The sequence below is a fragment of the Trichosurus vulpecula genome, chromosome 5 (assembly GCF_011100635.1).
Source record: "Trichosurus vulpecula isolate mTriVul1 chromosome 5, mTriVul1.pri, whole genome shotgun sequence".
In the NCBI taxonomy this organism is placed as follows: domain Eukaryota; kingdom Metazoa; phylum Chordata; class Mammalia; order Diprotodontia; family Phalangeridae; genus Trichosurus; species Trichosurus vulpecula.
In genome coordinates, this window is record NC_050577.1 from 157,411,359 (window position 1) to 158,564,791 (window position 1,153,433).

Sequence of the window (1,153,433 nt, forward strand, 5' to 3'; positions counted from 1 at the left end):
AATCCCCTCTTCTAGACTTCCTTTTTTACTATCAAAGGCCCCACCATCCTTCTTGTCATTGAGGTTCAAAATGTTGGTATAATCTGCACTCCTCACTTTCATTCACTGCACATGTCCAGTCAGTAGTTAAATCTTATTTTTTCTTTCTCTGGCCACACAACCACCATTCTAGCCCAGGTATTTATCACCTAGAATATTGCAATTAACTCCTAATTGTTCTCTCTACTTCATGTTTCTCCCTAATCCAATCCATTGTCCACACAGCCACCAAAATGATTTTGCTAAAGTTCATATTTCATCATGTCAATTCTCTCTCTCTCCCCACCACACTCCCACATTCAAAAAACTCTACTGACTCCCTGTGCCCCCTAGGATCAAATATACACTACTTTTAAAGTCCCTCATGATTTGTCCTTTTTCTATGTTTGAGTCTTCATACAAAATCTTTCCTTCCAGGAATGCTGCAGTCCAACCATATTGTCCTACTTAACATTCCTTATCTGCAACACTGCCTTTCTTGTCTCTGCTTCTCTCTCTAAATTCCATACCTTACTCTCTGGGCTTCTCCACCTTCTTGCCAGTAGCATCCTCACCCTGGAGTTATATTCATGCTGCAGTCCCCTTTTCTGATTGGTGAGTTCTTAGTTTGCACAAGTATTTCATGAGGTATCCAGGCCATGTGTGCTCTCAGATCCACTCCCTGGACGTCTCAACCTTCTCACCAATAGCCTTGCCTCTGTCCCTCGTTTTCTAGCTCTCCTTTATGTATTATCTTCTCCTTTTAGAATATAAGCTCCTTGAGGGCAGGCACTGCATTCTATCCTTGTATTTATATCCTTGATGCAGCACAGTGCCACAGTAAGTGTTTAATAAATGCACCATCATCCATCTATCTATCTATCTATCTATCGTCTGTCTGTCTGTCTGTCTATCTATCTATCTTATAATCCCTGTCTGTCTTCAAGATTCAATTCATATGCCACCTTCTGCAGAAGGATTTTCTCTGGCCACCTGATCTAATAGTGTCTTCCCTTCTAAGGTTACCTCTCATCTATTTATGTATCTTGTATTTACTTAGTTATGCAAGACTGCTTTATCCATTAAAATGTAAACTCATAATCTATACAAAGTTGAGATCAGGGGAGTCTTCGTACTTTTTCTTTGAACTTCTCCATGCTTAGCAAATGAGGAAGGAGGGAGGTAACAGACATTTATTAAGTGACTACTATATGTCAGGCACTGTCCTAAACACTTTACAAATAGTATTTCATTTGATCCTCACAACAACTCAGCCAGGTAGGTGCTATTATGATCTCCAGCTTAGCACTGAGAAAATTGAGGCAGATAGAGGTTAAGTCACCTCTGTGTGCCCAGAGTCACACAGGTAGTAAATGTTTGAAGCCACATTTGAACTTCCTGAATCCAGGCTCAGCAATCTATCCCCTGGGACACCTGGGACATGTTGCTATTATTCAGTTGTTTCAGTCCTGTTCAACAATTTGTAATCTCAGTTGGCATTTTCTTGGCAAAAATACTGGAGTGGTTTTCCATTTCCTTCTCCAGCTCATTTTATAGATGAGGAAAGTGAGACAAACAGGATTAAGTGACTTGCCCAAGGTCACATAATTAGTAAGTGTCTGAGGTCAGATTTGAACTCAGGAAGATGAGTCTTCCTGACTATAGAACTGGAATTTTGTCTACTGCATCTTAATACCTCTTGGCTCATTGATGGATTTCTTTTACAGCTGAAGATATTGAATCTCCAAGAATTGAAGTTATTTGCCCAAGATCACACAGTGACAGAAACAGGTTCTAAGCCCATTATCTTTTGATTCTAAATCCATTACACCAAACTATATTGTGTGGTTAATGAGGAGGGAGCCAGTGGATGAGGGGAGAATAGGAGATGAAAGAAAGATAGTTCATCTTTTTCATTCCCTATTATCTTATGAATAAATCTACTATGCAGATAAGCCTGTCAAATAGAAAGGTATCTTAATAGAACAGTCAGGTGAACTTATTTCTCTAGAGATGATCTAAAACTATTTTTACATGGAAACTGTGCCTCCAACCTTTTGGTTAAAAAGTGTTTGGGTCATTATCTTCACAACTAATGTCAGTGAATCACAAAACTTTGGAGCTAGTAAGGCACTTTGAGATGTTTGAACTTCCATATTTACATGGTAGATTATCCATCATTTGAACTTCGAATTTTATAGACTATGGAAAATAAATTGGAAGGAGGAAGAGAACAACTTGATCAAGTTTAAGCAGCTAGCTAATAGTAGAGCAGATTTAGGATTCAGGCAATCAGTCAACTAACCTTTACTAAGCATCTACTGTGTGCTTTGCTAAACATTGAGGATATGAAGAAAGACAAAACAACAAGAACAAAAACTAGTCCCTGTTCTTCAGGAGTTCACAGTCTAATAAGGAGACAACATGTACAAATAAGATGTATACAGAATAAATCAAGGGTAGTCTTAGAGGAAAGGTACCAAGTTTAAGGAGAACTGGGAAAGATATATATAGATATATATCTATAGATACATATCTATATCTATCTATTTATATATATATATATATGATGTGTGTGTGACTTCAGCTGAAACCTGAAGGACAACAGGGACGCTAGGAGGTGGATATGAGAAGGAAAAGTGTCCCAGGCATGAAAGATAATCAAGAGAAAATGTTTGGAGTTAGATAATGGAGTATGTGTTTGAGGAATGGTACATAGGCCACTCTCACTGAATTGCAGAATACATAGGGTGAGTAGTGGGGGGGGGGGGCGGGAAGTAAGGCATAAGAAACTGGAAAGGTTGGAAGGGGATAGATTATAAAGGGCTTTGAAAGCAAACAGTATTTTTTTTAAATTTAATCCTGCAAGTAATAGGAAGTCACTGAAGTTTGGTCATTGATTTAATTATCATTCCTGTGAATGAATACATTTAAAGAGTTTGATTCCCTCTCTTAGACTTGACTTTCTACATAATCCAGAAGCAAACATATCTATTTCTATATCTATGTCTCTCTATCTATACACACATACACATGCATATTATATATATGTGTATATATATATGTGTATATATATATGTGTGTATATATATATAATATTTGTTCTCAGTTATCCATATACTCTTCTCAATTGTTTGAATAATTTTTGGTGATTAAGATTGATTTATTTTCTACATTTCAGACTGCTAGCCATTCCTTGGTTTCATATTGTCATCTTCTACCTCTATGTTTTCATATAGTCCTGTGTTGGTAGGCAAAATGGGCTCCTTAGCACTTAGTTCAAATAAGTGCCCTTGAAGAGTTTGGCTTTTGTTCCCTTTGAGTAATTCAGTGTATTTCATTGAGCCTTACCAGGTGCTAAGCCCCAGGCCCAAACCCCTATTAGGTGTAAAACCTATGTGGGTATGGATTGGTAACTAAGGTGAGGCCCAAGGTGGGGCTAACTCAGGGGAGGGCCTAGTTTACAAATGAGTTTGAGTGATAGGTTTGAGACATCAGAGGCTCTTAGACCACGTGGGTTTAAGTCAACTCTTTGTGATGATTTTAGGTCATGTAGATGAGTTGCATGTGTGACTCACCCCTGACGCTGAAAAAGATATAAAACCAGGGGTTGGCCTTCTCTTCTTTGGAGCTCTTTCCCACAGCAGTGGTGGCGCGAGTGACTCTGGGCCAGCCCTTGTTCTGAGCTCCCGGGCTGAACCTAGATGTTGGTAACTATGAATTGTATTGGGTCTGTCTGTTTGTAATTTGTTTAAGGGCTCTCACTTGTGTTGGTGTGCTGATGCAGAGACTCCGGGCAGCTGCAGCTAAGGAGCCCTTCAGCTTGTAACCCATGCTGAGGCTTTGTTGAACTCTGGTAACTATGTATTGGGATTTGAATCAGACAAGGTCTGTCTGTTGATGTTTGTACTTTGTTTGTATTTTTCTGAAGTTCAGGGTGCTGGCTTTTTCCCCTGAACTGAGTGAATGATATTTGTATGCTGAATTAAAGTAAGCTTGTGAACCCCTTAACGTAGCTTTCCTTAGTTAAGCAGATCAAAAGAACCTGTGCTTTTGCAGCATGCTGGCAGTCTGCTTGTTGTTGGGGTTGTGTTGGTCTTTCACCCCCACAACAGCTGCTAGCCGGATTGTGGAAACAAGTGCTCATTCTTCTATATTGAGAATATATACTTTTTTTTTTCATTTTACCTGTTTAAATCCTTCTTATGCTTCAAGGCTAGAGCTGGTGTCCCTTTCTCTAAACTGCTATCCCTAATCTCCACCACTCACTCCCAATACACAAAGGTATCCTTTTCCTCTTTAGGTAGTCCCTAAGCGCTTTGTCTGGATTTCTCTTTGTACCGTACATAACATCATGGACTGTGTTGGTTTTTAATCTTTTCTATCTCTAGTTACACACATGGGTAACATGAACATAGTAGGCACTTAATAAGTTTTTGTTGAAATAAGTGCATACAACTCCAGTGAACAAAGAACAAAATATAAGATACCAAATGAACCATAAAACAACAACAAAATGTAAAGGGAGAACCAAATACTGTGTCTCCTAGGAAGTAGGAAAACCTCACAAAACAAGACATTAAAATTGTATATTACATTCAGTTCAAAAAGTATTTTTTAAATACCCACTATGGGAAAAGCACTGTATTAGGTACTAGGCATTCAAAGACAAAAAACTAAATACTGCCTGCCCTCAGAGAATTTATGTTCTAATGGGGAGAGAATACAACATGTACTATAAACAGATACCTATGTATAGATTGAGGCAGACAAGAGAGGGATCAAAGTGCTCTAGAAAAATTTGAGTAGTGAAAAACACTTTCAACTGAGGGTCAAGAAAGTCTACACAAAGGTGTCTATTTTGGAATCATTATATGAACCATGACTCCTGTCCACTGGCTCTCTGAATACTTTCTCTTATTATAATTCTGCTTTTACTGCAGGGTTACACTTTTTCTGTTTAAAATTGTCTTACATAAAAATTTTGTAAACTTTAAAAAGAGACACTTTAGTCTTTCACTGAATTTCACTAAACTGATAATCCAAAGCATACTGAGTGATAAGAACTTTAAAAAAAACAAGTAGCCTAGGAAATACATTGGGATAATAAAGACATAATTCTATTTAATAATGAATTCTAAGCTCATGTCAATAGAAAGCCACTGAATTGACTTTTGGTTTGGGGGTGGCATTTTCGTTATTAATTCATACACAGTTAATCAAATCAGCCATGAAGTCATGATGATTCAGTAGCTAACTACTATAATCAGGAACCCAACATATACATACTCATAAATTTTAGAAATAGATCTTAGAGATCATCTGGACCAAACAACCCCCACTTTATTTTAAAAATAATGAAAGAGACAAAGAAGTGAAGTTTCTCACCCAAGGACACATACCTAGTTAGTGAAGTAGGTAGGTTATAGAATCAGAGCACCTGACTTCTAGTCTGATGCCTTTTACTAAAACACACACACACACACACACACACACACACACACACACACACACACCCTCTCTAGGAATATTTAATTGTCCATTTTTTCAATATGGCTGGTTTTTTGTTTTTGCAGTTTTTCATTGAAGAAATAGCCAATGCTAGATGGCTCTAGATGAGTGGTTTTGAATACACCTATACTGTTATACTGGGAAAATTTCTGTGTCTGAATTGATTGTAATCAATCACCCCATTGATTTATTTTTAGAAAACTTCTTTTAACACCAAAGCAACTATTGGCTGGAGAAAGTTGATTGTTGAATTTATACCTCAGAAATCAGCAAACTACAAATAAGAGCTTAATTTACTGGTTTGTCTGGAAAAGTGATGGAGAAAATGTTAATAATGTAAATTAAACTTTAAAGCATGTCCTGGGTACATTTTTTCCCCCCAGGAAAGCTTTAATATTTACCAGCATACCACTGAGCAAGGGCTTAGCTAATGAAATGGAGATGGAAAAATCATTTGTTTGTTTTTTGAGTTGAACATGTGATCAAATTAAAATTCTGCTCCCCACATCTGTATCTACAGGTTAGTCGCACCAAAAAATGCTTAAACCTAATATCACAACCTAATTGTAGCCAGATTTACTATTTTAAAACAAGACTTATTCTAATCTTTAATGGTTTGGGGGGTGAGCTATTTATTTTTTCTGGAAATGGTTATAATAAATAAAAGGAAGGCCAAAGTTGTTAAAGATTATATTGAAATGAGTGTGTGTTCTTAATTTCTTTTATCTCTGTGTCCTAAAGAGCATCGAATGTTCCAACACTCATGTTCACTGGAGTGGAGAATATTAACATTCAAATGCAAAGAAAATGAACAGGCTTTAAATCTTTGCTACTCTAGCTGTATCTATATGAGTGCAACAGAATCAGATAAAACAAAAAAAAAATCCATTGGGCTGATGTGGCACCGCCTGTTTTTACAGCTGTCCTGATACAGTAGACAAATAATAGATACAGAGGGACAAATATTTGGTCCTGGTTTGATTCATTTGTGACTGTGCAGAAGTGACTTTATACCTGAGCCCTCATTTTGCCCGCAGTCTGTTACAGACACACATACACACAAACACATACACACATACAAACACACACACAAACACAAATGTGTGGACATATGACTCCAAAGCTGATTATACAGAATTCTGTTGTACATAATAATGTAATCCTGGTATACTGATATCACAAGTTGTCATGTTAACATCATATAAAATTAAATGTGTATATAGGAATAGAGATTGACCTATAATTTCATGGCATAGGGAACTCCAGGGTGAGAAAATCCCTTCTTTCAATGTGGAACACACTTTCTCTTCAACGCATAGTCTTGAAAGTTGCCTAGAACATGTAGAGGTGAAATGATTGGCCTAGGATCATACAGCCAGAACTTGAACACAAGTCTTCCTGATTTTGAAGCCACCTTTCTATCCACTATGCCTGTACAGCACGTGCGAGCGCACGCGCGCCGCGCACACACACACATGCACGCGCTCGCACACGAGTGTGCATCCTCTTATGCTTTGCTTATCACAGTAGCCTGCTGGTAGGTCTGTGTACTTCAAGCCTCTTCCCCCTTCTAATCCATCTTCTGTTCAGCTACTAAAGTGATTTTCCTAAATTGTGGCTATCATGTCACAACACCCCCTCCCCACTTCAGTAAACTCCATGGGCTTCTTATTGCCTCCAGGAACAAATACCAAATTCTTTTTTTGTTTGTTTCAAAGCCGTTCATAATTTAGCTTTCCAGTTTTGTTACACCTTGGTCCCTGACATGTCCTGTTTGACCCACGCTACTTTTCTGGCTGTCCCACAAACAATGCTCCATCTCTCAACATTTTCTCTGGCTGTTCCCCATGCCTGGAACGCTCTCCCTCCTCCACTCTGACTATAACCTCCCTGGCTACCTTTTGTTGTGCTTATTGTTCAATCTTTTCAGTCATGTCTGACTCCTCATGATCCCATTTGGGGTTTTCTTGGCAAAGATACTGGAGTGGTTTGCCATTTCCTTCTCCAGCTCATTTTACAGATGAGGAACTGAGGCAAACAAGGTTAAGTGACTTGCCCAGGTCCACGCAACCAGTAAGTGTCTGAGCCCAGATTTGAACTCACAAAGATGAGTCTTCCTGACTCCAGGCCCAGCACTCTATCCACTGTGCCACCTAGCTATCCTCTGGCTTCCTTTAAGTCCTAACTAAAATGTCAACTGCTACATGGAGCCTTCCTCCAACCCTTCTTACTTCCATTGCCTTTCCTCTGTTAATTATTTCCTATTTATCCTGCATACAGTTTGTTTGCACATATTTGTTTCCTTTTGTTATCTCCCATTAAACTATAAGCTTCTTGAGGAAAAGGACATTCTTTTGTCTTTTTTGTGTCCCTGGTGCTTGGCAGAGTGCCTGGCACATTGTTGGCACTTAATAAATGTTTCCTGATTGACTGATGGGAATACACACACCTGGAAGGACTAGATAAAAATAGGTATGATACAGCTGGAATTGCATCCAGAAGTTTCTTTCTTACGACATACCTTTCTTTTTATCCAGCACTTGAACTTTCTTTTTTGTGTTGTTTGCCTCCATGACAGCAGAAACTCTCTCATTTTTTCTTTGTGTACCTCCAGTCCTAGCATAGTGGACATACTGAGCACATAATAAATTATATTTCTTTCATTATATTCATTCACTAAAGGAGTTTACATTCTAATGGGGAAAACATTACATATTGGGGAATGGTAGCAGGGTGGGATGGATGTTTTGCTGCAGGAAGTCATAGGGAATGGGAGTGGAGTCATAGGGCCATCGATTGACATGCTCTTTCTAGTAGCCTTAGCAGTTTTGAATTAATCAATTGAACTCATATTCATAGGTTGAGTCTCCAAAGAAGAGGCAGTTCTATGGATGGCTATCGTACGAACTATGGCTCATGAGTAATTTCAGAAATGGGATCTTCTTTAGGACAGAGATGCTCTCTTTCTATATGTATTCTCAACTTAGCCCAAGACAGAAACAGCCAGGTTTCTCTCTCTTATCTCTGCCTACTGACTTCCCTAGCAGATAAGTGGTGCAGTGAATAGAATGCCAGGCCTGGAGTCAGGAAGACTCATCTTTAAGAGTTCAAATCTGGCCTCAGATACTTACTAACTTTGACCCTGGGCAAGTCTCTTAACCCTGTTTGTCTCAGCTTCCTCATCTGTAAAATGAGCTGGAGAAGGAAGTGGCAAACCGCTCCAGTATCTTTGCCAAGCTCTTTCATAAGCATTTTTAAGCTTCATAAATTTTAGAGCTAAAGGCACAATGTGGTAGAAGGGGAAGAGAATTGGATTTAGAGAATTTGAGTTTGAAATCTGACACTATTTGTAGGACCTCAGGCAAGTGATTTAACTTTCCTATTCTTTGCTTTCTTATTTGTAAAATTGGGGTGTTTGACACATAGCAAGCACTGAGCAAATGCTTTTTCATTCATTCATTCATATAATTGTGGGGGGGATGGTATGGAAGTCTCACACAGCTCAAAAAGGTATTGTTACCTATTTCATTTCATGAACTTTTTTTTTCCTTTTTTGCTTTCTTCTTATGTCTTCTTAGAAACCCAATTTGATTCTTCTTTCTTGATGAGGTTTATTCGTTTACTGTCTTTTAATGTATATTTTCTTTTTATTCAAAAAATGACATTAGTTTGTTCTGAAGAGCATCAGCATCTCTCCTAAAAGCATCACTCTTAAAAGACTACCTCAGAAGCACCTCAGTATCAGGAATTGTGAATTCCTTTTCCGGAGAGATTGAATTATATGCAAAACAAATACTCAAAAAAGTTCAAACTCTAATGTTCCACTATTTGTTAGAAGATTAGACAAATCCTAAAGACTCTAATTTGGCATGTGGAAGTTTGTTTTCCTCTCACTGCAACAAGATGATAACTAAGAGGAGATATAATAAATGTTTACACTTTAGTTTATCCTCCTTCTTTCTTCATTAACTTACTGTGGGTGTTGCTCTTTCAAGAGGCCAAAGTTCAGGGCTCTGTTTTTTAATTGCAGCTCACTCTTCTCTCCATCCAGAGCATCAACTTTATCATTACTTGCAAGATTTATAGCTCTCCCTTCCTTCATCAGCTTGCTAATAGGCAGTTGTTGAACTCCCCTGAGTCTAGCCTAGGAATATGAGCATGGTGTAATTGCTACAGCTGGAATCGCATTCCACTTCAGAAGCTTCTTAACGGCATTCTCAGATGTGTGAATAATCCATTAGTGACCCAAGGGGATTACTCCCTGGCACCAATTTTACCTTTATGAGGAGGCCTGGGATGATGATACTTTCCCCTTCCCCGATCCTAGGGTGGGAGAAACAAGGGGACCTGGAGTTGGTGAATTCAAAACCAGTAAAGTTCTGAGAACAGAAGATGACTTTGTAAAGAAGTATCTTAAAACGAAACTAGGGAATTCAGACTGGGGGATATGTAAGTTTAATATTGTAATCACTAAATAGCTGACATTTAAAAAAAAATTCACAGGCAATGAAGCTTAAGTAACATGATTTGATCTTCCTGTGTCTTGTTTATATGGATGGCAATTGAGAGTAAGCAACACTGAACTTTCACTTCCTGTTCACTGTATCTAGGACAGACAATATTGTGAGGATGACTCAGTTGATCCTGCAGCAACTGCTCTTTGAGGAAATTGCTTCCTGATTTCACCATCTTTCTCTGTCTCTCTCTCTCCCTATCTCTCTCTCTCTCTCTCTCTCTCTCTCTCTCTCTCTCTCTCTCTCCTCTCTTCTCTCTGTCCTCTCTCTCTCTCATCTCTCTCTCTCTCTCTCTCTCTCTCTCCTCTCTCTCTCCTCTTCTCTCTCTCTCACTCTCTCGTCTCTTCTCTTCTATCGTCTCTACTCTTTCTGCCTACCCTAACTCCCTGTTGCTTTTCAGCTTTCCTTTTGCAACTAATAACAACTCAAATAGCTGTTCCCCAAAATGCCACAGAATAGGAAGAGTATCAACTTTACAACTTTGAGATTTATGGAGAAAGGAGGGGTGTGTGTGTGTGTGTGTGTGTGTGTGTGTGTGTGTGTGTTGATCACTTTTCTAGCATAGGACTACAGCTTTTTCATAAGCATTTTTAAAGCTTCATCAAGTTAAGGGCTGAAGGCTTAATGGGGTAGAGAAGAAAGAATTGGAATTGAGTTTACAGAATTTGAATTTGAATTCTGACACTATTTTTAGGACCTGTTTACTTTCTTGTCTGTAAAATGGGGAAGTAGGGAGGAAAGTGGATTTGGATTAGATGACGTATAAGATGCCTTCCATCACTTATTTTACCTAGATGAGGACTTAACGTTTTCTATTTCTATGATTTCCAGCAATGAACTCAAAGGACCAAATCTTTTTAGTCTAGTTTAGAAACTCATCACTCAACTGAAATTACTTTTTTCCCAAGTTACCAAAAGATCAATTAATTGCCAGATATGTGATGAACTTACTTAGTCCTTGACATTCTTGAGCTCAATGCAGCCTTTGACACTAATGACCATTTTCTCTTCTCTTGGTTTTCATGACACTTTTCTCTCTTAGTTCTCTTCTGTCTGAGTGGCCATTCTGAACCAGTGTCCTTTGATACTGAATCATCATACATATCACATCCCCTAATTTGGGTATACCACCAAACTCTGTCCTATCTCTCTTCTTTCTCTACATTCTCTCTTGGTGACCTCATCCCTTTCCATGGTTTTAATTATCATTCCTACAGATCACTCCACCGATCTATACATCTCTCCAAAAACACTAAATGCCTTTGGACATTTCAAACTGGATATCTCATAGAATTTTTATATTCAGAATGTCCAAAATGGAATTCATTACTTCCTCCCCTAAACCACACCCTTCCAAACTCCCCGATTACTGTAGAGGGCATCCTCATCTTCTTTCCAGTTATACATACTTGCAACCTCAGTGTCATCCTCAAATTTTTACCACTTCTTCACTCCACATATCTAATCAGTTGCCAGATCATGCTATTTTCACTTCCATCATCCCATCTCTTCTCTCTCCACCAGAAGAATCACCACTCTGATTCAGGCAGACATCACCTTTTGATTAGACTACTGAAATAATCTAACAATTTCAAGACTCTCCCTAGTACATTCTATGTTCCTTGCAACTGCCAAAGTGATCTTCCTCAAACACGGGTCCAACTATGTCACATGGATACCCAATAAATTCCAGTGGCTCCCTATTCCAATAGGATCAAATACAATCTTCTCCATTTCACATTTAGGGCACTTCACAATTTGGCCCCAATATACCATTCCACATTCTAATATACTCCCTACTGCCTTTTAGGAACTATACATTCCAGTAATACTGAACATCTTTGTATGCACATTCCAGTCCCCATCTTCATACCCTTTTTGATGGAGCCCCATCCCCACTCCCCCTCTGCCATGTCTGGAATGTATTCCTTCCTTGGTCATCTATGAGGCTATAAAATGCCTAGTTTCCTTGTAAGTTCAGCAGAAATGCTAACTTCTAAGTGAAGCTTCCCTGATTGTCCTAGCTTCTCAGCTTTGGTCCCCCAAATCACTCTATTAAACACATTAACTTAGAGCAGAGTCCTAAATGTAATTACTTTAAATGCATGCCTTATCTCTGTCTAACCCCTAGGTCTTCTGAGACAATGTTCAAGTACTGGAAACATTCATGTAAAGAAGAAGCAGAGTATGTTACTGTTAGTAGACAGGCTTGGGTAGGAGAAGATGAGAGAAAAGCACTTCACCAGTCCTTGGAAGTTGTGTTCTGCTTCCCGGACACATGAGCACAAGATGGAAAGTCTATATATTTCTTTTGCTTATGGTCTGCTCAGCAAAAAAATATTGAGCAGGCTAGAAAAACTGGATCTGGAACGGCCAAGTCTCACCAAAGAAACAAAAGAGAGAACAGTAGATCGGGAAAGCCTAATATATACAGAATTGAAAGACAATCTAACAGGAAGAAGAAAAAACAATAATATTGAAAGTAAATACATTCACTATGCAAGCAAAACATACTGATCTCAAAGACAAGAAGTATAGAGACAAGCTAAGGATCATAGGTCTCCCAGAAGAGCATAGCAAGAGGAATAAAAAACCAGAATATCATATGTAAGATGATAATACAAGAGAGCTGCCCATCTGGATGCCTGAAAATGAAAGACCCAATTGAAAGAATTTCTAGGTTGCCTCAAAAAAAAATTAAAAAGGCCTGCATATTCCAAGATATATAGTGGTTAAATTTAACAATTCAATTCAGAATCAAAAGCAACATGAAATTAAGAGGGAAAAATCAAATACAAAGAAGTTAAAATAACACAAGACTAATCTATACCCACCAAAACTGTTAGGAGGGAATGAAATAATGTGTTAGGGAGAGCAATAGAGCTCAGGATATAGCTCAGGTGATGAAGTTTAATAATCTGTGTTAATAATAAATGAAAAAAGACGGACTTTCAGTAATCAAGAGGTATTTGAATCAATCTTAGAAAGAAAGCTAGAACCAATAGAGATTATTTGCTTCTTGAAAACCCCCAAGCAACAGAAAGGAGGACGATTTAAATAAATGCAGTAGCCAGAGACAGCAACAACAGCAGAGTGACAGGAGAGAGACCAGTAAGAGACTTCTTTCTGAATGTATACCAAGAGACAGGGGTAAAGGTGGTACTGGTGAATAAATAGTCAACAAGGAACAGTGAAGAGGCAGGACCAGGGCTTCTGGACAGAACCTGCCAACACCCTGCCTACAGAAAAATCAATGATCTTTTGTGGGACTACATTATAACATGAGAGGGCACATGAAAGGAAGGAGGAAAGCAGGGGGATAGAGAAAAATGTCGTGATATGTCTGGGTCAAATAAAGGTCTAGCAATGAGGGGAAGGTGACTCTGGTCATTTCAGTAAAAGAAGGCCCGGTTGGGGAATTAGAGAGGAGCCGGAAGGGATGGACTAAAAAGTGGGAAGAAAGGAGGGAAGATCCTAGAGGTAAGAGGTGTTAGAGCAGACCTCTTGTAGAAGGTGAGATTTAGTTGGGACTTAAAGGAAGCCAGAGAGCTCAGTAGTCAGAGTGGAGGAGGGAGAGGGTTCCAGGCATGGAGAATACTCAGAGAAAATGGCCAGAGCTGAGAGATGGAGTTGCTGTTGATGAATAGCCAGGAGGCCAGTGTCATTGGATGGAGGAGTACGTGTTGGGGCGTAAGGTATAAGAAGACTGGAAAAGGCAGGAGGGGGCTATGTTATGAAGGGCTTTGAATTGCCAAACAGTGCATTGTGTATTTGTTCCTGGAGGCAATAGGAAGCTACTAGAGTTTATTGGGGCAATTAGGTGGTATAGTGGACAAATTGCCCAGCTTGAATTGAGGAAGACTCATCTTCCTGAGTTCAAATATGGCCTCAGACACTTATTAGTCATGAGACCCTGGGCAATCATTTCACTCTGTCGGCCTCAGTCCTCCTCTGTAAAAATGAACGAGAGAAGGAAATGGCCAAAGCACTCTAGTATCTTTGCCAAGAAAACCCCAAATAGGGTCATGAAGAGTCAGACATGACTGAGATCATTGAATGATATCAACAGGAGTTTATTGAGTCGGTGGGGAATGAGGAGAGATAAGGGTGGGTGACTTATCAAATCTGCCATTTTAGGAAAATCACTTTAATAGCTGAGTGGATAATGGGCTAGGGAGACTTGAGGCAGGAAGACCCATCAGTAGGCTATTGTAGCAATCAAGGTGTAAGGTGATGAGGGCTATATTAGAATTGTGGTAGTGTCAGAGGAGCAAAGAGGGTGGTTTTCAAGAGATGTTGCAAAGGTGAAATCAGCAGACCTTTCTAGCAGCTTTGATATAGGAGGGAGTAGGGAGTAGTAAAAGATAGTGAGAAATCCAGGAAGACTCCTAAGTTGTGAGCCTGGGAGACTGGAAGAATGATATGGCCCCTCTATAGTAATAGAGAAGGTGGGAGAGGAGGAGGGCTTATGGGGAAACATACTGATTTCTGTTTTAGATATATTCGGTTTAAGACATCTACTGTATATTCCATTTGAGATGTCTGAAAGTCAGCTGGAGATGTAAGATTAGAGGTCAGCAGATAGACTGGAGCAGGAAACCTAAATTAGAGATTCATCAACGTAGAGATGTCAATTAAATTCGTGAAGCTGATGAGATCACCAAGTAAAGTAGTATAGAGGGCTCAGGACACAACTCTGTGGGACACCTTCAGTTAAGGGTATGATCTGGAGGAGGATCCAGCAAACGAGACTTGAAAAGGAGTAGTCAGATAGGTAGGAGGAAACCCAGGAGAGAGTGGTGTCCCAAAACCTACAGAGAAGAAGAGACTATAAAGGAAGAGAGAGTGATCAACAATGTCAGATGTTTAAGAGAGTTAAGAAGGATGAAGTCTGAGAAAGGGCTATTGGATTTAGCAACTAAGAGATCATTAGAACCTTGGACAGAGCAGTTTTGGTGAAATGGCAAGATCAGAAGCCAGATTGTAAGGGGTTAAAAAGAGAACGAGAGGAAAGAAAATGGAGACTCCTATTATGGACAATCTTTTCAAAGGTAGTTCAGTTACAAAGGGCAGAAAAGATGCAAGATGATAGTTAGCAGGGATGGAAGGATCAAATGAGTTTTTTCAGGATAGGGGAAACATGGGCATGTTTGAAGACAGTAGGAAAGGAGCCATTAGAGAGAGAGTAAAATAAGTGAAAGAGTGGGGATGATAGATGGGACAGTGTTGGAAGAGACAGGATAGAACGAGATTGCTTGAACAAGTAGAGGGGTTAGCCCTTCTTAAGGAGTAAGGCTGGTCCATCATGTAAAACAGGGGTGAAGGAGGAGAAAGTGGCAGAAACCACCTGAGTGTTAGGAAATGAGGAAGAGGGAAGAAGAGGAAGTCATGGTAAATAGCCTCAATTTTTTTCTGTAAATATGAGGCAAGGTTGTTAGCTGAGAGTGGGGGGAGGGAGGCAGAAGAGGTTTGAGGAGGGATGAAAAGATTTGGAAGAGCCACTGTGGAAAGTAGGATGGTTAAATTGCAGCAGGATTGACTAGCAGCAGTGAGGGCCAGTTGAGGCTGTATGACAAATTTGTACTGGACCCATTCAAGTCGTTGCATGATTTTTCTCCATGTTCATTCAGCCGTATACGTGTAAGGGCGTAGGTGATAAATGGTGGGGGTATCCTCGGCTGAACGTTTGGCTGGGCTTAATTGGCATTATAAGAGGTTCGAGATTCAAGAGAGAAGTAACACATGGTGTGGAGTTGAATGGGTTCACTAAGGAGTCAGGATGGGGAGAAGAGGAGAGGGTGGCTAATGCAGGGGAGACAGCCTGGAAGAGAAGTGAGGGGTCAAGGGGATGGAGGTCATGGTGCGGATGAAGAGTAGGGTTATGTAGAGAAGGCAAGGGAAAAGGTGGGAAACCAGTAGATTATGGTTGGATAAAGGATTTCAGAAGAATTCTTGAACATGGAGCTGGTGATGTGAAAATCTTTGTGTGTGATGAAATGGAATGGGGGAGTAGCTCATGGGATGTGAGTGGGGTGAGGAATTGAGTGAGTTTACATATATTTTATTAATATATGCACACACATGTATATATATATGTGTATATATACATATATGTATATATGTATTATGTGTATGTACATACATATATCATTATATCTCTATCGTCTGAAGGAAATGGCAAACCACTCCAGTATCTTTGCCAAGAAATGCCAATTGCGCGTCTCAAAAGTCAGACATGACTGAAACAACTCAACAACAGCAACAATAACATACATATTTACGTGTGTGTGTATATATATATATATATATCTATATACACACATACACACATACATCTAAAAAAAACCTAACTCTACCTAACAGTCTTTCAAATTTTCTTATACCTGTCTCTTTCTCTTCTCTTTGCATGTTAAATGTTTGTGTTTGGTAACTAAGTCACAATAAAAATAATTTTTTTAACAAAATCTTGAATTGTTCTTCACAATTTGCACACTGCTTTTGCTTTAAAGCCATGGACGGTTGCTCTAGGTAACAGCTGCTATCAGCATTTGTAGGATCTAGAGTTGAAAGGAACCTTATAAGCTCCTCCAGTCCAACTCCTTCATTTTAAGATAAGGAAAATGAGGCCCACAGATATTTAGAGATTTGGGCCAGGTCCACACGTATTAAATGAACAGGCAGGAGCACAGCCTGAGGTCCCCTGAGTCCCAAATCCAGTCCTTGTTTCTACCATACTACCACTTTCTTCTTAATAGTGTAGCCTTAAGAAAAATAAAATGACTGCCATGACTTTTCCCTTCAGTCATGTCTACCTCTTCGTGACCCCCATTTGGGGTTTTTCTTGCAAAGACACGGACGTGGTTTGCCATTTCCTCCTCCTGCTCATTTTAAGGATGAGGAACTGAGGGCCAATGGGGTTAAGTGACTTGCCAGAGTCACACAGCTAGTAAGTATCTGAGGCTTTTCTGACTTCCATAACTACTCAGGCTCACTGATAATGAGGAAATATTGTCATTAAATTTCTCTCCCTTCTCTTCCATTTTTAACTGCCAAAATGCAACATTCTTTAAAGTATATGGTGGGTGTGGGAGGATACACCAAATAAAGTACATCTATATAGCTTTGTAGCAACTCCCTCCACAGGTCCAGATTATAGCCCCACTATAACTTTGTAGCTAAATCTTAAAGAATCCCCTGCGGCTCAAAGAAAGGTTCTAAGTAAATGCCCATGATAAATAGTGTACGTTTTTTAAAATGGTAGAGGTTGACAAATAGTGAGTGTAGTTTTAGCAGCCAACAGATTCCTTGTAGCTCGGCGATTCTTTCAAAAGTCTTTTATGACGTGGGTTTGAATAATTGTGTATTACTTGATACAACCAATAGAGTAGGGACGGTTTTTACAACTTCTGTAAATCAAACAAAATTAAAAACAAACAAACAAACCAAACATGGATGGTTGCTGGCCAAGTAAGGGATAAAGACAAATTTGTCTCCTTGTAAAAAAAATGCCATGGCAGCTGTTAACAATCTAGATTTTTTATGTATTCATTGTTCAAAAGTACCCTAAGTGACTTCATTGTTTTCTGTGGGCCAACCTAGGAGGGAAAAATATATTATCTCTAAAGTTCCACTTCAGTCTACCCTCTGTAAAAGACATAAAAGCAAGATTCCCAATTTTGTTTAAAGTGGTAAAATGTTAGCAATGTGAAAATATTATTGAATCACTTCTCATACTCTATAATAAATATCCTTTCGGGCAAGCTCCCATTTTTGACAGAATTTCCATTATATTTACCAGAATAAGATGGTCTTCAACTTCCTTATGTAATGTACTGTAAGTCCTTGCTGCTGGCGAAGGAAAATGCTTGACTCCTAACAATTTCTCTGATTAGGGAATGATGTATTTAAAAGTCACTTCTTAAAGTGTTTTGTTAACTGATTTCCTTTAATTAGCTCCACTCTTACAAACTTTCTGAAGGAACCTAAAGCATTTAATTTATCTTAGGAAAAAATATGTCTGTGTCCCATGGGTAGCCACAGATACTAGCAATTAAAACAGATCTATCGTAAGTGTAAAAGGCAATATATCATGGAACCTTCCTTAAATTTGCTTAGCTCATGTTAAAGTCTCTTTCAAGAAACCGGGAGAATGCTAACTGACTTTCAGAAGGGGAAAAAAAAGATCAACTTCCAGTTTATTAAAGGTTCATTTTATTTTACTTCAACAAGACTGACTAAACTAGTGCATCATGGAAAACAAAGGAATAAATTACGCTCATCACTTCAACTGGCCAAATGTCCTCCGTTTCAACTACAGTAGGAACTATGAACCTGCAATACCATTAGAATGCCAGACTGTTAGCCATAGCCTATGAGGAAAAAATGGACAACTGATTTTTTAATAAATTATATTATAAAGTACATCATTAAAGTTAAATTTATACATGAGTTGCATGGGCTTTGCTAAAAGAATCTTCCTTAAGTGATATATACTTGCTTATTTTTTAGATAAATTTTTTGAAGATTTCTCTTTAAAAGCAGGCATTATTTTATTTTGCTTCTCCATACTGTTTATATAGATTTAAAATTTTAATTTCTGCAACTCTTTTATTATCATGTTAGCCATGTAGTGGTTTACAAAAAAGCAATAAAATATGAATGTTTCTTTTTTTGGAAGGTGTGGAAGAGGTCCAAACTTGTGATTTCCTCAATGTAAGGAACTCTGTTGTGGAAGGACTCATTCTAACAGTATAGATCAGCAAATTTTCTGTACTGTCATTCTGGTTCAGTCCAACAAAAACCTATTGGACATTTCGAACTGTATTTCCTGGAGACATCTCAACTCATCATGTCCTAGAGCTGAAGTCATTATATTCAAAAAGAAAATCAACACACTCCCCTCTTCCAAATTTTCCTATTTCTGTTAAAGCCATCCATCATCCTTCCAGTCTCTTAGGATCATAATCTCAGCATTTATACTCGTCTCTCACCCCACATATCCTGATCACTTGTGATTAGTGTCTAACCTTAATTCTTTCCATCATATTGTCAAGTTTTATGTTAGAAAAAAAAGTAGCTCATATTGTTATATGATCCCAGTCTCTTTAGGTTAACTTTGCATGCTATCGATATTTGGTTACATTGCATTCATCATTATGTCACGAGTAGGAAAGATGCAATTGTTGTAAAAGATACCCAATCCAAACCTCTGAACTCTAGCTTTTCTTCTTTGTGCTGATGCTTATTTAGCTATGCATTCTAATGTTTGGATCGTTGGCTTCCAGTTTTGTTGAGGGTCGAGCAAACCTAAGCATATTTCAGATTCATCAAATATTTCAATCTACTTTACAGACATTTTACAATTAACCAGAATCCAGGTCTCATTTTGCCACGCCTCTTTTCTTTTGATCCCCCATTATCCAGACAAATGTTTCCCTTTGTAGTAAAGTTCCCACTGAAGTCAAAAGGAGCTCTTCATAGCAGAGGGAGGAACAGACATTGAAAGAAATGTACTATATGTTTCTCAACCATGCATATTTAAAAGGAATGTAATCTGTGTGTCTCTGATCTCCTTACACTTAAACCATCAAAATGCTCTCTGGGGTGAGATCAAAAAAATCGTTTTCCCCCCCTGGGCAGTAGATAATTTTTAGCATAGAGTATACCAACAGAAGTATCTTTTTATTCATAGTCTTTTAGCCAGTTATTTCATAGGCTTGTGCATTTCTTTGCTCTTAGTTGTTGGTAAGCTCTGATTTTTTTAAAGGGTGGGTACGAAGGAGTGACTGCTTTGTCCCATTGTCAATTTTGCTCTTTTCATATCCATAAGGTATTTAGTTCCATTGTAGAACTTAAGCGGAGAAGAGCAACATTTTGAAGAAAATGTTTTTGAAATAATAAATTTATTTCGAAAATACTTATAATACTCTCTTCTGTCATTACATAAATATATTTCAAAGATTTTTTGGTGGTGCTGTCCTGCCAATACATATTCCATTCTGGAAGCAAGGGAAACCATAGATATGGAGAAGTAGCAAAATTAAATTTAACAACCTATTGTATAGTTCAAAAGATATGAAAATTATCCATTTAAATGCATTTGGGAGAGAAGAGAGTCTGCTCTGGGGCATGAGTGGTTAAAAATATGGATGGAGATAGATTAAGAAAGGAAGGGAGACAAAGGGAGGATAGACAAATAGCATTTGAGCACGCATCCTGAAGTGATGTTTATTCCAATGCTACTGCTGTCCAGCAGATGTCGCTACAAGGGAGGTTTGGATGAGATGCACGTCTCTAGCTCCCACCCCCAGGCCTAGACCTTTCTTGCAAAGTCAGCAGAATTGACCTCACCTGTTTCCACCCAATAGGGCAAGCTCAGGGTTTGACCTTCTCTTGAGGTATCAATTTCTCATATGGCACACTCACCTCTGGGGATGGAGGAAGATCCCAAAGGTCCCTAAGGTAAAACAACTATTTTGCTTGGACATAATTAGATTAGATTCTGGGGGTTTTCGTTTAGAGGATAGGACCCAGTTTCACATGGCTTTCTTTTTTTTCTGCAAAGTCAAAACACCTAAAGAAAAAACAAACGATTTTATATTAAATTCATAAATATTCCAACCCCCCAGGCAAGCTGTTGATTTCTTTGCCAAGAAGGTGGTCTCCCAACTAGTTGTTTAGACTTTAGTGTAACTATTCATAGGTACTCCCTCCCTTTCTCCCACTAATACACACATTTTATCACTCTGTATAACAAAAACAAACTCAGGTATTCTTATCTTTACAAAGTAAAGCATTATTTTTTAAAATGTAAGCAACTAGAAGGCCCATTTTAAAATAGCAAAGAACACTTAGTAATGAACCTTGCTACCTGTTGCATGTGTCAGTGAATCAGAAGAAGGAAACGAGTAAACACGAGTAAAAAATTCACAATTTGTCCAGCAAGCCATAATTTCATCCTTCTGCTGTGTTTCTTTTAATAACCCACGCTGAAAGCCAAGGAAGGAAAAGCCTAGAGTCATTGCAAAGTGACAAGTTAGTCTCATAGAAAATGTTTCTTCCATTCACTGATGTGCCTACCAATACTCTGTAACTCTCTTCTCTCACACATCCCTCTCTACTGAACAATTTGAAAATTTGGCCCTTGGATTCCAATCTAGTGACAGCTTCTTCTCTTTCCAAACTTAAAAAAAATACAACTCCCAGGATTCTTAACAAATTAGCCCACCACACAAGACCAATGGTCTAAGTTTACAAGGACTACTGTGCTAACCTTTTTGCCTAAGTGTTGAACATCTTACTTTGTTATCATAGCTGTTTTTTGTTTTTTGTTTTTTGTTTTTTTTGCTTCCTGTTTTATGTGGACCTCTGGAGAACAGTATGAAATGGAAAGATGCTTGTCAGCTATATCTTCCATGATGTCTCATCTCAGTCTGAGGGCAGTTGTTTTTTGGAAGAAGTTTCCCATAACTACATTTTCCATGAGGATTAATTGCCATTCAACAAAACATTTGTTAAGCATCTGTTAGGGGCCTGGTATGCTAGGCACCTAAGACACAAAGACAAAAATGAAACTAACCATTCTCTGAAGGAGCTACATACTATGGACTAATATAACATATGTGTGTACATGTACACACATATGTGTATGTGTATATTACAAGAAAATTGAGGCAGGAGAAAGCAATTATAAGTGGCAGGATTCAGGAAGTGGAGGAGACAACTGAGTTTAGCCCTGGAAAGATCACAAGCCAAGATAAGGAGGGGAAACATTCTAGTTAATGGTTTGTTTGGGGTTTGGTTGTTTTTTTTGGTTTTGGTTTTTTGAGTGTGTTGTGTATGTTCAGTCATTTTCAGTCATGTCCATTCTCATTCTTGGCAAAGATACTTGGAGTGATTTGCCATTTCCTTCTTCACCTCATTTTACAGATAAGGAAAACTGAGGCAAATGAGATTAAGTGACTTGCCCAAGCCCGTACAACTAGTAAGTGTCTGAGGCCAGATTCAGACTCAGGAAGAGGAATCTCCTTACTCCAGGCCTGGCACTGTATCCATGAACTGTATCAGAAGCAGACCATGGATTATATGTGGAGAATGGCCAGTAGTCAATCTTGACGAGAACAAAGCAATCTGAAGTTGAATGCTATGGAATTGTAGATAGGAGCTACATTATTGAGTGTCTTAAATGCCAGGCTAAAGAATTTGTATTTTATCTCAACCACATTTTAGCTTTCATCTTCACTACAGAGAAAAATTTGTGTCATATGATTTTGTGAAATTTCATTTGCTTTAAATTGCCTTATTAGTATATTGTAATAACTGTATAGCCATTTTCAAATAGTAGCATAGTAAGAATTGCTTGATGAGCAACATGCAAAAATTGTGATTATATTCTATGACCTATTGGCTTGAAAATGTTTTTAAATTGGTCTGAGGTAACAAAGAACTGCTGTTACATAATCCTATCATGCAAAGTAGACCAATTCCCATGGACTTGAGTGGGCAGTCTGTAATGAATATACTTAATAAACATTGAAAACATAGCTCATGATTGCCACATTTATTTCTCACATTAGTTACACTTCAGATTAACTGTTGATATATCATCGGTAAGTGCAAGATAGTGCAATGGAAAAACAGCTGGCATCTACACCAGGATGACTTGATTTCAAGTCTTGTGACTGACACGTATTATTTGTGTGCCCTGGGCAAGGTCAGTTAACATTTTGGTGCTGTGGCCGACACTGTAAGACTGAAACTTGTAGTTATTCAGTGGTTTCCATTGTGTCCAACCCTTCATGATACCCATTGGGGTTTTCCTTGGCAAAGATACTGGAAGTGATTTGTCATTTCCTTCTCCAGCTCATTTAACAGATGAGGAAACTGAGGCAAACAGGATTAAGTGACTTGCCCACGGTCACAAAGCTAATAAGTGTCTGAGGCTAGATTTGAACCCACAAGAATGAATCTTCCTAATTTAAGTGTACTACTCTATCCACTGAACCACCTAGTTGCCCCCCCAAAAGAATTGCAGTGAAGGTGGCTATTCATATGGTAGATGAAGTTCTTCAAGGAGAATTCTCTATACCTGTGAAATTCACAGGTGCATTCCGTATCCCTTGGGAAATTGTTAGCATGCAAAAGGTCAGGGAAATTTTGAAAGCAGAGTGATCATTGATGAGAGAATGTTTATAAGAACCATGATACACAACAGTAACTGATAATATTCTTGTTTGATTGGGTTTCTGTAAGCCTCAGAGGAATCCCTAAATGGTTTATATGGCTCCAGGAAATGGGGGAGGGGGGAAATCCTATTTCCTTATTAGGAGGAAGGTTGGACTATATATCTTCTCTCCTCCCACTGGAGCATGAGACTACATGGTGTGGGGGAACAAGAAAGTCTCTATGTCTGTTCTTGGTTCACTCTAAAAAGAGTGCCTGGAGATGTCAGAACTGGCAGGTATTCAAATATCAATGATTCTGAACAATTTTCTCTTATTGGATGAGGCACAAGTTAAAAATGAGAGTAGGGGGTATTTTCTTATCTCTTGACAAGGGAAAGAATATTTGGCAAACTGGAGAAAATAAGACATATGAAATAGTTCAATCACCTGGATCTCAATGTTGTTTATTTTTTCAGTTTTGCTCAATTTAATGCTTTTTTCCTAAACATGATGGGAAGGTCCTCCATGCAGTTCTAATTATCATCAATAATATACCTAGCAGATGTCATTGATTTTTGTCTTAGGCTTCCAATAGATACACATAAGGATTCCATGTTTGGATGTTTCTTTCTTCATCATATAAATGTTTTCCCTCTTTACTTGTCTGCACCTCACAATGCTTGGTTTCTTCAAGATTCATTTCAAGTTCAACCTTCTGCAGGACACTTATCCCTGTTCCCCCAGTTACTAGTACCTTCTACCCTGAAGTCACCCTTGTAACTACTTTGTATTTAGCTTGTGTATATCTGTGTATATGCACATGTTTTAATCTTCTTGAAGGCAGGGAGTATTTAGTTTGATCTTTGTATCTCTATCCCTAAGCACCAGTGCCTAGCACATGGTAAGTCAAAGAGTTGGTATGTGCCAGAGATGAAACAAGAATCACATGTCTTCTGTCTTCAAATTCAACATACTTTCCAGTATACTCTGCTTCACAAGAACTAGGTTAAGTGCTTAAAAGGTAAGAATTCCTATTTTCTGTCTGCAAAAAATCCTATTCAGTCTTAAAGCATTGTGAATCTGCATGCTTTTAAGAGTTGATGACAACACTTGCATTAGAAGGTACTTGTTAAATCTTCAACACAGGTCAATTTACTCTTTATTAAGGCTCAATATCTCATCTGAAAATGAGAGAACTGGACAAAGTGACCTCTAAGCTCTCTTTGGAGTAGTTAGGATGCTTGATGCCCAACATGGAGCTAGAAAGATGTGACTTCAAAAACTGACCCAAGTCTGCTGAATTCCCAGGATACTTGTGTGGGGCAAATGATCCGGAGAAGTTGATGTTCCTACAGTGTATCCATGCCCTTCACATCAGAAGAGAGCCTTCGACATGTGTATGTGCCAGTGGATTGTAAGTTCTGGTAAGAGCTGCAAAGCAGAAATGATTCAAATATAGGCCTAGGGATCAACCATGCATTTGTTTTCCAAGGGGCCAAGCAAGATAATTCCAAGAGAACTAATGATGATATATTTGGCTACAGTAATTCATGAAGTTCTGTAATATGATGTAGAAGAGTTGTTCTCCCTGTAGGTAAAGAGGGCATCCACATTAATTAAACCATATATCTTTTGAAGTACTGACAATGTTTTTTTTAATTCCAAAGGAATTAACAGGAAATGCTTTTGCGTTGGAAATCTTCAACTCAGTGTTACATCAAAGTCAAATATATAATCTGTCCCATTCTTGACAGACAATGATTTTGTAATTATGACAAACCTCCTTCCTATCTACCTTCTAAAGATTCAGATATCCACCTGGCCCTAAGAACATTCCAGATGCAATGACCTCTTGATGCTCTGCTTACCTAGATTGTATCTGTCCATCTGTTTTCCTTTTTTGCCTCCTGATCGTAATCATGTGTTTCCCTCAGGCTCTTTGGGTCAGCCACTATTTTTGTTTTTCATTTCCTACTGAAATAATAATGTGTGGTGTGCACTGACAGAAGTAAATAGAAAATGATGTAGAAATCCAGCCACTTGAAAAAAAAATGCCATGTATTTCACCACAAATATCTCTTAGGCACTCACTTAGTCAGTAACTAACAGTCCAATATCTGTAGTAAGAAGGTATGATATATTTAAATGCTAAGGACAACTCTTTTAAAAAAAATCAACATTCTTCCAATGTTGATATATGGGTACAAGTAATGGAATGTTTGAGCCTCTGAAGAATTGAAATTGATGATCACCCAAAGAGCAACACAAAAGGTATGTATTTGGCATGCACAAGCTATAATACATTACCAACAAGGAATTATGAAGTAGGTGGATTGTAAAGAATGTCATCAAAGAAATATAGGAGAGAAGAAAAGAAAGATGTTCATGATATCAAGAGAAAGCAAAGAAGATCTCATCATACCACGTGGAATCCTTGTTAACTTTCTGGGAAGACATGGACAAGAATTACATAAGACAGGCAGGCAAAGTTGGATTATGATTTTGAAGGTGAGGGAGACATGCCACATTAGCTGGATAACAGATTATTTGGGTAAAAATAACTCTAGATGATATAGCTAAAAGGCAGGTAGGTAGCCATAAAGTAAATAAGAGAAGGAAAATACATGAATAAACTAGAAACAAGAAAGCAAGACATGAACAGATGACAGTATGCATAGTATAACTCTGTGTATTTATGTATGCACACCCATAGATATAGATAGATAGATAGATAGATAGATAGATAGATAGATAGATAATGGACCAGAGCACTGGGCCTGGAGTCAGGAAGACCTGAGTTCAAATTCAGCCTCAGATACTTACTCTGTGATCCTGGAAAGTCACTAAACTTTTATTTGCTTCATTTTCCTCGTCTATAAAATGGGGATAATAATAGCACCTACTTCCCAGGGTCGTTGTGAAAATCAAATGAGCTAATAACTGTAAAATGCTTTGCACAGTGCTAGGGACATTATACTTGATGTGTATATGTATATGTGTGTGTATATATACATATACATATATATATACACCCATATATATGCTATTACAATTAAACATATACACATATCTATATATACATGTACATGCATATATATGTGTGTACATGGATATATATGTGTGTGTATATGTATATATTTTTATATAAAACATATTTATTTATAGTCATATAGGTTTCCTGCATTATTTTTTGGATGTCCAAGATAACACTGCAGGCACTGCAGTAACGTAAGTAGCTCACAGGATCTGTGTCTTGCCTGCCTTCTGTAGACCTATGGAAAACCAGGATATCACTTTACCATTAGACAAGAAGGGGGTATCCTTTATAATTTTGCTCATTGGGGGGCACTCTACTCCAGTCACTCCCTGATTCCAGCCATGCCCCCTTTGATTGTGCATGCATAAAAGCCAAACTCTGCCAAGCTTCTGTCTTCAAACAAAAACCACCAGGAAAGAAATTCTTGCTGAGCTGGGTTCCAAATAAACCTAAGAGGTTTTATAAAGTTATTGTTCATGATTATAAAAGTAAGTGCATTTATAATTCTAAAGCTGTCATCCTTTGGCTCAACCATGATCCTCTCTATTTTGATATTACACAGGCAATCATTTTTTTTCTCTGAGTACATGATTTATTAAACATAGCAAAGTTATGATGAAACTGGTAAGTACTCTACTCTTGCGGAATGCTAACTCCAATTGTCTCTAATCCTCCTCCTGATTACCCACTCACATATTTGGAGTTTGTGGGAAATGATCTTGAGGCACCTGCTTCTTAAAATTATGCATATAAGAGGTTCTGTGTCTAGGTTTCCTCTGGCCTCAAGGATCATAAGCACTAGAAAGCAGGAGAAGTGACAGCAAGACTGGAACATTTTCCCAATTTTCTCATCAGCAACTGAAATTTTCTGAAGCTGCTAGAACTCTCCAATGGCTTTAGGTTTCTGAAAATTGGTTCCAGTTGGCAGCTCTGGTTTCCCCTTCATCCAGCTTTTCTGTTGCCTTTGAGAGCTAGACTGCTCTATACTGCTATAGCTTTCCTGTCTCTATGCCTAAGGTAGCTAGCTAGCAAGACTCTCATGGGCTGAGCTGTTTATTTCCCAGGATTATTTGTGCTTAGAGAAGGAGGCAACTCATTCCCATTACCTCTTTCATCCTTTATCATCCTGAAACCCTGTTCCTGTGCCCTTTTGGGGAGCCAACATCCCCATTTCCCAGTGTCTGTGCGAGCTTGCTCCACAAAAAGCTGACCAAAAGGTGTAAATACCCTACCTCTTACCCCCAGTGGCCATGCCTGTCCTACTCATTCATGACTCTATCTACGATCAACACAGAAAGACACTTATGAAAAAGTGACATTTTGCTGCCAGAGAGAATAACTATATGTGTCACATATGACAGAATTTCTGAAATAAGAATCATTTGTGTCCAATTTTCTAATGCAGGTTTCCTATTTACCAGTATTTTGATGATGGCTTACCACTGATATGACCCTGAGTTTTACCTTGGAATGTGGAAAATGTTGAGTTATGGGTCTGATGACATGTACATTTCTTAGCAAGATTATGCCTGAATTTGGAGAGGCTTATCATTGGGTCATGATTTTTTTTTTGGTTCAGAAATTCACAAAGAAACAAGTCCTTATCTGTAGAATGGTAATGATCTCTATCAATGGAGACTATACCTACGAGCAATTAAATAATTTCTCTTTTGACGTTGTCCTAAACTTTAAGGTTTTTTTTATAATTTTTCTGTCTAGGATCAGAAATGGAAAGCTAGAAAGAGCCTGTAAGGTCTAGGCAAGTCTCTTTCTTTTTGCAAATGAGGAAAACAAAGCCCCAAAAGATGATGTGATTAATTATTAGGGTATAAAAGTACAAGTACATAAGTGTTGTTTTTTTTAATGAATAACCTGTTTCTAGATGGCATATTTTTAAAAACTGTTTAATATAGTAAGAGTCATTTACTAATATATAGCTGATCACACAGTTTGATGATTAGGTATAACTATACTTATTCACTGAAAATCCCATTCAGAATTCCCTTCTCTCCAATAATGTATATAACAACCCACCTGTGCCTGCCCTTCCTGTGCAACTTGTATGCATGTCTTATGTGTTTTTTTTATGGGGGGGGTCCATACAATGTGTTCTATTCAAGAAGATTTTCCATGCTTTTTTTCACATCATAATAGGGCCAGTGGATCATTCTAGCTATCTACCTGTTGGATTCACAAACCAACCCATATGCTAGCAATACTGAACAAACTTGTGATGGTTCTTTTACCTGCTTTTGCACATTTTTTGCTGTTTTGATGTGACTGATGGAGAGCCAAACTTGGACATAACTACCTATTAGTTCCTCTTCCTTCAGCTTCTTCTTCATACAAAATTTTGGAAAAATTTCCTGCATTTGCTGTGTTTCTGGGAATCTCCCAAAACATATTGTTAAGGATACATTTTTTTAATTCAGAGGAAAATGTTAAAGCACATACTAACAGTTTTCTTTAAGCATGTGGTTATGATATTGATGTCAAAATACTGATATATTCTCATGAGAACAGATGTTAAGTTTTCAAATATTTCCTAATTAAAATTTATTGCTTTTTAGCAATGCTTTAGTTTACAATAATTGAATCAGTTGTCTATTAAAGATATCTTCAAATTCAACATTCGTATATGAAAGATAAATGGTTAATATTGTTATATCGTTGTTAAAATAACTATTAAAGACTTATATTTTCAAAATGTTAGTGTGATAAGCAACAAATCATTAAAATTAATTTTTTTGAAAGTCTTTTATTTGGTGTCATGTCCTGTGGTTTCACTGGTGTAGGGAACTCCTATTATGAGAATTCCCTTTGCTAATGTATACCTACTATTCTTTTTGTAATAGTCTTGGGGAGATACCTGGGACACTGATCCACTAACTGACTTGCTCATTGTTATTATCTATCAGAGGACAGATTTGAAACTAGGTCTTCCTGAGACTAATGCCAACCATGCTTCTTCTCTGCTAAAGAGACTCAGTATTTTGTGTTTTTCTGGTTTAGACAATTCAATTTTATTACTGTTTGTGACTACAAGAGAAGAATTGGACCATGAACTCACTAGTAGATCTCATAGACATATTTTCCAATCAAGTTGAGTAAGGCTGGCCAATTCATAGTCTTACAACTTCAAGGATTGAGAAGGATTGAGAAGGAAAAGGATAAATTGAGGGTGATACAGAGCAGAAAAACAATACAGTACTGAAAGAGGGATATATAGCATTAGAAAATAGATGGTGCTGGATGGATGGACAGACAGACAAATAGATTGATAGATAGGTGATATATCAAGAACTGGAAGGGATATCAGAAATTATCTAGTCTACCCCTTTCATTTTACAAAAGAAGAGTAAACCCAGGGAATTTAAGTGACTTTCCCAAGGTGATACAGACAGTAATTTTCAGAAGTGAGATTTGAATAATGTTCCTATGACACTCCAGGTCCCCCAAGTTGAGAGGCAATGCTCTTTTTGTTAGACTGTGTTGCCTTAGGGATGTGCTAGTTTGTTGGTACGTGACTTAGCTGTACTTGGAACATTCTAGGAACAAGTATTGCAAATAAAGCAGGTATTTTATTTTTTGATTGTTCTGACTAAAGACAGTATACTTTTCTATTGGAAAGAAAAATTCCCATATCCATATTTTTTCAGGTTAGCCATACCTAGTTTCCCTCAGTCTCTTGCAGTAATGCAAATCTTTCTAGAAGTCAACAAAATAAAAAAAAAAGTCTAGGGCTGATTCTCTTTTAAAATTACATTAGATTTAGTCAAATGGCAATTTTAAATTATTTACTTATATGTATGATGATACAAGTATTCTGGTAAATACAAATGTGGAATAAATGAAATTGCTCTTTACTATTACTTTCTTTTGGCATCCTTATTCCTCAATACCCTGTTACCCTTATGCTGCTCTCCAGCTATTTAAGATTCCATTGTGGTGCCCCAATAGGCTTAGGAAAGGTACCCCTGCCGCTATTATTTTTTCTTCTCTTCTGTCAAGAGTTACCTATCATGTGCACATTTCCTCAGAACCCTAGGGAACTGTTTAATTTATTTGAGCAATGTTGTTAATGACATATAGTAGCAGAATTTCATAATGCTTTAAGAAAACATTTGTGCATTACATCAGATGATTGTCTCTCTGGGAGGGAGAAATGGAGAGATCCTAGGAGAAATTTTGTAAAAAAAAATAGTAAATTTTATTTTGTTAAAAAATATCATTTGTATTTTAACAGTGTAACCTAAAATCTTAAAGATTTTAATTTTAAAACCTGTGGCGGGATTTAGAAAGAAAAGAATTTATACCATGATGTCCCTCAAATCATACAACTCTATTCACCCCCATTGTCTATGGTTATTGCTAATGGCAAGGATTTAAGAGTGGGCTCCATTTTCTTTGTGTGCATCTATCTAATGTGTAAATATTGCCATACCAGGACAGGAAAACATTAGGGAATTTTTCATATGTGTTGTTACATAATAAGTGTTCATTCTTTATTAATTATAACCAAGGAAAATGCAATGTAAACCTCAAATCTTTAACTTTAAACTCTTTAACTTTAAACTCCATCCCCAGTAGACAGTTATTAAGTTTTGTAACTTGGTACTGAAAGAAACCTGTGAGGTCATCTGTTCTAATCCTCTCATTTTATAGTTAAGGAAACTTAATTAGAGAGGTTAAATAACTTGCCTCAGGGAAACCTAGACTCTGTGTACCTCATCTAGGATTTTATAATATAGCACTGGAGTAAAATCTTACTCATTAGGATGAATTCAAAGAAAGGCCAATATTAATTATTTTTAAAAATCTGAATTGTAGAATATTTTAAAGAAACCAAATGTTATTGGTTACAAGTATTTGCAGAAATTAAAAATAATTACACATACATATACAGCAGTATTTCATTGATGTGAGGAATACATATTATGGAAACTCATTCCTACTTGTATAAGCCAGTGCTATCTCTGTAACAGACATCATAGAAATTTACAGCTCAAAAGGACTTTTGAAGATCATCTAACCCAGAACTTCTTAAACTTTTTCCACTCATGTCCCCTTTTCGAGTTTCAGCAGTGTTCGCTGGCATTGTGTGGCCTGAGGGCATAAGCCTTGCAAAGTTCAAATGCTTTGTATTCAGAACCATCATGGCAAGCACTGCCAGAAACATCTCAGATTCATTATGTGTTTGATTTTTAATTAATTTTGGTCACTACATGTTCAGAAACATTTTACTGTTGCTAAATGGGGTCTCAACCCACAGTTTAAGAAGCACTGAACCCAACGCCCTCACATTGCATGTGGGGAAACTGAGACCCAGAAAGGTTTAATGCCTTGTTCAAGGGCATACAAGTAGTAAGTGACAGGCAGGAGTGCTCAAGGGCTTCTTATTCTAGAGCCAGTGTTCTTTCCCCTAAAATCCCGAGCAAAATCTACATGTTCTTGGAGTTTCTGGGGTCACTGAGTTAAGTGACTTGTTCATGGTCACACAACTGGTATTGGTTGGAGGGAGGAATTGAACATTGGTCTTTTCTGCCTCCAAGGACAGATATCTACCGGAATCCTCCTCTCTCCGCAAAAAACTGATTAGTTTTCCCTAAGAGGTAACAAACTTGTCCCTGGCAACTGATTGGTCTTTGAATGGAACTAGGGTACCGCCAGCGGGGTCTAAAGACCATATAAGTCACTATACCCTTCTCTTGACCCAGAATCATTCTCATATGGAGACAAGGAAGAAAGGGAAGGGGGTCGAGGATGCTCTCCATAGAATTACGTACCACCCATACCCTGGTGGTATATTCTTAGCTTAGGGCTAAGTATACTTCCTTTTGTTAACGCTTCAATAATTATAAGCTCTTTGTTTTGTCCCAAAATAACATATTAATAGGGTACTGCAGGTGTCAGCCCCATCCTTAACAAAACAAGAATAAGATAAAGTTCCTGACCTGATTAGAAGTTTCCCATCTAGTCTAGGAGGGGTAAACAGACATACACAGACTCAATCAGCCAATTAATCAGCATGTATTAAGTGCCTATTGTGTGCCAGGAATCATCCTAGTAATAACGCAAAACAGAATGGGAGAGCATAGAGAAAGCAGAATGAAGATTCCAAAGGAAGGATTTCTGTAATGTAAGCTTGAATTCATCCCATTTTGGGGGCTGTTAAAAGGCTCCATTCATAGCAGACCAGTTCCATACAGATGAGGCAGGTTGGCCACCTCAAAACTTAAATCCAGCCTTAGGCTAAATCCTTTGTTGACATAGCCTAAGGGCTCATTTGATAGGAGTATTAAAATATATGTAAGAATATTAGCTGGAGGATAACCAGCAGCTGTACTTCTTCCTCATTACTAATAGAACCAAAGGAAAGAGGACTTAAATTGCCACAGGAGAGATTTAGTGAAAAGAAAAGGTTAATTTGAAGAGTGAGAGAGGGGGTTGTTCATTGCCAAGGGAATTGTGGATTTTCAATTCCTGATGGCATTTAAGTAATACAGACAAGTCAGTCCAGGTTACTTTAGATGCACTTCTGTTAAGGAATTAAATTAGCTTGCTTGTAAAAGCTCATTGGTCCTTCCAGTCCTGGGGGCTTGGGAGTCTCCTGGCAAGAAATTTGTGTCCTACTGCAGTGTGAAAGCAATTAGATTAGCTTCCCGCTGAAGTCAAGCCACATGAAATGCCTCAGAAATGGCATTGATGACACATATGTGTCATTGGAGTGGAGTTGGGAGGGAACAAAACAAAACTTGGACTCAAAAAGTCCTGGATATCTTCATTACATACAAAATTCTACTCAATCATACTGACAAAACATCATTGCTATATGTTGAGGCTACATTCTGAGCATCTTCTTTGGGGCTTTTTGGCATTCTTCTTGGCATAACTTTATATTTATTCATTTTATATTCAGTGCTCCCATATTAAGCAATGGAGTTTGATGCCTTTAGTGATAAGATGAAAACATTTCTTTAAGAATGCAAGATAATTAACAATTTAATAAGGTTAGATGAAAAAGCTTCATTCTTGGATAGTGTTGAAGTTTCTCCTAGTCTATAAAGAATCCTTTCCTTGACTCTACCCTTCTCCCAAGCTATCGTTCTTTCCTAGCTCATCTCCTTCACTAGAGAACATTTAGAAATATGACTACCCTCACTTCTTCCGCTTCCTCACCATTTTAACCCTTAATGCAATCGTGTTCCTGTTGGTGCAACTTTACTGGTCTCTAAGATCACTAACGGCCTCCTTACTGAAAAATCCTTTTTAGCCTTTTTCTCATTCTCATGACATTTGCTCTGCAATGTCTCTGTGGTCCCTCCTTGCTGCTCCAACTGCGGTCAATTTGGTTCAAGTCCTCATTTTTTCCAATGATGACTTTTGTAATAGCCTCTGATCTGGTCTTCATGACTTTATTCCATTCTCTCTAATTTATTACCGGCATTGCTTGATACTTACATATTCTTTCTATGATGTTATTTCTCTTAAAAATTTTCAAGACTAGTTATTTCCTACTGAATAAACTACCTACTTTGGCATTCAGGGCCCTCCACAATCTACACCCAGGCTTTTATCTCAGTTTACTTCTACATTGTACATTCCAGCCAAATTGTCTTATCTCCTCACCTTTGTTCACCATTTCATCCAGGCCAGAAGTGACTTCCTTTTGCATTTCAGCCTATTGCTCTACTTTCATTCCTTCAGGGCCAAATTTGGATACTAACTTCTCCAAGGAGCCTTTGATGTCTCCCTAGGTGAAAGTGATTTCTTCTTCTTCATATGTCTCACAACACTTTGCCTGAACCTCTTCTTGATACTTTTCTTACTCTCCCTCATATTACAGTTATGAATCACTCCCACCCCATGCCATACACACACACACCCTGTTATATTTATAATCTCCTTAAAAGCAGGGACGGTGTCATATTTATATCTCTAGAGTTTAGTATAATGCTTTGCCCTTAGTATACGCTTAATAAGTGTTTCTTAAATTAAATTGGTATAATCGTTATGCTTCAGTTTAATGCTATAGATATAAATATAAGGAACAAAATCCAAGCCCCATAGTCTTTGCCATTAACTAGGAATTCTACCTTGAAGTTCTCTGGAATCCTGGCCCCTAAACACATTTGGTTGTTCTGCAAAGACCCTATAACTGACTACTCCAAGGTTGGTGTCTAAAAGGATTTATTAAACATTAATTCCAATTCACAATTTCCCTTTCAGCTGTAATTGACCTACAGGAAACTTGTAGGCTCAGGTATTCCTTTGGGAATATATATTTCAAGACTAAGTCAACGAAGTGATTAAACCACCTAAAAATAAAAGAATTAGTTTATTTGAGAACCAGGAAATTGTAACCTAAAACTCTCCTGTGTCTTTGCTCTGATTTAATCCTAATTACATAGGTTATGTCCCTTTCAACAGCTTCTGCATTTGACAAAATGCAAGGCCACCAAGGCTGGCTTCCTTGAAATATCCAAACCTAGTAATGCTGCCAAAGGCTTAATAGTAGAAAGAAGCATGCTTAAAGAAAAGAAAGTAATTTTAAAATACTTCATACTTCAAAGGACCAAGCTACATCAATTGATGCAATACATTTTTTTTAATCCATGAGGTGTAGTCAATAGAGATAATAAGATGAAAATTTTTATTTCAAAGTAAAATTATAATATCAGCTTGTAATTGTTATTTGTATTTGAAATGCATTCCACAGACAAGAGAGATTGTAATAAATTGTAATAAAATTATGTTAAAAATTTGTGCCAATTGATATATCTGGTCCTCATATTAATGTTCAGAGGTTTGATGCACCTGGAGAAAAGGAGATTGAAAAAGGAATAGCACATTCAGAGTGACTGATCCCAAATTGTAAGAGAATGTGGTGGTAACTGACATATTTTTCTTCACCTTCAAATTCTCCTGCCAGTCAATTAAGAACAAATATAGTGAGAAAAATTATTGTACCCTGAGTCAGCAGAGCTGGGTTTAAATCCTGGCTCTAATACATATTACTTTGGTTATCCTAGACAAGTCACCCAATTTCTAGAGGCAAGCTGGGGGAGAGAAACATTTGCACTATCTGTCTCGCAGCATTGTTGCCTGGAAAATGTTCTGTAAACCTGAGTTACTAGTACTATTATATTACTATCACAACAAATGCCACCCTTTGTTCCCTATCATCCTGCAGGAGAAAGTCGATAGGTGATTTAGAGAATCTCAAAGAAAGAGTTTCTTATTACTTGGCAGTTTGTATTCTAAGCCCTTCTAGCCATTCCAGATTCCAGAAACAAAATGGGCTTTCAACTTGCTCTATGTAAATTTGGTTAAGTTCTGTAAGAATTAGTTTGGATAATGGAATGCTACAGCCAAAGAATTCAATCACTTACTGGCAAACCTTTTGGCAATAAGAATCTCAGTTCTTAGCTAGGTTTTAGGTCCTAAAACAGCAAAGTCAGTCACCAGATGCATATTTGAAGACTTTTCAAAATAATAGAGGATCCAATACAACTTACAGTCTGCTGGCATAGCCTTTGACAACTGAGGGTTACTTCCCCAATCCAGATTTTAAGAAATTCCAAATATAGATTTAAGACTAGTTTCAGTCATAGAATCTATTGATAGAATCTTATAATAGATTTTGAACTGGAAAGGACCTTAGAGGCCATCTAGTACAATGCCTTCATTTTAAAGCTAAGGGAAATAAGACTTGGAAGTTAAATTTCTTCCCCAGGATGACAGAGCAAATGTGTGAGGAAGGGTTTGAATTCAGGTCCTCTTGTGTCCATACTTGACTGTATCAACTGTGCCACCTAGCTGTCTCATGATGTACACAATTCTATTCCATAACACATCCAAAAGGCAATGGTTATCTTTTACCCAACTACCTTTCCCCCCGCTCAACTACACACATCCAACTTAGTCAATAACATTTAATGAGCACCTACTATGTGCCAGGTACTGTTCTAAGTGCTGAGAATACAAAAAGAGGCAAAAGTGCCTCAAGGAGTTCCTGATCTAATTGGGAAGACAACAAGCAAACAAATATGTACAAATAAGCTATATACAAATGGGGTCATGAAGAGTCAGACGTGACTGAAATGACTGAACAACAAAAATTAAAGGGAGAAAAGAGAGATTTGGAAAGCTTCATGTAGAAGACAGGATTTTAGTTGGGACTTCAAGGAAGACAGTTTTGTTGTTCAGTCATTTCAGTCTTATCCGACTCTGTGACCACATTTGAGGTTTTCTTGGCAAAGACACTGGAGTGGTTTGCCATTTTTTTTTCTCCAGCTTATTTTATAAATAAGGAAACTGAGGCAAACTGAGTTAAGTGACTTGCCCAGGGTCATATAGCTAGTAAGTGCCTCAGGCTGGATTTGAACTCAGGAAGAGGAGTCTTCCTGGTTCTAAGCCCTGTGCTGTATGTAGTATGCTACCTAGCTGCCCTGGGAAGGCAGTAGGAATAGATAAGAAAGAGACACTTGGCTGTTTCTGTCTTGGACACCAGTATTCTCCAAGTTACCATGGTATAGAATCTGAGCATTATTCTCAATTTTTCACTCTGCAAGTTGTCAAGCCTTATTGATTGGACCATCACAACTTCTACCTATTTCTTTCTCTTCACTCATAAACTGCCAAACATTCAAACTCTATTGTAGAGAGCACAATTCCAATGGGCTGGCCATTTTGCTCAAATGCCAAATCTATACTTGCCTAAAAGACTATTTTGTGGAGAACTCACAGATGGCAAACGCTCACATGGTGATCAGAAGAAGTGATAGAAGGACACTCTCAAGGTCTCTTTGAAGAACTTTGGAAGTGATTGTGTGACATGGGAGGTGCTGGTAAAGGATGGCTCAACATGGAATACCCACATCAAAAAAGGCTCTCTGAGCAAAGCAGAATTGAAGTAGCTCCAAAGAAAGGTGAGATGCCCAAATTTAGAGAATTCACCCCAAATGTTTACATGGACTATTATGTGTGCCCAACCTATTCAGAGCATTCAGAGCTTATATTGGCCTGATCGTCCACAGTCAGACACACTATAATGACTCTAGCATAATGATGTCATTTTGGCCCTCTTCAAGAATGAAAGACAACAACCACCCAACCAGCCACCATCTAAGTTCACGCCCTCTTGCCTGGAATATTGCAGCAGACCCCAATCTGGTGTCCCTCTCTCCAGTCTTCACCATACCACTTCATTTCCTATCCAGCTGTCAATTTGATATTTCTAACCATATCACTCCTCTGCTCAAAAAGCTTCAACATGGAGAACTCTAGTCCAGATGTTTTCCAGAGCTCCCACATCAAGGAAAAAATACCGCAAACATACAAAAGGAAGCAGTTCAAGTTGCAAAGAACCACAGACACAATTACAAGGCAGTTTTCTTCTATAAAGTATAAGAAATTTTGGAATGCAATATCCCAAAAGGCAAAAGAGACAGACTTACAACAATAATACCTTACCCTAAAAAAGTTGAGTATAATCCTTCAGGGGAAAAATTGACTTGTAATGGACTTTCAAACATTTCTGACAGAAAGACCAGAGCTGTGTTAGGACTTTGAAATCTAAACACAAGACTCAAGAGAAACCTGCAAAGATAAATTTATTTGAGCAATTACAAAGGTATAGATGATGACAGCATACTAACATTCTAAAGTAGGGAAAAGAAACAAGAGTCCCTTCTGAAATTTATGTCTTCAAAGATATTGAGAGAGTTAAATTAAAAAGAAAAAAACTCTGAGTGTATTGGTATTATTTTGAGAATTTTACCTTTTAAATAGCTAGAAAGAAGGGAAAATAAAATGAATACACTGGTATAAAAAGAAGGGTGTGGAACTTGGTTTTTCTCGTAATTGTGGTGTGTAAAGAGTATACAAGCATTGAAGGAGACATGAGGGGAGAAAGTGTCAAATGAACCTGACTTTTATTGAAACTGGACAAAGGACAGTGGAACACACAGCTACACAAAAACACAGAAAGAATTTGATGTAGAAATGCATCAAGTCGAACAAGGAATCAAGCAGGGCTGGGGTCGAGAGTGAAGAGGGGACAATAATACTGGGAAGTTTATAATCACAATTAGAACAAAATTCTTGATCCTCAAACATGTTTTAAAAGGTAAACAACATAAAAAGGAAAGCAAAGAAGTAGAATCTTAGGAAGTCCGTGGTCAGCTGAGGAATAGTAGAACTAATTGTGGCATGTGAAGGTGATGGAAATTTTTTGCCATGAGAAATGCCAAAAGAAATATTTTCAGGGAATCCTGGGTAATATGAACTGGTATAGAATGAAGTAAAGAGAACCAAGAGAACAGTTTATATGATCTCAACGACATAGTAAAGAAAAACAGCATTGGGAGGGGCGGAGCCAAGATGGCTGCTGGAAAGCAGGGACTAGTGTGAGCTCCCTGGCAAGTCCCTCCAAAAACCTATAAAAAAATGGCTCTGAACCAATTCTAGAACTGCAGAACCCTCAAAACAGCAGAGGGAAGCGGGGCTCCAGCCCAGGACAGCCTGGATGGTCTCTGGGTGAGGTCTATCCCGCAAAGAGCTGGGAGCAGAGTGGAGCAGAGCAGAGCCCAGAGTGAGCGGTGCGAACCAACCAGACCAGGAGCCGGGCAGAGCGTGCCCTAGCACCATGAATCAGTGCAGCAGTTACCAGACTTCTCAACCCACAAACACCAAAGACAACAGAGAAGGTTAGTGGGAAAAGCTGCGGGAGTGGAAGAAGTTCGAGGTTCAGCTACTGCCCCGGAGGCAGCAGAGGTGGGGCAGCTACAGAAGTACAGCTGCAGTTGCTTCCGGCCCCAGGCCCACCTGGTGGGAGGAATTAAGTGGCAGATCAGAGCAGAAGTGAAAAGCCTGCTGAAGATCTAAGTCCAGTCCGGGTTGGGGGTTCTTGGGGAAGGAGGAGTGCTGGTGTGGCAGAGCTGGAGCATCCCCCCAAGCGTGGAACATAGAACTCTTTCATCTACAAGCAGTCATACCCCGCTGAAAAACTCAAGCGTCAAGTTAGTTGGTTGGGAATATGGCCAGGCAGCAAAAACGCACCCAGATTCAGTCTCAGACTTTGGATTCTTTCTTTGGTGACAAAGAAGACCAAAACATACAGACAGAAGAAGTTAACAAAGTCAAAGAGCCTAAAACAAAAGCCTCCAAGAAAAACATGAACTGGTCTCAGGCCATGGAAGAGCTCAAAAAGGATTTGGAAAAGCAAGTTAGAGAAGTAGAGGAAAAATTGGGAAGAGAAATGAGAAGGATGCGAGAAAATCATGAAAAACAAGTCAATGACTTGCTAAAGGAGACCCCAAAAAATACTGAAAAATATACTGAAGAAAACAACACCTTGAAAAATAGACTAACTCAAATGGCAAAAGAGCTCCAAAAAGCCAATGAGGAGAAGAATGCCTTGAAAGGCAGAATTAGCCAAATGGAAAAGGAGGTCCAAAAGACCACTGAAGAAAATACTACCTTAAAAATTAGATTGGAGCAAGTGGAAGCTAATGACCTGATGAAAAATCAAGATATAAAACAGAACCAAAGGAATGAAAAAATGGAAGACAATGTGAAATATCTCATTGGAAAAACCACTGACCTGGAAAATAGATCCAAGAGAGATAATTTAAAAATTCTTGGACTACCTGAAAGCCATGATCAAAAAAAAGAGCCTAGATAACATCTTTCAAGAAATTATCAAGGAGAATTGCCCTGATATTCTAGAGCCACAGGGCAAAATAGAAATTGAAAGAATCCATCGATCACCTCCTCAAATAGATCCCAAAAAGAAATCTCCTAGGAATATTGTTGCCAAATTCCAGAACTCCTAGATCAAGGAGAAAATATTGTAAGCAGCCAGAAAGAAACAATTTGAGTATTGTGGAAACCCAATCAGAATAACCCAAGATCTGGCAGCTTCTACATTAAGAGATTGAAGGGCTTGGAATACAATATTCCAGAGGTCAATGGAGCTAGGATTAAAACTAAGAATCACCTTCCCAGCAAAACTGAGTATCATGCTCCAAGGCAAAATATGGATTTTCAATAAAATAGAGGACTTTCAAGCTTTCTCAGTGAAAAGACCAGAGCTGAATAGAAAATCTGACTTTCAAACACAAGAATCAAGAGAAGCATGAAAAGGTAATCAAGAAAAAGAACAAGAAAAAGAAATCATAAGGGACTTACTAAAGTTGAACTGTTCTGTTTACATTCCTACATGGAAAGATGATGTGTATGATTGATGAGACCTCAGTATTAGGGTAGCTGAAGGGAATATGCGCATATATATATATATATGTATATATATATATAAATGTTTATGTATGTACATGTATAAGTGAATGTGTATGATATGTATATATGTATGTGTGTATATATACATTTTATATATATATATATATAGAGAGAGAGAGAGAGACAGAGAGAGACAGAGACAGAGAGAGAGAGAGAGAGGGCACAGGGTGAGGTGAAGATGAAGGGAAGATATCTAAAAGAAATAAAATCAAATTAAGGGATGAGAGAGGAATATATTGAGAGAGGGAGATAGGGAGAGATAGAATGGGGTAAATTATCTTGCATAAAAGTGGCAAGAAAAAGCAGTTCTGTAGGAAGAGAAGAGAAGGCAGGTGAGGGGGGAACGAGTGAATCTTGCTCTCATCAGATTTGACCTGAGGAGGGAATACCATACATACTCAATTGGGTATCGTACCCCACAGGAAAGAAGAAGGAAGAAGATAAAAAAGGGGGGCCGATAGAAGGGAGGGCAGATGGGGGTGCAAGTAACCAAAAACAAACACTTTTGAAAGGGGACAGGGTCAAGGGAGAAAATTCAATAAAGGGGGATAGGTTAGGAAGGAGCAAAATATAGTTAGTATTTCACAACATGAGTATTGTGGAAGGGTTATAAATAATGATACACATGTGGCCTGTGTTGAATTGCTTGACTTCTTAGGGAGGGTGGGTGGGAAGAGAAGAGGGGAGAGAATTTGGAACTCAAAGTTTTAAAAACAGATGTTCAAAAACAAAAACAAAAAAAAAAGTTTTTAGGTGCAACTAGAAAATAAGGTACACAGGCAATGGGGTGTAGAAATTTATCTTGCCCTACAAGAAAGGAAGGGAAAAGGGGATGGGAGGGGAGTGGGGTGACAGAAGAGAGGGCTGATTTTTGGAACAGGGCAACCAGAATATATGCCATCTTGGAGTGGGGGGGAGGGTAGAAATGGGGAGAAAATTTGTAATTCAAAATCTTGTGAAAATCAATGCTGAAAACTAAATATATTAAATTAAAAAAATTTTAAAAAAAGAAAAACAGCGTTGAAAGACATAAGAACTCTGATCAATGATTGATGCAATGATCAAACGCAACCATGTCTCCAGAAGCTCTGAGGTGAAGCACTTTACCCACCATTCACAGAGAGGTGATTGACTCAAGGTGAAGAAAGACATAGTGCATTTTTGGACAGGGTGATTGTGTGGAGACGTTTTGTTTGACAATGCTTATTTCTTAAAAAAAAAGGTTTATTTGGTTCTCTCTATCCCTCTCTGTCTCTGTCTCTCTTTCTCTCTCTCTAATAGTGGGGGGAAATTATTAAGGGAGGAGTTAGTAATACTGCAATATACATCCATTGAAACATTTTAAACATGCTGTTTTCCTTTGATCTCCAGCAACTAACACAGTGCTTTGCATACATTACTCAATGTTTGTTAAATTGAACATTCCATAGCTAGGTTACATTAACATCTTACTTTATACACCATGGAAGCAAAATGCATTAATTTTCGTTTTAAAATATGGAATAAATGAAAGTCATGTGGAAGATATAAATATGTGTTATATCTTAAGTGTACACATATTCATCTCTGGCTAAGTCTCTGCTTCCTCCTTTTATGTCACCAATTATCAAGAAAAAAAAATTGTATTTTTAATAAAAGTCACTTAAGAATTCTTTTGATACATTTGAAACAAACTCACATCAACACTATAAACCAATGCATGAATTACCTATGGTTATCTTAACAGATTAACTAAAATAACTGGGATACATGAACCCAAAAAATCTGAGTTCCCATTCATTGTTGTTCTCTGGAAAGGAAGAAGGAGATTGAGGTATTATGGGTAAGTGGAGATAGGGGGCAGATTGTTGCCCTTAAACTGGAAATAATCGACTTGCTACCCAAACATGGTACTGAAGCTGCAAGCTGAGATGCTGTTGGACACACATTCTTCCAAGCCCTCAGAGTTAAACACACTGTTTTTCATCCAACAAGGTAAAATGGCAATAATTGACAGAGCTGAGGTGTTATAAAACCAAATTATGATCTCTTCAGTTCGGTATTTCTTCCTGTGTTCTGAAAATGCATACTTTCTTGACTTAGACTGCATGCACATGCATACAAACCCTTTAATTCAGAGCAGTGTGACAGCCATAGGTGCCAGGCTTATCCAATTTGCAGATGACATAAAGCTGGGAGGGATAGTTAACATGTTGGCTAACAGTAAGTATCCAAAAATATTTTGACTGGCTAGAACACTGGGCCAAATCTGATAGAATTGAACTGAATAGAGATAAATATAAGTTCTACACTTGGGTTTGAAAAAGTCAGATTTATAAGCACAAGATGGGAGAGGTGTGATTAGACAGCAGTTCAGAAAAAAGAAAATATTTGGTGGTTTTAGTGGCTTGCAATATCAATGTGCGTATTTAGTGTGATGTGGCAGCCAAAAAAAGCTAATGCAGTCTTAGGCTTCACAATGTCCGGCATCAGAGCGGTGACAATCCCATTGTATTCTACCCTGCTGAGATGACTTAGGCAATGTTGTATTGAGCTTAAGAAGTGAAAGGAGTTGGTGAGTGGAGTCATAAGGGAATTGAGTGAAGTGTCCTTTCCCTTAGAAGCAGAACTATTGATTTGTCTATGAATCCCATTGGAAGCGATGGAAGGAGAGTGGGCAAGCCATGTTGTGCCCATATGGTGGCAGATAGAAGTTCGCTCCCAGGACATGGTCTCTGGCAGACTAGAGATTGCAGTGAGACAGGGTAGATATCAACAAGATGGCCAGATTACAAAGCGAAGCATGTTTAGTGCTTACTAGATACAGATATGAGCCATTTTGCTTCTTTGGCCTTAAACCATTTTACAAAGTGCAGTCTCTAAAAATACTAAATACTAGATATACTAGATATTCCCCCTAGATATGTGAGTTTGCACTCATTTATCAGTCAGGATGACATGAGCAGCAGGAAGGGAGTTCCAAAGATGAGTGGGTTAAGACAGTAATGAGGAAGTGTATTCTGTGACCTCCAAACTCTCATCATGCCTCTTGGGTTCTTGCAGATCTGGGTTCAATAATTGTGGAAAGCAGTTCTTGTAGAGAAAGGAATACTTATCCAGGCCATAAGCAACACCATGAACCAAAACTCTTAGGTAAGCCCAAGATCCCTAAGAAAAGCAGAGACCCCCAGGTCACTGACCCTGTTTCTAAGCCTGCCTATGAAGTAATCATTGAGAGAAACAACCCTTGTAAAGAAAGAATTCTCCATCCTCCCTACCACCAACACTAAGTACTTGACTAATTACCAGTGACAAGGTCAGGTAAACCATGTTAGCTAAAGCAGTAAGATATTGTGAGGGAGAGACAGGAGGTGGCATGTGCTTGCAAAGTCAAGCCACCTTAAATGACCAACTACCCTTTGACCTTTAACTTGGGACAAGTAGCACCCCTCATACCATTGATTCTGTTTCCAGTCTAGCCCCTGAAGCTAGTGTCCATGCAAGCAGCCTTTGGAAAGATACTACCTACCATGCAGGTACTTGAAGTCCTGTGAATAGGAGTGCCCTCAGACCGCCAGCCCTGCTTCTAGCTCGTCCTTTGCAGCCATAATTAAAGGGAGAACTGTTATGAAGAAGGAGCCCACCTTCCCTGCCATTACTGATATCAATCACTGACCACCTGCTACTGGGTAGATAAGCCTAAGAACCTTTGAAACAGTAGCACCCTAGAGAGCACTCTCATTTGATTTTGCACAGGATACAACCTTTTGGGGCTTCATTTTTCTTAATGCTAAAATGAGAAGGTTGCATTGGAGGGGCAGGTAAGACAAGAGCCCTGGGAACAGCAGCTCCCGCAGACCTGTTCGTCGTGCCTTCCTTCCGTTGATTATTGCCAATTTATCCCTTGTACAGCTTTTTTGTATATAGCTGTTTACGTGTTGTCTCCCTCATTAGATTGTGAGCTCCTTGAAGACAGGGACTGTCTTTTGCCTTTCTTTGTATCCCCGGTGCATAGCGCAGTGCCTGCCACGTAATAGATGCTTAATAAATGCTTACTGACTTCCTGCCTGCTTCCCACCTGACCCCTGAAGCCGTACTCCAGGGAAGCAATCCTTGTAGACATGTGACCTCCTCAGTTGCCACAGCTACAGAAGTTTGGGAACAGACGTTTCTCACCACCAAAGTCCTTGGCATTGCTAAATGGCTCTACGTTAGAAAATATGGCTTTATTACTGGAAATATTAAAGAAGACCCATTACCATCTTTACCCCAAGGACTACAATGCCTTCCATTTGATTTATAACTAAAACCTCCTATGTGTTTTCTCTCCTTCTAGAATATGAGGTCCTGAGGGCAGGAACTGTCTTGCTTTTCTAATTATATTTTTGGTACTTAGCAAATTGTTTTGCACATAGTAGATAATTAGTAAATTATTTTAAATTCATTCATGTCATACAACAAGATCCCTCACTAATATGGAGGAGGGTCAGTTTTCCCCCTTAAGGAGGTGAGAGGGGTCTCATTCCAGCGCATTTGATTAGTTTCCCATGTCTAATGTCATAGTCACAGAGTCCCCAATTAGCTAAAAAGCTGGGATTTTCCAATTTGTAAAGTTCTAGATAGTGGGGTTCTAGAGACAGAACAGGACAGGGTTACCAGCAAGGAAGAAAAGATATTTCTAAAGTAGTAGTTCCACGAGCTGCTTTGTGTTCTAATGTTTAAGTCTCAAATAGACTAAAAATATTTATAGTAACACTTTTTGTGTAGTAACACTGAATTGGAAGCAGAATATTTGACCATTGGCTGGGAAATAGCTAAAGAAATTGTGGTACATGAATGTAATAGAATGTTGCATCAGTGTGGGAAATGGAGAATAGGAAAGATACATAGAAACTTTAACTGACATAAAGCAAAGTAAGCAGAAACAGGAGAATAATATGCAAGTGACATAAGGTATGTTGAAAGAATGACAAAAGAATGCAGTGTAATTGAAATGACCAAGCTTGACCCTGAAAAAGATGAGAAAATGCAAATCCTCCCCTTCTTCGTAAATATAGGTGACTACGGGCACAGAACACACACACACACACACACACACACACACACACACTTTTTTGTTGTTACTAGTTTTAGTTATGTCTGACTCTTTGTGACCCCTTTCTTGGCAAAGATGCTGGAGTGGTTCACCATTTTCTTCTAGCTCATTTTACAGATGAGAAAACTGAGGCAGACAACATTCAGTGACTTGCCCAGGGTCATACAGCTAGTAAGTGTCTGAGGCTAGATTCAAATTCAGGAAAATGAGCTTTCCTGACTCCAAGCCTGGCACTCTGTCCATTGCACTGTCTAGCTGCCCCATATATACAGATACACCCACCTGCATATACATATGTGTATTCTGATTCTTAAGTATTTCATAGACTTGTTGCTTTTGCTGAACTGCTTTTTTGTTTTCTTTTATGATTTTTACAGGGTGGGGTTCTCTGGGTAGGAGAAGGAGGAAGTATTTAAAGGAATAATAGGAAATGAAAGTGATAAAAACTAAAGTATATCAATAATTTTAAAAAGTAAGATAAAAGGGTTGTACTAACTATAGAGGATCACTCCCATCCTTCAGGCTTAAAATTCTGTGAAATGAACCATTCTACACATTGTGCCTCTTTGGCCCCTTAGCCATTTTACAAAGTGCATTCTGTAAGAAATACTAAAAATTCTAGCCTGTTTATATTAATAAAAAATGTTGTTACCTATGAACTTCCATTGCTTGTGCAATCTTCAAAAAAATTATCCTTGGGGTGGAAATTTCTCATGCTTGATCACAGCCCAAAGATAATTTGGCCTTGGAAAATGAGAACAACATATCATTCATCTTTGAGCAACTGTATGTAAAAATGAAAAAAAAAAATACACTCAGTTGAAATTTTCCATGTGTCTAATCTGCAATAAAGGAAGATTCTCCTGATCGTGGCCATTTGAAACAATGTCCTACAAACCACATTTTTAAGGAGGGTGTGGATTCCTACCCATTTCTCCCCCCAACCCCCAACACAGACTCCACCTCTTCTTGCATCTAGCCAGAGGGGAGGATGGCCGAGGTCACTCTCAGCTCAAAGTCTCATTTCCTGCTGAACAGAGCCCAGTAAATAACTTAACTCTGTACAGATTCTCAAAGCATGACTGATGGGATCTAAGGGTCCAAACACACACTATTGTGGTGCTATCTCTGCTTCTGCTATTGCCCTCTGGAACACAGCGGTCACACCCCCTTTTTTGGACTTGAGAGCCAGAATTAAACACTGTGCAGGGTACAATGTGGAATCTATTTCCTCCTGAATTGAAGAAAGTCACAGAAATTGCTTAAGGCCATTAAATAAATTATTTACAGAAGAAAGTTTATGAAAATATAGCTTTTTCCTTCTCCCTCCAAGAAAGGGGAGAGTAAAGAAGGTACTTTAATAGAAAAATAGCACTAAACTGGGCATTCAAACATCATATCTGCTACTTACTAGTCAAATGACCTTTGATGAATCACAACCTCCCTTTGCCTTGATTTTGATAACTGTAAAACTAGGATAATGGTATTTGTACTACTTATTTCATAAAGTTATATGAGTCAAATAAGCTATTGTACATAAAGTACTATTGTATGTAAAATATGTACAGTATATTGTCTATAAAGTAAAGTATTATATTGAGAGAAAATGATTTGAAGAGATCCAGCGTTTCCTCTTTTTCTACAGTCATTTCAAAAGTTCAGTCCCTTGAAGGATGTCACTGATAATGAGATTGGATTAACTTTCCTGCTCTACACAGGTTTGAGTTAGCATAAATTCTTTGAATAGCTTGCCCAAGGCTGGGGATGACTTAGAAGTAAATAACATAATTAAATTTCATTATAATAGGTCTAGCCCCTCCTTGTAATATTCATTCTCTCATTCATTGTTAACCAATCAGAGTTGACTGCTACCTTCAGGAACATCCCTCTTCCAGGGCATATAAGCTTTGAGCACAGCATCACAAATGTCTTTGTTATTTGAGAGTGCCACTGACTCTTTTTACTAAAATGCATTATTTTATTATTAAATAATATTAATTATTAATAAAATGACTATTAATAAAATAACTAATTACCCAGAAATTGTCCCTCAAAATTTTTAAACATCACAGTATATAAAGTACTCTGTAAGTAAAAAAAAAAAAATGGTAGATAGAGGGCATAGAACACAGCAAAGTCACAAAGTGGCACTCACCTGGGTGGTGTCACCAGAAAAAGAAAGTGGACCTCTAGGAGCTTCTGATTTTCATTTTAATATCTGTGCTGACTAGTGATAAACTCAACTTTTATTCATCTGTGTGGAGGAACAATCTGAATTGTTTTCATAGCATTGTTGCGTGAGTCAAAAAAACTATTGTGTATAATGTACTATGTAAGTAAAAAATGGCACTTGAAAGTATATTATCATTGTAATAAAGTCATAGAATCGCAGAGATGAAAGAGCTCCTAGATATCATGAAAATGTGGAACATTTTGTCCAAGAGGGTAGAACTAGGAGCAACAAATTGAAATTGCAAAGGGGCAAATGTAGGCTCATTGTTGGAAAAAATTTTTTCTAACAATTAGAGTAGTCCAAAAAAGGAATGGATTGTTTCAGCAGCTAATGAGTTCTGCTTACCTTGGAGTTTTCCCAGTGAGGGAGGCAACCTAACCTTGGCCTGTCTTGGAGACTGTGATTCTCCATGCCACAGAACCTAGTTCCCTGAATCTGGCTTTTGAGCCACTAAACCAATGAGAAAACAATGCCTCAACATTTTATTGCCACTAAACATTGCTGCTCTAACTCACAACTTTTTCCTTTCTCCACCATCACTAGACCAAGGAATTGGATTTTGAAACCTCTTCATCCCAGAACCTACTTCTGCATGTGGAGGCATGTTCTGTCATCCATCATCAAACTGAGAAAATGCTTTCATTCCTTCCTCAAGCACCAGGTAAGGGTAATAGCCTTCCAAGTTAAAAGTGCAACCCATTTTGTTCCATGTAGCTACTAGATTCTGAGAAGACTACAAAATACTTTAACCCTCTGTAGCCTCCAAGGCCTAGATAGATGAGGACCACTGTGAAAATCTAGGCTCCTGCTTCACTACCTACTCCAATCATTGTTATCCCTTAACCAAGGGATATAGGGCTACAACTCTATTAGATTTGAACTCATCATAACTCTAGAACTGTAGTTCATAACTGTAGTCATTTACCCTGAGTAGCATATATTATAGTAAGCAAATCTATATGCTTTTCATTTTTTTTCTTTTCAGACTGAAAGTTGTTACTGAATCTTATTCATTAAGGTTCAATACATGATCATGAGTCTTTTTCTATTTAGTATTTCTTTTGTATAAAGGAATAAGTTACCTGTTTCATCCAAAGTTTGTATCGTGCATATCTTTTAAGGTGACCCTCGCCATGAACCATAAGTTAAATTATTCCCAGGGGTAAGGTATAAGGAGTTAGAGGTAGACTCCCATATTACTGAATCTGGTCCATGCCACATAGCTAGGTTTAGAACAGGGAGTGGCACAGTGCCCCAGCTCCAGGGAACCCAGCTCAATGATCTCGAGGCTTTTCATTTATAACAACTCTTACAATCTGGTAAGTGGATAATATTTAAACCTCATCATAGTAAAAAGCAATTTTGCAAAACTAAGTGTTAAGCACTTCACATATCAGTTTGCCTATTTAAATAGCCCTGCCAATATAATGAATAGTTTTAGGCAAATTCCCTTCTCAGTGGTCATCTTTTCCAAAGAGTGCTGGGGTAATTTCCAATGGATTCTCCATCTGCTGTCATTCAGCTCCAACCTATAATGGAATTCCAGACCTCAAACTCACAAAGTCATCTCTAATCCTACATGTCCACCATAACATATACAACCTCCTCATACCAGGAAAAAACAAAAACAAAGAAACAAAACCAGTCAAGGGCCCAGGTGAAAGCTAGCTGAGTTAGAACATGTGCGCATGATCCCATATAGGCCAAATGGAAGGCAGAGCCGGAGTCCACATGCTTCAAAGCAGGACTTGAAGAACACTGCAGAGGGCTGGATCAATCCCTCTTGTATGTTCTCTGAGTCATCAGCTCCTCTGGCTCAGCAGCCACTTAGGTTACTTTTTATTATCTTATAGTGTAAGGACCTTAACATTGATGCATAATTGGCTAGAAGCCAGGCCTAAAGCTCCTACATGGTTGACCAGAATAAGGAAGTATGTCTCTGAGCACTTTTATACAATCTGAGCCCTTGTGTCAAAAACAAAGGGATTTCAATCAATCAATAAACACTGATGAAGTGCCTACTATGTGCCAGGCACTGTGCTTAAGTGTGGGAATACAAACAGAGGCAAAAGACACTCCTGGCCCTCAAGGAGCTCACAATCTAATGGGAGAGACAACATGCAAACAAATATATACAAAGCAAGCTATCTATAGGATAAATAGGAAATAATTAAGAGGTAGAAAACATTGAAACTAAAAGGAGTTGGGTAAACTTCCTGAAGAAAGTGGATCTTGAGGAAAGCTAGGCAAGTAGTTGTAGTTAGTGTTAGTAGTAGAGTGGAGGAGGGAGTGTTCCAGGCTTGAGAAATGGCCAGTGGAAATGCCCTTAGCTGAGGGAATGGAATATCTTGTTTCTGGGACAGCCAAGAGGCCAGGATCACTGAATCAAAGAGTACATTTCAGAGAGTAAGTATAAAGAAAAAATGGTGTATATTGGGAGTGGGGAGTGGGGAGTGGGGAGTGGGGAGGAAGGACTTGATGACCAAACAGAGCCTTTGGTATTTGCTCCCTGAGGCAACAGTGAGTTGCTGGAATTTACTGAGTAGGGGCAATCACTGTGCTTTATAAAATCACTTTAGTGGCTGAATGGAGCATGGATTGGAGTGGAAGACTTGAGGTAGACCCAGGATATTGCAGTAATCAAAGAATGAAGTGAGGAGGGCCTTCACTAGAGTAGTGGCAGTGCCAGGGGAGAGAAGGAAGTATATTCAAGAGATTTTGCAAAGTTGAAATCAGTAGGCCTTGCCAATAACTTGAATATGAGTGAGTGAGAGATAGTGAATAATCTAGGATGACTCCTAGGTTGTGAGTCCATGGGACTGGGGAGATGATGTTGCCCTCTAAAGTAATAGGGAAGGTTGATTGTTGTCCTTCATTCTCAAAAAGGACCAAAATGAAATCATTATGTTGGGGTTGAGGTACAGAATGTGACTGATCAGAACAACGTGAGCTCAGAAAAAGGTTCCATATGAACATTTAGAGTGGAGATGTCTCTAAATTTGTACATCTCATGTTTCTTCTGAAGCACTGCAATTCCGCTTTTGCTCATAGAGCACAGTACCTTCTCAAATGCGGGCACACCACGCTGGGTGGTCCAATGCCTTTGTCTTCCATGTCTCACAATCAATTCCAAAATTCTTCAGAGAGATTTTGGGAGAGTCCTTGTATTGCTTCTTCTGACCTCCATGTGAGTGCTTGCCTTGTATAAGTTCTCCATAAAATAGTCTATTAGGCAAACACACTTTTAGTATTAGCCTTTTGGCATGGCTCAGGGCTTCTGATTGACAGCTAGGCCTAAGTTTCAAGTTACTAAAAATCACCTGAACTATGTCCTCCCAAAAAACAGGAAAAAGTGTCTTTAAGAGTTTGGCATTGGCTAAATTGTACCTGGGGTAGTAGATTTCTGCCTGGACTCCACAAATGAGAGTAAAAGACCAGTGGGGGGGGGGGGCTTGTTTATGTTACAGTATAAGGGATTTTGCCCTCTGGGCCCCGCCTCTCCCTACTGATCCTCTATCAGTTTGGAGATGGTAATAAAGAAGCTTTTCTGTTCCTAAATTTGAGAGACCTCTGACTTTTTTTTTAATTAATTGCTGGTAGGTGGTCTCACACCACACACTCTTCTCTCTGTCACTTTCCTTCGGAGCCTCCCAAAGACTGAGCTAGCTCTGGCAATGTGTGCATCAACATAGTCATCTATGTGGACATACCTGGAACATACACTGCCAGGGTAAGTGAACTTAACCACGGCATTCAAAATTTTTCCATTTCCTTTAATCAATGTGCTGCTGGCTGGTGGAGCAACCATGTTTTCTTGGTGTTAATTGTTAGGTCAAAGTTGGCACAAGGCTCAGAGAATCAAGCTATGTTTTTTTTGTTTGTTTGTTTGTTTTTTTTTTTTTGTATCTCAGCCTCAAAAGATTCATTGAGTGTACAGTCATCTGAAAACAGAAAGTCATGCACCAATTTTGCCTCCACTTTTGTCATGGCATGTAGCCTTTTCAAATTAAATAATTTACCATCAGTAGCTGCCCTGATGCCATTTTTGTGCTCACTGAAGGCATCTGACTACAACACAGAAAACATCATGCTGAAAAGCAGGGGAGCAAGCATACAGCCTTGCTTCACTCCACTGGTACCTGGGAAAGCACAACAGCATTGTCCAGAACCTGGGTAAGCATGCCATCATAAAAGTGATTTACAATACTGATGAACCTCTCTGGGCAACCACATTTTGACATAACTTTCCACAAGCCTGACCGACAATGCCAAAAGCCTTCATTAGATTGACAAACATTATGTAGAGGCCTCTGTTCTGCTCCTGGCATTTCTCTTAGACTTTTCAAGCAGCAAATGCCATATTGACCCACCACAAAAAAGAGATAGGAGAAAGTCCCCCTTCCATTGTAGAAAGAAGCGCATGAGTGTATAAAGTATACATAAAGTATAAAGATGAATGAGTATGAAATAACCTATAACCAGAGTGTGCCTAAATCTCTATTTCAAATAATTCTGATAATTTTGAATTTTTCTGGCTAGCTTCTTGAAAGATCTGATTAGGTAATCCTTATTTTTACTTTACTCCTTACATTAAAAGCTCCTTGAACTATTTTTACCTTTCTTTGTATCTTTAGCACACTTTTTCAATGTGTTGCTGCTTAGTTTTTTTCACCTTTTTTATTCTTTCTTATAAAGGATAGTTCTAGGGGGAGAGTATTTAGAAGTACATATTGAGATATGTAGATTGTTTTGGGCCAGGCTTAAACTGATCTCAATATTGGAACAAAATTACACCTTTGTAAATCATATAGAATTTAACAAAACATAAGTTTTTATAATAATAGCAGGGAAAGGATATTTGGCAAGGATACAGAATTGATTCATTTGGGTGCAGCTGCTCTGCCTTATCGTTTGCTATTGTGACATGCCTGGTTATTGGAGCATGTCGAGCTAGCATGTCTGCTAGGCTTGATATACCAGTGGTCTGAGCATTAGTCTTCTATACCAATTAATAGCTAACATAAAAATAATAGCTAGCTTTAATATAGCATTTACTGTGAACCAGATACATGCTACGCGTTTTACAATTACTATCTCATTTGATTCCCAACAAGAACCCTAAGGAGTAGGTGTTGTTGCTATCTCAATTTTCCGGATAAAGAAACTAAGGCAAGTAAGAGTAATTTGCCCAGAATCACGCAGTTAATAAATGAGACTGAATTGAACTCAGGTCTGCCTGACACCAGGCCCAGCCCTTGATGAGTTGCACCGTCTAGCTGTCTCAGTTAATTTCCAAGGATGATTTCAATGCTATTTGGGGGATTGAGGGGAGGCTGGGAAAGATAGCCCAGTGCAGTAGATGTTACTCCTACAATACCCTTATTCATTTGTTTTGCAACACTTTGCAGCTTAAGTGTATCCAGTTAAGTGGATTTACAGATTACTTTATCCATGTTTAACTAAATTCAAATGTACAAAATGGACTTTAAAAGATTCTTTCAAAGGGATAGCATTAAAAGTTGTCCTTGCCCTTGACTACAGTTGAAACTAATCAAGACACTCAGAGAAGCACATAAACATTTTAGGAGGTCTTTGCATCAGTGTCCTCATCTAGCCAGCAATTATTGATAATGGAATTTTTTTTAACTCATAGTTTTTTATTGTGCGTGTCTATAATTATTTTCCTATAAAGCAGTCTATACTTCTTTAATCAGAAAGTCAGAACTCTTTCCAATATACTAGTAAAAGAGCTTTGCCTAATAAAATTCTCTAAGCCTTCCAATTGATCTTTACTCCATGGTAAAATCCTGTGAAATTTCCATGTCAAAAACAGAACAAAACAAAAACAAAACCCAAACCCTGGGATTTGAGGATAATAATTATAATTCAAGCACAAGTGAACATCAGAAAAATGGTGGAGCTGACATTTCCTCTATTCCTAGTTCAAACTTTTTGCCAGTCAGTCAGCTTGACTTTGTTAAGCACCACTATGTGCCAGGCATTGTACTAAGTGCTAAAGATACGAAGAAAAGTAAAAATAATTCCTTTTCTCAAGGAGCTTCTGGTTTAGGGAGTGAAGTAAAAATAAGATTTATTTAATCAGATCTAAGGAGAAAAATTTGAAAGTATCAGAATTATTTGAAATAGAGATTTAGACACACTGTGATTAACTAGGCCCATCATCCTAAGTGTATATTGTACAATAAACATACCTTCTAAAGATGTTTGGAAACCATCACTATTGGCAAGACGCTCACAAACTAAGATTTTGTTGATGAAAAATACTATATAAGTGTGTCATTTATAAGATCTCTCATACAGGATGTCCCAAAAGTCTTAGGGCAGTTTTAAGCAATAATAATTATGAAGCAATAATAGCTTAAAACTACCCTAAGACATCTTGTATATGCATACTTAAAAAAAAAACCTTTGAAACATTTTTCTAAAATATTTAAAATTTTTTTTCTATGGAAAGCATTTCATGAAAATCAAAACAACTCTGAGGTACCATATCACATCTATCAGATTGGCTAACATGAAAGAATAGGAAAATGATAAATGTTGGAAAAGATTTGGGAAAATTGGAACACTAATGCATTGTTGGTAGGATCCATCCATTCTGAAGAGCAATTTGGAACTATGCCCAAAGGGCTACAAAACTGTGCATTCCTTATGACCCAGCAATATCACTTCTATATCTGTATCCCAAAGAGATCGTAAAAATGGGAAAAGGACCCACATATACAAAAATATTTATAGCAGCTCTTTTTGTGGTGGCCAAGAATTGGAAATTGAGGGGATGTCCATCAGTTGGGGAATGGTTGAACAAGTTGTGGTATATGAATATAATGGAAAACTATTGTGCTATAAGAAATGATGAGCAGGTTGACTTCAGAAAAACCTGGAAAGACTTACATGAACTGATGCTGAGTGAAGTGAGCAGAACCAGGAGAACATTGCACACAGTAACAGCAACATTGTGCAATGACTAACTTTGATAGCTCTTCTTAGCAATGCAGGGATCTAAGACAATTCCAAAAGACACATGATGGAAAAATGCTATCCACATCAGAGAAAGAACTGATGGAGTCTGAATACAGATCGAAGCATGCTATTTGCTCTCTCTCTCTCTTTTTTTGTTTCTTCTTTCTCATTGTTCCTCCCATTGGTTCTAATTTTTCTTTACAACATGACTAATGTGAAAATATGTTTAATATGACTGTATATGCAGAACTTATATCAGATGGCATGGGGTGGGGGAGGGGAGGAAGGGGGAAAATTTTAGAACTCAAAATCTTATGGAAGTGAATGTTGAAAACTAAAAATAAATAAATATATATTTTTTAACACGATAAAGTATTTCAGATGGTCTGAACCCATTTGTTAAAATACATAAAAATAGAATAGAGCATTTTGCAACAACATTTAATTGATAGGAAGAAAGATTGAAATTTGTTAGTCAAATTTTAATAAAATCCTTCACAAATGATGGACAGAATTGAAAAACAAGTATCATTATTTAGGAGAGCCAAGAAAGTACTAATTCTATCTTAATCTACATATGGTTATGAGGCATCTTTTTCAACTATGGCAGCCATTAAGACTAAACTAAACTTAGAATTGGCCCTTTGAAGTGGTGTGTCATAAAGTATTAAAACAATAATTTCAAAAATAATGGAACATATTCAGTCCCACTGCCCTTATTAAAATATGTTTATGATTTGTAGTTTTCTTCATCTTTACCTTATCCTTTTAAACTTTAATTTGTGTGTTTTGTGAGGTACAAAAGGTTAATATAAAAGTATATGAACATAATTTGTAAATTAAAAATCCAATATATGTGGAAATACATGCTCAATTTTTTTCTAATAGAGATGTGTGATCAAAATTGTTTGGAGATGCCCTTTCTAAGGTATGGGTTTTAATAACTGGAATCATGTCAAAGATGAATCGCTTGCTTTGTATTCTTGGGAGAGTGGCCTCTTGTCAGAGGAATCAGTCTGTTGTTATGAAAGGGTTTTTTTCCTCAAAGAATCTAGGTTACTTTTTCATCTCCACTTTTATTCCAGAGAAGTTGCAAAAATGGGGCAGATAGGATTGGGGAGAATTTTTGCCTTTGGGTAGAAAGACTCGGTGAACTATATGTGTTTACCTAGATGACATGAGCAGAGAGTTTCTGTGTCTCAGGCTCCTGGCTGCTTTCTGTTTTTCTTTGTTGCCTTCTGAACACAATCCAGAAAGCAGAGTGTGGACATCTCTTGCCCAAGAGATGGCAGCAAATAGGACAGTGCAGGAGAGTGTACGTAGAAGCTACATATTCTTACCAACATCAGTCTTGAAACCCAGTCTCCTAATTAAAAAAGAGGGGAAATCCTGGGTGGTGTTACCCTGGAATCTAGCCTTCTAGTCAGAGAAGTGAGGTTTCTCATGGGTTGCCTTGTGAGTGATTCTAAGCTTTAGACTTCTGAAATCCAACCTTCTCTTCAAACAAAAGGATTTTCCAGAGCATTGTACCCCTTGGAAAGAGAAGATGTGGCCCCTAGAAGCTAGAAAGAGTAATGACATAGGGAAACAAAAGCCCCTGACTTCTCTACCCTCCACCCCGTTATTATAGTAAGTAATTTGTACAGTTAGCTCCAAAGTGTGTTTTTGTTCAGAAGGATATATTGGGGTATGTGGATTGTACATAGGTAGGATGAGTGGCACTATGCTTCTGAAGTGATAGGAAACTATGTAAAATACTGAGGGAAATAAAGATTTGTGAGAATTTTAAGATTTATATGTTTGGCACCCCAGAGTTAGGTTCTCATATGAAAGTATTGCAAACCATGGGTTAGTGATGATTAGAGTTGGAGATTTCAAAGCTCCTAGGGAAAAGATGGTAGCTGGGTGGCACAGTAGATAGAGTACCAGGCCTGGAGTTAGGAAGACTCATCTTCCTGAATTCAAATCTGGCTTCAGACACTTTTAAGCTGTGTGACCCTGTGCGAGTCACTTAACTCTGTTTGCCTCAGTTCCTCTTTGGAAAATGAACTGGAGAAGGAAATGGCAAACAACTTTAGTACCTGCCAAGACAACCCCAAATAAGGTCACAAAGAGTCAGATGGAACTAAAACAACTGAACAATAGCAAAGAAAAGTTGAAATTATTAGAAAAGCAGAGAATTATACCAACTACTTACAGGCTACTTAAAAGTCTTCTAATTTTTTTTTTTCTGCATTTCTTTATGAACTCCTGTAAGTCCTTTGAATCTTCTGCATTTTCTTTAGTATTTACTATTTATTTAGTAAATAAAGGCTGTCCTGTATTTGATACCATTTATTGCCATGAGTGTTTATACAGGACCTTAGATTCCTGTTATTTACATTTATGAAAACATAGACACAAACTTTATATAAGTTATATTCAGACAATCTCCAGAGTAAACTCTGGGAAGGGATGATAAAGGGTCCAATAGAAAGATAACGCTGCCCCTTAACATCAGATGTAAGCTATTTGGGCCCAGAGACAGTAGTTACCCTTGCTTGTTGAATGTATGAGAATGATTCTTGAAATGTAGTTTTGAAGTTGTCCACCAGAACTGCCTCCCAAAACTCCCTATCACTGAAAGTGGTTCAAGTGAAGTCTGAGTGACCATTTGACAAGGATGTTATGGGGATAATCCTGCATGATGTGAATAAGAAGGACCTATAAGAACCCTTCCAATTCTAAGATTCTATGATTTTTGTGAAATACTGTCAAAGCAAGACAAAATCCAACTGAATAAAATTCATAGTTTATATATATTGAAATCTAAGCCTAAGGCTATGTCTATATGACTGTGGGCAAATTGGATTAGATTTTTTCCCCTTCTTAAATGAACCAGCTAGATTCCCTGTGGCTAATCTTTAGGGCTGCACCATGTGGCTCGAAACAGGAAACACCTGTCTCACTGTAAGCACACAATGAACATGATCCTTGGCAAAACACATTTTTTTTGGTCTTGGTCCAATTCACCAGAGGTCATTTAGATCATGGATATTTCAACTTCTATTTCATGTCATCAATACTTAACAATCATAGTGTACCTTGTATGAGTTTGTCATTATATAGTCACTGGAGGTTTTAAAATAATCATTGTTCCAAAGTCCTCTGGGAGAGAATACTTGAATATTTGAAATTCAATGGAATCTCAAAACATAAAAATACCTTATTTTAACATGCTTGTTATAGTCATAAGGATAATATAACTTGGCTTGAAAAATTAAGTGTGTCAATCTAGTTCTTTTTTTTTTAATATAATAACTAGGATCTTTCAAGCAGAGATTTTTGGCCACCCTTGTTGCCAAAGTCCCCAGGTAATTTACTAGGAACCTGGTGAGGCCACCTGTGCAATGGCTCTATGGCCACTAGAGAATTATCTCAGAAATTTGTGAAGGGTGGAAGAATTTAAGGAAACCAATGAGAAGGGAAAAATAACTCTTAATTTCCTGTCCTAAAACTTTTGCTGTGTGATAAAGGAAGAAATGTTGTGATGTTCTTTGTTGGATGGTGACATATAATGTTGGGCAAGTCATTTAAATTTTCCGGTCTTCAGTTTTCTCATTTTAAAAATCATGCCATTGGACTACAATCACTAAAACCTGCTTCATCTCAAAAATAATATGATTCTTTGAAGACTTAGGACTTTTATTTTTTGTGCGGCTGACCTTTTTCATGACCCCAAAATAAGTTATCTTAAATTTATATCATAATCAAGTGTCCATTTTTGGATTATACACTTTTATAGACCACTCCACAAAGTCCTATTCTATTATCTCATGGTATTGTGGAGGGAGCCGTGTTTTCTTGAAGACTATGTCAGCAGACCAGAAGCTCTGTCAGGTTTGGTATGCTCCTAGGCTTGACCCTGGGGGTTTGTTAAAAAAAAAAAAGTCGTGGGGGCAGCTAGGTGGTGCAGTGAGTAGAGCACAGACAGTGGAGTCAGAAGGATCTGAGTTCAAATGTGACCTCAGACACTTGACACTTACTAGCTGTGTGACCTTGGGTGAATCACTTAACCCCAATTGCCTTCCCTTCTCCCCTCCAAAAAAAAAGTCCCCTGGAGACATTATCAAGGTAACTTTGATTTTGTTTTACTTCTATTAACAATATGGTGGAGCTCATTTAAAAAAAAAAAGACAGAGTCTTAAAACCGCTTCCCTGAACTCCCTTTCTTCCAGTCAGAGGCCTAAATCCTTCTGTATCTCCATTTTGGCGAGGGTGGACGAATACCTCTTCCCAGGCTGAAACAAAGAGAGAGAGGCAACCCCTAAGCATATATTGAATACTTACAGTGCATCCGGCACAGTTTTAGGAATACAAATAAAAGGAAGAAAAAATCCCTGCCCTCCAGGAGTTTACAGTCTAACTGAGGAAGGCAACAGAGAAAAGGAAGCTGAAAGTGGAGGAGAGGGCAGGTTTGCAGTCCGGGGAGATACCAAGGCTCCGCTAACTCCCAAACCTGTGGGAGGAGCCAACCAACTAGGGGGCGGGGCCGCAGGTGTGGAGGGTGCTGCCCTTGTGTGACTTTCTGGCGTCTGGAGATCTTAGAGGACTGGTTTGGAGGCTAAATGGAGAGTCAAGAGAGCATTCTGGTGATAATTGAAGCGGACAGAAAGGAGTGACAGTGAGATATGCAGACTAGAGGACCGAGGCCTAGGCTGGCTCTGGAGGCGAGGGCGTGGTCCGCGATCTTCTGACTCTGCCTTTTTCTAGTGTTTGAGAGGGGGAGAGGTGAGTTCTACACTGAAAGCTTGTCGTCGCACCCACAGCCAACGAGCAGTTTTAAGCCCTACTTTGTGTTAGACCGTATGTGTCCTGAGTGCTGGAGATACAAAGACCGACATCCGTGGCTTGGATTTACATGATCTTAAATTTTATAATTCAGTAGTGATGCTGCCTCTCTGTATGCATAGTTTTATTTTTGTTTAAACGTTTCATTTTTTTTTCTCTTTTCAATCTAGCAGCTACTGAGCGTATATTAATATATTAATTAGCTCTTAGTTTATGCCTGACATTGTGGTCAACACTTTGACAAAATCGAAATAGTCCCTATCTCAAGGAAATGAGGTTCTATTGGGGAAGATAGCATATATGCACATATGTTTATACATGGTATATTCAAAATAAATACAAGGTGGAAATGGGGAAAAGGCCGTGTGTTGTAGTCAGCTGAACCAGCTATGGGAGTGTTACATTTTCAGCGTGAGCCTTTACACCTGGAAAATCGGCAAACACTACAAATCAGGCTCGATTTATTGTTTTGTTGATTGTCTAGGCTTAAAAAAAGAGATGGAGAAAATGTTAACAATATGTGTTAAATTTTTATGTGTGTCCTGTGTGCGTGGAAGCAACAGACTTGGAGAGATGTTGAGCAGGGGTGAGGAACCTGAGGCCTCACGGCCACATCGGGCTTTCAATGTCCTTGGGTGTGGCCTTTTGACTGAGTCCTACTTACACAGAACAAATCCTTTTATTAAGGGGATTCAGTCAAAGGGTTGCACTTGAGGAACTAGAAGGCCCCACGTGGCCTGGAGGCGGCAGGTTACCCATCCTTGTTGTGGAGGATAGAAGGGTTTGGTGTGCTATGGTCTTTGGAGTCTCGAGGAGATTTAAATGACTGAAGAACCACTACACCTGTGTTCAGCGCTATCCCTGCCCCAGGCCCATGGTTAAACATTTCTCAGAAGAAAGGGCACTCCTTAGGGAAGGCTTGGGGGAGTAAAGAAACTATATAGAAAGGAAGTCTTTGACCAAGCTTTGAAGGAAAGTCTTGAAGCCATATGAGATTGAACTATGTTGCTTCTTTGACATTCCCTTGGTAAGAGAAAAACAAACATTAAAATCTTGTTGCCTGCCTGTTTGTCTTAACAAAAAGATGTTTGGGGCAGGAGAAAGCAAAATTGATAACATTTAGAAAAACCTTTATTTAATTTCTTTAATTACTAAAAGTAAATTACTATAAGCATTCTACCACTTAATTTTCTGTAAATGTAAATTCTTTATCATCTGTATAATATTAGTCTGGAAAAAGCTATGCATAAGGGCAGTGTCACCTCTGACACATACTGGCTGTCTGACTCCAGGCAAATAACTTAACCTCTCAGTGCTCCAAGGCAGTTTTTTAAGATTATAAATTGAGTAACAATTGCCAATCTTTGTTCAGCGCTTTCAGTCACGTCAAACTCTTCATAACCTCTTTTTGAGTTTTCTTGGCAAAGATACTGGAGTGATTTGCCATTTCCTTTTCCATCTCGTTTTGCAGATGAGGAAACTGAAGCAAACATTAAGTGATTTGCTCAAAGTCATAGAGCTAATAAGTGTCTGAGGCTGAATTGGAACTCATGTGGTCCTGATTCTGGGGCAGCTAGGAGACACAGTGGAGACTTCATCTTAATGAGTTCAAATCTGGCTTTAGACACTCACTCTGTGACCCTGGGCAAGTCACTTAACCCCGTTTGCCTCAATTTCCTCTTCTGTAAAATGAGGTGGAGAAGGAAATGGCAAACCACTCCAGAGGAAAACCACAGATGGGGTTAAAAAGAGTCAGCACAACTGAACAACAATAAATTCCCGACTATCCACCACACCACCCAGCAGCCCTTGAGTTTCCTACAGTAATGAGATCACAAGTCTCAATGGTATGCATATTCATCCAAATAGAAGCTGATCCAGTTAAAGCTATCTTGCCTTTTACTACACAGCTGAAACTATAAACAGCACAATTCAATTAGGCCATGAGCATTCCAGGAAGGGCCTGCAAATGATTTTTATCTTGCTGGTAATTACTGATTGTTGCCATTTTAACCAGCACTTTGCTGTTTTGCATGTCTCCCATTTTCTTACAAAAGCAATCTTTGCTCCATTAATTGGGAATCCTCTTTCATGAAGCCTTTGGAGGGATTTTCTTGGCTCCACCCTCCAGCCTTCCAATCAGAAGCACTGACTCAGTACTGAGAATATTGTTGAGATGTGAGTATCAAGGATGCTGCGATCTGATGGGGTGAAGAGTTTCCTGATGATGTTCAAAGATGACCTCTAAGTCATCCTTGGCTCTTCCTTTTCCTTCATCCCCATGTCTAGCCAATTGCCAAATCTACTTTTATAATTTTTTTTTCAACAAGTATTTGCTGAATGTCTGTGCTCAGCTTTGGAAATAAGGGGGCAGGGGGCTTGAAATAGTCCCTGAACTTGAGGAACTTATATTCTATAAGAGCAGACATGTGCATACGTAACTAAAAGCAAGACACAGCCAGATAAATAGGACATAAACTGAGGAGGAAGCCAGGGGAGGGGAGTTGGGGAGGATGGTGGTGATGAATCAGGAAAGGCATCATTTATAGGTGGCATTTGAGTTTGAAGGTTTTAAGAGACATAGATGAGGAGGCAGTGCATTCCAATTATGGTGGGTTTCTAGAACAGTACTAAATGGCCTCCCTGCCTTCAGACTTTATCCTTCACTATCCATGTCCTAAATAGTTGTTAATAAAATTTTCATAAGGTAAATATTTGACCATGTCACTACACTGCTTTAACTTTTCCCCCAGGGGCTCCCTAATTGCTTCTAGTGTAAAATTGGAAGCATAGAGCATGGCACAAATTTGGGATGAAGAATATAGCTCGCAGGGTATTCTTGGAGGAAAGGTCAAACCAGGGCATTTCAGGCTATTCATACGCTGAGTAAAAACAACTTTTCTGGCTTTATTTCATATTACTCCTTTTCATGAATTCTATGTTCTGGCCAAGATGTCCCAGGAAGCCTTTCTTGAGCTCCCTTAATGTTAGTGTCTTTCCTCTGTTGATGACCTCCAGTTTATCCCTTGATTCTACATAGTTTGCATGTTGTCTCCCTCATTAGACTGAGCACCTTGAGAACTGAAACTACCTTTAATCTTGCTTTTGTATCCCCAGCTTTTAGCACCATGCCTGGCACATAGTTGTTGTTTTTGAGTTTCTTTTCAGTCGTGTCCAATTCTTCATAACCCCATTTGAGGTTTTCTTGGCAAAGACACTGAAATGGTTTATCATTTCCTCCTGTAGCTCATTTTACAGGTGAGTAAACTGAGGCAAACTGGGTTGAGTGACTTGCCCAGGGTCACACAGCTGGTGTCAGACATGAGATTTGAACTCAGGAAGATGAGTCTTCCTGACTTTAGGCCTGCCATTCTATTCACTGCTCCACCTAGCTGCGCTTGCCACATGGTAGGTACTTGATAAATGTTTATTTTCTGATCTAGGTTTATAACCTCAGAGTCATTTTTTGCTCTTTCCTTTCCCCTGTATTTTATCAGGTGCCAAATCCTGTTGATTCTCACTCCACATCTTTTGCTTTTGTCTGTTTCTGTCAACTCACATGCTCACCAGGTTCTGTGCACCTATGACCTGTACTAATTGTAATATCATCTCCCTGAGTCTCCCTTCCTCTAATCTCTTTTTTAAATCTCTTATCTGTCTTTCACACAATTGCCAAAATAACCATCTGAAGGTGTGTCTGACCATGTCATACCTCTGCTTGAGAAACTCCCAGGGTTATTGTCTCTTGTAATAATAGAAATACCCCTATTCTAGCATTTTAGGCCTTCTACAATTTGACTGAAATCTAACTTTCCAAATTTATTTCATATTGATCCCTTAGTGCATTCTATATTGCTGCCAAACTGGCCAACTAGCTGTTACCTGAATTTAGTATTCCATTCTCCATCTTTATGCATTTACTCAATTCATCCCCCATACTTGGAATTATTCTCTCCTCATCTTCACCTTTCAGAATCATTTTCCTTCAAGGCTAAGCTCAAGTGCATCTTTCTCGTTGCATCCTTTCCTAATTCCCCCAGCTACTAGTTCTCCTTAAATCCACAACACTTTGATCTCTCCCTTTTTGACTTGTGTCACTCTTTACTATGTCTTATACTTTTCTGTATGTGCCCTAGCCTCCCAGAGGAATATAAGCTTCTTTAAGGAAGGGACAGTTTCATTTTTGGCCTTGAAGATATGTTAATGTGCTCAACAAATGTCTGCTAAATTAAATTCAATTGTATATATATCCAGTTAAGGAGACTGTGCCTTTTCTGAAGCCTGGACCCTTGACAGTCTTAACACTCGATAATACTAAACCAAGTGGTGTTTCTTTGTAATTTTCCTTTCATTTAAGGGTTTAGCTTTTTGGGATAACTCTCAACTAATCTTCTCTCCCAGCAATAGACTATAATCAATCTAGTCTTCCTCCTCCTCTTCCAAGAGGATGGATTAGGCAGAATGGGGAAGCAAATGTAATAATCCTGATCTAATGTTCTGTCTGCTTTAGTATCATCTGTCTACAAGACATCTGGCTATTAGAAAATAAATTCTCACAGGCTCAAAGCCTCAGGCTCTTCTATTTTTTCACTCAGACACTCAGCAAAATAAATTTGGATGAGACAAGGGTAGGCTAGCCTTAAAAATCAGAGGATTTGATTTAATATTACATGATCAGCCTCCTCCATAAAACTTTCCCCTATTCCCCAGCTGGAAATTTGGTCTCCCTTCTCAAATCTCACCTAGCCTTGTGTTTATACCTCTCCTATCCACTTATCCAATTCCAATATCATATTCTTATTTTATATTTGATCATAGTCAAGGGGCTTACTATATCATGAGTCCCTTGAGAGAAGAGACTGTGTCTTATTTCATCTTTTCATCTCCCACAGTAGCTTGTACATAGTAGGCATTTAATGAATGCCTGGTGAATGAGGAGATTAGCCTCTGAGCTAAGTGTTTCATAGCAATAGCTCACATTTCTCCCATTCTTGATCATTTTTCTTGATGAGGCCAATTTGTTGTGGCATTGCATAGATAACACCTGGTAATTTACACATTAATTCCTTGGATGTGAGATAGTAATTTTATAATTTTTGAAATCCTTCATTCTCAAAGAATATTTAAGGAAATTTAAAGAAAACTAATCCAAAGTATACTTAGGACTTGTCATAGACTCTTAGTTATGCTTCTCAGAGGGACTGAGGAATCTCTGTGGATTGATCTTTGGTGACACTTTCTAAATGACCTTCCGTAGCTAAAAATTTGCATGGAATGTTGATCAAAATCACTATGGCTTTGGAGCCAGCACTGAAAATGGTGCTTGAGCATTGTTTAAATCTCTGGTTTGTCTACATCTGGAATACTGTGTGACCTAGCTGCTACACTTCAGGCAAAGCTTAATGGAAGTAGAGAAGGACTAAAAGAGAGGCAACCAAAATGTAAATAGGAAGGGGGAGTTTCTGTGTGAAGGCTGACAAGAGAATGTAGCCTTCTTGTGCCTGGAAAGGTAGAAGCTGAAGGTAAATTTGAATCAAAATAAGATGTGGATAAAATAAACATAAATCCAGGATACTCAAAATCTAGTCTGCCAAATCCCCAAATACTAATGCTGCTATTCTTGAGGCTCATAAGATTTTGTGATTTTTTTTTTGAAGGAGCGAAGTAAAATGATTAAGCTCATTGTCAGAAAAGGGTAGGATTAAAACACAAATTGACATAAATCCATTTTAGTTAAATTTTTGGAGGGTAGATCAAGATTACTTGTAAGAAGACTTAGAATTTGTGGAAGTGTCAAACTCTCAGGTGTGAGCTACACTAGATTAAAATATAATTGAGAATTTTTAGCAAAACAAAAAAATACAATATAACATGGATAATGTTTATTTGTGGTTTTTCTAAATCACTATATGGCCCATAGGGATCCATTTGAGCTTGACACCATTGGTTTACAGCATATCCTTCAATATAGGGTGTTCCTAAAATCTGAACACATAGGCAGAAATGCATATTTTCAAGAAATGAAATGAGTGCAATTTTCAACTACATTTTATTTAATTGGAATACTAACAAATAACATCTTCGATATGATTGCCATCATTTGTGATGCAAAGGTTGATGCGCTTTGCAAGATTCACATGAACTCGATGCAGTAACAACTCCACATTGCTGTCAATTTTAGCACATTCATTCTTTTTGCAGTCAATCAAGTGTGTTGCGTCTGTGGTTTTCATTTTCGTTGAGTATAGCTTCTTGTTTAGCATACACCAGAAAAAGAAGTCGCTGAACAACACAGAGTCTTCAGTGAAATGGTTAATGAGATGTTAATGAGATTTCCTATGTGTCTAGACTTTAGGGCCACCCTGTATGAGTATATATTTGAGGGAACGTAAATTTGATTCCTAGAGGAGTCATGTCTCTTCTAGATGAGGATTATCGATTATAGACTCTCCTACTACAGACAAGCTTGTGTGTCAGTTGTCATGTTCAATCTGGACTTCAGAGGCTCAAAGCTGTACAATTAGGCTCCACCAATGGCATGCTGTCTGGAAGAAGACAAAACTCTTGATGGTGCTTTGCTATTATAGTGGTGCTATTCCCTTCAAGGCATTGATTGTCTTCATCCCTTTCATGGAAGTCACTACATTTCTGAGTTTATGGGACAAAGCAGCAGAATTTAATTAGTTCTCCCTCCTGGTCACCCCAACTCCAGTATTGCATACTGATGTCATATTAATAAGGTCATGATACTAAGTCACCTTGTGTAGTTTGAATCCCTGTTCCCTCCCTTTCTTCCTCCTATTATTGATAGGACACCCAGGTATGGGCCCTTCTTACCACCCGAAGCACTGAACTGGATTTTCTCAGATCCCAGCAGAACTTCTTTGAGGGTTGCTTTTACTTTAGGAAAGGGATCCTTAACCTGAAGTTTGTGAAACTTTTTTTTAAATAATATTTTGTTTTCTTCCCTAATTACATGTTGAAACAGTTTTTAAACATTTTTTTTAACATTTTGAGTTCTAAATTCTATTCCTCCCTCCCCCCTCCCTGAGATGGTAAGCAATGTGATACATTTTATACATGTGCAATCATGGAAAACATTTCCATATTAGTCCTTTTGTGCAAGAAGACTCAAATAAAAAAGAAAAAGTGAAAAATAGCATGCTTGAGTCTGTATTTAGACAGTATCAGTCCTTTCTCTGGGGGTAGATGTTATTTTTCATCATTAGTCCTTTGGGATTGTCTTGAATCATTGGATTGCTGAGAGTAGCTAAGTTATTTACAATTCTTCATTGTACAGTGTTGCTGTTACTGTGTATACCATTCTCCTGGTTCTGCTCACTTCACTTTGCATCAGTTCATGTAAGTCATTCCAGGTTTTTCGGAAATCATCCTGCTTATCATTTCACATAACACAGTAATATTCCATCATAATCATATACCACAACTTGTTTAGCCATTCTCCAATTGATGGGTATCTTCACAATTTCCAGTTCTTAGCTATCAGAAAGAGAGCTGCTATAAACATTTTTGTACAAATAGGTCCTCTACCCATTCTCTTTTTGAAAGATATCTTTGGGATATAAACCTTATTGCTGGATCAAAGGGTATGCACAGTTTTATAGCCCTTTTGGCAGAGTTTCAAGTTGTTCTCTGGAATGGTTGGATCAGTTCATAACTCCTCCAAGAGTCCCAGTTTTCCTATATACCCTCTAACATTTATCATTTTCTTTTTTTGTCATATTAGCCAATGTGATAGATGTGAGGTAGCTCCTCAGAGTTGTTTTAATTTGCCTTTCTCTAATCAATAGTGATTTAGAGCATTTTTATATGACTACAGATAGCTTTGATTTCTTTGTCCGAAAACTACTTATTTATATCCTTAGACCATTTATCAATTGGGGAATGACTTGTATTTTTATAAATTTCACTCAGTTCTCTAAATATTTGAGAAATGAAGTTTTTATCATAGATACTTGTTGCCAAATTTTTTTTTCTCCCTAGGTTTTTTTTTTTTACTTTCCTTTTAATTTTGGTTGCATTAGTTTAGGTTGTACAAAACCTTTTTAAATTTTACATAACCAAAATTATCAATTTTCTAATGTTCTCTCTATTTTCTTTGGTCCTAAATTCTCTTGGAGCTGCTTTTAAAAAGTATATTTTGATAACTGTATTTCAGTGTAATTGGTTTCCTTTTTAATCTTTATTTTATGCATATAAAAATGTTATTTTTGATCATAGGCTTCATTCATGAGCCTGTCAGTGGGGTCCATGATACACAAAAAAGAACCTCTTTTTTTTTTCTTAACCCTCAGGCTCTAGAGTCATCTATTCAGTCAGATAAATGAGGACTCTATCCTAGGATAATTCCTAATCAATAGTATGAGGCTGAAATGCCCCAGTTTAGGAAAAGCTGAGAGGGAAGCAAGTATCATAGTGTCCTGATCACCAAGAAACATTCTAAGTAAGAAGGTGAAGGAGAGGCATTGTTCGTTAAGGGAGTAGGTTTGACATGAGTCAAAGTAGGGTGGGCAGTGGGCACTGGAGGCAGGCAGTAGCACAGGAAGAAGTAAGTAGGTCCATAGTGTCTATTTCTTTGATACTGTTCGTCATTTTGATGCAAGGATAAGGGAGTATGAGTTAGGCAATGGCTGAATTTGGTGACCATGATCATGTAGGCCACAGGTGGCAAAGGGCATGTGGTAGATTGTTGTTGGCCAAGACACTGTGAATTGGTATCATTTTTCTCCCTCCCTACATTGACATGAAATCTAGTGGTGAAACTTCGTGGTTGGAAGTAGAAGTAATACACAATGACCATATAAAGATGGCCCTGAGAATTGAGCTCAGGCTTCTCAGATGCTTCGAAACTTCCCTGAGGGCTCCTTTTACCCAGGGGTCACTTAACACTCTTACTAGGGAAAGGCCAAGGCTAAAGTAAACCATTCATTTGACCTCTTTTAAGTAAAGCAATTTTTTACTCAAACTCTCAAGACATAAGTTCACCCTTTGCCACCGAATGAAAGTGAACCCCTGATTAGGACTCTGTCTCTGGCTAGTAGACTCTAGTTTAACATTTGTCAAAATATAGGTTATCGAGTCACCAGAAAAATTGCTATTTTGGAGACTGATGTTATGTATGTATATATATCTCATCACTTGGAGAACTCTGGTAATAAGATGGCCTTTTGAGGCAGCAAGCTGCTTTAGATCATTTAAAAGTAACATGATTTTCCAAATGGTATGCAGCTATACATGAGTTGGCTTGCATGTGTTTGTGTGTATGTGTGTAAAGCCCTTGGAAACTCCTGACATAAAGGGCCTAAGTATACTTTGGTTTACTACTTATTACTTCTGGATCATTATCACCTCTTAGATGATCTAGAAGCTTCAGTATTTGACATGCCTCTAGCCTACAGGGTAGCCTTCAACTCCCCTTACAAGCATACAGGTTCACAAGACTCAAAAGCATAAATGATCTATTTACAGGTCAAAGGAGAATTGATATCTGGGGCCATAAAAAATTTCAGCACCTGCCAGAAAGCAGACCTTTTTATAGGCCTCTAACGGTTTCAGTCACAATATTTCCCTGGGTTGGTCTCCAGGAGAGTTCCTGCCAGTTACTTTTTTATGTTGGTGTTCTTCTCCATAGCTCCTCTGGGTACCTGTGCTTTGTCACTTCTCCTGAAGCTCACGTCTCCATTAGCATTCAGCAGACTTCATAATCCCCTGCTTCTTTTTCCTCCTTATTTGCTATTGATGCCGTTTTTTGACCTTTGTTGTTGGTTCATTAGGTTATGTATTTTGCAGCCCTCGCAAGATACCACTTTTCATTTCTCCCGATCATAGTGCCCTATCTGGGTCATTGTTGTCCTGCTTGTCTAAATTTGCAGGACCCTTGTCTTGCCATTTCCCTCACTTCTCACCAGATGGTAACCATTACATTTCTGTTTCTTTTTATTATCCAAAGAGAGGGAAAAACCAGAGTGATTTTATTTACTTGGAATTTTAATATAGTCCATGACTAGTAACATGAAGAAAAAGAGTTCCGAGGCTTATAAAACATCTTTAGGTGAATGAATATGAAATGAATGGAGGAGATGGCATTACTAAAGATAAGAAAGAGGACAAATATAATCATTCCTCCTTTTAATGTTCATATTTTTGAAAGTACTATTTCTAAATTTAAATTAAAACACTTCTGTTTCACCTCACACCCAGAACATTGGCAAAGATGATAAAATATGTCACTAATAATTGTTGGAGAGATTGTGGAAAGACAGTGCCATAGCAATGCTGTATGTTAGTTCATTCATTCTGGAAACAATTGGACTTATGCCAAGGAAGTGACTATTCTTTGACTCAGAGATCCCATTACTAGATATATACTTCAAAGAAGTAATTATGTTTTAAACATTATCTCCTTTGCACCAAACTTGTAATAAAAACACTTTTTGTAGAAGCAAAGTCCTGGAAATAAAGTAGATGCCCACCAATCAGAAAATGAAAATGAAAGAAGTTGAGACTGTGGGAAATATGATTTCACTCTCCAAAATGGCGAATGAGATATAGGGAATATAAAGAAGCATAGGAAGACATAAGAACTGATACAAAGTGAAGAAAATAGAACCAAAAAAACCCAGTATGCACAATGACAAAAACAATGTAAAAGAAATGTGCAGCAACAAAACAAATGAAATCGATCTCTCATGAAAATGACCATATTTGATCCCAGGGAAGAGATATGAAAAGGCATCTTTTTCCATTCTCCTCAGTTCTTTGAAGAGGTAGATGGATATGAGTGTAGAACACTATAATAACATTTTTTTTCAATGTATTCTTTAGTTTTTCTGAAATTTTATCTCTCTATTCTCATGAAGGATAGCATTTAGGGAAGAGGAGGAAGGAATACATCATTGGTAAATGTACGTTGATCTAGGTAAGGATTAACTCAGGCTGGTCCAGTAGTTAAGGCCTAGATTAGAAGAAAATGTGATGTTTAAAGAAGTTGACTTAAAATATCATGGAAAGGATATTCAGCAAGGATTCCGCATTGATTTAGTTGGGCAAAGTCTCTTTGCCTGTGAATTTGCCATGGTGGTAATTTTAGTCAGCAAGGTGTGTCAAGATTGCCTCTATTCCAACCTCCACAAACTTCTTGTCTGCTAGATTTTTATATTTAGGCGACCAGGAAGCTACTTAAATGATTTGCACCTTAGTACCCTGGAGTAATTGAATTTTGAGTACAGTTTCATTGACTTTTAGGGGAAAAATAGCCTAATCTAAGTGGAGCAGATGTTATCAATCCAGTGATGTTACAAAAGCTGGAGATATCAACAAAAAATATATATGTTTTAAAAAAATGAAACCTCGTGTATACAATTTACTCCCACTGCCTTATGCAAATGTAAACCCTGCTATGGATTAGTCATGGAGAATGCAATGCTAGAAAACAAAATGAGTATATTAGTTTATTTTTGAAAGAATTATAAGATTATTTTAATATTAATGAAATTAAGCCCTGTGTGCCTATCCACTGTGCTAAATGCAGGGCATAAAAATACAAAATGAAAGAAGTCCATTTGTGAAGAATCTTATATTTTAATGGGGGAAACAAAATAACATTGTTGAATGCTTATCTCTGGAAGGTCCATTTGGTCCTGAAAATTATAAGGATGGTGAGTGGGAGTAGATTAACAAATCTCATTCGTTTGGCTCTTAGTTACATGCTTGGGGGAAGGACAAGAGGAATCTTTAACAAATAAGAATGCCCACATCGTAGAAACATGAATCACCCCAAACACTGGCAAAAATTCTGGGTGTGAATTTTGGAGAAATTAATGGCCAATAGCCATTTTATATTGTGGGCTATTTCTCAGTAAGAATCCTGATACTAAATACATAGCATACTGAGTTACCTGCACAATGCAACAATCATTTATTATCATCAGAAGTTGTGAAATGCTTTCTTCTAATGGGTTTCTTAGTTCTTCCACCTATTTAAATTTAAAGTTTTATATTGGGTAACATGATAGTTCATCAATGTTTACTGAATGCTTGCTACATTTATACTTGTTAGATAGTCTTTGTTTTGTTTTACATTTTATTGATGCTTTTTAATTTTTACATAATAGTCACTTTCGATTATCATTTAGCTATTCCACCTGTGATCCCTGTTACTGGGGAGGTGGGGACTGGGGGATCACTTGATCTTAGGAGTTCTGCAACACATTAGGGTCAAAATCAATAGCACAACTTTACTAAGTTGAGCACCAATATGTTGACTGGTGGGGGTGGGGGTGAGTTGTTTTTCCAGGTCTCCTAAGGAGAGACAAATTGGTTCATGTCTAAACAGAGCAGGTCAAAGCTCCCGTCCTGATTATCAGTGGAATTGGGCCTCTGAATGGCTGTTGTGCTTCCATCTTGGGTAAGAAAGGGAGACTGAGTCTCAAAAGAAAAAAAAAAGAAAGAAAAGGAAAAACAAATTGATATTTAGCCTATAACCCCAACCCCAGTAATTCTCTTAAGACAAAGAAAAATAATCAAAACCAACCAACACAATAATCACACATGATAGCACATTCAGCATTCTGCAACCATAATTTCTCTTCTCTCCAAGGAAAGAAAGGATAAGCACTTCCTTACTGCTTTTCTTGAGCTAAGACTAGTCTTTAGCATCACACTACTTTTGGTTTTATTTTACTCTTAATCTAAATTATTAGAGTAATTTTATATATTATTTTCCTAGTTCTGCTTACTTCACTCAATATCAGTTCTGTATGTCTTCCCTTTTCTCATTTTCACTTTTCTATTGTAAATAATATTATAAAAATATAATTTACTCAACCGTATTTTATGTTTAAGAGTTGTAATTTTTCTCTTGAAAACTATTGGTTCATATCCTTTGACCACTTACTTTTGGAGAATAACTCATAAAATAGAGAGAAAGCAGTGAAGTCTAAAGCTAATTTAAAGAAATCTTGGCAAGAGACCCAACTAAGCAAGACATCTGAATAATGCATAAGGATGAAAATAGAAGACAGTAAAAAGGAGGAAAATGTAATAGATCTATAAGGATTTTTATTGGGGAAAAAAAAACCTTTTCATCATCAAGAACAGTAGAGCCCTAGCATTTAGACATTACACAGTCCCAGAGGTGCTTATAATGAAACTAGACATGGCATCAAAGAGAACAAAGAATGGAAAGGCTCCAGATTAGGTCAAGAGGATATATGTGCTAGAGATTACAAATAGGTGATATATGTGCTAGAGATTACACAGTTGTCAGAATACTAAGACATAAATTTACAAAGTATATGAACAAAGGGAAAATACAAAGGGCAGGGCAAAATACCTTAGACATTGATTATCCCTCCTCCCCAATAAGGGAATTGTGGGGAGATAGTGGTATGCTAGATCCTCCACAAACACTCAATTGGGATTTAGAGATAACTCTTCCCAGAGACAAAAAGAAGCTTCTTTAGACTCCCTGACTTCAATCAAGGAATCCAAAAAGGGCTCTCTAGGTTAAGATTCTAGGATAGAGAAACTGGTGCAAGTTGAGAGAAAGGCACAGAAGGTGAAGGGCAGCAAGCTCCTGTGGTGTTCTGGCACTTCCACCATACTGTGCCTGAGCTCCCAAGCTGTGGCTGCATTAGACTGATTTAAAAAAAAAAGAGAAGACCATTGTATCAAAAAAGGAAAAAGCAAAACTTAGAATTGAAGAGGAAATAAAGGAAGTTATCAGAAACTATTTGCTATTTGTTAGCACTATGTGCTAACGAAACTGATGTCAAAGGAAAAAGAATGAAAAGTATATATAAATCACATACAAAAGCATATGAAGTACTCAGATTAATGAAAGAGGACATTGTTTCAGTAACCCAATATCAAAATACTGGTTACTTGAAAAAGAGAAATGATAAACTATTTCTAAAAGGCAATTGAGAAAACAGTGAAAACTACAAATCTATATGTCTACTTTTATTACAATATAAAACTATTATTAAACTCATCAATCTATACATTAAATATTGCCTCAGTGACGGTATTTTTAGGAAGCAGGTGGGCTTTCACTAGCTGTGATCTGTAGTGAACCTTAACTCTTAACATTACACAGTTAACTTAAAGATGTAGTGAATACAAGATCCTATCTAATGTTTTATTATTTTAAAAAAATTGCTACATTAAAATGCCTCCTAGAGATACGTCTAACAAGGAGCTCCTTTCTATACAAAAAAATCATTCAAGTATCTTGAATAAGTACAATCATAGAAATAATCTTGTTCCATGACCCTCAGATCATAAATGCCAATCAATGCCTAAAACAGGGAGATGTATGCTTACTAAGAGTGTTCACTGGGATGGAGGAAATCCAATGCAGACTCCAAGTTGAAGAGAGATTCTCTGGGGAGAGTGAGATTCTTCATATGTGAGTCTCCAGATTCGGTATGAAGTATAAAACTTGGATACAGGTTTGTTGTGCAAGGACCAGCCTAACTAAGGGTGAAAAAGCTCATTACTGGATGGCTAATGGTAGAATTTTTGGCCATAATAAAACAAGAAAATCAACTCCTGAATTTGGTGAAGGGAGTATGTATATTAATGAAATTAAGTATTTCTGAAATATTTAAGCTTCATATACTTATTAACATTATGACAAACTTTTACCAATAAACTGAGATATCCTCTTTTTTTTTTGCTGTGACTTTTGACATAAAGCAATAAAGATGTGACCTAACCTTACCGAGAGAAAGCACTGGATTTGGAATTAACATTGTGGCTTAGACTCTGTCTTTTATAGGAATTAACTTTGTGACTGCACAAAAGTGATTTAATTTCTCTGCAACTCATTTCATCATCTGAGAAAACTGCTTTGCATGCTATAGGGACAACATTCTTATTGAAGGTATAAGTAAATCCAGATATCTAAGTTTTCCTTTTCAGATTGTACTATTTGAGAAATACTGTCTTAGACCAAAGGTGTTTTAAAAGTCTTACCTTAAGTTTGAAGGGAAAATATACTTTAAACATAGGTAGTTTGTTTTTTGACTGGCTGAGACTTCTTACGCCTCATTTGGATGGAGTTTAAGGAACCAAAAGACTTAATTTGGAACATAATCCCAAAACAAGAACAAGTAACCACTTGGTATTCCAGTTATTTCCCTCCTGTTATTCCCCAGGAACGTTCCTTATAGACTTGCCTGAATCAATCTCCTGTTATTTAAATAATCAATTGATTTAGTGGAAAGAAATCAGCAAAGTCAGTATAAACAAATATGTTAGTGCTTATCCAACGTTAATTTTCATTATTTCATTATTTTTAACATATAGGTATAAAATATATATACATGACACATATAACATGTGTTGTTCAGTCTCATCTGATTCTTCCTGATCCCATTTGGGGTTTTCTTGGTAAGAGTACTGGAATGCTCCACCATTTTCTTCTCCAGCCCACTTTAACAGATGAGGAACTGAGGCAAACAGGGTTAGGTGACTTGCCCAGGGTCACATAGCTAGTAAGTGTCTGAGGCCAGATTTAAATTCATGAAGATTAATTTTCCTGATTCCAAGCCTAGTGCATGGTATGCTGTACCACTTACCTGCCTATAGTATATGTACATATTATTAATTACATAATACATAGTTATATATTACATATATAATATATTTACATACATGTATATCATGTATGTTGAATTTACCAAAGGTTTTGGTTAAAATGATATATAGCTTCTATGTTGAAGTGGCCATATGCTATCTGGGAGCAGCATGGCTCAGCAGTTTTATCCCTTGGTTCCCAACACAGCTTAAGAAATTGCTTGATTCCACTAGCGTGTTTGTAAATTTTTTTTCCATCATCATGTGATGACTAGACAATTACTATGATAGTAGTAATTAGTAGATAGTCAAACACGTCTGGGAAAGATAGGAAGTAATCTGAATTCCCTTGATTATACCTAAGTTATATTAACTAAGTTCTCAGTATATTTGGGGAATTACATACACACAAACACATACATGCACACACATACATATATAAATATGTACATTTTTATATAGTCACCTACAGAGAGTTTAGGCAGCTAGGTGGCTCAGTGGATAGAGAGCCAGCCCTGGAGTTAGGAAGACCCATTTTCAAATCTGTCCTCATATACTTACTAGCTGTGTGACCATGGGCATCTGCAAAATAGGGATAATAATAGGTCCTACCTCACAGGGTGGCTAAATGAGCTAATATTTGTAAATTATGGTACATAATTAGAATTACATAAAAGTTAACTATTATTATTGTTATATCCATATGTAATCATTGGAGGTTAACCTGCTTTTTTAAAGCATTGAAGATGAATCAAACCCTATACCCTGAGAAAATGGACTTTTAACTTCATTCATGGTGTCAAATAAGCATTTGCTATTAAAAAAAAGCTATTTTTCTTTTTTTAAATTTATTTTTAGTTTTCAACATTCATTTCCACAAGGTTTTAAGTTACAAATTTTATCCCCTTCTCTACCCTCTCCTCCATCCCAAGATATGGCATGTATTCTGATTGCCCCTTTCCCTGGTCTGCCCTCCCTTCTATCACCCTACTCCCCCCCACCCCATTCCCTTTCCTCTTATTTTCTTGTAGGGCAAGATAGATTTCTATATCCCATTGCCTGTATATCTTATTTCCCAGTTGCATGTAAAAACAATTTTTTTAACTTTTGTTTTTAGAACTTTGACTTCCAAATTCTCTCCCCTCTTCCCTTCCCACCCACCCTCCTTTAAGAAGGCAAGCAATTCAACATAGGCCACACATGTATCATTATGCAAACACTTCCATAATACTCATGTTGTGAAAGACTAACTATATTTTCCTCCATCCTATCCTGTCCCCTTTTATTCAGTTTTCTCCTTTGACCCTGTCCCTTTTCAAAAGTGTTTGCTTTTGACTACCTCCTCCCCCAATCTGCCCTCCCTTCTATCAATCCCCCCTTATCCCCTCCCCCCACTTTCCTGTAGGGTAAGATACCCAATTGAGTGTGTATGTTATTCCCTCCTTAAGCCAAATCCGATGAGAGCAAGGTTCACTCATTCCCTTTCACCTATCCCCTCTTCCCCCAGCAGCTTTTTCTTGCCCCTTTTATGAGATAATTTACCCCATTCCATCTCTCCCTTTCTGCTTCTCCCAATATAGTCCTATCTCCCTCCTTAATTTTATTTTTTTAGATATCTTCCCTTTATATTCAACTCACCCTGTGCCTTCTGTCTATATATATGTATATTCTCTTCAACTACCCTAGTACTAAGAAAGGTCTCATGAGTTACAAATATATCTTTCCATGTAGGAATGTAAACAGTTAAACTTTAGTAAGTCCCTTATGATTTCTCTTTCCTGTTTACCTTTTCATGCTTCTCTTGATTCTTGTATATGAAAGTCAGATTTTATATTTGCCTCTTGTCTTTGCATTGAGAATGCTTGAAAGTCCTCTATTTATTTGAAAATCCATATTTTGCCCTGAAGTATTATACCCAGTTTTTCTGGGTAGGTGATTTTTTGTTTTAATCCTAGCTCTCTTGACCTCTGGAATATCATATTCCAAGCCCTTTGATCCCTTAATGTAGAAGCTGCTAGATCTTGTATTATTCTGATTGTGTTTCCACAACACTCAAATTGTTTCTTTCTGGCTGCTTGCAGTATTTTCTCCTTGACCTGGGAACTCTGGAATTTGGCTACAATATTCCTAGGAGTTTTCTCTTTTGGGATCTTTTTCAAAAGGCAATTGGTGGATTCTTTCAATTTCTATTTTACCCTCTGGTTCTAGAATATTAGGGCAGTTTTCCTTGATAATTTCTTGAAAGATGATGTCTAGGCTCTTTTTTTGATCATGGCTTTCAGGTAGTCCAATAATTTTTAAATGATCTCTCCTGGATCTCTTCTCCAGGTCAGTGGTTTTTCCCATGAGCTATTTCACATTGTCTCTTATTTTTTTCATTATTTTGGTTCTGTTTTATAATTTCTTTATTTTTTCAAAAAGCTCCATTCTAATTTTTAAGGCATTATTTTCTTCACTGGTCTTTTGGGCCTCCTTTTCCATTTGGCTAATTCTGCCTTTCATGGCATTCTTCTCCTCATTGGCTTTTTGGAGCTCTTTTGCCATTTGAGTTAGTCTATTTTTTAAGGTGTTATTTTCTTCAGTATTTTTTTGGCTCTCCTTCAGCAAGTTGTTGACTCGTTTTTCGTGATTTTCTTGCATCACTCTCATTTTTCTTCCCTGTTTTTCCTCTGCTTCTCTTACTTGACTTTCCAAATCCTTTTTGAGCTCCTCCATGGCCTGAGCCCAATTTATATTTTTCTTGGAGGCTTTTGGTGTAAGGTCTTTGACTTTGTTGACTTATTCTGGCTGTATGTGTTGCTCTTTGTCACCAAAGTAAGATTTTATAGTCTGAGTCCTTTTATGCCATCTACTCATTTTCCAAGCCAATTACTTGACTTTTGAGTTCTCTGTCAGGGTATGACTGCTTCCAGAGTGGAGAGTGCTCTGTCCCAAGCTTCAGGGGTTTTGCGCTGCTGTTTTCAGAGGTACTTCTATTCTGAGATGGTATGATACTCTACTTCTTGCCTGTGCTCTGGTCTGTGGGTGACCTCAAACACGCCTTTCTTCTCTGTAACTACCAAGAGGACTCCCTCTCCACAGCAACCACGGGCCCTGCCACACCAGTGCTCCGTGTCCCCCAAAGACCACTGACTAGGACTGCAACCCAGATCCAAGCAGGGCAAAGCAAGAGAATCCTGCCTCAGTGCCAGCAAAGAGATCACTGCACTAGTGCTCTGATCAGCCACTTGATTCCCCCCACTGTCTGTGGGCCTGGAGCTCTGGAAGCAGTTGCTGCTGATGCCATGGCCACTGATGCTGCTGCAGCTACCTCCACCGCCCCAGGCACCCTTCTCTCACCCAGATCCAACAGAGTTTTCTCACTGACCTACTACATTGTCTTTGCTGTTTGTGGGTTAAGAAGTCTGGAAACTGCCATAACTGCCAGTGATTCAGGGCCCCGAGGCCTGCTCCAACCAGTCTGTTCCAGCCTGGTCTGTCCTGGCACAGCTGTACTCCCAGCATGGTGAGATAGACCCTTCCCAGCAGCCATCCAGGCTGTCTTGGGTTGGAGACTTGTTTCCGTCATTTTGTGAGTTCTGTAGCTCTAGAATTTGTTTATAGTCACTTTTACAGGTGTTTGGAGGGATTTGGGGGAGTGCTCAAGTGAGTCCCTATTTTCACCCCCATCTTGCCTCCGTCCTCCATAAAGCTATTTTCTAAAGGAGTTAAGGCTTATTATTAAGTGGCAGATGTTACTCATGTAAAAATAAATCTCTTAAACTTGTCACTCTTTATTATATTTGAAGGGTGATACGTACTGGGCTGATAGTAATGGATTCATTTCATGTTGAATATGCTTCTCATATTTGCAGCTAGGTAGCACAATGGTAGAGTATTGGTCTGGAGTCAGAAAGACTCATCTTTGTGAATTTGAATCTGGCCTCAGATATTTATAGCTTTGTGACCCTGAGCAAGTGACTTAGCTCTGTTTGCCTCAGTTCCTCATCTGTAAAATGAACTGGAGGAGGAAATGGCAAACCACTCCAGTTTTTTACCAAGAAAACCCCAAATGGAGTCCCAAAGAGTTGGGCATGACTGAAATGATGCAAAAACAGCAAAAATTAAATTCATACTTTTCTCCAATATAATAATGAAGTTAGGGTAAGAATAAGAAGTGCATTTATGATTCTGACAAAAAAATCTGAAAACCTAAAGAGATAAAAAATAGATGGTTAAATCAAAGAATGCACACTAAACATAAAAATGGTTGTCAGTATGGTTAAAAATATGGAGCATCGGTAGGGGAAATTATCTACAGTATCCCAAAACTTCAACAAATGATATCATTTTAATTATATACAAATTAGTTATAGAATTGATTTCCCTTGAAATTTGCCTCATTCAGAGGGTGTTTTAGTCTTTACTACTTTCTATGAAAATTGGGGCTAATCATTTATTTGTCAGTTGTCACTTAAATGGATTGGATTAGAGGAATTTAAGGACTTTAAGTCCATACTAGATCTATGATTTAAAATTACTTTTCCTCCAAGTATTTCATTCTTCAGTGTTGTGACTCCTGTGAGGAAAATCTCTCCATTAGTAATGCCTAGGAGCTCATTTGTTACTTAGGCTCATAGACCTAGATCTGAAAGGGAACTCAGGAGCCATCTAGCTCATCTCACTCATTTTTACAGTTCATAAAACTGAAAGGCAATGACTTGCCCAAAATTTGAGGGGTAAACATCAGGGGTGGGATCTGAACCCATGTCCACTGACACCAGGGCCAGTGTTCCTTCCATTGTACTATACTATCTTCTTACTGAAAGTCTTAAGAGAATTGCCTGAAATATTTAGAGCTTAAGTGACTTCCATATGATCAAAGCTAGTATGTGTTAGAGATGGGACTTGAGCCTAGGTTTTCCTGTTTCTAAGACTAGCTACCTATCAGCTATGTCACAGTGCTTCTCTTTAACAATTCTATAACTGTTCACTTTTGGCAGTTAGGTAAATATGGACAACATAGGCATTTTCTAAAATGTTTCAAAGAGAGTAGCTGTATTCCTACTTGTATTTTTCAGTCATACCTCCCTGCTCCCATTCTCTGCAAAGCTCCTTTCTTGAGTGATCCATCCATGGAACATGTTTCTGTTTTTTCTTACCTAAATACTTTAAGCCTTAATTCTTTAAGGCTGTTTTCTGTTCTCACCTCTTTCCTCCTATTCCATAATAGATTACCTTTTCTTTATATGTCCTCCTTCCAGTGTACATTCCCTTGATCGCATGCTTCTCTCTGCTGACAGCTGAATATGAAATGTGTTCACAGATGAAAACAAAATACAATTCTATCAAACTTCATGGTTAACTCATATGTACAATCTCTAAAATATAAAAAGAGCCTTAATAGGAATTAAATATTTTCCTGTATTCTAGTAGAAATTAATCTCTTTACTCAAAATTCATTTTAAAGTGAGCATGGGCAATAAATTAACTTCATCTTGTTAGAGGCTGGTAAATAAATGGCTTCATGTGATACTATATGAAAGCAAAACTGAGTGTGACATACTGATGCATGGTTAACTTAAACATTTTACAAGTAATTTTCCAAACTGTTGGTGGCCTGGAGCCAGATTCTGTACTTTAGGCAAACAAAAATCTCGTCCATTTCAATGGATCCTCTAGATTTGGTGGTTTCTCCACTAGAGAAAAGTTTAATGTGTTTTCATTTCTCTAACCATCAATATGCTATAGGACAGCTAGAAAATATAAAAAGACCTCTTTTGTGGATAACAGGCTTTGCTTTGCCTCCTCTTTCAAGACAAATGCAATTTATACTGGTCACAAAAAATAAAACCCAACTTTTCAACTAAAATGTACCACCACGTCACATCAGTCATAGAAAGTCAGCCATATGGTTGAAAAGCTGGGGGGAAAACATTGGCCAGAAATATGTTTTTGGTAAAAGGGAAAAATGAGTGTTTTTGTTTTCTTATTTAAAATATTGCTGTTCCAAATGATATTTTCCCCAAAGCCCATGAATATCCAATACATCTAAAATAATACAAGTGAATTATGTCTCCATGAATAATTCAGTTTTCAATAAATTAAGGATGGAAATGGAAATGGGGATTAGAATACATTCCACAAACAGAACTATTAACTTTTTTAGATAGATGAATGAAGGATTTTGCTCTAAGTAGGGATCTTTTTATGTCCCTGATTTGTAATCAATTATGGATTGGTTCAAAGATTTTTGAAGGAAGACCTTTTCCTTCTCAATCTCCTGTAGACTCTCTTCTCCCCAAGAAACTATAGCAGTTATGTTTCCTTCATAATCTTTGACCTGATTAGACTACATAACATGTTCCCCTCTCTTTTTCCCTCTGTTCTCCTCTTTATGTACATTTCAATTCTGCACTTAAGTCCTGCAAAAACAAATGAAAAACACTGATTTACCTATAGGTGGAATGTTGTGTTTTAGTCTTTATCACTTTAGCCGTGTTCCTCCACCATCACTTCTGTTTGACTTTTGCTTTCACCATTGTTTCCTCATGTACATTTAGAAAGACATTTCTTAATCATCTGTCTGTTGTTATTTTCTTTTTATTGTTGCTCTTGGTTGCTGTTTTACCTTTCTTATATTTCTGTTGTATGAGGTGTTGGAGAAGCAAATAATATCTCTAGGCCTGGTTTTCTTTCTAGGAATGTTTCAAATGGCCTTCCGTTATTGAACATCCATTTACTATGATTAGGCTCAGATTTGCAAGGTGGGTTATTTCAGCCTACATCTTAAAGTCCATTTCTCTCTGAAGCATGCTATTCCATTCCTTCCTCTATTTTCTGGTGAGTGTAGAATAGCCTTGTGTTGTTTGAATTGCTTTTCCTTTATATTTGAACGTATTTACCCTGGTTGCTGGAGCATTTAGGTGGTGCAGTGCATAGAAAGCACTGGGCCTGGAGTCGGAGACCTGAATTGAAATCTGGCCTCAGATACTTACAAGCTGTGTGACCCTGGGTCAGTCACTGAATTCTGTTTGCCTCAGTTTCCTCATATGTAAAATGAGCTGGAGAAAGAAATGGCAAGGGGCAGCTAGGTGGCGCAGTGAGTACAGCACTGGCCCTGGAGTCAGGAGGACCTGAGTTCAAATGCGGCCTCAGACACTTGACACACTTACTAGCTGTGTGACCTTGGGCAAGTCACTTAACCTCAATTGCCCTGCCTTCTCCCCTGCAAAAAAAAAGAAAGAAAGAAATGGCAAACCACTCAGGTATCTCTGAAAAGAAAAGCCCAAATGGGGCCATGGAGAGTTGGACTTAGCTGAAATGACTGAGTAACACCACCCTGGTCATTTGCAGAATTTGTTGTTACTCAATGTTATTGTTAAATGTAACCACTATTTGTCTTGGGGTTTGTAATCTAGGGTTTTTATTTTTGTTTTTCTTTTTCCTGGAGTCAGTCTATGGGAGTTTTTGATTAGTACTTTGTTTTCTGTATTCAGAAATTCTGGGCAGTTTTCTTGTATTATTTCTTGCATTATGATTTTCAGAATTTTCGATTTCTGTTCTTCTGAGAGACTTATAATCCTTAAGTTGTCCCTTGTATCCTATCTTAGAGGCTAATATGTTTTGTTTGTTTGGAGACCATGTTTTCTTTTAATGTTAATCACTTTTTGCTTCTGTTCTTTCAGGTTGTTCTTTACTTTCATGTATTTTCACTCCCAAAAAGTTGCCTTCTCTTTTCTTTGCTCAGATTTGCCACCAAAGACTCAAGTTTTTCTATTCCTCCAATTATTTCTGCTGTGTAGGCTGTAAATTCTGCTCTCACAATTCTTACTTCTTTTTTCCTAAGCCATTCAGTAACATCCTGTGGTGGTTCCATGCTCTCTTCAGAATTGGCAGGGCCTTCTCCCTCATCAGGTTTTGATTCATTTTCCTTCGTCTTATAATACTTATTCATAAATGACTGAACTTTTTACTTGACCTGGAGGCTATACGTTTCCTTCTGCTGTTAGTCTTCCCCATTGACTTATGTGTGTATGCTAAAGGTCTTTGAATTTTCTTTCTCCTGATATCTTTGCTAATTTCAGTCTTTTTTTCTTATTTCCCTCTATTTCTCATTTCTGACTCCCTTCTGATTGCAGATTCTCTAGGGGCTAGATCAAAAACTTCTCACTCTCCTCTTGGTATCCATTCCAACCGACTTTGCTGGGGATAGAATTGGCTCCAGCTGGATGCTGTGCTTTTTCCCTCAGGAATAATGGAGTGCCCCCTCCCTGCTTTCCTTTGTTCCTCAGTTCTCTAGTCCAGCAGCACTGAGCACTGCCATGATACCATAACAGCCTGAGCAAATTATTGTCTCACGGAGTTTGGATCTCTTGGCTCTGGGAGAAGAGAGAGTGGAATATAGAATTGATTTCTATTTGTTTCAACAATCCAGCTAGCAGCTTCTGTGGGGGCATAAGATCCACCCACAGCCAGCACCCAGGAGGCTGCCTGCATACTGGGAAAGCACAGGTTCTTTTGATCTGCTTAACCAAAGGAAGCAAGGTGAAGGGGTTGACAAGCTTACTTTAATCCAGCATGCAGACAGCGTTCAGTTAGTTCAGAGGAGCATACAGACAGCATTCAGTTAGTTCAGGGGAAAAAGACCAGCACCCTGAACTTCAGAACAAAATACAAACAAATTGGGGCAGCTAGATGGCACAGTGAGTAGAGCACTGGCCCTGGAGTCAGGAGGACCTGAGTTCAAATCCGGGCTGCAGACACTTGACACACTTACTAGCTGTGTGACCTTGGGCAAGTCACTTAACCCCAATTGCCCTACCTTCCCCTATCAAAAACAAACAAAAAAAATACAAATTACAAATATCAACAGACAGACCCAATACAGATTCATTCACTTACTTCAGGGGAAGAGGCCAGCACCCTGAAGTTGAGAACATTCATTTAGTTCAGGGGAAAAAGCCAGCACCCTGAACTTCAGAACAAATTACAAACAAAGTACAAAATCAACAGACAGACTCAATACAATTCATAGTTACCAACATCTAGGTTCAGCCTGGAACAAGGGCTGGCCTAGAGTCACGTGCCACCACTGCTGCCACCACTGCTGCTGCAAAGAGCTCCAACTGAAAAAAGGGAAAAAAAGGGGTCTTCAAGCTGTCTTCTCTCCTCTTATAGGGTTTTTGACATCATCAAGCGTCATCTGAATGACCAGAACCAATTGGTTCTTGAGTTGGCCCTTCCCCCCAGGATCCTGGGAGGTTCACATCCATGCAGACCAGGTCAACACCCAACAGGGCATGGCTCTGGAGTCAACACCTCCCCCTGGCCAGCCCCATGAATCGCCACAAAGAGGCGGACCCAAACCCACGTGGTCCAAAAGCCTCTGCTGTCTCAGACATGCAAACCAGGCCCTCCCTGGGCCCCCAAGGGCCCAACACCTAGTAAGGCTCAATGAAATAAACTGAGTTACTCAAAGAAAACAAAGGCCATCTTGCTTGCCGACACACTGGTACAACTACACGTGAAGGTATTGCAGTCTTTCTGCCTCATACGTGGTGGGCAGTGGGGGAGGAAGGAACTGACCAAGATTGCTTTTGAGAGTAAGGAAGTGTTGCCATTCTCTGCTGTTAGTTCATTGAGTTTTTATTTGTGTTCTTCATGACACAGATCATGGAGACTACTAAAATTGTTTTATCTCTTGTTGCATAATTGCTATTTTGAAGTTTGAGAGATTGTGAGGATCAGAAAAGAAGCATCTAGTCCTCCATTTTGTTGGTCACATGACTTGGAAGTCTACTCAACTGCTTTTCAAAAGTGGTATGATAAATGGCCATTCTGGGGAACTTGTAGCTCTAGAAGCCCAATGGTAACTTATTCTCTCTACCCCTTAGGGCCTGTCAAAGTTCCACTCAGCATGATCTTTCTGGACAAAGATCTCAAAAAACATGGGTACCAGAGGCTCATAAGGGTCCAATGGAAACAACTTCATTTGGTTCCATCATTAAATAAGAAATATCTTCTGCATCCTTCCCATCTGGGACCCTATGTTGTTTAGTGTTAAGTATGAGGGATGATCCAGACAATTTGAAGGATTTCCTTTTGGCCTTACCTACAATAACCTTCAAAAGTTGCTGAAAGGCCCACATAGATATTAACTCCTAAGAGTTGCTCATACTCATTTTATCCATGGTCTACCCTGGAGACCCCATCAATGATCTAAGTGGAACAGGGGCTGTAGGGCTGCTTTAGGCTTTTATGTACAAATTTATATGGTAACCATCAATTTATTTCTTATCAACCCTGGGTTTCAGAAGCCACAACCAAATTCCCTCTGGAAGAGGGTATCATCCCCCTCTGCCCACATCTGGGGACAGACTTTTTGCCTCCTTGACCCATTCACACAACACTTATATACACTGACTGCATTTTTGGACCCTCACAATACTGTCTTGCTCAAATTTCACTAGTTGATGAGCCCACACCTGCATAGTTGTCCAACTGGAGACCAATAGCGAAATCCTGAAGTCATTCAGTGTAGTTTCCACCCAGAAGTCCTGATCTAATTACTGTGGAAGCAGGTTGGTCATCAGATGTGGTAGGCCATAATGGGAAAGGCACTGGCAAAATGGTCAAAATCTACCAAACCCATTTCCTTCAAGAACTTCTCTGCTCCCTTATAGATCCACATGGGGAGCTGACTGGGATGGCAATTCCTCTCTATGGGGCAAGTTAACTGTTATTCCCTATTTTAACTTCCTTCAAAGGGGCAAAGGGTTGTCTCTGTGTGGAGTAAATAACTTATTCAAATGCTTCCTTAAAATTAAGTCATCTAAACTTCCCCATTTTATGGAATTCTACAGAGGGAGGTTCTACAGTGATCCTTTGTACTATGCTCTTAGTACCCCCCTTTCCAATGACTCAGTAGGCTCTTGTTTGAATTTCTCTCTCATAACTTCTTGTTTGAATTTTTCTCATAACCTCTCCAGTTTCTTGGTTGTGAAAGCCCAACCACCCCCTGCAACCTCAGTGGAAGAAATCGCATTGTAAGGAGCAGTGATAGGCCAAGCCTAACTTTTCTTAGCATAGGTTCCTATCACTCTCGTTCTCATTCTTCTTTCTCGTACCTCAAATCATAGCACGGTACAGCTGAATGTCTGAGCTGAAGACCATACTTCCCAAAAGAGGCCTATCAGTTTCAGACTGTTGCCTCTTCAACTCCACTCCCATCACCCTAGCCTTTTTAAAGTGCTGTTACCAGTTCCATTACCTACCCTTCAGATTTCACAGTCCATAAAAGAAGAATCTTCTTGCTGAATGTATTTGGCCAATTTGTCTTTGTCTTCTTTGTCTACTTTGTCTTCTTCTGACAGTCCAGCTTCTACGTGACAATGAACAATCACCATGGAATGCTGGACTTTGTATTTTATTTACTCTCCCTTGTAGCTTTCTCCAGCATTCACTGAGCATTTAGTCACTCTTCATCAGTGGGGACTTACAGTGTTCCTTTGAGAGTACATGCCATATAGTAACAAAAAAGTTCTTTCCATAGGGTACTCTGGTTCTCTCTTGGGCCATTCAGTTACCCCGTGCTCTGTATTGGCTTTAGCCTTCCTCCACTTCATCCATGATCCTAATTCTAGCTGTTTTTTGTCCTTCATTTATCAAAGAGGACCAATGACATCATGGGGTAATATCTTGACTTGCACACAAATTGGATTTAAGTGAGGTAAGGTTGCACAAAGTTGTTGCCCTCATTCTCTCTTCTAAAGTCGTTTAAGTTCAGAGGCAAGACAAAAGTTGAGACAACTAGCGATGGCTCTATATGTAGTGGATGACCTTGGAGTCTTCTCTATCTGACCAAGTTCTAAGTGCTCCACGGTGCCTGCTTCAGCCATCTTCATGACCACTGGAACAAATTGTTCTCATCTATCCATTCCAGGAGGGAATGTCTTCACATGCTTAGGGTAGACACCCACCTAACTCACCCATGGTTTAAGGCTCATTGGTTACCCTCAACCTGGTTTAGCCTGTCTGTTGAGATGGTTTATTGGGGTAGGGCTGCTGTATAACCTACAGCTTCTTGGGGCTACAGATGAACATTGGGTGAATCAGATAGACCCCAAAGGTAGATGAGAGCAGCCCTGAAAAAGGCTGCCAACTAAACCTTTGCCAAATGGAGTGGACAGGCTAGACTCAGGCCCCAGATTTCAGTGTGCTGGGTTGAAATGAGGCAATCATAGTCATCTAGTAATTACCAAAAGGTGCTAATTTAGGATAGCATACAGGATATTCAACAAGTAAACTCCAACTTGGGTAGCTTACACGCACACACACCCCTACACACACACCCCCACCATTGTCTTCATGTGGAAATGTCAGGTCAGCAGGGCAGGGTGTGGAAACTTTTTGGGTTTTGAGCTATTCCCTAAGTCTGATAGGCCCAACTCCACATTAATGGTTCCTTCTATGCCCTTAGGTGCATAGAAGGAACAGAGTAAGTGCTTAAAAATGTTTATGACTCACAGAATGTTTATGACTCACTGGTTATTAGGTGACCAGGAATCCGTGGAGATATAGTATGAGGCCACAAGGAAACTAGTCAAGAGAGAAGCAGCTTAATCCTTAACTCTCTAGACCATTTAAGTCCCAGGATGGCTTTGATGCCTTTCAGGACAAAACTAGCCTAAGCTATATATTTTTGAGGAGGGGAACCCTGCTAGATAGTGGTCCTTTCACATCCCATGAGAAGTGACAAATGCAAGTTAATTCAGCAAAATGGAAAGATATTTGTATTAACTTATGCAAAAAGAAATAAAACATATGCACAAAGAGTACGGTGATATATTTGAAAACAGTATTAAAAAGCAGCTGCATGTGGATTAATTGCAGTGATTAATTTTGGTCAGTGAGAGCAGATGGTGAGAGAGCTTCCTTCCTCTTGGTAGAAAGAGTAATATGGGTGTGGGATATTACATACGCTGTCACGCACACAGTTTTCCACAGTAGTTTTTATTTGTTACAAGAGAGGGTGAATTCAGTCTGGAAAGCACATTGGGAAATGATTGTGGCAAAAAACAAAACAAAACATTAAGATTAAAAAACCAAAGAAGCTAAGTCATAGAGACTTTGCGACTTTCTCAAAATAACACACCTAATTAATTAGTGAAATTTCCAAAACTGTCCTCCATTTCTAGAATGTGATATCACCTTACCTTTCTTTCAGAAAAGCTTGTTTTCCTTCATGACTCAGTTATGTCCTCTGTATAACCATTTCTGATCCATCCAGTTGAATGGATTCTCTTTTTACTGAAATATTCTTATTAAATACTTTGTTCCTCCCTCATGCTGCCATTGTTTTCTTGTACCATGCCTATCTGTGTCAGTGTTGTAGCTCCCTAGTATCATGAAGTATCATGAAAGTGCTAGTAAGTAAAATACACACCCCCTAGTATCATGTGAGCTTAATTGACAAAAGTAACACTTAGGTTTCTGGGGTGGTTTTTTTTTTTGGTCACATGTTCAGCACCAAGAACAGCATCTTTTGCATAGTACACAATTAGTATAAGTACTTTATATTAAAGTCTGATGACATATGTTTTTTTTTTCAATTAGGCTTTACTACCATATACCTGGAAGGCCTGTCTTATTTAGATTATGGGCCAGTTTTCTATGTTCCAGATCCTTTTCCCTTTCATAATTGCAATTATTATATAGCCTGTAGACACTCAATAAATATGAATTGATGATTATTTATTTTATGTTATGTTTCTTCTCTTTCTGTGCATGTATTTTATTTTAACTGTACAATGTTGAAATTATTGTAATGTACTTAGTAACTAACAGCTGGAGTCAATTAAAAGCAAGTCTAATAATAATACATAAACCACATGGCATGGAAGTTAGATGAAGTTCCTATTGAACATGGACATTGGTAATGTAATACATTACTAATATTTATACTCTCTATCACATTTCATTCTTCAGGTCTTTGGATTTAGGTGCTATGGGAAAAGAACATAATTCAATGTTGAAAAATTGTTGTGCCTATATCTGTTTTCCTGAAGAAAAAAAATAACACAATGATCTTTTCCCTTTCTTTTAGTCCCAACACCAGTAGAGATCCAAGATGAATCTTCCTCAAACAGTTGATGCTTCAAGGACCATTGACTTTCTCAGTGTAGGTACTTCCTTTACAGATGCAGATCAAAATCCCTTGACAGGCTTTTTGTGTGCTTCAGTTGAAAAAAAAATCTTTACCTGGTAGCTAATCTTCTGGTGATGAGATTCTCTAAACTAAGCTAGTTGGGTCCTCAGACATAAAATGTACAGTTCATTATAGGTTCAATACTAATGTCCTTTCCAGCTTGGTAGAAATGGCCAGACCTTTCCTCCCCATAGCCTTTGTGGATTCAAGAGCTTCCCTATGCCATTTTAAAGCATAGAAGTCAGATGATAGTGGATGTAAGATACTTCAATGGAAGAAAAGGAATTTTACTTTTTAAGAATGTAAAATTTTGAGAAAACATTATTTAAATAGTTCAAAGGAATTTCATCTAATGTTTCTTTCCAGAAATTGCAATGACCGTATTTTCCTTTTGATTACACTAACAGCAGTAAGTAATGAGTACTTGATTTTGACAGAAAAATGTTCATCACATTTTTGCTTTTCTTAAGTAGGGAGGAAGGCAGATTTATATTTCAAATAGAATAGCTGAATTCATAACCAAAGATCAGCTACGGCAAATTAACCTGCAATCAGATGCTGGTCAGACATTTCAAGTTTCATGATATTCTGCTTTGATTACATACAACAACTAAATGGGCTGAATGTTGCTTTAGCTGATGGCCAATAATACAACAGCGTTAAGGGAAGTATTGTCCAATTCAATACTTTCAAATAGGCTATGATTTGAAAGTCAATCCACTTATCAAAATATTAAGTTATTTATGTTCAAATCACAAGAAACCAGATTCAAATGACATGAACAATTATTAATCCCAGAGAGAATCTTAATTCTCAACTCTAAAAATATAGCCTTTACTAACCCTATCGTACTGGTATCACATCACATTAAGAACTAAATTTGACTCTCAAGCTTGCTGAGTTCAACAGACATTGTGCCTAAGTATATCAGAGGGAGATTAACCTATAAAATGTAATCTGGCAAGGAGATGTAGATGCTAGATGCTAGACAAAGGAGTAAGCTGCATAAGGAATTCCTTGGGAAACATAATTTCCCCAGTCTGTTGGTTTAATGATAGTTAAGTATAGATTATTATGATTTTGTTCTTAGATTCCTTTTTTTAACTAGTTAAAAGTGTTTCCCTGAAAATTTAATCATAGTTTCACTATACTTATATCTTTCTATTATTGTAGTGAAATAGAACCCTCGATGTGGAGTCAGGAGATTTAGCTTAAAACCTAGGATATGGGCAAGTTATTTAGTTTCTCTGTGCCTCAATTTTTTCATCTCTGAAATGGGAACCTCAAGTAAATCAGGAAATCCAAGAGAAAGAGATGAGGAGGGAAAGACTCACAGGCATAGAGGATAGCCAGTGAAAATGCACAGAGTAGTGAGATGGACTGCCTTGTTGAGAAACAGAAAGGAGACCAGTGTCACTGTATGTAGAGTATAGGGAAGGGAAGAAAGTGTAATAAGATTGCAAAGTTAGGAAAGGGCCAGATTTATGAAGGTCTTTAAAAACAAGTTTAGAAAGAGGGGAGAGGTTGGAAGAGAAGAGAAATTGAGTTTTATATCTGTTAAATTTAAGATGGCTATGAGACATTCAGTTTGAGATGTCCAACAGGCATTTTGAGTTGAACTCCGAGATTGAAGCCAGATTGTACGAAGTTTAGAAGAGAGTGAGAGGAAAGGAACTGGAGGTACTAGTTGTGGATGGCCTGCTCAAGGAGGTTATCTATAAAATGGAGGAGAGATATAGGGCAATGGCTATAAGGTATGGAGGAATCAAATAAAGGTTTGGTTGTTTGTTTGTTTTTTTATCAGTAGGATTGGGGAGTGTTTGTAGGCAGTAGGGGCAGCAGCCAGTAGAAAGGGAGAGATTGCAGATTAATAAGAGAGTGGCAATAGTAGAGAGGGCAGTCTGCCATAGAAGAGGGAATGGAGTGGAATTGCTTCTGCATGTAGAGGGGTTTGCCTTGGTAAATGTGAGACAAAGTGAAGGAGGAGATAATAGGTGAAGATATCAGTAATGTAGGATGAGGAAGCAAAATGAAGGGGCTTTCTGCCTGTGGCTCCATTTTTGTTTTAAGTACAATATGAAAGAATGTTTTCAGTTGAAAGGTTTGGAGGAATGGAAGCCAGGGAAGGTTTGAGGAGGTATGATATGATTTTGAAAAAACAGATTTGGTGAGTGAATGAATGAATTAGGGCTGTGAACATTTTTTTTTCTTCATTAAGGGCCAGTTGAGAATATGTAGTAGCCCCACGCAGCACAATTTTGTCATTTCGCTAGCTTCATTCAGCAGTGGCACTTGAGCAGAGGGTGGGCATAATCCTGGGTTGGGGGTTGAAAGGCTGTGATGTTAATGGGATGTAAGGATCTTCCCTGCCCATTAATAGGCCTCATATGGAGCCCATTAAGGGAAGCTTGCTCAGGAGAGGCTTGCTTGTAGGAAGGCTTTCACACCTTTTGGTACCAGGTTGATTAGGCAATGAGTCTTGAGGGTTGTAATGCCTTCTGGCTCTAAGAAGTGTATATATACTATGAGTTGGTATTTTGCTTTGGGGGTTTGCTTATGAGAAGAATCTTGTGATTCCCTGGTTGAGACTGAGTAGCCGTATGTTCAGAGCTCCCCGACTGCTCAAATGTAAAGTCTCTCTTCATACGATCGTGTATGTAAAGTGCATAGCAATATTGCTTTGGTTCAGGCAATTAAGATCCCTGTCTATTGGTCCTTATGCTCATTTCTCTGCTTATATTTTCTCTGCTTGTATTTTCTCTGATATTCAGGGTGCTGCCCCTTCCCCTGAACTAGTGAATGTGATTAAAAGTAGGATTGTTAACTCCTTTTTGAGCAGTCTTTTCTAGAAAAGCAGATTAAAGAACCTATGCTAGCAGGCCATCCTGGGCATGCTAGGGTGCTTGCTGCTATAAGGGCCAAGGTCTTCAATAAGATAAAGGGAAGGGACTTGAGAAAAGATGATGGTGTAGAGTTAAATTAGTTCCTTCAAAGGATTAAGGCAGGGAAGGGAGAAGAGCATAGCCAGTTCAGGGGTGATAGCTTAGGGAAAAATGGAGGGTTGAAGGGATTGGACATCATGATGAAGATGAAGAAAAGTTCATGCAAGAGAGGAGGAGGTATAATGTCAACAAATAATGATCAAATAAGGGAATTTAAGAGTTCAGGGACATAGAAGTGTAATATATGTGTGAGTGATGACAACATCAAGGGTACAAGCACCTGTCTGGCCAGTCGAGGTGGGATGGAAGAGTAGATCATGGAACCGGGAGTTTTGGGTGTTTGAGAGAACATCAGTATATTTGTTGAAGTCTCTAGTTATGAGGGCAGTACTTGGCGGGGCATGAAAGAATGTGAGCCAGGCACTAAACTCATGGAAGGAAAATGGTTCATAGATAACAGCTACTAGATTCAGGATTGGGTGATTAAATATGGGTTGAATTCCAAGGAAGAGAAGTTACTGTTTGATGGTGACAGTGGTAATATGGAGCAAGGTGTGTTCTTCTCTCCCACCATGAGTAGTGAGTGGGGTGGCAGGGAGGATTCAGATTGTCCCCAGTGCTAAAAAGGGTGGCAAGGGAAGTGAGTGCAAGAAGATGGAAGGGAAAAGAAAGAGAACATTTTAAGGTGACAGCAAGTCTGTTAACTTTGGAGCTGGCATTCTGATAAGCGCAGTTGAAGGAGTAGGTAGGTTTAGAGTCAGAGTGGAACCTTGGGGCAGAGGCGGGGGTTGAAGGGAATGGAAATAAAGGAGTCAGTAATAGAGGTCTAAAAATAGTGGGGCTTGAACAATGACAGCCTGTGCTTCAGAATTTCTAGAATGGGGATTGATGAGAGACAGGATTATCTTAATCATTGAGGAATGAATCCAAGTAGGCTATCGTTATCCCCAGGGTTTTAGCTTAGAGTGAAATCCTCCTGGGGAGAGACAGCAGTGTGAAGCTGGAAGGAGTAGGGTACTCAAATATGGAGGCTAGCTAAGCAAATGATGGGGAGGTGGAGTTGTAGGGGTCCAGAAAGTGCTGGGAGCTTTGAGATGGAATGGCTGACCTGAGGAGGCTAGAGGGGGCTTCCCTCCCTCCGTGGCAGGTGTTTCTATTCCCTTAAGATTGACTGGGCCCAGAATCAAATAGTTGGAAGATATCGTGGTACAGGGAAAAGAGTACTGATCTTGCATTCAGGGGACCTGAGTTCATATCTTGGCAAGTCACTTCACCTTCATGGGCCTCAGTTTCCTCATCTGAAAATAATGGAGTTAAACTGCATGGGGTCCAAGGTTCTGAGGACAGATTTGAACTCAGAAAGATGGGTCTTCCTGACTTTAGGCCCAGTACTCTATCTACTGTTCCACCTAGCTGCCCCTGCTTAGATGATAGCATCCATTAAAGTAATTGGTTTACATAATAATGAAAATACTCTTAGCACCTTTCTGAAATGTATTAACTTAAATCTTAAAATTTTAAAAATACTGCTATTAAAAATATAACCTAAACTCAGATCTAAATAACTGAAGTAATATTTCTTGTTCATGGGTAGGTAGGTAAAGCCAATATAATTTTTAAAATGACAATTTACCTAGCTAATCTACTTACTCAATGTCATCCCAATTACATTAGTAAAAAAAATATTTTACTGTGTTAGAAAAAATGATAACAGTTCATTTGGAAGAACAAAAGGTGAGGAACTTCAAAGAAACCAGGGAAAAAACATGTAAAGAAAGTAGATTCAGCAGTATCAGACCTTAAACTAGCTATAGAGTGAGAGAATCCTGGAAGTGTAAAAAGGATAATTTTGATCATTTTAAATTAAAATTTTCTTGTATAAATAAAACCTATGTAGCCCCAAAACAGAAGGAATGTGGAGAATTGGGGGACATTTTTCATAGTCAGTCTCTCAAATAGGATGTGATTGGGTTGTAATATTGCTGAGGTATAGAAAACAATGAGCTGGTTGATTTAGAAAAACATGGAAAGACTTGGGCTTATGAAGGAGGATGCTCCCCACCTTCAGAGAAGCAGATGATAGGAGGAAATAAGCATACTATGATCTTACATATATGTGTACGTTTATAGGCATCTGTGTGTGTCCACACTTGATTGTAGCCTTCTTTAGAGTGGGGGGAAAAGGGAGGAGAAAAAAAAATGCAGTTAAAAGTGCATAGCAGAGAACAAATGAAAACCAACAAGGAAGCCAAGAAAAGCTGGGCAGCTTTGAAAACAATGTATAGTGTTTATTATATAAGTTTTCTTGAAATGGAAATTAATTGTTTTATATTAAGTCCTCTTTTATAGTATGCTATGTACACAGCAATTTTTTTCTTTTCTCATTTTGCACTTAAGTTTAAAATAAAAAAATTACCAAAAATATAATCAATATTTTATTCTTAAGGCCAAACCCATCTTTTGTAGTCTTATATTTGTCTCAATTCATACCTAATTACCCTGCCATTCTCTAGTCCCTTCTTTCTTCTTTCTTAGCCAATCCTTTCTCTTTTATTGCTCAATCAGCTCCTTGTCCTTATATCTCTAAGGTAGGTATTCTGACATATGAATGCCTCTGGCCACAAAGCATAAATGAAACAATGGACATATTTTTTCTTACAAATGTATAAACTGTTACAGCCATAGTAAAACATTGGTTCCCTTCAGGTAATGAAGGGTTTGTTTAAAAAAAAAAGACTTGAGGCTTGAAATGAGGCATCGTTTTACAATTCGCTATGTACAGAGTGCTTACTAGTACCATGTAGACTTTAGAAAAGGTGGGCTCATATCCTATGCACCTCACCCCCTTCTATTTTTTCAGGGTCCTGGTTCCTCTAGTAGACATTTTAAAAATTCTTAAGTTTTAAAAGAGGGATTTACAATGAAGCATTATAGGGGAAACATACAAAGGGTGGAGCACTGCACTATATAAAGAGTTATAGTCTCACCATGTCTCAGCCTGGTGGGACCTTACACCGTGGTTCAGTGAACAAAGTACTTTCTCATATGGGACAGATCTCTTAACCAATTTTGGATTGCCGTTTTCTCATCTGCAAAATGAGGAGCTTGAATTAGATGATCTATGTTTCCTTGGGGCTGCTATTGTTTTTAAGAGCTAAGTAGCAAAGATCTGTACAGTAAAGTACCAACCACAGGCATTAAGGCTCCCCTAGTGGGACCCTCTCGTGATACTTGGTTTTGGCCTTGGTTTTAACTCACTTCCATTTCTCTTGCTATGAATTTGTCTGACCAGGCAATTGCATTTCAGTCTTTCGGCATCGAGTTCCCTAGTGCTCTCTATTGAAAGTGGCTACGGTATTGATTTAGGTTGCAGAGTCTGCAGATGTGGGTAGAGTTGACATGACTGTGTTGTTTGTTGTTTAGTCATTTTAGTCATGTCTGATGCTTCATGACCCCATTTGGTGGTTTTTTGTTTGTTTGTTTTTTTTGCAAAGATACTGGAGTGCTTTTCATTTCTTTCACCAGCTCATTTTACAGATGAGAAAAATGAGGTAAAACAGGGTTAAGTGACTCACCTAGCAAGTATCTGAGGCCAGATTTGAACTCAGGAAGATATCTTCCTGATTCTATCTACTGTGCCACCTAGCTGCCCTCCCACCCCCATATGACTATAACAGCCACAATTTCATTCTGACTTTTATTCTTGTTCAGATATTGCCTTGATGTGAATCAATGAGCCTTTACTTGCTTTTTTAGTTCTTCTGTAAAAGTGGGATGTAATATTGATGACCTACCTACCAGGGCTTAAGGAGGAATACCCAGTAGCTATTACAATACTCTAAATATGCAAAGAGAACCTAAGAAAGACTTACAGATGACTTATGGAAAACATATAGATATTTAGTGCAGGCCCAAACATCAATGAAGATTATTCAAAGACCGATGAGTGGAAGTTGGAGTAAAGCAGATTTTCTCTCAGTATGAGGAAGGATTTCCCAAGTTAGATCCATTTTCATTTGCATATAGATCACTCACCATTACTGGAAGTGCTTAAGCAGAGGCTGTACAAGTATCTATCAGGGAAACTATCAAATCAGGTTCTTGCAAATACTAATGGGGAGATTGTAGTACATCAATAAATTGATACACATTTGTAAGGACCTACCCTATTGTAGGCTCTGCACCAGGAACTGGGCAGACTAAGACAAAAGGGAAATCATCCTTTTCCTCCCAAAGCTTACCTTCAGTTGGGAGAGAGCAGATATGTGCATGTCTATACAAAAAAGAAGGCAGGGTAACATTTTTTAGGAGGAAGGCACTGAGCAGTTAGAGTGATCAGGAAATGCTTTATTGAAGAAGGTGACTCTTGAGTTAAGTCTTGAAGTACCATAGTGATTCTAAAACGTGGAGGAGGGAGGGCATTTCAGGCAAAAGGAACCCCATCCATTGTGAAGAATTGAGGGATGGAGCATCTTGTGTGGTGAACTTGCTTGTTTGGCTACATAGAATGTGTACAGGGGAATAATATGTAGTAAGGTTGGAGAGATGTCTTGTCTTTAAGATGCCTTTTTCCCTTGGAAAGCTTTAACCAGTTTATTATTGAGCATTTTATCAAAATAGTAATAGCAAACAAATAAAAGCGTATGACCAGAAAAGGAGAAAGATCAGGTGGGCTTCACTGGTAACCATACAAAGTTAAGCTATTTAGAAGTTGGTCCTTAGCAAATTAGATGGAACATTTCAGCAAAATATGCAAGTCAATGGGTATATTAAAAATATTGACATATTTTGCTTCTCATATTACCTTCATTTCTAAAAATATTCCTGCTTCCTCCCCCTACACAACAAACCATCCTTCATAAAAATTAAAGAAAAAAAATAGAAAAGGGGTAAAAATCAGGTTAGCAAAACTAACCAATACATTAACCTAGTCTGAGAGTAGATGTAATGTTCTGCATCCTTAGGCTAAGATACCATTTCACTCCAAGAGTCTCTGTTAATTAAAGTTAGTATGCTTAAATAAACAAACAAACCAGATTAAAATCTACTCAAAGTTCAGAATTTATTTGTTGGCTAAATAAATATTTGATAGGTAAGGTCCTACACCTAAGAGACCCTAATACTAACTTTTATGAGTCCTCAGTTTTCAAGCTCAAACTTCCAAATCCCCTTTCCCAATCTCCGTTATATCATTTACTACAATGTCTTTTAAATCCTATAAAAAGATCACTTTAATGTGGGGAAAATTGCAGAACATGGGAACATAGAGATGTGGAAGGGACACAGTTTAGTGGGCCTACTATATAGACTCAGGATTATTTTTAACACCCAAATGAACAAGGATTATACATTATGATTGTTCCAGAAGTTTATCAGACACTAATAAGCAATGAACCTGTGTCTGTCCTGTCATCTAATTCTGTGGTATTAAAGTTTAATTTATGTCAGCCACATGACTAAGAAGAAATACTCATTATTTCACTTGTATCACCAAATATTGCTATACATAAGAATAGGAAATCATGCTCCACTAGAATGCAAATAATTGAATGTTTTGTATTTAAAGTGACTTATTTTGGTTATTTGTATTAGTAAACTTCCTTTGTCATGTAAATGCATATAGATAACTGATTCATACTCTAAACATCTACTTTTCTTTCATTGAAATACAGTGATGTTAGTGTTAAACACTAGAGTATAATCGATTAGTCATAACCATCTCTTTAAACTACATTATTCCCAAAACCTGGAAAATCTATTCTCCCCTTTAGTCATCAGTAATGGTGGGAGGTGACAGAGAAGAAGAAAGCTGAATGTTTTATTTTACACACAGATGGAAGTATTTGGGGCTGTAAAAGGGAGCTAATCATAGCCAAGTCATTTTGAGGATTAAGTGAACCTGGGGTAACTAATATACCCCTTGAGTTCTCTTGGAGACTCCCATGGCCCACACTCTAAATATGCCTTGACTGTTTGGTTTTAATGGAAACAAATAGCTAGGGGAAAACTCATCAGGGAGTGCTAAATGTGATGCAGTGTTACATTCTTATAAGGGAAAAGATGGTCAGTGAGTGCCAAAACCACCCAAGGGAAGTCCATAGATCACTCATTTGACCACAAGTTATTACCTTCAATAGACCAGTATACTAGATGACTCTGAAATCTGTTCTTGTCACTCTTTCCCTCTCTCCCCCAAACCATTCCCAGATGCATTCTTGAGAACGATGCTTCTTTTGTCTATGTGTAAAAAGAAAAGTATTTTTAGGAACATGAAGCAGATAATTTGGTAGGATAAAAATTAAAACATTTTAAACGTATTGAAGATCTTCCTTCATATTGCCAAATTCCATGTAAAATAAGTTATGAGGTAGTTTTTTCTCATACCACTTTCCTTGTTGCATAATAACTTCAGCTAATCTCTCTCTACTGCCTGACAATGACAATTCTAGTCTTCTGTCAATCAATAAACACTTATTATGCATTTACTCTGTGCCAAGCATGGTGCTAAGCTCTAGGGATACAGAAAGAGGCAAAGACACCTTATTTTCATACAAGTGCCCCAAGTGTCCTTTTTCTTTAATTCTGTAAATATATCCCTCCCATCCCCCTACTCCTACTTCTAGTAGTATGATATTCTAGAAAGATCATTGGAATTAGGAACAGGAGACCTAAATTCATATTCTGTTCTGGACACTTTTTAACTGTGTGAACTTGTGAAGTTTTCTGTACATTTTTGAGCTTCAATGTCTATACCAGACCTGGACAGCATACCTCCTGCAGGCTCCTTGTGGCCTGCCAAAGGATTTCAGGTGGCTCTCATGTGCAGCAAACCGTTGTCACTGAGTTGCCATAGGTCATGTGACAGCAGCCGGAAACCCTTTGGCAAATGGCCCATGGGCCATATGTTGTACAAGCCTCATCTCAAAGATGGGACTAATTTTACCTGCACTGCCAACCTCAGAGGGTTATTGTGATAAAGGAACTTGGTAATCTTAAAGTCCTATAGAATAGTGAGTTTTTATAATATATTATTTTACTTCTAACTTGATATCTGAGACTATAGAGCCCTTGTAGACCAACACCCTCATTTTACAAAGTAGGAAATGAAGGTTTGGAGAAATTAAGTGAATTACATAGGGCCAAATATGCATGAGCTTCAAAGATGGGATTGGATCCCAAGGTCCCCTTACTCTAGAGCCCATGGTCTTTCTCTTCCAGGGGTGCTTCAAGGTTACATCTCGCCCTGTAGGTCCTCAAGTGTGGCCCTTTGACTGAATCCAAACTTCCCAGAACAAATCCCCTTAATAAAAGGATTTGTTCTGTAAACCTTGGACTCAGTCAAAAGGCAGTACCCAAGGACCCAGAATGCCCCATGTGGCCTGGAGGCTGTAGGTTCCCCACCCCTGTCTTAGACCGTGCTTTAGTTCAACTCTTTTTCTTTCATTTCCTCAGAAGTTCTCCACATCAATAGTCATTCTCTCCTCCTCCTATAGAGTGACAGAAGAAATGGTCTCATACTTCACTAAGGTAAATTTACTTTTCTTGAGCCTTGTTGCAGTTGCCCTTTCTTTTCTCTCAAAGTTTCCATCTTTCCTTTTCCACTGGCTCTTTCATAACTTCCTACAAGCATGGTAAGATCATGTGATCTCAGTCTTAAAAAAAAAATCAAGACAAAACAAGAAACTACCTATGCCTTTAGTGCTTCTATCTTTGTCTAAAAGACAAAGTGGAGCAAGATATCTGAGGGTTGGTAATTGAGATTGGAAGACCTAAGTGCAAATCTGGCCTCAGATACTTATTAGGTAATTTCATGTATGATTTCCTGAAATAGAGCTCTGGAAAACCAGGCTTTGCTAAAGCCCGTTGGGATTCAAGTGGGGATTCTTGACCATGCCTTAAACTGAAATTACTCTGGCTCTCACTCATTGGCCAATAATAGGTCCCAGCCCAAGTCTCACTTCTTCATCCTTTGGGTTTTGATGGCTCAGAATGAGTGTGTAAATAGCAGTTGTTTCTGTTCTGGCCAGAAACCCTGAGGGTCTTCCTTACCCAGTTTGATTTTTTTTTCTTTTGAGTAGGCAAGCTAGGCCATCTTTTGCCTCATTTCTTACCTGTCCTTAAAACTACCGAATGGATGTTGCCTCAGACAAACTGAGACCTGAGAAAGACCTTAGCTTAAAAAGGCCAAGGTCTCCCACTGCATCTGGGGTCATCTCCAGTTATCCTGACCTATGTTTTACCACTGAACTCAGATGACCCTGGAGTAGAGAATAAGGCTGATGGCTTTACACATCCTTGCTTCATTAAATTGAATCCATGCTATTGATGTCATTAGTGAAAGGACAAACAACAACATCCTGTGTGACCCCAGGCAAGTCACTGAACTGCTGTCTACCTCAGTTTCCTCAACTGCAAAATGGGGATAATAATAGCATCACCGGAGTTGTTGTAAGAGTCATATTAGATAATATTTTAAAGTGCTTGGCACATAGTTGGAGCTTAATAAATGCTTATTTCCTTTCTATCTAATACCATCACATTTCTCTCTTAGTCTTTACTGCTAATTTTTTTTTTTGCTTTTGAGGAGAACTTTTATTTTCAAATATATCCACAAAACAAATCAATGTTACAATATTTTATAAAGGCTACTGTGGTGGCCTAATTCAGTTTTTAAAAGTGTTTGTGTTAGAAGTTTTTTTTTCTCTCTACCTGCCAACTTTCATTTTTGGTTAAACTAAGTTCCGCATTAAGATTTTAGAGATGAAAAGTTGTTGGAAAAAAATCTCTAATGTATGAAGTTGATTTTCTCAACAAATTAAAAAATATATATAATCATTTAAAATGAATACATATTAAGTCAATATTTAATTTCTTTATTATACAAATGTTATTACAGTAAACTGTCCCCTTCACTTAAAACCTAATGAATACCTACTGCTAAAGTTCTTAAAAAGTTGTCTAGACCTGTTAAATTTACTTTTAAAAATATTTTATTTCATTAAATATTTCCCAATTACATTTAAAAAATTTATCATTTAAAAAAATTGAGTTTGGAATTTTCTCTTTCACTCCTTACCCCAGTTGAGGAAGCAAAGCAACATATTAATTGTACATATGAAGTTGTGTAAAACGTATTTCCATATTAGTCATGTTGCAAAAGAAAATACACTCAAAAACAATAAAAATAAAGACAATGAAAGAAGTATGCTTAAATATGCACTCAGAGTGAATCAGTTCTCCCTCTGGAAATTTTTCATCATGAGTTCTTTAGAAGCGAATAGAAAGGAAACAAGCATTTATTAAGCTCCTACTATATGCCAGGCACTTTACAATATTATCTAATATGATTCTTATAACAACTCTGGGAAGTCTGTGCTATCATTATCCCTATTTTACAGTTGCGGAAACTGCTCATTTCACCTTTCATCAGTTCGTAGAAGTCTTCTCAAGTTTTTCAGAACCAATCTTGCTCATCATTTCTTATAGCACAGTAGAATTCCATCACAATCATATACTCCATCTTTTCTCAATTGATGGGCATCTTCTTGCATTGGTAACTAAGTGGGGGACTTTCTTACTGTTTTAGAATGATAAATTAATTAAGTTTCTTTGATTGAGCCTTACTAGGTGCAAAGCCCCAGGCCCAAACCCCTAACTACTAGGTGCTAAGCTGATGTGGGCTGGAAGCCCTCAGGGCCCTAAGGGGAATTGCTAAGATCAAAGCCAATAGTATGAGCCTAAGTTCTGGTCACTCAGATGGTGTTTGATGAAGTCCAAAGACTGTGTAAAAAGAGAGAACAGAGCTATTTGCTGGGGGCTCTCACTCTTGGAGGAGTGTTGATGTGGAGACTCTGGGCAGCTGTAGTTAAGAGCCTTCTAGCTTGTGAACGCAGATGTTGATGCCTTCTTGGTAACTATGAATTGTATTTGGTCTGTTTATAATGTATGTTTGTAATTTGTTTGTATTTACTCTGAAGTTCAGGGTGCTGGCTTTTCCCCCTGAACTAAGTGAGTTTATGTATATATGTTGGATTGAAATAAGATTGTTAACCCCCTAACATTACTTTCCTTGGTAAAACAGATCAAGAGAATCTGCGCTGGCAGCATTCTTGTTGGGCTTGTGTTGGTCTTTCAGCCCCACAGTAGCTGCTAGCCAAATTGTTGTAACTCCTCTCAATTTCCAATTCTCTGCTGTCACAAAAATAGCTGCTATAAGTATTTTTGTATAATCTCTTTGAGATTCAAATCTAGTAATGGTATTGCTGGGTCAAAGGGTATGTACAATTTTTTAGCCCTTTGGGCATAGTTCCAAATTGTTCTTGATGATGGTTGGACCAGTTCACAACTCCACTTGCAGTGCATTAGTATTCTTATTTTTACCCACCCCCCTCCAGATTTTATTATTTTCCTTTTCTGTCATTTTAGCCGATAATGTGAGATGGTATCTCATGGTTTTTTTTTTTTTTTGGAAATTTCTCTAATAAGTAGTGATTTAAAGCATTTTTTTCTGTGACTATTGCTTTGATTTATCCTTCTAAAAATTTACCTGTTTATATCCTTTGACCGTTTATTAATTGGAGAATGGCTTGTATCTTTATAATTTTATTATAAAATATGTGATAGCAATTTTTGATACAATTACATCCTATATAGGCATTCTTTGATTTGCCAGCAATCCAGTCTGATAGGTCTTTAATCAGGATTGGAGATATTCTATCATTCACCTCCCCAATATATATACAAGAACCTTAAAAAATGTAAAAATGGATGAATCAAGTCAATAAATAGGTCTGCTTAACAAAAACTGCCACCTTCAGAATTGAGTTGTGTTTTGATAATTCACCAGAGGAGCACCCCTACACCACCCTGTTCAGGGGGCCACCAATGGGCCCCAGCTCGGGGCTGTTTCACAGGTAGTACTTTTCCAGCTTGACCAGTATGTGCTTCCTATACGTATACTTGCACAGAGTGGTGACATGGGGCCGGATCTTGTGCAATATAAGAAACTGAATTAAAATTAAAATTGGAGAAACTTGCAGTAAATTTTTGCCCATTTCCTGCTTTCTTTCTAATTTTGGCTCCATTAGTTTTTCATGTGCAAAATCTTTTTAAGTTCATGTAATCAAAATTATCTATTGTACTTCCTGTGGTTTTCTCTGTCTCTGGTTTATCCATAAACTTTCATTATCTGTAGATCTGACAGAGACAATTCCATGCTCCTAATTTATTTATGATGTCACCCTTTCTGCATTATTTCTCCATTTTGACTTTACATTGGTGTATGGCATGAGACACTGGTCTTTGCCTTGTTTCTTCCAAACTGCTTTCCAGGATTTCCCAGCAATTTTTGTCAAGTGGTTAGAAATCTTTGAGTTTATTAAACATTAGATTACTACTGTGTTCTTTATACCTAATATATTCCATTAATCTGCCATTCTATTTCTTAGCCAAGATGAGATGCTTTTGACGATTATCATTAGGCATAGTTTGAAATCTGGCACTGCTGGGCCACCTTCCTTCACGTTTTTTTTTTTCATCAGTTTCTTTGACATTTGTGTCCTTTTTTTCTTCCAGGTGAATTTTATTTTTTCTACCTCCGTGTAACAACATTATTACTAGCAGCTTCTGTGGGGGCATAAGGCCAACAACACCACCGCACAGGAGGGCTGCAAGCACAGGTTCTTTGATCTGCTTTTCTAGGGAAAACAACTTTAAGAGGTTTACAATCTTAATTTAATTAAACATACATCTATCATTCACTTAGTTCAGGGGAAAAAACTAGCACCCTGAACTTCAGAGGGTATACAAACAGAAATTACAAGCATACATTATATAAATAGAGCAAATAAACACAAACCAGTAGACATACTTCTAACTATGTAACTATAGCAATACATACAGTTACCAGAGAGAGAAGCATCAACATCTGGGTTTTCAAAGCCAGAGGGTAGGCTACCCAGAGTCTTATCTGGTCAAATCACATGTGAGTGAGAGCCCAAAACAAAACTCCAACTTCAGATCATATATACCCTTCTCAGGGTCAGGGGGTGTCACAATCATGTGACTCAAACCCATGTGAACTAGGCTTTCTTGTTTCTTAAGCAGATTACCAAAGACTCTTGATACAATCAAAGAAATAAAGGCAAGACTCATCAAAGGCATTTGATTACCTCAATGCTGAGAAGCACTCAAACAAAAAACAGCAAAAAGTCCAACTTTGCTTGCCATTATATTTGAAAGGCAAGACTCAAAAGTACTTGATTACCTTAGCATTCCAAGAGAGAAAACAGTAAAAACAGTCCCACTCTTCTTACTGTTACACTCTGTTAAATAATTCTTTTGTAGTTTGGTAAGGCACTGAATAAATTAACTTGAGCAGAATTGTCATTTTTATTATATTGGGTTGGCCTGCCCATCAGCAATTTTTATTTCTCCAATTGCTAAATCAGTGTTTATTTGTGTGAAAAGTGTTTTGTCATTGTGTTTTTATAGTCCTTGGGTAGACTCCCAAGTATTTTATGTTGTCTGCAATGATTTTAAATGGAATTTCTCTTTCTGTCTTGAATTTGGTAGGCAGTATATAGAAATGCTGATGATTTCTGTGAATTTATTTTATATCCAGCAAGTTTGCTAAAGTTGTTAAATATTTCAACTAGAGTTTTAATAGGTTTTGTAAGTATACTATCTTATCATTTGCAAAGAGTAAAAGTTTTGTTTTTTCTTTGCCTATTTTTATTTTTCCAATTTTTTTTGGCATTATTGCTATAGATAGCATTTCTAATTACTATTAGAATACTGAATAGTAATCATTGTGGACATCATTGCCTCACCCTTGATCTTATTGAGCAGGCTTCAAATTTATCTGTTACAGACAATACTTGTTCTTGGTTTTAGATAAATAGTACTTATCATTTTAAGAAAAGCTTCATTGATTCCTGTGCTTTCCAGTGTTTTTAATAAAAAAATTGGCATTAATTAAGTAGATTAGTTAGGACTTTTTGCTGTTGACCTTTAATGATTCTGGCCTTTGTTTGAATGGGGCAGATAAAGTGGGATGTTTTTGTGTTTCTCAGCACTGAGACAATTGGGAGTCATTGATTGATTTGTATCTGAAGTGATATTGGGGGTGGGGAACTTTTTCACGCCCAGTTTGGGTGAGGTTGGGGCCCTCAGGACTCTGAACAGGATATATAAGCGCAGAGGTTCTCTCTCAGAGTTCTGAGCCACAGCCGGAGTGGTGCGTGACTCTGGGCCAACCATTGTAATGAGCTCCCTGGCTGAACATTCAGATGTTGATAACTATGAATTATATTTGGTCTGTAATTCAGGGTGCTGGTTTTTTCCCCTGAACTAAGTAAATGACATTTGTATGTTGGATTAAAGAAAGATTGTTAACCCCTTAACGTTGCTTTCCTGAGTAAAGCAGATGAAAAGAACCTGGGCTTGCAGTGTTCTGTGAGCTGGTTGTTGTTGGTTTTACATCCTCACAGCAACTGCTAGCTGGATTGTTGAAACAATATCCCACCTGTATGATCTTTGTGACATATTGCTGTAATCTCTTTTCTAGTATGTTATTTAAAATTTTAGCATCAATATTTGTTAAGGAAATTGATCTCTAATTTTCTTTCTCTGCTTTTGATCTTTTTGGTTTAAGTATGAAAATTGTATTTGTGTCCAAAAAAAGAATTTGGTGGGATTCTTTCTTTACATTTTTTCCTTCAAATTGTTTGTATAGTTTGGTAGAATTTATTTGTAAATCTATCTGGCCTTGGAATTTTTTCTTAGGTAGTTCATTGATGTTCAGTTTCTTTTTCTAAGATAAGTTTATTTAAGTATTCTATTTCCTCCTCATTTAACTTGGGAAGTTTATATTTTTGTAGATATTCATGCATTTCATTTAGATGATCAGTTTTACTGACATATGATTGGGTAAAATAACTCCTAATAATTGCTTTAATTTCATATTCATTGATAGTACATTACCTTTTTCATTTTTGACACTGGTAGTTTGATTTTCTTAAAAAAACAAATTAATCAATGGTTTATCTATTTAAAAAAATAAAACTAGCTCCTATTTTTAACATAATTTTTTAAAAAACTTTCTGTTTGATTTTTTCAGGACTTTTATTTTGATTTGGGGATTTTTAATTCTTTTTCTAGTTTTTTTTTTTAGCATGCTAAATTCATTGATCTGCTCTTCCTCTATTTTACTGATTTACATGTTTAGAGATATAAATTTCTTCCACATAGTTTAGTTTGTTGTCTCATTTTTGTTATTCCCTTTAATGAAATTGTTGATTGTTTCTATGATTTGTCCTTTGACTTATTCTTTGGGACTAGATTACTTCATTTCCAATTAATTTTTAATATGTTCTTCCATGGCCTTTTACTGAATGTAATTTTTTATTGCATTATGGTCTAAAAAGGGTGGGTTTCATATTTCTGCTTTTCTGCATGTAGTTGTGAGGTTTTTATGCCCTAACACATGGTCAGTTTTTATGAAGATGCCATGTACAGCTGAAGTAAAGGTATATTCCTTTCCATGCTCATTTAGTTTTCTCCAGAGATCTATCATATCTAACTTTTCACAGGGTCTAGTAATCTCCTTAACTTCTTTCTTAATTATTTTAGGGTTAGATTTATCTAGCCCTGAGAGGGGAAAGTTGAGGTCTCCTAGTTTAGTTTTACTGATTCCTCCTGTAACTCATTTAACTTTCCCTTGAAGAATTTTGATTCTCTTTGGTACATAATATTTAGTATTGATATTATTTCATTGTCTGTGGAGCCTTTTAGCAAAATGGAGTTTCCCTGCTTATCTCTTTTAATTAGATCTGTTCTTTCTTTTACTTTTTTACTTCAGCTGAATTATTCTCCTCCAGTCCCTTATTTTAACTCTGGATGTGTCTCTCTGTTTCAAGTGTGTTTCTTGTAAACAACATATTGTTGGATTCTGCTTTCTAATCCATTCTGCTACCTCCATTTTATGGATGAGTTCATCTCATTCACATTCACACTTGTGATTATTAACTGTACATTTCCTTCTATTCTAACTTCTCCTGTTTATCCTTATCTCTTTCTTTATCCTGTCCCTCCTCTAAATTCTCTTTTGCTTCTGACCATCTCCTATTGCCCTGTTGGGTAAGTTATATTTCTATACTCAATTTTGTGTGTGTGTGTGTGTGTGTGTGTGTGTATGTGTGTATTTCCCACTTTGAAACAGTTTAGATGAGATCGAGTTTCAAGTGTTTCCCCGCCCCCTATTTCTCCTTCTTTAAATGCCTCTCCTTGTATATCTCTTCTATGTGAGATAATTTTCCACATTCTTCCCCTACCTTTCCACTTCTCCCAGGGCATTCTTCTTTCTCATGCCTTCATTTTTTTTTTTTTTTGAGATCATCCCCACACAATCAACTTATACCCACACCCTCTGTTTATGTAGCATCCTTCTGACTGCCCTAATAATGATAAAGTTCTTAGGAGTTACAGGTATCATTTTAGTATATGAGGTTGTAAACAGTTTAACCTTATTGATTCCCTTACAATTTCTCTTTCTTGTTTACCTTTTCTCTGTTTCTCTTCAGTCTTGTATTGAAAGGCAACTTTTCTATTCAGCTCTGGTCTTTAAATCAGGAATGCTTGAAAGTCCTCTATTTCATTAAATGTCTTCTTTTCTCTTTCATGATTCTCCTCAGTTTTTCTGGGTAGTGTATTCTTAATTGTAATTCTAGTTTATTTGCTTTCTGGAATATCATATTTGAAGCCCTCTACTCCTTTAATGTTGTTGCTGCCAAATCTTGTGTGGTCCTGACTGTAGCTCCATGATATTTGAATGGTTTCTTTCTGGCTGCTTAAAATATTTTTCTTTGACCTGGGTTAGCTCAGAAATTGGACTATAATATTCCTGGGAGTTTTCATTTTGGGATCTCTTTTAGGTGGTGATGAGTAGATTATTTCTATTTTATTGTCTGTTTTCTAGGATATTGGGGTAGTTTTCCTTGAAAATTTTTGGTACTACGATGTCTAGGCTCTTTCTTTGATCATGGCTTTCAGGTACATAAATAATTTTTAAATTATCTCAATCTACTTTCTAGATCAGTTGTTTTTACAATGAGATATTTTACATTTTCATCCATTTTTTCATTCTTTTGACTTTGTTTTATTGTTTCTTGAGGCCTCCTGGAGTCACTAGCTTCCACTTGCTCAGTTATATTTTTAAGGAGTGATTTTCTTCAATAAGCTTTTGTACCTCCTTTTCCGTTTGGCCAAGTCTTTTTCTTTAAGGTGTTATTTTCTTCAGGGTTTTTTTTCCCCTTTTTAACCAAGCTGTCTTATCTTTTCATAACTTTCTTCCTTTGCTCTCATTTCTTTACCTAATTTTTCCTCTACCACTCTTATCTGATTTTGAAAATCATCATTTTTCTCAGGGGTGAGGAACCTGTGGCCTTCTAGGTCCTTGGGGCCTTTTGACTGAGTCCAAGTTTTATAGAACAAATCATTTTATTAAGGGGATTTGTTTTGTGAAATTTGGATTCAGTCAAAGGGCTGCACTTGAGGACCTAGAGGGCCACATGTGGCCTTGAGGCCACCGATTCCCCATTCCTGGTTCATCTCTTCCAGGAAACCTTATTGATTTGTGTCCGATTCACATTATTTTTCTTTAAGGCTTTGCTTGTAGCCGTTTTGCTGTCATTGTCTTCTTCTGAGTTTGTGTCTCAATCTTCTCTGCCACCATTGGCCAGGCTCTTTTTGTGGTGATTGTTTGCTCATTTTTTACAACTTATTTCTTGACTTTGAACTTTATGTTAAAGTTGGTCTTTGCTCACCTTTTGGGTAGAGGGGCAGTGTCTCAAGTTTCAGGTTTTTTTCACATTACTCTTCAGGGAGTTTGGAAGTTTTTGATGCTTCCAAGTTGGTGTAATGTGGGGAGAAGTGTGGTCACTGCTTTCCTGGTCTGCAGTCTGGTCCTTAATGAGGAAGGGTCCATGATCCCTTGAGATTGCAAGCGATACGGCTCCTTAAGGGGTCTTTTCCCTTGAGACCAAAAGTGATACTGTTCTTTTGGGTCCCTGCTCCCTTGGCACTGGAAGTGATAGTTGACCTCAGGGCCTTTGTTTCCTCATAAGTGAATGGGCTCCTCTGTGCCCTTGTACTGTGACCCAGAAGTGGGTTTAGACAATGGATTTGCCTGCATCCAGAACTAGCATTGGGGTTCTCTGTAATCTCTTTTTCACCAGTTGGTAGGCCTCCTTGCATCTCTGGCTGGAGAGCTCCTGAAGCTTCTGTGGCTTCTGTCATCACCACTAAGACCCACCATTGATATTGCATCCATGTGGGCTCTGGGATAACCTGACACCCCCATGTAACAAATCTCTTCTACTCAACTCCTAAGCTTCTTGTACTTGGGTTGGAAAAATATCTCACCCTGTCTCTCCAGAATTCAATTTGAGACATTATTCAAAATTTGTTTGGAGGGTAATGTTGGGAGAGCTTGGCTGATTGCTTCCTCTTCTCTGCCATCTTGACACCACCCCTACAAACTCCTTGTATTTATTTCTTCACAAGCTATTTCTACCTCACCTTGTTGCAATTTGGTGTCTTCCTCTACTGTAATGCTTAAACTACCCTCTCAAATGTTACTTATTATAGTATTTTTAGTCTTAGGAAGGTCTTCTATAGCCATCTAACTTAATCAGTACTGGAAAAAAATCCTTTCTACACCATACCTAGTAAATGGTTACTTAGCCTTGGCTTGAAGACCTTCAGTGAGGCTACGAAAGGGAGGGTAAATCCCTTTCAGTGTTCGTTGAATCATTTCAATGATCTTTTTTGATGAACTGATCAAATGAGATAATATGTGTAAAGCACTTAGTACAATGCCTGGCACATAGTAGGTACTATATAAATTCTTATTCTCTTTTCCCATTTCCTAATCCACTTCAGGGTAGTTCTGAATGTTAGGTAATAATTCTTTACATCAAGTCTAAATTTGTCTCTTTTCAACTCCCATATTGCTATCTTAGTTGTCTCTAAAGAGAAATAACGAGTCCTATCCTTCTTCCACGTGATCAGCCCTCTACTGCTTGAAGATAATGTGTGTGCGTGCACATATGTATGTATGTATATATGTGTTTACATATATATATATGTGTGTGTGTATCTTTACCATCATTCTCCAGAATCTTGTGTTTTCTAGTCTAATCATCTTTCATACTTTCAAATGATCATCGTAAGATTTGATCTTGAAGTTCTCCATCATCTTGGTCCTTGAAGTCCTCTGAATGCTGTCCATTTTAGCAATATCCTTAAGAAAATGTGCCCAGAACTCCAGATGTCGTATGATCAGACAGAGTAAGATAAATTAATTTATTTTAAAATTCCTTTCTCACAGAAATGGTGACCTCTTCATTGCTAAATCACTTCTTTTTCTCTTCATCAATCATCTTTCTTGACCACTCTGCAACATTTGACGCTGTTGAGCTTCCTGATTTACCTTTATCTTTCATGTACATATCCTTCAAAAGAATATAAATTCTTTAAAACTATAGTGCCTGTATCAAATTTGTCTCTGTATCCCCAGAAAGTAGAACAGTCCCTTGCATATAATAGACTGTGAATGAATTTGTATTGAATTATGTTGAATTCACTTTTCTGTTAGTGAAGAGAAAATATCCACAAAGATCAAATTTCTCAGGGAGAAAGTTTTCTATTTCTTTCCCCTACACAGGAGGGAAGCAATTCCTGATTATTGGAGATATAAATCACTAATTATGAAAGACCCAAGGATATTCCGCATGTTTGAATTGATCTAGGGAAAATTCTTGAGAATAGCAATATTGTATTTGAAGCTAGTTTTGAAGGAAAAGAGATTTTCTGCTCACATTCAGCATCTAATAATCCATTTTCAGATGTGACTTAGTTTTTCTGTTTTCCTGATTCTCATCAATCTTTTGTCTTTACTAAGATTAACATAGAATATACAATCAGATAATCCACTTATGCACTAATTTGCTATATGTGGCATTGTATTGATAATGAATCTTTTTTATAGCTTACCCACTTATTGCATGGATGTTGATATTACATTTATCATGCTGAGGTGTACTTTCCAGGTTTCATTGTTTTAAAAATGATCACTTGATCATCCTTATTACTTGAAAATCTTTGCAATTTTCCATTTTATTTCCATAAATGTGAAACATATGTATTGGAATTTCATAATAAAATTATAAATACAGTAAGAGAAAAAAGGGACATGATTCTATAGGAGAATTTAGCCTTATTAGATAATCTAGGTTATGTGTGATTGAGTGATAATGAATATATTTTGATTCTTATTACTTTTCTCTTACTATTCTAGTCATCACATTTCTTTTTTTTTTCTACCCTTAAATACTGATAATCCAATTTCTTCCTCTCCTCCTTATCCCCCTTTCTTCTTCCTTCCTTCCCTGTCACTCATGTTGTCTGACTCTGTAGCCCCCGACATTCTCTTCATCCTTTACTCTTAAATTTTCCTGTTTCTCTTGGAAATTATTTTCTCACCACAAACCCGCTTTCCTCTTTCACTGTCTCTGGGCATGGAAAGACATGAACTGATCAATGCAAAGTGAACATATTTTACTCTGTATCGGTTTTCACTCTGCTCCCCACCCCCCCCAAAAATACACCATGACTACAAGGTAAATGGAAAGAACCACCACCAAACTGTTTTGCAATATTTGAAAGAACAATTAAAACCCCAAGGAAGAGATGTGAGGAGACAGTAATGTGCAGAAGTGGGAGGTCCACGAATGTGGAACATTGCATATATTTTAAGAATTTTTTTTTCATGTATTGATCAGTTTTGTTGATTGCTTTATCTTCTTGAGAACATTCTTGTTATATGGGATAGCCTTCTGAGAGGGAGGAGAAAGGCAAGAATACAGTGGAAAATTAAGGTGATGTAAAAACAAAAGGTATCAAATACGTTTTAAAATATAATGGAAAAAGAAGGAAATAGATAACATATTTCCACCTTAGTTTTTTTTTCCTCTTCCTTAAACATTCCATTTTTTTTTCCAACCAGTGCTTATGTGGCATTTTCTTGAGACCCTTGATTATTCATCCAATCACCCTCCTTTGAATACTCTCTAGCTTGTCAGATTCTTTCCTAAAATGTGGCTTATTGTGTAACACAGTATTCTAGACGTGATCTGACTAAAACAGAGTATGGAGGAAATATTGCCTCCCGCATTTGGGACACCAGGGGTCTTTTAATGTGACCTAAGATTTCATTAGTTTTTTTGGCTGCCATTATCACTCCATTGATTCGTATTGAGCTTATGGTATATTAAAAATCCCTAGATATTTTTTAGATGATATATTGTCATAGTCATACATCTCTATACCATACTTGTGAAGGATTTTGTTTTTGACCCAACTTTCAGTGTAAGAGGTGGAGTAAAGAGGGAGAGAGAAGAAGATAGGAAGAAAGAAATTCAGAGGAAGGTGTATCGCCAACGTGATACTCACAGTAGCTGCTTTGAATGTGCAGGTGGATTTCCAAGTGTGGATAGCAAAATATAACACACTCTCTTCCTCAAAGATGAAACCAAGATATTTATTCAGATACCAGAAAGCCAGATCCACCATGGTAACAAAGAAGTTGGTACACATTACCAATGCAGGGAGCACTGACATCATCAGGCCTTCTCACAAACAAGATCGCTTAGGCAAAATGCCTCCCTCTCACTCATGCTAGCTGTTCTGCCTCAGCTCTGCCTGTTCTCTCCCAGCTCTGCCTCACTCTCACTTTCTGCTCCACCTGTTCCTGCTCCATCTGTTCAGCAAGCTCCTCCCACCACCGGCTCCATGTGACTCATGCTCAAAGCAGGTCACATAGTTTAATATTAATTAAGGTGGGTCTTTTTTACTGTTTCCTCTTTTAGCACGTATTTAATCAAATGGCCTTGATGAATCCGGCCTTTGTTTCTTTGATTAAATTAGGAGTCTTTGATGACTTCCTTGCCTCAAGGGAAAGCCTGGTTTGCATGGGTTTGAGTCCCAGGTTTGTGATGCTTTTAGGTAACATGGATGAGTTGCGCGTGTGATGCCCTTTGATGCTGAAGAGAATATATAAACTCAAGAGGTTGGCGTCTTCGTTTGGGGCTCTCAGCCACTGGAAGAGTGGTGTGGGACTCTGGCCAGCTGCTCTAAGAGCCTCCTAGCTTGTGAATCCAGATGTTGATGCTTTCCTGGGAACCTGAATCTAGGTGTGGGATAGTAAAAGATTGAAATGATGTTGAGAATCGAAAAGACATGATGGCTATAGGAGGCATTTTAAGTGGCATCTGACACACACAAGGCAGGAAAACATGTGACTGAAATTCTGAACTTCTGTAACTTGGAGAAAATAGGTAAGTAAGATACATAGGAAATTCAGTTTTAAGGAAAAGCTAGGGGAAGGCTGGCACAAGACATAGCAAAATCAGTTTTAGACATATTAAATCTGGGTTACCAGCAATAAGTTGGTAATACAGCCAGTAAGCAGTTGGAAATATAGTACTGGGGCTCTAGAAAAGGGGGTAAAGGTAAATGAAATTTTCGAGTTTTTTTTACTAGATATAATAGTTGAAACCCTGAGGGAAAGAATGACAAATGCCAATATTTAGTATGTGAGAGGAAGAAAATAAAAGAACCAATGAGTGGAAGTAGAAGCAGTTGAAGAGTGGGAGCACTGGGTTGTTATAGTGACACAGAATCACAGGAGAAGTTTCAAAGAGGAGGCAATCAGTAGCATAAATCTATGGAGAAATAAAAGTTTAAGGGCAATTTTAAAAAGAGAGAGAGAGACTGAGAAAAGGCCATTGAATTTGGCTACTAGGTGGCCACTGGTGATTGTAGAGTGAATTTATAACTGATGGGAAGCAGAGCCCAATTTGAAGGAATGGGGCGAGTGGGTGGTGGAAAGGGCAGTGAGTGTGGGGCATTCTGCTTAAGTTCCCTTGTAAGAGGAAGGAGATGGAATGGATACTGTCTAGCTTGGGGTAGGGGAAGTAGCAAGATCAAAGAAAGGTATTTTTTTTTAATGGACAGGACTGAAACTCAGGAATGTTTACAAACTAGGGGAAGAAGATTGTAGAGAGGAAGAGTCGGAAATGTTTAAGTGGGAAGAGGTAATTGATGAAGCAAGAAGCTCCCCTGCCCCCCAAAATGGGGGTGGGACCAAAACAGTGACAGAAGATACTGAAAAGATTGGAAAGGAATCCCTTAAAGTGAGAGAAAAATGCAGAGCAGGGTGTCAGTGTTTGCCAAAGATTTATTTCAGTTTTGTTGGGGGAAATTTACTAAAATCCACTTGGTCAGAAATTATGTGCCAGGTTTCTACGTCACTACTAGAGTACCAACTATGAAAATAATAATAATGGTGATGATGGTGATGATAATGATGAACCATTTTATTACCCATTAAGAATGTTGTTTATGTTTATGTGTAGGGCACTACTGCTGTCACATGGGAATCCCCCTGAAGCAAGAGAGAAGAAAGCTCAGATTACCTGAATTGGAAGGGTCAAACTCACTAACAGTCTGAAGGACAAAACCTAGGGCAGGTATAAGCTGTTACATTAGGAAGAAGACACGCATACAAACATTTAGAAAAAAAAATAGAACTGGGGGAGGAGAGTGTTACCGAGGAATTTTGGTGAGGTGTACATTTCTGAACCTGTAAAATTTGACTTAAAACTCTAAAATTGCTTTACGGTTTTGTAGTTTTTTTGAGGTCCGCAAAACACTGGTCCATGATTTCTGCCTTTTTCTTTTTCATAACACAACTTAACATGTTAATAAGTAAATTTGGAGGTTCTATATACACCTTGACGAATGAAACTTGAGTAAAACAAGTAGAGATTTCCCCAGTACGTGTACATGGGTATGTGCTGAAAGGTGTGTGTGTGTGTGTGTGTGTGTGTGTGTGTGTGTGTGTGTGTGTGTGTATTTGTTGTTGCTGAGTCATTTTCAGTCATGTCTGACTTTCTATGATTCCAATTGGAGTTTTCTTGCCAAAGATACTGTATGCACATATGTATAGGTATGTGTATATATGTGTGTGTTTGTGTATATGTATGTGTGTATAATATACACCTCTATAAATACATTTATATGACCGTGTGTATATATCTATATATATATATATAAATATATCTATATCTATATATCCATATGTATTTATATACATTTGTAGCATGGAACTCTCTTTCAGTGGTCCAAAAATCTCTAGATGAGAGCCTCATCTCCCCACCAACCAAATTATGTACGTGATTAATAAATTCATGCTGTATGGTGGTTTCAAATGATAAATTTTTATTCTGAATATACTGTTTTTTTGCACAAGATTTAACACAACATTTTCTAGGATTATAAACTTTTTATAACAGTATTATACAAATTTTTACAAAATTTTTTTTCAGGCTTGTCAAGTTCCACAAAAGTGTCAAGAGAACACAATAAAAGGGAGAAAAGGCCTGTTGCCCAGCAAGAGCAAGCCAGGGCCTTTTTTTTTTTAATGGATGCACACTGAGCATTTCAATAAAAACATCCCCAAAAGCATGATCCAGACATTCCATAGAACACAACAGAGAAGACAGATTAGTCAGGTCACATTGTAAATTCAGTTGGCTTCAAAACAAGACAGTATATTCCTTAAGCCTCGGTGAAATTTGTTTGAGATGATTATTTGAACAAGAAACAATGCAAATATAAGTCCTTGTTAAGAGTAGGTTAATGCTGTTGGAACTCTGGATTTGATTTTCAGACACTTTTGTCTTTGTTTACAGTAGTGCACACTGACTTAACAATATTAACATTCTAATATTGGGGTAAAAATAAAGCTCGGCCTTTATTTCGGCACTATATAGATGATGAAGGTGGGAGCAAACTTGGGTTGCTAGTCCTTCTAGTATAGTTTTTAAAAGCATCACAGGCATTCTCTAGTGGCCCACTATGTCAGTTCTCTATAATTCTAGCAAGTTGAGCTTCTTAACTCACAGGACCAATGGGTAAGAATTTGATATTAAGACAGAAGTTAAGCTTTGGTGTAAGGGGACAAAGGTTTGAATGTTATTTATAACATAGTGAAAGCATTGAACAGCAAGTAACACTTGGGTTGCAAAGGTCACTTAAAAGGGATACTGCCTATTTGAATCCAGTAAGGCCAGTTTAGAGTTAATAAAAGGAATATTATAGGAAAACTTACAAATGGCAGCAACACTGTGGTGTTTTTTTTTTCTCCAAGTTAAGCAATAAAGCCTCAAGCATTAGAAACATGAAAAAGGTCATACTAAAATCTCATAAGTCCAGGACCTAAAAATCTCTTCAGTCAAACTTGCTAACTATGTCATGTTAAAAACCTGTTACAAATATGGACCACGATTGGTGTTTTGGCAGTAATGCTGGTTGTTCAAATGAAGAAACTAGAAAGGAGCCATTCGTGTTAAATCCTTTACTGATTACTTAACACCAATGCAAGGATTGTTTTCATTTTGGTTAGTGAAGAATCTACAGGATGTTGCATGACTAAGGTGTAAATCAAATATATTCAAAGCTTTTCTTCATCTCTTGGTGGTTTTCAAATACTTTGGAAACAAATATTGATAGTATACATCTATTAAATCATCGCCAACAGTCAAAACTCACAGGAAAATATCAACTTTACACATTGTAATTTGAAGGAATGGGTTTTTTTTTCCCTTAGAAAAGTATGCTAGGAGATTTAAAACTAACAGCAGTCACAAGGACATTTTTCAGTCAGAGAAACTTTGCTTATGAAATTTATCACCATGCATGTGGTTTACAGATTATATACTTTTTTCCTAACAGAAATGAGCTGCTCATGCACTAAAACGTTTTTATGCCAATAGAAATGGAATAGGATACCAAGTTTAATTGTAATTAGTTCAATAAAGAATGAATCCCATGAAAAAGATTCCATTACTCACTGAAAATGGTATTTTAAAATGTTTTTCAAGAGAGTATTCTATGTTGGAAGTAATTACATAATTTAAATATTTATTATTTAAATATATCGTCTAGGGGAGTCCTTGCTATAATTTCCCAACCTCGAAACTTGCCACTGACTTGACAGAGTTTAGCAAAGCTTCAATACCAGCATTTATATATTTTAGTAAGCTAAAATATATAACTTAAATAGTTTAAGCATGTTGGTTTAGCATTTTGATTTTGACATTCTCCAAACAAGAAAATCAATACCGAAACAAATTTGTTTTACCTGAGGGTTTTACAGTCAGTCATAAAGAATATTTGAAACATTTGAATAATAATTCTACCTAGAACATAACATTCCAAATACTTTTCACTTTGGTGGAGTTTCCTTTTGTTGTTGTGGTGGTGATGGTGGGGTGTGTGTGTTGTGTGTGTTTAATTAGCATTGCTATCATTAATGTAAGGAAGGTAAAACTTTATTGTTATACCTAGGTACAAAGGGGCCTACCACTATCAAAATGATGAATTAGAGGTATAAATTTAATGTCAGTTGTGACAACCAAAGCTGGAAGTTTCCCATTTTTGGAAAAAAAAAATAAGGGAACAGACACAATTGGAACCAAGGGTATATAGGAGAGCCAGAAATGGTATTGGACGCCACAAAAAAAGAAAAAAAAACTTTTAAGCCATGCCATGGGGTTGTTTTTGCTCTTTGATATGATATGATAGGGGAACATGCTGGACAACTTCAGTAAAATTTTGATATTGTGTAAAAAAAATTATACAGGAATGCTTTTCCAACATATACAAACATATATGTATATGTATACACACATACAAGATATTTTGCATGGTGTTTTTCTGCTTTTATGAACTAATGCATTTTATATAATAAACATTTGCCGATTGTAGCTTTTAGCTAAATTATAGATCACCAGAGTTGTACATTCATCGATCTATCTCTCACAATACTGTTTAGTTCTGAAAACCAGAAGCAAGCACGCTCTTCTACCTCTATACTATACTACAGTGCAATATCATGATTTCCTGCACCAATTGGTTTCACCAATGAAATTGTATAAAAAAAAAGCAATCTTTGTTATTCACAATCAAGTATTAATGTGCATACATATAGATTCAAGGTTTCCTGCTTGTTCAGATTACTGTAATATCTCACTGAACTGGGTGAAAATTTTGTTCACTTGACCTGGCCATTTTTAATGAAAAACAGCAAGAGAACTTTGAAAACTGCAGGTGCTAACATTTAATTGAACAGAGAGGAAACCTGGTATGAATCTTCATTTAGAACATATATGTGCTCTTTAAAAATAAATGTGTCAAATCTGATTTATATACTTAAAATATCTGTACACAGGTTTTCAGGCAAAAGCACTAATCTGTATAAAATTCCATTTCTCCATACTCCTCACTGCAGTCCAGTCTTTCAACATTTTCATTTCACAGTATATTCAGATATTTTTTAACCAGATCATGTAAGATTATTTAATTGCATTATAACTGCAAATTTCAGTTTCTCTTAACAATAATACCACTCAGTTACCTTAAAAATAGACGACACTCTACAACTGAAGAAAAGAAACAAACGAAAAACAAATAGCAGCAGTATCATGCAAAATACCCTTGGTAGCCAAAGTTCAATGATCACAAAAAAGATTTTTCCCTTCCCATCCCACCCACCACCTCTACCATCTCTTAGAAGACTTTGAAAGATTTGGCCAGCAGTTCACAACTATGCTATGAACAGAGAGAACATTAATTAGAACTGTTCTTTTTAAAGGGATGATATTTATCAAGAAAATATGTTAGATGGCTAAAATAGCTAACCCTCAAGCACCTTTATTTTAGTAATTTGATTGTTGTTATACTTAAACCAACAGTTTAAAACCTACCAACACCCCCCCCCCCCACTTCAAAACTTAGCTGGTCACCCATTTTTTAAATATATTTTTGGCAGAATAAGCCACTCTTCATAAGGCATTTCATTCATGGTGAACTTTTGACAAAGACTAGCCAGTATTAATATTTACATCATTTGGCCATTTAGAATTCATCTCTGATTTTGTTTTCAACACAACTGATATTCAAACTTTTAACAGAGTCAAATATCAAAGCAAAATAAAATTGATTACTGGAAATCTTGATAAAATCAAAGGGAGCAAAATGAGTCGAAGTTCAGGTCAAAAGATGGAGAACTGATATGATTAAGAAGCCATTTTAAAGGGGGAGCCCTTTTACATGAAGTCATCAGTGATCCAACAACAACAACAAAAATATCAGATTCCTCAGTAAAGTACATATAGGATTCTGCTTTGACAGCATAGATGATGCAGCATTCACACAAGTTTAAGGGTCTGACACTCCAACATGCAGCCACTGTGGGTGCCTAATGAGTCTTTCACATAGAGTTTTACCATGTTGTTTTGAGAACAGCTGATTTTCTGCTGTCTGAATAATTGACCCTTTTGTAATTAAACAGGGCTCATGTTTTGGCAGGGTCTTGAGATCAGTTATGCAGATTTTGGTTTCATAAGGTCATAACTGGCAATGTCTACTGCCAGATAACAGCCAAAGCAGTGCAAACTGGATTCCTATCATAGACCACAACGATGGGTTCAATCCAGAAACCCCACCACAATCTGAATAATCTTCCTATTGGGAAAAAAAAGACAAATTAATTTCCTTTAAAATATTTATCGAGACAGTCTAAATAGTATGCTAATTCTTACCCACATCTTGAACTCACCTTAAAGAATTGCTTTATATGTAACTGAAATTAATTATATTCCTCAAGCATTATTGAATTATGGAGTTATTTTACAAAGTTATAGTGACCATCACCCTTTGTCCCCAAAATGTCAGTTGATGATTCTGATAAAAACTAGGTAAAAATAATTATGACATTAGAATTGGTTGTCCCATTGAGTGAGACATTAAATTTTAGTGGAGGATACTTGAATTCATGATAACATATAGATAGCGTTATTCTCAACGTGGTAGTACTTTATAAGCAGAAATAGTAGGAGGAAGAAGAATGGCATTGATCTCAGGATCACGAATAACGAAGCAAACTTGTACAGAAATATGCAAACAATAACAAAGAAATCTTTCAAATGATGCCCCAGTACAAAATATTTGAACTTGGTGTTTTAAAAGAATTTGGTATCAACTATAATTTGAAAATTTTTGAAAATGGAAAAAGAAATGGTTCCTTTCAAAACTAGATTCCCAATACCAATTAACAGTTATCAAGGGAAATGTTCCATACATGAATGCCCCACACAAAGCATTCCTTTCATTAAAAATAATCATAGAATTTCATAGAAAAATAAAACATGAAAGTGGAAGAACTTGACTCATAAATCCTGAGAGAAAAATCTTATAGCATGTGAATTCCAACACTACCTGCCACCAATGAACATTTTCTTTCTGACTATCTTCAAGGCTAGCAGTCTTCATCCTACCACAGCCAAAAGCAAGTCATCCTTTAAATTTGTTGTCTGGGTTCTATATTTCACCATCTTAGGTTGTTCTAGGTTCTTTCCATAGTTCCCTTAAAGCTGTCTGCAGAACCTCATAAATGACCCAATATATCTGCTAAGGCATTAAATCCTTTCTAACTTTCCCTGAACTTTTTTCCCGCACATTGGACTTCTCTTTATAAATACACTTTATTCAAACTATTGCATTTTTCAAGACTCAACAGTTAGTTAATTGTGTAATTTTAGGTTTGGCAGACTGAAAAGAATTTCTTATTTTTCAGAAGCCTTTAACTCTGAAACCTACCTGGAGTCCTGACCCACATAGAAAATTTAAGTTATTCACAACATACTACCTTGCCATGGTCTGCCTAATAACATGTCAGTGAAATAATTCTTAATATTTTAAGGTAATAACTTTTTAAGAGGCTTCAAAATTTCTCTTGTTTGGTTTTTCCCACAAGTTGCTTCCAACATGAGACAACTTAGAATCTCAGGTCTCAAGTTTTTGGTTAACTATAGGAACAATCAGAAAAATAACAAATGTTCTGAATATTTTTATAGGCTAGTATGCTCTTATGTTAGGTGGATTGTAGACAGTGAAAAAAAAATCACTCTCAGACCATGGGTTACCATGTTATGTTCTATTGAATGAGTTATTAGCATACAAATGATGACTCATTTACAATACCAGAAAGATGTCTAGAAAGCATTTTGAAATTCATAACAGGGCTTAAATAGGTGAGCTCTCCCAACCATTAATAGGCCATGTGACCTGCTTATGTCACAGGAAGCCTAAATCACATGTGGTGGGAGGAGCTTCCTGACAGGAAAAGGAAGTTATGTCAGAGAAAATGGAGAGAGGACAGTTATGGCTGCTAATGGCTATTAATGACCATTGTGTCCGTTAGAGCTGAGGTAATAAAAGTTGACCTCTGATAGCTGAACAGACTGACATCTGTACTGTGAGTTTGTTTTTGGGAAGGGGGTCTGAGAGGTTTTGGGATGGCGAGGCTCCATGTTGTGATATTATGTATCTGATGCTTCACTGCTGCGATGAATTGGGAAGATGGCTTATGGAATATGGTTCTCTGGTGTCTGAATAAATGGTTTCCTTCCACCTGCTATGTGGAGAGTCTCGTATACTTTGCGATACAGAACTACATAGGCATTTTTACAATTATCATCTACGTTGTTATTATTGCCTTACTGATAAAAGAGGTGACTCGGAGTTTTCAATGAACTGTTTTCAGAGATGATTTTCCCATAATTTACTGTGATTACTCGGTGATTTGGCTAGGCTTGGTTCCATAGATATAATCAACTCTAGAAGTTTAGTCAATAGGTGATGAATTCTGTGGTCAACATGACCCATTCAACTGGTGTGTTACCATATTTTATAAAAGAATTTATTTTTGTGTGATGAAAAAAATCTGGATGTTGATATTCTTGCATTTTGGTCTTGAAGAGGGATTCTTTCTAATTACCATATTTCATACCGTTGCATACTTTCTTCACATGTGATGAGGTCGCATGGTGTCATGGAACATGGATCTGGGTTCAGATGATAGCCCTTTTACTACAGACTTCTAGTTATTTTAACCTTTTCGTGCCTCAGTTTCCATATCCACAAAATGGAGTGGTTGGACTAAATGAGCTCTAAATTGTCTTCTAGCCCTAAATCTGGGATAGTCTGAACTTTTACTGTTTTGGTTTGGGAGTTCGTATTTTAGTTAAGTCCCCCTTTGAGGTTCTGTGACTTATATGTTGATTCATACCAAGACATCTGTCTACTGAGTTTCCTGGCAGTATTTTCCTGTGCGGGGTGCACATTACAACAACACGTATCGAGATCGGCAATTATTACCTGACATGTACTGTTTTAGTGGGAGGAGTGAGCAAAACACATTAAATCATAGATGTGTAGTCCTGGAAGGGGCCCTCAGAGGTTATAAAGTCTGTCATTGAGTCTCACCCATGCAGAACATTTATGCCTTCACCAGGCAGATCTCTCTCATTTGAAAAGATGACCAAGGCAGGAAATACCACAACCCCTTGTGTTAACTGACTTCATTGCAATAGTCTAAAATTTTAAAAAGCAAGTGCCCCCCAAACCACCTCTTTCTCTATTTATCTTGCCAATAATAGTGAAAAAAATAATTTTATTAGTCCTTCCTCTCTGAGGAGAAGAACAACACTTCTGGAATTTCCTCTGACCTTGTCTCTGAAGATTCTACATGTCAGTCTTTATTATAAAGCACACCTCGGTACTCTTGCCTTCATGTCCCAAAAGAAAAACATGTAGTTCATAGTTGTATCCATATATTTTTTCCAAAGGTTTATTTTATGAACTCATTTATATAGAAGGCTAAATCCCTCTTTTCTTGGCCTCAGCTGAAAAAAAAGATCATTAGATTTCCCCAAGGATTATTCAGTGGGTCATTCTGAGACTAAATTATTTTAGTCTTCTTAATGCATTTTCTCTTTAATGTTACATCTTCTTGATATGATTTAAGTATAGTTTGAAAAGTACTAAGCTAAGCCTGCACTTCAGCTAGGTAATGTATTTGAATATCCCAGGCAGTTTCAGAATTATTTTCTATGTAAAGCTATCTAGGTAAGGAAACATGGTAGCCTTTTCCAATAATCCTTTCCAATGTCAATCATCTTTTCTAAAATCATGCACTCTTATCTTGGTATACAATGTGAGATCAATCATCTTTTCAAGGATCAGTGGAGAGAGTTCTCTTTCAAAGCCTGCTGAAGTCATGAAGTTACATATGTGACACCTTTTTTTCAAATAATTTGTTTTTAAAGTGTCTCATTTGTCCAACAGACTTGTTTGTTCTACTTGGAAATACTGTTTTCTGGGATAATAATTTCTCCATATTCTAATGTGATTACTCAGTGATATGGCTAGGCCATTCTCTAAAGCTGTAGTTGATAGCTATTATAACCATATTCACTTATTCAGTCTGTGTCTATTAAGGAACTTAGTGTAACATTGTTTTTTGGCTCTGCTCTTTTATCTAAATTACTTTATAAATAATCCTTTATTTTCATCTTTTTTCTTCTTCCTTATTTAAATTTGGTCAAAATACGTTGGTATGTAGCCTAATTGAAGAACAATGATTAGTGAATGTTATAGTCTCATATGGTTAGGCAAGTGTCCAGTAATGGGTAGAAAGCTGTTATCACTGAGGTGGACCTGGGTTCAAATTTTGCCTTTGACACATAATGGCTGTGTGACCTAGAATGCCACATAACCTATCAGTGCCTGAGGCCTCAAGACTATAAAATTCCAGAACATGTCTGCATGAATAGAGGAAGTTTCCTCATCAAGAATTTATTATACCAAGGAAACTATATGCCCAAAATATGGCATATGAGTATGCAGTTTTATAGATATACTCCATAATCTGTTAACTTTGTAGAGATGTTATCTGTCTCCAGAAAGTATTGTATCTCTCACTTATGAGAGAGTCTATGTTGAGAACTCTGTGCTGTTCGAGAGAATTTTTCTGGGCAATACATTACTCTGTTCCACAACCTGATGGCAGTTAATCTTTTCCTTATATCCATTCATATGCTGAGACCTAACCTATTTCATCTTTTACTATCTTCAGTTAGCATAGCTGTCTGCCATCTTTATGGTACTCAAACTGGCTGAAGGACCATTCTGTTGTTTCCCCTTAGCCTCATGATATTTTCCTTTGTTCTCATCTCATAAGTAATCTAATCCTTTAAATGTATGCATGTGACCTGGATAAATATTTTTTATATGTAGGAATGTCATGTAGGGCAAAGCACAAAATTTTGATAGTGTAAATGTGCCAATTTTTTTCCCCCACATTGCCATCTTCTCTAGGACTTATCTATCTGAACAATCTCTTTTACATTTCCGCTGCACAGGTGGTCTCATAAATATGAGGATGATGGCCTATGTTATTCCTTGTCATTTTGGGTAGAAAGTGGTGTCTACATCAATAAAGGAACTTTATCATTATGTCTGTATGACAAAGAAGAAACTGAGAAACACCAGACTCAGATTTTAAAATAAGTATTTCCAACCTATATGATGTTGTTTGGCCCCCAAACATATTTTTCAGTATTGTTTATATCTAACTAGTGGAGCTGTTAAAAACAACACTTATGGGGAAACTTTTGTGATGACTTTGGCAAGAAGTGAATTAGCAGTAAACCTGTAAATCGTATCGAGAAAGATCCCATTAATATGGCAGAAACTAATTATATGAACAAAGATAAAAAGGTGATGCTTATTGAAATGTTGTTGATTCTGTATCCTCTAATCATAAATATCAACTTCATTATTTGTTCCATAGTTTCATTTGTTTTCTGAGTTTTTTCATCTTTAGGATAAGGGATATTAATGTGGCAGTGATAAAATAAGGCTTTGCAAAGAAGTATTTTGTATATGGTGTACTTAAAATTTATCTGTGAGATTATGTACCTAATAATAGCAACAAAGTTCTTCCTTGCAAAATGTTTAGAGTTCCCAGGGAAAGGAACTCAACTTATCCCTCATCTTGCACTGAGGAAAGCTAGGTTTGTTGCACTGCTCAGTGTTTTAATACTAAAACTTTATTTAATTAATACAAACATTTTCTGTTTATGTTTTAAATAGCCTTTTCCCTTTCACCCCACCCTCTAACCCCTATCCCACTTCTTTCTGATGAGATCACTGTTTTCATGTTAATGGTCATATCTCCATCTAGTGGTTTACCAAAATGAAATACCAAACAAACAGTTTTCATAAGCAGCAATGGAAAAACAGCACAGCAATATTGTTCCAGGAACAACAAAAATGATAGTCTGACTTGGTCAGGGGTCACAATTTTGGACAAGTGATTTGGCAAACCAGTAAACAGTGCTGAACACACAAGGAGGCCCTTAAAACATCTAAAATTGATAGGCCTGGTAGTGATGTACTCTGTGTTTTGTAAACTAGATATATATAAAGAAGGCTTCAGTTTATGTGTTAGGAAATATTTATGGTTGTTGGGAAAACATGAACTTTAAGAAGCTGGGCTATTTCTACAAAAACTTTTTATCAAGAATGTTATTTTGTTAAGCAAAATATGAAGAGGTAGATAAGCAACATCCCTACAACCAGGAAGATGTGCAGTTTTGCTTAGACCATTATTAGCACATTCTTTAGAAAGGAGTGGTAAAAATCCATTATCTCGTAGTGTTTTTTCCATGTTAATAGAAGTGTGAGGATTACACAGTTTATTCATACTCAGATGATTATTGGGTCTTCTAAATAATGCCTGATCTAGACATTATTTCTGTATGGAAAGTCCATGGGTACCAGCCCCAAGCATTATGAAAAAGATCATTTTCTTAAGGTGCATAAATAAAACAGCAATTATTTTTCCCCCAGGTGCATTCATGGTGGAAACCAAGTTGTCTTCAAAATGGTACTTGTACTGATACTTTAAAAGGCCTCCTTACAGACAGTGAATTGAGGGATAAAAATTATTTGCAAAAGTCTTAAACCAAGAACAACAACAGAAAATTAGAGAAAGTAACTGACCATCCACACCACATGAAAACTTGTAGTAAAATGAAGATAGGAGCTGACATCATGGTAGTGGCACGACTCCTTGTACATATAAGTTGATCCTATTAATGACGGGCAAAGTAGCAAGTACGGGAAAAGGAAAGAAAACACAGAAAAAAAGACATACAAGATGAAATTCCATGCAACTTGCCAGCAGTTAGCAGAGTGAATGTGAGCATCCATCGAGAGCAAATTCACAGTGACTATTGCAAATTAACTAAATTAAAAATATTTAACTATTAAAGAAATGCACAGTCAACACACTGACACATACAGCTAGTGAGCAAGAGTTGTATTTTCATACACAATCCTAAACATACTTGCTTAGAAATTTATTTCTGGAAATCCTTGTCTCAGCCAAATGTTTCTTATTTTTATCATAAAATTAATGGAATTTTGTAGGGTTAGAATTTTCCCTCGCATTTGTTTTCTTAACAGTGCTTTTTTAGGCACTGAGGTGCATTTTAATGACGTTCTAAAATGTAATTTAATCTCAGGCCATATCCAGATGGAAGCAGATGCCTGCTGAGTGAAGCCTCCTTAATGAGTAGCATCCCTAAGCCAGCATTTGTGCTTTGGAAACTCCCAGTAGTGAAGTGAAATGGAGGGTCTAGAGTTCTAGTGGTAGAACTGCCAGAATGTGGCCCAACTTATTCAGTCATGCCTTCTCCTAATTATCAAACAAGAATTACAGTATCTTCAATAGGAATAACTGGAATTCACTAGATAAATCATTTGTAGAAATAATGTAAATTAGAGGCAAAGTGCTATAATTCCTAGTGCAGAACTTGAAGCTTGTAAGACTTGGATTCTTTTACTGCCATTGATGCTTCCTTACAGTACAACCTTGGGCAATTCACTTAAATTCCCTCAGCTTCAGTTTCCTCATCTCTAAAATGGGAATAATAATACATTGAACACCTTGTAGGAGTGTTGTGAGGCTCAAAAGAGAGATAGAAGCTTCAAAAATAGCTATATAGAGGCAATAAGATGAAAACAAAATAAAATGACTTGAGTTCCTAAGAAAAGGTAATCACACATCTTTTTCTGGCTGTATTGTTTGTGACCAGGATTCACTTGATTATATTTTCAGTTTAGTGCCAAATGTTCACTTTACTAGGAAACTACCATCAGATTAGATAAAGTCAGGGAACAAGTAAATTTGAAAGAAAGGTAATGGAAATGTTAAAAAAAATCTTGACTTGCTTCCTATTTTTTGAAACAAAAAAACCTAAATTTTCTTGAAAAAAAACAAACAAACGAAACAGGAAGATGAGGGAATCCAGTATTGTGGGGGAGGGAATTTGATTTTGTACCTTGGAATCCATTTTGGTAACTTAGAGTCCTAAAGAGTTGCTTGGGATAAGGAGAGGATTAAAGGTTGTTAATTGCCCATGTTTGTATACTAGTATTGTCAAAGGCAGAATTGAAATGTATTTCTTACTGAATTCAAGACCATGCCTACATTTTGCAGATTGCAATGAACTTATTATAAGCACAATGATTTGAGATAATTTTTACAAAGCAGGGGATTTTTCAATTGTAGTGGCCATCACCAGTCAGCAGTATTTAATTACCCAGAAAGTCAAGGACAACTGTTCTCCTATAGCTCATCTGCCATTTTTTCACATCATGTAAGAGATATTAAAGGATAATAGTTAATTTAAAAAACAACTAAAACTAAACAGTACTTAGATTCAGGGTAATATAAAAAATCTATACTTGATAAAAATGTTAATAAGTTTAGCTTAGTAAAAGTTCCTTAAGAAACATGTTTAAGACAGAAGAGATAAAAATAAAAGCATTTTAATATTTCCAGGCATCAAAAATACGATAGTTCATTGTAGAAAGTGACATTTTCTATGAGCTATGAGTTAAGTAGAAAACTAAGGTTCTGTCACCATCAGATTTATAACCTGAATTCATCAATACCAAATTAGTAGGATTTGTGTATGAAAGTACAATTTTTTTATAGAAAATGCAGATAAAAGAAGCAAGTGTTAATTTTTTGTTAACTATGGAACACGTTGAAATGAAAGTCAACATTCTCCCCAAGTACAGCATGTTCAATGAGAAAAATTATGGTTAAGACAGTTCAGCTAAAATAAGGATTACAATTTGAAAGATCACATTTATTCTTGGTATTTACTGATCATTATCTTGTAACATTTTAGTAGTTTTTAAGCTTAAGCTTACCATTTTATTGTCATCAAAGCACACATCAGGTCCCTTTCTGTATCTGGGTTGCTTAACCATATCACAAGGATCTGGCCCATCAGCTAAAAAAAATCTTGTTAAGGAAAATGAAAGTATTCTTTCAAAGAAAGAGAAATGTAGTTTATCAGAAACATTATAAATGTATTTTTTTAAAAAAAAATCACCAAGGAATTGTGATAGTGAGTACAGATGCTGGAGAGCAATCAGTTCCACCACCAACCATTTATTCAGCACCTATGATTTCCAAGATATCGTGTGCTGGGGGCTAGGATTTCAAAGCTCAAACCTATATAGTCCCTGCCTTCAAGTAAGTTACATACAGAGGGAACTTTGTGTATCCATGTAATACAAATTATATATAAAATGAATGTATGACGTAGTTGGGGGAGAGGGAAAGCACCAGATGTGGGAAAGATCAGGTAAAGCCTCATGTGGGGCCTGGACTTAGAAGGAAACTAGGTATTTTAAGAGGTAAAGGTGAAGAGGGGGAGTACACTGTAGCCTATGAAAAGGTTTGGCGAGGAGATAGGGGATATTGTATGTGAGGAACGTTAAGTAGGCAGTTTTGTTTATATCATAGCATCCAAAAAAAGGAATAAATCTAGAAAAGTAGGTTGAGGAAAGAGGGTAATAGCCAGGTGAAATCTAATGGTTTGGAAATGGTTTTAGTCATAATTGAGTCACCTAATCTCAATTTTACCTGGTTCATCTTCTGTTTGCTATGAAATACAGTGTTGTGTAGTGTGGAAATAGCACCTTAGGCCTGTCTTTGCTTGTTGTGTTTCCAAAGAGTTTGATATTACTGTGAAGGCCAGTAGAGTAGGAGTTATCTATATATCATCTATATCTCAAAATTTGGGTTTTTTATAAGTAAATTTTCTTTTTTATTGTGAACTTTCCACAATAATATTGTGGTGATACCACAATATTAATACCAAAAATAATACAACTACTTCCCTCCCCCCCACCATGCACATCCAATAGATTATGATTTTGCTAATATTAAGAAACTATGGAAATGGTATTCCCATGGGAAGATATCTTATCTATGGGAAGAAATTCAATGAAAAACCCATTCAGATTGCTAAACTTGTTCTCATAATTTTCCAATCACAGTTCATTCAGTCTCCTAACTTTGTACTGCCTGCTTCCAACATTGTATTTCCCCCCAATTTGTCTTTCAACTCTGTACCCACTCATTTCATTCTTTGTTCTCCCAGTCTTGTTGCAAGACTCTATAAATAGTTCAGCTGTACTCAGCTTAATTGGAAACCACGGCTGTGACACCTGCTTTCATTCTCCCCCTGTGGCCGGAAGTAATAATAAAATAGTCTTACCTAATCAGAAAAATACCCAGACAACTTTTCATCAGTAGTCATGTGCTATCTGTTTTATACCTATGACAAAACCATCTTGATCATATGTCTAGGGAAGGATTAATTCATTTGGAAAGATCCTGAAACTAAAGATACCTTCCCTATTTTCTTGGCTTTCATTCCAGCAACCATTTTTGAAGAGAGAACAAAGAATGGAGGAGACGAAGGGATATTGTTATGAATTCACATGTATCTTCCTTCCTACCTCAAATCCCAATCAATACCTATTGGTTATTCTTTATGATGTAGCATAATAATTAGAGAATCCTAAATGTGTGAAGAGATCTCAGAAATCAACTAGACTAGTGGTAGCAAATTCAAATAGAAATAGGGACCCTTAATCTATATATAAGGATTCTTAGTTTTAAAATAGAAAAGTGTCTATGTTTTATTGTATTTTTTTTGTTAAATATTTCCCGGTTTCATTTTAATCTGGTTTGGGCCATACTTGACCTGACAGACAAATGTTTGATAACTGTGCTCTAAACCAACCCATACATAAAGGAAGAATCCTATCTGTAACATCTGGAATATCTTGGAGATGTTGAATATGCTCAGCGATGGGTAAACTAATTGTCTTAAGAAGCATCTCATTCCATTTTTTGGATGCCTATAACTGTTAGGGGACAACTAGGTGGCACAGCTGATGAGCACTGGACTTGGAACCAGAATGACTTATCTTCATAAGATCAGATCTGGTCTCATATTTACTAGCTGTGTGACCCTAGGCAAGTCACTTAGTCCTGTTTGCCTCAGTTTCTCATTGGTAAAAGGGGCTGGAGAAGAAAATTGCAAGCTATTTTAGTATCTTTGCCAAGAAAACCCCAGATGAGGTCATGAAGAGTCAGACATGACTGAAATGACTTGACACTAACGAGAAAACTGTTCACATGACAGGATCATTTAGAGTTGCAGGAGACCTTAGAAGTCATCAGTTCCAACCCCCTCATTTTAGTGATGAGGAACTAAGGCCAAGAGAAGTGATTGACTTGCTCAAGTTCAGCTAGTGTCTATTTGGGATCTGGATCCGGGTCTTCCTCTAACCTCGTCTTCCCCAACAGGATTCAGTGCTAGAAGAGATGATATGAATGAAATTATCATTTTACACATGAGAAAAACTGAGGCCCATAGTCATAAGAACACCTAGTCTGAAAGGAGAAGCAGGGCTAGGATCTGAATCCACGTCCTTTTCATAACACATCTAATTATTTTATAACATGAAAGCTAAAGCAAACAAACAACAAATAGTGCTTGCCTTATAGTAACCAACTATACAAGATGGTTTGAAGTCTGCTGCTTAAGGATACAAGTCTGTTCAGCTTGGATTAGTACCCGTGTATCACAAGGACACGTCCCCTTGCCATCAACAATTATGAATATTAAGTTGGTGTTCATAAGCTTTTCTACATGAAATATTCTGGAAAATAAACATTTAAAACACCATGGGGAAAGAGCACTGTAATTTGAAGTTAAATAACATTCAAGACTTTCAGCTTGTACAGCCATAAAACTTTGACTTATGAAATCTAATTACATAATAGTCAGAATAACACTCATTTTTACAGTAGAAAAATGCCATTTTTTTTTAACTCACTGGCATTACATGCTGCTCTTTTAAATTGGCTACTATAAAATGGAAACAAAAGGCAAACAAAAACTTGAATGTGACCATGACCTGGTAAGTTAGCTCTAGATTATCAATATAGAAATCTTAATTACAATGAATTTTAAAATTAAAAAGATGTAATTTATGGCTTAAATAAATCTTTCTGCCATCGTAAAACTTTTAAACTAGGTTTTTATGCTATCTATTCATTGGCTTTTAAAAAACAAGTTAAACTTTTTTCTTTTTTTCACAACTTTTGTACATAATTACCAGTTGTCTACTGATAATCCACTGAATGACATTAACAACAAATATATTACAATTACAATTAAATTAAAAATCACAATTGAAACATTATAACTAAATGAGAGTTTATTTAAATGCCAAAATGCTATTTATCTAATACATCTGCATTATTAAGGAAATTTTGAAATTTCTATAATATATCCAAAGGCTCCCAGGCTCTGCTCCCTTCATGCAAATTTCAAGTGACTCATTGGGTTTATGAAAGGCAGCATGATGTAGTAGATAGAGAGCTGGCCTCAGAGGAAGAGAGACCTGAGTTCAAATCCTGCCTTGGAAACATATTGGCTGTGTGACCCTGAGCGTTCACTTAATTATTGTTCTAGGCATTTCTCTAAGAGTTTCGGTTGCAGGGAGGTGCCAGCCTGCATTAGTAGATGAAGTTTCTTCGTTTGGGAGTTCCTTACATTAGTGAACTACAGATCCAATCCTTGTCCCTTTCTTTTACAGGATCACTGCCTGAGAACTCTAAGGTAATCTGAAAACTCAGATCTTCAAGAGCCCTTGCCATTATGCTGATTATTGACCAGGGAGGGGGAAAAAGTTTTGTTTTAGTGTAACTCAATAATTGTCATTTCATAGTTAATTTAATAATAAAATTGTCCTCCCTGTAGAGGCTCCTCATATAATAGTCTATATTCTTTATTTCAATACCTATGTCAGCTCAGTTCTCCATACCTAGAAGAAAAATGACATAATGAAAAACTGTTTCTCAAGTGAACCTTGTGGTTGTTGAGTCGTTTCTGTCATGTCCAACTCTCTGGGACCACATTTGGGGTTTTCTTGGCAAAGATCCTGGAGTGGTTTGCCTTTTCCTTCACCAGCTCATTTTATAGATGAGGAAACTGAGGCAAAACATGGTTAAATGACTTGCCCATGGTCACAAAGTAAGTGTCTGAGGCCACATTTGAACTCAGGTCCTCCTGATTCCAGGGCTAGTACTCTATCCATTGTGCCACCTAGCTGCCCAAGAGTTAAGGGAGTTGTAAACAGGAGTATTTATCACATAACAGATTTATCAGCTATTTATCAGAATGCTCTATGCATGATACCAACATCAGCTAAACTTTCTAAATAGAGCAGGGATGGGAGATACTAAGACGCTACTCAGAACCACCTGAATTTTCTTAAATTTAGATTGTGCTTACTTCTCTAATCGATCCAGAGAAATAACATACATTATATATGCACGTACTATGACGATAGCCCCTCTCCTTAGCTGCCAATTTTATAGCACTTGTGAACTTATTATATACCCTCTCTTTTCTTTGGAAAGTTCAGGACTTTTCCTATGTATCTACTCATGTTGTTTAATACACCTTCTAGGTTTTTTTTGGTGTGCAAATATTTAAAGAATCTGAGATTTAGTCCATCTAGGGGAATTCAGGGCGTGGATGAGGGAATTCCCTCTATCTAGAGTAGTTAGAAACCCTTCTATATTTAATTGATAAATCCAAAGAAATATCTTGGGGTATATAACTTTTAAAGCCCTTATCTAGAGTCACATAGTATCAGAAGATGGATGGATTCTTAGGTCTTGATTATATATTGCTCTCTCTTTCTCTCTCCTCTCCCCGCCGCCCCCTCCCCCGTCTCTCTCCCCATACCACAACTACCCCAGTTCAGGCCCTGATCACATCTCGTCTGCACTACTAAAAAAGCCTCCTACTGAGTCTCCCTGTATTCCTTACTTCCCTTTTGTCATCCGTGCTTTACATTAGCTGCCAAATGGATATCTTTGAATATCACCCCATCACTCCGCTATTCAAGAAACCTGCATTGGCTTCCTTTTGCCACATGGATAAAATAAGACTTGGACATTTAAATTCCTTCATAATTTACCTTTAGCTTATCTTTCTAAGCTGATTAAATAATACTCCACTCACATGCTAAGCATTTCTGAAAAGCTGGCCTACTCACTGGCCCCTGTACTTGATAATTCTATTCCTGCCATCTGTGCCTTTGGACAGACTGTGTTGTTGTCAAACTGGGTTGTTCTTCCTCTTCACCCCCCTGCCTTTTGGAACCCCTCACTTCTTCCAAGACTCAGCTAAAGGCTTCAAGATCATTCTTGATTTCCTTTTAGTGCCCCACCCCATCCTCATTATTTTCTATCTTTTGTATTTACTTTTCTGGGTACATGTTGAACCTTCCCAGTAGAAAGTAAGTTTGAGGAGCTCAGGCTGTGCCATTTTTGTTTTTGGATCCCTGCACCCAGCACAATGACTTATATAATAGGCACAAAATAAATTTTTGTTGAATTCAACTCACTCAAATGATGAACACATTTATATGTATCCTAAACTAGGATTGTAAACTACAGAGCCATTATCTGTTAAGAGAATTTCTATGCTGGGGAGGTGGGGGTGGGGTGAGGAGTCCACACAGATAAAACCATGGGATGAATTTTACCAGAAGCATATGCACCCATGGGTGAAATGGATGCATCATGATTTGTCATAATTTGGTGGAATGATATTTGGGAGAGGAATAGGGAAGTTGAATTAATTGGTCAATATAGAGGTAAAAAAAAGTATAGCTCGTCTCATTAGGCATGTGATCAGAAGGCTAAAGTTATTTATTTATTTTTCAAGGCAGTTGGGGTTAAGTAACTTGCCCAGTGTCACACAACTAGTAAGTGCCAAGTTTCTGAGGCCACATTTGAACTCAGGTCCTCTGGACTCCAGAGCTGGTGCTTTATCCTCTGTACCACCTAGCTGCCTCTAAAGTTATACTCTTTGAGCAAGGGAAATTATTTTCTCTTTTAACTTCTCTATATTTAAAGGGAAACTGAATTTCCTGTGCTCTAAGAAAATTATTTCTAACAACTTTGAATGCATTAAAATATGTGATTGTATTATATTGGGGAGCTCCCTGGTGATGGAACTCCCCCCAAGAAGGCAATCGGCCTATGACTTAGTAGAAGAGTCCTAGCCTGAATCACTAAGCTTAGTGACACAGCTAGTAATTATGGGGGAGGGAGGATTTGAACTTAGTTCCATAATCAGCACTAGTTTGTTTTTAGTTTGTTAACCTTCCTCTAAAGTAAGAGAGACATAAATGCTTGGGAGCCACACTTGATAACTAACCATTTCTTTGGCTAGAGGTCCCTGATTGCTATTTTGTTTGGCACCCTCCCACACCATCCCCACAATAATGTCATAAAAAAGTATGAAATATCAGTGCTTGTGAAATAGGAAACACTATCCACCTCCTCTATTTTCTGCCTAAGTGGCTGGAAGGATTACACTTTAATTTATTTTTCTATGCTATGATTTCAGACAGATATGAGTGCACAAATCTCTTAAATTAACATCTACATTAACAAATGTAGATTAGAATGTTTATTTGACGTTGGTATTATGTATACAGCAGGTTCTGAGAAATGTTGGGAAAAAATCATTTTGCTTAATACTTAGTACTACAACCCAAAGTTACTTTTAATTTTTGTTATTATGTTGGGAATCTAAATTATGTAGGATGTTCTTTGTTCCTCTAGGTTTGGAGAAAGATGAGCTGAAGTGGGCATTTCCTAAAATACTTGTTTCCTTTCAAAGTTTTATTCAGTTACTACCTCCTCTGTAGAGGGTTACTAAATTGCCCTCAACTTCTTCCCACCTGTCCCCACCAGCTGAAAAAGTTCTCCTAGTTCAGGGATGGGGAACCTGTGGCCTCCTAGATCCCTAACAACTTATTCTGTAAAATTTGGATTCGGTCAGTCAAAAGGCCACACTGGAGGATCTAGAAGTCTACATGTGGCCTGAATGCCACAGGTTCCCCACCTCTGTCCTAGTTCTAAACTTCTGATGAAATTTTGTCTGGCACTCCTCTTTGGCGCCAATCACCACCCCCCCCCCAGCTTTGCATTTTCTTATCTGTATCTACATCCTACTTGCCACCGACCTGTGGTAGAGCCTTCTGAGCTCTTGTGGTCTGATGAGCCACAGCTGGATGCGCTGTATATTGACCTCAATGTAGCAATGTCACTTTGGTCCTCTTCAAGTAAGAAGGACAACAACCAACTAGCATAAGTCTTACCTTCTACTGTATTTGGAAGACAGTTGCCTGAAGGCAGCGAATGAATCATATAACATTTTGCATATCCAGTGCCTGCTGAGGTGCTTTGCACATAGAAGGTTATTTTAATATATCCTTTGAATTGAATTCAGTTAACTTTCTCAATTGCCAAGTTGTCAGAAACAGAACTGCCTGCTTCCATTATTTTCTACAGCGGAATAAAGTGATCCGATGGATAGACAAGAATTTTCAGAAAATGAGTATTAGTCCAGCAGTATATAAAGAAAAAAAATACCTGGAACAGTTTCCACAGTCCAATACCCCACTAAATGATTTACTATCATTGTCAAAGAAATACTGAGTTTGTTCAGTAATGCAGCTCTGCTTTGATAGCACAGCAGAAAAATCATCATCATCCACATCCACTGTGAAAAAAATCATGAGAGGAAAAGTTTTGGTCAGTTTTCTGAATTCTTCACAGAATCCCAGCATCTCAGAGTGGGAAGGGACCTCTGAGGCCATCATGTGAAAAACAGTATCTGAATGAGAATCCCTTCTATAATGACTTGTAACGTGTGGTCATTCGGGCCTTCACTTACAGACCTCTTGAAGCCATCCATTTTACTTTTCTATAGCTTTAATTATTTGGTGGTTTTTATTTATATGAGACAAAAATCTGACCCTCTGCAACTTCCACACACCCCATTTAACTTTGAGTTAAGTCAAGGAGAATAAATCTGTTTCCACTTTTACATGACAACCCTTTATATTCTTTAGTTTAGCTATCGTGATCCTGTAAGTCTTCTCTAAGTAAACATATCCCAGGTTCTTCAAAGGTCCCTACCATATAGAATGATATAAAACACCTCACCATCCTGTTTACTATTTATTTTCCAAATGCTATTTGTCACTGTTGTTGTCCTGTCTGACCAAGGCAGAATGTAGCAGGAATGTACCCTCCTTAATGTAGCCGACGTTCACATTAAGTTTTTTTGTTTGTTTGCTTTTTTTTTTTTGCTATGTTGCACTGTAGGCTCACTCAAACTTGCAGTACAAATAAATCATCAGATTTTTTGTAAGAACATATAAATTTCTTATAGAATAATATAAACTCTTTGAAATATCACTCCAGTCCACTGAACTAAGACAAGAGCAGGTAAAGGAAGTTTTAGTTAGGTACAGATGAGGAAAAATTCAGGTTTCTGCCCACTAAAGTGCCATCTTACCACCACCCTTTAAACTGATGGGAAGGAGAGATCATGCACCTTGTAAGTGAAAATAATTTGCTATGATAGGATATAGGTATTGACATACCTGCCTCAAGAAGCCGTGGAAAAGTCAGGCTCAAAATCAACTGCTGTAGGATAGACCTGTATAATAAAAGAATGAACATCTTCAAAACAAAAACCATTTTATTACATCTACTATCTAGATGGATCTGTGACCTTATTGGCGTGAGTATTCTCTCCAGACAGCAATCCATTCATGCTTGTTCTCCTTGTGACACTCTTGCCTATGTCCTTACCCTTTACTGTTCCCATCTCTTTTGATCATACATTTTTTATGACATTCACATAATTTTCTCTTTTAACTATCCCTTATCTACTCATTTTCCCTCTGTGGATTCTTAAGCTGAACTCCTTTGAGAAGTGTTAATTCATTTAGGAACTACTGTCATGTACTAGTGGCTGGATAAAGTCAGCAGGATACCATCTGCAAACAAGAACATCTGGCAGATCTGACTACCTATAGAAAATCCTTCCATTTGGATTCTGTGCTGTTTATCCTGTGTGGTCATGGCAAACGCCTTTGGCCACTATCTACCTTGTTGTTTCGGAGTGATAACGACAGGACTGTCAAAAAAAGATGTCTTTGGTTGTTGTATATGTTAAGAAATGTTGTCTAATCTTATTGTATTCACCAGAGATACCCTGTTGAAAGAGAGCCAACAGGCCAGGTCGCATTTTGTTATGTTAAATCAAATATGCCCAACAAGATATATCCAACAAAAAGGGCGGTGATAAGCAACTTCCTAAATTTTAGTCAATTGTATGACTCTACCTTTTTAAATAGTTTCCATAAGCATTACGATAATTTGTAGAAATTATTTTTGTGCGCCCAAAATTATAGTTTACTATTAATAACTATAGCACATTATTGTAGTTATTAAATTATAGTTTGTTATTATAGTTTGTAGAGGCAAAGAGAATTACACAAAATCCTGATTTTTGGATAATATTTAGAGTTGTAAGGGGCCTTAGAAGTTAAAGATCACAAAAAGAAAAGCACTAGAATTTAAAATGAAAGTTACTGACTCTAGATTTAGTGCTATTTCTACTGTGCCACAATGTTTTTAATAAATGCAACAATTTTATGTGGTTGTTACAGTGCCCTAAGCAGTTGAGAAAAAACTATTTTCAAATGGTATAAAAAGAAGTTATATCTTGGAACTGTCCTTTATAAATCACAGAAAGCTTTGTGGGGAGTGGTGATAGGAGCTGTCCAAATACAGCACATGTTGGGACAAAAGTACATAGAGATAAAGCATGAATGTGCCTGTTGAACACTGAGTAGAGTAAATTGAGTACACTTCATTTGAGAGGAAGGAATATTTGCATTTTGCTTACAAGGGAAGTAGTTTCAGGGGACACCAGTTCTTGGTAATGATTGGTACCAAAGCCACAAATAATCAGAGAATCATCATAATTAAACATTTTAAAAACACATTACTATGCCATTATGCCCTTCTTGTATTATTAGTTGGAGTTTCCAACTAATGGAGTTTCCACTTACCATGCAGCAGCAGTTGCCCACCAACCTATGTGCAAAATATCTGCTATCGATGGCTTAAAAAAAATAGAAGAAAAGGACACTTGGTTAATCTAGGATCTCTCCAAGGCACTTACTGAAAGTGAAAATATTGCTTCCCAAAGCATTCTTGTTCTTTTTGATTCAAAATACATATTATTTTAAGAATTTATTGACAATTTGATAGTTACTCACCACATATGATGAACGATTTCCTGCTCCTTGTTTTGGTGAACTACCAGGGTCACAAACTGATTGATAGTCATAAGATTTATTAAAGGCATAGACAGACACATTAATGAGGTGTCTCATCAAGCTTGGATCAATCTCTCCAAAGAATCTCCCAATCTAGTATGGAAGAAGGGTGAAATTAGGTTCAAACTACTTAGCCAAATGATGACATCTGAGCCACTACCACTCAATGAAATAATAATAATGATCTAAAAGTCAAAGGAAACTAGAGAGTTTTTCCTTTAAAGTAACTAGTAGTTTTAACAAATTGGGATTAACTTCTACAATGAAAAGAAAACTGAAGCTATTTTTCCTCCTATAGTTAGCTATGTATCTTCAAATCATATTTTAATGGAACATAACTAAAAATCGTAAAGTAGTAGAAAATATAGAAATGCTATCTGTATTAAATTAGGCATGCATCAAGATAAACATGGTCTGTTAACCAAGAAGACAAGTCCAGGGTGCCTCTTAGCAAGTGTTTGATTAATTTGAATAAGTGAAAATGTTTAGTCTCAATATTTTTTTCTTTGATAACAAAATTACATATTTGTGGAAATTATTGGTATAATGATATATATTTATTAGATACATTTAACTGAATCATATACAATGATAGGTTAATTGATCACAGTCTAAAATGCTTTTGAGTTGTACCCATGAAGCTATTATAAATCTGGTTGCTTCTGGGGTAGAAGTTTCAAATGAATAAGTAGTAATTATTAGTTGGATTTTGTATTTATTTCTTAACTGACCAACTTTCTAATCATTTATGACAGAAAATTGTGACTAATAGAAATTTTGTCCAATTTTTGAAATCAGCATGTTAAATTTAAACAATGAAGCAATGGGTCAGTATGCCTATCATCTACATTATATACATACCTGATTAGTATCTTCATCATGATTTGACATTAAAAGGAATCCACCATCATCTAGAATTACACAATCCATTACCTACAAAAAATACAAGCAATGGTGAAATTTTAGAAATGCTCCAAATCTTGATACAATTATTTCAAGAAATGAAAAAGATAAGGAAAATAGAAATAGGAAAAAATCCTAAGTGACTATCTTTTCTCTTTGTTTCAAGTGATTCTGATCACCTTACAGAAGATTGCTGATATGCAGAGAATCCTAATATTGGAAGGGACTGCAAGATGTTTTCTAGTCCATTCTCTGGCATTCTGGAAAGTAAGTTTGTATTTATAAAGAGATGGGAGTTTGAATCATAGAATCTCAAAATTGGAAAGGATCCTAGATCTCTATTCTGTACCTGAACAGGAAACCCTTTCGCAATATCTCTAACAAATGGTCATCCAGAGTCCGCTTAAAGGCTAATAGTGGTACTACTTCTCAAGGTACACCATTCTGCTTTGAGATGACTTTTATTCTTTTGTTTCCAAAATAAATTGTAATTTTTCTTCCTTGGGCAAGTATTTGTATACATGACAATATAAATTTGATTTAAAAAAAACAAAGAAAAAAGGAAAAGTTAATGTAACTAAAGTTATTTGCATTGTTAAAACCAAAAAATAGATGTATCAGCTTTAACAAGGTAGAAGCAAAATTTTCCCTTTTTTTTCTGTTATACCTTCTGAACTTCATTTCTGTTTCTTTAATTAACTTTTGTTGCTGGGTTTTATTTTCTTTATTAACACGACTATGAATGGTATTTTGCTCATTTAGATCTCCTTTTTTTCTTTTTATATCATTTTTACATATTTCTCAGAATTCTTCATATTCATAATTTCTTATGTCATAATATTCTGTTACATTTACTTAGCATAATTTACTTATTCACTTCTCAATCTTTAAGTCAATGTTCTTTCCCCATTGTTTTGCTAGTACAAATAATGTAGTTTGGAATGTGTTTGTACTGTATTTTTGAGTCTCTAAAGTCCTTGGGGTAAAATCCTAGTAATGAAATCACTGATTCACTGGATATGAATATTTTAGGAATTTGAGTGAATATAAAGTCCCACTCATTTCGTAATCTCTTCTAATTTGGCTTTAGATCCCATAAATTGACAAATTGCTTTTTCTCCAGGTTAACCAGCCATCTCTGAATTGCTAATTCCAATGGCCCTTTCTCAGTTCTCATTCTACTTAATTTGTTTTATTTTGTTTCATTTTTACAATATCTATCACTTTCAACTCTTGGCTTCTGGGACACTGTGCTCTCCTGCTTCTCCTATTTCTTTCATACTCCTTTGCTACATCACTACCATTTTCCTTTCCATAAATATCCTGTTAGGCTTTTTCCTGAGTCCTCTTCTGTCAGCATTTTCTTCCTTGGAGATCTCATCAGTTCCCAAAGATTCAGTTATCACCCCTGTGCAGATGACTCTTAAATATAGATGGTACTACTCTCTACTTCATGAACACAAGTCCAAGTCCAGACTTGTGAATTACCTACTAAACATCTGTACTCATACATCCTGTAGGCATCTTGAAGTTAGCATATACAAAACACAATCCGTTATCTTTCAGCCTCTTTCAAACTTTTCCATTTCTGTTGCTTGTATCATCACCCTTTTAGTCACAAATTTGCAACCTTCACTTCATCCTCAACTATTCTCTTGATAACTCTCTTATCAAACCAGTTGTATGGTCCTACTGATCTTAATTCCCTAAAGTCTTACATTTGTTTCAATCTCTCCATTTACATTCCCTCTACTATAATGTAGGCCTGCATCACTTCTGAACTAGACTGCTGCAAGAATCTAGTCACACTTCATCTATCCTTTTTAATTTGTGGTTCTCTGATTATTACATAATTAAAACAGTTTTTCATGTGAATGATAATGCCGTTGCCCTTTTTATGTTTTTAAAAATATTTACATCATTGAAACCACAAATAAATTTGATGATAGTTTCTCCTGTTCTTCTTCCTTCTTGACCTCAAATACGTCATGTGTTCTTAGTCTAAAACATACAGTTAAATAGCCTAACAAGACAATGGATGACCATCATTATTCCCTTATTTGTTTATGTATATTTTAGATCTGCATACTCTTTTAATCCTGGATTCTCTTCCCTTCCTTGGCTCCCCTGGCCATCTCCTGTTTCTCTCTCTTCCCTCTCTGGATGCTCTGCTGCTCTATCACATTCTTGACCTCCCCAAAGTATGGGTGCCCCACAAGACTCTGGCTGTCTTCTCCTTCTACATTCTCTAGTTTTTTGAGACCATTCATTCCCATGAGTTCAGTGATCCCAAATGACTCTCAAAATTTTATGCTTAGCCTTAACCGCCATTTAAGATCTAGTTCAACATCAACACCTAGATGACCCATAGGTTTCTCAAATGTTATAGGTGCAAAATAAAACTTATTATCTTTCTCTCCCTCATGGTCCCCTTCTTCAAACTTGTCTATTTCTGTTGAGATTATCACTATCTAATATGATATTCTTCTTTCAATCGTGATAACTGATATAACCGAGAGAGGCACAATTTCCATGTAAAACTAGAAATTACTTAAATTTGTTCTTCTGCAAAATATATTGGGATAGGTGGTGGGGGGCTGTGCTAAATGATCTCTGAAAGGTTTGTTCCAACTCTGAGAATCCCTTTTTTTATTCTCAGGTTATACTTTGAAATTTAGCTTTAGTTAAAAGTGTTTTTATATATAGTACATTTATAAAGAGGTTTAAAGGCAGGATGGGAAACTTATTCTTTAAATCCCCTTAAGAAACGCATTAGATTGTTCTTATCAATAAATAGTTAAAAAACAACAGCTTTCAACCCAGCTGAGTTAAACACTCATTGTAAAGTCTGACTATAACAACTTGGCCCTGTAAATCTGTCTTAAAGAAAGCTGATAAAATGGTTAGCAGGTTATATGGATTGAACGATAATTGTCTTCAAAAGTATTCTTACATCACTGTTTCTTTTGCAGTCACAAACTGGACCGGCACACTGAAAGAGAGAAATATTATCATTACCACTTTACAATGGTCTTTTTTTAAAATCTGAATTCTTTTCACCATTAATAGTATATTGTAGTAAGTCATCATGCTAGAGTCCAAATGAACCTGAGTTCTTTAGTACAAAACTAAAAAAAAAAAGACTTTGAACTAGGAAGACTTATGGTAGTCCTGTCTAATGGGTAGTAAAAGACCATATTTCTATATTTTAATAGTAATAAAAACATTTAGATTTAATGAGCATGAGTAGATAAGGCAGCTAGATGGCACAGTGGATAATGTGCTGAGCCTGGAAGCAGAAAGACCTGAATTCAAATATGATCTCAGACATTTACTAGTTGGGTGACCCTGGGCATGTCACGTAACCCTTTTTAATTCACTTTCCTCATCTATAAAATGAACTGGAGAAAGAAATGGTGAACTACTCCAGTATCTTTGCCAAGAAAACCCCAAATGGGGTCAGGAAGATATGACTGAAATGACTAACCAACAACAAAATAAAGTCAAGGATATTCTAGAAGATCTTATTACCACAGGGAAGTTTAAAAAATATTTTTTACCCTATGAATCATTTGCCTAATTAAAAATTTTAATAGCTAGAGAGAAAATAGCTTAGCCATTGATTATGAACTAATCAATTTCTCATATTCTTTTAAGATTGATAAGCATTCCATTATAATGTTAAACAAATCAACTTCTTACCGGATCCCTTATTGAAGCCTTGGTGAAATTCTCTATCCAGGTGCCAACATCTATTTTTATTCCAACAACTGAAAAATTATAAACATATGCCCGCACATCAATTTATAGATCCTCCTTGTATCCTATTTTCCTAATTTTATTCTAATTTGAAAAAATTTAAATAGGTAAATGAAAACATACTACTTTTCCTTATCCATTACTTTTCTGAAGTTGTCTGTCAGATTAGCAAATAAGAATCTCATTAATTTTAGATATGCTTTGGAATTTTCTTTTTACTTTGATTTAAAAGGACTAGTATGCTTTGGAATCAAGAACACCTGGTTTCAAATCTTCCCTCTAACCTATGCTCATGCTCCTCTAGGCTGTTCACTAAGGCTGGAATTTATAGATGAGTTGGCAGTTTGCATTGATTTTTGAATTTTCCACACCAAAAGTTCCCCCAAAAGAAATTACATTGAGACTCTCCTTTCCTCCACCAGAGGAGAGGCAATAACAAAATGTCGCTACTTATATCAGAATATGTATGATAGTCAAATGCATAAAAACATTTTCATACATTTCAACTGACTGGACAAAAGAGCAAATAATTTAAATAAAGTTGCACATTATGGTAGGTAGAGAATTGGCTATGGAGTCAGAAGACCTGGGTTTAAATCTTGTTTCTGAGCTGTAAGACTAGGTGACCTGGGGCCACTTATTGAACTTCTCATTGCCTTAGGCAACTCTCTAAGGCTGAGCTGCTGGGTAGCTGCAGATCTGGAGCTACACTGGTAAGAGGCCCCTGCCTCCCAATTCCCTATAACAAAGCATTTACAGGTCCCCTCCCCAAATACTCTGCCCTCCTCCCAATCTATACATATTGAAAAATAAAGTTCAAAAAAGGTTTTTGATTGAGTTGATTCATTAGCCATTAGAAGTACACTCTTACTTATAGCAACAGAAAATGTTACATATTTCTTACATATATTAATTAGTACAGTGAACTAAGAACATTCATAAACAATGAAAACTTGTTTATGGTCAGGAGTGGTCTTGAGTAGACAACTACCAGCTTGGTGCATTTTAGAGGTGTTGTCTTTTCCACTGGCTAGAAGATGATTGAAATTCCATAATTAAAGATTAGGTGATTGTCCTAAGTAGAAGTAACACATTAATTGTGGAAATTTATTAGATCACCTCCTGAGAACAGAGTTCAATTGGAGGAAAAGAAAATGGGGGAAGAGAATGGTCAGAGCTTACACTAGGTATCAGAAGTGGTTGGGGTGGATGCATCGCAGGGTACAGAAATGGGAACCTGAGAGCAAAGTCAAATTTTGCTTTCTTTGCAGTTCACCTATGATGTGCTGTAATGACAAGGTGACCTTTTAAAGAGCAGTGATCTCAAAATACTTTCCAGTCTAGGAAATTTAATTTAATGTATGTAGGTTCATGATGACATGTCCATTCACACTAGACAGAGAATTACCAATTATAATTTTATTTCCCCTTTAATTTTAGTGACATGTAAATTTAAAATATATTTAGTCTTACCTGCAGGTTTGAGGAGTTTTCCATCAATGTATATCTCCACAGCCTTGCTTACCATAATCCCTGATTCATAGGCACTCGATCCACTTTCTAAAAGTCAAAGGATTGTGGTGTAGAAAAAAAAATGATATTAACATGGACCACTGTAAGACTGGTGGATATATTTAAGTCTGTTAGTACACATTCAGTGGATGGTTATAGATGTCTCTCTTTCTACAATCTTGTGCTGAATACATGTAGAAGTAACTATGCTAGGGCTTCAGCAAGTATATCTATTTCAGTTCATCCTGAGACCTGAATTATCCTGTTTAATTGCTTACAGTGAGAGTTAATAGTGTAAATGCCAGATCTGTCCTTCACCTTATTAATAACTAAAGTGTCAGTTAACTGTTCACTACATTTAATTCTTCAGGAATCATTCATTTGGAATATTTTTGTGACATATTAGTTCATGTAGTAGTAGTAGTAGTAGTAGTAGTAGTAGTAGTAGTAGTAATAGTAATAGTAGTATGTGGAGCACAGGTGAATAGGATGAAGGAATCAAGAAAACTTGCTCTGATACATATTATCTACATGTGGATAGTTGGACAAGCCACTTCGCCTTTCTCTTCCTCAGTTTTCTCATCTATAAAGTCATGTGGCACCAGATAACCTATGTCTCCATGACTTACTGTTAAAGTAGGGAGCAGTGAAAATATAGTTGTCATTATCCAGACTCCGTTTGTAGAAACTATCTTCATATGTTTCTGGATTTTCTTGCCAATCTTCTCCAGCCCTAAAGACGAAAAATGTTTTTCCTTAACTTTTTTTTTGTTTCTTCCTCTCTTAGCTAGGCTGCAAGTGTAGGATCTATTCATTGGTCCAGTTCCGCTCTAATCTACAGGGAAGCAATGACCTGTTGCATTTCTGTCCTGGGCTGCTTTATCCACCCTTAGTCATCATCATTCCCTGGAGCTCATGATAATGTCAAACATAGTGGAAAACCTGAGCAGTTTTGCTCACTGCAGCTCAGAATTCGAGATCCATTGGCCTTACCCATTCTGGTAGCAAGTATTACAGAAATGAGTCACCATGCCTGACCACCTTAACTGTTTAATCTACTTTGTACAACTTTCAATCTGCTTATCCAAATAGGAAAAGAGGTAAATTCGATTTATTGTTTTCTTACTGTATAGTGGACAGCCAGGTGGCATAGTGGATAAAGTGCTAGGCCTGGAGTCAAGAAGACCTTAGTTCAAATGTGGCCTTAAACACTTACTAGCTGTGTGACCCTGGGCAAGTCACTTAACCCTGTTTGCTTCAATTTCCTCATCTGTAAAATGAACTAGAAAAGCAAATGGCGAACCACTTCCAGTATCTTTGCCAAGAAAACCCCAAATGGGGTCACAGAGAGTTAGACTCGACTGAAATGATTAAACAACAATGTGCTAACTTCCATTCAAATGTAATAACTGATATAGCCTAGATATGCACAGCCTCCCTGTAAAACTAGTTTCAGGCTGTTTCTACACAAGAATAAATTCCACTCAGGAAATATAAACATTTCTAGGAAAATTATTGACATTGTATATTCTCAGAAAGAGAAGTTAATTTGATAATGCATGGGCATGAAACAGCAGTTTGAAGAAACTTGAGGTAGTCCTTTATCTACTGAAATATAATGGTCTTTCCAGTAATACTGTTCATATACTTAGCACCTTCCTTGGTTATTTCATTATAAAAGATAACATACTGACTTACTCTTTGGGGTATACTCTGGTAATTCCTCCATCAGTCACAACAAAACGAGCTTTTACTCCCTTGCTACAATAAAGGACAGAGGGGAAAAAAAGAGATTTGAGAGAGAATTATATATTTAACAGAATTCTGTTTGGTCTAGTGTGTATACGTGTACCTACTTTATACAACAGAAAATGGGCCTGTTTAAGCATCGACAAATGTTAAACGCCTGTTGTTACTTCTGTTTTTCTTGGACACAGCAGTCCAAAAGTCCAGCCCCAAAATTTATATGGCTTTACTGCCAAGAATTTCATAGCAAAAGTCTGCACTGAAGTGAAGAATGAAATTTTATATAAAAAGAAAAAAATACTTACAGGTTTTTCTGCTTACTCCAGTGATTTTGGACAAGCTCATTTGTAAAACCAGCATCCAGCAATACTCTATTGATCATATCCACATTACCTAACAAAGAATATGAATAACTCATCTAAGATGACTTGATTTTGAATTATGCTACTTATGAAACATCAAACAGTGTCTTCCATAAAAAAAATCAATTAAGGGGTATCCCATATCTGTGAATTATTTTAAATAGCATTTTACATACTGCTATTTTTGTTTTGTAGAATGCTTAGTTTAATGAGTTATTTCACTATTGTTTATTATTCACATAAAAGCACTTTTAAAAAGTAAATAATGCTGTTGTTTATGTTATATAATATCTACTTTATTATTTGTAGTTCCATTAACAAGATTGTTTATAAAAATACTTTGACAATGACATTGTGAAAGAGTAAAATTTGAAAAAATAATTCAAGTATAATGTAAATAAGTTAAAGCTTAATACAACTTAAACTAACAACTTGTTTATTAATTTAAAGAAAGTGTGACTCAGTGTTGTTGTTTAGTCATTTATCAATTGTGTCTGAATCTTTGGGATCCCATTTAGGGTTTTGTTAGCAAAGATACTGGAGAGGTTTGCAATTTTATTCTTCAGCTCATTTTACAGATGAGGAACGGAGGCAAACAGGGTTATGTGACTTGCCCAGGGTCACAACAAAAAAACGAACAAACAAACTCAGAATGCCATGTTGAGGAAGAAAAGAGGAAAAGTGATTGGCTGTGTATCCTTTCTTATCCTTTTTATTCAGTTATAAGTGAGCTATAAGAAGCAGTTATTCTCCCAGGGTTAAATGATTTATACTACAGAGATTAAATGATATTACTTGTGAAATTGTCAACTGATAAATAGATTTCGAGTTAGTATGGACTTTAGAAGACATTGAGTCTATTATGGATGAAGAATTATCCTAGAGAGATTAAGTAATTTGCCTTGGGCCACAAAGTTAGTAACTTTCTGAGGCAGGATTGGAATTTAGGACTTCCTTACTATAAGTCCAGAACTATAAAACTTCTATTAGGGTGTAGCAAGTGCATAGCCACTGACTAAATTATTTGGTCAAATCTCCAATATGTTGTGCATGACCTAATTGAGGTTTCATTCAACTCACAGGTTGAATATTCATTCATAGACAAAGAGCTGGGGCTCTAATTGCAGGGAAAGACCTGGAAGTTTTTCATTATCTATTCTCTTCAGTGGACAAATAATCTCAATCTGACTACTGAAAGTCAAACTTTAAAGCAGTAATTTTTGTTGATTTTCATATAGGTATCTTTGGCATAGTGTTTTCTCCAGAGGATTAAATGTAACCTTATGTTAGCCAATGTTCCTGCTACTCAAGAAAGCCTTTTCACTTTAGGAAAGACTCTATTTGGAAAATCATTGATAATTTATAATGCAAATAAAATTATCAGTAATTTAACAGTTTGTCTTTTGTTTTAATTATTCTCCAGGCCTAGAGTTGTCCATTCATTATAATACTAAATGTGACCACTGCAGTTGCTAACTCACGCCCACGCACACAGAGACTGTTAGCATTAAGTGTTATTTATTGGAACTTTTCTTGTCCAGCTCATTTCACATAAATAATATAATTTTTACACTGGTTCTGGGAATTGAGGCATTCTTTAAGTCATTCATTCTAAACCATAAATATCTGATATGGCAATTATAGAGACATTTTCATAGGTCAATAAATTAACTTTAATAATAAATAAGTAGTGTGAGAATTCTACACCCACTGATAAGGTTATTCCTGTAAAGTGATTTAATATAGCAAAATAAAATTTTACTGCATTTCTTTTTTTAAAGTCTTACTCATTTACTTTTGATTGACTATTATTGCTGTCAGTGATGATTTTTATAAAGTCATAGCTATACTTGGTTTGTTGATCAATAAGGTAAGACATTAATTATAAGAAAATAAATATAGAAGATTGATAATATTGTCAAAATTACTAATGAAAATCTAAACTGTTTAAAAAAATCTCAACTTATTAACTTATTTTTTAAAACAATTACATGTAAATATTTTACTTGTCCATATGGCTGGCTGGCCACAGCTGATTTTTATTTTATGTTACTGAATTATCAGGAATGCACATTGCCCCAGAGAGAGGGGCTGGGGTGAAAGCAATCAGGAGTAGGTAATAGTAATATGGGGACTTGCAGCCTCTTCTCTCAAGAGCTTTGGTCCTTAACTCCATGCCTAAGACCATAGAGACTGTGGCTCCCTGATATATATATGGAAAAAACAAATATACATATACACACACACATATACACATGTATATATACATATATATATATACAAATACATATATACATAAACATACATACATACATATATATATGTGTGTGTGTGTGTATATATGGAAAAAAGAAAAGAAAACAAAAAATCATAGTCTTATATTGAAAGGACCTAAAGGTCATCTAGGGAACAAAAAGAAGCCTTGCCTTTACATAAGCTCTTTTGTCAAAGTATAGAAAAAAGTTGTCCTGGGTTATGAGTTAACCTGATCATTCTTTTTGTCTTGATTTAAGACATTCCTAATGAGAAATGAGCCTACTTTTACCCTTTACTTTAAAGAAAGCAGAGTTAAGCTATTGAGTGATAAAAGGAAAAATACTTTTATCACAATTTAAAAAATGCAAAATCTAAATACGGATATGGGTCCATTATATATAATTTATGCCAAATGAATGAGAACTAGCTTTCATATGAACAAACTATGTATTGGCTTTCTTTAAAGTATATATGCTTATTGAAATATCAATATTTTCAATATAATCTTTTTTTTACTCTTTCTGTCATTCATAAATCACCTTGGGTAACAAAAGTTTCTTCATGATTCATTGCATTTACTGATGCACTTTAAAAATAGAGATAGTGAGTCTGTTCCTTACCTTGGTTTTGAGTGATTTTGATGTCTTTAGGAACTATGATAAGTTCCATAATATGCAGAACAAAATAAGGATTAGGTTTATTTTTTTTTAAAGTGCTGGCCAAAGAATTTATCAAGTCAGATTAACAATGGCAGACCTACTTGATTGTAACTTTGGTTCAAGATTCCTAAATATCCCTGTCCTTTTTGCAGTGGAAGCTATTTTCTGTAGGTGTCTGGCTGACTGTAAAACTTGAAACACTATATAAATTGAATTCTTTTTGTCTTTCTGCTCCCAGAAGAAGTGGAGGACAGCAGCAATCTCTATAGATAACTTCCTGTTTACGATTAAATTTCTAAGTATTGAGATATTGACAATGAGCGGTGAAAGGGGGCATAGTTCTTCACTTCTCTAAACTGAGCCATGGCAGCATATGTCTGATTACATAGATATTTTGGGTTTTTTTCCCCCAGAAGAGATATTATACTGCCTACTCTTTAAAGCTAATATTTAGGATTACATCTCTGAGGTTAGGAAGATAAATATACAGTAAAATATATGTTACCTGAGGGCGTAAAATGTCTTCTTTTGCCTTTGTAGGACTAACCCCCTAACACAGTGCCTGGCACACAGAGAATAATAAATACTTGATGTGAGGTTTATATTGCAACCAAACCAGATATCACCAACCTTCTCGGTCATCAGGAGGGATTTCAATTAATTTTTTTTTTCTGCTATAAGTCAACATTTCAAGGACTGTCATTATCATCATTATGGGAATTTTTTCCACCAATGCAAGTTGCAACCTATCACTTAATAAATAAGTGATAGAGAATCACCCAAGCCTTAGAAAACTTAAGTGACTTGCCCATGGCTATAAAGAACGTATTCAAAACTGAATTTGAAATAAAGTAGAGCACTTTAATAGGGCACCTAGGTGGCACAGTGGATAGGATACCAAGCCAGGAGTCAGAACTCTTCTGAGTTCAAATGTGGCCTCAGATACTTCCTAGCTGTGTGACCCTGGGCAAGTCACTTAACCCCATTTGCCTCAGTTTCCTCATCTGTAAAATGAGCTAGAGAAGGAAATGGCAGCCACTCCACTATCTTTGCCAGGAAAACCCCAAACGGTCAAGAAGAGTTAAGCATGACTGAAAAGATGAACAACAGAGTACTGTATGCATTAGCGGGGGTTGGCAAATTACAGTCTGAGGACAAAATCTTGCTCACTGCCTCCTTTTGTTTGGCACCCAAGTTATTTGGCTCACAGATTATCAATTACAGGTGTCTGGGGTGAGGTATGGTGCTTGGGCCATAGTTTGAGAGTCCCTTGTATTACCCAGTGCTGCTTCTCAGTTACGTATATATTTCTAGGAAATAATTAGTGGAACAAATGATCATAATTCTCCAAGAAACAAAGCTACTGGTATAGTCATATGGATTAACTCAAGAGGAAGGATATTGGTTGTATATGAGCAATGCTGCCATACTTTAAGGACCCTTGGACTCTTTCATCTGACTTGAATTTGAAACCTCCTATTTGTGTTGTCTTCCCAGTTAAAATGCAAGGTCTTTGAGAGCCTGTCTTACTTTTCTGTTTGTATTATCAGGGCTTAGCACAGTACTAGTTTTGCTAAGTCTCTTCTTTCCCACTGAAACTCTCTATAATGTTAAAAGGATGCTGTATTGTTGTATTGCTGACCCTGGAATATTTCTGTACTCTTAGATCTATACTTAAGCCAAGTTTAAGAATTGGGTAAAGTATTACTCAGACATTCAATACTAGAAGATGGGGGTAGAAGGGACTAGGATTAGTGTTAAAAAGCATATTCTTATTTGGACTGAGGTTTTTTAATATTCATTGACAAAGTGTGGGTGAATTGTTGTCTGGAAAGGACAGAATGCCCACAATGATGAGATCACAGATCCATAAATGTAGATTTATTGCATTTTTGACCTTTCCTTTTTTATATATACCTCTCCAGCTCATACTGTATTTTACTCTAAGAGTTTATTTGTAATAAAGAGACTGCTTTAAAGGGAGTGGTAGATCTTAAAATTTCTTTTAAGGAATAAAAATGTACAGCTCTCTTAGGAGTTATAACGTATAGCCTATGATCCAAAGAGTTAATCCTCTCTGGAAGGAAAGATATATTGATAAAAGATATATAAACTAAAGTCCCAATTTCTCTGAACCTCAATGTTTGATGATAAATGATTATTCTTCAAATTACCAAAGCCTATTCTTTCAGACACATGTTCAGTTGGGTTCAATAAAGTTAGAAACAGAGAAGATTCTTTACAGATATCTTTTTGTGTGTGCTGTTTTTCCCTTTTTCACGGATTTTGAAACTGATTTTAGAATCTAACATATGGGGGGTAGTGTTCTTTTTCTCTTATGGGGATAACACTTGGCTAGATTCAAAAAAGTTATACACTGAAAATGGAAGACTAAACCATACTATATCAGAATCGACAATAATTCAAATGGTTTTAGTATTTTTTAGTGATTTGAAAAAATCTGGATCCAGTTGATTTTTTTAATCACTGAAAATACTGTAACTCCACAATTGGAAACGTATCTTTTATTAAATTTCACATTAAGTTCTTTAAGCAGTAAACAAAACTCTGCTCTTCATATAGGCCCATTTCAGAAATCAACAAATCGAAGATAAGTATCAGCACTTAATGCGGTAATGAAAGAATTAAAATGTCTTTTTTTCCCCAAAGCATTTCCTGCAAAAGGCACAAATACTTACATGATGGGTTGTTTGGTGTTTTTCGATCAATAAACTCATTGAAATTTAAGAGAAATTCGGTGTTGTTTTCTGATGGTTTTAAGTCATTACAGTATTCTCTGAAAAACAATAACACCAACAAAACGCTTGGGTTAGGTTTATTTTAACACATAGATACAGTTATTCAGTTAGATATTTATTGGGAGAACTTGCTATATGCTTAGCGTTACACTAAGTACTCTAAAGATTCAGAAGGTATATGACACCTTCCCGGCCTTTAAATATTTTACATTTGAATAGTGAAGAACAATAAGATACCAAGTGGGTCATCCAAGCATTTTATACTCTGAAATGCACCTCTGATCACAATTGTCTACAGCTCACTCTCATTCCTCTAAAATCTGTTGTACAGTCATTTCAGTTCCTTAGCCTTCAAACCCATCAACTTTGTTTTGGCTTCAACCTAATGGTCAGCCATTTCAATGATGGATTCTCTTCCATCTTGGAATTCCTCAGTTCACTGACTTTACATGATGTCAGTTCCACTAAACTCGAATCTAGAGCTCCCCTTTCCCAGTATTTGTACAGATGCATACTCCTACTTGAGGATGTTGTGAGGGCATGCTTAGTGTTCCACTGCAAATATATGTTAAGAAGGTGACCTAGAATTGTATTTTACTGAGAGGATTGAAATTATCACATATGATTTCTTAATTTTTTTCTTCTATACCCATAGCCTCTTTATATATTCACCCATTTTCTTCTCATTCCGTTTTATCCTAGAGAACAGTCCTTCCCCTTGCCTAGGATAATAACCACTCTTTCTGTTTTGTTAATCTTAATTCCTCTTATATCTTTGAAAACTTTTATTTTCAGTTTTGCCTTCTCTCCTGGCTTAGGCCTCTTCCTCTCCAACCACAATTATGTTCAGGTCTCTCCATCTAAAAAAGAATCTTTCATTGACTTTACTGCTCCTTTAAACTATCACTATCTTTCCTTTTCCATTTACTGACAAACTTCTACAGTATTTTACACTTAAAACTGTATTTCTCTTTATTTATCCCTGTAGTCCGGCTTCTATACACACCACTCTATTGAAACCAATCATTTAATCCAACCTCTTCGTTCCACAAATGAGAAAAATGAGGCCAAGAGAAACAGAATTAGTAGCTCAAGTTAATAAGTAGTAGGCTAAGAGACCCAGAATTTGAACCTAGGTCATCTGACTGCAAATTTAATATTCTTTCCAATACACAGTCTCTGAAATGTCTTTAAATACATCCTCTGCCTTGTATTACACAAAGGCTACCACACTAGTTTAAAGCCCTCATCATGTCTGATCTGAACTATTTTAAGTTTCTTTACTAATATCAATGTTTCTCTCTACACTCCAATTCATCCTTTGTATAACTGTCAAATTAATCTTCGTCAAAACAAGTCTGACCATACCACTCGCTCTCCTATCCCCGAACCTTCAGCAAATTTCCACTGTCTAACAAGGGAGAGATTTCATAGTCTGGCATTAGAGGCCCGCTTTAATTTGGCAACAATATAACTTTCGTTTTTCTTTAAAAAATATTGCAATATTTCATTGTTCTGTTACCCTCATTTCTCCCATATATCCGTTTACTTCCTTACCTCAACAATCCAATCCATCTTTTATAACAAAAGATAGAAAACAAACAAAAATACACACTGCAACTTCATTTTGTTTCCTATCCTGTTTCACATTTTATATATTCTAGCCACACTCTTCTCTGATCTTGGCCTATCCCCTCCCACCTTTGTGCCTGCCTATGCATGTTCTTCTCCTCAAACCTAGAAAACTTTCTCCCTACATTTGTTCTTCTGGTTGTAATCCTTTATTTCTTTAAAATATTCAGCTCAGGTACCAACTTTTCCACAAAGCTTTCTCTCATCCTCCCACGTGAAAGTGACTATTCTGTATTAAAATCTCTCAGTAATTTCCCCAAACTCTTTTCCACTTATCATATGCTATTTTTCATTATCATATTTGTGGATATTTCATCTTCCCTACTAAATTATTAGGCTTTTGACAGTAAGTTCTGTCTTATTTCATCATTGTATCCATAATGCCTAGCACATTGGTTTACATGTAGAAGGCACTATAATCAATGTTTACTGAATTTCATTTGTTCATTGAGGAAAAAAGGCTAGTTTACATGAAGCAGTTGGAGAATAATGCAAAATGGTATTGCATTGTATTTAAGTTTTAAACTGTGTGGTACCGTCTGTGGAATATATGTGAAGAATAATTGTTTAGTGCTAAGGCTTTTGTTTGCATATTCTTTAGTGTTTCCAAACTTCATGTAGTATCAAAATGAGAGCTCAGATGCATTTAAAATAACTTTAATTCAGATTTACATATGAAAATAAAATTTTAAAGTACATCTGGTATGTGTAAAGTGAAATTTGAATAATTCTGATTCTAATTCCTTGAATATTTTCATTTTTATTATGTAAGCAAATAGTGGATTAAATGGAATTTTGTTGAATGAATACTAGGGTAATAATGCTCAGTGCAAAGAGTTATTGAGATACAACTCTACCTTAAAGGGGGCAAAATTTCCAGTCTTCACGAATATGGTCTATAAAAGTGAGTTTCACAGAAAGTGCTAGATTAAGATCTAGAAGTTCTGGGTTTGAATTCTGCTTCAGAAACTTAGAAGTTCTGTGATTATCCATAAGTCCTGCAAGCTATGTGAGCTTCAGTTTCCTTCTCTTTGCAATTGAGGTTATGATACTTTTGCTGCTTACTTTACAGGGTCATTGGGATAAAAGTGGTTTTTTTAAAAATTCTAAGGTTCTACAAGTATGTTATTGTTATAGTAGCTGCGGTGTTAAAACAGGAAAGAAGTGTGGTTGGGTTTGTGTCTATTAGCTTATGCATAAAAAATGAAGGAGATGTTTCAAGACATAATGTAACGAGCATTACTCAGAAAAAGATTAATATATGAAACATCTATTTCATACAAGTTATATAACTATACAAAGGGAAATGGATTGCAGAATGAAATAGATGATTCTGACTCCTATGGTCACTACTAACTTTAATTTATGTAGTGTTTTGTGTTACCTAAGTACTTAAATGCATCATCTCTTTTGATACTTTGAAATCTAGTTGCCCTTATAGCATAGTTAAATCCAGTATTATTCTTAATAACAAATTTAATCATATTATGATATATTAAAGTTTGCTATGCATATAAATTTCTTACATTATACTATTATTATACTATGTTTATGATTCAGAAATGGCCCCACCTTGGTGCTATAAAAGTATATCCAGATTCTTCAAAGTGTTCAGGTTTCAGTGTTTCTGAATCTGCAGATATGAAGTTTCAGTGTTAGAAAAAAAAAACAACCTAAACTTAGCTAGAGTACATTTCTAGAGAACATGACACTTTAAAATTATTACCTGGTAAGCAAAATAATATATTGAAAGATTAATCTACTCACCTTCTTATATTTTAATTACTTCAGCAATTATATCAGTCAGTTTTATAATACAAGAAGAAAGTACTTATATTTTTAATAGAGTAATAATATAATGGAAGCATCCATATTTTAGTGTACTTCTAAATCTTAAAGTTTTGCCATTAAATAAACATCATACAGACAAGAACTTATAGAAGTGAAATTTATAAAAATGCTAGATCTGTATTTCTTTTAAGATGTCACAAAACTTTATCATTACTTTAGTTTTTTTTAAAGGCTTTCATGCATAAACTAATATTACCAGTGAATACATAACATACTTTTATCAATGACATGAACCAGAACATGGAGAATTCTCAAACCCCACAGATTGGAAATTAATGACAGTGTGAATGTAAAATACACCACTTAGGGAGACACAAGCATATCCCTTCCACCCCCTTTTATTACATCAAATATGCAATGTTCATGTGGGAAAATCTAACAAGTGAGGAGCACAGAGGAAAGTATCCAATAGGAATGGAAATATAGTGGAAAATTTCAACTGCACTAAACGGAAAGAAATGAGCAACAAGAAGATACTTGCCCTTCACTTTGACTTTTTTTGCTGTGAAAATCCATCAGAAAGAGAAAGCCAGGAAACAAAAAAAAGAGGGTAAAGCAAAGGGGGTCACAAACAATATTTTATTCAATGAGCTTCTTGAATAAAAATATTGTGCATAGATCAAAGGTTCATTTATGTACAGCTGTAGTCTGGAAAAAAGACAAACATCTTTGAAGACTGGAAAGTATGTACTGTCACTTATTACTAAAGTACCCTCTATGTACTGTGGCTATTTCAAGGGTCTGTTTTTTGCAGGTTATTAGATGCAAGTGCAACACTAAGGAATATAGGTCTATAAATAGAAGCATTTATTAATTACTAAAAATCTACTAATTACTCCCACTTTCAGTAAGTTAAGAAATAACTCATGCAGAATTGCTGGTTGCTAAAAGACCATCATATCTAGTACCCATCAAGTGACTATAGAAGATGCAGTTTTTTCGAGTAATAGAATGGAGTACACAAAGCAGGGAAAGGCAGGACAGAATGGGATGCTGACTAGAGAAGTGGAGCTTATTTGTTAGGAGTAATTTATAAGCAGTTTAAAAAAGCATTTTCTGAACACATTCTCTATCAAGTTAATATTGATACTTGAAACAGGCGAAGAGGATATGATGGCCATTTTTACTTAACTAAATGTAGTTACAATCAAAACAAAATTTTCAAAACAACTATGGATAAGACTATAGCATAGGCATAAGTACCATTAATTAACACTACATTCTGAAAGCTGCTTAAACAGAATCTCATCCAGTCAAATTATTGGAGATATTCATATATATTATAATTTAGAAGACATGACAGCAAAGCTTATCTGCAAACCAAAGCCAAAGGCCATTACTATTTTAACTATTCAAGCAAAGTATAAAATTTGAAGCACGATATTACCATTGCCAAATGCAAAACCAAAACAAAAAAAAGCTTTACTACATTACTATGAATAGAGTTTACGTTAGTATTTCGCATGTGAAACATTTAATGCCATAAGCAGACCCTTAAAATGACAGCAACAGAGGATACAGCGAGGCAATGATTCTATAAGCACATAGCAAGGCAGGGAAGGGTGATAAGGGTTACCAGTGAAACTGGAGTACCTGCTCATATTCTATCTGTGTAGAATATTTCTTGTTCCTTGCATGTTTGGAATGGGTTAGAATCATTGCTATAGATTTGGTAATAACACCTACTGAAATGTATAAGCTTTATGTATTCCATATGTATTCTATGAGCTAAATGTGTTCCAAAATCTGATATTAGGAGGTAATGATCAGACCCTGAAGTCTCTTTCACAGTACTTACATCTGGCCTGAGTTATTGTCTCTTCTATTTTGGCTTTTATATAGTAAAAACTGTAGGTTGGTAATACCAAGGCCAAACTGCAATAGAAACAAGAGAAGCATAAACAAAAGAAAAACAAAACAAAGAGACACTGTGGACTGAGTGGAGAATCCAAAGATCTGCTACCACTCCTTCCTTGTTGGAGTAAAGATTAAACATTCATTCAACAAGCATTTATTAAACACCTATTATGTGCCAGGCATTATGATAGGCACTGGGGATACAAAGACAAAAATGAACCAGTTCCTGCCCTCGAGGAGCTTACATTCTACAGACATTAAGCACTTTGACAAGGAAACTGGAAATGAAAACTACAAGAAAGTATTCAGCAAATATAATATTTAACTAATTTTTCCCTTTTGGAACCATATGGAACAATATGAGGAATGGCCAGTAGTGGGATTGAAGTAAACTTTCCTTTTAAAAAAATAGCTTATTTTAATTGATATTTCTGTTAAAATATTGAATTAAGAAAAAGTTGTCAGGCTCAGATGGGTTTACATTGTACATTATAGAATTTAGCCTTAAGGTGTCTTGGTTTTTGCAATTAGAAAGATTTACATTCATGGGTTTTTTTCCTATACAAAGTAGAAGTAGCTTGCCATTTGACCAAAAAGTTTTTTCCATAATTTTCTCAGGCTGTGTAATTAACAGGTGGTTTAACAGAATAAAGTAATAGCTCAAAAGCCTATCTCACTAAAATGTCACCTATCTAGAGGTTTCAAAGAGCTACTTTTTATTTTTCAAACCACCGTTAGAACGGGCTCCTTTGGACTAATGGTTTAGTTTGATCCAAGGAAGGCTCTAACACATCTGTTACTATGGGTTTAGATTCCACCAGAGAGAGTCCATAGGGACACTGTGTGACTTTGAGGCCTTTAGTCATTAGGATTTGCTGAGGTGACAGATTAATTTTGCACTCTTTTCCTTAGTGGACTTTAGAAGGATTTTTGACTTGGTCTATTTTAAGATATGTGTGACTTTGGACAGCTCATCAGCTTTGGTGAGCTTCAGTTTTCTCACAGAAAGTAAGGATAAAAATATATTATCTATCTTACAGGGTTATTGTGATCAAAATGCTTTGTAAAATAAAAGGCATAATGTAAATGTAAGCAATTACTATACTACATGTAGAAGCTGTGGTTGACCTAGTTCTATATTGGATGCTGAGCCCCAGTCCCTACTTGGCACCCTGGAGGAGCATGGGCTGTAGTTAACATATAAACCAAAGCCTAAGCACTATTACTGGTTTAAAAAAAAAACAAAACCAAAACTACTGATTAGGCACTCACTTAAGTCAGCCAATTAATCAATATGCATTTATTAAGTGCTTATTGTATGCTAGACATTATAAGCTTAATTGTGGGTATATAAAGACAAGGAAAGTCTTTTCCCTCAAGGAACTCACATTCTCATGAGGGAAACAACTTCCCTCAAGGTTGTCTTAGAGATTATCAAATGCACACTTACACATGCAATTCTCCTGGTTCTACTGCCTCTACTGGTTAATTTCTATTGACCATGTCTGCCCTAAACCCCCAAACACTACCTCTAACACCAAAAATCGCAGTATTATATGAATTTTGATTTTCTTGAGAAAAGTATACAGAACCTGTATGTCAGAAAACAAATGTGGGTCCCTCCAAAATTCCTTGGACAACCAATTTCAAGCAGAAATAACTTATGTCCCTTTCAAGTGCACCTCTTCCCATGAGCTTTGCAATTTTCCTATTTAAAATCTCCAAATTCATTGATTTTTCCCCTATGAATAAAATGTCTTGATATAACTTTATTTAGAAACACACAGCTCAATGAGACGTGATAGCAGAAAGAATGCTGCAGTAGCAAACAGGGAATCTGGGGTCTAAATCTGTCTCTGCGACAACTAGTTGTGATACTTGAATAGAAATTACTTACATTTTTTTAAGTCTGTTTCATGACCCGTAAAATAAAGAGCTTCAACTAAATATCCTCTAAGATGAATTCAGGCTCTAAAATTTGGAGTTATGCACAGGCCTGGGCCTCAAATGCGCAGTTGTGATAGTCACTAGTAGACTATTTTGGTTATTTCCACTGTATAATCAGTGAACTGTTTGGGGAGAATTTTTTTTTTTGGTTTACCCACTTATATGGTGGTGAGTTAAATAGAATTTTGCTTCTCTGTCATACAATGCCCATTCCAACCTCAGGATAAGGCCCTTACTTATATGAAAAACGCAGATAAAACTTCTTTCAGAAGACCCCAAATGCTGATCAAATCTCTCATCTCTAATTTTAACTGTGCATAATCATATTGTAGTTAGTATAAACATGGAAAACAATTAAAATTAAAATTTAATTCTTCTTTCTTTGGGTAATTCCTAGTATTATATATAGAACCTCGTGTTTGCCAACATAGAGGTTAGAAATATTGAGGTCATTTGTATTCTAAACTTCAAAGAGGAGTACTGGCAATCACTTACTTGCTACAGTATAATTAGGTGGGAAAGATATTATCATGAGTATGTGCTCACTCTAATTCCTAACCCCTTCTTAATCACTAAATGATTTCATAAACCTTCCTCAAGGAAAAAGGTCAGAGGAATAAAACATTAATGAAAGTCCTTCCTCATCCCACCCCCCAACCCCTGCTTCATTTTTATAGGTAAGTTGCTCCTATATGTGGCAGCTAAAATTAAAATGAAAATAAGCATTGCAGTTGGTCTGGAAGCAGGATGACCCTTAATGATTCACTTGCCATTTATAAAGTACAGAAAAGAATTACTGAATATTTGGTGATAATCTCCCACCAATTCCTCTCTGGGGAAATTAGGACAATTTGACTTGCCTATTAGCATATATTGCTTACAGAAGCTACTAATTAAAACTATAACCTTTTGTCTAATAGGGCTGCTACAATGTGACTCTTGTGGATTTAGATTATATTTCATCAACTGCTGGCAATAGTATGAAGGCCCATGAGAAGCGTTATTAAAGTTTTAAAATAGACATGCTAAGAATATATCTTTGTTGGTATCTGGACCTCACGTTACAATCCCTGATCTATATCTTCACTGGTTGGTTGAAATACGACATTTAGAAAAATGTTGCAGAATTTAGACCTTTCCATTTCAGTCCAAATGTAGTTCTGGGAGCAAACAAAATGGCCAAAAACCCTATAGTCAGTGATGTTACTATCTCGCATTCACCTTCACTGCAAAGGTTCATGCTTTCAGTCCAGAAAAGCTCTTTATACCTACAGACACTATGCCTGTAATTTAGATAAGACGCCACCAGAGGGAGCACTTTGTTTAGGCTGCATTCTTGTGATCTAAATACTGTAGTCTGATTTTTTTTCCCCCCACTGGCATTTTTAACTAAATCAAACAGAATAGTGGATGCTTTTCCACTCAACAATGCTTTCTTCATAATAGGAGTATCATTTAAACAGCTGGGAATTATTTATGACATTTTAAAAAGGCCCTCTCTTATTTATGACTGTATTTCCTAAGTGCCTACATCAACGTTTTTAAGTACTCAGTAAATATTTCTTAATGGAAGAGAAAGGCTGCATACCTTTAGGGCAAGATATAAAGAAATATAAAAGCCTAGGTACAGCTAAGTACTTCATTCCAATAAGTTTAATCTGCCTGATCTGCAAATATTTTTTCGTACTTAAGTAGAACACCTTTTTGTTATTCACACTAAAGCCTGTGACATGGTTCTAGTAATTCACCCCATGAACACAGCTTCCATCAAAAACTCTTGTAGGTATTTTTGTTTTTTTGTTTTGTTTTGTTTTTTCCCATTCTATACAGTCTTTGTTAGGTGATACTTTGAGCTTTTTGGTTACAGCCTCCCTCATGAAAAGTCACATTTGCTTTTTCATGTTCCCTGTTTAAAGCTCTTGAGCATGGAAAAGCAATGAAGAAAAAACTAAAAGAAGCTGCATTTCAGTAGTCAGAATTTCCAGGTCTGTTTTCCTGGTAATTAGTTTCTAAGTTCCTTGAAGACAACCCCATGCCATTAGCTCTCTAGAAATTAGCATATAATTAATCCCCTTAATAATGGTGGTAGATCCACTGCACTTTTCACAGTTTGACAGTTTGTCAAGACATTAGAAGTTATGCAAATCAGTTTATACCTGAATTAATTTTTATTCATGCAATAGATATTTATCAAGCAACCACTATATGTGGCTCACTGTGCTAGCTACTGCCAACAACAGAAGCATAAAAACTATATGTTTTTTGTTCTTAGGCAACAGCACAGGGTTAGTGTACTGGGCCTGAATTCAAGAAGACCTGAGTTGAAATTTGGCCTCAGATGACTTACTAGCTGTGTGACCCTCGATAAGTCACTTCACCTCTGTTTGCCTTAATTTCCTCATCTGTAAAATGGGGAGCACCTACCTCATGGAGGATTGTTATGAGGATCAAATGAGATAAACATGATAAAGCACTTAGCATAACGCCTGGCACATGATTATTATCATTATTATTACTGATAAGTGAAGTGAGAGAGTTAGTGCCATGGGCATTCAGAGTCCGGAGAAAAATCACATCTAGTATGAGGTTTGAGGAAATGAGAGCTGACATCATGGAGGAGGGCGTTCATAAACTAAGCTTTGAAGGAAGGGTAGGGCTTGGCAAGAATAGAAGAGGGAAGTAGGGAAGGAAGCAGCAATTCCAGAGTGAGCGGATGACATGAATAAAGATGCTGAGTTAGGAAAACATGTTGTTATTTGTCAGTTCTGTCTGACTCTTCATGATATTACTTTGGGGTTTTCTTAGCAAAAATACTGGAGTGATTTGCCACTTCCTTCTCCAACTCATTTTATGGATGAGGAAACTGAGGAAAACAGGGTGAAGTGACTTACTCAGGGTCACCCAGCTAGTAAGTGTCTGAGGCCAGATTTGAACTCGGGAAGATGAGTCTTCTTGACTCCAGGTCTGGTACTCTCTCCACTGATGAATTCTGAGTATTCCAGTTTGATTGGCTCATTAGGTGAGTAGTGGGATATTAAGGCTAGAAAGGTAGATTTGGGCCAAAGGACAGGGCCGGGAATACTATGTTGTGACTTTCCACGTGATTCAGAAGGCTTTTGGAATCACTGAAAGTTTTTGAACAGAGGAGTGTTATGTTCAGAGCTATGCTTTAAAAAAGTTACTCTGGCAACAGTGTGTAGGATCATAAGATCACAGATTTAGAGCTGCAAAGAGCGGTAGAGCTCATCTAATCCAAGCAAAATTAAAGTAATCTAAATTGAAGTCCAGTGAGGTTAATAGAATTACCCAAAGTCATAAGGTAGAAAGTGGTAAATCTATGAACTGATTCCAGGTTTTGGCTCCAAATCAATCATTTGTTTGACAACACTGTGCTGGTAATGAATGATACTGAAATTGGGTTGACGGGTATGGAAAATCCTGTGCCAGTAACTTCTAAGTTGTTAATCTATAAAGGGACACAAACCTAAAGTCTCATAGGATCTGAGGTTAGCACAAAAATGTCTTTGGTATATGGTGGCCTCCTAGGTTTTAACACCTCTTTTTTTCCAATTAGCAAAGGCAGCGATGAGTATAAGGAGCGAGGAACTCTAGTGATGGAAAGAATTAATTAATTAATTAATTAATAGCTGATGATCATGGGAGAGATGGAAAGAGGGAGAAAGGGAGAGAGGGAAAAAGATAAGGGGGAGAGGGAGGGAGGAAGGGAGGGAGGTAGAGAGAGAAAGAGAGAAAGAGAAGGGAGTATTACAAAGGGAAACATGGAAGGGAAGAAGGAAATAAGCATTTATTACATACCTACTATGTTCTAGGCACTATGTTTTACAAATATTATTTCATCTGAGTTTTACAAGTCTGAGAGGGAGGTGCTATTATCCTGATTTTACACTCGAGTAAACTGAAGTAGATAGAGATTAATTGACTTGCCCAAGGTCACAGAGTCAGTAAATTTTTGAGACCACATTTGAACTCAGGTCTTCCTGACACATGGTAAGATCGTCATATAGTGAGGTAGTAAGTATTTTGGGAAAAAGCGAGTTGACTATCTGTTGTTTTTTTTTCCTCTCACAGATTTACTACTTTTGGGAAAAGACAGAATTTGGCATGATGTATTAACTTCATAGTTAGTTGATTTTCCACAATCATATTTTATTCTATCCTTGGAAGAGTCAAACTGAGACTTACCTACTTTGCCACAGGATTTGTGGCTCAGTGTGTTGTCAAAACATTGATATATTATTTCTTAGACATTTACTTTAAAAGGTGTATAATGTGTGAGGAATGTTGTAAAGACAAAATAATTTTATGGGCGTAGTTACTCATAATTTGTTCACATCAGAGTTTGTTGTTATTTTTTGAAATAAAAGTAGTGGTTGACTCTATTATAGTTTACATTTTCATACAGAAATATAATTTACATGCTTTTGAATTTATTTTGAAATAAGAGCTGCTCCTGTTTGGCTGCAGGAGAATTAGAAATGTTGAAGTTAGTACAATTTTCCAAGGCCCATGTGCATCAATTACCCTTTGAGTGAGAGAATAAGAAAAGTAGTGTTACTACTAGGAGTAAAAGAGGGAATGAGATTCAGTTTTTAAGTCTTTCATAATTTGAGTCTGTCCTGGCTTGGTTTTAATGTTCATTTGTAACTGTTATTTAATAAATCCAAGGGAAAATTTAAAAGCAGAAAATTCTGTGGAGAAAAATCAGAGAATCACATAGTCTAATACTCTTTGTATTTATTTATGCTAGCATACAGACTTAAAGTAATAAGAGCATATTGTTTTATTTCTAAATTAGAAAATTATTCTTTGTGTCTATACGTTGATGTGTATTTAGAAGTAATGCTACTACTACTACTACTAATCTTAACTGATATATTGCATTATATAGGTTCATATCGGTTTGCAAAGTAATGTATGTATATATATGTATGTATATGTACATATACATATATATGCCATCTCATTTTATTCTCACAATAACCTTATGAGATAGGTACAATTATTATCCCCAGTTCCTGTAGAGGTATTAGAAAGTACTACTTTCATCATTCAGTTTATATTGAGAGAAAAAAAAACCACACACAACAACATTCTTTAGACATATAGATAGCATAAGGCATATTTGAGAAAGATCTTTTTAAACTAAAAAATCTTGGAGAATAGGTACTGTATATACATTTTGAAAATTCTATAATTGAAGATATCTCCTTTTATAAAACTTAAACAGTTAATTACCTGTAATCTGTGCCGTTGACAGGAGTCCATGTATATGTCCTATTTCCTTTGTCAATATAGCGCTAGAAAAAGTTTAACACAATTATTAAAGCCCAATACTGAGGTATATTAAGAGAAAAATCCAATATTAGCTGATTTTTTTAGTGTTTTAAATATATCTTTGTTTATGTGTGACTTGATTCAGTCTACATTTGTTCATGGTGTCTCAGGAAACAGTGATGAAGACTAGTAGGTATTAATAGAGAAAATAAAAGAAAAATTGTAAAATATACATGATTTATGATAACCTTCACATTAGAAAGTAATGGTTCTACTTCTCTTCCTGACCAAGGTTTGAATTAACTTTACTTAGCTTCTGTTTCTTAGAATTGTTGGGGTTTTTTTTAAGCTTGGAGAAACATATCCTTTTGTTGAAATGTTTTATCAATAATTTCAAAATAAAATGGCAAGTTACAATTAGTTTGAGATTTCACCAAAAGTCACATATAAAAGCAGTGAAATATTGGCATTGACTATCACTGGAGTCTTTGAAGTCTTGGTCATGCTAGAATATTTTTAGGAATAGGCTATGTATCCATTAAGGTGAATGGTTGATGGCCAGTGATCAGTCATTCCAAATCTATGGTGAACACCTTCTATTTTTGGTGGTGGTGATGATGATGATGATGATGATAACGGTGAAGGTACCCCAATGGACAAATTCAGCTGCTTCAAACTGTTTAAAAAGGTATCTTAGGCTCTTGTATTAGAGATAGGAAATACAATAATTAGTAACAGAGATAGAAAGAACTTTATTTTTTAATGCAACTAAATAACAAGAATGAAGAGTGGGTTATTTCTTCAATTCAGTAAAATGATATCATCTCTCAGCCTTTAAACAATAAAAGCATTGGATGGTCAGGCTAAGAAATTATGTCCATCATAAAACCAAAAAAAAAAGCCCTTCAGAGATCCAGTTTTAAAGTATAAATGGCTAAAGGAGAATCCTGGGCAAACCAATATTTCTCATAAAACAGAATAAATTTAGAGACTTAAAGGTAGGCTACAGCTTATTTTGGTTCCCAAATAATGTCAAATATGTACGTATCTTATGTATATGTTGTATACATATATGTCTATGCTGGTAGTTTTGACTTGATTGTCTTTGGGAAAGTCAATGATCTTGTATGGTGCTCAGGTGCCAGTAAAACAGAACGGTAGTTCAAACCTCCATGTTAACTGCTATTTCCATTTAGAAGCCACCAGGTTTTTATATTGCTAGACTTTGACTATATCCTAGTCTTGATGTTCCTAAGAAATGATAAACAGAGATAATGCTCCTCACTGGACCAATTTCAGTTATACCCTGTTTGAAATATTGTCATTGAGTTCCAGTTGTGGCATATTAATAGCATTACAGACATTGAGGGATTGAAGGGGATGCCCACAATAAAGACAGTCTGCTAGATTTCTTCTGTTGACATTCAATTGTACCAAGATGTTTAAATTCTCATGACACATATGCTCATCTCAGAATAAACATCAAAATCCATTAAAAGCAGCATAATAAAAATGATGTTCTGTAATCCAATATGAATTTTATTATATATTATAAATCTTTATCCCACACATTTTTCTCCTGCATAGCAGGTAGATGTGACTAAAATGCTTGAACATAGGTTTCTGTTCTTTTCTTTGAGAAAGCTCGTGTTAGGAGCTGTTCCAGACTTACCTGAACCTAGGGAGATAGTATTAAGATACATATGTAATAGTCATTTCACAAGTAAAAAATGTTTCCAAGGGCTCGCTGCTTAATACATGAGCACTGAGAAATGAAACAAGATTCCAATTTCCTATCTTAAAGAGAAAGTTGTATACATTCTGAATGACTTGTTCACACACAATTTAGAGACAATGCTGACATTCACCTTTGGAATCCCATAATTGAGCCTAGAAGACCTTCTGACTTTTGGGCATCTTTATTATATACTCTGCTGCCTCTTCCCTGGTTCTGCCCTAACTAGGGCATAACCTCACCTTATATCTCTGGGCTTCATTTTCTTTTGCTATAAAATATATGGAGACTAAATAAGTGATGAGGTCACCTCCAATCCTAAAAATGTATCTTTCTACAAATTGTTAAAGGCCATGCTTGGACATGAGTCTGTTTCCACGTAGAGTACAATTAGTCAAGTTTAATTAGCGTCTCTACAAGGTGTCTAGGACTATTCCAGAGAGCACGCATGTTTTTGCAGTTAACTGTAAATTGGCTTACCTATCTTCTGATAAAGTTTACAAATTCACTTTCAGTAGAATGAATATATAATCTTTTTGAGGGTAGGGACTATCTAGCAATAAATATGAGCTTAGAAAACCTAAGACAAAGAAAGAAAAAAATAATGACATTGTACAATTATTTCACAAAGACTTTGTGAAGGAACTACTTTGCAAATCTTAAATTTAAGGTTAAATTTGATTTGCAACACCCTTCCCTCTGCACAAGCAGTTTGTTGTTGCAACTAATCATGCCAAAAAAGCTGTGTGGCTGAAGAGAGAGCCAAGCAGGGAAGGGAAGAGCAGAACATGTCAGACTGGCTAAGAGAGGGATCAATAGCCCTCCAACCTTAGAATCTCCAATAGTGAATTCTTACCATATGACCTTGAAAGAGTTAAGATTTTCTTTTGAAGTTACTATATCCCGTGGGTAGGTGGAGGAAGATATGAAAATTCAAGCATTTATGGAAGTAAAATTTCAAAATGCATGTTTATAACCTGATTATCTGTTTTGGATAGCAATTCTATGTGACTCAGAAAGTATATTTACTGTTAAGTAAGTCTCATTACAAAGTATATAAATCACTTAGAGCAAAAACCTAAGTACAACTGCTGTCACAAATCTTTCAACATGGCCACTCTAAAACAGATTTCTTCACAATCTTATAACTTGGACTTAAAAGTTATGCTTGGCTGAAGTTTTGAACAGGCAGGGGTGCCTTTTATTACTTTGTTGATAGGATAAGGGATTGTGTAACATTTTTAATTTCGAACTTGACAAAAGAAAAAGCAAATTAAAGAATTTCCCTGTGTCTTAAAATGGAGGTTAAAGAGAAGTCCAGCAAACAAAGAATACTCTATCCAAGAAGGACTGTTATGGTAGTCTCTGGGCTCTGGGGATAAGGAGTCATCTTATGTCTCTCAAGGGTGAACCAGCCTTTAGAATGGATTCTGCTTATAGAACTTGCTTTGGGGGTAGGGGATGGGGACCGTGATTTGATTTCTATTAAATGAATCATACCCCTATTTTAAAGGAAAGGGCTTTATTCAGTTTTGAAGGGACAGATATAAATAGTCTAGGAATGAATGGACCTTCACATGAGAATCCTTTGTTGCTTCCAGAGTACTCAGTACAAACTGCACTATCAAACAATGCAGCCTTACAACTCCTAAGAACCAGAGTGCCCCCTGGCCCATGCTAATACCCACCTCTACTTAGGAAACTGAACTTTGAAAATTTCCCATCATCTCAGTTGCGATCATGCCTGATAACTAGGATAATTAGAGTAAGATGTACTTGAATATGCCAACCCCATTGAGCTATTCCAGTTGTCTTCCCTTTAAAAAGAATAGAGTATCTTCCAAGACATATTTAATGTCAGAATAAAAGTATTCTCCCATGAGGTGTGGATAAGTCAGAAACCAGAAAGTTTCAAACAAAAAATAAAAATCTTTTTCAGAGCCTTAATGAATTCAACCAGCTTCTATATGTTTGCTGATCAAATAGATTTGGTAGCTGTCACTTCTCAATTTCAAGCTTTTGCTTTGTAAGCACATCCTTAAAATGACATATGATTGTTGGGTAATGGAAAAATGAACTTAAACATCAGAAAGTAATGGTTCAACTTTCTGCTTTCCCACTTACTATCTCTGTGTCATTGGTCAAGTCAGTTAACTTCTCAAAGTCCCAGTTTCCTCATCTACAAAATGGCATTAGTGATATGGGCATTACTACATCAAAGAATGGTAAGAATCAAATGAGAGAAATAATATGATTTTTTTGTAACTGCAAATCACTGAATCAAAATAAAGTCTTACCAAGTATTATTTTGCTTAAGGACATAGAATTGTGTGATCATGTAAATTTTTTAAAGGGATATGCTAATTGATGAAGGCATTAAAAAAAGCGACTTTACCTTTAAAAAGCATGAACATTTCAACTCATTTTAAGAGAAGTCCTTCAAAAAACCTCTCAAGTTAACATATATCTCAAAAGAAATTTTTTTAATAAAAATCTTAGCCAGGATATGATATCATGTTTGTCTTGTAGTGTACATTGTCAGTCTGCTTTTAGCATGTATGTTTATAGTATATTAATAGTATATAAATAATTTTAGAAATTATATTTACAAATCTCAAATACATAAATCATGTATGTATATCCAAGAATCTCAACACATATAACTAATTTTCATTATGTTTATATATTCTTTAATAAAGAATAATAGGTCTTACCTCATCTTGAGATTTAACCAGTGTTCTAAATGTCTTTTCTCCACTCTCTCCATCTATCATTTTATTTCTAATCTGAAGAAAAGTGAGACAATCTTCGTTATACTATGTATATTGTCAGCAAATTATGTTTATTGAAAGTAGGCTTTGCAGATCTGTTGATCATACTCAGAATAGATAAAGCACAATTTCTCATAGCCGACCTAGCGCCAGCAATTGTTTCTGGGAGATTGACATATGAAAGAGGGTTGTCATGCTACATTGACATTTTAAATTATTGAAAGAGGACAAAGTATCTTCTTGGCCATTCATTAATCTAAATGTGACTAGCAAATCGGAATTTCTCCAAAAACTATTTTTCACAAATTTACATTCACTTTTACATTTTTTAAATATTAAAATTGGCATAACAGGGAAAACAAAGATTTTCTTAGGGATTGGAGAAATATTAAAAGGACCAATTGGAACGGCCACAGGTTTTTTTTTGCCTCTCACAAAACATAATATCATTAACTTTCAAAAATAAGCAAGGTCATATGTAAAAATGTCATTTAAAAATATCATTGTTCTTCCAGGGGTCATGTACGTTTGATTTTTGGAATATTATAGACTGAAGAGTTAAATCTGTGGTCTCCCAAAGGACAATGGAAAATATCATAGCCAGAATCTATAGGCCGCAACATATTTGCAGTGACAGACTGCAACGGAGAAGTGGTGCTAAGGGTTACATCAGAGACTTAGGACTAGAAAAAATAGATGGAGTAGGCGTGAAGTGAGAGCAGAGATAACTCAGCCAATGGGTAGCCTATCTACTTCATACAATGTCAAGAAATATAGAAGCATCTAGTTAGCATGTTGGAGGGTTAGAATCTCAGTTTATGGAGGCCATGACCTATATTGCTGGTGATGTCAATGGGATTCAAACAACACACAGATCCAAAGAAGCATCAAAATATGTCCAAATAAAATTATCTGTTTAACCAGGGGGAAAATCAGTTAAGTTTTGACTATTGTGTAAATAAGTTTAATGCAAAGTTATGTATAGAGGATATATCGGGTTCCATGCCTTCTTGGGGAGGAGGAGGGGAAGGCAGGGGAAGAAAATCTGGGGTTCGAGGTCTTGCAGAACTGAGTGTTGTAAACTAAAAATAAAAAAGTCTTAATTAAAAAAAAATCTTCCCCAAATGATAGAGCAGTATACTACAGTTACATGTTTAATCTTTAAAATTGTAAGCAGAAAAAAATTATAAGAAGAAACAAAAAGAGAAACTTAAGGTTCCTCCCATTGGTTCTAATTCTTCTATATAACATGACTAATGTGAAAATATGTTTAATAGGAATGTATATGTAGAGCCTATACTGGATTGCATGCTATCTTGGGGAATGTAAATGAATGTTGAAAACTAAAAATAAATTAATTTTAAAAAATCAGTTAATTTTGCTGCCTTGGGGTTGGATCTGCAGGGTTTTTTTTTAAATCCTGGCAATTAAAAAAAAACCTTGCATTTGTAATATCTGTTAAGTCTCTGTTCATAAAACAATGAAGAATAAGATGCAACCCCTATCCTCAAGAGGTTCCAATCTAGTAACAAAGATGTGACATCTCTACAACTCAGGTGATAAAAAGTCATACAAGCTCCTGTCTTATGTTCTGTATGCCATGTAAGGAACAGCCAGTGGTGCCCTCAATCCTTTTTTGATGCCAGGTTGGGAATCTTGACTTTCCGTGCTCAGAGAGGTAAGGGGGAACTTTCTAAATTAAGACTTGATAAGCAAAAGGCATCTAGAAATCAGAACGAATGGCCTATTTTAATGCCATATCCTGTAGCACTGTTGTCAAGGACTGTTTCTAATGTATAGAATATGATTAGTATCATAAGATAGGTACTAAATATTAGAAGAGTGAAACATCATTCTCATCTTGGGGGAAGATAATGAAAAGCATCATAGATTCAAGATTAGAAGGCACTTTGGGGGTCATCTACTATAAACCCTTCATCTTACTGATGAGGAAACTAAAGCTCAGAGAGTTTAGTCCAAGGTCGCACAGTTCCTAGGTAGCATAGTTAGATTTGAACCCATGTTCTGATTCCAAAGCCTACATTCCTTCAACTGTATCATATAGGGTATTGTTCTATTCATATACAAGACAGGGAGAAAATTTTAAATTTAAGTTTATTGTAAGAGAATTATTATGTATTCACTTTTGGGGAAGAAGGATGAGAAGGTAAAAAATATTTCTCTCCCTTCTTGGTCACAGAAACTGAACACCACTCCTTTTTAAAGAAAAAGCATAAACCAAGGATTATTCAGTACAGTGATTTTTGGCATCATATCTGAAGGTTCCATTCTCAACTGTTAGTCAACTCACCTCCACTTTGATATCATTCTCCAGTTCGGCATCCAGGAAATCCAAGGTTACAGGCTCCTGAGATTTAGGATTCTACAGCAGAAAACAGTAAGTACTAAGCATATATCATTTTGCCATAATTACACAGTGGATGTTCTGCAATAATTTGAGAAATTATTCAAATTGAATTTAAATGTATTAAAATGTCTGGCATAATATCCAAAAATATCTCCTTTGATATGATAGGAATTTGTAAATGATTATTGCTAGTGATCCTGAGCTTTAAATATGGTACATTTTTAATTTATTGCACTCTGAAAAGGAAATATTTTTAGTATTTTTCTTATATTCCATTCATGATACCCAAGTTCTGGATAAACAAAGTATTTAATGGATTGTCCATGATGGACAAATGGGCCACAGATAACAACTCAGATAATTCACAGTATTTGTGAGATAATTCACAGTATTTGTGATTGGTTTTGCTTATGAATCAACCAAAGCACATGTTAGGGCTACAGTATCTAAAGAGTCCTACTCTGAGAAATGAACAGGAAAGAAATTGGAATTCAAAGGGAACTAAAAGTTTACGAACAAATAAAGGAGAAAAGAATCCTGTTTCTTTTAAATGAGAAAAGTCTTATTTATTGAAAAAGTACACGAGCTTTAAATTGCTACAATTCATTAATTGACATTAGTTCAAAAAATTCTAACTGTGCCTGCTAATATTTCTCTATTCAAATTCCACAGACTGTCAACAAGTCATCGTAAAAGCAGACATTATTTATGTAGTTTTCAGGGACATCATTTTACATGTGTATCTTTGTTCTATGATTTACTTTTCTATCTACTCACCATACCCAAAATACAGAACGATATTATCTATCACTACATGGCAAATTCAAATGCTTATCAAACAGGCATTCAGTCAGTGATTACTGGTGGCAGAGCCGGTGATGGTGATGATGATAGTGATGACACATTTGTGGCATTTTTATCAGCTGAACAATTTTCATTAAAGCAACTTGTAGTATGTTTTGGATAAAATGAACGTGTGTGTGTATATAGATATATGCATGCATGTGTATATACATATATGCATATACATACACACAACAAAGAGGGAAAGAAAAACATAAAACAACTTTTTTTCTCTATAAATGAGGATGACTTTAGTTTTGAAATTACTTTAAAAAATGTCAATCCTCAAAAGACAAACAGCAAATGTGTGCTAACAGTGTGGTTTAAAGCAAAATTGATAATTTTATATGGCAATGGCATCAGTCTAATTTATCATCACATTTCACATATGTGTGCATGTAAACACACAGGCAGACAAACACAGGATGTCTTTATGCATCTACACACAGATACAGAGAGGAAGAGAATAACAGAAAACAGAGACAGAGAGAAGGATAAAGACATCTACAAAATGAGCCAAAGACAAAAAGTTGAATAATTTATACAGTAAGAGACAGCAAATAGAAAATTACCCTTTGCTTTTATAAAAGCAGTCTTACTTATATTGTAGTTGTAAAAGCTAATTCCTAGTTTGTGTGTCTAAGGGGGATTTTACCTGGACTAGAGACCATTAGTGGTCATTAATAATGAAACAATATATTATTTGATAATCAATGAGCATTCATTAAATACCTGTTATATCAGGTACTATGTTAGGCACTGGGGATACAAAAACAGGAGGGAGACAGTCTACCTTCAAGAAATTTAAGTCTCTGCTAATAACTGTTCATTTCTCAGAGTAGGACTCTTTAGATACTGTAGTTAGCCCAGAAACATTAATGTGTGGGGGTGGGTAAGTACCTGCCATATCGAATGGTATTTATAAAGAAATGTTATTTAGGGCTTTACCAAACATAGAACTAGAAATGGCTTTTTAAAAATATTAACAGGTATAACTTTTCCATTTTATTAACAAAACTGGTACTAATTTGAATAGACTATAAGCTACAATGGACTTAATAAGAGAGTATGGCTTTTTTGAAGGGAAAAGGAAAGCTAGAGCTCTAGCTGATACAGATTTCCTAAACAGTAGTATTCTATAAGTGCATATCACAGCCCTTTCACTTATAGGCAGGGATGTGTTTGAGCCAGCTTGAACTGGCTTGTTAGAGCTGATCATTAAATTTTCAGTGTGACCATTAACTCCTAGAAAATCAGCAAATGCTACCAATCAGGGCTTTATTTATTTATTTTATTTATTGTTGGTTGTCTGCACTTAAAGTGATAGAGAGAAAATGTTAATGTAGATAAAATTTTAAAGTATATCATGCATTTATTTTAAAAAAATTAAATAGGAGAGCTGGTTGTTAAATATTTACCAGCACACTGCTGCTATGGCTCTCTCTGGAAAGATTAAGTAGTAAAGCTCTTTGTTGGGGAAAAACAAAAAGAATATGTGTTCTAAGTAAACTGTGTCCATTTATCCCGTAAGAACTTTCTGCATAGGAGAGCATTTTACTTATAGGATAAACTCTATGACCTTTCCAAGACTAGTCCCATCCCCCAAAAAATAGAACATTGGATACAGATGGATTTTTGTAGAGGATAATTTACACTGTTGAAAAGAAAGCAGATGGTTTCACTCATTAATCCTAAAATTGCTAACAAGTTTGCTATTTTACAGAAAAGTGGGCTATGTTATGCAAATAATATCTGCATCTTCAGTTATTTGATTTGGAATAAACAAAATTGGAGAAGCCAAAAAAGTAGATAATAGATGGATGGCTTTTCATTTTCAGTTCCCATTTTAACTAATGTAGCATGTTGTTTTGAAAACCTGTTTCCTTAGAAGAATTACAACATATTTCGTCTTATAAATGGGAATATTGGAAAGCCCAGCCATTGCCATAAGTAGATGAATCAAACTGCTGTCAACTTTTTATACGGTCACAAGAAATAAATCATCTTCACCACACAGACACCACCATATCAGCATGAAGGTTTTTTAATGTTTAGTCCAAAAAATAGTCAAAATAGTAAAGTGTAAACAGAAGTAAAATCATTGTCTTACATGCAATGGATAATGCATAGCATGACCAGAACCAAACAGCATGCATGGAGGCATTGTCATGGAAGAATTGGCATTATGATGTTCACGTCCCATTCCAACATACAAAGGCAGAGAAGAAAATGAAATGGTAAAAAAGAGAGAGAGAAAGAAAGGAAAAAGAAAAGAAAGAAAACAAAGGGGAAAAAACCACAAAGCTTTAAGTCACTGAATTAAATTCATTTAAAATGGCAACCTGGCAGACCAAATTTTAAAGGACTCATCGATGGAATTGTGACTGAAAAGGTCAAAGGCAACAGGGGCTACTTGAAAATAAAGTAATAATAGTAGCTCACATTTACATGGTGTTTAAATTTTTACAAAGGGTTTTGGTGGTAAGTTCTATTTTTTATTCCCATTTTACAGATTAGGAAACTGAGGCTAAGAGAAGTTAAGTGATTTGCCCATGATCATACTGCTACTGAGTATCTGAGCTAGTATCTTCCTAGTTCTAAGTCAAGTGCTTTATCCACTAGACTACCCAACTATCCCTCTATCTAGGTTAGATATCAGAAGAAACTGATTCCAGTCTCTGCTTTGCCATTAGAAAGCTGTTGGAATGGTTGACCTCAAATTCTTAGTTTCTTTAATTTCCCATCTATAAGATTAGAATATTAAAAGGTGGCCCCCATCCATTTCTCAGAATTATTATGGAGAATAAGAATGGAGAATGAGAACAATTCTACTACAATGAAAGTTGGTGTTATGATTAGTAATAATTAGTGATAATACAAATATGCATGACTCCTCATAAATTTATTTTTCCCCATAAACCTCTTGAAAGATATTATTCTAAAATGGGAATGTAGTTGCTAGTTTGCCATTTTGAATTTTTGCTGAAGGAACAAAAATTCTCTGTGTATTTTTTAACATCCTAATTTCTACATGCAGTTGAATTTACCATTGGAATGGAGATTCACTAAAATTCCCATGGCCACAAAAGAACACAAGCAAATACAAAAAACTGAAACATGCCAAATGATTAGAATTAAATAAATTCATAAGTCAATGTAATACAGAAAAAAGGGATTTAAACTGGTTTTTTAAAAAAAGAAACATGAAAGACAAAAGTCTTATGCAATAAAATAAAAGCAGTATAGAATGACAAAGAGGAAAAAGGCCTTAGAGATAATATAATTCATCTACTTCATTTTACAGATAAGGAAACTGAGGAACATAGAGGACAAATGACTTGCCCAAGGTCTAGCTAACAGGTGGTAGAGATAGCACTGGAATAAATATGTAACATATACCCTTGCAATCATTTCTCTGGACTACGTTGCCTCTCCATCACAATACCATTAAAAAAAACTAGTCTAGGCACATGCATACCTTTCAATCATAGTACCACACAGAAGCATCGATTTAGAGCTCTCAGAGATCTTAAAGGTGATCTAGTCCACTTTTCTTATTTGTAGATGAAGAAAATGATGCCCAGAGAGGTTAAATCACGTGTGCAAAGTCATTTCGCAGAGTCAGGTTTTGCGATGAGTGTTCCCACCTACTCAGTCCCGTATTAATTTCTACTGTGCTACTCTCCCTTATTCCATGAAAACTATTTTAAGAATGACAGTAAACTTGCCTTTGAACTTGTCAGCTCTTCTTTCCTTCCGTCCTTCACTATACTAATCTTTTTTTAATAGAGCTTTGAAAATCATTTATTAAGCTAAATGTAATGCAAAGAATACTGTCATATTAAGCTAGAAAATATTTTTAGAGATGTTTAAAGTTTTTTTTCTCATTTCCCATACATTTAGTGAAATATATATATATATATGAACCTTATTCTGGTAACATGTCCATTGAAACAGGATGGCAAAAAGCATATAGTATAGTATTTTGGGGGTATTTCAATGTGTCCAAATTCATAGTTGTATTATGGACTTTTAGTTATTTCAATTAGTTACTCTGGACATATTTCACAGCTGATGGAGAAGAAATACTTATGGTAAATTTCGCCACATTTATTTCTCCCCATCAAGCTTCTAGAAACATGGAATGAAGTTTTGTTGAGAAACTGGCGTTTTGTAGAACTTGAAATATTCACATTATACTGACTTCTATCGAAAATGCTATTAAACTAATATTGGAAAGGTAGACTTAATGAAAGATTATAATCACAATATCCGATTAATTTGTTTCAAAAATTATCTATATAAATATATTAATATTATTATCGCAGCATCACTTTTGCTAGCAGCTATTAGTCAGTGCACATCCCTGTCATTAATGACAGTCTTGCTTCAATTTAATAAAGAAGGATGCACATTCCATGCTTTGGAAGCCATATATCAAATAAACAGCCTTCTCATTCAACACTTGGAAGCTTTTAGGAATAAAAGCTTAATCTCTGCTATAGTTCAGTATAGCTTAAAGCACTAATAACTACCTTCAATCACAGTTACCTGAACATTGGGCCTTCTTTTTCTTAAATTAACTGTTGGTATACCTACACCAATAGGCTGAAGCAACAAAAAGTAGCGATTTATAATCTTATGTTTGAGCAAATGAAGGTTGTGTGTTTCTCTTGATGAAAGTTAACTTTTTCTCCCAATGGTATTTTCCTAGGAGTGAGAATCTCCTTCTGAACTTAAGAGTTGTGAGTACTTTGTAGCCACCAAAGAAAGCCCAAGCTGGACAAATGAAAACTAAAAAAGATGTCTTTAGTTAATGGGAAAAAAATGTTACTAGAAATATGCAGAATTCTAATTCTTTCTATACAAAATCGTCTCATGTTTTGCTTGGAAAAATACATGCATGTAGAGAGGTGGTGGTCTCTTTTTCAGACATTTTTTTTCCAGTTATAGTTCCCAAATTAAATATGAAATTATATATAGCTGGGGTTTATATGATCCATGAAAATTTAAATTTTAGGGTTCTAAAATTTTTCCCTTTAAAATCAGTGGAAACTCATGACTATTTACTCTTTCAAGCCATATAGGATCTTATAAAAAAGAAATGAAGAAATAATTAATAAGTTGGCTTCACGTATTTTGACTTAATTCCTGAATTCCTTCCTAGAATTGATTAAATCAGGATACTATTACTAGATTGGATCCAGAGATTAATGAAATCATTGTACTTTAAGAAACACTTGAGATGTTGGTGACCAGAATGCAAAAGATACAACGTGTGATACATAATGCAATAAGAAGTGTACTAATGAAGATTAGAGTGATCTCTATTTACTGATATTTATACTTTTTCAAAATGTACTTGGCCACCATCTTCTCCTCAACAACTTCATTGTTTTTGATGATTTTTAAAAATTCGGATTACATCTTTTCAGGAAGGAAACAGAAAGCACACAGCATTAAACACCCTTTAAAGGCTACATTTTGCTTTATCTCTATTGATGATGAATTTCTGACAAAGCTTAGGATTAGTTGAGTTAGTATGTTAGATGATATGACATCATCTATCTAGGTTTAATGTTAGATGTGATTAAATTGAAATTGTCTATTTAGATGTCTTACACTATACCATAGTTTAAGAAGTTTCTTGTATCAATCTGTATAGCATGCACCAACAAAATGGCAACCATAAAATTTGACCTGTTAATAATAAAAAATTCAAAATCATACTTAATGGTTATTTTAGAAACATTTATTTAGGAGAAAAGAATACATTAGGAACAATTCTATGCATCTTAGCCTTCATAGTACCTTTTTGTTTAAAGTTATATTAAATTAAATACAGTGACCTGAAATACTGCTTCCAAAATTGTAAGAAAAATGGCCTCTTATTTTACGAGGATATGCAAAAATGCAGGATAACTTATGATAATTTCAGTAACTGGTAAATGGAATGTCATAGGACAAGCATAATATATACTAAAACATTTGCAAATAATGATATATTTTCTACATCATATCTTGTAGGATATATGTGTTTGTGTGTGTATACATATATACATGTGTATGTACATATGTATATATTGTTGTTGCAGAAACAGAAAGGTGGTTATTTTAAAATTATTTCATTTTCAGGACAACTGCTTGGATTTTCTTTAGTTTCACAGGATAAATAGAGTGATTAACCTAATGCACACCCAAGGAAAGGGATCTAGTGATATCTTGATGTCTGTAGTTCAGTCTTCACTTTGTTAAGGCCTGAAGGGCCTGGAATTGTAGACTCGTTTTTCCACAAACTCATCTCTAAAATCATTTTAGTTTGGAATGAGTACTTGACATTTGGTCTTGATAAACAATGATTGAATAGGTACAGACTGTACTACAGAATCAAATATACAAAAGACTAAGTTATATATTTTGTGACAAGAACATTAAATATTAACGTTTTTATAATAACCAGGTAAATAATGAGATTAAAATTGATTCTTGCTCATTTCTTCCCATAAGTCCCAAAGAATATCATGCCAATATGCTAGAAACTTTTCACTAGGTTGTTTGAGATTCCTGTGTTGGGTCAGAAGGCATGAATGCGACCTGAGCTGCAATGTTGGAAGGAATATCCACATTGATAAGATGAGAGATCACTTGCAATCCCAAGGAACTGAATTATGCAAGAACTGTGCTACCTTGGTAGTACAGTGACTAAAAATATAGCCCAGACTGCAATTTAAATGCAGTAGATGAATGCATTTTTAAATAATTCGGGTGTTCACTTGGCACAATTTGTTACTTAAGCAAATATTATAAACAGAATAACTATAAAGTTAGTTAACTTTATGGTAGAAATAATCATAATCCAATTTAGTTTTAAAGGGGAGTATTTTGCATTACAGCATATTTTAAAATTAAAATGAGGATTTATTAGTTAAGCATTATTTGTAATTGTGTTATAATAGATCCTTGATTTCAGTGTTATAGGGAACTCCCAGATGAGGTAATGCTCTATACCAGTGCAGTTCAGCTCCTTCTCTGCAATTTTCAGTCTAGAGATTTGCCCAGAGCACTGAAAACTTAGGGAATTTAACTCGGGTCACATAGCCAGTACGTGTCAGAAGTGAGACCTGAAGTCAGGTCTTCCTGGCTTCAAGGCCAGTTCTCCATCCACTATGCCAGCAACCTTTCTATTCTAATGGAAGAGACAATAATTCTGTTGAAATTTTGAAGCATATGCGTATGCATTGCTGGGTTGATAGTTTTGACTGCCTGCTTGTCTGACATAATCTTTTGAGAGTTTGAGAAGATCACTTGAATGCATGAACTTTTCGACTTCACCTGTCCACTACAGCCTTCTCCTTTTCCATGACAGGCAGGGCATGGAAAGTCCTGGCTCATGGGTGGTTCAAGAGCACCTCCCTAGACTGGCATTGCACTGGGCCTTTCCTATCATGCCGGCCATTATCTAATACAACTTTGACATCTGATACTGGAAGCATTCACTCCTTATAAGTCTGCCAAATAGTAAAAACTGTTATTGGTGAAAACTTCATTCCTAAGTAGCCTGACTCTTTAGGCCCATAAAATAACATTCCTTTTCCAGGCCCCCTGGTTCATGACCTGGATGAAGGAAACAAATAACTTGCTGCTGGGTAAATTTCATCTCCTATGAGTGAACTAGCAATTATAAATTTAGAGTCCTATACTATTAAGGGAAACAAATATACAGAAGTCTTTTCTAAATGGAACATTTTCCTACCAAAGCCTATTTTCACTCTATGCCTCTAAAAAGTAAATGTATTGTACTCATATTTTTGGATATGGTACATTCTTGTTTATCTCATGGAAATTGTTGCAGAAGTCAGAGGGAACATGGTACCCTATTTTGGTGGTTGCAGAGAGGATTGAGAACAGGAGTCTGGCAGGAATTAGCATCTGTTGTGAGTTCATAATTTCCTGTGAATCAAATGCAATTGCTTGTATTCTACTAATGCCCTAGAGAAAATGATGCAAAATTACTTCTTAAAACTGTCTTGAGGGAGAAGTTTATATTTTATTTTTTAAAAAAATGTAAAGTGATATGATGCAGTGGTTAGATGCTATATCATGTTATTAAACTAGTAAAAATGTAAATTTAAAAATATAATAGGTCAAGAGAAGGATGCTTAAAGGATTAACATAAATGCAAAAGGAGGGAGATAAAATATTGAATTAACATGGAAGATTTTGACTAGAAAAATAAATTCTTAACCTTTAACTGTTAAGAAATGATAAATGTTTTAGAAGTTTCATTTGGTATAAAAGGGAGAATAATAAGATTTGGGCTGGAGGGACTAAGGTATAGTAAACGAATCTCTAACTGCTCAATCATCTCTCTTCCAGAGAATATCTTTCTACTTGTAAGAAGCACTTGTCCTGAGTCATAAACTTTACTTACTCCTACATCTTGCCCTGATAGTTTTAATAATTGAATTCTACTTCTATTTTAAGGGTTCCCGAGAAGACAGTGACAAAAACTCTGTGAGATGCATTGAACAGTTATCTGAATAGCAGAGTAAGTGGGAAGTACTGAAGAGACCCAAGGAAAACATTTTTAATATTTATGAAGTTTTTACTTTGTTTCTATATTATTTTCCTGTAATAGAGTCTGACCCAGAGGCTGAGATAAGCTGAGGGAATCTGAATTAATAGGCATGAATGATGAGGAGTTTACCAAATTTGTGAGAGAAAATTGAAATACAGAATTTGCTTTTATATTATACATGATATTTCAAAGTTTTAGTTCAGATTTAAGCTTTAATAAAATCAGAAGTGTAAATAACACAAGTGTACAAAAATATTTAAAATTCATTTTAATTTTTTAGCTTTATAAATTTTGAATAAATTTTCAATTTCAGTTTTAAGAAGAAGAGTCAACATTGTGCACTGTATGTCTGACAGTTTCTGTATGACACTTTCCCAGGTTGATAGATTGGTAGAGGAGGTCCTGTTGCTTGGCTACCTCCCTTACCTGGTCTAGCTAGACTTTTTTCTTATGGTATCATGGAAAAACTGTCATGTATGCATCAGAATCTCATTCTTTGGATGATCTTAAAAACTAAGATTACAAAAGCAATCCTTTCAGTCCCTGAGCAACAGCTGATGAAAATTTTTACAAAGTTAAAAACTGATTAGTGCAATGTATAGCACAAGATGATAGTTGTGTTTAATTTTTATAAGAATCCTATTAATATTTTAAAATTGGAAATCACCTTTCAAATGTTGCTTTCTATAAGTGTGGAGCATTTGTACTTCTAAAGTTATTAAAACTTAAAACTGACCAAGACTTTTCAGATATCCATATTCAGTAAGATTATTTTCCTGAGTTGTGAAATGAAGCCAACTAACATAAGGTGTTTTTTTTTTCATTTATATTCAGGACAATATAAATTCATGGATATGATATTAGCCTTAAAATGGACACTCTAAGACAATTATCTAATTTCTGAACATATAAGATTTTCATACCTTTGGCTGAAGATTAGGATGTAGCAACACATAGCCATTGGGATCAATTGCAAAATAATAACCATTTGGACAGAGCTGAAAGAAGAAAATTATGTAAATGCCACATAGTTCAATGACAGATATTTGGAAATCTAAATTATTCCTTTCGAGATTATCTAAAAGGTAGATAAATATTTATGTCATACTGAATAACAACTCTTAAGTATCTTCTTTATTTATCAATGAGCAATACTGTTTGGTTCTTGGTGGTTTCATGGGTGAAACAAAGAGCCAGAGATTTCTAGAACATGCTACAGATCGGGGGTTCTTAATCTTTTTTATGTCATGGACCACTTTGGTAATCTAATGAAGCTTATAGAAGCCTAACATTTTTAGATGTATAAAATAAAATACTTAGGATTATAGAGGAAACCAATTATATTGAAATAGGGTTATCAAACTATTTTGTAAAAGGTTCATGGACTCCAGGCTAAGAATACCTAATCTAATGTTTTAGAGACCAAAAATGCAGTGAAAGAAATGCAGTGTTATTAAATGTAGTAGTTTTTACCCCTCGGTATAAAAGGCTTCTCAAATCAAAAAAGCAATTTTGGTTTGAGTTTTGCTCTTGAGTAAGGCTTTCTGATAAATACCTACAGTTCAGGAATCTTTTCCAGAGAATTTCTTTGGAGATGAATCAAACTAATTAGCAAAAAGAAGATATTCGAGTTTATATTCCAAGTGGCTCACATCAATCTCAGAAGATAACCTTAATGGTTAATGAGTAAACTGAGACTATCTGCCATAGTTTCTTCAACCTCTCAAAACTGACATCTTTTCTCTATCTTTCTCTATTCTGTCATAGAAAATGAAATAACCCATGGGTTCTTTATTTCATACTCTTCTCTATATGGAAAGTGCTCTCTGGAATATTTTCCCAACCAAATGACCTTTTCTCATTCCTTATCTTCCTTGACCTTTTGGTAGCATTTCAGGTTTCCATTTTCCTTCTTCTTCTTGAAACTGTTTCCTCTAGGCTTCATTTCGCTGCAACCTCCTGAGCCCTTCTACTTTTCTGTTAACTCTTTCTATCTCTAATTCTACTCCCACTCCCTAAATTTAAGCATCGCCCTCCCCCAAGTCTCTGTTCTCAGACTACTTCTGTCAGTAGTCATATTTCTCTATACTCTCTCCTTTGTTGATCCTATCTATTCCCACAGATTGCTATCATATCTATGCAACCACAGCTTAATTTCCTGACCAAGCCTCTTCTGAGTGTCCAATCTAGATTTCATAAACCTTTAGTTGCAGATAGAACCAGAGAATGTTTTAGTCCTATTTTTTTAAGTATCCAATATTCTCTGTAAAAACCTTTAAAAACTGACATTGAGACTCTGCTTTAATCCCTTCAGGTGAAAGGGAAATGCAGTCTTCACGGGGCAGTTAATTATAGTTTTGGACCATTAGGTATTCTTATAATCTGCTAGATGACTATTCCTAATGCACAGCACTCAGCATCTCCTTTTCCTTCAGAACAACCTTCGCTAGCTCCCCACTGCCTGTCTTTACTATAGACTCTTCAGCCTGTTCTTTAAAGCATTCTGCCATCTCCAACCTACATGACATTCATCTTCCTAAATGTTTAGCTCCAATCAAACCAGATGATTTACCCGCAGCTAGTTCTTTACTACTTCCGTAGCTTCCCACTACTAATGCTTTCACTTAAAATATCCTGGGTCTTCCATATCTGCTAATTGAAATCTAGACCACCCTTTAAAGTTCAACTCAGATGACCAATAAATCCAGTTTTGATCTTTCGATACAGAGCACTTTTCCCTTTTATTTGAATTCTCATAACATTTTGTATTTTTTCACACACATTTATATTCTGTATAAGTAAATGGCTTATCAACTATATTGTTGTCCAGTCATTTTAGTCATGGAGTTTTCTTGGCAAAGATACTGAAGTAGTTTGCCATTTCCTTCTCTAGCTCATTTACAGATGAGGAAATGGGGCAAACAGCGTTGAGTGACTTGCCCAGGGTCATGCAGCAAGGGAGTGGCTGAGGCCAGATTTGAACTCAGCAATAAGTGTCTTCTTGCCTCCAGGCCCAGCACTCTATCCACTGCTCCACCTCGCTGTCACTTATCTACTATACTAGATTATAAAGTACTAAAGGGCAAGGGACCCTTACCTTCCTTATTATTATCCAGAATATTTAGCAAAGTTCCCTTAGTACATAATAAGCATGCATGTCAATTCAAGTGAACTAAATGATTAGAGATCTAGGTTTGAGTGTTGGAATAAACACAAGGACATAAATGTATTGTACTAAGTTGCATCATAGTAAATCTGGCCAAAAGGAGAGAACTTCAACTTACCGTAAAGCGTGGTGTAAGTCTTTTGATATCTTCTAAGGACACATCGACTCCCATTACACCAAGAATCAGCTGGTTCTAGTGCAAGATTTCAGAAAGTAAATTTATTTGCTTAATTTTTTCATAACTTAATTTTTAAAAAGTATTATGTGTTTTCAACTTTGTCTCCTAAATGACCCAGTCTTATTAAAATACCAAGAGTTCTCATATATAGAAGGCTAGGCACATATGCGTAATGAGCTTCTAAATATCAGTTTATGACCTTTTTTTGGCTAATTTTATTATGTGGGTATGGTTTACTATCATGAAAACTTTCTTCATAGCAGTTGTATGGCATCTGACATCTGGAAGAACACTCTGTTATCATCACTACATTACATAAGGTTTATTAGTTTAGTGACTATGACCAGCTACCATATTCTTTTTACTGTAACAGGGAAATGCAAATGATTTTTATCTACAGCAAGAGATTCACGTTGATGATTAATATCTCCCTGACATGATTATAAAACAATGGAATAGAATGTCATAAAATAAAATTATGGAATGTCTTCTCTGTAGATGAAAAGCCTTTAGACAGCTACTGATAGGGATTGATCTCATTGGTATAAGCAACTCTTGGGTGAAGACCCCCCCCCCTGCCCCCCGCTAATTCAGGTCAGCACATTTTCTGCAACTTACATTCTTTATAGAGAGTTAACAAGAATACCAGGGGTTAAGTGCCCTAGAGGTCAGAAGGCCAGTACGTATCAAAGGCAGAACTTGAAAGAATATCATCTTGTCTTTGGAGCAGACTTTATCCATTATATCATGCTATCTCTGTTCACTAAATAGAATTAAAAAGAATAAAGCAACTGCTTGTCTCCTTCACACCAGGTACCAGATCTAGTATAAGCAAGGGGGTTGTGTGACCTAGATCTATTTAAATAAGTGACAAGATGCTACACCTTTACCACATCTCCATTTAATTAATTATAGTTTGAAAACATCATTGATCAATTTAGATGTTCTTGAAATTTACTGGACAAAGTACAGTGAGATCAAACAGGAAGTGTATTTTAATTGATTTGAGCAAACGAGTTATATCATGTGGGTTTTGTATGAAATAGCAGACATGATCCCCTTCTATACTGGCCTGTTATCCCCCACTCTCTCACGTATCTTCAATCTCACCTTGTCTACTGGTTGCTTCCCTGCTGCCTAAAAACACACATCCCTGTCTTTCCTATTCTCAAAAAACCCTCACTTGATCCATCCATCCCTGTTAGCCATTATTCTATATTTCTCCTCCCTTTTTTGGCTAATCTCTTTGAGAAGACCATCTACAATATAGGCCTTCCCTTGACTTCCTTTCATTCTCTACTTAATTCTTTACAGTCTGGCTGTGGATTTCATCATTCAACCGAAAATGCTCTCTTCAAAGTTACCAGCGATCTCTTGATTGCCAACTCTAATGGCCTTTTCTCAATTCTTGTTCTTCTTGACCTCTTCAAAGCCTTTGATACTGTCAATCACCTACTACTTTCTAGGCTTTTGTGACAGTACTATCCCCCGATTTTTCTCCTCTGTGATCCCTTTTCAGTATACTTTGCTGGATCTTCATCCAGGTCACGTTTGCTAACCAGGGATATCCCACAGGCGCTCTATTCTCTTCTCCCTGTATAATTATTCACTTGGTGACCTCATTAGCACCCATGAGTTCAACTGTCATTTCTATACTGATTATTCTTAACTCTACTTATGGAGTCTTAAACTCTCAGGTGATCTCTACTTGCACATCTCTAATTGCATACTGGGCATCTTGAACTGGATGTCCCATTAGATATCTTAAACTCCACATGTCCAAAACTTAACATGCTAGCTTTCCTTTAGAATCTTCCCTTTTTTCCTAACTTCCCTCTTAATACTGAAGATACCATTATTCTTAAATATTTTAATTTTTTTCCAGTTTCATGTAACGACATTTTTTAATATTTATTTTTAAAATTTTTGAGTTCCAAGTACTTCCCTCCTTCCACAACTCTACCCTTTCCCTGCAACAGCATGCGATTTGATATAGGTTACACATGTGCAGTCATGTAAAACGAAGACAATTTTAAAGGACTTACGTTACCACTATTCTTCACAGTCACCCATGCTCACACTGTAGGTATCATTCTTGATCCTTCCCTCTTTCTTACCCCCCATAATCAATCTGGGGCCAAGGCCTGTTGATTTTACCTTCGTAACATTTGTCTCTTAAGTCCCATGTTCCCTGCTGAATCTGCCACCGTCCTGGTATAGGCCCTTATCACCTCATGCCTGGACTACTGGATGGTCTCAGTGCCACAGGTTTCTTCACACTCTAGTTCATCCTTGATTTAGCTATCAAAGTGATCTTCTTAAAAGCATAGATCTGATCATGTCACCTTCTATTCAATAAACTAAAGGGGTTACCATTTCCAGGATCAAATACAAAATCCTCTGGCATTCAAAGCCCTTTGTAACCAGCCTCCACCTTTGCTATCTTCTTCCTTCTTACAATCCTGTATATACTCTGAGATCCTTTAACATGGGCCTTCTTGTACATGTTGCTCCATTTCCTTACTTGGGGCATTTTCATTGCCTGTCCCCCATGCATGGAAAGTTCTCCATCCTCATCTCTGATTCTTTGGCTTTCTTTAAGTCCTAGTTAAAATCCCATCTTCTCCAAGAAGCTTTTCTTGATCCCTCTTAAGGTTAATGTAATTGATTATTTGCAATTTATAATATATATTTACATATGTATAATAAATATAAAGATCTATAGATCTATATCTATAAGTCTTATTTTGTTCGTAGTTTGTATATTGTCTCCCTCATATTGTGAGCTCCTGGAAATGAGAGACTATCTTTGACCTTTCTTTGTATTTCCAATGTTTAGCACATAGTAGGTACTTAATAAATATTTATTGACTGACTGAAGGCTTCAAGATACTGGTATTGTAGAGTACAAGCCTTTTTGTCAAGCCCCTGACTTGGGCAGAGGGAGGAGAGAAGTACCAGGCCTGGCCTTGACTTCTGTCACATTTCCTCCTTTCCTCTCTTGGCTGGAAGAGAACCTTGTGAGCTCCAGAAGATTAAAGGATTTAGACGTTTTCATTTGCATCATGGCAACATCCCAGGGACAGCAAGGGCTGAAGGTAGTGTTTGCATGCGATATAAAGGAAGGTTCAGGGTTCTGCAAGAAGACCAGTAGAAACACCAAACCAGACCTAAGTAGAGAATCTTGAGCATTCTAGCAAAAAGAGTTTCTTGAGCTGTAAATTACCCTTTGCTACATGGGTTTTCTGATATTAAACCCAGTTTGCCCTGGATTCTATATGTACTTATTGGACGTGACACAGACTCTAAGGGAGAGTGGCTTGTACCAAACTATTGTTATATCACGTTAGTAAAAACTCATTTCTACAAATGAACTGGCTGACTAGTTGATTTCAACTTGAAATCAATAGGGGAAAGTATATTTATAGTGGTTCATGAACTACAGTTTTAGAAAAACCATCCCCAATATGTCTGGGCTACTCCTGGAACTTTAAAGGAGAAAAGTAGTGTTTACTCTCTGGTTATCCAATATGCCAGTATGAGTAGGGGGCAAGCATTGCAGTAAGCTGAGTAAAGGTCAAGTTACAAGGTATCTCTAAGCCAGGTGTGGTGAACCTGTGGCCTCGAGCCCACATGTGTCCCTCTAGGTCTTCAAGTGTGGCCCTTGAATCCAAACTTCACAGAATAAAACCTGGATTTTGGATTCAGTAAAAGGGCTGCACTTGAGGACCTAGGGGGCCACATGTGGCCTCAAGGCTGCAGGTTCCTCACCTCTTTTCTAAGCCATTCCATAAGTAAAGTACCCAGGAATTCTCCCAGGAGGAGGAAAGAGTGTGAGTGTGTGAGTGTGTGAGTATGTATGTGAGTGTGAGTGTGAGTGTGTGTGTGTGTGTGTGTGTGTGAGAGAGAGAGAGAGAGAGAGAAATATAGTAATGAGCCCTATGACTACTGTATTAACATATGGATTTCACTTGAGTCAAATATATATCAAAGGCAAATAATGCTTATAATATGAAGAGAAAATTTATACCTTTTCAACATCAGGCATATTGGCCAAATTACTCATTATTTATCTTATTCATATTTATACCTCCCTCAGCACCTAAGAAAGCATGCTACTCTAAAAGGTGATTCATAAATTGATTAAACACAAGTTCATTATCTTAAAAAAAGCCTCATAACTGTCTTAAAACTGTAATAAATTCATTTCAATTAACCCAGTGTGGTTAGAACAAATTTTGTTATGCAAAAAGCATTATTCAAAATAAATGAATAAAGAACTGTTGCATCAGCAGAAGCTTGACAGTTTTTAAAACTGTTTCAGACATGCTACATTTCAATGCAGTTAGAACATTACTGAAGACTAAGGAATGAAATAGATTTCCATGAAGTTTACCTACTTCTAACTAAGTGGATAAAAATGTGGGGGACCAGACCCCGGCTTTCAAACACCAAGTGAACTCTCCAAAGAGGAAACTCCCACTACCAATGTAGATCAGCACTTACTATGTAGTCAAAGGTCTTAGAGAGTTACCTGGGGCACCAAGAGGTTCTGGCTTGCTGGAAATCACACAGCCAATTTGGATTATGCCAAGGCAAGATCCCTAGCATTCTATAAGACTACAAAAAACATTGCTGAAAGCCTAACTCTGACATAATTTATTAATTAAACTGACCTTTTAGAATTACAAATGAAGAATGCTTTTTTTAAAAAATATGATTACTTTATCTGGCATTAATCCAGGCAACTATGCATTTGCTGTGATCTCTGATCATGGATGTTTCTTGGATTCCTTTTGCAAATTCACATACGTGATCATCAGCCTATTTCTCATGCCAGTATTTTCCCCAGAATCTGAAATTTGGCTCTTATTGTTTGCAATTAGGTATAGCAATGTAAGACAGTGACTTTTAGAAAATATGCAGATAACATCAATTTCCCATTTCACAGACAACCAACTTTTAGCCTTTGTTTCTGTCTTCAGAAAATAGTCATCATGGGGGTGTTTCCTAGCTTCAGTGTCACAAATTATCAGTTATCATTAGTAATAATAATAATAATCTTAATTAATTTTTAACCTTTATGTTGCCTTTATTTTCCTCTTGGCCTGTTAAGTTGAAGACAGGAAGTGTTCCAGTAATGACAAGGCCCAGTTCCTTTCAAAAAAGAAGAAAGAAAAGCAAAGAAAAGGAAGAATAATGTTAAATTGTGGCATGGTGAGTGACTAAGGGCAGGAATCATACACTATAGAACTATACTCAAATTCAGTTCAATAAAAAATGCATTAGCCTTTGATTCTTCTGACAGGATACTTTATTTTTGATTTATAAAAAGTGAAGCAGAAAGTAAAAACTGCTTATCAAATTTTGGAAGATCCATTGCAAGCTTATGTTCTGAGAAAGTCCCTTGGCAATTTTGACATATTTTATGGGAAAGAATCAGGAAATTTTAGACAGTTGTTGAAACATGCAATATTAACTAATACTATGAGAGCTTCACAAATAGCTTTTATCCAGCCACAGAAATGATGACCAACCTATAAATGTTTCAGCAACCCAGCTCATACTTTCACTGACCTAGCAACAATTTATCTGATTGCAGGGGCCACCCACAATCAACAACCCTACAGTTTTCATTTTTCATTCTATTAAAATCTTGACTTGTCTTCACCTAATTTCTTTTAATCCCATTCTAGTCCCTTTCATGCTCTGGACTTATGACCTTACACTAATTTAGAAGATTACAGCAATAATTCCTTACTAGTATGGAGAACCATACTTCTGACCCTTTAGCTTTCTCATGTTATATTTAGTACTGTCTACCTTTCAAGAAAAGTACTTTCTAAAGACTCTCTCAGGAGTAAAATTATACACTTGCTGGTAAAGTAGAAAAGGGAGCATAAAGCAATAAACTTCTTTTCTTTCAGTACCAAACAGCAGTAGATTTCCAGAAATTTCAGGAAACAATAACATGTCCTGAATCATATAAAAGGCAATTAATCTGAAATTTAAAATTATTAGAAATCAACTTTCTGTTACATGAACATCGATGGTTTAGCCACTTGTAAATGGATTATCAAAATGAATGGCAATTAGCTGATATTGCTAATCTCTTACCAAAGCCACATTTAACACCTTGAAATCTTAAAGTGATATTTTAAAAAGTAACACTATTAAGAGTAATTTATTCTGAGAATTTAAATTTACCAGGGTGGGTAATATTTATCATAGGATCACAGGTGATAAGGTAGATTTAGAACTTGAAGGATGCTTCCTGATCATTATTCCAAGGCTGCCTTCTTTTATAATTGATTGGAAATTGAGACTGAGAACAGTGAAGGGCTTTGCTCATGGTCACACAGATAGGTAGTAAGTAGCTGAGCAAGGCTTCAAACTCAATTACTCAGGCCAAATGCAGAGATTGTGGTTGGGGACCAAAACCGGGAATATATAATGATACATAATCCCAAAAGGACCACAACCAATCTGATCCCTAGCATCAATTTTCTTAGTTTACTATGGTTTAAATCCATACATGTGACTGCACCTAAAATCATTCCAAGCTGGTGGGAAAGAGAGCTGGGGAAAAAGAGAGTTTAGGGAGGGCCATAATGTGGAGAAACAATTTCTCTATTCTGTCCCTAGTTCCCCCTCCCTTCCTCTACCTCGTGGTCCTCTGTTCTCCTCCCACGTTACTACCTTTCATAAATCAAAAATACCTATAGATCAATGATTGGATATGCAAATATATTTCTCTTTATAAAATGATTCAAGGAAAGATCCTCCTTTCCATGAGCTCCCCCACAACAGGAATTAAAATTTATATACAATTTGCAGGATAACTGTACAAAATAAGGTACAGATATAATTATATTTGAATTTTTGACCTTTCTTAAACAAAATTTTCTTCTGAATTTTCACTGTATTACTGAAATACATAACAACATTCACTGTAAATCTAAATGGTTTCAATCTTCCAGTCTATCCTGTGACCTGGATATGAATATTCCTAGTGCATAGATCTGATGATGTTACTCCCTTTGTCCCAAACACTTTAATGGCTCTGCATTGTATGAGTAAATAAAACCCAGCTCCTTACTAAATCACATCAATGATTCTGTGATCTGACTGATGCCCATGCTTTCTTTGACAACACAGACCACAATCCATCCATACCTGCCCTTCCTGTGTTAATTCTTGTCCATGTTCTCCATAAATGTGCCACAGGGGCATATTACATTGAAGCTCTTTCTGATCTTCCTCAACTAACTTTCTGGCCATATCTTCCATTTTTACCTTATGTATATTGGAGGGTCTACCAGGAATGGGGAACCTGCATGCAGCCTCAAGGACACATGTTTTCAAGGCCACAGGTTCCCCGCCCCTGGGGCCAGATTAAAATGTCTTGGTGAATTTTCTGTAACCCTTTTATGTCTCTGCCTTTGGTTTTTCTGTTCCTTTTGCTTAGAATGTCTCTCTTCATCCTCTCCCCCCAAAACACATGAATTTGTGGAAGCAAAGACTATCCATCTCATCCCATAAAGTCCAGGTCACATGCCATATTCCTTGTGCCTCTTTTCTTGATTTACCTTCACACTACTCCTGCACTGCCCACCCCAAAAGCTGGCACTGATCTCTTCCTGTAATATTTTTTTAATACCTTTCTTATGCCACTTATCCAATTTAACTTTGTTATTGTAATTACTTTTGTATTCATTCAACCCACAAACATGTATTGAACATCCACTATGTACTCTGCTTGACTGGAAACTTCTTGAGGTCAGGAACTGTCTCTCATTCGTTTATGTATCCCTCCCAGCAATTAGTACCACTCAACACAGATTAGGCACTTGAGAAATATTTGTTAAATGAAGTGTAGAAGTCGGTGACGTCTCTATAATTGTGCTCCAGGGTTTTATAAGACAGCTTAATGGATATTCTTCAGTGTCTGCCGAATAAAACAATGCAGTCAGTCAACCCAGGCAGGCAGTGGTTTTTTTTTTTTTTTGGCTTCATTAAAAGGAACATTTTTTACCCCCCAGGTTGAAAGGACATACTTAGAGACCACAGGAACTTTCTCTTAACGTCACTTCTGCTATCAGTTAGAACTTCAACGTAAAACCAGACATTCTGGTCAATGAACTTTTGGCCATAGGAAATACAGCAGAGCACAATAATTGCTTTTCTCAGTCACACAGTGTCCCATGATGGTCTTACAGAAGTCGAAGCACTATGACCACAGCACAACTTTCGTTGACCATGTGAACTTGTGTAACTATGGGAGGTTGGGATGAACATTCAGCAGTATTTTTAGCTTGGATTGAGGTAAGCAAGCCTTACTTTATCTATATCAGCAGGCATGACGGCTGTTAATAGTGCTTATTTTCCCCCCAACTTCCTGTATCTGTTTATTTTACAAGAACCAACCGATAAGTAGCCAGAAGAGCAGAGTATCTTGCTCTTCATGTTTTGTATCATATTCAGCAAAATAAGGCCAACTGAGTGGGGGAAAGGTTATTGAATCAGCATTTTATTTCCAGGACATTCATGCTAATTTTGTTCATGTCCTTAAGCACTAAGGAAGAATTACCAATAAGGAAAACAGTATCACAACTTTGGTGTTTTGTAAAGAAAAATTAACATTTGACCCAGGGAAACGAATTACATAGTCTAAGCAAAGCAAATTCATCATTTTTTTCAATTTAAATTATCATCCATGGCATGGGCCTTAATGTAAGTTAGCATAGGTTAGGAGTTGCCTTTACCATGGCATGGCAGCTCTATGTTAATATACAAATTGCTACTTAGTGATAATTAGCCTGTGAGTAATGGGAACTTCCAGGAATTACTAAAGCTCTTTCTCTGTTAGGTAATCTAATTTCATAAATGGACTTAAACAATCAAATCAAGATTGCATCATCACAATACAATCACCATATATAATACCTGTCAAAAAAACTACTGAAGGCATGCCTAAATTTAAAAGTATTAATAAGCACTAAGTAAGACAGCATGGCATAATAAATAGTTGGCCCTAGTTTCAGGAAGACCTGAATTTAAGTCTTGCTTCTGATACACATTAACTGGTAATTACTGTAACTGTGGTTAAGATGCTTATGCAATTTTCCAGACAACTGTTCGAGACTATAAGTTATAGATGAATTCCCATCTTATGTCAGCAGATGTATGTTCCAAATTGGAAAGCCCTCACACTGATAAAATCCCATATATGAAGTAAAAAATATATGTGCGTATATTTTAAAACCTATTTTTGTTTGTCATTTTTATGTAATCATACAGCTTGCTTCCTTAATTTGGAGAGTATGGAGATTCGAGAAGAATGATGAGAGGTAGATGACTGAATTGAGATACCAGAAGATTTTGCCTGGCTGGGATGGTGGAATAAAATTTTGAGAATGAAAGTAAAATGCACATTAAGTCATGTACTTGAGTTTAAAAAACAAACTACCTAAGTATGCGACAAGGCAGATGGGATGAAAAAGTTCATAAGAAAGGAAAAAAAAAACACCCTACCAAAACTAAGAGTTCTCATAGACCATATGAACCTACAGCACAAGGAGGCAGAATACAAGCAAATGAGAAATTAGACTACATTAATACAGTTATAGTACCTTGCAATGAAAGGAGTGATGAGATAGCTATTTACTAGTCTTTTTAATTACAGGCATTTTTCAAGGTAGAGCTCTGAGGCTTCTACTCTTTCTTTTCACTCTTTGTAGGGTACGCAGAGTATACGAGAGGGAAGTAGGTGGACTGGTGGACTGAGCACCAGACTCAGACTCAGGAAAACATGAGATCATATGCTGCTTCAGATACTTCCTAGCTGTGTCAATCTGGACAAATCCTTTAACCTCTCCGCCTCAGTTTCCTCATATATAAAATAGAGGTAATATTAACATGTAACTCCCAGGGTGGGGGTGGGGGCTGTCAAAAGAGATTAGATAAGTAAAGTACATTGCAAATCTTAAAGGGCAATGTGAATTTTAGTTATTATTTTTACATTTATTACATACATGTATTGACAAAAGTAATAGAGAGACTACCTCTAGGGCTATGTGTTCAGTTCTAGGAATGACATTTCTTTAGGACCAGGATGAGTTTGTGCTATCTTAGTGATCCTGGCGATGAATTAAAACATAATTAAATGCATGTGGACCATAAAATCTTAATTAAAATAACATGATAGGTTTTATTGATACAGAGAATTCCCGGGTAAGAAAGCTCTCTCTAGTAATGCTGCAACTTATATTCTTAAGGACTTGCCTGGAGCATGGAGGGATTAAATGACTTGCCCAGGGTCACAAAGCCAGTATTTGGAGTTGCAACAGGTCTTCCTGAGGCCAGCTCTCTTTTACTTAGGATAAAATATTGAAACACTTTATAATTACTAAAAAACACATGTTGCTATGTCTTCCATCTCCATATTTACCGTGGTAACAAAGCTGGAGCAGAAAGGCATGCTACATAGCCACAAGAATACGTACTACTAAACTGCCAGGACTCCACTCATATATAAGACTTTTATATTCCAAGTGAGAAGGAAACAAAAGTCCAGTTCAAGCCTTCATCCTCCAGTCCAACTGGATGGCCTTCCTGGCCCGTTTATGGAAAACCTTCCCAAGATCATGTAAAACAGATACCACTTCTACGACATTATTTCAATATGAACTTTGCCAAGAAGGAGCTTATCTACAAGAGGTTGACTCAGATGATGAAGAGGCTAGAAGCAATGTTATGAGGATCAGCTGAAGAAATTAAGGATGTTTCAGCCTGGGCAAGAGAATACCGAAAGGGGCCAAAATAGTTATATTCAGATATTTAGAGATTTGAAAGACTGCCATTTTGAAGAGGCAGTGTTGTTCTGCTTGGCCTTGGAAAGAGAAACTAGGAAATTCAAAACTGTTGAAGTGATGAAAAGGCCAATTTCAATTCAACATAAGGAAAAATTTTCTTATAATTAGAGCTTTCCAAAAGTGAACCATGTTGCTTCAAGGGATAGTGAATTCCAAAAAGCCAAAGTTAAATATATCAAAATGGTAGTAGTCAGGAACTTAGGAGCATGTTAGAGTGTACAGAACCGGACAAATTAAGGACCAGCTTCATGAAATTCTAACAATAAAGATAAGACTTTACTCTTGTTGGAAATATCCAGGAATATATTAAAAGGTACTGGTTCATTGCTGACCTTTGTTATTAGGACAGGATCGGTGATACTTTTGCAAATGTGGCACTTCTGTGAGGCAGAAGCTACAGAGCAGGTGTAAAAGGGGAGGATAGTCTAGGGTGAGAAGGGCAAGGACCGCTGAAGCATACCCTGTAGGCATGCAAACCCACCTCCTGCTAAGGATACTACCATTTGAAGAACAAACTAGATAACAATGATTTTGAATAATAATAAACAATAGATGTGATTATAAAACAGATTTTTGCCTTGCATCTATATCTGGGTTTAATTAATAAGCAAGTATATATTAAATACTTATATAGTAAGTAATAATGAACTCTTTAGTCTTTAGAATTACATAGTTCTCATACCTCTCATAGAATTCTTTTGAATTACATGGAACTTCATACCTCTTATATTGTTAATATATTCTGTTCTGCACTAAACTTAGTAAATATTCATAGTCATTTTATAGTGTTCTGTAGTTTTATTATAAACTAAAAGTTCAGAGGTTGTGTCTTATTTACCTTTGTATCTAAAGCTCAGTGCTTTGAAAATATGGGTGCTCAATAGTTGTTAAATATGATTATTTCATGTTAATATCTGTCACTAAATGTGAACTTAATAATTCATAATTATTCACATAAAATAACCATATTTTCCCCCATAGTTATTGAGAATTGCGATATAATTGTGATATAATTTTTAAAAAATAAAGAAAAAAACTCTGCACACTGAGAATTAACAAAGCAAAGCCCTAGCAACAGGTTATAAGAGTCATATTTATGGGGAGGTGGCACAGATGGGGGGAATGCCAACAGAAAAGTAGGTGGAAATCATTAGCATATGCCAGAATTATGATATTCATCTCTGCATAAAAAACAGAAAACCTTACCAGTGCATCCAAGTATACATTGGTCCACTGGACTTGCTTGGCTTTCTCTCCTGCCAAAACCATTGGTCTTCCCAGGACATCCAAATATTCCTATTCAAATGATAGAAAGGTCAATCTCAAGTGATCGACAAGTGATAAAAAATAACCTATAGGTATATTAAAATATGGAAAAATCCATGCAAAATCATATTAGATGAAATAATGGGAAAATTAATATCTTTGTTACTAACATGGACTATGTAAAGTGATATTTCTGTCATCTTTAAGTCAGCAGTATATAGCTCATTCTATTTACATGACATATTCCACCCTATTTCTTATCCTGAAACAATCAGGATATTCTCTTCAGGCATAAAAAGAAGATAATTTTGTATTTTTCTTGTAGTTTATCTTATGAAAGGAACTACTGAAAACTATGATTTACAGGGTAGAGTGCTGATCTTAAAAATAAATAAATAAAGCAAGCCCAAGTCTGACTTCCTATCAGAGATTGGCTGAAATTCAAAATTGTATTTAAACTTATCAACAAATAAATGAAGTACTGAGCCAAATCTCCACAGTAGATTCAAATGCAGCTGCTGTTTTATTTCAGACTGAATGTATTCAGTGTTTACATTTTAAACAAATTCGATGTTATTCTAAAAATGTAGACTTTCATTCTATAATAATGCAGATTATGATTTTTAAGCAACAATAATAGAAGCAGTCAAATTTCTTGCAAAATAATATATAATTACTTAAATTACCCCAATGGTCTTCCATATTCTTATGATATGTTGTAAGTAGACAACTGATCTAGGATTTTGCTGTAGAAATGTGAGGTTTTGGTTTGTCTGCTTTTTCTTACCTCATTTTCTCTTAAAGTAAACTCTCAACTTAATCTTAATCTCCTTTTGGAGATCTCCCTACTGAAAATCTGGGGGGTATCCATCTTGTCTGGAAATATCTTTTGACCATTTCACCACCCAATTGATTGGGGATGTATTTTTATTATTTTTATGGTGACAGCTAAATCTGGAGCTAGAGTGGACCTGAAAGTTCATCTAGTCCAGGGACTCCTGATCTTTTTTATTTCATTGATACCTCTGGCAAATTGGTGAAGCCTACAGATCCCTTCTTGGAACAATGTTTTTAAAAGTATAAAAGAAAACACAAAGGATTACAAAAGAAATCAATCATATTTAAATGCAGTCATCAAATTATATGAAGAACCAAGTTCACAGACCTCAGATTAAAAACCCCTAATCTGTTCTAAACATTTCATTTTACATATAATACAAATGAATCCCAGAGATATGTGATTTGATTTCAAAAATACATCAAAACAACTATTGTCTCGATTCTTTATTCCTCTTTCCAACTTCCTTAGACACAGAGAATACTGGTGTCTCTCTCTCTCTCTCTCTCTCTCTCTCTCTTGCAGTTTCTATACTTAGTATAGGATATTCTGATGAATAACACCCACAGTTGAAACCTATTTAATTACACAGTAGTAAAAACAACAGCTAGCATTTATATAGAGATTTAAGGTTTACCAAATGCTTTACATTTACATTATCTCAGTTGATCCTGTGATGTAGGTGCTATTATTACACACACCCCCTTTTAAGGAAACTGGGGCATTAGAAGGGACTCCAGACAGAAGCTTCCTAGTCCAACACTTTCTAGTTCACTGGAAGTAGTAGGTTCAGTGATTTGTTTATATTCGCAAAAGGAATAAATGTCAGAGGAAGGATTTGAACCGAGCTTCTCTGGCTCCAGTGCTTTATCTTCTCTACCACATAGAACCGCTTTCTCTCTAGAACAAAAGACCCTCTATAACTGAACTTGAAGCCAGGAGCTGGAACGTGAGAGACACTCCACTACCACATGTCCTGTGGCCATGAGACGTAGAGCAATAGAGGACCACCTGGCAGGGACAGCAGAGGTCAAGCACACTAGAAGCAACAAAATCTCATCCCTAGAGAAAACTGGCAATTTAGCAGCCCAGGAGGAGTGAGTTGCTTCTCTGTGTGTGTGTTTTCTAGTTACACGTGATCCCAATATCCATGCCCCTTCCCCTGTTTTTCCTTGGGTGTATGTGCTCTTTCCCTCGGTGGTATCTGCATTTGTGGAAGGGTATGCCACTGGTTTATAGGAGGGGGGGAATGTTCAACTTGCTATTCCCCTTAGTAGGCTATTTCATGAAAAGCCTTTGTGTTGAACTGATTAGGTCCCTTGGCTGCCTAGAAAAGTAAACAGATTAACATGGGGTTGTGATTGTAAATAGATGTAGACTCAGAGAGTACTGTAAGCTTTGAAGTGATTTTCTAGGAGTCCTGTATATGAGAGGAGGTGCCCCAGATGCTACAGAGTGCACCAAAGACATCTGGGAAATTCCTGTGTTAATCACAGTCAACTATAGAAACATTGTGAGATGTCTTTCGTATGTTAGCAGGTAAATCCAAAAGAACAGCTACTTGAGATATCCTATCTTGACTCTAGAGTATGCTAGAGTTGCTATATAGTATGGTTCAAAGGGCAAACAATAGTATTATCACCGGAAAATAAAAGATTTAGTTCTCTCCAAAATTCTAATGATCTTTCTTGTTATGGAGTGAGTTTTATCTCATTGGAGGTTTTCAAAAGAGGCTACATGATTATCAAGTGTCATCTCTATCACAGTGAGGATTTTTTTTGGGGGAATGGGTTGGATTAGATGACAAATGAGATCTCTTCTGTGTCTAAAGTTCTGTGACGGACACCAAAACATAGCATAGTGTCTTGGAGCGAGGAAGACCTGGATTCAGTTGTATCTTATAAACTTAGTACCTTTGTGATTCTGACCAAGTTGCTAAATTTTGCTTTGCCTCACTTTCCTAATCTATAAAATGAATGGGGTGAGCTCAGTTGCCTTTAAAATATTTCAGGGCTTTATCATCTTATGACCTCAGCTCTATCTAGAGTCTACATATAATTCGGCCATTAATGTTTCTTGTTCTATCACATATATGTGTATATATATATGTCTGCAGTGATATACATATATATACATGTATATCGTACAAGTATACACATACACACAACTTCATGTTCAAAGTAACAATCTAAATCTTCATGAAAAAAACAAGATTGAAATTATATAGTTGAAATTTCAGTAAAATTTTACTGGATTTCTTGTCTACAGTAGTAATATAAAGATAAAAAGAAATTTACATCATGTTTTACTTGAGATGTGACATATATGTAGCAAATATGAAAAGAGGAATAATAATTATCACATAAATGGAAAAAATGCTCATAATTTTAAGTGTATTTTTTATATGAGGGTAAACTTTGCTACTTCATTTTCTGATTTATTTTCTTCCTCTGATAATTTTTAAATTTCTATATAAAAATAGCATCTTGCTCTTCTGCAAATCAGTTTGAGATTACAGTCCTACCTGAGTATTGATCCTTATAGCTCCAATGGATGGAATTTCATAATAGTAACCTGAAATAAACAAAAGATCCACTGTTTCACAAAAATTAAAGAAATATATTTCTTGTATTTATAGGCTTATTTCTGGTTTGTTTGTGGAGTACAAAGCAGAACACCAAAATTCTCTCATTTTTTGAAAGGCAATGAATTATTACTAAAATAGAATGATGTTAAATGCAAATAATGGGCATTATATCAGACTTCTTAACCTGTTTTAAAAAGAAATAAAATGAATTCTCCTAAATGTGTTCAGGGCAATAAGGAAACTATAGTATGATCCAAATGAATGCCCCCGGAGGAGAAACAAAGTCATGTGATTGGTATTTATTTGAAATTTATTAGTGTTTAGTGTAATTATTTGCTTAAAATCAATCTGAATAGTAAATACAGCATGCTTATGATACTCAATCGGTATTAAACCAAAAATTAAAACTAATCAATTCACATCACATTTTTCTGGAAGATGTGTTCAAATTCTACATTTGATGCATATTAGCTATATGACATTAGGTGAATCATAACCTATGAGAGTTCTCTACAATTCTCTAAGATTATAGATTGTACAGAGAGTTCCATCTTCCATTGGTAGAAGGGGTCAGTCTGGAATTCCAAGACCATTTAAATCACAGTTTCAGTCCCTACTGATATCTGAACTACAGAGTAATATCGTATTTTTACATACATCTTTCATTTAACTGTCATTTAAATAGATAAAGCAATAATTTTCAAGAAAAAAATAGAGCTTTAATGGTGTCAAGGGAAAAATGTAAAGTAGCAATATTAAATTTCTTTTATTCAAAGGACTCACCAACTTTTAACTCACTCTGCTTATAATACTACTGCTGGATTTTTATCAGTTTGGCATTCTCTTTCATTTCAGTTCAATTCAACTCACATTTCTTAAGAATTCTCTGAATGCATGGTAGTTCTGTATTCTTAATTTAGACCAGGTCTGAACTAAGAAAATGCAATAAAAAATGAAAATCATAACTGATATTTCAAGTAGAAGAGAAGGACTTTGGATTGAATTATCCTAATGTTTGCTTCAACTGCTATTGTAGATCTGGTTTTGCTTTCGATTTCTCAAAAGATATACTTAGAGTCTTAAGTTTAGCTCAATTACTGTTCAAGGTAGATTTAAGTTTTGAATTCCTTCCAAAATATAGAATGCTGCAAACCTCCCACTGTACTACTGTTGGAAGATAGTATCTTATGGAGTACATTATGAGGCAGTGTGGTACAATGGAAAGAACATTGGCTCTAGGTGAGAAAGGAGTTCTTTACCTAAGGGAGCTATACACTGACAATCAGCCTGCAGATGGGTTTTGGTGGTGGTGGTGGGGAGTCACTGAATTTAGTTGGAAAAATAGGACATTTTTATTTTCATTAATGTCTAACTGAAATTTAGCATTACCTTCAATTACTTAAAAACTTTAATATTTGAAGAGGTCCATAGGCTTCCCCAGATTGCCAAAGCAGCACAAATAAAGTTAAAACTTATGCTTACAGGGGATGGGTAAAATTCCCACCTATGATGATCAATACCTGTGTAAAATTGGACAAGTCAAAAATCTCTCTGGGCCTCAATTTCATTATCTGTAAAATGAAGGTGTTGGGCTAGATACCCTCTGAGGATCCCATCTAGACAAATAGTTCTATTATATGTTTGTACACTAAAAAAATACATCAGTTACCTTTGTTTTCACAGGCCATCCACTGTATTGGTCCTCTGTCGTAATTATGCTGACCAACTGAAAATGTGAATACACGCACCTTAATGAATTAAAGAAAACACAAAACAAAGTTAGAGAGACTATCAAGGCAATTGAATAAGAAACTAAAACATGGCAAAAAATTGAAAAATAAAAAGAGGAGCTCTGGAAGGCAATAATAGGAAAAGACATTTCTGCATTTTTCTCCTTTGAACATGAGTCTGAACTAATGAGATTCCAGTAACTGTTAGAAAAATACATAGGTCTAAATCCCAGTGCCTTCAGCTTCTGGTCTATGAAATAAGATCTAGGATGGAATTTTTACATCCTACCCAATTCACCAGCAACTTGCGGACTCCCCAAAGTAAACAAATATGGAACAAAACGCTATTTATTGTGACCGAATGCTTTAATAGATGTGCATATACTTGTGACTTTTTATTTTCTCTGGGAAGAAGTACAGAATCCTCTATATGTCCTTTCAAACCTTTCATAACATGTACCTTTGGATCCTTTTCATTCTTCTTAACCATAACTCTTCTCAACTTACTCTGCCATCCAGAGACACTGACCTCCTGGTTGTTCCTAACACAAGATAGTCCATCTCTTGACCTTGGACATTTTCATTGGCTATCTCCCACGCCTGGAATCTTCTCTCTCATCTCCACCTGCTAGGTTTCCTTCAAGTCTCAGCTAAGTTCCCATTTTCTGTAAGAAGCCTTTCCTAGTCCTCCTTAATCTTAGTACCTTTCCTTTGTGACTATCTCTGATTTATTCTGCATATATTTTGTTAGCACATATTTATGTGGAGGTTGTCTCCCCATTAGACTATTAAGATCCTTCAGATCAGGGATTCCCTTCTCCCCTTCTTTGTATCCCCAGTGCTTAGCATAGTCCCTGGCTCATAGTAGGCACTTAATAAATGTCTGACTTGACTTGACTTACTGGTAACTTTGACAAATATGACACAGCACAGACACCTCCACTAATGTCTTACTTCGGTGTTCCATTTTGTTTTGAAGTATATTCTGGGCCCCTGAAAGCTATGCCAACTAGGCACATGCTTTTTCCAGATTGGAAAGACTTCTGGCCTAGCCCTATGGCCATGTCTGTCATCTATAGAATATCCTAGCTATTTTTGACCCCAATATAGAGACATCATTTTGGATCTCCTCGAACATAAAAGACAACAACCAACCAGACTAGGAGAAATTCTTTTTGAGAAGTTAGGTTACCAGGTGATTTTTTTGAGGAGGGTGGCAACTCACAAATGACATCTACTAAGGTATAAGTGATTGTGAAGACAAAGGCAAATGGAGAATTGTAAGGCAACACTGTGGAACTCATAGATCCTCGAAGTATTGTAGAATGACTTGGACACTTTGTGACTATAGATATTCTTGTTTCTTCTTCCAGTTTCCATATATAAAAACATGCAGATAATGTAGTGTGACCCATTACAATGTTACATGCAATGATATGTAAGAAGTGAAAAATGAGTCAGTTATTGAGTCAGATTTTAAGGCAAATAAAGAATTCATGCCCCAAACATTTTTATAGAGAATGTTAACATGAATTATAATTTAAAAATACACGTTGAAACATATGTACATTTTATTTCACATATCTGTTAATAACCTAATACTGTCAGACACTTTCAGTATTTTAATAAAGATAACTTTGAAATTATAATTTTATGACTTAATATATTAAAAATTAAATGTGTTATTAAAGTAATTTGTCTTTTAAACATACTGCAAATAAAGTCTTATCTTAAAAGTGTTATATATTAATATTTACTAATATCTTTTAAAATACTGTTCATAAAAGTACTATTTCTTTTTTAAAGTACAATGCTAGAAGGAATGAAATTTAAGAATACTTAAAAAGACCACTTTTTTTTAGCAACAAGGCAAAGAAAATTAAGGCAGAATGAACATTTTATTTAAAAGTAAAACTTTGATAAATTTTTTTCATCAGTTGAAACACCTGGTCTTTATTATGTTAAGGCATAATATTAATATACTTATTCTAATATGTTTATGTAATAAAACATACTGTCAATATTATATTGTGTGATAATATACCAATATATAGTACAGTATAATAAAATATGTGATACTTTGTATATGCAATATATAAAATACAAATTTCCTATTTTAACACATGAATGTATGTATATATATATATATTTATGTATGTATGTATATACATATATATATATACACACACATATATTCAGACCACAAAACCAAATGATTTGTGAAACTGTGAAATTCCTATTGTTAAAGAGAAGGGAATAAATAGTTGCAGGCTTTGTGCTGAGTCCTTTACAATATCATTTCATTTGATCCTGTGAAGAATGATGTGTGACCTGATTTTTTTTTTATATTTGGAAAAGTGAATTAGAATACTCCAAATCACTTTTCCTGCTAAAGGAAATAACTTCAGAGGAATAATACTTTCCATAACTCCTAATTCTAGATTATGACATTAAGAGCAAATGATATATTCCAAGAATTTTGTTTGAAACATATCGAGTGCTTATTTTGGTATTTTTTTCTAGTTACAGACATTATCTCTTTAGCTGTGGTTCCCAGGATACAAAATGTAGAAGTTTTCACATCTGATTCTTGTTCATTCAGTGAATAGCAGTTATGTAGATCCAAGAGGTATGCTTGCAAGTATTTAACACCCAGTTCTCCAGATTTTTTTTAATACAGGACATACTTTGAAGTTTAATCTGCATTATTAACATTTTCTCCATCAGTTTGTTTGGTCTAGAGAATCAGCAATAAATCAAGCCCTTATTCATAGCATTTGCCAGTTTCCAAGGTGTAAATACTCATACCAAAAATTTAACACTTGGCTCCTGAGAGCCAGTAGAGGTGAGCACTAGCATACCCCTTTATAGATGACACTGTAAATAGTTTGCTTTAGAAAATGTGGCTATGGTTACTTTACTTGGGGAACAATTTCATTTGGAGCCAAAGTGACTGAGTTCAATGGCAGGCTCACCAGCTTTCTTCCTGCCCTCAGACCCCAGCCCTTATACTTGGGAACTTCAATCTACATGTTGATTTCCCCTCAAATGTTCTTGTTTCGCAGTATCTCTCTCTCTAATTCTCATAAGCAGCACTTTCACTCAGTCTCAATCACATCAAAAAATGATCAAAGTCTTGGTAACTCACAAGTGTTCCAACTCCACAATCCACTATTCTGAATTCTTCTGATCATTACCTCCTATCTTTCCATGTCTCGCCATGCCTCAGCCTTCCTAAATCTATTCTCTATCATTACAGAAACCTCTAGTCATTCCACTCCTCCTTAATTTCCCAGACCATCATCCCTGCACTAGTCGACTTCCCTCCCTTTCAAATCTTGGTCTTGTAATTAACCTGTGAAATATGTTTTCCAATACCTATGAGTTGCCCCAAACTCTCCTTTTCTTCTAATTGCTCTGTTTCTATCAAAGGTACCACCATCCTCCTAGACACCAGGTTTGCAGGCTAGGAATCATCTTCAACTCTTCATTCTCATTAACTATCCATATTATCAAATTATTCACTAATGCTTGCTGATTTTACCTAACCCACATCTCCTATAATTCTTCTATACTTCAGGTCGTCATTACCTTTTGCCTAGACTTTTATTACAGAACTCTCCTAATTGGTCTTCAGGTATCCAGCCTATCTCCCAGCCTTTCTCTGTATACAACTTCAAAACATCTATCAAATTAATGTTCCTAAACCTGAGGCCTAATCATGTTACTCTCCTGTGCAAAAAAACCCAAACAAACAAACAAAAAAAACGCACCAAAAAAACGGAACAACAACAACTCCACTGGCTCCTGTTGCCACTAGGATAAAATACAAACTCTTGGGTATTTAAATCTCTAACAGGTTGGCTCGAGTCTATCTTTCCAGGCTGATTATACATTGCTCCAGTTTACACACCACATAGTCTAGTAAAACTGGCCGCCTTGCTCCTTCCTCTACATTGCACAGGCTGTCTCCCATTGCCTGGAATGTTCTCTTTAAATCTTTGTCTGCTTTTAAGTCTCACCTCAGATGTTAACTCTTAAAACATCTTTTGCCGATTCTTCAATTTTTTTTAGTGCTTTGCCTTTGCAGCTCTTCTGCATCACTTTGTATATATGTCTTGTGTATATCTTGTATTTAGTTACCTCTGAATGTATATTCCTTTTAGTAGAATGGAAGCTCACTGATCACAGGGTCTAATTTGCGTTTAGCTTTGTAATTCCAGTGTCAGCACTGGTTGGCACTGACGTGAAGTGAACTGACTCCATTCAGAACAAATGGACAGGGGAAAAAAATCCATACATTAATGTGTCCTACTGGCGGGGTATGCTGGAGCTCACCAGAGCTAATTATTAAATTGTTGTTCTAAGCATATATGCATCACAAATCAGCAGACACTAGAAATTAGGGCTTGAGTTACTTTCTTGTTGATTTCTAGACTTAAGGAAGTGATAGAAAAAAATGTCAATAATGAAAAGTAAACTGCAAAGTGTGTTATGTATCTTTTTTTTTCCCCTGAGAGAACCAGTTGTTAAACACTTACCAAAACACCCCTGCTTATTGGGATTGAATTTCCAGGTTTGGCCTGGCCAACTGATTAAGAAGCCACTTGGCAGGGAACATTCAAGATCAGAGTATAAATTACCAACAGGATAATTTTCTTAATTTTTCAGCCTGACAGAGAAACAACTCCTTATGATGTTTTTTTTTTCTTTTAAATCTCACTGTCTCCCCAGATTCTGGTTAGCAGACTCTTTCTCTCATCCTTGAAACAGTATTGGTTTTCCTTTCTGTCATTCAAGGATTAGTCTTTCTCTCTGGTGAGGGCACTTTGTAGGATAGGGTTACTTCTTATGTAATTTAGATTAAAGCAATAAAGACAACTTATTCTTAAACAATTTTGCCACTCAACCAAAAATTTAATATTTCTAATAAAATTCCCAAGAATATTAGGCAAATAAGAAATGTCATATATGCTTTAGGAATTGGCCCTCTTTTTCACAAGTGAAGATTTTGCACATATTTACACTTTTTGTTGCCTTAATTATGGATGCTCTGTATTTTCTCTTGTTGTTATAAAAAATTTAAGAGATATAATTTTATTAGTTAATGAATTTCCTTATATGCTCTTTGTTAGACCATTCTCCATATATGCTCAAAGTAAAATGGTAACAGTATATATCACTATTCCTAAAAATCACTTTCAATAAAAGAAAGTTCTAATTATAATATCTAACTTCATTGGGTTTATAATAAATAAAATACATTACTCCAAATGAAGTATTTTAAATATGTTATACTTGTAAGTACATTTCTTTCTCAGAGAAGATGGAATGAGAATTCTAAACCTTTTACAACAAAGACATGAAAAGCAAAGACAAAAGGAAGCTGAGTGGGACCATTCTATCTGAATCTATAAAAAATACATTTTCAACACTAAAGAAACATTGTCTACAGCCAATCCTACTTGAATGTTTGAATGATGTTATCAGTCAAATAGTCTACACAATCAAGGCCATCCAAAAACAAAACATAACCAAACCAAACAAAAAACGCAGTCAAAATAGCCAGACTGGTTTACATGCATATGTTTTACCTCAAATGCATTGCTTCTTTCCCATGTGTTTGTCTACATGAAGCTAGCAGAGGATATTACAGATAAGGAAGGGCAGGAACTTGGCTAGCCATAGAAGTGTACACCCTGTCATATTTAATTCTCGTTGTTTTAACTTGTTTTTCAGACATCCCGAAGGGAACAGAACTTAGTCCAATGTTTTTTTGTGTTATTTTATTCACCATTTACATGTGGCCCTCTGACTTCCCATCAAAACTGATTTTTCTTGAATAATTATAGTTACCATATTAAGTAGTATTCTCTACCTCATCTCCCAATTTTCATTTGTCATTATGTATGTGTTTTCTGAAAGTGCTTTTTTTCCCCCTAAAAATATTTCTTCAGGGACAAGGTCAATGAATAGCTACAAATAATTAAAAACTACAAATACACTTCTTTTGACAGAATTATAACTCTTGAGATTGCTTCATTAATACAAATAAAGGACATACTATAGTTAAGATCTTTACAAAGTCATTTGATGCGGGCAGTATTGTAGAGTCAGAAGAGAATTGTGCTGGTTTCAGAGGACCTGGGCTTGAATCCTACCCCGACCTAATACTTGTGTGGTATTAGATAAGTGGTACAGTCTCCATCCTTATCTTTTAAATAAGGTGGTTGGACTAGATGTCTTTGACTCTTTGTTCTTAGCTCTGATCTATGGTCCAAGATAGCTATCATTGGTTTTATAATTGGAAGGGACTGGAGATGAAATAGTACAATCTCCATGCTAACACACCCATTAAAGTTAAATGACTCATTCAAATATACTTAATATTTATATATAGAAATTAAGTGCTTGTCTTCCCTCTCTTACACTTCAATGATAAGCTATGTACTCCTTTTCAGAAATGTTCAACAAGGGTTCTATTTAAGAGGGCTTTCCATTCATATTCAAGCTGATTCCTTTAAAATCCCCCCTACCACCACCATACATTTGTTAATTATCTATCACAAAGATAGAAAATAACTAGTCTTCCACAGAATATTTCAGCAGATTCTAAAAGAACTATAGTTAAATATTTAAATGCTCATTAAAAGTTTAAAAATACATTTGTGATATATTCTGTTGTATGTAGGTGGAAATTGCTGTTAATTGACACAACAGAAGCCACATCTCTGTGCATTCCTTCTTTATTCCACTGTAGCTATGGGGGTTTTCATTCAGATGTTCCATATTGTATTACTGCCACCGTGTGGAACAGTTAATGAACTAGCTGACGGTTGTATTTGTCAAAACTTAATTAATGAAAGAACGCTTTGCTAGGATTGTTTTCCTGAAATCACTAATACATTGTTGTTTCATTCTTTGCACAAAATTTGGAGGAGAAAAAGCATAAATGATATATCTCATGTAAAATACACATGAGTGAACATTTAAAGTGATTTGCGGATACAAAATGCTCCATATTTTTAGACATCTTTACAAAATCTTACATCTTTTGATGTAATAGTTGTGTTCATTTAATACGATATTAGCAATATGAGTGCATATAAATACACACATATCTACACTTATGCATATTTCTAGCTATTTGATAGATAATTCTAAGTATGAAGTAAAGCTTTTAAAAACTAAACTTAATGCAGTTATTTTAGGCTACGTTGACTTAAGATAATTTTTGGAGGGGAGAGCCCTACATAGACATGGGGATCAAATTTTATTAAACATAAACTAGATGATAATATTTTCAGACAGGAAATGTGTATTAGGTAAGTATTGTATGTGTATGTACATATATAGATAGATACAATTAAGCTTTAAAAATGATTACAGAAATTCAATTTCATTCAAAATTTGGGCTTTGGGTTTTCACAATTTTGATTTTACATTCCTCAGAAAATGCCCTTTAAATCACTTCCCATTCATTAGGTCTTTAAGTAACATTGATTAGCTGATTATAAAAAACCATGAATCAGAGTTTCTTTAGTATTTCCAGGATGGACTATTTTATTTGGAGATAGGTTTTTATTAAAAATAAAACAGACTACCTTTTCAAAATAGTATGCCCATCCTTGCCTTTATCTTGTAGTACTTTACTTTTTTCCTCTGATTCTCCTAGCATTAAGTGCCTGCATGCAGTGAAATATTTTCCCAAACCACAAGGTCAACCTGGAAAAAAAAATTAAGGCCATAGGAGCTTCTCGTTTCCCAGCAGAAACCAGTTACTGGAAATTGTCACCTCTGCAATTATCGGCTGTGCAAAGTTCAAGTTTAATTTTGTAGTAGGCAGATCTCCAAAGAACAAATGAAAATGTGACTATAAAGCAGTAAAGGCAGTAAAGTTGAAATAAAAATATCAGATATCAAAACATACTGGAAGACATGAAGTCAGAGATGGGTCATTATCATTTTACTGTGCTTACTACAATTTAATAACATTGGCATTGATCCTAAAACAACACTGTTTTACATTGGACATTTTGGAAGAAAAATTTCCAAAAATTTCCACAATTTGCAAATGTGCCATAATTCAGATCGTTTGAATACTTATGATTTGTTGTGTTGAAGCTCTGATACAAATAAAAGCAGTCTAAATCTTTTTTGGCTCTTTCTATGCATTTAATTGATGTTAGAGGGTCTGAAAATCGTAAGGTATCTCAGAACCTTGGAAGACTTGATCCTATTCTTCTGCTGAGGACTGTGAAGAAAAAGCTCAACAGCTCCCATGGATTTAATTACTATCTCTATGCTGATGATTGGGAAGCTAGATGGCACAGTGGTTAGAGCAGTAGACTTAGAACCAGCAAAACTCATCTTCCTGAATTCAAATCTGGCCTCAGACACTTACTAGCTGTGTGTTCTTAGGCAAGTGACTTAACCCTGTTTGCCTCAGTTTCCTTATCTGTAAAATGAGGTAGAGAAGGAAATGGCAAACCACTCTAGTATCTTTGCCAAGAAAACCCCAAATAAGGTCACAAAGAGTAGGACACAACTGAAATAACTCAACAACAAAATGTTAATGACTCTTGACTCTACCTTTCCTAATCCAGTCTTTTCTGCTGACCTCCATTGCAGCGTCCCTAACATTCATTTTCAGACATCTCAAACATTATATCCATTAGACATCTTAAATTCCATATGTCCAAAACAGAATGCATTATCTTTCCCCCTAAATCCTACCCCCCTCCTATCTTCCCAATTACTGGAATGTATTTACATGTTTTTCCCATTGGATTGTAGGCTCCTTTAGGTCAAGGATTGTCTTTTACCTTTTTTGGTATTCCTAGCACTTAGCAGAGTATCTGACAAATAGTAAGTGCTTAATAAATATTGATCCATTCTGTAAAACCAGTGTTATTGTATATGGGGTGAGAGTAGCAATAGGGCCTGAAACAAAGCCAATGATATTTGTATTTCCTCAACTACACAAGTACTATCTCAACTTAGTTCATTCTGTCTCTCTCATAACACAGTGATTCTTCCTACTCTCCACTCTCTACTTAAACACAATCATTCATAGGTAAACTCCTACTCTGCATATTCAAATTTGCCTTAAAGAGGTCCTGGGTGGGGATGACTGACAGCTGTAGGAAACTCTGTCCCTCTCACAGTTTTGGGGATCTTTTTGCCAGGGTCCTTAAAGGCTGTTACATAAAGACTGCTGAGTGAAAAAGAGAGAATTTGGCTCATTCTATCTCAAGTAGTAATAAAACAGGGCAATAAAAGGTTAAGGCTATTTCTAAGTGAGTCCCAACACTAGGACTGAAAAAAAGACCTCAAAGAACTGGCCTTTTAAAGTTTGCCTTGCTGAATTAAACGTGTGTCTTATCAAAATGTACACAGGGTCTGAATGATGAATAAATTGACTCCTTGATTCCTGCTAGCCTCAATTATATAGGGAATTTTAAATTCATAAGTAATGTGAATCTTAAAGAGACATGATACAATACCATTTTCCTTCTAAAACACAATAAAATTTATTATAGTAGTGGTACATAAAACCCAGTACATAAAGGAGAGTCATGTGTGTGATCAAGGAAGAGTGTGTCAAGTAACCCAGTTTCTTAGGTGAGATCTCTTTCTGTGAAGATAATCTGAAAACAAACTTTGAATTAAATTTGGAGGGAAGAACTCAATCATGCTAATTTCTCAAATTTACCCAACTCTGTTATGGAGGGGACCAAAAACACTGATTGTCCAAAATATTCATTCAATGCTTTGGTATTTAATGGAGCTGCTCTGAGTTCCTGATATATTTCATCAGCAGTAAAATGTCTGAATATTAAGATTTCATTTGAAAAATTAATACAAAAATCAATGAAATAAAAAGGAGGAAACAAAATCCAAATATGACTACCCAGACACATTGTTTACTTGGGCTGCTAGTAAACTCAGCTTTGGAGTTCAGTACCATCTGCTCATTGTGCATGGTGTTAAGAATGCTGTGAATTTCCAGCTATTTTTAAAAGCAAATTAACATATAAAGAAATTATTTTGACTACAAAAGCTTGTTTTTTAAGACCAAAAAGTTACTATGCTAAGCTTTTCCTATAAATACCATAAGAAATAAAATTTAGTTGGCTATATTTTTGAAACAGATCTCACAACATAATAATGACAGTATTGAGTAGTGTACTGCTAAATTTGCTTTTTTAATAAATGAAGAATATGGTATCATATGATCTGATACTTCAATTTATGAAAAAAATTTATCACATCAGTCATTTTGCTTAAAGCAATTATAATTGCTTCCATATTTTAAGATAAGAAAAATTTCCGCCCCCCTCCCCCGAATCCCCATTTCCGTCTTTGTATATTTACAATACTTGACAAAGAAGTGATAAGCTTTGGGCACACTGTATTTCCAAACAATATGCAACACTGATGTTAAGCCCAAAGCATCATCAGTTGAGAGGTGACTGGCTTCCAGAGGTCAGTAAACAATCAGCAGAGTGATTTATTTCAGATGCCCTTCTTGGGTAATTCCAAATATTTCACTGTCAGTGACACTGAGAAGATTCATTTTAAAAAGACGGGCTCTTCTGATTGGGGTCAAGGGGAAGAGGCCATCAACACAACTTCCCACAACATATATTTCACTTCACTCCATGTTCGTGCACCAAATGGATAAGGTTGCTCTGCTCAGGATATGACAAATTAAAATTTCAACTAAAAATACTAATTAAATAAAAGATAATAATAATTCATTTTGCACAATTTGTATTTAATATCATATTTGAAAAATACATGTGCCCCTCAATTTTGGTAAATTTGGTTTTTCTGTAACATTAAAGTGACTAAAGTTTTGTGGTAAAATTTTTTAAAGGTTTATGCTCCACCTTTTTCATGAATCTGAAGCACTTTTAATCAGTTTTTTCTCCTTAATCATCACAATGTGTCTGTTAGGCAGAAGGAAAGCAATGTTTTTGTTTATTTTGGAGGAATAAAAACGTAGAGAGAGAGTGGTACAAATAATTTCCCTGATGCCTATTTATACCTGTGTTACTTTGGGTGAGTCAACAAGTTTAGCAAGCATTAATTAAATGCCTTCTAGATACCATGTACTGTGCTAAGAATGGAGGATACAAGGGAGGTGAAAACAGTCCCTGTCTTCGAAAAGTTCACAATCTTAGGAGGAAGACAATACATAAACATCTATACACACATCTACATGTGTGCATGTATCATTAATGTCTGTCTCATATATATATGTATACACACAGGCATGTGTGTATGTCTGTATGCACACATTCACACACACGTATATGTGTGTGTGTTGGTGCATGTATACACCTCGTCCCTTCCTGCTTTACCAGTTTTCTTATACCTTCTCTCCACATACTTTCAGTCCTGTGACTCTGACTTTCTTGCTGTGCCTCCTATATAAGATATTCCATCATCTGATTCTGGAAAATTTCCCTGGCTATTCCTCATTCCTGATATATCTATATTTATATCTAATCTAGATCTATATTTATATATCTATATCTATCTATATCTACATCTATCTCTATATATCTGTAGATAGAGATATAGATAGATATGGATATATATATATATAGATAGAGATATAGAGAGATATAGATATACATGTAGATATAGATAGGTATAAATATATAGATATCTGTATAATAGATACAGATACACACACACACACACACACACACACACACACACACACACACTCCTTGCAGAAGTTTGGAGTTTAGCTCAGCCTTGAAAGAAGCTAGGAGGAGAAGAGAAGTTCCTGAAGAGCTTTAAAGGAAGATTTTGTATTTGAACCTGGATGTAATAAGGAGTCACTACAGTTTATTGAATGAAGAGAGAGAGCAGGCTTACATGATCACATGTACTTTAGGAAGATCATTTCCGTAGCTGGAGTGAATATTTTACTAGTGATTTAAAAGAAAGAATATACTGTTTCCTATGGAGGCAGAAAAAAGATGGACTGGAGTAGGAGAGGCTTGAGGCTGGGAGAATAATTAGAAGGCTTTGCAGTAGTCTATGTGAGAGGTGTCGAGGGCCTATACCAGGGTGGCAGCAGTGTCAGAGGTGAGAACAGTGATTATATGAGAGATGTTAACAAGATAAAAATGACAGGACTTAGTAGATGGGAGATGGTGAGAGAATGAGGAGTTATGGATGACACTAATTACATATCTTGGTTCAGCTAATAGCAGGTTGGCTTGGCCCTTGGAATGACTGCTAATAGGGATATAATTGAAACACTCCAATCTTTTTGTGAAGAACCCAAGTACTTAAAACTATGCATACAGAAACTCAGCATTGGATGCCTTGGCTTAGCCTTTCAAAAAACAAACAATCTAAGTAGGAAAGAATTGTGATATGGTTAAATCACTTTTCCCCCCATGGCTTTGCTCTTAACTGTTCTGGAAGATTGGCAGAGAAAACAGATGTTTGGAGGATAGTTTCCCACGAGTATTATGTTCTTCACCAACTCTTGAAAAATAATTGTTAAATGTTCCTTTACACTGTATACAAAAAAAGCAAAAACACAAAACTGGCTTTCTGAAAGTTACTTTTAAAAGGACATATGTTACTGCTTTCTATTTCCCATCTGGCATCCTAATTCGGGAGAATTGTGAGTGTTCCTTCTACATATATTTTAAAATATAAATACTAGTAACCTTTAAAATGAATAATATCTTTCTTCTTAGAGGACAACTCCTCTTGCAGTTAATTATTTCACTGTGAAAATACTTAATAATCATGGTGGCTATGATGCCCTGCCTTATTCTTTTCCTCTTTCTATTCCATCAGTTTTACTGATAATTCTAAAGTTTTATTTTTAAGAATTTTAGCATCTCTTTGGAGTTCATGTCCAGTTTTAATTATAAATCTACTTGAAATGAGCAAATTGCTCCTTAGATAAAAGTGACATGCCTTTATATTCTGCATAGGCCTTTGGGTTGTTCTAAGCCAAGTCAAATGCTTTTTAGTTTTTCACTGATCCTGGGAATTATCTTCATCAATGTTATGTCTGGTACTAATTTTCTCCCTTCTCCCTTCACCTGTTTGGACTCGATTATATTGTTCATCTCAGTTTGGCACCGTTTGTAAGAAATTCCTGTTCATGAGTGAGCCTGTGAGAAATGGATATGTAGGTAAAGATTGGGAGGCAAATATTTTCTAATTTGACACAGCTGTGTCAGTAGACGAGCAGAGACTCAATCTTAAAGTGATACCTATCTATAATTAGGCAGATTAGCATCCAAGAATAGCAGTTCTCACACCAAAAAAATTAAACTTTTTAATACTCCTATTTCTTGAACTTTTCACCTTTGTTAAAGTGTGTCATACATCTGCTGTCCTCATTTATCCATTTATATTGATGAATCCCAGTTGCCCTGCTTTGGAATGCTCTGAATTATTTCTAATGTGATGTGGCTGGCAACATATATAAAATATTCAATAGCCCTAGCGATGCCAAGTAGAAAGCAATGGGAAGCAAAAATGGATTCATAAAATAATGGCATGCTTTCAAGAAGGAATTTTCCCCAAATTTTACTATGATTCTGAAATGGCAATTTTTAAGAAACTAAAAATGCTCTGTAGTTTTAATGGAGGTAGAAAGTTAAAGAGGTTATTTTGTGATGAAATAATGATTATATATGTCTGGTATATATTTAGTCATGTATGACTACGTCTTAGGAGACAGCTAGGTGGGCCTGGAGTCAGGAAGACTTGAGTTCAAATCCGGCCCCACTTACTAGCTGTGTGACCATGGGCAAGTCACTTAACCTCGGTTTGCCCTAACCCACTGAAGAAGGAAATGACAAACTATTCCCCTGTTTTTGCCAAGCAAACCCTATGGACAGTGTGGTCCATGGAGTTATGAAGAGTTAGACATGACTGAACAACAACAATGAATTTGTCTTATTCCCCTCACCAGAATATAAACGCCACGAAGACAGAGATTTTTTTTGTCTCCTCTGTGGTCTCATTTTGCCAACCTAAAAGCCCTATATAAATGATAGCTTCTGTTTATTATTATCATCATTACCTCACAGTAGATGCTTAATACACTTTTAAACTAAACTGAATAGAGCAAGTGAATATTTACCAAACACTTCAGGATTTTTAAGACAATGGACACTTAAGAAATGAAAATTTAGTGTTTGGAAAGTTCCAAATAAATTAGTCAACAGCAGTAACTTTGCAGTTGTGTCAGAATCTTGGATCATATCACAAGCATTTTCATGACTGATTTGAATCAGTTAACTTGCAAAGATACTCATTTTAATACTGTACCATAGATTATAGAAAAAAAGTCAAATGGGAAAAGGGTGTAAAAATAAACACTACAATAGCTGAAGTATCCTTAATTATTTTTATTATTCATTGTTTTAGTTTTAAAGTCAATATTTTACTAATGATTTTAAAGAAAACATTTACTGTTTTCTGGGGAGGTGGAAAGGAACTAGATGCCCCGCTATGCTTCATAATGCATTATTTTATATTAATGGCTTAGCTTTCTCAAATAGCTTTTATTAAATAACTCAGAGAGTATACTGGTATTATTTAATTAATCTGAACTGTGTGCTCTGTAAAGAGTGACATTATCTTAACTTTAATAACTAGTATGACAGTTTAAATGGGTTATTTGAACAATTTTTTCTTTTACTGGGAGAGACTTGAAAACTAAATGAAAGGCCTCTAAGAAATAAATAAGCTTAGAAGTAGTACGGCATCAAGTAAAGAATGGTTGAGTCAAAGTCAAATCCTTCTTGATGTTTTGGGGGCAAATTACTTTGCTTCTCTGGGCTTAAGTTCCCTCATCTGTGAAATGGGGCTATTTTTCCACCCTATCTATCACATATATTTTGAGGAAAACATTTTGTAAACACATTCCAGAGGAATGTGAGCTTGTACTTTCTGATTTCATTTTTTAAAAAATCCTTTCCACTGGCCCTACTGTTAGCATTAATCTATTGATAAACTAAAGTATTTTGGACATCTTTGAATCCAAGCCTTTATCCAGAACTATTAGAGGAAAAAAGTTATTGATCCCCCCTGCCATAATTCCTATAAGACTTTGTCATTATTCATCACACAGAAAGCATATATTAGTATCATAAGAAACTAGCAGGAACTTTGTTCAATTTTGATTAATTATTGTCCTGAGAATCTTTTAAGAATTATTGATAATGAAATATAATTGGTGATCAGCAGTGCTGGACGAAGGACAAAAAGCAATTTTCCAAGTATTAAGCTCTTCCATTTGGTGTACACAGCCAATATTCCTAAGGCAGGGTATTAAAAAAAGAAAGCAGAATGTAAAGGCCCATGACCTATCTTGAAAACTTGTTATCGATAGGTTTCTATCTGGATCTTCCCTGACAAATAATATTTTAAAAAAGAAACAAAAAGCCACAAGTGTTATTGTCTTGTCACTTGATAGAGGCTTAACTACAGGGGAAAAAACTCTTCTGAAAAAAATTCCTTGTAGGCCCCAATTCAGGAAAGCCATTATCAGATGACATCTGTGATGGTTTTTGTACTAGATCTTCCCTTTATCTCTCTAAGGTCACGTTTCGAGATTCCAAAAATTATGTACTTGAAGGCAAGGTTCAGAGTATCAAAATAAGCTAGACTCAAAACATCATTTCATCATTCCCCGTTTTCTCTTTTCCCCCTTTTTTTAAGAGATGGCCCTGCTCCTTGCCAAGTCTAACCTCTCTTTTTCTTTTGATCTCATTCCCTTCTAAGGAACTTGCCCATTTGATTGTTCCTTCCGTTCCATTTTCAAAGAATCTCTCCCAATTCACTAGATTCATCTTTTTTTTCTTTTTTGCCCAGAAACATGTCTGTCTCCTCCATCCTAAACAAACAATAATCAAAACCCACTTATTTAACCTGGCTTCCATTTTCCTATCTCTTACACATTTTTCAGACCATTGCAATCTGGCTTCTAACACTACCACTCAATTGAAATTGTTCTTTCCAGGATTACCTATGACATCTTAACTGCTATATCCAATAGTCTTTTCTTAATTCACATTTCTAATTCTCTACAGCTTTTGACACTGTAACCCATCCACACTTTTCTTCTATAACTCTCTCTCTCTCTCTTCCTCTCTCCCTCTCCCTTTCCCCCTCTCTCTCTGTCTCTCCCCCTCACTCCCTTCCTTTCCTCCCCCAACTTGTCTATCTTCTGTCCTGCTCTGTCTCTCACCATCTTTTCACTAAGTGTGGCCAAGGCTCTCTTCCATTTTTTTAGTGATTTCATCAGGTCCTATAATTATCATCTCTGTTCAGTTTACTCTCAAATTTATATGAATAGCTCTTCTTGCTCTTGGATTCCTATAACATTAAAAACTCTATGTTGGGTATTTTACCTGAGTGTCCTGTAGGCATATTAAAGTCAACATTTCTAAAGCAAAAGTCATTATATTTCCTCTCAAGTCCATCCCTCTTCCAGACAAGCCTACTACACTTCCAATGTTTCAGTTCTCCTGGTTTGTGACACTGGAGTTACCCTTGACTCTTCCATCTCCCTCATTCTCCACATTCAATCAGTTGACACGTCTGGTTGAGTCTGCCTCCACAATCTCTCTCCTATCTCCACTCACAGGAATACTGTACTCATCACCTCTTGTGTAGACTATTGAAATAGTTCTAAATATACTCCCAGCTTCCAGTCTTTCACCTCTCTAATTCATCCTCTATGCCAGTGGTGTCTAATTCAAATAGAAATAAGGGCCATTAATTTATACATAAGGATCCCTGAGGCCCACATATTGGATGATAATTGTAATATTACTAATGCTGCTAATTACTAATATTGTAATATTATCTGTTTTCTTATATTTTTATGTATTGTGTTAAATATTTCCCAGTTACATTTTAATCTGTTTTGGTCCACAGTTGGGAGTGTTGTGGGCCTTTTGCAATCCTCCGGCAGTGAGTTTGACATCTCTGCTCCATATAATTGTCAAATGAGTATTCCTAAAACAAAGATCTGATCACTGTATTACCATAGTGTGTAAAATCCTCAGTGCCTTTAGGATACATTTTAGATTTCCTAGTCTATTTTCAAGTTATTTCTATTTATTCATTCTGTGGTCCCAATATCCCAGCCTATCATTAATTGTTCATTATTCCCATCATTCCAACTCCCATTTTCATAGATCTGCACATGTGGTTCTGCATGACTGGAATGTGCTCCCCTCTTCACCTCTGCTTTTTACAATCCATAGCTTTCTTTGAGACTCAGCTCTGTTGCTAAATCCCATGTGAGGCCTCTCATCATTCCCCTAATTTTTAGGGTTCACTCCCTCTTGAAATTATTCTATATTCACTTATCTGAGTTAATGATGAAAACTGTCAGTAGAGTTGTGGATGACAGGGCTGATCTCTCTCTCTCCCTCTCCCTCCTCCTTCCCCCACCCTCCCCCTCCCCCCACCCCCTCTCAGCCTAGCATGGTGCTAGGAACAAAGACTCTGCTTAATCAAAGTTTATTGAATTATACTGAATATTGCTATTTCATGACAGTTCACTTGAACAGTATGTACATGATTCAGATACTGAGATGATATAATGACATAATCAAACCTACCCCAGTTAAATGATAACGAAGCTACAGTAGCCCCACTGCTGCTACAGCTACCCCACTCTTCCATTTTAAATGCTCATCTGGACTTTCCAAATTGAGCAGTATTCTAGTGTGACTTGAGGGAAAACACACAGGACTCAGAATACAGAGACCTTGGTTCAGATGGAGGTACTCCTAGTTGTTAGTCGTGTGATCTTGGGCAAAGCACTGAAACTTCAGGGCTCTTAGTTTCTTCATATGTAAAATGAAGATATTGATCAGAAGAGTTTCAAGTAAAGCACATTTTAAACTGCATATCACCATATTAAAGTGAGCTATTTATTTACAGTTTAAGGATCTAGTTTGAGAAACATGTGTGTGTGTGCATCACACATGTCTACATGCATGCACACAACATATGTGCATATATACATATATGTGCATATACACACATGTATATATGGATATACAGTATTGTGTATTCACAGACATACACATATGCATACATATATATGTACATATAAAATTAATGCCACGCACTTGTAAAATTATTCTCTTCTACTGACATTAAATAATACCTTGGCATTAAAAAGGGGCATGTATAGCTTTACAAAACAGCTGTCAGAAATATAGTCAAACAGTGAGAGAGGAAAATCCTTCTATGACTCGGTTAGATTTTTTTAATAAATGCATAAGATGAGTCATTTATTAATTTGTTAATTATGTCCCCAAACACACAATCTCTTAAATAATATATTTGTACAGTAAAGTGACTGGGATGAGGAAAAATTAATCTTTTAGGATAGCAATAATATTTTAGAGCCGTTACTTCCAGAAATAGAATTATGTAACAATAAAATGAAAGTATTGATTCTTAATTCATCTTACTTCAATTAGGTATATATGTATGCACATATATGCATTCATACACATAAGTTCAGCATGGTATGGTGAACAGAGAATTAGCCTTGGAGACAGGAAGACCTGGGTTCAGGTGCCACCTTTGATATATACTTTCTGTGTGACCCTGTTTAGGCAAGCCATTTAACCTCTGAGTGTTCTAAGCAGCTCTCCAAGCCCACAAATTTTAGAGAAGATAGATAGTAGGGGCCATTCCTCATCTAAGGTTTCCTAGATCAGTGAAATCACAGGTCTATTCATAGGTACATGCACATGTATACATATATGTATATGCATGTATAGCTTTCTGGCTCTAATGCACTCTTTTACATATGCACATATGTAACTGTAGGTTTGCATGTATGCCTTATTTAATTATGCCAGTCCTTTATCCTTCTCCTCATCTTGATCTTGCTGCCCCTCTCAGTTCACCACTCTCAGATGTGTATTTGTCTCTATTCTATTAGGATGGAAGGTCCTTGAAGTTGGGGCCTGCCTTTGCTTTTGTCTTTGTATTCATAGCACTTAGCATGGTGTCTGGCACATAAAAAGGGCTTGATAAATGCCTTTTCTATTTGTCTTTAGATTAGTTCCCATTTCGATTCTTCTGAGATCTCGGTATCCCACAATTCACAGCCATGTGAGATTCCAGATAGAATACAGATATTAAAACTGATGAACACAGAGCAGCTACAGATGAAGTATAGATGTTGAAAATAGTTTTATTCATACATAATAGCTTATCAGCTTGAAAAACTGTGGGTACCCTACATTCTCTACTCTTGTTTATTCCTCATTATTAAATCAATTGCCAAGTCCCGTCAATTCTATCCTTGCAACATGTCTCCTTCTCTCTCCATTCATACCACAACCAGTGCAAGCCCTCATCAAGTTTCCCCTACTAGAAAAGTTCCCTGCTGGGTTACTGTGCATCCAGATTCACCCCATTGCAATTCATCCTTCACACAGTTGTCAGATTGAGATTCCTAAAGCACAGGTGTGATGTCACTCCCCTGCTCAACAATTTTCAATGACTCCCTATCGCCTCTTTGATAAAATACATACTAATCTGTAAAGCATTTAAAGCCTTTTATATCTGGCTTCCACCTCTATTTCCAAAATGGTTATACATTTCTTGCTCTCGTGGACGCTATACTCCAGCTTACCAGATCTATTTGCTGTTCCCTTCACATGACATGACAACATCCATTGTTATAAGCTTTCCCCCTGTGCCTGGAATGGTTTCTGTCCTCACCTCCATCTCTTGAGAACTCCAGCTCCACTAAGACTCAGCTTAAGTGCCATCTGCTTACACATTCTGAGGTCCTTGTGAACAGCACCTTACATCTCATTTGTTTGTGCATCCCCAATTCCTGGCATAGTGTCTGGCACATGGACCCATAATAAATGCTTGTTGATTTATTGATTCAAGGCTCTCTCTTGATTCCCCAATTATTAGTGGATCTTTGAAATTATTTTGTATTTACTTTAAATATAGCTTTACTTATCTATAAATAAAGTAGAAGGGACTGTCTCATTTTACTTTCATAGCCCAAGCTCCTGGCATGTGGCAAGGTGCTTAACAAAAGCTCATTGAATTTAATGTTATTTTCTTTTAAAGCATAAGAAAATTCACATAAATTTTGATGACATCATTGAATTTCATCAGTAGAAGGAACCTCAGAGGCTGTGTGGTCTAATTTCTTTATTTCACAAATAAAAATACTGAGGTCCAGAAAGGTTCAGTTACTTGTCTAAGGTCACACCGAGAACAAATGGCACAGCAGAGACTTCTGACAGCCAGTCCAAAGTCATTCAACATTTATGAAGTACATTAAGCCAATCGAGGCTTGGTGCATAACAGTCGCCTCGGGGACACAAAGACGAAAAATGGAATTGTCCTTGCTTAACAATGATTAGAAAGATATGGCAGGGACATCATTAAGTACAATAAAAGATAGTATAAGACAGTGGCAAAGGAAATTTTCAGACAAAATAATGCAGTAAAACAGAAGGAAAAAAATCACTATGACATAGGGGTATCTGAGAAGGCCCCAAGGAGGAGAGGTCTTGTGAGATTAGTGGAGTTGTGGAGGCCCTTCTAGGCATGACTGTGTCCATGTGCGTGTGTGTGTGGGGGAAGGGGGTGGTAGTATTGTGCCCATATACAGGGATAGAAGGCAGAGTCAGAAAGGGAACAGCTCCTTATTCAGCTTTGCTACCCTGCGGAATGCATGAAAGGCAGTAAGGTGAAACAAGGTTTGAAATGAAAGGGTCCTTCAATGACTTACTGCTGATCCTTTCACATCTCTGTAATTAGAACAATACACTCCATGTACTTTGTTCTTTAATTGCAATTTGTGCCAAAGATGTTCCCTTCTCCAGAAAATTAAGACATATTTCAAAGGGGCAAACTCAGATCTGATAAATGTAGTGGTTGCTGTTTTTAAAAGGAAAGTACTTGAACTTGAACAATGCTCCCACTATAAGATTTAATGGGACATAAAATTAGTTTGGTCTTAGGGTGTCAAAATATAATAAACAAGTTTATCTAGCATTTTTTTTTGCTGAAAATCTCTATGACCTGGCATTTACCACATACCTATAATATGATGATAATTTATGTTTACAATGATGTTCTGAAACCACTTTGAACTAAAGTATCTTCTTAGTTACCAGAGGGAGATTAAGTTGTGTTCAATATAGCTTTAATGTTAAGTGAATTGTACTGTATTTTAACTCTTTGAAAACTGGTAATCCATGAATGGTAAAATTGCCTATCGACATATCAGAAGAATTAATTAAAATGATCACTCCATGCTCTGATCAGGACAGATAATAGATAATTTAACAATAATTATAACAGAGCTGATGCTTCTATTATAATAAATAAGATTGAAAACCCAGGGTTTAATCCCAAACTCATTTAGGGGTATTCATATTGAGCAAACCTAACACTATTGTTTAATTCTGATATTCTCTTAAAAAAGGAGCATCCTTTTTGATTTGACTACCCCATAAAATTGCCACTTGATATTATCTTAATAAGAAATGGAGATTGTAGAGGGCAAATGTTTGCAATTGGGATTCATCTGTTTTGAGTGTTGCTTTACTGCAGATGGGATGCATATGTTGGTAGATGGTAGAAGGAACCAGAATGTTTTATAAGTCCACCCAACGTATCAGAATGGCTGCCAGTTTGCACAATGCCAGCATACCATTAATCACACTAGCAACTGATTTTCAAACACTACAACTTTCACACTGTTTCAATATTACTGCTGACCTCTGCGCTCTTAAGAGGGGAAAGAGTTGGATTTGAGGTCTGAATTCAAAGAGAAACTGGTTACAATTGCAGACAGCTTCCCAGTGGTCATGTACTATTTAAATCCTAAAGATGAGTGTAGTATAAATGTGTCTATATAATTTATCATGAAGGTTTTTTCAGATTTATTTTTTGGAATACAATACATAATAATTTTCCTTTTAAAGGAAGTCTGTTGTTAATTTCTTTTCATTAATTCTCTTATGTTATCTTTGTCTCTAATTTTTCCCATCTCTATGTCTGTGTAACTATTATGTCTTTCGTGTTTCCCTGTGTTTCTGTTTCTGATCATTCCTTCTTTCTGGAGTCTATAGAAATAGGGATAGGATTGGATCTGCGCAGCTTCTATTCTCAGTAATATCAGGATAGGAGCCTATGTTTCAAGCCATTTTACTAAATTATTGGTCCCAAGGAAATGTCAAGAGAAACAAAGGAACTTTCCAAGGTCTTGTACCATGTAACGGATTTATGAGAAAATGTGAATAAGGATTCAATAAGATGGTTGAATAAATTGTGGTATATGATTGTGTTGGAATACTACTGTACTATAAGAAATGACTCGATCTTAGAAAAACATGGAAAGACTTGCATGAAATAATGAAGAGTGAAATAAAAGCATAAGCAAGAGAATGCTGTATATAGTAACAGCAGCATTATTTTAAGGACAACTTTGAGTACTGGATATTATATTTTTATTTTTTATATTTAAATTTAAATTTCATTTATATTTACATTTATATATAATTTATATTATTTATATATTATATATAAATATAGACTATTATAAACCAAGGTAACTACAAAGGACATATGAAGAAACTATCTGTATCCAGAGAAAGAACTGATAAATAGAAGTATGTATAGAATGATTTCACACACACACACACACACACACACACACACACACACACACACACACACGTGTCTAATGGTAGCCCTCTCCGGGGGGAGGCAGGAGAAAAAAAAGGAAAAAAAGAAATTTACATGATAACTTTAAAAAGAATAACAGGTTTTACATAATAGACTTGCAGTTTCATGTGTGATCATTTTGAATTATATACTATGTTATGAAAATACTTGTTTTATCCCATAAATTAAAATAAATATTTTTTAAATTAAAACATACAAATAGAATTGAATAAGAGGAGAAAGCAATGAGTAGCTGATACTGCCTTTTCCTCTAAAGACATTTTCATCTACACTATACATAACATACACATTAATTTATTTATCTCTAGCTATACATATTTATTTACATTTTGTCTCCTAGTTACACTGTAAGCTTCTTGGGAACTATAACTTTTGTCTTCAGTAAATAGTGAGTGAGTGCTTAATAAATATTATAGAGCAATTGATGAGGTGGCTTGAAAATTACATGGTTGAAGAGAAAGCCCACGGGGGGGGTCAAAGATCCATCAAAAATATGAGGAAGGCAATGCTGAACCCTACTAAACCATACCACTCAATGTATCTCAAATATCAGTTATTTTTAATTCAAGAAATATCATCTTCTAGTTCTTGGTGACCAATATTTTCCCAACCCTTCACTCCAACCAAAAAGAATGAGAAGAGTTTTCAAAAGAAAAATGTGATAAAATGGTACTTACTTTTTTGTCTTTGTTGTATTTGGTGAAAATCTCCTGTGCTCTCTCTTCACCTCCATCGGTAAACAGCATGATGATCTTATTACAATTGGCTCTAGAAACGTTGTACTGTAAAATATATGTATAATCCAATTGTGTTTAGGATATAAAAGAGCATATGAAGGAAGCAACTAGGAAGCAAGGACACCACAAATCTAATTGTAACTAAAAATGCAGGGGAGGGTTTACACATGCATGCTCAGGATTGATTCTTAGAGGAATTGTGGTGACTTAAAATATAATAAAAATCAAACTAAGGAAAATATTGCTTCATAGAACTTATGTTAAAGTTTTAAACTGTCAGCAAATAAAAGAGGTATAGGAAATTGCTACTTATTTAGACTATATCAAAAAGAGCTTCCCAAAATAGGACTACTAGCCACATCTACCTCCCAGGGTTTATTGTGAAGCTCTAGTAAGTTAACACATTTAAAGCTCTTTGAGAACCTTAGCAAGTGATATATAAATGTCAGTTGCTAAGTTGTTCGTTGCTACCTGAAGTAACTATAAAGAGCAAATGAATTCAAATGGAAAATTCAGATTAAAAAACCACCTTGGAATAGATGGTCATCAAGGTCCCTTCTGCTCTCAAGTTCTGTAATTCTACAAAATACTTTTTATAAGCACTTCAAAACCTTTGTGAATAAGAAATCACTGCTATCAGTTACCCATTAACTTGCAAATCACACATTCATTTCTTTATCCTGGTGATTAACATCTTCTCTAACTACACAAAAATGAGATGACAAAACTAATCTAAAAAAACTTACGATTTTATCTCCAGGGCCTGAAGAAAAAAAAGTTCCCTTAGAAGGAAGGTTTATGAAAAGGTTTATGAAAAGAAAGACTATATGAAAAAGATTAAATAACTTTTTTATTTGCCAAAATACTGAGTAGCAAAGGCTAACCAATTTATAATTTTTATCTTTTTAAAAAGTTCAATATTCTAATTTGTAAACATGTATAATCATTATTATACTTTGTATTTAAACCCTTACCTTAAATTTGCAAGTACATGCATGTTGCTGGTTCACTTCCCCCCACCCCTCAATTTTCAAGGGATAAATAAATCTTACTTTCTGCTATGTAGAGAGAACTATGTGGAACTGTTTTTAACTGAACAAATGATCTTCTTTTCATTAAGTGATATGCTAGAATTTTAGAATTTTGCAGGAATCAGTTTTAAGATAATATTGCAAAGATGAAACTACTGGCATAAATGTGTTCTAATAAAAAAGTGTTTTGCTTTAAAAAGAAAAGTTTTGTCACTTTCAAATGATGGGCCATTTTTTTGGTGAATGACCTTTTTGGCAGTAAAAGAATTGTGACTCCAAGCTCTCCAAAATACTCCTGTCATAGGTTTACTGATTCCTAGAACTCTATCATTCATTTCCTTGGTTTAAAACTTTGTTATCTGTTAAATTATTAAAATTAATCACTGATATTGGTATGAACATTACCAGATCCTTTCCTGAGAATAGATATTGACTGGAAAAAGGGGAAAGGCATGAAGGCATTGGGTACTAGGGTAGGTGATGTGCAGAAAATAAGACAAATTCTGTCTATAATGCCTGAGATTAGCACTGTTCATAGCTTATTTAACACTAAATTCTCAAGTATATCAGAGTACATTATAGTAAAATTATGGTGTATTTTCATCTAGTTACAAGAAGAAGCATGTGAAAAAATGAATGGATGGCTTATAGACAATTAATTGGAGAGAAATTATTATTTGAGTAAAACTAAAATGAATAGGTAAATGAAATTCAGGTTCATAATAGGGTAGACCCTGTGAAATAGTAATATTTCAGGGAGTACTACTTGTAGAATTAATTCAGTTTGGTATCTAAGGTGGTGCCATGGGGATCCGTGAGATGTCTAATTCTATGTAACGCCTTCAATCACTGATGTGGAAGAGTGGATGCACTGTGCTGGAATGCAATTCCCAAATAGCAAGAAATTAAAAGATGGTTCAGGGACCAATGAGGATTATAGAAATTCCATCTTACAATGTGAAATGGCAGGAATATTTGAGAGATCATAATGATATTCAACTTGAAAAAGGCAAGCCATGATGACTGAGAGAAATTTTTGAAAAACAAAGATATTTCATATAGAAGAAAAGAATGGAAAAAAGAAATTCTAAGAGCTACTTTGGGAATAACTGAGCACATATTAGAAAAGCATTTGCAAATGTTGTGTCTTGGCACAAAAGGCCAATATGATTTGGATCCTATATGCAGAGGCAGCAGGTAATGAATCTGGGAATTAATATTTCCTCTCTAGTGAGATTGCTTCTGAAATACTACATTTGGTTTCAGGCACCTCATTACTAGACTATTATAAGCAAAACTAGAGGGAATGCAGAAAGGCAAACCAAAATAATTAAAAGGCTATGACCCAGAAAACTTGATTACTATTTCAGGACCAAAAAAAAAAAATCAAAAACCAACTACATTTTAAAATACTGTTTTCTTTCACTTCTAAAAGTGAAATATTTCTAAATCTGTTGATAGTTAAAATAAATAATGCTGCATTTCTCTTATTTTTTAAACAATGAAATGAGTTTAATATGTGAAATCCAAAATATTTGTAATGTTTATCTATGTTTTTACCCTATTTTTTCTAAATAATGTAGGGCTAAAATAAACTGAAAGGTGATTGGTCAGCTCCCCCAAACCAACAGATTTTAAAAAAGATTTCTATCATTTTAACTTTATGCTACATTAGATAATAACTGAATGCCTCTAATTTGAATCAGTACCCATGTTTGGTATTGTTTTTTTTTGGGAGGGGAAGAAGAGAAAAGAAAAGATAATAATTCCATTTTCACCAATAAGCTGATGATAATGCATTACATAGACAAAACAGAACTATTATTTCATTTCTTTCCCACCCTCCCATTAAAGAGAATGATCTTTCAATTTGAAATGATAGAACAAATGGCTAACAGGGAAGCAAAATAAAAATAAGGGAAGACATGATAAGAGAGCATCCAGTTATCCTTATTAAGTTAAAAACATGAGCGTTAGAGGAACTATATACTAAAACACATGTCCCCAGAGGGCAAAATGAGAAATGATTGGAAGTTGTAGAAAGGTGGCAGATTTTGGTTCAGGGAAAAAAAAAAAGAACTCTATAGAGCTATCCAAAAACGAAATGGGTTGGTTGAAGATAGTCAGACTCTGCTATTAGCAGAAATCCTTAAGAAGAGGCTGGATGCCCACTTATTGGTATTTTTGTACAGGCAATTCCTCCATGTAGAGGTTGGATTAGTTGACCTCTGAGATCTCTTCCAATTGGGAGATTCTATGATGCCATTCAATGAGCAATGTATATCTTTAATATCTTTAATAATTAAAGGTAATTTTTGTTCCTGCTGAGCTTATTCCAAAGGTACTATGGGACTTGTAGTCCTTTTTCTGTTGGGTACTCACATAGCTTCTCTTCTTTTATATTGTCAGTGGCCACAGTGTGTAGAGTGAAATTATATACTCAAAAACCACTAAACACCCTGGTGACCAAAACAGAATGCTTAAAGCTAAGTCAACTATGCAATGACTGATGATTGAAAGTAAATGTCGCTAGAAACGTACTAGATAAACTGAGGAAAGGTTCTCAAAAGTTTCGGTATATTCAATTCAATAAACATTTATTGAGTGCCTTTAGTATACATTTTGAAGAGTTTGATAAGAAGAATTGAAAAAACCAAAAATATTGCTTTCCTGGATAGGTTTATATGTATCTAACTTATTTGTAGGATCATAGATTTAGCCCTGGGACACCAGAAGCCACCAAGGTTAAACCCCTTGCTTTACAGATGAGGACAGGGAGGTCCTGAGAGGTTAAGTGACTTGCCAGGGTTTCACAGCTAGTCAGTGTCTGAGGCAGGATTTGAACCCTGGTCTTCCTGATTGTACTTTCAGCACACTATTCACTATTCCGTGTTCACCAAATATTACTCAATATATATTAATTTGATTTTTAATGCAATTTTAATTCTATTGTTTGGGATGGAGAAACAAACCAAGTTTGGGACTATTTCTAAAAAGGAGTGGAAAATGGATGTTTCCCAGTTTAAAATGATCATGCTCTTGAAGCAAAGCAAAGGGAAAGGGGGATGATTGGCTTTGAACTAATGACAGATGAAATGTAGTATTGGCTTTCGCTGTAAATCAAATTTGGAAATTGGACATTGACCTTCTGTTTCTATGGTTTAGGAATCATCTGAGAAGTGTTACGGATACTCACATTTAGCAGCTGCTCAAAAGCAAAACTAAAGCCCTTTTTATAATCTGTGATGCCTTTAGCAGTGATGTTGTTCACAGCATCTTTCAGCACTTTCTTGTTCCTTACGTTAGCTTGGACAAGATGTTGAAAGCAGCTCACATCCTGGGCATTGCTGTTAAACTGAAAAACAAAATAATATATATGAAAAATAAATTCATGGTTTCCTTTCTATTTTTCCCTTTTTATATTTCCAAGCACATGGTTCTAGGTTGATTATCCTGTCATTTTTATTATTTTTTTTTGCAGGGGGGAAAGCAGGGCAATTGGGGTTAAGTGACTTGCCCAAGGTCACGCAGCTAGTAAATGTGTCAAGTATCTGAGGCCGGAGTTGAGCTCAGGTTCCCCTGACTCCAGGGCCAGTGCTCTACTCAATGTGCCACCTAGTTAGCTGCGTGACTATCCTATCTTTTGAAAGGAAATGTAAGTACATGGGCAAATCACAAATAGGTTAGGTTAGATAATGGGATTAAACTTTAAACAATGCCTTTACCTGTGCAATATGAACTATATCACTTCACTTAATCTCACTTTTCTCATCTGTAAAATGAGGATGTTGGATTAGCACCTTCATCTGAGTTCCTATTCAACTCACCATTGTATAAAGTCTATGATTCTATCAAAGATTAGAAAAGGAAGACATAACCACGGTGTTTGAATATGTAGAATGATATAGGGAAAATTCAATATTTCATTGCCTAATTAGGTGAGGCTTGTTGAGAGAATTTAGTTCTGAACAACAGGGTAGAGATTTAACAGAGCTAAAGATGGATGGTTCCAATAACTGGTGCCATTCTTGGGCACTATCCTCAACTCTAGAACAATCAAATAACAGGGCAAGTGAGCCCATCTGGGTTTATAAGAAGAGGCAAAGTGTAAGACCACAGAGATTGTCAGTGGTGAGCAAACGCTGATACTCAGATGACAGCAAATGCCTATGGATTACGAAAATGTCAGTTAAAAAGATGTTTTGGATTTACATAAAAAGGAGGCCTCTCTGACAACATCATATTGCTTTAAGAGAATAAAGTCATAAAAGGTAAAAGGATCTAAAAGTGTGCATTTGTAAAGGGAAGTTTCTCTAACAACCTAAACAAAATATGAACAGTGGAAAGATATGTGAAGACATTTGGGAAGCTATGGTCTCAGGACTGACAAGCAAAGCAATCCATTTGTCCCGGATTGCTTGTTAGCAAAAGGGGCAATACCAATTTGTTGGAAGTCGTATGTCACTTGTGTCCTGGAGTTTTGCACGTACAAAGGGCATCTCCAAGTGGTGAATTGATCTTTCTGCTTGAATGATTCAGAAGAAAAGCATCTTGTAATCAGGAGGAACTCCAGTGACCTGCACTACATGTCTACACATGGGAGCAACAGGATTCATGGAAGCACAGGAGTATGATGTTTATAGGAGGGAGAGACTCTGTAAGAAATCTATTTATTTTTTAATTAACAAAATAGAAAGTGGATCCTTTTAGAATTTTGGTGCTCAGAAGCCAGAATTTTAATTTACATTTATAGTACTATATTTTCTTTAAATTCTGAATCATATGTTCATTTGACTTTGGAAGTAGAAGAATTTTATAAATGTACTTTAGTTGTTGTACCAGTTAAGAAACTGAGGCACAGAGAGGTTAGGTGACTTTCCCTAGGTGACAAAGATATTTAGGTAAAATGAGGCCTGTAAGTGAGGTTTTTGATTCGTAGTCCCAAAATGGAGAAACACATCACATATTTTTAACTTAAAATAATTTTTGCCTTTGATTATCCTTCCAACATATTAAATATATTATCATTCTACACATTCTTTACATGGCAATAAGCTACAGACATTTCAGCCTGTCTGTATTATAATTTGCTTTCTCTTTGAAGTATTCTAACTTTTATTGTCAAATCGTGGCATCTTAAAATTTGGATATGAAAAAGACTATAGCAATCACGGCAGCTAGGTGGCACAGTACACTGAAAAGTCAAGCCTCAGTTCAACTCTGAACTCTGAAACTAGCCACGTGAACTTAGTCAAGTCAAACTTTTTGTTTGCCTCAGTTTCCACAACTGCCAAATGCTAATGACAATAACATTACCTATTAGGATTGTCTGGATCGAATGAGATAATATTTGAGGACAGCTTAGCACATAGAAGGCATAATGACTAGGAGGAAGAGGATGTGCTCACCTCACTCATTTAACAAATGAAGAAACTGAGGCTCAGAGGAGGGAAGGTGGCTTTTCAGTGGTCACAACAGGAGTCCGTAAAGAATGATTTAAAGGAGAAAGAAGGAAATGTTCAAAGATCACCTGAACCAAAGTATAAACTTTGGCAAGGACTGCATATGCAGGATAGCTTATGGAGTTATGCCCTCAGATTCTTATTGCTTCTTGATATTCAAACATTTCAAAGAAGATAAATAGATACTCTAAGATAATTTGATAAAGTAAACAATTTTTTCTCCATTGGAGGCATTTTAAAAAAATCTATTTTGACTGCAAGACCATAGTCCCAGAGTTATTTATGCAATAAACCAACATATGAATACATTCATTTTATCCTTCTGTCTTTTTTTTACTTATATTTGCGTTATAGAAATAGGCAATATAAAATGTCAGTGACAGTTTTCAGTCCCTTGTTCTTTATTTCTAAAAGTGCTATCCTCCAAAAATGATTTTCTTAAATGTGTAATTTATTTTAAATTTAGCATCAAACAGTAATGAAATCAATTAAACTCGCATTTGCAACTAATAAAACTTTTAAAAGGCCTTTAACATAAAGCTAGCTATAGCAATTACTACCTTCCTCTGTTTCCTTCCATTATCTGTGTTCATTTGCCACTGCATGAACATACATTTTCTCTCCTCTCCCTTCCCCCCCACCCTTCTCTTCCTCTCCCTACTCCCCACAGGCACTATGTATAATGATAACCTAGTTCTGCTTTCTTCATTTCACATTAAATTACATATATTTTCCCCACCTTTCTTTATTCTTTGTATTTTTCATTAGCTACAATACAATATTCCCGTATGCTGAAACCTGTTGTTTTTTTTCCTATTTAAATGTTTCCCTTGGTTTCTGTTATGTAGTTCAGCCATTCCAAAATTATTTGGCACCTAGAGGATTGCTCTAAAAGTCTTTGAAAATCTAGCATCTCAAACCTAACAGACCCAAAACAATATATTGTACTCCTTTAACCAAAGTGAGGCTTATATTCATGGTTGGTGTGGAAATAGAACAAAAAAAGAGACACTGGCAAGGAATAGTTATAAAACCTGAAAATTGTGTATATCTATCCCCAGACTGCCTCTGTTTTTCATGACAGGAAAATCAAAACAGATTTAAAAGTAATATTTAGAAAACTGAGGATTAGAAATACAAGGACATCATTGCACCAAAAGCCTTATATTGTTTGTGTTTAAACTTGACTTTCACAAACTATAAACAGAGATCATAATCAATAATTCTCTTTCTTCATATAAAATCATCTAAGCCAAAATTTGTTTGCTTTTATAAAATAATGATTTAATAATCTGATTGAATTGTTGGAATTAATAAAAATATTTGAACAATACAAATTTTGCCCCATGCTAAAATCATATTGGATGATGATAGAATTTTCAATTGTAGCAAGCTCTTCCTCAGAGTGGGATTTTAAAATCATGATGAAGAAAAACTAGGCAGTATTAGAAATAATAAAGAATTATTACTTGACACGGTATAAAGATAAGAGATAGAGACAGAACCTATGAGTTCCCTGATACAGGGAACCTACAGAACAAGAAACTCCTCCTACAGATGCAAGTCAGCACCTTCTCTGTAAATTATACTCTTAGACAGTTGGCCCAGGGTCCTGAAATGTTAAGTGACTTGAGTCACATGGACAATGTATGTCAGGGAAGGAATATCTTCCTGATTCTAAGGTTAGCTTTCTCTTCGCTCTGCCCCATTTTCCTGGACATGTTATAAAGATATGCTTGAAAAAGTATTTATTTTATAAAATACAATAATCTAAGATGTGCCTGAAGTCAGGAAGAGTCATCTTCCTGAGTTGAAATCTGGCCTCAGACATTTACTAACTGTGTGACTTTGGGCAAGTCACTTTACCCTGTTTGCCTCAGGTTCTTCATCTGTAAAATGAGCTGAAGAAGGAAATAGCGAACCAGTCCAGTATCTTTGCCAAGAAAACTCCAAATGGGTTCACCAAGAGTTAGAAATAAACAACAACAACAAAAGCGTGTACGTGGGGGTGAGGTAGGGTGGGGATTGGGTGGGGGGCGGGTGATTTCCTTGTCTTCCACACTCATGTTAATGTCCTAGGATGTCTGTTTTCCAACACACTTGAAAGCAACCTTCACGTTTCTTGACTGAGTTGAAAAGATCCCTAATTACAGCATTGCGTATAAATTAAATATCTTATAACTTTGTCATTCCTTAACTAGAAAATATTTTGCAAATATTTATCTTGCATATATCTTATATTTGTACATAGCAGTTTTTATGCTTTCTTCCTCATTAGACTATAAGTTCCCTGAGAGCAAGAATGGTTGTTTTTACTTTCTTTGTGTTCCCAGTGCTTAGCACAGTGCCCTGGCATGGAACAAGCACTTATAAATGCTTGATAACTTATTAACTTGACATATACATGTATGTATACACACATATGTATATTCATAATATTCAAATGTATTAAAATTCAATTCAGTGCAAATTAATTCAAATGAACAGGACTACGTCTTCTTTCTGGTATATAAATAGTTTGATGTCAGAGAATCTTCAGCCATAGGTTAATGTCCATTGTCAATGAGGACTCATAAGATGAATGGAGATCTCTCTCTGTCTCTCTCCCTTTGCATCGCTGTCTGTCACACACAAACATTCAAATCCAGGGCTTAAACCATGTAAAATCTTATGCGTATCATTTAAGCCCTGGGATAGAGGCTTTATGAAAAGCAGAAGTAGAGAATGATGAACAATGATCAAGAGTCCTCATAAGCACAGTGTCAAAATATGTGATGGTAGAATCCTCAATATTAAAACTCTAAGTTCCACTTTATTTTTCTTAGCACCTGAATGGAATATCTGGGGCTGAGTTAATGAATCAGTTGGGCAAGTGGGCATTGGAAAGTTTCTGAAGGATCAGGCTGAGTAGCTTTAAAAGGTGAGAAGGAAAGCCTGGGCCACTTAAAATTGCATTTCATTCCAGTTAAAGATAATAGCAATTTAATATTTGCCTCCAGTATGTCTGGAGGAAGCTACAGGAAGTTTTTTAAAAAAGTATCAGTGTGTGTGTGTCCATATAGTCCTACATGAGTGTTTTGTTTTGTTAGAGAAGGGTGATATAAAGTATGGCTGATAATATTATCATGTATTTAGGTTTGGAAGGGGCTTTTTAGAAGCCAACTAATTCAAGCTCATTAATAATCCAAAGTTAGGACAATTTGGTGGCTCAGTGGATAGAGTACTGGGTTTGGAAACAGGAAGACATCTTCCTGAGTTCAAATCTGGCTCCAGACACTTACTAGCTGTGTATTCCTGTGCAAGTCTCTTAAATGTTTGCCTCAGTTTTATCATCTGTAAAATGAGCTGGAGAAAGAAGTGGCAAACCACTCCAGTATCTCTGCAAAGAATACCCCAAAATAGGGTCATGGAGAATCAGACGCGATTAACAACAACACAATTTAACCTCATAAGTCAGATGTGACTGAACAACCACACAATCTAATCTTATAATTTTACCATGAGGAAATAAAGTTTCAGGTATGTTAAGTGACTTGCCCAAGTTAAATGACAGAGCCAGAATAGAAACCAAAGTCCTCTGACTCCAAATCAGTTACTCTTTCTATTGTACCAAGCTGCTTCCTAGTTTAAATGATAAAAATCAATAAACTAGAAAAAACAAATAGGAATCACTGAGTTTACGGTTGGCACAGGACCATAAAAAAAGGGTTATTTGTTTGCTGCAGTTAAAACTATGTGCAGTTTTCAAGGCTAATTTCCAAGTAAATTTAATTATATTGCTTCATGGTATAGATTAAAGACATTTTTTTTAAAAAAAAATTATTCTCCTATCTAGAAAAGGGGAGAAGGGGAAATGGGTAGAACATTAAGCTGCAAGTGGGTTTTGAAGCAATTATTAAGGAGTTTGATGTCATCATTAATACTCTAAGGCATAGGTTAACTTGGGGTCTGTGACTTTTTAAAAAAATATATTTTGTTGACTCCAATATATTTGGCTTCCTTTGTAATCATATGGATCATTCTATTAATTTAAAAACATCATTCTCAGAAGGGCCCATGATTTCCAAATAAGTCTATGACACAAAAGATTAAGTTATATTTTAATTTACCGTTACAAGCTAAGTAAAAAAGAAAAAAAAGATTTAAGTGGTAACTATTATTACTGGCATTCTTATATTCTTAATGTGTTTTAATTAACTTTGTAATCTTGTCTCCCCCCCATCCTCACAACATGGATTAGATATGTTCAATTTAGATATAACTTTATGATAATTTAGATATGTTCTTATTTATTGAAAAAGAGTTGGTCCATAGCTAAATTTGTCTGATTGGGAGGTGCCTGAACTGTTTTTTTTCTTTTCTGAACCTATGTGCCTTGTCCATAGCAGGTGTACTGAGCCCAAACAGAAATGGTATATGAGACTAACAAACACAAGAATTTAAATGAAACCCTGTATCTTCTGTGGCACAGTATTCATTTTTTACAGATGTCAAAATATTAGAGAACTCACTGCAATCTCAGGAATATAATCACACACGCTCATTTATCCATCATATAGAGTCAAAAATAGAAGGAATCATAATAAGCACAGACCAACTTTTGACCACAAGATGGCACTGCAGGAAAAAAACAAAATGTCTAAAGTATGTGACTACTGCAGCCTGACACTGAAGGTGTGTATAATTTTCCAGTTTTGACTCTTTTTCCAATGAAAATGTCAAGCAATGTAAATTTTTATGAATGTCACACATTTTTTCATTAAACTCAGATTACTTTTCTGTATGCCTCCTTTTTATGCCTTATCTAAATTCAAAATAATATAGAACACTTCTGCTATAAACTATAGGAAATTAAGAGGAGAAATTTATGTTGTTGTAGGAAATATATGGTTATTATAAAACACTTGCACCCATATGTGACCACATTGACAAACAGGGAAAAAAAGTCAGACAAATTACCCTTTTTAAAATGTTGATATGACTTCTGTTTGAAGTTTAGTCTAGACCTGTGTTTTTAATCACTAAGAAATTTTACAATATAGAAACTTGCTCCAAAAATTCAGCTGGATTATTCTAAGATAACTTCTTTGAAATCTGCTTGGAGTACTGGACCAGGATCTTCCTGACTCCTGGTCCTGGAAGCATTTCACCATGCTTTCTCTCCTCCGCTAAAATCACATAATTATTTCTTATATCTTGTAGCTTTGGAAGTACCTGGATGTATAACTCAGTCTTATGGGACAAATACTTTTGAAATGGAGTTTATCTGTTGAATACTAAGGCAGAAAGTATTAATAAGATTAAATAATACAATTAAAGCTATCTACAGGCATATGAAAAAATGCTCTGGATCGCTGCTGATTAGAGAAATGCAAATCAAAACAACTCTTAGATACCACATCTCTCCTGTCAGATTGGCTAAAATAACAAATCAGGAGAATGATAAATGCTGGAAAGGATGTGGGGAAATTGGAACATTGTTGCATTGCTGGTGGAGTTGTGAGCTGATCCAGCCATTTTGGAGGGCGGTGTGGAACTATGCCCAAAGGGCTATAGAAATGTTCATACCCTTTGACCCAGTAATACCACTTCTAGGGTTGTATCCCAAAGAAATCATGCAAGCGGGAAAAGGACCCATATGTACAAGAATATTTATAGCAGCTCTCTTTGTGGTAGCCAAGAATTGGAAAGCAAAGGGATGCCCATCAATTGGGGAATGGATGAACAAGCTGTGGTATATGAAGGTGATGGAATACTATTGTGCCATAAGAAATGGGGATGATGCAGACTTCATAACAACCTGGAAAAACCTACACGACATAATGCTGAGTGAGCGGAGCAGAGCCAGGAGAACGTTGTGCACAGCCACAGATATGTGGATTCCGTGAGGACCAACCCTGACATACTGCGCCTCTTTCAGCAACCTAAAGGGGCAAGGACAATTCCAGGGGACTCACGATGGAGAATGCTATCTTCATTCAGAGAAAGAACTGAGAAGTTTGAATACAGACTGAGGCACACTACATGCTCGCCTTTTCTGCTTCTCTTTTGTTTTTGTTTTTGGGTTTTTTTTTTTTCTTGTTTGTTTTGTTTGTTTTTTTTTTTTTTTTGGTTCTGTTTCTTCTTTCTCGTGATTCATTCCATTGGTCAAAATTCTTCTCCACGACTTGACTAGAGCATAAATTAATTCAATGCGAAGTTATACATGACAGTTATATGAGACTTCATGCCGTCTTGGGCAGGGAGGGGGGAGGGAGGGGAGAAAAACTGGAACTCAAAACTATGTAGAACCGTGTGTGGTAAACTAAAAATAAATAAAACACCTTTAAAAAAAAAGATTAAATAATACATACAAAATGCAGATTTAAAAAAATTCAGCTAGCAAAATGCAAACCATATATAGGTATAATTGTTGCTGAGTTTTCAAATGACTAAGAATTGCTATTATTAAATTATCCTCAAAACTACCACAACTTGAAGAATTAGTTCTACAGATGTGTTAATAAAATAGATTCCTCCTATGGTATGATGTCCAGTTAGAGATAACCTTATAAAGAACCATGGATAACAAATAAGGAATTAAGAGCAGATCTATAATAACAAATGAAACAAAATAATAAGCAAGGTTTATACAACTTTGGGAAATATAGGAGGGGCTAGTATGCAAATGTTATCACCATCATTTAGTGGAATGAACGTTGGGCTTGGAAAAAAAGATCTGTTAACAATCTAAGGTCAGCAAATTGATAATTTGTGACCTTGGGCAAGTGACTTCCAGCGTCTCCAGTTTCCTTGTAATCTCCAACATCCATTCTGTCTCTGATGCTCTATAATTTCATAATCTATGACCAGAGGTATATAAAATGGATATAAACTGCAGAAAGAAAGATTTAAAGATATAAGAATTTTGTGGTAATAAGGGTGGTAAAATGTTGTTGTTCTGTCATTTCAGTTAGCAGAATTTTGCTACTGAGCGATAGACAAACACAAAAGCCTAGAGAAAAAATTTATTTGTCTCTTATGTATGGGAGATGATTTTAAAAATTAAATAAAAGAAACTAATAAGGATTAGATCAAAGTGTTTGATTTAGTTAAAATTAAAAAAATCTTTACAACAAAATGTAGTCAAAAGGAAAATAATAGAAAAATCATTTATGATGAATACATTGGATTAAAATTTAACATCTAATACATACGCAACTACTAAAAATATACAAAGGTAACTCCCAGGCTACAATGGATCAGTGGCCAAAGGAAGGGCCTTCAAAAAGAGGAAACACTAATTACCTGAAGATATACTCATCCTTAATAATAATCAAAGAGAGAAAAGTTAAAATAACCCCAAGGTACTAATTCGCACTCATCAAACTGGCAAAAATAATTAAAGAGGGTGGGATTCAATGCTGACCAGTTTAAATTCAACTGAATTCAACAACTGTGTGCTATTTGTCAGCTAAGTACTAGGGATATAGAGACAAAAATTAAGTTTTCTACCTCAAGGAATTTTGTTCACTTGGGCAATAAAAGAAATGCAGATAAGTAAATATTTTTTTAAAACTTGCATATACAAAGAAATTTTTGTGGGATGGAGACAGCGCTAATGACTAAGGAAATTAGGAAAGGTCTCATGTAGGAAAGGACATAAGCTAAGCATTGCGTGGAATTAATGATACATAGGGAAAGAAATGAGGAGGGCAAGCATCCAGGTGTAGGGACAACCTGGGCAAAAATACAGATGTGGACATTGAAAGTTTTATCTAGAGACCAGCACATAACCCAGTTTACCAAGTACGTGAAATTTGTAAGGGAGAATGATAGGAATTCAGCCTAGAACTTTTTTAGCTGGATCATGAAGGCCCTCAAATGCCAAACACAATTAACTCCATTTTATCCTTATTGGCATTAGAGAGCCAGCCACCGAAGAGAAGAATGATATGGTCAGGCCTATGCCTCAAGAATGTCAGTTATAGTTTTTTGGAAGAAGAATGAGATGAACTGTCTATGGAGACAAATTAGAAAGCTATTTTGGTAGTCTGAAGGGGAGGTGATGAGAGCCTAAACAAGGGTAGTTAGATTGGGGAGAAAGAAATATGAGAGGTATTGCTAGGGTAAAATCAACACAACTTGGCATTTGAATGGATATGGGAGGTACATGAGAAGGGTCAGAGATGAGTCTGTTATGAACTAGGGTTATTGGGATGATTGTGGTACTGTGAATAGAAACGAAGAAGTCAGGAGGAGGTTTGGGAGAAAAGATAATAAATTCAATTTTGGACATATTAAGTAGAAGATAATCATGGAAAAATCAGACAGAGATGTCCTATGTGCAGTCAGAGATGCAAGACTAAAGCTTAAGAAAAAATCATGGGAGATTCTGGAGGCATCTTCAAAACTCTGATAGAGGAATGCATAGGAGCTATTGATGTTATCAAGAGCGAATAAAGAGGGAAGTGGAGAAATTCCAGGTCAGAGCCTTGGTGTAGACTCATGAATAAGCAGCAAGAATGGGTAATGATCCTGCAAAGGATATTGAGAAGATTTAGTCAGACAAGTAGGAAAAAACCCCAAAACAAAACCATGATGGAATATCATTTCTAATGTGCAAATTTTCCAAAACAAAATGATAATAAATGGGTAAATAAATACAAAGCATAAGGAGAAATTCAACAGGCAAAGAGGGGAGAGAGAAGGTTTCGGGAAGAGGGAACTATGTGAACAAAGGTACCGAGGTGGGAAATTAAAGGGCATATTCAGTTGTCAGAAGAGAGAGTGGAGGTAGTGAGACCTATTATAAGGCTATGGAAGGAGTGTGGGTAGGTGGTAATAAGAGCTTAGACTACATGGTGTTCTTAGGGAAGGGGGCAAACTTGAGACACTTTCAGGTACTAGACTCATTAGCAAGAAGGCCTTGGTAACTAACTGATATGTTCAGTTAGTGAAGGCAAGTGATAGTAAAACGACAAATAAAAATAACACCAAGATTTCAAACAGGATGGGGGAATGGGAGAGAAGGGATGCATAAAGTTAAGAATGGTGGGTTTAGGGAGAAAATAAGAGCAGTTTGGGGCATTAGACTGAGGCCGTGATGAGAAATCCAAGTAGAAATATCCAAAAGCCAGTTGGAGGTCAGGGTCAGGAGCAATGAGGAGACTTCAAAGCTGGGAAATAGAGATTTGGGAGTCATTTGCATAAAGTGGTAACTGAAATCATGAAGCAAATGAGATTGTTAAAGGAGCAAGTAAAGGGTCAAGGATATACGAATATTAGGATGCCAAGGAGAAGAGATGGATTTAAAATTTCTCTATCTGATCATAACTTTATATTATTCCATCTTTCTGTATGCCTTATGACCCCCAAACCTGTTCTTTGTCTTCACCATGACTTTTACCCTTCAGTTCTTTCTCTGGCCATTTTTACTGGCTACTTTCCTTTCCCTTCTTTATCTCATTCTCTTCGTCAGTCAGTTCAACTCTTCACTATAGTTAGATTGCTTCCTTCCTTCCTTCCTTCCTCCCTCCCTTCCATCGAAGTTCACTCTGAAGCTCAGAAATTGGGCCTCAGTAGGTCCCTGCCCAAGCTCCACTTAATGGCTGTATTTTGGGCCCTCCTGGCTTAGAATGAATGTCAGGGGTAACTGTTTCTCTTTGGAACACCAACCCTGAGAGTCTTCCTCTCCCATCTTGATTTTTTTTTCTTTTTCCTAATTAAAGGGGCCATCCCTTGACTCACTTCTTGAAGAGGCCTATTCACTGAATTGGTGTTACCCCACTCTAAGTGAGTACATAAAAAGGCCTGAGCCTAAAAGGGCCAGAGGCCCCCACTGCATCCTGGGTCATCTCTAATCATCCTGTTGAATATCAGGTCACTGGATCCAGATGGCTCTGAAGGAGAAAGTGAGGCTGGTGACTTTACATAGCCCTCCCTCGCTCAAATCCAAGTCAACTGCAAGTCATGTCATCATTTCCCTGATGTCATGGTCATCTTCAAAAAAGAAGGACAAACACAACACTAAAGTACACATTCAAATCACTTATCCCCTTGTCTTATCACTAATAACACTTTGCAAAGCCCAACCTTGGATTCCTCCCATCATCTGCTTCCTTCATTCCTATGTACATACTGCTAAGTAGAAATGGAGAAAAACAAGAAAACTGTGCTGATTGGGTCCAATACAAAATTTTATTCCATTATCTCAATTTATACTAATAGCAAAATCTGTGCATTCAGCACAATGCTTGGCACATAGGCAGGCACTTAATACACTTTTATTGCTCGACTGATTGATTTGGCCCTTAGCAAGGCAATCCTTTTTCAGCTCCCTAATTGTCCCATAGGGGCTATTCCAAGCTGTTTTATTCCTCCTTAATCTTCCGATAGCAACCTCTCCCCCAAACCTGATGTGTAGTTATAGGAGAATAGAAAGGAATAGTGGAAAGTAAGAAATTCAAGATTCATGAAAAAAAGAAAGAATGACTGTTGGAACACAGTTTGGGAGGGGATGGTATCAAGGCTCCAGGTATTGATCAAATTTAATATGTGGTAATGATATCTTTTCTTTTGTGACCAGAGAGGAGAGATAATGTTTTGGGACAGTTTGTACAATAGAGAAGACTCAAGATATCCTTTAGTGGATGATAAAGTCTTTGGCACAAAACCAAAGACATTTTTGACATACCTTTCAGAAGAGAATGCTGGATATATAGGGAATGGAATATTTCTTTAAGAATTATCTGAAAAATATGATTTGTATTTTTGGACAGTCTTAAGACATAGTAATGATAGGCTGTTGGCCAGAGTTGGAGTAGATCTAATACAGGTCAATAAATGCCTATTTACTTATAGATGTGCAAATCTGTTGAGGAAGGTTTTAAATTGAAATGGAGCAGGAGAGAGAAAATTGCCTACATAGATTCACTAAACCTGGTACCACAGAGATGGTGGGTATGACATAGGAAGAAGGATATTAGGCCAAATATACATACAGGTGTGTACACACACATACACAAACACACATCCATATATATATATGTATATATAATATATACACACATATATGTGTGTGTATATATGTACACACACACACATATATATATATATAAACATATCTCTGAAAATTTTAAAGAGGGGCAGTAAAACATTGATGGCCTCAGATGTCTACATGTAAATGCACAGAGTACTGATGACATGTAAAGTCAATTTAAGATCATAATTCAAGGTAGTAAATTTTACTTCATAGACAGGACTGAGATTTTGTAGGATAAGTAATCAGAAACTAAGAGTATTTCCATTCTCTCATAATCTATTGTGAATATGTTAGAGATATCCAAAATTTCCCACATATTTAATTCCTAAGTACTATGAAAATATCTTTAGTGTACTATGTACTTAAAGTAAAAATATTTACCATGCTTGTCAACACCTTCCTACTAAACCTTCTTTGTTATATATTTGGAAAGTCATTAAGTTACCATCTAACCATTTCTTCTTTAAGTTAAATATTCCCTATTCCTTTACTCTGTCATCACAGCCCATTTAATTTATTCCTTTCATCATAGCTTATAATATCTTATATCTTTTAAAATGGAAGAAACCATTTCATGTTTTTAAAATAATCTGACTTTAAAATTATTTAAAATAACCATCAACTCCCATTTATCCATGCAATAGGAAGGAGAGAATGTGCTATAAGACAATAATTAGCCACAAAACGTCCATATTTGGATTTGAAAAGTGTTGGCACTGAAACTTCAATGCATGTGTGCCTGACTCAAATCCAATTCACTTACAAATCAAAACATCAGCCTCCTGATGCCACTGGTCCTCTTTGAGGATGAAAGACATACAACAACGATCTGTGATTAATATGCTGGAGAATCTATTTCTACATGCTTCAAAGAAAGTATTGCACATACATTGTGAAGAATGCTTCAGAACGAGCTAGAGTTATATAGTTTTCAGATCTTCTGCCAACCTACCCCACCCTGCCCAGAAATACTTCTCCAGCTGATTTACAAGACAAACTGGAAAAAAACTGAAAAGTTTTGCATTTGTTTTTTATTGCTTCTTTGGGGTGATGAGAGCAAATAATTATTTTTATTTAAAAGTTTTCTGGATAGGTTGCATAGTTAACAAGACGCAGATCGGGAATAGTTATTGACTTTATAACCTACACTGCTTACTCATGTCTATAATTTTGAAATTTTAAGCAATTTGGAAGTGACATTTACTGAGGATAATCTTTAATTCTGATAATTATCTTTAATGAGAAAAATAACTTAGATGTCATCTTCTGGTGACAAAGTGAATAAAGCATTGGGCTTAGAATTAGGAAGATCTGAGTCTGAATCCTGACTGAAACTTATGAGCCCTGTGATCATGGGCAAGTCATTTTACCTCCCTCAGCCTCAGTTTCCTCATCTGAAAATTGAGGAGGTTGGACCAAATGACCTCTGAAGTCCCTTCTAAATCTATGGTCTTATGAATGGTAACATCACTAGGAGATCTAAGAATGGCCCTTGAATGTTCCTGGCTCTTCAGTTTACTCTGACCCTAAGATCTTTTCTGCTTATGTTACTCATTCGCCTTCTTCTGAGAATAAACCTATTTTTATACTTAGGAGTGAAATCTGACTCTTGATTTTACTGGAATTCATCTTAGGCTTCCTGTGTTTGATACTTTGTCTTCATACAGGCACTATGCACTGGAGAAGGAAACGGCAAACCACTCCAGTATCTTTGCCAAGAAAACCCCATTGCAGTCCCCAAGATTTGGACATGACTAAAAATGACTTAACATTAACAACATTCTATTCCTCTCTTCATCAAACCCAGAGTCATCCTATGAAGCAAGAGCTGGACAGCATCTTGGCAGGGATACTATCAAGAGGACTTGTGTACGTATTGGACTAGACATGCTCTGAGGTTGTTTCCAACTCTGAGATTCTATGAACTGGTCAACCATGCTTTAGTCAGAAAGCTGAAATGGAAGGAACTTGGAGGCAGAACATACCAAGATAGCTTTTTTTTTGTTGTTGTTGTTTTAGTAGTTTGCTACTCAAGCAGGCAACAGTTGATGCAATGACTAGGAGGTGAAAAAAGAAACTATAGCAGTAGGTGAGTCTCTTAAAAATACATTTTCTGCTTTTAAACAGGTTGGAAGATTGGGCTTAGAAAATATCAGTGGACTTTGCAGGCTTTATAATTGCTACTTTTTGATGTTTATTTTATATTTAAGGTAGGGGAAACTATCTCATGTCTCTAGATAGTTCTTTATGTACACATTATAGGAATCCGTAATTTTGTCAACTGATGTAGTCACTTACAAAGCAAAATAATGCATTTTCAGATAGACACACGATTACACTCAGGTCAGGCAGACTAGCCTACAAAGGATCTTGAAATAAGGATAGCTCATCTCTTTTTTTACCCTCGCTGTCAGTGAGAGTGTAGAAGGAAGGATTCAGAGCTGGAGAAGGGACTCTCTTTTGGGTATACATAGGGCCCCAATATAGTTTACCATTTACCTACTCGAAGTTATTCCTACTTTGCACTATGAACAGTTGGGCTTTGGCCCACTAATTTGTGGGGGGAGATATATTTCTTTTATTTTTTCAAAGTATAATTTAAAAAGGTAGCATCTCTGACTTGTCACCACTGTGGCTGTTGTTTAGTAGCCTGGCATCTGGGGAAATACTTGGGGGTACTTTGTTGTAAAGGCAGTTTCATTCTAAGGTGTCAACAATATTTTCTGTGACATTATGGATATGACATTTTTCATCTGCTATTATTTCCGGGCAGACTTCAGAGGTTGTATATTGCAGTGACATCCAAATTCCATAGCACGAAGTTGCTTCTAAAATATCTAGAGAGGCCATGATATTTCACGTTTATTTTCTAGGCAAGAAAGCCATGATTTTATTGGGTCTTTTCAGATGTTGTATAATATTAGGATGAATGACTAAAAAGCGCTACAGTGGTGACCTTTAACATAGTGGTTTTAACAAGTTAGTATTTGCCTTTCATCTTCCACAGGTTTGGAGGAGAGCTCTCCTAAACTCTCAGCCTACACACAATCATAAACAAATTACACTCCCTGTGTCAACATTTGAAACCTAGTCTGTAAATCAGAGCATGCTGGGATTGAATTGCTGCCCCTATCATCTACCATTTACTGCTATCAAAGCATATAACTGGATTAGTGGAAAAACAGCTATATTACTCTTACATTTAAGCTTTCTTGAACAGCAGGCTCTCTTTCGGCAACAAAGCACAGCCCTGGAGACAGCAGAAAAGCATATCCAGGAGGAGAATGATAGAGCAGTAACCCTGACAGCACTTAGGGGGTTCACGTAGAGCATGGCAATCATTCTCCTTAGAATAAATAAGAAATTTTAAAATACAAAACCAGAAGCAAGTAGCCAATTGGTATTTCTGCCTGTGGTTCATAAGAATCTCTGGGTGAGCTTTTATATGACTGATTAAATTGTACCATCACTTCTTAGGGATGATTGACAGGCGTTTAAATCCCTACATCTCAGGTGTGAGTATGAAGAGCTATACATGAGGGCTTTGCGGGACAGCTTGCTGGAAGAGCTAAGTGGGAAGAAAAACCCTCAGGTTAATTCAGCACCTCATTACCAGGCACTGCTGCAGGATGAAAAACTTGAAGCCCTATTGTTGGTTTCCTGGCACAACCAAATTCTGGGGGGAATGGGTAAAATCACATTTTACAACCTTGAGTTTTAAATCTCCAGTTTCATAAAATTCTATTCTGTGATCATTAAACAATAGGAATTAGAACATCCCCAATGTAAAAGCATCTAGAATTCTTTGCCAGAGACAATGTTTTACCTTTCTTTTAGAAGGATTTCAAATGTTTCTTCAATGTCTCTAAAAGCTTCAGCCTACTGTAATTCCCAATTAAGGCAAAGAATGTTATATGGGAAAGCCTGCAGATTTATTTTTAAAATTCAAAATGAACTAAGTCAACAGCAAACATTATAAAATGAATCACTTTTTTGTTTAAATATATATCAATCCACATCAATTCCAAAGTAGTGATATTGTGGTGAGACAAAGAAAATGTCAGTAAAAAAAAAAGAAAAAAAGTGGCTGCCAGATAGGCTACCTTGATATTGGTTAAGCCCTTTGCAAATATACTGCTGGTTATTTTAGTGCTACAGTGAGCCCTACATTGAACACGAATGAAAAAAGAATGACATTTTATCTCAGTTCAATGTCAGTGTCATAACAACGACTGTTTCTTGATTACTGACTCAGAATCTCAGAGTAGTCAGGGATTGCAGAGATCATCTAGTCTAACTCATATCTGAACCAAAAACAATCTCTTCTGTACCACCCAACTACTGTCAGAATATACACTGGAGAGTAATATCTACATGAGGTAAAGAATCCATATGCATGTGACTTTTGAATCTGTGTTTATTCCTAATAACTCCACACTGTGCCTTTACAATTTAGATACTTGCTCCCCAATCTTCTTTTGCATACAACAAGGAAAGAAACCCTAAATTATAAATACTTTGATAACTCCAAAGCAAGAAGAATCTTCTCAAAAGAATTTCAATGATCCTAGAGAAAACTTCCAATAGATTTGGGAAATTATTTATAAATAATGAATAGAAAAATACATTAATTTGCTATAGCTGGTTAAAGTATCCCAAATCAGATGAATTCTCACTTCTGTTTGCAAGTAACAAATTCAATGCATTTGTTCATTTTCAATAGACACAGTCAAACTAAATCAAATAATTAAGGAAAGTCAAGTGTTAAGGCTTTAAAAACTGTCAGAAAATAAATAAAATCTGAGCATGTCTTACCAATGAACAGTTCCTTTCATTTAATTATGGAAAACTCCAGGAAATGTCAAACAGTTGCATTACTGATTTACAATTCCGGTAAAACTTTTTTCCTCTTAAAACTGCATTTTGGAGAAAGACAACTGCCTTTGTAGCATTACAAATCCCACTGTTCTTTGTCTCTAAAGCTGCCTGACTTCTACTGGGGAAATGTGGAACAAGAATGAATTACTAGCTATTGTGTGGGCCTGTCCTTCAGCATCTCTAAACATCTGTTTCCTCATCCGTAAAATGTGAAAAGTAATGATCATAGTGAAGAGAACCTTCAATACCATCCAGTCTGCTTCCCCTCATTTGAAAGATGACAAAAAGGGAGACCCAGAGACAAGTGATTTCACAAGGGTCACAGCAATGATGAGTAATAGAGGAATCCCACCCTAATTAACTGATTCCAAATTCAGTCTATTTTCCCCCACTAAATATACTGCTCCTCTGCCACGGTAATACTTCTTTACAGTATGAAATTCTTCATTTTTGCCTTTGTATCACCAGCAACTAGCTGGGCCTGGCACTTAGTAGGTGCTCAATAAATGGTTGTTGATAGATTGATTGGTGTGGAGGTGACCTGAGTTTTCTAAGCCTATGCACCAAGTTTGGCATGTCCTACTCAAGCTAGAGAGGCTTTGAAATCTGGGTCTGATAACTCATTATGTCTATGCTCTGGTGCAGGGTGGTTAGTTTTTCATCTAAAGCAACTCTAGAATTTCCTCAGAGAGGATATCAAGGGGTTGCTCAGCCCTTAAGAATTGATAAATTAATAATGCTTGACTCCCCACATAGCATTAAAGATCACAGAATTAGAGCTGGAGGATACATCAGAGGTCACCTAGCCCAACTCCTTCATTGAGAAGTTAATTGACTTGCCCAGGGTTATACACATGGTAAGTGGCAGAGCTAGCATCTGAGCACAGGTCCTCTGACTTCAAAGTCAGCCCTCTTTACATTCTACTCTGGGTTCTGGTGAAAAAGATACTTTTCAAACATTACCCCTGTGTGTGTATGCATGTGTGTGTGCATGCGAGAGAGGGAAGGAGAGAAAGGGAGACAGAGGAGAGAAAGAGAGAGAGAGAGAGAGAGAGAGAGAGAGAGAGAGAGAGAGAGAAAGAGAATTTATGGGATGGATCCCTTTCACAGAACCCTTCTCAGAATATTTTAAAGGTATAAAATATATATTACAAGAGAAACAAATTACTTTTAAATATAACAATGATGATGATAACAACCACCACCGCCACAATAATAATAATATTAATAATGTCCATAGACTTCAGGTTAAGAACCCATATCTCAAAGAGTAATATAAATGTGAATTGTTTTAGCAACAAAATAATAATAATAATAATAAGCCTTAAGATTGTTTTAAAAAATTGGATAGTTTTACTCAGACCTGTTTTTTCCTATAGTCTAACTGCAAACGTGATTTTGGAAATAAAAATGATCTCTGTTAATATCATAGCCTGGCTTCTCATTTCATACAGTATCTACTGGCATAAGATACAGTTCATTTTATAAACAGGTTGTCTCAAAATTTCTAGTGCAGTTTTAAACTTAGAAGCTTAAATAGCTTAAAACTATCCTGACACTTTAAATACATGATGAAGAGGCCTTATTAGGGATATCTAACAGTCTAACCCAGTAATAGATAGCCTTCTCCAGTATGGTATTTCAAACAGAAATAGTTCCTCTAGTTCAAGAGAGTCAAACACATTGCCGGTTGCCTGAAACACTCCTGAGTGCATTCAGAACCAAATTACAATATTTTAGGGGAGATATTTAACAAAATAAAGCTTAGAGATAATGTCAATATGTGGCTTTCAAAGTCATAGGAATCTCTGTGTATGGACTAGTGGCTCCTATTTTGACTTGAGTTTGACATCACTCCCTAGTTAACACCTATTACTGGACTGCAATGACTCTTCTCAGCTGTGCCTCACTTAAATCCAATTTACTCCAAAGTCAGGACATCACCCTCATGTCATTGGTCCTCTTCAAGAAAGAAGGACAAACAACAACAATTTCAACAGCAAATCTGATATCACACACACACACACACACACACACACACACACACACACACACACACACAAATGTACTGGGTTCAATGTTGTACAACCTATATTTGAATCCTAGCTTCCAAACTTCTAAAATGTCTGAGACTTTGAGCAAGTGAGCCGGCCTCTACAAACCATATATTCCTCTTCTGAAGAAGGGAATATGTGCACTACTTGGCTCACAAGGTTTCTTTTCCTAAATGAAGCACTTTGTAAACCTTAACATGCCATAGCAACATGTGTTATCATACTATTCAAATTAAACTATTTCTTTTCTAACAACAACAGCTCAGAGACAGAACATCGAGTTTTAACTACCTCTTCACTTTCTGAGCAAGCACTTTTGGTAAAAGATTAATTTAGGACTTTTAGTTTGCACTTTTATCCTAATTGTATGAAGAAATGTATTTTATGAGGCAGGTAGGTGGCATAGTAAGTGGAGCCTCGGCCCTGAAGTCAGGAGGACCTGAGTTCAAATCAGGCCTCAGACACTTGACACACTTACTAGCTGTGTGACCTTGTCACTTAACCCCAATTACCCTGCCTTCCCCACTGCAAAAAAATGTATTTTATGTGATCTTTTCATGTTACTAGAATGTTCTAGAGAAAATCAGCACATGAGCAAAATATTTGTTTTTCTTAATCTACTCCCTATATTTTTGTAGCTATATTCATTTTCAGATGTACATTCATCAACAAAAATTCTATATCCATAAAAATCCATAATATATAAGGTTTTTCAGGCATTACCCTCACTCTGTCCTTTCAACTGTCCCTTCACCCATTTTGCTAAGGAGCAACAGCATATTATAGGATTTAAATATTAATGGGACCCTAGAAGTTATATAGTTTAACAATTCTTCCATGAGAATACTAAGATAGAATCATCTAGATTGGATTTTGGAAAAAAAAATCAGAATATTGGAATGTGCATTATCCCCTGTTTTAATGGACTAAATTTTAAGTACTAGTCTTCATGGAAATTAATGACGTTAAAAATAAACATGAAAATGGCCACAGTACTACCAGCTGATCTCTCTGACCAGAGGTAGTTTTAACATATGTGGAGGAGCGCCAGCAGTGCTTGGGGATAAGAATATGAGTATTACTGGAGGTGAGATTATACCTGGGTTAGGATGTCGACATTTATGGGATTTCTTCTGAGCATTCCATATTTCTATTAAATGCTTAAGCTTTATCTAACTAAAAAGCTACAAGCGGTAAAGACCCACAGAAATCCGGTCAGGATACTTAGCATGGTAGAATAGAAAAGTTGTATTGGGAGAAATCACTGGCGAGGAGGCAAAAAATTTTTGGATTTATATGTGATAAAACACTATAAAAACATTTGGAGTCAGCAATTGTCATAGATAATAGAAATAGAAACCATTTTTGTTTGTTTTTTAAATGGAGGAAAAAGTAATCAGTTGATACTCACTGAAGCTACATTCACAAAATCATCATCAGAAAGGGTTTCCAACATTTCAGAGACAGAAGTACGAATCAGCCTCAGAGTTAATCCACTGACGCTTCCACTCCTAAACAAACATGTGAACCATTTCATGAATGTTATTAAAAACAGATATTAAGAGTCAAATCTATAAATTCAGAAGTTATAATTAATTCCAGAAGTCTTTTTGATATTCTGATAATTATTCAACATTTCCAAAAAGTGAATCATTGTAAAGGATATTTAATGGAAAGAAAAATGTTAACAAGGAAACTAGTTTTTACTTACCTTTTTGTTCTACATAAAAGAAATTAGAACACAAGGATATTTTTAAATTTCCAAATGCTGTTTCCCAAACTATATGTCAAGGAGGGATGCAGGGATTAATTATAGCGTATACATGTTTTGCATGTAATGTATATTTATACATACACACGTTGCTGTAAATTCAATCAACTTCTTTGAGAAAGTATATTTACCTTAATTCTGTTTCTTAGAATTATTTTTGACAATTGTAAATTGCTAACAGCTTTCATTTACCTTAACAATATAACTATTATCTCTCTCCCTGAAAACACTAGTTTACATTGCCATTTTAATTTAAGCTACCACTAGGAATGTATAGTATGAGAAACTCTGAATAAAACATGAGCACAATATAGAATGTAACTTACTCTGATAGATCTAATAATGGCCTCTTTTCCAACTTGATCCTCCCTGGATTCTGTGACATTTTATTTTAAGGATTGACCCAGTACCTCTTTGAATACTCCATCTTTGTTTCCTTCACTCCTTCTTTTATCCTGCCCTTTCCCATGCCTGCTCACTGGCTACCCAAAAGCAGTCCTCCCCGAAATATTCCCTTGATGTTTTTTTCTTCTCTTTCAACACTCTGACCAACAATTTAAGCCACAGTATGTAGTTCCCATACTACATAGTTATAGTACCAGTACTATGTATTTTTCATGCATTTTCTTTCTTTGGACAATTGAATTCAGTATCTAGTCCTGCAATTGATTACCCTAAATCTCCTACAAATGCATTTCTAAAACTATTTTCTCCAGAGAGAACATATTTCATCAGCATCTAAGTTTAGTCTCAATGAGTAGCCAGTATTTTTTAACAACCTGAACTAGGATACTGATGGAATGAAAAGAACAATTTAGCCAAAACAACATATCTTTATTTCATTTTCACAAGGGACCTTGAGAATTGACATTCTAGCATTTTTCTTCCCTTATTCATTACACTCCCTTATCTTTCTCAGTCTGGCTTATAAGCTTTTAGGGAGATAAATTGAACTAGTTTGCTTCAGGGCAAAACTTAAGTTGGGGAGAATTACAAATGTCCACAAAACCAGGTATGTGCCATTTGCCTGAATTTATAACATCAAATGCTATCTCTTCTAATGAGGCCAAATGACCTAGGAATAGATTCTTTTTTCTCCAAGGTAACTTAATTTGGAGTTTTTCAAGCTCATTTTCCTAATCCTTTAATGTTCTGATAAAGCAAGTCTCTACTATAAGAGAGCTGGTTTTATGCAAACTGACTCTTCTGCTTCATAGGATAATGAAAAAACAAAAAGAAATCGTCAATATAAATCATAAACTTCAGTTGCTTTAATTCCCCTGATGAGGCCACATATAAAAATCCCCCAGCTTCTGAATTTTATTTCATTGTTTTATGAAATTCTCAGTATTTAACATGTGTCAATTTTTGTAATGAAATCTAAACAAATGGACTAACACTAGATTCTAGTTTATGGTACTTTAGGTATTTATAGTATGTTAGGTATTTATGGTATTTTAGGTTTCTTTTATGTGTAGCTGAAGCAATGTGGCTCCATGTATGTATTAAAACATATTCTTCCTGTTTTCAGAAATAAGTACTTATATAACAGAGTTACTCAAGACATAGAATGAAAACTGAGTATGCAACTATAGCTCATAGAAAGCTCACCTCTGAGCCATAAAGCCCACTCTTTGATTGAAAAGCAAATTCTTTCAACTCTTGTAGGGTATTTTTTTTTTTTGCAGTAAGTATTCCTTCCCTCTATAGCCTTAAAAAGTATTCTAATTACTGGGTCTTTTTCAATCTACCATTTTTCTGTACTCTGATAAAATAGGAACAGGGTCTTCATTCAAAAAATACATACAAAATATTAAAATACTCACACGTCAACTAGAATAAGCATGTCTTTGGGAGATGCAGCTCCTTGGATATACCTGCAAAAGATATTTTTAAATATGAAAGGGGGAAACATTTTACTGAGTATTGACTGAACTAAAGAGTATAATCTTTGATTATTCACCTTTGTACATTCAAATTTATATAACTTAATTCAATGCAATTCATTTTGATTGAATTAAGGTAAAAAAACCCATTTATTATATGTTTTCTATATGCAAGACACTGTATGAAATCCTGGAGATTCAAAGGCAAGGAAAAAAAAAGTCTGTCAAAGAATTTGAAGAGAGGGAAACAAAAATACAAAATTAAGTAAATAAAAACTATACATGAAATAATACAAAGTGGTTTTTAAAATCACTTTAAGATTTAAGGATTAACATTTAAAGTAACATTTACAAGTTAACACTTTATAATTCATGTATAGCATGTCCATGGCTAAAGTTCTGCACAAGGGTAGAGGATTTTAGAAACTCTGAAATCAGGGTTACAGAGGCATTCATGCTGCCATTCATCCAATAAAAAAGTATCTATTTAATTTGTTTTTATTTTCAAGATATTATTTTTGTTCTTTATTTGTATGAACCACGAGAAGCATAAGATTCAATCCTCCAAATCCATTTAAGCGGACAACAGCATGAAATTCCATTATATTTAAATAATATCCTGAAGATAACATTTTTTAAAGAAGGATTGAAATTTAAGAATACTTTGAAGGATCAAGCAATATCAATTAATGCAGTGAATTTGCAAATATTAGAGACAGGAGGATGGCATGTTATATTTCTAAGTAAAATCATTATATATGCTTATATTTTGTTTGTATTTACTATGCTTTTGCACAGGCAGGAAAAATTACAGTTAATTATCACAAAGTTGTAAAAAAAAATTTCATCATATGACACAATTGACTTGGTCCTTCCTGTGTTACATTTAAGTAGTTACCATATGCTTGCTGAATTGCATTGAATCAAATGGCAAGGGATGACTTTTGGGGCTAATTGAGACCAGCTTCAGCAATTAGGGGTGGAGGTGACCTGTCTCCTCCCCATATTAATGCCTTCTCTTCTGTGCAAGATCGCCATGGAGATTCCTATGATCTAAAAAGTATTAATACTAGCACTGAATATAATCATTTAAATTTGTGCATCTGATAATATTAAATGAAAGGATTAATAATTCTAGTTCTCATAATTAATTTTACCCCAATATTCTTTAGTGAACATAATTTATCATGCCTTTAACTGAACTTATTTTAGAAAGCCACTCAAATGATTTACTGAATAATCATGCCATTTATCAAAATAAAAAGGACAGGAATTGGGTCTGCATCTATGATTTCAGGGGTATTGGGAACTGCTGTGTGAGGAAACTACATCTATTAATGCTGGTCAGCACTTTCTCTGTAAGTTAAAATCTTAGAGACATGCTTAAAGAGTTGAGAATCTGAATGATTTACCCAGGGTCACAGAGCCAAATATGTGAGAGACAAGACCTGAACCTGGGTTTTCCTGACTTTATGAACGGTTTTCTGATTGCAATGCTATATTGCCTCTATGTTAAAGTAATCATAACATGAATGTATATAGCAATTCAAGGTTTCTAAAGCACTTTCTATACTGCAACTCTTTGAGACAGTATAAGTATCTGATTTTATATGTAAGGACTTGAGGCTCAGAGAGGTAAAATTAGAGCAGGTCATATTATTAATAAATATTAGAGCAGGCAATTGAATTCATCTCATCCTGATTCCATGGAGCTATTGTTCGTCTCATGATGCCGCATTGACTCTTATGGTGGGAGCAAAAAAACCAAAAACAAAAACCTATTTTTCAACAAAATGGGCAATTTGTTTTTTTTTTCATGTTATCTTACCATGGCCTTCTGCGTACATCATAGAGATCAATCTTGTTTGGTGTTCGAGTTTTATCAACCCATGGAGTAGCTAAGAAAGGAAACAAGGCATTATTAAACCAATGTAATATATACACTTCAGAGGGAAGTCTGTCTGCTCACAGACATCAAAAAAATACTCAAAAGCATAAGTCCATATATCTGCTGCAGAGTTTGTAAGTAAAATAACTTCTACTCTTTCAAGGAAAACCACAAAGCTGAGTCAAAGGTAATCAATGAGAACCAATTTTTTAATATGAAACTGAAATGAACATTTAGACATGGTTCTTTTTCTTGGTACTTCTCAAAGACTGATTTCCCAGATGCCTAAGAAGCTTGCCATTTTTTATGATCACAGACAGCTACCAGAAATTAAAGAAAATTATTTTATACTACCAGTATCTGTGTTTTCTTTTTATCTTTGTCATGTTTATCCATTTAGAACCTTTTTTTCAAATGAGCTCCACCTTTTAGCTCAACCTCATCATATTAAACCATGATTTTTTGGAACCAGAATATAAGAATGTTATTTAGAAATTAAACTTAATCTCAACAAGTATAGTTCATTAATGTCAACAACTTCAAAATTTTCAATGAAAATAAATAGCGGGAATATGAATGATGAGTTATAGAATACATGTGTGACTAGTTCTGTAAAATCTGTGACTCAATAAAATCATCTCCATATCATTTACAAACTGGAGTACCTGAGAATTGTTACTGAGTACTGTAAATTCTCTTTCCATCTGGAACCCATATAAGATACAATGTGGGACAACAATAGATATCGTTGCAGGTATGCATATCCCTCTTAAATGCCATGGCCCAGTCATTGTTCCAGATTACATCTTCTTAGTTGCCATTTTAATGTATTTTTTTTCATAAAGGACATCAGAAACTGACGTATTGCATCCTGAATGTGCTTGCACCAAAATAATCAATGAAAAAAAATAAATTGTTATAGAATTGCTGACACACGTCAGTTCCATTTGCGATCTATTTGTACTCCTACTATCTAACTGAACTTTGAAAGTTCTTGGGAGTGGATCAGGTACCTTTCATAACAAGATTTCTGTAAACTTGCCTTCATCTTTACAGGTTTTTTGCTCAGTTATGGTGTGACATTACTCATAATCTTCCATGACTATCCTTATAAAATGCTTATTTTAATTGATATTGCTATTAGTGAACACATTTCTTTGGTTGGCAAAATCAAGTTTTTTCTGACAAGGTAATTTTGGGCTCCCTGATGTAGCAGCTATTTTACATCAGTTAACGTTTTATAGCATGTGGTTATAATCAAGGTCAATAGTTTTACCATCTTCAATTTCCCATTAAAAAATTGTTCATTCATTTGAATAGATTGGTTTGAAAGTGTTGCAACTGTATTCAACGTCATCTCATCCATATCAATTCTTCTAATTTGATTTTGACATTGACATGTGTTGTAACTTATTTATTGATGGTATGGATTCACACAGGCAACTTATTCTTACATGACTCTGATAATGCCAGATAGTTATGAATTTTATAACATCATGATATCTGAGGAATCCCAGTATCGTGTGACCCAAAATCAATGGAGGGACACTATAGATAGGACTACACTACAACATATTTTCATTGGTGACTTACACACAAGATGTGGGGCAAGGCATATCATGAAAGACAAGTATAATCGGAAAATATTAAGAAGGGAGAATTATCCCTCTGATGGAATTGAACTGAATAGACAATCCCAATGCCAGACTGATAGCCATAAGGTATAAAATGACCTAAATGAAGGCCTCCAGTATACTGGATAGATCCTCAGGGGAAGGATTATAAGAGAATATGGCCAAGAGTCACACTCTGGAGGAGAAGATATGGATGGATTATAAAACAATACTCTAAGCACAATTTGCAATACTTAAAATTCTAGGCCCCCCCATCAGTCGCTGTAATATATAAGTAACTAAATTGTGAAAGAATGTCTTCATTTTTAATTGTCAACCTCTGTTGGATAAAACAACTTCAGGTTTAGGTAAATTGTTGTTTTCCATTACTATTCATTATTAAAGTTGATGCAAGTGATTGGCTGATTTGCTTTAAGATTTCTTTTGAAGTATTAAAATTGAATAGCCTCAATCTATGTATATTAAGATTATGTAGTCCAAGTTCATCATGTTCCTACTGGCCATGGACAAGGCCATACTCCTAGGGGAAAGTTGGTTTGCAGCTTTCATAAATGATTCAGTGAGAGAAGAGTTTAAAACTTATGGTTAAGATGAGATTTTTAGATTGTCATCAGTTTCATTCATCCAAGCTATTTCTGTCTGGATTCTTAATCGATAGACAATTAGAGTTTCAGTTTTGACTTTCTATGCTAAATAAAATCTATAGTGTCTTTTTTAAGAACTGAAAATGTTTTGGAGGTTACACTTTTAGCATGTCTAAGATCAAAACATTTTATATAGCACAAGACTGTAGAAATTTACATAAAGGATTAACACAGCTTTCACAAAAAGAAATTAATAAGTAGTCTTTTGGCCACTGTTGGGAAAAATCAAATTAGTTCTCCAGTCATTATTTTTTTTATCATTCACTGTTCCATAATATTGCCTTTACAGGTTTTAAGTGATCATTATTTTGTGCTGAAATGGAGATATAATTACATCATCCATTTACTTAATATGAAATTCCAGTGAGAGAAGGATGTTGCTATTATATAGGTACTGAAATCATATTAGATAATAATGTTTGCCTACTATACTAGGTTCCAACCACTCATTCAGTTACACCAGGAATCAATTTGGCAGTGATACAGCATAAAAGCCACTGACCAAAACATGTAATCAGATTAAAAATATATATATACAAAAATAACAACAAAAAGAAGGAGTATGCCCACTTTAGATGTTGAAATCATTTTTTAAGAAGAGGACCGGAGTTCTGGGAGCTATAGGAAGAGGAATAAGACTAATCCAGCCACAGGACACCATACTTGTGATTGTCATCAGTCAAGTACTTGTAAGAAGTACTTTTAACTTTTCCTTTTATCATAAAAAGACTATGGTTAGTTCAATAAGAGATAAATCTACCAGGTTAGCATTCTCTTTTATAGGTCATCTGCAAATAAGCAACAGCCACAATATTTGCCTGACCACTTCCACTGTGGGGTTGAACTTAAACTTTTTTTTTTATTAAAGAAGAGAGTCTGTCAGATAAAGAAAGGTTCTATACTATAAGGCATAGAAATATCAAGATAAAAATTAAATAGTGTTTTAGAGTTTCTCCTTTATTAATATAGTTAACGACTTTTTTAAGCAGATATAATTATTTGATGTTTGGGAATTAGAGATTAGGGATGCATTGAGATGTTTTTCTTTTGTTAGGAACCCTTCTACATGAAATGAAAGCTAATTGCATTACTAATTAATAAGATCAAATGCTTGATAACTACATTTTCCTAAAGCATGTTTCAAAATTTTGCTATGAGAAGAGAAATATCAAATAAATGTACAGAGACCTTTCTTTTACTAGTTTATACTACATACACTTTTAGTTTACATTTGTTTGGTTCCAATAATCCATGAGATTGACAATTACCTACTGCAAGGAAAGGGAACAAATCTCTAGTTGATATCTCTGGTTAAATCACACCTGTGATGTCCTGCATTTAACAAATTTCCACTTCTAAAAAGCTAACCATTTTAATCCTGTTTTCTTATTGATTTGAATATGTAGGTATACTTTTCTAATTCAATAAGCTCTAGCTTGTTAGAATATAAAACATAAAACATAATAGAACTTGCTAATAAAATCACCTCCTCAAGGACTATGGCTAAGAATATCATTGTAATCATTTTGTGCTATTAACTTAGGAAAAAAATATTTTATGGGTATATTTTGTTTGAGCCAGCAGAAACTCTTTAACATACACATAATTCCTGATCCCCAGTGTAGTCTCCTAAAACACTGAAGAAAAATCTAGTAATAGAGTAGTTACTATTTACAGCACAAGATTTTTTTTTCTCTTGTAGCTTTCTTGTTTCTATTCATTGCATTCGTTTTGTATGTTGTTCTTTTGGCTATGCTTTCCTTATAATAGATCATTCAATAAAGTCTCCTATTACTTCTCTAAAATCTTATATTCATTCTTTCTTATTGCCCAATAGCATTCTTTTCCATTCACATACCACAATTTCTCTGAATAAGATTGATGGTCAAGCCAGTTTTTCCAGTAAATCCCAGCCAAAATTTTTTAACATAATTTGTAAAGTTTATTCATAGGAAACATGAATAAAAGGTTTTAAAAGTTCTATGTTGTTTATCTGAGACACACTAAATGATAATTCATGACTGGACAGATGCAGGCAATGATGAAGTACTAAACAGTATCCAAATTAAGAGGCTATAATTCAAACTGTTCAATTATAATTCACATGTCCTTGCAGAAGTACATAGTTTTTCTTCTTCATGAAGTCTAACACCTTGAGAGAAAACCATTAAAAAGCCTCATCACATATAATTGTAAGCTATATAACTTCTCAGTAGTTCATATCCTTTATTTTATTAAGCACTAGACTATAATGTAAATATTAATCTAGGTCTTACTTTTCTATTTATCTACATTTTTTCCCTGTAATGGATAGTTTTGCAAATTTCTTTGCTGCTGTATAATTTGAACCTTGCAATGTGGAGCACGTCTTTCAGATTGTTTTGCCTGTCAACAATCCACATTCTCTTCAAAATTCAGTGCTACTGTCTTCAACACATGCCTCTTCCCTAGTCCCCTTCAATTGTGTTCATGGACCATAAGGATTATCTATTTAGGTAAGTGTGTACCTTATTTTAAAGCTAGCATTTAAAAAAAAGCCCAAGTATATTACTTATGGAATTGACACCAATGAACTGATATGATGAAAAAATGAAATAATTCAAAGTACGAAGGTTTTGTCAATTTTTTGCCAACCAATATTAAATAAATCAAATATTTTCCAGATTTCTGTCTTTTGGACAGAAAAAGTCTATGAGTCACTTAAGAGGGGGCAGCTGAAATTCACTATAAAAGCCTCCTTGCCTATCATCTTAATTTGTCTTTAATACCCCACTCTAACTCCTTACAAATAATCAGAAGAGCAAACACACACTCATGTATTCCATAATTACCAATTATATGTTGCATCATTTATAAAGCAGTCTTAACTACAAAATGATTTGCTGTGAATTCAGCAGACGGTAGTTAATCCACATAAAACATTTTCTTTGACATAAAAGAGCTACTGTCTGTCAGCAGGAGGGGCAGACAAAACAGACAAGTAGACTGCTTAAGTGGAGTATTACAGAAGTGAAAGACAGAAAGTTAAATGGAAATTTAATTATTTATATGGCCAATATGTAATAGAGACTTTCCAGTAGAAATGAGGGACAGATAAAATCATATGCAGCGACAGTGTGATCTTTGATATAGTGGTGCTGCTCAATATGTTGCAGAGATAGCCGTGTACTATAACATAAATAGAAAATATTTTCAGAGGTTAACAAATCCTTTTTGATAGTAATGATAATGATACATTTCTAGAGACATCTGAAACATTTAAAAAAACATACAACTATAGGAAGCATCCTAAGAGTGACTAAACTTTAATGCCTAGATAGGGACTGGATGTGTGATTTCATTTTGTGTAGGAAAATTTACATACTCCTTCCACCAATGCAGGTCACAACTTTTTTCTAACTTAGAGACTTAGAGGCTCAGAGCATTACGAGGTTAAGTGACTTGCTCAGGGTTATACAGTCAGTATGTCTCAGAGGCAGAACTAGAACCAAGGTCTTCTGGCCCTGAAGTCAGCTCTCTATACAATATGACACACCACTTCTCTTCAGATCTAGAAGAATCTACAAATTATTCGTTTAAATTTATGTGACCTATGGTACATTTTTTTTAGTGTTGCATGACATGGCTTTAGAATAATGAATAACAGAGCATTTAAAAAATACCCAACTATACATACATGATATGAAATGTTGGAGGGACCATAGGAAGAAAGGAAGAATAAAAGAAAGAATGAAAAAGGAAAGATAAAGAAAGAAAGGAAAACCAAAGTTGGATGTTAACACAAGTTATCTTTGTGGCTATTTTAATTCAAGTTCTCCATAGAAAGAGTAATTCAGTAACAAATGGCTATGAATCTGTTTCCATACTAACATCCTATTTTACTATTATGTCCCATAAGCAACAAGATTACTTATTCATTAGCAAAGGCATTACTGTGACCCCACAGTGAGCTATCACTCCATGCAGGAAGAATGCTCTTTAAGGAGCACCATGAAACAATAAAATGACTCGCTTAACTTCTCTGAAATGACAGCTTAGTGATACAGTGTTTTACTTATTGTTTTTGCATAATCTTGAAGTTATAGTAGATATGCAAATCATAATGGATCAGGATGGTGTTTGATTAAAAACTCCGCATCATCATTCTTTCTAACTAAGAGTTACTTCAGAGCTTCTAAAAGTTTGTATCATTTTCACATTCCTTAAGCATGGGATTATAGATGCGATGGGAAAAGGATGAGCAATCTTTCTGATCTACGCTGGCTCAATTATTCAGGTGATTTCCAGCCCAGAAAATTCAGTCCCTAAATTTAAATGTTTGCCTCTAAATTTTTTCATCATTGCAATCTCACTATCACCTAAAACACAAGTAAAATACGAAGCCCATTGCTTCCAGACCAAATTAGCTTCCTATCTTGATTTTCCTATTTCTTTCAATGTCAAGATACTATCATTCTCTCCCTCTTGCTTAAACTTCTTCACCTTGATTTCTCCCTTTTGCAAGCCCTAACTTCATCATAAATCGATCATCACAACAGTTATTGTACCTTATAGATGCATCTCCTGCATTCTTCTCCTTCTTCCTCTTCCCAGTATTCCCAGCATCAATCTCTCACTAAGTCACATTAGCTGTCTAATAGCTTGGTCCATGAGGTAGTTAGTAAGGGTAGGAAATAGTATGCTAGTGGATAGAGGGCATGGAGTCAATTGATCTGAGTAAAAGGGATCCAAGGGGGCAGATTTCTAACCAACTTGTTTTGGGAGTGTCCACAGTGTTTTGGGATGTCCAGATTTTCCATAATTCACATGAGAATATTTTATGTGCCTCCCTGAAGGTGTGTTTGTGGCGGGGTGGGGTGGGCAGTTGACTAATTTTTCTACTCATATGTCCAGATCTGTGCTTCTTATAATGCACAAGACAGAAATGTTGTCACAGGTTTGCTCTGTTAGGGGCTGAGGAAGTGACTGGCTAAGGGATCCAGGGTACCATTATCACCAAAGGGAATCTGTGATGCAATCTATGATGCAAAAGTACACATATATTCAGGTGTCTGTTGCTTTTGTGAATACACTCTTCAAAATCTGCCTCTAGCCTACTTTTCTGGACACTTTTCACATTACCTCCCTTCTTCAAGCATTCCATATTCCAGTCAAATTGGATTAATTCTTGTTCCCCTAATTTGGCATTACATATCCATCATCTATGAATCTGCCTAGGCTGTGACTCCTTCCTAAAGGGCACCCCCATTTCCACTATCTTAGAACCCTTAGTTTTACTCGAGGATGGCACAGGTAGCACTTTCTTTGGGAAGCCTTTTCCAGTCTCCCATGCTGTCTCCCTTCCTTAACTTACCTTGCATTTACTTAGCTTTACAGCTTGTATCCCCTAAAGAATATTTTGTAAATTCTTCAAGGATAGATACAGCCTTTCATTATTTTATTTGTATCCCCTGGTACCTTGCATATGGTAAATACATATAAATGTTTAATTTAATCGAACTGAACTTTAAAATAGAAGATAGAGGCTTCTGGCACCTGAAAGATCGCTGAAATTAAATCTTAACTGAAATCTTTCACTTAATTATAATTTATCCTATATAAAACCATCAGTATAATACTTTAAACATTCCATTGTTAAAAAAATCTCCTATGGTTCCCTATTACCTACAAAAGAAAGTCTAACTTCCACTTTTTGGCATTCAAGGCTCTTGTATTTGGCCTTATCCTAGTTGCCTAAGTTTATCCACCACCTTTTGTTCCTGTGCAGTCCTATGTTTCATTCAGGCTAGTCTAGTTACTGTCTTCAGAACATTCATTGCTCATTTATGACCTTTATTAATGCTATCTCCCATCCTGGAATTCCTTGACCCTGTCATTCTTTCTTTTCCATCTATCCAAATTCTACCTGACATCCCCCCCACCCCAAACTGAAATGTGTTTATACATTCAAACTCATTAACTTAAAAGGTTATAAAGTTACCTAGACAACTTAATTAATGGCATGGTCATATTTACATGGCCCAAATGATGGATTTCTGCCACATTAACATTAAATAGATCACTATATAATAGGATCCTTTTTATGGCCAGACAGTAGCAAAGCATAATCTCTTATCATCAATGATTTTTTTTTCAGACTTAGTTACAGTTCATGCTTTTGATTCACAGGAGGGAAATCATCCAAATCTGTTTGTCTCTTAAGCTTCTATGAAAATATTTTCATGATGACCCATAATTGTGTAGGCCCTTCTCGTTAGACCACTATGAGAAATCTGACTCTTGAATTTAAAGACTTGCAGTTTCCTAAGCGTGGATATTCTCTTCATAGAAGCAATATGACACTGAAAATTTAATGACTTGGAGACCAACTGAAAAAGGGATTGTTGGGGGCAGAGCCAAGAAGGCAGCTGGAAAGCGGGGACTTGTTTAAGCTCTCCCCCAAATCCCTCCAAACACCTGTACAAAATGGCTCTGAACAAATTCTAGAGCTGTGGAACCCATGAAATAGCAGAAGGAAACAGGTCTCCAGCCCAGGAGAGCCTGGATGGTCACCAGTAAGGGTCTGTTGCATGGTGTTGGAAGCAGAGCGCAGCCCAGCGTGGGCCATTCCAGGACAGACCAGACCCAGAATCAGGCAGCCAGAACAGGTCTTAGGGCCATGAATCAGTGAGCTGTGGCAGTTACCAGACTTCTCAACCCACAAACGCCAAAGAGCAGGTTAGAGGGAAACTGCTGAATTGAGTTCAGAGCGGTCTGATCACCAGCCTTGGGGGTGGCAGAGGTGATGCAGCAGTGGTGGTGGTAGCAGCAGGAAACTCCTGAGGCTGCTTCCAGAGCTCCAGCATCAGCTGCTTCCCGAGTCCCTGGCTCACATGGTGGGAGGAATCTAGTAGTAGATCACAGCAGGAATGCAAGGAGTGCAAGGAGTGCTTTTTGGGCACAAAGGCAGATTCTCTTGCTGTGCCCTGCTTGGATCTCTATTGTGCTCCTGGTTGGTGGTTCTTGGGGAAGGAGGAGCACTGCTGTGACAGAGCCATGGGTGAAGGTGGAGTAGAAGCAGCTCTGAAAACAGCAGGGCTTGGACGCTAAAGCTTGGGACAAAGTACTCTCTACTCTACAAGCAGTCATATCCTGAGAAAAAGCTCGAGGGTCAAGTAGTTGGCTGAGAACATGAACAGGCAGCGAAAACAAACTCACACACAAACTCAGACTCAAACTCAAACTCTAGATTCCTTTTTTTGGTGACAAAGAAGATCTAAACATACAGTCAGAAAAAGTCAACAAAGTCAAAGAGCCTACATCAAAAGCCTCCAAGAAAAATATGAACCGGGCTCAGGCCATGGAAGAGCTCAAAAAGGATTTGGAAAAGTAAGTAAGAGAAATAGTGGAAAAATTGGGAAGAGAAATGACAGTGATGCAAGAAAACCATGAAAGACAAGTCAACAACTTGCTAAAGGAGACCTAAAAAATACTGAAGAAAATAACACCTTAAAGAACAGACTAACTCAAATTGCAAAAGAGCTCCAAAAAGCCAATGAGGAGAAGAATGCCTTGAAAGGCAGAATTAGCCAAATGGAAAGGAGGTCCAAAAGACCACTGAAGAAAATACCACCTTAAAAATTAGATTGGAGCAAGTGGAAGCTAATGACTTTATGAGAAATCAAGATATTATAAAACAGAACCAAAAGAATAAAGAAAATGGAAGACAATGTGAAATATCTCATTGGAAAAACCACTGACCTGGAAAATAGATCCAGGAGAGATAATTTAAAAATTATTGGACTACCTGAAAGCCATTGTGTTGGTAAGCAAAATGGGCTCTTAGCACTCAGTTCAACCAAGTGCCCTTGAAGAGTTTGGCTTTTGTTTCCTTTGATTAATTCAGTGTATTTCATTGAGTCTTACTAGGTGCTAAGCCCCAGGCCCAAATCCCTATTAGGTGCTTCCCAGGGTACTAAGAGGAGGTGCTAACTCAAGAGCCCATCATAGGGGCCTAAGTTTTGGTCATTCAGATGACATTTGATGATGTCTGAAATGGTGTAAGAAGATAATACAGAGCTATTTGCTCAAGGGCTCTCACTCGTGGTGGTGAGCTGATGTGGAAACTCCAGGCAACTGTAGCTAAGAGCCCTCCAGCTCGTAACCCAGATGTTAGGACTTTGTTAAACTCTGGTAACTATGTAGTGGGATTTGAATCAGATGAAGTCTGTCTGTTGATGTTTGTAATTTGTTTGTATTTGCTCTGAAGTTCAGGGTGCTGGCTTTTTCCCCTGAAATATGTGAATGATATTTGTATACTGGATTAAAGTAAGATTGTCAACCCCTTAACATTGCTTTCCTTAGTAAAGCAGATCAAAAGAACCTGGGCTTTTGCAGCATGCTGGCAGCATTCTTGTTGTTGGACTTGTGTTGGTCTTTCACCCCCACAACAGCTGCTGGCCAGATTGTTGAAACAGACATCATCAAAAAAGAGCCTAGACATCACCTTTCAAAAAATTATCAAGGAAAACTGCCCTGATATTCTAGAGCCAGAGGGTAAAATAGAAATTGAAAGAACCCACTGATTGCTTCTTGAAAAAGATCCCAAAAAGAAAACTGCTAGGAATATTGTTGCTAAATTCCAGAGTTTCCAGGTCAAAGAGAAAATAATGCAAGCAGCCAGAAAGAAACAATTTGAGTATTGTGGAAACACAATCAGAATAACACAAGATCTAGCAGCTTCTACATTAAGGGATCTAAGGGCTTGCAATATGATATTCCAGAAGGTCAAAGGAGCTAGGATTAAAACCAAGAATCACCTACCCAGCAAAACTGAGTATAATGTTCTAAGGCAAAATATGGATTTTCAATAAAATAGAGGACTTTCAAGCTTTTTCGATGAAAAGACCAGAGCTGAATAAAAAAATTGACTTTCAAATACAGGAATCAAGAGAAGCATGAAAAAGTAAACAAGAAAGAGAATTCATAAGGGACTTAACTAAAGTTGAACTGTTATGTTTACGTTCCTACATGGAAAGATGATATGTGTAATTCACAAGACCTTTCTCAGTATTAGGTGAGTTGAAGGGAATATAGACAGGGCACAGGATGAGTTGAATATGAAGGGATGATATCTAAAAAAATGAAATAAATCTAAGGGGTGAGAGAGGAATATATTGAGAGAAGGAGAAAGGGAGAGATAGAATGGGATAAATTATCTCACATAAAAGTGGCAAGAAAAGCAGTTCTGTTGGAAGGGAAGAGGAGGCAGGTGAGGGGCAATGAGTGAATCTTACTGTCATCGTATTCAACTTGAGGGGGGAGTAAGATACACACTCAATTGGGTATCTTACTCCACAGGAAAGTAAAGGGAAGGGAATAAAAAAAGGGGGGGGATGATAGAAGGGAGGGCAGATGGGGAGGAGGTAATCAAAAGCAAACACTTTTGAAAAGGGACAGGGTCAAGGGAGAAAATTGAATAAAGGGGGACATGATAGGATGGAAGGAAATATAGTTAGCCTTTCACAATGTGATTATTGTGGAAGTGTTTTGCATAATGATACATGTGTGAGCTATGTTGAATTGTTTGCCTTCCTAGGGAGGGTGGGTGGGAAGGGGAGAGGGGAGAGAATTTGGAACTTAAAGTTTTAAAAGAAGATGCTTAAAAAAACGTTGTTTTTTGCATACAGCTAGGAAACAAAATATATAGGTGAATGGGGCATAGAAATCTATCCTGCCCTACAAGAAAGTAAGGGGAAAGGGGATGGGGGGGAGTGGGGTGACAAAAGGGAGGGCTGACTGGTGAACAAAGCAATCAGAATATATGCCATCTTGGAAAGGGGGGAGGGTAGAAATGGGGAGAAAATTTGTAACTCAAAATCTTGTGGAAATCAATGTTGAAAACTAAAATATGAAATAAAAATGATATAATTGGAAAAAAAATGAAAAGGGATTGTTTTATAGGTAGTTCTCCTTGGTCAAAAAATAAGGGATATATTTGATTAAGGTGATCCTTTGGTCAAGCTAATTCTAACTAAGGAAATGGGAAAGTCTGGACTCAAGAAATGAACTTGCTCATTTAAAGACAATGTATTGAATGGTTCCTATGTGTAGCATTTTGTGGAAGGTGCTGTATAAAATACTCCAAAGAACACTCAGACTTGGTATGTTTTTCATTGGCCAGTAGAGGAGACAAGGCATACAAATACTTGGAATTCAAGGAAGAATGTGAAAATGCACAAATAAACAAACAAATGAATGAATGAATAACTAAAGGTCTAAAACAAGTGCTATGGGAGTTCAAAAGAATGAAAGCTATAATGGCATTCAACTTAGATTGGCTGGGTAACGGGATAGAGGTCTAAAGGGGGCATGTAATGTATTAGAAGTAGCAGAATACCTACCCTGATAGAAATAAGTGGGCTCAGTCCTTACACAGAGTGCAGCATTTCAAAAACATGAAAATCATTCCTTTTTCGTATTACAAGACTCCAGAAGATCATGTGACATGCTGTATCCCAGAGAGAATGCTTTCATTTCCCTGTCTTTATTGTTTCACCTGGGCTATCCATAAGGAGGATTTAGAATGCTTTCCAGACTTTTTTTTTTCTTAGGCATAATGTATATCCAGATTCTTTATAACTTATTTTAGGAAAATCCCAGCATAACGGGTAGAGAAATTTTTTATTAGGACTTTATTTGATTCTGATCTGACATACTTTGAATTCCATTATTAAATATTATAGTTTTATTTTAAAATAAAGAGAATTAATTCATGAATAATGTCACAAAAGACTATATTATAAAATATCACCATAAGTTATTTTAAAGGTAGCTGAAGGCAAAAAAAGGAGATTTGCACTCTAAAATGGCATTGTGATAATCCACTGAAGACTAATTAGAATCTCAAGTATACTATTAACTATAAAGATTTCAAGAGAAATAATAGATAAAATAAATAGTCTGTGCTGAGACTGTTTTTTGGTTTTTTTTTAAATGATTCAGACAAGTAAGAATCACCAAATTTGACAGTTCCCACAGGCAATTTTAAAAGAAAAGGAAAAATTATTTGGTAGAATAAAGAACTTCACAAGAGACTTTCCAAAAAAAAAAAGAAATTGATTAATCCATTTATTTCCTTAGTGACATGAAATTCTTTTTCGAAGGAAAGCCTCAAACCCTAGAGAGGCTTTCAGGAGGATTTTAATCCTGGACATACCCTAGATATCCATGCAACTTCACATGACTCTCAGGTATCCAGTTTTCTGAATTGTACAATGAGAAGTTAGATCAACCGCTAAGATCCTTTTAAGCTTTTGGAAATAGCCCATAAATCTATGTCCATAATGATATGACTCCATTTATACATAAACAGTGGAGAGCTGAAATAATAACAGGAAGAGAACACAATACAGTGAAAAAATACACTAGCTCTGGAGTCCAAGGACATGAGCTGAAATCCTGCCTTTGATGCTTACTACCTGCATGACTCTGAGCAAGTCACTTAACCTCCTTAGGTCGCAGTTTCCCCAACTGTACAATGAGATAATTGGACTCTTCTAGTCTTAGACTTACGATCCTGTTTCAAGGTTGGCCACAAACTTCTAGCAATATATAAATATCTTAAATACTGAAATATTCTTAGTTCTTTGGGGGTATTGTATTCTATGTCCTATAGCAACATTGGTAGAATAGTGGCATTGAAAAGATGATGGGCTCTTTGTTTTCTGTAGGATGTTTGGGATCAGTAGAGGAGTGCTAACATTACCCAATAGCAACCCAGCTTATTCAACACTATGCCCAACTTGTTTTCTCTCTGTACTGTCTGTCTGAGATACTAAAGATAAATATAGAAATATTCTATATATCTCTAGAGATATAGTATACTACATATCTGAGACACTATATAGAAACAATAGATTTATAATCTATCAATATATGTAGATATATAGATATGTCTGTACATATATACTATCCCTCTAGTAAAAAAACACAAACTAAAAACCTTTATGTGCCAAACAAAAGCAACTTCACAAGCATTTTAGAATGCTAATGTTCTTTTAAATAATATTTCTCTAAGGAAAAAGAATAAATCCCTGAGTGCTTATAAAGCCCTATATCTGAGAGCATGTTGCCATATTGGACACTAAGGTAATTTATTTATTATTTCTCTTAACTTTTTTTAACTATTGGAAATTCCTGATCTATTTTTCCCTACCCTATTCTAGGTGTTCACAAAGTATTAAACAGTGATTACCTCATTTGTTATTTCCCACTCATATCTACTATATAATGGCTATTTTTGTGAACGTTGGATATAGTAACTAAAATTATTTTGTGTACTTCTTCTTATTGCTCTTTGACTTGCCATGCCTTCTTATTGTCGGATTTATATTTGGTAGAGGCTTTTTTGTGTTTGTTTCCTAATCCTCTAGCACCAGCAGGAAGAAGCATCAGGTTTAAAAGCACATGTGTGAAAGACCATGTGGGGATATTAGATATGTATGAGTAGTTCTCTGAATAAAAAGATTTAGAACTTGTTAATAAGAGGTTTGTACAAGGAAATTGCTTGAGAATGGTATTTAAAAGGTTTACATCCCTCTACTGGATCTGAGCTTACTCAAATTATCCATTTCTCAGTTAAATAAAGAGTCATGTTTTCAACTAGGTAAATCCATATTATTTTCCATGGGGAAAAGACTTTTAGACAACGAATAAGATTTGCTTATTTTCCTCTTAAAATGATATCTTTACCTTCATTTAAAATGTATGACAACTGAGATTCAAAGAAGAGGGCCAGAATATGCTTGTCCATACTTTTTTCAGGTTTTCTTTCATCTGGAACCAAATCAATCTAACCGTGACTTTGAAATTTTCTTTTATTTTTTGTTTCATATCATTGAGCAGTGGAAGAAGAAATACTATTTATATCAAATATATTCATCATCATAAGAATCTCATGAACTGTTACAGTATATTATACAATGCACTGGACAAGAAATCAAAGAACCTGAGATCTAGCTTGGACTTGGCCATTAATTGCATGACCTTGGGCAAGCTTTTTTTTTCCCTTTAGGGGCCTGTATTTTCCAAATTGTTAGATGGAGATCATAGTCCTTGCCATGGCCCTTCAAAGTGAGTTTCAAAGAGTGTGTTGTTAAGTGCCTCCCATAAGCAAGGCACTCTCCTAGGTGCTAGGGATACAAAGTTGTAAATATAAGGGCACCTCTCATGTCAAAGTGCTTACAATCTACTAGTATCAGATGAAGCAATTAATTTGAATTGCAAAAAATACTACAAAAATACAGTCCAATAAAAATTGATCTAGATGATTTTTAAATCTTTGAAGACAAGTCAAGTTTCATGGATGATATGCCTGATATGCATATCTAAATATTAAAATAACATATCTTTCACATAACTAAAAATGTTACATATGGAAGGCTTTCTTTTTTTGGCTCTGTGTTACCACAATAAATATTTCAAAATTAAATAGCATTTTGAAGATCAGGTTTTTTTTCCCTGAAGTAAACCTTTCAGGACCAGTAGAATATAAATTACTTGAAGGCAGGGTATGTTTTATTTTTGTATTTGTATCCCCAGTGGCAAGCACGGTTGGTTCCTTGTATACAACAAAGGCTTATTAAATGCTTGGAGACTGAGTCATTGATTGAGGCAGGATTGTGATCTCATTTTTATGTATGAGAAAAGTGAGGGTTAGAGATGCTACATAACTTGTTAAGTCACACAGCAAGAAAAATTCAGAGCTGGCACTGAAATCTAGGTGTTCTGATTTAGCCTTTCTCTTTCTTTTTTTAAAATTTTTTTTGGGGGACAGGGCAATTGGGGTTAAGTGACTTGCCCAAGGTCACATAGCTAGTAAACGTGTCAAGTGTCTGAGGCCGGATTTGAACTCAGGTCCTCCTGACTCCAGGGCCGGTGCTCTACTCACTGCATCACCTAGCTGCCCCTTTCTTTTTCTTTTTCACCAGAAGTGTCAAACACAGTGGTCTGACAAGGCCAGCAACACTCCCAAAAAACCCCAAATGAAATTGAAATGTAATTGGGAAACATTTAATAAAATAATGAAAATACAATAGAACATAGATAATGATAATATGTGCTTGTATTAGTCAATATTTGGCCCGTAGGGATCCTTATGTATGGCTTTGTTCAGTTATTTTCCATCATACCTGACTCTTTGTGACCTCTTTTTATTGGCAAAGATACTAGAGTGGTTTGCCACTTCTTTCTCCAGATCATTTTACAGATGAGGAAACTCAGACAAACAAGATTAATTGACTTGCCCAGGGTCACACAGCTAGTGAGTGTCTGAGGCCAGATTTGGACCCAGATCTTCCTGACTCCAAGTCTGGCATTCTGTTCATTGTGCCACCTAGTTGCCCCAGCTGTATAGGTTACTGGCCCCCATTTTTATTTTCATTTGACACCACTGCTCTATACCACAATAACTCACAAACCAGTGTCCAGTTTTTAGGAGATGTGATGCAGCTATCCCATAGCTATGTAGAGCTTACTTCCACTCAGGGCTGCTGAGGTAGGAGGCAGGACCATAAATTTAGAGCTGGAAGAAATTGTAGGGGCTATCTAGTCTAATCCCCTCATTTTACAGTGAAGAAAATGAGGTTCAGATAGGTTAAATGACTTGCCCAAAGTCACACAGGTATTTCTTGACTCCAGCTCTAAGCACTATATCATTCTGCCTCTTTCTGATAGTGGTTCATAAATTCTCCACCTGATTCTAGCTAAGCTTGCATCCCTCAGCTAGCTCTGTGATTATGCTGAGACTTTTTTGACATAGGGCCCTCAATGTCACTCTCATAGAAGGGCTAAGGGGCATGGAATATTACAAGCAATTGGTCTGTATGGTTTGCAATTTACTTATGCAAGTAAGCAAAGCTGAGGCCCTCTTATGTTTAGACATGTTATTTTCTTTTGGTGCCCTACAATATCTGTTTTCAATAACCCATTTTGGTTTTTACCTTACTCAAAATTCAGGCAGTTATTCCATTCCAGCAGGAATGCCTGTCCATATGCTTTTTGCCTGTAACTTTTAACTTTGCTTTTAACTGCACATTAGAAATAATTCCAATAAGCTAAATATTCTGATTAGGTGTTGATTTCCATCAAAGTTATCTGCATTTAATTTAGACCCAAATACCCAAAAGCTACTGAAAGGCAAGGATCTTTAAAAATAAAATTTCAGGTAACACTTGAGGCCAGAGTAGTAGCAGAGTTTGGGGTAGATTGTCTTGTTAACACAAGTCAAAGGGGAGGTGCTGCATGCAGATCAGACCACATAGGCTTCATAATCAGCATCAACCAGCAAGAGAAGTATGTTCTTTTGGCAACATGACCATCAGGTAGACTGAGTTTAAGTGAGGAGTGTTGGATAAGGTGTGGAAGCCTCCCCTGACCAACATGTAAGGATGGTTCAAAAAGACGTAGTGGAGAACTTATAGGCCCTCTCATTTCCTGCTGCTGGCAAACAGGTTCAGAAGACTGCCTATCTGGAGACCAGTTCAGTCTGCTACCCTTTAGCTATTCACATCAGGATGGTTCTTGAAACTATGGCAGAGAAAAGACAGTAGCCACAGTGCTGGATTCAAGTCACATACTGATTATGCTATATATAGATTTATCTTCCAAATTCTAATTCCACATTTTAAGATGTTCCCAGTCTTTTTTACTTTACTTTACTTTTTTTTTAAGAGCAGACTTGTGATTTCATCAGTATAGTGAACTTCCATGGAGGAAATCAGGTACTACTCCCCAATTTGTTTTGACAAGGGAGTTGCCTGGACCACTGAGCGGTTAAGTGATCTGCTAGTGTCACATAGCCAGTTCTATGTCAGAGGCAGCATTTAAATCTAGGTCTTCCTGACCCTAAAGCCTATTCTCCAGCCAATATCACAGTGCTACAAGTCTACTGGTCAAATTCTATTCCCTGCCCCATTTTTCATGCTTGGTCAAATACAGACACTTGCCCCATATGTGTTGCCAAAAGCTTAGCTCCTGACTGGCTTGGACCTTTGGCCTGCCCACTCTGACTCTATCTATAATTCATCAGCGCTCTCTACTTTGTTTCAATGCCTAAAACACTGATTTCACACTCTGGGCTTATAGTCACTATAGGTCCTCATCTTTCTACATTGCTCCTATCTATACAGTTGCTGACCCATTTAGCCCAGAACTGTCTCTGTCACCTAAAATAGATGATGCCACTCTAAAATCATTCAGCCTGAAAAAGATTGCACGGAATTGTCCATCGAAAGGAAGATCTCTATTTATAAAAATCTATTGTTAACAATCTCTTTCTCATAACAGAAGTTGGGAAGTAAGATAATCCCTACCCAGAGAAAGCAGATGTGCACATTGAAGTTGATGGGTGAAAAATGCCATCACTTAAGAGAATTAACTTACCTGGATAATATCTGGCGAGGCCAGTGGCACTGCCAAATATCTGCCACAGCAAGGTAGGATCTTCCTCTCGATTTTTTTTGAAAACGTCATCTAAGGCACTTGTCCAGTTGAGTTCGTTCAGCACAATTGTTGCTGTAAGACAGCCAAAGAAGAAAAAAAAAATCTTTTGGATTAAGGGTTTCTTTTGTCAAATTACTGAGCAGTTTTACTTCAATTAGTGTTTTATTTTTTAAATTCCAAATTATGTACCTAGGTATGTATGGGGATATATATATATATACACATATGTATATGGGCATATATCTACATACATGGGTACATATGTATCTGCCTGTATACATACATACATATGAAACTCTAGATACAAAGTGAAAAATCCAATCCGTTGTCCAGCTAGCTGTTTCCCCATATTCGTCAGTAGACATAGGCTGTGACTGTGTTTACCCAATTTGGAACCAAATTTTATTGAACACTGTGATGCTGGGGTCTGATAACAATGAGATTTGCTAAAGGTGTATGAATACTTCATTGTAAATCTGTCAGCACTACTGAAAATATGCTTCAAAGCAGAAACCCTATTAGAATTTGGCCTGCGTCACTTCTTCAGACATGTAAGGCATATTACTTATCCTATTTCTTTCCAGAATACCTTATCCTTACGTCACCCCTCAAGTTCAAAACTGGCTAACAATAGAAAGTAGAAAAAATATTTTGGAAAAAAACATAGTGTACTTTCTAAGCATTTGCCATCTGTAGATAGAGTCTTATGGACCTAGTTAAAAATTGCCTTTAAATTGGCCAAGTCTGCACTAAAAGGGATTACAATGAATAACACAGATGTGCTATCTCTCTTTTTAATTTATTGCACATGTCACAGACAATAAAATCAAGTGACTAATGTTCATGATCTGTCAGGAAATTATCAGATCGGGCCTCTCTGTAATAGAGAAATTATGATAATGACCGGACAGTGACTCTGGTCTAAGGATAAAGACAGGTGATCTTGCACAACAGCAATAATGTACTGTCTCTTACAGCAAGGCTGATGGAGAGAGCAAATGGGATTAAAGTTTAAAAAAAGTATACAGGTCTGTTTTTATTTTTGGTGGAGGTAGGGAAGTATTTTAAGAAAGCACTAAACACTATCATTTAAATGCTGCTGGAAAAAAAGAAAACATTGAACTAAATACACGTGAATTGTAAAACAGGGTTGGGACTAGCATTCTAAAGCAGGGCTCATTATTACAGGCTAACAAGATTTTCATCTTTATGGATGTGATTGCTTGCAAAGAGATCGGTTGTGTGCATGTTAATATTCATGAGTTGGGCCAGTTCCATAGTGTTTTGGAGACAGTAGAAAATTCATATTCGTAAGCATGATCCAATGAACACTAAGTGACCAGTTATATGGAAATTCATATTCACGGAGATGACCTGAATGGATACTCGTTATTCGTGGGTATTTACATTAATATGCAACATAGCGTACAGGAGGAAAGCAACAGAGCTTTTCTTTAAACATTTATGAATGTTACAGTACTGTTCAACTGAACAAACAATGGAGTTTATTTATGATATAGATAAACTTCATTATCCCCCAATCTGTCCTGAATATCTGCTTAATTTCCCCAAGTCTCTCAATTCACCCTAGGCAGCAGCTGGCATTCAATTAATTTGAACATGGTAAGGTTTTATTTGTTAGCTGGGCTGCTACTGTTCTCCTTTGTCTTTTTTTTTTCTTTTAGTAGCATAGCAGCTACTTTTTTTTTTAATGGCTAGGTAGGCTGTGAGCTTAGCTCCTTGCATAAGAAATAGAACTGTATGAAAATATGCCATGGAAAAAAAATTAAAATTCAGAAATATGCTTACAATAATAATTTGTTACTAAAATTAATGTTTTGTAATAAAAACTCATTTGCAAACAAATCTTGATTACAGTATTTCCAAAATGTTTTTCCCTCAATATTAACTCACTCTAATCATTCTCATTATGTTGAACCATGAAAATAAAATTTAATTCCTTCTTGAATTTCTTTCTTCCAACTTTATGTGTTACACAAAATGAGATACTCTGCTGCTAGCATATACCTCGTCATGCAAATGTATGTATGTATATATGCATATGATAATAGCTCACTTTTTATATTAAAATCTAAGTTTTACAGTTTGTATAGTGCTTTCCTCAAAATGACCTTGTGATATATAACTAGGCTCAGTGTTGTACCAATATCAGAGGAGCAGGAAAAAAAAAAAGAAGAGGCTGTGAGAGTTTAGTTAACTCATTCTTGTTTGCACATGTAGCCACCAATGGTAGAGCTGGAACTCAAACCCAGATATTCTAAGGGTACTTTTTTTTTCATTTTAGATGTATTATTTATGCTTTTTTCCCCCAAAGTGAGGCAATTTCTCAATACACCCCAATAAAACCTTCTATGGCAAAACAAATAAATAAATGAATAAATAACTAAATAAAGTTAAACAAAATAAGCCAATGCCTTTTCCATTACACCTGAGGACCTCTCTCAGAGCCTGAGATAAACAATTTCGTATTTTTCACAGACACCGCAAAGTATGAAAAACACATAATTCCTTTTTTTTTAAATCTGTACTCCATTACTTTTAAATTTGGGAGTTAAAAATATATCCCTTTAAAAATGTAAACACTATCTTTTTTCATAGGCACCTAGGTGGCTGAGTGGATAGAGTACTGGGCCTGTAGTCAGGAAGGCCAGAGTTCAAATCCAGCCTCAAAGGGTTATTACCCAGCAGCATGAGCTTGGGCAAATTACTTAATCTCTATTTCCTCAATTCTAAAATGGGGATAGTAAGAGCATCTACCTCTCAAAATTGTTATGAGGATCAAATGAGAATATCTGTAAAGCAGTTAGAACAATGCCAGGCCCAGGTGATACTCGAGTGCTAGCTTCCATGTATTAGTATTCCATTTAGAATAATATGATAGCATTTGCATTTTAGTAAATTGAAGGCTGCAAACATATACATTTGTCTTTAACAAGACATACTAAGGTGTTATTCAAATTTCATTTTAATGTTGTTATTCCCTAAGTGTTATATAATGCAATCACTTTAAATTTTTTCATTTATGTGTATACACACAAAAATACAGAAAATACCATTAGAAGGACAGTAATACAACTTCCTAATATATGTAATGCCACATTTATATGGTAATTAGGGTGGGACTTTGACCTTGAGATAGGTATGTAAGATCTGAGGTTGGCATTTTGCTTTGAGGCTCTCACTCACTGGAAAAGTGTTGTGTGATTTGATCAGATGAGACTCTGGGTAGCTGTTGTTAAGAGGCCCCCAGCCTTGAAAACCCAGAAGTTGGTGCTTCTCTTTTTGGGAACTATGTATATGATGTCTTGATCAGACAAAGTCTGTCTATTGATCTGTTTGTAGTGTCTGTTTGTACTTGCTCTGAAATTCAGGGTGCTGACTTTTTCCCCTGAACTAAGTGAATGATATATGTATGTTTAATTAAACTGAGATTGTTAACCCCTTAAAGTTGCTTTCCTTGGAAAAGCAGATCAAAGAACCTGTGCTAGCAGCACTCCTGTGTTGCTGGTATTATTGACCTTATATAGCTACAGTAGTGGCAAGTAGCCTTGTTGTTACGCACATACACATAGGATATAATTTGTATACAGTCAAATCTATTACATGATTATATAATAAAGAAGCAGCCTTGGTAAAAACGATCATCATGATAATTGCATGAAAAAAATATTATAACTATTCTCCTTGATGAAATATTCTAAATATTAATCCACATTGAGGTTATCACAGCACAACTGGGATTCAGTTAAATTATCAAAATAAAATACAGTCAAGATGTCTTCTCTGTCTCTTTAAATTAAAATCTAACTACTGATTTTTTTGGGGGGGGGGGGGGAGGGAGGGACATATAGTGGATAAAATGCTGGTTTTAGAGTTAGGAAGACCTGGGTTAAAATTTCATCTTTTAAAGATTCTAGCTGTGGGATCCAGGTCAAGGTATCTCTCAGTACCTCAGAACTTCCCAAGACATACCCAGATTGCATCTGTAACCTGGTTGGTAGAGAAAGTCTCTACGACTGATGAATGGAATCACGGATCCCTCAAGTGTCTGCATATGCAAATGGTAGATAATAAACCCGTAACCCATAGTGCATGACTGAATGTGTCTGTCTTTCATTTTTGAAGAGGACCATGACATCAGGGAAATGATGACATGACTTGCAGTTGACTTTGATTTGAGTGAGGAAGGGCTGTGCAAAGTCACCAGCCTCACTTTTTCCATCTGGGTCCAGTGGCCCATCAGGATGACTAGAAATGGCCCAGGATGCAGTGGGAGACCCTGTCCCTTTTAGGCTAAGGCCTTTTGAGGTTCTCACTTTGAGGGGGGTAATGCCCATTCAGTGAATAGGCCTATTAAGAAGTGAGTCCCTTTAATTAGAAAAAAAAATCAAACTGGGAGGGCAAGGCCCTTAAGTTTGCTGGTCCAAAGAGAAACAGTTACTATTGACATTCACTCTGAGGCAGGAGGACCCAAAATATAGCCATTAAGTGGAACTTGGGTAGGGACCTATTGTGGACCAATATTGTGGAGCTTTGGAGGAGGTACATGATTCAAAAGAAAAATGATACATAGAAGGTGAGAAGCATTATATATAAAGAAGACACGCTTATGCAAGGAAATCCAGGAAACTTGGTGGGGGGAGGGCAGGGCTGTATGGTGAAGAACTTACAATATGACCGTTATAACTGAATGAATGCTTGATCTAAAGAAATGGTTTTACATTGGGAATTCCCTATACTAGTGAAATCATTGATCTATATCGCATACAGATAGATAACTAGATAGATAAATAGATAATAGACATATAGCTATACCTGTCTATAGACATCTGTGCATAAATAGCTGTGTCTGTATATGCACATGCAGTGTGTGTGTATGTCTGAGTCAATGTAGTTTCATGGATAAGAAATCAATCAGTTTCTGATTCAGAAAGACTTGGGTGTAGGTAGAATCCAGGACAGATAGTGGCTCTTTAACCCTGATTAAATCAATTAAGTTTTCAGTACTCTCAGGAAAATGATTCTAAGTTACAAACAAGTTGCTGTTCTGCATCAGTGGAAGGGTGTACCAGATGGGGAATGTCTGTCTGAGTGTCTGTCTCTCTCAGTCTTTCCTTTGAGTATCTTTACTGGTACTAGACTTAAGATTTGTCTTGAGGTGAATCACAGATTTCTCTTTTTAAGTATATCTTTGTGGTGGGCAAAATGCCACATAGAATAGATTTTACTTTCATATTGTAAGTTTCCTTGAAGGAAAATTGGATAAAAGCTCCTTCAGGGATTGTTCTGTAAGTTTCCTATATATATATTATGTTTTTATTTGTTATTTTTGATTCTTTTATTTAATTGAAGCCTTGCCCAGCACATTTTTTAAAACTGAACTATTTTTGTTTGTTGAAAAATAACTTGAGGAAACTCATGGCAAAGGATTTGTGTGTGGGTTTTCATTTTCCTTTCTACTCTGATGGTATGATGTATGAAAAAGGATGCACTATTTGTATTATGTGTGGGTTTTTTTGTTTGTTTATAGAATTTAGAAATCACCTAGTCCAGTCAAATGAATTTTAAATAGATATATTTTTAAGTAACAGAGGGGTTGCTGGTACATCAGAGGAAAGAATCCTTCATGTTACTGAAATCACAGATCCAGAACACTCCCATCCCTCCAAATATGTATGTACTGAAGGGAAGAAAGATACTGAGGGGCAAAAGGGAGAAAAGGTAAAGGGGTAGAGCAGCTGTTTAGGTGGGAAGATGGCCTGTCTCTGGCCATATAATGGACCCCTATATCATAAGGTTGAGAGATATAAAGGACCTTAGAGCTAAGGAGTCTCACTCAGCTTTAGAAAATGGTAATCACTGTTCTTTCACTTCTTTATTGGTCCAAAGAAGTCAGGGAACATGAGTTGTATGATTTTGTTAGAATTTTTCTCTAGATGTTAGCTTTTCCTTAAACAGATAAATTGCCTTTAAGTTATTTTCATATATATATCTTTTTTTCTCTTTAGATATAATTGTAAATTAATAGAACTTGAAGAAATCTTATAGTTCAGCTGACTTCCTCAGAAATATCAATGGAAACTCAGAGAAGTTAGATAACTCACCCAAGACCACACAGTCAACTAGTCTGGAGTGCAGATCTTCTGAATTCATGAATTACTGTGTTACGATCCAGATAAAGAAGATTTAAAAAGATTCATAAAATCAGTGTTAAAAATTCAGGCTTTCCTTAGGTTGTATGCAGGTTATGCATTTCAATAAATCAGTAGATCAATGAGCTCATCATTGTATTGAAAACAAAGTTTGTTTTAGATCTTCAGTCCACTCTCCTTTCTGTACCATGAGTTTGCATTCCCTCCATCTCCAATTTGTCCAAAAACTCTTTGAGGACAGGACCAGCATTGTTTTTAGTCTTTGCATCCCTACAGCCTAGCACAGAGTCTTAAAAATAGGGTTCGTCTGGACATGTGATTTCACTCATGTATGGATCTTTTGGTGGATATATTCCTTCACCAATAATAATCAGTAACTTTTTGCAAGCTCCATTACAACATTTTCAACTATCTACATGTACTTTACGTTTTATATTTCCTGTAATTGTATCTTAGATATCAGTGAACTGAAATGAATGCATTTCTCTCTCCTTAGCTCACCTAACTGGACAAATTCAATTCCAGAAACATTTATGAAGTGCCTTGCACATCCAAGGTACTGGGTTAAGTGCTGAGAATATGCATATGAACAATGTATCATTTCTTCCTTTACAAGGTTTTCAAATAAATATGATTAGCTATATACATACATACTGATATGATAACTAGCTGCCATATTTTAGGATAGTTAAAAATAGGAGATTCTCCTGTACTATGAAACTTTTGGGAAGAGTACATAAAATTTAAATCTAGTTTCAATAATAGCACCCAGAAAGTTTACATTTGAGTAAAGGGAGAAAGAGTTATGCCTTTATAGCTGTGCAAAAGCTACCAATGATAAATTGAATTTCAGAATTAAGACTTGTGGACAGTACGAAAAGCTAGCATTTTATATAGTGTCTTGAGATTTGCAAAATATTTTTGAAATGTTATGTAATTTTATCCTCACAATAACACCCAGAGGTAGGAGCTATTATTATCTTCATTTTTCAAATTAGGCAATTGAGGTAAACTGAGGTTAAGTGATTTGCCCCAAGGCACACACCTAGTAAGTAGCAGAGCTGGATTTGAACTCAAGTCTTCCTGACTCCAGGTATAGTGCTCTATCCACTAAACCGCTTAGCTACCTGCAAAAAGAGCCTTAGAATTTAATGATGTGGATTCTGACCACATCTTGGGCACCTGCTGCTTATTTGACCTTGTGCAAATCACTCAAACTTCCAGAGTCTCAGTTTTCTCAGAGGAGACTGAAATGAATGAATTACAACAACAAAAACAAAAATGAGGAGGTTGAATTTGAGATGAGATCTCAGGTCCCTTCCAGCTCTGGGTCAAGGGCTGCATAGTTCTAGGTTGTCACGCACCATTTTTCAGATGAAGTCATGTCTATAGGTTGAACTGATTTGTCCAAAAGCATATAGGTGGGTCCCTGTAAGGGCTGGGATCTGGATCCAGATTTTCTCACCCCAGATCAAATGTTCTTTCTGCTACATCACTGACTGTGCCTAAAATGAAAGATTATGATTTCCTCAATCCCTACAACTCCAACACACACTCACACAAACACACACACCACATGTACCACCACCATATTATGCTCTGTTCTGGGCATTCTGCCCTTCAGTGAACTGCTCTCACTCCAGTCAGATATAAACCCAGCTTCATGAGAGAAGTGGGATGATGTCAATGGATGATTCTTTTGTCTTGGGTCACAAAGGGTGCTACAAAGGGCACGGCTGCTGTTCTGGTCCTTGGACAAATCAGTCAGGAAGTATTTCTGAGTGCTTGTTTAACACCTAGAACTTTCCTAGGTTCTGGGCAGGGGAGCAGAATTAAATAGATATCAGGCATGGTCCTTCCAGTAAGAAGACAAGATGGCTACATATATATCACCTTTATAAACACACACACACACACACACACACACACACACACACACACACACACTCTTCTTTCACTTGCCTAAATACTACAATTTTATTGTAGAATAGTTCATTCCCTTCAATAGTTTGAAAATATATACATATGTACATATACATACACACACACACACACACACAGCTAGGTGGTACAGTGGATAGAGTGCCAGGTCTGGAGTCTGGAAGAATCATTTTCCTGAGTTCAAATTTGGCCTCAGACACTTGCTATCTATGTGACCCTGGGCAAGTCACTTAACTCTGCTTGCCTCAGTTCCTCATCTGTAAAACAAGCTGGAGAAGGAAATAACAAACCACTTATGTATCTTTGCCAAGAGAACCCTAAAGGGGGTTACAGACAATCAGACATGACTGAAAAATTTTTTAACAACCACAGATAGAGACATATAGGGGTGTGTGTGTGTGTGTGTGTGTGTGTGTGTGTAAAGGCAATATATATGTAGCCATCTTGTCTCCTTACACACACACACACACACACACACATGTTCAAAGAATATTGCTTGTTAAGACTTATTATGAGGATTTATTTAACCACTCAGGGTTGCAAAGTCTCTTGCACATGTTCATTAATTATTCTATGATCCTGACTTTTGTAAATACCATTTGCTTTATAAACATTTTGGTATATTAAAAATGCTTCTGGATTTGGAGTCAGGATCTTGGTTCAAAAAGTGATTTGCCATGTATTGCCTGTATGACCCAGGCAAGTTACTTAATCTCTGAAGACCTCAGATTTGTCATTTCTAAGAGAAAGAGATCAGACTAACAGCTACATCTATAATCCAGAGCAGGGGTTCTTGCCTAGCCTTTTGTGTGTCATAGAACCCTGGTGAAAACTGTGGATCCCTTCTCAGAATAATGTTTTTAAATGCTTAAAGGACATGAAATTACAAAGGAAACAAATTATATTGAAATATAGTTATCAAAATGTTTAAAAAAACAAATTTACATTTACTATCCATGGACTCCTTGGAGGTCTATGGATCTTAGTTGAAGGGCCTCTGCTTTAAATCAAGGAATTCCTGCTCAAAGATTTTTTTCTCTTGAATGCAATATGACTAATTATAAATAATAGCTAAATGCTATTTCTTATTAACATTTGATTCAGGTTGAATTTTAAAGGAGATATAAATTTCTTGAGGGCAAGGTCTGTTTTATTTTAAAATTCTGTTTTTAATTTAGGGAATAAAACAAGCATTTCTGCAACATACTAAAATAAAAACGATGATTGTTATGAAACTACAAACCCAGTATGCACAACTTGCTGTGTTCCTTTCAAATACACAACAAAATTATCAGGTAAATTTCTTTTCTTTTCTTCCCTCTGCCCAACCCCCCATGGCTACAATTAGACACAAATAGGTGTATACACATATAAATATAAATAGATATGTTATACATATATATGCACATATATGTATATGTCTATACATATGCCTATCATTTCTTTAGATGCAGATATTGTCTTTATATGCTCTTTATGGTTAATTTGGGTTATTATTATTATATTATATGTAATATATTATAATAGACAAAATAACATTCACCCAAAGTCATTCTTGAAACAATATTGCTGTTACTGTATGCAATCCTCTTTTGGTTCTGCTCATTTCACTCTTCTTTATTTCTTGCAAGTCTCTCCCTGTTTTTGTAAAATCATGGAGCTCATCATTTCTTATAGCACAGTGGTATTCCATCATAATCATACACCAGAACTTGTTCAGCCATTCCCCAATTGGAGGGCATTCCTGAAATTTCCAGTTCTTTGCCACCACAAAAAGAGCTCCTATAAATATTTTAGAACATTTAGGTTCTTCTGCTTTTCCCCTATTCATTTTTGGAAATAGACCAAGTAGTGGTAGTCTATTTCTTCGTATCCCCAGTGCCCAGCACAGTACCTTGAACGTAGTAGGCATTTAATGTTTATTTTATTACACTGATGAGCAATTTTCAAAATTTATATGTTCAATATTCCTCTAATACTTCACAGATCTCAGATTGTATAGATGTGGCTCTCTGCTCAGCCAACAGAAATTACAATCCCTCTGTGCAGACAGATATTCTCTGAAAGTTGCTTTGGCTGAAAAATCTGTCCCTTTGTGGTTAATCTGAGGAGGAGCCTCTTCAAATGTATCTAGGCTGGTCCTCAGACAATAGACAGAAAACATAGTCATTAGCCAGGTCCAAAGAAATAGTGTAATAAAATAGCACCTCTTCACTGAACATACCTAACTAATTTTAAAAGTATGGACAAAAGATTTGGCTGGCTGTTAACTCAGTAACATTAATTGCTTTATATTTGATATGAAAATATATACTATTAACTCGTAATTATTGAGGCATAGGACTGAATGCTTTAGGTTAGCCTTTCAAAGGACCACAGCATCATAAGGGATCTTACACATCATTTAGTCCTTCATTTTACATATAAGGAGAATTTAGGCTCAGCAAGAGGTTAAGTAACTTCCTCATCTTCAGATAGCTAAAGTTAAGGATCTGATGCAAGATTTGGATTTTGGGCTTCCTGATTCAAAGCCCAGTACTCTACACTACCATGTTGCCTTGTCTACTGTGGTCATACCTTGCACTGAACCATTCAGACTCTCCATTATGAGTTCTCCCATCTGACCAATGCCCTTTACCCTCAGGGCAGTAGACTGAGGTCAGTCATATATGAATGACCATATAGAAATTTTCTATTATATGAAACTTAATGAGATCTAACCTTCATCCATACCAGGTCCTAAAAAATTACAGAAGTGTACCATAGCAACTTTCAAAAGTGGCAGTTTTTACGTAGGCAGTTTTTATGAGCTTTTAAAGACACGAACAATAACTCTTCCTTCTTGAAACAGCAGATTTCGCTAAAATGAATCTTTTATGAATTGTCAAGGCCAAACCTACTGCAAGCATCGAAAGCTGGAACAGCATACCTTGACTTTTAGGCCTCTACTCTGAATAGCATAAGAGGATTTTGACTGATAATTGAGTCAAAACATCATATACACAGCTCCATTATGCTTACACTCGGTTTTCAAAAACTGGCCTTGGGCTTCGGAGAGCATCTCTTTTACGGTATTCTTCCATTATTCAGTGAAGCTTGTCACCAGAACAAAGGAAAACCTAAATTCATCACCACACAAAAGAAGCATCTTTCTTGTCTGCTAATTCCACGGAAACACACACGTTTTATTTCACTCTCTTGTTTATGACATGGAGTTGAGAAACCTTGACAAGCTCTGAATTCAATTTTTTTTCTCTACAAGTTTAATCAATAAAACACTGCACTATTGCTCCCTTTTAAATAGAGCTGGCATATACTTTTGATGATTTATTCAGCGTATAGGGCCCACTATTCACTGAAGGCAATGTATAACTTTATTTGAAAAGCCTTAAAGCTATTTGTAATCTCTGAACAAATGTCAGCAATGGTTCCCTAATGAAGCAGATAGGCTCTCAGCAGAGGTGGGGAGAGGGGAGAGAGTACTTTTGTTACAGTTAATTTATAATATAAATGTGGCTTTGTTAAGGCTCTAAGACTCTTTTGACTAACAGCTGTTTTGGTGAAGCTGTTCACAGTTTCAAAGAAATTGTTATTAAAATTATTGACATATCCAAATATCTATACTTCTATACAAGTTGTAGAGCAATCTAATTTATAGGAAGTATATTTTATTATTTCAGTAACGATAACATTTTACAATAATGTAATTTAAATTATGAAAAATTAATATCCTTGGGTTTTCAAATCTAAGAAGCCAGACAAGCTATTTTGTATACAGATCTGATAATCATTTATTTTAATAAAAAAGAATGAATAAGCACTTTCAGTTTTATGCTGATTGTAAATAATTGTATAGTCACTGATCTACCTTCCAAATGCATTAATCACTATGGTAACTTCTCAATTAATGATTTAAATAAGAAAGTTTTAAGATATTTTTCTATAAAAAAGGCAAACACAAACTTATTCAAACTGATGGTAAACAATGTTTTATATATTCCAGTGTTTGTTGATATTATTATTATCATTGTTTCGCTCGACATTTTTGTTTTCTTGGTTCTGAGGTTGGGAATCAGATCAGTACCAGAAGTGGAAGCAATATCTTTTTTGAAAGGTGGGAGGATGTAAAGGGGGAGACAAGAAAAGCAAAGGAAGTGTTAAAGATCTTATAAATATTTTTTAAAAATCTATCCTCATTAGGTAAGATATAAAAGGGCACAATTCATTTGAAATCACAATAAATCAATCCTCTTTTCCTAGGATCATAGATTTAACACCTGGAGAGAGTTCCTTAGAGATCATTTAGTTCAGCTCCTTCATCTTATGGATGAAAAACGTGAAGGTCAAAAAAATTAAAAGACTTGTTGTAACAACAATGTTGCTAGCAGCTGCTGTGGAGGTGAAAGACCGATAACACCAGCATGCAGAAAGACCACTAGCGCAGGTCCTTTGATCTACTTTGCTAAGGAAAGCAACTTTAAGGGGGTAACAATCTTACTTTAATTAAACATGTATATACCATTCACTTAGTTCAGGGGGAAAAGCCAGCACCCTGAACTTCAGAGCAAATACAAACAGAAATCACAAACAGATCAACAGACAGGCTTTTATCTGTCAGACCAAATCACAATATATACATAGTTACCAGAGAGAAGCACCAATATCTGGGTTTTCAAAGCTGGCGGGGCTGCTTCAATGGCTAACCAGAGTCTGGTTACCAACACTCTTCCAAAGAGTGAGCCCCAAGCAAAATGCTAACCTCAGAGAATATATACACTTCTTCAGGGTCAGAGTGCTTCACAACTCTCAAGGGCTTCACACCTCTCATGACCTAATTAGCAAAAGGGTGTGGGCCTTCCTACAAACAAAGGCAAGACTCAGTCAAAGGCACTTGATTGCCTTAGTGCTGAGAAGCACTCCAAAACAAAAGACAACAAAAAGTTCCACTTTGCTTGCCCTTACACTTGTCCAATATCATAAAGGGTGTACATGACAGAGACTGGATTCAGTTCCAGGTCATCTGATTCCAAATCTAGTTTTCTTTCACCACTGGCTACACTCTAGGAAAACTAATCAACTGTTCTTTATCTTAGCTTGCTCTTGATCAAAAGAAGGCCATTGATACTGAGTTGTTTACACTACTTTGGACTTTTATCCTTGGAACAAATGATTAAAAAAATCATAGAAGATGTTGACGATAATTATACTGAAGAATTTTAGTATTATTTTGTATGTGGGAAAATATCACCATATTGCATTCTCTCTTTAATCACTCTTCTCTGCCCTCTTATTGGAGGGCTGCAGGGTGGAGTAGCCAAAGCCCTACTTTATAGAAAGCACAAATTGGACTTCCCTGTCTCTCTCCTTTGTTGCACTGAGTACCACCTGCTGTACCCATCCTCTGGTGCCCACCCCACTTTCCACGGGGGGGGGGGGGGCGCCCCCATATTGTTTTTCCCCATTAGACTGCATGCTTCTTAAGGGCATGGGCTGTCTTACTTTTTCTTATTTTTATGCTCAGTACTTAGCACAGTGCCTGGCGCATAGTAGGTGCTTAGTAAATGTTTATTAAATTGAATAAAAGGAATAATTTACAAGTAGCCACTCAAATATTAATAGAAGATGCATCTAAATTCATATTTTACTTTATCAAATGCAAAATGCAATAGTTTTAGTGTAATAATTCAAGGAACAAAGAAATACTTATGAAAGGAATTGGGGAGCCCTCAATTTTAATATATTTTTCTTTTGAAACACTGTTTCCTAATACAGAAATCTCAAATTAACTCCCAGAGTCATTATGGAGCCCTAGAAAATTTATATTCTGTGAATTATAATATATATATATTATATATTATAATATAATAATATATTATATATAATATATAAATATAATTCACAGAATATAATTTTTCTAGGGCTCCATAATGACTCAGAGTTTGTTACAAGACAGTTTATTCTCTTTTTACCCTTCGTAATAAGGGTAATTTTCATATTATGGTGAAAGGGATGACAATTAAAATAGATGAATTGAATTTAACACATGAGCTAAGTAAGACATAGCTTATTTTGTTCAGTGCCACTAATCTGTAGAAAGGAAAATTTTAATAAAAAAAAGAGAATCCACTGATCCAATTAAGAGTCCAGACAATAAGAATCCACTTTAAGAACTGAAGAGTGTTCATAAATATTAAAATGAACAGACCCTTTTCAATGGATTTGACTAATGGAATCTAATCTAATCTCAATGTAAATGAAAGATTAATAAGGTATAGGGGGATAGACAGGCCAGATCTAATCTATCTAATCGCTTCTCAGGCAATAGAAACCCAACTCACACTGTGGATGCGGAGAACAGAATGCACCAGAGTACGTGAGAAAACTAATGAGGAGATAAGCCTTATTCCTACAGTTAATTTAGGTATAAATATTAAAAGCCCCTTGTCCTTGTCTATTCCCCAGCACCTGTAAAACTCAGTTTTCTGGCCCTATTCCCTATTCCTTTAGCTTCCTATAGAGTTACCACCTGGATAAAGCCTGTAACACAGCTGTCTCTCTTAATGACACCTGCAGACCATGGAATATGCAAGGGATGAAACCAAAGAAAACCACTTCACGATCTAATAGGAGAAATGCCCTACAAGAAGAAAAATGGGATCCAAAGTCCTCGTTTGTGTATGTTAATAGAAGGATTTAAAGGTGTCAATAGGGGATTATTGGAGGTTTGGGAGATTTTGAGACATAGCTGCTAGAAAATTCATATGTAGAACAGAGGACTGGTCATTTATTCAGCTCCAAGTTATTTATCCTCCAGCACTCTAACTTTTAGTGTGTCTAAAATGGGTAATCTTCTATCCTCTGGCTCTCTAATCATCTTGAATGCTATGATTTAGGACCCCATCATTCCATGAAAATGACAAAGCAGTGAAATAACAATTTGGCTAGGAGAATTCTAGCACTGCTTCTACTCCTGAATCACTGTTTTGATATCAGGCAAATACCCCTGAGCTTCAAATATCTTCTATAATATGAGAATTATAAGATCCTTACAATAATCCTATCATAATAAATAATAATATTGTTATAATAATGCTTACTATAACTTACTTCGAAGGGTTATTATTATGATAAATTGAGATAACATGTGAAGCCTATTTTTAACTAGCACTAAAGAAAGTTAGGGTATTTTATTTTTACCCTCTTCAGATAAATGAAAAGAGTTTGATGCCAAGGCACAAGTCTCTTTTTTATTTCATACATAATGCACCCTCACATTTGAAATTATAAATGATTGTCTGTATATTTAGAACCTTAAAATGTCTTATTTCAGCCTGGAAAATGGCAAAAATACTTCATATAATAATTGGCTTTTTTTTCCTTGAAGGGAATGCATCTCTTAGGTGTATGGAATTGAAAAATATCACTTATTTTTCCCAACTAAAGCCAATTTCTTCACTGGAGCATATCCATATAGCCCTCACACTGAAATATAACCTTCAACAAATGTAAATTTGACTATGCCACATGATTTGCGAATACAAACACTAACGTTACACTAATAACCTACAATCAAAAAATACCATTTCCTATATTTTACAAAGCACTTTCTGTAGAACAGAACAGGATCTTTGATCCATCCCTGCATTACGGGGACGGGGGGGGGGGAGTGGGACACAACTTCCTTAAGGAGAAAGGGAACAAGCATTTATTAGGTGCCTACTCTGTGCCAGACACTGTGCTAAGCACTTGACAAATATTGTTTCATTTGAGCCTCACAATAACTCTGTGGGGTAGGTAACATTGCAGGAAGTGATAAAATGCTAAGAAGCTGAATCAATGCTGCAACTGGAAATGATGAACTAAGATATGTTTCATCTAAACAGTGGCTCATTAGAAAATTTAAATGGAATAAAAGGGTAAATAATCTATAACACAAACATCCAAATATCTCCGTATGATTATGTACACCACAATGAAATTCAGTTAGTAATCATTTTCTTTGTAAATAAGCAACATAGGAAAACAAGACTGTGAGCAATAACTTCTATCCTGCTGTGAGCAGAGGCAACAACCTTATCTCCTCCAGTGCTTATTCTAATCAACCTGGTCCGCTCGGTAGTCCCCCAAATATGCCTCATGTTAGTCTGCCTCCATACCTTTGCTTAGCAGATTCCTCTGAGTAAACTTATTCTTTTTATTAATATCTAAATCCTCCTACCTCTTCTTCAAAGAATTCATCTAGATCCACTTCTTCTATGATGTCTATTGTAGTTAACTTAGAGAGATTTGAGTTTTTCCATTTGCTGAAATCAAACATTTGTTTGACAAGCATTAGTGTCTTGTTAAATAAATTCCTGGGGAACTGAAGGTCCATATCACTCATTTAACCATTGATGACATGGTATAGCATGTTACAGTATGCTATGGTAGGGTAATGTACGATATAGTATGGTATTCTTATCCTGCACTTGTCTTCTATGGTGGTTGGACTGATTTGGACCTGCTGGACAGAGAAAAACCATGGAGAAAATATGAGTCTATTTGTTGAAATGCAGTCTAGATGAAATAGAGAATATCAAAAGACAAACAACACTGATCTTAATTCCTCTTCTGCTTCAAACTGAGCCTTCAGGAAAAAAAAAGCAAATGGCAGATACAGATTATCTGGTGAATATTTGGGCCCATTTTAGATACAGAGGGAAGCTAGGTATATAGCGAATCAAGTGCTGGCCTTGAAGACATGAGAACACTTACTAGCTGTATGACCCCCTCCAACCCCGCCCCCAGCAAGTTACTTAACCATTCTCATACTCAGGTTCCTCATCTGTAAAATAGAGATAATAAAAAGGATTGATCATGGAGACGATACTAGTATTAATTTTGTAATAAAGCCAAATTAAGTGTTTATTTCAAGCCTCAAACCCCTAAAGAGATTTTGTGAGCACCAAGTGAGATAATACATGTGAAGTTCTTTGCAAACTTTAAAGCACTGTTTATGGTAATCAATAGTAGTAATAATAGTTGTTCAACATATTTTATTTATTCAATTGGATGATAATCACCTTGACAACAGAGACGATGCCAGACATTGCCGTATATCTCAGAGAACCTAGCACTCTGCTTTGCAGGAGTAGGCATTCAGCACACACACACACACGTGCACACACACACACACAGTAGATACTTAATCATAATCCATTGTCACTCATTTCCATTAAAAACTCAGAAAACTGGAAGATATTTTGATAGAGGGGCATGATAAAGTGAAAAAAGCAATGGATTGGGTTAAAATCCCAACTACTACTTATTTCACTTCTCTGGGTCTTTAATTTCCTCATCTGTAAAATGAATAGATTGAATCTGGTGATGTTCAATATCACTTTAAGTTCTATATGCTATGATTATCTAATCTAGTCTGGGCAACTAAATGTATCAGTTATTCAAAATAACAAATTATCGATTTTCAATTTTGTTTTTGATGATATTTAGGGTAATGATCTTGGCATCCTCCTTTAGACAGCCAATTCCTGGGTTTAAACATCTTTTATTCACAAAGTTTTTCCTTCTGTACAATCAAAGCATCTTCTGATTTAATTTCATTCCTTCTTGTTTTGGGACTACGGCATTTGGGCAGAAGAATGGCTTTCGAGGGGAGGGAGCAGTTCCCCTAAAATCCTATTTCACTTTTGTATGAGGTTTTCAGAATTCAAATCAGTTTGGAATTAAAATAAAAACTTACTTCACAGGTCTATAATACACACATACCTTTCCTTGAAATCTTGGTGGGAAAGTCCCACTAAGAGACAGAGATTTAATCAAATGTGAAAAATCTATCTTTGCCTTAGTTTTGAGAATGCATTAATGCATGCTGAGATTGGAGGCCACATACACATCTGGCTTGGTGAATTAACAATGAAGGATCAAAACACATTGAAACCAAATAATCAGATTCAATAGAAGGAGGGGGATAACAAGTCTCCTGGGGACCTGAGTGATACTGTCGATGAGCTATATACACTGACTGATACTTAAGGGTGTGCATCAACTAATTTTTAAATAGAGAATTGCCTGGTGATTTTAAGAAGCACAGATCAGATGTGTTCTAGTGTCATACATATTAATCTGCTTAAATTAAGAGTGGTTGCCACTTGCCCTAAGCACCTTATAATCTTTGGAGTGAAGTAAATATAATTTCTAACAAGAAGAGTAGACTTTAATTAAAAAAAGTTTTAAGCTGATAACATTTGTCTCATTATTCAAAGTTGGATTACTCAGACCATTTTCTAAACACATTTCTGGATAGGTCTGTCTTATTATGACACTGAACGTAATGTTTTATATCTCTGAAGCAGATATAAGTGGCTATTTTAGCTAATTTCATTAGAACATTAATATTATTTAAATAAAGGTATTTTAAAATTAATGTGATTCTTAAGCTATGAATGAAAATAATTTGCAGATGAATCAATCTCTCTCTATATTTGTGCATTTCTGCTTCCAGAGGAGCATGTATTTTAGAGAAGGAAGAGACCTTATGTATGTGTCTTCAAACCTAATTCCCTCATTTTACAACTGCGAAAAACAAGGCTCAGAAAAGTGAAGAGATTTGTCCATGATCATTCATCTAGTAAAGTAAGATTGGATCCTAGGAGTTCCGTCTGCCAAGGCCTTAGTAATCTGCTTGCTTCAATAATTTAAAAACAGGAAATTTACAAATATCAAAAGCTCTCCTTTCAACTCTCTCCAAAATCAGTTTATATAAGATCCTAGCAATCCCAGATGAGGCCAAAACAGATATCAAAAAATTTCCTTCTTCCTTTATAGAAGATGTGCTTAACCTGGGGTCCATGAACTTAAAGTCTCTGCATCAATCTCTCTTTGTCTCTGTGTATCAACTTCATTTCATTGTAATTGGTATTCTTTCTAATCTTTTGTCTTTTATTTTATGTTTTTAAAAACATCATTCTGAGAAGGGGTCCATATACTTCCCCCCCACACTGTGTGTTCATGACATACACACAAAAATATTAAAAGCCCCTGTTCTACAGCTTGGTTCCTTCAAGCAAAAAGCATTTTAATGATCCAGTTCTATTAGAAGGGGAGAAATAAGCAAGCTCCTAATCTACATACATATGTATGCATATATAAATGGATTCCTTTAAGTTATACTTTAGCATAGACAAGGTAAAACCACAGGCAGTGAGAAAGCAGGGATTCCATCAAATTCAGGCAATACAAATTTGTACATTTACCAAATGAAAGACCTTCACAAAATTGGAGAGTTCACTAAAAATCAAGAGATACACAATTCTTAGTAAATACCTCAATGCAACGTTATATTTCTTTCACAACCTACTAAGTCATCCTTGTATTTATTCTTATATTTATTCCCACCAACTCACATGAATTTCAAGTAGTTGGCTACACCACAGTAGAAAGATAAGGGAAGCCCTTTAAATTAGAACAACAACAACAAAGTTTTTTGAGACCTGAAAACTGCAATCCAGTGGCTTCAAGGATCAATGTTTCATTTCTGACTTTTTAATCTGACACAACATATGTATAAGGATATTGAAACCAAGAGTAACATAATTGTCTTTTAATGAATTATTTACCTTTTACCTTTATTCAAATAGCTATTGGCTGAATTCCCATGTCCAGGCAAGAAAGAGCAGTGACTTATCCATGCTTTACGACTATTAACCCTACTATCAGCTCTATTTGTGAATTATATAATAAGAAATACTCTTCGCTTCCCTGCAGACAATGAAAAAATCTGTTCCACTTCAAGGCCCTCTAGAGAACTGGACTCAATCATTATGAGGTTTCACAGAAATCATAATATTTATTATATGAAGGTAGGTATATTATAAAATTCCTTTATATTCATGATACACTATTCAAATCTTCATTACCTTGGGTCCCTTTTCAAGTTTACCTGCATGTTTGAGATTCTGAAATGATCGCAAATGACTTAACTAAAATCTTAGAACATATTGCATGACATGGACCACACCACCTTCCTCAAGAAAAATTTCCATGGTTTAATTACTTAGGAAACATCTTATATTATTCCTAAAAAATTTTCAAATTATAAGTTTGAATTTGAAAATGAGCCATATATATATATGTCTATATATATTATATATGTATCTTTTGATGTGATTACCTTGATTTTTTAAAAAAGTTTCTCCTTTTGATATGTCAATTTTCCTTCAAAATGATTTTTACTCTTTACCAAAATATATTTCCTTTCATATTAATCTTATTTGATTTTTTTTTCAGCACACACTACTTTCTTGTCAGTTTCTATCACATATCATATTGATGGAAGCAAGGGTCTTAGACGTAACTTGTCAGTTTCTGTTCTTCCTTCCATTCTACCTATATTTTTTCCAAGCAAAGTTCTTTTACTTTTTTCTAATTCTGTTCAATCTCTCAATTTTCATTGAGTTGAAGTATCGGTCTTTCCCTTCATTAAGCTCTCCATCAACAGCTCATTTGTCTTTCTATTGCCAAGTTCCATAAGAATTTCATGGTTACATTTGCTAGTCTAGAATTGGTAATCTTTCCAACTTTTTTTTGTTAAAGTTCAAGTTGGTTTGTTGATGTTTTACATTGTTCTGGTACTTAACATTAAGGCATGCTCTGGTTATGCTATTTTGCTTGATTAGTTCTACAAATTAGATATTCACTAGCAGCTTTGAACTACCTTGATGCAGAACAGGACAGTTTTAAATCATGAGGAAAATTGAAATCCATATGATCCTGCCCCCAGGAAAATACATCTATTTCCATTGTATGTATGACCACACATACCAAAAGTACTTCTTATATACCATGTTATTGTCATACCCCCACTAGTTTACTACCAAAAGTTCTCACGGACCTGCTTATTTTGTGAGGCCATAAAATCTATTTCTTTTTTTTTTAAAGAGAAAATTTCTCAGAATTCTATCCAAAATACTATTTATTATACTGATTGGATCAAATTTATTGCTTTTGTTTAATATCCCTAGTTCATTTCCCTGAGAATGTGCCTGTCCTTTTACACAGCGTGAAGACAATTCCCATCACAGAGAACCAATCTCTGTCTAATTCATCACTTCTTGGGAAAACTCATATTGCTCTGAATCCAAAGTTCACAAATCTAATCTCTTGGATGAAAACCTGCGATATTACTACTGCCTAGTAAATATTTCATAGGTATTATTAATTTTTAGGGAGCTTAAAGAGGTTTTCATTAAAAGGAAGCTTTTATGAGACTCCCAAGAATCTTACCTGAGGTAAATCTCCAAACTAAAGTACCATTCTATGAACTATGGCACCATTCTGTAGTCTCAGTTGACTTCAAAAAATATTGATCTCAAAACTACTGAAATTTTTTTTATTTAAAAATTTTTTACACAAGGATCATGTATATAGAGCTAGTATACTTTTTACTCTAGCATATTTTTTCTCTAGTATTTGAAGCCTAACAGATTGTTAAACTGTTTCCCTGCATAAGTCATAAAGTTAATTCCATAATAAAACCACATTAAATGTTTATTTCAAAGTTACCAAATTCTAGAGAAACTCAATCTATATTCCTCACATTATTATTTTGAAAAAGTAAAAAAAAAATCTAAAATGTTTAGGAATCATAACAAGGATAATAAGATGAATGTGAAACTAAGAATGTATCAATGCTAGGAAACATGAGTTTAATTTGAAAATGTAACGTTTCATACTTGATCATAAGTTCAATAACATATCTGAAAAATTTAAAATAGTTACACTTTGAATTTTTCATGTAGTGTGTGCTATATGTCAAGTGAAATAAAGAATTGAACCACAATTATTTGTATGATGAAATCCAAACAAATCCCTTCAATTATCTTAATATTTGAAGCAAATATGTCTGGTTTTGTTTTGGCCTAGCTCATGTACCCTGAATAAATGATTTCTCTACTTAGGAAATTGTGTTAAAACCATAAAGGTTTGAAGTTGGCTGAATAAAATGAACATAAAAGCCATTAAGATATTGGGTAAAATAAACAAAAATTTTCTCTTCCTGTTGAATTCTCACAGCTTCTGTCAGGGAACATCTGCAGCCTACACAGACAAAACCAAATAGGCCCACTGGAGAGATATGGACTCCAGTTATTCATTAAAAGAAGGCCTAGCATTTATTTCAATTCTATGCTATGTTCAAGGAGTAGATGCAAAATAATGGAAATTATTCATGCATATTTTCTCTGCAATGAAAAATGGACCAAATAAATGTACAATCCTTTGAGAAATTTCTAATTAGTTACACACAAAGGTGAGAGTTTAAAGAAAACCTCCAAACTAGATGTAACGCTTTGGGAGGAAAAAAAAAAAGAAACCTAGATATCCTTAACTCCTCAATGCTACATGCAAACTTAACAAGGTAAATTGGGGAATGCCTTTTATTTTTATATGTTTGGCTCAGTTTCCTACATAGTTACAAAATGAGACCCAAAAGACAATATTCTAAAACCTTTCTTCAATGTGATAAATGTATCCCTAAACCAATATCAATCCTCACTTCCATGTGATGAAACAGAAAATCAATGAGTCACACAGACAGAATAGATTCAATTACAACAGGCCAAAAGTGGAACAATGAGGCAGCATGTACTGAAGCTTAGAAAACAAGATACAAGATGCAAAATATCAGAATTAGGACCCATATGACTTAGAATAAAATTAGCCTATGATAATCTGCTTGGTGATTCAATGAATTCTTAATTTAATTTGGTATCACCCACTCCTGGAACTTTTAATTTATTCAGGTTACTTCAGCAAATATTTTTTAGAAATAAAGCATTACGCTAGTCTCCAAGGAAGAGCTTAAGGCATGGTCCTATAGAACTTACCTTCTAATATGGGAATGCATCATATGCACAGATAAATTCAAAATAAAATTACACAAGGAGTTTGTCATTTAAAGAAAAAATAAGGACTCAAACATGAACTAGGGTAAAACAAAAGGTGTGTGCTTTTCTGTCTCTCCTTAATAATAGGACATATTAAGGTGGCACAGTGGATAGAGCTTTGAGACTGGAATTAGGAAGACTAAATTCAAATTTGGCCTTAGACTCTTAAAAGCTGTGTGACCCTGGGCAAGTCATTTAACCCTAGTTGTCTCAGTTCCTCATGTGTAAGATGAGCTGGAGAAGGAAATGGCAAATCGCTCCAGTATTCCTGCCAAGAAAACCCTAAATGGGGTCATGAAGAGTTGAATAGGACTGAAAAAGACTGAACAACTAATAATAGGGGACTCTTTAACATGTTCAAAGGCAGAAAGGACAAAATTTGTAAAGAGATAGAATTAAAAAGTGCTAGAAAGCAAGTAAATACCATATTGCTAAATCCAGGAACTTTTAAAATTCTATTCTCATTGTCCTTCACCTGCCTGCAACACTTGAGAATACTCACTTAAAAGGGATATGAGTGGCATTAGTGGATTTTTGGCTGAACATATAATAGCAGAGTATGACACACAAAAGAGCTAATGTGATCTCAGAGTTTTATTGAGAGACGTATAATGTCCAGGCATAATGGAGGAGATGGTCCCATTGTACTCTACCCTTGTTGGATCAAATCTAGAGTATTATATTCAGTTGCGGGTATCCCGTTTTAGGAATTACAGTAGAACCAAAGAAAAGTCTTATCATATTTTTCTCTCAGCCATATACTCTTTGAGCCACCAACACTGGCCTCCTTGCCATTTCACTAATAACACACTCCATCTCTTGGCTCTAGGAATTTTCTTTGGATGTCCCTCATGAATCAAATGCTCTCCCTCCTCATCTCTATCTTGCTTCTGTTGTCAAGTAGTTTCAGTCATATCTGACTCTTTGTGACCCCATTTTGGGGTTTTCTTGGCAAAGATACTGGAGTGGTTCGCCATTTTATTCTCCATTTTACAGATTTTTACAGATGAGGAACTGAGGCCAACAGGGTGAAGTGACTTGCCCGGGGTCACACAGCTAGTAACTGCGAGAGGCCAGATTTGAACTCAGGGAGATGAGTCTTACTGACTCCAAGCCCACAGCTCTATCCACTGGGCCAACTTGCTGCTCTCCTGGCTTCCTTGAAGTCCTAACTGATATCTTTCACGGGAAGCCTTTTCCAATCCCTTTTAATTCTATTGCCTTCCCTCTGTTAATTATTTCCAATTTTGAGTTTCTACACATTTGTTTGTGTATTGTCTTCCTCATTAGATCGTAAGCTCTTTGAGGGCTGAGAGAGTTTTTTGCATCTTTTTGTATCACCAATATTTAGCATGGTGCCCGGCACATAGTAGGCACTTAATATATTCTTATTGACTGACTGACAGGATGGTAAGAGGATTAGAGACTATCAACATATAAGGATGTTTTGAAAGAACTGGTAAGGATTCGCCGGAAGAAGAAGAGACTTTGGGGGCAGAAGGGTGAGGGAAAAGGACAATGCTTCATTCCTCAAGATTTTCTGAAATAAAGAGATATTTATTCTCTACCATTTTATTTATGGCCTCCAAGTGCTACTAGATGGTATAGTAGATAAGAGTCCTGGGCCTTGAGAAAGACCTGAGTTCAAATCAAGCCTCAGATGTTTATTAGCTGTGGGACCCTAGACAAGTCACCTAACCTTATTGGCCTTAGTTTCCTCAACTATAAAATAGGAACAAAAACAGCACCCAATTTGTAATAACAGAACCCAACTTGCAGGGTTGTTTCAAGGTTAAAATGAGAAAAAGATATGCAGTGCTTAGCTCCATGCCTGGCACAGAGTAGGTGTTATGTGGATTCTAATTTCCTTCCTTGTTTCAGTCTCAGTTTCCTTATCTGCAAAATGGAGCTAGTAATAATACTTATCTGAAAGAGTTTTTATGAGGATCAAATGAAATAACATGTACAGTTCTTTACTGTATATAAAACTTCCTGTAGCCTAATTGCTGACTAAGAGTATGGTGATGCACACTAATTCGGTGGGTTAGGAAGCACTGCCAGGAACTACCTAGTGAATTGTGGTTAAGGTCATAAGTATTTTTCCAAATGCCTTAAGTACCACAAAATGTAAGTTGGAGAGAGAAAAACAGTCCTTTTAAATTTTTCCCCCAAACAATACCCCCTCTGTTTTTTCCCATCTAATATACTTCTGGCTCATGGAAACTTGGGGTATGTGAAAAAAGAGTTGATTAACTAGCCTGTCAAGTGTGGTATGGCAAAAAGTTTTACTCCAGGGATTTGCATATTAGCTTATTTATTGAAGATCTCATTTAAGATTTCAAACACACCAAAAATCATGGGACACAGACATTGATTCTGAGTGTTCTGACCATGCTAGAAAATAATTTACAGAATTCTTAAAGAGATGAAATATATGCATATATATACACGTGTACGTATATATATATAAAACTTATTTTAAAATACACTTCTTTTCACTTTCTCTTTCCATTTCGCTAGCATGCTGACATTTTCAAAGAGGTCAAACTCCAGGTTCAGATATGCATTTTCCCCTCTTTTATATTGGACAGTATGTCTCCACTTCTTCCGTCATACTCTTTGGTCACTGAATTACATACTACATTGACCTTAGCATATATATCAGTGTTAAGATTCTCTTAAATTATCAATGAACAAAAAGAACAAGAACACGATAAATTTGTATATTCAAAAATATCAAATGTGATAACTGACAAGCCATTCTCCTTCTTACATTTCAGAATATAATCAAATGTAAGTCTTGGCCTTGAGTTTTTACATTGCTTTGAATTTCTATTTTCTTCTATATGAACTAGGTATAACTTAGCAGTTATGCCAATACTAGGTATAATTGCTTTGTTTTGATTCAACAAAGCATAATCTATAAGCAAAACATATCTCCTTTGATTGAGAAATCACATTTCCTGTACCAGGAATGCAAACAATCTCAGCATATTAAAGTTTCATCATCACAGCTGCTCCCAACCTTTGGTTTTGCCAAGACTATGTCAGATTTTCATGCCATGCAGAGCCTATTCTACACAGTGCTTTCTCGAGGAAAAAAAATAAGTTGTATATTTTTAAAATTAAGAAAGATAATTGAGATAAAGAAGTATGTCTGCTGTGTTAATGCTTAACACATTAAACTCTCCTCATAGTTTTAAGTAACTCTAAAAATTTTATTTTTGGTATGGTGTTATGGGGAGAAATTGAGGCTAGTGGATCACTTATTTGTGGAGTTCTGAGCTGCAGTAGGAATAAAGCCAATCAGGTAGCCACACTAAGCCCAGCAGCAATATAGCAGAACTCTAATAGCAGCAAGTCCTCAGACTACATGAAACAGGGCAACTGACATAAGTCATAAAAAGAGAGTGGTTGAAAGCTTCAATGCTGATCAATATTCATGTGGAGCCTGTGAGTCATCTATGTACTTCCAACCTTTGTATGATAGGGAGATCCCATCTCAAAAAACAAAACAAAACAAGGTGATCGCTTTTATGTGACTAATAAATCACTACTACATTTCTCTAAAAATGAAGTTTTCTTGTACTCTTTTGAATCTTAGTTGAAATGTTTTAGAGGTGTTTTGGTTTTTTGTTTGTTTATTTGCTTTTGGGGAAAAGAGGAAAGGTCTCAGTTGTATCTGATGGGTTCATCTCTGACGTCACAGGCAGGGAAATGACAAGGGTTAGCTAGTGAAGCCTCTGTTGTGCAATGGAGCATTTCCAAAATAGAAGACAGTAGCAAAAATGTTTACATATATTGAAGATTCCAGAAAAGAGGCAGGGTAGGGGACACCAAAACTGACCAACTCTTTAAATGATTTTGCCTAATTTCAAAATATCATTATTCATTAATAAACCAAACTGAGTTTCCTAAGTATAATTTAATTTTCTATACCTTTAGTTAGAGCAAATAAACATTGATTAACTGCCTACTATGTCCCAGACACTGTCCTAAATCCTGGAGATACAAAAAAAATTGCAAAATACAGTCCCTACCCTCAAAGAGTTCACAATCTAATTTCATGCCATGAACCTGAAACTCAGTCATCTTTAGCAGCTGTGATTAAGGGATGAGGGTTTACTTAAATGAACAAATAGTTTCTGAAAGTGGAATATAAAGAGAAGAACAACTGCTAGATTAGAAGTCTTTCTCATTTCTTTGGACAGTTTTATTTTTAGCTACAATGTATTTTTTTAAAATTTCATTAAAGTAGATTTTTATATTAGTTACATTTTAAGGTATGACTTCGAACTATGGCCAATTCTTTTTTTTCTAAATATAAATTAAACATATTTATTCATTTTAATTTTATATTTATATATCTATGGATTTTTTTCTTCTTTAATAGAATTCTCTTGCTTTTGTTTTTAACGTTGTCTAAAATTCCTTCTATACCCCTTGCCAATGTCCCACACCCAAGGTTTCATTCCCCTCCCCAACCACATAACTCTGCAATGAGTGGAGGGAGGTATCTTTTTAAATTTCTTTGGGGCCAACACTGTTTTTGTAATTCTGCAACATTCATTCTTGATTATTTTGAGGTTGCTTGTATTTCTATTTCCATTTTTATAGTTACTGTATATATTGTTTTCTTAGTTCTGCTTACTTCATTTTGCATCATTTCATGCAAGTCCTTTCCATGCTTTTCTTTATTAATTAATTTGTCTTTTCCATTCAAATACCCTAAATTGCTAAGCACTTCCCTAAAAGGAATCTCCTTTGTTTTAAATATTCCTATTTGTTAAAGTAATTATACAGATTTTCTTTATGTGATCATTCCTTCATAAGCAAAAACTTCAAGAGGGTCTTCTCACCTCCACATACTTCATCTTCCAAACCATGTTTCCCACCATTTCATCCTAATATACTTGTTTTTTTTTTGTTTGTACATCTAGTCCTCTTACAATATGCCTCTAAAAGGTTCAGCAGCCTCCTTTTTCCTGCCTGAAATTCAAATTCCTCATTCTGATACTCAAGGTCCAAATGCACATGGGCATAACATTATATTCATTACTATTCCCTTTTGCATAATTTATATTCCAGTTTAACTGACCCCCTTGATCTGCTTATTTCACATTCCCTCTCTTATACCTTTGATTAAATTGTTGTTGAGAATGCTCTCTCCCCAACCTTCTTTCGATCTCTTTTTTCTTCACATATTAAATTCCTACTGATTCGTTAGGTATACTTCAAAGCCACCCCAAAGCCAGACATACTCTTCTAATCCTGTTTGCCAAAAGATAGCACACTTTTTCTCTTTATCCACTGCAGGACACTTTTTAACCTTTCTTATTCATTCATAAAATTCATGTATAGAAATGAGTTATTTATGTCTGCTTCATATACCATTAACTAGATTGTGAGCTTTCTAAGGGCAGGGACCATGCCTTATCTGAATTTTGAATTTTCTCTGCTGTGTACATATTGCTCTGTAAATAGTAAATGCTCAATAACTGTGGTTTAAATTGAAATAAAAGATCAACTAATAGCTATACTATTTAAGTGTAATTAAAGGAGTAGGGACTGGGCCTATGGTTTCACTGGTCCTGACAACTCCCAATGAAGGAACTCCCTCCACCGATACAGATCCGTACCTCTTCTTTATCTAATTATCTTAGAGATCTGCCTAGAGTAGAGGAGGATTAAGTAATTTGGCACAGGTTCACCCAGCCAGTATTTGTCAGAGGAAGAATTTGAGCTGTGGTCATTCTGGCTCAGATGCTAAACTGCCTCTTGTAATAATATCTGGCACTTATATAGCACTTCAAGATTTGGTAAACATTTCATGTAGCTTATCTCTTTTGATCTTGGCTCTCTGTGATGTGAGGCAGCTAGGTTGGGCAGTGGATAGTCAGGAAGTCAGGAAGATTCATCTTCCTGAGTTCAAACCTGACCTCAGACACTTACTAGCTGTGGGACCCAGGGCAAGTCACTTAACCCTGTTTGCCTCAGTTTCCTCATCTGGAGAAGGAAATAGGAAACCATTCTAGTATCTCTGCTAAAAAAACCCAAAAAACTTCAATTGGGGTCATGGACAGTCAGGCATGACTGAAAAATGATTTAACAACAACCTGTGATGATTTGCAATAGTTTTGTTTATACTATCCTAGAGGAGAGGAAATTGATACTTAAAGACATGTGGCTTGTCCAAGGCTGCACAGCAAGTACATGTTATGAGTAGGATTTGAATCTATATTTCTACTTAACTGTGTAACTCTGGAGGGCTGTATGAGAGACAACATGGAGAGGGAGTTAGCTTTGAAACTAGGAAGATCTAGGTTTAAATCTCCCTTCTAACACATACTGACTCTATGGTCCTGAGCATGTGCTCCCAGTGCTTTTGGCAAATCTTTAAGACTTTAAATTGAAAAAAAAAGGTATCAATCTGTATTTATAGCAGGAGTTTCCCCTTCTGGGAGTTCCTTATACCAGCGATATTACAGGGCCAGATCCTGTCCCTATTTTTTGTGGCTTCAAATTCAGAATTCTTATCACTATTCAGTGTTGTCTCTCTGATTTTACAACAAAGTTCTGGATTCATTCATTCATACATTTGTTTAGTTATCTATCCATCTATCTATCTATCTATCTATCTATCTATCTATCTATCTATCTATCTATCTATCTATTGCTTTAAGCTGTCAATTATCAATTACCTCTTAGTGAATTTAGCCTGTCACACAAACAACATTTGTTCTTTCTTGTTAAGATGATTATTGAGTACATGTTAGTTCAATTGTCAATTACTAACCATGATAACTATGGGAGGGAAAAAGGTAGTTTTACATAAAGTGCTGTTGGCAACAGATTATAGGTTTAATATGATGAATTAGTGAATTTCTATTAATAGTATTTCAGTCTAATAGATGGATTTTAATTAATTTAAAAGAATTTCCTCTGTCTAGGGATGAACAATGATGTAATTGCTAATAAATTCCATATTTTCAAGCAAATCTATCATCCATCTATGTAACAAAAGGAATTGTTGATTTCTTCCCACTTTACCTCGTCATGTTTTGATGATTTTAACTAGAGAGAATGGCTGTATAATAAAGGTCTTGAGATGTTGATGACAGTAAAATATTTGTCACTTGATTATAGAGATAGTGCTGTTTTCAGAGATGGAACATTTTACTAACAAAATTGAATCACATACAGATATAAAATGATTTCCTGAGATGCCAAAGAAGTGTTGTGTAGTTAGATGAAGATAGATGAGGAGGAGGAGGAGAAAAGAAGGAGGAGGAGGAAAAGAGGAGGAGGAGGATGAGCACTGGAGCCTCATTGCTATTTGGCAACCCATTTATTCAACTATCAAGTCCTTATCACCTTTCTTATAGCAGCCATTCAAAACTATTCACTATTCTCCAAACTCCATCCCAGGAAAACTTACTTTAAGCAAATGATTTAGCCTTGTACTTCATTCAGGTTATCTTTATCAAACTTTATAACTTCCCTCCCTCTGTATAAAAAAAAAATCTCTTGATATCCACATCCATCTCTCATCCTTCCCTCATATGTCATAGTATAATCTCATTATCAGACTCTCCCCTTTATCTTTTCCAAAGCTAATACATATAGAGTTCCATCCTCTCTTGTTTACCTCTATTGTTAGTTTCTTCAATTGTCCATTATTATTCCTCAATTGTCCACTCCCTTTCCACTTGTAAACATGTTTAGATTTTAGCAATCTTAAAAATGCTATTTTATTGATTATATTTTCTCTTCAAGATATGTTACTGCAACTCATCCATATCAGGTCATAATGCAATAAAAATTACATCCAATAATGGACAATGGAAGGAGAGATTAAAAATTAATTGGAAATTAAATAATATAATAAAAAAGTGAGTCAAAGAACAAATCATGTAAACAATCAATAATTTCATTAAGGAAAATGACAACAATAAGACTACATACCAAAATTCATGGGACATAGCCAAAGCAGTACTGAGGAGAAAATGTATATTTCTAACTGTTTGCTCAATAAAATAGAGAAAAAGCAGTGGGTGTGTAGACAAAGAACAAATTAAAAATCCCCAATGAAACACCACTTTGGAAATCCTAAAAATCAAAGGACAGAATCATAAAATTGAAAGTAAGAAAACCATTGAACTAATAAATAAAACTAAAAGCTGGTTTTATGAAAAAAAATAGAATAGATGGATTTTAATTAATTTAAAAGAATTTCCTCTGTCTAGGGATGAACAATGATGTAATTGCTAATAAATGCCATATTTTCAAGCAAATCTATCATCCATCTATGTTAATTTGGTTAAATTTGGTTTAATTTGATTAAATGGTTAATTTGGTTTAAAAAAAAGGACAGAAAAAAATCAAATTACTAGTATCAAGATTGAAAGGGGTGAATTCACCACTGATGAAGACAGTTATCATTATCATTATTATTATTATTAACAATTATTATAATCTAAGACAATTGTTAGGAGCTATTTTGCCCAATTATATGCCAATAAATTTGACAATCTAAATGAAATGGATGAATACCTACAAAAATATAAATTGCCCAGATTAACAGAAAAAGAAATCAAATACTTAAATAACCCAATCTTAAACAAAGAAATTGAATATGCCATTAATGAACTTCCTAAGAAAAAAATCCCCAGGACCAGATGGATTCACAAGCAAATTCTACCAAACATTTAAAGAACAATTATCCCAATACTATATAAACTATTTGGAAAAACAGGCGAAGGAGTCTTACCAAATTCCATTTATGACATAAATATGGTGCTGATATCCAAACCAGGAAGAACCAAAACAAAGAAAATTATAGACCAATTTCCCTAATGAATATTGATGCAAAAATTTTAAATAAAACATCAGCAAAGAGATTACAGCAAATACTCTTTAGAGGAGGGGCATGGGAGATGGAATTAAAAATCAAATTATGGTTAACATAACTCCTTTAAAAATATTTATGTTATTCTGAACTTAAGAAAGTTCTTAACACAACTCTAAGTAACTATTTGGTAGGTAAAACTTGACTTATAATGAACAGTCAGCATGTCTGCCTAGTAATATGTAATCAGGTGGATGTGGAATGATCCAGAGAGAAGCTGACTTAGTTCCAACGACAAATCTGAAAGCTCATCATGAAAGGCACAACTATACAGCTAGACAAAGTTCTAGGGCTCTGACCATCTGCCTTCCAGGATCTGAATCTCCAGACACACTAGTTTTTGTTTCTGTGTTTCATGAGCAGCAAGCTTCCTCCCCTCCCCACAACTCAAAAAGCCAATTTTACCATTGTGAACATTAACGAGGCTGTATAGACACGTAGAGTAACAAGTGGGGGCACAGTGATGGCAGCACCTTCGTCACATGCAACCCCACCTATGGGTTAGGGTGGTTAGCAATTATACTTAATAAAAAAGTGAAGAATATTTCTCCATCTACACAGATTCTTTACCTGCCTGTAAAGAAAAAAAAATAGTGAGTACTCCAATATTTGCTGATTGAACAGGGGGTAATAATGGTCAGTAGTTTCTTGAGGCAAATATATATTCTTTTCATTTATATTCATCATTCTTGTTTTGTGATGGCTCATAAAACAAACAGCTGCCCATACTGCAGAATCATCTCCCAGCGAAGCCCAAAGTAAATAGCAGTGTCTTGTTTGGATTGATGGATGTGCTCCAGTCGGTTGTTTTCAGACCACAATCCATCTTATATTTCTACAGTGATTCTATCAATACTTATTGATCTCTCAGTCACTCTGTGGAAGTGCAAAGTTATATATCTGATTTAAAATGAAAGCTGCTAATAAAGAGATATTCCTTTCTTCAGTTCATCCTATTAACGAAGTAGGCAAATTGTAACAAATACTTGTAGGTCCAGACAGCAAATGGGAAAAGTAGGTCAACAGCAAAGTCAGTTACAACATGAAGATATGATTCAGTTTCTCAAGATGTCTACATTTTTATGAGCTTAGACGGCCACTGCAGCAAGTAGTAAACATATGATCTTAAGAAAAAAAACACATATTCATAGAAAATAAAAGATTTTAAAAATACTGTTTGCAGTAAGGCTTTGCTCTGCCTTCTCAATGGGACATCAACCTAGCAGATAAATTGTGCTTGAGGCCTAACCCACCAGTTTGGTACTGCATTGTTGTTGTAAGTCTTTCTTGTAGATAAAATGTATAGTGTAATCTATACAAGTTAGACAGGCATCAAAAGAAAAACCACACAGTATAGAGAGAAACACCATTTTTGTATAACTCCCTACACGATATAAAAGAATACACAAAGACTTTTTGGATGGAGACTAAACTATGCTGCGTGAATTCATTATGATGACGGAGGAATGGTGATGATGACGCTATTACACAGTACAGTGGAAAGCGACCTAGAGCCTGAGTTGTCTGACCTGGATTGAATCTTGCCTCTGACACTACCTGTGTGAGGTCATTTAATTATTCTCGGCCTTAGTTTCCTTATTTATAAAATGAGAGTGTTGGATAAAACAATCCCTATGGTTCCTCCTGTCTATGGTAGTCAAAAGTGTAATTACTTCTAGGAGCAAGTCCTTGATATAAAGTGCAGCTCATAACCAGGATATTTATCATGTTCCAAGTTATATTATTCTTTCAGTATAGTATTTTTAAAGAACAAAATAGAACAAAAAGGAGAAAAAGGTCATTAGCTCTTTAATGGCCTTCATCATTTTTCCCTACCTCATCAGCCTCAATATCAGTTCTTCTTCATCTATGTATTTGCATTATCCAGGAAAAAAAACATTTTAGTACTCATTCTTTTTCTTGTGCATAGATTTTTCCATATCATCTAATATATCTGAATGACTCTGCAACTGCTGATTTGTCAAGTCATACAGGATTACAGGATAATAGATTTAAGGCTGAATTGGACCTTCAAGGTCATTCTACCTCCTACCTCCTACCAACTACCTCCTCATTTTATAGTAAAGAAAATTGAGGGTCAGAGAGGATAAGTGGCCTCCCCCAGACAGGGAATAAATGGCATAATCTGAATTTGAACCCAGGTCTTCTGAATCCAAATCAGTTAATTAATCAAATAAAAAGCACTTATTAATCACCTATATGCAAGGAACTTTGATAGGCACTGATAATACAAGGGTTAAAGTGAAACTGTGCCTGTCTTTAAAAGAGCTTTTATTCTATAAAATCATAATAGTATGGTACAGTTGTCTGCAAATTACTTTGGCCAAGAAAAACTTTTCATATGGTTTCATTTTGTCATCTCCTCTAAACATGGTTGTTCTCCAAGGCTCTGTTCTGGGTCCTCTTCTCATCTTACTCTATATTGTCTTGCTTGATGATCTCACCCAGCTCCCATTAGTTCAATTACTGTCCCTACACAGATGATTTCTACGTGTATAAAATGAGGCCTACTTTCTCTCCTGAGTTCTAGTTTCACATTACCAAACTGCCTTTTAGATATCTCTAATTTGACGTCCTATAAGCATATCAAACTCAATATCTCTAAAACTTAACTCATAACTACCCCAAAGCTGTCCCTTCCTCTATACTTTCCTATTACTCTCAAGGGTAACACTATGCTCCCGGTCTGACCCAGGCTCACAAAGTCAATATTTTCATTAGCTTCTCACTCACTCTCCACCCAGATATCCAATCAGTTGTCAAGATCTGTTATTCTTCCTACCCCAAATCTCTGGTATATATCCATATTTTCTCTACTCACATAGCCAGTACCCTAGTATAGGCTTTCACCATCTCAAAACTAGAGTATTGGTTGGTCTTACTGCCTCAAGTCTCTCCCTTTTCCAATCCACCTTCTACTTACTTGCCACGGTGATTTTCCAAAAGCATAGATCAGATCTGACCATGTTACCCCCGCTAATTGATATACTCAATTGGCTCTCTATAGGATCAAAAAGAAAATCCTCTGGCATTTAAAACTCTTCAAAACCTTCCTTCTTTCTGTCTTTCCAGAGTTCTTATACTTTACTACTCTCCACATAGTATACATGGTCCTATTCCCAATTCCTTGCGCAACACACTCCATATCTTGACTCCATGTCTTTTCAGTGGTCATCCCTCATAGTTATAATGATTTCCTCTTTCATCTCTGCCTCCTAGCTTCCCTAGTTCCCACCTTGTGAGGCCTTACCAAGGGCTCTCCCTCCCTAATGCTAGTGCCTTCCCATTACATAACCTTCCATTTATACTATAAAATATACAAATAATATATATAAAATTTTATACATAAAACGTACGTACATTACTTTTGCATGTTCTATTCCCCATTTTAATGTAAGCTCTTTGAGGATTGGTACTATATTTGCCTTTCTTTGAATCCCCAGCACTTAACACAGTGCCAGACACAAAGTAAATATTTAATAAATAATAGTTGCCTAAGTGAATGTGACAGCAATGGTCACATGAGTGTGCATCTATTGACATTAAGCTGATTCTGAAGTCTGACTTTGACTCGATGGAGACATATTTACTTATTTTCTCTACCTCTGGTTAGTTCTCTCTCAACTGACTGCTGCATTTCATTCCATACACACGTGTTTCATTCTTTTATTGTTATGCTTTAAACTAATGGATTTCACTGTGAGGAAATATGTAAGGTGCACCTTTCAAACTACATACTTTTAATATCTGTTAGAGATGTTGCAAATGATTTTAAAGTTCACTTAACATATTTTTCATGTGATTAAGTCAGGCATTCAAAGATCTTTCATGATCACAATGGAATAGGGTCAGTTTAACCAAAATGCAAAGTGAAGTGTAGCTAAACATAAAAAAATGCCATGAACTGACAAATTATTACTATGAAATGCCATAATTAATCCTCAGGTGATAAGCATAGACCTTCAGAAGCACCTGACAGATAGTTGGATTGTTATGGATTCTTTCTAAGTAAAATACAGACTTCTTGAAGTTGGAAGAACAATAAGAAGACAGCTAACTGCTGCTATGAGAAAAAAATATTTGTCATAAGTAAGACTCTAAAAAGACAAGAGAATCAATCATTGGAATACACGTAATTCTTGTGGCTGAAACTATTATTTTTTTATTCAAGGCTATGCCAAAACTATTTTCAGAAATTCAGATGAGCCTGTGAGATATTAACATCTTCATCAAAAAATTAAAAAAAAATCTATCAAAACTATTCTGGGGATTATTTTTTTTATTTCCAGTGGATCTGGATGTCTTTTCCTCACTGAAGGAATGATAATCCCTGATAAATATATCGATAGACCAAGAAGTAGAGTTTTTGCAGCATTACAGAAATCCCCAAATGGAAATGGACTTTTACAACATAGCCTTGCATCAGGCAGCACATCATGGAAGGTTACAAAATTTGTGCAAGAGATAAACAGGTAAAAATGTCCTGAGAACTTACCTAATTGAAGCTCCATTGAAAACTTATGGGATATAATTGAGGGTAGACTTGGGAAAATGGACTGTTCATCAAAGGTATAGCTTAAGTCTAATGTAATATAATACACCTTTTCACGATGGAAAAACTTTTCAAAAGTATCACCATCTTGTAAACTCAATGTCAAATTATGTAAAACAGAAAGATCTTCCTTTAAAACAAAAAAAAAAACCTGTAAGGTATACTGTATGACAAAACATTGATTTACTTTACTTTGTCCAAGTTAATGTCAATACCACTGCACATATATTGGTATAACCCCAGCTTCAATAGCACTCCAACAGAGATGTGTATATTGCATATTACTGTCTCTTTAGGAGGGAAAGAATAGACTCTTCAGGAGTTGCAACTGTAATCATAGTTCTACAGAAAGTTAACTGTCATGGTGAAAGAGACTGTGTGAGGCACAGAAGGAGAAAAAACTAAGAGCATTCCTTTTGTGAGAGACTGAGCTAATTGTTAAGGAAAAAATCTGCAGGGATATTTTGAGTAAACTACATTTAATTCTGATTTTGTGAGGAGACAGCATATGAAAAGAACTCCTTAGTGACTTGAATTAACACTCTAAAATAACTGTTTTCAAAAGTTGAAGAGAAGTTAGCGACAATATCGTGTCTCTTTCTCTTGCTTTTGAAGAGCACAGAAGTGAATCTGTCTCTGAATCTTAGTCATCATCACTATATTGCAAATACTTCCTTATTTTTATAATTGTATTAATTTTTATAATTGTATTAATTAATGTATTAATTAAGCAATAATAACTGCTACTATGATAACATATAAATAGTAACACTGACATCTAAATCTATGGGATTGGGAGGCTTGAGCATGTGTGAGAGAGAAAAAGCAGCGAATATTTATAGAAAAAATTTTCTCTTATGTATAAACTAGGAAAGGGGCTTGGAGCTAATTGATTAATTAATAAAAGACATCATACATTTCTAGTAATTTATAAAGAAATATTAGAACATATCCCTTGACTGCCTTAGAACAAGGCGTAAGAAGTGACAAAGAAATAAGCTATAAGCCAACGAAAAGGGATAAGGTACCTTATGATTGTAACATAATGCAGACAACAGCCATCCTCCACTCCACTGAGGTTACAAATGGACCATCCCGCCAAAATCCCCTTTTATAGATATAAATATACACACAAAATTGATCCATGATGGTTTGTCTGAGGGGAGGGCAGAGGAGAGCAGTGGCAGTTGGAAAGGCATTACATGTGTGGCTATTGATGAATACTAAAGAAGAATAAAGATTCTAGGGAGTAGAGGTGAGGACAGAGCACCTTCCTAGGCAGAGGGGATATACCATGCAAAGGCATAGGGATGAGAATGGAGCACAACAAATGAGGAACAATAAGAAGGCCAGTTCCACAGGATGCTCAAAGGGGACTGTTGTGTAATGACGTTGCAAAGATAAACTGGAGCTAGGTCATGAAAGCCATAGAATTTCAACTAAGGGTTGACATTAGAACTAAGGGTAATAGAAAGCCATTCAATTTTATGAAAAAGGAAGGGTCATATCAGGCCAGCATTTTGGGGAAATAGCTTCAACAGCTGCATGGAACATGGATTGTAGTGAGAAGAGACTTGAGCTAGGGAAGTTAAGTAAGAGGCAAGTATTAAGAGAGGTGGTTGAGTGTGTGTGAATAGAAGGGGACAGATGTAAATAATATGCCCTTTCCACTGAATCATGCTGCCTCCAGTTTGACTGGGAAGTGAAATTGACCTCTTTGGGAACTATTTTTTCAACATTTCTGCTCATATTCCCCCAAATACTGATGAACTGAAATAGTGAACAAAATAAATAAGAAAGACAATGTTAGGTCTTGTTTGAAAGGCTAAACCCTAACCATAACAACCTTTAGGAGACGAAAAAAAAGTATCTGTAACCTGAAGACAATGGTTTCATTTTTAACGTCAAAATAAACTCATATTTTAGAGTCTATGAAAGTCTTATGAACCTAGGAGATATTTGATACTCTTGGGCTTTCCATTAACAAAACAAACACCAAAAAAAAACCCCAAAAACCACAAAACAGAAAGATCATAAGATTCACAACTAGAAGGGACCAGCTTCAATATCATCTAATGAAGTCCAACTCCTACATTTCATAAATGAGAAAACTGTGGCCCAGAGAGATGAAGCAAAATGGCCAAGATCAAACAACTAGTAAGTAACACATGGGGAACAGAAGCTCCCACTCTAAATTCCAGGGTTCTTTCACTGCTCCATATGTCCTCTTACATGTTAATCCTATTTAACTAAATGAAAGGAGAAGGGCAATATTCTAATCTCAGTTTTATGCACACACGCACACATACAGGTACATACACACATACTTGATTCTCTTTCCTACTACTAGATTCTTTGGGGGAAGGAATAAAGGTCTATCTACACCATCTTTTTTTCTTATTACAATTGATATAGAAACCAGTGGGGAGCCTAAAATACTTTCGTCTTCCAAAATAAAATTCACTGCTTTCTGCAGGAGGTCTTTCCTGGCCAAGGCAAGCTTGGATCTAAGTAACTGATAAGATCCAACTAACTAAAGTCATTCATAACGATAGTCATGTTCAGATGTGTATGTTATATATGTGCCATACTCTCTTAACGTACTTTTGTGAAGATGATGGTTAAGACTAGAATTTTCTCCTCCCCCCAAAAAGAGAACAAATTGATCCTTACCAGATAAAAAAGTAGCATTCTCTTTCAGTTTAGAGTCAGGGGCTTCATAACTCTCATAAAAACTTAAACAGAAGCTACATCTTCCTGCTTTCATTTCATTTTATTTAAAAGCAATTACCACAGTTATTGAAAACAACACTATGCTGTAATCAAAATGGAAAATCAACAGTAGTCAATTCATAATAAAAGAAAAAAAGACAAAGAAAATGTTTGTGCATGGGTATAAAACAGCTGGGCTAAGCAGAAAACCAGCCAAATAGTCTTCCAATGAAACTTTCCTACAAAAGTAGATGTTTTGGGTTATTGCTACAGATGGAAGAGATGAACCACGCAGAGCTTTGACTAACATGTGAAATCTGGATATTACACCTACTAATGAGATTAATATAGTATTTCATTTGCACACTGTATGCCAAGATTTTGATGAATTTGATTAAATTCTATTTAAACTTTTAAAAGAGTTAAAATGTTTTCTTAATCTTTTATTTAGTTATTACCTAATGCCATAAAAGGATTGGTTATAGAAACTTGGGGCATTTAGCTCGGGTGGAAGCTTCATATATTTGAAGGGCCATCCTCTAGGAGAGACATTAAACTTATTCTGTGTGGTTCCTGATTGCAGAACTGGGGGGAGGGGGGAGAATAAAGAGGAGGTAGGGAAGGGAGAAGGAGAGAGGGAAAAGGAGAAAGAGAGAGAGTGGCAGAGGAGGAGAGGGAAAGTGAGAGAGAGGGGGACAGGGAGAGGGGGGAAGAGGGAGAGAGAGAAGGACTGAGGGGGTGGGGTGTGGAGAGAGAATGAAAATCCTGACCTCACATCTCATATTTCCAACTGCTTTGGGAGCAAATCACAGTCACCTTAAATTTGACATCTCCAAAACCAATTACATCATCTTTCCCCTTCAAAACTTCACCTCTTTCTAACCTCCTGATTTAGAGGATATCAATATTTCTCTCCTAATCCAAACTAGAAACCTCAAACCCACTCTGCGTCCACTGAACAGTCTCTTCGCATTATGTAATCCAGTTTGTTTTTTACAGATAAGAACTAGCTGATGGCAGTAGAGAAGAGACATTTGGGCCCCTCAGGGTGCTCCTCTGGAACACTGAGGAATAACATACCAGGTCTGTCTTTGGGAGACAGAGATAGCTAGAGAGTGCACCTTTCACTAAAATTCAAGACCTTCCACAGTCTATCTTCTCCTTAACTTTCTAATCTTATGCTACTCCCTTTTCACTCTCTTAATGTTCCATTTAAACTGGACCATTTACCCTCAAGTTTCATCCTGTCTTTGTGCATTTCTGTACACTTGCTCAATTCCTGGCATGGAATTACACTTCATTTCTTTCTGTTGCAATCCTTTCTTCAAGGTTCAGTTCAGCTGCCACCTCCTCCAGTGAGTCTTCCTCCCTCCCTTCCCTAAATAGAAGCAATACTGCCCTTAAAATTTCTCATGCCATATTGGCTTCTTCTAGGTACTTAATCAAAGGCAGCTAGATAGCTCAGTGGATAGAGTGCTAAGTTTGGAGTCAGGAAGACCTGAGTTCAAATCCAGATTGAGACATTTACTAGCTGTATGACCCTGAGCAAGTCACTTAACCTCTGTTTGCCTTAATCCACAGAAGAAGAAAATGGTGCACCACCCCGGTGTGTTTGCCAAGAAAACCCCAGGAATGGTGTGGTCCAGGGGTCATAAAGACTCAGACATGACTAAACAACAGATACTTAATCATATAATCATCTGTATCAGTCTAAATTGCCATTACATCATCCCACTTAATTAACATCAATTTGTATTTTACAAGTGTTCATTTCCCCCATGTAATAGTAAGATTCTTGTAGACAAAGACTGTAAATTTTCATTTTCTCATTCCTTAGATATTCTTCTACTCTGTTGTCTTATTAACCTCAAAATTTCTTCAGCTGCAAGGCTCACAGCATCATAGATTTAGAGCTGGAAGAGATATCTGAGGCCAACTATTTCAATTATGTCATTTTACAGATGCAGAAACTCAGGCCTACGGAGGTTAGGTGAATTACCTAAGGCCACACAGGTAATGAATGTGTCAAAGTTAGGGTTTGAATCCAGGTCCTCTGACTTCACAGGCAGGGCCCTAAAAATTTATTTTGATAAAGCTGTTGCACATCTTCTTTGGCTGCTTGAGTCTTTCTATGTCCTGTGTTTCAACTTTATTCTCTGGATTTTATTATTTTAATATTCTATTTGTTATGATAAAATTCTACCCAAGTTGGTTTTTAAAATTATTCCAAGGCCAAAGCCACAAACACAAAGTGTTTAGCTAAAATACATAAAAGATAACAACAATTATGATCACAGCATAATATACTACTAGAAAAATTGCAATTTTAACAGATTTTTCTTTTTCCAAATACTTCAAATCAGATTATATATGCTCTAATTCACCAAATTCAGCACTGCTTACCAAGCATTGATTAAATATTTCCTGCATCCCAATCATTAGAAGCAAAGATGAAACATGCCCCAGTGCCTAGTATGATGGAGCTTTCTGCTGCATTTCTAGATAATGCTATTCAACAACCATCAGTAAAGTCCTACTATGTGCAAGGAAGACACTGTGTCTCAATCTAGGAGGGAAATGAGCCACGTACTGCAGTAAATATAACGTAAGAGGCTCTTCATTACAACTACGATGTGAACACTGTAGATGAAAGTACTGTGTGTCCTGATACAAATAAACTCATTCCTCAATTGGATTGCCTGACTCTATATACCATATGTGGCATGGTGATCCTTCTGGGCCTATTCTGCCATTACTCTAAAATAACCTGCTATAAATCATCCAACATGTTCAGATTTTTCCATATAAATCTGAAAAAAAATCAGTATAGTTTAGATTTGTGGAAAATGACATTTGAGAGAAAATGTGTTATTTTCTGAACACCAACAAAATTTTTTTCCCCCTGAGGGGTGAAAAAACTCAGAATGTTTTTACTTTCTTCTACAGAAGAACAGAACATAGTTCTTGGAATTTGATCCAGGGTGTCCCAACAGTCTCAGTGCAATTTTAAGCTTCAATGGCTTAAAACTGTACTGAGACTTTTTGGGATATCTTGTATTTCAGTGATTAACAAAAGTTAAAGATGTAAAAACAGATCACATATGTAGGAGCATGGAAGGGCTGATATCCCTAAATATCCCAGGCATATTTCAATTCAATGTGATGTTTGTTCTATTTCATGACACTGTGTTTGGAATATATACATTCATGTGTATACACTTATAAAGTCTAAAAATACTGTCATCTAGTACATATACATATGCGTATATGTATATATATATGTGTGTATGTATGTATGTATTTCTGAGTAAAAGTACCATTTTTGGATTGGTAAAGACAAAGTTGAAATTCTCTTCATGATAAAAATGAAGTAATAATTCCAAATGTGCTAATTTTTAATAAAATGTGATTATTATATTAATATTCTGTTATTATTTTTTAAAAATTACTTCTTTCAATGGTATATCCTCTAGGTTCATTTTACTTTTTGGAATAGGAATACTGAGTACTCCTACTACAGCTTTTACTTTTACTATTATTGCTGCTGCTGAGTTCAGTTTTTAATTCCTCAAACCCATGTGCTTCAGCATTCTTTGATGACACTCATCTATTCTCACACTGGTAACACCGGAACTCTTGTTGGAATTATTGGGAAAAGGAAAACGTAGACGAGTGTTATTGAATAGTAAAGGGGCTTGGATTAAAAACCAACTTGACATTTAGAATTAATTTTCATTATAAATTAAATACAGTTACATTTAACCTGTGAAGCTGAAATTATGTCTAACAACATAACTAAGCCTGACTCTCTTAATATTTTTGGATCTGCACGGCACAACTAATACCTTAGGAGTTCTGGATAAAAGAAAAACCTCTATCTGTGAGAGAAAAAAAACTCCCCCTAATTCATTCTCTCTTCTCTCTTCCGTATCTTGGCCAATCAGTTCAACTTTACACTGTCTACTTCTTGCTACCCTGGCCTCTTTATCAAATTGTCAGTTGCATTCTGCTAAGTCTCAGTCTTGCATGATTCCCAACATTTTTTGCTTCACTCCTACATATGTACTACTTACTGAAAAGAATTTAAGAGAATCATGCAACCATTCTGACTGGATCTACTACAAATTTATTTTACACACCTCAACTGATTCCTCACTACTATTAGATAATCTTTCTATGTCTCCCTTACCAATTTTCATTTCCCTTTTCCTTTCCCTTCCCTCTCCCTTCCCCTCCTCTCTCTTTCCCTCCTTCCCTCCCTGTCTCCTTCCCTTCCTTCCTTCCTTCCTCCCTCCCTCTCTTCCTCCCTCCCTTCCAGTCTTAGATGGCTAAAGCATTGAGACATTGAGTAAATTACCCAGACTCACCTAAAATACTATGAATACTAAAGATGAGCATAGTATACACACTAAAACTATAATATTACTCATGACAAGAAATGAAATGATTTAAACAACCTCATATAGCCTTGCATATTGTGCGGATTTAATAAGTGGTTGTTGAGTTGAACTGCACTAAACGGAAAAGAAAACTCCTTGAGTGCTAGAATTATGTTATGTATCCGTCTTTGTATTGCTAGCACCCAGCTAAATGCCATGGACACAAGAGATGATTAATAAATATCTGGAACTGGGGTGGGGAACCTACAGCCTGGAGGCCACAGGCTCTAGGTCTTCAAGTGAGGCCCTTCGACTGAATCCAATTTGTTCTGTGAAATTTGAATTCAGTCAAAGGGCCACACCTGAGGACCTAGAGGGCTATATGTAGCCTTGAGGCCACAGGTTGCCAACCCTTATCTAGAATACATGATAAAGGAAGGATGGTTCATATTAGAAAAAAAAAGATGTGGATTATGGATTTTTAAAAATTCAAGTATAATCTCAAAACATATTTATACGCACACAAAATCCAGTATAATCTTAGGCAACCTTAAGAATGGAGTATTTTCCATAGAAAGAGAGGTAATAACTCCAATATACCCTGCCCTGTTCAGGCCTTATCTGAAGTACCACATATAGTTGTGAGCACCAAATTTTAGGTAAGACATAGATGATGTAGGTCATGTATGTGGCCCAGTGTAAAATAAACAAACAAATAAAACCCCCTAAAGTTGAAATCCAAAAAGCCACAGCTCTGCCATTTAAATCTAAAGTAACCTGGGGCAAGTCTCTTCACCTCTGTCATTCTCAGTTCTCCATCTATAAAATAAAGGGACTGAATTAGGTGATCTTTAGCCCTATGTCCAGAAGATGACAGTAAGTGTGGTGAGAGAAGAGGATAGCATGCCATAGGAACATCAGTTGAAAGAAAGGATATATTTTACATAAAGAAAAAAAAAACAGAGGGGATATGAGAGCTGACTGCAAATATTTGAAAAGCTGTCATGAAAAGGGGATTACCCTTGTTTTTCAAGGCCCCAGCGGACTAGACCTACAAGAAATGGACAGAATTTATAGAGGAAGGTTTAAGCTGAAGTGTCCCTAATTATTGGAGCTATTCCAGAATGGAATGGGTTGTCTTTGAAGGTAGTGGTTTTCCCTCACCAGAGGTCTTTCAGAAGAGGATGCATCATCGCTTATTGGGAATGCTAGAGAAGGATCAAGTATGTTTGATTAGTTGGCATTCTGTCCTTTTCTTCTCTTAAGAGCCTGTGATTTGTTCTATTCTTTTATGTCAGAGCCAATAATTATAATGGTCTTTAAATGGTCCTTTTTGTTTCTCTCTCTGCAAATTGGCTATTTCTGTTATAATATATGTATATTCACATTGCCATATTAAAGGAACAGAGTTACTCATAAGCATAAAAGACATGAGAGGCACTTTAGAGGTTCTGAAAAGCCTGCCAGAAAAAGAATATTTCACCTGTCTTATATTTGTAGTCATAGAACCATAGAACTTTAGAGCTAGAAAGGACCTTAGAGGTTACCTCTAAGTGATTTCACTATATACATATACATATATATATATATATACGTATATATATATATACATATATATATATATATATGTGTGTGTATATGTCAGTTGTTTTCATCTCTAGTAGTTAAAGCACAATCTCTTTCCAGAAAGACCCAATTAAGATTTGAATGTATCAACACCTTAGCACAGATTGGTTTATGGCATTAGTTGCCTACTAGCAACCAGGACATTGAAGGAACAAATGCTACATAAGACTCTTTAGCTCTTTCCAGGGAAGGTCTAGAACTTAGGAGGCCTCAACTATGGCATGGGAATCTAGGGAAGAGTAATAGAAGCAGTAGGTGTTCAAGGGAATTACATACTTCAAAATTCTTGCTAGGACCAGACCTGTAAACAAATATGGAGGAAAGAGGGATGAAAATAACATACAAATTTTGTGGGTGGTAATGAAAAGAATGTATACTCATTCAACCTCTCGTTCAGTATGCCTATGTTAATTTTAATTATTTTAATATAATTTATTTTAATATAATTATTTAATTTTAATATTAAACATAACTTCTACAAGAGGAATTCGGTTTCTGTTTGCTTGAAACAGTCAATATATCTATTTTCTGAGCTAAGAAGACTTTTGCTCCTAGATATATAGAACAAATAAAATTAATTCTGTAGCACATCTTTCTGGACAATTCCCCTCAATCATTATCAGCCATGTCCTATCACTTTGTGCTGCTATCATTGTTATAGTATCACCAGTTCTGAATTTTTTTTAAAAAAAATTATTTCAGAATTTAGCTGGTGACAGTAGAGCATCATCACATGGGTTTCTGTAATAAAATCTCCCTTTATATACAGACAGTATCTGTTTAGGGAGATCAGTTTAATATCTATCACAAGGAAGCCATAGGCCCTTTACTAATTCAATATGGGGGTCAATAGGGCATAGCAACCTAGTGCCAACAGGGGGATAGGGGTGGGGACATGCATCTTCTACATGGAAACCAGTATCTTCATTCCTCAACCCTCCCACCTCCCAGGTCCTGCTGCTAGGTCTATGCTCTCCTAGAGCTTGACTGCTCCTTTTTGTGGTGATACTAACTCATACACACAACATTTTTGCCCAGGTGAAAAAATGTTTCATTATAGATATATGCAAATTAGAAGACTTTCCCCTTCTGGGCTTCACAGTGAAAGCTGAAGGTGGGTATGGCAGTGAAAATATAATAGAGGTACTCTACGGATCAAATCTCAACCTTGGATCAAGTCAATTAACCTCTTTATGCCTCAGTTTCATCATTGATAAAATAAGGATTGAGGAAACTGAAGACCAGAAATTCTCTGAGTACCCTTCCATCTATACATCTGTTATTCTATATGTCTAATGAGAATGCACAGGAGGTACAATTTTAAAATGATATGTGTGATCTATTTTGTTTCTATATAAAAATATCTTATATATTGTAGTACTTTATACTTGGTGAGAGAAATGATTATTAAAAACCAATGATTTGGGGAGATTCAGATTTCCCCCTTTTTCTTAATCCTCATTTCAAGATCTCAATCTCTTAAGGCTGTGAATTTCTTCTCTATCTAGACCCCACCCAGGTGGGGTAGCCATTGTGTTTTGCTCTGGCTTGAGTGGGGCATAAATTCTTTGAAAAGACTGCTCAAGGCTGGGGGAATTTAGAAATAGATAACAATTAAAGTTCAGATCCAGCCCCTCTTTGTAATATTCATTCTCTCACTGATTGTTAACCAGTCAGTGCTGATTGCCATCCTCAGGAACATTCCTCTTCCAAAAGGACATAAGAGCCATGGGCCTGCCACCATAATTGTCTTTGGTCTAAGAGACAGCCCACCAAATGATGATCCCCTTATTAAAATGCTGGCATTATTAATATAATGATTAAATTGGCCAAAAATTATGTCTCTTGAACCTTTTTAAAATGTCACACTTGGCAATAGTCTTACTTTATACTTGCAAAATGCTTTTATATAAAGAAAAGGAAATAAGAGGAAACTCCATACCATATAAATTGTGAAATATCACCATTTCCTCAGTACACTTTCAACATAATGAAATCTCAGACCAAGCATTGGAAAGGATCTCAAATTATTATGCTATCTACCTCATGCAGACATTATGAGGAAGGCACGTCATAAACCTTAAAGCTCCATACAAATGGGAGATATGTGAGTTTTAAAGATGTATACAGGTACTCATTTCAAAACAGTCTAGTTTTCACTTCCAGGTATACCCTTCCTATGTGACATGGATGAGAATTATGGTGATAATCATTATGTGAAGCCTCATCACCACAAAAAGTCTTTCTTATAGCTCAACCTCAAACTTTTTTCTCTTCCATTTGTGCTGTATGCTTTGGGCAGTGTGAGAGTAAAAGAAGGGTTGAAATTTTAACAGCACTTTCCAATTTCTTATTTCAAACTTATCTGATGAAAAAGATTTCAACAAATCACAAAACCAAATAACTAATGCCTTGGCTGTACGTCTGAATTAATGAACGAATTGAGTAAAGCCAGGGAGGTTTTAATCAAAGCAAAAATCTCTTATAATGGCTCAAGAGCCAGATTCAGGTCCGCAAAGACAAGGTAAGCTCAGATGGAATTATTGGATTAAGCTTTGTTAGCTAGGTCTTTTATGTTATTGCAAACTAATGAATCTCTCTAATTTCTGTCATATTCACATTTAATTTTAGTTTCTTCACTGTTGTTTGAGCAGAATTGGCACTAATTATATGAAGGAAAAATCTTCATGTGAGAGAAGAGCTGTATTAAAGACAAGTGATCTTTACAAAGCTGAAATGGCTTTGGCTCAGCAAAATGTAGAGATCACAAAAATGAAAATTTTAAATAACAAGCGATATTGATTTAGTACTTAAAAGTTTATAAATCAATTTATATAAATCATCTCATGGACCTACCCCCTTCCCATGGCCCTGTGAGGCAAATTTTACAGGTGTGCCAAGCTCATTTATATATGAGGACACTGGAACTCAAAGGTAGGAAGTCATTTGTCCAAGATTACACAGATAGAAATGAAAAGAGTTTGAGCTCCAAATTCAGTGCTCATTCCATTAGACTATACTGCTTCTTTTGTCTGAAGTATGTGCATTCCCAGATCAGATCCACTGTATAAATTAGTGTTTGCTCATCACCAGGTATACAACACTTTGTAGGGTTCTATTTGGTGGTGGTGGTGGTGGTTTAGTTATTTTTAGTCATGTCTGACTCTTTGTGACCCCATTTGGGGTTTGCTTGGCAAAGAAACTTATGTGTTTTCTTGGCAAAGATAATGGAGTGGTTTGCCATTTCCTTCTTCAGTTCATAGAGGCAAACATGGTCAAGTGACTTGCCCAGGGACACACAGCTAGTAAATATCTGCGACCAGATTTGAACTCAAGAAGATGAGTCTTCTTGATTCCAGGGCTGGAGCTCTACCCACAGTGCCACCTAGTTGCCTCTATATTTGGTAGGGACACTAAATATAGGACTAATTTTCTTATGTTCCCTTCCAGGCAAACTAGCCTACTCATTGCTCTGAATACACCACATTCTATCTCCTAACTCTTCACCTCAGTTCTTTTGTATTTACAATCTTGCTCTCAAGGACAGCTCACCTGATTCTTAGAATCTCTAGCTTCCTTTGAAGATCAACTGAAGTAGTATTTTTTACACAAAACCCTTCCTGATCCTGGGGCTAGAATTGAGCTCCACCCTGTCCCCCACCCCAGACTTTGCCCTGACAGTGTGTTTTGTATTGACTTATTTGTATACCAGATTCCTCTGAAAGAATAAGCTCATTTAGGGCACGGACTGGGGGTTTTTGAATCTACCTCCCCTCCTCCCCCCCCACCCCCCACTTCTTCGGTATACTACAGGACCTTGTCTGACTCATAAGGGCACTTAATAAATGCTTGTGCATTGACCAGTTATTGAGAGGATTCTTTTTTAAAATATTACTTGGTCTAGATGGCCATAGATGTTCCTTCCAATTTTAAAATTTAAAGGAGGAAGAAAAAATTAGACCAGATTTCCACATCCACAGCTAGGTGGCGAAGTGGTGTGCTGAATATTGAGCCTGGAGTCTGGAAAGATGCATCTTCATGAATTCAAATCTGCCCCCAAACATTTACTAGCTGTGTGACCTTGGGCAAGTCACTTAACCCTGTTTGCCTCTATGAACTGGAGAAGGATATGGCAAACCACTCCATTATCTTTGCCAAGAAAACACCAAATTGGGTCATGGAGAGTCAAACATGACTGAAAATGACTGAACAAATAATTTCAGAGTAAAGATAAGAGGTCTTTATGTCTTGGTCACCAGGAAGAAATTACTATATAAATCGGAATTTCTACTTCTATTTTGGTAGTGACACCACTGCTTTGAAGCTGCTGATGCTCCAAAAATAAGAGACCACTCATCAATACCACTGCCAACAAATCTATGCGTAGTCAGTTTATATGGCCCCTGCCAAAAATTTCACTAATATATACAGCATGTAAACTGCACACTGCATATGAAGAAAATGTTTAATGATAGTCATTTGGAGAAAAGCCAAAATTCATGCCGAAAGTTGGCTCTGGGAAGAATAAAGACCATTTCATCGAGAGGCACTATGTACCTGTAGTGGATGAGGTATTTAATTTGGAGTCAGGAAGACCTGGGTGGGAATCTATCTCAAACACTTTTTTACTCTATCACCCTAAGCAAATCATGCAGCCTTTCTAGGTCTCCATTTCCTCATCTGTCCTATGAAGGAGTTCAATCTGAAGGCCTGTAAAGTGCCTTTGGGCTCTAAACTAGGATCCTATAATCCAAAATCATTCAAAAATGTGTAGTTTTCTAGAGAGGAGTGTAATTTGGGAATGGCAAGAAATCCAATCTAAGTAGAAGTGAAAGTGGACAGACAAGAGATAGATTATTTTGGAGAGGGTGTTTTTTTTTTAAGCATGTGTAATCTGAAAGAAAGGAACTTCATTTTTCCTTTAAAACTATATTTTTCACAGGTCAACATGGAAAAAAAGCAATCATCTACAAATTCAATTGCAAACATCATTATTAAAAATTTATTATATGCCTACTATGGGCCAGGCGTTGTTCTAGGTACTAATAAATATGTATGAGAAATTTACAAATAACAATAAGAACATAAAAGGTAATGGGTGAAAAATGGCAAACGAGTGCTACAGGAAATAAATGTTACAGTTATTTAGAACGGGGTGGAGGTTACCATTGGCAGAATGACTGAAAAAGGAAAGCTCAATTTCCAAGGAATGGTATAGTTCTTAGACAATAAAACATGTTGGAATAGATAGAATAGTGCACTACAAATCAGAAAACTTCAGTGTAAACTGGGTGACCTTGGGCAAGTCACATAATCTCTCTAATCTTCAGATTTCTTGGCAATAAAGTTGGGGATAATAATATTGTATCAGCTTATATTACAAGATTATTCTGAGGATCAAGTGGAGAAATTCATTTGAAAGAATTTAGAAAACTGAAAGTACTATATAAAAAGAATTAGTAGGATTTAGATAAGCCCAGTAAAATCAGGGAGGCATATCAGCTTGAACAAAAGAATGGCCAGTTGGGAGGAATCTGTAGAGGGAATATATATATAAATACCATGTGAGATATTAGAGAGAGATAGAGCTATGCATTGGGGCATGATCCTGGAGAGCCTTGAATCACAGAATAAGAATTTTGTTTTTATCAATAAAGCACCATGTGGAGTGCCTGGCACATAGTAGCTGTTTAATAAACATTTATTGACTGACTGACTGTTCTACCTGCTGAAATTTTCTGAGATGGGGGTGGGGTGGTATGTAAAATCGCAGAACAATATCCAGGATGCAGCAGTGGTGGAAAAGTTTCCAATCATTCTGGATCATATATCTTATCAGTAAAATATCTTTGATCATGCATTGCAATATACGGATCAATCAATAAGCATTTATTAAGTTCTCACTATGTGCCAGGTACTATATAATGTGTGTGTATATATACATATGTATATGTATATATGCAAGTGTGTCGATATGGAATGTAGTACTGTACTAATATATCGTATAGATGATTAAATATGAATAAAATAGAAATTTTGAGGAAAATATAAGTGAATATTTTGAAATAAGGTTATTTATTAACAGCACACTTTTTGATCATCAAAATTATTATTATTATTAATAATAATAATCTCAGTGAGATCAATGTGATTGAGTATATTTCATTATTTTTTAACATATCATGGAGGTTACAGTATACTTACAAGTAATCTAAGTAATCACTGTTTTAGTAATTAATCATTCAGTTAGTTTGATCACTGTAGCTAAGCAGGTGAATTTCAAAACTGAAAAATCATTGCCTTCCACAAAAAAAGAAAAGAAAAGAAAAAAAGAAACAAAACCCAGGTGGGTAAGGCACTTACTAACCTTTTGTTACCTCAGGGTACAAAGCCAAACAAGGAGAACCTGGCACTGTTGCCAGATTATCTGGGGGACAAGATACATCTATGCTGAAGGTGTTGGAGATTTTCTCAGAGATGGCTACAGATACCTGTGACCTAATTATGACCATTCAGAGGAATCAACCATTGCCTCTCTCAATCCTCCTCCCTGCAAACCCCACCCACCCCAATCCCAATGCATAAAGGGACAGGTTGGAAACCTGGGCAATATTTTAGGACTGCTTGGGGTATGGGTGGGGGGAAGAGGGCAGGAGTGGAGTGAAGAACTGTAGGTTAATGAGGGTGAAGGCGGAAGAGGGTTGTGTTTGTGTCATGCCTCCCAATTTGTCTTGGCAGGGAGAGGTGGGATCTGTCTTCTTATCTGTTAGTCTCACACCCAGTGGCTCACTGGTTGCTCCTCTGGGGGAGAGGGCATACCATTTTGGAGACCACTGGTCTAGAGGCAGGGATGTTTAAAGCAATGTGGTAAAGATGATCAGGCTCTGGAGTGTAGCAGTAGTACTAGAAATGGAAAGGTAGGATGTAGATTTTAAAAAAAAGTCACAAAGAAAGCCTTCCCTGTCAATGGACATGAGGGAGAAGGATAATTCAGAGATAATGTAATGTGTGTGCCTTAAATAAAGCTCAACAATCCTGAAACTCAAAGTATGAATAGCATTTAACACTACAATATTTTCAAATAAGAGCTATTCAAGGCTCACAGGTTTCAAATATTCTTGTTTGTGAAAATAACTGAAAAGGCAACGTAGAGGGTAGTGACAAAAGATTTGAGAGCTATAGTGAGCAAGAGAGAGCATGATGTTTCTAAACATAGGATGAGTTTATGTATTTATTCAGCCAAAATGAAATCTGAGCTACTGGATTTTTGAGGACACAGTTTCCCATATTTGTAAGATGATAAGTGGGAGCCATTTTGTTTCCAAATAACTTTGTTTCTATAGAAAGTGAAAACGTCATTACCACAAGATTTCTCATTTTTTCTGAATTCAAACTGAAAAATAAATACATGTATGTGAATATATATATATTCACACATGTGTGAATATATGAATTGATGGCAATATAATTCAGCACACAAAAAATAAAACCATTGGAGAAAAGACTAGGAGGTATGCAGATGTTCGCTAACTGTATGGTCAGAGTCGGTTTAAAAATTAAAAAAAAAAAAGACTATAGCCTTTGCTTGAAATTAGAGATTCTCTTAAAAAAAAAGAAAACTTTCTTAAAAGCAGAATGCAGGTAAAACCTGAATGCCTTGGGGACACAGAGAAATACAAGCCAGAAGGTGGAATTCTGCAGATCAGAATAAAACCCCTGGGATTTGGATGGTGAAGAGATCTGGATGGTGAAAATGATTGCTGTGCCTCTAGGGGGAAGGCACTGTGCTGAGAAACTGCCTTACTTTTTCTAGGAAGAGCAAAAACCAAGGCCCCGTTCAATAGTGCATTGTAGACTGAAGGTCTGTATGACAGATGCTCCAGCATGTGCTTTGCATACCACTTATTCTGAAGTACTAAGGCGGCCTGGGTCCTCTCTCCTCTTTGTTGTCTCCATGCTCTTCAATTAGGTAAAAGGATTAGTTAGGATTGGTTAGATTCGAATGAAGCTGAGACAAATAAAAGCATAGTGAAGTCAGGCATTTTCTGTGTGATTTCACTATTTCATTACACTGTTGTTAGTTCCTGATTTTTATATAAAACTATTATCTTTTATAACTGCTCTATAATTCATATCATTACTTATATATGGATGGGGCTGAAATGGAGGAGGCCAGTGACTAACTGGGATTTGGTATAGAAAGAACAAAGGGGTCTTATCCCCCTGTCTAAAATAGGATTTTTTAAAATCTTAATTTGGGTGTCCTGAACATATTAGAAACTTTAGTGATTTAGACAATTCGTCACTTTTGATAAGCATTCCTAAAGCAGAATTCATTTTGGATCTTGGGTTTTCCTTCCAGGGCAGCGCGATGAGAGGGAAATATAGAACCATAACATGTTGTCTCCCTCTACCGTTTTTCTTTCCCTTCCAGCATGTTCAGCAGGGAGAGGCAATGACTTACAAGGAGATACAGCCAGTGGGAGGATAAAGTCCAGAAAGGCTTGATCTTTATGGCCTAAAAGTTCACAGGTGTGAGTGGGAGGAGGGGAGGAGAAAGAAAAGACTCTCTTACTCTGAGTTTCCTTGTAAACTTCCAAAATTTGCCAGATAGTGACACCTGCTGGTTATACAGATGTCAAAAGCAAATCTACGTAGGAAGGTAAGATTAAGTAGGAAAGAAAATCCCTGAGTGCTAGCTTCCATCTTGTTTAGAGAGTAGACAGTCTGCTTTCACATGACACTAAGATGACGTCAGAATTGAATATATGGGGTTTCAGGTCTATTGCTTCTATGTTATCAGGAGCCTTCAGCAGTGACTAATGAAAAGTAATACACGATTTCTTCAATTAAAAAACATACTTCATATTTCTAAATAGAAATTTAAAAATGAACATGAATTAGTAGAATTCTGCAAATAGCTATTACATTTCTCTTTCTCTCTCTCTCTCTCTCTCTCTCTCTCTCTCTCTCTCTCTCTGCCCCCACCTTTTCTCCTCTCCCTTTCCCTCCCTCCCTCTCTGTAAATTGTTGTTAATGGGACAGCTAGGTGGCTCAGTGGATAGAGTGCTGTGCCTGAAGTCAGGAAGACTCATCTTCTTGAGTTCAAATCCCCAACTTCAGACACTTACTAACTGTGAAACCCTGGGCAGATCACTTAACCCTGTTTGCCTTAGCTTCTTATCTGTTAAAAAAATGAGCTGGAGAAGGCAATGGCAAATGACTCTAGTATCTTTACCAAGAATACCCCAAATTGGGTCAGAAAGAGTCAGATACAACTAAATTTGTTAAAAGTCCCTAAATTTCATATCTCCAGCATTGCCCACTGCAATGTCAATCTCTATGTGAATTCTTTAATTTTTTTTTTAACATGAACAATGCTGTCAGCATGCTTTGAAGGCTATTCTAATTTGAAATTTCATTATCTTCTTTCCTTCAACCTTTGAATGGCCTGTCACTCCACATATTAATCATGTTGAACTAGTCAAGAACATTTCTGATTTCCAACAATCAATTCACAGACAACTAAATTTAAACATCTCTTTCAACCTTTCCATTCAAGTTCTTTCCTAATTGAATCCTTTTTTTTATTGATATGCTGATTTCAACTGAGGGACATCCGAAATTTCATGAATTTTTTAATCTTCATTCCCCAATAAACCATCTAAAAAGGTGGTGCCACAGGTAGTGTTCAGTCCTTAGCTGTTAACAAGATAGTTTAAAAAAGCAGGCCGAATTTACAGAGCATTGCCATGACTACCATTTATACCACTCCCTCTGGGTTAAGGTCAATTTAAAAAAAATTAACTATATGCTTTAAGAATATTTTTGGTGAAAAAATATTCATGTTGGCCAACATAATAAAGTCTTCAAGCCCTCCTTGAAAAGAGGTACTGGAAGATAGTATTTGGAAGGTGGAAAATGAATTAATGTTTTGTAGTTTGACAGTCATTCATACATTCATACATGTGTAATCTTGGTTAAAATTTAGAATGATAGGATTAGTACTGGACCCATGATTTCCTTCATTTAGGGAACTCTCTTTCTACCAGTGTAGGTCAGCAGCTCCTCTGTGACTCTCAGTCTTAGAGATCTGCCTAGGCCACTGGGAGGTTAAGTGCCTTGCCCTGGGTCAAACAACCAGGGTGTTTAAGAGGAGGAACTTGATCTAAGGTCTTTCTGGCTGTGCGATCTGCCTTTTATCCACCACAAAGTCACCTTGTCACACTGTCTTTCTTATACCTGGATATATACAGGTATTATACTATTGGAATGTCAAGTGCTACAACTAAGGGGCACAGTAGATAGGCAGCACTGGGCTTGGTGTAAGGAAGAACTGAACTGAAATCTGCCTCAGACACAAATCTGGGCAAGTCATTTAATTAATGTCTTTTAGTCTTAGTTTCCTCATCTGTAAAATGGGAATGATAATAGCATCTACCTTCTCAGAGATGCTGTGAAGACCAAATGAAATAACCTACGTAAAATGCTTCACAAACTTTAAAATACTATGTAAATACTGGCTAGAGCTATCACCATATGGACACAATATCATAGACTAGTGCTTATATTTTCTTAAAACTCTTGCTAACACAGATGATAAGTTGAAAATCACATATGACCCATTCACTTTTCAAGAACACGGTCCTTCAAGAAGGATCTGATTCTCTCGATCAAAAGTATTATCTTGTTCCTCAAATCACCTAATATTTGTCCAGACCTCATACCGAAATTAGTTAAATGCAGGCTACATCCTTTCCATTGGAATACAGGCTCCTTGAGGGTAGGGAATGTGCCACTTTTCAATATTCTATCCCAATTACAGAGCACAGTGCTTTGCTTTTGGCAGGAACTTAAGAAATGTTTGTTTAATTGAAAAGAATCATTATCTGTTCATTAAGGATTTGTCTACATGGAACAATAAATTACATAAAAATTTTTGTCTTCTGGAAGCTTAAAATACTACTATGGGAGAGTGCATAGAATGCATATTAAATGTCAGAAAACACAAGACAGTATCTGAAACTTACTACTGCAGAGAATTACCTAGTCATACTGTCATTAGCTAAAGTTTGGTGTGTGTTTTTTTAAACAATAAAATCTTATTTGATGGAATAAAGAATAACAGTACCAAGGCTTTGGCATCACATTCCTTGAAGCTTAATCATTAGGAACACTCACCCCATATTTATAACCTCATTATCTTTTCACACCTTTTAGTCACCTAAAAAGACAAAGATTATGCTTCATTCAACAGAGAGGATAATTAGTTTACATCTAGCTTGAGATGCCTAAAAATATAAAAGAAAGACGAGACTACTGTTGAAGGCCAGTACATATAACTTATTATCTCTAATCATCAGTCTGCTATCCAATGTTACTGCCATAAAACAGTTTACAGTACAGAAACTTTCATGGAAAGGCACTGAACATTTATATCCTTTACTTCATAGCAAAAAAGAATAACAGGCATTGATAGTTATTAGAGGATCATGAAAACCTGACTTTTAATTAAGGGAATATGGCCAAATCCATTGTGTACTGACATAAATGAATGCATATATACAGACATGCATTGATTAATTACTGGTGAACACATATATGTTATATATGTATATGTGCATGCATATGTATGTGTGTCTTCAGAATATCTGGACATGTTTAAGAGCTAAAAATCTCTGACTAGTTTGTTGAGGAATGGAAAAATCAATTAAATACCCTATGTCGAGTGATTAAGTTGTATGATTAACTATGTATGTGTGTTTAACCAACACAAAAAAAGTGTCTACCAAATATTTGTTTATTGATTCAGTGCTATATGGCATCTGATTTTGCTTATTGAAACATCAAATGGATTCCATGGTAGTAAGGAAGTCTTACTAAACTAATTAAAACACTTAAAATCAGACCAATTTATCATACACAAGCAAATGTGTGTGTGCGTGTGTGTGTGTGTGTGTGTGTGTGTGCGTGTGTGTGTGTTCTTATTGGAGCCTGAGAGAGAAGGTATCAAACATAACTTTACATTTCAAATAAATCTGTCAGGATGAGAATTACATTTTTATATAAGACATTTTGCCATGGCAAACCCAAACAGCAGAACAATGTAGACAGTAATTACAAGTGAAATAAGATGTTGGGGTATCCAGCTTTTTTCAGTGACGTTCAACTAGGATCTACCAGCGTCAAGGGAATAAGAGCGTTACATTTCTAAGAGAATATTTTCACCTGTGGATCTGAATTGATTCCTCAGTGCAATTTGCAATTTACATGGTCTTTTCCTATTTAATTTGAATTGTTTCAATTCTAGGAGTATTACACAATATAGAAAACACTCAATTTTCTTCAATATGACAAATCGCTTTGGGAAGTTGATTGTTAATCTGATTTATCTTCCAGTTTAGCAAGTGTGAACCAGGATTTCTTCAATTAATCTTTTCAGCCATTTCTAGTACTGGATGATTGGCCATTTTCCCTGTTCTCTGTTAAGCTTATTCATTCATTCAGCATGTATTTATTGATTACCTAATATGTGTAAGCCATCGTGTCAGTTTCTGTGGGAGATAAACAATTAGTAAGGCAGAGATACTACCCTCTAGAAACTTAAAAAGCCTTTGGCATGTGCAGTAATTGTGAAGACAAGGCATGTATACAAAATAATTTTACTGTAATTTCAGACTTGGAAGAAACTTTAGAGGTTATATACTTGTGCCCTAAATCATTGAATCATTGATCCAATATTCAACATTCCTAACTCTCACCAACCAGTACTGGGAACCATTTCATTTTTAGAAAACTATTTTAGACAACTATTTTGTATGTGTGTGTGTGTGTGTGTGTGTGTGTGTGTGTGTGTGTGTATGTGTGTGAAGTTTTCTCTTTATGTTGCACTGAGATCTTTTTCTAGGTAACCAAAAAGAACAAATCAGTTTTCTCCTACAGAGAAAAGCTCTATAAATATTTGGAAAAGTTTTCTTATGTTCTAATTAAGGCTTCTCTTTGCCAGGATAAACCAGTCCTCATGACATAGTTCTTAGCTCCCTCACAATGATGGTTGTATTCCCTTTTCTGTGAGAATCCTAGCCACCCACGTTCCTTCCAAGTATGACTTTGTATTTTTGACTTGTATGTACAATCAATCTCTTGGGAGATGCTGCGTGTACACCCAAGAGTATGCCCTAGCTTTACAGAGAAGGGTGTTTGTTTGTTTAAGTTTTCTTCCTGTGCCATTTACTAAATAAGTGTTTTTGCTATGGCTTTAGAGAATAAGGTATTTCAATTAAAACATAATGTATTAGCACACTGATAGTAGATAATAATAGCTATGTTTTATATTATGTATTGCTTTTGAGGGTTACAAAACACTTTGCATATATTTGCAAATATTTTATAGAGATAAGTCCTTTTATCAGCCCATTTTAGACATGAAGAAACTGAGGTACAAAGAGTTTAAGTGACTTGCTCAGGTTCACACATCTAGCAAATGTCTAAGACCGAATTTGAATTCAGGACTTCCTGACTCTATCCCTGCACTACCCACCTCTGTAAAACCTAAAGCAATGGATTAGAGTGCTGGGCCTGAAGCCAGAAAGACCTGAATCTACTCTGTAGAAGGGATCTTCCTTGCTGTACATTTCTAAGAGTGAAGAAATAGTCACAAGCCTAGATATTTTTATGAAATATATAAAGTACTATCTTGAATGCTGAAGGTGATAAGAGAAATTAAAATACTTGCTCTCTGCTAGCGAAAAAGAATGACAAGTGCTAGATTTTTAAGGATGCGTAAGAAAGGAAAGATTAATCTAGATGGAGGGAAAAGGACAAAGGTGCAGAGGTAGGAAGGGTTCAGGAAACAAGGGGTAGTTCTCTAGTTTTATTAGAACATAGGTGAATGATAAGAAGTAAGGTTGGACACTAGTTAGGAATTTATTGTTGTTTTTGTTGAGTTGTTTTAGTCATGTCTGACTCTCCATGACCCCATTTGGGGTTTTCTTGTTAAAACAGTGGAGTGGTTCAACATTTCCTTCTCATTTCATTTTGCAGATGAGAAAACTGAGGTAAGCTTGCCCACAGTCACACAGCTAGTGAGTGCCTGAGGCCAGATTTAACTCAGGTCCTCCTCAGTCCAGGGCCAGCACTCTATCCATTATGCCACCACATGGAAAAACCTAAACACCAGGTTAAAGAATTAAGACTTCACTTAACTGACTCATTAGCCAACAGGGAACTATTGAATGTTTGTGAGGAGGCAAGGGTGGGGTTGTGCTTTTGAAAAATTAATATAGCACTGGTGCTTAGAATGTCCTATGGGGGGAATGACTTGAGTATAGTTGGGAAGCGACTGCAATAATACAAGCAAGCCCTAACAATATCTTGAACTATCATGATGACACTGGAAAAGGTAAAGGAGAGGATGAATGTGACAGATATTGGGAGGTAGAGGATTTTACACCTATATTTGATATGGGATGAAGAAGTCAAAGATAATGACATGATTTTGAGCCTGAGTTACGTTGCAATTTATTGGTTGTGCTGCCATGAATTAAAAATAGGAAAATCAGTAGGAGAATCTGGATCACAGAGGATAATGATGTTAGGTTTCTGACTTACTGAATTTCAAGCATTATCAGGTCATCCAAGTGGAAATGTCCACTGGACAACTAGAAAGCCAAAATCAGACTTTGGAATGGAAACTAGGCAGGACTGGGGACTCTTCAGCATTTACTATTTATGTAGCAGCAGCTTACCTTTTTAATAGTGCTTGAATGTTGACAAAATGCTCAACTCAAAATAATGTGTGAGGTAGGTACTGCCAGTATCCATCCCCAGCTAATATTAGGAGGAAATTGACATTTAGGAAGATTGGGCAGTCCATCCATATGGCTAGGAAGTACTGGAGCTTGGACCTGAACCTAACTGTTCCGTGTCTAAATGACTTCTGTAACAATTAACACCTAAATTAATTTTAATATGTCCCCAAACTGTTAATTGGGCTCTTTAAGACTTTGCTTTAAAAAAAATCAATACAGTTCTCAATAAAACTATTTGTAAGTCAAGTCAGGTCATGTCAACTTTGTAGACAAAGGATTTTTAAAAGGCATAGCAGAGACGAAGACAATTAAGTATTCTACTTATAGTTTAATGCCCTTGGTGTGCAAACTCCAACTCTATTCATACTGATGCAGTGGAAGCGCTCTGCTGGTCACAGCCTTTGTTCCTTACTAGTCCATCAGGCATTTCATCGTCTCAGTTTCCTTACCTATAATATGGGGATAATGATACCTACAGTATTTACCTCACAGTACATGTGAGTTTCAAACAAGAGAACGTATATGTAGTGCTAGGATATATGTGTTTAATTATATTATTTTCCCACAAAGGTAAAAAATTTCCTTTCCCAGACATATGAAAAGGTGAGGACAAGGAGTTTAGATGAATGCTGTCATTTCCAAATAAAGTTCACATCTTTAACAAGCCTCTGAAAAGAAAGGGGTTTTTTTTCGTATTTTTTTTAATCAACCTCTGCCCCACCATGGAGTTTCCCAGAATGAAAATTAAGAGGGAAGCTTGGTTTCACCACCTAAAAGCTGAAGGTCATGTATCACAATCTTGGTGTTATTATCATGGTGTAAAAGCCCAGAAGTAGTGGCTTGTCACTGGCACATCAGCAGCCCCTGCTGCCAAAAGTGGATCAAAGGCTTAGCTTGACCTTCCATCAAATGAGCCACAGCCAGGTCCAAATCACAAACAAAAATGACTAAGAAATCATTTTGGAGCTCTTCGGATATTCTAATTACAGCTATCAAAAGGTCACAAAGCAGGGGATTTCAGCCTTATTCAAGGAATCAACTGTAATTTAGGATCCTTGAATTTAATCTCCATTCCCATTTAAAAGTGAAAAAGCTAATTACAGCAATCAAGACTTGGTCTTGTCTTCCTCTGATACATAGGAAAAGCCTAACATTCTGCTCTGAAAGGTAAGCAGGGGACTGTCCCTGTGAAACTCAGGATTTCTAATTTGATGCTGAAAGATACATTTCTCCTATATGACAGGTATCCTGTGAATTTCAAAGTAAAGTCCGTTTTCTCCACGGGGAATTTTTTGTAGTGCCAAGAATGATTTTTGGATTCTTCTCTTGTGTGCTGAAATCTTTAATCACAGCCCTCCATGTGCGATTGGCAGCCATTCTTTTGTCAACATCCTTTCTGCTAATGAAATTTTAGCACGAAATGTGTTGTTTAGTTGTGGTTTAGTCAGAACACTTTTGTGTTTAGTCAGAATAAATGATTTCATCATTTTGGGGACAAAAACATTTCCCAGTTAGAAAATTCCCCCACAATGATGCAAAAGCACTGCATATTTGTAGTCAAATTTCTTAGAGTTTGGGGGAAACAGGAACAACAAAAGAATAAATAACCTGCCAATATATAGCTGGCATGGATCAGAGGCAGGATTCACACTCATGCTCCCCTAATTCTGAGGCCAAGCCCGGCCTATTATGATATACTGTCTGTCAAGGTATTACTGGCTTCCTATTCTGACATTAGTAAGAAAAGGTTCTCACATTCCCCACAGAAATTTTTATTTTTACCTTTATGATCACTGTAATTTTCAATGGTGTTCTGAGGCCTAGTGTTGAGCCAAAACAGTTCATTTATTCAGATTTGGAAATTAACAGGCCACACAATCATTCAGTTCATTTTTCCCATTCTAAACATAAATAAGCCCAATCAGATGCTATTGAAAATATGGAAGGAAAACATCTAGCAATGTGAATTGTTCTAATTTTTTAAAGGTAATTTCATGGTTCTTACATTATTTTTTTTTGTCAGGACCTACAGTTTGATCCATTTTGGGAACTCTCTCCACCAAAGTAGAACTCTTAACTGTATGGCAACTTCTAGTCTTAAGAGAATAGGCTGGGGAACTGGGAGGTTCAGTGATTTGTCTAACCTCTACGGGTCAGAATCAGAACTTGAACTCAGGCCCTTTGACTTCAAAGTCTGTTTTCTATGCACTATGCTATCCCTCTTGTACTACATGTTACTAGACTAAAAAATAGGATATCTCCCATATTTTAGAGGCTATGAAAACTTCGACAAAAGATCCAAAGGCAGGCCTCCTCTCATTCCAATATGGAGGACAGTTACTCTGTGGATGATTTATAGAAAATCATGGGCAATGTAGATAAGCTGGTGCAATGGATAGAGGGCTGAGCCTGGAGTCAGGAAGACCTGGGTTCAAATCTGGTTTCAGATACCTCCTAGCTGTGTGACCCTGGGAGAGCCATGTAATCATGTTTGCCTCAGTTTCCTCATCTGCAAAAGGAGCTGGAGAAGGAAATGGCAGACCACTCCAGTATCTTTGCCAAGAAAACCCCAAGTGGGGTCATGAAGAGTCAGACATGACCAAAACAACTGAACATTAACAAGAAGAAGCACACAAGATGGAAGGACTTGGATGGATAGTCATCGAAATAGTCGAGTAATTATTTCACCAGTGGTCTTTCATTCACTCCAAAATTCTTCTATCAAATGTTACTTAAGGATGACATTTTCTCAGTCTTCCCCTTCCTTGATTTTTTTTAAGCATTTGAAACTGTTAGCCACTTCCTCCATTTTTTCCCTCTTCTTCCAGGACACTGTAATAGCAGCTCCCATTACTGCATCATAATAATTCTCTAGTCTAACTTCCTCTCATTTTAATGCTCAAGACCCAGTTCATCTCTTTTTTCTTACCCCTCAATTATGGGCAACCTCATTCTATCAATGAGGAAATAAAGTATTAGATGTGAGATCTAAACCAATGTCTTTCAGACTCCAACCTTGGCCTTTTATCCATGGCATATTGATTAGAATTTGAACTGGTTTTGAGCCTGATATTCACCACTAACTAGGAGTGTGACCTTGGACAAACCACTTCACCTCTAAGGTCCTTGTCTTTCTCATCTATAAAACGGAATTAGATGGGGGAGATGGGCCATGGGGTGATGGGGATAGACCAGGTGATCTCCAAAGTCTTTTACAGCTCACACATTTTATAAATTTATTCAGGGGAGGGGAATCTGCAGCCTCGAGTCCACATGTTGCCCTCTAGGTCCTCAAGTGTGGCTCTTTGATTGAATCCAAACAAGTTTTTACTGTAAAATTTGGATTCAGTCAAAAGGCTACATTTAAGGGCCTAGAAGGCCATAGGTGACCTGAAGGCTGCTGGTTCCCTACCCCTGGCCTAGAGCATTGAGAAGGTAAGTATCTGGAGGTCAAATAGCACAAACTTATATTAAGACAACAAATATTTAGCTTCCTATAAACACACGCTTCATACTCTACAAATGAAAGCTGTATGTTTCTCAATTTTCAAATAACATTAAATCCCTAGACAAATTCCGTATGATCTTAGTATGTCTCAGAGGGATGGCGACTGGACTTAGGATTTCACTGGTACAAGGAACTCCCAGGTGAGAAAATGCCATATACCATTGCAGATCAGCCCCTTTTTTGCAACTTTGTCTTAAGAGAGTGAGTGAGTGACCTAGAGCAGAAGTGTTCAACACAAGTCTCATGGGCCTCCCCAAGTACACTAGAATCAGATTAAAATGTAATTGGGAAATATTTAATAAAATAAATACAAATACAATAAAACACAGAAAGCATTACAATTACATAAGTCAATATGTGCTGCCAGGGATCCTTATGTATGGATTAGTGGGCTTTCTTGTTTGAGTCTGACAGCTCTGGCTTAGAGCACTCAGGAGTTTTAAATGACTTATCTAGTTTCACAAAGCCAGTAAATGTCAAAATAGGACTTAAAACTAAGGGCAGCTAGTTAGCACAGTCAATAGAGTGCTAGGCCTCAAGTCAAAATGACTCATCTTCCTGATTTTAAATTTAGCTTCAGACACTTATTAGTTGTATGATCCTGGGCAAGTCACTTAGCCCAGTTTGCCTCAGTTCCCTCATCTGTAAAATGAGCTGGAAAGGGAAACGTCAAACCACTTCAATATCTTTGCCAAGAAAACCACAAATGGGGTCACGAAAAGTGAGAAATGATTGAAATGGCCGAACAACAGTGACTTGAAGCCAGCTTTTCCTAGCTTTGAGGCCATTTCTCACCACTCACCACATTGTCTTTCTAGAATGTCTTTTTGTTTTGAGGGGGGAAGGCAAAGCAAGTGGTGTTAAGTGACTTGCCCAAGGTCACACAGCTAGCAAGTGTGTCAAATATCTGAGGTCACATTTGAACTCAGTTCCTCCTGACTTCAGGGCCAGTGTTCTACTCACTGCACCACCTAGCTGCCCCATTCTAGAATATCTTAAAGAAACTGGCCATAATTCAGAAGACATGTTTTAAGTCATGAATTTGCATTTAAACTAAAAGAAAAAGACTACACGCATTATTATTATTATTATTATTGCAACAGTGTGTGAAATTCTGATCTTGAAAAAAGGATCAACTTATAATTATTCTAGGTAGAATCTGTAGCTCATGTGCATATTCTGAATTTGTCATCTCTGAAAATATGGTTACATGAGTACATTATAATTTTATTCTTATGTTTTAATCCCAGAAACCAAGATATTTAAATGCAACGAATTAAAAAATAACAATGCTGTGTTCTTTAAGGATATAGGAAAAATATATCATATATTGAGGCATGTAGATTAAGTCTTGCCTTGAAAGAAAAGTAAATTATATGAAATAGAAAGTGTACCAGCTGATAGGTCCCATAAGAATCAGTACTCAAATTTTATGGATGCTACTCAGGGGAAATTAGACTTAATTAGGTATGGGGTAGGCATGTTGCTCCCATGAAAGAAGGGGTTGGCAACCTTTCAATCAGTGCTTTTCATGGCAATTTGGTAGAAACAGCAATTTTCTTTTTTTTTTTTTTGAAACAGCAATTTTCATTGCAAAGAAATGGACATTCCGTAACAGAGGTGTTACTTTCATTAAAATGATAATAATGAAAGAAATAGCTCAATATTTCAAAGATCTGTGACTTCTTCAATATGGTCTTTCTCTTTATTGATGCAGATTATAACTTTTCTATAACTTGGAAGACAGATCTTAGGAATCAATTGAATTTCTCTGACTCTTGGTAGGTAAATTTTCTGAAGACATATATATTAGATATAATCAAAGTCTTTCCAACTTCACCCATTCCAACTTGGTAGGAATTATTACACCTTACACTTAGCTATCAGATTCCTGGGGAACTTGGATTGACTTTCATGCTATGCTGAGAGGGATAGTAGTGGGTGGGAAGGGAGCTGGTGGAATCCTATAATTTAAATTAAGCAAATTGCTCACCTTTTTTTTAATTGTACAAATTTCTATAAACCTATTGATGTCAAGATAGCCTTAACATATGAATAACTAAATCACTTATATTTCATTATATTTAAAATGTTACAAAGTTCTAAGTGTGATAGGAATATCCATTAGAAGAATGAGTTAATGCCTTAGGCTACTTTCAATACTGAGTTTTCATTTTAAAACCTCACTCCCTCCAAAAAAAAATTAGATTTTTAAAGGACAAAATCAACAGCATTATGACTAAATAATATTTGGCCAAAAGGTAAGGATTTTCCATTGTAATGATAATTGAGATGTATACCAAAAAATAACATTTGGCACATTTGCATCCAGACAAATTAATTTCTACCTCATAGGATCAGAAAATTATGTAGCTAGAGCTTAAATTTGTCTGCATTGTCTCTCAAAAGACTTCTTCCTTTCCTAAAAGTTATTAGTTTGGAAGGTATATTCCCCTTTTGTGACATTTATATATGAGTGTTATCTATATCATGAAAAACTATTTTAAATGATTTATTCCTTAAACTGAAAATGTTTGAACAGAATTGACTAAACTACAAAATAGTTTTTCTTTAATTGTTTTTGCTTTTGCTATTAGAATAACATTAGAATTTCTGCATGTTGCCCTTCAGAATAAAAGCAACTGGGAGAGGAAGAAAAAGTTGTCAGTTAAAAAAAGGATTTTGAATAGAATCTGGAAAGATCATTTAAAAAAAAACAAAATCAACTTTAAAGCCTTTGTAACAATACCTTATCAATGTTGATTTATCCCTTCAACTTTCTGTATTTAATGGCCATTTTGTTTTAGAGAGATCTGATTTTATGGTCTTATAAATTATAAGTAGGGAATTAATATTATGAAACTAAGTATTTTTTCCCCAGAACTTACATTTTACCCATTTAAAACTACATGTAAGCCAAAAGGTTATTTTTTATGAAGAAATAAATTTGCAAAACCTATGAAAATGAAGAGTATATTCCAATATATTCATTATTTTTACATTATAATTTTATATTTATGATCATACATATCCTATTTTAAAATCAAATGTTATTTGCTAGTAAATAGAAGTATGTTATACAAATATCTGTGTAGGAAGATAATGAATATAAATGAATATTTTGCTCTTGGGTTGAGTTGTTTCTCTTCCATTCTACACTTATTAATCATGGTCAAATGATGTCAGTAGAAAGCAATTTGTGGTGCAGACTCAGTTTCAGGAAAGTTATCTCCTGCTAATCATATTATTAATTTTCTTTTCTCCACCTAATGATAAGCAATAGTATTTACTTTGCCCAGTCAGTCACAGTTTGTTTAAACGGATATTTACTACAAATGAATATATAAACTATAAATGGATATTTACTATAAAATAAATAAAATATATAATGAATACTTACTATAAAATTTATTATAAATGAGGGGGTTGTAATGAAACTTTTTTAACCTTTTGTCCATTTTCATTTTATTCTACAGCCTTAACCACTATCCTTCACCCCTTTTCTTGCCCAAACTTTTATCAATGCCATTTGATAAAAAAAATAAAAAACCATTACATATCTAATTCAGCTGCTCAAAATCAACATTTCGTGCTCCAAGTAGCATTTTAAAAATCTTACATGAATTCAAAGGATCAGATTAATACAAAGGGAGAAAAAGGTCAACTCTGTTAAGAGCTAGAATCACGATTAGCATGCTAATAATACTTCATAATAATATTTACTCCCATTTTCTTCCAATCACAGATCATGCAACAGAAGACACTCAGGATTGAAAGAAGGGAGGAAAGAAAACATTTCCTATTAATCATATAAAGTACAAACCCAAGAAGTATACCTGGGTTTACATCCCACCTGTGGTTCTCACAATCTGAGGGACCTAAATACATTATGTAACTTGGGCCTTGGTTTCTTCATCTGTAAAGTGGAAAAGTTGCACTAGATCTGAAGGTCTTACCCTTTTTTTGTTTGTCATGTGGCAATTTGGTGAAACCTACAGAGTCTTCTAAGTATAAAGTTTGAAAATGTATAAAATAAAATACATACTATTGTGAATGAAACAAGTATTTTGAAACAGTTATCAAAATGTTAAAAAAAAAACAACTTCACACATCCCAGATTAAAAATCCTTGAAAGATAACCTTTGAGGTCCATTCTGGTTCTAGATGTATGATGCTATGATACATGATTTTAAATTCCTGAGCCTATTTTTAGGCATATATATAAATGTATAATGCAGTTCTGTGAAAATTAATTATTTTTTAAATAACATTATACTGGAAAAAGTCAAAGTTTATAGAGACTCATGACCCCTACTCTCTATTTACCTCAAGGCTGTGTATAATGGGCAATTTAATTTTACTTTATCATATTCTTTTTGAATCTTCTAAAATTATTCAAAGAAAACAAAACATATTCAGGGTGATCCATTAAGTTCAATATGAATATTTTAGCCTGGTATAAAAATCTGCATGGTTTGTAAGTCTTGACAGCTTTTTTTTTTGTTTTTGTTTTAAGCTTTAAAAAAGTCAGCTTTATACTGTAAAAGCAGTACAAAACAATATGGTGCTGTTTGCTTGAGTCATTTTTTCCTGTTATAGAAATTCATAAGTATTTTTAATTGAAGAAAATACTTTAATATAGTTAATGGTTTGGAAAAATAATATTCCAAGTATTATAATATAGGGGATAAAAATATTTATTACCTTAGATATAGGTCCATGCTGTAGTTGGGCTTAAAAATGGAAGTTTATATATATCTTTAATTAAACTTTTTCATATGATTTCCACCTGTCATTATTCTTTGAATATAGATTAATTTATTTGAAGTTAATTTAACTAATATATTTTCTTCTTAGATTACTCGATAATTGGTTCAAAGAAGTTATTAAGTACCTATAATGTGCCTAAAGGAAAAATTGACGACAAAGATGTGGCTGAGGTTGAATTCAATTCATTCCAGTTTTAAAAAACCATTATTAAATAACTTAACCATGTATAAAACCCCGTCCTTTGACATCATGCAGTTTTTATCTTAGACGACTTATAATAAAATATGCAGATAAGGCATATGCTCAAAAACTACAATAAAAGTTCAATTTTGATTAAGCACATAGGAAAGCTTAACAAGCAACATATGATGTTCAGAGACCATATGACATTTTTCTGAGTTCTAATTCAGTCTCAGACACTTACTAGGCAGGTGACTCTGAGCAAGTCACTTAACATTTGCCTTGGTGTGTGTGTGTGTGTGTGTGTGTGTGTGTGTGTGTGTGTGTGTGTGTGTGTGAGAGAGAGAGAGAGAGAGAGAGAGAGAGAGAGAGAGAGAAATGGAGATGTTAAGTACCGAATTACAGCACATCACCCAAGGTTGTTGTGAAAACAAAATGGGATACTATTTTGTAAAGAAAGCACTTTGCAAACGTTAAATGCTAACTATTAATTTTATCACACATGCACCTTTGAAGTAGCATTTGACTGGAACGTGAAGGGAAAGAATTCCAATACGAAAATATTTTGCGTGTGCGTGTGTGTGTGTGTGTGTGTGTGTGTGTGTGTGTGTGTGTGTGGAGGGGACTGTCCATTCCAGGCATTGGGGCCAGGGTGGATGAAGGCACAAAGATAAGATGGAAAAGGGCAGAATTGGCTTAAGATGTGGTTGAAGAATTTCTCATTGTAGCCACCCTAGGGATCTTTGCCACAATAAATATATTTTCATTTTACTATGATTTGTTAGAAATTGTGCTCCATTTGCATGCCTTTCAAGCACTCAATGCTGCCTGCATATTGACAAGGTAGCTTTGGTATAGAATTCTAGAAGGGCATTAAGTTGGTTCTGTGCAATAAAGAACAGCAACAAAAATCTGCATCCCATTTTCATTTCTTTCCTCCAATACAATCTATATTCTAGTCTGGGGTTAGCAGATTTTTTTCCCCTTGGGAATATAAATTTGATGGAACAATTTTCTCAGCACATATTGAGTACCTACTATGTGCCAAGTGGGAGAAACCTCTTGAAAGGAAGCAACCCTTCAGCAGAAGCTATTTAGCTATGTTTCCTTTTGGGGAATGTACTTAGATGTAAAATTTGCCACTTAAAATACTGGTAGTTTCTTTTAAAGTCATTATTATTTAGAGACTTGAAAAATAGAAAGTAATTCAGTTTAATTCTAGCTTCCACTAGTTTTGACCTTGATTTTAATGGTCAATGTATTTTTAGTGAAGTATAAATAGATAAGCATTTTAGTTATCTTTGACAGTAACATGCAATCTGGAATAAATACTTGACTTGATCATTAGCTGTATTTGACATAATGACACAGTATATTAAAAACAAAGATGTAGTATTGGACATTTTCATCAGTAGTACAGGTTTGTCATTTCACAAGACTTTCTGTTGATAAAATGGGGCATACTGAAAAATTTGGCTGTTTAAACATATTTAAAATTTTAATTCAAAGCTCATAATAATTCTTTTCTACCAGTAGGACTGATAATATTTCCATAGCAGAGAATATGGTGGGAAATACATTGTTATTAATAAAACAGCATACTACATTTATTTTATTTCTGTATTTCTTTACTTCTTGGCACTTAGCACTTAAAAAACTGTTTTAACTATCTCCATTCCACATTTTCTGCCTATAAATTCTTTTAAAAGCAAGGTGGTAGAAGATAATTTTTTTAAAGTGAGGCAGTAGGTCAAATAACAATAGAAAATGTGACACATTGACCCAAGAGCTCCAATTCAAATAGATGACGAAGTTAACAAAATCAGGGAGCTCCACAGACACTCAACAGAACAAATAAGGAAGAAATAAATAAAGTACTTTTGGAGGATAATATTTTGGAATAAATGAGATCACAGATACAACTAATTTTTTATGCTTTTTGAAAACAGCATTTCATAAAAAGACTCTTTGGTAATAAGGTAAAAAGTCCCTATTTAAGTAATTCACCTTACTAACATCAAATGTGACAGATAACCTCAAAAGAATTATGAATTTCTCATGACCAACATTTCTTTCAAATAAGTTTTTATCTAGATAATTAGGGATTTTCAGTGTTCAAATTTCATTCCTGTAGTATCACATTCCTTGAGCTCCATAGGCTAATTAACATTTAAAAGAATAAGATTATCCACTGGAAGGAAGAGATGTTCCTATGAATATCAAATTATTTTGCTCTCTCTCAAATGAATACAGTGAAGGAGATGGAAAGCCAGTACTGAAAGCTACCACGAGATTGGAATATTTCAATGGATATATGTGAGCCCAAGGGCTTGGTATGTAGTAGGTGACAAATGGGTGTTTTTTGACTGAGTAATTGGTGATCTATTGAATAATGAATGGCATTTGGTTTCTAACATCTTATCAACCTCAATAACATCCAAACAGTGTTCTGTAGGGCTTTTCCAAATTCTACTTTGCAAACATATTCTTGATAACATGACTACATGAGGTGATAAAGGTCAATTGTTTGTCTTTATATATCTGTATAACTCATGTAATATATAAGAGATAATGAGAAAATTTTATCAATAAGTCATAAACCAGGTAATAAAAAGGATATTAAGTAAATTGTCTTTTAAATGCAGAATTGTTCTTATATCTAAATAGGCTTGTCAATAAAATACTTAAAATTCTAAGCCACAACTTTATTCATTCTAATTACAAATTTAGTGTAGAATTATACTTTTTATTTATTTAAAAACATGTCAAAAGATTATCTTAAATAAGCATTTAGCTTAACACAATTGCATCAAAGAAAAAAATAGATTTCTTAAAATTAGAAGCTAAAATTGCTACTCAAAGCTGAGATTTACAAATAAGCGATGGTTTGAATTTTTTTTGTGTGTCATATAAAAAATAATGGCTAAATGATATCCACAGATGACAAAACCCCTAAATTCAAATACTTGGAAATCATAAATAATCTTCTTTGGAAACTTATCACATTTAACTGTATATCATTATGTTTTTATTCTAAACTGTAAATAATATTATATTAAAACCGCAATTATAATTTTCTTTTGTCTACTTCAAAGAAGAAATGTGTTAATACTATTATTCTATATTACATCAAATAAATACTAAATAATTTTTGACATAGTGATAATATAATATCATTGATTTATTAAATTTATTTTTATTTATATGTAACAGTATAATATTAGTTAACCTTCCACCATATTGTGATAACATTTATGCTGTTGTACTGAGGCTTTGAAATATTATACTACTTCTGGCCACTGATCTCAAAATCAATTTCAAACTGAAAAAAGTTGAAAGCAAACTACAGAGCAGGAGTCAAAACCATTAATATTTTAAATTACTCAATAATAAATTTTTATGACATAAGCTCACATGAAGTTCACCTTGTTTTCAAGTACTTTATTCCTCTCTCTATATTCAGTAGATATGTTAGATCTCTGAAATAGCAGATGAACCATATCAGCATTAATTTAAATGTATTTGCCAATGGAATTCTCAGAAATCCACACAGCCAATATCTTAAGAACCTATGTATTTTTCAATTCAAGAAAATATTTAAATACTTTAAATATGGCTATGCCTGAAAATGACATTTCAAATCATATATTTTTTTTCTTTTAATAGTCTTCCAGAGCATGAGATTTTCCATAATAGTTTTACTACTGAAATGTAGGTGCTCTTATAACTAAAGGAGGTAGCTGTTCTCTTCCCTTTAATCCTTCAATTAAAGTGCACTTCCACATTTATTAAAGTCAGAATCCCTGAATAATCCTTTAAACCTGAATTGTTCTAATGCCGTGCTTGAAGAATACCAATAATTATGAAATTTGACTGATTCTATTGACACTTCTGATTTCATTCCTGTGTCATTTGCGGATGCAGCACATAGCATTGGATGTGAATTTTAAAGGAGTATAGGTCAGATGAGGTCTTCTTCTTGCTGATGAGATTTCAGGAGAATAGGAAGAATTCAAAATTAAGATAAATGGGACTAGAGAGGGTCCAAAACATTGCCTCCCTTTCCACCCCCTCCACCCACAATTGTTCAGACATTTGAAAGTGGGCATCACGTCTCCTTTAGGACATCAAGAAATGTGCTCTACTCTTTTCTTTTCCTTTTTAAAATGTTTTTTCTTTTTTATTAATGTACTCAGATCTTATGGAGCTTCAATGCACATTTTTATTCTGCAAACTGATTTAACACTGTGCTTTGCTGAACTGCAATGACCCTCTCCAAACTTGAAGGATTATTGTTTCCTCAACTAACTTGTCCTGAAGTAAAATAAACTTTCAATAAATGATGAATGGTATAGGTTGTAATAATTTTGGAGAGCATATTTCTTACTGGACAGGTCCTATTTTTACAAAATTTCAAGAGTTGTTCGTTTTCATTTCTGCCCTAGACACTGAAAGCAAAGCTTTTTTCCAAAATATTTTTTGGTTAGGCAGCAAGTGGTTAAGGTAGTATTATCTTCATTTAGCTTAGGATCCAGACATCACCAGATCAGTATGTGTATGCTCTGCTAGAAGTAAAGTGCTAGGCAAAAGCTCCACCTTTGAAAGGGATACAGGGGCCAACAGGGTTATATAAATTGGGTACTAATCTATAATTTGAAAACAAAACAAAACACTTTTCCCTCATTAGTGCCATGTGGCTCGGACCAGCTGAAGAACCTGTTCAGATCTTGTCTTGTCTACACTGTATTTCTCTCAGTGTCCTACACATAACAGGTTCTTTATAAGCATTTGCTGAATTGAAATGACAGTACGAACTGCTTTCCAAAAGAAGATGCCTGAAGGCTGATCACCAGAGAAGGAATCAGTGTAATTCTGAGGGGTGGGAGAATTACAACAGAACCATAATTCCTTAATTAGGGGAATATGTTCTAATTCTACACAATGCAAATGTTGGCAAGGAGAGAAGAATTAATAGATTATGAGCCTGGTGAAATAAATTCATGTTCTAACCAATGAAGCTTTAGTGAAATGGAAAATCAGTCAGTGTGAACTCAAGACTTGGGCATTTTCTGTAACTAGGCTGTCCTAGACTCCCTCATTGGTTCTGAATCCAAAAACCATGTGGGGTCAATCAGGGGCAATATCAAATGCAGTCCTTCTTTCTCATCAGTCAGGACTCAAGGCTTTTCTACCATACCCCAGAAATGAGGACCTTCATTCCTCATGCCGCTTTAAGCTTCTTTTTATGTGTTCTCTGCCCCCTCCATTATAATTTAAACTTCTTGAGGGCAGGGACTGTCTTTTGACTTGTATTTGTATTCCCAGAGTTTAGCACAGTGCCTGGCATAGAGAAGGTACTTAATAAATGCCTGTTGACTGACTATCTTTCTATTTCACCTTGTATCCCAGTGCCTGGTAGGCAAACCAGGGTACTATTCTTTACTACAAGACTCAAGGGTACCCTTTACTGTAATTCTAATTTCTAGGCAGTAAAGAAGGTGGGTCCTTATTGTCAGATGACGTTACTGCTTTAAAGCTTGCTAATGGTGAAGGGTTAGAATGTTTAAGGGGCAACTTCAAGTAGAGGTCCTATTTGGGTAGAAGTGGCTAATGAGTGTAATGGCCTAGATAGACCCTGGAATGTTGAAAAATATTCCCTTTGTGTCTCTGCAATGCTGATCTCTATGTCCAGAATAATTCCTCATCTTCATCTTTTGGAGCCACTGATTTCCTTGAAAACTCAGATTAGGCATCACCTTCTATATGTTGAAGTACTACCCTAGCTTCAAGGGCCTGCCCTCCCAAAAAGACCTCCTTAAAAGGGGACTATTTCACTTTTGTCTTTGTATCTCTAGCACTAGGCAAAGTGTCGAGCAGAGGCCATCTCCAGTTGTCCTAATCTATATCTTGCCCCTGGACTCAGACTCAACTGGCCAATTCTGGTTGGGCAATGCAGCTTCTTTCTTCCCTTTTTCCTTTCTTTCCCTTTTTCTTCCTCTCCCCTCTCCTCTCTCTCCTCCCCTCCTCTCCCTTTTCCCCTCCCTCCCCTCCCCCACCCCCTTCCTTTACCTCCTCCTTTCCCCTCCTCCAGCTCCTTTCCTGAGGCCAAAAACTAAATAAAATACTCCAAATATGTCCCAAACAGGACATCATGCAGTAGAACCATCATCTCCCTAGTTCTTGACACCACAGCTCTCTTAAAAGACCCTAAGATTACACGTTTTTTTTTTAATACAGCTAACATTTACACAGCAATTTAAGATTTACGGAGTGATATATGTATATGTTTAAAATATCATTTGATCATCACAACAATCATCTGAGATAGGTTTCATTGGTATACTCAGATGAGGAAATTGAATTTGGAGAGAGTTCAGTGAACTGGTAAAGGTTACATTTCTAGGAAGCTGATGAAATAGGATTTGAACTCAGGTCTTCTTGACTCCAAGTCTAGGACTCTATCCACTCTGCTATTTGTCTGCAATTTCCTGGCTGACATATCATATGAATAATTCACAACTGACCTTGCAGTCCACTAAAACACCAAGATTTTTCTTCAAACAAATTGTTATCTAACTATACCTCCTGCCTTGGTCTTTCGAAGATTTTTTTTGAATGTGAGCATAAGATTTGGGTCTTATTCAATTTCATTTTATAAAACAGAGTCCCAGTTTCTAGCCTATCAAGATATTTTTAAATCTATTCAACTGAGAAGTAAAACATTAAAACACTACATAAATTCTACTATTCTTATTATACAATGCAATGGCCATCCCTTCTATTTTGTGTGGTCTGAAAATCTGATAATTATGTCACATATACCTCTATCCAAGGCAGACATAAATATACTGAGCAGCATGGGACTAAACATAGATTGCTAGGATATTATACTGAATATTTTCTTTCAAGCCAACTGTGAATCATTAATACTTTTTAAATCTAATCATTCAAAAACTTCTCAATCCAGCTAAATGTATTGTCATCCAGCTCACATTTCTTCAGATGGAACTAGCACTCAACTGTGGACCAACTTTCACTCCCCAGCACCAACATTCCTGCCAATGCTCCCTTCTCCTTTCCCTTCTTGGCCAAACACTGAATCCCCATTCCCTCCTCAACCAGAAGAAACCCCAAATCTCTTCTTTGTTCTGACCAGTAGACCCCCTATCCCTTCCTGAGAGCGTAGTAGTAGGCCTCTCCAATGAGGCGGCACCCCATTGTATACAAAGGACTCTCCAGTCTTGTCATTTGCTCTGTTCCTGAACTGTTAGGGCCATTAAGTTTTTCCATTCGCCTTTCATATGAACTCTCCTTTATGTGTCTTCCCCAATTATACCCTATTCTCCTTGAGATAGAGGAATGGATAATTTTTATATTTGTATTACCAGTCAGTCGTATGGTACTTCGTAAATAATGAGGGCTTAATATATTCTATTAATTCATTGATTCACTCATCTTTCCCCACCAAAATAGCATGAGATAATATAAAATGCAAAATGGATAATTTTGATTACATTAAATCGAAAAGTTTTTGCACAAAGCCATTGCAACAATGGAAGGGAAGCAGAAATCTGGGAAACATTTTTTACAGCCAGTGTCTCTGATAAAGGCTTTATTTCTAAAACATAGAGAAATGAGTCAAATTTATAAAAATACAAGTTATTCTGCAATTGGTAAATGGTCAAAGGATATAAACAGGCAGTTTTCAGATGAAGAAATTAAAGCTATCTATAATCATATGAAAAAATGCTCTAAATCACTACTGATTAGAGAAATGCAAATCAAAGCAACTCTGAGGCACCACATCACACCTATCAGATTGGCTAATGTGACAAAATAGGAAAAGAAGATGTGAGAGAAGATGTGGGAGAAGTGTAACACTAATGCATTGTTGGTGGAGTTGTGAACTTATCCAGCCATTCTGGAAAGCAATTTGGATCTATGCCCAAAAGGCTATAAAACTGGGCATATACTCTTTGACCCACCAATACTACTTCTATGTCCGTATCCCAAAGAGATCATAAAAATGGGAAAAGGACTCATATATACAAAAATATTTATAGCAGCTTTTTTTGCGGGGGCCAAGAATTGGAAGTTGAGGGGATGCCCATAAATTGGGTAATGTCTGTACAAGTTGTGATATATGAATGTGATGGAATACTATTGTTCTGTAAGAATTGATAAGCAGGCACACTTCAGAAAAACCTGGAAAGATTTCGATGAATTGATGCTGAGTGAAGTGAGCAGAACCAAGAGATCATTATACATAGTAACAGCAACATTGTGCGATGATTAACTTTGATAGACTTAGCTCTTCTCAGCAACACAAGTATCTAAGACATCTCCAAAAGACTCGTGGTAGAAAAATCTGTCCACATCCAGAAAAAGAAATATGGAATGTGAATGCAGATTGAAGCATACTATTTGTTCTCTCTCTCTTTCTCTCGCTTCTTCTTTCTTGTGGTTTTTCCCATTGGTTCTACTTTTTCTTTACATCATGTCTTCTATGAAAATAAGTTTAATAGGAATGTATATGTATAGTCTATATCAGACTGCACACTGTCTTTGGGAGGGGGAGAAAATTTAGAACTCAAAGTCTCATGGAAGTGAATGTTGAAAACAAAAAATAAATAAATGTTTTTGAAAAATAGTGTGAGATACTTTGCTAAATGTTATACCAAAATCAGTGTAAATTACACTAGCACAGAGTAGGTGCTTAAAATTTTTTTATTGACTATGGTATTGACAAGATAATAGCATAGCACAAATACAATATAGAACCAGGTATGGTTTCTAACTAGTAACTTATTTCTGTGGAGAAATAAAAAAATAAAACCAAACCAAAAAAAATGTATCACATCAAACCAATAGCATTTAGAATCCAGTCTGGAAATGAGCAATAAGAACTAGTTTTCCATGGCAAAAGAAGGAATATATGAGCATTTTTTGGTTCAACTTTCAAGGGGCCTTCTAAGATACTATAGCAAAGTCTTGCTAGTTCTCTTCATAATGTTTTTCCGGATGGCATTTGGGGCAACCCTGAGTATCAAAGCTTGAATGTGGGCCTTACACTATAAGTGCCAGGCAATATCTACAGAAAGACCATCAAAGAAGGTTCCTAGAAGCATGTTATCAGGACACTACCTTCTATAAAATGGACAGTCACTTTCCCCTCATTATTGATAAAGTACTGAAACAAAATAAAAATACTTAAAGCTCCATAGCACAAAATGCCTAAATGATTTTGGAAACAGATTGTTCACTGTTGAGGGAAATCAGATCAACACAAGGAAGTTTAGAGAGATATTAAAGGAAATCTCAGCAAAAATGAAATGATCCCAGAATGTACAAATACAGGAAAACAACGTATTTTTATATTTAACTTGAACCTTGCACAGACCACGATGCAGTGTACATCTTGTGGAGCAGGAGAACAAAGATAATTTTGGATTAAATAAGGAAATAGCACAACAAATAAATAAATGGGAAAATGAAGTGATAGCAATGACCCCATCTCCCATCTGATATCTTACCTTCAAGTAATGTCTGAGGAAGATCAATTACTTTTTAATTATGAATTTCAGTTATTGGGATTACATGATCTAAAGGTTATAGCCAAGAATACAGTGATGATCTGTGTATGTTTAACATGTCTTTTCTCTCATGTAATGTCATAGAACCTAATTTACATTCCTTGAAAATGTGGACTGCACAATAGACATGATATCATAATTAACCAATGAATATTTATATCATTCTACTTACAGCCCTCATATATGTCAGTGGGAATGTGGACCGCAGCATGCTGGTACGATGTTTGTCGTCGAAAGACAGCGTCTTCAACAAAAACAGGTTTGATCCTTTGGCTGTTTGGCTCACTCTCATTTTTTTCCAACTTTATGAAGAAAGACAGGAAAAAAAGAAGTATTACAACTCAAACTAAAGCACCTATTCACACATTTTCATACTCCAAAGTGTATAACACATTTTAATGTCCTATAGAAACATTACATGATAAAGATTCATAAGTAATATTGACTATGCATATCTTCCCTCAAGAAGATTCCTAGCTCACACAGACTCACCCAACTTTATATTCTTATTATATCACACAGATAGACACTATATCTTACCACAAATATGTTAATCAAATCTTTCTCACATGCAACATAATGAATGAGTATAAGCGTGTGTATGTATCTGAGTATCTGAGTATAAATATGTTTACATGTATATATCACACACTTATAAACACAAACACACACATGCATGGTATCCCAAAAAGTATTAGGCTAAACTTTAAAGCTACAAAAGTTTTTTTGCAATAAGACTTTTGGAATATTCTGTACAAGGAGAATATATAACTCGGCATTTTAACAACAGAATTACTATTGAATAACATAGAAATTATCAATTGGGAAAAATATAATCACATGAGATTTCCACATATACAGAAGTAAATTTCAATTTTAGGTCCATTTTGTTTTTATACATCTACCATGAAGTTCAACTTCGTATTCTAGAGAGAGTATGTCCAAGAAGTTTATATAGCATAAATAAGAAATCCCTTGCAAATGTAAATACAATTAAAGTCCAACCTCACCCAATTTTTCTCTTAAGGCAGGAGTCAAAATCTAATCGATAATGGCACAAGAGAATGAGAATGAAGATTAACTTTCCATCTATTCAAACTTTCCTTTGGTTATTCAATTATATTGTTACCCACACCTGACAGTCAGTAAAATGTCTTGCTCATTTCTTCAAAATAAAGCTCTAGACCCATTTTTCTTGCCCTATGTAGTTATTACCTTTCATTTCTCATCTCAAATATTGTTAGTACAAGACATTATCTAGTAAATTCTAGCTATTATTACATGAATGAAAAAATATGTGAGATGTAGGTACACAAGAGACTTGTGTTAGTATTGTCTTAAGGATTGCAGAGAAATGAGAGAGATGGAGGCAGTGACAAAGACAGGGAGAATAAAGAGTGCAAGGATAGAAAAAGACATAAAGCTAAGTATAATCCTTTGGTTTCAGGTGTCTCAGTAAATGAAGTATTAATTTGATTTGGATTCCTGTGATATAGCACTGAAAAACTGAATATGCTTATGAAATTCACACACTATCATTTACTCTTGGGCACCAATAAAATTATCACATTGAAATAAATGACTAACATTGATAATAACAGAAAAATGGGGACTCAAACTAATAAATACAGTGATTTCCCTTCTGTCACAACCACATATATACACTAAAGCCTTAGTAATAAACAGAATGGAGTTTATTCTACAATAATGAAAAGTATGATTTTTTTTCCAATTTTTATATAAATATAGATTTAAGTACATAAAAAATTTGAATCTAATGAAAAGTCATAATAGATGTTCTGTTTAATGACTAGATAGCATATAAACCCACAACTGAAAACTGATGGGGATTTTATTATTTGTGTATTTCACAGACATAGTGCTATGCTTTTTTAATGTCATGAAAGGGACCTTGGGTTTTCTGAGGCTTTGGCAGTAGAATCCAAGTTCTGGAAGGATTTTTTACTGAACTGGAAAAGATTCAAGTATGTCTCAGTGATAGACTCTATTTTTTGTCACTTTAAGACTAGCCTAAAGAGATTCTTTATTAGACAGTTGTCTATCAGATGACGATTTTTATTTTATTTTTGCCATAGTAACTCACTAAAATTATCTATTGAGTCATTAGAAGTTGCTATCTTTTTGAAAGCAGGAGTAATAACATGGGTGAAATTCTGTATCTTTTGAAGTGTTCATATATGTTCATGTTTAACCTGGAGTAGCAAGACTTAGAGGGAGCACAATAGGAGGACTGGACATTTTGAAGGGCTGCCAAGTGATGAATTATTTAAGCCATACTAGCAAATGAAGACCATTTACTAAAAGAGAGAGAGGTTTTTGACCTTCAGTGAAAAAGGACTACCCATATAGAAAAACACACAATCCTTAACGTATTAATATAAGTAACATTCACCTCCTACAGACTGACCATAATTATCCAATTCTTGCAGGAACGTAGGCAGCTTGGTGTTGTTGGAAGACTACTGCATTTGAGTTTACAGAACCACAAAGATCGCAGAAGTTCAAAGTAAGAAAAGACCTTCAAGACCACATGATCTAACTCCTGTCTAACTAAGAACACGAAGTTGTCAGCCAGGCTTCTTTTGAGAAACTCTAATGATCAGCAACTCACTGCCTCCCAGGGGAATCCATTCCACTGATGGGTAATTCTGACTGCTTGAAAGGCTTTTGTTTGTTTGTTTTCCTTGTTATTATAACAACCTGTCATCTGCCACTCTAAAACTTTTACCCAGTATTCCTAGTCCTACTCACTGGTGCCAAGAAAAGCAAATCTATTCTCTTATTTTCATAGCAGTCCTTCAAATGATTGAATACTGCTTTTATGTCCCACTCTTTTGAGCTCTCATCTTATTTTTCCAGATTTACCCTTTAATGGTCATTCTCCAGTTCAACCATTTCCTTTTAAAAATTTGGTCCAAGTATGAGAGAATATCATGGGATCTAGTCCTGAATACTATACTGTTATTAAAGCAGTCTAAGGTCATAACAGCTTTTGTGATAGTCATGTCATACTGTTGAATCATATGGATCTTCCATTCCCCTAAAAAATCTTAACTTTTTTTTCAGATAAACTGTCCAGTTATTCCACTCTCATATTGTATTTGGGAAGTTGAATGTTTAAACTCGAGTTAAAAAAAACAACCACCTTATTCCAAATTAATTTAATAATAAATTATTTGACCCAGTGTTCTAGACTGTGAATATCTAATTGAATGCTGATTCAGACATTCCTTGTGTCAGCTGTTTTTCCTAGCTTTACTACATCTGCAAATTTAATAAATATCCCATGTATGACATTGTCAAAATTACTGATAAACATGTTGGCTATTTTAGGGACAAAGAAATTTCCTTGGACATTCTAGTAGAGCCATCCATTCAAATCTGGACTATTTATTAATGATTACTCTTTGGATACTGCCACTTAAAAAGTTCTGAATTGACCTAATTTTACTAATCACTAGTCCATATCAGGTTATCATAGCTAAAAGAATAATATGAAAAACTTTGTCAAATGATGTACTTATAATTTAAGTAATCTATATGTGAAGCATTCCCTTGCCTTGCTAATCTAGGAGCACTTTCACAAAAGGAAATGAGGCTACTCTGGTAAGTTCTATCCTTGAATCCATTTTGATATTTCAATGTCACTACTGCCTTGTAATGTGTATTAAGTATTTCTTCAAAATATCTTTGACTTTACCATGAATTGAAGTAAAAACCAGCAGCTCATCTACTGTGAAGTCTCACTTCACATCTAGAAATTTCCCCCACTGTCAGCCATAATGAATGGGTAGATCCAGTTATACATTATATATTGCAACATAAAAATAACTTCCCAATTTTCTGTAACATTGCAAAATACCTCCTGAAGTTTAACTTCAGCAAAAGTACAAGTTAAACAAAGCTCTTTGTACAAATCCATGGAACAAAGGATTTTTTCTAGGATTTGTCATAAATGCCTTGCTAAAAACAAACAAACAAACAAAAAACAAGACAGTGAGCTACTTTAAATGGTCTGCAGATCTCTGGCAAGGTTCTGCGCTTGGAGTTGCCTCGTAAAATATTCCAATAATTATTTCTAAGTTTCAAGTTTAATTTCTTCTTAAAAGCCCATGCTTAAATGCAAGGATCTAAGATAGCTCCAAAAGACTCATGATGGAAAATGCTGTCTACATCCAGAAAAAGAATTATGGGGTCTGAACGCCAATTGAAGCATGCTATTTGCTCTCTCCCTCTCTGGTTTGTTTCTTCTTTCTTGTGGTTTCTCCCATCGGTTCTAATTCTTCTTTACAACATTACTTATGTGAAAATAGGTTTAATATGAATGTATATATGGAGCCTATATCAAATTGCATGTTGTTTTGGGGTGGGGGTAGGGGAGAGATAGGGAGAAAATTTGGAACTCAAAATTTTATGAAAGTGAATGTTGAAAACTAAAAATAAATAAATTTTATTTTTAAAAAGGCCATGCTTAGCATTTTTAAAAACCCATGTTACTGAATCTAGAGGAAAACAAAGGAAATCATCCCAAATAGCTTTATCATTCATTTTTAAAAAATTGGCAGGTCAAGGTATGCTGCAATCTATGCTTGCAACCTATTCTATATCTATATCAATCTACATAACACACATACACACACACATACACACGTGTGTACATACGTATATATGCGTGTAGTATATATAATTTCTTTATATACATTACACACATGCATGTACATACACTATATATACACATATACATAAATATACACATATATACACAAATATATATTTTTCATAACAAGTATACACTATAGGTTCAAATTCTATTTTTATTCACTAATGTATCCCAGCTTTTATGGGTTTTACTTTTAAATCTTATGAGAAGAACCATAAAAGGAAACATTATTAGCTAAATAAATTTTATTATTATTTTGGGCTCTTTAAAATCACTAGATATTCATTACAAAGATTTATATTGCTTTGTATGCAATGCAGTTTCCCTATTATTAACAACAATAAAAAGAACAAAAACAGAGAGATTCTTACTGAAATACACAAATAGAAAATTAATGCAATAATTTAAGAGTTTATGTTTTGTGACTTCTGAGCAGGGTGCTACAATATGCCTATTTCCAGCTGTTGAGCAAACTGCAAAAAATAAAAATAATATAAGGTTTTGTCAGTATGGGCACACCTTTTAATAAGTTTTATTTTAGGTATTTTTATGCAGGAAAAAAGCAGCAATGTTTAACTTCCACCTGTAGTAAAACCACATGAATGCAGAAACAACCCCCAGGTCCAGATGGTGTTATATATTGGTAAAAACCTTAGGAAGGTAACCCCCTACTGTATGCTCCAATCTATTCCATTTCACATAATAGCATGAGTTCCAGTAAGCTCAGTGGAAACTGAGTGCTTGTGAGAGGGGGTTCTTAAAATGTAATTCTTCTCTAAAAAAGGTGTTCTTTTCCCCTTTCCCCTGTGTCATTTCTTTTGAAGTAGAACAATTTGGTCCACCCCAATCTCTATCCATTCGAAGCCAAAAAGGTTGGTTTCATTTTAAATAAAAATCTTAGTTTCTTCTTATTAATAATACTTAGGTAACAAATAAAAAGAATAAACCATTACTGGTCTCAAGTGTATTTAGTTAATAGATAATGAAATAATATTTGCATAATAAGATATGACTATGCATCTTGTCAAACACTCAACAAACCCAATATTATTTACATTTGGTGGAGAGTATTAAACAGAGGAGTCATTTTTACTTTTTAATGAAAATTGGCTGATAAGCTAGGAAAACGTGTAGGGTAATTATTTTTCATTTTTCTCTCTTAATTTAAGAAATGAATCTCAGAATTAATTATTAGATAATATTTGAACATTATTTACTCTCTATTTGCTATGCCACACTACCTCAAAATAGGAAGAAAATAATGTGAAGTATTTTAGAAACTTCATTGTTTTAAAACTTTTCAGTAGCCTTTCCAAGATTTTTTTGTCTGGATGTCTCCTATGCTTCATCACATTCTAATTCGTATTACACTTATTACTAAAATAGATAACATAATACTTATATCTCACATGTGCATATTTATGTGTACATCACATGCTACAATATATCCTACTAAATACCCAAGTTTATATTGATTCCCCTCTATTACACACTAAGTTCCTTGAAGGCAGGGGCTATAAAATTTTTCAATAAAATGCCCCACCCCCATATTTATCACAATGCCTAAAAAGGTTTATTGAGGGCAGCTAGGTGGTGCAGTGAATAGGGCTCTGGAGTCAGGAGGATGTGAGTTCAAATCTGACCTCAGACACTTGATACTTACTGGCTGTGTGACTCTAGGTGAGTCATGTGAGCCTGACTGCCTCATGATAAAATAAAATAAAAGTTTATTGAACTGAACAGAGATTTATTTCCCGATTTTTAAAAAATGCACCCAAAGACTTTCAACTTCACATCTGATCTATCCAAGCCTTGACAAATGACCAAATCTAGACTCTGTACTTTATTTGCCAGATTGAGTGAAAAGGTAATTGTTGGGCAGTCAGGTATCATATTACAGCTGAGAAAAACATATCTTTTAATTTCTTAATGGTCCTGTTACTTTAATATAAACGTAGCCTACACTTTCAACACAATTTTCCATTAATCATCACAAGTTACCATTTAATACAGGGTAGTGTCCATATAGAGTAAATACATTCATATACTTATGTACCTTAAAAATGGAAAGCTGATATAAATCATGATGAAAATGTATCTTAAGAAAGAAATTTTCAATTGAAGCAATTTTTCTTTTTTTTTAGTTAGTTAAAAATTCTCAATAGAGGGAAAGTGGAAGGGCAGAAGGGTTAGAGACAGGATAGCAAAAGAATAGCAATTCTTATTTATTCATTAGATATAAATTTGACTTCTATGACTAATTTCAACTAATGAGGTGTTTTTTATTTTAAAAAGACAAGAAAAACTAAACAAAAACCACCTCCTATGTGATTTTTTTTTTACATTTTTACCAATCAAATAGAGAAATCACTAGGCTGCTACCAAAAATGCCAATTTTTGCAATGTTCCTATTAAACAATATTTTGAAGATCACCATTATCCTTTACATATAGACACATGACATGAATTGTAATCAATAACAAACTATGTGACATCCTATCATGAGACTCCATTTTTTCACACTAAAATTATTAGTTTAAAAATTCTAAGGAAACATTATTTTCAAACTTTTCATTCTCTTTCTATAACAGAGACAATTGCAATATAGTCTTTCAGAGAGTTTTAAGAATCTATAATTAATTCTTTAAGGCCCTTACCATAATGGTGCATTATAAGATATTTTTAAAAAGACTTCCTCTAATTTTGTTTTCCCCTCCTTTTTCCTTCCCTTCCTTCTCTCTTTTTTTCTGCCCCTTTTACTTTCTCCTTCTCTTCCTTCTGTTCCCCCCCAGGAGGAAAAGAGCTCTTCACTTTTCTTGCACTAAAGTGGGATTTCACATATTTATTGGAAAACAGTTTCAGTATGTGTGTTCAAGGTCCTTTATAATTCTGAGAGGCTGGTATTCAACTTCCATACCAGATAGCAGGAGAATCTGTGATATATAATTATACTGGAATCAAAAGCATCTTCAGCAAAATTAAAAACTAGACAGTAACGGTCACAGGAGAATTGATGTGAGGTACCAATTCCCAGCAGCAATTACAACAGGTTAGAGAATAGTTTTATAGCAGTTTATAGTGGAATCAAAATTAAGAGGCTCTCTAAATCTAACCACATTTTCAGCAAATGTTCCAGGAGAGCCTCAAGTGCATATAGCATATCCTTGAAACCTGCACCATATATAAGTATATTAGGAAATCCAACTGGACATACAGATATTTTCTGTAATTCTAGCTATGCAAAGAAAAATAGTTAAATAATATATGTAACTTAAGTATCATGCTTAGAGAAAGCAGAATTTGAAAAGAGACACTAGACACTAATAATATGTAAATTAAAAAAAATCTTAACTTCAAGAGTGTGAATATTCAGAGCTTCTGGTAAACTGAAAGTCTGGGTTGATGTTTAAATTAAACAGAAAATTTGTTGATAATATAATTCTAAGTCAGAAAGACTCATCTTTCTGAGTTTAAGTCTGGCCTGTGACACTTGCTATGTGATCTTGGTCAAGTCACTTAACACTGTTTACCTCAGTTTCCTCATCTGTAAAATGAACCAGAGAAGGCCATGGTACACCATTCTAGTATCTTTACCAAGAAAACCCTAAATAGGCTCACAGAGAGTTGGACATGACTGAAAATGATTGAACAGCAACAATCCTAAGTATTCAACTCTATTTTTCATTTATTCCACCTTCTAATGAAAAGATAATCCTTTTTCTCACCAAGGCCAACTACTATAACTTTATCCTGGATTTCATCCCCTCCATTTTCTGCAGATTGATTCCATAATCATCCGTACCCTAATCCCCATGAGGCAGCAGGTGGCAGAGTAGATTTAGTCCTGGGTCTGGATTTAGGAAGACTTGAGTTCAAATGTGACCTCAGGCACTTATTAGCTGTGTACCTGTAGGCAAGTTACTTAAACTCTTTTAGCCTCAACATTTTCAACTGTAAAATGGGCATAACCTACCATGCTGGGTTGTTAAGAGAATTAAATAATATGTCTAAAAAGCACTTAGCACAGTGCCTAGAATATCATAGGTGCAATATAAAAGCTTATTCCTTTCTCTTCCCTTCCTCATTCTCTAATATTCAGTATCTCCCTAAATACAAGTAGATCATCTCTCTGCTTCCTACAAATATGCCTAGTACTCTCTTTCCTTAGCAACTCCACCATGGAACCTTACCATTCCCTTAAGCTATTATTAAATATTTTTCCTTCTTTTCATAGCCAAATTCCTAGAAAAAAAGCTGTCTACCTCCATTCTTCTCTTCCCTCTCTGCTCACTTAATTTTCAACTACCAGCAATTTGGCTTTTGACTTCATCATTTAACTGTACCTCATCTCCCCAAGGCTACAAATGAGTTCTTAGCTGTCACATCTCAAAGTCTTTTCTCAGTACCCATCATTCTCCATCTATCTGCTGGATCTGACATCATTGGCCACTCGTTTGCTTTTGGGTATTCTCTCCTCTCTGGGTTTTCTTGCCTATCACAGCAATCCTTAGTTTTCTTGGCTGGGTCATCATCTATATCCTGCCTGCTGATTAGACTATTTTGGACTCTCTGATCTCTCTACATGCACTTATTTGATAACTTCTTTAGCTCCAATGAATTCAATCATCTCTATACAGCTGGATCCCAGATTAATATGGCCACTTCTATTCTCTATCTTCTGCTGCAGTCCCAGATCCATCAATTGAACATTTCTTACCAGATGACTTGTAAGCATCTAGAATTCCAACACATTCAAAGCAGAAATCATTATCTTTTCCCTCAAACTCATACCTCTTAAGAACTTCCCTCTACCCCCCTTCTAGTGAGAGTTTCCAAAACTCAAATCACCCTATAGTAAATGATCTTTCAAGACTTGTCAGGTCTCTTCCACAACACTTTTTAAATCTATTTTATTCTCTTCACTCCCATATTCACCATCTTTACCCAAGCCCTCTTTGCCATTCATGGGAAATCTCCTAATTTGCCTCCCCATCACAGTATTCTCCAACTTATGTTCCACACAGATGCTGCCATATTTGTAATTTTCCTAAAATATAAATCTGACTGCACTTGAGGACCTAAAGGGCCACATGTGCCCTTGAGGCCATAGGTTCCCCACCCCTGGAAAATGGCCACCTTGCTATTTTGCTCACATATGACATTCCATCTGCCAGCTGTTCCTGACACAGGACATTCCTTCTCCAAGTGTCTTTGCACAGGCTATCCTCTCCTTGGGTCTGGAATGTACTACTTATTCCCCCATTGTCTCTTGAAGACTCTTTCAAAGATTACCTCAAATACCACCTCTTGCTTTAATCCACTCCTTACCATCCCCAGCTACTAGAGACTCCCCTATAAATTCCCTATTTGTTTTGTATATATTTTTCATAAGAGGCAATACGATGTAATGTATAGAAACCTGGGTTCAAAATTTACATCTCACTTCTGAAAAATACTGGCTATTACCCTAGTAAAGTCCCTTATTTCTCAGTGTTCTAGAAAATTCTCTGAGAATAGTAGTTTGCAGAAATAAGGCTCATCTGCATTGGTCAAGATAGTTTCTTCATTTGGGAAATCCTTACATCAGTGAAATCACAGATCTTGAGGGCAAAGATCATCTTTGTCTTTGCTTCTCAGAATCTAGTATTGGTTCTGGCATGTTGTCATGATGGTTCCATTGTTTCAGTTATATCCTATTCTTTGTACCCCAATTTGGGGCCTTCTTGGCAAAGATACTGGGGTGGTTTGTCATTTTCCTCTCCAGATGAGAATAGTGAGGCAAAATGGGTTAAGTGACTTGCGCAGGGTCACATAACTAGTACATATTTGAAGCCAGATTTGGACTCAAGAAGATGAAACTTCTTGACTCAAGATCTGGCACTTTATCCACTGTGCCACCTAGCTGCCCTTGCATATAACAGGGGCTTAATAAATGTTATTGTATTCATCTTCATTGGAGGTCCTCAAATAAAGGCTGGATGACCATTTCTTGAAGATGATATCAAGGGAATTCTTGGTCACATACGATCTGGACAAGGTTACCTACCTCTGAGATTCTTATAGCTATGAGACTCTTGGATTTGGTGATTTCCCCCAGCTCAAAGTGATTTTTCTGTTCTCTCAATTTTCACAACTCTGTGTTTTTAATACTTCATCGCATTCTCATTCACATTATAATTATTTGTTTATATACATTTTCTGCTTTTTTAGATTATAAACTCCTTGAGGGCAGAGTTTATGCTTTATTCATCTTAGTTTTTCCTGTAGCTCCCAGTTATGTTGTGGGCCATTAAATTTTAACATGTTTTGAATTGAATATCCTTTAGGATATATTTAACTTAATCGAAAAATAACCAAAAACATGTATAATTCTCACAATATGAGTAATAAATATAAAGAAGGAAATAATATCCATTGAAATTTTAAAACTTAGGATACATGGCACAAATTTCATGCATCATTTTTTCACAGACCATTTTCTCCTTAGTTTGTCCTGTTTCTTATTTTTCAAAGTGGGCATTTTAAACCACCTCCAGTGGAACACTTTAATTACTCAAAGATGCTAATTATCTTACCCTCTCAGCTTTCCTATAAAGGAGCTTTTCTTCTTAAGGATTTTAAAATCAACACCAGTGATTGAGTCTTTGTCCCCCCAAGACAAGAGGAAGCCTGGAGTGTAATTCAGAATGAATTATTGAAAGGCAGCATGGGGCAGTGGGCGGAATGACAGATTTGGAATCATAAGACCTGTGTTTAGATCCACGGTCTGCTATTTCCTAATTATGTGAATTGGGCAAAACACTTGAGGTCTCTGGGCTTCAGTTTCCTCGTCTATAAAAATGAAGTGGCTGGATTTTGAGCAGCAGAGTGACCTAGGCAGATCTGTCCATAAGGAAGTTGAATGTGTTAACAGCTAGAAGCATGGCACCCCAAATTCCCAACTACCCCCTCAATAACTCCATCATTCATTCATTGAAATCCCTAATTCCTTTAATAGGGACCAAAGTATTTCATTCTATAATTAGATATAGGATTATGAAAATGTAAATACAACACCCACAGGGCCAGTAACTAATAAACCAAATGATGAAAATTGAAATTGCTAAACCCATCTCCCTTCTACCTACACCCTCCTACCCTTTGAAGTAGTTAACATTTCCCTCAACTAATACAGAAAGGCAATACAATGCTACCCACATCACAATACTGTTCCATGCTAAAATATACTTACTAGCAGATGCAGTAAAGAAAATACCAATTTAAATGCCTTACATTTTATATTCATGTATTCATTTTATATTGAAAGTCTACATAATAGTTGACTATATCACAATACTAATACCAACAGCTGTTTTCCCTGTCCTGTTAATTCTGGTTTTAATTGATGTGTGTCAACTGCAGTACATATGGTTAAAATTCTAGTTGAAAAATAGAACATTTCAAATAAATTGAATTTTAAGTCTCAAGGGTATGGAGTGAATAAACAAGAGATTTTCTCCAAATAGTCCTGCCATCTGGTGGACATATAACAAAGCTGATAGTTTATTATCTCATCATTACTAGAAGTATAAGAAAAGTTCAGTAAAAACCTGAAATGACTTTAGTAAAACAAATTCGTCATGAGAAAATAGTAAATGACATTTACAGTCTGAAAGTTGATGAAGCATTTTGCCTACACTATCTAACAAGAGCCACACAATATCCCTGCAAGGCAAGTAAAATAGACATGATCAGCTCCATTTCATAGATGAGGAAAGTGATGCTCAGAAAGGTTACATGATTCGTCCAAGGTCATATGGCTAGACAGTGACAGAAGCAAGATTGGAACCCCAGTTTATGTGACTCAAAAGTATAACATTCTATTTACTACACCACGATTCCTCTGAAAAGAGACATAAGTCCTATGTAAATAGGAACAATTATTTTTTTAATGGAATATGAGATCAAAGAAGTCAGTTTCACCAAAACCCATTAATGTTGTTTAAAGTCACACAGAGAAGCTGTGAGCTAGAACTGACCAAAAAGATTGTGCTCACTTTGAAGGAAAACATAACTGGAATGAGGGGGACTGCGTAATTAAGTATATGCTACATAAAATTTCATGGTGTTTTAAAGTGAAATCTATTTTCTTTTCCTTCCATCATGTGAAATGTTTACATGTGCTTGCAGATGATGTCCCTCTATTATTTTAACTGTCTTAATTTGTTACTAGAAGATATTAAAGAAGAGTAACCTTTATTTTATAAAAACAAAATATATCAATAAACCTTTAAAAACTGTACATTGTGTGACCAAAGTGAAGGGAAACTCAGAGAATTCTAATTATGAAGTATAAGCAAATTATATTCTGATGACTCTTTTACCAGCCACATTGAACTAGGACCACTCATTTCCGCCCCACCCTCACATAAGCATAACATTTTTTTTAACAGACATGACCTGGATGCAAAGCATCCTCTGGACATACTCAATTCGATACTTTTCAGGGGAGATGAACTAGCAGAAATGATAAAAGAAAGTATTTAAAATATAAAGAGAAATAGTAAAAACAATTTTTCCTAGAGTATAATTAGCTACATGATTATCTGACTATGATTTATATGGTTATATATACATACACACATGTGTATGTGTGTATGTAAATAGATAAACACAGAGATAGATAGATATATCCTGGGGAATTTCATAAGCCAAAATATTATTACCACGAAATAATATTTAGTAACAATCCCCTTTTTATAAAGATGCTTATACATTTAAATTATAATACAGTTTATTTGAACATAAAATTTAACTGAATATCTTTAAAGTAGATATGTATTTCTCATCGTGTGAGCTAGATTTAATTAAATGTATTAATTAGCTCTTACAATGTATAATATAATGCCGAAGAGAAAAATAATGCCAGTTGTCAATGATACTCTTAGTAAGTATAAACCATTGAGTTACTTTCATGAAAAGAATGAAATCTTAAATGTCCTTCTCTCTACCAAACTCAAACGTTTAGAACTTATGACTCCCACTGTGCTCATAACCTATTCTTTTCCTTATTTGAAATATATTACAATACGGTTTACTATAACTGAAAATATAACACATCCATGGCATTAGAGAATCAATTGGCTGCTTAAGGGACTCAATTCAAATTTCTTGACTTGTGGGAGATTTTGAAACCTCAAATAATTTTACATGCGGTGGTAATATTTCCTGGTTTGCTCTCTAATTATGTTCTTTTTGTTTACCAAAATAATTTTCTTCTGCTCCATACGCAAATTAAACTAATTTACCATAAAACAAAACCAAATTTTCCATTCTAGACACATAGGTTCTGAATAGGATCCCTAAAGTATTTTATGCCACCAGATCTTCTGTGTACTTATGAATGGCTGGGGTGAATCAAAAATGGAAGTATAAATTCAACCTCTAAAACACATTCGCTATCAGTAACTCACTTTGCTGGTTTCTTTTGTCTATAATTCTCGCCATATTGGGGGGGGGTCTAGTGTGTGGAGATTAACATGAGACAAAACACACTGTTTTTCAAGAACGAGAAATAAACGTTCCAAGATAAGCCTGGGGACATATCAAGACAGTAAAACGGATAGAAAGGATACAGATACTGAAAATGAGGATGTTTTGATTTCTAGAATCCCAAGTTTACCATCAAACAGTTTGTTTGACCTTGCCAAGACATTTCATCTCATTGGGTCTGAGTTATCTCACCTGTAAGAGGTTAGAATAAATGAAACCCCTAAAGAACTCTTCTAGCTCCAAAATCTAGAGCATCATAAAAATCTATGACCTAGAGCTAGAGCTTAGAGATGATCCAGTCACTCCCTCATCTGGGGCAAGGCCTAGAGGGGCCAAATGATCTGAATAAGGGTTATACAGCAATATAGAATCAAGGTTCCTTATTTTCCCAAAATAGGGATTAATTTTCCCCAAAAGATGACAAGCTGTTGCTGGGAATTGATTGGCTCCTGCCTTCCTTGATACAGTTTCCTGGTCACCTGGAAGGTCATAAAAGTCCCAGTGCCCCTCCATCTTGGTACATATCTAAAGGTCGCTTGAATGACCATACTCTGATGTGCTCATCAGGTCTGTTTCAATATGAAGACTGTGGATGGGGCCCACTGTATCTTCAATACACATCCTTCCTGTGTCATAGAAAAGTAAACTCCCTTTATAAAACCTGTTCAGTGATTTCTGAGTGCCTCATTTCATCTCTGAACCTGAATTAGGAGGGCATTCATATTAGGGTCCTCCTAACATACAGGCTGAATCTGATAGATCTGGCATTCAATCTCAAGTTCTCTGAGTCCAAACACAATATTCATTTGGCTTACAGTACACTGAGGAAATTTGATGTGTATTGTAGGTTTCTACAGGGTGTTCCTATAGTCTGGATACATAGGCAATTGACAGCAATGTGGAATTATTGCATCGAGTTCATGTGAATCTTGCAAAGTGCATCAACCTTTGCATCACAAAGGATGGAAATCATATTGAAGATGTTATTTTTTAATATTCCAATTAAATAAAAATTTCATTCATTTCATTTCTTGAAAATATGCATTTTTGCATATGTGTCCAGACTTTAGGAACACCCTGCAGACTTTTTAAATAGCAACTATGCAAAGAGAAAATGTTAAGACGATCAGAATTAAAGACAGTAACTGTTCGTGGAAACAACACTGAAGTGTGAGGCAGGAGACCTTGGTTGTGGTCCTTTAATATACCATTAGGTAGCTGTAGCTTCATGAAGTAGTTAAACTTTTTGAGTCTTCATTTTTTCATGTATAAAATTAAGGCACTGGGATCAATGACCTGTTAATAATATGATGGCCCTGGTTTCCTAAGAAATGACAAATTATAAAACACTTTTAAAAAACAGTCTATTGACTAAGGTAGTGTAAGTAGCATTGTTTCTTTTTATAGATGAGGAAACTGAGGCTAAGAAATATTAGATTAATTTGCCATAACCCCATGGCAAAGAAAGCACCAAGTCTATTTACTCTGAGTTAAGGTCTCTTTCCCTTATATCGTTCTACTGCTAGAGATTCATTTCTCTTCATAATTTTATACACATACACACGCACAAGCTCACAGAGTTAGCCAGCTAACCAACCAAAAGGCTTTACTATGTGGCAAGCATTATGTTAAAGTCTAGGATTACAAAGAAAAGCACATGTATCTATACATGTGCATATGTGTATGTAATACACATATATATATATACATGTGTGTGTATATGTATGTGTGTGTGTGTATATATATACATATATATATATATGTATATGTATATGTAGAGAGAGAGAGATGGATGAGAGGTAATCTGAAAGTTGTTGCCCTTAGTTGTATAGGTTAGAGCTTACACCAAACGGCACTAATCATAAGGAAGGTAGGTTTTCATTTAACATAAGGAAACATTTTCTAATCATTAGTGCTATCTTATATAAGAGTAAAAACCATGATGATTTGGAGGTGGGGCTAAATAAAGGACATCTAGTTCTCTGTCATTGGTTGTTGTTCAGTCATTTCAGTTATGTTCGAGTCTTTGTGACCCCATTTGGAGTTTCCTTGACAGAGTGGTTTGTTACTTCCCTCTCCAGATAATTTTACAGATGAGCCAAACAAGGTTAAGTGACTTGCCCAGGGTCACACAGCTATTAAGTATCTATGGCTAGATTTGAACTCAGGAAGATGAGTCTTCCTTACTCTAGGCCTGGTGCTCTACCCACTGAACCACCTAGCTGCCCTCTCCTTGTCAGAGATCTTCAAAGAGCTTATTGAGGATGCTAGGAAAGAGAATTGTTATCAGGTATGGTCCAGAAGAGATCATGCTTCCAGACCTCAGATTCTGTGATTCTATGATTCATCTGGGTCAATTTAACCCTAAACTAGAGAATCTATATGTGGCCATGGCCCAGCTTCTCCAGCAAATGTTTTACACCAATTTCCTGTAGCTTGGTTCAGTGTAGTCAGCTATTGCAATGTGTGAGCTTGACAGTGCTATATAAATGGAAACCTTTATTATATTTATAACTGTAGCTAATGACTTATTGGGCAAGATACCATTTATAACAATCCCCCAAAGCATTTCAAAATTACATTAAATTGTAGGTAGATTGATGCAGGTTAGTAAAAGGGAAGACTTGTTTGGCCTTAATAATTGTTTAACATTGCAACAAGTTATGGAATATCTTTCTTGTTTATCTTTAATAACAGAATAATTACTTGTCAGCATGAGATGGGGTGGTAAAAATTCATAATTGCCTAGAGGTGAGTAATTCTTGCATATAAATCCTAACCAAGTTATACTACAACTTTTACCATTCTATTAACTTTTTTTAATGTAAGAATGAGGACAACTTTATAGTAAAATTCAGGTATAATAAACAGCTGGGAGGGACAGCTAGGTGGCTCAGTGGATAGAGTACTGGGACTGCAGTCAGGAAGACTTGTCTTCCTGAGTTCAAAACCAGACTCAGACACTCACTAGGTATGTGACACTAGGCAAGTCACTTAACCCTGCTTGCCTCAGTTTCCTCATCTGTAAAATGAGTTGGAGAAGGTAATGGCAAACAACTCCAATATCTTTGCCAAGAAAACCCAAAATGGGGTCACAAAGAGTCAGATATGACTGAAATGATGGAATACGAATTAGTTCCTTCATCCAATGTGATATGCAACTTAACTTGCTAATTAATTGCTTAATTAATTTATCATTCTAAAACAGTAAAAAAGTCCCAACTTAACTGATATTACGGGCAGGTAAAGTGGGACTCTTTTGTCTTTTGTTTTGGAGTGCTTCTCAGCACTGAGTTAATCAAGTACCTTTGATGAGTCTTGCCTTTCAAATGTAATGGCAAGCAAAATAGGACTTTTTGCTGTTGTTTGTTTGTGAGCTTCTCAGCACTGAGGTAATTAAGTGCCCCAGGGCCCTGACATGTGTATATAAGATCTGAGGTTGGCATTTTGTTTTGGGGGAACAGTCATTGGAAGAGTGTTAGTGATTTAGCCAGATGAGACTCTGAGTAGCCGTTGGATCCCCATCCCCACCCCCTCCCCCAGCTTTGAAAACCCAGATGTTACTGTTTCTCTCTCTGGTAACTGTTTGTGTATTGCTTGGACAGACAGATAGAAGCCTGTCTGCTTTTTCATGTTTATTTGCTCTGTTTATATAATATACGTTTGTAATTTCTGTTTGCATTGTCTCTGAAGTTCAGGGTGCTGGCTTTTCCCCTTGAACTAAGTGAATGGTATATGTATGTTTAATTAAAGTGAGATTGTTAACCCCTTACGGTTGCTTTTCTTAGAAAAGCAGATCAAAGAACCTGTGCTAGCAGCCTTCCTGTGTGCTGGTGTCATTGGCCTTGTACAGCCACAGTAGCTGCAAGTAGCAACATTGTTGTTACAACTCCTAACATGTTAGACTACAGTCTAGATTTCCCAAATGATAAAAGGTTCTGAGACCTCTCACATGCTAATTTCACATCAGTTTTAATGAACAAAAGTTTATGCTATGGCTAACTATTAGTACACAATAAGAATTTGCCCCCAAACAGTGCTGTTTCATCAGCCATGACTGGTTGCCAATATTAAATCATTGAAGGAAATCTTCTCCTCTACTAAATCACTTGTGCCAATTAGAAATGTAGGTATAGATAGAAGGAGCTGCAGTTGACTGTACCCAATTAAGGCCTAATGAATAGAAGGCAAAGGGTATTGGAAATCATCAGGCAGTCCTAGAAGCTTTTCTTTAAGGTTAAGCTAGAAGTTAAATAATGAGGCCAGCATAAAGGTAAAGAGAATGATGTTGAGTCCTTTGAACTAATTAGCCTAAAGCTCTTTTTCCTATCTCTCCCATGAAGGATGATATGACTCCTGGAGACGGAATTCAACAGATGATGAAAAGGAAATGGTGTCTGGTTAATACTGCATGCAACATACAATACGGAGTATAGTGTTAATGCTGCCATTTGTGCTATAGAGTCAATGTTCTGACAGGTAAAGGCTTAGACCAGTCACAGCTAATTTGCCATAGTAAAATGAATGGTGCTGGTAGATAATAATAGTCTTTACAAAGAATTTAGAAAACATAAGTATAGCTGTGATTTTTTCCATTCACTGAGAATTTTTTTAAAAAATTGTTAACACCTTAATGCTATTTATTCACTGCTAAAATTATAACATGATGTTTTGCAGTATAAATTTGTTTATTCATATGTTAAGATAAAATATATTTTTTAAAAAATTAACTTGAAAAGTATATTTTAGATTGTTCCTGAGAGAAAATTCCAGGAAGGCCTGCTAGAATGAAAAGATTAGAATTAATGTCTATACATTTTAAGCTTTTGTATCTCCTGCTGCTACTAATTATGATATATGAATGTCTGCTGAATATGCGTGCTCTGGGATATATAGGCCTCAGGGAAACAAGGAAAGGCGAAATGTAGAAAATAAAGCAAATAAATATTGTTCCATAATGGATAAAGACAAAGGAAGCAACAATAACAAAAACCTCTACAAAAAATAAAACTGGAAGGAATTAGAATGAGCTATCTTCCGGAAGTGACAGAGTTGATGGGGAAAAGGCCATTGTGACCATGCAAAAGCATGGAGTAGGACTAAAATTCCACAAAGGGGGGCATTGATTAGCACAATACATTGTTTATAAAGATAATTTCAGAATGGCAGAACAGGCAGACTTCCAAATGAAAACAAATGCATTGATTCTGGTACGCCAAGGAAGTAGCATCCTTAGAGATAATGAGGAGTACAGGGAGAAGGGTCACTGAAGGAAGACCAAGGAATCTGAGAGACCCCTCGTGTGAACATTGATTTTCAGTTTGAAGTGTTAGCCATTATAGATCAAGAACAAGAGACTGGGAGGAGGTGGAATGGCATTAAGTAATTTAGATTTAGCAGCTGCTCAAGAGGTTGGGGTGATATAAAAGAAAGACAAATCACCTTAGAGAAGGAAGGGAAAGTAAGAAAGTGAAAATAATAAAAATATTCCTTTGGATGTTGGGAGAGGCTAGGGAAAATTGTTTCCTTGTACTCCCCTCATCTTAAGGAAAAAATATAAAAAATAACCTCAGCATATGGAAAACACTGTTATTAAAAAAGAATATTCAAATCATTGATATAGGATTGTACATAGGACATATTCTATAGCACTCATTGTTTTCCTGCTTATCTCTGAGAATTACTTTGTATCTATGCAAATATATATATATATGTGTGTGTGTGTGTGTGTACATATATGTATATGTATGTGTGTGTGTGTGTGTGTGTATATATATATATATATATATATATATATATACACATATATATATAGTGTAGAAAATGATTTCTGAAAGGCTAGCAGGAAAGCACTAACAAGTGGGTGGGGGAGGAAGAGGTGGGGATTGGAAAAAACTTCCTGTACAGGATAACACTCTTTCAAGAAAGGTAAGGATTCCCTGGGTGAGTTGCTTAGTCCTGTTTGCCTCAGTTTCCTCATCTCTAAAATGAGCTGGAAAAGGAAATGGCAAACCACTCCAGTATCTCTGCCAAGAAAACTCCAAATGGGGTCACAAAGAATCAGATATGACTGAAATGACTGAGCAACAAGGGATTCCAAAAGGCAGAAAAGAGGAAAAGAGGAAATGTGGCATTCCAGGCTTGAGGAACAGTATGTGCAAAGACACATGGACAGGAGATCATTTATTATTTGTGAGGAACAGCAAGAACAACAGGTCAGGTTGACTAGAACGTATGGTGCAGATTAACATGAGACAAACCTAAAAAGGAAGGGTGAAGCCAGAAGGCAAAGGGCTTTAAAAGCTACCCAACAACCAAAGTTTGTATTTGATTTTTGAGACAAGTGGGAAACATTGCAGCTTCTGGAGCCATGCTTTAAGATCACTCTGGCCACTGGGTGGCAGATATCTTGGAGAAAGGAGAAAAGGGATGCCGGGAGACCTATTGTTACTATAATTCTCCAAGCAAGAACTGAGAAGGGCCTAAAGCAGCAATAAGTGAAAAAGACCTATAAAGGAGGTCATTTTGTTTTGTAAACCTACCTTTCTTCGTAACTTCTCTTTATCGATGGAGGGCATTATCGTCTTGGTAGTCATCCAGGTCATCCAAGCTATCAAACAAGAAGTCATCATGGACTCCTCCATTCTCCCTCATTCCTATATTCAGTTAGTTGCCAAATTCCAACATATCTCCCTCAACCATCACCTAATTCAGGGGTGGGGAACCTGGGGCCTCAAGGCCATATGTGGCCCTCTAGGTCCTCAAGTGTGGCCCTTTGACTGAATCCAAACTTGAGATTCCCACCCATTTTAACTCTTCTTATCCATCTTCCATCATCATCTACTTCTTGCTTAAATTATTGTACTATCATCCTAATGTGCCTAACCTTTTCAAGTCTCTTCCTTCCCTGATCTATCATCCATACAGATGTCAAAATGATCTTCCAAATACAGAGCTCTGATTATTTCATAAAACTCCTGTGGCTCTTTATTACCATTGGAATTGAATAAAAATTCCCTTATTTGGCATTAAAAGAACCTGTCTACAAGTCTACTTTTCTCAATTTATGCTTTAGTTCCCTTGACACATGCCATCGTCCATCCACACACTTGTTGTTTCTCCTTTACCACATTTCCTTCCTGATCTGCGCCATTGGAGAAGCTGCTTGTTCTCCATGCTCTCATCACCTCACCTCTTAGAATCCCTAGCACTCCTTTGCTTAATTACCAACTTCTATCTAAGATTTCTTGATACTCCAACTATTAGCTGAACCCCTCTCTCCAAAAACATGATTTTGCATTTCTTTTTCATTCATTTTATATTTATTTATATGTCTATACATAGCTTGCTTCAACTGAATGTAAAGTTTTTGAAAATGATTGATTTTTGTCTCTCCAAGATGAAGCATATTGCCTGACTCATAGGAGTTTAACAAATGTTTGCTAATTGATTTATAATATGTGACTATCTATGGAAAGTTACTTCTGTTCTCTGAGTCTTGAAGTATTTGTGTGATCTACACCATAGGGTCATTATGTGGAAAATATATTTAAGATAGAAAGTGTTACATAAATCTGAATCGTTAACATTTCTACATGACAAATAATGAAGCCTGTGTCTCTACACAAGACCAATGGAAACATTGCAACTGAATTTACCTTTTAGTTTCCTAAAAGAATGACTCAGTTCAAGGAAAAAGAAAATCAAAAGATGGGCTTGGTTAATTGTCTGTCAGTTCAGTCAGACAAGTTGAAACACTTGAGTGTATAGATACAGATTGAATTCGTCACTAAAATACTTGTTACTTGGTCCCAAGAAGAGTTGAAAAAATGTAAATTCTTCTTTTTGCTGAGGTTAAGAACTGGGGTTGTAGAATGTTAAATGGACCATTGGAGATAGCTGCTGTGCTGGTTGGCTTTGCTATGGTGTTTTTGTTCTTTTCTTTTTCATTCATTCACTCATCTATTTATCTCTTGATTTATTTTTGTTACAAGGTAGAGCTCCTTGCATAGGAGTGGGGAGGACTGTATTTGGAAATGAAGATGATATAAAAACAAAAGATATCAACAAATTTTAAAAAATCTGCTCATAATCAGCATCTTTCTCATCATTTTTTAGAATTAGACTATAAGCTCATGGCAAGGGGGAGTTGTTTTATTTTTGTACAGGTACCTCTATCACCTAGGGGCTTGTTTTTTGAATGATTCTTAGAAAATGGGTCCTATTTGAAATAATTACGGATATTGATATCAACTAGAAGAAGTTACCTTAACATATAACTCTAGCAAAAAAAAAAATCTACAATATATAATTAATTAACTGAGAAAAAAAAAGCAATCCGTGATTTTTGTAAGTGTGGGGGACTTCAACTAAAGTACCTCCCTTTACCAACACCCATTACAACTGCTACATGGCAGGTAAATCATAGGAAGGTGCACAAATTAGGAGATATAAAAAGGTTAAGTAACTTTCTCAGGGTCACACAGCTATTAAAGTGTGAGAGGGAGTATGTGAACCCAGGTATCCCTGATGACATGCCTAGCACTCTCTCCTATACATGATGGAGCTGCTACAAGAAAACATATTTTTGAAAATCCCTTGCATGTAATTTGGGGTGATCATTATATCCCCTTTATTAAAAACTTCCTTGCTCTCACTCTCTTGCTCCCTTTCCTGAGAAAAATGCCAGAAGTGCCATTTAAATGTGGACTCTTCCTTTCACTATATGCAAACAATAACACCCTATAATCAAGTTTATCTGTATCTAACAGATAAAAGATAAATATGTGAAAACTCCACAAATTACTCAGGATGCACTGTATATTACATTTGGGGCTCCCTTTATGTATTAGTATTTATACTGACATGACTCTACTAAGGCAAAATATGAAGTAAATAGAAGAAATATTCAAGGGAATCCAAAAGATTAGTTCAATGTCCCAGATAAGTGCAGAATAACACAATACAATCAATAAAATCAAATGCTGCAAATAAATCAAGTGAGCTCAAAAATCATGGGAGTTCTAGGGTAAACAGATGTCATTTGGTCTTTAGTCAGCAACATAGGTCTTAGAAGTAAGTTAATAAGAGTTTGTAATGATCCTTTTGTTTATGCCAGGATTTTTTTAGTACACCAACTTGGCAGAATAAGAGAATTCTGGGGAAATTTATGTTTGCTGATCTTTTGGGAGTTTTACAAACCCCTTAAACAGATGCCTTAGAGCAATTAAATGGCAATACAAAATTTCAGCTTTAAGGGCAACTTTGATTTAAATTTCATGGAAGAAATGGGAACTTTTTTTCCCCATTGTATCTTCTCATTTGTTTTATCCAAGTCAACACATACAGGGAAAGGGCTTTTCAATGTTGTTCTTTAATCATGTTTTTATTCTCCTGATTTTTTTTAGCAAGATTCTACTTTGTCATTATAAAATTTGTATGTGTATTATAATAAATGTTTAATAAGTTAAATGAAATGACATTGTTGTAAGACAAAAAGGAAAAATCATGAAATACAGTAACACTTTCACACAAATTACACACACTCATACATTAAGATAGAGTTAAATTAATCCTAAAGCAATAATAAAACTTACTGATGTCAACTCAGAAATCATAAATAGAATTACGGCTCCAATTCTAAAATACAGCCGATTATAGTATGCTCTAGTTTATTGGCAGAACCAAAGAGCAGATCTGATTTTGGCTGGAATACCTAAAAGTTTTTAAATGACTTTCTCTCTCAGTAGAGTAGCCTAGATGTCAGATCCACATGGACCTCAAAACCCAGATTACCAACTTACCTGAACTAACCATATACAAGTATTTTTGTCCTCATTCCATATATTGCTTCTTGAACCAGCAGTGGCCCTTCTGTTACAATTTACAGTGGTCTTTAATTATGTGCTAAGACCTGCTAATTGGCCATTAGATGAATGATAAGGAGCTGACTAGTAGCTGATGGAACCAGAGATGACAGTCACTCTTACCAGCTGCCATCCTGTCTCCTACTAATGCACCCCTTGCACCAGGTAAACAAAAGGAAATAAATTTTAATATTACATTTGAAAATAATTTACAAATTCACCCAGTTCTCCCACTTAGCCAATAAATTCCTCTCATCTATCTGCTGGTGAAGAAAATGAATTATTTATAATTTTAAACCAGCTAATTACCTGGCTTGCAAATAATAGCACCAATTTGGAAATCAGCATTTCTGTACTGACTGTTAACATAAACCTGTATCTAAATATTTACTAATGAATAAACACTTCAATTATTTCCATAAACACTTGACACATATACAACAACCAAAAATATATTTGACAAATAAAATCAATGTATTTGAGAGACTAATGGGATATGAGGGATGAGGAAGAAAAAGAAATCATAGATGTCCCAAGTTACAATTGTGACATCCAAAAAATCTTTAACTGCTATAACACTTCCCATAATTTCTGGTCCCTATAGCTCTACAACTTTTTATTATGTGTATAAAGATGTGGTTTTGCTTCTTACATTTTTGTATTTACAAGTGAAATTCTTCTTGACTCTTAAGAATGCAGATGAATTAATATTATTTACAATAAAATGTATATTTACATGTACATATTTACATTTAACTATTGTTGTAGTATTTCTCTACTTAGGATCCAGGGGAACCCAGGGAGAATCTTGCCCACCAATTGGTCCAGAGCAGAGATCAATAACTTCAGAGACTGACTGAAAATGAAATACTGTTGATTTAAACCTTTCTAGAGGAGCCCACCTGCTGAAAAAAAAGACTCCCACAAAAAAGATTAATCTTGCTGTAAGTAGAATTTGTATCAAGATCTCAAGATCCCTTGCAAAGGTTACATGGCCAATAAACAACATTCTGCAAAAATTTAGGTCCAATGTTTTATTTTGGGGGGGCAAGGAAATTGGGGTTAAGTGACTTGCTTGGGGTTACACAGGTAGAGCCAAGTTTCTGCAGCTGAATTTGAACTCAGGTCCTCCTGACTCCAGGGCCAGTGTTCTATCTACTGTGCTAACTAGCTGCCCCAAATAGGTGATACTTTTTAAAAGAGAGGGAAGAGTACACGGAAGGGGAGTCAAATGGGGATAAAGGCAGGTCTCGGGATAGCATTTTCTGGGAGATCTTACCAGGTGCTAAAGGGCAGGAAAAGGGAGATGACCATATAGTTACTTTTTATAATTGTTATATGGGCCTGTTTGATCCAAGGCAGAAAAAAGAGAAGCAATGATTGTAGAATGTTTTATACCTGCTGCTGGTACTGCTTATCCCCCGACATCAAATTTGTTTTACAATAGTGATTTGAGGTTTTCTATTATATATGATTTTTGTATAGTTTTTCTCCACTATATTATTATAAGAAAGACCTATCTTCTTGCAATCTTTGTGCAATGGGAAGTTTATTCCACTTTCCCTAAAGTACCTGAGTTTGCATCTTACATGTTGAATCCCCAGGATAAGGGGGAAACTCAAGTATTGGGAATAACCTAATGTCAAACACTTGGCATGTGTTAACTGGACATTACTTTTTGTTTCCACTCCTAAAACCTGTCAATAAGCTCTCTTGCATGCCCCCTTTATATATATGCACACACACACACACATATACATATATGCCTCAATTTCCTCCTTGTTAGCCAATGTTGAGTAAGTAAAAAACAATTACCATTCATATTCTCTTCCTGCTCTATTAGTGAATGTGCTTAATTATCTCAAAATGTGGACTATAAGTGGTGGCAGCAAATAACACTTTGCCTAGTACATATTAAATGCTTAATAAATATGTGGACTGACTGACTGACCAACCACAATCATGGAATTCCTCCAAAAGGAGGGAGAAACTCGAATATACATAAAAGATGTGATTTTTTTTTCCTATACAGAAAGGGAAAGATAGGAAACTATCTTTAGAACTGCCATTTCATTACAATCTAGAGAGTTGGTGCACCACAGTGTACCCCCGCCTATTTCCAGCTTGCTGCAGGGAATATGCTTCAATAAATATTTTTTGGATATGTAATTTTTCTTTTTCTTCTTCGTAGTAGAAAGAATTGCATTTACTACATAATCACTCATTTGCAAAGGAATTTTCTATCAAATGAAGAAAAAGAAATATAGAGAAGAAATGGATCAAGTCTCTACCTCGTTTTCAAATTCATTGAAATTAAGGAATTCTCATTTCATTTACTATAGTGAATAACCCTAAATTAGCAATCATAGATTACTGGGAAGTAAATGAGTAGAGATAATTTCTGGGGAAGGTCATAGACTTAGTTGTAGACACATTAATCTTGATGTGCCATTGGGCTACCCAGATGGAGAAATGCAAAAAAGTGGAACCATGTGCTCATGCATATTGTCAGATTCAATAATTACTTATATATTGACTTCTTCCAAACTCAGAAGAAAATCTAAATTCAGGAGTAGTCAACATGAGGATGGTGTTGGATCCGCCAAAATATATCAATACACATTTTGGGATAAAAAGAGAGAGAGGTCCACAAAGAAAATTCTTTGACCTTGCCTACATTAAGAGGCCTGGAAAAGGAAGAAGAATAAGCAAACAAGGAAGAGAAAGAATGGTAAGAATATATTCCTTTCACAGCAATGGGTAAGAAATAAATTCTTAGTGAAGTAGTGAATAGAAGCAATTGAAAAAGTCAAAATAGACAATTCTGACTATAAGAAATTAAAAAGGGCTTGCACAAACAAAATCAATGCATCTAGGATGAGAAAAGAAGTGGTCAACAGGGGAAAAATCTTTTCTGCCACATATCTCTAATAAAAGTATATAATTCAACATATATAAACAACTCAAAGAAATGTATAAGATTAAAGTCCATACCCTAATTGATAAGTGATCAAAGGATATGAACAAAGAGTTCTCAAAGAACTGCAAACAAAATATCATATTAAAGAAAACTCCAGATCACTAGTAGTAAGAGAAATGCAAATCAAAATAACCTAATGGTTTCACCTCAACCCCAAGCAAATGGCACATAAAAAAGAAGGAAAATAGTCAATGTTAGAAGGGTTATGGAAAGATAAGCACGCTAATGTATTGTTGGTGGAATTGTAAATTAGTGTAATTCTGAAAGGCAGTTTGGAATTATTCAGATAAAGGAGCTCAAATGTATATACCTTTAGGCCCAAAGATTGTGCTGCTAGGTATACAGCCCCAAGGACGTCACTGACAAAAAGAAAGTCTACATAGAATAAAAAAATTATAACAGCACTTTTTGTGGTATCTAAGAATGGAGAACAAAGAACCTGTCCATCATCAGAGAATTGCTAAACAAATTGTGGTATCCCCATTGTTCTGAAGATCAAATCAGCCTTGGTACTCACACCATTAGTATCCTCAGCTCCTCTACCTGGAAGGCAGAAGCATGACATCTAACCATTCCATTTAAAGAGGGGGCCCAAGATAGTCTTATTCCCATTTGTCATCTGGCTGACACCTTCAGACTTTCCCATCATGCCCCATGCCAGTTATCTTCTCTTACCTTCTGCTCCCTCCCCATCCCACTTTTCAACTTCCTTTCATATACAGTCTTCTCCATTAGACTGTAAGTTCCTAGAGAGTATGGAATCTTTTTAAAAATATATATGTATATACATACACGCATATATATGTATACACACACATATATTTGTGTCCCCAGTGCTTAGCACTGTGCCTAAGACATAGTGGGTGCTTAATAAATGTTTATTTGTTGGCTAACTGAACAATGGAATACTATTTTGCTTAATGACAGAGATGATGACTATGGAGAAACATATAAAGAATTACATGATCTAAGATAAGGTGAAGCAAGTAGAACCAGAAAAAATGTGTACAGTGGCTATATAAATGTAAATAGAAAGAACTGCCACAATCTAATTTAAAATGAATGTTGTGTAATTATAAATAAGCTTAGTCCCATCCCAAACATGGCATACAAAGATATGACACCCTGCTTTTTTACACATGTGGGTGCACAAGGGATAGGATATAACATATGAGATTTTTGTTGATGTATTGACAAATTTCTCTTCTTCCTTTTAAAAAATCTTTGTTGAGATAGCTTTCAGTGGGGGTGGGAGGAGAAAGAGTAAGTAATATAATAATAAATAATAATATAAAAATAAAAATATAAATCTATTTTAAAGTAATTTAATTATATAGATTTAATTAAATCTGCTTTTCAAAAGAGGCAGTGTTAATGTTACAATACTGTCCAAACTTTTTTGGTCAGTCACAGCATAAGAAAAAATTTTGAGCATGTAACCCAATATCTTTATATTAATTATTTATGAAGCACCTGAACTACTGATTAATGATTATGCTCACTATAAAAATTACACAAAGTAGAAATGTAAAACAATAAGATAGAAATGAAACAACATTTTGTAACTAATATATTATTTAATGGTATAAAGTTTATTCTCGTCACTATATTACCAATAATGATATTTTAGTGAGACTGAAATGTTGGAATACTCTAAATTATAAATTTTTTAATACTTTCAGATTTAATAATTCAAACTTCTGATTCTAAATACTCTTTATGTTGATATTTGGTTTTAAAGGTTGTCATGGTTGAGATGCCACAAAGTTATGCACAGATGATAATGGGAAAAGTGCATCTATCCCTGCATGTATACTTCATAATGTTAATTTTTCAATCCAATCCACTAATTATGCTATGGTTTTTGTTGAAATTCCACTAGTAAATGTCCATCTTTCTCTGACTTCAACCAGTTACTCTTGAAAACTAATGGAAAGTTGTTGCATTTTTATAAATGTAAAATGGCTGCAAAATCTACTGAAAATCATTTGGGAAGTTTTTAAACAAGTTGGAAAATGATATGTCCAATTATATTTGCACATAAACTGTGCAGATATGAGGGTTTTTAAAAGTAACACACATTGTTTTCTGTCACCTATAGAGAAAAGATTTTTTTAGGAACAAGGTGTGGTCATATGTCAAATTACGTAGAGAAAACAGGAACTTTTAGGATTTTGAAAAGGTCAAAAGAGTTGGCAATTAAAATGTGATTAGGAGCACTAAGTGAAGAGACGAGGAAAGAGAAGGTTGAGAATCTGGGGCACTAGAAGAATAGCGGTGATCTCAACATGGAACATGGAAGTTCAGAAAAAGAATGGGTTAGGTCACAGAGGTGGGGAACCTGTGGCCTAGAGGCCACATGTGACCCTCTAGGTCCTCAAGTGCAGCCTAAGTTTGGATTCAGTCAAAGGGCTACACTTGAGGACCTAGAGGGCCACATGTGGCCATGAGGCTGTAGGTTTCCGCCTCTGGTTAGGAGATGGAGATCACAATTCGTCCATGTCCGCTTAGGCTGTGGAGCTCCCTCACTGCCCCAGAGTACATAGCCCACCTTGACAATGGGAACTTGCTGCTGTGACAGGATAATCTAGGGGTAAGGGTGTGAGTAGGCTGAGAGTGGGGATTTTCCAAATGGCACCCAAGTTTCAGGCTACTCTAACAGGTAAGAGGAGAGGTTGATAGCTTAAATAGCCATATGAGGGGGCAGAAGTATCATCTTGGTTGCAATTTCTCAGTAACTTATAAGTCTTGGAGTTGCCTAGATCACTGAGGAGTTAAGCAACTTTGCCAGGGAACAGAGTACGTGTAGGAGGTGGCACTTCAACCCAAGTGTTCCTGGCTTCAAGGCCAGCTCTCTATCCACTATACTAGAAAATCTTACAATTAGTCCCAGTCTTTAGTATACTACTATCACTGTCACTTTGAGGATTTCTTAGTTGACAAAGTTTAAAAGCTGAAAAGCATTATCAACATAGATGAATTAGAACACATAAAATGATACATTCAACACTACTTTCAATGCAATACCTACAAACCAGGCGTCAGTAAACATCTAATATTATTCAACACCATCTGATAACTAAGTACATGTGCTTGTAAATGTGAGATCAATAGTAATTAATGAGGCAGAACCTTTGTGGAGGGAGAGCATGTAAAACACTCAATGACAATTTAGTGAAAACTTTCCTGGGAAGAAAAAACAATTTTAGATAATTAAGGAACCACTGCCAATCTGGAAGGAATGCTTGACCAAAACACATTAAAATGGGTTACTTTCACTGGGATAAGCATTTAATTGACATTCAGTATTGAATGTCAGACTATTCAGACTATTCTTATTACTGAAAATACTTATAGTTATTTAGATTAGAACACATATATTATGCTTTAGTAGACCACTGATCTCATAGATAGGGAAAAGCCCACTGTTTAAGGTAATTAAATTAGTTGTGAATATGTACAGGGTGTCCTTAAAGTCTGGACATATAGGCAAAAATGCCTATTTTGAAATGTTTGGAATATCAATAGATCTTAGCCCCCTTGACTTCTTTTTCTGGGGTGTCCTAAAGGAGAAAGTGTTCTCAATGAATATCACAAATGCAACAAACTTCATTTAACGCATAAAGAGTGAATGTGCTAAAATTGACAGCAATGTGGAGTTATTGCATCGAGTTCACATGAATCTTGCAAAGCCTATTAACCTTTGCATCACAAATGATGGAAATCATATTGAAGCTGTTATTTGTTAATATTCCAATTAAATAAAATGTTGTTGAAAATTTCATTCATTTCATTTCTTGAAAATATGCATTTTTGCCTATGTGTCCAGACTTTAGGAATACCCCGTATAAGATGTCTGTGTTCTTAAGTTTTGCCTTATTTCCACTGAGGTATTTGGTCATTTTCTTCTTCAACTCCAGACTGATGAATTTGCCTTTTTAGTAAAAGCTAATAGATTTCAGACAGTTTGTTAGGGTGTTGTTTTGAGCTATCAGGTTAAGGTTGGCTTTCTACCCCCCACCCCCCACAACCCGCCCCCCCATAGCCTGACTACAAACACCTGAATTCCTCTCATTTTATAGTTGAAGCCATTACTCATAAAGAAATGGAAGTCCAAAGAGATCTAATGATTTGCCTAAAATCACACAGATACATAATGGCACAATTGGGTAAGGATTTCAAATGTCTAGACTCTCCAAATCATATCTCCATTTCCTAGTCATCGGTCAGTTAATTCCAAGATATTTGCATTCATGCATGGTTTACCAAAAAAACAAAAAACAAAAACCCTAATACTTATTTCCTAGAGTAATTTTTTTACCTCAGAAGTTTTCCAAACATGTTTTAGTCAAGTTCTTTGTCTGTTTAGCCAGTTACTATTTCAATGCACCCCAGTGGTGCAGAAGAGTGAACATAGCTTTCCAAAACTGCCTAATTCACAAACCAAGGGGAATTTAGGCATGGGAGAATCTGACTTATTGTATCTGATTTTCATAATACTAACACTGATTTATAGAGTAGATGCTAAATGTCATTTCCATAATAAAATCCACTTATCAGTGTTTCAGTAAAAATGTTTCCCCCTTTTTAAGCCAGAAAAGAATCATAGCCTTGTATATATCAACATGAATATATTCCTTTCACTCCTATCTATCTATCCAACTATCTATCTATCATTTATTACCTATCTATTTATCTGTCATATCTCTATCAATTTGCTATTCATTCTATTTAGCACTTGGACTTTCTTTTTGAACATTTCAAAAAATAGGTGTTAGTATGAACCACTACCTCTAACTTGGCTTTTCATGACACTACTTTTTCCTGGTTCTTCTTCTACCTGTCTGACTATACTTTATTCAGTCTCCTTTCCTAGAAAATCATTCATGTCCTATTCCTTATGCATGAATGCATCCCACATTCCCTCTTTTCTCTTTCTTTACCCCCTTTCTCTTAGTGATCTCATCACTTCCCATGATTCAATGATAAAATCTATTCCAATGACTCACAGATATATATACCTCTCAGGTACCCAGCTTTGAAATCTCATGTATCCTCAATTCTTCATTTTCCCTCTCTACCACCTCCTCTATGTCAAACCAGAATTTCAGATCCTCTGGACTCTGTTTCCACACTATCTCTTGACTCTGTCTCCTCTCATTCACACAGCTACTACCACCCTTGTGCTGGCCTTCAGTGGACCTGCTCAGACTACTGAGGAAAATCAGCAGCCTCCTAAGTGATCATTCCCCTCTCCAATTCACCTTGTGTTCTGCTGTCCAAGTGGTATGCCCTAAAAACATGTTACTCCCCTAACTGAAAAGCTTCAATGGCTCCCTACTGATTCCAGGATAAAACAAACTACTCTGTATTCAATTTGAAGCCCATCACATTCTGGCTCCAACCTATACTTCCAAACTAATGTTAAATTCCCCTTTCAGACCAAACTAGCTTAATCCATTATCCTCATACAAGACATGGTATTTCCTGCCATGATGCATTTGCACTAGTGGTTTCCTGTACCCAGAATGGTGCTTCTTATCACGAGTCCCTAGATTCCTTCAAAGGGCAGCTAGGGTACCACCTCCTAAATAAGGTCCTCCCCTTATCTTTTCCATTACCAAAACATTCTCTACTAGAATATAAGTGTTTTGAGGGCAGGGCCACGTTTTTTTCTCTTTGTACCCTGAAGACTTAGTATAGTTCCTAGGTCATATTAGACACAACAAACTCCTGTTGAATTGAATTGAGTGCAAGGCTGGGGTTTTAACCATCAAGAGTTTATAACCAATCAGCATAAGGAACCTTCATAGTGAAGAATTCAATAGCAACTTTTCACTAGCAACTGGTGCGCATACCCATTTTTAAAGGGCATAGATTTGCCAGTGTAATTAGGCTTACTTAACAAAAATTAAATTTACCTCTATATCAAGAAACTAGAGAAATATAGAGGTAAGCAGTCTGGTAGTTTTCTACATATTGATTTTTTTTTTGTTTTCTCATTTAATATGCAAAACCAATGAAATAAATTGTTTTGCTCTGAATGATCTATGTATCTCTTTTCATTAGTTTACAGAAAATTATAAATTGCAGTATAGATGTGATCAGTCTTTGATTGTAGCATACATACATACAATCAGTATCTCTGGCATAGCTTTATGAATTAAAACTTTAATAAAAAGAGGATTTAAAAAGTTGGGATATCTCCAAAAAGTTTGAAAATTTCACCCTATCTTGTAAAGTAAAGTAAACATTTATTTATTTTTATTTTATTTTTTTTGGAGGGGAGAAGGTAACACAATTGGGGTTAAGTGACTTGCCCAAGGTCACACAGTTGGTAAGTGTCAAATGACAGAGGCCAGATTTGAACTCAGGTCCTCCTGACTCCAGGGCTGGTGCTCTATTCACTGTGCCACCTAGCTGCCCTGTAAACATCATTTATGAAATATTTCTGAATGGTGTGAGTGAAGAATACATCTCTAGGGAGACTATTAGCTATAATGTAATTTAAAAATTATAGTATAATTTTTGTCATATAGCAATGCTTACAGGCAGTAAAGGCATAGTAAACTCTTTTCTTTTCTTTTTTTTTTAAGGGGGAGATTCTGGACCTGCAACACAGTTCACAGAATAACTTCTAACGTGACAATGACATTCTATTTACTCTTACTAAATTATTTTGTCTTGTCAATTTGAATGTTCAAATTGCCTTAAAATTATGTCAGGCAAAAAGAAATTCTCTCATGTCTTAAGATCTCCAAAGTTACACATATGCATCTGAAGGTTACACTGGTCAAAAGGATCAGTAGGTAGATGGTATCTTTTTATAAGATATATTTTGGTAGCCCTAATAAATATAATATTATTACTAATATTAATAACATAATGACATCAATAACATGACCTCAACTACTTTAGAGTGAGTCCATTTTAATACATTTATTATACCCTGAATGTCTATGCTCAAAGCATATCTAGGATGATTCTCAAAGTTGAAAAGACTTGTTAAAGATGCATAACAAAAATTTTGTGGTTCACTTTGGCATTATCACAGATCCATTTCTCATAGTCCTTTCAAGTGATAACCACATGAATCTCCATGGACCAAACAGGAGCATGCAAAAATCTCAGACCTTTCACAAATTAAATATACCTTTCTGGGGGGATATCCTATTTGCAGTCACTGGGCAGCAACCTGTACAAACTGCTTTTTTGATAGTATACCTGTCAATTACACATTTCATACACTGCAGTCTACTTACTGTCAGAAATAATGAACAAAAAGTTTAAAACAAAGGAAATTCAGTCTTCAATTTCGTTTGCTTTCTTCTTAGATGTTTGAAGGAATTCATATTCCTTAGTACACCGTAATGGGATATGGTACACTGAATACTATCCCATGAGAATGGTGTTGTAAATTGTCATTTGCAAAATACTTTGATAGACATGAGTAAATTCTCTCATGTTTTGCCAAAATACATAGGCACAGTATGAGGGCTTCTGTTTGTGTGATCTATGCCATGTATAACCTGCAGTAGCAGGCTAGAGTAGCAAGGAATACAAAGAAATAAAGATTTTTCAAGACGAATATTTTGAAAGCTATCAAGACAACTGAAGTAAACATATTTTTTCTCCCCCAGCAGCTATTGGAAGATAATCCTAAAGCTGTTTCTATAAAGTCAAATTGGATCATGGCAAAGCCTAGCCATTAATTTCATCCATGTACACAATCAATACCAATTAGAGCAGGGAAATTGATCATGTGGCCTTCCACATGGATGGTTAATATAGCTAAAATGGTGATGCAGCAGTACATTTATTTTTATCAAGTTCCACTTAACTCTTATACAAGATTCTTGTCCATCACCACCATCATCCTTCTTCTGAATAAGGCACAGATTAAATTCCTGTATTGATCACAATGCTCTACTCACTATATCAGCTGTGTGGGAATTTGTTCCAGCCCACAGCAATCTTTTTGCTTGGACAGGTGCTTGCCAATGTATGCTGAATAAGGAACATAAAACCATCCGTTTGTTTGGTCTTTACTATTTATCAGATCTCTTCAGATGATTATAGCCATCATGACTCATAAAATCTTAGAGTTCTAAGGAATCTTAGAGTATACATGGTCTAATTTTCCATAAAATGGACAATTTTCTTTTTAGTCATACCTATGATAAACTCCTAACTGGTCTGGCTTTCCTATTCATTTACTGGAAAAGGATCCCATTGTTAAATGTTCTCAAAGTCTAGTCCAAGGACCCTGGGGATACCTGAGACTCTTTAATTAGGTCTCCAAGATCAAAAATATCTTCATGCTAATACTAAAATATTACTTGCTTATCAAAATATGATTGCATTTTCCAACTGCCTGGCTAGATTTTCTCCATATACTTTATCCAACAAAAGTCACAACATATTAAATGTATAAGTGCATATAAGAATCCAGCTGTTTTCTATTAAGCCAGACATTAGATTGCAAATATGTGTAAAACAATGCTACTCTTTTCACTATTATTTTGTTTGGGGAAATATCATCATTAAAAAATACTACCTACATTAACATGTAATGGGTTTACTTTAATTTTTTTAGTAAATACAAACACACACACACACACACACACACACACACATATATATATACATTTGAAATGTATTAGTTATAATTCCTATTACAGTAAATAGATATAACCCACAAAATAGAGGCTCTTTGGGGTTAACAATTTTTAAGTTTGCAAAGGAGCCCTAAGAACAAAATGTTTAAGAATTACTTTCATGGATCATCTGAAGAGAATGATATAGACTGAGCATTTCTTTCCTAATTTTCCCTTATAAGGTTATTTTTCATGCACTCTACACCTACCTTCTTAGAGCATTCCAAGCTCATATTGGTCTGATCAGCCACAGTCAGAGGCATTGTAAACTTAACTCAAACATAGGGATATCATTTTCATTCTCTTCAACAACGCACAACAACCAGCCAACCTTCTGTGTACCTGTTTTTATATGCTGTCCCTCACCCTGCTGAAATATGAACACGTACTGTTTCTGCCTTTCTTTTAACCCCCTAGAGTTTAGCACAGTATCTGATATGCAGTAAGTTCTTATGAAATCTACCACCCCATCCCCACATTGATTATGATTTTGTCTCTGATATTGTAGGGAAAATCCAGAACTTTTTGTATAACAAAATGTTGTAATTTTTATGAAGGAATGGATTAATTACTTGATATTTAATACTATAAAATATATAGGCTATATCAATATCACTTGATCTGAGTACTAATGAGTGCTTATTGAACTGACAATTGCACGTAAGTTACATTAACAATAAAATTTTGCCCTTGCTGTATTCTCAATAATGAGTATCTGCTTGTACTATCTTACAGTACCTGATACAACAAAACTCCTAGATGAAAGCAGCTATTGCTGCTTGCAATTTATCCTATAAAAATAAATCCAAGAAAAAGAATTATAATTTCTTTGCAAATTGTAACAAATTTCATAACACTTACGTCATTGACATCATCTTTTGCATTGTAGTAGACAACTTCATTACTCTAAAAAAGAAAGAAAAAAAGTTTTATTTGAAAAATGAAGTAAAATAAAATCATTTGCTTAATACTAGTGTATGTTCTATATCAATTTTTATAATCTATTCTGTCATTTTCCCCCACACAGTAGTCTACAGAGATCCATATAGACTTAGCTTATCTTTCCTAAGAACATTAAAAGACTATAGAATTGTGTCAAGGGATGGTCCCTTTAATCAAAAAACAAAACAAAAAAAATCAAACTGGAAGGGGAAGACCCTCAGGCTTGCTAGACAAAAGAGAAACATTATCTACATTTACTCTGAAGCAGGAGAGCCCAAAATGGTGCTTGGGCAGAGACTTATTGTTGTCCAAACAATGGGACCCAAAAATGAATTGGATTTAAGACATGATCTTTGAGAAAGAAATCTGACCTGTAAACCCCAAGACAACAATGTAGGTTTCAGCCATCAAAATTGGGGAGGGGAGTGGAGGGGTTGGGATATAGATCAGGATGACTGGGATTTGCCTCATTCAAAGTGAGAACTTCAAAAGACCTTAGCTTATAAAGGCCAAGGTCTCCCACTACATCCTGGGCCACCCCCAGTCATCCTGATCAGTATCTGGACGCTGGACCTAGATGGCTCTGGAGGAGAAAGTGAGGCTGGTGACTTTGCACAGTCCTTCATCACTCCAATCCAATTCAATGCAAGTCATGTCATCACCTCCCTGACACAAAAGACTATGTCAATGATAAGCAGCAATATACATTTTACACAGAGTGGTAAAATTACAGGAACCCAAGAACCATTTTTTTTTTCAAATGATAAATGAATTGACAATGAAAAGTAGTGATATTCACTTTCCAAGTCATCAAATGGTCAATTTGAAATTTACAAGCCTTATAAAGTGGGCTTGTTAAGTCCTTGCCAAAATGATGCCATTTCTCACATACTCTCATGTAAATTATTAGTAGCAAAATTATGACACTCAATTGGGCAGAAGAGTTGGCATACTCCTTACCTTCCCTGTTCTTTCCCCACATTAATATTCCCTAATCATTCCTCTGCTACTATAACAAATAGCACCTTCTACATTTTATTAGATGTTTACTGCATGCCATTTTATTAAATGTAAGTGTTTACTATGCTGAATTTTGGAGATATAAAGAAAAAGAGAAAAGAATTCCAAACTTCAAAACAATTATATTTAAATGATGAAGAGTTAACTTTAGAAGGGAAAGCACAGAGAATTAGGAAGGATCACAAAGGTCTCCAACAGCAGGTGGCACTAGAGACAAATCTTGAAGGAACTGGAGATTCTAAGAAGCAGATGTTAGGAGGAAAAGCATCCTACAAATGGGGGACAGCCAGTGCAAAGGGATGAAGATATGAAATAAAATACCAGGTATAAGGCAACAACAACTGGCCAGTACAGATGGACTATAGAATCTGTGAGGGGGAGTAATATGTATGACTATTGTTGTACCATGGCATCAGGAAGGTGATGCCATGACTTGCAAGTGAATTGGATTTAAGTGAGGGAGCGCTGTGCAAAGTCACCAGACTCACTCTCTCCTCTGGGGACATCTGAGTCCAGTGGCCAGATATAGATCAGGATGACTGGGGATGACCCCTGACTCAGTAGGAGACCTTGGACTTTTAAAGCTAAGGTCTCAGTTTGACTGAGGTAATACCTATTCAGTGATCAAGGCTAGGTAAGAAATGAGGCAAAGAATGGCCTCTTTTATCTTGTTTAAAAAAAAAGCCGACCTGGGAGGGCAAGATTCTCAGGGTTTCTGTCGCAAAGAGAAACAATTGATATTTATAGTCACTCTGAGCCAGTCAGGTCCAAACAATCATCAAGTGAGCCTTGGGCTGGGACCTATTGTTGGCCTATGGAGGAAAGCCAGAGTTATTTGGGTTTAAGGCATGATCCTTAAGAAAGAAATCTAGGCCATAAATCCCAAGATGTCTTGTTAGGTTTCGGTGATCAAAATTTACATTCCTTTGGGCACAGTACCTGTGGGTAAGGGTGTGATATCCTATGTGTACAGCAAGAGAGGAGGGAGGTAGGGAAGTAGGGAGGGAGGAAGATGTATGAAGAATAGAAAGAGAGGAAGAAGCCAAGTTGTGAGAAGTTTTAAATGTCTAATGCTGTAACTTATCTTTGATCCTAGAAATAACAAGCTGCTTCTAGAGTTTAATGGGTATTAGAGAAAATGGGCATGGGGAAGTGACATGATAGGAAAACCATTTTGGCAGCTGTGTGAAGGACAGGAATGAAGTGGGGAAAGACTTGAGGTGGAGAGACCATTTAGGAGGGTCAGTATGATAGTTGAGGGAAAAAGTAATGAGGGACTTCACTAGATATTGTAGAGACAGAAGAGACAAGATTTGGTAACTTCTGAAATGAGAAATGAGTGAGAAGAGGGATGCGAGGACAACACAATACCATTATTTTGAACCTGAGAGAAGAAAATAATGATGTTGCCTTCAGCAATGAGGCCAGCTTCTCCATCTTTGTTGTAGTCATTTATTGTTACAAGGACACTGTTTTCCTCATGATTCCAGGATATACTTTACAATTTTGTTCTCTAGACAGTCTCTCGTTTCCATGGTTGGGGCTTTAATATCCATAACACTTCTCTAAGTTCTTCAACTTCCTTAATTTTTATAACCTCTATCCCCACTTCCTTACTTTAGGAAACTATTGCCATGGCCACAACTTCAACACTTTCAGCAGGATCAATCTGTGACCTTGCTCTTTTCCTTCCAATTTCCTCCCCAAACCTCATAATGATCACTTTTCTCTCTTGTATCTTTAATATGCCCTTCTACATAATCTCCTTACCCCTGTTCCTACTGACAAATGCAAGTGTCCTGATTTTAACAACAAAAAACAACAAAAAGTCCAACTCCAATTGGTCCTTTTCTCTTAAATTACCATATTCTTTTTCCTCCTTTATGCTACCAAACTTTTTGTTGAAAGTGGACCTCATACTTATTTCTCTTATTTCCTCTCCACTCCCTCACTTCTCAATACACTATAATCTACTTTGTCCCTCCATCACCATAGTCAAACTACTCCCTTAAAGGGCAGGTACTAATTTCCCCATTAAACAGTCTTTTCCCACTATTCATATTTCTTGATTTTTTTCTCTTTCTTTTTCCTTTTTTTTTTGCAGAACATGATACTATTTGCCACTGTATCTTTCTCCAAAGGATTATATTCTTGCTTTTGTTTTTCTCACCTACTAATTCCCTTTCCACCTCTCTCTGGGAGCACCAATTCAATATCATGAATGACTTTTCTTTACCTATGAGTTGACTATCAATGGATTTCACCTCTCTTTTTCTTTAAACTTTTACTCTTCTTTAGAAAACAGAAACTATTCAAAATGGATTACTTGTTCTGTATTCCCTAAAAAGTTCCAAGAAAAATTCTGTAATGAAGATTTCCAGGCAACTTCATTTAAAATTATTAAAATTACAGATATCATAATAAAGACAAAAACTCAGAGATATAATGAAACAAAGAAAGATAACTGGCAAAAAAATGGAAGAATTTTTGATTTGCCTTACCAAATAAAATACATCAACCTAAATCTATTTCACATATACACATTACTTCCAAACACACACACATCTTTGGGTTTTTGCAAGAAATAGGGAAGAATGCCTGGAGAACTGAAGGTGGCATAAATGTTCTAGGTCATAATACTTTTCCATGAGAATGGGTTTTATGTCAAAAGAGCATGACATCAGTATTTATCGCATGCACAAAAAGACACCAAGAGAATATATTTTTCTGAGACCTGAGACCAAACCTAACTGTTAGTTCATTGATCCATTTCTGTAACATTGATTTGTACCTAGGAGATAATTTTTAGTTTAAAAAATGGGTTGAAGAAAAAAATTTAAAAATGTTTTCATTTTATTTTGGCCTTTTCAACACATTTTCTTAAATAGAGAAGGGAAAAGCTGAAAAAAAAGGTTTAATTCATATTCAGTAATATTATCTTTATCCTTGAGATTCCTGAAGCATCTATATGAAGATGGCCAAAATCTCTTTGAACAAAATTAAATAGGGTCAATCTTATCTTCATAAAAGCTAAAAATTCAAGACAGGAATACTAAAATGAACCAACAAGTGAATGGAATTATGTGGCTTAATCTGCACATGGCTACTAGAGCAACAGTTCAGGCTGGCTGAGTACTGTTTTAAAAATAAGATCACTTCCGATAACAACCTACTTTGATGGATGCCTTATCGTGGCACGTAGTTCATCTTGGCTTATCAAAGGATATATCAATAGAGTGAAAACTATGGTAAGTTCTACCAACCTAGAAAGCTGGTAAGGACATAAGGATATATTGTCCGTTCTGTGGACCAGTTAGCTAAGCACAGACACAGACATCACCAGAAAACTGGCTATAGGGTAGCACATTTTTCTTGGCAATGGAAGCTTTTAAGGGGTTGCGATCCATTAGTAGGAGTGTCTAATCTCATAAAAGCATGCATCTTTATATATAAAATCATAAGACCAAAGATACTGTAGTCACTAGAGAGAACATATATTGAAATATGTTAAAAATTGTCAGTTTGATCCTGGTCACTAGATCAATAAGTTGGAAAATAGACATGCTATATCATTCATTCACTTGATACACTGTCACTCTTAGCATAGTGCCTTGGTCAGAAGTAGACATTCAATAAATATTTGTTGAACTTGACTTGAACTGAGGCATCACTCCTTAAGCTGTGCTGGAGGTGAAAATGAAAATGGAAGTGGAGCAACTCTATTCTCATTTGAGGATTCCTAAGAGGTACTTGCACCTGTATCCAACCTCTCCCTGACAAATTATCATTTTCCTAAAGCATTCTCCAATGTCCCTAAAAACCTCAAAAATATTTTTCATTTCCTAATTTGATATATATGCACATATATCTTACACATATTACAAATATATTATGTATAATAACAAATATACTAAAATATATACAATATCATATTTATATATACCATACTATGTATACAACAGTATATTTATATATACATGTATGTATATACATACAAATACAACTATATATTCCAATTTTCTCTAAGACTTTTTAAATATTGCATTGTCTCTAATTTAACAAAATCAGTTCTCCATTCACATAAACAAAGTAGAAAAACCCATTAGAAATAAATATTTGCAAGTTATTTGAGGTCAGACAATGACCATGGATCTTCCTCAGAGTTCAGTATTTTTACTGAGAGTCAATTTCTTTTTGTAAGCCCTTGTTTAACAGACTGCCAAAATCTAGACAAAGACATCTTCTAATTCAAAGAAATGCAATGAAATTTAAATTGGCCCAAATTGCAAAAAGTTTCTTTATCCATTTACTTAAATTAGTATATTTAGGCAATACATAAGGTCATTTAAGGCAGGGGCTGTTTTTGCTTTTTCTTTGTATTTTCTGTTCTTAGCGCACTGACTGTCACAGAATTAAGAGCTTAACAAGTACTGGTTGGTAGATACCTTGTGCTCTTAATAAGATAACACATAGCTCTGTAGAAAACATAAACATAACAGATTTACCCTCTTCAAATAAGGAGCAATAGGTAGAAATTGAAGACGACAGATTCAAGACAGCTATCTGGGTGAACAATGAAATAAATCATGGCCAGTGGGCTACGGAGGTAGCAGATTTCCCCATATATGCTGGAGGTCTTTCAGCAAACGTTTAAAGGCTGTTTGGGTGTCAGTTGGACCAGATGGGATATGAATTTCCTTCAAATTCTGTAATTCTGTGAAATTTAAATTATTTCATAATATAAACTTTGAGGGAAGGGGCATTTCTTGTTCCCCCACCCTTTCAGTATTTTCTTCTTTTAGTAAATATTTATTAATAACAAAAGTGAAAAAGAAGGCTTCTATGACAACAGTTTAGAGATGTCACAAAGGGTAACACATATCCTAAAACAGAGCATGGGGCTTGCTGCCAATCAGCTGGCCACGTCCAGTACTGACTTCTTTCCTTTCTTTTCTCCCATCACTTTAATTGTAGGGCTATGACTGTCTCAGGATAGATGGATAGATGGACAAACGGACAGACGGATAGATAGATGATAGAGGGATAGATGAATGGATGAATGGTTGTTGATATATACATATAAACAGATAGATAAATGTAGATATATGTAGATATACATATATAGATATAGATATTAACACAGGTAGACATAGATGTTGGTATAGATATAGACAGACATAGATATATGTCTATATTGATGATATTCTTACATCTGATCTACTGGGAAAAGGAAAAACACCAATCATCCTGATTTGCAATGTCCTAGGAAAACCTTCTTACCATAGCTTACAATACCATCAGCTTACCACCATGAACTTAAAATGTTACAGTCTTCAAAACAAGGCAGTGACTCTTCATACTCACTGCATTATTTTTACTACTTTTCTTTTTCTATCCTTATATTTGCATTGATTTTCTTATTCCTCTCATGTCTGACAAATCTCCACTCAGTCTCTATGAGAAAGAGTTACTCTAGTAACTTTGCTATGTAAACTTTAAAACTATGGCACGGAGACAAACTGATAAGGATTCGGGGTGGGGCATTAGTCACCAGATTTTGTTATATTATGGCTTTGTTACACCATTATCCTTCTGGTAAAAATGTACAAATACAAATCATAAAGCAATATCAACTTTTAAGGATATATTTCACTATCCTTGATACAGGAAAAATGGGTTTCAATGTATTATGGTCCAAGGAAGTCTGCAAAAGCCACTAATGCAATTCATAGATCAGTTAAGCCTTCAGAGAGCTATTTTTCATAATTTAACCACCACCATCTGACAAGAATAAATTGTTTTATTTCTGATTTTCAGCCAAGTAGTTTAGTTATTTATTAACTCCTTGACACAAATTTATCCAAATGTTCTAAGCTAATATAATATTGTAGCTTGCTCAAAGTTGAAAACATTTTCGGGCAAGTCTGAAGATAAATTATTTTTGCTTCGATGTCTATTGGGAGACAAGAATTAAGTCTAGGCAAAATAAAACTATCCATCATAAAATATATATATATATATATATATGTAGTGAGTGAGAGTGCTCTGTACTCACTTTCCTATGGAAACTTTGTGCTCTGATGGATAATTTATATTGAAAATTTGTAGCATATGCACAAAGTATCACCTGGTAGTGGGGCTTGGCCAGGGATAATACTATAACACTGAATCAGTGAATCAGCATTTCACAGCCAGCAACTTAAATATATTACAAACATAAAATGCAAAGGGAGATTAACTTCAGCTCCAATTTACTAATTCTACTTTTTTGGCTATATGGAGATTCTTAGCCTGCCAACTTTTTTGTGACTGGATTGTCTGCTAGCATCACATTGTTTGATCTTTATCTTACTCTCAGTCTTTTTTGTCCCATAGCTCTGGCCATGAAGCAAATCCCATGAGTGATGAAAGCAGTACTCATTACAAAATGAGTTATGTTAATAGGTCCTACCTGCCAAGATTCAAGCTGTTTAACCCAAATCATTCATACACCATAGTTTCTGATTAACATATCTAGGCAGAGATCTGGGCAACCATACAGATGTTCAAGTCATAAACAAAAACATGGTCCATATTTTCCCAAATCAATATAAATTAAAAGATGCTACTATTCTAGGGATATCTTTCCCCTTTCTAAAAGGAAAATTCAAGAAAAGAAAACAATAGATGTCACATTATTTAGAAAGCAAATTTAGGAGTAAATATCCACAGAACCAATCAAATTTGTATATTTATTGACTAGATCAGGTTCTTATATGTGGATTAATGGTAAATACTGAAAAATGGTAAATTGTAAATATAAATAGGAATGATTCTTATATTTGGATGGTTTCCCAAAGTTGTATGCACATATTCTACATGAATGAAACAGAAACTAAATTTTGATCCATTTGCCCATTTCCAGTCACCCAGATGGCCATTCTGTGCAATAGAGCAGTGAGAACAGGGAAATACTGATTCTCTCCAATGATGATCACATGTCAATCATATGAGCCAGATGCTGGTATTCCATACTTGGGTATTTTTTAGGCCTCTGAGATCCTACTCATTTACAGAAATGGCATGGAAATGAAAGGTAACTCATAACAACTTCCAAACTTGTTCTTCAACCTACTGTCAAAATTCAAAATTCTAATTGACTAGAAAAGGAGGTAGAGATTTCACATCTAATTGAATCTTAAGAAGGAAAACATGATTCTTTTGAATCAAATGATTGCTGATTATTTCTACACCTAGTTCTAGGAATATATCCTTCTCCTTTATTTGTATTTAGTGCCTATTAGACATCAAGAAATGGATGTCTCATAGACATTTTAAAATCAACATATCCAAAACTGAAATCATTGCCTTTCCCCAAAACCCTCCCCTCTTCCTAACCTCCCTATCACTCTCAAAGGGAACCACCATCCTCTTAGTCAAACAACAAATTCTAGTTGTCACCCTTAGCTCTTCATATTCTCTCTGCTCCCTTACCCCATTATCCAATCCATTGACAAATCCTGTCAATTCTATTTTTGCTTTATCTTTGGTACATGCCTCTTCTCTTCCCTGACACTGCTAACACCCTGGGGCACAGTTTCTCAACATCTCATACCTGAACTATTTCAATAGACTTCTGCTTTCCCTCCCTGCCTCAATTCTCTCCCCACTCTGGTCTCCTATCAAAGGCACTCCATGTTTGACCATGTCACTCCCCTATTGCCTCCAGGGTGAAACATAAAATCCTCTAGCTTTAAATCTCTTCATAACCTAGCCCCTTAATACCTTTTCAGTAATTTTATACCTTATTTCTCTCCATGTACTCAGTGGCAATATTGTGGCAATAATAATATTAATAATAACAATAGCGATACCTAACATTAGTTGTCTTGTTCTTTCTTAAACAAGTTACTCCATCTCCCAACTAGGCACATTTTCACTGGCTGTCCTCATGCCTAGAATTCTCTCCTTCCTCGCCTCTACTTCCTAACTTCCCTCTATTCAGCCAAAGTCTTTTCCCAATGCTCAATGTTAGTGTCTTCCTTCTAAGATTATCTCTAATTGATCCTTTATCTATCTTGCATGTATGTATACACACACACACACACATATACATATATATATATATATATATATATATATATATATATATATTTTCACCTTGTCTCCCTCTCCCCAATAGAATGTGAACTCCTTGTCCACAGGGGATATTTTTGCCTTTCTTTGTATTCCTAGGGCTTAGCACAGTGCCTGCCACATAGCAAGTGCTGGATAACTTTTCTTGAGTTTTACAACCATCAGACTAAATCCATTATTTTATGAACTAATGGCAATGGCTAGAAAATTTTTGCTCACAATCTTTTTTTCATTATGTCCTTACCTAATTTAAGAAAATAACCATAATCCTAATTGTTATCATAATCATAATTGCCCCCTCCCTGCCAACCTTCCAAGGAAGACTAGGTAAGGAGTAGGAATTTCAGAGTAAGGGAATGCGAGCCAGAGCAATGCATGTCAGGGTCTTTGGATGCCCCAAGACTGCTACATTAGGTATGAAGCCATGGCAGAAACCATGAAATTCTGAGTAACTGGGTTCTTATAATATCACTTCTGGGGTCAACACTCTCACCAGTGTCATGGAATTACTCCTAAGTATCTCCAAAATAGATGGCATAGGGGTGCAGGCTGGTGCTATTCAAAAATATCTTGAATGGTCAGCTTAAAACAAAGGTATGAAAAACAGCAGAGCCATTTCATATTCACTTATCACAAGAAGGATAAATAGTGGATCTGAACAAATCACAAATACCATTACCATGTATCTGCTGGAAATGTTTCAGTGCAAGTAGCTCTTACCACTAAAAGCAGGCAAATCACAAGGATGCATGGAATTGGCTGAAAGCATGAACACTTCCATTACGCTCCAACAAAATCAGAAACATATCTGCCCAGGTTTGTAAGCAAGGACTTTATACTGTTTTTATCAAAGGTATATGCAGGCCCAAGTCACACAACAATGCATTGGTGAGGAGCAGGGCAATCTCTACCCTTACACTCAGATTGGAGGACATAAGAGATGATATCAAGGAGTTATTAAAATCTGAGGAAGGAGAAGTTGAAAACTCTGAGGTTCACTTGCAAGAATTCCATAAACTATATTTAATAATGAAATGAATGATAAAAGCACATCAATATCTCTAAAGATTTTGAAAAGGAAGAGGAATATTTAGCCTGGAATTCCAAAGAGCCACTTTTGAGAACAATTATCTAATAAGTAAAGCAGTAGCAAGTTATATCAGAACAGAGTCACTCAATAAAAGCTGATCTAACTATGTGAACCAACACATTCATCTACAGTATTTAATACAAAGCATAAAAATGTTTCAGGACAAGCATACAGTAACACATAATCAGCAGTTGTCATGCATGTACTTAGAATCATATGAGAAAAGTGAATTTATAAGGAAACAATCTTATGGACAATTTTCAAACACCATCATGGCAGAAGAAATTTGAAAGACCTATTAAAGATCCATGGAAAGGCACTAGAAGATCATATCAATATCCAGATGGTATATATAGATATCTTGAATGTCACATGGCCTATTTCAAGGCCATATGGAAAGGATTCTGGAAAGACATTCAACATAAAGAAAATATAAATTAGATAAAATGAGAAGTGGAGTGCCTGAACATCTTGGATATGTTGAATGACAGAATAGTGACATCAAGGGAGGTAACAAACTTTAGCTTCTTTGTAGTACTGGAAAGGGATAGGGCCAGATGAAATCCATGATTATTGACTCAAATGCTTCAGGATGGTGCATGAATTACTAGCAAAACTCTTTATGAGCTTCTTCTAAGGTGCAAGTTAGATTCCCACTATCTTAACAGAAGGTTTTATGTATTTATTAGCAAAAATAACAACAATAGGATTGCATCTAAATATAGGCTATTTACGTTTATATATGATATGTATGATATATTAAGTTCACATATTATATATTTTAAACATCTGTAAACATTTGATTGATAAATAAAGGGACTCCCTAAAATTCCTGGGGGAGGGTATAAAAAGCAAATTTTATCAATTTAGTTATTATTGAACAAATTGCCTAAAGCAGTTTTAACATTTATATTACTTTTGTCGATTACTGTAATGCCCTTGAATCAGTTATATTCTCACAGATTTTCACATTTCATAAATACATAAAATAAGCCCAAGTATAGGAAAGATCCTAGAGTATTATATTGAAAAGGCTAAAATCCAAGAATGGAATCAAAAGAAAAACATCCACAAGAATTTAGTCAAAAATGTGCGAAGAAATACACATTAAAGAAATAGTTGTCATGTGGAATTATTTGTGGAAAAAGAGCTTTATGATGGCAATGTAGGAACAGATTATTGCTACCAAAAATTACAGAACCATTATCCCTAAGGAGTGAGGACTCTGTAATCAACACAGATTATGCAAAGAAATAGTAGAATTTGCAGAATGTTTTCATTAAATCTATAAAAAAAATAGCACCTAACAAAATATCTAGCATAATATGACTTAGTAACCAACATTAAATATAAGTTCATTATCTTTCATGACAAATCCTCATATTAAATATTCCTTGCATTTCAAAATGTCTTGGATGCAGGGATAGGGAACCATTCAAGACCAAACAAGAGACAGAGAGATCACAGAAGATAAAAATAGGCAATTTTGACTACATAAAACTTTTAAAAGTTTTGCAAAACAAAAATAATGCAGCTAAATTTGGGCAGAAAATAATAACTGGGAAAAATCTTTGCACCAAGTCTGTCTAATAATAAGAATGTTTTCAAGGTTTAATGTGTATATTTATACAATTCGAAGATATAAAAATCATTCCCTAATTGATAAATGGCCAAAAGCTATAAATAGGCTACTTTCAAAGAAAGGAATCTTAGCTCCAAACCACTAATAATTAGAGAAATGCAAATTAAGGCATCTAAGAGGTTCCACCTCCCACCCATAAGATTAGTACAGCTGACAAAAAAGGAAAATAATTGCTGGAGGACCCGCAGGGAAAACAAGTATATTAATGAATTACTGATGAATCTGTGGATTGGTACAGCCATTCTGGAAAGTAATTTTGTATATCCGAAAAAGCTTGCAAATGTATTTATGTTCTTTACTGCAGCAACACTATTAGTAGGTTTATACTTGAAAGAGATCAAAGAGGATCAATATGTATAAAAATGTTAATAGCAACTCTTTGTGGTTGTGGCAAGGAACTAGAAGTAAGAGGGTCCCCATTAACTGGACAATGGTTGAACAAACTGATATAGGGATGCAATGGAATATTAAATTTCCATAGGAAATGATGAAAGAGAAGGTTTCAGAAAAACCTGGGAAGACTTGTAAGCTGATACAAAGTGAAATGAGCAAAAGCAAGAAAGATTTATGAAAAATAATAATACTCTAAAGATACATGACTTTGAAAGACTTGAGAATTTTGATCAACACAAGTGCTGATTTGGTTTCAGAGCTTGGATGAATACTTCTCAGTAACATTTCAATCTGGTTCTGCAGATGAAACTTTTGAGTGTGTAGGGAGCAACACGGCTTTGACACTTCTGATCTAGGGCATCAGTGACCTTCCAACCTCCCAGGGTCCCAATCTTGCTTCTTCACTTTCCATTATCCTATATGTCAATTCAGTTGCCAAAACTAACACCTCTTACATTCAATCCCTCTTCAGTCACAGAGCACCATCTTACTCCAGTACCTTGGTGTCTCTCACCTCTAAAACAGCTCTTACACTAAGTCCATAATCCTCTTATTTGGTCTCCTTGCTTCAATTTTATTTTTCCCTCTTCAATTTACCCTCCACACAATGGCCAAAGTGGTTTTCTTAAAGTACTGGTATGACTATGTTGCTTCTTTACTCAATAAACTCTAGTAAATCTTTCTGCACTTTAGATAAAATAGAAACTCCTTTGATTGGCATTTAAAGGCCTTTATGATCTGACCTCAACCTAGCTTTCTAACCTTTTATATTATTAATCTTTCCATACTCAGTCAAACTGTCCTTCTTACTCTTCCTCACTCAAGACGTTGCACCTCTTTTGTATGACTTTGCCCAGTTTCCTTCAAGACTGAGCTCAAGCAATGCCTCCTACACAAAGCCTTTCCTCATTACCCCCACTTTCTAGTACCCTCCCTCTTCAGATTACCTTGTAGTGATTTGATATTGATTCTGTATAGAAGTATTTATCCACATATCATCTCTCCAGTAGAACAAAGCTCCTTGAGGGCAGGCATGGTTTTTTGTTTTGACTTTGTATCTTAAAAAAAAAAAAGCTAGCAATGTGCCTGGCCCTTAGAAGGCACTTACTATGTTTGTTGATTGATCATTATTCCTCTTTCCATACTGGAAGATAATAGGTTCCCTTAACGTTCCAGGCTATTGTCTTTATCTCCCTGCTACATTATCAAGGAAAACTCTACTACTTAACATTGCTTTACAAATTTAAAGCAAAAGTATTTGAAGCCCCAGGAAGAAGGAGGCCATGTCTAGTTCACGGTTACCGAGTATGTACAACAAGTAGTATTCTGAGTCTAGTGGCCAGGAAAAACCTGCTCTTTCCAAAGGAGGAAGGAGAAGAAGAGATGGGTAATGGGAGGAGTTAAGGGATGAGAAATCCAGGTCCCAGCATCAGTTAGCCAGAGGGCCCTTGGAGGTCTCCCTATAAATAAAGGAATGAGGCATGGGATTTTGCTCAGATCCTAAAAGAGGAGACTGCCATGGACAAGCCTTCACTGCTATGGGAGTGGGAAGTGAATGAGACCTCATCTCCAAGGGGGTAGGCAGCCCAATCCTCTACTGTCCCCCTCCCACCAAACTCCATCAGCTCTACTCCAGGGTTGGCAAGCTACCTGAAGGAAACTTTACAAAGGAGCAAATGGTGTAAGGCTTACATTAAAAAAAAGAGGTATATAAGGACACATGGATCAGGAGAAGACACATCCTGAATCATAGTCATGACTATCCCATCCACCAAAAAGTGTGGCAACAAAGGATAGAAGCTCATGGCTTAGGGATAGGGAACCATGTGCCTGGTTGTGAAATAAGTGCAGAATTGAAATCTTAATATTGTAATTTATCTTTTTCATTAAAAGAGTGACACATTAAAATATGATTAACATAATTTGAACAAAGGAAATTCATCTAACATACTATAAAGTTAGAATCCTTATGTCTCAAAAAAGCCTAGTGAATAATAGAAGCTTTTAAAAAGTCAAATGCTTTTCTCATTCATAAAAGGAGAGCAAATCATCAGTCTTTTTTTTTTACTAGCAGTTCTGTAATGACTTGCTGTAAGCTAAAAATCAAAGAAGAGTGTTGGAACAGTATGTCATATTCTTAGTAATACTGCATCAGATAAATGCCATAATTAAAAAAAAGATTACATGGAGTACTTTTGTTCCTTCTTTCAAAGTTATGTGAACTTTAGAAAATTATTGGGCAATGACTAGGGAAAGAAATGAATAAAAATTTATCAGTTTGTGAGAAAATCACAGTTGATCAAAGAAGAAAGCATTTTGACATTGCTCTATATCAGATATTATTAAGTGAAGTGCATTTTAATGAGGTATTCCAAAAATATCAACAAGTCTACATACAGTAAAATTATCAGATAATACATTAAAAATCAGTCAACTCAGTGAAAAAAATATATCATTCAAAGCACTTCCATTTGTACATGTATATATATATATACATATATATGTGTATATATATATATATATATATATATATAAAACAACAAATGAAAGCAAACAAAATTCTAAAACACCAGTTATGTAGAGAAGAAACAAATATTTTAAAAGAAGTTACTAATGCAGTTAATCTTATATCAAAACATATAATGTTTTCACCAATAAGCATTAAAAATACAGAGAATGAATACTCAGATGGAATTTTTTTAGCTTATTAATTTCAAAGGATTATCATTTTCTAACAAGCACTAAGAGATATCATCAATTTACTTCTTTTTATGGAAAAATGTTAGAACTCTTTTAGGTCTTTTGATAATACATTCAAATATAATTTTTAAATTTTGAGATAGAAGGAAAAGTAGAAGAATATGTCAAAATGGATGTATTATTTTCCACAGAAATTAAATCCACTAGGAAATACCGTTAAGAATTAAACACCTCCATAATGGGGGAGAACATACTTTATTCAGTGTCTACAGTGAATCTTTGCATATCTGTTTTAACATATTAAAATTTAATCGCACAGTTTATGGTCTCTCCACTACCCAAGACATCTTCATATTTCTCTGACTCATGATTAAAAGTTAATATCTTTTGACCATAACAAGAAGTGATAGAGTTATGGAGGTTTCTTGATTTGCCCAAAGGCAATACTTGTATTGCCCTTCCAAGTCCATTATTCTGAATTCTAGACAAATGTCTAAAAATGCAGGCAGTTTATTGAAAAAAACTGTCAAACAATCTGATAGAATTATAGACTCAAAACAAGGCTGAAAGGAATAAAATATCACCTTGTATACTGTTGGAGCTGAAGAATATTCAAGAAATATATACAAGAAGCTTTTTTTAATGTAGAAAAAAAGCTTTATGCAGAAGAAAACCATGGTAAAATGAAAACAACAAAGTCATTTTGCAAAGGACAAACTTCTGCGCTAATCTTGAATCTTACTGATGCTTCGTTAGTCACTGAGATCCCATATGCTCACTTTTAACTATGGAAACAGAGGAAAGCACTGTGTTCATGACAGTACACAGATTACTTAACCTCTGTAGACTTCAAGTTCCCCACCCCTAAAATGAATAAGCTAGCGTAAGTGTTGTTAAGTATGTTTCCCCCCCAATTCCAAAGTACAACTATTCTACAACCTTATTATGTTTTAGTCACTTGCAGATAATTTTCATCCAACTAAAGATTGTTTAAAATGATCCTATAATTCTTTACAGTCTGTTATTCTGTGAGTCCATGATGCTATCTAACATCTATTCATGAAAATACAAGAAGATGAAGTGATAGCAGTCTTTCAGTTCTCAGAAGTAGAGGCACTGTAGGTATTTTTTTGTTTTTGGTGTTTCGAGAAATGAAAAACTATCTGCTATGTTCCTATGTAGGCTAGTGGCTCAAAATCAATGAATGAAAAGTTCTTTGTCAGTTTAGGAGGGTACATCTACTGATGTGTCAATTCATCCTAAAAATATAGTTGTTGTTGTAGATAAAGACAATTCTGAGATAATCTCAGCCTCAAACAAAATTGTATTGATTCCTTCACTCTACCCATACTTCTAAAAATCTTTTATTGATTCAAAAATTCCCACAATAAACTATTCTTATCTTTCACATATACAAGAATGTCTCATGAATATAACCATTTTGAGCCTTTTTATGGAGGATTGTCTATAATTTACTGTTGCCATTTCAATGAAAATAGTTTTCTAATTATTGCAAAGGCAATCTGTAACCATGAAAAAGAAAAAAAATTAATCCATTTTTAAAATATTTAAATTGTGTCTAATTACATGCAAACAATGCAAATGGAAATTTCATTAAAATAAAATTTACAAATAGCCTTTTCATCTAATTTCAAAATATTCGCTACCTCAATTTTTTTTTGGAGAGGGAAAGGCAGGGCAATTGGGGTTAAGTGACTTGCCTAAGGTCACACAGCTAGTAAGTATGTCAAGTGTCTGAGGTCACATTTGAACTCAGGTCCTCCTGACTCCAGGGATGGTGCTCAACTCACTGCACCACCTAACTGCCCCTAATTTCAAAATATTCTTAACCATTCATTAAAAGTCATTAGTACTGGACAATAATTCTAATTCTTTAAATATGTACTTGAAAGAAAACTGATTTTAAAATATTATAAGAGTTAGATTTTCAATAATTTGAGCTATCTGTGCCCCTAAGTTACAGATACAGAATCTATATGCTTTGGTTGAATCTTTTGTGCCCCAAAGAGGAACTCCCAGTTGGGCTGGTTATCTCTCTCAATTGGACATAAACCAGGCAAAATGGAAAACTTAGTGTATTGTGGGGAGAAATAAGGGAAGTCCTTTATTTCATATACTCGGGGCCCTCAAGTTCTTCATTGGAGAAAAAAGCTATTTCTTGTATAAACATTTTAGATAGACATTTAGCAGTCTTCAAAATTGAGGGATTATTTGCTAAGATTTATTCCATCAGAATATATACCTCTATATAGAAAATGAAGATGGCTAAAAGAGTAGACCTAAAATGGAAAATGAGTAGGAAAGTTGGTTTAATCTTATTTTGGTAATTAAATGAGGCTTCCAATAATTACAAGATGTACTTGGACACAAAAACTGAAAAGTTTGTCAATATCAATAGTTTCTTAAAAATATGAAAGATGAATGCTGGGAATAAAAATTATGAGTGACTTAAAGGGCAATGGACAGACATACAGTATAAATAACTAGGCCATAGCACACCAGTGATGACTTGTTAGCAAGACACAGAACTTTATCAACATGCCTGACTCCAAAATGAAGTAGACTTGTCATGTGTGTGGGAGCAACGCATAACAGGTAAAGAGTTCATGTCTTAAATGGATCCCACAATACATAAAAAAGACCTAGAGAAAATGTCTAGCAAGTTGAAGAAATCCTCTGTGGGAGATTAATGGGAGTTCAGAGACAAAACTATTATAGAATGAGAAGGAAAGCTGATGATCTGACCTGAGAGGAGTCAGGTCAAATGACATCCATGAAATCACAGATCATTAAAATAGTATTTCTAAGATTTAAATCATAGGAGATTATAGCAATATGGTGCTTCAGGTTTATAAAGCACATTCCCATACATCTTCTCCAACTGAAAAGAGAAGCATCAGTAGAGTAAAAAGAATGAAAGCCAGATTGGATCTTAAAACTGTAAGGAAGAGTTACTTTGTTGTAGTGAAAAGAGTGCTAAAATATTAGGAGATGCAAATTTGGGATCAGAAACTTACATGGGACTATGTTAAAAAATGGCATTGTGGAAAGATCACTAATGTTGGATTCACAGGACATGTGTTTACATCCTGTAATAGAGTTCTGGGGAGAGGTTAGAATAGAAATACAGATTCGGAAACCATACAATTAAGAGTTATAGTTAAAGACATAGGGGTCCATGAGAGTCCTCTTTAGAGTTTTTAAAAATTGTTTTACCTTTTAATAATTGCTTCATCATGTAAATGGTTTTATGATATGAAGAGGTAGGTGATATGAAAAGCGGAAGGGGCTCGAGTGGGATTAAAGGCTTAGTAGAACACAAATCTTTATGAGACCATAAAATAATCAGTATACACCAAAACTTATCTAATATTCAAACCCAGGTTGGCTGGCTCCTTAGCAGAAGCTCTTTCTATTATGTATCTTTCCATAACTCCAGTGATTTATGTGATACAATTTATGTAGCTATTTCCTCCCAAAATAGAGACTAATCATCATCCATGACCACTCCTCTAGGGGAGACTCTTGTTCATGTCTTCTAAGGATATTGGCTAGATCCCTCAATGCAAATTTTAGAGATGATATATTCTTTCTTATTATTTCTTCATCATCATCAACACTAGCATCTACATAACCCTTTAACACTTGCAAAGGGATACACACACACACACACACACACACACACACACACACACACACATACATATATATATAATTTGATGCTCCCAATAATCCTATCAGGTAGGTGATATTATTTCCATTTTAAACATGAGGAAACTGTAGCTAATAGAGTTTAAATGACAAAATCACATATCTAGCAAATGTCTGAATCAAAATTCAAACTCAGGCCTTCCTGACTCCAGTTCAGTGTCCAACCACTGAGCCACGTAGATCAATGGTAGGTGGCTCTTATAATTAGATACATAGAAGAGAGGAGTCTAAGAATACATTGGGCAAAACGATATCCATAAATTATGGTATTAGTAAAACATGCCTCTTGCAAACTTGGGTTGAATAGCAACTATCAGGAAAGGGCTTGAAGGAACAAGAGATAAGCTGAGATAGACTGAGGGAGAAAAAAGGGCTTGGAAGGCCTCTGTCTCAGGCTTTTGCTGTGGGTTAGCCAACCCTTCAGGGTCAAAAGTGAGATGCAAATCCACAGCCATGCATATTAAGGCTCTTGCTCCTTTGGTCCTGATGACCTGATTGGATATGACTAGTCTCTATGGAGGAAGAAATGTCTAGACTGTGGCCAATGTCAGACCAGGGGAATGAGATTTGGGAGACGAGATAGAATTATAAAAAAAAATTTTTTCTGCTCTCAAATATTTTTGTTCAAGTATTCATTTCTATTTTTTAATAGCAGGAAGGTAACAGAGTACAATGCTCTCATCTTACAGCTAAGGAAACTAAAGTTTCATAGAAGTTCATTTATCTTTACTGAATACGGGTAAAGGGAAGCTAGGGAACAGACAGAATTATTTGGGTACTTTTGAACGATTAATGAAAGTATTTGGAATGAAGTAGTTTAATGCAAGACAGACTGGTGTCACTTCAGTAGCAAGTGGAAATATTGCGGAGATGCTATACTGATTATGGATTATTTCTCTTAAAAAGATGCTTCAAGATGTGTTGCTATACAAAGAAATGCTATAAAAATCCTCATCTTTTGATCGCACTTTCTTAACACATAAACTGTTCAGGATGACAAACCCTATTTTGAAAAAAAAAGGTGATTTCAAAGTTAATAACCAGGTGAGAAGAACGAAGAAAATGCATCAACACCTAATTAACCTTTATTGTCACCACTTCCTGTCTGCCAAATTAAAGCACACTGCTTTTACTCGCATACACAGTTTATCCTGTCCACTTTCCTACGTTCTGTACTGAAGCAAAGACTAGGGGAACAGAGAAATCTAATAGCAATAAATACGGTTAAAACACACGGACTGGCAGTTTCATCCGGATTTTCTATGAGAAAACCTCGTACAATTCCAAACTCCAAGTGTTCAGAGCAGGCAATGAGTTAAACAATTGAAAAAGGACTGCTATGCTGGTAAATAACTTCGTTTGCTTTCGTAATGCGTAAAGATAGGCCCAAACATTAAATCTAGTTGATTTGCTTGTTTGGATTATCTGGAGAGACACCAAAAAGATCTAAGAAGTTAAGGATGGATGAATGATAAGGAAGGTTGCGATAAATGGACAGGAAACTGGAAAGCGAGGCTAGGCATTAAAAAAAAATAGAATGTTATTTACAAGGCCAAATTATATGATTATCAATTGGTTATTCAATGAACAAATCATTTGCAAATAATTTTAGCAACTAAAAACACAGTGTAATTTCTTACCCCCAAAGGCCGCTAATGGCACAGTAGGCCTGGAAGCAGGAAGTTGTTCAGTGGGTGTTTTTCAGTCATGTCTGATTCTTCAGGATCCAATTTTGGGTTTTCTTGGCAAAGATACTGGAGTGGTTTGTCATTCCCTTCTCCAGCTCACTTTATGATGAGGAAACCAGAGTCAAGTGACTTGCCCAGGGTCACACTGCTTTTATATGTCTGAGGCCATATTTGAACTCAGGAAGATGAGTTTTCTTGACTCCAGGCCTAGTCCTCTACCCACTGTGCCACCCAGCTGCTCTGTAATCAGGAAAATCTAAGTGTAAAAAATGGCCTCAGACCCTTACTAGTTGCAGGACCCTGGCCAAGTCACTCAACCTCTATTTGCCTCAGTTTCCTCAACTCCAAAATGCGCTTAATAACAGCACCTACAGCTCACAAGGTTGTTGTGAGGATCAAAATGAGACAATATTTGTAAAACTGCTTAGCGTGGTATTGGGCACATAATATGCACTATATAAATGCTTATTCCCTTCCCCTTCATTTATTAATGTTGACTTATAGTTCTGATATTAAAAAATCTGAACAAAAGGTAACATAGATGAGAGAAGATTTTCGACCTTGAAGTAGGCTTATCTTGCACCAGGGCATAACAAAACAGCAGATTTGTTGTTTTTTTGTTATCAATTTTAGAATAATGGTATGTCCAAATGTACTATATTAAATATACATATATGTAAAATATATGAAAATAAGCACTTTATTTATGACAGCATATAGGTACAGTTGAGTGCAAATATTTGAAAAGAATTTACTGCCTAGCTGTTTATGTGTTCCATATGGACTATGAGTCAAGGTCATGAAACAACTTTTCCTTTTGAAATACAATAAAGTCTCATTTAACTCACAAGTTGGCTGCAACGTCCTAACAGTCACATTGCATTGAAGGGTATGAGGTGCTTTTTATTTTTGTCTGTTTATGATTTCATCTCTATAGGGAAACCTCTCTGTTGATGCATACTGGTAACTGTTCTGCATTTTATAGAATTAAAGACCTGCCAGAGCATTGGAAATTTAACTGACTTACTCAATATTCCAGAGCTATTATGTATTCATGGCATGATTTGAAAGTAGTTTGTAATTCTGCAGCAGCCTTGCTAAACTTGACATAGGTCACATGGCTTATCTTAATATATTATTTCATTATTGATTTGATGTTATTATATTATTAATTTATTGTTGAGGTTGTTCAATTGTTTCAGTCATGTCTGACTCATTATGACCCCATTTGGGGTTTTCTCAGCAAAGATACTAGTGTGGTTTGCCATTTCCTTCTTCAGATCAATTTATAGATGAGGCAAACAAGGTTAAATGACTTGCCCAGGGCCACACAACTAGTAAATATCTGACACTGGTTTTGAACTCATGAAGATGAGTCTTCTTGATTCCAAGCCAGTGCTCTATCCACTGTGCCACCTAGATGCCCTATGGAGAATTGTAGACTACATGAGATGGGAGTAAGGTTTTGTGAGGACTGGAAATGGTAGCAAGGGGCCAGAATAAAGAACTTTAAAAGAGAAACTGAAGATTCATCATTTCATCCTACAGGTAATAAGGAACCACCAGAAATTACTGAGTGGTAAACCAACATGATCAGACTTGTGTTTTAGGAAAATTACTTTGGTAGTTATCTGCGGATAGATTTCAGTGGAAATCCAGGGGAGGTAGGGAGACCAAATAAGAGATAATATTGATGAACTAGGTCGTTGACTATATGAGTGGAGAGAAGAGAACACAGAGCTAAGATGTTATAGAGATAGAAAACCCACGATTTGACTATATATTGAGGTCTGTGAGAACGAGGAGTCACTGATGGCACTGAGGTTGAAAACCTGGTAAATGCAAAGAGAGGAAGGTTGTTTGTAGTAAGTGAAAATAGAATGGAATAGAAAAGCATTTATTAAGTACTTATGAAATGCCAAAGTCTTTGCTAGTCACTGGGCATGCCAATAGGAAAGTGAGATAGTCCCTGACCACAAGGAGTTCACCTTCTAATTATGAAACACTACACATAAAGAGTTCACCTTCTAATTATGGAACACTACACATAAAGGATAGTCTGGTCTCATCAATTAATTAACAAGCATTTAAGTGCTTAATATGTATCAGGCATTGGGCTGAGTGCTGGGGATAAAAAGAATTTTTAAAGAACTACCTCTGTCCTCAATGAGCTTACAGTTGTAATGGGGAAGATATCATAAAACACATAAGTATAACAAGATACAGAATAGACATAGAGTAACTTTAGATGGGAAGGTTCTAACAGTTGGAGCATCTAGGAAAAGCCTCCCGCAAAATTCATTTTATCCTAGTATCAAAGAAAGCCTGGAATTCTAAAAAATGGAGATGAAGAAGAGAAAAAGAAGTAGGGGGACATCCAGTGCAAAGCATGGAGGTGGGATATTGAGGGATTTTTAAAGTATAAGAACATAGAGATTTTTGTAGGCAGCATAGAAGGATCCACTAAACAGACAATTGAGATTAGAGAAACCGTTGGAATGATAGTGAGGACAATCTAATGGAGTTGAAGGGAGATGGGATAAAGGAAATACTAGAATATCAAAGGCATGAGAAAGGAAGGGATTTAATATGAAAGGAAATTAATTATTTATGGAACAGGAAGTCCAGAGGGCACAGGAGAAGGGGCAGGTAGATCTGGATAGGGTATTTGGGGTGGGGGGGCAGGGTTGTGGTAGCTGAGAGTAAGGGATCAGGAAGCTGAGGGGGGGGAGGGTGGAATCTAGGTTTGTACATTGACAGCTGAGGATTCAGGATCACAAAGATAGAGACAATATAAGAGGGTGGTAATTGATGAGGAATGATTCCAGGTAAAGTATCAATGAATAGACAAAAGTACACTGCAGGGCAAAGGTGATTAAATTAGTTAAGGTTTTCCTTTGAGGTCTAACCTCATATCAGAGGGTGATATGTGTCCTGTGAGTTCTCAGGGGGCCTGCCTCACTCCAGGCATGAGCAGGAAGTGGAGGGTCCTAGACTTCCTAGTAGGGCTTGAGGCTGCTTCTCCCTCATTGTCCTTCAGGCATGCTGGTGGGATACAGGGGAGAAGTAGAAAGTCCCTGGGTTTCTTCAGCAGAAACCCTTATTAGTCATACCATAACACTCCCTTGGTTCTTCTTCTGGTAGGTTGGTTCAAGGGAAGGGAGATCCCTAAGAAAGGAGGAGAGTGATTCTGAAGGTCAGTTTATCAAAATAACAAGAAGACAGGGTGACAAAAACAAAAGAAATACAACTCAAAGGGGGAGAGGTTGCAGAATGGTAGAGGTAAAGGGAATAACAGGAATTAGCAGTGTGGAGTAAGGATTAAGCCAAATCTAAGTCTAGAGACAGTAGAGAAGGGGACATCTATAAGAAAACTTAGCCAAAGATAATGCTTTCCGGAAACATTCTGGAGGCAGACAAAGACATAGACACCAAGATACATTAACCCAGAGACTCTGAGTTTGACCAAAAGAGAGATGTTTGCACTCATATGACCCCTCTAAGTAACAACATACATATAGGGAGCTGGTTCTAGACACAGATTTGGAAGAAGAAACAATGGAAGCCTTCACGAAACAGAGAAGAATGCTTTCATGAGAAAAGTTAGAAACAGAGATAGCTTCATTTATATCTGAAGAGGCCCTTAGACCATTCTATCAGTACGGTACTAAGTACAAGAAGGATTGGCAATGCAGGAAATTGCATGCACCGGATAACAGCATACACCTATCTCTTAGATGGTATTGTGACGTGGACTGTACAGGTATATAGAGAAAGTGGGACTGACCAGAACGGAGGATCTTCTGTGTGTGTGTGTGTGTGTGTGTGTGTGTGTGTGTGTGTGTGTGTAAAATCTCCTTGTCCATTTATGGTTATTGTTATGTATATTTTGTGTTCTTTCTATAGAAGGAAAAATAAAAGACAACCCTATATCAACATTAATATATTCTATAACAGAATTTCACAGTTTTAAAGTTGATTGGGATCTCAGTGACAATCTAGTCCAACACATATCTGAAAAAGAATCATCATTAAGCAACTAACTTAAGTATGAGTGGGGTATACTCCACTTGTTATGCCTAATTACCACTGAAGCATATTCCCCAAAAAGAAGTGCTTGAAGACTTTTAGGGAATGAGCTAAATAGTAAAAGTCAGAAGACAACCCATTACATGTACAATTATTAGGAAGGTTTTTCTCCTATCCAGCCTCAATTTGTCTCTTTGCCATTTTCCACCAATTCTCCTGGTTCTATACTATGAAGCTAAATACAAGTCTAAAATTTTTTCCATATGATAACCTTTTAAATACTTGGAGAACTATCACGTCCACCATGACAGGATGCTATAGTGAGGGTTTCTTGATGTGCTCTAGAAAAGAGAAGAATTTTCCCAATTGGCAAGGGACTTAGATATACCTTCTATATATTTTGTCATGTTAAAAAAAACCTTATCTATCCATATCTGATGTCTTTTTCACCTGATTAGTTGCAGGGGAGCTATGGGTTCTCAATGAGCCATAATCCAAACTCCTATATTCCCAGAGGAAATGCTAATTAGGGGCAAAACACTCAGTAGATATCATATTACTGAGAAAGGCCCACAACATGAGCTAAATGACACTGTTATGATTATTTTCTAGGGTCTTATTCAGATTAATATTATCTTGTGAATATTTTGATATCAAATATAATCAGGGATAAAATGAGTAACACATTGGGGATCACTTTGTCTTCCTTCTATAAAAGTGTAGAAAGCCACTTTAAAAAAATAAAATGAACTTATGTTTATAAGAGATAACTATGAAGTTCCATCTATCAATAATGTACTGATTCCATCATTATGTAAAAGGATTTGAAACATACCTTTTTGCATGAATCAAATACAAATCATTCTGACATATGATCAGTAGGTATTTGTTTTTAATTCTTTTACTAATAGCAGTTATGGATTTATTCACAACTATTGATCTATAATCTGCTTATCTGTTTCTCACTCCTTCCAATAAGGCCCATTACCACATATTAGGAGTCACTTGTTTGGAATTAGAGATTCGATCTGTTACTATGCAATAGAGAAAAGCTAAATGTGCTATAACAGGGTTAAATCTATGACCTTAGCCTCATTAGAATCTTTTCCTTTTTAATCAGTTGAAGGAAAGGCTATAGATCCTTCTGCAAACTCCACTTATTCTTGCATTTCTAATCACCTACTCCCTTTAATCTATTCTAAGGGCATTACCAGCTTTAATTAGATAATGGCTGCCTAGCACTAAGGAAAAAAGTCTGACCACATTTCTAAATGATGAAGAATAATGAGTTTGAGTAGAAAATGAAAACATGATTTCCAATAATATATTTCAATAATAGTTCAGGCTAAACCCAATACAAAACACTGGATTCAGCCATGTAATATGAGCCATGACAATGATGAGATCCTTTAATATGTAAACAGAATCAAAGGTCTTACCAATATTGATATTCTTTCTAGTGTGTGGATCCATGCATCCTCATTCCAAGATACTTTCATCTGTGTCTTTCCATAAGTTCTTCATTGAGGAATTGAGTAGCCACTGACCACACTGCAGGCCTTCCTCTGTGTTTTGTTTGCTTTTGCTTTCATTTATTTATTGATTTATTTTTTACAAGTCACTGGTATTGGGGAAGTGCTAAAGCATTCTGTTATGACATAGAGAGCCTAGTTCTCCATGAAATACCTCCAGAAAAGCTCTAAAAATGTACTGGGAGGAAAAAAAAAAGATAAAGGAAATTCAAAGAGAAATAGCCCTAAGTGCTACCATTTTGTGCACAACTCCAAAAAATACTTCTAGGCTAGAATCCTGTAGAAAGGAGAAAATGTCATATGCAAACAGATATGCCTCTCCCAAGAGATCCTATTCCTCTCAGTCAAGAGAATTCCTTGACATCATCAACTCCTTTCTTTTCTAGTCAAGAAAATCCTTGGGAGCACATGGAAACAGAAATGAGAGTTAAGTATTTCCACACCTCTGTGAGCCATTATCATTGTTCCATTTGCTTTGAATAGAAAATTTATCTCTTCTTTAATCTGCTTTTTCTACTCCCAATCTAGCTTACAAGTTCTCTAAGACTGTACGTTTCAGAACAGTTGCTAAAGTGCACTGAAAGAGGATGTTCCTTACTCAGAGTTCCCCCAAAACAATCAGTAATAAATCACAGGCCCAGATCTCCCCATTCCCAAATTTTTTTTTAAACTTTACGACCTTTTAAATTTTCTTCCCTTTCTCATTCTGAAATAGTGTTCCTTACACTACTAAACCAATTATATTGTAAAAATTTAACATCAAACGATGTTGATGTCCAATCAAATATGTATTTGCAGATTTTAATGATTTTTACATCCCTATAAACCTCAATTTACAATCAGTTCCTACTTTGCTAAATTACTTGCTTTGTTGATATAGATGTTTTTCTTTTTCCTGGTCCATATTCCAGTAGAGAAACTCTTTAAAACCAAAACACCAGCTTACTTTCTGCGCCTCTTCAAAAGGTTTAAGAGAAGGTAACATTAACTTAAGTTGCTCCTTTGACTCAGACTATTTGAGGCATCAAATTGCTGATGAATTTTCAGTTAACTTTGACTCAGATTTGTAATATATGGTTTTTACTATTTGTTAGTAATCACATAATCAAAGGATCATAGATTTAGACCTGGAAGGTACCTTAAGAGGTCACCTAGTTGATCCCCCTCAGTTTACAGATGAACAAACGGAGGCACAGAGTACTTAAGTAATTTATCCAATGTCACACTGGGAGACAGTGCTGGGATTAGAACTCAGATGCTTTAGATACAAATCTAGAATTCTTTCAGTACTATGTTGCCTTCCCCATTTAGAACATCTAATAATCATATCTCACACATACATGTAAATCTTTTCCAATATTTTTCCCTTTTGTCATACTTGTACCTCTTAATTGCATAATTAATTGATAGTTAATTTTAAATGAGTAGTTTATTAAATTATTACATTAAGTTTAATAAATTAATCTAAGTGAATTAAAATATTAAATTTATTAAATAAATAATTTCAAATTAAAATGATGATCAATTTTTAAACCTAAAATTAGATATGGAAAAAATGAATTTTATCAGAGAATGCATATGGCAAAATAGCACAGTGGAAAGGCTAGAGGATTTGACATGAAAACATCTAAGTTTAAGTCCTATACCATTTACTAGATATTTGAAAGTGCTAAGTGGCTTCACTGTTCTTAACCTTAATTGCTTCATTTGTAAAATTGCGGTAATCACATAAGTTACCTCACAGTGTTGCTGTAAGTAAAGTGACTTGAAATGTTATGTAAATGCTGTTATCATTCACAGTTTATACTAACTCAAGAATATAGTCAGTCACAGATACCTAAGCTCATTTGCCTACATTCTCTCACTTAGTTATACTTAGGCCCAGGCCATTCAGGGACATGTCCTAATGCTAGCTATCAAGGAATGGTAGCATCGCAACTGATCTGGGCAGAGGAGGGGATGGGAGGTAAGTCACTTCTGAATAATGCAGTAATAATATTCCACAACTAAATAACCTTTAAGCAAAGGGTGGCTCCCTACTGAAACTCTACTGAATATGACAAACACCAAGATCTAGAAATGGTACACCAGATATGGCCCAAGGCAATTTGCTTTTCAAATTTGTTATGGATTTCCTGTCGCAGATCACTTACAAATTTAACTATAGTTCTCCTTATTAAACTTTTACTAGCACCAGGCTAGGTGTCACTTGATAGCTTTCATAAACCACAGCAGTCTATTTTCCTTTCAAGAGTCCTGCCCATATGTAAAAAAGACATTTAAAAATCTGATCTTGTTAGCATCTGTGGGGCATTAGAAATGACCTAAGCATGAAAAAATCAGCATTGGTAATTAAAGTCACAATAATTAATGGTATTACTGGAGAGGCAGATTCCCATAGGAGAAAGAACACAGAATGTGAAGTTACAAAGCCTCAGTTTGAATGCCTTTTTTAATCCCTGTGACCTTGGGCAACTTTCACTTACCTTCCCAGCATGGGGATGGGGGTGAGGGGGTGTTCAGCTTTCTGATCTGTAAAATGAGGGGGTTGATTAAATGACTCTCAAGGGGACTTAGAAACCTTAAATCTATTATTCTGATTTTATATGTCATTAGCAATTTGGAGTAGAGGAGAACCACATTCAGCTCTCAGTATTTTGGAGACAGAAAAATATTTTATATTTATCCCACTTTAGGGATAAATATTTCACACAGATTATGTAAAATGCATTTGAAGATACCAGCCACGCTACCTTGTTTTCAGGCTACATTTATCAGGACAAGTAACTAAAGTTATAAATTATCTTTCTTGGAAGACATATCAATATCGGAGTTAGGCAGTGTACCTGAATACACAGTACTCTATCTTAAAGCTTTTTGTATTTGTGTTTTATACCTAACAGCACTGTGACCTCCATGAAAAGTGGCTGGTTTGAAATGTTCCTCAGCACCTGAAGCAGTGTTCTGCTATTCTGATAGTAGTTGCTTAAAAAAAAAAAAGAACAAATGAATGCATCTACTTTGTACAGGTTGATGTCTTTGGGACTCTAGCTTTTTTTTTTTGTTTTTTGGGGTTTTTTTTGGCAGGGTAATTGGGGTTAAGTGACTTGCCCAAGGTCACACAGCTAGTATGTGTGTCAAGTGTCTAAGGCCGGATTTGAACTCAGGTCCTCCTGACGCTAGGGCCAGTGCTCTACTCACTGCGCCACCTAGCTGCCCCATGGGACTCTAGTTTTAATACATAAAAGTTTAAGCCTTGCCTTCCAAAATTTTTCACCATGTATGTGCAAAGACAGGACAATATACTGGAGGAAAGACAAAGGCAAAGAAATATTACATAAATGTCACCAGTATGGACAGAAGTACAGTAGGAACAGTGAAAATTCTACTGTTTTGGTAAGAAAAATATGCTTGGATTTTTATTTCTAAAGAATTCTTTTTACCTTTAATAGTGTATTGTATGGTATATGATACCAATATGTATTGAGGCATGCAGGTGGCAGAGTGGATGGAATGCTGGATTTGAAGCCAAAAGACTGTATTGTTAATGTATTTTTGCTTAATGGGGAAGATCTTTCCCTTCCATTAATAGGCCCATGTGAGCTGCTTAAGTCACATAGAAGCCTAAGTCACATGAGTTGGAGTCACATGAGCCTGGGTCATGAGGGTGGTGATGCCCTCTGACCTTAAAGAAGTATGTATATATACTCTGAGGTTAGCATTTTGCTTTGGGGCTCACTCATGGCAAGAGTGTTCGTGTGATGTAGCCAGATGTGACTCTGGGTAGCCATTAAGGAGCCCCCTGGCTTTGAAAACCCAGATGTTGGTGATTCTCTCTCTGGTAACTTTGTATGTATTGCTTTTGGTCAGACAGTCGGAAACCCTGTCTGTTGATCTTTGATGTTTGTATTTGCTCTGTTAATCTAATTTCTGCTTGTAATTTCTGTTTATATTTTCTCTGAAGTTCAGGGTGCTGACTTTACCCCTGAACTAAGTGAATTTTATATATATACACATACACATATATATATATTTATATAAAATTCATATATATATATATGTTTGATTAAAGTAAGATTGTTGACCCCTTTCAAGTTGCTTTCCTTTAGGAAAGCTGATCAAAAAACCTGTGCTAGCAGCCTTCCTATGTGCTGGTGTTATTGGTCTTACACCCCCACAACAGCTGCGAGTAACACTGTTGTTACAAAGACCCAAGTTGAAATTCTATCCTGCTAGTTGTGACACTGGAGAAATCACTTAACCTCTCTCAGGTCAAGTCAAGACTACAAGCTTGTATTAAGTGCCTACTATGTGCCAAGCATTTAGCACTGTGCCAAGTTCTGGGGATACAAAGAAAGGGGGAGAAACAATCCCTGGTCTCAAGAAGCTCACAGTCTAATTGAGGAGACAACGTGTACCAACTAGTAGACATAGCATCACCTGGACATAGTCTCAGGGGAAAGACACAAGCATTAAGGAGGACATGGAAAGGCTTCTTGTAAAAGCAGAGATTTGGTCAATGGGTGGCAAGGCAGGAGGAGTGAGAGGAATGAAAAGCAAGGAGTACAGTGTCCCTGAGCTGTAGAATATAAGGAGGTGAATTAGTTATAATATGGTATCGATATCCTTAATTTTGATTTTTTTAAAGGTTTTCCAACATGGCAGGCCAAGCAGGATGTGGAATTTTGTTTTTTGGTCTATTGCATAAAATCACAATGTCCTTAAATATTTCATGTCCTTCAGGAAATAGCATAGATATTTTAAAAAATTCAGAGGAAAGGAAGTAAAACAGCCCTTAGGACAGTTCCTGGCACATGTCAGGTGCTTCGAAAAATGCTTGTTGAATGACTGTAATAGAATCAGAAGAAGACAAATCAGGGTATGAGGAAAATGCTGATAGTTCAACTGCACACGTGTCTTCTCTTACATGAGTGCAGTGTGCCAGGTTTCCAGAATGGCAGGTGGAAAAGAGGAGCGAGGTATTAACCCCTTGCCTTCACCATGAATAATCTCCCCCAGAAGTAACAGGAGGCATTATCCTAGCAGCCTAAAGAGTCAGCATTGAGCAATCACAAAGTTTGTGAAAATGGGAAGTGATGAGGCTCAGGACACTTCTCACTGACTAAGTACCTGATAGATGATGCTAATGCAGATTCTTACCAGGTAAAACCTTCGCTCCGGAGGTGATTATTGTTATATTGTGGTATTAAAAGTGTCTAGTTGTTGCAGCTCTCGAGGGGGACTTCATGCTCTGGTTACCTTGCTATTTGACATGTCAAAGAAATTATATTTGCAATATGTTGAAAATTATTTTTTCCTTTTTTGTTCCAAGGTCTGGTGAATCCATGGTGAAATTTTGAGGTGAAGGGTACAGGCAGGTCTAGAAAGCACTCTAGATATTCAGTAAAAGTCTGCCCTAACATTAAAGAATAAAAGTTATAATGAAAATGAAGAACTGACTGGCATCATGGGTCATGGGAAACAGAAGTTGTGCCTTCTAGCAAATCGACACTCAGAATGTCATCTTAGGCCTGGGGTAGGGAACCTGTGGCCTTGAGGCCACATGTGGTCCTCTAGGTCCTCAAGTGAGGCCCTTTGACAGAATCTTCTAGTTTGGATTCTATCAAAGGCCACAGTTGAGGACCTAGAGGGCCACATGTGGCCTGGAGGCCACAGATTCCCCACCACTGTCTTAGGCCATGCTTAGGACTTATGCGTGGTGGACAGGACATAATGCCAACATACGTGGCAACTTTTCATGTCTCCTAGCCCACAAACGTAAAAGCAAATTGTTAAGACAGTTACCTTCTCCCTCTTACGGGATGGGGATCTTGTCATTTAGTTGTTTTTCTGTTGTGTCCAACTCTTCATGACCCCATTTGAGGTTTTCTTGGCAAAGATTCTGGAGTGGTTTATCATTTCCTTCTCCAGCTCATTTTACAGATGAGGAAACTGAGGCAGTGTTAAGTAACTTGCCCAGGGTCACACAGCTAGTAAGTGTCTGAAGCCTGATTTGAACTCAGGAAGGTGAGTCTTCCTGACTCCAGGCCCAACAATCTATCCACTTACCTTTCCTATATTTAGCCATTCTTCTCAAATTCTACAAACCTACTTCCTTATATTTCTTCATAAATACAATTCTAAACATTGCTTTACCAACCTATTCAAAGGAAACTCTGAAATGTTACTATTGTGGTTTCTAAAGACATCGAAAGGAACCTTCATTCATGTTAAGATGAGGTCGAAGGCATCTCATTTATCTCTGGCTGGCTAGGTGAGAACTCTTTTTGATTGAATAGAACTATCAGAACTGAGTGTGAAAAAGGGCCTCACAATTCAATTAGAAACAAGTGTCAACATTTTCCAATTATAGGATTTTGGTGCACGTTTCAGTGTCATATTGTTAAACAGCAATCTTTGTTCTTTCATTGACAGATTAATTCTGATATACCGTATGTAAGGACAGAAACATATTTTAGAGTGCATTTTTGACATGACAGTTAAGGAGTAAGGCTATTTAAAGAGGATAAAAAGTATAGCACCTGGATGACTGTAGTTTATTAAAGCTATCAAATTATACATACCATGGCCCTATTAAAAATGGATGAGAACTGTAGTTAAACTTGTGAGTGGCTTGTAACACTTACATCTAAATCAAATTGGCAAAAGCAAATTGCCTGAGGCTATATCTGTCCTGCCAGTTCCAGAGTATTATATTTATCATCTGCCATTGAGTTTTGGTGGGTAGCCACTGCCTGCTAAAGATTCTCTATTTTCTGGAAAGGGAAATACGGTAAAATGGCAATTTTGTGGGAAATGTAGCCAATACAAACATAATATTCATAAAAAAGGAATTAAAAGATATTCTTCACCTGGTCCTTTTTTTTAAAACCACTACTTTGAGATAGACTGATGGATGAACAGAAAGAGCCTTGAGCTGGGAGTTGAGAGGCCAGGGTTCTATGACTTTTGGTAAGTCACAACTCTTCTAGGTTTCAGTCTCCAAAGCTATACAATCAGGGTGTTGGACTAATTATCTCTAATGTCCACCAAAGGTCTAAAATCCATTATTCATGAAAGAAGATGATAACTTCAGCTTGGTAATTAATGATGGATGCAAAACAAGGTTGCTTGTCTTTCCCTAAAATTAATGTCATCAGAACTAAAATTCTGGCACATCCCACAAGGCTGGAAGAGCTTCTAGTGTGGGCTTAGTGACAGACAGATTGTGATGTCTGTTGTCCAAGAAGCGGGCAGCTTGGAAAGGCTCATTGCCAGAGAGTTGGCCACCAGGTGAGGAATATTTTTATCCCCAGTAACTTCCAAGATTCAGAGGGAATGCAACCTGCATTGGTGGAGGCAGTAAGTGCCCAGGCAGATGAAATTACTTGTTCTAAAAGTGTAGAAGTAGTTATAAATATATGAGCTAATAAAAGATATTCTTTAAATATAAGAGTAGCTGAGAAAGGAAATTTTTGGAAAAAACACCACACATTTTAAGTGGCCACATGTACAGTTCAGTGAATGGTTATGACTAGAGAAGAGAATGGTTTATGAAAAAATAAAGTAACTATGGGCAAATAAACTGTGTTAATATAATTTTAATACTTATGATTCATTTTCTAATGAAAAAATTTCCAAGCTCCAATCCTTACAGGAAAATTTTTAAAATCTTTAAATCTTTAATTTCTACTATTTCTTTCTTGAAATGAGATAAATAAAAACTAGCAAGACATTAGGAAAGGACATACTGAAGTGACTTGAAAGACAAAGTACTCATGTGACCATGTGACCTTGGGTGAGTCACATCCCTAGGACTCAATTATTTCATGTCTAAAATTGGGGGTTGGAGAGTTGATTCAATGACCTCTAAAGGTTCTTCCAATTCTAGATCTGTGATTCTTGAGGCAAAAAGCTGTTTCATTTTTGTGTTTCTGTTCCCCTGCCTTGCCCAATGAAGGCCCTTAATAAAAACTGAACTGAATTTAATTGCTTACTGAGCTTCGTGTTCATCACCATTAAAATAGGGACAGAGTTATTGTGAGGAAAACATTCCAAATACATTAAGACACTACCAAATGTGCGGTGTTCTCAATTACATTCATCTTTAATCCTTCATCTCAAATGTAGCAGGTCTAGATGGTTATAGGTTTCCTTTACACTAGCTATTTAGTATTTTTTTAATTCAGGGGATTATATCCATGAATATAACTTATCATTTCATTTATTTGTATCCACTTGCAATTACATATTTCAAACTCTTAACGTATCATCATATAATTAGTGGGATTTAAAAAAGCTTAATAAAGCTGGGTTCTAGAGTTGGCATATAAATTCAAATAATCATGTAAGATCAGTAACTTGTATCCTGCTCATCCTTTTGTTTTAATGTAAAACCATGAACTACAATATTCACAAGTCTTCGTTTTCTACAATGTGTTCAGGACAAACAGGAAATTTAGTCTTTGAAATATTTCTTTTTTGTTTTGAATGAATGGCTCATTCCCTGACAAATATTTCCTTGCTGAAGGAAGAAAAATTATGTTAATTGGCTCATCTGTCTCCTAGATTAAAAGTGAATAATTGAAGGGGCACTCTTACAAATTACAAACTTCTTACTGAATTCAAAGCAGGGTCTAAGAGTCTGAGTCATAAAAGACTCTTTTAAAAAAATAAAGTCCATCTAACTTAGTCAAATTTTATTATTCTTAGAAAATCTGATAAACTAGTACAAGGCCTCTAATAAAATGGATCTTTGTACTCCTAATCATTTGTAAAGTTTTTATGCTCATTGGCCATATTATTATTATTTAATTCACAGCTGGATTAAGTATTTTTCACCAAAATGGATGTCATTTTCTAGATAAGACTTAGGCAGGTTTTTTCTGGAAAATATTTTATTTTTGACATTTCCTGTCCTGATTTTCTTTGTATCTCCATAATTACTTAAATATGCAATTAAGCTTTGTTTTAAGAAGTTAATTTCTGTCTGTGCTTACGTAACTCAAATTTACCTTACGAATTTTTTTTCTACCCCAAGGATCTCTGATTTCATGGGTATAAATACTCCCTCCACAAAAAGAAGATCATAACCACTCTATGACTTGTTATAGTCTTAGGCAGTTCCCATAATTAAAAATTTCATCACCATGAAGCCAAATTAATATAACCCATATTTTCATAGGATGTGGTGGAATGGAAGGACTACAGCATTTCTTTGGTCATGGTACAATTAAAATTTAAATTATCACTATACTTGAAATAGTAATACACAGTCATGCTTTTAATTCAAGAACAGCTGATTCCTATTTCGATCATCTTTTTTTCTGTACTAGTTTGCATTTATATCTTTTGACTCAGTATCAGGGATCGATTTGTTAAGTTTCAGTTCTTATAAATCTCATATTTTGTGACATAAATTTTGTCTTTAGTTAGCAGATTTTCTTTCACCATATTTGCAACATTTTGCTCATTTAATCTGGTTGTTAACTTGGATAATGGATGAAAATATGCTGGTACCTAATTTGTCTATATACTGTTATTTTTTTCAGGAAGCTTCAAAATAGCAACCCGTCATATCTTTGCATATTTATGTTTTCAGGATTTATACATTCCAAGATAATTCTTTTTCTGGGGATTGGCTTAGTTCTCTTACAACAGTTAAAACTTTTGTATCTTGCTTATCTGGTTGTATCTAGACTGGTCTTTAATTTCTTATTGTTATTTTTCATTCTTTTTTTAACTGCTACTTTCCCATTGTATAAATACTTATTCAACACCTAATATTGCCTCACAAAAATGAAGAATTTTTTGATGAGCTACCCAAAAGCAATGTTCCATGTGTCACAGACATAGCAGTGTAGCACACATGATGGATGATAGCTTCTGCTCATTTTCTTTACTACCATGTGCCTTCTCAGTAATAGGAAAGAGAGAGATTGTTGTTATGAAACTTGGCCTATGACAGCCTCCAAATAGATTTATACACAGATAAACTTGCCATTATATGACTGGATGAGTAACTTTCTGTTGTCATTTCACAAGACATTTCCCTTAATGACTATGTATCTTACTTTTTAAAGGTCCAGAGGACTTAACTTCCTTGCCCAGCAACACACAGTAGTTAGAAGCTGAGTCAAAATTCTAACCCAGATTTCTTAACACTTACCCTGGGGTTCTTTCAACTATACCACATCATACACAGGTCACACAGAGAATGTGAATTTGAAGATGAAAGATGCTTTCTAGGAACTTTTGTAGGTTGTGGTCTTAGTGCTCTCCTCATAGAATTTATTACAATCTTTGTGTTTCAGCTTTCACATCTGTTAGTGGAGGTAACCTGCCTCACTTAACGGGGAAGAGATTTACTTAATGTGTGAATATTGTCTTTTTGTTGGATACCAAAATGTTTTACAATATGCTACTTGGAAATATGGAACTGGGGATTAAAGAGATAGTCAAAATCATCACTACCCATGTTTTCATGTTCTATTTCAATATTTGCTGTAAACATTTTTCTTGTATTTTTTCTAATTACATGACTGAAACAAATTCTATTCCTGAATTTTACTGTATTGCCAGTAGTTATCACATTATTATCATCATGATAATAATCACAGGCAAAAGGAGTCAAATAAAAACTACTTAGTAAAAATTATAGAAACAAAATTTTTTAGGATACTCAGAAAAATCCATTAAGTGTCTCTAAATTTTGCACAAAGGTAAATACTTTTGTGCAAAACACCTATAATGTTTTACATGTGGATAAAAGACCTACGGAGAAGAAGGAAGAAAAAACATTACTTTGTGCGTGTAAATTTAAACCAAGTATAGTAATTGGTCTTCTTTCTCTCATTACATAGAAGCTTAGTGAAAAGAAGAGACCTTTGTTTCTTAGCTGCAGCTGAGAAAGGTTTTTTTTAATAATCTTCCAATTATTTTAGGTTTCATTTTTGTTTACTAATTTGTAAATATCATGGGCAAAAATAAATGTTCATTCATGGAAGAATTAATTTTCATTGAAACAAAAATCTATTTGAAAGAATACATTTTCCAGATAAAAATAGATGGGTAAATAAGTCTATTTTTTTTTAAAGTGCCATGTATAATCCATGGATACTACTATTTCAAAAGTATTTGGACAGAATTTCTCTTTTTCACTATAATCATTGTTTTACCCAGGATATTAGCATTCATATATCCTAGTAATACTTTGGAACTGAATCTACCTTTGTCTACTGTGACTAAATTAGGCAAAATATGATTAACATGCCACATTCAGACATTCACAATGGGCTGGTATAACAATCAATAGGACAGACCATGAGGCAATTCAATTTAGTTAATAAAGCTGAAATAACTCAATAGATTATGCAATGGTTTGAGTCACAGAGTCAAGGATGAATTTTACAACTTGCTGAGAAATCTTCTGACAACTCCTATAAAGAAAATATTTAGGGAGTTCAAGAAATAAAATAGATTCCCCAGAAGTAATGATGCTTTGGAGAGCATGGTGATAAGCATGAGGGTAGGGAGAGACCTAAATTTTCCTAATTAGTCATCTGCAGTTTTCAGCTTCACTGGAGAATTGCTCATGTTTTAATTCACTTTGCCTGTGAAGATAAAGCTGACGTGGTTCTTTCAAATGTTTTATTTACGAACCAATTTCTCAAAGTCTCTGCTTTAGTTTTCATAGTAACAAGCGGATACTAATAACCCATGCATTAAGATCCTACTTATTGAAATACAAATTAGGCCTCCCTTATGTTTATACATGTGTAAGTACAATTAATGTTATAGGCTTAGTTAGAAACAAAATTGCTTTAGTTAACCAACCATTGCAATGCAATCAAATGAGATTTCAAATGCAATTGGAATAGATCTGTTTGGGGAAATCACAGCAATTATTTCATGCAGAGCAATTATGTTTCCACTCCTTTTTTTCCTTGCCACCTGCCCCCCAATAAAATAATTTGTCCCTAATAACTGACATGAAATGTCACCTTTAACACTTCCCAGTTACATGGAGACCTCAAAGGCAGCTGGCAGATTGGATCTATTTACAAATATTGGTTTGAACTTTTAATGCATGACTGCATAAATCTCCATCTACTTAGAATTATGCTCTTTGTTCCCTCAATCATATATTCACTTGGGAGTTGAGTTGAAGCTGTGGGAGAGTCTGAATTACACGATCACTTTCTTGATGCCAGCAACTTAGGCTTTTGCCTTTTGTTCTTGACAGTTATGAGGTTTCTTAGAAAATACAAGAGGGGATAAGAATAAACATTTTACTTAAATAATATTAATTAAACCTTCTCTTTTATACTTTGCCAAAAGCTCAGAACATTTTATCCTTCTTTAAAATGTTATTGAAATTTTTACATAATTATTTCCAATATGGTGCATGTTCCATGTTAAAGGAATGGCATTAAAGAATCTACTATTACATCATATGAAAGAGCTAAACACATTTTAATAATTTTTTTTAAAAAATGGAAGAACCACTAAAATAGTGCCACTATTATTTCTAAAATGCCATAAATTCTAAAAAATTCCTTTATAATATTAATATACTTGTAATTGTTTTCTGAGGATAGAGTAAGGATTAGTGAATTCAAAATTCCAATCAAAGCTTTGAATATGAATTTTCTGGTCTTCGGAGTTTTTAAATCTGTGGATTTATTTCTAAACACATATTTGAATCAATAATAACCAAAAGCTATGGATGTTGCAATTCTGGATTTCTTAAAAAAAATTACAAAGATGGCTTTTAAAGACTTCTTAAAGTTATAGAGAAATATATCCACAATTGTAGCCTTCTGGGGGTGAGGGTGGAGGGAGGAAAAAAGAACGAAGTAAAAAGTGCATTGCAGAGAACAAAAGAAAACTTACAAGGAAGCAAAGAAAAGATGGACAGCTCTCAACACAACATGTAGTATTTATCATACAGGTTTTCTTGAAATGAAAATTTATTGTTACATATTTTGAATCCTCTCTTCTGCTATGCACATGACATGCTGTTTTTTCTTTCCTATTTTGAATTTAAATTTATGATATGTCTTTGTTTCTTTTCTCCATTCTGTATTTGTGTTCTGGTGTTTGAGTCTAAAATAAAATTTTATTTTTTTAATTTGTTTTATTTATTAAAAAAAGACTTCCTCAAATTTTGAAGTCTTTATTGCCATGGCAAATTAGGATGATGAATATAGTAAATATTTGTACTATATTATACACACATACACATATATGTGTATGTGTGTATGTGTGGGGAGAGAGAGAGAGAGAGAGAGAGAGAGAGAGCTATTGTTTTGCTTTTCTCTTCATAGTTTTATAGGATACCTATCAGTAGAGAAGTCTCCAAATACCTGTGGAAACATTTAGCCTGTATGATACTTTTTTAGTTGCTGAGAGCACTTGATAGCTCCTTTATCAGGACTGCTGGACTGAAAACTTGAAGGTGTGCACATATGCATGTATGCATATGTGTGTTGTGTGTGTGTATTTGTCTATGATCTCAACACTCCTAGACTCTGGGTATTTCACAGGAAACAGATATTAGAAGGTCCTTATGTATCCTGACACAGTAGGAAGTAGAAAGCATGCTTTCCTATATGAATAGCAGTAGATATGTACCTTCAATAATCTACTTTCATAGCTCCTAGAGAAGGGAACATGGCATAATTGAAAAAAGCACTAAACTTGGAATCAGAGTCATGGGATCAAATCGCATCTCTAATACTTAACTACTTGTAAGGCCGTGGGGAAATCATTAAGCTTATTTGAGTGTGTTTCTTCACCTAAAAAAAAAAAAGGGCTGCTCACTTGACCAGTTCTTATCTCACAGGAGTGTCCTGAGGATCAAATGAGGTAATATATGTCAGGCATACTACAAATCCTAAAGAACTGTATCACTGCCAGTTACTATGGTTGTTACACAAAGAATAAAATGGAAGAAGCTACTTTAAGCTAATTGTCCTTCCTTTGCCACATTCTATCCAGCGACATCAGCTCATCCATGACCACTTTGGAACTACTTCAGCTGCTTGAAGACAACAAGTGTTTGGAAGCCATGGCAGAGAGTCCCAAATTGTAGGACAGCTGGTTAGTGGCTTATTAGGCAGCTCAGGACTGTGCAGTGCACAGTCCCTTCTCCACTCCTCTGATGCCACTTTCATTTACTTGGCCACCATACTTTCTGCTTTTCTCCCGGCTCCTCCTAGGCTCTGGGAAAAGTAATCAGTGTGGGAAGAAGGAAGAGTTTTGGTTTTCATTAAAGGTTCACTTTCATGTCTCTGTTATTTAACCTCAGCCTCTTTGGCTATTGGGGTACATGGAGTTTGGGTTCAAGAGAAGTGGCAGCTTTCCCCATGCAGGGCTGAGTATGGGTGTGTAGGAAGAGAGCACAGAGAAAAGGCAGTACCTATTTGTTTTTCTCTTCATAATCTTACAGAATACATATCAGCAGAGGAGCGCCCAGATACCTGTAAAACACCTAGCCAGTAAGATACTTTTTAGTTGCCGAGAGCCCTTGTTAGCCTCTTTATCAGGACTGCTGGACTGAAAACTTGAAGTCCTAATTAAAGAAGGCATAGGATCCATATTCCATATGAGACAACTTGTGGGAGACCTTGCCCAGCAAGCTGTCAGTGCTTGAGATTAGAAGACTTCTTGCTTATGCATGACATTCTCTAGTGGCAACATCACCTAATAAGTGAAGCACCCTGAGGAAGAGATAGTAGGTATTATGTGTCAGGGGAGTCATATCAGTGCCACCTCCTCCTATCAGACCCTGAGGGAGACAGCCCTGAAGCAGGCAGCAGGACCAGGAACACAGAACTACGTCAGGAACTTGGAAGGCTTAATGAATTAATCAATAATTATTTATTAAGTGCTTACTATGGGCCAGGCACTGAGCTAAGTGTTGGGGTTATGATGAACACAAAAATGAAACAGCCTATGCCCTCAAGATTACATTCTAATGGGGTACACATGTATATGTTTATTTATTTATAGGCATATGTACATATAGCTGTATTATATGTGTGTATGTATAAAAGCATGATTTTAAGGACTAAAAGGGAGAAACAACTGGGGCATAACCCCACTGGGATGTAGGGGGCAAGCTAGAGGAGTAGAAGACCATTGCCACATAAGAAATAAAAGGAGAAGGGGTCAATGAGCTGCCTTTAATGGGGGCAGGAGGACTTTTATGTACAACAGTTGATACTAAGTCAATCAATAAATATTTATTAAGTGCCTACTGTGTACCAGGTACTGTGCTAAACACTGTCACACTCATTAAAGTGTAATTAGAAAGAAAAAGAAAAGATTATATAATTGAAGGAAGACTAATCTTGGACAGGGGCAAGGCCAGGGTGGCAACTGTGTGTATTTAAGGGTGACATTTGATGTTTTATTAGTCCTTGTGAGGACTGGTAAATGTCTGGTCTGGTCTTGTACATGTCAGACCACTCCATTTTAAGACAGGTTGCATGAATAGAGAGAGACAGACAAAGACAGCTATATAAAAGTGTGTCAAATGCTTACATTAAAAATTGTTCGATTTATTATTTCTATGTCTGATAGGAGGAATGTTAGACATTCATATATAGGATCATACATAGATTTAGAGCTGAAAGGGACTGGACCTTAGAGTTAATTCAGTCCAATTCCCCACTTTATAAAAGAGTAAACCAAGGCCTGAATATTTAAGTGTCTTGCCCAGGGACATATTACTTATCCATATTTGAGATGGGATCCAAGTTCATTTCTTTCTCACTTCAAGTCTACTCTATCCACTATACTCAGTTGCCTCTCAGGAAATCATGACTACTGGAAAGAATTTACAGGTTAAAAAAACATAAAGAGATTTTTTATAAAAAATGAATCGTTATCCACACCCTTTATAAAACATTACAGCTATTTCCCCATCGTGGCTCGATGTATCACGGGTCAGCATAAGAAATCAAATGGGAATTTGGAGGGAGTTTTGTGGAAGCCACGGACAACACACAAATGCTAGCAGACTCAGAAAAAGTTTTGAAACTCAGAAATGCGTAAAATATATGCATAGTAAGTATTATATAATAGCAACCCCAATTTTACCATAAGGTACTGTAAACAACCCATAAAAGAAAAAGAAAAAAAAATTCAGACTTCTCCTATGGTACAAAGGGAGGGCCAAAGTTTTGTATGCAGATTTTCCAAATCATGTTGTACCATGCCTCTAACCCCCTCAATGTGACAGGAATAACTGTACTTTTTAATTATCTAAAATGCTATTGGATTTTCTTTTTATGTTTGTACTGTAAAGAAATGAAGGTAAAACTAACTCAGTAGTTCCTATTACATTGGTCAAGGAGTTCCCAAGTAGTTGGTTAGGGTGGGAGCAGCAGGCCTGATCACAAACACACACAGGTACACGGTAAAGGCTGATAGCACAACTACCGGCTTAAGCGAAGCTGGGAGGATCATTATATCATTTCCTTATGCTTTACTTGGTAGAGAATGTGAAAGCGTGGGGTTACTGGCTATCTGGGACTAGATGATGCTGGTAAAGAGAGGGTTATCGTGCAGTGGAAGAAGAAAGGGACTGAAGAGACTACCTGAAAAAAAAAGACTTGCTGCTACTGCAAAGAGATAAAGGGAAGGAGGATTTCAGAAATATACTCTAGAAACTCTAAGGCTTAATGAGATCCCTTGTTACCACTGGAAGGGGTGAGTCTGGGCAAGGGGTATACTGAGCCATTGGCAGGTGATGTCAGTGATGACCCACTCTGGGACAACCCCTAATCTCCTCATCCTATTTCTGTCTCCATTCAATTGCTGAGGTGGCCCTGGCCACACTGCTGGTCAGTAGGTATCAGTGCCCTGATAACAACTCCTAACACAAATGAAAAATAACTTCCTACATGTTAAATTCCACATTTTTATTTTTACAAAACAATCCTAGTTAATCATTCTGCACTCCAGCTGTCTCATTCATTTCTGTTACTATACTAAATAAGGAGAAACAGACTGTGCTCTGAAAAGTGTTTTTCTCCCCTGAAACTCTTCTATGATTGAAACTGAGATTTTTGATGAAAAAAAATTAAAGTGTTTTCAAACTTCTTAATTGAAATTTTTTTCATTGCCTCTTATTAAGGGAAAATTTAGTCACTGTCTCTTGATGTAAGATGAATATAATCAGTGCCTGGCATGTGAGAAGACTCCACTTGTGCTTTTTTTAATCAGTCATGAGTAGGACTCTTACATTGCAAAACAAGTTTATCAAAGGCATATGCAAGAGCTGAGATCAGACATTGTTTTAACAGAGTAGGCCGGAAAAGGAAAAAGATTACTTGTGGCTAAAGTGGAACAAATTGAATTATAAGAACCTTAATACATTTATTCTAAGAATAATTGCATTTTCCCAATGTCAAGGTTATCCTAATCTGTATGGTGTTTTCTTAACTCAAAATAGTTAAACACAAGTTTGATTTTCAATGGGCCACCCTCCAAATCAATCTGTTGGTGGCTCTCCAGACCTTATGCCTTATGCTATCTACAGCTCTAATTCAATAAGCAACTAGTTGCTTGGATAGTGGGACTTCATTTCAAATAGTTCATATATTTTCCCTGCAGCACAGTCTGCCACTGATATGGTAAATTATGCTCGCAGCTTTCCTGATATTGAACTGGCCCTGCATTCTTGATATGAATCCCACCTGGTCAGAGTTATGATCTTTGTTGATATATTTCTGTAATCTCCTTACTAGTATTTTATTTAGAATTTTCGCACCAATATTTGTTAGAAAAATTGGCCTATTGTTTTCTTTCTCTGTTTATGTTCTTCCTGGTTTAGGTATCAAAACTATATTTGTGTCATAGGAAGGAATTTGGTAAGACTCTTACTTTATCTATTTTCCTAAAAAGTTTATATAATATTGGAATTAATTGTTCTTTAAATGTTTGGTAGAATTCACTTGTAAAATAGATCTGGTCCTGGGCACGTTTTTTCTTAGGGAGCTCATTTTTGGCTCCACTAATTTCTTTTTCTAAGATAGGGTTATTTAAGTATTCTCTGCACTTGACACAAGTTTGAATTCCCTATTTGCCTTATCTTTTCCACCTTTGTGGAAAAAGCAAAAAAAAAAAAACAACAACCAAAACTAAGATAACAGTTGTGCTTTTATAATATGACCAAGATGAGACCACGGAACAGAAACTACAACAGAATTATCTAAGAGAAAGAGGTCAAACCATTAATGATGAGGGGAAAGTGATTCTTACCCCAAAATCATCCCGCCACTGATGGGCTGCTTGAAATTTCTCTGCTTTGGTAGCCAGGCGCTGGAAAACAAACAAAAAAGGATAAATGTTCAAAATGCTCACATGAAAATAATTGTCTTGGAAATACTACTTTTGATTTTCTGAGCAACCATCAGATTATGGAGAACCCAAATGATTCCCTACGGCTGGTTAATGGATGCTTAGTCTTAAAGTCTTCTGAACTGCTTCAAGACATCCTATCTGAAAGTATCATTAGTCCTGTAACTAAGCATTCCTGAATGCAGTTTAGTTTACAGCCTCTGTGATCATCATCAGCAACATCCACCATGATTTATGTTCATCGCCTGGCCAAACTTGTTTTCATAAAAGACTCCACCAAATCATTTTAGAAAGTTATTCCTTCTCATTTGTTGACAACATTTATTTCTGTACAAGTCAGATACGATAAATTCTGCCAAGCAAAACAATTATCCATTTAGCAATCAATTTGTTTAACAGAGCTGGGGGCAGCAAAATGCCCTTTGTTGTTTGAAGGACAGCATGGTATAGAGGAGGGAATGCTGGAAGGAAAAGTGCTGTTAGGAAAACCTAGGCACAAATCCCATCTGGCTTTTACTAGCCTTTCATTTATCTGAGCCTCAGTTTTCTCTTTTGTGAAGTGGAGAGAGTAGTGCCCACTTAACTGTTTGACAGTTCCACTGATGAGATGTTACCTAAGGTTCTTCGTAAACTTTAAAGCCCTAAAGCCTTATATAACTGTCAGTTGTTATTACTCTATTTTTAAAACTCTCTAAATTATTAACATGTACTACTATGTAGAAGGTCACTAACTATTCTTATTAAAATTTGCTAATATTTTTTAAAAAATATGTAATGCTTGTGCTTATTCAGTTCTTATGTGAAGTATTTGGTATTATGTAAAATACTTATATAAAGTCCTAGGTATTGATACTAGGCTTGAAGGTCTGTTAAGATCTCTGGAAGATGGCTTAGAGATCTTAACAATCCCTTCAAACTTAGTATCAATACTTGGTAAGTTCTTTATATAAGAACTGAATAAGCGAAAGCATTACAAATATTATATATATGTAAACATGTACACACACATATATGTATATTTTCCTAAGGTGTCTTCCAGGGTATCTAGGTGTGGTAGTAGATAGAGTGTCAGGCCTGGAGGTAGAAAGATCTGAGTTCAAAACCAGCTTTAGCCACTTGCTACCTATGTGACCCTGGGCAAGTTACTTAACCATATTTGCCTCAGTTTTCTCATCTATAGAATAAGCTGGAGAAGAAAATAGCAAACCACTGCAGTATCTTCATCAAGAAACCTCGAAATGGGGTCACAGAGGGTTGGACACAACTGAGAGGACTGAACAATAGCATAAACAAAAGGTGTCCTCCTGATCTAATAACTAATGAATCTCTGGTTCTAAGGCATTAATTACTGCATGACTGCTTTTTCAAGATCTCAGATCATGTTGGGTAGAAACTTTTCTGAAATACCTGCAGATCTATCAATTACACTCTAAAATAAGATGGCAGCCATTTAACTTACCAAGACTTTAATATAGTACTTAAAGGTCTAGTTCAACCTTGAGCTTATTATTACCTCATACAATCTCTAGCTCCCAAAGCACCAATTCCCTCATATTTTTCTAAGATTTGCTATTTACACTAATGAAAACATTTTGTAAAACCACAAAGCAAATATGAAATAAGTGTTTCGGCTGCCTTAGACACTATCAGAGGGTCCTCTCAAAAAGAAAAGTTATGATTTTTCTCAAACCTTTCCATTCTTTTAGTACATTCTTCCATCATCCACCCCATACCTCACCATACATTACCATACCACCATTAGATTAAATGATATTTGTGGTCCCTTCCAGGTCTAAAGTCTTATGATTCAATACAAGAATTCAAAAAACATTTATTAAATGCCTATGATATGCAATGCTCTGTGTTACGTGCTTGGGGATACCAAAGCAAAATGAAACTATCTCTGCTCTGAAAAAGATTTCCCTCTAATGGATTCTGCTATGTTCTATGGCATATTAAATATTTATTAAAATTTTTGTTTTTATATTATAATAATTGCCCAGTACATACATCGGTCTCTCCCATCACCGCTGGACGTACATCAAATTAGTGTAGGAGGGGTGTGTCACAACTCCCAACCTCAATTACTGAATGAGAACATTTTTACTGAATTACTAGAACTAATCAATCAGATAAGTAAACGAAATGTGAATGATTCCTAAGCACCTCTATGGAATCAATCAATAAAAGGCATACAAGGTGGGAATAATCTAGTTAGTTAATCAAGCTGGGAAGGACTGAAGTGATTCAAAGAAATGTAAAGGGATTGTTTGGAAGAACTAACTACAACCCTGAACCTATATTGTCAGAGAAGGAAGTTCTAGGAGCATTCCAGCAACTGCTCAAGATTTGGGATGCATTTTGAAGAGCCAGAGCCAAGGGTGGGAAATCTGCAGGCTTGAGGCCACATACGGCCCTCTAAGTCCTCAAGTGTGGCCCCTTGACTGAATCTAAACTTCACAGAACAAATCCCCTTAACAAAAGGATTTGCCCTGTAAAACCTGGACTCAGTCAAAAGGCCACACCCAAGGACCTAGAAGGCCATATGTAGCCTCGAGGCTACAGTTTTCTCACCCCTGAAGGAGACCATTTTCACTGCGGAAGCATTGGGAAAGGAGGACCTTCCCCCATCCCATGCCCTTAATATGTCAGACCAGTAACATACAAAGCATCAAGTCAGGAGGAAATGACAAATTAGACATACTAAAGAAAAGAAGGGTCAGGGAATATGACCAAAGATGGACAAAAATACAGCTTCAAGAATCTATAAGGGTCCCAACTCTAACGGCCCGAAAAGAGCCATGCACACCTTAGGGAAACTTCATGAGAATTCCAAGAAGGGAGAAATAGATTTCCATTCGATCAGGATCTGTGCCTGCCCTTTGTCGTTCATGTTTTTAAGCTTGACTCCACTTTCCACTGAACTCCCAAGGTTCTTGTGTGAGACTGTGTCCTACCTTTTGGGGAAGGGGTGGGGGTTGCAGTGGAATCAACTGATCTTACTATATAATCCCAGGAAATATTCCTTTAAAAAAGGGCTAACTATTCTGACTAATCTTTGCTCTAGAGTAGAGATATAAAATCACCTCCTTCCTTGAAACTGTAGAACTATCAGATATGTCACAGGACCAGTTAGTTTTGATGGTTTGTCTCTGTTATAAGTGTAGTACCTTCTCTGGGCTCCCCTTCTCAATTCCCACTCATCCAGGAGGGCTGGGTCTCAGCTTGCAGCCGACTTCTCCTACTTTCCTCACCATTCCAGGGGGTAACCCTAAGCTATAAAGGCTAACTTTTAATATTGTCACTAATGTGCCCCATCCAATATGCTCCCAGTATCAGTTACCAAGCCAGATGACTGTTTATCGACTGACTGAACTGGAATGAGGTTTTTGAATCACAGATTCTTTCTGATCTCATTGGCTATTTGTTTGGTGAAATTCAAGGGTACAGGTGATGTGACCTGGAAGATAGGGCTGCAGAGGGTGAAGTTTTACCACTTAGCCTTGAGGTCAGAGAATCATTAGGCATATAAAAAGAATTTGGCCTACACGTGTCCCTACAAATATCTGACACATGCAGTGTGACCTCTTGATTCATGTGGCAATATAGGTAACAGGGGAGAGGTACACACAAGTTTTATAAGGAGGGGCAGGGTCTATTCAGGAGCATGATTGGTATTTCACCTTTAGTGTTAAAAGGAAGGAGGTACCAGTCACTGAGATTGCATGGTACATGGAAGTTTTCATGAATGGTTCCACAGAAGATGGTAGGAAATTTGTACCAAGGAAGAGGAGGGGGAAAGAATAGAAAATTTTTCTTAAGCAGAAACAACCCACTGTGAGAAGAGCTATCACACACACACACACACACACACACACACGATAGATATAGATATATGTATGTAGATATGTGTTTATGTATATATGTGTATGTGCACGTAGATATATATGTACATGTAGTATGTATGTATATGTATGCATGTATAAATACATGTGTATATACATGTGTGTATATACCTATGTACAATGTGTTACTACCATATATCTTTTAATTCACATTTAAAGATCTATTAGCAATAAGATGTTTTAACATTAACACAGAATGAAACGCCTCCAAAAAACCCTGTTCATCTCATCTTCAAGAATATACTCTACCTGTTACACTTACAGTCATACAATTACTTTTGGAATCTGCTTCTTCTGGTAGACAGAGATTAACATTAAACTTTATATAATGACATATGAAAGTACTATTCAATTTATATCATTTATGTTTATCCATGGGGGTAGGAATGGGTGGGAATGATAATAATAATCTTATTTTAAAAGAAAAATAGAATATTTAGGGAAGATATATAATTTGTTTCCTTGTTTTTAACAAATTACACAATCACTTAAATCAAATGTTTTAGGACGACAGAGATACACTTTCACTATAAAAGTTTGAATGAATCCCTTCTCGAAGCTAATTTGCTATGATTTCTCCTTTAAGTTTCAATGTCTAGAACCGAATGATCATGAGAGATTACCCACCAGTGATGCTATCTTTGTATTTCAATAACTTTAGTGAAAAGACTTTCAAAAACTTCAGTGAAATTTTTACATTAAAATAATATAGTACATAATTGTGCTTCAGATATCAATGCCTCCTTCTAGGTGCTTTTGCCAACACACCATGGTGAATGCTGTTCTGTGTTAGCAAATGCCAACTGCTCCTGGCTAATAGAAAATTACTATGTCTTGTGGACATTTCTAGTCCCTAATTAACTTGCCAAGTGGCCAAGTGCCAAACTGGCCAAGTGCCATCTTATTTTAAAGGCCAAACAACCTGCAATTAAATCCTGCAGGCAATTTGTGCAAGGACAGATCAAGCCTAGACCTAATAAAATTTGAGCATTAAAACATCCATGCTTCAATATTTTCCTGTACAGGAAGACCCTGCTATGGTACATTATGCTGCATTTCAAGGAAGTCATAAAATTTTATTTTTCTCATTTGATGATTTATTGTGACATATTATGGCCCTAGACAACAAAATGAGACTAAACATGAGTATAATATGCTTTTACTCAACTCCACATAAACACTAGAGGATCCATTGCTTAATTCTGCACACTCGAGAGGATGGTTTAGGGGAAATGTCATGAGATAGCTTAAAGGTAAATTTACTAGTATGTGAAAAGATTTGCATATATATACAGACATATAGTATATATATATATATGTGTATATATATATATAAAATATGTATATGCATATACACACACCCAACACACCCCTATAAATCTATATATTGGGAGGTAGCTTGGTGGAGCAAATAGAAAGGCAGCTTCAGCATCAGGCAGACCTAACTCTGATAGCAGATGTGAAGCCAGACACATTCTAAGACTCTAAGTTACAGAAGAATTGCTAATATGCATTTGGAAAGGGAATTTACTCATTAGAGTGTTCCTTATATCAATGAAATCACAGGTACATAATATATATTATATGGTATTTGACAGGGACATTTATGTATATCTTTATACCTCCAGGAGGCATAAAAATAAATACATGAATATATAAATAAACAGATAGATAAATGAATGAATGAATAAATAAACCCTATGTTTGCAATTCAAAACCATTCCTAATGTGCCCCCCCCAACCTTTCCAGTCTTCTTATGAATTCCTTCCTTCTGCAAACTCTGCAAGCCAGTAACATTAGCTTTCTTGATTTTTTTGGTACAAGTTACTCTACCTCTAACCTCTTTGCATTTTCACCAGCTATCCCTCATAGCTAGGATGCCCTCTCTCCTCAACTGCCCCTCTTGGCTTTCTTCAAGTCTCAGGTAAAAAAAATCATCTTCTTCCAGAAGTGTTTCCCTGTGTCCCTTAATGTGTTTTCTCTCTGAGGTTACCACTGATTTATCCTTGTTTGTACATAGGTTTTTTTTTTTTACATATTGTCTCTCCCATTTGATTATGAAGTCTTTGAGGGCCAGGTACTATTTTTTGCCTTTCTTTGTATCTCCAGTTCTCAGTACCATGCCTGGTACAGAGTAGGCACTTAAATGCTTATTGACTAGTGTATATATACATATACACACATAATGACTATTTACAATAATACATCTTATCTATTATTTATGTGTACATATATATCCATAATATGTCATGTATACATATAGACATATGTGAGTGACCTGTATAAAATGATAGATTTGCCAATTATAAATCAAAAAAATACATCTACTTACATATGAATTTATAAGTTCTAGTTTCTAGAGCATCATTTATAAAGGAAAATTGAAAATACCCCATGGAAAAGAATAAATGGATATTCATCTCTAGTTTCTTTTTTCTTGCTTCCATATTGACATGGATAAGAACAGGGACTGTATCTGAGATTTCATTGTAATAAGTAAGGAAACTCCCTGAATTATATCATCTGAATTCCTCAGACTGAGAAGTTAGACAACTTATCCAGGATCCCTCAGGCAATACGTATTAGAGGGAAGACTTGAACCCAGGTCTTCATGGGTTTCAAGACCAGCTCTGTGTCCACTATGCCACATTGTTCCCATAAAGTATTAAAGTTTAGTGCCTAAGAGATCATTCAACTTCATATAATTCAGCAAAGGCTTATTAAGAATCTTTTGTACACAAAGCATTATGCAAGGTACTGGGAAATCAAATAAAACAAGGTCCATGCACTCATGCAGCTATTCAAAAAAAAATTTAAAAAGACCTTCATCATCAGTACTCTAGTATTCCAAATGATTTATACTCATTGCTTTCAACTGTGTACTTTTAAAGACATTAGTGAATGTATTGGTTATTTGGGGAAAATCCCTGCTGTATAATATACTCTTCTAAAAGTACTTTTTTAAAATGATGATAAATAAAATCTATCTTTAGTGGGAAGATGACCTTCATCGGTAAATGCTAGGTCACACAAACAGGATCCTTGCCCTGATTAGTTCATATTTAAACACGGCTCCTGAACAGCAAGGCATTAAAAAGGAAGAGGTGCATATGATACATTTCCTACAATCTCCCACAAAGCCGATAGGAAAGGGTAGGCCGATTGTAGAGTTATGGAAAAGCTGTTAGAAATTTATTTCAGAACATTTCTAAACTTTCTAATGACTTTTCAGGGCAGAAGAAGAGATTACCAAAATAAATGAGTGCTACTATCTGTCAGTCTTGGAACTGTCTTTTCAAAGGTCTTGTCTCCTAATTCTGAGCGTATATTGCTAATCGGTGAGAAAGCTTTTGATCTGCAGCAGTCTGCAGGAAAAAGGCCTAGCAAGGCATTATCAGATCAATGGAAAGATCAGCTCCCAGGAAGGTCCATTCATTTCCAACCTTCACTTTTTTGTCATATCTTTATCTCTCCCCCTAGCATTGAATTCTGTCAGAAGATATGACAGCCTCACAAAAGAAGCAAGGCTCTCTGCAGTGAAAGAAAAGCATTCTATTATCACTTCCCTTGCGATCCCTAAATATATTTCATCCTGAAAAATAAAATGAGACTGCTTCTCAATATTGAAAATGTCTTACTTATTAGACTACCAGTTAATCTAAGCTGAAAGACAGCATTGGTTGTCAAAAACATTTAGTTCTGAGTAATTTTCTCTGTGTATCTTTGAAAGAAAATCTATGAGACATATATGACAATTTACCTCGGTTTCAACAATGCAAACATTCACGTTAAATTTTCAAGAGTTGGCTTGGAGAGAACACAAAAGGAAATTTTCTTATATTAAATAATATGCAACACAATATTGTTTTGATATATACTAAAATTATAAAATATATGCATGTATATATAAATTTTAAAAATTAACAATCAGAATTAGTTATTCATATCATCAACTGATTTGGGCCAAATTATGTGTGATTAATAGTCATCTTTGTATATGTCAGTATGTATGTATATGCATGTATACATACACATATGTATATGTGTATACATACACACATACTAGCACACACACGTTCCTACTTATATACACAAACACACTTACATATTTACATATGTACAGAGGGGGGTGGTATTTTGCATCATTGAACTGACACCAATCAAGTAAATTATTTTTGTCTTCTTTCTGCGCTGATAGTTTTGTTTTCTAGTATGTGGGCAATTTAATTAGTTATTTACATTAATGTTTCTCTTAATTTAAAAAAAATTAACATTTTTATGAGACTCAGTAAAGACCTCTTTGATGTCCTCCTAGTTCCCAGTGACCCAGAATTAACAGAAGATCAGCTTTGGAACTGAAGAGGGAACACAGGAAATAGATAATAATATGCCAACCCTTGCTGAACCCCAGCTAGTTGAAAGTGTCAGGGAATTCTCCTGAATGAGAACAGGCACTCTAGAGAGAAGAATACCTATCAGAAAGGGTCTGATGACTATGGGTCATATATGGGAGGCCACACTAAAAGCAAAGAAATGGATTAGCATGCTAGGGAAGACTGCTGATAGCAGCTTCTACTTCCTAGAGCACAGGTTTGGTTTTTATAACTCTTGGGGCCCATTCAGCATACACAGCTAGTCATTAGCATTCTGCAGAAACTCAGTATAGATAAACACAGGAGAGGAAGGGGTAAACAAAAGGAGAATCATTCAAGAGGGGCAAAAGGAGGACCCCTTGAGTTAATGTTTGCCATGCAGCTGGCAGGGTTTGTTATTGGAATGATAGTAACAATAACAAAAATTAACATATAGCACTTACATAATGCCAGACACTAAGCTAAAGCTCTTAATTATTATGGCATTGGATTCCCCCAACAACACTGGGAGACAGGTTCCGTTATTATCCTCATTTTACAGATAAGGAAACTGAGGCAGGCAGGTAAGTGACTTGTCTGGAATCACACACCTGTTAAATACCTGAAGTCAAATTTGAACTCAGGTCTTCCTGACTCCAAGCCCCGTCCTGCAGCCACTGTAGTATCTGGCTACCTTAGACAAGCAATTAGGAGACATGATGTCAATGAGAAGACATTTCTTGTTCAAAGGCAGGAGACAAAAGGAGGTGACCAAATGCTTTTATAATTGTGAAGGAAAAAAAGCCTTTTAGACAAAACTTCATGATTGAGCTAACCATTTTGACAGGATTATAGGTGTCTCTTAATTCCAAGGACAATAACTAGTTGTTAGAAGAGTAGATGAAACTATCTACTTTGCATAGCTTTTTTTCCAGAATTATTTTTATTTAATATTTTATTTTTCCCAAATTTACATGTAAAAACTATTTTGATATCCTTTTTTTTCTCAGCATAGTTTTTACATATTTTATTTCTCCTTATTTTACACTAGCAGGCTACCAGGTGGTTTGGAGGATTTCTACATTATTAGTCCCTCAAGATGTCATGAAATAATTGTGGTTCCTATTTTTCCCCACAGTAGCCAAAACATTCTTAAAGTACATACGTATCCTTTATGTTCAAAGAGAACTATTAGCAAAATTACTGTGTAGGTGTGGATGAAAATACCAATGAGACCCCTAGACTTTTGTAATTTGCAATTACTTAGATTATTTTAAACACAGATTTTCAACCTGTGTTTCATAAGATACAGTTATTATCCTTGTAGACATGTCTACTATATTAGATCATGCCTGGTTAACATTTTAAAATTAGTTTACTAAACTAATTACTTAAAATAGTGTATACTTTAAGCCTTCGATATTTTAAAACATGTTATTTTTTTTTACCAGTACAGCTATCCCACAAGATGAGGAAGGAATGGGCTGAGCTTTGCAACACTAGAAAAAGTACCCACATCTATGAGATCACATACTGTTTTAATGTTTTTTTTTAAAATAAATCTACCCTCTCTGTCACAGGATCAGAAATTCAGGGTGGGAAACAGAATTTAGACATATTGTCTGACCTCCACTTTTTGGGTTAGAAGATTCAGATTGGAGGACCTAAACTCAGAAAAGTGAAGACACTGACTGAGAGTCACATAGATAATATTCTGTTACATCCCAGGTAAAACAATCTTGTGATCTTCCAGGTGAATGGCTAAGATGAGAGGTACCAAATGTAGGGCCCATGAGGCCCTCTAGTTTTTAACACTCCTATGGCTCCTACATGGTCCATAATAGTCTCCAGTGTTGCCGAAGCCAGATTAAAACATAATTGGGAAATACTGAAAATATTTAAAATTTAATTTAAATTTGATTTAAAATATTTAAAAATAAAGAAAAATACAGTAACACATAATGTTAATGTGAAGTTTTTGAAGTCAATGTACAGCCTTTTTGCATAGTGTAGTGGCTTCCAACAAATCATAGAAACAATCACTAACTTCATCCAAGAGTATGACAACAAAGAGACAATATACCAAAATTTATGGGATATAGCCAAAGGGGGAATTTTATATCTCTAAATGTTTACATAAATAAAATAGAGAAAGAGGAGATCAATGCACGTAACTAAAAATGCTAGAAAAAGAACAGGTTCGTGGCCTCCTTTCTATTTGAATTTGACACCACTAGTTAAGACAAAAGAACAGAACCGTCTATCATTGTTTCCTTCTGAACTATTCTGAAAGAAACATTGCTGTTCAAGAAGTTGATACCATACTTCTACCTCAATTACAGAAGGAGCTGAAGAATCAAGAAATTTTTAAAACCAACAAATCGGTTACCCAGGCTAGTAATACATGGGAAAGGTATTAAGAGTTTTGGAGAACATCCTCTTTAAACATAATCTGATGTGCTTCACAGCCAATTCTGCAGGTCTTTTATGGAGGTTTTGCTGGAGAACATGGATTAGAATGAAACATAATGAAAGTTTAAAGATGATGCCCATACAGAAGGAATCATGAAGCACGAAGGTTAGCTCTAGAAAGTTATCCTAGAAGGCAGGGATTGTGTTTTTAAAGTGAGCTTTAATATGACATTTTTAGTGAAGTAGAAGATTAGTTTAACAATGCCCTCTCATGCTTTGGTTTAAATATCATCTAAAATGCAATACATATACATATATATATATATATGTATACACACACACACATATATATACATACACACACACACACACACACACACACACACATATATATATATATATATATATATATATATATATATATACACATTTTGTAAGAGTGATCAGAGGCAGTGTGAGTTAATAGATAAAGAGATGTACTCATAGTCAAGAAGTTCTGGATTCCAATCCAACCACTGACATATTTTGGCTATGTGATCACAGGCAAATCATTCCGCCTCTCCATATCTTCAAGTAACTCTCAAAGACTAGAAACTGTAGAGCCAGTGCCCTATCCATATTGGCAGAGGGAGCACATCCAGTGGAAGTCCTTTCTACTGGTGAAATCAGAGGTCCAGGTCAGAAGTGATCAAAACACAGAATAAATCCCATTCCTAAATACAGATTAACTTTCTGTTATTTCCTTTTACAGTGGATAGGGAAGCTAAAACCCCTATCACTTTATTTTACCAACAACTTCCTATATGAACACGGCATCTCCATCCTATCCTTCTCTGACCCTTCCTCTACAAATGAGATTCAAATAATCTTCCCAACACAAGCTATGATCATATCACAGCTGTATGTGAATTGTCAGAAATAATAAAAGATCTCATTTTTTCCCTTCACATTCCAACTTTAATGACTGTTGAATTTAATTAAATTTGCTAACATCCCTTATTTAATTGCAGTAGGCAATGTGGGCCAATGTATTTTTCAGCAGCATACCAACATTTGAGGGACTAACTCAACAGAAGAACTAAGTGGAATACACACGTATGTATGTATGTATGTATGTATGTATGTATGTATGTATATTCCACTTAGTTCTTTGTCAAGCTGAACTGAATTTTAGTAATAATGCTCTGAGTTACCAAAATCATTCTCACTGAAATGCCTACAGTTGATTTTAAAATTTTATTTATGTTTGACTCAAATAGGCTTTTCAGAGAGTTCTTTGTTTTTTTTTAATCATTCCTGTAAAGGGAAAAGGATCTTGCTGAGGAGAACACAGTAATAACAACATTGGTGTAACTGTGCAGTCGTGTCCTACTCTGTGTGGCCCCTTTGGGAGTTTTCTTGGCAAAGACACTGGAGTGGCTTACCATTTCCTTCTCCAGCTCAGATGAGGAAATTGAGGCAAATAGGATTATGTGACATGCCCAGGGTCACAGTAAGTATCCAAGATCGAATATGAACTCAGGTCCTCCTGATTTCAGGCCCCACACTCTCTCCACTGCACCACCTAGCTGCCTAATAACAACCTACCTAAATAAAAAGTAGGTGTTCTTTCTGAAGTAACATGCTTTCATTGAATAGTCTATATAAGTGTCAAGTTAATCTACAAAGAGTCAATTCTATGGATGTTAAAGAAGTTACCATGATTACTATCTGAGGAAATAACTATTGCTATGACAAGGTGGTACTCACTGACATTCCAGACAGCAAAATATGTCTCCTCATATGATGGGCATAGTGGAATGGCACGATGCTTCATTTCTGCAAGTAGTCAGAAGTGCCAGAAGAGGATTTGGCTGGAATTTGTGTCAATTTTGTCTCTTTATTCCTACAACAGAAAGTTAGATTCTCTGGAAGTATCTTGGGCAAATTGGGAAGAATGGGGCAGTCAGATTCCCAGAACCTATCCTAACCTTTAGCCAAGCTGATGGGCTAACCTGCTTGAACCTGAACTAGAAAGCTGAAAAACCTAGTCATTTACATAAAAAAACTAGTCATGACCAGTCCTAGTCATTATAGGACACATGAGGATATACTTCTTTCCACAGGGAAATAAAAAAACGACAGCAAGTGGTATAGCTTTCTCATATATTCTGTCCTCCATTAGAATGTCAGCCTCTTGAGGGCAGTCACGTTTGTCTTTGTATCTCCATTGGCTAGCACGATGTTGGCAATTAGAAGATACTTAATAAATATTTATTTATTGATTATGCAAGAAGCCTAGAGCTATTTAAGGTACAAATTAACTGAATCAATATTAATTTAGGAAGGAAGAATCATGATTTAGTATGTATTTTTTTTTTTACTTTTCCTCCCTAAGATCACCATTTTAAATTACAGGATACAGTAAAGGAATAGGAAAAGAAAAAAAGCCCATATTTAGTGATTAGATTACAATAACTCTGATAAAAACTGATGTAGCTTTAAAGTTTAAGTAGCACAAATATTTTTATCCCCATTTTATAAATGAAGAAATTCAAGTATTGAGAAGTTAGCTTTTTCACCTATTCCAAATTGCCTCTCAGAATTCGAGGTGACATCACCAAATTTACTATAAAACAAACTTCAGAAAATGAATTTTGTTGGCTATTTTATATGATCTCAAAGGAAATTATTGAATGAAATTTTAGTTTTAATCTAGTATTGACCTGCCAGCTTCATTTTTTTTGCTTCTGCAATTGGTTTCCTATTTCTACCTCAACATTTTGGAGTTCTAAATAAACCCTACTATTGACTTGGCTTTGTCTTTTGGCTTATTTTTCTATTGTCCTTGGGTTTTATTCAGCTCCTTTCCTCATAAAGGTATTATACTTCTCAAGTCTTAGTGATTGCCATAGCTACTAGTCTCTAGTCATATTAGTCAGTCAATAAGCATTTATTAAGGGTCTAGTGTCAGGCACTGTGCTAAGGGCTGGGGATACAAAGAAAGGGAAGACATTTCCACCTTTCAAGGGGCTTGCAGACTAATGGGATAGACAAGATGTAAATAACTATGTACAAACAAGGTCTATACAGGATGAAGTGGAGTTGATGGTGGGAAGGCACTAGAATTAAGGGGGATCAGGAACAGCTCCCAGGGATTCTTATTGGGTCTTGTAGGTAAAACAAGGAAGCCAGGAGTCAGAGACATCAAGCATGAGGAACAGCCAGTGAAAATGCCTGGAGTCCAGAGATGGAGTGACTTGTGCCAGCAAGGAGGCCTGTGTCACTGAAGTTCACGGAAGAGTGCAAATATTCCAGAAGACTGGAGGGGGAATGAAAGTAGGTTATGTCTTTAGCTTCATCCCATATGTCTATTGGAAATACTTGTATTTTTGAATTTTGAATTTTTCTATGTTTCTGCTTCATAATCTTATTAGATGTAAAATCAATGAGCACAAAAGTACATGTAAGACAGAAAAGAAAGCAATATTATTATGGTTAAATGAGAAATTTTCTAATCTCTCTGGGATATCCTTAAAGGAACTAAAATACATAAATACTTCAAGAAAAAGGCCTTGAAAGGTTATTTTCTCATTTGTCTGCCATAGGTTATAAGCTATCTTGCCTGCAGTCAGAGCTTGATGACCTCTCAAAGTCTTTTTCAGTTTATTTATGCTATGAAAATAGTCCAAGCCACCAAGTTTTATGCTAACAAAATGGTTATAATTTGAAAGATGAATGCAATGTGCTATAAGATGAGAGGAGTGCTGTCACTATTTGGTACTGTTTATACAGCCTGAACTCAAACAAGCTATCATTTATACCCTTATTTTCTTTGCTCCTTTGGTGATCTTTTCTTACATTTTTTTAAAGTCAGGTAGGGAGCAAGACTATGAAGCTGAAATACCCTTAAAACTCCAGAAAATGTCTCCACTGCCAAGAAGATAAAAATCAAGGGTGGAGGAGTGAAACTGAAGATAAAATATAGGAAGAAAAATGAGCCAAGAGAGAGAAGAAGAAGTATTTTACTAAATCTAGCTCGACATCCTATTGCAGAATCTAGTTTAAGAAGTTTATCAAGTCAGGAAAAGGCTATTCCTTTTAATGTAATTTATCATTCTCATTTTCTACCTCCTCAGGAGTCTATAACTATGTTCCATTCTTAAATTTTGCATTTTAAAGAAACTAGCATTATGATTTGTTTTAAAAAGATCTCACAACAAGTGACAGGCAACTTTATTTCTATTTATCTGCTTTTATATATATATATATATATATATATATATATTTTTTTTTTTTTTTTTACCAAGCACTGTGTGACTGCTAAATGCAGCCATCATGGAGCTACCTGACCCTTACCCCATGGCTGGAGCAGGTCCAAACCAGTTGGGGCCAGTCTTGTGAAACTCGTCATTGCTGCACTTGGACCCACTGTTCTGACCAGATGTCACCACTCCCCAGACCTGTATGTGGGCCTTAGGTTGTTATGCAAAACAACTTATGTAACCGCAGGTGAGGTTGTGCCCTGAGACTCCCTTCCTATGGAAATTATTTCACCTCTGCCCCCTCCTCAGCCCTTCTTGGGCACTCTAATACTGTGCTATTGCATGATGCCCCATATTGAAATTCTCTTGCCTTGATTAAAAACCCTACTTTTTGCTACTCTGGTAGTCCCCTTTATTTGAAATTGACACTACCACCACATGTAATTTCAGTAAACTTAGAAATTTTTCAGCAAGGCTGGCAAATGTGACTAAGAGGGTTTAAGAAAGTTGTCCATTAACAGTCTTCTTAAGGTTGTACTGTGAGTTTCCATTTTCACCTGACAAAAAGGCAAAAGGTAATGTCAGTGAGAATCCTAGAAAACCAGAGTTCTACATCAGATAACAAGTAACGAAAACCCTTAATATATTTCTTTTTACTTAATATTTGATTAAGGAAATATATCAATTTCCAGTTGATTTAATTGTGTTTTTTTTGTGGTGCATAGGTGTAAACAGAACACACTTTCTAGAGTACTTTCAAATGTTCCAGCAGTATTTGTTTTTAAATATTTTAAATGATCTATACATCTCAATAAGAAATGAAGATGTTAAAATGGAAGAAAGAAATACAGAGATATTATTATTATTAAAAAATAATAAGAGAGAAAACAGAGAAGAAAGAAAAGGATGGGATAGAATAAGCTCCAGCAACTCTAGGAATTCAAAGAGTAGACAAATCCAAGAACCAGGAGCCTATGGCGGAAAGAAGCAGTTCAAAAGACAAGCTCAATGCCTAAATGTTACTCTACATGACTGTGTCTGAAGCACAAAAGGACTAAATTGGCCCCTGGAGCTGTGATCTAAAAGCATTATATACTATTTCCTAGGTATGGGATTTTTCAGAACTGGGGGGGGGGCTGTCCCCTAGGAAAGTAATAAATGAGACCCTTTGGGGGGAAAGAGGTATTGTGAAATAATGGCCAAAATTACTGGATATTTTCAATTACAGCTCTCACATAAATACATACACTTTTTCAATAAAGAATTCAAATTAAAGCAATCAAATGTGAGCAAAAAGTGAATTTTGTAAAACTGACACAAATTACACAAATTAGGCAAGATCTGAGCCTGTGTTTGTCAAATTTCAACATGATATTATTTGTGGCATTTTAATCAGAAGTAGTATATAAGCCCTAAGCTAAAAAAATCTTTGAGTAGAAGTTAAAGGAAATGGAGTTATCTGTTACATTTTTCATTTAGTTTCCTAAGTACTAATACAATATAATAAACCAGTATCCCAAAATTTCAACTTTTAAAAACTTGAAATAACAAAAGGTGTTTTAAATTTTTATCCATTAAATTCAAACTTAATTTTTGATTTTTAATTGTCTCTAACAATAGAAAAGTGAAATAATATATCTTTATGCCGGATAAATGCTCAAGTGGCTTAAAAAGAAAACCTATTGGAGTAGCCAAAATTAATATAATTAAAAAACAACAGAGACAATTTAAATAGTAGGAATGTAGGAACATAGATTGAAAGCTCAACTCCAGAAAATATTATTCACTCTTTTACCACTAAGATTCAAAAGCACTACCAATGCTGGAGGAGATGTCAAAAAATAGATACACTAATGCACAGTTGATGGAGTCAGGAAACAGTCCAAACATTCTGGAAAGTAATCTGCAACTATTGTCCTAAAAGGCATTATACTGTGCACATCCTTTGACCCAGAAATACTAGGTCTATATCTCATAGAGATCAAAGAGAAAGGAAAAGGACCCATAAGTACCAAAATATTTATCATAGCTCTTTTAGTAGCAGAGAATTAGAGACTAAGGAGATGTCCATCAACTGGGGAACGATTGAATAAGTTAGGGTATATTAATGTGATGAAATATTATTTTGCTATAAGAATTGATAAAGACAATGCTTTAGAGAAAACCTGGGAAGACTTTATATGAACTAATGCAAAGTGAGCAGAACCAGGAGAACAATTTATATGATAATAGCAGTATTATAAAGATACTCAATTATAAAAGATTTAATAACTCTGATCAACACAATGACCTACCATAATTCTAAGACACATGATGAAAAATTCTGTCCACTTCCTCATGGAGAACTAAGGGATTCAGCGTACAGATTGAAGTATTTTTTCTCTCAACTTCCTTTTTCTTGTGTTTTTATTTATCACTTGGCTAATGCATAAATTTGTTTCATATAATTTTATACCAGTAATGAGTTTTATGTGAAGTTGATTAAAAAAACAGATTCATTATTAATGAAGCAAGAGAATCAGACTTGCTTTGCATGAATGAATTAGCCGAAGATCTCATGAAATCTAATAAACTGAAACATCTTAAAAGTATGCTCATGAAATATATAGACAAGATAATTTTTCAGAGAAAGTAAGATAGTTTTAATAGACAACACCAAACTTTTTCAAAATTCATTCCTATGACACTGAAAGGATTAACTATATTAGATAGGATATTTCTATGACACCAAAAGGATTAACTATATTATAAATTAACTAATTTAACATGAGAAATAGCATTGCTACTTCCAGCTACTGCTATGGCCAACATGACTTTTGATGACCCATAAGCAAGGCAATTTTGAATGATTCCCTTTGCACACATTTTGGTGGGAAGAACAACTGCCCCTTTGTCTAAAGACCTTCAAAATCAAACTCCTGAGAAATAATGTTCTCACTTTTCTTTTAAAATGGATAAATCAACAGGCGTAATTAAAGATGAACATTTGATAAAATTGGTTGAAACTAATGTTAGGCAAGATATTTTTTACTTTGCATACCTACTGATAGCAATGATGAATCAAGAGATATTTTCAAGGTTACTGATGAATTTGTTAAGGACAACATTTATAATGTGAGAGGACTGTGCTGAACTTTGAGCTTAATCACTGTCAAGATGAACTACAGGTCTACCATTACTAGTTAAAAAGGCAGACTCATGCATCATTTGGTCACGTTGCATACATCACAGTGACTCACTGAAAAATATGAGTGGGGTGCTAAATATAGCTCTTGAAATTGTTACAAGAATAATCAACTTTTTAAAGTCAGGCTTTTTGCAATACATTATGACAATTATATAGAACACTTCTCTAATCTCTCAAAAACATTCTGATTTTCCCTATCACTGTACTTTGAAGGATATTAAGAGCCAAAAGAAGCAATTTCCATTTCTTAATAATAAATTAAATAAAATAAACATGAAAATTTCATTTTGTGACAAAATTGTGTTCCTAGTACTTGAAAATTTGCTTTTCTTAAAAACTAAATGCTCTCAATCAATGTAAGGTCAAAGTCATACTCTCATACAGAAAGATAAAATGACTACATTTATGAAAAATACTGATGAATAATTTTTAACACATATACATAGAACATAAGTAAAATTTCCTTGCAACCACTCACCTTGTCCATAGAAACAATTCTCATTTTATTTTAATGAATTATAGATTTATAAAAATGAATGAAGAGGAACCCAACTAGCAAAGAATAATAACAAGAAGGGTTAGCAGACTTGGCTTATGATAGTACACTGAAAGAAGCATTTGAATGTGAAAACCTTTTTATTTTTGCTCTGGGCTAATAAAGAATTCTCTGGTTTATGAAAGTAATATAATTTTTATTAGCATTCATCAAATCTATTTTGCTTGAAACTGTGTTTTCTATTGTCACCGCAGCACATTTCTGTTAATATTTGGTAAAACAAAATGTCAATCTTGATTAGTGATTGAAAAAGTCTTATGAATAGCAATACCATCAGTGACCCCACATCTTAAGAAACTTTGTGCTGAAAATCAAGCCACTACCACATTAAGATTTTTATAAATTATAGTTTGTAAATAAATTTATCAAGTGCTTATATAGTTTGCATTATTTTCCAATTAATCTAATATTTGTTTTATGTTGCTATATAAGTTTTAAATTTTATTTGAATAAAGTACTAGCCATGATAGGAGCATTATCTTAACCTTTCCCCCAAGCAAGTTACGCTAGTGTTTTTCTTCAAAGGTATCGAGATTCTCAAGGCATGGTTGGCTCCTGGAACTAACGACTCAAACTACTGCCATCACTTCCTCATTCATCTGAGTACAGTGGGTGATGACGGGAACTTCACTCAGCTGAATCAACTGAGCAGCTTCACAATGCCTATCCTTGCTGAGTATTTTTCTTCTGCTATGGCTAAGTAAATTCCCTTTTGTCAAATGTTGAACGACCTACATCCGTCCCATTTGTTCCAAAGCTAAACCTAATCTACCAAACATTAGCCCAGAACACCAACTAAGAAAAATCATTTGCATATGGCAAATGATGTATATTTACAGTACTTTATGAAAAATGCCTCCCACAAATTCTCCCACTATTCTAATTAAATTGGAGTTTATGGGTACATGTTAGGGTAAGGAAAAGATTAGCCTCAACACTTTCCCCATTCTCCTGCCTCAGAGAGCCCTAGTTTTTAGCACTGTAAAACCTTAAAGCTCTGGTCAGTGCTTAATTGGTCACGTTACTAATATCCCTCTTCTGAAATAGCCACTGACACCGTCTCCCGGATTCATGAAATGAATGAACGAAGATCCGGCCTACCATTTTGGAAATGTTTCAGGATATCACCTTTTAAGCAAAAACGATAGGAATGGAAACCTGGCAGGGCATTTCTAGAAGCAACTGAAAGCCTGGTGTGCCATGGTCAAGGAAAAGTGTTATGATGGAAAGAAACTGAGATTATTGAAAGTAAGTATAAATGGATAACTTGGAACACACATAGTGTGTGTACTTATGTTGAGATTCCTTTGACTAGGGCTATATCCTATTGTAGACCATTATTATGAAAACTACCTCAGGAGGCAGGAGAGGCCTTCTCTCTTGAGATTGCCAAGAATAGGGTGGTTGAGAACTTGTAGGGTATGTTGGAGATTCTTGTTCTTGTCTGGGTTGGCTGAGATGACTTCTGAGTTCCCTTCTGCTTCTGATGGTCTATGAAACATATACAGTCATTATTCAATTTTTCCCAGACCCAATTAATTCCATCCCAGGTTCCTGCAACTTTTAGTTCAGGAAATTGCCTTTAGAAAATTTTCTTCCTAAATTGTCTGCATATGTTGAACCCTGCTGCCAACTCTCTTTATGTTCCACTAAGATAAATCTAGAAGTGTATTATTTAAGTGGAATCTTGGGGTAAGCACCAAAGTTGGAAAAAAATAATGACAAGATTAAGAGAAGATGAGATAGCTTTTTTCTTTTGTGGCAAATGAAGGAAAGAAGATATAAATAGCTTGCATTTATTTTTCAAATCCATAGCACAGTTCAGAAACTGTCAGACTATATCCTCATATTTTTCACAATATTGATCTAGTCTCCTCACTCCTTTTACCACCCAACCCCTGTGCTCGCTCTCTCTCTCTCTCTCTCTCTCTCTCTCTCTCTCTCTCTCTCTCTCTCTCTCCCTCTCACTTTCTCTTTCTATCAAATATGATTGGTCTAAGCCTACCCTGATTCCTTTCTGAAAGGTGGAGAGCTGTTTATTATTCAGGTCATGCTGTCTAAATTTCTTCTTACCTCTAAATTATCCATTGGGCTTAATTAACTTACACAGTCTTGCCAATTTGGTGAGTGGGCAGCAAAGGGAAAAAAGTGTGATTTTAGGCACTAGGCAAGTTCTATGTATTGCTGTTGTTGCTATAGAAACACTCTCCCCCCTTACTTAGTGCATAAATGTATCACATTGCAAGGTAGGTAATTGTTCATATGCTTCTCCTTTTTAAAAGTTTTCTCCTTAGTAATTGAAAAATCACTGTGATATGTAAACTGTTCCATCAAATATGAATGCAAAATAAACAATGGACAAATTTTCATAGCATCCATATTATCCTTTAGGACCAAAATGAAAAAAGTATAATATTTCTCCATCTCCATTACTTAAAGATGGTCTTGCATAAGCTCTACAAATTGCTGACCAGAACTTTGGTCTTTATCTAATTAGTTTATAAACCTAATTCCAATTCTTCATAAGTTATATAACTATTTGGGATCTATTCTGTATTTACTCTTTTTTTTAAAAAAAGGCTTTATTTTCCCTCAATCACATGTAAAAACAATTTTTAACATTCATTATTTTTTTAAGTTTTGAGTTCCAAAATCTACCCTTCTGTCCCTCACTTCCCTTTCTCCCTGAGATTGGTAAACTATGTGCCAATCATGGGAAAAAAAATGTACAGATTATAGCCTTAAAAAACAGAGTAGATAAGCCTCATAGAACAAACTTTTAAAAAACATAAACATCTAAGTACGATTTGCAACTTTTTTAGCATACGATTTGTATTTAATGAGTATCAAGAGGTCCTGATGAAATTCCCTCTATCAATGCCAACTGGCACCTTCTCTATAATGTATAGTCTTACAGTTTTCCCTGGAACACTGAGAGACTAAGTGATTTCCCCAGGGTAACATGCCCAGTATGTGTCAGAAGTGGGACTTGAATACAAGTTTTCCTGACTCTGATGCCAGCTTTTTATCCATCACAGCACAATGTCTTTCTCATTTCTCTTACTTGTTATTATTAATCCTTAATTAGAAATACATTTATTCCAAACCTACTGTTACATATAAACTTTGACTAGACTATCTCTTATTCTATTTGTTTGCTTGGAGTATGCCTTTCCTAAGGTGTGTTCATGACTTAATGCTTCTTGTCAGGTTGATATCAATACCCATCTTGAAAGTTTTCCTCTACCTTTGCTTTCTCTGGTGAAAATGGACTCTTTGTAATGATAGCTTCCTGCCAGCCAAAGGAAATTTTTTGCCTATGGGCTCATGGCTAATACGTATTAGAGGTGGAATACGATACTAGGTCTTCTTGATGGCAAATGCAGCATTTTATCTACTGTGTCATAGGATGAACTGTTTACATATCAGCTAGCGGGAAAATGCAAATTATCTGGCTGGAATTGAGGACTTTAAAGTGAAAATTTCACAAATTCACCAAAAAAGTGTTAACAGGTGAAGGCTTGATAATTTCTTCAGCTCAAGGAATTACTGGTGTGGAAACTCGCTCCGCCACTGCAGATCATAAATGCTCTTTGACTTAGTAGGTTAATTCCTAGAGGGTTGTACAAGACACACAGATTTGCCAGGGTTACAGTATATTAAAAAGCATCACAGGGAGATTTGAACTCTAGTCTTCTTGATTTCAAGCCTCGTATTACAATGAATGTCATTATTAAATATCTGCATGTCAAAATAAGCTTTTATTTTTAATAAATCACAACTTCATTCTACCACAGAAGATGAAGATAATGCAAAAATTGTATGTAGTATGTTTACCTTACAATTTTTCATATGGTTTTATGTTTTATATGTTTTAAATCTAAATCCTGACAGATGGAATCACCCTCCCCAAAAAAGCACAAATGAAGTTGAAATTAAACAAATGAGATAAAGTTTCTATAAAAAAGTATAAACACACACGCATCATGTTTCTAGTCTTAATAAATCCCTAAGGCTGTAGAAAGGTGCCTTAATAATAGATTAATATAGGCTTCAAAGACTTGGAAAGTAGTTAAATGGGAAAAGAAAATTAAGAATTAATTCCTTTCAAGCATCATCAAATCGCTAACAAGAGAACACCTCACAGTGTCCTGCAACAACCTACAAAATCCTAGGCTCTCAGTGTTTTATAGGACTACTGAAGCCATTCAGTCTAACCTATATACAAACAACCAAACATCCCCTTTGCAACAAATCAGCAAGTAGCCTCCTCTTCGATATCTCCTTTGAAGAGGAATGAACCCACTACCTCCTAAAGCATGTAATTTCACCTCTGGATCATTTCAATTATTAAGAAGATTTTCCTTAAATCTTTCTCAAATTGAAAAGCCACTTTTCAGCTCCCACCTCTTCACTGCTCTTGGCTGTGGCCTCTGGGGCTAAGCAGAACATGGCCATTTAGTCTTCCACGTGACAGTACTTATTCTTTCATCCAGCTGTCCTGCCCCTAAAACCCCTTACCCCCAATCTTCTCACCTCCAGGCAACATATCTGTATTTCTGTCAGCTGACCCTCAAATAGGCCTAGCTTGAGGGTCCTTTCTCCATTTTGGTTTACCTCCTTTGGATAATCTTTAGCTATCAAATGTCTTCCTTAATGTCTCTTAAACTGGACATTCCAAGTATAGTCCGATGAGGGCATGTGGCTATAATCTTCATAGTTTTGAATACTATGAATTTTAATGAAGCCTACATTTACATTAGCTTTTCTATCTTTTTTTTTTCCTTTTGGTAATCCAACTTTACATTCATCTTTACTAAATTGCACTTTGTCATACTAAGACCCGTGTTATTGCTTATCAAGATCCTTTTTTAATATAGCAATTTCAATATTCCTTCCCATTTTCAAACTACAATTTTGATGAATCTTGATCTAAATCATAGATAAAAATGTGAAATGAGATGCTTCGGAAAACTTAAAGCATTTTATAAATGGTACTTTTTGCCACCATTACTACTACTACTGTTACTAGTACTACTACTACTACCACTACCATTAGTTTCTGGTCAGTTGTTTCAGTCGTGTCTACCTCTTCATGACCCCATATGAGGTTTTCTTGGCAAAGAAACTGGAGTATTTTGCCATTTCCTTCTCCTGCTCATTTTTATGGATGAGAAAACTGAGACAAATAGGGTTAAGTGACTTACCCAGGGTAACACAGTTAGTAAGTGTCTGAGGTGATTTGACCTCAGGTCTTTCTTACTCCAGGCCTGGTGCTCTATCCAATGTCATCTAGCCCCCACTACCTCCACTGCCACCACCACCACCACCACTCCCACTACCTCTACTACTACATAACACAGAACCAAGTACCTATTCTCTATAGTTTTCTGCTAGATATTTTCTTCCAAGCAGACGTTAAATCGCTGACCAGAGAAGACAACTTTTAGGTCTTTATTGATTTGAAAGAACATTGACAACATTAGGTAGAACAAAGTACTTATGCTACATGTGCATCAGAAATACATTTATCAGCATTTTCATTCATAAATTCAAGGGCCAGTTAAGAAATACTTTCAAATGGCAATAGGAAGTGAAGAAAGACATTAAATCTTAAAACTGCTGTCAAGAAAGAGTGCCTTTTGAAAACAAGCCAAATAAAACAATCGGTCAATAAATATTTATCTGCCCTCACTATTTACAAATTAGAAGGAGGCACTAAATACAATAGAGGATACCCAAGTTATAAAACATGGTTCCTGCCTTTCAGGATCTTGACATCTTATGAAACAGGAGAATATAACTAACAGCATGAGAGTCAATGGTAAGCCCATAGTATAAGTGCTTTTAAAAGTTAATGGAAAAAGAGATCACAATTGGCCCTTGTAATTTCTTAATACCAGTGGAACTTGAGCTGAAAGACAGTCAGAATTACAAAGGTAAAATCAAGGAAGGAGGATATTTAGATAGTTGGAATGACAAATGACAAAATGAATTTAGATGTATTTTGAAGATCTGCTAGTCTAACTTAACTATGTGATTCCAGTGTGGGAATAGGAGAAAATAAAGACCAGATGCTAACTCTCAAACTTCTAGTACCAGGCAGTTCAGATGAAACAACATATCTGCCTCAAGTGAAAAAACTCTAGGTAAAATGAGCCTAAAAATCCTTAATTACCTTTATAATGTCTCTATTATCTTTGCCTCAAGAATGAAATGTTAGCATCTTGAAGAAATAGTGGTCTTACAACTTCTTGTTCCATTCACAAGAGAAACATTTAAGATGCACTTTAGAATGTACACAATACAATATGTGGAAACAGTACCACATTTACAGGTACAAAGGTCTATTTAAATTTGTAGTAATAATAATAATGATACCATGAATATAATGTTTTAAGGTTTGCTAAACACTTTAAAAATATCATTTTATCCTCACAGCAACACTGGGAGAAAGTTGATACTATTATCTGATTTTTTCAGACGAGGAAACTAAGACAGATAGAGGTTAAGTAATTTGCCTAAGGTCACACAGCCAGTAAGTATTTGAATCAGGATTTCTAATTCAAAGTCCCATGAGCTATCCAACATAGCACCTAGTAGAAGTAAGTCCTATATCATTAAAAATCATTTTAAATTTTACATTGATGCACTCAGATTTCTCAAGAGTCTAGCTAATGCTCAGATTCCTTAGGAGTCTGGCCAATATGAAGGATTTTTAGAATCATGCCTGCCTTCTATTGGTGTTCTAATAAACCTTATGTTTGGATGAAAGAAAGCATGGGTCGAATTCATTCAGGCAGGACCCGCATGTCGCTATTTCGAGTCCCCAGCAACCCTAAACTTCAACACTGTGACAATGCAGAGAGGTTGGAGATGACAGAACAGAATTCTGAAGGTGCTGATAGTAAATATGAGGAAAGAAATTGAAGGTTGGGCCATATGGTGAAAAACCCTAAAATGCCAAGACACTTAACCCTGTTTGCCTCTATTTCCTCATCTGTAAAATGACCTGGAGAAGGAAATGGCAAACCACTCCAGTATCACTGCCAAGAAAACCTTCAATGTAGTCACAAAGAGTCAGACACAACTGAAAACAACTAAACAACAAGGAATGGGCATATCACAAAGCGAATAAGGGAAGTAGGCAGGCAGGGTTGGGGCAGGTCATGGGGTGACAAACTCAGCTTCAGATATGGTGCATCTGAAGTGTCAGCAGAGCAGTCTTGAGGATGTGTATAGCAGGCAGGCAGAAACACAGAACTGGAGCTTTTGGAAGAAATTTGGCAGTATATTTGGGTATACGAGGGATAACAGAAGCCACTGTAGTGGATGAGATCAGCAAAGGAGGAAAGTAAGATGAGGGAAGAAAAGAAGACAGAGGACAAAGCCTTGGAGGATGTTCATATTTAACAGATGGATTCGTATTTCCTTCTTGTCCTTACAGGGTAAGAAGAAAGATGAACCAGGAAAAAACAATCAGTTAGGGGAAAGAGGAAAAACTGGAAGTTAACTACATGAAGAAGGTGCAACTCAAGACTCATTAAAGATATTGTAATGATCAACTATCAATTAACAAATCTTTATTAAATATGTTCTAGGGATAAGCAAAGTACAAAACCAAAAATTAAAGTTTTTTATCCTGAAAAAGTTCTGCATTATATAAAGGAAGAAAAAAATGTACTATATGGATACTTTAGAGTAATAATAGTATAAGGTACTTTATGATTAAAAGTATTTTATATATATTGTCTGAGGTGATTTCACTAAGAACCTTGGGATGCAGGAAGCACAAATAATATCATATTGTTTCAATGTGGTAACTGAAGTGCAGAGGGGTTATATGATTTCACCTAGGTCACAAACCTAGTATTGTAACAGGGATTCAAACCCGGGATTTTTTTTTTCTTTGACTCCAAAGTTCTTTCTACCAAAACATCATGTCTCTTAGCCTTAAAAATATCTTGCTATGGTTTTCAGATTAAGCATGTAGTATCTAATTAGGAGAAATTGTAATTCCTAGGCCCTTTTGTGAAGACTGCTGAAGAATTAGCGAAGCTCAAATTTATGAGATGAAAGTAAACAATACCTAGTGACTCATTTCTACAACATGATTTCAATGCTCTTGTTCCAGGCAAGAAGAGATCAGTTTATCAATTAGGTGGTGTGCATTTTTTTACACTGAATGTCAGCGTATAATTGCTTCATATCTGTAATTGCATTAACAATGAATAAATTGCTTCACTTCAAAAAAAATCTATTCGGTGGCACAAAGGAGATTAATTACTAAAAGACAATAGTAATTTTTGGCTATCAATCATACATGCAGAAAACTGGAGCTATCTAATGAGAATTAAACTTCATTAACTTCACCCAAATCTCATTTGTAATATCAAGCACCACCATATGTATTCAGTTCCCTGAAAGATGAATTTAATCAACCCAAGTGTTTGTAGGCTTGTTTATAGTACCCGTATTCCTTCCTTAGGTAGAATCTCTGGGTTTCTTCAAGCTTTGGGTCTTCCCACCTTATTAAAAGGGCTGCTAGATGGCATAGCGGATCCAGTACAGGGCTTGGAGTCAGGAAGACCTGAGTTTAAATTGGCCTTAGGCATATATTAGCTGTGTGACCCTGGACAAGTCACTTAAATCTATTTGCCTCAGTTTCCTCATCTGTAAAATGAACACTCCAGTATTTTTTTCCTGAGAAAATCCCAAAGGGGTCACAAAGAGTGAAGCATGATTGAAATGATGAAGGGACTTACTAAAATCTCTTATACCAAGAAAGGGTTTCTAGGGGCGGGGAACCTGCGGCATAGGGGCCACATATGGCCTTCTAGGTCCTCAGCTGTGGCCTTCTGAATAAGTCCATGTTTTATAGAACAAATCCTTTAATTAAGGGGATTTGTTCTGTGAAGTTTGGATTCAGTCAAAGGGCTGCACTTGAGGACCTAGACAGCCACATGTGGCCTCCAGGCTGCAGGTTCGCCACGCCTGGTTAAACCTTGTTCTTCCAACTCCTGCCCTTCCCCCAAGACAACTGTCCTCCTATTTGGGCATGTAAGACAGATAACAGAACTTTTGAGCTATACAGTCCTTAGAGATAATTTTGTACAAACCCACTAAAAATCAAACACCTTGAAAATCTGACTCCCCTAATTTACAAGATATGTTTATTTAAGCACTAAAGTATCTTTAAAGACAACTTCAAACTTGGGTCGATAAAGTACCATGTTAATAACATCTGTGACATACAAGGAGATCAAATTTTGATTGCCAATTTTGATGACATTTTGATTTCCAATTGTAATAAATCAATAAGTCAAAGGTAAAGGCAACAGCTATGCTTGGTCACCCTCCACATCCCCCAGTCACATAAATGCTTGCTATAGATTAATAAAAAGAAAGCCTAGAAAGAACACGAAAGAAAGCACAACGTAATTCCTGTAATAACTTCCCTCTGCTATTTTTGGAAAATGAACAGTTGCCAAACACTAAATGAATACACATTTACTATGCCTTAAAATACCACCACTGCTATTTTTTAGGGTAAAGAACTTAACATATATGTCTATTTAAATATTACATCGTAATTTACTCCCGGCACGAAAAATAATTTTGCCAAAGCCATTATATTTAAGAATCTTTGATAACATCAGCCTTAGGATGAAGAGTCTGAGAGCCACCAAAGGAATCTGGCTTTATCAGAACTGCTTTTTAGCAAAGAGGTGTTTAATTAGGATGTCTCACACTTCCCGAAATCTGAAAATCTAATCACCACCTTCTAACTCAAAGAACCCGATCAAGTAGCACTATATTATCTCCTAAAACCTTTGGTTTCCCCCTCCTCTCTTCACCACCTTGCAGCTGGAAATGTTTTTCCTTGAAGAGTGATTTTTTTCTATGTAAAAGAAAAACTAAAATAAATACACAAATACCCTCAATGAACATTTCTTTTTCCATTTTGGAAAGAACTTCCTATAAGTAAAACTAAAAAGAAAGAAAAAGGAGAAAGCAACTTAAAAGTATTAGGAAGAGTAGGGAAGGAAAAAAAGGAAATAATCATGATATCCTATTATTACCTTCATGTAAAAATCACATAATTATGAGCTACAGATGAATATACAGGGTGTCCCAAAAGTCTTAGTGCAGTTTCAAGCACCAAGTGATTTTGGCTTTTTTACTGGTATTATAAGGGTTGGTCTAGAACACAAATTGGTTTGGACAGATATTAGAGAGTCTGGCATATAGGATCAAACTGACTGCTGAAGATACTGGAATGCTCTTGATTCAATAAATTGAGGGAAAAAATTACTTATGTACTTTAATCAATTAGATTATAGGTCTAATTAATTGCAACATCCAAATTTGACACATGCTAAGTAAATGTTGTGATCCTAGTCAGACATTCTCTATAGGCTGCTGAGGTGACCTATGTAGCTACTAAGTGAGGACCAACATTACAGTTTTCTGTTTTTCAGTAAGGGGAAAGAAGTCAGCCAGGTAAAGCAGATATTAGCTTGTGGACGGAGTGTCTAACTCAATAAATATTTACTAAACTTTGAATGTACTCCTAAAATTGCTACACATAATTTCTACACATTTTAAAGCATTTCTCAAACATCAGAACTCATTTTGTGAAGGAAATTAATTGGTCAGTAGAGATGGAGTCTTAAGAGCGTGTACATTATTAAACATAGAGGGCAGCTGGATGGTGCAGTGGGTGGAGTGCCAGGCTTCTGGTCAGGAAGACCTGAGTTCAAATTTGGCCTCAGACACTTACTAGCTGTGTGATCCTGGGCAAGTCCCTTCATCTTGTTTGTCTCAGTTTCCTCATTTGTAAAATGAGATGGAGAAGGAAATGGCAAACCACTCCAGTATATCTTTGCCAAGAAAACCCCAAATGGAGAGTCAAACATGAATGAAACAACTCAACATTATAGGGAGCACTTCAAGATAGATAGGGGATAGGAGAAGTGTATGATTGAAAATCAAAAAATTATTGCACTTCCTTAGAGAAAATCCATTTGTTACTACAAATGAGGAAATTTAGATCCAAAGAGGGCAAGAGATTTATCTAAAGCCATGTGGCTCAAGATATAGTTGAAACCAGAACCCAGGTCCCCAGATGTCTAGCACAGTGCTCATTCATTGGTACATTATTAATGAGAGGTTACAAAGTCATAGCTATACTTTCTAGAGAACTATACCGATGATTCTTGGGCACCTGATTGAAAGATGTTCGAGACTGAGTTGTCCTTTCAAACACAGTGTAATGGAAAGAGCCTAGATAGGATGACTTTTTTTTCTGACTCTGAGCCAGAGAAAGTATTAGTCAATCTAACATCAATATTATAAAAATGAACAATTTTGAGGACTTTTATAAACTGATGAAGACTGAAATGATCAGAACCAGTACAACAAGCTATATAAAGACAATAACACTATAAAAACAACTCTGAAAACTGTAAGAGTTATGATCAATACAAGGACAATTTGTGATTCATAAGGATGTTTCTAATATATTGCATATGTATATATAAAATATACACATGCACACATGACATGTTATATACACATATAAACATATATATGATGTTTATGGATACATATTACTTAGACATCAGAAAATTAATCTCCGTCTGCCATACGTGTCCAATATAATCTCAAAAAATTTGATAAATATTGGAGATATTGCAGCAGACTTTGGAATAAATAATACTTTCATTATTTTAGTTTGCTAAGTCTTGAGATATGGAGGGAACAGGTTTATCAAATGCTCAGTTTAGATAAAATGAAGATTCCCACTTAGGATATGCCAGGGATCTGCTTCTATGAGCCAGGAGGCCTGTTACAAGTATGGACATTCTGTGTTAGCCTACCACATGAACAGGAGCGTCCTCTTTTCACTTCTTTTCACCTGTGTCTAAATCCATCTAATAGGAGACATGGTCACTATATTTCCTGCATTATTTAGGTGGTAAAGGACTCTTTGCTCATAGAAAAAAGACTATATAGTTAAGCAAAGGGAAAGGAAAGCCTGCGGGTCAACTTCCCCTCCTCATAGGTCCTACGATCTTGAGAAATGAGCTTGCAGTTTTGGTCTTATTTCATTTGTCCTTTCCAGGGCTAGATGTGGGAAATAGAATACTTGAACCTGGGAGCTTGAGTCCTGGGGACCGTGGAGCCCAGTATTCCAGGCCTAATGTTATAACAAGCCTTTTAGAGAAGTCCTGAGAAGTCAGACTCCCAAGATGCGAGCCCAGAGAGTGTTTTGTATTTGGAATTTTTGTGGGACTAATGCTATGTAGAAACTGAGTTAAGCTTTAAAACTCATCCTGCTCCCTTGATATGTCCCTGAGGTGTGAGGGGAAATGTTTATCTGTTTGTTCTTGCTATGCCAGTGATAAATAATGTTCCTTTGGAAAAGTTAATATAAACGCAGGACCTGTGGTACTTGGACCCCTAAAATTAGAGGGAACACAATTGGTGGAGGTTTGAGAAAATGGCGGGGACAAGTCATCCCCTCCAGATTCTAAGGGTACCAAAGAATCGGGGCAGAATTAAATATAATACACCTGGCTTTCAGGAAGTGGTAATTAGACAGTCACTTGTATAGTAAGAAAATAATTAACATGAAACATATCTCATACGAGAATTTCTTGTGAGTATTAAAATGACCTAAAATTTAAGTCATGCAATGTGGATATGTAGGCAGGCACATTATAATGCCATTAACTAAGCTATACTTTTAATTGTATCTCATGAAACAGAAGTCTTGGGTTTTCAAAGATTTGTATGTTGTGGTTTGTTAACCTTGTAGTTACATCTGAGACCCTTAGCAGTAAGGGAACTAACTTATCATAATGGGGACCTGGAAGTGGGAATAACTGAGAAGAGATGGGTTATGGAAAGGGTTGGATGCAGGAAACTACTTCTTTTAGAAATCTGCCAAAGATCAGTCCCTTGTAAAATCAGTAACTCTTCAACAAGTGAAAGCCATTCACCCCATCACTGGTCCTGAGAATTCTCTTTGCTTGGCCTCTAGACAGAAAGACAGACACACGTTTCAACAAAAATAATTATTCTTCTTGGAAAAAAATGATAATAAATACAATTTGATGGATTCAAAACTAGTTGGATGTCTGGATTCAAAGAGTAATTGGCAATGCTTTAGTGTCACCATGGCAGGGGGTCTCCAGGGCAATGAACCAAGGATCTCTTGCCTCAGATACTAATTGTGTGACCCTGGGCAAATCACATAACCTGTGATCTCTACGTCTCAGTTTCCTCATCTGAAAAATGAATGGGCTAGACTTGATGTCTTCTATAGTCCATTTCAGCTCAAAATATATGAACCTTTAATTCAAACTCCTGGTTTTTGTAGAAATCTCATGATAGACCCAGGTAAGGGTATACAGAGTCAATAAAAATATGAAGGAGGCAATTCAGGCTTCTTTATGGCTCTCCCTTCTTGCAAATATATCTGTAGGACTAGAAATTTACAATTAAGTTAAAAAATTTTACAAAAAAAGAAATCTAATAGTGTATCATCTAAGTGTTTAATAAATAAGATTTAAAAAACTAATAAAAACTTTTCTCTCTCCCTGTTGTTTTAATCTAATGCAGCTATAGTAAAAAGGGGGAAAAGTTAATCTTCCCATTTATTGATTGTTGGTGCAAGCTATCAAGTTATTATTACATGAATTAAAGTACCTTCGGTTGCCTTTTTTGTGGAAGAGAGAGGTTTCCATGTACGTGAGGAATCAGTACTCTTAAGTACTACAAAGATTGGCAGGAGCTCATGATTATCCTTTCATCCTTAACAATCTGTATATTAAATCAGAGGGATTGGGAAATGAAGTCACTTTCTCTTATTTTGATGATTATGCAGGATGAATGGAGCTTCTGTATAAATCTGGAAATTGAGGCTCTTCTAATAAGAAATTCTTCAGAAAAGATGAGGTATGATTTTGGTCAGAATCACTAATAGCTTGGAGCAAAAATTTGGGGGATTAAAATGGTCTATGGTACCATCTGCTGATGTTACTAAGAGGGGAGAGAGACATCTGTTCTTCTGTTAAGCCAGGCTAAATTTTACAAGCAATGTTATTAATTAGGCAGCATCCAATAATTAGAACCACTACGTAAACAAAATTCTAATGGTAATATGATCAGATTATTTTAATCTTGGGTGGGGGGGAAGGCCACCCAGTGAAGTATATTTGTTATAGGAATTCTAGTTAAGTATGTAATGATAAAGAAAAAAATTGCTGAGTCAAAACATTTGGGGCACATCCATTATATTGATGGCTTAGCCAAATGGGCGAAGGGGTGTCTACTTTCTTCTAAACCATAATCCCAGTGGGACACATTAGCTTTCCATTTAGTATGTGGATCAACCACAAACCTAATCCTCTCACAAAGAAAGTCAGAGGGCCTTCTAGGCTAGGCCTGAATTTCAAAAAGGGGCTATGCATCAAAACTGTGAGAGGAATCACTGCTATTTTAGCCTTAACTTTCTTTCCTCATAGGACTATGTTGAACCATTGACCGTAATTCTGTTTTCCTCTCAGGCTCATGATATTTTATCTAGCACCATTACCTAGCACTTCATAATGGCTATCAATATTGTCTTCTCATTTGCCATTGAGTTCTTAACCAAATCTCCTAGGTGCCAATATTTGTGTTCTCATTTCTTACTTTCATTTCCCCCACCAAAAATAGTTTATTGGTGAGATATATATATATGTATATATATGTATATATGTATATGTGTACACATGTATACATGTATACATGTATACACACACACACACACATAGATACAGACTGTCTCTAAGGTCTGGATACACAGGAAAATTGATAGCAACGTAGGGTTATTGCATCGAGTTCACATGAATCTTGCAAAGCAAATCAACCTTTGCATCAAAAATGATGGAAATCATATTGAAGATGTTATTTGTTAATATTCCAATTAAAATGTGGTTGAAAATTTCATTCATTTCATTTCTTGAAAATATGCATTTTTGCCCATGTGTCCAGACTTTAGGAACACCCTGTATATAAATATATATATATATATATATATTTCTACACAAAATAAATTATTCTTTTTGAAAAAATGAGAATAAATGTAATTTGATAAATTCAGAACTGGTTGGATATCTGTATTCAAAGAGTAACTATTAATAACTCAGCATCATAACAGCAGTTCTCCAGAGGAGTATATGAAGATCTCTTCTCAGCTATGTGCAATGTAAAATTATCAGTAATTTGAATAATCCATCAACATTGTTTTTGCTATTATTCATTCAGTCATGTCTGACTCTTTGTGATGCCATAGACCATAGCACACCAATATTGTGCATAGGGTTTTCTCGGCAGAGATATTGGAGTAGTTTGCCCTTTTCTTTTCCAGTGGATTGAGGCAAACAGAAGTTAAGTGACTTGCCTAGGGTCACACAGATAGTTTAGTGTCTGAGGCTGAATCTGAACTCAGTTTTTCCTGACTTGAGGCCCAGGGCTGCATCAACATTAGGTTCATCTAATTTGTAGAAGACAGGAAGTAGTAAGAGATAGCCTAAAGCAGTAGATGACAGAGTAAAGATGCAAGAGGATTGGGTTGAATTTAATAAGATGAAATTTAAAAGAGATATATGTAAATATTTCTATTATGGTACAAAAAAATCAACTCAACAAATCTGAGAAAAAAATGGATAGACAGCATTTGTTCTGAGAAGGAACTGGAGGTTTTAGTAAACTGCCAGGTGAATATGATGGGGCAGCCAATAAGGCTTACACAATCTTGGACATTGTGAGGAAAGGCATAGCTTCCAGAAATAAAGGTTCAATGCCTACTCTACTGTTTGTAGTATCATGTTTTGTTTATGAGGAACGTGCATAAACTATAGAATGTCCAGAGGCAGGCAACCAGGATGATGAAGGGCTCTGAGTTCATGATGTGAGAATGGGTTAAAAGAATTAATCATGTTTAGCTAGGAGAAAGAAAGTTTCTGGGGTATAGGGGTGGGAGGGGGACAGGGACACAATATCTCTATTCTAGTGTTTTAAGGATTATCATTTGGAGGAGAGGTCAGATTTGTTCTCTTTGGCACCACATGGAAGAAGGAGTAGGAATGGGTACAAGTTGTAAAGAAGCAAATTTATGCTTACATCAGGCAACACTTAATAAGAATCAGTGGTATCTAAAAGTGGAATGCCTTGCCTCTGAAAGCAGTGGTTCCTCCGGCCTGCCTCCCACCTGCAAATCTTTAAGCACAGATTGGATGAATATATTACACTGGGGATTCTTTTGTGCATAAGAGGGACTAGATGATCTCTGAAATCCCTTCTAACTCTACAATTGTGTGATGTGTGACTTATCAATTTATGAATAATATCGACTAAACAGTGTGCCATCATTAACAAGACAATTTATATAGAATTTCCATTCTCTACTATGCTCTTACTTCCCTCCCAACAACAAATATTTCAAGATTCTTCACTAATGTCAAAAGAACCTAAAAAAGGACAAAATACATCCAAGTACATTTTTTTCAATTTAGGGTAGAAAACAACTTGAGAACATTTAGCAATTCCTGAGATTGTTTCATATTCTATTATCTTCCCTTAACTCACAAATAGTGGATAGAAGCTCGTTCTCAAAGCCAGGAAAGCCTGAGTTCAAGTTCTGACTTGATACCTACCAGCTGTGTCACTCTAGGCATCTTCTTAACACCTGGAGAATTCTCTAAAACTATATAAGTTACATAAAAGGTTGCAACCTGCATCGATAGAGGGACTTTTCTCACCTCTGAGTTCCTTATGAAACTCTATGTTCAGTCTTTCTTTTAGCTTCTCTCTAATCATGAGAAATAAAGTCTTCCAGGTATACACCTAATCAATCAGTATACATCACTGGAGATTTTTCATCGAACTGAATATTATCCTGTGCTGAAAACAATTGTCCGAATTTACAATAGTTACTGTTTGCCAAGTACTTTCCTCCTAACTTTTTTCAGTAGGTAGTGAAAGCATCATTTTATCTCTCTCTCTCTATCTATAGAAAGATAGAGAGAGAGAGGGAGAGGGAGAGGGAGAGGGAGAGGGAGAGAGGGAGGGAGAGAGAGAGAGAGAGAGAGAGAGGGAGGGAGGGAGAGAGAGGGAGAGAGAATGTCTGTTTATTATCGAATGGAGGCTTATTCTAAAATACATATATATGTATGTATATATATATATGTATGTATGTGTGTGTGTATATATATATATATATATATATATATATATATATATATATATATATATATATATATATATATATATATATAGGACATGGAAACTGAGGTTTAGAGAGGTAAGTCATTGGCCAAAGATCACAGAACTAGATAGTTTTGTAAGTCAGAGCCCTAGCTAGAGCTAGATTCTCTTAGTCCAAGTACAGGGCCTTTTCGATTACACAACAGTTCCTCTGACCTTAGAATGACTAGTATTCTATTTAGGAAATCCAATTAGGAATAAGGAAGGACTAAATACAATGTTTAAAGAGTAATACAGAAGGCATAAATTAATGTAGAACAAAGGACACTGATGCTAAACGTAGTGATGGCAAGTAGAAGAAGACAGTCAGGTTTTGAGCCTTAACCATTATAAAAGAATGAAGGGTTGTGGTATGGTAGGAAGGAAAGAGAAAGAAACTTAGCCTAACGGGGCCCAAAGAGAGCAATTTGAAGGAAGAAATACTTTTTTAAGAACTGGAAAGGAATTTATTGGTAAGAAACCTTGAATAAACCACCATGAATAAAAAGATGAGGCTTACAATTTAGAATATAGGTAAGTAAAAATCATTACTTTATCCACAGTTGCAAGCCCAGGTTTGGAGAAACATTGGTCATAGATAACAGAAATTTCTCTCAGGCAAGAAGACATTTAAGTATGATTCATTTACCAGAAATATTTAGAATATTCACAAATCATGTAGTCACTCTGAGTGCACAAAGGGTCTGTTACCAGCATTGAGAGACTTCCTAATGTACTAGTCTGTCATTGGTCTCCCAGTCTGAAGGAGGGAGAGCTCTGTATTTCTACTGGCTTTGTACAAAGAATTGGAGTAGAGAAAAACAAAATCATAGGGTTGGATGTGAATATCTGTTTATTATCGAATGGAGGCTTATTCTAAAAGGCAGTTACTCATGTGAAGAAAATTAAAATACAGAATCCTCCTCTCTTGGTCACCATAAAACTATGACAAAAGGAAATTGTTTTACTTCACAACAAGTAAGGCGTAATGCCTAAAAATCAAGTTAGCTTTTTCATAGTTTAAATATACTTTCATTTATTTCATTTAATATTTCCCAAGTAAATGTAAAAAAAAATTACCATTCATTTTTCAAAATGTTGAGTTCCAAATTTTCTCCCTCCTTCCAGCCATTCCCTTACCCATTGAGGAGGCAAACAATTTATTGTTTATACATGTGAGGTCACGCAAAATCCATTTCCATATTAATCATGTTGAAAAAGAAAGCATACAGGAAAAAATACAAGAAAAATGAAGAAAGTAAAAAAAACCATGCTTCAAACCACACTTAGAGTTCATCGGTTCTCCCTCTGAAGATGGACAGCATTTTTAATCATTGGTCCATGGGAAATATTTCTACAATTCAATCTAAAAGACATTTATTAAGTAGCTGCTGTATGGAAAGGGATGGGGCTACAAAGGCAAAAATAGAAGAGACTTTGTCCTCAAAGGAAGATGAGTGGGTAGGTGGGGCAACAAATCCACAGACAAATAAAAACAAGTAATCTGAAGAGGAAGAAAGCATTAACAACTGAAGGGATCAGGTAAAACTCCAATCAAGAAACAATTATTAAATGCCTACTATGTGCTCTACTACAGCAGCTATGTGGCACAGTGAATAGAGTGCTGGGTCTGGAGTCAGGTTCAAATCTGGCCACAGACACTTACTAGCTGTATGACCCTAGGTAAGTCACTTGTCTCTGTCTTTCCTTTCCATATTTACAGATGAGGAATTTTACAATGAGCTGGAGAAGGAGATGGCAAACCAGTCCAGTATCTCCGCCAAGAAAACTCCAAATATGGTCATGAAGAGTCGGATACAACTGAAAAAATGATTGAATGATAATAATAACATGTGTCAGTCACTGTACTAAACCTTGGAGATACAAAAAAGGCAAAAGATGGTTCCTATTCTCAAGGAGTTCGCAATTAGATGAAGAGGAAGTGGCACCTCAATTTCTTTTTAGAAAGGAGTTAAGACTTCTCAGAATTTGGGGGATAAAGAAGGTATGTATTCTAGACTTGGGTGAAGGGCAGCCTACTTGAAGAGAGAAATGGGGAAGAGAATGCTAGGGTTTGTGAACAGCTAATAGTTTAACGTGACCGAAACAGAAAGACCAAAATGAGTTATGTGCAGTAAGGCTGGAAAAGTATGTTAGAATCAGATTATGGAGGGCCATAAATGCCAGTCTGAGAATAATATATCAAATGTTCTCAGTTATTAAATTGAGTAGAAAGCATAATTAATTGCTGCTACCTTGCTGATATCTTGAATTGGAGAATATGGGGTAAAACAGACCCTCTCCCTTCCTCCAAGTTATTAAAATCCTTGACTCTAGCACTTAGCATATGTCCAAAAGTGAATCTTACATAAGAAAATGAACCAAGTTAAATTGATTTTCTTCACTTATTTCAACCTTATTATATATGCCCTACTTAATGCTCTCCATTTTGATAGATGTGAAACATTAAAAATTCTAGTGAATAATTCACTGTGAAAAAAAGCCAGCTAATTAAAAGTTTAAAGCAAAAAAAAAAGCAAACATGCAAACTGGGATTCTATTTGGTAAGGTTTCTATTAAAGGCTGAAGGACCAATTTGTTTCTCAGGGACATGGAGCTATCTGTTAATTATGCTTTTAAAACATATACTTAATGAAATGTGACATGAACTTTTTTTTTCAATCTAAGAAACTAGACTCTGATCACTTTATTTCTGGAGGCATTAACAAGCTAAAAATGCAATCAATTAATAACTATACTCAGGCCATACAGGTCAGCATTAAATAATTATTTCCATCCAAACACCATTTTTTAAATACAGGGCAATGGAATATTACCCATTTTTAATCCCTTTTACAAGAATGAGAAAGGCAGAACCCTAATTGGATGACAAAAATACAGAAGATTGAATAGTCATGAAATTTAATACCAGTTTTACCATCCATTTTCAAGTTCTTCCTCAAGTTCCAGCTATGATTTGACTTTTATTCCAACCTGCAAAATGGTAATAGTAACACAATTATAAAAGCATACGCAGTACACTGTGGTGGATACAGAGGCAATAAGATAATTAGGACCTCTTAGTAAATCACATGAGAAAAAAAAATGTGCAATCAAAAGAAACACATTTGATTGCCCCCAAAGTTTTGATAGAACTAGACCTTTTCCTGATATGTTTCCTCAGGCAAAGACATTAATATACATGCTTCAGGCTTGTTATCTCTCCCCCTTATGTCTCAGAATAATAAGTGGTGACAAATGAGTTTGGTGAGATAGCAAGAGAACAAGATACTGAATTTAACTAATATAAAATGAAATCTGTTCAAACTGTGCTGATGAGTCAAAAAGATGGCAGCTTTATTGGGTATAAGAAAACTAGTTTTCATATGTGTGTATCATAGCAAAAGAACAAAAGTCTAATGTCCAAAACCCAGGAAATATCATTAGTTCATTCATTAGACCCTTACTTATAACTCTCCATGCAGGACCATTATTTATTACCTTAAAGAGTGCTCTTGCTTGATTAAAATTGTTAATATGGGAAAATAATGACTAAGTCAGAGGTGTGAAACTTAAAATTAAATTCAAACATACCCTTTATTGCTGATGCACTGTAGAGGTGAATGAACACTGTAGGTCCCAGAGTCTTACTATGCTCATATAAAGCAAGAGATGATTGATACAAGCATCAAGAAAAGGACAGGAGACCAACTCAGCAAGTACTAACTGCTATGACTGAAACTAATCAAAATCTGAAGAGCAGAGATGGTATTATATGTTCAAAGAAAATCTTCATCCCAGAAGTAGCTCATTCTAGCCTGGAAAAAATATTGGTTTGTAATTTAAAAGGAAGACCCAAATGGTAGTTATAAGACATACAGAGTTTTTGTTTCACTTAATACTCCCTCCATATGGTAAATTTCTTTAAACATAAGGTGGAGATCCAATTAACATATAAATCATTCTCTAAATAGACTATTTTTTAAAGTGTATGTATACAAGTTAGGTTGTATATTACTGATGTTTTGAACATGGGCTCTGGTACTTCCTAGCTTTGTGATCCTAGGCAAATCATTTAAGCTTTAAGAGGTTATTTCTACATCTATAAAATGGGATATAATAATATTTGCATTCATTTTGTGATAGCAAAAACCTAGGGGGAAAAGTGAGCGTCCATCAATTATAGATTACCTATGCAAATATAATGGAATATTACTGTGCCTTAAGAAACAACAAATGAGAATTCAGAGAACTATCCTAAGATCCCTAAGAACTAATATAGAACAAAGAAATGAGAACTGGGAAGAACAGTATATTTAATGACTATATTAACAAACTAAAACAATACCAAAAGACAGATCAAATGCAACGACCAACTTTGGTCCTTGAGAAAAGATGACCCAACACACTCCTTTCTGTTCAGTAGAGAAGTAGGAGAGGGTGGAGGCAAGATGGTGAGTAAAAGCAGGGACTTCCTTGAGCTCTGCCCCAAACGCCTCCAAATACCTGTAAAAAAATTATTCTAAACAAATGCTAGAGCAGCAGAAACCACAAAATGACAGAGTGAAACAAATCTCCAGCACAAGTTAACCTGGAAGGTGGACAGGGAAGGTCTGTTGCACCACTCTGGGAGAGGAACGCAGCCCAGTGTGGGCTGGGCCAGCACAGACAATGGGCCCCCAGCAAACCTGGAGTAGGCCTCAGGGCACTGGATCACTGGCAGCTGTGGCAGTTTCCAGATTTCTCAGCCCACAAATGCCAAAGACAACTTAGAAGGTCAATGGGTCTGTTGGACCTGGGTGAGAGAGGAGCATGGTCTAGCCCAACCCTTGGCAGCAGCAGCAGCCATACCAGCTCCTTCCTGAGCCCTTGGCCCATAGAGAAAGGCATATCAAGAAATGATCATTGTATAAAAATTTGAGGTACCTATAAAACTTGAGCAAGAATGCTTATACCAGTACTCCCCTACCTCTCAGCCAAGAGGAAGGAAGTACTCTTTATTATCTTTACTTCAGGTCCTTCAGTGGATCTTCTGTTACTCAGAGTTCAAAGACTACCCTGAGAAAAACACACACAAGAACATGGGCTTACATAATGGTTAGAAGAAGTGATACAAGGACATTCTCAAGATCTCTCTAAAGAAACTTTAGAATTGATTGTGTGACATGGAAGACACTGGCACAGGACTACCCAGCATGGCATACCTGTGTCAAGGAAGGTGCTGTGCTCTATGAGGAAAGCAGAACTAACGCATCTCAAAAGAAACACAAGATGCACAAATTTAGAGAATCCACCCCAAATGTTCACATGGACTATTTGTGCCGGACCCGTGGTAAAGCATTCTGAGCTCATATTGATCTGATCAACTATAGTCAGACACACTGCAACTTGACTCTAACATAGTGATGTCAAGTTGGTGCTCTTCAAGAATGAAGGACAACAACCAACCACCAAGAGTTCGAATTCCATTTGAAATTTTCATTCACAATGTTATAATTGTGTATGTACATATGTATGCATACACCTGCATACACACATATGTGCATATTTACACATGTGCACACATATATAAGGAATAATTCTCTTAGTTCTCAGTTCATAAAAAGCTGCCCACTCTTCTCTGAAGTCCTCATATTTGTTATTTGTGACTGAACAATCAAGTAGCACCATACTCTGTGTTTGGTACCATCCTAAACACATGTTTCGAAATAGTCTAAATAACTACTCTGACACAAGAAAGGGCTATATGAAAAGGAGTACTTAACTTCTAAGGAGACAGCTGTCGAACATGGCAAGGAGACATAGTCATAGGATTGTTTCTGGTTCTGTTATGTTGAACTATGACCTCCCTCGGTCCCCTTTCCTCCCATGGAAACATGCTGAAAACAATGGCTGGTGTAGCCAGTGCAAGGGGGAAGACTTGTTATATCTGAAAAAGTCAAGGGCTTACTTCCCTACTTCTGAATGCTATATCAGCCTGAGGATTGCCAGGTGATTGTCCAAACAGGGCCTACATGACTTGAGGCTGCATGTCTCTAGAATCTCCTGCTTCTATTTTACATTTTTGCTTTTCTAGACTCATCCCTCCTCCCACCCATCCCATATCCATTCTCTTTAGAATGTTGTTTTTCTGCAACCACCTAAGTAAATTCTTACTCGGTCAAGATCCTTGGGTTACTTCTTCATGCTAGATCCATGTAAAGCCATTAAGACTTAGTGACTCTTGCCACAGGGACTGGTCAAAGTCCACTACTTATTCACAAGGCACAGTTTTCATCACATAACAATTTTTATTAAAAATGTAGGTGTGAATGTGAACTTGACAATCACTTGTGTTTTTGCTGCTTAAGCCTGAAATCAACATACTTTGCGTATTTGCACACTGATAAATTAAAAGAATCTGAGAAATCCAAAATCTCTTTCTAGGACAAGTGTTCTTAATCTGGTATACGTAGATAGATAGATAGAAAGAGATATACATAGATAACTGTATTTCAATATAATTGCTTTCCATTATATTCCTATGTATTTTATTTAATGCATTTAAAAAACATTCTTCTGAAAAAGGATCCATAGGCATCACCATGTCAAATAGGTCCATGACACAAAAAAACTTAAGAATTCTTGTTCTATGATGTCCTCTGAAACTCTGACTCTATCTATGTGATATCAGTATCATAGTAAAGGTTCTAATTAAGCAGTGGGAATGATTGGGAAAAAAAAACCTTACCATTTGGCTTGACCCTCCACTGGATTTCTAATACTGCCCCACATAATATAACTCTGTAATAAGATGCGGGTATACCAGTGTAAAACACTTGGTGAATATTAAGCAGAAGAACAGAAATATGGCAATGATATTCATTCCCCTCCCCCTGCCCCTTACTGGAAATGAAAGATACATTGCTGCTTTTCTAAGAAGCTAGTGGAATTGTCTTCTCTTTTAGTGGCAGATCATACTATGTGACATTCTGACTTTAATTTTTCAATGTGTTCCATATATCTTAGAAGCAAGGAAAGCTGCCAAATGACTTTCGTTATTTGGAAAAGAGCTGCTTGATAGCTTAATTAAGGTGGTGCCTGCCAGTTTATGGGAAGAATTTGATTTCTGCAAAATAATTTAAAGTTTAAATGTAATAATAGAGCTTATTGAAAACACCTTGCAATATGACTAGATTTCAGCTTTACACAATTCAGCTCTAAGCTACCCAAAATTACTTGTTAAGTGTGTTGAGTTTATTCATGAAGAAATCTATGCAATAGAGCAGTTGGTCTCTGCTAATTGATACACATTCCAGGTTCACAGGCAACTTGATTTCAAATTGCATATCCTTTATCCCAAACTAAATGGGATTCATTAAAAGCTGCAGATTAATCTTAGAACCAATCATATTATGAAGTGAACCCTTCACTAGTGATTTTGAGATCTATATGTTATTGTTAGTGGAGGGCTGGACCAGAGTAATACTTCTTTGTGGAGAGTCTCCATTTATTTCTCCTTGAAGACATAAACTGATACAAGAATAGTTCTCTAATTCTGTTGCAAAGTCCAATTAATTCGACAACTCTCCTAATTGCTTCCACCGTACTTTTTTAAAACCATTAAAAAACCTAGAATTTTTACTTCTTGAAACAATTTTTATAGTAATGTTAGCCATTTTATGGATATCAAATTCTATTATTTTAGCTTTATGCAGGATGGAGACCAGATTTGAAAACAGATTCCCAATAACTGGTTTTAAAAAGTAATTTGCAATCTTGTTCACCAAGAAGCGACTACATATAAACAAAAGAAGCCTGAAAAAATATCCTGCAGAGAATATGGCAAACAAATATATTCAGTGAAAATTAAACTGGGAAACAGAAGCTGTTCAAGGATACTTAGAGCCACACTGAACCCCTTGCTGCCACTTTTCTTTCAGTGAAAGCTGTCATAAATCTACATCCCCTGAACCACTTGCATTTGGCATAGGGTCTTGTAGATTATTTATTGAAAAGATTTCTGTCAGGCTGGGATTAAGATGTCCTAAAATTCCCAAGTGGGCAATTCATCATAACACAATTTAAAGAGTGAAAAGCAAGCCACAATAGACGTCAGTGCCAAAGCAGAACTGAATGATAGGTGAACGAAAATCTCAAGCTTGATCTAAAGACAGGGGACAATGGATACCAAGGGTGTCAATCAAACTACCACAAGTAGAAATTTCATGAATATGAAACAGAGGAACAAATTGGTTTTTGTTTCCTTGTTCCCAGTAGCTATAAGAAAATAGCTTCCCAAGCTAATGAACATGCTTCTGTGTTATTGGCTAAGAAAGTTATTTTTTTTAAAGTGGCAAAATATGCCATTTTTGAAATAACAAGGATTATGAAAATGCTTTTGTATTGGCAAACTACTATAGACATACAATGTTCCACTTTTTTTCCTTCTGAATAAGACAGATAAAGCTTAGCCTTTTGTTTCTAAAAATTAATAGGATAATGGGTAGTTATGGTACTGACTTTTAGCCCATACAAGTCAGAAAAGCCCCCATGTCTCCGAATTTTAACTCCCTTTGTCAAACTGGAATTCCAAGTAGAAACTTGCTGTACCCAGCAATAATCCTTAAATATATGGCAGATGCTTTTATAAATGAGGGATTCTCAAGTTGTAAAAATTCTTCCAAATACTAGTAGCCCTAAGACAGGCTAGGACTTTAGACAGACTGTACTTCAGGGGGAAAAATTCTGGGAATTTCTAAAAGGAGATGACATAAAAAGAGATGGTTTCCCCTTCTAAGCAGTACAGCAATACTGTCCCCCCCAAGCAGAAATCCTGAACTTCCAAGCAGGACTAGGGAACAGGGTAAAAATGAAAACCTATGCAAGGCATTGATTCAACACCTGTCTCAGTTTTCTGGAAAAGCAACAGGGAGATAGAAAATCAATACACTGCAGTCTCAAGTCAGCTCTCTCTCAGATTGGCTAGTTGTAGATAGTAGTAAAAAACATGTTGGTAGGGGATGGGAGGGTAGGTAAGAATAGGGGTGAGAATGGCTAAAATAACTCACTTAACACCCCAGGAATAGGTATAGAGAAGGATAACTTACAGTGTTTGGGATTGTATGGAAGCCAGTGTCATTCATCTTCCATTAATCAGTATTGCCATATATAAAGAAAGAAAAGTATTTGAATTTTGAATGGGTATGGGTGGAAGGTGAAAATGTTTTTGTAGACTTCAGTTGGAAGGTGCCTCATTGGCAGGTCAAATATGTGAATAAATAAATTTTAAAAACACATGGCTCGGCCCCATATGGGAAGCATGTACAGCTTGGTACCATGTGAGAAGTCTGCCCAAACACTGGCCAGAACATTCAAAGCAACATTCCCCGAGACCGAATATCTTATAAGTACTCTTTAATTAGTTGTGTTTTGCTTATTAAATTTAGGCAAAGATAGGACTCATTAAGCGTGTTGACTTCAGCTTGATTTTGAAGAATTGTGCTAACATTCTTCCAAACGCCTTTTTTAAGTGACTCCAAGTCACAATGAGTTCTCTCCGTTTAGACCTCCTGCTTTGTTCGTTATTTGTTCTTCTCCAAGAGGACCAATAAGGGTGATGTCTTGTCTTGTGCATGAATTGGATTTAAGTGAGGCAGAGCTATGCAACGTTATCAGCCTCAGTCTCTCTTCCAGAGTCATCAAATTCCAGTAGCAAAACAAAAGTCAAGAGGTCTAGAGATGGCCTGGGCTACAGTGGATACCTTGGCCTTTTTAAATTAAGGACTTTCCCAGGCCTCACTTTGTTTGAAGCAATGCCCATTCAATGACTAAGGGCTAAATAAGAATTGAGACAAAAGATGGCCTAATCTACCATCACAAAAAAGGGAGGGTAAGATGCTCAAAGTTTCTGGACAGAACAGAAACAATTGTTATTTATATTCATTCCTGTTGCACCATTGACCAAGGTAATCTTTAAGGCACTGGATCATGTACCAGTTTGTAATTTTATTCAGTAGTTTCGTAGCTCTGGGTTTCCTCTTCCCCTACAGACTAGGAGATCTTTGGGGGAGTGAGGAGCATTCTTATACTTGTTTGAAATCCACCACCATCTGCACGATAGGCCTGCATAGTAATGGATAGCTAGGTGAACAATAATTAAATAAACACAGACACAGATGTTTTCCAGATTCAGCTAGCTACATCTGGCCATGGGAGGATTACATTAATTCAATTCAGTTCATTTTTTTTTAATTAAGTCCCTTCTTTGTACAAGGCTTCTATAACTCTCATTAGTGTGAGAATCCCTTCCACTTCCGCAAATGGCACTATAACTCAAAAGCTTCCACGCTAATGAAATTATAGATATGTATTGTAGAATATGCAAAGCACCATGTGAGGTACTAGGAATAAAAGAAGTGACAAGTATAGAATCTTGATCTTCAAGGAGTTTACAATCCAATAGGGAAGATAAGGCATATACATGATTAAATATTATAAGGCAGATATGGCTAGTTCAAAAGACAGACCTTGGATGTATCAATTAATTAATCAAGCAAGAGTTTAGTAAGCCCTTATTCTGTGCCAAGCACTTTAGTAGGTACTGAAGATATAAGGAAAAATAGGAAATGGTCCCTGCCCTGTGACAGTTTACATTCCATGGAGGGAGACAAACAGGTACATAGGAATTCAGAAACAGGAGGAGCAAAGACCAGCTATTCCAACTCTTACATGAATAATAACCTCTTCTACAACACATTTAACAAATAGTCACTCACATTTGCTTGAAAATTTTTAGTGATTTTTACTTTCTTACTACCAGTAGAAAGGTGGCAGACTATGGATACATGGTGGGTAATACAATTGTGGCCACAGTACATTTTTCTTAACTGTGTCCCTGTTAGCAGGAAGTATTATTTTGTTGCAATTCAGGTTATTGGGGAATCAAAATAATGTAAATCTTTAAAAATCAACCATAGTGAAAATTGTGGGGAAAATACTCCATTATTTGTTAATATTTTTGAACCCCGCTTTATGTGACTAGAAATTGTCCAATCCGGTGCTTACAGTAGAGGTCAGGCTGTCCTCAAAGATGTTCCAGGGAAGCTGGAGGTCACTGAGAGGAATGCTTGAGTACACACAAAACAGCTGTGTTTGGGGTCAGCTCAAACAGGTTGAGTCTGTTCCTCACTAGCTTTTATTTTGGCTTGGCACAAATTATATTGAATGTTTATCCTTATCGGCTGATATACCTCTCAAGCAACTTTACCTGCAAATTGCCCTTTCCTGGAAACTGTCTACATGAAGAACGCATGTCTGAACTCTTATAGTTTCTCTCACAGAGATTTGAAAGGGAGCCACACCTTTTTTCTGGCTCTCTCCTCTGCCAAACGTTCTTTCTAAAACCTTTTCAGGTTTTGGGGTTTGTTCTCAACTAAGAAATCACCTCCTTAGGTAGCTCATTCTACTTTTAGTTAACTCTAATTGTTAAGAAAGTTTTCCTTATATAAAATGTACATCTTTCTTTTTACAACTGCCTCCAATTATTCCTAGTCCTGATCCCTTTGAGGTCAAAAATCTCATAGAAGATTCCTTTACCGCATTTTAAAACACCCAGGAAAAAAATCGTAGCTAGTCAGTTTATCAAAATGCAACCTACTTTTTCTTAATAAATTATTGCTTTCTGATCTTTTTGATGTTCATGTAAGGAATATTATAAAATATGGGTGATTCGAAGAAAGGAATTAGTGAATATGTTGCTTGAGACGAATGAAGAAAAGTATCAATGTTAATTATTTCTTTGTTTCTTTTCTCACTTGCACAATAATCGTTTTCTTACCGATCCAGGGTCTAGCCCAGTGCCTGACATAGAGTCAAAACTTAAAGAATAGTTATCTTTGATTGGTTGATTGATCCAGGTTGTATTACCACAGTTGCCGACTTGGTCCTGTTGCTATTACATAATTAATGGAAATGATGAATAAAGCCTATGACATGCCAAGTTTCAACACATTTTTTTTCTGTCCTACATACTGCTGATGTCCATTCCTTCATGATTATCTACTGACTGATATTTGTAGGCATCTCTAACCAATAGCTTTTTGCCAAGACACAGCAATCCTAATTAGGCTATTACAAAAGAGAGTGCATAAAAACATATCAAAATTGCCCCCTTTGTTTCTTCAAAGCTGTCAGGGAATAAGTAATAGAGGGGAAAATTTTACTAGAACCTTTACAGTAAGCTTTACTGCAAAACTCTTTAAGCCAATAAGCTTTTAATTTCTCCTGTGCCTGGAATTTTATGAATGACAGACTTGAGATAGAGAAAAATTAACTTTTGGGGGAAAATTCTATAGTACAATCAGAAAAAAAATTTCTCACTGGACCAGAATTCCCTTTACATTTTTTAAAGTTACTTACTTAGCAAAAGGAGATAAGAGAGGACAAATTTTAAAAGTTAATCAATTTTGAAAGCTCCTCTTTTTTTTTTTAATTTGTGAAGGCAGTCAGGGTTAAGTGACTTGCCCCCAGTCAAACAGCTAGTAAGGGTCAAATATTTGAGGCTGCATTTGAACTCAGGTCCTCTTCACTCCAGGACTAATACACTATCCATCGTGCCATCTAAGTGTCTCCTGGAAGCTCCTTAAAGTCAGGGACTATGTATCATTGGAACAAAGTTCCTTCCATGCACATGGTAGGTATCTAATAAATGCTTCTTGCTGACTTGATCTTTAGTAGTTTTGCAATTTCAGACTCATTAGAATTGTAAATAAACTAAGAATAATTATTTAAGTAAACCATGTTTATTTTCTGTATTCTTTGTCACATTATCATTTTAATTTAAATAATCTCCTCCTTCCCTCCCACCCCCGCTCCCCACTGCTAAAGTCATAGTTTAATGATGTTTCATTAAAGTATAGGAATAATTTAGGATCTCAAAAATCAATTCCAGAAGAGCACACTCTATGGCAGATGTCCGTCTTGCAAGCTGGACAGACACTGCTTATAGACCCAGCAAATGTACTGTGTCTATCACAGCATGGCAGCTAGGTGGCAGAGTGGGTAGTGCGCCAATTCTGGAGTTAGGGAGATCTGAGTTCAAATTTGACCTCAGATGTTTACCTTTATGTGATCATAGGCAAGGTACTTTACATCTGCTTGCCACAGTCTCTCTAAAAATAAAATGGGGTTAATAATAGTAATTACCTTTCAGGTTGCTTTTTCAAATGAGATGATAATTATAAAATGTTTAGCACAGTGCCTGGCCCATAGCAAGTACTATATAAATACTAGCCATTATTATCACAATTATTACTACTATTATTACTAAGCACCTAAAAATTACTCTTGCCAGGTCACAGATGCTCATCAGTAGAATATTTACCTCCAGACAACAAATATGTTTTGTGGCCACTCTTGAAAATAACCCACACAGTTGTCAAGGGGATATAATTTCCATCGGTGGAGGAAGCACTCACACTGATGAAATTATGGATCCTATTAATTAAATTCTACCAGTATTTATATTAAGCATCTATTATGTGGTAATATTAAGGTAAGTAAAAGCAGTTTGAAGATCATTATTGTTATAGTGTAATTTCTACGAAACAGAGGATGGTAGGCAGATTTCTTACTATGCAACGCATAGCTCACACCATGGTTCTTCAGGAAAACAAAGACGACATCTGTAAAATGAGTATTATAACAGTGCCCGCTTCCTGGAATTGTTGTGAGGATAAACTGAGATACTAATTGTATGGCGGTTTGCAAACCTTAAAATGCTAAATAAATGGTAGTTATAAGGGCCGCTAGGTGACGCTGTGGATGGAGTGACAGATTCATCTTCCTGAGTTGAACTAGGTAGGACCACAGACATTGACTAGCTGTGTGACCCTAGACAAGTCACTTAACCCTGTTTGCCTCAGTTTCCTCATCTGTAAAAATGAGCTGGAGAAGGAAATGGAAAACCACTTTAGTATCTTTGCCAAGAAAACCTCAAATGAGGTCACAAAGAGTTGGACATAAATGAAAAATGACTGAACAACAAATTGTTATTAAAATGGCAAATAACCGAGAAGACCTAAATTTGACCCTCATGCTCTTTAAAACACGTCAACTGTACTAATTACTGACATTTTTAGAACTATGAATGTCCCCAAACTATCTTTAGCTGCATCCCTGATGGATAACCAGAGTATTCTATGGCTCTACTCTCCCAGGGCTGATCCTGTCATATAAAACTAGTACATTTAAGGCTTTACTGCAGCCTGTTCCAATGAGAGCCAGCAGATTTTAGTCTTCCATAATCTTGCTGATGCGTCAAAGTTATAAGATCAACCTCATCCTGAGGGTTTCCATTCCATTCCTTCTGCTCCTATGGAATAGTTTGAAAAGGCCTAACTAGTTTCTTATTAGGCATTCTTTAGCGTTTTATTAGCCCATGTTCCTTGATCCCATCACTTTACCAGGATGGGGTGGCCACTCCATCAGATCTTATCTGAAAATCCTGCATAAATTTAAGCCCCCTAGCTACTCCGGGACTTCGGTTAGAATGCACATTCCACACTGTATCTTGCTTGCTGCCCCACTCTTGTTGTTTGTTATTTGTCCCTCAAAGAGGACCAAGGACATCAGAAAAGAGGTTGTCTTGACTTGCAAGTGAATTGGATTTAAGTAAGGCAGGGCTATGCAAAGTCTTCAGCCTCACTCTCTCCTCCACAGGCATCTAAGTCCAGGGGCAAGACACAGGTCAGGACTACTGATGACAGCACCAGATGCACTGGGAGACCTTGGCCTTTGTAAGCTAACGTCTTTCCCAGGTTTCAGTTTGTCTGAGGCAAAACCCATTCAGCAATTAAAGGCTAGGTAAGAATTGAGGCAAAAGATTTCTCCACTGACAGTGAGGCCAAGGGAAAGCTTGTGCATTTCTATCCCTGACTAAACTCCTGTTACCTTCCGCTGCTGTGCCTGGCTGGGTGAGTATAAATGAACTATCTGGAAACCGTCCTAGAGTTTCTTTGTGCCTGCCACTCACCCTAACTTCACTCCATACCAGTACATGAGATGGAGAGAAAGGCAGTATCACAGTGGATAGACTTTGTGAAATCAGCAAGAGCTTGTGTGGTGTTGGGCAAGTAAATCACAACTCCTCAGTGTCCTGGGTCAGTTTCTAAGAAAAGTTGCTAACCTGAATGGGCAGACGGATGTTCCTAACCAAGAAGAGCTTACGCCAATAGAATGACAGGTCTGAAAAACAAGCAAACAAAAACAAAAAGAACCAGAGAATCATAAGAGTTAGAGTTGGAAGTAACCTTAACATTCATCTAATCTAAATGCTTTATTTTAAAACCAAGGAATGTGTAGCCCGATGTAGTGCAATGACCTGTCCAAGGTTATGCAGGAAATAAATGACAAAGCCAGGATCTGAAAGCTGGTCAATTTTTCCATTGCCCCCATGCAATCCAGCCACCCAGACTCCTTGTACCATTTAGATTTAATATCCTAACTGTCTGAAATAGAAAATGAAATTGAAATATGTTATCTTTCAGTGAGGAGCCAACAAACTATCTAATTTAGTTATCTATAATCATGAGGGAAAGTTTGTTGGCTTCCATTTAAAATGAAACAGTCTAAATAAGAGCAATAAGGTTTTCCTGGACAAAATGGGCTCCATTTTCTATCATACCTATGTAACTCTCTTAGAGTGCAAAGCAAATGTACTATTGTGGGCAGCAGTAATAATCTCATAATACTATAAGGAACTTATAGCTGAAGAGCCCTTCAAAATATCTAATTCCTCAGTGAATAACATTTTGTTGTTTTTGTTGTACAGCTGTTTTTCAGTCATGTCCGACTTTGTGACCCCTTTTGGGGTTTTTCTTGCAAAGAGACTGGAGTGGTTTGCCATTCCCTTCTCCAGCTCATTTTACACATGAGGAAACTGAGGCAAATAGGGTCAAGTGACTTGCCCAGGGTCACATAGCCTTTACATGTCTGAGACAAGGTCTGAACTCAGGAAGACGAATCTTTCTGATGCCAGGCTTGGGACATTATCTAGCGCCACCTAGTCGCCGAATAAGTAACATACGAGAAAGAAAAAACTAGGCCAACTAGTGCCAAAGTCTTTAATCTTTACTGGAGGGGTCCAATATTGTAAGAAAGGACATTGACCTAAGACTGACTGACTGTATGTATGTATGTATGTATGTACGTATGTATGTGTATATGTATATATGGATGTATATGTGCATACATGTATATGTGTACACGCATATACATACACGCATGTACATATACACAGATGTGTATGTGTGTATGTATACATTTATATAATATATAACATAAATTATATATTATAAATATACAAATATTAAAAATAATATATAAATAATATATAACATGCTATATGTATGTGTGTGTGTGTATGTGTGTATATATATATATATATATATCTCATACACAAAATAAGTCTCTACTCCCCCTGCATTTAAGAGTGTAATAGTTGCAATTACACTGCAAAATTTTAGGTTACAATAGCATCATAAATAAGTTACATAAATTCAACAAATATTTAAAGAGCAGCTACTCTGTGCCCAATATTCTGGTAGATGATGAATCATGACTGCATATTATCTCAGCAAGTTCATTCTTTTTAAAATAATTCAGATATTTTGTTTTTATATCACCTTCATTCCTCCATTCATCTATCCCTTTCCCCCTTCCTCTATCCAGAAAGTCATCACTTGTGATAAAGAAATAAAAGAGAGAAAGAGGAAATAGTACTTCAACAAAACTAATTAACAAGTTATCTGAGTCTGACAGTAGGTGCAATCAATGTTCCATACTCCTTGTCCCCCACCTCTGCAAAGAAGCAGAAAGTTGAGTGTTTGGGACTTTCCTTTTATGTCAAATACTCTGTAAAACTTCAAGCATGATATCAAAAGGAATTACTATGCATCCCATGAAAAGAAATACTCATTTCATAAGGAACTTGAAAAATGAAATTAGCAGCAAATGACTGATGGTTCATTATACAAATAATTAAGTCCTAGAATAATTCATGCATAATCTATTTCCACAAATGTAATTATTTCTTCTGTATTTTGTCACAATTTCCCTTAGGTTACAGTTTTTGAGTTCCTGTTGATGTTTTTTTGTTTAATGTGAGCTAAATTAATAACAGCTATGTGAGTAATAAGGTAGATGGTGAAAACATATTCTGATTAATTAATAGGAGATATGAAGCAGTTAGCTAATTATATCTTCTCATCTCCTAACTATGATTTTCCTTCTTGCTGCCAAGATAGCATTGATAATACCACTATTTTTCATATTAGCTTTAGAAGTCCAAATTTTCTTTTATAAAGATTTATAAGAGTTGGACATTTAATTTAAATACGATCCCCACAAAATTTGTTAAAGCCTTTATTTTAAAAGTGATCAATCACTGATACATTAATGCAAAGTCATAACAAAATGGAATAATCAACAACAAAAACATAAATCACTTCAATTTACAGAATTTAACTATCTTAAAACAAGATACAGAAGGCACTGTGTTAGGTGATAAGACTAAGAAAGATAAAGAAGTCATTGTTTTATCTGGGCCTCCAAGGTCAGCAGCCACCCTTCTGTCAGGTAGATTGCTTCCTGAATCATCCCTCCATACCCTACTCTCATCTTCATTTTTTCACTGTATACTGGTTTTTTTCCCTTCTGCCTACAACTACAGGCACCTAAGCTGTGCCATGGACAGAGGGGCAGGATGGGGAGTCAGGAAGTCAGACACTTAATAGCTATATGGCCCTGGGCAAGTTACTTAAACTCTCTAAGCCTCAGTTTCCTCATGTGCAAAATGGAGAAAGCAACATCATCCATCTCACAGGGTTGTTGTTAGGTTCAAATGAAATAACTTATGTAAAACACTTTGCCAACCTTAAAGCACTGCATAAATGCTAGTCATTACAAATATGTCAGTCCATTCACATGGTGGGGGTGGGGTGGCCAAAAACAAACAAACAAAGGAAAACAACTTGATTATCTACTCATCTCTTTTCATTGTTTTCAATGTTTTGAGGTTTGGCTCCTTACCTCATCTCTCAATCTATAGCTCTCTGTCTAATGCTACCAACCCATGGTATCAACTGACAAATTCAATGGAATTTTCCTGGTCCTCATGCTTTCTGACTCCTCTGCTTTTAACACTGTTGACCACCCTCTGTATCTGCACATAGGTTTCATTTTGACTTTTTGCCACACTGCTCTATCTTGAGTTTTCTTTCTACCCATTTAGCTGTTCTCTTTTGCTTGATTCTCATCTGTCTCGCCCCCCTAATAGTAAGTGTTGGTCTGTTCCAGGCCTTCTTCTCTTCTCTCTCTATACTTTCCCTCACTCTGCGATCTCAACAGTTCTCATGGGTTCAGTGATGATCTCTACCAAAACTAGAAATGTTCTAGCTTCTCTCTGATCCAGTCCAACTTCACCAACTGACTACTGGACTTACCATTGGATGTTTGGTGTATAGGCATCTCAAACTTAAAACCTCTAAAACAAGATGTATTATTCCCTCCCCCTTTCCCCACCCCAGGCCCACCTTTTCCCTAATGTCCCTAATCTCTCAAGACCATTACCATCCTTCTAGCCATCCATTCTTGCAACCTCAAAAGTCATCCTCAACTCTTTACTGTCCTGTAGCTCCCAAATATCCAATCAGTTGTCAATTCTTGGCCATTCTACGTCCACAACACCTGCACCATCTATCTACTTCTTTCACATGGTCTCTACTCTTCTTCAGGCCTTCATCACATCTCCCCTTTATTAATGAAATCACCTCCATCAATGTCCCTGCTTCAGGTCTCTCCCCTTTCTGAGCCATCATCCACACAGATGCCAAAGTGACATTCCTAAATCATAGATCTGAATATATCACTTCCCTGCTCAAAAAGCTCCTGGGGCTCCCTATTACCTCCAGGACAAAATACAAATTCCTTTATCATTTAAAGCTCTTCATAATCTGTCCCTAGCCTACATTTCAAGGCTTCTTACCCATTATTTCCCTGAATATGCACTACATTTCTATCAAAATGCCATCTTTACTGTTTCTCAGATATAACATTCCATTTCTCATCTGTGTCCTTTACACAGGTTAAGCTGCCCCCAGGGCCGGAATTCCCTGCCTCCTATCTACTTCTTCAGCTTCCTAGTTTCATTCAAAGTTCAGCTTAAGGAGCAACTCTCATCATGAGACAATTCCTGATACCTCAATTGCTAATGCCTTCCAAATAACTTTGTATGTATTTTGATAATATTTTGCAATTACTTATCTATGGATTTATTTATGTATTCCTTCCCAAGGCAGGAACTGGAATCTCTTCCATTAATTCTTCCATTTCTTTTCCAATTTCTTCCATTATCTCTTCCATCTCTCAAAGCCCTTTTCCAGGGGTGTGCTGCCCTAATGGCATGGCCCTTGATCCTCAGGATAATGGCAAGGAGAAACATTTCCATACATAATTCTTCCCCAGAAAGGTCAGAAAGAGATGAGACCCTAGCCAAAGTATGATCCTTTGAACTGCATTATCCCACTTTAAGATTTAGGTGACAGGAAGTGGGAGTCAGGGAGGTAAATTTGAGAATACAACTGCACTTGCCATTTTGAAAGACTCTTCTTGCAAGATTCAGGAGGAACAAAGCATTTCTTTTTTTTTCTTCTTTTCATTGTTCCTTTTTGCTATCACATTCCTTACTTCAATTTTCTAAAATTCTCATCACACAAAGTGTATTTTTTTTCTGAACAGAATAATCACAGTAGAATATGAAACAGTTTATCAAAATCAATTTGCCTTGCTACATATTCATGAGACATTTTATTAGAAATATTCTGAACTTTTTTTTCCCCCAAAATTACACATGCTGATTTATTCTGCCTTCCATGCAGGGTTCTGGTACACAAAAAATTTGCACGGACGTGGCTGCTTCAGCCACAAAATGTTCGCATGTTTGCCAAATCTTTCTGCTACCATTTTAAGACAGAGCGAAGCCTCAGTTTTATGAAGACTATCTTTCTAGCAAACTTAAACATCAGAATCAGAGCCAAAATGAAAAGTTAATCATTTTTTAAGCGATGCCCTTGTCAGTTAAAAAGCTGAGCAGCAAGCTCAACACTGAGTCAACAGTGACAAATAGCACCCAAAAACACTAATTTCCTTTGGAAGTAATTTTTAAGCTGCATGAGCATAAACAGGGTCCAGAATGAGTAAGTTATGGCTTTTGCATAGACCACATGTGGATTATAATATTCACTTTTAGTTGTCAAAATTTTGGAAGGAACTTAAATATTTTCTTACAGTATTCATGTAACACCGCACTACATCACTGTTGGTGGTGGTGATGATGGTAAGTCGTTTCAGTCACATCCAACTCTTCGTGTCCCCATTTGGGGTTTTCTTGACAAAGAGTGGTTTGCCATTTCCTTCTCCAGCTCCTTTTACAGATTAAAAAACTGAGGCAGACAGGGTAAAGTGACTTGCTGAGGGTCACACAGTTAGTATGTTTCTGAGGCTGGATTTGAACTCATGACGGATGAGTCTTCCTGATTCTAAGCCCAGTGGTTTATTCACTGTGTCACCTAGATGCCCACACTATGTATATTCCAAATCACAGGGGGGATGGGAGGAGGGTTGGAGGGAGAAACCATTTATTGGCATTCATTGCAAGCTAAACCATTGTTTAGCAAGGCATTATAGCTAGTACAATTTTGTATCTATCTAGGCAGGAGAAAAGAGATAATCATGCCAGAAGTCATGTTATGGTGTTCAAACATATCTATTAAAAAGATCAGAAAATGTTCCTCTCTTTGGCCAAACACTAAAGGCAAATGATCCTAAAGGTATATGATTTTTTATGACCCAATGCAGTTAACTGAACAACTTGGCCACTGGATTTCTGATGGGTGACTTTGCCGGTTCAAAGTGGGACCACAAAATTGGAAGCCTAGATAGATCATTGGAAAAGGAATTAGCAAATCATGAAGTTGTGAAACAATTCTGCAGCTTCATCAGTTAATGCATTAAAAAATAAATGTAACCCTTACAACTTTGGTGAAGCTCATCTATTTTGGCAGTCTGCCAATTATAAAGGTAGCAAGTACCGCTAAAGCAGTTAGGTGGTACAGTGGATTGAGCACTGGGTTTGGAATCAGGAGGACCTAAGTTCAAATCCAGGTTCAGACATAGCTATATGACCCTGGGCAAATCACTTAAACCTGTTTGCTTCAGTTTCCTTATCTTCTGTATCTTTATTTTTACAAAAAAAAATGAGTCGGAGAAGGAAATGGCATGGAAGGCTTTAAAAACATCATGGCTCAGTGTCTTGTCTAAAGGAATATCTTTTTATGTTAATGATTAAATAATGCTAGGCTTTTAAAGAAACATTTTCCAAAGTATCTAGCCTGCTCTCTCTCCCTCCCCACTCTCAGGTTGTAAATGCAATAGCCATTCATGGCTCCATCCCAATAATAATATGTATGAAAGCTTTAACTTGCTCTGTTTTTCTGACCTGGACTGGTTTCCCCTTTCTAGGCAACATAATGATCCCACACTCCCTGGAGCTCACCATATTGGTGTCAGACTTAGTGAGGAAACCAAGTCAACTTCAGCCTTACTAAAGCTCAGAACTCCCAAACTCATGTGATCCACCAGCCTCTGTCTCCCCAAGGAAGATAGGCTATATGCAACACGATACCTAGCCATCATTTCTTAAAATATCAAGAAATATTCCTTTCTTCCTTCCTGCCTCAGCAACAAACTTCCTGAGAGATAAAAGAGGGCTTTGAAAGAATTAGTACCTGAAGTCCACTGAATTACTAATATAGAAATAGTAACATTCTGAAGGTTGATGACAAGTTATAGGATATAGAATCATGAAGAGAGTTTTCTCAAGATCAGACAAATCATTTGGGAATTATTGTTTCATCTCTTTGATTCAAATAATCATCTTACAGAAAATCGTCCATGTTGTGCTGCCCTAGAGGCTGTCAAAAACTATTTTGCCCCTCAGTTGGGTACCTGTGTGCCAACCAATGGGTGCAATTTCACTCATACTCTGACTCAAATTCTGGGGCTGGTTCTATAAAGGTTGCATAAGGAGTTCTTATTTGGTGCTAAGATTCTGCCTTTTTACTAAAGGGTATATCAATTATTAACATATTGTATAAATTAAACTTTTAAATTTTATCTCATAAATTAACTTACTGCCTAACTTAGGAATTCAATGTTAGTGGTTTGTTTTCTGTTGTGAGCCTAATTGATAGGGGTGTGGGATAGAGGGATGATGTCAACTTAAGAAAATAGATCAACCTGAGCATGTAGAACATGCAATTAAAGACAAGGAAAGATATCCACTGCTTACTAGCTTCAGAGAATACATTTTCACTGAGCTGGGACTATAGGATGAGGAGTGAGGGGCAAAATAATAACCTGTTAGGTCCACCAAAGTCCCAGTTTGTTAACAGGTAAAAGCTTGTCACTCTGGGAATCCTGTGTAAAGAAACAGTATGGAAATTCAAAACCCATGAAAGAGATCATGATAGCTTAATCTAGTTGGTACTATGTCACATGGTTTTTGAAGACAAGGGCAAGATGCTGCTCGAAAGGAAGAAAAGAGAAAAGTCAGAACATCACTTAAAGGAAGATGCAGGTCATTACAGCCAGCTACGAAATTTTTACCACGGGCAAATTTACAATCAGGACAAAGGAGATCCCTCACCAAGTCATAGTGAGAGTTTTCTAGTGAAAAGCCACTTAGATCTCCAAGAAGTGACAGAGATGCTTACGATTTCCTTGAAAGCCTGAAGGCCAGAGCAGAAATGTTTAGAGTCCAGCTAAGGAAGTCTCTTTCTCATTCTAGCAGCCAGGGGAAATGAGAGAATCTCAACTACTCCACAAATATAAAAATGAGGGTGAGAGATATGTCCAAAAGCTCCTAATTCTCAAGGCCAGGGAAGTATGTTGCTTGCTCTTTCCTGCAAGCAAAGTGAAGAGCAAAGGCTATTGGAGTTCTGGGGTTCCTACTTCTGGAAAACAAATGTGGAGAAGGGAGATTCTGGAAGGGTTGAGATACCTAACAGTGTTTCCAAACTAAATGCACCTCATACAAGAATGCACATGGTCTAACATCTAGCTTCTGGCAGCTAAGAACAAAATCTGAGAAAGAGGATTTAGTTGGGCTAGAGAAGAGGAGCTAAGGAAGATTGAGGCAAAATTTATTGTATGTTTCTATATAAGGCTAGCATACTACTAGTATATGACTACTACTACTATTACTACTACTACTACTGTTACTACTGCCGTTACTACTTCTATTACTACTACCATAATGACAACAAAAATTCACACTCTGCATTTTACAAAAATTGAATATTTTAGTATTCAAACCATTAAACCTCAGATCTGTAAAAACAAAAAAAAACCAACTTGTCCAGAGATAACTATGCTATCTCTGCTGTCCCTTCTCCTTATTTTCTTCAGCCTGAAGAAATGCCTGAAAAATGAGACATTATTGCATACTTATCTTTAACCTTTCGATGACCTTTGGCCAAAAGCAATAAAAGCTGACTTTCCACTTACTTTTTTTTAATTGAAAGAAAAGACTAATAATATGACCAAAGAGTTCCTTACCTTTTGGCTGTCTGGAAATATCCTAAATCCTCAGGTAATAGCCATTCAAATACTTAGTAAAAGTTATTGGGAGGAATATACAAGGTGAAAGAAGAATTTAAGGGGAAGTGAATTGTACTTAACTAATGACCTTAGGAGCACTTAAGTACTTTCCTTATGTCTGGGGATTCAAAGTCCAAGTGAATTCCATTATCTCCCCCTAACCAAGCTTAACTACTGCTAAATCAAAAGGTTCCTTGCTCTAATAGAAGGCTAACAAAGTGAGTAAAGGCAGCTAGGTGGCGAAGTGGATTGAGTGCTGGGCCTGAGTTAGGAAGACCTGAGTTCAAAGACTGAACAACAACCAAGAAAGTGAGTGGTTGAAAATGGAGAGGTTCAGATAATGTTAAGTAATGCCTTTGGTGAAAGTGCTGAACCATATACTGAAAGATCACCAAGAAAAGATAACCTTGGGTCCATAGAAACTAAAATATTCACAATAGCATTTTTCTTTGTGAAAAAAAAGTAAATAAAATAGTACCCATTTACTGAGGAATGTTTGAACAAATTGAGGTATATAAATGTAAGAGAATATTATTGAGAAAAATTCGAGAAGTTTATTTTGAACTGAGAAAGACCAAAGAGAATAATACATATAATGACTACAATCATGTAAAGGAAAACAGCACCAAAAATATACATTAAAATTAAGGTAAATACAATAATCAATCATGACTGAAGAGAGCTGCTGAGGAAATATGCTTTGTTCCTCTCGGTAGAGAGGTGGAATGATACATACATTGTTAGACAAGATAATGTGTTTTTTTTGTTTAATTTTGCTTCTTTGTTTGTTGTAAAGCAAGGCTTTATTTTGCTGGGGTGAGGGTAGCACTCATACTTAAATGTGATGTTAAAAAGAACAAAACATGGCCAGGCAGCGAAAACGCGCCCAGATTCAGTCTCAGACTTTGGATTCTTTCTTTGGTGACAAAGAAGACCAAAACATACAGCCTAAAGAAGACAACAAAGTCATAGAGCCTACAACCAAAGCCTCCAAGAAAAACATGAACTGGCCCCAGGCCATAGAAGAACTCAAAAAGGATTTGGAAAAGCAAGTTAGAGAAGTAGAGGAAAAATTGGGAAGAGAAATGAGAAGGATGCGAGAAAACCATGAAAAACAAGTCAATGACTTGCTAAAGGAGACCCAAAAAAATACTGAAAAATACACTGAAGAAAACAACACCTTAAAAAATAGACTAACTCAAATGTCAAAAGAGCTCCAAAAAGCCAATGAGGAGAAGAATGCCTTGAAAGGCAGAATTAGCCAAACGGAAAAGGAGGTCCAAAAGACCACTGAAGAAAATACTGCTTTAAAAATTAGATTGGAGCAAGTGGAAGCTAGTGACTTTATGAGAAATCAGGATATTATAAAACAGAACCAGAGGAATGAAAAAAATGGAAGACAATGTGAAATACCTCATTGGAAAAACCACTGACCTGGAAAATAGATCCAGGAGAGATAATTTAAAAATTATTGGACTACCTGAAAGCCATGATCAAAAAAAGAGCCTAGATACCATCTTTCAGGAAATTATCAAGGTGAACTGCCCTGATATTCTAGAGCCACAGGGCAAAATAGAAATTGAAAGAATCCATCGATCGCCTCCTCAAATAGATCCCAAAAAGAAATCTCCTAGGAATATTGTTGCCAAATTCCAGAGCTCCCAGATCAAGGAGAAAATACTGCAAGCAGCCAGAAAGAAACAATTTGAGTATTGTGGAAACCCAATCAGAATAACCCAAGATCTGGCAGCTTCTACATTAAGAGATCGAAGGGCTTGGAATGCGATATTCCGGAGGTCAATGGAGCTAGGATTAAAACCTAGAATCACCTACCCAGCAAAACTGAGTATCATGTTCCAAGGCAAAATATGGAGTTTCAATAAAATAGAGGACTTTCAAGCTTTCTCAGTGAAAAGACCAGAACTGAATAGAAAATTTGACTTTCAAACACAAGAATCAAGAGAAGCATGAAAAGGTAATCAAGAAACGGAAATTGCAAGGGACTTACTAAAGTTGAACTGTTTTGTTTACATTCCTACATGGAAAGATGATGAGTATGATTCATGAGACCTCAGTATTAGGGTAGTTGAAGGGAATATGCATATATATATATATATATATATGTATATATATATGTGAATGCGTATGTATGTATGTATCTATGTGTATATGTATGTATGTATATGTATGTGTATATATATATATGTGTTTATATATATATATATATATGTAAAAGAGAGAGAGCAGACACAGGGTGAGTTGAGGATGAAGGGAAGATAGCTAAAAGAAATAAAATGAAATTAAGGGATGAGAGAGTAACATACTGAGAGAGGGAGATAGGGAGAGATAGAATGGGGTGGATTATCTCCCATAAAGGTGGCAAGAGGAAGCAGTTCTATGGGAGGAGGGGAGAGGGCAGGTGAGGGGGGAATGAGTGAACCTTGCTCTCATCAGATTTGGCCTGAGGGGGAATACTATACATACTCAGTTGGGTATCTTACCCCACAGGAAAGAAGAGGGAGGAAGATAAAAAAAAATAAAAGGCGGGGGGATGATGGAGTGGAGGGCAGATGGGGGTGGAGGTAATCAAAACAAACACTTTGGAAAGGGGACAGGGTCAAGGGAGAAAATTCAATAAAGCGGGATGGGTTGGGAAGGAGCAAAATGTAGTTAGCCTTTCACAACATGAGTATTGTGGAAGGGTTATACATAATAATACATGTGTGGCCTAGGTTGAATTGCTCAACTTCTTAGGGAGGGTGGGTGGGAAGGGAAGAGGGAAGGGAATTTGGAACTCAAAGTTTTAAAATCAGATGTTCAAAAACAAAAAAGTTTTTGTATGCAACTAAAAAATAAGATACACAGGCAATGGGGCGTGGAAATTTATCTTGCCCTACAAGAAAGGAAGGGAAAAGGGGATGAGAGGAGAAGGGGAGTGATAGAGGGGAGGGCTGACTGGGGAACAGGGCAACCAGAATATAAGCCATCTTGGAGTGGGGGGGGAGGGTAGAAATGGGGAGAAAATTTGTAATTCAAACTGTTGTGAAAGTCAATGCTGAAAACCAAATATGTTAAATAAATAAATTGCATTTAAAAAAAAAAGAAAAACAAAAAAAAAAACAAAAAAAAATAAAAAGAACAAAACATTTTGAAATAAGAAATCTGATGCTCTTGGACTACTCTTAGTGTTTTCAATATGCTGTCTCATTACGGACAAGCTGCTTTAAAACATTAAAAAAACTTGAATAGCCTTGATTTCTTCTGATAGACTCATTCTAGATGGCAGCTACCTTTCCATTTTCTTTTTTCTCATATCTGTTCCATCCCATTTCTTCTCCCTTCTCTCACTTTCCAGTACTACGGTGATCCTTTCCCACTGCATCCTGATTTCAGTGATCCAGTGAATGCTATTAGGTAGATAAATGTGCCGTTCCATTCTTAAAACAAAAAAAAAAAAAAAAGAAAAGAAACAAAGCTAAGGTCAGCAACTAACCCTAACCCAGCACAAAACAAAATAAAATAAAACAACAACAAAAAAAAACAAACTAAAAATTATCTAATCGAACAACTGAACCATTGCCGGAGACTGAACCATGGCATTTCCATTCTGAAATACAAAATAACATTGACACAAAGGCAAAGCATTCATTCATTCACACTGTCCCTACATGAGCCAACTGATTCAAATGATGTGTGTAGTCAAGCAACAATAGCACAGACCTATAAAGAATGGTGCAGTAGGGCCTTTGAGCACTAAAAGAGAAATGCAGAACCTGTTCCCAAAGGCAGCCTCTTTGTATACTCATGAAAACAAACACAAGTCAGAGTGAGATCTGTATTAGGACTCACGAAATGTTTAAAGACCTAAAGGAAATCCTCTAGCTTGTTGGGTAGATCTTCCATGAAGAATCAATGGGATAACATGGGCAAGAATTATAGATCAGAAGCTATGGCTGCATTGCAGCCTGTAATGGTGGAAGCAATGTCCATATCAACAAGATCTGAGATCCACAGAAATGCTTAAGAAACTATAGACTTAAAGCTTAACAAGCCTGTACTCATTCTTTTGGGATTTTGTGTAACTGGTTTTTGTTATTTGGTTACCATCACAACAGTTGTAAGGAATTTATATAAAATGCATGAAAACTCCTCCACTATTTAATATGGGTCTCATTCAGTGTAAGAATCCTACTGTGAATCAGCATTTTCACTGATGACTTGTAATCACAGATAACAGCTGCTCACTTGCAATACCAATTTAAGTTAGAGACATTGAAGGAACCAAACATCAAGTTCTTAGTTTACAATAAACAGATTATTTTTTAAAATCATCTTTGTTTACTTCTCCCTAATTTTTTTAAATTAAATTCTGGTAAATATGAAGGAATTCAAGGGTTTTTTTTAGCATCATAGAAAAATTGTAATGATCATTTTAGATTTCACATATACTTTCTAATGTCATCTACAGTCAGGCTGTAACTGAAAAGAAATTCCTGGAAGTGAATTTTGGTCTAATGAAAAAAAAATTGTGCATTTTTATTATAATCTTTGATGGTATTTTATTGAGCTTTTAGCATCTATCTTGGAGATGGCCACTTGGTAGCTATTTATAAAAAATTCACACTAGTAACTATAAAAGAACATCATGTGTTTTGATATTTATGCAAAAATATTTCTAAATTTGTCTACTTTGAAATAGTCCAAGTCCACAAAAGAAAGAAAAACATGTCATAAAGGGCTGATAGTTTTTAACAAACTCAACTACCAATGCTGCTTTAAAGTGACCCTAGTCTCCAAAAAATGCACATTTATAAATTATAAATGTAACCCAATGCCTCAGGGCCATGAAAAAATGCATGGTGGGCCTCAAAGTTCCAAAGGTTATAACAAACTATCTGAGATTTGTAGGAGGAGGAAGAGGACAAGGCTTGTGAAGGAATGAGTGCAACTCTTTCCCCCTATCCTTTTTATCTCCTTCCCCCTTTTCCCCAACTTTATCATTACCTCTCTCTCTTCTCTCATCTCTCTCTCCTTATCTCTCCTACTTCCCCCAAAGGAGGGGTACAGCACAACTAGACTGAACTTGAGATCAACAAAAGGATAGTAAAGATTTATTCTCACGACCAACCCTGCTTGCAGTCAACATGTTTCCTCTATTGCATTAAACTATTCTTAATTCCTAATTTTTATATTAATGCATGACTTAATATGATTATGAACACTCATAACAGCTATGCGGTCTGTTTATTTTTAATGATTAACATGGGATTGCAACAGAGAGGAATAATGTATGGCTGTGATTTGGTGTAGAGAGAAGACAGAAGGATGACTCTGTCTAGAACAGGTAGTTTTACTTTTTTAATCCCAGCCAGGAGGCTCTTAACTAAAATATTTTGAGTGTTAGTAACTTTTGACAAACTCCTCAAAGGCAGAATTAAAATCAGATTTGAGATATTCCTTCTGCCCTTCAGGTTAAAATCCCAAACCAAGTACTCAAAGTGATCTAGTGAGGGGGATAGATGAGTGCCTCAGGAAGGAGTGATGGTGGGAGGGACAGAAAGAAAGATAGAGATAGAGGTGACTGAAGATTATCTCTGGCCAGTGGAAAAAGAGGAGTTGCCTGGGAAGATTAGCAATGCCCACCAAATTCAAAAGGTGGGGCAAGGAGAAAGAGACAAAGGACTGATTACCCATTACTTCTGCTTTTCTTATAAACTTCTAAACCTTACCAGAGAGCAACACCTTCGGGTTACAGAAAAATCATTACATTAATTCAACTTGATTGCTACAACACTTAATAAATTAAATGATTGAAGCTGTTACCTTTAAATGGCTTACAAATGAACACAAAGGTATACTGCTACTCTGCTTCTTCATCTAGAAGGAGTTCACTTCATAAAAATGTACCTTATGAAAGGCTTACAATAATGCCCTTATTTTGGGGCTCTGCATACTCACTGACAAATTAGGCATTAGCTAACAGCTGGCAGTTATCGATAAAGTTTTTCTCATTTTGGTCTCTAGTCTCTCACTACCTATGCAAACACCACCTTATAGCATAACTTATTTTTGGCACTGGAAGTCAGTCTATGTGCTATCTTTAGTGTGTCAGCCTATGACAAACTTCTATTTTTTTCTCATTTTGGTGGCTATTGTTTTTACATAACAACCAAAGTAAAGATTCCAGTTGCAAGGGGAAGGGATGAAGCATCAAGTATCCTGGTTTCCTTTTGAAAATTCTTTTTGGCATCCTTAAAAGTTAGAGCTTCCACTTCTCATTCTGTCAACCTAAATAGCATAGTTATGCCAATGTGTGATTCTGAATGTAACAGAGACATCTCCAAATGACTATTAAAAAAACCAAACAACAACAACTCTCCCATTTCCAAATTGGAGTGATGCAAACACCCAAGTGCCAATATAATCTAAATTCTAACTGGGAAATCTTGGATAGTATAGTTCTGTACTTTTTCTAAATAAATGGTTCATGGAATCTCAGAGGTGGAAGGAACCTTCTAATGGCCATCTAATAATGGAAAGAACATAGGAATAAAAGCCAAAGAATCTGAGTTCAAATCCTATCTTGGCTACTTGTAGGAGTTAGCAAGTCAATGCACCTTTCTCTAGGCTTCTTCTGTAAAATAAGAGAGTTCGACTCAGTGGTCTAAAAAGTTTCTTCAATCTCTAAAATGATACATTGAGGCCAACCTATAGCTAAACAAAGTCCTCTCTACAGAACCCTTGAAAAGTGGGCATCCATCCAAGCCAAGCCCCACTTGAAAAAGTTATGGAACAAAACTGACCTACTCTCAGTATGGCTTTCAAAGTGTAGTTACTATTAGACCTAAAATATTTCTATCATTCGAATATCCTAGTATTTCAGGACATGAGTGCATGTAAAGTTTATGTAGAGTATGTATGTAGAGTTTACAGTAAATCCAGGATTTACTGGATTAGGTATTAGGAGACTAAGGTCTGGTTCCAGTTCTGCAACAAATAGAGCTACGTGGCCTTGGGTAAATCATCAAAGAATGATGGAACTCAATCTCTTAATCTGTAAAATGAAGGGTTTGGACTCAATAACCTTTGAAACATTCCTTTGGGCATACAAAGTAGGGGGAACTAAAGCCTATATGCATAATTTCCTCAATTTACCCAAAATACATAGCAAAGGAATCAAATGATCCATGAACAAATATTCATTAAGCATTTACTTATGTGTCAGGAAAAGGAACTGGGAAACCATTCCAATACCTTTGCAAAAGAAACCCCAAGTAGGGTCACAATGTGTAAGACACAACTGAAAAACAACTGAATGACAATTGTGCCAGGTACTCTGCTACGTAACAGGGATGCAAAATGGCAACAGCCCAAGATAGTGGATCATGGTAGTGTTACAATAGTGAATCATGGAAGCTATAACTTAAGTCCTTACATTGCATCCCCATTTTATTTATGGAAATATCTGGAGATATTTCTCACACTTTATTAAGATGGAAAAAGGGAAGAGAGGCATGATATTAGGCTGCAAACACAAATTTCAGACACAAAGGGCAGATTCATGGAAGTCCATTCATATAATAAACTATGTATTGAATAAGTATATTAAGCAGGATAAGAGTAGAACTAGACTAGATTCTGAAAGTCACCTATTCAACCCCTTTCATTTGATAGGTGAGAAAATTGTGGTCCAGAGATGTTCAATGCTTTTGTCAGCTTCACACATAATAAGGGGTAGAGCTGGGAACTGATTCTATGTCCTTTACCCTCAAAGCCTTGTTCCACTGTCTCATGTCACTTTTCAAACACTGAAAAATCCTCATAAAACCATTACATGCTCTTATACTTTTTTAGTTATCATGATTACTGAAGCTTTTCTAAAGTGAAAAATAAAGCCCATTGGGGACGGCTGGACTCAGAGACATTAATAAGAAATCTGTATGACATAATGGGAAATAATACTTGATTCCCACTATACAAAAGGGGACAGCCAGCAAATCTAAATCTTGTCAATAGCTTTTAGCACCTGGGAAAAATTCCAGGGATTTGCTGTCTGATCAATACTTAGGAGAGGCTGAAAGTAAATACTTGAGAGAACTTCATTATTCTCCTCTGATTGAAATCAATAGAATAGGGGTGATTATGAAAAAAGAGAAATCACCAGCTTGCAGCTTTTGTATTCAAATTCCAATTAGGAAAGCCTTTTTTTTCTTAAAATAAAAACAAACAAAAAAAGCGAACAAAAAAACCTCAGCTGTCTACATTCAGCATTATTTTCCTGGTGTTTTGTTTAAAGTCAATGAACTTCTCCAAGTCATGGACGATGATTTTGCAAGAAAGCTCTGACAATAGATTTGAAAAGACTGTTTCTAAAAGATGGATTCCCTTGCACAAATAACATATAAATATTATGCTTCCAGGATGAATATCAATTTAAGTATTTTACTCACTGTAATTCTACAGTCTCTCAGAGTTTATCAGGGCCACAAATTAGAAAACATTGCTAAGAGGATTTCTAACCAAGCCTGGAGCAGCCAATTCTGGCTGAATTTATGTGTTGTCATTCTAGTTCAGTCTTCATGACCCCATTTGGAAAAGATACTGGAGGGATTTGCTATTTCCTTCTCCACCCCATTTTACAGATAAGGCAACTGAGGCAAACACAGTTGAGTGACTTGCCCAGGGTCACACAGCTAGTAAGTGTCTAAGGCTAGATTTGAACTCTGGGTTTCCAGACTCCAGGCCTAGCACTCTACCCACTGCACTACCTGGCTGCCAAAATGTTAGATTAATGCCATTACAACTTATTCATATGTCCCCAATGTAGGGGAAAAAAATTCTTTTTTCAAGTCCCAATTACTCACAGAAAGATAGTAAAGTAGAAGATCAATGTCTATGAATCAGAGGATCAAGAGTTAAATTCTACTTCTAAAGTTTATTATTTGTGTGACGCTAGGTAGGTCACTTAATCTCCTTATCCCAAAATTGCCTTAATTGTAAAATAAGGATGTTGGACAAGACAGCCTCTGATGTCTCTTCTAAACCTATGATCTTATGCTTCTGAATTAAACAATAAAGAATATCTTTTGTGCCTAACTACCTGAGTTGTCTCTGTGGTATGGTTAGGATACTGCTGATGGAATCCTAATAAAAACTGCCCCCAGCCCCAATATTCTAACTTTCTTATAGGCCCCACTGAACAGCAAGCCCATTGCCCCTACCTAGCCACGCTCCCTCACCCCCATGTCTTCATATATGCCTCACTGCTCACTAGAACAAATGTGTCTGTGAACTCATATTTCTCACAGAACAGCATGTGTGTCCATGTGATGGGATCCCAGCCATTGCCTCTAGCTAGCCACTGCCCCCAGATCCATTCCTCATATTTCCCACAGAAACAACAGCTGTTCACACATGCAACCACAACCACATCCATCTAGTCTCATACAGGACCACAATGTTCAGCCAATCAGAAAGCAGCACCACCAGGATGCCCAAACAGGATATGGACCCCAAAACAATAGAAGGGACTTTCTCTAAGTAGGCATCTGTGCAGTAATAGTAAAGAACTGACCTAGAATGAACTTATGATGTAGAGAGGTTTATTATAATATAATTATTATACATACATCCCCCCAAATGGATTTTTCTGTATGCACTGTGGGTAATCACATGTGCAGTTCCACTATGTCTGGGACCCCTCCCCATTACCTAATCTCTTAACAACCTCCTCCTGCCTTTTTAATATTCATAATTTCTGTTATGTGATTGCATCTTTAACCCATAAAAATCCATCCTGCTTTATCTGAAATTGCTGGTTCCTCTTAGAACTTAACCTACTTCATGAGAGGCGTTAATCTCAATAAATGCTTATATTTGGATTAGGGGTGGTCTGACTGAATTTTTTAAGACAGTTTTGCCACAACACATCACGAAATCACAACAGTTTTTGTGGCCCTGGTGGTATAATTGACAAATCGCATTTTAACATTTCTTTCCAATGATCTTCTCATAAGTTTTCAAAACATTATGATCTACTCAATACATGTCTCTGCCTTTCCTTGTAGACAAAGTCAACATCTATTTTGGCCCACTGTTTTTTTATGTCAGACCATATTATTTTCCCCCTACAATTATGGGGAAAAAAGAGTGAAAAAAGTAGCAGGGGCCTAATCCTTAAAAAGTTTCCTCATTAATAGCTTATGAAGGTCTGAGGAAATGGAGCATTGCCCTGTTATATGAATGATGCTACTGAAGCAACATGCTGAGTCTCTGTTTCCATGCCCCATTCTTTTCACTTGGCTTCTGCATTTTTATCATAGCAAAGCATGGATACCTGCTTCTGGGCAAGGTAATAAGGGCATCGGACTTGGGAGTCGGGAGGACCTGACCTCACATTCTACTAGCTGTGTGGCCCTAGGCAAGTTGGAATATGAAATCAGATCTTCCAGCCTCCAAATCCAATGCCTTTACCTGCCTGGAACTGGGCATCCATGGCATTTCCTGGACATCTCTACACGAGGCCTCCTCTTCTATGACTCATCTCCTGCCCTTTGGGAACTTAGATTCTGTTAGGCTTTGATAGGTGAGTTGTCACCTTATCTTGACCATAATTAGGCCATTTTCCAGTCCATTTCAACACAATCCTATCCATTTCCACATCATGCTTCATGCCAGTCTCTTCATGTTATCTTCTCCTATGAGATGTAAACTTAGTGAGGGTAGCAATGATTTTTCTTTCTTGTATTTGATTCCCCAGCACTTATCCCTGTGTCCTCTCCCTTTCCTTTCCCCTTTCCTTCTGTCTCTTCCTCCCTTTTCACTTTCTTCCTCCCACCCTCTCTCTTCCCCTCTCTCCACATGGGAGCAAAGCCCTGGTTTCATTTGGTGTGAAGTAAAAACTAAACTATGGATTTCCCAAATGAAATAAAATATTACTTCTGAGAGGATGTGAGATATGTGGCCTAGCCAAAACTATACAACAAAAAGTACATGCTATGTGCTGTAATAGTGTGTAAAGAGAAATAACAGATTTTTATATTGCTTGAAGCTTTTTAAAGTGTTTCTACTTTACTCACTAATTTAATCCAAACGCATTTTGCTTTGCAGCTGTTTTGACACAAAATGAACTGAAAGGATGGCCAATGTGTTACAGTACATATCAGAAGGTATTGCTTTGTTGTTCTGTTCTCAGCAGTGGTTAAAATGAAGCTAGGAATTTGTGTGCTACTGCCCTGAGACCATACCTATCAATGGACGACATGTGGGAATCAGAAGAAAACATGCATCTGACCAAACACAACTATAAGAAAACTGCAATAGAAGTAAAAAATTTGAAGGTAATTGAAGACCAATTGTAAATATATCTAAAATAAGTTAAAATTCTGAAAGAATAAAAAAAATCACAGACTTGCTCTGACACAAAAAAGGGAACAGTAACTATCAACCCATGTGCTTGCTTTCTCATCTCTATAAAATGGTTACATTACTGGTCTATGAAGGCCTCAAGGGGATCTTTGCTGAAAACACGAGAAGGGAACAAGCAGGTTTTCACAGATAATTTTCTAGCAGACTACATCTTTATGGTCAAACATTTGACTAAGAAAAATGTAGAAAATGTTTTTCAAAAGGCCTTTGACTTGGGATAACAACATGCAGTTTTGTAGGGTCTCCTCACATAATGTGTCTCTAAGAACATAATAAAATCATAAAACAATCTGTGAAAGGTATGCCTATGGAGATAACTTTATTCAATGATCTTCTAAGGATGAAAATCACCTGCTATAAAGCAGAGATGTATTCATCTCAAAGTTGTTATGGTATATTGGTGTGTTGGACTTTGATTCAGGAGAGACCTTGTTCCAAATTCTGATTCTGGAATTTATCTGATGAATGACAATGGTCAAATCACACCCTGAGACTCAGTTTCCTCATCTGCAAAATGATAATAATATTTGTAATACCTATGCCCACAGGATTGTCATGAGGATGAAATAAAAATTGTTATCACTCTGGAAAAGTTTTTTTTTTTCTTTTTAGTAATTAATTTATTTTTAGATTTCAACTTTCATTTCCACAAGATTTTGAGTTCCAAATTTTCTCCCCATTTCTCCCTTCTCCCCACCCCAAGACAGTGTGGATTCTGATTACTCCTTCCCCTAATCTTCCCTCCCTTCTATCACCCCCTCTTTTTCTTATCCTCTTCCCTTCTACTTTCTTGTAGGGCAAGACAGACTTTTATACACATTGCCTGTGTATCTTATTTCCCAGGTGCATGTAAAAACAATTTTTAACATTCATTTTTAAAACTTTGAGTTCCAAATTTCCTCCTTTCCTTCCTCCCCAAACAACCTCATTGAGAAGGTTAGCAATTTGATATAGGTTATACCTGTGGAGTCATGCAAAACACTTCCATAAAAGTCATGTTGTGAAAGATTATTTTCCTCCATCCTGTCCCATCCCCCATTTATTCTATTCTCTCCTTTGACCCTGTCCCTTCTGATTACCCCTTCCTCAAATCTGCCCTCTCTTTTATTATCCCCTTCCCCTTTACTCCTTCCCCCCCTACTTTCCAGTAAGGTAAGACAGATTTCCATACCCAATTGAGTATATATGTTATAACCTCCTTAAGCCAAATCCAATGAGAGTAAGGTTCACTCATTCCTTCTCACCTCCTCCCTCTTCCCCTCCACTGTAAAAGCTTTTTCTTGCGTCTTTTATGTGAGATAATTTACCCCATTCTAACTTTCCCTTTCTCCTTCTCCCAGTACAATGCTCTCTCACCCCTTAATTTTAATTTTTAGATATAATCCATTCAAATTCAACTCACCCTGTGCCCTCTGTCTATATTTATATCCCCTCCAACTACCCAAGTACTGAGAAAGGGCTCATGAGTTACAAATATCATCTTTCCATGTAGGACTGTAAACAGTTCAACTTTAATAAGTTCCTTCTGATTTCTCTTTCTTGTTTACCAATTCATGCTTCTCTTGAGTCTTGTATTTGAAAGTCAAATTTTCTATTCACCTCCGGTCTTTTCATCAAGAATGCTTGATTTCATTGAATATCCATATTTTGCCCTGAAGGATTATGTTCAATTTTGCTGAGTAGGTGATTCTTGGTTTTAATCCTAGCTCCTTTGACCTCTAGAATATCATATTCCAGGTCCTTTGATCCCTTAATGTAGAAGCTGCTAGATCTTGTGTTATCCTGATTGTGCTTCAATAATACTCAAATTATTTCTTTCTGGCTGCTTGCAATATTTTCTCCTTGAACTGGGAACTCTGAAATTCGGCTACAATATTCCTAGGAGTTTTCCTTTAGGATCTCTTTCAGGAGGTGATCAGTGGATTCTTTCCATTTTTATTTCCCCCTCTGGTTCTAGAATATCAGGGCAGTTTTCACTGAAAATTTCTTGAAAGATAATGTCCAGGCTCTTTTTTGGTTACAGCTTTCAGGTGGTCCAATAACTTTTAAAGTATCTCTCCTGGATCTATTCTCCAGGTCAGTGGTTTTTCCAATCAAATATTTCACATTGTCTTCTTTTTTTTCATTCTTTGGGTTTTGCTTTATAATTTCTTGATTCCTTATAGAGTCATTAGCTTCCATTTGTTCCATTCTAATTTTTAAGTAATTATGTTCTTCAGTGGACTTTTGGACCTCTTTTCTCTTTGGCCAGTTCTGCTTTTTAAGGCATTCTTCTCCTCACTGGCTTTTTGGACATCTTTTGCCATTTGGATTAGTATATTTTTAAGGTATTATTTTCTTCAGTATTTTTGGAGTCTCCTTTTCAAGCTGTTGATTTTTTTTTGTGATTTTCTTGCATCACTCTCATTTCTCTTTCTGATTTTTCCTCTACTTCTCTTACTTGATCTTCAAAATGCTTTTTAAGCTTGTCCATAGTCTGTAATCAAATTACATTTTTCTTGGAAGCTTTGGATGTAGGAGCTCTGACTTTGTTGTCTTCTTCTGGTTGTATGTTTTGATCTTCTTTGTCACCAAAGTAAGATTCTATAGTCTGAGTTTTTTCCACTGTTTGCTCATTTTCCCAGGCAATTACTTGACTTTTGAGCTCTTTGTCAAGGTAGGACTGCTTCCCATGTGGAAGGTGTACTGTCCCAAACTTCAGGGGTTTTGTGCAGCTGTTTTCAGAGATATTTTTAGGGACCTGTAAATTTTCAATTCTTCCAAGGTGGTGGCCTTTCCTGGCCTTTGCTCCTGTCTGTGAGTGATCACAAGCACTCTTTTCTGCCTTGGAACTGTCAGGAGGATTCCCTCTGCACTGCAGCCACAAGGTCTGCCATACCAGTGCTTCTCCTTGCCCCAGAACTGCAACCCAGATCTAAGCAGACCAAAGCAAGAGAATTCTGCCTCAGCACCAGCAAAGACATCCTTGAAATGCCCCTCCGATCAGTCACTTCATCCACCCCATCATCTATGGGCTGAGGTCTCTAGAAGCAGCTGCTGCTGCCACCGAGGGGCTGAGGTGGGAACATGTTCCTCTCTCACCCAGGTCCCAAAAGACCTCTCCTACTGACCTTCTAAGTTGTCTTTGGTGTTTGTGGGTTGAGAAGTCTAGAAACTGCCACAGCTGCCAGTAATTCAGTCCCCTGAGGTCTGCTTCAGGTTTTTTGGGGCCCGGTCTATGCTGGTGCATTTTATGTTGGACTGCGCTCCTCCCTCAGACTGGTACAACAGACCTTTCCTCTCAACATTCCTGGTTGTCTTGGGCTGGAAATCTGTTTCGTTCTGCTATTTTGTGGGTTCTTATAATTTTATTCCTTTAAAGAAAAGATGATTTCTAAAAACGTAACTAGTCAAAGACATTTCACAGTTGGTTTTATTAAGGATATGGCTAAAGTAATAATAAAATGGCATATTTAAGAGCAAAACGTTGAACACTGGATGGGTTCCTCATGTGAAGGGGGAAAACACTCCATCTCCAAGGCAGTTGATGTATCGTTTTTTTTTCTATTTGAGAAGCCCACCCTCTGACTGGTTTATGTTTTAAAGAGTTTTTTTAGTTAAAAATCTTAGTTTCTCTTACAAATGATGTCTAATGTCATATTTGAGTTGATTACAGTACAATCTATGAAAATGGAATAATGGTTTTCAAGTTTTTGAATGTTCCTTAAATAAAAAAAACTTCATTGAACTTGGAAAGCTAATAAAATTTTTCCTTAGCATGGCAGGGTAAATAAATTATAATCTATACCCAAGATGCTACAGAGTTTCATTAAAAGGCATCTGTATAGTAACCAAACCAACTATCAAGGCTGCCAATAGGCCCTTTATACAAGATTGGGTTATGATTATTTCTTCTTTTTTGATTGGACCTGTGATTTCATTATTATAGGTACCTACCAATGAGGAAATTCTCTACCAACAGGTATTGGCACTTGTTCTGCCTGGGTCAGTGAGAGGTTAAGTGGCTTGTCTAGCATAACACAGCCAGTACGTGACAGATATGGGACCTGACCAGATCTTCCTGCCTCTGCAGCTAGCTCTCTCTCCATTTCACCAGCTCTACATTCCAGATTATCTCTTAGAGAAACAAAGAAAAACAGCTTTCAAGTCAACTTCTTTGTACTTCTCATATCTCCCCAATTGCATAGTAAAATAAAAAGCTACAAAATAATAAAATATCAAATAACTTGCACATTTTAAAAATATACCCTGAAAGAATATTATCATTAAAAAAATCAAATTTGCTTCAGGGAGAGATGGAAGGCTTAGGAATAATCTGAAATCTTCAGATGTCAGAGTGTTAGGTTCAAGTGACATTTAACATGATAAAATTAACATTCCATAACAATAAATTGCTATTTTTCTCTGCATTTTCTCTCTTCTCCAGTAAAGCTAATCCAATGCTGCATTAAAGCAACCCTAATTTCTTGAAAACTATGTTAGCAATACAGTTCTGACAGTTCCTACATAGCTGGAGAGACTGAGTACAGAGCCAGTGATGGTTTATCTGTTGTCCAAAGATCAAGCCACTTCAGGACAAAAAGGCTCATCTACATTCTGTAGATATGGCCTGAGGGTGATGAATTTTTCACATTGAGAAGATTAAGTTGTTTCTGTATCTTTTTTTATTGATCTTATTTACAGTTAATTGATTTTTTCCTCTATAACTGCCAAAGTCATTGTTCTTTGTTTCTGAACTTAGAGCAGAAATTCGGTTGGCCTGTAATGAATTAAGTTTATTAATTAATTAGCTGATATCTGAAGATTTTAACCTTCCATAGATTTTGGAATCATATTTAATTGTTTTATAACAGGTCTTAAAGAGTAAATTTTTTAAATAATCAAGTTTTCATTTTTATTGCTTGATTTATGTGTGTATGTATGGCGGAGAGGCAACTCTCTAAAATAATGTTGTAATTGTTTAGTTTTTTCAGTTGTGTCCAATTCTCTGTGACCCCACTGTAGAGTTTTCTTGGCAGAGATAATAGGGTGATTTTCCATTTCCTTTTCCAGCTCATTTTATAAATGAGCAACTGAGGCAAACAGGGTTAAGTGACTTTCCCAGGGTCACACAGCTAGTAAGTGTCTGAGACCAGATTTGAACTCAGGAAGATGAGTCTTCCTGATTCTAGGCCTGGCACTCTATCCACGATGCCACCTAGCTGCCCTTGCAAAATGATAATAATAATAATAATAATAATAATAATAATAATAAAAGGATTTACTTCATATGCTTCTCAGAACCTCAAAGAAGTTGAATTAAAATAGTTGGGATTTTTTTGTTCCTAGAATGATTGTCAAGACCAAAACAAAGAAATTAAAATCCTTGAATAATTAACATCCATAGTTTCCTCTGACTTCATTTTGGAGGTTGAAATGTTATGCATAAGACGATCACAAACTCAAGAGACAGTTGAAGGGGAGTAACAAAAGTTGACATAGAAATCATAAGAAGCAGAGTAAATAAATGTCACCATTTCTTCTCTCTACAATCAATATCATATCCATCAGTGATGGCCCCAAACCTGTGACTACTAGCTGGATCATTTGTCATGTGGTTCTAGTCTAAAACAAAATGAAGCAGCCACAAAGTGATGAAACATAAGGCACTGTCCCAATGAATGCCAGCATCCAACCAATTTAATGAGCATAATTATTATAAAATAATTCAATTAACAATTACAAAAACTGTTTTTGATGACCTTATATGGTTGGCCTTATACTTAAGGCCAATAGGTTACTATAAAACATTATTATCACTATGGAATATCTATTGAGTACCAAAGATAGATGAATTGAAATTATCTTGACCTACTTCAAAGGACTGCCTGGATTTTATAAAACTTTGCAGACCTTGAAGCACTATAGAAATGTGGCTTAATCTTGTTATTGCATATGGAGAATGAACACACATAAATCTCCCCAAATTCAATGAGTCACTAGTTTTTACTTGCGAAAAATAACTTACCCCAGCCCTCAATTTATCCCTTTATTCTATTTACTATGAAAAATACTGTGAGGATTTCCATTTTATAATTTATCATTGAGAATGTTTACTTTTTTCCCAGTCTAAATGTGCTATAACAAGTAGCTACTTGACACCAATACAGATCACTGGGTTTTGTTTTTCTTTCTTTAGGAGTAAAATGTTTGCCTAAATCCCTCAATGCTTTTTTAAAATTAAGTGACATCAATCAGATTAACAAATGTATTACTAATTTCTTAATTTCCACTAAGCATTTTATGAAACTAAGGCTGAATTGAAACAAATTCAGAGGAAAGAAAAGAAAATAGTGGTCAAATGGAAAATACAAAAGAAAAAGTTGGGTCTTTAGTATTTGAAAGGTCTCTAATTTCATAGGAGTTGATACTCTTTCCACTGAGTCAGATCTCTGGCCCCTTCACAAAGAATTTCATGAACTGCTGATACAAAAAAAATTATCAGTTGGTGGTTACACTTTTGGCATCTAGTTGGCCCAGTGGATAGAGTGCTGGCCTGGAGTCAGGAAGACCTGATTCAACTCCAGCCTCAGACACTTACTAGCTGTGTGACCCTGGGCAAGTCACTTAGCACTGTTTGCCTCAGTTTCCTCATCTGTAAAATGAGCTGGAGAAGGAAATGGCAATCCCTTCTAGTATCTTTTCTAAGAAAACCCCAAATGGGGTCAGAAGAGCTAGACACAATGTAAACAATTCAACCACTACCACCACCACAACAAACACTTGCCAAACTTTATGCTCCATGAGTATAAGCTTTAAGAACTAAGGTTATCTTCTTTTTAAGTATCAGTTCAAAGCTCTCCTGACCCTGTGAAACAGAAGGCTTACATTCATTAGATAGTTTATACTACAATGAAAACCTGCATTTTACAGGAACTTCCTAGCTTAAATTCAACCTTCTTCCAGAGCCCTTTCCTCTTCCTTCCTGAAGGTAACACAGTCCCTTTTGAACTACCTACATCCGTTCTATATATATCCTGTATGGACCTGGTCTTTACGGTGTTGCCCCATACCCATTAGATGATACATTTCTTAAGGGCTAAGAGCCTCTTTTTTCTTTTGCCTTAGCAATCTCCAGCTCTAAGCACAGTGCCTAGCACGCAGTAAGTGCATAATACCTGCTTACTGACTGACAAATGCTCAACTAAGCCATTCAAAGACTCTGTTGATCCTATATTTGCATACAAATATATAAGCATAGCATATATACATCCATTATATGTTAGAAAATGACAAATCTTGCTATAGCACTGATGTATGTGAACACAGGACACAAAGAATGAAAATTATGCTGTCTCAGGCTTTTATTCTTATAAAATTATAGCTGTTATCAGGGGTGGGGAACCTGTGGCCTCAAGGCCACATGTGGCCCTTTAGGTCCTCAAGTGCGGCCCTTTGATTGAATCCAAACTTCACAGAATAATCCTTAATAAAAGGATTTATTCTGTAAAACTTGGACACAGACAAAAGGCCCTACCCAAGGACCTAGAAGGCCATGTGATGCTGCAGGTTCCCCAGCCCTGTAATAGACAAATAAGTATATGTAATAGATTCACAGCTCTGCTATCCTGTCATTAAATTCCTTTGGGAAATGTTCCACAAATTACCTAGAAAACATTTTTACTAAATCTTAAACTAAGAAAATTCTTCTTAAACAACATTTACTTGCACACATATCTAGATAAATTCAAGTGAAAGGATGAGCACCAGGCAGCATAGATCAATATGCTCCAATTCTCTGAGATTAACAGGAAAAGAAAGTTAGAGGCTCTTGAATTAATTTCTCATCCATTGCATAGCAGGTATTTCTCATTCCTTACCAGAGTTAGCTACATACTGTACTAGCTTATGGACTGATTCCTAAAATTGTTTGTCAAGTATCCCCAGCCTTCAGTTAACATCAATACAATTCAATTTTGTGAATTCCAGGAAGGGAACTCTGAGCTCCAACTTCCCACAAAAGGTCATCTTTTTTTTCCAGCACTTGACTGTGAGGAAGGGAAGAATAGACCACCAAAACTAGGGAGATTGCTCCAAGGTAGGCGGCCTACAGAATGGGGAGAAAGGAACTAAATGATAGCACTGACAGGACTTGCTCGCTCCTAACCAGTCCTGACCAGAAATCATTAGGAGCCTCAATCTGTTCTTTACCATCAGTATTCTGTGAAGAGAAACATTTAACACAGGCTTACTCCACCTCAGCTTGCCCCAACCAAGGACATTTTGCAATAGTACCCTTAATACATTGTAACCAAACTCCTACATAAAAATAATTTATATTGAGCTTGACATTTTCTGTTTCCTAAACACTGAATCATCTTTTTCATTATTTTTTAAAATGTATTTTATTTTTAATTTAAGGAATAAATGAAGCATTTTCATAGCATAGTATATTAAAAAAAGATGATTGCACATGAAACTGCAAATCTACTATGTACAACTTGCTATTCCTTTCAAATATACAACAAAATTATCATGTAAATTACTTTTTTTTCCCTTTTTTCTTCTTCCCCCTAAAGATGACTACCATTAGTCACAAATAGGTGTGTGTGTATGTATGTGTATACATACATACTTCTATTTATCAGTTCTTTTTCTGGTGGTAGATAGCATCTTTATTCATCTTACTGATTCATCTAGGTTGTTCATATGTTAATGGCAATAGGTTTGTTTTATTTTTAAAAGATTAATTTTTATTATGATGTAGAACTTTTTTTTTTGCCTGGGGGAAGCAAATTTTTATCTGTGATTTCACCAGTGTAGGAACATCCTACTTAAGAATCTCCCTCTAACAGTGCAGATTACCAAATGCTTGACAATTTATAGTCTGGAAGAGCTGCTTGGGTATACTAAGAAATGAAATGAATACCGGGGTCACAGAGCCAGTATGTGCCAGAGACAGGACTTAACCAGTGTCTTCCTTACTCCAGAGCTGACTCTGTACCATGTTCCCTTACAATCCTTGCATTGTATTATTCTTAATTGCAGAAGGGCTTTAGCTCTCTCAGAAATAAAACATCTTCCAAATTTTCTCTTGGCCAAAATGTGAAATACATTTAATAAATACTTATAAATCTGTTGTGTCAGTAAAAAATGCTATGTGAAAAAGAAAAAGCTTAAAGGAAATTAAGCTGCATAGCACTGACTTGCTTTTGATTCTGTGGTTTTGCCAAATATCACTGTATTACTACACATTTTGAGGTGTTGTCAGAAAGAGGCTTTAGAAAAATCAAAGTGCTATATAATGTTTTATTATTATTAACAATACAACTGCTCTCAGCTCTAGTAAAAAAAAATCACAAATTCACAAACCAACGGGATAACATTAAAAAAAATTGAATGGAATTCAAAATCTGATCCAGGGTAGTCATTAAGATAACCAACCCACTTAACCATTTGTCTGAATCAATGAATATTTCCTAAGGTACATGTATGTACATGTATATTCATGCATAAACACACACATTAACATAAACACAGCTTAAAGGTTAAGTAGAACTATGAATCTATAATAGAGGTAAAGAAAACAGACAGATTTTAGGAGGGAAAAAAAATGATCAATTTATAATTAGACCACGGTTATTCTGGATATAACGAACAATGAAACCATAGCCCCATATGCATACAGTATATGTATTGTTTGTTAACAATTAACATAACTACAACTAATTCTCCAATTTAACAGATTCAAGTAAACATTTTAAAATTAAAAAACTCAGTGGTCACTGGAAGTAAACATAAATATTTATGAGGAACAGACACCGTGGAGTCTGTTGTTATCTAATTATTTTGTGTATTTACTAAAAAACATTCAGAAACTCCTTAGGGGTAAATAAAAATTTGTTTCAGCAAATGTTATACCCAGATTTTCTAATATGTTAATGTGAAAGTTTTCTTCTATTAAAGGTTACTGTAGTGAAAACTATAGACCATAGCTCTAAAACAGAGGTTCTTAGCCTGAGTCCATGAACTTCTTTTTTAAATTTTGATAATTACATTTCATTATAATTGGTTTCTTTTTTAATCTCATGCATTTTTATGGTTTTTAAAGCATTACTCTGAGAAGGGCTCCCAAAGTTTTCATCAGACCATCAGAGGTCACTGACACAAAAAAAGCTTCAGAATTCTAGAAGAACCTCACTGGACATCTAGTCCAACATCCTCATTTTTCAGTTAATGAAAGTGAAGTCCAGGAAGGTTAGGAGAGTCAGCCCAGGTCATCCATGTAGTTTGTGTCAGGGGTGAGATTTCCATTCAGTTCTCTGGACTCCAGAACCATTGTTCTTTCCACTCCCTACTATTTCATACCGGGCTCATTTAAAACATGATGATGTGACCAGGGCTGGGCTAAATTTTGCCACCACTGTATTACCAGCGAATATTTTGCTCAGAAAATATACAATGTAAATAAGATTTGGGAAAATGTCTAATGTGAAAAAATGTTTCTCTAGTGCTTTAGAAACATTTAATTTTGCAGCTAGTAGTTTGTGTCTGATTGTTTGGCATTCTGGTTCTTGGAAATCCTTTATCAACTTTTATGTCACTGGAGAATAATGAGTCCTTAACTCCTGGATCTCCAGGAATGTCATCTATCTCAGCTATTGGCCATTCTTCCTTCTGGAAGCGAGGAAGGGATTCATAATAGGCATGAATTGTAGGCTTCTATGATTCCCCTGATTCTGGGTCAGGCTGAGCATCATTGCTCTAGACACCTTAGAAATCAATTAATCAGCCAGCATTTATAAAGTGTCACTTACATGCTAGATATTCTGCTAGGTGTGGAGATACAAATACAAAAAAATAGTAAGAATTCCTATTTATAGTGACCATGCAATCTCATGGGAGACAGGTACATATCTAATAAGTATACAGAACATAAATATAAAGTGAACATACAAATACAAAGTAGCCAAATACAAGGTAATTTGGGAGGGAGAACAGCAGCTGCTACTGGCATGAGGAAAGGCTTCACACAGAAGATAGTGTTTGGGCTGTCTGAAAGAAAATGAAGGACTCTATTAGGTAGAGGCAAGGAATAACTTCATCTCAGGCAGGAGGGGCGCCTGTGTGAGGAATAGAAAGAAGACCAATTTGGTTGGATTAAAAAGCACGTGAAGAAGAGTAAAGTCCAATGAGGCTGATAAGTTCAATGGGCTCAGGACATGTATGGCTTTAAAAAGTAAACAAGAAGACAATAGAAAGACCCTGGAATTGGTTGAGTATGGAAGTTACATAGTCACATTTGTGATTAAAGAAAAATTATTTTACAACCCTGTGAAGGATGGGCTAGAGTGCGGAGACTTGAAGCAGAGTGATCAATTAGGAGGTCATTACAATAATCTGTTTGAGAAGTGATGGAACCCTGAACTACAGTGGTACTTGTGAAAGAGAAGAAGGCATTTGATGGGAGAGCTGTAAAGGCAAAAACAGCAAGATCTGGCCACTGATTAGATATGTGTATTGAGGATGAGAAGTCCAAATTAATTCTGAGGTTATAAACCAAGGAGACTAAAAAGACTGCAGCACTTCCCACAGATACAACGACACTAGGAAGTGGGTAAGATTTGGGAGAAAAGACGAGTTCAGTTTTGAGGATGCTGAATTTAAAAAGTCTCTGAGACATCCAGTTTGAAATGTCAGATAACTGACTGGTAATGTGAAATTAGGGACAGTGATATGTATGTGTATACACATACAGAGTGTGTGTGTGTGTGTGTGTGTGTGTGTGTGTGTGTGTGTACATACATACACACATTTATCTGAGTAATATGTTTGTGTGCGATAAACAAGAGAACAGGAAAGAAAATAAGATTGTGTTGAAATTAAGAGGGCATGGACATCACATTATGTCTAAATTGGTTGAACAAAAAGGCTAAACCTAAAAAGGCATTAACTTTCTGGAGGATCCTGCCCTTCTACTTCCCTTCTGGGGAATGGCAGGCCACAGAACAAGGGCCCCAGTGGAACACAACTGGAAAGTTATTCTGGTCCAAGGGTAAAATCTCTGCTTTTTCTGAAAGAATACAGAGGTACTCCAGCATAGGAATGCAAATGACCCTGAAACTAGAGAGGAATGGAAAAGGATGTCTAAGTTAATATGAAGTCTTGAAAAGGTGAGATTTTGAATAGTGAGAATTTAGCTCCATCTGGTTCTAGATAGTCTTGGTTCTTCATATAGTGGAGTGGAGAAAGGGAATTCAACAGGCAAGCAAAATTTTATAAAGATATTTAAAAAAAACATTGAATTCCATTTTCTCTGCATCCAACCAGTCTTTTCACATATCACATGTTTCCTTGAACAAGACTACTTAACAGAAAGTGAGTTCCTACTGCATGATGCCAGTGCCAGGTCTGAAGCTGGGAATATTGTACTTCCATAAATGTATAAACTGGCTTCCCACTACTAATCGATCATACATTAATTTTGGTAGCATGAGCCAAGGCTCTCGGAGCCTTATCATCTAAGGAGGACTGCATTAAGTTACATACATGTATTATAGTATTTCTAGACCCAGAAACCAATGTAGAATTTTGAAAATCCCTCTAAACTTTTCTAGTAACCTCTAATTAGAACACTTCACCATTATCTTTCTCTCAACCATTCAGCTCCAAGTTACTCACTTCAGTTTTATAGATACTGCCCTGGCAGACAAACAAACAGAAAGGCAAGTGAAAAAAAATTTTAAGAGCAAAATACAAATGCAACCTAGAAAAGATACGGAAAAAATCATCACAACTAAACACAGAGGGAGTATTGGAAGGATTTCTTTTTGCCAGATTAATATAGTTTTTAAAAAGACCACTGATGGAGAAACACTATATTTATGTCATATAATACATGTGTAATAATGATAAAAGATGGTAGTAAGGCAAGTTAATTCATATAATGCCATTCTCTTCTAAGAAATTCATTCTGCAGATCAACTTCACTTAACCCACTGTGCCTTCTCTAAGGAATGAAACAGTGAGATTAGGTCTGTAGTGGCCAGTTAGATACAATTACAAACTAGAAGAGGAGGAAGTACCTTTTAATTTTCAGTAAAACGTTAAAAAAGTGCAAGAGAACTTAGAAACATTTGGGTGATTCAAAGCAGCTTAAATGATCTATAATTATAGTTATAAGAAATTATGAAAAACTTGTGAGGAAGATACACATTCCATTGTTGTCTCATTTGTTTGTTCATTCCTTCTTTTCTTCTTTCTTCCTTGCTTCCTTTCACCCTTCTTCCTTATCTTTCTTCTAAAACAATCTGCCTGCTTCACTAACTAAATAGAAAATAGTAATTTGGACTCTTAGGTAACTTTAGAAGAAAAAAATGTGTATTAATTTTACATATGATGGTGAACTTATGTTATCTCAGGAGCCATTTTCTATTTTCCCTAATTCCAAACATAGCATGACATACTTTCAAATTAAACATGTCAAACTTCTGTTACAAAATTTCTCTATAAGTTCATCAGATTTAAAGGTAGATTGTATCACTGATGTCATTTGGTCCAAGAATTTCACGTAAGGGGAGACATTAAAGCTTGGCATTGATTGGAATATAGTGGAAAAAGACAGGGCTTCTGGTTATGTGATGAAAGATTGTGGGTTGAAGACAGTGGCTTTGTTCCTTTACTTAGCTCTTTTTCTTGCTAAATTTCATGTGTACCAATCATGGAGGATATTGAGAATGAAGTGGGCTTCTTAGAGCCAGCCACTATGCAGCAATCTCTGTTTCCTAAACTGTAAAATGAGTGCATTGCTTTAGATGTACCTAGTTTTCAGCCTATAATCCTATGAACCTATGTTCAAGATTTTGTGTTTTGTGTTTCTGTGTGTTTTCATAGTCCCCCAAACGGGTTTTGGATACATGATCTGCATCAGGGTTAATGAATTTTCTAAACTTAATTCAGGTAGTTACCTGGAACAAAGACTTCAGGAACCAGCAAGTCTAGGATTTTTAGGGCAATGCATGTCCAGTATGTGCCAGCAGTATAATGTGATACTTAAAAAAACTAATGCAGTCTTGAGCTACAACCAAAAGATAGCTTCCAAAATTGAGCAAGTAATAGTTTCTCTGTACTCTGACCTGGTCAGAATACATCTGGAGTACTACATTAAGTTCTGGATTCTTAAATAAGGGACAGTGATCTGCTAGAAGGCAACCAAGATGGCGAAAGACTTTGAGTTCCTGTCATATGAAAGTCAGTTTTTTTTTTAAATGGAGTTGTTTGGTCAAAAGAAAAGAAGACTCAGGAACATGTTAACTGTCTTCAAGTACCTGAAGGGCTATGATGAGGGACAGGGATTAGTCTTCTGTTTGGTCCCAAGGACAGCACCAGAAGAAGTAGGTGGGAGCTGACAAAAGCCCAATTGAGGCTGGAATTCAGGGGTAGAAAAAACAACGTACTAATAATCAGAGCTGTTACAGCACAGAATGGCCTACCTACAATGTTAGTGTCCTCCCCCCTACGAACGCTCTTCAGGCAAATATGGATGACCGCATGTCAGGCATATTACAATGGGGATGCTTTTCAGATAGCACTGAACTAGACCAGTCATTCTCACCATAATGGCAGAATCTTTCAGTTTAAACAATACTTTGCCAGAACTCTTGTAGTAAAATCCTCTAAAAATATTATTTTAATGCTTATCAACAAACATAAGGTACATTTTTTAAAAAAAACAGGATGTTCCAGGGTGCCTTGAGAAACACTGAATTACACAATCGGCACCATTTCACAGGCAGATGATATTTGAATTGGCTTTTGTTGGCAATACTCAACTGAAATGTGCCACTTCATGCATATTTCCTGGGCACATGTGTTCCCTATTTGTATGCCCTCTCCATGTGTTCCCTTGTCATGTGTGTTCTCTTCATACGTGCTCCCCCTCACAAATGGTACAGTAACCCACAAGAAAATCTATCCTAAGTGTGCACATAGAAAAGGGGAGGGGAGGAATCTTCTCTTGGCCTGTGCTATTTAATTAAAAGTCTTTTGCTTTAAACTAGGGAGCCTTCTTGCTGGCTGGTGAAACTGCATACAGTGGTGGGAAGGGGTGGGGGGGTGAACTGTGAACTATGATATCAAATGCAGATGCTGCTTCACAGAACTTCTGAATCCTGTATTGCTTTTCAGGGGGCCAGCATGTGAAGGGTGCTACATGCAGATAAGGACACAGAGACCCTGAGAGGGGAAGTGGGCAAGGTACAAAACCCAAAGCTCTTTTCCATTGCACAGAATGTTAGACCTGGACAGACTTAGAGATTAAGCACAACCTGTTCATTTAACAGACGGGGAAACCAAGGACCCAAGGCAGTAAATGATGTGTCCAAGATGATACAACTCGTGAATGGCAGGGCCGGGTTTCAATCCCAAAACTTTCCACTCTATCTCCGGTGCACTTTCCAATATACCATGCTACTGCCGTATAGCATGAGTGTGCACAGTAGATAGAAAACAGAGCTGGGTTACTATCCTACTTCAAATGCTCACCAGCTAGGTGACTCTGGGCAAGTCACTTAATCTCTCTGTGCCTTAGTTTCTGCATCTGTAAAACGAGGGGTTTGAACTCAATGGTGTCTGAAGTCCTTAACAGATAGAAATCTATGATCTTGTGAAATGTTCACATTTTACAGCAGACTGCTAAAAACTTCTGAGTTCCTTTACCTTGGCTTCATGTTTCCCAGAACAAGGTTTTGAATTTTTAAATAGGAAGGTAAATTATCAAGGGTATTCTGAATCTCAAGATGAAAAGATCAAAAAAATCACACCTAACTTCAAAAGCCACTGCTACTGCTTCACTCATCCTCCTTAATGTCAATTTTGCCTTATCTAGGGTCAGGCCTTATATTACAACCACAATATGCCATTTGTCACAATACAGAGGTCAAAAATCAAATACTCCCCATAGATCAAACAACAGTATAAATATCCCTTAATAGCCATGCATGCTAGAATCCAAAGAGAATGTCTTCGATTGTTTAGCCTATATATTTAATATAATGGTTTTTATTTCACACACTGAGGAAAGATAATCCTTCTTTATGGTTCATGGAAAAGATGCACAAATGTATTCAGAATTGGCCCTAGGACTATCCTTATTGTATTGAAAATATCTTCTAAAATTAAATTCATTTACACTGATATTAATTAATCATATATGCTAGGTACAAGGAATATGAACACAGAAGAAGAACAATCTCTGCCATTAAGAAGCATACCTTCCTGAACGAATGCAGAATAAACACACATAAGTAAGGTGATTTAGTGACTTATGGTCCATCTTTCCCACTCATCCATAATTCTTTTGTTGTTCAGTTCTTTTCAGTAATTTCTGACTATTTGTGAATCCATTTGAGGTTTTCTTGGCAAAGATACTGGAGTCATTTGTCATTTCCTTTTCCAGCTTATTTTACAGAGAGGAAACTGAGGCAAACAGGGCTAAATGACTTTCCCAGGGTCACCCAGCTAGTAAGTGTCTGAGGTCAGATTTGAACTCAGAAAGGCGAGTCTTCCTAATTTCAGACCCAACACTATCGCCACTATACAATCTAGCTACTCGAAGTAATCCACAAAGGTTCTACCTAATAAGCTGGAGGTCCTCTTCTAGTGATTTGAGTATTTCATGGATATTACAGGAAGATGTGGGCCATCTGTCATTTCATCCTCTCACCACATGACTGGCCCGACCCCTCTGGCTATCATAATTGTCCTTGATTACACATCTCATGCTACTTCCCACATCTAAGTCATTGTTTATAAGATGCTGCAGCCTACTTGCACCTACCATACATCTTTCCATTGCCTTTTGGATCATCCGCAATTTTGATTTTTTCTAAAGTAGGAATGCTATATGATTTGCAACCTCTCTTCTTAATTGCTGCTTCCTTTAATATAAACTTATTTGACACTTCATAATTTTAATTTTTTATCTGATATCTATCAACTCTTTAATAGTCAAACTCCTAGAAACTCATTCACATTTGCTCCTTGATTTTCTCAGCTAAAAATCACTTCTCAGTCCTTTATGATCTGCTTTCTGACATAATCTAACATAACCCAACATAATCTAAAAAAATCACAATCTTTATGGGTGCTGATGACCTCTTAATTGCTAAATCATTTAGTAAGTCAGTCAACAAGCAATTATGAAGCACTTGTTATGTACTAGGCACTGTGCTAAGCCACAATTACACAAAGAAAGTCCCTATGTTCAAGGAGCTCACATTCAGACTCGCTTTTCTTAGGGTTCATCCTTCTGGATCTCTGTTTAATTTTTGATACTTAACCATCCTCTTATTTTGCATTCCCCCTTTGCTTTAGTGACACTCACCTTCTCACTCTCCTTCACTAGATTGTCATCTACCTCCTGCCCCACTGAAATGGGAGTTCTCATTCACATTATCTCTCCTCTCTCTCTTCTCCCGTATCTCCCCTTCTCTTTCTCCCTGCCCCCGCCCATCACAAGACCAGTGTCACATAGCTAGTAAGTCTCTGAGGACAGATTTGAGCTCAGGATCTGGAACTCTGTCCACTGTGCCACCTAGCTGTCCCATTTGAGGACTGGTAAGTTTTCTTTTTTCTTTTTCTGCATGTACCATATTGTTGATTCACAGACTTTGAACCCATGGCCAATAAATCATGTCTGTACGAATTTTATCTAACATACATATTTTCTCCTGAGGTATGTCACAGCCTTCTTGAACTTAGGAACATGAGCAACTGAACCTGTTATGACAGGGGAGGGGAAAGAGATCATTTAGGGAGAGGTGATGTGTAGTCGATCCTCATTCATGATTACATTTAAACAATAAAACCACACACACACACACACACACACACACACACAAATTTGGTGCTAGACTGGGAAAAGGACACTTTGTTTACGATATAAGAACTAAACAAGAAGGCAGAGTATCACCTTGTTTGACTTCAGCTGGGACTACACATTAGTGATGCAAAGGTTTTTCTGCCTTGTACATTTCCATAAAAAAACAATGTATTTTACTGAGTAGGCAAAGTTGCAAACATGGAACCCACAAATGAAGGCTTTGAGATAGAAGACCTGTGTGGTCCTCTCTCCAGGTGTACAGTTGCAATCCTTTAAATTGCTAATTGTGACATTTGAAAAAAATATCTTAAAAACTTTTCCTTTTGAATTTTATTGAAACTCTTACTTTTTCTTCCTATTCTCAGAGGTATAAGATTAAATCTCTTAAAAAAAAGAAAATGAAAACAAGCAGTCACTGTAAGAAGTAAAATAACTAACTGGCACTAATAAAATCATAGCCTCTATATATGCTTTAAAAACATATGTTTAATATATTTGAAAAAAGTTTCAAATGAACTACATACAAGTTGAAGAAGAGAATAGGAGCATAATTAAAACTTAATACTGTTTCAGAAGAAATTTAAAAAAAAATGAAATACCCAGAAAATTGAAAGGAGTATCTTCAATTATATAATTATAAAATTTCACAAAATTATAAAAACACTGTGACCTATGATTTTGGAGAGATGGGTATGTAAACTTGATTTTTATAGCAGATAGTGGGCTCTCCCTTCTTAGAGATTAAAAAAAAACTTAGGCAGCCTGCTGTCTTCTCTGCTTTGCCAGTTAACTTTCACAAAGACTAATCAAGGCATCAGATACCTCCTTAAGGTTCTTTCTAGCCTTATAATTCAATAAACCAAAACAAGTCTAACACACAGTTCATTATAAGCACATTCTACCTAGTATTTGTAAAGTACTTTACAGGAACGTTATAATAACTACTCTAAATGGGCAGGTCAGCAAATATTATTATTATGACATTTTGCAACAACAAAGTAAAACTTGTTATATAATTAATAAAAATTTAAAAATTATTTTAAGTCAATGAATTTTTCATCTGTAAAATAAAAGCGTTGATGGTTGATATGGAAATATTTTTTCATAACTTCACCTGCATAATGTTATCATATTGCTTGCCTTCTCAATGGGACAGGCTGGAGAGAGAGAATCTGGAACTCAAAAAAAGGAATGGTAAAGAGACATACGTGTGTGTGTGTGTGTGTGTGTGTGTGTACACGACTATATTTGGAGAAAAAAGAACTATTTCTTCTATGATTTTCTATGCATGGAAGACACTTTGTAGGAGGACAGACTTTAGGGCTATGTTTCACTTTACTGAATTATTATATTTTAATTGACAAAGAGTATGTACAGCTGCATCTTTTAATCCTTGTACCTTTGTCAGTTGTGTGTCTGTGGTATACTGTAAGGACCAGTTCATGAACTACTGCCTAATGTTTTTGAAAACTTTTCGACAAAGATACTCCTGATTTATCTCATAGACCAGTCTCGTTAAGACTTGAGATCAGGCTAGAAAACTGATGCAAGCATATTATTTTCCTATTTTATTCTTTCTTATAATTTGGTGTTATTTTGATATTTTACTTAGCCAGTTGATTATCTGATTTGATTATCTGTAATTTGTAGAAGTTTAATTAGATAATCTTTATGTTCTCTTATAATTCTGATTCTATGATTCTTTTTCATTTTAAAAATCAAACCATATTTTAAAACATTTTTCACCTCATAAAAAAAACAATCAAGGGATTGGATTAGTGTAATGGCAAGCAAAGTGGGACTTTTTGTTGTCTTTTGTTTTGGAGTGCTTCTCAGCACTAAGGCAATCAAGTACATTTGATTGAGTCTTGCCTTTGTTTGTAGGAAGTCTCATACCCGTTTGCTAACTAGGTCACCAGAGGTGTGAAGCCCTCGGGTCCTTCTGAGGGTCGCTGTTAAGCTAGAAATCTCAGAACTGCAGGAGGAGAAGTTTTGCTTGGGGGGCTCACTCATTGGAAGGGCATTCTTGTGGTTGGGCCAGACGAGACTCTGGATAGCCATTAAGAAGCGCCCCCCCCCCCTCCGCTTTGAAAACCCAGATGTTGTTGCTTCTCTCTCTGGTAGCTGTGTATATATTGCTATGGTCAGACAGAAGCCTGTCTATTGAGTTACATTTATTTGCTCTGTTTATATAATTTCTGCTTGTAATTTCTGTTTGTGTTTTCTCTGAAGTTCAGGGTGCTGACCTTTTCCCCTGAACTGAATGGTATATGTATGTTTAATTAAAATGAGATTGTAAACCCCTTAAAATTACTTTCCTTAGAAAAGCAGATCAAAGAACTTGTGCTAGCAGCCCTCTTGTGTTCTGGTGTTATTAACCTTACAGAGCTTCAGTAGCTGTAACATTGTTGCTATAACTACATGTCTTCTAAAGGCCCTTCCAGCCACAGGTGTAGATTGGTGCAGATTGGAGTGTGAGGGGAGAGAGGTTAAGTGACTTGTCTAGAGTCACACAGTCATCATGATACAGACATGGGAAATGAACCTAGGTCTTCTTTACTCCCTGGCCAGCTCATTTTCAACTATGCCACATTGCCCCTAGGTATACCATATAAGGACACCTAAACTTTTTGCTAAAATATTCTTTATGACATTTTGGGGTAATCAGCTTCTCTTTCATGGGACAAATATGGTATAACATTTATCTCTTCTAGAAATGTATATCTAACTTGTAGTTAGAGACTTAAAGTGAACCAGCTATCTCTTTTATGACCTTGTTCTAATGAATGTTTTTAGTAGCATTTACATCATAAAATTCAACATGTGAGCCACAGGCAATTTAGTCTCAGCAGGAATCACTCACCTCTAAAGCAGAGTTAGCAGGATCCTACGAACTTATCATTTGGAGTCATATGATAATTTTGAAATGTTTTGAAATGTGACCCAGTGAAATGTGACTGTTAAATACAGTAACAGGTTACAGACAAGTCTGATGATTCTTTCCCTTTATTTACAATATGTGTTAGCAAGGCTCTAGGTCTTTTTTTTTAGTAATTTACATTTGTATATATTTAACACTGACTTCATTTAGAACTTTAGGAGGACTCTAGTTGCTTGCATTTTAGCATGCTATCTATGATGTGACATTTTCTTTGCATATCTACTTTCCTATGAATGCCTCCTTGAATCATAAGATGACAGACCTAGAGCTAGAAGAGATGGGAGTGATCCTGCTACACCCTTTAACTTTATAGAAGAGTAAACTAAGGTTTAGAAATATGGGTTGACATTCACACTTTTAATTCAAAGCAGTAGAAACAGAACTCAAACCTAGGTCCTCTGATATAAAATTCAACATTTATTGTTCAGGCATTTAAATCGTGTCTTACTCTAAGTAACACCATTTGGAGTTTTTTTGGCAAAGATACTAGAGTAGTTTGCCATTTCCTTCTCCAGTCCATTTTACAGATGAGGAAACTGAATCAAATAGAGCTAAGTGATTTTCAGGGTCATACAGCTAGTGTGTGAGACCATATTTGAACTCAGAAAGATGAATCTTCCTGACTTCAGACCCAACACCCCATCCACTGTGCCACTAATTCAACATACCTTCCACTGTACCACATGTCCCTGCTAGCTTGTTTAAAATCATCAATATACTTTTTGACCCACAAGCAATAAGAAATAGAAATAATGGTGGATATTTTTTCTTCATTGTTTCATTGACTCATTAGGTCACACATTCAATAATGCTGAGCAGCTGTACTGGTAACCTCAGGGCAGGTGAGATCATGTGCCATGGATGGAAATCTTTCCAGAAGGAGAGAACGGACTTGAGTCAATAGGAGAGCCAGGGAATAGAGACAGAAAATGGAGTTGAAGAGGAGTCCTGACCTAAAAGAGTAGGTCACAATGGCAATCAAGGTTCCAGATCTCAATATCATTGGCTCAATTTGTATACTCTGAGAAGGAAGGAAGGAAGGAAGGAAGGAAGGAAGGAAGGAAGGCAGGCAGGAAGGAAGGAAGTTTCTGTCAGTCATCATATTTAGAAGAGATTATCTGCTCCAATCCATAGCTATGCCTTCCCTCCTGAAGTTTACAGATGAGGAGACAGACACTGTGGATTACTATGAGTTTAAGGGCCTGCTGTCTAAAAAGGTGGAATGTAGTCTGTAGCAGAGGTTGAGCTCAAACTCAAGTTTTCTGACTCCAGATTCATCACTTGTTTCATGCTACCATGCTAGTTTGAGGCCCCTTTGCTAGAAGCCATCTTTGAATGCAGATTAGACAGAATTCTCCATTCCAGTGTGGAAACAGAAAGGCAAATGGCACTAACAAGTTGCAAAGTAGATGATTATCATCTTCAATATCCTAAACTAGGTATGTTTTAGGAGGTAGGATAGGGAATGTTTACATTGCAATTTATAAATCCCAGCGCATTTAGGGTTCTAGCTCTAAAACCCAATCTGCTCAGGAGACATGCAATCAAATTTCTGATAATTAATGCATTTATAATTTTATTTTATTTACCACACATGTAATTGCATCAGTGTAGTGAGCTCCCAGTGAGGAACTTCTACCAACAAAGATCAGCATTTTCTCTGCCACTTACAGCATTACAGAGTTTCCTGGGGGGCATTAAGGATTTAAGCAACTTGGTCAAAGTTACATAAACAATCTACCTACCCACTATGATGCCCTTTTTATATAATACTTTCTCTCCCAATGGTGGAAATAAGCTTAGAAATTTTTAATTTTTAAATTTAATTTTTCTTTAAATGAAATTTTCATGGTTTTTACTTGAAAAGTACATTTTATTTAATATAAAATAAAGAAAACATATGGAGGCATTTTTCAATCTAGTAATATTCACCTTGCCTTACAAGATTTTTCAATATTCATTCAACTTATATTCCTGCTTCCTTTTCTTCTTCTAAGATGGAGGCAGTAGGATTCTCTACATGAGACCAAATACTCTGGATTCAATAGAAATATAATATTATCAGAATTATATTGGCTGTGCTTAGCTAGGTGGTGTAGTGGACAGAGAGCTGGGCCTGGAGTCAGGAAGACTCATCTTTTTATTTCAAATCTGGCTTCGAACAGATCCTGACCCTAGGCAAATCACTTAACCCTGTTTGCCTCAGTTTCCTCACCTGTAAAATAAGCCAGAGAAGGAAATGGCAAACCACTCCAGTATCTTTGCCAAGAAAACTCCAAATGGAGTCATGAAGAGTTGGACATGACTGAAATGACTGAACAACAACAAAGCCTCAAATAGCTATCTCCGGCATGTATTTTCATGAGTCTTTGCACATTCCATTCCCAGCATCATATCTATACCCCTACCCTCCCCCAAGTGAAACTGAGATAAAGCAACTCCAGAAAAGCTTGTTCATATTTTCTCAAAAGGGCTTAATCCTTTTTCAGTTGAGCACTGTTTTCATATTTTAAGGGGAAAGGATTCCACTAAATTTTAAATAACATGAGATAACATAAAAAGGGACAGCTAGGTGGTTCATTGGTTAGAGTACTAGGCCTGGACTCAGGAAGATTTATTCATCTTTGTGAGTTCAAATCTGGCTTCAGACACTTACTAGCTATTTGACCCAGGGCAAGCCACCTAACTATATTTGCCTTACTTTCCTCATCTGCAAAAATGGGCTAGAGAAGGAATTGGCAAACCACTCCAGTGTCTTTGCCAAGAAAAATCCTAAATAGGGTGAGAAATTGTCAGACACAATTGAACAACAAAAAAAAAACAGGTATAAAGCACTATACAAATACTACCTATTATTACTGTTATAACTTTTCATATGTTATCTTAAAGAGTAGAAATTTTTCATCTCACCATGTTCTTTCTCCAGATACCCAAAATCTCCCTAAATATAAATCAGAGACTTTTTTTCCCCTCACTCTCAGGAATGTAAATTATAGATGATTTTAAACTGCTTGTGGTAATATTACTATGATGCCAGAATTAAGACTAACTATCCTACAATCAAGATGAAACTAATATGTAGCAAAGTGCTATAAAACAAATCAGGGAGAACCAGTATGTTAGGGCATGAAGAAAAATATGTTAAATTGTTATAAGGTATGTAATATACATACTAATATATTATTTTTTAAAAACAGAAATCCCCTACTTAGAATCCAGAAGTTATTTCACCAAGAAAAAGCAACAAAGTATAGAAAAATTTCAGTGCAAGAATCTATTTCTATTAATGTTTACTATATCTAAAACGATCCCAGATGCTTCCCTTTGGGCAATGCTTTATTCAATTTTACAAAGCATTCAATACATTCCTCTACTCAAATGAAAACACTAGGATTGCAATAACTGAAATATATGTATACATTTGACTATTTATCCCCTTGGAAAATAATAATATATTCAATTTCACTTATTCCAGTTTTAATAGATTCTTAAGTAATGTTGTAACTTAGATCCATTTCATTGAAATTCAATATGTAAGTGATACTTAGGCTGTAAATACAATACCAATAATTCAGGCTGAAATTTGGAGAAAAATACATAGATGTTTTGTTTGTGTATGGCTAAATATCTAGATATTTAAAACTTCTATGTAGTTTACCTCATATAGGCAAAATGAGATTTAATTTTTTTTATTTTAATGATTTGCGTTGTGGTTTAAGACTTAGTTATAGTCTCAAACGTTGAATTAGAAAGTAGTCACTGAAGCCACTTAACTACCTTATAATGTTACATTATTTGACCACAAGAGGGCCATAAACTTCTTTGAGTTCTAGAGTTGGAGCAACTGCTAAACTATTAAGAACCCAGAATTCTAAAAGGAATCAATTAATCAATTTACTGAAACTAAACAGATGGCATAAAGCTATCATTTATTGCTAGTTAAGGTGTCAAAACTGCATGCATATTAAAAGAATCCAAATATAGAACATACATTTGCCCTAATTCTTTCTTTTTTTTTAATATATGACAAATACGCCCACATTTGGCAATACAGAGAAGGAAAAGAATTTCTCCTTTTTAAACACTCAATAGTTTTCAGTAAATTAATTGGATAAGAAGAGTTGGTAAATGATGTGCCTGGAGTGAGTGACCAGGTATTATGTTGGTGTTTAACATCTTAGCACGTAGAAGCCTAATAGAGGAAGTGACGTAAATGAATGCCCTAGCTTGATAAACTTTCCAAGTTGGAACACATAACTTGCTATCCTCCAATTGTCTCTACTGCTCTAAACGAGTAGAATATTTCTGTATATCACAAACCTACTTTCCAAATTGGTCTAAGTCTTGTAATTTTTGAGAGGGGAGGAGAACTGTATCTGGGATTTCACTAATGCAGGGAACTTGCAGCACAAAATCTCCTTTTATCAAGGCAGAGAAGCAACTCATTTGTACAGTGAGGTCAAGTGACCTGCCATCGTTCACATAGATATTATAGGTCATAGACAGGACTCGAACCGATGTCTTCCTGATTGTAAGGCCAGCTATGCTAAACTCTCATATTACATGTCTTAATATTGGAGTCAAAGACTTAAACATGAACTGTTAAATTCTATTAGAAATAGCCCCAGAAATCTGATAACAAAGTAATTAAAATTTGCTTAGTAGTGTAAACACACACTAAATATAAGTAGAAAATGTTCACCAACTCAATACTTTACACATGGAATGGTAATGCTATATATATTTGGACTAGATCTGTGATTCCACTGGTATAGAGAATGCCCAGTGAAAAAATGTCTATTGGTGTAGACTGGTGCAGATTGGAGTGTGAGGGTAGAGAGGTTAAGTGACTTGTCTAGAGTCACACAGTCATTATCTATAGACATGGGAAATGAACCTAGGTCTTCTTTACTCCCTAGCCAGCTCATTATCAACTATGCCACATTGCCCCTAGGTATGCCATATAAGGACACCTAAACTTTTTGCTAAAATATTCTTTATGATATTTTTGGGGTAATCAGCTTCTCTTTCATTGGACAAATACGGTATAACATTTATCTCTTCTAGAAATGTATATCTAACTTGTAGTTAGAGACTTAAAGCGAACCAGCTATCTCTTTTATGACCTTGTTCTAATGAATGTTTTTAATAGCATTTACATCATAAAATTCAACATGTGAGCCACAGGCAATTTAGTCTCAGCAGGAATCACTCACCTCTAAAGCAGAGTTAGCAAGATCAATGCATCAGGACCACGCTAGGCTTTCAATTGACAAACATTCAGTCCTTACCAATATGTTACCTTAAAAGTTGCTGCCTGTAGAAAATGCATTAGCACTCTAGTTAAGGAAAAAGAATAGGCCTAGAAGTGAATAAGGATGAGGAAGAGTGTGAGATGCTTAGAAATAATAATCATTTTTGTTGAGTCACACAAATTAGGATGGTATGCAGGATATTTTGGCTTTAAGAGGATTTCATATAATGTTGAAAAATGATTATTTACACAACTTAGGACTTCCTGGGTTTTGCTAATTTTTAGGTCTGCTGCAAATACTAAAGTAAAAAATCATTTAGTTGGTGGCTGAAACTATTGATCTTAATCTGAAACAATCAACCCAACAAAAATGTTGCTTTGACTCTTAGAAAAAGTTGTTTTAGAATCATAGTTAATTTAAACATTTTTTTAAAATTCAGTCACAGGATTTAAATGGATACTGATACTGGTTGTCCAGTGCCAGAGTACATAAAACTGTAAAATTTGGGCATTCATACAAATAGTCCAAATATTGAGATATTAAAAGGTATAGATGGAAAATGGATTTAAAAAAGACCTTTGCTTTCTTCAGCATAAGAAGCCTCTGGTGAAAACTCCTTTTATCACTGCAGATGAGCACAGTCTTTGCAAGCTATACTATATTGCTGTTTGGGGCACTTAGAGGATAAATGGTTGCCTAGGGCCACACAGCTGGGATATGTCAAAGGTGGGACGTGAACCCAGGTCTTTCTGACTCTTAGGTTAATTCACTCTCCACTGTATGACACTGACTTTGGATGAAATAAATCATTAGTTATATAGCAATAACAATTATTACTACTATTAATCAAAATAATGACAGCACTGATTTGCATGTATTTAAAACAATATAGTTAAAAGAACTTTACATCATTTTATTTGATCTTCACAACAAGCTTGTAACACAGATTAGGTAAAAATTGAGCAGCTATGTAAACTGAGCTACAAAGAATTAGTGGGGATTCAACCCAGGTATTCTGATTTCAAGTCCTCTTTCTAGTAGATCACAATTAAAATTCTAAAAAGGTATCCTAAGCAAAGAACAGAAAACTAACAGGCTATCCATCAATTGGGGAAATGGATGAACAAATTATAACATAGGAATGAAATAGAATTTGATTTTGCTATAAGAAATAATAAAAAGGATGGTTTACAAGAAGCCTGGGAAGACAAGTATGAACTTCTGGGTAGTAAACAGAACCAGGAAAATGTATACGACAACAACAACAGTGAAAAGAGTAACAATTTTGAAAGACTTAAGAACTCTGATCAATGTAATGGCCAATGATTCCGGAGGACAGATGAATTATACTACTCAGCTATTGACAAAGAGACGATAGACTCAAGACTCAGAATGAAACATGTATTTTTGGTCACAGTGAATGTGGAATTCCCCCTCCTCCACTGAATACGTATATTTATTACAAGTGGTTTTTTTCTTCTTTCTAGTTCAGAGAGAGTGTGAGAGAGGAAGAGAAACTAAATGTTACCTATTTCAGAAAGTGACGAATGTGATAAAACCTATCACTATATAGTTCAGCGGCTAGAGTGCTGGATGTAGAGTCTTTGAGATAGGAGTTCAAGTCCATCCTCAAACGCTTACAAATTATGTGTCACTTAATCTCTCTTTATAAAATAAGGATAATAATAGCATCTACCTCCCAGGGTTGTTTCAAGAATCAAATGAGATAAGAAATGAAAAGCATTTTGCAAATATCAAAGTGCTATAAAAATGTCACAGAATGAATATACTTTTAAAAATATATTTCGTATGTATTTGTATACATGTATGTGTGTGTGTGTGTGTGTGTACATAAAACATGATTCTTTACTTACCACAATCCTGGGAGGCAGGCATACATCCTCTCCAGCCTGTCATATGCAAATGAATACTAAATTTCTGTTCTAATGCCCCTTCATGACATTGGGCAAGCGTTGGGTTCCCTAAGGCAATGGAGCAAAAGCATCAACAGGTCTACATGAGCTAGAGAGAGACAGAGTCCATGCATGGGCTTAACGACAGACCATGTATCTCCTGCCCCAAGATACTTTGGAAAGATTTACCTCTGGTGAAATAAGGAGATAAATGTTTGGGGCCACAGCAACCTATGGGCCAACTATTCTGGCATGGAGGGGATTATGATTTTCATTCATGGAGGGAATGTGTGCAGAGAAAGAATCAGATTCTTTGAAGTGTGTCTGTATGTATGCGTATGTGCATGTATGTATGCATATATGTGTATGTATGTGTATATATTCACATATATCTCTCTCTATATATATGTATACATACATAAAAATATATATGGGTCATTCATATCGTTGTTCCATTTATACAGTGGTAATATGGAAATAATAGTTGAAGTGGGCAGCTGCATGACCTTGGCATAGTGACAATTTAATAATCTGTATTAGGCTTGATTTACCTTAATTCTCACTTTCTTTTATAGCCATGATTCCTTAGGGAGATGAAAGGCTTCACTTAACATCCCTTCTATTTTTCAGTGAAAACAGCTAAAGAGAATATGATCTACTACAGGCCACAATGGTGGGCATCGCATCATCAAGTTTTTCCCCCAGACCTGCAGGAGTCCCTTCATCATTCAGGGCCTCAGTTTCCCATAAAACTTGTTTCTGATCATGATGCTCTTCTGTTCAAGAAACTTCACTGCCATTATAAAATACAAACTACATTTTTGTCCTTAAAGTTTGAGGTTATGTACCGGGTATTTCAAAGGACCTGGACTCTCTCTGGAAAACCTGATTTCAAATCCAGCTTCGAATACCAGCTCTGTGACCCTGAGCAAGTCATAGGACTTTTGCTTGCCTCAGTTTCCACATCTGTAAAATGGGGACATTAATAGAACCTACTTCCCAATGTATTTTTGTGAGGAGTAAATGAGATAATACTTATGGTTATAGTGAATCACTTTGCAAAACTTAAAGTGATATATAAATGCTAGCTATTATTAGGATGCTGATACATTATTTCTCCTCACATACTACCTGCTCCAGCCAGACTAGGCTACTTGCTGTTTCTTTTTCCTTTGCAACATTCCATCTGCTGCCTCTTTGTCTTTACTCAGGCTGAGCACCTCATGTGATTCTTCTCCCTCCTAAACATCATTACTTGAACCCTCAGGTCCATTCAAGGCATTGCTCAAGTGCCCCTTCAAGAAGTCTCTTCTGATTTTTCTGATGATTAGGGCCAAGCCCTAAGTAACTGAGCATTTATTCTGTTTATATCCTGTATTAGCTTCTCTGTGAACTCCCAATCCCCAGCACTGGCAGAATCTAATCTCCTTGAAGGCAGCAACTGTCTCACTTCTGAATTTGTATCCCCAGGATGTAGAACAGTACCCAACACAGAGTAAGTGGCTAATAAATGTTTGTTGATAGACTGATATTTAAAATCACTGGACCAAATTACCTCTAAAGTTTCTTCCAGATCTAGCAATCTAATCTTCTATTAGATAAAGACATTTAATAACCATGGAATCCTCCTTCCCCCCATTTTTTACCCACATCCACTTAGAGGGGACATGGAGAGATGCAACTGGAACTTCTCTTCCCTGTATCCTGAGGATAGCAAAAAGCTTGGTATACCAAAAATCTAGTTGTATTAATGGACATGATAGTAACAGACAGCAGTAGTTTGCATTTGCATTCCAAACGAGCAAATATTCCATGACATGGAATCTTTTAAATTTGCTTTTCAAAGGCCCTCCAAGAAGTCTCATTTGACATTCTCAAAAGAGGAGGTTCCCTGGGCTGATACATTTCCCCCCTTTAACTTTAAGCGTGACATGTGCACTAACCAATAGCTTATCAGCAAAAAATTAAGTGGCTATATAGCAAGACAGGAGAAAATTTTTTTTCTTTGCTGATTTAAGTTAAAACAAAGAATTCACTTAAAGTGTGACATCAGAAGAAATGCCATTCTTCATTTAAAGGGTTTTCTTCTTGTCCCACTGTTACATATAGGGACATGTGTAGCCTTCTTATCTGAATTACTGGCTCAAGAGTCAGAGATTTTGTTGTTTATTCATTTTTCAATCTTTTTTGACCCTTTGTGACTTCATTTGTGGTTTTCCTGACAAAGATTCCTGAGTGGTTTGTGATCTCCTTCTCCAGTTCATTTTATATATGAGGAAATAGAAGCAACAGAGTTAAGTGACTTGCCCAGGGTCATACAACTGGTAAGCATCAGAGGCCATATTTGAACTCAAGGAGATGAGTCTTCCTGACTCCAGGTCAGGTACTCTACCTACTGTGCAACCTAGCTACCCCAAGAGTCAGAGAGCTTAGGTTCAAAACTTTCCTCTAATGTTTTCTACCTGTATGACCATAGGCAAGTAACTTGACTCCCCAGGCCTCAGTTTCCTCATCTGTAAAATAAAGGGTTTGGTTTAGATACATCTGCATTCCCTTCCAGCTCTCAATATATAATCCTTTGTTCCTAAGCATCATGTGTTCTTCTTTCACGGAACATGTTTTATTTTGTTTTGTTTCTGGTGAGAATGATTCCAATTCTCAAGCCACCAAAAAAGAAAATGTCCATTTAGACTTTAAGGCCAACTCTCTAAGAACTTTGCCATACTATGCCTCAATTTCTTCACCTGTAAAATGGCAGATAACAAGAGCATCTATCTCCCAGGGCTGTTGCAAGGATAAAATAAAATATTTGTAAAGCACCTTGCAAAAGTTCAAGAACTAGATAAATACTATTATTATTATTATCATTGTTTTTATGGTACGTGATAAAAATAAATAAAAGAGAGGTGATGTGGTCTAATGGATATAGAGATGGCCCCTACTGAGACTAACTATCACCTCTGCAACTTAGAGACTTAGAGTGTGGCACAAAATACTGAGAGCTTTAATGACCACCTGTATCAATAAGTCCAATATCCTTAAGATAGGAACCAACTGTGTGTGGTACACACATACACACACACACAAGCCACTACTAACATACAGAATATGACTCACGTACTCTTGGTTTCTATCTCTGTATAAATACGTATACATATATAAATATACATAGTAGAAGTCTTCACTTTATATCTGCACATTGAGATTCTTTTGGATGGATGGTATATCAGAAAATTATTTAGCAAACTATAAAATCAAATGTTTTAACATTTCACTATCTCGCCCAAAATGATTTTTGTATTTTTTATTTTTAAACTGAACTATTGAATCATAACTAACCCTTTGCTATACTTTGATTCCACTCTGGGCAGCATCTTAAGGCTTCCTAAAATAATCCCCACCCTCCCCCCCAAAAAAGGACATTGAGTTCTTAAGTGACTTGCCTCAGGCAACTCTCAAAGAATGTAAAATGCTGAGAAGATGTAGACTTGTCTTGGTAAAGGGAGCTTCCTCAACCAAGAATTCCTCATAATAATGAAATCATAATTTATTAAAATTTACAACCACCACTTCTAGAAACAAGGAAATGGAGAAAATCTCACATAATTCATCTGCGCCCCTCTGGCTGATTTTAACCCCTGCCTTGAGAAACGATGGATTACAATGACAAGGTTCTACCATTAACTTTTGGGGGAAAGGCAATATCTATACAAGTAAATAATTCTCCCTCAAAAAACACCCATTAAGTAAAACAAGTTTTACTAAAGAGTTCTTTCAAGTCATTCCTGAATTATTTTAATGGCTCAGCTTAAACACATACCAGTGGAAAGATCAGTCACCTCTAGAAACATTGTATTATTTCTATTTGTATTGTCTTGGTTGTAATGTCTTGGTTGACATACTGCTTATGATTAATCAAAATCATAAAGTAATCTCATATCCAATAACCACCACAAGGTCTAGATGATCATTCAGTGGTCAAACATAACGTAAGTGCCTTCTAAATTAAGCTCTAAGGCTCCCAAAACTATCTAGTTCAATGTTCTCCCCATTCTCAGACGATGCAAATACAGAAAATCAAAGAACAAACTTTCCCACAGGATTTTTTTCCACTTCTTGGTCAGGTCAGGACTTAGTGGAGGAAGTAAACGGAAAAGAAAACAAAACTTATCTCCAATATTGCTCTCAAGCTAGCTCAAGTTAGCATGGAAAAAAATATAGAAGTCCTCTATGTGTCCTTGTCTTAAGAGAAAAGTCTACATAAAAATATTTGGATCTCTCTGGGGACAACCTTTCTAAATGAAGCTATTTTATTCTGTAGGATAGCTGGAGACACACACACACAGATGGGGGGAGAGAGAGATAGAGGCAGGGAGGGAGGGAGAGAAAGGGGGGGAGAGGGGGAGAGAGGAGGAGAGGGGGAGAGAGGAGGAGAGAGGGAGGGAGAGTCACTATGAACATCACTTAAACCACTGTCAACTAATTAGAGGCTAAGTAATGAGCAATTTTACTTTCATATTAATATTTTGATCTTTAAATTTAAATATTTCTATAGATGTCTTGATAGTATGGTGAAACCTATGAACAGAAAAACAGATTAAAAAGAAAAAAACATGCAAGAAATGTATGGTACTTTGTAATGTTAACTGGGCTTTCATTGCAACATGGCAACCCCTCTTATATTGACTCTTTATCTTGTTCTAAATTCTTAGAGTTGTTCCCGATCTCTCTTCTCTAGGCCCTGACATCTTCTTCTAGTTACCTTTTCTCAGTTTATAACTTCAAATATTTTACTGAAAAAAATGAAGACCATGAACTCTCTCAACTCAGTACAACATATCAACACTATGTTGATATCTTCACCCAACCTCAAGCTCTCCTGATTAGTTTCCTCTGGTATCTGAGGGAGAGAAGACCTATACCATCGTCACTGTTAGCCTCTCTACTTGGATCTGTGATCCCATCCCTTTGTATGTCCTCTGGGAACATGAACCTGCAATAATCCTACCACTGTGCCACTTCAGTTGGTTTTTAGAAGCGCACAACTCTTCATGATCCCATTTGGGGTTTTCTTGGCAGAGATACTGGAGTCGTTTTTCATTTCCTTCTCCAACTCATTTTGCAGATGAGGAACTGAGGCAAACAGGGCTAAGTGACTTGCCCAGGATCACACAGAGGCCAGATTTGAACTCAGGAAGACGACTTGTGACTCCAGGCCCAGCACTCTATCCACCAAGCCACTTAGCTGCCCCTCACTGTACCACGTTGCTTCTCTAATCAGTTAGAGCTTTAATTTTCCTCCAAATTGTCTTTTAAATTGCTCCAAACCAGTTTTTCCTCCAAGCTGCCTATTTGTGGTAGGTGAGGACTTTGGGAGGCACCACCCTACTTGTAGGCACCCTGGTTTGTAATATCAGAATCATATTTGACACTTCCTTATCTCTCAGAGCTCACAGACAATCTTCATTTATCAGGTCTACTGACATATCACCTGAGCTCTCTGCTTATGTGAGCTACCCCTTAGCAGCAGAAGCATTCCATTAGTACTTGGTAACTTCAAAAATGATTTATGGACACCACTCAACTCTTGAATCACAATTTTTCATTACTAACATGGGAAAAAGAATTCTTTTGTTAGGCAAATCATAATCCTTTTGTGAGGATCAAATGCGATAATGTGTGCAAAGTGTTTTATAAAGTTTGAAGTGCTATGCAAATGTGAGCTATTATTATTACTGTCATTATTATTGGACATGAACCCAGGTCCTCTGACTGTAGTCAGTACTTTTTCACTGTACCTCACCACCATTCAGCTTCATCCCACATAGACGACATCTCAGCCAATCTAGTGATGGATCCAATCAAAACTGAAAGTCAATGAGGCCTAAAATTGCACCATCAAATGAACATTTACAGACTTATTACAGCAACTCACTTTTTCAATGTGTAAACCAGCAGAATTAGATGTGAGGTTAACAGGCTCTGAAACAAGAATGCCTTGTCTCAATTTAATAAGGGAATAGTATGATTCACCTGCACATGGACAGTTTTTTCAACAGAGATTGAGAGTTTTTTAATAGCTATTCACCTTTTGAACGTAACATAATCTCTTATTAATTCAGCAAGGCAGAATCTGGTTTTTTTTCTCCTCATATCAGTTAATATATTATTCTGGCAATGTATAAATGCTATAGACTCAACAAAAGGAGACAATTCACTAATTTTTTTATCTGTGAAATACATATTATAAATACATACATACACATTTCCTTATATTAAAAAAGCCCCAAACCACACAACAGCAATATAACGCTCTATGACAACTTCCTTTTGCTATAGTAAAAAGTTAGTAATTAAGTACAGTCAATGAATAACTAATGTGACTGTCACTTATTTGGCAAAGATTTGACATTCTAAAAATAGTGTGCATACCTGATCCAATATTTCACTTGAATATTTATGAAGATTTTTGAAGATTCTAAAGATTAAAAAGATGGTTTATAGTCTTATATCATTCAATGCTGAGATGAAAAAATTATCAGAAGATTCTTTTAATACATCTTGCTTTTTATCATAAAATAATTCAAAGAGATTTTATAATGTTACATTGTACAAGTTTATATGTGGAGAGAAGTTCTCTTACTCAAAGAGTTTCCCCAAAATGGTTGTGCCTTCCTCCTACTTTGCACCTCCATAACTCAATACGTTTTGAGACATGTTTTAAAAACAATCATCAGGATGCAATAGAGACCTTTTTATTTGGGAGGAACCACATAGAATCTCAGCATTACACTTCGGTCACATTATTTTAATCATTTAAATGCTAGCCCCCTACTGTTCATTTAACTTTATTTTATAGTTGGTTCTACTTTAGAACATAGGTCTTTGCCTTGGTAAAGGAATGTACTCTATAATTTCATAGTCATTATCTTGGTTTCAGATAAGTATTCCAGATACTTCAAAAATTTGGGGCTTTACATTTATCAAGTCCAATGGATTATTAAAATAGATTTTCCTCACTGTGACTTATTAGACAATAAGATAAAAATAGACAATAAAACAAAAAGAGCTTGCTATGAATTCCAAAACTCTTTGGAAAAATATACCAGTGATTTCATCCAGAAGACAAATTAATGGTGATGGGATTATCCAATTATCCAATTCTCTCATTTCACAGATGAACCAACCGAGGTTCAGGGAGGTAAATGACTTGCACAAAGCAACTTGGAATTCAAATAAAAATCCTCTGCTTCCAAATACAAGTCAGTCTGTCTCTCTTTCTTTCTTAAACTAGATTACATCAAAGATGTTCATTAGTACTTTGCTTAAATTATGTTATTCTTTCTTTATTAACAATTAATCAATGGACTTCCACACAGTGTTTTTAATAAATGTTTAAGTTGAATTAAATTTGTTTAATAGAAAAGAATTATAGTACTATGCTCATTTGGAATCACAGAACTGTGGAGCTGGAAAGGGCCCAGACATCTTCTACTCCAGTGTTTCTTCAAAGCCTTGACCTGAGCACTACGGCCTTCATGAGTGGTAACTCAACCTGTGTCCAAAGACCTCTAAGGGCAGCGTCTCTCCCTACGCAGCCCCTTCCATTTCTGTGCTTTTCTAATAGTTATTTTTTTTCCTAGGTAGGGGGGATGTGGCCCCAATGCTATCTCTATATTATTGTTCATTTGTTCCATCCTGCCTTTCACATGATTCAGCCTGTGGTTCCCAGAGAGGGATCACTATTTAAGAGCGTGTGTTTCTCCTCTACATTTTATCAGAGAAATTGTGTTTCTTCATGAGTAGATTTTATCCAATTTTGCATACAAAAAGTTTTTTTTTCCTTTCAAAATAGCAACTGTTAACATATGGACAGTAACTTACATTTTTATTAACTCAAAAAATTGGGGGGGGGAGGGAACTCTGTAAATCACATCCAGTATTCTTAGCCTTCCCTCCAAGAGCAGGTAGAACAAATTTAATCTCTTTTGTCTATGACAATCTTCCATGAGAGCCAATAAGCATCCCCTTAATATTTCCTTCTTCAAACTAAACTTACAAAGTTCCTTCAACCAATTCTCCCAGGGCATGCCCTCTACTCATCCTGGGCTGAACCATCCTCTTTAACACAGAGGCAGCTAAGTGGCACAGGAAATAATAGTGCTAAACCTGGAGTCAGGAAGACTTGCGTTCAAGTACAGCTGCAGATACTTAATAGCTGTGTGACCCTGGGCAAGGCATAAATAAAATCTTTGACTAAAGTTTTTCCTCATCTGAAAAATGGGATAGTAATAGCAGTTACCTTCCAGGGTTGTTGTAAGGATTAAATGAGGTATTTATGAAGTGATTTGCAAACTTTAAAAGACAATATAAATTCTAGCTTAATTATTAGGTAAAGGCTCACTGGATGAGAGGTGGGTTAATGGGATAAATGGATGCTGAAATGACTGACATAAAAACAAAAGGCATCAAAAATATGCATAAATTACTGTAAAAATGTCTAACATAGAACTTAAGAGTGTGATAGTTAAATTAGTAGCTGTTTCTTAAGAAATCATGGACATCAGAAAAGTTACTTGAGAACTAGAGACTGATACATTTTGAGAAGAAAAAGGAGGAAAAGGAAATTTGGATATTTCAAATGATAAACCAGTGAATCTGCTGTGGCTTCCTACCAAACCTTCTGCTAAAACAATGGATTAAGAACACTTAGAAAGATGATGACATTAATGTATGACAGACTATACGTTTTTTTTTAACATGAGTTGGAAGACAAGTAGATCACTATATGTGAGTTTCATCACAGCACTGGCTGTGAGGTTCTTATGGAACAAGTGTGATCTGTAAGGATACTACATTTAGGTGTTAATGGACCAGACCCAAAAAGTATTGACTGATGCTAAACTGCATGAAGGTCTCTAAGAAATTGCCAGAGGACTCTTTCCTTGGGAGAGTTAATTCAAAATTTTTATCAATGAATTGGATGGAGACATAAAATTGCATGCTATTCAAATATTCAATTGACATGAAACAGCAAGATTTGCCTAGAAAGCAGTTAATCTGAAAAAGACCTGGAGGTTTCAGTGTGCTATAAAATCAATACAAGTCAGTAGTTTGATATGAAAATCTGAAAAAGCTAATGTGATCTTGGGCTACATTAATGGAACTACAGTGTTCAGAATTATGTAGGTAATAATCTCACTCTATTTTGTCCTCAACAAATCATATCTGGAGTGTTATGTCCAGTCTTGGGTACATAGTTTCACAAGGGACACTGATGTCATGGAGTGTGCCAAGGGAAAGTCAACATTTTAATTCATTAAGCATTTATTACAGGTCTTCTATGTGCCAGGCACCGTACTAGGTACCGAAACAAAGACAAAAAATGTCTCTACTCTCAAGGTATGTATATTCTACCACGGAGAAATAACATGTATATGAATAGGAAAATTTACCAGATAATACATGTGGTAATTTCTCAACTGGGTGACTGACACAGTACCAGTGTCCTCCACTGAAATAGAGAAGTTAAGAAATCATTGGTGACCCTGGAGAGAACAGCTTCAATAGTCTGGAAAGCTTGGGAGCTAAAATGAAGCTGTTGAAAAGGGACTCAAGAATATGTCTAGTAAGCATCAAAGAGAGAATTTTAACCCATATCTTCTGACTCCAGAACCAGCAGTTATGCTGCTGTACTACACTGCCTTTCCAAGAGCTGTAAGATCATTGACAGTGGCTGTCACCAAAAAAGTAATACTCTCTCATCTGATTTGTCACCAAAAGCAAACCAATTACTGCAGAGGACAGAGAGAGACCACCCTCCTTAATACCACATTTGTTCCCTATAAACAAATATACTCAACCCTATCAATACCATCAGGTTTTTGTTTAATTTAATTGCACAGTCATATGTGGACCAGGTCTATTTCAAGGAGAACATTTGGTCAAAATAGATAAATCTATTTTCCACTCAGATTTTACTAAGTTCAAGAGCGTTTTAAATCCCTAGGAATTTATTTTTAAAAGAAGTAAAGGTTAAAACCCTGCAACATTTACTACAGTTAATAAGGATGTGAAGAGATAGTTAATGAGGGAAATTTCTGCAACTTTGTAGTATGAGGTATTTTTAAAAAATCATTTTCATCAAGGAACTGTGAAAACTCTTCAAAAACATGAAGCCATAACTCTCTAGAGCTATGCCACCAAGACCTTTTGAGATTTTTTTTCAAAGTTAACTCAACAATTTTGTGTTTTAATTCCAAATCAGAAGGCCCTTTAATCTCCTGCTGTAGTTTTCTTTTTCTCTCAAAAGAACATAAAAAAATTAATAGGGTAGATTCAGCTGCACTATTCTTTCCTACTTTATCACTCTTGGGTTTCGAGTCCTTCTGTCCCTGTCAAGGACCATCAGCATAGGTCTTTAACTTACAATGTACCACATGCAAAGAGAAAGATGACTCTTTGGTTGGCATTAGTATAAGATCATTTCTAACTATTTTTTTTAAAGTTTGAGCCCCAGGAAATTCTTCTTTGAAAAACAAACAACCCTGATGTTTTACCTCTCATAACAAAACACAAGACATTGTCTGTAGGAAAATCAAATCCCCAAATTGCAATTCAACAAATGTTTATCAAGACCAGCAGTAAATGGATAACTGGACTTGGAATCATGAAGGTCTGAATCAAATTCCACCTCAGATGCTTATTTACTAGCTGGGTGAGCATATGCACATCTCCTACCCTCAGGTTCCCAATATGTTTTTTTTTTTAAAAAAAGAGGATAATGGTAGTACCTACTTCTCAGAGTTGTGAAGATCCTATAAGATCACATATGTAAAGTGTTTTGTTTACCTTAGAGTGTTATATTAATGCTTTATTGTTATTATTATTAGAGCCTAAGAGGAATATTAACAAGATTCAGATCTTGCTCTAAAGAAACTTAAAATCAATTAATGTGGAATACAAACATGTGAACAATAAAATATAACCCAACAAAATACTATGAGAGCTCATGAAGGCTGAAGAGCAGTAGAAGAGATCATAGAAAAGAGTCTTCTTTAGATCGAGGGCCTCCATCACTGAAGGCTAGCTTTATGGAAGAGACAACATGCAACCTTGAAGGACGTGTAGGATTGACATTACCGAAGATAGAAAGAAGGGCGAGTAGTTTAAAAAAGATATTTATTTAATAAATTGAATGGAGAAGATTAAATAAAACTTAAACTTTTATCTACTTCTTAAAGCTTTGTTTTTTGATTCTAAAAGATTGGTAATTGTTTCATTCAAAGCTCAAATTTATGGTCACCAGGATGATGATAAGGCCTAGAAATTTCAGGGAATAAATAGGGAATACATTTTTTAAGGTTTTAAAATGACTTTTGTTCTTATTCTTGCATTGCTTACATTTCCCCATCTCCCTCCTTTTGCATCCTCTCAGAGCAATCCCAAATAACAAAAAAATTTAAAAATATGGAGGAAAGAAAAAAACTAGCAAAGTAGATAAAAAATATTGAAAAAATTGGACAAGAGGGGGCGGAGCCAAGATGGCGGCTGGTAAGCACGGACTAGAGTGAGCTCCGTACCCGAGTCCCTCCAAAAACCTATAAAAAATGGCTCTGAACCAATTCTAGAACGGCAGAACCCACAGAACAGCAGAGGGAAGCAGGGCTCCAGCCCAGGACAGCCTGGATCGTCTCTGGGTGAGGTCTATTCCACACGGAGCTGGGAGCTGGGAACGGAATGGAGCAGAGCCCAGCCTGAGCGGCGTGGACGATCCAGACCAGAAGTCGGGCGGAGGGGGCCCAAGCGCCCTGAATATGTGAGCTGCGGCAGTTACCAGACCCCCTCGACCCACAAACACCAAAGACTGCGGAGAAGGTTAGTGGGAAAAGCTGCGGGAGTGGAAGGAGTTTGCGGTTCGGCTTCCAGCCCCGGGGGCAGCGGAGGTGGGGCAGCTACGGCTGCTGCTGCTTCCGGCTCCAGGCCCACCTGGTGGGAGGAATTAAGTGGCGGATCAGAGCAGGATTGCAACAGCCTGCTGAAGATCTAAGTCCAGCCTGGACTGGGGGTTCTTGGGGAAGGAGGAGTGCGGCTCGGACAGAGCTGGCACCTCCCCCCCAAACGTAGAACATAGAACTCGTTAGTCTACAAGCAGTCATACCCCACTGAAAAACTCAAGGCTCAAGTTAGTTGGTTGGGAATATGGCCAGGCAGCGAAAACGCGCCCAGATTCAGTCTCAGACTTTGGATTCTTTCTTTGGTGACAAAGAAGACCAAAACATACAGCCTAAAGAAGACAACAAAGTCATAGAGCCTACAACCAAAGCCTCCAAGAAAAACATGAACTGGCCCCAGGCCATAGAAGAACTCAAAAAGGATTTGGAAAAGCAAGTTAGAGAAGTAGAGGAGAAATTGGGAAGAGAAATGAGAAGGATGCGAGAAAACCATGAAAAACAGGTCAGTGACTTGCTAAAGGAGACCCAAAAAAATACTGAAAAATACACTGAAGAAAACAACACCTTAAAAAACAGACGAACTCAAATGGCAAAAGAGCTCCAAAAAGCCAATGAGGAGAAGAATGCCTTGAAAGGCAGAATTAGCCAAATGGAAAAGGAGGTCCAAAAGACCACTGAAGAAAATACTACTTTAAAAATTAGATTGGAGCAAGTGGAAGCTAGTGACTTTATAAGAAACCAGGATATTATAAAACAGAACCAGAGGAATGAAAAAATGGAAGACAATGTGAAATATCTCCTTGGAAAAACCACTGACCTGGAAAATAGATCCAGGAGAGATAATTTAAAAATTATTGGACTACCTGAAAGCCATGATCAAAAAAAGAGCCTAGATACCATCTTTCAGGAAATTATCAAGGAGAACTGCCCTGATATTCTAGAGCCACAGGGCAAAATAGAAATTGAAAGAATCCATCGATCGCCTCCTCAAATAGATCCAAAAAAGAAATCTCCTAGGAATATTTGTTGCCAAATTCCAGAGCTCCCAGATCAAGGAGAAAATACTGCAAGCAGCCAGAAAGAAACAATTTGAGTATTGTGGAAACCCAATCAGAATAATCCAAGATCTGGCAGCTTCTACATTAAGAGATCGAAGGGCTTGGAATGCGATATTCCGGAGGTCAATGGAGCTAGGATTAAAACCTAGAATCACCTACCCAGCAAAACTGAGTATCATGTTCCAAAGCAAAATATGGAGTTTCAATAAAATAGAGGACTTTCAAGCTTTCTCAGTGAAAAGACCAGAACTGAATAGAAAATTTGACTTTCAAACACAAGAATCAAGAGAAGCATGAAAAGGTAATCAAGAAACGGAAATTGCAAGGGACTTACTAAAGTTGAACTGTTTTGTTTACATTCCTACATGGAAAGATGATGAGTATGATTCATGAGACCTCAGTATTAGGGTAGTTGAAGGGAATATGCATATGTATATATATATATGTTTATGTATATATATATATATATAAGTGAATGTGTATGTATGTATGTATCTATGTGTATATGTATGTATGTGTATGTATGTGTATATATATATGGGTTTATATATATATATATATATGTAAAAGAGAGAGAGCAGACACAGGGTGAGTTGAAGATGAAGGGAAGATATCTAAAAGAAATAAAATGAAATTAAGGGATGAGAGAGTAACATACTGAGAGAGGGAGATAGGGAGAGATAGAATGGGGTGGATTATCTCGCATAAAGGTGGCAAGAGGAAGCAGTTCTATGGGAGGAGGGGAGAGGGCAGGTGAGGGGGGAATGAGTGAACCTTGCTCTCATCAGATGTGGCCTGAGGGGGAATACCATACATATTCAGTTGGGTATCTTACCCCACAGGAAAGAAGAGGGAGGAAGATAAAAAAAAAAAAATAAAAGGCGGGGGGATGATGGAGGGGAGGGCAGATGGGGGTGGAGGTAATCAAAACAAACCCTTTGGAAAGGGGACAGGGTCAAGGGAGAAAATTCAATAAAGAGGGATGGGTTGGGAAGGAGCAAAATGTAGTTAGCCTTTCACAACATGAGTATTGTGGAAGGGTTATACATAATAATACATGTGTGGCCTAGGTTGAATTGCTCAACTTCTTAGGGAGGGTGGGTGGGAAGGGAAGAGGGAAGAGAATTTGGAACTCAAAGTTTTAAAATCAGATGTAAAGTTTTTGTATGCAACTAAAAAATAAGATACACAGGCAATGGGGCGTAGAAATTTATCTTGCCCTACAAGAAAGGAAGGGAAAAGGGGATGAGAGGGGAGGGGGGTGATAGAGGGGAGGGCTGACTGGGGAACAGGGCAACCAGAATATAAGCCATCTTGGAGTGGGGGGGAGGGTAGAAATGGGGAGAAAATTTGTAATTCAAAATGTTGTGAAAATCAATGCTGAAAACCAAATATGTTAAATAAATAAATTGCATTTAAAAAAAAAAAAAGAAAAAATTGGACAAATATGTGCAGGGAACTAAGCCAAGTTTACAAGAATATGAGCCATTCCCCAAGGGGTATGCACTGGCAGTTTTCAGAGGAAGAAATCAAAACTGTCAATAGTCATATGAAAAAATGCCCTAAATCACTAATAATAAAAGAAACGCAAATTAATACAATTCTGAGACAGTACTTTATATCTCTCATATTGGCTAAGAAGACAAAAATGGAAAATGATGAATTCAGGAGGGGATGTAAGAAAATAGGTAAACTAGTGCATTGTTGGGGTAGCTGTGAAGCAGATCAACCAGTCTGGAAAGCAATTTGGAACTATGCCCCCAAAGCTATGGTTTACATAGGAATAGCAATAATATAAAGATAGTCAACTTTGAAAAACTTAATTAACTATTATGAACAGGCGTAGCTAGCTGGCAAAGTAGAGCGGCTGGCCTGAAGTGAGGAAGACTCATCTTCTGGAGTTCAAATCTGGCCTCAGACACTTATTAGCTGTATGACCCTGGGCAAGTCACTTAATCGTGTTACCTTTAGTTTCTCATCTGTAAAATAAACAGAATAAGGAAATGGCAAACCACTCCAATATCTTTGCCAATAAAACCCCAAATGGGGTGTTGCAACAATCTTGCTAGCAGCTACTACGGCTGCGTAAAACCAACAACAACCAGCACACAGAAGGCTGCCAACACAGGTTCTTTTGATCTGCTTTACTAAGGAAAGCAATGTTAAGGGGTTAACAATTTTACTTTAATCCAGAATACAAATATCATTCACTTATTTCAGGGGAAAAAGCCAGCACCCTGAACTTCAGAGCATATACAAACAAATTGCAAACTTTAACAGAGAGACTTTGTCTGATTCAAATCTCAATGCATAGTTACCAGGGTTTAAAAAAGTCGAAATGTCCAGATTTATGAGCTGGAGGGCTCTTAACGACAACTGCCCAGAGTCCCCACATCAACACACCTTCAAGAGTGAGAGCCCCCAGCAAATAGCTCTGTTCTCTCTTTTTTATGCACTCTTTAGCTGTCATCAAACATCATCTGAGCCACCAGAACTTAGGCTCTTACTATTGGCTCTGGTCTTAGCAACTTCCCTTAGGACTCTGAGGGCTTAGCACCTAATAGACAGGGGTTTGGGCCTGGGGCTTAGCACCTAATAAGACTCAATCAAAGACACCCAACTTAATTGATATTACATGGAGTCACAAAGGGTCAGACATGACTGAAATGACTGAACAATAATAAACCAAAAAACCCAATGATCAACAAAATGATGCACAACAATTCCAAAGATTCATGATGAAAAATACTATCCCCAGGGCAGCTAGGTGGTGCAGTGAGTAGAGCACCGGCCCTGGAGTCAGGAGGACCTGAGTTCGAATTCGGTCTCAGACACTTGACACACTTACTAGCTGTGTGACCTTGGGCAAGTCACTTAACCCCAATTGCCCTGCATTCCCTCTTCCAAAAATAAATACTATCCACATCCTGATAGAAAACTGATGTACTCAGTACAGACTGAAGCATATTTTTTTCTCTTTGTTTTTTTTTTTTTTTGGTGGGGAGGACTGGCGGCAGTAAATATTAGCATGGCTAATGCAAAAACTTGTTTTACATGACTTCATATTTGGAATGGGTTTTATGTTTCTTTACTTCTCAATGGGAGGGGAATTATGGAGGAGGTAAGCAAAAATCTAGAACTGAAACTAAAATAAAAATTGAATAGAAAATTTATTTTTCCAAATAGATTTTTCAAATATCCATTTGCAACAGCAATTTCTTATAAGTCTATACAAAGCTGAAATAACAGAGAGCTTCAAATGTTCTTACCTCACTTTGAGTTCAAATGAAAATAAAAATATAGAAGAAAAAAATCAAAGAGCCAAAGAACCATTACAGAATGGTGGGCAAGAAAAGAGACTGGGAATGGATTTTTTATTATTGAAAAATGAAATAACAGGAAAAACAAAAACCCCATCACTGATCCTTATTTCTAACTAGAATATAAAGGACACTGTCCTTGGCCAATACTGCTATTGGCATGTACTGTTGAAGAGCATCCAGAAAGTAAAGTTCTGAGCATAGTGAACAAAAAAAGAGATGACTATTCAGATTGTCATTCATCTATAGTGTAGTATTTCCTAGAGTGCCTTAAATGTTTGGTTTGTTTGTTTTACAGATCATTAATAATTTGACAGAAAAGCTGCGGGAGAGAGATAACCAAAATCAAAATCAAAGGACCTATTGCCAAAGCTTATCCAGAAGATAACAAAGTTTTGGAATTATTAGGTAAATTAATGGAGGAAGTATTCATTTCTAAAAAAATTTACCCTGAATTCAGAAATGCATGTATTGTATAAAGTAAGCAATACCACATTAGAATACCATGCATGTAGATGTATATATGAGGGGTGGGGGTGTCAGTTAAATTAAGGGGTGGAGATCACATTTCAGAAATGTCCAAAAAGTTAGTTCCCAAGATGGCTGTAAGATGCGATTTGCTGGACCAATAATTTAAGACTCAAATATTCACAGGGACATTGCCAGTGATAAGGTTCACAGGTTACCTACTAATGGACTGATAAAGTATGCCCTAGAGACATTTAAGAGTGTATACATTCTCTTGAATCTATATTATGAGACTTACTGAATTATCCAGGAATTCTTGTTTTTTGAAAACTATTTTTGCAAAATCATATCATAGTATTCTTGATGTGGCTACTTTTTCAAACTACAATGAATACCAAGTAAGGCATTATTTTAAAGGTTATCATTGTAGCCAAATGCTAGATTATATTCCAGAGACAACTGAAATCATTTTTCCAACATGCTCATATGAATTATTAATGGGGGTAAGGGGGAAAACCTTTGATCATTACTACCTCTCACACTTGGAAAAGGCATAATAAAATACAAAACATAGCAAAAGCTTTGAAATTATTTTAAACTGACGCATAAAGTATTCTCTATTATATTCACTAAATCATGTGAAAGATCCCTAATCTAAAATGGTATGAGGAAATATAATTGATGATGTACATTACAACTTTTGTGTTATGATTGTATTAGATGCTGACCTCTAGTAACTTGAAGGTTGATAATGATGCTTATTACTGTTAATCTAGAGTCATCACCACCATAGGTAAAGCAAAATTTGCTGCATTACCCTTGGGCTTGAAGCTTGTTCAGTGCTGCACAAGAGAATATTTTGTTTTTGTCTTCAATAAAACCCCTGGTAATTCTCAAGCACTGTAGAAGTCTCTACTATACAATTGAAATTCCCCTTTAATGGCTTCCAAAGGGACTAGAACTCTGCATTCTGGTGCTCCCAGGGTGCAACAGAACTCTAGTAACTGGATAAGAAAAAAAATTTAAACATTAAAAAAACTATTCACAGATATGTATGCAAGTATGTATATGCACACATATTTGAGAAAAATCTTAATTATCAATCCAGTTAAATCCTTTAGATTTGCTAAAAAAATACATATTTCCGACAAGAAGAGTGAGTGTCCTTAAGCATCATAAGATTTCACTAGTAAGGCAAAAACTTAAATTGTTTTGCAAAGTTAACTGATTAATATAAGACAATAAGTAGTTCTTAAGCACTTAGCATAGTTCCAGGCACATAAAAGGTGTTGAATAAATGTTTGTTGACCAAGTTCCCAGATACAATTTGTAATATTTTCAATAGAAAACCCAACTCTCTTGTCTGTCTCTTTTTAAAAAAATGTGTATTTGTGATCTCAAAGACGTATAGAACTTCCAGTGAAAAATTCTTTCCATCAATGCATATGAGCACCTGCTGGGCAATTTAAAGTCTTAAAACTGCTTTGCACATTCATAGGTTTAGGGTCACAAAGCCAATTGGTCTTAGGTAAAGGATTTTAATTCAGCCAAGACCTGACTGGACAGCCTATGGGGGATAATAAAAGATCTACCTTTCTAATAATATATACAGTAGTGACTATATTCTCCCTAAGGTCCTTCCTTGTTATAATATTCGGTAGCTACTTCCTACATATTTGTAGCATATTTCTGAGAATATTATGAGCTCTTTGTGCTACTCTGTTTTTCTCCTCATATGGCTTACTGTGCCTACTGTACAACTGGTGAAGCTTTAAAAATTGCTAGAATAAGGAATTATCTTAACAATTTTCCTTCTAAGAGACAAGTTCATCTTTCTCTACCTTCCCCCTTCTCCAGAGATTTATTCCTGCCCAGTTTCACGTTTCTCCGTTCAACATTTTCTATGCATTTTGCTCATTATAACATTTATTAGATTTATTTGTGTATGCTATTCATTCCACCTAGTAAACTCTAAGCTCTTTTAAAAAAGGAAGTTTCTTATTTTTAATCTCTTATGCAGGGAATCTTACCCTTTTCTGTGTGTGCCATGGACACCTTTGGCACTCTGGTAAAGTCTATTGACCCCTTCTCTGCATATCTGTCGTCTAGATGTGTAATTGAAGGAAAAGGTAAATTTCAGTTAGCCATGTGATTTTTCTTACCCAAGTTCATGGAACACCCTAAATCAATCAACAGCATTGTTTTGTGGTTCCCAGGTTAAAAATCCTTGCTCTAGTGTATTGAATGTAGTAGGCACATAATGTGATTTAGCTACATCCAACTGCATCTTAATTAAATCTGCCTTAGTATAAAAGCTGCCAATGAAAAGAGAGACCTTTAAGTATGATTTCTTGGAAGGAAGTGCAAGGGAAGAGCTAAACTCTTTGGATAGTTCTTAGTCATGTTTTTATTACTAAATTTACATTTTTATTGATGTTTTTTTTAAAAAAAATAAATAGCATAGTAATTTCCCAATACATCTGTAACTCAGACAAGGTTAAGAGCTGTCACCTTAACTTATTTTGGGCTTCTGGGCAGATCGTGCTGTTCTGAATTTTTGAAAAGGTACGTTACATCCCAGAATACTGAGTGAACTGACTGGATGCAGCTGGAGAAATTTGCTATTTAAGCAAATACTCTCCAGGATCAAATATGTTGGTGAGTTGTGGCCAGGTGGATTTGTATTAAACATTTGACTTTCTCTGATATTTAGCGATTCAGTCTAATTTCAGAAATAAACTATTGATTTTCACATATTTTCTTTGGATCAATCAATTTGGCAAGTGCTAATGTGTTAAGGGTCATGACATTTTTGTTCAAGAAGTATGACATTTGGAAAGAAAGAGACTCTGTGTATGAATTTCTCAGAGAAAACCAGTAATTCAACACTTTATAATCATTTATAATTTATAAGTGAATTTATGGTACCTAACACTCCTAATGAAGTGAAAGCCACAAGTAGACTGATCATTTCACTGACAACAACAAAGGGAAAATGCCTCCTTACAAGTCACCAACAAAGGACTGTGCCCTGTTTCTGAACTATTCAGAGCACTGGCCCTAGAGTCAGGAAGGCCCAAGTTCAAATCTCACCTCATACACTGACTCCATCTGTGACTTTGGGCAAGATGCTCCGTCAGCCTCACTTTCCTTGACTCTAAAATGGAGATGACAGTAATGCCTACCTCCCAATCTTGTTGTGAGAATTAAATGAGATATTTGTAAATATATAAATATTAATAAATAACTTTACAAATCATAAAGCACTATATAAGTGTTAGTTACTATTTTCTTTTTGTATCTAGTATTCAAAGTCTGTGACAGTTTTTCAATCATCAAATACTAGAGCTTCATTTTTAGAAAATCCTAACTATATATTTAAAAGAAAACTGAATTCATATTACAAAAAAATATTTTTGCCTTGATAAATTTATATACCAATAATGGGTTCTATTACTGCAATTGAACATTTGATTTGCATTGGATCACAGGTATGGACATGGAATGGACCTCAAAGGTTATCAAGACCAACTCTCATTTTACAATTGAGCAAACTAAAGGTCATGGAGATTTAGAGACTTCTCTAAGGTCACACAGGCATTAAATAGTGGAGACAGGATTTGAATTCAGGTCCTCAGACTCAAGAACTAATATTATTTCCATTATTCCACATTTGTATTCTGCATTTAATGAGAAGCTGCATGGCCATTTTGAGGAGATGATATAGGAAGGATTTATACCTCACTTTTATTATACAGTTGTTTCAATCTTGTCTGACTTCTTCAAGACACCATCTGGGGTTTTCTTTGCAGAAATACTGAGATGAAGAAATGGAGGCAAAAAGGGTTAAGTGACTTGTCCAGGGTCGCACAGCTAATAAGTGTCTCAGGACAGATTTGAACTCAGGCAGATCAGTCTTCCTCTATCTTCTGTGCCACCTAGCTGCCCCTCACACAGGAGGCTAAACTAAAACACTTCTAAAGTACTCTCCTATACTAATAGTACAGTATTCTTGTGGGGTAAAACAGACTTTATTTTTAGAGAGACTATGTGATCCTATTTTGTCTGGATTTGTTAGTAATTTTTCTCTTTTAAACTTTATTTTTACTTGCCAAATGATCAGCTGTTTGAAAACACATTATTAATTTTATAACAGAATAAAATTTCAGTTTTTAAATTTTGTATCAAGTTTTAAAATAGTATTCATCCTACACTCTAAAATATATTCTGATAAACATAGCTATTAATAAAGTGGGAAGAAAGAAATATTTTGGGCTAAAGGGATCTTATATTTGGATGACACATACAAATAGAAAGAGTACCTGAGCAAAATGTGAAATATGAATGTAATAGAATATTACTATACTGTAAGAAATTGGGAATATGAGAAAGTCAGAGAAAGATTAAGAAAACATACTAACTACTGCGGAATAATAAAATCATAGTGATTACAAAAAGGTAAATGAAAACAAAACTAAATGTGACATTTATATTAAAAGTAAGAAATAATATTAGTTCCAAAGGACGATGGAGGGAACCCACCTCTTTCCTATCCACATGGGGACTGAATACCACAGGTAATAGGCTTTGCTCATACTGTCAAATGAGGTCACTATGGCAGATGGTTTTTTGTAACTGATTTTTCTTTGAGTGTGTGACAGAAGGGGGTTCTCTGAGTATGAGGGTGTGGGATATATGATAATGTCTTTAATGTAAAAAAAGGCATCAATATCATTTTACAAGGAAAAAGTAACTGATGGAAGGAAATGTTGAATTCACTGTTAATGGAAAATAATAAGAGCTTGATAAATGCTTGTTTACTTCCTATTATTAGCTTATCATGACTTCTCTGATCATGCAACCTTCATGTGTCAAAACTTGATATGTTCACCCATTTCTCTCCTCATTTGTTCTAGTGCCAGAGGTTAAATAAACTCTCTCCTTGCCAGAATTAACCCCATTATTTGTATCCTTCTTCTTGTCCCCTTTCTTTTCTTCTCATCAGAGACCTTATTTATTGCTATTTCCATTTATTCTTCATCTCCAGCTTCTCTCTCTCTCTCGCTCTCACTCTCCCCCTCCCTCCCTCTCTCCCTACTGGCTCCTACCTTAGTGCCTACAAACTTATTTATAGATATTTCTGTGCCCAAATAATTCATTACTTCATAGCTAGTTTTCTATTAGTACCATGATTCTGGGCTATGTGAGGAGATAGTATCATCAGGACAGTACTTAAAACCTTTCCAATATGGCAGAATCTTACACTCTACTGTCATAGTCACTGAGAACCCAGGCCACCTCCATATCATTATTCACCTTTGAATGTGTTTCCTCTGTAAAAAGTAGTCAGAAGAGCAAACATTTTCTTGATCAATTACAAGAGAACCCCTAAATTAGAACTCTAACATCTCAGTTCTGAAGTGAAAGGGACCCTAAAAACAAAATGAAAAGAAATGAATACACAAAAGAAAAAAATGGAAAGAGCATCTAGACTAGATCAAGTAGACAAAGACGGAACTGGGAGAGGAAGAAAAGGAACTTGTGAGGTATTAAGGAACAGATCCTGATGATATCTGAATGAGAACAAGATACCATATGATGGAAAAGAATCACAGATGGTATTATGACTGAAAAAGAGGTGAGCAGAAATAAATAAATAGATAGATAGATAAATGAATAAATGAATGAATGAATGAATAATAACGTATATAGCACTGCTGTGCACCAGGCACTATGTTAAGTGCTATACAATTTTATTTCATTTGATCATCATTACAATGCTAGGGTGTAGGTAGTACTAGTACAACCATTTTATAGCTGAGAAATTTGAAGCAAAAAAAAGTCACCCAGATAATAAGAGTCTGAGACCAAATTTGAATTCAAAGTCTTCCTCATGCCTGACCCAGTGCTCCTGCTGCCTCACTGTGCTACCTCTTAAAGAAAGCGATGACTAATAAATGTTTATTTTTTTACAAACCTTTATGAAATTAATATTATCATGTATTGAGGGTATCCTTCATGAAAATAGTATAAGGGAAAAAAATCACTTTATTCCAGACCATATATTCAGTCACACACCTGACTGAAATGCAAAGGGAATATGGGATCTCACTTTTTATTGTTTATAGCTTGATAGAACAAAATTAGACTTTAAAGGATTTGTTCAACAACATGCCCCCCATGCATAAGTGGGCAATTGTATTTAACTAACTAGGATCCATCATGAAAAAAAGGGAAGACTTGGATGATGAAATTACTTGAAACCATGACATACAAAGGCAAGTTGAAAGCTTAGGAACATTTTTTATTCTCAATTTAAAAAAAAAAAAGGGTAGATTATGGCTATCTTTAAGACTGTCATGGATGAGGTATTTTGTTTTCCCTAGTGAAGAAATGAGATCAAGGAAAAATGGGTAGACGTTGCATAGAAGCAGATTTCAGCTTGATAGTAAAAAAAAACAATTTCCTAAGAATTAAAGCTGTCAAAAAAGTGGAATGAGCTGTTTTGGGAAGGAGTGAGTTCTCCATTGATTAAAGTCTTCAAGCAAGGGCTCTGTGAAAACTTGTTAGGAGTAAATTCTTGATTGGTCTTTGTTGGACCTTTGAGATTTCATTATTCTATATATAGGACTGCCAATATGTTCTCACTGTGATATGAATTACTGCATGAAGTATTTATTAAGATACAAATAGAAAAGACAGTCCCATTCTCAAATAGTTCCCATTCCAATGTCAGAGACAACAAATATGAGAGATTTCAGCGATAAGTCAGATGGACATTCTGCAGGGATAAAACTAATAGCAGTGTATTTTCCTTAGTGCTATTTCTATGATAAAATTATACCTATTTCTGATGTTAAACCATACACACACACACACACACACACACACACACACACATATGTGTATATATATATATATATGGATATACAGTATATATGTATACACACATACATATATATATGTGTATATAAACAGATAAATGTGGGTACACTCACATATATATATATATATATATATATATGTGTGTGTGTATTTATATATTATCAATACTATCATTCCTGTGCCAATTGAGATAACTTGTCTTAATATGGTGGTTTCTGATTATGAAGTAGTTCCAAACAGATTATTCCATTTGTCCTTCACAATAAACCAATAGAGTCCTTAATACATTCATTATGATGAGTAAACTGAGACTCAGTTACTTAACTGAGATTACATGACTAGCAATTGTCAGAATCAGGACATTCTGCTTTTTAACCTAAATCCAGAGTTGTTCCTGCTCTATTATACTGACTTACGCTGGTTATCTGAATGTAGTTATTTATGTGGGGAATGGAAGAAAATAGTTTAAAAAACAAAATGATGTTTTTGTTCAATGAAATGAAACCAGATCTCCAAAGAGTAATTCCCTTTACCTACACATGTACATAATTTCTTCTGTGTATTTTATGGGGATTCTACAATGAAATTCAGATATATACACAGGAAACTATGTCATTGTTGTTCAGTCATTTCAGTTGTTTCTGACTTGTTGTGACCCCATTTGGGATTTTCTTGGCAAAGATACTGGAGTGGTTCACCATTTTCTTCTCGTAACAGGGTTAAGTGACTTGCCTAGGGTCACAGAGCTAGGGGACAGAGCTGAGGACATACATGAACTTGGAAACATGAATCTTCCTTACTTCAGGAGTGACACTCTGTCCACTGTGCCATCTAGCTGCCCATGAAGTTTTCTGCTGATAATAACAATAAATATTCTAACTGTTAGAGCTTATGTTAGACATTTTTAAGTTTGTCCTTTAGCCACTAATCATTTATCTTTCTACCACTGAGGAATTCTCCATGTGGCTGATTGCCAATTGATATTAAACTGAGCCAAAAACTCCACAAAGATGATGAAATAATTTTAAAAATGCTAAGGATTGACTCAAGGTATTGGAGAATATAGAAAAATGACTATTATTTTAAATTTCTAAAGATGGGCACAATTCAGAAAAATATTGCATTCTACAATTTATTATTTAAATACAATTTTTTACATGGGACATAGTTCAATTTTAGCACAGATTATTAATTTTTCTATGTGGTATATATTAAGATTTTTTAAAAAATCACCCCTATTTTATGCATTTAGGTTTTTCCACATAGCATTCTACAAAGAAATCTTTGTTTCTGGAAGAAAAAATCACTCACATTTTGTCCAAATATTTCTAATGACTGTTTACATTATTATTTTTATAGAGCTTGAAATACTAAGAGGCAGGCCAAAGAAACATTTCAAAGCAGATATTTCTATCTGAATTTTAAAATGTTCATTAGAGAATATAATGAAATATGTGTATCTCTCATCTATCAATGGTACGGTGTAATGAGAAGTTTCTAAGACATATTCAAAAAAGTCAGCAGCACCTCCTTCCTCCTTCCTTCCTTTCTTATTTTTGAGTAGCCTTATATAATTGCCTGCTCCCTACCACCTAAAATAGGTTTCTATGGAAATATCAGAAGATAATGAGATTTCAAATCTTGAACTTAAAAAAAAACATACACTAATCCAATAAAAATAATGCATCCTTGTGCATGGTTAATATTGGATCATTACTTAGCAAAACAATGCACAGCTGCTTCAGTCCTTGATGAAGAGGATTAGGTCATAAGATAGAATTCAGTACCTATTTCCATTTTTATTTAAATGGATTACAGTGACTAAATTCCTAAATCCTACCCATGTTTATGAAAAGATTTTCTAGGTATATGAACATCAAATGATAGATTAATAAGCTTTTAGCTTAATTATTAAATTTTACTTTAAGGCAGTATGCAAGATAAAACAGTAAAAATCTGGGTACACCATAATTAAGCTTTTGTTTATATTTTAACTGTCCCATACAAACCCAAGAAATTAGACCGTTGTATTCTTTTAGAGAGGGAATAGGCAAGCTCCTTATATTTAAGCTATAATACTTATCAGATGTAGCAATAATAAAGCTGAACATATTCCATATTCTCCACCAATTCCCATTACTTCTGAATTATAAACAGGGATAGGATAACAGGGCAAAAATAAACCAAGCCTGAGATTATCTGCCACCATCAGAAACCTTCATAAATCTTTGGAATCCTTAGTTCTATTTCATAAATCACAAGGGGTTGGGGGTGGGGGATTAAACAGTGTAAAAGCTGACTGAAATCTAAACTTTTTTCCATTAAGAAAAGTACCACATAGAGGGAAAGACTAGACTTTGAAGCTGCATACATGTGTTTCTGAGTGGTAGGCAGGTAAATGGCACTGCTTTATAAGTTACTGAAAGGTGAAATTTAACTTTGGGGTTTTACTTCTTTTCAAGATGCAGAACTGAGGTTTCCGAATCTCTGATTATATGGGAGGATGAAATACGAAGTTGGTCCATTTTATTACTGGCTTGCTACAGAGATGGAAGAAGGAAGAGATATGAGAAATAAGGGACTGTGACATTATTCACCATATCAATGCTCTCCTTTCCCCCCAAATCTAATCAGTGATAAGGAGATGGCTGCTCCCTCTATGTGAATATTTTCCTCTGAGAAACCGGCAGTGGTAGTAGTATCTGCTTTTGTACCACAAGAAATTATGAAAGGGATTGTTTTTAGAGTAAACTGCTTTATATCAACTGATTTAGAGTGAAGCGAGTAGAACCAGGAAACAATATATCCTATAGCATTGCAGAATGAACAGTTTTGAAAGGCTTAAGTACTCTGATCAATGGAAAGAACAACCATGATTCCAGAAAACTGATATTGAAGAATGCTGCCCATCACACCATTCAGAGAAGTGATGGATGCAAAGTGCAGAATGAAAAGAGAATTTGTTTTGCTTGGCTCTGCATATTTGTTAGAAGGTTTTTTATTCTGCCAAGGGAGAGAGTAAAATGGAGAGAAAAATTTGTTAAACAAAAAAAATTGAAAACAAAAATAATTACGGAAAATAAGTATATGGGGGAATGTATTTGGGAGAGAGAGACATAATTGGATGAAATAATGTGGCAGATGAAAAAATAATTTTCTTCTCAAAATGTACAAACACAATGACAACTAGGACAGAAATTTATATCTAAAAAGTAACTGTGGTACTGTAATATTTTCACATGTAACATAGTATTTGAGAATTTTCCTAATTCACATTTGCTATCACAATGGAAATTGGTGTAATATTTAAAAGAATTCCAAAAGATACTGACAGTGACATACATTTGTAAGCAGGTACATATAAAAAACAAAATTAAGATTTTCAATAAACTATGGCACTAGTATACTTTAAACTAATTTTTGATTCACTGAAAAATATGTTAACTGTTAGCATCATATGTGTGCTACATTAAATACATTCTATATCTGACAAATTTGATGTATCTAAGAAATAAATGTTTATTATATGATTTTTATAACCTAAAGTAGGCATGCTTAGTGTTTCCTCTCTATAACTTTGTAAGGTTTTACTGCTACTTCCCTCAGGCTATTTAACCTTGAAGTTATTATGTATGGGTAAGGCCAAGAAATCTCCAGTTAACCATAAAGTTAAAATGTTCCAAAATGGAAAATTTGGTGACAAGGACATCTGTCTTTCCTTGAAAATGAAGTTTCATGCTTAATTTTTTCCTCCTTGATGCTGAAGTATTTCGTGAGTGTCTTAGACAAAGATTTTGGTAACCAAAACTTTAAAGCTAATGGGGTGGAGGGAGAAAAAAATTAGTCTTTATTATGATTTGTTGCTGTAATTTATTTATTGGCAATTGCTTTCCTACAGAGTAAATTAGACTATACAGGACCATGAACTGTGGGGTTAGAGGAATATGGGAAGGTTATATCTCTACACACAATCTCCTGTTTCCTGTTAAACCTTTTGTCAAGCTTGTGAGAAAGGCTGCTTCATATTTATTAGAATCATAGAATGTAAAGACTGAAAGGTAGCTTAAAAATCATAGTTCAAAATTTTCATTTTGTCATTAAGAAAGTTGAGGATACAGAGGTTAGGGAAGAGGAAGGGACAAATCTATAAAATCTTTAAATCTAAATTACATTTTTCCAGGAGGTCTGTCTATATTAAATACAGTCTAGTTTGGGGAGCTCTACATTTACTTAATTCCCCCTTCCCCAAAATCTTCAAATATCCTAAGTACTATATTGAATTCTAAATTTGCATTTGATAGAGTTGATTTCCACCTCTTGCAATATACCCACTCCTCCTTTGTTTTCTGTGTGCTCCTTTGTAGTATCAATTAAGATTTGAAGATCTTTCCCATCCATTAATAGGCCATGTGTCCTGCTTATGTCACAGGAAGCCTAGGGTACATGTGGTGGGAGGAGCCTCCTGACAGGAGAAGAAGCTACGCCACAGAAAACGCTGAGAGAGAGATGTTATGGCTGCTGATGGCTGCTAACGGCTGCCCTCATGATTGTTAGAACTGAACAGGCTGACTTAGCTGTACTGTGAGTTTGTTTTGGGGATGATCCCAGCAGGGGGTCAGAGAGGTTTTGGGATGGCAAGTCTCCAGACTGTGATATGGTGTTTTAAGTTCCTTGCTATTATGATAAAGTAGGCTGACTGTCTGTGGGAGCTGAACATTTGGTTATGGGATATGGTTTTCTGGTGTCTGAATAAATGTTATAGTTCTTTTACTTTCTTTATGGAGAGTCTCTCATACTTTGTGATACAGAACTACATAGGCATGTTCATGATTATTGTTGATATTGTGTTTATTCCCTTACTGTTTCATCCTGTCATATGGTTTTCCACCTATATGTATAACCATATCTCAGTATATTTGTTGGATTATCATTCATCTGCTTTCCTCTAACTACAAGTATCCCTCAAGACTATGCTAGATCCTCTTCTCTTCCTTGCATACCAAAAGATATCAAGTCTTAATCTCCTAGAACTCAGGTCCTACACTTCAACCTTCTTAATGGACATATATCTACCTGTATTTCTCATCAGCATCTCAAATTCAATATTTCCAAAATGGAACTCATCTTCTTTTCCCCAAAAATCAGGCTTTCCTCTTAACTTTCCTTTTGCTCAATTTTAATATTACTCCCATCCTTAAATTACTTTTTTGCAACATGTTCAGAACATATACAATGAATAAGTATATAATAAAATAAGTGTATAAGTAAAGTGAACAAGCATATGTTGGGGCATGTGACTCATTTCTGTAAGAGACACCTTTCAGTGGAATTTAAGCTCCCTGAGGGCAAGAATTGTTTATTTTTGCATTCCAAAAACCTAATGCACTGTACTACAAATAAGTGGGCTTAATATTTGGTTGTTAAACTGAATTAAATTTACATTAAGAGTTGGTCCTTGCCTTTGAGGAAAGCACAACAGCAAAAAACAATGTATTGTATAGTCATCTTAAAAGCAAGTCTCAATATATTCACTCTTTCCCCCTTTCTCCCCATTGCACCCCTTGTTTACACAATTTTATTACCTATTTTATTAATATCTTGACATTTTATTTTCAATACTATTTGTAACATTTGTTTAGAAATATATTTAATAGAGTATATAAACACAAAAACAGTACTACAAAGAGTTGTTCTGGCTATACTTCAACAGTAGATAGCATGTTGGGTCTGGAGTCAGGTAGACCTGAGTTCAAATCCAACCTAAGATATTTACTAGCTGGGTAACTTTGGGCAAGTCACTTAACTTCTGTCTGCCTCAATTTTCTCAGCTGTAAAAGGGGGGAAATAATAACACTTATACTTTAGGGTTATTGTGAGGATTCAATGGAACATTACTACACATATTAAGTACTAAATGAAAATTTGTTTGATTATTTTTTTTGAAGTAATAATGGAGGATTTCCAGGAGCCAAGAAGGTGGAGTAAGCAGTAAATTACCGTAACTCCCATATTCACCTCCAAATAGCAAAAGCAGAGCCAGTAAAAAGATTGAACAATCTTTTAGCCCAAGAAACTTGATAAATCAGCAGGAAAGGTTCGTCTCACTCAGATAAAATGAGAGCACAGTCCAGGACAGGAAATGTCCCAACAATCCAGCAGCAAGCCCCAACTTAGCAAACCAGCAGGAGATCCTGAGGCCCAGTGTGGTGGAGAAGGCAAATGCCAACACCAGGGCCCCCTATGTGCCTTAGCACAGCCAGGGAACAGCAGATTCCATCTCCAAGAACCACTACATGTTTCAATGTAGCCCCAGGCAAACAGATAACCTTCAGGGGGCAAACCTACACATGCTTCAGTGTTGCATCAAGGAAACACAGAAACACCTGACTGTTCTCAGCACATGATGGACACCAGCACTAGGGCCCCAACTAAGCACCAGGTAAGCTGTCAAACTCCTATGGCCTCCAGTAGTTCTGGTCCTCCCCCACACAGGTCCCTCAGTGCAGCACCAGACACAAGGGTCCCCCTTTGGCCTCAGGGCAATATCAGTGCAGCACCAGGTAAATAGCCAGGACCTGAAGTCACTGGCACATGAAGCCTGAGAGAGAGAGAAAGATCCCGTTCCATCCTGAGAACAGAGATCAAATTAAAAAGAAAGGAAAAAGGCAAAAAAAATTTGAGCAAAAAACAAAACAAAACAAAACAAAAAAAGAATCTGACCATTAGAAGTTATTATGGTGACAGGGAAGATCAAGACAAACTCAGAAGAGGACAAAAATGAAACAATACCTATGGATATAACCTAAACAAAAACAGGAACTGGTCTTAAGCCCAGAAAGAACTCATAAAAGAGCTCAAAAAGGACCATAAAAACCATATGAGTGAGATAGAAGAAAAATTGGCAAAAGAAATGAGAGTGATGCAAGAGAATTATGAGTCAAACAGCTTGGAAAAAGAAAATAACTGCTTAAAAATACAATTGGTCAAATGGAAAAGGAGATACAAAAATCCACTGAAGAAAACAACTCCCTAAAAAGTACAACTGGCTAAATGGAAGAGGAAATACAAAAGCTAACTAAAAAAAAACAACTCCTTAAAAGTAAGAATTGGGCAAGTGCGAGCTAATGACTCTATGAGACATCCAAGAATCAAACAATTCCAAAAGAATAAAAACATAGAAGAAAATGTAAAATACCTCATTGGAAAGATAACTGACCTGGAAAACAGATTCAGGAGAAAAAAATGTCAGAATCATTGGACTATATGAAAGCCATAATCAAAAGGAGGACTTAGCATTTTTTTCAAGAAATTATCAAGGAAAACTACCCTGATATCCTGGAACTGGAGGGTAAAATAGGCATTGAAAGAATCTACCAATCACCTCAGGAAAGAAATCCCAAAATAAAAACTCCAAGGAACATTACAAACTAATTTCAGAACTATCAGGTCAAGGAAAAATACTGAAAGTGGCCAGACAAAAACAATTCAAACATCAGTGAGCCACAACCAGGATTGCACAGGACTTAGCAGCTATATCATTAAAGAATCAGAGGTCATTGAACATGATATTCCAGAATGCAAATAAGCTAAGATTACAATCAAGAACCACCTACCTGTTGAAATTAAGCATAATACTTCAAGGAGGAAAAAAATGGCTACTTAAGGAAATAGAAGGATTTCAAGTTTTCACAAGGAGAAGACCAGAACTGAACAAAAAATTTGATCTCCAATATCAAGAGCCAAGAGAAGCCTAAAAAGGGAAAAGGGGAAAAGAAAACATAAGGGATTCAATGGAGCTGAAGTGCTTACATCCCTACATGGGAAATGATACTTGTAATTCTTAAAACTTGTACCACTAATAGCATAGCTAGAAGAATTAAACATAGAGAGAGGGTATGGATATAAATTGAATTTGAGAGAATGACATAAAAAATTTAAGGGATGAGAAAGAGGCATATACTTGGTACAGAAGGAAGGGAGAGGTAAGATGGGGTAAATTATTTCACATGAAGAGGTAAGGAAAAAACCTATTACAGTGGAGGGAAAGATGCGAAAGTGGGTGATGACATGCTCACAGATGGCCATTGTTTGAACTTTACTCTCATCAGTATTGACTCAAAGAGGGAATAGTATACACAGTCAGTTGACTATAGAAGTCTATCTTACACAACAGGAAAGCAGTAGGAGAGGAGATTAAGTAAAAGGTGTAGGGGGACTGACAGAAGAGAAGGCAGACTGGGAGAGGTAGTAGACAGAAGTAAAACACTGTTGAGGAGGAAAAAGGGTAAAAGGATGAGAGGACAAAACAGGAGGAAAAATAGGATGGAGGGAAATACACAATTAGTAATCATAGCTGTGAATGTAAATGGGATGAACTCTCCCATAAAACTCTCCCATAAAACAGATAGCAGAATGGATAAAAAAACTAGAACCCTACAATATTTTATTTACAAGAAACACACTTGAAGCAGAGAGATACACAAAGAGTAAAGGTAAGGGTAAGCAGGTAATGGTAAGGTAAAGGTAAGCAGAATCTATAATGCGTTAGTTGAGGAAAACAAAGCAAGTGTAGCAATCCTGATCTTAGACAGAGCAAAGTCAAAAATAGACCTAATTAAAAGAGACAAGGAAGGAAATTACATCTTGCTAAAATGTACCACAGACTATGAAATAACATCAATACTAAACATTTGTGATGGTCAACTATGGATGACTCAGCTCTTCTCAGCAACAAATTGATCCCAGACAGTACAAAAGATTCACAAAGGAAAATGCCGCCTATATCCAGATAAAGAACTGATGGACTGTGATGCAGTTAGAAGCATATTTTTTCATTTACTTTATTCTTTCTTCTGTTTTTCCCCCTTTTGTTCTGTTTTTTCACAGCTCTGACTAATATGGAAATATATTTTGCATAATAGTACATGCATAACCTATATCAAACTGACTACCATTTTAGGAAGACAGGAGGGTAGAGAGGGAGAGAGAAAAATTTGGAACTCAAAATACTGTAAAATGAATGCTAAGTGAATGCTAAAAAATGTTTTGGAAAAAATAAAATACTATTTTAAAAAATAAAAAGTAAGAATGCATTCACTATATATAATTTAGATTTTCTGTGCATGAAAACTCCTTTCTAGGATTAATTAGGTTCAAAATTATTCTACTTTGGGTATTAAAAAAAAAGGTTAACCACCACAAAGAAATGGAAATATTTTATATCTAAGCCATTATTGTGCCAAATAACTGAAGGTCATTTTTTTTAAGAAAGTGAGTCCTGCATTTAGCATACAGTACTTAATTATTTCTAAACATTGAACTTGAAAGTCCACACTAACTCCATAGCTGCTGAATGTGGAAAAGTCACTGTTTGGTGCAAATATGAATGGGCCAGTGAACACCTCAAATCCCAAGCAACTGGTTAGTGTTCAATGAAGCAACAGGCATTTTTAAAGTGCCCACTATGGGCAGAAATTGTTAGGTCCTGAGTGTACAAAGAACAAAAGCAAATTTCACCCCCCTTCAAGAAACTAACAATCTAATGAAGACAGACAACACATACATATAAAGATATAATAAAAATATTTGTGGGAAAGTCCATAGTAGCTGGGTGATCAGTAATGTCTTCGTGAAGAAGGTAAGACTTAAGCTGAGCCTCAAAGGAAGCTAGAGATTCTCTGAGGTGGAGGTGAGGAAGGAGTGCATACCAGGCATGGGGTAGCTGGTGCAAAGGCATCAAGTCAGAAGTATTGTATGTGATAAAATAGTGAAAAAGCCATTTGGCCAGACTATCTGTCAGGAGGAGCAATATGTAACAGGACTTGGAAAGGCAAATTGGGAACACATTGGGAAAGGTTTGAAATGCTAAACAGAGTAGTCTGTTTATATTGATCCCAGAGGAAAAAAAAAGTGAGCCACCAGAGTTTACTGAAGAGAGACTATCAGTCCTTTAGGAAAATCACTTGGTCAGGTAGATGAAAAATGAGTTGATATGGGGACAGACTTGAAGCACAGAGGCCAAAGGGGAGGTATCTACAAGAGTCATGGCTTGAGGTCATGAAAGCCTGAACCAGAGAGGTAGGTGTGTGAGTGGGGGGAAAAAAGGGAACAGATATAAGAAGGTCTAGCATTGAGACAGAAATGACAAGATGCGGCAACTGCTTAGATATGCAGGATAAGTGGCAATGAGGGGTTGAGGATGATATAAGGCTGTGAAGCTGTGTGATAGGAAAGACCATGGTAGCTTTGACAAAAAGAGGAATAAATGGGGCAGAGGGGAGATTTGAATTTTATTTGGGACAGGTTCAGTTTGAGAAGCCCACAGGATATCTAGTTTAAAATGTCTAATACTTCAGAAGTGTGACTGGAACAAGAGAGAGATAAGGGAGCTCTCTCTCTCTCCCCCTCTCTCTCTCTTCCATATATACATATACACATAAATGTGTACATATATACACATGCATGTATGCATGCATACATACATATATATGTATTTGAGATGCACAAATATGCATAATCAAACCTATGTGAGCTGATGAAATCGCCAAGAGAGGTAGACCCAGGAGAGATACTTGGGATATACATCCAGTAAAGGGGCACAATACAGATGATGAATCAGCAAAGGAGACTGAGGAATCATCAAAGAGGCAAAATAACCTAGATGGTGCTTACAGTAAAACATTACTAATAGAACTTTGGCTGAGCTTCTCCTGAACACAAAGTGATTCAACAATATTGAGCTCATGCCATCACAAAGTTTTTAGTATCCAGATTAACTTCAAGCTCCTCAGTGCTCTGCCATATAGAAAAATAACACACAGGTGATTTTTTTTTTAAACAACTCAAAATCTCTCCCTCTCCTACCCCCCACTATTTCACCCTGCATGGCAGCTCACAAAAGCTATTTCTGCTGAGCAAACCAGCTGTGGCTATTGCTATTGTCCCAGAAGGGACTGCCAACCGAATATGAGACAGGACTCTGGCACACATCCCAAACCAGACTATGTTTTACAACTAATGATATACATTACAATAGCCATGCCACTGAAAACACACACCCATTGCCAATTACCTTGTTTCAGGCCAAATGCATATCCATCTCAGGAGAATTTCCATCTACAGCTGGCATCCCCAATATAGTAAATGATGTCATTCTGACTATCTAATTTCAAAGCCAATGTAAGCCATGCCTAAAATGGTAATAGGTCCTGGAATGCAATCAAGGGCCAAAGAGCAGAGCAATAATAACAATAAAATAACACAATTATTGATAACAGGAACTTGCCTGAAGCACTATTAGAAAAAAATGACATGACAAGAAACCATTATGATAATAATGAATCGCCACGTCAATAGAAGATTGTCTTGTATTTCTAGGTCAAAACCGAAAGGTAGGTTACAAGCTTTTAGTAATTAATGTGCTAAAGTGCTGAGGGTACAAAAACAAGCAAAAGAAATATTCAGCCTTCAAGAAGCTTACCTTCTAATGGAAGAAAGTAACATATAAAAGGGAGCTAAAGAAATGAAGGTGGAAGAAAAAGGAGAAGGAAAGAAGCTTTTATTTCCCTTTCCCCTTTATTTTCAAAAAGGTATTATTTATTTTCAACCTTCATTTTAAAAAAAATTTTGCATTCCAAATTACATCCCTTCCTTCCCCCTGCCACATCCCCTGAGAAGGCGAGAAAGGTGATATCAATTATAAATGAAGTCAGGTAAAGCTTATTTCCATGTAAGCCATGTAGCAAGAAAAATGAACAATGTGTAAAAATTATGCTTCAATCTGCTTATCAGTTCTTTCCCTGGATATAGATAGCATTTTTCATCATAAGTCCTTTGCAATTGTCTTGGCTCATTGTATTGATCAGCAAAGCTAAGTCATTCATAGTTGGTCATCATACAATATTGCTATATGCACTGTTTTCCTGGTCCTGCTCACTTTACATCACATCAGCTCATATAAGTCTTCCCAGGTTTTTCTGAAATGTGTCATTCTTATAACACAATCATATTCCATCACAATCATATACCACAGCTTGTTCAGCCATTCCCCCATTGATGGTCATCCCCTAAATTTTCAACTCTTTGCCATCACAAAAAGAACCCTTATAAATATTTATGTAATATAGATAATTTTCTTTGATCCTTTGGACACAACATGCAACCTATTTCCTTAAACTCAGTCATTTGGGAAAGATAAATAGACTTCCTCAGATTGACAAGGGCCAATTTTGCCCTCCCGAGTTTATTTTCTAAGTCAGTTCTTCAAGTTTATCATGACTAGAAAAAGAGTAGGACCATTGATGGAATAAGAATGATATATATTTATCAGTAGTTGGATTGTCCAAGAATTATAATGGTATCTCCAAGATATTAAAAGAGTCAAAAGACCTCCAGAGCTTTGGATAGAAAATCTTTAGAGACCTTTAGGGCAGCTAGTTGGCACAGTGGATAGAGCACCAGGCCTGAAGTAAAGAAGACTTAAGTTCAAATCCAGCCTCAGAAACATATTAGCTGTGCGACCCCGGGCAAGTCACTTGACCCTGTTTGTCTCAGTTCCTCATCTGTAAAATGAACTGGAGAAGGAAAAAGCAAACCACTCCAGTATCTTTCCCAAGAAAATTCCAAATGGGGTCAGGAAAGGTTAGACATGACTGAAACACCTGAACAGAGAACTGAAGAAAAGGTATGGATTGCATGGACAAGAACAAATAGGATGTGAGAGTATAGATTGTTGGTTATTAGGTCTGATGGAAGTAGAACCCTCAACAATAACTTTATAGATGTCAATGTTACATTTAACAAATCAAACCATAGACTAATGCTATTGGGAAAGTAATTCAATAAGAGTTTTACCTGTAAAATGGAATTATAAAATGACATCTTATTTTATTGGAAAGAAAGGAAAACATTCAACTGGGAAAATGTAGTGTTGCTTTGTTTTTAGTATACTATTGCATTATAACATGATTTTGGCTGTCATTTAGGGGGAAAACACTCTCTTTCATGTAAATAAATATTTTTAGAGCCCTAAAGTTTCATAGGTACTTTTTAGATCATAAAGAACTAAAACAGCAGGTTTTATCTTAAATGTTCTTGGTGATAAGCAGATTCTGCAGAGGGTTTAGGCAATAACTGTTGTCAGACTGTTCACCCTTCTACTACATATTAGCACAATTGAAAGAGACTTGAAATTTCATAGGCTCATAGAACACAAGGTACCTTAGAAGCCACCTCATCCAAAACTTTTAATTTTGCAGGTGAAACTAAGGACCTGGGAGATTAAATAGTTTGCCCAAGTGTATAGTCCACAATTTCTACAACCCAGAACGATTCTTCATTTCTCTGTAGTCCCACTATACTTATAGTCAGTAGTAATATATAGCCTTCTATAAGTGATTCCAGGATCATCTGGATTAGATTAATTCATATGTAATAGATTAAAAATGGGCTCATTTGGTGTGATTTTTAGAGTTAATTGTGTACCAAAGGTGTAGTATCATAGGTCTCCATATACATAAACAGCTTTTAGACAATGATTGACATCTTAGTTGGGGGACTTTAAAAATACAAAATAAAAGAAAACCCAAAGCCCTGATATTTGATGTCATTTTATTTTTTAAATTTTTTCCAATTAAGATACATTTATTTTCTTTCCCTCCCACATCTTCATTCTACCAGGGTGGGGGAAGAAGGGATAAGAAACAAAATCTTCATAACAAAAATATATATAGTTAAGCAAAATATATTCCCATATTGTTCATGCCCCAAAATGCATGTCCTATTTTGCACCCTGACTCCATCAGCATTTTGTGAGGAGGTTTCTTCATCAACATTAGTCCTTTAGAATCATGGTTGGTCACTATGGTGATAAAAATTCTTAACTCAGAAAGGGTTGTTTCAGGGAAACCTGTGCAGATTTGTATAAACTGATGTAAAATAAGCAGAAAATCTAGTTAGGACCAATTTAACAACTATTTCTGCTTGACTTCTCAATACAATTAAACCTATATCCTGAAGTCTCACACTAAAACTGATGAAAGATTCAAGGAAAACAATTCACTCTGTGTAGCATATAGTAAATGATATAAAATACAGAAAAGCTCTTTGCAAGCTACTTAAGGCAATTTTTGAATAAAGTATTAAAGAAATATCAGTTATATATGTCTAGCTACTAATCAACTAGATACAAATGTTGGTATATACATTTTTTCAAATATATGTGTGTATATGATATGTGTGTGTGTTTGTGTGTGTGTTTATAAATATATATATATATATATATATATATATGTGTGCATGTGAAAGACAGGTTACATACACTCAAACTCTGTTAAAGAACAAAGAAAACAAAGCTGTGCATAAGCACAGAAAGAGAAGGCAAGGACATTTACTTAAATGAGACCAAGTCCTTTTCCTTCAAGTGATACATGTGAATACATATATGAATACAAGGAGAAAAATGGAAAGTGACTTTGTGGGACATAAAATGTGCCACACTCCACTCTTTCTACATAAGACCAGGACAAGGATATAAATAAACCCATATCCTACCTATTTTTAAACAAATTTCCTTCTGATTTTGAAGACTATGCTCCCTTGATGTCATTATATCAATTCCCACTGTTTTTAAAAATTATATTAAGCTCACAGGCTCACTTTAATTGGCAGATTAAAAAATGATGTTGATGCTTACAGATAGCAAAGCAAAGCTTATCCAAAGGAAAAGGAGGTGGGGGGATTAGCATTTTGGTGTCTTCTGCCTACATGCCTCATCATGCTGGTGACAGATGTTTCTGAACTGCTGCCATGTTGCTGGTCAAATATAAAACAAACTGAATAATTCACACACATTTGTGTAAAACTATAGTCATAGACAGATCTTTATGTATCTGCACAAAAATGAGATCTCTATGGTAATTATCTCTCTAATATTTGGTAGACTGAAATATTTCTTTATATATCCACGCACACATAAAATGTTCAACTCTTGGTTTGTGTGTGCACTGGACACAAATATTTCCATCTGACATTCTTTCTTAAATTTAAAGATTGGAATGCCTCAGCTACATTGTATTTGCAATGTTTTGACTTCGTGTGGTTGTTTTCAAGGCAGTGGAGACATCATTTACAGTGAGAGAGAAGGGAAAATGCAGCTTAGTGTCGGCTCTGCTGTCTTTGACTAATCTGCAAGCCACCCACTTTAATGCCTCTTCATAAATAATTCAAATTTTAATTATGCTACCAGCCTCTGACCTGAAGAGAAATGGAGAAAGGAAAGGGGGAGGGGGGAGAATAGGGAAAAGCATATCAGTTGAATCAAATTTTGCCTCCAATAAATGAACTGTTCTCTCAAAGCTCCACTTCCCTACCCAAGGTGCACCTGCTTCCTCATCCATGATTTTATTTTGAAATAAAATTGATAGCCCGACCAATGCAGTGGAAATGGAGAAGCAATTCTAAAGTGATTTTTTTCTTGTGTATATTCCAAAATCTCTCCTTATAATGCCATATAAATATAAGTGAATGTCTCAATTATGGCAGATTCTCCTAAGCAGATATTTAATTCTATATGTATGTACAAGGTTTCCCTTGTTTCTAAGCCCTTCCGCCAACATCTCTCTTAGAAAGGCAAAGAGAAAGACAGATGCTCTCTTGATGAATCAAAATGCTGATTTATGTAGAAGGCCAACAGAGACCATATCATTTTTACTGCATGTCCAAGCATTAGTACATTAGGGAAGGAATACCTAAAGGCTTCCTTCTCCCATACTCAGATCTCATACATGACTGCTGAAAGCCTTGCTGCCAATTTTACCACTGACTGAGTTGACTTCACAAAATATGGCTGCATCTGTCATCCAGAAAGCTGGCCAAGGTAGATCTGTCAGTATATAAAGGGCTGAATGATCTCTTACCACCTACATCCATCTCTTAATTGCACTAGGTCTTTTCAATTCACAGTTGAACATCTGCTCATTAACACTAAGGCATCATTTCTCAAATTGAAATGCTAAATTATGCCATATATGTATGAACATATATATATATTATATATGTATGTATATATAATATATATGGATGTATATATAATATATATATATATATTTCCCAAAAAATACTGCCTTACAATTATCCCTTAAAGCAAATCAAATTTCAGTCATTTTTAAAGTAAGACTTCTGGGGCCAAATTAATCCATGTATCTTGAATCTATCTTTTTTCAGGCTGTGCCTTCTGAGTATTTTTTTCTATGCATTAATAAAAATAATTTTATTTTTCATTCTAGAAAAATGAAAATTTTTAATCTTATTACTATTGGTTTAAGTCCTTCCAGAAATCAGATTTTCATCTGCTTTGGATTCCTTTTCATAAAGACCTGACTTTCTAAAGCAATGCTCTCACTGAAAAATTTTCCAAGTACTAGGTAAAGGTGTAATACTTAGGCAGTTCTCTCATATAAGTATATTAAAACCTACTCTACTTCCAAAGATCAGCAGAATTTTTAAAAAAATGCTGCTTCACTTACATTATGCTTTAAAATTAAAGCATTTTCTCAGTTTTATGTTCCACCTCCTACTAATAAAGAAATGTGAGCCAGAGATTGACATGAAAAAGGATCACCAAAATCCTTTGCCCATCATAGTTTGGATAATACAGCTCTAAAGACTTCAGAGATGTCTGCCCAATGCCAAAATAACAAGGAGGAAAGTAAGAAAAATTAGTCAACTAATCAGTGATTTTTAAGACATGAATCTATTTTGTTACAAAACTGACTGGTTGTTTTTAACATTAATAAAAAGTCTCAGTATATAAGTGGAAATAATAATTTTCACACAAAATGGCTTCTTAATAATACCAAAAAAAGCAAAAGTACATCGCCATTCAACTACTCCATTTGGAAAATAAAGTTGGTGCTCATTAATCCTAAGGGGCCTATCTGGTTGGGTTTTCTTTCTTTTCAAAATTATAGCTTTAGATTCATAAATGATGAGGGATCCAGTGCTCCCAATTGTCATAGAGCAACATCTTCAAAGATGACAGCAGATATGTCTTGCCTTCCTTAAGAGAAACAACTATCCTTCAAAGACAATTTAAAACTCAATTAAATGAACATTGGTGTTGATATTTATATGATGCAAATACATAATTTACCATAAGGTCAACTGTAGAAACATTTAGAAAGAAACACTTTACAAAGCCTGAAATCATTCTGTGAAAATTTTTTTAAGGGAAGGAAAGGTCAGTACACTCAACTAAAATGTATTTGACATTCTCTTGTGCCCAGAAATATTGTGAATATGGACAAAAATGTCTTTTTAAAGCCCATTTTAAAAAATCAATGAACAAAGGTCATATAGCCAATTTATCTATGGTTTATTCTTTCCTAATCACTTGGAAATTTTTAAAAATACTGTAAAAAATCAAAGACACAGAACTTGGAGCTATCATTTTACACACATAAATTCAGCAAAATAATTTTTATAAAGATGAAATTTTGTGATACTATGGTAACACATCATAGGAAAATGGCTACATTGTGGGTAGAACTGTATAGCTACGCAATCTGATTAGTAATCTGTTTGGCAATTGCAATTAAGATTTAGAGAACTGGCCATGTCATTTTATCCTATTATCTAAGAAAATTATATTTTAAGAATTCCTTTTTGGAGGAAGGGTGGCAGGGGAGGAAAGGGATCTAGACTATAATGTCATTGGTGTAGGGAACTGCCTACACCAATTATGTAGATGCCTCTCATGATGCAGAGCTACCATTATTCTGTAAATTATTAGAGAGTTGCATGGGGGCACTAAGAAGTTAAAAGACTTGCCTAGGGTCACAAAACCAGTATATTACAGAAGTTGTTCTTGAACCCAGGTCTTCTTGATTCAGAGGTCTACTTGCTTCGGACTATTTCACATTCCTCTTCCACATTTATACAACAGGAAATACAAATATATACAAAAATGACTCACTTTACTTGTAACATCGGGCCGGAGGGAGAAATGGAATGACTCTACATACCCAACAACTGAGAAATGATAAAAGAAACTGCAACATGCCAATGTAAAAGAATAAATGACATACAAAAATATAAAGAAACACTGCAAGACATACATACGAAGTGGTTAAAAAGAAAACAGATTTAGAATAACACCTGATGCTGATTTAAAAATAAGAATATAAGATTATAAATAGAGAGAAAAGAGATCTGAAAATGGACAGAGTATCAATAGTATTACTTTCTTGAGATGCCCATTACCAAAGGATTATGGGATAGCTAGCTAGGTGGTGCAACAAAGAGTCAGGCTGAGTTCAAATTTGGCCTCAGACACTTACTAGCAGTGTGACCCTAGGCAAGTCACTTAACCCTGTTTGCCTCAGTTTCCTCATCTGTAAACTAAGTGGTAAACCACTCCAGTACCTTTGCCAAAAAAAAGCTCAGAATCACAAAGCGTCAGATGTGACTGAAACGACTGAACAACAACCATCACCATAGGATTACAAATTTAAAGTTAGAAGGAACCTTAGAGGCCATCTAGTGGAACTCCCTCCTTTTACAGATGAGAAAACAAAACAGACAGATTAAGTAACTTGCCAAGATCGCAGGGATAACAAATAGCAGAACCAGGAACAGACTAAGATCCTCTAACTTCAAATCAGCACGCTTTCAACATTGCAGTATTTTAGTACATACCACGCTGCTTCCCTCATTCTTTTAACTTTTAAAATATAAATCATACCAATTACACGGCCACATTTGAAATATCATTGCATATTATGTTTGTTGGGATTAATTAAAATGACCTACTTCAAACATTTAATTTTGGGCATTATTTTAAAATGGACATTCATAATCAATTTTACCAGGAAATTAACACTTGTAAAATAGGACATGCTCTCTCAAATTCTTCAGATGAAATCTCTAAGCCAATTTAGCTAAATCCAACCAAGCCTTTACACTTCATCTACTTTATTCAAGACAAATGCAGAGTAGGATTAAACATCATTTTCAATAACATTTTGGATACAAATTTTTAAATGTTTAACTCATGTAGTTTCTCAGCACTGATCTTGTTAAAATCCCACTCAGAATTGTTTGCAAATAGTACTCAATGTGCTTAGAATTTATTTTTAGAATTTCCCTACATTACCTTAATGTATAAAATCACGCATAAGCAGAAGTGAACTCTAATTATTAAGGCTGTATCATCTCTGTTGCTTTATAATTCAATCAAAGAAATTGTCACAACTAAAGCAGGGACTGGAAATACTTGTTACAATTCCAGATCTGGATAAGAAGTTGGTTGGGAGACAGCTAGATGGCTCAGTGAGTAGAGCACCAGCCCTGGAGTCACTAAGACCTGAGTTCAAATCTGACCTCAGACACTTGACACACTTACTAGCTGTGTGACCTTGGGCAAGTTACTTAACCCCAATTGCCTTGCATTACCCTCTCAAAAAAAGTATAGAAAAAAAAAGAAACTGGTTGTGTCAGTTCTATGTTTTATATACATATGGAAAAACCAGCAATAAGACTTTATAGATTTTTAATTTCTACAATTTTAATAGTCTTAAAAGAAAAAAATTAGTTGAGTTTTATAAGCCTTACCTTGATTAAAAGGAATCCAGAATTACAATTTAAGTAAGGAGACTTATGAATTAAAAAAAAAGGAAATTTGTGCTGCTGTAAATAGTGACACCAAATACTTCTTAATAGAATCTCATCTCCTGCATTGAAGGAAATGTTTGGGATGCTGAGACAGAGGATTCACCAAAGGTCCTGTTCATACCTATTAGCCTAGAAATAAAGGGGACTATAATCTTCAAACTTTGGCTAAGAGAATTCTACCTTATTTTTTAGACCTCCTTATTACTCAATATTCATTATGAGTTGTAGGAATGTTCATACCTTGCCAGCTTTTTAAAATGTGTAGTTATACATTGCCACATTGCCATAGGGCAAGAAATCTTTGCTATATATACATGTATAATATGCACATATACATATATACACGTCTGTATTATACATGTATTATATATTTATGTATGCAAACATACATTTTGAGGTTAGTACACAATTTGCATAGCATGCTACATATGATACGTAAATAAATTAATATGTTACTTACAAATTTTCTTGTATCTACAATAATAAAAATAATGGCTATGCATCTACATAATGCTTTAAGGTTCACAAAGCATATTATAGGTTTTGTCTCATTTGATCCTCCCAACAACCCAATATTGTAGGTATTATAATTCCCATTTTATGACTAAGGTAACTGAGTCTGAGAAAGGTAGAGTAATTTGAGTAGGGTCACAAAGTCAGTAAATGTCTGAGTCTGAATTCGCACTCAGGTCTGCCTGACTCCAATTCTAGAGCTCAATCCACTGTACTACCAAATTTCCAAAAGCTTATTATGTGCAAAGCACTATACTGAGTGCTGGGGAGAGAAAGGAGGGCAGTTCTAGCTCTCAGGGTGCTCACTTTCTGCTGGGAGAGACAAAATGTATTAGAGGTTTAAGCTGCAAGTTAGATAGAAATCCTAGAGGTCTTTAGGGTACTGAAGCAAAACAGATGGTAATACTTTATTGTCTTCTCCATTAATAAAACCATATCAGTTTTTGATGTTGAACTATATGATAGTGTCAAGCATTTGGCTCCAATTTCTTTTCTTAATATTCAGTAGCTATGGCTGCTGATGAGGTGGAATCTGTAGCATCCAAAGAGACATTTACTGGGTCTTATCTCCACATGGGCATAAGTACATAAGTAACTTCTCATTGCCCCTTTCCATATTGACTGTATCTTTGTTTCGATAGTCTTCGAAAACCATGAAACAAAGACAATCATTATAGAAAGTGGTAGTGATGACAGCAGGGAAGATGATAGAAGGGAGGACAGACTGGGGGAAGGGGTAGTTAAAAGCAAACACTTTTGAAAAGGGACAGAGTCAAAGAAGAAAACTGAATAAATGGGGGACAGGATAGGATGGAGGGAAATATAGTTAGTCTTTCACAACATGACTATTATGGAAGTGTTTTGTCTAATGATACGTGTATAACCTATATTGAATTACTTGCCTTATCAAGGAGGGTGGGTGGGGAGGGAAGAAGGGAGAGACTTTGGAACTCAAAGTCCTAAAAACAAATGTTGAAAATTGTTTTTACATGCAACTGGGAAATAAGATATAGATGCAATGGAGTACAGAAGTCTATCTTGTCCTACAAAAAAGTAAGGGAGAAAGGGATGCCAGGAAGGGAGTGGGATGATAGAAGGGAAGGCAGACTGGGGAAAGAGGCAATCAGAATACCTGACATCTTCAGGTGGTGGGGGGTAGAGATAGGAAGAAAATTTGTAACTCAAAATCTTGTGGAAATGAATGTTAAAAACTAAAAATTTTTAATTAAAAAAAAGAAAGTGGCAGTGAAAAGTTAAAAGTTTTATACAAATGTAAAATATATTCATTAAAGATTTAATAGTGACTACCAAAAAAGAATGTGCAACATATGTGTCTGCAATAAAATATATTTCTATTTATAATCAATTCCTATTCTCCTGATAGTAAAGTCATTTAGAAATAAACTGCTAGGGGCAACTAGGTGGCGCAGAGAGTAGAGCACCGGCCCTGGAGTCAGGAGGACCTGAGTTCATATCCGGCCTCTGACACTTGACACACGTACTAGCTGTGTGACCTTGGGTAAGTCACTTAACCCCAATTGCCCTGCCAAAAAGCAAAAAAAAAAAAAAAAAGAAAGAAACTGCTAATCATTGTAATCTGAAAAGAATTCAGCCAGTTCTTAAGGAGCACTTAAGAACTGTTTATTAATTTATGCAGTCCAAGTGAAAAAAATCAACCAGAAAAATTTATCAATTTCCAACATTTCCTGCTATATTTTATTAAATCTGCTAACTCCCAATTCATCCCCTCCCCACCTGTTCATTAATTCCAGTTTCCTGTCTGGAAATGGAACTACTCGGGATTCATATTGCCCCAGTACCTTCGAATCAGTAATGCTTACAAGTAATTTTTAAAAGCTGTATCTAGGTTTATTTTTTAAAAGCAGACAAGTCAGGAAGCAGAGCAATTTCAAAATCTGGGGAAAATGTTTCCCTTGAGTTCATTTGGCATCCGCAAGTCTCCTTTGGTTCTCTATTTCAAGTATATAATGCCAGTTGGAAATACTCACACTTTTTACCTTGGCACTATTGTAGGAAATTTTCAGTATAATCAATTTTTTTTGGCATTGGCAAGAAAATCTCAATATATTCCTTAAATCTCTCTTTAAAATTGTTTTCACCTATCATCAGAATCACACAATTCTGAATTTAGTTGGAAAGGCCCTCAATAACCACCTAGTCCAAGTCATACATAAAAAAGAACAGCCACTATAACTTACTGGATAAGTGGACATCCAGTTTCTGCTTGAAGACCTGCAATTATGGGGAAAACCACCACCTCTCAGCCAATTGAGCTGTAACTGTGAGGGAGTTTTTCCTGCCATCAAGTCTAAATTTGCTTTTGCAAATTCTGCTCATTCTTCCTTTTTCACTCCTCTGGTGCCAAAAGGAACAAAACAAATTCCTCTTCCATGTGAGGGCTCTTCATATATTTGAAGACCCTCACCATGCTCTTCTCCCTACCCCCAGTCTTATTTTCTCTAAATATGCCCAGTTTCTTCAGTTCATCTTTATACAGCATGGAATCAAAACCTTTCTAAAGCCTAGTTTCCCTCCCCTCATCTGGGTTATCTCAAGCTTATCAATATCTTTCTCAAAAAAATGTCACCTAGAATGGAATACAAAGGTCCAGATGTGGTTTAAGTAGAGAAGAGTGGAGAAAGACCATCATGCACTTATTCCCAGAAGTTATGCCTCTCAATACAACCTAGTATTATATTGACTTTTATGGCTGCCTCAACTATTGATTCAGATTCTGACCTAGCATTTCTAGGTAGAATCCCAAGGGGAAAACAAGTCATAAGCACCACTGTAAGGTCTTTCTTCCTCTCTTGGAGGTAACAACCCAAGGTCATTCATTCTCCTAGCATCTGTCAAGGATGGTAAGAGGAAGAACTAGCTGCACATATCAATTGGCTAGTATACTGCATTGACTGTTTCTTGTTTTCTTTTTCTTTTCTTAGTAACTACCAGCCGAGATCTCCCTCTATTCCCTCAATTAAAACTTCACCTATGTGTCCATCTGGGCCCAAACAGCCTACAGAACATGGTAGAAGAAATAATATCCATTGTCTCCCCCATGTTAACTAACCCTGAAGAGATCGCAAGATATTTTGCTCTTATATACTTATTGTCATCAACAAACTACTATACTCAGAGATCCCCAAAATGTAGATTTGAAAGGAGAATTTACAAATAGCAGCTTGTTTCCCATCAGTCACCATTTTAAAACTCCTGAAAGGGAGACATCTCTCACAGATGTCATAGTTGGAAATTGGGGGAAAATATATTTTAAAATAGGGAGGGGCTGGGAAACTGTATTTGAAGCAGTCGTACCAGCTTTCCAATCTGGAAAACGACCACATTATCCTTGACCCAAATGTGCAGTCCTAGAGCTGCTGCCTCCAACATGAAGAAAAGCATATCCTAAAGCTTTTGTAGCCATATTAAGTCTTATGCATTGGCCTTATCTTTTCCCACCCTCTAGCATGAAGTTGCATTAACACATAATTTTCATTTGAAAAAACACAAGTCACGAAACGAAGGAAATGAATTAGGAGAAATTTGTCAAGTCTCTAATTTTTCCAACAACCCAGAAAGCATTCATTCCAATTGCTTCAATGAGTGGCCCTAATTGAATTCCTTCATGAAACTCTTCCTTCCTTTGCTTTCTATGAGCTTTTGCTGCCTCAGATCTCTTCCTGTCTCTGGGATCCCTTATGTCTATATTTAATTTCCCTCATCCTTCAATAGTTGTATGTGAAGGCCCAGCCCTCAATTCTTGGATCTTCCTACTCTATTTTTTACCACTCATTGATCTTATTCATATGACACAGAAAAGAGATGAGAAGTGAAGTCAAGTGCTTATAAGGCAGCAAAAAGTGAATTCGAGAGAAGTCAAGTAAAAAGCCTTGAAACTTGTCAGAAAAGTAAGAGGGAAGTTCTGATGTTGAGTAACTTTTCTATCACTGCACAAATGCCTTTCAGACTAGAATCATTTGGTGATAATGTTTCTAATCAGCTTTACAACAAGGAAAATAGAAATTCAGTACAGATGAAAATATGTTTATCCTAGTAAAGACTGGGCCTTGAGAAGACCAGAAAAAAAGCCAGGGTATTGCTTTACTTTTTTTTTGACATTTTCCTCACAGCCCAAACACAAATTAGTTTAGCTTTATACTACAACTAATAATAAGTATTATTTATATCATTCTTTGTGCTTTGGTAAGAGCTTTACCTATGTGAAGTCAGCTAGGTGGCTTGAGGGAATGGAGTGCTGGGCATGGAGTCTGGGAGACTCATCTCCCTGAATTCATAGCTACCCTTAGACAATAACTATGTGACCCTGGGGAAGTCATTTAACCCTGTTGGCCTCAGTTTCCTCATCTGTAAAATGAACTAGAGAAGGAAATGGCAAACCATTCCAGTATCTTTGCCAAGAAAACCCCAAATGGGGTCATGAAGAGTCGGATACGACTGAACTTGAACTTATTTCATTTAATCCTCATGATGACCAAAAAAGAAAAAAAACAAAAACTTTTCACTTCAGATCTGGATATAAAATATTGAAAAAACAGAGGGCTAAGAGTAAGGAAACCTGGATTTGAGTCCCTAGTGTGCCACTCATGAGCTATCTGAGCCTGGTTACCCTTATTGGGTAACTCTTCATTTGTAAACTAGAGATAAAAAGTTCCTGCCTTACCTAACTCAGGAGAGAGGTACAGTGCTGATAAAACTAAATAATAGTTGAAAATCTACATTTTAAAATATTTTTTTTCAATTAAAAACAAATTATTTTCTTCACCTCCCACTGAAAAAAAAGGAAAAGAAAACCAAAACCCTCATAATAAATACACAGGGAAGCAAAATAAATCCCCACACAGGCCATGTTGTGAAACTATTTTGAAAAGCAGAAAGTATACCACAAATGTAGAGTATAATATTTTCTTTAACAGAAGTCTAAGAAATATGAAATCCTATAAGAGTTAGAGCACCAAGCAAAAAACAGGCGAAAGCATGCATAATTCAGAAAGAACTACAGAACTCTCCCTGTTGAAACATATTTATTTCGCACATAAACACAATTCCTATTCCTCAAAATTAAGTGATGAACTATCAACTGAAAGCTTGGTTTAGAAGGATACATCTTTAACTGATATTTGTAGAAACCCTAAAACTCATGCTTGAAGAAAGAAATGGCAATCCACTCTAGTATCTTTGCCAAGAAAACCTCAAATGGGATCAAAGAGTTGGACATGACTGAAAAATGACTGAACAACAAAAAACTCATTCTGACAATAATTATAAATTTTAGTGTGTGATTAAAGCCTAAATATTGACAATAAAAGAATTTCTTTAATGGGACATCCTAAGATATTTTAAAGGTTCTTTGTACATATCTTCTGATGACCATGAAATAGCAGTTAAATGATAAAACAAAAGATCTGGCTTGTTTGTAAGCATAATCAGTAGAACTGAATATTCCTTTGTATTTAGCCAAGACAGTCGGATACCTTTACCTGCTGGCTGACTGGAAACAGTTATTCAAAAATATTTTTTTGTCCTTTCATATTGAACAAAATGGCCTATCAATAATTCAAAGAGCAGATCTTACTAAACATTCACTTTCAACCAAAACAACAAACTGGCAGTGAAGCTTGGCATAGTAGGTTGATAATACACCAGCCAGCACCTCACATTTCAGTTTCCTACTGCCTGTTTGCTTTAATCACAAGATAACTATGTACTCCACATAGATTAACACAAGAAGCTGTGGACCCCAATGCCAAACTCTTTTGCTTTAGGGACAATTATCAGGATAACAGAAGGTGCAGGTTCCTCTCTCAACAGTCCTACATCAAGCAGTATTAGATATGTAGAAATGTCTCAATTAGTGTTCTAGCAGGAAGTAGAATTTTTTAGCAGCAATTTCCTTAGGGTTCTTGGAAAATCTCATGTAATGGGTGCTCAGATACCTAACTGTCTAGATAGATAGACAGACCACTAAGTAAAGATAGATAGATAAAGACGATAAAGATCCAGAGAAATAATGAGAGAGATACAAAGATGAAGAGAGATGATAATCTGGCAGATAGAAAGGACATTTATTAATTACCACAAATAAAATAATATGCTTAGTGCCAGAAGATGAATAGAAGCAAAAAATAGAGCTCTTGTCCTCTAGGAGCTTTCCTGCTGCTGTGAGGTAAGACAACACAAAGGGGAACTGGGAAGGAAGGCAGAGAGATGGGAATCTACCTAGAAAACTGCAGTTTTATTTATAGAGAGGGGGGAAAACACTGTACCATTTCATATCTCTTTTCGTAATTTTTTTTTAATATTTTAATCCTAGGAGAAATTACTTAGAAATATATAGGGGGACCTCCAGTGCAAAGACAGTGGGGTGAGGAAGCAGCCAGCCTGGGCGGGGAGGGGCCTGCAGCAAGTCTCCAAACCTGGGGCAATCCACCAGTGAGGACCCACTCCTCCTCCAAGCCAGCAGCCCCCTAGGCAAGTGAGCAGTCTGTGCAGCACAATAAGCCTGCCCCACCCCGCCTCAGCACAAGCCACCAGCAAGGCCTTGACCCCATTGCTGATCAGTAGTAAAGCCCCCAACCCCAGGGCTGGCCAACAAAAAAACTCTGCCCCTGGGGCCTGCTAGCAGAGAGGCCGTGTTTCCATAGAAACCTAGCAGCAGGGGCCTACCAGCATCAAGATTCCTCCTCTAGGGCCAGCCATCAGAAACACTCTGCTACCATAGCAACCCAACAGCAAGACCCCACTCCTGGGACAGGCCAGAAGCTAAATTCCACACCTAAGGGAGGCCCTGAAGTCTAGTGAAAGCCAGCAGTAAGACCCAGAGCCCCAGCACAAAAAGCCTGGTACAGTGCAAGACCAGAGCCCAACTCTCACATAACAACACCAAGTCACAAACAAATAAAAAAAGGTAGAAAAAATGAGCAAAAAACAAACAAAAAAAAGAACTTGACTATACAAAGTTATTATGGTGATAGGGAGGATCAAAGCATAAACAGTGACAAAATGGCTACATGTGAAGCCTCAAAGAAAAATGAAGTTTGGTCTCAGGCCCCAAAAGAATTCCTGGAAGAGCTTAAAAAGGATTTTCAAAAGCAAATTAGAAAAACTGAAGAAAAATCAGGAAAAGAAATGAGAGTAATGCAAGAGCATCATGAAAAAAAGAATCAATAGCATGGGAAAAGATAAAAATTTACCAAGGAAAATAATGCCTAAAAAATAGAATTGGCCAAATGGGAAAAGAAATGCAAAATCTCACTGAAGAAAATAATTTCTTAAAAATTAGAATTGAACAAGGAGAAACTAATGACTGTGTGAGATATCAAAATATGATACAACAAAATAAAAAAGTAAAAAAAATATCAGAAAATGTGAAAGTTCTCATTAGAAAAAATAACTGACCTACAAAATAGATCCAGGAGAAATAATATAAGAATTATTGTACTACCTGAAAGTCATGATTAAAGAAGAAGAAAAAGAAGAAGCTAGGACAACACCCATCCTTTGAGCTATTCTTACATTCAGGTCCTTCCTTGAACACAACAGCCAATTCTCCTTCCAATTCAAATTACCCCTTTTCAAATTTTTCGTGGACCTTTACCTATGCCTTTGCAGTTATAGTTATATATGTGTATTCTCCTCCATTAGATTACTAGATTTTTAACTCCTTAATAGAAATTTGGGTTACAGGTATCCTTGCATGTATTCTGAACATATTGCTTTGCCAGAGAGGCTGTTTTTACTTTTTTTTCTTTGTACTCCTCCAACTCTTCAGTAATGTATGACAAGGAGGAAGCATTTATTGATTGGTTTAGTGATAAAACAGATAGTTGGATGAGCTGATCCCATCCACAGTATATTGATTAATAAATCAATGCCAACCTTAAGGAAGGCACCTAAGGGTATGTTGCAGGCAAGAACAGACTGGAGCTCCAGTAGAACTGGCTAACTAGAATCAACTGTTGAATTTTCAGTATGAGCATTCAAACTTTAGGAATCAGCAAACACCACACATCAGGGCTTGATTTATTGTTTTGGTGATTGTATAGATATAAGAAGGGATGGATAAAATGAAACAATGCAGATTAAAGTTAAAGGTGGGTTCTGTGAATGTTTTGAGTTTGTTCTTTCAGACAAACAATTAAATATTTCCAGCATACCCTGGACTGCAGGGTTCTGACCTCGGCCTTATCAACCTATATCATAAGATTGTTGTAACAGCAATTTGCAAACCTTACATTACTGTATAAATATGACTTACTATTACTGCTCCCCATTCCCTTCTACCTATACAAATTCTACTGAGCTTTTAAACTTTAGTTGTTACTGTTCAGCAATATCTGACTCTTTGTGATCTCAGTTAGGGTTTTCTTGGCAAAAGGTGGTTTGCCATTTCCTTCTCCAGCTCATTTCACAAATGAAGAAACTGAGGCAAACAGGGTTAAGTTCACCCTTATCTCTTACCCAGGGTCACACAGATAGTAAATTTGAACTCAGGAAGATGATCCTTCCTGACTTAAGGCCTGATACTCTATCCACTGTGCCACCTAGCTTACCCTTTCAAACTTCTAGACCCACTTCCATTATTCCTTTCCAGAATACAATCCATTTTTATTTTTTTCTTTTTTGTACTTATACTTATTTGTCCACAGAATAGAATAAGAACTTTATTATTCATTGGGCCTTGTTTTATAAAGTTTTTATTTTCTTATATGTTATGATTCCAACTAGATCATAAGCTTTTTTGGTGTATTTCTCTATCCCATGGTAGTTGGCAGACAATTGGGCCTATTCTAGGTGAACAGAAAAATTGATGGTTTTATTTTTTTACTGTATTATATGTATGCACAAATAAATTCTGAAAAAGCCATAGGGAAAAATACAATTTATTAGGTCTAATGTAGGAAAATATTTTGGCTCTGGACAAAATAATGATGTTTACAATGAGTGCACAAATGAATAAGGTCAATAAGAAGAAGCAACAAAACTCTTGTCAAATACAATGGGCAATATCTGTTTTCATGTTCATCCTCCCCAAGCCTCTAAGGAGCACCAACCTGAGGACACCACCCCATGGGCACTCTGAGAGGGGAGAAGACAGAGGAAGCAATTGCAGTATATCTGGAGAGAATCTGGGCATCGGTCTTGAGAGAGATGAAAGGTAGGAGAATTTAAGCTTGAGCCAGAAAAAATTGGGGCTGTGTAAGGGAAAAAAAAATGAGAGGAGAATGGCATCTGTGCTTTGAGCTTTGGCATCCTTTGTTGTCCTTCATGTTAATGGTGACAAATAGCATTCTGAAGATCTGTCTGGGAATTCAGTAATTCTCCAATGGCTGCTCCTTCAAGAAGCTACTGCTTTTCTAGTCCACTACAATGCAGATTCTCTCCATTGCTGCTACTCGGAGAAATCACTGGTCGCAAGATTTTTGCTGCTGAGATAAAGTAGACAACAAGGTAGCTAGACAGATTTTCCCAGCATGTTGTTAACACCTGGTTGTGTGTGATTTATTGTGGAGTATAGAAGGTAGTTTGAGGAAAAGGGTGCTGAGAGCATTGATTAGTTATTTATTTCTTTGTTGTTTATTGTGCTGTCTATTTTAAGTAAATGTCCTTTTGCTTTATCACGGTGTCAACGGATTAAATTCTGGCTGGTCTTTGAGGAAAATGGTTTTATTGATAGAGGTTTAAAAGAAATGATCATAAATAGGTTTTAAGACCATGAATAAAGTTGAGGGGCACTACCAATTCATTGCCAAAGTTAACAGATACATCTGTGCTTCCTACTAATTAACAGTAATTTTTTTTTCAGGGAACCTATTTCATAAAGGGACTCATTTACTTGGCATCTGTCAGAAGTCACTTATTGTGTCCGAATGAAATATAAAACTAAATTTACACAAACATAAATAAAAGATTAAAGTTTATTGGATCTAAGCTAGAATAACATCAATGAATCCTATGGACAAACAAGATTCTCAGTCAAAAAAATTTTAGTAAAATACTACAGCTTTCACTATTTCTGTACCATTAAGCAGAAATGTCCCCCATGTAATTTCAGGGAATATAAACAAAATTCTTAAGCCTAAGAGCTGAAAGAAATTTGGAGAACAAAATAATTCTGAATTCTTTTATGAAAAAATGCAAACTTCTCAGCTCAAACTGGCAAACTTGATACATCTAGAACTACATCTCCTACCTCCATCCCTTTACACAAGCTAGTCTCCATGCCAGGTATGCATTCTGACCTCATTGCTATCCAACAGAATCCTTAGGTTTTTCCAAGGCTCATCTAAGATGCCATTGTATGGAAAGCTGCTGATCTCTGTTGGTGTTCTCTCCTCTCAAAATATCTTAAATTTATTTAGCTATGTACGTGTTGTATTCTCCCAAAGCAAACCACCCACCCCCCCGCCCAAAGCAGAATGTAAGATCCTTAGGACAGGGGCTATTTTGTGTTCTGACTTTGAATCTCTAGACTTGAGCCTGGCACTGAGTAAGCACTTAATAAATGCTTGTTGACTGACTGGCTTGTTAATTAGTAAGCTCACAATAAATATTTACTAATTAAATTTTATTGAAAGCAAATCCAAGCCAACTACTGAAATCAGAGGTTGTACATAGTCTTATTGTAAAGTAGGATTTAGAAGAATCATTTACTGAAATCATCTAAGGATACTTCCACTTATAAAAATCTATGCTTCTAAGATGTTTCAAGGCATTGAAAAGAAGAAAACATTGACCCCAAATTAGTAATGTCCTGGTCAATGTGCTATATTATTATTAATAGAAAACTCACACTTCTTTGGTAAATTCCTTCCTGGCATTTTGATTCAGATTCTGTTGTGCCAAACACTGTGTAAGTGCTGGGAACACAAATTCAAGCAAAAAGACGGACAGAACCTGCCTTAAAAGAGCTTACCTTTTTATAGGAAAGACATTCTAATAGTTGAAACTACCATCCATTTTTATATACAATATCCCTGCCAATAACAGCAGCCAAAGTGTAATTTCTTCAAGGAGTACTCATTACAAATACTGGGAAATTATACATCATTTTAGAGGCTTATGGCCAAGACTCAGTTCACATAATCATAATGATCCAACCGAGGCACTGCTCAACCACAAATTTCACCTTTTTTTCCTACTTGATACTAATTTCCATGGCCACATCAATGCAGTAACCTGCATAAAGTATTCAGTTAGGCCAAAGAAGAAACTGGGTCTCTTGTCTGCAACGCAGAATGGTAATTTTCATTTGCAGCTACCAAATTTACATTCCTTAAGACAACGAGAGATGCAAACATTATACATATAACACACACTGTGTCCTTCACAGTTCAGCCATAAAAGTTTATTAAATGAAAATCACTTGCCAATAAGCTGAGCTCACAAGCAAGTATTAAGCAAATTTGATATAAAGGCCTCTCACAGCTGTAAACTCACAGCTTCTGCCATTACACAGACTGATCATTGGTGCTTCCAATTAAATTGCAGTGTAAACCTTATTACTTTAATTAAACACCAAAATTTACTTAGAATCTCCAGAAAGAAACTTGGCTTTGTTAGAGTGACCCCCTGAAAAGTACTGGATTAAAAACTATGTATAATCGTTGTCCCAAATAACTGAAAAGTCCATAAGCCCCATTTCCTTTCTCCCCACCGTTATTTTAAATTCAAAGCCCTGCTCTGGATGGGGACTCAGCAATGTTTATCCATTGTTTAACACTTTCTCTTTATTGTCTCTGTTCTTCTTGAATAGCTCTCACAGCTGTTCACCCAAGGTGAAAGGAGCACCCCCCATCAGGTTGCTATCTGATTCTATCAGTCTCTGAAAGCTGGTCTATCATTATCTCTGGAAGGGGTCTTTCTGCAGAGAACCCAGGGCCTTCTGTACGCTTTTTGTATTGTTGCTAGTATGACAAGTATCATCTAGCAGGCTTTATACTGTCATTTCCATTAAGAACCTGTAATTACTTTCCACAAGCAGTATTTTATCCTGTTTAACAGATTAGAGCCTGCATATGCTAGATGCTAAAGCACGATGATTTGGAAAAAGATCAGTTAATATCTTATCAGTAATAGCCCAGTGCTGGGCACATAGAAGGCCCTCAGTTTTCCTAGTGATGCTTATTAGTAGATACCAATGAACAGAATTTACTTTGATGATGAAACTGAATTGATTTTTTTTCCTGCAGCAAATTTGACAGGACAGATTAGATATTTACAATTAAATCTTAAAGTTGCTAAATTATATCATCATACTTTCCATCCTTCTCTATTCCCATCCCAAAGTTATATTACATGAGGTATCTGTTTTGAGTGTCTAGACAGATTTAATATGCCCAGTCACTCATACAAATTTGCCAATCTCTTTTACTGACTGAACTGTTATTTTTGGTTTCTTTGGTCTTTGCTGACTTGATTAAATTCACCTAACAAGAGGGTAACTTCAACATTGTAAGATTTCAGGAGGACGTGCAGTCAAAGATTTTCGGACATTAATACGAGTTGGGTAACAGATGGAAAACATTTTTTTCACATACGTGGGAGGCTGTCTGAGAGTCTTAGTTTAGTGATATTACAGAACAGGAATCACAATTCTTCCTGACACAAATATAACTCCTTTTCTATGTGGTCCTCAGAAGAGACAAAGAATAATTATTTTTTATAAATATCCATATCCCTATGTGAACATTCAGAATTGAAATTTTCAAAATCTATAATTTGCATTCTTTATTTTCTTCCAAGGATACAAAGTATCATTATCTGAATATAAATTCATAAAATGAATAACAATTCAAAGTTATCATTCAATATATGATTTGGCCCCCATAATTAGTAGCCTCTTTTTTGTGTGATTATTTGCTTGATTTTGGTTTTTTGCTTGGAGACCCTGATATCCATTCAGAAATAGAGCCAGCTTTTTGAAAGCATATAATAATAGTTGACATATACGCAGTAGTATAGTTTACAAAATGCTTCTCTCACTAAAAACATTTGAAGTGGGCAATATAATTACTGTATTTCTCATTTTGCAAATGCCAAGAGTCAGAAAGGTTGAGTAATTTGCCAAATGGCACACAATAAGTGCCAAATTATTACTCATTTCTTATGCTACCTACAGCCTAACTATAAATACCTGGGAATTTATGGCAGGACCCTGAAAGTTGGAGGGCAGTGACATCGTTTACACTCCTTGTATCTTGAAACAACTGAGCTTCAGACCTAGTCAACGAGAATAACTTGTTAAAAATAGTGAATTGTTCCTATCAATAATCAATGAGGTGTCTTGACAATGGACAGAAGCAAAATATGTCGTCAGGGAAATAGGAAGGAAAGATGAGCTGATCAAGCGGTAAGTCTGGTGGATGAGGGATGGTAGAACAAAATGAGGTATCCGTAGGTCATTCAACAGTAAACAAAAGGAGCTTTAGTTAGCCTAGCAGAGAAAAGTTACTCAACACAGATATTAGAGCACTTAGGTTGTGTTGCCTAGGTCCCTCTCACTTCCACACGATGTTCTGATCTGCAGGGCAAGATGGGATGACTTAATATGCATCAAATCTGAAGGCCCTCTAAGTATACATAATTAGACTATTTTCTGCTTTTAGGTGACCAAAAAGTAACATCAGCATAGCCAGAGGGAGGTATAACTCGAGCTTCTTAGCCCCTCCAGGCTAATCAGGACTAGTTTAAGCTGCCAGTGGCAAGAAAATTGCAAAAGGGTTCACAAAGAGTCATATCCAACTGAAAAAGGACTAAACAAGAAAAATATTCCTGCCCACCTACTAAATTAGTCAGGAAATGAAATTGTTGGCTATGACTCTGGCCTCTCTTAAGCACCTGTTGGTATCTTCTAGGGCAACCATCAAGGTTGTGTGGAAGATGTGGCAAGGAACTCGCATGAGATGTTCAATGACATCAAAGGAGTCTCATGTGAGATTTTCAATGACACCAAAGGAGGTGTCAAAGGAGGCTAGCACCCCCAAACCTGAGAAGAGTTTGTGTATGGTACTCACCCATTCTTTAATTCTCTAATACATTCTGGCATCCCTTCTCCAGGTCCTAATCTTCACCCTCCTTCAGATCCTGCACTTCAGCAGGGCACTGAGGGTTTTACCCCCAAATGTCCCACACTCAAAAACTACTTCTTCTAGTCATTTCTCCCAGTCTCTAAATATCAAAACTCCCAATCTGTTCAGTATGATTCATCTCCATTTTCTTCCCCAACATAGAGCAATCTGATTATCTGATTAAAATAATTCTCACCGAAGTCCCCACTAAGGATTGATAGGCTTAACTCCCAGGAGGTATTTGCATTCTAAAAGAGGAGCTTGTTAATCCAAATTAATGTCTGGGCTAGTTTTTTTTAACTGGGAGCTCTTCAGAGAGCTTTGGCTTTTTGATACTAAGGACTGACAGCGCCCCAACCCCTCTAATCAAGAAGAAAATCCCAATTCTGAAAGTTTGACAACTCCGGCTCTAGGCAAAGGAGTCATGTGTGTTAAAGAATTGCACAAAATCTAGTTTCTCCTCACATCTGGCCCAAATTATGGACCAACTTCACCTGCTCCAGTGTGCCTATCTTAAGTGACATAAGATAGAAACACCTCTGCTCAGGACTTCTACTTGTCCATATAAAGTTAGAGGTAAACAAGCCCTACCCTATTTCTACTAGATGACTGCCCTCACATTTTTCTGTGCCAGTCAAGTCTCAAAACCCCTTTCCTTACTATCAAAACAGGAAAGAGTCCCAGGCATTCTTTACAGTTGGTTGAAACACTTATTATAATTTGATGTCAACATGTCAAACCATTCTCTTCAGGCATTTAAATGTTAAGCCTTTTATCGCTAACTCATGGACATTAATGGTTTCATTAGGCCCCACTAAAGGAATTTCAGGAATTAGGCAAACTATTTGCCCCCTCTGCAATCCTTTCTGTGATTAAATGGCACACACAAAAATTTATAGTCTCAGGTGCTGAGCCCCTTCTTCACTAAAGGTTTTTCATCATCCCAGATATGTTATTTACATTCAAGCCATGCAATTCTGTTAAAAACAAACACAAGGCTCAGAACTGAATCAGCTTGCCTCAGTAAAGGTAAGCTCCTTTCTTTAAGACAGGATCTTATTAAATTGTTTTTTGTCAGTTCCACCAATTATCAGTACTTGGCATCAACTTCACACTCTTTACCTCCTCTCAGATCTCCAATAGGTGTTAATATTTTGTATTCAATATATTTAGCACTTCTTCCTAGCCTTTGCTTCCCAGTTCTGCATTATATTTCCCTCGAATAGCTGTTTTGAAAAGGGCTCGGCCTAATTTGATATCGAGGGGAGCATCTTATATTTTTAGATTACAAGCTGAAGATGTGAATCATTCTGCAAGAATCTGCATTCCCAATGCCAACAAAGTTCAGAAAATTTTCTAGAATACCATCTCCCCCATACTTTATTTAGCCCCCACTCCTAAAATGTATTTATCTCTGTTCTACATATCACACATTTATAAAGCAGTAGAATTTTGGAGGACCAGGTTGGAATCCAAGTCAGACATGTATTACACACTATGTGCCTTGGGCAAGTCACTTAACCACTCTAAGATCCATTTTCCTTCTCTGTAAAATGAGGGGATTAGAAATGACCTCTGAGGTTCCTTCCAGCTCTAAATGTATGATCCTATCTTTTGTTTTATGGTGTAAACCCTTACAGAACTGGGGCTAGGTCTATGTCATTCATCATTTAAAACTAGCATAAGAATTTATCACACCTCCTATTAACATATCTAATAGCAATGATACTACTATTTAATGTGGATATTAGTCATTTATGTAAAAAACGGCATGAAAGTGAAATTGGCACTTTTCCAAGAAGAGGCTCACTGGTGCAAGGATATCCTTGGAAGCCCAATCAAACCTACAGTGGGCAATAATATAGCCTAATCTTTATTATCTTTTTATTTTACTTTTATTTTAAAATAAAAGTGCCCTTTAAAAAAAAAACTCCTCGAAAGAAATTCTGAATTTAAGTGCCAAAACTCAACTGACAAAGACTTCAATTTGAATCCAATTGTGGTTTCCAAGTAAACAGTGTAAATTTTCAGACCATGTCAAGTGTTCGGAGACCCCTAAAATGGCCTTAATTAAGATCTCATAACAAAGTAGTATCTTTTGTTTCCTCCCTTCTGCACAAAAGATCCATGGAAACATGGCCCAATAATTGTGTTCTGACCTCCCTGAAGGGTACCAATATGTTCCAGAACTATGAAAAATCAGGAGGCCATACAAATACTTTATTTCAGGCACTGAAGAAGGCATTACACATTAGCCTTTAACTAGTCTCTGTTCCACAATCCAACATTATATCAAAATTTTTTCATGATACATTTTAAAAGCTACCTTACCCAAAACTTAACCATTAATAAGCCTAAGAAAAAAGAATAAAATAATAAATCTCTCTAGTTAGCAGCACTACATTTTGGCCTGAGAGGGCACAGATGCAAACCCCAGGTCTGCTATTTACTTACTACATCACTTTGAGCAAATCAGTTCATTGCTCTGGATCCTCAGTCAAGTAAAGGCATTGGACTAGATGATTTTTGAAGCCTCTTTCAGCTATACATCTACTATTAGGAAAGACTGGGGTTGTAATCATGCCTCCAATACCTAAGATGTTGCGTGGTGGCTGACCTAGCCATTCAAGCTTCCTATGAATCTGTTTCTTCAGTGTAAAATGTGAGAGAATACATACTTTTGGATCTTACCTCACAGAGGGGTGTGGCAGTGGTTAAGAGAGAGAGAGATCGATCGATTGATCGATCTCTCTCTCATAACACCTTATAAGCTTACAGAGTATTTTCAGACAGTTGTTTTATATATGTATATATGTGCATACACTCACATACAGATGTGTATAGTTATTAATTATATGCTATATATGAACATAATTACATGTAAAGTTACCCATATTTATATAATACATATACATTATTTAGGTTTATGAAGTATTTTGCATGAAACTATGATATAGGTGTATAAATGTCATATATGTAGATATTATGTATAAGGGTACATATAATATACATATACTATGGTTGAAGTTATAAATAACATGCATGCATGTATAATGAACAATGGAGGTTTATAAAGTATTTTGCATAAATCAATTATATATACATATATAGTTAAGGTTTATATACATAATAGTTACATAATGCATATGTATAAATGTCATGTGTGTATTTATTAGTTATATATAAAGTTGTATATGACACATATAGCATTATGTATACTGTAAATAGTTATATATAATAATGCCATAATAAAGTTAGATATATGAGTTATATATAGTCAGGTAGATTTTTGCAAACATTTTGCATATAATTGCGATATATCTATATCTATACACACATGTTTATACACATTTATGCATATATACACACATATAGCTGTGTGTAAACTATATTTACATACTGTTGCATTATGTCTATATCTACAGATATAATACATGTATATAAATACAGTTTATACAAAACGTTTTATATATAATATATAAATACGTAAAGTTGTAATACACACACATATATAAAGCAACTGTATGCAATGTGCATGTGTGTGTACATATGTGTTTATACACACATCCATACACATATAAATATATAAAACACCACATAGGTTTACACAGTATTTTGAATGTGCTTGTTACTTTGTTGTTTAGTTGGTTTTGGTCATGTCAGACTCCTCGTGACCCCATCTCGAGTTTTCTTGGCAAAGATACTAGAGTAGTTTATCATTTCCTTCTCCAGATCATTTTACAGATGAAAAAACTGAGGCAAACAGGGTTAAGTTAAATTGGAACTCAGGTCTTCCTGACTCCAGGTCCCAATTTTAAACCTGCCCCCTTCCAAAGGTAATAGGAAGCCCATATAATGCCTACCACACAAATTTAATTCCACAAATATTTATTATGCATTATACGCAAGGCACTAAATGAGGTACAAGTCTATACGTACTTGTGCTCAAGTTGGATGTATTTGATGATGCCTTAGAGAGAATGGAATAATATTCAATATTAGTTTGTACTGGTTATATAGCATTCAATCTGAAGTGCTGTGGAAAACATCATGCTAAAGTGATGAGGGTTTGTTAAGTACTTGTATTGGCAACCAAAAATGGGCTCCTTAGCACTTGGTCAACAAGTGCCCTTGACTGGTTTGGCTTTTTCCCCTGAGCTGAATGCTGTTTGTGTCTTGGACTGGAGTGGGCTTGTCGGCCCCTTCACCTTGCTTCCCTTGCTTGGGCTGATGGAAAGAGCCTGTGCTTTTCTGGTCAGCCCCTTCGCCTTGCTTGGGCAGATTGGGGGAGCCTGTGCTTTCCCCGGCGTGCCTTGCACCCCCGCAGAAGCTGGATGGTTAAAAGCAGCTCCCGTTGGAGCCAGAGGCTGCTACAGCTACAGTTACAGCTACCGTTACAGCTACAGTTACAGCTACAGTTACAGCTACCGTTACAGCTACCGTTACAGCTACAGTTACAGCTACCGTTACAGCTACAGTTACAGCTACAGTTACAGTTACAGTTACAGCCACAGCCACAGCTGAAGCAGGAGCTGCCAGTAGCAGAGCTGACCTACGGGAGGAAGCTGAACAAAGACTTCAGGCCAGTGGGTAATCTTATTACCATAGAGGGGGAAGCATGATTTTGCTTTACGCAATCATGCTTCTCTGTAGCCTCCTGGTTACTCTTTCAAGGCGTACTTATTGGGCCTGGAAGCCTTTGATCAATATATCAAAATGGGGTTGCTGGTTCATGGGTTGGTTACTGTGGAGCCTAAATATATGTTTTGATTCTTTTGCCTTCTACTTTGAGAGTTTCTTATATCCGGCGATTCCGAACGTTTCAGACATGTTTATGATCCTCTTTGAGATTATAAACTCTGCCCTCCTAATACAGTACTATGTAAAGAAACTTGGCAACACAAACACATATGAATACAAAACCAAATGTGAATAAACAGAGAAAATTAGAAAAACTCAAATTACTCTTAAAATATAAATTTAAAAAATCACCCTAAATGTAATCTACTTGAGGGTCCAGGATATTTTATTCTCTTGAAATTTTAATGTTCAATTAGCACAGTGCCTTATACCATACTAAGCACTTATTCCGTGTTTCTTCAATCAAAATTAATCTTGTTTATACACCTTTACGAGGTTGGGGGAGTTAAAACTGAAGGTGCTCTCTCCAAAGTTATCAATGATCTCTGAATCAATTAATTTAATGACCTAATTTCATTCCTCATCTTTCTTGATCTTTCTGAAGTTTCTGACACTGTCCCTCATTCAAAATCTCCTAGATACTCTCTTGTCTTCAGGTTTGCATGGTGCTGTTTTCTCCTAGTTATCCTATTTGACTTCCCCTTCTAAGTCTGATTTGATGAGCCTTCATCCAGGTCATGTCCACTAGCTGGGTGTCCCCCAAACATCTATCCTTGACTTTCCTCTCTTTTCCCTCTCTACTATCCCACCAACTCCAATGAATTTAATTATCATCTCTATGCAGATGATATCTTGCATCAGTTTATCAGGACCTCTCTCCTGACTTTTAGTCTCATATCTACAAATGTCTATCAGATGTCTAAACCTGGATGTACCACAAACATCTTAAATTCAACTGGTCAAAAATGTTATCTTCCCCTCCCCACAAACACTCCCTTCTACCTATTTTTTCTCTTACTCTTTACGGTACCACCATCCTCCGTCACCTTGGCTCGCAATCAAGGCTTCCCACTTTACTCCTCTCTCATACCACATATCCAGTTTATTGCTAAGTGTTTTCACTTCTACTTTTGCAATATCTCTCAAATACATCCTTTCCTCTGATACAGTCATTATTCTGGTTCAGGCTTTTATCACCTCATACCTGAATTATCAGCAACTGGACTCCCTGCTTCAAATCTCTCCCCATTTCAGTACATATTTAGCTGCAAAAGTGATCTTTCTAACTTATAAAACTGACCATGTTCCTCCCCTACACAATAAACTCAATGTTTTCAAGTTAAATCCAGGATCAAGTATAAAATCCTCTGTTTGGACTTCACAACCTGGCTGCTTCTTCCTTTTCTCCAGTTTCCTTACAATTTTTCTCCCTTTCACATAATCTGTGATTGAATAACAGTGGCCTTCTTGCCGGTTGTTGGATCTGAGACTCCATTCCTCAACTCTGTGCCTTTTCACTGGCTGTCCTTCGTGTCTAGAATATTCTCTGTACTTTGTTTCTACTTACTTGTTTCTGTGGCTTCCTTGAAGAATCAATTCAAATCACATATTCTTTGAGAGATTTTCTTGATTCTCCTTCCTGCTAATGCCTTCTTGATGAGTCTACCTCCAATTTATACTGTCTCTCTGTCTCTTTGTCTGTCTCTGTCTCTCTCTACATATATATGTATGTGTGTGTATTTATATATATATGTATGTCTTATATATAATTATTAGCATATTGTCTTCCCCATTATGATGTGAGCCCCTGGAGGGCAAGGACTTTTTGCCTTTTTTGCATACCTAGTACTTGGCAAGGTGCCTGGCATAAAGTAAGCACTTAATAAATTCTTGTTGCCAGAGTGACAAAAAATTAAGTTGCAGTTCTTGTTATTGCAATACAATTTGGGGATAATATAACAACTGAGGTGGTAAAGTGAATTAAGTGCCAGGCCTAGAGTTAGGAAGACCTGAGTTCAAATCCAGCCTCAGACACTTACTAGTTGTGTGACCCTGGACAAGTCGCATAACCCCGTTTGCCTTGGTTTCCTCATCTGTAAAATGAGCTGGAGAAAGAAATGGCAAAGCACTCCAGTATCTTCACCAAGAAAACTGCAACCAGGATCACAAAGAGAAAAAGAACAGCAACATCAGCAAAGTCTAAAGTAAAATGAGCTGTTCATAATGATGTAGTCTGGTTAAATTGGCCCCTTCTCTCAGAGGGGAGGAGGAACATCTGGGCAGAAAAAGCTTGAATGACTGGATGAGTTCATGAAACGTAGCCTCTGACACCAAAGAAATGATACCCTAAGCCCTGTCTTTTGCCCTTACCTGGTCTATTCATTAGTCATCTATTCAAAGGTGGCTGAGGTACTTACTCTATATTGGTGCATCTGGAAAAGATTTCAGCTTCCTTTGAAAACTCAGTATAAAATTCCACAGACCCTAACTTCTAGGGGCCATTTAAAATTATCCAGATTATGATCTGTGGAAGAGTGGCTGCATAAAGCTATCATATGTGATGCTTCCTTGGCTCAGAATTAGAACCTATATCAAGAGCTGGGATGTCAGTGATATGGTTGGAAATAAAGATTCTCAACTAATTCTATTTCCTAAATGGTTCTTATTCTATCAACAAACCGTATTATTAATATTAACAGTGTGAAACTCTGTCTCTCTGTGTACTTTTAAATATAAATCTGTCTCTCAGATAAGGTTATATTAAAGATAAACATCCAATTTAAGACTAGGTACTATGATTGCTAGTCTCTTCCTTAATTTAAAAACAGTCTTCCAGGGCTGCATTGTAAGCAACAATATCTAACAAGTTTGTGATTTTTTTGTTGTTTAATTCTAGAGCACTATTCTTTCCACTATTAATTTTTAATAAAATTTTGAAGCATTTAAAAAAATATAATGGTGATGGATAGATAAAAATCACTCAGAGAAATATAATTCAGGACTTTTAATTGAAGATTGAACTCTTTAATCCCTGTCTTTTCTTGGTTGCCTCTACAAACTATTCAGTTGTGGAGAAGATGCATGTAAGTATGCATATTCATTCCTCTATTTGTAAAAAAAAATGATATTACAGTACCTATCTATGAGGGATGGTTATAGTTATTGTAAATCACCTAACAAAAACTGAACTGGAAAGGACACTGAAGACAGTGGTTGAAGTTAATTATAATGTTGGAGTCAATGAAAGAATAGGAATAGAGAAATATTTTCTGTGTAACTATGTCATGTTTTAAAACAAAATGAGCTTTGTGGTGGGATGTATCACTTAATAGCCATTGTAGTTAAGGCTAGATATACCTATACCTTTTGCTATGACCAAAAAACAAATAAAACAAAACAAAAAACCAACAGGGAAAAACAAACCAAAAGAAAAAAACAACCTGAATCTACAGACCCACCAGCCAGTTCAATGACAGCTTGCTTTCTTTCCCTCTTGTCTCAAATAAGTTACTTTATTATTCAGACTTTTCTTTACATGGCATTACTATTTCTTAGTTTTTGTTTTACTTCTCCTGATACTATCTTCTCTGTTCTATTAAAATGAAGTTCATTCACTGATTTTGCTAAAGACACAGTAAAGTCTTCCAAAGCTCTAGAGAGGAAACACTAGCATTCTCAACAAAGCTCTTCATCTCTTGCTTTTTGCTCTCTCTCATACCATAGACATTTTCCTCTTGTTTGAAGCTTTTCCCTCTTTTCACTTTATTTTATCTCTCTTCTTCTCCCCAACTACTCATAAAAGATCTGTGCTTATTTTGCTATGATGATTAAAACATCTTCTATAGTACTAACTTCAAACACTTTCTTCCAAGGAACTAGGTAAAGGCAATTTACTCATATGTGATAGGTACCTATCATAGTCAACTGTCTAAAATATTTTTGATTGGTTAGTTTAATTGGTTAAAGAACCAATAATAAGGCCAGGGTAACAAGCTCCATTACCAGTTCACTATATTTCACTCCGTAATAACAACCTTTAGGGAACGTATCTTAAGAAAGGCACAGTGAGAGTATACAAATGATTCAGCACAAGTCACAAGATATAGTAACATGAATTTAGAGCTAGATGGAACCTCAAAGGACCTCTGATCTAACCCCTTCATTATATACATGAGAAAACTGGGTTCAAGAAGATTGACTTGTCCATGTACACAGAGGTTGCAATGACAAGGGCAGGGTGTATTATGGTATTAAAAACTCAAGTGTTTCTTACCAAATAATGATTTCTCACTGTATAAAGATGGCACATAAAGATGTATTTACTTATTATTGACAATTATTAAGTGTCTACTGGATTTTTTTTACTATGCTGCTTATCCTACTTATCCTTCTCCCATTGGTGAGTTCCTTTTTGGGCCTTTCTTTTGGCTTCAGGCCCTGGACAGCCATGCTTAATCATCTGCACAGATGTGCGTTTGATACTTAGGACTTTGCCACCATCTCTCTGTCCAAAAACCCACTGTCGTCTGTCATCTTTTTTTGCTGTCTTCTCCTATTAGAATGTAAGCTGCTTGAGGACAATTGTCTTTTTTTTTCTGTAGTTTAAACGCCTTACCGTTAAGGACATTTGCGACCAGTGTAGGGGATAGGTCAGTCATTTAGAAAGACCAAAGTCATTGAGAGACCAAAGGCAATACAGGAAATACCTAAATATCTAAGTCTCATACTTTAAGCTTACCATCAAAAGCTTTGAATATTGTTTACAAAAGGTATTCTGGTGATACTCAGTAATGGCTAGCCCTACACATTCACAATATATGCAAGTCAGCTAAATGGTATGGTTTATAGGGATGTATCCTGTCTCTTTTCCTTCTCCTCCCTCCCAGTAAAAAAAAATACTCTATCAGTATGCCAAAAACTTCTCTATCCTTTGAAAGGGTCATTTCTTCTATCGTCATGGCTCCTCTGAGATAACAATGGCAGCCTTTTCTCCAGGTGATCACTGTTAAAAGGCAGCTAGGTAGCACAGTGGGTAACGTATTGTGACTACAGTCAGGAAAGCCTGAGTTAATATTCAGCCTCAGGCTGGTGACCCTGAGCAAGCTGCTTAATCCCTGTTTCTGTCTGCATCCCCCACTGTAAAATGGGGGAAATGGGTAAAACCAGTACCTCCTCTCAGGGTTATTATGAGGTTCAAACAGATATCTGTAAAGAGCTTAGCATAGTGCCTGGTACATAGCAAGTGCTTAATAAGTGTTTTCTTCCTTCATTACTTAAAGTGAAGAAAGTAAATAGAGAGTCTAGTTTGGAGAACCCTCTCTTCTAACATTATTCTGTTAGCAGATTATTCTATGAGATTCATTAGGCATCTTATTAGAAGACAGAGAAAACCCAACTTTGAAGCAATGAAAAGCACAGATAAACTTTGATGGAGGTAATATGCCCTTGACAAACCTTTATATTTGAGTGCTCCGGGCCACTTTTTCAATTTGCCTTCAATTTTGGTACAGTTCTACATCCTTGATTGCTTACTCCTATTGTTAATGAAGTACAGTCTGGTAGAGAAAGAGCTATATTAGATCATATCTTTAGATCTCACCTACCTTTAAAAATAATTTACTCATTTTGATAACAAAGGAGAAAGGTTAACAAAAAGAAAAATTGGTGTAAAAACAGAACAGAGCATTTTTCCAATTGCTTTTTCCTCACCCCATAAGCCAGGGTACTTTGAACCCTTTACCTATTTCAGCTTAGGCTTTTTTCCAAGGACAGAGGTGAAAAATGCTCTGTGGGCTACTTGGAACACATTTGACATATCTGTAGGTTACAAAAACACAGCAGGCCCAGGTCATGGAAGAGACAGACAGGTGCTGACGCATGCATCCTAGATAATTTAACAAGCACGAGCAGTCAAAAATGTAATTTCTCCTTTTCATCAACTTCTGATCTAATTTATGGCTCATTTATTATTTATTGGCCTTGTCCTTTGAACACTTGTTTTTTTTTATTAACATATCGCCTTCAATTGAGGGCATTGACAATTAGCACAGAGAATTTTTGGATTCTAGAACATGGCCTCATGAGCAATTCCTCAACCTCGACACACAAATCAATTAGTGTGTAGTGACTGGCCTACTCCACCCCCCCACCCCATCCCTTGCTTTCTCCCTCTGCTATACCAGATAGCCTGTGGCATATTTCCAAAGACCAGTCTTACTTATCCAAATTCCTTTTAAGCAGATACTTTTATCAACCACACCACTGCTTGCCCTTTCAAGAACAACTATTTTTATTTAAATTAACTATCATATCTTTCTACATTTATTGCCCCCAACTTAGAGAAGTGTGAGGTGGTTGTTGTTGCTTTCTTTTCCCATCTGCATCTGTCCTATATGCTTCACTGCACTGTCTTTCCAGTGAAGAAAATGCAGCTCAGGGAGGAAATGAAAATCAAATTCAGAGTTCCCAGGAGAGCTGACCCAAATTCTCAAATGACAGAAGAAAAATGCTGTCTCTAGTGTCAGTGATTGGGGATATCATAATATGATTCAGCAATGAATCAAATGTCACACATCTTGGCAGGAAATCTTTGAAACACCTTTTAGAAGGGAGGTGGACAATTAAAATAACAGAAGAACAAAACCAACCATCTCCTAAGATGTTAAAGGAAACAAGGAGAAAAATAGGGACAAGAAGTGGGCTTTGTTAATAGTCTTGCCTTCAATGGATTTTATGGTTTGTCTCCTTGCTGAGTTTCTTACATGTGCATGTGCTGAACACCAGGGCTTCACCAATGTTACTTTGCTGCTATAGCAAGTCTCACCACTAATAAATGAAATATTTGCATGTAGTTTGGACAGTAAGAACTCAAAAGCCACAAAGTATCACATATTTCTCAAAGCTACCATTTAACATCCTTTCCACTGGATTGGAACTTGATTTTCACTCCAATATATTAAAATTATGGATATTTTCTCATACTTACCTTCCTTCTCCGTGCCTTATCCCCAGGCAACAAAATACTATAACTTTTCTTCATTAAGAAATAGTTGAGAAAGGGTTTATTGGTGTAGAGGGTATGTGGAGGGCTAATTATATCACAGAAAATGAACTTCCCCAAGTAAGATTTTTCAAACTAAGTTCTTAAGCTTTCTGATTACTCTGTCCTTCAATTAAGAAAAAAAGAGGAGGACAGGAATTTTCTTTGGAATAAATTTCTAGATACTTACTAAAAAGAAATGGAATTAATATATTTTGGCATCTAATAGTTGCAGATTAAAAATAATTCTTCTTTAAGTATATGTATTTGTGCAATGGGGCACTGTGCCTCTTTCATAGTCCATAATTGCATAACCAGCCATGAGGTAACTGCTGCTAATTGAGCAGGTTTTCCGTTGGTATTAACTATAATTTTACATAGCAGCATGAAGCGCTTCATAATTTCCCACCTGACAACTGGGAACCCAGAGAACAGCTGCTTATGGCTTTATGCTCCTCTGAACAAATTGGGTATCAGAGAGGAAATAAGCTTGGCCACAAATTCTCTTTGTGTAGAGTGGAAGTGATGAAAATGGTCCCTTTCAGAGGAGTTTAGAAACAACCAACAACCTGGAATGATGTCCAAGCCACTGTGCAATAGTATTATGACATCCGTAGATCTCAAAGAAACTGCAGGAAGAAAAGGCCCCCTGCTGCAATGAACAGAGCACAGAGTTAAATAATAAATCACAGTCATGCAGCCAACCAGCTTGCAAAAGCCAACCACATATCAGGGAGCCACCCTGCCCACACAGAAGAAAGATCTCATCCACAACAGTTGCGTTTCCTGATGGGAGCCAGCTGAGGAGGCTAGCTGTTTGTCCTTATTAAACTGCAGAAGATGAATGTATTTATTTATGGCAAGACCTAGATTTCAATCACAATATTGTGATTTGAATCCGGGCACCAAAGTATAGAGAAACGTTGTTATTTTGCTTCCAGCACCAAAATACCCTCCCAAACATAACTGTAAGAATGAAATGACTCACACAAATACTGTTTTGACCGCTGGAATATTTGTATTTCCTAGAAGACCCCCAACATTGTTTTCCTAGAAGATTCCAAACAGCAAACTAACTACCTTTGTGTTTAACACAAAAGCAATCAGACAGAAGGAACCCTAGGCCTAGAGACAGGACACAGAGAATTCCTGATTCAGACGGGATTTCAGGGCTCATCTACCTCCTCTATAACAGCAGAAGAGCAGTGAGCCTTTGGGTGGAATCTTCCATTGAGGGGAAACCCATAGTTTCATGAAGTAGCCTATTTCAATTTTGAATAGCTCTAATCATTAGGAAATCTGTTTGGTTTTGTTTCATTTTCCTTACATCAAGCTAAGTTTGCCTCTTTCCAACTTCTCTCTACTGTTCTGAATTCAAACGTCCGGTCCAGGCAGGGGGAAAAACTCTAATCCCTTCTCCACATGGTGGTCTTTCAGATACCTGAAAACAACTGTGCTATCTCCCATCATTCTTCTCTTCTCCAAGGTAAACATCCCGACTTTCTACAACCAATCTTCAATTAGTTTGATTAGGAGGTCCTTTATCATCTTTGTCCTCCTCTGGGTACTCAACAGTTTATCAATATTGTTCTTAAATGCAATACCAAGAACTAAGCATAATACTCTAGACATGGCCTGACCAGGACAAAGTAGAGGGAATATTATTTCCCCTTTCAAAAATAATGGCTGTCAATATAACCTAGGATAGAAAAAAATCATTTTTCGGGGGGTGGGGGAATGGGGGTGGCCTGTCATATAACATCAAACCCCACTGAAACCCCTGTTCTTTTTCAAACAAATTGCTTTTTAGCCACTCCGTAACAACCCCATATTTGGTAAGCTGTTTTTACCTAAGTTTAAGATTTTACATTTACTACCATTATTTTTTTTAACTATTTTCACCCATAGTCTTGGGCTGCCATGATTTTGGAGCTGGGAGTGGGGTAGGGTCTAATTTTGCCATCCACAATGGTAGCTCTCCTCAGCCTTGAGTCACCTGCAAATATGACATGAATGCCGTTAGGCCTATAGGCAGCTTACTGTGAAGTACCTTACATAGCACAAGCCAGTTATATCTGAAGTGCTGGAATAATGATAAGTAAAACTGAAATTACTTAAAGCTATGAGAATAAATAATAGGCAGGTATCAAAGTACATAGATCATAGGACTCAGGATTTGAAAGATGAGTTTGAATCTTGCCTCAGACACTTACTGCTTGTGACCCTGGGCAAGTCACTTAATCTTTCTCAGCCAAGGTTTCCTGAATGGTAAAATGAGGATGATAATAGAACCTACCTTACAAATCACTGTGATGATGAAAAGAGATAATGCCGACGTAAAGTGCTTTGCAAACCTTAAAGTTCTACATCAATGTTCTATTTTATTTATCTATTTTACTTATCCCTGGTGGCTCAGGTATTGCAGAGTTGAACAGCTTTTGTTCAAAAAGGCGATTTCTCCTGCCAATGGCTTTATCCTTCCGAGCTGTAACAAACAGCAACCCCCTACTTATCTCATCGTCTAAGTTAAAGAAACATTCCTGCACATACAAACACACCCTACCAAAAAACACGTACACACATGCATATGTGTATCAGTAAGTGCATGTGACAGAGTTGAATTCACTAGATATTTTCTATGGAAAAAAAAATTAAACAGATAGGTATGGCTCAATGAAGAGAGTGCTGGGCTTGGAGTCTGGAAGACATGAGTTCAAATCTAACCTCAAACTAGTTGTTTGACTCTGGGCAAGTCACTTAACCTCTGTTTGTCTTGATCCACTGGAGAAGGAAATGGCAAACCACTACAGTATCTTTGCCATGAAAACCCCATGGACAGTATGGGGTCATGGAGAGTTGGGACATGACTAACATAGGAACTGGACCTGCTGTTGTATTGTTATAGGAAACTTTTAGATTGGGAAACTATAAGCAAGCACCTTCTGGCAATGCAGATAGGGTCTTAGAGAGTCGAGTAGAACACTGAGATTTTAACTCAGTTACACAAGGTTAGTCAGTCAGTATGAGTCCGAGATGGAATTTGAACTCCAGTCTTTCTGATTTCTAGGCTATCTCTCTACATACTATACGATATCTCTTAAAAAATGATCATAAATATTATCTATTATTGATGTATCATTTTTAAAGAAATGAGTCTAGCTCAAAGAAAAGCCCATGAAAGAGTACTTAGGTACAAGAAAGTACCTCATATCTTAAAGTTAATAACTTCATTTAAATAAACATTTTTATGTGTATCTTAAAACTTTGTGTTTTTGTCGTGCTCAGGTAGAAATTGCCCAAATTTTTCTTGAATTGTCTTAAACATATTTGTGGTTTTAAAACACTTAGCCATCTTTTGTAGGTATCTAAACCTCCTGTAGCCTGCCTCTCCTCCTCCATTACTGTTCTAGGGAATTGAACATTATTTTGAATTATATTTTTTCACCTCCTAATCCCAGAGATACAAACATCACTGTAGGCCTTCCCATTGGCTGTCCTTTTCAAATCAGAAGATTCTTTTCTCCAGTGAAAATTTTATCCAGAAAAGGGTTTATATCCATTTCTGTTTTACATCAAATGGTCAACCTAGAAATCATTAGGAAGCCAAAATTAGTTATGAACATGTTTTATTAAAGGTCTTGGAGTTACACACATAATTTTTAAAAAACACAGTTAAAAAGAATTTGACAAGGCTATTAAATAAAGATATAAAGTAATTCCTCCACAGGTGCCAATTATTATATTTGCACTTCTAACCCTCAGTTATGAGAAGGCAACATATTAAATAGTAACTTTAATCTAACCAAAGCTTAAAAAAGAATTATGCAAAATAAAAACGAGTTCATCTTTTCGAATACTGAATTTTTTGAAATTCCTTCTCAATTGTACAACAGATGGAAGATGTAAGTAAATAAAACACAGGATTATAGATTTAGAACTGGAAGTTACCTTAGGGTTCATCTTAACCAAATCTTCCATTTTACAGATGAATAAACTGACGTTAAGTGATGTACCAAAGTTACAGTGGTAGCAAGTGGAAGAGTCAGAGTTTGAATCCATTATCTTCTGACTCTAAATCTCCTTAAAAATTAAGGTTAGCTTAATAGCATCCAATGCCACCTTGAGACATTCTAAGTCTCAGGAAGGAAGGAAGGAAGGAGGAGAGAAGAGGAAGATAAAGGGGAAGAAGAGATTCACACCAAAGATTTCCAGATCAAAATCGTTCCTCTTGCTTTGCTTGTTAACTATTCTCTTTTAGCTTTCACCCCCCAAACTCAATCTTTTATTTTTCTGTAATAACTTGTAAATGGATGAACTTCCTACCATGGCTTACTTATAAAGAAATAGATTATTCAGTGATGGAAAAACATCCTTATAGAGTATTAGGATATTTTGCCCATTGGTGGCAATTAATGTCAGAAAGGTAAGCAATTATTATCAGAATAGATTATATTTCAAATTAGCATACTATTATATAAAAATGGACATAGAGAGCATAACGTATCGAGAAGAGGGCTCAGAAAGGAAGAGACATATTTGAGAAGGAAGAAAGATAACATTTGTCATTTGCCATTATATAAGAAATATGGTAATAAATAGGGGAATAAACATGATACCTCAACTAAAATGTGTGTATAAAAATAGTGGGTGGATTTTAAAATGTCTCCTCCACGAATTAAATAAGTTTGAAAATATCCAACTGTCAATATAGATAAGAATAAGGTAAGTTTTAACTGCTGGTTTTTGGCAAAGATTTGAAAGCTGATAAATTTAGTTTGCCAAGCTGACTATAAATGAAAACATGTCTCTTAAAAACAAACAAAAAAGGCATGCTTTTTTGGTGTCATGAAGGCTGGATGCAAAATTTTAAGCATGACACCAGCTTTAATGCAATGCCAAATCAGTTTATCACACTCCTCTTTCTCTTGTTCACTATTCCAGGAATTCAAAAAATGTTGTTCACACTTGGCTTTTCCATATGTCTATGTGAGTCATCAATGACTTTTACTGTAGCTAACGAGAGTGCTGTTGTAACAGAAATTTAGATTTATTGGTTGTTTGGTTTTTCTACTCTCAAATCTATTTTCTACTTCAAGGCATGGGCAACAGAAGGAAAAGGAGAAAGAATAAGGTATGCTCCACAAGAAAATACAAGAGTTGCAATATATGCAAGTTATGTGGCATATACATACATGATGTTAACATGCTTTGCAGAAGTTTATGAATATTATAAGCTTAAAATGAGTATCATAAACACTTTTTAACAGATTATTACACAGATTTAGAAATAATTACATTCCCTGAAATGGGGGGAACTACTTTTAAACATAGTAAAGCATCAAAAAGAGTTGTTTGTTGTTAGCTCTGTGTAACAACAAAATCTTTACAAAGATGTTCTGTGATCATATTCATTTTCAATTTCCTGGAAAAAGTCCTCTCCACTACACCTCATTATGTTATGGAGTTGGTCTGGAGCTCTGCCAATAAACTAAACTCTGTCAATCCCTACCTACTAGTAAAGTTTCAGGGAAAGATGCAGTGGAAAGATTAGATAGCTCTTGTCAGAAGAACATAGCTGAAGTGGTAGAACTTTATCCCCAAGGTGGCCAAATCATGCTGAATTTTTCAGCTGTAGAAACCAGAAGATCGCAGAGGGATTACGATAGGTATCAATGAAGTGAACGTCAATCCTTAAAAATTAGGGCTGGTCTATAACATCCAATGCAATTTTGATTTGAAATAGTAAAGCACGTCCTCTCTTCTAGTCTCTAACCCTCTCTGATATATCCTCCACAGAGCTGCCAAAATAATATTTCTAAGAGAAAGGTCTTATCATGTCACTCCACAGTTAAGAATACATGGACTATACCTGGAATACAGTCCCTCCTCATTTCCACTTCCCCAGGAGTTCTTTATTTAAGACTCAGTTCAAATATTACTTGTCTACAAAATCATCTCTGATGGCCCAGTTATGAATGTTCTTCCCCTCCCCTCAAATTAATTATAATGAGATCATATATATATATATATATATATATATGTGATATCCCCCAAGAACATATAAGTACCAAGAGGTCGGGGCTATCTCATTGTTAGTTCTACATGCTTTTCAATATGTATGCATTGTAGCCTTTTCTTGCCTATAGCAGATGATTAAACAGGGTATGTTGAATTGAACTCTATCAATTTGGCTTTCATTTCATCCCTTTTCTTACCTTTTTCAACCCTCTTTCCAATTCCCTCCAAATGAACTCAATTTAAACATTAACCAAGTGCCCCCTACATACAAAACACTCTATTCTGTCCTTTTGTCTTCCTCTTACTTCCTCACATCTACCTCTCAAGTTAAATGTCATCCTTATCTCTCTCTTCTCAAATAATATAACGTACTGGTCACATCAGCATCTTTAGATAACCTTAGTTAAAGGGCAGAAAGGAACATTTGCTATATAGTGAACAAAGCACAAAACTTCACAGGAAGTCACAAGAGATTAGAAAATGGAAACAGTATTTATATATGTCATTATTAGCAATATATCTCTGAAGACTAAGCAGCTCTGAAAATGCCTATATATATAATAAGCTTTTGTGATTTCAACTAAACCCAACTGGTTACCTTTCAGGCATGTTTTGGTCTGCCTTTTCCAATTTTTTTCTCATTTTTACAATTTTTTTTTTGCAGTAGATAGATGCTGCCATCTTTAAAGTTAATGTGAATGCTTGCCTTTCACAGCAAAGCAAAGAGATACATGGGAAGGGAGGGGATGTTCACTTGATACTTGGTAGGAAGAACTCTAGGGCCACCTACTCTTGTAACATCGTCCCAAACACGTCCAGCAAAACCAAATTATCTTTCAACAGTGTTCTGAGTCAGACACTGTGCTTGGGGAAAAGCTCTGGAATTTAATAGCAGAGATTGTTTAGTGCTTCACACTGTGTGAACATTAATGAGTCACCACTGCTTATAACACAGAACTCTTTGACAGCATAAAAGAGTCAGATAGGAGAGGGGGAAATGGGAGCCTACTCTGTTAATAAGGAGATTTTTAGCATGAGGTGTTATATAAGGACTCTTCTTATTATGTGAGCTGAAGTCTGCCAAAGACTTTCTGAACAATCTCTCATCACCTAGATCATTCAAGACATCAGATCAAGACTTTAGAAATTTACCAGTGCTATTATAAAATAGGAAAATTTCAATAAGTATCAGGAAAGAAAGAGCAGAAATAATACCAAAGCCCATTGAAAATAATTATTTGCTGCAGCTGAGTGTAAGGATGAACTTAGAATTTTTTTCCAGTACCAACCCATGCTTTACAGGACTGAATTTGTAGTCAAGAAGACCTGGGTTCCAATCCTGCCTCAGGCACTTTTAGCAGCGTGACCCTGGAGAGGTCACTTAACCTCTCTGCCTTAAATTCCTCATCTGTAAAATGAGGTAGTTGGAGTAGGATGGCTTCTAAGATTCCTTCCAGCTTTGAGTCTATGAGCCTATGATTTCATCACTACAGGGAACTTTCCACTATCTATGCTTCTGTCAGGCAATAAGCCTTTATTCTGCCTACTATGTGCCAGCATTGTGTGCCAGGAGATACAAAGAAAGGCAAAAGACAGCTCCTGCCTGCAGAGCTCACAATCTGATAAGACAGACAACATACAAATGCAGGATAAATGGAGATAATAAACAGAGTGGAAGGGGGATAGGGCAAGTCTTCCTGTAAAAGGTGGGATTTTAGTTGGGACTAGAAGAAAGCCTGGAACTCATCTATAATTTAGAGTCTTTAGGCAGTTGCCTGTGGAACTTAAAGGTTAAGTGACTTACCCACTGTCATATAGATAGCATGTGTTAGAAACAAAACTTGTCTGCTGACAGAACAGGTCTACTGACTCCAGAGTTGGAACACTGTCTACTATATCTCAGTGCTGTTCAAATTTAGGTCTGTCAGCTATAAAATGCATCAATATTGGAGGCAGGTAGGTGATGCAGTGAGTAGAGCACCAGCCCTGGAGTCAGCAGGAACTGAGTTCAAATTTGGCCTCAGACACTTGACATACTTACTAGCTGTGTGACCTTGGGCAAGTCACTTAACCCCAATTGCCTTGCCTTCCCCCCCTCCAAAAAAAAAGAATGATAAAAAATGCATCAATATTGAAGTATTTTAATATTTTCTCATTTACTCATTAGCTGTCTATAGAGGAAGTAGATGCTACATATGGTTTTAAAACATTTTAAAAACCCCCTCTATTAAAATTAAGTCTCATATTGGATTGTGTGAATATGATCCAGATAATTTTAACCATATACTAATAAAAGTACTGACACAAGTCATGTTGATTACAGATGGATTCTACCTTTTTTTTTTAAAGATACTGCCTCCTTTTGATTTTTTTCCCCCAGGTCACTTTACTTAATTAAAACTATGTTTCTACTAGTCTCGCTTTAGAAACCAGAGAATAAAAAAAAACACACATTTTACAATCTAACAAACCTCAAGATAGACCAGGTGTTTATAAAATTTGGTTTTTTATTAATATTCAAAAGGTATTATGTGCCTGAAATTTCCAGGCCTTTTTGATTACTGAGAAAGCAGAGTTCTCTTAAAAAGGGGAGTGGAAGAGGAGGAGAAGATTGCCAGATCTCAGTACATACATTTATTACTGGGATTACATTTTCCTCTATGCAATTCAGCTTTTTAATCTAACTATGGCCTTCACCAATATCTCTGTGCCTCTTGGCATTCTAGAGTTCATTTTCTAGCACACTCTTGTAAGTGCATTACATTTAAAGTGCTGGAGGACAGAATAAAGAATTTTCATATGAAGAAGTGAGAATAATCCATCTTAAAGATAATTATTAATTTACTCACCTTCATAACCAACCTTATTGCCTAATAAGAACCAATGATACATGAATACTTAGATTTACCATAATTACTCGTGTTATATATACAGCGAATTAAATGTCTTGCCTAAGGGTGGCTTTAATTACAACGGACAAGGGTGCAATTGAAGTTTTTAATAAGAAACCTTTCGCTTAAAATACATTGAAAACAAAGTCATTATGAAAATGCCTCACTGATGAGTGAAGTCCACTAAGGATATTGGAAACAACCACTCTAATGCAAAGAATTGTTTGCAGGTATGGCAAAGCTTTAAAAATCAGTTAGACCCACTGCATGATCACTGACCACTTGTGCTAAGTAAGGCTGAATATGTGTGTATGTATGTATGTACACAGTATGTGTATGTATGTATATATGCATGCAAACATGTTTATGAAATGTTGAGAATTAGATGGTATAATCTTGTATATGCATATAAAATATTTTCTATTTTTCTGTATTCTCGTTTGTCCCATTCTCTCAATTCATTTATCGCAAAGTCACCATGCCCCAAAAGACAATCAAACTCACACCTCTTTAGAATTCTCATATTTCTATCCAGGGAACCAACATCATTCTAGTTATTTAAGTTCTCAACTTCAGCAACCTCCCTAACTTAACAACTTCATCACCCTATACATCTAAACAATTGCTAAGGTTTGTCATTTCTTTCTCAAAAACATCTTTCGCCTTCGTCTCCTTCTTTCCAGTCATTCAGCCACCACCTTAGTTCAGGCCCTCATTACCTCTCCTTTGAGTTATGCCAGTATCTACCTAATTAGTCTCCCTTGTGTCACTGTTTCTCCCTTCCACACACCTGCAAAAAGGATTTTCCTGAAGAGTTACTCCGACCGTGTCCCTTTCCTTATTCAAACTCCAGGGGGCTCCCTTTTGGATCAAATACAATTTTCTCTGTTTGCCAATAAAACGTTTCACAATCCATCCCCATCCTATCTTTCAGGCCTTATTACAAATTATTTCCCTGCAGAAACTCTATGGTCCAAGTCACATGTTTATTACTCGCCTTCTGTTTGCTGCCCTCCGTACTAAGTGCTAAGGATGCAAATAAAGGCAAAAACAGTCCCTACCTTCACATTCTAACAGGGGAGATTACATGCAAACAACTATGCACAGACGAGATAGATAGAGGGTAAATGGTTTTTGTACTGCTCTTTATGTACAATATGAGGTATAGTGTGTAAATACACAATCTCATGTCTCTGTGCCTTGACTCAGGATTTCTTTCATACCTAGAATGAGTTTCCCTTTCATCTCCATCTCTTGAAATTGGTGGTTTCTTCAAAGATTCAGCTCAAGTACCACATCTGGCCTGAGGCTTTTCCTAGTTCCCCTGGCAGATAGAGCCTTAAAATCTCTCCTTATCCAGTTACCTTGTATCTATTTTTTAATGAACTTTTCAACATATATTTATAAATAATATAATAATAAATATGTAATAAATATAGAGTAAAATTCACTATATATATATATATATGCAAATGCTGTCTTCCCTTTTAGAATCTAGTTTGTTGAATACAGAAACTACCGTTATCCCTTCCACATGGTGGGGTTAGGTGCCTCTGTGATCTGGAAAATGGATGTGAAATATTTTGGCCCTCCCTTTGTAACAGAGAAGATGTCTGAATTATTATGGTATTAAAAGATAAAATGTGTTGATATTATACAATACTATACATATATTTTATGCATTTCTGAGTTTCTAAACTTTTTCTGTATCATCTTCTGGCCTTCCCATATCATCTGCAGCTTCTGCAAAAATCCCCCAAAATTCCCAGTTACTTTCTTATGCTGACGCATAATATAATGAAACCATGGCAGGGCAAGTCATGATGTGGTAGGGATAACTGTATTTTACTTTTCTCTCCTATCTCCAATGCTTAGTACAGCACTTGATTGACATGTGGTAGGAGCTTAATAAATTCTTGCTGATTGACTTTTACACAATAAACCTGATCCTTACCTTATAGCATGCACAGTGTAGGGGAAAGAGTGTAGATCACAAGAAACAGGTTTGTCTCCATAATTTACTAGCTGTGACCTTGGGTAACTCATTTGGTCTCTTTTAAAAATCTTTATTTCTGCATCCTTAAAATAACTCCTGTGTTGCTCACCCTTTGATTATCATGAGAACACTACTTTGTAAACCTGAGAGCACTACAGAAACATCCGAGGTCAGACATTTCCTTTGTTCCATTTCATTTCCCACCTCTGTGGATCTGATAATTTTTAGGTCTTTTTTTTTTAAATTTTCTCTACTTTGACTCCTGACTACTGAGTATCACGAGGGATCTATTGCCAAATCATGCTAATTTCACCCACTCTGTTTTGGTGTATAAATTCACTTTTTCTTTTTAGCTTTTACTGATTCTGTACCTCATATTCCAGACATATTATTTTAGGCATGTCTCTTTTCTTGTCACTACCTCCAAATCTCTCTCTCTCTCTCTCTCTCTCTCTCTCTCTCTCTCTCTCTCACTCATTCCCCCAGCACCTGAGATTTGTTTCAAATTCATTAACCTCCTTTGGCCTCTGGATTTCTTATCTGTAAAGTGAGGACTCCAATAGGCCAACTTTGGGGTACTTCCCATTTCTACAACTAAAATTAACAAATCTACAACAATGGAAAACTAACATTCACTGCCAAGAGCTTCAAACAAATAAAAAATATAAACCATCAGTCATGATTCCTTTATCTTTATATTCTCGAAAACATTGGGTTTCTTTAGCTGCTGCACTCCAGAAAAATGAAAGACTTCCTATACCTGAGAAAATCAGGGCAGACTACAGAATTTTTATATTTTATCTAATAAGATATGTTTCTTTGTTTCTTTGCCATTTTATAGCTCAGGTAAAATTTTCCTTTTAAAAAAACAGTGAAAATTGTATTTGTCTTCATTAAAGTTTTATTATGATTTAGAGCCCTGGATTTTTGCTAAAATAACAAAAGCATTTTTAATCTTGAACCAGCTACATATGATGGTCATTAAAGAATCTGAGAATACAAAAACACTTTGAATCATACTCTTTCAAATATAAGAATAATGAGTGTTTCTGTAAAAACCATATTCTTTGTTTTTCCATAGTCAGTACAAAGGTCTACATAAAATATCGCATATACTAATAGCATGCAAGGAACAACTGGGAGAAAATAGTTGGGAAACTGAAGAATTATCGAGTAATGCTAAGAACTAGAAAACTTCCAGAGAGTGACCTAATTTCATAAACCTAGAGGTGTTACTTTTCTACTTCAAAAGTATGCACCATCAATGAGTTGTTGTCCAGGGGGTACCTGTCTCACCTTCCTAAACTGGAAAGGGAACAGATATGAGTCAGGGGCCTTAAAAGATAACTGACAAAGATCAGAGGATAGTATAAGAGATCATACATACACTGATGCAAAGAATCTGCCTTTCTATTCCTCACAGAATAATATGCAGCACCAAAAAAGGGAAAAATTTAAAAAGCTTTACTTTGTTTTATGCTCCCTGTTGTAAGAAATCTTTAAGACATTTTTTAAGGAAATGTTCTAAATTAAGGTTAGGAAAATTTTGATTTTTCTATAGAAAGTTGTGTACCACATGTAACCATAGGGAACTCACTAGCTCTCTGAAAGTTGTGGAACCCAAAATGTACTCTAGTATTTGGTGTTTTCAGCAAGACAAAGAATGTATATGGTCTCATTCAAGTTGACACTCATAAAAGTGTGTACCATCATTTGGAAATTTAATAAATGTATTTTGTAAACACTTAAGTATAAGAATCTCTAAAATTTGCAATTGGATTTGCTGCTTTTCAAACAGTTTACCTTTCCCCTGGTCTAGTCTCTGAGTCACATTAGCAGCAGAGATAGTACTCACTTAGATATGTCACTCACAGGAGGTGAAAACTACCATCACCCTATGACACCATGAGATTGGATTTAAGGTGATTTCCTTTTTTTTGTCTGAAATCTTTTTTTGTCCAATAGATGATATTTTATTTTTCCAATTATACATAAGGACAATTTTTAACATTCATTTTTGTATAAAATTTTGAGTTCCAACTTTTCTCCCTCTTCCTTCCCTCCCTCCTCTTTAAGACAGTAAGTAATTTGATATACATTATTAATGTGCAATCATGTGAAACAGATATCCATATTAGTCATGTTGTGAAAGAAGAAACAAAAGAAAAACAACAAACAAAAATAAATTGAAAACAGTATCCTTTGATCTGTATTCAAACTCCATAAGTTCTTTCTCTGGATGTGGATAACATTTTCCATCATGAGTTTTTTTTTTGAATAGTCAAATCATTGCATTGCTGAGAAGAGCTAAGTCAATCATAGTTGATCACTGCACAATGTTGCTGATACCGTGCACAATGTTTTCCTACTTCTGTTCACTTCTCTTTGCATCAGTTCGTGTAAGTCTTCCCAGGTTTTTCTTAAATCCATCTGCTCATTGTTTCTTACAGCATGATAGTATTCCATTAAATTCATATACCACAACTTGTTTAGCCATTTCCCAATTGATGGGCATATGGTGACGATTTTCATTTTCATTCAGTCATCTCTTTTTCCTATGGTACCATACTTTTACTCACATGCAGCAATGTAAAAAGAGGGGTAAGGATTTTAAGAGGGAGAAAAAAGGAGGTAGACCATTTTAGGAATTGGACACATAGTCTGTACAATATCACTGAGGCAGAAGACACAAAGTTACACGAAGGAAATACAAGTGGATCTATTTAGAACATAAAGTGCATGGAAGGTGGATATGAAATAAGTTTGGAAAGGTAGGTTAGAATGAGAATGAAAAGGATTTTTAACGCCACATTTGGTTGTTTGTTTTACATCCTGAAGGCTAATATGAAGCCACTTTGGGTCAGGGGTCAGGCCTGAGCCTTAGGAATATCATTAGGAACATTAAAAAAACTAGATCACAAGCACAGAATCATTTAGAATGTGGAATCTGACTTAGGGTATTCAAAATAAATGTTAATATACTATTATGTAGTCTTAAGGTAATCATTATCACAAAAATAGATGCCCATTATCACAACCATTATCATTCCTATAGTCAACATATGGCTAATGTGATACACATTCAGTTAAAGTTCACTATTAGCTTTTGAGTCTATCTAACTGTGACATTATATGAACACCTGAAGTTTTTGAAAGATCTGAGGTCATACTTAGGGCAAAAATAGTTTTATATAAAGTTTTATAGTTAGGAGTTTTTGCACGTCACTTAGACTTATAGCACATTGTACAAATTACATGATAATTTAGTCTTTATAATGTGGAAGTCACACATACGGAAAAAAATGAACACGGATATGTAATCCAAAATCTGATTGTTGCCCTCTGATAATGTATAAATAAATCCCATAAACAAAGTTAACTTATAGAATTTTTTTTAAAATTACTAGAGTACTAACTATTGGACAAATATTCCAACTTATTAATTATGAAAATAAACGTAAAATATATTTTTAAAAAATTTAACTATTTAAGTACAACTTCTTGACAGGATATAATAAACCTTGACACTATGTTCTATTAATTTATGCCCAGTTGTTTATCACCTATTTAGTTATTCTTCTTAACCTAATGATTATCTTTGATTAAAGTACTCCCTTTGTAATACCTCCTCAGAGTTATCTCTATTCTGAATCTTAGAATTATCTAGTTAGCATAAGGATGTGCTCTTCCTGCTTGGTCTAGACTCTTAACTACTATTTCTCTAGACTCTGTCATCCTCTTCCCCACTACTCACAAAAGTATTATATCATACTCACTTTTTCTATTTTCTAATATATTGTACCAAATCTAATAATAAAAGCTAAAGAACCCATTCTAGAATAATTTCAAACTCTTCACAACTATAAGAAATCCACTCTAAAACATTAATAATATTATGAAATAAACTCACATCCAGTAAATAGACAAAGATACAAAAAAAAAGCCCAGAAAGCATGCTGGAGAGTTTGAGTGAAGGTAGGTAGGCAAATACACTTTGTGTGAAACTGTGAATTGGTTCAACTCTTCTGAAAAGTAATTTGAAATTATGCTTATAATGTGATGAAAATGTTCACCCACTCTGTGGTATAGTGATAGAGAGCTGACCTCAAAACCTGTGAGATCTAGATTCAAGCTCTGTTCTGAATGAGGTACTGTCCATATAACCATAGTCAAATTACTTAGCAGTGCTCCAGACAAATCTCTGACATTACATATTGCAGAGGAGGCTCCAATCATTGAGATGGGGTGTTTCCTTACCCAGGAGTTCCTTTTCCAATGAAATCATATAGTCCAGCTTCTTCTATCCTGATCCTACCTTTGAACCTAGGGATCTGAAGGCTAGGCATAGACCTCAAAGAAGTCGAAAGTGAAAAGAAATGTCACCTTACAGGGAGGGGGGTGGGACAGGGCTGAAAGGAAGAGAAATTTATTTTTTACTTTAAGAATAAAATTTAATTATAATAATTTAAAAATAGAAAATGTATAGGTATACACATGTAAACCAACTTAGGCAAAAATAAAAAAGCTAGTAGAATGAGTCCATATACACTCTCAAGGGCACAATGCCACTTAAAACTTTTAGAATATTTTCTCTTTAGATAGTGGGACTAAATGGAGAAGTAGGGAATTACGACTGTCATACAAACAGGAGAGAAAAGGTCCACTGCCAGTATCCTCTGTAATGGACGCCTACTCATGTGACAATAAAATGCTGGTAGACCTCAGGGATAGTTCCCCTGTGTGCATGCTGTTGAAAGGAAAAGTATGGCCTGCCTTGATGGTAGCTGCTTTTAAGTCTTTAAAACTGTCCTCCTTCCAGTATTTATTCTGAGTGTGCATTCTGTGCAGCTGGGAAATGTTTCTCATCGGTGAACATGTCTAAAATACTTAGGGGAGAGCAGCTGAAAGTCTTTGAGGTAACTAAAAACGCAGTCACTTCTCTCAGAGCCAGTGTCAGGTGCCACTTGCTGATTCTTAATATGCTGATTTAGCTTCCCACCGTGATAGGAGCAAGTACTGAGAAATGTCAGATGAGGACAAGAGACTAATATTTAGCAAAGAGAAATCTGATAACACAATTCCAGCAACAATGAGCAGCCCAGATTTTTCTGGCCTGGTCCGTGGTATGGCTTCTACAAATATGGACTAGTTGTGTTCTGTACCTAGGATCAATTAAATAACTCTTCAAATGGGCAAAATCTCCAAAGACTGACTTCTATTTCCATAATTAATAACACCTGATAAATAATTCTTCTTGAAATGGGCAGGATAGCAAATGCATTTAGGTGCCATAGACTTAAAGAAGAGACAAAATGTTAAGGTTTCTTGCCAACTTCTTTATACACTCCTATTAAATATAAATTTAGCTGCCCTCCATTCTTCACCTTCCCCCATCCTATAACGAATTGCTGGTGTGTCTATAGTAGTATCTGTAATTAGGCATTTCTTCTTTCTCCTTGATTTATTTTAAGATCTGGTATTCTTATTATATTCTATGCCCTGAATTTCCCACTATTTTTAATTGTTTGGCTTTAGTTAAGCTTTCGTTATGCTTCTGAACAGAACTGTGACTGACCCAATTAGCTCCACACTCCTGCCTGTAAGTAATGCTTAAGAGAAAGGTGAAATTCAGGTCTTGAAGGCAGAGCAACTGTGCAAAAAACTATGCCAAGGATTCTTTTTAACTTTTTTGTTAATATGGTCCCACTGACCATCAAAAAAAAAAGATTTAGGCACAAAATATCTTTTGTCTCCAAAATGAAGTTGAGGACTAGTGAGAACTATCTAAATCGATGCTGAATTTCTTTTCTCATTATAGTTTAACACAATAAATTTGTAAGCCCTGGCTTTTCTGCGTTTAAAATGATAGAAGTGACTATTGTCATTTATCAGTCTGAACTGTCCACTGCATGTACTCTATTCAAATCCAAATCATTACATCAATATACTGAATGGGCAATCGGGCTTCATGGTCCCAGTAACTAGTGAGAAGATTTGTTTTTGTGTTTTCCATAGTACAAGAATGGGGTCCCAATTAATTCAGTTATAAGACCTTAAGTGTAAGGGTGGCCACCAAAGATGAACTTTGAAACAGGTAAGTAAAATGGTTCCTGTCCTGTGATTTTAAGTGGTGCTAACCTCTTTGGGTCAAGAAGGAAACAGGTGATCCAATAACCAAACAAGCTAACAAAGCCCCCTGGACCCATGTTGTTGTTCAGCCATTTTTTTTAGTTATATACAACTCTTCATGAACCAATTTGGGGTTTTCTTAGCAAATATACTGGAGCGGTTTGCCTTTTCCTTTTCCATCTCATTTTACAGGAGGAAGCTGAGGCAAACAGGGTTAAGCAACTTGTCCAGGGTAACACAGATAGTGGTGTCTGCGGCCAGATTTGAACTCAGGAATATGAGTCTTACTGACTCCAGGCCTGGTGCTCTATTTATTATCAAACCCATAGGTGGATTGAATAATGTTAATAAAGCTGTCAGGTAGTGGATGATTTCAGTTTTGGGACTTCTTCAAGGAAGAAATCCATTCACTTATACCTGAGAGTGACTACCATTGCATTTAAAATCTTAGAATTACATTGACTGGATTGCAGGGGTTCAATGGTGGAACCCAATCTTACAAATCATAGAATCTAGAAATGGAAAGGATCACAGTGACCATCTAGTCTGGGAGAATGACCCACTTTATCTCAAGGCAATCCATTCAACTTTTGAATAACTCTAATTGTTAAGATGTTTTTCCTGACATCAAGCACAAATTTACTTCTTTGTCCCTTCTATGCACTGTTCCTAGTCGTACTTCTGGAGCCAAACATAACAAGTCTAATCTCTGCTCCATATAACAACCTTTATATGTCCTATTTCATTCAACACAAAATAAGCAAAACAAATTATAAACAAATCCCACAAAAAGGTGGAAGGCTGTATTTCTTTCCTATGTAAGTCAGTGTATATACTGTTGGTTGAAACCATACCAAGCTACAATCAAACACAACCTTGATATAGCAAAAGATTAATTATATAAGAGTAACATTTCCAATGAAAATTATAAAAAAGCAAAACACAACAATGAAATGTTTAAATTGTAAGATGTTTGTAAAGAAATTATTTTAATTACCTTCAAGTATAACATTCAATAAAATTTTCCTTATTTATTGTGACAAGACAAAGCCACCCACAGAACCTGATTGGTCTCAGTTTTCCAGATATGACTTTCTTCCCCTCCCTTCAGCCAACATGGAGGAGACATAAGACAAGGGTCCCTGGGGTCTGACCAGCCACAATTTTTACATCATCTAAAGGCATAAAAATTCTAAGCCATGTAATACAAGCCACGTGGAGTCTGGTGGATGTGCAAGAGAATGGGAGTTGCCAAATGCTAATGACATAATGATCAAAGGTATTTCCAGATGTAGGCAATGCAGGCCATGTCCAGAGAAGCTAATTGCTACTGCATCCTTGTTCCACATTTTTGCTGGTTAGGGCAAAGAAAACCTCCTCCTTTGTCAAATGTTCACTGACTTGTGAGCACCTCATTTCATCCCGACATCAAACCTGAACTAAGAAGGTGCTGACCTTCGTGCACTAATGAGGGACATCTAAAACTGTTAATCAAATATCTAGAAACTTTAATAGCCAGAATTTTTTCCCATCTGTGATGTCCCAGGTCAAAAGAGTCAACTCCTATGTTATCTCAAAGGTCTGCCCCCTAAAAGGCACAAAATCTTCAGATTAAAGAAAGAAGCTTTGGCATTCGTTTTGAAAGATTTACCCTATAACTATAGAAAGTGATGAAGCTCACAATTTCACCTTGAATCTAACTCCATTCAAACAAAAAATTTGAGAATTAAGCCCAAACACACATATCACCCTTTACCTCTACTTTTTAGTACACTGCTAGATTTAAAAAAATTAAGAAAACACACTTTAAAAATTATATTGAATTCAATGAAAACAAGTCAACAATTTTAGAAATGTCCCATTTGCTCAATTACTAATCTTATTCTTTACAAATGGCAGAGGTTTAATTTCTTTATTAAATCTATTAGTTTTATTGGAAAACTAAAGAACCCTAGGTTTTTTAAAGGGTAAACTTTGCCAAAATGTATTATATAATACACTAAAATCCCACTTTTCAGGGTCAAAAGCATGGGCACTCACAAATCCATTATACTTTTTGGTTCTAACAACAGGGAAAATACATGTTTTTTTGCTCTTAAAGGTAAAGTTAAGTGGTTGTTGGATTTAATCTTGTAGAAGGCAATAACTATTTGCATAGGGAGAGAGATCCCATCTTGACAATTGTTAGTACTGTTACCGAATGTGTTTTGCCACGATGTCTGTTAAATATCAGCTCACATATTTATCCTTTAGTAAATGAGAACATGAACTCATTAGACTATCTCAGTTCATTTAGAATTCTGGTTAACAGAGGGCATTAATAATAAAATGTTGTAAATCAGTGAACATGGTATATATTAAATATTTACATTGTGGCATATATTAAATATTCATAAAAATGGTTGGGGCAAGAAGGAGAAAGCACATTGAGGACATATAATTTTTAAACATTTGATTTGAAAAAATTATTTGTTTTAGACTGTTATACTTAATCAGTGAATAAACCCTAAAATTTGCAGAGGAAGAACTCACGAGGAACATTTTTAGCCAAAAAGAGGGCACAGTAATGAAACAAAACTATAGTTGAATGATCAGAGTATCCTTTTTGGGTCCATCATAAGTTATTACTGTCTAAAAATGTCTGAAAAACAGATACTAATGAAACTAATAAGCAAAATATTGAAGACAGAGATTTTTCTACAAACATAGATCAAAGAAAAACAATTCTTTCTATAATACTAGGAGACATACACAGAGCCTATACTTACCATCAGGGAAGACTTAGAACTTTAAAAAGTGGTATCTAATGTAAGTCAATTCAATTCAAAAAATATTTATTAAGCCCATACTGTGTGCAAAGCACCAATTCTAGGCACCAGGAATGCAAGGGTGAGAAACAAGACAATCCATACCATGCTATTCAAGAACATGACATGTATATAAGTATTTTATAATCTAGAGTATTATAATGCAGAGTGGTAGAACAGCACAGGACTAGATGAGGGAACAGCTACTAGTCCAGTTGGGCAGAAAGATAGAATAGTTAATAATAATCTACTGTGGCCCAACAATAACTTTTCCTACTCCCTCTCTCCTCCCCCATTCCATCTTCCACCTCAATTTCAAAATCCTATTAATTCTGCCTTCTTGGTATATTCTTCATTTATCCACCCTAACTAAGTTCATGGTATTTCTTGCATACTAGTCCAGATTCTCATTACCTTTCACATGGACAATCTTAATATACCTGTAACTCATCTTCCATCCTCCAGTTTCTCTTCTCTCCAACCGATCCTGATCAAATACACATAGATCTGATTTTTCTACTTTACTACTCAAAACTCTCTTCACATTGCTCCCCAACCCCCAGGTAAAATACAGATTTTTTTGTCTGGCATTTAAGGACCTTCACGGTTTAGTGCCATCCTATCTTCTCAACTTTATTTAGACTACTCCCTTGCATGTACTTTCATCCAAACTATATAGAGAGTTCTTCCCAAATTTTGTCCTGACCACCACTACTCAACACAAATGAGTTCTTTGGAAATCCAAAAACAACCATCATCTTCCCACTGAGTCTTCTCCCAGGTTAATGTTTCTGTGCATTTTAACCATTTTTGAGACACTGTTTTTCTTTCAGATTCTTCACCATTATGGTCACCTTTTGCTATACATACATTAGTTTGTTAGTATCCCTCCTAATAATAAAGGGTCCAGAAAGCACAATACCCCAGATGTGTTTCGGTTAACAAAGACCATATTAGAAGTGGCGTCTTCCATGAAATGGAATCTATCATCTGTTAATGAAATCCATGTTTGCCTTATCTTCCATAGAATCTCTGATAAATAGTTGACTTATGTTGAATTTTGAATCATCGAAAACCCCAGATCTTTCTAATATATTAAATCATGTCTCCCCAGTCTTATACTTGCACAAATTTGGAGTTTTTAGCCTCTAGGCTGTACCTACCACTATTAACTTTATCTGCTCACTTTGGGCTGTCACTTCATCTAAACAAGAATTTTAGATCCTAGATTCTGTCATCTAACATATAGCAGTCCTGAGACTGGAATCATGTATTACTTTACTGCTTTAGTTATCTCTCTTGGCTTTCTGTGATCTGACAGTTTGATATCATTATTTCTATGTTACCATCAAAATTACTGATAAAATGTTGAACATGTGGTCAGTTACAGTGGTTATTTTGCCATAATGTCTCATGGCTAAACTAATTGTTTTGGACAAGATAACTATCCCATTTTGTGAAAGCATATCTGTTGTAAGGAAAAGGAAAGTATTTAAATTGTATAGAGATGAGCTATTATGAGGAAGTGGTATAATAGCTTAACCATATTTCATAGATATTGCTATCACTGTTTGCCCTTACAAGTAGTAATGAAGTCGGTGTGTTTAGTGTAAGGCAAAATCACCTTATTTCTAATCTTCAGAAAGCCAAAGGCAGTTGAGAACTGTGGTATAAGCTGCTTAATTTTTGGTCTCAGAAAGAGAAAAAGATCCCTCCCTACAGAGAATTTCTGAGGATAAATTTTATTTTTAAAACTCTAAAGACTACTTAGCTCCTTAGATTTTTCATAAAATTACTATTAAATTTAATTAGACAAAATAAGACCAAGTTCACTACTCAACCCCCCAGGAACTATCTACTATATTAGACATCATTTAGCTACTAGGAAAAAAAAATTCTCATTTATGGAATAACTTTGTATTATGAAATGCAGATCCACATTGAACTGAAATGTGTACAAATGAATATCTCTGCAACATGATGACATTCTTTATGAAATTCTAACCAAAAAAATGAAAGCATAGACATCTTGGAGGAAACCGCTCTGGGCACATTCACATCATACTGGCCAGATGAGTGATGATAGCATGTTATTTATTGGCCTCCTTTTTCTATTCAAGCAGACACTTATGCTGTTCTACCACTAAAAAAAATGACACAAGCAGTGATATAGATGGCAGTGAATCCTCTCTCTACATACACCCTCTTGTTGACTATGAGTCCTCGTTATTTATTATTTGACATCTGAGCCTGGGTTTTCTGAGAAAGACAGGATAAACAATCAGAGGCATTAAAATCTGTTGCTTAAACATCCCCACATGCCATATTATATAACAGATAGCTTTAATTTTTCAAAGAAAGGGACTTGGAACCAAAAGAGTTAATAAACTTATAGAAGGCTTGGTTATTCTAAATTCAGTCAGAGCAATGATAAGGCTACAAAATCCTGCTGTTGGTCCTGCAATGCCACCTCTTGTTTGGTGATTTTAACAAGGGTCTTGATAACCGCACTTAACCAATAGTGTAAGGACTAGAGACAACAGAGACATTAAGAAACTGTGCAGTATTTCAGCATTTTGCTGGTAGCTGTGAACGTCCCTGACGGATAAGATGGATGATTTGGCATCTGTAAACTATAACTGCATTTCTCATTGTAACTTTTTTCATGTATTTAAAAAGGCAACATTCAATCTATTGCTCTTCCACCACAAATCTGAATGTATTATATTGCCATAAATTACTGCAAAATCCTGGAAAGAATATTCTATGATACTGGGTTTGGTTTGGTTTTGGGAGAAGTCAGGGGAGTTGGGAGTATTTTAAACATAGCCATTTAATACACAGCTATTATTTAAAAAAATTCTTACATGCAAAAACTCTGTTGGAGGAAACATATGCTGCTGATCCTCACCCATGACTCTTGGACAGATGTTTATTAAAGTAACTTAACCACTTTTTGGTCATCATGCTTTAAAGAGATTTGGAAAAATATTAAGGAAGAGCTAAAAAATATTAGAGATAGAAAGTAGGTCTAGATGAACAGTTGTTTTTCTTTTTTAATCTGGACTGTGATTCCATGCATATTGTGAATTCCTTTATGAAAACCTCTTTCACTGGTACATATTGATAATGTATTTGATCTTATAAAATTGTCACAGACATTGAGAGGTTACGTGATTTGTCATCGTCACATGGCCAGTAAGTACCAGGGGGAAGACTTGAACATGAAGTTTCTTGCCTCCAAGACTGACCATCTCTGCTACAATACACCCTCCCTCTCAATGGATGATCATGTTATCGAGTCTACGGCAGGATTTAAGGTATGATTTTGTAACTGTCTCCAAAAATATAAAGTTATTTTTCAAAAAAAAATGTGTGCACAAAAGACAAACAGCAACAGAAGATGGGCTTAAGTTATAATAGGATAAGTTGGGTGAGACATAATTCCTAGACTATAAGTATCATAAAAAGCAAGAATGAACTACTAAGATTGCAGAGTCTCTCCATCCCTAAAGATTTTTGAAGAGACTATATTACTGGTTTTCCTGGGTAGTTTAGAAATGTATGCCCCTAACAGCAGGATACTGACATACATACATACACATATGAATAAATAAATAAATAAATACATGTTGGCTTAAGGTCTTAAGGTTCCTCCTAGGTTTATGATTTCATGGTGCTTTAATTATGTTAGTGAAGTAGCCATGGAAAATCTGACTACAGTAATGGCATGGCATGGTTTATATTGTATAATCAGGCTATTTCTTCAGTTTAAATGACCAAGAAATAGAGGCAGAAGGATTACTAGTCCATCATCCATACCAACCTACAGAAATATTTGTATAATGCCCAAATATTTGAAAAAGGACAGCTTTACTCTTTCTCTATTCTAGATATTCCCTAATTAAAAATACAAATCAAAGCTGTATTTCAGGGAGAATCTGGCATTTTTCTCTTGTTAAGGAAGCTCAGGGTCATAGTGAAGAGTGCCAAATTTGGAATCAGGAAGTCTTGAGCTTGGATCCTGCCTTAGATGCTTATTAGCTAGTCAAGTAACTTAACCCTATTCACTTTCAGTTTCATCTGTAAAATAGGGATAATAATAGCATCTGCCTTACAAAGTTGTTGTAAGGTTCAAATAAAATAATATATGTAAATGAAATATGACATGAGGGGTATGCCAATATGATTTGTATAATGCCATCTACTTCAAATTAATTAAAATCATGGAAGTGAATACATCAGGTGCTTTTAAAATGGGACATTCATTTCTTATTGATGAGCAAAATAGGTTAAGGGGGAGTCAAGTGCATCATGGAGAAAAGGTCAGTATCAGTACATTTAAACCTAAGATAATAATGTGGTAGAATAATATGCCATTTATTTTCTTTACACACCCTCATGCCCCTCCTACTCCTCATTTAGAATAAATTGACTTAGTTAATTGTTTACATAATCTCATACTGCTGGTCAGAGGCTATACTTTTCTTCCATCCAGCCAACAACCAGGATTCCAAGGGTCTACTTATTTTATGTATCTTGCTATCTTCTCTGCTTCAGGGTGTATACACAACTTTCCTGCTGTCCTTTTCAACCTCTTGTTCTTTCAAAGAAAGATGTGATGATCTATTGGCCTCCATTCTTAATCTTTTCAATTCCCCATAACAAAATTCTATTACCTAGACTCTACTCCCATATATTCATGGAATTTTCCTACTGGAATATAAATTCATCGAGGACAATGCCTAGTACAGTGCCCACCATAATGTAGTTGCTCCAATATCTATTGCTTGATTGCTATACAAATGTGCATGTCCTAATATAGATCCAGATACCACTGTGTAAATATGACACTATATATATAGAGGAAGTAATTAACATGTCCATTAAAAGCAGTATATGTATACACATTATAAGCATATCATATAGAAATGCATATATAATATATTAAAAGCATATTATATATAAAAATGTATAGAAGCTCCCAATTCTTACTTAAGATATGATGAAAATAATGCCTTATTTTCACAAATAGTGTGCATTTAAATAATATGAAACTGATTTTTACCCCAATAGGAAAAATCAATTTAAAGTTAAAATTTATTCTGGAAGAAAAATCTGTGAATACTGAAATTATATTAAGCTAGAAAAGCAATGATTTTCTGAATTTTTGGAGCAGAGATTCTTAATCTGAGGTCTGTAATGTCTTTTATTTTTGTCATTGTAATTTGTTTCCTTTGTAATTTTATGTATATTATTGTATGCTTTTTAAAAAAAAATATCACTCTGAAGAGGGGTCCATAGGTTTCACCAGATTGCCAAAGGGATCCATGAAAAAGAAAAGAAGAGAAGAGAAAAGAAAAGCTGCTTTAGAAAAGTGTCCCAAGTAGGTGAGAAAATACAGATTTTCACCAAATACAAGTGATCTAGCTGGCCAAGAGAAGTACTAAATGCTTAAAAGGAGCTTCAGTTATGTTTTACTTCTACATCTTGCAACCAGCTGAGCAGTGATATTGAAGTAAAAAGCAAGGGTGTATGAAAATTTTCAAAGCTTCATAATGGATGCATTAATTTTTAATTAAAGTTACCCTTGCAACCTGAGGGAAACAAGTAAGGCTATAATTGGAAAAGTCACCACCAGTATTTGTTTATGATAACCTTCCCCCAACTTTGTTTCAGCAAAGTGCCTAGAGACCTTCATTTACTCAGCTCAGTCCCTTAGCTAGGCTGATATGTGAACAATGAGGCGCCTGATGTCATTCACTGCTGTCCCGCAGGAGCTATCGCTGGAGGACGGGTGGTTTTATTGCATCAGTTTCCCTCCTGGAATTGTTCATTAACACTTGCAGATAGACATTTCAGCCTAGCCCAGTGGTGTCTGGTAATACTTGTGGAGAAGTCAGGTTCCTTTTCTCCTGCCACAGAGACTGTGAAGGTCAGCTGTCACTTCTAACAGAAGATCACAAAAGGGTAATACAGTACCTAAACTGAGAAGACTTTTCAGAAATGAGTGAGGCAGATTTTTAAAAATTTGCCAGATTCAATCAATTAGTCAAGCAATAAATAAACATTTATTAAGCACCTACAACGTGCCAGACACTATTTGATTTTCAGGGTCCACAGGAGAGGCTGCTTGATTTGGACAATAGAAAGCAAGCCTTGGCAAAATGAAGAAATGGACTTAAGTCCTAACAATTTCTCAATGATCGCTGACAATCATCCAAGCCCTTACATTGCTGAAATGTAAAAAGAGTTCTTCCTTGTAAGAATAAAATCCCCCATATTCCGGGTGCCCCAAGAGTCTTAGTGAAGTTTTAAGCCTTAATAACTTTAATAAGAATAGCTAACATTTATAGAGTGCCTACTAAAAGAAAGGCACCATTCTAAGTGCTTTACAATTATTATCTTACATGTTCCTCACAACAACCCTGGGATGTGAGTGCCATTGTTATCCCCATTTTACAGAGGAAGAAACTGAAGCAAACAGAGGTAAAGCGATTTCCCCAGAGTCATACAGTTAAGTGTCTGAGGCCAAATAATTCAGGTCTTCCTGACTCCAGTCCTAGTGTTCTATCCACTGTGCCACTTAGCTGTCTGAACTGACTTGTATGTTTTATTTTCACCCCAAAACCTATTTATCTCTGAAATGGAAATGGAAAATTTTAGTGTAAAAGAATATGCAAGAGAGTTTTAACAGAATTTCCATTCGATCTCTTTCAGAAGATAGTTGACAAGGCAGATAAATATAGCAGTACACAAAAGTGCATAGAGAAAACATCAAGACACATGCTGAAACAGGGATACAAAAAGCTTTTAGTAAAGGGAAGAGGGCCAAGTTCAAGCAGATAAATAGGGAAAATCACAGATACGAGACAATTTAAGGTAAATTTTTTTGCATAGATGATAAAAATGCTGCCAAAAGAAGAAAAACTTTTGGAATGTGTATGTGTGTGTGTGTGTGTGTGTGTGTATCTATATATAGATATATCTCCACATGTATCTTGATATCTCTATGAGATGTACAAATTTAGAGGCATCTCCACTCCAAACATTCATATGGCCTATTTGTGCCCGACCTGTGGTAGAGTATTCCAAGCTCATATTAGTCTGATCAGCCACAGTCAGACACACTATACTTTGACCCCAGCATAGTAATGTCATTTTGGTCCTCTTCGAGAATGAACTGAGATTCTCAAACCAAGATTTCCAGCTCGTCTAACTTAATAGCACGTCTCAGTTCACTTCCTCAATAAATAGTCAATAAGATTTAGCCCAGTCTCCTATACCTGCTTTATGTGAAGCCTATTTGAGATGGGGCAATCCAAGGGTCATAGCACTGAGCCAGACTTCAGGAGATGTGGGTTCACTTCCCAATTCCATTAGCTACTAGCTGCATGCCCATCAGCAAATCACAAAACCTCTCTTGAGTTCTTTAAAAATGGGATAATGATACTTATATTACTTAACTCAGGACTGTTGTGAAGAAAGCCTTTGTAAGCCTTAAAACATTATATAAATTTGAGCTATTACTATAACCCCAAGGCACTGCAAAAGCTTTAATTTCCTCCTGAATCAAAGGAAGATTAAATCATTTTCAGCATAGCTTTAGTGTTAAGTTCATTTTTATCCTTATTCTTAGAAAATGAGCAATCCCAGCATGGTATGTTTAGACTCCAAATGTTCTTAACCTGAAGTCCACAAGAAATGTGCAAAGACTGAAGGGGGTGGGAAGCATTCTGGGAATTTTGATGTGGAAAAAAATTGCATTTTAATTTTTGTTAACCTTTGGCTATAATTTCCTTTAACTATAAATTTTAAAAACTATATGATTCTAAGGAGTCTAGAGGGTTCATTAGTTTAATAAAGGGGTCTATGACAGAAAAAGGTCAAAAACCCCTGTTTAAGGGGAACTCTCAGCTAACCAGAATATTTAATAACTCCAGTGCCCAACCATTCTATAAAAGAAGAATTCACTGTAAGCTGCTCATTTTTCACCCTTTGTTACTCTTCAGACTCACTGAAGGCAAGAATCAGACTTAGTTTTTAAAATGTAACATGAGGCTATCTACCCTTTGGGGTCTCAAGAATATTTGCTTTCTTGTTAAGTTACATTCAGAGGAATTAAGTTTCTTTTGTCATCAGTCTATCCTACCTATTTGTGTATGATTAATAATGCCATCTGGTAATTATTTGGAATATGGTAAATATGGTTTCAATTAATTTAAGTCCCCTCCTCTTTGTGACTTTTTTCTGTGTTCATTCATTCAAATGGCTTTAACATCCAACAATTCTACAGTGTGTGTGCTCTCTCACTCTCTCTCACTCACACACACACACACACACGCACACACATACACACACTATTACACATAAGGCGATAACTATACCTTCAACAATCAAAATCATCACCTATTATTTTAATATATATTTTGACTCTCTTCAAACTCCCTTCCCCCATAGGTTTCATATAGAGTCCAGGTTTTTTGGAGTTTAGGTTACAGAGGATAGGAAGGAGCAATGTCTCCCTTCAATGGGATTACATTCTAATTTAAATATGTAAAGATATATTATATTCTTTTCTCATTGCACTGTGTAACTTGATAGCTATAATATAGCCTAAAAAAAGATGGTAAGGAATGCTACATTGAGAAGTATGAACTTAAACTGCCAACCCAAAATGTTCAAACAACTATTTGTTTTAGCCAAATAAGCTTTCATTCATGTAATAAATATGTAGAAACCTTTCAAGGGAAGTTAAACTCAATAAACTCTCAAGTTTTATTTGTTCACGTTCCCTAAATCATGAACAATAACTACTGACCTACTTCAGCAATGCTTGCTTATAGGTTTGTTTATTTTTTTAACTGCTCCCCCCATCTTCTTTTTTTAAAATTACTTCATTAATGACCACCTAATATATAGGTTAGTAAGTCACCACATCAGTTCACGTCCACCATACATCCATGGGGAAAAAAGGAACATATTAATATGCTATATCCTTAATACTGCAGATAAACATAAAGTTAAATATACTCCCTCCATTGTCTGATTTAATATGAATAAGAAACAGTTCAAAAGCAATCAATCCAACTTAAACTCACCACCAGGGCTTTGGATCTATTGCTTAGTAGTTTTTCAATGTCCCGGGCTGCAATTTCCACCAGCTGACGTGCATTGTTGGGTTCCACAGTATACAAGTCCTTGTATTTCACATAAATCTGGGTGAAGGAAAAATAAAGAGAATTGAGAAATGTTATCATAGGTGTGCTCATTTAATTAACAGGCTGATCATTTTGGTAAGGGAAGGCAATCTTTATTTTAAGCCTCATTTTTCTTCTGTCACCTAGTTCTATTTAACTTTGGTGGAAATCAAGGGCTATCTTCTGTTATTAAGTCAAACATCGAAGAATTATATCACCACGCCCTAGCTCAAAATGCATGGTTGTTTTACTGTTGTTTTCTTTTCTTTGAGCTAGATCTATTCAATGCTGCACTGGAGAGGAGCTAGGCTCTCAGTCTGTGAGGAAATCCCTCATGCCTCCAACAGATGGCTTGCACATGCATGACTAGGTCTCCATTCTGAGCCAATGCATGGTGGTACTTTTACCGTCTTGTGGAAAGTGAATCTAGGCACACACACACACAGGAACAGGGCCAACACTGTTTCCTGGCAGAATTCCAGTCTTCTGTTTCTACTGCTACCAGTCGATCTTGCTACCACTCTGATCTTGAGTGGTTTTTGAGATTATAAGGGGATTTTTTTATGAAAGGACACAGTGATGATAATGGAAATTCTTGTATGATTTACTTTCAGTTTGCTTTATTAAGTCTATATTTTGATTTTTTCCAATAGTTACTTCCATCATTACTGTTAAAATCATTAGACTCAGTCATATTTTGGATTGATAACACACACTAATTTTAAATTTAAATCTAAATCTTCTAATGTAGACCAGTTAATTTCAGGTTCATTAAATCATCCACACAAATTCAATATATTTTACTTTTTTTCCAGACTCCTTGCATGCTATTGAATTGGATCATGGATCCTTGTAAAATTCAGAGATTGAGGTCCATTTAAATGGCTTAATTTCAATCTATCCCAAAGGTTCTCCATCCGTTTCAATCTGACTTTTGAAGAGTTTTAGTCCAAATTTAAAGGACTCAGAGAAAGCTGAGATAAATGAGTTGACAAATATTCTTTAGAAATTCCTATACAGTGGTCATTTAGATAAGTGGTGTCAAGCTGAAATATAAAGGGATCCCTGCAGACCATATATTGACTTAGAAAACCACAGATTCACATTATCCATGTTGTACTGTGTTTTGCTTTATATTTATACACATTTTCCAATTGCATTTTAATCTGGTTCAGATCTCACATGTGAGTTTTGTGGCTGCAGGGCTGTGAGTTGATAATCCAAGTGAGTTATTCTAAGATGTCATCTATCAGATGACAAGAAACACAATTATCATCTTAAGAGAACAGTGCTGAGAAGGCTCTCCCCAGGTAATTTCTTGCATATATTTGACACTTCTCAGGCTCACTTTATCCTTCCCCACTACTGTTGAGGAAATATGGCCAACATGGGCCTCTAATGTTTATTTAATGAGAATGATTTCAAGGTTGAGAACTTAACCACAAAAGTGAAATAATACAATGTCAACAACTTTCATTTACTGTGAACTAGACAGGAGGAACAATTGTAGAAAGGTATGTACATGTACATGCATACATACTATTTAAATATGCTAGATGAAAGATGGCTCCACCCTCTGACAGGATCTGAAGAAAATGGCAAATAAACTAACTTCCACTACCATTGCAAAGCATCAAGAATAATGTCACGGAAAAGATTTATGGTTGCCTCATCTGCTTTAGATACCCACAAGATCAATCTCACTTAATTTTATTCTACTTTTGAAACATGAGATAGTTGGCCTGTTGGTTTTCTCCCCTCTCCTTTTTCTCTTGTAACTTTTACTTGGGTTTTGAGAGTACAGTGATCCTTAGCAAACATATTTTTTTTTATTTTTCCCTTAAAATGAATATTGATATAAAATAATACCATGGCAATATATACTTCCTTTGTCATTTCATGAGATAATAAACTTTTTCAACTCTTTATAATGTCATCATTATCTGTTATATGAGGTAGTTAGGTCCCCAAAACCTTTACAGGGATGTGTTAGTGAAACTGCAGCTCTATCCAAGTTCTGATTCTAGTGTGAGGCACTGGAATCACATCTTTTTCTTCAGTTATGCTTGATGGCAAATCATTTTCGTATTAATACCTTCACCAAAATATTACTGCAACTGCCACCTACTTGTTTTCCAAACTTTAAATATCTCCCTATCCCCATCCATCCTTCTCAGCAACCACAAGGATTTTCCTCATGCACTAATATTATCATCTCTCTCTCTCTCTCTCTCTCACTCACACACACACACACACACACACACACCCTCACAACTCCAGTAGATCTCTATTACCTGTTGGATAAAATATAAAGTTTGTCTATTTGGCTTTTAAAGCTCTTCACAATCTGACCCTGATGCATCTTTCTAGACTTACTGTGTAGTTCTTCCCTTCCCATACTTTGCAATCAAGGAAAAGTGTCCTCTCTCAACTTTACTCCTAATATTATTGGTCTTTGTGCTTTTCCATTTGGGAAGTGTCTAGGCTTGGAATGCACTCCTTCACCTCTGCTTCACAGGATCTCTTGCTTCCTTTAAGTTAAAGAGGGCATCTTATGACCATCAGCGTAAGTACCACCTTCTCCACAAAGTCTCCCAGAACTCCCAACTCCTAGGATCCTTCCTCCTGAACTATCTTGTATTTAACTATTTGGCTTAACATTTTCTTTCTATTTAGTCCATATATGCTTATACAGGCAATTGACTTCTCATTAGAATGTAAGCTCTTTTGGCTTAGGTAGTATTTCATTCCTTACATCTGAATAAGCGAATGAATGAAGCATTTATTAAGTGCTTCTTCTATGCAAAGCCTAGGAATACAAATATGGAAGTAAGATAGCTTCCACTCTCAAGAACACATGTGGAAAATTTCAGCTGCAAGTAAGATGGAAAAATTCCATAGTTCTTAGGTCCTCAGATCAAATGAGGTATTATTTGTAAAAGCAAAGAGCACAGTTCCTGGCACATTAGAGCCATTAAATAAATATGTATCCCCTTTCCTCCCTTCTCTTTCTTGGGTATAGTAGCAAATGTTAATGACCATTTTCTAATGTCATTTCCACTGAAAAATTATAACAGTTTCTGATGTTGAACCATATGACAGGCCTTTGATGGCAACAATTTTTTTTTTCCAGGTCTTCAGTAGTTGTGGTTGTAGAACTCACAGGAACAATTGTCATGATGCATCTCCCTGGGGTTGCTTCCTAAGGTGGTGTTTGTATCCCTAGAACCTGGCACAATGCCAGGCATATAATAAAAGCTTAATAAATGCTTGTTAATAAACTGATTCAAGAAACTCTAAATTCTCTCCTAACTACAATGAAGAATGAAATGTTTAGGGCTTTGTTTTGTAACATCTTAGAAGGTACTTCCCTTATTTCCATTACTTGACAACCAACTTATTAGATGAGCGACTTGGGGCAAATTATTTTAGTCTCCCTCAGCCTCAATTTCCCCATTTACAAAATGAGGGTCTTAGACTAGATGGCTTCCTGGGTCCCTTGCAGCTTTAGATCAATAATCCTATGATCTGAGATAAGCCTAAGATGGCAATGTTAATTTTATTTCAATATTTAAAGGATCTGTGATTTCCTCAGTGTGACTATCTTTTCTAGTAATAGTTGAGAATATAGCATGGTGGAAAAAGAGCTGGATTTGGAGTCCCAGGCTTTAGGTTTGAGTCCTGGTTTTGCTATTTACTACATCTCTGACCTTGGATAGATCATTCAACCCTTCGGAGCTTCAGTTCCTCACCTATGAATTGAGAGCACTAAATGGACCTGATGGTCCCTTCTAGTTCTAAAGCTGTAATATGATAAAAATCCCTTCCCTTAATTTTTGTCACACAAAATTATTTATGTACTCATTTTTTTTCCTTTTTAACCAACAATGTGTATCAAATAAACCTATGATTTCCACCCCCACCCCCATCCCCGCCAATCAGAAAAGCAAGACAATGAAACTTTCTGAACAAAGCTAATCTTTTGAAGTCTCTTACTAGGATTTGGTGGCTTTAAAATGTTTTCATTAGTGAATTATATGAGGTCAGTATGCAATCTTGTAGCATTCTCCCACAGTGTAGTGCCAGCAGACACCATCCAACTCCTAGTACTGGACCGCCAGATAATGTTTCCCAGGTTCAAAGCACTTTGAGGGTCTATAACCTTAAAATTATAGCTCACAGTCCACCAATGCATTTAAGTTTTAAGGACACACATAATTCAAAAATAAGACATTTAATGAACTATTGTAATGAGGAAAATACAGACAAAATATCTCCCCTGTAAACCGGGGACACACTCTTCCAAAGTGCAATCAGCATCAGTGGAGAAAAAAGGCTACATACAGAGATTAAAGAGAGGAGTACACACATGGGGAAATGTATAGAGGTGTGGCCAAGGTAGCCATGGGGAGGAGCTATTTCTGGGTCTGATAATACAGGACTCATGTCTTTAGGATGACTTTGCTATCATTGCTCTGCCACAAGAAACAACAGCCTTTGTTATTGGAAAAGTTTGACACAAGTTGAAAAAGATGCCATGGGAGTCTGAAAGATCAGAGGTTTCCCAGAAGAAAGAACTTTCCCATCTTACACATAGGATATGAATTTCTATGCCTGAAATATGCATATTATGTCTACTCAGGAGGATGGAGAGATTAACTTTGCCAAATTCATAGAATTTCATTAGACACACAGAAATTGCATTGCACCATCTGCATTTTTATTTTATATAATATCTATTCTTTTCTTCAATATTCTGGCTTTAAGAAGATAAGGAAATAATCTTTGATATTTCTGTATTTTTAGAACCAATACCTACATTGCTTTATATCATCACACATGCAAAAAACATCACTTACTTCACTTATTGATATGATTGAATCCAGCAAAGTTTGGGGTGGAATTGCCTATTGGTTATATTAAAATATAAAATATTAGCTTATGCCTTACAACTATGGAATAGTTTAATTATTCAAAATAGTTACTGAATAAGTACCATATGTAAGGCCCTATACGAGGCATTATATACAAGACCAAAAAAAGAAGGAAGGTAGGTGGGGTTGAGCAGCAAACATGGTGATGCAGTAGATAGAGCATGAAGTCTACAATTAATTATGAAGCCCTGAGTTAAAATCTGGCCTCATTTACTAGCTTGTGTGACCCTCACTTGACTTCTCTCTGCCTCTATTTCTTTAACTGTGAAGAAGGTTGATGTGCAGATCAAATAAGATAATATGAGTAACCTAATACAATGCCTGGCATACAGGAGGTGCTTAATAATCACTTATTACCCCCCTCCTTCTCTCCTTTCCTTCCTATTAAGAAGCTTGGATCATGCATTTGGAGTTGGAAGGAAATTCTGAGTCTATCTAGTCCAACCACCCATTTTTATTTTATTAAACAGGTGATAAAAATAGTGCCTCAGAGAAGGTGAGTTACCTCCATGGATGTATATCCAGGTCCTCTGGTTCCAGAGCAATGGTCTTTCTATAGTACCCTACAGGGACAAATATTTTGAGCTTTTTGGTACCATGATGTGCATGGTTTGGACATCTCCCCCACTGAAATATATCACAAATTCACTACGATTTTTTTTCTCATGTGATACTGCTTTGACTTATTTTCTCATAGATGTTCTAGCCCTAACACTGGACTAACTTCCTCTTACATGTTTTGCATCTCCGGGATATCAGTGTACCAAGCACTCTCTCCACGTTAGCCTTCAATCTTTCTGTGTCGTTACACCACCCCAAACGACCATAACTGGAAGGGACCTTAGAAGTCTCTCTTTCCTTCCCCACAGACTCTCATTTTATAGAAGAACTATAGCAGACCTTACTTCAGGAAGTCCTTGCCAGGTTTCACCTTTGTTATGCCATCAGTGGGTTTTCCCTCGAGCATCTTTTTTTTGAGTGGGGGAAGTATGTAAATATATCACAAAATATTGAAGTCCTTTATTCAACAGATGTATAATTATGTAACAACAAAGGATACAAAGTGAGGACTGATTATTGAGTGAATATCTTATTTGTTAAGATACTACATTCAATTTCAGAACATGGAGGTACACTAACACTTTCTTCATGCTAAAAACACAATTAGAATATTGTTTCCTACTATACTGTTTATATTCAACAACTTGATGGAAATAATTGTTTTTACCATCCAAAGGAAGTGATCATTTTTCTTTATGCATTTAGAGTCCACAGTGCTCTCTTTAGAGCACTGAAACATTTGTGCATCAATATAAAGTTAAATTTATGGTGGAAATTTCACTTTTGATTCATTTATAAAAAGCAATCACTAATTTCCTTTAAAAAGTCATTGATTATATTGTAATAGACTTAATTCTTGTAATCATCGCATGCAACGCTTGTCATAAAATACACATTTAAGTCAAACATTCACAATAGTGGTAAAGTTATACTATTCTTTTTTTAAAAACTAAGTTTATTAAAGATTCGCCATATTGGGTAGACTGAACATTGGCCATAAGCCAATTTGAACCTGAGCATTTGTGACGCTTGTATTGACAAGTGGACCAGATTGAATCTGAGCCAAGTTGCATCATTCTTTAAGTAAAATTCAGTATATATTAAAAAGACTTAGGTAAGAGATAACTGATACCTTAGCCTCTCTTGTTAACTCACATCTCATGTAACCAATTTATAGGATGATAGAATAATAGCTAATTTCATCCCACAGGAGAAAATAAAGGTTGCACAGTTCCTAAAAGGTATTACGTAAAAGGTAGATCATGAAGGTCTTTACAAAACACAACTGAACATTCTCTAACCTTTTGTGTTAAACACAAAAAGCTGTAAAAATTTCATTTGGAGACTCAAGGTTGAAATTACTCTCAGCAAATCATCATGCCTTAGAATGTGAGAAACTATATGTCCATGGTTGGCTGTGATACTGCATGTCTTCTTTTCAATATAAAAATTCAACCCTTTTTTATTTAATAAGTACTGTTTCTTTTCTGGTAAAGTTCTTTGTCATTCAAGTGAAGTCAATACTTTCAGAAGAGTCTTCTGCATCACATGGGAGTAACAGTTTAATTTCTGAATCACCAGTTACTCTAACCCAGGGATACTGATGCTCTCAATACATAATTTTAGTCTCACCATCATTACAGAAAGTGTGGAACTCAGGGCTTTTTCTTGGCATCATCTGACCCCATTTCTTTTTACCACAATGGTTCCTGCTACGATGTTGTAGGCTGTTCGATTATGATTTAAAAAAAACCAGCAATGTGATAAAAGCAGGCAGAAAAAAGCAATAGAAAAATTTTTGATGAAGGCTTGAATAATGGATGTTGTTATATTAGTATCTGAGGAAGGAAACACTAAAATATGACTTGGTGCAATGAGTACTGATTCATCACATATCACAACATGAAGTCCCAGTAGAAATTTCCCCCTGCTCCCCATATACAAATTATCTCATAGACACAAACTAATAATCTGGGTATAAGAGTTACAATCATCATTTTCTGCAGGTCTTCCATTGATGTGTCTTCATCTATTTCTCCTATTATATAATGTATATCAAACTTAGAAATGTGACTGAGTGAATAAGTTATTTTGTCTATTATAAATATCCATATTAACCATAAAGGGCATATGAAGAAAGACACTATCTTCATCCGGAGGAAAAAAGTGATAAATAGATGTATAGGATGCTTTTACATATATACTTATTTGTATCTAATGGTAGCCATCTCTAGGGTAGGGAGGTGGGAAGAAAAAAATTACATGATAATTTTGTTGTATATTTAAAACATAATAGCAAGTTGTGCACAATAAATGTGCAGTTTCATATACAATTGCCTTTTTATTGTACTATGTTATGGAAATGTTATTACATAAATTAAAAATATATTTTTAAAAAATGTCCTTTATTTCACTGATGTGCATAATAGTTAAGACCATGTCTGCTTTCATGAAAAATAGAATAAAAAAATCCATCATCTCTGCCATAAAACTGTATGCCAAGGATGAAAGAGCATACTTTCTACCTGCGGGATGCCCATTCTAATTCTGTGGCTGTGCACAGTGACCCCTCCATTCCTAGTCACCAGAGCTAATCTGGTCAATCCCTGCCAGTTGGGAGCTTGAGGGCTTGGGAGGGGGTGCTGGTGGTAGAGATGGAGGCCATGGCCATGGGGTCAGCTCCACAGAGTTTCTTAAGCAGTTCGTTCTGGTCACTTAAAATCAGTCCAAGGGAAGGAGCACAGTGACTCAGAGAATTCTCCTATATTCTCAAAGTACAGCTAGACAGTTCTGGACTTTCCAAGTACCTAGAAGGAGGCATCTGCTGAAAAAGTTTGGCAAAGGTCCAGCTGTCTTCCTCAAACAACAGATTTAGTGAGAATCCTATATATAATGCCCCAATAGTGGCTTCAGTAGGCCACTGAGACACTTGAGAGGGGTATGATGGTGAAGGGACTGACTGGGGATGTTGGCCCTGGGCCAGGTCAGGAAACAGGGGTGGTTCACAGTTTAGTGGTTGAGGACAAAACTAGGGAACTATAAGAAACTGTGGAGGAACTGGGAAGATGAGATAAAGGACCATAGTAGGAAGAAGCATACTCACTTCATTCCCTTCAGATGCCCAGTCCTAGCTATACCTCTAACGTCCACTAAAATTTAGTTATACTAATATAATTTTAAAATAGTGGGGAAATGTTCTTATGATAATAAATTATATTATGGAATTAAATATTTTTCCTCCGTCCAAATGCCTAATCATGGGACTCTCCTAACACTGTTTTGCAAAGAAGATTTGAGTTCAAATGCAGCCTTAGACATTTACTGGGCTGTATGACAGTGGGCAAGTCACTTAACCTCTGTTTCTCTTAGTCCACTGTGGTAAACCACATCAATATCTTTGACAAGAAAACCTCACGGACAGCATTGGCATGCCATGGTACACCTGGTCAAAAAGAGGTGGAATAGCTGAGCAACAACAGTTCAATATGGTTTATTAGCATTCTTTTTTATCATTGAATGGGGTCAGTGATGCCAAGAAACATTTCGATCATCAGAAACAATTACAAATATCTTTCTAGTATATTTTCTGTCAACTACCTCTTGGGGAAGAAAAGTAAAAAGGTCATTCTTGAATACCTGCCCAGAAAAAACCTGTTTAGGTACTGTGATCCTACGTTTGTTAGTGGGAGTAATTATCAATTACGTATTCTTCTTTGCCATATGGTTCAAACAATAGATATTTAGATATAAAGATATATAGTTCTTGTTGTTCAGTCATCTCCATCACATCCAACTTTTTATGACCCCATTTTTTTGACAAAGATACTAGAGCATCATGCCATTTCCTTTTCCTGCTCATTTTACAGATGAGGAAACTGAGGCAAACAGGATTAATTGTACAGGGTCACACAACTAGTATCTGAGGCTGATTTGAACTCAAATCTTCCTGACTCCAGGTCCAGTACTTTATCCACTGCATCACCTAGCATTCATATATAATTGTATTTAATTCCCTTATAAACTGATCCCAGAGAAGGTTTCTACTAAACTGTTTCTCCAAGAATGGTACATGAATCATGGCGTATGAACTTGAACACTGAGAGCTAAGTGGAACAAGTAACTAGGACATCAAGTGGTTGCTGGCCGCAGGCTTAGTCTGTTTTCTCAGCTCTGATGAGAGCTGGCAGAATCCTGGAGAGGGAAATTTGGTAGTCCTGCGACTAGTTTTTAAATCAAAAAGTAAGGGGAAAAGTGGGTGAGTTCTTTCCTAGCATCAGCATGAGAACGCCTGGTTCAGGAATGGATCCTGGAGGCTGAGATCAATGTTCTTGGGCTCCATCCTTTCCAGAACAGAGGGAGCCTGGTTCCTAACCTGAGATTCAAAGGGTGGGTCTGTTGATAGATTTTAGAGGGTCTGTAAACTCAGAGAGGAAAAAAAAATACATAAATTTTCATTAGCTTTGGTTTTCTTTATAATCCAGTATGCTTTATTTTATGCATTTAAAAAAAAACTGTTATGCAAACCAACCACAAGAGAAAAGATGGGTCAAAGAACAGAGAAAAGGGTTCTATTTCCACATCCCTAGGAAGACAAAAAAGGCAACGACCAATGAATTCTAGGAAGGAGTCCTGAAGTCACAAGGAGAATTACTGTAGGATCAGGAAAAGGTCTTGTATATGCACATTCAGTCCTGGTTCAGCAGCCAGTCCAAAGGTTTCTCTTCACTACTCACTAAACAAAGTGAGCCAGCCACAGACAGAATAATTAAGCATGCTCTGAAGTGGAGAGCTGGATTCTTCCATTTTGTACCTGCCTGTATCTTGAGTAAAAGACTTACCCAAACCTGAACCTGACCTGTCAGAAGGTACCGCATGTTATCAATACTTGTGGGACAAGAGCCCTCACTGTCCAGTTCCCGTTATGCAGATATGAGAGATTATTTTGTGCGTAGGTTCTCTCTGTCTCTTTCTCTCTGTCTGTTTCTTTCTTTTTACAAGCACACATGCCTCAAAGCGCTTAAAGGACAATGTATTTTTGACAATGACCCTATAGTCAAGAAATACAAAAGTCAAGAAAGCAGCTTCAAGTTTCCCAAAGATCGGGAGTCCAAGGGAAGACTTATTAGGTACTGCAGAGAACAAGGTGCCTGCCACCATCATAGTGATACTCATACAGAGATATAAGTTGAGGAAACATATTCTGAAAGGGCTAAAACATCTTGCTAAGAACCTTGCTTTGAATCTACAAAAGTCACTGATATAGCAGACAGGAGTAAAGTGAAGAAATATCTGGCTGAAAATAAAGAAATATCTCGAAGGTGCAGTTCTGTAAGGCATGATACAAGACTAAGAAAGATTAAAGGTGTTTTCTATTTATATTTGTATGCAGGGTCAGTATTAAATAATCTTTTATAAAGTTATAGTGTAACTGTCCCTTAAGTTTTTTTCATCCTGAGTATTTCCCAATATACTTAATAACAAAAGTCAGCAATATGTTTTTTTTAAATCCTATACAGATATGTGATGTTTTCAGAAAAAAATGTATGGAAAGAGGAGTAATTTTAGCCTCTTCTAGCAGCCAAGTTCCACAGGATTGATCAAGCCACCTCCCCACCCAATAAATTCCAGTTGTTCTATATTGCCTCCAAAATCTAATATAAAATCTTCCAGTTTTAAAAACCTTTCAAAACTTTGCCCTTCCCAGGCTTCTTTTTTTAAAAAATATTTTAAGTTTTTTTTTAATTTAATATTTTTAGTTTTCAACATTGATTTCCACAAGATTTTGAGTTACAAAATTTCTACCCTCCCCCCACTCTAAGATGGCATAAATTCTGATTGCCCCTTTCCCCAGTCTGCTTTCGCTTCTATCACCCCACTCCCCACCCCCTTATCCTCTTTCCCCTTACTTTCTTGTAGGGCAAAATAGGTTTCTATATCCCATTGCCTGTATATTTTATTTCCCAGTTTTATGTAAAAACAACTTTTTTTAAACATTTGTTTTTAGAACTTTGAATTCCAAATTCTCTCTCTTCTTCCCTCCCCACCCACCCTCCTTGAGAAGGCAAACAATTCAACATAGGCCACACATGTATCATTATGCAAAACCCTTCCATAATATTCATGTTGTGAAAGACTGACTATATTTCCCTACATCCTATCCTGTCCCCCTTTATTCAGTTTTCTCCCTTGACCTTGTCCCTTGTCAAAATTGTTTGCTTTTGACTACCTCCTCCCACAATCTGCCCTCCCTTCTATCATTCCCTCTCCCTTATCCCCTTCCCCACTACTTGCCTGTATTGTGTTTATGTTATTCCCTCCTTAAGTCAAATCCATGAGAGCAAGATTCACTCATTCCCTTTCACCTGCCCCCTCTTCCCTTCCATTTTAACTACTTTTTCTTGCCACTTTTATTTGAGATAATTTACCCCATAATTTACTCTGCCTTTCTCCTTCTTCCAATATATTCCTCTCTCACCTGTTAATTTTATATTTTTATATATGGTCCTTTCATATCCAACTTGCCCTGTGCCCACTGTCTAGGCACACACAGAAAGACACACACATGTATAAATACACACACACACACACACATATATTCCCTTCAACTACCCTAATACTGGGAAAGGTCTCATGAGTTATAAATATTATCTTTCCATGTAGGAATGTAAACAAAATGGTTCAACTTTGTAAGTCCCTTATGATTTCTCTTTCCTGTTTATCTTTTCATGTTTCTCTTGATCCTTGTATTTGAAAGTCAAATTTTCTATTCAGCTCTGGTCTTTTCATCGAGAATGCTTGAAAGTCCTCTATTTTATTGAATGTTTATATTTTGCCCTGGAGCATTATACTCAGTTTTGCTGAGTAGGTGATTTTTGGTCTTAATCCTAGCTCCTTTGACCTCTGGAATATCATATTCCAAGCCCTCTGATCCCTTAATGAAGAAACTGCTAGATCTTGTGTTATCCTGACTGTGTTTCCACAATACTAGAATTGTTTCTTTATGGTTGCTTGCAATATTTTCTCATTGACCTGGGAACTCTGAAATTTGGTTATAATATTCCTGGGGGTTTTCTTTTGGGGATCTTTTTCAAGAGGCGAGTGGTGGATTCTTTCAATTTCTATTTTACCCTCTGGTTCTAGAATATCAGGGAAGTTATCCACAATAGTTTCATGAAAGATAATGTCTAGGCTCTTTTTTGGTCATGGCTTTCAGGTAATCCAATAATTTTTAAATTCTCTCTCCTGGATCTATTCTCCTGGGCAGTGATTTTTCCAATGAGATATTTCACATTGTCTTCCATTTTTTTCATTCTTTTGGTTCTGTTTTATAATTTCTTGATTTCTCATAAAGTCACTAGCTTCCACTTGCTCCATTCTGATTTTTAAGGCAGTATTTTCTTCAGCAGTCTTTTGGACCTCCTTTTCCATTTGGTTAATTCTGCCTTTCAAGGCATTCTTCTCCTTGTTGGCTTTTTTGGAGCTCTTTTGCCTTTTGGGTTAGTCTATTTTTTAAGGTGTTATTTTCTTCAGTATTTTTTGGGGTCTCCTTTAGCAAGTAGTTGACTTCTTTCTCATAGTTTTCTTGTATCACTCTCATTTCTCTTCCCAATTTTTCCTCTACTTCTCTTAATTGATTTTCCAAATCTTTTTTGAGCGCTTCCATGGCCTGAGACCAATTCATATTTTTCTTGGAGGCTTTTGATATAGGATCTTTGGCTCTGTTGACTTTTTCTGGCTGTATGTTTTGATCTTCTTTGTTACCAAAGAAATATTCTATAGTCTGAGTCCTTTTATGCTGCCTGCTCATATTCCCAGCCAATTACTTGACTTTTGAGCTTTCTGTCAGGGTATAACTGCTATCAGGGTGGAAAGTGCTTTGTCCCAAGCTTCAGGGGTTTTGTACAGCTGTTTTCAGAGCTACTTCTATTCTGAGGTGGTATGAAGCTCCTCTCCTGGCATTTGTTCTCTTCCCTGAGTGCAGGCACTCCTTTCTGCCATGGAACCACCAGGAGGATTCCCTCTCCACAGCCACCACAAAGATCTGCCACACCAGTGCTCCTCCTTCCCCAAGAACTGCCAACCAGGACTGTGACCCAGATCCAAGCAAGGCAAAGCAAGAGGACCTTGCCTCAGCACCAGCAAGAGATCCTGCACTCCCACTCTGATCAGCTGGTTGATTCCCCCCACTGTCTGTGGGCCTGGGGTCAGAAGCAGCTGCTGCAGCCACTTTGGTTGCCATGGGGCTCTGGCCTGATTTTGCACTTCCCTCACCCAGATCCAGCAGTTTTCCCACTGACCTGCTCAGTTGTCTTTGTCACTTGTGGGTTGAAAAGTCTGGTAACTGCCACAGCTCAGTGATTCAGGGCCCTGAGGCCTGATCCACCTGTTCTACTCTGGCCTGGTCTGACCTGGTGCAGTCCACATTAGGCTGTGCTCCACTCTCAGTACGGTGTGATAGACCCTTTCCAGTGACCATCCAGGCTATCTTGGGCTAGAAACATGTTTCCCTCTGTTGTTTCATGGGTTATATAGCTCTAGAATTTGTTTAGAGTAACTTTTTACAGGTGTTTGGAGGGATTTGGGGGAGAGCTCAAGTGAGTCCCTGTTTTCAAGCTGCCATCTTGGCTCCAACCCAACTCCCCCTTCCCAGGCTTCTTATACGTTATTCCCTTCTACCATATTTTGTGACCCAGTGAAACTGATTTGCTAGCTACCCCTTGCACAAAACACTCCAGCTTTCAACTCAGCATATACATATGAGGTCTTCATGCCTAGAATTCTCTCCTTCCTTGATTCCCTAGAATCTCTTAAATCTCAGTTAAAATGCTACCTTATGTAAGAATTCTTTCCCAGTCTCCTTTAATATTAGGGTCTTCTCTCTGGGATTTGCTCCAATTCATCCTATTTATATCTTGTAAATACATGGTTGTTTCCATCTATTTGGAAACTATTTTCCCCATTAGAATTAGAGATCTTTGGAACAAGGACTGTATTTACCTTTTTTGTATCCTCAGTGCTTAACACAGTGTCAGGAACATAGTAAGTACTTAATAAATGTTTTAACTCCATAGCAGTTTACTGTGAAGAACTCAGGTCCAAAGAAAAAGTATTAGCAATAGGAGCCCAATGGAGGAAGCGAGGAAAAAAAGACCAGTGCTATTTTGACAATATAGTTCATTTAATTAATATTTATGAAGTTATTACCCTATTGATACTATTTAATTTTACTTTTACTGTGTCATCCATTATTCTCAAGGCATTATGCTATGACCTGGGAATGCAAAGATCAGATCTGTGACCAGAAATTCTTACACCTGGGGCAAATTCAGCTGAGCAGTAATGGTCAGGAAGGGAATTTATAAACCAAAGCTCATGCTGTACAACAGAATGTGTCACAATATCAATCCAAACCACATACTATTTATTATACCAATTAAACACTGAAAACAAGACTATTAATGTTAATAGGCCAACAGATAGGATCTCCAACTAATGAGAAGCACATGTGCCAATCTCTCAAAAACACACAAGGTAGATTGATGTTACCAGGATGGGGTGTTTTCTACCCTTTCCTGCCTATTTTACCTACTCCACTGAATTTGCTCCATGTTCAAAAATAGGAAAAAGTGGTAGGGCAAGGCATGCCTGGTGAGAACTAGAAGAGACAGGTGGAAGAGGTGCACCAGAGGTGGCATGCTGTCAAAGGACCAAAAGTCATGGAGATGGATTGTGATGAAGTCAGTAACTTGGAGTCTAGTTCTAGTGGCCCCATCCTGTTATGTAGCGGGGGGAGAGAGAGAGGGAGGGCGGGAGGGGGAGAGGGAGAGGGAAGGGAGGAAGGGGGAGAGGGGGAGGGAGGGGGAGAGGGAGAGAGGATGATACAGGCTCTGATTATGAGGAATTCATAGTCTTCTAGAGCATGTCCACAGGCAATGGATAAAGGAGAGGGGAAGGCAAGCGAACAAATACCAAACAACTAGGATTCAAGGCCAAGTGACACAAGGTCAATGGAGAGGTCCAGACAACCCTAGAAAGGAGACATTTTTAACCTAGACAGAAGTCAGAGACAGTTTCATGAAGATGATGGTAACCGAATTGGATATCTTCAAACCTCCCATGGCTCTATTCCCTACTGAGAACTCTGCCTCACATTTTACATTTTAAAAAAGCAGTTATTAATCATGAGCTCTCTCTCCTTTGCTCTCCTTCATCTCACATCACTCATGTGCCTTCTGCCACAATTCTCCCTTCACCATGTTTTCACACGAAGAGATGGCCTTAATGATCCCATTCCACTCCATCTTCTACAACAGAACTCCAGTCATCCAACTCCATCAATTACTTTAAGTCTCTGTCTACATCTCCTTCCTTACTACCCATAAACATGCCGAGGTTTCCCTCATCCTCAAAAATACCCTCACTTTTTTTCTTCCATCACCACCATCTTCCTGCATCCCATCTGCCTTTTGCAGCTAAATTCTTTTAAAGATCATCGACAATAGGTGCCCCCTATTGTAGAAGGCACCTTTTTTTTCTACTCTCACTCTCTAATTAACCTCTTATAATCCAGCTGCCAACATCATCATTCCACCAAAACTTCTCTCTCCAAAGTCACTAATGATCAAATTGATCAAAATGATCAAATGATCTAATTGTCAAAACCAACGGTCTTTTCTCGGTCCTTATCCTCCTTGACCTCTCTGTAGCTTTTGACAGTTGATCCCCCTCTTCTTGATGTTCTTTTCTCTCAAGGTTTTTGGGACGCCACAATCTCCTTCTGCCACCTTTCATACTGCTCCTTCTCAGACTCCTTTGCTGGGTCTTCATCCAAATCATGCCTCCTAACCCTTCTCTTCTCTGGCACTGCTACCACTCTAGTGCAGGATCTCATCACCACAAGCCTGTTCTGTCACAACAGCTTACTGTTTGGTCTGCTTCCCTTAAGTCTCTCTCCAACCCTACCCATCTTCCATTCAGTTACCAAAGTGATTTTCTTAAAGTACAGGCCTAATCATGTCATTTCCCTACTCAAGAAACACCAGTGACTCCCTATTGCCTCTAGGATTAAATACAAAATCCTTTGTTTGGCATTCAAAGCCTTTTATAATCTAACTGCCTCCCCAGTTAGATTATACACCTTTCCATTCTTCTTACACCTTACTCTCCACCACATAGTCTTCAATCCATTGACATTGCAGTACTTGCTGTTGAACTAAGAGGATACTCAGTCTCTCAGCAATGGGACATTTTCTCTAGCTGTCCCTTATGCCTAGAAGGCTCTCCCCTCCTTATCTCTGCCCACTGACTTTCCTGAGTTTTTTTAAAGCCCCAACAAACCACCTTCTTCTAGAGGAAGGCTTTCTCAACCCCTATTAATTTTAGTGCCTTCCCTTTCTAATTATTTGTTATTTTTCCTGTATATAGTTTGCACATATTTATTTGTTATTGCTTCCCCCCTTGAGAGCAAGGATTGTTTTTTGTCTCTTTTTCTTTCCCCAGAAATTAGCATAGTGTCTGGCACATGGTAGGTGCTTAATAAATGTTTACTGACTTATTGAAGTGGAAGGGAGAATGAAACTTCAACAAAATGGAGAAAAAGTGACATTAATAGAATGCAATTGGTCCCAGGAACCCCACTTGCCAGGATCAAGGGGCTACTGTAAATGGATTAAGTCTTCTTTTAAAAATCTCTTCCAGTGATTTAGGCAATATATAAATAGACTACTGTTAAACAAACAAAGACCACCTCCTATCTAATCTCCTTGTCTTTAGTCTCCCTATTATCCAGTCCTTCCTTGACAGTGTTGCTAAAGTGATCTCCTCAGTCCTACACTAATACTTTCCCATATTTGTACTAAAAAGGTATTAAAGCAAATACTCTCTCGCTGCCCTTTGACCTGAAATGTAAGATGGGATAGTAAAGAGAGTGCTAGATTTGCAAACATGGAAACTAGGTTTGCTTTTGTAACCCTGGAAAAGCCGTTTAACTCCTCTAGGGTTCATTTTATTCAACTACAAAATAAGAAGATTGAACTATATTATCTTTGAGGTCATTTTATTTTTCTCTTATTCTTTTTACTACTATATTTTTTTATTTCTTTTCCCCTCTCTCCCCCAGTTTATCTCAATGACAGATAAATTCTAAAATGGTACTACATCTTCTACCTAACAAGTATTGGGAAGGGAATGAGAAAATAGTTTCTATGAACACGGGTAGGCAAAGAGGCAAATACTGTCTATCTTCAACAAGGGAGATTTGTCAGCCAACAGCCATTATATTAAGTACATACAATGTGTTAGACACTGTCCCAAGTACTGGAGGTACACCTAAAAAGAGGCAAAAGACAGTCCCTCCCCTCAAGAAGCTCACAATCTAATGGAGAACCTTTCAACCCAATAATTAGATCCCTTGCCCTATGCCCACATAGCCTGATACTAAAACTACCTAAAACTAATATCCCTTTTTCCAATATGTCCAATCCTTTCCTGACACTTTACTTTTTTTCCTTAACGTATTAAAATAGATACTCAACTTTTTGAGTTATTTTGGATCATAAAAAAATAAAAATTAAAAAAAACCTTTCATCTTCCAAACACTGACATAATTCTTTCCTCTTCCTTTTGCCAGTCCATTCCTGCCATGGTTTACCCCTAGAATACTGCTGTAATGCCTAAAAAATAAGTCCAGAAAGAAAACAGAGGAAGGACTCACAGTTGTCCTTAAACAACCAGAAACCTTATCAGCCCCCCCTGTTCTTAGTACTTAGATAGCTATTGACCAGGACTACTTCACTGATTCCAGCCCTCCAGATTAGGTAACCCTCTATATGTACTTCTGGTAGAGTGTGTCCCAGAATTCTTGGGTAGAGCTGTAGGAGGGGGAGGGAGAGAAGGGAAGGCAGAGAGAAAATCTTAACTAACTGTGTTTATTATTCCACCTCAAGATTTGCTTCTGTTTAAAAACTAATTAACTTTGGCTGATTGATAGCAAGTAATACACTGGATAGGTGCATATGAACAATACTATTTGAAACCATCTCCAACCCCTAAGGGTTACCTTTGGAACCCTAAGAGGAGAAGTAGTCAGCTGCTCTTTGGGGATTCAACTAACCAAAGTGACTGGGAGTTGAGAAGTCTTGGAGGGGGTTCTATTCCAAATGCTTCATTTCTTTTCTCTGTTCTGTATCACTTACTTCTTGAAGGAAAAATAAAACAACTCTTTTTTTTTTCCATGTCCTTTTCCCTATTGAGGTATCATGGCATAGTGGATAGGAGAGTCTTGAAGTCAGGAAGACTTGACTGACTGTGACACAAACTAGCTGTATAACCATTGGCAATTCATGTAACCTCTTAGTGCCCCAGGCTAGTCGCTAGACCAAACATTATAGATCTCTAGTCTTCACCAGGAGTAGTCTACAATGATAAAATCATAGGCCCTGAACAAAAATCATGACATGATGAGATCCATCTGTCTGTCTCTCTCTCTCTCTCTCTCTCTCTCTCTCTCTCTCTCCACACACACACACACACACACCCCTTTTTCACCTTCAGAAGATAGACCAGCATGGGGAGAGCAATCCTGATACTCATGGAGGGAATAAAAATAGGTAGGAGCCTGTGGGAGTTTTCCCATGCCTTCTGAGTACAGTTCAGAGGCTAGATTTCCTGACAGTAGACTTTTCCAGACCAAGAGATTTACAGTGTCCAAGACTTTGAGAGATCTGCTGCAGGAACATAGGATAGAAATAGACAGATGAATGCGAACTTGGCTAAAATTTGCAAGTTCAACTACCAGACATTCTCAAAACAGAAGAGGATTTCTCATTGCAATGTGCTCTTTTAAGAAAGGAGAGAATCATTCACACAGATCCTGAACGATATCCAACTTGCAAAGCCAAGTCAATGATTTAGACAGTACAGGTCTCATGGGGAAGAAATTGCCTGTTTAGAAATCCTTAAAGTATATTTCCCTTCTGGGGATAAGCGTAAACCATAAGAAAAAGAAGTCTTGAGAGGACTACATAACATTCTACGGGAAAGGAGGAGTAATTGAAATGCCCAAGTATTATCCAGATAGCAATCAGAGATTTGATTGCCTTCTGGGGGTGCTAATGGACCATTTGAGTGCTTTATATGTCTTTCTATCTGTTCATAGGCTCCTATAAATTCTTTGAATTTTCACCAGTTTCTGTGTGGTCAAATAAAGTCTGTCCTATAACCAGAACCCATATTGTTGCCTTGTATGCTCATAGTAGAACTGAGGACCCCACTACCTAACTTTTGGAAAAGCTAGACATTTACTTATTATTATGAATGTATTAGAAGCTCCCCTGGGAGTAATGGCAGTTTGGACAAGAAAGAGCCAAGGAGAAATCTGCTCTCCTCTGGGGTCACTTCCCAGGATCAGACCTGGTCTCTGAGGCTAGAGCTTCATAGTCCACCCCTCACAACACCCAAGGCAATGCTCTAGGTCTAAAAGTTAGAGATCTCCTCTATCAGGTATGCTCTGTACAGAAAGGGGAAGGAGGGGGGAATGTCAGATATGGATTATAACACCTCTGAACCTTTTTTATCGTGCGTCTTGGACATTTTTACCTCAAAATACTTCCCAGAGATCCTGTTCAGCCTATGGGATGCCTTGTTTTTGTTCTTTTAACATCTCATTCTCCCTGCATGGCCATCCCATCACCTTTTCTGGTGATACACATCCTCCATAACGTAGTTTAAACATTTCTTGAACACCTGCTGGCAATATGCTACACCCTATTCCCACCTCTTCTATTTCTCCATTGACCTTTGCATCTTCTGTCATTTTTATTCTGAACTAACAGTAAAAATCAGCCCTTAATCAGTAATTTTTAATTGAACCATACAAAGAATGGTGGTGGTTATTCAGTTCAATCTGACTCTTCATGACCCCATGGATCACGTCCATGAGGTTTTTTTGGCAAAGATACTGGAATGGTTTGCCATTTCCTTCTCCAGTGGATTAAGGCAAACAGAGATGTTAATGACTTGTCCAGGGTCACCCAGAGGGGCCATTTGACCTCAGTCCTCTTGACTTCAGGCCCAGTGCTCTATCCACTGAGTCACCTAGCTGCTTCCTGCAAAGAACAGTATCCTCATCTCCATGTCTTGTAATTGTTAGATCCCTTCAAGGATCAACTCCAATGTTGCTTCCTTTAAGAAACCCTTCCTAATTCCCCTACTTTGTAATCACTGTGTATTTATTAGATATATACAATATTTACTTATCTGTGAACAAATTTAATCTACTCTCAGTTAAATATAAGTATCTCGAGGGCAAGAAATGTCTTACTTTTATCCTTGTATACAGGGGTGTGCTGCTAAATGTTTAACAATTGGCTCTCAAAAAAAAAAAAACCCAAACCCTATATATACAACACACCTTTAAGTTTAATCTGAATTATTAACATTTTCTCCCTCACTTTCTTAAGTCTAGACCAGAGGCAAAATTCAAATAGAAATGGGTGTCATTAATCTGTATACAGGGCAGCTAGGCGGTGCAGTGGATAGAGTATGGGGCCTAAAGTCAGGAAGACTCATCTTCCTGAGTACAAATCTGGCCTCAGATACTAGTTGTGTGACCCTAGGCAAGTCACTTAACCCTGTTTACCTCAGTTTCCTCATCTGTAAAATGAGCTGGAGAAGGAAATGGCAAACCACTCTAGTATCTTTGCCAAGAAAACCCCAAATGAGGTCACAGTCAGATATGACTAAGAACAACTGAACAACAATCTGTATATAAGGATCTCCATGAACTGTACATTGACTTGGTTTTAAAATATATTATTGTTTATGTTTTATTGTACTTTTATTTCTTTTGTTAAAGATTCCCCAATCCCATTTTAATCTGGTTTGGGCCACGCCCAGAGTGTTGTGGACCACAATTTCCAATGCACAAATGTTCACACTTGAAAATTTAACAATCAGCTCAGAAAGTCAGGTTTGAATTTAATTCAGTACACTGCTGAATTACCTGTAGTGAGTCTAGTACATAGGAGTTGCTTAATAAATGTTTCTTGATTGTTAGGATATAAACTTTATGTGATAGCAGATTGTTTCATTCATTATGTATGAATCCACAGTGCCAATCATACAAGAGACACCAAATAAAAATCTGTGGATTGAATAATTTCAAATGACAGAAATACAAGTAATTTTAAGTTATAGGCATCTTCTCTGTCCTCACAGTCTCTTTCTCTCTCTCTACAATACACATTATATTCATGTATCTAATACATGCTAAGCACCGTGGGAGTGATTTTTGGAGTAAAGTTAAGGGTTAGTAAAAGTGAAGAATTTATAAGTATTACCCCATTATTATCATTATTATTATTATTATTCCCAAGGCAATGTTCTTACGTGGCCTTCTGTTGGTCTTTTATTTTTTGGTGCTATTTAAAGGTTGAGATTTGAGTATATATTTCGACCAGAAAATGCAATTTCAATTAAAACAGGAAGAGATCATAATAGATCCTATTAAAAACAAATGAAAAATAATTAATCATAGGCTGAATGAGCCGGCTATATAATATCTCTAACCCTCAGATGACCTGAAATTCTTTTTTCTTAGTTGTCCACAACAGGAATTTTTAAAGCAATATCATTTTATGTGACCTTTTTTTTTATGCTCTATTAACAGAGAACAGTTGTTTAAATGATAAAAATGCCACCTAGTAATTCTGATATCTAATATTACAGATTTACTTGCATTAGAAAATTATCATAAGCCTCCACTTTTGTAGTGGGCTCTTCAGCCTCTCTGGATATAATAGATACAAAAGAAAGGGGGGAAGAGATAAAGAAAGTACATGCGTTGTAGTTAGACTACATTGTAGCAAATAATGCCTTGAATCTTTTAAGACATTCATCTTCATTATATGGAAGAAGCAGCTTACCAATGGCTACAATATTTACGAGCTATCAGGTCCTTTCCTATTTGTGAAGATAATAGACAGAACAGACAGAGACAACTATCGGTCACTCTGTCAGCGGGGTCTGCCAAACTATTCTAGTGATATATGGAGAAACAATAAATAATCATTTATCCTTCCTCCAATTCTACCATAGTCCAAACAATTCTGAATACAAAAAAAGCCACTGGCAAAGCGGTAATACAGAGAGAGGATCAGATAATAGACTATTTCCCTTTGTTAATGTCTCCTTCTCCTGTTCTGCCGCAGCAGTATTTCTGAGTGAGCTCCTGAGATTCTGATTCATTTCTAAGTCAGAAATCTGTCACCATATATACTGCTAGAAGTGACTTCCAGAGTCTGTCCTCTTGCTATAGATCAGTCTATATCAAACCACTTCAGAAACATACTAGGCTTGATAGTCCCCAGGGAGAACAACCCTAAGACCTCTAATGAAGATGCATTCTACTTTCTAACTGGACTCTTTCCTACAAAATATTAATAATGACCTCAAGAATTTTACGGTCTGTCATTAAACATCTATTAAGCACCTAGTATGTGCTATGCACTGAGCTACGTACTATTGCTATTTTTGCATCTCAGGATCTAGAAAGGCATCATGATAAAGAGAATAATAGTTTGCCCTCGTAATCACCATGGTTCAAGCCCCTTCTCTGGCACAGTTGGCTACAGGACCCTTGCAAGTTACTTAACTGCCTGATGCCCATGTAATTAACATTTGCAAATCTGCATCAACAATGGAAGTTTCCTCATTGGAAGTTACCCAAAGAAACCACCTTTACTCCCCACACTCCACAAAGGTGTTTTGGAGACATTTGTAGTTATAACATTCCGATGCTGAATTTAAAAGAACATACATAAAATTGGAAAATGCAAAATAGTCGCATTTGTATTATATTTCTAGCTTTCAAAAAATATATTTCCCAGGTTTCATTCTCATTTTTGTCCTCAAAACACACTTGTCCTTACAGGTAGATAGTTATCATTATCTCAACCTGCCAGGTGAGGAAATTGAGACATGGAAAAAAAGCTTAAAATGCCCCATATCAATACAGGTAGTGAGAGGCATTGCTGAGATTAGAAGTCAATTCTCCTGATCAGAGTGATAATTTAGATGGAATAACCAGAGTTTTTTACCTGGTGAATCAAATATTGAGAATATATACAACTCTATTAGCTCTCCATACAGAATTTAGCACCTAACCCGCCAAACAATTGATTAAAATGAAAGCTACAAATATGAGAAGTTAAAGTGAGCTCATTCTCAACCCTACAATTCCTCAATTTAAGTAGATTCCCCAACAGAGGCCTTGTGACAGTGTGCTTTATTTCTACGGGTAATAAGCATAATACTTTTTCTCACCATGACACTGAATGGAATACTGTATTTACATAAAACTTAACACATAGTGTCTATGCAAAATAGGCCCACTCCAACCTGCTAATCTCATGAGTCACTAGTAGAAAATAATTGTTTATACAAAACAACTTATATAAACAGTAACTTAAAATGCTGATTGGAATTTTGAGTCACTTTTCATATCTTTCTTTTACCTCCTGCTAAAATACAGTGGTATTCATTTAATGAGAAAGAAATAGAAAAACATAACAATGAGATTTTTTCCAGAAGATTGTAATAATTATCTCCTCTTTTAAAAAATTTCCAGGCAAAGCAGTGTCTTAATATTTCACTGAATTTTCATAATCTTAAAGAAAAGTAATATTGTTTTGTTCCTAGCCTAACACATTAGAAGATGAAAACTTACATTAAACATCAAAAAATGAACTATGACATGGCAGTACATGCCATCTCAAATTAAAAATCAACTTAGTGGGACAGACAGTATCTTTATTGACAAAAAGAATGCTTTCAATATAACATTTCTTTGTTAGAGTCTTCATTATTAGAGGTAGAAGTGATATAAGAGGCACAGGAGTACATTTCAGGATATCAGAAAGAAGATAAGGGAGAAGTTAAATAGAAAAATCCCATTAAATTCTATCTAAAACAAAAAAAAATAGTACTTGACCTCTCAGATGCCAGGGAGCTGACCAATATAATAAGTTTGTATGGTAGTAAGCCATTTAGACTCTTTACTGCACCAACCTCTACAGGTATGGCCATGTCCCTCCTGGAAAACAGGTTTCATTGATATAAATGAACTAATTGGCTGGCCTATAAAAAAGAACCAACCTCTTCCCTGCTTTTCTTCCAAAGATCTTCAGCGAATTGCAGGTTTGGGTATGGAAAGTTTTCTATACTAGCATTTTACCTAGACCCTGGCCAGAAGATATTGATTGAAATTTTGTGGGAAAATGAAAAATGTAAATGCTTGGGTCCACATGGCACATGAAGAGAATTTTTGAATCCCAAGTTCCTATCTACCTTTTACCCTCACCTTTTTTCCCCTATCTCTTAGGTCAGAAACCAGAGACTCAAGAGCGGACTTTTCCAGCAGAAGAGATGGCAACAGATGGGCATTAATGATGGAGAATCAAGAGTTCCTGAAGAGGTAATGATTGAGGCAGACATTCTCAATGAAATAATGGCCATGGAGATACCTTTCTGGGTAGCGTGATCTAAGAGTCCATCAAGATAAAGGGAATTTTCTGTTCAGTAGGCCTCTTAGAAAGAGAAAATATATACTACTATCTTGTAGTATAAGAAAAAGTAAGAAGTCACTGAAAACATGACAGAGAGACAGAGAAGAGAGTAGATGGGACTGGAAGAGGATCTGGGGAGAAGACCTGTCTACCATGTTTCAGATTTTGAAGGTGCTGTTAATAATGGACACAAGTTCTTTGGTCCCCAGAAGCCATCAGGAATAGGCTTCTGGTAGCCACAAGGAAAGTCCTTGGGGACCAATGCGGGAAATGACCAATGGTCAGTTAAAAAATTAATCTTCTCACAAACGTGCTGATCATCTGATATGCTGTTAACAGTGGATATGCGACAAAAATAAAGGCTCCATATATGCCTGTGTGTGTGTGTGTGTGTGTGTGTGTGTGTGTGTGTGTGTGTGTGTCTAAGATACCCACAGATTGTGGCATAGCTAAAGAAATTGTGATACATAAACATAATAGAATATTACTGTTTTAAGAAACAATGAACATGAAGAATACAGAGCAGTATGACTTATTTGAACTCATGCAAAGTTAAGTAAGCAAAGCAAGGAAAAGAATATTCACAATAACCATAACAATAGAAAAAAATAACCACAAAATAAATTAAAAGACATTCTTGGGCCACAAAGCTAGTATCAGAGGCAGTATTCACACTCAAGTCTTCCTGACTCTTAAGTGCAACACTCCATACCCACTAAACTACTTAACCTCCCATGAATACATTTCTATACATACAAAGACCTAGAGGTAGACAGATCCCCAAAGGCCATCTGGGGGGAAAAAAGAGAGAGAGAGAGATGCCCCTTATTTCCTTGTTTTACATATGAGGAAACAGATTAAAGAAGGTAAAGTGACTTGTCCGTGGTCATCAAAGGGTGTTGAACCCACATCTTTGACTCTGGAGCCCACTTTCTTTCCACTGCATGATGTCTGTCTTATGCTTTAAAACCCACTTCTAATGTCCAATGTGCCACTATAAGGTTATTTGCAACCACCATGGAGATGCAGAAAAAGTGAAGGGAGGGAGTAGAAGGAATGAGATAGACAACCCAAGGAAAGCTGGCTTTTTCAAGTGAGTAAACCACAAACACTCAGAAGATCTAAGAATAGGCATAATTGCATTAATGAATTATTAATAAGAAATTTATAAAGAGACCCCCAAGGGCAATAATATTGTAGGAGATTCTATACCAGGCCTTTTAAAGAAAAGTTCCTCAATTACTTAGGTTCAGTTTCCTGAATTGGTTTCACTTTTGAAAATAAGATCATTCTTCAGTCTTAAGGACTACATAGCATAATTGAGGAGGAAAAACAGACAGATTTATCCTTAATATATGGAGGTGATTGTTATGCAAGGTGCTATTTTTGTCACAGCATTATTAGTAAGTCTCATTCGTTCTGCCAAATCTTCGAAAATGAAATTCTGGATTTTCAATAGCAGATTTCATCCATGTTATTTCCCACAGATAGAAAACTTTATTATTTTATTCTCCCTGGCCTTTCTCTGCTCAGCACTTTGAGAGTTTCTCTTTTCCTTCAAGTGGCTTTTAGAGAAATAGTTACAACATTTAAAATATGAAAACATTTTGAAATGATTTTTTAATTCTATAAATTGCTTCATTCCTTTATGCTGCATGTCTCTGTTTCAAGGCCTTTTAAAAAGAGGGATTTTATTTGCTTTCCTTTTTTTGGTGGTGGAGGAGGACGACATTCATTTTTGGAGTTTCAAGATTAGATTTTTAAAAACTAAGTTTTTGATATTTTTGTTTTTATATTACCTATATTGCCCAATGTACATCCACTCCTCCTCCCAAAAAGAAATTCACTACAACAAATAACTAAAAGAAAGAAAAATGTTTCAGTGAAACAACCAACATATCAGAAATGTCTGATACTATGCTCAATGTTCCCCAGCCATTCTTTGCCATTTCTACCAAAAAGCACAGGTAGGCAAATTTTCATATTACCTTCTCTAAAGTCAAGCTTATTCTGTACTTACTTTTATTGGAAAACCAAAATTAAAAGCAATCTGCCAAAATTGAAAAAGTGCTGGAATAGAGAGGCAGTGGGTTCTCCAGCTTAATAACTATGTCATCTTGAACAAACCACATTCCCTCTGTTTACTTATCTATCAAATTAGGCTAGCCTAAATCAACTGTAAACTCCTTTCTAGCACAAAAGGGCATTTGTGATTCTAGGCTATTAATAAATTTCTTAAGTTGAGAGAGTCCATATGAACTCAGGCATTGAAATAATGGGCAGACAGGACTGCTAAATATGGAGAATGGGAGAGGTACCACAGGACTGTAGAACAGCAAAAATAAATAAAGGAAGAGAATCAAATCTGCACACTTCTAGCCAACAAACCTGACACAATTCTAGTATGGATTATACAAGAGGTATTTATTAAATATCTAGAAAAGTAAACAGGTATTACAAAGAACCACCTTGATTTCAAGAACAAGGCATCAATAGTCATTCCTTAATGGATAGTCACATACAATGAAAACACACATGCGCACATGCACACACATGCAAATATACACACATACCAGACAAATCATTAACAACCAAATGGAACACTATTCTTATTGATGATAACAGAAATTCAAATCAAAATACCTCTGGCATCTAGTATATGTTTAATAAATGTTTATTGACTGGTTGATGTGTGTCAGATGAAAAGTCCAAGAGACATAACTTCTGTGTAACTAATCATTTTATTAATTGTGGCTAGCAAATAATTAATGAAAGGGTGGTCATTTGGCTTTCTCTCATAAACCAAAGGCCCCTAAAGGAGGCCTCCTTTGGAAGAGTGGGTGTTTCCAACAGGCAGCAATCAACTCTGAATAGTTAACAAGTAATGAGATAATGGATATTATAATGAAGGTGAGCATGTCCTAATGAGGGGTTGGGTACTTGATTCTGATCATGTCATTTGTGGACAAAGAAAGATTCAGGGAGACTACTACTTCTTGGAGTTGGGAGTATGAATCTATATAAGAAGATCTATCCTTTACCCAATCAACGAATAATGAATGACAGTGGGTTAAAAATCCTATCTAGATTAGATTCTAAGGGTTTCTACTTGGGTGGAGTCCTAACCAAGGTAAAAAAAGCATTTACCCCAAAGATTTGGGCAATCTCATCTATCAGCAATGTCCTTCAGATGCTGACTGAATAATCTACAAAGGGCTGATTTCTGAATGAGGAAATAGGAAAGGGAAAATCTTAATTGATAATTGGTTATTAATATAAGAGAAAAATAATCATTTCTCTCAGAAGTTACATCCAGTCAGTTAGCTAAGAGGACAAAAAAGGGAAGTAAGGTTAGAGGGGCTTCTGGAGGACAGGCACACGAACACCTTGTTGATAGAGCTCTGAACTGGAAAGCAATTTGAAATTATGCTTTCTAAAAGTCACAAAAATGAACCAGAAAAACAATATAAGTAATGACTAAGACAATGTAAATGGAAGCAAAGGAGAAACAAATTGAAAACTCTTTAATTAAAATTAACAAACTTGGGGGCAGCTAGGTGGTGCAGTGAGTAGAGCACCGGCCCTGGAGTCAGGAGGACCTGAGTTCAAATCCGGCCTCAGACACTTGACACATGTACTGTGACATGGGCAAGTCACTTAACCCCAATTTGCCCTGCCAAAAAGCAAAAAAATAAAATAAAATAAAAAAATAAATAAATAAAATAAAATTAACAAACTTGCCCCTGGAGAAGAGTTAAGAAAACTCACTTCTCTTTTCATAGCAAAGGTGGAAGACAATGGGTATTGAATATTTCATTTGTTCTTAGACATGACTAATGTGTTGTATTGTTTTCTGTTTTTTTTTATTAATTACTTTTTCCCCCTTTTAAAAAAAATCTTTGTAATATGGAATAATTCTCTTGCTCTATCTATCTGTTACCCTTGATATCTTTTGTTTCTTATGTCCCTATATTAAATATACAATCTTTATATATGTAGAATTTCTTCACAAGGAGCAGAAAGGGTACATGGGATAATATAGGGACATATTCAGGTACATGATAGGTATCCATGGATACAAAGACAAAAAAGAAACAGATTTCCTTTAAGATCTTAGAATCAACTGATACCATAAGTTCATCAAAATACTTATGCCATTATATATGTCTGTGTGTGTGTGTGTGTACACTGTAAAAACCTGTCCTTGAAATCTTAATTTCCCTATGAAAACATTTTTAAACTTTCACCTTGTTCCCTACAATTTGAGGAATCTGCAAGAAAAAAAATCACATGAAATTTGTTCTTAAGGTTTTATCTTTCCAATACATACAGAACAATAGATTAAATGAATATATACAAAAATATTTCTCTGTACAATAGCAAGAATCAACACTTTAAATTGTTCTTCCCAAGTGATGCATCTTGGACTTTTCCCCTGTGGTTCTCATTAGAAAACAATATGAATCAACCTATGAAATTTTCATGAATTGAATCTGCATAATTGGTGACAAGGCTTTAATTTATTTATAGCTTTCACTGAAATGACAATATTATCATCAAAGATAGTAACCTTGTATTTTAGTGTCACCTTTTCAAAATATAGGAAAGAAAAAACTTCTAGAAACTTCAAACAAAATAAGAAAGGTATTACAGGGAACTAAAAAGGCATCAACAAATAATTCACAAAATCATATATTGGTGTTTTTAATATTTTAAAGCAATATTATTGAAATGGTAATGCAACATTTCTATTTACTATTAATGCAATTACCATTAATAAACTGATCTAATTAGAAATCATTATTTGACAGTGTGACACATAAAAAAATTTGAGAGATAGTTTCTGGCAATGATTTTATTAAACATGGTAGTAATAATTAAAAAAAGGGGTCAGTGCCACTCTCAAATGCCAAACATCCCTCATGGAACCCACTCAACACTTGTATGTCCTTAGAAGAATGGGTATTTCTGAGAGTGGCAATCAACTCTGATTGGTTAATAAGTAATGAGATAATGACTATTGTGAGAGGTGGGGTTATTCTAATGAGGGTCTGGCAGGGGTGGAAGATGTGACTCTGATAATTCAGTCTTGGTCAAAGAGATTTACCTACATCCATATCACCCTGCCTTGGGTAATCTAGACAAAAGAGGAATCCACTTTTACCCAAACCTGTTTGAGTAAAACACAATAGACTAGAATCCATCAATTCACCTAAACTAAAATTCCTTTACCTTTTGAACAAATTTGATTTTTCCAGTTGGGTCAGTTTCACCCAAAATTTCATCTCATTATGAGCCCTGCACTTCAAAGGCTGCCTGAATAACCTATGGGGTTGATTTCTAAATGAGGAAAGGAAAGAGAAAAAGCTTAGTCCTGATTCAATAATTAGCTATTAATATAGAAGAAAAATAATAATTTCTCTCAATAGATATTTAGAATTCCTATCCAAATGAATGGAGAACAATGTTATTTACTACATGAAGTAGTCCTAAAATTCTCCCATATGAGATACACACACACACACAGTCTCAAAAATATATTCTCTTCCCCTGATCTACATCAAAAGCTAACTGTGTAATCTTGGACAAATCACATCAAGTTCTATAGGCCTTGGTTTTCTTATCTATAAAATGAGGAGGCTGGAGAAGTTCTTTCCAACTCTAAAATACTGATTCTAGCAATTCACAAGAATTAGACTATTTCAGATGGGATTTATTGCCATACTATGACAGCCTTTGGAACATCAAATTTGCAGCTAACTATATAACCTGGAAAGTAGTCATTGGTTCAAAAGGTATATGAGGTTTCCTGTTTGAGATAAACTTTGCCGCAGTTCCAAGGTCTTCTTACGTATGACTGACACATGGGTTCACTTGAACTCCCCAAGCTGCCTGTCCAGCTTTGATTCACTGCTCCATCTGGACCTCCAACTTTCTAATACTACTGGGCTGTTGGCAATTCCCTTGATTCCTATCTGACTATGATTATGTGCCACTGTCTTTGTTTTCCCAGACGTGGCTTAAATGCTGATTTTTCCCGGTCTTTTTCCTTTCCCTCATGAATCAATTTTCTTTATTAGCTTAATCTTCTAAAATTAAATTTTTAAAAAATGACAATGCAATAGTCCCCCCCCCCCAATTTTGTAAGTTTTGCAGACATTATACATCTCCATGGTTTTATTAGTATTATTATTAGGTACCCATCTACATGTTGTGAAAAATAAGGCATTAAATATCTTCTTCACCAATTGGCCAATGACCATGAAATATCCACTTTTAGACAATGGAGATATTAAAATCTAAAACATGTTATGTTATTGGGGAAAAGGGAAACAACCCATTGTTTGCAATTAACACTATGACAAAAAATAATTGTATTAGTCATCTAGAAAAGCCTAGAGAGATCAGGGAACAGAACAAATTTCTGATGAAATAGAAAGATCAGGAAAAATAAAAGGCACTGGGTCATCATTAAGAAAGCAAAACTATGAAGCGTGTACCAACAGAACATTTACTGTGATCATATTGTATGATTGTCTGTATAATTAGAGCTGTTCCTTTGAGGTATGGGGCACCAAAAGGAAGAGATAAGTACTGGTGACAGACTCCTTTGTTTTTATAATTTTGTCAGTGTAGGCTCTAATTAAAATGATCATGAAATTTACCTATTTGATATATGCAGAAATTCATTGTATGCTAAAGTGTTGAGTACAGGCTAGTCTTCTACACTGGCCTTTTGGCACTTTCTGCCCTTCAACCTATGGCTCAAGAACAAACACCTAATGTTCAGGAGCCAACCTGGACTCTTGCAATTTAGCCACCTCTGACAAAGAGCTATAACAGAGTTGGATCAAGTCAATCAATCAATCACCAAGTATTTTAAGTACTTACTATGCTACAAAAAGATGCCACTGTGGTTTCGGAGAGACCTATGAATTTCAGATATAAGTATGCCAGGGCTCGATTAAAGAAGAGTAACCGATAACAAGGAAGGGATGGATAAACCAAGCCAATTACTTCTTATGCCTCTTATATCTTAGGTATAATTATCTTCAAATGATATCATTTTTTCATAATTTAACTGTATGCTATTTAGTGTTTTATTTGCATTATTGTAATATTTAAATATTTCTTAATATTTTATCAACTTAGTTTATCACTTGTTCCTTATATTAAATTTATTTCAATTCGATAAACATTTAGTGTCTACTATACATGTTATAGTAATTAAGGTGGGACTTTTTTTTTCTTTTCTACTGTTTTCTCTTTTGGAATACTGAGTTAATCAAGTACCTTTGATGAGTCTTTCCTTTCAAATGCAATGGCAAACAAAGTGAAATTTTGTTATCTGTTTTGGAGTGCTTCTCAGCACTACGGAATCTTTCGATTGAATCCCAAGTCTTTGATGATCTGCTTACGTCAAGAGGAGGCCTAGTTCACATGAGTTTGAGTGGCATGTTAGTTTGACCATGAGACTTGTATACAAGATCAGAAGTTAGTGTATTACCTTTGAGGGCACATTCATCGAAAGAGTGTTGGGGAGCAGATTCTGGGTAAGCCATTGAAAAAGCCCCCCAGCTTTGAAAATCCAGGTGTTGGTGCTTCTCTGGTAACTATGGGTTGTGATTTGGTTAGACAGAAGCATTGATCCGTTTATATTGTCTGTGTTTGTAATTTCTGTTTGTATTTGCTCTGAAGTTCAGGGTTCTGACTTTTCCCCCTGAACTAAGTAAATGACATATGTATGTTTAATTAAACTGAGATTGCTAACCCCTCAAAGTTGCTTTCTTTAGAGAAGCAGATCAAAGAACCCGTGCTAGCAGCCCTCCTGGGTGCTGGTGTTGTTGGTCTTACACCCCCACAAGCAGCTGCTAACAACATTGTTGTTACAAAGTAACAAGCAATTCAGCTAGGGATCACAGAAATGAAAAATGACACAGACTTTGCCCTTTAGTGAACTTGCAATTTAATGGAGTCGAAGATTGTAACATGCACAGAAATAAGTACAACAGAGACAAGTTAAAATGTGATAAGCGAAAGGAGAGATCCATCCTAAGGAAACTTAACCAAGTTTTTGGAGATAAAAAAAAACTTTCAACTGGGGACATCAGAGAAGCCTTTACAAGAGATTATACCTGAAATAAGCCTTTAAGAAAGAGAACACTTCAACAAGATCACATAGATCCTTCTAAATATTGCAAATTGTCTGCACGAATGGAGAGGTGGGAAAAATGCAGATGAAAATCAAGAAATAGTTGGTATATAAAGTAAATAAAGGGAATGATATGAAATAAAGATGAAATGTAAATCTGTTTATTTACAATAATAGTTATGTTATACATAACATTACATATATATGTTTATAATTTATATTAAATATACATGAATATATATGCATATATACATACATATGCGTATATATGTATACATATGCATGTATATGCATATATACATTCACGTATACACATGTATACCCCCACACCCACCATTTAGAGGTAAAAGGAACTTCTGAGATTTTCTATTCCAACTTGTTCATTTTACATATTAGAAAACTAAGAACCATAGAGGTCAACGTATTTGTCTAAAGTCAATATCTAGCGTGTGGCAGAGCTTACTTAAACTCTTAAGTGTTCACTTTTCCAGAAGCCGAGCTCCTCTAGCTCCTAAGCCAGCTCTTTCCACTACGTCTTTATGCCTTTGAGGCAGATTGTGAAAAGCCTTAAAAATCAAGCTAAGAAATCATTGTTTCATCCTACAGACAGAGGGCAAGTGCTGAAGATTTTGCACAGGAAACTACAACTTAAGAAGAATATTCTTGCCAAGATTAGAGAGATAAGAGAATGGGAGCAAGGTGACTAGTTAGGAAGGTATGACAATAGTTCAAGTAAGTGAGAAGTTAGACCCTGAAGTATGGTGGCCATAATGAGAATTTGGGTCATCTAAGTGATACAGTGCTGGCCCTGGAAGTCAGGAAGACTTATCTTCCTGAGGTCAAATTTGGCCTCAGATGCTTACTAGCTGTATGACACTGGGCAAGTCACTTAACCCTATTTGCCAACTCCTTATCTGTAAAATGGACTGAAGAAAGAAATGACAAACCATTACAGCATCTTTGCCAAGAAAAGCCTAAATAGGGTCACAAAGAGTCGTACATGATTGAACAAAAGTATGATTTTGAGAAATGCTATGGAGATGAAAAACTATGATTCTATTTGGAGAGTAAAGAAGAATGGAAAGTCAAAGATAACTCAAAAGCTTAAAGCCTAGGCAACTAGACAGACAGACAAAAAAAGCAAGCTGGTAGGACAGAATGGTTTAGCGGTAAATATGATATATCTAGAGGCTTTGTGGAATACTGGAAAGAGAGTTTAGCCTTAAAGTCAAGACATACAGGATTCAAGTCTCTCTACTGATGCAAATTATATTAGCATGGGAGTCAGGCAGTTTGCCAAGGTTAGTTGCAGAGAAAGTGCTCATCTACATTTGTAGAAGGAGTCCCAGTGAAAGCACCGGTCCAGTTAAAAAGAAAAAAGAGAAGTTCGATCTATCTACATCAAGGTAAGATCTTGATAATGAGTTGTAGGTCCTATAGAAGAGAACCATTTAATCTCAGAAGCTATGGATGGTTTATAAGGCATGAAGTCTGGAAGGAAGAATTGAGTCCATAGGTCTAGTTATCCCCACTCATCCAAGCCATGTCACCTATTACATGTACCACACTGGGTAATATAGGCAGAACATCTGTATTTCTTTAAATACTATTCACTGAAAGTAATAACAATATGAGGATATTTCAGCTAACCTCAGTACAGTTTTAGCATACTGATAGCTAAGTGGGCCAACCCCCTATTAGGTGCTAAACCTATGTGGGTGTGAAGCTCCCAGGGTACTAAGGGGAGGTGCTAACTCAAGAGCCAATCATAGGAGCCTAAGCTCTGGTCATTCCGATGACGTTTGATGATGTTTGAAACAGTATAAGAAGAGAAAGCAGAGCTATTTGCATGGGGCTCTCACTCGTGGTGGTGCAGTGACGTGAAGATTCTGGGCAGCTGTAGCTAAGAGCCCTCCAGCTCGTAACCTGGATGTTGGGACTTTGTTAAACTCTGGTAACTATGTATTGGGATTTGAATCAGACAAGGTCTGTCAATGTTTGTAATTTGTTTGTATTTATTCTGAAGTTCAGGGTGCTGGCTTTTCCCCCTGAACTAAGTGAATGGTATTTGTATGCTGAATTAAAGTAAGCTTGTCAACCCCTTAATGTTGCTTTCCTTACTAAAGCAGATCAAAAGAAGCCGGGCTTTTGCAGCGTGATGGTAGCATTCTTGTTGTTGGGCTTGTGTTGGTCTTTCACCCCCACGACAGCTGCTAGCTGGATTGTTGAAACAGCCTGGAGTCAGGAAGTTCTGAGATCAAAAACATCTTCAAACACTGACTAGCTGTATGATCCTGAGTGAGTCTATTTGCCTCAGTTTCCTCATTTGTAAAATTGGGATGATGATAATAACAGCACCTATTTCCCAGGGTTGTTATGAGGATAAAATGAACTAATATATGTAAATCGCTTTGTAAACCTTAATGTACTAGATAAATGTTAGGTATTATCATTGAAAAAAGAATATAGGCCACTAAATAAAATGATATGGTGGACATAATATCTATATCTCAGGAAATCACAACACTTATTTGAGCCAAAATTGCCCTGGCCCAAAGTGACACAGACTTAGTGGAATGTCACAGGAATATATCCTGTTACTACCCCCCTATAAGGGGATGCCTCAGGCAAAGATTATTCATGAGACAAACTGTCATAAGGCTGACTCCTCGGGTTCCTCCCTGCATGGAGTTTTTCTGGCTATTCTCCTGGTTTAGACTATGTTTCACAAATCTCTGCCTAACCCTCTAGGCTAATCATATTTCTGAAGTCTTTTGGCTGAGACTTCTGTTCTTTCTCTCAGTTCCTGCCCTTCTTCCTTCCAGGCATGTTTCCTCCTTCTAGGCCAAGTTCCCTTTAAAAAGTGGCACAGCTCCCATACCCGACAATAACCTAAACACCACAGACTTCCTTACCTTAATTGGGGGTAAATTCCTATAATTATTACAGAAGAAACTTGGATCAAATAAACTGTTCCGTGAGTAACAGATAGCTTTACAGAACTAAAGCTTACGAAAGAATCCAAGAATCACAAAAGCTAAGTTAGGAGGGACCTCAGAGGCCAAATCTTACCCCTTAATATTCTCCTCTTATAACATCACAGAAGTTGGGGAGGAGGGAATGTTTAACACACTGAATCTCTTCATCTTCTTTTCTGCCAATGCTCTGATTTGTCAATGCCCTTCCTAAATTTGGCACCCAGAAATAAAGCACAATGCTCCAGGTATGGTCTGACCTGGACAGTTTTTGTTGTTGTGCAGTTGTTTCAGTTGTGTCTGACTCTTTGTGACCCCACTTGGAGTTTTCTTGGCAAAGATACTTGGGTGTTTTGCCATTTCCTTCTTATTTTACAGATGAGGAAACTGAGGCAAACGAGATTAAGTAACTCATTCATAGTCACACAGCTAGTAAGTGTTGGAGGACAGATTTAAATTCAGGACCTCCTGACTCCAAGCCTGGCAATCTGTCTACCTAGCACAGAAGAAATATCACTTTCTGCATTTTGAATAATAACCTTCTCAATGCAGCCTAGGAAAGCATAATTTATTTTGGACTGCCGTGTCACACTGGTAGTCCACTGAAATCCTCAAATTGTTTCATAAACATTGCTGTCTATCTGTATCTATCTCAATCCAACACTAAGGCTCATTTTGGGAATCCAGAATGTAGGCCTTTTAATTCATCTCTATCAAATTTTGTCCTATTAGATTCAGCCCATTATTATATACTGAGACTTTCCTACATGACATATCATCTCAAATGTTAGCTACACTTCTCAACCTTTGTGTCATTCATACATTTGACCAAAATACCTTGTATTGCTTTATCCACGTCATTGTAGAAGTGAGTGAATGATGGAAGACCAAGGACAGATCCTTCTGACACTTAAAATCTCCTTCACTGGATATTAATACTTAACACACTTTGATTCCAAACATTCAACCAGTTCGAAATTGACCTAACTGTACTGTCAGTCAGCCTTGTTTTCTCCATATAAACCCCAAGAATGGCATGAATAATCTATTGGAACCTAAGTGTGTACATTGCCAGTATTTCTCCGATCTACTAATCTTGTGACCCTGTCAAACAAGAACAATTTCTGGAAAAAAAAAAAAGGTATCTTTACATCAAATATATTTGGCAAAAGGCTGATAATTAAGATATACATTAAAAACTACACATGTATATAAGACCAAGACCTATTTCCCCAATATGTAAATAGCAAAGGATATGAGTGGCTTTCAAAAGAATTATAAAATACCAGCAACACTATAAAAGATAACTCCAAATCACTAGTAACAAGAAAATGAAGTATAAAACAACTGTGAAGTTTTAATTTACACCCACGATGTTGGAAGATGATTAAAGAAAAAAATAGTTAATGCTAGAGAAGCTGGCGACAGGAAGACAGACACCAATGTACTATTGGTGGTGCTATAAATTAGTTCAATAATTTTAGAAAACCTAAAAAGTAATAAAACAAAAAACCCAATAATTTTGTGGAAAAAAAATTACAAAAGTCACTAAATTCTCCATACCTTTTCGTCCAGAGATTCTAATGCTGGTCATATGCCCCAAGATAGTCAAAGGCAGAAATATAGTTGACATATAAACAAAAAAAAAATCATACCAGAACTTTTGTGCTAGCAGAAATCTGGAAACAGTGAATCTCTGTTAATTGGTGAAATAACTTAAACTGAGAATTCAAAGAAACACAAACAAAATAAGGAAATTTGCCTCCCTCCTTTTGTTGTTCTAAGGAACTATAGTTAAGAAGTCTCACAACACTGTCAGACCCGGCTTCTGTCTTGCTTGTTTTGTTGTTTTTGCATAAGAATTGTGTTTGTTGGGGCAGCTATGTGGCTCAGTGCAAGGCTGGCTCTGGACTCAGGAGAACCTGAGTTTCAGTCTTAGACACTTACTAGCTATGTGATCCTAGGCAAGTCACTTAACCCTGATTATCTCCCCCTGACCCCACTTGCCCCCAATCCCACCCCCCAAAAAGAATCTTTATTGTTTCATGGGGATGTTCATGGAAGAAGAGTAGAAGAACAGGGAAGTTACATTTAGAAATGATAATGACATAAAAAACCCACAAAGCATCTAGAAAACATCAATTATAAAAATAAAAAGGAAATGAGGAACGTTGTCTGGTCTGTCCTTAATAAAGCATTTTAATCTGGGTAGGGCCACACTTGAGAATACAGCAGGCTGTGTGTTTGACATCTCTGTTTTATAGGAAGGCTATTTCCAAGCCTATTCCAACCATTGTGATTCTAGTGCCTTTGCTCTTTTAATTATTTCCTATTTATCCCGGATACAGCTTTTCGGTGCATATTTGGTTGCTTTTCTTCTATTAGACTTTGAGCTCTTTGAGGACAAAGAAAGTCTTTTGCATTTTTCCGCATCCCTAGCACTTAGCATATTACCTGGTACATAGTAGGCACTTAATACATGCTTATTGACTGACTGCCTTCACCTGTACACCGTACTAAAGACTCAGTTAGTGGAGGCTCCTGAACAAGCTAACATAGTTACAATATTTCTGTCTTTTCTCTCAAAATGATGACTCAATCTGCTCAGGCACCTGTATTTGACGGTTAGAAATTCCTGCCGTGCCCTAACACAGAGAGAAAAAAAACAGAAGCTAATCACAATCATAATTCCACATATGTAACTAGATGTATCCTTTGTTCTTCTTGTCACTGGTCTCCAGATTTCTCTCTGCATTTCCCCACCCACTTGGCTTTCCACTTGGGTCTATAATACAACAAACAATTCAGCTTTCCTTATTGCTAAGGTAATTTGTCTGAGAAATATTTCGTAACTGTTATCTGCAATCTCTGTCCAGATTTCAAGTTTGATTCATGCATTCCTTCTGAAAACATTTATTCACTGAATTGGCATTTCAGCTTTTCCAATTCTGTCTTTATAGACAGCAATGACTTATTTACTTTAAAATATGTGAATTTGATCCAATGGCAGTCATACATTCACCTGCTCATTCAGTCACCCATAAAAATTCTTTTCACATTTTTGCATGTATTTAACTCAGATCCTTGGATCACTATCTATAAGTTTCATTTGGTTTGCTGGCATTTCTGTGCTTTTGAGACTCAATCTTCATGACGATTTGGGCTGACCTCTTCAAAGGTGACCAATCAAATTCCTTGCATATTGGACTTCATTTTTTTCATATTTTCTAGGAAAAGAATTATAATTCTGGTTTCTTCTTGCAGGTGCTATAATTCTCTTGCTGACTGACATTTTTTGCCATGCACTTACAATTTTTTGGGAAAAATTTTCCTTCCCAATGTCTCATCCTCTGCTTGTTGTATTTGAATATGGTTTGTGAAATAAAATTTTGTCAGGAGTTCTAAGGTAGACTTTGCAAAACCATCTGAAATCTTGAAATTCTGATTCATTTGCTGAATAAAGTTTCATGGGATATGTGTTTGTATTTTGTATTACCATATTCAGACATTCATTTGTGTACCGTATCACCTTTTTATCTAGTCACATTCTCAGAAAAGAAAGGTCTCAGGATATACAAGAATACATTTTTATTAATTCTGACAAATCACTGAGAAATTATTTGAAAAGTGGATTGCGAGATAGTAAAACACAAGACAGACAAAATCAAATAAAATTATTGTCACTCAAGATGACTCCTTTGAAAGCAATTAGTTTGGATGTATTAATTAATTTCTAAAAGATTCTTTCCAATAATTATGTTTTTATCATTCTTCATACTTCTGAGGAACTGTGTAACTGTGAAGCTATAATAATAAGACATAACTCCTAAGTCAAGTTGGTCTTCTTAAAGTGCAGGTGTGACCCTGTCACTCTCCTCCCATTCTCATTCAATAAATTTCAGCAGCTTTGTTACCTCCAGGATCAAAAATAATATCCTCCATTTGGCTTTTAAGTCCTTCATAATGTGGGTCCTTCCTACCTTTCCCTTCTTCCTTCATCTTCCTCTCCCCCAAACAGAAAACAAAAGTGGCCTTTATTTAGAGACTAAAGCAAATGAACATTACAGAGACTTTAGATCCCATAGAACTCACTCATCTGTCAGGACAACTGGCTTTCGATTGTAACTTACATCTCGGAGTTGAGTCACTCCACTTGCTGTCCTTGCCAGCGTGACAAGTTCATCTTGCATCTTATCCACCCATGACTTGATGCTGCAGAGATGAGAAAAGAGAAAGAATGTCCTATCAGATCAATGGCAATTGACTGTGAAGATCACAAACACAAATAGAAGCTGACAGTTTATACTTATGTGGCAGATCAATCCTGAAGTCCCCTTGATATGGAAAAGAGTCTATTTTCAATAGACTCTTTTCCTTCTTTGCTTCCTTCACCCTCCCCTGTAATTATATAAGTATTTGTTTATTTGTAGGTGATCCTTGTGAAGACTTGAAAATAACTCAGAACCCATGAGGTCTGGGAATAGTTTAGAATCACAGAACCATAGGATTTTGGAAGTAGATAGGATCTTAGACATCATACTATCCAATCCAGGGGGTAGAACCTTGGGCTTGGAGTTTGGAAGACCCACGTTCAAATCGCCTCCAAACAGGAGTAGGGAACCTGCTGCCTTGAGGCCACAGGTAGCCCTCTAGGTCCTCAAGGGTAGCCCTTCGATTGAATCCAAGTTTTACAGAACAAATCCTTTTATTACGGCAATTTGTTCTGTGAAGCTTGGGTTCAGTCAAAAGGCTGTACTTGAGGATGTAGAGGACCACATGGGACCTCGAGGCCCCAGGTTCCCCACCCCTGCCTCAGACACTTACTAGCTGTGTGACCCTGGATGAGCTATACCTCTCTCTACCTCAGTTTGCTCAACTCTCAAATGGTGAAAATAATTGTATCCTCTTCACAGGATGATTATGAGGATCCAATGAGATAACATATTTGTAACAGGCTTAGCAGAGTGTCTGGCACACAGTGGGCATTCAACAAATGCTTCTTTCCTTCTCCTTTAATTTTCCAGATGAGAAACTAAGACTATTTTGAGTGATTTGGTCAAGGTTATATGGCAAATGTGAATGGTAACAGGAGCTATAGAACTTATATCTATTGATTCTGAGACATACAGAAAAAGAAAACAAACATAAAACCTGGAATGCTTCATATCTATTATGAGTCCACAGTGTTTTAGGCATTGCACAGAATTTGCTAAATGACCATTCTCTCTCAGCTTAAATTTAAAAGTAATAGATCTTGTAGGCACTTAAGGCCTACTTAATGGATTTTCATTTACGCCTCCTAGATGATAGAACTCTAGGAGTCCAAAAACCTAAGTTCCAGTCACTGCTCTTCTACTTTGGGGCAGTACGACCTCATACAAGTCTATCTTTTTGTGACCTCACTGAACTTCCAGCTCATTCATCTCTAAGAAGGGAATAATGTCTACTTCACAGGACTGGCATGAGAAGTCAATGATAAAATGTGCCATGTGAAACTTCTTCAAAAAATAAATCAAATGTTACCAAATATATAAAGTATAGTTATAATTATTACTATCACATGGTTACGTCTACAATTATTGTCTACGTGAGATATTTTAGTGTTGGGCTTATAATACATCTACATTTAAGAAAAAAAAACATCCAACAATCAACAAATTAATTTCCCAGCAGCGCAGACATTTCACTCTTGAAACTTCACCTATTTGAAGAGACAACTAGCAACAGCTTACAGAGCCATTGGTGATGTCAAGGGCTCGACAATATTTTCCCACTCAGATGTATAGAATGTTAGATTTACATGTTTATCTCCTCCTCATAAGACAGTATATTTTTGCTGAATGTGAAACACATTCTATGTTTTTCTATCAATAGTAGATTGAAATTCCTTTCTTTTTGTTTAAAGAGATTAGGGCTAAAAATTTACTTCCACTGTCAAGTACATAGTAGCTAGTGTGTGGCAAGATAACAAAAGGCAAGGAAAATGATTCTGGGATTAAATATGTATGTGGATGATTCACACATGGATAAACAAGTGTAGAGCAAATACTTAGTACTCTCTTCAAATGGGTAAAAGTTTCAAGAGGAAAAAAATCAGGAAAAAGAATTCCTGGAGAAGTTAATCATTTAAAAAATTACAATGTGAAAAAAAATTAAATGACAAGAGAGAACAGTTAAATGATATACCAAAGAATATGTGGGTAAAATTAGAAAAGAGATAAAATGCCTGAAAATAAGCACAATTATTTGAATTAAACATAGCTAAAAAACCAGTAAAACTTGGGGGATGAATTTACAAAATTAGGAAAAGGAATATGATGATTCACTGAGAATGATACATGAATATATTAGCAGAAAAGGAGGTGAAAATCAAAGAAACCAAAGTTAAGAACATGGCAGAATTGAAAGATTATGAAAAAAGGAAAGTGAGCAAGTTAGAAGAAATAAACAGAAAGATGTTTACAATTTTTAAAAATATACTACAATAGTATTCAGTGGTATTCATGATGATTTGTATATTTAATCTCAACCATGTTATGAGCATTAACCTATATTCCTAGCATACTTTTTTTAGGAAAAGTAATTTTGTCTATTTTTCACCAAAATTAATAAAACTCATAAGTTTACAAAATGTAAGAGCTGAAGGCAGAGTTGGACTCATCTCAAGTTAGACTGATAAAGGCACCAGGTTATTATGTATCCATTACCTCATATTCTTAAGCACTGACAATAAATCATACGGCATGCTTGAAAGTCGTGGACATAAGAGCTTGCCTCTCCAGATCCAATATATTTAGTCAGAGTAAGTTACTCTCAGGTTGTTTATGCTCCTATGCAGTTCCCAAGACCATAAATGAGGGAAGAATTTTTGAAATCCATTTAGTTGAAAATCAAAAAGCTGAATAGGCTTTCTACAGAGAAATAAAACTAACTCAAATCTAAATTTTGATGGGTGCAAAACTTGATCAACTGCCAGTCATCTTGACTTTTGTCTTGACATTGGACTTCAATGACTCTGGAAAAAAAAGTAAGGCTGATGACTTTGTACAGCTCTGCCTCGCTTAAATCCAATTTATGCGCAAGTCAAAACATCACCCCATAACGTCACTGGTCTTCTTCAAAAACAAAGGATGTACAACAGTGTAAAGCTAATCAATATAAGGCATAATCAAAATGTTACATTCTCAACCCAAGTAAGCACACTATCACTACCAATATTCGCCAAGTGTCATTGTTTTGATTGAAAAACAATTCAGGCTCCTTCTGCCCCCTTCTTTGTCAAAAATTTCCTTTGAAAAAAGGACACAGAATTACAAAATAAAGGTAGCAAACACATTCTAAAGTAAGGTGATGGCAATCATACGAGCTCAAAGATCCATCCTACTTCTAACCTTCATTCAGAGATACAGAATAATCACAGAAGAAAGAGCATCATATGATTTAAATTCAAGATTACTCTGCGACAAATAAGGTATGTGACCTTAGGCACAAGTTATTTTACCCTCTGGGCCTTAATTCCTCTATTTTGTAAAACAAGAGTTTTTTTTTTTTACTATATTAGATACCATTAGCTATATCATTCCATAATTTCATTTTATTTTAGTTGAATTCATAATTTTTATGCATATAACCACATATATAGATAAACTATGGACAAGATAGGCCTCAAATATTGAGACAGTGCTGAGAGAAGCTGTTTTAAATAAGATGGGTTTTAGAGCCACTACGGACAATATTTTAAGATATACTGATTCTATGTTACAAAAACTTGCATAAATTCTTAAACAATCTCATACGGTTTTAAACTATATGTAATGATTTTATTCTACATGCTTTTAATATACAATCACAATCCTCCACAAAAAAATTCCTAGGCAAATTTTTTAAAAAACAAATAAACCTTATTTCTAATTCTTTTAATTTACATGAATTCCAAGGTTATCTTTCAAAAACTAAAAGATGATAGAAAATGATATTGACTTCACACCTATTCCCAAAATATTTCACATAATGCCACATAAAGAGGCAAACACACACACGTACAAAACCATTATCCCTCTCTTGAAATTATTTCATATTACCTGGTGCACATTTACTTGTGCACATGTTGTGTTCCCACCCCATCCCCCTCTGAGTATAAATACTTGAGCGCCTAGAAGGCATGGGCTATTATTTTTTTTCCTTTATGTGCCCAGCACACAGCACAATGCCTTATACCTCAAAGGTCCATAATTATCCCTAGTGTACGTAATACAGACTATATAATTATTTATTTGTAGATATTTATGTGCATTGAAACTTTTTTGTGAAGAGTAAAAAAAAATATTTTCATTATAAAGCATGTTGAAATCACCCATATCTTTACAGGGAGGTTTGAGAACAAAGACGCTGATCTCTAACATCCTAAAATCTCAATACTACCTATCAATGACTTCTCACTGAGCAATTTCCATTCCTGACATCTTTGATTAACAAAGGGAAACTTCAATTCGTGAACTATTTCTCATGCCTTGAAAGCCATCTCTCATAGGAAACTGATGTACACTGAAGTCAATATTGGTTTTCTTCACTGAGAAGGGTAGCCACCTTTGGAAACAGGAAATGCCAGACAATCGTGATTCTCCAAGATTTCAACTTTCATACATAATTCTTGTTTTAAAAACAAGAGCTCTTAAAAACCATGACTCCAAAAGAAATCTTTATACCTCAAATGCCAAAGCTGTGACTTGTGTAAAAGAGTCAATTATTAAGAAAAAAAAACCACTCTTTCTTGCTTTGGAATCTTGCTTTGTTCTGAATTATTCATGGAGTTGCCTGACTTCTTCACTAGGTCTCCAATGCTATACTAGGTATGCAGTAAGCAATGAAATTAGGTTAGAATTTACAACAACCTATAAATATATCTATGTCTCTGTATTATTACTTAGCACATCTAAATTATAGTTATATGCATATATATAACATGTACTACATAAATATATACAGATATATATGTGTACATATATACATATATAAATGTGAAGACAGCATATGCTCTTGGAAGATGATGTGGCCTTTTTTTTTCCTTTCAAATTTCATAAATAAAAATACAGTAAGCCATTTTGTTGAGGAAGAAGACATAATTGTGCATTCCCTTTTTCATGATGCTTGGGACTAGGTGTCACAGTAGATAGAGGGCTGGATCTGGACTCAGGAAGACCCAGATTCATATCTAGCCTTAAACACTCACCCTCTGTGTGACCCTGGGCAAGTTACTTAATATCTCTCTGCCTCCGTTTCCTTAATTATAAAATGGGGATAATATCAACTAATGGCCAGAATTGTTGTGAGGATCAAATGAGATATTTGTAAAGTGTTTATTACAGCACATAGTAGGTGCTTAACAAGAGTTTGTTCCCCTCTCCCCACATCCTGTTCAATAGGAGAAATTTTCTTTTATGTGAGGACATCAGTAAGCAAGTACTCTAGAGGTCTAGACACTAGAGGTCTTCACACACCATCTACCTCAATAACTACTGGCCTTTTCTTTAAAAGTTTCAGGAAAATTTTTCTTTCTGAAATAGAAGACATGAGGAAACATCTGAAGGAACCCTTAGCCTATGACATACATAATCACAAATTCTTGTGTAGTTCATATGCCTGACCCATAGTGATTGTATAGAAGAAGATTGAAAGAATACAGAATATGCGCATTGCTGACCTTTAAAAAAAGAACTTAGCATCAAGGAAGAATAAACAAGACAGAGGCAGAGAAATAGGTGTCTTTGTTCATGATCTAAAATAGAGGGCAGGGCCCTCCACTGAAAAAATGCAGAATCAGGCTTACCAAGCCCTCGGCCTGTAGCAGGAACAACACATAGCTCATTCTTATATATATTTTTAAAATTTATTTAACATATTTAGTTTTCAGCATTGATTTTCACAAGAGTTTGAATTACACGTTTTCTCCCCATTTCTACCCTCCTCCCCACTCCAAGATGGCATATATTCTGGTTGTCCTGTTCCCCAGTCAGCCCTCCCCTCTGTCACCCCACTCCCCTCCCCCTTTCCCTTCCTTTCTTGCAGGGCAAGATAAATTTCTACGCCCCATTGCCTGTGTATCTTATTTTCTAGTTGCATAAGAAAACTTTTTTTTTTTGTTTTTGAACATCTGTTTTTAAAACTTTGAGTTCCAAATTCTCTCCCCTCTTCCCTTCCCACCCACCCACCCAAGAAGTCGAGCAATTCAACATAGGCCATATGTGTATCATTATATATAACCCTTCCACAATACTCATGTTTGAAAGACTAACTATATTTTGCTCCTTCCCGACCCATCCCCCTTTATTGAATTTTCTCCCTTGACCCTGTCCCCTTTCGATAGTGTTTGTTTTTGATTACCTCCACCCCCATCTGCCCTCCCCTCCATCATCCCTCCTTTTTTTTTTATCTTCTTCCCTCTTCTTTCCTGTGGGGTAAGACACCCAATTGGGTATGTATGGTATTCCCTCCTCAGGCCAAATCTGATGAGAGCAAGTTTCACTCATTCCCCCTCACCTGCCCTCTCCCCTCCTCCCACAGAACTGCTTCCTCTTGCCACCTTTATGCGAGATAATCCACCCCATTCTATCTCTCCCTATCTCCTTCTCTCAGTATGTTCCTCTCACATCCCTTAATTTGATTTTATTTCTTTTAGATATCTTCCCTTCATCTTCAATTCACCCTGTGTCCTCTCTCTCTCTCTCTCTCTCTCTCTATAAATATATATATATATATTTACACACACATAGATATATACATACATACACATTCACTTATACATATACATAAACATATATATATATATATATGCATATTCCGTTCAGCTACCCTAATACTGAGGTCTCATGAATCATACATGTCATCTTTCCATGTAGGAATGTAAACAAAACAGTTCAACTTTAGTAAGTCCCTTGCAATTTCTTTTTCTCATTCTTTTTCTTGATTACCTTTTCATGCTTCTCTTGATTCTTGTATTTGAAAGTCAAATTTTCTATTCAGTTCTGGTCTTTTCACTGAGAAAGCTTGAAAGTCCTCTATTTTATTGAAAATCCATATTTTGCCTTGGAGCATGATACTCAGTTTTGCTGGGTAGGTGATTCTTCGTTTTAATCCTAGCTCCATTGACCTCCAGAATATCATATTCCAGCCCTTCGATCTCTTAATGTAGAAGCTGCCAGATCTTGGGTTATTCTGATTGGGTTTCCACAATACTCAAATTGTTTCTTTCTGGCTGCTTGCAGTATTTTCTCCTTGATCTGGGAGCTCTGGAATTTGGCAACAATATTCCTAGGAGATTACTTTTTGGGATCTATTTGAGGAGACGATTGATGGATTCTTTCAATTTCTATTTTGCCCTGTGGCTCTAGAAAATCAGGGCAGTTCTCGTTGATAATTTTTTGAAAGATGATATCTAGGCTCTTTTTTTGATCATGGCTTTCAGGTAGTCCAATAATTTTTAAATTATCTCTCCTGGATCTATTTTCCAGGTCAGTGGTTTTTCCAATGAGATATTTCACATGGTCTTCCATTTTTTCATTCCTTCAGTTCTGTTTTATAATATCTTGATTTCTCATAAAGTCACTAGCTTCCACTTGCTCCAATCTAATTTTTAAAGTAGTATTTTCTTCAGTGGTCTTTTGGACCTCCTTTTCCATTTGGCTAATTCTGCCTTTCAAGGCATTCTTCTCCTCATTGGCTTTTTGGAGCTCTTTTGCCATTTGAGTTAGTCTGTTTTTTAAGGTGTTGTTTTCTTCAGTGTATCTTTCAGTATTTTTTTGGGTCTCCTTTAGCAAGTCATTGACTTGTTTTTCATGGTTTTCTTGCATCCTTCTCATTTCTCTTCCCAATTTTTCCTCTACTTCTCTAACTTGCTTTTCCAACTCCTTTTTGAGCTCTTCCATGGCCTGGGACCAGTTCATGTTTTTATTGGAGGTTTCTGTTGTAGGCTCTATGACTTTGTTGTCTTCTTTAGGCTGTATGTTTTGGTCTTCTTTGTCACCAAAGAAAGAATCCAAAGTCTGAGACTGAATCTGGGTGCATTTTCGCTGCCTGGGCATATTCCCAACCAACTAACTTGACCCTTGAGTTTTTCAGTGGGGTATGACTGCTTGTAGACTAGAGATTTCTATGTTTCACGTTTGGGGGGAGGTGCCAGCTCTGCCACACCAGCACTGCTCCTTCCCCAAGAACCCCCAACCCGGACTGGGCTTAGATCTTCAGCAGGCTGTGCACTCCTGCTCTGATCCGCCACTTAATTCCTCCCACCAGGTGGGCCTGGGGCCGGAAGCAACAACAGCTGCAGCTATCCCACCTCTGCTGCCCCCGGGGCTGGTAGCCGAACCTCGAACTCCTTCCACTCCCACAGCTTTTCCCACTAACCTTCTCTGCAGTCTTTGGTGTTTGTGGGTTGAGAAGTCTGGTAACTTGCCGCAGCTCACTGATTCAGGGCGCTAGGGCCCGCTCTGCCAGGCTCCTGGTCTGGTTTTTCCACGCCGTTCAGGCTGGGCTCTGCTCCACTCCGTTCCCAGCTCCCAGCTCCCAGCTCTGTGTGGGATAGACCTCACCCACTGACCATCCAGGCTGTCCTGGGCTGGAGCCCTGCTTCCCTCTGCTGTTTTGTGGGTTCTGCCATTCTAGAATTGGTTCAGAGCCATTTTTTATAGGTTTTTGGAGGGACTCGGCAGGGAGCTCACAGTGGTCCCTGCTTTCCAGCCGCCATCTACACATAGCTCATTCTTGAAGGTTGCTGTTGTTCAGTTGTGTCAAACTCTTCATGACTTCAGGAACTCAAGGCCCTTCTGTCCTCCACTATCTCTTGAAGTCGGTCCAAGTTCATGTTCCTTATTTCTATGACACTATCTAGCCATCTCATCTTCTGCCATCCCTTTCTCCTTTTGCCTTCAATCTTTCCCAACATCAGGGTCTTTTCCAATGAGTCCCATCTTCTCATTATGTGGACAATGTATTTAAGCTTCAGCTTCACTATTTGATCTTCCAGTGAGTAGAATGATTTAATTTCTTTAGGTATTGAGTGATTTGATTTCTTTGCTGTGCAAGGGATTCTCAAAAGTCTTATCCAGCATCATAATTTGAAAATACCAATTCTGTGGCTCTCAGTTTTCCTTATAGTCCAACTCTCACAGTCATACACTGGTACTGGAAAAGCCATAGCTTTGACTATACAGATCTTTGTTGGCAAGGTGATGCCTCTGCTTTTTGCTATGCTGTCCAGATTTGCCTTAGCTTTCCTTCAAAGGAGCAAGTATCTTTTAATTTCAAGGCTGCAGTCATCTTCTGAAGTGATCTTTGAGCCCAAGAATATAAAATCAAACATTGTTTCCATTTTTCTCCATTTGCCAAGAAGCGATGGGACCAGTTGCAAGGACTTTAGGTTTTTTTATGTTAATCTTGAAGCCAGCTTTTATACTCTCCTCTTTGACCCTCATCAAGAAGTTTCTTACCGTATTTCCCTATGTATAAGATGCACCTTAATTTTGGGGCCTGAAATTAAAAAAAAATGTATTACATAAAGTTATTGAACTCAAGTTTTATTCATCTGCTCATAGCTTTCAGGCATCTTTTGGGCAAGTCTGGTGCATGTACACATGCTTAGTCCATTCTGTTTCATGAACCTGAAGCACCAATTGTGTCCTCCTTTGAAATCAGTAACTTTTTTTTTCATCAGCAATTCTTCTTGCCTCTTGCTGAACCATCTTTGTGGACACAGAAATTCCAATTGCCCTTTGCTTTTCAATCCACATCTTCAATTCCCTCTCTAAATCATTTTGCTGACTTGCCTCTCATGGCCTTCTTCTGCGTTTTCAGTAGGATTTCTTCTTTCCATAGCCCAGATTGTTTTCTCAGTTGGAGGAGGACCCAACTTACTTTCAGCAGCACGATTTCTATTCACTTTTGCAAATTGGATCTCTTTTAACTTGAATTCAGCACTGTATGAAAATCTTTTCTGAGCCATTTCCAGGCAGAACATGGCAAAACGTAACCCTAATAAACCGGTAACAAATGCGAAACAATGAGCGCAAAAACAAGCGCAAAAAAGTGGGAAATGCAAGTAAAAAAATCTACAACCACTGTGTAAGACGCACTTACTTTTTACACCCCAAATTTTTCGGAAAAGGGTGCATCTTATACATGGGGAAATATGGTAATTCCTCTTCACTTTCTGCCATCAGAGGAGTACTTTCTTCATATCTTGAGATTGTTGATATTTCTTCCAGCAGCCTTAATTCCAGCTTTGGATTCATCTAGCATGGCATTTTGCATGATCTGCTCTGTATATAATTTAAGTAAATAAGGTGACAAAATACAGCCTTGTCATACTCCTTTTCCAAACTTAAACTAATCAGTTGTTCCATATTCATTTCAAACTGTTGCCTCTTAGCCCACATGGAGACAAGTAAGATGATCTGGTAATTCTACGTCTTTGAGACTTGCCATATTTTGTTGTGATCCATAGAGTCAAAGGCTTTAGTGTAGTCAACGAAGTAGAAGTAGATGGATTTTTTATTATTGTTGTTGATTTCTTATCTGGAACTCCCTTGCTTTCCCCATATTCTAGTGAATGTTGGCAATTTAGTCTCCAGTTCTTCCGTCCCTTCAAAAACCAGCCTGCTCCTCTGGTAATTCTCATCTCACACGCTGCTGAAGCTTAACTTGCAGAATCTTAAGCACAACCCTGCTGGTATGTGAAATGCATGTAATTGTTTGGTAATCTGAACATTCCTTGGCATTACCTTTCTTTAGGATTGGGACGTAAACTGATCTTTTCCAATCTGGTGACCACTGCTGAGGTTTCCAAATTTGCTGGCACATTGAGTACAGAACTTTAACAGCAACAACTTTTAGGACTTTAAATAACTCAGCAAGAATTCTTGAAGGACTGGGTCTCTATTAGCCTGTCCCAACATCTTCTATTCTCTGACTGCTTTCTGTTATCAGACTCTGTAGTGATACAAAGCCTTTCGATTGGCAGAGGAGACTGCTAATTAGCAGCGGAGATTGTGGGGGGGGGGGGAATTGGAGACCAAAAAAAGAGAGGGTTAAAGGATAGACAGAGGAATGCCCATTGTTTGGGTATAATTGTATACTCCTTATTTAACCTCAATATGTGCTATTATTTATTGCTATATGTGACAACTAGTAATATATTTCATGTGATCTACATATTTTGCCTAAATTTCGTAGCTGTTTTATGTTCCATTTTATCTTTTTGCATGTCTAGTCTGCTGCATGCAACTATAAAATAGATATTATGCAATTCGTGCTTCAATATATACTGTGATTTTGGCTTATTACCTGTAACCATCTTACATGATAACTGATGAATGTTTATGTTGTGTGCTTAGAGAGGAAACTGGAAAGATTATAAATAGAGTGCATTTTTGGGGGGAGGTGATATAAAGGAAGAATATAAAGGCCATCTCTGCCATAAACATTTCAGTAAACACAGGATTTTCCTCCCCCTCCCCCCAACACTTTTCACATCCTTATTTCAGGATGGAGAGAAGAACAATCTAATCTGTATCCTACTAGGTAAAACACCACTTTCAACAATGCTTGGGGCATGTAAAAGCATCGCCCATTCAGGGAAATTCTCTGGAGGATATAATCCCAGAATACTGTGCATAATTTTGATTATGTTAAATTGAAAAGTTTTGTATAAACAAACACAATGCAACAAAGATTAGGAGGGAAGCAGAAAATTGGGAGAAAATCTTTACAACTAGTATCTCTAACAAAGGCCTCATCTCTAAAATACACAGGGAACTGAACCAAATTTACAGGAATACAAGTCATTCTCCAATTGAGAAATGGTCAAAGGATATGATAGTTTTCAGAGGAAGAAATTAAAGATATCTATAGGTACACGAAAAAATGTTCTAAATCACTGCTGATTAGAGAAATGCAAATCAAAACAGCTCTTAGGTACCACATCTCTCCTGTCAGATTGGCTAACATGACAAAACAGGAAAACGATAAATGCTGGAGAGGATGTGGGAAAATTGGAACACTGTTACATTGCTGGTGGAGTTGTGAACTGATCCAGCCATTCTGGAGAGCAATTTGGAATTATGCCCAAAGGGCCATAAAAATTGTGCAGACCCTTTGACCCAGCAATACTACTCCTAGAGCTGTAACCCAAAGAGATCACACAAATGAGAAAGAGACCCATATGTACAAAAATATTTATAGTGGCTCTTTTTGTGGTGGCAAAGAATTGGAAATCAAGGGAATGCCCATCAATTGGGGAATGGCTGAACAAGTTGTGGTATATGAATGTAATGGAATACTATTGTGCTATAAGAAATGGGGAAGATATGGACTTCATAATAACCTGGGAAAAAACCTACATGATATAATGCTGAGTGAGAGGAGCAGAGCCAGGAGAACATTACACACAACCACAGACAGATAGATTCTGTGATGACTAACCTTGACAGACTTGGCTCTCCTCAGCAATACAAGGTTCAAAGACAGCTCCAAAGGACTCGTGATGGAAAGGGCTATCTACATCCAGGAAAAGAACTATGGAGTCTGAGTGGAGATTGAGGCAAACTATTTGCTCTCCTTTTTTTTTCTTTTGGTTTTTTTTCTCTTTTGTTTTCATTTTTTTTTGGTTTTGTTTCTTCTTTCTCCTGCTTCATTCCATTGGTCATGATCCTTCTTTACAACCTGACTATTGTACAAAGAAGTTTAATGAGAAGTTATATCAGATACATAGGAGATACATTGGATTCTATGCCATCTTCGGGGCGGGGAAGAGGGGGAAGAAAATCTGGTACTCAAAATCATGTGAAACTGATTGTTGTAAACTAAAACTAAAAATCTTAATTTAAAAAAAAAGTCTCAAGAAATTCTCTTGACTATACATCACAGAAGACTGTAAAGAACCAAAACATGGTGATATCACCTTATGAGTCTTCTCATTTTGAGAGGAAGCTTTGTGCTATGTTTAAAAAGCACCATGAGAGTTTCACATGGAAAGGTGGGGCAACTATATAGAAGAAATACAGGCAGTGGTAAGGAGGAGAATTTTAAAAACTGAAGCCATTTTGAGAGAAAGCAACTGTTGTTCACCGTACCATGGTATCCTCAACTCTACTATACTGCTGGGACCATAAAAATTATTACGTGCCTTTTATCAAAAGCTTTCAATAGTCACCCAACCTCCTTCACCCCCACCCCATACAACGAAACTGGAGGGGAAACTGATAGGTGGAATAACTTCAGAATGTTGTTTTGACATAGTGATTTCAACAGTGCTTTTCCATGTATGTTTGGGACATATAGGGTTTAAATATAAAGTCTATTAGCACTTCCTTGAAGACATGTGAAATGGTAGCCTTTGGTATGTGGGTACGAAAAACATTAATTCAATTCCTTGTTATATGCCCCGCTATTCCATTTTGATTAAACACCTTTTGCTCTTGAATCCACATATTATTCAATATAGTATGGTATAGAAGATATATTAGGGGATCTTTAGGCATGGTTCTGAACAGCTGATCACCCAAACCCTACTCTGAATCTGTGGCAAAAAGAGTTGACCCAATATAATATATTTTGGTTAATCCTGTCTTACCCTCTTCATCCCCATCATACTCTAACAACTCCTTGGTTTTATACACATTGAAATTTGTTATTCTTCATTTTGATAAAAGCTGGAGACAGACTTAGAACAGATGGAAGATAATTAAAAGGTCTAGTGGTCACAGACAGAAAATGAATATTTAGATATGTTATTATTAAACCTTAAACAACTGTGATAAAGGTATTAAATATTTGGTTTATGAGCCCAGCCCTCTGACTACACCATTTTAACCATCTCCTAGTGAAGAAATTCTACTCCACCAACGAATCTCAGAAGTTTGTCTACAACTTTTGGTCTTAGAGAATTGCCTGTGGGCACTGAGAAGTTAAATACCTTACCAACAGTTGCATAGTAGTTAGTGTTAGAAGCAGGACTTGAATCCAGGTCTTCCTGACTCCAAACTAGGCCTTCTAACTATGATCACACTAAAACAACTTAGAATTTTAATTAACATATATGCTATTAATTTGATAGATAATATTCATAGAAAAAGCTTCAAAGAGCATAACATTGGTAATATACCTATTTCTCTCTTGTCTACAGCAGAGGAAAGTCTAGCTTCTGGGTTTAATTATCTACAAAAAAAAGCATCATTAGTCCCCTGATGCCAATTACCCTAAGTACTAATATAGTATGCTTAAGAGGAATTAGTTCAATTCTTGAAACCTCAAATTTTATAAGCTGATGCTTATTTTCTCTATCATATAATGTTTTGGAATTAACACACAATGGGCTTTAAAGAAATCACAAAAGTATAAAATTTTTAAAATCAGAAGGAACCTCAGAAGTCATCCTGTCCAAGGATTATATAAAAAACAAAACAAACAAAACCCTACCAGATTCCCTACTACCAAAAAATGGTCATCCAGCCTCTGACTGAAACAGCCAATGAAGGAGCACTTACTCCTAAGGCAATCTATTCCAACTTTAGAGAAGTCTGATAGTAAGTATGCCCTGTCGCTGAGCCTCAATTTCCCTCTTGAAATTTCTTCCTATTGCCATTGATTCTTCCCTCTAAGGCCAAAGAGAACAAGTCCAATTGCTCCTGGTAGTCCTTCAAATACCTGAAGAAAGCTATCTTGCGCCACTGAAACTTCTTCTGAATAAGAAGAATGTTATATTTTGATTGATTTTACATATCTACAGAAAATAAAGTGACAACTTTACACAATAATATGGATTATTGTGTCACCAAGGCAATATTCACAACAGTTGCTATTGTTATGAGTATGCCGGTCATGGTTCTGAATCGTAAAATATAATAGACTCTCCATATAGAAGACAAGCAAAACATTTACTCAGACACCAGAAAGCCCAATCCTAAAACCAGTAAGTCCAATCCATCCAAGCAGCAAAGACAACTTAATACACACTATCACAGCAGGGAACCACCCCATCCCAGAGCCTTCTCCCTGCTGGGGCCTTCCCATAAACACACTCGTAAATCCTAGCTGACTCTTTGCCTGCATCTGCTCTCTCCCTCAGCTCTAACTGCTCTGAGCATTTCCTGCTCCACTGTTCCACTCCTTCAACAAGCTCCTCCCATCACATGTGACTCAGGCTTCTTCCCACATAAGCAGGTCACATGGGCCTATTAATAGATGAGATCTTCAAATTTACATTACCATTGCAATCATTCACAACCCATGCTCATATTCACTTGAAAGACTCTCTACTCTTGATTAAATATGTACTTAGAAAAGAATACAGTTCTGATTTAGTTTTGAGCAGACAAGCTAAATGGTGCAACTCCTTTTACTATTTCTTGATGTTAGAATTGCCTGTAATTTGACTTTTAGGAACTATATGATTTAAAAATAAAATTATATTTTTCAAGAAATAAAAAAGATTTAAGGATTTTTGGGAGGAAGCGGAGGAGAAGTGAGCCAACGGATAGCAGAGGCAACAAACCTAGAACAAAATCAGGTGTATTATTAAGCACTTACTATATCCAGGGCAGGTACTGTGCTAAGTGCTTGACAGAAAGAAAGACAAAATCATGGTCCATGCCCTAAAGGAACTCACACTGTAACCGGGAGAGACATCATGCAAATAACGATATACAGGATACATATAAGATATCTACTATGCAAACGGAAGGTAATTTCAAAGAGAAGGCAGAGAGTAGCAAGAAGAAGGCCAGAGCCACGGGATCATATTGCAGCCCAGAAGAAAAGAATGTCTGAAACCTGAAAATGTAAGAGATCAGGTCCTAGAGGGCTTTAAAAACAAAACCTAAACATTCTATTGTTCAAGGAAAGGGTCTAAGAATTTGACTCCTTAAGCCTATTGCTATTTTTGAAAAAACATACAAAACAAATTTTCCATCTAGGCTCAGGCAAGAGTTAACACTGTGGTCTACACTCCTGCCCACAACTGAACTATGACTTAGAGAAAAGGATTAGGAGCAGGGTCCTGCTGTCACTGCTTTGGGCAGGCAAAGGGGATTACAAAAATAGTTTGTTCATTTTATTGCTCCCACACTGACTCACCGTATTTTAGCTTCTATGCACTCTGATTAAGGTGATAAAGGGAGTAAGGCATGTGTTCTAAAGGAAAAAGTAAGGGGTAGGCTTTCCCACAAATGAGGAAATTAGGTTGGGAATGGAGCTCTGCATCCTGCTTGGAGACCATGTCTTGAAGTACTATTACTGAATGATTATAACATTAAACAGAGGAATGCTATTCTCCAAACTTGTAACTAAAAGTGATGAGTGCATTCTTTTGCTTCAAGGACATGGAAAAGCAGCTTCAGATAAAAGGTAGTATGTAGAATATAAATGCATTCATAAATATCCTATTTTGAAATGTGAAGGAAAAACAATCATTACATCGAGTTTCAAAAGGCAAATGTGCAGCAAAGCCATCAAACTATTTATTGCTTAATATATTTGAGCAAACAATGACCATGTATATAGTAGGTATCATATAGCTGGCCTTCTCAATAGGGGAGGGCATGAGGGAGAGGATTTGGAAAATTTTAAAAATAAATGCTAAAAATAAATAAATATAACATATAAGCAAACCTATCCATGCCTTGATAGTTCAATTTAATTAAACAAACTATTGCTTAATTGACTATTATGCACATGATACTTTACAAGAAGATAGGGTGGGCATAGATAAAAATCCAGTAGACTTTGCCCTCAAGTTGTTTAGATCAGGAGGCCAGCAACACTCCCCAGTGAGACTGGAACCAGATTAAAATATAATTAGAAATATTTCATAAAATAAGTAAAAATAAAATCAAAGATATATAATACTTCTATGTGGCTTTCTAACTCATTATGTGGCCCACAGGAAGCCTTATATATGGTTTAGTGGTCCCATTTCTATTTGAGTTTAACACCGCTGGTTTTCATCCCTTATTAAAGTGGTTACAACATGTACACAAATAAAAGTAAGATATGGATGCAAAAGGAACAGAGTAGAAATACAGATGAATTGCTTGTAGGAGGAAAGGTGAAAATTTCATGGAGGGGGTAGCACATGATCTGGACTTGAACTAAGAAAAGGGTCTGAGCAAATCTTGGAGGCAGGAGAAAGTAAGAAGAGATAAAAGAAAAGAAGTCTTTAAATCCCTTAGCTCAACATATACTTCTAATGCTGAATATGGGATATGGATTAGAATGAAATAAGGCTACAAATACAGGCTAGGGGCAAGTTGTGGAGGGCTTTCTGTAATTTCCAAACCAAGGAATTTTTATTTTATCTTATAGGCAGTGTGGAACTACTTAAGTTTTTTTGAAGAGGTAAGTAACATGGCCAGACTTTTTCATTAGGATGATTATTTTGAAAGAATACGTGAATAACAGCCTGGAAAGGTCTAGAATCAGGGGTAGGGAACCTGCAGCCTCCAGTTCACATGTGGCTTCCTAGTTCCTCTGGTGCGGTCTTTCGACTGAGTCCAAGTTTTAATGAACAAATCCTTTTATTAAGGGGATTTGTTCTGTGAAGTTTGGATTCAATCAAAGGGCTGCACGTGAGGACCTAGAGGCCATATGTGACCTCAAGGCCTCTGGTTCACTACCCTTGATAGATGATAGTACAGTTAGGGAGATTTAAAATGATCTAAGTGATTGGATTCAATGAGTAACTGAACAATTTCAAATTAGAAATCATTAAGAGTGTGGCACAGGTATTTGTCCACTATTTTGTACTATTCAACTTTTTTAAAAAATTGAATTACATGAAGGCAAATGTAATTGCTGGGTTGATTTCATCATTCAATTAATCACCCTGCTCCACTGTATTATATTTTTATCAGATGAGAATACATCTCAATTGAGTCAATCAACCTTAAGTGAACTAGGTGAGAAAAAGGTCTTTATATCCTCAACATTACAACTAAGTGCTAGAGGAAGTCCATTAATTGGTAGAGGGATTTAGTCATACCCTGTGAGGAGCTAAAATCATTGATCTAGTTTGGAATAGAAGATCTGAGGGTCTGGAAGTTTAGGTTAGAAGCCTCCACTAAATATCTGAGAAGGAATCAATTGATAATCATCGGAAAAAGTACAGTGGTGGGAGCTTATGAGCTATAATGCTATAGCATTAGAAAGATATGCCTCCAATCTCTCTGGCTTACTCTTAAACCTGGAGTGGGATGAATTGTGTCTAAGATCTGAGGATCCAACCTAATAGTATGAGTGAAATTTGAAAGACTAGGTCCAGAGCATGTGCTACATATAGATAGAATACTTCTTAAAACTACAAATCACAAAAATCAGTGCTTGGTAATACATTAGATCAAACAGCCTGGATTTAAAAAAAAAGACCTCACTGGGCTAGAAAGATAGGTCAAATGTAGTACAATGAAATATAATAGGAAAAATGTAGGGTTTCAAACTTAAAAACCACTTCACAAATACAAGATAAGGTTAGGCATAGGAAGGAGCCACAAATAAGAAACATTTCCTATTTAAAATGCTACAGGAACTTCAGTAGACTCCTAGGTCAATATGTATCAACAATGACAGAGCAGCTAGAAAATCAGCGTTGGTCTAGGATGCATTAAGGGGGACAAAGTGTTGAGAAACAGGGAGGTAATGGTTGTACTGAACTCTACTTTGGTCAGCCACATCAGAAATATTGCGATCTGTTTGAGACATCATCTTTTACACAATACAGAGAAGTCCAAGGCATGTCTAAAATAAGGCAACCAGGTGAGGAAAAGATTAAAGAATGTGCCATACAATTACTAAATGAAGAAAATGGGAATATTTCAATTGGAGAAGAGACCTAAAGGGGGCATGGTAGCGAAGTTGATGTATCTGAAAGCCTGACATGTAGAAAAAGGTTGAGGTGTATTCACCTTGTCACTACAGGGAAGTACTAGATTAATGGATGGAAATTAAAAAGGCAGATTGAGGCTTGAATTAAACACATATTTCCTAATGGTTAGAACTGATGAAAATGAAATAAGCTATCCTGAAGGATAGAAAAATCACCCTTTTTAGAGATCTTCAGGCCACAGCTAAATGATGACTTTTGGGGAATTTGTTTTTTTACCATGTACAAGGTAGACTAGATAATTTCTTCCAGCTCTTACATTATGGAAGAAGATTGGCAGGCCACCAATTAAGAGACTACAAATAATCCAGGTGAGAAGAGGTGGATTCTGAATAAAAGTGGTGGCAGTGTGACTGAACTGTATGGGTGAAGATATTGTGGATATGTAATTAATATGACAGCACATGTGGGGAGAATGGGGAGTTTTGAGTCTGAGTAACTTAAAGCATACTGAGACCATTAACTGAATAGTCTAGACAATGAAGAGTCAAACAGAATAAGATAAAATATTGAGTAAGATGAAAAGGGGAGGTTTGGGAGGAGTGATTAAGGAGGTAATAAATGTTATAAATTTAGTTTCTGACATATTGATTTACTAGTGGAAAATCCATTTGGAGATTCTCAGCATACACTTTGAAATCGGCAGTTAGGACAACAAGAAATGATAAAAAAAATTTTTTTAAAGTAACTTAGTTTCAACTGTTACTGTTATACTTTCATTTTCTCTCACACAGATGAAATAGAATCTTGGAGTATAAATTTGGCATGCAATACCTACGGATAATCAAAGACTATATAATAATGGCATTGTACCTAGCATGATAGATAACTTAGAAAATTATTCTCAATTTGAACCATTTTCTGTAATGGCAGTATCCTAGGTTAAAAATAAAATTAGCTTTCCAGATGTGAAATGTTTTAAGGATTTTAGTTCGGAGAAATCACCTATATGGACAAGAATATAATACATTCATGCTAGTAATAGTAGTAAAATAGTATCCTTGAGAGCAGGGGAAGTTTGCTACTAATATTTGTATCTTAACTGAATAATATTTATATTTAATCACTTAAACAGAAATATTATTTTAATTTCCTTTTTGCCCTTTGTCTTTTATTGCTTTTGTTTATTTGAAGTACACCAGAAAATTCTTGCTTCAAATTTTACCACAACTAAATGTTCCCTTTCCAGATATGATGGCACACTGCCTTGCACTTATTCTTACTCCAGAGCCATTGTTTTACTTATGTTTATTTAGCTAACCTTTTGTGCCCCAGCTGCAGCAATTTGCTTTCAATCTTCTTAGATAACAAGTGAGCAACTCTTTTTAGGGCTGATTTAATGCAGTTCTATGAATTATGTTGGTGGGAGTAGGGGAGAGGCAGCAATGAATGCCCGGGGGCAAAAAAAAAAGCTCTTCATTTCTGCTCCAAATTCACAGCTAGTAAAAACCACTAAATTAAGTCTCCAAGTCCACTGCTAATCTGCATCTCCTACAGGGCAACACAACAAGATGACATTGTTTCTATAAGTTAACCAATTTGCATCTTTAATTGCTTATTATAATTAGAAGATATATTAAGTCTTTTTTTTAACTTTCTGTTTTGCCTATTCCTCTATCAGATCAAAATATTTTCAATTATCCAAGTCAAACACAAGTTTAATTCAACCTGTCTTTAACACTGTAATAATTCTTTTTTCTTCTAACTTTAGACTACAAGGCTATTCAAAGAACTAGTCTCACAATCCACACAGGAAAAATCAAATCTTCTGTTTAAGCAATGCTATGCAATTTGATGAGCAGCCTAGTGAACTAGACCAGCAGTACTGGAATCTTGGTCACATAATGCAAAGTTAAAATAAACCGGGGCTGGAATTGGAAGAAGGGAGTGGGCTATATTACATTGAAAATAGTGTAGCACATTGCCTTATACATACCTAAAATATTTCATTTTTGATTTGTATTCTCTGCACCTAGTATAATTCTATAAAAATAGATAATTATTAAATGCATTTTCATTCATCCATTAATAACTATGTGTTCAATTAAGCATTCTATTGATGATGTTATATAGATGCTAATCAATGAATGCCACAATTTCAAAGCAATTAATATCCTGCATGACTGAAAGAATGGAGAGACCCATAGATGTAGATAGAATGTAGCAGATGGAAAAGAATGATACATACATCATCCAAAAAATGTGTGATTAGAACCACACATTAGAATCATATAAAGAAAATGAGTGATAAGAGAGAGACAGCCTAAGGGCTGCATTGAAAGGGAGGATCATCTGAAGATTTTTAGGCTTGAACTTTGAAGAATCACTTCCCTTGATGTAATGAGTTATTCAAACCTTTGAATCAGCTAAGTAGGGAAGTACGAAGAGCACCGGACCTGGACCTGGAGTCAGACAGACCTGAGTTCAAATGTGATCTCAGATACTTGAGAGTTGTGTGACCTTGGGCAATTCATTTAACTTCTGTCTAAATGAGGATAATGACAGCACCTATCTCACAGGTATGTTGCAAGGATCAAAGGGGAAAATATTTGTAAAGAAGTTTGCAAACTTTAAAGTGACATAAAGACCAGCTACTATTATATTATAATATAGCAGAAAGCACTGATGTATTTATAGCTAATTAAAACAAAATCTCTAGGATTCTCTGAGATAGGACATATATTATTTTCTGGGCAATTATCTGAAAATATTTAGAACTCTACAAAATGGCTAGACAGTAACTATCTTCCATTGGACCCCTTCAAGCAAGGATGGGCTAGAACCAGCTCAGACTGGCTCCTTGGAGCTGATTGTTAAATTTTCCACATTTATTCTAAGGAATGATTCACAATTGAAAATAAGGACTTGATTGTTTTGTAGATGGTGACAAGGTGATGGAGAAAGCTTTATTTATTGCTGCTTCTCCAAAGGCACCTTTTACTCCCACTAATCAGACTGGCCTCTAATTTTCCTTATGCTGTTCTCTTCCTTGGAATAAACTCTTCTCTCCTTTTTTTTTGCTTATTCAAATTCTATTAATCCTTCTGTGCCTTGCTCTAAATTCCAGACCCTCTATGTGCTTTCTCTAATTCCCAACAAAATTCACTTGCCTCCCTGTCCTCTGAACTACAGCAACATTTTTAAAGCTGGCACCAGATAACGTTTTATACAGTTCTTTAATTCTTTCACATTTATTAGTTTTGTTCCCCCAATTAGATTAAACTCCTAGAGGGCAGGTTCCAGTGCTTATACTTCTGTATTCCCACAAGCAAGTTGGTATTTATTGAGCAACTACAAAGTAATCACTATGCTAGACCTTGAGGGCATAGGAAAATGCAGACACACAAATTGTGTTCACAATCACTGTTTCCTGACTGCTAATGATCAGACTTTGTAACCAGTCTGCAAACAAGAGTGCTAGCCCACCTAGGTGGGTTTAAATCCCAGCTCTCACACAAAATAGCTGTGGGACAGAGGGAAGTGACAGCCTCTTTGAACTTCATTTCCTCCTCTGCTAACAAGTGGAATAATAATACTTGCATTAAGTACATCATAGGATTGTTGTGGGTATCCATTTCTGAAGCTTGTGTGAAGGGGAGGATTCAAGACTTCCCTCAGCATTTGGCAAACTCACTGCGTAGGAACTCTGTCTACTGACACCGATCACAACTCTTTGGTTTGCCCGGGGTCACACAGTTGGCAAAGATCAAAGGTGAAATTTGAAAGTCTTCCTCCCCGACTTCAGTATTGCACCTCTTTATATGCATTTTATAGCCTTAAAAAGCTATATGAATGTGTTGTCCCTGACTACCAAGCATAATGCTTGGCGCATATTAAATGCTTGTTTGCCTTCTTGATTGTTATGCCTTTCAAAAAAAAATTAAAAGTCCAAATTTCACCCTACCTCAATGTACCTAATGTGCACAAGCCCTCTCTATTGATCAGTTTCTTGGGTAGAAGGGAATCCTAGTCATGCACATTGGCAAAAGGGAACACAGGAAGCCTTGGCATAAAACGAGCGTGCGCACGTGTGTGTGTGTGTGTGTGTGTGTGTGTGCGTGTGTGTGTGTGTGTGTGTGTGTGTGTGTGTTACAATCAATCTCTAACTGGTAGATAACTGGAGATACTCTTCAATAATTTCAAAGAATTTAATGATCATAATGCTTTGCTTATTCAGTGTGTTGCTCTGATCAACTTAAACAGTAACAGAACAATGGTGATTCCCCCAAACAGTAGAAAGATACAGCACATGTTGCTTAGTTTTAGTCACAAGACTAAAAGTGAGTCATTAAACTACCTCTGATTTACCTGTTCCTGGAAATAAGAATGGTTTCGAACTTATTTGCCTGAAAAGATTATCTTTTTTTTTTTAGAAATACAACCACTGAAAATCTGGGTTCATAATTTGGCCTGAATGCAGTGAAAGTTTATCAAGACTAAAATGTGTCTTTGGTAAAAATGCTTTGTCATATACAAGCATGAAGCCACAAAGCTGTCTTCACTGAAAAACACAGATTCTGAATTCAAAAATAAAACCAATCATTTCTTTTTCTCAGAAAATTTCTAGAAAGGAAATGCTATTAGACTTCTCTTATAAAGTGTTCATTAGTTTCAAAGTTCCTTGAGAAGGCTCTATATTTAATTGATGTTTGAATTGCTTTCAAGAAGAAAATGGTCTGACAATAGTAAAGTCAAAGCCAAAGATCTGATTCATAACCCAGCCTGCTCTACAATCTACGGGCCTTTCAGTAACTCTTAGGATAGAAAAAAAAAATTAGAGAATCTAAGGAATTCCAATCAACACTGATCATTTTTAATATACATAGTTCATATAACATTCATATATATCTATCATCTTCAAATATTAATATAGATTTGGCCATTAATTCAGTGATAAATGAATAACAAACAAATATAAATGTTTATGCTACTGAAGAATGATAAATGTGTATATGTGTGTATTTATGTACTGCATGTAAGTATGCATGCATTCAGTGGTTTGCTGGTACGTTTCACAATCAGCTCTCAAAAATTGTACTCACGGTATACTTCAGAAGCTCAAATGGCATTATTAACATTTTCTCTATTACTTTCCAAGTTTAGGCAATCAACAAAACAACAGATCAAACCTTGATTGGTAGCATTTGCTGATTTCTAAGGCATAAGTGCTCACACTGAAAATTTAACAGTTTTTGTGAGGCTGTGTTTGTACATGTGTATGTATATGTGTGGGTACATGTGTGGCATTTGCATGTGTGTATGTGTGTATATATAAACACATGTACCTTTATGTATGTATAGATAACTATACTTTTATGTATGTGTATATATGGATATGGATACACGCTCATATGCAACAAGGCATAGTGGATACAGACCTGGCCTGAGAAAAAGGAAAGCCTGTATTCAAATTCCACCTCTGATGTACTGGCTCTGTGATTGGGCAAGCCACTTAACCTGAGTGATCCAAGCCACTCTATAACCCTATAAAAGTTGCAAAACAGAGACTTTACTCACTTCCTCACTGGATACTGCCAATGAAATCACAGATCGAGAAAAAAAAAGGATACGCACACAGACAGATAGATATATAGACATGTACCTATTTAATTTTAATGGAATTTAGTATGATATATTCTGGATTCAGAACCACAGCTTTGGATCACCACTAATATTCTCATTATTAAACATTCAAGTATAACAGAGTCACTGTGAAGTATCCTGTTTCCTAACCTGCCCCACTGATATATGGGAAGCATTATATATAGAATTCATAATTCCTTCTCAATTAAAAGAATATTACTTTTATGTGGTATGAGAAAATTGAATCATACTCAGAAACTGACAATACAGCTAGTTGAGTAAAGGACCTAAGGTATGGTCTTCTACGAAAATTTCTTTTGAATTGTGAGAAAATTCTTTAAGAACACAAAAGGTCTGATATACTCTAAGTGTTCTTATTCTAAATTAATTTTTTCTTGAAAATGAAATAAAACACAAAACACTGCAACAAAAAGTACTAATACAAATTTTACATTATCACTGGGCTCACACACACATTGAATTCTGATTTATCATTTTATACAGTGTTTTTGAACCAAGAATGAATATTTATGATAAATTTAAGTACATGGAATCTGTCCTGTTACTAAAATCTATTCTTATAGGTACCTGATACACACACACAATTATTACTTTGTGGCAGCATGCCATTGCATAACTATACACATATATGTGTATGTGTGTGTTTATACATTTTTTTCTTCTCCTTAAGAAACCTAGAGTCAGTCAATTTGTCTGATGTTTCTTTTAACTATAGCCCATGGTGTAATATCTGTTTGACAACTGCTCTCAGTCAAGGTTTATTTAACAATCAGGAAGCTGTCACAACAAACATATTAGCCTACAACTTAAAGAGACAGTAACTCTATTTGAAGGCAATCAGTAGCCTTGGAGAGTAGAAAGTTATTTTCACCCCCTCTTATTTTTATTACCTAACTGTGAAACAGCTTTAAAAATGGAAACAGAAATAGGAATTTTAAAGAAGATGAAATGGTAAATATATTTCCAGCCCAGGAAACACATTGCAATTTAATTTTTCTCAATGTTTTCGATTTTTTGAAAAATTTTGGTTATTTCCAGCTTAGTAAATATATTACAGTATAATTGTTCCCAACTTTCTTGGGTGTTTTAAACTATTATGATCAGTTTTCATTGACATTTATTGACAACTCCATCGTCACTGTATTCCATTCTAATAGTCTGCGTGTGCTGTTTTTGAATGATGGACAAAAAATGAAAATGATAAAATGATTGGCGTGGGGCTGCAAGAAAACAGGCATGATGATGAACTTTTGGTGGAGCTATGAATTAGTGCAGCCAATCTAGAATGTAATTTGGAATTATGTCCCCAAAGACACAAAAATATATCTTTGACCCAGCAATACCAGTACTAGGCTGATACTCCAGAGATCAAAGAAAGAAGAAAAGGATCCATGTGTACAAAAATATGCGTGGTGGGGGAAAAAAAACTACAAAGTACACACCCCACCATTATTAAAGTGGATCCTCATCAATTAGAGAATGACTGATCAAATCATTACACCTGAATATATAGAAAATCTACTGTGCCATAAGAAATGATGAAATGATAGTTTCAGAGAAAGCTAGGAAGAATTTTTATGAACTGATACAGAGTGAAATGAACAGAACTAGGAGAAAAATTTATACAATAACAACACTGTAAATACAAATACCTTTGCAAAGGTATTTTAAGAATTAGGATCTTCTTAAATTTTCTTAATTCTTCTTAAGAATTCTGATCAATGCAAAGAGCAATTCGGATTTCAAAGGACCAATGACAAAGTTTGCTACCCACGCCCTGACAGCAAAGTGACAGATTCAAGGTGAAGAATGACCTACATTTTTGGACATAGCCAATAAGGGAATTTTTTTTTGCTTGAATATACATCAGTTAAACGATTTTTGTTTCTCTCTTGATTTTTTTAATGGGGGATGTGGGAGGGAGAGAAAATAAATGCTAGCTAATTGAAAAATTAGATAAAACAAATTTTTAAAAGTATTCCAAGGGGAGAACCATAATTTCTCCTTTTATAAAAAAATAGTTCTCTTCCTTCTATCTTCTTAAAGCACTCAAAACACACACACACACACACACACACACACACCCCTAAATTCCATCTAGAAGTGGGTTGTTTTGTTCATTCCTTCCAGTTAGCAGTTTGGTTTCCATTGGGCATTATGTCTCGTAAAATTTTCAATAAACAACTTTACATTAAGAGCTATAAATAAATACTTTTACTCAAATACTACAAAGATTGATCTTAAGAAAGGTAAGTCATTGTATCAGCAAAGTATATATAAAGGTGTAAAAATTCTAAAAATAAAATCATATAATTAAACTCGTTATTTGGAACTAAAATCTTAAAAAAAAACTTCCAGGAACTTAACATTAATTTAATATAAATTGGACAAATTAATTCATAAAGATCTATTTTCATCATCTTTTTAAAAAATTATTCTGAACTTAAAAGCATGAAAAAATCCTATTGCCATATACAAGAAAAGAAATAAAAAGATATGTGAATCTATTAATTTTTATTATGCACATCTTACACTTCTTTTTAAATGATATTATAAATTTAACATATGACTTTCAAAGCTTTACTTTTGTTTGTTTATTCATGTTTCTTTTTGAACTTGCCTCTATTCTTCTCTGTGCATTTTCTAAATTCCTTAATGGCTCTCTTGTCTTTCTTCTCTTTTTATTTTTGGAAACTATTATTAGCTTCTATTTCTCCCCTCAAATAAAAGGGAAATCAGAATTCCTGGAACGAATAATCTGAATCAAGAGAAAAAGAGATAAAATCAAGACAATGAAAATGAAATATAGTATTGATTTTTTTGGGTCCCGTCCTGGGGTTTTTTTTTCACCCTACCAGGGAACTCTCATTTTGAGAACTATCTCTATACAGTCTCAGAGAGTTGCCTGGAATTCTCCTTCATAGACACACAAAGTGTGCCATCAAGCCTCACCCATATGTTACTTCTTTGTAAGCCATTCTCCTCCCTAAAAATATAATCTATCAGGATCGCATGTATTAAATGAGATGGAAAAGAAAATACTATAAGAATGGATGACTCAGATAAGCACATTTCATATTTCAGGTTTTTCATTCCCATTGAGAAAGGACTTTGCTTTAGAGTTAGATGATTTGTGAAAAGTTACAAGAAAACTAAATGAAAAGCTGATTATACAGATATCTCATGCATAATTTTCCTTTGTCTACTTAGAACTGAATGACAAGGACAAATAATTTCTGATTTTTAAGAAATGCAAAAGCTAAGACTAAAGATAAAATATTGAAATTAGGTGACTACTTTCCTTTTAGAAATTACAAAGCCTGCTAGGTTTTGACAGGGGTATGGTAGTAAAGTTTAACACCCAGCTCTCCCACCAAAAAAGTATATACATTACATACTTTTAAGTTTAATCTGAATTATTAACATTTTCTCTATCACTTTCTTAGGGTTAGACAATCAACAAAACAATAAATCAAGCCCTGATTTGTAGCATTTGCCATTCAATTTAACAAGAAGATCACACAATCTAGTTCCAGCTTTCTCCATCATACCTCTTGTATTCTCTTCCCTGGTATTCATTCAATTTTGTTAATTCTAGAGAGAGCAGATAATTAGAAAACCTACAGAAACAAGATTTCATACATGCAGATGGACAGGCAGGAAACATATGATAAAAACTGGCCAAGTGAGAAAGAAGCTATGGTTTGAAATCTTTAGTGATGCACAATTTGGTAAGATCATATTTAAGAAACATGAAAGGTGGAGTAAAGAAGGAACCCTCTGAGGCCCTCCCAAATACCCCTCCAAACAACTAGGAAACTGCCTCAGCATTGATGTAGGAGCTGGGAAGCAGCTCACCAGCAGAGTGGGGAAAGCTCTGTCTCACTGGGATGGGAGGGGGGTGAGGTCGAAGAAGAGCAGAAGCCAGCCTCACAGCAGAGGGCTTGCAGCAAGGCTCTAAGCCTATACCAGCAGAGTGGGGAAAGCTCTGTCTCACTGGGATGGGAGGGGGGTGAGGTCGAAGAAGAGCAGAAGCCAGCCTCACAGCAGAGGGCTTGCAGCAAGGCTCTAAGCCTATGGCACTCCACCAGCAAGGCCCCACTCACCTGCAAACCAGCAGGACCCTTGGCAAGAGAGCAGTTTGTGCTGCCCATCAAGGCCTCATCCCAGTGACCTCATGCCCAGTACAAACCACCAGCAAGGCCTTGATCCCACTGCTGACCAGTAGTGAAGCCCTGCCCTTGGGCTGGCCAAATGGCAGACACTATCCCTGGGCCTTATCAGCAGAGAGATCTTATTTCCATGGCAACCTAGCAGCAGGGCTCCACCCCTTGGGCAGATCAGCAACAAAATTACTCCTTCAGGGCCTGCTAGCAGAGAGACCCTGTTTCCAGAGCAACCTAGCAGCAGGGCCCCAACAGGGAGGCAGACAAGCAACAAGATCCTTCCTCCAGGGCCAGCAACCAGAAAGACTCTGCTACAATAGCAACCCAATAGCAAGCTCTCCCCCTCTACCACCACTCCCCCTGGAACAGGCCAGCAGCTAAACCCCACACCCAGGAGAGGCCAACAGAGAGATCCCACCCCAAATACAAGTCAGAAGGGTAGCCTATCTTCCAGAAAAAGCAAGCATGTAAGCCCTGAAGCCTAAGGAAAGCCAACAATAAGACCCAGAGCTCTCCCCCACTCCCTCCACACACACACACACACACACACACACACACACACACACACCAGAAAAAAAATGAGCAAAAAAAAAATCTTGCTGAAAGGTACCAATGACAATGAAATCATATCAATACTAAACATATATGCACCAAATGGCATAGCAGCTATACTTTTGAAGAAGTTGAACGAGTTAAAGGAATAAATAGATAATAAGACTATACTAGTGGGGGACCTCAGCTTTCCCCTCTCAGAACTAGATAAATCTAACCAAAAAATAAACAAGAAAGAAGTTAAGGAGGTGAATAAAATTCTGGAAAAGTTAGATATGATATACCTCTGGAGAGAACTGAATGGGAATAGAAAGTAATATGCCTTTTTCTCAGCAGTATATGGCACCTACACAAAAATTGACCATGTATTAGGACATAAATACCTCACAACCAAATGCAGAAAAGCATAGCAAATGCATCCTTTTTAGATCATAATGTAATAAAAATTACATTCAATAGTGGACAATGGAAAGAGAGATTAAAATTAATTGGACATTAAATCTAATCCTAAAAAACCAAGTGGGTCAAAGAACAAATCATAGAAACAATTGAAAATTTCACTAAAGAAAATGACAATGAGGCAACACACCAAAATTTACGGGATGCAGCTAAAGAGGTACTTAGGAGAAAATATATCTCTCTAATTTCTTACATCAACAAAATAAAGAAAAAGCAAATGAATGAATTGGAAATGCAATTTAAAAAACTAGAAGAATGACAAATTAAAAATCCTTAATTAAACACTGCATTAGAAATCCTGAGAATCAAAGGAGAGATTTAAAAAATTGAAAGAAAACCACTGAACCAATAAACAAAACTAGAGGCTGGTTTCATGAAAAGAACAATAAAATAGATGAACCATTGGTTAATTTGATTAAAAAAAGAAAAACAAATTACTAGTTTCAAAAACGAAAGGGATGAATTAACCACCAATGATGATAAAATTAAGACAATTGTTAGGAGCTATTTTGCCCAATTATGTGCCAATAAATTTGACAATCTAAATGAAATGGATGAATATCTGCAAAAATTTAAATTACCCAAATTAACAGAAAAAGAAATAAAATACTTAAATAACCCAATCTTAAAAAAAACAAGAAACTGAATAAACCATCAATGAATTTCCTAATAAAAATTCCCCAGGAATAGATGGATTCACAAGCAAAATCCTACCAAACTTTTAAAGAACAAGTAATCCCAATACTATAGAAACTATTTGGAAAAACAGGCAAAGGAGTCTTACTAAAAAAATAATAACAGCATTCATGTGGAAGAACAAAAGCTCAAGGATATCAAGGGAATCAATGAAAAAAAATGAAGGTAGGTGGTCTAGCCACACCAGATATCAAACTGTATCATAAAGCAGTAATCACCAAGACTCTGGTGCAGGCTAAGAAATAGCATGGTGGATCAGTGGAAGAGATTAGATACAACTTACATTGTAGTAAATGACCATAGTAATCTAGTGTATGATGAACCCAAAGATCCAAGCTTTTGGAACAAAAACTCATTTTATGACAAAAACTTCTGGGAAAACTGGAAAACAGCATAGCAAAAACTAGGTATAGTCCAACATCTCACATCATAAACCAAGATAAGGTCAAAATGGGTACATGATTTACACATAAAGGGTTATACCTTAAGGAAATTAAGAAAACATGGAATAGTTTATCTGTCAGATTTATGGATAAGGGAAGGACTTAGGACCCAAGAAGATACAGAGAGCATTACAAAATGTAAAATAGATAATTTCAACTATATAAAATTTAAAAAGTTTTTGTACAAACAAAACCCATGCAACCAAAATTACAAAGAAAGCAGAAAACTGGAAAAAATTTGCAAGAAGTATCTCTGAAAAAGGCCTCATTTCTCAAATATATAGAGAACTGAGTCAAATTTATAAAAAATACAAGTCATTCCCCAAATGATAAATGATCTAATTATATGAACAAGCAGTTTTCAAACAAAGAAACCAAAGCTATCTATAGTCATATGAAAAAAAATGCTCTAACTATTGATCTGAGAAATGCGAATTAAAATTACTCTGAGGTACCATCTCACACCCATCAGAGTGGCTAATATGACCAAAAAAAGGGAAATGTTAGATGTTGGAGGAGATGTGGGAAAACTGAGACACTAATGAACTGTTGGTAGAGCTGTGAACTGATCCAACCATTTTGGAGAGCAAGTTGCAACTATGCCCAAAGGGCTATCAAACTGTGCATACCCATTGATCCAGCAATATCTCGGCTAGCCTATATCCCAAAAACATCCAAAAGGGGGGAAAGAATCTATTTTGTACAAAAATACTTATAGCAGCTCTTTTTGTGATAGCTAAAAATTGGATATCAAAGGGATGCCTATCAATTGAGGAATGGCTAAACAAGCTGTGACATATGCTTGTAATGGAATAATATTGCGTTACAAGAAATAACAAGCAGGATGATGTCAGAAAAACCTGGAAAGACTTACATGAACTGATGCATAATGAAGTGAACAGAACCAAGAGAACATTGTAAACAGTTAAGAACAGTATTGTTTGATGAAGAACTGTGAATGACTTAGCTATTCTCAGCAATACAAAGATCCACAACAATTCCAAAGGACGAATGATGAAACATATTATCTGCCTCCAGAGAAAGAACTGCTATTGATTGAACACAGACTGAAGAATGCTATTCTTCACTTTCTTTCCTTCATTTTTTTTGGCTTTAATTGGAGTCGTCTTGTACAAAGTGACTAATACGAAATGTTTTACATAATTGCAGATGTATAGCCTATATCTGATTGCTTACCATCTCACAGAGGGAGGAGGGAAGGGAGGTTAGAATCTGGAACTCAAAACTTTAGATAAAAATGTTTTAAAAATTGAAAAAAGAAAACTGAAAGAATCGTGATGCAGCAGGTAAAATATGAATTAATCATCATTGTTCTGAATGAATTAAAACAGACTTTCATACCCCCTCCCATTATTAGTCATCCTGTCACTGTTCTTGGTGACCCATTTAGAAGATATCCCAATATGAATTTAAATGAGATTGTTTTTAAATGAGCCACTCACTGTGACTTGAAAGCATAAAGATGATGGAGCTAAATCTGTTACTCAGAGATGACTCAGCAGCCTCCCACAGCTCTGGCAGACTCCTTATTCTCTCATATCTTTCTTACTTTGCAAAGTAAGCACAGATTGATTTCTTTATTCAGGAAACAGGAGGATTTAAGGACATTCAAACCAAAAGAATCCATGCTACCTGTGTCAGGTAGGACAGAGTAATAAAGAGTCTTTCGTGAAACTGTCCATATCCAGTAACTGGAATTCTAACTCTTAGGTGTAATTCACTGCCACCCTTCCCCCTCCACCTGTCCTCCTCCCCGCCCCACCCTTCCACCTCCCTCCAATGCCCCCTTCCCACATTCCCCCTTCAACCTCGCCCCCCCCAGATACTCTTACAGTGGTAATTACACTAGAAAGAACACGATGAAATTAGAGTCTGAATAGCTGGATGAGAATCACAGTTTTGTGACATACTAGCTGGGACCTTAGATACATCACTTCCACTTCCTGACCCTCAGTTTCCTCATCTTTAGAATGAGAGGTTTTGACTGATGGGACTAGATCTTAAACTTCTTCTGCATGTGTCATGTTTCCCTTTGACAGTCCAGTGAGGCCTGTGAACTCCTCAGAATAGTTTTTTTTAAATGTATAACATAAAATACAAAGGATTACAAAAGAGACCACATATATTGAAATATGGTTATTAAGTATTTCAAAAGCAAGTTCATGGACCACAGATTAAGAACCTCTGGACCAGAAGGTCTCTGAAGTCAGTTTCAGTTCTCCTACTCTGTTATTCTGAGTCTTATAGGCATCTATCTCTCCTTTTAATTCCTTTCCAGCTTATTCACCAAAGATATTTTCTTCCTACAAGAAGCAAAGAATAGAATTTTTAAATTCTTTAATTTTAAATTTAATTACATTTTAAAAATTAATCTCCTTCACAGTGGATGGAAAACGAGTCTCAATGATATTGTCTCTCTTACTGAGTCCTTACATGCTGAAAATTTAATGCATGAAAAGGGTATACCCTCTGCTACTAGAATCATAGAAAAAAAAATTAAAGTCTCCTTGAAAATGATCTGGTTAAATCTCCTATTTAACATGTTTAAATGCTAGCAATGACAGGGAATTTACTACTTGACACCAATATTTCCTCTTCTTGTTGTTGTTAGTGTTCTGTTATTTCAGTCTCTTTTGACTCTTTGTGACCTCATTTGGGGTTTTCTTGACAAAGATACTAGAGTGGCTTGCCATTTCCTTCTCCAGTTCATTTTACAAATGAAGAAACTGAGGCAAACAGAGTTAAGTGACTTGCCCAGGATCACACAGCTATTCAGTGTCTGAGGCCAGATTTGAACTCAAAAAGGTGAGTCTTTTGGACTTTAGGACCTGCAATCAATCCATTGTGCCACCAAGCTGCCCCTGGTAATGATACTACCTTACATTAGTATGTTGGTATTATGTCTTCTAGTTTTAAAAGTGTTTTGAGATCTCTTTCCTCATTTGCTGGAATTTTTTTTCTATGATTCTAGTAGCAGACATTTTGTGACAAAAGACAGCCCTTCTATTGACAGTAGACACCAAACTTCCTAGTCCCGGGCCTGACAAATGATAGCCCCAGGGAGAACAATCACTGCCATGTCACCACCAGGCATGCTTCCCTTCCTCACCAGGCTCTCCCTCTAATGGGTGAAACAAAAATGGACCAATACCACCTACTTCTACTGAGGTCAACCAAGGACTTTTCCCTTCTCTAACTCAACCCTCATTGCCCAACTGGCCAGTTCCCACCAAGGCTAGGATGCCCACTGTTACCTAGATGACTCTTTTACATCTCCCTTATGCTGGATACAGATATATCCCAGATCCCCACTCCACTCTAACTTTGGGACCCACTATCCTCTTGTTGAGCACCATCTGTCTTAACGTTACTCACCAAGGTCATCAAGGTCCTGATACTTTGCCTACGAGAACCTAAGTTCTACTCACCTTTCCATTTTCCATAGACTGAATGAAAACAGGAACATCTCTTGATTTGCTCTCTCTCTCTCTCAATTACAATATGATCTCCTTCATCTTAGGAATTGCTTCGACTTTCTATTTATAACCCTAGCATTAAGTATTGTGCTTAACATAGAGTAAGCACTTAATAAAATGCTTTTCCATTCCATTCCATTATTAACCTTATTTTTTTAAGATGGAAAAAAGAGCTTTAGAGAGGTTACGTGATTTGCCCAAATTAACACACAGTTTTGTGGGATGAGGTTGGGATTTTTCTGATTACACGTCCAGGGCTGTTCCAATTATGTTCCACTACTTCATGATAGTTCCACTGATGGACAACTCTAAGCATTAGAAAGTTGTTCTTTATATGAGGCCAAGTTCTATTAACCTGCATTTTCTGCCCATTGGTTTTAGTTCTTCCTTCTGGAACAACAAAGATCAAATGAACTCCTTCCACTGACAGTATTTTAAATATCTGAAGACAGACATCCCGTAATCCCTCTGTACTTAGTCTACTGCTTTCTTCTCAAGGGTCAACATCTCTAATACCTGCTTTAATTGATTCTCCATACGACATACTAAAAACTTTGACCTCCGTGTTGCTCCAATAGGATCAGAGATTCTGATTTGGAAGGGACATTAAAGGTCCCCTCAATAGGTCTATGTAAGGTCATAAGTATACCAAGTTCCAGAAATCAAGTAAAATTTCTTCTCAGGGCCTCAGAACTTCCATAAGTGCTAAGTGTAGCTCTTAACAGAGAAGCACTATGGGCTCAGATCTAGTCCAGGAGTAGTCATGCCTACAAATGATCACTGCTGCCTGAAAACAGTAAGTCTAAAGTTACATAAATTGGGACTAGGGATTTTCCAGCACTGGTAATTCCAATTAAACTTTTTCTATCCTTACTCATGCCACAATGAAGAATCTGAAGACACTGGTTGTGTAATGTAAGGAAGCTTAGTTATAATTTAACACCCTGAAGAACAATACCTCTGCATTCTTTGAGTCTTATGGATAAGCTTATTTTCCTCTGAACTGGCATCTTAGACAGTGATCTAATGGAAAATGTTTTCTGTGTTCCTAGGAGGTCAGACACATACTGGGGAAGTAGTACTCTTTAGTTAATCAAAAAGTGATTTTCATGGACAGTCAGGAAAAAAACCAACAGAAAAAGAGTAGAACCATGTTTGCAAGTAAGGAATTAAGTTCTAATTACGTCTTGAATTTTATTTAAAAAATTTTTCTTCATCAAATAAAAAGAACATTATTAATATTCTAATTCTCAATTTTCTTTTTTTAATTTATTTATTTAACATATTTAGTTTTCAGCATTGATTTTCACAAGAGTTTGAATTACAGATTTTCTCCCCATTTCTACCCTCCCCCCCACTCCAAGATGACGTATATTCTGGTTGCCTTGCTCACCAGTCAGCCTTCCCTTCTGTCACCTAATTCTCAATTTTCTTATCAATTAAATGGACATAATATGTTGTCTCCTTTATTACCTCATTTGCCTTTTGTGTAAAGATCTTAGAATCAAAGTGTTAATTATAGAAGATGCTTAGAATAGACCAAACACTAATTTGCATTTGACTGGTATTAGGAGAGAGGCAGGAGACTGACCCATGTGGTCCTTTGTAGGAACAGAAACAGCTGCAGAGAACTAGCATGGACTAATTTGGGTGAAGCCATAGAAATATACTCAGAGGTGCAAAATACTTTTTCTCATTGTTGAGTCATTTCAGTCATGTTTGACTCTTCATGACCCCTTTTGGGGGTTTTCTTGGCAAAGAGTGGTTTGCTGTTTCCTTCTCCAGCTCAGTTTATAGATGAGGAAAATGAGACAAACAGGTTTACTTAATTGACTTTCCTGGGTCACACAAGGAAGTAAGTGTCTGAGGTCAGATTTGAACTCCTGAAAAGGAATCTCCTAATTCCAAGCCCAGTGCTCTATCCATGGTGCTACTTAGCTGCCCCAGCAAAGTACTTTAGAAGTCTGCTTAATTCATTCTTGCAATTTTACTGATGAAGAAACTCAAGCTCCAAGCTGGTTGTGGTTTTTTTTTTTCCAAACTCAAACAAATAGTATTTGCTGCTAGTATTTTAATGTAGATATAAGAACCTACATGTAAGAGCCAGATTGAGACATCAAATTCCATCGATTTTACAGGTGAGGAAATTGAAGCACAGGAAAATTAAACAATTTACCCAAGATTAGCTTAGCGATGTCAGAAGCAGATTCAGAACCAGCTTCTCTGACTCCAAATCCATCACTCTCTTACTACACCAGTACTTTCCAACCTTAACATCCACTACAGCAAATCAAACACACCATCACATATCTACCCCTAGGTATCTTCTGTCATGTGCATATAACACCTTGATTTTGAAGTCTTTACACAATAAGTCAATGAGGTAATAAAGGAGATAGAATATTTTTCCTATAATAATAAACATAAGAGCTCATATTAATATAGCTCTTTATAGTTTATAAAGCATTTTACATAGATTATCTCATTTCACTTTCACAAAAGTCCTGAGAGGTAGAGCTGTTATTATCCAGTTTCACAAATAAGGAAACTGAAACTCAGAAAAATTAAGTGACTTGCCTAAGGATACACCACCAGCTAGAGTTTGAGGTGAGATTCCAAGCCAGCTATTTCTGAGTTCAATCCCAGCCCTCTTGATCCTATATCATGCTGCCTTTCAACACCAGTCAAGAGACCACAAAGCAATGAAGCTTTGGGAAAGATGGGAAAGAGTAATTTAATTACACAAGCCTTCACAAGACCTAAAACCCAGTATCTTTCTGTTATGGACTTAGAAAGGAGATAGAAGTTCTAGGGTATTGTAGAGTCAATAAAAATTCAGATTTTTTCCATAGCATTCTTAACCCAAAATCTTTTTTTTCCAAAGGTCTGCATTACTTTTTTTTTCAGAGACAGTGTTCTGAAAATGCTGTGACAGCAATCTTACCATTATAGAGATGTACACCCTCGGCAGATCAATTAAAAAAGAAAAAAAGAAAAAGAAAAAAAGGCCATCCTTCCATTAGCTTAAAAAAGTAGCACTGTTACCTATCTTGAAAGGAAAAGAGGGAAAATCCACAAAGCAGGGACCTGCTGCATAAGCAATTGAGATGTAATGAGCAATAATTTCTGGCCACTGGCTGCCTATACAAGATTTGATCCAGTGACCTACTTATATGAGATTTTGCTCTAATGCCAATTCTCTAAGTCAGAGGTATCAAATATGTGGCCTATGGGTCATGGCAGCATTCTCAAGTGCAGCCCAAACCAGATTAAAGTGTAATTGGGAAATATTTGACAAAATAAATGAAAATATAGTAAAACATAGGTAATAATACATTTTAAAACTAAGTTGATATGCTGTCAACAAGGATGCTTATGGTCAGATTAGTAATTCTCTCTATTTTAGTTTGAAACTACTGCTGTAAGCTAATATGGGTTTGATTGCCAGGTTTTGGGTGGATTTTTTTCTTGATTATGACAATATTTCTTATTACTTACAGCTCTTCTGACACAAGGGGAGGCTTTGGTATTTTCCTTTGAAGGAATCCAGGGGTAAATGTTCAGCTTCCTCAGAGAAAAGCAGCTACACAAATCCTCTACAAATATAATGATGATACTACTTACTTAGTATTATGTGATTCTGCCAATCCCTATTTTTTTAAAGCTCATTAAGTCCTGCAAGACAGGAAATTAAGGTTACTATAGCTGATCTCTAATCTAAAAGCATGAGCAGAGCCTGTGATTAAAGTGGAATTAGAAATCCTCCATTCCTGACATCTCTCTTAGACTTTAAAAAAAATCAATGTGCAAACACTGCTAAATTATATTGAATTTTCAGAATATTCAAAGCAATGCAAGCATTATATGCATCCATTCAGCCTAACAACTTTGCAAAGTAGGTAAGGGACAGATATTATCTCCAATCAATAAATGAGGAAACCATAGCCCTGAGAAGCTGCTACTTGCCTAGGAAATATGGTTTTAATCAATGGTGTTCTCAGCATAATACACAATTTCTGTCTCCCAGTTACCTCATTTGAAATAATGTCTGTTTCATATAAAGGCATCCCAGAGGATAACTTGTAAACCTGCTACTGAGAGACACTACCCTACAAGTCACTGGGTCATTTACATAATGCCCTTTTGAGGAATAATTCTTTTTGTTAAATAATTAGGTAAAAATGTAAGCAGCCACACCCCCAGAGCATACCCGATCTTTTGCAATATTGGAAATTGTTGGAAATGGAAAACACTAACAGACAAGTCTCTTAACCAATAGAAAATGCTTTAAAAGAAATATGTCATGGTAGAAATGTACAGTTTCTCTTTTTTTCAGTGTTTTCACTTCTTGTAGGACTGAATGGGAAATTTCCCCAGCGAAAAAAAATGATTTATTCACAATCACACAGTGAAAAATTGTACTGCTTATTAAACTTCAACTTGGAAATGTGTCATGACATAGCAGGTAAATAAACGGAATCTGTCAGAAGGTAGGATTTAATGACAGAAAATTCAACCATCAGCATTTCTGAGATGTTTGTTTCATTAGATTTCTTATACAGGCATAACCCCTTCTAAACTTTTAAAAGTTGTCAGTTAAAACATGTTGATTGGGGTATAGAGTTATCACTTTCTCCACACTAAAAACTGAAGCTCTACTTTGCAAAATAAGTGACTCTAATTTGTACCACATATTTCTGGAGATAGATTATTTTTATAGATTGAAAATACTATGTCAGTCCTTGAAGAGGTGATAAACTAAAAACTTGCTGTTAAACATGTGACTGAAAAATAAATTACACTACAAAGTCATTCTATCATGGGTTCCATATTCAGTAAAGCTGAATAACTAGGTATGAATCATTTTATCAGTTGTGTCTAACATAGTAGGTTCCTATTTTCAAATATAGCTCATTTCAGTCATTTTTCTGCAACTAATAAGCATTCCATCCTTAGGAAAAGGGAAATTACATGAAAAGATTTACAAATTTTCATAAAACCAGACATGCATGCTAATGACTAATAAAAGTGGCTTGTAGCAATCACAATTGGAATTATTTTACATATATCTAGTTATTATTCAGATTTCTCTTTCATGAAAGCCTTTTTTTTAAAGAAATGCATTGTAGTGTACCACTGCCTTGTCTATATGTAGCTTCTATTTCAGAATTACCTTTACAAAAACTGTCAGGGGAAAATTCCATATTTATCTTTTTTAAACATTTGACTGAACAATGAGGGAGAAGAGTCATTTTTATGCCAAATTTCATTTCTAGGGAAATATATATATATATATATATATATATATATATATATATATATGCACACATATTCCTGTTTTCCCTCAGCTAACAAAATAGACATAAGCTATAGCTTTTACACTGACATTTTCAAGTTATACTCATTCATGAAATCTATAAAATTGCTGAGTGTTTTGTGATTACATATACAGACACACATACACAAACACACCCTGTTCCAAAAGGTTTAACACTACCCTAAGCACATGTGTGTATGTATATGTATGTATGTTTTGAAATACTCTGGGCATGTGATAAATCTGGCTAGATTCACATTGCTTTGAAAAATAAATGAAAATAAACTGAAAATTCACATTGATATAGTGCTTTGGGGTTTATGAAACACTTTCCTCAAAATAACCATATGAAGTGGGTTATAGAAGTAGTATCATCTCCCATTTCACAGATGAGCAAAGTGAAGTTCAAACAAATAAAATTACTTGAAAATTGTCACATAGCTAATCATAAGTTCAAATCCAAATTTCCTAGAACAGTAAATAGGAGAAAATTCTTATTGAATTTAGTACATGGGCACTTTTTTTAAAAAAAGGCTCAGAATTGAAAGGAATCCTCTAAATTAGCATACTTGGAATCTAATTAAAAACAAAAAGGAAAGGTATCTTCTATTGGATAAATCTGGTCAAAATATCTTCAAAGTGCTAAAGCCACTTTTCGTTACTTCCCCACCCTACCATTTTATCAGTTTTAAGTACAAGCAAGTGTGATTTTATCTAAATGTGTTTTCATATATATGTGTCCTGGATAATTATTAGCTAAAAAAAAGAAGAATTTGGACTAATGTCAAATATGTAAATGTTTCATTAAAAGGAGCTGACAACCATCCTTCATCAGAGGGCTCAGAAAAAGATCTATTAGTTTGAATAAATAGGAAAAGGGGAATGACCTATGCGAATCTTCAGATCTTTTATTCTGGTGTTTTCAGACATAGCGACCAGGGAGAGAAGTGATTAATAAGAGGAATGATAATGTAGAATTTTAGGATGGTGAGATGTGGGTTTTTACATTTTCTAAACGTCTCACCTCAATGCATGCCAGGCTTTTTACAGAGAGGGTTGTCTGGGACTGAAGAAACCACTACAAACAAGTCCAGTTGATTAATTTTGCCTGCTTCATTCTGAGGTCTTTCCAGATTCAAAAGGGGAAACATCTAGCCTAAAGCATTTAGTATGCTTAGAGCCTAAGTGGTTAAGCATCATAGGTACAGAAACAATAACTCATGCTCATTCTGGAACATTAGGACCTGTTATCAAGGCTTAATTTTCTGTGCTGTCAATTCCCCTTTTTTAATTGTCACAGTGTCTCATAAATAAAACATCTTTTATTGGAACACAGAGTACTGCCACACGACATAATTATCTGTTGTCAAGCACAATATAACCATCTTTGACCTCAACTCACCTAATGTCATTCATGAAAATTTACAATTAATAGCATAAGTTGATTCCCAGCATATATTTCTTCCACAATAGTCTTTGTTTCCATTTGGAAGCCAAAAAATACCAAATTCAAACATATTAATCCATTCGTTTTGCAAACATATCCCTGTTGGTCCCTCTGTTTTAAACATTTATCTTTATAGGAAGAATTATACTTCATCCATAAAGCAAATGAATATTTGAATGCTTTACCCTGCCAATAATTCAGCACTATACCTTATGCCTTTTCAACGGAAACTTTCTATAATATGGCTCAGATTAAATTATTGAGTTGTTTTTTGAAGTAATAACTAGGCCTCATAGAAATCTATTTTCTCTACATGTATATTTACTGGAAATTGATGCATCTATAACTAGAAATGCTACACCCAGTGTGAGTAGAAGGGTGTCCAAATGGAGTACAATCATTTATAGGTAGGACCCTGGTGTGATGCTTTTGGTAGCCTCTAAATTTTGGCAACTAGGGGCAAAGCCACATCTGGCTTGCCCTAGTTAAAGCCCTGTAAATTAGACAAGATGAATAGATATACACAAGTGTAAATAAAAGAACAAATTGTTCAGAGACAGAAAATACTATTACCTGTAAAAGTACTGAACCAAATAATATTAGTATCTGGAAATTACACGTGGTCATTAGACTACTGCTTTTTATTAAAAAAGGTTCCTGGCTCTTGCTCTATGAGCATCCACTTACAAATGGATGTATCGGGAAGAAAAAAAATGCCTTAACTGAGCATTAATTACTACAACAATTCTGAAGGAAATCTTTCATAAGAAAAGAAAGGCATTTAACGTAAAATGTATTACACATGGGATGGAAGCCCTTCTTCTGCTGCCAACTAAAGGTTGATAAGGGTCACTTCACGATGAAACCGGACATGAGTGACATTAAAGGTAAACCAGCTTCAAAACAGCTCATTTCCAGAGAGCTTTCACTGTCTTTCCTTAAGCCAGTGTAAATGTTTTAAGGTCAGGAGCTCACAATGCCTGTCAAATGCCGGTTTGCCGCATGTTGAAAAGACAAATAATTTAGGAATAGGTTCTGACATTTAAAGGCAAGTCATCTTTTGCCTTTCTCCCCCTCCTCCATCTTGACACCCAATTAAGCATCAATACAACACAATATAATTGAACAGATGTAGTAGTCATTAACAGGAATTACCCATTCTCCTATCACATCAGAGCCTACAGAGAGGGTTCTATCTGTAATAGGTGAATTTAATTGCCTGAGAGTCCCCCAGAGAGACATACAAATGGATCAAGACATCAGACACGCATAAGTTATCTCAGCTTTGACCCAACTGTTTTGTCAGTCTTGCATTCATCTTTACAAAAACACTTATTGGTGGCTTGGAGAAGATTAAATGAATGAAAGACAATAAATGAGGAAACAAATGCTATAGGCTATGGTGCAAATGAACAAGATGAGAATTTAGCATGTAGCGACATTTTGATTAAAGGGTGGTATAGCAGAAACTTTTATGAGACAGCTGCTTAAAAGATTATATATTGAAGTGAAAAGATATCCTAGCATTGCTAGTATCTCCCAGAAAATTTGCTGTGAAACATTTGTTTGTATCACAAGGATATGATTCACAATTATTGCAGCTGCATGGTTTGCTGATTAAATCAGCCTATATAGACATCATTAAAGTGAGTACAAGAACCCGGAAAATTGCCTACCAATTTTTCTCTTACTGTTACACAAAACAGAGAAATTATAAGATGAACAGGGCGTAATATTTTCCTTCTCTCTCTCTCTCTTTTAACTTGTTCTGTTATATATGTGTAGTATGTGATGGCTGATATTACATATGACTTCTATTACTCATTTTCTTGAATCTCTCTTCTAACAGCAGCTCCGAAGGCAGGGATGCTGGTATTTTGATATTTAGTGGATCTTGTCCAAGTCCTTCTATAACTTCTTAAAGGATCCCCCCAGAATGCTAGGGGCCTTCCTATAGATCTCTTGTCACTTACATTTTCATTTAACATATTGAAGCTCCAATGGGATGTGAGGATTGTTAAAATTACATAAAATACCATTTATATACATCTACATTTAGGTTACAGAGAACTGACAGTGGTGACAGACAAAATTAAATTTGAATGAATTCCTATTTATTTTTCACTTGCTGAGGTTGCTTTTCATCCGCATATTCTATGTTGATTTCCAACCTTTGGTTCTTTGCATACGTGCTACCCCATGCCCACAATGTACTTCCTCCTCATCTCTGCCTTATAAAACCTCTAGTGTCCTTCAAAGCCCAGTTCTGCTACCACCTCTCCCACGCATCCTTTTTTGATTTCCCCAGTTATTAGCACTTTCTTACTCTAGTCTTCCTCTGTCTATACTTTCTAGTTAGCTAACTGTGTTGACATAGTAACCCACCAGTAAAATATAAACTCATTGAGGACAAAGATTGTTTTATCTTTGGATCTCAAATGTCTAGCATAGTGCCCTACACATAGTGAGTGTTTGATAAACATTTGACAAAGGACTGGAATTTAAGAATACCTCAAAGGGCCAAGCTGCATCAATTCACACTGGATTTTTTTAATCCATAAGGCAAAGAAAATAGACATAGGATGAATATTTTTTATTTCAGAGTAAAATTATATTAAAAATTTTGTATTGATTAGCACAGCTACCTTAATGTGAAGCAGAAAACTTAATATATAGTTTCCTGTACACAGAAGGTTATGGGCACTTCCATTTTCCAATCACTCTCCCCTTTCAAATATTACTTAGGACTAAACTGGAATCCACCACACCTAGGTGTTGTAACCCATATTGAAATTACCTACAGGAACCCCTACAATGCTAAAGGTCACTTTGTGAGATCTTATGAAACAAAGACCTTGTTTTAAGAGTGCTTTGAGAACAAGACTTTCTCCAAAGGACTGAACAAGTGGAAACCCTATGAATGCTTTCAGGTGCCTCGTCATTACATTTTCAGGAACCACCCTGGATCGCTACAGCGCCAAGAGTTCAATTCTTCAGGTTATAGTATACAATCTCCCCTACGTGGGTGCCCAGAATAACTCTCTTCACTTGTACAAAGTTGGGGTCTATGGTCTTGCTAAGTCCTTCTTTCAGTAGGAAGCCTTTAGGTTATTTCAGCCCCCAGAGGTATCTCTGTCATTTGAATATTCATAGTTTACAAACATATTTGCCAATTTAATCAGGTACTGCTTTGTAATATCACTGGTAGTTTTGTGGATAATTTTTTTTCTAACTTACAAAACATATGTGTTTATTTTTCTAAACTTAATTATTAGCTCTGTGCAGGAAGGAGATGTTTCCTATACTTCTGTGTATCTCTCATAGCGCATAGATAGTGGTTTTCATAGAGTATGCATTCAAAATTAATTGACTGCATAGTACAACTCCCCTAATTGCCTGAACAAACATCTAGGATGCCTATGGGAGTATTGAGGTAAGTACCAGATTCTGACTCACTGATCTAAACCAGACTATTGGCTCCAACAGAGTGGCAAATGTCTGGAAAATGCATCAGAAGGCAATGCCAGGTCAACATGACTACAAGGCAGGAATCATTTTATGTCTAAGACTCCACAGAATTGTATCTAAAGGAAAGTTAAGAAAATGGATCCAAGGTTTAGTGAGGGAAGGGATTCATTTCAGAACTCATCTACTGAAACCTCTTTTGTTTTATTTATGAGGAACCTAAGGCCCTCAGAGTTAGAAGGACTCACCAGAGAGCACAGAATTGGGATCAGTACCTTGATCTTCTAGTGCCAAATCCACTGCTCTTTTCCACTGAGACAATGTTTCTGTCTTCCAGAAACCATTATCATGCAATGATATTTACAGTCATTAGCTGGGACTATCGATCAATAAACTTTTTTGTCTTGTTTATTTTAATTGATTTTTATTGATATATTTTGGTGGGTTTTTTTTACATTGCCTAAATTTCCCCCTTATCCATTCCCTTCGTGCTCACTGAGATTCATCCTTCATAAGAAATATTTTTTTAAAGAAAAAGAGGAATAAGTGAAAAAATCAGCCAAAATTTAAAAATACATTAAAAAAATCTGATATCACATGCAATGTTCCAAACCCATAGTCCCCTCTACTTCTTTAAAGTAGTGGGGGAGGTATCAAGTCTTTTTTTATGGAGTCAAACTTTCAACAAGCATTTATTATATGGGGGCAGCCAGGTGGTATAGTGGATAGAGTACCTGCACTGGAGTCAGGAACACCTGAGTTCAAATGCAGTCTCAGATACTTGGTAGTTAACCTTTAACCTTTATTTGCCTCAGTTTTCTCATCTGTAAAATGGGGATAATTCCACCATCTACCTTCTAGGGTTGTTGTGAGAATCAAATGACATGATATTTGTAAAGATCTTACCACACTGCCTGGCACATAGTAGTACTATACAAATGTGAATAAGAAGAATTTTATTATTATACTATGCTTCAAACATTATGTTACATCCTGGGGATATGTCTACCAAAATTAAGTTCTTACCTTGAAGGATCTGATAATCTCTCAGTGGGGACAAAATTTAGTTAGATATAGATATAGACACACACACACATATACATATATACATATATTCACACATATACACATATATTCACCTAAAACATATATTTTAAATAAACACAAGGCAATTTAGGGGAGAAAGACACAAGCAGCTTCATGTTGAAGGTAATTTTGGGGCTGAATTTTAGGAATGTGTATAGATTCCCAAAAGTATCAAATAACTTTGAGGTAAAGAATAAAAGTGTTCTCACATGATAAAAAAGCCAATTTGCATCTATTTTTTTTCATTTGCGAGTATCAAAGTTGACAGCCCTCAAACAGCTTGATAAATACGTGTCACTCACATTCTAGAAATTAAAAAAATGTATTTCCCAGTCTTGGGTTCCACTTTATTGTTATCACAATGATAAAACAGCTGGAAACCTGGAGTTGACAGTACACACTGCTTAGGAGATATGTTCATGGCCTCAACACCTAACAACCTATAACAGGAGCCTAACATTCTCTTCAAAGAGGTGTAGCCAAGAGATAAGGAATAACCTTTGCCCACCAACAAAGTAATCTCTTTCTCTATGAACCAACAACAGACATGCTGAAACAGCAGGTGTCTTATTAATTCACTGGGGTCAGTAATGGTTAAACTCTCCTCATTTGGAAAGAACCAATGTGATACTATCCTTCTTTTTAGGATAAACATTTTTTGCATCTAACTTCTTACAGGGCTCAACATAGTATTAAACTCTTGCTTATTTATATGCATGATCTTTCCAAGTAGAATCTAGAATCCATTAAAAATCAGGCCTTCATACCATTCTCCTTGCATGCTGACAAGTAAAATATTTAGTTTTCAGCAACATTTTACCTTACTGTAAACATGAAAGTCAGCATGTTAAGCTACATCAGATATATTTTTAAGGAACTCTTTCAGGCAATAGAGGAAGCAGCCCGAGAAACCATCACTGGTCTAAAATAAAATGCTGAACCATGAAGATGATTATGAATTCTCTGCCACTTGAAGAATTTTTTTTTACCACCCTCAGGCATGCTGAGATAATTATATACACATGACACCATAGAGTACAAGCTGTTTGCCTACTTCAAAAATGTTCCCTAATACAGAGGTGTCTGTAAGTTCTATTGATTGAAGCTTCTTATGCCAAGTGTTCAAGTCACACAAAATTATTTAATTTCCACCAGAATTAATCCATTATCCAGATATTGTCAATGATAGCCATCTTGAATATCATATGTAAAGAGCACGTGCCAGGTTCTACTCCTAATAAAAATGGATTGCCTTTATTGGGGTCATATAGTCAGCTTGAAAAACCCACACCTACCCTCTTGGCAAGATCCTACATTCGGGTTATCGATTAAAGTTTCAGAGTTGCTTTAAAAAGTATTAGATTTTCTTTTCTCTTTAGATCAGGCATGCTATATTTGATCAATGTGACCATGGCAATCCTTCTGAGTTCAGCCCCATTCGAATGCAGGTGCTGTTTGTCATTGTCTCGGCCTCCATTTTCCCCAGGCAGAATGAATGGCTTGCAGCAATTTAGGGGAGATTTTCAAAGAGGCAGGCAGAGAAATCCCCTAAGGATTAACTCCAGAAATCCTTTAGTTGCAAGACTGAAACAGTCTTCCAACCCTAATAGCATCAGGCAACATGCCCTTGCCCTCAGGATGGCTGTAACTCCAGCTCCATACACAGCTGCTTATTTGATAGAATTATAAAATCTTAGAGCTAGAATTCATCTTAGAGGTCATTGAGTCCAATATCTCACCCAGTGGCAGAATCCCTGCTATAAGATCCCTGATGGGTGGTCATCCAGATTACTTGAAAACCTCATCAATGGTATCCATTCCTCACAAGACAGTTCATTCTGTTTCTGAATCCTTTTTACTGTTATACATCTTCCTTATATGGAGCTCAAAATTTGATTTTGTCTATAACTTCTGCCCATTCACCCTACTTGTACTGCAAGTCTGATCTTAATTTTATATGATAGGCTTTGATATGCTTTAAGACCATGGTTTCAGCACCCTCCCATGGCTTTGTTGCAACCTCTGGATCAGAGGTGTCAAACTCCCCAGAACTAGTTTAAAATGTAAATGTCAAAGTTTAACAAAATAAAAATACAACACAGATCATGTTAATTTGTGGTTTTCTAAATTGGTTTGAGGCCCACTAGAATCCATTTCTATTTGAGTTTGACACTATTGTTCTGGATACATCCCAATTAGCCAATGTGCCGTTTGAAATATCAAATGCCCAGAAGTGAATACAATGTGCCCTATGTGGTCTGACAGGTGCAGAGCAGAGCAAGACATACTTCCCTTCCCTATATTTCCTCACTTATCCAAATTTAGACTACTCTCTTGACATGCACTCTCCTCCATACATCCTGTGCTTTCCTATTTGCTCTCTAACTAGAATGCTCTTTTTCCCCCACTTGTCTCTCTGTTGAATGCCTACCCATCTATTAAAGGCCAAGGCCAAAAATACCTCCTTCAAGAAGTCTGAAACTATCCATAGTCAAAAATAGCTTTTCTCACTAGGAGCATTTATACACTCATGTACTTAAATAGTGCCTGGTACAGATTAGGAACTTAATAAATACTTCTTGACCGATCGTTTGGTATTATAATCATCTGTATATGTGTCACTTTGTATTACTATAAGGACTGATGGTAAAATCTGTATTTCCCCACCCAGTACCTGGCATGGTTCTCTTAGTAAGCCTTCAACAAATTCTAATTACATTTCTATAGGAGGAATATAATATTGTTAATGTTGTCTAAGATTGCACTAGCTTTAAATAATATCCACATCACCTTGCTGGATCACATTATATTTATGCTAAAGACACCCTAGAATCAGGGGTGGGGAACCTGTGGCCTCAAAGTCACATGTAGCCTTTTAGATCCTTGGGTGCAGCCTTTTCACTGAGTCCAAGTGTTACAGAACAAATCTTTTTTATTAAGGGAATTTGTTCTGTGAAGTTTGGATTCAGTTAAAGGGCACACTTGAAGACCTAGAAGGCCACATATGGCCTCAAGGCCACAGGTCCCCACTCCTACAACGTTTTCATATGAACTATTTTTCTATTAAATCTTTCCTAGTTCCTACTTGTACAATTGATATTTTAAACCTACCTGCCCTTGCCAAATTGTATCTTCTTGAGTGTTTTCTGTCTGTCTCTTTTTTTACTTTGCTTCCTTATTTTTTCCCTGCTCAGCCCTCCCAGATACACTTAATTCACTTCTGAAATAACCAATATGACATTGACCTTACAGCCTACAGGAAATCAAAACTATTCTAGCTGTTTCAGAAAGCAATCAAATATCAAGGACAATCAGGTAAGAACTACCACTTAAACTGTTCTACCCACACTTCACATTACACTGAAGGCCCCTACCATTTCTTGAACCAGGGTAGCATCTTTGGAAAGAGCATGGGACATGGAGTGAAATTCTGGCTCTGACATTAACACATTTATGACCCCTGGCAACTCAATCTCTCTGAGCTTCAATAACTTATCTAAAAAAGAACTGGTTAGTCTAGATATTCACCAAGATCCATTCTAATTCTAGACCTATAATTGCAAGATCCTACTCCTAAATCTAAATTTTCTTAGCTCCAGAAATAGGCTCATCATGACAGAGATGATTCCTTGGGTTCTTCCAGCTATTCCAGTGGACCACAAACTCTGGCAGATTTAAACAAACTGAAAAGGCTACAAGTATGGTGTGCATAATTTATGGGTCAGTCCAGTTAAGCTTGGTCAACAAAAATTTGGTCTTAGAATAGGGAATTATTAATGAAACAGATAAAAGTACAAAATGGCACTTAGCCTATGTGTGAATTCACTTTCAGATTGCTTAATTGTGACAGAGTGGCAAAGGGCTGTAGGGGGTGGGGCGGGCAGAAAGGATGCTGAGAATCAAGTATAGGAAATACAATGCTTAGTTATATTTATAGTTGCTTAATTTCAAAAATCCATTTGGCTGAACTGCTTGGTAAAACAAAAATTAAACCTTATACACTCTCCTCTGAAATGGTGTTGCTCATGCATACAAAATTATAGATTATGTGAGAGATGCAACTTGAGATAAGATTGCCAAAAGATTCTCTCATCATTATTAAGAAAGACAGAAAACATTCAGATGTATTTTCAGGAAAGGCATTTGTGTGAAGTAAATCATCCAGCATAAAGTCCTATTGAAGAAGGGATTTCCTATAAATGATGTGATGCCACATTCTCTTTTCTAGGTATGAAAGTGTGCTCACTGGTTTGAGGTCTAAACAATAAAGTTGTGTTTATTAAGTTCTTAAGTTTTAAGAGCATCCTCCCAACATACGTAGGAAAAAATCCAGACGATGAAGAATACATGGAGGTGGATGGGCAGTGAACCATATATATGAAGGGATGGAAGTAGGGAGTGAGGCAGGGGGTGGGAGGAAGAGGGGGGGGGAGAGAATGTGTTGATTAGTCAATATACAATGGAGAAGATAAATATATGAGGGGTGTGTGTGTAGCATAGTCGAGAACTAGCCTTAGAGTTTCTGCCACATACTGGCTGGGTAACTGAGTTAAGTCACAAACTTCTAGTGCTCTAGCCGAGAGAAGTCAAACACCTCCCATAATATTCCCCAAACTAGATTAAAATGTAACTCGGAAATATTTAATAAATACAAATACAATAGAACATAGATAATTTTAGTATGTGGTCTTCCAAGTCAATATGCAGTCCTCAGAAATCCTTATGTACCGTGTAGTGGCCCCTTTTCTTTTTGAGTTTGACACCACTGATCCAGGCAACTAAGACTCTAAATTGCAGAGAAGTGGTCAGTCTGTATTAGTTGAAGGAATTTTCCCATATGGGAATTTCCTATGCCTATGAATCACAGGCTCAATCCCTATCCATATAAGGATGTGTATATACATATATAAATACAAATATATATATAAGTAGATATATGTGTAAACTATAAATACATACATATTTTAAAACACACATGTATAAATTATATGTGTGTCTGTGTGTGCAAGGTATATTTATCTAAATTTAAAAGTAAAAATAATTGCTCATAGAATCATAGGTTAATTATTAGAAGAGCTCTTATAGAGTATATAGTCTAAGATACTAATTTTACAGATGCAGAAATTGAGGCCCAGAGAATTTAAAGTAAGCTAGTTGCCAATAGGGAGTGTCTTTTGCCTTTGTCTATATCTCCAAAACTTGGCACAATGTACACATAGTAGATACTTAAAAAATGTTTATTGCCTGACTCACAGGTTGTGTGATTGTAGTTTGTCCTTCGTTCTCAAAGAGGACCATGACATCAGGGAGATGATAATGTGACTTGCTATTGACTTTGATTTGAGTGAAGGAGGACTATGCAAAATCACCAGCCTCATTTTCTCCTCCAAAGCCAGCCGGGTCCAGTGGCCAGATATAGATCAGGATGACTGGAGATGGCCCAGGATGCAGTGGGAAACCTTGACCCTTTTAAACTAAGGACTTTTCAAGTTCTCACTTTGAGTAGGCATTGCCTATTCACTGAATAGGCCTCTTTAAGAGGTCAATCGAGGGATGGACTCTAGAATAAAAAAAAATCAAACTGGGAGGGGAAAACTCTCGGGGTTGCTGGCCAAAAGAGAAATAGTTACTATTTACATTCATTCAGAGCCATAGTCACACAGAGAGTGAGTGACAGGGACATAATTAGAACTCAGGTCCTCTGACTAGCTTTTTCTTCTGTATCATGAAAGCTGGGCTAGTGTCTACTACCTTTTCTCTAAAATACAGGGTGAACTGAAAGTATTAGTGCAGTTTTAAGAATTAAAAGTCTTAAAACTTAAAAGTCTAAAAACCACACTAAGGCTTTTGGATACACTATATACATATACATACATATATACACACATATGTGTATATATGTGTGTGTGTGTGTATGTATTTCAATCTTGGTTGATTATTTGATAGGACAAGAAACAAATCAGCCTGATTAGAAATATTTAGAGGTTGTATAAATTCCAAAGTAATAGGACCAAGCTGGAAATTAGAACAGTCTACATATTGCTGTCATATGTGTTTTACTATTACCAGAAAAGTGTTTAAAAAGTGACTAGATTATACTTTAATTTAAGAAAACATTTTTCAGAGGATGTTCATTCTGTCTCCCACTTTACCCCTTATCCCACCTTCCAATTTCACTGGAAGTCGATGACAACAGAAAAACACTGGGGATGTTTCTTGCTCCTGCTCCTGTCTCTGTTCACCCTTCCTCCCTCCACTATTAAGTGGGTGATTTTGCCCCTAGAGTGTTCTTTTCTTCCCCTTATCTGGAACCCCTCCCAGATTAGCTTGCAACTTACTTTCAAAGGTCTCCCAGCAGTGATCGCTTGAGATCCCATTCACTTCTGACCTGCACCTGCTCTTTTCAAGTGTTCCACCAAAAGTAACTTGAGGCCCTCCACAGAAAGCCTGCTGGTCCATTCACAGAGACTATTCAGATCACTATTAGGGGAGGGGCAATGGGCGTATGGTAGTCCTCCAAGCAAGAAAGGGAAGTGACCTCTTAAATCAGAAAGTGACCTTTCATTTGTCATCAGTTGTCTAAGGAAGTGTAAGGGGACCGCCTCCCTCATAATACCCTTTGTGATTCCATGAATGTGACATGGCTCAAAGTGTTCTTTCTGAAAAGTTTAGATGAATTACTGCTATTTAGGACTAATTAGGATGCATAGTACCAGGTTTGGGAAAGGTATGACACATAACATACTGCTGGTGACTATACATGTTTACAATTCTAACAATGAAGATAAAAAGGTAAGCAGGGAAGATTTAATGGGAAAACATGGAAGCAAAGGATCAATAACATGATTTAACAGCTTTAGTTATGTAAAGTCGTGGGATTCAATGGAATTACTGTGGATCCTTATCTACATGGGGAATGCCCTCTTTCAAGTGAGCAGTGGCACAGCAGTAAAGAGAAGGAACTCATGAAAAATTCTATCCTATAATGTAAATGTCAGCTGTAGGCCTGCAAATAACCACTGAAGGTATTCCTGTTTTTGCCCCTGTGAACACAGTCCCATAGAGAAGATAGATCAGAATCCACACTTTACTGTCCCACTTCTAAATACTTTGGAATAAGCATCAAGTGTGAATATATGAATGAAGGTATTTATTACTTTTCTCAATCCTTTGGGGGTTTAGAGTTCATATAATATGTCAACCTGATTGGTCAAAGGTTCTTGGAGATAGAAATCATCAAGGTTTTTGGTTTTTGTGTGTGTTTTCCAAATTTTGTTTTAGAATAGGTAAAAAACCAGAGTAAATTGCATCAATGGGGCTAGATCACAAATTCTGTATAAATGCCAAAAGTTGCAAAGTAAGAAAGATGATAAAAATGTAGAAAATGGTCATAGGTCCTCTTACTTCTAATCCTGTCCTTTTTCCACAGAGTGGGAATTCCAGGTCAGTGATCCCAAGTGAACTAGAGGGTGACAAGACTATCTTTAAGGATTTCACTGCAAAAGAAAGAACACTTTTAATAACAAGAGCTAGTATTTCTACTATGGAGCAGCTAGGAACGTCCTGTACCTAAAGGAAAAACTAGTTAAAGTCTCACCTTCCACACTTATTGGCTATGTGACCCTGAGAAAGTCTCTTAAGCCCTCCTTGGATAAAACTGGAGAAGGAGTTAGCAAACCATTTCAGTATTTTTGCCAAGAAAACCCCAGAGACAGTTAATCCACAAGGCCATGAAGAATTAGACACGACTGAACAACAACAAAAAAAGCTAGGTTCGCAAATCACTATGTACCTTTATACCCTATGGTTGGTTGTTGTCCTTCGTTCTCGAAGAATATCAAAATGACATCACTATGACATCAAGGAACAGCGTGTCCAACTGTGGCTGATCAGACCAGTACAAACTCAGAAGCCTCTACCACAGGTCTGGCACAAACAGTCTATATGAACATTCAAAGCGGAGATATCTATCTGTAAATCTGCACATCTCATTTCTTTTGGGCTACTGCAATTCTGCTTTGCTCATGGAGCACAGCGTCTTCTTTGATGTAGGCATGCCATGCTGGGCCGTCTTATGTAAGCATCTCCCGTGTCTCAAAATTGATTCCAAAATTCTCAGAAAGTCCTTGAAAGTGTTTTTGTATCCCTTTTCCTGATCTCCATGAGAGCACTTGCCTTGTGTAAAGATACATATAGTCTGTGAATACTATACTGAAGGAATATAGTCTGTATTCTTAAGTTCCTATATATAAATTCCCACAGTTATATATAGCAGTTCCTATACATAAATTCTTTATATATGACATTCTCTACATATCTATCTCTATATATGAAACTCTCTATTTATATATAGATATACAAATTCTCGCTATATAAATTCCATTCCCTTTGCTTTATAAACCACAAGAAATGTGTTTACTTGCTTGTTACCACTTCCTGGGGTTTCTCTACCCTTCTTCCTCTGTTAGGTAGTTTAATTCTATTACCTCTAGCAAGAAAGGGCTTCACACCCTGACAAACTACTGGCTTCCTACACAGCAGCCCAATCCTAGCCCATACCCCAGAGGATATAAGAAGAATAAAGGTAATCATTTGCTACTGGAGGAAGTAACCACACATTTAGAAAATCACAGATCTATACAATTATTGGCATGATACTATATCTTTTTGTTCTCAATAAGGCCTGAGACCAGATTGGTGGTGGATGGACACCCACATGCATGCTACATTGGGGGTTGCAAACACATTAGGTGGATCCTCTTAGAGATTATATGCAAAGGCAGGCAAAAAAATGATGAAGGATGATCAGGTATTGAAGTTCTACAATTTGTACTAGTAGAGAGCATATTCACATCAAAGAAAGCAAAGGTCAACTAGAGTACCAAGCTATAGATACAGATATGTGTATCTATGTAATATATATAGACACACACACACACACATATATATATATATACATACACACATATTTGTGTATGTATACATATGTTTATGTATATACATGTACACACACACACACACATATATATACACAGAGAGAGAGAGAGAGAGAGAGAGAGCAGCTGTTAAGACAACCAGTATTTGAAGTACATGTGTTTCTTATAGAAAGACCTCTTTGAATTGGAGCTATTCCTCCTCCATCAGAAAGGAACTTGTAAAATTGAATAAATTAATATTATATCCACATAATTTTTAAGGCTTCTGGAGAATTTTACATATACGCTTTCATATGATCTTCATAACAATCCTGGGAGGCTGCTTGGTGATACAGTTGAAACAGTATGTAGGATTTGGAGTCAAGAAGACATGAGTTTGAATCCTGCCTCACACACTAGCTGTGTGACACTGCTTAAGCCACTTAACCTCTTTGTGCCTCAGTTTCCTCATCTGTAAAATAGAGATAATTATAGCATCTACCTTTCAGAGTTGTGAGGGTAAGTTAACATATGTAAAGTGTTTGGCAAATCTTAAAGTGCTATAGAAATGCTACCTGTCACTATTACATCTTTTATTATCCCCATTTTTAAGTGAAAAATCTGAGAATAGAGATAATAAGCGAGTTGTCTAGGGCCATAAAACTAATAAGTATTGGCAGTGGGTTTGAAACCCAAGTCTCTTCTTAATCCAAGTCCAGAGCTTTTTCCAGTTATCAAATGAGATATCTGTTTTTTTTAAGTGCTTAGCACAGTGCCCTAACAGAGAAGGCACTGCATAAATGCATATTCCCTTCCCACTTCCAACTACATCACACTGTCTCTACCAAAAAAACAAACAAACAAACAAACAAGCCACACACCAAAAAAATCACATTAGCAAGAATGATGAATACTTAAAGAAAAACATAACAAAGCTATATTGAGTCCTCAACCTAAAAACCCTCAGTTTAAGATCAAACCACAGGTAGAAATGAGTGGTGGAGACAATTCCAAAAGATTGATGTTGAGAAGAGCTATACATCTCTGGAGAGAGGATTGATGAACTCCAAATAGAGATTGAAGTATAATTTTTTCATTCTTTCTTTCTTTTTGCAATATGACATTGGAAATATGTTTTCCATGACTTTATATTTATCATGGGCATTGTTGTTTTGTGCCTTCTCAATGGGTAGGGGAGTAGAAACAGGAAGGGATAGAATTTGGAACTGAAAATATTAAAAAAAAAAGAAGAAAGGATGGTGGAACACAGAACCTCCAAAGCTCCTCCCCTTTGATGTGTCATTATAGTGACTAAGTCCCCTTTGATCCTCAATTCAAACTTCTTTTATTCAAATGTAGAAACATAATTAAGGATGTTGGCCTAGGAGCATCTATCATTTTATCGATACGTTTGGGCTCCTGGATGCCCAGTTAAAGAAAACTGTTGATGCTGGGACCTCCTACTCTCATAACACCTGAGGAAATCCCAAATCTTCTTACTAAGGAGCTGGAGAGCTTATATTCAGCTCTGCAGATCATAAATTCATTTTGCTGTAGAAATTGTACTACAAATGGTGACTAGGTGTAAGGATATTATAAATTAGTTTCGTGAGTTGGACTGGGACCATTTGAGACACTGTTTTTAGGGGAAAACGTATTTTGAGTACTCAACAATCAACTTGAAAACTTTTGGCTTTTGGAAAACTACCCTTGCTGGCTGGGGACCACCTTTACCGAATAGTCTGTAACACCTATATCTGGGATAACAGGGGATTCATTTGTGTGTTCAAGGTTCCCAGATACATTTTGAAAAATATTATTAGAATCTATTTGGATGGTCTCAGCAATAATTCTCACGTTCAACATCAGTATTCCTGCAGTCTGCTGTACAATTTTATGAATTTCCCTCATCCCTCCAGCTACCATTATTTGATCTGAAGGTTTTGTTTACTTGGAATGTTAATACCAACTTCACTGAGTAACCTGAGAACAACATATCCATCATGGGAAGGGGATTCCCCTTTTTAAGCAGCTACAGATTCTACCCTCTTATGCAGCAGTCCTCCAGGGGAAACTCTCATTTACATCAGAGGGAGTTCTGCACCATCCCGAAGTATAGAATGTGCATTACATTAGAGAGAAGATCAGGAGAAAAGATGAGAGTGAGGAAATTAGCCCTTGTTCTAAATTACATTTCAGTAAACCAATCAGAACCACCTGAAGCCAGGGTAGTACCAATTTGACAATGGGACTCAGCTGTAATACTCAGCACAGATATAAGCAGCAAAATAAAAATTAAATTTCATGGACATTAAAGAACTATATATGCTAAGGTATCAAAATCACAGTAAATTGCTTCAGCTATAAAAATGTATGAAGATCATTTAGGGTTTAACAATATGGCAAAAAAATTATATCTACCTAAGGAAATTAAGGTGGTTCCACCAAAACGAATATCTATGTAATTTATAGACAATGATGCCATGTTGAATTACAAAAAAGCATGTGCGATGTGCTGAAGAGACAGTGAAAGAATATTTATCATCAGTTTAATGGCTATTTCCTCAAACAAAACAAAATCCCAAGATCCATAAGTGATCCTAAATTATTAGCATGTAATTGCATATTTAAGAGAGGCAGTGATATAGGGCATAGAGAACTGGAATCATAGTTAGGAATATGTTGGTTCGATTACTGTCTCTGCCACATACTAGCCATGTATTTTGGGCAAGTCACTTATTGTCTCAGTGTCCCATGTAATACTCTAATTCCATGAGAGGCAGAGTAGATGCTCATCCTAATTGGTAAATCCAGTTTCCTAATGAAATCATAGACCAGGTTTTAAAAAATGCCTAGATTGTAATATCTAGTGAACTACCATATCCATTAATATCTTTTGAATTAAAATTTATATAACATATATATTTGTGAAATATTATCAAAATATTTGTGATGATATAAAGTCTAGTTTTTCTTACCCTTCAAAAGTTTAGACTTTTTCACATGAATCCTGTATGGATTTATTTCTTGAAAATGTATAATTTTCAAAATCTAGAATTCAGCAATAGATGAGATTATTCTAAATAAATTGGTAATTTCATATTCAAATATGAAACCTCCTCACTTACTTAAATTGAGTCTTGCTAGTTTAAGCAAGCAACGAATAGAGTAGAAGGTATTAGACTTGATGTAAAGAAGATGAGCTCAAATTCTGCCTCAGATATTAATTGTGTGACCAAGAAAGTCTTTATCAGTATCAATTTCCTCACCTGCAAAATAAAGATAATAGAAGCACCTACTGCCAGGATTGTTGTGAGGGTAAAATAAGACAAGATATGTATAATACTTTGCAGACCTTCATGAGCTATATAAACCATACATGTCTGCCTAGTAATTTTAAAAACTTTTGTGCAATCAGAACTTGATTAATATTACTAAATTTTTACAAATTGCCTATCATCCCTGTTGGTACCATGGGATTGGGGAATAACAACGATTTTGATAGTATGAGGTACTCCTTCAGCCGACTCAGATACAAACTTTAAATGACTTAGCTGATAAATCCTAGAGAGATGTGTGAGGAATACAGATTAAGTGACTTGCCCAGAGTTAGACTGCTAGTGTCAGAGGCAGCCATGGGACTCCAATTTTCCTGATCCCAAAGCCCATGTTTTCTCTATTAGGACATACCTGTTTTTGTATTATTTTAAAAACATTAATAGGGACAAGGAATAAGGGTTGGGGAATGGACCTGAAATTTCTTTGGGAGAGGAAAATCCTACTACAACTCACAGCCTTAGAGAGCTGTACAGAGAGTTAAGAGGTTAAAGGATCTGCTCAGAAAGACAGAGCAAGTACATGTTGGGGTGGAACTTAAAGCCAGGGATTCTCAGCTTCCAGGCTGAATCTTTATCATGCCAAGCTGTCTCTAATGAAATAATGTGATTAATTAATGAGTGGAGATAAATCTTTTGCTTAATCCTGGGACTTTTTCCGGGGAAATGAATGTTAGGGAAGTGCTGAAAAACGTAATGAAAGTCCTCATATGATATCTTGGAAATATTATATGTATATGTATATATATATATGCACACATAAAATATATATATGGACACATACATATAAACACATATATGTACATATATTTTAAATATTCAAGGACAAAGACTAATCCTAGTCCTTTTTTCCATATCGTTATTAAACCTGATAACTGGGCAAGCAATAAATCATCATGGATTAAAGCTAAAATATGTTGTAGTCTTATAAATGGTTCAAGTTGACTTTGACCTTTTCTTGGTTCTCATTTTAACCCAAGTTGATTCTCTCATCTCTAATCAGGGATTTCCAATGTCAAGGTCATTTTTCTTATAAGTTATACAGAGAAGCAACGTGACTTTGTACTTGTAAATTACCTTTCATCTAAGAATTATAAATTGCTTTAGAAACATTCATTTCACTTCACAATCTCCATAGCAAATACACAAGCACTATTTTGCCTTTTTTAAATCTTTATTTCTAAAATCTAGATTAAGTTACAAAGCAACATCTAAAAGGAGAAATGAAGCATGTCAGTCAATACAGGACAAAATCCCAGAATTCTGACTACCAGTGTGCAATTTATTCTAAAAGACCACAACTTCCTCAATTGTGAAAGCTGGGCTCTCATTGACAATTGCTTCCCTCCTCCTCCCCCACCCCTCCCCCTTTCCCCTCCTCTCCTTCCCCACTTCTCTCTCCCACCCTCCCTCCTCTGTCTCTTCTCGCTCTCCAGATAAGATCCCAAAAGGGCAGGCATCCTCAGTGTTAGCCCAGCTAGTGCATTTGTATGACATGCCATACAGAACTGACAGAGTCAAGACAAGGTAGGAGGCAGATGGCATACAAAACAAATAAATGTTCTGCCACTCATAGGATGACCAAGCTCTGTTCCCAGTTTGCTTTTCCTCTGTTGCAATGATTTTCTGAGAAAAGAGTAGCCTGAAACTATATATTCTTGTATAGTATTTGCCTTTCAAAGATGATGATGATCATGCATACAGTCATTCCCAAAGGCACTATATTAAAGAAAGACCCTCAAGTATTGTTTCTCCAAAGGAAATATATTTTTAGGTATGCTAGACCTACAGGGCAGTAGCATATAAATATTCTCAACACCAAAAATAATGGAGCTTCAGAGGACTTCAGAAAGAGATATCCAGCAAGCATATCTTTTGTTTGCTTGTTTTTGGTTTGTTAATTTACTTGGTTCTACTTTTTTAAAAAACAAAGTATAATTTTTATTTTTTTGTTATATGGTTATTTAACCTAATTCAAAAGGCATTTAAATGCTTAACTTGTGCAAGGGTCTGTGCTGGGCACTGGTAATTCAGAGACAGCAAAAAAAAGTCCCAGCACACAAGAAGCTTATGCATGTGATTATTCCTTACATTGTATGTTTATTTGATTATTTGTTTTATTGGTTAAATTTATAATAAAAATAATTAAAAACAAAACAATTTTAGCCCTTACATTGAACAAGTCTTTCAGATGACAGACTTGTCTCTATTGTGGCAATTTGCAATGATACAGATATTCTGTTATTGTATCTAATGTCTTTGAATGTTCATTTATGTGGCTTTTAAAATCAGATGAAATCCCCCATTGTAGAATATACTTTGGCAAAGCATTTTGTAGCATGGGCATAGGAACTCTGATGAGCAAATGCTAAGAGTCTACCATTTGGAAAGTATACTAGCCAAAGTCTCTAGCAGCTGAAATGCTTGGCTTCCTGCTCCTAAATTTCTCTAAACAACATGGCTGAGACAACTTCACCACCATCTCCAGGTTCAGGCAGACCAGGGAATCAGTCCTTCCTTTTGGCAGAACTCACCAGTTAGTATCACATTCTTCACTGTCATCTACTCTATATTTCATTTGAATTGGACTATTTATTGTTTGGCTGAACCTGACAATAAATCTCTCACTTCTATATCTTTGGACAAACTGTTCCCCCAGTCCTAGAATGCACTTCTTCTATGCCTCAATCTCTTAACATCAGTAGGTTCCTTAAAGCTCAGTTCAGGTACTGCCTCTGAAAGGGAGGTTTTATTTCTTCTAGTTGTTAGCATTCTCCTTTATAATGCAGCTGTTCAAATAGGCAGTGGGAGAAGCACGAGCGAATATATGGAGATTAGAATGTATGTAGAATGTCTCAGGTACAAACAATGAGTAAAGTATATGGATTGAAGGGGAAGATTCTGAGAGAAGAATACTGGTAAATATATTTGAAGATAAAAGTGAAAGGCCTGAAATACCAGACTAAGATACTTGAAATTTATTCCCTAGGCAATGGGAAGCCATTGAAGACTTTGAATCAGATCACAGTATTGTTAAACCTTGCCTCCATTCTAACTAGAAACTAACCAAGTCCAAGATATCAGTGAGTCAACCAGCATTTGGTAATTGACTACTATGTGCCGAGCACTGTCCTAAGCACTGGGGAAGACACTAAAGTTAAGGAGGTCTAGGAAACGCTTCTTGCAGAAGATGGGACTGTAGCTAAGACCAGAGGGAAGGCAGGCAAGGCAGGAGGTGGAGATGAGAAGAGGAAACATTCCAGGCATGGCAGGCAGCCAGAGAAAATGCTGGACTTGAGAGACAGAGCATTGTAGGCTGAGGAATAGCAAGATGTGCATGACTCTTTTGTAACTTCTGGAGAAAAAGAAAAAAAAACTCTCTCGGGAAGGACTGAGCACTCTCTCTATCCTCAAGTGATAGTGAGTAGCAAGAGTGAAGGTAGAGCATTGAGCAATTGAGGCTTATGTCCTCTGGGAGTTTTGGAAGTAGCTTCTAAGTTCATTAGTAAAGCGGAATGGCCAATTAGCCCAAAAAAAGTGAACATAAACAAAAATACAAATGCAATCATTGAAGACTGGGTTCAAAACCTGCCTTCAACATTTACTAGCTATAGTACTAGAGGAAACTCACTTAACTTCTATTTGCTTCCAGAAATTCACTAAGACCTATATACTAATTCATAGAAGGGCTATGGTCTGCATTGCTGGAGGCATTCATACTATAAGTTCCCAACAATGATTAAATCACAATTACTTCATGTATACACTTATTATATAGCTAGATACAGATAGCTACAGACATTGACATAGACATAGAAAGATATTTATAGACATCTATCTATAAACAGATAAATATAAATATCTAAGTTTACTTCACATAAATAATTTCATTGGTGTGGGTACATCTCCAAGGAGCACAACCTCTCCATAATTTCATACTCTTCATGAGTTGACAAAGCTGGAAAAAAATCATCAGTTTTTAGCCAACATTTTGGTTAATAGCATCGCTTAACTAGGTCAGTCCTCAGATCAGAGTCCATTGTTAGGCCCATGTTCCTTAAAACCTTTCCAGACTGATAGGAACTGCCATGCCAGCACTTCTGTTCTATTGGCATAGCCTTCAAGTGTCTAGGCACGCCCAGGAGAGAGGGACTTATGTGAAAAAAATTTTGGTTTGAGATTCTTAACCGTTTTTTTAGTGTTACAGAAACTTTTGGCAGTCTGGTGATGGATCCCTTTTCAGAATAAAGTTTTAAAATGTATAGAGTATAACAGGACTGCCCAACCTTAGGTTTTTATTGAAACAAGAGACAATATATTTTGATTTGCCATTTTATTGAGAGCTCTGTGGTAGCTGGGCTTCGTTTAGTAAAGCATTTATGTAAATTTCTATGCTTGTAGTCGGGCTGCATAAATCGCACTGCAGGACGAATGTGGCATTTTCGACATCCCTGGAATATAATATGCAGTATTACAAAGGAAGCTAAAAATAATGAAATAGTTATCAAATATTTTAATGCTATGGAATTCTATCCACAATAACATATTAGATTGAGCAACAGAAGAGAAGATAGTTTGAGAGCAATGAGGAAATTTTTATTCAGTACAGACTGGGCCTCTGAGATCCATTTCAGTTCTTAGAATCATGGATTCTGTGATTCTTGGTGCCTTGGGAGGAGGGGGAGTTTAGAGCAGATGGATCTTCTCTTCATGCAGCACTCATAATTAAATGTGTTTAGTAGAGATCACTAGTTCTAAGAAACTTGGTGCTTCTAGGAGTGATGATATATGGAAAAAGAGACTAGGGAAAGGATAGAGGTCATTTTATGGGTATTGTTCCATTAAGCCTTACCCTGAAAACAAGCAACAAGCATGCTTTTTGCTCCTCCCTAGTGATGTTCCTGGGGTGACATCAGTTATATTTGATTAAGACTAACTTCTCAATCATACGGTAGGGCCAGTTGCATCTTCTGGTTCAGTCTAAGGAGACTTAACTGTGCTAAAAAAAAAATGACCGTGAGTATAAAGTACTTGAATTAACTTGAAGGTGAAAAGGCATATGAAATTTTTCACCATTTGCAGACATGTACTGACTTAAATGAAGTGATGGAAAAGAAGGTCACCTTTTGGCAGGAAAATTGGAGCAACTGGGCACTCGGGGGGGAGGAAAAAAACAAAAAACAAATAATAGATATACATTTGAATCCTAAGACTTTGCAAGCTCTGTGTTCATAACTGCACAGCAAGATACAAGGTCCAACATTAATATTTCTCAATCCATCAAGATATGGCCAAATGAACACAGAAATTGATAGGATATAAATAAAAATGGAAAATGAGATTGAAAGTGAAATGTTTAGCACTTGGGCTCGCTCTCTGTTGAAGGGCAAATAGGAAAGATTACTGTTTTCTTCTATCTCAAAGCTAAAGAATATTACAACTGCTATAATTTAGAATGTCTGTCCTATAATGGGAGGTTTGGTGAACAACCTGTAACCATTTATACCTTCACCCTCTGGTGAGAATTTAGATACTACTTTCTGTATTGCTTCTGAAGAAGCTATTTAATTTTGAGAATAAGTGAAAGATAAGGCAAGCAGAAAGAAGGCTCAGGTCTTAATTTTCTTCAAAAAGCAAGGAAAATTTATAGGACTTAGAGTTGGAATAAATCACCTTATCCAACAGAGAATTTACCATCTTCCCTCAATAGACATTCTTATGACTTTCCCTACTGTTGTCAAGGACATCATCATTTTTCCAGTCACCCAGATATGAAACCTTAGGTTTCAATTCTTCACTTTCCTCCATCCTCCATATATAATCAGTTGCCAAGCCTTGTTTTTTGGTTGGTTTTATCAACAAAACATCTCATGTATTTGTCACATTCTAACTTAGCCACCACCACTTGACCTCTACCTCTTATCATGACTACTGTTATAATCTCCTAATGGATCTCTCTGCCTCAAGTGTTTCCCCTCTCTGATCAGTTCTCCATAAGTTCCCAAAGTAATTTTCTTAAACACGGCGTAGATTGGACCATGTCATTTTACTTCTCAATAAATTCTGATGGCTCCCTATTACCTCTAGAAACAAATGAAAACTCTTCTCTTTGGCATTTGAAGCCCCATATAGTCCAACTCCAATATAGCATTCTGTTGTCATTTTAGTCATTTTTTTAGTTGTGTCCAACCCTTCATGACTTCTTTTGGGGTTTTCTTGGCAAACATACTGGAATGATTTGCCATATCCTTCTCCACCTTATTTTATAGATGAAGAAACTGAGGCAGAGTTAAGTGACTTGTCCAGGGTCACACAGCTTGTAAGTGTCTGAGGCCGGATTTGAACTCAGGAAGAGGAGTCTTCCTGTCTCTAGGCCCAGCACTCTATCCATTGTGCCAACCAGGAGCTCCTATATATTGCCCCCATTCAGTGGTGGGATTCAAATGAATTAACAGCCGGTTCTCTATGGAACCGAGCCGAGGCGCTGCCCCACTACTGATGCGGTGGGAGCAGGCCTCACCCCAGCTAACAACCGGTTAGCAGAACTAAACCAAAATTAGGTTCTACCAAACCAGGGCGAACAGGCTGAATCCCACCACTGCCCCCATTCCTTGATTCTGTGATTCTTCCGGACTGACCTTCTTATTATTTCTCTCACAGGACTCTATCTCCTCTTTGTGCTCTTGCCTTCACCTTTTAGAATCACTGGTTTCTTTCATAGGTCAATTCAAGTATGACCTACTACAAGAGTCTTTTGCTGATTGTTCTGCAAAAAAGATGTTTATTTATTTAATATATTCTTGACTATATACAAGTCACCCTACCTGACATAATGCAAGCTCTTTGAAGGAAAGATGAGTTTCCTTTTTTTTTTTTTGTCTTGGTGTCTGAGTGCCTAGAACAGTACCTGGGCACATAGTATGAAGTTAATATTTATTGAATTTTGATTCATCGATTTATTCCAACTCTAAATATTTATTGAATTTTTTACACGTGAATAAACAAAGAACCAGAGTTTCACCAAATTGCCCAAGATAGAACAAGTTCTTCCAGGGCCCAGTACCTCCAAATCCAGATCCAATTCTCTATCCAGTACCCCACAATGACTCTCATAGAAGAAAGTTATCAGTGCTGCTACAGTTAATGGAGAATATATGAGTTTCCAAGTTGACAAATCTATTTCTGAATTAAAATCTCCTTCTAAATTGCTTTCTCATCATTTCCCCAAAACTCTGAATTTCAAATAATTTCTATTCCTTTAATTAATTTATAAGTTTTAATTACATAACTACTACGTGCCTGGAGTTGTTATCGGTACTGGGGTTACAAAGACATAAATGGAACATCCTCTGCTATCCACGAACTCACATTCAATTGTGGGAGAAAACGTGGGCATGTAATAGATATAAATATATAAACACACAAAATAAATATAAGATATTTGAGGGAAAGAGAGGCACTAGGAGTTGGGGGGGAGGTGGTTAGCAAGAAGATCAGGATAAGTTTTGTGTCTAACCCTTGATAAGAACTTTGAAAGAAACTAAATTCTAAGAATATCATATAACTAATTTTTTGCATTTTGTGTAAGATATGTACAATGTGTGTATGTATCACATATCTGTGTGTATATATATATATATATGTATATATATATATATATATTTCTATTGTTTCTATACTCTCTCTAAACTAGGCCATGCAGAGTTCTAAGCATAATCACACCAACCCCAAGAAGAATACTTATATAACCATAGGTAGGCGACCATAAGTCAGCTATTTCCTATAAGGTGTTTTCCTTATTTCTCTCAGAGCAGCCACAGGATTTCTCAAAGCTACACTTCACCAAGTCAACTAAGCATCTGCCCTATATATTGTTACCCTGAGGAGTCCTTTTACTTAACTGTTCTCCCTCTACTTAGAAATAGTTTTTTTCTCAATTTTATTACTGCAATCCTTTTTCATTCAGTAAATAATGTTTCACTAATTGGGACTATTTAATTCCATGTTATTGCATGAATTCTACTGTCTTAATATCTCCAGGGCATTCTATTAATAATCAACATGTATGCAGAGTTTAATATTTGAAAAACGCATTACATTACCACACTTGAGCCTCAGAATAACCATGAAGGCATTACTTTCCCAATTTGATAGATGAAGGAACTGAGGCTCAGAGAATTTAAGTGGCTTGTTCATATTCACAGAGCTAATAAAATGTTCTGACTAAAAAGACTAGGGCTGTATTTACGACACCATTTTCTTTCTCCAAAACAAAACGAATAACCCAAACAACAGCAAAACCCAAATTGAATCTGTCCTTTTTTTTTGCTGTTGCTTCATTGGTGATGAGTACAATGAAAAAGCAGGTACCAGGTACCAGGCCCTGTGGGCTAGAGAGATATCAAGAAAATGTGGAATAATCTCCACCTTCAAGGAGCTTACATGGTATTGGCAAGAGACAAGAACCATAGAGAGAAGTAAATATGAAACACACACAAACACACTTATACACACACATAAAATATGGGTCCCTATGTGTATATGTACATATACATGTGTGTATTTATGTTTCTATGTATACACACATATATTATACATTATTTGGGGAGTTGGGGGTACTAACAAATGGGTGACTTAAGAAAAGACTCTTGTAGTAGAATGGCATTTGGGTGAAGCCTCGAATGTAAGTAATATTATTATTACAACCAACATTTGTGGAATGCTTACTATATTGGCATATAGCACTGTGCTAAGTATTTTAGAATTATCATCGCATTTGATCCTCACAACCACCTTAGGAAGTAGATGCTGGTATTATTCCCATTTTACAGATGAGGAAGCTCAGGCAAACAACAGATAAGTGACTCGCCCAGGGTCACATACATAGTAAATGTCTCAGACTAGATTTGAACTCAGGCTTTCCTGACTCTAGGTGCTCTATCCATGTTCCAACTAGCTGTAAGAGGTAGAAGAAAGGATGAAAATACTCCAGCCTTGAGGACAGCAGCCTCTGCAAAGGCATATGGGTAAGAGAAGTGATTTCTTGCATCAAGATGATGAAGCATTCCATCGCGACTATAATGTAGAGGAGGGGGTGGGGAACCTACGGTCTTTTCTAGGTCCTCAAGTGGAGCTCTTATTTAGTCAAAGGGCCAAAGTTGAGGACCTAAAGGGCCACATGTGGCTTTGAAGCTGCAGGTTCCCCGCCCCTGTAGAGGGTATGAGGAGAAGTTAGAGGAAATCAGTATGGAAAGATCAGATGAAACCAGAGCATGGAGGATTTTAGAGGTCAAACATATGTTATTGTAAAGGCATAGGTTGCACTGAAGCTTCTTGGGCACAGAAGTGATGTGGTCAGACTTGCACTTGGCAGGTGGGTGGAAGATGGATTAGAAAAGGAAGACACTGAAGGCAGAGAGACCAATTAGAAGGCCATATGATGAATATTATGATTTAAACCATTACTTGAAACATTAAAATGTGGCTGTCTATATTTTTTACTACTGGCACATTAATAAAATAATTTTTAAGTGTATCAAATATCTTTTGGTAAGAGAAGTAAGATACTTTAATACTATTGTCATAGAATTAACTAGTAAGGCTATAAAGATACATCAAACATATCTTTTTTAGTTTCTGTTTTTTTAACTAGAAAAAAATTTCTGGTTGTATTCCAAACAAGCAGCTGGAATTCTTTACAAACCTTTCCAATTTATTTCTGATCATTTGAAAATTGGAATACAATCTTTCAGACACTGACTCTAGATGCCCCCATTCAGTCCTGCCTGCTGATCTCCCAGGTCTATACATTTCAGGTTCATATGTATTTCCCCTTCCCCCAATTTGGAACCAAACCAAAGGTGGTTTGGCCAAGGAACTAGAGCTCATATGGGAAAAGTTATTGCTTCACTTAATCATTTGCCCCTGGAAGTTCTTTTGAAATGCTTTGTTTACTACTAGCACTTGGCCTCTCCAACTATAGCCTCTAACAATTCCACAGTTCCTACACAGGCTCTTGTTAATTTTTTTTAATTGAAAGTAAGACAAAAAAGAGCTATTAAAAATCCTTCTAATTTAGAATTCTCATGAACCCCCCTTTTTCTTCCATTGCCATTCTGTTTCTTCTGAATTCCCAGCTCCCACCCCCTTTTCTGATATACTTTGTATAAATACATCTGCATTTCTAGAAGTATTTTAGGATTTCAACATTGTTTCATTTTTGTTTCCAAGGCTTATATAGGGTTTCACTTTAAGCCCTGTTAAATTCTCTTCCTGAGCATGATTTCCACATTGGTGAAAGGAACCAACAAGCTGTTAGTTCCCAAAATCTTTGTCAGGTGAGAACACATTTCATTTGAATCATTCAAGGGGATTATGTGTGAATTAGGTGTGAACAAAGCCTGGACTTTTCAGTTCAAAGAAAACATATACAACAGAAATTTTCTTCAGATTGCTTGAAACACTTGGCCAGGCCCTATGGGTATTTTATAAAACCAAGAAGCTAGCTCGGAATTGGGAATTCAAGTATCCAAGATCTTGAGAAGGAATTATGTGGGGGTAAGAGATGAAGAAATCACTTAGATCTTGGCTTCCTCACCCTATCCACTCTCCTCCCATCTTTTCTGGAGGAGGATCTCATGAGCTTTAAAGGATCCAGAGGATTTGGGAGTTACTACCTAACCATCAGCATCCTAGTAGCATTCCCCAAACAGTTGATAACAGTGTTTGCATCAGGATATAAGGAGAGACTGAACAAGATTAGTAAAGAAAGATTTAAGGTTCTACAAAAGGTCTCACCAAAAAGAAAACAATTAAAAGAAAAAAAAGGTGCACCATAAGTCCTAAGGACTCCAGCAAAAAGATTTCTAGGAACTTTGAGGTATCTGCCTTTGCTAAATGCACTCTAAGTTTAGGCCTACTTTCTTTGGTTCTGTATATACTAGTAGGGAAGGATGCCACACACCTCTGGAGGGATGTCTGGTATAAACCACAGCATTTATATAGTAAACGTTTCTTAAACTAATTAAGTCTTGCTGACTAATTCATAAAAACTGATCAATACAAGGTAGTGTGTATGTGTGTGTTTGTTGAACAGAAAACAGACTTATGGACCCTTGTGAGCTTTAGGATTAGGGAGATACCTCCCCAACCCTTAAAATTTCCCATGGACTCTGAGGAGATGATGCTGTGGCCTTACTATGGGGATTGTGAAGTAGGTATTGGAAGAGTAAGTCTAGAGAATGTATTACACATGTATTGGCCAACAACTTCTGATTTCTTATGTTTTGGTGGTACTGACTTAAAAATATTATTAGAATTTGCATTATTAATATGTGGTAGGCAAACCCTTTGCCTTTTCTAAAGTTTTACTCCCAAGAAGGCCATTGAATCAGCATACAGGAGTGCTGCCAATAATCACACCCTGGATACCAGATACTGAAAAACTGAAGACATTTTGCTAGCAAGTCTCTTCTTTCTTCAGCATCTTACCCTATGGCAAAGGCTAACATAAGAAGGAATGGAAGTGGAATGGAAGCGGAATGGAAGTGGAATGGAAGCGGAATGGAAGAGGAAAGGAAAGGAAAGGAAAGGAAGAGGAAAGGAAAGGAAGAAGGAAAGAAGGAAGCACATAGTTCCAAATGTAACTTCAAAGAGCAAATGGATTTTGAAAAGAATATAGAGTTACTAAGAAAGGGCATGGCAATATGCCTGTATGCACCGAATTAGTGCAAAATTTTAATACTAAACATGTAAAGAATTTTTGAAGCAGCTAGGTGACTCAGTGAATACAGAACTAGGCCTGGAGTCAAGAAGACCTGAGTTAAAATGTGGTCCTTAGATACTTACTAGCTGTGTGATTGTGGACAAGTCACTGAACCTCTGTCTGTCTTAATCCACTGCAGAACGAAATGACAAACTGCTCCAGTATCTTTGCCAAAACCCCACGGACAGTAGGGTGCATGGGGTCATAAAGAGTCAGACACAACTGAACAACTAAACAACGGAGGAATTTTTCAATAAATTTTACATCATTATCCTGAAATACTCTTAAAATAATTAGGGCACCTGAATGTGAGTCTTCCTATATGTAAGTGGCTTTCAAATACAATTATCCTTTGACCATAGCAGTTATGGGTTAAAATATGCTGTATGGAGAGTAACCATTTCACAACATTGTCACCAATTAACATCTTGGCATAAACTAGCTGATCGGGTTAGGAAGCTGGGGACAAGGTCACAAAAATGGATGGGGGTGGGGGAACTTGGGGCAGGCATATTTTAATGACATAGGAAATCCAAGAATATAGCATCAATACAAGGAAAGCAGTTTTTAAGGGAGGACAACAAAGTAGAATTCCACAGAAGGAAGAGCTGGGAACTGGTCACCTAAGAGAATAATATGAGAGGCAGGTTCAAAAGTAAGAAATATATCCAACAGTCACCTAGTCAAATGGAACATGCTTAGATCTCAGGAAAGGTAGAGGTGCCATACCAGTCAAGTGGCGCTTTCTTCCCCAAGTCAAAATTCTCTCTTTTTTTTCCAGGAGCTACTTTCTCATTTTCTTTCCTGCACAGTCCTTCCCTCTTTCCAGATTTTCAATGTATATAAAAGGAGAAAACAGCCTCTCTTGGACAGGTGGACAAAAATTTAGAATGGTAAGAGCTAACACACACACAGAGTTTTAAAGTTTTTAAGTGGCTTACATAGATTGTCTCATATGATCTTCACAAGAACACTGTGAGGTATTGGTTCTTAGAAAGAACAATCAGCCCCTCCCCATAAATGAACACTTAAGAAAGTGGTGGGTCAAGGAGAAAAAGAGATAAGGATAGAAAAGGCTAGAAAAGAATTTTTAAAAAGCCATAGGTAAAAGGAGTTTGTTTATCCAAGAGTACTCAACGCTAATTGAAATTTAAGTCTAGTACCAGGTAAAGATTACCTCTGGTGCCTCTTTCTTTGCTATTCTCAACTCCCCCTCTTCCAACTATTTTCATTTTCCCCATTGTACTTTCATTATTTCATGGTAATATAAGGGGTTAAAGGAGGAGGAACATTAGAAAGGGAATAAACAAGGAGAAGAATACAAAAGCTAAATTTTGTCTTTTCCATCATTTTGTCTAACACATTCCCTTATTTTCTCTCATTTAAACTTCCGGTACATGCACAATGCCACATTTGTTCAACCAATTTCCCCCTTTCCCCTTCATTTTTATTCCTTCTAAATATGGTATGGAATGAAAAGTGGAAATTATTCAAGCATCTGGATTCTAGCCCATAGCTGTCCAGTGTTATACGGCAATCAATGGGAAAGATAATTAGAACTTAAATCTACCAACATGCCTTCTTATATTTAGCAATTCCTTACTATTTAGAGTGAAATGCTGATTTAAGCTTGTCTGCGAGGGAGGTAGACAATGGAGATCAATGAATTCACCAACAAGCACTTATTAAGTACCTACTGTGCTATGTGCTAGGCATTGGGGACACAAAGGCAGTAACGAAGCAGTCCCTGAGATGATTTAAGAAGCAATTTAATGTTGATGTTATACATTTAGAATTTTAGTTTGTTTCCAACTTTAGATCAGGGATCCTTGAGGGGCCTGGCTATTATGGGTATTACCTCAAAGGGCTGGATCTTTTTTCTCAAAACAAAGTCATATAGGGAAGATGACTGGGACCAATTCATGTAGTTTTCCATTGTTCCAACGAACTCATGCTCCAGTGCTATATCATGGTGCAGACTCATAGGTTCTTGGAGCACAGGAGCGCAAGGTCCCACAGATACTACTGAATTGGGAAGGCTTAAGGAGGTTAAGCCTGGCACAGCATTGTGCCTCCCAGAATAACAGCAAAGTCTGGAAATATTTGTTACCAGATTGACTTCAGCATAATGGAATTGTTGGCCTGCTGCAAATCTCGATGATCAAATGAGATACCATATGTAAAACACTCCGTAAACTTCAAATTACTATATAAATGTTGTCATTATTATTATTGCAAACTCTGCATTGGTGAACAGAGTGCCCACATGAATGAAGAAAAATGGATGGAAAATTCAAGGAGAAAGCACGGGACTACTAAGAAAGCAAGGGCAGGGAGATTAAAGGTCAATCTGGAAGCTGACGGCTCTATCTGTTGACCCACCCAAGGGAGGAGGGAGAAGGTCCAATTTACAGGGAGAGGAACTTGATATGCAGTTTAACCAGGGTAAAAGAGTGAAGACTTACTATCTCTTCTTCCATTTTCACCAAAAGAAGCTGTTAGCTGTACCTTTAAATTAACCATGTCTGCCCTAGCAAGCATAAAACTCATTCCACTCAGAAAAAACCCTGCTGACAATATGATTTTTTTTTTCAGAGCAGGGAGATAATAAGTAGCTTGGGGAAGGCATTATGTAAGAAAACTATTTTTATTTTTTCCCTCTTGCTGCATGTGTACGCATGTAGTAAAGAAAATAAGTAAATGTAATCTCCTTGAGGGCAGAGGCCCCCTCTTTATATTCCCTTTAGCACATAGCCTGGCATAAAGGAGAGTTTCATCAATGTGTTGGACAAATGAGTAAGAAGAGCTTTAAAATCACAATAAAATCAGTCAGTGTGAGGAAATAAACTAGGTCAAATTCCACTTGCAGACAGCACAAAAAAAAACATTTTTAAGTGCGCATAAACTATATAATGCCCATTGTGAGGTGAGCTACCATTTTCAAATAATAACTATTACAACGGAGCTATATAGCTTTCATTTTCAGAACGGTGAGCCTTGAGTTTCTTTGCCCCAGGGAATCGATAATGAGAAATGGAAGCTTTTACATCTAGGGTCACTGGTTCAAATTTGGCTCATGGATGAAATGATTAAAAGTCTTACCAACTGAGAGTTGGTTAGTGGCTCACACGAAATTAGTTCAGGTTTCCAGTCTCATTCCACAGAAGAGTAACAATCAGCAGCAACTGCAATCCTTGTCAGCCATCACAACAAAAGGATGAAAGATCAAGAAAACAACTTTACTGAATGTTTCCTATAAACGAAGGGAAATCGTGTTTGACCTAACCACTCCCCCATTAAGAAAAAAAATCAGGGAAACATTTCAGTCATTTTTGAAAATGATAGAATTATTCATTTACACCCAGAAGGGACAGTGTTGGTAATCTAGTCCAATATCCCTTCATTTTATAGATGAATCTGATGTGCTCAGGGGCAAAATGACCTGCCCAAGGTCACACAAATAGTAAATATCTGTCCTTTGATTTCAAATTCGATGTTCTTTATGTTGTATCTTACTATTTTTATATTACTAAGATTTATCCTTTTTCGATAGTTATTAGTCAGACAGATATACCGACAGAGATAGATGGATAGATAGATAGATATGTGACAGAGACAAAGATAGAGTTATCACTATATAAGGATATGTGAATGTTCTGTTCTGTAGAATTACCCTATTCTTCTGGAGCATGAAAGACTATAATAATCTGCCAGACTACATAGCAATGGGGCATGCAACCACTAAGAGATAAACCTTAATCTTCATGGCATTTGAAACATGCCACACATTTAAACCAGGACAAAAACCAGCTCAAGGACATGATTTAGAGAAGCAAGCAGGAGAAACAAATATTTATAGAATTCCATGTGAGGGTTTATATAGGCCATGCCAGGATGCACCATTCAAACAGCCTGGGCTAGGGGAATGTGATCATTCAGTGCAGGGAACTCATATATTCAACTATACTATGAAGAATGACTTTTGACTGACCCTTTACTCAATGCTGAGTAGAGTATAAGCTCCTTGAGGTCTGAGATGGTTGTCATTTTTTACTTTTCTATTCCTAGCAAATAGTAGGCATTTAATAAATGGCTTAAAATAAACTGAACTGGAATACTGGATAGTTACAACAGAAATTTAAAATATGGTCTCTGCCTTCAGATGCTGACAAACCAGTGTGATCAATGTGCTTGATTCTTACCTTCATGTCAAAAAAGTGCCACCTAGAAACATTAGCCTATGGGGTTCCACTATAATTCTCTCTTAGAAGGCAACCCACTAATTGTACACACACATTGTTTACTTACAGCACAATGTAAGCTTCCTGGAAGCAAGGACCATTTTCTGGGTTTGTTTGCTTTATATTCTGGTGCCTGATAGATAGTAGGTGCTTAATAATGTTTGTTAAATTGAATTAAAATGGAATTATTACCCCCAAAAGACAATTAAGGCTGTATCTTTAAATAGCTATATATGGTTACTTTCTGACTTCTAAAAAGCTACGTATGTACTACAGACATTCTTGTTTTGAAAAGGAGAAGAAAATAGGCATTTAATAGCAATAATTAACAGAAAACCACACTTTGCTATTACAGATTCGAGGGAAGGTGTCAGAGAATACAAAAATGCCAATATGTTTGCTGACTCCAAAAAAGTATATGATTTGGTAAAGTAAAATATAGCCATATACGTAAACTATAACAAGGTGACTCCCATGCGTACATAAAAGCAATAGATAGAGCACCATGATCAATTCATCAATAGAGATAACTTTGGTCAACCATCTTCTGACTATCAATATCAAATGAGGCATAAGGGAGGCATATGCTTTTCAAAGGATGTTTGCCATTGTCATGGGAAACCTGACAGAGAGAGAGAAGATGTCCTACACGGAGCCCAAATAGGATTAGCAACTAAGAATAATTGAGGTCTTCCAGATACTCCTGATTGTAGATGGCAATGTACTGACCGAATCGGGCTCTAGGATACTCTACAGTCTCTTAAATGAGATTCATAACCAGCAGAAAGAGTGTAGCCCAACAATCCATCAAGGAAAAAAATAAGTGAATCATAATTCCCCTTGCTTAGTTAATGATGTTTGGTTGGATAAATAGCTGGTCAGTCAATAGCTAGCTAGACCCATATATTGATATCTATAATCATATCTATATCTATGTTATATGCACATATATATACTATATATAAAAGTGTGTATCTATATCTTAAATAGATACTAAAGAAGGACAGTGAGCTAGGCCTAGAATTAAATAGGAGGAAGACAAGTCTAGGTTGCACAACTCTTTCAACGATTCCAAGATTCTCCCTTAAACAAAGCCCCACATCTTTATGATAACAAAAATCTTCAAGACAATATATGACTATGTATCATGGGATAAAACTTTGTCCAAAATAATCAAAATTGTGGATTCCCTCTAAGAGCAACAGAGATAAACAGAGGCAATAATAGGCTGTAGCACACCAATACTAAGTCTCCAATAACAAGTGGTGTTGAGCTGTGGTGTCCAACTCAAATAGAAAAGGAGGCCAGTGAACCACATATAAGGACCCCTCTGGATTGTATATTAACTTAGTTTTAAAATGTAGTATCTGTATTTTCTTGTGTTTGCATTTAATTTGTTAAATATTTCCCAATATGTTTTAATCAGGTTTCAGGCTGCACTTGGAGTGTTGTGGGGGCTGCATGTTTTACAAATCTGGTATAAAGGGTATATCATAATGGAAATGCAAAAAAGGGAATAGACCAGTCATATGGCAAAACAGAGAGATTAAAAAAAACAAACAAAAATTTATGTGGCACTGGCACCTAGATAACAGATCTGGTCAACAAAAATTTAATAAGCATACACAATATGCCAGGCACTGTGTTAAGTGTGGTGTCTTGCCCTGTAGAATCTTGCATTTTAATGGATGTAATATTGTAATATTAAAAGAACTGATGAAGTATTGTTTTGCATATATGTATGTATGTAATATATGCTGGCATATAAATATACACCAAGGGGTGTGTCTGTGTGTGTGTGCATGTGTGTGTGTGTGTGTGTGAGAAATGATGACCTTCCCTAGTGTGAAGTGGGGAGGGAAGGAGACAGCTTGGAACTTAAGATGTAACAAAAAAAATAAATAAAATTGAATAAAAAAAATAAAAGAACTTAAAGAAGGCTCCCAGCATGTTAAGTGGACATTATGTGAAAGACTGATGGAAAGACACATCCAGGAATGGCACAAGATGAGAAGGTATAGTTCTATTGCAATCAGCTTGTTGGAGAGTATACCAAACAACACTAGGGAGATGACAAGGCTCTTATTTAACCACAGCTCAATCCTTTCAGGCTCTGCATCTATATTCCTTTAGTAATTGTTTAGGTCCACCTATTATTTAATCTTCATAGTTTATTTATGAGCAAGGTAAATATAATTACATTTATCCTGCAGAGATGATAATTGGGATAAGTATGCCCAATTTTTTATATCCTTTTGCTCTCAACAGGAAAGATATTTGCAAGGGAAATGAAGTCCAGAGATCAGTGATTTGTCTAAGATGAGACAGCACATTGCTCAGAGGCTAGGATTTGATTTCAGCATTTGTTGATGTCTATCAAATACTCAGACTAAACCAAAGAACACCAAATCAGGGAATTAAATATGAGGATCCCAAATTTCCAGTTCACTTTCCCTGACATATGATATTAAAACAAAAGTTTTGACAATCAAGGCATTCAAGGCTGTTTTGAGGGTGATATAGGGAGAGATCTGTTTGGATTATGACAAGCTTGTAATGTTGGTTTAAAAAGTAATTAGCGCATTCTTTACCATGTCTATAATCACTCTGGTTTTCCAGTTCAGGAAAAAAATACTTTTCTGTAGTTCTGCAAATATCACTGTGTGTATGGATATAGCCTCAGTATTTTTATTTGAAAAACAGAATTGCACTGCCTTTATTTGTGTATAGATTAATTACTACATGTTTATTTCTTTTCATTTGGGGGAAGGGACCTTTGATATCATTGGCGTGGGAAACCTCTTGGTATAGGTATATCCAGCTGACCCAAGACCACGTTTCACATCTCAGCCAAACAGCCATCCTCAGGATACCATTGCCTATCTGGCATAGGAAAATTGTCATTTGTCCTGCTCCTGCACTCATGCTCTTCAACAGTTATGGTGAAGACCAGGAGTGCCACGTAGTCAACTTAACTTTGGGTCTCTGCCCCGGAGATGAGCTGTCCTAATGGGTGAATGAAAACTTACCTCAATATGCAACATGTATCAAGCCCCAGAACAAGCTTCATATCCTCCTAACCAGCCATCTACCATGTCACCAGAGTCTAACTGGGGGGAGAGGCATCTCACCACCTGCCCTACTACCTCCTTTATAGCACCCCACTTCTACTTCACTCTAGAAACAACTACAAAAACTATACTCCCTTTGTGACTAGAAAAACATAAAATTTCATACCCCAATTCCTATGACTAAGTCCAAACTCCTTTCCTTAGCTATCACTCCCCTATATATGCCACATCCTACTGTCGAAATGTAAACTCCTTGAGAGTAAGGGACATCTTAATTTTTTATATATATATTCAAAGCACCTGCCACATAGGGTCTGGCACAAAAGTAGGTGCTTAATTAATGTTGATTGATTTGAAACCCCTTCTAAGTACGCATAACAGCAACTAACTTCTCAGTAACTTAGTCTTCGAGAGTTGCTTACAACACTGACAGATTAAGCATAAGTGGCTTCCCCATAGTCAAACAGCTAGTAGATGTCAGAGGCAAGAAATGAACCCAGATCTTTCTGACTCCAAGCCTGGTCACCTGTCATGCCAAGCTGTTTCTTTCTCTCAGTGTGCATGAGTGTACATATATATTCATATATGCAGGTTTATAGACTCATAGATCTAGATTTGGAAATTTGTTGATAATGCTGAGGCCCAAAAAAGGCTAAATGACTTACTCAAAGTCATATAGGTTGAATCTTTATTCAAGAAGACTTTAATTCTGCTCTAAATCACTACTGATTAGAGAAATTCAAATTAAAACAACTCTGAGGTCCCACCTCATACCTATAAGATTGACTAATATGACAGAAAAGGAAAATAATAAATGCTGAAGAAGATGTGGGAAAATTGGGACACTAATGTACTGTTGGTAGAGTTATGAACTGATGCAACCGTTCTGGAGAGCAATTTGGAACTATGCCCAAAGGGCTATAAAAACGTGCATTCCCTTTGACCCAGAAATACCACCTCTAGGTCTGCATCCCAAAGAGACCGTAAAAAAGTGAAAAGGACCTATATGCACAAAAATATTTATAGCAGCTCTTTGTGCAATGGCAAAGACTTGGGAATTGAGGCGATGCCCATCAACCGGGGAACGAATGGCTGAATAAGTTGTTGTGTATGAACGTAATGGAATATTATCGTGCTATAAGAAAGGATGATCAGGTGGATTTCAGAAAAACTTGGAAATACCTACATGAACTGATGCACTGTGAAATGAGCATAACTAGGAGAAAATTGTACACGATAGCAATAATATTGTGTGATGATCAACTGTGATTGATTTAGCTCTTCTCACCAATCCAATGATCTGAGACAATTCCAAAAGACTCAATGAAAAATTCTGTCTATATCCATAGAAAGAACTGATGGAGTCTGAATGCAGATTGAAGTATACTATTTTCACTTTATTTGATGTGTGGTTTTTTCCCTTTTGTTGTTTCTTCTTTCACAACATGATTAATACGGAAATATATTTTACCTGATTGCACATGTACAACCTATAGCAAACTGCTTACCATCAGAGAGGTGAGAGGGAGAAAATTTAGAACTCAAAATTTTATAAGAAATGAATGTTTAAAATTGTCTTTACATGTAATTGGAAAAAATAAAATACTATTTAAAAAAAGGAAAAAAAAGACCTGAATACAAATCTTCCCTTAGACATTTATAAGATGTGTAAGCCTTAGGCAAATCACACAACTTTGGTTAGTCTCAGGTCCTCCTAGGGTTGTTTTGAAGATAAGATTTGTAAAGTATTTTCAAACTTTAAAGCAGTATGTAAATGTTGTAATCATTATTGGGTTTGGTGGTGCGATTATTATTATGATTATATAGCAGAGTTGGGATTTAAATCAGGTTCTGTGACTCTGGAGTAAATGCTTTCCCCACTGTACCATGTTCTTTCCTATATATGAATATCTCCTATTCTGAATTCTTATTGGCAGTATACCAGTAACATAAAAATGTTACACATTTAATAAGATTTGATTTTTTAGAATAAAGAAATGACAAACAGGATATCAATTTATATATTAACAACTGAGGAAATAAGAATATAGTGTTATATTTTCAAAATAAGGAATACTTCTAATAACCCAAGGATCTCTGGTTTTAACAATGCAAGTACTTGCAATAACTGGTATATATCACAGTCTCTGTACAACTTGGTAAATGGTCTTTGAGAACTGATGTGGTTAAAAAAAATCATTACTTCATAGCCACCCAGTAAAAAGTTTCTCTAAATTTAGCTAGGCTAGTCCTTGGGGGAAAAAGATACACATTCCATCATTAGGTTCACAAAAGAAGCTTTTCCAGATTGGGAGGCCTTGTCAGAGTTGTCACTCTACTAGTATAGCCTTCAAGAGCCTATGATCATCACAGAACAATGAAGCCTTGAATGAGAACATAGTGGAGGGTTGATTGTCCCTTTATGATCTCATCTATCATATATAGATATTTTATATCTAGATGTCCACATACATGTAGATATAGATACAATCTATCTACATGTATGTAGATACACATGTGTTGCTACATTTAAAAATATTTTGAGATATTTTTAAAGTATGGTGGTCAGATCTTCTATTCTGATCAAAATCTTTGCACTTGACCCAAAGAATCCAAGAGAGCTATAGCACAGCTTAAGCAAACAGCTGTTCCTCAGTTATATCCAAGTAATGCTCATGTGATCCCTGAGAGATCAGCTTACCACCATAATCCTTATTACCACATGAAAGCACATGTGCTAGGGGTATGAGCTCTGTTTGCTACAGCTGAGGAAATGTGTAAAAATTTCCCATACAATTAATAAACTGTGAGAAATCATATCTTCACATAAGAAAACCATAGCAAAAATCTTTTCCTGGACTAACGTTTCACTTCATCAGTCTGTGACTTTGGGGAACGCTATGACATTTCTGTTTCAATTTCCATTTGTAAAATGAGAATTTGCGTTATCAGAGATACTGGAAGATTTGAGCATCACAGAATGTCAAGAGCTGCAAGGGATCTCAATGGCCTTCTCTTCTAGCTCATACTTGAACAAGAATTCCCTTCTACTTCATCCCAAATGAGCAGTCATCTAATTTTTACTATCATTGTTCCTAGTTCTGCTTTCTGGAGACAAATAGAACAAATCTTCTTTCTTCTCCATACAACAATTCCTCAAATACTTGAAGAATGCTATCTTGCCCCTCTCCTATTGCTTGTCCAGGGCCTCGTTTCAACTAATCTTCATGGGGCATGACCTTGTGGTCTTCAAACATTCTAGTTGCCCTCTTCTAGATATTCTCCAGATTATCAAGGCACTTCCTAAAATTCCACTTAGAACTGAAAATAAGATTGTAAAGGTGGTCTGAGCAAAATACAGAAAAGGAGATAGATCACCTTACTATTCTTGGATTTCATTCCTCTTTTAATCCATCATTAAACTGAATGCTATTAGCAGCCAGATAACATGGTTGACATACATTGAACTTTCTATTCTTCCTGAGCACATTTCCCACATGCAATTAAAATCCAGGGGCTCTTACTTTTCCTCTCCCTGTACCCTTATAAAACTACTCTTCTAAAATCTAGGCATGTTAGACTATGTCTGACTTTTCTCTGTTTCTCTGTCATGGATTCTAAGATAGAGTGGTAACTTCTTCTCAAGGTTTCCATCATTTTCATCTAGCAACAAGCCCACACTGTCTAGACCATTCTAATAGCCTTCTAATTAGAGGTCTACCCTCCCTTCAACCCATCTTCCACATAGCTGCTAAAGCAATTTTCCTAAAGTATAGCTATGGCACCCCCATCAACAAACACCAATAACTACCTATACCCTCCATGATCAGTCAGATGGTAAACATTTATTAAGTACTTACTATGTTCTAGGCACTGAGCTAAATGGAAGAAATACTAAGAAAGCCAATACAACTTACTGTTTGGCACTTGTAGCTCTTCACAACCTGACCCCTTCCTATAATCTCCAGTCACTTAATAAATTACTTCCCTTCACAGTCTCAATGGTGCAGCCATATTGCTTTTCCTCACCCATGGTGCTCCACTTCCATCTCTTTGACTTTGCACACCAAGCCTGGAATGTTCTTCCTCCTAATTACCCCTCCCCCTTGAGAATATTAAGTGTCAGCTCAAGCACCAACTCCTGCACCAGCCCTTTCTTGTTCTCCCTTGCTGCTAGTGGCTTCCCTGTAAAGGTGGCTTCTATCTACTCAGCAATTCCCACTTATGTACTAATTATATGTTGTCTCTCCCAGTAGAATGTAAGCTCCTTAAGGACAAAAATTGTTTTTAGTTTCTTTATACCCCATAGCTTAGGAAAATCCATGAACACATAGTAAATGCTTAATAATAAGTGCCTTCTGACTGTTACCGATGATCAGATCTAGAATCCAAGTTTTTCCTCATTGGTTCTCCCACCTTTAGAAGACTGGAATTATCATTAAAACACATTAAGGATTTATTACTTCTTTGCTTTCGACAAAGAGAGAAGGAAAGAGGAGAAGAAGAGCAGAAATTCAAATGTCCAAATAATTCAAGTTGCTTTTATTACTATATCATCCCTCTGTTTCCTGAACACTTTCTTTATTTCCTCATCTTGGCCAGGTGAAAGTATGATATCATTTCTGTTTCAGTCTCCATTATTTTTCATCCAGTGGCTCTCCACTATGCTTCACCATCAGGTTCTTCGATCGTCTACATGAGGATATCTTCTTAATATAAGAAGCTACTCTTCTACTATCCTTTTACCTATTTATTCTGTTTCATCAGAACAAAGGTAGACTCTTACAGAGGCATATTCAAATCCTGGGTCATCAACCAATCAAGTTTCATCCATACCTAACAGACAAAATTTGCTTCATAGAGTTAGGAATGTTAACCTTACTTTGTTCACTTATTTATAGACATAGAAGATCATATTCTTGGCTACTTTCTCAATTTTTGTTTTCTATGAATTTTTAGGTATTTCTACCACACTGATTGTTCCTATATTTTAGCTTCTCTCCATGTGTAACAATCTCACTGAATCTCTGCAGGCTTGTTTCTTCCTTCTCCTTCCTTGTCTATATGAAAATTGTCAGAAAATATGAGAATTTTAAGAACTGTATTTATTATATTGAATACACAACTGCTCTTCATTTTAGTAAGCATACCATAGAACTCAGGTTGAAAGACTTTTGTGCTAAAGAGAGAAATATTTCATTGTTGAATTCTTAAATAGGTTAATTATTTTTGCCCTGCTCCATGGCCATAGGCTATACTCTTAATCCAACCTGAGTTATTTCCTCAGTGAATGCTAGCTGTCATAAAGGAAACTGGTCAAACTATCAGCAAAAATTCATCATCGGAGAAGGAAGACCAATTCAAAAAGTAAATGCATTAGTAGTTATCTTAGTAACATCAAGCATTTGAGAAACATTTGTGAATCATTGCTGGCAAATTCTTGCTTTCCATAACTACAACCATCAAAAATTATTAATTCCTATTATAATCAAGATATTAATTCCTTTTGTGTGTACATTAAAACAAAAGAAATAGAAAAGAGAGATTAATGACTACAGTACCACATAGCAGAAAAGGAATTGAAAAGTAATGATTCTGCCCTAGCATTTTCATGGGCTTTGAGGATGACAATTCTACTGAAGTGAAGGTGATAAGCCCTGGCCAGATCTGGTATCTGTGATGGTAAATTATAAATCCCAGAAGGTTCTGGAGAAAATAGATACTGCTCAGGAATAACAGTAGACTACCCTGAATTTAACAAGTGTTAGAATTTGGTGTGTATTGTTATGCATGGGTCTCTAACACTAGTGTATTATGAAGAAACAAATTGAGAAAGATAAGAAGTTGTTTAATAAACCAAGGACTATTTGTCCTAAAAATATGTAATTTTAGTTATCAGCCATATCCACATAGCAGGCACTCATTAAATTCTTTTTTACACATTCATTCATTCAAATCAACAACCGCTTACTAAGTGATTGCTATGTGTCAGGCATTGTGTTTAGTGCTGGAGAGACAAAGAATGGTAAAAACAGTATCAGCTTTCAAAAAGCTCATAGTCTAATAATAGGTGAGACAAAATATAAACAATTATGTTGAAACAAAATATATATGTAGGATGAATAAGTTGGAAATAAACTCAGAAGGAACTTACATTCATTTGTTACTTTCTTTGGGGAGGGGGAATATATGGTGTTCTCATTATCCCTGCTGTGTGGTTGTGAGGCATTTGATTTTTTTTTAAAACGATCTTGGCTTAAAGCACTTCAGAAAATTTCTTTTTCATCTTTTTTTTCACTGCTTGCCCACTCTTATCTTGCATCTAATTCATTGGTTCTGTGGTGTTTTTACTGCTTGCTCCTACTCCTTGCCCACCCATTTAATTGTTTGGCTTAGCATTCACAAAGAATGAGATATGTTAGTAGACATTAGAAAAATTCTAGCTCTTTAGAACCCATGAGGTTATGATGAGTGCTCAATCGGGATTCATTGGAACCAACTGACTGGAGCTGGCTATATTTAGGAGCTGCCTTACACCTGTCAAGAGAGACAGAGAACAACAGCTAAGGAGGTTCTTGTCACCTAGCAAGCACATACTAGCAAACAATGCATGCAACCACTGTTGTCAGAACTCTAAAAATAAAGCCACAGGAGCTAGAGGGAAAGCAGGATGGATTCTTGCCATTTGTATCCTTCCTATTATTGTCTGATACAGAACAGGTGACCCTAGTGGAGATTCCAGAAGGAGCCCTTAAACTTTCTATAACCCTAGCTTTCCAAAACATGGAATATGTGTTTGATATTCATCTTTGATTATTAAAATTTCCTCTTTCACATGGGCTACTTCGAAAAATGGGATGATCATGAGTATTTCATAAAGACCCTCTTTTTTTCTTGTTGAAATTCCCTTTGTACTCCAGATTCAGTTCTAACACCAAGAGTTGATGGATTACTTTTTGGATTCCCTAACAGAAAGGACAACCTAAGGGAGAAAAATATAGTCATCATTCTTGAATGAGAGATTATTCATTAATTTATCCAAGAAAGAGAGAAATCTGTCTATCCTCTTCTTTAAAACCTATATAGAAAAAAATAACCAACAATTTCCTGATGAAATGTGCCATCTCCCTAAATGATTACTAAATTCCTAACTAGGAATTCTTGCATTCAGGGCAAGTATCAAAATTGAACCTAGGGCAAGAATTATAAAGCTGCATACTCAACTGAGAGATTGGTCAGTCAAAAAGTGTTTTTATTAAATGTTTATTATAGGCTAGACTCATGTTAAGGAGCAGAGGGAAATACAAGCAATGGTAAAAGAAAAGAGAAACAAACAAAAAGCACAGTCCCTGGTGCACATTTGAATGGAGAAGACAACCTGCAAATATATGAGTACATGGAGAGCTAGGGAGAGAAGATGGTCATTCCAGCTCTCCAGGTCTGGTAGCTTCTTATTTTAGCTAATTATTTTTGCTTAAAGAGTTCAAGTATTGGGTTAAAGATCTAGTTGACTCTTTCCAGTTAGCCTTCTGATGATTGCAAATTCTATAAAAATTCTTCCTACATTCACCTAAGGTATCTCTATTTTTTATTTAATCAAAGCAAACTAAACTCTTTTTAGTTGTTGTAATTTTTTGTAAACCAGTAACATTTGATGCAACATGCAACTGATGGTACAAAAGAACAAAATTTTTAAAAAATGCACCTATACCCACAGTAGCATTTGGAGCCAAGAGTCAGGAACCACAAAATTATTTTCAGACATGCTTATGAAAACTATATATTTATGCAAACTACATATTTCAGATTTCTTGCTTCATTCTATTTCCCCCCCAAGGCAAGAACTGGTGACAGACAGGTAAAGGCAGAGGACCTAGTGGAATAAAAAAAAAATGCCCTGAATAATTTCTCTTTGTAAAAAGCTTGTTTTTCAGTTGTGTCTGACTCTTTGTGACCCCGATTTGGAGTTTTCTTGGCAAAGATACTGGAGTGGTTTGCCTTTTCCTTCTCGAGCTCATTTTACAGATGAGGCAACTGAGACAAACAGAGCTAAGTGACTTGCCCTGGGTCCCACAGCTAGTCAGTGTCTGAGGCCAGATTTGAACTCAGGAAGATGAGTCTTCCTGACACCAGGCCCAGAGCTCTATCTACTTTGCCACCTAGCTGCCCATGTAATTAGTTTATATTGACTAAATTATTTATTCCTCAAACATTCATGCAAGAAAGATGTTTGATTGTAATGAACAGTTTCCATAATAACAACAAAGTTGGGAAGGATTTCGAGAAGTTAAGTGCCTTTGTTCCAGTTCTCCTCCTACAACTTATAGCTGCATTAGTCATACCTGTTTTATGTGAAACCCATATTGTTCACCCTGCAATTTAGAGTTACCAACCACTTGGAATTCACTAAACATAGTGTGAGAAATGAATAGGTAACACAAGACCTCAGAATAACCTTTGATTGAAAATATCTATTGTACTAGTCTTCATTGAAAATATCCAAATTTCAGTTTTCATTTTTTCACTGATGGTTGAGGCTATATTAGCAAATGCCAGAATATTTCCTCCACTTTGACAATCATTGGAGATTTATGCCAGGCAATTTCCCTCCATAACAACACTTTGTAGACTTTAAATCATTATTATCTTTTGGACTTTTTTTCTAGGCAAGGCCTCTATCCATGTAGGGTGAATATTATAAATCATCTATCTGAATCTCAAAGCACATAAATACATAGTTATTAGCAAAAATAGACATGACAGCCCAAATTGTTGCAAGGAAAGAGAAAAATGATTGGCTCTAAACTTTATTAGGCCCCACCAGAACACTAGCCATTTGCTAACATTAAAGTATTAAGTCTGCTAAATTCATAAATCTAATTGTAATCAATCTTTTCTTTTTCCTTACAGAATTAAAGACTAGCTGTAAACTTTTGATATTTAAATTAATGCTCTTCATAAATATTAAACCATTTTTATCATAAAAAAGGAAACAAGTTCACAAAAGAGAATGCATTGTGATTGTCAAGTTTTGTTAATAGCTTTATCTTGGAGTTCCTAATGGCAAATTTTTAGTCAGCTTCCTCCTCATTTGCGCATTTGTTGAGGGTTCATTTCAGTACTGACCCTAAGTGTGTTTCTTTTCAATTTCTTAAGTTTTTCCATTCTACTATCTACCACTTACCCAAAAGAAAATGTGTCATCAGCAAGTATATTTCTACTCATGCCCTGATTTCTGGGGTGGGGGAAAGGTTTCTCTGCATTTTCTGGCCTGGCTTAGCCCTCATAAGAGGTGTTCCCATTTTAGCATGGCTGCACGTGTATTGTCCTTATTAAGGACAATTCCCTAAGGAGCTCTGTGACAATGGTTCACATTTATGTCTGGTCTCAGGTCACATTCTCTTGTAATGAAGCAAAATGTAGTGTGTCCTATTTATTCATGCTTCATAAAAAAAAGGGTTGAACATGTTTATATGACACAATTTTTCCCCAAATAATGTCTATTGAGCATCCACTGCTGCCAAACAATTCACTAAACTAGATTCAGAATAAAAAAAAAGCTGATAGAGCTCTGTAGCACACTCCCACCAGTCATCTTAAGTGTCATCAACTCTTGTTAGGAGTGTTCTTTCCCCACCTCAAATCACTTCTCATGGAGCGTAATGAGATGATACATGATACTTATATTTATACAAAGACAAGGAGTTATACATTTTGAGCTCTGATGTGTTATATCTGACACACAAATAATTAAGCATTCCACCACCACTTTGTTTTCGATTGCTTGGGAACTGCTTGCCATGCCAATTGTGTTAACCATATATTAGAATTTGGCATGAAGATGCATTGATTGATTTCCACAGTGGGCATTCTTATATGCTGTATTAAATTGTGAGTGAATCCTATGTAAATCCAAGGGTGATATGAAATTACAAGGGTTCAGACTCGGTTTATCAATTTGTTCCCCAAGTATGAGATTGCTTCTTCCCTAGACTTCCACAGGATCATAGTGTGATGGCAGAAATAGAACTCAGAAGTCCTTTGGTTATCTAGGTGATCAGGAACCTGAGATCAAAAAGTGAATGACTCATCAAAGTTACAAAGATAACAAGGGGCAAAGTCAGCACTTGAATCCAGGTCCTTTGACTCCAAGTTCATTGCTCTTCCCAATGCACCAAAGCTGACTGTCAGGTAGAGTGTTCATTAATACATGAAAATTCACTCAGTAATACACTTTCTCTTCTGGCTATTATCAATCAAGTATTTCATTGAAATACAACACAGCATAAGACGATTCATCCTATGGATATTTTCTTTGAACACATATTATATGGGTCTTATCTTTCTTCTCTGCTTATTATTTTAAGCTCCATGAAAGAAAGAACTACAGCTTCTTACTAAGTATAATTCACTTTGTACCTAGTCTTACCTCATACATAATGATGAGGATAATGATTTTCTTAGCTTAGAAGCTACCTTAGTTAAGTGTCAGGGTTATCTCAGTTTTAGAACTTAGCTCTAAAGAGCTATTCCAAAAAGTTCTAAGAAACTTTTGCTGCAGAATTCTTAATAATCCATACCCCCACCGTGAAACTGAGTATTAGAGACCACAATGAGAAAGGACCTCTGATTTCAATGGTATAGGGAACTTCCACATGAACTTACTCTACCAATGTAAGTGGGCACTTTCTCTGCAATCTATAATCTTAGAGAGCTATCTAGAATAGAAGTTTCAAATATGTAGCCAGCAATCTGAACCAGATTAAGATATAACTTGTATAAAACAACTTTGAGATTTTGTCTTACACCTATCAAAATGGCTAAAATGATATCTGACCTTCAATTGGGGAATGGCTAAACAAGTTGTGGTACATGATTGTGATGTGCTATAAAACATGATGAGTTGGTGGATTTTAGAAAAACTGGAAAGACTTGCATGAAATGATGAAAAGTGAAATGAGCAGAACCAAGAGAACATTGTATACAGTAATAGAAACATTGTCCTAGGAACAAATTTGAATGACTAATTCATCTTTAGTATCACAAATACTCAAACCAACTACAAAGGACCTCTGAAGGAACTCCAGAGAAAGAACTGCTCAATAGAACTATGAATAGATGTATAAGCATGTGTGTGCATGTTTACTTGTAGCCTCCTTTAGAGAGAAAAAAAAATAAAAGAGCACAGTAGAGAACAAAAGAAAACTTAGAAGGAAGCACAGAAAAGCAGGGTAGCTTTGAAAACAATGTGTAATATTTATTACACAGTATTTTTAAGTAAACAGTCTGAAATGGAAATTCATGGTTTTATATTGAATCCTCTCTTTATGTTGTACCATGTACATGGAAATGTGTTTTTTTGTCTTTCTATATCACAGTCCAAAATGAATAAATTTTTTAAGAAGTTGTAACCAGTAAATATTTAACAAGATAATTAAAAAAACATAGGTAACATTACATTTTAAAACTGTCAGTGTGCTCCCCATAGGGATCTTTAGGTATGGTTTTGTTTCTATTTGAGTTTGAAACCACTGGCTTAGAGCTCTAAGAAGTTGTAATTTGCCCATAGCTAGCGTATCAGAGAAGCAACTTGAACCCAGACCCTTCTATTCTAAGACCAATTTCTATCCATTATGTCATGCTGCCTAGATTGAAATTACTGTTGCTTAACTTTTTTCACATTCCAAATAACAAAGAAATGGGAAGGACTTGGCCTGATATCAGTACTACTCAACTACAGAAAATCATGACTGTGATATGTAAATAATACTTCAACAAATGATGACATAAGCAAAAAGCATTACAAGCCTCAAAGTGCTATATAAAAGCTATTATTGTTACTGTTACTGTTTTAGTTGTTGCTCCACAATGCTCTTATGTTTGTCTTTAGAGAATTTTCATAGGAAACAGAAACATGATAGATTTTCAGGACTACACATTGAACATACATGTCATCTGTATATAACAGAAGACTTAATATACTATATTGTTTCTCATTTTAATAATCTATCCAGCCATATTTTGGCTTAGTAAAACTATTTCTTACATAATATCATTCTCTACCTTTTATCTATGCCCTACTGTACAGTAACAAACAAAACTAAATCAAATTGAGAATCATAATTCTCTTTAGGAGAATTGTCAAAAAAAAGCTCAGAATCAATCTCCAGACTAAACTAAGGACCTATTGAGAAATGATATTGAACCAAGACACTTGACATTTCAAATACAGAGACAAGATGAGAAACAGCAAAGTCCTGGACAAGAACTTGTTTAGCACTACTGAAGTGGAGCTCAAAGCCCCACAATTCCAGGAGACTAGATGAATGAGAAAGATGAATGACAGCAGGATTCTTAAACAGCGATTGCATGGTGAGATGAGATGGGGAATCTTCAAACAAGCTACCCGTATTTTTTTAAAAACCCATTATGAGAATACACTGAAGCACAGCTGAAAGCCAGGCATTATGAACAGCTGACTGCTGAGAAGGAAGATTAAGAGTTCAGGGTACATGTGGTGGTCAAGGATGGGATCATCAAACACATGATACAAAGAGACATGGGTGAAAACAGTGACAAACCCTCAAACAGAAGGAAAAGGTTGGAACACTTAGTATTTACTCAGGGTATGAAAAAACAAAACTAGTTTGTTAGATGAGATACTAATGATGGATATAAAACATTCTGGGCCATTCTAGAGAAGCATTTGTTTGTAGGAGGCTAGCTGGAAAAAAAGAAGTTATGTCTAATATGTTTAAATATGCCTGTTTGTTCTAGGTCTTGTCTTTAATTCCCTCATTAAATATACTCTACAATGAAGTCTAACCACCAGTGTAAGGTGTAAAACAGACCTTGTGCTGGTTACTGCTTTAAGATTATTTATAAACACATATGCATTACTCCTAAAACACACCTTTTAAGAACTTCCATCTTTCTTTTATTAGAGAATTGGTTATAATAGAAAATGTTATCATCACATCACTCTATTTTAGAAGAAACACTTCTAAATTAGTTTTATTACTTGCTAAAACAAGCTCTGAAAGCCCAAGGGTTTCCTGTTTCCTGGTAAATCTGTCTGGCAAGTGCTATCTGTTTTTCATCCATCACACTTTCCCCAAATATGACTCAGATTTGTTGGCAAAGTTCCAAGGAGGGAAGCACAAGAAGGCAGGATGGCTATGGTTTACAATTCCCATTGAGACTATATCATGGCCATGGGTGAAGGGGGAACTACATACACAGAAAATTTACCCAGGCCATATTATTTCTATCACAAACTAAAGCTGAGTTCCATATGACATGAGGACACTTGAGAACTCAGTTCATAAGCATTAGAACACATTATCAATGTCTCTATGCCAGTCCACCATGGCAAGCCTGGGGTTATACACATAGTACATCATAAGTCCTCCCCCTCTCTGGGTGTACTGCACTAGGAGCACGAGACACTAAAGAATAGGCCTTTTGAAGAAGAAAATAGTTAAAACATGGCTTAAAATTGGTTATAGCAACGTATTCTCCATTTCCATTTCCCTGTATTTTCTACTAGTTTCATTCAGAAAGAAAAATAATATGAGGGAAAGAAAGTTCATATGTTAATATAAATATAGCCTGTGGCCCGGTACTTCTATTTCTGTTCTTACTTGACCAGGTCACATCTGGGGAACATGACACCAAAATTACTCTCCTTAGCTCATTTTGCTAAAACACAGAGTTGTTTCTGGGAAATTTCATAATATATCTGAATATACCATGTTGAATATACCATGGTTGTAAGCAAAAGGGCTTCCAGATCTTGTTTAAGCACTCAAGGTAACTGTATATATCAGGCACAGGACAGCTTTTATCACACTAAACCAAAATGATATAAACTCATAAATAACTTAGAGTAGCATATGAGCAATAAAATTCTCATTTTTCTCTCTAGTGAGTCCTACCTTTCCCCAGGACCCTATAGACTTCTACTCTCAGAGTACCACCCAATGGTTTGAACTCATCTCAGAATGTAAATTAACTTGGAGTCTGTAGAGAGGGATAATCCTCCCCAACATCCCAATGAGTTGTTTTTTTTTTTTTCACTCCAGAAACTTACAGAGACATTTAACCTCATGGTACTACTTGAAAGGTTGGGAAAAGAAAAGAATCTTAGGTTACTAGAGAAGCAACCACATTTCCCATCATACCTCTATTGTTCAAATAATTATGATAGTAGAAAAGAACCAAATTCAGACATTTTTCTCCTCCACATCATGGCTTTAGTTTCTTGCTGCTGTTCCACCTTCAGAGACCTTTTTGTAGAATGCTTTTCTTCCAATAAGGCTGGTGCTGCCCAGAACCTCTCTCAGACCTCTAGAAATGTGGATTTCATTACTCTTTAATTTGAGGTTGCTAGAATTGCAACCCCACAGGCTAGGGCTCCCTAGGAACTCAGCTTCTCCCTCTAGAAGACTGGCTTTCTGAACCTAACATTCAAAGAAGCTCCTAGCCTTTGGACCACATGTGTGAAAGTATATGCAATTCCTATGTTCCAATTCCCCAAGGGACTTCATTAGCAATTCTTGGGTGGGAGGAATTCTCACCAAATCCCTTATACAGGATTCTCAAGCTCTAATTAACACTATGATTTATCCTTTAAAAAAGTAAAAAAAGTTGAGTCAGCTAGATGGTACAGTGGATAGAGCAGCACCCCTGGAGTCAGAAGGACCTGAGTTCAAACCAGACCTCAAACACTTACTAGCTGTGTGACCCTGGGCAAGTCAATTAACCTCGATTGCCTTGGGGGAAGAAAAGTTTTAAATGACTAAAAAGACAAGGGGGTCAAGTCTTCAATTAAGACTCATTGAAAGGCTAGAGCAAAAGAGTGGCTCATCTTAATCAAGTCAAGCCTCAAGCATTCCACATTTGAGTGTTGGTGGGTGAAATGGGAATGTTCAGACCTGGCATGAAGAGGCACAATCAGAGTAAAAAAAAAAAGTCTCCTGTTTTGGTAAGCTTATGGAGTTGATCAGAGATTTGGTTCATCTGCTTCTTCATTTAGAAAATGAAGGTTTTTGGACAAGATGACTTCTAAATTCTCTCCAGTTTTAAGCATATGATTTACTAAGTTACAGCTGAGCTGTAACCTACAATGCTGGAAGTAGTCCCCATTCCAAAGAAATCGCAGAAAACTGATATAATCACATATTCTCCTAAAATGAAAATTTAAACATTGTGGTTTATATGGATAAAATTTATTGATGTAAAGTGGAGAGGGAAAGCTTGGCTTCTAAGTAGGTAAAATTGGCTGAGATAGAGTGGGTTTATAGCATCAGAAATGCTGGCAACATATGGTTATAAATAGAATTTAAAGGCATGCAAAATAGGCTACCCGGTCCAGTGTTTTCAATACAATGGGCACTACATACATGTTATTTAAATGACAAAAGCCTTCATGAAAGAAGTATCACAGGGAGTTCTGCAAAAGGAAGTTGCTGAGCAAATAAAGTTACATTTCAATCAATCAACAAGAATTTATTAAACACCTACTAAGTGTCAGGCACCATGTTAGGCACTGGGAATTTTCATCCCCAGTCTTTTCAGTCAAAAATGAAAACAAATCTAGCCTCTCAAGGAGCTAATGCATATTCTAATTGTAGGGACTGGTTTTTTTTTAACTTTTGTATCCCCCAGAACTTAGCATAATTCCTGGCACATAGTAAGCACTTAATGCTTGTTGACTGAGATAATAAGTACATATATAAATACATAGAAAAAATAATATATACAAAATTAATATGAAATAATTGGGGGAAAGGCACTAGCCTTTTGGGGGGAGGAGGACATAATCATGAAAAAAGGGCAGTGGAGCTGAGCTTTCAAAGCAACTAAAGATTGTTAGCCATCACTAAGGAGGGAGTGCATTCCACACAATGACAGCCAGTCAAAAGGTACAGACATGGAAGAGAGGTTTTTTTTTAATTATTTCATCTGAAGGTAATAATGAGCCCCTGAGTTCATTGAGCAGAGTAAAGACATAGTCAGACCTGTGCTTTAGGAAAATCACTTTGGTAACTGAGGGAGGCTGCATTAAAGGAAAGAGCAGGAATCTGAGGTAGGAAAACCATTGAGGAGAGCGTTCCCAATCTCTCCTCTTCCCCATACCAACCACAATAGGAAATAGATTGGCATTCTGCAGGATCTTCACTCCTACACATATTGTGATCACCCAACAGAAGGAGATAATGTCATGGGTTTTTTTTTGTTTTATTTTGTTTTCTACAGAAAGAGAAATAGAATCAGCATAACTAGCATGTTCTTTGGACCACTGTGTAAAGCCTAAAGCCAATCCCGGAACACAGAATTCTAGATCTTCATTTCTCAGTCAGCATTTGATTTTTATATAGTAAAATTCCTGCTCAGACCAAACCATCTTGCATTTCACAGGTTCAATCTACCTACATTTTTAATCACACCTCACTTTGTGCTGTCCTTCCTGTAAGTAATATGCAAGGCACTCTTCTAAGCACCGGGGAGACAAACACACATGCACACAGTGATGGCACACATTTTTGTTTAAACTAGCCCTATAAAATGCCAAAACCACATACGCAGTACAGAACAATATGGTCCCACAAATAAAGGCCACTGGCCTGGTAATTTTGTCCCAATCATGCTCTGATGGGTCTGTTAATTGTTCCCTCTTTGAAAATATGTAGCCTTTTCAGCCAAGAAAATCTTCATTAGTTTATTATGCGACTTTCTCAGGTGAAACAAATGTCACAAGCAGGAGCGTGTGTGAGTGTGTGTGTCTTCTTGTTAATTACAGATTGCCTACAGGCCAAACTGGCAGCTGGCCAAAGCTTCTGCTAGGCTAAAAAGACTCCTATGTAAGTAGGCACAAGGAGAGGGTGGAGTGTCCCATTTCTCCTCCTCTCCAGCAGTGGAAGTACATAACTAGCACCTTCCTGCTAAAGGCATATTTCACCAGTCTGTTTTCCTTCAGCAAATTCACAGATCTCCAGGAATGCATCTTTTTCTTCCCCCCAAGTGTACATACTATTAATCATAATTAAACTCTCTGCTCCACAAAATCTTCACCTTAGCTGCTTCTTTGAGGAAAAAAGGCAATCAATGAACTTGATTTTAAGATTATATTTATTCCTAAGGATTCCTGAAGAAACAATTATGGGAATGAGCCAGAACCAGGCCAGTTGATGGCAATGGGCACATTTTTTTCATGAGTACATTTATTATCCAGTCTCTGCTGGAGCCTTGTATTCAAATAGTGTCTTAGGATTTTTGTAGGAATGGTAGTGAGTGGGTTTTTTTAAGTCTTGTGTTATAATTTCATGCCATGTATGTACACAATAATAATAGTTTCCTACATCTATATTTATTGGATAGGAGTGTCCTAATATTCTATAATTAATGGTAATATAGTTTAAAGGATTACCAACCATTCAAAAATTTAAATATTACAATATTCATCAAGCTGAGTCAAATTAAGAAAGGTCAAAGATGAGCATAAAATGGGAATGAATTAAACTAAATTGGATGAAAATATCGAAATTTTTTTCTACTTTCTTTTGCCAAAATCAAATGTTAAATTCTACCATTCCAGTTTTGCTGTAATCATTCGCTAATATATATTTTGATCATCTGCATATAGGTTGGTTTTTACCAGATCTGTGATATCATTGCTGTAAGGAACTACCACCAAGGAAACCCCATCCGCCAAAACAGATCACATCTGCTCTACATCTTATAGGCTTAGTTGCCTGGTGTACTAAGCATTTGAATGACTTGTCTAGGTTCATACAGCCAGCATATGACAAACAGTAAATGAACTAAATCTTCCTAAATTCAGGACAACTTTCTATCACCCATATCCTAGTAACAACTGATATTTGCTTAGGAATTTAAAGTTAGCAAAAATGCTTTACACACATTGATTCTTACCATCCTCAGTTACATGCCCATTTTTCAGATGATGAAACTGAGGACAAGACTTGGCTAAAACAAAATATCAGAGGAATCATGGGAAGTTGAGTCATCCTGACTCCAGGTCCAGGCTTAACACTCTATCTAGTATACCATGCAGCCTCTCATAGCACTTTTCTATAGTTAACGCTTCTTGGAGACAATGACTTCCTCATATTTGTGTGTTGAATTGGCAGCAGAGTCAGGAGTAGGACCTTGGTCTTCTGGGTTTCACTGTATCTAAAGCTCTTTACAATTAACTACACTGTTGCCTTTGATAGTTTCAAAAAACTGCAACCAATTTTTTATTACCCTTTAGGTAAGTGCCAAAGAAAAAATTGCACATCAGAGAGATTTTCTGGTTGTGGTTTCTGCTAGCCTTGATCCCACAACTTAGCTTGTCAGACAAATAAGATCGATCTTGCCTCCACACTACCAGTGGGATAGCCATCCCTTTCTAACACGCTTGTTGCTACTGTCTCAACATTCCATCCTCCTTCATATAACATACAAGTATTTTTACTGTCCATAATTTTGAAAGAAATTATCTTTTCTATGTGATCATGGAGATGGTTCTTTTAACCATTTTATCATAAACTACCAACATACTTCTGATGTCTGTTCTTTTATGACAATATCTCATTAAGAGCGCTAGATTTAGAAATAGTCTAGGCCATATCTAAGAGCCAAGTACTATGTGAATCACCTCTCATGGTGTTACTAAGAAAAGGGCTTCAGGAACTATAAAGTACTACATAAATGTGGGCTATTACTGTTATTAATATTCACAACAAAGGCTATCTAGTATTTTTAGGAATAAATACATCAGGAAAAATCTGTTTCAAAAGCTACACCAGGGAAGGCAAACTTTCATAAATTCAATGCCAAGTTGGTAATTTCTATTCTTTTTGCATGGGTGTTTGTGTGTGCGTGACAGCTTGAGTGAAGAGATGATACAGGCACCAAGAAGAGACACTTCCTGCCTAATTAGAGGTCCATCTGAGTTAGGAAGCTTTTCTTTTAACCCCCTGAGGTTTAATTCCACAAGTTCATATGGGGGGGTGGGGAGAAAAAGAGGACCCTTTAAAACACAAGAGGAGTCCATAGGTAGGTGACCAAAGCTGCCCTTGTCCCCCATGGAATCATGAGCACGCTGAGCACGAGATAAGAATCTAGAAAGGAAGGCAGGCAAGTATACAAATCACATTTCTTATAAGTTGTCAAACTCACATGTTTGCCACAGAATATCATCTACCACATGACCTTCAGATAAGATCCAAAGTCCACAGTGCCATAGAGTAAAGAAAACCAAAACTCCAATATTCTGTGACCTCCTTAATGGGATCATTCCCTTAATGATGCAGGTTGTAACTTCATTCATCCAAGAAACATTTATGAAGTGCCTATTATATTTCAAGCATTGAGGAAACACCAACAAAAATAAACAGTCTATGCTCAGGGAGCTTATATTCTACTGAGGGAAACAAGTTGTAGCATTCCATTTGTAGCCATTGAGCATATAGGTAAGATTTTTAGTTTTATAAAGCAGGCCTTTCTTTCAGGGAAAAACATAGGGATGTTGAACAGCATGTTGCAATTTCCCAAAGAGAAGGCAGCCTGCTTTCCTCTTCCTATTCAATTCCTGCTCCACTTCATTGTCTATTTGGAGTGTTTATCAAAGATATATTTACTAATGGATGGATTCTGTAGGTTGCCATCCAAATGTCTGTGTATGTGTGTGTATGTATGTCTTCATATCACAAATGCTCAACTAACTTTATAGATTCAATTTTAACAAACATGTATTAAGTGCCTAGTGTGTGCATATACCTCTGTCAGGTGAAATGCAATGTTTAGATGGTAAATCATTTCTAAATGTGTTGGAGAAGCACAAAATCATATTTGAAATACAAAAGAAAGGACACAGAAGGCAGGTGCCATTTAAATGATGGGCTTTAAAGTAGAGATATAAATTCAAAAGGCAAACAGAGAGAACATCTCAGGGCCAGGCAACAACGTAAGCAAAAGCAATGAGGCATAGAAGCAAAGACTATAGTCAGGAGACAGGAAAAGTCAAAGCTGGCTGGGGCAAAGAGTACTTGGAATGGCATCGTATGAGATAGGGTAGATTGTTCAGGGCTTTGACTCACTGGAAAAGGAGTTTAAACTTTGATTGGTAGGCAGTGGGGAGCCATAGTAGATTCTGAAGCAAAGGAGCAATTTAACTTTATCTAAGGAAATACACTGCACAAAGAAAGGTAGGCTATGAAATAGATGAAGGATGACTTAAGGCAGGGGGAAGAGTACAGTTGGGATAACTTTCTATGAGGATATTCCAACAGTATAGATATCAGTAATTAAGGCTTCTTCTATAAGGTTAATAACAGGAATATCTAGGTATAACTGGTCATTTTTCATAAATTTAAGGATAATTAGAGAAAGGGAAAAGTGAAAGCAAAAAGTATATTCATGGTCTCTCCTAATCCCATCAGCATACCATATAACATAACAGTGGAGACTGAATTATTGACTTTATTTTTTAAAAAAATGCTTTGGACTCAAAGAATTGTAGACTCTTTGAGCTGGAAGAGGCTTCAGAGATCTTCCAGATAAAAGGTTCTTAACCTAGGGGTCATGAACTTTTTCTTAGATAATTATATTTCAATGTATTGATTTCCTTTGTAATCCTAGATATTTTATTTTATACATTTTGAAACATTATTCTGAGGAGGCCATAGGCTTCACCAGATTTTCAAAGGGATCCATTACACAAAAAACGTTAACAATCTCTGATTCAAAACCAACCTTGTACCCTCCACAGCAATTCCCTTCTACAACATATCTGCCATGAAGTCCTTTTGCTATTGTTTGAATACTTCCATTGACAGACTATGCTTCATCCCATCTATCCATCCACTTGGACAATGTGGTCTCCATGAGCATCTTGCTATCCAGCCTTCCAACACACACACTCAATCATCCTCCCTTACTCTCCTCTAATGTTAGCCACACTCAGGAAACAACAATTAAATCACTGTCACTACTGCTACAGGAAAGGGTGTGACTATATACTGCCTTTATGGCTCCACTCAAAACCCCTGGGACCATCTAAGTCAGGGCTGTCCAAAATACGGCCCATGGGCTGCGTGCAGAACACAGTGCGATTTTATGTGACACGCCTGGGGGTTTTAATTTTCATGAGTGAAAAAATAAAATAATAATTTGCATGGAATGCGTATTACATTTTTTTATTCCATCACTAATGAATAATCTCATTGATGTTAATTTTCTTTGGTGTTTTTAAGCAGTATTATGGACAGAACATATCGCATGGAATTTTCAATCAATCTGTGTGATGCCTTCTGTCTGTATGATGCAGACTGGTCAGTATGCACCTACCTTTATACTGTTGTGTTGTCACTTTGTTTTGTGTTTGCTTTTGCGCACCTTTGCCTATCATATTTATGACACGCGTTCCCCCACTTTCTATTAGTGTACTGTATTTTTTTATTCTGGGTGTGGCCCTCGAATAATTATTTTATTTTAATGCGGCCCTAAGATAACCTGTGGTTGGACAGCCCTGGTCTAAGTCAAAACTATTTTCTCTGGCCATTGCCTTTGTAATGTGTGTTTCATTTTCCTAGTGGAATGTGCTCCTGGAGGGCATGGAGAGTATAACACTTATCTGCATCTTCAGTGCTTGGCACATAGTACATGCGCAATAAATCTTTATTCATTTATCAGATATTTTCCTTTACTTCATCAATATTTATTCCCACCCCCCATCTTCCTTGCCTTTTTAAAATCCATTCCCATTGCTATTTAGAGCACTAACAAGAGAGGAAACTGAACCAGCATTAACACCTTACTCAAATGATGGGACAACATCGAGGCAGGTGCTTGAAGTTACATGCCAAATATTGCATGAAGATGATATTTCAGAGTTTCTTTGGCGCCTGTCATCTGAACTCTAATCCTTACATATATTTACAGTCTTGTTGATATGGCTATTTCATCTATTTGTACAGATTCAACCAATATCTTTTCATCCTATGCAATTATTATTCATAATATTCCATAAATTTGTAATATAGGATCTTCCCAAGGGACCCAGAGTTTTAACATTTTGTAGATATCAATCTAAAACTTTGACTGACAACCAACACTCCCTCTTGCTACTGGCATATTTTCATATTTATAAATGTCCTTTTTTTTTTATAACTGTCTGATATCTTTGGGCACTATTGGTTCACATAAACCCATTATACAACTTTCTGTGTCCTTTTAATCAACTTTAATTTTGATTCTTCTGAGACTAGTCTTCCATAATTTATGGTCACATCATATCACCTACAAAATGCTAAAATTAAAGACACTTGTTTTGATGGCAATGAGGAAACAATTTGGGACCTTAACAAAGTACATTACAATTTGACAAATGAAATCCATCTAGCATTTCTCCTTTTATTTAATTCTAAGCCAAGTTCACTGTCTTTCTGCAGTGAATGCTCATGATATGTATATTGAAGGACTAATTCAATGGGCTGTCCATCAAATTTTATGTCATAGTCTGGGAAACACGCATTCTTCATCAGCATAATTTTTCCTCTGTGGATTGATGAGAACATCTCTGTTGAATGACTAAGGATCTAAATTAAAGGGCCCTCTAATGCTCTGTGGCTCCCTTTACACAAAAAGCAGAATGTCATTCCCAAATAGAAGCATCTAGTGAGTCATCCTCTACAGAAAATCTCTCTCCCATTTGGACATTGTAAAAGAATCCTCTGCGATCTTTGGGGAACATAGACATCTCTGCTTTAATCCTGCAGAAGTTTTGTTGTGAGTCCCAACTAAACTACATCTACCAAAGAAGATTTATAGATAAAATTTGAAAGAAAATGGATGTGAAACAATGCAGATTTACCAGTTTTTCAATACCTAACACATAGTGTATGTTTCATAGTGGCTAATTCCCCCTATATTCTTTTCATCAAATAGAATAGAGCAATAACCTTTGAATATTAAGTCCAGTTCCTGATGTGCTTTATGAAAAATGGAAATTGGAAATAACAGTTGAAACAATGATGTCAGGAAGAATAGCTGGACACAACTGGAGAAAATCCCTGCTATAGGGGGCAGAATTTTGAAGGCACTTGAACATTGATGTTCAAGACATCTTAAAGTCGGAAGAGTTCCAAAAAGAATGGAAAAGATCATGGTTGACACTATTTCCAATGTTATCTAAAAGTGAATAGATAAAATATTTGATTATAACAATTAGAAAGACATTTTGTTTCTTATTTCTCAATCCCTTCTAGATACATGGCCACATCATGTTTTAAATGGAGCATTCTGCTAATCACAGGGTACATTCAGATCATAACACAAGTATACCTGTCATCATTTTTGTGTCAGGTAATATTCATGAAAAGTAGAAGAAAATGTATTATCAAGAGAGTCCATTAAGAATGTTCTGAAAATCACTTAGTAAGCATAAATGGCCTGAAGAGTTGAACAAGAGTATGGTCAGCATGTTGATAGTCACATCTGTCTGATTTGCGCTCTGTCCATTACCAAGGAGAAGGAGAATCTGTAGAAAAGGTTCAGTTGAATTCAATTAGCTGTCAGAGGCCTTGCTGAAAGATGAAATAAATATGTTAAAAGTCAGTGCTAGGGCTCATGTATCTGATTAGTTTACCTCAACTGTCTAAGAGTCATTGTAAAAATCTTTAAAATCATTTGATAGGAGTACATAATGACCAAGATAGGCATAACTTAACAATAATGCACAGATAATGTTGCAGTATCAGTATTATGATATGTCTTAATGTCTATCACCCTACATTAGGTAAACTCACTCCATATGTTTAAGATCTTGGTTGGCAAAACAGAGATGAAAGTTGTACCTAAAATCATCTGCCAAACCAAGAAAAAAATGAAGTAGAATAAGATTTTTGGAAACCACGCCCCCCCCAAAAAAAGTTCTAGCAGTATGCAGGTCAATGTGAAATCATTGTTCATGTTAGGCCTACAAAAGGACAGAACTCTCCTGTTTCTATGAGCCTTGAACTATTGGTAAATGGCATACCTGATTATTTGACATGTTTTATTGATTACAGGTACATAATATTTACCATAAACTTAAGTGAAGAAGATATTAAATTTCCATTTCTTTTTAGCATTTCACACAAAGTAGGTTTAAGCAGTAATGCATTGTAATGGATAGGTTGCTAGACATGGAGCATAGGTTCACATACCATCTTTAATAATAGTTATATGATGAAGGGTAAATAATTTAGTCTGTGAAAGCTTTAGACTGCTCTCTAAAACTTAAGTTGTAGGCAATGGTCACCATCTTTATTAGTAGATAGAGCTCTCACACAAACAAAATCACTGTATATTTAAATATATTACATATGCTTGGATGGCATTTAGTACTTAAACTATTATGGTCTTCCTTAGTCTTGTCAGAGCCTAAGCTTTCCAAGATCAAGGGTCACAGTTATATTGTATGAAAGCTTCATCATCATCATGGTGCTTGCTACTGTGACAATGAGGTATATGAAACAAATGTTAATTAAAAATAGAAAATTGTGGGGCAGCTAGGTGGCACAGTGAGTAGAGCGCTAGCCCTGGAGTCAGAAGGACCTGAGTTCAAATCTGGAGTCAGACACCTGACACACTTACTAGCTGTGTGACCTTGGGCAAGTCACTTAATCCCAATTGCCCTGCCATCCCCCCACCAAAAAAATAGAAAGGTGTGGGGTTAGAAATCCACCCACAACAATGTATTAAAAAAGTATTTTCAAGGGAATCTAAAAGACAAAAAATGGCTACGTTTCCATCTTGATTCTTTAAAACAGAAGTCGTGACAATTCAACAACTGTATAACTTCATGTGTGGCTGGCAGCACATAATTGCAAACATTCTATGTGTTCATCAAAGAGGAAGAGCTACATTCATTTTCAGCTCTGCTCAACTGGGTTCCTAAGTATGAAAACGGAAATCTAAAATAATTGCTATGCAAAGAAAAAGTATCTGAAAGAATGGTGGACAAGGAAAATTGTTCACAAGAACACACAAAAGCCTGAGTGCATTAGGCAACCCCATGCCACTGAAGGGTGGAAGTTCAACACATAGCAATTAGATTGAATGTCTCACTTAAAATCAAAATATTATGCTATCTTTAAGTCAAAGGTTGTATTTAAATAATAGTATTCAAATCATGTATGAGGTAGTTTTATAGTATGCTAAGCATTTCATCTGCTATACACTCTTTCATCAGATTCTCATAACAACTTTGTAAGGTAAGCAAATGGATAGATTGTTAGGACAAATGACTATTATCTCCCCATTTTACAGATTAGAAAGTTTGAAGGGGCTTTCCACATCATAAAATAAATGATTAAGATGGGATTCCAAAGTAGGTCTTCTGATGCTAACTTAGGGCTTCACCTATTTTGTACTTTAAAAATCTTTTTTTTAATACTGGGCAGAACTCATCAATTTGATAGTCATTAAAATTTATAAAGTATTCCTTTTTATTTTTGACTGCAGCAAGCAATTGCACCAGTTTTTCCAAAATTAAAAACAATATTTTGGTTCCCTTGAGGCAAGCAAAGCAACATAACTACTTATTTCCTATGGTCTAGACTCTATTGGTTTTATCAGGATAGCAGCTGGGGCTGAGTACAGGTAAAATGGTGCAAATACCATATGCAAAGGTTTCAACTTGAATTTTTTTTCTTTTTTTAAAATGGAAAGTTTGGACAAAGTTTGGGGACACTGGGAAGATCCCTTTACAAAAGAACACAATCCCCTATTGGATAGCTGATGATAATAATTAAATTGATCCTTGAGGAAGTCATAACCTCTTTGGTCTTCAGTATCCTCATCTGTAAATTGAGGAGATTGCACTAGATCAGGAGTGGAGAACCTGCAGCCTTAAGGCCACGGTCCTCAAGGCTACAGGTTCCCCACTCCTGCACTAGATTAACTCTAAGGTTTCTTCTAGCTAGAGCTATTATCTTATTCTAACTAAAATTTTGTCTTCTTAGCCTAAGGTATAGAGAGGGGTAATAAGCGAAGCTATTGTCGGTTACTACTACCATAGCGTAAAGGAAAGGTCTGAGAAGATTTTGATCAAGGAAATGGTTGAAAGGATATTATGGGCATTGGAAATATAGGAAGAAAAAGACCACAGGGTAAAGGAATGGTGACTGATGAAAGCAAAGCCCACTTTCAAATTTGGGGAGACCAGTCCTGGTTATTTCAATATATATCTATATCTTCATAATTTGAAGTATTTTATCTATTTTTTCCCTTCAGAAAAAAAAAACTATCTTTTAGAATATTATAGGCTAGTTTACTCACAATACCTCCTGATCCCCATGCCTGGGCCAAGTAACCTTGCCCTCCCTTTTTGGGAAGTCCCCAAACTACAATTGCTTCAGTGAATTCAGGACATATTAATACTATTTGTTCGTATAGATGAGAGTTGAAAAAGGATTTGGAAGATGTTCTTGGGATAAGGGAAAAATCCAGATCTAGAAGATCTCAATTAAATGAATTGGATTTAATTTGGAAACATCTAAGTTCTCCAGTTGTTAGGTTCCTGTAAGAGTCACTTCATATGTATTCTACAATTCTATTGAAAGCAGAAGAGGAAATTGCATTGGGATTTGCTGTATAAGAAGAACTTTCTAACCAATTATGAGAACATGGTACGGAAAATTAGGAGAGATGCAGGAATCTACTTTTTATAGCATGGATCTAATGTGGTTTAAGTGTAATCTTACCTGGGAAGAGGGAAATGGACTAAATTGTCAAATTTCTTTTTACATTTTGATATTACGCAAAAGACTGATGAATCAGTAATAGTCTCATTTTTGTGGGATACTTTTTGTATCCTTGGACACAAAAGTCACTGTATCAATCACAGTTACTCTGTGAATCAGAAAGAAAAAAACCCAGCTCTTTCAATTTTGAACTTAGAAATCCTTCTGCCTGCGATGTCTGGGAGGCAGTGTGAAGTAGGAGAAACACTATTGGGCCTGCACTAAAAGGACATGGATTCAAATTCTGGCTCAAATTGGGCCTCAATTTTCTCATCTGTAAAGTTAGAAAGTCAGACTCTTGCTTCTAAGGTGTTGTCTGATTCTGATTCCCGTTGTCTTTATTACAACTAGTAAATCCAATTTATTTTGACCCACATGACTTTAAGAGGCCTCTTCCCTATCTCCTTTGTATATCATAACTCACAATTGCCCAGAGGTTTCTGGAAAACTCAGCTGCTTTTCCAGATATACAGTGAAGCTTGCTAATCAACTCTGCATAATGAGGGATAACACATAAATGAGTCTGCAATTCTCTTCTATACTTGAAATGCACTGAGCTTTTGAATTAACTACTTCTTGCAAATTAACGTAAATATGTTTTTAAAAGTCAAATATAATTTTTAGATCACTTTACAATAGTACTTAACTGTAAGAGAGAAAAGATGTTGTTCTAGGAAGGGGCTTGGCTATGGGAGCGGATACATTTGATGCCTATCGAGAAGAAAACATCCTTCTAGAATATATGTGGGATAATGATTAGTAATTACATGATGTTAAAGTATTCTTCCTTATAAAACTTTACTAAAGAATACTAAACATTTCTCAACAACTCCCATAAGGAAATGTTTTATTTCTCCATATTTTCCTGGCTACTTTTAATCAAGGACATCTGAGACTTCTGTCAGAAGGCCAAATTGATTACGTGACATTGGATCATTGAGAATAATTCTGCTACACCCTAAAGAATGACAACTCAGTGACTTCTTTAGAAATACGCCAACATGATCTTCTGTCAGAGAGCAGGAAGTAGTTAAGTGATGGGACCATACTACAGTACAATAGAACTGTCATACAATGCTTCAACTCTTTATGCCTGTAGGAAAGATGGTTTTTCAAATTCAGAATTTATACTTTCTAGTTCCTGACTTCAAGGGCATGAAATCTAAAAACCAAACAAGAACTAATCTCACTTTATTATGAGAACGTTCAATCAACAAGACCAGAATCCTCAAAAGTCTAGGAAACAAAGGGCCAGGAGATTTTTGCTGGCTATGAAGTTAAAGGGTAACTGAACAGCAGTTTTAAAAGCAACACCAAAAGAAGTGAATAAAGTTTTCAGAGGAATGCAAAATGGAGTAAAAGAAAAGAAATAAAGGGGTCAGGGAAGAAGGCGAATATACTGAAGCTAATCTGGCTGTTTGTTTGCTAGGCACCATATACTGTGTGACTAAAATATAATATTCATCCATATAATATCCATCTAAAATCTAAGAAAAACCCTGTAAACCACAAGTCCAGGTTTATGTGACCACTTCACATATTTTCCAGTGATCTGTAGTCACTGCCAACTGATATCACCAAACTAGAGGACATTTTTTTTCTGGCCCATATCCTCTAAACCTATAAGGGTTTAGAGATTCATACTAGGTAGGCTTTGGCTCCGATGTATTGCTCTGGGTAGAAGCTATCCCAGGGCTTCAGCTGTGACCTGAGATCCTTCCATTTGCCACAAGAAATATAAAAATATTTACAGATGCTTCTCCAGGAATATTTTCTTGAAAAGAGAAGCATGAGATACTTTATTTGAGACCAGTAAACAAAATCTTAATCCTCCATAAACTCCTGGTCTCTAAGTAAACTGGAATATCTATATAGGACCCCAGCATACAAGGATTTTCTCCAGTCTTCTAGACTAGAGGTGTCAAATTTGAAGCACAAAACCCCCAAATGGGGTCTGAACCAGATTAATATGTAATTGGGAAATGTTTAATAAATAAACACATAGTATGTTTTGTTGTTTCATTTCAGTCATGCCCAACCCTTTGTGACCCCATTTTGAGGTTTTCTTGACAAAGATACTGGAGTGATTTGCCGTTTCCTTCTCCAGCTTATTTTACGGATGAGGAACAGAGGCAAACAGTAATTTAAGTGACTTTCCCAGGGTCACACAGCTAGCAAGTGTCTGAGGCCAGATTTGAACTAATGGACTTGATTCTAAGCCCAGCCCTCTATCCACTGCACCACCTAGCTGTCCCTCAAAATATGGCATAGATAATGTTAATTTATGGCTTTTGTAAGTCGATATGCAGCTGTCGGGATTCGTTTCTATTTGAGAATGACACTGCTGTTGTAGACTTCCAAATAAAACTTTGGTAGGGTTCAGACCTTGCTTGAGTCTAGGCTAAAACACTTTCTGTTTCAGAGGTGAGGAGGACAGCAATGCAGCAAGTGGTCTGAAAGTCTCCCTCAGGTTCAGAAGATGTGGAACAAAAAGATCCCCTACATGCTGTACACTGAATATTGTGGTCATCAATTCAATTCAGTTCAGCCAGTCTTCTATTACATACATCTACTATGTGCCAGACACTGTGCTATGCCTAACAGATCCCCATGATACAAAGATAAAAAACAAACATTCTTTACCTTCTGCCATGCCTCCATCTAGATATCCTTTATTACCCTTTCACACAATTTTCACCTCCCTTTACGACAACCCTAAGAGGTAGGTGCTAGCATTACCTCCGCTTTACAGTGGAGGAAACAAAGGCAAACAGGGGTTAAGTGTCTTGTCCAGGGTCACAAAGCTAGTAGGTGTCAGGAGGCTACATTTGAACTCAATAGTCTAGGTGAAATATGATGAGGACCTGAACTAGGAGAGAAGCTGTATGAGTGCAGAGGGGGACATTCAGTGCCATTCTCTCTCCCCACCCCCACTTCTGAATGCATTATATAGTTTGGCAGCATACAGCCTTGAAAAGAGAATGCAGTTATCCTTTCCACATCCTCAAGGTTATAGGCACAGTGGCCTCATAATCCGGAAAATCTGCAAATAATTTTTTGGCCCTCCCTTTGTACCAGAGACATCTGAATGATTATGGTATTAGAAGATAAAATATGTTAATATTATACATATATTTTATACATTTCTGAGCTTCTAAACTTTTTCTGTGTTGTCTGCTGGCCTTTGCATGTCATTTACGACTCCTACAAAATTCCCCCCAAATTCCCAGTTTCTTATGTCGATCCATGATATCCCATGATATATCGAAACTGGGATGTGGTAAGTCGCAATATGGAAGGGATAACCATACTGTCTTTGATTAAAGTGTTTTCTAAGAAACAGGTTGGATGTGAAGCAGTAGCAACAGTTAGAAGTTGTGGAGAGGGAGACTAAAATTTGATGTAAACAAGTAAGTATTTATTAAGCATTTACTATATGTCAGGCATTGTGCTAAGCACCAGGTATGCATATACAAGCAAAAAGAAAGGCAGTCCCTATCCTCAAGGATAAAAACTGAGGGGGTAGCTAGGTGGTGTAGCAGATAGAGCACTAGACCTGGAGTCTGAAAGACCTGAGTTCAAATCCAGCTTAGCTGTGTGACCCTCAGCAAATCACTTAACCTCTATTTGCCTCAGTTCCTCATCTGTAAAATTAGGACACAATGGAGACGGAAATGGTAAACCACTCGAGTACTTTGTCAAGAAAACTTCATGAACGAAGTCCATAGGGTCCTATGGAGTCAGATAGGACTAAACAACAGCAACAACCTTTAAGGAGCTTAAATTCTGGTGAGGGAAGACAACATATAAAAGGAAATGTATATGAATTAAAAATGCTAGGAATTATTAGGGCTATCCAAAGTGGGATGGGCTGTCTTGGGACAGAGCAGATTTCTTCTCACTAAACCTCTTCAAGCTGTAGCAAGATGACCATTCATCAGGAAGACTGAAGAAGAAATTCTTGTCTTAGTACAGATTAGACTGAATGGCCCTAGAATTTCTTCCTCCTCCCCTCCACCCTCCAATTCTGTGAAACATGGAAGAACACTGGACAACAGGATTAAAAGCTGGAAGGAGCCTTCTAGTAATCCCTGAAGGAAGATGTAATGTCCCTTCCACTATAGCATATATTCTCTTATTACTAGTTCTAAGCAATTAGATCTCTGAGCAAGTAGCAGGGAGTAGATGAAGCAGCTACTTGTTGACCCTAGAATAACAAATTCTGCTTAATGTCTCATGTATTTCCCAAGAAGAGAATCAGAGAGGACAACTCACTTGCCAAAGGCTGAAGAAGGGACAGGGTCTATCACAGGAACCCAAATCAGGGCTTGCTAAACTCCGATGACACCTTTGTCATAGTCATTTACCCTCACAGACCCAGCTGGCTCCTAGACACCAGACAGACAAGTTGTGTCAAAGCTAATAACTCAAGGAGATGAATGACCTTGTCTAATTATCATGCATGGTTTGCTCTGTGATATGTGACCATTCCCCTATGTATATTCTCTTACTACCAGCATTAATATAAATTTTATTTTATACAATTATCCAGGCAGGCAAGGCCTTGACACTAATGTCTCAATCCCCAGGGACTTAGCCTGTGAGTATACACACACGCGACCACACTGCAATAAAGAATTGCTCCATATGAATTAATTCTGATCTCTACATTTATATCGACAGGAAAATCAGGTGTTTCCACTGACAACCATGCATCCAGGATGTTTAATTTAAAGCAATCTCTGCACGCTCCATTGTGCACATGCTCCTGAGGCTTCACACAGCTCACTCCTTTGAATATCCTCACACTTCTGCAGAAGCAAATTAAAACCAACTCTAATATAATGCCTTGGCAAGGAAGAGAAGCTTTTTAAAGTGACAGCGTCATAAAGATTTTACACATTTCCTTCTGTAGAGAATGTCAAAATGATTGCCATGGAGAAGCTTATTTCTGGCACTTGAAAACTAGCTCTTTCACTTCTTATCATCAAGAAATACTTATTAGTCATGGTATTAATTTATAGTCTGAAATATCTCTCCCCCCAACCCCCAAGCCAAGCACTTAAGACATAATTTTTTAAACCATGGTATGCTTGCCCTGAGTGAACAGTGTTTATTAAAGTCCTGTTGTTTTGATTTTATAGATTAAAAGGAACGGGTTAAAGGAATGTGACTAATATTCTAGAAGCAAATGAGACCCTGGTCTTTTCCTAGCCTCTCAGTAGCTTTGGGTTTTTTGTTTATTTTACTAACATGTTTTAGATTTTTAAAAAATTCTATTAGTTTTAGTTATTCAGTATATTGGGTATTCTGATGACCGCCCTTTTGGATCATGTAGTCAACAGGAAGCTTTATTAATTTTTAAATATTATATTTCAAAGCAAGAAAGAAATTCTAATTTGGGGGAGTAAAAGCTGCTAGCATTTGGGTTATGACTTCTTAAAAACATGGGAAGCTGGGTGGTACAGTGAGTAGAGCACCGGCCCTGAGATCAAATCCTGTCTCAGACACTTGACACACTTACTAGCTGTGTGACCTTGGGCAAGCCACGTAGCCCCAGTTGCCCTGCCTTCCCCCCCTCCAAAAAAAGATAGAGTTAATCACTTTGCTGTATGCTATCAACTGTGTAGATTTGGGGGGGGGGGCGAACCTAAACTGAAATGCCTAAGGGTTATTATTTTTTCCTCAGTCTCCTTTTCTCTTTCCCATTTTTAGGCTATAGCTATTTCCCTGGACTTGGAAATCGAGGCTTATACTAGCATGCCAGAATATTCTCTCATTAGAATGGTTAAATACACTTTAAGATACTCTTTCAAAAATGCTCAGCCTTCTACTTTCCAATCTTTCCAGTTGGCAAATTAGTTGTATGGAGTTCTTCATACGTAAAGAAATATCATATCCTTCTCCTGTACAATATTTGAATTCTGCTCTATTCCAAAGTGTAATACTGATAATGGCCATCTTGTATGTACACACATTATTTTTTCATAAGGTAAAAGAGATGAGGTGGTATGGATTCAACAACAAATATGAAGCATCTACTACAGCTGCATTGTGGTGGGTACTGGGAGCAGTAAAGATAATGAAACCATCCCTACCCTCAATAAGCTTATATTCTACTAGAGATTTAGGGGCGTAGAATCTACCCTGTACAAAGATGGATATAAAACACTCTAATTTATCTTCATTGCTGGAACAACTCAAAGCATCTGCCCTGTTGATGATCAGTATGCAATTGCTTCATATATGGAAGACATTGTGAATGCTGTTGTGCTAATCTCAGTAAAGAGTGAATGTGGAAAGCAGTGGGCTTATTTTGATATCTGGATTTCAACCATGGCTACCTCTGGTCTTTATGATAAAAGGCAAGTTAATTCCTCAGAACTTCATTTTCCTCATCTGTAGGATGGTATAATGACATCTGTACTACATAAGTTATCATTTGTAATGCGTTACATAAAGAATAGCTAATAGTGGTGAATGTGGTAATACACACTTAGATAGTTTACATGGCAACTACATGGTGCCATAGTGCATAGGGCTCTGGGCCTGGAGTCAGGAAGACTCATCTTCCTGAGTTCGAATATGGCCTCAGACACTCACCAGCTATGTGACCCTAGGCAAGTCATAAATCCTGTTTGCCTCAGTTTCCTCATCTGTAAAATGACCTGGAGAAGCCAGTATCTTTGCCAAGAAAATCCTAAACAGGGTCACAAAGAGTTGGATAAGACTGAAAACAACTAGACAACAACAGAGCCAATGTTCGCCATTCACAAAGACTGCTTTGGAATACTCAAAGTAGCATCGTACAGGAAGAGGGTAAATAAATACAAAATCATATCCACAAAGACAAATTAAAGGCCTTACCCTTTATCTTTCATCTTCTATTTCAAGGCACAAGCCTTATTTTAATATACCCATTTGAACCAATTTCTGGTGGTACCAAAGAGACCAAAGTTATTCTTTAGGTCTATTGTTTGGTGGTTGTGATAGCAACCATTCATGCAAACAACCTTGAAATTTTGGGAATGCTGAATTTGCAGCAGTAATAAGAGTCATTGATACCAAAGCCATGACCTTTCAAGAGATTCAGACTTTAATTTCCAGATTAACCAGAGGAATCTTCTATAGGGTGATCCTTCCTACTTAATGGTGTTTTATTCTTTTGCCATGCATACTCTTGCATTTGAAAATGTGCTTGTGTATTAATTCATTCTCTTGATTAATATTATTTCAGGCCTATAAGTCATCCCTTTACTAAAAGGAGATTATGTTAAGATGGTGTTAAGCCACACAACTGTCAGACTGGTGTGCTTTATTGTGTCTTTCTAGTAATTATACACAGCTTTTGCTTGTATTGCGACAGCTTTCTACAAAACATACTCATACTCACCAGTGCTCCCTAACATCCATGTAGTGGTTAATCTCCATTACAAAAATAGGAAGGAATAAAAGCCACATGAAAAGGGTTGGAACTAGATAAAGAAAAGTCAATAACAAAGCCTAGTCTCATTATTACTTGTCAGATACCTTCAGTCCTGTGAATTCTTGATTTCAAATGATTGGGCTACATGGACAACCCTTTCTTGCAACCCCCAGAAGCAGAAACCCCTTGCCTAATTAAGAGGGAAAGAGAGAGACAGAGACATAGAGACAGATAAAAAGACAGTGTCGGAGAGAGACAGAAAATCAGAGGGAAAAATAGAGACAGAGAGAGATAGAGAGGAAACCACAAGCCTTCCCAAACTGACACCTTGAGAAAAGATATGAAGAGCTAAAGAAAAAGGTAGAAGGTTAAGATAAGACTGAGCAACAATCCTGGAATCTCTCCTTCATGTTTAACTCTAGGAATCCCAAAAACCTCCCAATCTCAGCAATTAGCATTTTCTATTTTGCGTCCCTATAAAATCCTGTTTGAGAATATGGCCCAACATTTGGGGGGCTCTCCAGAAGTTATACAGCCAATTGCAATGGTTTACCATATCCTACAGCCTACTATATCATGCTGCTTTACTTCTGAATTCCTTCATTATGTTTTAGGTTTTGTTTTTTAAGACTTTATTCATATTTGCAGTTGTGAGGTGTTGGGGGGTATATTAAAAATAAAGCATTCTTGTTTTTAGAACCTCTCAAATAGAATACAGTTGGCATGGTTTTGAGCTTGTTTCCCAGAGTTCCACTTGCCTTGAAAATATTAGCTTTAGAGACAGTTCATGAAATATAGAAGAGCAAATTTCCCATCACAGCATTTTTTTCTGGGCTGCTAGCACTTTATCTAGCTTTTAATGATATATTTTTCTAATATTCTCATCTAATAAATCACTTTCCCAGGATTTTGTGAAAATTGTAATATTTAAGTCCTTTTGTATTCTGGAATTTGAACCCTTTTACCATCTTTGTTTCCAAAGTGAATTTGGAATCCCGAGAACTAGGGCCTTGGGAACTGAATATTAACTTCTTTGAATGTTTCTTTTTAAATCATAGACCCAAAACAAACTTCATGAGCAAAGCATTACCCCTATTTTAGGTTCATAAGTAAAATGAGAATGTTACCTATAATATCTACCTCAAAGGGCTGTTATGAGCATATATACACAGCACCTTGAAAGCCTTAAAGCATTATAAAAATGTCAGCTACTATCTTCCTCTTTAATATTGGTGTTACTTTCTCTGGCACTCTCTCAAACTCAACATTTCCTCTACCTTTGCCAAAACTTTTAATTATTTTTCAAAGTAAGGAATTTGCACAGGATTCATGTAGGTTGTCATTTTATTTTTCTATTTCCACATGATCCTGCCAAATAACATTTCACTCCTCTGATCTTCAGTTTATGAGCTTTTAATATGGTAAGAACAAATTCCGTAGGCCTTTCTAAGCTTTTCTATTTCTCTCCCTAAATCCAGATGTTACACCCGAGGATCTTCAGACATAAAAATCTTTAATCAATAGTGTTACTGGTTTGAATTATTTTTCCTTTATAGAGTACTGATTTACTTATCAATGAACAATTACCAACATAAGGATTTCAATATAGGTCAAAGTGTTAAGTGATACTGGAAAAGCCATTGAAAAAGAAACAGGAAGAATTGCAATGAAGAAGTCTTAGAAATTAAGACCCACGAACATGTAGTCTAGAAGAAAAGGATTTTTTCCTCTAGCCTTCAATGATTATACCTTACATCAATAAATAACATTTCAAGATAGTGAGAGGACAAGTGCATGCTGAAGTATCATTTTTAGCTGTGACTGGAAGGCCAGTGTGCTATTTCTGTAAAGGTATTTAAAGAGAATACCTCAAAGTGGTTCATAAATGACCACATTTCAAAAATATGATACTTTTCTCAAACACAATTCAGGTTCTGGAATAGTAAACACCCATCGAATTTCAGAACTCTTATTTTAATGCTTAACTGGTTCTGTATTTTAAAGTTCTACAATTAAAAATGCAAACTGATGATAAAATTCAACAGAAGCATATGGTAGCAGAAAAATTCAGCAGAAGCAAGTGTTAAAATAACATTTAACCAGAAATATTCCATATCCATATTCAAAGAGTATTTCAAGCACTGCTTCATATAGAACAGCCTGATTTTGAATTACTGTAATTAAGTGTAAAAGTGTGCTGATTTGTTGGTCCCACAGTGTCAATCTTTTCCATAAACTTGTTAGTCTCTGTATAAATAGAAAAAAAATGAAAACTCCAATAGCAAGATTCCTTTATCCCCTGGCAAATGGTGACAATATAGATAATCTCTATGCCTATCTATGCTAAATTATATAAATATATTTAAAGGATATGTAATTGTAAAAAATATATTAAGAGGAGAGGAATATATAAATGTGTACATTTTTTGTATGGGAAAACTAGTCCTTTGTTGTTTGAAATGCTACAATACATCGCCAAATTTACTTATCTTCTGAAAATAAAAGTAAATATTTTAATTGGATTGCATTTATTTACAATACAGTGATCTTTAAAAAAAACCAGCATGAATATTTCAAGATCAAAAAAGTTTTTTCTTTTGCTTTTCCTAAAAGGATGACAAAATTATCTTTAAAAGCATGTTTTCCCTATACCAATAATGAGTCATTTTAAATATTTTGGTCTTGTAAATATTGCATTGAAGAAAATAAGAACTATTAAATTTCCTTATGTAAAACCACCATGTCATGACATAAGTATGTAACTATTATAAAACTATACATAAGTAAATAAACATTTTGTGAACAAAAAGACCTTGCCTATCAAGGTATTTGCATTCTAGAAAAAAATACTCTTACAAATGAATGATAATAATCTGATGTATAAAAATAATACACATTTGGACATATATGTACATATATACATTTACATAAAATAAAGTCAGAGTTATTTAATTTACTAATTAGGTTTTGTCTCAATAGGGCCATGTCATTAATATTTAAAATCTCTGGAAGAAAGGTGGTAAAAGGCTGAATTGAACATAACAGCACATATCAATTCCTATTAAAACCCGCTGCCTTTTTGCTGTACTCTAGGGAACACCTATCATATATACTATGGCACAACAGCAATACAGTTTGTTGTTCATCATGGCACTGCATGTTATGAGAATCATATATACATTTAGATATTTGAAGGCACTAAAGAGTATAAAAATTATACATATATATATACATATATATATATATATATATACTTTCAGATTAATTAAATTAAATTTTCATAGTCATTTATCAAGGAAGAGAATAATTACAATGGAAAACTCCTAAATGAAAGACTTGGGAACAGTTTGGACTCTGTGAATTGAATAGTCAAAAAAAGTATTATAAAGTTGGAAGAACATAATTAGTTCTCAGTGCCTAAGGGTTTAAAAGGGTTTTTTTGTTTGCTTTTAATAAAGACAATAACAAATCCTTATTACAAATGATAAAAGGCCATCATTACTGAAAATCATAGGCAATTTACTAAGATATGAAACACAAACTCTTGCTTTGAAAATATCAGCTCAGCAGTAGAACTTATATATTTAACATGTATTTACACATGAAATACATACAGAACATATGCCATATGCATTACATACAACATATATTGCATTGTTTTATATGTGTCTGTACACATTCATATCTTTATGTCTATAAGCATGTGTATGTGTTCTTACAAATCTATAACAGATAAGCAAATAAGTACACTTTTTAACCCATTGAAAATCAAAGTTTATGGCCATGTTGTTTTAATCAATTGAGGTATTTTAAAAATTTGGACATGTTCAAATAATAAATGCATTCGAAAAAAGAGAAAAGGCTTACATATCTTTATGTTAAAAGAAAGACATACTCTTAGTTTGGAAATTTTGACCAATATAATTTTCCCAACTGGATTATAAATGAATGTTACTTAAAATTATGCTCAGGTTAAATAAATGTTTGGCCATATCTCAGAAAGAAGACAAACAGGGAATTTTTATTATTTCACCTTTTTCTTGGTTTGAAGTTTGGGAAATATCCTCAATAAAAAAGTGTTGAGCAACAGCTATATTTCTTTCTAAAAGAAAAGAGTTAATTGTCCTTCCTGATTACAATATAAAATATCTTCTCTGATGTCAGGTCTTACATTAAATGCTTAACAAAAAAAAAAAAACAGGCTTTAATTTAAACATACACATCTTGGTCTTTTTCACCGAGATACTGCCACTTTGGGGGAAAACCTATCTACAGTAATAGAAGAAAGAGATATCAAAGTATACACATTCATTTGAGCTTAGTTCTTCCTTCCTAACTTATCTTCTTTTCTGTACTTTTCCAAATTGCATATGTGTGTGCCCAACAAAAATGTCAGTATGTTCCCAACACATTCTAATGCAAAGGTGGATCTACAGTGGCACAAACGTGACTGCATTCAAATTTACATGGCCACTTTTAAAGAAAAGCAACTCTGTTGCAAGTTTTAATCACCTGTAGCTTTAGATATTTTGGAGAATAGCTGATGGGAAACGCAAGTGGCAAAAGAAATTTAGGAATACAGTATGCCTTCATCTTTCCTCTTCTTCATTTTGCCTCTTAAGCCATGAGAAGCACAGTTTAAGATGTGCCATGTGAAAATAATCATTGTTAAACACTTATGAGAATTGAGTAGCCACATCAGGAATGATACAGAAATAATACTTTGTCCTATGCTATGTCCTACCAAGAAAAATTGTCCTACCATTTTTAAATGTTATGTCTTGGATATTTAAGGCAAAAATTATTCATTTATGGAATTCCACTTAGAGGAGTTAATTTATAATTTTCTCCATACAGACCCAGGCATATCAGACAATCCCCAACTAACAATAGCTATGTCATGAATGATATTTGATTCTCTGGCATTTTTGAAGGACTGCATAAGAAATAAGGCAGGATGTAGGAGGAAAGGCTTTACATGACATTAAGCTATAAATATAAACGGAAAGCTTTTGAGAAACATATACAGAACACCATACTAAGAAATCAAAGAGAGAGGCCTTTACTTAAGTGCATTAGTATAATGGGGTGTGTTGATATTTTGCATTTTAAATCTGGCATGTTGGAGCAGATGCTCTAACAAACTGTTTCTAAAACTAAGAGATAGCTCCCTACTCTGAAAGCTGCTTTAAAAAAAATGTAGGCTCCTAGGAAAGGCCAAGTATGCAATCACTGCATTTCACATTTCCCTCTAAGACAATTCCTAGTAAAACATTTTTAGGATATTTAGGCTTATCTTATTTTAGCAAAAATAATAAGAAAGTTATTAAATACTACATGAAAACATCAGAATTCCTTTTTGTCTGCAATAGAACACCAATTTTAATGTGAATTTTTAGTAAAAGAACATAGTGAATGTTTAATATGAGGTTAGAGCTATTCTTTTATTACAGTGAAAATGCTATTTTTTAAGGTAGGTAAAGCCAGAAGCAGACACTTTAAGGATATATTTAGCCTGCTTTATATTTCTTTTATATCAGCAAAATATAATATTTAACACTGCTAGGATTTTATACCCTATAAAATAATGGCATCTTATTTTAATTTTGAATAACCACTTTCAGCTTAGGTTCCAATCAAATCAGTGTATTGTAGTGCTTCAAAATTTTCTGATGGTGGGAGTATATTGTTCCCTCATGCTTATTTATTAAAGGTTCCTTCTAACTCTAAGATGCTACAATCTCTGAAACAATAAAAAGACCAAAGAGAAGTCTGTAGAAAATAGCTACTTCTATAAATAATTTTTAAATATAAAAGCATTTTACTTGCATTCATTAAAGATTGCACCATTTAAATTAATTTTTAAAAGATGTAACATATATACTAGATGTTAAGCTTACACAAATAACCTATCCTAAGTATAGTTTCTAAATGCAAACAGAGGATGTAGGAAAAAGCAAGTGGACAAGAATATATTATAAAAATCATCATGCCTTATTCTCTGTTTTATGAAGTTTGATCATAAATTCAGCCTGGCTTAGGGGAGGAAAAAGGTCTAATATTGCAGCCTCTGATCAAGCATGGATAACACCAACTTTTCAAATAAATATCCTGTCAAAAAGAGTGCAAATGTCACCTGCTGAAGACCAACCCCCCTCTTCCCCTAGTCAGTACAAAACCTTGCCTATAATTTTATTTCAGAAGTAATTTATTCTGAAATCCCATCTTTGAATAATTGAAAATTGTATCTCCTTCTTCCCCTAGTCAGGACAAATCATTGCTTATTCTCTTACTTCTGACATAATTCATTCTGAAATTCCTATATTTAGATAATTGTAAATTATATCATTTGTGTATTGTCTCCTCTAGTAGGAAAAAAAGAAAATCATTGAACTCTATTTAAAATAAAGGAACAGTAACATCTCCTTTTATGTCTGTATCTGCTATATCTTATGAGGCTACCCCCAAGTCTTCTTAGTAAGCGGCAGTTGTGCATGTTTCAATTTTGGACCGCTGAAAATCAATTAGTTGTTTCAGTTTAAGAAGAGCATTTATTACAAATTACTCTAATGCAGGAAGGACTTGCAATTTAATATTTGTCTATAGATACATTTTCAAGCAGTTGATCCTGCATTTTATTCAGAGACTTTTTTACCAATTGATTTTTTTTAAATACCAATACTTTTATAACTAGTAAGGTAATGATGCATTTCTATAAAAATGTTTTCAAGAATTGTAAATGAATACTGTCAGTTTCAAAAACCAGGGACACAGAATGCTGCTCAAGTCAAGTAAATGTAAAGTCAAAGCATTTTGGAGATAACTACACTTGGAAGAATCGTAACTTTATATGGGACAAGAGCTTACAATTTGTAAACTGTAAGCAATTCATTTAAGTATTCACTTTATAGGTCACCCTCCTGACAGCAATAGAAATGAGAATCTGAATCTGATGTAAATAGTTTGGCATCATTATTTGGCGAACTCTGCCTTTCCTTAACATGCAGTGTCACCACCTGGATATCTTGCCAATTATCACACTTTATTTATTTATTTTCTCAACATTAAGTGTGCAGAAGCAATTCTTATTACAGAAGATGCTCTAGAAAGAGACTTTTTTTTAACATTACTTGATAAAAGAAAAACAAAACAGTATTGCTGTTACATTCTCACTCTCTAGTGTGCAAATGCTCTATATTCCTCCACTGATATCTAATGTAACAAAGCCTGGGAACTAAATCTATTAATAACTCCTCCAAAAAGTCCCAATTGGTGAAAATACAGGGCTTGTATCTACTAAAAAAAAACCAAACCAAAACAAAAAACCTCAAATCTTCAGCACTAAGCCAGCAAAGGACAGCAAATCCTTTATAACACAAAATAACCAAGAAAGAGAAGGCTACCTTTGGCTTTGTTTTTGTTATGTAAAATGCATTAAAGTGAGTCATCCACTTAAAATTACCTACTGGTGGTAGCTGTAACCCAGTTTCAGGAACTAAAATAAATGCTTCCCAAAATGCCTGTTAGGTTATTCAGTGCACTTAACCATAAATGTGAATGATGATATGTAAGTGCACATATATGTATAGCTATTTGTATATAAGTACATGAAATTATCTAAGATTTTGTAATGTTTCTTGTGAAAGTAGAGGAAATCATTCTTCATTCTCACACCTTCCATGAGAATCTGACTACCTTTAAAAGCCATATAACCACAATAAACGGTAGGCTGACCATTTACAAGCCGTGTTAGTTTTGTGGCAATGAGAAAAAAAAAATCAAACGGCCCTGTATATAACTCTTTTAGTCTTTCCTTCAGAAACCAGATTTGGTGACAGCCCCTAACTCCCTATTGTTCATTTTAACTACAGAAACTGGATGGCTCAGTTTTGCTTGCACAGTTCAGCTAAAAAGAATACGAAGGTAAGGATAGCGTGTTTCTAGGACCCCCAGCAAGCCCACTAGAAGTGACAAAACATTCGGAAGTCCTGGAGGGAGATACACTTCACATAAGAATAGCTGTCAAGTGCAACCAGTCAACTGTCAACTAAACAAGTTTTGTTAACAAGGTAATTACAATCGAATCCGAGGCCAAGTACAAGAGGTGTTAGCCCTCTGCTGACTCAGGATTGGGGGAAAAAAAGATACATCTATATAAAACTCATATGTATGTGTCTACTAAATCTTTACAGAATCAAAGCTTTTCAGAGGGCCTGGTTACATGTGAACATGTGTCCGGCTGGAAACTTTTCTCTCAGCACAGCTAAACTGTAAAGAGGGCAATTGAGAAATAGGCTAAAGTAGTGGAAAACCCCTGGATTTTTAAAAGTCGCTCATTTTCTATGTGGATGTTTTCTAGCCTGAGACCGCCTAGCCCTGAACCCGACACCCGATGCGGGAGATTTCGGATTTCGTGTTTATTTTCTAAGAGCAAACCCTGCAAATACCTCCTCATTTGTCATTTTCATCTTAGATTCTGGTATTTCTTTCTCCTCCTCCCTCCTTCTTCCCCCCCTTGCAAGAGAGCCAGGAACTCCTGGTAATTTACAATCCCCCGCCCCCAACTCTCTCTAGCTCGCTCTTTCTCTCTGCCTCCCTTGCTCTCTCTCTCTGTCACACACACACACACACACATACACACAAACATACACATACGCACACGCACACACATGCAGACGTTGTCCACATCCCTCGCCAGCCCCAACTCCTCGGGTGGACTTACGTGACTGCCGAAGGAAAAGGTTCTTCCGATGAAGGGTTGATCAGCAAAGATTGGAAAAGTGTCAGACTAAAGACTAGCAGCCAGCCAGCAGCCATCTTCGGGATAGAAGATCGATTCTCTCTCTTCCCCCCGCTTCTCACTCCCTCCCCAACTCAGGGAAAAAATAAAAATGATAATGGAACAAACCGGGAGGGAGAAGGGGAGAGAAAAGGCAAAACACCAATGCACACACTGCAAAGAAAGACGCCTAGAGATAACGCAAGCAAGGTGCCAGAGATGGGGAGGGGCTCGGTGGGGGAGGTAGGGGGAGCAAAATCGAGATCTAGAATGAGGGACGGTGGAGAGAGAAAAACACACTAGACGCTCACTGCTACTCCCCACAGCAGCTTCATCTGATCGGCCGCCATCAGGGTTACTTTTGTAACAGATCTCGGCAAGCGCTCTCTTTTCTGTCTCCTCTCTCCCTCTCTCTGTTTCCTTCCCTGATTTATTCCCCTGATTGCAGAGTAGAAGGAGGAGGCGGAGGCGGGGGCGGAGGAGGGGTGACGGTAATGGGGAGGGGGAAGTAAGGAGGGGGAGTGAAGAGGCAGAGACTTGTGGAAAAGCGAGGTTTCTTCTTGCTTCTTCTCTGCAATGAGCAGACGGGCTCTGGGAAAGTCACAGGGTGGTGGTTGGGGGTGGGAGGTAGGAGGGGAGTGTGTCAGATGAGCCTAGAGGAGCCCGACCATGAGCAGCTCTCCATAGAAGGAAAGCATAAAAGGAACTCCCAAAGTCAGCATCTGAGCTCTCTCCCGAGTCCCAGGGGTGGAGGAATGGTACCTAACCCCGTGGGGCTGCCAGGGGAAATGCAACCACCATCTCCCAGAAGGCATCCAAAGACAGTATTATACTCCAACAAAAGTGCTTGGCACGCTATGAGATTCAGATCTTTGTGAGTTATTTTTGAACACGCTTGCAACGTTCTCCCACCCTCCTCGGAGGCACCAGAATAAACTGCCTGCCTAGGAAACGTGGAGAAGCGATTTGACAACAGAAGTAGGAGGGCATTAAAAAAAATGTTTTTTTAGAACCACTAATGATTTTCTACCAGGTGGCACTATTTGCCTGTGAGTGTCTGGGTCCTTTCCTCCGTGCCAGCTCAGATCCAGTCACATTAGCTGGTATCTCTGCTATCACTAGTTACTGGGTTTGCAGCCTTGCAACGGAGGTTGGCTGAAGAGCAGGGTAGAAAGTGATGGAGGGGGTAGGACTGGTACTGCTGTAATAGTCTCTCTCATACACTTACCTATATAGCAAGGGGTTGGAGGGAGGAAATTCTTCACCAACCTAGATTCATGGAAAGGTTGGTAACAGATTTTTTCCTCCAATATTTTCAGGGGGGAAAAAACCTGGGCACTCTTGGTTCGCCAGAGCTTCAACAATGAGTCCACTTTGTCCAGTGTTCATGTTTGTGAAAGAAGAGACAGGTGCAACAGGCACCCGTACTCGAGTGATTGAACCTGAAACAGGTGGGATGGATGGAGCCAAAAGAAAAACGAGGGAGAGGCAACCCCAATCAGCTGTTGCCTGCATCCTTCTAGTGAGTCACTTACAAATTGGAATTACTGACATAGGTGAGATACAATAAATAAAAATAATTTTCAAGGCAACAGGCTTAGTCCATGGCACTGTTGCGGGGTGGGTGGGGGTGTCAAGTGAGATAACATGTAAAATGATTTGCAAACCTTAGAGTGCTCTATAAATGCTAGCTACTATTAACTTCATTATTTTTATTCGGTTTTACCGGTATGCATTCCCACACTAACTACTGGCCCCAGAAGGGATTGGAGCAGGTTGTTGGGCAAAAAAGCTGTTTAGGGGTAATCAAGCTGCAGGTTGTAGAGCTGCTAACAATGAACCAGGGATATAGTTTACTTTTAATATGGTAACATTAAATTACCTCCCCTAGTAATATCACCACTGACTTAGATAAGTGGGAGGCAGAATAAGATTGGCAGTTATTTTAGAAAATGCTCTCTGTATTTATATAAAACCATATCACTAAAGCTGTATAAGAGCTGTGCTAATTTGGGGGTGACTAGAAGGTTTTATACCCAATATAGTTTTATAATTCTTAAGATGAACTCAATGAAGCAAGGCTCTGGTGTGCCCTTCTATTAAAAAAAATCCATAAAGCATACAGCTCTTTATGGGCTATATATTGAGGCAGTCCCTCTCTAATGAATTAGTAGAAAGAGCTTTCCCTTTGAAGTCCAGGATCTGGGTTCAAATCCCTATTTTGCTGCTTAAAACTTGAAATTAGACAAAGTCAACTAACATTTGTTACCCTCCAGGTATTCCTTGTCTCCAAATTAGGCCTTTGGACAAGAGGATTTCTAAGATCCCTCCTTCTCCATCTATGATCCTATGAATCTGACCAAGAGAAAGAAAAAATAGCATACCAGAAAAGAATGGTCATGCTCTCGTGATCATTATTCAACTTAGTGCATATACCTTTTTTTAATTAAAAAAAGCTCTTTTGCATTTCTTTTCTTTGTTTTTCAAATATCCTCCCTTTGTCTATCTTATTCTTAAATTTTCCCTTGGAAAGTGTCCTCTCTACCCCACCCCCAGGGATTTAACTTAGGTTTATTTTATGCCAGGCATAAGGTGGTGAGGCAGTAGGAGCTCTATAAATGAGGAATGGAGTGGGATGTGATGGAATTGAACACTAGAGCACAAAAAGGATATTTTATACAATTGAAGATGACATTTATTTTCCTTTTTTTTTTCAAGAATTGGATCACCAAATAAAACAGTAAATTTTTTTCAACTGTTAATGATTCAAGAATAGGTATTTTTGTCTTTGTCCTTTTTGTTTTTTAAATCAGGAAATTATACCTGTATTAGCAATAGCCAAAATTTAGGTTCACATTACTGTCAACATGATATATTGGTATTATAGCAGCCTTACCACACACAAAAAAGTATTATGTTAATATATTATGTCAATTATTTCAATAATGAATCTAAACTTCCTACTGTGATCTGCTATGTTCCAGTCTTCCATCTTTCCAAATAGTGGATTAAAAATGAAAGTATGGAATAAACTTTCAGAGAACCTAAATCTTACTTCATAATTAACTTAGTTGGCCTTGAGTCAAATCTCAGTATCTTTGTATTCCTTTGATGAAACACTGTATGTTTTTCAATATCCAATTCTGTAATATGAAATGTTGTTTGTATAATTCTAACTAAAGTATTTGGTTTACAATTATGAGTTTAAATCACAATTGGCATTCTTTTGTGAGATTCATTATTAATTACTTTTAAAAACAACATAAATCTTTTAATCAGCCAGGGACCAAATGTGGCTTTTATAATCTGCACGGGGCAAATGAAACAAGGTCATTTTAAATAAAATTTTATCAATCTATCTGGTGTTCTATAGTATTCTAAATTGTCCAAGTGCCATTCTCTTACATCAGAAAACACATCATTAATTTCATTAAGACTTTGCTTAGTAAAAGTAATGTAAGTGGATGTAGTTCCTGGGTTACATACATTTTAATCACCAAAGATGGTCTAGTTGCCACTTTAGATAGAACTTACATTGTTCTTTTCATCATGATTGATGGATATAATCTTTATATACTTAAGGGAAGGGGGAAGAGCAGATGAAATAGTTTTTGAATTATCAACTAATGTTTAAGTGACAAAATAAAGTAAATATCAAGATGAGTTAAAGTTTGGTAGATGGAGATTTTACATTTAAATGGTAACTTGAGGAAGCAAATTTCAAGAAAACTTGGTGTATAGAAGTGATTTTTTCAAACCTAAGCCTATGGTCAGTAACATTTTAAGGAAGCCTACTGAGGCAGGTAGGTGGCACATTGGATAATGTTGGTTAGAGTCAAGAAGACCTGGATTTAACTCTTGCCTCAGACCCTGGATTGGTGACAATTTCTCTCAGCCTCAGTTTCTTCATCTGTAAAATGAAGATAATAATAGCTCACGCTTCACAGGGCTGTTGGAAGGATCAAATGAGATAATACATGGTCAGTACTTCACAAATCTCAAAGTGCCTTAGAAGTACTTACTTCCTGTAATTCTCATGCCCATTTACATAGCTTTAGAAAACCTAAGGTAGAATGGTCAAATATTCACTAGTTCTTTTTCATTATTAGAACATTATGACAAATATCAGTAGCCTAAAATTCTAACACTGTAACAGTTCTGTGAATGGTACTGATTTGCAGAATTTTTGTGGTTTTTAAAATAATTTAGTTAAGACCTTGCTCTGTGTGTGTCCATGGTGAGCAGCCTAGCTAACATGCATATGTGCAATACTTCTCAGATTTCCTAGGTAACTGCTTCTCTCCTCTCAGTTCTCCTGGTCTAGAATGCAGATAAAGCCAAAGAGTCAAGATTAGAAATTCCTTTGATAATACTGAAGGGGTGTGCTGTAGTGGAAAGAACAATGGATTTGGCCTCAGAAAGCCTGGATCTGAACACTTAATCTGACACTAACTGTGTGACCTTGAACAAATCACTATATAGGCTCATAGAATTATGATTTTAGAGCTGTAAATATCCTAGAGGTCATCAAATCAATCTCCATATTTTACACATTAGGAAACCAAGTACCAGAAAGGTTTAAAGACTTCCCCAGAATCATACAGCTAGTAAATTTCTGGGATGGAATTTGAACTCAGGTTTTCTTTCACCCAAGTTAAGTGATAGAGATCTTCTATGCCATGTTATCATTCTTAGACTTCTTTTCCTCAATGGTAAAGTAAAAGGATTCTCTTAGATGCATTCTAAGGTAACACCTCCTTACAAATTTAATATTCTGAGATTTTAGGTGGGGCAATATTGATTGGAGCTGATTGTCAACATTCTTGAAAAGAATGATATTCAGTGCTTTGGAAATGCAATGGAACCCTAAAACAACCAAATTTGATGTACAAAGATTAAATATTCATGAATATTTCTGGCACATAGTAGAAATGCTTGTTGCTTGATGCATAAAAGAACATCCCCTGAAATATAACTACAGGCAAGGTCTACTAGGCAGATGTTAATACTACTATCCTCCAGCCACATTAAAAGGTATTTCCATTCCAGCTCAAAGACATACTTAAATATATGCACACACATATGTGTTATATATATATGTGACATATATGTGTGTTATATGAATATATGAAACATATACATATACCATATTTCCCCATGTATAAGATGCACCTTAATTTTGGGGCCCGAAATTTGAAAAAAATGTATTACATAAAGTTATTTAACTCAAATTTTATTCATCATAAAATTCATACAATAATATGAAATTCAAGGACCTTCTGCTTATAGCATTCAGGCATCAAATTTTTGGCAAGTCTGGTGCTTGTACTCATGCTTAGTCCATTCTGTTTCATGAACCTGAAGCACCAATTGTGTCCTCCTTTGAAATCAGTAACTTCATTTTCATCAGCAAGTCTTCTTGCCTCATGCTGAACCATCTTTGTGAACACAGGAATTCTAATTGCCCTTTGCTTTTCAATCCATATCTTCAATTCCCTCTCTAAATCAGGCCATTTTGCTGACTTGCCTCTCATGCCCTTCTTCTGCAGTGGCATTTTCAGTAGGGTTTCTTCTTCCTGTAGCCAGTCCCGGTTGTTTTCTCATTTGGAGAACGACCAAACTTACATTCAGCAGCATGATTTCCATTCACTTTTGCAAACTGGATCACTTTTAACTTGAATTCAGCACTGTATGAAAATCTTTTCTGAGCCATTTCTGGGCAGAATGTGGCAAAACATAACCTAATATACTGGCAACAAATGCGAAGCAATGAGCGCAAAGACAAGTGCGAAAAAGCAGGAAATGCAAGTAAACAAATATACAACCACTATATGAAATGCACCCAGTTTTTAGACCCCAAATTTTTTGAAAAAGGGTATGTTTTATACATGGGGAAATACGGTATCCATAAATATACGCTATCGCAGTATGTTGTAGCTGTAAAAACCTTTAGAGGTCTGCTAGTCAAGCTCTTTTATTGTGAAGATGGAGAAATTGAAGTCCAGATGTATCATGTGACTTATTACTGCAAGATCATAGAGCTAGTAAATGGCTGAGCTCCAAACCTGTTGTCTCTCATACCAATTACGATTCTACTACATCAAAACTCCATCTCTGTATATTGGTGTACAAGTGTGTGTGTGTGGTGTTTGCAGGGGATAATATGTATTTTAGATAGATAAATCAGTATATAGCCTAGTGCAGGGGTGGGGAACCTGAAGCCTTGAGGCTACATGTAGTCGATCCTCAAGTGCAGCCCTTTCACTGAATTCGAACTTCACAGAACAAATGCTTTTAATAAAAGGATAAATCCTTTATTAAATAAATAAATTTTAATTATTATATGTTATATGCAATTATATTATATGACATATAATAATTAAAATTAAATTAAATACAAATCCTTTATTAAATAAAATCTTCTTATTAAGGGGATTTGTTCCATGAAGTTTGAATTCAGTCAAAGGGCCACACACTTGAGGACCTAGAGGGCAACATGTGACCTCAAGGCCGCAGGTTTCCCACTCTTGGTCTAGTGTCTAGTCTTATCATTTTGTTGCTATAGAAAATTTCTGATAAGGAAACTTTGCTTTACTAATGTAGATGAGCAAAATGATTACTGCAGCTTACTGTGATGGAGTGTTGTTGATGGTACTGAGAGAAATGTCTTGCTCAGGATTGTATAACTAGTTTATATAAGAAGCAGGAATTGAACTATCTTCTTGACTCCAAGGCCAGCTCTCTATGATGCCACTCTATGTCACATGTACATATACACATATGCGTATATTTGTTGTTATTATTGAGTCATTTTGGTAGTGCCTGATTCTTTGTGATGCCATTTGGGGTTTTCTTGGCAGGGATACTAGAATGATTTGGTATTTCCTTTTCTAGTTCATTTTACAGATGAGGAAACTGAAGCAAACAGGGTTAAGTGACTTGCCTAGGGTCACATAGCTAGTAAGTATCTAAAACAGGATTTGAACTCAGAACCCATGTACGATTCACTACACTACCTAGCTGTCCATATGTGTGTATACAGACACACATATACATACACATTCATTTATGTATACATACATATCCACATTCATGTAAGTATATATATATATAGATAGATAGATAGATACATAATAATAGACATACATATATTATCAAATTGGCCTATGATTTCATTAGTTTAGTGGACTCTAAATACTGAACCTCTCCATAAATGCAGATCTATACCTGCTCTGCAAGTTACCATCTGCACAGTGCCTAAGTTAGTTACTCAGTATCATGCAACCAGAATGTTTCAGAGGCAAGAATACATACAACAAACATACATACACACATGCGTGCGAACACACTGGTGTCGAGATGAATTATAGATCAATTATCAATAATATGTCAATATCAATTATAGATCAATTATCAATAATATGTCAATATCAATTATAGACCAATTATCAATAATAGCTCTACCACTTTCAGTTAATGTCCTCCTGCCTCAGATTCCTCATCTGAAAAATGAGAGTTGGACTTTCTGAAAGTTTCTTCCAGTTCTAATTCCTAAAACATGAAAGCACGTTTTATTTAGAAAAGTCATCCATTAGACTATTGTGCTGAACGTTCTTACAATATGTTACAGGAACAAGGGTTTGCTTAGAGTCCTTAGCTTCTCTCAAGGATCAAATCAGAAGCTACCCTGACAAGAAGGCCTTCTGATCTCACCCTCCCTCCCCTATCCCACCTTGTCCTCTATCGCTCCTCAATTGTTCTTATTTGTATAAAGTCCTACTCCAGCCCCATTTGAATGAGAGCTCTTGGAGCATAGCCACTGTTATTTCTTTGTCTTTGTGCCCAGCACAGCACCACACCAAAAAATAAAATAAATCACTGATTAAGAAAGACATGTTGCATTGAACAAAACTGAAACAGATTTCTGATTAGATTAGAAATAAAGTAGTCCAGCTTCTATTGATAGATGAGTAAAATAAATAGTTTACATTCATTCAATAAACATGAAAGGCTTGGAGGTATATGTTTTTTTATCATTGTGAAGCATTTGAAAATTAATATGTAAAAAAAATTCCAAAAGCTTATTCTGCACAAAATTGTGCCAGTAGAAGGTATATTTGAGAGATATACTTCCCTGCCCTACCCCTCCCCCCCAATCTCTGGTATCTTGAGTTATTAGAGAAATAACATCTCCCCTCCCCAAATCCCTTATGGGAAAATCATGTTTTATCAGGCCATTACTATCATTGACATATAACAAGTTTCAGCTGTTTGAATGTGGTTTTGTTAGTCCGTTAGTCCTTGCCTAAAAAAGCTTTGTGTCTCAGAACTTAGAATTTAAAAATAAGTTTTAAAAGTTACATGAGTTATATGAAGTCATGTAATATTTTGTATTATGTATTGATTTTGTTGTTCTTCAAAGTTTTCAAATGAGTTTTTACCTATTATTGAGAAATTAGGTTATCTCATTAGGAACACTGTGAGGAAGGGGAAATTGATTTAATAAATTTGCCTGCATTTGTAAAGACCTTCAGTAAAACATTAAACCTAATTCTGCTTATTCTTTTTACATTGATACTGACTTAAAAATATTACTTACTGGCTGCTTTGTCAGTCTGCCCTATCATTTAAGGGTCAAATTCATTATTTCACTAGAAATCATTTTTTAAAAATGAATTTATTTCTTTGAGACTTTAGTTTGTGTACAAAAGTATTTTGAAATTCAAATGAATGCTTAAATTATGTGTGCAATATCTAACCCACTTCCCTTTTTTTATTATAGATTTATGCCATCATGCCTTGATATAATAGCTCCTACTGGTGGTGCTGGTTCTTCCTTCATTCTCTTGTATTATTTACAGGGTCAGAAGACACTAATTACCAGAAACAATGTTGATAGTGATAAGCTTGTGTTTGATTTCCCTTCTAGACTGTCTCTCTATTTGTCTATCTTCCTATCTATCTGTCTGTCTGTCTACATCTATAATCTGTCTCAAAAGGTCAAAATCATGTCTGGAAAAAAATTAGATGAGCATAATGGCATTGTCCTTACATTCCCATCATAAAAATCATTTTCATTCTCACAAGCAACTCACAATGCTCCCATTAGAGAAAGTTGACAGGGCACAATAAACTTGACTAGACTTTAATTAATGCCACAGCAAATACACATGGCTCATCAATGTTCAGGAACAGATACCAAGTTCAGCATGTTTTCCCTTTCTTCCTCTCTTTGAGAGCCCAGCCCAACTCCGCCCCTTCTCCACCCCTTCTTTTGATCTTGTCACCCTACTAGACAATTGCAAAGAATCTTTATCTGATTTCCAAGAGAAAGGGAAAGTTTGAAAAGTAGTGACTGTGGGGGGGGAGGGGAGGAGGGGTGGGAAGGGATAAACCATAGAAAATTAAAGAGGGCAAAGACATTATGGGGTAGGGGGAAGAAAGTTATAAAAAGGAGTAATAAATGAAGAAAATAGGAGTTTGGGAAAGACGGGAAGAAGAAATGTCAGTTAAGAACAAGGGAAAAAAGAAAGGGGTTGGAGAAGAAAGTGAATTAAAATAAACTTAAAATTATACAAAAATGACAAAAGAATGCCAGGACCAGTTATTTTTTAAAAACATTAACCAATTATATTTTTATTGCTTAAAAGAGGTCATGGTAGATATAATACCATTTGGTTATTTAGATTCATAGCCTTGATTTTTATTAAATAATATTTAATTTTTTTCATAGAATAGTATGGAATGTATTTTTTCTCTTGCATATTATCGCTTTATTTCCACATATCTAACAGGATCATAAAATTAACCTTCAGCACATACTCTTTATTATATAGAAAGTATCTGAAAACAATAATCAATTATGTATATTGTATTGATTTTTATTATGTCAGTAGATGTCTCTAAGCTTTACCCTTGTCATGACATCATTGTTTTCATGGAAAACAATAAAAGAAATTTAGAGTCATCTCTTCATGCACCGCCTCAAGTCTACCAACTTCTTGTGGATATCCCTCTACCATTTCCCTTCTAGAATAACTTCCTAGTTAGAAAAGGTACCTTGGCAACAATAGGGAGGTACAGAGCTGGAAAAGGTCAGTAATGTCTTTTCTTTTTCTTCCCTGTACTATGGCAACTGCCTTGGTCACCATACCTTTGGCATGATCCTGATCTCTTTAAAATTATGTAGATACTATGTTTTTTTTTCCTCTTCTAGCTGTCAAGCCTCCCTCAACTAATTACTTTTATATAGCCTGATAGTTGCACTATCCTCCAAAACTCTAAGTCTTGCTTCTTAGTTCCAACAACATAATGTTTGAGCTCAAGGTCACCCTAATTACAGGATCGTCCATTTTGAGTTGGAAGTCTATTAAGAGATTTATTCCATTTCGTTAATTTTATAGGTTAGAACACCAAGGCCCATAAATGTTAAATGATTCACTCAAGGCCACATAAGTTATCATTGGCAGAACCTCTATTCTACTCAGGTTCTCTCAGTCTGAATCCACTCCTTTTTCCAATTGGCCATATTACCTCTGATAGATCCTTTATAATAGAAATGAAGAAACTGAGGGCCCAGGGTCAAGTGGCTAATTAGATCTGCTCACGACCTGTGTAGTACTCTTCGTATTATACCACAAATGCTACCTGATATCAGACGTTCTGTAGATAAGAGAATGTGTAGATTCTGTATTCTCTACGGTTTTGACATTTAAAATTTTTCATCACAAAAATTTCTCATAAAGGTAACTAGTTTCTTCCACAAATTAGTTTGCAGGACCCATTAATGTATGAAATAGATGGAGCATATGAAAAAGAAAAAGCAGATTGAGAAAATACAGAATATCTGAAAAATCAGAATAGCTAGAATGTGGAGTGAGGGCAGAAAATGTGAGAGGAGGTTCAAATTTAATCAAGAGGTGTTTTAAACAGTTTCTATAGGCTTGTTGTAGACACTAAACCACAGAAATTTCATAAAAAGGTTTATTTGTTCAGCCATAATGTATTTGCACTCTTATTGTAAAAGACACAAGTAGTCTTAAGTGACTAAGTAAACTTGGGGTGATTCCTTACTTCTATGATCATAATAACCATCTAGGAAACTCTTTAGAAAAATGTGCTTGAGCTGCCCCTACCTCCTCATGCTGACCTAGTATATGTAAAGTCAATTTCTACCTTTAAGCATATGTTTCACAATATTAAAGAAGGAACCTTTTAAACATCTTTTTCCCTAAGTTCTGCCAAACTCAGGCCTGAAAAATGTTTGTCTGGGAAGAGCATCCCCATCTTTCTCCAACTCCAAAAAAGTACCTAATACCAAGCATAAATTTACCAGTTTGCAACTTCTATTCACTAACTCTGGTTCTGTTTTCTGGGACCAAACAAGTCAAATCTAATCCCTCTTCTACAAATGATAAATATTAAATAAAATACGGAAATACTTGAGCACAGTTATCATGTCCATTTTTGGGCTTCTCTAGACTAAGAGTTCCCACTTCCTTCAATAATTCCTCATATGACATGGAATCAAAGCATTTTACCTTCCAGGTTGGCTTCCTATAAATGCTATATAGCATAGCAAAACCTTCTTAAACTAGTGCCAAGAATTCAACACACTGTTCTTTGAGATCTGATAAGGGCTAAGTACAGAAGAATGATCGTTGCCTTGTACCTGGAAGCTGCTGTTTCACTCAGTGCATCCTAAGACTGCATGGTTTGTTTTTAGCTGTCATATTTCACTGCTAACAACTTTTGAGTATGCACTTAATTAAAACCCTCATATTTTCACACTAACTACTGCCTAACCATCCCTCCCCCATCTTGTACTTGTAAATGGTTTTCTCCCTCCCTTCATCCTCCCATGTAAGACTTTTACATGTATCCCTATCATCTTTTTAGATTAAGCCCAACACTCTGACTTGGCAAGATCTTTATGTATCTTAATTCTCATCCACTGTGTCAGGTACATTTCTCATCTTTGTGTCACTGGAAAATTTGATTAGCATGGAGTCTATGCCTTTAACCAAGTCACTCCAAGCCTGGAATAATGGTGGTGGTGGTGGTTATGATGATGACGATAGAAAATATAGATGATTCGTGGAATAAATCAAAACCATGTAGGGATAGGATGAAATACACATCATTCCCATTATCCTACCCATCACTAAAATTGCTCCACACATGTTTTCAAGGCACCTACATAAGGTGAGCTCATATCCTTAACTTTTACTCGGTTACCAAAAAAGTCATTTTATCCTCCTGTGTGCTAAGAGTATTAAACATATCAAAACAATTGAAGGGGAGTGACTTGTTCCAGGACCATTCTATCTAAACTGCATTGAATATAAGATGAAAATAATCACAACCACTCCCTTCAAAGCCCCCTCCCTCCCCCAAAAAGTTCTTGTCACAAGGAGAGAAGAAGCAATAATCCACTAGTGAAATGCCAGCGAGGGTGAAGTATATCAATAACTCTGCATGTCCTGAGTTTCTTATGGTAGCTGTAAAGGCCTGTCAGGAACCCTCAAATGCTGGCCATTAATGCTTTGTCACTGATTGGGTTAACAGCCTGATACAACTGCTTCTGAGAATGAACAAAATCAGAGGTAGATAGACAGACAGACAGACAGACAGCCGTAGATAGAGAGAGAGATGATAGCTAAGCACTTGGCAATATCATTGATTGGGTTAGTGCCCTAGTCAGGGACACTACAACTACTTCTAAGTGTCAAGGAAATAAACAAGCAATGGGTAGTATTTACATAGCACTTTAAGGTTTTGAAAAGCTTATTACAAGCATTATCTCATTTTATCTTACTTTAAACCTGAGAGGTAGGTGCTATTATTGTCCTCACTTTCTTAATGAGAAAACTGACATAGGAAGAGGTTAAATAGCTTGTCTAGGGTCATAAGGCTAATAACTGTCTGAAGGAGGTTTTGAACTGGTGTTTTCCTGACTCCAGTTCTAGCATTCAAACAACCCATTGAACCACCTAGCTTCCTCTAGGCAACAGATGAGGTTGCACAGGAATTCAGAGAGCTGCTACCCAAAATTATTGTGAAACCATCAGTTCAACACTGAAGACTACAGGACAAGTGGTGTGTTATAGTACCATAAGAAGGCAAGATAGAGATACATCGGAACAGTTACTAATACCTTCACCCTCTGAAAGTGCTTCAAGGAAGATGGCACTGACCACCAAAGCTTGAAACCCACAAGTATACATGAAATGGATTGAAGACATGAATTATAGTACTCTAGTATAACCAAACTGCCAACATCTTATTAATTATTGGCAATGGCTTCATACTGGTTTTTTTTTAATTATATTTTCAGGTCCAAGACACACAACAATCTATTACAAATCAATACAGAGTAATCTTAAAAGAAATAGTTATTCATCAGATGAAATTACACCATAAATTGAGTAGTTAAATCTGAAGGAAAGGTGAATAATATGAAGACATCCAAAATTTACACACAACACTAGCTCTAGAAGTACTACTGAATAATAAAATGGATAGCAAAAATATACTGTAACTCAAATAATTTTGAAAGGAGATAGGCATGAAATTGGATCTTAGAGTTTTTGAGTTTGTTAACATGAATCTAACTAATAGACCAACTATACCAAAACACAATAAGTTAAAAATTTATCTCCAAAAAATATCATGACAACAGATGTATATATATATATATGCACATATATGTCATTGAACTTGTCAAATGCAGCTATAAGTGGTTTATCTTTGAGAATCTATAAAATTCCTACAATTCAAGAAGAAATCAAAAAGCACTGCATATGTGACACCTACATTAACTCAACCAATAACATGTCAATAAAATAGCATTGAATACCACCCAAAAATATATTAGTTGAGGAACAAAAAGGAAATGTCAGAAAGTCTCTGGAGGATGTAAAGAGCGACTCATTATTGATTTAGTGATCATTGAACTAGCCAAATAAAAGTGCTGTAACATTTACATTGCCTTAGTTGGTTATCACAAAACCTTTGATTCAGTTCTGCACTCACATGAGTGCAGAACTAGATCCAAGCATAATAAGTTATAGAAATAGAAACAGAAAAATTTATAATAGTGATATAGGATCAAGTAACTGTCATTAGGAATCTCAAAACATTTTCTTTCGGAAGCCCGGATTTATTGATGAATGCACACTACATAGTGAAATGGTAGACATATCACAAACATATCACAGCAGGCTACAAAAATTTAGTGTCTACCGATACATAGAAAGGCATGATTATATGGCTAGAACTCACCACCAAAAGTTTTTATCCTTCCTACAGAGAAAAATATACTATCCTAGATAACAGAATAAATCCTAACTATGAATAGAAACCCTTAATTACCTCTGAGAATTCAACAAATTGCACTGTTTTTTAAGATTATCATTAAAGACACAACTGCCCAGACATAGCATTGCTTCATAAACATTTAGGGCCTATATTTTAAATACATGTTGACATACCAAATATAATTTGCTTCAATCTATGTGAATTGAAGAACTTTCAAAATATAGACCTGAAAGAAGAAATTCAAAATGTGGAGGACCAGGACTAGGTACATCTTATTGCTGCCATCTTCTCTGCTTTAGGAGTTGTCCCTAATATGCTTTCAATAAGTTAACAGATAAGTATACTTTCTTATATTTCTAATGGGAGTAAGGATCTAGGACACATAACTGAAAGTAGGTCGTTGTGTGTTATGGTTACTTGGTAGTGGGGCAATTATGTTGGCTGCAGAAAGAACAAATATATGTCCCTAATAAATGAAAGCAGGTATTTCTATTTCTTATCTGTCTTCTTGCCATCCCTTGGTAAGATGGGTTAGGGGAGGGAAAGACTACAATTTACCTATTGTGAGGTGGGTAGAAGTGACTGGTTCTAGTTGACAGTCTGGTGGTTATTGGGTTGAGGTTAAGCAATAAGAGCAAGCAACCCATTATCATGGGATACGTTCACTAATAAGGACCTTATGGCCCCCAAGTCTGATTCTCCAGAACTGAGACCTTAGATCCTCCAAGAAGTTGTAGCACCACCAGTGCACTGATAGGCTAGTTTAATAGGAAAAAAATTGCCAGGATGGACTACGAAGCATGACTAAACTTAATGGCCCTGTGATGCACTCACAAAAATGGGCAGCAGTGGCTCAAGATGGAATTTTTTTTTCTCAAATGAGAGAGGTATGTTCCTAGAAAGATAAGACATGTTCAGGAGTTCAAATCCAGCCTCAGACGCTTACTAGCTGTGTAACCTGGACAAATCACTTAACCCTGTTTGTCTCAGTTCCTCATCTGTAAAATGAGCTGGAGAAGGAAATGGCAAACCACTCTGGTATCTTTGCCCAGAAAACCCCAATGGAGGGCACAAAGAGTCTGATTGAATGAAATGACTAAACAACAAAGCACAGAGAATACAAATAGATAAGTAAGATAGCCTCTGCATTTGAAGAATTCACATTCTAAATTGTGGAAATAACATGAAGAGTTTGGCTGCATGGAAGATGGAAAAGCTCTGTGATCCTTAGGGTTCGGTTGTAAGGCATGTGGCTATGTCCACACACCAACATGGCACAATGAAAGGAAAGATGAAAAAGCCCAGTGGTAATCCCCCTCCTCATCAAAGCAATGGGAAAGGTAATGTTTGTTAAAGAGGCAAGGGTCTTGACAGGTACAGGACCAGGATCATTCAGAAGTAAAGATCCTTGGTATAATGTGGGCAGGTAGATAACCAGCTAGGTTCACTGGGGAAAGGGTCGTATGTCAGTAGAGTTGGCTTTGACTTACAGTGCCCAGTGATAGAAAGTGACCAAAGACAGAATGGGACATAGGGAGGGAAACAGAGTTTAAAGAAGATGGGAATGAATGCTCAAGGAGCATGGATTTGAGTGGTGTTTTTTTTTTTTGTTTGCTTTTTATCAGATGGGCATTCTATATCACAGAGATATAGAAAGTTAGAAGGAGCTGAAGTTTGTTCTTTATAAGAGGATGAATCTAGGAAGAAGATGAATTTTGTTGATGAAGGCATGTGGTCTGAAGTTTCAAAATCTAGGCATAGCCTTCATGGCCTTAGCATGGTCCTTGCAGTGAGGCCTTCAACCGCCTTAAAGCACCAACCTAGTGGGCTGTGTTTAGGCTACTCCAAAAACTTACCCCTTATCTCATATTTCACTGAAAAAAATGAGGCCATTTGAGGATGTCTTCTTCTATCATCCCTTGAGCCATCAAGGCCCAAACAATGACCACCAAGTGGGACTTAGGCTGAGACCTATTGTTGGCAATCAATGAGAGCCAGAGTGCATTGGGTTTAAGGCATGATCCTTAAGAAAGAAATCTAGCCCATAAACCCCAAGATATCTCGCAAGGTTTCAAACGATCTAACCTTAATCACTGAACGGACATTGCCTCAGTCAAGCTGAGATCTGTTAAAGACCTTAGCTTAGTTCTTCCACTGCATCCAGAGTCACCACCAGTCATCTTGATCTATATCTTGCCACTGGACCTAGGTGGCTCAAGAAGAGAAAGTGAGACTGGTGACTTTGCGCAGTCCTCCCTCAATTAAATCCAATTCACTCGCACATGGCATCACCTTCCCGATGTCATGGTCCTCTTCAAAAACAAAGGACAAACAACAGCTTCTATCATCCCACTCTCACTAATTTTCAGTCTCTCCCTTTCTACTGGTTGCTTCTATATCATTTAAAATATGCCCATGTTTCCTCCTTACTTAAAAAAAAATTCTCACTTGATTCATCATCTAGCCTAGCTAATAAATTTGCTCTGTCTCTCCTCTCTTTCATGGCTAAAGTCCTTAAAGGCAACTACAACATATGCCTCCAACTGTTTTCCTCTCACTTTCTTCATAACTGTAGAGACTGGCTTCCACCTTTGTCAACTGAAACTGCATCTCCATGATTTCTTAGTTGTCAAACCTAAGGGTCTTTTCTCAGTTCCCATACTTCTTGATCTCTCTGCAGCCTTTGACGCTGTAGATCACAGGATTGTTTTTTCCCTTGCTCGTTTCTGTGTCCTGGCATCCCTGGCCTCCTTCAAGTCCCAGATAAAGTTTGACCTTCTTTAAGAAGACTTTCCTGATCCCCTTCAATCCCAGGACTTTCGCTCTATTGATTGTCTTCAATTTATCCTGTCTATATCTTGTTTGTACATCATCATTTTTGTATTGTCTTCCCCAATTGACCCTGAGCTCCTTGACATTAGGAATGAATTGTCTTTTGTCTTTCTTTGCACTCCCAATCCTTAATTCAATGTCTGGCACATGGTGCTTAATAAATACTTGTTGACATGATCTGACTAAACAAGGCAAGCACAACAGGGGAGGTTGTCTGGAAATCTGCTGCCTCTTCATGGCAAACAAAACTAGCCCTGATGAGGATATGCTCCAAGAGACCTTGAAGCCTGCTTTAGACCTCCAGCAATCACAAGCAGGCCAAGTGGTATTGTGAAGCAAGAGGGTTCCAAGGCTTGGCCTCAAGAAGGAGTAAGCGTAAGTGGACCTGGTTGTATTGGAGATAAATGATCTCCAATAAATAATGATCTATGCCCTGGAGTGTATAATACAACTCATGTTCCAGTTCTCAGATTGGTCTCCTCTAGAGACCATGCCATGGCCCCTCTGTAAGTGCAGGTTCCCCTCTTTGGAGACCACTACCCTAGATCTATCCTTGGGAAAACAAGGGGTCAATTTTCCAATTTTTAATTTTTTTTTCTGTTTTCCCTTCTGTGTATCTTGGTCTTGAAGTCAATGAGTATTAAAGTATAGGTTGACTTAGTTTAGAGGATAGTACAAAGTTTGCCAAAGAATGTATCTAACTCTTCATCTTTTGCAACAGATTGCATACGTTGAAACCACCTTCATAGTAGTCTTTTTATATATGCATATCAGTAGCATTGACATATAAACAGGACTTCTTCCATCTTGGACAAATAAAAAAATAGAGTCTTGATAAGGACATGGGGGAGTGACAGTGAATATGCCAGCATTGGGGGACAGGATGAGCAATGATGGTGCATATAGTACAGCCCAGCTATAGGTTCAGTTTTATTAAAGAAGAATAGCTTCCCCCTGCTCAAGAAATTCTGGCTTATGCCATCTTGGAAGAGAGGGGTACCATGTTAATGAAACCTTGGGATGGTAACCTGGGGCCAGATGAAAGAGCAGGATTGTACCATCTGTCATGGAAAGCAGATTTAAAGTCATAGGGAAGATGGTCTAGACTACCGTGAGGACAAAGTATGTACCCCAATAATTATCATCCTGAGGCAAAGCTGGTAATTTGAAGTACAAAATAACAAAATTACTTGAGTATGAAATTACTTTTTCATTCTCTTCACTTAATCAGATGACACATGTAAGCTTTCTTTAGAATACTGCATTGATTAACATGTGTTAAGTTCTTACTATATGCTAAAGTGCCAGGATTAAAAATTCAACAAAAATAAGAACACAGACTTGGAGCCAGGAAGGTTTGGGTTTGGATCCTGACCCATCACTAACTGTTTGACCTTGAACAATTTACTTAACTATTCTATGCCTTAATTTCTTCATCTGTAAAATGGGGAAAATATAACAACTACTTCATGTGAGGTTGTGAGCAGCAAGTGAAAAAACATATGTAAAACACTTCGCAAAGCTTAAAGTGCTATAAAAATGCCAGCTTTTATTATTTTTATTAATATGCAGATTCTTCTCTTAAAAATATCGCCAAATTACTCAGCAACACTATAGTTATTAAATACTATCTTTTCCACACACAGAATACTTTCCAAACAATTATTCATTCATTTTACAGTCTAATTCCCAAAATTGCTTGAGTGAAAATGACTGACCTTTAGCCCTCTGTAAAAAAGGAAAAAAAATTAATTTTTAAAGAAATTTAATATTTGAGCCTGACATGAGAACCACAGAGTTCCATGGAAAGAAATCTATATTCAGTTTGGCATTGAACCCTGTATCATTTCTTACTTCATTTAAGTCTATAGGGCTAAATTGATTTTATGCTGTCATTTGTGGAATCATCTTTTGTCTTTTTATTGAAATATTTATGGTACCAAAGGCCATGAGGTTGTAAATGGCATTTTCAGTTATCATATCAAATTTGTTTCTGTATTTAAACCAGCAAGTGCTGTTTATTGCTAATAGATATTAATACAGAACACCTTCACAGTTGCTGGGCTTTCCCCCTTTCAATTTATGAGTGGAATGTCATTTAGTGGAACTTTTTATATTGAAAAATAAAATCCCACCTTGATCAGGTAAGCAGGGAGTTTTAGAAAACTGGTGTGGTACTGTAAATATGTTGCACCACTAGGTGGTGTGCCCAAGCTCTGAAGGATGATGGCTATTCTAAGAAATAAGTGAGTCAATATCTTGTGAACTCTGACTTTCAGGGCACCTTAGCCTCTGCTATTTTGATATTTGAAGGAGTTTTTAACCCTTTTCTCTCCCACATCCTAGGAATAGGCCACAGTGCTTTGGAATTCTGGGGCTAAACAAAAGCAATTTTCTATCACACTCTCCTTTTTAAAAATTGCTGCTAAGTACACCTTTAGGCAGAGTGGAAGCAAGAGTACAATTCTCTAAGCAGCCGCAGGTGTGTTTAGTACAGGGGTGGGGAATCTGTGGCCTCAAGGTCACATGTGGCCTTTTAGGTCCTCAAATACAGCCCTTTGACTGAATCCAAACTTCACAGAACAAATCCCCTTAATAAAAGGATCTGTTCTGTAAAACTTGGACTCAATCAAAAGCCACACCCAAGGATCTAGAGGCTGCAGGTTCCCCACCTCTGTCTAGTGTCTTTAATACATGGGGTTCTTTACTTTTATCTGTGTGTTATGGAAGTCTTCCATAGTCCAATGAAGTCTAATTCTATTAGTCTGTCACCAACATTCATCATTGAAGGAAATGCTAAATTTTAGTTAGAGGTTAGTAAAAATAAGGATGAATTATTTTGCCATCCTGGTTCACAGGCCCCTGAAATCTATCCAGACACCCTTTGGCATACCTGTGGATCCCAAGTTAGGAGCCCTTGCTTTAGAATGTCTCTATCAAAAGATAATTGTTGTTATAGAGAGAACAATGGATTTGGAGACAAAAGATTTAAATTTGAGTGTCAGCATCAACCAGGCAGCTAGGTGACTGTACTGGACAGAACACTGAATTTGGAATCAAGAAGACTCGTCTTCCTGAGTTCAAATCTGGCCTCAGATACATACAAGATGTGTGATCCTGGGCGAGTCATTTAGCTCTGTTTGCCTCAGTTTCCTCATCTGTACAATGAGCTGGAGAAGGAAATGGCAAACCACCCGTGTATCTTTGTCAAGAAAACCCCAAATGGGGTCATGAAGAGTTGGACATGACTGAAATGACTGAACAGCACCAATACAGCTCCAACGAGGGGTATGCTAATAAATGTTCAACAACCAGTTCTCTAGGGGGAAAAACGAAGCAGGACACACTTTTAAGATTAATCTGCATCATTAACATTTTTCTCCATCACTTCCTTAGGTCTAGACAATAAACAAAACAATAAATCAAAAGCTGATTTATAGCTCTTGCTGATTTCTGAAAGTGAAATGCTCAGAGTGAAAATGTAACATTTGGTTCTCACAAACTGGTCGGAGCTAGCTCCAACGTAACACTGGCTCAGACACCTGCTAGCCACAAAACTCCCAAAGACAGGGCCTGAATTTCTCACCTTTAGTTTCCTTATTCACAAAATGGACATGATAAACTCTATTTCTATACTTAATTTTCCTACGTTTGTATTATGTTTAGTTGATTTAAATGAAATAATTTAAAACAAATGTTTTTGAGAAGAAATTTGGTCTAAACCTTAAATAAAGCTCAGGTTTTAGATTTCTGAATCTCTTGATCATTAAGTTTTGGCCCAAAGCCCTCATGGGAAGCTTCACAGCTTTTTGTAAAGGGTTTAAAAATGTAAGTGAAAATTCATAAGCAGTCTTTTATAGATAGAATAAATAATACATCATACATGCATATTTTAATTTTTCAAATATATAGAAGTATTATTTAGTAAAATACAAATTCATCTAAAAGCCTTTTGTCATTATACATTTCTTCAACTCAAGGATGCCAATAATAAAACTGCTATCAGGGTTCCAATTTTTTTAATATATAAAAGAGTTCATCATAGAGGCAGCATGATGTAGTGAGTGGTTCTCAGGACCACTTTATACTCTTAAAAATTCCTGAGGACCCCAAAGAGATTTTGTTCATGTAGATTATGTCTATCACTATTTATCATATTAGAAATTAATTTTAAAATATATATTTATCAATTCACTTAAAATACCAGTAATAAACATATTACACATTCACAAAAATTGTATTTTTATGAAAATAACATTTTCCAAATTAAAAAAAATTAGTGAAAAGAATGACATTGTTTTACAAATTTTTGCAAATCTTTTTAATGTTTGGTTCTACAGAAGACATCTGGATTCTCATATCTGCTTTGGCATTCAATTGTTGTACTATGTGTGATGTTTTGATTGAAGTATATGAAAAAAATGACCTCACACAGATGTGCACTATTATAAAAATAGCTTTGACCTTGCAGATGCCCCAAGAGGGTCTTGGGAACTCCCAGAGATGCGGGAACCATACTATGAGAACCTCTGATATTGTGGTTAGAGAGCCAGCCTTAGAATCAGTTATTCCTGGATTTAAGTCTTGCCTCTCACGCAGAAAGACTTTTTGACACTGGGCAAGTCACTTAACCTCTTAGTGCCCAAGGCCACTCTCTGGGGAGGCGGAAGGTAATTTCACAAGGGAAGGTACTAGCAGGTGGAGGATCAGAAAAGGCCTCCAGTAGTTTATCAGCAAGTTATTTATGAAGCACCTATTAAATCTCGGGCATTGAGATAGGGGCTAGACAGAGGAGAAGATTCGGAGTGACTTTTAAGGGAAGCCAGAGAAGCTAAGGGTGGGAGATGAGCCAGGAGAACATGCTAAGCAAAGGGGGAAATGAGTACAAGAAATGAAGAAGGGAGATGATACATCATGTGTGAGGAAAAGGAAGTAGGCCAGGGTGGTTATATCATAGACTATGGGGAGATGAGTAAAGTGTAAGAATACTGAAAAGATAGGAAGGAGCCTGGTTGGGAAGAGCTTTAAATACCAAATATAGAATTTTGTATTTGACTGCGGGGAGTTGAAGTGGCTCAGAATTCATTTTAGGGGCAACTGTAAGTTAAATAACCTTTTGTGGACTGGTCTGGAAAACTAACCATCATTTATTGATTCCTCTAACCTTTGTCTAGGAGGCTTTCCCTAATATGACATGAGAAGCACAGGGACACATTGGAAAGCTGTCATACGTCAATCCATCAATCAACCAACAAGGATTCATTAAGTGCTTACTATGAGTTGTTGGGAATAAAAGCACAAATAAAGAAGCAATCCCTTGTAGGGGATTGTAGTATTACAGGGGAATGTAAGGGACTTACGTTCTAATGGAGGAGGTAATGAGGGTATGTGTGTATGTGTGTGTGTACATCACAAATATAAAATTAATAAACTCAAATACATTAATCAGTAGTTAAACATAAGAAAATTTAGGAAGGAGGGAATCAGCAGTTTTGAGGATCGGAAATGGCTGCATACAGAAGACGGTGCTTGAGTTGTCTCTTAAAGAAAGAGAAATATTCTGTGAAACTGGTATATATTCCAGGGATGTGGGACAATGAGTGAAAAAGCAAGGAGACTGGGATGCAATGTCATTGTAAGGAAAGGAAAGAAAGCCAGTTTGATTGGATCAAAGGAAAATGGAATTGGGAATTTTCCCTCTCTGACAACTTCAGTTTCTTGGATAACAGGTAATTTGAAGTACAAATTAGTAAAAATTGTTTGGAGTGAAAGTCATTCATTCATTCTTTTCAGTTCATCAAACAACACAAAGAAGTTTTATTTGTAAAATAAGTGAAATAAAGTGGTTCCCAATTTTTCAAGTATAATGACCTCTTGTGTTCTGGTTTGTTTTGGTCTAGAGCTGTGATTTCTCTGGAGGAAAACTGCCTTTAGCAATGTAGATCAATAGCTGCTCTATAATTTACAGTCTTATTTTCAAGTTTATCTCCCTCAGAATGTGAGCTCCTCAGGAGCAGGGGTTGTTTTGGTTTTGCGGTTTATTTTTTGGTTTGTTTGTTTGTATCCCCAGTGTTTAGCCTAAGGTCTGGCACTTAGTTTGGGCTTTATAAAGTGTTTGTTGACTAAGTCTTGCTGAATGTCTAAGCATTGAGTCCCTCTGAGTTCTGAAAAGGGTTGGAGAAAACATTGAAAGGTGGAGAATGGATGGAGGTTGGGTGACTGATAATACTTTTGGATGGAAAGGTGGCAGTATTGAGGTGGCAGGGAGGTAGGAATGCTTTGAATGCCCTATGACCATGTATTAGTCATTTTGAAGTGTAAAGAGAGAATACAGCATGCTGGAAAACAGTAGCAGAAAATTGCTTGCTAATGAGGAGGACCCCTTTAATCAGCAACAAAGGAAAGCTTTGCCTGTTTAACAATTGTGACTGTAGCTACTCCTATTGCTTCCTGCCCCTTTGCCCATATTCTGCCTGGCTAAGCATTTGAAAATGTCAAGACAAGCTCTTGGGGTGGGGGGATGACTTCTATTTTTAAAAAAGTATGTGTGCATGGAAGAGGAGATCAGAGGATATACATCATCCTACAATGAAAAGATACCTTTCTGTTTGGAAACATAGCTTAAAGTTCTACCTTTCAATTAATAATTACATTTTATCTATCCATCTTTTTGTCAAGGTTCCCCTCAGAGGGATTAAAAATGGAAGAAAAAACTTCACTGAATCTAAATGATTAGTTTCTTGGGGCGAGCATAACATTAGAAAGCATAGTAATCTGCAAGAAAGTTTATTAAACAAAAAATACTTTGGAAATGGCTGCTTGCTCTTTCTCAAATCTAAATGAATTACAGGGTTTGGTGTGATCGTGAAAGGTCATTTGATCCATTTTTCATCTTTTAGACCAAGACCATTATGTTTCACAGACTCTTTAAAGGAAAAAAAAAACATGTTTCTATTTGAGCCATAAAAATTGGAGTCCCCTAAAAGAATCTGAGTAACCTTACAGAAAAGCCAACAGTAGATATGTAGAAAATGAAACAGTAGACTAAGAGAACTATAATTCATCCTGCTTCTTCTTCTCATTCCATTATTTTGAGATTCCAAAGAAATCATTGTGCTATTAAAACCAATACTTGCATTATATTATTCTTTTGTTATGAAGATTTTCAAGGACAGGTAGGTGTAGGCAAGAGGAAGAAGGGAGATTGTCAACAAGAGGCCTCCTCAACATTATTCAGTATATTCAGTTTCTAACATGTTAGATCTGGAGTTAGATCAGGGTTCAAACCTCTGCTCTGCTGCTTATCAGTGTGACCTTGACTTATCCTCTCTGACATTCAGTGAACTCTCAGATTCCTTTGAGTATTAAATTTATGAGATTATGAAAGTATCCATAAGTGGTTAAATGTTCATGATGAAGCTTACTCTGATTGTATGGTTATCCCTTCCACATTGCGACTTTCCCCATCAAGGTTTAGATATGTCATGGGTCAGCATAAGAAATTAAATGGTAATTTTTGGGGAGATTTGCAGAAGCCGTAGATGACAGTGAAGGCCAGGAGATGACACAGAAAAAGTTAAAAAATTCAGAAATGAATACAATATATATGTAGTATTATATAACACCAACATATTTTATCTTTTAATTCCATGATAATTCAGACTTCTTCTATGGTACAAAGAGAGGGCCAAGAGATTTTATGTGGATTTTCCAAATTGCAGGGTACCATGCCCCTTACCCCTGCGATGTGGAAGGGATAACTGTAACTTTATCTAACCATTAACTTTTATCTATTTTCTCACAAAGCCCAGTGCAAACATTTTTAAAGCTACCATTTATTAATTCCATTATTCAAAACAGAAGTATATTTAACACTTTTTTATATACTATGACTTTCCTCACCCCTCCCCACCCTTCTTTTATAGCATGGAAGTACAGATAAGTAAAACAAATCAATACAGTGGCCGTTTCTGATGGCTGATGCCTACTGTTTCCTATCTGGGGTGGTTTCTGACCATCTGTCGTATGGGTGAGATGTTTTTACCTTGCTAACTACTAGGGAGGCTTATCACAGCCTCCCAGAGCATCTTGGGTAGTAGGGCATGCCTGCCTGGCTACAGTAATAGGCAGGCCTTGGGCTGAGTAAGGGGGAAGTACATATTGGGGGGGGGGGCACGGTGTTGCACATATCTTTGCAGCTACACACAATTCTTAACACACTAGTGTTAAAAAAAAAACCCATGCAAGCATTGCACATACTACAAAATTCTACCTCTGTGATTTTGGCCAAGCCATGTTACCTTTCTAGGCATCCATTTCCTGTTCTTTAAAATTAAAAGAATTGGACTAGATGACCTCTAACATCCCTTGCATCTCTAAATCTTGATCTATAATCTAAAAGAAAAAAACACACAGGGTTCCCAATTCTCAATTCAGCCTTAGCCATCTTCATTACAAAGATATATTTTCTCCCACTGGAACCACCTGAGTATAACACAGTGATAGATGCCCAATCATTCTGCATTCTTGTGGAAATGACACTGTGTGAATAGGTACTTGGTCACACAGATTTCAAATATCTAAAGAATCCATCTATATAGACAACAATCCATTAGATATTTGTAGAGTCCAGATAACCTAAATTTCCCTCTCGGCCCTCTGGGGAAACTAATTGGCAAATAATCCAGACTGTTTCTCTGTTCTATGATCTATATGCCAAGGCAGATGCAATTATAGAGTGATTTATGGATTCTGGAAGGTTTTCAAGGCTATTGGTCAATTTCGCGTTGTTGTCTCTTTGTGCTGTTAGGAGATACTCAGTTTTCTTGGTCCAATCTTTAGGAATATCCTTGCCCAGAACAAGTTGAGTTGGCTGATTGACAGTGGCAGGGATCCCTGGGGAATTCCTGCCAAGGTAGGGCCTGTGGAGCTGTCCAGCAGTTGTTATGGATTGAAGTTCTGAAGAGTGTCTGAAGAAAGGTGAACTGGAGTATTAGAGACATAACAAATGGCCTCCTATGCTCCTGGGAGAGTGAGTGTTGTAGGGGCAAAGCTAGGAGGGGAGGGGATCAAAGTGTAAAGCACAAGCATGTACGCGCGCACGCGCGCGCGCACACACACGCACACACACACAGAGCAAGCATAGTCCTCTTTGAGACAAGACAGTATGCAATTAAGTCTCTTATGAGGATGGATGAACAGGGTCAACTGGTGGAAGCCAACAAGGGCAGGGCCACTAAACCTCATGTGGTCAGGTACTTTGCATCTCTAAAATTCTCCAGAAAGAGATAAAGGGCAGTGCATTAGTTAGAGAGGTCTGAAGGATAGTAGCCAGAAGCTCTGAGGAGAGGTGAGTTGTGCTGAGAGGTGCTTAGGGAAATGTGGCTATTTAACTAGATATAACGTGTCCTTATTGTGGGTGAGGGTCTCCACCCTTAAATGGACAATAACTCCTGACTGGGAGTTCACTAGTAGTTCACTAGACTTGTCTACGCATGCCCAGTCTGTCTAGCATGGGGGTAGCTTTGAGAGGACTATGGAGCATATCCAGGTTGCCTATCAGGGAGGCTTCTGCTTCCCCTACTAGGTGGGGGTGGGGTAGCCTCCTGTGATTGGCTTTAAAACTCAGTTGGCTTTGATTATCTTTAAAACTGGTGGGATTGAGCTAACTGTGCCTCCTTTTTTTTTTCCTGTATCCAGAGAGTGAAGATCTCAGTTCACCCACAGCAAGAATGCCATGAATTGAACTGGTCAGAGGGGAAGGACTGAACCACTTTTGCAGGATTTTATCAGAATTCTCTTAAATGGATTATATCTTCAACATATCCAAACATTTTGAGATCAAATGTACACTTCTTCAGCTTAGCAAATAAATTGGTGCTGCCAAAGGGAATCCAGGATGTATACGAAGGTTTTTAAACTGAAGTCTACCCAACAATTTTCAGGTGGTCTGTGACCTTGCATAGGAAAAACAAAACAAAACAAAACATCTTTATTTTCACTAAGATCTAATTTGAATTTAGCATTTCTTTCACTTATGAATTTTAGTTTAAAAAGTCACCCCATTATTCTGGAGTTCATAAGCTTCAAACTGTGATAGATGATTAATTGGACCCCTATTTTATTCCAATCTGTTAATCACTTTGATATGATTCCACAGGGGAAGTGATTATAAATTCTGTGTATTCAGCCCTGGAGAATTACAGATTGTAAGTTCACTTGTTTAATCATAAGAATCTAACTAAAGGAAAACCAGCCTTGTTTTTTTTTTTCCTTTTATGGTGACTAAGCCCAGCATGACCAAGGTGACTTAATGACATAGAAAGTCCCCCAGCTATTTTTGTTGCCTCTCTGTCCCTCATCACATCTCTATTGCCCGACATATGAAGATGGCCATAAGTACTTGACCAATAAGTGGCCCTGTTTGCCAGCCTGTGGCCTGCCTATCAACTCATTGGCCTATGTAGATGTTTTAATATCTGTTTATCAGCCTCATCAGCTCAGTAGGACCTCCTGAAAGGTCAAGAAAGGCTTGTCAATGTCTGCTCATCAGCTCATTTGCCAACCAATGGGAATCAGTATTTTGTATAGACCCTCCTGGAGGGTCAGGGGCAAAGTCTACCAACCAATGAGATTTTGCACTTCTAGTTTGCTTCATTTGCATTGTCTCGGTATCAAGCACTATAAAACTAATTACCTGGAGGAAGGGGGCATCTCAGATAGTGAAGAAGGTGTGAGGTCCTATTCATTAAAGGGGGCTAAGTTCCTTTATTGGCTTGGTTTTTGGCTTAGAGCTATGACTCAGTAGTTTTTCTTGCAGAGTGGACATTTTTGGGCCCACAAAATTTCCAAAGGAACCCATGACACATATATCAAGAAGTGAAAAACTCCTGGTCTAGATGAACATGGAATGGTTAAGTGGCTCTTGTAGCAATTTAGAGCACCAAAGAGGATTCACTGAATGCAATTCAAGTCATCATTTTTCAAGAACCAGCTGTGCAAGGCATTATCTTAGGAGATGTGGATACAAAGAAAAAAGGGAAGCATTGCCTACCCCCTCAAAGAGCTTACATTCTATTGCAGAGATACAGATATGTATAATGTGGTAAAGGACACAAGTGACAGACCAAACAAATTGTGTAGGAAAATTTGAGGGAGAAAAGACTAGCTCCTAGGAGGATGGGAAAAGGTTTCACAGACAACCTGAATTGCATCTTGAAGGAAGACAAGGAACCTGAAAAGGAAAGGAGGAAGAAATGAATGAGAGAATATCTGAATAAATACACATGGGTAGGAGATGGAATATCAGGCTTGGAGAAGAGATAGTAATCCAATGTATCTGAAGTGTGTGAAAGGACTAACATGAAATAAGGTTGAGAAGGAAAGTTGAATCTAGACTTCAGAAGGCCTTAAATGTCAAGGTAAGGAGATTTTAGCTGATACTAGAGGCCATAAGAAAGCATTAAAGGTTTCTGAGCAATGGTCACTGATCAGATGGCATCTTAGGAAGATAATTTTGGCAGCTGTTAGAAGGATAGATTGGAGAAAGAAAAAAAAATAAGTGCAGAAAGAACAATTAGGCTGCTACTGTAATAGGCCAAGATAGAGATGATGAGGTCTTGAACTGGAGTGGTGGTTGTATCAGTGAGGAGAAATTGAGATATGAGCTACATTCTAGAGGTGGATCCAGTAGACCTTGGAGAGGGTGAGGGAAGATTGAAACATGACTCCAGTACTTCAACACTGGATAATTGGGAAGGTGGTGCGCTGAGTAGAAACTGGGAAGTTTGGGGGATGGGCAAGTTGAGGAGGTCATGACTTTAGTGTTGTCTATGTTAGTTTTAAAGCACTTGTGGAAAATGAAGGTAATCTGTGTAATATGTAATCTAAGCAAGCAGTTAGAGATGTGAAACTAGAGTTCAGGGGACAGATAAATATTTGAGAATCATATACAAAGAGATGATAATTGATGAGGCTGAAGTTGATAAGCTTACCTAGTGGGAAAATGTAGAAAGGAAACAGAGAACCCAGGAAAGACCCTTGGGGGCACCCACAATTTGGGAACAAGACATGGATAATGTTACAGAAAAAAAGAGTGAGGTTATATGTATACATGTGTATATATGTATGTATGTATATGTATATATGTGTGTGGGGGTGTATATACACACATGAGCTTAATTGTAGCCTTTGTAGGGGAGCGAGGTGGAAAAAGAACAAAGCAAAAGGTGCAGAGAACAAAAGAAAACTTACAAGGAAGCAAAGAAGAGATGGACAGCTCTGAACACATTGCACAGTATTTATTATATAGACTTTCTTGAAATGGAAATTTATTGCTGTATATTTTGAATGCTCTCACATTCTGCTGTGCACATGACAATGTTTTTTTTCTTTTCTTATTTTGTATATAAGTTTTGGTATTTAAATTTATAATGTTTCTTTTTCTTTTCTTATTGCGTATTTAAGTTTTGGTATTTAAATCTAAAATAAATTTTAAAAGAAGTAAGGATCAGCCAGAAAAGTTGGAAGGGAAGCATCAGATAACAGTGTTATAGAAGCTGAGAGAAAAGAATATCCAGTAAGAAGGGGCAGTTGATAATGTCAGAAGCTGAAGAATGAGCTTATAGGATAAGGATGAAGGAAAAAAAAGATGGGATTTAGCAGTTAGCTTTTGTTTTTATAGAGGTTTAAGTCTAGTGGTTCAGAAGCCAGATTGCAACAGGGAGACGAGGAAGTACTGGCATTCAGCATATAACATTTTCCCCTATGGTTTTGATAGTGAAAAAGACAAGAAATACAGTTTAATAACAGTGGGGGATGGCGACATTAAGTGATTATTTAAGGTTACAGGAGACTTGGTTATGCTTGTGGTCAGAGATGAGGCCACTTCTAGATTAGAAGAAAATAAAGATGAGAAAGAGAGGAAATAAGCAAAAGGGTGGCTTCCAAGAAGACATCAGAGGAGGGACAGGTCCAAGGGTACAAATAGGGGGCAAAGAGAAGGGCTACTTCCTCCTCAGAGGCCTGAGAAAAAGAAGAGAATGATGGTGATGAAAAAAGGTTTTGAAAAATGGAGTAAGGTGAGAGGAATAGCCTTAATTTTCTCAATACAGTAGGTAAGATTATGTTCAGAGATGGAGGGGAGAAGTTGGCAAGTAGAGTGTAATTGCTTGTAAAAGGAAAAGACTAGGGGTGCTAGTTTGGTAGCTTTAGAATGGGAGGTTGGCAAGGTTGGGTTGCGTGGGAAAGGAATAAGTTCCCCAAGAATGGGGTTTGGAAAATGATTTTCGAAATCACTAGAATTGGGAAAGAAAGAGTGAGTGTATGCTAATCTTTGAGGAATGAGTATTGATCAGTTATCACTGTTCATTGGGCTTCAGTTGCCCTAGTGGCAAAGTGTAGCTGGAAAGGAGCAGGTTAAGGCAATTGTTTTGGAGTTGTCGGTAGCCTAAGTGAGTGCCTAGAGAACAAAGGAACAGTTGCTTAGGAAGGCCACGAATCAGGAGGCAACTGTTGTGGAGTACTGGTGGCCAGAGAGCATGCTTGGAGTCCAGGTGTTGGGATTAGTGGAAGGTTGGAGCTTGGCAAAGTGTGATTGCAACAGGACAAGGGAAAGGGGTATTCAAGGGTAAAACAAATGGTGCGGAATTTAATTGGTTCATTAAAGGATCATTGTTGGGAAGGGAGGAGAATGTTGTTAGAGCAAGGATCATGGCCAGGGAAAGCAAAGAGGGCTGGAAGGATTAGAGGACACAGGAATGATGAAAACCAGGTTTAGGAAGTTAGATGGATTTTCAAAGCATTTATTAAGTGCTTCTTATATACCAGCCACTGTGTTAAGTACTATAAATAAATTTGTCATTGTTCAGTCATTTCAGTTGTGCCCTACTCTCTGTGACCCCATTTGCGGTTTTTTTTTGGCAAAGATACTGGAGTGGTTTGCCATTTCTTTCTCCACCTAATTTTACAAATGAGGAAACTGAGGAAAACAGGATTAAGTGACCTGCCTAGGTATTTGAGGCCAGGTCTGAACTCAGAAAGATGCGTCTTCCTGACTTCAGTTCCAGTACTCTATCCACTGTACCGCCTAGCTGTCTGTACTATACATAAATGTAAGCAAGCAAAACTGTACTATCAAGGTGCTTACATTTTAAGGAGGAAGACAAAACATAAAGAGAAACTGGAAGGGAATAGCAGAACAGGAAGTGGTGTGGAAGACTGGTTTGAGGCAAGGTAAGGTGAAAGCTCACCTAGCAAAGCTGGGGGACACAGGTAAGGAGTTCCTGTTTGTAATGAGGGGGCAAAATGAGGATGATGCCGAGGGTAGGCAGCCTGGTAAGATAGATGAATGAATGAATGAATGAATGAATGAATGAACGAAAGATAAAGCAACTTTGAGGTGGCTAATGAATATAATTTCAGAACTCAGGTCGTCCCTACCCCAGTCCCTGGGCTCTATCTACTGTACCATCAGGTTGCAATTTAGTGGTCTATCATAGTCTCTCTGAAGGTAATGGCTGGGAGAGTGGGGTGTTTGGGAGGAAGATGGAAGATGCCACTCAGATCTGAGCATAAATTTCTTCTCTTTACTTCTCATTCTAGTAGCGTTCTCCCAGAATCCTTCACAAAAGAGTTCCGCAATTGTCCCTAGGTCTATATGAATACTTGTAGATTCTGGGAAGTGTCTCTCAACTCCATGACAATTTGATACAGGATTGTATAAACACTATGGGCATATCAGTGTGCTAGGAGTTGGGGAAACACATAGGAAAAGAAGACAGTACGTGTTCTCAAAAAATTCATGCTTTAGGAAAGATAGTACATATAGGAGAGTTGGACTGCAGCTTACATAGAAAGGCTTAGAAATTCTAAGGGTACAACCATAGAATAGATGGCAAAGGTCGGGAGTTGTCAGTGTAAAGGCATAAGGCAATCCCATCTGATGCCCCCTACCGTGTAACATGGATAGTGTATTACCTGGGGGCCTACAAAGTGGAGTATAAATACTCCTACAATATCACCCTTGGGGCTTTACACTGCTTACCTAGGAGTGTGAGACCCCCCCACTCCCTGTGTTTGGTTCATTCACCTAACATCTCTAGCAGAGAGATAGATCATAGGATAATAGACACTCTTTCAGGACCCTAGAGGTAACTTTAATCTTATTGGGTCCTGTTACTGATACTGCTTGCTCTTTGTTTCAGATAGATACTAGTTAACATTTTTAAGAAAAGCTCCATTGACTTTCTATGATTTCCCTATTCAACACTCTAGCTCTTGAGTGAAGGCATTATGATTAAAGAGGACCACAAAAGGCCTTTTGAAAAAGGTAAGACTTTAGCTGGGTCTTGAAGGAAGACAAAGTAACTAGGAGGCAGAGGTAGAGAGGGGGAAGATTATAGGACCAGAAAAAGTGCTTGGTGTCAAGAGATGGAGTGTACTATTGGAGGAATAGCAAGGAGGCTGGTATCACTGAATCACAGAATTTGTGTAGAAGAATAAAGAGTAAGAGGACTGGAAAGATAGGAAGGAGCCAGATTATGAAGGGATTTCAAAGCTCCAAACAGATTTTATATTTGAGCCTAAAAGTGAGAAGGTGCCACTAGAGTTTATTGAGTGAGGGGGTGGGGAGGTGGTATGACAAGGTCAGACCTGCGCTTTAGGAGGAATACTGAGTGAAGGATGGCCTGGAGTAGGGAGAGACTTATGGCTAGGAGACCAACCAGCAGGCTATTGCAATAGTCCAGGCATGGGGTGATGAGGGCCCGCACCAAGCTTGCCAGTATCAGAGGAGAAAAGAGGGCATATATGAGGAATGCTGCAAAGGTGAAATCAAGAGGCTTTGTCAATATATTGGATATAGAGTGTTGAGGATTGGATAGAGGAGGTGAGAATTTCACCTAAGTTGTGAACCTGAGTAACTAGAAGTGTCTTCAGTAGTAATAGGGAAGTTTAGAAGTAGGGAAGGGTTTTAGAAAGGAAGATAATAAGTTTGGTTTTATACATTTTGAATTCAAGATGTCTACTGGACATCAAGTTTGAGACTTTTGATAGGCAAATGGTGATGCAAGACTGGAAGTCCGCAGAGAGGTTAGGGCTGGATAAGTAGATTTGAGAATCAGCAGCACGGAGATGATAATTAAATCCATGAGAGCCGATGAGATCACCAAGTAAAGCAGTATAGGAGAAGAGAATAAAGCTCAGGTCAGAGACCCATGGAACACCCAGTTAGTGGACATGACCTAGATGAGTTTCCAGCAAAGGAGACTGAGGAGCAGTTAGAAAGGTAGGAGTTTGCCTTTGTAAGATAGCCTTTGTAGGGCTACCTCTTCATGTGAGACGGGTGAATTTGGAGATAGTGGTAGAAAGCATTCTAGTGATATGAAATAAAAGTGGAAAAGAAGATCTCTACATATGGCCTCAAACTTTTCAGTAAAATGTGAAGCAAGGTTCTCAGCTAAGAGGGTGGGGAGAGGATTGAGAAGGGATGAAAACATTTGGAAGAGTGACTGTGGAAAGTAGGATAGTGAAATAATTAGGGAAGGGTCGAAAGATTGCTTAGAAATAGTTAAGACCCAGTGGGGAACATGTAATACAAACCTGCAATGGAGGCAGTCAGAAGAGTTACTTTTTTTTAACTTTCATTCAGCAGCATTTGTATAGGATTAAAAGCAGTGGATAGTGGGAGTAATCTGTGGCTGAGGCTTGGCAGGACATGAATGGCAATATAATGGAACAGTTGACTCAAGAGAGGAGGACAGTGTAGAGTTGAACTGTTTTAACATCAGATCAAGATGGGGAAACAAAGAGTGTGTGGTTAGAGCAGGAGTAATGGGGTCCATTTTTTCCCCTGGAGAACAATTTGTAAACATTTAACAACTTCCTTGGCTCCCAGAGTTAAGCCTATGCTATCATTCCTAGAGGCATTATGGGACTGAAGTAGAAAGGCCCTGTGCTGACTTGAATACCACCCTGAATAGCTTTCTCATAAAATCTTGCCCTTGATCATAATGCATCCTGTTAGTAAAGCCATACACCCCACCCTCCCCAAATGCTACTGTCACCAATACCAACACCCCCAATAAAATCCAGCAGCCCCTCGTCACCTCCAGCATACAATACTAAATCCTCTTGTGTTGAAAGTCCTTCATAACCTGCTACATCCACTTTCCAGTCTTCTTACACCTTATTTCCTCCACCCTCCCTGCACCGCACCCCCACATACTCTGTGGTCCACTGACACTGTCTTCTTTGCTTTTCCTCAACCAAGGCACTCTCCCAACTCCAGCCACATTTGTCAGCTGTCTCCCATGCCTGAAATTATCTCCATACTTATCTCTGCCTCCTGGTTTCCTCAGCTTCCTTCAAGTCCCATTTAAAATCTCACCTTCTACAGGAAGCTTTTTTCTGATCCCTTTCAAGGTGGCACAGTGATCATCGGGGAGATATCCTGGAGTCGGGAAGGCCTGAATTGAAATCCAGTCTCAGATACTTACTGTGTGACCCTGGGCAAGTCACTTGACCTCTGCTTATCAAAGTTTTTTCATCTGTCAAATGGGCATCATAATAGCACCTCCTCCCAGGGTTGTTGCAAGGGTCAAAGGAGATAATAATCACAAAGCCCTTAGAACAGTGCCTGGATACAGTAACTGCTACATAAATGTTGTTATTATTATCACTTTCCCTTTCTTGATTATTCCCAGTGTAAATAGTGGTTTGCACATTCTTTCCGCCACTACACTGAGTGTTGCCAAATGCTCTCATAGTCGTTGCTGAGGGGGCAGCTACGGAGCACAGTAAAAAGAGCACAGGGGCTGGAGTCAGGAGGACATGACTCCAAATCTGACCTCAGATATTTATTAGTAACTGTGTGACCCTGGGAAAGTTTCTTGACCTGTATTTGTTCCACTAACGATGCACCATCCAGAAGAAGGCTTATGCCTTTTACTTGTCTTTCTTGTGTTACAAGTCATACTTCTTGAATCTCACTAATCACCTTCACTTCCTTTGCAGGGATCGCTGTAATTTCGGATTCACCGAGTCTGTAGGTTGGGGCATTAGTATTCTCCCAATCCAACAGAGAGAACTCAGATGATGATCATACTACCTAAATCTGGCTCATAGTACCCAGCTTAGTGCTTACGAGGACATAGGTCAGTAGTATGTCCATACTTAGAAACGACTCATCCGTATAGTCTTGGATTTTATCAGTGAAATCTTAATTCAAGGCCAAGGATTCTAACTTCTGGATGTAATAATGGCTTTCATATCAATGAGTCCCCTATTGGCAAATGTAATTGGTTTCTGATGGCCATCATTCTTCCATTATGAGGCTGTATAACAGTCTGGAGATATGTATTGTATGAGCAGTGAATAACACAAAGCACCTTGCTGTACTGGCAAAAGTCAGAAGCAATATGGATATGTAAGACAGGTAACTAAGCATCTGATAACATTTTTTTAACCCAACAGTTTCCAAAAGTTGTAAAAACTTCCCTATTTCTTGTCCTGCTTTTTATAGTTCTCAGCCATATGTCATGGATGAGATGGAGAGACTTTATAATAGTGAATGAATGAATGAAAAAGTCTTTAATATGAGCCAAGGACTATGATAAGTGCTAGGATTCAAACAGAAAAAGAAGATAATTTCTGTTCTTAAGGAGCTCGTCCTCCAGTTGGGAAACATAACATGTGTAAGAAAATACAGCTTCAGGATGAACAGAAAGTCCTGGAGATGCTGTAGGGTTGTAGGCAAACCTAGGATACATCTCAGTGTCTGCCCCACCTCCAGTAGGCCAATACCTAAGGATCAGAGTGGAGAGGTGATTTTGGCTTTCTTCTGGCAGGAGTGTGGATTGGAGGCAGGGGTCATGGTCGATATTTGTCCAGGATGGGTAAAGGAGAAGGGGGCACTGGCAGGAAGTTTGGAGTAGGGGAGCTTTTGGGTAGGTAGTCAGTCTAGATGCCAGGTCCTGCCTGGGCCCTCTGGCTACCCTTTTTGGGTCTGGGGCTGCCTGAGGTAGGGCAAGGGAAAATTAGGGCCCCACTTGATGCAAGCTCTGAATAGCCTAGTTCTTCACCAATACTGTGGGCTAGGCTTAAATTTAGGATAATGTAATAATGCCTTAAGTTCAAAGTTTAAAATGTAATGAGCACTCATGGGCTATCATATCCAATTAAAAGCTGCTTTACTAAGTGACCATTTTTAAAAGTCGACTTTCAAATTAAAAGGATATAAAAATGAATTCTCTCCATCTCCATAATGAGAATCATGAGAGCTTCTGGCAGGTAGTAAGAGCTCAGTAGCCAGCAAAGCTTAGAGTTCCAGAAAGTCACAAAAGCTCAGTAGTCCCCGCAGGGAAAAAACCAAACAATCCTCTTTAAAAAGGCCAGTCGAGTTCAAAAAGTAGATCAAGGAGGGAGGGAAGGGACATTGTAAAGCCCTCAGCAGTGAGGAAGCAGCCTTTTTGCTCCTCAGTTGCATGCCCTCAGAGCCTCATTGACCCTCTAAACAAAACAAACAGGTCTCCCAACTAGTTTATGATAAATGTCTAGAAACCAATGCCCAGGAAGCTCCTGAAAAGCCTTCAGATGGACAAGTGCTTCTGTCTCCTCACAGTGAGTACTTACTCCATGTTGAGATGTGACAGTTGTTCCTCAAAGTACAGTGGGTCATATGGTGGCTGATCAGCCCAATATGAGGCTGGGATGCTCTACCACAGGTCAGGCACAAATAGTCCACATGAACATTTGAGAGGAAGTTGTCTCTAGATTTGCTAGTTGTAACAACAATGCTGCTTGCAGCTGCTGGGAGGTGTAAGGCCAAAAACACCAGCACACAGAAGAGCTGCTAGCACAGGTTCTTTGATCTGCTTTTCTTTTTTTTTAATTTAATTTTTTTTAATTTTTTATTCCATAGTTTATTATTTAATATTTTTTAGTTTTCAGCATTGATTTCCACAAGATTTTGAGTTATAAATTTTCCCCCCATTTCTACCCTCCCTCCCATTCCAAGATGGCATGTATTCTGATTGCCCCGTTCCCCAGTCAGCCCTCCCTTCTGTCACCCCACTCCCCCTCCCCCCATCCCTTTTCCCCTTACTTTCTTGTAGGGCGAGATAGGTGCATGCAAAGGAACAACTTTTTTTTGAGCATCTTCTTTTAAAACTTTGAATTCCAAATTCTCTCCCCTCTTCCGTCCTCGCTCACTGTCCCTAAGAAGGTAAGCAATTCAACATAGGTCACACATGTATCATTATGCAAAACACTTCCATAAATAGTCATGTTGTAAAACACTAACTATATTTCCCTCCATCCTAACCTGTCTCCCTTTATTCATTTTTTTTCCCTTGACCCCGTCCCTTTTCAAAATTGTTTGCTTTTGATTACTTCTTCCCCCTATCTTCCCTCCCTTCTATCCATCCCCCCTTTCTTATCCCCTTCCCCCTACATTCATGTGGGGTAAGATACCCAATTGAGTGTGTATGTTATTCCCTCCTCAGGTCAAGTCTGATGAGAGCAAGATTGACTCCTTCTCCCTCTTCCCTTCCTACAGAACTGCTTTTTCTTGCCACTTTTATGTGAGATAATTTACCCCATTCTATCTCTCCCTTTCTCCCTTTCTCCCTCTCTCAATATATTCCTCTCTCATCACTTAATTTGATTTTTTTTTAGATATCATCCCTTCATATTGAACTCACCCTGTGGCCTCTGTCTACATATCTATATCTATATCTATATCTATATATATCTATATTCATACATATGTATATTCCCTTCAACTACCCTAATATTGAGAAAGGTCTCATGAGTTATAAATACTGTCTTTCCATGTAGAAGTATAAACAGTTCAACTTTAGTAAGTCCCATATGATTTCTCTTTCCTGTTTACCTTTTCATGCTTCTCTTGATTCTTGTGTTTGAAAGTCAAATTTTCTATTCAGCTCTGGTCTTTTCATCAAAGATGCTTGAAAGTCCTCTATTTTATTGAAAATACATATTTTGCCTTGGAGCATGATACTCAGTTTTGCTGGGTAGATGACTCTTGGTTTAAATCCTAGCTCCATTGACCTATGGAGTATCATATTCCAAGCCCTTCTATCCCTTAATGTAGAAGCTGCTAGACCTTGGGTTATTCTGATTGTGTTTCCACAATACTCAAAGTGTTTCTTTCTGGCTGCTTGCAGTATTTTCTCCTTGATCTGGGAGCTCTGGAATTTGGCGGCAATATTCCTAGGAGTTTCTTTTGGGGATCTTTTTCAGGAGGCGATCGGTGGGTTCTTTCAATTTCTATGTTACCCTCTGGGTCTAGAATATCAGGGCAGTTTTCCTTGATAATTTCTTGAAAGATGATATCTAGGCTCTTTTTTTCATCATGGCTTTCAGGTAATCCAATAATTTTAAAATTATCTCTCCTGGATCTATTTTCCATGTCAGTGGTTTTTTCAATGAGATATTTCACATTGTCTTCCACTTTTTCATTCCTTTGGTTCTGTTTTATAATATCTTGATTTCTCATAAAGTCACTAGCTTCCACTTGCTCCAGTCTATTTTTTAAGGTAGTATTTTCTTCAGTGGTCTTTTGGACCTCCTTTTCCATTTGGCTAATTCTGCCTTTCAGGGTTGTCTTCTCCTCATTGGCTTTTTGGAGCTTTTTTGCCATTTGAATTAGTCTATTTTTTAAGGTGTTATTTTCTTCAGTATTTTTTTGGGTCTCCTTTAGCAAGTCATTGACTTGTTTTTTGTGATTTTCTTGTATCATTCTCATTTCTCGTCCCAATTTTTCCTCTACTTCTCTTACTTGCTTTTCCATATTTTTTTGAGTTCTTCCATGGCCTGAGACCAGTTCATGTTTTTCTTGGAGGCTTTTGATGTAGGCTCTTTGACTTTGTTGACTTCTTCTGGCTATGTTTTGGTCTTCTTTGTCACCAAAGAAAGATTCCAAGGAGTGAGTCTGAATCTGAGTCTGTTTTCGCTGCCTGTTCATGTTCCCAGCCAACTACTTGACCCTTGAGCATTTTGTCAGGGTATAACTGCTTGTAGAGTAGAGAGTACTTTGTCCCAAGCTTAAGGGGCTGTGCTGATGTTTTCAGAGCTACTTCTACACAGCAAACTCTGCCACACCAGTTGTCCTCTTCCCCCAAGAACCACCAACCTAGACTGCGACTCAGATCCAAGCAGTCTCTGGACTCCCACTGTGATCTGCCTCTTAATTCCTTCCACAGGTTGGACCTGGGGCCATAAGCAACCCATCTGGAGCTCTGGAGGCAGTCCCAGAGCTGCACCACTTCCATGTCCCCGGGGCATGAGCTGACCGTGCATTCCTTTCACTCTAGCAGTTTTTCCACTAATCTTCTTTGTTGTCTTTGGTGTTTGTGGGTTAAGAAGTCTGGTAACTGCCACAGCTCAATGACTCAGGGCCCTATGGCCCGTTCTGCCTGGCCTCTGTTCTGGCTGGTCCTGGCCCTGCCCATGCTGGGCTGTGCTCCTCTCCGCTCACAGCTCTGTGCGATAGACCCTTCCCAGTGACCATCTAGGCTGTCCTGGGCTGGAGCCCTGCTTCCCTCTGCTATTTTGTGGGTTCTGCAGCTCTAGAATTTGTCCAGAGCCATTTTTACAGGTGTTTGGAGGGATTTGGGGGAGAGCTTAAGCAAATCTCTGCTTCCCACTTGCCATCTTCTTTGATCTGCTTTTCTAAGGAATCTTTAAGGGGTTTACAATTTCATTTTAATTAAACTTACGTATATCATTCACTTAGTTCAGGGGAAAAAGTCAGCACCCTGAACTTCAGAGAAAACACAAAGAGAGAAAATATAAACAGAGAAAATAACACAAATCAACAGACGGCCTTCTAGCTGTCTGACCAAAGCTATACATACATAGTTACCAGTGAGAGAAGCACCAACATCTGGGTTTTCAAAGCCAGGGGGGCTCCTTAATGGCTACCCAGAGTCTCCACACCACCACTCTTCCAATGAGTGAGCCCCAAACAAAATGCTAATGTCAGAGTCTATATACGCTTCTTCAGAGTCAGGGGGCTTCACACCTCTGGAGGTGTGTCTCTTGTGACTTAATTAGCAAAAGAGTGTGGGCCTTCCTACAAACAAAGGCAAAATTCAATCAAAGGCAGTTGATTGCCTTTGTGCTCAGAAGCACTCCAAAACAAAAGACAACAAAAAGTCCCACTTTGCTTGCCCTTACACTAGTCTCACCTTTCCTTTCTGCTACTGTGATTCTGCTTTGCTCATGGACTACAGCCCCTTCTCTGATGCCAGCATGCCATGCTGGTGGTCCTATACCAGCATCTCCTATGCCTCACATTTGATACTAAAGGTCTTCTCAGTAGTACTTTTTCTGAATTCCATATGAATGCTTGCCTTGTGTGAGTTCTCTGTAATGTTTTTTTGGCATTTGGTCTAAGTGGCCAGTCCATAGGAGTTGCACTCTCTGTAGAAGAGTTTGAATGCTTGGCAATTCAGCTTGAGAAAGGACCTCATACTATTTGACTCCACATAGGTGACAGAAACTAAACAAAACTCTTGGTGGGCAAGGAACAGTTTGCAGAAGTTCCAGTGGCCAGGAGAGCTGGACCAGTGGTGTGGTGATATTTAATCACAAGCTCCATGAGAAAAAAATAACGTATGTAGGATGCACTTTTAAGTTTAATATACATTATTAACATTTTCTACATGTTCTTAAGTTGGGACAATCAAGAAAACAGTAAACCAAACTTTGATTAGAGGCATTTGCTGATTTCTGACATGTAAACACTCATACTGAAAATTTGAGAGCCCATTTGAGCTGGCTCCAGTACACCTGTCTGATACCCAGAAAGCTTGGCACTTCTGAAGTTTCATTTTAGGTTTCAGACACAGGGATAGCCTTAAAATTTATAATCCCCTTCATTCCAAGATAGCAGAATTTATGGGCAGACATTCTGTTAAAAAACACAGCACAGCAGAATTTGGAAACCTGTGGATAAGCCACCCCAACAAAGCCTCCAGTAAAATCTTAATATTTGTATGTTTCTGTTCTTGGGGTATATGGTGTATGTGGAGGGGGGAGGGTGCGGGGGCTCCTATCCCCAGTATAGTAGATCTAGCATGTCCAGTCAAGTGTGAGTTCCTGGAATGCTGAATTGGTCTCATGAAGTTGAAGGAAAGTCTCCAGTGTGAAGCTATATGATCATTGTCTCAAAACTACAAACTTAATCTTTTAAATTTTTTAAAAGAATTTTAATACCCTGAAAAGAACATTTCCATGTACACAGCAGAACACAAAAGAGGGCTTTTTATGAAACCATAAATCTCCATTTCATGCCACTTGCTTAAAAAAAGTATATAATATATTCCACATATTACTTTCAAAATCATCCGGTTTGTTCTGCCTTCTGAATTTCCTTCTGTTCTTTTCTGTGAATGTCTTAAATTGTTTCATTTTGAAAATGTTCTCTTTTGTTTGACATCATTATTCCTAACTTCACCCCACACCTCCCCCATTAAAAACTAAAAAAAAAACAGCCCTTATTACTAATAACTATAGTCAAGCAAAAGAAATCAAAATACTGGCCATATCCCAAAGTATTTCTGTACTTTCTGTACTTTGTGTCCCCCACATTTCTGTCAGGAGGTGAGTACCAAGCTTCATCACAGGACTTCTGAAGATATGGTTGGTCATTGTAGTAATCAGAGTTATCATAATTTTCAGAATTCTTTTTTAAAAATATTTTTTGCTTCATATAAATTGTTCTCCTGGTTCTGATCTCTTTACTATTTTTGAAATGTCTAATAATTTCTCTGTTTCTTACAAACACAATAATAATCCATTGTATTAATATACCACAATTTGTTCAGTCAATCCCCCAGATATCTAAGAAGTTATCTCAGATTCTAGATTCAAATCTTAGACTCAATAGCTTAGATTCTAGTTCTTTGATTTTCACTCCTCCCCACTTTTTAATTACCCCTTTCAGGATCAGAAAGTTTGGTTTGCTGAAGGCCATTACCTCCTTTTTATTCCCCCCCACCTATTGACTTTGATTTATTTTTTACACCAAACTATGTGTATGTGGATGAGTTCAACCCTTCTTTGTCCATTTCAGATAAGACTGAGATTCATCTTCCATTTTTGTCTATTCTTCTCACACACCACGATGATGAGGTAGAACAAGTTCTATCATTTCTTCCCTTAGAGACTGTAATAGTTAGCATCTGTATGATGCTTTAAGATTTGCAGAGTACTTTACATATGCTATCCCATTAGATTCTCACAACAACCCTATGAGGCAGGTGCAACTATTGTTCCTACTTCACAGGAGAAGAAACTGAGGCTGAGAGAGTTTAAATGCTTTGCCTAGGGTCACACAGTGAGGCAGAATTTAACTCATGTCTTCCTCATTCCAAGTACAGTACTCTATCCACTGTGCAGCGTAGTTGCCTCATTATACACTAGCATATTCCTTTTACCCTTTATTTTTCTGTTACTACCCTCAGAATAGATCCAATCCACTCAAAGGACCTCTGTTTTTATTATTTAACTACTTCAATACTCTTTGAAGATATTAAAGTTCTGAAAAAGATACTTATTTCCTCTCCCCCTATTATATAATGTTAGCACTACACCATCATATATCTCTTTCCAATTGCTCAAAATAAATTTACACTCTATGTTTCTCTGGGTTTTTGTGTTTGTATTTCAAAGTTTATACTCAGCTCTTATTTTTATGAGAAATGCCTAAAAGCCTCCTTCTCCGTTAAAGATCAATTCCACCTTCCCCCAAAGAATTATAATCAGATTTGTAGACTGAGTTATTCATGGTTCTCTCTCTCTCTCTCTCTCTCTCTCTCTCTCTCTCTCTCTCTCTCTCTCCTCTCTCATCTATATCTATACATGTCTATGTATATACATAGACATGTATATGCACATTTAAACATATAGATGTATATATTTGTATATGCATTTTACTTTTGGAATATTATATTCTACTATCTCTTCTCATTCACAGCATACCACCAGATATAACCCACATAAATAAAAGCTCTTTGGGGAGAGTGCTCCTCAATTTTTAAGAGTATAAAGAAAATCTGAGACAAAAAATTTTGAGAATTGTGGAACTAAACTATAGATGGATTACAACTGTTTTGAAGGAAGAAGTTCCCACCCCAGTGAAATTACAGAACCTTGAAGCACTGAAATTGATAAATTACTAAAAGAAACAAAAAAGAATCCTAAATTTAATTTGGTATATTTTAAAATGTTCTGTTGAATCCCAAGACAATACTATGGGTATAAGTGGAGAATTCTTCCTCCTCATATATATCACATAGAAGACACTTATTTTCTATTATGGATTGCCCATGGTACACTGGGGCTCCCTGCCCATTCCTAGAGACAGTATAGCCTAATGCTTAGAGCCCTGCACTTGGAGCCAAGAAGACTTGAGTCCTAATCCTACATCAAGTACTTGTTAGCTGTGTGACCCTGGGAAAGGCCCTTAACCTCTCTCAGTCTCAGTTTCTTCATTTGTACAATGAGGTTAATAATAGCACCTAGCACGCAGGGTCTTGCTGAAGAGTGAGTAAAGATACATATAAACACTCGGAAGCCTTAAAATGCTACCTAAATATTTTTGTTGTTCAGTCGTTTTGCAGTCATGCCCAATTCTTCATCACCCCGTTTGGAATTTTCTTGGCAGAGATACTAGAATGGTTTACCATTTCCTTCCCCAGCTCATTTTACAAATGAGCTAAGCAGAGTTAAGTGACTTACCCAGGGTCACACAGCTAGTAAGTGTCTGAGGCTAGGTTTGAACTCATGTCTTCCTGAATCCACCTGACACTCTCCACTGTGCCACCTAGCTGCCCTCAATCTAAATGTTAGTTCCTATTATTATTCTTCATTAAGAGAAGCCAGAAACAATAAATGTTCAAAATAATATTAATTGTTCATTCTTTTTTGAGCCAAATGAGTTATTATGCATGTAAACCAGAAATAAGATATATTACTGCAATTTGAAACTTTAAATATGGCAGGCTGAATTGTCAGTTCATATGATATTTTTTTCTGCCTTCTACACTTTGGGCTTTCCATTCTGGTCAAACTCTTTATTCTGCTTCTTTTTGTCTTCCCTTTGAGAGGATGCTATGTTCCTTTATTTTACCATATACAATTCCATCACCTCTGACATCTCTTTGTTTTCAGACAACTGGAGTGAAAAATAAAAATGAAAGCTTACCTGGCATTCAGGTCATGAGAGTGGACCACCTTCCTGGGGGAGACAAAAGGTATACCTTAGTCAGTGCTTTACTTCTGTAATCAGAGGTGCAATTGGTTTCTATTTATCATAATCTACCAACCTCTTCACCTTTAAACCTTATATTCTTTTTGGTTGTTTTATTAGAAGAGATAAATTAAGAGAAATTTGTTTTTTTTTTTGTTTGAAGCAAGATACATTTTCTAAGGGAAACTTCACTGGCTTTCACTGTCAGAGAGACATCAAAGAAGGAACAAAACAGGGGAAATGCATTAGTGTTGTCTTACAAGATGGGAGAATGTAGTGGCATGCCTTAGGAACTCACTCTGGTAGAGCAACTGACAAGGTAGAGGTGAGGGATCAAATGGATGCAGAGACCAGATACCTTGACCCTAAACTACAGGTTTCCTTTTTCTTGGCAACAGGACTGAGTCATGCTGGCAGAGCAGTGTGTAAAGCTTGACACTTACCAAGTTTGCATTTTGTGGATATACAATTCCAAGCCCAAGTAGCTATAAAGATTCATTAAAATATGAAACCTTTTCCCATCAAGTATTTTTTCCCAATACTCCAGGTTTTTTTGTTTTCTTAATAGTCAAATGAACAATGGAAAAATGTACCTGTCCTATATATTCAGTATCTTTTGGAAACTACCAGTGAATTACAATAGCATATCCTTGAATTTTTGGGCCTTGAAAAAAAAATTGCATTACCCATCGCTCAAGCACAGTGCTTGGCACATAGTGCTTGACAAACACTCACTGATTGATTACTATTTGCTAATTGTGATATAAACAAACCTCCTGTTGGGAGACATCCCCCTTCTTTTGGGAGTTGCTTTCAATAAAGTGGTGGGTAGGAAAGCGTTTAGACCTATGGAGGCTTGCAAATAGTTTGCAGCAATCATCAGGCCCACAGAAATTCCATTTAGGCTGCCAACTTTGCATTGGTCCCACCCACATTTTGAAATATCACTCCCACCCTCTCCTTGCCATCTGCACGTCCTCCTACTACTTCCTGTGTCTCTAGGCTTCGAGAACAGAAGCATCTGCCTAGAGCAGACACACTCAGAATTGCCCCCCAAACTTAGATTCCCAGTAAAAGCAGAGGAAAAGGTAAGACCAAGAAGAGTCCGAAAATTTTACTTCCAATTAGACCACATTGGTTGATTTTCTTCAGAATTCTGACCTGATTGTCATGTCTTTGTTTTCTGTAATCCCTCACTACACAAACCAATCCATAGATTGAAAGTGACTAAGTATGCCTTAGTATATTTTTGTTTTTCTTAATATTAACTTATTAATCCTATTATTTTAGGCTGCTCTATTTCTGGAATCTGTATAACTACTTCATTGGACTTTTATCTTACTTCTGTCATTTTGTTCCTGGATAATAAATAATCTGGAAATGAATGGTAGAACTAGTTATTCTGATATTCATATGCTAATTTCTAATGTATATACTTCAATGATCTAAGTTAAAAAAAATTAAAGATTTAAAAAAAAATTTATTCTAACTCAAAAAAGATTTTGCCTTTGAAAGCATTTTTTTCTAAAGATTTTCTGTTGAAAACTTTCTACCTTGAAATTTCAAATAATATTTAAAATATTCTGTTTATTTCTGTTAACCAAAGATCATTGTTTATAAACAGTTAAGAGAAAATGGTGCTTTCTGTATAGACATGGTATACAAAATATGACTGGATTTCTGCTAGTAATCCTGAATAATACGTGCCAGACTCTCTGGAGTTTATAATATTCTTCCCTTTACCAATGTGCACCTGAAAGCAGGCCTATGAATTGGGACTTTTTTATATCAGTTCTTAATGGAAAAAAAAACTGCCATGACTTTGTCATGATGGATTAAAAATTCATTAATAATTTCATCTTAACAGTTTTTAATGTCTTCTTCTATATCCCATACTAACAGGATTGGAAGGGACCAGAGAGATGATTTATAGTTCAAGTCTCTCCCTTCACAAATGAACAATCAAAGACTTCAGGAGGGCAAGAGAGTTTGTCTTAATAAAGAGGCAGAATAGTGGGTCTGACTTGGTCTTTGGGTCAGAAAACCAAAATTTGTATCCTGCTTCAGCAAATTATTTGTTGTGTGATTTCTTTGTGCCTTAGCTTCCCTGTCTTTAAACAAGGATCATATTTCCACCAGCTAATGGATTTATTGTGAAGAAAGTACTATGTACATGATTTATTATTATGGTTATATATGTGATATGAGGATATGTGACCTCTCTAGCAGATTGTAAGTACTGTGAGGGTGTGGTATATGTCTAACATTTTTACTATTTCACAAGAAGAGTTGTGAAGACAACACTACTTTTCCACTATTCTTGGCACTTAGTACATTGCCCTGATGATGGCAGGCACTTATCTCATATTAGGCAATTGTCTTCCTTCTTAAAAAAATTTCTCCTCCAAATATCTTCCTGTTGAGAATATAACCATACATTTATACTCACTCAATTTCGTAGCTTCCAGAGCACCCTTGCCCCATTTTTCTTCCTCATTCACCAAATCCAATCAGTTACTATGTTTTGTTGATTTTATCTCACTAGGATCCCTCTCATCTTTCTGCTCATACTATCCCCACAATGAACCAGTCACTCATTACATCTTACCTGGATATTTGTAATAGGGTCCTAATTGTTCTCTTTACTTCCAAGTCTCTTTCCTTCCCACTCTATCCTCTAAAGACCTTTCAAAATGATCTTCCTAAGCCCATTTTAGGCTAAGCATGTCATCTCTCTTCTCTCTGTCCAAAAACCTTAAGTGGCTCCCCATTGCCTAAATGATAAAGTTCAAACTGCAGCTAGGTGGCACAATGGATCGAGTGCCAGGCCTGGAGTCAGAGACCTTAGTCCAAATCTGGCCTCAGACATACACTAGCTGTGTGACGCTGGGCAAGTCACACAACTGTTTGTCTCAGTTTCCTCATCTATAAAATAAGCTAGAGAAAAAAAAATGGCAAACCACTCCAGTACCTTTGCCAAGAAACTCCAAATCAAATGGTGTCATGAAGAGGTGGACATGACTGAAAAACAGCTGAACAACAACGCAAATTCCATAGTCTGACATTTATGAACATTTATAATCTGACTCTTATGTGACATCCTAGCTTTGTTTTTTTTTTTATCACTGTCCCTTGGGAATTCTACATTCCAAGAAAATTAGCTTCATCTAAAACTTAACACCCCATTGTGAAACTTCACAAATCGATCCACCGTTGCACTGCACTCCCTCCTCATGCCCTTTTTCTCATAATTTTTATCTTGTTCTAATGCTCATTTCAGGTGACAAGTATTTGGGATGCTTTCTCTGACCTGTCAGTTGTTAGATTTTTTTTTCCCTCCTCAATTCATCTTTCACTGAATATTTATGTATGTTATATTTCCCTTTCAAATGTAAACTCCTTGATGGTAGAGACTGATTCATTTTTGTCTTTGTATTCCCATTCCTAACCATGCCTTAAAAAGCAGCATTAAATTAATATTTGTTGAAGGTGGAGAAGGGCAGATGGTAGGAGGGAAAGAAAGTAAAGGCTTATTAATTGAAAAAATAAATTTAAAAAAGAAATAATAAATCGGAGTTGACAGTTTAAGTAAAAAAAAAAAATGTTTGTTAAACTGAATTGTTGAATATGTATTAGCTGAATGAAATTGAATTCCCAAATAACCAGTTAGTGACAGAGTTAAGGTAAGGACCTAGACTCCTTAGCTATGAGTCTACAACATAGCTGGAGGTAGATAGAGGACTAGGCTTGGAATCACGAAATCCTGGTGCTCTATTCACTGCACCACCTAGCTGCTTTTTTATTTTCTATCAGTCTAATTTCTGGAAAAAAGATAATTCCTCCCACTTCCAAATTGTATGCTTCCTTATGACAAAAAAGAAGACAATTATACTAAAATATCCTATAAAAATAGTATCTGACAATATATCCAGCATTCTGCCATAGGAGACCCTCTGATGTGTGGAGGGCAGCATGTTTCATTATCTGTTCTCTAGGAATATCATTGGTTGTTACTGAAAGTCTAGTTTCCTTTTAGTTCCTTTTAGTTATCTTTGCATTTACATGGTTGTAGTCTTCCTACAAATGGTTCTTTTGGCTCTGCTCATTTCACTCTGTATAGATTCTAACAAAGTCTTCCTGTATCTCTGAATTCCTCATATATACCCTTTTAACCGACTGGTGCTCACCCACTTTGTTTCCAGGTCTTTGCTAGCAGAAAGTGCTGCTCTATTTTTGTATATTCTAGGCCTGAGTTTATGTCTTCAACTTCCTTGAGGTATATACTCAGTGGGATTACTTCTTCAAAGTGCATGAATTTATTCACTTTTCTTGCTTACCTGGAAATTAAAATCCAGGATTATTGGATCACATCACAGCACTATGACAAAAGTTTTTTTTGATGGTTGTTTTTTGCTGATCTTCTCAAAGCCCCTCCAATATTAACCATTCTCGTTTTTGTCATATTCACCAATTTCCAAGAGAAGAGGTAAAATTGCAGCTTTAATTTGTATTTCCTTTACTATTAGTGATATACAGCATGTTTTCTAATGATTGTTTATAATTTGCAATCCTTTTGAAAACTGCTGGTATCCTTTGATAAGGCATGTATTGTATTGGAGAATATCTTTTGGTTTTGTATAGTTGTGTTAATTCTCTACATTGTTGGACATTAGACTTTTTATTCATGATATTTGATACCAATAATTTTGTACAATAAAGTTTTTTATCCTACCTTTGTTGATGTTATAAGATTTATAATTTTGTGTAAAAGCTTTATAATTTTGTGAAATAGAAATTGTCTATTTTGTCTTTTGTGACGTAGGTTCAATACCTGCTTTTGATGTTCATTACCTGTTTGATCTTGGACAAAGTCTTCACTTAACCTCCTTGATTCTCAATTTCCTTACGTGTAAATAAGCTGATTGAACTAGACAGCCTCTGAGGTTCCTTCCAGTTCTAGACCTTTCTTTCACAATACTGTCTTCTCTGTCCGAAGTTGGTTAAGAATTCTTTCCCTTTCTTCCTCCCCACGTCATCATAGTTGGGAAAGACACCCTCTCTCATTCTCTTCTAAGTTAAAAAAAATGATGTGGCCTTTTAAAAGTACAGGTCATATCCATTTCAAGCTTATGGTGATATGTAATATAAGATATTGCTCCAAACATAACTTTGGTCAAATAACTTTCTGGTTTTTGTCAGAATTACTTATGAAAAAAATAATCCTTTTCTAATAATTTATGTTATATGGTCTATCAAACACTGTGATCCTGTGTTGATTGCTTGTTTACTTGCCTATGTAGCCCGTTTCATTTATTCACTGTTTTTTTCCTAAACCACCACCAATTATTTTTGATGAATACTGCTTTATAGTATATGGTTTAAGATCTGATAGTCCCTTTTCAGTCATAATTTTTCTCATCATTTCCCTTGAGATTTGAGATCACATGTTCCTCAAATAAATTATATTATTGCTTTTGTCAAGTTTCCAAGAATCTCCTGGATAATGTGACAGGTTAATATGTAAATTAATTTACAAAGTATTATCATGTAACATAAACAAACCAAAAGAGCATTACTTCTCCAATCATTTGTCTTCTTTTCTTCCTATAAAGATCATTCTGTATTTACACAAATATTACAACTATCTTAATAAGTTGGTAGGTAGGTGGTACAGCGGCTAGAGCACTGGGCCTGGGGTCAGGAAAACCTGAGTTCAAATGTGGCTTCCGACACTAGTTGTGTGACCCTGGTCAAGTCATTTAACCCTGTTTGTCTCAATTCCTCATCTTTAAATTAGCTGGAAAAGGAAATGAAAAACCACTCTTGTATCTTTGCCAAGAAAAGCTAAAATAGGGTCTTGAAGAGTCAGACACAATTGAAAAATGACTAAACAAAAACAAAAATCTTCATAAGTTAATTCTCAAATATTTGTGCATTTTATTTTGCAGGGAATTGCTTTGCAGAGAATTCCTCCTGGGTTATATTAATAACATACAGAAATCTTGATGACGTCTATGGATTTATTTTGCATCCAACTACTTTGCTGAAATTATTCTCCCCTCCCTCCCCCCCCCCCCCCCTCTCCTCTCCTCTCCTCTCCTCTTGCTGAAGGCTACCTCTTTTACTTTTGATTTACTGGCTAGATTTCTTTCTCAAAAAACCAAGACTTAAACTCAATTAACTCTGGAGCTCATACGTTGGACAATAGGTCCCTGCCCTCCTAGCACAAAGTGAATGTAAATACAAATAGTAACTGTTTTTCATTTGGCCAGGAACCCTGAGGGTCTTCCCCTCCCAGTTTGATTTTTTTCTTTTTTTTTTTTAGTTTTTGATTAAAGGGGCCATCCCTTTTCACTGAGTGGGCGTTACCACACTCACAGTGAGCACCAGAAAAGACCTTAGCCTAAAAGGGGCAGGGTCTCCCAATGCATCCTGGGCTGTTTCCAATTGTCCTGGTGAATATCAGGCCACTGGACCTAGATGGCCTTGGAGGAGAAAGTAAGGCTGGTGACCTTGCACAGCCCTTCCTCCCTCAAATCAAAGTCAACTGCAAGTCATGTCATCATTTCCCTGATGTCATGGTCCTCTTCTAGAACAAAGGAAAAATACAACAACATTATAACATCATCAGAAAACAAGGATTTTTTTCCTTATAAGCTCAATTTGTTTGTCATAAAATTATAAGTGGTAGCTTCTGATAATTCTCTTTATTTCTGTTCTGCTTATTGCAAGTTCACCTTGTTCATTTTTTAAAATCATAATTTTTTCTTATAAGATTTTATAACTTATAATGATCTTTATCATCTGATCATTTTTCATGTTTTAATTACTTAGGTTTATATTTTTGCTCATATTTGTCAGTTTCTTTTTATTATATTCTGGGTTATATAGGATATGTTTAACATTGGATCTTTTAATATTTTTTATGATCCCTTTATTCCCTAGTACATGATCATTTTTGTAAAGCTATTGTTAGATGTTAAGAAAAGGATATTCTTTATTCTTCCTCTTCAGAAGTGATCCTATATTTTTTTTCCAAAAAAATCTGTTCATCTCCACATTTTTCCTCATTTTTCCTTTCTATTGAATTTATCTACCTCCAAGAGAAGAATATTAAAGTCTCTTATTGTTATTAGGATGGTGTTTTCTTTTACAGTCGATTATTGATGCTATATCAATTGGTGCATACAGTTAATGTTATTTTTTTAACTGTCTGGTACCTTTATGCATAATGTGGTTTCCTGGGTTGTTACTCCATGTTTAGTTTTTATTGTTGTCTTAACTAGAAATTTGATTTCCACTTGTATTTTTATTTTTTTAGAGTAGCTGGAAGCATTATAGATTCCATAGCATCCCTTCTCCAACACCCCCCATCCCGCCCCACCATATCAATCTGTTAGATGTGTTATTTAGTTTATATACTTGTTTAGTTTTTACATTCTTCCATTATCTTTTTTTGGAGGATGGCTTTATCCAGTCATATATTATTTACATTTAGGATTACATTTGCTAGGCTTGTGTTTTCTTCCATTAAATACACTTATGTAGATAGATATGTCTTTAAAGTTATGTCTCTATAGATATAGAAAGTGATTTTCCCTAAGTGCATACCCACCCATGTCCCATATCATTCTCCTACTCAGTGAATTCCAGGGGGTCCCCATTTTCTCTAGAATCAAACATAAATCTGTTTAGCTTTTTAAAAACTAAAAAAAGCTTTAAAAAACTTTTTAAAAAGCCCTTCAAAACCTGGCTTAAACCTATCTTTCTAACCTCATTGTACATTATTTCCTGCTCTGACAATATGCTGTGATAATTTGGACTAGACTCCTCTCTGTTCCTTGCATATGACATCCTATTTCTCCAAGACTTTTCAATGGAAGGCTCTCATGCCTGATAGACATGTATTCCCTCCTCACCCTTACCTCCCAGAATCTTTTTCTCCCAAGACACAGCTTAAACCCCACCTTCTAAATGAAGCCTTTCCTGCCTATGCCTCTCTCTGCTAGTTCCTTCCCTTTCAGGTTACCTTGTATCTAATTACTTTCCATCTATATTTATTCTATATGTATGTATATATTTAAATCACATTTTATGTATATATTAATATATACATATACATACTTGTTTTCTCTCCCTTTAGAGCTAGCACATCTTTCGTGGCACATAGTAGGTGCTTAATAATTGCTTATTGACTAATTGATTGATTAAGGTAACTTAGATACAATGAAAACTAATTCTGGTTTACAATCAACTTTCTTCTGTTTTTCATTTTCAGTATCATAAACTCTATTTATTCCCCAACTTGGGATTAAACTAATACTATGCAACTCGTGACAGAAGTTGCCCCCCCACTTCCACTCCCCACCCCATTCTCTCTGATTCTTTTAAAATATCACTTTGATATTATTGAAATGACAACCAGGATGATTCAGAAAAAACCTGGAAAGACATGAACTGATGCAAAGGGAATTGAGCAAAACCACTGTACACAGCAACAGCAATGACTTAGCTACTGTCGATGACTTAGCTACTCTCAGCAATATCATGATCCAAGACAATCCCAAAGGACTCATGATGAAACATACTATCCTTCTCCAGAGAAAGAACTGATGTCATCTGACTACAGACTAAAGCATACTATTTTTCTTTCTTTCTTTCTCTTTCTGTTCAAGTCTTCTTGTACAAAATGAAAATGTGGTAATGTTTTACATGATTGCACATATATAACCTATGTCAGATGGCTTACCATCTTAGGGGGGGATAAAATTTAGAACTCTAAGCTTTAAAAAAATGTTAAAAATTGTCATATGTAATTGGGGAAAAATAGATACCTAGATAACTAGAATAGCACTTTAAAGCTTACAAAGCATGCTTCTCACAACAACCATGTAAGTTATATGATGGAAGCATTATTATCTTGATTTTTATAGGAAAGGAAATTGAGGCCCTGTACCGACAATTCTACTTGTGGCTGGTGTGGGGGGGTGTAAGACCAATAACATCAGCACACAGGATGGCTGTTAGCACAAGTTCTTTGATCTGCTTTTCTAAAGGAAAGCAATCTTAAAGGGGTCAACAATCTTACTTTAATCAAACATATATACATATATATATGCATATATATATACACATATATATATATTATGTTTCACTTAGTTCAGGTGAAAAGTAAGCACCTTGAACTTCAGAGAAAATACAAACAGAAATTATATAAACAGAGCAAATACAAACAGCAAAGATCAACAGACAGGGCTTCCAACTGTCTGACCAAAAGCAATATATACATAGTTACCAGAGAGAGAAGCACCAACATCTGGGGTTTTCAAAGCTGAGGGGCTCTTTAACAGCTACCCAGAGTCTCATCTGGCTAAATCACATGAACACTCTTCCCATGAGTGAGCCCCAAAGCAAAATGCTAACCTCAGAGTATATATATATATACCCTTCCTCAGGGCCAGAGGGCATCACCACCCTCATGACCCAGGCTTATGTAACTCAGGCTTCCATGTGATTCAGGTTCAAAGCAGGTTACATAGGCCTATTAAGGGGCAGAGAAGTTCTTCAAATTGTATTAACATTATAGGCCCAGAATCTTTGAATGATTTGCCCATGGTCACATAGGTTGTAAGTGACAGAGCCAGGATTCAGACTGACTTCTTTGGAGTTCAGGTTCAGTGCCCTCTTTGTCACGTGCTTCTGCCTCCTAAAACATTTGCCCTTGGTTTTTGGTATTTGACTACCTGTTGGGAGGTTTTTTCCCACGATCATGTAAGATGTGAAAAACAATTTTTACTGATACTGGTCATATTCTATTTTTAAATGAGAATAAGTAGCATTGAGAGTCTGAGCACAGCAGTCAGCATTTGGTATGAGAGTTTTTCTTTAAATTAGCAAGAGTGTTCTATTCCACAACTGACAAGAATAACTTCTGATATGTTCTGAATGGCTAGCTAACATTTGCAAAAGAAGGTTATGAAAATCAGTGGGGTAGAGTATAGAGCACGGTATGCCATGTTCCAAATTCTTGGAATTGGAGGTGAAATTGAAGTCAGGAGAGCTGGAATTTAGTCTTAATTCTGGGCCTTATAGGCTGTATGACCTTAAGGAAATAATTTCCATTCTCTGAAGCTCTATTTCCTTCACTAAAACTTGAAAGGGTTTTGACTGGATTACTTATCCACTTTAAAATTCTCTGTCTACCTTAAATGATTGCTTAATAAAGGAAAATGTTTTAAGGTGCACATGGAAACATAATGCAAGTTTCTTTCCAGGTGTGTAAAAACCCCAAATGGGGTCATGATTGAAAAATAGCTAAACAATAAACAGGTGGAGCAGCTAGGTGGCATAGTGAATATAGGCTATAGGTCTGGAATCAGGAAGACCTTAATTCAAATCTGCCTCAGGCATTTATTAGCTGTGTGATCCAGGATAAGTCACTTAGTCCTGATTGCCTCAGTTTCCTCATATGTAAAATGAGCTGGAGAAAGAAAGAGCAAACCATTCCAATATCTTTGCCAAGAAAACCCCAAATGGGGTCACGATGAGTCAGACATGACTGAACAACCACAAATAAAAGAGCTATATAGAACTTTGGACATACAGATTTTTTTTTGTTTTTGTTTTTTGCATGTTTTGGCTCTACCTTCTTACTTGATACAGGATATTCAATGTCTCAGTCAAGCTATATTTAGATATAGTTTCACAGCACAGGCACAAACCAAGCAACGAATTTCTGATTTAGGGTTAGGCAATCGCCCTGGATCTCTGTAAGATCATTTCCATTTTCTTTGGCTGTTAGAATCTGGGACACACAGTACACAGTGTTTTGTCTGAAGTGGGTTGTGAGACTAATTCAAAGGCTTGCTCACTCTGTCTTGTTGCTCTTGTAATATGTCTCCTGCTCTCTTGATTGGTATCCCCCTGCTTCGCTTTGAGATATTTTTTTTCTAGTGTGTCATTTTTTTGCAGCCTGATAATAGTTAAAAAAAAAAGTTTAAAACAGTCTTCAAGGTTTCTCCAGGGAAAATCCTCCTTGTTATTATTCCCTTCATACATACAGTAGTTCACTCTCATCAGTATTAGACCTCTTCCAGTATCAATCAAGCAATTGTCAGTGGCATTTTAAATCATCCAATACCCTTCCCTCTTGAAATGCAGATATACAGCACAGGCCTCATTCCATAATGAAGGTCTGCAAGAGGTAATCCTGGGAATCAGAGATAATCAAATGCTTAAAATGTTACTGATTATAGGGTATGATGCTTAGCCAATATAGAATCACTCTAAAATTACTATAAGAGGTCCTTTGGATTTAAACTGAGCAATTGCTAAACTGAGGTCTGTTAAGATACTATACTGTTTAAGTCAGTAATCTGAGGTCTTTGCTTGCTTACTTTTTAAAAATTACAAGCATATTTATAAAAATATGTATAAACAATGAAAGAAAATAAAGAAAATTTCTCAATAAAATTTTAAAGTCCAAATAATTTGATTATAAATTTGTTTCAATAATTTAGTGTTGTCATCTTCTGACTCTATACACAGATTTTTTAAAAATAAAGTTTTATACCTTTCTTGTTTTTCTGATTTTGTAGTTAATGTATGTTTTTGTTTTATTATGCTGAACCCAACCATGGATAATCCCCATTATCTGCCTTTTTAACCCCTATTCCCCAGCTACTGAACTTTGCTAGAGGAAGACACACAACTTTCCTGATTGGGTCCAAGACAGTTTGTGTTAGTTGATCTCAACTGGACCCTCACTGCTAAGTACTTATCCTTTGACCCTTTCCTGATTGAACACATGCCACAGCATCCCTTCCAAGGCTTATCCTTTCATCAGTATACCTATGCCACCTTCTCCCTCCTCCCTGTTAGGAAAGGATTTTGTCTCATAATTCACAGTGAACAAAGAGACCATACATCAGGTACTGTTTCTTAAATATCCTTAACAACATGTCTCTCTCTTTCCCTTCTCCTTGCCCAGGCCAACTTCTTTACCTTTGCCTTTTATCTTAGAATTCTTTCCATTTCCTCCAGGAGCTTGGTCTTTCAAGCATCCTTTCCCTTTTTAGAATTCTCAGTCTTTCTTTGTATATTGAATCCTTCCCTACATCTACAAAAATGACCACATTTCCCCATCCTTTAGAAAACAAAACTTTAAGCTCTACTCTTACATCTCTGCTCTTTTTAGTGCCAAATTCCTAGAAAAAAAAGATCTCATCACATTTTGCGTACTCTTCCTCACCCAACGTTCACTTCTCAAATCTTTTCCGTCTGACTTCCAACTCCACCACTCACAATCTCCAAGGAAACCAATCATCTCCCAATTCTTAATTTTAGTCACCTACTCCCTATTCTCATCCTAATGGATCTCTCTTTAACTTTTGGCATTCTTGATCACTACCTCATCTTAAACAGGTACTTTCCTCACCAATCAGTCATAGGTTCTATGATTTTCATTACCACCTCTATCCCTAACTTGCCTGCTGGATATCTCCATCTAGATGACCCTTAGAAACTAATCTTTTTTTTTCTCCTCACACAACCTATTCTCTTTCTTTATTGTTACATTTTTATAAAGGACACTGGTAATCTTCAATTCACTAGTTGTAGTCACCCTTGACTCTTTGCTCATTCGTCCTCTACAAATAATCGACTCTCACTGCCTCCCTGATGTCTCTATCAGGAGCTTGCTTCAATAATGGTCCTCACTTCTGGTCTCTTTCATCATGAGTTGCCTGTTGGACAACTTCTTCCATACATCTATAAACATCTCAGTCTTCACATTGAAAAAAGAACTCATTCCTCCTCAAAGCTTGCCTATCTCTTAGGGTGCATCCATTGTCCTTATTATCCAGTGTTATAATTTCTAAGTCATTCTTGACTTTTCCTCTCCCTCAGCCCTATATATAATTAGTTGCCAGATTTTGTTGGTTTGTCCTATTCTCACCAATAATACAGCCACCATTCTAGATCAAGCCTTTATCCTGGACCCTTATGGGAGTCTCTACTTAATTTCCCAATTTCCAAACTCTCCCTTCTGCAACTTATTCTCCAAATTGCTATAAAACAAATAATCTTACTAAGGCACAGATCAAACCATTTCAGTCTCTTGTTGAAAAATCTCTACCAGTTTTGTGGGTATAATGCTAGCTATAGGGTCAGATGACCTGGGTTCAAACCCTCTCTCTTCTGCTTAATAATGTGTATGAACTAGAGCAAATCTCTTAACATCTCTGGCCTTTAGTTATCTCATCTGTAAAATGATGGGACTGAACTAGATAATTTATAATTTCATTTCCATATTTAAATCTATGATCTGATGACAAAATACAAATTTCTTATCCTAGGATTTAAGACTGTCTATAATATGGCTCCAACCTACCTTTTGGAACTTTTTTCTTTCTAGTCCCTTCACAAACTCAGTGTTTCAGCCAAATTAAACTTCTAGCTATTCCCCTTTTCTCCATGTTTACAATGAATTTTTTTCTCAATTCCAACTCCCAAAGTGGAAAGGGGTCTTTCTTTCAAACCCAACTCAGGTGGCATCTATTGCATTCACTCTTTATTACCTGATAATTTCTTCTTTACTTTCTGCATGCATATGTGTATACATAGATATATAAAATCTAAGTTCATTGGTGATTCCCTCAGTGTCTCACTGGTCTCTTTTTCTTCCCCTTCAAAATTATCTTTGTGACTCCAGAATTTAATTTTGGGGTCTTCCTATTCCTCCAGGGTTTACTTTCCCCCTTTAGAATGGTAGTCAATGGGATCCTGCCTTTTCTTTGAAACCATCTCTCTTAAAGTCTAGATTGTATGTCAGACTATGTATGCTAAGTATTTCTCTCCTTGGTTATAATTCCAGAAAGTAATGATCATTTTCTTCCAAGTTGCCTATCATTCTCACTCCTGCAATATTTCCTTTTAAAAATTGTTTTGGGCTGATAATCAGATCATAGTAGAAGTTCTCCTTGTTTGGATGAAGTCAACATTAAGGCAAATTAAGAAATTATTAGTTGTTCAATGGATAGAGTACTGAGCCTGAAGTCAGGAAGACTGGAGTTCAAATCCAGTCTCTAACACTTACTAGTTGTAAGTGTCTGGGCAAGGCACTTAACCTCTGTTTGTCTCAGTTTCCTCAATTGTAATGTGGATAATGATAGCACCTATCTTGCAGGGTTGTTGTGAGTATCAAATATAAAGCACTCCCTACAGTGCCTGGAACATCAAAGGCAGTATATAAATGTTTATTTCCCTTCCCTTACCCATTTGTTCTGCTTTGGGGAGAAGAAAAGAACTCTAGCAGATATGTGAATAAAAGATATCCCCAATTATTAATGTTTCATGCCTTCATGTCAGCCTTATCATCTGTTACTAATTTTCTGATCCTTTTTCCCTTTCTGTTCAACTGGTATGTAGTATACACCAATGACAATATCATTATGGTTTCTATTTCACAGGGTTACTGTGAAGAAAGTGCTTTTTGGATCCTAGAATAGAGTATAAATATGAGTTATCAATATATTTATATTATGGGTATTGGCTGCCTGTTGTCTTACATACTTATGAATAAATAAAAAGTTCTAAGTGCTCAAGGCAAATAAAAAAATAAGAAGGTTTTTGCCCTCAAGGAACTTATATTCTAATAAGAACAAATAATACATTTAGGGGTATCGTGGTGAGAAGAGAGGGAGTCTTTGTCTAAGGAGTCACAGAAATGGTAAGTGGAGTCATACCACAATGATGGTCATAACCTTTTCTGAAATAGTGGTAGTATTAGTTTGATTACCAGTTCTCTATCAAGGGCAGGAAAAATGATAATATAATATGGGTGGATGATGTCAAGCAAAGTTTCTGCAAGTCAGAAAGGGGAAATTAATTGAGTTTGAACTCATTCATTCTTTGGTCATAGTAGCTCATCTCCAGGGAGGATTTCGAAAGATGAGTGGATTAATTCATCCAGGGAGGAAAAGATGGTGCCTGGAGGTTTTGTCTTGAGGGTGCTGTTTCAGGTGTGGAAAGGGAGTGAGATGGCAAGATATCCATGAGAGGTAGACATAGGTGTATGTGTATGTATACATGTATATGTTTGCTATATATGTTTCTTTGTCTCTGTTAGATTATAAGCTTCATGATGGTAAGTATTATACCTTAATTATGTCTATTAGTATAATGGATTAATGCTAGGCATGTTGCTTTGCTCCAAGCTGGCCCTTTCTGAAGGATTGTTGAATGAATTAACATACATCACTTCCAGATTGTCTATAAGATGATGATTTTTGGCCATAGAAACTCCTTAAGATGATCCACATTGCTGCTGAGGACTTAAGCATTGTACTGCAAAAGGATTCATCCACATTATAGGAAGTGATCATACTTAAGTATGGAAGGATATGTATATGTATGTAGGCACATATGTGTGTATATACATATAATCTTACACATACATAAATAATACCTATAATTAAACTGAATACATTTATGTCCCATTATATTTCTAGAAGAAAGTTTAAATCAACAGAAAATATAAAAATTATCCAGCAGCAAATTCAAGGACTTTTGGAAACTAAAGAAGTACATATACATCAGTCAATAAGTGTTAATTAAGTACTTATTATGTTCCAGGCACTGTGTTAAGTGCTGGTTATTCAAAAAGAAGTGCTCCCATTCTAATCAATATATGTATATGAGTGAGTATTAGTGAGTGTGAGCATAACCAGTTTAGTCAAGCAGATGTAGATAAATTTATGTATAAATTAAGGCAAAGTCCAGGAGCAGTGTATAGCGAAACTTGAATTTATTGTATAATGGCTAAAATATTGTTATTAATATTTTAAAGATTAGTAGTAAGAGCTATACAATAATTACTCTGGTACTGATCAAATATAACAGTATCTTGTGTTATTAAAATGATCATGAAAATTGGGAATTTGTCACAAATCATCATCAACCTAGAAGAGATTGTCCATTTAATGTTCTCTTAGCTTGTTATTTATATCCTAAAAGTGTAGTATAGTAACGAAATTTGCTAATAAACAGGATCTGCTCTATGATTCAATTTTGAGTAGGTTAATCTGAATCATTAAAATAATTAATAAATGCCATGGAAGTATATCTCTGAAACATTTTCAGTTGTCAGTTATTATAAATATAAGTCCTTGAAAAATAAAGAAATGCTAGGTACAATAAAAGACATGAAACAATACATGATTTTTGACTAGTTAGCTTACAATTAAATTAGCCTAGAAGGTGAGCTCATAAACTGACCCAAATATTATTGCTACTAACAGTTTATTCAAATTAGTAGTAAGAATTGTATAATAATTGTTCTGATGCTGGCCAAATATATTATTTTAGAAGTATTTTTATATAGAGATAGGTCTATGTTTTCTACTGTATCCTTTAGTCATCCTAGTGCTTTATGAATTGATTAGATATATGCCAATAGTTGAAAAACATTTATTAAGTATTTATTATGTGCCATTCATTGTGTTTAGCTCTAGGGATACACATAAGAAAAAAAGAAAGACAATCCCAGCCCCCAAGGGGCTTATAATCTAACAGGGAAAAGTGACATATGAAAGGAAGCTGAAAAGCAAGGCATTCCCACACAGGGACATGGTAGAGATGGTTCCATCCAATATTCCTACATTCACAGAGCCAAAGTATAGTGATGAAACGAAGCACCAAAGTCGATGAGATCTTATAGGATATGCTCACCTCTCTTTTTATTGTTTAACAATTTAAAGTAGTAAAACACAGTATAAAGATTGTGTCGTGTGTAGTCACAATGTCTATAGTCTAATGTATAAGATAAATTTAAAGTTCTTAATTTTTACCCAGTTCTTAAGAGTTGAGACTTTCTTTTATAAGGGTAATGATAATTTGGGGATGTTCTATAGTACCTCTTGAGTGGAATTCTTTTGAAATTATTCCGTTGTGAAAAATAATGCAAATAATAATAATAATAAACTTTATATAAAGTGGCAAATCCAAACCTTAAATAAATGTTTTTTGGAACAATTTAGGAATTCACAGAAACAGAAGTATTTCACTGCAGCAAAACTTAATATTCTACCTCATATGGATATGCATCATTTTGTCAGTTTATGCTGAAAATGTTAATTCTTCAAATATAAGCATTTGAACTTATCATCACTTTGGTGCCATAATAATGGCACCAAATTCTTGTTCTTCCCATAATACATTCAATGGAGTTCATCTAGAAATGGTTCTGGGACCAGTTGACATACTATTATCGTTGTTTTATGTTAAAATTTTAGTAGACCGTTATTACACAGATAGATAAAATAATTTCTTTTTTATAATTAGAGAGAACTAATAAGACTTAAACTCACTTTTTTTCTAGGCTCACTGAAAGTACCTTCCAGACAATTACAGTAGCAGAAAGAATGAAAGAAATGATATGTATTTCATCTTATTCCCATATGGTTTTGCTTTCTTCCTCTAGGGTATTATACCTTTTCATTAAAAATAGTTTGATGCTTGTGATTATTTAGTATTGTGACATCTATTAAAATTTTTTTCTTAAAACTGTTATGAATCAATTTACATCTGGGTGATTACAGCCAATAGTTTTGTTTGTCATAATGATCCAATTATCAATTTAGAAGAGACTATTTATGTGTTCTCGTGCTAAGGTATTTCCTGATATAATCCTGGCATAATCTGATTTGCTAAGGAGGATCCAGCACTATGATACTATGTTGGGTGAATTAATCTGAATAATAAAAGAAATAATAAATAAATGCTATGGAACATATCTAGAAAACATTTGATCAGCTTTATTCTCTCCTCTCTCCCCATTTAATAAGCATCTGCTTTGTGCCTGGCACTGTGCTTAAGCATTGGGGATGCAAAGAAAGATAAAAGACTCCAACTCTAAAAGAGTTTACAGTCTAATGGGTGGAGATAACATTCAAACATACATGTCTCATTTGTGTGCTTTTATACATATATGTATGTATACATATGTGCACATGTGTGTATATCTACATATATGCGTACCCACAGATAGACAGATAGATAGAGAGATAGATAAATAGATAAGATAGATAGATGGTAGATGGATAGATAGTAGATGGATAGACATATGGAGATAATCAATAGGAAAGCACAAGCATTAAGGAGAATTGAGAAAAGCTTCTTGTAGAAGGTGGGATTTTAGCTCAGACTTGATGGAATCCAGGAAAGCTAAGAAGCAGAGATAAGGAGGGAGGGGGTTCCAGGCACAGTGAAGAGTAAGTGAAAACGCTGGATGCAATGCATACTATAAGGGTTAGCAAAGAGGTCAGTGTCATGAGATTGCAGAATAAATTGTGTGTAGGGGGGAAGTGCTTCTTGTAAGGAATAAGAAATAAGAAGACTGGAAAATTAGCAACAGGGGAGGTTAGGGAATGCTTTTAAAGCCAGAGAATTTTATATTTGGTCCTGCAGGCAATAAGTAGCTAGTGGAATTGATTGAATCTAGGGGACTGACATGGTAAAATTTGTGCTTTTGGAAGATCAGTCTGACAGACTGGCCTAGAGTGGGGAGATAGTTGAGGCAGTGACACCTAGGTGCAAATCATTGCTGTAGTCCAGGGGTTAGGGAATGAGGGCCTACCACCAAAGTGGTGGTAGTGTTAAAGAAAAGGGAACATATGTGGAAGATGTTGTGAGGGTGGAAAAGACAGGCCTTGACAACAAATTGGATATAGAGATAGAGACTGAGTAGCCAAGGATGACACATAGGTTGCAAGCCTGGGTGACTCGGACCATAGTGGTACCTTGAACAATAATAGGTTAAGATAAGTTATGAAGGAGAGAGGGTTTTGAGGGAAAGATGATGAGTTCCATTTTGGACCCAAGCATCTATGTGTGTATATATGGATATGTACGTATGTATGTATATAAACACACACATATACATACATGTGTATGTATATATGTGCATGTGTGTATATATATACACACACATACATATTCCTATATGTATAGATAGACATACCTATACACATACACACACACATATATACCTATATACATATGCTTGTTACCCTATTAGAATGTAAGCTCATTATGAGCAGGAGTATGCTTATAAACCCTTAATAATCTTTAAGTCCAATCTACATTATTATCTATTTTCTCCATCACTTTCTTTAATCCGTACAATCAATGACACAATAACGCAACCTCTGATTTGTAGCATTTTCTCATTTCCAATGTGAAAATTTGACCATTAGCTCTCCCACCTGTATCATCTTTAGCACATCCCTGACTATGGGTATGAATTGTTTCATTTTTTGTATTTGTATGCCCAGAACCTGGCACATACTAGGCATTTCATAAGTATTTGTTGAATGATTCACTTTCATTACGTTTATTTTTTTTATTTCTCAAGGATATTTGAGGGTGTGCATTTGCACAGGGATTTATTGTATGGTAGTTTACGAAGAACAGTGAGCTTAAACAAATTCATACAGCACAACTATTTGTTCAATAATTATTTGTCGGCATTGTTAGTCGAACTCACTGAGTTACATATAGAAGATCTTTGGTTTCTTCTCTTAGATCTTAGCCATTTCATCTGCTCTCCAGAGGGAGATAAACCATTATCAGTAACATTAAATATAGTCAATGGCACTAATCAGTAATCCTTAGTATTGCTCTGTGAAGAGATATGTTTGTTCCAGAAGTAATTCTTTACAGGTTTTACGTCATCATGAATATGAGACTTTCTATTCGAACTTTGCTTCTTTTTTTGACAAGGAAATATTCATCTTTTTATAGCTATCTTGGGGGTGATAGTCCCTGCGTGTTTTTTTCAAAGTTGTGTATTTAAAAAAAACATTTTTAATCTAAATCTATTGTCTGTTTTACTCTTCCAACAGTATATGACTGGTATTTTGAACCTATTAACTACACATGTACTTCTCATTGAAATTTGAATTCCGGATGCCAGTAATCCTTTAGACATACACAACCAAAGCTTTCTCCTTGATAATTTTATGCTATACTCATCTTGTTTGTCCTTTGGATTCAAACTCAAAGCCTTTGTTCTCTATTTTTCCATGATACATCTTAAGAATTTCAAGATTCTTGAAACCACAGGAGAAAGTTTCTGTGAGATTAAGAATGTTTAATATGTTTTTTGATAGAGCCATAAAACTTGAAGTCATTGACGGACATCAAGTGACTAATAATGCTGTCTTTTCTCCTATGATTTTTCACTCTTGGAGCAGCTGCCAATACACTGCTATGTGGAAGTTCTGAAATAATTTTGTGGTTTCTGTCAAATATCCCAGGTGACTATGTTTGTTCATGATGATTTTAACAAATGACAACTTTTTGCAAATTATTTTACTTCATTATAGTTGATTTATTTTCTGGATTTATGCCATCAAAGTCAAGATTTTTTTTATAAATTTCAGTCCAAGCACAACAATGCCATTTTCAAAATAACTTGAGACATCGATATTAGCTTTACCACTCATTTTGTTATTAGGTAGGACTTTTGGAGTCTATATTGAGTGAGGATGCCCACTGACCTCAGCTTCTTTAAATTTTCTCTCGACAGACTTTAGTAAATCTTGGATATCAGCTCTTATTTTACCTAGTCTGTGTATAGCAAAGATATTATTTCTTAGGAGTACCCTGAATTGGTTAGTGCCTTTGTGATATTTACCATTACCATCTTGCATCTCTCTTGTCTTGTAAAGGTTAGCACAGACTGAGTGGATGAACAAAGTATACAGATATGTATTGCTTACCAGCTTGTTATCGGCAGTATCCTGCTAATATCTTAAAAAAATTTGTAGCTCCCAAAAGGCAAGAAACTAATGGCATATAAATTAAATCTTTCTCATATAGATGTTCCACTTAAACTTGTTAGGTGAAATCCCAAACTTTGCTTCCTATTTCATTCACTGAATAACCAGCTTCAGCAGAATTAGTATATTGGTAAATAAAAAAAATAACTGAAGTAATTTAAAAAAAAGCAGTGTGAAGGCACAATCTGATGTATTTGGATTCTGAGAAACTTGTACATTGCAAAGAAGAGAGCACACAATTCTAATCATTTAATATTTCACAACAGTCTCTTTGAACCAGTTTTCTAATTGTAGGGTTCTAATGAAGTTATTTATGAATAACCTTGACTTTTTTATATTCTTCATTTTATTCATTAAGTCCTTGAGGGATTCTTCAAGTTTTGACTAATGAAATCCTAGAGTTTTTACACATATCCACACACAGAAATATTTTTAAGTTTGTCTTTTCAACCTGAACATCATAATTCCAAATTATTTAAGAACTGCTTAGTCTTTTCTTTCAGTCACTATATTTTTATCTGTTGCAAATTTCTCATATGATATTGTAAATGTTCCTGTTGGGAATTTCAGCATCATGGACTGAGGTGATTGCAAAGTCTAGGAACTCTGAAAATCAATATTTGTGCTAAGATGTAGTAGATTTTATTCATGATCATTTGTACATTTCCCAAAACTTACAATAGTTCTTTCTACAGGACTATAAGCCACACTCATATCTTGAGTTGTACTTGAGCTACACTTGGAAAAATTTCTTTGAATCCTGTAAGTGTAAGCAAAGAGGATTTTTGTTAGTATTTTTTGGAGTTTGGTTTTCCAGCATCCATGGCCATAAAAATCTCCTGTTCCCAGGTGTTAGATATGAGTTCTATGGTTCAAAACATCTCTACCATGATCCAAGTACATTGTAAGGGTCAGGTGTTGCCTATTTAGATTGCAAAGGTCAAAACCCTGGAGGAGTGGAGTGTAAGGGTAAAGCAGGTGGGCACTGGTCAGTGAGTAGAGAATCGTTAGGGTTGAAATACACAAGCTAGGATGCTGTGTGTGCCTTGAACAGCCCCCATCAAGGCTTGGGGGGCATCTGTTTCTCTCAACTAGCCCCCATTGAGGCTTGAGCAGATTTAGAGGAATGCACAAGTTGTACCTGTCTTGATTGGCCCCATTCAGACATAGAGGGAATTATCCCTGCTTCTTGCTAGCCCCTGTGAGAAGGGTGATTAGGGAATGCTGTATGAGTTGGTGCTCAGCAACCCTTGTGAGAGGGTTAGATAGAATAAAGTCTGTTTTGTTTAATTAAAGTAGGATTATTAACCCCTTGGAAGCTGTCTTTCCTTTATAAAAGTAGATGAAAGAACCTATGCTAGCAGGCCATTCTGGGTGTGCTATGGTGCTTGCTAATACAAATCCACACCTTTTTTTTCTAGCTGAGGTTCAGTGATAAACTCTCTGATTCTATAGCCAATTGGTTTTAAAAAATGATCTCAAAGCCATAGTTTTCTTTGAAAAAAAAAGGGTCTGATTGTCTATCCCACTTTTCGCTTCCTTGCTTTTTGTTGCACTCCTTTTGGGGCCACTTTCACAAATGGGCAGTCACTCAGAATTTAGAAAGTAACTGACTACTCCTACTCTCCAGGTTGTAGTGATTAGTAACCCTAAGTTGATGGACTTCTAGAAGTATATCTGCAGAACCCACACTAGTGTACTTACCATTTAGAATCAACCATTTGCTTCCATTAGCTTTTTAGAAAAGGGATTTGTTGAGCAGCTATGGTGGGATGGAGCCAAGATGGAAGAATGAAAACAGGGACTCCCTTGAGCTCTGTAGCCATAATGGCTTTTGTTTTCTTTGAATGGCTCAGCTTGCCTCATTGAGCCTCTGGACACTGTGGCTTGCTCTTCCGGGGCAGGAGGCCCGGGGAGCATGCCGGGAAGCAGACAGCTTCCTGTGTGAGGAGTCATGGGGCTGGCTGAGGGGAGGTGTTAGCTCCAGAACCTGGTCTACCCTAGGGGGAGGGGCCAACTCAAGAACCAATCGGCCCTGGTCATTTGGGCGGAGCTTAATGATGTCAGAGACCCTATAAGAGGGGAGAGGACAGCTCGGAGAGTTCTCTCTCTCTCTCTTTCCTTTTCCGGTTGGAGCCAGCGACAGTTACGACAATTACGTCAGTTACAGCGACCGTTACATCGTCAGTTACAGTTGCAGCTTCAGTTTCAGAAACAGACACAGCTGAGGCAGGAGCTGCCAGCAGCAGAGCTGATCTACGGGAGGAAGCTGAACAAAGACTTCAGTCCAGTGGGTAATCTTATTACCATCAAGGGGGAAACATGATTTTGCTTTACGCAATCATGTTTCTCTGTAGCCTCCTGGTTACTCTTTCAAGGCGTACTTATTGGGCCTGGAAGATTATGACCAACATATCAAAATGGGGTTGCTGGTTCATGGGTTGGTTACTGTTGAGCCTAAATAAATGTTTTGATTCTTCTGCCTTCTACTTTGAGAGTTTCTTCTATCCGGCGATTCCGAACCTTTCAGACATGTTTATGATCCTCTTTGAGATTATAAACTCTGTCCTCCTGATACATTTGGCGTCACGAACAGGATCGCTAGGTATAAGATCTCTATTTAGAAGCAGAACAATTCCAGAGGAGGAGATAAATATCCCAGGATGGGAGGATCCATTTTATTCCTCCCTAGCAAAAGAATTGGCTAAAAAAGCTGGACCCTGTGAAAACTGGGAACCAAGGCTACGGAGAGGAGATCCTAGGGATTTGGAAAAGTGTTTACGAGAAGTTGGGATTCAGTCAGGGGCATCACTATCTAGGCAAAGCTGGATAGTGTTATCAGCCTACCGGCTAGTATACGAAAGATTGAGATTAAGTGAAAGACATGGGGGCACTCCTACCCCACAGGAAGAAGGGAAATCTCAGATAGCAGAAGACCAAACTGACTCAAATGAGAACTTTTCTATTAATGTGGCTAAGAGCAACAGGAGACCAAAAAGCCCAGAGTGCATTTCAACCCAGCCCAGAAAGAGCCGGCTGAGGCACAAAACACTACTGGGGTTCAGGATGTGCCTCACACAGAGAATAGGAGATGGTTAAATGATCAGACAAGGGCTCGACCCATACAAAGGAGGAAGACAGAAACCCGAGGTGAAGATTCAGTTACAAGGGAAATTCAGGAAGATTTCTCACCGCAAGAGGTCACAGATATTTTGAGTAGATTCAGCCAAAGAATAGGAGAACCATTGATATCTTGGATGGTAAGACTCAGTGATCAAGGGGCCGGTGGAATATCAGTAGATGGGACAGACTGCATGAGATTCATAGGTATCAGCCATGATCCTCTAGTTCAACAAGCTTTTAGGGAACATCATCAGCAAGGAGATGGTGATAGCAGGACTACTCTGTTGGCATTAGCCGCTGTGGGATGCAATAAGAGATATGCTACTGATTCTATGTGGCCCACTGAGCACAGACCCTGGTATTCACTTAGAGATTGTATCATAAGACTAAAGGAGGAGGTAATGAAGACTGCCATTATGACAGGAACTGCAGACAAATATTACAATGATTCAATGGAACTGCCTCATAGGAATTTAATAATTAGGACAGCTCCCCCTGCTTATAAACAACTAATTTTGAATTTATTACTTGGAGAAGTAGGGAGCCGTCTTACAACAGTGATAAATAAGATTTTACAGTTATATGACTTAGGTGACTGGGGAAGGGATAGATCTCCTCGAGAGAGAAGAGTGTATAACCAGCAAACTTGGCGCCAAAGGAGAGTAACAAGGAAAGAAATGTTTACTACTTTATTGAGAGCAGGGGTAGGTTTTGAAATGATAGATGGAATTCCAACCAATGAATTATATAGAATGTACAGAGATAAAGGCCTTGATAACACGAGAAATAGGGAAATAAGAACTGCTCCTGCAAGCCTACAAGCCACTCAGAGTGAAGGTGACCTTGTGTGATTAACGGATGAAAACTTGTACATTTGGGGAAAGGCTGGGAGGACAATCTTAGTCTATATCTAGGGTGGGATCCTCTTGGCTTCCTCATTATGTTCCTTTTGAAAAGAAACATTTCCCACCTGAGTTTGGCTCTGATGTTGGATCTTTGCATAACTAAAATCTCAACCAAACTTGAGATGATTTTATTTGAAGAATTATAGTCCATACTTGTCTATTCTTTTTGTCCTTTGTTTTGGCTAACCTTGTTGCTAGTTTTGTTTCCTTCAGGCTTAAGCACCCTGCACTTTCCGGTGACTGCCTAAGCATGTAGCATTCTTGGAATTCCTGCCAGCTCGTTAAAGAAATGACCTCTGGAATGGGACTTTTTGGGGGCAGGGCCATCTCTACATCCAATTTCAGCATGAAGAAGCTATGGAAAATGAGACCTTCACCCCTCACCCCAAGATTTTGAGCCCCAATCGTTCAAGGGGGGGGGGTGGAAATGATGATAGTGTTCTGTTTACTTATTTTGTGTTATCCTTGCTGTGTTGTTTTATTGTTATGATATTATTGATCCTATGTAATGGATACAAGGATTTAGGGGTGGACATTTGAATCATTAATAATTATTTTGGGGATGATTGATTGAAGAGATTATTTTGCTGGGATCTAGGGGTGGATCGCATTTGAATCGTTAACCAATGTTTGGGAATGTCACTGAATGATATGTTTTGCTTTATAATGAATGATATGTTTTAGTTTCCTTTGTAATTGGATCACAATGTATGTTCTAGGATACATGGCTGATTAGATTATGTATCCTATAACAAGGGGTGGAGTGTAGCCATAATGGCTTTTGTTTTCTTTGAATGGCTCAGCTTGCCTCATTGAGCCTCTGGACACTGTGGCTTGCTCTTCCGGGGCAGGAGGCCCGGGGAGCATGCCGGGAAGCAGACAGCTTCCTGTGTGAGGAGTCATGGGGCTGGCTGAGGGGAGGTGTTAGCTCCAGAACCTGGTCTACCCTAGGGGGAGGGGCCAACTCAAGAACCAATCGGCCCTGGTCATTTGGGCGGAGCTTAATGATGTCAGAGACCCTATAAGAGGGGAGAGGACAGCTCGGAGAGTTCTCTCTCTCTCTCTTTCCTTTTCCGGTTGGAGCCAGCGACAGTTACGACAATTACGTCAGTTACAGCGACCGTTACATCGTCAGTTACAGTTGCAGCTTCAGTTTCAGAAACAGACACAGCTGAGGCAGGAGCTGCCAGCAGCAGAGCTGATCTACGGGAGGAAGCTGAACAAAGACTTCAGTCCAGTGGGTAATCTTATTACCATCAAGGGGGAAACATGATTTTGCTTTACGCAATCATGTTTCTCTGTAGCCTCCTGGTTACTCTTTCAAGGCGTACTTATTGGGCCTGGAAGATTATGACCAACATATCAAAATGGGGTTGCTGGTTCATGGGTTGGTTACTGTTGAGCCTAAATAAATGTTTTGATTCTTCTGCCTTCTACTTTGAGAGTTTCTTCTATCCGGCGATTCCGAACCTTTCAGACATGTTTATGATCCTCTTTGAGATTATAAACTCTGTCCTCCTGATACAAGCTCTCCCCCAAATCCCTCCCAACACCTGTAAAAAATGACTCTAAACAAATTCTAGAGTTACAGAACCCATGAAATGACAGAGTGAAATAAGTCTCCAGCCAAGACAGCCTGGATGGTTGCTGGGAAGGGTCTATCACACAATGCTGGGAGCAGAGTGTAGCCATAGGCCATGCCAGGACAGACCAGGCTGGAGAACAGGCAGAACAGGCCTCAGGGCCCTGAATCACTGACCTGTGGCAGTTACCAGACTTCTCAACCCACAAATGCTGAAGACAACTTAGAAGATCAGTGGGAAAACTGTTGGACCTGGGTAAGAGAAGGGCACTGTCAGGCCCCAGCCCAGACAGAGGTGGTCGCAGCATCTGCTTCTAGAGCTCCAGGCCCACAGACGGTAGGAGGAATCAAGTGGCTAATCAGAGTGAGAAGGGAGGGATCTCTTTATTGGTGTTGAGGCAGGATTCTCTTGCTTTGCCCTGCTTGGATATGGATCACAGTCCTGAGGGGACCTTGGGGGAGAAGGAGGGCTGGGGTGGCAGAGCTTGTGGTGGCTGTGGAGAGGGAGTCTCCTGGTGGTTATATGGCAGAAAGAAATGCTTGTACTCACAGACCATAGCACAGGCCAGGAGAGGAATATCATTGTACCTCAGTAGAGAAGTAGCTCTGAAAACAGCAGTGCAAAACCCCTGACGCTTGGGGCAGAGCACTCTCCATTGTGAAAGCAGTCATACCCTGACAAATAGCTCAAAAGCCAATTGATTGACTGGGGAAATGAGCAGACAGGATAAAAATATCAGACTATAGAATCTTACTTTGGTGACAAAGAAGATCAAAACACACAGCCAGAAGAAGTCAACCAAGTCAAAGATTCTACATCAAAAGCGTGCAAGAAAAATATGAATTGGTCTCAGGCCATGGAAGAGCTCAAAAAGGATTTGGAAAATCAAGTAAGAGAAAGAGAGGAAAAGTTGGGGAGAGAAATGAGAGTGATGCGAGAAAATCATGAAAAACAAGTCAACAGCTTGCTAAAGGAGACCCCAAAAAATTCTGAAGAAAATAACACCTTAAAAATAGACTAACCCAAATGGAAAAAGAGGTCCAAAAAGCCAATGAGGAGATGAATACCTTAAAAGGCAGAATTAGGCAAATGGAAAAGGAGATCTAAAAGATCATTGAAGAAAATAATGCCTTAAAAATTAGATTGGAGCAAGAGGAAGCTCAGGACTTGAGGTGAAATCAAGAAATTATAAAACAGAACTAAAAGAATGAAAAAATGGAAGACAATGTGAAAGATCTCATTGAAAACACCACTGACCTGGAGAATAGATCCAGGAGAGATAATTTTAAAATTGTTGGACTACCTGAAAGTCATGATCAAAAAAGAGCCTAGACATCATCTTTCAAGAAATTATCAAAGAAAACTGCCCTGATATTCTGGAAATGGTAAAATAGACATTGAAAGAATCCACTGATTGCCTCCTGAAAAAGATCCCAAAAAGAAAACTCCTAGGAATATTGTAGCCAAATTCCAGAGTTTCCAGGTCAAGGAGAAAATACTGCAAGCAGCCTGAAAGAAACAATTCAAGTATTGTGGAAACACAATCAGAATAATACAAGATCTAGCAGCTTCTCCCTTAAGGGACTGAAGGGCTTGGAATATGATATTCTGGAGGTCAAAGGAGCTAGGATCAAAACCAAGAATTGCCTACCCAGCAAAACTGAGTATAATACTCCAGGGCAAAATATGGATTTTCAATGAAATAGAGGACTTTCAAGCATTCTTGATGAAAAGACCAGAGCTGAATAGAAAATTTGACTTTCAAATACGAGAATCAAGAGAAACATGGAAAGGTAAACAGGAAAGAGAAATCATAAGGGACTTACTAAAGTTGAACTGTTTATACTCTTACATGGAAAGACAGAATTTATAACTCATGAGACCTTTCTCAGTATTAGGGTAGTTGAAAGGAATATACATATAGACAGAGGGCACAGGGTGAGTTGAAAGTGAAGGAACGATATCCAAAAAAATAAAATTAAGTTGTAAGAGAGGAATATATTGGGAGAAGGAGAAAGGGAGAGATATAATTGGGTGAATTATCTCACATAAAAGTGGCAAGAAAAAGCTATTATAATTGAAGAGAAGAGCGGGTAGGTGAAAGGGAATGAATGAACTTTGTTCTCATCAGATTTGGCTTAAAGAGGAAATAACATACACACTCAATTGGGTATCTTACCCTACAGAAAAGTAGGGGAGAAGGTGATAAGAAGGGGGAGGATGATAGAAAGGAAGGCAGATTGAGGGAGAAGGTAGTCAAAAGCAAACACTTTTGAAAAGGGACAGGGTCAAAGGAGAAAACTGAATAAATGAGGACAGGATAGGATGGAGGGAAATATAATTATTCTTTTACAACATGACTATTGTGGAAGTGTTTTGCATAATGATACATGTATAGCCTACATTGAACTGCTTGCCTTTTCAAGGAGGGTGGATGGGAAAGGAAGAAGGGAGAGAATTTGGAACCAAAAGTTCTAAAAACAAATGTTAAAAAATTGTTTTTACATGCAACTGAAAAATAAGATATACAGGGAATAGGGTATAGAAATCTTTTTTGCTCTATGAGAAAGTAAGGGGAAAGGGTATGGGGGGTGGGGAGTAGGGTGATAGAAGGGAGAGCAGACTGGGGAAAGGCACAATCAGAATACCTGCCATCTTGGGGTAGGGGAAGGGTAGAAATGGGCAGAAAATTTGTAACTCAAAATTTTGTGGAAATGAATGCTGAAAACTAAAAATAAATTTAAAAAATTAAATTAAAAAATAGAAGCTATGGCAATGACAGTTGGTACAAAACATTCCCTTTCACACATAGCTTCCACTTTCTCCTTATATACACAGATTACATGGGGACAGTGGGCTCAAAGCTATAGGACAAAGGTAGTGACATTATGTAGAGAACAGAAGGAATAGTGTGATAAATCTCAATTCTTGTCATTGTGTACCCTTTTACCCCCTTTCTGAACCCTTCTGCTCACTAGGGATTCAGTTTTCTGTATCGTGAGCAGCCTAGCTGGGCCCTGAGGTCCCATAGCCTCTGTTGAGCCCATTGAAATTTCCAGCAGGCCATAGGAATCCCACTATCTAAAGCTGTCTTGCTCCTCATCTGTTTGTCCATGATATTTCTTTATTCCTGGTGCAGAACCTGCCATCAGCAACTGTTGAAATCCTTAGCTACTCTTCAACAGTGACCACAAGTAGTATCTCTAATAATACCTCTTGACCTCCTAGACTCTTGAGGTTCCTTGGGCACTCAGATGTCTGAATCCTAGTTAACATAATATTGATGAATAACAGGCCCAAAAGAGAGATGAGCCTACCCCATGTATAGGATTGCCTATGACCTTGAGTTTGTGACTACTACCAGAAGGTTGGAGGTCTGGGTACCTGCCCTCCCTTCCATTGGAAAGTGATTCAACACAACTCTCCAGCTTGGAGGGAGGGAGGGAGGAAGTAGAAGGAGAGATGATTTCTACTTTTTGTATGCACACTCAGTTCTAGCTCAGCAGACCCTGAGTCATTAGTTCTTCAAGTTTCACAGTCAATTAGAGAATGATTGATCGGCACACACTGCAAATCCCTGAGTCATCATGGCTTGAATTGGGTTCACACTGGATCTAGGTAAGGAATATCTATACATGCTCCAAGGACTGCCTACAGTGGCACACTCCCCAATATATAGTCCATGCCATTACACTCTGATGTGTGCTTGTACTGAGATTTCTGTCTACAGATATGAGTTGATTCTCATCAGAATGACTGAAGAGTCACGAAAACTATCAACCATTATTTCAGCATTTCTTTTACAGAAGTTGTTTTTTTTTACCCTGGTACATAAACAGCTGACTCATTGCTATTATAGGGTAAAATTCATGTCTCCATGGACAGGAGCTGAGATTTCATATTGATTTTCATTCTCACTATTGGGTTATTCACAGCCTACAAGGTTCACAAAAAGAAATTTTCATATTATTTGTTTTGGACCTTCTGGTCCTCAGCTTCAGTTGTCCTAGATGGTCTTCAGATTCAGATTTTGGAGAAATAACAGAGATTGGAAAGTTGTTGGTTTGGAATTTTGTTTCTTAAGGGAGTTAACTGAAAGTCAAAGAAATTTTCCTTATCAAAATAATCCCCCAAACATCTTCCATTGTTGGCTTCTTTGATGTGAGGAAGCTAAATAACTATGAATCAGCAATTTTTTTTTTGCTTCAAGCCCCCAGCTAATAAAAACTAGGTAATTTAGAATAGTTTTGCCTTCTCATTCCCTGAGTGGCCATACATACCTTTCTTCTTGGGTCTACATCTTCTTCCAAAGGACAGTCACATTGACACATAGACCCTCACATAAATACACACGCTCATAAAGCAAACAATATATAGAAAAACTATTTTCTTTTGAAAATGCATGCCAAATACAGAAAACAAAAATCTTAATGGAAACAAAGACTGGGTGGGGTAGGGGGGAAACAAAGCAGATCATCTTTCTATCTGTTTCCCTTCTGGAGAGAGAGAAGGGGGTGGGGAGCTATTTGAGCAGGAGAAGGATAGAGTACTAGAATAATGATTATTAGAGCTCTGTTGTTGTTACATGTTGGGTATAATTCCCTGTATCATCTCAGTCTGGTATCCTTTAGCCCCCATCAGCAGCTCTCTTATTTTGTTAGCTCAACGTCCTTTGGTGGTCTCATCCATGATGTCACATTGACAGTCATTTCTCTGAGAAATAGGCTGTGGCAGGAGGTAGTCTGCAGCTACCCTCCTTCTCCATACCACTGGAGCCATATTTTCTCTTTGTTCTAGTAGCCACATACTTCTAGTGCCTGTCACAATATCTTTGGCCTTTCAAACCCCTATCAGTTCACTTTCACTTTCTCTGACATCATCACTTAGTATGAAATATCTACTGATCTTCCCTTCTCCTTTAGGAAGAGGAGGAGCTGAACCTATAGTTATTGGTTCACCAAGGCTCAAAGGTATTAGCATTAGTCAAACCTGCAGTTACACATTTGAATTAATTGTGTCTTTGAAACCAAGGGAGTAAAGAATATTCAGGAGAGCATGACCAGCTATAGGAAGTTAAAGATTGAAACTGGGCCTGTTTTTGGTAATTAAGGAATTACTGATTACTTTGAAAGAGCTATTTTAATAGAATGGAATGGGTGGAAGCTAAATTTCAAGAGTCTAGGACACAGTGAGTAGTGGCAAGTGAAGGCATCTGGTATTCTGACTTTGTCAAGAAGTTTGGAATATAATGGAAGAGAGTGAAAGGATAGTGCTGGAAGGGAAGGGAAGATCAAGGGAAGATTTTTTTTTAAATTGAGGACAATTGAGCATATTTATATGTGGAAGAAGTCGAGGGAAGGAAGAAGTAGAAGGAAGAAAACTTAATTTTTCTGTTTTTATCCTTTGACAGAGAATGCATGTTTTATGTTGTTATTGGTATTTTGGGTTGTATATCACTTTCATTTCTGATTACATCTTTCCTCCCCAAACCAGACAGCTATTCCTTATAATAAGTAGTAATTAAGAAAAAAAAACCACAGGAAAAAAAAGCCCAGTTCAGCAAAACTAACCAATACATGAACCAAATCAGACAGTATACACACATCCCATATACACATATCCCTCACTGTTTCAAAGAAGGGAGGAGTCTTTTCATCTCTACAACCAAGATTATTTACTATATTAATATAGAGTTCAGGTTGGGTTTTTGTTTGTTTGTTTGTTTTTTCAGTTTATAATGTTCTAAGCATTATGTTTATTGCTTCTTGGGTTTGCTAATATACTCTGTGAAATATAAAATCTCTTCAGAGTTTCCTACCATACCTATCCCCCAAACAAACACATGCATTTAAGAAGTGTCCACACTCTAAGACAAAAACATATTTGTATAAGGGAGATTTTCAGTATCAACTACACCCTCAATGTGTTACACATGTGGTAGGAACAATATCTTAATCAACCCACTGGCCCCAAGTGAAGCTAATTTTTTTTTCTTAAAAGATATTGAAACTGTCTTCAAGATATAATTGCCTCAGAGGATTAAGGCTCAAGCCATTGACATGGGTTCCTGGTATCTTAGATGCTAGGACAACTAAGTGGACAATGGATAGAGCACTGAACTTAGAATAAGGAAGACTCATCTTAATGAGTTCAAACCCAGCCTCAGACACTTATTGGCTGAGTGACCCTGGGCAAGTCGCTTAATCCTGTTTGCCTTAGTTCCTCATCTGTAAAATGAGCTGGAGAAGGAAAAAGCAAACAACTCTAGTATTCTTGCCAAGAAAACCCCAAATGGGGTCACGAGGAGTTGAACACAACTGAATAATTCCGGGTACTAAAGGGTCAGAACAAGAGGAACTGGAGCTCCTCCTTCAGGCGTGGAACCATGAACCATGAACAACACTGAGAAGCTATGCTCAGTACATTGATATGATTCAGTGCTTCATGTGGATGAAGATCTTTCCCTGCTCTCAATGTCTCTGCTATGCTGATAGCCTCCTTTTGTTAACTGTCAGATAGATTTCTAATGTCTCATTGCCTTCTAATTTTGAATATAACCTGCCAGGAGACTATTCTGCAACATACTTAAGTAGTTATCCTGAATATCCAACAAGAAGCATATGTAAAGCAAAGATCTCATTTGCCTGAGTGTCCTGGCACACCTATTTCCCCATCCCTGTATACAGATATCACAGACTTTTCTTGAACTACTACAAAATATGGGAAGACAGAGCTCATTCCTCACCTTCTTAAAGTGTCTTCACATGCATCTCTTTTCTTCTTTCCTCCAGAATCAGAGCTATTGTGACTAATTGATTATCAGGCTTGTATCTTACTCTACTTGATTTTCTTTGGGGGTCACCAGATTTAGTATCTACCATTAGTAAATCTTTAGGTAGTCCATTTAGATGGAGTCTAACATAATTAAGTTGGTATAAAAATGCACTTTTCATGATTTCAGTGAAAACTGTTGATATGTGATAATTTTGTTTCCTGTTGGATAAACAAAACCTTTTTTAAACCCCATCTTTATTTCTCTTTTTATTAAATCTTTCATTGTCTTGGAATGGTGAGGAGAGCTGAATAGTATAAAAATGTTCTCTTAATGCAAAATTTTGAGGATCAGTCTCAGGAAATTTTCCACAAAATTATAATCCTGAAGATTCCCAGTTACTAGAATCCCATTTTCCTGGCTAATGAAGGCCTTCATATCTTGATTTTTAACACGTATTTTAAAATTTTCCATTTCATGTCACTTTTACATATTTTACCCTTAGGTAAAAGAAAAGAGACATGGAAAAAAATCTGACAAATTTATTTCTAGGTAAATAGACTCATTACGATTCAGTTGATCTTGATCCCAAGGGACTGTTTTGATTTATGAATAGAAAACACCCAATACATAAATTAAAATGTTTAAAACAAGCATGTAGGATCAGTAAATAATTCCTTAACAAATATTCAGCCACTTGCTGTAGCTTCCTATTGGCAAGGGAGAAAGTCTGAAATCTTTAATTTAGGAAAGTTCTCTGCAACCTGGCCCCAACCTATCATTTCAGCCTATTTTTCCACTAGATAAACCCTCTTCATTAGTCAAACTGACTTACTGATTTCTAACATGCCCTGCATTTTTTATTGTTCATTTGAATTGGATTTCTTTATTGGAATTCCAACTAAACTTAATTGTATATGAGGCAAATTAATTTGGGGGTCATGGTGGGGAGGCATGTAGCAACAATCTTGCTAGCAGCTACTATGGCTGTGTAAGACCAATAATACCAGCATACAGAAGGGCTGCTAACACAGGTTCTTTGATCTGTTTTTCTAAGGAAAGCAACTTTAAGAGGTTAATAATTTCAGTTTAATCAAATATACATATATCATTCACTTAGTTCTGGGGGAAAAGATCAGCCCCCTGAACTTCAGAGCAAATACAAACAGAAGTTACAAACATCAACACATAGACCTTGTCTGATCAAATCACAATACATAGTTACCAGAGAAGAATCAATGGGTCTGGGTTAGCAAAGCCCTGGGGCAGTTACAAGGGCTTGCCCAGAGTCTCTTTCCAAGAGTGAGCCTCAAAAGTCAAAACCAACCTTGGGTCTTATATACCCATCTCAGGGCCCTGGGGCACTTGATTACCTCAGTGCTAGAAGCACTCAAACAAAGAATCGGGAAAAGTCCCATTTAGGATGTGGGAAAGTTAGTTAATCCCTAGTAGCACCATATATGGGGTTTCCAGTCAATGACTCCCAATTGTCTTAGCACTGAGAACCATTCCAAGACAAGATCCTACTTTACCAGCCCCATTCAGACAAAGGCCAGAATCATTAAAGGTACCTAAGAGAAGAACAGCAAAAAGCCCTGCCCTGATTACCACTACAGGTGGTTCACGAGACAATGCTACCACAAGTAAAAAAGAGAGAGTAGCTCATCTCACTGTATCTCAGACCTCACTCCCACAAACTTGGGGTGATGGTGGTGATCAAGCCCTTGACATGAGCCCTTACTGGTAGAAGCCAGGAGAAATTGCACTTTCTCCCTCCAGAGGGCCTCAAGATGGGATGCAGGACAGTGGTTTATAGGGAGGAAGTACAAACTTGGTATTCTTAGGCAAAGCCATCTCTATTTGACCCATATTCATTATTTCTCTGCTTTTGCCAGTTCTTCCTTTCTCATCTTTCTGCCCCCTAACACGCTTCCTCTATTTCAGCCCTTTTTTACAAGTCCTATCTAGTCTTTTAAGTACCAGATCAAAATCCTTCCTTGCCTCTAAAGCCTTCTTTGATGCTACCTCAGGATGATTGCAGGGACAAATTCATGTTTAATACTTGTTACCTCATTTGTGCTCTTCATTTGGATATATGTTTTGTCTCTCCCAAATGGTCCATAAGCTCTTTAAGAATAAGCTCTTTGAATACAAGATCTCACTTTCATCTTTTTTAGCCCCAGTGCTTAGTGGGTATTTATAAATGGAGGGCCCAGAGATAATACATGTTTGCAGGATAATGGGATCTATAGATAATATTGTCTAACTCTCTTCCTTTTATAAATATCTTTATATCTCTGATAGTGTTTTGCACACAGTACACAATTGATATCTGCTGACTGATTGAACACTAGCTAAGGTTTTATACTGCAAATAGCAATGTTGAATTTTTTCCTTATAAGAATAACTGTGGTCTTCTAATATCTTTGAACATGTGGACACTCTCATTGTCTTTAACACTCTTATGTTTAGTTACTCTTAACTTTTCCAGTTAAGAACACACAAGGGAAAACTATTCCAATGAGGAGGAAAAATGAGAGACTCAAGTGGATACATAGGGTCTTGACCAATTAATTTAATTTTTTAAAAAGACAAATGTAGAGAAGATTGAAACATAGGTATTAGGATTAACAAAAGCCTGAATCTATTAAAAATATATTGGCAGGAATGCTAAAAGCTCTGAATGAGCTGTGGGCGATAAAGAAAGCCAAGGATAACTGTTATATTAAGAGTAAAAGGAGGATAAAAACATGGATATATTTGCTTGTAATATGATAATGGACAACAAACCATGGCTGCTCTGTTCTCACCCAAAGAGAATGAACTATGCAGTGAAAATGATAGAAAGACTACTTCATTGACACATTTGATAAGTGGTTATTTTCTACTTCCTAATACATCATTCTCTTATGCAAATTAGAATGATAGCTATTTAAAGTTTAAGTTGTCCTTAAAAAATTTAGAAATAGAGGATACTATTTTTATTTTTAGTTCATTTCATGGTGTTTGCATTAGGCACAGTGCAAACATGTCTCTTTTGTTGATTAGATTAGATAAACTCTATACCATCATTCATTTTCAAATGACAGATAGTTGCTTAGAAGTGATGAAACTTTTGGCTGATTTTACAAAAAATGTTTGAAAGGGCTTGGAAGAAATCCAGACAAAGCAAGAAATGTTCCTTTGTTAAAATTCTCTTACTGCCTAAAAATTGTTTTGGTACCTATTACCATGGTACCCTCATGTTCTAGATAGAAGGGCATTACCTGGACTCCTGTGACTATTATTCATCTTTATAAAACCAGTGATAGATTTTTTCCTCTAAGTAGCTGATATTCTTCTTCTATTTTCTATATAATCAAAACACTTGATTGTTCCCTGAGGAAATGTGGACCCAATGATTTAAGTAAACAGGTATTTTTAAAAAAATGATCCATAATGTGATTGTAGCCTTCAAAGATCTTCACTACACAGTCTGAGCTCTTGGTTCTGCTCTCAGCTTTAGAACAATTTTATGAAATATTTTTGTTGATGTTTCAGTCTGTTTCAATACATTTATGGATCTGTAATCTTACTGATGTACTTACTTAGTTCAGCCACGCAGACTGTAAAACACTTTTGCCTTTTGCTTGCCCATCCTAGAGGACTTTTGTCTCTATCCTCCTCTATCCTCTATCCCACCACTGGTAGTCATCATCATCATAGATAGATAGACAGATAGATAGCATTTACATAGGATCTACTTATGCACCATATACTGTGCTAAGTACTTGACAAATATTACATCATTTCATATTCACAGCATCCCTGGGAAGTAGGTTCATTTATTAAGTCCATTTTATAGTTGAGGAAACAGACAAATAGCAGTTAAGTGACTTGCCCATGGTTACACAGCTGCTTAGTGTTTGAACTGAATTTGAACTCAGATCTTTGTGACTCCAGGCCCATTGCTCTCTCTTATGTGCCACCTGCTGCCCTATAAGCTTTTCCTATGATTTCATCATTGTTTGAATACTAATCGAACACACAGAACATCCATCAGTTACACCTTGCTGTGGCCAGATGACCAGTCCATTTTTTTAACATACCTTTCTTTGATAATACTCCTTATACCTCATTTGAAAAGTTCTTGTTTGTAATGCCAAAGGTATATGGAAAAGACTCAGAAGCCCTAAGACAGCTGCAACTGGATGGATGGCAAGACCCAGGGATCCTTACATTGCATCAGTAGTTCAGATGACAGTTGGGATTATTGGGGCAATGTAGATTCAGAAAAAAAAATTGTAAGGCCTGGAAAACTTTGGGAGAAAGATATAGATCAGATGGTAAGGTCTAGTGATTCTCCATCTCACTGGAACAAATAGAATTGGTGACTTCTGTCTCATCTAAGATGTGTGAATAGTCAATAAGCATACTTGGTTTCTGGGTGGCTAGGGCAAGGGAAATAAGGAATGCACTCAGGGAAGAGTGCCCCTGGGACAAGCTTAGGTTCACTAAAATCACTGTGCTATTTCCCAAAGGCCATTTAATGGTCACTAGATAGTGGCTTTTACTTTTAAAGGAGAGAATGAATCTAGCTTTGATATTATATAACACTGACCTTCAAAAGATAGAAATGGTCTGAGACATGCTTAAGTGGGATACAGTTGCCACCATTTTCTTCTACTTTACATATGTCTTTGGCTAAGTGGTGAAGATGGTCAGAGCAGCATCCCATTTCTTCTGTTAAAATCATATTAGATCGACATCCCTCCAAAAACCTATAAAAATAGCTCTGAACAAATTCTGGAACTGCAGAACACACAAAATAGCAGAGGGAAGCAGGGATCCAGCCCAGGACAACCTGGATGGTCGCTGGATGAGGTCTATCGTGCATGGAGTGGAGGGGAGCAGAGCTCAGCGTGGGAGGCAGCAGGACCAACCAGACCAGGAGCCGGGCAGGACAGGCCCTAGCACCCTGAATCAGTGAGATGTGGCAGTTGCCAGACTTCTCAACCCACAAACACCAAAGACAACAGAGAAGATTAGTGGGAAAAGCTTTGGGGGACAGAGTTTGAGGTTGGACCACCACCCCTGGGGCAGCGGGGGAGGTGCAGCTACAGAACTACAGCTGCAGTTACTTCTGGCCCCAGGCCCACATGGTGGGAGGAATTAAGTGGCGGATCAGAGCAGGAGTGCAGAGTCTGCTGAAGATTTGTGTTAGGTCTGGTCCGGGCTGGTGGTTCTTGAGGAAGGAAGAGTGCTGTTATGGCAGAGCTGGCTGTATAGAAATAGCTCTGAAATCAATGGGCGCATCCCCTCAATCTTGGAAAAAAGTACTCTTTGCTCTACAAGCAGTCATACCCCAATGAAAAACTCAAGGGTCAAGTAAGTTGGCTAGGAACATGGCCAGGCAGTGAAAACACATCCAGATTCAGTCTCAGACTTTGGAATCCTTCTTTGGTGACAAAGAAGACCAAAACATACAGCCTAAAGAAGTCAACAAAGTCCAAGAGCCTATACCAAAAGCCTCCAAGAAAAACATGAACTGGTCTCAGGCCATGGAAGAGTTCAAAAAGGAGTTGGAAAAGCAAGTTAGAGAAGTAGAGGAAAAATTGGGAAGAGAAATGAGAATGATGCAAGAAAACCATGAAAAACAAGTCAATGACTTGCTAAAGGAGACCCAAAAAAATACTGAAAAAAATATTGAAGAAAACAACACTTTAAAAAATAGACTAACTCAAATGTCAAAAGAGCTCCAAAAAGCCAATGAGGAGAACAATGCCTTGAAAGGCAGAATTAGCCAAATGGAAAAGGAGGTCCAAAAGACCACTGAAGAAAATACTACCTTAAAAATTAGATTGGAGCAAGTGGAAGCTGGTGACTTTATGAGAAATCAAGATATTATAAAACAGAACAAAGGAATGAAAAAATGGAAGACAATGTCAGATACCTCATTGAAAAACCACTGACCTAGAAAATAGATCCAGGAGACATAATTTAAAAATTACTGCACTACCTGAAAGTCATGATCAAAAAAAGAGTCTAGATATCATCTTTCAAGAAATTATCAAGGAGAATTGCCCTGACATTCTAGAGCCAGAGGGTAAAATAGAAATTGAAAGAATCCACAGATCACCTCCTCAAATAGATCCCAAAAAGAAAACTCCTAGGAACATTGTCGCCAAATTCCAGAACTCCCAGGTCAAGGAGAAAATACTGCAAGCAGCCAGAAAGAAACAATTTGAATATTGTGGGAAAACAATCAGGATAACACAGGATCTGGCAGCTTCCACATTAAGGGACTGAAGGGCTTGGAATATGATATTCCGGAGGTCAATGGAGCTAGGACTAAAACCAAGAATCACCTACCCAGCAAAACTGAGTATCATGCTCCAAGGCAAAATGTGGATTTTCAATAAAATAGAAGACTTTCAAGCTTTCTCAGTGAAAAGACCAGAGCTGAATAGAAAATTTGACTTTCAAATACGAGAATCAAGAGAAACATGAAAAGGTAAACAGGAAAGAGAAATCATAAGGGACTTACTAAAGTTGAACTGTTTTGTGTACATTCCTACATAGAAAGATGATATGTATGATTCATGAGACCTCAATATCATAGTAGCTGAAAGGAATATGCATATATATATATGTATGCATATATATACATATGTGTGTGTCTATGTATGTATATATGTAGATATGTGTGTATATATATACACACACACAAAGGGCACAGGGTGAGTTGAATATGAAGGGATAATATCTAAAAAAATAAAATCAATTTAAGGGATAAGAGAGGAATATATTGAGAGAGGGAGAAAGGGAGAGATAGAATGGGGTATATTATCTCGCATAAAAGTGGCAAGAAAAAGTGGTTCTGTAGGAAGGAAGAGGGGGCAGGTGAGGGGGAATGAGTAAATCTTGCTCGCATCGGATTTGACCTGAGGAGGGAATACCATCACACTCAATTGGGTATCTTACCCCACAGGAAAGAAGGAGGAAGAAGATAGAAAAGGGGGGATGATAGAAGGGAGGGCAGACAGGGGGAGGAGGTAATCAAAAACAAACATTTTCGAAAAGGGACAGGGTCAAGGGAGAAAATTCAATAAAGGGGGATAGTTTAGGAAGGAGCAAAACAGTTAATCTTTCACAACATGAGTATTGTGGAAGGGTTTTACATAATGATACGCATGTGGCCTATGTTGAATTGCTTGACTTCTTAGAGAGGGTGGGTGGGGAGGGAAGAGGGGAGAGAATTTGGAACTCAGAGTTTTAAAAACAGACATTCAAAAACAACAACAACAACAAAAATGTTTTTTCATGCAACTAGGAAATAAGATACACAGGCAATGGAGCATAGAAATTTATCTTGCCCTACAAGAGAAGAAGGGAAAGGGGGATGGGAGGGGAGTGGGGTGACAGATGGGAGGGCTTACTGGGGCTCGGGGCAACCAGAATATATGCCATCTTGGAGTGGGGGGAGGGTAGAAACAGGGAAAAAATTTGTAATTCAAACTTTTGTGAAACTCAATGCTGAAAACTAAATATATCAAATAAATTTAAAAAAAAATCATATTAGATCTCCAGGTGAAACAATTCATCTGACTTTGTTATAAATAGCCAGAACCATAAGTTTGATAAATATTACATTCCACATTTTAATTTTCTTGTAATATCTCTCTTTATATCTAGGTCATATATCCATTTTGACTCTATTTTGGTAAATGGTGTCAGATATTGGTTTATGCTCAGTTTCTGCCATACTGCTTTCCAGTTTTCCCAACAATGTTTTACCAAACAATGAATGCTTACCCCAAAATCTTCAGTATTTACACTTGTCAAATATGAGGCTATTTATTTGCTGCTGTAAATTGTATGTCTACCCTGTTCCATTGATCTACCTTTATATTTCTTAGCTCGTATCAGATAGTTTTGATATTTACTGTCTTATAATATAGTTTAAGATCTGGTACTGCTAAGCCTCCTTCCTTTACATTTTTTTTCATTAGTTCCTTTGATACTCTTGACATTTTTGTTTTTCCAAATGAATTTTATCATTATTTTTTTTTCTAATTCAGTAAAATATTTCTGGTAACTTAATTGGGATTGCATTGAATATACAAATTAGTTAGGTAAAGTTGTCATTTTTTATTATATTAGCCCTGCCTACCCATGAACAATTAATATTTCTGCAATTATTTAAATCTGAAAATCAAAGGACATATGAAGGAAGAAGCTATCTACATCCAGAGAAAGAAATGATAAATAGAAGTATGTATAGAATGATTTTACACACGCGCACACACACACACACACACACACACACACACACACACACATTTGTGTCTAATGGTAGTCATCTCTAGGGGGATGGGGAGGGAAGAAAAAAAAGGGAAAACTTTACATAACTTTAAAAGAAATAGTAAGTTGTACATAATGGATTTGCAGTTTCATGTGCAATAATTTTTCATTATACCACGTTATGGAAATAATTGTTTTATCTCATAAGTTAAAAATTAAATAAAAATTTAAAGATAACCAGAACCTAAGGAGCTGATAGCTTAAATCTTTGGGAATTTGGGGGTAAAGACTAGGAAAGGGAGTTTGATTTGATCAGCGCAAAGTTACCACTACCAATGGACAGACAATTCAAGCTCATATACCACTGGCTAGCAACATCATCTTTCCATAGAATAATATTTTAAAAAATATTCCTTATATATTTGCAGAATTGAAAAAATAAAAGATTGTCTACTTACTTCACTACTCCTTACCCTCCCTCAAGTAATGTGTTTGTCATTGTCTGTGCAGGTGAAGTTGGTAAAATTAAAAGAGGCAAAGATGTTTCATCTCCTTATTTTCCTGGAAGCAAGAGAAGCATGGAAAACAGGAAATGAAAGTCCTCCAGTCTAGATTATTCTGGGAGCAGTGTTACAGAGCTCACAGCAAATTTGCTTAGCTAAATGCACTCTCCATGGAGCTCCCTGTAAAGGTCCATGCTTATCTGATTTACAAGGAGGCTGTCTTGCCTATCAGCTGCTTTTGTTGACACCACATTAACTAACATGTTTTCCCAGGAGAATCTATTCACTTCAAAGAGCTGGAGTGATCAGATTTAAAGGGAAAGGGCTACAGACTGGTATCACTACTGAATACAGTTCTTTCAATACAAATTCACTGGGGGAAATTGTTAACTTCACAAAAACATTTTTTCTAATGCATTAATTTATTTTTTTTCTTTCTACTCCTTCGAATATCTTTTATTTCCTTTTACTTTCATTTTTACATATATTCCCCCTTCCTCCTCAGTTACACAGAGAGCCATAGCTTGTAATGAAGAAAAAGGCAGAAAAGTAGAAAAGCATTCCACAACAAAGACAAACACATCAGCTGAGTATGACAGTGAATGAAATATTCCATACTCATAGTACCCCATTTCTTCTGTTAAGTAACAGAGGTATGTTTTCTAATCTTTTCTATGAAGACAATTTTAGTCATATGTTTACACAGTGTTCTGCTTCATTTTGATGTTGTTCTTTCCCATTTATATTGTAGTTGTAATTGTATAAAGTGTTCTTAGTTCTACTTCATTTTGCATCAATTTATAGAAGTCTTCCAATACTCCTCTTAAAAAAAATAGTCAATGTTTCTTATGGTGAACATGTGACTTTTCAAGGACACATCCTATGTAAAAAGTAAAACTGTTCTTTGCATATGCATATCCATCTCAGTACTATGGTTATAGATTAAATTTGGCCTAGTGTTTTTAAACAAGAAAAAGCTATTAAATGCATTAATTAGGGTTATGGCTATAGTCTTGTTCAGTTTAACTATTACTAAATGTAGTCTAAAGCCTCTTCCTCTTATAATAGTTATTCCTCATTAAGAAGTAACATACTTGAATTCGATCAATCGGTATATATTAACCTCTTTCCATATTCTAGGAATTAGGAATACAAAATAATAAAACAAACAAATAAACAAAAATGAAAACAAAAATAGTCCTTGCTTTCATGGGCCTTATATTCAAATGAAGGAGAGAATATGGACTTAATGAGTCCTGTTTTGGACACATTCAGTTTGAGATGTCTACAAGACACTGAGTTCAAAATGTTGACTAGGTAAGTGGTGAGGTGGGAATATAAAATTTTGTGGGGAGACAAAAGTTGGATACATAGATTTGGTAATAATCCAGATAGAGGTGATAAGTGAACCTATGGGAGCTGACAAGAACATAAAGTGAGAGAATATATAGAGAAATAAGGGCTCAAGACAGAGCATTAGGGCACACCCATAGTTAATGTATATAAAATGGATGATGATCCAGAAAAAGAGACAGGGGAGTGGTTAGATAGCTAAGAGAAAAATCAAAGAAGAACCAGATCATGAAAACTCAGAGTGGAGAGAGTGTCTAAGAGAAGGTGATTAACAGCATTAGATTCTTCAGAGATGTCAAGAAGGATGAAGATAGATTAAAGTTCATCCCATTTGACAATTCAGATATCTTTGGTAACTTTGCAGAGGGCAGTTTCAATTGAACAGAGAGATTGGAAGCCAGATTGCAGAAGTTGCTTCAAGTCACTAATAATTAAAGAAAAAATTTCCCAACTATGTCACACCCATCAGATTGGCAAAGATGACAAAAAAGGAAAAGGAAAATTGTTGGAGATGCTGTGAGAAAAGTACCCCCAATGCCCTGTTGATAGACATCAAAGAAAGAGAGGAAAAGATCCATACATACTAAAACATTTATTTGTTTTTTAAATTGTATTTTTTCCAATTAAATGTGAAGACAATTTTTAATATCCATTTAAATTTTTTTTGAGTTTCAAATTTTTTTTCTTCCCTCTCTGGAATTGTCTTGGATCATTGTATTGCTGAAAAAAGCCAAGTTATTCATAGTGGATTATCACATAAGACTGCTGTAACTGTGTACAATGTTTTCGTGGTTCTGCTTACTTTACTTTGCATCCATTTGTGTCTTTCCAGGTTTTTCTGAAATCTGCCTGTTTCTCATTTCTTATAGCACAATAGTATTCTATTACATTAATTAACCATAATTTGCTAATCTATTCCCCAATTGATTGCCATCTCCTCAATTTCCAGTTCTTTACCACCACAAAAAGATCTGCTATATTTTTGTACTAAAATATTAATAACAAATGTTAGTATTCTTTATTGTAGCAAAGAACTGGAAGTTAATGACACTCATCTATTAGAGAACAACTGAACAAATTATGGTATATAAATGTAATCAAATATCATTATGGTGTAAGAAATTAAAAGTAAAGTTCAAAAGAAACACAAGTATAACTGTATGAACTAATGCAGATTGAAGTGAGTAGAACCATGAGAACAATTTGTACAATAACAACAGTCTAAAAAGACAAACAATTTCAAAAGACTTAAGAACTCAGATCAAAACAATGATTTGGGGATTTCCACAATTCCAGGGGAGCAATGATTATATTACTTACCTCCTGACACAGAGGTGATGGACTCAAGGCTCAGAATAAGATATTTTCTCACATGGCCAATGCGGTAATTTATTTGGATTCATTATGAACTTTTGTCATAAGAGTACTAAATTCATTGAGGAAGGAGGTGAATGTCCTAGGTGGTTAAGAGATAATAGCTACAAGGCTCTACATTGGGTGATAAATTTGTATGGTATGAATCTTAAAGTAGGAGACGTTGTTGGGTGATGGTAATAGAGGAAGAATCTGCAATTGGCAGTGGGAAGCAAGAAGTATTCAATCTCTCCACCATTCCCAGTGAGATGGGAGGTATGAGAGAAAGTTCAGCCAGTACTGAAAACTGTGTCCAGGACAGTGGTATAGTCAGGATAAAATCAGTTCTCAGTGAGTACCAGTAGGAGGAGCCAGAAAGGAAGAGAAAGGAATGATGACAGGACTTTGTTAATTATGGAGCAGGATTTTCACATTAGACAGTAGTATAGGCAGGAACACCAGGAGTGTGTCACTGAAGGGCAGGGTAGAACTGAGGTAGATGGGAATGATCAAGTAGCCAGCTATGACTGGGAAAGGTGATTTATTCCTCATTCAGCCACATTTTCTTTGTGACTTGGAAGGACAGAGTAAAAGAGAATGGGAATATGCTAATAATTACAAAATCAGTCTAAGCAGAATATCAGTAGATGGGGAGAAGTCTGCTAAGGGACATAGTTGATCCAACTGTTCAATCTTATTCTTCAAAGATTGCCTCCCTGGGGCCCCTGGAGACCTACTTCATTGCAGGTGGGAGCATGAGGAGGTAGGGCTACAGGATATTGGGAGACTAGACAAGAGACCAGGATGTGTCTGGTGCTGGTGTGGCCCAGGCATACCTCTGGAAGTCATTCAGAATGTGCACACTAGTATGTTCTGTTGAGTATTTATGGGATTCAGTTTGAAATATCCTGTAGTCATGATGAAATTCCCAATAAGTCCCATGATGTGTGATTAGAACACAAAAGAGAGACTAGGACTAGATACATAAATCTGGGAGTCATTTGTATAGAGATCATAATTGACTCTATGGGTGCTGGTGAGTAACCATGTGAAATAATATAGAAAGAGAAAAACGAGGTCAGGTGGGCAAAATTAAGGACCTGAACTAAAGTGGTTACTGTGTGAATAGGGAGAAGTGAAGAATTAGAGAGATGCTGTTGAGGTTGAATTGACAAGAAGATAAATGCTTAATACAAAATGAAACCCAAAGAAGTCAAAAAATAAAGAGAGGGCCCCCTTCAGAGAAGTCAAGGTTTCAAAACTTGTTGAACTATATGTAAGGATACTGAAAAAAAATGGTGATATTATTGCTAAGCTACTGCCACTTATCTTTGAAAGCTCATTGAAAACAAGAGGTGATCCTCATCATCAGAAAAAGGCAAATGTTCTCCCAATTTTAAAGAAGTAAAGACTGTAAATCATAAACAAGTGAGTTTGACTTCAATTCTTGGCCAAATTTTATAATGCATTTATTTTTATCGATCTCTTTTGTTTTTACATTATTCACATTTCCAAATATATCCCTTCACTCTCTACTACCCAGTATGTGGGCCCTTATATCCAAATATAAAGAAAGGAAAAATTCAGCTCAGCAAAACCAACTAACCCATGAGTTGAGTCTCATAGCATATGCAACACTTTATCAACATAGACACCGAATGTTACAAAGGAACCAGGAAAGGCATATTTTCTCAACTCTTCTCCAAGGCCAACTTTGGCATTTTTGGTCTTTCTATTTATGTTGTAGTGTTCATTGTACTCATTGTTTTCCTAGTTTTGTTTACTTCATCCTTATATCAGTTCATGTGAAATTTTCCAAGCTTCTCTGAATCCTTCATATCCCTCATTTCTTAAAGAATATTTGTTTAACTGTTTCCCACTTTCCAATATGTTGTTATGAGTATATTGCATACATGGATCCTGCCTCTTTCTAACTTTGTTATTCTTGGGGTATCTGCCTAGCAGTGAGATCACAAGTTTAAAGAGTATGAACAAACAAATCCAGAATTCTTTATTAAAGGGATAGTTTGTGGCTATGTAGAAAGGAAATTGGTGATTTTACTAGAAGTCTTCCTCAACACATTTTAATTCTAGTTTCTTCTCTCTTTCTCTCTTTCTCTCTCTCTCTCTCTGTCTCTGTCTCTCTCTCTCTCTGTATATGTATATATATGTACATATATAAATATATATATATATATAGGCTGCTTTGTATATATTTGTTTGCAAGTTGTCTCATTAGATTGTAAGCCCAGGGACTATCTTTTGTCTCTTTTTTTGTATTCCCAGTGCTTAGCACAGTACTTGGCACATAGTAGATGCTAAATAATTGTTTATTGGTTGATTGATCACTAAAATTCAATATGGATTCACCAAGAAGAAGTCAGACTAACTTTATTCCAGTTATTGACAGGGTTACTAAACCATTGGATTGGTAGACATTGTTTATCTACATTTTGGTAAAGCATTTCAAAAATAGTTTATCTTATCCTTATAAACAAGATGGAAAGATGTGGGCTATGTCAGGGGTATCAAAGTCAGAAATCTCAATGACAAAACCATGCATAAGGATCCCAGTGCATATTGGGATATTGACTTAGAAAACCATATATATATATATATATATATATATATATATATATATATATATATATATATATATATATATATATATATATCCTATTGTATTTTTATTTATTTTTTCCAATATTTCCCAATTACATTTTAATATGTTTCAGCTCACTTTTGGCCCTGTCCATCTGACACTTCTATACTAGACAATAACATTGTTAGATGGGTTCAGAATCACTTAAAAGATGGAAGACTTTGAATTAAAGAGGCCACAAGTTGGAAGTCCCTAGTGTAAACTTCTAGGAATTTTTCTTTGACCTTATGGTTTTTAATATTTTATTCATTAACTTGGATAGAGACATAGACTTCTTCACAATGACATAAAGACAGGAGCAATAGCTAATATATAAGTATACCAATATTGTTTTCAGTTTCTGGTTAACTAGCACTCAAGTTCCTTACTGATATTACTATTGTCACTATTATACGTGCTCCTGAATATAGCATGTGATATGGTAATAGACAGGACAGGAGTCTCATGGGCCAAAAAGAAATTTAAAAATCCAAAAATTCAAATTCACCAAAAAAGGACCATAGGTTAATGGATTTAAAGTGGGAAAGGAGCCTTGAATCCATCTAGGACAACCCCCTTTCATTTACCAATGAACAAACATGAGGAGGGAGTCCTGAACAGTTCAAAGGAGTGGAGACAGGAGAAAGAAACACATGTGAGAAAATTAAGATCAGTTTGACTGGACCACATAAATATATATATGTGTATATGCACACAGATATACATATAAAGATGTATAATATAAATTATCTAGCATTTATATTATGCTTTAAGATTTGCAAAGCATCTTATAAATATTTCATTTTACCCTTACAGCAACCCTGGGACATAGGTGTTCTTATTATCCCCATTTTATAGATGAGAAAACTGAGTCAGATAGAGATTAAGTGATTTGCATAGGTCACAGTGTTGGGGAACCTGTAGTCTCTAGGCCATGTGTATGGCCCTCTAGGGGTCCTCAAAAGCCAAATGAGGCCTGGAGGCTGCAGGTTCTCCACCCCGGCTAGGATCACACAGCTAGTAAGAGTTCATGGTCAAATTTGAACTCAGCTCTTCTTAAATCCAAATTCTTCACTCTTCCTAATGTACCACCTAGCTATCCCACTCCTAGACCAATACCTCAAAGAGTTTAAAGAAAGAATAAAAAGTTTCCTAAGTGCAAAAAAAATATAGCAGCTATTTTTTGTAGTGGTAGAGAACTGGGAACTAAAGGGGTGCTTATCTAATGGGGAATGGCTAAAGAAATTATGGTTTATGTATAAAATGGAATATTATTGTTCTGTAAGAAATGAAGAAAATTGAGACTGACGCAGATGAAAGTGAAGAGAATCAGGAACACAATTTATAGTATAATATTAATATTATAAAAATGAATAATTCTGAAAGACACAAGAACTCTGATGGACACAATTATCAGCAATGATTTGAGAGGACTGATGAAGAATGTTGCCCAAGCTCATGATAGAAAAGTGATGGACTAATACATAAATTCAGAAATACATTTTTTTAATATGGCCAAGGTAGGATATAGTTGACTTGAGTATGCTTTACAGGGATTTTATACAGACACACACACACACACACACATATCCCCCCACCCCGGGGCATGAGGATGAAATTGGAGAGGAAGGATAGAGATGGAGAAAGAAAATAAAACTTTGATAATTGAAAAAAACTCAAACTGAGGATTTTATATATCCTCCTGGTAGCAACTGAGAGTCAATAGAATTTATCGAGTAAGGAACATCATGGTCACAACTATGCTTAAGGAAGATCACTCATGCAGCTGTGTGGAAGACAGATTTGAATGGGGAGACTATAGAGGCAGGGATATGAATTAGGAGCTTCTTGCAATGGTTCAGGGAAGAACTGATGAGAGACTGAACAGGTGTGGTAATTGAGTAAGTAGAAAAAAATGGAAAGATGCAAAAGGTGATGTAGAGATAAAAATGTAGTGTGAGGGAGACTTAGGAGTCAAAGAGAGTCTTGTGGTTTTGAACCTGGAAGAATATTTTATGTGGTATTTACATAATGTGTAACATGCCTAAGATACGTATGTATTTTATATATTCTATGATTCCTTAGCACATTACCTTACATATAATAAGTAGTTGCCCAATAAATTATTGATGATAATGATCTTATAAAGCTAAGACTTCATGTACGTTGAGTTGATCCTAGTTAATACATAAGTTGGCATTCAAAATATTTAGCAAATGGTAGATAATGGACATCAATTTTTAAAATTTTGTTTATAAAATGAGGATTATATTCTGGCTGAACTGTGTTGTAAAAATTAATTAGCAAATATTTCTAATCACCTCAGAAAGAAGATATAACTTAATGCTGATATTATTATATTATATGGTTAATAATAATCAATGATCATAATTCAGAACAAAAGAAACCTAATTCTTGCATTATCTACCAGCTTGCAGAATCTTCCTAGCAAAGAGGCCATGATATTATTTTAGTCCTGCTTAATTTAATCATACATTTACTTTTTCTTCTAAGAACCCTGAGATACCACTCTGCTTTAATGTATACTGTGCAGTTCTGTGTGAATGTGTTTGCATACATATACATACTTTTGAAGAAGGCTATTTGCTAATACCTTTCAGGACTGTATTTTATACGGCACATATGCTTTCTGTATTGTAGAAATATTGTCATGGTTACCTGGAATGCAACAAGAAGCATTTAGGTGAAAGTGAAAGTCCAAATATTATTTGAATGGGATCTTCAACAAAAATTAAAATGGACAAAGGAAAGAAGAAAGCTGGGGTGGTTGGAGGGTAAAGAGGGAAGAATTAGAAATAATTACTGATCCTGCTTTAAAATAAAACATTTGCCAAGTCATTCTTTTCTTTCATGCACAGTTGGATAGTTATTGGCCTCAAGTTGCTGAATCGCTTTATTCATGTAGCTCCTCATAGCTTAAAAAAGCTTTTCAGAATAAATCCAAAGGGAGTGACATTGTACTCACTTATTTAGCTCCTTCTCAACAAGAAATAGAATGAAAACATGATTCTATGTTAGGAAGTGATACTATTAAATACATTATATTTATTTGTTCATTTTTCACAAATATTTTACTATTACCACATGGGAAACTGCTGACTTCATTTGACTGTTCACCACTGTACTCATTAAATTTAGTTCATTTGGAGAGGCAGAGCCAAGATGGTGAAGTAAAGGCAGGGTCTCTCCTGACCTCTCCCCCAAACTCGTCCAAATGCCTTTAAAAATGACTAAACAAATTCTAGAGCAGCAGAACTCACAAAAAGGTGGAATGAAACAAATTTCCAGCCTAAGATAACTTGGAGGGTAGGCAGGAAAGGTCTGTTGCATCAGGGTAAGAGAAGAGCATAGTCCAGGACAGGCTGTGTCAGCTCAGACCAGGTCCCAGCAAACCTGGGACAAGCCTAGGGGCTACTGAATCAGTGGCAGCAGTGGCAGTTTCCAGACTGCTCAGTCCATAGATGCCAAAGACAACTTGGAAGATCAACAGGAAGGGGTTGTTGCACATGGGTGAGAGTGGAGCATGGTCCAGTGCAGGCTGGGCCAGTACATCCCCAGTCCAAACAAACCAAGAACAGGCTTTGGGAGTGACTGAATCAGCAGCCAGGGGCTGCTTCTGGAGCTCTCAGCCTACACATGGTAAGCAGGTCAAACAATGGGTCAAGAGGAGATTATGAGGGTCTTTTGCTAGCAGTGGGGAGGACTCTGTTGCTTTGCCCATACTCAGATCTGGGTCACCATCCTGGGTGGCAGTCCCAGGGTGAGGAGGAGCACTAGCATAGCAGAGCTTTCAAAGCAGCAGTGCAGAGAGGACCTTCCTCACAGTTCCAGGGCTGAAAAGAGCTTATGATCACCCGCAGACCAGAGCACAGTCCAGGAGAGTGGTAAATACCTCTCCTTTGATCACACCACCTTGGAAGAACTAAAAACGTACAGGTCCCTAGAGGTATCTCTGAAAACAGCTGCACAAAATCCCTGAAGCCTGGAACAATGTGCCCTCTACCCTGGAAGAAGAGCCCTACTTTAACAAACAGTTAAAAGTCAAGGAATAGTCTGGGAAAGTGAGCAAACAACAGAAAAAAAAACTTCTGAGTATAGAAAATTACTATGGTGACAAGGAAGATCAAAACACACACTCAGAAGAAGAAAACAAAGTCAAAGCTCCTGCATACAAAGCCTCCAAGGAAAATAGTAATGGGTCTTAGGCTATGGAAGAGCTCAAAAAGGATTTTGAAAATCAAGTAAGAGAAATAGAGTCAATGTGTTGGTAAAGGAGACACGCACAAAAAATACTGAAGAAAATAACACTTTAAAAAACAGACTTGGCCAAGTGGTAAAAGAGGTCCAAAGAGTCAATGAGGAGATGAATGCCTTAAAAAGCCGCATTGGCCAAATAGAAAAGGAAGTCCAAAGATTAGCTGAAAATAATAATTACTTAAAAATTAGCATGGAGCAAGTGGAAACTAATAACCTTATAAGAAATCAAGAAACAATAAAACAAAAACAAAAGAAAGAAAAAGTAGAAGACAATGTGAAATATTTCATTGAAAAAAAACAACTGACATGGAAAGTAAATCCAGGAGAGAGAAATTTAAAATTATTGAACGACCAGAAAGCCAGGATCAAAAAAAAAAAGCTTAGACATCATCTTTTAAGAAATTATCAAGGAAAATTACCCTAATATTCTAGGACCAAAAGGTAAAATAGAAATCGAAAGAATCCACCAATCACCTCCTTAAAAAGATCACAAAATGAAAACTGCCAAGAACATTATAGCCAAATTACAGAGTTCCCAGATCAAGGGGAAAATATTGCAAACAGCCAGAAAGAAACAATTCAAGCATCATGGAGACAGTTCTGATAACACAAGATTTATCAGTTCCTACATTAAATGATTGGAGAGCTTTGGATATGATATTCCAGAGGGCAAAGCAGGTGGATTACAACCAAGAATCACCTACCCAGTAAAACTGAGTATAATCCTTCAGGGGAAAAATGGATATTCAATGAGAGAAAGGACTTTTAAAATTTTTGATGAAAAGACCAGCACTGAATAGGAAATTTAATTTTCAAATACAAGACTCAAGAGAAGCATACAAAGATAACAGGAAAGGGAAATCATAAGGGACTTAATAAGTTTAAACTGCTAACATTCCTACATGGGAAGATGATATTTGTAACTCATAAGACCTTTCTCATTATTAGGATAGTTTGAAGGAGAGTATATAGACAGAGAGCAGAGGTGTGAGTTGCATATGAAGGGATGATGTCCAAAAAAATAAAATCAAGGGGTGAGAGAGTAACATACTGGGAGAAAGAGAAAGGGGGTTAAAATGGGGGTGAATTACCTCACATAAAAGAGGCAAGAAAAAGCTTTTAGAGTGGAGGGGAAGAAGGGAGATTGAGTGAACATTATTTTCATCAGAATTGGCTCAAAGAAGAAATGACATATGTACTCAATTGGGTACAGGAATCTATTCTACTCCATAAGAAAGTAGGAGAGGAAGGGGATAAGAGAAAGGGGTGCTGATAGAAGGGAAGACAGATTAAGGGAGGGAGTAATCAGAAGCAAAACACTTTTGAGGAGGGACAGAAAGAGAGAGAAGAGAATAAATAGGGGGGAAAAGATGCAAGAAAATATAGTTAGCAATAGTAACTGAAAAAAAATTTGAAGCAGGTTTCTCTGATCAAGGCATGTAACTGGGGAAATTTTTAAAAAAATACATAACTAAATATTTTAAGATAAATTTAGTTCATTCTAGTCTCATATATTCTTTCTAAATCTTTTCTCCTCAATTGAGACCAATGGAGATGGTTGAACTGCATTTGTTTTATTCCTAGCTGAAACAAACAGTTACTTATTTTTTCTAAGCTTTAACTTTTAAATGGTTCAGGTAACTGCTGTGAAGTTCTCAAAACACTAACATTCTCCAACTCAAAAAAAAAACCACTTATAATGTTCATGTTGTAAATAAGTTTTTTCCTTGAAAAGTAAGAGATGGAAAGAGGATTAAATAAATTACTAATTAATATAAAATAAAATTTTTAATACTGTAACAGTAGTTACAGTACAAATAGTACTGTAACAAAAATTACTACTGTAATTTTTTTAACTTCTAATCACCATGGAGATTGTCTATGACTTATTTCTTGATATTAGCCCTCACAATGGTTTTTCTAAATCTATGGTTGTTATTCATGCAACTTTAGTAGCAAATCTGTTCTCTAGGGGACAATATAATGTCTGTCCTGTTCACATCACAGAAAATCAAAGGAACAGACTTGATCAGGGCCCAAATTAGATTAAAATGTAATTAGGAAATCTTTAACAAAATGAGTAAACCTACAATAAAACATGGATACTATTATTATGTAGTTTTTAAAGTCAATATGTGGCCAGCAGGTGTCCTTTTGTATGAATGTACATCTGTTTCTGTTTGAGTTTGATACTCCTTGACCAGACAAGGAAGAATCAGAAAGAACTCTCAGTAACCCTGTTTTGGACAAACCCAAGAATATAAGCCACTTGGAGGAAGAGCTCATACTAAGAAAATTTAAAAGATATTTGAAAGAAATTAGATTTAGATCAATACCAGTTTATTTTTGTTAGAAAAAACAGCAGTACTATAAACAACTCTTCCCAAAGCCTCCCTTTATAGAGGGCTCAGAATTCCCAGCCATCTCTCCATTTCCCAACAATTGCTCTATTTCATATTTGTTTTACCATTACCATGCTGTGGTACTAGATACCCTTGGGAAATCCCCCCCACCCCCATCTAGCATTTTTAACTTCCTCTCATTTATTATCTTCCCCCATTAGAGTAAAGGCTCTTTAAGGGCAGGGACCATCTTTTTCTTATTTGTATGCCTGGCATATAGTATGCCTTTAATAAATGTTTATTCTATTATATTGTTGTATTGTACAGATAGATACAGACAAACACATCACAGAAGAGAAAATAAATGATTGCATGAAAAGTTTTTACATGTATAAAATCTGTACATATATGATAAAGGAAAATATCAACTGAAAAAACAACAAACTTTTGCATCAAATATCAAATAAGTTGACTGATACCAAATGCACATAAACAACACACACACACACACACACACACACACACACACACACACACGAAAAAAGTTTCTAGGATCATTGATAATGAGAGAAATACAAATTAAAATAACTCTGATGTTTCATCTCACAACCAGCAAACAGGTAAACTAACAGAAAATGGAAATAGTGTTAGGGGAGTTGGTTAAAGACAGGCAAGCCAAAGTGAGTTAACCAAAATGATTGGTGCAGTTATGACCATCTCCAACTGTGTAGGACTGTTGAGTTCCATTTGATTCTATACAGTCAGTTTGACATAGTAAATAGAATACCGGACTTGGAGTTAAGAAGACCTCAGTTTCAGCAGAGCTGGATGAGAGGCCGTGGGAGTTGCAGCTTGGAGAAAGAGCAGGCAGCAGCAGCTAGCATGGTGGCTGGAAAGCAGGGACTTGCCTAGGGTTCTTCCCCAGCACCCTCCAAACACTGATAAAAAATGGCTCTGAACAAATTCTAGAACTGCAGAACCCATGAAATATGCAGAGGGAAGCAGAGCTCCATCCCAGGACAGCCTGAATGGTTGCTGGGTAAGGTCTATCATGCATGGAGCTGGAAGTGGAGCAGAGCAGAGCCCATCGTGGGCTGGGCTGGACCAACCAGACAGGGAGCTGGGTGGAACAGGCCCTAGCGCCTTGAATCAGTGAGCTGTGGCAGTTACCAGACTTCTCAACCCACAAACACCAAAGACAGGAGAGGCTATTGGGAAAAGCTGATGGGACAGAGTAAAAGGAGTTTTCAGTTCGGCCACCGGGGGCAGCGGAGGTGGTGCAACTACACAACTACAGCTGCAGTTGCTTCCGGCCCCAGTCCCACCTGGTGGGAGGAATTAAGTGGCAGATCAGAGCAGGAGTGCAGAGCCTGCTTAAGATCTGAGTCAGGTCCAGGTTGGTGGTTCTTGGGGGAGGAGGAATGCTGCTGTGGCAGAACTTGCGGTGAGAAATGGCTCTGAAAACAACAGTGCAGCCCCTCAAACTTGGAACAAAGTACTCTCTACTCTACAAGCAGTTATACTCCGATGAAAAACTCAGGGGTTAAGTAGTTGGCTGGGAACATGGCCAGGCAGTGAAAACGGACTCAGATTCAGACTCACTCCTTGGAATCTTTCTTTGGTGACAAAGAAGACCAAAACATACAACCAGAAGAAGTCAACAAAGTCAAAGAGCCTGCATCAAAAGCCTCCAAGAAAAACATGAACCAGTCTCAGGCCACGGAAGAGCTCAAAAAGGATTTGGAAAAGCAAGTTAGAGAAGTACAGAAAAAAGTGGGAAGAGAAATGAGAAGGATGTGAGAAAACCATGAAAAACAAGTCAATGACTTACTAGAGGAGACCCAAAAAAATACTGAAGAAAATAACACCTTAAAAAATAGACTAACTCAAATGGCAAAAAAGGTCCAAAATGCCAATGAGGAGAAGAATGCCTTGAAAGGCAGAATTAGCCAAATGGAAAAGGAGGTCCAAAAGACCACTGAAGAAAATACTACCTTAAAAATTAGACTGGAGCAAGTGGAAGCTAGTGACTTTATGAGAAATCAAGATATTATAAAACAGAACCAAAGGCATGAAAAAGTAGAAGACAATGTGAAATATCTCATTGGAAAAACCACTGACCTGGAAAATAGATCCAGGAGAGATAATTTTAAAATTATTGGATTACCTGAAAGCCATGATGGAAAAAAGAGCCTAGGTATCATCTTTCAAGAAATTATCAAGGAGAACTGCCCTGATATTCTAGAGTCAGAGGGTAAAATAGAAATTGAAAGAACTCACCGATCGCCTCCTGAAAAAAGATCCCCAAAAGAAACTCCTAGGAATATTGTCGCCAAATTCCAGAGCTCCCAGATCAAGGAGAAAATACTGCAAGCAGCCAGAAAGAAACAATTTGAGTATTGTGGAAACACAATCAGGATAACACAAAATCTAGCAGCTTCTACTTTAAGGGATAGAAGGGCTTGGAACATGATACTCCATAGGTCAATGGAGCTAGGATTGAAACCAAGAGTCACCTACCCAGCAAAACTGAGTATAATGCTCCAAGGCAAAATATAGATTTTCAATAAAATAGAGGACTTTCAAGCTTTCTCAGTGAAAAGACCATAACTGAACAGGAAATCTGACTTTCAAATACGAGAATCAAAAGAAGCATGAAAAGGTAAACAAAGAAAGAGTAATCATAAGGGACTTACTAAAGTTGAACTGTTTTGTTTACATTCCTACATGGAAAGATGAGGTATGTAATTCATGAGACCTTTCTCAGTATTAGGGTAGTTGAAGGGCATATACATACATACATACATATATACATATATATAGACAGAGGGCACAAGGTGAGTTTAATATGAAGGGATGATATCTAAAAGAGGAAATAAATTTAAGGGGTGGGAGAGGAATATATTGAGACAGGGAGAAAGGTAGAGATAGAATGGGGTAAATTATCTTACATAAAAGGTGGTGAGAAAAAGCAGTTCTGTTGGGAGGGATGAAGGGGCAGATGAGGGGGAATGAGTGACTCTAATTCTCATCGAATTCAACCTGAGGAGGGAATAACATACACACTCAAATGAGTATCTTACTCCACGGGAAAGTAAGGGGAAGGTGATACAAAAAAGGGGGAATGATAGAAGGGAGGGCAGATAGGGGGAGGAGGTAATCAAAAGCAAACACTTTTGAAAAGGCACAGGGTCAGGGGAGAAAATTGAATAAAGGGGGACAGGATAGAATGGAAGAAAATATAGTTAGCTTTTCATAACATGAGCATTGAGGAAGTTTTTTACATAATGATACAGGTGTGATCTATGTTGAATTGCTTACCTTCCTAGGGAGGGTGGGTGGGAATGGAAGAGGGGAGAATATTTGGAACTCAAAGTCTTAGAAGCAGATACTCAAAAAAAATTATTTTTTGCATGCAGCTGGGAAACAAGATATATAGGGAATGGGGCATAGAAATCTATCCTGCCCTACAAAAAAGTAAGGGGAAAGGGGATGGAGGTGGGAGTGCGGTGACAGAAGGGAGGGCTGACTGGGGCAATCAAAATATATGCCATCTTGGAATGGGGGGGAGGGTAGAAATGGGGAGAAAATTTGTAACTCTAAATCTTGTGGAAATCAATGTTGAAAACTAAAATATTAAATAAAAAAGATAAAATTCAAAAAATAAAAAAAAGTGATGCAACTCTGGGCAAGTCATTGAAGCAGCATCCTTTCCAGCTTTGATAATCCAGGTGTTGGTGCTTCTCTGGTAACTATGTATTGCTATGGATAGACTGGCTTGTGTTATTTGCTCTGCTTATAATTGTAATAGTAATTAAGGTGGGACTTTTTGCTGTTGACCTTTAATGATCCTGGCCTTTGTTTGAATGGGGCAGATAAAGTGGGATGTTTTTGTATTTCTCAGCACTGAGACAATTGGGAGTCATTGATTTATATCTGATGTGATATTGGGGGTGGGGAACTTTTCCATGCCCAGCCCGGGGGGGGGGGGGGGGGGGGGGGGGGGGGGTTCTGGACCCTCAGGGCCCTGAAGAGGATATATAAGGGCAGAGGTTAGCATTTTCTCTTGGAGCTCTGTGCCACAGCAGGAGTGGTGTGTGACTCTGGGCCAGCTGTTGTAATGAGCTCCCCAGCTAAATAGTCTGATGTTGATAACTACAAATTGCATTTTGTCTGTAATTCAGGGTGCTGGTTTTTTCCCCCTGAACTAGATAAATGATATTTGTATGCTGGATTAAAGTAAGATTGTTAACCCTTTAATGTTGCTTTCCTTAAATAAAGCAGATCAAAAGGACCTGTGCTTGCAGTGTTCTGTGAGCTGGTTGTTGTTGGTTTTACACCCTCACAGCAGCTGCTAGCTGGATTGTTGAAACAATAATGTATGCTTGTAATTTCTGTTTGTATTTGCCCTGAGGTTCAGGCAGCTGATCTTTCCCACCTGAACTAAGTGAATGATACATGTATTTTTAATTAAACTGAGAGTGTTAACCCCTTAAAGTTGCTTTCCTTCCTTAGAAAAGCAGATCAAAGAACTTGTGTTGGCAACCCTTCTATGTGCTCTTGTTGTTGGTCTTACATGGCCACAGCAGCTGACAGCAATATTGTTGTTACAGTAGTAATTGGATCAGTAAAAGATTCCAGTGCCCCTTCCATCATATTCTTTCATGATACTTTAAGATTTTTGGGGGAGGGGAGGGTGGGTAGGAAGTTTGTCTTCAAGCATTCTTTCATACTCCTTTTCAAAAGTGTATTTTCTGTAGGGATTACAACTATAACTCACCTGCCAGTGATTGGATTTGGGACACATTTATTTCTTCTGACCATCCATAACACTTAGTATGTAGTCCCATGGTGTCCTATGGCTTCACTCCAAAGGGTGGTGACTTTATCTATCTACACCCTCTGCTTGTCCTGATCATGATTTGCAGTGCTTTTTTAAGCTTTAAAAGCTAATTGGAGGAATTTCTATTTGATCCCAGAACAATGGGGAGCCACTGGAGTTTGTTGACATGAGGAGTGATGTGCTTAAATGCTTAGATGAGGATCTGAATTAAGATGATGGCTTTTCTTCATTTATTCTATGCTCCATTTAAACTAGGCTCCTACACCATTTACCAGTCTCACTCTACCCTTTTATGCCTTTGCAAGAGTTGTCCTTCAGGCCTGGAACTATCTTTCCTCACATCTTTTGACATTTGGAATTCTTCTCTTCTTCCTAGGACCAATTTAGCTACCATCATCTCCATCTTCCTTTATTGTGCCTGCAATAAGTTCTCTCTCCCTCCTTCAGTCTCTCATCCCATCCCAACCTCTTCTATACACATATAGTATGTATGTATGTATACATACACACACACACACACACATATATATATATATATAATCATATGTTACTTATCTATGTTAGACTATAAACTCCTTGAAGGTAGGGGCTGTCTACCTTTAGCCTTAAAATGTTTATAAAATGAATAACAGGCATGATATAAGCAAGCATTTAAAAACACTGAATATTTTTGCCTTATCAACTATGATATCTCAAATACTATAATATACTAAGGAGCATACTGTAATAGTGAGTACTACCCTGGCCCCCACCGCCTTAAGGCAAAGTGTGTTACAATTTATCCCTCCCTCAGGCTTCTCCAGTACCCATAAGGTTTTTCCAGACTCTCTGCCATTGGCTCCAGCTCGTACTGATGGCATTCCCCCAATTTTAGGGAGTATCTTGTATGGTAGCTCCATTTGCCACTTAACAGTTGGACTAGTTTTTATAAAGGGATATTTACTTCAAAGGAAAAGAAAGAACATATAAACATCCTACTGCCAGTATCTGGAGGGGGGAGGGTGTCATAATCTCCCTCACTCCCTTGGACCATCTCAGTCTCTGGAGAAAGAAATAAAGGCAATTAAGTCACAATTTAGCTTAATTCTTATGTAGAAATGAGAGGTAAAAGGATATAGACCAGACCAAAACCCCAAACCCACTTCTTGGGGCCATAGGGCCTAAAATGGGGAAGGGCTCAGTAAAAGGTGCTTATACTAGGGGTGAACTTGACCCTTTACCTCTAGAGAGGGAGAGAGAGAGAGAGAGAGGGGAAAAATAAAATATTTCTTGTGAAAGTAGAATAAGTTGTTTTGTTAAATCATCCCCATCTTCATTATTTTTGGAACTTCCTATCTCTAACATTTAAATTAAAACAAAACAAACTAAAAACTGTTTTTTCCCTCGGAACTTGATTCTTGCTTAAGCATAGAGACCCGGAGGCCATCTCTTTTGAACATCTATTCCCTAACAAAAGAATCAAAAGGAAGAAAAAAAAGGTCAATGAAGGAGTAAACAGATACTTAGGAAAATGATGAGTGTGTTTATGAGAAAGTAAACCTATTCACTTTACTCCAGGCATTTTGGAATTATTGAAACATTAAATAATCCTGCTTGTAATCATTAATAAATTTGCCCAGAATTCTTGGGCAGTTTAGTGTTAGAAGTAATATAGTATGAAAAGTTGTTCTGTATTAAAGCATCTCATGAGAAAGTACAATTTCGTTCTTAGTTATTAAAAATCTCTGAGTTATTGCTAAGGTTTACTTGCCAAAGCTTTTTTATTTGTAACAATTTACTGTATTTATATTTATTACCTTTTGTCAAGTTGGCTAGAGCACAATGCCCTCTTACTCTTTATAATATTGCATGTATATATTAGCAGAAACAGAAAGTTGACTTTCTAAAATGAATTAAAATTTTTAAACTTCAAAAGAAAACACTTTTATTAAGTGCAAATGGCTAGGATGCTAACCTTCTTTTATCGTTGACATGAGCTGATAGTAAATTTTGATATTTAATAATATTAGTTCTTTAACCTTCCTACGTTTCTAGCAAAACAAACAAACAAACAAACAAACCCCAAACTAACACACATTGGTGTCATTTAGGCATGAATAAATCTTGCCAATTTTTGCATTTAAAAAATTTATAAAGTATAAATTCCTCATAACAGAACAAAGCTCAGTTAATCTATTCAATCAGTTAACTGATCTAATAAATTCAAATGAGGTTTTATACTCACAAAACAAGTCCTTAACCTTGTGTTTGTTTGAAACCATTCAAAACAACGTATATGGGACATCAACAATCTATGATTTCATGGACCTGAACAAGGATTTGTGATTTTGCCAGCTATGGGTCACAATTATAGACCAGGAAGAGACTTTACAGGGCATCTTGCCCCAACTACCTCATTTTAATCATAACAATAATAATAATGACTAGATTTATACAGTGCTTTAAGGTTTGAAAAACTCTTTATAAATAGTATCTCATTTATTCTCACAATTAGTCTTGGAGGTCATGTTATTATTATCCTCATTTTACCGATAAGGAAACTGGGGCCTCTGACTCCACCCTTTGTTAAGTCATCTGTCCATGATCATGCTGCTGTTAGAGCAGCTAGGTGGCACAGGGGATAAACTGCTGGGCCTGAAGTCAGGGAGACTCATCTTCCTGAGTTGACAATTATTAGCTGGGTGTCCCTGGACAAGTCACTTAACCCCATTTGTGTCAGTTATTCATCTGTAAAACGAGCTGGAAAAGGAAGTGGCAAATCACTCAAGTACCTTTGCCACTAAAACCCCAAATGGGATCACGAAGCGTCTGAAATAACTGAACAACAATACTGCTATTAAGTTTCTTGCTAAGGTCTTGCTAACTCTTGGCTTAATGTTCTCTCCACTGTGCAAAATAGTTGCCATAATTTTACAGATGCAAAGACTGAAAACCAGGCAGGTAAAGATGGACCTATATAGATTATAAACCATTTTAAACTTATCTGTGGCAGAGACTTGAATCCAGTTCTTCCTGATTTTGTGTTTAGCATGTAACTCTCCATGATATACATTCTCTATAGTGAACACATTTTTAAAAAATAATTTAACAACTTGAATCAATATAGCTAATGATTTCCAGGAAGTTTAATTAAATGTTTCAGAAAATATTTTTTCCATTTTCATCATTTTTAGGTGCTGGTTGAAATTGATGCTAAAGATAAGTAGAAATGTATTTTAGAAGGTGTCATGGTTTTCCTGTTCCCACAAGAAGAGCCTCAAGCTATAACATGCAGCTTTTCTCCCTGGTCCAATTATAATAGGACACCTATGTTGTGGTGCTGTATTTATGCATCCTCAACATGATCCACATAGCCACAGAACAAGAGTCTGCACACATGTGGGTTTGCACTTACTAATGAGTGTTTCGAGCATTATACCAATCTATCTGACAGAACTTTCTCTCCAGGGGTCAATTATATGAGGGGAAAGGGCAACGACAACACATTTTAGTGGTCATGCTAATAACTTCAAGTTTACCCTCATGTCAAAGAACAAGTTGCTGAATGGATACTGGGCAACTGTCCTCAATGAAACACACTGTGTATGCAGTTAGATTTTTCAGGTAATGACAATTTTTTCTTATCGAGAATGTTGTTAGAGCTTTCTCTGCCCCAGCAGTACTAAAAATCTATGAGAGGAATGGAAAGTTAGGACTTCCTTAGCAGTGAATTGACCCTATACCATCAAGTAGCTTTCAGGGCCTTTTAGAAAAACTATGAACCCCATTATATATGGATATGTTTTCTGATCCTCACAAATGATAGAAAATTTCAGAGATGAGCATGAGAATTTGCAAGAGAGAGAATATCTGATTCTGAGTTTTCTGTGCTATTCCTAGTGAATGGAACTGTCATTCATTGTCCTATAAATAAAGCTGTCCTGTTTTGATGCCAGTTGGAATTTTCCCCTAGTATATTATATATAGCTGAAAAGGGATTTTCTTTTTGAAGAAATGATGTATTTTGTTGTTTTTTGGAGGACAAAATCTTCTGATTTGTGATTTGACTTTCCAGGAGGCTTACTGAAGGAATCACTGTGATAACTAATTAGATTAATTAAAAATGTTTTAATAAAATAAACTCAATGAATTTAGAATTACACGTTCATAGAATTGTATAACTTGAAGGAAACCTTAAAGAGAGGTAGTAGGGTCTCATGGAAAACTTATTGTGCTTGTAGTTAAAAAACCTGAGTTTCAATATAGATTTCATTAGTTACTAGCTATTAGTTACTTGAAAGCTAGTATGCTAAAAAAGACACTTAACCTCCCAAGTCTCAGTTTCCTCATTTGTAAAGTGAGGTTAATAATAAGTGACCTACTTTATAGGACAGGTGCAAGGATTACCAAATATCAATCAATCAGTATTTACTAAGTGCCTACTTTATGCCAGGGAATATAAACACAAAGCAAGTAAAACAACTTCTATTATCAAAGAACGTATAGTCTCTCTATGGGGAAAATACATGAAAAAAATGTTTTATGGCTATAGTGTATTATATGAATGTGAGCTATATTTATTACTGTTTCTGAGAGATACCAGCTTTGTGATCTTAAGCAAGTCACTTGAATTCTTCAATGCCCCAGAGGAAAGAACAAGTTTCTGAATTGCATCAGAGAAGGGAGTTTTCACATCAGTAGTTTTACAGACCAACAAAATAATAGTTCTAGTGCACTCCTGTCCCACAGATATTATCTAGTTTAACTCCATTATTTTCCATTTGAATAAATAAGGGCCTACCAGAGTTAGGCGATGTGTCCAAGGGTACTGTCAATTTAATGACTAGGTAGGACTAGAACTCCAATCTTCTAATTCTCAATTCGGTATTAAAAATTATAATTTAAAAAATTAGATATATTTAAAGAAATACTTTCTGGTACTTTCCCCAGATAATTTGAAGCTTCTGAAAATTTCTTTCTTTTTCCCTGTGTTTCCAAAATCATTGAATTTGACTTTAGAACCAGAAAGGATTTAGAGATAATTTAACCACACTCCACATATTGTAGATGAAGAGATTAGATGCCCAAAGGTGAAGAGATTTTTATACAAGGTCATATAGCTAATTAGTAGCAGAACTCAGAATAGAACTCAGATCTCCTTAAAGATTTTTTTAAAAGCCAGTTATAGCTGAAAAAATCAGCCAAGACAAATGCCATTAAAGTCCACGTTTTCAGTAAGCACCTTGAAAACCAGGCCCTATAAAACTATTTTATTGAAGATATACTCAGTGCATTTTAGGGTATTTTATTCCACAGATCTAGCACTAGATATGTGTCCAATGAAACATACTATGATGAAAATGATCAAGATGAAAAGGTTAATGACCTTAAGAATTTTACAGGACTCCTAACATACTACTATCATCATCACCATGTTAATAAAGAAATGAGAACCCCAATTGTGAAAAATAACAAAGGATTTATTAATTTCCACATCATTGAAGATTTTTAATAAGATACTGGATTACCATTTGTCAGGGCTACTGCAAAAGGAACCTCTACATGGGCCAGATGATTAGACTACATGACCTTTTAAGTCCCTTCCAACTCTATAGTACTATTCACTCATTCATTATTGATTCATTCATCAAATATTTATTAAGTGAGTATCTAATATGTTCTACATTCTGGGGAAAATAACAAAGGTCAATGGAAAGAATTTTCAACTTGGCATCATAGGATCTGAGTTCTAATCCTCAGATTTTCTATTTGTTATCTGTGTGACCTTGGGCCAGTCACTCAATCTCTCTGGGTTTTCTCACTTGTAGATTGGACTCACTAAGTGGATTGGACTAAATGATCTCTAAAGTCTCTTCCAGCTGTAGATCTTGGACCCTATGTAATATCCCTCACTTCAAAGAGTTTAGATAAATATAGCAGAAGGAGATAGAAAAAATAACACATATAGAAGCAAAGTGAGTACACAAAAGGCATATATAACATTATAGTATCAGAAGATTCTCTATTTCATCACTGGAAAATTTTTGATCATTACTCACCGGCAAGCTACATTTCCACGCCACCTAGTGTGCCCACAGAATCACTCCAAGGTTTTAATTCACCATCTTATTGTGAGAGCTGTGATCCTCCCAGCAGGGTAAATCAGGCATAGGGAACAATATTAACAACATTATTTTCCTTTTGTAGAAGTTTTTTTGGTACCAAAAACGAATTCTGGTTACTAGTTGACCTTTTAACATCATGTTTATTTACCCTGTATGTTATTTATATATGTTGTCTCCCCAATAAGAACATTAAGCTCCTTGAGAACAGGGACTACTTTTTGCTTTTTCTTTGTATTCCTAGGGCTTGACACAGGGTCTGGATCATAGAAAGGGCTTAATAAATGCTCTAAATAATCTAAATAATAAATTGCTCATCAATCCTGTTATGGATTGAAAAACTGACATCTGTAGATGACTATTTGAATCACAGTTACTTAACTAAAGTAAAACCTCAGTTTAGGTCTTTAGGAAGATAATTATTAAAGAAAAGTAGAGATGCTGGGGATGAGCAATAGAAGACTGGTAGAAAGAACCTTTTAGACCATTCAGAATTCATTTAACGGAAAGGCTTTTTTTAGACCTCACTAAATTCCTGTTTCAAAGAGGAAGTCAGAGCTAATAATAAGGTAAAGATGGGTACTCATAGAAGTCTATCAAAATCCTAAATCTGATAATGATTATATGGCCATTAAGTACATTAGTTTGTTATTTTTTAATGTAGGTTTGTTAGAGGCATCTAGGTGGCACAGCAAATGGAGTTATGAGCCTTGAGTCAGGAAGACTAGAATTCAAATCCAGCCTCAGACATTTTTAGCTGTTTCCTCCTGGGCAAGTGACTTAATCTCCGTTTGTGTCTGGTTCCCCTTCCGTAAAATGCGAATAACAAAAGGACTTACCTCCCAGGGTTGTTGTGAGGCTCAATTGAGATGATCTGACATTGCAAACTTTAAAGTGACATATAAATGCCAATTAATATTATTATTATTATTCACGTATTATTGATTATCATTTTTTGTAGATTTTTTGTAGATTTTTGTAGATTATCATTTTTGGTAGAAGTGAATAAGTAGAAGTTGCACTTGATTAACTACTTGGAAAGCAAACTCTTCTAAATTGTACTTGGTCCATAATCATCGATGGAAAATTAATGGGAAAAAATGGCCAAAAGAATTAAGTAGTACGGATATAGAATTTCTACATTGTCACTAGCATTTGTTTTATTGCAATAGTTTGCTTTAAAATGTCTATAACATTTTTTGTTGTTGAGTCGTTTCAGTCGTGTTTGATTCTTCATGACAGCATTTGACATTCTTGGCAGAGACACAAGAGCGATTTGCCATTTCCTTCTCCAGCTCATTTTAAAAATGAGGAACTGAGGCAAAAAGGGTTAAGTGACTTACCCAGGGTCACATAGTAAGTGTCTGAGACTGGATTTGAACTCAGGAAGATAAGTCTTCCTGATTCTAAGTCCAGAGCTCTACCCACTGTACCACCCAGCTGCCCATCTGTAACATTTACACTACTATAACTTCTCAATCAACAGGCATTTATTAAGCACTTACTGTGTAGCCAAATCTAGTGTCCTTTTCTAACTCCTCATCCTTCTTGGTCTCTCTGTAGCCTTTGACACTGTTTATCATCCTGTTTTCCTTGATCATCTTTCTCTCTAGGTTTTTGTGGCACTTTTCTTTCCTGGTTTCTCCTCCTACCTGACCTCTTCTCAGTCTTCCTTGCTATACCTTCATTCAAGTCACACTCACTGACCATAAATATACCACATGGCTCTGTCCTGGGTCCTCTTCTCTTTTCCTTCTATATTATTTCATTTGGTGATCTCATCAGTTTCCGTCATTATCTTCTCTATGCTGATTCTCAATTTTATTTATCCAGTCCCTGCCTCTCTGACTTCCAGTCTCACATCTCCAACTTAATATTGAATATCTTGAACTGGATGTCCTATAAGCATTTTAAACTGAAACCTCCAAAAGTTAACATTACCTTTTTCCTGAAGCCACCCCCCAAACATCTCTACAATTGTCTAGGACACCACCATTCTTCTGGTCAATCAGTCTTGCAGCCTTAGAGTCATCCTCAGGTCCTCACCTTCTCTCACCCTCCAATACTCAGCATATTTCTAAGGAACCTTCAAACCATCTTTCATATATGTCCCCTTCTCACCTCTGATACTACTACTGCCCTGGTGCAGGCCCCCATCACTTCATGTTGATCAGTCTCCTTGCTACAAGTTTCTTCCCTGTCTAGTCCTTCTTCCATTCAGCTGTCAAAGTGGTCCCTCTAAAGCACAGGTCTGACCATGACACACCTATTCTCAATAAACTAAAATGGCTCCCTATCACCTCTAGGCTTAAATATGAAATCCTTTATTTGGTCTTCTAAGTCCTTCATAATCCATTCTCTACCTTTTCAGTCTTTTTATACATTATACTTCCCTATCCCCTATCCTCTATAAATTCTTCAGTCCAGGAATTTTAATCTCCTTGCTGTTCCTCAAACAAGATACCCCATCTTTTGGCTCTGGGCATTTTCAATGGCTGTCCCCTATGCTTGAAATGCTCTCCCTTTTCATCTCTGCCCCATCACTTCCCTGGTGTCCTTTAAGTCCCAGCTAAAATCCTATCTTCTATAGGAAGCCTTTCCCAATCCTTCTTAATTCTAGTGCTTTAATTCCCTCTGGAGATTACTTCTAATTTATCCTATACACAACTAAATATACATATTTGTTTGCAAATTGCCTTGCTCCCCCATTATATTGGGGTCTTCTTGAGAACAGGGACTGTCTTTTGCCTTTCTCTGTATCCCTAGTGCTCAGCACAGTACCTGGCACATAGTTGGTGTTTAATAAATATTTATGAACTATTCTGGGCCTTGGGCTGGTACAATATTACTAGGTTCACTAATTCTTCACCTCCAAGGAACTTTGTGTTGTATCTAAGGAAAAAGTTAAGCCAAATGAACAACCACTATCTTTAAACAATTTTCTTGTGGTAGATCCAACTACCCAGGAGATTATGAAAAAAAAACATTTAAAAAAAAGTGGAATAATTTTTTTAAAGTCCTTGGAACAACCCATTCCTCTAGAAAGGAGGATGCTTCCTCTGATGCCTCCTTTGGACATGGCAGGGAACCTGAATTCCTGAAGTGTGTGCTAACAGAACACTAGATCTAGCTGTGGATAGCATCAAATTATTTAGGCTTTGAATATGAGTTGGATCTCTGTCACCTTAGGGCTAGAGGACCAGGATTCAGTGAGGCTCATCACCCAAAAGCTGACCACTGGGTAGTTTTTTTTGTTACTTTTTCTTCTGGAACAGCTTATGACAATCATCTGTGAAAACATATAAAAATTGTCATCTGAATTGGTGGAAGGTATACCATCAACAATAAAATCCTTGGTCTTTTGACATATTGAAGCATATAAATGTATTGATGAACACTATTCTGAGAAGGGTTGCACAGGGTTCATCAAACTACCAAAGGGGCCCGTGAAAAAGGATAAACACTCTTGCTCTAATTGAATGATTTTAAGAAAGTGAGGTTAAAGAAAAGGAAAAAGACTTTAAGTTTACATTCAAATATCTGCTTCTTAAACCAAACCAAAACTGAAAAGGATCCAAATGAAGATATGCATCTAGCTATATATTCTTACGGAACATTAAATAACAGCAGAACAGTAGCTTTGGGGTGTGGCACAGAGATACATATTACCACCCTAACAAACATATTCATTATCCATAATGTGTAAAGGACTAGATTATATCTTTTAATTTAAAAATCATTTATTATTTTTATCTTGCCTTTAATTTTAATTTTGATTTTTTTATCTTACATAAAAAATCTCCATGAAATAAAAAAAAGACACTGAATTTACATACATAGCATACCATATAACTCCTTAACCTAGGGTCCATGGATCCTCAGAAGATCTAGGTATAGATTTTAGGCAGCCTGTGAATTGGACAGGAAGAAAATTACATTTTATTTACATTACTCTTTTGTTTCCTTACAGGGTAATCCTATGTATTTTATTTTATGCATAAACACATGAAAATGATTACATGAGGTTCAGAGACTGCCAGTGGGTAATATGATACCTAAAAAGTAAAGAACCCTGCTTTAACTGCATATTATAAAAAAAGTGTCAAGTCAAAGAAATATGAGTATTTTGTTTTTGTTTAACATGATACTATCAGTGGAAGATGGGAAAGCACTAGATTATATATAATATCTATCCTATACATATTGACAAGTGTTTTTGACAAGATGGAAGACATAGCATCACATGACATTGAATTTAGAAAATTAACTCCAAATTTGAGTTATGTCACATGGAAGGAAAATCTGCTGATGGATTGCAAACATAGGCTAATGATCAAACTGAAATGCATCCAGAGAGTGAAGGTGATGGTTGGCATGCCTTAGGGAGAACTGCTCATCCTGCTTTTACTTGACATCTTCATTGAAGTCTCTAAGAGAATAATCAACATGCTAATGAAATTCATAGCTGATACTAAAGCAGGTAAAATAGGGATGGGGTGGGGGGGGAGGGAGGTAAGTGTAGAATAGACAGAAAAGAGAGAATAAAATAAAAGCCAAATGAGACTTTCTTTACTTTTAGCTCCATAGGTTCATCTAATGATAAACATCCACTATCATTGTTAATGCTTTACTGATGCCTTTTGCTTTTACAATTCTGTTGCCTCCCCAGAGAATTCACTCTTGAAACTAATTTAAAAAGCAAAATGAACCATCACAACAACTGCCTATGACCTGTAATCCTAAATGTGCATCATTAATCATAGGATCATAGATTTAGCCTTAGAAGGGACCTTAGAGGCCACTCAGTCCAAATCCCTCATAATATAGATGAGAAAGTGAAGCCAAAAAAATAAGTTACTTTTCCCAGTGTCCCACAATTAGTAAGTATGTGAGACCGAATTTGGACTCAGGTCTTACTGTCTTCAAGTCTAGCATTCTATCCCACTCTGTGATCAAGTTGCCAATGAGATACTCTGTAGTCAAGATACGTGTCGTTTTTATTTAGATTACCATGGTCATTTTATATAACATTTTATTAGTTCTACTTTTTTCTGCAGCAGTTCATTCAAGTCTTCCCATAACAATGTGAATTCCTCATAGCCATTTCTTATGGTGTTATAATATTCCATTATATTCATATATTATCATTTATTCCAACATTCCCCAATCAATGGGCAACCGCTGATTTCTTTTTTTCAGTTATTTTGTTTCCATGCAAAGTGTTGCTATGACTACTTTAATGGATATTTGGGACCATTCTTTATGTCACTGGCTTCCTTCAGGTATATATACTCAGCACTGGAATCACTGGAACAAAAGGTATGAATGGTATAATGATTTTTCTCCCACGACTCCAAGTTGTTTTTTTTTCCCCAGAATTGTTAGCCCAATTCACAATTTCACCAGAAAAGTATTAGAGTACATGTCTTCTAATAGCCCCTCCAACACTGGCTATTTCTTACTTTTGCCATGTTGCTAATTTGCTGTTCATGAGGTGAAATCTCAGTTGTTTTAATTTCCATTTTTCTTGTTTATGATTTGGAACATTTATTCCTATATCTTTTTTATTCTTTATATTTCTTCCTTTTAAAAGTGTTTAAGATGACTGGTATCAAAGTTTCATATAACACTTAAAAATCCATCCTTTTCTACATTTAAAATAATATAAAAATTTGCATTTATCTTTTCTCTTACAATAATAACCTTAAGGTAAAGTGAGCAGAACCAGGTAGACATTATACAAAGTAACAGCGATATTGTGATGATCAACTATGAATAACTTATTTCTTTGCAGCAATTAAATGATCCAAGACAATTCCAAAGGACCCATGAAAGAAAATGCTATCCACATCCAGAAAAAGAATTATGGGAATCTCCTTCCAGATTGAAGCACACTCTTTTTACTTTGTGTGTGTGTGTGTGTGTGTGTGTGTGTATGTGTGTATATGTGTGTATGTGTGTGTATGTGTGTGTATGTGTGTGTGTATGTGTGTGTATGTGTGTGTGTGTGTGTGTATGTGTGTGTATGTGTGTGTGTGTGTGTATGTGTGTGTATGTATGTGTGTGTGTATGTATGTGTGTATGTGTGTGTGTGTAGTGTGTGTGTGTGTGTGTGTTTCCTTTCAGTCTGTTTCTTCTTTCACAACATGTTTAATGTGGAAATGTTTTATATGATTGCATGTGTATAACCTATGTCCAATTGCTTACTGTTTTAGAGAGAGGGGAGAGGAGGGAGGGTCGAGGGAGGGAGACAGAAAATCTGGGACTCAAAAATTTAAAAAAATGAATGTTAAAAATTGTCTTTACATGTAATTAGAAAAAAAATACTCTTAAAAATTACCTTTGGGGGGGGGGCGGAGCCAAGATGGCGGCTGGTAAGCAGGAACTAGTATGAGCTCCGTACGGAGTCCCTCCAAAAACCTATAAAAAATGGCTCTGAACCAATTCTAGAATGGCAGAACCCACAAAACAACAGAGGGAAGCAGGGCTCCAGCCCAGGACAGCCTGGATGGTCTCTGGGTGAGGTCTATCCCACACGGAGCTGGGAGCTGGGAACTGAGTGGGGCAGAACACAGCCTGAACGGCGTGGACCATCCAAACCGGAAGCCGGGCGGAGGGGGCCCTAGTGCCCTGAATCAGCGAGCTGCGGCAGTTACCAGACTCCTTAACCCACAAACACCAAAGACTGTGGAGAAGGTTAGCGGGAAAAGCTGCAGGAGTAGAAGGAGTTTGTGGTTCGGCTTCCAGCCCCGGGGGCAGCGGAGGTGGGGCAGCTACAGCTGTTGTTACTTCTGGCTCCAGGCCCACCTGGTGGGAGGAATTAAGTGGCGGATCAGAGCAGGAGTGCACAGCCTGCTGAAGATCTAAGCCCAGTCCAGGTTGGGGGTACTTGGGGAAGGAGCAGTGCTGGTGTGGCAGAGCTGGCACCTCCCCCCAAAACGTGGAACATAGAACTCTGTAGTCTACAAGCAGTCATACCCCACTGAAAAACTCAAAGGTCTAGTTAGTTGACTGGGAATATGGCCAGGCAGCGAAAACGCACCCAGATTCAGTCTCAGACTTTGCATTCTTTCTTTGCTGACAAAGAAGACCAAAACATACAGCCTAAAGAAGTCAACAAAGTGCAAGAGCCTACACCAAAAGCCTCCAAGAAAAACATGAAATGGTCCCAGGCCATGGAAGAGCTCAAAAAGGATTTGGAAAATCAAGTTAGAGAAGGAGAGGAAAAATTGGGAAGAGAAATGAGAAGGATGCGAGAAAACCATGAAAAACAAGTCAATGACTTGCTAAAGGAGACCCAAAAAAATACCGAAAAATACACTGAAGAAAACAACACCTTAAAAAACAGACTAACTCAAATGGCAAGAGAGCTCCAAAAAGCCAATGAGGAGAAGAATGCCTTGAAAGGCAGAATTAGCCAAATGGAAAAGGAGGTCCAAAAGACCACTGAAGAAAATACTACCTTAAAAGTTAGACTGGAGCAAGTAGAAGCTAGTGACTTTATGAGAAATCAAGATATTATAAAACAGAACCAAAGGAATGAAAAAATGGAAGATAATGTGAAATATCTCATTGGAAAAACCACTGACCTAGAAAATAGATCCAGGAGAGATAATTTAAAAATTACTGGACTACCTGAAAGCCATGATCAAAAAAAGAGCCTAGATATCATCTTTCAAGAAATTATCAAGGAGAACTGCCCTGATAGTCTAGAGCCACAGGGCAAAATAGAAATTGAAAGAATCCATCGATCGCCTCCTCAAATAGATCCCGAAAAGAAATCTCCTAGGAATATTGTCGCCAAATTCCAGAGCTCCCAGATCAAGGAGAAAATCCTGCAAGCAGCCAGAAAGAAACAATTTGAGTATTGTGGAAACACAATCCGAATAAACCAAGATCTGGCAGCCTCTACATTAAGAGAACAAAGGGCTTGGAATACGATATTCCGGAGGTCAATGGAGCTAGGATTAAAACCTAGAATCACCTACCCAGCAAAACTGAGTATCATGCTCCAAGGCAAAATATGGATTTTCAATAAAATAGAGGACTTTCAAGCTTTCTCAGTGAAAAGACCAGAGCTGAATAGAAAATTTGACTTTCAAATACAAGAATCAAGAGAAGCATGAAAAGGTAAACAAGAAAGAGAAATCATAAGGGACTTAGTAAAGTTGAACTGTTTTGTTTACATTCCTACATGGAAAGATGATGTGTATGATTCATGAGACCTCAGTATTAGGGTAGCTGAAGGGAATATGCATATATATATATATATGTTTATGTATGCATATATATATATGAATGTGCATGTATGTATATATGTATGTGTGTGTATATATATATATTATATATATGTGTATATATATATATATATATATATATATATATATATATATAGAGAGAGAGAGAGAGAGAGAGAGAGAGAGAGAGAGAGAGAGAGTGAGAGAGCAGACACAGGGTGAGTTGAAGATGAAGGGAAGATATCTAAAAGAAATAAAATCAAATTAAGGGATGAGAGAGGAATATATTGAGAGAGGGAGACAGGGAAAGATAGAATGGGGTGGATTATCTCACATAAAGCTGGCAAGAGGAAGCAGTTCTGTGGGAGGAGGGGAGAGGGCAGGTGAGGGGGGAATGAGTGAATCTTGCTCTCATCAAATTTGGCCTGAGGAGGGAATACCATACATACTCAATTGGGTATCTTACCCCACAGGAAAGAAGAGGGAAGAATCAAAAAAAAGGGGGGGGGGGATGATGGAGGGGAGGGCAGATGGGGGTGGAGGTAATCAAAAACAAACACTTTGGAAAGGGCACAGGGTCAAGGGAGAAAATTCAAAAAAGGGGGATGGGTTGGGAAGGAGCAAAATATAGTTAGTCTTTCACAACATGAGTATTGTGGAAGGATTATACATAATGATACACATGTGGCCTATGTTGAATTGCTTGACTTCTTAGGGAGGGTGGGTGGGAAGGGAAGAGGGGAGAGAATTTGGAACTCAAAGTTTTAAAAACAGATGTTTAAAAACAAACAAAAATGTTTTTGCATGCAACAAGAAAATAAGATACACAGGCAATGGGGCGTAAAAATTTATCTTGCCCTACAAGAAAGGAAGGGGAAAGGGGATGGGAGGAGAGTGGGGTGACAGAGGGGAGCGCTGACTGGGGAACAGGGCAACCAGAATATACGCCATCTTGGAGTGGGGGGGAGGGTAGAAATGGGGAGAAAATTTGTAATCCAAACTCTTGTGAAAATCAATGCCGAAAACTAAATATGTTAAATAAATTAAAAAAAATAAAATTAAAAAAAAATTACCTTTGTGGGGGAGAGCCAAGATGGTGGCTGGAAAGCAGGGACTCACCTAAAGCTCTCCCCCAGGACCCTCCAAACACCTATAAAAATGGCTCTGAACAAATTCTAGAACTGCAGAACCCATGAAATAGCAGAGGGAAGCAGGGTTCCAGTCCAGGAAAGCCTGGATGGTTGCTGGGTAAGGTCTGTCCCACGGAGCTAGGAGCAGAGGAGAGCAGAGCCCAGCGTGAGCTGCGCCCAGACCAACCACACCAGGAGCCAGCAGAACAGGCCCTAGCACCTTGGATCAGTGCGCTGCGGCAGTTACTAGACTTCTCAACCCACAAACACCAAAGACAACAGAGAAGGTGAGTGGAAAAAGCTTCTGGGACAGAGTGAAAGGAGTTCGAAATTTGGCCACTGCCCTGGGGCAGAGGTGGTGCAGCTCTGAGGACAGAACCACAGCTACAGTTGTTTCTGGCCCCAGGCCTACCTGGTGGGAGGAATTAAGTGGCAGATCACAGCAGCAGTGCAGAGCCTGCTTAAGATCTGAGTGGGGATCTAGGTTGGCGTTTCTTGGGGGAAGAGGAACACTGGTGTGGCAGAGCTTGCTGTGCAGAAATAGCTCTGAAAATGACAGCACAGCCCCTCAAGCTTGGGATAAATTACTCTCTACTCTACAAGAAGCCGCACCCCAACGAATAACTCAGGGGTCAAGTAGTTGGCTGGGAGCATGGCCAGGAAATGAAAACAGCCTCAGATTCAGGCTCAGACTTTGGAATCTTTCTCTGGTGACAAAGAAGACCAAAACATAAAGCCAGAAGAAGTCAACAAAGTCAAAGAGCCTGCATCAAAAGCCTCCAAGAAAAACATGAACCAGTCTCAGGCCATGGATGTGGAAGGATTTGGAAAAGCCAGTTAGAGAAGTAGAGAAAAAATTGGGAAGAGAAATGAGAGTGATGCGAGAAAACCATGAAAAACAAGTCAATGACTTGCTAAAGGAGACCCAAAAAAATACTGAAGAAAATAACAACTTAAAAAATAAACTAACTCAAATGGCAAAAGAGCTCCAAAAAGCCAATGAAAAGAAGAATGCCTTGAAAGGCAGAATTAGCCAAATGGAAAAGGAGGTCCAAAAGACCACTGAAGAAAATACTACCTTAAAAGTTAGATTGGAGCAAGTAGAAGCTAGTGACTTTATGAGAAATCAAGATATTATAAAACAGAACCAGAGGAATGAAAAAATAGAAGGCAATGTGAAATATCTCATTGGAAAAACAACTGACCTGGAAAATAGATCCAGGAGAGATAATTTAAAAATTATTGGACTACCTGAAAGCCATGATCAAAAAAAGAGCCTAGATATCATCTTTCAAGAAATTATCAAGGAGAACTGCCCTGATATTCTAGAGCCAGAGGGTATAATAGAAATTGAAAGAATCAACCAATTGCCTCCTGAAAAAGATCCCAAAATGAAAACACCTAGGAATATTGTCGCCAAATTCCAGAGCTCCCAGATCAAGGAGAAAATCCTGAAAGCAGCCAGAAAGAAACAATTTGAGTATTGTGGAAACACAATCAGAATAATACAAGATCTAGCAGCTTCTACATTAAGGGATCAAAGGGCTTGGAATATGATATTCCCAAGGTTAATGGAGCTAGGATTAAAACCAAGAATCACCTACCCAGCAAAACTGAGTATCATCCTCTAAGGCAAAATATGGATTTTCAACAAAATAGAGGACTTTCAAGCTTTCTCAGTGAAAAGACCAGAGCTGAATAGAAAATTTAACTTTCAAACACAAGAATCAAGAGAAGCATGAAAAGGTGTTGCCAGAGTGGCCTTTGTTTTCCTTGAGTGACTCAGCTTACCTCATTGAGCCTTGCTGGTTGCTGCTGCTTCCCTTCCGGGAACCGGAGAACTTCCTGTGTGATGAGTCATGGGGCTGGCTGAGGGGAGGTGTTAACTATAGAGCCACGCCCTATTGGGTGTCAACCTGGTCTACGCTAGGGGGAGGGGCCAACTCAAGAACCAATGGGCCCTGGTCATTCAGGTGGCGCTTGAGGATATCGAAAACTCTTTAAGAGGGGAGAGGACAGCTTGAAGACCCCTTTTTTCCTTTTCCGGTTGGAGGCAGAGACGCCTACAGCCGAAGCTGAGCTGCCGGTAGCAGAGCTGACCCACGTGGAGCAAGGAGTGCTGAGCAAGGACTGGAGGCCAGTGGGTAATCTTTTTACTGTAGAGGGGAAGCATGTACACAATTTTGCCTTATACCATCTCACTTCTCTGTGGCCTCCTGGTTACTCTTGTGAGGCGGACTTATTGGGCCTGGAAGCTTTTGATCAAAATATCAAAATGGGGATGCTGGTTTGTGGGCCTGTTACTGTGGAGTGTAAATACATGCTTTAGTTCTCCTGCCTTCTGCCTAGAGAATTCCTTATATCCTGCGGTTCCGAACCTTTCAGGCACATATGAGATTCTCTTTGAAATCATAAATTCTGCCTTCCTAATATAAAAGGTAAACAAGAAAGAGAATTCATAAGGGACTTACTAAAGTTTAACTCTTTTGTTTACATTCCTACATGGAAAGACGAGGTGTATAATTCATGAGACCTCAGTATTAGGGTAGCTGAAGGGAATATATATAAATATATATATATATATATATATATATATATATATATATATATATATATATATATAGACAGAGGGCACAGGGTGAGTTGAATATAAAGGGATATGTAAAAAAATAAAATCAAATTAAGGGATGAGAGAGGAATGTATTGAGACAGGAGGAAGGGGAGAGATAGAATGGGGTAAATTATCTCACATAAAAGTTGCAAGAAAAATTAGTTCTGTTGGGTGGGAAGAGGGGCCAGGTGAGGGGGAATGAGTGAATCTTGCTGTCATTGGATTTGACCTGAGAAGGGAATAACATACACACTCAATTGGGTATCTTACCCCACAAGAAAGAAGGAGGAAGGAGATTAAAAAAAAGGGAGCATGATAGAAGGGAGGGCAGATAGGGGGAGGAGGTAATCAAAAGCAAACAATTTTGAAAAGGGACAGGGTCAAGGGAGAAAACTGGACAAAGGGGGTTAGGACAGGAAGGAGCAAAATATAGTTAGTCTTTCGCTACATGAGTATTGTGGAAGGGTTTTGCATAGTGATATACATGTGGCCTATGTTGAATTGCTTGCCTTCTTAGGGAGGGTGGGTGGGGAGGTAAGAAGGGAGAGAATTTGAAACTCAAAATTTTAAAAGCAGATGTTCAAAAAAAAAGTTTTTGCATTCAACTAGGAAATAAGATGTACAGGCAATGGGGCATAAACATCTATCTTGCTCTATAAGAAAGTAAGGGAAAAGGGGATGGGGGGGAGTGGGGTGATAGAAGGGAGGGCTGACTGGGGAACAGGACAATCAGAATATATGCCATCTTGGAGTGGGGGGGAGGGTAGAAATGGGGAGAAAATTTGTAATTCAAACTATTGCGAAAATTAATGCTGAAAACTAAAAATATTAAGTAAATAAATAATGATTTAAAAAATTACCTTTGGCCTCAAAATGAATTTAAGCATTACAGACACAAACAATAATGTCCTGCAATAATTTTCAACTATGTTTACACAAAACTTTCAACCCATGCTGCTGATATTAGCAAGTAACCAGTAATTCCAGTGTTAGCAAGTTGTATTTTTAAGTTAAGAAAAGCAAATCTCATTTGACTTCTGATTCTTTTTGGTCTAATTTCTTTTAGGTATTAGACCTAAAGGATGATCCATGTTAAATTGCATGAATGGATGACAGAGAGCAAGCTGGAGAAAATGATGATTCATTGGAAGCAGGAAATTATAATGGAAGCTCTAACACCAGACTTGCAATATATTACATCTTAATATCTAGTCATTAGAGCACTGTGCCTCAAACAAGTAAGGAATAATGCTTGAAGGTTATTCATCACTCAATTTTCACAGCAGTGTATCAGCAGGAATTTATTTAGCACAGCCACTTGCATTATTTTGACACATTGAGAAAATTCGTTCCATTTAATTGGCCTTCAAACTCCCACTTCCACCAGTATGGTGTATTCATTTATTATTAGCTCACAAGATAAGGCGTGTGTGGCACATAGCAATTACAGAACAACTCTAGATGTGCAGGAAATGCTTTCTACCTTGCTTGCTTTATACCACTTTTATTTCTTCACCTATTGCAGGGATAAGGAAAAGTCAACATCTTCCTCAGAAAGTAGAAAGCCATTTCTGGTACAAATTTAGTCTAGATAGCTTCACCTTACCTGAACAATAAATGAAAAATATACCAATGTATCCCACAGGAGGAACAGAAGGGGAACAAGTATTTATTAAGCATCTACTATGTGCCAGGCACCATGCTAACTGCTTTATGGATATTATCTAATTTGATCCTCACAACAACCCTGGGAAGTAGGTGCTATTATTATATCCACTTTAAAGTTGAGGATAATGAGACAGAAGTTACGTGACTTCCAGGGTTACAAAGCTACTAAGTGTTTGATACTGGATTTGAACTCTGGTTTTCTTGGCTTCAAGTTCAGTGTTCTATCCATGAATCACCTAGTTGCCTACTCTCTCAGCAGCTGAAAAAAAATTATGAAGGCTATTGTGATGGTCCTATTTCCCTGATATAAAGGCAATAAAGTATATTGGAAAGAACACTGGATCTGGAGCCAAGACATATCTAGTTTTGAATCCTGCCTCTGACCATTGCTAGTTCTGTCAACAGGGGCAAGTCAGATAATATTTCTGAAGCTTAGATTTCTCATCTGTAACATGGGGTTAATGATGCATTTATAGGACCTATTACTCAGGATGTAGTGAGAATTAAATGAACTAATATACGTGAAACATTCTGCAAACCACAAAACACTTTATACATTTGCAAAAACATATACTTGTGTTCAAAAATATAATTTTTCCTAGCTTTGAAATTTAAGCTGGCAGCTACAAAAAATGTGTCAACAGACACTTGGGAAATTACATTTCCCTTTGCAATTTACTACAAATATATGTTATCTAATTTCATCTGTCAGGCAACTAGGTGGCACAGTGGATAGACTGCCAGGTCTGAAGTCAAAAAGACTCATCTTCCTGCGTTCAAATCTGGTCTCAGACAGTTATTGGCTGTGTGACCCTAGGCAAGGAACTTAACCCTGTTTGCCTCTGTTTCCTCATCTGTAAAATGAGCTGAAAAAGGAAATGGCAAACCACTCCAGTATTTTTGCCAAGAAAACCTCAAATGGGTTCATGAAGATTTGGAGACAAATGAACAACAATGATTTCATCTGTGTCCCTTCTCCTCCCTCCCCTCTGCAAGGCTTCTAGCTAATCCTTTTAGTCTTCCCTGGTTGATTGCCTATCCTTCTCTCCAGAGAGGCTTTTTCAAACCTTCTCTTCCATCCTTAAGCCCTTCAAATCTCCTACCCTGACCTCAGCTGAGGACTTCACTCATATTTTACTGAGAAAATTGAGATAATTAACCCTGTGCTTGCATTTGTCACTTTTCTCTGACTCTCAAAACCTCTTGTAACTGTCTTCCACTCTCAATTCATTTATTCCTGTAACACTAGTATTTCTATGGAGCCCAAGGGCCTCACTGCTCTTAAGTCAGGCAACTGATACCACACAGCAAAACAACAGTTTAGTCTTGTAGTCTGATGGGGCAGAAAGGTATAGGTATGCATTAATTCTGTCCTTCAGACTATAGTTATGAAACATATGGTAATGTCCCCAGTAAGGGAGAGGTCCCCTAGGAAGATATGAGTTTTCTCCAGAGATGATTCCTAACTCCAGTATTCTTCTACTATGATAAGCCATTTCTTTCTGTCGTAGTGAACCTGGTTTTGGTCCTTTTGGCAGATTGCCTCTTTCTGAATGCAGAGAGAGGGAATATAGAGGGAAGAAAGGGAGGAGCAAAGGAAGGTTAGGGAAATTATTTCACATAATCAGGGTGCATAAGTAGATATCTTTACAAACAAGGAAGGTGGGGGTGGTAGGGTGGACCTGCTGAAACTTAAACCTCACTCTCATCTGAACTCTTCAAAAGAAGGGAGAATTCACACACACACACACACACACACACACACACACACACACAGAGTTGGATATAGAAATAGATTGTACTCAACAGGGAAATAGGATTGAAAGGAGAGAAGGGCATAGGGAGAATTAGAGGGATGGTATATCAAGGGAGGGATTAGTCCTAAGAAAAACAAACTTTATGTATGTACAAAAATATTTATTGCTCTTTTTGAAGTAGCAAAGAATGGAAATATTAAGGGGTACCTATATATTGGGGGAATGGAAAAAATGTATTATGGTATATAAATGTGATGGAATACTATCGTTCTGAACTTGCATCAGCATAATGACCAACCAGGATCCAGAGTATTGGGTTAAAAAGTTGCCTACCTTCTAATGGAGAGAGATGAAGGACTTAGAGTACAGAATAAGTTGTTTGGTTGGTTTTTTTATACATAGCCAAAGTGGAAATTTGTATTGATTGACTATATGTTTGTTTTATTTTTTTCTTGTGTATGCAGTTGGTGGGCTAAGGAGTTAGAGTGGGAGGATGAGAAGGTGGATCTCAGCCTATTAAACTAAAAGTGTGTTTTTTTTTTAAAGAAATTCAACTTAGCAATGCATCAGATTGATCACAAGGGAAATACTCAAGGAAATCTAGAAAACCAAATATAAACAAGATGAAGCCAATATTACAAATAGGATTTTAAAAAATAAATTTGGACTGTAAAATTTCAATGAATAAAATTGATTTTTTTAAAAAATTGTGTATCGAAACTATAAAATTCAACAAACTGCAATCCTTCCAAAAACAGCAAGAAAAGTCAAATTACATTTAGCTTCAAGCTCAAAAACATCAAAGAAAAATTAAATAATATGAAAGAATAAATTATTAGCTATTTAAAAATTACAGTGAAGGTATATTTAAAGATTATAACAATAATGCTAAAAACACTGCTTTAAAAGAGATAGGAAGGATAAGATAAAACAATATTCAAACTCCTAAAACAAAAAAAGCCTGAAAATTTTTTGAAAAAAAATATCCCGAGATGAATCTTTGACTAGTAAGAATTCAGCGGTGGTGATGTGGAACTGTGTTGAGTTGATGAGCAGAAGTTGTCAATCCCTCCTGGACGCCCACCCCTCGCCCTACCTTCCCTCCACCTCCTCCCCCCACCTCCATTTTTGGAGGGCTAGGTCTATGTAAGATTACTTACCACTTCGTCTTCTTTTCTCCTCTCTCCATTGTGAGCCAGACGTAGGAGGTGGATTTAAAATACAAGACGCTCTCGTGGATTATCCATTAAATCCAATTAAAACCATCTTTATTAATTAGGCATTAAAAGGACATTTCAAAGTTTACAAAAATATAAAAGTAACTACCTTATGACTTCACAATCACCAGGTCAGGAAACCTAGGGAGGAGAGCAGAGTCCCTGCAAGTCGCAGCATTTCCGGTGTTGTCCCAGAATCCGGGCAGCTCGCCACTGCCCATAAGTAGTGAAAGGTCAGCTATCTTCTCAGACAATATTTGACCCTTTTCCTAACCCTTTTGTATTTCAAGCCACCTGGTGTATCATGCACCAGGTGAAACTAAACAAAGATGAAGGCAAATGAAGAAAAAGGCAACAGTTGTGGAGGCAACGGTGAAGGGAATGTAAGCACCTGCTTAATCTCAATGGTGACAGCAGGGTGGGCTCCCTCTTCCCGGCGGTGGCCAAACCATGGAAGGCAATGGAAAGGAAAACGCCTGTATTCCCACCACTCATAGTAGTCACAGCCAGTCACAGCCCTCCCCACCCCCACTCCTCCAAACTGGTTATTGGTTTCGCCCACAGTTTGCGTTCACGTTTCTCTCTTTGCTCTGAGAAATTGTAAAGATGAATCGATAGTTCACTTTCTTGTAGTTCTGAGCCTCCAGGTAAGATGGTTCTGGTAAATATATACCACAATTGTGATATCTGTTTTATTTCTGTCTCCCAGAAGTTTCCCCTCCCCTATGGCCTTTTTCGGCTATATTTGAGTAATGAAACGCATAGATCATAGTAATGTAGTGCTTAATCACATTTGGCTTAATTAAACCAACTTAAACGATAAATTGAGCAGGGATCTAAGATGAACTTTAAAGAAAGATAAGTTTTCAAAATAACACATATTCTCATGATAGGGGAGAGTGAGGGGAAAGGCAAGATAGGGGGAGAGAAAGAGATGACTAACCTTGGACTTGCCCACCTGGATGACTTCAGAAAAACTTGATCCCTCTAGATGTTCCTTGGGGCCCTGCAGTTCTATGCTAGCAACTTCCTTACTGCAACTGGTCTCTTGACTGCCTATTTCTTGCTCTCCACAGCTTCTGCTCTTCCAGTTTCTGGCTTTTTAGTTTGTTTGGACCTTTTCTAGATCTACTCTCATCTCTGTGGCTCTTCTCATTCTCACCTTCTTCGTCCTATTCCATGGTTTTCTAAGGGCACATGGTCTTTGCTAGTTACAGAGCAGATAGAAGGGAATGGTTTGAAGTCCCATCAGCTTTAGCTTTCTACTCAACAGAGCAATTCTCAGTTATAAGACCACCTGGCATTATGAAGTCATGGTTCAGCCACCTGGGAATTTCTTGTCCAGTTTAAATTCAGTAAAGGTCTGAGAGCCTTAGAAAATATTTCTGGTAGAATCCATAAGAGGATTTAAAAAAAAATTCATTCATACGGCTAAGATTCTATCTGTTAGTCATAGCCCAAAAGACATGTTTATTATTTCCCAAATTCCTAACTCAATGGAGCACACAAAAAACCAGTGGTTTCATTAAAGAACTCAGAAAAAAATCTGGTCAATCCTGTCAATCCCCTATTTATTACTTTTATGTGGTTACCAATATTTCTTGATTTAGTTTCTCCTTTGGGAAATCTAATAAGTGCTTTGCATGAAGTATACACTTAATAAACATTTATTGTTGTTAGGAAGAGAGAAAGTAAGAAAAATTAAAAACTTAAAAAATATTCACCTTTCACCATACTTTTAATACATGTGAATACTGCAGAGGTTTTTGCTATCCTTGTACTATCCTATATTTATATGATAATTCAATGAGAAAACAAAATAGCCTACTGGAAAGTGCATCAGACTGGGCAACAGAAACCTGTGTTCTAATTCCAGTCATAGCTTTTCCTAAAATAAAGAAGTGACTTGCAGGCACTTGAATGTTCTTTTCACAATTTCTCCTTTTCTCTTTACTGGTAGAGATGGACTATTTTACATAGTCCATAGCATGCTAGACATGGAGTAAGGAAGACTTGAATAGGACTACTTCTATCTGAACTCCTATGAAAAAGATAAGAAAAATGAGATGAATAATAATTACAGCTGTTAGAATCCCCATTTATGTAATATTTACAGCTTGCAACCTATGAGACAGATAATTCAGTTATTATTATCCCCCATTTTACAAAGGAGGAAATGTAGTCTCGAAGATATTAAACAACTTACTCATGATCCCAGAGGGCAAGTACAATACTCTTTCCCCTAAACAATGCACCATGTGATTAAAAGAATAAACAATTTTCACAAATGAAAATCTAGTCCAAAATGTTCATGGTTCAATTAGTTAATTCATACAATTAAACATCTGCATTGTCTTTTATAAGTAGCTTGTTATTCTGTGAAGTTTTGTTTTAAGTTCTGCAGGTTAATAGTGTATACAGTGCTCCCTATTTTGAAGGATGTAATACATTTCTGCTATACAGTTACATAGTGACAGAACTTGCAAGTCTTCTTTATGTTGTGTTTGTATCGCCTACTCACTCTCTCTGTCTCTCTGTCTTTGTCTTTCCGTCTCTCTCTGTCTCTCTGTCTCTCTGAAATATATATATATATATGTATATATATATATATATACATATATATATATTTCAATCTCTGTCTCTCTCTCCCTCTCCTTTGTGTCTCCCTCTCTCTCCCCTTCCAACAGTGAATTAAAACCAAGAGAGAACAGTTCAGCAAAATTGACACATCAAACAAGCTCAACATATAAATCATGTTCAACCACAGCCTCCACCTCTGCAAATAAGGTAGAAAGGGGCATATTCTCGTCTCTTTGTTGGGCAGACAGACAAATTTGACAGCATTTTGTTTCAATTGTTTTGTTTTTGCTGTTCTTTCCCAATTGTGTTGCCGTGGCCGTCGTGTATATTGTTTTCTTAGTTCTGCTTATTTCACTGCATCAGTTTATGTCTTCTAATGCTTATTGATATTTATCATATTGCTTCTCATGATACAATAATATATGTTTATGTTCCATTCACGTACCCCAATTTGTTGAGGCATTCCCCCAATCAATAGCTATCAACTTTGTTTCGGTTCTTTGCTACAACAAATTGCTGCTATAAATATTTTGTGAATATGGGATCTTTGTTTTTATCATTGCCCTCTTTGGTTATATACCTAGCTAAGGGATCTCACTATGTAAGTGTAAAGGAAAGTAGCATTCTTTCAAAATAAGATATATTATGACATTGGTAGAGTATAAATTCCTTGAGAACAAACATTGTTTCTTTCTTTTTTAAAAATTTGTATCCTCTGCTTAGCACAGTGCATGGCATATAGTAGATATTTAATGACTGAATGATTGAACTCCTTTTTAAACAATTTCATATAACAGTAGGTATTTACATGATTAAATGTAATTCTTTAGATTAAGTAGTTGGTGGTAGCACCCCTCAGATTCCAGAATTGCACATAATAGAGAACAGAACTTCAGCCTTCTTTGATTGGTGCCATCCCCAAAGTCCTCAACTCTCTTTGAGTATTGTGGTTACCATAAGCAATACTATAAACAACAAATACCATGCACTAGGCCTACATCTTCACTTTCATGACCTTGACCTCTCACAGATCCTGAAATCATTCTTACTTCCTGTTTCAGTAATATGAGGAAGAACTTTAACCAGGCCATTGATTGATTAGGATAAAAGAGTTCTAGAATAATTTAAAAAATATTTCTGTCCTTCTCTGTAGGTAAGAAATCTATTTTTTTTTTGAGGTAAGGGGCAATATAATGAGTATGATGACTAAGGAATTGAACCAGAATTCTTGTCTACCATAACTTACGCGAGCATGAACAGTTTACAAGGTTTTTTTTTTTTTTTAAATTCACGCTTATGCCCTGAGGAATTAATTAAATGGGATTTAGACAAATGAACACCAAAGCCAGCAGGTCATCTTGGATAAGCCATTTTTATTTTGTAGTAATTGGCGGCCATAATTATAATTCACTTATTTAGAATATTCTGAATCTCAGTGGAAGTGTTCGTGCATTTAATTATACATATGTTAAAAAAAGAGAACAAAACAAAACTACTTGGGTTGAGTATTCTTTTGCTTGTTAAAAATATTGAGTGAAAATTGAATTTAGGTGAAATTTTTTTAATGTGACTTCTCTGACTAAGCTGTGGTACTAAGGAAGTTACAATTACTGAATTACTTTTAGTATGCAGCTGGAAACTTCTACTTGTATCTGCGCAAATAAAAATTCTCTACCAAAAAATTCTCTACATGTGCTACCTGGGCACATGTACATTCTTTGAGCAAATCCAAATCTGAAAAGCAAAGAGCACAAAACTTGTTCAGTCAAATCCTAATCAATAGGAAAATCTGTTAAAAAGTGACTAATAAGTTTCCCCCCAAGAAATATATATTTAATCATGGAACATTTGACAACCTGATTCAGTTCCCAAAAGTCTAGATAGTTACTAATACTTACTTTTATCAAGAAAATTAATCAATAACTATATAAATATTGGGGTTTAATTTTATCAACAAAATTAACCAATAACTACACAAATATTTGGATTTACCTAAAATTATATCTCTGGTGATATAAAGATGGCTTCTCGGCAGCATTCCTGCAACTGATCATCTAACTTCTATGTGAATACCTCTCTGGTAACAGGGAACACACTACTTCACAAGGTAGCCCAGGAATATCTGAACAACTTGAATTAGCAGGAAATTTTTTTCTTTAAGCTGAACATCAATAAACATAATCATTTCAAACCACCAAGAAGAACAATAAAAGATTACATATGAAATTGAATTTCTATTATGGAAAGCTTCTCTTCTGGGTATTTTTTTGAATGTTTTATTGATGCCTGGCTTTCCTTTCTACTCTTTGCATTTCTGTCTTCCAGAAAGGTGTCCTTTAGTTTCCACATGCTCTGTTACTGTGAGCATTATGCATGATTCCCTTTAGATGTCTGAACAAAAGAAAGGCCTTATGATGGCAATCCTTGGCTTAAAGCACAAGATTTGTTTAACTGGAAATGCACAGAATCATTCTTGGTGTTATCAATGCTCAGTAGCCCAGTAGTGCCTTCGTGTTTTTCCTTGAACTGTTTGAAGCAGTTTTAAATTAATCACTTCAGGTTGATATTCAGCCTCCCTGGACTAAGTTATTAGCAGTGCTTTGAGTGCCAAGCAATAAAGTTTAGCAATGTGCTCCTTAATTCCTTTCACCTCCCAGGCATGTGAGAACAGCAATTTATTTTTTAAATAAAGAAAATGCCCTGAAAGGAAAAAAAAAACTTGAGGAAGGAGAGGAAATATGAAGGGCAGTATGAGGTATTAGAAAGAATGCTGGATTTCTCTCTGGAGAAGCTGGGCTTAAAATCAAGCACTGCCAATTACTGAGCCACCTGGAAGAAGTCTTTTGGCCTCCTTGGGCCTCAATTTCCTCATCTGTGAAAAGGGAAAAATGGATTAGGATCTCTAAAGACCATAACAGTTTAAAATCATATAATTGAAAAAGGGACATTGGCATAAACAAAATTTCTCCTGAAAAACATAGGTATTCAGTTTAATAATATTCATTGACTTCTTGAGCTCCAGAGCTAATGTATCATTAAGTGATCCTTATTATCCACAGGGCTACATTGGGAAGGAATAATGTTACCAATAAAACATGGTTTCAGTACAATCTTGAAGTACTATGCCCAGAATATCTCTACTCTCACAAGTCATGGTTGAACTCTAATAGCAGAGTTGGATTCCAAGTTTGGCTTTTGAAGGAAGCAAGGAAGGAAGGAAACAAACATTTATTAAGTGTCTACCATGTGCTAGGCACTTGCTTATGTACTTTACAAATATCTCATTTGCTCCTTAGAACATTTAGAGATAAATTGCTATTATTCGCCCATTTTACATTTGAGGAAAGTGAGGCAGACAGATTAAGTGACTTACCCAGGGTCACATAGCTAGTCAGCATCTGAGGTCAAGTTTAAACTTAGTTCTTCCTGACTCCTGGTCCCGTGCTCTATTCTTTGTACCATGGGACTCTACCACTTAGACCACTTAAGTTATATAATATCATCTAGTCATTTTACTCTCTCTAGGTCTTTACTTTTCCGAAAAGTGAAGGAATTAGAAATGTTGATCACTAAGCTCCTTAATACCTTTAATAGACTTTGTTTATAAACACTTTACAAGTTAAGTCTACAAGCATTTAGTAAGCACCTAATCTATTGCAATTACTTGCCTTGCAAAAACTCTTTGAAATAGGTGGCACAAGTATTATTATGAGATATGATTATAAAGTAATGAGATGGAATCCATAAGTCACACAGAGTCAGTCTTACATGTTTATTATCATACTGACTTGGGGTAAAACAGATTGGAAGCCTATGCTAATCTTCTAGAGGAGATCCCATTGAATGTCCACTTCTACACATCGTGTTTACTTGTTACTTCATTTGTTTTTTCATTCTTCAATAGTTCACGGACCTATGAGGTCTTTAGTGTTGGTATTTCCTACACAAATAGAGATAGCAGCTGTCTTCATGACTTACCAGATGATCTGCATGAGTTTCTATGGTTAAAAAAATAATAATTAAAAAAAATCATCCTCTCTTGGCCACACTCTCACGATATGCCTCTGAGGCTTTAGCCTGCCTGGTCTTTGGACAACAGGCATATAATTTGTTCCTGCTCAGAGAAGCTTGCCAGTGTTCATTTCTCATTGGCATAACCTTTGAGAGGCCATAGTCATTCATTTATCCAACAAACATGTACTGCGTTAAAGTTTCTGCTATCTGGAAAACATTCAATTGAACTGAATTTGATAATATTTATCATGTTCCTGCTGTTTGCAAGGTATTGTCCTAGGTGCTGAGGATACATATGCAGCTGTTATATAGCTCCTTGGGGCAGGAATAAAATATATATACACATAATACAAGGTAATTTGAGGATGGAGATAGCATTAATAATTTAGAGGTTCCAGTTAGGATTTTCAGAGGTGGAGCCTAAGCTGAGTCTTGAAGGAAGATATGCAGAAGTAGAAGGAATGCATTCTAGCCATGGAAGATAGGAGACGGACCCAAAGGTGATCTCAGGGAACATCTATCAGTCTAGGTTGATTTCTCAGTTTTCAAAGGGAAATGATATAGGGAAGGGAAGGCTGGAGCCATATTGTAGAGAGCTTAGGTACCACTGGGGTGAAGGGTTTGTATGTTATTTCATAAACAATAGAGAGTCACCAATGGCTTTTAAACTGAAGAGTGACATGGTCACTATGCCTTTGAAATTTTCTTTTGACATCTATGTGGAAGATAAATTGAGATGGATGAGACCATAAAGAAGGGGAATAACTAAGATACTTTTTTAATAGTTCAGGTAAGAAGCAAGGAAGGCCTGCAATAGAGTCCTGACTAAAGTGAAGAAAGAAGGGTGAGTAAAGAGGAGACAGAATGTCAGAGATGTGATGGGGGAGGGGATAGATTTGATGAGACTTGACTACTCATTGAATGTGACCAGTGAGGGAGAGCAAAGAGTCAGGGATGATGGAGGTCCTGAACTGTGACCACTGGTGGCATAATGATACCCTTGATAGAAACAGGACTCTTTAGAGGACAGGTTGATTTTTGAGGAAAGGATAAAAGCAATGGAGAAAGATTAAAACTCTCACTTATTTGAGAGGACTCTGGTACAGTGCAAAGCATACTACATCAGCAATGAGGACCTGAGTTCAAATCTTGCTTAGTGGCTAACTTTCAGTTTGTTATTGGGTGAGTAACTTAACCTCTGGGCTTTAATTTTTCATCTACAAAAGGAAAAGGTTGGAATAGATGACCTCTAAATTCTCACCCAACTTTAGATAATCCTGTGATCTCTTTCAATTTTAAATCTCTGCCGAGCCTACAGGCTCTTATTTATATCTGAATTATTTTCACAATTTGGATTACAAAGCTTATTTGGGGGCTAGTTTTGTTTTCTGTACCCTAGGCATCAAAATGACTAGTCATAACTCTGAGTGATACTTCTGAGATGATATCTACTTTAGAGGCAAAATAGATAATTTTTCTAGAAAGGAGTCCAAGACAGACTTTTTTTTAATAAGTAGAGTGTGCTAAAGTAAATTTAGTTTACCATAATTATGTGTTTAATATATCTGATGAAGAAAAATTATAGATATTGTTCTCATGGAGGTTATGATCTGAGAGCAGATAGATATCATATTGTCTCTAAACAAAGTCTGTAAAGATAAACATATTAACAATCTAGTCAGGTGTTTCTCTTGGCAAACTGAACGTATCAATATATTGATTCCAAAAATTTCCATCTTTCATGATATTGTCTTTAAAATATTTCTAACTTAAACAACATGATTTAAAACTATGTGGAGCTAGATTTCTTTAAACCAAAAGTTTAGAGATTATATGTTTTCAATGAACAAGCATTTATTTTCTTTCCTCCAATTTAAGTAGTTAAGAAAAACAAAACTCTTGTAACAAATATGCATAGCCAAGCAAAACAAATTGCTACAGGAATGAGGTAGAGAATATAATAATGATGATAAGAAGAAGAAGAAAGGAGGAGGAGAAGGAAAAGAAGCAACATTTACATGGTGCTTTGCATAGTCTTTTACATATATTAATTTGATCCTCACAACACCTTGTGAGGTGGATGCTGTTACTCTTCCCATTTTACAGATTCAGACACTGAGGCTGATGGAGGTTAAGTGACTTGCCTGAGGTTGCTAGCTAATATCTGAAGAAGGGTTAGGTCTTGAGTCCCTACCTAGTTCTCTATCCACTGCTTCAAGTCACCCACCACCATATAGAAAGAGGAAAGGCCTGAAGACAGAGTTGGGAAATGTCTACAGTAAGAGTGTGGGAGGAAACTATACCAGCCAGAAAGATTGAGAGGAAGCATCTGAGAGGAAGAACTTCAAAGCAGTATCACAGAAGGCAAGGGAGGAGAAGGTAGTCAGTGGTCTCAAATACTGTAGAGAATTCTGGGGCGATGAGAGCCTAAAAGTGGCTGTTAAACTTGGCATTGGGGAAGTTATTGGTAGGCTTACAGAGAGACATTTTAGTGGTTTGGGGGATATCTTCAAATTATGGGAAAATAAAGAGTAAGTTGCCAGTGAGACAATAGAGGCATCCAATGTAGACTAGCCTTTCTAGATAATGACAGAGTCACATTAGAACCTAGGTCTCCTGACATCCAGTTCACTATTCTATCTACTGTACTATAGTTGCCCAACACATTGCTTAAAATACTTAATACCGTTCTTTTAATTTAATATTATTCTTCCTTTTTTATTTAGTGCATCTTCAGTGAACAAGCTACCTTTGCTCAGGCAATTTATATATCACTCAAAAAGAAAGGTAATTCTAGGTTTTTAATACTTTTTTGTTGCCATTGGTGATAGCATGCATTAAATTGTTTGTAAGAACCCCATTCTTGGCTGTTGTGGTTGCTCAACTAATTAGTAAAATCCTCAGGTTTTGAAATCCCAGTTTCAAAGCCCTTGCCTTACAGATATTAAAAATAAATCTGTCACGCAATCACAGCTGAGACCTTCCCTCTCTACCACCCCTCCCCCTTTGCAAAGCACTTATTGGATATAGTTGTTCCCAAGAGGAAAAGGGGAGTCTGAAGTGATTTGTGAATGACAGGGTACTGTTGACATATATTTAAGCGATGCCAAGACTTCCCTTATTTTTAAAGGAAGTTTCAATGGCAGGTTTTCATTTTTTTTTTTTTGACAATTCTAGTAGTTAAACCAAAAGAGCCTGTGCTAATTTTAAAAATGGGAAGGGACAACCAGTACATTATTTAGGTAGAAATATAATACAAAGGAAGTGGTAATAAAGATACTTTACCTCTCTTTAAAGAGAGATAAAATGCTTATTCTAAATAAACATTGACCCCCTTTTTTTAAAGATTACTTATCAATAGTAAATGCATGATTAAAGTCCTTTCTTTGCGTTGCAGATCACAATACATTATCACCATAATAATCATCTGTCATCTTGTGGAAGGATTGTGTACTTTGGAATATTCATAAAGTGAGAAAACACACCTGACAGATTGTGTTCAATATTTTTGCACATGCAGATAGACTACATTTTTACTTTGTCCAACATGCTGTTTGCAAAGTCAGGAAAAGTAAGTGTAAGTGTATAGTAGCTCAAGACGCCTTTGGCTTGCAATAAATAGTAAATGAAACAATATGGGTAAGTCATTTAATACAGTTGTAATCGATTGTCACTGTTTCCTTTCCGGTCAGGTTATTTTGCAGGAGCAGATTTTTAATTAAATAAATGGCTGGGTCTGCAGGCAGGTGTGCTCTGGCAAGCAACCTGCCCGGGGATTTGGTTTTCAGCAGTTGCTTGGCAACACAACACAGACAGGCTCCACACAACAGCTGGACCCTCTGTTTGCAGCCAGCAGATGCTCATACCTCAGAGAATGGCATCAGCAGTAATGGTCTAAGAATAATGGCTTGGGAAGCTCCCTAATAAGCCCAAAACAAGGCTGCATGATAAAGATCAAAGGCATTCCAGACCTATATGCTGATAGTGAATTTAGGTTTGATTCTACTACCAGAATCAGGAAAATGGAGTGAAGATGCCAAAGACACTGATGTATCACCTTATATCTTGAAAAATTATAATAAAAACTATCCAGCATTTGTATAGTGCTTTAAGGTTTACAAAGTGATGTGTATATATATATATATATATATATATATATATATGTTTACATGTATGTGTATACATTTACATATAAATTTTATACATGTCAACACATATTTTGTGTGCATGTGTATATTGTGTATAAATACACACCCACATGTATGTATTTAAATTTTAAACATGTGGGCACATATATGAGTATGTATATTGCACATGTGTGTGAATATGTATATATGTGTATGATATAATACATAGGTTGTACATAATATACATGTTTGTACATATGTATATTATATATGGTATATGTAATATATTATATATCTAATATACAGTATATGTATATATAATATATAATCTTCACAACAATCCTGTGAGTAGGTGCTATCATTATCTCTGTTTTGTAGATGTAGAAGAAATAGGCTCAGAGAAGTCCAATGACTTGCCCAGTATCACATAGCTGGTTAAGTATTAGGGGCTGGATTTGAACTCAGGAGCTCAGATTTTCCTAACTGTAGATTCAGCTCGCTATCCACTGTACCACCTGGATGTCTATTATAATTTCGTTATGGTTCCAGGAAGTTATTTAACAAATATTTTGGGACTGTAGGGTTTCACTCTACTGCTGTTGCTGTCTACGTCTGTTTGTGACTATTTCTTAACCTAAGTTAATGTGAATAGGCTAGAAAAGGATATTACACAAAAGTGTAGTTATAGTTGGTCTAATGTGGTCTGATGGTGGTAAAGGTGATCCAGTGTGTGGCGAGACTGATATTTGTGTATCCACCCTACCAATTGAATTAAGTAGTTAATAAATGTAGAAATCACGAGAATTTAGAACTGCTCAGGTCTTCAGACACCATCTTGTCCAAGCTCTTTACTTTATGGATTAAGAAACTGAGGCACAGGGAAAGTTAATTGACTTGTTCAAGATTATACAAATAGCAAATGATAGAGACAGGATTCAAAAATGCATGGTGTAGAGAGAGAACATTATATTTGGCATCAATATTAACTCTAAATATAGATGTTGATTTGGGTTTTTCTTTTTTTAAAATGATTTGGTGATTTCTTTGGTTTAGGATACAGCACTTCATATGAGGAACTAACACTACCCACAAAGATTGATGTCTTCCCTGTATCTTATAGAGAGTTGACTAAGACATTGAGAGATTAAGTAACTTGCTCAGTCACACAGCCAGTATGTGGCAGTGGTAGGACTTGAAACCAGCTCTTACCGACCCTGAGGCCAATTCACTGTGCACCATACTGTACTGCCTCTCTAATGTTAATAATAACTTGCATTTATAGAACTTGGATGTTTGCAAAGTGCTTTACATACAATATTTCATTTGATCCTCATAACAACCTTATGGGGTATCTCCACTTTCTAGGTAAGGAAATTGAGTAAGGTAGGTGAAGTGACATACACAGGGCCATACAGCTAGTAATCACCTGGTGTAGGACTCAAAACCAGGTCTTTTGATCCCAAGGAACTAGGCTCAAAAACAAGCCCTGCCACTTGCTACTGGTCTGAATTTTGGTAAGCCCCTAAGCAGCCTATGTCTCAGTTTCTTCTTCTGTAAAATGAAAGGGTTGAAACTAGTGACTTTTAAGAATCCTTTCAGCTCTAAATGTATGATCCCAAGGTTAAAAACCCAGGCCTTTTGACTCCGGGATCAGTACTACTTCTTCTGTATTACATCCAATTGGAACGACCTTTTGTTTCTATTTGACTAAGTCATTCTCACCTAGGTGCCAATTTAGCCTACCCTTCAGCATAATATCTGGGGTCAAATAGCAACAATGTATAAAATATATCATCAAGGACACCTAGAGAACAAAAAAAGGCAGTTCCATGCTCAATAAGGAGAGATGACAGAAGAGGAGTCTGAATGATACACTGCTTTCTACGAAATATCAAAGGAAACAGAAAGACCCTCCCAACGTAGCGGGTAGATCTTCTGTGAAAGACAGGGATAAGACCTGCACAGAAGGAAATAGCATGGGAGATTGCAGTCTCTACTGTTGTACTTACCCTGATGAGATCAAACATGCATCAATGTACGGTTGCTTCATCCTAAACAAAATTGGAAGGGAAGCCAAAGGCCATCTAGTACACACACACACACACACACACACACACACACACACACACACACGGCAAGATTTGAACTCAGCTCTTTCTACCATACCAGGTTGTCTCCTTTTGTCTACTGTTGCTTTAAAAATATGCACTGATATTCTATTTCAAATGTCAGTTTTATCTTGAGAGGGGTTTTAAAATCACTTTATGCAGCACTGCCCTCTTTCAATCTATAATTCAGGCTATATGGGGTATGACTGCAGATATCCAGAAATCACACATAAAATAAGTCTCATTATTTTCTAATTACTCAGCTGTATTTTAAAATGAGATATCATTTATTTTTCTCCATCTATAGAATCCAGGCAGTAGAGTTCTGATCAAGGAAGCTTAAGTGATGCAGCTATGTTCTATAACACGTTGAGTACCTTACATTTTGACTGCTGATCTATATCTGGCCACCGGGCCCAGATAGCTCTGGAGGAGAAAGTGAGGCTGGTAACTTTGCACAGCCCTCCCTCACTCAAATCCGATTCAATTGCAAGTCATGTTGTCATCTCCCTGATGTCATGGTCCTCTTCGAGGATGAAGGACAAACCACAACACATTTTGACTCAAAAGGTTTAGAAAAAATGCACACCGACTTTTGGTCTGTTTTGTTTTAAAGGAGCCTTTAAATGTTGAAATATTTTTTGTATGTTTACTTGACCACAATTTTAACCACTGTATTATTTTTATTATAGTTTCACAGTATTACACCAGGGATGAAATGTCTTTATTGCATTTTTCTCTTATTAAAAAGAGTCCTGAGTTCTAGCCCCATATTACTGTCTGCTGAATATTTCAACTGGAATGTTGTATCAGTTTCTCAAACATAATGTGTCCAAAATGGAATTCATGATATCTTCCCCAAAACTCATTCCTCTTCCAAACTTTCTTATTTCTATTGATGGCAACAGTATATTTCCATTCATTATTCTATACCCTGTAATCATTTCATTCTTCCCCTCTACTTCACCCTTGCGCCTACCTTCACTGTGACCCCCAAATCTTGTCAGTTCAACCTTTATAGAATCTCTGCCATCCACACCCTTCTCTTCATTCACATAATTTGGGCTCTCATCATCTCTTGGCCAGATAATTGCAGTAACCTCTGAATTGATCTCCCTGTTTTATGGGAGTGAAAAGAGCTTGTCCATTGATATTTATATCTGGGACAGACAGTACCAAAAGATCACAAGTTGAGTCCTGAATTAAGCAGGAAAAAGAAAGCAGGCTGGATTACTCTTGGGAAATGCCAAAGCTTCGTTAATCATGTCAATTCCTGACTTTTCCAAGAACAGTTATCTTTTGAATATCAGTATTGTACCATTATTGTACATCTATAAGACCTGAACACCTCAGTTTCTGAAGAATGAAAAATGATTAGCAAACAAAGGGCAATGGAGAGGCACATGATTGGTGGAAACAGACTATAAAATATAAACATTTAAGGACTTTTGAAGAAGAGGACTAAAAGATGGCATTAGGGAATTGTATGAAAGGATGATAATATGGGCTAGCCACGCTGTGAAGAGGAGGGATGGCAAGTGGACTGCCAGAATGCTACCCTGGAATCCTAGTCATGTGAGGAGAAAGCAAATAGGGTTTCTAACATGTTCAGGGGATCGCTGTGGCGAAAATGTGGAAGAGACCATAGAAGATGAAAAGGTATATATGGGCTGAAATTTGCATTGTTTGAGGGAATGTCAAAATTAATGAGATTAGAGAGCCATTTATATATTTTACAAGGAGCTTTTTCCAGGTGGAATATAAGCTTGTGAACTGGGGTAGTCTCAATTTTTCTTTGTATTCACAACACTGGTAGGCACTTAATTTTTTTTATCATTAATAGCACACTATCTGTTATTGAATGAACAACTATTGATACTTTAAAAGGAAAAAATCTCAACAAATTAAAATTCATATCGTAATATAGACAAAATATGAATTCTGTAGTCTCTCATTTTTCTTTAGTTTTATTGTATTTTGGTAAAGGAATACAGTAAAATAATATAAATTTATGCCTGGTAATATGTGAATATAAAGGTTGCAGATAATTTGAACAGTAACTTCAGGAAATTGTCTTCTTTATAATCTTTATGCCATAATAAGATAAACAAAACTAACGTATGGTTGAACTAACACACATAGAATTGTACATGCTTCTGAAGTAGCTATCTTAACAAACCTGCTACTTCCTTTGAGGGATGCAGTTCTAAGTAAAACATGTTCCTCCCTTCATTGAGCTTACAACCCAGTAAAGGAGACTGAAACAAATAATTATAATTCAAGGTAGAATATGAAAGCACAGAAAGTGCAGTGATAGTTGACAGGAGGAAAAGATCATATCCACCTGGTAGTATTCAGGATATGCATTTGAGCTGGGACTTTAAAGACTGGTTGTACAGGATGTTCCTAAAGTTCTGTCTCCTCACTGTCCACTAAACTTCTCAAAAAAAAATGAGACTTTACAAGGGCCAGGGAGGCAGGGGTTTCTAAAATAAGCTTAATTTCATTCAGCAAGCATTTAAAGAACATAAGGTACTATTTCCCAGAAGCAAAGATAAAATAAAACAGACCCCACCCCTTGAAACTTACCTTGTACTAGGGAATTAAGAGTAAAAGCATTTATCCTTCAAAAGGTGGAGAAACCAATCAGAAAATCTGTTATTCTGGACCTTGGTTCTTGCCAATAGGGAGGGAGGGAATTGGTTGCAGAATAAGAAATGTTTAGGGCTCTTGGATAGAAGTGGCTACTCAGTCTTCGACATTATAATAAAGGAGAGGAAAGCCATAAATAGTTTGACACAGGCCCCATATTTTGGAAAAAGCACATTTCAAAGGCTTCAGAGAATAATTTTCTACAAGGAAAGTGTCCCAGAAGGAATGAGAAGCTATAGAGGTAACAGGAGAGCAAGATACATTTATTAAGCACCATGTGCAAGGCACTGTGCTAAGTGCTAGGAACAGAAATATAAGCAAAAAGAGAGATGGTCCCTGCCCCGAAGGAGCTCACAGTCTAAGGGGGGGGTGTGTGTGTGACAACATTAAAAAAAATAGGAACTGAAAAATGGTTGGGCCTGTGAAGGAGGCAGGGAGTGTTGAAATTCAGCATGTCAAAAGCTAAGCTAGGAGGGGAATAAAGGCAGGCTGGCGTAGTACCTGCTCAAAATGGAGATCTCAGGAAGAATTCACCAATAGCAGAAGGAGACCATCATGGGGAAGGGTTGTTTGAAAATGAGAAGGCCTCAGGGATAGATGGATGTTCTAGGTTGGGGTGGGGAACCTGCAGCCTCGAGGGCACATGTGGCCCTCTAGGTCCTCAAGGGTGGCCCTTTGAATCCAAACTTCACAGAACAAATCTTCTTAATAAAAGGATTTGTTTTATAAAACTTGGACTCAGTCAAAAGGCTGCACCCAAGGACCTAGAAGGCCACATGTGGCCTTGAGGCTGCAGGTTTCCAACTCCCGTTCTAGACTGAGAAGGCCCCAGAGACTTAGGGAAGTTCCAGGATGAGATGGTGGCTGAGGGCCTATGGTATAGTCCTGAAAACACAAGTATAGCCTGGAGGGGAAATTTCATTTAAGGATGAAATTCAGAAGGTATGAAGACAAAGTATAGCTATGAGGAACAGAGATGGAACTGTCAAAAGAGAGTCATTTGGGTGCAAAGATTTTAAAAAGGCATAGACCAAAAGACTCCAGCAGTATAGGAAAATCATAGATAGATAGATGTCTATCTGTCCAAAAACTTATCTATCTATCTGTCTATCTATCTATCTTTCTATCTATCTATCATCCATCCATCTATCTATCTATCCATCCATCTATCCATCCATCCGTCTGTCTATCTATCTATCTATCTATCCATCCTTCTATCTATCCATCCATCTATCTATCTATCTATCTATCTATCTATCTATCTATCTATGACTATAGAACTTATTTTAGTGTCTATTGATATAATCAAACTGTTCAGGCCATCTTTTATTTTGTATGATTAATTAAGTTAGTTGTTTTCCTAAAGTTTGCATGATTATGGCACCCCCGATATAAACCTTTGATTATGGTAAAAAAAAAGTGTAGATAGGTAGATAGAAACATGCATAGAAAGAGATATTCTTATCTCTATAAAACCCTTTGAAAAAGTACAACACTGATTCATGATTTTAAAAACCCATGAAGTAAAAACCTAGTCATTTTTAATGTGATGAAAAAGTATCTAAAACCAAAAGCTGATATTATTTGCAATGGAGCAACACTAGAAGTTTTCCCAATACATGACTGAAAAAAAACAAGATGCCCCTTTCTCTACTGTTTTGTGACATAATTTTAGAAATGCTATTGATAGTAATAATGCAAGAAAAAGGAATTAAAGGCATAGACACAGGCAAAAAGAAGAGAGATTTCTCCCTCCCAATGGCTTGTCAGGGGCATTAATTCCCACTATCTTATTTTAGTTATGTGGAATCAAGACTGTCCTTATTTCTAAAAGAAAGAATTTAGGGTACTTTACAAAATAAAATATAAAAAAATAACAAACATAAAATTCAATTTAAGATTAATTCCTTTTGGAAATAAAAGCTTTGTTGGTTCTGTTGCAGTTTAGTCTTTGCCCACCCCCAAAACTGTTGATGTTTCATGATGTGTTGTGGTGGAATAGCCTCAAAGAATTCAGAATCAGATCACCTCTAATCCAAGTGTAGGCATTTATTGAGATTGACACCTCTCAAGAAGCTGGCTAAATTCCAAGAGGAACCAGCAATTTCAGGGAAAGCAAGATGGATTTTATGTGGTAAAGATGCTGATTACACAATCAAAATTTACATAGAATATAGGAATATGATTAATATTAAAAAGGCAGAAGGTGTTTGTTAAGGGATTAGGTAATGGAGGAGGGGTCCCAGCCACAGCAGAACTGTGCACGTGATTACCCACAAGGCATACAGAAAAATCCATGGTGCGGTACATATGTATGATAATGATATTATAATAAGCCTCTCTACATCACAAGTTTACCTAAAGGATAGCTTTTGCTATTACTGTGTAGGTGCCTACTTAGGGAAAGGCCCTTCTATTGTTTTGGGGTCTACATCCTGCTTGGGCATCCTGGTGGTGCTGCTTTCTGATTGGCTGACTATTGTGGTCCTGTATAAGGCTAGATGGATGTGGTTATGGTTGAGTGCCTGGACACACCTGTTTCTGTGGGAATGGGTCTGGGGGCAGTGGCTAGAGGCAGTGACTGGAATCCTATCACATGGACATGCCTGCAGTTTCCATGAGAACTATGAGTTCATGGACACAGCTACTGTTCTAGTGAACAGTGAGGCATACATGAAGAAGTTAGGACATTGGAGGGATGGTTAGGTAGGTACAGTGGGCATGCTGTTCAGCGGGGCTTATAATGAAGTTAGAATATTGGGGCTGGGGGCAGCTCTATTAGGACTCTATCAGTTCTAACTGTATTTTGTTGGGAGAAAAAAATCAAATGTGCCTTAAAAAGAAGTAATAGATTCTAACATGTATTTGGTTTTAATCACTTATTAGCATCTTAGTGTGAACGTATGGTTTCAATCACTTTACTTTATCACAGCTAAGGGAGGCGGAATGTCATATTGTAAGTGTAGGTACTGCTCAGAAAGAAGGTTATCCTGGATTGGACACTTTATCGGGGTGCTCTGAGAAGCCAAGGAGGAACTATAAGAGCCCTGGGCTCCTGGGTCCAAGGCTGCTAAAAGAGAAGATGGAATGGAAAAGAGGGAGAAGTTGAGTGGTGTAGAAGATAACCCTGCTATTTTACAGCTTTGCTTTGGCAAACCAGCCTTATCTATGGATCACTGGAGGGCAGTGGTATGGAAATATATGTACTTCTTTAGGCTTTCACACTTTCTTATTTTTGATCTTTCCCCCAAATCTTTAACCTTCTTACCATTAAAATCACCCCTGGGATAACAGTTCTTCAAGACTGAAGGAGAACGCACACTTAAGAGATGTGGGGCTCAAGTTAAATTGGACAGATGCTATAGATGGACCGGGGGTGGGTACATGGTAAAAGGATAGAGAGATGGGCCTGGAGTCAGGAAGATCTAAGTTTAAGTCTGGCCTCAGACACTCATTAGCTGTGTTACCCTGGGCAAGTCACTTAACTCTTTTTGCCTCAATTATGTCATCTGTAAAAATGAGCTGAAGAAGGAAATGACAAAGCAATTTGTTGTTTTTGCCAAGAAAACCTGAAATGGGGTCAGAAAGAGTTGGACACACCTGAAAACAATTGAACAGCATGGCTGGATTGAGGAAAATCCAGCTGGATCTTGGTATCCCTGCAATGGAAGTGTAACCAGGGATTATTGAATGGTAAAACTATCTTACAGCAAGCAATCTAATTGTTGAATGTGCCACCTGGTGGTACAAATCAGAAAATCATTAGATCTCACACTGGTTTCCAAATTCTCTCATCTCACACTGATAACAGAGGTCTCAACAATCAATAAACCGTTACATTCAGAATTCAGTGATTTGCCAAATAGTTTATCAAATGCTATTGTTACACTGAATGACCTCAATTTAGAGGAAGTTTTTGACTTTCTCTAAATAATAGGGATATGTATATATATATATATCTACATATATACATATATGGCTTTTCTATAAGCCCAAAATAATAAGTCATATTTAATTTTAACAAAGTTAATGAGTACTACCAGGCGCACAAAAGTAGGTTCCTCTTACCTACTTAGCTCCGAATGTTCCAGTATTATTACTTATTTGCTCCAGATCTGTGATTTCATTGATTTTCATTGTGATTTCATCCCCCAAATGCCCTCTACCAATATAGGTTAGCACTTTCTATGCAACTTCCTGCCTTAGAGAGTTGCCTGAGACACTAAGATGTTAAGTGACTTGCCCAGAGTCAAATGGCCCGTGTTAGAGGCAAGATTTGGGCCGAGGTATTCCTAACTCAGTCAGCCTCTGTATGTCCCACCCACTATACTTTCTCTGTCATATACGTAGATATACCCTGTAGAATGCCTCCAGATGAAGGTAAGACCCTTAAGGTAGTGTCAACTTGAACACAAGTACTCTCTTAGTTTGATATTGATGTTTAGGAATAATGAGACACTCACAGGTCATTGAACCACTGACAAAAAGGGGGCTTTACTTTGCCCAAACACAGCAAGAATATGTTAAAAGTCTACTATGGCATTTAGCATCTTTGGATGCAGCACCCTTCATCTGCATGTGGAGACTCATCTGGTCATCAGGACCAGATATGGTGAAGAACACATGACTCCAGTGGTTTTCAGAAGTTCGCCAAGTTAAAGAGACCTAGACTTCTTGTGACTGGGACTTTTTGTGCCCTTAGATGAGCAGGAAGCCATTTGAGGAAAGTTAGGCCGATCAGGTCCATGGGGTGGGTGTGTCATCTTTAAGGCAAAGCATCTCCATGTTGCAGGTGGGGAAAAAAGCTGCAACAGAGAAACTCTAGTCTACTATACTATTTATACAGGGTATTCCTAAAATCTGGGCACATAGACAATTGACGGCAATCTGGAGTTATTGCATCGAGTTCATGTGAATCTTGCAAAGCGCATCAACCTTTGCATCATAAATGAAGATGTTATGTGTTATTATTCCAATTAAATAAAATTTAGTTGAAAATTTTATTCATTTCTTGAAAATTTTTGCCTATGTGTCCAGACTTTAGGAATATCCTGCATATATCTATCTATATCTATATCTGTATCCATATCTATATCTATATATCTGTATCTATATCTATATCTATACACACATACATACACACAGACATATATACATATACATAGATATATAAATACTGTCTTTGTGTTCTCAAAGTCTAGCACACAACCCTGAATGAAGTGTATGCTAAATGCTTATTGGATTGGAATGGACTAGATCGGATTAACACAAGTGTAGATCATGCTATTCCTATGGTCTATGGTCTTGCTCCCCAACCTAATTCAAGAATGTACAGAACACATATTCTTGATAACTTACACAAGAAGACTATAGGAAAACAGGGGATTCAATTGTGCTCTATCTGATATCCTAGGAAAAGCTACTTCTTTTCCCAATCACCGTCTCATCTGACAAGACATCTCCTTTTTATCCAAGGAGAGCGGAACATATAAAAAATAAAGCAAATATATTTTTGGAAGAGCTAAAGAAGAAAATATGCCTGCAATAATGATTTTAGGAAAAAAAAACACTTTTAGATCACAATGTAAATTCATTGATGTGGGGACTCTGAATAAGATGTAGATCAGCTCATCGATGAGTTCTAGCATGAGGAGTTTCCCAATGTGAAGAGGTTAAGTGACTTGTGTATGACCACATAGCAAAAAAATAGTGATTACATTACTTGAACTAAAACCTTTCTATTTCTAAGGCAAGCCCTCTACTCAGAATGCCAGACCAATTATTTTATTTAAATTTTATTTTACCTCATCAAAAAGTCACTGATTTAGTAAAAATCAGTACCAAAAAGATCAGTTCATTCTCCCATTTACATCTTATAAGAAAACAGAGAATATATACATTATACACAATGGGATAAGGATAATTCAGGCTTATAAAAAGCAAGTAATTGTTATGGGAATATTACAGGTACTTGTTCAGAGATTATTACATTTTTTCTTTTTTCTTCCCACACAGAGGGAAGGTGATAATCAGTTACTTAGTCTACAAGTATTGACATTCAGTGGGCAGAACACCTTCCCAAGACTCTAATCCAATGGACTGGTGACTTTTAAGGATATTTTGGAAGTGAGTTCAGAGGAAATAGCCAATTACAGTAATTACTCCATAGTGGGCCTGGAGATCTAGAACAGATTGTGGATTCCTTATAATGAGGGTGTCAACTGAAGTCTCCTAAGTAATAATAACTGACATTTATGTAATGTTTTAAAGTCTGCAAAGTCCTTTACATACATTTGAGCCTCACAGCAAGCCCTTAAGGTAATTTCTATAGATATTATTATCCACATTTTACAGAGCAAACTGAAATTCAGAAGGGTTAACAGACATATCTGTTGGATGCAGAATATGAGTCTTTTGACTCAGTCAAGTGCAACATCCATAATTCCCTGTGGCCTCTAAAACAATCCAGAATGTTTTTCAGTCACTTTCTTACCACATATAGGATGATAGAATTTAGAGCTACAAAGAACCACAGGGATCATGAAGTCCAATCCCCTCCTTTTGTAGATGAGGAAACCAAGGCCGAGAAAATCTAAGTGGTTTTCTCAAGATCACGAAGATAAGTAGCAAAACCAGGGCTTGAAATATACTGTTTGACTACTGACTGCTGACCTCCTTGGTTTCCTCTAATTTCCAACTAAAATTCCACCTTCTACAAGTCTTTCCTCAACCTCTCTTAATTCTGGTGCCTTCCTTCTGTTAATTATTTCCTATTTATCCTGTATATAGCTTGATTTGCACGTTTGTTTTCATGATGTCTCCCCCAATAGATTGTAAGCTTCTTGAGGGAAGGGGCTGTGTTTTGCCTTCTTTTTGTATGCCTCATGTTTAGCACAGTGCCTGGTACCCAGTAGACACTTAATAAATATTGATTGTTTGATAGTATATTTTTAACTCTTCATTTTTCCTCCATGGTTGTCAGAAAGTGCACTAAATGTGAGGCCTGATGAAAAGAGGAAAATTAGATCCTGGGACTATATTAAAGCTGGAAGTGCATTTAGACATCATCTACTCTTATTCCCTTCTGTTATAGATGACCTGATCACCAGGGAGTTTAAGTGACTTATCAAGAATCATACAAGTGATAAGTCACAGAGCTGGGATATGAACCCAGTTCCTCTGGCTCCAAATACAGTGTTCTTTTGACTATGCCAGGATAGAGGCCTATGGTCTTTCTATTCTATTACTTGTTCCCACACACAAAAGGGAGAGTCAATATGGAAACATGAATGAATGTTCTTTGAGGGAAAAGCAACATATAAATGTATTATAATGTCATTATAACTTATCTGAACTAGCTATAGTACATGTAAGGAAAAATTCCTATTGTCTTAAATTTCAATGAGTCAAGAGAAAGTGTAATTACTTTAATATGTAGGTCTATATTGGTTCTGGCATTTAGTTTACACTTCAAGATTGGATTATGAATGTACATAATATATGGTCCTAGCAATGTAGGGAAGGAAAGTGAGGGTGAAAGAAAGACAGACAGAGAGATGGAGACAAATAGGGGAGAAGAGGGAGGGAGAGGGAGCAGAGGGAGAGAGAATTAGACGGTATGGGAGTATGGTTTAATGGACAGAGAATTGGTATGGGATATGGTTTAGTGGATAGACAGTTGGCCTAGGAACCACAAGAACTGGGTTCAAGTCCTGTCTCTGACACATACTGAATACATGAACCTGGGTAAGCTGCTTAACCACTAAGTTTCTGAGTTAACTCTCTAATACCATAGTTTGAAGAGAAGGTGCTAACATTCATTATAAAAGGGAGTTTTCTCATCTGGGTGCTCCCTGCACCAATGAAATAACAAGTTTTCTCTCTCTCTCTCTCTCTCTCTCTCTCTCTCTCTCTCTCTCTCTCTCTCTCTCTCTCTCTCCCTCCCTCCCTCCTCTTCCTCTTTCCCCCTCCAATCCCACCCTCTCTCTCTCTCTCATCTATCTATCTTTTAATGAAGTTTATTAACCTGGAGAAAAACCAGAAGAGGACTAACAGGCTAGTGAAAAGCCTTCTCTCAGAAAGGTCAGTTGGAAGGACTGGCTATGTGGAGATCTGAGTTGTCTTCAAGTACTGGGAGGGTTGTCATGTAGACAAAGGTTAAACTTGTTTTCTTTGGTCCAGAGGACAAAGACAGGAACAATGTGTAGAAGCTGAAAAAATACAAACTTAGACTTGAAGCAAGGGATTTTTTTTAACAATTAGGAGTATCCGAAAACTGGAATGAAAAATCAATAGCTGAATCAGCAAGGATGCATTAAGTGACTACTATGCTGCTAAATATCGTGCACCACATTGACAATATAGAAAGAAAGATAGTTCCTGCTGCAAAGAATTTACATTCTGCTGGAAGGGACACACAATATTCACAGAAAAATAAATGTTGGATATTTACAGAGAAAATACAATGTGACTGGGGAAGAACACAAATCACTGGGGAAATCATGAAAGGTCTCTAGAAGGAGGTGACACCTGAACTGATATTTGAAGCAAAGTAGGTGGAGTCAAATTGGCTTAACTATGCTTTCAGAGGAGTTTTTGTTTTAACTTAGAAGAAATGAGAATACGCCAAAGTTTCATTTTTAATTTTTATTTATCTATTTACTAAAGTTTTTTGAGGGGCGAAGGCAGGGCAATTGGGGTTAAGTGATTTGCCCAAGGTCAAACAGCTAGTAAAGTGTGTCAAGTGTTTGAGGCCAGATTTGAACTCAGGTCCTCCTGACTCCAGGGCTGGTGCTCTACTCACTGCACCACCTAGCTGCCCCTATTTACTATAGTTTCTTAAGTCAGAGAATGACATAGTTGGACCTGTGCTTTAGGAATATCCATTTGGCATCTGTGTAGACTGCAGAGGATGGATCATAACAAGGAGAAACTGGATGGAGAGAGTCCAATTTAATCAATCAATCAACAAACTTTTATTAAGTACCTACTACATGCCAGGCATAGTGCTAAAAGGCTTTTAGGATAGTCCACATGAGAGTGGATGAGTGCCTAAACTAGAGTGAAGAATGTGTGAATATAGAAGGATATGTTGAGGAGGTAGAATTTTTTTTAAAATTGTCATAAAGAAATGAGGATGATTCCAAGGTTACAGATTTGGGTGATTAATAACTGTGGTACTCTTTAAAAATAGGGAAGTAAGAAAGAAAAGTAGATTGAGAAACATGAGTTTGGTTTTGGACATGTTGAATTTGAGATACCTATGGGACATCAACTAGGGATGGCCACAAATGGAGATATGGGACTACAGCTCAGGAGAGATAAAGGCTAGATATATAGATTTGAGATGCCAGCAAGAATGTAATAGTTTCCTCCTCATTTTGAGGTCTTCAAATATTTGCTGCAAGAACATATATTTGATATGTTAAAGTGTGGATTCCTTTTGGGAATTGTTATAGTAGACAGTTAAGAAGGGCCCCATTCAATGATTCTGAGAATTCTTTTTTGTAAATTATTATATTATGTACTTATATGAAAATGATCCTTATGATTATGTGGAAGTGTTTGAAATAAAATATAAATATAAAAAATGGAAATAAATTTGGATTAAAAAAATTGAAGTAATTCTTAGAGTTGTTTATAAACTTGAATCTTGACATTTGTTTGTGGTATTGATGGAAACTTGTATTATTTTAAAAGTAAAATATCTTCTCAAATACAACTCTGTTTGGCATTAGTATAATAGATAGTATCAGTGGGACACCAAGAAAGGCCCCTACACTTGGGAACACACAGATGGGAAGACAGCACTATTCTGACCTAGTAACTGAATACTCTGACTTCTAACAGGAAACATAAAATTCACATATGAAGGAAATAAGGTGCTGTTCCTCTACACTTTAAGAGAAATGTCCCGTGGATCCTATGGACTTTTTAGACACTTATGCTTCAATAAAAGTGTAGGTTCATCAGTACTGTGTATGATTTTAGCAGACAGCCATTTCTATGGAGATAATAGTCATCAATTAATGGGACTCATCTGATGGCTCAGGTATTCTGCCTAATATGAGTGAACAGGTAATATTCACCTAAGATCTGTTGATAAGTAACTTCTAATACTGTTACTTCTGGACAATTACTATTGGAAGCTATAATCCCGTTATGATGTCTGTTTCAGCAGAAGTGAAGTGGTTGATGGAAACATGAATGACCCTGATAAGTTTTGTACTTATCCAGTGACACTGACATCACTTGATGATCCCAGAAATTACTATAATGGAAGAAGGATCAAATTCCATTTTCTACCCCACCAGAGACAAGATAAAATTAAATTATTACTGGAGAGGTTAATGTATAGATTTAAATTCATACTAATGTGTACAAATGACTGACTTTTAGGTACTCTCTCAAAAGTACATTTTGGGAGCACCTATCAAAAGTAAAGAGTAGGGAGACTGAGAGGGCTAAAAAGCCTACTTCATAATGTTGTCTTGGCCTAGTCCTGTCCATTTTAAAAGTTAGATTTTAAGCAATGGCATCTCAGTACATTTAATACTGACTTTCCATTTCATAAAATATAATTCACAGCTTCATAATCAGCCTAAAGTGCCTTTATATCAGAATAAATTTATGATTGTGCCAAACACCTTGTTTGGGTTGCTACAAAAAGGCTATATTGTCCCAATGCCAAAATACTTAATCAATTCTGTGCATGCCTTGGATGTCTGGCATTGTGTAGATGAAAAAACTCGTTGATTGATTGAATTTTTTTTACATTTCTACCGGTTGGTTTTTGGCATCAAATAGACAGATCCTGAATATTTGTAATTTTACTGTTCTTGGATGACATTGCTCCTGCCACACTAAATACTTATATCTCATGGTGTGATATACTGTTAAGGACTAGACATTGGTAGGTTTGGTTCTGGTCCCAGCTCTGTAGGTAACTAGACTCTCAGAGTAACTTTGGTAAGTCCCTTGATGTTCCTGGGCCTCATGATAAAATGTTGGGTTTGGATTGGATCACTGTTTCTTAAACATTGTTTTGCTTATTCTTTACCATGAAGAATCACAGCACACTGAGCATTTAAGTTGGTAACGAAGAAGGTCTGAAGGCAGTTGCGACTCCAGTCTCATTACCAGAGACTTTGAATTTCTTTGATCTTCTTTCCACTCCCCCAACCCTTGATTCTCTTCTTTTTTTTACTTCACTCATATCTGAAGCACAGGCAACTTTGGGTCTCTGTGGATTGAGTGGCTATTCTGACCTACTGGAGGCCAGGTGAGGAAGATCAGGCAACAGGCTGCAGTTGAGAGTGAAGGATCTATCTAGGGAATGTGGAAATTTGGGGTCTGGAGAGGAACTTATGTCAGACTTGGTGAAACACACAGTAGCGGGAGACATATCATTTGAGAACTGCGAGATCGAAGATGTCCATGTTTTACTACTCTAATATTCTATTTCAATATTCAATGGCACCTTCATATCTGTAATGGTCGACATTGTTTAGAACCTTCCAACAAAGGAAAATAACATGTAGAACACACAAAGCCAATAATATATCTATTTTAATTATATTAGCAGGAACCATTATCACGCAAAAAACCCTAGTAGGTAGATATTGCTTCAAGTTAACAATATGTTAGAAAGAAAAAAAATCTCCAAATCAGAGTTAGGTTAAAGGTTGTCTAGGTAAAAGTTGTCTAGTGTAGTTCACATTTGAATAGAATTCCCCACCTACAATATCTCCAGGTGTTCATTCAGCCTTTCCACAAATATCTCCAGTGATGGGAAACTTACTTCTAAGGTAAGCCATTTCATTTTTTCACAGTTTTAATTGTTAGATAGTTTAAAAACAATAGCAATAACAACAAAAAACAGAATCACAAAATCAGAGAACTGGAAGGACCTAAAAGTCCATCTAGTAGGTCATCAGGAAGCTAGGTGGAGCAGTGCATAGAGAGTCAGTCCTGGAGTCAGGAAGACCTGAGTTGAAATCTGGCCTCAGACACTTACTAGCTGTGTGACCCTGGGCAAGTCACTTGAACCTTTTTGCCTCAGTTTCTTCATCTATAAAATGAGCTGAAGAAGCACTCTAGTATCTTTGTCAAAAAAAAATACCAAAATGAGGTCATGAAGAGTCAGACACAACTAAACAACAACAACTAGGTCATCACAGCCTCTGTCTAAAGAATCACTGCTTTCCCCAAGTCCATTCCACTTCTGAACATCTATAACTACTGCGAAGGTTTTCTTCCCATGAAATCTAAATTTTTCCGTCCATGACATCTACTAGTTAGTCTTGCCTTTGAGGTCAAACAAAACTAAACTAATCCCTCTTCTAGGTGACAGCCCTTTAAATTCTTGAGGATTGTTATCATGCCCCTACATAGTCTTATTAATACAGCCTAACATCCCATTACCTTTTGAGGCTTCCATGTCACCCTATCTCAACTCATATTCTAACAATTCACTAAAACCCCCAGATTTCTTTCATACAAACTGTTGTTAAGCCCTGCCTCTCCTATCCCCATTGTGTGCTTATGATTGTTTTTTTTTAAACCAAACTGTGGGGCTTTTCATTTAGTTTTATTGTATCATAGTATTACTTAAAGTCCCCCAAACCATTTTTCAAATATACTACTGTACTGTTAATAACAATAGATATGAGAAATTCAGACAAACCAGGGAAGAAATAAATTAACACAGGGCAAAGTAATCAGAGCCATGAGAATAATATATGCAATGATTGTATTAATATAAATGAAAATAATAATAAAAGGCAGCTGAGCTCAGATTAATTGCAATGACTATTATTGGCCTCAGAAAACAGATTATGAAATACACTTTTCTCCTCTTAGAGGAGATATGTTGTAGTTGTGTAATGTGGCCTGTATTATCAGACATTTTATTGATCAGTTTTACATAACTTTGTTGCTAGGGCAGGTTTAGAAGGGTGAAGTCTAATAAGAAATGGTTATGGTGCAAAAATAAAAGGCATTGAAAACAGTTTAAATTATTATTCATTTTAAAAATAATTGTCCAAATTAGAAATTAATTGGAAATTATATTTGCTATTTATTTCCTTATCCATAGAGAAGTCATTCCTCCATATATACAGTGACTAGTTTTGTAAGCTTCCTTCAGGAGTGAAAAAGGGATGTATTGGAATGTGCACAGCATTTGGGGTCAGAGGACCTAGTTTCTTATCACAGCTTTGTTACTGACTACCTGTGTGACCTTAGTTAAGTCACCTAACCACTTAACCATATGCATACATATGCTTTTGCATATGTAAAGTTGGAAGATTGGACTTGATGATTTCACTGTTAAGAAACTCTCCTCTTGAAATGCTGTAATCTTATAAAGATGCATTTCAGAACTAAGGAGGACCCAATACAGTAATATTGATAATGACAAATTTCAAGAGCAGATGGATTGAAAGCAGCAGTGCCACTATGAAACAAACAAAAATGTAATTTGAAATTTCACATTCACTCAGTGAATAATTATTGAATGAATATTATGTGCAAGACATGTAGGGGAGGGGAAAAAAAGTATAACCTGTATATTCTGAGAGTTACTTAGAGTTAGACCCCAGTGTAAAATGACTTCCACATGTAGAAGAAATAGAAGTTTCTACTTGTAAGGAAGGCTCTTGAATGTAGAGAGTGATATGCCCACATGTAAAAGAATCTTAAACTGGGTCTCACTTGTAATATGACACATATGTAATGGAATGGAACAATATTTGTTAAGGACTTTTTATGTGCCAAGAACTAGGGAAACAAATGAAAACAAACAAAAAAATAACATGTAGCACCTGTTCTCAAGGAGTTCACATTTTGATTGGGTGAGATAAAACATTGAAGGAGTGTTCAATCTCATGGTATGTGTAAAGATCAGGTGGAACTTAGAGATGTAGCAGGGTAAATGGCAATTCCCCAAGGATATTTTAGAGCAGTGTCAGAGCAGGTGGTTCACAAAAAGAAAAAAAAACCCTGGAAAAAGTAGTGGGTCTGAGGATCTAAATGGAATGTTTGCCTTGGGATACTTTCACAAGAGTTGGGGATGAGGAGTAGGGAATCAGGTTCTATACAAGATTGGGCATGCAGCCTTTGTTGGAAACAGACAGTGGGGATGTAGCAGCCACTAGTGCTGGCCTGAATTTAGGTCGCCTATTTGTGGGCTAGGAGGGGTGAGGGAAAGTCCTTTTTAAACATATAAAAAGGGGTGCTCATGTATATTGATAATGGTTTTAAGTATAATAATATAATGCATATGGCCTTATTAATTTCTCTTATTAGGTTTAGGGGACATTGATGATTTATATGCTTTCTTTCTCCTATGGACTCTAGGCCTCCTCCCTTTCCCAGCTCAGGTTTTGCTGAAGGATAAAAATGTCTCCTGCTGCTTCAAGGGAAAAACCTTTTCTCTTCCCCTAATATTGCACCACACAGTATAATAAACACATTTGCTAGAGGTCAATGGATTTTGGTGGCCACTGTTTTTTTAAAAAAAAAATTTATGAAACATGAAAAGGTACAAGGATTCAAAGAGGTAAAAGGGAATAAAACTGCAAACTTCCAGACCAGCAGAAAGAAAGTGTTTCTCTTTCTCCATCTTTCTCTTCCTCCTCTCACTGAAAGGAAGGAAACAAAAAGAATTGTCCTATGATTTAGCTAGGGATAGGAGCTATGAACTAAGTGCCTTTGTGTGTAGTTTGTCCTTTGTTCTCAAAGAGAACCATGACATCAGGGAGATGATGACATGACTTGCTATTGAATTAGATTTGAGGTAGGGAAGGCTGTGCAAAGTCACCAGCCTCACTTTCTCCTCTAGAGTCATCTGGATCCAGTGGCCAGATATCGATCAGGATGACTGGAAATGGTCCAGGATGCAGTGGGAGACCTTGGTCTTTTTAAGCTAATGTCTTTTCAAGTTCTCACCCTTAAGTGGATAGGGGAGGAAGAAAGAGTAATGGCTACCTGGATAGTTAAATTTCATGGGACATGCCTATTAGCTTTAAGAAACTTCTAGCTTACCCCCTTAGATTCAGCTCACCACCTTCTGTAATAGCAACCCACAGTGTCCTAGGGGATAGGAGCAGGGTCAGGTCAGAGCGTAGGAGGGCAGGTACATGAATGACTCCAGTCCATCACCCCCTCTGTTCATCCACATGGCTCAGCCAAGATGGATCCTCCTTGTCCTCTCCTTCTCCCTATTATCTTTTTCCAATGCCAAGTTCAAATGTCATTCGTCCTTTGTACTCTGGGTAAAAGTTAGCTGGGTTGCTATGGTTACTTCCAGCATCTTAGGTTCCCTTGGCAATGCTAACTAAACTGACAATCCAGGAAATGTTACACATGTTAATGTAGTGCCTTTTGCTTCTCTCTTTTATGGTCCCCCTGCAAACTATTTCAGCTTTAACTGACTTTATTACTCAATTTCCACTCAGAGCCATATCTCTTATTATGTTTTCTTCTAGTAGACCAACTAGAGGATACCTTCAAAGCAACAACCATTTAATCAAGCAGCATAGCAACATAAGAGAAAATAAAGATTTCCCATACACAAGATGGTGAGCTTTGGGCTAGGGAACCACATTATTGTTGGAGTGGAGGGAACACACACACACACACCCCAAAGGACATACACGAGGAAAACAAATGGCTAGGTCAAATCACACCACTGATGTTACAAAATGGCTGAAGTCCTCAGATGACATCACTGGGCACACGGCTCTTTCCAGTGATCTGGGGTGCATGGCTACTCTGCTCTCTCCTATACAACTGCTGGGCAGTCAGTCAGTCAATAAAGTATTTATTAAGCATTTATGATTTGCCAATCACTATACTGAGAACTGGGGATATAAATAAAGACAGAAAACAACTCCTATATTCAAGGTGCTAACATTCTAATGGGAATAAACCTGTAAATAACTTTTGTGGTTCAGTGATGTCAGTCACAGCCACCTCTTTGTGAGCCAATGTGGGGTTTTCTTGGCAAAAATTCTGGAATTGTTTGCCATTTCCTTCTCTAGCTCATTGACAGATGAGTGTGAATAAGTAGGCACACATAAGATACATGTAGAATAGATGGAAGGTTATCAGAAAGGGGAAGTATTAGAAGCTGGAAGTGGCAAAGGATGTCAGTGGACTGGGAAAGGCCTACCATAGAAGGTGGCATTTTAGCTGAATCTTAATTGAAGCTAGGGAGAGTAAGAGATAGAAGTAAAAGGGTAGAGCATGCTATGGATGGGGAGAGCCAATGAAAAGCCATGGAGATGGGAGATGGTCCATCCTGTTGGGGAAATGCAAGAAAGCCAGAGTAGCTAGATCAATGAGTTGGTGGAAGGGAGTAAGGTATAAGAAGACTGAGAGGTAAGAAAGAGCTAGGTTATAAAGAGCTTTAAATGCCAGACAAAGGAGTTTAAATTAAAGATAGCAAAAAGTAAACAGAGAAAAGGGCCCAGGACAGGGTCTTGAGGGATGTTCAGTGTGGGGGATATGACACGGATAAAGGAGACTGAGAAAGAGCAGTCTGACAGATAGGAAAGAGAACTGGGAGAGTACAGGGTCAGGAAAACCTAGGAAAGAGAGTAACTAGAAGAAAGTGACCGATAGTGTGCAGAGAGATCAGGAAGGATGAGAATTGAGAAAAAGGCAGTAGATTTGACAATTAAGATCCCTGATAACTTCTGGAGTTGAGTTCTTCAGTTGCTGTTGAAAGAAGAGAATCTGAAGGCAGAATGCAGATGTGAGTGAGCAAGCAATGAGAGGCAGTGAAGATGTCTAATGTAGATGACTTCCTCACAGAATTTAACAGGGGAGGGAAGGGGAGATACAGCTGGGTAGCTAGGAGGGAGGGAAGGCTCAAGGGAAACTTTTTTAAGCATGTATGTAGGTTAGTGGAAATCTCTGTCTTTGGTACTATCAATTGGTGTTCATCCGCAGTACAATTACTTACCTGCAGAATGAAAGTTTTCCAGCTCTTTACCCTCTTGTGATACAAACACAACCAAATAGTCAAGCCTTTCGAGCATTTTTATCTTTTTAGTCTTTGTCTTCTTGGCCCCTATTATAGTTATGATTTTTTTCCCTTTTTTAATTTCTATCATCCAACTGGTTTAAGCAAAAGGAGGGGTTTAAATTCCCAAAGGGGCTCCCCTTAGCAAGACTCCAAAAAGCTGGGGTAAGGAAATTCATCTTAAAGCCCAGTCTCACCCTTAGTGGTCCTTTCAAATCATGGTGGCTTAAACTGGGCAGAGAAGACCTGAAGGTTTAGTGACTTTCCTTTTCACTGTTTCTTCCCCTGCGACAAAATCACTGCCTTTCCACAAACACAAGTTATAAATACACGAGAGAAGTACAAAGTGCTGTAAAATTTCAGAGAATGGAAAGGTCAAGTCCAGCTAAGGAAGATCAGGGAATTCTCTATGGAGTAGGTGACTTTTTGTGTACAGACTTTGAAGTCTGGACAGGACTTAAGAAGGTGAGATTAGGGTGGGATATTACTGATATAGAATGATATGAACAAAAGCATGAAAGAATAAAGTCCGGGACATCTGGACTGCAGCAAAAATTCTGGTTTTACTGGAGAGTAGGTTATGTCATGTAGGAAGGGGAATAGTGTGAGACCTGACTGGGACAGTAGGAAGATTGTAAGTCTCTCAGATATCAGGCTAAAGATTTTGGCCTTTATAAATTAGTCCCTGGGAAGCCTGTACATTGGGAAGATTACTTTTTCAGAGGTCTGAAGCAAAAATTGGAGGGGGGAGAGACTGGAGTCAGGGAGGCTAGTTAAGAGACTACTGCAATAGTCCAGTTGAGAGACAAACGTGAGCTTAAAGAGAGAAGTCATAGTGGAATAGGAAAGTAGTGGGTGGACATGAGTGATGTCTGATAAAAGAAACCTAACTCAAACAGCTGGGGAACTTAACTTATATAAAATTTATTGATGTCAAATTAAAGAATACAAAGGAATGCAACCCTTGACTCCAACATAGTGATGTCATTTTGGTCCTTTTTGAGAATGGACAAAAACCAACTATAACAATGTAAATGGAAGGAACAAAGGAGGCCGTGTAATAACAAGGATTCATCTTGGCCCTGAAGAAGAGATGAGAAAATGCACCTCTTACTTTTCTTTTTTTTGATTGTTTGTTTGTTTTTGCTGGGGGGAAGGCAGGGAAATTGGGGTTAAGTGACTTGCCCAACGTTACACAGCTAATAAGTGTGTCAACTGTCTGAGGCCAGATTTGAACTCAGGTCCTCCTGACTCCAGGGCCAGTGCTCTACTCACTGCACCACCTAGCTGCCCTGCACCTCCCACTTTTCATTGACGATTTGGAGGAGTATTGGTATGAAGTTTGCATATAGTGTCAGACACTATTGATTGGTTAGTGGGTTTTGATGAACTTTTAAAAAATCTTTTTGTTTTTAAATCTCAGTCCCTTTGACACTATCTCCCAAGTTCATCCATACCTTCGAACAGGCTGTACCCACGTCTGGAATAAACTTCTTTCTCATCTCTGTTTCTCAGGATCCCTAGTTTCCTACAAAGCTCACCTCAAATGTCATCTCCTCCATGACCTTTTTCCTGTTACTGTTCCCCCCCAACCACTAACACCTTCCCTGTCCCCCAAATTACTTTTTATTTATGTGGCATGAGTGAATAATTGAAAAAAAAACTTTTTGGATGCTTTGTTGTTGTTCAGTTACTTTAATCATGTCTGATTCTTGGTGATCACATTTGGGATTTTATTGGCAAAGATGCTGGGGTGGTTTGCTATTTCCTTCTCCAGTTCATTTAACAGATGAGGAAAATGAGGCAAACAGGGTTAAGTGACTTTACTGGGGTCACACAGCTAGTGTCTGAAGCCAGATTTGAACTCAGGAACATGAGTCTTCCTGACCTCAAACACTGCACTCTATTTACTGTGTCACCTTAAATGCTTACTAAATGCTAAACACTGTGCAACGCTCTGAGGGTACTAATACAAAAGTGAAGATAATTTCTGCCCTAAAGGAATCTTCATGCTGATGAAGGAAAATAATACACATAAAGGAATGACAACTTGGGAATGGATATTGAATATTTTGTTCAGAAACTTTCCGGGATCGAGTAGGGCACTAAGACAGTAGATTTACACATCCTTTCCAGGAGCAATACTAGTCCAGGGCTTGTATTTTGGATCTGGCAACATGGTTGCTATTGAAAAGTCCACTATTGTTTTTTTTTTCTTTTTTTTTAAATTTTATTTTAGACTCAAACACCAGAACACAAATACAGAATAGATAAAAGAAACAAAAACATATAAACTTAAATATCACAAACTTAAATAACTTATATGAATATATGAACTTAAACACAAAATAAGAAAGAAAAAAAAGCATGTCATATGCACAGCAGAACATGAGAGGATTTAAAATATGGAACTATAAATTTTCATTTCAAGAAAGCCTGTATGATAAGTACTACACATTGTGTTGAGAGCTGTCCATTTTTTCTTTGCTTCCTTTTAAGTTTTCTTTTGTTCTCTGCTGTGTGCTTTTTCACTTGGTCTTTTTTTCCCTCCCTCAGCCCCCAAGAAGGCTACAATTAAGTGCAGATATATGTCTCTATAGCTATAGATATATACACATATATGCATACATATATAGATATAGTTTCCCAAACAAATTTTACTCCTAATCTTTGTTTTTGTCTTTGTGCATATCTTCTGCCTCCTCTACTTTACTTCTAGCCACTACCTTGCCCTTCTGTTACTTGCCTACCCCTCTCCAAGGATCCCTCCCCTATCCTTCCATTCCCATAAATCTAGACACCCTTCTATAGCCCCCTATAACCTATTCCCTCACACTCCCCTCTAGAGATCTCTCTGTTATCCTTCCATTCCCATAAACACTATTCTATACTCCCTTTTTACCTGTTCCCTCACCTTTCTCTCTAAAGATTCCTCCCTTGTCCTTTCTCCTCGCCTTATCACTTTACTGTTTTATTTCTTCTGAATTTAGAAAACTTTCATACTCTTCTAAATGTACATGTATTGTTCCCTCTTAAACTCATTCCCGATGAAAATAGGTTACTAGAACTTCCAGTCCTCCTCCCCCATATAATTCCTCTGTATCCATTCTTCCTCTTGTACCTCATTTATGTAAAATAATCCTTTTATCCGTTTCTAAGTGGTTTTACTTTTTAAATTCATATCATAATCAGATTTATCCCAATCTTTCTTATGAGCTACCCAGTTATTAATAAACATCTTAGACATATATTTTGCATTTTACATATATAAAAAGTAAATAGTCTGTCCTTACTGAATCTCTTGTACTCAGTCTTTGTATGTACCTTATGTTTCTCTTGGTTCCTGTATGTAAAGTCTTCTAGTAAGTTCAGATTTCTTTTTCTTAACAAAGTCTTGAAAGTCTGACAGTTGATGAAATAGCCATTTTTCTTCATTCAGGATTATGCTTGCTGGGTATGATATTTTCAGCTGGAGCCCAGTTCTTTTGCTCTTTGATATATAGTGTTCCAAGACCTACAGTCCTTTAATGTCTCTGCTGCCAGGTCTTGTGTGATTCCTATTGTGGCACCATCATATTTAAATTGTTTTATTCCTGTTGCTTTTACTATTTTATCCTTGAGCTGGGGGTTTGAGAATTTGACTATAAAACTCCTGAGTTTTCCTCACAGGATCTCTTTTAAGTGATGATTGATGGATTTTTTTTCTATTTCTACTCCCTTCTCCCCCGTTCTGTTGCTTCAGGACAATTTTCTTTGATTTTTTCCTATTTCCTCCTTGTTATAATGGTTTCAGGACAATTTTCTTTAATTATTTCTTATATTATTGTATCAAGATTCTTTTTTTGATCATAGTTTTCAGTTTGTCTGATTATTTTTATGTTTTCTCTTGATCTATTCTCCAGATCTGTTGTTTTTCTTATGTTTCACTTTTTCCTATTTTTTTACTATTCATATTTTGTTTAATTATTTCTTGATCTGTTATAATTTTGCTGGCTTTGCCTTGTCCAATTCTAATTTTCAGGGTGTCATTTTCTTCCTTCAGATTCTGGAAACAGTAGTAGAGTCCTGACCTAAATCTCACAGGCAACTGAAGCAATCAGAAATCAAAGCAAGGCTGGAGGGAGGTTAGGGCAAGAATTATGGGTATGTCAGGGCTAAAGGTTTCCAAGGAGCCCAAGCCTAAAAGTGGGCAATTGAGATGACCACAAGCTAGGAGAGCAGGACCTCAAGGTAGGAGTTCTAGACAAAAAAAAGATTATATTTACATGTATACATGCTATTTTCCCCAAGAGAATGTAAGTTTCTTGAGAGCAAGTCCTGATTAAATTTTGCCTCACTTTTTTTTCTTTTCCTTTTTTTTTTTTTTTTTGGACTTGACCTATGATTTCATTAGTATTGAAAACTTTTGGTGAGGAAATTTCCTCTTTCAGAAGATCAAAATTTGTTCTTATATCAGTAAGGCAAGATTCATGACCTGGAGGATGACCATGAACATGCCTGTATGGTTCAGAATCACAAAGTATGAAAAATCCTCTAGGTAGAAGGCAGAGGAAGTATACCATTTATTTAGACACCAAAGAATCAAATCCCAGAACGAGTAATTCCAATTCGATATAGCAGTAATTGTAGACCAGAATCAGTAAGCCCACGTCAATGTAGCAACAAGGAGATTAAAACACAGTATTACAGCAAAGAGCCAAGTCATCCTGTAACCTTCTCCCCACCTCCTAAGACCTTCCCTTAAACAATCACTCACGAATCCTAACTGTTTGCTTGCCTGTGTCCTCTTCCCCCCTCAGCACTCTCTTCTGCAGCTCTGTGGACTCGAATTTCTTACTCCTTCTTCTTGAGTTGAATTCTGAAGTCTGGCTTCTCTTCTGACTTATGAATTCTGAATTCTCGGTTCTTAATAGCTACCTTCTGAGTGCATATGTTCTTTTTAGGGCCCGAGGGCTTCACACCCAATAGGGCAATGAGTGTGGGAAATCACTGATTGGCATCACAAAGGTATGGGCCTGCCTCTCTTAACTGCCTGCCCCCCCCCCCCAGGGCTATTGAATAGGTTAGAAAGATCTTCAATCACATTATCACCATAGTTCTGTAATACAGTTTCAGGGGATTGGCTAGAACACACAGCTCTGATAACCTTTAGGCATTCATGAACCCAGAACTTAGGCTGCAGTCTGTTGTACCCTCAAATAGTTTCTTATTCATAGGCAACCCACCCCCCAACAAAACAGAGCATCCAGCAATGGAAGCACATCATAGTAGAATGGCCAGAATGACTTGGACTGTGACTAAGCTAAAATATAATGCCCTGAGTGAAAAAAAAATGTCAATTATATAGTGCATAGGTGCTTGCTTGGATAAGGCAGGCAGCCATCTGAGGATGACAAGCAAATAGTATAGTGCAGAAAAGAGTTATCATGTTTACTGTGCCTGAACATTTTATACTATAAACTTATTGTTTGTCAATGTACCTTATATGAATATCACATTGCATCTAGTGTGTGAATATCACATTGTACCTAGTAAAATTTGTAGGAACTCCAAACAATTTTTTTAATAAGGGGAGAAATATAACTTTTAATCAGTAATTTTCCCATGTTCTTCTCTCAAAATAAATGGTATCCTTTTAAGGAATACATGCTGGAGGATTTAAAGAATATTTGGCTTTGCCCATGTATGGGATGAAAGACCCTCACCAATTAAATTTATAATAAGGAGCCCTCTCAGGGTGGGAACAGAAATAAATTTTATTCAATTCTTGAGAACAGGGCATCCTCTGCTAGAATAGGTCAAGTCAGGGAGGCGCTTTACAAGACGCAAAGCACCAAAAATTATACCTAACACAAGAGAATTCCCGCCCACCTCTGACTCTTCTCCCCGTTGGCTGGGAGGTGGGCTTACAATCTGAGCATGAAAGCTAGACAAAGAACCGGGAAATTGAAGCACAGAAACTCCAATTCCCATTCCCTTAGTTAATGATTACAGCTGAGGTGACATCTATAAACCTAAAGAAGGAGAATAGGATAAGGGGAGGGGGAGACCCTCTCCATTCTCTTACAGTACTTTTACAGTAAAGGAAAGCAGGTCACAGGGACCCTATTCTTACTGAGCAAATCTTTAAACCAGAGCCAGAAGAAAGAACAGAAAGTTTCAGGGTAAACTTTTCCAGAGGCTGAGCCATCAGACTCTCACAGAGTCTGATTTTTTTCACTTCCCTATTTCCCTATTTCTTGATTTTTAAACATTTCTTAATATATATATATGTATGTATGTATGTATGCATATATATACATACATACATACATACATATATTTATACATATCTTCTCTGTGAAGTCTTCACATTTTATTTACCTCACACAGCCCACAAACTCCATAGGTGAGTTGAATAATCATATATAGTTGCCTAAAATTCTTCAGTAACTAAGAAATAAGTCACTAGAAATTGTGGTGCTTGGTTGGCACCTCAAAACATAAGAAATGCTCCCTCAGGGGAGATATCTCTCTATGCTATCGGGGGAGAAAGAACACCAAGATGTCTAGTTACCATAATTGAACCAGGAGTTGGCAACAGTGACTCTCTTGAAATTGGAGACCATTAAAGTCGTGCACCTTGATTCAGTTTTTATAAGGTCGGAGGATGGATATAATGGTTTCATTAAATAGTGCCTAACTCTGCTAATTAGGATTCACAGAGAACTGCAAGAGAATATCAGAAGAAATTAACTTCAAGAATAGTCACCTGAAGAGCAATGCCTGATGGTCCTTATTGATGGTCACAAGGAACCAAAGGAGGATCCAGAACAATCATTGCCTAATAACCCCTCGTGTGAGTCCTGCAAAACCATAGGAAGATTCTATGAAAAAGTTCAGGACAAACCATGCTGTGAGAATTAGGGAGTGCAAGACTGCAATTGTCTGAGAAGATATAGATGTTTGGGGAAAGGTTGCTGATGAGACAAAGAGTTTATATTTGTTGAATATTTTGCATTATTAACATTTTTTCATCCTGCAATAGAACTTACTTTTAAAGAATTTTGTAAATTATACAGTTGCAAGAGGCATCAGTGTTAAGCAACAGCATGAAGGAGGTGTGAGAGCATGATTTTCTCATACCTGCTAGGGAGGGATGATTCATGTTTTAAGACTTAAGTGTCTCATAGGAAACCAACCAATTCACATTTCTCATCTATACTTCACTATTTTCCTCCAGATCTTAATTCTGGTGAACATTGGGGAGAATCTGTCAACCACTCTTAACTCTATTTCATTGTGTCTTAATTGGTCAGTCATCCCTTCCATTTCTATTGGTGATAACATGTCTAGGCTCTATGCTAAGGTAATGGAAGAAGAGACAGTATTCACACCAGTTTCTCTGCTCTACTTCAAGGTCCCTAGACTATAAAATGGAAAATTCTATAGCAGAGGAGGGGAAGGACCCACAGTAAATGCTTTGCTTCCCCTAAACCTTTTGGATGCTTGTGAGTTCTATTACACATGAACTTAGTGTATCTTTTGAAGAATTTGGTACCAAACCTGTATAATTCTTTGATTGTGATTTATATTACACATACATACTGGTTGTTAGGGTTCTAAGATCTGAAACTGGGAGTTTTGTAATTTTTTTACATATATTGATTTCCTTTGTATCATAAAGATTGTAATTTGAATAAATATCATATAAGTAAATTTGTAATAACAATAATCTTGTTAAAAATAGGATCATGTATTTAACAAGAAAGCCTAGAAGATGCAGACCCGAATAGTAAAGCACTATAATAATGTTAAGATAGAATGAGGATTTCACATACACAGATTCTCCTAGAACAGGAGTAACTACATCCCAAAGCGGGCAGCTGGGTAGCATGGTAGATAGAACACTGGCCTGGAGTCAGGAAGAATGATCTTCCTGGGTTCAAATCTGGCTGCATATACTTACTAGTGGTGTGACTCTGGGCAAATCATTTAACCCTGTTTGCCCCAGTTTCCCCGTATGTAAAATGAGCTGAAGAAGGAAATGGCAAAGCATTCCAGTATCTTTACCAAGAAAATCCCACATAGTAAACAAAGAGTTGGATATGACTGAAAAAAAAAATGATTGAACATTTCAAAGAAGCAGTGTGGAGTAGTAGATAGAGTGCTAAGACTGTGTGGTAGGGGGTGCATTTCCTCACAGTCCTATGTGTGTTAAGCTAGTTCTTTTCCTTGTAAAAGTATTGAAATGATCCCTGAGACTTAATGGGCTCAGGAGGCTAAAGGCTGGGGCATTTTACTAGTTGCCTGAATGATTTTTGCTGATTGTCTCTTCCTGGTTGCTTTGCCTCTTATACAGTAAATACAAGTACAAAATGCTGTAAGAAAACTCCAAGTCCTTTTTGATGTATGACTAGTGAACCACTTGGGCAACTTGGAAGCAAGGAAGGTTCATTCTACAGAATGATCCATCAAATATACTTGTTGACTATTCTTCCTGTGCTAGTGCTAAGTAAGTTACCTTATGCTATCTGTTAGATTGACTATCTATGAATGTCTCATTTAACCCCAGGCTTGATCCTAAATTATGAGGCCACCAGCCTGAATCAGGACTTTCCTGCTGATTAAGTTTGGGATTTCTGGGAACTCTGAAATGTTAGGGTACAGGGTGGCATCTGTCTGGAGTGATTTCACATACTCAAACCTTCTTCCAGTCAAATGATAAGGTTTATTGTAATGCCAATAAGGCTGGTGAGATTCTTAGGGAACCTGAAACTTAATGGGGGTCAGATTGATGCTTATATACAAAAGGACCGTGAAACAATCTGGATGGGATTAAGGAGTGGTTGGTATATGCAAGTAGTCTGTGGTGGGCCAAGAGCTACAGTGAAAGGAAGTCAAGTAAGCTAATTAAGTGATCTAGGTGGGCTAGGGTGGGTCAGTTGCCTTGGGCAGAAGCCAGTGATCTGGGCTACTGAAAGTATAGGAAAATCCAGGGACTGGGTTGCTTTCAAAGATGTGATCTTTTCTTTTTAGGGGTCCAGGTCCCATCACCCCCCCCCCCCCACACACACACACTCCCATCACTACCACAGATTAAATTATTGAGCAGTTGCTGATCTGCATAGGTGGAGGGAACTTGCTGCTAATGGCTTCTGTATTGCACTGAAATCATGTCTTTTACCCAACTTCAAAAGATCTGAATCATAAATAATATTTTTGGGAGGAAAGATTAAACTAGTTCACACAGGGAAAAGTTTCTGCAAAATGTTAGTCTGGACTTTATTATCTATGGTTAAAGGAGTCTTATAGTCAACATGAAAAAATAATTGAAACAATTTGTGTAACCAGCTCATCCCTGCATCTTGATATTTCTCTTTTAATGTCTTGTTTAAGAAAAAGTTGACTTGGACTAGGGTAATACGGAATACATATACGGTAATACATATTACGTAATAATGAATACTGTTCCCTGCTATTATTAGGCCATCGATAATTATGAAAAACTTAGGGGACTGAAAGATTACTCAGAAATAAAATAAAATCCACAATTGCTGGACACATATCTGCCCCTGTGGATCTCAAGTATGAACGGAGATAGAAAAGATGTTAGAATTATGCATGCCAAATGATTAGGTGTGTCAGTGCCCTGCCCATGGTAATAATTTGTTGTTTGTCTTTCATTCCTGTCCTTTCATTCCATGACATCAGGAAGGTGATGCCTTGACTTGCAAGTGAATTGGATTTAAATGAGTCAGGGCTGTGAAAAGTCACCAGCCTCACTCTCCTCCCCAGAGGCACCTTGATCCATTGGCAAAACATAGATCAAGGTGGCTTGGTTCAGTGGCAAGACATAGATCAAGGAGATGGCCCTATATACAGTGGGAAACCTTGGCCTTTTTAAGCTAAGGTTTATCCCAGGTCTCAGTTTAATAATTTAAGGTAATAAATTAAGGCAGGTAATCATTTAAGGCAAACAAGAATAGTTAATTCTTTGGCGATAAATAGATTACTTGGACCTTTAATTCGTGCCTCCTTTTTTATTGTACAATTGCTAACAAGGTGAAATGGAAGAGGTAAATATTTTGGATGAAATAATATAGTACAATGTTTTGGGGCATGCTTATCTCATGTATCTGAGCTCTAGGAAGTAGATTCTGAAAGCTATAAAGGGAGGGCAGAACACTCAAAGGTCTTTAGAAGATTGATAAATTATGCTCAAACTGCTGTTGTTTTGGATAACGGTATTATCATTTGGAAGACCTTGAGCATAATGGACACTAGGAAGCATGGAGCCTGTTTGACTAAATGAGGTCCCCAACTGCGTGAAACTCAAACCATAGAAAGTCAGGTGTTGGGGAGAGAGATGAGAACTGTGCCAGCATACACTTGATGTGTGTTCTGTAGCATAAATGAATCAAGAGTCCTTTTTGTCATTCCTTGTAATCCTATGGTTGCAAAACTAAGCAGTCTAGAAAATATAATTATTACAGTCTTACAGATGGAAAAATTGGCTTTGAGAGAGCTTGTTTCTTACAAAGGTAATTGAATCAGGCTGGAGAAAAAAAGGATTTTATATTTGGATATCTCAAGGAGAGGTCAAGAAGCTTAACTAGACTTTTGTATCTCAATGTGGCCATGAGAAGGTAGTAATGTGATGTGTGGGAACGTCTGCCAGATTTGGAGTCAGAGACTAGAATAGCAAATTCACCTGAAGTCATTATGGGTTTTGTGACTGTGAGTACATACTTTACTACTCTGGGCCTCATTTTCCTCATCTATGCAATGAAGGGATCATGGGAAATTTAGAATTGGAAGGTACCTTAGAAACTGTGAGTACAACCCTCTCATTTGACTGGTGAGGAAACTAAGTCTCAATGAAGTTATGATTTGCCTAAGGAGACAGCTCAAAAGTGACAGAAGCAGGAATAGGATAGACACCCTCTGAGGTCCCTTCCAGCTCAAAATCTGTGCTCCTGTGAACTAACAGAGCAAAGATTGACTGGTTAGGGGCAATGAAGGAGAGGAGAGTCATTATTACACTATACACATTTCCTATGCCATGTTCACTGCAAAAATCCTGGGAGAGTCATAGTAGTTTTCTCCTCTGTGTTAGCAATATGAAAACTCTAGTGAGAATGAATGGGGGGGGGGAGGGGAAATCACACAAAGAGTTTATGCCCCTCCATTGAGAAATAGCTGAATAAGTTATGGTATATGATCATGATAGAATACTACTGTGCTACAAGAAATGATGAGTTCAGTGATCTTAGAAAAACATGGATAGACTTGCATAAAATAATGAGTGAAATGAGCAAAACAAAGAGAATATTGTATATGGTAATAGTAATGTTGTTTTAAGAATAACATTGAGTGACTAAGACATTTTGGCTATTATAAATACCCACATTAACTACAAAGGACATATGAAGGAAGAAGCTATTTGCATCTAGAGAAAAAAACTGATAAATAAAAGTATATATATACAATGATTTTACACACACACACATCATATATTCATATTTACATCTAATTGTAGCTATCTCTAGGGGAGAAAAGGAGGGAAGAAGAAAGGAAAAAAATATTATGTGATAACATTATTATATATTTAAAAAGAAGAACAAGTTGTATATAATAGATGTGCAGTTTCATGTATAATCATCTTTTTAAAAATTTCTCCTATGTTATGGAAATGCTTGTTTTATTTCATAAATTAAAAAAATTTAAAACAGTATGTTGACAAAAAAAATGAAATGGGTGGGGACTAGACCTATGATTCCAATGACAGAAGAAAGTCCCAAATTAGGAAACTCTCTCTAGCTTCTCTGAAACTTAGAGCATTGAGAGGTTAAGTGACTTGCTGGAGGTCACAGCCAGTATTTGTTAGAGGCAGGACTGGATCCCAGGTCTTGCAGGCCCTGAGGCTAGCTTTCTATACACTAGGTGACATGGCTGACTCTCTAAAATGATAATAAAAGACGAGTAGAGATAAATTTATTTTTACAAGAGTAAAACAAGGGTTGTACAGGAGATAGAAATGCTAAGAAAGTACTGGAAATGTGCAGATGGGTAGTATTTAAGCATTGACATCTCTTTTTAAATGAGAATGAGTAAAGTTTTCTATCACTTAAATACAAAGCACGACTATGTACCCATATTCATACATTGTAAAGGTATTATGAGGGTTTTGAGTCAGGAAGACTCATTTTCCTGAGTTCAGCTCTGACCTCAGACACTTACTAGCTGGGTGACTCTGGGCAAGTCACTTAACCTCATCTGTAAAATGAGCTGAAGAACAAAATGGCAAATCATTGCAGTATCTTTGCCAAGAAAACTCCTAATGGGGTCACAAATAATCAGACACAATTGAACAATGACTATACGAGAACGACAGTAACAAAGATATATCATTCATATTATAGATTAAATGGCTTTCAAAGGGCCATTGTTGGATGAAAAATGGACCTATACCAGTATATCACTGACTAAATAGGTAGTTTACCAAACTTAAGAATGTCCAGAGGAGAGAAAAGATAATGGATATCTGTGAAATTGCAAGTTTCAAACCACAACCTTACTCACTTTATTTCTTTGAAGGATAAAAGATGTGCACTCTTCAGGAACTTCCCCTCATCCTTCTTTTAGGAACCTCTTATTCCTCAACTTGTACTTTATCGTATTGTATATGTGATACATGGAAATTTAAATGTTGCAATTTTTCCTATGTACAGAAGAATGTCTCCACTAAAGAGCTATTTAAAATGCTACTGCATTTTATTTTTCTTTCACTAGGACATTTATGTACATATCTGGGTCTTCATGCTTGGGGTGTGTGTGTGTATGTGTGTGTGTGTGCCATTATTCAATCATTTATTAAGTGCCTACTATATGCAAAGCACAAGCATTCATTTATGTATTTACCCAGTATATCTTAAACCACTGGCAAATAGTAATAATAGCTTACATTTATATTCTTCTTCCAATTTAGAAACATTCTTCAGAACAAACCTGTGGTTGTGAAAGTATTATCCCCATTTTACAGATGAGAAAATTGAAGCTCAGAAAGGTTGTGATTTTTCCATCACATGACTGTGAATGGTAAAGCTATATTCTTTCCATTATAGCATAATATCTTTCCACAAACTATATTCAAAGCAAATCTAATTTAATTTACTTTATTTTTAAAAAATAACAAAAAAATGTATTTTCTTTACTTCTTGTCCCCTCTCCATTGGAAAAAGAGAAAGAAAAACAAAACTGTTGTAACAAATATGCATTATCATGCAAAACAAATTCTACCTTTTGCCATGTCTAAACATATGTCTCTTTCCGGAGTCCATCACCTCTCTTTCAAGATGTGGGTAGCAATCCTTCCTCTGGATTTGAGAATGATCCTTATGTTCATCAGTTATCAAGGCTATATCCATTTTTATGGTACTTTTTATATAAGTAAAAATTGTTCTTTTTCTAGAGTTGGACATTTCAAATGTTACACTTAAAATTATTTATCACTTAAACTATTCCCATAGGCATGCATAGAGTGTTGGCTGGTGTCCTTGGGGTGCACATGGAAAGGCCAACGGAAATATTTGCCTTAGGTAATGTTTGCTGGCATCTCTGATCTCTGCTTTGTGCATGTTTATGGTCATTCCAAAGGGACAATCTTCAAAAATGGGCCTCCAAAGAAGGCAAGGGTTCCATATTGATCCATTCTGCTACAGTTCATCTCTTGAAAAATTTGACTTTGTAATAAATGATTAAACAGAAACTGGAATCTCTAGAGGTTTGGGTATGGGGTGGGAGTAGCAGGGAAGAGGGCTTAGGTAAAAGAAAAGTGATACTGGTGCTATGGTGTATTGATTAAAGTACCTTCCTAGATTCATAAAGATGCAAAGACCCAAGGTAGTCCAGAGGTATAGGAGACATCCCAAATTGCAGATCATAATGCAAAAATCAATGCAGAATAGAGTGATTGTAGTTTTGCTCCAGTGCAGTGACATGGGAAAAGTGCTTCCTCCAAGGTAGCTACTATCTTGAAACTTACAAGATTGCCCAAATCCTTGTATGGAGCAGCTACCAGCCCCAGGGTCTCCTCAATGAGGGGTCCTTCTCCTAAGCCTAACTTTTTTTCATGGGGATGAAGGTCAAACCACTTCTTCCCCTGAGGAGACCATATCCCAAAGTGGACTGTCCTCTGAGCCACTAATTGTTCTTCCCAATTATTTGCCTATTTTTTGCCCTCTCTATCTCTATCCTACCTCCATCTCTACCTCCACCTCCTCCTCCTCCATCTTTATCCCCATTCCTACTTCTACCTCCTCCCTGCTTCTCTCTTATTCCAGATCAGTGCCTCAAAAATAAGTATTAAGTCTACTTATGATTTTTGAATTGCTTCAATATTATTTGTCAGAGTAAAAATAAAGCACCACTTAAATTGTATTTATATTATACTGAAGCACAGAATAAAAAATTATGTGTATCATTTATGCTGGGTGTTGTGATACATGGTAGCAGTTCCTGAAACTGGGGAGTCTGAGGTTGGTGGAGCTTTTAAGTTCATGAGTTCTGAGCTGTACTCCCTAAAGCTGATTGGATATCCACACTAAGTTCAGTACCAATATAGTGACCCTCCAAAAGAAAGAGGCCACCAGGTGGCCTAAGAAGAGGTGAACTGGCCTATGTTAGAAATGGAGCAGGTCAAAGTTCCCATGTCTATTGGGCCTAGGAGCAGTTTTTTGTACTTCCAGCATGGGTCACAGTTGCAAAAAAAAAAAAGAGAGAGAGAGAGAAAAAGAAAAATATGCCATTTGTATTTATAGGTTTGGTGGACCAGTTATTCACTCCGCAATTCACCAAAATAAGATACCACCAAAATTTATTATACACTTTCTGTGTGAAGTCTTATACTAGGTTCCAAAGTTTAGATGGAACTTGGTCTTTGCCCTCAAGAACCTTAGCATATCATAGAAAATAGAATTAGAATGTACTCTTTATAAAGGCATTTCACTGGTAAATCAAAATTTACTTTACTTTTTCATAAACTTCCCCTGACAACACTAACTCCCACGAGCATAACGAGGCAGTGAATATGTTTGGCATAGTGGCTATTTATGTCCTGTCCTCTTTGTTGCCAGGGTAATGGCAGGAGAACTGAAGATACTGGAGGTGTTATGATTGGTGAGGATGCTGACTTTAACTTCCAAATGGAAAAACTGTAAAAAGCAAAATGTAGGCTGGGATGTGGGCAGCCACACAGTGAAAGGGACAAGAGATATGCAGAAATTAGATGAATGGATTTTTCCTTGTTTAGCCAAACATGATATGAATTTTGGAAATATGACTTGTATAGGTTATCCTTCCAGTAATGGCATAAAAATGTATCAACCCCAGGCACATGAAATATTAATGGAGAATAACTTCTGAGGGTGATGTAGGATCTGATCTGATTGACAAATCCCAGTCCAATCATCTCATGCTATAAGGAATAAAATGTTTCCTTTCTATCCTTCCTCTTCCTTTGCTCTTCTGCAAGAAGGAGAAACATATTTTTAAAAAAACCACCATTTTCTTTAGAGGTGATGGAATGAAATTAAATTCTTCTCTAGAGGTAAATGGAATACTATTCCTCCTTTCCATCCCTAAGCTACATCCCTGCTTCTAAAGGAAAACAAAACAAAATAACCACATAACAAAGTTTTCGATGTGTTTGCTCTATAAAATTTGGAAGTAGTTTGGCAGGGTAGAACAATGACTTTTTCACTATTCAGAAAATTGGGATGCTATTTCTTTTTTTTTTTTTTGGAGGTGGGGAAGGAAGGGCATTTGGGGTTGAGTTACTTGCACGCTGTTACACACAGCTAGTAAGTGTGTCAAATGTCTGAAGCCAGATTCGAACTCAAGTCCTCCTGACTCCAGGTGCAGTGCTCTACTCACTGCGCCACCTAGCTACCCTGGGATGCTATTTCTTGATCCTTTTCTAATTAGCTTGGTGATTTTGTTATCTCATTTATATTTATATTATATTATAATATAAATAATATTATATATAATATTATATATATTTATATAGTGGAAAAAGCAGTGAGCTGGAAAACAGGAAAACCTGAGACCAAATTTTGCCTATGACACTACTAGCTATGTGCCCCTGGACAAGTCCTTAACCTATCCTCACTAAAGTTTCCTCATCTATAGAACAGATAGAATAGCTAGCACATTAGAAACATTATCTTATTTGATCCTCATAACACCTATGGGAGCTACATGCTGCTACCCCCATTTTACAGATGATAAAACTGAGACAAATAGAGGTTAACTATCTTGCCCAGGTGAACTGAGCCTACAAATCTGACCTGAAATGCTTACTAGCTATGTGACCCTGGCCAAGTACTTGACCCTGTTTGCCTCAGTTTCTTCATCTGCAAAATCATCTGGAGAAGAGAATGGCAACCCACTCCAGTATCTTTGCAAAGAAAAGCCCAGATGGATTCATCAAAAGTCAGACATGACTGAAACGACTGAACAGCTTCCCAATACCAAGTCCAATGCTCTAACTACTGCACCGCCTATTTCACAGGATTGGTGTGAGGATCAAAAATAAAAATGCTGATAAAAACATCTGCAATCCTTGAAGCACTATATAAATGTCAACAATTAATATTTTTATCTGTCAAATGAAGACTGGATTATCTCTAAGTTCCCTGTCAGATCTAAAATTCTATGAATCTTATAAATCAAAACGTGGACTCACTGGTGCCCAAATGACCTCCTTTAATTTTTGTAAGCTATGCAGTTGCTAGGAGAAAATGAAAAACAGCAAACACACACAAAAACAAGTCTTTGTCTTCCCTTCTAGCCTGTGTTCTATTTAGCTTTTCAGAAGAGTAAGACCAGCTCTCATCCTTGATCAGGTCTTTTAAACTTTCATGAACTTAGTTTTCCCATCTGTAAAATGAATGATTAGTTGATCTCTAAGTTTCCTTAAACTTCTCTGATTCTATAATCGAAAGATATTTGCAGCCAGCCTTCCCTCAAAAGTGATGCAGCCAAAAGAAACTTTGGAGTCATCTTTGACCTCTTCCTTCCCTCTGCCTCCAAGTACAATCAATCACTTTGTCCTATCGGTTCTTCCTTCTTGGTGTTTCTCTGTAAATAAAGAGGTCATTTCTCTCTCTCTCTCTCTCTGTGAATTTTAGGGTAACTTGTGTGATAGGTTGAATTCTCATCATCAAGTTATTTAATGCTTTTGTATTTCCTTGGTTTTCCCCTTGCAAACAAGAGGGGGAAGTTAATTAGCTTAATATTATGAAGTAATATCAGTGGAAAAACATGTTTTCCCTGGAAAAAAGAGGGATCATTAGAAATGTAATTATATTCCTCGAGTTGGAGGTACTATAATGAAATTAAATTCCTCTAAAGGGGGTAGAGGGAGATCATATGCCCCATTATATCCATATCACCCAATCATCAGAAAGTTTCATGACTAGCTGAGGATGAACCTGGAACCAATAAGCTCTAGCCAGAGAGCCCTGCAATGAGTGAATTCTAAATTTTGCCTGATGTGTTCTGAAGATGAAATACTATTCTCATCTTTAGTGAAGAGGGGAGGAGGACAGAATGGCTAGTGTTTCCTAGGTTTCACAAAATCATGGATCAGATTATGCCTAGGAAAAATTTAATTAAGTATTTGGTTAGACTGATTAGGGGCCATGCAGTCTGGAATCTGGTAGATTTGTTTTAAGCAAACTTCTATTCACCTTACTCTTCTGAACAATTTAGAAAGTTTTTTATTTTTCAGGTCATTTGTGAATAAGCACTACAATATACTCTTTTGATTCTAAGTGGGTAGACAAAGGAGCTGCAGAAAGGAAAATGAAAAGCAAATACCAGAAATTACATCCAGATGTGGAGACAGGTCACTAGGAACTGGGTGTGACAATTCAGATCTCTGACCTCAATCAGGGAATTAAATCAGTTCTATTTAATTCAGTTCAACTCAACAAACATCTATTATTCTCATATGGCTTTACTCTCTCCCTTTCCCTAGAATGGGAAACACTGACTTTTTTTTTTTTTACACAATCCAGTTACTTCAGTCACTGGGTCAAGATAGTTTGGAGATTTTTGGCCTATTCACCTAGCATCAATCACCAGGCTCAAAACTAAATCCTTTGCTATTTTCAAAAAGGGAACTATATCCAAAATAATTACATACATAGTAATTTTGAAGTTGCCTCAGTGGATAGAATACTGGTTATGGAGTCAAGAAGACTCAAGTTCAATTCCAGCCCCAGACACTTACTAGCTGTGTGACACTGGGCAAGTCATTTAACCCTGTTTGCCTCAGTTTCTTCAACTGCAAAATGAACTGGAGAAAGGAAATGGCACACAACTCCAATATTTTTGCTAAGAAAATCCCAAAAGGGATCATAAAGAGTTGAACATGACTAATGAACAAAACAAAAACAAATGTTGAGAGAGCACTAACAAAAATGAATCCAGAGGAGCTAAGTTCAAATTGTGACTCTGCCACTTAATTCTAAATTTCATTTACTTAGAAAATTAAGTCACAAATGTAAAATAAACATAGAATTCTCCCTATTTGCCACTAGCTACTTTGGAGTTCTCCATCATGCCCCCATACTAGGTATTTCCTCACTTTTTTTCTTCCTCCACCCCCTTTTCAGCTTCCTTTCCTGTACTGTCTTCCTCCATTAGATTGTAAACTCCTTGAGGGTAGGGACTATCTTCGTTTTTATTTGTATCCTCAGCACTTAGCACATGGCATAAACAAGGTGCTTAATAAATGTTTGTTGATTGCTTGTTGACTGACTGAATAACTAAAATGAGGGCACAGGTCCAGATACCCTTGAAGGTCCTTTCAAGCTCTAAATCCAAGATCCTATGATTCTGTGAACTAGGGGAAGCAGGAAGCACTTGAAGGAAGTGGCCTTTGAAAAGAATGAGGCAAAGGTGAGGAGGGGGAGCATTTGAGGCATCAGATTCAGCATGGGTATAGAGGCAGGATAGGAGACAGGAACAAAAAGTAAAGCAGTTTTGCTAGAAGGTAGAATGTGTAGAGATTTAGTGAAAATTGTACTTCTAAGAAACTTTTTTTTTCCAGACTTAAGTAATTTCTTCTAAATATCTTCTAAATTTCTTCTTTTCTGCACAACATGTAGGAACTGCACATGGGAAAACCAGCCACATGGGATCTCAGAGTGGAAAAGGGCCTTAGTAATCACCATTCCAATGCTGATCAAGAATGCTGTCTATAACATACCCAGGACATTGCCATTCTTTTTCTGTTTGAAAGCCTCCTTTGAGGGGAAACCCACCACTTGTGGAGGAAAACCTCCAATTCTGCTTGTGGACAGTGATAACTATTAGATTTTCTTTTACGTCAAGCCTTCGTTTATTTACCTCCTCTCAAACTGCATCCATTGTGATATTAGAGAGGCTGCCTTCGATTACAAAAAGTTGATAGAGGTCATTTCTATAGATAAGAATAAATATCCTATGGCCTTGTATCCTCTATGGTGTTCAGCACAGTGCCTTGCAAGAAATGGTTTACTCCCTATAGAGATACACAGTTCTGAGTTGCCTCCTCTTTTTGTAACCCCCTTCATCATACTTTGTGTTTTACTTCCTGTCAGAACATTACAGGATAGACTGTGTGTGTGTGTGTGTGTGTGTGTGTGTGTGTGTGTGTGTGTGAGAGAGAGAGAGAGAGAGAGAGAGAGAGAGAGAGAGAGAGAGAGAAAGAGATGTGGTACCAAAAAAACAGTACTGGATTTTGAACTGGTGATTTCATCTAATACCCCTGTGATCTTACATGAATCACAATCTGCCTGGGCCTTAGTCCTCACTGATAAAAGGTGGGTCTTAGAATAGATGAACTTCCTTCCAGCTCTAAATCTACAATACAATGAATGGATATGGAAGACACATTTAAATTCATATTAGGACACTTAATACCTGCCTGATTTGGGGAATTTCACCTAAGCTTTCTAGATCACAGTTTCTTCAAAAGTAAAGTCAGCATAAGTTGCTCCGCATTTACCACCAGATTCCCTTTTTTTGGACTTCTCCATCATTCCCCCACACTGTGTTCTTACTTTCTCCCTCCTCTCACCCCCATCCTTTTCAACTTCCTTTCACATTTTCTCTTCTATTAAATTTTAAGCTTTTCCCATCACTTAATGCTGCATTCTAAGTATTTGTACATAAACACATATGTGTATATATACATGTATATACATATATATGTGTGCATGATATATACATATGTGTAATATATACATATTCTTGTGCATATATAATGCATATATGTAATACATATACACACACATATATTCATGACTCCTACACTGATCTCCCACTTCTTGAATTAACACACATTTCTATTAGCTTGCTATCACTTCTGTATGTACCAAGACTGAGCTCAATGAATCACAAGGTTGGCAAGGACCTTGAGAAGTCATCTTGTCCATCCTCCTTTCTCCAATTAATCAAGTGTCAGCAATTAGTCAAATGGCAGTGACATTTATCAAGTGCCAGCAGGATACAAGACACCAGAGACAGAAACAAAAAATTGTCTCTCTGTGAAAGGTTTTAGAATTCCGCAAATTCAGCAAACATTTCTAATTGAAAGAATAGTTAAAATCAGTATATGTGTGAGAGAGAGACCCTAGTGCAGTAACTCTTTCATTCTTGTTGTTTCATCTTATCAATAATGTTTTGGAAATTTAATTTTGTAATCTTTATATTTAAATTTTGTTAATTTTCAATTCAACTCTATGCCTTATTTATCCTACAACATCAAATATTAAAAGTCAGTGTTCTATGCATCATTTTGAAAAATTGAAGTGTATATTGGGAATTAAAATCTATTAAAATTCAATCTTTCCAGATCTGGAAATTATGCAAATTACTGCAATAACATTTTAACATTGGACAAAAAAGGGCAAAATCTCTGGCATCAGAGAGATAATGGAAATTTTTATCATAATTCTTCCTCTTAAATAAAACCTAATAGGGGTGAGGAGCCAAGATGACAGAATAAGGCAGGAACTTGTCTGAACTCTCCCAAAATCACTTCCAAACAACTATAAAATAATGGCTAAAAATGAATTTCTGGCAAACAGAATCAACAGAAAGACAGGGTGAAACAATTTTCTATCCCAGGGCAACTTAGATTGGCAGGAAAGTTCTGTGTCACTTGGGTAAAAGAGAAGTGCAGTCTAGTGCAGGCAGCTTTCAGGCAAGCCAGCCACAGGGTGTGCCCCAGAAAGCAAACAGGAGGCTCTAAGGTCAGCAGCAAGGACCCTTGGCTTAGCACCCTAAGCCAATTGCATGGCAGGCCAGCCATGAGGCCTTGAACTCCCCAGTGCAGCAGGTTGAGTCCCTGCAGCTATGATGCAGTAGTCCAGGACAAAAAACAAGCCCACAGTACAAGAAGTTTGGGAGAGTGCCCCCTTTACATCAGGAGCAGAGCCCAACTCTAAAAGTTGTGAAATAGGCTAGAAAAAAAGAGCAACCCCCCCCCCCCAAAAAAAACAAAAACAAAAACAAAAAAGAACCTGACCATGGAAAGTTACTATAGTGACAGGGAAGATCAAAGCACAAACTCAGAAGAGGATAGCAGTGTCAAAACACCTATATGTGAAGACTCAAAAAAAAAAAAGGTGAATTGGTCTCAGCCCCAAAAAGAGCTCCTAGAAGAGCTCAAAATGGATTTTTAAAATTAATTAAGAAAAATAGAAGAAAAATTGGGAAAAGAAATTAGAATGATGCAAGAGAATCATGAAAAAAAGAGTTAGTAGCTTGGTAAAGGAGTACAAAAAATGGAAAAGGATATACAAAAAATCATTGAAAAGCAACTCCTTAAAAAGTAGAATTGGACAAATGGAAAAGGAAGTACAAAAACTAAGTGAAGAATATAATTACTCAAAAAATACATTTGGACAAGTTGAGGTTAATGTTTCTATGAGACATCCAGAATTAATCAAACAATATCAAAGGAATGAAAAAATAGAATGTAAAACAACTCACTAAAAAAAAAAAAGAAAGAAAACAACTGACCTGGAAAATAGATCCAGGATAGATAACTTTAAAATTATTAGACTGCCTGAAAAAAAAAAACATAATTAAAAAAGAGCATAGATGTTCTATTTCAAGAAATTATCAAGAAATCACCAATCCCCTCCTGAAAGAGAAACCAAAATGAAACTCGAAGAAATAGTTTAGCTAAATTCTGGAACTTCCAGATTAAGGAGAAAACATTGCAAGCAGCCAGAAAGAAACAATTCAATATCATGGATCCAAGATTTAGCAGCTTCCCCATTAAAGTATCAGAGGGCTTGGAATATGATATTCCCAAAGACAAAGGAGCTATGATTACAACCAAGAATTACCTACATGGTGAAACTGAGCATAATTTTCTAGGGGAAAAAATGGTTATTCAATGATGTAGAGGACATTCAAACATTCCTCATGAAGAACCAGAGCTGAAAAGAAAATTGATTTCCAAATACAAGCCTCAAGAGTAGCATAAAAAGGTAAACAGGAAAAAGAAATTATCAGGTTGCTACATAGGAAGATGATACTTATAACTCTTAAAAACTTTGTCACTATTAGGGCAGTTAGAAGGAGTATACATAGACAGATGGTGTGGGAATAAGTTAACTTTGATGGGATAATATAAAAAATAGTGGGTGAGAAAGAGTATTGCACTGGGAGAAGAGGGAAGTGGGAGGTGAAATGAGGCAAATTATCTCACATGAAGAGGCACGAAAAAACTTATTGTAGTAAAGTAAAAAAACTTATTGTAAAGATGGGGGAAGGTGGGCATCACTTGAACCTTACTCTTATCAGAATTAGCTCAGAGAAGGAATGACATAAACATGCAGTTGAATATAGAAATCTATTTTGTCCCATAGGGAAGTAGCAGGAAAGGGGTATGAGAGAAGAGGTGGGGGAGACTGAGAGGCAGGAGGGCAGATTGGGGGAGATGGTGGTCAGAAGCAAAGCACTGGTGAGGAGGGACAGGGTGAAGGAGGGAGAGGGGGAGGGAGAGGGGATGGGGAGAAACAGAACAGGGGAAAAATAGGATAAAGGGACATACAGTAATCATAATTGTGAATGTGAATGGAATGAACTCACTCATAAAATGGAAGCAGATAACAGAGTGTATTAAAAACCAGAATCCTACAATATGCTGTTTACAAGAAACACACTTGATGCAGAGAGACACACACAGGGTAAAGATAAGGGGTTGGAGCAGAATCTATTAGGCTATAGCTGAAGTAAAAAAAAATTAAAAAGCAAAGGTAGCAATCATGATCTCAGGCAAAGCAACAGCAAAAATAGATCTAATTCAAAGAGGTAAGGAAGGAAACTGCATCTTGCTAAAATGTATCATAGATAATGAATAATATCCAAACTATACATATATGTACCATATGGTATAGCAATTACATTTTTAAAGAAGTTAAATGAGTTATATGAGGAAATAGTAAAACTATACTAGTGGAGGAATCTCAATTTTTCCCTCTCAGAATTAGATAAATCTAACCACAAAGTAAATGGGAAAGGAGTTAAGGAGGTGAATTGTATTTTAGAAAAGTTAAATTTTATAGACCTCTGGAGAAAAATAAATGGGAATAGGAAGGAATATAGCTTTTTCTCAGCAGTACATGGCATTTACACAAAAATTGACCATATATTGGGGCATTAAAAAACTTCACAATCAAAATGCAGAAAGATAAAAATATTAAATGGATCCATTTCAGATCTTGATGCAATAAAAATTACATTCAATAAACTGCCATGGAAAGGTATATTAAAAATTAAATGGGCTCAGATTCAATCTAGCTCTGCTCAGGTTGTTCTGGTCTGCTGGCATTAGCATCACAAATGCTCAGGCTCCCTAAGAGTCTACTCATTACGGCAAATCTTTAACAAACTCTGTTTTTCTTTGGCTGTGAGAAGACTTGAGTTGAATTCATTCAGCAGGACTCCCTGTGTCAGTATTTTGGGGTCTCGAGCACCCCTAAGAACCTGTGATTCCCTACCCTCGTCATTTTGGTTGACCTCATGATTTTGGCTCCCTGACACTGGGAATACTATTAATCTCAAGTTCTTCTCCAGCCAAGACTGGAAGGTATGTAAACCTCCCCCTCTTCCTATTCCCTTCTCACTCTCCAAGCATTTTAGTAGTGCTTTTCGGGCCCTACCTCATGGCCCAGTAGGTCAGACGGCTAGAAGCCTGTCTCATACTCAGCCTGATGCTCTCAGGTTCCCTGTCTAGTGGTTGTGTTTGAGGCCATGAACTGGGCACACCTTCAGAAGCATAGAGGACTAGGATGGACGCCCTATCACCAGCATGCCCAATTCTCTCAATTCTTTCTGCCCTAGGGAATTGGGAAAACTTCAGGTACCTTTTTTTTTACCTGTGTTTTTCTTTTTTTTTTTTTTGGTCTTGTTTTTATGCTTACTCCCAGTTTCTCCTTTAAGGAGGAAGGGACTTCCAGCCTCCATACCTATGATGGGTCAATCATTTTCAATCCCCCAAAATTTGCCTTTGGGTTGTCTTTTACAAAATTGGAAGAAAAAATTAAGTTTCTCTAAAGAACTTGAAAAGAAAAAGCTGGTGGGTTTTTTTGTTTTTGATTTTTTTTTTTTTTTTTTTTTTTGCAGCACTGTTTGGTCTCAGTATTACCTAGAGGACCATGAAGCATGGCCCATTTTTGGGACTTTACAATATAATACTCTCTTACAATTAAAGTTGTACTGCCTCAGAGAAGGAAAATGGATAGAAATTTCCTACAGAAATTCCCTTTGTTGAGCGCTCTCGGAACCCCATCCTCAGAAAAGATTGTAAGGTGCTCACAGCTATAGCCACCCCACAAAGGGGCAATGGGGATCAACAGGGCATTTTGGATGTCCCCCTTCTTATGGCCCCCAGGGCTTCTGTCCCAGCCCCTCCTCCTGCTCCCCAACCTCCCCTGAGCCCCTTTGTTTCTTGTGCTCCCCCTTCCTTGGCCCCCCCTTTCCCTTGGTTTCCTTTCCCTTTTCCTTTAGCCCAACCCCCCTCTTTTCCTGCCTCCTTTACTATTTAAGTCTCCTACCCTGCATCTCCTCCCATGGCCCCTTCCCCCTTGTTGGCTCCTGCTCAGGTCCCAGTCAAGGGTCTTGTTGAGGTGCCTCCCTCTGCTGCTCCTTCCCCCAAGGGCACTGCTACTCAGGTTCTGGCCTTGGGCCCTGCCCCTACTGCAGGCCCTGCAGTATCTACCACCATGGGTCCTGCCCCCATGGTAGTACCTCCTCCCCTGGCCCCTCTCTCTGGGGTATCTCTCCCTTTGACCCCTTCCCCTCAAGTACCAGCTGATCTTCTTTGCCAGCTGGATCCCCCAGCCTTGCAGTCTAATACAGATAAGCCAGCACTCTCCAGCCTCTCCCTCACAATAAGTGGGACTTCTTATCTCCCTCCCCAGGCTCCAGTCCCCACCGCTCCCTCAGAGCTTTTTCCCCTGAGGGAAGTGCCTGCCTTGCCCAGGGGAACAGAAAGAGTGCATGCTCCTTTCTTAGTTTTGGATCTCATTCAGGTTAAAGAGAAACTGGGACAATACTCAGAAGACTCCAATACATTTACTGAAGGTTTTAGGGATGTATCCCTACAATTTGAGCTTTTGGGGGGTGATTTGCATGTCCTCTTCTCCACCTGTTGTACCACTGAGGAGAAGAGAATCTGGGAACAAGCCCAAAAATTTGGGGATCATTTGGCCAGCGATAACCCCATGAAATAGCCCCCAGGAACAGCTGCTGTTCCCACTAGTGACCCAGGATGGGATTATCAAAAGAGTGAGGATAGGGGAAAGAGAGACCATATGGTAATTTGCCTGTTAGAAGGCCTAGGAATAGCATTTCAACAGCAAATAAATTTTCAAAAAATTAGGGAAGTTACTCAGGGAGTAAAGTAGAACCCTGCCCTTTCCCAAGACTGGCTTGTAGAAGCCATTAAGAAATACACGAATTTAGATCCTGACTCTACTGAAGGGATGGCAATCCTTAGCATGTATTTTATTAATCACTCTTCCCCAGAGGAAACTGCAGAAATTGGCAATGGGACCCCAAACACCTCAGACCCAATTACTGGAGACAGCCTTTGGAGTCTTCAACAATAGAGACTTAGTCAAAGTAGAGGAAAGAGAACACAGGGAAAGAGCCAGAGACAGAGAACATGCTCAATTCTTGGCTGTTGCCATGGCCAGGAAAAAACCCAAGGTGTGCACCTTCAGGGCCTGGCAACTTGGGCAGTGGAGAAACCTGCTTTCAATGCTACAAGGAGGGTCACTGGTCCAAGGAGTGCCCCTCTAGGGCACGCCTTTCCTCCCCCCAGGATCAACACCTCCAGGACCATGTTCAACAGGTGACCAGGAGGGACATTGGAGGAAGGATTGTCCCTGAGGTTGGAAAAGTAGTGGAGCCACCACCCAGTACCCTGTCCTCCAATCTTCCCAAGACTCAGAAGGATAGAGAAGCCTGGGGTTTGGCAGTGCTCCCACTTTCTCCACCTCTCTTGCAAAGCCCTGGGTGAAAATGGAGGCTGAAGGGAAGGTTACCCACGTTATCATGGCTACATTCTCTTTTTTAACCAATTACTCTAGTCCTACATGCCCCTCTACCTGTCAGGTCATGGGCATCAAAGGGGAAATTCTCCAGACTTACCCCCTACCCAGCCTACTTGAGCATCTGTTGTTTGAACATTCCTGCCTTATGCTCTCCTCTGGCCCTACCATCTTGTTATGAAGGGACCTGATGGTGAAATTGGGAAGCCAATTTTCTCTAGTTGAACCTCCCAGCTCCCTTTTCCCTCTGTTTACCAGACCTCCCCATGTTTCCTCGGAGGTGTGGGAGAGGGTTGAGCCAATTGTTTGGGATCAGAGAATTCCTGGGCAAACTACTTCTGCCACCCCAGCCATAGTTTGCCTCCAAGAGCCTAAAGTGTCTCCCCATGGCTTTCAATATCCAATTAAGCCAAAGACCTGGAAAGGACTGCAGCCATTAATTGCTACTCAAGGCCCTGACTCACTCCCTTTGGCCCTGACCAGGTTAAAGCTTTTAAGACTTTGAAAACTAAACTGACTTCCCACTCCAGCATTAGATCTACCTAATCTAGAAAAACCTTTCACTCTGTATGTTGATGAAAGGAGAGGACAGGCTTTGGGAGTCCTAACTGAGTTCTTAAGACCTTATCCAAGGCCTGCTGACTATTTTTCAAAACAATTAAGCTCCATGGTTGTTACAGCCACTCTAATTGAGGAAGCTTCTAAACTTCTAGCTTACCAGCCCCTGGAAGTTCTGACTCCCCATCAAGTTCAGAGCATCCTAGAAGCAGAGAGCCACTAGTAGCTGGCTAGCCACAGACTCACCAAATATCAAGCCTTGCTCTTAGATAGCCCTAACCTAATTCTTCAAGTGTGCCACACTCTCCTGAACCCCCGAAGTAGTGTGGTACACAAAACAAGTGGTTAGGAGAGCTAGGTACCAAATAGTCATCTTTAATCCAATTCCCTCCTGGGAAATTGTCTTTTACACCAAGGAAATTGTCCTTTCTCCATACTCCTTTAGTGCCTGTTTGGTCCTTGTTTGCTTAACCTCCTTGCCAGGTTTGTTTCCTCCAGAGACCAAGCCATCAACTTTCAGAACACTGCTCAGGCTATGTGCCCCTTGAACTGAACCCACCGAGGCATGGACAGCTCTACATCCCCAGCTAGCAAGAAGCAGTTTCAGAAGCTGAGACCTTCACTCCTTACCCCAAAAGAATTTGAGTCCCATTTGTCTGAGGGGGGAATGATGGGGGACAGTCTCTGGGAACCCCCTTGAACTCTCCTTGAATCTTCTCACTTGATCTGGCCTTCCCCTGAGGCCATAAGCCTTTCCTTATTGCTAGGCCCAAATCTCTACCTAGCCTAGCCCTCTATTGTTCAGCTGCTTCCCACCCTTGATCCCATCAAAGTCTCATTCTCTTGGTTCCTAGAGTACTGACCTCTAGTAACCCCAGTCCCATTAAGATCCTCCTTAGATTCCTCCTCAAGACTCTCCCTAAACCCTTCCTCTAGTCCACCCCTCCATCCCTCCCATTTGATCTAGATCTGCTCAGGTTGTTCTGGCCCACTGGCATTAGCCTCCCAAATGCTCAAGCTCCCTAAGAGTCTACCCACTGTGGCAAATCTTTAATACACTCTGTTTTTCTTTGGCTGTGAAAAAAAATGAAATGGGAACTAAATCTAATCCTAAAGAAGAATGGGTCAAAGAACAAATCATAGAAACAATCCATAATTTCATTAAAGAGAACAAAAACAACGTGACAACATACCAAAATTAAGGGGATCTAGGCAAAGCAGTATTTGGGGGGAAATTGTATCTCTAAATATTTACATCAATAAAATAGAGAAAGAACAGATCGATGAATTGGGCATGCAAAAACAACAACAACAAACAAATTAAAAATCTCCAATTAAACAGAAATTGGAAATCCTGAAAATCAAAGGAGAGATTAATAAAATTGAAGATAAGAAAACCATTGAATTAATAAATTAAACTAGGACTCGGTTTATGGAAAAAAAAAACCCAACAAAATAGATGAACCATTGGTTAATTTGGTTAAAAAAGAAGAAAACCAAACTACCAATATCAAAAATGAAAAGAGTGAATTCACCACCAATGAAAAGAAAATTAAAGCAATTATTAGGAGCTATTTTGCCCAATTATATGCCAATAAATCTGATAACCTAAGTGAAATTAATGAATAGTTTCAAAAATATAAATTGCCTGGATTAACAGAAGTGGAAATAGAATACCTAAATAACACCATCTTAGAAAAATAAATCGAACAAGCCACCAATGAACTCCCTAAGAAAAAATCTCCAGGGCCAGATAGATTCACAAGTGAATTCTGCCAAACATTCAAAGAACAATTAATTGCAATGCTACATAAACTATCTGGGAAAACAGGCAGGAAAAGGAGTCCTACCAAATTCCTTTTACAACATAAATGTGGTGCTGACACCTAAACCAGGAAGAGTGAAAACAGAGAAGGAAAACTATAGACCAATTTCCCTAATGAATATTGATGCAAAAAATTTAAATAAAATACTGTCAAAGAAATTATGACACCAGGATCATACATTATGACCAGGTGGGATTTATACCACGAATGCAGGGCTGGTTCATCTAACAAGGCATAATTTACCATATCAATAAGAAAGCCAACAGAAATCATATGATTATCTCAATAGATACAGAAAAAGCTTTTGATAAAATACAATATCCATTCCTATTAAAACCCCTAGAAAACAGGAAACAAATGGAGCTTTCCTTAAATTATTAAGCAATATCTATCTAAAACTATCACTATCAGCAAGCATTATCTGTAATGGAGATAAGCTAGAAGCCTTTCCAATAAAATCATGTGTGAAGCAAGGATGCCCACTGTCACCATTATTATTTGATATTGTACTAGAAATGTTAACTGTAGAAATAAGAGAAGTAAAAAATTGAAGGAATTAGAATAGGCAATGAAGAAACAAAACTATCCCTTTTTGCTGGTGATATGATGATATACTTAGAGAATCAACTAAAAACCTAGTTGAAATAATTAACAGCATTAGCAAAGTTTATTATAAAATAAACCCACATAAATCATTAGAATTTCTATATATTACCAGCAAAGTCCAGCAGCAAGAGATAGAGAGATTCTATTTAAAATAATTGAAAACAATATAAAATCCTTGGGAGTCTCCCTGGTAAGACAAACCCAGGAACTATATGACCACAATTACAAAACACTTTTTTACACAAATAAAGTCAGATGTAAATAACTATAAACATATCAAGTGCTCATGGGTAGGCTGAACCAATACAATAAAAATGACAATTATACCTAAATTAATTTACTTATTGAATGCCATACTAATTAAACTACCAAAAAATTAGAGCTAGAAAAAATAAAAACAAAATTCGTCTGGAAGAACAAAAGGTCAAGAATATCAAGGGAATTAAAGAAAAAAAAATATTAGGGAAGGTGGTCTCACCATACCAGATCTCAGTAATCATTGAAACAATCTGGTACTCACTAAGAAATAAAGTAGTGGAGCAGTGGAGTAGATTAGGTCCACAAGGCACGGTAGATAATGACTATAGTAACCTGGTGTTTGACAAACTCGAAGACCCAAGCTTTTGAGACAATAATTCTGTTGTTTTTTTTATCCAATTCAGTCATGTCCAACTCTTCATAACCCTATTTGGGGTTTCTTGGCAAAGATACTGGAGTGGTTTGCCATTTCCTTCTCCAGCTCATTTTTTTTTAACAGATGAGGAACTGAGGCAAATAGAGTTAATTGACTTGTCTAGGGTGACACAGCTAGTAAGTTTCTGAGGCTGGATTTGAATTCAGGTACTCCTGACTCCAGGGTCAGCACTCTATATTTTGTGCCACATAGCTGCCCCTGTGACAAGAAGTGACTGACAAAAACTGCTGGAAAACTAGAAAACAGTATGGGAGAAACTAGATATAGACCCATAAAGGGTGACACAATAAGCAAATTAGGAGACCAAAGAATAGTTTACTTGTCAGATCTATGAAAAAAGGAAGAATTTATGGCCAAATTAGATAGAGAGTATTACAAAATGTTAAATGGATAATTTTGATCATATTAAATTTAAAAGGTTTTGCACAAACAAAACCAGTACAACAAAGATTAGAAGGAAAGCAGAAAATCTGGGAAACAATTTTTATACCAAGTGTCTCTGATAAAGGCTTCATTTCCTAAATACATAGCGAACTGAATCAAATTTATAAGAATACAAGTCATTCCCCAATTGATAAATGGTCAAAGTATATGAACAGGCCGTTTTCAGATGAAGACAAAAAAGCTATCTATTGTCATATGAAAAAATGCTCTAAATCACTATTGTTTAGAGAAATGCAAATTAAACTAACTCTGAGGTACTACCTCACATCTATCAGATTGGCTAGTATGACATAAAAGTAAAATGATTAATGTTGGAGAAGACGTAGGAAAATTGGGACGTTAAGGCACTATTGGTGGAGTTGTGAACTGATCCATCCATTATGGAGAGCAATTTGGACTGAAAGGGCTATAAAACTGTGTATACCATATGATTCAGCACTACCACCAGTAAGTCTGTATCCCAAAGAGTTAATAAAAGGTGGGGGGGAGAGTACCTATATGTAAAAAATATTGATAGCAGCTCTTTTTGTGATGGCAAAGAATTAGAAACTGAGGGGATGCCCATCAACTGGGGAATGGCTGAACAAATTGTGGTATATAATTGTAATGGGAAACTATTGTGGTATAAGAAAGGATGAGCAGAATGGTCTTAGAAAAACCTGCAAAGATTTACATGAACTGATGAAACTGATGCAAAGCAGGGACTGATGCAAAGGAGGAAATCATAAGCAGTAACAGCCATATTGTAGGATGAGCAATGTGAATGACATAGCTATTCTCAGAAATTCAATAATCCAAGACATTTCCAAAGGACTCGTGATGAAAAATGCTATCCATGTAGTCTGAATGCAGACTGAAGTATATTATTCTTTATTTTTTCATTTTTTTTCTTTTTTTGGTCTCTGTCTTCTTTCACACCAAGACTAATATGGAAATATATTTTGTATGAACACACATGTATAACCTATATCAAATTACTTACCTTTTCAGGGAGGAAGGGAGGAAGGAAGAGGGAATTTGGCGCCCAAAATTTTTTTAAAAAAAGGATGTTAAAATTGTCCTTACGTGTAATTGGGAAAATATTATTTGGAAAAAGTAAAATCTAATAACAATAATTCACTGGGGCATCCTGGAAGTTACATTACAACACTTTCATAATAAGAGATGAACAGCAGCAATTCTTCTAAACTATCAATTAGTAAAGCGTAGTTTTAGATCTTATCCCAAATATTCCATCTGGTGAACCTCTGATTTATAGTGTCATAGGATACAGATTTAGGACTGACAAGAGGAAATCTCTGCTCCCTTATTTTATGGGTGAGGAAAATGAGAGCTGGGGAGATTAAGTGACTCACACACAGTCACATAGGTAGTGAGTGTCAGGTGGGATTTGCATCTAGCTCCTTTCACTTCTGAGCCAGTGCTTTTCCATTGCAATTTATCCAAAAGAAAGATCAGGGACTGTCAACTTGTGCACATTTGTCTGTGATAGTGACCGTCAGATACATAAATATTTGCTTATATTCTCCTCTTCAATGGAGAACAGATAGTCACACCTAGAACTATTGCCATAAAGAAGACTTAAAGAGACTTTATTCTGAGGCATAGTCAGCTCTGAAATATTCCACATATGGATTATCTCTGCCTCATGCCATCGACTGGAGACGCAATTCTAAACCCAGCACCCTCTTAGCTCAGATATTTTTAGATGAAATGAGCCATTCACAAGTCATATAACATTTAACAAAGGAAGTTTGCTTTGCCGTCACACAGAAAGAACATTTAAGAAGGATACAAGTCTGCAAGGCCCTTGATGCATGGATCTAGGACTTTTGATACCCTTAGACCAGATAGCTGCATCAGGGAAGGCGGGGCTCAAGGATGTTGTGGGAGAAAGGAAGTAGGGGGCCAAAGAAATTTGCATTGAGAACACCTTGGTTCTCTATACTATCCAATCCATTTCTGAACCACTTATGTACCACATTTAAGGTGATGTGATATAGACCAACTAAATATTATTTGAAGTGGGACAGTCAGGGTTTCATGGGGATTCTGAAGCATTGGACTTGTAACTAAGAAGATGTAAATTCAAATCGCACCTTACACACTTGCTAGCTGTGGTACCTTGTGAGAGATCCTTCTGTGAATCACAGTTTCCTTGTGGTAAAAAGGGGAAAATAAATGGTTCTGCGGATTAGATGAGATAATATATGTCAAGCCTTATAAACTACGAAGTGCTATAAAAATGAGACCTATTTTTCATATTATGAAGTAAAACATAATTAGGAATAGAATCTCCCAAGGAAACAAAGCAATAAGCAACAGATCCCAAAGCCAAATAGAAATAGTTTTTGGATTGCCTGGTGTTTAGCTGTTCTATGCCATTGTTCACCTCTATTAGTTTGTACCATTGGAGATTTGTTGAGCAGAAATGAAACTAAATAGAAATTGTTAATATTTCTTTCTCTGGGAAGTGGGCAGGAGAACATACACACACACACACACACACACACACACACACACACAATTGATTGTCCTTTGATTGCCATAGCTGTCTGTGCTTGCTTAGGGAGGGCTCTTCCCTCTCCACATCCCTTCCTTTAAAAAAAGAAAAAAAATCTGTCTTTTTCTTTTGCCCTTTGCTCAGTCCTCTGGCTTAGTCCTTCATTCTTCTGACAACTGATCCCAGATTCTGAACTACCAATCTAACATTTTTGGTCCTTTCCTGTGCCTAAACCTTCTCAATATAACATTTTCTGGATGGAAACTTCAGCCTACATTATGTAAGACCTTTCAGCTCTATCTCATAGCAGGTTCCAGGCCTAGACTTCTGCAGGGCCAATAGGAAAAATATGCACTACCAGCATCCAAGGGACACATCATCTCTCTACTACTGGAGAGGTGACCTATAATAATCCACTGTATGAGAAGTATAGAAGACACAGTGTACAAAACTGGCTGTGTTCTACATTTTAAAGAGAAAATGTTCCATGAGCATGAAGGCCCGTATAGGAATCTCACAGACGGCCAATTCAATCCATAGGACAAAGATATTTCAAATACAGACTAGATAACCTATGAAAATGGGCACTGATTTGTACATTCATTGCCTAAATTAAATCAAGAGGAGCCTAAAAGAAATTGCATAGTAGATCTGAAATAGATTTACAGGGCCAGGTAAAATAGAAGAGGTCTAGTATTGAATATAAAAACTTATATGTGAAGGCTAATGATCATACTAGAAAAGGAATCTACAATAGCCTTCTGGTGAGGGCAAAGCCTAGACTTAAAAAATGAAATTAAAATATCAAATTAATATGCTCAAAGCATTGGGGATATATTACACCCCAGCTGATGAATGTAATGAGACAATCGGACAGGTTAAAGCAGATAAAAGAAGCCACAAAGCCAGGAAAAGTAAGGAAATGATAAAATCATGAATTAAGATTTAGAAGGAAATTCTAAGATCATCCTGTCTAGAAATCAGCAAATTATAGCTTGCCTATGTCTTTTTTTGTACTACCTGAAAGCTAAGAATGTTTTTTTTTTGGTTTCTTTTTTCTTTTTTACATTTTAAAATAAAGTTTTATTATATTTGAAAATGTAACACATTCTTAGCTTACTTGTATTCCAAAACAGGCAGCAGTCAGATTTGGCCCTCAGACAGTTTACCAACCTCTGGTCTCTTCAATGAGTTATCAACCCAAAAACTGGACCACCAAAACTATTTATGTTATAAACATGAATTTGGGGAAGAGACTAAACATTGCTTTCCCATTTTCGTTGGAAGGCACTATCTGTGTCTTGGTCATCCAGTCTCAAAACCTCAGTCATCTTTGGTCCTTCCCTCTTCCTCAGTCCCTTAGTTCATTCAGAAGACAAATGCTACCTATTCTACCTCCCTAACTAAAACTTCCACCTTCATTCACATCATTACTTATCTATACAAGTTCCTGAAAATCTTCTGCTGTTCTATAAGACCATCTTTCATCTCCAAAAAGTATGCTTGGATTTCTTGGGTTTTGTGGTGAAAACTAATTTCCTTTTGTTTAAATTAAAAAAAAAAAATTCCAGGTCTTCCTGCTGTTACTTCTCTTGGGAGGACATAAATCCCAACTTGAATTTGTGATTTTAGCCAGGTGATTTTTTTTTCCTATTTGTAAAGTTTTCCTCTTGAGTTAAAAAAAAATCAACTTCATGAGTACAAGAAAAGGGAGGTATTGCTGATCAGGAAGTTCATCTGAAAATAAGACAGTGGTTTTAGTGAACTGAAAAATCAATGTGAGTCTGCTATGAGATCTAGAAGCAAAAAAAAAAAAAGGATAAATGCAATATTCTTGTTGTTGTTCAATTGTGTCTGACTCTTTCTAACTTCATTTGGGGTTTTGTTGGCAAAGATACTGGAGTGGTTTGTGATTTCCTTCTCCAGCTGCCTTCACAGATGAGAAAAGTGAGGCAAATAAGATTAAGTGACTTGCTAGGGTCATACAGCTAGTGTTTGAGGTTGGATTTGGACTCAAGTCTTCCTAATTCCAGGCCTAGTGCTCTATCCAGTGTGCCACCTAGTTACCCCAAATGGGTGGCAGAAATAGCTTCTTTCTGGGAAGAGCTTCTCTGGGATATATACATGGCAGCGTGAAGTGATGCTGGTATGTTGCTATTGTTTAGTTGTTTCACTTGTGTCCAACTCTTCATGACCCATTTTTGAGTCATGGCAAAGATACCAGGATGTTTGCCATTTCCTTTTCCAACTCATTTTTCAGATGAGGATACTGAGACAAACAGGGGTAAGTGACTTACCTAGAGTCACACAGGTATTAAGTGTCTGAGGCCAAATTTGAAATCAGGGTTTCCTATGATAAATATAGGTAAGATGTGGGAAAATTGGAACACTAATGCATTGTTGGTGGAGTTGTGAACTGATCCAACCAATCTGGAGGACATTTTGGAACTATGCCCAAAGGGCTATAAAAATGTGCATACATTTTGACCCAGCAATACCACTTCTAGGTTTGTGTCCCAAAGAGATCATGCAAATGGGAAAAGGACCCACATATACAAAAATATTTGTAGCGGATCTTTTTGTGGTAGTAAAGAATTGGAAACTGAGGGGATGCCCATCAATTGGGGAATGGCTCAATAAGTTTTTATGAATTTAATGGAACAATATTGTGCTGTAAGAAATGATGAGCAGGCAGACATCAGAAAAACGTGAAAAGACTTACATGAACTGATGCTGAGTGAAGTGAGCAGAACCAGGAGAACATTGTAGACAGTAACAACCACATTGTGTGATGACTAACTTTGATAGATTTATCTCTTCTTAGAAATGCAAGGATCTAAGACAACTCCAAAAGACTCATGATGGAAAATACTGTCCATATCCAGAAAAAGGACTATGGAGTCTGAATGCAGATCAAAGCATATTATTTGCACTCTCTCTCCCTCTCTCTCTCTCGTTTCTTTTTTCTTGTGGTTTCTCCCATTGGTTTTAGTTGTTCTTTACAACGTAACTAATGTGAAAATAGGTTTAATATGAGTGTATATGTAGAGCTTATATCAAATTACATACCACCTCGGGGTTGGGGGAAGGGAGAGATGGGGAGAAAATGTCAGACTCAAAATCTTATGGAAGTGAATGTTGAAAATTAAAAAGATAAATTTAATTTTAAAAAAAAGAAATCAGGGTTTTCCTGACTCCATGACTAGCACTCTATCCGTTGTGCCACCTAGCTGTGATATTAGATAATATTAATAATGCAATATTAAATTTTAGTAAAGAAGCATAGGACCTAGAATTGAGTACCAGGGCGATAATCCTGCTGTTCTTTGTCTTGCTCAGGTCACATCAAATCAGGAGTACTGATTTCAGCTCTGCATATCATTTTTTTCAATTCAATTTTATTTTATTTCAAGTCCAAATTCTTTCCTTTCTATTGCTCCCTGTTATGTTAATTAGGACGGGACTTTTGCTGTTGCTTCTCTTTTGGAATGCTAAGGCCATCAAGTGCCTTTAATGAGTCTTGTCTTTGTATGAATAGGACAGGTAAAGTGGGACCTTTTGTTGTCTTTGTTTTGGTGCTGTTCTTAGCACTAAGGAATCTTTGATTGAATCCTGTGTCTTTGATGACCTGCTTATGTCAAGAGAAGACCTAGTTCACATGGTTTTGAGTAGCATGGTTGTGATGCCCTCTGACCCTGAGGAAGCATTTAAGGCATAAGAAAGCCTATGTCATGTGGATTTGAATCACATGGTTGTGACTCCCTTTGACCCTGAAGAAGTGTATATATACTCAGAGGTTTTACCTCTGGGGGCATACTCATTGAAAGAGTGTTGGCTGTGAGACTCTGGGTAGCCATTGAAAGCCCTTCCCCTCCCAGCCCCCAAGCTTTGAAAAACCCAGATGTTAGTGCTTCTCTAGTAACTATGTATTGTGATTTGGTCAGATAGAAATCTGTTGATCGGTTTATGTTGTCTCTGTTTGTAATTTCTGTTGGTATTTGCTTTGAAGTTCAGGGTGCTGACTTTTCCCCCTGAACTAAGTGAATAGGATATGTATGTTTAATTAAAGTAAGACTGTTAACCTCTTAAAATTGCTTTCCTTAAAAAAGCAGATCAAAGGACCTGTACTAGCAGCCCTCCTGTGTGCAGGTGTTATCAGTCTTGTTGTTACACTCCCTCTTTTCCTTCGCCCCACCCCCCCAAACTCATGAGAAAGCAAGAAAAACAAAACCCCAGTTTCAAACATGGAGAGTCAAGCAAAATTAATTCTTGCATTGGCTGTATCCAAAAAGGGAGATAGATAGAAAGATAGAGATATATCTATATATAAAGATATAGACAGATGTGTATATAATTATATATGTATGCATATATATAATTACATATGTGTAGGTGTACATATATATATATATATAAATTATCTTTCCATACTTATCTCTGTATCTCATTATTTATGTCTATCACTTCTCTATCTGGAGGTAAATAGGATATTTCATATTGAATCTTCTGAAATCATGGTGGGTCACTGTATTGATCAGAGTTCCTATCTTTCAAAGTTATCGTCTTTACAATATTGTTGTTATCGTAGAAAATTTTCTCCTGGATCTGCTCACTTCATTCTTCATCAATTCATGCAAGTCTTCTCAAAACCTGTTACCTTCTTCATTTCTTACAGCACAATGTTATTTCATCACAGTCAAGTACCATACCTTGTTCAGCCATTCTCCAATTGACATAGGGGATCATTAATGGAAGGTCTAATTCTTTGCCACAAAAATAATTGCTGCTATATGAATGGTTTTGGCTCCTTTTCTTCTTTCTCTGATCTCTTTGAGGGTAGAAACCCAGTAGCAGTATCACTGGGTCAAAGAGTATGCATAGTTTAATAGCTTTTTTGAGCATAGTTCTAAATTGCTTTCTTATATGGCTGTACCAATTCTAGGTGTCAACTTTGAAAGTGGTAGCAAGGGCATAATGGAAAGAACATTGAAGTGAGAGTTAGAAGAGACATAGGATCAAGTCCTGTCTCCCAGTCATACTAGTTGCATTACGCAGGACAAGTCATTTAAAGTTTCTGAATCTCAGCTGCTTATCTTCGGAGAGAATAATATCCAGTAGCTTAGAGTTGTTATGAAAATCAAATGAGGTAATGTATTTGAAGCATTTATTTATTGTTGTTGTTGTTGTTGTAGCTACCGTTTTTGCTAGGATTATGATTATTATAAACCAGAGAGTACAGGAATACCAAAATGGTGTTCATATCATATGAATATAAATTGAAGGAACCAGAGGAACTTAGGCCAGAAGAGAGACACAAGAGAAACATGACAGCAATTTTCAAATATTTGAAGTATTATACAGTGATAGAAGAATTAGACTTCTTCTTTTTGGTCCTAAAGGACAGAACCAAGGACAATGGGTGGGAGTCGCCAAGTGATAAGTGAGGTCCACCCAAAAGTTTCCTTGGTGAGTAATATATTCCCCTACATTGAAAATGTTAAAGCAATGCCTATTTTCAGCTATATTTTAGAGGGGATTCTTTCTGAGCTATGGGTTGGTCTAGAGGTCCTCTGAAGTCCCTTCCATTGCTTAGCTTTTGTGATTCTGTCACAATGCATATCTGTTTCCTTTGCACTTGATTTTCACAGGAAACTGTCACTTGTGGTAGAATTCTGTATTTATAGTCTCTTAGCCTAGAGAAAGGGTTAAGAAGAAGGAAACAACAGCCAGGACAGGAAGAGGTTAAAAATTCACTCATGAGCTGTGGCTATTGTAAGCCAATTTGAAGTTTTGCAAGTCTAATGATTTTGGAAAACTATTTCAAGGGTGAGACATCTATAATCAAAAAGAAGTTTAATCTTTTTCAAAAGATTGACTTTCAAAAGACTCCCATTAGTTGGGTCTCCCAGTAGCAGGATGATTATTATGGAATACCCTGATTAATGACAGCCTATGCAGCACACAGGGTTATTATTCATTCTGCATGGCTACTAGGTTAAAAGGCCAGTTGATAATCATGCTGTTTGGCTTTAGAGATTTTTCCATTGTCTGCTAATTAATCTAAGCAATAATAATACAAACAATACGACTGAGTATGAAATAGAATACCATTTACTGTAAGAAGTAAATTGAACAGTTTTATAATAATAATTATATATATAAATGTACATATGTGTGTATATATACATGTGTATGTGTGTATATATTTATATGTGTGTCTATGTATGTGTCTATGTGTGTATATATGCATACACACATATGTATGTATGTATGTATTCCCAAGAGCAGCTAGTGGCAGGCTTTTTTAAAACGGTATTTCCTACAATGACCTTTTTGCACAGTAGTTGGACTTCCGTAGTACCTTGAAATTCATTGTCATGTGCTAACCTAATCACATCATGAAAAAAAAAAGTTCCCTTCTATCCTAATGGAGTGTAATTCATTTCAATGTAACAAACAAACATTTCGTAAATGCCTACTATGAGCTGATCTATTAAGTTCTGGTGATGGTAAGACCAAAAAGAAATCCAGTCCCTGATTCATGGAGCTTACATTCTTCTTGGATCCATAGCACAACATAAGCAGACAAGTAAATAGGATATGATTTGAAGAGGAAAAGAGCACTGAAAAATAGAGGAACCAAGAAAAGCTTCTAATAGCCTGAGCCTCGAAGGCAGCTAAGGATGGTGAGAGGCAAGGTGCATTTCGGGAGAGAGAGGCAGGCTGTGCAAAGACAGGGAAGAAGGAAATAGAATTCTGAAATGTAGGGAACAGCAAATAGGAACCATCTCTCTATAATACAGAATGTGTGAAGGAAAATATCGTGGAATAAGACTGGAAAGATACGTTGGAGCCAGATTGTGATAGCTTTTAAGATTAAACTGAGGAATTTGTATTTTATCATATATGTAACAGAGATACTGCAGTGGGAGTGAATAGGGGAATGGCATGGTTAGAACTGCCTTGGTTTGGTTTTAGCAAATGCTCAGAGTATGGATAGGAAAAATGGAGATTGACTGTATTTTTCAGAAGTGATGTGAAAGAAAGGGACAGATGTGACAGATGATTATTAATGCAATAGCTGATGACCTTTCTATATTAATTAGGTGTAGGTGTAGGGAGGGAGGAGAGAAGGCAATTATCTCTTAAGCACCTACTAAGTACCAAGCACTGTGCTAAGTGCTTTACAAATGTTATCTCATTTAATTTTCACGTGGGTTCTCGAGGGTGGGTGCTATTTATTCGCATTTTAAAGCTGAGGAAAGTGAGGAAGATAGTTTAACTGACTTATTCAGAGTCACATAGCTTACAAGTGCCTTAAGTTGGATTTGAAGTCAGGTCTTCCTGACTGCAGGTCCAGTACTGTGCCACCTAACTAGTTAGCTATGTATATTAATCCAGAGAGGAACTGTTACTGTCACTTTGCAGGGGTAGAGATGATGAAGAGTGGGGGAAATGTGGCAAATCTGTGATTTCAAACCTCCATTCATTGATGCAAAACAGGAAATCACCTGCATTTTATAATCTTAGAGAATTGCCTCTCTAGAACAACTTTTAGCAGAAGTTTGACAAAATTGAAGAGTGATGATTCAAAACTTCAATTATATCTTCAACTATTTTAACAAGTATATGGTAAACTAAAATCTCCACAAAGAGCAAACTATTTTATTAATTCTAAAATCTAAACTTGAAGATAAATCATTGTATTATACGAGTATATCAAAAAAGCAATACAAAGTGATGAATATCATTGAAGATAATTATTTTTAAAAATATAATCTAGAAGTTCAGCAAATGCAAATAAGAATTTAAATATTTTATCAATTAATAATATTTCTTGAAAATTTTCCACCAAATAAGAATAAAATGTGAAAGCACTTATCATGTGCTAAAGAAAATGTCACCTCTTACTAACATATCAGGAAAGCAAGAATGAGAACAGATAGTCTTCCTACATGAACTCTCAATTTTTTTTTCTATTGTCTCAAATGAAAGAGACTGAATTTATTCCATGTAACTTCTGGGGGAAGAGCTAGAAACAGTAGCTAAAAATTACAGGGATGCAGATGACAATTCAGCACGAAGAACTTTCTAGGAATTGTAGCCATCCCCAAATTGAACAAGCTGCCTAACTAGCTAGGGAGCTCTCCATCACCAGAAGTATTTACAAAGAGGGTGGTTGACCACATCAAAGATCTTGTAAAGAAGATTCCTCTTTTGGATAGTGATTTGGACTAGAAGACCTCTAAGGGTTCTTTTCAACCTTAAACATGAAGTTCCATGCTCAGGAAGTCATTAATAGCAAAATGCTTACCTTATAGTAGAGTAAGAAAATCTTAGGATGCAGTGGTTTGCTATTAAATGTTTAACAATTGGCTCTGAGGGAGTGGGGTTGGGGGAAATGTTTGCAGGACACACTTTTCAGTTTAAGCTGCATTATTATCTTTTGCTCTGTTATTTTCTTAGATCTAGTCAATCAACAAAACAAAAAACCAAGGCCTGATTTGTAGCCTCTGTTTCCAAGGTGTTAATGTTCACACTAAAAAAAAAACCAACTTGCTCCAGATAGAGTTAGCTCTAGCACATTCTTGGTATACAAGCTGTAATTAAATACAGATCTTAATATTTTAGTTGAATTAGCATATTCCTTTGATACTTGCTAATTTCAGTCTTTCTCCCTTAGCCTACCCAGGTTTCTCTTAGTCTTTGTCTCAGGAATGTTCAATCCTCTAAGTCCACCCCTTGAATCTAAGTAAAAACTCACTCCTCTGCAGCCCTTAAGTGAGCAGTTTACTCACTCTCCTGAGTTGCTTCTCAGCATCTCTAGATTAACTGTCCTTTCACTTAGCCCTCCCCCTTCCAACTTGTCCACCAAAGGTCTATTGCCCCACTCTAACCTCTCATTTCTCAATTCCTTCTCTCTTCTACTTTTCTCTATTTCATTCTTGACTAATCCTTTCCACTTGCTCTCCTCCTAACACTTCAAATCCTTTCTGGAAGAGGGCAGAATGTAAGCAAACAAGCAAACTGCTGCTCTTTTGGCTACTCTAGGCCATGCTTTAGGTAAACTCATTGCTTTATATTGATTGCTATTTTTAAAATAATATTTTTGCCTCAAGTATAACCTTTGAACAATTCCTATTCTATAAATACTCTAACAAAACTGCTCTATATAGATCTATAAATTTGCAAAGAAATATATGTGCATATGTATATGTGTATGTATATGCATATATATTTGTGTGTGTGTGTCCTTCTGTCCACATAGTCACATGTATGTAAAATGTGACCCTCACAACAACCCCAAGGAAGGAACTACTAGTAACATTATTTCTATTTTACAAATGAAGAAACTGGGCTCTGAGATGTTAAATGACTTTTCCATGGTCCCTATATGTGAGAGACAAAATCTGAACCTATGTCTTACTGACAAGAAATCTAGCAATGCAGCTTTTATACTATTACCCTGCTGTCTGCTGTTCTAACCTCTGCCAATTACTTCTGTCCTATTGTGAAATAAATGTTCTCAAAGTCATATTTTTTTCAACATGCTTAAGAATTTATTTTGTTGACACAAAAAGGGGATGGGGAAGAGTTACACATGGGTGAGGATGATTTGGACTTTTCCCCAACATGCCATATTGTAAGAGTGGATGAGAACAATTCGTTCCAATGGCCATGAAGGCAGCTGAAGCAGGTGTTGTGGGGCACTTGGAGCTTGGTCATCCACTGCATCCCAGGCTATCTACAGTGGCCCTAACTTTTGTCTTGCCACTCAACTTCAGTGACTCTGTAAGAAAAAGTGAGGCTGCTGACTCTATACAATTCTGCCTCCCTTAAACTCAATTCACATGTAAGTCATGACACTGCCCCATGATGTCATTGGTCCTCTTCAAAATCTAAAGGACCAACAACAACAGTAATTTAAAAGGCACTAAAAGCACCTTTACTTCCTCCATCAGGAAAACAAAAGAATTTAGCTCTTAGCAAGAATAATTTAAATTAGCAAGAAGAATAATTAGTTAAAATAGAAGCCATCAAATGACATGTAGATGAGCATAGTAACCTCCTCTGTGCAAAGTAGCCTTTTTTCTAGGGGGTCAAAGTGATGGGGTGTTTATCTTCTTCTCCTCTGCCACGCACAACTGAATTTGTCTTAAAAAGCTGATTTGAAAGTTCTTTTCATGCTTTTGCACCTGGTGGTACTTTGTATAAAGCTTTCACAGGCCTGAAAAATGAAAGATCTGGTGCTGGAGGTTATAGTTATAATATGTATTTGATTTGGAAAATGTATAAGTTCTTCATACCAAGTTAATTCAAAAGTTGAGAATTTTAATAGTTTCTCGTGAATTCTTGAATTTCTCCCAGGAACATTAAGGCTCGCTCTTACGAAAACTCACAAGATATTTTTAATTTAAAAGCAGATAAGAGGTTCTTAAAGTCCTATCAACACAATAAATCAAATGGGACTTGATTTACATACGTCACAAAATGGAAAAGATGAGTTCACTCTGGGGCTTGAATTGGATGTGTCCTCAGAGAACAAAATCTGGTACCTTTATTTATCTATTTATTTATCTATCTATCTATCTATCTATCTATCTATCTATTTATTTATTTATTTATTTTTTATGAGTATAAAGCAGAAAAGAGGAAATTTCAGTTTCTACCTATCATAGGGAAAAGAATGACTTCCAGAGGTGGATTTTTTTAGCCATTAAAATTCCAGTTTATCTTGGAGACATATAGACTTATGATATCACCCATCAGCTATGGCCCTAAAAGAAAAACAAGACAATTTGCTGAGGCATAGAAAATCTATTGCTAAAGGCAGGACCACTGAAATTAACTGCCTACTGATCCCAACCCTACGGATATCTCTGTGATCATGATTTTTTTTTAATCAGCGTACTCAAATTGTTATTTTTAGCAAAAAGTCTGCATCTTCCAAGAGCATATTGAGATAGATGCACTGAATTATTATGCTGATTAAAATAAAAGAGCCTTCTTACTTTTAAATGCTGACAATAATGAGGCCATGGTAATTGACATATTTTTTTCCTGCCAGATCTTCAGATGTATCTCTCAGTCTTCCAACAGTTTAAAAATCTGTGCGTAACCACTACTAATATTTATCCACTACCTAGTAAGAAGAGATATTTACTTTTGAATATGTATTCTAGCGATTTCAAGTAAAGAGAGCACAAAACGGGATATTATTGAAAGAAGGGTTTCAGTCTTTTGTGAGAAATATTCAGTAATATAAGTAGATTCCCTTTCCCTGTCAATCAAAGGTTGTTGTTTCCCACCCATGATGGCACCTTAGCACAGACCATCTGTTTTGCACTGTTCTAGGCAGCTGGAAATGACACTTTCCTCAAACTAATACTCCTAGCATTCCAAGTCCAAATTCTCAGTTGTAGTGGTGTCCCTAAAAGACTACAAAGACATCCCAGAAACCATAAAAGCTCTTTGAAAAGGGCTTAACATTTTAAATATTGACTTAAAGGGGGATAAATGGAGATAAACATTTTAGTATATAGCATTTAGGACATTCCAGCTCCAAACACACAGCCACTATTGAGGGGAGAAATAATTGTGGTAAGGGAGCCATCCTCCTCATCCCAAGCAGGAATAACTGTTGTCCAACTGCCACCAACAGGCAGATGGGCAAAGGAGCCCTGGGAGTGGCAAACCACTAAGACCACCATTCCTGCTTCCAGCTCAGCCTTCACAACCATCATCTGGGGAGAAAGGGCCAACCATTCCCTCCAAATGCCAATCAGCTGCCACATACAAGGCAGTCAAGCCAGCCTAGCAGAAGCCCAAGGTACCCCGAGGGAAGGCACAGGCTAGACAAGTCAAACCACCAACTCCACCACCCTGATGACCATCTCCCTTCAGACCCTGATGGGGATAGCCTAGGACTTTGAAAACATGAATGTTTTTAAGAATAGTAACATTCCTACAGAAATGCCTTCAGCTCAGTGTTCTCAGAAATCATCCTGGCAAAGTAATCCTTGTGGAGATGCGGCCTGGTAATTGTTTCCACAGGTACTATTATCAGAGCTATTGAATAAAAGAAAGATTTTGCCACCAGAGTCCTTGGCACTATCAAACAGTTGAACATCATATGCTCATATCATCTTTTCCCCATTGGTAACGATGTTAAAAAAGAGTCACCTTGGGGCAGCTAGGTGGCGCAGTGAGTAGAGCACCAGCCCTGGAGTCAGGAGGACCTGAGTTCAAATCTGGCCTCAGACACTTGACACATGTACTAGCTGTGTGACCTTGGGCAAGTCACTTAACCCCGATTGCCCTGCCAAAAAAAAAAAAAGAGTCACCAACTTTATCTTTGCTACTGCAGCCTAAGGAACATGAGACTTTTCTGTCTTACTCAAAGCTAACACTTTTCACATGTGTTGTTTTCCCTATTAGAATGTGAGTTCCTTAAGAGCAGGGACTCCCTTACTTTTCTATTTGTACCCTGAGCACTTAGCATAATGCTTTGCACATAGTTAAGTATTTAATAAATGCTTCCTTCCTTCCTTCCTTCCTTCCTTCCTTGCTTCCTTCCTTCCTTCCTTCCTTCCTTCCTTCCTTCCTTCCTTCCTTCCTTCCTTCCTTCTTTCAGTGAAGCTGTTCCTGATGCTGCTGATGTTGATGTTGATATCCCCCCTCTGTAAGCCAGATGGGGCTAAGAATATATATTGGATTCTTAATATCACTAGTAGAGGGAACTTTCAGGTGTGGAAATTCTCTTTGCCATCACAAGTTGGCTCTGTCTCTGTAATTTATAGTCTTAGAGATTTGCCTAGAGCACTGAGAAGTTAAATGAATGGCCCAGGGACTGGAAATCAGGTCTTATTGATCCCAATTCTAAGGACAGTTATTTATACCTATTCTATGTTCTCTTTTTCAATTTGGAACTAAGCTTCCCCTCTCCCCCAAGTAACAAAACTGTGAATATCCTTTTGACCCAGAGATACCTCTACTGGCCCTATACACCAAAGAGATCAAGGAAAGAGGAAAAGAACATATATTTACAAAAACAAAACAAAACAAAAAACAAACAAAAAAACCAACACACATATTTAGAGTATTGTTTGTTATAGCAAAGAACTGGAAACTAATGGGGCAACCAGCAATGGAAAAATGGCTGAACAAATTACGGCATGTAAATAGAATAGAATATTAGTGTAGCATAGGAAATTACAAAAGGGATAGTTTCAGAGAAATTTGAGGACTTGTATGACCTGATGCAGAATGAAGTGAGCAGAAACCAACTTAAATAATAATAGCATTTTAAAGAATAACGATTTGGAAAAACTTTAGCACTCTGATCAATGCAATTAGCAATCATGATTTCAGGATCAATGCTACCCATCTCTTTATAGAGGTGATGGATTTAAGGTACAGAATAACACATACATTTCCCTTTTAAATATATAATATTTTTCCCCAATTACATGTTAAAACAATTTTTAACATTTTTTTTGGTTTGAGTTCCAATTTCAATCTTCCCCCCCCCTCCCTCCTCTTTCCCTCTCCCTGAGATAGTAAACAATTAGACATAGGCTATAAGTGTGCAATCATGTAAAACAGTTCCTTATTAGTCATTTTGTACATGAAGACTTGAACAAAAAAAGAAATAAAGTGAAAAATAGCATGATTTAGTCTGTATTCAGACAATATCAGTTCTTTTGCTGGAGGCAGATAGTATGCTTCATCATTAGTCCTTTTAGGATTGTCTTAGATAATTGTATTGCTAAGAATAGCTAAATCATTCACAATTCTTCATCGAACAAAATTGCTGTTACTGTGTGCAATGTTTTCTGGGTTCTGTTCTCTTCACTTTGCATCAGTTCATAATACATACATTTTCTGACATGGCCAATGTGAGAATTTGTTTTGCTTGACTATTCATATTTATGACAAAGTTGTTGGGTTTTTTTTTCAGTAGTTGTGGGGGGAAGAGTTGGGAGTGATAGAGGGCTAGCAAAAAGGTTGCCACAAAAAAGGAATAAAAAGAAAAAAAGGGTTCATTAAAACATTAAACACAGCCATGAACAGGAGAGAACAGAAAGAAAGCCAGAAGGGAATCAAAGCAGGCAGGGTAGCTTTGAAAATTATATGGTGAATTAATTATATATTTATAAGGAAAAGCAAGCTGTACATAGTAAAATGTTGTAGTTTCATGCCCAATTCTCTTTTTCTATTCTACTTTGTATACAGAAATGCCCATTTTATTTGGCATTTGTTAAATTTAGAATTTAAAGTAAAGCCAGGCTAGAGGCAAAATTGTGAGAGGGGACAAAGTCTGTCTTTGAAGCCTTTCCAGGCCAACCCTTTTCTGAATCCCTTTCCCCACATTCAGCACTCCAAACACCCTCCATCTCTATACCACATCCTTGCTCTCAGGTACTCCAGTGCTCCCTTGCTATCCTCTTCTGAAAATAATCTTGATTAATAAACTCCCATTGAGAATTTTGTGACTTAATGCATTTTTCCTTCCTAAGGACATTTATTTGCATTTTAAAAGGACAGCAAAAGAAGGTAATAATCAACCCAAAACAATGAGTGGCTCCGATGGTGACATTTTAGATACTTTCACTGGGAAGATAATTGTTTCTTTCCTGGAGTTCTAAAATCACAGCATCCATGATTGCTTAAACTAGGTAATACGAGGCAAGCATGCAGGGTCTGGAGTCAGAAGACTTAAGTTGGAATCCTGGCTTTCCAGGATTGGAGAGTTGCCTCCTTTTGTGGCCTCGTGGAAGACCTTTAGCCTTTCTGGGCCTTAGTTTCCTCATCTATGTTATAAGGGGGTTGGATTAGATGACATCTAAGTTTCTTCAATCCGATGAAATTGAATTAATAGTCTTCAATCCTATGTAGCTCAGTCTCCTTGTGTGTTCCAACTCAAACGTATTACTTTTGCTGCTTTCTGAATGATGCCTTACGTCATTTTACAGCTTCCTAGATGGCTCTTGAAAACAGATAAAGCAATATCATGTCTATAGGATCTGCATCTAACCCAATATATCTGCTTTTATTCCTAAGCTGCTTCATAGGATGACATTCCTAAGTAGATAGAACATTTTTACAATACAGAAGGAAAGAAACAATGATTTAGTAATCACCCACTGTGTGCCTGGCTCTGTGCTGAGTATTTCACAAATATTATTTCATTTAATGTTTATAACAACCCTACGAGGTAGGTACTATTATTATCCTTGTTACATAGTTTAGGAAACTGAGGCAGAGGTTGTGACTTGTCCAGGGTCATGCAGCTAGTTAAGCATCTGAGGCTATTTTTTTAACTTGTCTTCCTAATTCCAGGACAACCACCTTCATTTTCCAGTTGAGGAAACTGAACCCCAGAACATTAAATGATTTGTCTAGTATCACAAAGGAAATAAGTGGCAAAATTCAGATTTGAACTCAAGTCCAATTATTCCAAAATGATCAGTCCAACTTGAATGCTCTTTTCACTGAACTATATTGCTTTCCTTGATATTCTTTAAGTAATTCTAATAGATTTTGGATCGTCAGATTTAGTCAAAATGTACTCATAATATAAGGGAACCCACAGAGAGGCTCCAGGCCTGATATAGACAAATTTCACTTTATGAGATTTGCTTGTAATAAATGCTACTCCTCATAATGAATATTCTAATTAGTTTTAAATTGTTGGTTAATGAATACATCTTGCTACCTATTTTATTAAGACAAATTAATTAGAATGTTCTAAAAATCAGATAAGACACTGATGAAATATGAAAATGATAGCATTTCAATGCAAGGGCAAATGTCAACTTTTGCATTATATATTGTTACAATTCATCAGTACAATCATAAATCCCAAATAACAGGGGACATCTATCTTGGGAAATTGTCAGGACCATATGGAACCTTCAGGTGTTTTCATGACGGATGGCCATTTAGAGACCAAAGTGAAATTTCAGCTTAGCTCCTAGTCAACATATGTTCACAATATATAAACTGCTACCTCTATTTGGGTGATTTTTCATAGACTTGATGGGAGTCCCAGAAAAGACTAGGATTGAGTTTATCACAGATATTAAATGACGTCTCATCTTGAAGACATGGACTTTTAAGAACTCAGAAACAATGATGGGTCTGTCTAGAAGTTAAGAACTGGTGAGTTCTTTCCATACAGAATGAACTTTGAGGCACATCACAGATCTTGTAACCACCCTCTGTGCGTATATATGTGTGTGTTTATTTAAGATCTAGAAGTTATTTTGGAAAGCCATACATTTATAAAAGAGTATGGGGATAGCAGAGACACAGGTCCTTAATGGCCTATGGAGGTAGGACCTGATATTGTAATATTAATAATACTTAATACATAATAGAGTTCTTTGAAGTTAAAAAAAACATTGTATAATAGCTTTAGTGCTCTAAGAGACATTAAGGGTCAAGTCCAACCCTCTCATTTTATAGATGAGGAACCTGAAGGACAGAAAAGTTTATAGACTTATCCCAGGTTACTAAGGTACGAAGTATCTGAGGTGAAATTTAAGTCTTCATCTTTCTAACTCAATGTTCAGTGACCTATCCTCTATGTCACATCACTGAACCTGGACAACAAAACTTTAATACAGGTAGGGTAGATGTTAACTATATTTTACCAATCAATACACTCTGAGGTTCAAAGTGATTAAATGATTTTTTCCAAGATCAGTCACATGGCTAGTTAAGTGACATGATAGACCTGGTAGCTAGAATTTAGGGGTTCTTCTTCCTCTGCTCTTTCCACTATAATGATGATGACGACGATCATGATGATGATGATAGAAATGAGGCATTTTAAAGTTTGCAGACATTACTTCACTCAAGCCTCACAACAACACTGAGACCTACATCCTCATTTTAGAGATGAAGAAACTGAGTCTCAGAGAGGTTAAATGACTTGCCCATGGTCACACAATTAGCAAACAGCAGATGTGGGATAAGTCTTCTGGGTCCCAGTCCAGCAACCTATCCAGTAGGCCAAGCTGCCTCTGAAAATGAACATCTATAAATCCTTTATATGAATACTAAAAATGTGGAGATATATTCAAACATAAAAAGAACAAAATCTAAAATAGGGAACTGTTGTCCAGAAATTGTGAAGGAAAAGAACTAAATTAAACCCTCTAATTGCTCCAAACAGGTCTGGAATAGATAGCCCAGATTTCAAAAGCAGATGTAGTGATTTCTTTTTTTTTTTACTCTCTGAGCTGAATCTAAAGGATATATATTGACTTCCTAAAACAACTGTGGTCAGCTCAAAATGAAGTGAAAATCCCCACCCAGAAGCAAGAGTGGGAAAACAGACAATGTGCTCTGGCCACTGCTGTGGTGTTCTATTCCCTGTAATACTGAGTTTAGAGAAAGCTGACCAGCTTTTGTTTCAACTCCACTGGATCCCACTTGCACAAAGCTTTCAATATCTGGATAGCCTTGGGGATTCCATTTCTAACATTTCCTTCACGCTCACTCTTCAAAACTGAGCCAGCCAGTTTATATTTAGGTTGGAGCAGCAAGGGTACCAGGTGAATAGCAGGAAAGAAAGAGAGAGTGAGAAAGAATGGAGGGCTAGATTGTTTGAATGTTCTGGTAAATAGAACAGTTCTCAGCTGCATCACCTTTCAGTCAATGATGCTGATGATATGTAGACAATCCTGTGACATTCCCTACCCCTAATGAATTAATTCTAAGATGTTGTTGCAAGTGTTTAGTCCAGACAGAAGCCCTATAACTAGATCAAAGGTTATATGCTAATAAAATATATAAGGTTTTCCAAATCATCTCTACACTGGGTAAAAGAAGTTAGTTTAAAAATGTGGAAAATGATGCTGAATAAGGTCAAGTGGACAGGGAAGCTGTTTATCAAATTAGCACTTTCCCCCTCATCTATCAGGTTTGGCCCTCTCTCAAAGCAACAAATTAGATCAGTCTGACAGGGAAGTTTAGAAAATCGATTTGGCTGATTACGTAATCACCTCTATTCCTCTATGTGGTGATGGCTGGATTTTTACTTGGCTTCTTCCTTTTACTTTCCAGGTTGAGAATTAATTGTAATTTATATCCATAATCGGTATAATCCACAGTCAACAATAACCACAGGAGCTCTTTGGTCATTTTCCTGGAACTATTTTTTGACTTGTACAAAAGAAGATTTTGTTTCCCTGTGCTCATCTGTCTGCAATTTTTATGGTCGTCTACATTCAGAAGTGATTGCCATTAAATACTCACTTGAATATCAAAGCACATTTGCTATTTTATAGCCCCCTTTATCCTGGAAGAAATAGTTCAGGGGACTTTGATTACAGCTTGATATTTGGGGCTATTATTAATTTTTACTACTATTCCACAGTTGCTAAGTACCTAAGATGCTTTAAGTTATAAAAAGGGCTATGTAGGTTACAGTCTCTTTTGTGACAGAGGTTCTATTCTAAACTGTCCTGAAATATTCCGAACATTAGCATTCCTAGCATTATGAAGACTGGTACACGGATAAATTTAGGGCTGGGAGAGATCTTAGAGGCCATATAGTCCATTCTCTCATTTTCTACATTTGGAGACTGAGGCCCAGAGAGGTTAACAGACGTGGCCATGGTGGTATGGACAGTGAGAAGTTTTGACTTCAGATCCAAAATACTTGTTCAATTCTGCCTTCTATGATGGAGTTACAAAGAAATGAGTTATATTGCCTTCCATCCCCTTACCTTTATTCAGGAATATACTTGTGTCGTATCAGAAAGATAGAAACGTAGCTTACTTTTGTAGATTTCTGAGGGAGATCTCACAACTTCCTTTACTTATGTATTTCAAATTCTAATCACTATTGCCAACAAGAAAATCAATCCTGATATCTTCTGTATACCTACGTACTCAGAAGATGTATTGCAACCCTTCCATGCTTACCCATCCTGACACTTAATAATATCTTGCTATAAGTTCACCCAATGTGCTTGGATCTCCCTAGCATTTTTTTTCTGACATCATGGAATACCAGGGAACACTAGTAGGCTATCCACTGATTATCTTTTGTTCTCATCATGTGACTGGCAGATCTACTTTTTCAATTATACATTTCTTTGATCACCCCCTTTACTTGAATTCTTTTTTGTAGTTCATGTTTTGTTTTGGTGTGAGCAACATGTACAGACCATCGCTCATACATACTACGTCCCTCTCCAATGACTATGTAGAATGATACTCAATTTTCAATGTTTTAGAGGTGGCAGTGTTCCATGATTTATAAGCCACAGGACTAATCCCATTGGCTCACGTCTTCTCTTTCTCCAGCTAGATTTAATCAATTTTGTTTTTAGTATTTTGTCATAAGCCTTTCTCTTTGTGGCTGACATTTCTAAATTTCTGAATTCTCCTGTAGATATGGAGCCCTAAAATGGACTCAAGTAAGTGTCCAATCAGAACTAAAAATTAATATTTATGTAATCGTTCAAGGTATACAGAACATATTTCTCACAAAATCCCCTGCAAATCATATAAGCATGACTATGTCCATTTAATGCATAATAATAATATCTAGCATTAATATGCTTTATTATTGGAAAAACACTTTACAAATATTAATTTTCTTCTCATGACAACCCTGGTAGGTAGGTATTATTATTAGCTCCATTTTATAGATGAGGAAATAGAGGCAAATAGAGGATAAGTGACTTGCACAGGGTCACATTGATAATAAGTGTCTGAAGTTGACTTAGAACACAAGTCTTCCTGACTCCGGGTCTAGAATGCTATCCATTGCACTGTCTTGCTGCATGAGGAAACTGAGAGTAAGTGATTTGCCTGAGTCACACTGTCAAATGAACATTGGAGCTGGGAATCAAGCTTAGGGCATCTGATTCTAAGACTAATAATGTTTGCTCATGGATTTCAACACTACACATACACTATTTTAACTTCTTAATGTCAACTTAAAAAAATTGGAGCTGAACCAACATTTATTAATCAAATACTGCATGCAGATTTTTTATTGTGCTATTAGTGGATAGGAAAACTACAAAGTTTAGGCAAAACCTCATCCTTATAGAATTACAAGCTAGTGGGGAATATGACAAAAGCTTCAAACAACCATAAGACAGGCACACAAAAAGTGCTGCATGAGGTCTGACAGGGACAATGTTGTGAATGACAGGAAGGACAGTTTCCTGGAGGGAGCAATATTTGGCTTGAGTTTTAGAGGATGAATAGAAATTTAGTAGGGCTAAATCAGGGTGGGTTTCTAGGTATAAGAAACAGTGCTGACAAAGGTGTAGAGGTGGAAATGCATGTTACCTATAGGGATATGATATAGTCCAATATGACCAGAAAGTAATGTAAGCGAGCAACATGAGATAAATCTGGAAAGGTAGGATGACACCAGAATACCAGGCTAAGTAATCTGAACTTTATTTTATAAACTTTAGGGAACCACAGTACATTTTTAGATAGAAGAGTGACATCATATCTATGTATAAGAAAGAGATACAGTATGGCATAGAGGAAATAGAGGTGCCCTTGAAGCCAGGAAGACCTGGGTTTAATTGTTCTGCTATACATACTGGCTGTACGACTCTGGGCAAATGACTTAACTGTTCAATGTTCTAGGTAACTCTCATAAGATTAGAAGCTGCAGAGAAGGTGCCAACCTGAATTACCAGAGAAGCTTTCTTCACCTGGGATTTCTCTTTCTCAATGAAGTCATAGGTCTAATACCTACCCATATCCTTGATGAATAAGGAGACTAAATCTTGGAAGCAGTTGGTAGTGTAATTAGAAAAAGAAAAGAATGAATGTGGGACTACTTGTTAAGAAGCCTTTAGAACAGCTCAGACACTGATGCAGAGTGATGTAAGCAGAACCAGGAGAACATTGCATACAGTAAAAACAGTATCTTAAGGGTGATCAACTGTGAAAGATTCAGCTACTCTGATCAAGACAATGATCCAAGACATTGTGAGTTCAAAAGACCCACAGTGAAAAATGCTATCCACCTAGGGAGAGAAAACTCTAAGCACAAATTGAAATATACTTTTAAACATTTCTTTATTTTTCTTCATGTGTGCATGTGTGTGTGTGTGTGTTTTCTTTTGCAACATGGATAATATGGAAATGTTTTGCATGACTTTACATGTATAATCAATATTACATTGCTTGCCTTCTCAATGGGATGGGAAGGTACAAGAAGGATGGAGAGAATTTCGAATTCAAAATTTTAAAAAAATGTTAAAACATTTTTATATGTAATTTGGAAATATTTAATGAGATAAAATATATTTTTAAAACATAAGGAAGATGAAAAGATAAGATAGGTGAAATGATGTCCTAGACAAGGATGGTTCTACTAGGATAGTGAGAGACAAATGGAGGCTAGAGATGTTATGGAAGTAGAATCAACAGGACTCAGAGAATGAGTGGATATGTGAGGTAAGGAATAAGAAATGTCAATATAACAAGATTTCAGATATGGGAGACAGATCGAATGGTGATGTCATTGACATAAATAGTGGAGACTAAAGGAGTAGAAGATTGAAGGACAAAGATAATGAGCTCAGTGTGGGACATGCTGACTTTGAGAAGCTGGTTTGATATTCAGAGTCTTGTGGGAGGTTATTTTTTATGCAATATCGCATGGCTGTCAAGTTTAGTAGATCTTTTAAAAATTGTTTGTACATAGTAATTTATGATCTTGATTGTACACTTTGACTTCCTTCTTGAGTATTTTTTTTTGCCTGACTCTGTCTCTTATTTACCAATGTCACTTGAGTGATGATCTTATCCTCCAAGGAGCTGGCAACCTAGCTCAGAGATGTTCAATGACTCCACATAATCACTAGCATTTTCCTAAAATTCTAATGGTAGGTTTGTATTGTTTATATCATGAAGATATTTCCTCTATTACTCTAATCTTTGCTGCCTTTCATAAAGATTTGCTCATCTAAATATAAATTCAACAGTTTTTTTCTGAATAAATGATTGCAGATGCTGATTATGAGGTGGGGGCAGTGAGAAGGTTTAAATAATCCAAAGAAGTCTAAAAGCTATGGATTTGAGATCTCAAATCTATAAGATAGATTTCAAACTTAGCAGAACAGCTAAGCCTTTAGGTAGCTCATATGTACCTTTCTAAACCCACTTCCTCTATAGTTTGTTTTATACACAAACTCTTTACTCATGCTGTTGTTGCTGTTCAGTCATGTCTGACTCTTCGTGACCCCGTTTGGGGTTTTCTTGACAAAGATACTGGAGTGGTTTGCCATTTCCTTCTCCAGATCACTTTACAGATGAGAAAACTAAGGCAAACAGGGTTAAATGACTTGTCCAGGGTCACACAGCTAGTGTCTGAGGCCAGGTCAGAACTCAAGATGAGTCTTCTTGACTCCAGGCCAAACACTCTATCCACTGCACCACCTAGCTGCCCAGACTGACTGGGTCTTATGAATCTATGACAGGTAGCCTAGCAACACTGGAATCCCTTCCCCCCCCCCCCCGCCAAAATCTACTAAATCTCCAGATATACACAAAGGTGATTGTGAATTTCAAGACTAATTCCAGTTTTCCCAGATCTTAATTGTCTTGGAAACGTGTCTATTATTCTTATATCTTAACCTGATATTGCCATTTCTCTTCCAGTAAGTGGACACAGATTGTTCCATTCACTAAACTTTAGCAAACATGCTGTGAAATCCTATAGTGAAAAACCATCTTAACTTCTGATTTCTGTTGAGAACACCATCATCTATCTAGTTACCGTTTAAAAACTTCGGTAATCCCTTACTCTTGACTCTCCCTTGTACCGGTATATCTGATAAGTAGTCAAGTCTGGTCCATTCGACCTTCACTGCTTCTTTTTATCTATTCCTTTCTCAACACACAGAGATATCCTGGTTCATCTTAGTTCAGGCCTTTGTCACCTTTCCCCTAGACTATTGTGATAGACTTCTAATTGGGCTCCCTGACTTCAGTTTTGCCCTTCTATAATCCATCTTACACATAGCTTCCAAAGGGATATTACTAAACCACAGCTCTGATCATGTACTTCCCTGTTCAGAAAACATCAGGGGCTCCCTATTACCTCTAGGATAAATACAAAATTCACTGCTTGGCTTTTTGAAGGTCTTCAAAATCTGGCTTTAACTCCAGGCTTCTAAAACGTTCTCTCATTCATGAATTCAACATTCCAACAAAACTGGGGTAGTTGATATTCCTCTCACTCTATTTCCTGCCACCATACTTTTTCATAGAGTATCTCCATGCCTGAAATATCCTCTTCATCTCTATATCTTTGAATTCTTCAAACTTCAATTCACGTTCCCTTTCCTACATGAGGATTTCCCTTACCTCTTTCCCACTTTCTCTCATTTAGTCAACCCTAGAGCAGTACATAAATTCCAGTTATTGTTAAAGTTTAAACTACACAAAGTCTGTTTTCAATGAGTGTACCAGATAAATTTTGAAAAACAATATATATGTCAGTCAAAAATAATTTAAAACCAGAAAAGGATTATAGAGATCATCTATAGATAGCTTACTTCTCTCACTGTATAGGCCAGACTGCTGGTAGGTGACAATTAGGATTCAATCTCAGTCTTCCAATTCCAAGATCAGTACTTAAAGACTTGGATGCCATGTTTTAATATGGTATCAAAGAATTCTGTTTGGCAATCTATTACATCCCCAGGCAGTCCTTTCAATTGTTGAAGAACTCAAATAATTAAGAAAGCTAGGTGATAGAGTAGTAGGTGAGTAGAATAGATAAGGTACACATTAGGAAATGACCATAGTATTCTTGTATTTGATAAACACAAAGATCCCTGCTTTGGGGACAAGAACTCACTATTTGACAAAAAATTCTCCGAAAATTGGAAAGCAGTTTGGCAGAAACTAGTTATAGACCAACACTTCACACTGCATATCAAGACAACTTTACACTGGGTACATGACTTAGATATAAAGGGTGATACCATAAGCAAATTGTGGAATAGTTTGCCTGCCAGATCTCTGGATAAGGGGAGAATTTATTACCAAACAAGAGATAGAGAGCATTATGAAGTGTAAAATGAATAATTTTTATTACATTAAATGAAAAAGTTTTTGCACAAACAAAAGCAATGCAGCCAAGATCAGAGGGAAAGCAGAAAACTGAGGAAATTTTTTATAGGAAGTTTCTCTGATAAAGGCTTTATCTTTCAAATATGTAGAGAAGTGAGTCAAATTTATAAAGAATATGAGTCATTCCCAAATTGATTTGTCAAAGGATACAAACAGTTTTCAGATGAAGAAATCAAAGCTATCTCTAGTCATGTGAAAAATGCTCAAAATCACTATTTATTAGAGAAATGCAAATTAAAACAACTGTAAGATATCACCTCACACCTATTAGATTAGCTAATATGACAGAAAAGTGAAATGACAAATGCTGGAGGGGATGTGGGGAAACTAAAGTGACACTAAAGCATGTTGGTGGAGCTGTGAACTGATCTAACCATTCTGGAGGGTGTCAAAATATTAGGAGATATCCTGTTCTCTAGAGCTAAGTCCCAGCAAGCAAGCTTGTGCCCTGAGACTGGCAAAACAACAATCATTTGCATTCACCCTCTGGATGATTTCAGCTATGGCAAAATCCTAGAATTGTTTCATATAATTATTGTATTGCTTTGACCAGCACCAGGTTTTCCCTGAGCTCGGATAAGCACCTGCTATATCCGTGTTCCAATCACGAGGCCCTTCTTGGATTCCAACTTGTCTCATTATTGCTGTTACTCCTCATTGTCAGAGTTAACTACAGTTCACTACATAGACACTGGTATAAGTATTGAGATTTATTCACACTAAAGAGGGTTCCCTCCCACCCCCACTAGGGGCAGGGCCCTGGCACATGTTTCTAATCCACCTCCTTACTTGCAAGCTGTATCCCTCACTTTGAAATTAAACTTGTGCTTGATTCCTGACTCTCCTGTCTCTGGCCTACTCAATTTGGCTCCAGCCATGCACAGGTTAGGGGCTACTTTGGTCTAGTTGACATAAATTGGTGTCATAAGTGGGAATGAAAATGGAACTGGGCCATTGGATTCTCTGGTACCAGTGGGAATGGACTAGGCACCACTGAAAATTTATTTTTCTGGAGTCTGACACACACACATCGCCCCCTAGTCTGGTGAGTCCTCTGCCCTTGTCCCTGGTCGAATCCTCTAAGCTCCTACCTTGGTCTAACTCACCATTCTTTGTGAGCAAAACTCCAGGGCCTCTCCAGTGACCTGATTTGTCTTGAATCACTGTAATAAGAATACCCTTTCTTAAAATGCACACCTCTGTTAATTGGTCTCTCTGAATGCCTCTGCTATTTTAAACTGCATGCCTTGGTAACTGTATATCTCTGTATGGATTGTAATTATGCTCTTTGTGAGAACTGTTTGTGTCTGTATCTGTCTTGACATTTTGTCTGTGTCTGTGTCTTTGTAAAAGGTAAAATGTCTGTGTCATGTCTGTGTTGTTTGTAGATTCTGTTTTCTCGAAAGATTTAAAATGCAGTCTGTCAGAAAAACTTCTAAGGGCTGTAGTCAAAGAGTTCAGAACACAGAAAGATTAATGAACTTTCATACTTGAAGCAATAGTCCCACTAAGTATGACTAACTCCCACTTTAGACTTTCCATGGGAGATTAGATTATATTAAAGAAAAGCAACAACAACAAGCTACAGAACATTTTCCCCCATTATTTCAGCTTTGGTTATGCTGGAATTAAAGAAATATTACAGAAATAAAGTCAGATAATCAAAGTTTGTAGAATTGCTAAAAACATTTTGGTAGATTAAGGAGTTTGGAGATGAATCATTTTAAGATTGCAGGAGAGAGTTCCTGGGATTTGGGGTAATTCCAGGAACTCACTCCTTTTTAAAATATCTTAGTAAATTTTGGGGGTACCACTCTGCAGAATTTGTTTTAAGGAAAAATAAGGATTAAATTTTATGAAAGTTAAAAGTAGATGGCACTTCCCCTGAAGATAGATAGCTTTATTGTTCAATCTACAGCAATGAAGGGAGACAGCTAGTTTGGAAGTAATCCCAGAATGAAGAAAGAAAAAAAATAGGTAAATAGTTTGCATCTTATAGCCACCTCTTGTTCACCCTTCTCTGACTATGAAAAGAGAAATGACTGTTTAAACCAAAGATCTCCAGTGAGCACCCCAGTTCAGAGACCCTCTCCCTCTTATTCTATTAACTCCTCTCATCTGAGATCGGATTCCCAAATATAGGTGTTAAAAATGCAGGAAAACATGTAGAGAAACTTGAATTACATTCTGGTTGCAAAAATGTATTACCTGTATAATCTTGAGCAAGTATTATTATCTCTGTTTGCCTCAGTTTCCTGATCTGTAAAGAGAAAAATAATAATGATACCCACCTCCCTGTTGTGAGATAAAAATAACATAATGATTGTAAAGTACTTAACACAGTGACAGGCATATGCTAAGCACTACATTATTATTATTTCTTTAACTGAATGTAATTGTTCCCTACCTGATAACTCTGAAGTGGTTTTTAAAAGCCAAAGGCAATAAGATTAATTATTTTTATATTTGATAATTTGGAAACACAATTAACTGAATTGATATAATCTGAAGTTTTGTTTTGTGTTTTAAATATATGATACTGTCTGTGTTATTATTGTATTTCTAAATTCTGTTATATTGTGAAATTTGAGAAGCCACTGTAACAGAAATGCTGCTAGGCAAAAGAACTTTTTAATCTGGATGTTAATACATATAAATTGGTTTTAAAAAGGCTGTGGTAAAAATGATATTTGAAAGCTGTTAAGTATTTAATGTGGCATATTTTGTAATAAAACAAATAAAAATAACATATAATAGCAAATTTTTGTTTGAAATTCTTGGTTATTATGAAAGTGTATATGGTAGGTTAAAGATGTAGCTTCAACATATTAATGGTGAGTTAACTATCAGGTATTTGCTATATGTCAGAATGCCAGAATTTGGGTGGTTTTAATTTATAAGTAAAGGATAAATAAAATGTTAACTGTTAAGGAATCATCAGGAATGATATTCAAGTCCTAAGTTGTAGTTAGTGAAATTTTGCTATTTCAGGTAAAAATTTTTGGAACTGTAATTTACTATTGTTCTGATTTTTGATTACAAGGATAGTTATCTGAATTGTCATGAAACCAATAGTAGAAAATGGCGTATGCTAGTCTGGGAAATGCTAAAGTTAGCTGCCTGTGCTTGGTGAAACTTTCAGGGATGACCTTGGCTTGGCCTAAGGTAGAATACACCTGAATCTGTTTCTCCATTGTGCTATTTCCTTTCTGAAAAGTAAATTTCCCCAACTGCTTAATCCTGAGCCTTGCTTTTAACACCCTGTGACTACATCATTGGCTGTCAGATATGATTCATGCCTGGAATAAAACAGAGCTAAGGGAGTTTTTTCCCTCTGTTATGATATATAATATTGTTTTATCTATGCCCCTCTTTTTTCCTTTTATAGCAAATTTCTATAATCAACAAGTTTGTTAGCACAATACTAAATCTATTAAACAACAGATGGGTACTAAAACATCTCTGAGTTAATATAATAGTAAGCAAGTATGAACATCTTACAATATTAACCTGTATTTTTAGTGAAATTATAATATAAGGATGATATCCTCCTAAGGGGGAAATGATTAGACAAAGTAATAAGACAAAGATGTAATGTAAAAAGGTTTCTAAATAAATGGAATATCAAATTTTGAGAAATTTGCTGGGGAACTACTCAGGGAGGTTTAGAACTAGCCTAGCCACCCTCATGAACAAATAAATAATTCTCTGATCAATCTAGAGTTGGTGGGGGTAAAGGGGAGTATTCCCCATCTGTTAATTAGCTAGTCCTCCAGTAGATAGATCAATCTCTCTCTCTCTCTCTCTCTCTCTCTCTCTCCTCCTTCTCCTCCTTCTCCTCCTCCTTCTCTCCCTATACTTCTCTTACCCTCTCATAAATGTTAGAAAATATACTGGATATACTGGATATGCCATCTATGACTAGATACTAGTGGCAGCAAACACAAGCACTGTCACTTGAACTTCATGACAAGCTGGGAGGAAATCCTTTATTCATTGAGCTGATTGACTGAGAAAAACTTGTCACCTAATACCAGGCCACTCATTCACTTAGCATGATCCTGGATTAATGAGGGAAGATCATGTGTGATGGTCAAAATAAACTGTTGACCAGATTGAGCCATTCATAGGATGAATGCACATAACCCCAACAATAGGGAACCCCTCTTTTTCTCCCTTTCTACTCTCCCCATAGGCTTCTCTGGAAACCTTTTGTCTTGTGTTGTGTCTTGTGTTTATAGATTCTGCTACCTTGGAAGATTTCTAAAGGGAAAATGCAGTCAGCCATAAAGACTGTTGTATAAAAATTGCAGCCAGAAATTTTAGAATGCTGAGGAAGATTAATGAAGTTTCATACTTGAAACAGTTCTCCTAGCTTTCTGTAATCTCATACTAAACTCTTCATCCCAATAGGCAAGGAATTACTCCCACTTCAGAATTTCAGCAGGAGATAAGCTATTAGGAAGAAAAAAAAAAAGAAAAAGACCTAAGAGATACTTTCTTTCTCTCATTTCAGTCCTAGTGAGATGGGAGTTACACAAATGAAGTCAGACAAGCAAAGAAAGGAAAACTTTTTTCCTGTTTTGTATTAATTTCTTGAATTCTAAACTAATTAGAGACTAAATTTGTAATTGAGATGTATTATCTTTGCTGTAAATTTCCAAATTGTGGTTTGAAGGTTTTTATAAATGCTGACATATTTTTAAGAGAAGAAGGTGAGGCTGCCATCTTAAATCTTTGGAATGGAGCTAGCTGAAAGCAGTGAGCTCTATAATTTGAGTTGTTGGCAGCTAATAGTCCTTGGGAAAACTGAGATTTGAATGATACCATTTGTAATTGTAAATCAAAATTGAGTTTGTCCTAAAACTAAATTATAACATGGTCCTACTTAAAGTAGTACTTTAAGCATTTTGTTGTTCAGCCATTTCCTATGTTTTGTGATCCCATTTGGAGTTTTCTTGGCAAGGATAGTACAGTGATTTGCCATTTCCTTCTCCAGCTCATTTTAAAGATGAGGTAATTGAAGCAAACAGTTCAGTGACTTACCCAGGGTCACATAGTTAGGAAGTGTCTGAGGCTGGATTTGAACTTGGGCCTTCCTGACTTTGGGCCCAGTGTATCCACTGTACCATAACTACAGGTATATCAGCCTTTAATGGAAAACACTTGATATTTGGCATTAAGGTGATACGTTTAGAAATTGCATGAATAAGAACGATAAGTTTGATTACTCCATACAGATATTTTGAATGCTATTAGTATAAAATGCTAAATTGATGGATGTATGAAGTAATTTTCTACATAAGAGGATTCAGATATACATTCAACTGAATTGATGCTATTTCAGTATAAAAAAAAACTTGTTTGAAACTCCTAAAAATCCATGATATCATTTATGTTGTTTTTAGACTTCTAATTTTTCTTGTATCATGATTTTGTGGAAATCATTGTATAAGAAATATTATTGATTTGAAAATTGATATTCTGAGGGTGTTAAAATTGTATTATTGGAAAATTAACTCCTCTTTTGATAGCGACTATCATCATTTTGGTTCAAAATGTCAAATATTTAATTGTGTACTTTTTGCTTAAAATGAATGATAATAACTCAGAGTTTGGGAAAAACCATAGACTTCACAAATATTTGAGAAATTTTGGGAGGCCTTGCCAGATTTACAGTCCCCAGGATGTTCAGCCTTAGCAAGGTCATACATTTTATTAACTCCATGACAGAAGTTGCTGAAAGAATGGCGTGAAGTTCTAAAATAATGAAGTGGCTTAATGAAAAACTAGGATCTTTCACAGCTAAAGTAATGAAGCTTACAAGTTTATTTTATAAAGGGTGATTTTCATTAGGTAGATTGTCCATTATTTATGAAAATTATGAAAGTGCACTTGTATTGAAGTTATATCCTTGAGTCAACTTATTATCAACAGATCCTATATTTAGACATTTTATTTTTGCTTTAGGAGTTAATGTGCAATACTTTCAGATATGGATATGTGTCAGACTCAAGGCTTACAGTGACCAGTGTCTTTCTGGGTTTTGAGTAAACAGTCATATGTTCATTATATGAATGTAATCAAAGAATGTGATTATTTTCTTAATTCCTAATGACTGATTTCTGCTCCAAGATGGGTTTAAATTAAAAAGGATGAGCAAGATTGGATAGCTAGGTGGTACAGTTGACAGGGTATCTGTCCTGGAGTCAGAAAGACTTGAGGTCAAATGTGGCCTCAGGCAGTTATTAGCTGTGTGACCCTGGACAAGTCAATTGCCCTGTTTGCCCCAGTTTCCTCATCTGTAAAATGAGCTGGAAGGAGGAAATGGCAAACCACTCCAGTATATTTGCCAAGAAAATCCCAAAAGGGGTCATGAACAGTAAGACATGGTTGAATTGACTAAACCATAAATGAGTAAAATAAGACTTACATGAGTTTATTGTTAACTTATTGGAATATGAGAAAAATAATAACTATACTTAAGCTGTGATTAGTGATCTGAAGTAAATATTGAAAGTAAAAGAATTCTACACAGTGCCTGGTACAGAGTAGGCATTTAATAAATGTTTATTGATTGTTTATTGACTAAAGATAGTCATGTTGCTATGTTAAGAGCAGTGGACTTTGCAGTCAGAAGACTTAGGTTCAGATTCCCAGCTCTGCTAATTTCACACATGTGACCTTGGGTAAGTCACTGACTCTGTCTGGGCATCAGTACCTTTATTTCTAAAATGAAGTGGTTTGACTAGATAACCTTTTAAGACCCTTCCAGCATTAAATCTATGACCCTATGAAAATATTTTCAAATACTGTTTTAGTATGATATTTGTATCCAAATGATAAAGGTAGTATTTGTAAATGATTTTTATCTGTTTATGAAAGTACTTATGAAATTCTTTAGGGACTTTCATCAACCATTTATTTATGCAAATCTGTCCTTAGGGTATGCTAAATTGGGGTTGGGTGCCTTTGCAGCTGGTGCTAAAAAAAAGACCTGAGGGGCCCACATATACATATATATATATATATATATATATATATATATATATATATATATATATATACACACACACACACACACACACACACACACACACAAACATGCAGTGCTCAGTGCTCTAAAACCCCAAGACTTTTTTCAGATATCCATGTCCCAGTTATCCATGCCATCTTATACTTGCTCTGGATATAAATATCTGGGAATCATAAGCATAGAGATAATAACTGAACTGATGTGAAGCGATGAAATATATGAGTGAGGGCATAAATAATAGAAGAGGGACTATATAGAAATATATTTATTGTATATATTATATATACTTTCTTTTATCTATTCCTCCTCTTAAGATATATATATATATATGCACAATTATAAATATGTTTGTATACGTGTTCAAACATATATATATATATATACATAAACATTTATAGACATTATTTATTTGGGTATATATACACACATATACATATAACCACAGTTCTTGCTCTTCCTCACACATGGAATTCTATCCTCTGACTTCCTACAAGTTTATCTCCCATGCCTGGAATGTATTCCCTTTTCATGCCAACCTCTTAAATCTTAGGTTTTTCTCAAAGTTTAGCTCAAGCATTACCTCTTGCAAGAGGCCTTTCCTGATTCATTCATCTGTTAGTGCATTCTCCCTACTTCCCCCTCCTTATCCATTGCTTGGTATGTTTTTGTGTGTATATTATATGTGTATAATATATACATGTATACACAGACACCCTTATATAATCATATATGTGTATGTGTGTGTATAACAAAGTCCTTGCACTAAAGGAATTTATATTTCAGTGGAAGATAATGTGTATGTGTGTGCTTGAGTATGTATAATTCCCACTGGAATACAATTTCCTTTAGGATAAGGATTTTTTCACTTTTTTATTTATCTCTCCAATATCAGGCATATAACTGGAGGTTAATAAATGCTTGTCAAATGAATCATTGATTAAACATAGTTCATTTCAATTTGATATAGCCTCTATAAACAAAAGTTTAACTATATCTGAACAGGCTAATCATCAGAAGAGTAGCCACCAGGCAGCATGTGTGTCTGAGTGTGTGTGTATGCATATGGTTTTTGGGGGGGAGGAATAATAACTTATTAAGCCTACCCACTAAGGTACAAAGTTATTATAATCTACATAAGTGTATGGAGAACCCACATTGATGAAGTCATCCTTAAATTTTTTTTTCAGAAATACTGTTGCTATATCAGATACATATATTTGTATGTCATATATAATAAATGGATCCAGAATATATGTACACACATGCCTATATATATATATATATATATATATATATATATATATATATATATATGTACACACACACACACACACACACACATACCTAAATGCAGGTGAATGTACACTACTATAGACAATTAGACAATTGCTTGTGTGGGAATTCCTTCAATTAATGCAGATCGGGTACTTGATTTTTTACTTTTACTCTGCAAGTTGCCTGAAGAACCAAATGTCAAGTGACCTGTCCATGGTCACAATACCAGGTCCTAAGAAGGACTTGAATCCAGGGATTCTTGATGAGAAAGGCTTAGAGTGCTTCATTCAACTTAATCAATAGCTACCACTATGATTTCATAAATGTATTGAGCAGTTGGGAGGCGCGGATGTTGAAAGGTAAATTATAATATGACTTGTCCTTAATTCCCTCTCAGAAATGTCCTGATCCTGACAACCCATTAGACGTAGCCCTGATAGCACATACTTGAGAGCAATACAATTTCGTCACTTTTAAAATATTTCATAATTTAAATACTTTAAAAATCCAGAGTGACCTTTCTCCAATTACATAAGTAAAGTTTAACTGTGACAGTGCTATGCTTTTGCAATTAGGTAAGAGACAGACACCTCTAGTATTTTATTAATGTTGCCCAAGACCTACAGCCACCTTAAGTTTTTCAGTTTGTTTAGTTTGGGTTTGCAATATTGGCTTTTAAGCATGGTTTTGGGACAAAGTATCATCAAACTGATAATCCTGGTTGAGTATTAGAGTGAAGGAAATCATAACAGGTAGTTTCTCATGCACTGAAGTTTTAGCATTATTTTCCAAGAAAGAGTTGGAAAAATGATGCTGAATATAGGAGCCTGGTGCCTCTTTGTGGTCACTTGTAATATTGCAGCCATGTAGAAATTTGTAATCTTTCTAGTACTACCTGAATCAGAAGATAGGGCAGAAGTCACTGGATGATCTAGGAAAAAAAATCTCACATGTAAAATACTACCACCTGCTCCCCCACGTCTCTCTGTCTCTTTCTGCCTCTCTGTCTATCTCTGTCTCTCTGTCTGTCTTCTCTCTCTCTCTCTCTCTCTCTCTCTCTAATACATATATACATATATATATACATATATATATAATTCTTTGTTAATGTTTTTCAGAATTTGATAACTTAGCTGTGTTCACATAATTAATTATAGACCATACATTCCACTGTCCAAACTCACTAGAAGATACTTTAATACTGTGTTTGGTGGTGATGGTTGGGAAGAGTAGAGGGTGATGGAGAGAGTGGCACCTATGCCATGTACTGGGAATATCCTAGTAATGGCATGATCACCGGATTTAGTATCAGAGACCCTATGTTCGGATTTTGACTTTCCTTCTTGCTACCTCGATGATATTAGACAAAACATTTAACCTCCGTGCAACTCCATTTTCTCATCTGAAAAAGGAAGTGATTAGGCTAGACGATGTTTAAGACTTCTTCAAGCTCTAAATCCTATGATCTTAGATGATCCACTATGAAAGGGATAGACTTCAGCATTCAGGCCACGCAATGCAGGCAAATAAATTTCAATCCAACAAATACTAGTCATCACTTACTGTATAAAGAGCATTATATTAGGTGCTTCAGATACAATCTTGGAAAGTAATATAGCCTTTCTCCTCAAGGACCACAGAATCTAATGACAGGATAAAATGAACACTGATAAGGCCAATAGAAAATTATAGGGACAAAGAATAAATCCAGATCCAAAGTGTTCTACTGTTGGAGAATTTGAGGAGGGAGATGTCACTTCTATTTGGAGAGATCAGAGAAGGATTCCATGAAGTTGACAAAATTGAAGATGAGTTTGAAATTGGATTCTGAAAAAGAAAAAATAATTTTATAGGCAGGAATGAGGAGGTAATCCATAACATGCATGGCAATTCCCTAACAATCACAGCCACATTATGGCCATTGTAAATGTATGTTTTATTAATGTACTTCCTAAAACCAGGGACCTAGAACTTAACACAATATTTCAGATGTGGTTTGTCAAGTGACTCTCTCATTTCCCTTATACTGTACATTATGACATAATTAAAGAAACCTAGAATAGTATGTTTTTTGGTTGTCATGTCACATCATTGGCTCATTTTGATCTTACAAGTCCATCAACCCCCCCAGATCTTTTGAACATAATTAGTTGTCTGGCCACATTATATTCATCTTTTGAAGTTGATTATTAAAATCTAACATTAGCATTTTGCATTTATCCTTATTAAGTTTCTTCTTTCTCATCTGTCCCATTTAATTTTCAAAGATACTTTTGGATACTGCATCAGTTATCCAAAGGTTTAGCTCTTAATTTTGTGTCATCTGCAGTCATCATTGAGTAAAATGTTGAACAGCGTGGGACCAAAGGGCATGCCGCTTGAGATATTGCTCTAAATTTGACATTGACACATTAATTCCTTGGGTTTGGTTATTTAATCAGGTACAAAACCATGTGACTATACTATCATCAGGTCTACACTTCACCATCTTGTCCACAAGGCTAGCATGAAACATTTAGTCAAAAGCCAAGCTCTTGAATTCAAAGAGGAAAGAAGAGTGGGCTGGAAGTTACTAGATGACAGCAACAAGAAACTTGATCTAATGATAAATTTGGATGGATTGAAATTCAGAGGAAGAGAGATCAGCAGCAAGTAGTGTATTGAGTTTTCCTCCTGGCCGTGTGGGAAATGGAGAGATTCAGAAAAAAAAAAGATGTATTCAGGAGAAAATCAGATTTCAGTGAGTGCCATAATATGTAAGCAATGTGAAAAGAAGAACTCAAAGATGAAAGGAAGCTGTTAATGATTGGAGGAGATCAAGATGCAGAATAAGGCATACTTTTTTGGACATAGGTAACATGGGAATTTATTTTGTTTTTCTATGCATGTTTGATACAATGCTTTTGTTTTCACATTTTTCTTTTAAATTGGGGGTAAGTAGGAGGAAGGGAAAATAACATTTGTTATTTGAAAAAATAATATCATACAGAGAAGGGGAAGAGATGGCAGAAAGCACAGTGGAAAGGGTTCAGTAGAAAAGGCCTGAAAGTTCGGAGAGAGATAGCTATAAGAAGGGATTTTTACTTGAACTTTTCATCAACAAGAGGTACAAACTTCTTGCCTTAGAGTAGAGGGAGTACCAAGTAGGTAGAAACTCTTAGACTAAACTGAGCTCAAAGTTCTAATTAGATATTGTTCTCAAGAAGCCTCTGATCATTCTATCTCGCCAACAAGTCACTAAATCAGTTCATTGCAAAGGGAAAGGGGGTGGTTGAGGCTTATGGTATTGAAAAGATGAGAAGACTGGGGACAGATTCTTAGGGACATCAAACCATTGATTTGGGCCATTTGTTCATATTCCAAAGCATAGCTTCTGACATAATTTAAGGACATTTCCTTTTGTCCTTTTCTCAATACAGTTATCTGATATATAATGAGTCATAATGAGTAAACTTGGATCTGGGAGAACAGTAGGACAAAAGCTTCTCTTTACTCCGTGTTCGGGAAACCAATGTTCTCTGACATTAAGGGAACAATAGGACAAAACTATAGAAAATTATTTCTTCAGTGTGTTTATAAAAATCACATTGAATTTGAGTTCCAAGTGTTTGTTACTCCTTATAGTCTCTATTTTTCTTGTATTTATCTTCTACCTATTTAAATATTTTCCCTTATTTTTAAAATGGACCTGAGCTAGTAAATAATTATTTGATGTAGCATTCTAATGAAAAACTGTTCCTTTTCCTTTTGATACACCATGAAATACACCACCTTGCCTTAATAAAGGTAGCCTCTTCACCCACTATCGTTAAGGCATAGGCACTAAAGGTTGGGTTTTCCCCCCTAGTAGGAGCAGTGAGTTTTCACCCATGTTCTTGGGAGAATGATGTTCTGCAAGATATAAAATAAACCCACACAAATCATTGTGTATATTATCAAAAAAATCTAGTAGGAAGAGATAGAAATAAAAATTCCACTTAACAACAGACTGTAATAAATACATACATACATAGCATACATAGGAACTATATGAACACAAATACAAAACACTCTTTATGCAAATAGGGGCAGATCTGAATAAATGGAGAAATATTAATTGCTTCTGGTAGACCACGCCAATATAATAAAAATGACAATGGAAATTTAATTTGTTTATTCATTGCCATACCAATCAAACCAGCAAAGGATCACTGTATAGAATTAGAAAAAAATAATAGAATTAATTGGGAGGAAAAAGGTCAAGAATAGCAAGTGAATCAATGGAAAAAAGTGGGAAGGAAGGAAGCCTAGCATTACCTGAACTCAGATTATTCTACAAAGTAATGATAATCAAAATAATTTGATACTAGGTAAGAAATAGAGAGGCTGACCTAGACAGACTTAAATGAAGTGATACAAAGAGAAGTGAATAGAATCAGAGAACCATGTATACAATACAACAATATAGTAAAGACAATCAACTTTGAAAGACTTAGGAACTCTGATCAATGACCAACCATGATCCTGAAGGACTCGTGATAAAATATGCTATCTACCTCCACAGAGAGAACTGATGGACTCAGGATGCAAATTGAAGTATACATTTTTTCTTTCTTTTTTTTTTTTACGTTGCTAGTGAGGGAATTTGTTTGCGTAATTATACATATTTGTGATGGGTTTTGTTTTTCTTATCTTCTCAATGAGTGGAGGAAGGGTAAAGGGAGAGAGAGGATTCAAGAAATCATTAAATGGAAATAGGCCCATGTAGTCTTTTCATTATAAGAATGGAAATAGATTTTAAAAGATCATTTCAGTCACCTCTTTTACCTCTAATAAAGACTGGGTTCTTAAGATTTTTCTATGTTATGGACTCTGGTAAAGCCTATAGACTACAATTCAGAAAAAAATGTTTTTAAATAATTGAAAGAAATGGTAAACTTCAGTTAGATGTTAGTGAAAGTAAAGGTGGAATCCACCCATCCCCCACCAATCAAGTTCACAATCCCCTGAAATCTGTCCAGGGACTGCAGGTTATGATACCTCACATTAAGGTAAAATAGTGGCTAATCCACTGTAGGCAGGGAGCAATTCATCTTATATAATGATTATGTGAGAATTTATAATTTGTAATGAATTTATATAGTGAATTTGTTTTCCATGAGTCTATAATTGAAGGGACCTGGTTCAACTTCCACTGACACTTAGCTCAATTGATATAGCCATAGGATATAATTTTCCCAGATGATGAGGTATGTATATGTAATATATGTGAGATATATATGTATATGTATATATATGTATGTGTATATGTATGTGTATATATGTGTGTATATGTATGTATGTGTATATATACATATACATACATATATGTATGTATATATATACATATACATACATATATGTATGTATATATATATATATATACATATATATACATATACATAGAAAACCATCTCTCTGAGTCAGAAAGAAGCAAAGCCATTGGAAGATGGACCATGCCCAGAGAGATTCTTAAAAGACATAGCCTAGTCATTTTGAATTAGTTGAGGCAGGAAATAAAATTCTGGGAAGAATCCAGCTCTTCATCTTTTAGTAGAGAAGAGAGTATTTTCTTTCCTCCTTGTTCCCCATTGGCCATAATGTCTAAGGGCAGAGCTATTTACCCAGAAGAAGATACCCCACCCAGCAGTTTGAGAGTTTATTGGTTCAGGTGAGTTCAGATAAGAGTCAACAGTTTCGTAGAGATGCACACTCTCCAAACATATGTGGATACAGAGAGTCAGTCACCTAAGACTGGAAGCACCTTCAAGAGGTTGTGATCCTTAACAGCAGAGAAGGGAACCAACTACTGACTTAATAGAGAACTAGCACTAGCAATTGAGAGCTGAGTGGCAGAGAACACTCCACAGAGAAAGAGGATTTTGACAACATGTAGCAGTAGAGTAATTCTATTTATCAGTTTCTTCTCTGGATGCAGAGAGTGTCTTCCTTCATATGTCCTTTGTAGTTAACTTGGGTGTTTATAATAGTCCAAATGACTTAGTTACTCAAATTTAAAATAAAATTTTATTAATATCTTTTATTTTTACATTGTTCATATTTCCCTCTGTATCCTTTCTATTTTCTCCCAGGGAGTCCTATTTTTCTTTTTAATTAATCTGGTTTTTTGATACTGGGGTTCAGAACTAAAACAATCAATAAATCTTTCACTCAGTCTTAAAGGCCATCAATTGCATCTCTGGACAGAGTGCTAATGAAGCTGGAGTCTTAGGGCTCCTAGTCTTTACTCCCAGGCTTTCCCTGAGGACTGATGTGCTACATTGGCTGCTGACCTGACCTCCCTGGAGTTTTCTCCAGGGATTCTCCACTTTTTCTGCCTTAGGACACAGAGTCCTCCAGGCTACGTCTTGACCATTTATGTTCAAACTAAAAGGCTATTGCCTTGCTTGTCTGTGCCATCACTGATCTTACTGGAGGACCCCTTTCCTATTTCCTGTAGGGCTGTTTTTACTGATATTTTGTGAAGTTCTAGGGTTGAAAAAGTTAATACTGTAGTTTCTTGTCTGTAGATGTCTTGATCATTATTGTATCTGCTGAAAATGTCAGGTTTATGACAGAGTAAGTATTTGGGAGCTGGAGGGTCTATTTTCTTTCAGGCAGGCATCATGGATGGAAATCTATAGAAGCTTTTATCTACGGTAGGTGGTATGGTGGATAAGGTACCAGGCCCGAAGTCAAGAAGATGACTTAAAATCTGGCCTTAGAAACCTGTTAGCTGTGTGACCTTGGGCAAGTCACTTAATCCTGTTTGCCTCAGTTTCCTCATCTGTAAAATTAGCTAGAGAAGGAAATGGCAAACCACTCCAGTAGTTTTGCCAAGAAAACCACAAATGGGGTCTCAAAGAGTCAGATATTACTGAACAGCTTAACAACAGCAACAAAACATATTTACTACTGTCATACAGGAGATCCAACATAAAGTGTAAATAATAGATAAATTTCTAATATAGTAGGAGTCTCATAGACTGGCCTATGGGGATACTCCTTGGCTGGTTCTAATTGCTAGACTGGTATACTCTTGGGAGTGTAATGGCAAACAAAATGGGACTTTTTGCTGTTTTTTTCTTTTGGAGTGCTTCTCAGCACTAAGATAATCAAGTGCCTTTGATTGAGCCTTGCCTTTGTTTGAATCAAGAGTCTTTGATGACCTGCTTAAGGCACAAGAAAGCCTAAGTCACATGAGTTTGAGTCCTGTGGTTGTGATGCCCTCTGTGGACTGACCCTGAAGAAGAGTATATATACTCTGAGGTTAGCATTTTGCTTTGGGGGCTCACTCATTGGAAGAATGTTCCTGTGACTTGGCCTGATGAGACTCTGGGGAGCCATTAAGGAGTCACCCTGGCTTTGAAAACCCAGATGTTGGTGCTTCTCTCACTGGTAACAGTATATTTATTTCTATGGTCAGACAGAAGCCTGTCTGTTGATTTGTGTTATTTGCTCTGTTTATATAATTTCTACTTGTAATTTCTGTTTGTGTTTTCTCTGAAGTTCAGGGTTCTGACTTTTTCCCCTGAACTAAGTGAATGATATATGTATGTTTAATTAAAGTGAGGTTGCAAACCCCATAAAGTTGCTTTCCTTAGAAAAGCAGATCAAAGAACCTGTGCTAGCATCCCTCCTGTACACTGGTGTTAGTGGCCTTATACCTCCACAGCAGCTGCTAGCCACATTGTTGTTACAGGGAGTGAATACCAAGAGAGTATCCCTAAAACATTCTGGTAGCTGAGCCTCTGGACACCCAATCTGTGAGTGTGAGTTCAACCTGGGGGAGCAGGTCAAAGAAAAGAATTTCTCTTATGTATTGGATTGTGACATATGTCTTCTACAATGAATCGTATACTTTTTGTCTTTGTTCAAATTATAAGCTTTTCTCCTTTTTAGAAAATAAAGTTACTTGCAGGATAATTCTTGACACTCTAGGTCATTAGGCAGAATGAAACATTCCTCAAAAAAAACCTGGAAGAAAAGGCTTTTAAGTAAAAACAAATAAGAAAACATCAAAAGGGGCTAAGAGGAATCCTGACCTGAGCCCAGAACTTAGGAGGAAAAAGAATGATGCAAAAGAGAAAAGGGAAAGAAGGAGAACCAGCCACTTAAAAGTATTTAATAAATGTGAGATTTTTCCTGAACAAGGAAGTTGGAATCAGAAGTCGGAACCTCACAGGGTTGTTGTGGGGATCAAATGAAATAATGTTTGTTAAAAAGGGGGGACTAACACAATGCCTGGCACATAGTAGGCACTATATAAATAATTATTCCCTTCTCTTCCCCTTCCATGGTGTCTCTCAGGAGAAAAATCAATTAGTAAGGGTCGAGAGTTAGATAATTGAAGTTGAGTACTATCTGCTGAACATTATTATTTTTTTATGGCTTTAAGAAAAGAAAGGTTACTCTCTAGGATGAATAACCACAGCAAGGCAGGAACCTTCCAAGATCTGTCAAATATAATTATTAGTACCCATTTTGGCAATTCATGAGGAGGACATAGGTTACTGTCAGAGAAGAAAATGGGGTTTGTAGACAAAAAAAACATTGTCTCTGGCATTAGAGGTTCACTTCAAATCTTACCTCTGACACTTGTTACCAGTGTGAATCTGGGCAAGTCATTTAACTCTTTTGGGCCTCAGTTTCTTCAATTGTAAAAATGAGGGTATGTACAATGTGACTTCTGAAGTCCTTTCCAGTTCTAAGCCTATGTTACTATGATTCTAAATGAATCTAAAAAATTGCTTTTGTGCGATCAGCTAAATGGCCAAGTTGTTTTCTCACACTCTCTAATTTGACAACTTCATAAGAAGAAAATATACATCAATACATAGTAACTGAAGTTGAATCTACAACAGAAGAAAACCAAAACATTGTCTACGGCAAAAGCCTAATAAAACATCACCAAGCTGAAAAAAATTATTCTCACCAATACTTTCCATCCCCAGTCCACTCTGCTTAGAGGTTTGCATTTCAGCATCTGGCTAGGGATGTCTCTACGGCAGTGACTCAGTTTGAACTCCCTCCTGCAACAACACATCCTCTGTAAGAAGCAGGAAAACATTGAATTATCCTTATCATTTAAAGGAACAGGAGTGCAACTATATATAAAAGACAAGGATATGTGGGGAGACAAAGAAGTACTGCTATCTGAGATTTGGATAATGGAGATAGGGCTTTTATGTTTAAGAAAAAGTTGATTAGAAACAGAGATGGGGGCCATCCCTCATCTCATGAAGTTTACTCTACATGTGAATCTAGCAAGGTTACCACACCCTACAACTTGAGAATCCTAAGCATGCCAAGAGCTGTAGGTCTTCAGAAGAGAAAAATCTGTGTGCCACAGAGTGGCAGAGAAGAGGTCACAGGTTGAAGAGGGAAGCAAGTTGCTAGAAATAGAAGAAAAATGCTGAAAGAAAAATAAAGAAAATAATGATGAATATCAGCCTAGTTGTCATGGAGATAACAATAAAATTTATAAAAACAGAAGAGGAATAAGAAAGAATTCCAAAAAAGGCCAAAACATACCGAATAAATATTTTTATAATTTTAAGGAAAATGAGCTATATGAACCAATAGTATATGTATATGTGTGTGTGAGAATTCTGCAGATTTCTTAGAGATAATGAAACAACAGTAGGAAAAAGAAGCATGTTTCAAAAGATATTTTTAAATAAAGATATTAGGACAGAAACTACATTAGAAATTAGAGCTCTCAAAGTAGAAATAATAAAGACAAACAAGGGAATAGGTAATTTAGAATACCTGATGTGTAATCTTTCCAAATAAGTTGAAGCTGTTAAAAAGAAAATGATGGATTTAACCTCTAAAATATAGAAAAGGAAGGAAACTTTGCAGAAAGAAAGCAAAAGGCAATACCATTGAAGGAACACATAAATTTTATGTAAACCAATGTGACTGATAAGAATCACAAAGATGTCTTTCACATCACAGCCATCTAAGAAAAAAAATGATAAATTAGAATACCTAAATACTATTCTGTAGGAAATAGCAAAACAGAACTGCTTAGAACCTCTGAGTTAGGATGGTCAAGTGCCAACTGATAGCATCAATAGATGACTGCCTATGAAATGCTTATGCTTGGAAGTCTGAGGTATTCAATGTCTAAATTTCAAAATTCCTATGCCAAAAACAAACAACCAACAACAAAAAACTACAAGCTACTGGGATTATGACTTTTGACTATGCAGGATCATCAATTTGAATGATAGCCACAGGAGCCAACTTCAAATTCTGACTACCATTTTCTCCCAGCGTGGCCTGGGACAAGTTACTTAAGCTCCATTGTCGTTGGTTTCATCTTCTGTAAAATGAAGAGAACTAGAATGGATAATCACTACTGTCTGTTTCAGCTTTAGATGTATAATGAAGAACCAAGAGCTATTCTATACCCATGAAAGATCAAAGGAAAAATTGAAAAACAATATTCTCAAAAAACAGAAAGTAACCACTAAAGGTTCAGTCTTGGTAATCATTAAGGAGAGAGACAGAGAGACTGAGACAGACAGAGACAGGGAGACAGAGAGAGAGAGAGAGAGAGAGAAAGATAGAGGGGGGGGGAGGGGAAGGGAGGGACAAAGGGAGTTTCTTAGAAGATTGTACTTGAGAAATACAAGAGAAATGTAAGAAAGGAAAGGATATGTAATTATCTACAAAACTTTCAATAATGAAATCAATTTCCTTATGTTTCTAGGCATAATAGAAGTTTGTTGATTGATTTTTAAAGTTGTCTTGGAAAGAGAATTATTAGTGGGTATGTTATTTAAAAGTAGGCAAATCCTTCAAAACTTTATTGCAAAGAGGTAGGGAAAGGGCTGAGGCTTATGGTGGCCAAGAGGATGCCAAAGAGAAGCAATCTTAAACATAAAAACCCCATCTCCATGATGCAAGGACACAACCATTGATTTGAACCGATTTCCTGAGAATTAGAGATATTCAAAAATGAAATGCTATGTTCCCACTCATTAAGTCTTTAAGTAAGGGCTAGCTTAAGTTGATGTTGTAGGAGTTTTTTTTGTTGAGGTGTACTTTAGTCTAGACTAGAGATCAGGAACCTGCAGCCTCCAAGCCACATGTGGCCCTCTAGGTCCTCGAGTATAGCTCTTTGACTGAACCCAAAATAGAAGGCCACACATGGCCTCCAGGCCCCAGGTTCCCCACCCCTGGTCTAGATGGTTTTTGAGGTTCTTACAATTCTGAGACTCTCTGCTTTCAACAAGATATTTTATAAATTTCCTTAGCAATCAATCCAAGTTTTGAATAATATTATGAGTATATAAAAGTGAGTCATGGGTCAGACCACATAACCCAGGCTCCATTTCTTCCTTCTACACTGTTTGGATGGAACAGATCCAGGTTCCTCCCAGTTCCCTTAACCTTTGACCCCAGCTTTTCTACAATGACTGGCTCAACCTCCCACCAACCCCTAGCACTGGCCATTCCAAATGCCTATCCCCTGCCTTTCTCTAGGAAAAGCTGCCTCCTTTGCTGCTCCCTCCATCCCCAACACATGCTCGACCTCACAGACCTCCAGCTGCCCCTCCCCCACAAATGAGGCTCCCGTCAACCACGTGACCATTCCCCACTTGAAGGCCTCCTACCTGTTCCTTTGTTCCAATTTTGACGAGGACAATGTTGCTTTGCCCAGAGGATCACACACTTTCTGTCACGATGGAAAAGGCAAAGGCACCAGAAAAGCAGGAGGGTACCGAGTGTCTTTTGCAGTTCCAATATGCAGTGTACGGCCCTGGTCCTCCTCCCTGCTGGGCAGAGGTCTGTTGAATATGAATGTGGCCACAGCCCAGGTGCTCTAAAGGCTGCTGCTACCCTGGAGAGACCTGACTTAGGCCCTCCTAGAGCTGCCTTCTCTAGGCTTCAGCCACGGGAACCACAACTCTGGGATTTGCAGGAGAGCCACTGAGAGGGGTGAGTAGTTGAAGCTGCTGAAGCTTCTGGACAACCACCTGACAGCCCTGCAATCACCTGCAGGTGCCCTGCCCTCTCAGGCTGGACAGCATGAGTACCTGGAGAGGCTAAGCCTCAAATGGGTCTGGAAGCTAGGCGTTGTTTGCCAGTCTGATCTGGGCTCCCTCTGGCATTATGGCCCCCACCTTAATCATGAAATGAAGTATTCACAACAAAGCTTTCTTGCAAAAAGGGGAAAAGAACTCACAACATACTGTGTCATATTGTACCTATGACATTCTCAGTGAAATGATAAACTGCTTTGGGACTTAGCATGTCATCTCATAGTGTAAGGTAATTTCTTCTTGTGCGGTCCTCAGTGATATAATTTTATATACTTGAAGAATACTATTAAGTATCCTAGAGATTTCATTTCATCAATGTCTTTCCCCTTGATTTTATCTTATAATCATTTAATAATTATTCAATTGCCCCTCTGAACCATACTCAAGTTTTTGGAATCATAGATACTCCAGAGTTGGAGAGAATTCAGAGATCCATAGATCTCAGACTATTACACCTGAAAGAGATTCAGAGGTCATTTATCCAATCACCTTTTACAGATGAAACTGAGACTCAGGGACTTGCCAAAAATCATATGGCAAATTAGTGGCAGTGCCTTGATTACAACTTCTGGTTCCTGACTCCTAGTTGGTCACCTAGACCAACCTCTAACTGAACAGAAGTACCCACTAAAACTTACCCAATAAGTAGTCATACAACTCTACTTGAAGTATACTATTGATTGGGAAATCATTTCCTCCTAAAGTAACCTATTGCCTTTTGGAGAGCTCTGTTGGAAAATCTCTCATAATATTGAACCAAAAATATTTCTTTGAGTTTCAGCAAAACAAAATACAATTCATAATCTATCTTTCATTTAATAATTCTCTGAACACTTAATTTTACATGATATACTCTGTCATATGTCTCACATACTTTTTTTTAATAGTGCAACTCTCTCATAGAGGTGTTTGGTCAGCCTCTAGTCTTTCTCAGTCATTATCTTTATCTATAGCAATATAGACTTTCTAGTAGAAATAGTACCTATACTTTGTACAGTGATTTTAATATTTTTCAAGTCTGTTTCTCTCACTCTCAACCTTATGAAAGAGGTAGTGTTGAGCATTTTAAGCTCCATTTTAGAGATTAGGAGAGTGAGGCTCACTTAGTTTGAACGACTTTCCCAAGATCATTCAGTTAGTAAAAGCTGAAGATTCAGTTTCGAACCAGTGAAATGGTCTTTGTATTTCAACATACATTTTCTACAGCATTTTGTCATGTGGTCTAATTAAATAACAGCAATATAAGAATAAAAACTATTTTAAAGCTTAATAGATATTAGCTATAGAGTGTACTACTTTCTATTATGTATAAATATCTCTTCAGAGGTGATCTTTATGAAACTACTTAGGAATGAAAAAAAAGAAAGAATTCTTTTATCCTGTGGAAGTTATAAACTGCCTTACAAGATCTTTGGTCCCAGTCTAAGATTCTTTATAAAAATCTTGTTGAAATTAGGATTTAGAAAAAAAAAGGATTTCTTTAGTTTTTGATTGTTTAAGGAAAGGAACTTACTGCTCCTTAGCTGTTAAAAAAATTATGTAAAGTCTGGGGCTGAGAAATAGGCTTTAGGATTTGGCATTTTCTCTCTAAAATCCTTGACTCTGCTTTCTGAAGTGTCTCTAGATAAAACATAGATACACTTCAGTAGCTTACTAATAAAGCAAGCCATCCAATTCATAACTGAAGTTGAGAAGTGAAATACATTTGGAAGTCATAATGGGGTCCTGCCTAAAATAATCAAGCTAAACTTTCTTTGGTGATGGAGAAAACTATATATCCCCAAAACAAAATGATCTCAAAATTCAATTAATAAAAAAATAAAGAAATTCTGGCCATGCAAAACAAGATCCAAAATGACAGCATTTATTTTATGGCAGAAAATGGGGGGAGGAGGAAACCAAGTCTATCTCTTACACCTTTATTACAACCTAATTAATTTGTTTCTATATTTGGGTTTGATTAGCATGCAGTTCAAATAGAGCCAGCTGCTGTCCTTGCTTGTATGCTAGGAGGTAGAAATGTCAGAGAGAGACCACAGAAAATGGACACTGCCATCAAGGACCCAAAGAGAAGGGGGATGTGCATACTCCCACTCAAAGAGAAGTCAGTTTTAGGTAATTTCCAGAAACGTATTGTTTCTTTCCTCTTAATTTTTTCTATGTTATCCAGAAGCTCCTGAGTTTTCTTACATTTTTAATTAAGGATTACACATAGCCTACTAATAATTTTCATATATTCTGGTAACACTGGTGTTCTTACTGTTGTGGTCTGTGTTTGCTTCCAGCATTAAGATAATTGTTGTGGAGGAAAGGGCGTTTCTTCATTAGCAGAGTGTTCTTGCCAGTCCTTTAATTATTGTTAAGAGCTGAATCTCTTGGGAAGAACTTTGTCTGTTTAAGAGACATCAGCTAGAGATGGAATACCTCCTTTTCCTTTCTCTCCCTACCCCCACCCCCACCCCCAAAGCCCAGCTAAGTGACTGAACTGACAGCCAGACAGAAAATACCTCAACCCTTGCTCTGCTAGGATGTCAAGGAGATACATCGAAAATTCATCTGAGACTTCTGGGTACAGGGTGAACTTGGGTGGCTGCATTTCCCTGCATTTATTTTTAGTAGAATTAATTTTGAGAGGAAAAGTTTTCTCCCCTTAGAATAGGATGTTGCCTTGACAGCTCAGGGGGTAAACAGTGCACAGTAGGTTGCTGCCTGGAAAAGCTCATTTTTAGTGAAATTCAAAACAAAATTAAAATGAATCCATGGTTGCACAACCAGCCTAATTATCTTTGTCATATCTTTCCATTTTCAATTACTGAACATTCCCATAAGCAAACATGGATCTGCTTGTATTGTCCTTTAAGAGAAATTTTAAGTAGCAAGTCATGGTGAAAGAAATGGCATTCTCTGATTGAGTACTAAGCTATGTCTTTTTTTAAAAATCTGCTAGGGTCCTATAGTCTTCGTTATCTATCCCACTATAGGCACTTGCATTTTACTGCCTTGTATTGTTGGTTTTCTTTTTATGTAGTGTGTACGTAATATATCTTCATCTAGTTGCTAAACTTCGTGAGGATAGGCATCATAGTGACACAGCATATTCAGAACCATAAGCAATCTTAGAGATCAACTAATCCAGCAGTTCTCAAACTTTTGGCTCTCAAGGATGCCTTTACATTCTTTTTTCCAGCTTTTTTGTTAATTTTGAAAATTCTTTTTATTTTAATAGTATTTTTTCCAATTACATTGGAATTATATTACATCAAGACAATTTTTTGCATTCACTTCTACAAGATGCCAAGTTCCAAATTTTTCTCCCTTCCTCCCTCCCCTTTTATGAAGATGGTAAGCAATTTGATAAAGGTTATAGACAAGTTTCCTTTATAATCTTAAAAATACTGAGAATCCCAGAGAGCTTTTATTTATGTACTTTATGCCTATTTGTATTTACTCTATTAGAAATTAAAATATCCTAGTATTATAGTAAAAATAGATTTGACTTTGCAGATCTACTGAATGGGCCTTAGGAACCCCCAGTGGTCCTTGCAACGCACTTTGAAAAAGGTTGATCTAATCCAATGCCCTCATCATATAGATGAAGCCCCAAATATTAAATGACAAGATTTAAAGCACGTTGGACTTGGAGTCAGGAATTCTTAGTTAAAATTCCACCTCAGCTTCTTACTAGCTGGATGATCAAGTCACTTAACATCCTTCATTTCCTTATCTGTGAAATGGGGATAATAATGCTAGGTACCTCACAAAGTTGTTTTGAGGAAAGAGATGGCCACCTTAAGTCTGTGTGTAACCTCATGATAAATGGAAGTTATTATTGTTATCCAAAATCACAAAAAATAGAAGGTAGAGACAGAGTTCTTACAACTTATAATTCTGTCTGTATTCTATTGTAGAGTTTTGTACATAATAGGGGGCTTAATAAATATTTGCTGATTGATGGACATTCTTTAAAAACAGGCAAGTCCTTCAGGAATTATATTGTCCCAAAAGGAAAGAAAAGTATTTCTATACTGCATCAAAAATCCTTCATAGAGAAAGAGTAAGGGGCAAGAAAGGAAGGAGATCAATAAGACGTTTAATCCAAAGTACAGCCATGTTTTTACTTAGTTTTCCTTTTAGTGTCAGTAATTATATATGTATGCAGCATTATGCTTTTTCAAAGTGCTTTCCCATAATTTCACATGGAAAACACTCAGCCTATGAGGAAAGTAATTCAGGTATTATTATTATTGCCATAGGAGAGATATCAAGTGATGTAATAAAGATATTATTAAATGCTTACTATGAGCCAGTGATGGGATTAAAGCACAGGGAAGTTTAGTGGCTTGCTTGAGATTACACGATGAAAGGTAATTATTCACAGATTTGGTAATATTAATCTAAATTTCCTGACTCCCCATCCAAACCTCTTTTCACTAAATTCTCCTGCTTTTCATGAAATCAGCTACTTGTTGAATAGTCAGACTATAAATGAGAAAGCTACAGCATCTATAATTGGTTCTCCCACATTTTCATATTGTAGGAAAAGAATTCCCCCAGGGAAAATGCCCTGTTAATATACATCCTTACTCTAGTAAAATCAATCAATTGACTTAGGATCATAGCTCAAGAGATGATCTAGTCCAATCTCACTTTACAATAAGCTGAGATCCAGGAAGGATAAGTAAATCCCCCAAAGTCACAAAGGTGGGAACCAGTAGAGGTGGGATTTGAACATGTATTCTCTGTCTCCAAACTCAGTGCTTTCCTTTGCTCTTTTGAAACAAAATTTTAACAGCAGAGGAGTGCTGAAGCCACCTTGCACTGGCTCTGGTGAACTGACTGTTAAATTTTCAATGTGAGCATTTACACCTTAGAAATTGTCAAATAAAGGCTTGTTTTATTGTTTTCTTTATTTAATAGATGTGAAGCAGTGGATAAAGTGATAATACAGATTAAACTTCAAAGTATGGGGACAGCTAGGTGGCGCAGTGAGTAGAGCACTGGCCCTGGAGCCAGTTCAAATCCGACCTTAGACACTTGACACATTTACTAGCTGTGTGACCTTGGGCAAGTCACTTAACCCCAATTGCCCTGACCAAAAAAAAAAAACCAACTAAAAATGCATTAAAAAAACTTCAAAGTATGTTATGCATACAATTTTATTTTATTTCATTGGAGAGATGGTTGTTAAATGTTTATCAACACATGCCTGGTACCAGGCCTTCCACATAATGAACATTCAATAAATATCATTTAATAGTTTGACAGAACAAATAAGAACAGTTATACTCTCTCTAACAACCTTATATTTTGATTCTAATGTAAAAAGTATAGTCTTAAAATCCCATTTCCATCCAAAACATTTCAATGTCTGGAGTTTATTGAGATCATTTCAGAAAAGGAACCAATTGTCAGGCAAATGCAAAATGTTCAAGTCAACCTTGGCTCTGTTTTCATGCAAAACCCATCTTGGATGCACTATCCCTCAGAAAACCAAGTTTTAAGACAGAGGCCAAGCAAGCTCTAGCACCCACTAAAATGATTTCCAGCCACATCAGGCATCTGTTGGTCATGAATCAACCCAGCCTCACCTACTTTCAAGGCAGAAATGCAAGCCTGTCATGGGTTAGGTGAAAATGATGAGCAAAGAAACCTAAGATAAAAAAAAAACCTTCCAAATATATGACAAGGACAATCAATGAGGACAAAAGAAAATATCACTTCCTCTAATGCCTATAATTCCATCACACTCCAGAAAGAATGGTTGCACTTGAAAAATATTTAGAAACTATTCTTACCTCTTTATTCCTGGCTCCTCTAAATATGTGTGCATAATCTAGAAATATTCATAACAGAAAAATGCTGACTTGTGGCTATTACATTCTCCATTCCACAAGGTATTGCATTTACTCTGCTTTTGCAGTCACTTAGAAAAGTCCAGAGGTAGAATTTTTTCTGGGTATCTGTAATAATAATAATAGCATGTATGTAGTGCTTTCAGGTTTGCAAAGCACTTTACAAATATCTCATTTTATCCTCACAATAATACTGGGAAGTAGCTGTTATCATCCCCATTTTATAGATGAGAAAACTGAGGCAGACAGACGTTGTAATTTGAACAGTCACTCAGTTAGTAAATATCCGAGAATGGATTAGAACGGATGCTTCCTGACTCTAGGTATAGCTCTCTATCCACTCTTCTCCAAGAGTTCTCTGTTAGAATGTAGTGCAGTGGTAAAGCCAACATGGCAGTGTAAAGGCAGGGACTCACTGGAGCTCTCTCCCAAATCCTTTTAAAAAGTGACTCTGAAGAAATTCTTGAGCAGCAGAACCCACAAAAAGATGGAGTGAAACAAATTTCTAGCGCAAGACAACTTGGAAGGTGGCAGGAAAAGTCTGTTGCAACAGGGTGAGAACGGAGCACAGTCCAGCTCAGTCTGTGCCAAAACAGACCTGGCCCCAGCAAACCAGGAGCAGGCCTTGGAAGTGACTGAATCAGCAGTGGCAGGGGCTGCTTTTGTAGCTCTTAGCCCACGCATGGTAAGCAGGTCGAACAACTGGTTAGAAGAAGATTATGGGGGTTTCTTTGCTATCACTGAGGCACTGTTGCTTTGTCCATACTCGGATCTGGGCCACAATCCTGGGTGGCAGTCCCAGGGTGAGGAGGAACATTAGCATTGCAAAGCTTGTGGAAGGAGAGGAGGGAGGACCTTCCTCACAGTTCCAGAGCAGAAAAGGGTGCTTGTGGTTGCTCACAGACCAGAGCATAGAAAACTGAAAACTTACAGGTCCCTAGAAATATCTCTGAAAACAGCTGCAGAAAACCCCTGAAACTTGGGACAGTGCACCCTCCATCTTGGAAGCAGAGACCTACTTTGACAATGAATTAAAAGTAAAGTAATAGGCTGGGAAAGTGAGAAAACAATGGGAAAAAACTCTGACTATATAAAGTTACTAGTGTGATAAGGAAGATCAAAAAACACACTCAGAGGAAGACAAAAAAGTCAAGGATCCTACATCCTCCAAGAAAAATAAGAATGGGTCTCAGGACATGGAAGAGTTCAAAAAGGATTTTCAAAGTCAAGTAAGAGAGGTAGAGGAAAAATTGGGAAGAGGAATGAGAGTGATGCAAGAAAATCATGGAAAAAAATATCAACAGGTTGGTAAAGGAGATCCAAAACAATACTAAAGAAAATAACACCTTAATTAACAATCTAGGCCAAATGGTAAAAGAGGTACAAAAAGCCAATGAGGAGGAGAATGCTTTAAAAAGCAGAATTGGCCAAATGGAAAAGGAGGTCCAAAAGCTCACTGAAGAAAATAATTCCTTAAAAATTAGAATGGAGCAAATGAAGGCCAATGACTTTATGAGAAACAAAAAAATTAAAAAACCAAAGGAATGAAAAAATAGAAGGCAATGTGAAATATCTCACTGGAAAGACCATTGACCTGGAAAATAGATCCAGGAGAGATAATTTAAAAATTGTTAGACTACTTGAAAGCCATGATCAAACAAAAAACCTAGACATCTTTCAAGAAATTATTAAACAATTGCCCTGATATTCTAGAACCAGAGGGTAAAAAGAAATTGAAAAAATCTACTGATCACCTCCTGAAAGGGATCCAAAAATGAAAACTTTCAAGAATATTATAGCCAAATTACAGAGTTTTCAGTTCAAGGAGAAAACATTGCAAGTAGCCAGAAAGAAATAATTCAAGTATCATGGAGTAACAGTCAGGATAACGCCAGATTTAGCAGCTTGTACATTAAAGCATTGGAAAGCTTGAAATATGATATTTCAGAGGGTAAAGGAGCTAGGATTACAACCAAGAGTCACCTACCCAATAAAACGATATAATCCTTCAGGAAAAATAATGGAAATTCAATGAGATGGAGCATTCTTGATATAAGACCAGAACTGAATAGAAAATTTGACTTTAAATACAAGACTCAAGAGAAGCATAAAAAGGTAAACAGGAAAGAGAAATCATAAGAGACTTAATAAGGTCAAATTGCTTACATTCCTACATGGAAAGATGATATCTGTAATGCACAAGACCTTTCTCATTATTAGGGTAGCTAGAAGGAGCATATATAGAGAGAGGGCACAGGTGTGAGTTGAATATGAAGGGATGATATCTAAAAAATAAAATTCAGGGGTAAGAGAGGACTGTACTTGGAAAAAGAGAAAGGAAGAGGTAGAATGGGGTAAATTGTCTCAAGTAAAAGAAACAAGAAAAAGCTTTTACAGTGGAGGGGAAGGGGGGGTAGGTGAGAGGGAGTGAGTGAAACTTACCCTCATTAGCATTGGCTCAAAGAGCAAATAATATGCATACCCAAATGGGTATAGAAATCTATCTTACCCTACAGGGAAGCAGGAGGGGAAGTGGATAAGAGAAGGAGGGGTGGTGATAGAAGGGAGGGCAGATTGGGGGACAGGATAGTTAGAAGCAAAATACTTTGAAGGAGGGACAGGGTGAAAGGAGAGAGAAAATAGAATAAGCTTGGGGGAGAATAGGATAGAGGGAAAATACAGTTAGCAATAGTAACTGAAAAAAAATTTTGAAGCAGGTTTCTCTGATGAAGACTTCATTTCTCTAGCATGTAGAGAACAGAGTCAAATTTGTAAAAATAAGAGCCATTCTATAATTGATAAATGATAAAAAATATGATCAGTTTTCAGATGAAGTAGTGAAGTTACCTATAACCATATGAAAAAATGCTCTAATTCACTATTAATTGGAGAAATGAAAATTTAAACAATTCTGAGGTATTACTTCATACCTATTAGATTGGCTAATAGGATAGAAAAGGTAAATGACAAATGTTGGACAAGATGTGGGGAAAACAAGACATTAATACACTGTTGGTAGAGTTGTGAACTGATTCAACCATTCTGTAGAGCAATTTGGAACTACACCCCAAGAGCTATAAACCCACGCATACTCTTTGACATAGCAATAGCACTACCAGGGCTATATACTAAAAGAGATAACAAGCATAAAGGAAAATTACCTCTATGTACAAAAATATTTACAACAGCTCTTTTCTGGGGGGCAAAGAATTAGAAGTTGAGGGGAGGCCCCTCAATTGGGGAATGGATGAACAAGTTGAGATATGGGATTATGATGGCATACTATTGTACCCTAAGAAATGATGAGTAAGATGCTCTCAGAAAAACCTGGAAAGACTTGCATGGGCTGATGCAAAGCGAAATGTGCTATGGACAAAGGAACAGCAACATTGTGAAATGATCAGCTGTGAATGACAGCTATTCTCAGCACTAAAGCAATCCAAGACAACTTTGAAGGACTTATGATGAAAAATGCTATCCATCCCCAGAGAAAGAACTGATGGTATCTGAATACAGTTTGAAGCATACTTTTTTAACTTTATTTTTCTTGAGGTTTTTTTTTTGTCTATGTTGTCTTTCACAACATGAATATTATGGGTATGTTTTTCATGACTACAAATGTGTAACCTATATTGGAGAAACCTGCTTCAAAGGTAGGGGGGAGGGGTGGGAAGAGAGGAAAGGAGAGAATTTGGAACTCAAAGTTTTAAAGAAAAATGTTAAAAATTGTTTTTATATGTAACTGGTGGAAAATGAAATACTAAATAAATTTAAAAATAATGTAGCATCATGTCTTTGTGGGCTTTGCAGAGGAAGAAGTGGGGGAATAAACAGCTAGGTCTCAGTTAATGTGAATAATGAATCCCAAGGAGGTTGTAATATTATTCCAAATTATATTGCATATTTACACTGAACTGGAGATGTTTTTTATGTAACAATAACTTTGAATAGTGACCAGTGTGGGAATTTCTGTTGCTTGGCTATACATGTTTATAACAGGGGCATCATTTTTTCGTTTATCAGGGGGAAAAATTATCATTGTGAAAAGATAAATTTAATTAGTTAAATTTAAATTAAATTAACTTAAAAATATTAACTAAACAAAGGAGAGAAGTAATAAAAATAGATACTTTTGATCACATTAAATTGGAAAGCTTTTACATGAATCAAATGAATGCTGCACATAACTGAGGAAAATCTTTAAAGTAAATATCTTTGATATAGGTCCAATATTGAAGATATATAGCAAATGTATGTAAGTATTGAAAGCAAGGATCATTCCTCAATAAGCAAAGTGTAAGGACTTGAACAGATAGTTTCAAAAAAAAAAAGCAACTATCTACAACCATATGATGAATTGCTCCAATTCACTAATAGTAAGAGAAATGCAAATTGAAATAACTCTGTGGGTTCAGGTCATACTTATCAGTTTGCCAAAAGTGATAAAAGACAAAAGTGGCAAATATTAGAGGTTCTGTGAGAAGGTAGGCACATTAATGCACTGTTGGAAGAGTTGTGAGTTGTTCCAGATAGTCTGGAAAGCAATTTGGAATTACACTTTAAAAAGTCATTAAACTGTACATGACTCATTTGACTATATGTCCAGTTGTGGGAATATATTCCAAGTACATCAAAGACAGAGGAATGGTCCTCATATATGCAGACGCAAAATATTGCAACTTTTTTTTGTAGTAGCAAAAACTGGAAAGAATCGTCCATCAGTTGGGGAATGGCTGAACATACTGCTACACGTGAATGTAATGTAACACCAATATGAGAAATGACAAATCTGAAGAATTCAGGAAAAAAATGGGAAGACTTTTATGAGCTGATGTAGAGATAATCAGAACCAGGACAGCACCTTACATGATAACCCTAATTATGTAAAGGAAAACTACATTGAAAGACCTCAGAACTCTGATCAATGCAGTGATTAATCATGATTTCAGAGGATTAACAGTGAAGCATGCCTCCTTTCTCTTGACAGATTAGTGGGAGACTACTCAGGGAAAATGCTGCATACATTGTCAGACAAGGTAGTGGTATGGGTTGTTTTTTGCTTGTCTTTTTTTTTTAATTAAATGAGAGAGTTCAATTTGAAGTGAGTGAAGGGACTGGGGTCCAGGGGGGTACTTCCATAAATGCCATATGTAGAAACGAAAAGCATCAATAAAACATTATTTTTGAAAATTAAAGGCGGGGGGAAGGGGAATCTTGCATCTATCCTCCTCAAAATGTGTTTCTCTTTCCTCACAATTTGTGAGTTTTGTTTGTTCACTTTCTGATTTCAAGAGCTTTTATACTCTGTATTATGCTTTATCTTCCCTTAATCTCCAGATTCATTGATGTGCTGCATTTGATCTTCCTGTTTTCTTTCTAGCCCTTTAATTATGTATTATTTTTCCTGTTGTTGCCATCTTAATAGTCTATTTTACATCATTTGAAAAGCCTGCAAATATATTTGGTTCACATTTATTTCCCTGCTAGCATTTCTTTTTAATCGCAGTTCCTGCAGCCAAATTTACTCTGATATTAATTTCTTTTGATTTTAATTTATGCCAGGGTTTCAATGCATTTTCCTTTCATCATGTAGATCTACTTTTGCCTTTTTAGTCAGTTGGGCAAAAATCAACCCAATTCACATATATTTATTTTTTATTTCTTAAAATGTTCTCTGGAAACTCTCTGTTACTCAGCATAGTTAATTAGATTTGCTGGTTAATAAAGAGTTGTAATGATCATAATTGCAAACATGTATCATCAGTTTTCAATGGTTAAAAAAAATTATCAGAAGACAGACTAGATTGCCTTTCGGTCATCGTGCTGTGTTCTCAATGACCTCAAGTTTCTTCCTGAAACAAAAGCCCATTTTTCTAGATATAAAAAAGTATTCTTCTGAGGATACCATGTGGCTTTGAGTTATGCAATGCCATAGTTTCTGAAGAACTGAAGTTATAGATAAAATTCAGTGGGGACACACATGGCAGGAGTGAGGGAGAGGGAGAGGTGTGAAGTAAGCAGGTTATACCATAATAACAACAAAGAATTATTCAAGGCAAGCATTTAAAAGGATATCATCAGACAAAAATGACTGAGAATAAGGTAGACTAGTCATGATTTAGAGGGATAACTGATGAACAAAGAATCCACCTCCTCAATTGTTATCAAAAAGGTATCAAGAAATCTAAAAGAAAGCACTTGATGTTGGGGTGGATCCATTATGGAAGTTTTATTTGTGTTTGTTATCTGAGACACTTAGCACTGTTCTTGGCATATTGGAAGGGCTTGATTGATTGATTGATTGATACAGGCAAGTGGTATGGATTGATTGTGCTCTGTGCCAATGAAGAGAGTACCCACATCAATGAAATTACAGCTCCATCTAAGTGTGATGCCTATTTTCTAAAAGTATTTTAATGCAATGTAAGCAAAATGGAGTGTTTTCATTTAAACTGGCAATATTTTGACATTATCTTCATGTCACGTTTTCTCTTCTTATGTAAATGAATTACATAAACAGAATCATTTTACATGTATATTATGCAATCAGGTCAACTCAGACAAATATTGCAAATACTACAGAGACAAATCTTACTTTGAGATTTTTGTGGTGAGGGGACCTAAATGTGTCAACACTTGCAAGTCCCCAAATGCTTTAAGCTCAATCATGTTCCTCCCTATGGACTGATTTAGATGACAATAGCAGGGAAGTTGTTTACTTGGCTAAAATTCCTTTTCTTGGGCACTATTTGACATAAATAAAGCAAAACAAACAAGCAAACAAACAAAAAAAACCAGATGTACCTCTGCCATTTCTTTGACCCCTCTAGAAAGATGAACAACTAGCCTGATGCATTTATCGATCAGAACAAGAATCAATTCATGAGAAAATAAACAGCTTCACTGTACCAATGAGGATTTTACATCGGCCCCATGCAGATTGGTTATAAATCTGAGGTTTTAACACCACAGTTGTTTTGTTGAATATACTTATTCTGGAAACACAGATAAGGGAACTGACTTGATTGCTCCATAGGTAACATTTTATGAGACTGGGGTAGTTGCATATGTGTTTCCTAAATCAGATATGTCGTATTCAGCCTGCATTTTTAATTATGTTGATTATTAGATATGTTCATCATTTTGTAATTAACTCTCCTGTCTCTCCTCTCGCAATGTGATACGGAGAATTCAAGAATGACGGTAGATGTTTAATAACCAATTTCCTCTACTAGTCTCCTTTTTGAAAGCTTTCCAAAAATTGTTTTTTTTAAAAATGCAAAGCAAGCTTATGGAATTTCTGTGTAAGACTAATAAAATGATTCTTATTCAGCAAAAACTATTGGTGGAATGCTTTATCTCTCTGAAGTTATTCCTAGAGTCAGAGCTATATGTTATCCCAAAGGTCATCTAGTCTAACTCCCTCCAGGTACTAGTCTTATCACATCAAGTCTGAAAGGTACCTATGAGGTCAAATATGCCTCTTTGCATTAAGATTGTTTATTTCCTGTTCTTGCTACTTGTCCTTTGACCTTTGAAATACAGATATTTGAGACCATAATACGTGCATGTTAGTGTTTCTTTGTGTATGTGTGTTTAATCCTCTCTCAGATTTTGTCTCCTGTGAACTTTCAGCATCTGTGCTCACATTTTTTCCTGCACTATATCTTATCTAGATGGTAGCTACTTTGGTGTATAATAGAATAGTAAAAAAAAAAAAAAAAGCATTGAAAGGGACTTGAGAGGCTATCTAGTCCAAGACCCTCATTTTAAAATGAGGTAATTGAGGTCTGGGGAAATTAAGTAACTTGTTCAGTAAGCATTGGGGCAAGATTTGAATCCCATCCTCCGATTCCAAAGCCAGTGCTTTTTTCATAGTAGCATGCTACAGTCTTCCCCTACCTTCTTTTTCATTTTAAAGCTCTTTGGATAAGAATTTGCAAGTCTCTATGCAAATTCATTGCTGTATGTAGCTGTACTTTCTCATTGGTCAGGAGCCTAAATCTATATTTTAAGTCATGCTCCAGAAATCTAAATCCCATTTGCAGATGCCATCTTCTTGACCAACTGTTCGCTTCCTAAATCTGTCTTTCTTTTCTGGAACACTTGCCTTTGATAATGAGCAGTGATGAAAACACCACCTGTACTGTTAAGGTCTTCAATTTTGTGATGAAAATTTTAGCAATGCTTTCTAGATTCCTTCTGGCAATATCACCGTTGCCAATAGAAATCACAAGGAGTTAGCAGTCATCACTCAATTTGATAAATATTGGAAGTTTCACTCACATCCTGCACATGTATCCTAGGTATACATCAGGAGTCTCCATTGTTTTCCATTTGACAAATAGCAGCTTTAGTAAGTCTCAACCATGTTACTTACCATTCATCACTATTCATTTCTTTTTGCTTTAACTCTTGAAGGATGATCTCTGTGAATTAGAATTATTTCTTGGAGAACAAGTAACTTCAATTATTTCTGCATATTTTGCTAATAACTGCTTCTTGCTCAGACTATCACTTCTCTTTGTCCTCCTCCTCCTCAGGAAAAGTCACGTTGTTTCTTAGCTCCAACTATTTATGATCCTTTTCCTTTCCCTTTGTGTGATATCTTTCTACCCCAACCTCACTGCCTCTTGGTACATCTTAAGATTCTCTTCTGCCCCTTCAAATCCCTTTTCTTCATTTCACAATGAAACTTTCTTCCTTTTTTTTTAACTCTAAAGGGCATTATTGACCAGTTATCTAATCCTCTTCAGTGATAAGGATCAAATACTGACAATTGCATACTTATAAAGAGGTTGCACTCTTTTCAACACCAGAAGACACTCTGGGATAAAGAAAAGTCTTCATGGATCTCAGAAAGTGGGTTATCTCTTACCTTTCCCTTGCTATGCCACTATTTGTGGGTGGAAAAACCATTCTCCTTTGTCTAAGCATTTACGGTGGTGTGTGTGTGTGTGTGTGTGTGTGTGTGTGTGTGTGTGTGAGATTTAGACTTAGGCAGTGGGCTGACTTTTCCTCTCTCTGTCTGTCTTTGTCTATGTTTTTCTCTGTTTCTGTTTGTCTTCTCTCCCCACTCCCCAATCTCAACTTCCTTAGCCTTTGTTTCTTCAAATTCCCTGACAAGGATGAGATTGCTGGGTTATATCGCAATTGAGATCAAAAGAACAGAGAAAGTTCCTCCTTAACTCTCTCACTACCTATAAGTCACAGACATTTTTATTGTGATTTTTCTATTTCATTAACCTATTCTTAATTCCTGATTCTAGATATAAAACTATGACTATTCATAATGTTCTCTAAGTTTGAAGCATGTTATTGAGTACAGTGGTAAATCAATGGAGAAGGCCTGTAAATGGTTAATATCGGATCAGAGATAAGATAGAAGACACAGATCCCATTCCTATTTCTTAAATAGCTCGTGCTTCTTTTTTATGCTAGGTTGGGAATTCTGAGCGTAATAGAAAATACTATGTACTTCAAAATTATTAATAATGTTTAATAGATTTCTCATAACAGGATAAAAATTGGATCTGGAGTTTTCTTGCTACTCCTCATACTAAAACAATGAAACAGTAGCAAGAGTAGTTTGGTGAGGTGGATGGATAGATATGTGCCTCCTTGTATACCCTTCATTGTTTTCTTTTCAAGCATGCCCAATAGACAGAGACAAGGCGGTGACTGAGGAGTAGTTCCACTTGATTTGAGGAAAAGAGTGGTTTGGGCAGAGAAGTGATGTTCCCAAATTCCAGAGGTGCAAACACCTAAGAGTAACTCTTAGTTTCAAATCGCTATTTTCAGACTAGTCAAACCTTCTCATTTTATTGATAAGGAAACTAAGACCTAGAACAGTTAGTTGATCCCATATTACACAGGTAGTAAGTAGCAGGACTTTGATTCACCCTTAGGTCCCATGGTAGTTTCAGTTCAATTTCAACTACATTGTGTTGACCCCAAATCTTTTTTCATATTTCTTTTCTTTCTTATATTTCTCATTTTCTTATGATGTGGGAGCATTATATTGACATGCAAGAATTTATTGAGATATTTGGTAAAGATTGATTTTTTTCTTTTTGCTATTACAAATAAAGCTGTTATGAATTTCTTTGAGTAAACAGGTCTTTGTCTCTTGCCAATAACATCCTAAGGCTTTAGTCACTTACATGTACTCTGAGACATACATAGGTAGTAGAAGCAGTGCTCCCTGTATATATTTAAGAAGAAAGATAAAAATTAGATTCCTCATCCACTCAGTCAATATATTATTCTAAGGGAAACCAGTGCTTTTGTACCAGGAGCATGTGAGATATGTGAATCAATCAACATATGGTTAGTCATGAAATGATAGAGAAACTCAACCACTTGGTAATTTCAGTGGGATAAATGACGGTACTGCATTGGCTTCTTTCACTCAGTGGTTTACTTGACAGACACAAATACATCCATGTTCCAAGTTTAAACTCATTAGCTCTGCTAAATCACAAAATGTCAGGGCTTGAAGGAACTATTAACACAGTGGTAAATACCATTAGCCATTCCTTTTCAGCTTAGTCAATTTATTTGTCACTGAACCTACACTGTTGCAATAAACTTCAAAAGTTCAATCATCATACTGTATCTATTGGACAGCATGTTTTTCTTTCATACCAACACTACTGAAAGTAGCTGAATTTCAGAGTCTGCTTCATAGAAATGATCAGTGATGTTCTTTGAAATGGAAATTATCCCAAGAGAAGGAAAAAAAGATTTGAGCATGAAAGTTGATCACTTGGATTGGAACTTTCATCAGGGGGAGGGGTGGTGAATGACTCAAAACATCCACTTTATAAGCAATTTCTCTTTTAGTGTTCTCAAACATTCAATTAGTTTCAAATTCTTTAGAGTACTAATTTTAAATCACATACCAAATTGAAATCACAGCATTTATTAAATGACAGAAGCCATACTTATATTTATTTATTTCCCTATATTTAAATATTTTAAGATTAATTTATTTTTAGTTTTCAACGTTCATTTCCACAAGTACAATTTTTCTCCCAATCTCTCTCCTCCTCCCACCCCAAGATGGCATGTATTCTGATTTCCCCTTTCCTCACTCTGCCCTCCCTTCTTCCACCCCACTCCCCTTCCCCCATTCCCCTTGCCCCTTACTTTCTTGCGGGGCCATATAGATTTCTATACCACATTGCCTGTATCTCTTATTTCCTAGTTGCATGTAAAAACAATTTTTAACATTTGTTTTTAGAACTTTGAGTTCCAAATTCTCTCCTTTCTTCCCTCCACACTCACTGTCCTCGAGAAGGCAAGCAATTTAATATAGGTTATACATGTATCATCATGCAAAACACTTCCATAATATTCATATTGTGAAAGACTAACTATATTTCCCTCCATTCTATCTGATCCCCCATTTATTCAATCTTCTCCTTTGACCTTGTCCCTTTTTCAAAAGTGTTTGCTTCTGACTACCCACTCCCCAAATCTGTCTTTCCCTCTATCATCCCCCTCCCTCTTATCCCCTTCTCCCCTACTTTCCCATAGGGTAAGATACCTGACTGAGTGTGTATGTAATTCCCTCTTTAAGCCAAATCTGATGAGAGTAAGGTTCACTCATTCCCTTTCACATCCCCCCTCTTCCCTTCCACTATAACAGCTTTTTCTTGCATCTTTTAAGTGAGATAATTTACCCCAATTCTTTCTCCTTCTCCTAATATATTCCTCTCTCACCCCTTAATTTTATTTTTTATATATCATCACTTCATCTTCAACCCACCCTGTGTTCTTGTTGCAACAATTTGGCTAGCACCTACTGTGGAGGTGAAAGCCCAACACAAGGCCAACAACAAGAATGCTGCCAGCACAGGGTCTTTTGATCTGTTTTACTAAGGAAAGTAATGTTAGGGGGTTAACAATCTTATTTCAATCCAACATACAGAGATCATTCACTTAGTTCAGGGGAAAAAGCCAACACCCTGAACTTCAGAGCAAATATAAACAAATTACAAACATACATTATAAGACAAAATGCAATTCATAGTTTCCAAGAACATTCTTAACTACAGCTGCCCAGATCTCCACATCAACACTCCTCCAAGAGTGAGAGCCCCAAGGGAGAACACCAACCTCTGCGTTTATATATCTTGTTCAGGGTCAAAGGTGAGTCACACATGTGACTCACTCACATGATCTAAAAGTGTCACAAAAACTCGACTTAAACCTACTTTGTCTAAAAGCTTCTGATTTCACAAACATGTCACTCAAATCTATTTCACAAACATGTCACTCAAACCTATGTAAACTAAGCATATCATTCAAACAAAACATATCATTTGGTGCCATTCCCAAAATACTTTTTTACAATACACCATCTACCCCCAGGTCAAAGCAAGTTAATCTCTTCAATCAATCATGGAATTATAACAAAATATAACATTCAGTATCATCCCCCCAAAATACTTGTTTAAATACAAACATGATGCATCCTTAGGTCCCAGCAAGTAACAATCTTCTTTAGTTTTGTTGAGTAGGTTATTCTTGGTTTTAATCCTAGCTCCTTTGACCTCTGGAATATCATATTCCAAGCCCTTCAATCCCTTAATGTAGAAGCTTCTAGATCTTGTGTTATCTTGATTATGTTTCCACAATACTCAAATTGTTTTTTTAAGGCATTCTTCTCCTCATTGGTTTTTTCGACCTCTTTTGTCATTTGGCCTAATCTGTTGTTTAAGGTGTTATTTTCTTCTGTATTTTTTGGGGTCTCCTTTAGCAAGTTGTTGACTCATTTTTCATGATTTTCCTGGATCCCTCTCATTTCTTTTCCCAATTTTCCTCTACTTTTCTTCCTTGGTTTTCAAAATCCTTTTTGAGCTCTTCCATGGCCTGCAACCAATTCTTGTTTTTTCTTGGAGGCTTTTGACGTAGGATCTTTGACTTTGTTGTCTTCTTCTGGCTGTATGTTTTGATCTTCTTTGTCCCCAAAGTAAGATTCTATACTCTGATATTTTTATGCTGTCTGCTCATTTTCCCAGCCAATTACTTGACTTTTGAGTTCTTTGTCAAGGTATGACTCTGCTTCTACAGTGGAGAGTGCTCTGTCCCAAACTTCAGGAGTTTTTGCACAGCTGTTTTCCAATCTACTTGTAGGCACCTGTAAATTTTCAATTCTTCTTAGGCATTATGATCCTGGGAGAGGTGTTTACTCCTCTGCTGGCCTGTGCTCTGTTCTCTGAGTAACCTCAAGCAGTCTTTTCTGCCCTAGAACTGCTAGAAGGACTCCCTCTCCACAGCCACCTCAAGTTCTGCAACACTAGTGCTCCTCCTCACTCCAGGACCACCAACTAGGACCGTGACCTAGATCCAAGCAGCACAAAGCAAGAGAATCCTACTTCAGCAAAGAGAGACTTGTACTCCCACTCTGATCAGCCACTTGATTCCCCCGACCAACTGTGGGCCTAGAGCTCTGGAAGCAGTCTCTGCTGCTGCTGCTGCTGCCTCACTGCAGCCACCTCTGCTGCCCCATAGCTGGGGCTGGACCGTGCCCTTCTCTCACCCAGGTCCAACTGAGTTTTGCCACTGAATTGCTAAGTTGTCTTTGGTGTTTGTGGGTTGAGAAGTCTGGAAACTGCCATGGCTCAGTGATTCAGTGCCCTGAGGCTTGCTCCACCTGGTCTGCTCTGGCCTGGTCTGTGCTGGGGGGGTGGCCCATGCTGTGCTTCACTCTGCTCCCAGCACAGTGTAATAGACCCTTGACAGCAACCATCCAGGCTGTCTCGGGCTGAAGACTTGTTTCACTCTCTCATTTTGTGGGTTCTGTAGCTCTAGAATTTGTTTAGAGTCATTTTATAGGTATTTGGAGGGATTTGGGGGAGAGCTCAAGCAAGTCCCTGATTTTACTCTGCCATCTTGGCTCCACCTCCTCCCCCCATGCTTATATTTAAAGGAAACAGAACACCGCCCCCCCAAAAAAAACAACGACAGACCTTTTAATATTTAAGTTGAGTAACCAAGATTACAGCTCAGCCTGATCTTTCCCTTCTGCCATTTAAAATTTTAATGTTACTTACTAACACAGATGCTTCATAGACATTTTAGTGATCTTGTGAACTTATCAGTGTGGATATTCCAATCATGACCTATCCACTCATTTCCATGCCCTCCCACTAACTCTCCACAAGGGTACTACTACAAAGGCAGGCAGGCAACATTAGCTTTTATTAAATGCCTACCATGTTCCAAGAACTGTGCTAAGAATCTGGGATACAAATAAAGGCCAAAAAGAAGACAGTAGCCCCTGGGTTCCATGAGCTTACATTCTAGTGGTTGGAAAACCACACATAGTAGTAGCTTAAAGTTGGGCAGGGTAGAGAAATGGTGTGGTGGAGAAGTCTGGAGAATTAGAAGTATAGCCTAGTAGGGAATGAAGCACTGTTGGCTTGGGCCTGTCCCCAAAATGGAGGCCTTCAGATGGAGTTTACTGGTGGGAAAAGGTGGCCAGCATGGCAAAGGGATATTACAGGGTGAGAAGTCACCTGGGGCATGGTGATGAAATCTGAGAAGTCTGGGAGGCCTGCCCCCGAATCCCTTGACATAATTTAGTGGTAGTGGAAATCATGGGCTGACCCCTGATCATCCTTCCATCTGGAAGTTTCACTGGCCCACTTCCTTTTTTTCATACATTTGTTTGATGACATCATTCACATCATTTCTCCTATATAATTCTTTGTTGATGATATAGACCATGCTACTCTGGCTATAACATGTTTCTCCACAGTCATATCTGAAACCCCATTTGGGGTTTTCTTGGCAAAGATATTAGAGTCATTTGCCATTTCCTTCTCCAGCTCATTTTATGGATGAGGAAACTGAGACAAATGGGGTTAAGTGACCTGCCCTGAATCACCCAGCTAGTAAATGTCTGAGGCCACATTTGATCTCAGGAAGATGAGTCTTCCTGATTCCAAGCCCAGTGCTCTATCTACTGTGCCACCTAACTGCTAAGAACAAGCACTTACAATGACTCTATTCAGCTAAGTGGCTTATCCATCTCTTTGGGGGGGGGGGGGGGGGGGAAGGTAGTGATCCAGACTTGTAATTTCATTAGTATAAAGATCTCCTGGTGAGAAAACTCTCCCTATTAATGCAAATGTATAATTATTCTGCAACTTAGTGTCATGGAGTGTCATCTCAGTGCCTAGGGGCATTCAGATGACTTGCCCAGGGTCCAACAGCTGCATCACAAGTGAAACTTGAACCTAGGTTTTCCTATCTTCAAAGTCAGCTCTCTATCTACTATACCATAATGCGCCTCATTCCTATTTTATAGATTTGGAAACTGAGACCCCGTCTCTGAGATTGACTTGAACCTTTTCTTTCTGAATCTGAGATAAGCTTTCTATCAGCTACATTATGATGGCTGTCCGTTTTGATTATCTATCCCAATGCTTTGCTCTTTGACAGAGCATACTATTGACAGTTAGCCAACTTGTTGTTACTGCCGTTGCTGTTGCTGTTGTTAATGTTTTAGAAGGATAGGGACCTACATCTTGATTATAGCTATTTAAGAAAATTGCTACTTAATTTATACCCAACTGTGAATGCATTGTGCAATAACTTTCTTTTCCTTATGGCAAATTTTGTTCAGTGTTTGCCAAATGTTTAATTATCATTCTTTTAAAGAAAAAGCCTTTCCATTTTATCTGTGTAAACCACAAGGAACATTTGTCATAAAATTGGTTCCTGTCACATCAGGACACAAGTCACAACAGGAAGGTCTACATGATACTTATCGTCAGACAGTCGAGACTGCAAGTAAGTGAGGGCTTGATAGGCCTTGAAGAACATAGAAGGTGTCATGGGTAAGACATATTAGGCAAGGATTGTAGGAGATCAGAGAGAGTCAGAACATTAATAATTAAGTGAACTCTGATTTTAGTCAGCTGGTTCCCTTCTGTTAATACTGTCTACTGAATGTAGGATATGGCCCATTGGTGTTGTATACAGCTGGAAAGAGTCAGAGAACTATAAGTCTACCTTGATCTTGATTAACATATGAAACATCAAATCAATCAAGAAGCATTTTATTAAATGCCTACTGTGTGCCAGACATTATGCTAGATCCTCCTTGAGAACACAACTGTTAAAGATCTTACCTTCTATAAGGGTAAAAAACATGTACATAGAGGTACAATGATTGATGGAATGTTTTGGTGGTGCAAGGCTGCTGGTGTGTGCTTGCATGAGCACATACACGTGCATATATACATCAACACACACACACACACACACATACACATGCAATGTGTATATCTTCTAGCAACCACCCAAGTATTTACTAAAGTGTTTAAGATAAATTCTGTGCTAAGCACTGGGGATACAAAACAATAGGAAACAATATTTAGTTTATTGTAACATTCTACATACTTTCCATATTATAATGAAAGAAACACAGATGAGGTTAGGTTTATACATAAGCCGAATAGGTTTCCTTGAATGTATTGGGATATGAGGAACAATAAAAGAGGGGCAGCTAGATGGTACAGTGGATAGAGCACTGGGTCTAGAGTCAGAAAGACCAGAGTTCAAATTTGACTTCAGATACTTATTAGCTTTGTGACCCTGGGCGTGTCACTGAACCCCTGGCTATTTAAAACTGATGAAGGAATGCCAACCACTCTAGTGTCTTTGCCAAGAAAACCCTATGGACAGTGTGGTCCATGGTGTCACGAAGAGTTGGACACAACTGGATGACTGAACAACAAATGATCCAATTCTCCATGGGAAAATTATGGAATTGTAGAGGGAACTGAGATTCAGAGGTGAAATTACTTACCAAAGTTCATACAGGTCATCAAAATCAGAATCAGGGGATTATGGAATCAGGGAGACTAGCCAGGAATGTTTGAATTAGACTGCTAGGGAAATGTTGAATCCAAAAATTAAAAAATGACAGATGCATACGAATTATTTATTCAATGTATGTTTTCATATATTACCTTACGTATTTCATAGAGAGATTTAGAGTTATAGAGTTTTAGAAATGGATGGAGTATCAGGGGTCATTGGAACTAATGCGTTTTTAAAAGGCTTCCATCCTATAGCATAAGCAATGCCTACTGTCTCTAACCTTACTTTGGACTTTACAGAAGCACAGTGTAGAATGAGTAGGAGTTTTGTTTGTTTTGTATCCTTTGGGAAATAGGTTGCATGGAAATCAGACACCCTTCCCCTGTATAAACTATTCAATAGGTTGCATGCTACCTACTCTCAAATCTACTGGGATATTCACAACATTATACTTCAGATCTGCTGGCAAAGAAATAGAATGATTTATCAAGCATGTATTTTGATACAGGCTCATTGGGTAGTTGGCAAGGACCAAAAGAAATCAAGTCATGCACATACCAGTCCCTATGAGGAATGCTACATCAGACAACAAAAGCATCAGTTTGATGCTGAGAGGGGAAGTTGAGGAAAAGAACCAACAAGAAGCATTTCTTCCTTCTCAGCTTTGCCCGGGATAACGACAACCTATATTTATACAAAACTTTAAGTTTTAGCCAGTTCGTCCTTCTCACACTAGAGAAGAGGTAGGTAGCACAACTACTTTTGTTCCTGTTTTATATTTGATAAAATCAAATCTCAAAGACGGAATATTCCATTTGCCCTTCATCATATGGGCATCAGATTCAAGCAACATACTGTGAGCCCAATGATCTTTTCGTTACAGAACACCATTTACTTAATAAATCATCCTTATATAAAGAACATTATTTGATCTATGGTTTAGCAAAATCCATACTTTAGCAAGCCGTGGCATAGCATGATTTTGCTGTTAAGAAAGTAAAATAGTAGATCATGGCCTGCTTTTCCAATGTTTAAGGAAGTTTAGACACAACAGGAATATTGTAACCATTAAAGACTAAGATGCAAAACATTTTTTTCCTTGCCTGTGTATTCCTCGATATTGATGTACTTAGTATGTGTGTTAATTTCCATTTGTTGATGTTCTTCTGTGGTGATGTCCTTGAGCTCTTTGATTATATTTGTGTCTCTATGTGTTTTTTTCCAATTACATTATGACTTCTTCGAACTGTTTCTTTTTTGAGGACTTTATAGTATATGCTTATTAAAGATTTGTTGGCTGATTCATTGTTTATATATCTCAGCACACATAGCTACCTAGGCCCAGCAACAGACAACTACAGATGTTAATTAGAGGCCTTTGTTTCACTAATGAATAGTTTACATGCAAGTAAGGTCATGTACAAAAAAGCAGAAATGATTTATCTATGTCAACAATAGTTCCTCCCATGCTCCCGTTCTAAAGGCCAGGGTTGATAGAATTTCAGAGGTTTTCCCTCTTTTCCATCTGACCATTTCTTCATGCCTTGTACCTTTTTATTTCATTCTTTACTCACAAAATCTTTATTGAGAATTTATTCTACTTAAGTCACTCTTCCAGATAGGGGTTTTGGAAAGATTTAAATGTTGTACCTGGGAACACTCCACTCTTACACATGAAACCCTGAGAAAAGCTACTCCAAATTCAACATATTCCAGTGGCCTATATCCCAAAGCCATAGGTGATGAAACCATAGCAGTGTTTTTACATTTACTACTCAATTGAAGGATGCAATTAGTTCACAGCAAAGGTACTTAATTTTAAAAAAAGATCATAGTAATAAAAGTAGCAATAAAACATGTTTCCTCTAAACATGGGGCACATTTTTTCATTAATTTTTCATAACTTTTCATAATTTTTTTTCATAAATACACCTACACCATCCGTGGAAAGATTAAATGCCCATGGAAGAAAGTGCACAAAGGAAAATATATTCCAGGGCACATGCATTGACAGGCACCCAGGTAGGGAATATGTGTACACTGGTTACTTGCATGGAAGAGCAACACATGTCTCTGATCTACAGGGCAAAAATGCCTTCCGGTGATGTGGTCATGCTATTGTTGCTGTGCCTGCTACCCATGGGGCATCTTGTTCAGGCTTTTCTGGGCATATGTATTTTATGTCAGATATGTAGGTTCTCTCTGGAATTGTTTCCAGCTGATCTTGAGGGATTGCTGCTCTCCTGGTCCCTGTGGCTGCTGAAAACACATAAATATATGTGTGTAGACATACCTACACATTAACATACATATATAATACACATATCACAGAAAAAGAAACAGGAAATAATAATAACTAGTCAAAAGGCCTAGATTCAGGTCCCAGCTCAGACATTTAGTACCTGGGTGATCCTGGAGACCAGTCAATTCATCTCTCTGAGTCTCAGTTCTTTTATTTCCTTCTTTTTTTCTCCTCTTCCTTTTTCTCCTTTCCACTACACCGTACTGCCTCCCTGAGGCAACAAGAGAAATATATTTCTCATTTTAAAATAATGAGTGTGACTTCATTTTTTATATGGAAATCAGAGCTTCAGGAATTATGTGCTAAGAAGAAATCACCATAAAGGGATACATCACCAGAGTACTTATCAAAACTTGAGAACAATGAAACCACTGTTGCCTTCTGTTCTAAAACTGTGCCAAAAATAGAATCTAGAGCTGTCTGTGGTTCATGCTGGAGTATGGAAAAGAAACATGAAATGATAAAGTTGTGATGACAAGTGTCACTTGACAAGAAGCAACAGTGCTATTTGGGGGAATAAGATCTGTATGGGCAGAGACTCCATGATGTGATCACTGACATATGATTCATGAATCATCCATGAGGAATAGAGGTCTATGCTTTGTTGTTTAACTTAAATTTAGAGGCTTTTGGTAAAATACATTATATATTTGATGAGCCATCATTACATGACATTAATGAGGAATTCATTTGTAAGGTGTAACTATGTCAGTATGGATGTTGAACTGGGTCTGCCTTTCTCTACATTTAGAATAGGGATTGTTATCTGGGGTCTGTGGGGTCTATGGGTTCTGTAAGTAGATTTCAAGGGAAACATGAACTTTGATGAGAAAAAAAATGATCTTAGTTTACACTAACTGAAATTTAGCAATTCTTTCTATTATCTAAAAACACGATTTGGAGAAGGGGTCCATGAAGGTTAAGAACCTCAAATCCTGATTAAGATGTTCTTAAAGTCTCCCCACCTCCTTGCCTCTGAAACAAAAAAAACTGTGATCATCAAAACTCAAAAATTCTTCCCTAAAGGGAATGAGAAAAGACAGCTTAAAATTATTTAATCTACATTTTATTAAAGTAATTTACTGCTCTTGGGAGTTGCTGCTCAGTTGTCTGCCCTAGGAATGAAATCCTCCCATTTATCTACCAAGGTTAAACAGCTGGAGGACTGGATGGCTAAGGGGCTTTATAATGGGAAATGGATGTTCCTTCTGTTACATTGCCAGCTTAAATCTGGCCAAGGATTTGTAATACACTACAGGTGCAGCTTTCCTCAAACCCAGTGCTATAAATGAAAATCTTGATTTATACCAGACTTAAATTAGGAAATAGCTATTTGCTTTACAAAAGGATTCTGTATAAAGGGATCATAGATTTAGAAGAGAACTCACTGGTTCCCTAATCAAATCCCCTTATTTTATAGATGAATGAATTGAGGCCCAGAGAAGGCAAATGACTTGCCCAAGGTCATACCAGCATGTGGCCCATTTGTAACAGTCTTTCTTTGGAAAATCTGTTTTGAAGCTAGGTTTGACAAAAAGTGTGATTGAGTAGAATTGAGTATCGAGAAAATATAATCTTATGAGAAAGTGCATGATCCAGAAGGGTGTTAGAACAAGGTGAAGAACATTTAAGAAAGAGTCAATAGTAAAGGAAGTGATACCAAGGTTAGGAAGCTGAAGCAGGAGAGCAATGAACATAATAAATACAATAATGCAAACAAACAAAGAACAATCAAAGGAAACTAAATACTAGGTAATTATAAAGACCAAATTGACCCTGAAGAAAAGATAAGAGAATTCATCTCCTTTCTTTTGTTTCAATATCAATCAATTAATAAACATTAATTTAGCACCTACTCTGTACTAGGCACTATTTTAAGTGATGGGAATACAAAAAGTAGTTTAAAAAAAAGACAGGCCCTGCCCTCAAGGAGGTTACAATCTAATGGAAGAGACAACGAACAAACTACATACAGGAAAAACGGAACATAATTAACAAAGGGAAGACACTAGGGGATGTGGAAGGTTTCAAGTGAAACATGAGATTTTCCAGTAGAGTTATGTCTCTGATCTACAGGGCAAAGACTTCATATGACCCACTTTATTTCCCAATATAGCCCGCCTCCTCAAAAGAGACTTCCTTTACTATTAAAAAAACGACAGCAATTACAAAAGACAAGACAGTGACTAGACCTGTAATGTCACTATCACTCAGCCAATAAACGTTTGTTAAATGACTACAATGTGTCAGTCATTGTGCTAAATGTTGAGGATTCAAAGAATGGTAAAAAACAGTCTCTGTTTTCAGGAAGACAACATGGAAACAAATATATCCAAACAGCCTATATTCATGACAAATTAGAGATAATCCAGTGAGGGAAGGCACTAGAACTAAGAAAGATCGGGAAAGACTCATTATAGAAGGTAGGATTGAAGCTGTGACTCGAGGTAGTCAGCAGGCAGAACACCAAGGCCTGATCAAGAAACAGTAAAGAGAACAGTACTATTGGATCACACAGACACTATGTACCTGAAGTAGAACTTGAATCCAGGTCTGCTGGGATCTGAGGCCAGCTCTCTAGCCATTACATCATGTGGATTCTCACAACAAAGAATAAAAAAATAGAACTTTACCAAAACTAAGCAATACATCATCCAGAAAGACCTGGGTTCAAAATACAGGCTCTGTCATTTCCCAGTTGTGAGACTTCAGGCAATTCACTAAATCTCCCTGATGCTCAGTTTCCTCACCTCTAAAATGAAGGGATTAGTCTGGATAGATTCTGATGTTCCTTCCCGCTCTGACTCCATGGTCCTATGAGATGTGTGACATTACACACAATGTTCTACTCCATTTCTGACGAAGGGAAAATGCCTCCTTTTATTAGAGAGGTGGAGAACTATAGGTGGGAAATGTTTTATACACTTTCTAACATGGTCCATATGTCAGTTGCTTTGTCTAACTACTTTTTTTCTTCTTTATTACAAGAGACTGTTCACTAAGAGAAGAGGAGAGGGATATATTTGGATGTTACAGTGATATGAAAACAAAAGGCAACAATATTTTTTTAGAAACTTGGGTGGGGCAGCTAGGTGGTACAGTGGATAAAGTGCTCAGACTGGAGTCAGGAAGGACTGAGTTCAAATCCACTGTGACCCTGAACAAGTCATTTAACCTTGTTTGCCTCAGTTACCTCATCTATAAAATGAGCTGGAGAAGGAAATGATAAACCATTCAAGAAAACACCAAATGGGGTCACAAAAAGGTAGACATGACTGAAACAACTGAACAACAAAGATCCCATGCCCTAAACACTATAGTGAAAGGTAGCCCAATAAAGTTGGGAACTCTCTGAGAAAGAAATTCTGACAATGCAAATGAAAATATAATGACATGGAAGAAAATTAGTATTTTTTTCCTAAAGACAATAATATGGCAGTAGACGGGATTTATCCACCCAACTCCGATCTTTTTAGAAGTATAGAATACGGTATCAAATTCAGATAACTAAAAGTAAATAAAAAATAAGAACACAGACTTGTAAGGATAGTGACAGAAACACTAAAATCCATGACAAATTGAAGCTTTTAACTAAAGATCACATAAAAGGAGATTAAAAGAAAGATTGGACCACTTCTTAAGGTTGATAAAATATAGATAATGAATGATGGAGAAGAAAGTAACTATTCAACTTTTCTTTTGTTTCTATCTTCTCTAATGCAAAATCAACCAACCAAACAGTATTTACTAATCAGATCCAATATGCTGGGCCTCCTACTCAGCACTGAGGATGCTAAGGAAAAGCAAAAATGGTCCTTTTCATCAAAAAGCTTGCATTTTAATGGAGGAGATGTGATGTATAGGGAGCTACACCCAAAATATGTACAGATTAGACAGAGGGTAATCTAAGAAGGGAAAGCACTAGCAGTAGGAAAACAAAGAATAATCTCCATCAGAAGGTAGTATTTACTTGAGTTGAGTTTTTAAGGGATCCAGAGATTTTCAAAGGCAGGGGTGACCAATAGGTAGTGTAAAGGCAGAAGACAGGAAATAGGAAATATAGATGGGAAGTATATTACCAAAATTGTTGACAAGGAATCAGACCCTAAATAAGGGAGCCAATGGTCATAAAATACTTAACTGTTCTTGGATATAAGCTGAGACAAACTTTGCCCCAGGATATGAAGTAAGTAAAATGATAATAGCTAGTATTTATATAGGACTTTAAGGCTTGCAAATTATAAAATTATTCTCATGTTACCATTACAATAACCCTGGGAATTATGTGCTACTATTAGCCCTATTTTATAGAATAAGGAACTGAGGCAAATAGAAAGTGAAGTGACTTGCCCAAGATCACAAACTAGGAAGTATCTGAGGCCAGATTGGAACTCAGGTCTTCCTGACTACCACTTTATCCACTCTACCATCTAGCAGCTTAATTCAGGTCATTGCTGAGTCCTTGTGAGTAAACTTTGAAAAGTAATTGGAAACTGGAAAGATGTTGCAGGATTAGATACTGACAAACTTTGTCTAATTTTCAAACTTTGGAAGATTGAACAGCTTGACTTTGACTCTTGGAAGCTCTAGAATTCTTCTGTGAGCACTTAGCCAAGAAAGCGGGGGAACAAACCTAAATGAGTTTATCAAGAACAAGTCAGGTTAACTTCTTTTTTTATTTTGGACAGGCTTGTGGGATTGGTGTACTAGAGTACTATTATATAAATTATAGGCATAATTTATCTCATTTTCTGCAATTTTCAGGATCAGAGAATAGAACCCCAATTTACTTTCTCAGACCACTTCTGCAGTAATGTACTCAGGTCTGAGCACCATGTTTTGGGAAGAATATTGGCTAGCTTGGAGCAGGTCTAAAAGATGGTAGCCAAAAGGCCAAGTGACATGAAATCATGCTGGCAGTGTGCCTCTGCCCAAATTACCCCATACATATTATTTATATTTTTGTACATACTTATATGTGTGCATGTCTTGGAGTGTAAGTTTCCTGGGGTCAGAGACTTTTATTTTTGTCTTTGTATCCTTAGGGTCTATCACAGTGCCTGCTACATAGTAGGTGCTTAATAAATGCTTGTTAATTGATTGACCAGTCTCAAGATTGTTTCTAAAATTTCTTTAGATAACAAACTTCCATGAATTATTTGCTTAGATTTCATTTACGTTCAACTTTTAGTAATCACATATGCACCCCTAAATCAACCACTGGCTAGTCGGTGGAACACTTTGATCAGTTTCTTGAACTAGGATATTTTTCAGGTTTCAGCCAAAACTTGCTACCTGTACTAACTGTTGCCTTCTAAGAACCCATTATAATGACTACATAAAAATAGTGCCATACTCCAAAAATAGTCCTTAATGGCATCTGAATAGTCCTTAATGGCATCTGATATATAACTTCCCAATGTCCTTCTCTTGCAAATTAATTTCTTCTAGAAGCAGAAATTACCATTACCTCAGGTCGACTATTGATAGAACTCACAATGTTTCATGGAATTTGAAAAAAAAAGAAAAACTCTGATAGGCAAGAATCAATGCAGGTATGAAATATAGGAGAGATCTGATCGAATGTACTAGGTACGTGTAATGTTAATACAATTTGAAGATCTTCTCTGCCCCTTAATAGGCCTATATGACCTGCTTTCAACCTGAGTCACATGAGCCTTGTGAGGGTTGTGATGCTCTCTGGCCCTGAAGGAGGGTATATAAACTCTGAGGTTAGCATTTTGCTTGGGGGCTCACTCATTGGAAGAGTGTTTATGTGATTTATCCAGATGAGACTCTGGGTGGTAGCTGTTAAGGAGCTCCCCCCCACCACCTCCACTTGGAAAAACCCAGATGTTGTTGCTTCTCTCTCTGGTAACTATGTGTGTATTGCTTTTGGTCAGTTGACTCCTTTAAAGTTGCTTTCCTTTAGAAAAGAAGATCAAAGATCTTGTGCTACCAGCCCTCCTGTGTGCTGGTGTTATTGGTCTTACACCCCTACAGCAGCTGCAAATAACATTGTTGTTACAGTACCCAGCCACAGGAGCTGTGGTTTGGGTTTGGTCATCAGCATCTGGGAAGATTGAGGGGAATAAAACAGGATTCTACCTCTGGTGGCAGGGGCTTAAACATGGTGGAATAAATTGAAGACTGGGTTATTAAGATTAGGGTACAGGATGGACTCTTTTAGGATGTCTTACTAAGTTGATATATCTCACTAAAGCAACCCTGAAAAATATATCTTTGATATTAAACAACTTGACTTTTTCCCCTCCTGGGTAGTTTTAACATAATATTGGATGAGGCTTCCTTTATTTTCAGTCCTACTGGATTTAGTTATCTTCTTTTGTGGTCATGTCATACAGAGTTCGACTCAGCTCAGCCTCTTGGATTTAACTGCACTTATATCTGCCCTTAGAGCTGATGCTTTCTTTTCTTCTGGCTTACCAAGGCAGATCACCTAACTTCTCTGTGCCTTGGTTTCCTCATCTGCTTGGCCTCAGTGGCCTCCAAGATTCCTTCTGCTTCTAAATCTGTGATCCTATGACTTGGCCAGACAGCAAAGCAACTACAATAGTTAGCAATTGTGTTTTCTTTATTATAGCACTCCCCTCCCCTCCAGATGCTTGTACCACTTATCGCACTGATCTGCATTAGCAACATGGCTTAAAGCATGTTTTGTTCAGTTCAGATTCAGTGTCCCTTTATACTAGTTATTTAATTCCAGGCAAATCTAATCAATGCTCTTTTCCTACCTTTTGTCCAGACTCTGCCAATAAGGGACCAGGTCACAAATGAAAACAACATCAGCAACAAGAAAAAGCCAGTTATAAATCAGAAGCAATAAAAACTCAGTAATGATCCCCTAAGGTTTGGTTCTTTATGGATCCCTTGCCTAGAGACTAGAGCCAGAGATTCAGCAGGGCTGAAGCTTGCCAGTGGGCTGAAGGGCAAAGGCCAGTCTGGTCATGGAATCATTTGCCTAGGATTAAACATTAAGTGTAACAGTGGAAGAAGCCAGATTGGGCTTCTCAGCAGTTTGCTGTGTTATTTAGCCCCTTAGCTGCTGAGTCACAGATGCCTCCTTAATAGCTTAACAGAAGGTGAGAAACTTTATTTCCAAGCCTCATCAATATGGAGAAGAAGAAAATGGAAGGCAGGAATGAGCAGGTTGTTGGTTTGTTTTTTTTTTTTTTTATCAATGGCAGTCATGAGTATGGGGCTAGGAAGAAATGAAGGAAACTATCAACTTATTTCATAGAACCTAACCATTTAAAAATCTCATTTGTTCTTGTGGGCCATAAAGGAAGGGAATATCATGCATCTTAAGGCACCCAAAGAGACAATTCCTATTTTCCTGAATTTGGTAGGACCTATATTCATGGGAGACAGTAATGCATAATAGTTAGATTGGTGGACTGGGAGCTAGAAAGACCTGCATTAAAAATCTCTCCTCAGACTCTTAAAAGCTATGTGACTCTGAGCAAGCCAGTAACCTTCTCTGTTTCCTCATCTCTAAAATGAGGAGGTTGGATTCACTGGTCTCAAACAACTCTTTCAACTTTGAATCTATAATCCTGTGATCTTAGCATCATTAACTTTCATATAGAGTAGGCAGATGAAGCCAGCACATCTTGGATCTATTGATTGTTTTCCTGAGAGCCTTAAATCACTGTGCATTCTCTGTGAGGGGAAGGAAAAGGGTGTTATGAGAATATCCCCCCCATGAAGTAACAGTATACATATCCCACCTGGCCCAACCTTTATTAATGCCTATGTCTATATTGTCTATATAATGAATACGGGCATTCTCTAAGTTCTCATTGTCTTGTTATTTTGTATGTCTTATATAAAGTGTGTGTATTGTCCATGTAGGTTATGTATGTTTATATGGGTTTTTCTACCTGCAGTTTACAAGGTGGTGGAATTAGATATTTCTAGAGTCCCTCAATCCTTTTAAACACTGATTGTTGAGGGAAAATATTTTCAAGTTTATGTCACCATCCTGACCAATATGACTTAAGGGATCAGGAGTGCCTCAGCTATATCTTAGTGCTTGGCTCCTTTTCCAACAAATGCCACTTACACAAAGACTATCACATGTAGTATATCTCAAATGAACTCATTTATTCAAGACAAGAGCAAACAAAATCAGAGAAGTTATATATATGAGAACATGCCAGACGGTACACAGAGGGAATGAGTTCTTCAAATAAGGGAGAAATATTTCAGCTCAACTGGGAGACAGAATTCCCAGTCTTTCCCCAGGGGAAATTCCCTCAAGTATCTAGAATAGAAAGCTAGAAATGGGGTCATGTTTAAGGATCTTGCTCATTTAGATGTCAGCTTCTTCCCAAGATCTTCTATTCCTCCCAATTCTCCCTGACCATAACCTGGAGCCATTTTTGTTCTCTCTCTAAGTTGGAACCCCAAGGATCTCCCCTCTTCCAAGCTCTTGTCAATTCTACTTTTCATAGAGGCATGAAAGGATGAGTAACCAGTAAATGCCTAGTCTTGATTCCCATACAACAAATGCTTTTTTTTCACTGTACTTGTACATATCTATCCCAGACTCTGGCACTTCTGCAAAATATTAACTTGTGGTCAGAACTATAGGAAACACACATACAAACATCCCTATTTATATAGCACCTAGCATAGTGCCTCACACACAGGAGATGATCAAAAAACCTATGTCGATTGATTCCTGATACCCAAGGTTAGGGGTGGGGGAACTATGAAGCTAATTCCCTCACAAATCATTATCAATTATAATTTAAAGAATAAATATCATTCATCATCTTCTATCTATATCTAAGTCTAGGTCATCTTTACAATCGCAGGAGGCTATATTACTTAAAGCTTATCTTCCTCTCCTTCTCCTACCTACTGGAATATCTCCTCAACCTCGAATACTCTGATTAAACTTCATCTAAAAACTATTTTTCCTTGATTTAAATTGTAAATGCCAGATTTGTTTTAGTTGTTGGAATCTCAATCTCCATTTTTTTCAGTTGCTGTCACCATATTCATTATTTAGCATTAGACAATATTTCAAAGAATGATTAAAATCAAAGGTGGAAAAGACTCAGTTTTCAATCTCAACCCCTGGCTTGTGAAGAACTGTCCCTACGGTATATGTTATTGTTTCCCATAGCCTCAGAGAAAGGAACAATGAGACATCCTTAATCAAGCTGTGAGAAGAAAGATAAAATATTTCTAAGAGTGCCAGCAGTTGGATATAAATGAACCATGATTAAAGCTAAAATTAAGAGAGTTCAATCAAGTAGTCCCAAAGATGTCTCTGAAAATCAATTTATTTTTGGTTTCCTTCAAAGTGGAAGGACCTAGCTGTAGGAGTTTTGTTACATAAATCTCAACTTTTTCCAAATTATTCATCAGAATTTGTTCTGCTTTTAAAAGTATAGCATTTTGCCAACTGGAAAATTTTAAACATTTTAGAATAAAATGAGAATGTTCTCTTTTGTCCCCTTTATAAACATATTCAATGTGAGGGCCTGGATTTATTTATAACAATAATAATTGACATTCATGTAGTGCCTTGCATTTATAATGTAATCTGAGTCTCACACAGCCCTTTCAGGTAAGTACTCTGGGTATTATTGTTCCCATTTTATAGATAAAAAAACTGAGGCTTAGGGATGTTAAATGTTTCACTGATGATCATGCCAGCATGACAATTATAGATGTCCACTAATGGAAAACTTACCTAGTGAAGTAGTGAATTAGTTGGCATTATCCAGGAAAAAAAGATCAGAAATAAAACTTACTGCCAGTTAGTCATATTTCCTCCATCTTTTCAGGATGTGGCAGAAGAGTTTCCAGTACTAAATGAATGCTTGCATTAGGTTACTGTAGAAAGTACGTTTTACTGCAACCATTTACGATTCCATAATTTGATGAAATAAGGGCAAAATTAGTTGTTTTTCACAAATGTCCTTTTATAAAAGGTTTTTGTGTGTGTTGGAATGAGTAGGAGAACAGGGCTGTTTATCTCTTATGCAATATAAATGATGTCTATCTACTTAAAAGGGTGGCTGAAATTGATTTTTTAATTGCACTTGGATTTTGTCCTTAATTTTAAGAGTGCCCATGGGTACTTTATAATTATAAGTACCTTTTTTTTTTAGAAAGCAGGAAAAAAGTTCCTTTATAACTCCATCTATGTTTTTAGGACCCCATTTCAGTCTGAGGAGAATGCAATTCACAAAGTTACTGGTAAACAGAACTCTCTGTGTGAGTGGTAGTGATGGCCAAAAACAAATCCAGAAGATAAATCCCTAGGCAAAATATCTCAGATGGGAAACAAACAATTTTCTTCATATGAAAGAAAGGAAGGAAAGTAGAACATGGCACTCCCCTACTTGGGAAAATTCAGTGATTTCCTGAGATAAAATACAAATTCCTCTTTGACATTTAATGCCCTTCGCAATCTTGGTCCAAACAATATTTCCAAACTTAATTCACATTACTTTGTCTCACATACCTCTCACTGCACATGTCTCACTAGAGAGACTTGTCCATTGGTTTTCTACTCTATGTCTTTGTACAGGCTGTCACTCATGCCTATAATGCTCTTCCTCCTCACAGTCATCCTTATGGATTCTGTCTCTATTCAAAGGTCACATCACATTCATGTGGTCATTTCTGAGCTCCTTCAAAGAAATGAAGCATATAGTTTGATCCTTATTCTCAAGGAGTTTACAATGTTCTTGGCAGAAGAAGAATTACCGTGCATGAAAGAGGAAATGGTATAAAATTAAGGGTCTAAATAGATGAATACCTGCTTTGAAATGCTAATTATGCAAAATTTAAAGTTATCAACTAGGCCTTAATAGCTATGGAAAAAGATAGACATTAATTGAAACAAACACATAATTGGAATTGACCACAGAGGTGTAAATAGGATTTTCATGAAATGTGTGAATTTGTTTTTCTTGCTGGAGAAACACTTTTTTATTGATTAACCTGGTGTATTGTGCACTTTTAGAATCATAGGTTTAGAGTGGAAATGAATCCCACCAACTGACAATTTACAGATGAGTGAACTAAGGACCAGAGACAATAATTGAGTCTCTCAAATGTACAGGTAGTAAATAGAATAGCCAGGATTTGAACCCAGTTCCTCTAATTCCAAATCCAGAACTCTTTCCTCTACACCACTCACATTTTTTTAAAGTCAGGATCTGAGATCTTATTGGTGTAGGAAATTCTCAGCATGGCAATTCCTTCCACCAATGCATATTAGCAACTCATTTGTAATTTATAGTAGCATAGCTGCTAGGGGCATTGAGAAATTAAATGATTTGCCCATGGTTGCTTGGCTAACTGGAACCCAAGTATTCATGACTCCGAATCTCTTTCTCACTCTACCATTCCATGATGCATCTCTAGTCATAGGACATAGATCTGTAGCTAGAAGGAGGCCTGGAAGTGATCTAGTCTAATCACTTCATTTTACAAATGTAGAAACTTAGGCCCAAGGAGGATAAAGAAATTGCCCAGGGTTAGAGGTAGGAACCTCATTTATGCACATTTGCATACGTCTGTGCTTTATGTATACATGTATACAGTTCTGTGCTTTATGTGTACATATGCAGAATTTTACACAAGTATAAAATTCAGGTTGTATCTACAACTTAATCTCTTTGACTAAGATGACTAGTCAATTCAGTTTAAAAAAATCTGTTAAGTCAATTTACAAATGCATCAATATTTGAATTTATCATTTAGTTTAATAGCCCATCTTATTTCTCTGTGTGCAGAGACATTTCTAAATAGAAGCAATGATCATCTTTTCAGTACTTGGGGAAAGCATTCAAAGGAGATGGCTGAATTCTGAATCTCTTTCTTCTACTTAGTTGTCAATATTTCTTTGGAGCAGATGTCTGTGGCAGATTGTGCCAAGTGAGCCTGCTAATAGGTAGGTGCTATTGAATAGAGGAAGGCTATCTTTTTGCTGAAGAATATTGCTAGACCAGAATGGCTGTTAATGGGCTGTTAGGCCCATTACAAACAGTTTTAAGCCATAAAAATCTAAATGACTCTAACAGTCTTAGAATTTACAGTTTATTGTTTTTGCACATAACTACATTTCCATGAAACTCTAACATCTTTTATCTCAGTCTCTGTTCTAGGATTTTCCATTTTTTGCTCCAAATCATACAAGCTAATAGTATTCCAAATGTTGTTTTTTTTAAAAAAACCTTTCCCCCCAAAAAACTTAATTGGGCAATACTGTATATATTTTGGTGAAGTATGTGTTTTTTCCCTGTCTAAATTGTCAACAATAGAGAATAGAAACTGTTACATATATAATTCTTCTTTCTCTGATCTGAATTGAAAATGTCTTTACAGAGGTAATCTAATGGTTTTGAATTCAAATTGAAAATTAAGAAATAATTAAGCATTTATTAAACACCTAATATTTTCCAGATATTCTGCTAAGTGCTGTGAATAAAAAAGTGAGCTGTGCTCAAGGAAATAAAATTCTACATTTTTAAATGTCTATTTACATTTCAAAGCTAAAAAATATTTTCCACCCAATTTCTTCTTTGTACAAGAAAAGTACAAAGAGAGAGGCAAAGGAATCAATAGCTTAATATGAGCCCAGGAAGACCTAGGTTTAAATCCTATTCCTGAAGCATAATGGCTGTTTAAGATGGAGCAAGTCACTTAATTCTCACTGCTCGTGTCAACTCTTTTGAAAAAGATATTTATTTTAAACACTTTAAAAAAAGTGAGTTCCAAATTTTCTCCCTGTCTGTCCCCTCACTCACTCACTGAGAAGGCAAGCTGTGTGATAACAATTATACATGTGAAATAATGTAAAATGCATTTATGTATTATGTCGCCACAGAAAAGCAAGAAAAAATAAAGTGAGAAAACTATACATCAATTTGCACTCAGAGTTCATAAGCTCTTTTTCTGGAGATAGGAGGTATTTTTCATCATGATTCAATCATATCTTGGATTATTATCTAGATCAGAGAAGCTAAGTCTTTCACAGTTGGTCATCATTACAATATGGCTGTTACTATGTATGATGATCTCCTGGTTCTGCTCACTTCACTTTGCATCATTTCATATAATTTTTCCAGGTTTTTCTGAAATAATACCCCTCATCATTTCTCATAGCTCAATAATATTCCATCATAATCACATACCACAGCTTGTCAAGCCATTTCCCAATTGATGGACATTTCCTCAATTCCCAATTCTTTGCCATCAGCAAAAAAGAGCTGCTATAAATATTTTTGTACACATATGTCCTTTGGTATTTTCTCTGATCTCTTTAGGCTTCAGACTTAGTGATGGTATTGCTTGGTCAAAGGATATGCACGGTTTTATAGGCCTATGGACATAGTTCCAAATTGTTCTCCAGAATGGTTGGACCAGTTCACTACTCCACCAATAGTTCATTAGTGTGCAAAGTTTTCAACATTCCCTTCAGCATTTGTCCTTTGTAATAGGTTTTAGGTGTCAGAGTTGTTTTAATTTGCCTCTCTTTAATTAATAGTGATTAAGAGCATTTTTATGACTATGGATAGCTTCAGTTTCCTCTTCTGAAAATTACCTGTTCATATGCTTTGATCATTTATCGCTTGGTAAATGGCCCTTATTTTTCTAAATTTGACTTAGTTCCCTACATATGTGAAAAATGAGGCCTTTATCAGAGAAACTTGCTGTAAAATATTTTGATATTATTTTGTCTATGGTACCATTTAGCAAAATGTAGCCTAACTGATTATCTCTTTTAATTAGATCTAGTTTTGCTTTTGCTTTGTCTGAGATAATGATTTCTACCCCTGGCGTTTTTACTTCAAATGTAGCATAATAGATTCTGCTCTGGTCCCTTATTTTAACTGTGTTCGTCTTTCTGTTTCAAATGTGTCTTACAAAGAACAAAATTTTGGATTCTGGTTTCTAATACATTCTCCTATCTGCTTCCATTTTATGGGTGAGTTCATCCTATTCACATTCCTAGTTAGGATTACTAGCTGTACATTTCCTTTTATTCTAGTCTCTTCTGTTTATACTTCTCTCTCTTTTTTTAACCCTGTCCCTCCTCAAAAATTCATTTTCCTTGTGATGACTACTTCTCTTAATCCATCCTCCCTTTTTATCACCCCCCTATTTTCTCTTATACTGTTCATCACCTCCTTCCCTGTTGGGTAAGATACATTTTCATACCCAGCTGACTGTGTGTGCATATATGTATATGTTTTATACACACACACACACACACACACACACGCACACACACACATATATATATATATATATATATATATATACATATACACATATATACTGGTAGATAGATATAGATGTAGATACACACACATTCCTACATACGTATTCTTCCTTCTTTGAAACAATCTTGATGAGATCTATGTTCAAGTGTTGCCTACCACTGCTCCAATTTTTCCCTTCACTGTAAAAGTTCTTTTTTGTACAACTCTTTTAGGTGAAATAATTTTCCCTATTCTTTCTCTCCCTTTACTTTTCTCCCAATGCAATCTTTTTACTTACCTTTTATTCTTTGTGTGTGTCATCATCCTAACATAATCAACTCTCTCTCATGCCCTCTGTCTATGTATAGTCCTTTTAACTGCCCTAATGATTCATTTCTTGGGAATTATGTATCACCTTCCCATATAGAAAGGTAAAAAGTTTAATCCTATTGAGTCCCTTATGATTTTTCTTTTATGCTTACCTTTTATGTTTCTCTTGAGTCTTCTGTTTGAATATTATATTTTCTATTGAGTTTTGGTCTTTTCATCAAGAATGCTTGAAAGTCTTCTATTTATTAAATATCCATTTTTCCTTTGAAGCATTATATTCAATTTTCCGGGGTAGGTTATTCTTGTTTGTAATCCTAATTTTTTGTCTTCCAGTATATCATATTTCAAACCCTCTGCTCCTTTAAAATGGACACTGGTAAATCTTGTGTTGTCCTAGTGATAGCTCCATGACATTTGAATTGTTTCTATCTCAATGTCTTCTCCTTGGTCTGGGAGCTCTGGAATTTGGAATAATATTCCTAGAAATTTTCATTTTGAGGTCTTTTTCATGAAGTGTGGATTCTTTCAATTTCTAATTTACCCTCTGGGGCTTGGATATTAGGGCAGTTTTCCTTGATGATTTCTTGAAATGTGATGTCTAGGCTCTTTTTCTTATCATGGCTTTCAGGAAGTCCAATAATTGTTAAGTTATCTTGCCACAATCTATTTTCCAGGTCAGTTTTTTTTTCCAATAAGATATTTCACATTTACTCATATTTTTGACTATTTAGTTTCTTTCTGTCTCATGGAATCATCAGCTTCCACTTGCCTAATTCTAATTTTTAAGGAATTATGTTCTTCTTTATTTCTTTTTTTTGGGGGGAGGGGGAAATCAGAATTAAGAGAATTGCGTAGGGTCACACAGCTATAAAATGTCTGAGACCAGAATTGAATTCAGATCCTCCTGACTCCATGACTGGTGCTCTATCCACCTAGGTGTCCCAATTATTTCCTTCAGTGAGATTTTGTACCTCTTTTTTCATTTGACCAATTCTGTTTTTTAACAGTTCTTTTCTTTAGTGAATTTTTTTGCCTCTTTTACCAAATTGCTAATTCTATTTTCATAATTTTCTTGCATCTCTCTCATTTCTTTTTCCAATTGGACTTGTGTCCAATTCACACTATATTTTTTGAGGTTTTGCTTGTTGCCATTTTTGTGGCATTGTCTTCTTCTGAGTTTGTGTCTTGGTCTTCCTTTCAACCATAGTAGCTTTTTATGGCCAAGTTCTTTTTTAATATTTTATCATTTTTTCCCCAACATATTTCTTGACTTTGATCTTTATGTTAAAGTTGGGCTCTGCTCACCTGGGAGTGGGGAGACACTGGCCCAAGCTTCCAGCTTTTTGGTGCTATTGTTTTTAGAGTTAGTTCTAGTGGTCTGCAAGTTTTCAGTGCTTCCACTGATGCCGGGAGAGATATGGTCATTGCTCTCTTATTCTGTGCTCTGGTCTTTATTCAAGAAAGGCTGTTGCTTTCCTGCAGATACAAATACTGGCATTCCTGTTGACCCTGGGACTATGACCAGATTCCCGGTTCTCCTGCAGCTGAAAGTGGTAGGGCTCCTCTCTGCCTTGGAACTGCGACCATGGACCCTATTCTTTTGTGGTGGACCACTCTGTCCTGCAACCCAGAATTGCATATGGGCAATAAAACTGCCAAACAATGCCACATCCCACACTCAGTGCCAGCAAAGTTTCTTCTGTAATCTCTTTCTCACCAGTTGTCTGACCCTCTTACTGCTTCTGACTTGAGAGGTCCCCAAACTGCTAAATTGTCTAAGGCTGGAAAAATGTCTCACTCTGACCTTTTATTGACTCTGATGCTCCAGAATTTTATTTGAGGCATTTCTTTAAAGTTGTTTGGAGAGGAATGTTGGGAGAGGTAGACTGGGGTGCTTCCTCTTCTCTGCCATCTTGACTGTGCCTCCAGGGCACTATAAATTGCAGAGAAAGTATAGACCTTTAGAGCACAGGTCTAGTCGCTTTTCCTCTTGCTATTAGGAAAATATTTAAGTTATTTACCATTATCTCTTTATCTTCTTTATCAGAGGACAATATCCTGTCCTCTGAAGCTGAGTTCTTGACAACTGGAGGGGTGTGTGGTGGTGGGGTAGGAACTAGAAGCCAGGGGCTACAGAAAGAATAAGATTCACTGAGAGATTTGGATTTTGGCTATAATGTTTCTAAGGGTTTTCATTTTTTTAAAGGATGTAAACTATTCTATTTCTACTTTGTTCTTTGGTTCAAAGAGATCTGGACTTTTTTTTTCTTTTAAGTTTTCTTGAAATATGATTTCTTGCCTTTTTTTTAGTCATGACATTCAGGCAGTTCAATGAGCTTTAATTTAATTCTCCTTTATCAGTTTTCCAAGTCAGTTGTTTTTGTTACAAGGTATTTTACATTTTCTTCTGTATTTTCAGGTCTTTTGATGTGTTAATATTTCTTATTGTCTCATAGAATCATTGATATCTACTTGTCCATTCTAATTTTCATGGAGTTTATATCTTCAGCAAGTTTTTGTACCTTTTATACCAAGTTATTAATTCCTTTTCCAATTTCCCCCCCCCATAGTTCTTATTTCCTTTTTAATTTTTTCCCTCTATCTTTCTCATTTCATTGATAAAAGCATTTTTGAACTCTTTTAAATACTGGGTTCATTTCTTCTAGAAATTCTAGTTGAATTTGTGTCCAAATTGTGTTTTAATTTGAAACTTCATAGATGTTTTAAACTGATTCTCATCTTCTGGGTTTGTATATTGAGCATCTCTGTCACCATAATAGCTTTTTTATAGTGGGATTCATTTTTTTCTTTACACATTCTTTTAGCCTACTTCCTGACTTTGGACTTTATGTTATAAATGGGCTCTGCATCTCTGAAGGGAATGTCTGGGCAAGTCTTGTTGATGCTTTCTTCAGGATATTGAATGTTGTAGTATTATGAAATCTCAGGGACACTTCAGCCTAGGCACCTAAAAGTTTTCAATGCTCCCCAAATGGTCTGATCCAGAACAAAATCTGGTTGCTGCTCCTGGTTTGAGCCCTGCAAATTCCTGACCTGGGTTTGAATCTAAGAAACAATAGACTTCTGCAACAAAGATTAGGAGGAAAGCATAAAATTGGAAAAAAATCTTTACAACCAGTGTCTTTGATAAAGGCCTCATATCTAAAATATACAGGGAACTGAACCAAAAGAATAGGAATACAAGCCATTCCCCAATTGAGAAATGGTCAAAGGATATGAATAAACAGTTTTCTGAGGAAGAAATTAAAGCTATCTATAGTCATATGAAAAAATGCTCTAAATCACCAGTGATTAGAGAAATGCAAATGAAAACAACTCTTAGGTACCACATCTCTCCTCTCAGATTGGCTAACATGACAAAACAGGAAAATGATAAATGCTGGAGAGGATGTGGGAAAATTGGAACATTGCTACATTGTTGGTGGAATTGTGAACTGATCCAGCCATTCTGGAGAACAATTTGGAACCCAGAAGTACCAGTTCTAGGGCTGTAGGGAGTTAGTGCCGACCCCGGGGCTGCTCGGACCCTAGTGCTTGGCCTGTTTCCTGGGTAAAACCAGACAGGCTTAGTAGGAGTTGGAAGGGTAGGCGCCTGGAGGAAAGACTTTTGTCCCTAACAGCCCCCCTCCCGCTCACTCTGGTAGCCATCCTTTCTCATGCAGGCAGAGTCTATCCACTCACAAGGACTCACAAGCCCAGTAGGAGGAACCCAGCTGGCCATTACCTAATGCTCTTGAACCAGTGTCTAACACAAACATGCTTTAATTAATGGGAACTTCTTGGATACTTTACAAGGGCATCCTGCCCCGTGCCTCACATAGCTCATACAGTATTGATACCAATTTGTATCCTGCCCAAGCCTTCCCATGCCTCCGTAGATACTGTAGGACAGCACCCCATCCTGTTCCCATAATCCTGTGGAAACCATCTTACCACAGCCCTAGTTTTTCCCATACGCTCGTAGGAAACATAGTTTACAACAATCCAGATTCTTCCCACCAGATATCGATCTTCCCATGCTCTCATCCCCTTACCCCTTGAACACCTGCTTCTGCTTATGTAGTGCAAAACCCTATAAAACTGGATAATGTCTGCCAATAAATCGGAGTTATAACCATCATTGCTCCCGCCTCATCATTGCGTACTGAGATAGGGCAACTTGCTGGTCAAGACCCTAACGTAGGGCTATATCCCAAAGATATTAGACAAATGGAAAAGGTACCTGTATGTACAAAAATATCTATAGCAGCTCTCTTTGTGGTGGCAAAGAACTGGAAATCAAGGGGATGCCCATCAATTGGGGAATGGTTAAACAACTTGTGGTATATGAATGTAATGGAATATTATTGTGCTATAAGAAATGAGGAGCAGATGGACTTCATTATAACCTGGAATGACATATACGAACTGATGCTGAGTGAGGGGAGCAGAACCAGGAGATCAATAGACACAATTACAGACACATGGTATCTGTAAGGTCTTGCTTTGATAGACTTGACTCCTCTCATCAATGCAAGGTTCAAAGACAGCCCCAAAAAACTCATGATGGAAAAAGCTTTGCACATCCAGAGAAAGAATTATAGAATCTGAACAAACAGTAAATAAACAAACTCTTTTTAAAGTTCAACTGGTATTGTTAGTTGAAATGGAAATAAAAAAGAAAGTCATAAGCCTCCCAAAGCATGTAGATTTCAGATCCCTAATCTAGTCCTTTTGCTTTATTACCTAGATAAGGAAAATGAAGCCCAGAAAATTAATAATAGTAATAACTGACATTTATAGAAATGCTTTAGAATTTTAAAAATATTTTACATTACATTATTTAACTCTATTTTCAGAAGAAGTGAATTAAGTGCCATAAATATTATTATGCCAACTTGTCAGATGAGGAAACTGGGGCTGAGAGAGGCCTAGGGTCACATGGCTAGAAAGTGTCTTATTTAGATCTGAGCTTGCTGACCTGGTCTCTCAGGTGTTTCTGACTCTGTCCAAATCTCTATCTTCTCCATCAGTGAATGAAGAAACTACATCAAGTTTCATCAAAGTCATCCAACTGTCTACCAACAGAGCAACAACACTGTAAGTTCTCCAGCCTCTTGTTAGGCTAACGTTCTTTCCAGTACACCCCACTGTCTCTGTGCCTTCAAGGCTTATTTTAGGCTAGAATCAAAGCTAAGTATGTCTACACACATAACACTATTTCTTTTCTTCTAATAGGGCTTGTCTTGCCTGACACAACAAAAGGTCAGAGATGTTAAATAAAAAAATACCTTTCCCATCATGTCGAAGCTAACACGGGACTCTAACCAATTGTTTGTGAGTAAACTCAGGTACATTTTGAAAGGAAAATGGAGACCAAATTTTGAAAGAATGTGACCACAGAAAAAGGAATGACACCTTAGGAAAGTGCCTGTCCCCTAAGTATTTCTAGAGATTATTATATTTCCCCTATTTTAGCATTATTTTAAGTGTCTTAGATTCTCACTCATTATTTCTAGCAATGCAGCTGCCCTATTAGTGGGAAATCAGACGTAAATATGTACAAATTAGGTTTATTGAGGCCAATTTGCCCTTCTTCCACACTCCTGCAGAAGAGAGGAGGAGGTCTTGAATGAGCAAAGCTCTGCCACACGCTGTCAAAAGGGATGATAACCATGAGTTCCAGGGGCACAGTTAATGTACCCATTGGACAGGCCCTAGAAAAATTTTTTAACCAAGAACAAGGCCTTTTACCATGATTAGAAATAAATGTTAGAATGAAAAGACCTCTGGTAAAGTTAACACCCTCTCTATATGTTAGAAGATTAATCTAAAAAGCTTCTCAAAGTTCACTAAGGTTAGATGTAGACTGGTTGCAAAGCTTCTGAGTGTTGGAAGTAGAATTTGAATTACTAGCTGACAAAGCCTGACAACTGAACATACAAAAGCATAAATTTCTGATAATATATCCTTTCCTGCAAGCAAGTTGTGATAATGGAAAACACTGGGGATAAATAGGCAAAATTGGAAGGAAGTATTATAAGGGAATAAAATATAGAAAGAGTAGAACATAAAGACCATACACACATTGCCTATTTCACAACATTAACCAATGTCGAGAATGGCCAAAGACTTAATGTTGTTAATATACGAGGTTCAGTTAGGGCTTGCATCTCATTAGTTTATATTCCCTGGAAATAGGATACTAAAATCTATCTAATTTATTTTCAAATTCCTTATCTTTTAAATGAGGCACTTGGGTTGAATAATATTTAAGGTTCTTTGCAATTCTAAGAATCTGGAAATCTGTGATTTTACAAATCTATGACATTTCTTCTGTATGTACTCAATACTCTCATGTATCTTGAGATTAGTTCTATAAAATTATAACATTAGAGAAGATAGTGTTGCCTTGTTTTTTGTTTCAAATCTTTCCATATATATTGGTAGGACAGAATAGAGATTCCTCTCCGTATTCTACAAAGACAATTTATCCATATTTTCATTACTTAAAAAGGATTAAGAGACAATAGGGGAATAATTGATAGAAAGCTGGTCTTGGAGTCAGAGTTCAAGTCCCATTTCTGATTCATAGTCACTGGGTTACCCTGAGCAAGCTGAAGCTGTTTAACTTCTCAGGACCACTTGCAACTCTGAAAGACTATAAGTTGCTGATCTGCTTTAGTAGAAAGGATGTTCTCAGGGCGGAGTTCTCTATACAGAAGAAATTACAAGTGTGGATCAAAAAAAAGATGAATCATTTTGTTTTTCTGAAGTGATAATAATGTTTGTTATCATGCTTTTTACCTCTGTATAGAAAGCAAATTAATTTAATTTTACTTTCTGTTAAAGTTATATGCCTTCACATTAATGGGAAAATAAGATGGAGGATATTTCCACTCATTCAACAAAGATTTTGGCATGAAGAGTAAAAACTGCTTTATTAGTAAACCACCGTAAATTAGTCCACAAGTGAAAGTCATGTCCCCTAGTGAATATTTAGTGTAGCTCGTTTCATAACATGGAAAACCTATAAGGCAGTTGTTCTTTCTCATCCCACCCTCTCACCCCCCTGACCCATATTAGCCCCATTATAATGAGAAAAAGAGAAAGAAGGAAATCAAGTGACTTCATCAAGTCATAGTTAAAGTTGTAGAGGGTGTTTCTGCTTAGGTAGGAGTTGACATTGATAGCCTCTGAGGTACCTTACCTCTAAGATGCTCTGCTTTTTAGATTCTATGTGACTTAGACACCTAGTTCTCATATTTTGATCCAATGCTCTTGTTTCTCTTGAATTGGAAAAATAATCTTTAAAAACTGCTAAAAATGAACATGTTGGTAGATCTTGTCTATTTTTAGTCCCCTACAAATTAATGTATTGTTTTTAATAAACTTTGCATTTAATTGTACGTATAAAGTATTACCTGCCAAAATTCATGCTTTCAAAAGACTATATTAACAGCTATTACTATGCATGTTTCCATTAATATTTTATAGAATATCTGACATAGAAAGTGACATTAAATCATTTAAAATCATTGCCTAGTTTATTTTATGCCCATAATTAAATATAATGGTAAGAAAAGGTGGGGAGGGTGGTGCCAGAGTATCATAGATAGGTCACTTAAATTCTAGATATATAGAGAAAAATATTTTTAAGAATTTACTCGTTTATTTTTTTCCATTCTCAATATAAATACCCTATTCAGTGAGATGAGAAAATTAGACTAAATTGAGAATAAAGAAGTAACTATTGATGCTTCTTAAAAGCCTTTTTTAAAATATGGCTGACATATTTACTCAACTAACTTTTTCATATTGGCTATGTACATGGCATTGTGGCAGCGGCAGTTAGATAAATAAAAAAATATATGAAATGGTCATTGCCTGAGAATGAATAATCTTTGTCTTCCAAAAAGGAAAAAGGAAAAAGAAAATCTTTGTAACAAATATGTGCAGTCAAGTTAAACAAATTTCCTCATGTCCAGAAATGAGTCAGGTGTGACTACCTTGAGTCCATCACCTCATTGTCAGCATGAAATCTGCCCATAGCCCTCTTGTTATTGCACTGAAGGAGTTTACATTATAAAGACAGTTTTTCCTTTTCTTTTCTTGTCTCTATTTGATTAATGATCTGCTCTCTCCCTTAATGTCTGACTTCTCCATGAAAAACTGGATTTAACAATTGTCTCTGGCAACCTCTCAGAAAGTGAAAAGGTTTTGAATAGGTCCCTGTTTGTTCAAGTGGCTGTAGATTTTCTCCATCATGTCAGCTTCAAGCATCATCACATCTCAAAGACATCAATACTGCATTAGAGAAGGTGGACTTCAGGTGTTTTTAGAAAGATGCCTCTTATTATTCGATTGTGTATATAGTCAGAGGGGACAATGAGAAGTGTTCAGAAGTCTGAGGGTGAGTTTCAGATAGTCTTATTGGCTTGAATGTAGTAGCAGCAGAAAGGCAAATTGGGCATGTGGGGCTGTTCATAAATGACAGGAATCAAAGAGAAAAATCGAGAACAACAACCATCTATAGCCTTTGTTATATGGGGGATGTGAGCAGTGTGAAACTTGGGGGGAAAGGAAACAAATCTTTTTTCAAATTACCTTGTAAGCAGTAGTTTAAGTCACTTAGGACTCAGATATACAGAGCTTCTATTCATTCTTTCAAGGGTAAGCAACACATTCAAATGGGTTGCCTTTAAATATGAAAAACATTATTATTTGAAGTTTAAGAAAAACAATCATTGATACCAAACATATAGACTCAGATATTTGTGAGTGTCATATTCTATTTCTATTAGGAACGTGTACTTTCGATTTTGCCCCTCTAAACAACTGCTGAATTTTGCATAATGTGGGCATTTAAATCACCTAGCTTGTTAAGGAAAGAATCAAGCTATAACATGCAAATTTAACAGTGTGGTGTCCTGTGGCAAGCAGGGTGACATTTGGAAGGGTGACATTAAGCTCTGCAGGATAGGGTAAGCAATCTAAGAGCAAAAGAGGCAGGAAGAACTGCTGAGAGCTCAGGCTGTTCTGGGAACCAAATCACTTTTCCACACACTCCAGTGACACTCTACCTCTCTTATAGCCCTGCAAAACACTTCACATTAATTAGCTGAGGGATAAAGTGTTTTAGAAAACTCCAGAAAAAAAAAGATCAGGTACTACTCCACTTGGCTCTTATGCCCAAGAATAATTTTTCATGCCTTATAGGGCTTATATTGTCTTTATTTTGTACATTTGCCTCATATTCTTACCCTTTCAGAATAATCCTTGGGCTATTTCCAAAGGTCTTGGTATTATTCCAAAAATTTAAACATTTTTTTAAAAATTCAGAAAATACCATTTTATGAACAATCTCAGAGGCAGTATTTATGGTATTTACATCATAACTTGTTTTGTATCTTTATCTGAATCATTCATGCTTTTAATTGAGTCCTTCTAAATTAGCATTTGTAGAAGATTTGGGTTAGTAATTTCTGCTGATGATTAGATGTAAGGGCATTCAGTGTTCTGCATCCTGGCTTGTGTAACCCACTCTAACTCACCTTACTTCATTTTAGATTTTGAATCTTTCTAATCTTAAAAAAGTTTGGAAATATTTTAATTGTAATAAGAATAATGAAGTTAGCATCTAACGTCAGTAGTCTTTTAGGTAAAGGTCATTTTTAACATAAGGTGATAGACAACTTGTCACATCTTGTAAATGTCCAGCTACATGATTCTTATCCCTGATTCTACATATCCTAGAGTATTAACAGTTATCTCAGGGGAGTACAGATCCAAAATTTATCAGGAAAAAATTATTCATTCTCTTATTCATCTGTCTTCAACATTCTTCAAAATAGCAGCATGAATAGACCCGATGTCAGAATTGAGGCTCTTAACATTTAGCGCTTCAGTTTCAACAAGTTCCTGCAGCTAAGGACTATATTGGATCAGGAGAAGATAGAAATGACAGTAGCTAACATTTGTCTGATGCTTTATGATTTACACACATTATCTCATTTGAACCTCACAACAACCTTGTGAGGTAGGCAATGCAAGTATTCTTAACATCATATTATAGGATGTTGAAGCTAAGGGAGATTCAATGACTTATCTAAGGTCCCTCAGATTATAATGTTGGAGGTAGAATTAGAACTCAGGTTTCCCCTAACTCAAGTTGTAGCACTTTTTCTTCTATAGCACATTGCCTGAGTAGGATCATAATGCTAATGCCTTGCTAATTCAACTGCTTCATTTTATACCTGAGGAAGCTGAGACCCAGAAGTGGAAAAATTACTGGATAACAGCCACTTACTTCATTTATATTAATTGTGAGAAACTCCATTAAGTAATTTGAAGCCATATGATGTCTACAAAATTTAACACATAGAATGTAAAGCGGGAAAGGATCTAACATAACTAAGTCCACCATCCTCATTTAGGATGTGGAAATTGATACCCAAAAAGGTCATGCCTCTTGAATTTTTGTTTTTGTTAAGTCCTTTGGTGGCTATTCAGATTAGACAAAACAGTCAAAGTGGCTGTGCAAATGTAGGCAATTTCAAGATGCAGTTTTTGTGTCCTTCAGCGCTCACTGCCTCAAATATACTCACCAGCATCACCAGCAAACATTTGCTAAGTGCCTAATTATGCAGTTTGGTGAGGTAGCTGCTAGACAACAGGGATTTGAGAGATCCTGCCCTTCAGGTGCTATTAAACTAATGGATGTTACATTTAATATACTAATGAAATGATGGTGTCACTGTTTTTCTAGATTCACTTAAATATGTTGAAAAATTTATATGCTGAAAAAATGTTTTCCCTTGGTAGCAATATTTACCACTAAAGATCATGTGTTTTTATCTTTTTTTTTTAAATAAAGTCTCTTTATACTTGCCATAGAAGATTTCATAGATGATTTCACCCTTCTTTGGTGTTCTCAAAAATGGAAAGAGAAGTCAAGTTGTAACCTCAAGTTACACTGATGCTGTCACACTGAAGCCTGTGTTCTTTTGTCCAAGCATTCCTTTGTGGATCTTAGCATGTCAAGGATGACTAGTCACTGCTATAAAATGCTATGACCTAGATATGAAAATCTGCAAATGTTGCAAAGAATTTATCAGTCTAGCTTAACTATTTTAGCATCTCCTGTCAATGAACCTTTTTAAATGAAAATGAAATAAAGAAAAAAGGTGTGAAGGTAGTTTAAAAATGACACCTTCAATCAAAAAGAATTTCAGCATGTTACATTCCAGGGACTCTGCTAGATACTGTAACATAAATACAAAATATAAGTATTCTAGGAACTTGCATTCTACTGGGGGAATATGAAATTATTAAGAAAATAAAGTTCAGGATACACATAAAATAAATTCAAAGAAATCAAAGTGATTGGGAGGAATCACTAACAAGTAGGGAAATCAGGTAGGTCTCTTAAAGGAGGCTGTAGCTAAGGTTACCAAGAGGCCAAGGTGAAAACAGAAAGTAATACAAGTAGTGGAAACAACTTGTGTATGCAGATGAAGGAATGAAGAGTGAAGAACAGCAAATATAATAGTTTCGGTGAGAAATAGAGAGTATAAAGGAGAGAAATAGGTAATCAGTCTTGCAAGGTAGGCTAGACTCAGATCATGAGGGGAGGCTTTAAATGAGTTTCCACTTGATTCTACAAGGGGATAGGGAGCTTCTGGAGAGTATTAAGTCGGGAATGGCACAGTCAGACCTGTTCTTTAGAACTACCAATATGGTACCTGTGTAGATGCTGGATTGGACAGGGAGAATAATTAAGAAGCTATTAAAATAATCTTCATGAGAGGTGATGAGGGCCTGAACCAAGGGATAACCATGTGAGTGGAGAGTACTATAGAGATGAGAGAGGTGTCAAGGAGGAAGAAGGGCAAGTAACTGATTGTATATGGTAGTATGAAAGGGAAGTATCTAGGATGACTTCCTGGCTACAAACCTGGGTAGCTGATGGTGGTGCCTTTAACAAAATTAGGGAAATCAGAAAGATGACTGATGAAATGTATACATGTTAATGTATACCTATGAATGACGTCTTTATTAACCTGAAAAGAGGGAAAAACCCCAAGCACTAAAATTCTATTTTGATGTCTGATTGAAGTATCAAGGGGCATGTGGTATTCTGAAAGCTTAGCATGTTTGAACTTTAACTATACTTGCAGAATCTTAATAATACCTAAGACAAAATTGGGTCAGAGTCACAGAGGATAGGGGGTACAGGGTGGAGGAAAATTGTGTAAGGAGAGAAACCAATCTCTAAAACAGAAAGTCCCAACTTAGACTATGAACCACAACTAACGACTGAGGAAGAGAATGTAAAAGGGGAGGGACAAAGGAGAGGACATGATAGTGGGAGTAGGAGACCCTGAAAGAGAGGGCAGATCCTTAGATGCCATACCACACAGTTTATTTTGCCAGATTTATGAGATAGGAGACCAGAGCTATATAACAGAGGTCTGCAAACTTTTTTTCTGTAAAGGACCAGATAGTAACTATATTAGGCTTTGTGGGCCAAGAGGAAAAATTGGGGATATTATTTAGGTACTTAATACAACATGACAGAAAACACATTTCCACAATTTTTATTGATGAAATTCAAAATATGATGATAATAATTGAGTACATTTTATGTAATACAGATCTATTAAGGAGAAGAATTGAATTTTGGGGGAGGAGTGGTAACATTTTTGATCCATTGGTATTCAAAGTTAGTGTTTCCTATCAGCAAAATTTATTGTAAATGTTTACCTATTAATGATGATATTTAATTAGATTTTCATATTTCATTTTTGAAAATGTCTTTTCACACAGATAGTGCCAAATACTGATATCAACCCAAAAGCATATGATTTTAATTTATCTCAAAGGTTAATTGTCTTAAATACATTTATTTTCTCTGAACATATTTAGTTACCAGTTACAACCAAAATATGATTTATGATTTTGTTAACTTGTCATTGGTAAATGCCTTTCCTTGTTTGACCAGCAAATGAGAAACTTTGAAACCTGCTTTTGTTGTAGTGTCATTTTTATTTTAAAAAATCTGTCAAGAAATTATAATGTAAGATATTCTAGTTTACATTTTCTAATTTTTCTGACCATTGTTTTCTGTGAGTTGAGAATATTGTGATGAGTGCTTTGTCCAGTAACGCTGATGTACTAGACACAGCTGTTGGATGTGTGTTGTATAGAGCTATGGTGTAATTGCACAATAAATGCAAGGCTTTACCATCTAATCCTATTACAGAGTAATCTACATCTACTGTACCTTAAAACTATGCCATTCAAAGTCCATCTTCCTCTTTTGTTATGACAGATGGATATGCATCATAATAAAAACAAAATGTAGCACTATAGTGATACACTGGCACTTCATATGATGTTGAGTTATAGTTATGTCACTGGGATTTGTAGTGTACTGAGCAGCAGCATTAAGTGATGAAAGAATCACATATGGTCTCTGTTTTAACTACTGAACTTTCTATCGTAAAACAAAATCAGCCATTGATAATATGTAAATGAATGAATGCTGCTGTGTTTCAATAAAACTTTATTTACACACGGAATACTATCTTTCTTTTGATTTTTGCAACCATTTAAGTACGTAAAAGAAAAATTCTTAGATCACAGCCCATATACAGGTGGTAGGCTGGATTTGGTCTTAGTTTTCTAATGCCTACCTAGAGTATCACAACTAAGAAATATTCTCTACCCTTATTGGCACTCTGGAGAAAAGGCCATACCACTTTACCTTAGTTATAGCTCTAGGTAAATATTTATATTTGTATCTATTCTATCCTTATACACAATACCTGTCAATCTAAACTTTTTATCTCCTCTACCACTTTTTTTTTAATCTGTGACTTCCTCTTGTCTATATTATCTCTTATTTTGGTAATGTACTTGGCTATTTTTACTGCTTTGTGATTTGAACCACTAAATAAATTAGATACTTATGAAAGCTTTAACTATCTAACTAGTTGTACTTAAACTAAATGAAGCTGACATTTATTAATGTAACATTTTTTCCACATTCTGTCAGTATTTAATTTCAGTTCCTATGCTATATTCTTCCTTGTTATAAAATTATAAAATCATAAATTCTTTCAGTTGGAATTAACTATAAAAGTTAACTAGTCCCTGCTACAAAAACCCCAATAAGTAACTATCAGCTTCTTTTTAAATACCCCTAGTAACAATCAGACAATAAATATTTATTAAGCTCCTATAATGAATCAAGCATTGTTCTAAACACCAGGGATATGAAAAGAGGCAAAATACATTCCCTGCCCTCAAGAAACTCATAAAATAATGGAGGATACAAGCAACAAACAGATATGTACAAACATGCTGTATAGAAGATAAATATGAAATAATTAAGAGAGGGAAGGCACTGGAATTAAGAGGCGTTGGCAAAGACTTCTTGTAGAAGATGATATTTTAGTTGGGACTTGAAGGAAATGAGGGAAGTAAATAGGCAGAGCATTCCAGGTATGGAGGACAGCCAGAGAACATACCTGGAGCTGAGAATTAGTTCATGAAACAACAAAGAGGCCAGGGTCATGGATATATGAGTGTGTGTCAGAAAGTAAGGTATAAGAAGACTAGAGAGTTAGAAAGGGGCTCAGTTATGAAGAGTTTTGAATGCCACGCAGAGGATTTTGTATTTGATCTTGGAGGTGTATTGGTAATTAAGGAGGGCTTTCAGCACTTATTCAATCAAGTGCCCTTGAAGAGTTTGGGCTTTGTTTCCTTGATTAAATTAGGAGTCCTTGATGACCTCCTTGCCTCAAGGGAAAGCCTAGTTTACCTGGTTTTGAGTGACATGTTTGTGACATCAGAGGCTTTTAGACCACGTGGGTTTAAGTCTCAATTTTGCATCACTTTTAGGTCACGTGGGTAAGTCACATGTGTGGCTCACCTTTGACCCTGAACAAGATATGTAAACCCAGAGGTTGGCATTCTCCCTTGGGGCTCTCACTCTTGGTGAAGTGCTGATGTGGAGTCTCTGGGCAGCTGTAGTTAAGAGCCCCCCAGCTTGTAAACCTGGATGTTCGGACTTTGTTAAACCCTGGTAACTATGCATTGAGATTTGAATCAGACAAGGTCTGTCTGTTAATGTTTGTAATTTGCTTGTATTAGCTCTGAAGTTCAGGGCGCTGGCTTTTTCCCCTGAACTAAGTGAATGGTATTTGTATATTGGATTGGAACAATATTGTTAACCCCTTAACATTACTTTCCTTAGTAAAGCAGGTCAAAAGAACCCGTGCTGTCAGTGTCTTTGCTGCTGGCCTTGTGTTCGTCTTTCACCCCCACAGCAGCTGCTAGCTGAATTGTTGCAACAGGAGGTGATGGGGAAATACTGGAGTTAATTGAGGGGGGGGGGGATAATATTTTTATACATGAACTTTAGGGAAATCACTTTGGTGACTGAATGGAGATGGAATGGAGTGGGCAGAGACTAGAGGCCGGCAAACCCACCAGCAGGCTACTACAGTCATATAGGTGTGAGGTGATAGGGGAATTCACCAGAGTGGTGGTAGTGTCAGAGGAGAGAAGGAAGCATGTTAGAGAGATGTTGCAAAGATGAAAACAATATGTCTTGGTGAATGGAATCAAGGATAACACCTAGACTGTGAGACTGAGAGACTGGGAGGATGGTGTTCCCCTATACAGTAACAGTTAGCTCATTGTCACACAAAGCAGCATATTTGACTTTTTGATACTTCTCATTTTTAGGAAATGTTTTCCTTAAATTTGTCTCTCTGTAACATCCATTCAGTGCTTATGATGCTTCCCTTCAGGAGCCAAGAAAAGCAAGTCTAATTCCTCTAGTGTCTGGTAATCCTTCAAATATTTGAAGGCAGATGTCATGTCTCTTCTAAGTCTTTTCCTCAGGCTGAAACCAAGCCCCTAGTCACCTTTCCTTGGATATGTGCTTTCATGTCAATGTCTTTCCTGAAATAGAGCACTCAGAGATATGTGAAATACGGTCTGACCAAGAAAGGATACCGTAGGACTTTTGCTTCCCTCACTTGGGACATTATGCTTCTATTAATGTAAGCCCAAGGTTGTGTTAGCTTATTTGGCTATAATGTAACACTATTAATCCATAGCGAGTTAACCAAATTTCTTTAGGATTTGGATATTTTTTTACAGTTCATAATAGCTAATAATTATATTTAATTAATAATAGTTTATCTATAAGGCTTTCTAGCTAATACTATAGTTAATAATTTTATATGCCTTCTGTTAGTATCCTTAGATACATTGAATTGACTCATCTTAAGTTAACTAAATCCCTTGTGATTTTTTTCACATGAACTCATTTCTAAAGCTTGGTTTTCCAAAGTTGATTAAAAAAAACAATGACAACCACAACTAAGGGTAAGAGTTTACATTTTCCCCTATTATATTTCATCTTATTGGGTAGGCCTCTTTTTCTAGGCCATTAAGATATTTTTAGATCCTAGTTCTTTTATCCAATATATTAACAATGTCTTACAGGTTCATGTTATTTATAAGCTTTGATAAGTATGTCATCTGTGTTTTTATGCAAGTTATTGGGGAAAAAATGAAATAGAGACATGGAAATAGCATGATGGTATGCCCCTGGAGTGTTCCTTCAGTTTCAAATTAGTTTAACATTGCTCCATTTATCACTATTGAGTCCAGTCATTTAAGTAATTCCAAATCGACCTATGAGTACTAGAAGTCATTTCACATCTCTCCATCTTGTCCACAAGAATAACATGACGATTCATGAAACACTTCCCTGAAAACAAATCATATCATGTCCATGACCCTAATTTTCCTGAACTACCAATCTAGAAATTCTAACCAAAAGAGGAAAAGAGGTTAGTCTGGTATAATTTCTTCTCTCCTCTCCCTTTTATTTTGACTGGACCTCTGATTTCACTGGTCAGGAAATTCCTGTTAAGAAACTCACTCTACCAATGCAAAACAGCACTCGCTCCACAATTTATAATTTTAAAAGTCGCTTGGATTACTGATAGTCCTAAAGGTTGCCTGGAGTAAGTACAGTGACAGCCCAGAGTCACAAATCCAGTATATGTTAGAGAAAGAACTTGAACTTAGGTCTTCCTGACTCTGAAGTACCTCTCTATCCACTACATCATGTTGCCTGTAAATATGATTTCTCTTAATTAACTCATGCCAGCTTGTTATCATTGCTTCCTTAGAACTCAAACACTTTCCTTTCAGTAATATCTTGTACAATGTTTGCAGAAAGCATGATAAATTCACTATCTTAGAGTTGTTAAAGTCCATCAAAAGGAGACTAAACATGAAAAGAGAATATGAGGCCCCATCATTTTATAAGGCATGAAAAAAATTTGGCATTCCTATGTTGTCTGTTTCCAAGTTTGGATGAACATAAGCAGTACCTTTAGTATTTTTCATAGGTAGGACTATATGGTTACCATAGAATACCAAAAATGATTTTATATTTGAATCATTTGTATAGATGGGAAAATAGACATACAATGAATTAATCCCTCAATGTCTTTACAGTTGTGTTACCTACAGCACAAATCTCCATTATTTATATAATGATCTATTTCAATGGTATGTCTTATCTTTGTTCTTTTTATTACCATCTCTACTACATATGGAAGCAAAATGGAGACTGGGACATTACAACCCAAGTATTGTGGCCCTTTTTTTCTGATGGTGAAATTTTGTTATAAAAATCTTCACATATCTTTTTCATTTTTCTTTCTTAAATCCTTATCTTCCTTCTTTGATTATTTTGAAAATTTCTTTGTAATTTTTTACAAATTTAAACTTAAATACAAAATGAGAAAATAAAAAATGCCGCATATGCAGCAGACCATGAGATAGGATTCAATATAAAACGATAAATTTCCATTTCAAGAAAAAACCTATATAATAAATACTACACATTGTTTTCAAAGCTGCCAAGCTTTTCTTTGGTCCTTGTTGGTTTTCTTTTGTTCTCTGTTGTGCAATTTTTACTTGACTTTTTCCCCCTTCCTCCCCCCACCACCCTAAAGAAAGCTACAATTAAGCATGTATATATATATATATATATATATATATATATATATATATATACAAACATGCACATATATACACATATACACTCATATACATATATGTAAGGCCTTGCTATGCTTATTTCCTCCTATCATCTGTTTCTCTGAGGGTGGATAGCATCTCTCTTCATAAGTCCAAGCTTTTCCGTGTTTTTCTAAATCAGCCAGCTCATAATTTCCTACACCACAGCAATATCCCAACCCAATCACATCATATCAGAGATTGTCTATGGAAGTTTCCCCCCAATTTTCTGCATTCTTTCTGTTCTTGGCTACATAGGTTTTATTTGTACAAGAAAATTTTAATTTAAAATAATCAAAATTGGGGGTGGAGCCAAGATGGTGGCTGAAAAGCAGGGACTAGCATGAGCTCCCCGCTGAGTCCCTCCAAAAACCTATAAAAATGGCTCTGAACCAATTCTAGAACTGCAGAACCCGTAAAAGAGCAGAGGGTGGGCAGAGTGTGCCCTAGCACCCCGAATCAGTGAGCTGCAGCAGTTACCAGACATCTCAACCCACAAACACCACAGACAACAGAGAAGGTTAGTGGGAAAAGCTGCAGGAGTGGAAGGATTTCGCAGTTCGGCTACTGCTCCGGGGGCAGTGGAGGTGGGGCAGCTACAGAAGTATATCTGCAGTCCCTTTCAGCCCCAGGCGCACCTGGTGGGAGGAATTAAGTGGCACATCACAGCAGGAGTGCACAGCCTGCTGAAAATCTAAGCCCAGTCCGGGTTGGGGGTTCGGGGGGAAGAGGAGTGCTGGTGTGGCAGAGCTGGTGCATCCACCCCAAACATGGAACACAGAACTCTTTAGTCTACAAGCAGTCATACCCCACTGAAAAACTCAAGGGTCAAGTTAGTTGGTTGGGAATATGGCCAGGCAGCGAAAACACACCCAGATTCAGTCTCAGACTCTGGAATCTTTCTTTGGTGACAAAGAAGACCAAAACATACAGCCAGAAGAAGTCAACAAAGTCAAAGAGCCTACAACAGAAGCCTCCAAGAAAAACATGAACTGGTCCCAGGCCATGGAAGAGCTCAAAAAGGATTTGGAAAAGCAAGTTAGAGAAATAGAGGAAAAATTTGGAAGAGAAATGAGAATGATGCGAGAAAATCATGAAAAACAAGTCAATGATTTGCTAAAGGAGACCAAAAAAAATACTGAAAAATACACTGAAGAAAACAACACCTTAAAAAACAGACTAACTCAAATGGCAAAAGAGCTCCAAAAAGCCAATGAGGAGAAGAATGCCTTGAAAGGCAGAATTAGCCAAATGGAAAAGGAGGTCCAAAAGTCCACTGAAGAAAATACTACCTTAAAAATTAGATTGGAGCAAGTGGAAGCTAGTGACTTGATGAGAAATCAAGATATTATAAAACAGAACCAAAGGAATGAAAAAATGGAAGACAATGTAAACTATCTCATCAGAAAAAGCACTGACCTGGCAAATAGATCCAGGAGAGATAATTTAAAAATTATTGGACTACCTGAAAGCCATGGTCAAAAAAAGAGCCTAGATATCATCTTTCAATAAATTATCAAGGAGAACTGCCCTGATATTCTAGAGCCACAGGGCAAAATAGAAATTGAAAGAATTCACCGATCGCCTCTTCAAATAGATCCCAAAAGAAATCTCCTGGGAATGTTGTCACCAAATTCCAGAGCTCCCAGATCGAGGAGAAAATACTGCAAGCAGCCAGAAAGAAACAATTTGAGTATTGTGGAAACACAATCAGAATAATCCAAGATCTAGCAGCTTCTACATTAAGAGATCGAAGGGCTTGGAATATGATATTCCGGAGGTCAATGGAGCTAGGATTAAAACCTAGAATCACCTACCCAGCAAAACTGAGTATCATGCTCCAAGGCAAAATATGGATTTTCAATAAAATAGAGGACTTTCAAGCTTTCTCAGTGAAAAGACCAGAGCTGAATAGAAAATTTAACTTTCAAACACAAGAATCAAGAGAAGCATGAAAAGTTAATCAAGAAAAAGAAATTGCAAGGGACTTACTAAAGTTGAACTGTTTTGTTTACATTCCTACGTGGAAAGATGATGTGTATGATTCATGAGACCTCAGTATTAGGATAGCTGAAGGGAATATTCATATTTATATATATATATATATATATATATATATATATATATATATATATATATATATATATATATATATATATATATGTTCATGTATATATATATGTTTATGTGAGTGTGTAAGTATGCATATATGTATGTGTACATATATACATATATACGTATATATACATATATATGTATACAGAGAGAGAGAGAGAGAGAGAGAGAGAGGGCACAGGGTGAGGTGAAGATGAAGGGAAGGTATCTAAAAGAAATAAAACAAAATTAAGGGATGAGAGAGGAATTTATTGAGAGAGGGAGATAGGAAGAGATAGAATGGCGTAAATTATCTCACATAAAAGTGGCAAGAAAAAGCAGTTCTGTAGGAAGGGAAGAGAAGTCAGGTGAGAGGGGAATGAGTGAATCTTGCTCTTATCAGATTTGACCTGAGGAGGGAATACTATACATACTCAATTGGGTAACTTATTCCACAGGAAAAAAGGAGGAAGAAGAAGATAAAAAAGGGGGGGATGATAGAAGGGAGGGAAGATGGGGGTGGAGGTAATCAAAAACAAACACTTTTGAAAGGGGACAGGGTCAAGGGAGAAAATTCAATAAAGGGAGATAGGTTAGGAAGGAGCAAAATATAGTTAGTCTTTCACAACATGAGTATTGTGGAAGGGTTATGATAATCATAATGATATGCATGTGGCCTATGTTGAATTGCTTGACATCTTAGGGAGGGTGGGTGGGAAGGGAAGAGGGGAGAGAATTTGGAACTCAAAGTTTTAAAAACAGATGTTCAAAAACAAAAAAAAAAAGTTTTTTCATGCAACTAGAAAATAAGATAGATGGGCAATGGGGCGTAGAAATTTATCTTGCCCTACAAGAAAGAAGGAGAAACGGGGATGGGAGGGGAGTGGGGTGACAGAAGGGAGGACTGACTGGGGAACAGGGCATACATAATACACACCATCTTTGAGTGGGGGGGGAGGGTAGAAATGGGGAGAATATTTGTAATTCAAACTTGTGAAAATCAATGCTGAAAACTAAATATATTAAATAAAAAAGTCAAAAAAATAATCAAAATTATCATTTTTGCATTTCAACAATGCTCTCACCTTATAATATAATTTAAGATCTGATACTGCTGAATCTACTTCCTTTACATCTTTTTTCCCCAGTTTCTTTGAAGTTCCAGATCTTTTGTTCTTCCAAACGAACTTTGTTATCATTTTTTTCTAACCCAATAAAACAATTTTTTAGCAATTTAATTGGGATGACTGAATAAAGAGGTAAAACTGTAATTTAAAAATTATATTGGCTTTACCTATCCTTGAACAACAAATATTACTTCAACGACTTAGATTTGAGTTTATTTGTGTAAAAAAGATTTTATATTTATGCTCACATGGTACCTGTGTCTGTTTTAGCAGGTATACTCTCAGGTATTTTATACTGTCTAGTTCAGGGCTGGTCCAGTTATTTTAAATAGTTTAAAATAATATTGAATAATATTGCTGACATATAGTGTGGTCTTTTCTATTTTTCTTTTTTGTTTAAATCTATTTTAACTTTAATTTTGTCTGAGATCATGAAGACTACCCCTGCTTTTTTACATAATAAACTCTACTCCTGCCCTTCATTTTATCTTTGTGTGTATCTCTCATTTTTGTAATGTTTCTTGAAAGCACCATATTGTTGAATTCAAAATTTAAATCTGCTATCTGTTTCTGTTTTATGGGTAAATTCATCCCATTCACATTCTAAGCTATAATTAAGTATGTGTATTTTCATCCTTCGTATTTTTTCTTCATTCTCTTTCTCACCCCATTTACCCTATCCCTCCTCACTCTTCTGCTTTATGTCTACCCTCTACCTTGCATTCCTTTTCTTTAACCTACCCACCCCTCTAAGAGTCCCTCCTTTATCCTCTCCCCACCCCACCCTATCCCCTTGCCCTTATTCCTTTGTGAATTTAGAAGATTTTTTGTATCCTTCTCTCTCTGTCTCTCTCTGTCTCTGTCTCTCTCTGTCTCTGTCTCTGTCTCTCTCTCTCTCTCTCTCTCTCTCTCTCTCTGTCTCTCTCTTTATATGTATATATATACACATATATGTGTATATATACATATACGTATATATGTGTGTGTGTATGTATGTAAATATATATTATTTATATACATATATACATACACACACACACACACACACACACTTTTTTTCATTCAGGATAATACTTAACTTTGTTAGGTAAGTTACTGTTTGTCATAACCCAGCTGTTTTGCTCTTTGGAATATAGTATTCTGGAACCTATAGTCCTTTAATATAGTAGCTGCAAGGTCTTGTGTAATCCTTATTTGTAGTTCCATGATATTGACATTGTTTTTTTTCTCTTGTTTCTTTCAATATTTTCTCCTTAACCTAGGAGCTTTGAAACTTGGCTATGATATTCCTATAAGTTTTCCTCCTGGGAAACTTTCAGCCAGTGATGTGTGAATTTTTTTTCTATTTCCGCTTTGCCTTCTTGTTTTAGAACTGCAGAGTAATTTTCCTTGATAATTTCTTGTAATATTGTATCAAGATTATTTTTTTAAGTCATAATTTTCAGGTAGTCCTACTATTCTCATATTATTTCTCCTCAATCTGTTCTTCAGATCAGTTGTTTTTCTGATAAGATGTCTTCTATTTTTTTCATTCTTTTGATTTTCTTTTATGATTTCTGATGTCTTAGAACAGCAGTAGTTTTCACCTTGCCCAATTCTAGTTTTCTAGGAATTATTTTCTTCCTTAAGTTTTTGAGTCTGTATTTCCAGTTGGTTGACTTTCTTTTCGTAATTTTCTTGGATTTTCTTGGACTGCTCTTATTTTTTTTTCTAATTTTTTCTTGATCTTTCTTATTTGATTTTTAAAGTCCTTTATAAGTTCTTCCAAGAACTTTTTTTGTGCTCGGGACTATTTGACATTTCTCATTGAAAAAGGAATGGCTTTTTTAGCTTCACTATCTTCCTCTCAATATGAACCCAGATCTTCTCTATCCCCATAGTAACTATCTATGGTTGGGTTTTTTCTCCTTTGCCTACTCATTTCTATTTATTTATTTTTTGTTTTATTTGGTTTTTATCAGCTATTAGTGTAATCAAGTTGTGTAGTCTTGAGGTACGGTGAATGATACCCCAAGCCTCCGGTCCTTCTTACTGTTATTTTCTGAGGTCTATCTCAGGCCTGGCCTTGGAATCTCCACTCTACTCCTAAGCCATAGCAATGCCCCAGGCCACACTGCTCCATAAATGATCTTGCTCCCTTGCAGTCCCTCCAATAGTTGCAAACTGCAGTTGTCCTCTTGGCCCCAGAACTGAAACCAGGGATTCTGCTCCCCTGCAAATGCCGACAGCCAACAGGTCCCTGCCCCTCACTATTACCTTCACCAGGTATGTGATAGCTATTTTCCGTGCAGCCACCACCTGTGTCTGCTTAGGACAGCTGTGCTTGACATCCCTTGAGAGTGGAAGGTCCTTCAGTCTTCTCCTGCTCAGCTGTCAGACCCATACACTGTATTCAAGATGAAAGTTATCCCCAACTGCCCCAAGAGACTATTGTTTGTTGATACTGCAGAGTAAACCTGGAAGTGTTTGCACCTCAATCAAGCCATACCTCCACCCCGAAGGTCTAGTCTTTTCTGGGGTCTTTTCAAATTGTGTTAGGACAACCACTTTACCCTGTGTTTATTTCTGCTGCTCTGAAGTGATGTTTTTGTGGTGGAAATTTGGAAAGCCCCAAATTTTCTTACCTGCTTGGTCATCTTTCCAGAATCTTCTCTCTTCCTTGATTCTTAAATACCCTTGGGATGAACTTGTTTAGTTGGATTTCTCAGCAAGCTTTATTTAAAATGATTTTAGCCTGCCCTGCTTCTCCCTGTTTTATTAGGTGATATTACTTGTAATTTATATTATCCTTCTCCGAAGGATTTTGCAAATGGTTTTATATTCTAAACCAGTGTTGCCTTTGGTTGCCATCTCTCTTCATTTGGCAATTAAGTGAAGTATTTCTTTTTTTAAACCTCTTTTGGTCTCTTTATTTTTAACAGTTAATTTGTAGTATTAAACTTCTCTATAATGTTATTATAATGTTGTCTATGTCCAAGTCCCTCTGTCTGTTACTTACTTTCAATTACCAATAATTTCTTTGAACAGAGTCTGGATTGTTTCTATTGCATGATATATTTTTCTCATTTTTTTCTTCTAGTTTTGTACTAATTTTAATCTTTGCTCTAACAAGTCAGAAGTCTGATTATACAGACAACTGATTCACAAACGATTCTATCAGTAATGAATCATTCCCTCTCCATTAAAACATAATCAATTTAATCTTTTGTCCCCTCCCAGTATTGTTTGATGGCTGGATGGCTCTGAAAAATAGAACACAACAGTCTCCAAATAATTCAAATTTGAGTTTCTCACATGATGATAGAAAGATACTTGGTGAGAGTGAGCATACAGCCACTAAGGAAATTTGTAGAACTAAAGCAGGAGAAGTCATTAGGCAAATGAATGATTGAAATAAATAGATGGGCTGGTCATGTGGTAGTGAAAAATAACAGGTAGACAGCTTCAGTTCTTCATGTGCATAGTAATAATATCAGAATAAAGCAAAGAACAAATTCAATAGGAATAAAGTAGTGAAGAAATTCAAATATGTTGACTGGATCTTCTATGATGAATTCATGGGAAGATATAATCAAGAGTCAAATTGGATGTATAACATAAATGGTTTGTGATTTCCACCACTGGAGGTAATATTTTGTGTTAATATAAGAATTTGAATTGTTTAAGCATTCATTTTTACCATGCATTTCCTGATGTTCAATAGTGACGTTATTGGAAAAATTTACTTGAAAAATTAAAGTTTTTCTGTACTTTTCCTTGCATGATCTAGGATATGCTATTGTATGGACACTTGAAAAAGAGAAATGAAGTATTTGGTTAATATATACATATACAGTGCATACATATATGTACATGTATACATGTATACGTATGTGTATATATGAAATAATTAATTTGTATCCCTACTCTATTCCAATCAGTATTAATCAGTTTGATATTTTGCATAAATCTTATAGGAATAGCTAGATTCTTATAGTGGGCCTCAAACTTTACTGCAATGCTTACTGCTTGTTTACCAAGTTATGAAGCTCACTTGAACAACCACAAAAGTGCTAACAAAGATATCTCCATCCTCTTTTACTCAAATTCCATGTCCAAGCCCAACATGGGTGGGATGCCTTGATGCTTTGGAAAGTCCCCCAACCTATGCTTGTACCTCCAGTCCATTCTCTCTTGTCCGACATGAGATGGTGACCATCTTATGACCACTTAGTCAGTGGAGATGCTCCTTGCTTCAACCAACCTGTGACCTCATTGCTGATGTCATTTTTGGTTATCGAGAACAAGGTCTATCAAAAAAAGAACAAGGTCTATCAACTATGAGATTATGTATTTCATCATGCCTTTTTTGCATATTTGAGTATCATATCCTATACAAACAAGGTCCTGAATGAAAGGGGCATCTCAGATTTTAAGGAAGATCTGAGGTCCATTTCATAGTGGGGACCATGGCCCTTTTAATAAGGTGCCATTGGCTCTGTCTCAGTCTCTTTTATTGTAAGTTGGACAATATATTTATATGTATATATATATATATATATATATATACACACACATATGTATATATACACACATACACATATATACACACATGTAGACACACATATATGTATACATACATATATATGAAAGTATGCACACATTGGTAAGGATGTTGGATATTTAGTATGACAATAGGAAAATGATCCATTTGGCTGGTGATCATATAGATAAGGCTGATTCTATATTATAGCATGGTGCTCACTGTATGGTGGATTTTATAATCAATGATGTTTCCAACACAAGTATATACCAAGAGTTTTGTCAGTCATTCACAAAGTCACATTGTGGCTATCCATTGCTTTCTTTTCTTAAAGGAAACAAATAAGATTAAGCGCTCTATCCACTGAGCCACCTACAATAGGCAAGAAACATAAGTATTTCTACAAATTTCCACTTCCTTATTACTTTTAAATTCTTTAAAGCTATATTGGTGAACTAGTTCTACCATTCTGGCAGGTTCTACCATGCTAGAAAAGACTTGAGCATGATCCCAGGAACAGATTAGAGGAGTGTGTGTGTGTGTGTGTGTGTGTGTGTGTGTGTATCTGGAAGAATTAGATCAAATGAGTCTTGACATACTCATTATAAACAAAGAGAATAAAGAAAGAAGTTGCAGCTGAATGGGAATTCTCAGGCATTCCTCAGGGAAGCAAGTGAGGGAACTGCTATGGCTGTTGCTGTCACTACTGCTGTTGTTTTCATGTGCTCAAAGGCAACAAGAAAGATCATTGCAAGGGGCATTTTATCATTTTTTACTCTGATGCTCACAATAGAGATGTTCAATTATAACTGCAGTTTGTGCATCAGTATCTGTTGTATAGGAGAAAGAGGTAGTGAAATTCTACTAAAAATTCTGTAGGACCCTACAAATTAAATAAATAGTTTAATACCCAGGGACTTCAGTTTAATGATGAAAATAGGTGAGGATGGCAAGAAATGTATGAAAAATATGGATGAAGAAAAGAATAAGGAAGTTCAATGATGTGTAGATGACACATATGCCTTCTTAAAATGAAAATTTTATTGAATATTATTTTTAATTATAATTTTCTCTGGTATCTTCTCCTTGCCCCTCCAAGAGAGTCATACTGATAATAAATAATATCCTTTTAAAGAATAAAAAAGGAAAAGGGAAAAATTGCAAAATAGTAAATATAACAAATAAGTATGAAATAGATGCAATGTACCACATCTACAAACCTCTGAAAAGGAGTTGAGTAACAGTATCTTATCATACCTCTTCTTTAGGGCATCGATAGTACTTCTTATAGAAAATAATGAGCTACTGCTGGAAATTGCAAGTAGAACATAACATCAGAAAAATAAAACTTATATCTTTACAAAGAAGGAGCAACGTGTTACTTAGGTATGAACCATAATTGAGTTAGTTATCAGTAAGAGTCATATCACCTATCATTTAAAAATGTCAAAATTAGTACAAAGCTGATAGAAGAGTATAAATACAATAAGTGCATAGCATTCAATTTAAACAACTCAATATTTACCAATTTCAAAAGTTATTAAAGATGGGAAATGAGAGAGGGATAAAAGAAAGAACACAGGCTAAGATTTTAGTAGTTTCATACAGAAGTTTAACAGATAGACATCAATTTTCATAACAAGGAGATCAAAAGAGCCTAAAAAGTGTCTTAGTCAAAAAAAATGCATGCCTTGCCAAGCTGGAGGATATCATAACCAATAGTAATGTCAATTTTAGAATAAAACTCATTGGTGAAGTTTTATATAGAAGGATGATGAAAAATAAGGACCAGCATCACTTTGTTAAACAGAATATGCAATTGAAGGCAAAAGCAGTTTTAAAAAGGCTCAGTAAGAGACTCAAATGATCTGAAGGTTTTTTTTTGTTTGTTATTCAATACAAATAGAAGTAGGAAAGTAGAATATGAGTGGAAAATATATACAAAACTTTTATAACACTTTTTTTTTCAAAATCAAGGACAATAGAACCACTGCATTTGAACTCAGGACATCACAGACCCAAATATACTTACAAAAGATGTAGAATTGGTTTTAAAGAGAACACCTAAGAGAAAACCAAATGGGACTATACCTACTGTATAGATAGTAGATATATGTAGGAGGCAAAACAATTTTGAGAACATTGAGGAGTTGATTCAAAACGTAACTAAAAGAAGGAAGGTATCAAAAGTTCAGAAAAAATCTTAGACCTAATTAATACTGCAAAAAGATGACAGAAAGCATATCAACTACTACTGACCTATATACCTACTTTTCCATTTATACAAATTTTTTATGAGAAGTAGGAAAGCAGAATATGAGTGGAAAAGATATATAAAGACTTTTATAACATTTTTTTTTAAATCAAGGACAGTAGAACCACTACATTTGAACTTAGGATATCACAGACCCAAATATGCTTATAAAAGAGGCAGAATTGGTTTTAAAGAGAACACACAAGAGAAAATCAAATGGGAATGTATCATTTATTGATAGCTTCTTTGATGAGTGTAATGAAAAAGAAAGGGCAGACTTTTGAAAGCAATATTCCATAGTAAACCTCTTCACCATCACAGAAAACACAAGATCCATAGTGACCATTGTTTGTTTATTATATATATGTATGTATATATGTATGTAGATATATGTGTGTATGTATATGCATGAGTATATGAGAGCAAAATGATACCTTAAAGTCTCTTTTCCAATAAGGTATCACCAATTGTTTGTTTATAATTATTAAAGGTTATTCATAAAAAAGAAAAACAAATATATTTTTGTTCAACTCCCCAGTCTTAAATAATAGATGAGGAATAAAAGCTCAATAAAAACATTTCTCATCATCATAATGGAAATGTAGCACAGAATTCAAATTTAAGAACAGTTCTTGTGGATGATAAAGTCCTGCAAAGGCTCTTGTTTAAGGATGACATCAGGCTGGTTCTGTCAGGTCCCAGAATGTTGCAAAGCATCAAGGAAGATATCCATAATCATACAAAAATAGTGTCTTCACTAGAAAAAATAAATAACTGAAAAGTATGTCTTGTCCAGATTATGACATGCAGTAAGATGTACAACCTATGAAGCTTGTCTGTAAGTATACATATATACATATCAAGAGGTATATACATACACACATACATACATATTAGCCAGAAAGTACAAAGGGAAGATTGTCCTTGGGAAATTGCAAAGATTGTTTCTCTGAGAAACAAATGCTAACTTTTTTTAAAATACCAATACTCTACCAATGTTGTATAGTTATGAGTCATGGAATGTTCAAGGCTTTGAAGATTTTAAAATGAGTATCACACAGAGGGCAATGGAGAAGTATATGGTGGGTATGAATAAAGCATACCATGTAACAGATACAGGACTTTGAAAAAGAACCAGAGTAAAACGCATCACCAAAGAAATGTATGAATGAAAGAGGAGCTGGGCTGGACATGTGCCAGGAATGGAGAGATAACAGGTGGACAACCTTTCAGATCCACTGCTATCCTCTCAGTTTCAGAAAAAAATGTTCCCAACATGTTGGATGGGCCCTCTCTGGTTAATTTTGGTAGGACATGAACAAGACTCATATTGCATAAGCAGATACAGATAGGTACAATCTGTACCACTAAAGGCAACATTTGTACTGATGAGGTAACAGGTAGATTTCAATTTGATTTAAACAGACAAATAGCTTGATTCTGCAATAGAGATTTTTCTCAGGATAGCACAGCATATCATCATAGCCCTCTCCCCCTACACAATAGCACTTAATGTGTTACTGTAATCTTTTAGTAAATAATTTCATGACTTCCATGGACATGTGGCTAGTGCTGTGAAATCTGAGGAGTCTTCAAAAGAACAAGATGTTTAGCCTTTAGGTATGGTTGCCCAGAACTGCTTGTAGCCACCACAACCACCTGCTACTATAATTTATTTGAGAGAATTGGGTATGGTCACAATCAGGTCACACAAATATCCTGGAACTTCTAGGCAATTACTATAAAGCCTATTTCCCTCTCTGATGATAAAATTTTAATTGGAAAAAACCTTGAGGTCACCTAGTCTTCAAGCTTAATTTCATCTACCTATAATACCACTTCATAAGGAGTGACCTAGCTTCTATTTAAATACTTCTAATGATAGTTGTTTGGCTAGATTTTTAAATATATACATATATATTTCTATATATATATATATATATGGTTTATAGCTAGTAATTTTTTAGCTGTAAAGTGTAGAAGTGAATGCTAAGTAAATTGATTTCTTTTTTTTAAAGAGAAATTAAAAATATCTCTTTTAAAAATCTTTATTGTTTTTCCCATTGGTCGGGGACTGCAGTCTGATTTTTAGTATTTGTACCCAAGTGATTTATGGCAGTATAGCACACCACTCAGATTCCAATAAATACTTATTGACTAATTCAATAAATAACTATGATGCCAGAGTCATTCTCAGAAATTATCCATATAACCAGTTATAGTGGTCGTGTATCAAAATAATTCGAAAACTTTCTGTGATTCACCATGTTTCTCATCACAGTTCATAGATCATTTGACTTTGCTTTATCTTGGGCAAAATTATATATATATATATATATATATATATATACACATGTATATATATATATACATGTATATATATCTATATATATTTCCCTAGCTTTTATGCATATCACATAGTTGTCTGAGGTTGCTGGGGACAACCTTTCAGACAAGGTTACTAAGATACTGTTTAGTGTGCTTATATAATTTAGTAGAAATTTCAAGTACAGTAGCAGATGGGATAAGACAGGATATCATTTATATCACAGCCTAGAGATAGGCATAGTGAATTTATATTCTTGTTTTCAAGAGAAGTTTAATGTATGAGATATTAGACTTCTCTGGGAGTATGATTTATATCTGCCTTCAATGAATGTCACATCCAAAAAATCGAGTGCTTTTATTTTGGAACTGAGAACAAGTCTTTCTGAATCAGTGCTAGCAAGAATATGGGGTTATGGACTCAAGTTTTAGCAGAGGGCATTGGTTTAAATTTAATTCATGGCATCATGAAAATAGAATTTTCAGGTCAGCTTTAAAATTTTGTGAAAATAGAAAAAAAATCAAGTCTGCCCAACACTATATCAACCTCATCATTGTTGAATTACTCCTAAAGTAGGGGAGAAAAGGAAAATAGAGCTGATTTTGATTATGGAAAACATATTTTTCTGAAATGATAGACTAATCATATATGACTTATTCTTCAACATGTAATCCTATTTTGCATTGGTAGTATTATTTATTCAAAAATATTGAATTTAAATTTATTAAACCATAAGCTAACTTTTATTGAAATTTCTTTTTATTTTGACTCAATATCAGAGACTATAACGTATGTATTAAAATAACTCACTAATGGATTTTTTTGAAAATGTACATAATTATAAGATAGACCTAACCTATATAAGAGAAACACAGATTTCTCTTTAATTCACCATAGGTTGCCCAAACACTACAAGTCTTGTGCCACTTCCTCAGAGACTTTTCTCTGAAGTATAAAGGTCTTGTTAAGATTTACCTACTTGGCATTCAGAATATTAATGTGAATATGTATATATGATATGTATACATGTATATATGCAAGTGTGTATGTACATATGCATGAGTACTCATTCCATCAAAGTAGATTTCAACTCATCTTTGACATGATGGACAGTTGTTAAAAGCCACCATAGCCAAAATATCCATTACCCTGAATCTAGTCAGGTAATAAACTTCTGTGTTTCAGCTAGGCTGGTCCTTAGTCAAGAGGCATACCGTCTGTTACTGGGTCTGTTACTGGGCCTGCCTCCAATTGGGCAGGACATACCAGGGCATGTGCTTTGCTAATATAGCCATGAAATAATATAGAAAATAAACTTTGCAGTGCAGAAGCAAATGGAACCTGTTCCCATCTACATTCCTTCCATAAGTGTAGTAGGAAGATAAAGAAAAAATTCAAGATATTTATGTGATATACCTGTCATCATTTGAGATCTTCGGGTATATCCTGAAGAATTTACTTCCTGCTTATACTTTGATTTTACTTGTAGCCAGAGTTACAAGATGAATTATAGTGTCTTTTTTTTAGATCTGTGGCAAATACAGGGATTTTAAGCATGAGATATACTGTAGGTTTCAAAAAAAGCAATTAAGAAGGCCAAGGAAAACCATTTACTATGCTCAAAAGTGTTTTCTTAAAGAAATATAATCAACCATTTAGAATAACAAGGCATAAATTAGTTAAGCTCCTTTTTAAAAAGAATAAAGTACAAAGGACTGACTACATCAGTTCTTAATTTTATGGTGGTCAAATGCCCAATTTAGCTAGTTACTTGGTTAGTCTTGTTCAAGATCCTTGCAGTTGGCCTGTCACTTTAAATAATGATCCTTTGAAGAATTAGACTTGCCATTCAAGGAAAAGCAGTAAGTCTTTGTTCCTTTCATTTTAACTCACTGTAGGGAAAACTACATGGCTTCCTTTGAGATACCTAAGAGTGGTTGAAAGCATGGAGAGGGAGACACCAAAAGAAAAGCATTAGAACACACACACACACACACACACACACACACACACACACACACACACCCCACCACCACCACCACCATTCCCCACAAACTGGATCATCCATTAATAACTACAATACATAATGAAGTGATTGAGGGAAGGCATACACCAAAGAATATTACTAGAGTCTTTGGTATGATGGCCTTCAAACCATGACAAGAAGAAGGAATACATAATGGTCCTGCTAGACGTAACCTCTGTCATGGTTTGAACATTGTTACAGCAAGCTCTCCCTTCTTTCTGGTGGAAATCTTGGGCCCATTGTCACATGAATCTGAGCAGGTTAAGGATTCTAAAAAATTTTTAGGGATTTTTTTGGAGGGGAGGCAGGCTCTTTAGCAAGCACATACAATAAATAATTTTCTGCTTCTATTATCACAGGTAAGGAGTTGCTAATTGGTTAAATTGTATAGGAGATATGGTTCTAGCATAGAATCTCTAGGCATAGAAATTTCCACAGAAGGTGCAGGATCTTCTCAGGAGAAAGGGGAGTGTCAAGTAGTGATAGATGCCGTGAAAATATTACCACCATCTCCCAGAAAGGCGTTTTTTAGCTCTCAGAAGCTTACTTTTATATATTTATAGGGGTTTTTTGGGCTTTGGGTCATTAAGTAGTCAAGGAATCTAGCTCATAAGTCAACACTATTTTTGCAATTATTAAGAATCAAAAATGTCTCAAGTAGCTCTCTCAAATTCAAAACATCAATTTCCACCCCTCTTTCTCAGAGCAACTGGCTTGTGCTCCCATTTGTACTTAATGTTCTGGTGGGGGGAAATCTTTTAGGCACCTCTCTTCTTTGATTCATCTCTGCCTTTTATCTTTGAGAAATATGGTGTTGCTGTAACTTCTGCTGATGTTCTTAAATACCTGTCTCCTGTTTTCCCTCAGTGAATTACTCAGTACTGTTATATAGACAAAACTTTAAAAACGTTATGTGATTTTGTTACATCACCAAGAAACATCAAATAAAGTTAGCAAATTGCAAGCCACAAATACAGGCCAAAATTTTTCATAATTAAAAAAATGAGCCCAATAAATAATTTTTCTTTATTTTGCAACTCTATTTCCAAAATAAGATTCCTTTTCCACTGCTTTTTAAAACATGTTGTAATGCACATTTCAAAAGTTTGTTCTTAGTGAGTACAAGGGAAAAATTGAGAATTTCAGTGCCATGAATAGTAGTCAACTCAGTTGTCTTTTTCGTAGCCTTAACTCCTAGAGAATTCCTTATTTGTCCAAAGAAAGCTTCTGATCAAATGAATCAGCCTTCTTCCACTCCCCACCACAGATTTTCTTATTCCTTCATAGTTACAACTTTAATAGGAGATACTTGAAATCACTTAAGGCATGATTTAAACAATTATTTTCATATTGATTAATAACTCTGTCTTTCCACTATAAAGGAAAAAAAAACCCAGTAATTTGCTCCTGTATCCCTAAAGAAGACACCTATCCTTTCTTTATGGTCATTATTTTCAAGGGTAGGGCTATTTCTCTTTCCATTATGTCATCCTCTTTTTCCCCCTTTCTTAATGTTTTTCTGCCCTTGTCAAACAACTGAAATTCATGATTATAGTCTGAGTCATTCAGAGGTTGTTGATTTATAATGACACTTTTAGAGTAATGTTCCATCCTTATTTTTGTCTGTTAGATATGGCACTCTGAAATCTAATATTTTCTGCCATTTTGGCACTAAGAAGTAATTTATCAAATTTTATTAGCAAACTTTATACATGTTTGGAAATTTGGGATAAGGTTCACACAAGGTCCACAAAATTACAATGTTAATATTCCCTTAATAATAGGAAATCATGTTACTTGAAAGGCAATGTGCATACTCCATGGATAGAGGGCTAGTCTTGGAGTCAAGAACACATGGCTTCAAGTCTTTTCTCCAATATACACTGACCATGTTGAAAATTATATTAAAGCAGAGGCTTTACCATCTGCTTTGCTGCTGCTGCTGCTGCTACCACTGCTGCAGACCATGGGAGTTTTCCATTTGATTTGCAGATGAAACCTTCCATTTATGTTGTCTTCCTCTTGAGAATGTAAGCTCCTTGACAGCAGGGACTGTCTTACTTTTATGCTTGTATCCTACATGTTTAGCACGTTTCTTTGCACGTAGCAAGTACTTAATAAATGCTTTAACCATTCATTCATTCATTCTTTTATGTAATTTAGCCTCAATAATTCTGGGGTCTCTCTAAGGTGATAAGTCAGTGACAATTTACTGACCTTAATCAGTGGAAAAAGTTTCTACTTATGTAATTCCTTACACTAATTAAATAACAGTATCAGATGAAATGTTTATGTGTGTGTATATGTATTGAATCTTCCTCTCCCCCACCTTTTTTACTTGTTCTCTGCTTCCTATTAACACACTCAAATTTATCCAATTTTCAAAAAACCCTCACTAAATTCTATCATCTCCACTAAGGGATCATTCTATAGCTTTCCTTCCCAACTCAGATAAGCTCTGAAAAATCCAAGTATACCTGGTACTCCTTTTGCTCTATTCTTAGCCTCATTTCAGCCCTTTGCAATTTGGCTTCTGACCTTGTCATTCAACCAAAAGCTTTTTCTTCAAAGTTACTAATGATCTCTTAATTGCCAAATCTGATTGCCTCTTTTCATTCATCTTTCTTGATCTCTATGCATCATTTGGAACAATTGATGATCTTCTCTTCCTAGATACTTTCTCTTCTCTCTCTCTCTCTCTTTCTTTCTTTAATATTTTTAGTTTTCAGCATTACTTTTCACAAGAGTTTGTATTACAAATTTTCTCCCCATTTCTACCCTCCCCCCACTTCAAGATGGCATATATTCTGATTGCCCCATTCCCCAGTCAGCCCTCCCTTCTATCACCCCACTCCCCCCATCTCCTTTTTCCTTACTTTCTTGTAGAGCAAGAGAGATGTTTATACCTCATTGCCTATATATTTTATTTCCTAGTTGCATGCAAAAACTTTTTTTGAACATCTTCTTTTAAAACTTTTAAAATTCTCTCCCCTCTTCCCTCCCCACCCACCCTCCCTAAGAAGGCAAGCAATTCAACATAGGCCACATGTGTATCATTATGCAAAACCCTTCCACAATACTCATGTTGTGCAAGACTAACTGTATTTTGCTCCTTCCTATCCTGTCCCCCTTTATCCAATTTTCTCCCTTGACCCTGTCCCTTTTCAAAAGTGTTTGCTTTTGATTACCTCCTCCCCCTATTTGCCCTCCCTTCTATTGTCCCCCCCTTTTTATCTCCTTCCTCCTTCTTTCCTGTGGGGTAAGATACCCAATTGAGTATGTATGTTATTCCCTCCTCAGGTCAAATCCTGTGAGAGCAAGATTCACTCATTCCCCCTCACTTGCCCCCTCTTCCCTCCCAATAGAACTGCTATTTCTTGCCACTTTTGTGCAAGATAATTTACCCCATTCTATCTGGCTGAACCCCAAACTCCTTTCACTCTGTCTCAGCAGCTTTTCCCACTAACCTTCTCTGTTGTCTTTGGTGTTTGTGGGTTGAGAGAAATATGGTAACTGCCACAGCTCACTGATTTAGGGCTCTAGGGCCTGTTCTTCCCAGCTCCCCATCTGGTCGGTCTGGGCACAGCCCATGCTGGGCTCTGCTCTGCTCCGCTTCCAGCTCCGTGCATGATAGACCTTACCCAGCGACCATCCAGGCTGTCCTGGGCTGGAGCCCTGCTTCTTTCTGCTATTTTGTGGGTTCTGCAGTTCTAGAATTTGTTCAGAACCATCTTTTATCAGTGTTTGGAGGGTCCTGAGGGAGAGCCCTAGGGAGGGCTGAGGGAGAGCTGCTTTCCAGCTGCCATCTTGGCTCCACCCCTCTCTTCTCTCTTTCTTGCTGTCTCTTGGATCTTCTGATTGTCTTATTGTTTCTTTTTAGTCTTTGTTGGATCTTCATTTCCACCACACCTATAGGTGTTCTACCAGAAACAATCTCCTACCTCCCAGGCCTGGAATGTTCTTCCTTCTTTCCTCTGATTCTTAGAATTCCTTGCTTCCTTCAAGACTCTGATTAAATGATACCTTATACATAAGGCTTTTTCCCAGTCCCCTCAACTGCTAGTGCCTTCTTTTCTGAGGTTGTCCTTCATCTACTCTTTATGCATCTTGAATGTATCTATTGATGTAATGCTGTCTCCCCCATCATAATATAAGCTCCTTGTGTGCAGGGTCTATTTTTCCTTTATCTTTGTATTCCTAATGCTTAGGACTATGACTGGAACATATCAAGGTTTTACTAAATCCTTGTTGACTGTTGTATGTGTTACATGTGTTCATGTTGTATATGCATATATATATGTGTATGCATGAGGAATATTTCAATGTGTATATACTTTTGTTTTTAATATATGTTCCTTATACATGCAGTTTATATATATGAATTGCATACACATTCATAGGCAAATATTAATTACATGTGCATGTGTCTATTTTTGAACAAAACTTCATAACTATAATTAAATCATAACTTATTCCCCAAGTTATAACCTTCATTTCTGCAAAAATTCTATAATAATTCTAAAACAATTCTTTTTTAATGTTTGAAATCAAATATGAACTATATCTCCTTAGATTTCAAATTAGCATTTAGAAATTTCTTTTACAATTTTCATTTAGTTGGTTACAATTATATAGCTAAACATACTATCATCCAAATATGGAGTTTATGTAACTGAAATAATTGTATTGATATAATCACTGTACAAGTATTTGAGACTTTTAGATGTGATCAACGATAATCTGAAGGATTGTTAAGTTGTTTATTGTCACTGGTTTAGATAACCAGCTTTTAAAAAAAATTCTGGTGGTATTACATTTATTAGATTCTAGTACCTCAGAAATGTAGCTCATAGCTTCAATTTATGGGTTGTTGAAATGTTTCTCTGAAAAATATGTATGTATATAGATAGAGAGATAGACAGACAGATAGACAGACATATAGATAGATAGATATACATACACATACATATGTTAACTAAATTTATTCCCTATCATAATGTTGCTAGAACATGAAAGATGATAGTAACATAATCATTTGAATGGGTAGTCAGATATAAAGTTTAGAAAGGATCCACAGTGGGTAGTTGTAACTGTAAATTTCTACTAATTGATCTTACCCAGGGATTTTTGTAGACAGAAATCAAAAGTGATTCTGATTTCTGTCCTACCCATTCAATTCCTTCATTCACTGTGTTGAAAGGAGCACATTTTTAAAGGAAATAAAATCTTAAGAATGATTGTTTCTACTAGAAATGATCAGCTGATATCACAAATGAGCAACTAATTTACTTATAATTTGGAATGACATTCTTGGTTGTGGAGAATGTTTCTCATTGTTTGATATTCTGATGGTAATTAATGGGATTTCTTCTTAAAGTCTAGTTCTCTTCTCTCTAATCATTTTTAAAATATTTTTCTTCATTGCTTCTTTTTCCATCTTTGGTACATCAATGTTCCCTGAGGTTCTTGTTAACTGTAGTGTCTTTGAAGTACAAAAAATAGAATGCAACAAAACCATCTCTCCAATTTTTTTGCCAAGGGGAAGAACATGTTTAGATTTATAGAAAAAGTATATGTATATAAACCCATATATTATAATTTACAAACATGGACATTTAAAGTTGTTTTAAACTGATATTTTAACTGTAAAATATATTAGAAATTTATATTTCATTGTAAATAGAAAAATACAAGTTAGACCATGTTGCCTGTTTTTTCTTAATATAAAGACTCACTTTTCAATCAGAACATCACAATGAATGCTTAAATTCTCTTATTTTATCCATTTCTTTCCATGTTAATATGTTTGAACTTGGTTTGTGCTATATTTCAATATGAAATAAGTTGTTAAAATGCATTTTTCCATATACCATTGAGCTAGGTATTGGATATATTATGATAATAAAATTTCTTAAGTTATTTATTAATGAAGAAAAAACACAATATCTAGTTAGGTATTTTATTCTCCCTATGAACAGGAAAATTCTGGATTATTTGATCAAAGTATGTAGATTTTGTTTTCACAGGAAGGATTAGGTTAATTAGACCACATATGTAGTATGATTTGAGGATAATTAAGAAAACCATTTACCCTCCAACTCTCCCTTACTATCTTGTTGCTCATGCAACAATTCCTGCTTAGATTAATAACAGAAATTTATAGAGCACTTTGTGGTTTGCAAAATGCTTTACACAAATCCAATATATCCATAACATTTATTAAGTGCCTACTGCATGCCAGGCACTGGGCAAAGTGTTAGGGATACAATAAATGAATAAAAACCCTATAGTTCCTACCCTCAAAGAGCTTACAAACTATTGGGCAGGGGGGAGAAGATACACAAAAGTGGGCAGAAAAGAGGGAGAGTGAGGTTGGGAGAGGGGAGCAGGGGAATATCCTGCTTGGAGGCATCTTGTCTAGCAGAGTTGAAACCAGGCATGGTAGCTGATGCAGAGTGGAATTGGCCAAAAATCCAATTTCTGCCCTCTATAAAGGAAGATAATGGGATAAGTTTAATATTCTACCCTCCAACTCTCCAAACAGAGAGAGACTTAGGGACATGGTGTCAATCAAGATTTGAGTTAGTAGTGTGGCATTAGGTTAGAGGGAATGAGTTCAACCTAGCATGGCCATCTTTTCCATGGAGTTGAAGCCAGGTAAGGCAACAGATGCAAAATGGAGTGATATAGTCTGATTCTCACAATTGTGAGGTAAGCATGACAGGTTTTATCATCTCCACTTTACATATGAGGACACTAAGGTTCAGAAGGGTTGAATGATTTATTCAAAGCCATTCAGATGGTAAGAGTTGGTGCCTACATTTAAATCCTGCTCTCTTGACTCCATGGTGCTATTTCTACCTTAATATGCTATGTCGTTCAGAACACTATACTCAGATTACATCTTAAAACTCTCTAATTTCTCCAAATGTCATGAAGGAATTATTAGATAGTTATTTAACAAACAAGCAATCTTCTCGGGGGTCTTGAGGTATCTTCTCAGAAAAAAAAATCAGTTCAAATTTATTCTTTCTGTAAGAGTATAAGGTTGGGCTGATTAGATCCACAGCAAAAATAAAACATGACAAATTGATTTGCAATGTTATACTAAGATGACCTCTTAAGGACTGGCAGGACAAATGTCCTAGTTCTTTGTGGTGAGACACCAAGTAGCTTCCCCCGCCAGTCTTGTCTAGCGCTGTTAGCCTATATAGTCATAGCCTTAGATTGCACTATTCAGCTCAGGAGACCCTTCTACAATATTTATTACTCTTCGAATATAGTATATGAGAAAGCTATTAGAGACACTCAAGAATACATTTTGGATCAGCTAGTAAGTAGGAGAATTCCAATTTTCAAAAAGTATCATATCATATCATTCCTGAATTTAGCTATCTGGGTTGGATTTTTAAAAATTCCATCTGTCTCTTTTGGTGCATTTAATATAGTGCATCCTACTGGGATCTGGAGATAGTCTTTAAATAACTCTTCAACACTGTGTTTTCTTTATCTGAATTTAAATTGCCATGATGGACATTCCATTTCTTCTTCCTTTTGCTTTTCTTCCATACTTTCCACACTTGCACCATTTATACTTTGAGTGTTATTTTTTACAGAACTTTTTAAAAAAAATATGCTGAGTCATTAAAAGGTAAGGCTGTCTTTTTCCCTTTTGATATTTTTTTCCTTCTACCACTGATACTGATTTTCAGTCTTCTGGTAGACTTTCACAGTGATTTAATATAATTGAGGGAAGCACATAAATATTAATAGATACATAAACAAACCGTTAGGAAAGCAGCTGCCTTGGCTTATTTTTGAAATAGCCCTTCTGAAAGTAAGGGTTGGCAGGATCGATGCCAGCATCTGGAACAAGACTGCATCTGTCATAGCTGTTGGTTTTTAGGTTGTTAATATCATTTGGAAACACACTGAAGTGAACAATGGATATTTTATATAGCTCACATTTATATAGCTCTTTACATCTTACAAAGCATACGCTTTATAGGCATAAACTCAATCTGAAACATGAATGTTTTAGCTAGCAGGGCTTTTAGGAAAGAGTTAGTAGCATTCCATAGGAAGCTAGTAACAGGATACTAGTGTCATTGCCTGTGATGCATGGGTGTGACACTTCTTTGCCCTGAAAGATAGCCACTTTATTGTTGGCTAAGCTTTTTTTTAAAATCAGGTACTGTACTTATATTTAAAATGTCCTGTTAGGTAAAATAGATACAGAAATAGTTTTCTTTCCAAATGAAATATACTTAAACAGGGGCTGAATCTCCTTATTGCCACATTTTGGAATCCTGAGAGGAAATCACCAAGTCTCTGAAGTAGGCAAACAAAAGTGATCATTTCAGGTAAACCTGTACTGTGGATTACAGAAACCCCAAGGAAACCTAGGTGAACATAAGATCATAGATATGCAGCTGGAAGGGAACTCTGAGGTACCTAACACCCTCGTCATTGAACAAATGAGGAAACCGAGGTGCAGAGATGTTGTGACTTTCTAAAAGTCACATGGGGAGTATAGAAAGTGGGATTTGAACCTATGTGTTATGAAGACATGGCCAGTGCTCAACATGGGGCTCATTTTTTTTTCATAATGGATTCTGAAGAAAGTTTTTCTCCATATTTCTTCTTTTGATGGTGTAATAGTTGCTTTCAGAGTAGATGAAAATATGAGTTTTTAGTATGTTGTCTGTACATAGGAATCCAGTTTCGCTTTTCAAAGGTTCTGACCTATTCATGACCATATTCTGGAGTCCCGTTAGCTATTCCAAGAGCAGCACTTCCAAGAGCTTTCAGTCTTCACACAACATACTTAGTTTTCTTTGTGCTTGAAGAAACTATAATTATTTCTGATGAAATGTAAATGAATGTGGCTGAGAAGACGAATGTGTGACCGGCCATTACTTCCACATTGAATTTGTAATGATATCCTTTAGTTAGTTTGTTTGCTGGGCTTGTTACTTATTTATGAGGCATTTTCTCTGTTGCATACATTTGAAATAAATCAACCCTTTTTCTTACTATGAAAAAAGTTATGTCAGCTATATACTCCGTTTCCAGAATTCCAGAGTAAAGAACTTTGTTTTTGTATCAATTGTGCTTCACAACACCCTGTAGTAATTCTTCTAATGTCCCTTAGTGCCCCTACTTGGGCACTAAGGACTTTGTACATGTGTGCAAAATTTTTATTTATCATAGAAAAAACAAAGAATATCCAACTCTGTGACAAAACTGTGTACATCCATAGATACGTTATTTAAATAAACAATACCTTGCTGAGGATCAGATCAAAGGATCACAGATTGATACATTAATATTAAATGTACCTTTGACAAAATCATCTATTTTTTCCAAATATAGCCTTGATTATAACCCATGAGTTTTAAATGTGGTTGAAAGTAAGCGAATAGTAAGGTACAAGGCCATATCACAGAATTTCATCTACATTTAGGAATTTCTGCAATTCTGAACAATTTTGCTTCTTAACATATTAACAGATATATCAAAGTTTATCATTCCTTCAAAGGGGACATGAGTTTCAAACCAAATGGAACTAAAACACACAAGACATATTTTGGATGGATGTTTTACAGTCTGATGAAGATGCTCAGATTTTATAGGCTCAACTGGAATATATCTGACAAAGGTTTTGATACAGCCTTGAATGAAAAAAAGTACTTTTCCTCAGCAAGATTACCTTTTTCCAGTCTTCAGCACTCCATTCTCTGTATTGTCTAGCTCACTAAATGCATTTTTTCCTTCATAGAGAAAGTTAGTATCTGTTTTCTTACTGGTCCTCCATGGTTTAATCAAATAAAAATACAAAACAATTCCCATGAGATGTTTGACCCACACTTCCTATTAGATTGGCCACTAGATATTTACATAGTCACTCTGGAGTAAGAATTTCAGATCATTATTAATTCCAGAGTATGTAATATAGGATCTGGTGCAAGTCAGAACTTAAGAGGTTTTGTGCTTTCCAGTCTCAGTTATCTGACTACTAGCTAGCAGGGAAAATGACCTTATCTGGCTATTGCCTATCCATGCTCAGTGAATATAACTGGCAGCTATTCCTAAGTAGGAGCCACCCCACAATTACATATCCTGTGTCCTTTTCAGTCTGCCACCACTCTCTATTACCATGTATCTCTCCTTTCCTCACTTCTTGTCATTGTTCCAGCCTCAGTCCCCTTAGCTCTACAATGGGGTAGGGAAGGGACAAACAGGGTAAGAATTTTAACACATTATTCACACAGTCACCAAAACAATCTTCCTAATGTATAGATCTTAACATGCAACTCCTTCAAAAGAAGATAAGGGAAAGAAAGTGAAGGGTAGAAAAGGAATGGGAAAGGAAGGGAATGGGAAAAGGTTTCCTATCATCTATAGAAGAGAATACAGTGTGTTCTACATAGCATTTAAGGCTCTCTCCAATATGGTTCCAACCCACTTCTATAATCTTCTTTTGCATTACTTCTTTCATTTATTCTGATTTAGACAAATTGTCAGCTATTCCCTGTTGTTATCCAGAGCTCTCCTATTTCCATTCATTCGTGTCCTCCATCTGCAATGCTTGGTTTCTATGTGCGATGAGATTCTTCTCTTCTTTCAAGGCCTAGCTCAGGTATTACTTCCTCCATAAAACATTTTGTGATACACCCAACTAAAGGTAATTTTTTCCTGCTCAAATTTTCAGAAAACATTTTATCTGGGTTTTTATTTGCCTCTATTATATTCCATATTTCATTAAACTAATTGTGTAAGGTGTGTGCTACCCATATAAGATGCACCTGTATCCAAAGGTGGTCTCAATTTGAAGACCTGTGGTCTGAGGAGAGAAATCAATAGATATCACTAGAATTTTGCCTACTGCTCTGCAAGGGAGGTGGTAATTCCTGCCTTGAGGGCAGCAGAGTCAGGGGCCATGAACCTGGCCACTCTGTCCTTTTTATGAGAGGGGGTAATCAGAATAGAATTGTATCTACCTGTCCCGCTAAACACTGCTGATCTAGAGACATGATGAGTTTGGAACAAAAAAACCCACAAGCTTCCCAGGCCATCATCCCTTAAGGAGAGTAAGGGATCCCTTAACTTAAACATGACAGTTTAGCACTCTCTCAACAAATGCTGATTTTACAAAAGACCATTACAAATAGTGAATAGTAAGCAAGTCCATTTATCAAGCCAAGAAAATAAAACATAAATTTGAGATGTTATACAGATTGAGACGTTGCATAAAATACACAGAATAAATGGAATCTGCAATTACAAATGACACATCTCAGTTCAACCGAAACAGACACTCTAATCTCACTCAGGGGAAAGTTCTCTGAAATTTCTTGGGAGGCAAGTTGGAAACCAGGGATTTGTTGAGAAGTCAGTTTCTCCTACATGTCTGCAAGAGAGTCTCTTTTTTCTCCTAGAATTCTTACCCAAAGGGCATTTTAGATCATATTTGTCTTTTCTCAAAAAAAAATTAAGAATGTCTCTCCTCTTTAAAACTGTTACACCAAATTTGTCCTTTAAACATCATGCAAGGGTCATGTCCAGCAATTAGTAGAGTTTCTTTTTTTATTATTATTAATTTATTTATTTTTAGTTTTCAACGTTCATTTCCACAAGATTTTGAGTTACAAATATTCTCCCCATCTCTTCCCTCTCCCCACCCCAAGATGGCATATACTATTGCCCCTTTCACTACTCTGCCCTCCCTTCTATCAACCACCCCCCTTATATTCCCTTTCCCCTTACCTTCTTATAGGGAAAGATAGATTTCTATACCACATTACCTGTGAATCTAATTTCCCAGGCACATGTAAAAACAGTTTTTAACATTTGTTTTTAGAACTTTGAGTTCCAAATTCTCTCCCTTCTTCCCTCCCCACACTCCCTCCTTGAGAAGGCAAGCAATTCAATATAGGTTATACATGTATCTTCATGCAAAACACTTTCACAATAGTCATGTTGTGAAAGACTAACTATATTTCCCTATCTCCTATACTATCCCCCATTTATTCAATTTTCTCCTTTGAGCCTGTCCCCTTTTAAAAGTGTTTTCTTCTGACCACCCAGGCCCCCAATCTGTCCTTCCTTCTATCACCCCCCTTATCCCATTCCCCTTTACTTTCCTGTAGGATAAGATACCCAATTGAATATATATGCTATTCCTTCCATAAGTAAAATCCAAAGAGAATAAGGTTCACTCATTCCCTTTTTCTTGCCTCTTTTATGTGAGATAATTTACCCCATTCTATCTCTTTCTCCTTCTCCCAATATATTCCTGTCTCACCCCTTAATTTTATTTTTTAGATATGTCACTTCATATTCAACTCACCCTGTGCCCTCTGTGTATATATATATAAATACCCTAATACTAAGAAAGGTCTCATGAGTTACAAATATCATCTTTCCATGGAGGAATGTAAATAGTTCAACTTTAATAAGTCCCTTCTTATTTCTCTTTCATTTTTACCTTTTCATGCTTCTCTTGATTCTTGTATTTGAAAGTCAAATTTTCTATTCAGTTCAGGTTTTTTCTTCAAGAATGCTTGATAATCTTCTATTTCATTGAAAGTCAAGTTTTTCCCTCTGAAGTATTATACTCAGTTTTGCTGGTTATATGATTCCTGGTTTTAATCCTAGTTCTTTGACCTCTGGAATATCATATTCCAAGCCCTTTGATCCCTTAATGTAGAAGCTGCTAGATCTTTTGTTATCCCAATTGTGTTTCCACAATACGTGAATTTTTTTCTTTCTGGCTGCTAGCAACATTTCCTCCTTGACCTGGGAACTCTGGCATTTGGCTACAGTCTTCATAGGAGTTTTCCTTTTGGGATCTTTTTGAAGAGGCAATTGGTGGATTCTTTCAATTTCTATTTTATCCTCTAGTTCTAGAATACCAGGGCAGTTCTCCTTGATAATTTCTTGAAAGATGATGTCTAGGCTCTTTTTTTGATCATGCATAACAACAATGTTGCTAGCAGCTGTTGTGGGGGTGAAAGATCAGCAACACCAGCACACAGGAAGGCTGCTAGCACAGGTTTTTTGGTCGGCTTTTCTAAGGAAAGTAACTTTAAGGGGTTAACAATCTCACTTTAATCAAACATACATATATCATTCACTTAGTTCAGGAGGGAAAGCCAGCACCCTGAACTTCAGAGAAAATACAAGAGAATAATACAGAGAAATCACAAGCATATATGATGTAAATAGAGCAAATAAACACGAATCAGCAGACAACTTTCTAGATGTCTGTCCAAGTAATACATAGATAGTTACCAGAGAGAGAAGCACCAACATTTGGGTTTTCAAAGCCTGGGGGCTCTTAACAACAGCTACTCAGAGTCTTGTCTGGTCAAATCACACAGCACTCTTCCAGTGAGTGAGAGCCCCAAACAAAATGCTAAGCTCTGAGTTTATATACCCTGTTCAGCTTCAAAGGGTATCAAAACCATGCAACTCGAACCTATGTGAACTACACTTTGTTGGTTCTTAAGCAGGTCATCAAAGGCTCCCAATTTAATCAAACAAACAAAGGCCAGATTCAAAGGCACTTGATTATCTCAGTACTCCAAAAGAGAAAACCATAAAAAAAAAGGTCCCACCCTAATTACCATTATACCATGGCTTTCAGGTAGTCCAATAATTTTTAAATTATCTCTCTTGAAACTATTTTCCAGGTCAGTGGTTTTTCCAATGAGATACTTCACATTGTCTTCTATTTTTTTCATTCTTTTGGCTCTGTTTTATATTTTCTTGATTTCTCATAAAGTCACTAGCTTCCATTTGCTCCATCCTAATTTTTAAGGAATGATCTTCTTCAGTGAGCTTTTGGACCTGCTTTTCCATTTGGCCAAATCTGTTTTTTAAGGCATTATTCCCCTCATTGGTTTTTTGCACCTCTTTTTGCCATTTGGGTTAGTCTGTTTTTTAAGTTGTTATTTTCTTCTGTATTTTTTTGGGTCTCCTGCAGCAAGCTGTTGACTCGTTTTTCATGTTTTTATTGCATCTCTCTCATTTCTTTTCCCAATTTTTCCTCTACTTTTCTTCCTTGATTTTCAAAATCTTTTTTGAGCACTTCCATATCCTGGAACCAATTCATATTTTTCTTGGAGGCTTTTGATGTAGGATCTTTGACCTTGTTGTCTTCTTCTGGCTGTATGTTTTGATCTTCTTTGTCACCAAAGTAAGGTTCTGTAGTCTGAGTTTTATGCTGTCTGCTCATTTTCCCAGCCAGTTATTTGGCTTTTGAGCTCTTTGTCAAGGTATGACTCTGCCTTCAGAGTGGAGAGTGCTCTGCCCCAAGCTTCAGGGGTTTTATGCTGCTATTTTTCTAGCTACTTGTAGCCCCCTCTAAATTTTCAGTTCTTCTGAGGTGGTATGATCCAAGGAGAGGTGTTTACTCCTCTACTGGCCTGTCCTCTGGTCTGTGAATGACCTCAAGCACTCTTTTCTGCCTTGGAACTGCTAGGAGGACTCCCTCTCCACAGCCACCATGAGCTGTGCCACACCAGTGTTCCTCCTCACCCTAGGACAACGAACTAGGCATGGGACAGAGATCCAAGCAGGGAAAAGCAAAAGAATCCTGCCTCAGCATCAGCAAAGAGATCTCTGCACTCCCACTCTAATCAGCCACATGATTACCCCCACCATGTGTAGGCCTGGAGCTCTGGAAACAGCATCTGCTGCTGCTGCCCCTGCTGCAACCACCTCCGCTGCCCAGGAGCTGGGGCTAGACTGCGCCCTTCTCTTACACAGGTCCAAGAGAGTTTTCCCATTTGTCTGCTAAGTTGTCTTTGGCATTTGTGGATTGAGAAGTCTGGAAATTGCCAGAACTCAGTGATTCAGTACTCTGAGGCTTGGTCTGTCCTTTTTGCTCTGGCCTGGTCTGTGCTGCCATGGCCCACCCTGGCTGTGCTCCACTCCCAGCAAGGTGCAATAAACCCTTCCCAGTGACGGTCCAGGCTGTCTTGGTTGGAGACTTATTTTACTCTGTCATTTTATGTGTTCTGTAGTTCTAGAATTTGTTTAGAGTAATTTTTTACAAGTGTTTGTAGGGATTTGGAGGAGAGTTCAAGCAAGTCCTTGCTTTTACCCAGCTATCTTGCCTCTTCCCCCCTTCAATGAATAGAGTTTCAAACAAAATGCTTCAGGTTTGGCTAGAACCCATGTTATATGTGCACATGTGACTATAGAAAATAAACTCTTTAAAGGAAAGGAATATGCTACATTTCATCATTGTATAGAATCATTTGTCTAGGATCTGGAATGTTGCCTTGTAGTTAGAAGATATTGATAAATATTTGTTTAACTTAATAGAATTATAGCTAGTTGTGGGCCATAGAGAAAGGAAAATGATAAAGTAAGTTAATAATATTTTAAAAAGTCTTACTTGAGTCTGAAAATGATGCTGTTTATGTATGTATGTATGTATGTACATATATATATATATATATATATATATATATATATATATATATATATATATATATATATATATATATATATGCATGTTCTATTCAGAGGAAAATAAATGAGAAAAATTCAGGGTAGAAAATGAGACACCTGAAGATGTTAAAATTTCTTAAGAATTCCTATACAGCTTAGAGTCAAAAGACCTGAGCAAAATCCTGACTTTTCGATTTCCTAGCTTTGTGACCTTGAACAAGTTACTTTATCTTAGTTTCCTTATCTTTAAAGGAGATATTTGTGCTAACTACATCAGATAATTGATATTGAGAAAGTGCTTTGTCAACCATAAAATCATGCATGAATAGGAGATCTTGTTATTGTCATTATTTTTATTATTTGGATGAGCTAGAATTGAAGTTCATCATAAAAATGTTATTTTTAAAAAATTCAATTTGTTTGTAAATAATTTTGAATTTATAAAAATGGTGTTTATAAAATATGTATCCTAAATCCACTGCTGGTTTTATTTAAGGGCAATAAATATTGCTCTTACAGGGAAAATGGAACTGAAATTATCCTCCTTATTGTCAAATAAAGTCTGTCTTTATTCATTCCCTCAAACTCTCAAAAGTGAATCAAGTCATTTTGTAATAAGACAAGCATCCATCCCATATAAATGATTATAGGGTTTTAAAAAACAAAAACTTACTAATACTAGATTCATCCAATCGCATTTGTCTAAAATATAAATGCAGTGAAGATCCACCTTTGAGTGGTAGACCTTAAGTATCATATAGATATAATGATGAAAGAGTTAGGGGGAGGGACAGAATAAATCACAAAATTACAGAATCTCAAAGTTGGAAGAGACCTCAGAGATCATCTAGTCCAGGGGAGCGGGGGGACCTGTGGCTTCAAGGCCACATGTGACTCTCTAGGCCCTCAAGTATAGCCCTTTTAATCCAAAATTCACAGAACAAATCCCCTTAATAAAAATATTTGTTCTGTAAAAACTTGGACTTATTCAAAAGACCACACCCAAGGACCTAGATGTGGCCTCAAGGATCAGGTTCCCTATGCTGCCTGTTCTAGTCTAACCTTGACATGAAGAGAAATTCCCTTTACAAAAATGTTTATAAAGAATGATTCAGATTTTGCTGGAGGATTCTAGTGATGGGGAATCAGTTTTAATTGCCTACTTCCGTAACATAAGCTTAAGCAAGTGACTCTTCTTGTCAAGGCTAACCCTCTACATATAACTTAATCTCATTCTCTTCTGTCTTCTATTGTAGGCTACTTTCATTGTCATGCCCATTCATTTGCTCTTTTGAAAATTGTTTTATTGATGTTTTATTTTAACACTATATATGTATATGTAAATATATATATATATATATATATGACTTTCAGTTAAGTGAAATTAACAGTGTAATGACCTCAGATGAAAGTGCATGCAACATTTTATATTTATACCATCCTTACCTTTCTATCATCTTTAAGAGAAATCTAATTTTTCTCCCTCACCCAAATAATCTATCTGTGTGTGTATGTGTGTGTGTGTGTGTGTGTGTGTGTGTGTGTGTGTAAATATAACCCTAATCCTTATTTTCTCTACTTAAATTACTTCAGTAATACACCAACTTTTCCCAAATTCCTGGGCTATCCCTTCCACTACCCATCCTACATACAAGTCAGAATGATTTTTCTTAAAATCAATCTTCATCCAATCACAGTTCCTTCTCAGATTTACTATTATTATTGTGATTATATTTTATTGCTTTATTTCCTGCCAAACACAGTTTGAAATATTCTGCCTCATTTCTGAGACATGCTATAGCTTGATTCCACAAAAACTACCTAACTTTATTTCCTACTGCTCTTAGCTCAAGTTTCAACTCAAGGTCCCCTTCTATTAATATCTTCCTTAAATCAGTGCAATCTCATTGATTTGTTTGTATACTGGTATCCTTTAGCACTTGTAGTATTTTGTGTACTCTATATTATTTATCCATATTGCTTTGTTTTATTAGCTAGTATTTTATGTATCTTCTCCCCAATTAGATTTCAAACTCTTTGAGGGAAGGAATCACAGTTTATGTTTCTACTGAATTTCCCTAATCCTCAGCAAATGTCCTTTTCTGAAGTTTCATCACAATTTGGATACGAATCCTTCATTCTCAAAGGTTATGATACTGGAACATAAGCTCTGAAGAATTCTACCAAGCAGAAAGTTTTCTCACATGGGCATAGGAATAGCATATGCCTCCTGTCCAAGGACCAACCTGACAAAGTACAGAAAGTCTTTGCCAGTCTAATCCATTATTCATAATTGCCAAATCCCAAGCTACTTCTTTATTAATTTTATTTTAAAGTTCTACATTGCTTAAATATTTTAAATTAACTCCCAATTCAAAAAGAGTGTGAAATTTTCATTAAAAAGTCAGTACACTGTGGATTCCTCATGCAAATTTGTTGCTTGAAGGCTGCCTAGAAAATAAAGGAGCAATAAAAAAGAATATATCTTTGAGGTAAATTCTTAGCAAAGTCACAGACACAGTCCCTCAGAGTGTTACTGCAATGTGACTCCCTTAGCATGAAAATTGCCCATCTGCAGTACTGTGTATTTCTTAAACGCAACCCTTTGGAAGCAGTTCTTAATAGAAACTTCCTTAATTTAAAGCTTTTTTTTATCTGCTCGGTATGTGATAACATTGAAATATTTTAAAAGAACAATTGGGGAAACATATGAATCCTTTGAAATCTATTGAAGTGCTTCATGTGTAGCTTAGCATTTATCTAAAAGAATGTTGCAATATAATTATGTAAATAGCCCCCCAAAATGCAGGAAAAGCATACCGGAATTATGAAAGGAATTTCTTTGGTTTATACCAAAGTTTGTCAAAGATATGTCTTTTTATTTCTTTGTGCCTCTTCATTTCTGTCAGGGATTCTTAAATGGAGTCCATGAATTGGGCTTTTAAAAAGTTTTTGTAACTATTTCAATATAATTTGTTTCATTTGTAATACTATGTATTTTATTTTATATATCTAAAAATATGCTGAAAAGAGATATATAGGCTTCACCAAACTGCCAAAGGGGCCCATAACATTAAAAAAGCTTAGAATGCTCTGCTGTAGTTAGTATTTTTTCTAAATTCATATATTTAGAGTAACATGATCTAGCTGTGTGACCTTGGGCTAGTCACTTAACCACAATTGCCCTGCCTCCCAAAAAAGAAATGTAAAATGGATAAAGAAAGTAAAATCTATATAATGCAATGCACAAACACCCTCCTACAGACAACTAGGTTTCACAGTGGATAGAATACCCAGGTTGGGGTTTGGAAGAACTGAATTCACAGATCCTTAATAGATGTGTCAATGATAGGCTAGTGAAAACCTCTCTCAACCTCAGTTTCCTTATCTGTAAATAGATGGGGTGGGATTAGATGACGTATGAGGACCCTTCTGACTCTAAATTTATGTTCCTATGCTGTAGAGTCCCATATATGGAGGATGCAATGTTACCAGTCACTTGAGCCAATGTCATTTCCCAGGAGAAAGAAGAAAGAATTTCTTGTCTTTGGAAAAGAATTGAGTTTGGGGTCAGTTAATAACAAATTTTCCTATTGAGTAACTAGCATATGAGCTAAAATTAAACTTTGAAAAATATATTATCCTGAGATAGAAAAATTGAAAGGATCAAATGAGCTTTGAGGCAGCTCAAATCAAGGGAATACTCCCACAGGAAAGAACAAGAGCCATAGACTGTGGGAACTGAAAAGTGATGATTATAGAGGTCATCTCATAGATGAATGGAGGTCCAGAGGGATTGTGTGATTTGCTCAAAGTCATTCATATGATTACCGTAGACTTGGGATATATAGATTAGAACTCTCTTGTTTCTCAGTACATTGTTCTTGATTCTATGCTAGGCAGATTTCTTCACGCAATCTGGTATGAGAATTCAGGTAAACAAAAGTAATCAAATATTCATTCAGAAAAGAAATATAATTATTTTGAGTTTATGGAATTTGGATAACTTTATTATTATATGTATTTTTATGTGGAATGACTGTTGTATATTTCTGATGATGACCAATATGCAAGATACGGCTTAAAAGATACAATTAAGAAAATGTATGATAAGGAAAATTTTGCTATTTAGGAAATGAGGCATAGGGGATAAAAGTTGGATAGCTCAGGTACTGTGCTAGTACCTGCCCTACGTAAAAAAAAAAAAAAAACTAGAGGAAAACCTTGGGCAAATCTTCTATAGAGGATCTATGGGAAGACATGGCAGACAGCTGCACAGGATGAGAGGGCAGGTTGTGATGTGCATCAAGCAAAGAAATTTCTATAGTAGTGAGATTTCAGTGTCACAGAAGTATTGAAATATTGAAGTGTGTTTTAACACTTACATTGAAGATGAATTCTATAGTTCCCACTTAAAGTGCTTGAATATAACACATTTTTAAAGTGATGATTAAATTGGAAATAACTCACTAATAATTGTAGAAATGCAAATGAATATTACTAATAATATCTGAGGTTTCTCTTCAGATATATCAGACTGGCAACATTAACAAAAAAAGAAAACAATAAATGTTGGTAAAATTAATGAAAAATGAAAACAATAAATATTTGGTGGAGCTATGAGAAACCAAGCATATGGCTTCACTGAATTGATTCAGGCATTCTGGGAAGCAATTTGTATGTATCCTTCCAATGATACCACACTATATCCCCTTTAACCAGGAATATCATTATTATGCCTATGCTCTAACAATATCAAAGAAAGAGGAAAAGTTCATATGTGTATAAATATAGTAGTATCAAAGAACTGGAAACTAAAAAGTTCCCACCAAATGAGGAATGGCCAAACAGATTATTGCAAATGAAAGTAATGGAATACTCTGATTCTGTAGGAAATGATGAAAGAGGCAGTTTTAGGGAAACCTGGGAAAACTTGAATAGACTAACACAAAATGAAATAAGCAGAACCAGGAGAACAATTTATTATGACAGTGTTGTAAAAATTAAGATTTTTCTAGAGACTTAAGAACTCTGATCAACTCAATGAGCAATCATGATTTCAGGGTACCAATAGTGAAGAATGTTACCCACTTCATGACAAAGAGCTGATAAACTAAATATACAAAATGAGATACATTTTTGGACTTTACCATTAAGAGACTTTGTTTCACTTAACTATGCGCATTTATTATGAGGTTCTTGTTTTCCTTTTTTGCCTTCAGTGGGATGGGAGGTAAGATTTTTTTTAAAAAACCCTGATAATTGCATATAGATAGATGAATGAATGAAGTGAAAATGGCTACTTCAAAAATAGGGATAGAGAATGGACCCTATTTTTCCACTGCTATAGAGGATTTCACAATAAGGAAACTTTCTACCAATGTGGCTATCATCTTTTCAGTAACTTCTAGTTATAAAAGGCTTTTCCAGGGTCACATAGCCAAGATACATTAAAGGCAACACTTAAACTGAGGTTTTCCTTACTCTGAGACTAGCTTCCTGTAATCTATGCCACTCTAATCCTAGCCAAATCATGACATAAAGCAGTTGAAATAAGAACATTAAAAATTCCAAGGGAAAAAATTTAATAATTATAGTTTCTAATATAAATGTGTGGGTCATTATGAAAAAAATTCAGATCCCTAAATACTGCCGAACTAGTTTTAAATATTGACTTGCTATATTCATCCCCTCATGAATTTACTAAGAGAATTGAAAGTTGAAAGTAAACCTTTCCATTAGAAATGTAATTTAAATTCTGCTGCAGGGAAACAAGATGTCTTTCATTTTTTCGTAATTTAGAGCTAAGTACTTAGTGTTAGTCACAGTTACAACCCTAAGATTCTACAGGGATTAAAAGAGAGATAAGATGAAAAAAATTGACAAAGTTCTTACTTAATAACAGAAGACAATTTCATAAGATTTAAAGATGAAAATAGTCTCAAATTCAAATACAGAAGTAATTTTCATGGATTAAAATGAGCTAAGAAAAATGGCAAATTTAACATATATATGGGGAAAAAAGTTATGGGCACCTGTGCAGCATTTAGCTAGTCTGTTCCTTGTTCTTGCTCCTTGATCAACCTACTTCCTTTTCTTACCAGGTATTTCCTGAATGATGAATCCCTAATACCATTTTTTTGCACATCAGTCATCATTAGAAATTTACTGTAGCGGGGGACAGAGCCAAGATGGCAGCTGGAAAGCAGGGATTAGCATGAGCTCCCCACCGAGACCCTCCAAAAACCTAAAAAAAATGGCTCTGAACCAATTCTAGAACTGCAGAACCCACAAAACAGCAGAGGGAAGCAGGGCACCAGCCCAGGACAGCTTGGATGGCCTCTGGGTGAGGTCTATCCCACACGGACCTGGGAGCTGGGAGCTGGGAGCGGAGCAGAGCAGAGCCCAGCATAAGCGGCTCGGACCAACCGGACCAGGAGCCAGGCGGAGCGGGCCCTAGCACCCTGAATCAGTGAGCTGCGGCAGTTACCAGACTTCTCAACCCACAAACACCAAAGACAGCAGAGAAGGTTAGTGGGAAAAGCTGCGGGAGTGGAAGGAGTTCGCAATTTGGCCACCACTCCAGGGGCAGCGGAGGTGGGGCAGCTACAGCTGCAGTTGCTTCCGGCCCCAGGCCCACCTGGTGGGAGGAATTAAATGGCAGATCAGAGCAGGACTGCACAGCCTGCTGAAGATCTAAGCCCAGTCCGGGTTGGGGGTTCTTGGGGAAGGAGGAGTGCTGGTGTGGCAGAGCTGGCACATCCTCCCCAAACGCAGAACATAGAACTCTTTAGTCTACAAGCAGTCATACCCCACTGAAAAACTCAAGGGTCAAGTTAGTTGGTTCGGAATATGGCCAGGCAGCGAAAACACACCCAGATTCGGTCTCAGACTTTGGATTCTTTCTTTGGTGACAAAGAAGACCAAAACATACAGCCTAAAGAAGTCAACAAAGTGCAAGAGCCTACACCAAAAGCCTCCAAGAAAAACATGAACTGGCCCCAGGCCATAGAAGAACTCAAAAAGGATTTGGAAAAGCAAGTTAGAGAAGTAGAGGAAAAATTGGGAAGAGAAATGAGAAGGATGAGAGAAAACCATGAAAAACAGGTCAATGACTTGCTAAAGGAGACCCAAAAAAATACTGAAAAATACACTGAAGAAACAACACCTTAAAAAACAGACTAACTCAAATGGCAAAAGAGCTCCAAAAAGCCAATGAGGAAAAGAATGCCTTGAAAGGCAGAATTAGCCAAATGGAAAAGGAGGTCCGACGGACCACTGAAGAAAATACTACCTTAAAAATTAGATTGGAGCAAGTGGAAGCTAGTGATTTGATGAGAAATCAAGATATTATCAAACAGAACCAAAGGAATGAAAAAATGGAAGACAATGTGAAATATCTTCTTGGAAAAACCACTGACCTAGAAAATAGATTCAGGAAAGATAATTTAAAAATTGTTGGACTACCTGAAAGCCATGATCAAAAAAAGAGCCTAGATATCATCTTTCAAGAAATTATCAAGGAGAACTGCCCTGATATTCTAGAGCCACAGGGCAAAATAGAAATTGAAAGAATCCTCCGATCACCTCCTCAAATAGATCCCAAAAAGAAATCTCCTAGGAATATTGTCACCAAATTCCAGAGCTCCCCAATCAAGGAGAAAATACTGCAAGCAGCCAAAAAGAAACAATTTGAGTATTGTGGAAACATAATCAGAATAACCCAAGATCTGGCAGCTTCTATATTAAGAGATTGAAGGGCTTGGAATACTACATTCCGCAGGTCAATGGAGCTAGGATTAAAGCCTAAAATCACCTACCCAGCAAAACTGAGTATCATGCTCCAAGGCAAAATATGGATTTTCAATAAAATAGAGGACTTTCAAGCTTTCTCAGTGAAGAGACCAGAGCTGAATAGAAAATTTGACTTTCAAACACAAGAATCAAGAGAAGCATGAAAAGGTAAACAAGAAAGAGAAATCATAAGGGACTTACTAAAGTTGAACTGTGTTGTGTACATTCCTACATGGAAAGATGATGTGTATGATTCATGAGACCTCAATATCATAGTAGCTGAAAGGAATATGCATATATATATATATATATACATATGTTTATGTATATATATATAAGTGAATGTGAATGTATGTATATATGTATGTATATATATATATACATATATATGTACATATATATATATATATATATATATATATATATATATATATAGAGAGAGAGAGAGAGAGAGAGAGAGAGAGAGGACACAGGGTCAGTTGAAGATGAAGGGAAGATATCTAAAAGAAATAAAATCAAATTAAGGGATGAGAGAGGAATATATTGAGAGAGGGAGATAGGGAGAGATAGAATGGGGTGGATTGTCTCGCATAGGGGTGGCAAGTGGAAGCAGTTCTGTGGGAGGAAGGGAGACGGCAGGTGAGGGGGGAATGAGTGAATCTTGCTCTCATCAGATTTGGCCTGAGGAGGGAATACCATGCATACTCAATTGGGTATCTTACCCCACAGGAAAGAAGAGGGAAGAAGATAAAAAAAAGGGGGAATGATGGAGGGGAGGGCAGATGGGGGTGGAAGTAATAAAAAACAAACACTTTGGAAGGGGGATGGGGTCAAGGGAGAAAATTCAATAAAGGGGGATGGGTTGGGAAGGAGCAAAATATAGTTGGTCTTTTGCAGTATGAGTATTGTGGAAGGGTTATATATAATGATACACAAGCGGCCTATGTTGAATTGCTTGACTTCTTGGGGAGGGTGGGTGGGAAGGGTAGAGGGGAGAGAATTTGGAACTCAAAGTTTTAAAAACAGGTGTTCAAAAACAATAAAAAAGTTTTTGCATGCAACTAGAAAATGAGATACACAGGCAATGGGGCATAGAAATTTATCTTGCCCTACAAGAAAGGAAGGGAAAAGGGGATGGGAGGGGAGTGGGGTGACAGAAGGGAGGGCTGAATGGGGAACAGGGCAATCAGAGTATACATCATCTTGGAGTGGGGGTGAGGGTAGAGATGGGGTGAAAATTTGTAATTCAAAATCTTGTGAAAATCAATGCTGAAAACTAAATATGTTAAATAAATAAAAAAACAAAAAAAACAAAGAAAAAAGAAATTTCCTGTACTTTCCTTATGCCCATCTCTCCATTGACTTTTGGGTATGTTCCGGCTTTATTTGTTCTAAGAACAAAATACTCCAAAATTTACAATCTTGCAGTAACACTAAGTGAACACTGGTACTTATTTTTTAAGATGGGTTTTTGTGCTGGAAAGCAGTTTGGAACTGTTGAAAAGACTGTACAATCTTTCAAATGCAATTTATACTATTTCTCCATTTCAGTTCTGGAACCTGAGTAGTGACTACCTGTAGTACCTCTCCCGGATGGACTGCCAATGTCAGTAAATTCATGGGACTATTATAGTACTGAAGTATTCAGTGGAAATAACCCTAATTCATACTTGCTAACATTTGAAGCAAAACATTCTAACATTTTCAGAATATTATTTTTATCCAGAATTTAATAATGGAAGATAGAACTTAGTATCTTTGGTCACTAGAATTTCTAATAGATCAGTGTCTGGATGTGACCAATATTACCTGGTGCTTATGTAATTTGTATTTATTAAAGATGTGAGTGTATCTCACATTAAAATAAGTAGACGATAAACTGACCTCAGAATCCAAGAGACACATTCAGATTCTGCTCCTAATACATTTTAGCTTAGTGTCCAAAGGCAAGACACTTAACCTCTAAATATACCCAGGTGATTATTTAAGACTAAAATTGTATAACAATTCCTGATCTGCATTACTATAGTTTCTTTACCAGACTTTCTCCATACCAATGAAATATCAAGCCTACACCTGAAGAATAACAATATGCTATTAAACTTACAGTTAGTGTATATAATGCCTTGCACTGGTGAGACATATATGAAATTATTTTTGCAGATCTTTAGAATTTTGAATATACAAAAAGGGCAAAACCCCAAGGTATCTAAAGATAATCATTTACACTGCCAATTACTCCAGTAATATATTTCTATGATCCAAGAGCCCATTTTATCTTGGCTTTTCAATTTTTCATCATTAAGAAAGCAAAACTGAGCTGTAATGGTTGCAATTTTGTTTTCGATCTACTTTATTCATGTTAGAATATGTGATGAAAAGACCATTTTAAAATGTTGTTGTCATCTTTTCCAATTTTCTGGATGCAAAGTGAAAGTTTAGAGTCGTTTTGCTATATATTTCTCTTATTGATGAGTTGAAGAGATCTTTCAGATGGTTCTTAATACTTTGCAATTCTTTTGAGAACTATTCATTTCTTTTGACCACTTATCTGTTGAAGAATGCTTGGTCTTTTTATATTTGTATTAGTCCTCTATTATCTTAGATAGCAGACCCTTATCAGATATCATGTATATATACTTTTTTTCTCAGTTGACTACTTCTATTCTTTTCAAAAGTGCATAGTTTTTATTCATGCAAATTTTTCAGTTTCATGTGACAAATTGCCTATTTAATATTCTATCACCTTTATTCTTTGGTTAAGAAGTTTTACCCCTAGATATGGCTTTGAAAAGTACTTAATATTGTTCTCCTTTACTTTTAAAAAAAAATTTAGATTTTTTTAAAATTAATGTTGCTTATTGACCTTCAGTTTATTATAATATATAATAACATATTGGTATATATACTTAATTCCTACTCCCCTACTTTTCATTTTTTCCAGCAGTTCTTTTGAGAAATCTGGGAATAGACAGTTTTGGAGGGGTTGTTAAATACATACACTAATATATTCATGATGAAACTGCAAATTCATCCAACTATTTTGAAAAGTAATTTGGAATAATGCTAAAAGTAATGAAAATGTCTCTTCCCTTAGACTCATTGATTGCAGTGTTAGGCCTACCATAAGGAGGACAAAGATGAAAAGAAAAGTCTCATATGCATCAATATTTACAGCAGCTATGTGCTGGAAACAAAGAAGATGTTCATTGAGTGGGGAATTGCCGCCAGCGGCTGTGGTGCCGCTGTGGTGCCAAAATGGCCAGAGATGGCCAAATGCCACAGAGAGTGAAAAGAAAAACACAAAATTCGGGCCAGACAGAAGAGCAAAGAACAGCTCCATTTATTTAACTGAGGGACAGGGCTTATATACCTTTTAGGCAAGCAGAATCAACAAATCCACGTGCTTGCATAATGCATGACTTCCTCCTGTTTTTGTTCCCCTTTTGTTGTAAACAATATTGTGTTAATAGCCCACAGGTGGTTTTTAGCATGTGTGTGCCCTGGGGGTTTTGGAGAGAGCACGTGTGTGTACCAAGGAGGCTTGAAGAGCCTTCATCTGGAGCAGCTCGTGCATGCCAAGGTGGGGAATGGAGAGCCCACATGCCAAGTTATCAGCCCAAGGGCAAGAACAGGCCTCTGGCCTGTATCTTATCCCAGAATGGACTTTCTCAGAGCTGGCCCTCTACAGGTAATAGCTAAACAAATATTGGCACACTAATATTATGAAATATTACTGTACTTTAAAAGTGCTGAATGTGAAGGACACAAAAATGAGAAGACTTATATGAACAGATGCAAAATAGAATAAGCAGAGCTAGAACTATAGTCTAAAACAATATATCCATTAAATACAACAAAACAAATTGAAAGGCCAACAACAAATATAATTGAAACTCCAATCCAACAAACATTTATTAAGTGCCTTTAACGTGCCAGACATGGTACTAATCATTGGGGATATGATAAAGGCAGCCCTTGCTCAAAATAAGCTTACAATCTAAAGAGGGAGATAACAGAAATGGAGGCAGGAAAGGGGGACCAGACACTGGAGAATACCAGGCATAAGGGCATCTTTTCCCATGGAGTTGAAACAAGGTAGGGCAGCAGATGCAAAGTAGAGTGATCTAAGACTCCAGATTCCACCCTCTATAAAGGAAGGCTTTAGGAGGGTCCTTTCCTTAAGCTCTCCTATCAAAGGGGAGAAGAGACTGGGGCAAATGGAGTCAATCAAGGCTTGAGTTAGCAGCATGGTGGTGAATTTGGAAGAGATGAACTTATCCTGGGAGGAGCATCTTGGTCCTTGGAATTGAAATGAGGCAGGCAGCAGAAGCAAAGTAGAATGATGAAACTAAATGCTATGTAATTATAATGATAAAGCCTGAACTTGAAAAAGATTAGAGAATATGTCCTGCACCCCTCCCACCTATTTGCAGAGGTAGGAGGTTACAATTATGGAATGTTGCAGATAACTTGAGACTTAGGTGATGTATTGTTTAGTTTTGCTGATTATTCTTCTTCCTTTTTTTTTCTCTTTTTTATGAGAACTGATTCTCAGGGAGGTGTATGGAGAAGAATATATTGGGAAATGAAGTGTAAGGAAGAAGAGGTATGTCCTATGAGTAGAGAGGGCTTCACATATGGCTAGGGCCTGTCCTTATGTGGCTCAAAGAGAGGCAGACATCTCTAGACTCTTTCCTTCTTATCCCTCTCTAAAAGAGATTTTCATCCTTGCTGTTAGAGGAAGCAGAAAGTTGGGGTAGGAGGCTACTTTGCGTTCCTCAAAGAAAAGTGATACTGGGCTAGAAGTGTGTGTGTGTGTGTGTGTGTGTGTGTGTGCACGTGTGTGCATATATATGTGCATATATACATACATATATTCCCTTAAATATTTTTTTCTAGGAGATATTACTGGTTTTCATCTAACTTTTGATCATTTTTTCACTTGGGAGGAAGACCCCAAGCTCTATATCTGTTTGACCCCTTCCCCACATAATATATCAATTCTACAATGAATATTAATAGAAAATAGCAAAAAAAAATTATCCAAAGCAGAGCAAAACAGAAATCAAAGAAAATATGCATAAGAGATTATATACCAGACAATGTAGAGTAAAGGAGCTCTCGTATTGGGAAAGAGGTAACTCAGTTCAATTGGGAGAGAGGGTCCTTGATCTCACCTGTGGGGAAATTCCCCAAAGGCTCTACAGTAGCAAGTTGTAATAGAGAAATCATAGAGATAACCCACTCTCATATAGTCCTTTCCTTCAGTACCTTGAAATAATAGGGTTGGAGTCTTTCATCTTACCTCTAGAAGCTGGAAGCTGACTGGACCCTCAAATGAGACTCTCATAGCGAGAGTCCCTGAAAGAGGTTTAAAAGGGAACTCTTGCTTGGAAAATCCTGAAAAAGACTCAAAGGGGAGTCTCATTTGTGGAGTCTTAAAGGAATCCTGGATGAGAACTAAGCTCTCGCTTCTCCTTTACTCAGTCTCACCCCTCAGGTAGGGCAGGGCCTTCATCTCTACCAATCATTGCCAAAGAGGAGTCTTGGCCTTTGAGAGAGAGGTTACAGAAGTTTACATGAAAACAAAACAAAAAATTAACAAGTTATTTAATTTTTTTTTCATTCACCTTAGAAATTTTTACATTTCAGTTGCCAAGGACATAAAGTTCTTGACCATCTCTAGATAACCTAATGAAAATTATTTAAAAGGCAAAATCAGTGAAAATAAGATAAAGGTGGAGGCAGAGCCAAGATGGCCCTGTGAAAGGAAGGAACTACTGGAGCTCTTTCACAAATTCTGTCAGATACGTCTAAAAAAGGGAATCTGAGCAGATTTGAGAGAGTTAGAATCAACTAGTAGACTGAGAGGGGTAGGAGCACCAGGCACTCAGATTGGCACCAGTCCAAACCAACCAGGAAGAGCAGAGGAATCCAGCCAGCCAGGGGCTCTGGGAGAGAGCTGCATGAGTGAAACACTGGAGCAGGAACAGGCCCAGGGTGGAAGTACTGGCTACAGCCATGATTGAGCCCTAGGCCTCTCAGCCCACAACATGAGTCTGTTGGAGTGCAGAGCCTGCAGCCAGGGCTGCAGAAGCAACTAGCCCAGAGGCCTCCATCCCCAGGCAAACACAAGGGCACCAGACCAAACCAGCTGTGAACAGCAGAGAAATCCAGCTAGCATGCCAGTATGGGAGGTCCCTGGGAGAGTGAAATGTCAGGAGCAGGAACAGGCCCAGGGCAGAAGTACCTGATACAGGTGATTGAGCCCCAGGCCTCTCAGTCCAGGACAGGAGTCTGTCAGAGCACAGAGCCTGCGACCATGGGAGCAGCTAGCCCGGAGGTCTCCAACCCGCAATCTAAAGGTTTGAAACTCACCTTCTTGAACTTCTGGGAGCCATGATGGCCAGGTAAAACAGCTCATATTCTTCCCTGGAATAAACCTTTCTCAGGAGAAACAGAGGAGCCAGAAGGGAGACTTCAGTAGTGAGAGAAGTGGGAAGAAGGGCCTTCCTGTGGTGGCAGAAGGGACTAGTGCAGGAAGAGAGGTATCCCAGCAGGCCTCACCTCAGCAGAACAATGAGAGTAACTGAGTCCCAGGGGGTGGAGCTAACTAATGTCAATGCCAGGACCCCAGACTTGGCTTTGCACAGCCAGGGGAAGTAGCAGACACCAGCACAGACAAGAGCTGAGACCATCGATTCTGTAGAACAGTCCTAGGGAAGAGGAGATCCCCCAGCTGTCAGACCACCCTTCCCCTACACCTCACGAAACCAGAGGCCATAGCACATAAAGTTAGATCCCAACACAAGAAACTTAGGACAGAGCCCCCTGAGCCTCAGAAACAGAGATCCACTTCAGAAACCAGGAGGAGGAAAAACACCATGAAAAAGAATAGCAAGAAGCTTTCAAAGACAACAGATTCATATTATGGAAACAGGGATGATCACAATACCAATTCAGAAGAGGACAGCATGGACACTACACCCACATCTGAAACCTCAAAAGGAAAAGTGAACTGGTCTCCAGACCTAAAAGCATTACTGGAAGAACTCAAGGAGGACTTTAAAAACCAAAATAGGGAGGTAAAAGAAAAAATGGAAAAAAAATATTCAATGAGGAAAACAAATCTTTAAAAGGTAAAATCAGGGAACTGGTTAAGGAAAATCAGAATATAAATGGAGAAAGTGTCTCATTAAAAGGTAAAATAAACCAAATGGAAAAGGAGATAGAGAAGATAAAGGAAGAAAACAAAACATAAAAAAATTAGAATTGGGCAAGTAGAAACTAATGACTCTATGAGACATTAAGAATCAATCAAACAAAATCCAAAAAATGAAAAAATAGAAGAAAATGTGAAATATCTGATGGGAAAAACAACCAGCCTGGAAAATAGATCCAGGAGAGACAATCTAAGAATCATTGGTCTACCTGAAAGCTATGATGAAAAAAAGATCCTGTACAGTATCATCCATGAAATCCTTAAGGAAAATTGCCCAGAGGTTCTAGAACCAGAGGGTAAAATTGTCATTGAAAGAATCCGTTGATCACCCCCTGAAAAAAGATCCCAAATTGAAAACTCCAAGAAATATTATAGCCACATTCCAGAACTACCAGGTCAAAGAGAAAATCCTGCAAGCAGCTAGAAAGAAACAATTCGAATATCACGGAAATATAGTCAGGATCATGCAGGATCTTTCAGCTTCTACATTAAAAGACAGGAGAAATTAGAATATGATATTTGGAAAGGCAAAGGAGCTTGGACTACAACCAAGGATCAACTACCCAGCAAAATTGAGCATAATTTTCCAGGCAAGGAGATGGACATTCAATGAAATAAGGGAATTCCGAACCTTCCTGATGAAAGGGCCAGAGCTCAACAGAAAATTTGATCTCCAAATACAAAACTCAAGAGAGACATAAAAAGGTAAATGGGGGGGGGAACCCCTAGTTAATCAAGAAGGCTAATTAATTACATGCTTATATAGAATTATTTTGTTTTATATATGTTATGTATATATATGTATGTGAATCTTGATAACAGTACGCTCATTATAACAATTGAAAGGGATATTCGTAGACTGTGGATATCAGTATAAAATAACTGATATTATGATAAAAATATAATTAAGAGATATAAAGGGATGGTTCTGGGAGAAGAGGTAAGGAAGTAGTAGAAAAGGGTAAATAATATCCCATGAAGAGGCACAAAAACATATTGTAGTAGAGGAAAAGAAGGGAGGGAGAAGAGCAGTATTTGAGCTTTACTCTCATCGGATTTGATTAAAGAAAGGAATAACATACCTGATAAGTATAGAAATCTAACTTGTCCTACAGGCAGTAGGAAGGGAAAGGGGAAAAAAGGGAGGGGGTTGGTCGGAAGGGAGGGAAGAAGTAGCAAGTGGAAAATGGCAAAATAAGGGAGGGGAATCAAGAGGTAGGATAAACTGAGGAAGGTGGTGGTCAAAAGCAAAACTTTGTTGAGGAGTGGAAGGGGAAAGGGAGAAATAAAAGCATAAATGAGGGGAAATAGGGTAGAGAAAAAGACACAGACAGTAATCATAACGATGAATGTGAATGGGATGAATTCTCCCACAAAACGGAAGCAGATAGCAGAATGGATTAAAAACCATAATCCTACAATATGCTGTTCACAAGAAACACATATGAAACAGGGGGATACACACAGGGTAAAGGTAAAAGTCTGGAGTAGAATATATTGTGCTTCAGCTAAAGTAAAAAAAAAAAAAAAGCAGGGATAGCAATCCTAATCTCAGATAAAGCAAAAGCAAAGATAGATCTAATTAAAAGAGATAAGGAAGGACACTATATCCTGCTAAAAGGCACCATAAACAATGAAGCAATATCATTACTTAACATATATGCACCAAGTGGTATGGCATGCAGATTCTTGGAGGAGAGGTTAAAGGAGTTACAGGAAGAAATAGACAGCAAAACTATAATAATGGGAGACCTCAACCTCCCCGTCTCTGAACTTGATAAATCTAACCTCAAATTAAACAAGAAAGAATTTAAAGAGGTGAACAGAATTTTATGAAAGGCAGATATGATAGACCTCTGGAGAAAACTGAATGGGGATAAAAAGGAATATGCTTTTTCTCAGTGGTACATGGCACATACTCAAAAATTGACCATGTACTAGGGCATAAAAACCTCACAATTCATTGCAGAAAGGCAAAAAGCAGTCAAAGCATCCTTTTCAGATCATGATGCAATAAAAATTATTTGTAATAAAGAACCATGGAAAAATAAGCTAAAAGTTAATTGGAAACTCAATAATCTAATTCTAAAGAATGACTGGGCCAAAGAATAAATCAGAGAAACAATTAATAACTTCATTCAAGACAATGACAATAATGAGACAACATACCAAAACTTATGGGATGCAGCAAAAGCAGTTCTTAGGGGAAGTTTTATATCTCTAAATCCTTACATGAATAAAATAGAGAAAAAGGAGATCAATGAATTGGGCATACAACTGAAGAAGCTAGAAAAAGAACAAATTGAAAATCCCCATTAAATACCAAATTAGAAATACTGTAAAGCAAAGGAGAGATTAATAAAATTGAAATCAAGAAAACTATTGAATTAATAAATAAAACCAAGAGCTGGTTTTATGGAAAAAACTAATAAAATTGATAAATCTTTGGTCAATTTGATTTAAAAAAAAGAAAAAAGACAATCAAATTATCAGTATCAAAAAGGAAAAGGGTGAATTCACCTCCATTGAAGAGGAAATTAGAACAATAATTGGGAATTATTTTGACCAATTGTGTGCCCATAAATTTGACAACCTTAAGGATATGGAAGAATATCTACAAAAATATAAATTGCACAGGTTAACAGAAGAGGAAGTAAAATAAATAACCCCATCTGAGAAAAAGAGATTGAGCAAGCCATCAATGAACTCCTTAGGAAAAAATCTCCAGGGCCAGATGGTTTTACATGTGAATTTTGTCAAACATTTAAAGAACGATTAATTCCTATACTTTATAGACTATTTCAGAAAATAGGTGAAGATGGAGTCCTACCAAATTCTTTTTGTGACAAAAATATCATACTAATACCTAAACCAGGAAGAGTCAAAAAAGAGAAAGAAAATTATAGGCCAATTTCCCTAATGAATATTGATGCAAAAACTTTAAATAAAATATTAGCAAAAAGATTGCAGCCACATATCATAAGAATAATACACTACGACCAGGTAGGATTTATTCCAGGAATGCAAGGCTGGTTCAATATTAGGAAAATTATCAGAATAATTTAACATATCAACAACAAAACTAGCAGAAACCATATGATGATCTCAATAGATGCAGAAAAAGCCTTTGACAAAATACATCACCCATTCCTATTAAAAACACTAGAAAGTGTAGGAATAAATGGAGCCATTCTTAAAATTATGAATAGCATCTACCTAAAACCATCAACAAGCATTATTTGTAATAGGGATAAGCTAGATACATTCCCAATAAGATAAAGGGTGAAACAAGGATGTCCACTATCACCCCTACTATTCAATTTGGTACTAGAAATGTTAGCTGTAGCAATAAGAGAAGAAAAAGGAATTGAAGGAATTAGAATAGGCGAAGAAGAAACTAAATTATCACTTTTTGCAGATGATATGAAGATTTACTTAGAGAATCCTAGAGAATCAAGTAAAAAACTACTTGAAATAATAAACAACTTTAGCAAAGTTGCAGGATATAAAATAAACCCACATAAACCCTCAGCATTCCTATACATTACTAACAAAGCCCAACAGCAAGAGATAGAAAGAGAAATTCCATTCAAAGTTATTGTAGACTCTATAAAATATTTGGGAGTCAATCTGCCAAGACAAACCCAGGGCCTATATGAAAATAATTATAAAACAATTTTCAAGCAAATAAAGTCAAATCTAAATAAATGGAAAAATATCAGTTGCTCATGATTAGGCTGAGCTACTACAATAAAAATGACAATTTTACCTAAATTAATTTATTTATTCAGTGTCATATCAATCGAACTACCAAAAATTATTTTACAGAGCTGTATAAAATGATAACAAAATTCATCTGGAAGAACAAGAGGTCCAGGATATCTAGGGAATTAATGAAAAGAATTGCTAGGGAAAGTGGCCTAGCCATACCAAGTATTAAACTGTACGATAAAGCAGCAGTCATCAAATCTACCTGGCACTGGCTAAGAAATAGAGTCATGGATCGGTGGAATAGAATAGGTACAGAAGACTCAGTAGTCAAAGACTATAGCAATCTACTCTTTGATAAACCCAAAGAATCCAGCTTCTGAGGTAACAATTCACTATTCCACAAAAACGGCTGTGAAAATTGGAAAACAGTAGGGCAGAAATTGGGCATAGACCAATATCTTACACCATATACCAAAATAAAGTCAAAAATGTGTTCATGGTTTAGGAATAAAGGCTGATACTATAAGCAGTTTGGGAAAGCAGGGAATAGTTTACCTATCAGATTTATGGAAAAGCAAAGAATGCATGACACAACAAGAGATAGAGAGCATTACAAAATGCAAAATGGATAATTTTGATTATGTTAAATTGAAATGTTTTTGTATTAAAAAAGCCAATGCAACAAAGATTAGGAGGGAAGCAGAAAATTGGGAGAAAATCTTTACAACTAGTGTCTCTGATAAAGGCCTCATCTCTAAAATATACAGGGAACTGAGCCAAATTTATAGGAATACAAGTCATTCCCCAAATGACAAATCGTCAAAGGATGTAAACAGGCAGTTTTCAGAGAAAGAAATTAAACATATCTGTAGGCATACGAAAAAAAATGCTCAAAATCACTACCGATTAGAGAAATGCAAATCAAAACAACTCTTAGGTACCACATCTCTCCTGTCAGATTGGCAAAAATGACAAAACAGGAAAATGATAAATGCTGGAGAGGATGTAAGAAAATTGGAATATTGTTACACTGTTGGTGGAATTGTGAACTGATCCAGCCATTCTGGAGAGCAATTTGGAACTATGCCCGTAGGGCTATTAAAATGTTCACACCCTTTGATCCAGCAATACCACTTCTAGTGTTGTATCCCAAAGAGATCACACAAGTGGGAAAATGACCCATATGTACAAAAATATTTATAACGTCTCTTTTTGTAGTAGCAAAGAATTGGAAATCAAGGGGATGCTCATCAATTGGGGAATAGCTGAAAAAGTTGTGGTATATGAAGGTAATGGAATACTATTGTGCTATAAGAAATGGGGATGATACGGACTTCATAATAACCTGGGAAAACCTACATGATATAATGCTGAGTGAGCAGAGCAGAACCAGGAGAACATTATACACAACCACAGATATATGGATTTTGTGATGACTAACCCTGATAGACTTTGCTCTTCTCAACAATACAAGGTTCAAAGACAACTCCAAGGATTCATGATGGAGAGAGCTAGCTACATCCAAAGAAAGAACTATGGAGTCTGAATGCAGACTGAGGCACACTGTATGCTCTCCATTTTTTTCCCTTGGTTTTTCTTTTTTTTCCTCTTTTGTTTTTGTTTTTGTTTTCTGTTTTTGTTTTATTTCTTCTTTCTCGTGATTCATTCCATTGGTCATAATTCTTCTTTACAACTTGACTATTGTGTAAATATTTCAATGCGAAGTTATATGTAGAAGATATATCGAATTCCATGCTGTCTTGAGGGGGGGAAGAAAATCTGGAACTCAAAATTATGTGGAAATGAGTGTTGTAAACTAAAAATAAAAAATTTTAGTTAAAAAAAACAAGATAAAGGGATAAAACTCTGTACCCTCATGTCAACACATGAGAAATTAGGCTTTTGGAGATACCTTCCTTGGCCTCTTTGTACTACTGACATTGTTAGAAATTCCACTATACTGGCGCTGCAAAAAAAAAAAAAAAAAAAAACTAAGTAAATTCTCTGGCTTCTATATTACCTTCTGAGAAAATATGTTTCTTGGAGACCTTGAAGTGAATTATTCAGCCTGCCAGGCCCTATCACTGTCCACTAGAATAGCACTAAACGGCATAACAGGCAGCAACTATGGCTTTTCCTGCTATTATTTTAACATAATTGGATTTGTTGGCATCCTTTCTCAGCCATTCAAGATATTAAATCCTGGAGCATACAATTGTTGTAATGCATTGGATTAATAATCAGCTCTACTGGATCTCTCAGATAAAAAGGCTATAAAGCAACTGGCTAAGCAGGGTGAGAAGAAGAAAAGAGGGTTTTTTTTAATAAAGAATGTGTAAACTACCATTTCCAATGTACGCTGAAACGTACTTTATACATTAGATAGAATTTACTGATATACAGTAAAAAGATGTGTGCATCTCACTGGCATTTAGTCACTGGAGATGGAGTGGTTTATTTTGAAGAAAAATGTTGCATTATTTAAAAGTATAACATGTGGGGAATATTTCCTCACATGTGTTCTCCTCAGAAAAGCTTCCCTAGGTTCAAGGTACTCTGTGGGACTGCATCCATTCTATAACGCAGCTCACTGGCCCATATTGATGTGTTCATTTCTACTAGTCATTTAGAGAACTAAATTAGCATAAAGGAAAAGTATTTAATAAAATGCACAGGGCACATCTGTGGAGGTGCACCTTGGGTCACCAATGCTATCTGTCTGATGTCTTTTGGTGCTGGTATTAGAATATTCTCTCCATTCCTCTTTCTTCTGAGGGTTGCCCTCAACAAGGTCTACAAATAGGGGTCTCCTTGTGTCACTGCTGGCCCCTCACTTATACTGCATCTCTGCTGCTCCCCTAATTAGCTGTTATATCTCTGAATGAATGAATGATTTTTAAAAACATTATTAAGGGATTTCTATCTACCATATACCATGTGAAGGGCTGAGAATGTAAGTTCATAAGTAAGAAAGACCTTACAATACCAGTACTAGGTCTATTTCCAAAGATGACTAGGGAAAAAGGAAAAGAACCTATGTTTTTTTTTAAATGTTTATAGTGTCTCTCTTTGTGGTGACAAAGAACTGGAAACTGTAGGGGATGCCTGCCAATTGAGGAATGGTTGAATGAGTTGTGTTATATGATTATGATGGAATACCACTGTGCTATAATAAATGGTGAGCTCAAGGATCTTAGAAAAACATGGTAACAATTGCATGAAATAGTGAAGAGCAAAATGAGCAGGACCAAGAGAACATTGTATGTAGTAACAACAGTATTGTTTTAAGAATGACTGAGTGAATGTTGTTTTGACTATTATAAATACCCAGATTAACTATAAAGGGCATATGAAGACAGATGCTATCTGCCTCCAGAAAAAAGTGATAAATAGAACTATGTATAGAATTACACACACACACACATACACACACACACACACATACACACACACGAACACACACCCCTATTTGTATCTAATGGTAGCCATCTCTAGGGCAGGGTAGAGAAAGAAAAAAGGGAAAAAAAGAAATTTACATGATAATTTTGTTGTATATTTGAAAGGAATAGAAAGTTATACCTAGTAGAGTTGCAGTTTCATATACAATCATCTTTTTTATTGTATTACATTACAAAAATGCTTGTTTTGTTCCTTAAATATATATTGATGTAAAAAAAAAAGAAAAAAGAGAGACCCTGCCTTCAAGTAGCTTACTCTAATAGGATGAGACAATACACATAGGGAAGTGGTCATCAGGACAGGGTATTTTGGTCTGTGAAGTCACAAAAATTGTGAGTAGAAAAATAGGATACTTTGTTCAAGCAATAATTGTAGTGTTAATCTGATTAAAATTCTGAAAACAAGAGGGCGGAGGAGAAAGAACTACATAAAAACATACAGTAGGAGAACAAAATGTGGCTGAGGTAAAGAAGCATGTATGAGTCTAGGACTGCCGTTTTTGCAACAGTAGGACAGAATACTGAACATGTGAAATAGAATAATTGGGTCTACAGCTACTCCTTCTTTCTTTCTCTCTCTTGAACTTTTATTCTCTAAATTGACTACACCATTCCAGTGATAATTTAGTTGTTTCTGAGCATCCATCCATGATACCAGCTTGGAGGCTTTATCTTTCTTGACCACCCACCCTCTACCTCTTTTCCAGTCTGATAAGGTAAAGCGACTAAAGAGCCCTTTTTGAATAAGTATGAACTGACAGGTTTTTTGTTTGTTTGTTTTAGGGGATATGAGTTCAAACACAGCTAAGAAAAGTCAAGCAGAATGTCTCTAAGATTAAGTCATAGCTTTTACACTTCTGTTCAGGTCATATATAATGATCCTTTGTCCCCACCCACTATCTGATTTAAAATTAGAAATCTCCAAGCCATCTTTTCTGGCTTTCCACAAAAAATCACTTAGAACAAGAACTAAAAGTAAGCAAAGCAGACAAGGGCATTGCTCTCTCCCGTAATTCCTGATTTGTTACCCACTTCTATCCACAGCAACACCACCACCTCTTGGTTACTGTGTCTCAGTCAATGAAAAATCTCACTGTGTACCTATATAAGACAAAGAAAGAAATATAGTGAATGATTGCTATCGCACGTGTTGTCTAAAGAGATTAGACGTTAGATGAATTATTTACAGGTATAGTGCAGAAGAGACAGGAGTCTATGCAGTGGTCTTTTAAAATGTCCTTTATTCACACAGGAGAGTTGATTATTTACAACATCGTCAATAACATAATGTCATCTAAAGGATAACTATACAAAAGGCAGTAACATGAAAAGGATAAATTTTTATGTTCCTTCATGAAGTAGACTTAAAAACTTTACAACTGTGAATTATAGTCCAATAAAGTACAATCAAATGTGCAAAAATAAATGCCTTGGCAACTAACAATAACCATTAGCACCCCTTCTCAAGCAGTAAAAGGCCCATTTAACTTCATTCGACCCATGGTATGTTTGTGGGAGTATGCAGGCATAGAAGCTTTGATAGATAGAACATAGAATCATATGACCCTAGAAGTAGAGGTTTAAATTTCAGCTCAAGCCTACTAATTTATAGAGACTGGGGCAGTTTACATAACATATACAGCTAATTAGTTAGAACCTTGACTAGACCTAAGGTCTTCCAATTCCCATTTCAGTATTCTTTCTACTATATTATTCCTCCATTGATTATTGGAATGAAAATGAGTGGCCGTGTTTTCATGGGTAAATCACTTAGCCTTTTTTTCTTTCTCCTCTTTTTTGTAATTAAAAAAAATATTTTAAACTTAAATACAAAATGAGAAAAGAAGAAAAAAATTCTCATGTGCATAGCAGAACATAAGAGAGGATTCAATATAGAGCAATAAAATCCCATTTCAAGAAAACCTCTGTAATAAACACTACATTTTGTTTTCAAAGCTGCACAGCTTTATTGGTTTTCCTTTGTTTTCAGCTAAGTGCTTTTAATTTTATTTTTCCCTTCCTTCCCTACCCCCAAAGAAGGCTATAATTAAGCATGGACATATATATATATATATATATATATATATGTATATGTATATATGTATGTATATATACATACGTACATATACACATATCTATAAACATACACGTGTGTACTCAAATACATATATGTAAGACTATACTATACTTATTTCAGCCTTTCATCTATTTCTCTGAAGGCGGTTAGCTTCTTCTTTTATAAGTCCAAGTCTTTCCATGTTTTTTAAATCAACCAGCTCATAATTTCTTACACCATAGTGATATTCCAACCCAATCACATCCTATCTGAGAGATTGTCTATGAAAGTTTTGGGGTTTTTTTGCCAATTTTCTGAATTCCTTCTATTCTTGGCTACATAGGTTTTATTACAAGAAAATTGTAATATAAAATAATTGAAATTTTCCATTTTACACTTCAACAATGCTCTCATCTTATACTATAGTTTAAGGTCTGATACTGCTGAATCTATTTCCTCTACATCTTTTTCCCCCAGTTTCTTTGAAGTTCCTGACCTTTTGTTCTTCCAAATGAGCTTTGTTATTATTTCTTCTAACTTAGTAATTTTTTTGGCAATTTAATTAGGATGACATTGAAGAAAAAGATTAGTTAGGAAGAATTATCATTTAAAAATTATACTGGCTTTACCTACCCATGAATAATATGTGTGTATGTATATATGTATGTATAAATGTATATATATATATATATATATGTTATTTCAATTATTTAGATATGATCTTATTTATATAAAAAGTATTTTATGTTTATATCCATATAATTCCCTAAGGATCTCTCCCTTATCCTGTCCACTCCCACACCCTGTCCCCTAATCCTCTTATTTCTTTCTGAATTTTGAAGACTTTTATACCCTTCTACATACATACACACATATATTTACATATGTGTAGTTGTGAGTATATGTATATAATGCTGTTCCCTCTTGAAACCATTTATGATAAGAGTAAGATTCCAGCACTACCTGCCCTCCCCCCACTGGCATTTTATGTACCACTATTTCCTCTTATGCTTGATTTGTATGAGATAATTACTCCTTTTTATCTCTCCCTACTCAGTTTTATTTTTTTAGAATCACCCCACCATACTCAACTCAACCCCACCCTTTCTTTCAAGCTACCCAAATACTTATGACAGTCATGAGACTGCTGCCAATTTTTTCACATGTAAGAGGTAAACAGTTTGACCTTATTGAGTCTTTTATAATTGGTCTTTAATATTTACCTTATGTGACTCCAAGATATTATATGTCAAATTTTCCCTTAAGTTCTGGGGTTTTTGTTACAAATACCTGAAAGTCTTTCAGTTCATTTTTTCATTTAGGATTATACTTAACTTTGCTGAGTAAGTTACCTTTGGTTATAGCCCCAAGTATTTTGCTCTTTGGAATATAATATACCAAAATCGACAGCCCTTCAATGTAGTAGCTTCTATGTCTTATGTAATCCTTATTTTAACTCCATGACAGTTAAATGCATTTTTTCATTATTTTCTCTTTGTCACTTAAACTTTTGGAGCCTCAGTGTCCTCTGGTGTAAAATTGGGATGCTAATAATTGTAACATCTCACACAGAGATAGTATGGTATAATGGATAGAGTCATCTTTGGAGTTTTAGAAGTTCTTGGTTCAGGTTGTGCCTCTAATATATACTAGAAATATAACCATGAGCAAGTCTATATCATCTCAGTTCCTCAGGTAACTAAGATCATGGGTGGCAGTGAGGTGTCATTTTGCACTGGTAGAAGTTCCTCACCATGAGCTTCCTGTACTACAGAAGTCACAGGTCTGGTCAAAAACCTATCTTAATGGTTGGTTGTGTTTTGTTTTGTTTTGCTTTCTACCCTCAAGCTCAGAGCTTGGGTCATGGTAGGATCTCAATGAAAGCTGGTCAACATGAATGTAAAGTGTTTTGAATATGTTATTGTGTTTTAATACATGGCATTTATTTGTCATGTTGGGGGGGTTTACTCCTATTGCCTGGTAATTTTCTTATCCCTTGCTCCCCTTTTTTTAAAATCTGGAACAGCGTTCTCTTTTAATACACTTTCGTTGTTCTTTTTTTTTTACCCCCCACATTGATTTAGTCTTACTTATATTTTGGAGAGGTTTATATCTATACATTCAGTGAAAAGTGGAATTACAAATAATTTTGTGACCTCCCACTCTTTCATCTAGCCAGAACTCTATTCTTTTTCAATTTCATCTTTTTAGATATGCCCCTTCATAATGCGTTGAGATTTTACTTCTTAAATCTTTTTTTTCAAGGCTAGCTATTCCTCCCAGCTTTGTGTTATGTGCATATTTGAAAAGGATGTCATTTATGCCTTCATCAAAGCTATCAATAAAAAATATTAAATAGCATGAAGTAAAAAATATTTTTGTGGCATTCCATAAGAGATATCCTGCCAAGTTGATAGGGATACAGTAATAACTGGCCATTCACGCCTTTTTGAACTTGCCTCACCCAACTATGATAGTCTAGCCCATATCTCACCATTTGAGCACAAGGATAACATGGGAGATTATATCAAAGATGTAGCTGAAATACAGTATAGAACTCTTTTGTTCCTCATCTCTAGCTTTCCTGGCTTTCTTCAGGCATTGGGTCTTATCTTCTAAAAAAAGCTCTCCCAGATCCCCACCCCATTCTCCCTAACACTAGTACCTTCTTTCTGCTAATTATCTCCAATTTATCCTCTATTTATAAGTTTTGCACAAAGCTTTTGTACTTTGTCTCCACCACTCGACTGTAAGCTCCCTGAGGGAAGTTTTTACTTTTCTTTTTATTCTCAGTGCTTGGTTCAGTGCCTGACACATAGCAGGTGTTTAAAAAGTGCTAGTCTACTGAGTATGTGTTCAAGAATACCATGCATCTGGCAGCCTCATTCCACTGTTATACAAAAGGAAACGGTATTTGTCAGACATGACCTTTTTTGGATGAATCCATGGTATTGATGACCACTTCTTTTACACTTGCCATCCCTTTAAGTAATATATTCTATAATTTTTTTCAGGAATTGGTCAAATTTGCCATTAGCCTAGAATTTGTGGATTCCACCCTCCTTCCTTTCAGGGCAAATGGAACAAAGCTTAGCACTCTCCAGACCTATGGCATTTATCCAATTCTCTAAATAGCAACTGGTTGGCAGAAGCTAAACAATCACATCTACAAGTTCATTTCCTAAGATGTTCTTCATCCTGGCTTACTTTATGTAATTCACCATAAAGTCACTTGCATATAAACCACTATTTTCCACTCAATTTCTTCAATACCTAGTCCAAATTAATCATGCAACATCAATAATATAGAAAGACATTTACAAAAAAATGGAATACAAGATGTGTAACAAAGAATTAAAATAAGAAGCAAGTAGTTCCACAACTTGTTTCCCAAAATTACCTGCTCCAACTTTCCAGTGCCAGGAATTTGTGAATCCTAGCTCCTTATGATATCTCATCAGTTCATTTTGCTAACTAGAGAACAGAAAGAGTTTAAGACTGGATAAGCACATGTCCCTCCCATTTTGATGCTAAGTTTCAATGTCTGAAAAGCATGGAAGCCTGCCAATGTAGCTCTCTATACAAAATCATGGCAGAAAGGATACCTGTAAACATTGTATCAGTGTCCAAAAGCTTCAGGGCACTATAGACTCAATGGCTGAAAGGCCTTCTTCTTGGTCTTCATATATGCTACCTAGTTTCCTACCTCTGTGCTTGTGCCCAGGCTATATCCTATGCCTAGAATATACTCCCTCCTCAAATCTGTCTCTCAGAATCCCTAATTTACTTCAGGTCTCAGCTTAAATGCATCAGGCCCTTCTTAATGGCCCAAATGCTAATACTTTGCCCTAAAAATCCCCTTTTATTTATTTAATTTATAAATTTACATATTGTTTCTCTGGCTAGACTGTAAACTTCTTGAGGGTAGAGACTGTTTTTGGTTTTAAATTTGTGTCCCTATCATTGAGTACACTATCTGGCACATAGCCAGTGCTTGTTTGACTTCCAGATACCAGAAGAAGGAATGAAGAAAGGACTCAGTGGCAACAGTTGAGCATCATTCAAACAGGAGAGAGATGCAGCCAGGAGAAGCTCCTGACTTTGTGGCCATTTTTATCTTCTTCTTTCCTATTTCACCATATGAAATATGATTCTAGAATAGCATTGAAATAAGAGGAATTATGAAAAATTGGGCCTACCTAAGAAATAGGTTTGAATGACTTTTCAGTATAGATTATAAAGAAACCTAGTATTGTATTGGAACTGAGTGTAGGGTTTTCTGTTCCAGTCATTAGACCCCTTCAATTCAGGAATCTTTTGTCTAGACAACATGACATATGGTTACCCATATCCTGATTGTATACTTTTAGGAAGAAGATGATTAGGTGGTAGTGTATAATCAGATTTCACTTAGAGCCAAGCAACACCTGCTGTTTTGACTAAAAGAGTCTTAACAAAGGAAAACAAAACAAAACTACTACATGGATCAATGAAGACAGATTCTTCCCTGGAGAAAATTTTGGAGTTGATACTAAATTCTTTGGAAGATACAGATTGGTGGACTTCTTTCCAAAGCACAACTTCAGAGAAACTGGGTTGTAGGCCTAGCACAATGAATAGGAACATTCTGGGCACTCATCCTCTAGCTTATGCTGAAAGCTCACACCTTGGACTAGACCATTCTGTGTTTGATGGGAAAAGAGAACCATAACCAGTGAGAAAAAGTTTCAGCTTAAATTAGGCCTCACAAAAAATGTCAAGTAAATAGCAAATAGTCTTGGATTCTAACTTTCTTGACTTAGCCCCTCCAAATCCTGCCCATCTTTCAAATCAAAGTTCATCTTTGTAGTTATCTCCAATTCCTCCAGCACATCTTGATATTTCTCTTTGCTAAGTTCTAAAAAAATGCAAACATACAATTAAACAAGCTACAATCAATTTTTCACAGTTTTATTCTTTGCTTTTGCCAAATGCTTTCAAATGACTAGATTTGTTTGCCCAGGTAAAATGTAAAACTCCAGGAGGATAAAAAACAGGTCTTGTACTTTTCTATGTTACTCACAATAGAGGTGAATGATGAACCTATATATACAGTCAACCTTCAACTTTTGCAGGGATAACATTCCTAGAAAGTGGTTTAAAAGTTAAAAAAAAATGTGAACATTGATCTATTCAATCTATGGGAAATGGGGGGTTAGGTGTCTGGGACCACCAAAAACTATAATTTTTCACTAGAGATTGCTAAAAATATGCTTCTCTGCATACAGTTCTTCATAACAAAACATAAATTCTGATAATACATACTTTTCCTAACACAGTAACCATGAAATAACACATAAAATGCAGTATTGCATTGCCAACACGATATTCACAGTGCTGACGATGAATATGAAAATGCTGACATAGTTCTGTATCACAAAATATAGCAGACTCTCTATATCGCAGACAGAACCAAACATTTATACAAACACCAGAAAGCCACATCCCAACACCAGAAAGCCAAATCCATCACAGCAACAAAGAAGTTTATACACATTATCACTGCAGGGAGTGCCACCATCCCAAAGCCTTTCCCCTGCTTGGGCCTTCCCACAAACAAAAACTCACAGCTAGCTTCCTGCTTGCATGCTTCCTCTCTCTCCCTCTGCTCTAAATGCTCCGGCTAACTTCCTTCCTCTCTGCTCCACCCTTCCTACTCCACCCTTCCTGCTCCACAGGTTCAGCAAGCTCCTTTCACCACAGGCTTCATGTAACTTAGGCTGCCATGGGACTTAATCAGGTCACATGGGCCTATTAATGGATGGAAAGATCTTCAAATTTACATTACCATTAAGCAAAAATACATTAACATTACAAGTATGCAAAATAAAATTGGTAACATGCAAAACGTTTTTTTCTCTCTAGTAATTCCCTAGAATGCTGTGACCTTTTGAGTTAACATCTCAATTAAAGAAAAACAAAACACTTATTTCAGATGATATTCACTTTTCATAACACATGCAATCTACAGTACCTGAATACTATACATCAAATAAAACTCTTAAAACCAAAACTTTTTTTAACCTGAATCTTACCTTTCACTGCGTCAGATGTATAATGAATTGGCAGCCTATAGCGCTGCAGATATCACAGCACAAAGTTTATCTAACACATTTATTTTCTCAATAAGTTGCATCATTGACTTTGCATCTTAGGTCTTAGATCCCAAAGGACTTGGGGGAATAATTGCAACACAGAACTTGAGTTTAAAGGCAAACTATGAAAATATGCAACAAATGCAAAGCTTTTTACAATGGTAAAGTCAACAAGACCAGTGAAACTCAAAATAGAATACAAGCTGCTACACAAATTTATGTATTGGGACTCATTTTTTTTCTCTTTTATGTATAGCTCTGAATGTGTGCAGTCCTCACTGTGAAAGTGAAAATGAAGTTACTGGGGCGGGGGGGGGGGAGGGCAGAGCCAAGATGGTGGCTGGAAAGCAGGAACTAGAGTGAGCTCCCCACCGAGTCCCTCCAAAAACCTATAAAAAATGGCTCTGAACCAATTCTAGAACTGCAGAACCCACAAAAATAGCAGAGGGAAGCAGGGCTCCAGCCCAGGACAGCCCGGATGGTCTCTGGGTGAGGTCTATCCCGCACGGAGCTGGGAGGGGAGCAGAGCCCAGCGTGGGCAGCATGGACCAACCAGACCAGGAGCTGGGCAGATCATGCCCTAGTGCCCTGAATCAGTGAGCTGCAGCAGTTACCAGACTTCTCAACCCACAAACACCAAAGACAACAGAGAAGGTTAGTGGAAAAAGCTCCAGGAGTGGAAGGAGTTTGCAGTTCGGCTACCGCCCTGGGGGCAGTGGAAGTGCGGCAGCTACTACAGCTGCAGTTGCTTCCAGCCCCAGGCCCACCTGGTGGAAGGAATTAAGTGGCCGATCAGAGCAGGAGTGAAAAGCCTGCTGAAGATCTAAGTCCAGTGCAGGTTGGGGGTTCTTGGGGAAGCAGGAATGCTGGTGTGGCAGAGCTGGCACATCCCCCCAAGCTTAGAACATAGTTGTCTTAACTCTACAAGCAGTCATACCCCAATGAAAAACTCAAGGGACAACTTAGTTGGCTGGGAACATGGCCAGGCAGTGAAAACGCACTCAGATTCAGTCTCAGACTCTGGAATCTTTCTTTGGTGACAAAGAAGACCAAAATATACAGCCAGAAGAAGTCAACAAAGTCAAAGAGCCTACAACAAAAGCCTCCAAGAAAAACATGAATTGGTCTCAGGCCATGGAAGAGCTCAAAAAGGATTTGGAAAAGTAAATTAGAGAAGTAGAGGAAAAATTGGGAAGGGAAATGAGAAGGATGCAAGAAAACCATGAAAAACAAGTCAATGACTTGCTAAAAGAGACCCAAAAAATACTGAAAAATATACTGAAGAAAACAACACCTTAAAAATAGACTAACTCAAATGGCAAAAGAGCTCCAAAAAGCCAATGAGGAGAAGAATGCCTTGAAAGGCAGAATTAGCCAAATGGAAAAGGAGGTCCAAAAGACCACTGAAGAAAATACTACCTTAAAAATTAGATTGGAGCAAGTGGAAGCTAGTGACTTGATGAGAAATCAAGATATTATAAAACAGAAACAAAGGAATGAAAAAGTTGAAGACAATGTGAAATACCTCATTGGAAAAACCACTTACCTGGAAAATAGATCCAGGAGAGATAATTTAAAAATTGTTGGACTACCTGAAAGCCATGATCAAAAAAAGAGCCTAGATATCATCTTTCAAGAAATTATCAAGGAGAACTGCCCTGATATTCTAGAGCCACAGGGCAAAATAGAAATTGAAAGAATCCACCGATTGCCTCCTCAAATAGATCCCCAAAAGAAATCTCCTAGGAATATTGTCGCCAAATTCCAGAGCTCCCAGATCAAGGAGAAAATACTGCAAGCAGCCAAAAAGAAACAATTTGAGTATTGTGGAAACCCAATCAGAATAACCCAAGATCTGGCAGCTTCTACATTAAGAGATCTAAGGGTATGGAATACGATATTCCGGAGGTCAATGGAGCTAGGATTAAAACCAAGAATCACCTACCCAGCAAAACTGAGTATCATGCTCCAAAGCAAAATATGGATTTTCAATAAAATAGAGGACTTTCAAGCTCTATCAGTGAAAAGACCAGAGCTGAATAGAAAATTTGACTTTCAAACACAAGTATCAAGAGAAGCATGAAAAGGTAATCAAGAAAAGGAACAAGAAAAAGAAATTGCAAGGGACTTACTAAAGTTGAACTGTTTTGTTTACATTCCTAAAAAAAAATGAAGTTACTAATAAAATCAAGTGAATGCTTAAAGTCCTGAGAGTTGAATGTGGGAATGTTGAGAATTTACTGTATATTGGTTATTCAAACACTGAATTGATTAATTTGTTGCCTAAGACATTTCCCCATATCTTTTCTGTGTGTCTTCCTATCATCCCTAGTACTATGCCTAGCACGTAGTATGCATGAATGATTTTTCATTCATACATTCACCCCAATGAGGCAAGGAAATGAAATACTTATGTTCCTTTTTGATAAATAGAGAACTGAAAAGCAATATTTAAGTGAATTACTCATGATCTCAAAGAGAGTATTGTCAGTGCAAGGGCTTTTTCCTATTAGACCGCGGTGTTTCTGAAATGAATCTACAGAGAGGTATTAGATATGTGGGCAACCTACTGATCTTTTCCCCAAATTTTAGATTGAATTTTCTTTGGGAAAAGGGTGGGAGCTGGGTAATAGGATAACTAGGCTATCCTTTTCCAGATCTTGCTTTATTTTCATATGTGAGGCAGGGAAAATAAAAGGAGCAAAGGAAAGGGGTGATATTTTTTTCTCTTGGAAAATATCACGTGTAGAAAACACTAACTTCATCGGATAGCTTCAATCAACTAAACTCACTGGGGTCCAGACTAAAGGGAGGAATAGAGCTGCTTAATGAAGGTGAAGTGCATCTGTGTTTCTGAGAGAGCCCTTTCCATAAAGAAACTCATAACCCCCACTCCCTTTCCTAAACCACCTGGCCAGCTCTTTGGCAAAAGATCTGAGATGTGATCACTTATAGGCAAGAGCTAGGCAAATTGCCTTTTCATTTGCCACTGGATATTAACCTGTATCAAGGGTATGGAGTACTTTGTATACACAAATAACATTTGAATGAACTCTAAATACGCCTGCTGGCACTCTCATTTTGCTTTCTGCTTTTTAAACATAAACTGAAAAGACTCAATTGCTAACAATTGTGGCTAGGTTCATAGAACACTGCCAGGGGCATTTTCCTCAGAAGAGTGGGGAAGACATCCAAAACCCAAAGTGTGTGAGATATGCCATCATTTTCTATCATGGGCTTATTTCTATGGATAGTGTATTTATATTTATGGATTAAAATTCAAGGATTTTTTAAAAGTTGTTTTTATAGGGTCTTCATTGGCAATGAGATTAAGACAATGATTTATTCATTGTTCTATTATAGTGATTTCAAAATGCTTCATTAGAATTCACTTTCTTTAGAATTTCACTATTTCAATTTAATATTATTTATATAATATAGAAAGGCCTTTATCCTTAGGGTTATTAAGAAGTAAATTAGTTTTCATGGGTTAGTGAAATAACATTTCTTATTATTTGTACTAAATTATTTAAAGCCATGTCTTACTATAAAAAAGTATTTACATTAATTATCAAGGATGTGATAGTTTGTAGCTTAAATCAAGCTCTTTGGGTGTTTATTTACTAAATAAATTTATGCTAGCAAGTCCCCCCAAATTGACCATATTATTCAGAGTTCACTTTTCAAGAAATCATTTCTGTATGTTCTTTCACAGTATGCTACTGGGTCCTAGGAAACCACTACAAATTATATACTTCCACAAGCAAAAAACTCTATGTTAAAAGATATGACAAGGTGATAAAGTAAAATATTAATTGGAAACAATTTTTGGTCCAGAAAATTGTTTTATGCGTGTATGTATATATATATACATATATATATATACACATACACACATGTACATGTGTATATGTACATTATATATGTACATATATTTTTTCTAGAATATGCACATGTGCATATACTCTGATCATAATCAAGATTTCACCCAGAGCCAAGCAAGACACACCATTTTTGCTAAAGGAGTTTTTAAAAAGGAAAAAAAAATTATATGGGTCAGTGAAGACACATTCTTCCCAGTAGGAAATTCTCAAGTTGATAGTGGATTTCTTGAAAGACACAAATAGGTGGTCTTCTTTCCAAAGTATAACTTCAGAGAGACTGGGTTGTTAGCAATGAAGAGTACATGTGTGTACACACATACACGCGCACACACACATACATTCAAGAAAAATGTGTTTTAGATCAATCAAATATGGGGAAAAACTATATAAACCTGCTTTTGAGGTTATGTCAATTGGACATAGTGCAGCTATTTAGTATTGTTTATGTTCCTATCTCATTAAAACAAATACTCTAAGCCTCTGTATGAGTCAACTAGGGGGCAAAGTGGATGGAGTGAAGGACTTGGAGTAAGGAAGACTTGAGTTCAAATCTACAGGCAGACACTCGTAAGTTATATGTAGTCCTACACAAGTCATTTAACTGGTTTGGGTCTCAGCTTCTGAGTTTGTAAAAAGAAGGTAATAATAGGATCTACCTCACAAGATTGTTGTGTGGTTCAAGTGAATTAACATAAGTAAAGTGCTTTGCAAACTTTTAAACACTGTGTAATTTAGCTCAGTGTTATGATTTGATTCCTCTGTTTAAGCAAAACAGAACCACACAGGCTATTTACGAAGTTTTAGGGTTGTCTTTTCAATACAGTGGTGAGAATCATGGGGGAGAATTTTGACATCAGTCTTTCAATGCAATTAGCCTGTTGGTACTTTTCAAAAAATAAAATTGATTTCCAGACACATGCTTCACAGTCAGCTTAAGAAATATTGAGACAACTGGGTAAACATATCATAAATGGTGACAAAGGAAGTGAAAGACCATTAGTCATTTCTACAGTGTGATATAAATGAGGTCAATATGGAAAACTTAGGAGCTTAGTATCTTGGAGAAGACATATGAAGAAATTAATGCATCTTATAAGTTACTGGTAACTGAGTGAAAGTTCCCTACAATAATTTTTGAAGCAGTTAGAATAATGGATGCACACACAGTATATAGTCAAAATCTTTGTTGATACTTTTGACTGAATAATTACTTAAAAGGTCAACATTTCATTTTAGGTCACACAGCCACAGAATAGACTGTACCACTGTACTAATTTGAAATAGGCTGATCGAAGACTTTATTTGAATATTCTAAAACACATTGGGAATTTTGCCACCCTTTATTTGCATTGTACTTTTCTATCAGAATGATATTGAACAAGTCTCTTGGTATCTCCAAGCCCTCCATTTCTTAATCCGTAGGATGAAAATAGTATTCTCTCTGTAGCTTTCTGTCTCTGTCTCTGTCTCTGTCTCTGTCTCTCTCTCTCTCTGTCTCTCTGTCTCTCTCTCTCTCATTCTCTCTCTCTCTCTCTCCTCCTCCCTCTCTGCCTTCCCTGAACCTAGCATAGTCTCTAGTACATAGTAGGTACTTAATAAATGATTCTTGGCTGATTGGTTGACTGATTCCTTTGCCAATTTTATTCAGTCACATGGCTCCTACTACTAGATGCTTCCTGAATCTCTGTCCCCAATCCTGACTTGTCTTCTGGGTTCCAGGCTTATGTCTTTGACTGCTTGCAGACTTATCTCTACCAGGATCTTGTCATTTCAACTTGAACATATTAAAAATTGATCATATTATCTTTTCCTCAAAATCTGTTCTTTCTTCTTATTTCATGACTTTTCTCTGTCTGTACTCTTCACCCCATCTTCCATGTTTGAAATCTAGAGATTATCTTTTCCTTCTCCCTCACAGCCCACATGTAACCAGTTACCAAATCTTGTAGATCATACTGTCAAAACTCTATTCCCATTTTCAATTCATTTCATCCTGCTCTAACCTCTGTGTTGATCTCTAGTTTCACATCTTCAACTGCCTTTGACACAACTTGAACTGAATGTTCAGGAGATATCTTAAACTCATGCCTAAATATGAACTTACTGTCTTTCTCCCTCAACCATCCCCCATCCAAACTTCACTTTCTGTGTGGGGCTCATCTTGGTCTGAACTTGACCCAACAGGATACCCTTCCCAGGATAAACTGATCACCAGAAATCTCATCATGTGGTTTAACTCCCATTTAGATAAACCCAATATCTTCCCAACTCCCTCAGCCTTCTCTCCCCTCTGAATGGAGGGCTGAAGAGTGGAGCACTAAACCTCACTTGAGTGCAGAACCTGCAGAAAAAATATGGCACCATCCCTGCCTCCTCTTTCCAACTCCCTTTTGTATCACGTCTTGAGTGCTGGTGGGTCTCCTGCCACAAATTTCTGCCCACTCTGCTCCATCCTCCATTCTACCACCAAAGGGATTTTCCTAAAACACAGGTCCTACTATGTTAGGCCCTTTTTCAGTAAATCCTCGTGGCTCTTAATCATCTCCAGTTTCAAATACAAAATCCTCTGTTTGGTGTTCCTAACCTAGCCTCCTCCCTATAATCTGTGTAGTCTTTTTACACCTTACTCTCTACCATGCAGGTAGGTAGGTGGTGTAGTGGATAGAGAACTGGGTCTGGAGTCAGAACAACTCATATTCCTCAGTTCAAAATTACTAGCTGTGTGATCCTGAGCAAGTCACTTAACCCTACTTGCCTCAGTTTTGTCACCTGTAAAACGAGCTGGAGAAGGAAATGGCAAACCACTCCAGTATCTTTGCCAAGAAAACCCCAAATGGTATGTCATGAAGTTGAACACAACTGAAAAACCACTGAACCACAACAGCAACTCCACCATGTACTCTTTGACCTGTGACACTGGCTTCTTGAATAATCCCCAAACAACACACTCCATTGCTGCTTATGTACATTTCCTCTCCTCATCTCTGCCTATTGGCTTTCCTGGCTTTCTTTAGCTCCCAGCAAAAAATCCTGTCCTCTACAAGAAGCCTTTCCTAACTCTTCTTAATTATTTCCTCTGTTAATTAGTTCCTATTTATCCTGTATATAATATATTTGTACATTTTTTTATTTGTCGTCTTCTCCATTAGATTGTGCACCTCTTGAGAAAAGATACCGTCTTTGGCTTTTTTATAGTCCCCATGCTTAACACAGTCCTTGACACATAACAGATGCTTAATAAAATGCTTACTGATTGAATTGTTGACTAAAAGGAAAACAAGATTAGTTCCATACAAGAAAAAATGTCAACATAATCAACCATATTAATAAAAAATAATTAAAACTACAGAATTATTTAATGATACAAAATACCTTTGACACAATTCAATACCCTTTCTACTAAAAACACTAAAAGGCATTGGAATAAATAGATCTTTCTTTAGTGTGGTAAATAGTATTTGTTTAACACTGAGAACCAACATCATATTCAATGAATAAAGGCTAAAAATCATTCCATAAGATCAGCAGTAAAAGAAAGATATACATTATCATTATTATTATTTCATATAATTCAAGAAATGATAGTTTTTGCAATAAGGCACAAAAAACATAAGGGAATAAACATAAGCAAAGATAACTTCAATTATTCCATGATG

The 1,153,433-nt window shown here is 36.5% G+C and overlaps 1 protein-coding gene across 3 annotated transcripts; it reads right to left on the reverse strand.

Moving 5' to 3' along the window:
- Positions 1-115,717: 115,717 nt before the first annotated feature.
- On the reverse strand, positions 115,718-792,332 carry CACNA2D1 (calcium voltage-gated channel auxiliary subunit alpha2delta 1). 3 transcript variants are annotated; one of them, XM_036759223.1, is made up of 38 exons: positions 791,703-792,332; positions 671,911-671,992; positions 631,498-631,614; positions 433,755-433,814; positions 389,460-389,504; positions 353,056-353,185; positions 274,709-274,840; positions 255,949-256,018; positions 254,061-254,111; positions 251,875-251,974; positions 230,243-230,401; positions 225,956-226,060; positions 202,451-202,529; positions 200,719-200,768; positions 197,297-197,386; positions 190,296-190,373; positions 185,157-185,231; positions 182,796-182,870; positions 172,395-172,451; positions 170,027-170,098; positions 165,539-165,600; positions 158,277-158,353; positions 156,200-156,260; positions 152,936-153,033; positions 147,265-147,352; positions 146,912-146,974; positions 145,843-145,946; positions 145,175-145,261; positions 143,645-143,712; positions 142,896-142,934; positions 139,901-139,972; positions 138,980-139,132; positions 138,770-138,822; positions 137,291-137,346; positions 136,272-136,401; positions 131,358-131,467; positions 128,654-128,736; positions 115,718-120,046 (listed from the first exon to the last, which is right to left on the reverse strand). In XM_036759223.1, exons 1-38 carry the CDS (start codon positions 791,795-791,797, stop codon positions 119,930-119,932), a joined length of 3,243 nt encoding a protein of 1,080 aa, XP_036615118.1. In that variant the 5' UTR covers positions 791,798-792,332; the 3' UTR covers positions 115,718-119,929. The 3 variants fall into 3 exon arrangements, with proteins under 3 accessions (XP_036615118.1, XP_036615117.1, XP_036615119.1); XM_036759222.1 differs by having other exon boundaries at positions 172,395-172,466; XM_036759224.1 differs by lacking the exons at positions 115,718-120,046; positions 128,654-128,736; positions 131,358-131,467; ... (14 more) ...; positions 165,539-165,600; positions 170,027-170,098 and adding an exon at positions 178,924-178,994 and having other exon boundaries at positions 172,396-172,451.
- Between the last annotated feature and the right edge of the window lie 361,101 nt (positions 792,333-1,153,433).

Excerpts from the sequence above, each read along its gene's own strand:
- CACNA2D1 (XM_036759222.1), bottom strand. The coding sequence starts at position 791,797 with ATGGCTGCTGGCTGGCTGCTAGTCTTTAGTCTGACACTTTTCCAATCT. Across the intron at positions 230,402-251,874 it reads ATTTTGTGAATGTAGCTTCA|TTTAACAGCAATGCCCAGGA; the intron begins GTGAGTATCAAC and ends TTTGTTTTTCAG. Across the intron at positions 185,232-190,295 it reads AAAATAAAGGCAACATAAAG|AACCAGCTGATTCTTGGTGT; the intron begins GTTAAAAATTAA and ends ATCTTGCACTAG.